The sequence below is a fragment of the Pseudopodoces humilis genome, chromosome 1 (assembly GCF_049639895.1).
Source record: "Pseudopodoces humilis isolate 2021_Gansu_Grassland_sample_001 chromosome 1, ASM4963989v1, whole genome shotgun sequence".
Lineage (NCBI taxonomy): Eukaryota > Metazoa > Chordata > Aves > Passeriformes > Paridae > Pseudopodoces > Pseudopodoces humilis.
Window position 1 is genome coordinate 15,136,068 of NC_142200.1, and position 1,153,433 is coordinate 16,289,500.

Sequence of the window (1,153,433 nt, forward strand, 5' to 3'; positions counted from 1 at the left end):
CTAGAAATCAGTAGAAATCAGTTTGGATGGCCAGATTCATGCCACTGAAATAGATTTACAGAGAAGAGGTAGAAAATGTTTGGTTAAGATAAAAAGGCATGTGAGTGAAATACACTGAACTGTGCAGGAACCCAAAGACAAGAATCATGGGAAACATCAGAAGAAATTTCAAGATGATATGAAATAGTCTCAGGGTAATAAAGTAAAAGGAAATGTAGGTGCTGTAAAAGCTACAGAAGGTGCTCTCTCTCAAATCTAATGTCAGGAAATTACAGAGAAAGCCAGCAACCTGAGGCGATCAGAATTTTATCAACAGCTCAGGGAAGAGAACACCAGCATGACAAGTATGACCTCTTCTTTCCTTTCATATAATGACATTTTTTGCTAAGATTGTGAAAAATTCTCTCACTGCAAGTGTATTTCAGCAGAGACAACAGAGACTTTCCCTTAGATCTTCTTAAACTCCACCACCTCCATGTAGAAGTAATGAACTTTTGAAACATATGAACAAATACCAGCCACTATAGAATAGAAAAAAATTGCTGACAAAGTGCTGAGCAGCCAACAGTCTGTTCACCTTCAGAGAATAAAATTCTTAAGAAAGCACTCCTGTGTCCCAAAAAGAAAAATACCAAAAATTTCTCAGTAGATGGAAAATCAATGTCCAGGGTGCCTGTTGTAACAAAATGTAGGTATTATTCATGACATCACAGCCTTTCTCTGATTTCCCCCTAAGTAGTCTGTTAGAGACATCTTGAAGGAAATACAACTTTATCTAATAAAAGCACTGGGATTACCTGTAAGCAAATCTGTATGTTGAAGAGGATGGAATTTCTAAGAAGTTTTCTGAGACATTATAAGTCAAATGAAAGGAAAAAAAAAAAAAAAGAAAATTAGAGAATTTAAGATCTTTGAAAATGTCTTCATGTACATGTGTTTGTTCTAAAGTAAATATAGGTTACATTTGTACCTTTTATCTTGTGTAATATGATCATAACTCTGTCAGAAACTATCAGCAGGTGAAACAGGGCTCCTGCAAACATAGAAAAGGTGAAAATACTGGGATAAGAAACCTTTTGAGTGAGGAACAGAGGCCAAAAAAATCTTGAAGAGAAAGATCTGAAGTCAAGAATTGCCACACAGTTCATGGCCCAGACATGGATGGAATGTTAAACAAACAGATTTTAGAAATTGTATGGATAACTGTTGTTAACAATGATAATTCACATGCATTTATAAAATGGAAGATTGCTGTTGATCTTCTAAATACACACCGCAACAAAAGCTTTGATCTTTTTAAGATCTCCATATTGTTAATGCTTAGTAAGCATTTTTATGTGTCACAGATTTTCTGAGTGCATGCAGAGTTTCTAGCCAAAACAAAAAGCATGACAGAGCTTTAGTGGCCCTTTGAGTGAGTTATCACACACTCCATCCAAACAAAAGTCATATCTTTAAAAAAAATCATTAAGTGATAAATGTAGCAAAATTAAATATTTTCTAAAATATTTTATCAATATGGTCTGATATAAGAAATTAGGGGGATAAATGCCTGCAAGTACATTATGACCAATGAAGATTGATTATTTTAGCAATAATTTTAAAGTCTCTAAAATACTGTCTTAAATTCTTCAGTAGTGATGAATTGTCATTGCTTTAGAAAACTGGCTGCAAGGTATTTACTGGCTGCAGGGTATGATTTTAACTGTTCTGCCTCTGGTTGTGCCCTCTAGCTCCTCCTAGATGGAGGCCCATGAAATTATTCAGAAAATATATTTCTACCTACAGAAATTACATACAGGTTCACTAAGTGGATTGAAACTAAATCTTAGCATTTCAAAAGGGAAAAGAACAACATCATAATCTTGAGTCATAGATTAATATTTCCACTCTGTAAATTATATTTCATATGTAAGGCAGAACTGATGGAATTTGACTTCTGACTTTAGAATCAACTGGCAAAAGGAGGAAAAAAAAAATTTCCACACAAATTATTTTTCTCATTTCCAGAATAAGCAGTTTTGTAGGGTTTTTTTTTTCTCTCTGTAGTGTATAGTATTAAAAAGTGCAGTGCAGAGTTAAAGTTGCCTTCCAGAAGAGCAAAAATCTGAGCAAAGTATGGCTGTTCAGGCAACCAATCAAGCACCTTGATAAGTGCTTCTGGTACTTGTTTGACCTGAATAATGAATCTATAACTGTTTGTCTGACATGATGTGCAAGACAAAATGAAAAAAAAAACAGATAAGGTTATTATTCCACTAGTCAGGCAAAATTATCTAGACTGTTACTCTTCAGTACACATGGTGCTTTTAGAAATAGTGTAAAAAAGCCTCTGACAACCAATATTACTTCTGAGTAATTCTACACTGGTGGAAGAAGGAAACATAATATTATAGTTTAAGGTGTTAAATGCTTTCTTGAACTCAACTATAGTTAAAAGATACAATAATTGTTTATTTAAAATTCCCATGCCTTAGCAGATGGCAGAGACTTGGCAACTACTGTAAGAGACAAAAAAACCTTGTCATTATTAAGCTAATGATAATACATGAGCTGTGACAATCTTTTGAAACAGATCTGTGGTGGAGACAAAAAAATTCCTACATTTATTGGTATGAAAATGATATTGCTCTCTTTTGGCATACAGATGATGAACTAAATTTAGGATTCTGAAAAAATGTATGTAGTCTTGTACTTTTGAATACTGAAATAACTAATACATTTTATGTGTCTCCGTGGTGCCTAATATTGTGCCAAGAATATATTAATTAGCATTAATTACGGTCACAATATCATGAGCATCAAGGCTCAGATATTCAGAGCTTTTCATAGAAATTTCTTACACTGCATGTATCAATGTATGTAAGCATGAATGCATGTGTAGAATGTGCCACGCTTGAAAATAAATAGAGTGACTGTATAAAATGCTTTCCTTTCAATTAGCTCTGTGAAGGTCAGTAACTTTCCTTTCTTACCTCAACAGAATAATGTTACTCTTCCAATTACATATAGAGCTTATCATATCTCTCATTACTTGCAGGAAAAATATTTAGAGAGAAAAGAGTTTCATTCAGACCTCAGGAAGGTTAAATGAATCACTGTGCATGTTTATCTAACTCTTCATTAAATACATTATCCCTTACTATAGCAGGATCTAATTCTTAGACTTGATTTTATAGTTTTTGATGGGATAAAGTTAAATAAATTTAATCCTACTCTAAGTGTATTGCTATTTTAAATAATATGAGTTTCTAATAATTTACATATTCTTCATTAGGCATTTCTGTTTACAAAACTAACACAAATTTTCCAGTATTAGGTTAATTATATAGAAATTTTACCTACTAAGATATGAATACAATATTTTTCAGAAGCTTCAGAAAGCCAGAAAAAAATCACAGTTGTACTTAGCAATACACAGGTAGTGTGAATTATGAAGATAATAGTTTTTAAATAGTAGACATGAAATCAAGAACCAGTAATGGATAATTTGATATCTTTAACTGCTGGAAGCACAATTTTGTAATGCTTTCAGAGAAGGTAGTACTTGATAGTGCTTTCAAAGAGGGCATATTTAGAAACATCTGAAATTATCTTACAAAGTTAATAGAAATTAACTATACAGACTCAGAGAACCCAGCAGAGCAGCACAATGTCAGCAAAATGCCTAAACTGTCCAGCATATCTTAATATCAATTATTTGCATGGTTTGAGTTTTTTATATGGAAGTGTAAGGTCATATAAGCATTCTGCTTCTTTAAGAATTTTCACTTGTTGTCTTGACTCTAATATCTACTTTTTTTGTGAGCTTACTTTAGAAAATGTTTATACAAAGGACATGTTGAAAAAGAGAGAGTGCAAAAAGTTACTTTTCTGTATAGCCTAAAGTTGCAGAATTTACTGCTAAATTAGTTCCTTTTCCCAAAGAGTTAACAGTTCCCACCAAATTTATCAACTGAAGACTTAGGACAGATATTCTGGACTGTACACATCTGTAACCTCTCCCTTTACCATAAAATTGCCTGGAATAGAAGAATGAATCAGACATTCAGCATTTACCATGAGACCATCATATTTTCCTATAGGCTTATTAATACACTTAAATACAACCATAGGTGACTCAAATCAAATTTGTAGGTGAATCAAATGTGTTTTGGTAACAAAATGTTGTCTATCTGTCTATCTAGCTAGCTAGCTAGCTATCTAGCTAGCTAGCTATCTAACTTTCCTAGGTTATTTCTATTATTTTCCCCTGTACAATTAAGAAACAAGTACATTTATTGATGATAAAATACCATCAGAAATTGAGAAAGCTTAGGACAACACATTAAAGCAAATTTTAGCAATGAACTTCGTATTTCTGAAATGTACTTGCAGTGTCAAATTCTTTATTACTGAGATATTTTTAAGTCAACGAAGATATACCAGCAGGAAATTTGACACACTGTATGACCAAGTTCACAGTCAAACTGCTTTGGGTGGACTGCAGGCTCTCTGTTATATTAGACACACCAGAGAGTGTTTTCTGTCCCTGAAATCACCTACCATTGGCCAGGTATAGCTGATACATTACATTTCAGACTCTAAATCAGACTTTTACCTGCATGGACAATTTCCTAGGCTGTGTTGATTCCTCAACCATGCCTGAGTTGTGACACATTTGTGTCAAATAAATTTTTTTATAAGAATTTAATAATATAGACAATGAGTTTCAGGAATGTTCTGAGGTCCTAACCCTACAGAGCTGTTTTATAGTCACATGTATAGTCACACTTCAGCTTTTTCCCCCCAAGCCTTTGCTATGGTTAGCTATATGTATCATAATTTCGGTTTATATTTATATTTAATGAAAAATGTAACAAAAATAACCTGATATAATTTACTGCTTCTTTTGAGAATATTGTATATTCTGTCATTGTGTTTAAGACCCACACAATAGGAATTCCATCAATTAATGATTGTGTTTTATGTTTTGAGGTTTTTCCTGTCCTGTTTATTTCTTTACATTGCAACAGTAATATATATATTTGAATAATAACAAAAATGAGACGAAGACTTATAAGGAAAATTAGAATTTTAACCCCAACTGGCAACTAAGCCCCATGCAGTTCACTTGTTCACATCCAGATGGGATGGGGAAAGAACTAACAGTTCAAAAGTGAAAGAAACTCATGAGTTGAGATAAAGAGAATTTAATCGGCAAATGAAAAGCCACACATACAAGCAAAGCAAAACAAGGAATTAATTCCCCACTTCCTATGGGCAGGCAAGTGTTCAGCCATCCCCAGGAGAGCAGGGCTCCATCATATGTAAGAGTGACTTGGGAATACAACCACCATCACACAGAACATCTCCACCTTCCTCCTCCAGATTTATGTGCTGAGCATGATGCCATATGGTCTGGGATATCCCTTGGAAAAGTTGGGATCAGCTGTCCTGTCTGTGTCCCCCCCCAAAATCTTCTTCTCAGCAATAATGAAAATATCTCAATATTACCAACACTGTGTTGAGTACAAATCTAAAACATAGCTACTGTGAGGAAAGTTTATTCTAGCTCAAAACAGCACAGACTTTAATTTTGTAAACTCTCCATAGAACTGTGATAGTCAGTAATGATATTTAATTTTTTGTGTAGTATCAGTAGTATTTCAGTTTTTCTCACCTTTTTCTCCCATCACATCAAGTAAATTAGGACTGGAGATTCATACAGTCTGCAGCATAATTCACTTTTCATTTGTATGACTTTCTAAGTGACAACCCTTTAAAAAATGATCTTGACAGCTAAAGAGTGAACAAAGTAACTGATGCATAATATTGTGTGTTATTGATGGACAGATTCTCTTGACAGGTTGCAAGTATTTGGGAATAGCCATCAGAAAAAAAAAATAAGTAAGAAGTAGTCAGTCTCTATTTTAAAGAACATTAAGCATTCCTTACAATAACATTATAGGTTGTATAGCTAAGCTTGAAGCTGACACTAAAAATAATGAGATTCTGGGTTCAGGCTCTCAAACTCTAAGAGATTTTACAGACAAATAATCCTCAAAAGATCTTCTCAGCAGCTGTTTAAGTAGTAGTTGTGCATTATTCATCAGAACACCTAATGCTCTTTTAGAACTTTGATTCAAAAAATGTTTAAACTTCTATCATTTTATTCTCAGCAGTCAGAAAAGAAATTGTTGTGGAGAGCCCTGAATGCTTATAGAAGTTAATGGAAATCTCCTGCCGATTTCAGTGTCCTTTGGATCAACCCATAAGTGTTCTCCAGTCCCCTTACAATTATTTTCAATGGCTCTGAAGTAAGCAAAGGTACTACTGAGTTTTAGTAACCAAGAAATTGAAGCAACCAAAAATACTATTTTGATGCTGATCTGTGTGTCCAGATGGCAAAAAATGTGAATTTTGTGCACCTCCAGTTTTTTTTTTTTTTAAAAAAAATTGTACAAAGAAGTGCAGAACTTTACAAAGGTCACTTCAGCCTGATATGGCAGGTTACATATCCCTGAACAATAACTCAAACTGAATCCCATTAGTTTTAATGACAGCACCACTGACATGTCCTATAGAACACATCTGACAGGAACAGCTTTAGAGTGGCTGGCCCATTGATCCAGTGACTTGGACATACTTTTTAACTTCTGCATTCTCTAATTCTTGAAACTTGTGAAAAATGTAACTGCATCTTTTTAAAGTATTTACATTCTTGTAGTTATTAAAAACGCAACCAATGGATTACGTATGCCATTCTGCAAAGACAAGTCCAAACAAGAGAAAGATATCTGACTTTGGTGTTTCCCTCCCCCCTACTAAAATATCTGAATAGCAGATGGCACAAATTTACTTCCATTAACTATCTGCTAAAATCCTCAGACTCTTGAAATAATATTTTGCTTTATTTTTTAAAGATTATGAAGGACTGTTGTGATTCAGTGTGATCTTTTTACCATTTCTGACCTCTGTTAACACCTAAACCTTCCATCGGACCAGGAGCCTGAGGTTTGAGGCAGCTGAAATCTCCTGTTCCTTCTTTTGAAACAATTTTACCCATTCACCCAGAATATGCTTTTCTATCTCAGCAGGAAAAGCCCTGGGCAACAGAGAGGAAGCTGAGAAAAGATAGAATAAACCATTAGAAACATTAGTTTAAATATGCCAAATTCAGCTATTAGCCAATTATTAAAATGAGCAATAACAGAGAGCAGAATTTTGCCCCTTGTTGTTTCATACGTGGGTGGTCTGTTCACCTGCACACACAGCTGCTTTGTAAGTTAGCAGGGTTTTGGGCTGGGCTGCAGCTGCTGAAACAAACAGTAGGATTTGGTTTTGGAGGAAAAAATTTGGTACTTCCAACTGTAGCTTGCAAAACACTTTCTCTGCCCTCTGTCAACCATCTCAGTCCTCTTAAATAAGAGGCAGTGAAGCAAGGATAAAACTCAACAAATTGATAGAGGTTATAATTCTGATAAAATGTTTAAAAAGAAAGTGAAATAGCACACTGCATATTGTATAGGCTGCACTCTATTTAAATGCTCTTGGATTTTCAGGTAAGTTTGTATCCAGCAACACATTTGTTTAGTCATAATTAGATCCAAATTATGTAAATAATAATGTGTGCTAACTCTACCTAAAGTATATTTTAAAGCATTATTTGCTGCAAATCTTTTAATTTCTCCCCCCCACACACCTTTTTGTGATAAGTGGATATTATTCATTTATATGCACTGTAATTTTGTGTGAGGATATTTGGCTTTCTAATATATGATAAAATTTAGCTACTGAGGAAAATATCTTTGCCTCTAAAGAGGTGATTTCCCTCAGTTTACATTTTTTTGGTTTTCTGATGTTAAAAACAAAACAATAAAGGGTATCTAAAAGGTCTCATAACAAATATTAATATTCTGATACCTGGTTGTATCTTTTACAAAGTCCATCCAGTGACTCTGCTTACCCTGTACTAAGAAGGGCTCTATCTATAGTAGCAGCCATTCAAAACTGCGAGGGGAAAACGTTTTTTTATCTAATTATATCCAAATTTAATTTAATAGTAATTTTATTCTGTGAAACTTCTTACCTATCCACATACATACAAGTCGAAGCACACGCAGATGAGCAAGCAGGGTCTTTCTACCAACCCTAAGGTAAATCTGAAGATGATTTTAATTCATGTAGTTCTGTTGTCAAAACAAAATCAGTAGTCATCTACTCAGATCAGCATATATACATATGTACCCAAAAGATACACATAAAAAAGATACCCAGAGCTTCAGAAAGTTAATTTCTGTGCTTTGATATGCAAGGAAGAAAGGGGAAAAAAAAATCCGTGACACCCCACCCACCCTCCCCAAGAGCAGAAATCCAGAAACTCTGTATGAAATGTTTCTGCCCCAGGGAAAACAATCTGGCTTCATCATGCCTAGTTGGAAAATGTTGTAATAACTTCCTTTTCTTTGAGGCAATTTCCATAATCCAGCTATCAGTTATTCAAAGAAAGAAACAGACATTATGCTACCATTTAAAACACTGCATGTTTACTAATCAGACTGAATTCTTTTAAATGAGCCCTTGCCTACATTTACATTTTCCTGTAGCGTCACACTACAGTAACACTGGAATCCCTGTAATTGCAGAAAACCACTTGATTTCAGCTTCTTTTGCTTAAACAGAATAAAAATATGTAATTCACTGTAAGTTTTGCTATGATTAAATGCGTTTCAGAAGCTGGATCTCTCAGTATGATCCTGCAAGATTAAATCATTTCCCTTTGAGTACCCAAATTTTCACATTAATTACATTACTGAGGTATAAGCCTTATCATCATAGATCTTGGAAATCCCATTAGCTGATTTAGCTGACAAGTCAGTAGTATCTCTAAATAGTTCAATGAATGTCAGTGTTTCTTAAGATAAGTACTGTCTGGAGTTGTGTGTTAGTAGTAGAGAACAAAGAGCAATAATGCCATTTGGGATAAAGCATATCGATGTATCTTTACTAAGGTTAATGAGTACAAAGATGTGTAGTAAATCCCATAGATCACTGAAGTTCAGCATAAGATTTGTTATAACTGAATAAATTTCTGCTGTTTAGTTGGATGTTTTACATGGATGGCAAAAGCAGAAGCACATTCAGATTTAGTTATTCTGTGATTAATGAAAAGCCTTTACTTACACATAATTTGCAAGAATTTGTAACCAATGTAATTCACAGAGTCCTGAACAACAAACACACATTCCAGAGCTTTAAAACCTATCTTTCCTTGTTTTCTAGTGTCCTGCTTCTTGTGGCCATACCTAACTGTGCTAAGCAGTACACATACTAACAGTAAAACAATATTTCCAACTCCAGAGAATTTCAGATATAAGTTCGTACTCTAGACCAGTTTTAAAAAGTGCAGGAAACAATCTGCATTTTGTAATAAAATACAGATTTGTCCTTATTAGAATTAAATCATCTGCTAATCTAGAGACAAAGATATGCTCAAAGTTCCTAAAATATTCAAAATTTTATGAAATGGCATTGATATAAAAGAAAATATATACCTGATTCATTTTATTAAAAAACAAAAGGAATTCATTATAGACATAAAATGGCCTGTAAACCCCTTTCTTTCAAGAGCATGGTTGATACAGATCCTTGTGCTCTTGTGAAGAGATAGGGAATATTTGTGACCTCAGTGAGGTAACGATTTGTGATACTTTCTGTGCAATATAAGGAATTATGTTACTCTCATTCATCTATTCTCAAACAAGTAGGCAGTCATAAGTAAAAAAAAAAAAAAAAAGATATGTGAATAACATGCCTGCAGACTTTATTTAGCATGATTCTTGATAATGTATTGAGTTACAAATTCTAGCAGAACCTACACTGAAGCCTGTGCACTTAGCAGTTGTTTGCATGGGCAATTATTAAGTGTTCATTAGTGACTTGCCTCGTGCCACCAAGCTGGAACTGATTTTCTACAGTGAAAATCCACATCAAAAATATACATTTTTTCTTGTTACTGTTAGTTTTAATTATATTCTTCTTGCAAAGTCAAATCCTTATTGTCTGGAAATCAAAAACATCTGCAAACTGTGCCAAAGCCATTTTTACTGCGCTGCACAAGCATGTTACAATTTATGGGATTCAAAGGGCTTTTAGTGAAGAGTAACTCTCAAATTATCAATTGAGTCAGGCTTTCTTTCTATTACAAACCTTATGAGATAATCCCAGATTAAGATTTAGAGTTGGATACCCAATATACTAGAACACATTTAGGTTCATGTCACCTCTTCAGTTAAGTGGGGAAATAACTAGTGCATGTAAATATAAAGGGAGATCTGAAAAATGCTGAGCCAGAAACAGGCTTTAGAAAAGAGGCCTAATCAAGGACAGACTGTATCTCACCTCAGACCATAGAATTAGATGCTTTAAAGAATTATCACAGCATTGAGGTCCTCTGCTTTAAAGATAAGTATCTTGGCTACAGCTCTATCTCATCACTCATGTCTGAAAAATTTCATCTCCTTATTATGACATTTATCAATCTGATCTTCTTTATTTCCTTCATAGAGGTGTTTGCGTTGGGGTTTTTTGTTTGTTTGTTTTTGTTTTGTTTTTGTGTTTTGGGTTTTTTTTACAATGAAAATAATTAAGGACTTCCATCCTTTTCTTTTTAGTGTTTATGATCAAATATGTACCTATGGTTTCAGTCACTGGAATTCACAAAATTGCTGATAAACATTTTCATTGTTCCTTTCACATGCAAAATTCCACCCTGTGGGGTTATTTTATTATATTTCCTTCTATAATAAGGATGTATTATATCTTGGGCCAAACTGCCCTCTGGTTTGAAGAAAAATGACCAAATTACTTCATCATTTTATTCAAAGTATTGTAGAATTCTATATATTCTATATACTCTATATATTCTTAAATATATTATATATATAATATATTCTTATATATTCTTAAAAATTATACATCATCCTTCAAAAAGAATGAACAACTTCTGATTTCACTGAGGTGCTAGGTTTTATGCCCATTGTTCTCCATAAAATTCTGTATAGAGAAGGTCCTGCTTAAAGAAAAACTCAGTTTCCCCCCCTCCATTTGATTTGTTGTGTAAACATTGCTGAGTTGATACAGAAGATGTTCTCAGAATTTTGGCACAGCAGCAATTCAGAATAATCTTTTCTGGATTTCAGTAAATGTTCATGTAACAATGAATATAATTAACATTCCTTCTAATATTGAGATACTGCCAGAACTTCTCTTTTCTTTCTAATTGTTGTTCTTATAGAAAAGAAAAATAATAAAAAAAAAATATTACTCAAGTGTGATTTCAGGTATCTTGTTTAAAATATTAGAAACTGAGAGTTCCATAAAACCTGTTTTTTTTAAATTTGAAAGAACAACTAATAAAATGCTTAGTCTGTATTTGGACAGCAAAGTAAACTTCTTTTTCTGCAAGTTGAAGTGTTTGCTGAAAAACTTAACAGCTGTGTATTCACACCAGCATCCATTATCTGATTGCTGTGGAAGATTATATATGTTTTTCTTTTTGATTCAAAAGCCAGAGGGTGGTTGAATTATTGCAGGAAGTTTTCTGTATGACATTTCAGAAACTCCATAGCAACTGCATTCAAGTCATGGCACCTGCACAACATGAAACTCTTCAGAGCTCTACTTTGGGTTCAAGGAAGGTATCATATAAAGTGATGATGACATGCAGAGATTGTCAAAGGAAAATATGTCCATTATTTAAAAAAATAAAAAAAACCCACTATATAGAAGTATCTTGTAAGGCTGCCTGTATGGAAATGGTAAAACCATTCTTTTTCTGGAAGTAACAATGAGCAATGGCAATTCCTTTCATTATTTTCCCTGAACTGCAAGCATTGAAAAATTTTATTCAGTAATATGTTATTAGAAAAGAGGTGACATGTACTCTTGTACCCAACAGCATTTCCAAGAGATTATTTTTTTACTTTGTGAAAACTTATGTCTGTTACTGTCTTCCTCTAAGAAACAACAAAAATAATCCTGCTGACATGTTTCTGCAAAACTTTGACATTGTAATTACATTAACTATAATTTTTCTGACTAGCACTGGCTGCAAGCACCAATTATTACAATTGTAGTAAGCATTACTACTTACAATGTTTTAGAGAAGAATATGTATTTAAGAGCAACATGGAGATAATTTTGCACAAATTACTTCAGCCTTCTACTTCTTTCTCATTTTAAAAAGGACACTAAAATTTCCATTGCTCATAAAGATTATTTTTCCTGTTTTTAAATTTTGCTTTATCTGGAATGAGAAATTTTCCCACATACTCATTAAATCAAAAGGAAGTAATTATTTTAAAATGAAGTGAAAAAATTGTCTGAATAAATGACATTCTTTTATAACTGTTCAAATTTCTCACGTGCAGTAGCATCATACTTTCATTAGTTCTCCAGTTTTTGGTATATAAATTATGTAAAATATAAAAATTATACAGTAATAATAATAAAAATGGTACAATTCAGGTCACCATTTTTCTTAACAAAGAAGTCAACAAAGTAAAATAGCTATTATGAGACTTGAAAAAAGGGATAACAATTTTTAAGCATACCACTCTTGTCATTGCATTTATTTTATGTTATCCAGGGTTCCAGCCACGCACAAATCCAGTGGCAGCATTCTGAACTATAATATTTACATAAAGCAGTCTTCCATATGACCTGTGATGGGGGGGCACATCAAATACATGTGGCACACCTAAAATGTAGGCAAACTGTAAATACAAACCAGATAGAAACCAAAGCTCACCTTCTCTGCTCTGTGGTTTGAATAGGCTGGCTGAGCAGGGAAACACAGCAGTGCTGGTCTCTGCATTTCTCATTCACTCCCTTGGTCAGGAGCCATGCAAGGGACACCCCCAGAGGAGGCACTGAGCCCCTTGATTCACTGTCCATGTGGCACAACCCCCAGTACAACACCCACATTTAAACAAACTCCATGTAGCTCATGAGGTATGTCTTGGTTATGTCAGTGTTAAGGTCTACACAAATATTGGGGAAAAAAAAAAATCAGAAAAATTACAGGTACTTATTTATTCAATGCCTATTTTTGGTCATGTCCTAACAATTGAAGACAATTCTTGAAAAAAAATGAATTTAATTTGGGGGCCAGTGAATATGACTATTATTAGTATTAATACAAATAATTTTGTTTCTTGAGTTCTCTGTGATGCTGTGGCACCTTTTTCTTCTCTTAAAAGTTGAATGATTAATTTCTTTAGTAAATGCAGGTTTCAGCTAAGCTACACTGACAATGTACTGATATAAAGTGTAAGAACTCAAAACCATTACATTAAAAAAATGAGTGAATGTGCTATTCTTTAATGTGATTTCTATGATTTCCTCACTTCTTGATCTTCTTACTACTCAGTTATTGTCAGTGCCCAGTGCAGGTACTGTAAACATAAAGTAAGTTCATTAATTAGTCACTGCACTTTTAATAATAACCTGGGTTGAAAACATCTATCATTTCAGACTTGGATCTTTACTTAATAGCTTCTTTCTACTAACGTATGAAAGAATCAGACCAACAATACATGAAGAAATAAGTGATACTTTATTGCCACTCATTTGGAGCTGAACAGCACTCCACTCTGTGCATAAGAAGCATTTCCAAAACCTGCTTCTCAAAGAATTTTAACCTTTACAAACTGATGTTATGTCAAATTCTGTCACTCCTGAAATTTTCTTTTCTTTCTCTGACAGATCTTACCTGCTTATCCAGAGCACTACTGAATTATAATCAGGACATACGAGAAAAGGAACTGCAGAAATGGTGCTTTCAAAGAAAAGGTGATGCTGGGAACTTTGAGGTTTAATTTAATTGCTCAGTTACAGTTTTTACTAAACAATGTTACAGACAAACTTGTATACCACCATAGTGATTCTTTTAGAAAATTAGAAAGTTTGGTGCTACAGAACAGTTTAACACTCAGAAATGGAAATATTTTCTTAGGAAAGGGCCCAATAACTCTATTTCTTGTTTAGCTTGCTCCAGACACAGAAGTGAGTGTTCTGCTGAATTCCAGTAATTTCTCTATCACCTCTCCTTCAGTACAACTCAGGTACTTTTCAGTTCTGATGTTATAAAGTGCTGAAAGGCCCCTCAAAATTAATCTGTTGTAAACATTAAGCTGTATATTTTTGTATCACAGTTCACATATGAAAGAACATCAACCAGGAAGCAGAACTATATAGTCTGTTATAGAATACCTGAAGGTAAAGAACAAATCCCAGTTTGTTTCAAAGTTCAGACTGGGGATAAATAATGGAAACATTTATGCTTTCACTGATTATAGCAGGAGATCCATTCACTGGGTTCTCAAACAGAAGCCAACATGAAGAGGATTGGCACAGTAAACATTAACACTGTCACATAAAGAAGTCTTATGTGAAGATTTATCTTGTATGTACTTCATAAATAATGCATAATCCATGCATCAGAACTATTCTCACATTCTTATATATTTTCTAAAGGAAAATATTTTCAAGTACTTCCACAAGAGACATAAGGCTTTTTAATATTTTAGAACTGAAAATATAGTTTCTTTAATCATTAATTACCTTCTTTTAGACCCCCGATATCTTAACTGTGTAGTCATCTGCATTTCTTAATTATGTTTTTAGAAATTACTTTCTTTCACATCCACAAATACCTCAGACTCAGACAGGCTGAGCCCAATTCATACCACATCTTCTTTTTAGGAATCTGAAATGTCCAGGATGCAGGGGCAAGGGGATGGGCTGTCAGTGGGACCATGCCAGCTGATGAGGAGATGTGCAGGGGAAGGGGAGCAGGGAGAATCCAAGCAGGTATAAAAGGGGCTGGTGGCATGAGAAATGGAGGTTGTCCTTATGCCCACCTGACCGACCCCTGCACCTGGACAAAGTAATCTGTTCTATCTTCTCAGTAACTACCTTCTCAGCTATCTCTCTGCAAAATCTCACTCTCCATCCAATATATGTGAGTGCCTGTGTCCTTTTGCTAGCAAGAACCACTCCAGACCAGTCAGGGAGCAGGAGACTCATGGGATGAGCAAAGTCTGTGATATGGCAGTGCAATTGTGAAATTGTGCATGTGCCCACACTAGTGAGCTTCTCTCTGCCAGCCCAAGAGAAGGACACTTGGATGCCTGTGTTTAGATTATTCTATCTTTTTAGACTTGGTGGTGCCTGAAATGCCTGTATTTTTCCCATGCAGAGGAAACCCAAGAAGAGGTAGGCTCGCTGGGCAATAAGACATCAAAATGTCACCCAGAGATTAATGCTTGCAGAACTAGTTTTCTTGGTATGCTGAAAAAAGGTGTTAATTTTCAGACTGATCCTCTTTTCTGTAAATGGAATTTTTCTTAGAACCCAAGAGGCTGTTCTTGCATTTTCTTGGCTCTTTTCCTACACTATAGCAATCTTTGAAAAATAACAACATTTGTACAAAGAAGGTTTACTTGAAACTTTTTTTATTTTACTTGAAATTAATTCAGATAACCTATTATGGGGATTGAGTTTTATGTAATGGTGCATTTCTCATAAATTAAGAAATTTTACTAAAAGAGGAAAAGTAACTAAATTTTTGCTGTTTATCTAAGAGAAAAAAAAAAAGTTTCATCTAGGCTTTTCGTTCCTTTTTGCCCTTTAAGCATTAAAATATCACTCATCATAATTTATTTAATGTATTTTTCTAATTTAAATGAAATTTGAATTTAAATAATATGAAATTTAAGTTCATTCAAAAATGAAAACATGCTTTATATTGATATTATGCTTTCATTAAATTTAACATTCTGACAATGAGTCCCACATCCTTTTACATTTACATGTCATTTTGGGCATCTTTGGGAAGATGATACTACACTGTGTGAAAAATTTATGTGATGAATTTTCAGCTCAGTTCAGTACAGATCGACTTTATGTTTCCTCATGATTTGCTCTTTTATATAAAGAAAGGTAGTAGAAAAAATCACCATGGAAATAAAAGAATAATCAAGGGAAGCACACTTTTTGTTGTTACAATAGCGAGATTCAAGGCAAAAAATATAATTTTTAGGTATTAAATAGATGACAGACATGACTTTGGTAAGAAATCTTAAATTTAAAGGTATGCATCAACTGAAAATGTTGAAGAGATACAAAAACTTAGCAAAATGTAGTATTAGTATTAGGATGTGGTAGAAAATTAACAAAACTTAAAAGCAGCAGGTGAAGACTGACAGATGAAAACCTGGAGTTCTTCAGAAGAAAAACGTTTGCACCTTAAAGCAGGTTCTTAGCCCTGCCGGCGACACTGCTGCTGAAGGCTTCTCCAGATACATCGTGTCGGTCAGTAAAACCTATCAACTTCTTGTCTAGAACATCCCGTCCAGCTGGCCTCTGAGTGTGTGTGCTTGTGTGGGAGAAAGAGAGAGAGAAGGAAACTGTTTATATCACATATAAAAACAAAAGGCAAAATGTTAATACAATAAGGTTGAAGGGAAATTTCTGAGATGGGGAACAAATATAAAATATTAATTGTAGAAGGGGGGAATAATTCGAGGTTCTTATGGTTTTTGCAGACTTTTACCAAGCTTGTATAGATCTGGAGCTGAAATTGCATTTTAATTTCTGTTAGCCATCTGTCTTACCTTGTAAATTCATTTCAACTTTCAACTGCAAAGATTATTTCCATTTCTTTAGAAAAACAGCATATTTTTGTTGACTGTAATCTAGATCTTTCTGAGGTTAGTTTTTATTTATTGAAAACCATCCTTAAAAAGCTTTTGCAACCTACATGTTGAAAGAATGTATGTTTAAATTCATAGACCTTTTTTCTAGAGACATGAAAAAGACATCACACATAATTGCAAGATTAACTGGATCATTGCATTCAACCATTAGAAGTTACATAGTATTTGAACTAGTCTTAAGCAGCAATTTTCATTAAATTTTATGATGAGTTTGTTAACATAAAATCAACACAAGACAAATATACCTGTGAGTTTTCAATGAAAAATGATGAGGTGCTCTATGCATGTATTCAGATAGTTCCAAGGAATATATTATGCATGTTGTAATACTTCTGACATTCATAGAGTATCATATTCATAATTAAAGTTGAATCAGAGGAGACAAAAATCTATATATATGTTGCATTTCTGTAGCTAAGTTATAAACTGAAGGCTTGACTGGGTGACTTAAAGTTTTATTATTCAAGTAGAGGAATATTTCTTATCTCTCCCACAAACTCATCTGAAAAATGTTAAGAGAATAATAAATTCACAGAGTTGAAAACATCAGAAAAAAGAATTTAAATAATTAAGCTACTTCTAGAAATATGGCATATGTTGCGTTATTTGTACCAATCTTTCTATGAACACAGCGATCAGCTTGAGACCACAGACTGCTAAATGTCTTCAGCAAAATTAGTCAAGGGATTTGTTAGTCTTCCAGTTTTATGTCTTAACTACAAGTGACAGCACACCAGAGGAGCAAGATGGATAAAATAAGTACATAATTATACCATGTAAAGTGTGTCAGTGTGTAAATGCTGTCACAAAAAAAGGATCAAATTAAAAGTGTACATGTTTTTCAGAGCAGAGAATGAAAGAGATGAAAGTAGGATAAGAAAAATCACCAGCATTTTTTCAGAGGTTTTAGAAGCAGCATAATTTTTATTAGTTTCTGAAATGTGGAAGCTTGGGAAAATCAAAGCATAGATACAAATTACATTCTTATATTAATTTGTCTCCTATTTTTACCTTCCCAATGGTTTTGAAAAAAAACACCAAAATTTCATGAAAAGCAGTGGAAATAACTTCTAAAAACTCTATCCAGATATTTTTTGAAAATTATTGAGATATCTTGAAAATAATTTGAATTTAGGAAAAACAAAAAACTAACACAAAAAAAATCACAGAAAATGTCTTTTTCCATCTTTAAAATTTGTTAACATGATTAACACTTGCCACGAGAAATATGGGCTTTTAACACAGAATCTGCTTCCCAAAAATAATAGTTTCATTTCATATAAAAATCAAATGCAGTTGTGAACTTATTTGAAGTAAGAAATTGCAAAGGAAATTGAACTTTAGTGTTACCTTTGTTACCTCCTGTCTAGATTTCAGTTCACACTTTACTGATTGTTTCCTCAATACAAAGATGTCAATTTATATTGCAAAACCTCTTAAATCTTTATAAGAATATGTCTACTGAAAGTACAGGAATAATATAAACACCTCATATGGTACTGCTCAGCAGCCTTTCTGAAGATTTCATCAGTATTTCAGAAGATGTTTATATAATTTATATAATTTACATACTCTAGATCTGTAAGAAGACTGACTGGTTCCCAAAGCTATTCCTAACAAACCGCACTGAAGTCTCTGAACTCTGACTCAGGGGTCTGACAATGACCAGTCCTTTTACACAGATTAATTTATGTGCTTATGTCATTCATCTTTTCAAACCATTTGCCTTCAAAGAGCCAACATGACTTTATGAAAACAAACACTAAATTCTTAAATGTCTTGTGTCTTCATTGACTTCTTGCGCCTTCCAGATATCTGCCCAAAATCATCCCAACTTCTTTGTCTGGGAAGTTCTATGATGGTCCAGAAATATTGTTGCCGTTTCAGAGTTAATAACTTCCATGATCTTTTATTTGTTCAATTAGAACTAGAGCAGTGTGAATCTGAAAAGCTTCCTTATCTGTCCTAATAGTCACTTGTGAAGTATCATGAAAATTCAGGGATATAATAAGAATTTAGTTTCTATATTACAATTTTCCATAATCTTGTTGGGATGACTGCTGGTAAAATTTGTGTAAAAGTGATTTTTTTTTTTTTTAATGTAGTTCATACAGTACTCTTTTGTTTTATTTTCATTTTTCTCACTTCTGAGGACTTCGGAGAACAAGATTTGACCCTTAAACATCTATGTTGATAAAAATTGTGTTTAGTAATTTGTAATTGTTCAGAATCTCTTGCTTGGAGGGAGAAGCAGTAAATACTGAATCTTTAGAACTTGCATGCTTTGAAGTTAAAGGTGTCAGTAAATCTTTGTGAAAGTAGCCAGGACTCTGGATTTTCCCTTTATCAAGAATTGCCTAGACAACAAGCTAGGCAGCTCCAAAGGCATTTGACTCTCAGAAATCTATTTCTATCTTTGAAAAGTTAAAGTTGAAGTGAGAGTTACTGCTAGGTCAATCATGTTCAGTTGCCTGCAAACCACAAATGACTTAATTTTCTGTTTGACTCAGAACAGATCACATTATCTAACACCACACACCTCTCATTGGAGGACTGTGGCACACCTACATAAAATATAGTTTGAACTCTTGTAACACTTCTGAGCTTTTATTTAGATTTTAGAAGAGTCTCAGGGGTTGCAGGAACAATATCTTCAGACTTAAGCTTTTAACAGGGCAAATGTATGTGGAGTGCTCAGATTATACCACAGGTGGTGGTTTTATCAAGCCACTAGGATTACTAGGGAGCTGCCATCTTACATAAACAGGAATGCAGAACACACTGTGAAAAATGAGAAAACAACTGGGAAAGGGCACAGATACTTTGAAATTACTGGAGGGAAAAGAAAGAATTTTGTGAAATGCTTCAGAAATCCTCAAGCTTTGATGATCAGAGCACATACCCAAACAGCAGCTTCTTGACAAACTGTGATAAGCACAAAACCTCTATTTACTCTGTATTGAACCTACTCATTTGAGATACTCACCTGTCAGTGTACAATGTGCAAGAAGGCAGAACAGAAAGGAGTTCCAACAAAGAAAATCTTATGTTTAATTTTCTGTCAGGGGGATTCTGTAGTCTATTTCTTTTTTTGCTTTAGCCTAGCAATACCATCATGTACTGCTAGGAGACCCCAGAATATTTACTTTGATTAATACAGAATCAAGAAAAAGAACAGAGAGAAGTGTGCATTTCTCTCATTTGATAGGATTATAACCAAAGCAGGTCTACTTGTTTGTTTTCAGTATCACATTTTCAAGATGGCTTTAATTTTAACTCCTTAAGCTGGGAAAAATACTTGATAACAACAGAAAAGGCCGATTTTGTCAAAAATGAAAAGTAAAAATTGATTACAATAAATTCATGAAATATAGATAAAATAGAAAATAGAAAAAACAATAAAGAAAATAGACAAAACCAATGAAGTCCCATTGATTAAAAATGGGTTGCATGAGTGTTCATGTAGCATGACTAGCATATAATATATCAATAAGTGCCTATTTTATTTATTTGTGAAATAAGAGAAAAGTTGCAAGAAGACTGAAGAAGAGATACAGTGGGAAATAAAAGTTCTTTGGCGATAGATGTTTACCTCTATATTGAAAAAAGTCACTAAAATGCTTTTTCGTGCCTTCAGAGTCAGTGACCTGAGAAGGAACAATTAAAAATGAGAGAGAAATCAGCAAATTTGATAGACATCTGCTGAACAAGTTTGATCTTCCAGAATAAGTTAGATATCTAATATTTTTTACAGCAACACCTTTAAATAATCCTAGAAAACTCAGGATGACTCGCCATCTCCTCAGTAACAGTTTGAACAATTTCCAGTCTGTTTGCCTAAAGTATAACTCCTAAATGACCTGAAGTATAGACCTAAATTAACAATTTATTCCTATTTGCCTATTTGAAGGTCAAGGAAAGATACGTATTTTTTTTATTACATATTTTTCTGTCTCATGTAATTTGATAACTTTGCTTACCATTAAGGCTGTGGGGAAGTTTTAAAATCAAGTCCAAAGGAGAGGGGAGAGGTGAATCTATCCTCTTCCAGTGAGTATGAAATTTGCTCTGAACTGTTGATGAAATTAGGATCCTTAAAGAAACAGCACTCTGAAGCAGCAGTCATCTCATTTCCATTATCAGAAAATAAAAATCAAAGTCATATCCTTGTTCTGAACCCTCAGAAATGTATGTTTAGCATAAGTCAACATTTTCAGGGGTAATCTACCAGGGAATATTTTAATAAGGAGTTTTAATTTTATATCTGGGTTTTCTTGATTAACCATTTTAAAACTGCAATATAATCCCAAATGTTATGACAATAAATTTCCAGTGAAAAAGCATAGTTATTTGCCTAATGAAAAACTGAAATAAAAATAAATCTGCTCAAATAAAATATCTTAAATAAAATGACAATAAAAACGAAGGAAAAAAATCCCTATTCAGTTCTAATGTCCACTATTAAATTATCCAACTGAGCTACTGGGTGTCATTTACCTGATTTTTAAAATATTAGATAAATTACATAATCTTTTCTGCCAAATACTATTTAAATGCTAACTGAAACTTCAGGACATTTTTCCAAATGTTTTAAAGTTTTACATATAATTGTAACACCCTCTTCTGAAGTAATAAAGTTACTTTAAAAATTATTCTTTTAAAAAGAACTTTTAAAATCATGAAGTTAATATTAAATCTGTTTCCAATACTGAAATATGAATTATCATAGTAGTGCTACCTAACATAAGATACTTTCACATTCTCAAAAACTTGAAGCCGTTTTTCTTTTTTTTGAATTACATATTTGGTGGACTTTGGCTGAGTCACAGTAATTAGGGCATTTATTTGTCATGTGGGAGGCTGAGAGTAAAGACCTTGTTTCAATTAGAATATAATTATTTATACAAAGTGAATCAGGTCTAGCAGGAGTAATACCTTAGCAGGAATAGAAAATACACTGGTAGTGACCTGGGCATTGAAGAATGGTAGAGCAATCAAACTCAATAATTTTCTTTCTCATTCAAAAATTGTGAGAAAAATTATTTACATGATTTCCAATTCCGTAAAAATCTTGAGATGTTTTTCCCCTGCTTTTTCTATGCTAACCCAAATTCTACCTCTGAGCTTACTAAATACAGTAAGGTATGTTGTTATGAGAAACTTTAATTCCTAACGTAACATATATTATCCTTTGAAAAAAAACCAAAGCCATATAACAGTTCCAGGACCCAGGAAGTTCCATTTTCCACTACAGCCTCTACAGAAATGAGAACATATGTCTCTAAAAATGTAAAACTGTCCTTCTAGACTTGAACTATGGTACTCTGAGGTTTCCTTGCTTTTCAAAAATGTCATATGAATAGCCTTTGAGGATTCTGTGAAACTTATCTAAGATCTGCAAATTTTTTGGCTCCTCTTCAGGTTGATATTAAGCTGCTCCAAGTCATTCAATGCCCACAACTTTTCAAATCCCAGAAATGTTCATACCTCCTTGTCAGGAAGTGACAATTTTAACATTTCCTGGAAATATCTTTAAACTTGAACTGGACACATAATGTGTACACAGCCACTTTTCTGCATCCCAATCACAGTAACTGTGATTGTGTGTATAGTAACTGCGTACATCTATGTGTAACTTATGTACAGCAAATCTTGTCACAGCTCTGCCAAAAGTCAGAAAATAACAATTTAATTCTGATCAAATAAGCCAAAGTAACTACCATATAATCTGTGTCACTCCAACATTTAACAGCATTTTCACACCATTAATTATGATGTAAGAAAATGTTCCCTTTTAGTGGACTTGTTATGACTGAAACTATTTTAGCTGTAGAGCATTCCTGAGTCTTTTAAGAGTATGGAAAATATTTAAATATTACTAAAAGATCTGAAGTAGTTAATTTTGGTTGAAAACTGTTAAACTATATTTTTATTTTTTAATTGTGGAAAAATAATAAAAATTCCTTTCAAGCTTTTATTGAGACCAACGTCGAGGTAGGAATCCTTCCTTAGCTTAGCTTATACCAGATGCTTATTTCACATACAAAGGAATCAATTCTTTTGTGAAAATTATTTTTTATAGTGCTTATTCATAGTATCCAGCTGTGCTATTCACATACAGAATATTTTTTCTCAAAGCACTGTGCAAGTATACAGCACAAAGAAATCTGTAGACTGAGGTCTTAATTTTTTCAAAATTTTTATGATTTGTTTTACTGAAAAAAATATTCAATAAAATGATACAAAGAAGTTCAAGGAAAACTGAGGCAACAGTTCTTAATAGAATAGACTGCAGCAATGGAAAAGTTCATGGGAGACTTTGGAAGAGAAATATTGATTACTTTGATGGTTGACTATCCAAGCCATGACAGAGAGCACAAAAATACTGGTTTGAAAATATATTTCTCGCAAGGGATGACTACAGTGTGCATTATAGGTGGCCAGTTAAGTTAACTAAGACAAGGAAAACATTAGCAATGGGTTAGATCAACCTTTCTTCTCAGATTCAAAATCTTCTTTGGAGTAAAAGTATAAACTTACTGGTTTATAGATTATAAGTGCTGAAATACGTATTACAATATGATGTATATAATTATTTTGATGGTGTCAGAAACTGAATGGAAGCCTTTTTAATACATTTCCTTAATGTGATGTAAATTACTAGCAGCTATTTCCTGTAGAATTTCATCAACAATGTGTAGAGTGAGGAATACCTTTCCAAAGAGTAAGTCAGAAAATATGAGTTGGGAGCCAATTTACTTCATTTATTTACACAGAGGCCCTAAAATAGGATGCCATATTCATGATGGACATCAGAATGAATGAGATTTTGACGGAAATGGCATTTATGCTATATGAAGAATAAGAAAACTAAATCATTGACCTAGAAGTCATGTTTCCTGACGTCTTGTCTGGAAATAAATTCAGCTCTATCTGATTAAAAAGAAGGAAGGCCCAAACTTACCTCTGGTCAAGGTTTTTGCTTTGAGCGGTGGTCTGATAAGGAAATAATATAAAAAGGAGCAAACTCATTTAGGGACTATATGATATCTAAAACTAGATATTTCATAATATCTAGTTTAATACTTGGGCTATCATTCATTTATTTTTATTCCCAACTTCGTGATAATATTTGAGATTATAAAATATCTGCAATGCACTTTAGAAATATTAATTATATTCATATGGCTTGTGTACACAGAGGTTTGGTAATGCAACAGAAAAATAGTTAATACAGGGAAGAATTAATAGGTCATTGACTGAAGTTTGTATGCATTTGCAGAAGAAATGCAAACCCATGTTCCCTTAATGAAGCATTAAGATTCTGATTTAAATAAGCACAGGCTGGGATTCTTTGAGCATCACAAATTATTGTCCTCAATTCATAAATATATATCTAAATTTTCCTAATCTATATTATAAATTCTGTGTAGGATAATAGATGCTGCAGGAAGATGTGGTCTTTCAAATAATTGTAAAATGGAATTAATGATGTTGAATACTATAGTTGTCATTTGAGCTATTTTTGTCAGAAAGTATATGTGAATAATTTCTAATTTCAGATCCAGACAGTTGTACAATGAGTTACTGGCAGAATCAGGACGTGAACTTCTACAGCTTGTCCTTTGTGGGAGGAATTTTCAATGGATTTAAGGAAAAACTGCAGCCTTTAACTGCATAGAAGGCACCTCTGGTGGAGGAATACAAGCTTAAGCATTCCTATATGATGTTGGGTGGTTTCAAGACGATAAGGGCAGAAAAGCAGTTTCAGTCTAATGAGTAGAAGATGAAAAGTGTGAACAGCTGGAGAGTCTAAATCAGCATAGGGTATTTTAAATGGGTAAAGTACCCCATTCTGGAGTCTTATTTATTGAACAAGGCAGCAAAAACCTAAGAAATAACATTTTTTATCACCTTTATAAGGGAGAAAGTAAGGAGTAATTAGTAATTACCTGTCAATTACACATGAGGGAGTGCATGACAGAGGATGGAACTAAAGCCAGATTGACTACGTCCCAGTTTAGTGCATTAACCAGAGTAATTTCTAGAACAGCTCTTCAAAACAATTTTCTTCCGGAAAGTCTCTCTCATTTTATAAATAGAAATCATAATTTAGGCTAATAAATACTTTCTTATACCACTGTGTACAGTTGAGCAGAGACATAGCAAAGCCATTGAGGAAATAAATGTGACTACAAAGCAAAGTACATAACAGCTCTCAATTCCTAGTGCACTGTTCAGACAACTTCAAAACTCCAACAGCTGCTACTGCTAAAACACTAATTATTGTTTTTTCCAACCCAATCATCTGTTCAAAATATTCTTTAAAAAATGGATTTCTGGTTGAGTAGTATGAGAATCAACATCTTCCAGAGGACAGTATAGCAGTGCAGAAGCTATCCAAGGGGAAGTGCAAAGTCACGTTCCTGGGCAGAACATTCCCATTCCCCAGTGCATGCCAGGGCTGGACTGGGATAACCAGATTTGCAGAAAATGTCCTGAGGTCCTGCTGGACACCAAGTTAGCTGTGAACCAGCATTTTGTCCTTGTAGCAAAGAAGACTAAAACTATCCCAGGATGCATTAGGAGGAGTGTTGCCAGCAGAGTAAGGGGGTGATCCTTTCCCTTCATTGAGCATTGGTGAGATCTGGAGTACCATGCCCAGTTCTGAGCTCCTCAGAACAAGAGTGATGAGGACATACTGAAAAGAGTCCAGCCGTGAAGGTCCACAAAGACTGACAAAAATGATAAAGAGGTTGGAATATCTATCATAGAAGAAAAGGTAGAGGACATTTAGCTTGGAGTAAAGAAGGCTCAAAGGAGTAGCTCATCACAGTATAAAAAAATCTGAAGGGAAAATGAAAAGAGAGTTAGGCTCCTTTCAGTGGTGTCCAGAAATAGGACAACAAGCAAGGAGAACAAACTGAAACACAGGACATTAAATGTGAACATCAGGAAACACTTTTTTTCTATGAGGGTGTCTGAGAACTGGTACAAGTTGCCCTGGAAGGCCATGGGATATCCTTTATTAGAGATATTTAGAAGCCATCTGGACACAGTCTGATGCTGTATGTAGCCCTGCAGGAGCAGGCACATTAGCCCAGATGACTTCCAGAAGTATGATTCAACCTGAACCAGTCTGTCATTTTTGTTTTGGGTAAACTTATGGGTTTTACTGTGACTAAGATGAAAAAAGCAAAAAACACATCAAAGTCCTGTATTTTATTAACATGGAAAAACACAGTTTACAGCAATAAATAGGAATATGAAAATGAATAATTAAATCTACTTCTCAGAACCAGACCAGACTGGATCCACTTCCTCACCATTAATTTGTGGTTGTGAAGGATGCTGGAACAGAAACTGGTTTTTTTCATATTTTTCAAGATGCTATGGAAATAAACTTTATATAAACCCAAGGGAGAGATACAGCAAGATCACACTGACTCTCCTAACCAGCCGGTTTACTACTGCTGTAATCAGCACTCATCAGAAACAGTCCGTGGAAGAGTCTTGCTATGACAGAGCAGACTCCATTTTTCCAGGCTCAGGTCTCCCTTTTATGGGAAGAGTTCTGTGCTCAGTTGGGATCATATTTACTTCAGAAACTTAGATACTAAGTTTCAGACTCCTGCAATATAATATAAAAACTGCACTGCAAATACTCTTTGAAATAAATTCATAACTATTTCCTAGTTTCCTCTACTCTTTTGCCAGATACTGCATGACAGAAATTCATTGATTGTTCCAAGGAACCATTTTTATATTTCAAAATATATGTAAGGCAACCTGTAGTATCCTGTCCAATGTAATGGTTTTCAGGAATTACTAATCTTGCCTGAGACTTTAGGTGGTTATTTATTTGCCTATCAGGAAATATCTTTGTTCATTTAATTTGGGAGCAGACTTTATCACAATAACTACAGGAACAGCATAAAAAATAAGCCCTGAACATTGTTCTCAATCTGATATTCTCATATAGCTACCTTCCTCTGCATGTAGGGCTTTTTTTTGTGTGTGGAAAAAGGCCAGTGGAAGAAGATATAAATGTTAATATGTTTTGAACGTATACATGTGTGCCACTAACTGTAATTTTGAAAATGGTTTTAATCAACCTGAAAAAAAGAAAGGACATATGCCAAATTCTGCTAAATGTAGAACTGTTACAGATAAGAGAGAGAAGAGAAGAGAAGAGAAGAGAAGAGAAGAGAAGAGAAGAGAAGAGAAGAGAAGAGAAGAGAAGAGAAGAGAAGAGAAGAGAAGAGAAGAGAAGAGAAGAGAAGAGAAGAGAAGAGAAGAGAAGAGAAGAGAAGAGAAGAGAAGAGAAGAGAAGAGAAGAGAAGAGAAGAGAAGAGAAGAGAAGAGAAGAGAAGAGAAGAGAAGAGAAGAGAAGAGAAGAGGAGAAAAGGACAACAGAAGACATTAATGGAACCAACTGAGGTCTTACCAGTCTCTTTATAAAAATATTTGAAAGCAAATTTAACTTGGTGAAAGACACAAAAAGAATGAAGAAGGTTATAATGAAGAAATCATACCTCTGATCAAGGTATGAGGTGTACAGATAGAATGTAGCCCTTTATAAAAATGACGTAATTTAAAGAAGAACGACTGCCACAAGCGGAATAAATTGTTTTACTGCATGTCAGCTCATTTTTAAAGAGAATGCCTCTTTAGAAAGAAAAGTAAAATTTAAGCTTTTTATTTCTTATCCCCATATTCATGGTCATATCTGTTGAGAGACATGGAACACTTTTACTATTTTTCATTCTTCCTGATGCTTCGGATCATAGTTGCTTATGAATAAACTGTTTTGTAATTCCCCGAAGTTATTGAAAACACAAGTTCTAAATAAGGAGTTTAATGTACTGCAAAGGGAGAAGCCTGTATTCAGATAAAGTTGGAACTCTATATATCTCTTTTTGAGGGTATTTTTCATGTTTCCAGTCACATAGGAAGGACATCTCTTTAGGTTAAGCAACTTTCTGTTTTTCCACTTCTGCTCTGTGGAATAATATAGAAGTAAATCTGGCATACAAGCAAATAGGAAAGAAAAGCAGAAAAATCCTCTGATGTTATTATCCCTCCATGTACAAAGCCCACTATGAAAACCACAAATCACTTAAAATTCATTGTTCCCTGAGCGCCTCAGAGAGATTTGATCCTAGCCTTATAAATGCTGTCCTTACAGCTTTGTGTGTCATATCCCTAAGCTATCCATATGATGAATCTGAGAGGAAGGGATAGTGTCACACTAAAGAACAGTTTTATCCTCACCATACCACACAGATGATTTTCTTAATGTAATCCATAGGAAATATTTATAATTTCTGATGAATGTCTGAACAACTGCATTGCTGAAACCTTGGCTTTGTTTGTCAATTGGTGTTTGGAGTTATAGGGCAGATATTTTTTCATGGACACAGTGGTAGCAGCTGCCATATAATTTTTCATCATTGTGAATTATATATAATAATTTACACAGAATTAAAATCACTAGTTATTACCACCAAACATATGTGCCCATTTCAAGGTCCCTTATCACAATATAAAAGACAACAAAGCAGTGGAGTAGCAGCAGGATCATTATCCTTTGCATAAAATGTAAGTAGGTTTTCAGTTGAGGTCTTTTAAAATTCATGCATATTTTGACCCTGATCCATGGAGTCATTAAAAATGAAAATCTTAAAAGCACAAGTCAGCTTATCCTAACAATGAACATATTTTTTTATTGGAAGCAGCAGTAAGAGAAGACTAAGCTGTATGTCTTTCTGATCCCTGCTGTTTTATGAATTTTAGAGCTTTACTAATGCAGAAAAAATTCAGACAATTGCTCTAATTGTGTGACTAGTAACCACCATGCAGTTCCTTTGGATAAAACCTCCTCATTGCATTCTAGTCAGTATTTAACAAAAGCAAGGATCACAACTAATGCCTGCAAAGTCACACACCTCTTTGTTTTAAAGTGATTCTCCCTGAATACAAACAACCTTTAATTTTCACCTCTAGATAAAATTTAAAATCTCTCTCTTAGACCTTTCAAATTAAGGCATTTTGCTAGTTTACAAAACTAATCAGTATAAAAATCCTCTGTATTTATGCAGCATTCTTAATCTCAGTGTGCCCAAGTGTTAAGGAATATTCCTTATATTTTATAAAACATTTGTAAAGGATGTGATTTCTGGGTCACACTTGCCTGTGCAGCTACACAGCTCCTGGGAGTTCATTCATCTTCACAAGCTGTGCAATCACAGAAGCTGTCTATAACTGGGGAGGCTGTGTCTAACTCATAGAAACAGAAGCCACTTCTAGGCAGCCTCTGTACTTTATAATAACTAAGAAAAATAAGAAATAAAACAAAAAACCACAAAGCAGTGCATAATTTTAAATTCCCCTGATTCTTAGAGATAGCCCAAGTCTCCCTATATTCCTGTTAAAAATTTAGGGGATAATTTTAGAAAGCATTAGCAGAGTAAAGTATTCCATTCAGAAATTACTTGTGTAAGCTACTTTTTGCACCTTAAGCTTACTGAAATGTGCTTAACACAAACAGCATAAGAAGATAAGATTTGTGTACAAGGGAAACAAAAAAATGTTAGGCCCCCTTTTTATTTCATGTCACCTGTTTTCAACATTGTTCCAGTTGTTTTCTTTTTTTCTGTTCATGCAGTATTGATTTTCATTTCTTATTAGCTTATTCAACAAGTGAATCCTGAATCTTAAAAAATACCTGAATATGTATTTTTCTTATGTATGAAATCAGATTTATACATGAATGTCTGCTAGACTGGGAGTTAATCTTAGATGAATGGTAAGGAGAATGAAAAGAAAAGTTCATCATTCTAAAGATGAGATTAAAATACTTTACTACTATTGGCAGGAAAAACCTCCCTTGTCATATTTAGCAGTTTCAATTTTCTAGATCAGAGTGGTATAGCAAATAAGCTGTGCATTCTCCCACTGTACATCTTTGTGCTTCTTTAGTTCCTACAGGTTGAGTTAATATCATGTGCATAGGATGGGAGCAAACAGCTTAGGGAAAAGGCCTATGCTTGATGATGACTCTTGAAGAGGAAAGAAAAGGAATCTTTTAATATATTCTGTAATATGTGACATATTATACATTACATATTTTTATATATACAATATATCTTATAGATTCATAAAATAATAGAATCATTTAGGTTGAAAAATACCTGTATGATCAAGTCCAGCTGCAAATGTAGTCCTGCCAAGTCCACCATTAAACCACATCTACATGTCTTTTAAATATTTCCAGGGGTTGTGACTCTACCACTTACTTGTGCGGACTGTTCCAATGCCTGACAATCCTTTCAAGGAAGAAATTTTTCCAAATATCGAATCTAATCTGCCCCACAGGCCATTTCCTCTTGTCCTATCACTTGCTACTTGGGAGAAGAGAGCAACCCCCAGCTGGCTACAACCTCCTTTCAGTTAGTTGTAGAGAGTGGCAAGGTCACACCTCAGCTTCCTTTTCTCCAGGCTGCACAACCCCAGCTCCCTCATCCACTTCTCATAAGCCAGGCACTGGCCTTCTGGGCCACCTGGGCACATGCTGGCTCATGTTCAGACTGGTTGACCAGCATCCCCAGGTCTTTATCTGCTGCACAATTTTCCAGCCACTCTGCTCCAAGTTGCACAAGGTATCTTGATTTCCTAAATCAAAAGTTCTCTTCAGCCCTATGGAAATTGGAAGTACAGGCCATACTTAACTACACAAGCTACAGACTTCCAGTCCTACAGAGCATATTTGGTCATGGAGCAGTTGGAAAACTCTTCTTCTGGCAGTGCAGACTATAGACTCAGAACGGCAAGTGTCAAGTGCCAATGAACAAAAGCAAAAGCAGCAGCACAACAGCCCAGAGCAGTGATTCTGCTTCTGGATGAACTCCAAGTGCCTTGCTGTGTGGAGCATCAGAAATGTTTTTCAAAATAAACTTGCCTTCATGCTGTGGGGAATGCTTTACATTTACATTCCTTGAAATTAGAGCCATTAACTTCTCAAAAGTTTCCATACTTTCTCTACCCTCTCTGTTAATTATCAGTGTTTTTTTCTTCCTCACACACCCACATGATCTTTCTCTGTGATCCTGCAATGAATTCATCGTGTTGACATTTTGACAGTTCACTTATTTCCAAGCAGTAGACTGTAGTAGACATCAAAACATAGTGTTTTGATTTTGCTGAAGACTAAAGAATAACATTAAAGTGGAAAGAGAAAGAACATTTTTATTGAAAAGCAAATGTCAACAATGGTGACAGAAGGAAAATAAAACACTTCTGGCACAGAAAATTACCCAAAGAACCACTATCTTTTATCTTCCAAACTTTTAATATATTTTTCCTCAGATACATACGTACAAAGATTAGTGAAATTCCTTTAAAAAATATTCCTTTACCTTCACATCATTTCCAAGTTGCTTCTGTGACTATGATGAACTCCATAGGCCTTCCATAGGCCTTTATCATTGCAGCCCTAGAAAATTTAGTAATCTTCAAAACTATTTTGTAGATTAAAAAAAAAGGCAAATTCATATTTCCTGCACAAAATATTTATGAAAAGAATTGCTGACACAATTTTTAACCTTAAAAAGTTGTATTAGTCAGTTTTCTTTTTAAAGAGAAAGACACATACCCTGCATCCTTGAATCACTGAATGGTTTGGGTTGGAAGAAACCTTAAAGATCATCTAATTCCAACTCCCCTGCCATGGGCAAGGATCCCAACCCTAAATCAGGTTGCTCAGAGCCCCACCCAACCTGGCTGTGAACATTAGAGGGATGGAGCAAACACGACATTTTTGGACAACATGGTCCTGTGCCTCACCACAGTAAAGAAGTTCTTCCTAACATTTAAACTAAACCTATCCTCTCTCAGTTTGGAGCCATTCCCCTCTGTCCCATCATTCCATGTCCTTGTCAAAAGTCTCTCTCCAGCTCTCCTGCAGGCTCGCTTTAGGCACTGTACTGTGCTATAAGGTCTCCCCAGAGCCTCCCTTCCTCCAGGCTGAACAACCCAATTGTCAGCTTGTCCTCATGGAAGAGGTGCTCCAGCCCTCTGATCATCTTCATGTGCTGCCTCTAGACTGACTCCAAAAGATTAATGTCTTTTCTGAATTATGCTTCCCCTTTTCCAATCAGGGGGAGCTTCAGTGAACTGCCATGATTTCTAAAAAATTATTGTGGTACAGCCACTTTCTATACCAGTTACCTCAGGACCCATGGATGGATCTCATTAGGTTCCATGGACTTGTGCACCTTCAGGTTCCTTAGATGGCCTTGAATCTGATTGTCATCTACAACCACAGAACTTCTTTCTCCCCTTCATTGCCTTGCATTCTGTGACTGAGGAAATGTGGCTGAAATATTTGGCGGTGAAAGCAAAGGTAGAAAAGTTGATGAGTACCTCAGTATGCTTGGTGTCCCATCCATCCTTTACAGTAATCTAAAAGGAAATTAATTTTATAGGCTACCGTTACAGGTTATTGTTTTTAATAGAAGTGAACAAATGTTCTTTTTTTTTCTCTCACTATGTTCATGTTTTGGGTTTTCTTCATATATTTTTATAATTAATGTATTTAATAATTAATATTAATAATTAATTCTGTTTAATAGAATTAATTAAAATTATTTATTCCAAATTAATCAGTATTTATATTTAATAATATTTAGCATTTTGTGTTAATATTTCTTTTTTTTTTTTTCACTGTTTTGATACTTAGCAGAGCCATTTCTTCTTTAAGGTACTTAATGTACGATATCAATATTCATAGATGACTTTAGTGGAACAGGAAATTCACTAGATGCCAGAGTGCTGTAATCCACCTGGAATATTGACTTTAACTGCATGCCTTGGCAGCCACGAGAGCCAACCATATCCTGGGCCACAACTCAAGTCCTGTGTACATTTCTGGGCACAGCAATATCAGAAGGTTATAAAGCTACTACAGGACGTTCCAAAGGAGGGCAACAAAGACAGTGAAGAGTCTAGAGGGGAACTGACTGATTGCATGGTCTGTTCACCCTAGAGGAGACGGGGGAGACCTCATTGCAGTCTAGAGGTTTCTCATGAGGACAAGCAGAGGGGCAGACACTGCTCTGTTCAGTGACAGGACCCGAGAGGATGGCCTGAAGTTGTGCCAGGACAGGATAAGTTGGATATTAGAAAAAAGTACTTCACACACTGGCTGTGCACTAGAACAGGCTCCCCAGGGAAGTGGTCACAGCTCCAAGCCTGACAGAATTCAAGAAGTGTTTGGACAATGTTGTCAGGTACATGGTGTGACTCTTGAGGTGTCCTGTGCAGGACCAGGAGTTGGACTTAAATGATCCTTGTGGGTACCGTTCCAGATCAGGATATTCTATGAATCTTGGACATCGAATCAGTTTCCCAGAGGGGAGGTGTGTAGAATTAAGTCAGTTCAGTATAAGCTGTAATTTTAAATAAAGTTCTGTGAATGTTGGGATTTTCAATTATTTAAAAAAAAAAAAAATTAAAAAAAAGGTTTATAAAGGTTTATTCGCAGACTAATATCAGTTGCTAAAATTAATGATATAACATTTATAAAATAAATTAAATAAACCAATGCAAAATTTAAGTGCATTTTTCCATTAGATATAAAAAAGAAGGTGTTTTCCCACTTCAAATCTCTCCTCTGCTTATTTTCAAAGGATATCTTTCCCGTGTGAAACCAACACTTTTACTTCTGTGGTAGACTGTTGATGCAAGAATTTCTTCTAAACCCGTGTTTATGACAAAAAAAAGTCGTAAACTATCAAATGTAGACATTCTTTTTAGAACTAGAAATTAGATTCTGACTAAAGTATAAATACTAAACAACAGCTCTAGGGAATTTTCAGAGATTAGAATATCTGAGAGACTTGCAAAATATTTATCCTCCCATACCTATAAATCCTCACCAGTTTTGCATTCTGACTGTCCCATTCTGGGTATTTTAATCATAGGTAAGTATAAGAGAGCTCAGTTGGTTCTATAAAGTCTATTTCATGTTAAACGACAAAGTCAATTCTATATTTGAGGCATCTGACTTGTTCCATTTAAATCAAATGCTCAGTTTGGTTTGTTTGCAGCAAGTCAATCCTAAATTTGAAATGAATGGTATGACAATGCTTTGTTTTCTTTTATTGCCCCATCAAGTAATGTTTTTAGACTCATAATCTTTGGATTTAATATGTCATATGAATTCTTTCTTAATTTTACTAGAATGTAAGGCACATCATGGTAACTGCAATGCTTAGCTAATGTGAAAAGCATGCTGTATTTTTCTGTTTTAATCCATATTTCAGGAAAATCTTACTTATTCAGTAAGTACCAGTTTAAATTGCTAGAGTTTAGTAGACTCATAATCTGTGTAAATCCAAGAAGATTGCTTACTCTTGTCATTCAAAAATATTATATTTTGGAGGAACTCAATGCATTTAAATATCACGTTCTTAAGGTCATATGCATATTATATTTCAGTATTCAGATCAACAAAGGTTTTGTTCCCAGTTGAGAATGTAGCAAAAACCAATGTAGCAAAAAAACCCTGTATGAAAATAATCCAGATCCTTATCTAGAAGAGATATGTTTTCAACAATCCCAAAGCAATGACACACCTCCAAAGTCTTGTGAACTTCCTTTGGAGTAAAAAGAAAAAAAAAAGCAATAAACCAAAACCAGAAACAGAAACAACAGAAAGCCCACAACCTTGATCCAATAAACCTTAATTTAATAGTGGTTTCAGGCTATAATCAGCAGCATGACTCCAGTGAAGAATGTGTGTATCATATTTGAAGGAAATATGAATAGGAATATATAGTAGCTTTCTTATGATTGAGCAGCTTAACTTGATTATCTCCCTGACAAGTACCTTTACAAAAATACATGTAGACTTCACAGTGAAATCAACACAGATGGAATTCTATAATCAAGTTATTTTTAATTTCATGAGAAAATTTGAGTTTTGTTTTTGTCAACTAGTCCTTTTTATTTTTTGTCTTGAATCCCAGATGGTTTCTACACTTTTGCCCTTCAAAAACCAAACAAAATAAACAAAACCAAGCAAAATACCCCACTCCTATCCTCTAAGGTACTCTCTCTCAACTCAGTTTCTGTCATATGATGCAACACAGGTCAATATTATAACTCATTTTAAAAAGATTCTTTGGAATTAATTGCAATATAAGTTAGCATACCTAATTTTTTATAGCTTCATACTCTACATTGAAAATATTCTATCAGTTTAAAAACAGGACTTCTGCTGAAAGTTTATAACTTTTATGATGTCCTGCTGATAATTATCAGTCCCTTAAGAAATGTAAAACAAGTTAGGAATAAAAAATATTTTAGAAACCTGACTCACTAAAATCAATACTTCAGTGAATGGTCTTGGTAGAGGCTGTACAGTAGCCTTCACAGTGAGGTTTTAATCTATGAATGGTCCTCATTGCAATGTCAATAATCCTGTAAAAAAAAACAAAAACACATTACTTTCTCTTTCAAAATATTAAGAAGGAATACATTTTCCCCCAGAAATTCTCCCCCAGTTATTAATAGGTTTAATAGTTCTTGAAGAACTATAGATTCTCCAAGTATCATCAAAATAAAACTCATATGCCTGCAAGTTTTGCAGCATTTCACAACAAAGCTTTTTTGTTGAACAAATGTACCTATCATAATTTAAGACTTAAAAAAAGGAGAGAAATACATTCTAGTCAAAGTGTGTCAATACAGAGTAATTGTCTTATCAGCTTATAGGAAAAGTTAGATTTACAATTATATGAAAAAAATTACTTGAAGTGTTTGCCTAACACCATTAAAATTTATCATCTTCATATGTCAGCTGCATTTTTCTATTCACTCTCTTCCAAGATATTATTAAATATCTCCTATAAAGTTTTTCATTCTTCAGAAAAATACTTTGTTAATTCAAGAACAGAAGTCATTGAAAAACATAGGATAATGCAACCCCTTTTCTTTATTAAGCCTGATGTGTACATAAGTCCTTGCTTCTATCATAGACAAGCAAATGAAGGAGCTGTTCTTGGTGGAACATAAGAGATATAGACAAGTGAAGGATTTATTCTCCATTTACCTCAAGAATAAAACTCCTGTTGAGCAGGGATAGCCGAGAATTTCACGAGGAGTGGAATTCAGATTCAGGGAGAGTTAAATTCAGACATGTCACTGCTTGTCTTGAATACCTTACTAGGGATCAATGACTTTCCCAGGCTGAAAAGACTTTCTTCAGAATTTTTTTTATTCTATAAAATGCATTTGGTGGTTACAGCACAGGCTGATTGTTCAGGTATAGACCCTTGCTGTACCACAGACTCTCTCTATATATTGCCAGTATTTCTCAGGCTGTTAATAAGCAAAAATTCTCCATCTGTCATCAAGGCAATTTGGACTTTGTGAGCTAGTTCCAGGGAAAGAAATGCAGGCCTAAGGATTCTGGATTGTGATCGAGTTCTTCTGTTAAAGGGGAATACAAGGAGCTTGAGCCAAATACCTCTACAACCCTGAGCCTTGCAACCCTTTCCACCCTTAGCATCTCCTCCTAAACCCCAGATACCAGATCTGGCACCAATGTGTCCTTGGGATCTGAGGTGAAACAGCTTCTTTCTGTTTCAGTTCCCTGTGCTATGGTACAGAACAACAGCACTTCTGCAGTTTATAGGAGAGATATTAGAATCCCATACTATCAGAAGATTTTCCATGCTAAAATATTGTGCTAGAGAGAACCATGCATATAAAATCCCTCAGCAAGAATGAGAACCATAGGAGTCATAGACACTGCTGTGAGAGTGGATATTGGAGACTAGAAATGAGTAATTTCCACTTCTCTGGTTATCCTCAGGGACAGGATTTATTTATGAAATGTGGCAAGGAACTTTCTTTGACTTAGCAAGTCTGCTTCTTGAGACAGAAAAAACAGCAAAACTGAAAAAGAGACCAATAAGCAAAAATAGCATTTTCAGTCTCCAAAATGTTTATTTGTTTGGGTTTTTTTTTTTTGTTTGGTTGGTTTTTTTTAGTTTTTTGCACTATAACTGTCATGTCTGCTCTGCTGGTAAAAGACAAAAGGAAGTGGAACAAGTTCAAACCAGAGGTACATAATAGTTTACTAACTAATCAGAACTGAAACAAAATGGAATAAAATGCTTAGCAAAGAAGTATGCATATTCCAACACCAGTTTTTAATACCTTATATTCTATCATGACCGATACAATTTTGTTTTTAAACTCTTACCATCCTTATCCCAAATACTTCCCAATATAACTAGAATTGAGGTTAAGTGTGTTAAAATTTAGCAATCTGATTTGTATTGTTGTCATTCATTTGAAAGCTAGGAATACAATTAGACTCATTAAACTAATGAATTTTGTGTGAATTTCTAAGTATGTATATATAGATATATAAAGATATAAAAATATATATATTTTCAAAATATCCTGGTTTTAAATAACTAATACAAATTCTAACATTAAATCTCTAATTACTCACATGCCACTGAACAAAGAAAATATCTGAAATGTGTGTGAACTGCTCTCAGAAAATCAAGGAATATACCATGTTGAGAATTGTTTGCTCAGGTCCACTAAAAAGCTACACATAATATTTACCTTAGTGGAACTTTTGGACACCTGTTCTTGGTTTCTATGGTGCCCCAGGAAAGTAATAGATAAATCACCAGAGATACAAGAGAAAACATAAAAGGTAAATATTTCATCCTTGAAAAACGGGACTTAAAGGAACAAAGCCACTACTTGGTCCCACTCCCTAAAATGCCTAAACCAGAAAATTTCAAGCCTCTCATTTTTTTGTTTAAAAGACTTATGAGGGAAATTTTACAGCCCACAATTAAATCACCTGTACTAGAAAGAAAAGTTGAAGGAAGATATCTATAAAATTTATTTTATCATTAAACATGACTTTAATATCAGATTATGACTTATTTTTGCATGTGATGAATGCATTTATTGAATGATCATGTATCTGTTTAGTCAAATTGCAAACACACTGCGTTTGGAAGAAAAGAATGGTGTGACAAGAGAGACACTGTCAATCAGAAATCTTAAATGCACACAGTTGCAAGAGCTCATCCATGAACCTAGTCTATCACCTCTCTTGAGGATGACTGTTTTATGAATAATTTGTTACACTGTTTCCACAAAACCTTCAGTAACAGGAATTCTACAACTCATTTATTTCAGGTCTTTGTTTTCTTGTTTTGTTTTTGTGGGGTTTTATCTCTAATATTTGATTTAAATTTCCCTTTCTGACAATTGATTCTTGTGCTTCTCTGAGTAAACTCTGAACAGAAGACACTCTTAAACAAACATTGTTTTCTTTTGGAGTGCTAACACTCTTCATACATGCTCATATTCTCTTCTCTAGCCTAAACAACTTCATCATTTTGGTTTTGCAGAAATCTTATTTTCAGAACTTTTATAAGTCTATTGTTCACAGATTCTTATATGCAACAGTTGTCTTAATAAGTCCCAGGAAAAGTTTTTTCTATAATTACTTCAATTTTAAAACATATTTAATCCATTTTCCCTCTATAATATAAGCTATTTTTTCTGAACAATATTATTGCACATTAATTTAATCTGCTTTTCATATTAATTAACAATTCTTTTCCACAAAATCTTCACTGAATGGAATAATCCTGGGACACCACATGCTGTTATGTTTTGCAATTTTAGAGAAATCTATTACTTATTTTTGAGAAAGTTTTATGAACTGACTTGATAAAATATATCTTTGAAGGTTTTATTTTACTCCACCTTTCAGAATGTTATCTATCAGAATTATCTATCTATCAGAAGTGTGATTAAATTCAGATATTTCATAATGGTTCCCTTTCTGTTCGGTAAGACATGTAATTGTTAGTGAAATAAATTCTATTCAATTAGTTTCAATTATCCACAGAGACTACAAATCTGTAAAAAAGTACAACATTTGAATAAATAATAGAACTCTGCTTTTGTTTGTGTATAATCTGTTAATGCAGACCTATAGTCCTTTATATATTTTGGAAGCAGGGCTCAAAAATATTGTTATAAAACTTAGGTTAATTTTCAAAGATTGTCCATAGAAACTTAGTAAGTTACTATCAGTAACTTAGTAAGTAACTTTGGTTGAGTTTCTCAGCCAATGCTCAACCTATACTGTTGTAGCCGTTCCCCTAAAAAATCCTTGTTTTACTACTAGTAGAGGTAATGAATTTATAGAAGTCACCATCATGATAGGAGCTTTATCTTCAGTCATTGATTTCTCTACAAAGAGGAAATGAAGCAATCATACAATTCAACTAATATATATTACTTTTGACCTAACCAGGAGATACACAACAAACCCTTCCATGGATTCTGTTAGCTTACATGATTAAGTGCTAATTTTTCCCAGAGAAATCTCTTTACCCTGAGTCAGAGGCATAAGCCCCTGTTCCCTTGTCCCTTGGGGCTATCCCAGGAAATCATTATGGGCTTGGTGAGTCCCGGCACTGAGTTTACAGGGGCAGCCCCCTGGTTTGGGAGATGGCACTCACTGTGCCGAGAAAGAGTGTTGGGGGACTGCACAAGATAAAGAAATGTTCAGGAAAGGTGCCGAAGGTGGGGCAAGGGAGGGATCAAGGATGGTTAGAAAAGTAGGAAATTGAAGGATAAGGAGATAAAGTGGGCTGGTCTTTTGTAAGAAGGGGATTTATGCTTCTCTAGACCTGGCTTGTTCCTGGTCAGAGGTCAATTCTCTCCTCCAAATAAACTGCCTATCTACTTTCCTAAGTGAGGACTCTATTAGGCATGTATATGCAAATGTGGAAGTCTGAGTGCAGCAGCTGGAATGGTCAGAGGGTCCTTGTGTCTGTGTGCCAGAAGCAGAAGAGACAGGAACATATGCACTCTGTAGTGCGTGTGCACATAGGTGCCTCCAATTTCCTAGAGAACTTCTGGGTGGACTAGATAATGTGTGGAATAAAAAGGATGGGAATCAGTTATCAGGACTGCCATAAGTTTACTCAAAGACAGGAGAGTACAGAGTTGTTGAGACTGACTAAACTGGACCAACTGGAATCAGTTGTTCCAATCCAGCTGCTGGATCAGGGAGGGCTGTGAGCAAGGCCAGAGATCTAAATCACCCTACTTGTGAGTTCCATTCATGCAGAGTGCATGTTTGGGCATGAAGCAAAGGGGGAAATGTGAGGACCCATGGACTAGCTACTAGATAGACTAAGGTTTGTTACTGGAGGAAATTAAAGGGCCCTGTCTCTTGGCATCCATGTGGCCAGGGTTTGGTGTTTATGTCTGGGTATCAGCTGGAGTGGGGCTGTGAACATTAGAGGATCATGTGTTGATGTGCTGGCCATGCACTATCTTAAAATCCAGAGGCAACTGCCATTTATATATGTGTATAATTTCCACTGATATTTTCTCCTCAATCAGTCAGGAGGATCAGGCTCTTCATGCTTGTATTTTAGAATGGTGTGGTTTGTGTATGTATTGATCTATATGTATTGAACCATGCGAATATATGCACATGGAGAGAGAGAGAGTATACCTATTTAAAATACAGGCTCAGCCCCACTGCTGACTGGACATAAAATTATCGAGTTGCAGCTTGCCTCTCTTGGGCTGCAAAACTTGGTAGTTTCTAAAAGACTCAGCTTTGGAGAGTGAGATAAACAGGTGCTAAAATCTGCATGGACAAAATAGAGCTGATTACTCAGCAGCACAAATGTACATTCCATTGGTACAAATAACTATGCTCAGTTTGTTGCAGATTTATACCAAAGAGTATAAATAAATAAAAAAAAAAAAAAAAAAAAATTACTTTAAGATCTTCAGTCTAGTCTTCAGTGTGCAGGACTCTGAGCTGAACGTTTTGCAGAGGCAAATGCTGAATGCAGTAAATCTGAGCTGCACTGAATAATAAGTTTTGGGATATTTTGTCTTTGCTGCGGGGTAATTGTCTGTATAAACATTGAACAGATATTTTCTGGATTTTTCTGGACTTTCTCAGCTTTGAACTGTATAACAGGTTCAATAAGTAGAAATGAAAAAACTAGAAAGGGACATGTAGATAATTTTGTATAAAGATGACTCTAAATACTCCACAGGAGTAGAAACTAAAAAGAAAGAAAGTTGCAAAATTATCAAAATATGCAGGTCATGAGGATTAAACTCAAAAAATGAAGTATTTAACTCTACCAAGATAAAACCAAAACTCAGTCCAGATTTGTTAAAAAGGTCATGAACCATTGAACTGGACTTTTGACTCAAACTAAGCTTTTGAAAACTCCATTTCTTCCCAGAGGAGTAGTGAAAGAGGATTGCATTAGCTTTTGATATACTTTACTTGCTCTCAGCAGGGATTCAGTAGTATCTGAGAAGTTTTGCTTTGAATTTTCTCATTTGTTTACAGGCTTCCAAAAGCATTAAAAAAGCCCATTTTTCCTTTCCATAAAGATTTATTGTGTTCTCTGGTAAAGCTTGGATAATTGATATCAAAAGGTTTAATCTTCTCTGAGAGTTCACCACAGATAAACCTTTCGGCTCCAACATTTGGCTACTTCTTTCTGAAACAGCACAATGACAAAGCCAGTCTAAGAAAAAAAAAAAAAAAGCAGGAGTCCCTATTCTGTAGAAATGCCCCCACCCCCACTCTCCATTACATTATTTAAAAAGAAGCTGGACTAATATGCACCTAAGAAGAATCGTGGAAATCAGAGTGAATCTCAAGATATCCCCTTTGCTCAGAATATTAAAACATCCTTATATAGGCCAGGTTGTCTGTCTTCTAGCTTGGATAAAAGAGCTCTATGTATAACAGGCAGTGTGTGCAAATTTTGACAAGATGGGGATATTATAGCAACAAAACTGTATAAAAAATGGCAATTATCTTCAGCTTTCAACAAAATCTACAGCTGAAGCAGCTCTTCAAAAAGTTCGTAACAATGCAATACGAAAACTGGAAGAAGAGCAAATGGAAGCAGGAAGAGGCAGTTTCAGCTGCCTCTAATAATGGTGAAAAAAACCAAAATTTAAAAGTTCATTAATACAGAATGCTAAAAATAATGTAATATCATTAATATCCTCACATTTCAAATAAAAACTGGAAACATTTCAAGTCTGGGAAAAAAATGGCAAATATAACAACAATCTAAATTTGAGCTGTGTTTGGGATTCATCTGTGATGAATCAGCTGTCATATAATGGAAAGATCACTTGAAGTAAAGCCAAGTATACACCAATTCCCTCAGCCAAACTGAGTATCAGCTGTTTTCCTGAGTGAGAAATATGGTAAAACTACTTCAGTACTTCTAGTAGCAAATGCTGTGAGTGAGCACATTTGTAGGCCTTGGTGAAATTTTATGACAATGGAGAAATTAAAATCCATTTAGTCATGGCCTTTTTTCACTTAAAACTTAGAGGGCTCACAAAGTTCCACTCTAACAGTACAGACATACATTATTATTATTTGGAATGATAAAAAAGTCCAGATTTATGTATTAATTTATTAATTTTGCTTTTTAAAATAATCAAATTAAATATAAGGATTTTTTTGCAGTTACTATATTAATAGAGTAGTGGAAAATGGGAAAAAAAGTAATGACATGACATGCAAGAAAAAATATATAATTCTGTGCAGCCTAGGCAGCCAAATTATGAAAAGCCAGTCACTACAACACTAAAATTTGCCACTCCAGCAAATCAGTACACATTGGCCCACCTGAACCAGTGCTCACCTTATAACATGTAATTTTTGGATTTCTGTGATTATGTGTATCCATACACAGTGGTATGCTGGATACACATACCATTGGAGTCTCTATAAATTTTTCTCTGAGGATTCTTCAGGAGAGCTGCTGAGCTCTCAGACAAGCTAGATCTGCTCAGAGGAAATTAATTATATGGGGCAACACCCCTAAATCTGTTTTAGATCCCCCTAAGATCTAAAAAACTAAATTTTTACTGCCCTTTTGAATGTAGGCCAGGAAATGGATAGATAATAACATAGATGTTGATTAAAGGAAATCACATGTGAACCATGCTGGATATGATTATACTGAGATAATTAAGTTTGTAAATGTTAACATTTTTTATTATTATTTTCAATCTCAAAAAGTCACTAAGAAATTGGCTTTCAAGGTCACTGTCTTTATGGCAGCACTGGAGTTAAAACTACTGTGGTGTAAAATAGTTTCATGCATTTGAACACATGATCTTTCTGGAAGGTTTCATGCCAGTTCTTTATGGATGTTCTGGAATATTCTTTGGAATAGACTTGAGATTTTTAGTTTGTGGTCTGCATCATGTCACAGGTTGTCAGTGGTGCTTAAACCATTTGTCTATTCACATAAACAGTGGGTATACACACAGTACAAGGCAGGAAACTCTAATTCCCATCTTTGCTTTAGAAAAAATCCTGAAAATGTATTAAGCGACAACTATGTTACCTCATTTCTTATTCAGGAGCATATGTTTTCTCACTTTCCATCTTCTGTGTCCAGGTTTCTGATTCTACTCCTCAAAGTTTCCTTCACATATCATGACTATATATACTTAATATATAACAGAAGTTTCAGCTGACAAATTTGTTAGGTTAAACAAGTTTAAGACTGAAACTCCTGATATTTGGAACTTTTAATTTTCTCCTGTACACATAGAAAGTACAGAAACAATTTTTTGAGTCAGTAATCAGCTGTAATGGTTTAGATTTGCCAATATCAGTTTTCCAACCAATTCGTCAAATAATTTGGTGGCTTTTAGTGCTGGCTAAAATCATCAGGGCACTTACTCATTTCTCGCTGTGAGATATGGATTAAGAGAAGGGCAAAACAAGCTTAAAACTTAAAAGAAATAAAGAAACTTTATTAACAGGACTACAAGAATAAGAAACATCAGAATATAACCTCCAGAACCCCTTCCTCCCCCTACACAACTTTTTTCCTTTCCCAACTGATACCATAGAGACAAAACCTATGTTAAAACAGTACCAACTATACAACAGTCTATTCATCAGTCCTTGCAGGGAGAGGAGTTTTCTCTTGCCATGGAGAGTTCTCCAGAAGAAACAGTTCTCTCGTGGCTTTCATTTCTACAAATAGCAGCAGCCCGGGCAAAAATTCTGTCATTGTGCCATTTCCTCCCATTTTCACAGCCCTTCTAATGGTGTATTCATGGGCCATGAACTCAAGGGGTATTGTTTTAAGGATGAGTTATTCAAAGGCAGAAGTTCTCTCCATCCGTCTCCATATCTCTGGGAACAGAGGTTTTCTTCTTCTTTCCCTGGGGGCAAAGGGTCTTCATAGCTCTCATGTCTCTCTGTACAAGCGTTTCATGGGATCAGAGCTACTCCAACATCTGCTTAGCTTCATCAATGGATGCCTCTGCTCAGATCTACAGCTTGAATACTTCATCCCCCCAATACTCTTTCATTAATTAATAATAATTGTCCATCTCCATGACCCTACCAAAAGAATATTTCAGCCTCATTCAGCATCTCTTCATCCCTCTTCCATCTGAGGTTTGGCTCCTTCTTTTACTGACCTTGATGTTTTCATGTTGTCTTTCTATGTGTCACTCTGTCCTTTTCTCTCCCTGGAGAGAGGAACCAGGTCTGCAGGTCTCATCTGTGTAGTGAAAGGGTTAAATCTGGCTCAGACCTGTGGATGGCTATGTGCTCTCTGCCGGGGCAGCGGCCGGAGCTGTTTATGCTGGAGGATTTGTCGGGGGCTGGCTGCAGTGGGATCTCAGCAGCCAGGCCAGCCCTCAGAGGCAGCACACCGCGGGCCGATGGCTTCCCCTCCCCCTGCCTGGCAGTTTCTGGTAAAACTCAGTGGCAGCAGAATTTCAGCCGAGCCCGTGCTGGCCCAGCTTGGCAGCACTGCTGGAAAGGGCTCAGTCCCCCTGGGAAGGGGTTTCGGCCACCCCACCAGAACAGGACACGGAGGGCTTCCCGGGAAGGGCCAGTGCCGCAGCAGAGCCCGGCTTGGCCTAGAGGGACCCCCTCAGTCTCCATCCCCTCAGTCTCCATCCCCTCAGTCTCCATCCCCTGCCCGGGAGCCGCTGGGGTCTGGCCCGGCCCTTCCCCAGGCCACACAGGCCGCGGGGGCGCGGGGCTGGCCTCACCCGAGGTCCGTTCCCTTCTGAGGCCAGAAACAAAAGAAAGAAAAGTTCCCGAGCTTGGGTTTTTTAAAAGGTGGTATTCACAGAGGTGGACGTAATTTTCAGTGGTGCAAAATATTGTCAGTTCTCAGAACTGGCCAGCTATTGGCCTGTCTCTCAGGCACAGAAGAAGCTCACAGCAGCTTCTCAAAGAAATCACTTCCCTGGGTATCTCTTACTTCTTTCCCTAAATATCAATCAATGTCAAACCACCACATTTAATTTCTTTAATTTAATTTAAAATTTAATTTAATTTACCACAGTTAATACTGCCTAATTGCAAGTTCTTAGAGACTATGTTTGGCTTAGTTTTTAATCTATGTGTTAAATGGCAGCACAAATTCAATATTTTAAACAATTTTTGGAGCACACCTTACTTCTTCTCCTGCCTCTTGTAAGTGCATCTCTGATTTTACTGAACTGATCTTTTTTCTCCTCTTAGAAGTTATTATTTTCTAGTTAATTTTACATTTTGTGAATGGAACAAAAGGCAAGACAGTAAGGTTGTATATTAAAAGTACATCACAAAATTCAGTGGGCCAATATAAATGAAATCATCTAATTGGAAAATGGACAATAAAAATAATCAAAATTTAGAAACATGATTTAAATTTAATTATAGAATTAAACATTTTGTTGTTCTCTATAAACAAAAAAGGAGGATTTATCATAGGAATGAAAAATACATTTTGTTCAGCAATCAAGTTACATAAACACCAAGTATTTTGTGATAATATTTTAATCTTTAATTTTTTACATTCAAATTTTAAATGTGATTATACTGAAATTTGAGTATTTTTCAGAAATTAATTTTCTCTGCTATCACTATTTACTTTTTGTCTTCAAATATTCAACAAAAGTAATATTATCATTATTTTTTAGTTTTTTATTTATGATTAAACAAAATAGTACCAGAGATTATGCCTAAAAATAGCTTACTTATATAAGCAGTGTTAATAGCTATTTCCAATTATTTTACACAATTTTGTGCAAACTTCCTATTTACTAATTGCTTACAGAATTTTAATAAGTAAACAATAATCTGATGGATGTGAGATGGCTGTGTTGACAATAATAATTTGACAAATAGGTCTTGGGAAGGAAGCACTTCCTCATGTAATTTTATTGTCAGAATGCTCAAAAATGAAGTGCATCTGAAGACAACAATGTCTCAGAAAAGACCAGTCATAAAATTGATTTGACAGGCTTGTTTTTGGCTTGTTGCCCTCAGTCTCTTTAACATCTTAAATCAGCCTCCAGTTTTTCCTCTGACTAAAAGCTTCAGATTGTTCCTCTTTTTCTCTTCTTTTCTATCCTTTTTTTCCCCCCCATGTTGGAAACAATTTTTTTACTTTTTGAGCGTTTCTTTAAATATAGGCAGGTACTCTCTTTCCTCAGGCATGAAACCTAATTAGGATTAAAAGGTTTGTAATTAATGTAATCTCAGTTCCACCAGAAACCTAGAGCTCAATCTGACAGAGGCCTTCAATACCAAAAATAGAATGTGGGTGGAATTGAGTTACCTATATTTAAAGTTGCTATCTTAAAAGCTTGGCAACCTGCACCTTAGCCTACTAAAGGTGAGGGAATGAGGTGCACTTTTGTTTAACACCACTGTGGGGGCTGAGCTGCTCCTCAGCATTTCAGTACCACGACAGACTCCACATAGAATGACAGTCTATTTTAGCAATATGGCAATGGTCTTATAATCCTCCTTTCAAATAATTGTCTTAGGTGTAAACCAAGTTTTCAAATCAGGCACTGAGGATCAGCATCCTTCTCAGTTTAATAAATTCTATGAGAACCACTTGAGATTAATTTTATTTTCTGGAAGACTGATCTACTTACCAAGTACATTTAAAATATATGAAGAACCCAACTCCTGACAAAATTGTGCAGCAAAGAAAATAAATTATTAAATTTGTAAAATTAATCAAGCCCTTTACATTATTAGAATTCTGGAATATTTAACTGGAGATTGCTATCCCTGATACAATCCTGTTTGTGTATCTCAGCAAATGGATGTACATCACAAAAGAAATTCCCAAGTGCATGCAGGAACCCAGAATATTTTCCTTCCATATAGGTGCAGAATACACTAAGCTGAAAAATCACATACTCTCTGGTCTAGAGACGAAAATATGGATTATCTAAAAATATTTGGATTCTTTATTGTACCGGGGAAAAGCTACAAGGGAATAAAGAGTTGTCCATACTTCTAACACTCAGTCAATTACTTCAAACATAGTCATTGAAGAGAGTAGATTTGGGTTTCAATGCTCATTTTAGACATCTCAATTGCTACCTTGCCTTCAGTCTAGCTCCACTCTGAGCCTAATTCTTATACCTAACTGGATGCAGAAAAGTGATACCATTTAGTCTTAACTATGACACCAGTCTAGGAAGCAAAATGGAATTAATTACAAGCTATTAACTGGCTTTGGACTTACTGTTTCACACCCCTGCTCTGTTTATTTTTTTCCCCCAGGTCTTGCAGAACATAATAGAGGAGTTGAATGAGAACTAAAATGTGACAGAGTTATCACACCCTAGTAAAGGCTACGTCTTTATTTAAAAAAAAGAAATAATAATAATCAAAAAAGTCTACTAACTCACAGTGTTAAGCTTCGTCATTTGAAATACGCATACATGAATAGTGTTTTCATTGCTATTAACCAGAAAATTCTATAGCATTTTGTCCCTGTACACTTCTATACACTTTACTATGAGCACTGTAAGAATTATTTTATTACAGATTCTTATTTCTTACAGTAATTGCCTTGGGTTATGAAGACTCAAAATGGGAAGAGTCAACTAATTTTTGAAATTTTTTTAATGAATATCTATTGAAAATGAAATGTTTATGATATGTATATTTTGTCTAAAAATGCATGTTTGTTAGTACTTGTCGTCATCCATCTTATTTTAAGGAGATATCTATATGTTGGTCATAGATACAAATTTTCATACAAACTAATTTTAAATTACCTGATATAGGATTTGTCTTGTACCTAATAAATTATTTATGAATGCATTACTGATCATTCTGAAGCACATATAACTTCAGTTATCTTAAGATCTGTCTGTTTACCTTAAAATAGTTCCAAGGAGCTAGAGCTATTCTCTGTGATCTAGTATTGAGAACACATGTAATTATTATCCATCAGAAATGCTCCTCCATAGAGCAGTAAAATGGGGTTGAAAGCTATATTTTTTCTCTTGACAGAGGAAGTGAACTTTTAAAAAATACCACCAAATTTACTACAAGATTCATTTAGAAGTTTTTTTTCTATGCATCTGTGCATATGTCTCAGCACACAGAGGTGGGAGCTCTCTATCTATATGATGGTTTCCTTTGTATTGTTATAACTGCAGTGCACAGCTCTGCTAAGGGAAAAGATGTCTGCAAAATCTATTTTATCTTTCAGTGAATACTACACTTCCAGTTTCATTATTCCTCTTTGTTGAAATAGATTTATGGCAGTAGCAATAAAAAGTGAATAAATGGCCAAGAAGTAAAAGGCTAATAACTAATGTTGTATCACTGCCATTACCACGATGATGAAATCCAAAGCAGTAATCAAAGGACAGTAACTAGGAAAGCAGCACACACAACCTGATGTATTTTTAGTTTATATGAGACGCATCATATTTTGAATATTTTTTCATATAATTCTACTTTCAATTAGTAAATATAGCTGTGGAAGAAAAGAACTTTTCTATGAAAATTCTACTATGCAATTGCAAAATAGTAAATGGTGTGCATGTACTCATTCATGAGAGACAAAGGAGGAGGTAGGCAAGGAATGAACAGTTATCAGCTCTATTGTTTATCAAATGTAATGTATGAGGTGAGAGAGAAAAATAATTACCACACTTATTGTTGTCACTGTTTTTTGGTTGGATTTTTTTTTAATTTTACTACAGTAATTCCATTGATTTGAAATTCAAGTCTGAGCAGTCAGCTGAGTTTATATTGTTCTATCATAACATGATTTTACATCTCATGGGAGGAAAGACTAATATTTCCATAATCAAAACCTGTTCTGATACTCACTGAAATGACCACACAAATGGGATATTTTGCTCTGAAGAAACTTTTTTCTCTGTAAATGGAGATAGTGCTCCAAACAATGAGCTTAGACCAGCAAACAGAGTACTGATAAACATCACATTGTGCTTTGAGACTGGTTTTGAGTTGGTTTTTTTTTGTAGAAGATTTTTGTGGTTTGTGGTTAGTTATTTTCTCTTGTGATAAAGCAGCAGGATGTTTTTAAACTACAACATTAAGAGTTCACTTTTAATACCTGTGTTTCTCTCTGTGCTGGTTGGAGAGATAAGTTACTCTTTGACAGTTTCTTTCCTCTCTACTGATGCCCATTAAGTTCTCCTGAGTCTGAGTTGTTCTGAAGTTTTCAGTCAACAGTATTTAAGAGTTTACAGATAAGATTTAAGAATATATTTAATATGATCACATGCTAACATATAGCTCTTCATCTTTATTTGTCCAAATAAGTGAAGTATGAATGATAATCACTGAAAATATGGATTTTTGTGTTTTGCATATACTAAGTTCACTTTTAATGTGAAAACTTTGAGACACAGGTAAGTAAAAAACAATTTGCTTGAAATATGCCCTCTAGCTACAGCACTTTCTCATATCAGGCATAGTGCTATTTCATTGTCATTGAAATAAAAGTTCACTTTTCATTGCCCAGACAGCTGAAAAATCTATTGCAACCTCAAGTACCCAGAGTTACACAAGCTGACATTTACATTTGCCATATCTTGGTTAATAAATTTCAGATTCTGACTTTCCTGACATTTTCTCATACAAAGTTACTTTCCTTACCTAGAAGTTTAGCAGGTGTGCATTCAAGTCTAAGAAAATGTGGTGCCAAGTTTGGGGGTAAGGTGTAGAAAAGAAAGAGTGAAAGACAAGACAGAGAAAAACTTATGGAGCATAAATTAATAAAATGAGAAGTGAATTGTCAGAGAGTTTATCTTTGAAGATACATAGTTATACTTTGGGCTTTTTAAAAAATAACAAAAAGAAAAGGCAGAAAAAACTTTTTTGCAATTTTATTTGTTTTACTAAAATTATAAATCTTCTGATGAGATTTAAAGCCCTTGTGTAGTTTGTATTGATGTATTGAAGAGCAGTCTAAGTCAAATGATGTGCTTTATAGTCTAACAAAGAACATTCAAAGACACTTCTGCAGTTGTTGTTAGTAGAGGGTCTAACTTGGGTTGTCATACTGACTATATCTTTACTATGCAATATACCCACAAGCAATTCTATGTGTTTTAGCTGATGATTCGCTTTTTAAACATGTGTTTTTCTGCATAAATATTAACTTTACTGCTTTGATCTCACCTCATTTTTGGTCTTGTTGAAAACAAGCATGCATTTCAAATTCTGAAAACCATCTCTTTGAGGGTCTTAGAGCAACAAGAAACTGTGTGACCACATTCATTTACCAGCATGAATTTTAACATGCATAAAAGACATGCAGACAGAACATTTCCAAATTCATTTGAATTCCCAATAAACACATTTTGAATTTAGAAGTTTGGTAAGTACTCGCTACTGTATGCAATAGCTTTCTCAAATCCAGTTACAATTTCAGGATTCACTTGTATCTGAATGCTAAAAAGATAGGATCTGATTCTGATCTGCCTTACCTCCTCATGGTTCTTAAACATACCCAAGTATCTATGTCTACAGGTAGTTATGAAAACAAAACCAAGTCTGATATACTGGACTATTTTTCCGATAACCTTAGTTACTGTAAAACAAAGATTTTATTTTTAGCACATTCTTTTATTTCATTGAAAACATTTTCTCTCTAGGTACAATTCTTTAGGAATGCTAATGCTAACAGGCATTTCTAAATCTCATGGTTCCAACACGAACTTTCACTCACCATATTGCAAATGTGTATGGTTTACATATCGTACCACAAACTTCAGTAGTTCTTTAAACATCCTGTGGGTGACTTTGGAAATGTCTGTGCAAAGTCTGTTTCTTCTGAAGACACTTTCTGCCTTTCATAACAGATTCCCTGCCATCATCATCACCAGTAACCTTCATCTACCTGAGCTTTTTTGCCATTTCTATTGTGGCCTGCAATCAATTTTCAAGGTTATGTGGCTCTGTAATGGAATATTAACACCCTGAGAGTAGGCTTGCCAGCAGGAGGTGTGTCAGAGCAATTTGACAAACATTGCTTTGAAGGACTATGACCTTGGAAGCCTCTAGCAGGACAATCTATGAATTTGGAGTAGCTGTCAGATTGAATTGTAAAAGGGTGTTTATTAGCACACAGGATTACAATGAAGACTCGTTCATAAACATTGACATCCTGCCAAAGAATGGATCACACAAAAGTTTAATGGAATATCTATTCCCTTATTGTGAACACATAATCCCCCAAAATTACATATCTGCATTCTTGGAACACCATAACTGTACCAAAGTTTTCAAGTCCTTATTTTTTACATTGAAACTTTTTCCTTATAACATGCCAAATCCTCCCCAGCTGGGCACTGGCACAGGTCCCACTGATTTTAATAGAAGTAGACTTGCCTTCAAAAGAATGTTATAATGATGGTCATGTTAATATTGGGCACCACAACACATACTTTTAGGCCACAGTTAAGCATCTGAAATTAATTTTTGAAATCCGTATTGTTACTTCAACCTAAATTTTTCTGGCTTTTCAAAGATTTTCAGTGGCCATGAATCAATGGAAAGACCTAGGGGAATGAAAATTAGGTCATATTTATCAATGAGCTTTAATCAGGATTTAAAGCTTTAACTGCAGACATCCAGGTTTGGAAATCTGGGCCTATGGTTATAGCCCAGACATCTTCAGTATTTTCTGTGAATGATCAGACAATTATACAGTAAAGACCATGTGCAGCACTGTTGACTATGGCATAATTAAAGAGAAACAATAAAGCACTGAGTGCTCAACTTAAAAAATATTGTAAAATTACATCTAACCACCGAGCAGATTGTTTTTAGATTCTATTGGAAAAAACCTTCTCTGAGAAGTAAAACTACAGAAATAAAATATAAATTATAATTATTCAGCCTAAGTATACATTTGTGGGGAATTATTTTCAGTAATTTTGCATTTATGAACATAGTTTAAAAGGCAGATTCACACAGCAGCAAATTCTCAATTACAAACAGAATCTTCATTTTGCAAATAGAAGTGTGCTGTTGTTAGACAGAAGTACTTATGTTCTTTATGCTCAACACTACCGTTTATCTCCTTATTAAATATACAGAAAATGTGAAAATACTAATCCTACCAGCTTGCACTGCTCCTCTGTGCAGCACAGTAAGAAATTAATCATGTATTGTCTTCAAAAAACCCCTAGAACCATCTAACATATGTAATTGGCATAAAGAGATATTTCCTTTCCACTGGTGTCCCAGTTCAGTACAACAGGGCCTGACAGCACATGCAAGTCACACAATTCTGAAGCCGTGCCGGTACCCACAGGCTGCAGCAATAATCATCCTATACCTGATCCAAGGCTGACTGAAGTGAAAAGTTATTGCTTTCTGTGGCTTTTGGATCATGCAATTCTTGATAGATATACCCTTCACTGCACTCTGACATAATCCTCATATCACACAAGGTAGTTGGACACAAAAGGTACTACGACATCAGCAGGCATAAGATTTATGTAAAGAAAGTTGTTGAATGATATTCTTTGCATGTCAAGGTTGATCCCCAGAGAGATAATAACCAAGTAATAACCTTGTTTATTATTTGTCACAAATCCAGTTTTAGTAGAGAAATACAATTCCTTCTGAAGTAAAATGTTGTTTACTCCACAAATAATATCAATCATTTTTTAAGAATATTTTCCCTCAGAGTTCATTTCACACCATTTTGTAAATGCTGGTGTACAACCACATAGAGGGAGAGGCAGGCAGTGCCAGATCACTTGACCTTCATGATTCTCCACTGGTAATATAAAACGGTTTTCCTTTACTGTATTTTTTTTATCTCTCTCTCTCTCTCTTTAAATTCCTATTCTGAACATATATATAATTTATGATTTTTTTTTTTTTTTGTGAAATCATGGCTCTATTCACTGACATGAAGACTTTGCTATTACCCTCAGCTTTTCAACACAGTTATAAAGAGCTATGTAGACAGTTCTGGGCTAGCATTAAAAAAAAGATTATTGCTCAATAACTTAAAAAAGCAGAACCAAGATGGCTTTTTCTACCCACTGTACCAATTTGCATTCTATAAACAGAAGCAGCTATTTTTTATTAGATTATAATTCAATAAATGGCACACTATAGTAAGGGAGGAACAATTTTCTAAAATAATTTTCAATAATTATGTATAAACCAAAAAAACCCATTTAACTGTTTTACTTGTAAGCTTATAGTCCTTAGATAAAGCACATCACATTGAAAGAGGAGAGAACAAGTGAAACAAAATGAAAAATGTTGCACCTTTCAATGGCCTTGAGTCACGTGTTCTGCAACAGATTAATGCTTCACTGCACCTTTACTCTTTATGCTGGATTTTTATTATAAAATAAAGCCAGAGATAACCCAAATAAGAAGTGCAAGCAGATTTATAGTGAGAGGAGCTATTGAAGTAGGGAAGAAACAGACGGTTGAGGGGGACAAAGGACAGCGAGGCAACAGAGAGGAGTGTGGAGGAGGCTGCATATTTTCCATCACACCAACTGAATATTCAGGTAGTTGGCACAAATCACTGTGAACTCTAGCCATGTTTTTATGTCTAACAAAATTTAATCTTCAGATTATAAACATGGAAATACAGTACTTGGCTATTTTTTTAGATAGAGCTGGGAATTCTACTCCCTGATTGCAATCACAGTTTCAAGTTATATTATTAAAAACAAAAATAAAAGGGAGAATACAGAAAATAGAAACAATTTTTTTCCCCCTGCAATGGGCAGCTTCAGTGGAGTTTCTGGTTATACAAAACTTCTTCCAATGTCTAGTTGAAGTGTACTTCTTGTAATAGCATTTTACTTTGCATTATGCACCTTTTCTTCCTCATTGTTTATAAGGTCTCATTTCAACCACTTTGGTGTGGAGATCAAACTGATACTCCTACAATGAAATGACTGGCTTGCTAGATGAGCAGACAGCAGTCAATATAATATTGTCTACCTCGACTTTGGTAAAGTTTTCAACACTGACTCCCATAAGATCCTCAGAGAAGTTGATAGGTATGGGCTGGATGGGCAGTCAATAAGGTGGATTGAAAATCAGCTGAATGGCTGAGCCTAGAGTGGGATGATCTACAGTGCAAAATCTAATTGGAGTCATCAGTGTAAACTGACAGTCAATACTGGGTGTGATCCTCTTTATTGTCACATACTGATCTGGATAATGGGGAAGAGTGTAATCTCAACAAGTTTCTCTTGTTGTAAGACTGACACAGCAGTGAGACATGCCACAATCCAGAGGGACTTCAACAGGGGCAGAAATGGGTGGACAGCAACCTCATCAAGTTCAATAAAGGAAGGCAAAAATTCCTGCACCAGGATATGCTGGGGATCACCCAGCTGGAAAGCAGCTTTGCAGAAAAGGACCTCAGTGTCCTGGTGGACCATTCAGAGGACTACAGAAATCTCTGCAGTGTGTGATGATGTCTGTTCAATAGTTCAACATACCTGAGTTACTCCTTTCCTGTATTGACACACACACACATCTTAACATAACTTCATTACTCTAAAACTGCCATTTGAGTTATTGAAAAGTCATTGAAATCTCACTCTAGGTGATATAAAATAGGCACACATTCTTCTTTGATCATGAGTCTACTTGTATGTCTACAGGGGACAGACTAACCTTACGACATATGTTTACTCTTAACACCCTTTGGGAAACAACACATTTAATGGTATTGTCTCAGTTTGAAACCAAAAATATTTACAAAATGCAATCAGACTTTTTGTCCCTCATTTTTTCCCTTATTTCTCCTCTTTTGTTCAGTATATTTTTGCAATCAGTTACAAGTTCCTTAAACAAATTAGGGTGCAGACTTTCTATTTAAACACATCTCCTGTGATCCTTGTCAAGGTCAGCCTCACTTTTGTTTGGTAGAGCTCATTAGGGATACTGGAGAAGTGCAAGTCCTAGGAATACAAATGCAAGAGAGTAAACTACCTTCCAGTTATCTAAAATTTAATGATTAATTTGTTGCAAAATGACAAATGCTTACATGAAGAAACATTCACTTCTGTTATTTAGTACCATGCTGCATGTGCAGCCTAATGCTTTGAGTAATTCACTACAATAATTTCCAAGTCATATCCAAGGCTGCCTCATGGTAACTCTTACTAATAGCCTGAATAAAACAGTAAGGTCATACAGGCACCCTGCTGTCACTTTACCATAACTTGTTTGTCACAGGAAATATGCACAAAGCATCAGGATCATAAAACCTTCAGACAGAGTATGCTTATTTGTATGTCCCATGAGGACAAGAAAAGTTTATTTTCTGAACAGCAGAAGTGTCTTATGAAAATCAGAAACATATAAAGAACAAACAACCATTTATTTTTAAATAATAACATTAGGTTCCTAAGTGAAGCTTATACTGAAAAATCTATTAAGAAGATAATTCCTTCATGTATATCAGTGTATTACCTGTCTGATTTTTAGAATTGCTGAAGCACATTCTATTTCAAATGCAATTGCAACAGAACAGTTGTGATAGCAGACATTATAAATTTCCTATAGCAATTCTTTTTTCAGCATTTGTAATGGCAAACAATACCACAAAACTATTTGTGAGAATTAGAGCACTATGAGTTTCCAAAATAATTGTATTTTACAGATATGAAGCCTCAGTGTACTTTCATGTTAGATAAACACAACTAAAGGCATGTTTTCTCTCTTATTCCTGCTGTACATATAGACACTATTGCAAGTAAGCTGAAGATGTGTGGAGACTTAGGAAAACATGTCTAGGTCAGTCTCCTTCCTAGTCCTGAATTTGTGTTTGTTTCTTTTTCTTGTTCAGTATTTTGCCTTCTTTAGTAAAGTGTTCAGCAGTATCACAGGTTTGGGTTTCTTTTATTATCTTATTTGCCATTTGGGACATTGTTCCACAAAACTTGAAGTGGCAAAATGGAAAAATTTCTGTTTAAGCAAACATCCTTTTGCCTTCCAGTACATACACACCCAGATTTCTAAGGCACAGACTGGCCTTTATGAGTAGAATAGTCACTCTGTTAGCTTTTCCCCTTCCTCTTCATCTCTTCACTCATGAATCCCTTCTCATGCTTTCCAAATATTTCTCCTTAGACTTTTCCTATCTTTTAGTTCAGCAGATAGATATCTTGGCTGTCAGTTCTCACAACAAACTACATATGATCCTGATGAAGCCAGTAAGAGTTGAACAATTAATTCCCTGAAGTCAGCATTTGAATTAATGTCTTGAAGTTATTTTAAAAAAACCCAACTAAACAGTTTCTTCAGTATAAGTGGTATGGCCCAGTACAAAAAGGCATAAAAGAGAAACTAATAGTACTGATTTCCTTAGCACCCTTGTGGCTGGATGGAAGTATTCCATCTACCCTGCAGTTAGGGAAATACACTCTCATAAATTTGTACAAGAAATCGTTATTTAGGGTAAGACTTTGTGATTGAACAAAAGGCTGGTACACTTTCTGAGAAACCGTAAGATAATATTCTCTCAGTTTCAGGGCTAACACTTCACATTCACCCTTTGGGCTCAATATATAAACAGTCACTAATTTTGCCATCAGTTGTCCATCTTTCAAGACCATTTGTGTCAAATGACTGCAGCACCAAGGAACATTACACAAATTCTCTTCCCTTATCTTCACATTACCGTTGGCTAGGAACACAAGAAAAATATTGGGGAACCAGCTTATGTGGTCTCACAGCATGCTACTGAGCTCTCACTGCTCCAAAAGTAATGATCTTAAGTTGTCTCTAGTAATTCTCCTTTCCTTTCTCTGAATAATGTCCTTTGGAAACAAGAAGCAAACTCAAACTAGATTATAAGTGCTTTCCCAGTCCCCTCTGTTTGCCAACTGATAATTCTTTTTGCTTTTGTCTGTTTGTTTTACAAAGAAACAGGAAAGCTGAACATGGGAGGAGGAAATTTTAACAAGGATCTAAAAGTAATCTACCCTCTTTTCAGTAAATATCTGGTAATCAACTTGGAAGCAAAAAGCAGCACAGGATCTATGAGAATCAAACTTGTTTTCTAGTATTATAAATTTTCCAAAGTATAATATCCAACAGACTATTGAAAGCAGGCTTTAGTCATAGCTCAGGAAAATGGCACAATGGCAATGACATTGCAGGCCTCATAATCACCATTAAGTGATGAAGTAATGCAAACTTGGCATGAAGTTTCAAGCTTTATGGTGCTTAGGGCTGCCTTAAGCCTACAGCATGCTGCCCACTGTGTAAGTTGGATCATATGACTAATGTGCCTTTATGTTTACATATTTGAAAGCTCTGATTAACATCTGTTTTGCTACTAGAAAAGATACCAAAAAAGACAAGGACTACTGTGTCTATACAAGTCGATATACCCTGTATTAAGCAAAGAAGCTTCATCTTAATTTTCACCTAAGGCAAATGTAATTTAATTGTTGACAGTGTTGTGGTTTGACATACCTTGGTTTTTAGTTAAGGGAAAAAATCTATCAGCCAGGAAGTGATATTTTCCTGTGAGGAACATTACAGCTTCATTTGTGCCTGACAGAACCAATAGATAGCTAGTTCTGAATATTGATACTCTGTTAAACCAATTAGAGAAGCTTGACACACCTCTCTGAATCATATTTAAGAGAGGAAAAAACTGTGAAAAGAGTAAAATTCTCTTTTACTTCCTACTTTCTGCAAAAGAGTGGTAGCCTTTCCCTGCCCCTTCTCAGTAAGGCTGGGCAAGCTGGCCCGCAAGATCTGGCTGCCAGGATGGGGCGGGGGGAAGGGAAGCTCGAGCGGGCCATGTGTGGCTACTGAAACCTGGTGGTTGCTATGCCTCGCTCTGCAGTTGGTGGCCTGGGCCGGCCCCTCTAGGCCCAGGCTGGGCTGGGCAGGCCCCGCTAGGCCCTGAGCTGGGCCAGGCCGGCCCTGCTAGGCCCTGGGGTGGGCCAGGCCAGCTTCCATTCCAGCCACAAGCCAGCGAGCCATCCTGCTGGGGACTATTCTGGCAATGCGAGACACCAGGGGAGGCTGAGACCAAAGGCAGCTCTGCAGCCTGCGCAGGAGGTAGTCCCATGGCTGGAGATGAAAGTGACCAGGGACAAGAGAGGCCGCCGCTATCCTAGCCCAGGCAGTGAGAGGCTTTGCATGCCTGTCTGTTTCAGCCTTTCAGTACTGAAACATTCCACTTGAGAACACAATAAATCTGTAAAAGCCAATTTTCTCCTGAGTCAGAATAGGGAAGGTGAAGGCACATGAGGAGAACAACATGGAGACACCAAGGTCAGGGAAGAAGGAGGAGCCAAAGCCCACAGAGATGAGAATGAGGAGATTGCTGTCATGTCACCCTGTCTTGGAAATTCTTGTGTAAGGCTATGGCAAGGACATGATCCATTAAAGTATTTCCCTATAATTCATGAAATGCATGGGGATGGAGCATTCAAATCACAGTCTTTGAGCAAAGGCATCCAGGCTGAAGCAAACAGATACTGAAGTAGCTATGATCTGATGAGAAGCTTGAACAGAGAGAGAAGAGAACCCTTACTCCAGGGATAAAAGGAGAGAACTTTTACTCCTAGAGATTGAAGACCCTTTGTTTCTATACTAGAATAGCTCATCCTTAAAAATGCATCACATGAGCTGAGATGGCCCTTGAAAACAGCTGTGGGAAAAGCTGCTTTTGAGGGCCATCTCTAAGTCAATAGGAGGGACTTCCACATAGTGAACAGGTTTTCTTTTCCCAGGTGAACTAGTTTGCAGTGAAACTAAAGCCAAAAGAGAACAGTTTCTTATGGAAAAGTCTCCATGACATGGCAGGAGAGACTCCTCTCCCTAAGTGAACTGATGAAAAGATTTATTTTGAAGTGGTAAACTGACTGAAAACCCCAAGTTTTGTCTCTTTATGTTGTCTGTGGGAAAGGGAAGAGGAGTTGGGGGAAAGAAAAATGTTCTAAAGGTTTTTTCTGATTATTATTCTTCATTTAGTTCTGTTAATAAAGCTTTCTTTCTACCCTTTAAAGTTTTGAGCCTACTTTGCTTTTCCCCTGATCCTTATCTCACAGAGGAAAATGAGTACATAATTTCAGTGGGTGCACTGGCATTTGGCCAGCGCTGAACTCACTACATTAAGGGGTGGTGTGACTCGGATGGTGAACCAAACCCACTATATTAATTGATGTTTTGACCTGGTTTTCAAACTGAAACCACTACAGTCAGGAACATTTTGTCAGGTGCAAGTAGAGACTGAATATAGCCCAACTCACAGCTTGACAACTGAAATATTGCTGAGTCGAAGTTAACAATTAGAAAGTATAATTTTAAGTACAATTGAGAAAATAGGTTAAAGATATGCCTTTGTATTTTGAGGAATATAATGGCTTCCTTTTAAGTAAGTTATGAGTACATTTATGCCAGTTTGTTATTAATCAGTGTCCTCTTCTGGTTAGAATAATCAAGCTAAATCCATTTTGTAGACAGCATATAGGAGTTACAGGTAAATGAAATCAAGCTTTAGTTAACTTTAGCTCTTTGTGGCAGTGACATTCCACGTGAGATGAGAGAGACTTATAAGAGTGCAGGAGTGAAATGTCTGAAATAACTGATGTCGTGTTGCACTAAGACATTTACACTAAGTGTTTTTTTCCCCGTGCTCCCCCCCTGGGTTTGTGATGTTGGTTCCTTCCCCTTGCCCCATCCCTTAGGTCTCATTCCATTGGTTGTAATTCTACTCTCCCCCTTCCCCCCAGTGTAAAAGTCCCTGCTATTTCCTGTTCTGTGTCTTTTTTCCCTGGAGTGGTTCCAAGAATAAACCGAGGGACACTGGTCACAGACGAAAGAGCCTCCTTTGTCTTTTAACTTTATGCATCATCGTACCCTCCTCCCCCCTGGTACACAAGGAGCTAGCTAGGGGACCCCTAGGGCCGGGAGTAGAGGATTACAGCAGTCTGAGTCCTATAAAAAGCTTGGAGCAAAGTTTTACTTTAGGTTATTTAAAACTAGTCATGATTTTATTATTTCAAAATATAAGAAATATCTATGTCTAAAACCAAATTAAAAATACAGTGAATGGGTCATCTTGTTTCTAGTAACGTCCAAGTTTCTCATCTCTCAACTGCATAACTATAAAAAATAGCTACCTTTCTATTTTCCTATGGCTGCACATGAAAGCCTGAAACAAATTCCATTTTGAGTTCTGATTTTCTGCAAGTTGATAGCCCAAATATTTGAGTGAAATAAAAGAAATAAACAATAGAAACTTGTGATTTTTTTTTTCCCTGAGAACTAACATGAAATCATGGATTTTAAGTCATGGAGGACAGAGGGAAGAAATAATCTATTTCCTCTGCTTCCTCAATGATGCCTTATTTAGATCAAGCTTGAGATCTTCAAAATGGACTTTTAACAAGAATATGCGGAATAACTATATAAAATATACATAAAAGTAAAAATGATAATTTTTTCCTTTGTTTTCAGAAGCATTACAGGTCAAAAAACACCAAATAACATCTACCAAATACTTATGTTAAATACGAATCTTTCACTTTGTAACTTGATTTCAAAGCCTTGCAGAGATATATCAAAGAATCACAGAATAAGCTGAGTTGAAAAGGCCCCACAAGGATCATTGAGTCCAACTCCTGGCCCTGTGCACCACATCCCCAAGAGTCACCTTGGGCCTCAGTGTATTGCCCAAATACATCTTGAGCTCTGTCAGGCTGGTGCTCTGACCATTTCCAAGGGGAACCTGTTCCAGTGCCAAACCACTCTGTGGGTGAAGAACCTTTTTCTTATATCCAGCTTACCCTCCCCTGACACAGCTTCAGGCCATTCCCTTGGGTCCTGTCACTGCTTGCCACAGAGAGAGATCAGTGCCTGCCCCCTCCTCTTCCCCTCATGAGGAGGTTGCAACTGCAGTGAGGTCTCTCCTCAGATTTCTCCAGCCTGAATGGACCAAGTGACCTCAGCCTCATATGGCTTCCTTTCAAGCCCTTTCACCATCCTCATGGCCCTCCTTTGGTCACTCTCCAATAGCTTAATGTCTTTCTTATATTGTGATGAACTAAACTGCTCGCAGTATTTCAGTTGAGGCCCTACAGTAACGTTGCATATGTTCTGTAGGAGTTACTGGACTAAATAACACCACCAGCCTGTATCATTATTACATCCATGCTATATATTGATAGTAGCATAACAGCTGCTAGGGAGCTGTTATGATGTCAGTGCAATAAAATTGGGGTTTTGTTGGCTCATCATTTTAATGTGAAGCATTTTTTCTGGAAATAATCCTGTCAAGGAAAACAAGTGGCCATCCTTGCATAATTTTCTTTGAATGGGAATAAGGGGAAAAAAAATATGGCTAAGTTCTTTAAGGAAGAAGAATGGATTTACTGAGAAATATGCCTGGAAGAACTACAAAACAGGTTCCTTGGCAACAGGTAATACCTCTTTTGAAGAACCCACCTAGGCCCAGGTATTTCCACAGAAAGTTTAACTTAGTTTATGATTTTTGGTGACCACAAAGTTTTGATTATGCTCTCTTTTGCAATATAGTCTACAATGCAACACTATTTAGCCATGATGCATATTCATATATGTATATACATACATCCTTACATATGTATTCATAGATGTACACAGAGGCAGTTTACTTTATTTCTGTTACTTTATATTGTAAACTTAAACATTGTCTACTAACCAGTATAGAACTCTGGTATCTGTGGCATTCTGGTCCTCTAATATTCTGTTATACATTCAGAAACAACTGAAGCTCTTATTTATAACCTTTTCAAAGCATAACCACAGTCCTATTTCCATACTGTGTTTTGGCTTCCAAGGCTTCCTGCTAGCAGATATAATACTTTTCCAGCTCTCTGCTTCTCACTTTGATTCTAGATATTCTTTCTAACACCAAACACACAGAACAGAAATTTTGAATCTAAACTTTTGGTCAACTTTTTTTAATGTCCATAATAGAATAAATAGTAATTATAAATAAATGCAGCACAGATCATACATGTAAGTTTAGACCTGAATGAGAATTTCTGTTTCCAATTTCCAATAGGCTATTGTTCTAACAGGCGTTATAGGCTATTTTTCTCCAAGATCATACAGAAAATTTAACATAATTTGATATAATCATCTTGGTGAATAAATCATAATATCTGTTTTTCAAAAAAGAGAGTCCCATGGACATACCTGGAAAAGTGAGAAGAGACTAATGTCTGAAACAGGTTAAGTTGATTAATGATCTTAGGTTGTTCTTCCTGATGACGTCACTGTAATTAAATGGTGCTGACCATGGTCAACTTGAAATACAGTCAAACACTGAAACATTTTAGAGAGGAAAAAGCTTAATTCAACCAAAGCTGGTGAATAATATTCAAAATATTTGGACTTCTTTTTAAATACCACATTAGTTAATTATTTTAAATTACATGGACAGAAATATTCAGCAAACCCACTGACTGGATTGTTTGCATATCGTTTAATTCTGTAAAAAATAAGATGATTAGCCTGATGCAGATTGTCACTAACCTTTGATTTTAGGCCTTGTTATTACATTTTTAGAGTGTTTATTCAGTAGAATCTTTAGTATCTTTGCTATTGCTATATAAGGAGGGATTACTTTTATAAATGACTATTTCAACATTACAAATAGCCCCACTATGTTACAGTTTTCCCATGAGTATCCTCAGTATTGAGTAAATTTACCTTATACAGGATGGTAAGTCATTCATGACTGGGAACCTTGAACTGCAGAATAAATTTGGAATCACTCAGTTCCCAACTAGGCACTCTGTATTTAGCTTCAGCATAACCATAAAAATGCTGTATAAAGTATCCAGCTGAGATCCTAATACAATTAGTTTCCTAGTCAAATCTGTATTTCATACATTCTGCTAAACTACACTTCCATAAATAAACTCTCAGTGTGGGAAAAAAGTACTGGTAGAAGACATGCTTTGAAGTGTAACCTTTGCTATGTAGAATCAAGTGATAATTATAAGGACTTCTTCACAATTTTAGTGATGAACCTAAAGTGCACAGAAAGATCTTGTTCTAGAAACAGTTTAGTTAAACAAATAGCTAAAAACTGAGCATTGTTTATTTCATCTGCATTTTAAGAGAACGGTGAAAATTAGGAAAACAGTTCACTCTCCAAATTCCTTTAGTCATTTGTCTGGTGAGATTTCTAGTATGAACAGTAGCTACAGAGCAGCTTTGTGATATATGACATGTGATGATATAATGTGCTTGGCTTGAAAGTCCTGGTCTCGACCAAGGAGTTAAGTTGCAAACACACTTTGGATCAGTACCATCTTGAGGAAGGATAACTGTCATGATGGGAAAGGGTCATTGAGCTGTTCCTAGACCTCAGAACATTAAAAAAAATAAATTGCAGAGTGTTACTTTTTGACTATTCAGATTTAGAATTGATGTTGCTACATGAGAAAGATGAAAAGATGAGCAAATATTTTCAGTAATACCTTATGTATACCAAGTTCTTGGCTCCTCCTTTCTCCTCAGTATAACACAACTAAATCACAAGTAAATGGGGCTACTGCATATAATCCTGCACAAATAATTTGTCCTTTAGGCTCTTCTAGGTTATCATATTTTATTTTTTTTTTTATATACAAACCCTTTTCTTAATGTAAAGAAGGGTATATTCACTGCAGCAAAATAATCATAGTCCTTGCCATACTAACTTCTTTAATTCTAGGTCTTGTTATGTCTGTGGTCACAGATGGTTCCAACTTCTCTTGCTAACCACCAGAAATCTCTTTCTTTATGAAACACCAGCTGCAGTGAGACTAGAAGCAAAATCAAGAGACAATTCAGAAATGTACTGGCCCCTACAAATATCTGACACTGTTGCAGGGGTCTGGATTCCTAAGCCAAAAATGCTAGTGTCTAGACCTAACAGGTTCTCATCATCTCATTTGGCCAAAACTATGAAATGGAAGCTTCTCCAAACCTGGCTTATGCAACAGAGTTTCAGATGAATTCTAAGCCTTGTGTCAAGTACATCTTCTCTTCTATGTAGGCTGTTAAACTGCTCAAAGCAGGTCCTATTCTCTCCTTCAGTTCACTGTACATTGACTTTGCAAACAAACCATACAAAGCCACCCATATTTCTAGAAGAGGAAATTAGGAATAGAAAATAATAGAAAGAAAGAAAGAAAGAAAGAAAGTAAAGCAAGAGACAAAAGCAAGGTATAGCTACTGCTTCTTTGATTGTGGTATGATCTCAGCTGCCACATAATCCAAGGACAGAAAGGACTCAACAAGAGCTTACCTCATGCTTTGGCTTAAGGACCCTTTTGCTTTCCTGAGCCCTTCCTCCAGGTGGGGCTTCTGGTCTGGTGGCCACTGAGGAGCTGGGTTAGGGGCTTCAGGGACAGGCGTGGAGCATTGTCAGCAGTGTGCCAGGGCTTGGTGGCTATTGTGGGGCTGGGCTCTAGGGCAGTGTGGGGTGCGATGGGATGTGTGGAACAGGCCCTGCCTTGCCAGGGCATGTCCCCTCACCCAAACATGCATCTGAAATATTTTAAGTCAGCAATCCTTCCAGTCTCTCATACTGTCTTAAAAAAATAGAAAAGAGACAGGATTGCCTGTATGCTTTTCATTCCTAAAGCTTCCCATTGCAAAAGTTGCCAGAATTTTGACCTGATAAATACTCGAAATCAACATCATGCTAATGGCTCCAGAGAGAGTATAATATGACCTGCATCAGATGAAGTACAGTTACTATGTAGGAAGTAATTTAAATCAATACAAAATACCTCAGAATTCTCAGAGAGACTTTGCCATCCTACCTGCTCTCTATTGATGTACTATTAAATGAAACTAAGTAGTAGTACATCAATACAGGGTTTAAATTAGGATGCTGGGGCCTAAGGAGATGTCTGACATATTTTTGATAGGAGAAGAAAGTGTCAAGTCTAGCAAAGGGAAAAACAGAGATACAGGAAAAATCAGTGTCAAGAGAGTAATAAAAGTTAACAAAATCACCAGAGCTTGAACAAAGAAACAGAAGATAGTACAGGTGAAGATCAATGTCTCAAGGCAAATAGAAGGGAGAAAATGGACTGGTGATATTGACAACAATAAAACTTTGTGCCTCTAGGTATTTTCTAGGGTGGTTGTAATTTCTTATAATAAAAATGCAAATACAGATTTGAAAAGAGAAAGAAAAAAATGTTAGCTGAAAGAATAGAAGTTTTCTGCAGAACTGTTTGACATCCAAGACAGAATTAGTTGCAGGTAACTTCAAATTCTTTTTCTGATAGAAGTTTTGCTTCTTAGAATAGGAAAAATCAATTATAAATTATTTGGCTGCATTAACACAAGGTCTTCTTTGCTTCCACTAATCAGGAGATCGGGAGATATCTTCACCCAGTAACATCTTTCTTAGCACCAAATTACCCTTTCTTTTTTGTCAGTCTTACTGCTTAGCTTTTTGAGCCAGGAAAAGTATATTATTTACAGTAGTGGCTATTCTATTGACCTAGATTCCCTGAATTTTGGTAGCTTGCATACCTACATGCAGGGTTGGGAGGTTGGATAAAATAATAGGGTTGTATTTAATCAAATAAATATTCAACTATCTAATGATTTCCTCTTTTGTGTCTCTAGGCTGGCTACACAAGTATTCCAGACTCCAACAGTGTCTCTTCTCCAGGACCATCAGAAACACCAGCAGGTATTTATCACATATATAGCAACAATCTTCTCATGTTTGTCAGTGCTGAAAGTATGTATATGTGGAATTTTGACCAAGGAAACCCAGTAATTAAATTGAGTTTCCTCAGAAGAAATTATGACAGATTTTTTATTTTAAAAAGTGGACATATTTATGAACACAAAAAAACCAATTAATTAAGTGTGGAAATTACTTAAGAAATTGAGCAATTTTAGCTGAAAAAGATGCTATGTCTGTGACAAACAAGGTTTACAATTGTAAATTCTGTTGCTGTGAACGATGAGCAATGACTGAAACCTGAGCTCAAAGTTCATCATAATAGCAAAACATAGTTAAATGGACCATTACTGTTTTGCCTGTTTTTCGTTTCAGAAAGTGTCAGAAAGAAAGCTAATAATTTTTAAAATTAAAAACATGATTTTTGTGACAAAATTAGTCAAACACAGCATAGTTTGAAACAGCCAAAGGATTATTCATGCCTGATGTGGAGGAGTGTGCCTCTATTTCAGACAGGCCAGTCATGAGTGTGATGGAGAACTGAGGAAGAAGCTGTTCCATGAGGGGGTCAAGCTGAGGGTGACCCCACCCAGCCTGTGTTCTCACCAGTGATGTGCAGTGCTATGGGGGATGAACATGGGGAGGCAGAGACTTGGGCTGGTAGCAGCTGGGATCCCTCCAGGAGCCAAGGTGGGGGCAAAAGGAGAAGGGCACTGGAGAGGAGCCTACCGTGCATGCTGAAGATATCCATCCAGGGGACAGGAATGGCCACTCATAGTGTTGGTGGGGCAGCTGGAGGAGAGGCCACAGGTGGGGCTGGACAGGGCCAGGAAGGGTTGTTAGTATCCTCAGGACGCTGAGAAATTTGACTGTGTGCATCTGTCATCATCACATCAGCTTTTCAGGTATAACTTTGGGAAAGATGGTGTTTATGTGGAAGATCTCTTCATCAAACCCACACAGTTTTTCATTGGAACACCATAAAACAATCCCTAAAAGATGTTTAAAGTCAGGGCACACTGACCGTATTTTGTGTTCTCTATTTCCTTGCTAGCCAAAGGATTTGTATTCAAAGATAAACCAGAAAAAAAAAAAAAAAAAAAAAGGCCAAAGAGAACCACAGTATTTCAGTTTTTAATGAACTCTTTAAAAGTAATGTAACAAAAATGGCAGGCACTTAAGATCATATGCTTGTTAAAAGAATTAATAAAGAGAACTGCTCAGTGTGGTGGCTTGACTGCTGCTCCTCTGATAACACAGAGCTTCCATCAGTTGCCTTATTTTTTCATAAATATAAAAGGCTGGCTCCAGTTTGCTGCTCCATTGGCATTGAAGGACCAGTTTTCAGGCTTGATTGCATAGGATGCCAGTAAGCAAATCACTAAATTAATGCTTAAAGTGGTATTTAGGCGACTAAATAATGATCTATTTCCAAAATTTTTCTACTTGACTGCTTAAAATTAGGAAGGGTAAATAAATCCCTAGCCAAAAGACAGTTATTCATGCAGAAGGGAATTGATGTTCAAGGCTGGAAAAAAAACCCAAAAACTGGTGGATGTCCCTGGAAGGGTTTAGATATGCATGCACTTTGCAGGATTAGACCTTCAGATGATCAAGTAAGTTGCCTGAATTTGGCTAATAAGCTTATCTTCCATCAGACATTTTTTGAAAACAGGAACAAAAAAGATATAAATGATAAAATACAGAAGTAATATGAGGTGGCTATAATGCAATTACTTAAATTATTTTCTAATGACATAGAAAGATATGGATTCAGATTCACTGTGTAGTGTTCATTTCACTCAAACCTAGGTATCCTAATGTAGGTCCCTACATTTGGAATCAATTGCTTAGTTTCCCATTATAGATAATAAAGATCTAATCAGCATATTCACTGGAGTTTAGTCTTAAGCCCATTGTCCAGATGTAGAAGTTTAATTTAGAAAGAAGTGAATTATACCTTAGCTTCCACACTAATCAATTATTTGCCAACAGTGAGGGATCTCAGGTGATTTGAACATTTTAGTCACCAACATTTAACCAGATTAACCCAATCAAATTATAATACTCATAATTTAATGAAGTTATTCCTCAGTGAGAATGGAATGAGGAAAGAAATTACAGCTCTTTGTGAATGTATAATGTAATACTAGATCTTTTCCCCATTATTTTATAACAGCTTCTTCAAAATTATCTAAAATAAAGTCCTAAAAAAAATCAATTTAGGAATTTTACCTTTTCATTTTTTTTACCCAAGTGTACTCTCAAAAAATACTGAGCATATTTGACTTTAAGAGGAACATGAAAAAAAATCAATATTTATTTGTTCAGATGTTTTTCTGATTTTTAACAGCTTTGTGATGTGGTCAGCATATAAGGCAGAGATCATTTTCTATTCATCAATGCACAGTTGTTTGAATGTTTGACCTTGCCATAGCAGGAATTAACTAGACTCAGCCTTGAAAATTGCATTTATTTGTCCTGTATCCAATTATATAATGGGAAAATGGTATGATGTAGGGCAGTGATGACTGATATCTATGAGGATAGAAAAGCTTGCAGTCATTTTTGCCTTGGTGTTTGGTTTGCAGGGTCAAGAACAGGTGACCTCTGGAGAGCATTTATTACATGGGCATTTCTTTACAGGTTAAATAACATAATCTTGTCCAAATTAATGATTTTCTGTGGTCTAGTCTTCATTCTGATTGGGCTGTTCATGTTGTCACACTGATATACTGTGTACAATTTTATTTTTTAAAATTTTTAAATAAATGTCATTATTTCTTTTCACATCTCAAGACATGGGATATAGACATACTTCCCACCCCTAGTCTCCATAATAACTGCAGAGCTTCCTTTTCTGCTGACTGCAGTTCCAATAGGACAAATGCTGGTGATTTGGATTTTCTGCTTCAAGAAACATGTTCTATTCACTAGTTGTCAAAGATCTTTCTGAAGGCAAAATCCAGAAGAAAGGCACTGTGGGGAGCCTTGTTAGCAAATCTAGGTCTTTCTAGATCTGGAAAAATATTCATGATGTTCAATGTTGACAACAGTCACTGGAAAAGGTATGTTTTTCTCCCAGTGAGGCTTGCAGCCTGCTTATGACAAGAAATGGAATATTTAGTTGTCAGACAAAACACTCCAAAGGTTACCAGCCCATGTCATTAGTTGCTAAACACTGAGAAAGAAAAACATACTGAACAATATTATCTGTCAACAGTGGAGGTAGCTTGTAAGATCTTAAAATCTCAGTGAAAGAGTAAACAATGTGTTCATATAGTATAATAATTTTAGATTAGGAAAAATAAAAGATGACACTGGAAAAAAGCTCCTTGGATTTGTGGGTAAATACTGTACAATTTCCATTTCATTCTTTTGTTACAAGCTGTCTGTAGAAGATATCTTATTTGTAGTCAGAGGATTAAATTCTACCAGGACATTACAAAGACTTAAACATGGAAGAAATGAATACACATTTGTGCACATCTGTGAGACAAAACAGATGACTGGGTTTATACTTATCTGCAGTGCTCTTTTCATTCCAGGATGATTTAAATTAGAGTTGCTCATAAGAAACAAGGTGTGTTTGCATTGCAGTACTTCTGCCTCAATTTAGACATCAGCAGCAAGATGAAAATTATCTGACTGTAAATAGGCCTTTTTATCTCCATGGGCTAAGAAAAAAGTCTTGAAGACTGGCTCAGATTTAGATATCTACACTGTAGAGACTGATCATGGAAAATTTCCTAGCAGAGGGTAGACCAGGCCACAGATTATCTGACATGATGTACCACAAGTCTATTTCCCACAAATATCCCTGTGTGACTATTTCGCTAGTTCATTTCATGACCATTTTGTTTGCTGCTGCATATCTTGAATGTAATAATAATAAAAAAGTAGAAGTATAAGCAAAAAGACATTTGAAGCAGAGATCCAGGCTTCATTGCAGAGCTATTCATTAACCAGTGTAAATAGTGCTCCAGTTACATTTATGCTATATAAACCAGATTTTCACAATTCAAAAATGTATCAAGAAATACTGCATGACAGTTTTTACCTCTTCCATTACTATACAGGTTTCTTTCTGACTTTTGAGCTACCCTGTTAAAGGTATACATTTTTTAAAGAGCCCTATCTTACTGTAGTTACCTACTATAAGTTACTATTTTTAATCGCTTATTTTCTTTTTCAATGCCTAAAAGCTGAGAGCTGCCCAGCAATAATAACTTAGATGAATCTGGACATGTGGAACTGAAACTCAGAGCCCACAGGAGATGGGCCCAGTGACTGTTCTTTGTGTTGATAGACGTTTACAAAGAATTAGAGTACCCTCTAGGCTTCAAAGTTATGCATTGAATTTTACTTAACTGAAGGCTGGCACAGGTTTGAAGGGAGCATGGAAAATGCGTCCCACCTTTGTAAAGCATGGTGGCTACAGCAGATCTTCTGTGAAGTAAATGCTTTAGCTCTATAGTTCAAGGTGGCCATCTGTGGCATCCTCTAAGCTACTGTTGAAGAGGTAGCAGCAACCCTTCCTCTAAGGTTTTTAATAAAAATAATTGTGATTATTCAGGATTCCAGAGAGTATTAAATGTACGAAGATTCTTCATATCAGTTTACTTCCTTTGGGAACTGAAGCCAGTGACACTTGTTCTATAAATCCTGAACAACTGGAGGCTGGATGGGGCTCTGAGCTGCTTGGTTAGGCCAAGATAGCAGATACTCTAAGTAAGTATTTTGTCAAACTTTGGCCATTAACATTTTTTCTGGTACAATATGGTTGCCTGCAGGCTGTTAGGCACCAAAATAATTTAGTGGAAATTGCTGACCAGCTTTTTGGATTTTCACATGGAGATAAAAATTGACATTTTCTCATATATGTATATATATATTATTTCTCCCTTAGCTGTTCGGAAGACAAGAACATTGGTTTAGTACAACCATTCAATAAAATGACTTAATGCAAAGAAAAAATTTTATTTATCATTAAAAAACACACACTGTGAGTGACTTGAGTTGCATACTCTGCATATTGCAGACATCTGTTTCATATAATTTTCTTTGAATATGTATTAAGTATCACTATGAAATTAAAACACTTGATCCTTTTGTCCTTTTTAATGTATAAATATATGCATATGAGCAATATGTACATTTGTGATTTTCAATTTATGAAACCAGCTTATAAATGCTGCATGTGAAACTGTTCTCAAACGCAATAGCAATTAATAAAAATCAGCAGGCAAACATATTTTTAAAATTTTTATCCCAAGGGAAATCAGACACCTTCTTGAATTTCAAAAACTTGACTGTTAGTGATGGTTAGATAGTTTCAAGGAATCAGCCACTCTAAGCCAATTGAATTGTTCTATTTTTTTTGGATTATGCATTAAGAATTGCAGTGTAAGTGTTATTGGAAGAAAAGCTCTTAGAATTAATAAGATTTAATTCACTGATTCATATCCACTGCAATTTTGTGCTGATCATTAACAGGATAACTTATCTTGGCTGAACTGCCTGTCCCAAAAGAAAATTGCTTGATCCTACAGTGCTATTTAGGGTAAAAAAATTAAAGAAATCATAGAACTGGTTTGATTTTTCAAGAACAAACAGTATTGTTTTTAAATTTATATACTTACAGGAACACTTGATTGCTAATTTTATCCAGTAGCCCAAGATTTCCCAAATGAGGCACATCATTTCAATACGAAAAAAACAACTAAACTGAGATGTTGCAAGAGGATTTTCTCTTTGCAGATGTCAAAGAATACACTAAATTATATAATTGGCATTAAATATGTGCAAATATATATGAATCAGTTTTTTCCACAACAGAGGACCTTGGAGTTTCAAATAAATTCATGGGCAGAGAACCTCCCATAAAATTTTTGAGCTGGATGTCTTCTCATACACTATGTGAGCAACTTGCCAATGAACGGTGACTGATGAATGCAGAAAGAAGGCAAGATGCCAACTTACAGAAGTATCTGTTTATCTATATATTTTTAACATCAGCACCAATTTCCCCATAAAGTTAGTCTTAAAAACATGCTGTTGCAAAATGTAGACTGATGATGAAAGCTTGAGAAAAACAAAAAATAATTGTTGTTTAAGATAGCATTGCAACGCACACTGGAGGGTTTAGTGTTAAAGCTAAGAGCCTTTTGATGAGCTACTCACTTGACACGAACTTCCCGAGTGTGGCCCGGCTAGCTCAGTGATGAGGCTTCTCTTCACTTGGGTTTCAAGGCAGCATATGTTTGTGGGGTTCACTGATTTTCTTCAGGAATTCAAGTCTATAAAGAGAATAAAGAAATTAGGGGGGGACTCCCTCCCCAGGATTGCATTCCACAGTTTATTTCTGTGAAGGGGAATCCAAAGGACGAGAGACAAAGGATTTGGGGTTTGGGGGGGTCTCTTTTAACAGGGTTTCTCGGAGGGAGGGAACATCAGAGAGAGAACCAATTATTTTTCTCAGTTAGTACATCTTACAAACTTTCTACAAATCAAGGTTACACACACCAAGATAAGAAATAACAGACACCAACTCCTTCAAATGCCCACAAAGGTGTAGGAGTATTCTCCATAGAGGGGCAGAGGGGGAGAGAGGGGGAGAGGCTGGTGTCCTGGCAACACAGGGGGGAAAGAAAGGGAAGGCAAGGTGAGCATGCCCTCTCAGCTTCCATAGCTCAGAGGCATTCTGGGACAGGAAAAACAGAGTTACAAACTTCCGTGTTGGAAAGAAGGGTTCTCTTCTCCCAGCCCCGTGCTTTCCTGGGCTAAAGAAACTTCAGGCAGCTGGAAATGCCAGCAGGGTCTTCTCTTTACTCTATCCGGCCTCTTGCCCTGGGGCTGAGGAGAAAAACTTCAGTAACCATGGTAACTTGACTCCAGGTAAACAGTTAGGAGAAAGAGAAGCTGGGGGGGGAAAAGATATATTTCAACATAAACTAACTTAACAACATTCTAACAACTCTACCACAACACTCACTCACTTTTCTGCAGTCATTGCTAGAATATCTACCAACATGGGATATAACAGTGTTTTTAAAATCAATATATCCTTGCTAAATATTTTTTTATTGACAGGGGTTTTTTTTTAGTTTAGGTGAATCATATTTGAGAAAGTGAAAAGATTTCTTTAATTGTTCCAGGCCACACACTAATTCAACAGCAATGATTAGGTCAATACACTTTTTTTTACTTTAAAGATTTCTGTAATGATTATATGAATTTCATACCTTATATTCTGTTTTCAGAAATTACAGTCCATTAATTTTTTGTTAGAGACCCATGAAAATAGGTCTTTTCATGTTGAAATGTGAAAAATTTGAAACAGTTATGAGCCTAATGGATATTTATTGAGATGGACGAAAATTATTTTCCCTTTACATGGCAAGCTTTGAGACTTTTAATTTAGTCGCATTTTTAAATGGAACAAAAAATAAACCAAAAACATCTCTTTCATCAACAAAAAAGAAGAAAAAAATACATTTATTTATTTCATTGTCATTAATGCAGAACACTTCAATTAAAATGGTTTTTGCTAATTTTGTTACCAATTTCAAAGGTTAGTACCTATTTTAAAACTATTTGAATGCTTCATTAGTTTTATTTTCCCCTTTTTTATTTTATTCAGATATTGATAGAGTTATTTCTGTGAGAAATTTAGATAAAAATGGTATTTCTATATGTTTCATCTATAATGAAACAATTAGAATCAAATGTGATACTATCAGACAAGTAAAGATGTAGGTACATTTAGAATTAGGGGAAAAAACTCCAGTTTTCCCACTGCATTCCAGAGGTAATGGAAACTTGATTTCCCATTTTATCTCTGATAAAGGCTTTCTATATAGGATTATGTGAGCAACATAATCTCTTAACATTTCACTTGCAAGAAATGCAGTGAGGATTAATCAGCTGCTATTTGGTAGGGCTAGGAGACTGAAAGAGCACGGCCACATTTGTGTTTGGATAAACCTTAATATGTCCTAATTTGTCTATGACAGCAACAGGCCTAAAGATGTCTTTTGGATTTTGTTTACAGAAAGTATATTCTGAGCTCGGCCTGGGAGACTGCAAAATAATCAGAGGTTTATGAAAAGTTTTTGAGAACCAGAGCTGAATTCTGGTCAGTTCTCCCCTGTGGACCATTTGAGCATAAATGAATTCCTTCCTCTGACAAAATATCATAATTTTTAATCTGCATGTGTTTTTCAGTTCAAGAGCTTCCTTCCTTCCTTCCGCCACTTCCTTCCTTCCACCACTTCCTTCCTTCCACCACTTCCTTCCGCCACTTACTTCCTTCCTGCCTTCCTGCCTTCCTGCCTGCCTTGCTGCCTTCCTCTCAGCATTATCAGGCCATGCACTTTCTGTATATTAATCATGAGCAAATGTTGATAGGCTTATTCTGTGTATGAGTAATAAATGAACTACAAAAGGACAGAGGACATAGAGAACCATATTTTCTCTGTAGTTTTTTCCCACTTAGACAAAAAGAAGTGCTTCAATGATTTAGGTTTCATATAAGATGAAGTCCACCATATAAATGCATATAAACATATAAATACACATGTATTTTCACAAGTCTTTAAATAAGGATCAACAAAACATTCAAAGTGTTTTGATTTCTACTGGTGTAAATGATAACTTTCGTAAGTTTTATGTGAGCAGGCCTTTGGATATCAAATGTTTTAATTCACAGTACTTTGTTGGAATACTGAGAAACTTGATTGATGGTGAGCTCTCCTCTTATCAAACAAAATTCAAAGCTGGGATCTCACCTGCTTTCATCTTAGACTGTATAAATTTTCTTTTAAATTGTGTTTTATGTTAGAAAGTTAAACCATTGTTCATGGCCTTATTTACACCCATTAAAAGCTAATCAAGCCCAATTTCTAACACGGACATCTTCTGCAGCAAATCATTTGGATGGAATGGTGGAGCCAATTTGCACAATTTACAATTCAAAACAGTCAAAGGAAATTTTGGCAATTGTTGAAGGATTATCATATTGATTGATTACTTTGTTTTTAAAACTATATAACTGCGTCAAATCTAACAATGGAGAAAAGAGATGCCAAAGATAGTAAGCTGGATTTAACATTTCAGGTATTTGTTAACATTTCAGCATTATTTCTTTATATACAATATGATTTACAGACAAATACAGGAACAGTAAGGAGAAAAAAAAGTGAAATAGACAGAAGTATGCAAAGATAATATTGAGTGAATATAAGTCAGTGTAAAAATTCTCCATCTCTAATGAAAAACAAGGATCTGACTAAGAACTCTTGAAGTTAATAAGAGTGATTTTATTAGCTACAGAAGTATTTTTAATGTACATACATTATTATTTAGTTGTTATGTCCTGGTATTGCCTCAGATCAGTTAGGATCACTGGTCTTCATTGTGTTAGGTATTTAATGGTTAATTGAGAAAACATGGTTCCTCTCTTAAGGACCTGACAAGTCACCTTCTATATACAGCTAACATTCTGCAGAATTTGCAAAGACATTGGATACAACAGGAAACAAATTTAATTTAAGCTTTGGGTTTGGTATTCTATCCTACTCTGACAGAAATTAATGGAACTTCTTCAGATTTATCCAGGGTGAAGTATAATGAAAAATGGTTATATAAAGAAAAAGCCACATCTGTTTCTAAGAAAAATAAGACAGGAATAAAAAGTAACTACAACAAAAATCCAAAATGCTGCACAGTACTATCCAAATTTATGCAGTGCTAGACAAAGTCTATTGTGCTCTGGTTTTGCTGGGAGTATGATTCATTCTAAAAGGAAGTTAAGTTGGGAAGTGTCCCAGAGGGAATAAGGAGGGGATATCTTTGCAAAACTGTGCTGTTTCATGTACTGGTGGCCACAGTTTCCTCCTGAACACATAAATATTGGGAAAATGCATTGTTGGACTTCAGCTGGATAGAAACAAATCCTTTCTGTTTGTGGCAGAGCAATAATTCCTGCTCTGAAAATTCTCATGCCTATGTACCTCATCAGCTAATCAATCTCTTGCATCTCATATTTTGTGATGAAAAGCTGGAGAATAGCTGCAGCATTGTAATGGGAATATAGGAGCTGGCAGAGGAGCAGCAAAGAGAAAACAGGTTAATGCCTACAGGACACCTTAGCATAACGTGGCATCCAAGAACAGTTTCTGGCCTCGTACTTCTATCAGTCTCCTAGCCATGGAAGTGTGAGAAATCTTGAGGCCAGCAGCCTCTTGGATCACAGTTGTGGTGAATGACGCTTTCATGATCATAAAACATTCTGGCAGCAAAACTTATCCATGTTATGATTTATTCTTGCTTGTTGCATGTAAATTTTTCATGGCAGAAAGCATACTGTGAAGACATTCCTCAATTTTCCAAGGACAACTACTTCTCTCCTCTTCCTTTGAACACTGTCCACTTGCCAAGCTTGCCTTTATAAATAAGGAACAAAAGTGAAAAATACTTATAGGACCCATGACAACAGTAATTTCTAACTTGAATTTATTTCTTTTTGAAATTATACTATTTTCTAACTGGGCAAAGGTGTGTACCTATTTTGTACTTGTTACACAAGATGTAGAAGAAAATTACAAACAGCATGAACAAACACATTGAACTAAAACACCTAAAACATTGGTTTGAGCTCAGGAGTCAGGCTCAGAACTACTATGAACTAGAAAGACATTTTTGATGTTGGCATATCAAAGGGCATGTGACTGGATTTTAGTGATTAAGAATTCTTTTGGGTATTTTATTTTCTAAAAATTTAGCTGTTATTACTGCAGCAGGCTTTCCCAGGACAAATATATGCTCACACATGTTCCACTGTTTTAAAGAAAATTGACTTATATAGGTAAAGCTCATTGTTCAAATCAAGAAAACAGGACAGAACATGAAAAGTTCTACACACAAAACATACATGCATATATATAAATATTCAGTGTCTTGGGAAGGGTGCTTCTACTAAATAATCTACTAAATAAATTTTCTGAGAAAAAGGACATTTTGTCCAAGTTTTTCGTCTTATGGTTAAAAAAAGATATCAAATGTTGGTTTTACTAAGACTGTCTTATGGTAATTGCAGTCAATGTTCAGCAACAGATAGCATCAGACACATATTTCAGCTTACGTCTATAGTAAAGAGTTATCAGCTACTTCATACCATAAGCAAATTATTCATGTTTCCCTATTTATAGGAAGGCATTGTGCCAAGGTGGATGACCTCAGCAAATGTCTGTATCTCAGCATCAGTTCTGCACTAGACTTCTGCATCAATGTGCCCTTGAAGCACAAAGCCTTCATGTTTCAGCTCTGTTTTCCAAGTGAGAAGCTTTGTTCTTACCTTGAAACAATCGTAGTATGTCAGGTGAAAAGTGCAGAAAGGGGAATAATTTTCACAATACATAAATAATAATTGCAATTTTTTTATAAAAACTTATTGGAAAAAAATGTAATAGAAAATTGTGTTGAATGTATTACTTTCTCTTCCTTCCTTCTTTTGGTAAGTAATAATGAAATTTATTCCAAATGCAGCATCTGGATTATTGGCACAGTTAGTTGGGGAATTTTGCATTTTCCACAGGTTATTAATTTATTTGTAACCATTCCCCTTTCCATTTGAATTCATTGCACCAGATACTTTTTCAGCAGTGAATGCTCAATCTAAAGCCTGTTGAGTTCAGTGGAAAGTGCACTTCTGACTTCTGTATTGGAATCAAGGCCCTTAAAAATTACTCTTGCAGGCACCAGAACAATCTTCTAATTGAGTATAGCCATCAACTGGTGAATAGACATCCATTTGCCAGTGGAACACACCAGCTGGACCTCACTATAGAGAGCAAACAGGTAAGACAGGACTATTTTAAGGTTAGGATGGCTGTAGACAGTCTCTGCATATGGTATCTATCATCCAAAACTGCTAAAGCAATTCCTTGTTCAATGTGAGAATATAGCAGTGTGTAAATGTTTTATAAATTCAGGGACATGTTTTCAGTGGATTTTACTGCATGAAGTGTCATTTTTTGGATTTGAAAATTTGGGAGGCGTTGGCTGTCAGTATCTCTTCCATATCAACTACTGGCTAGATAAAAGGAATGCTGCATCATGGAAAAATAATAAAATAAGCTCAAGCCCAAATTTCAGGTGTCACAGAAAATTGTTTGTTTCAGTGACATCCCCAAAAACAAACAAGCAGATGAGACTACTTCCCCCTTCCTCTTCTTCTCAGTCAACACTTCTATGGTTAAGCCATTTTTTTGTTGAAAAAAGTTGAAAGTTCCTTCAAAAGGAATGCTTCCACCAGGGTTCTTCACATCTGCAGTGTGGAGGGTTGCACAGCTGTATGTTCTGGAGTAAGGCCCGAGATGTGAAGAGTAAATTGGCCCTGCATCCCCATCTGGGCAATGGGAGAGGGGTGGGAACTCCGTGCTGCGGCCGGAGGACTTTCCTGCTTCGTGGCCAGCAGGACAGGGAATATCTGGGCTGCTGTGAGCTGCCAGTGCTAACCAGGGCAGAGGTCTGACACTCACACCCATACAAATGTATTTAATTTAGCACTGATAATTAGCCTGCTTCTCGAGTAAGAGACTGACTCCAGACCTGGGAACTATTCTAGTCAAATTTGTGTGAAAACAGACATATTGTGCTAAAATTACAGTTGATATATCATTGCTATTTAATGGAAAAACATTTTTTTTTAAAATTCCTTTCTGTTTTCACATCAGAGTATTTAACTGGTAGAGGAAGTTGTGGGTGTAGAGGGACAGCAAACTCAGCAAATGCTCAGAGGAAAAATTAGCTGGGAGCCCAAAAAAAATCATGAGCAAGTAAGGGAGGTTTTTCAAAAATAAGCAATAGGAAGTCAGCGTGACTTCTGCTCCCAACTTTTTTGCTCTTCTTGATACTGCTATCTTAAATCTTTCTTCTGATCAGCCTTGTGTCATTTGAGTGTTTCCACAATTGATGATGATTTCACTTCACTGGGAAATATTATTCTGTTGCTAAGAAGTAAATGTGGTAACCAGGATGCTATAAAAAAACAAGTTTATAATGGTTTTCTTAAAGCATGATATTCACATAAGTTAATAGTGTCTGCTCACATGGGAAGTCTGTGATCATTAGGTAAAAGAACAGCCTGAGACATTTGTCTCCAGAAATGAGAAATTGTAACACTTTCTCACAAAGCGATTACAGAAGAAGAACATCTGAGACATTGGTAGGCACATTAATGTGCTGGCTCATATAGTAGGTGATTCTGAGAATGAAGTGGGTGATATACAGGAGAAACCTTTGGAGATCAAAGAAGAAAACTAAAGAAATAAGCCCTGTTATAGGAATAAAGATTCTAGTTAATGTACTCCTTTAAAAGTCTCAAAAAGTGGTGCTGATTTAATATCCCTCTACAGTTAGAAAACTGCCCGGCAGACGCAAACTATGTTTTCACATTTCTCTTTCTTACCCTTTGTCTAGTAATTATATGAATCTATAATAAAATATCCCTGACTTTGGATGGTAATTTTTTCACAACCACTCTGCAGAAATTTCAGTACCTTCACAGGTACAAGGCAAGAAAACCATCACATGTAATTTCTGAATCTAACTTATATGGGAAAATTGCAATTGTTTCTGGCTAGTATCTCGCACAGTCCTAGGGGAGTGCCAAGGCTATTTCTGTTTTAAGCTTTATTAGTATAAGATGCAGGATTATTATTTTCCTGGAAGAATCTTCGGATAGGACTTTGTGGTTGTTTGCTGTTAAGTGGAATGTCTAAATAAAAATATACTGGTTAGACAGATATAATGGAATATGTGATTTGCCATATAAGGAGTTCTTCTTTTCTCTCTCCTTTTCAATTGTATTGTAGCTAAATTTCCACTTCTGTGTTTGCATTTTCAAATCTGCAATTAATTGAGGACTCATTTTATTGTACATTTGAGTCTCATTACTTCTTTGGTGAGCCCAATCTAGTATTTAGACATCTAAGTACTTGAGAAAAACCAACAATAATTTGCAAGTATAATTACTTGCAATCAAAATGAAAAGTGGAAAGGTGACATTTTCTTTGGAAATTAGCCCTTCTACATTATCTTTTTAATTTATATAATGTGCAGAAGAGACCAAGTCACTTTTGGAAAATAAAGTGGAATTATTGTGAAATCCTAAATCACTCTTTTTCTTTCCTCATTGATGCTGTAAGAAGCAGTCAAAAGCTAATATTCAGAGTCGGCAATCCTTCAAAACATTTATGCATTACAAAAAAAATCACTATATACATCAGTATTGAAGATATTTAAGTAGCTAATTCTTTTTCTGAAAGTTTGGCAGATATCAAATTCTCTTAGAGAAATTGATATGGAGGAAAATCCTACTAAGGGGTTTTCCAGAATTAGCTATGTGGGAAAAAAAATATTTCTGTGGATATTTCTTTAACTATGCCATAAACATAATACATATTTACATCTATATTTAAATAATGGGGTTTTTTTCAGAGTTCAACAATTGCCGCTGAAATTATTTTGTCATATATTGAATTTTATCCATTTCTTATTGTATTATGGAGCAACTTCCCTTTTTTATATATAATGACTTCCATTTAATCCACTTATTGTCAATTTGATCTGCTGTCCAAAGGTCTGGAACTGGATCATGAGAAAATAAATAACTAGTTTTAATCATGTTTAATTAATGTTTGGTTAATTTGATTTAGCCATGTTGATATAAGCAAACCTATCTAGAAAATTTAAGAATCCTCAGCAGATTTTAAATTCTTTTTAAGGAAAGATTAGTTTGGAAAGTAAAAAAAAGAGAAACTAGTATGACAGATGCAAAAAAAATTATTATTTAAAATAAATTATTATGCAGAACTTTGTCCAGAAGATTGTCCTTTAGATAACAGGCCATTTATTTCAATTGAAAGAACAAGAGAAGACCACATGAATACAAGAGAAGACATTCTACAGGTATGTTATTATTAGACTAATTCTTTAGAAATTACTGTTAATCAAGCTTAGACAAATATTGTCATATATTATTCTTTAGTTTAGCAGAGAGATTTGATATCCTGCCATATGTCTGTGCAACACATACAGGGGACAACAGCACATGAAATTGTCTCAGAAATATTTATGAGGAATTAACAGGTATTAAAGATATGTAAAGCTATCTGAAAGTTTCCAGAGTGCAGAAAAACCTTAGAGAGAATTTGACCCATTGTGTACATCTTGAATACACAGGCAACAAATATGAATCCTTCATTTTCTCTAGGGTAAAACTAGAGTTCACATTTTCATAGGTTCTGAATATTTGAAGAGATGGACATTTGCACCATTTACACTTTTATCAATCTCCAGTGTTATGGGCGCACAATTCCCTGTGAAGAAATTGGAAATTACCCAGGAGCATTTCAAAGAATGACCATCCAGTGCTTTCCATGCCAATTACACTTCAAACTCATCACAATCTGATATTTCAGTCCATCTAGCTGGACACAAGAAAATTTCCTAATTTAGCTGTCAATCTTTTCTTCAAAAGATGGAAAGACAGGATAATCAAACATAAATTTTAATCACTATAACCTGGATCCTATATTTTTTATAAGCTTTTATTAGTTATTTAACCACCTAAACTATGGAAGAAAAGGTCAAAATTTAATTCCCATTCCCTACCCATTCCTTAGTGGAAAGCAATTTAGAAAAAAAAAAAAACCAAACAATAAGACCACATTAAAGTTCTCACCTATTGGTCTGACAGTCTCAGTCTTTTACTGAAAAAAAACCTAAAACTTGTTATTAGATGGGGCAAATTTGAACTATAAGGGCTGAAAAAATATCTTTAAATTCTTATATTATTTATCCAGTATCTCCCTATGAGGTACATTAAATAATCTCTGAGGAATGTTGAGGAGACATAATTTTTCTGGCAGAATATATTACTGAGTGGGTCAACAGAAGTCTAGGAATGAGTTAAGTGGTCAGCCCACAGACATGAATAGAATCCAACTGCAGCAGGGATCTTAAGGCCCAACATGAAACATGGGGAAATCCTATTCTGAAACCTTGTTTTAAGTTCAACGGAAAATGGTTTTAAATCATGACCTTCTTCTGAAGATGCCTTTAATTTTGAGTTTTATTTGGAGTTATATTTTATTTATTGGAGTTATATTTTTGTCTATTTTGGTTGAACCAGGATACTGAACAAAGCTGGTATAAAGGTGAGCTTAGAAAAATTTTGGAACACTTCTCTGCCAGGAAAAAAGAAAGAAAACTAGGAACTGGATTAGACCATGCTGGAGTCTGCTTTTAGGTACTAGCATTGTCTGGTTTTGAAACCCTTAACACCTTGCAAAGAATTTTTGTATCATTGTCAGATTTATTTTCCTGCATGAATCTAAAGTGACAGCATAAGCTGTACACTATTTCCTTGATAAAGTTACACTTCTCATAGGAGAAGAAATGTGTTCTTACTGCATCTGGTTACCAAGTGAACATACCACAGGAAATAAAATTTAAAATTACATAATCAAGAATTATCTCTAAGCATGTTAAATTATTTTGACAACAATAGTAATTGTTCAGTACCACATATCTCTAAGAAATATATAATGGAAGCTGAAATTAGACTGGGAACATAAAAAGAAATAGTAACATAAATATGTGATTGCCACAGTTTGCTTGGGTATGAAAATGCTTTTCCCAAACCATTGCTGGCCCAAGAGATGTTATCAGCTAGTGAGTGTTTGGTCCCTAGAGCTGTGGTAACTTGTGCTGTATGATTTTAAAGGAGCAGAGATATCCAAAACAGTCATTAAGCATTCCTTTTAAGTAAAAAATTGGATACTTGTTTTAAAATAGGTACTCTGGGAATACTTTTGCTTGGCTGAAAAATAGGACCAAATGAACTGACAGATACAAGAATAAATCCTCTTTGTGGCTGACTCATATAGTATTCAGGTTTCATTTAACATTCTTTTTGAGAACACAAAACATTTCAATTTCATCTTCTCTGCCTCCAGACCACACATTATTGCATGATATGAAACATCACCTTCAGATTTACATATTTTTGAAGTATGGGCAGAAATGCTTTAGTATGCGATAACATGTAGTTTTAAATTTAATCTGGAGAGCAGCAGAAATGGTAAGATTAGGCACAGCTGTTGTATAAGTTTATTTGCTAGATTTCTTAGGTTTCAATGCTTAACAGACAACAATATATACTTTCCAATTTCACTATTCTAGTACACCGATTTTTTTTTGCTTCCTTCTGTCTTCCTTCTTCTTAGCTTGTTTGTTCCTTCTCTGCATCCCTGAGCAGCTCAACATTTAAAATTTCTGAAATAAAAAGGAGCAGCTGCCTGTCTTGCACAGCTGCTGAAACTGATTGTCTTTTCCAGCCCAGGCTTTCTCCTTTGGTGGCCTGACTGCTTTAGTATGGAGTTTGAATAATTAGCTGAAGATTGCATTCTTGACAAGAGTGCACTGGCACATTGGATGTCATTTTATCAGGTTCAATCAAATCATCTGTTACAATGGTATTGCTTCAAAAAATGCATGCTGCACTTCTGAACTTAGTTCCCCTGCAGGCTTAATACACTTTAAGTATAAAATACTTTTGACCCCTGGGGTATACCACTAGTGACAGGACTCCAACAGAGCACTTCACTGTTTACCATAACTCTCCCGACCTGGCTGTTCAGTGAGTTTTCAATTCACCTCTCTGTCTCCTTATCTTTGTTACCTTCTCTACAAGAAGTTTATTAGAGATCATTATGAAAGTTTTGCTAAGTTGAGGTTAAATAGCATGAACTATTCTGTCAAAGCTATCAAACCATCACCTCACTGAGGGTGTTGGAATATGATTTTTCCTTCATATATCCATACTGAGTTCTCTGGACCATCTTATTTTCCTTCATGTTTTTGGAATTAGATCCCAGGTAGATTTTCTCCATCACATTCTGAAGAACTAAGCTTAAACTATCTTGTTTTATGATTTAGAATACCATCTCCTGGCTACTCTAGCCCAGGGCTACCCTGACTTTTACATCCTTGAATAGTTCTTTCTTGTTCATGTGTCAGATCCAGCAGAGCACCTTTCTTTGCTCGTTCTTCAGTTACCTGGAACAGAAAGTTTTCTTCAACACATCATAAAAGTCTTTCAAATTACCTGAGTCCTGCTGTATGTCTAGCATATGTTAGGGTGTTTGAAAACCTCCATAAGAAGCAGGGCCTGTGAATGTGAGGCCGTATCTTCTTCCTGATCAGGAGGAAGGTCTATATTGTATTCTGACTATAAAAGCTGCCTGCTAGTCTTTAGCCATAAGTTCTTGACCAATTCGTAGACAAATCATAGAGGCAGACCATCATGTAATCCAGTTGTTTCACATAAAGGACAAATCCCTCTTCTTACCTTCTCAAGCCTTTCCCTCTAGAGAGCCTGTATCCCTCCACTGAAGCACTAAACCATGTGCACCTTTCCACACGTTCAGGTAATCTGTGTATTGCTATGACAGGGCTGTGAGGAAGAGGAAGATTGGAGGAAGATGGTTGCTTTTATGACAGGTGAGAAAACCAGCCTGGCTTAAGGCAATCTTTTGCTTTGCTTCTTTATGTGATCAAAATAAGATTTAAAGAATGGAAACAGCTAGTGCCTGTTTTGTATTAGTATGACAGGTTTAAGATGTAAGGAGTACAAGACTTTGGCTAAAAACTGACTAGCTGATTAAATTTGATAACCTTGTTATAGAGTTTTATAAGACTTTGCAGACGTGTATGGTATAGAAATGTGACTGAATGCTGAATAGGCTTTTAGTCCTCACCTTTTTTTTTAATACCAGTACTGTCCAAATCAGGCTCTGAAGTATATTCCTTAACTATTTAATTTATGCAGAGGGAAAAGCCCTTGGAAAATATAAATTTTTACAGTTATCTAAACCAAAATTACTAGTAAAATGTGAACCTTACAGATTGTGCAGGTTGTTGTACCTTACCTTTTAAAAATTACTTAGAACAGATATAGCTGAACTGCTTCCTGCTTACTTCTTTTTATCAGCAGTACTCTCATTCCTGTATTACTAAAACTTAAGTCAACTTTCATCAATCAAAGTTCATTTAAAGGATATTTCAGCTCTAGAGCTAAAAGACCAAACTAAGGCTAATCCAATCACTTCTGAAAGTGATACATGACATTTACAAAATTATTTTCTGTAGGTATAAGACAACTCTTTCCTTTTTTATTTTTTTTCTGTTTTAAATCTATTATTTATTTTCCATTTAAAACAGAATTTGCAGACCACTGTACTAAAAAGAACTTGGTATTTGATAACACTATTTTTTTGTAGCAACATAGTGTGTTATTGTGCTAGTTAATTAGTTAATATTAGTGTGACAATTAGGGACAATGACAGAGATACTTTGAGTGATTTGGGAATATATTCAAATGTAAACAAAATACAAAATACTGTAAAGCAGGAACTCTATCCCTGATGAATATATGCTGCTGTGTGTTTTGCAATACTATAGAATTTAGGATGCAAATAGAGTAATAGTAATAGTAAGAAAAAATGAAATACTTTGTATTTAGGTAAATGTTCCAACAAGAAAAATATTTTTGAAAAAAACCTCACAAATTAAATTAATTTATCAAAATTATTAATAGCAACAGTATATTCCACAAGGAACAGAACAGTTCATATTGAGAGATCTAATAGACAGAACCCTAACTGTTCTGGACATTTTTCTTTACACACATTTATATAAATGTATTATATGAAGGCATACATGTGTAAACATTTTTCTTTATGGAATAGCTAATTAAAAACAGGATATAATAATATTATATATGTGTATATATATATATATATATATATATATATACACATACCGTGTATATATATATATATATATATATATATATACATACCTACTGTACTAAATCTATTTAGCCAAATTTGAAGACAATGACAAAACCCTATTAACAAAAATGATGCAATGAAGTGGGAGTAACCCAAATTTAAAGACTATTTAGAGAATATAGGATGGAAAAGTATCATGAAGAACCAAAATGCTGTTCAGCAAATGTTGTTCTCAACATGTGTGAAGTAATTTGTAGCACTACAGGAACAACTGGTTTCTGTTGTCTGTTTTCAGATTCATGGTATAGGAAAAAATGCTGGGGACCATGCAATAGAAGCCATTACTTATAAATAACATATTGGTAGAAGCTCGAGGATATTACTGTAGCTCTGAACTTCTCTACTTTTTGGTAAAAAGCAGAAAGAAAGGCATTATGGGAACAGTTGAATAAACTCAAATGACAGTGAAAGCAATTTCTATTATTGAATTTTCACTTCTCATGGTTTAGATACTTGTATTGCTAGTTCTTACTAGTGTAGAGGGATATAAGTTTTGCAATGAAAATCCATTTTTAAAGGCATCATGTTTCATGGCCCTCAGTAATGTGATGTATCCCATGCCTGTGGAAAAGTTTATCAGAAAACCAGGAACAAAGATCTTCTAGATACCCAATCACTAATCCAGAAAGAGTCAAAGTCACAGTTAAAGACACTGAATAATAGGGCTGGGATAAAAAATCTGAATCCGCATCAAAATAAAGAATCCTGCTGTCTCTTCTTGGTCATCTACAAATAATTAATAACTGAACTTCACCAGAACAAAGATTATTTATTCTAAAAATATGTTTCAACTGCTCCCTGGAGTTTTGTAAATGTGGAATATTTAATATGAAGCCTGAAAAATTTGTGATGAGTATTTAGCTTTCAATGTGTCATATTTGGCAGAACTTTTTTTAATTCTTGCTTTCAAGGTGCACTGGCTACCAAATACCCACCCAATTGCTCTCTCCCTCATTTTTCTCAAGAGGTCGAGTGGAGAAAATAAGAATCAAAAGATCGTGAGTTTCAAGATATAGACAGGTAGATTATTAAGAAATTACTATCCTTGGCAAAAGAGATTTGATTTAGGGCAGTTAGGTACTTAATTGCCAATTAAAATAGACATGCGTGGTGAAAAATAGAGACAAATTAAAACAACAGCTTACCCCGGCCTCATTAGTTTCACATCAATTTTTCAGTCACAACTCATCCGTGTCCTTCCTGTAGCTCAAGCAGTACAGAGGGTATGGGGATACAGTAACTTCATAACTGTTCCCCTCTGCTGCTCCTTCTTCTTCTTCACACTTTTTCCTGTTGCAACATGAGTCCCTCCCATGTTCTTCAGGATAATATTTCTCTGGAGTGGGCTCTTCACCAGATGCAGTTCCTGTTGTATCAAGGTGCTTCCACAAGGCCACCTCTGTTCTGGTGCCTGGACACTTCCTTCCCCTTCTTACCTGACCTTGGTGTTCTCACTGTTCTGTCTAACACTTCATTTCCTCTCTGCCTTTTGATGTTTTGGGCATTTCTTAAATGTTTTCTCATTTGATGTTTTCTCATTCTCATTTCTCACCAACGAGGCTGCTGGGTTCAGCCTTGTCCCTCTGTCTGGCATAGGGCAGCTCCTGGTCTCTCAGAGAGAGCACTGCACCCTCCACATGTCAAAAACCTGGACATGAACATCCAATACACACTGCAAAAATGTTTTCTAAAGGGACTTTAATGTATAACTTCACACTTGCACTAGAATGGCTTCAATATCTTGTACACTGAACAATTGGCAGTAAGACTGAAGACATTTGAATGTTTTAGCCATGTTATTTAAGACAATGTGATGGCAGAACATCAATCCATAGGGGTGAGTCAGAATCTCCTGGTGTTTATTGTCCCCAGACTGTGACTGCTGAGCTGTTGGAGTATGGAAACAAAGACTCCAATGTCCTCAAGTGTAAATACTATTCCTTTTTGTGACCTTGGCTTCAGACTCTGTCATTTTTTATCTATGTTACCTATTGATCGGCACTGGCTATTATTTATTAGAAACAAAACAATAACTAAGTTTTTCAGAACATCTGAAAACATCTGCCAGTAACTTTCAAAAATGTTGCTCCAGTATATCCACAGATACTACATATATTACAAAGGGTTATGTGAATGGGAGAAGTTATTTAAACAGTGGCTTTGACTATTATTTGCTTATTTTTTGTATTTCCTCCCCCAGCAAACCTGTTTCCCTGAAAGCTTAAGCTAAATTTCATGGGCTTCATAAATTAATTCACTACCCTAACCTGAACCCCATTATTGCTTCTCTCTGTGCTGTGGGAGGACTCAGCTTTTCCATGAAGGTCACAGCTAAATTTTAGCTGCTCAAACCTTCAGCCTGTCACTGGTTCATTGCTACTGCTCTCTTGACCTTGCAGATAGAGTGGAGGCAGTGTGTAATTCCTTATCAGAGAGGAAACGGAAGGGTAAAGAGAAAAATAATACATATATAAAAGAAATTAAAGGTAAAACTTGTCAGGCATATTCCATTTCTTTCTGGTACATGAGATTAATTTCTAAGCAATTTTTTTTTATTTATCTAGGTTTTCACAGAGATTTGATTAGGAAAGATTGGGGAGTTCCTGAATGTGAGTGACTATAAGAGAAAAACATGAAAAACATTTAAAAATCTTACAATTACTATGCCAATATGTTCAGAGGAGGGGCTGTTAGATTTTTTTTTTTTTTTTTCAAGGAAACAAGCAAAGACACAACAAACAGTTCCAGAAGAAATCAAAATGATTTGTGCTTTGTGATCCATCATCAATATGAAAATTTCAGAACATGACTTGAAACCAGACTTCCAGCTTTCTGACCAATGTCAGATAAGACAAAGTTCTTCAGAAATTAAGCTTAAGTAGTAGAACATAGTGTTTAACATGGCTTTATTGCATGTAACATACCCAATAATTGTTTTCACAGTAAATGTTGTAGATGTTCTCCCAAACAGCAGCGCCATTTATATATACTCTCCCTTCTTTCCATCTTTCCATTCTTTTCCATATTTTTTCTTATTTCTACATTTGATTCTTCCTTCTTTTAAAAGTTTTGGATGGAAATCTTAAAAATTGTATCCTGAGTTTATCACATCAATCAAGAATAATTTCTATATAAACCTCAAATAAACATGACCAAAAATAAAGAAAACATGGAATTAATAACTTCTAAAACTAAACTTGGAACCTTCCAGTCAAGCTAGTTTATTTGGATTCATTTCTGATTGCTGGACTACTTTTTCCTTGGGAACAGTAAAATCCATTCCTAACATGACATTTCAACCTTCTATGAAATCTTTCTTAATCTCATTTCTGTCCTGTACTAAGCAGAGAAAACTCAAATGCCAGCACCAATCTTGGCAACACACACCCAAAGAGAAAGTACACACTGATCCAGGAGGAATACTGCCAGCTGAGATTTCCACCAGCTGGCAAGCAGTGGAGCTGCCACAGCACAGTCAGTACTGGGGGTTTAAACAAGTTTATTGATCATTAGAGCAATTTTACTGCTATATCTCACATAAATTATGAGTAAAACATTACATGAAAATCTACAAGCCTGAAAATGTGTTTTGTGGATATACATGAACTTATTATGCAAATACAATAAATATTTTTGAAAGATAATATAATATATGAAATGTATTATATAAGGAATGTGTCATATAGTAATACACCTTATAAAAATATTCACTATAAATTTTTTATACATTTGTTTTTCTATAAATATTACGTATTCATATATTCACTTCTAGAGAAAATAGAAATGTCTTCTGAAAGATATGGACTCCATAACATTTCACCAGGGGTTGGAACGGGTTGGATTTGCAGCAACTGTAGGTCAGCTCTGTTCGACTGGTTCATTTTAGTCACTTTAATTCATGTATTCTTAGTTAAGGATTTAGCTTTTTCTGTATGTTGCTCTTCTCTTTTACCAGGGAACCCATGGAGAAAGTCAATTCCTGCATTTTTTTTTCTATGTGCATTCAGGTCAGTGACTGTTACTTAGTTTATTAGATAGATTCTGCTTGTAAATAAAAATACCAGACTGTTTTTTGCATTTCCCATTAACTTCCTGGCCTCATCTCCATTTCACAAGAAATTCTGTTTTTAAAATCACAAGATCTAATAAAAGCTAGCTAAGAACTTACTCCTATAGTTACCATGTATTACATTTCCTCTCTTTCATTCTGATATAAAGAGATAATGTTGTGGAGATTAGGTCCACTATGCAGCACTCTATGTACACTGGGGGGTAAAAAAAATTCCTTCTTTCCCAATATGAGCCCATAATGTAACAACATGCTAAAAAGAAAATGTAATTCTGATTATTCCATCTCACAAGGTCACCCAAGGACAGAGAGACAATGGAACTGCAAAAGGCAAAGAGGGTAAATTAGGTAACTGGAAGCATAGGATAAGTGAAGATTCAGTTAAGATTAAATGAGGTAGCCTGAAAATAAAAGAGATGTGTAAAAAGGAGCTGTGATGCTGGTCTGCCAAATCAAGAACATTATAAAGAATTTGAAAAAGCAACGATCAGTATTTGGTCAAATGCAACAATCAATATACACACAATGAAATTTATAGGAGGAGAAATAAAGAGTATTTTTTCACATTGCATGTATTTCATGTGTTTATAGTGTCTTAAGTCTGGAAAATATGAATGAAATTAGAAGTGAACTAATTGAGAAAAGGTATCCAGATTATTAGGCACGGTGGTTGCTTCTTGGCTGTGATTATGGGTACAGTGGGACAGATATCCTTTTTTATTTTTCCTTTAATATCTGCTGGTGCTCTTGGAGAAAGAAACAAGGTTAAATCTTCAGCCTGACTTGGTGGTTCTATCCTTTCACATTCTTATGCAGAGCTATCACAGATAATTTTCATTAATTATTAAAGTGTTGATCAATGATCATGTAATTAGATGGCCTGAAAATCTCTGTAAGTATTTTTTTTAATGGGGGAATTCAAGCAAAAGGTCATACTGAACTTGTATAAGTCTGAAATTAATTTTTTGTTTGCTTGTTTTATGAGCATGTGTTATTCTGTAGTTTTATAAGTATGCACAGGTTTAAATGGTATTTAGGAAAATGGAAGGAAACTGAGGGAAAAACCCAAACAAACCAAAAATTTTTAATGGGATACTCTTCTCAAGCTTGCTTTTCTGGAACACACAGAGTACAAATAGCCACTAACTACTTGTGAATCACTGGGAGAGCTGCACTTAACAGTAGTAGATCTCTAGTCAGAGTTTACTGTTTTCCTGGACTTTCCTGGATGGTGTTCTAGTTCTTTCTTTGATGCTGCTGTGTTCAAGAATCACATGCTTTTAAAGTGTTTTTATCCTTTCCTTGAGGTATGCAAACAAAAGGAGAAAAGTGGTTTTTTAAAGAGTTTGTATCTCAGCAAAAGCGGGTGGCAGTGCAACTAATACTTTCTTTAAAAAGTTTTAGAATAGGGCTAGATTCAGGACTCCAGTGCTTGTGGCAGCTCACTCAGTTTTACCTACTACACATTTTTCCTGATAAATGGCAAAATCAAGATAATTGGTCTGGTAGACATTAGGTCTGATACTCCCAAATTTTTATTTATGTTTGGCTGAGCACATGGGAATTCCAGTAACAGTCATGTTATTCATCTCTTTCACAGTTAAGAAAGGCAGAATATCTAAGCTTTACAAGGTTTTTCCTGCATTCTCAGCAGAAATCCTGAGATGGAGAGAGAGCTGAGACAGGCCCTGATCTAAAATAAATTCTTTATGCTTCCACCATGCCTATGTGTGCAAGCTCATATCTGTTTCCCTTCTAATTAAAAAGTAAATAGATCAACTAAAAGTAGCTGTGATTAAAATTTGATGTTAATCTGTAAGAGGGGAACAATGAAGCTTCACATGGCTAGTAGCAGTTGTGGCTACCCAATATGAGGTTAGTTCTGTGTCTGACAACACTTTAAGAAAATGCCCAAATCCTACTTGAAACGCTGTTCTGGTTGAGACCTACAAGTCATTCGTGAGTGACTGTGAATCTACACAAGTTACTTTCCCTTTGGTGTACCTAATCCTACCAGATCTCTCACTCCTAGTTCTGAGTCCTAAATGGTAGGTCAGGTGTTTTTCACATCCAGGGGTGCCTTGGTTAAGCAATTTTTGTTCCATAGCTCAGCATGTTGAGCAAATAGAGTATCTCTGACCATGCAGAAGAGATCTGCAGATCCATCCTAGGGGAAATGGCAAAGTCACTGGAGAAATGGTTTTGACCTTAAATCAGAGCAGTATAAGGGCTGATGGAGATGTATTTTGAAGGACTTCAAATTACAGAGTCAGTTTACTGCATGTGAAATTGCAGTGAAATGTTTGAGGCTGACCTACAGACAGGATGTCTGCTTAAATAAATAATTCAGACACCTCATGGAACAAAAGCTGCTATAAGGATTATACCTAAGCACATAACATCCTGTGCTCAGAAGTCTTCTTGCAACTGTCATTGAGCACATTTTGAACAAAGAGTTTTAGAAACATTCCTGCTATACACTTGCAATATTTCAAGTATCATCTCACTCTTCTGTAGATCTACAAAAGTAAAATATGTCAATTTGTGTGGCATTTATTATCATCCCAACCCTGGTACTGTGTTCTGCCTATTTAGAGGAAGATCCTGACCTCAAGCAAGCACATTTAAGTTTTGCCGTTGAATAAAATTGATACAGGGATGTACTCAGTCTGTGTTCTGAAAAAAAAGTACAATTGCTGAAGACAAGGAAGATACTCTTCAGAAGAAAGGTGATACTTGAAAACACCAGTAACATTTTAAAAGGGATGAGGAGATCAGCTGCCCTCACTCAGGCTAAGCAAAGGGAATAATGGGTGGCTTTGTACACTTGTCATATTTTGAAAGAAGAAATTTCATCTTGAAAAAGGAAGAAGTAGTTCAAAGCTAAAGTCAGAGAAGAAAAGAATTTTCCCTAACTGGAATTACTAACACAAGAATATTCATCACCGTTATTTTCTTTGAAAGAAAGTGTCCTGGGGTGACTTTATGATACTGGTATCCCCAATCGTCTGGTTTATGTTATATATTAAGTTCTGCACCTTTAAGACTGGCTTTGAGAGCAAGAGAGGGGGAAGAAGAAGCGCGCAGTTTGTGTTAAGGAAAAACATCACTCCCACACATCCCGCTCCTGGACTGTGGTGTCTGCAGCACGGACAGACAGCGGGACAGAGCTTCTCTCTGGATTTTAGTTAGTTTTAGCTAGCTGAGGCAGAGGAGTTCCCTAGACCTTTGTTTGTTTTTTTCCCAATTTTCTTGGATCTGTGCAAGCCTGCTCTGGACTGAACACCCAGCTAAACCCCGGGAGCTCACGCCTGTGGCCCACCGGGGCCTGGGCCTCGGCACTTTCCAGCGCCGGAGGGACTGATAAGAACCTGAGCGAGCCGAGCTACACCACATGAAAAGGACTTTTCTTCCTAGACTTGCCATCCCATCGAACAGCAAGAGGTTTTATTATTTAATATTACTCAATTTCTGTTAAATAAACAGCTTTTTCCACTTCTCTCTAAGGAATTTTTTTTCTTTTCCTGGACCAGTTAGTGGGGAGGGGCATTTCCCTGGGGAAATCCCCATTTGGAGTTTTCCTTCCTAATTTGCCCTAAACTAAGACAAATACAGTTTTTTTGGCGCCCAACGTGGGGCAAGAGAAAGTGGAAAAACCTGTACTGAGTGTTGGTTGTATTTATTCTGTATTGGGATAAAGCAGTCAGTAGCCATGTTGTTTGGATACATAATGTCTCTTGGGGTGGAGGCCTTCATGTGGACCTGGTCCCTAAAAGTTTTTGAGGTTTTAATACCTGTCTTTGCCCTCTTTCACAGTAGAGGGGCACGGATTAGAATGGTTATTGTGCTGGGCTCGGTGATAATGATTTATAGGAAGTTTATAGAACTACTGAAGTTTCTGTCAGGTATGTTTGGTTTATGGTTTCTTCGCCCGACCCTGCCTCCCAGTCCCAGTAGCACATTTTGGGAGTTTATTAGTAATAGCACCCAGTTTGTTAGAGGAAGACCAGGGGATGAGGCTTTTCAGCCTTTTCTTTCCTTCTTCTCCTTTGAATCTGTTATGTCCCTCTTTGAGAATATCCAGTTTCCCCTGAGTGTTAAGGATACCACATTCCTGGTCACTTTCCTGGTAGTTCAGCTGTTGAGCTTCCTCTATATGGTCTGCAACTTCTCTAGAGTGAGGGCTGAGATATCCAGAGGAGCCAACAAGACCCCTGCCCCAGAAGTAGACTCAGGTGTGGGAAATCCTGAGTGGTGTAGAGGATGGGAGAGAATGGGCCGGACTCTGAAGGAATTTTCTGATCCCCCAGTCTGGGAATTTTCACGTGAACAAATTCAGAACCCAGATGAAGTAGGGAAATATCTGGAAGAGAATTGCTGTGATGATTCTAAGAAGAAAAATATCATTGCAATAAGCTGGGCCCTAGCGTATGCTTATCGCACGCTGCTAGATACTGTAGGGCAGGCAGATAAATCAACAGCTACCCCAGTCACTCAGGCTGCAGCCAAGCCAGCAGCCAAACCAGACAGTGAGCCTAAGCCAGTGTCTGTTGCTCCTGCCACGAGAGGCATGAAATTCAAAACCAAAACCGATCGGCCAGTAGATGATGATAATGGTGATGCGGGGGAAGGACCCTCAAGACCAGCAACTGATCAAAAATCCGAAGGCACTGGTGAACCTTTCTCCCTGAAGGACCTTCGTGGCCTGAGAAAAGATTACACTCGACGAGCTGATGAATCTATAATTAGTTGGTTAGTCCGTCTGTGGGATGCTGCAGGTGAGGCTACAGTTCTGGATGGCACTGAAGCGAGGCATCTGGGATCCCTGTCACATGATCCGGTTATTGACCAGGAGATGATGAGGGGGGCTGACCCTTATAGTCTCTGGGAATGGGTCCTAAGAAGCGTGGCACAAAGATATCTGTGTGCAGACGATCTCTATATACAGCAAACTCGTTGGAAAACCATAGAACAAGGCATTCAGCGTTTGAGAGAAATGGCAATAGTAGAGATTGTCTTTGTGGGTGACTTAGGTACTAGAAATCCAGACTTGGTGCCATGTACATCTGTGATGTGGCGAAAACTTGTTCGACTTGGGCCACAAGAATACGCTTCTGCTTTAGCAACAATGAAGCGGGATGACCGGGAGGAGACTGTGCTGGATATGGCGAAGAAGCTTCGAGCATATGCAGATACCGTGCATGGCCCCATGCAGGCAACAATTGCAACTGTGAGAACAGATATGCAAAACTTCCAAAACAAAATAGAGGAGAATCTCAAGAAACTCAGGGAGGACCTTCTTCCAGTCTCGGCAGTACAGACCAGGAGCCCTGGTACTCAACGCAGAAGTTCCCCAAATAGAGAGAAAAAGCTACGAGCTGAGCTGTGGTTTTTCCTACGTGACTGTGGAGAAAACATGAAAAGATGGGATGGAAAATCTACTGCTGCTCTGGCAAAACGGATGCTTGAATTGGAAGACAGCAAGACTCAGGGGGGATACTCTATCAAAAAGAAAGCCGCTCCAGTAGCCTGTAGTCAAACTGACAAGTATGATGATGACATGTCTGACTCCCTTGAAGGAACCTCCAAGACATATACCCAAGAAAAGAAGGATAACCAGGCTTAGAGGGGCCCTGCCTCTAGCCAGGTAGAGGCTAGGGAAAACCGTGTCTTTTGGACTGTGTGGATTCGTTGGCCTGGCACATCAGAACCACGAAAATATGAGGCCTTGGTTGACACTGGTGCACAGTGCACCCTAATCCCATCAAGATATGTAGGGGCAGAATCTGTTTCTATTGCTGGTGTGACAGGGGGATCACAGGACTTTACTTTAGTGGAAGCTGATGTGAGCCTGACTGGGAATGAGTGGAAGAAACACCCCATTGTGACTGGCCCAGAGGCCCCATGCATTTTGGGCATAGACTACCTCCGAAGTGGGTATTTTAAGGACCCAAAGGGGCTTAGGTGGGCATTTGGGATAGCAGCTGTAGAGACAGAGGGCATCAAGCAATTGAACACTTTGCCTGGACTGTCAGAGAACCCATCTGCAGTAGGACTCCTAAAGGTGGAAGAACAGCGAGTACCAATTGCCACCTCAACGGTGCACCGCCGACAATATAGAACAACTCGAGATGCTGTGATTCCCGTCCACAAGATGATCCGAGAGCTGGAGAGCCAAGGGGTGGTCAGCAAAACCCACTCACCCTTCAACAGCCCCATCTGGCCTGTGCGTAAATCTGAAGGAGAATGGAGATTGACTGTGGACTATCGTGCATTGAATGAAGTGACTCCACCGCTGAGCGCTGCCGTGCCGGACATGCTGGAGCTCCAGTACGAGCTGGAGTCCAAGGCAGCGAAGTGGTACGCCACTATTGACATTGCCAATGCATTTTTCTCCATTCCTCTGGCAGCAGAATGCAGGCCTCAGTTTGCCTTCACGTGGAGGGGAGTGCAGTACACCTGGAACCGACTGCCCCAGGGGTGGAAGCACAGCCCCACCATCTGCCATGGACTGATCCAGGCTGCCCTGGAAAAGGGTGAGGCTCCAGAACATCTGCAGTACATTGATGACATCATTGTCTGGGGAAAGACGGCTGAAGAGGTCTTTGAGAAAGGAGAGAAAATCATCCAGGTTCTCCTGAAAGCCGGTTTTGCCATCAAGAAGAGCAAAGTTAAGGGACCAGCTCGTGAAATTCAGTTCCTGGGGGTAAAGTGGCAAGATGGACGGCGTCAGATTCCTACTGATGTCATCAACAAGATCACAGCAATGTCTCCACCAGCCAACAAGAAGGAAACGCAAGCTTTCCTAGGTGCCATAGGTTTTTGGAGGATGCACATTCCTGAGTACAGCCAGATTGTGAGCCCTCTTTACCTGGTCACCCGCAAAAAGAACACTTTCCAGTGGGGCCCTGAACAACAACAAGCCTTTGCTCAGATCAAACAGGAGATCGCCCATGCAGTAGCCCTTGGCCCAGTCAGAACAGGACCAGACGTGAAGAACGTGCTCTACTCTGCAGCCGGGAGCCACGGTCTGTCCTGGAGCCTTTGGCAGAAAGTGCCTGGGGAGACTCGAGGCCGACCACTGGGATTCTGGAGCCGAAGCTACAGAGGGTCCGAAGCCAATTACACTCCCACAGAGAAGGAAATCTTAGCTGCCTATGAAAGAGTTCAAGCCGCCTCAGAAGTGATTGGCACAGAAGCACAACTCCTCCTGGCACCCCGACTGCCAGTGCTGGGGTGGATGTTCAAAGCAAAGGTTCCCTCTACCCACCACGCCACCGACGCTACATGGAGCAAGTGGATCGCCCTCATCACGCAGTGCGCCCGTATAGGAAACCCAAATCGCCCTGGGATTTTGGAGATAATTACAAACTGGCCAGAAGGTGAAAACTTTGGTCTCATTGATGAAGAGGAGCAGGAACAAGTGACACGAGCTGAAGAAGCTCCACCGTACAACCAACTGCCAGCAGAAGAAACACGCTATGCTCTGTTCACTGATGGTTCCTGTCGCGTCGTAGGGATGAACCGGAAGTGGAAAGCAGCCGTATGGAGCCCCACACGACAGGTCGCAGAGGCCACTGAAGGAGAAGGTGGATCAAGCCAACTTGCTGAACTCAAAGCTGTTCAACTGGCCCTGGACATTGCTGAAAGAGAGAAGTGGCCAAAACTCTACCTCTACACTGATTCATGGATGGTAGCCAATGCTCTGTGGGGATGGCTGGAAAGGTGGAAAAGGGCCGACTGGCAACGCAGAGGAAAGCCAATCTGGGCTGCTGATGAGTGGAAGGACATCGCCACCAGGGTAGAGAAACTGTCTGTGAGGGTCCGTCATGTAGATGCCCATGTCCCCAAGAGCAGGGCTAATGAAGAGCACCGAAACAATGAGCAGGTGGATGAGGCTGCAAAGATAGAGGTGTCAAAGATAGACTTAGATTGGCAACACAAGGGAGAGTTGTTCCTAGCTCAATGGGCCCATAATGCCTCAGGCCATCAGGGTAGAGATGCCACCTATAAGTGGGCACGAGACCGAGGGGTGGATCTAACCATGGACAGTACTTCCCAGGTTATCCATGACTGTGAGACGTGTGCCACGATCAAGCAGGCCAAGAGGTTGAAGCCGCTATGGTACGGTGGGCGGTGGTCCAAATATAGATATGGGGAAGCCTGGCAGATTGACTACATCACACTGCCCCAAACCCGCCAAGGCAAGCACTACGTGCTCACAATGGTAGAAGCCACCACTGGATGGTTGGAAACCTACCCTGTGCCTCATGCCACTGCCCGGAACACCATCCTGGGACTTGAAAAGCAGGTCCTTTGGAGGCATGGCACCCCTGAGAGGATTGAGTCAGACAATGGGACTCATTTCAAGAATAACCTTATAAACAGCTGGGCTAGGGAACATGGCATTGAGTGGGTGTACCATATCCCCACCATGCACCTGCTGCGGGAAAAGTGGAGAGGTACAATGGACTGTTAAAGACTACCTTGAAAGCGTTGGGTGGGGGATCTTTCAAAAATTGGGAGCAACATCTAGCAAAGGCCACCTGGATAGTTAATACCCGAGGTTCCACCAATCGAGCAGGCCCAGCCCAATCCGAGCCCCTGCATAAAGTAGACGGAGACAAAGTCCCAGCAGTACATCTCAGAGGTTTGTTAGGAAAGACAGTTTGGATCAATTCTACTTCAAGTACAGACAAACCCATTCGTGGAGTTGTTTTTGCTCAAGGACCGGGTTGCACATGGTGGATAATGCGGAAAGATGGAACAACACAATGTGTACCTCAGGGAGATCTGATGGTTAGGTGAAAATCATGAATAAATGCCCTTGTCTGTATATAATGTATGTGTTGTAGGGTTAAAATATATATATATTAATTTTGATAATAAGTTGACGATATGGGGATAAGGGGTGGAATGTCCTGGGGTGACTTTATGATACTGGTATCCCCAATCGTCTGGTTTATGTTATATATTAAGTTCTGCACCTTTAAGACTGGCTTTGAGAGCAAGAGAGGGGGAAGAAGAAGCGCGCAGTTTGTGTTAAGGAAAAACATCACTCCCACACATCCCGCTCCTGGACTGTGGTGTCTGCAGCACGGACAGACAGCGGGACAGAGCTTCTCTCTGGATTTTAGTTAGTTTTAGCTAGCTGAGGCAGAGGAGTTCCCTAGACCTTTGTTTGTTTTTTTCCCAATTTTCTTGGATCTGTGCAAGCCTGCTCTGGACTGAACACCCAGCTAAACCCCGGGAGCTCACGCCTGTGGCCCACCGGGGCCTGGGCCTCGGCACTTTCCAGCGCCGGAGGGACTGATAAGAACCTGAGCGAGCCGAGCTACACCACATGAAAAGGACTTTTCTTCCTAGACTTGCCATCCCATCGAACAGCAAGAGGTTTTATTATTTAATATTACTCAATTTCTGTTAAATAAACAGCTTTTTCCACTTCTCTCTAAGGAATTTTTTTTCTTTTCCCGGACCAGTTAGTGGGGAGGGGCATTTCCCTGGGGAAATCCCCATTTGGAGTTTTCCTTCCTAATTTGCCCTAAACTAAGACAGAAAGAAAAGAAAAAAAGAAAGAGGTAGGAAGGAAAAGTGGTTCCAGAAACAGAGTTCTGCAGGGTAGCAGGGAGGCTACAAAGGAGATGGGAAGTTGTGAGGAAGCTGTGTTCAGCACTGCATTATTGTCTCTTACAATTGTCTCCTTCTACCAGAAAAGGCATTGAAATTCCTAGGTACTGTTTACATAAAACTGAATGCTTATATTTTAATTTTTGTACTTAGATTAACTCTCTGGTACCTCCACCAAACACACTCTGTGTTTCTCCTATAATGTTTCTGTTAGTATGCTTTTGCTGTTTTCTCTTATATGTAATAGTTGCCAAATATTGAGAAGCAGAGAAGTTCATACTAAAGGTATGACCTTTGCCACCATTACTGTGTATTAGGCATATGTTCTTTCAAGAACTGGCTGATTCTTTAGTTGCTTGTTCACACCTTTTACTAATTATTTGCTTTATTATTAATGATAATGTGCCTGTATCCACCTTGTAGTTTCCTTTTTATTGACTGGAGTTAGTCCTCTTATTGCATGTATATATGCTCATGTATATATACATTTCTCACAGTTTTATTTCAGATGAATCATTTAGTGAGACAATTTCTAAGGCCAGATTTTGCTTACAGTTTCATTTGACTGCCTCTCTAGTTATCTTTTTACCTTGATTCTGTAAAAAAATTATACAACTTGTGCTCTATATGGTTTAGACTTTCCTCATGTGCATAGCTAAACCGATCTTAAAAATGCTTTCCTGCCCACCCCTCCCTGCTTCTTGAGCTCAACTTCATTCCTGATTTCTCTACCTCTTCCCACCCATGTGGTGCACAGAATGGGGGTTTTGGTCAGTTTGTCAGATGCCTTTGCTGTTCCTTCCTCCTCACTCTGTTCTCCAGCTCCAGTGCAGGGTCCCTCCCACAGGACACAGTCCTGCCTTAATTTCTCCAATTTTGAGTCTTCCCCATGGGCTGCAGTTCTTAATAAACTGCTCCAGCATGGGGCCCTTCCATGGGTTGCAGTCCCTTCGGAACCAGGTGCTCTACAACTGATACTCCACGGGCTCACAAGTCCTGCCAGCAAACCTGCTCCAGAGTGAGCCTCTCTCTCCATGGGCCTGCAGGTCCTGCCAGGAGCCTGCTCCAGCACAAGCTTTCCGTGGGGTCACACCCTCCTTTGGGTACATACCCCTCTTGTGGTGGAGATTCTTCCAGGGTCTGCAGGTGGATCTGTGCTCCAGCACGGATCTCCACAGGCTGCAAGGTCACAGGTGCCTCACCATGTTCTACACCATAGGCTACAGGGAAATGCCTGCCTGAGCACCTCCTGCCCCTCCTTGCCCCGTGACCTCAGGGGCTGCATCCTTATTCCTCCCTTCTGGGTGCACATTGTGCAGAAACTTTTCCCCCTTCTTAAATATATTTTCCTAGAGGTGCTGCCATCATCATGGATGAGCTTGTCCTTGGCCAGCAGTGAGCCTGTCCTGGAACCAGCAGGCTGGCTGGCTCTGTTAGACACTGGGGAAGCTTCCAGCCACTTCTCACAGAAGACAACGCTGTAGGCATCCCTTTACCAAAACCTTGCCATGCAAACTTGATACAGATACAGAGAGATCTTTGTCACTCAGATTTTGTTGTCTGCCTCTACACACATCATTTACAGGTAGTATTATTATGCTGCCTGGTTCAATATGACAGCATATATATTATATCAAAAATACTCAATTTGTAGGAAACAAATGTTATGTTCCTGTTCATGGGTCATGGAGAGCTAAACTATGGTTTCTCTTCAATAATTTTATTTTCAGTAGATCCTCTATAATAATCTTTGTAGTAATTCCTTCAGAATTAATACATCTCTGCATTTTAATAGCTTTACAGACTATAAGGAGGTTTCTATTTCAATTTCTTTTTTCTTATGTCTTGTTCTCTGGTGGTATGCATGCTCTGAGTAGCTCTCCTTATATTGTGCTAGAATGGTGTGCAGGTCCAAAGTGCATTCTCTCTTTCAAACAATTCCCTTCTCTAACTGGCATTTGTATGCATCTAATCTTTATTTTATTCTTCAAAAAAACAAACAAACAAAAGACATAAGTATGGGCACCCTAAGTTAAACTTTTCAGCTACTGTACAAACATCGGATTCTACCAGTAGTTCTGCTCCAGAATTTTTATGCTGCAGGATGGATACCAGAGAGTCTGGCACACATGCAGTGCTTGGCATTAGTTATTCATTCAAACCTTGAATGTTTATAAATGTCTCGTACTGAATGATTAATGACACTGAGTCAGTTCCAGTATAAAGCTTAAATTCTCTACAATTTATTTCCTTTACATGCATCCTTAAGCCTGTCTGCTTTGACATCATATTCTCAACAACTTAGAGTGTACAGCATGACCTGAGAAAACTAACTTCTCCACTTTCCCACTAGAAGGGTTTTGTGGACAAAAAGAAACTTTAGCAGGCAGAATTATCAGCATATGAGGGGCAGTCCTCAGTGGAAGCCTTGATATAGCTCAGTGAATAAATTTCTTATTCATTTCCTATTCCACAATGGATCAAGATGAAAGAGCAATTTCTTCTTTAAAAACTGTCAAAATGCATATATTTCTAGGTAACTGGAAGAGCAACACATCAGTCTTGTCTTGGACTTAGTGAAATTTACATCTGTATTCTGATCTGCAAAGCCCTCTTATTCCAGCTCTGCCTATGTGTTACAAACACACTGATCCTTATCCATTGTAATTGCTCTATCAGAGTGAACGTATCAGATTATAAAATACAAACATCCTAAGACAAAACAAACCTGCAGTCACAAAAATATAATTAAAATGTAGGCATCATTTCCTGAAGAGTGGTAGAAGGTGCTCAGATTTTAAGTCCTCAAAATACTTTTTTATGAGGTTCAATTTTACACATTAAATTGTGTAAAATTTTAAAGGATAAAAGGTTAAGTCTTTTGTCTTAACAAAGAGCTTGATAGGACAATTTTACAGACAAAAATGGTTAAAGTAACTGACTGTAATGTCAGATAGAGGAGAAGAGAAGAGGAGGAGAAGAAGAAAATAAGGGAGAAAAGTGGAGTAGGATGAGAGGCCACATAGGATAAAATAGCAAGGATAAGGTAATTTAGGAAAGAGAAAAAACTTAAAGGATCCTATCTTTTGATTTATTGCCATACACAGAAGAAGAACACGTAGGGTTAATAAAGGTTACGTAGCATTTGAAACCACAATACATCACACTACACCACTGTAAGCATATTTTTCAAACATTTAAAAGGCCACAAATCCAAAACACATTGTGTGTGTGAAACTGAAACTGCTTTACACTTTGGCATACATGAAAAAGTGCATCATTTCAAATGACATTTGGACCAGCTGTCAACCAAAAAACTCCTTATATCAGTTGCAGCATATTGGATCATCCTTTGTTGTCTGCAGCCAGGATGATAAAGTGTTATAGGAAGCAGTATTTAGAATATCTTACTATGTTTCCTGACCAATTTGATGTCAGGCAATATCCTGAAGGAGGTGACTAGAAGTTACTGGTTTGTGTAATGAATTTTTTTTCAGAATTTCTCAGTTGCAGCCAGATCTATGTATATGTGTAATATAGCCATATCAGGTGCTTTAACTTGCTCAAGCTTCTTGGAAGTAGGGAAGCATTTCATGCTCTTTTTACAAGTGCATAGCAACACTACCTATTTAGTCACCATAAGTTAAAAATTACACTCAGATGGAAAAGAAATAAACTTATGTGCCAATATTGCCATAACCACTGCAATTTAGTCTCTAATCACAGAATCTTCATTCCATAAAACTGACAATTGTAATGATGTTCATAGAGTTGTAAATGAACAACGCTGCTATCATAGAACTTTTCACAGAAATCTCATCATAATGTCACAGTTTTACAGAATTAAATTTAAGAAAGTTTACAAAACTTAAATTTACTGTTAACTTTTTTTGACCTGAATCCTGGAAGAGCAAAAAATCAGCTCTTTATCTAAAAAGTGTATCAGATATACTTTAGAAGAGACCACTCTAAAATTCTACATGTAGAAATCTGACTTACATAGAAATATTTAAATAAGTGCTTTTCTTCAACTAAATGCATTCTGTCATCATCATATTTTAAGAAGTATTTTCACTACCATTCAGAGTAAAAATCTGTTTTCTATGTATTTGTCTTCTGATTTATTTCAGATGTCTTAGCTACACCAGGACCTGAAGTAGGTCTTGAAGTTTCTTTATGTACTTTTATTTGTATTTTCTGTTGTCTTTACCTACCAATGCCTGTTCATTAACTTATTTAATTTTGTATCTAGTTCTTAGATTATAAACTCTGTAAATGAAACTTTCTGTTCTTACTGTTACTCCTTTGGAAGACAGATAGAACTACTAGTGTACATAACTTTATGAAAGGTACTGTGTCCAATGACTATTCCCCATTCTGTTCCCAATCCACTTTTATAAAGATAGCTGCTGTGATTTTTGCCATGATGTAATTGTTATTGAAAAGAGTGAAGAGTACTTTAAAAGAGATATAATGAGAAAAAGTAAAGAAATATACTCCTATGTGATTAATAGTTCTGCTACAGTTACATATGGATTTTCCAAATGTGACCTCTGGGTTGTCCTAAAGTTTTGTTGGTAGTGCTGCATGTCAGATAGAAAAAATGCTTTATCTGTGTGCCTGATGATTTGTCTTGGACTTTTCTATACTAATAATTTTCTACAAGGTTGAAAGGCTTTTATTATTTTCAGTAAAATCAATGAACAAACAAAAAAATTTGATCATTTTTCCTTTATTCATTCTCAGGCAGCATGCATATATGAATTATAAAGGGACTTAGGGAATATTTAATATAATATTTTTGTTTGATAAATAAACCCAAAATATTGTTTCTCCATGCATGGATGATTAAACTGAGTATCTTAACTTTTGAGACACTTTAGATTTGGGATAGAACACATGAAGTTTATTCAAGCTGGCTGTTACTACAACATGATTGATACTAATATCAAAGGTAAAGAAATGCTCAGAAAATTTGGAAGTGGTGATAGATTTGTGGTCTGTGTCTGAAAGGTTGTCATGGGAAGAAGCTATGTGGATCCCCTTTCATTTCTTTCCTTTTAAGCCAGTTCAGTGTTTAAGCAAGATTTTACTGGAAGAGATCTTTAGGATTTGATCTTCAATAATAAGAGAATAATTGTGGTATTTCTTTTCATGTTTCTTTCGCTATACCTTAAAATAAATCTCTAGCTGACTTTGAACATGATTGAAACTTTAAGGTTTCTGTTTCTTTTCTGATAGTTCAAGGTAGATAGAAGCAATTTCTTAGATGCAATGCTAGTCACTACTGTGGGATACTTCCACTGACCACCTTTGGCCAGGCAGTTGTTCAAGACAAGTATGTGAATACTGACTAAAATTCCTGAGGGCACCTTTTCCCAAACTGATCAATTTAAAGGTGAAGATGACTATCAGACAGTTTAGACTAGTCTGGGTATTGAGACTTTAGAAATTAAGAGTGATTAAGCTGGAAAAGGTATATAGAAGTGGCATGAGAATGTGCAAAATTTTAAGTTGTAACATTTGTGAGGGAGAGACATAGAAGTGCAAAGACCAGTTTTCAAAATCCCTTTATGCACTGCAGTAAATCTCCTAATGACATCAGGACCTCTGTCTCGGCCAGCCAGAGCCATTGGATGCCACAACAACTTGAATCCTGTCATCCATGGGTGAGTGTGTCCTCACTGGCCAACAGCACAGGTACACATAAAGATGGACACCCACATCTCCCCAGAAGGTGTGTGCACGTGGGATAACACCTATGGTCAGGAAAGGGAGAACTTGTGGCTGTAGCCCACGCTGACTGTGAGGGAATGTGCATGCAGTTCTACATGTGCATGGGTGTGAGCCTACAGCATTTTGAAATTGCCTATAAAGAGTGTTTCTTAGCATTTTTTAAGGTTCTACCGTGGAGATTTCTATATTGCACTCCTGATATCAATCCTAAATGAATCACTGATTGATTGCTAATTATGAATCATTAATAAATCAATAAATCGTTTTGATCTTGAGATGGTTTAAACACACATGAACTAAGAGGTTTTTCTTTATGAAAATTTTCATTATGCTGGTTACATCAATACTTCAATAATTTAGTTGACTCTTACAATAATTTCGAAAATGCATATATATATTTTTATATATAGCATATTTAATCAATTATATGCATGTTCCTTTATGGAAGGATCAAAAGCTGTACAACAGTTGCCTCTTCGTTTTTGTCTTAAAAAAAGCAGGAAAAAATAAAGAGGCATGGTGTCAGTTACTTGTGTCCTTGTTTAACTGTTAGGGCTAATGTTACTCTGAGAGCTGCAGGAAATACATGTCCTTATTAAATTTTCAGACTCTAGGACAGGAGTGTGGTCTTTTTGTGTGATTGAAGGTCTCATTGATTTGGATTTTAGGACACTGCCTAAAATGTTAATGTTCCACAATTTTAGACATTCCTACATTAAAAAGAAACAGCAATAAAAATTTTAATTTTAAAATATATATAGAGTAATAAGGTTTAATTCCAGATTTGACAACTTCCAAGTCAAAAGGTTAATTTAAGTCCAAATCTAATCAACATAGGCACTACTGATTTTCATGACCCACATGAAAATTCTGTGTAGATACCAGAATTAATTTCTTGATTTGCTGTAAATGTTGATAAAATTTACTGAGATCTTAAAATATTCTGAAGGTAGTTCTAAATATGAAGGTAAAGCACTTAACACTTTTCCTCAGATCACCAAGAATTAGAGTAGCCATTTACTTATTCTACAGGACCCCTCAGAGTGTCTGTTTCATATATGTGCCAGGAGGGGTAAAATGTGTCCTATCCTTGTTGTAGGGAATCATAGAATAATAAAACACCCTGAATTAGAAGGGACTCACAAGGATCAACTAAAGGCAGCTCCTGCCCTGCACAGAACACCTAAGGGTTCACTCCATGTGCCTGAGAACATTCTTCAAGTGCTTCTTGAGCCATCAGGCTGGTGGTGTGACCATTTTCTGGGAGAGGCTGTTCCAATGCCTAACCACACTTGAGGTGTAGAGATTTTACCTAATATCAAACTTAAACCTCCCCTGACTCAGCTTCAGGCCTTAGATCCTGTCACTGCTCATCAGAGAGAAGAGAGCTGTACCTGCCTCTCTACTTCACCTCACGTGGAAGTTGTAGACTGCAATGAGGTCTCCCCTCAGTCTCCTCTTTCCTAGGCTGAACAGACCACAGCTGAAATTGTTATGGCTTCCATTCTAGACTTCATCATCTTCACTGCCTTCCTTTGGACACTCTCTAACAGCTTCATGTCTTTTTTTATATTGTGGCACCCAAAGCTGCCCCCAGCACTCGAGGTGAGGCCATTGCAGAGCTGAGCAGAGCAGGACAATCACCTCCCTTGCCCACCTGGCCATGGTGGGCCTGATGCCCCCAGGACGGGGTTGGCCCTCCTGGCTGCCAGGGCACTGCTGGCTCATGTTCAACTTGCCACAGACCAGGAACCCCAGGTCCCTTTTGGTGATTCTGCTCTCCAGCCTCTCATTTCCAACTCTGTATAGCAAAAAACCCTCACCCTCCTCTCTCTGCCCCCTGCCAAAATACCCCAAACACCACAAAAAAAAAAAACAACCAAACAAACAAAAACCCCACCAAAAACAAACAAAAACAACAACAAAAACCCCAAACAAATAAAAAATCCCCATGGAAATGGGGCTCAAACAAAAAGTGATAATCTCAAACCACCATAAAAATTAAGGCAAAATATTGGATCTTTAAAATGTCATATGGACAAGGAACAAGCATGTGAGAAAAGTATGAAGGAAAATACAGGAGTCAAAGACAAATCACAATCTTTAGATAAGCGATCCTACCAAAACCAGTGTAGAAAAAAAGACCTTGAATGATTATCTTTGACTTACACAGAAGTTAACCAAAACAAACATATACTCCTATCAAATAAGTGTCTCAAAAATCCATTTTGTTCATACTACCAGGAAGATTTCTTTAGTTTTCTTTTCCAGTCAAATAAGTTTAAAAAAATCTCTCCTCCATTTGAAGCATTCTTTTTCACTGGTTTATTCAAATGCTTTCATCTTTCGTACCTCTCAACAGTTTCAAAAACTTTATTGAATTAATCAACTGAAGAGATTCTGTGGTTCTAAAATAATTATCTTTTGGTCTTTAGTGTAATGCAGTAATAGAAATTGTGTTTTGCACCTTGGTGCAAAAATGTGAACTATAAACATGATACTTCCTTAATTGCATAAGGGTTTGATTCATAGTCATAGTCACAGAAGAGCCTGCCATAGTAAGAATTTGATACTTGTTCATGTTAATTGTGATTTAGAGATTTTCTGTCTTGGAGACAGGACCAACAAAAATATGTTTTATTCTGCTTTTTATTTATGCTTCTTTGTAAATATTCTGGAGTTATATTACTGCATGTAATATGGAAAACTTCTGGAGAACTTGGCCATTACTGAAAGTTTTAGCAGCTTCTTACTTCCCTTAAGATAAGAAATAACTGATGAATCATTTGTTGATTTACACTAATAACAGTTTGAAGATGCTTTTTTTGATAGCACAGTTTTAAAAAGCATTGTACCTTACACGTCACTTTTGTTTTATTTTTATGCAAACCAGATCACCATTTTCATACTAATCACTAACTTTTAGTGGAAAATAAAGGGAAGACAAAAGAAAGAAAGGCAACAAATATTTCTGTCAGATACTGACACTGAATATATTATTTTCATAGATGAATGTTATATGCATATATTGGCATGGTAGGTGAATACTCGATATTTGATTGAGTATATTGGAAAATGTATTCAGTGTTGTGGTAGGAAAGTTGAATAAAAATAGGGGAAGAGACTGTAAAATCACAGCTAATAAGGAGAGGCAAGAACTGTATTAGCATTAAGTGGTTGACTTCCACAAGATTAAAATTACTAACGTGACATTAGCAAAGAAAACATTGTTCTGTCATTTATATTGAATCAAAATGTGCTTGATGCCTCATAGGTGGTTCTTAAAAAGGAAATTTAGTGACCTATACCAGATGTGCTCTTATTTATCGATAGGATAGGTAGTTAGCATAAGTTTCTTTCTAATTGTTTTTGATTGAAAAACTGTGGAAAATGTAGAAGATGGTATCTTTCTAAAAAGTTAGCTGAATTAAATTTTTTAATCTTCCATTTCTGGTTGAGTTGTAAAAGATCAGCTGTAATATTAAGAGATTTTGTAGAATCACTTGATATTTAAGAACGGTTATGGGATAAAGTTTTGATAACATTAATTCATTGGGAACCTGTGGTGTAATTCAATGAGATAATGAGGATGACAAGAGGGGAAAGCCAAAGAGATTGCTCATTTCTTTCTAAGTAATGACCTACATCGTCCTTATATTCATTTTGTACCACTGCTCTGAAAAGGATACAAGTCAAATTTCTTAAAGTAAAGTAGAATACATCTTTTAATCATAAAAATTACTTAATGCAGTTTCATTTTTATTTCTTATGGTGAATTTCATACTACCTTCTGGTACTATGTTTGCAATTGATATGCAAATTTTTTTATTAATGAAATGGTGATGTTTTTGAGGGAGAAGACACTACTTAATATTTACTGTAATTTCTTTTTTCACTTTTGTACCTTTTAGTTTGACTTGGCAGTTTCTGATTCATCAGCTTCTCTCTGACTCATCTTTTTAACATGACAGGAGGTGAAAATAAGATTAAAAAGCTTGTGGGTCAAAGGATCTCTTACCAATTACTGTTGTGGGCAAAAGAGATTCAAGTTAGGGAAAATGAATGTAATTTATTGCAATGTCGAATAGTGTGGCGAGAAACAAGAACAAAAACTAAAACACCTTTCCCCCACTCCCCTCTTTTCCCAGGCTTAACTATATTCTTCTATTCTGACTCCCACCCTGACCGGCCTGGGAGATGTGAAGAATGAGCATTGCATTCAGAGGATATTGGAAGGCCCTGGCACCCTGTCTGTCCCATGACTTATTTTTGTGCAGAGAATGATGAGAAGATGTGGTGTAGTTGTGTTCTGTATTCCATCATGTTAGTGAAGCAGGCTTTTTTGAGTTGAAAAGCAGGTTCAGGAAATATGTTAAAAGTTCCTGTGCATTCATGTATCTGTGAAGTTTTTGAAGGCTCTCCTTAGACCTACCTGGATAAGCTGTGATAGCTTGTATGGAGTGTAAAAAGATTCACATGAGCAAGTTACAAGGTCTTTTGGAATTATTTTACCTGTTTCTTCTCTTTTCCAATACATAACTACTAAATATTCTAAATAAATTCTAAAAAAATAATAAAGACAATTGTTAGTATTGTATTGATGCTTAAAAACTGATAATAATCTTTTAATAGAAGCTATTATTCTTTGAAACCTGTGTTGTATCAAGCACACCCTTGTGCACTTGCAAGTTCCCTGCATGTCATGCTGTGATCCTCCCCAGCTAAACATTTTTAGAGGCACCATCAGAACCATTAACGATAGTATTCTCTTTATCTACCGAGGAAAATAATTTGTATGATACATAAAATTTATATGATTCATAAATACTGTGGCTCACACCACAGTGATGGTGATGACATAATGAGGACTCTGTACTAAGACTAACAAAGTATTGTCAATACCTGGATAACCAAAGGAGAAGAAATATAATTTATCATACTTCAATCTACCATTGTGAAATTCTGCCAAAAGATAAGTAACATTTTGTAAGCAGCTGCAGAAACATTCAGTATATGTGATGGTGATTAAGAGTAACTGTGTGACCTGAATTGTCTCTAATACTGTTCCACACCTAGTGCTGATATGCATTTGAGAAAGACTAAGATCAATGATAAATAATATGAGAAAGAATTTATTTTCATTTCCTGCTAATTCCAGTCTCTATAATTTTAAAAAGAGATTCTAACAACAGTTCCGTGACTTTGGTAGAAAAATACAAAGACCTTAAATCTGGACTCAGTAAATGCATATTAAGAAAATTCCAGTATATCCTTAACAAAATTGTTTCATTAGTTAACAGCACTGATGTGAAGACCCTAAATTTCACGGTATCAATTCTCATGAGCAGTATGTTTTGAGGGGTTTTTTTCTTTTTTTTCCCACCCTAGCTTCACCTTCCAGCTATTTTTAAATTTTTTTTTTTTTAAATCAGAATGTTAAAGACTAATTTTTCCTTGTCATCTGTGCTGTATTGACTCCAGCTGGCAGCTAAGCCTTTATCCAGTCTCTTGCTTACACACTCCCCTGTGTTGAGATAAAGTTGAGCTAAGGATAGTGTAATAACTGTAGGGAAAGAAAAAATGAAAAAAACCCAGAAGTTATGCAAAGACAATCATTCAGCACCTTTCATGAGCAATCTGATGCCCAGTCAGTCCCCAAGCAACTACTTTGGGAAAAACTCCATCAACCTAAACCTGACACAATTTTATAGTTGATCATTGTGTTATATGTCACAGAATATGCCTCTGGTTAGTTTGGGTCAGCTGCCCTCTCTGTGTCCCCTCCCAGCATTTTGAACATCCCCAGCCTACTCACTGTGGGGGCAGAGCGAGAAGCAGGTCAGAAATCTAAAATACACAGCCCCATATGGGCTGCTATGAAAAAAGTCGTTCCATCTGAGCCAGATATTATTCACTTCTCTTAAAATATGTCTTTGCAAAACTGATTTAACTGACCCTGTATGAGACCATGAAAGATGGCAAGTTGGGCTGCTGAAGTAGGGGTATTGTAGCTCATTCTCCTGTTCCCACCCAGTTTCAGTTTTACTGAGTAGCCCCACTGGATCAACCCTATAAACCAATCTTTGACACAATTTGTAATATCACTAGGGAGAACAATACTTCAGGTTTTCTTGCAGGAGGTTACACTCATTATTTTACTGAGTATGAAGATGCCCCTGTATGAGTCCTTGATTTGGTTTGTTGCTAGAGAAGTAAAAACCACCCTACACCCAAACTTGTTCTTTTTCTATGCTGCTCTAACTTCCCAATGAAGTTGCTCTGTAACTTGCTTAAACATAACTTAGGAATACAAAATTTAATAGATTATGTTATATTTGTACATGTTCTATTTTTATATATGTATATAAATAATAGTATCATAACAGGACTCATGTTCACAGCTGTTTTTAGGATTTCCACATTATGTAGTTGACAAATGTTTTCAAATAAAGAGCAGAAAAATCAAAACAAGAAAATTAAAGACATTTTAAAATGAATTTACTAATCAGGTCATGAAAGTCAAAATATTTTATCAGTATTTGTGAACAGAAAATAGCCATTTAAAAACTTTTTTATTAACATTCAATGTTTGCAATGTATTTCTTAGTCTTTAATATCTTTTCTGTTTTCAGATTTATTTGTTGTTTTCTGCCTAAGCTGTTCCATGGTTGATAGATGGTCCTCTGATGAGCAATTTGAGTCTGCCAAATAAAGACTTGACTTAGCCAATATTATCTTTCATAAAATTATTTACCATATCATGGCTTTAATAAGATTAAGAAATTCAGTATAGCTGATTTACATTTCCGTGTCCAGGATTTATCTTTTTGAGAATGCTGTTCGAGAAAGAAGAAACAGATAAGAGAGAAAAGAGAAAATGGAGACTCATCAGTCTGACATTTAGCATAGGAATTGGAAAGTCTTTTCAAAAATTAATATTAATAATCATACATAAATGTCATTTTAGAAAATGATTTATACAAGAAAATTAACAATAGTTATGCCTTTAATTATTTGAAAAAATCAAACTCTGCTATGCAGAAAATGTACTCAAGGCTTTCCAGTATTAAGCAGATTTTAAAAAATAGTAAGAAAGAAAAATTGAACAAATGATAATTTATACTTTATAGGTTTTTTAATAGCAATGAAAAACTAAATAATTTAAACTTTACTTATTTGACATTGATGAGGGGATTTGGTAAATTTAAGTGGTTGATATCAATAATAAACCTTTTATTGGTTTTGAATATATTTGGTCATTAATTTGGAGGCTTCATCTAAATAGATTTTATGGAGTTTTTGCTTGCATGAATAATTTAAAATAGTGCTTTTCCTGTGTGAAAACAAGATCTTACACACAGTTCTGTAATGAAGGTAGCCTGCATTTTTGTGTAGTCATTAAAAAAAAAGAAAGGCATTCATGTGGTTGACGAGCATTTAAATATGCCAGCACCTCAGGGAGTTCACAAAAGTCTTATGATTGAGAGATCACACAGAGGAGCAGAAACAGGATCACCTCTAGTCTCTGTCATAGGCTTCTTTACAACCTTGAATGAGTCGCTCGAGGTTCCTGTGCACTAAGCAGCACCAAGTCGTAACAGAGCTGCCTTGAACAGCAAAACTGACACAGCTCTTCGGGTCACATTGGTAATGAGCTGTGATAAGTGTTGCACTGTAAGGCTATGTTAGCTACTTCTCTGTAAAAAAATACTTTTTTTATGGGTATGCATCCAGCAATTAATTTACTAAGGCCATTCTCCACACGTGTGCTCCTGTGGCACACTTGGAGATGCAGTCACACCACTACATATCTTCCTTGTCTTCATTTCTCCTATACTACTCATTTCAGTCTAAATAGCATCTTTTCTCACTAGCTAATTTACTGCTACCTTTTAAATAACTCGTCACTGACAGAGGACTGAGCTGCAAGATGTAGACAGAATTAGTCACACTGTTCCTTAACTGTAACAGTGGGAACACACAGAAGTTCTTCTTCTTTCTTTCTTTTTCTCCTTTCTATCCTAATTATAAATTGATTGAACTGTAATTTCTATTATTTTTTAATGGTTTTATTATACTGACATCTTTGGATCTAAACTGCAGTGTAGCTGATCTATTGTGTGACATTGAAGACTAGAAAAGATATGAACAGAAGTGGATATAAAATGCCCAGTGTGGAAAGAAATTTGCAACAGTTTTCTAGATGGGGAATAGCATTGGCATAATTTTCCTTGAAAGGTCTGGTATTGGATATGTACCCAAATAAATAATTTCATAATTCTTTTCCCTAGAAGGTTTCTATATTTACAAATTAATGAAATCATAAATCTAGATTTTTTTCTAAGAATAGGAAATAATATTTGTCAGATTTACTCTGACAATTATTTACTCTGAGAATTATGAAGTATGTCTGAAATCTCTGCATAGGGAATGGGAACAGTCTTAGCAAAGATCAGCTGAACAAAAGCACGTTAGATTACTCTTCAGCATTTCGCACACTGTCATATAGATAGTACTTGCTTAAACTAGATGTCTACATTTTAGGAGGATGAGATTGGATGAGATTAATTTCATCCTGTGCTACTCTATGTCAGACTAAGAATTACTAAAAGCTAAAGGTTAAGGAAAAATTAATCCTTTATTAGTTAAACAGGATGATATAAATTTCTTTCATATTCTATCTCTGGAAAACCCATTTCTGTATGGGGATTTTCTATTAATCTCTTTATCTCCTACTCATTCTGTCTCACATGAATTTTCCTTTCAGTCAATTTTTACTGTAAACGTTTTTCAAGTTTTCTTTTCTTTTTGAAAGAAGACCCTTCCACTAGACCATGGTGCACTCACTCCAATTTTGAATGTACCACAGCCTGATTTTCTCTCTTCATTCTCACTCCAAACAATAAACACTTGAGGGTTCGTTAGTCAACTTCTTATTCTCCACCTCACCTCTTCTTTTTTCTCTAGCTCCCCTCATCCTTTTTCTTCTATTTGATTCTTTATTCATTCTTTTCTTTTTTCCTGACTGTATGCTAGCTTTTCTACAGAGAAATTCATATCCCTGAGCTTTAAGAGCTCGGGTGGAATTCAACTGCTAACTTAAAGCTGTAAGAGTAGTTTAAGTTAATAGGTTGTTTAGGTAATTAAAAAGAAAAATAATAATCTTCAGAAGGCATTTTTTTCCAATATTAATTTTCTCAATCTATAGTAAATGGGTCAGTTCTACTCAGATGCATTTGTCTGTTAGTACAAGTCACCTAGCCCCTTAGCTTTAAATAGATGCCTTGATTTTAGATAGCTTCTTCTCTTGTGACTCTCTGCCAGGCTGACAGATGAGCACCTTAGTGACCCTTAAAGCAGAGTCACCCAATACAAGAACTTATAATTCTTTTAATGGTATCCACTGTATGCTCAGCTCTTGTTTGGGTTCTCCTGCCTCTGAGAATCCCCATCCACCTGAATCCAGTGCTCAGACACAGAATTTACCACTGTTGCCACTGCCTACCTTGCTGAGTGCTGATTTTTTATGTTCAAATGTGTGCATGTGTATACACCTACATTGAAAGGCTATGCCAATAGTATTTAAGTTGTATGCAAACATGCCATATTTACATTTCCAAGTACATTTATGGATATATATAAGTATATAAATATTTGAATTAGTTTCAATCAAACTAGCTCAAATTTTAGTTCTTTAAACCTGAATAATATTTCAAATTCCTTGAGTATATGGAAATTAATCTTAATAATAATTACTGATAGGAGCATCAACTTTGTAATTCAGAACATCCATGCCAATTGTCTTATTACTATATTATTGTATTACTTTATTGTATTATTGTCAATTACTGAAATTATATTACTGAGCAGAGCCAATATTGTTCAGAGGAATTTAAAATAATTTAGTTTAACATAGCACCAGTTATCACTAGCACCTTATTAGGAAGTTTTATTTCAGAATTAAAACGCACAGCTTTATATTATACTTATAGTATACTTATATACTTATATATAAGTGTCTGAAGAAAATAAATTTTTAAGCACTCTTTTTTGTATGTGTGACATTGTTTTCAGAAATGGTAGGGTAGAATGTTGATGGAGGATTTATTGGAGGATTTGCTACTTGTTCTAAACAGTGTCTAATGTTTATGACTTCTACTAATTTCTGGTAAAATTTAGAGGTTTTGAGGGCTGGCTTGGCACCCACACTCTACTTTTAGCTAACAATGAAAGCAGGTGTTTTTTGTCAGCTCCTGTGAGCTCAGCATGTATATTTGCCTCTGAATTTAACATCATCATTTTTGCTGTTTTTCTGTGCTTCAGCTTTCCTGTGTTTTTGGTCACTGGTACTGAAGGAGGTAAGAGAGAATGGTGTGACCTCATTATTTTGTACCAATCAAAGATTAATTCAGGCTGGAGTACACTAAAAGGATGGTTACTAGAATGGTCAGTTAAATAGATGACTTTTTTTGAAGAGCACTAAAAGAAATATATCTTGGTTAGGAAAAGAAGATCAAGAGTAGATACAGATTAATTCTTCATGAGTTATCCAGAATGATAAAGACCAAAAAATCTGAAGAGATTACTACGTATAAAATGATCAGGTAAAAATTTAAGATGGAAAATATCTCACCACCAAGGTGGCAGTTTAGGACAGCACTCTACCAGGAACAGAGTGAATGAAATTACTGTAGGATGGAGTTTGCTCTGCAAAAGAGATGAAAGTTAAATGTTTGCTGTCACAGCAGAGAAATGAGCTTGGCATGATCTTCCATTCTCTTCAATTAATTTTCTTTGGTTATACTATTGAGATATTTTCAGTGAATTTGTTTCTTACTCATGGCAGCAAAAGTAAACTCATACACAATATTCTTGTAACTGTATAAGCATAAGGAAAGTTGCTGACACAAGCACTCCTTCAACTTCCAACTTCAACTACCCCAATAACGGGATTCCGTCCACAAAATTTAGACGTAATATATTTTTATGTCTTTACCTAATTCTATTCATGTAGAATATCTGGACCAGTAAAATAATGATGTTTGAAATATGGCACTACTGTAATTGCTGAAGAGTGAGCAGGAAGTGTTAACACTTCCCAGCTACTCATTTATGGATTAAACATAATTCTAGAAGTAATACAAAAGTATATCACAAACCAAATATTTTTGTAATTATGTAAAATATAATTATTTTATTGTGTAAAAGATAACCGCATGGCCCAACTTTTTTTCTTCTAGCAATGCTGGACTTCTGGGTTGAATTCGGTCTGCTGTGTAAGAGTTATCTAAAATTTAGGACAATAACAACTGCTCAAGATAATGTGTTGGTAGGTGTTTAGCCAATGATAACTGAAGCAGTTTTTTAAACACTACGATATATATATGAATTGATAAGAACAGCACATTTTGGAGACAGAAAAGCCAAAAGCTTCTTACCCCACATTTAATTGAAATTGCATACAATTGTAGACAAGAAGAAATAGAGCAGTAAAAAAAACCAAAAACAAACAACCAAAAATAAAAAAACACAAAAACAAAAAAAAAACCCACAAACCCCAAGAAGCCATGATCTCCCAAAAAAACCTGAAAAACCCCAAGAACTGATGAACAAAAAGGAAAGGAGGAGGAGAGGGAAAACGCCAAAACTTAGATCTTTAAAATCTTCCTTACAATCTAAGTTGTTCAGAGCCTGAGGGAAATGAAAACTTGCTCAAAATCTTTTGATTTTCTTTGATTGCAATCACATTTTTATTTAGCTGCAATGTCGATGCACGTGGCCTGTAACCTGCACTGGTCTGCAGTGTGTGATCCTGATGTGCAGCCTGCAGTGACTATCCTGAGTAAAGGTGCATACATGGATAACATGGGAGCAGCCAGCCAGCACAGCTGCCTTGGAGTTTGGTTCCTAAAACAGAATGCTGTAACAAGGAAGTGGAGAGAAATAGTTCAGTTGCTGTGTTACACTAATATAGAACATCAGAGAGGAATTAATTGTGTCATAACTCAATAGGAAATTTAAAGCCTGGGGATATGACATGAAGCAGAATCTGTTGCCTGGTCCAACATATCATTTAACCAGCTTTACCTGAATTTCTACTGAATCATAAAAGGCAACTTTTCAAACTATGCAAATTAAATCAGATAAATTTATTATAGTCATATTTATTCATAGACGCATAGATTGAATAAATATGTCATTTATTTGATTTAGCAAAATGTAGAATTAGTTCTCAGTCAATGAAAAAAAGTTAGATTCATATTTTTTTCTAAATTTTTATTTTCTTTTCCCTTAAGATACAAATTTTCTTGAAAAGCTTCCCTAAATCTTCACAAGAAACCAGTATCTCCTCTTTCAAGTCATCTTATTCTCTTCTCCACTGTCAGTGTTTGGCCTTCTTGTGAAATCAGAGAATCATAGAATTATTTATGTTGTAAAAGGCCCTTAAGAATAGATGATTCACTCCTGGCAGGATTGCTCTGGGAAGGATAATTCGTGACTTGTATTTAAGAACAGGAGTTCTCTGGCAATAAGCACAGATTGCTCAGTGCTTCTCTACTTCTAGATTCAGGTCTTGAAACCTCTGAGGTTTCCAAGATATAATATGCCATGTCTAGAGAGTCAAGTAGTGAGGTAATAATATGCCATAATACTGAAAAACAGGCTGCAGCACAAAACAAATTAAGCAGCTGCAGTTTTCAAGGAGATATTGATTTTCCCCTGAACAGTTGATTCGCCCCTACATTTTGTTGTACAGTTTCCTTTAGCTAGTGCATGTGAGCTATAGTCACTGGTGGGTGAAAGTTCAGAGCAGATTATATTTTATCTAAATTTTTAGTACATCTTTCTAGTAACAATTTTTAAAAGATGTGCTGGATATCCCAATATCCCACAATAGGAATATCTGATAAAAACATAGGATTTGCAGACCTCTCAACACATACATTTAAAAACAAAATTATAATACTTTTCTTTAAAAAAAAAATAAAACAAAAATTATTTTTTAACGCATTTGAACATGTATCAATCAGGAGGTTATTAAATGAAAACCTTTAAATCCAGCAGAATTTAAGCAAACTTTTGAGGCAGGTCTCAGGCTTAATAAAGTCTATGTCCTTCCATTGGGGTTATTTTAGCCACTTGAAAATACTTGACCAGCAAAATCAATTTTTCAGTTAGGAAAATCAAAATATAAACTTCTTCTCTTTACTATCCTTGCTGAGCAGGGACATGCTGGATACAGAATGTAACACAAGAACTGTGCCCCAAAGTGTATTCTGCCTTATGAATATGAATCACATGTTACTGGGCTTTTATTCTTTATGACTATAATGACACAGCTTAAGGAAGCCTGTAAAAAATGTTTTTTTTCTTAATGACTATACAGGGCAAGAAAAACAAAACTTAATTGTGTGTGGCTCACAATAGCAAAGTCATGTGGCAGTTGCTGTGGATGAGGTTTTCAAATAAAACTTTAGAAAGAATCTCAAAAGGAAAAGGCATAAAGTAAATCAGCATTGCTGGCAAATCTATATGATGAAATTCTTGATTACACTGATCGTGGGACACACATACAGCAACAACCTCTAATCACCAAATTCAGACTCAGTAAAACAAAGATATTCAGAAAGTGTTCATGTTTGACATACAAGCAACATTGCTGCTAAATCACAAGCAACATTAACTGTTTGATATTTTCCCATAATTACTTAAATCTTATTTTGAAACAGGTTTTTACTCTAGTTCCATCAATATTCAAGCAAATACAACATGTCCTTATTCCTAGTTCTGAGCTAATTTGAGTGTACAACTCCTACAGCAGAAGCAAATTGAATTTTCTTTTTGATGAAGAAGCTGTCCATCAAGAAGAACTGTTTTATCTAAAACTTCCTTTTTTTGAGAGATTATGTCAAATTTTGACAACATGATTTACAGGAAAAAGATTACATGATATATAGCTCATAGATTATATGAACAAAATCAAAATATATTACTCCAATGTTAATAGAATTTTTCACTGCAATATATTTTCCAATTCTGATGATTTATACTACACTGTAACAAAATAAAGGCATTTGAGATTTTAAAACAACATTAAAATATATAATCTCTTCTGAAATAGCTAAAGTTTTTTTGCTGTGCTGGTAGTATAAACAAAAGACAAAGCACAAAATAATTTTCTGAGATGAAATTAAATGAAAATTTTTTCAGAACATGAATGTTTTCCACTATTCATCTCCTCTTTCCTTGATTTGAGACTGTTGCTCAGCTATAAACCTTCTTTTCATTTGAAGGTCCTAAATTAGACAACCATTCAATCATAGATTCAAAGAATGGTTTGTATTGGAGTGGACCCAAAAGATCATTTAGTTCCAAGCCCCCTGTCATGGGCAGGGACATCTTCCACTAGACAAGGTTTGTCAGAACCCCATCCAACCTGGCCTCAAACACTTCCAGGGACATGTACGCCACAATTTCTCTGGGAATCCTATTTCTGTGCCTCATCACCCTCACACATCTAAGGTAAACCTCTCCTCTCTCAGTTTAAAGCCCCACCCACCTGTCCTATCATGAAAATCTCTTTCCCACTTTCCTGTAGACCACTTCAGGTACTGGAAGGCTGTTAAAAGGTCTCCCCAGAGCTTTCTCTTTTTCAGGCTGAAGAGACTGAGCCTGTTTTCATAGGACTGCTCCACCCATTCTCTCTGATCATCTTCATGTCCCTCCTCTGAACTCACTCCTACAGGCCATGGCCTTCTTCTACTGGAGTCCCCAGAGTTGGAAGAAGTACATCAGAGAGGGTCTCGGGAGAGGAGAACAGAGGGGCAGAACCGTTCCTGGACATGCTGGCCATGTTTCTGTAGATTAGCAGCCCAGGGTGCAGTTGGCTTTCTGGACTGCAAGTGCACAATGTGAGGTCATGTTGAGTTTCTCAGCCACCAACAGCCCCAGGTCCCTCTCTCCACATCTGCTCTCAATCCATTCTTCTCCCAGCCTGTATTTTTGCTTTGGGTTGCCCCAACTAGGCGCATGAGCTTACACTTGGTCCTGTTGAACTTCATGAGGTTTGCCCATCTCTCAAACCTGGAAGATTTGATTGTAAGACAAAATTTGATTTCATCTTCTGTATCTTGAATATAATCTTTCTTTTGCCTTCCATATTTTATTTATTACCCACCTTCACCATCATTTTCACAAGCATGTTGCTTTTTCACTATTTGGTAAACTTCCTCCAGCCCCTCTTGTTATACAAATTGTTAGTTTAGACAGGTTAATCTAACCCTGATTATCCCACTTCAACTGGGATTTGTTGGACAAGTATCTAGTCTTGATTACTGTATGGGCTCACAGGTCTTTGATATGAGCTATACTACTGGTTTTGCTACAGGAAACATCAAAATTAGTGTAGCTTTCTGAAAGACAGTGTGCGTCTAAGCTATGTGAGAGTACGTTAGAGCCCATGTGGTTAGGCTGAAACTAAGTGGTTATTTTAAAAATGTTTATGTTTCATAGATGCTGGATGATGGAACCTAAAGGACTTCAGTTTCAGGAATGCAGTAAACAGAATGCTATTTACTTAAAATCATTAGGAAAGGAAGAAACAAACACAAACCATTCTAAGTGGGGGAAAAATTATAGAAAGTAATGATTATTTTTTCTTTTTTTAAAAGTGAATATGTTCAGTGGAGAAATATACAGTTCATACATAAAATATATGTGAACATTTTAGCTCTTCAAGTCTCAAAGAATAACTCTATCTATCTTAGAGCTGGGAATAGACATGATAGGAGAAAATACCAACTCTCTTATCAAAATTCAATTTTGACAAAGCTCTGTGAATCACAAAAGGCTAATAAATAGGCAAGGACAGTCACAGGTGGTGTTGACCCTTGTTCCCTAGTCTTCAAGAGCCAAAACTGATATCACATTTGGAGATTCATTTCTAATAATGCCTCTTTCAGTGAAGTGACTCTGCTCTCCAGGCTCTCTCAGAACACTTAGTGTGAAGCACGAATATGACAGGGCTGAGCTGCCTTTTGTAATTTATTCATGAAAGTAAAGATATGTTAAGTGGAGATGTGCAGAACATACAGAGATAGATAACGATCCATCAGTCAGCTGCAGGCTGTGGAGGAAATGAGGACACCATTGTTCCCTTGAATGTATGCACTGTGCTCTACAAGGATGTGGCCAGAGGTAGGAAGGAATATGGATCTATTGCCAGACCCTCTGCAGAATGCTGAGAACTGCATACTCCTTGAGAACTCCCTGCTGAAGGTACAGTCTGAAGGAGAATGTCTCAGGCAACTCCTGGATTTCATAAATCAAAATGCTGTCACAGGCCGTAGAGAATGCAATGCAAGATAATTTTTTGTTTCCATGCAGCAAGAAACAACCTGACTACAAAATAAAGTAAGAAGGATGTAGTCAGCTTCCAGATGTCTCTGCTTAAATCAGACCTTCTCAACTGTGACTGTGGTTTGTGCAGTCATTCTTCTGTGTTTGTTCCTTATCTATGCATCATGTGACTAAACTTTGAATTTAAATGAAATTTTTTTCCTTCCTTCACCATGTTTCCTGAAAGAATATTTTCATACCTCTTCTTCGTGATAAATGGATTATAAACACAAATGTTATATATATATATATGAGTGCATCTTTTGTCTTGAACTTTAATATATCCTGTTTCAGCAGTAGTTAAAAACTAAGTATCCATTATTTTACATATTGCAATAAGTCTTCAGTAAGCCTAAGTGAAAATCCTTATTTGTAATAGATTACTGAAGTTATGCTAAATATTTACAAGGGTTGCAAATATAATTAAACCAAAGCACCAATATCCATATTATTAAATCCTTGGTAGTTTGCAAAATATGCTAACAGTTTCTATAAGTATGCAGGCTTATGACTGCTTTGTAGCAGACCCTTGCTACTTTGCTCACAATATCACAGATTCACAGTTCCATATCTTTATATAAAAGGTATGAAATAAAGTCAAGATATTATCAGTCATAGTGTTATTTTTAGTCTTATTGGCCTCACAGTTTCACAGAGAACACAATATACCCAGTGATAGCTGCAGAATACACAAATTAATTATTAGATCTCTACCCTGGACTTCTCCTGATGTCTTTACTTAAGTAGGATTTAAATATTTTGTAAATTTCAGCCTAATATTTTGATGACTGTACAATGAATTTGATCAAGACAACGTTACGTTGGTTTTCTGCAAGAAATAGTATATGTAACAATAAATATTGAGGTTTCTTTGCATGGTGCATTTGTTATAATTTAAAATTATAATTTATTATTAATTAATAATAATTAATATTTTTTATTTAATAATAGTTTTTAAATTATAACTTTAAATACCAAAATCTACCTTTAGTTCAGTTAAGATTAGTAGGTGGTATCTCAAGCCTCTCAGCTGCAAGAAAATTTGCAGAGTATGAGGATAAGTTGATTTAAGAAATAGAAGTAATTTGGACAGGAAAGATTTTATCTATCTGTATAGACTAAACGAAGGGGATGTCTGTGGGGACTTTATACTCACTAATGTGACCCTCCAAAGTTCTGCAGGGTACAGTGCACTTGAAATGTCTGAATACAAGTCGGGTTCAGTTTGGAAGAAATATAGCTTCATTCACACAATCCTGCACCAAAATAATAAATCTTTTCTCTCCAGACTGTAGTGGTTATGCAGCTGTATCATCTCATCTTCGCAAGCCTTGGAAACTACACTGTGTTCCATTGTATGGTCTAAACTGACCCTCAGCATTTGACTGCGATTGTAGTCATCTCCCATTTCATCACACTTCAGAGACAGAAGCTATGTCTACACTGATTGTTGTGTCAGGGGTATTTACTGGAATTTATAAAATTAGACACCAGTGTTTTTTGGATTTCATTGTATTTGTTTCCAAAAATCTGCACTTTAATGAACTGAACTTTTGTGGCACACCACAAGACTGTAATTCTAGAAACTGCAATTCTGTGCTAATGAAGTACTGGTATTTTTCACTTCCAATTAATTTCTTCAGAGATTTTTGTTTCATTTGGCTTTTCTTGAATTTTCTTTGAATTTTTCTTGTAGGAGATGTTAGCTGTTTACATAGTTAATGTTATCAGCTGGGTTGAAGTTGAGATACAAATATAACTAGGTTTGTGCATACAAAATGACTCAATATTTTCCCCTAGCCTGAACACATAGGTATAAAAGGCTATGTTACACTTATGGTAGAAATTAACCAGCAATGCACCCCTGCTGCAAAGGCAAATGGTTACATCAGACCCAGTATTGTCAGCAGGTACAGGGAAGGATCAGCACTGCTGAGGCCACACTAGAAGTACTTTGTCCAGAACTGAGATCTTCGGAGCAAGACACAAGACCTAATTGGAGACAGCCCAGGAAGAGGTCACATGAATGGCCCAGGCAATCACTAATTGTATGAAGTTTAAGTGGTGGATCCTGCACCTGGAAAGGGACAATCCTGGTTGTATGTTCAGACTGGGGAGTGAGAGACCAGAAAGCAGAGTTGTGGAAAGGGACCTGAGGGTCCTGGTCTGTGGCAAGTTGAACATGAGCCAGCAGTGCCCTGGCAGACAGGAGGGCCAACCCTGTCCTGGGGGGCATCAGACCCAGCATGGTCAGCCAGGCAAGGGAGGGGATTGTCCTGCCTTGGTCTGATCTGGGGCGGCCTCACCTTGAGGGTTGTGTGTAGTCTTGTCTCACAGCGTGAGACATTCAGCTATTAGAGAATGTCCAAAGGAGGGAAACAAAGATGGTCTTGAGGTTAAGTCATTGACATCACCTGGTCTGTTCAGCCTGGAGAAAACAAGACTGAGGGAAGTCCTCATAGTACTGCTCAGGTTCCTTGTGAGGGGAAGAGTGGGAACAACCACTGATCTCGTCTCTGTGGTGACCGGTGACAGAACCTGAGGGAATGGCCTGAAGCTGTGTCTAGGGAGATTTAGGTTTGATATTATAGAAAGTTTCTACACTCAGAGGGTGACTGGGCACTGGAACAGACTCCTCAGGAAAGTGGTCACAGCCGCAAGCCTGACAGTTTGTGTTTGGGCAGCGCTCCCAGGCACATTGGTGTGACTCTTGGTGTGGTCCTGTCAATGGCCAGAATTTGGACTTCTATGGTCCTTGTGAGTCCCTTCCAAATCAGGGTATTCTGTGATTCTATGATGCTATGATTAAGGATCTGGAGCATCTCTCCATTGAGGAAAGGCTGAATGAGTGGACACTGTTGAGCATGGGGGAGAGAAGGATGAGGGGGAAATATTAATGTATGCAAATACCTGAGGGACCATGCAAAGAGTACAGAGTTTTCAGTGGTGCCCAGTGACAGGACAAAAGCCAATAGGCACAAACTGCAACACAGGATGTTACCTCTGAACATGAAGAAACAGTTCTTCACTGTCAGGGTGACTGAACACTAGCACAGGTTGCCCAGGGAGATTGTGGAGTCTCCCTCTGTGGAGACATCCAGAAGTTGTCTGGGCTTGGTCCTGTTTAGCTGGATCTATGTAGCTGTACTTGAGCAGACAGCCTTTAGAGCTTCTGTCCTATCTCAACCATCCTGTGATTATACAAAATCACTCCTATTTCTATTATCTATAGATAGAGTGCAAAGAGGAAATGATGATGTTTATATTTGCTATGATCCATTATCCCTCCAAGACTTTATTTCCACATTGAGTGTTTAGATGGAATGGTTCTTGTACCAGCTGGTGGTTCTGGGCATGCACAACTTATGCAGGGAGCCAGCTGCTGGAACTCTTTGGGTCTGCTTTGCCTGGGGGTGCTCCAGAGCTGCACAAATGAGTGACTTTTGAACAGGACATTGAATACCTGGCAAACACTCCTGAATGTGTACCACAAGACACTCAAACAGACAAATTCATATTAAAAAAAAACCCACATTACACTAATTTGTTAATGTGGAGTGCACAGAGAGCCTAATCTGTATCCCAAATTAATGACAAGAGTTACAACAAATTATGAATATGAGTTAAGGCAGGTCTCTCTATTTCTTTTTCTGTGGATGCTAGCTCTGGAGCAGGCAGCAGGGAGCCTGCAGAAATTGCAGGCCGCATAGCTTTCTCAAGTCCAGCCTGAGAAAATAGCCTGGGAAGTTTTAAGGAGGATTCAAAACAATTCTCAGAGACAGAAAACAGCCTTGCCAGGTGCTGTTTGTCTGTCCCTTGTTTTCTTTGCAGGAGAAAGTCAGAGAGTGGTGTGCACCACTGACCAATGATGGTGATGTAGCAGTTTACTAACCAATGAGAGTTTCCTTTCTGTACTTTCCACGTATCAGTCTATAAAACAGAGCTGAAGTAATAAACTACGAGACATTCTCTTGATCGACTCCCTAGAGAGTCTGTGTCGTTCATTCCCAGCCGTTCCTAATAGAGTGACATTTTTCCATTTACTTCTTCCTGAAAATCAAATCATATTTGTCCATATTTCCAGTTTATTCTAATTTTATTTATTATGATCACCCAGAAAGTCAATATATTTAAAGTCATACTAGTGTATGAAGAGTGTTTTTTGCTGTATGACACCCTTTCTGCTCTATAATTTTGTTAGAAAGAGAAGCATGCCACAAGTTAGCATAGATTTTAGGTTGCTACAGTATACCTCAATATTTTATTTTTCTGAGCTTAATCTGGCTGGACTTTCTGCCTTTGCTTCAGCTGGACCTTTCCAGAATGGGTTAGGTCTTATTTCCCATGTTTCTTATCTACCCACAACCAGTTCTCTACTCCTTATATGGACCACGTCTCTCTCAGTTTTGTATCTGAACATTTAGACCTTTCAGATTTCAAATTACTTTGGACAGTTGCTACCTTTCTAGAGACAGAGAGTTTCTCAGACCCACTCCAAATGGTGGCCTTCTACAACCCTTGCATGATGTCAAGAGTTTGGGAAAAGAGGAAAAGGCCCATGTCCTGGGGTCCCTAGAACCCCATGAGGATATCCAGTTTGTGTGACATGAAGGAAAAGCAGTTCAGCTGCAGCCAGGAAGCCAATTTTCTCTCACAAACCTGGTGGTGCTTCCTTATACATTCTGAGTCTTTTCTTCAGTGACATCCTAAAAAATTTGCCAATGGAAAAATTAATAACCAGAACACACTGATATAACTGTGTTGTGTTTTTTGGATTTGTGGTCCAGTCAGTGACATGGACAAAATGTACAGCATCAGTCACTGCTGACCTTCAGAAGCACAGCCTATCCAGAGTCCTGTGTCAAAAGATCTGGTTAGGATACTTAGTTTTATCTTACTTATGAAATACATCACATTTCAATGAAATCCAAATAAAAAATTATTACTATAGTAGAAAACTCAGTAAGATTTTCAGCTCAATAAAACCAGTTTAGAGAGGTGAAGACACTCTGAAATCACAGATCTGAAAAATGTGAAATAATCTGTACAGGTTTGTGCATTCCCTGTATATTTGAGCACATGCATCCACTTATCACACAGAAGTGCAGGACTTACAAGGTAGATAGAGAGGAAAGATAGAACCCCTAATATTGAAAAAATACAAGAAAAAAACCCAAAGCTTAGCAGAGGGCAAGAGGGAGACTTCTTCCCTTCCAGTCTTCATTGTCCTGTTATATTCTTCACCCACATCTGAAAGAAGAAGCCTGTTCTGCAAGGAAATTGAATTGCAGGAAAAATGCATTCCTTGAATTCTTGAAGAGGGACAGGTTTTATTTACACTGTACACAGAAAAAGTTACTTCATACCTCCTTCAGGTACCTAATATTTTCAAATGCTAGGAGTTTCAGTAGTTAAAATATATTCCTGCAAATCAGTCCTTCCTTGCACAGTGTAATCCATCTGATTTTTAAGACTACATGTGCATGCAGCAAGAGGTGTGCCTTGCTTGTTTAAGGATATAATTTTTAATTCCACTTTCTCAGAAAAATAGTTCAATGCAAAAGCCACTGGGGGTCTGATCTCAAATAGTGTCAACCTAAGGTTTGAGGAAGAATCTACTGACCTCTAAAATATTTTTCTATTTCCAAATTCCTGTATTCCAGGAACCTTTTACCTAGAATTAGCATATTGAATCTGTGTACTCTTAACTTCCAAAGAAATCCAAAATGGGATTTTGAGCATACCTTCACAATCAAAGAACTGAGCCCTCTCTGTGGGAGACTGAAATGCCCGAGAGAGAGGGACAGAGAGAGAGGTGGAGCTAAGAAAATTGGCCCTTACATCACAGGTGTGGGGGGCTCTACTCCACCACACCATAGACTTTTCCTCTATGAATCCCTCTCAAGGACAGCAAGGCAGCTTCTTGGCAAGCCCAGCTTTATTGCCAGAGCTTTAGTGCTTTTTCAGAGGTTTAGGATCTGGTCAGAAAGTTTAGTGATTTTTGGTTGTTTGTTTTGGTGGAGTAGAAGAACCTACCTCATCTACTTACATAAAAGACACAGAATTAACTTTTATGGGAAAATAGAGAATAATTTCTAGAGAGAATTTCCAGGGAAACTTTACTTAAAAATTGATGAAGCTGAGGGCTGCTTACTTAGTCTCTAACCAATGTTTCCCTCCCCATCACAAATATTGTAAAGGCTGTAGAGGTACTTGCTCAGATTGGGAACTTTACAAGCACTATGTAAGTATAGTCAGGAACTGGTCATTGGATAGAATTAATATACTTTGGAATACTATTTTTATTTTCAGGTCACAAAGCATCAGAAAATTCTAATAGAATGATATGTTTAAGGGACACAGCAGTATTTTAACTAAGAAATGTTATTGCCATGGGACACATCACATCTGAGAACCATTTGGTATTATTGTATCATCTACTGATTGTGCAGCTACTTCAGAAAACCATGCATAACGGCTGGCTAAATTGTTTTTGAAATATTGTTTTGGAGACTGTTTCTCTTAAGACCCCAAGTGGCAAAAGCAATTGAAGGGAATATAACACAATCAAATAGATGTAATATAAAGGCAAATAGGCAGAAGAACTGATAGTTTTCTCTCCAAAACAGCAGGAGATAGTAAAAGATTGAAGGAAAGAAAGAAAAAGAAGTGAAATAGAGGTGTAATAAAAAGTCCTGGATCCAGTAACATGACTTTTAGTTACAAATCATAGAGCAGTGGGACAAAATCAAGGACCAATTTTCCAGAAAACAAGAGATTAAATTGGCTTTTCTTTCATGAATATTTTTAATTTTGCAATATTCTTTTAAATATGTAAAACATGACAAAAAATTAAATGGAGTTATATTTTTGAAGTTATAGCTTGTTAAGGACCATAGCTTCTGCTGCAAATTACTGTGATACATGCTACCAAACCAGTAAAAAAGGTTAGAAAATCAAGTTTTTTAAATACTCAAGCATATGGGACATTTCTTACATACTGAAAATTTCTTCTCATATCTTATTTCCCTTTCACTCTTTTAAATTCTTTATTTTCCTTCTAACAGTCTTTTTTTGAAGGCTTTCATTGTTTTTCCTTCATAGAATTCATTTGAATATATTTAGCAAAAGAAGTAAGAATATTTCTTTTAGAAGTTCTTTTTAAATGCCTGCTGTTCTTTCAGGATAAAAAATTTGATGTACAATGCAGATTTGGACATTCCGTGTGTCAGTTTCTTATGAAAGCATTGACTACTATGATTAGTAGGCAGTGAGTGGAGGCTACACCCTTTGGAAAGAATACAGGTTTCATACATAACATGTGGCACCTTATTTAAAAAATAAGCTAGCTGAATAAAAAATACTACCTTAAAATTAGAATGAATAGTAAATTTAATAGCCAGAATGGCACAACATTCTATCAACTCTTATTTGTGAAACATCAGCATAAAGTTGTGGATTTTGATCCTAAAAAGCAGTATTTTCTAAATAAAATTCAAGTTTCATCCACATTTATTTTACCTATTGCATTAATGAACTAGAGTCCTGCTCTGTTTTTTTGAAATCAGTGGAAAATTGATTTTATGGGTAACAGAAAACATCTCAGAATTCAGATACTATTCCAGTACTCAACTGAAAGCTTTAACTGGGTAAACATCTGTTAGAGATAACAAAAATTAAATCAGAAGAAAACTCACATCATACATTAACCTAAATGAATACAAAAAAAAATATTTTGTATTGTAGGTAACAGCTGCTCTTACTCATGTATCTCAGGGCAAAATAGAAGAATATGCTTGCATTACCAAGTGTTCTGTATCACACTGATGATCCTTTCCATTTGTAGGGGAAGTGATTTTTTGGGAGTTATTCCACTTTCACACAGACATCAATAACATAACAGAGATATCAGCCCATAAGCAATGAGAATGTTACTTAATTATATTCCAGATTTTTTTTTTCTGTCTGTTCAAAGCAAATTCTGGGGTTTTTGGGATGGTGCAACCACAGTGCAAAAGCATTCTCTGCTTGCAGTGACAAAACTGCAGAGGGTTTAAAAGTAGCATGTCTAAAAATATTAACATGAAAATCAGTCATTTTTTATTACTACCCTGCAGTGTCAATTCTTAATGACAAGGAGTATGGAGTTATTGTCAATTTTGGTAAAAGAAATTAAGAGAGAAAATAAAACAGGTGTGAAGATAAGTATGCTGGAGATAAACAGTTCAGCTCTGGAGAACAATGTGACAAACACAAGGTCTGTGGAAAAATAACTTTGCCAGACACTTTACCAGATCACAACTACTGCCCAGACAAGCTTGAAAGTTACATTGCTAACTAGGCAAGAAACTGTACTGACCTTTCCATTGTATTACAAACATTCTTTTATAATGTGATTGATATTGAAATTGATTTTGGTAGCAGCACAGAAGACTCATTTTTGTTGTTCACTGTGTGTTTGTTTTTTAAGAGTTTAAACTCATCTTGGGGCTGTGCGACAATATACCTTTCCACAGACTGAATAAACTGGATTGATTCATCATGACCTTAAACCCATGTAAAGAAATCAAAAAACAAATCCCTCCTGATTATATTACATAAGGTACATACCTCAGTCTAAAATTCATAACATGATTCTTTTAATATGATCATGGAGCAATTATTTAAAAACCAAATAAACAAAAAAGATTATGCTCTTAAAGCCTTTTCAAACAGCTCTATGTATAATGCTGACTGCAAATTATGCAGAGGCAACTTACACAAGTAACTGTATAAAGAAGGCAGTCTCCCTGCCCTGATGGGAGTTTGGATTACATTAAATGTAATTGTTGTATGTAGTTCTCCTATAATAAGCAATGTGGTTGCCTGGTGACATACTACTATAATTTATATTTGTTTATTATAAAGATAACTAAGTTATCTTTAGATAACTAAGATAATTAAGTCCTTTATAGTGTGAGGGGTTGGTATTTCTAATATAGCAATAAAGTCCAAATAATGATGAAATTTATTTCAGCATCTGACTACATCCATGTTTTCATATTTTGTGTGTAACAGAATGAATAAAATATATAGTGATGAGGCAACCCCTCAAAAGTTTCACATTTTTAAAGCCTTCTCATAGAAAGTTCACATCTCCCAGTGAAAATGACCTCCCAGTCTCATTCATCCAGTCACCCCTACCCCAATGGATCCTCAAAAATAGAAAAATTATTTAGTCTTTTTATCTTAAGAGCACCTACAGAAGCCTGGGCATAAAAACAAAGTGTTAACTGTTTTTTGCATTATTAAGAGATAAAGTGTAATATGGTGTTGAATGAGTATTTCTGAGACTCTCTTGCTATTCATCTTAAGTTGTGTAGTGCAACTATATCAGATTACAATGTTTTCACTGTGGATTCATGTATTATCATATATTTAATTCATGGTGTTACAGTCAGGAAGAAGAATAATTCAGATTACAAGTTTGAATACTGAAGCATAACAGTAGCTCAAGATAAAACCTACATATGGATTTTTCCATTAGCACAAGAGATAAATTCTTATGCTGTGAGTCTGATGGGCTTGATTCTAGTAGTATACTAAATTAATAGCAGTACATGATGGGTAATAAGTTTTACAAAGCATTAAACTGCCCTCAGTGTTGCTAAGACATTCACATATCAGGAGATACCTGGAGTACTTCCACAAGGAGAAATATATCTGCCTATGCAATCACAGCAATGTAGAAAACCAAAAAATGGTATTAGTAGGGAAGAAAGTAAATATTTTGTGACCTGGCAAAAATTATATAATAATATTAATTTTTATCATCGGTTTTCACTCAGATCTTTCTTGTTACTGTCCTTATAATTATTTGATTTGACAAGGAAAATCATCATTGTCCCAAATTACAATAACAGAAATGCATTTAGGCATTAGTGACAGAATAATTTATGAATCAAGTAAGAGCTTATAAGCAACTACTGCCAACACTATTTAATTTGCAGTGATGGAAACCAAGAGCTGGAGACAGCTGCTATCTCAGCTACAGGGTGAAATTCCCTACAGCCTTCTTTTAGGAAATACCATGGGAAAAAATGCATGATAATGGAAAGAGTTGGATCCTCCCCTCCAATGGAAAAAAATTAAAATCTTCTCATTAATTGCAAAAGAAATTATAAATATGCTCTTAATATAGCTGGTTTTGATGTTTTAACATAGGATAAAAACAAAATTCAGAATCTCAGTTTATAAATGTAATTTTATTAAGCAAAAAATAAATGAGAGTAAAATAAAATGACTATATTAAGTCAAATGGCTCCAGGAAACTTAAATTGTATGACATGTCATTTAAATATTTTATAGGTAACAAACACTTGGCTTATGTTAGGAAGATTAGTAATAATTGACACGACTCTTTACAGACTAAGGAAGGACATTTCAAAGTTCTCATGCTGGCAAAACATGCCCAGAAAGAGGGCTTTGCTTTTTCTGTGTGCAAAGTAGAATATAGTAGCTGCAACACAATTTTGATAGTAACAAAGAAAATAAGAGAAAATATTTATATTTTCATCAAGCATTAGCTTTGCAGATAAACAATTCCACCTATATGGATTTGCCAAAATAATAACTTGATTTTGGGGCAACTCTATGTTCCTTGCAATTGTCAGTCTCTGTTTACAAATCATGAGCCTACAATGTATTTGCCATTTACTACCAGCAAAAATATTCAACGTCTTTCTGGATAAACAATTGTATTAGTAATAAAAATCAGTCTTTCTGTTGGAGACTTGAGGAAATCCTACAGTCAAGATTTCTTTTTCTTAGTCTAGACAAAGCATACCAGACCATGCTAAAAGAAGCAGTCTCAGCCTGTATAAAGAACCAAGTAGATGATGCATTTTAAAAGACCATTGTAAAATATATTGAACTCACTGGCTTCCTCTTGTAGGTCTTACTGGGTTTTTGTAGTCAATGGAGTTTTTACCTGTTCACTTAGAGCACAAAGGGAAATGTTTATATTACTCTCTAACTGTTTTAAGGTGACAGAAACTGAAAAAAATTGAAGATGCAATTAAAAAAAAAGACACTTTAAACAATTAGTCAGACAATAAATTAACTTTAGTGTTTAAGATATTATATAGGCTGCAATTTTCATTATTGTTTTAATTGTTTGCTTTTGGTTTTGGTTTTAGTTTTCCCAGACCCACTGCCATAATATCCAAAACAATATACCATTAGATTTGGAAACATTTTTCTAAAAATTTTAATTATTTAGATTCCTTTCCTAATCCCATTGTAATCAAACAAAGAATGCATATTGCTTTAACTGGCAGCTGAATAAGGTCGTACTTAAATATAAATCAAAGACACAACATATGTGCTGACCTTCACCACAAGCAGGTTGACTGGACTTCATTTTAAAATATTCAAAGAGAAGTTCTGTCTTCACAACGTGTTTGGAAGGGAACTTAATATTTTTCTCCATGTACCTTTCTAAAGAGCAGAATTTTAACCCTCTTTAATCATAAAATTTTGGGAGGGGGTTTCAGGTTTTTTTATTCTCTAACTGATTGCAATCCTGAGAATTTTCTTCTTTTCTTAATTTTCTTATTAAAAAACTTCTTAAAATTTTTTAACTTTTTTAATTTGCTGATGAAAAGAACTTATTTTTTAGTGAAATGAGTAAAAATGCCCAAATCATTCAAATTCATCTGTAATAGAATAAAAGACTCAAATTCTGACAGTTAAGTTGCATGTAGCAGAGGTACGCGTGGTAGATCCTGTAAAAATGTTTTGTATTTTTATTACCCTTTCTGTTCTGACATGATTTATATGCATTTCCTGATTAACAGGCTTACTAGAAATTTCTTTATTTCAGTTATTCTTATAATCTCACTTTTGCCTTATTGAAATATGTATTTGGGTGTAAAGGTGTAAAAAACTTCACCAACAGCAACCAGATCCCAAAATAGTACTGAAAAATGAATTTCATTTATGCATGAATTGTGAGATACTTAGGGCCTATTTCACACCTGATGTTAGTCAGTCCTCAGTAGATCAGAAATTTATGAGACATTTTGTTAACTTCTAATTCATTAGATTCCATTTAGGAACACTTTTTTTTTTAATGGTCAACTACAATTAGATTTCCCCCCCCACCCAAAAAACTCCAAACAAAAGTAGCAGAAGAGTAACTTTCTCAGATTCTTATATTTACTTATTAATGAAAACAAAAGATATCCACAAAATATGATCACTATAAACTGCAATACGAGACAGGAAGTGACAAAAGAAAAATCTGTCTGATGATGTTGGGAATGTTAGCCAAATGTGGCTATCCAAGCTGCACTTTAATTATGTCCCTACAGTTGTGATTAATTAAGTGTTCTGGTTTGTTTCTAAATTCATGAAAGTCTTGGGTGTACATAAGTCAGCTTCCATCTCCAAATAATTTAGCAGTAGATAAAAAGAGATTAAGTTGTTTCATTCTTTTGCTCTTTAGCTGATTATAATTCTGCCAGGAAAAAAAAAGAATCCAGAAACAGAATTCTCAGCTCTTGATGATTTCTTTTTTGTGTTCTAATCTTCTCTCCTTCTTGAGCCAAATCTAAATAAATATTTTTCTTTAAATTTAAAATCACATTTTAAAAATATTAATGATTTTAAAATTAAAGCATTAATGGCTTTCAAAGATATGTCTGTCCATTTCAAATATGTACTTACTTTTTTTAAGTCCGGATAAAAATATTTTTTCTTTCTAGGAAAATGGTGGTAGCAGGAAAGTATTTTATTTTAAAAGCATAAGAACACCATGGTTTCCTCTTGATTCAACAGCTCAGTGGTTTGCATCCATATTCAGGTTGTGGAAAACTTTTGCTTTTCCGTCGTGTCTGAAGGGATTAGCAGAAATTCATGACACTTTGAAAAGTGTTGTGCAGCTGCATATCACTGTCTCAATCCCTCTTGATAAGGAGTTAAATTTAGTGTATAATATTTAAATATTCTTGTAGTGAGCAAAAGTAAGGAACCTAAAGTCTGTAGTTAGTTTGGGACATTTGCTTGCTGTCAGAGACTGAAATGTTATGGTCAATGGCTTAAACATTATTAGGAAGGAGTCTTCCCCATTATGGCAAAACCCTATAAAGAAGCTGTGACCACCAAAGCCCACCCCTCCCTGAATATACCTGACTGGAACTTTGGATTTTGAGGTAAGCCACCTAAGGGAACTTGAGATAAGATAAAAATGACACTATTTTCGAACTATCTCAGGTCTGGGGAGAAATAAACAAAGCTGAGGGAGAAAAATGCATTCACAGGAAAGCCAAATCCAGTTCTGAAAATAATCTGTGGCTGGGTTCAGGGTTGGGGGAGGCCACAGTCCACAGATTCATCTGATGAGGCTGGGTTTGCACACACTCCTCCCCAACCAAGGAGAAAGTTTTGGGTTAAAGTTGTGACCCCCTCTGGTCAGAGGGGGTGAACACCCATCCTCCCTTATACAAATTGCCTCAGCTATTAAACCCCCCACCCCAGGAAAGCCACATCCTTGGGATATTCACACGAGAGGTAGATTAGGGAATGCCATAAACCATCAAAGACCCCCAAAGTATTCCCCTGAACTCCCTGAGGTATTGCAGCAGAGCACTGCATGTGATGCAAAGTGATGCAACAGATCCAGAGTCTCTCAGACTCTGTCTGCAAGAGGCATTTTCAAACTTCCCCCACACTCCCAGAGGAGGTACCTGGGCATCCCCACATGGCCCAGGAAGACCAGATGGAGATGATCAGCGCAATGCCCTTGGGATCCACAGCATCGTGATATTTTCTATTTAATCTGTTTCTCTCTCTCTCTCTCTCTTTCTCTCTCTCATTTCCTGGTACAGAACATCCATACTATTCACTTTGGCATATGGTATCATTTACACTTTAATTCAGGCAGAGGCATCTCTCTAAAAACTTTAATAGCTGGCTCTTAACACTTGCTCCACTTGAAAACTCAAATTGAAACCTTCTAAAACCAATGATGGAAACATGATTTCTGTAGCTAGGTTAACACAAACCCAGTGAAACAGATTTGATTTTTAGTGGAATAGAATATTCAGTTCTTTCTTTTATTCTTTTTTTTTTCCAAGAAAAAATGACATATTAAATATATTAAAAAAGAAAAACTGCCTCTGAACATGGACTAGAACTTCTAACACAGGAAGACACAGAAGACTCTCAGAAGGTTGCAAATTTCTTCTTTTATTGTTCCTCTTTTTGAACCAATAAAAGATATTATATGACTTTCAGCAGTTGAAAAAAAGACAATAACTGATTGAAAGACCTCTCTGCCTGAGATATATTTCCAGCAATTACTGATTATGATAATTGCATTGTAAGAAGATAATTTTGTATAAGAATGTTGTCTATGAATTGCAGTTCAGCATAAAATTTACATTATCTACTAGCTCACAATAAACAAAAGGGAAATAGCAGTTGAAGTACACAAACACTTATCCACAAGAGCTTTTCCTTCATCAATATCAAGGGTGTTATTTCTTAAATAAGATTTAGGATCATCTCAGTGGTTAATAAAAGGTGACTGTAAGAAAAAAAAAGCAAAAGAAGAGATTTTGGCTGAAGGCACATATGGATAGAATGCAGTAGCAGTAAAACCTTGGGAAGAATTAGCACAGTGAAAAGTGAAGTGTGCTAATAATTTTGTTCTAAAGCTCTGACATAGCATCATACATTTCTTGTTCCTTCTTTGTGAGTACCTCTGGAGTGCAAGAGAAATCACATTTCATGATATGGCCCAAAATACATTCCTGGTATGTATTCCCCAGTACATGCTCCAATTAGTTACTGACATTTCTCAGCATAGGAGTGTAACAGAAAAGCGGTGCAGTAATGCAACAAGAATTTTATTAAACTCATTCAAATATGCATCTTCGCTCATTGATGTAAATGAGATGAAATAATCAGGCTCAGTGCAATGTTAAATTTGAACGTAAAAAATTTGTCTTTGTTGACGTCCATAATTTTCAAACTGATGATGTTTTTCTAATCTTTTCCCCATCCTGGTCAGAAAGTCTTCATTAAGCTAGAATCCATTGTAAATACATTTAAATTAATTCAAGGCAGAATTTGAAAGTCAAAAATATGCAACAAGTGCCTGAAATTTAGGACATTTGAAAATCCCCATTACTTTTTATTTCTGGTAGACTGCTACAAATTCTTAGAAGTAGTCTTGTATTTACAGGCTCTGGTCCTCATAAAACTGAGAAAAATAACATACTAAAATGAGATTTTTATATTATGAGATTTATAATAAATTAAACCAGATAAATCAAAGAGATCCGTCAAAGTTCTCCCAACATTTGCATACAGATTTGTGATCTCAAAGTTGACAGTACCCGACTGACTTACAAATTCCATGTTTTAGATTCTCCATGATCCACTCACCCCACAAGATAAGGGTTTTCATCCTCCAGGAATTACCTTAGGCAATACCTTTGGTAACCGGAGCCGTGGGGAGAGCTCTCCACTACAGCCTCAATGCTCCAAGGAGGAACTGACTCCACTCATCTTTCTGCAAGACTTCACTTAAGGCTCATTCAGACCTCATCTTTGGTCAAATAAGGGCTGGTCTCCAGAGCTCTCTGCCGTATTCAGCTGTTGAATGTTAGAAGACCCATGAACTGTTCTCCAGCTAAACACCCTCTTCTATTTTATTAGTAGATAAAAGTGGATATTGCCATTGACTGAACACCAATGGCGATAGAATAGTGAAAGATATCCTGTCTCTCCTGGGGAAAAGAAAAAAATAAAAAGCAGTAGTGTCCTTTGAAGCCCAAAATTTTCTGGTTCACTGATATGGGAGACTGGAAAGACTGATGTCTCGAGGTATTTTGGGAGGCATGTGTGCAGGAAGGGCAGGTCTGGCCTTGCAGGGCCTTTTCCCTCACCCCCCAACCCTAGAGCCTGTATCCCAACCCAGTAGAGCTGCCAGTGGTGGCACACTGGGGGCAGGGCTCCACACTCCCCTAACCTAGCTCCTGAGTGGACAAATGACCACAACTCCCACCTGGGAGAAGGGCCCAGGAAGGCCAAGGGGCGTTTAAGGCTGAACACCAGACCATCACTGTCTGGACCCTACCTCTTCTTTGATTTGTTACTGCTCCCAATTCTTTAAGACTTTGCTCTTCATTCACTTACAAAGAAATAAATCTTTTTTACCTGAAAAAGAGATTTTTAGAAGACAGTGTCCAGCCAATTATCCACTATTATCCCCACACCCTTTGAAAATCTTCACATTCCAAAGTGTGCCATAGCATTTGTACTTAGATAAGTGAATTATATATGCCCACAATAAAATATGTATTACCTGTTGATTTAAAAATCTATGTCTGGCACCATGTTGGTGATGTTGGTATCATGTTTACTATTTATCAGTCCCCAGACATTAGACCACCTGAATATTTTACCAGTGATTCTAACATTTACATAAAAGAAATAGCTAGAATCAAAGGAAATTTTGGAATCCATCTAGGAATAACATTCAGTAAGTGATAATTCCTTATTTATAAATATTTTTGAGAATTTAACGAATTTATCATCTTATTTTTGCATTGTTTTAGGGGGTTTTTTTATATATGAATATACATATTTAATTTGGACATAATCCCATTGCTGCATCAGTGTTGAAATATAAAATCATCTACATCCATTTAAATCTGGACAAACTATCATTTAGTCAAAACAACATGAAGGTTTTCTTGTCTCTTTTATGATATATGATAATTATTGAAATAATTGGAAATAAATGTGCGACATGTTTTCTCTATCTCAATAATTAATAGGGAGAAGAGAAATCAGTTCTACCTCTATCCTTGCACCCTTTCTTGTGTAAGCATAATTTGGCTTTCACCCATGTTTATAATATAGGTTGCAGGACCTTGGCACCAGTTCTTTCTTCTCATAAATGCAGCTTGACTGCACTACAACCTTCAGGAAAAAAAATAAAATCCATTTCTTAATTAAACTAGCAAACAAACAAATCTTTCTCTTTTTCCTTCCTGACCTTGTAATCTCTCCAACTCTCACTTCCTTCCCTCAATCAGGGAAGTAGAAAGTGCTCTCACATAACTATTTAGGAGAGAGAAGGTAACACAATTAGAGTTTAAGGTCATTTATCAGTGTTGGTTTTGAACTTCACAGTGATTCTCTGTCTCTTTTAAAAGGTTCATGAACTTCTATGTGTTAATCAGTTTATGTGTGGAAGCTTATTAGCAGGCATATTTCAGGTTTCTGTACAAGATGCAGACAGTGGAGCAGATGCTATGGGCAACCCTTGAGATTTGAAAAGTACAAAGGTAGATTAGACAAAAGCAGAAAACAACATATATATACAGAAGTTAAGTTGAAGTCATTTAATTGTCAGTCCATTTTATCATGAGTCCACATATGTTCTGAAGTTCAAGCAATGACCTCAGTCCAGCACAGAACTTAACTATCTGCTTAACTTTTAGTGCTCTTAGAATTCTAAGGAAACAGAGAAGTGCTTAAACAGAGACACAAATCTTTTGGATATTTATATATTCTTATTAGACATATTTAATAAAAGAGGACAGACATACAATTTTTTTCAGATTTCAGAAAATTGAGTTACCATTCAGTACAAAAAAAGAAATGCAGGAAAATTGTAATTCAGGTGCAAATTAAGATACCTGAAACTGGTGAGTACTTGTGCAGTGAAGGTCTAAAACTTGCCTGTTGTTATCAGAGACCTGGAGAGTTCAGTCAAAAGAAACAGGAGAACAATTTTGCTCAACCTCTTGTCAATCTAGTGAAAAAGACCTCTAAGTGCTATTGACTTCACTGCCTAAAACAAAGGGTTTTTGGAAATCTGGCTCACTTGCAAATTCTGACATATTTGCACAGATATTTAAGGTTCTTCACCTCCAACTGAGTATCATTGTTATGTTCTTTTTAGATGAATCCCAGTCTAATCTCTCATTATGAACATGAAACTCAGTAATATGCTCTGTCCACAGAAGTTTAAGAATTTACAGTGTCTAAAAACTGAAGCTAAGCAAATTCAGCTCAATAATAGGACTTTTAAATTTAAATTATGAGAGAATTAGCTACCAGACTAGCTTATAGAGTTCTATTTGTGCATCAGACAGAATATTAAAAATTAGACTAGTCTTACTAGTAGACATTATCACTTGAGAATGCTAATCCTAGCTTTTACTGTAGGTCACATTTGGTATCACTTTTGGCATTATAATCTATGATATTTGATTTATCACAGGTCTCACAGATTTACCTCAGTAGCATTTAGAGCCCGGCACTGGTTTTTAATGCCCAATCACAAACTAGTTTGCAGAACAGTGTTATATTTTTAAAAAACATTAGATTTACACTTTAAAATGCAGGCTTACTGCCTTATAAAGAACAACCCATGCAAACTACAAATGTCTATTTCAAATAATACACCAGCTGCTCACTCACAGCATTTACGACAACAGGATTTTAATTTTAAGCACAGATCAGAGTCATTTGTGCAGTTCTGAGACAAGACTTAATGTCATTAAATAAGCAATCAGTTGTGCAAGCTTCTATCATGAAGAGAATTATATTAATAAATCTGGGCAACCAAAACCAACTCTTTCCCTACATTTTTTTGTTTATCTGGGTAGTAGTCCCTTTTTATTTTTTTCCCCATTTCTGTTTTTTCAGAGGTGATTGATGCTCTGAAGAGAGAGAATTGAGAAAGGCTATCAGCCTGGCTGTCAGTCTTCTCACCTTTCCTCTTCTGATTCATTCCCCAGTCCCACTGGGGAGAGTGGTGAGCAGCTGTGTGGGATGTGGCTGGCTGGAGTTAAACCACAGCAGTTGAATACAGCACCTTCCCCAGACACTCAGAATTTGTACTTTATGAACATAGTGGTATAGGCTTTGTTCGTAGTTTAGAGAAGGAGTTACATACCAGAAAATTTAATTTGCTTTGCATCTCCTTTTTATACCTGAAAACTCTTAAAGGAAAACATTGTCTAATACTGACTACCATTTTTATATTTAATGAATTTAATATTTCCCCTTCTCAATGTGTCTTAGAAACCAAATGTATGGGTGTTTCTTTAATTTGGGTATGTTCAGTAATTTTTCTAATACAAAGGGGAAAGAAGAAAAGGAATTAATGAGACAGAAAAGTTTAAGAAGTTATAAATTTCAGTAAAATGTACTCCATGTTGCCAATGCTTTGCCTATGCATTGCCATTAATTTTTCTGTAGTAAACATTGAAAAGTTTATTTTTACTGGAATAAAATAAATTTTAAAATTACTCCTGTTCAGGGATGGGAGTTGTATGTCAGTTGTATTGACAATGAATGTTAACACAATGAAAACAGATTTTAAAATTTGCACATTGTTAGAACTTGTCTGTTTAGTTTAAAATATTATCATATTGTTCATCAAAAGGTACTAAATTCAGTATCGGACTTGGTCTGAATTCTCAAATATCTTGAACATAACTTTATAGTCACTTAATGAAATGTCCCAAAAGTAAAATTAGGCCAAATTATGTGTTATTCTCTTCTCAAAATGGTTACTATTTTTTTATCCATCATTTCTATCCATCATCATTCTAAAATATACTCACAATACAGTAATACACTGGATAAAGGATGCTATTATGGAACAGTATTTCTGAGGACAGATTAAAATAATGAAAGTAAGCAAATAAATAAATTTCAAAAAAGCTTCAGTATAACTTCTAGCTATTTTTAAAAACATGTTTTCTGATACTGGGCACCTACTCTGAAGAACTACATTCTGAAAGGAGAGTGGTGATATTTAACCCTTAGGGCTTGTTATTTCTTGTAAACATCTAATTTTTTTCCAATGCTGCCACTCTTTATGTTTTTCTTTCTTTCCATATTTTATGTTTTTTGTTTGTTTTCCTTTATTTTTAACTATCATGGTTATATTTTAGCCTAGGAGATCAGCTCCAGCTAAGTAAATTTTTACTTTAGAAAATCTGGCTGCATGAAAAGACAACCTAAACTTCTATTACTTTTTCTGTTACTTCCACTTATCTGAGATGAGGAGGAGAAACTGGAGACAAACTGTTCCATAACATAATCATAAACATGTGATCTGAAAGAAATTAGAAGCAACTTATCCATTCCTTTATGTCATCATTTTCTGTTGGGAAATAAGGTAATAAACCACTCTCGAGTTAAAATGTGTGCTATTTGTGTGTGATGATTGAGGCACAAACTACAGTATGTTTGGGAAGAGTCCCAAACAATAAAATAGTAATGAACTTAAAAATTGATTTCAATATGGGTCCCTGAGGCCAGGAATGACAACTTTCCTGACATGCTACTTTGCTACTCATCCAGTGTGGAAGGGGTTTTGAGATTTGATTTCACCCTGCTGTGAAGCAGTAGCTAGAACATCCACTTTGAATTTTTCAGAACACACAGTAAATTACAGGAGGAAACTGTCTGGTGCAATTTACTTAACATTTCAATCTGTTAATTTTCTCACACAATTCATTTCATATTCTACTTCTGAGACAGGATTATTATGCTCTAACTCAGAGCTGCTGAGACAGTTCTGATCCAAGAAATTTTATTTGGATTTTCTAACCAGAAGAACCCCACACATTAGCAATCACAATATAGTAAGTAGGGGTCAGGTTTTCTTGGGTTTTCTTTGTTGGTTTTTTTCCTTTATCACCCTCATAAACACTGTGGTCACAAAACCTGATCCATCCTGTGCTTTTTCCTGTTCTTAATACAATCTTTGTCAGTGAAATGAAATATAAAAGAATTTTAATATCCAGTATAATCTCTGAAAGACACTAATAGGCTGTGTAACTCTGACCTTTTCAGTGTTGTGTAATTTGATTGGCAGGAAGCCATTCTATTTCTCTGTTACATTTTTGGCAATCTAAATCTCAAAAGAAAGGCTGTATGACCAACCAGTCACAATGCAAAGTATGACAGATGCAGTGAGTAAGGTTCAGTGATATAATTTACAGATTACATTAGAGACCACTGAGAAATGAGATCCTTGTCACCAGTCAATTGTTGTATAATAATAGTGTTGATAAACAGCCAAAAAGAATAAAAAACTTCTGAAAAAGGGGTCAAAAATGCTTTTTTCCCCTTTGGATGCTGATAAGAAGGATGGTGTTACTGGCATCAAGGAGAGTGGAGAAATGCCCATATGGACAAAAAATATATATAACCCAATATCATCCTTAATATTTCATGAATACTTTTCCAAAGATCTCTGACTGCCATTTTGCTCCTTCTTTGTTCTGCCATAAAAGGAAAATAAGAAAAAAAAAAAAAAAAGAAAGAGACAAAAAGAAAAAGCTGTGTGAAAATTAAATGCAAAAGAAAGAAGAGCAACTATTCTCTTGCTAATGATTATTACAGGAAACAAAGCTGGTAAAGTCTAAAATCCAATGACTTTATATTCTCTGACAGCACATCAAAGCTGGTATCCAGAATTTAAAAGACTGAAGTACAGATGGAAAATAAGATGTCTAAAATCTTGGCATCTAAGACTGAGCTAGTCACTCCCAGGTCTCTTTCTAATCAAGGTAACATTTGCTTCGGCTCACTCTTAGACAGGTCAGATACATTTCCTTCTAAAGGTGCCTACTTCCATCCACTTTTTACAGAGTGAAGCCCAGTGAGAGGAGCAAGAGCTCAGATATTTAGCTTTCAGCAAGGTGAGTTGACCTTGTCTTGATGCCAGATGCCCATCCAGCTTTTTTTCTCAACAGCACAGTGGGGAAAAAGGAAAGAGCTTGTGGGTCTAGATAAAGATAAGACCATTTATCAGTTACCATCATAGGAAAAAAAAAAACAGACTTGATTTGGGGAAAATTAATTTAGTTCATTGTCAAGTAAAAAAAAATTTGGATATTGAGAAATAAAGACAAAAATCAAAATACCTCTGACTCTACTCTTTTTCCCAGTCTTGATGTAATTCCTTCATTCCTGACTCATTCACCTCCCTTCACCCTGAGTAATGCATTGGGGATGGGAAGTAGGAGATTGCAGTGAGTCCATTAAAACATCCTGACACTTCCTCCTCCTCAAACTTTTCCCCTGCTCCAACATTATTCTTTCCCATGGGCTTCTTTTAAGAGCTGCTCCAGCCTCAGTCCTCTCCATAGGCTGCAGCCCTCCAGAATAAACCTAATCCAGTGTGCGTTTTACCAGCACCACATACCAGCATCAGCTACTGTCAGGAGAACCTGCTCCAGCATGGGCTCTTCATGACATGCAGATTTTTTTCAGAAGTGGCCACCTATTTTGGCATAGTTATCTCTATTGTCTGCAGGAGACAACTGCAAGCGGAATCTCTGCTCTGGCACCTGGAGCACCACTGCCTCTCCTCGTACTCATCTTGGTGTCTGCAGGGCTGTTTCTCATTCTTTTTCTTCTCACTCTCACACTGCTGCACACTGTTTTGTCCTATATTTATTCACTGATGTTAATAAAATGAAGCTTTGTCCTGTGGTGAATCTGCTGCAGAGATGGTTGGCATTGGCTGGAACCAGATGCATCCAACATAGTCACTCTTGATCCCACCTCACAGAGGACACCCTTGGAGTGACCCACTGCCAAAATATTAGCATGGATACCCAATGCAAAACATCATAGATACACTACCTCAGACTCCAAAAAGAAACAACCCCAAGTTCTGGATACAGAATATATATCCCTATATGTGGTATAAATTGTGGTTCATTCATTTACCTGCAGGGTAGCTTCAGACTGTGAACATACTATGATACATTATAAAATTAAAATATTGCTTTTCAAATAAGATACATACCTCCACCTTCAAGCATATGTGATTTAAATGTTATTTATCAATACTAATTGTGCTTTTCAGCTGTGGAAGAATCACATTATTTTTTTATGCAAATACTTGTAGCTACAGTAAAGACAAAGATCCTTCCAAGCTTCTTAGATACAAAAAGCTGGAAGGCAGATTTGCTTTGCTCATGAAAAAATGTTAGAGGACAGTAAATATTCCCTTTCTATCTCTCTTCTTTTCCAATTTCAATTATGTTTGTACCATGTTTCACTGAAGAGGGATGGTTCCTGTGTACAGCTCCAAGTCACTTGCTCCAAACAGCAATGATGAGTAAGGAGCCCAAGGCTCTATCCTTCTGTCTGACAAGCACAGATGCTGTACTTCCTTGAGCAGTATTAACGAGCATAGCCCCAGTGCCTACATGTCAGTGTTTTATAGTAGTTTAAACCGACACTGGTAATAGTGGAGAAAGCTGAAAGCTGCAGGTCCTCTTGCCTCTGTTAAATGAGCAATGACTTATCTCACTGCTATCAGTGAATCTGCTTGTCAGCCTGCTTAAGTGGACGGAGCATTTAGAACAACACACAGGTGGATAGAAGCTGAAAAAAACTGAAGCCACTGTCCAAAACCAGAGTTCAATAAAACACCTGAGAAATTCAGAATAAGTTCCTTGGAGCTGTATAAAATATGTGAAGGCTCTAGCACTTGTGTTTTACGAGTGTAATGGTGTGTGCTTGTATGTGAAAGGATGCCAAAGGCAACAGGGAGTCAGAAGAAATGAAGGATTGATGGGAACCAAAGCAACTGTGGAATAGTGCTTGTACTAACTGAAAAGGCTGGTTAGAAAACAGAAAATGAGCAAATTGATTTCTCTGGCTTGATAAGGCCATTTGACTTGCTTATGAAAATCAACAGACCTGAACATGAAATAACTATCATTAGCAATTTTTCTTAACAATGGAAACATCTCAAACTATTGGCTACCTGCCCAAGGGAAAAAATAAAAATAAATTGAACCCACTCAAAATACCTGACAAACCAAAATCCCAAAGTTTTTTTTAGGTTATTAAAAGAAGAAGAAATAATATACTATATCATTCCTCAAAATTATTTTAAATATGTGTTATACAACTAAGCTGTGTACTTCCCTCTAAATGCTGTTTTGTCCATTGATAAGAATTTCTTGCTGCTGCAGTCACAGTTACATATTCCCTTTTATCTACTCCAGCCCCCAAATCTGTCTGCTTTAAACAAGGAAAAAATATCTTTCAAACATATCTTCAAAGAAAATTTGCCTTGGTTATAGTCTGATAGGGGAACAGACTGTTTCTAAACAAAAATAGCTCAAAAATTTAAAATATTACAATTAATCTGATTTTTAAATTAACATTTTAATGAGACTGACATAATCCTGATTTGCATAAATTTAACATTTCAGCTAGAAAACACTTCTTGTTCTTTTGAACACACTAAATAAAATTCATAAATATTTCTGAGACATCAAGATTTGCTAAAGAGTCTGAAAAAAGTCTCCTGTTGAGTCATAACAACAGCATACCAGTCACAGTCCTCATACAAAAGAAATCTCTTCACCTCTTGTATATATAAAATATTGTTAAATTGTGCATAATGGGATCTGGATGAAAGGCCACAGCTCTGTAACTGTGTTTCCTTTAATACATTCTGTGAGCAACAAATGATTAATGGCTTAAACATTTTTAAAATCATCAGAGGACTTTTGCCCGCTGCAGTGAACTGCAGATAAGCAGCTGTTCATCTTTGACCACTGAAGTCCACCCGCCCCCAAACAGGCCAACTAACTGGAATTTGGACTGTGACAGGAAATTAAGACATTGTCCAACCATCCCAGGCCTGTGGAGAAGAATGCATCCAGAGGTGATACTGGAAGAGACTGGAACACTGATGGTTCAAACACCCAGGGGAAATGACAACGTGCAAAGTACCCACCTCAGGCTACAGCTGGTGTTGACTGAGATAAGAAAAAGGGAAATCCTGTGAGGCCAGTGCTGTCTCTTTGTCCTTACACAAGTGAACTCAGGGGTGATAACTCTCCTGGCAGGGAAGTACATTCACACATAGCCTGAAGTCAATATCCCAGGGGCCCTTCAGAAGGACCTTGACAAGTTAGAGAGATGGGCAGAGAAAATTGTCTGAACTTCAACAAAGACAAATGCAGGATCCTGCACCTGGTGATGGACAGCCCCAAGTACAGGCTGGGGGCTGACCTACTGACAAGCAGCTCTGTGGAGAAGGATCAGGGGGTCCTGGTGGACAAGGAACTGTTCATGAGCCAGCAGTGACCTTGTGGCCATGAAGGTCAATGTTATCCTGGGGTGTATTAGGAAGAACATTGGCAGTAGGGTCGAGGGAGGTGATCCTGCCCCTCTACTCAGCCCTAGTGAGGCACATCTGGAGTGCTGTGTCCAGTTCTGGACTCCTCAGGAAATGAGAAACATGGAACTCCTGGAGCAGGTCCAGTGGAGGGTGATAAAGATGATTAAGGGACTGGAGCATCTCTCTTAAAAGGACAGGCTGAGGGAGTTGGGCCTGTTCAGCCCTGAGAAAGGACAACAAAGAGAGGCCTTCACCAATGTATAGAAATACCTGAAGGGGGACTGTCAAGAGGATGGATCCAAGCTCTTCTTGGTGATGCGAAGCGGCAAAAGTACAAGAGGCAATGGGCAGAAACCGATGCACAGGAAGTTCTACCTGAACATGAGAAATAACTTCTTCACTGTGCACCCTCACACACTCACCGTACACTAGAACAGGAGACTGTAGAGCCTCCTTCTCTGGATATATTCAAAAGCCATCTGGATACAAGCCTGAGTAATATGCTTTAATAAGAGTCTTGATCAGTGAAGTTGGACTAGACAGCCTCCAGTGGTCCCTTCCAATGTTACCCATTCTGTGTGTTTCACCAGATCAGAAAATCTGAGGGAAAAAAATCTCCTTTTTTACTTCCTTAATAAAGGACAAGGTTTTTGAGACTGAAGCATGGGAAATGTCATGTTAAATGAGGCTGTTAGATAACATCTTGCATTCATCTGTTGTTTTTTAATTAAATATTTCAGACTATTTTCTCTTTTTGTCTTCTAATCCAATTACACAGAGCATTCTTATTAGTTCAATAAGTTAGTATTTGACTTATCAATTAAATAAACTTGTTAAGTTTCACCTACAACTGGTATAATTACATTTATGTAAAAGTTCACTACATTTCTTATGTGCTATGTTTCAGTTCTGAGAGCAAGAAAACATATTTTATATCAGCTTCTAGAGGGAAAAAGCCTGAAAGAACCCACTGCTGTAGAATGCAATACAAGTATCTGAAAAAATCTTTTATAATGGAGGTGTGGTGGTATGAATCAAGTTATTGTACATCTTCATGTTAGAACGTCTGCACTTTTCACTGACACAAAGACATTTCCATTAACTGAGGGTCCTTTACCCACCTAATCCATCTGAATTAATTTTTTGATCCTTGGAAAAACTTTGTTTGGCATATTAATCACAAACAAAATCTTTTGAAGAAAAAATAACTTATGACACTGAATCTATGGTCAAAAGTAAAATGACCCATTTTCTTAGAATTTCTGCAGATATAATTAAATAGTAAATACATATATTTTTAAGAGAAAGAACCATTAGCAAAATTATAAGGGTTTAAGAAAATGTGTGTAGTACAGCTATAACCTTCTTCTAAGGGCTTAAAATGGGAAAGCATTTTGTAGAAAGAAAATCCCTTACTATTTGCACATTCCTAATATATATCAACACATGTCAATCAGCAGCTGATTTGAAAAAGAAAAAGCAGATTCCACATGTTTCAGGGATATCTTCATAGACTGGTCAGTTACATAATTCTAGAAAATTTATATTATAGAACTCATCTCTGAATATTTTAAGTTTATAAGTCTCATGGGTTCATTTAGGAATAAGAAAGACCATAAAATTAGACTTTTATATCTTACCAAGGGTCTTAGAACATATAATATTACTACTGAAATTTAGTGTCAATGTAAAGGTTGGCCAGCCAAGCTACATCTAATTGAAGAAACCTGAAAAAGTCAGAAAGAGAAAACAAATTTAAGAAATAGGCCAAGCAGAGCACATTTTAAACAATTTGTACCTGTGAAGGAGTGTCTCTTCTTAACACTCTCACAAATACAAAAAATATTTTAGGAAATCAGGATTTTACCTCAATCAAACAGCTCAGCATGGGTCAAGGGTGCTGGCTTTTGGAGACCTGAGTCATCTTCTGATTTCTCAAGGAGCTTTATTCTCTCTTTCTGTAATTTTCTTTGTTCACAACATTTCTGCTTAAGTATTTTGCCATACAAGATAAAATTCAATTATATGGAGAAATCAGTTTAAAAAAAGGAAGGCACCAAACAAGACTAAACATGAAACATTATGAATGTTCTCTGTGATCATTATCTTCCACAAAATCGGTGTTGGACTTGGAGGTCCTGTCAGATGGAGTGAAAAAGTCATAATAGTATATTGCCAAGTACTCTAGCATTTTACAATTGTCAGGCTAACATATCCGGTTTTAAAATATGTGGCTTGTTTTATACACTTTTACATGTGTTTTGATAAGATTAAAATACTTTTAATTGTATAACTGGATGGGAGACAGAAAAGAATACTAAGAGAATGGAGAAGGATGTGCAGAAGTGCAGAAAGAAGGGAGGGAGGGAGGGAGGGAGGGAGGGAGGGAGGAAGGAAATGGGCCAAAAAGCAGGATATAAAATATTAAGGGTAAGAAACTCAGAAAGAGCAATGTTTAACATTTAATTTTGGGACTGCTGATTTTCATTTTCCTTAAGCCAGTCATAAACATGAGAGTGAATATAACAAGAGTCAGGTCAGACCTTTAATCTGTAATTGACTGGCTCTGAATTCACTGGGATTTTTTACTTCTGAGAGTCTGAAACTCCTAACAGGCTGCCAGTCTTGGGCTGCAGAACAGCTGTGACTCTGCATGTTTCAAAAAAATCCTTTAAATCTATTTACTCCCCTCTGAGGATTTGACCTATTGTTTAGAAATTCCATAGTTAGAGAATTAAAGATGATGTAAAAACAAACATAAAAACCTGAACCACTCTGAGTTTCCACTGTGTCAGTGAACTGTCTCTTTGAAAATCCCAGGCAGAGTGAGACAAACAAGCTTAGTGAGGGATCCCAGTGGAGCACTGTCCCTAGCAACAATAGTCATGTAAAATGAGTCTCTGCATCCTCTTCTTGTTCATGTAGCTATCTCTGGCTCAGAAACACTCAAAAGCTACAGTCTGGGTAATTTTTGAGTCAATTGGTATCTGCAAAGTTATAAATGAGGAAAAAAAGACTATACAGTACTGTGTTTTCTGATAGAGCATACTTTAAGAAAAGAGTTTGTGCTACACTGCACATAAAAATTTTCTCTATTTTTAATATTGCCATCATGCCAAATTTAGATTTTTGTATTCTGGTAGGAGTATTAAAGACTAGAAAACTGATGTATTTTGATATGCTTACCCAGGGGTGGTTTTCAGAGCAAGTTTCTGACCAGTTCAAGTCCCACTCATTCTTCTTACACACAGTTTACTTTTTTTCCATTATAAGTTCTAATGACATATGTTTCTTTCATTTTAGCCAACCTTAAAAGATAAATAAATGCACTTTCTGTTGTACCAAATTCATGTTATTCTGAAATCCTATAATCTTGTAGTCAGCGCATGTATAGTAAGGAGAAGCGGTTGCATCCAAAGTGGATGAATGTGATTAATGGCAACAGCTGAAAGGAAAAATATCAGAGATTGAAAAAATATGAAAATGAATCAATCCTGCAAAGAATGCAGTAACTTGGAATTCACTTTCACTAAAGGCTATTTTTCTTATACAATTTTTTGATCTATTTGTTATCCAAAACATGCAGGAATAAATTCTACAAAATTATATTGCACCACATGAAAAAAAAAAGCAACCAAACAACCTATTAATTTAAAAAAAAACAACTATTTTTAGGCAATTCAATTCACTCCCTTAATTTTTTATAAGAAAAAAAGATGATTCCCTTCTTGCATCTGTATATAATTCATGAATTTATATGGAGCACATTTTTCCAAATTTAAATCTTATTTGGTCATCTATGATTCTGATCCCTTGCAGCCTACCCTAGAAAATTTTCTACTTCCACTGTTGCTTCATCTTCTTGAGAAAGTTCAATCAATAATGTTCAAGGAACACTATGGATTCATGTATAGGCCTAATTACATTTTCTGGTATGTTTTCATTTCCACTTCTAAAATTTCCTAGCTTCCTAGTTGGTTTTTGTTTGTTTTTTGGGTTTTTTTTCATATATTGACAGACTTTACCCCTTTTTGACATGTCATTCCTGCTACATGCAGGAAAGCATATATAATACACAGAACAGCTTCCCAGAGCATCACCTTGTTCTCACACCCTGACACTCAAGTCACAGCAGCATCTGCTGTGCACACCCAGGTGCACTGTGGATGCTTCATGATGCTTTTAATGACCTGGGATCTGCCTGCACAAATATCCTGTGCCCAAAGCTGAGGAAAGGAGACTTACTCCATTTTAAAGAATGCAACCAGGAGCTACTTTCCTGAATGTTATCTGTAATTGTTCCTATCTAGAAAATGCTTTCTTATTTATTTTTCTATTTTTCTCAAAGTTCTTAAAAACCAGCCCAGTCTCATTACATTGTGGGCTCCTGCACTGAATTATATTACTTCAGTATCTGTGACCCACATATACATTTCATTACTTCATTAAATATTGGCTCCTGATTTCCAGGTATTTCTGTATTTTAGTCTTTTTCTGCTGCTTGAATATTCTCAGGCTTTTGATCAATTTTTGTACAACAAATTGCTGGCCTCCTCTTTTTTTCCATGCCCTGATATATTTCTAATGGCTCCCAGTGCCTTAAGGGAGCTTTCAGAATCAAATGATAGCTGAAGAAGCAGCAGTAGGTGTTTCCAGCTTCAGTTTGACCTAAAATGCTTTCAGAAAAGTTGCTTAATGCAGTTGTATCCCACACCTGTATCCCACACACTGTTAAGGTTTGCCTCTTCTTTAATTTTTTTTAATAAGAATATAATCTGTTATAATTATCTGCTATAATCCTTGCACTTCTCTTCAAAGCCTAGTTTACTTTATGTCACTATTGACTTGCAGGTTCTGTTCATACCCAAAGACCTTTGTGCCCAACAATACTTGTCAAGAGGCATGTGAAACACTGCCAAGCTGTTCCAATGACACTGATACTTTGCATGTAAAAATACACACAGTCAGCAGTTTAATTTGGTAAATCATCTAGAGTGCCCTCAATAGCTGGCAAAGATTAGTCATTCTTTTTCCTTGCTTTGGGAGGTCTTGTACAAATTAATCGGAACATTTTCTCATGGTACTGAATTATGTTTTTATCTATGCCAGTTGGGGTTGGGATATTGAAGTCAGCATATTGAAGAGGTTGTGTGGGGTTTTATTTGTTTGGTTGGTTTTTTAGAGATTTTTCAGTTGATTCTTTTTACATGACAAAATCGTAATTTTGCATATTACCATATGTGCGTCGATACTTTCTTTTTTGCTATAATTTTATCTGCAATCCCTAAGGACTGTTTTCCTTCTTTCTCCATTCTGAGGATAGCTTCAAATTATCTTCTGGTCATATCTATATTTGACATTGTTTTGTTGCCCAGCAACTATGTCTCAGAGTACAATGTCCTTGTGCATGTTTCTCAATGGACATTTTACATTTGCAAGATTTGTCCGCACTATTAGAGTCATTATGAGATATCACAAACAATTTATCCACCATTTGGTTCAAACTAATGTTGCTGATTTTCAGCATTGGTTGGATTAGAGCTATAACTAAATTAGCCCCCAATGCAACAGCCTAGCTACAGATGTGATCTTTGAGTGGTTTTTGCAGTATGTGCTCACTAAAAATCTCAGGATATGCACTTTATAGGTTATAATCTCTTCTCCAACAGAGCTCTGAAACTATTCAGCCAACAGCTGGCTATAGGTGACTAAGTGACAGTGGACACAGATGAGACTCAGGTCATTAAATACCTTCTTCTCCTCAGTCTTCACCCCTGGGGGCTCTAAGGCCCCTGTGGTCAGTGAAAAGGTTCAAGGTTGAGATCTATCTGCTGTGAATAAGGGCTGAGTCAGGGATTACTTGGGAGGCTTGAACCTCTACAAGAATGTAGAAATAGGAGCCTGTATCCAGTGATGCTGGGAGATCTGGCTGCTCTCAAGTTTAACAGGTCATGAGGACAGAGGGAGTATTCCCAAAAACAGGAGAAATGTGCATATTGTATCCATCTCCCAAAAAGTCTGAAAGAACAGCTTGAGGAATTACAGATCAGTCATAGTTTGCTCCTTGTGAAAATCCTAGAGCAAGGAATGTTGGAACTGCTTTTCCTCAGACTCTTTAATGTACTTTTACACTGGACAAGAAAGCTCAAGGTCCTTGCAATTTCTCTGGTTTTCTTTTGCCTAAAGCTGCACAGAGTGCTGCAGTAGCATTGATTGTTTGAGTTAAAACAACAATTTTGAACAAATTAAAATAATTTAAATTCTTTTTTTATAAAAATATATTTTAATATTAAAATAACAAAAATTCTGCTGTCTTTACAAGGTGAATGGCTTTCAATGTGACCCTTTCACATAATCTTTAGAGACTCTGTTCCACTTCAGTTATTGCCCACAATCACACCTTCAGGTTTAGTTCACAGCTGTATCTCTATGTTCCATTAGCAGGTGCTCCTTTTTTCCCACTACCTTCTAAAATTATTCTTTTCCTTTCAGTGGATCCTGGTAGTCCCAGTGCTATCACTGCTTCTCATTATTCACCAGAGATTCCAGGATACATCTACAAGACATAAGTTAGCTCAAAATATTCAGTTATGCCTACATGAAGTAACATAGCAGCTGTGGAAGAATTATTTCGATTATCACTTATGCCCAGCCTGGTTTCTCAGCAAGATCATTGATTACTCAGTTGATGTAAAGCACTGCACTGACTCAGCTGTAGCATATATAGTTATGGGACCAGCTCATACACAACAGATTTAAATAAATCTGAATAGTTATTATGCTACTTGGAGCAAATATTACCTACATTTCTAAAACTAAATAAGTTTTATATAAAAACAAAACAAAAACAAAAACAACAACAACAAAAAACCAAACCAAAACAAACAAACAAAAAAAATGAAACAAACTTAAGGAGACTATAAACCCTTCTTATAATATCCAAACCACAGTCAATAGGGTAGTTTAGAAAAGTAAAGCAAGAAATTAAATATCTATACATTTTCACTCATTGTAAAGTAGTATCAGCATTTCACATGGGGCCAATAAAAAGAAATCTATTTGTCTTTCATTAGAAGTATGGTTGGAATTTTTAAAAATAATATTCTTTAAATCCCATGAATTAAGATACATTAAAATATATCACTATTCAGTGAGAGAAACATTTAAAAATATACTCCATTCAGTTCACTATTCTATACCTTAGACATAGGTATATTCTACACCTTTATTCCCATGTTACACCCATTCTACTGTTTTCCAGTAAATTCACAAAGCTTGAATTTAAACAATAAGCAGAGTCAAGTATAAAAAATATAGAGACTTCTGTATAGAGTAGCTCAAAATATCTAGCTCTCAGTACGGGGCGTCTGTTTTTTGTTTCTTCATGTCTACCACCACTGTTGCCCCATGGAAATATAAGTAAAATGTAAAAGAATAGCAAGAGAGTTTCCAAAATTTACAGTAATGAATTAAAAGCAGGCAAGTCCTGCAGCATTTAGGCTGGGAGTCAAGATGATTCCATGTTCCAGTTTTAACTGTGGCAGTGACTGACTTTAGACAACTTTGCTGACTTTTTCTCCTTGTTCCTTATTCAGCTCAGCTGCACAGCTGAGTAAAAAGCAAGTCACAGTGACAGCCAGCTTCTGTGCCTAACCCATACTCTCTGGGGAAATAAATTGAAAAGAAATAGGGAGGGAAGAGAACACACAAAACCACCTACCATCTCAAACCAGATAATTTCAGGCACCAAAAAAGTGTGTAAATAACGTGCATGGCCTGAAAGTCCTTCCAAAATTCTTCAAGTTGAATAGCTTTTTAACCTCATAAAAAATACTCCTGCTGACATTTTATTGTGAGGTGACAATAAAGAAATGTTTAATATATGGCACTTGCATTCTACCTTCTGTAAACTCTGGTTTCTGCTTATGATAATAAACATTTTATTTAAAACTGTACCAGGGCAACATTAAACACTGCTAGTGCTTGGCAGCCCATGTGTAGTTGACGAACTATGAACAATAGAAGTTTGTAACAATGTAAAATCTTGCTAAATTTCCACTGTCTCTAATAAGAATTGATTGCAAGTGAGAGCAGTTTCAATGCTCCATCACCAAGCAAATGGATACTGGCACAGTAGTGTGGAAAGCACAGTAGTGCTGATATCCCTTTTATGGCAGACCATTTCAGCTTCAATAATATACTCATCATCAGATTGGCCTTATGAACAGTGGCAGCTTGTGTGTTTACCAGTGGGTTCACACCACCTATTTTGGGTTTTGTGCAGAATGAGATGGAAGTGCATTCTGCTCTTTGAAACTTTGGTTATATATATGATTCCAAGAAAATAAATAAATTTAGAGTTAGATGCCTAAAATTTGGTATCTGAATTACTAGTTAATAAATGCCTATACAGTGTGATGTATTCCTCCAGGAGAAGATAAAACTCCTAAATATGTTTCGCAAAGCAAGACTTTTTTTTTTACTGTGTGTGTGTTTTACTTGGTACAGTTTATTTCTCAGTCCATGGTGAGTCTGTTTTGCAGAGAGAACAACCATAAGGTCCTTGTGAATGAAGGGCAGTAGGCAGTCTCTCTCACAGTGTACTCTGCAAAATTTCATGCTCCTCTTAGTCTTTAGCTTAGTCCCCGGGGACAGGTCACAATCATAAGGACATCTGTACTTCAGCTTGGTCCCTAGATCAAGCCTCAGGGTTTGTTTTTCTTGCTGCCATACATGCTAGCAGTGCAATTCTGGGGTTATGCCCAACCACAAAATGTTTGTTTGTGAAGTAGTTTTGGAATAACCAAAGGTAAGTAACACACTTTCCCTTTATCTCTACCTGTGTTGTAGCACTGCACATAATTGTGAGAAGTTTATTGCAGAATTATTATTGCAGAATTATTAGTCCTACTTAAGACAGCAGAAGACAACATACTGCTGTGAGGCATCTTGCCAGAGACTGGTGATTTAAATGCTGTGATGTCAAACCTTTTTAAAGTGCACACTTTAAGTGCCATTGTTATCTAACCTTTATTTATGTCTTATAACTGGCAATCACTGAGGTACAGAACAGAACTCTGCATGATACAGATACAGCTGAAAATATAACACAGCCAAAGTACTGTCATTTCTGAATGAGCTGCAGACCTGATTTATTAAATGTACTCTATCAATGCTACGCCAGGAATGGCATGGTTACAGAACCTTTTACATTGTAAGAATGTATAATTATGATTCCTCCTTAAGAAGAAAGAGGATTTTTTTTTTAATAACATACTTAGTATTTTTCAACATGCTGGGCTGTGTAAAACTGATAATGAGTTGAAAATTAAGACTGTCAGCAGTACATTTTACAAAAGAGTACATAAGCCAGTCAAATCCATAAGCTATAATGAACTTTTTGTTTGGGTTCTTCTGTGAGGGAGAAGGGCTGAGCTGGGTGATTTGGGTTTGGGGTTTTGTTCCCTTGCTTGGGAGGAGGACCAAAAAGAAGTTCTTGGGGAAAGGAGATTGACCACCCCATTACAGCTTTACAGCACCACCCTAGAATTTCTATGACAGAAATAAAAATCTGTTTTGTCATTATCTTGCAATTTAAATTACTGAAATAAACATCAGTATTAAATTAACAATACTCTAAAGCCCTTCATCAGCTCAAATTCCCAATTAACTCAATGGTAATTTTGCATTTGAAGACATAATGGCATACACCTCTCTGAAGAAGGTCAGCACAAACTTTGTACAGAACTAAAATCTATCATATGTGTTGTTTTGAAGGCTTATGTCCAATTTAGATGATCTTATTTTTTTTAATCTCAACATAAAGCTTGCAAGTTTTTCTCAGAAGTTATACTTACCTCATTCACTATAATACTCATCACCTTTTCATAGGCTTTTAGTATTGAGTTATGGCATGACATTTGTCTCTTTTACTGTGATAGCAGTCTCCTTAGACATAACTTGCTAATTTAACATTAAATCACTTGGGACTATGTTAATGTAAAACAGGTACAAGAACACTAATTTTGATAGGATTATTGTATGAATGAACAGTGAAAGGTTTCACCCATTCATTAATTAGTAATAATAAAATGAAAATCAGTTTTACAGAGGTAACTGAAACAAGATAAATGTTCTTGGAATTAAGCACAGATGTCCAACACCATTTTATGAACAAAAATATTAAGTTTTGATTTTGTATCCATATGCAAATGTAAATTATGTTAACAATAGTTTTATGATTTTCAGTTTTAGCTACTCAAATATTTGTCAAATATTTTCTTTAATAATTGACAGCATGTTCTACTGAGGTTCTGTACCATTTATCCACAATTACTGGATATATTCTTTATACAAATTTTATTTGCATTGAGCCAGGCATCTTGAGGGGCAAGATGCAATTCAATGACATGAATAAGATGTTGGAACATATCTACAGATGCTCAGGTAAATTGTCATTTGGTCATGGTTTAGCAGGAAACATTTTCAGAGAGATGATAAATAATCATGGGACTTGCACTTTGCCCTTTTATTTATCTCTGATGCAGAACAATATTCTGAGTGAGGCTGGGGGAACAGTAAGCAAAGGGAACTTGGTATCTGAGGTAAGGAAAAAAGTCAGTCCCCTACAAAGGATAAGAGTATTAGGCCTGGACTTTTGATTCAACCTGTAAATGATTAGTAGGTACTGTCTGGGAGACAAGTGGAAACAATATGGTAGCATGAGCAGGAAATTTGAACTGCTCTGAACTGGACAGATGAGTAAACTAAAAGCTTTTGATAGAAGTTGCATGTGAAGATTTTCTGTTTTTAAAGATATGGAAAGAATCATGCAGATTGCTGTGTAAGGGGGACAATTGAATAAGAATGCACAAAGAACATAGTGAAAACAATGAAAGATTTGTGAATCCAATCAATATCATGATTTAGATGAGCTACAAATATGAAATAAATCTGCTTATGACATCAGTGTAAGTCAGCCTGTAAGTGTAAAAGATATTGGAACTTACAGTCCTTGAATCCTTTTTCAATTCAGTAGTTTATTTATTTACTTCTGAGTACACCTATCTTTACAAATATTCATTCATTGGATGAATAAAAATATCTGCATATACATATACATAGGTCTGAAGCTTATTTGAAGCTTTTTGAAGCTTATTATTAATGGGATTTGTAGACAAGCATCTCTGTTGCTTGCTGCTAAAGGACAGATTGCTCAAATTATATCTCTTCCAAGGAGAAGATCCACATATAAATCCTTCCTTTTACTCATGTGCAGATATTAGTAGTGGAAGAGATTTTCTAGAGATGCATCTCATCACTATTAATCTTCTCTGTTACCATATAAAATTATAAATAGTTCTATTTATGTTAAACAGATAGGGATTTTTTTTTTAATAGTGGAAACCAGGACAGCCATTGACTCAAGTTTCAAACCACTTACACTGAAGACAGCCTTCTCTTAGGACAGTCTTGTGGCAAAACCTACAGAATTTAAGCTACAGCTGTGGAATAGCAGCAGCTTATTGGGAAGCCTGTGTATGCATCCACAGCCCTTGGTTATCTGTTTCCTGTTGGATGAACTACGAGCTCCCCACTTTGTCTGCACAGAATAGCCAAAAAACTGGCCTGAGACAAAGGACTCATCTGCAACAACCTGAGATTCAGGCAGTCATGAAGATTCCCCCAGCACCTTCTGCTGCCCCTGCACTGACTGACAGGTACTGTTTGTGTGGTTGATGAACCTCCTGGGTGGAGAATGTGCCCAGAGACAGCCATGGCCATTCCTAATGTAAAACTGATGGAAATCATACATAAAAACAGTTCTTGTAAATAGCCGGTAGAAACTGTGCTTGCAGATGCAAAATATTCACATAAGACAATCCTCCTCAAATAAATTAAACAGTTCAGAGATGCTTTGCACAAAGCTTAATACAAATAACAGAAACAAATCATGCATGTGCTGTGGGGGTCATGTGGGACCACAGCCCAGCTGGACATAAGAACAGAGCAGATCAGCGATTTTAGGAGCCCCATTCAATCCAGCTGGATGTCATTGCAAGGACTCTTGCAACAAAGACTCCCATCACCCTCTGGACTGTGACCAACCATCCTGTCACAGAAATTCAATTCCCATTACAGTATTCAAAAGATCCCAATAAATTAGCTTTTGTTTGTTTGCTGGGCTTTTTTTTGTTTAAACAGGCATTCTGACCATGAGCGCAACAGCGTTCAATTCAAGTCTGTGGAAAGTATAAAAAGGAGAACACTGATGTAATACACATACAAACAGCATAGACATGGAAATTCTTGTACAACCTTCCCTTATGCCAACACATTTTCACTTCACTTCCTACCTGTGCTCAAAGGTGCAACCAGTGTTAAAGTAAATGGCAAACAGTGGACAACAGATTTAAAAAAAAGTGTGAAATAAGGATCTATCTCTAAAGTAGAAGGTTTAACATCATCTTCAGAAAAAATACCTGCACTTCTCTTTTATTCCTTTTATGAGGGAAAAGTAATGATCCTCTGTGCATCTGAATTAGCAGATTTTTTGCAGTGAACTTTATGTAAATAGCTAGTGCTAACACAGGTCTTTGTGATGATTCTTTCAGAAAGATAATGCAGATGAAAAATTCAGCAGGTGTGAAGGTAATCATCATTCTTCTCTAGGAGCTATTTCAAACTCAAGATCAGTAAAATAACAAGTAGTAGTCCAGGAAAATAATGCATACATTTCTGGAATTAGTTATTCAAGATCTAGTCACACTTCAAGGTAAACCTGAAAAATCATACCACAGTACTATGCAAGAATAATATCTATCAGACTATAAGAAACTGTATGATAAAATCACTATATCACATTACCCACTTTTAAATTCATTGCATCTATTTCTTACATCTATTCTGTTTTTCCTTTGTAAAGCCATAATGGTATATAAAAATGAATAAAAAATGGTATTTGAGACTCCATATTTTTAACATTGTACAATAGATTTTATTTTCTTTCACTGAGAAAATCCCTCTAAAACAAATGGATTTGAATGGATCCAGTAATTTCATATCACGGCCTTATCTGCCATAAGTTGTATTTTCAGGTATGCAATCCAAGAGCCATAAAATTTCTCCTTTCTTGTAGGAAATTTTCCATCTGAAGAGCAATCCAAAATAAAGCTTAGACTATTTTACTCTTGTGAAATGCCTGGAATTTTTTGTTCCTGGTGCATCATATCTTATGGCTGTCAAGACTTTTATCCTAAAATTTCTGTGTTGAATTTTAAAAGCACTTTATATTTTGTGAGTGCAAATATGTGTAAAGAGGACCCAAAGCTCCTGTGCTTTTTATAATTTTTGTCTTTATATCAAGAAGAAAGAATGAAATATATTAAGACTCAGAATGAATTAGTGATTTATAAAAATGTGGTGTGGGGAGTGAGGGTGTTCCAGTTTAATATACTCATCATAAAATGAACATGAACGCTTCAGGGATCAGGAATGCTTGGACATACAGAGAGGTGACAAATATAAACTTACAGTCACATTCAGAATTTAATTAATAGTTTTCATGAGGACATGAAGAGGATGAAGTCTTCATCCTCTATTTTGCTTTCTAAGCACCTGTGAAGGATACAATGTACTAGTCAAAGGAGTTCACAGTTCCACATATCCAGTTTGTTGTCCACCTCCTGTAGGGACCTAGGAGGTTGTCTATATGACATCTTAGTATGCAGCACCTTGGTGTATTTTTCTATTACCCCATCAACATGGTATATTTTAAATTTTGATTTTTCTGTATGTCTATCTTGTCACTAAATTGGTTTATTAAACTGATTGGGTGTAAGTATTTGGTAAAATTTGTGGATTATATCATTTCTTTGCCATATTCTGTCATTTAGCCCAGTAATTATCTCTTTACATTTTTTTTATTAAACATTTCATGTAAGCTAGTGTGTTCTTTTCTTTCAGAATCTTATTTCTAAGTCTACAGGGTCTTTCCTTGGAATTCTATTTTCTAAAGTATACCAGCAAATCTTTCTTTGTAATTCAGACTTGCAGACCTGAATCATTTTGTTTGCTCCCTTTCAATCTCAACAATGTATTTCTTATATTGAGAAGAATAAAATTGGATGTGATATATATAAAAAAAAATCAATTCAATTTTTAAACCATTATCTGGGGAGCAACATAAAGTACATTATTAGCACTGTATTTTTTCCTTGCAATCTGAATCTGTTTTGAGATGAACTTAGGTCTCCCTGGCTACAATAAAAGTAAATGGAATATAATGGGCCAAAGTGTTATACAGTACAAGCTTTTTCAAGCTGAATTTTGTCTCACTGTCAAGTGAGACTGATATGTTACCACAGGCATTAGTACATCTAAATTTATAATAAATGCAAACTCTAATGGCAGATAAGGTGCCAAAACAAAAGAATCTGTGCAAAACTGAAGTAATTAATTTTAGGTATCTACTGTAGTCATCAGCTGGAGCTTTGTGTCATATTAATAGTAAGTTTTAAAGGTATCACATACATGTAAGGTGTTTCACAGAACAAATTAAGTTAGGAAAGTCTAAATTTTCTGATTATTCTGTGGCTTCAATTATATAGATCCCTGGAGCTGAAATTTGTGTTGTGCTTTAGAGTAGTGAAGTAACATTCAGAAATTTAGAGAAAGATGCAATGTAAAAGAGAAGAAAAAGGGATGGTGAAGGAAAAGACAGTGAGAGTATCCTAGCACTGTTCTTATTTAATTTTCATGTTGTAGTCTTATTGTTTCACTAAAATAGCAGAACTTAAGTTGATGATTAATTAATCCAATGAGAAAGCATTATAAAGACTGGATCACTTCATCTCTACCCTGCTCTACTTGCTGAACAAATTGATGGCTGCATTCCAACACGATGATGTAATTCATTTGTACCTTAAATTGAAATCTTCAATATGACCCACACTTGGGTTTTTTTCATCTGAGACAGCAGTACCATTAGATGGCACTCTGGGTAAAGTTGAAAAATTACTTTGTAAGGCTTTGCAACTCAAGTGTTTAATGAAAGCACAATAAAAGAGAAAATAGAAAAATTTTCATCAAATGAAAATATATTCATATTCATTATAGTTTCAACAGTCTATATTGAATTTCAAAGAATTATTTAGATATTATATTCGAAAAGAACATTTTTAGCACCATTTTTTGTTTTTAAATGTGAGATAGTGAATTCTTCCTGTAAGGAAGATATACTAACTTCTACTTTTTCAATCTTATTTTCAGCTTTCTATAGGAGATGTTAAAGGCAAAAGAAAGAATGTCAATATCTAATTATGTAAGACAAGTATCTCACAACATGAATGTTTCACAGTATTATCACAGTGATTGAAAAAGTAAGTTACCTCTCAGATATGTGTTACTTATTAACACCAAGTTTGGCTTTCCCTTACTTTGTATGTATTAGGCTACAATAAAAATATGCTTTTGAAGGATGTTCCAAGATGCTTTTTGTTTTTGTGTTGATAGAAGTCTCCATATGAAAAAGAAGTAAGCATAAATTCTGAAACTCAAAGCAGTCAATTATTTAAAGGAAAAATTCTCCTAGAACTTCTAGACTAGTCTATCTTTCATCTGTGTCTACCTGTAAAGACATCCTACATCCTGGTAGAAATAGAAATTTCAAGTGATGATAAATACAATAAATATTCTATAGAATATTCTAGTGATGATACACTAACTAAATATTTTAAATATTTTCCTTTAACTTCAAAAGTTAAAGTACTTAAACTCAAGCATCCTTGAATCCAGTGGAATCCCATGAGGTTCCAAAAGTACACTGATGCAGAACTGTGTGAAGACTTTATTAATTATGTTATTATCAACATTGTTTCTTATGAAAAGTTGTATTGGCACAGCTGGAAAACCTTACACTTCAGAGGTTGAATTCTACTTTCAAGCTGTTCTTGATAACTTGTTTTCACCCAATATTCAAAAATGTTTCAACAGGTTTAGATTTAATCTCAAGACACCTCTATCACAAATAAAGCATCACACATATTTCAAGCAAGTGCTGTGAATTCCAAACTGGACTTCTTGCCATGAACAGTAGCTAATATGCTTCAGTCTGCTCTATATTGTGGAGATGAACAAATGAAAGTTAAAAGATTAGAAATGTCCTTCAGTATGGGGGACATATGTCCTCCTTTTGGGGAGCAAAACATCCTCAATAGTCTTCTAGTACTTTAGCCATGTGAAGCTTAGTTACTAGAAAATCGCTTTCTGGAGGCTTTCCAAATTTTTAGGGTCAAGTTGTCAAATAATTTATGACATGAGGAGTTCTGAGTGCTAAGAAGTCCCATAGGAAATTTTGAATAATTGATGATGGGAGAGGGACACTGTCTCCTTAACATAAGGAAAAATTTAGAATTTATTAGTATTATTATCCACCAATAGCATGTATTTAGTATTAGTATCCACTCACAATATGACATGTAGCAACACCATCTAATAGTACAGGACCATTGATTGATATTTCAAAATTGATCCCTGCATTTTACACCTTCTTTCTATCCCAAATTTTTGTGAACATCAATGTCCTCTCCTTCCCACCAGCTAGTTTATTTCCACCAGAAGTCCCATTCTCCAGTAATGATGGTATTACTTGATATTCAGAGAGCTGTGAAGCTGCCTTTCTTTCTGTGTGCAGCCTTCACAAGCTAAGTTCCACTCAGATACTTCTAAAAGAGGAAATTCCACAATTCTGACACCACTAGGACACTGTAAGATTGATCTAAGTCAGTCCCAGATGATCCAGCTCAGCTCTGATAGTGTTACTAGTCACTTTTCAAGTCTGTATTAAGAAAGTTAGGTAGTACAGAATTTAAACTAAAAAAACCAGGAAAAATATTTCAAGAGGAAAGTTTTTAAAATTTGAGATTTTTCATTCACCGCACAGAATTTTTTCTACACTTTGGTTATAATCTAGTAAAATATAACTTCTCAGAGACTTATTCTTTCTTCTTCCTTTGCAATAGTCCCTTTGATGTCTTTTCTGTGGAACTCTTTCCTTGCCATTGACTATTCTCAGCACTGAAATTTTTGCTTAGAGGTTGCATTTCTCTAGCTATGTTTCTTTTTAATATTTTATTCAACCAGTCAATTGAGCTAGACAATTTAGTCAATTCAGTAGATATTTCAGCAACTGGATCCATAAAGATATTTTGATTTAAATTTCTATATGAATTTTCAGTGTTCCCTTTACAATGGAAACGCTAGTATCCAAATACATAGTGATTTCCTTGATGCTTCAGGATTCCATCAATTCATGACTGAACTAATAGACCTATTACCAGTATAAATCCCCCAATGCTATTTGGATGCAAATTTCAACCTTGTGGAATACCAATATTTTTGGAAGATCAAATAAAAAAACAGCAGCACACTGTCTTGGTTAGTTGGTTTGTTTCCAAGCCCTCTTTTTGTAGTGCAGAAGAAATGTGAATACAAAATGGCATAGAGAAAATGGAGCAGAGAGTATTTTGTCCATGTATTAGGACACAAAACATTATTTTATGCCCAGTCTGAGACAGAAAATACTCAATTATTTTCCATCGAAGCTCACCTAGAGGGATAATCACTTTGCCACCCTGCAGAGTCACATCAGGAGAGATGCTGGAGCTAAGGCAGCCTCGTCTCCTCCCAGTCTAGCAACCATGATAACTACATAAAGCCAAGGCAGCAGGTGACTCTTCTGAGAAGGATGGAGGCATCCCATGCTGGCCTGTTTCCCTCTTCTCAGGTGAGCTCCTTTCCTTCTATCAGGGCTGTTACCAGGACCTGGGACAGTCCTGGGACAGTTCAGCTGGGGGCAGATGGGGCCCATCTGTCAGAGAAGAGGAAAAACATCTTTGGTCACAGACTTCAATCCATCCAACCCCTGTCAGACAGTGACAAAATGAGATGCCCAGAGCCTAGAGCAGGGTTACAGATCAGCAGGAGAGCACACAAAGAGAAACAGAAAATAATTCCAGCCACTCCAGACAATAGGGCAGCTTCTCTGGAGGCCCAGCTTAAATGTCTCTATGGAAATACACACAGCATGAAGAATAAACGGGAGGAGCTTGTGACACGCACACACCTGCAGGACTACCATCTTACTGGAATCATGGAGATGTACTGGCATGACTCCTAGGAGTGTCAGAATGGAAGGAAACAGGCTTTTTAGGAAGGACAGCTAGGAAGGGGTGTTGCTTAGCATTATGGAGACCATGGCAGGAAGGTTGGAAGTAGATGATTTTTAATGTCTCTTGCAACCCAAATTATTGTATGAAAACACAGATTCTAGAAGTGATTGGTAGGAAGACAGCTACACCACACATTTACATGAAAACTTAACAGAAAGCAACACTAACTTTCACAGAATGTTCTGACTATGTAGTTATCATTAAGGTGTCAGACACAAACCTCCATAGCTATGAAATTCTCCAAATGTCTTTTATCTGGTGCCTACCCCTTTAATTGGTATCGCACAACTGCAGATCCCTCTGTCAACCAAATAATACTGTGGTCTCTTTATGTTCATATCTTTCCCCTATCTTTGTCCTTTCTCTCATAGTAGACCAGGAAGGCCATGCAAGAAGACCTGGAAGATGTGTAACAAAAAGTGTTCTAGTACCCTCAGCCGTCTCTGCATTATCTCCAGCAACCCACTGAGCAGAGCAGCAACCATATCAGGAATGCTTTTATACAAAACCCACAAAACTCTGCACACATGTTCATACAAAGGGAAATTATAAGCTTTTATTAATTTGCACAAAAAAAATGCAGAGATATTAGCTAACCCTGGATAAATCAGATTTTTAAATGGCCAGTAGGAACCAGATGGCATCCTGTCTTTGTATTCAGGGTGGAATTTGTCTATAGTTTACAATGTACAGCAGCCTAGTTTGTAGTATATACATTTCTAACTCCTGAATGATGCTTAAAAAAAATATTTTTTTTCTCTTTCATTCAAACATCTTTACTCCCTTTTTTTTTTTTTTTTTTTTCTCCTAGGCTGATAGAGATATTAAAGGAAGTAATCAATATGCTAAATAATACCCTCTGGTATCTTAAAAAAAAAAAAAGGGACAACACTTCATAATGTCTAATCATATGGAGTGAATAGCAAACTGACAAATTCTCTGGGGTTGTCACAAATCTTTACACATACACTGCACAGGAATTCAAATACTGAACCTTTTTTTTGCAGTGAATTGCTAAAGTAAATACATTTCCTTGTCTTTCTCATAATCTTCTATGAAATTATAAATCATTTTTTGAGTTCTAATGTACATTTACTGTTTAAAAATTATTTCTTAGGTAGGTGGAAAAGTAATTATCATCATTATGATTAAATATATTACTATTAAATTTATTATCATTATTATTATTATTATTCATTATTATTATTATTATTTAGCCATTGTTGTTTTTATTCATTATTTCTGTAGTACCTATGACTTCCTCAAAAGCAAAAACTTTATTTCATAAATACATTAAGGTTTGAAATTAATTTTCTTTTTTCATCTGGAAGAAAAAAAACACCCATATGCAAACAACAGCAACAAAACCACCATAAATTAAAAACAACTAAATAAACACTCCTCTACAGAAAAAGAAAAAATCAAACATGAGAGAAATGGAAAAAGAGTCCAAAATGACAAAAAAGACTAAGGAATTATTGCATAGCCAAAGAAGCAGTGGACTACTATTAGTGTTGCTTACTGTGTGAGACAACTTCCCATCTAATTCCTGCAATGCACCCAATCCCCTTTTTTTTTTCTACATTGTCACAAAGAGAGAAAAATTTGTAGAGACTGTAATAGTGACTTAAGTTTATAACTGAAAAAAATGCAGATGCTGCTTTCTGCTGCTGCAACCTCTCCTCAAAATAGTTTCAATATGTTGATTACCCAGCCAGCTGGGAGGAATACTGGTGATGTTTGGTTAGACTTATGTAAACCCTGGTAGAATGACCAGCAGGAATTCATGGGTGGATGGACTAGAGGTCAGAGCTGCATCCAAGCTACAAAACAGCAGAACCTACAATCTCTTAGCCATTAGTGAGCCCAGAAATAACTATTAAGCTGCATCCATGAATACTCTGCTATGTAACACAGAGACTATTCCTCTATCTAATATGTGAAATGATGGAAAGAGATATCAAAGGACTGAGCAAAAGGAATAGAGAGAGAAGAAAACAAAAGCTTTAGGATATATCTATATTAGAATTTAGTTTGGCCCTTGAGTAAAAGATTTATATACCAAAAAAAGATGATGTTAAAGGACCAATATTCAATATATGCTTTTCAGGGCTGTTGTCTGGTCCTAAACCCTGAATGTTCATTAATGCCAAGAACGAGTTAGGTGTTCTCCTGGGATACATTATCTTGTTTAGTTTCATCTAGAGAAATCTAGTTTGTGAGCTCCAAGCCTGCAATGTGATGCAATCTGAAATCCAGTGGCTGAGAACAATAAGTAGTTATATTTTTCACTTTTAATCTAAACAAATTGTAGACACACCCCTAGGCACTAGGAATTGCTTGTTCATTTCTCTGGGTTTTGTCCAGTATTTGTAGGCTGTATATAAACAATACACTGATTGTTAGTGAGTATTTAGAATATTAGTAGTGACTAATGGAAATATTTTAATTCAAGGTAAATCCATTAAGAATTAGCTTAGTAATTGATTTTTCATCCTATGACTATGAACCCTATAAATGATAGCACTCTGTTTCTTGCTTCAAAGATCCAGGTTGTGGAAGAGTGACTGAAATATTCCTTGAGCATCATCACCATTTCTTTCCTCATGATGCATGGAGAAATAAGAAGGATGTGTCCATGTCCTCTAAACTTGCTGCATTTTTTTCAGTGTAGCCATTTCTGCCCAGACAGAGTTGACTAGGTCCAAAATGCACAAAACATGGTCAGCTTGTTGACGTTATCTGAGATGATCTGAAGAATGATCAGCACCAAATTTCTTGAAATGCTATAGCAGTTCATGTTGGAGTCCGAGACACAGAGTGTGTGCCCTTGTGTTGCCTTGAACTAAGCAAGTGACTGTGGTGAGAATTGGCAACCAACCTTATTTTATAATTGAGGAAGCATGATTTTATTTTATCTTATTAACAGAAGACAAATATATGTCAACATGTTTGAAACTTTCATTGAATTGTCCCTGACATGGGTGTCAGAGGCCATTGCTGTGGGACTGTAACTCCTCTCAGTATTTTGCAAGAGGAGTGATAGAAAGCTCCAAGAGAATCTTTAAGTTCTCAATCACAAGATTCACTACCAACCCCAGAGATTCAGAAGATAAACAGTGAATGCTTCTCAAGTGTTTGTTATGAAAAAAATTTTTCACTTAACAACATGAGGGTATGCAGATTCAGAAATTTTAACCAAACAATATTGAAAGCTGTTTAAAGCTGATTAGAAAAGAGAATTTAAAATAAGCAATGTGATATTTTAAAATGTTAAAAAAATATTTTTGATTTATTAAGATGAAGATCACCACTAATAAAGAATATACTCCAATGAGCATTTTACTGTACAATAAAAAGGGAGCATTATTCACATGTTAGTAGAGCAGGAAAAAGTGCAAAATTGTGACTTCTCAATAGCAAAATGTGAAGATAGAAACAGATAGATAATATTTAAGTGTATTCCTACTCTGTTAGTTATGCCTTTTGGAATTAAAAAATTGAGTTATAAAAAAATCTAACAAAGTCACCAAAGCACTACCTAAGATTTGGACCTTAACAAATGCAATATATCAAGAGTTTGAATTAGCTTCATGCTGGAAAATTATCTCTTCCCCAACAAAAAAATATCATTAAAAGTGAGCATAAGTTGGCAAAATTGCAATCTGATATTTTCTAAATTTATTCATTTTTGGTGTTATAATGATCTTGGAGGTTTAATTGAGAAATAGGTTTTCAAAATTCCGTGCTAGACCATCCTGATTAATCCATCCCATCCAATGCTTAGGAAAATCTTCTCCTTGCAAAGACAGAGAAATAACCAAATGAGAATTTTTTCTCAGGAACTTGACAAAGTGTAGAAGGGAATGGAAATAATCTGAAAGAATGTGGAAAAAATGAGTCAAGGAGAGTGTTGGATTTCTAGCCTGAAAACATTTACACTCTCTATTCAATATTTCAGTTTAAGAAATACAGTTCTCTACCCAAGACACATATAAGCAAAATGTGTCACAGACAATAGCTTACAGCTATTTGCAGTTCAGAATACTATATTCAAAAAAGAGAGATATCTCTTTTAATGTAACCACAGTGATCTGCTCTTTAACCACATTAGAATGGAAGCTGGATTTTTACCAAGAGAAACACATATAGCTAATAACATTGTCAGGAATGAATTGCACAGAATAGAGAATACAAAGGATGAGTAGGAAAAATGAAAAACAGGGAATACTATGCTGAGGTTGCAGACAGATTGTATGTGAAGATCTTTGATAGCCATATCTCATATTTCCCCTTCTCCAAATTTTTTCAGGCAAATGTGAGCTCCTAAATTTCCCTCTGAGTTTCAGTCTCCAGCACCAGCTCTACAAACTCTAAGGATGTTAACTTAATAAGATCAGTATAAGCAAAATTATGTGTGTTTAGTTAATATACTTGAAATAACTGTAAACAAATTAACTTGGTATAAGAATTACTCTGGATTTATCAGTGTAGGAGGTGTAAATTGAGAAGAGTAGCACAACAACATAGGGCTTTTTTTTAAAAAAAAATTCTACTTGGATTGATTTTTCTTTAACCCTAGCATCTCCACAGTACACTGCAGATCCCAAATCAGTATAATACTGAGGTTCTGAGGACCCAAAGACACAAACCTTTTTTTCTTACAAAGAAGTCCAAGATCGCTCACAGAGAAGACCTAACTATTGATATATATCTGGTGGTATCTGGTAGTACACACTTTCAGTACTGGTTATAAAAAATTAGCAAGCTACACACACACATTGTAGACAAGACATGTGTCTTCAGTTTCAGTTTTTAAAGGAATTTAAAATTCCAGTGAAATAATAAGAAATAATCATTTCTACATAGTCACACAGAGATAAGTGGTTCTAAAACTCACTTGAATAATTTCATTTTGCCTAATAGTTTTCATGAACAGTACAATTCTCACACAGTTATGACAGCTTCCCTCTTCACACATGGTGTTATAAATCAACTATCATTCAATATTCAGAGTAACTTGAATAAACATTAAAAGATATTCAAAAATTGTTTTGACTTTTGTGTATTAGATGATAGTTGGGAAATAAAAGATCCAGAGAGTGGAGATACACCGGATTCTGCACCTGGAATGAGGCAGCCCTGGCTGTGTTTATAGCCTGGGGAATGAGAGGCTGGAAAGCAGTGACACAGAAAGGGACCTGGGGGTCCTGGTTGATGTCAAGTTGAACATGAGCCAGCAGTGCCCTGGCAGCCAGGAGGGCTATCCTGGCATCCTGGGGGGCATCAGGCCCAGCATGGCCAGCTGGGCAAGGGAGGGGATTGTCCTACTCTGCTCTGCTCTGGGGTGGCCTCACCTCGAGTGCTGGTGAGGAGTTTTGGGTGGCACAATATCGAGGATATTAAACTATTGGAGAGCATCCAAAGGAGGGCAGCAAGGATGGTGAAGGAAGGGAAGCCCTATGAGGAACAGCTGAGGTCAGTTGGTCTGTTCAGTCTGGAGAAGAGGACAGAGAGAAGATCTCATTGTGGTCTTCTACATCCTCACAAGGAGGGGCAGGTACTGATCTCTTCGCTCTTGTGACCAGTGACAAGACCCGAGGAAATGACATTATGCTGAATTAGGGAAGGTTTAGGTTGGATATTAGGAAAATGTTTTTGACCCAGAGGGTGGCTGGGCACTGGAACATGCTCCCCAGGGAAGTGGTCACAGCACCAAGCCTGTCTGAGTTCAAGAAGTGTTTGGAAAATAGTCTCTGGCACATGATGTAAGTCTTGGGGCATCCTGTGCAGGACCAGCAGCTGGACTCGATGATCCTGAAGCGTCCTTTCCAACTCAGCATATTCTATGATTCTATGATTCTGCATTAATTCCTTAGCTCTCATGTTTAAAATTAACCAACCAAAGGTCATGAGTCAGCTACTTCAGATCATTTCAGAACTCCCAATATATTCATCAAGGAAAAAAACTTGTATATCTAGTAAGATCTTCATTACTGGAAGCCTGTAGTATCTTATTTATATTTGTTAGGTAGCAACATCTAAGACTGATATGTCTGCTTCTATCCGGTAGATAACTCAGCAAATCAAATTTTAATTAAAATCACTTTTATCATTAAGTTTACTATTTATATTGTTAATTATTTCTTCAGTAATATTTGGCAAATATTTTCATTAAGGATACAATGCCTATATTATTAATAATACTATAAATCTCTATATTAAATAATTTATTTACTTTTATTCATGATAGTTTATATAGAATTTTTTAATTTATTTTTTTAATTTCTATTTGTGTGCTAATTTTAATTACCATTAAAAATTAATTTGGTAGGAATGCATGAGAATTTTTCCAAGGTCATTTTTGTTCAAAATACATAGATTCAGTGTGAACAAAATTATCTTGAACTTGAGTGGGAGTGGAGAAAGCAGAAATTTTGCTATTGAAGCCTTATTTCTCTGTTGTTTATATTTTGTTATTTAATAGCAGTAGTCACGGCAAAGGTTGCTGTCATGAGCAAAGTGAATTTGATTCAGCTGCTGCTAATCTTGTACAAACACAAACCTGCTAATTGAAAAGCTAATTATGATGATGGAGTGATGAGAAGCACATTGGGCAGGATGACATAAAACCCATGAAACATCTATTATAAACCAGCTGCTATCCTTTGAAGCTAGAAGTATTATAGATTGCCTTCTTGTGTTAAAGCAGGGATATTAATGTTATTCCTTGCACAGTTAGCCATTTTTTTAAATCTGGAACTCTTAGTAAACACAGACTTTAAGCTGTCAGAGTAGTCCATAATATTAATATGTACATCAGTTCTATCAGTGTTGACTTTAATGGAAATGTTTAACAAGCAAGAAAATGGGAGGCATATGAAGTGCTGATAAACAGTCCGTAATAATAATGTATAGGTCAGTTCTATCAGTGTTGACTTCAATGGAAATGTTGAATAAACAGGAAAATGGGAGGCATATGAAGTGCTGATAAATATGAAAAATGGGAAGTCATCAAGCAAGAACTCTATTTTTGCTTCAGTCATTGCATTTTTGGCAGGATACTGATGTGTATTTGAACATTATTGAAAAGGAAGGTCAGATGAAAAGGGATTTGAGTCTTTTTCTATTCAGATGTTTAAGAAAGTTTTTACTATGTTACAGTGAAAGTTTGTACCAAAGAATCACCTAACTTCAAATTTTCTTACTTGGTGTGGTAATTATTGGACCAACCTTTTCCCCACAACATGTCACCAAACTGTCTAACTCCATAGCACTATAAATCAGAGAAAAAGTAGAAATGGAGATCAGGTTATTTTTCTTTAAATATTTACAGACAATAAAAAAGGCTTAATAATTCAGATGTTATAAATAAATCACTGTAAATATGTATTTCATTATAGTTTAATGGATAAAAATAGTCTTTTAGCTCAAATATTAGAGTTTAAAAAAATAGTTAAAAAAAAAAGTAAAGCTACAAGAAGTAGCCTTGTCAGAGATTAACTTTTAGATGTAAAATGTGAACTAGAGAGCAATACTTCTTGTCCCATCTCTGTTGAATTTTCACATGAAAGTTCTTTGTACTGTCTCATTGGGGAAAAAAAAGTCTTGTTAAATCTTTTCATGACATCAAATAAGTCTTTTTTGAAGGGTCAGTAAGGTTACTTACACATACTCTGGCACAAAAAGAAAAATATATGTCTATTGTGGATATTCTCATAAAGCCACAAATATTTTTAGTTTTCAATAAATTCTAAGCATTTTTCAATTGAAAAAATTTGTCTTATGAATTTGACATGAGAATATTTACCAGAACTTATTGTAATGCCATACAAAAAAATTGTGACTAATTAATATCTGGACAGAAATGATAGAATGCAATTAAAACAATTGAGGAAAGATTTTAGACTGAATACCAAAGCACATTCATTTTCCAATGCTGACACAGATCCCACTTAAATCAGCATAACCTGGTTGTGATTAAGAAGTGACTAGAATCAAACCTGAAATTCAATTTCTTTATCTTTATAACATTTTCTAATGCTTTATTTGTAATAACATCTATTAGTTTATGAGAACTGTCAATTATGGAGTCAATCTGAGTTCATTGTCAATTTCTTCAATTCCTTCCTCCACCTCTGTGATTTTATATTTAAGGTTCAATATCTGTGTTTCCAAATCACTGTGTGAACAATACTGTAAAATACTATCCATTACATATATTTTATAGAAAATTGTGTGAATATGCCCTCACTTCTATGCATAGATTTTTTGAGAAGGAACTCAAATTCAGATTTTGAGCTTGAATTCTTCCAATCTTCTTGATGTAGTTTTCATTCATTATCCTGGATTGAAGGAGTTAGCTCAGATCAAGTAGGTCAGAATCACTAATAATTGTGTCCCTCACCCAGCTTCCATAAAGATGGAAGGTTTCCAAGCATGAAGGAAAACTCCAGGGCTGATAGATAATTTTCTACATCTCTTTTGTGCACATACAGAAAATATTTTTAAGAGAATTGAGGTAAAACTGATCAGACCTACAAGCTAACTGCAGTAGCTGAAACCAGTTCTCAAGGAAATAGAAAGTTTGATGGACAGATCTTGCTGGGAATAGTTCACTTAGTCCTTTTGAAAGAATCAGTCTCCTTAATTTATGTACGAGAAAATTTTAGCAATTTTAATTACATGTATCCTATTTTGTTTTTCTGACTTCTCTGTGAATGTGTGACAGAGGTACAGAGATAGGAAAAGACATCGCAAAACAAATCAAAAAGACATTGCAAAACAAATCAAATATGAAGTTACTGATAAGAGACCATGACTGTCCCATTTTTTAAGGAAGATTCTTTCTAGCATGTCAAATTTCATGAAATCACATGGGGCGTACTCACACGTTTAAAGTTAGACCTCTTCCTCAGATTTTTTCCAAGTATATCTGTTACTCTGTCCTTGATGCAAGAGTGCCAGAGTCTAATGAAATTTGATTGAACTTTGATTAAGATAATTGCACAGAGCTTTGAAATGCTAGCCTTGATAGAGCTACTGGATCTATTATCTTCAGCAGTGTCTAGACTAGTAAATATTTGTTCAAAGTAACTCCAAATAAAAAAGCAGAAAAGCAAAATTGTAGTCTCATCCTCTGGGGGAAAAAAAAAGTTCAATGAAGCAATCTCTAAATAAAATTATTTTGAAAACATTCATTTGGTAAGAGACAGATCTGCTGAATTCTGTCCAGTGACACTATAAATCAAGAAGATTGATGACGAAATGGGTTATATACCTTATATGTAAAAATCTTCCACTATTTCTACAGAAATCACTGAATTATTAGCTATGCTAATAATGTCAGTTGGGCCACTTCACCAGGCTCCTTGCTATGTAATAAATCTTTTAATAAATAAGTGAATTTCATCACAGGCTTGTGATACCTAGGCAGATAATAAGGACTGTGTTGCAGAGACAAAAATGCATGCCAACCAGCAACAGTACCTTTAGGCAGAAAATAAGGAAAAGAGATTTCTAACCATTGGCATTTTAAAACAGCCATTCAAAATAAAAAGACCAAAAAATACCCTGACTACTTTTAACATAGAGATTAACCAATCTGCACAAAGAAATACTGGATTACCCAAAGTCCTCCTCGTTCTACAGTTTTTATGGTTTTGTTCAATATATTCTTAAAAAATCAAAGAAGTCAACATATTCCCAGCAGTTACTGACTAGAATTTGACTGTATCTGTTAGGGGCTGTTACAAAATAGAAGAAAAATATTCTTTAATAGTGGCACCTCTACAAACAGACATTTTTCTTGAAATTGCAAAGACAAAAACTGCAATGAAATAAAGGTGACCCATGATAATGTATTACTCAGAAGAATTGTCACTCTTCCAGTGTCTTTGTACAAAATATCTAGATTTTTACAGTTACCTAAAGCCTCCCTCCCATCTTAAATTAGTATTTAAATTCTGTGTTTAGCAAGTACTAATAACCAATGAAAATATATTACAATACTGTAATTTCCAAGTTAAAGCTGGGTGGTTGATGACACATTAAATTTCCTTTGGAGGTTTTATTTTATAAAATGATTATTTCATGCATGTAGCATTCCCCAACCCTTCTTATGCTTCATTTCAGGGACTGGAGAATTCCTGCAATAATTACTTTAGCAAAGGAGGTCTTTCTGTCTTCTTCAAGTCCAAAGTAGGTCAATAATTGAGTAAGACAGCACTTACACTGGAGGTTTCAAGTTGCCCTACCACTTCTGAGGATGCATTTGCTGTAAGCAATTACAGTCATCACAGATTACAATTTTCACTTTGCTTTTCACAGGTAGGTACAATATTGGTGTTTTGAGAAGGTGGTTTCTGAATATTGAATGAGAAATATTCCCCAAACAACTTTTCTTTCATGAAGCCAGAATTAAGCTGAAAGAAATACATATCACTGTCAATACCCAAGGCTTTGTTTATACAACTTGACAGGAGTATACAACAATTTCTCCAATGAATGAAGAACAGAAAGCAACATAAAATGCAGCTTATGATATGGGTTTTTCTACTGTGAGTGCATGTGTTTCTGTTTCTGTTTCTGTGGCAATGACAGTAGTATTAATGACAAAGCAAAGAAGAAGTGAAAATTCAATTATAAACAAGATTATGAAATATAGCTTACTTTTTTTTCCTCTCATTTCTATTTTTCAAAATGAGTACTTTCTAGCTGTCATTATGTTTGCACGTTCCTATATGTATCATTTTATAAGCCTTAAAAAGATATAGTAACATCATTATATGTTGGTATATTTGGTATGAGTAACTGAATTTGGGAAAAAAACCCCAACAAGTCATTTTACAGATAAAGTGGCAATTACAGTGTGTAAGGAATGGGAGGTAATCAGTATTCCAGGTAAAGGTTTATTATGTAATTAGTCTAAAATAGAAATGGTCACTGTTTCACAAGAAAAAATTTCCTGATGTATTTGTGGTGGGAAAGTTGAGCAAGAATCAGCTGAAGTTATGCACGAGTTCCACTCCCCTTATGCTGAAGTTCAATTCTTTTATTTTTTTTTTTTTTTTTTTTGTAGCCTTGAAAGTCCCTTGACACTTCATACCTCCCAGGAAAAAAACACACATAATTGCAAGTTCAGGTGCAACCTATGGAATAGCTCTCTCCTAATCTCAAGGCCCCATCAGGAGTGAAATTTAGAGGAAACAGTATTGTTGGAATATGTATATTTTATTTTTGAATCTGCCTTGCACTTCATATGGCACCTGGAAAGGACTGTGTGAATTAGTAGAGGGTTTTCTGAAGAATTCAACCTATAACCTGTGTTATAGAATAAAACTACAGTCTGGAGGGCACAAGAGTAAAGGAACCTTTACAGATGGTGCTGTGAAAATGATTTCTTTTTTTAAAAAAAAAAAAAATTGTTTAAATATTACAGAATTTTAAAACCTTTTTTTTTTTTTTTTTAATCTCCTGGTAATGATTTCTCTCTGTAGATTTTTCTCACTGACACTTTCTATTTTGGTATAATAGAAGACTTGCAGTACATCAATCTTTGTACACTAGGAACAAGTGCATGTTCAAATTCTCTTGGTTTCCTTAACAACTGCAAGTGGTCTGAGCAAGGGGATTTCTAGTCAATTGCTGCAATATGATGTTCCACTGCAAGAAAGTCGGAAAAGGTGATTTACCAAGTTTAAATTTTTTCTCTCTGCATTTTCTTTTCTGTGATGTCAATGTTCTGACTATCTCAACCCACAAAGACAAATGAGAGAATTCTTTTGCTGCCTTCTTCCTTTGTCACTGCCAAAAGCTGCCAGGATGAGGTCCCACACCCTGTTTGAGATTCATTAGCCATGTCACCTTTGCTAAGTATGACACCCTCAACAAATTATCCTTTGTTTTGCCCCTGACTTCACCCTTCTAAAGTCTTAAACAAGCATCTAGGCCAACATGAATACATCTTGTCACTAAAAATGCAGAGTTAGCAGCTGCTGCCTGTTGATATTAACAGGTTGTTGACCTCAGATCTGCAACAAGTGGTGTCCTTTTTCCCTTCTTTTCTTTCTTATCTTTCAAAGTGGTTAATATCCTCTCACACAATTTATTCAGTCATGCTTTTGATGGACACAAGAATGTGAGAAGGATGGGAGGATTTTCATTTACCACTCTGTGTTTGCAGTAGAATTAAAGATAGCTCTTCTTCTAAATTCAAATTCACTTATATGTGTATAAATAATTGCTTTCCACTATTATCTTCTACTTGTGTACCATCAAGCACATGTCATTTGTCCTACCAGAATTTCTAATTATTATTGGAAATACATGAATCACTCATTACTGACTGTGATTCACATTACTTGTATTTGTCCAGTTTTAACTATACATATTTCTTTTTGTTAAATCTCTGCAAAAATAATATGAAGGAATGCCTCAACAGAAATATTTCTGATTAACAAAACCTAGCTACAGGACAGACAAATAGTAGAGGTTAATTGAGGTTTTATTGTTTGAATTGATTGAAAAGGTAGTTTTTTCTGATTCAGTCTGGGTGGTGAGAGCATATTTATTGTAGAGGAAGCTTCTATGTTTTCTTGTGAATTAATATTATACTTGATAGTAGAACATGGCTAGACTTGCTAAGCTTGACATGTGATGTCTTTGTTAAAAGATATTTTAAAGTAACAGGTGTAATGAAAGTCTAATATAATAAAGAAGTCTACAGAGACAAGCAAATTCACAGTACAGATGATGAATGAAAAAAAATTTGCAGAAACTGAAATGTAGCCAAGAAAATGCAATGGCAAAAACTGAAGAATTTTCTTTGAAAATTCTCTTGAAGCGTATTTGTGTTTATCATCCTATGTCTCAATGAACAGAAGCATTTCCTATCTCAGACTTCATTCCTATAGTAGAAAATTTTGCTTTTATATTTTTAGTCCTGAAAAAAAATAACTAAAACTACTAATCCCCTCTAGAGAAAGTAGTTTAATTTCTAGAATTTCAGTGACAGAAATATAAGCAGCTTAAATCTGTCTCAGACACAAAGTCAATAAAAGCCCAAATGAAATGTGATGCTATCATGGATAGCTGTTGGGTTGATTTATAAAATATACAATATTAACAATTGTTACATTATCCACATAAATATTTTTTGGGAACAGTCACCTTGCAGTATTAAAATTATCAGTGTCTAAACAAGCCTTGAAATACCAGTTAGCATCTTTACAATTTGCATGTAAAGATAATGCATCATTCAAATTGTAAAAAACCATAATTTTACATTGAGGTCAATCTAAAAGTCTATAAGTAAATGAATACATTACAGTTAAAATTCAAGGACTGTAAAATGATATAAATCAAGTACAAGGAAGGTTGCAAATTTTCACATGTCTCATATGGTATGCAACATTTTCGGCTATAACTGGGATTTTCAAATGATTATATTAGTTGAATTTGTAATGGGAAGTACTATTGGATCAGATGTTACTAATTAGGAAGAAGTCAAGATGAATCAGCCTGAAAACAAGCTTTAAGATCAGATGGTAATTAGCATACAGCTGTGATTATTATGATAAAGGAGACAGATTCTGCTCTCTCATGCTATGCAAATCTAGAATCATTGCATTTTTGGTAATGCAGACCTTTATTTTCTCATCAGAATGGCAGAAAGGAGGAAACTGCCAAAGAAAAATTAACTAAAAGAAGGAAGTAAATATGCCTCAAAGTGGGAATAGACAATACTAGAAAATACAGTGAAATAGCAACTGAGCAAAGAAATAGGTAAAATGCTTCTTCAGATTCAATATCCAGAAAATAAAATAGACAATAGGGACCAGCAAAATGAAAAGGTACAATTTAATAATCGGTGTTTTAAAATGCTCACCAGAACAAAGTTATTTAAGGTGGAAACACTTAAAATCTTTCAAATATTAAATAAAAATAATATAGATAATACATTTTGAAAATCATAGAAGCTTTTATACTATTGAAATAGTGCTTCAAATGATGAAGTGCCTCAGAGCATGTCCTAAAAAGTGCTGATCATTTCTTCTCAAAGGGATAAGGGATGCCACAGAAATAGGGTAGCCACAAGAAAGGACAGTGTGAAATACATTAGAAACTCAAAATATTCAAAAAGACTGGAGAAAACAGCCTTTGTTCTTCACTTTTAGGCAGTTAAGGTGGAACATTACTGCAGACAGCTATCTAATGCTGGCTGTACTGGACATATATAGAGCCATAGAATGGTTTATGTACAGTGAACCTTTAAAATTACCTAGTCCAAATCCACCTGCTGTGGGCTGGTGCAACTTGCCTAGATTGTACTGCTCAAGGCCTAAGCCAAACCTGCTTTGAATATTTCCAGTGATTAAGGGGCATCCATAACTTCTCTGGGCAATCTCTTCCAGTGTCTCACCAGTCTTACCATAAAAGATTTCTTCCTTATATCCAACTAAAAGCCTCTTTTAGTTTAAATGCATTGCTCCTTGTCCTATCACTATAGGCCTGGTAGACATCTTGCTCCATATTTCTCTAAGTCCCTCTCAACTAGTGAAAGGCAACATTGAAGTCTACCTGGAGCCTTCTTCTCTCCAGTCTGAACAATCTCAGCTTTCTGAGCCTTCTCAGAAATCAGTCATTTCAGTCCTTTCATGGATATGAAAGGACAAATCCCAAAACAAAAGCTTCAAAACCAGATATTTAGTTAGGGAAAAGTTTTCACTGTGAAGTTTGTCAAAGCTGTAGCAGGTTGTCCAGTGAGACTGTGGAATCCCCTTCTCTGAAAATACACAAAACTGACTGCCCAAGGCCATGTGCATTCTCCATGGATTTGGCCCTGATGTAGGCAGAGGTGTGGATTAGATGATTTTCAGAGATCCCATTCAACCTGTCTTTTTCTAGAATAGAAAATAGAACTGAGAAAAGGATTTTTCAAAATAAGTGGTCAGTATCTTCTACAACAGTATTTCCTCATTTAATGACCACCCAAAAATGAGAAGAAAGTTGGTAGATTTCAGTTTTCCAATGCTAAACCCTGAAATGCCTTAATTGCTCTTCAAAAATAGAAATCATGATTAAAGATCTTGCTGTACATACAGGAAATTGGCCACATTAAGTGTTTCTCATGATGACTTGAAAATATCTGCATTAATCTTTTGAATCTGAGTACTGTTTTCTTTAGGATGTTAGCAAAATTAGCCAAATTCAAGTTTCTTGCTGCAATAATTTTTAGTTATTGGAATGTAATTTTCCAAAGTAAAAGAAAAGTGTTTTTCATATCAGAGTAATTTAAGAATTATTACTGTTTCTCTGAAACTTTGCAAAAAGAAATTCCACTGTTATCATCACAAGTTTGAGGATAATAGAAGTTTATAATAGCATACTTAATATCAATAGTACTTGACCTGTAAACAAAACCAGCAAATGAGATGGAGTATGTTCTGGTGGAAAGGGCTTTATTCCTAGCTTTCACATTATCCTCATGTGTAAATTGTCTTGCTTAGATTTTTCTCTATGCACTTGATTTTTCACCTTTTTTCATCTTATCTTAGACAACTGTACACTGCTCTGAACATTAACACTGTATTTTTACTTGTTTGCTTTGTTCCTAGCATAATAGAGCTTCTGTGGTTGGAACACCTAAATAATGCTGTGGTGAAAATTAGTGAATAATACTAATGTCACAGTCACAGATATTTCACAAAACTTCCACAGACTCAGGCCATCAGGTAGATGTAGTACAGCAGAATCACCTACTGTGATATGAGCTGCTGATTTATGTCACTGAACTGAACTTGTGAACTACTTATTTATGTCACTATTACCTGAACTCTTCAGCCACACAAAGTATCTTTTTAAGATTGTCTTTTACAACAGTTAGATTTCTCAGTTTGTTGTTTTGGGCACTGTACAGACACAGGACAAGACTGTGTGCCTTACTAACATGATCTCTAAACTGTTTGATAGCTAAGTGAATAAGGCAGATATGTTTTAAAAGGCAAATGCAAAATTAGTAGATGGTGAGTGGAAAATCAACAACAATAACGAAAAAAAAGGTCAGATCTAAAGGACACTGAATTCAGTGATCCTGATTCCCATGCAAAATAGATTTTAGAATAGATTTTTAATTAGCAGAGAACAAAATCTGTCTCTCCCACACCCAATTTATTAACAGGTCTGTCTCCCTTGGAAACTAAAAAAAATCTCATAGGATACAACAGTAGTGAAAAAAATAAATTCATATTCAATTAATAAATTGAAAATACGAGGAAAAATGTATACTTCTTAGAGGATTAAATAATGCATGAATTTATGAACAGACATTCCTTGTCTTGTAAGCAGGAGATCAAGTTGCTGGGAGGAAAGTGTTAAAAGTGGAATAACAGCCAGGAGGATGGTAGATTCACTTAGGTGTCCTTGCAGATGGGATTTCTGAGGTCTGGAAAATAATAGTGTGGGAAACCTCATTATATTATGCCTAGGGCTGTTTATCCTCTCTGTTTTGTATGTAAAATCTCTGTGTAGAGATAACACAGGTGATAACAGAGACTTGGAGGCACTCTCATGCACATGCTTGAACTCCCTGTCTTGGGAGAGAGATGATAGCTCAGAGATCACAAAAAGCACAGAGGAGATCACATTATGGTAGGAAACACCACATGCTTGGGCTCTTGCTAAATTGGTGCAAGCAGCAGCCTGCTATTATAACAGCAGCCCTGCCTTGCTGTGACTGAGCCTAACTCTGCCAGAGCTCCTGCTTGTGCACCTCTGCCTAGGTGCTGCTACAGGATTCTCCAGATAGCAAGGCAATGAAATAAATTCACTCTCTGCATTTCAGCCATGGGTTTGTGGTTGTTCTGGCCACATGATTGTGTCGACTCACTCACAAGTCCTCTGCAATGACCCCTTCCACATCCCCAGTTTCCTCTGAAATAAGCTGTCAGTCAAAGACTTTCGGATTAGAGTGGACTGGTAACCAGTTTCTCTCTATATAATATTTCTGCAATGATCTATATCTGCCAGCCAATACAAGAAATAGCAATTGCTCTAGAAGTCTGCATCTAAGTGTTTTGAAAGACTTACATGTCAGCATCAGTCTCTCTTTTTTCAGCAGAACTGAATTTCATAAAAGGATTTCTACAGCTTACAAGTTCTTTTGAAACCTCTCTTTACTGTGCATGGGATTTTTTCCCCACAGTATTTAAGTGAATTTATGTCATCACTTTGGAAAGCAGTACATTAGTTTAAGATGTAACTTCATTCTCACTGTTTGTTATCACACCCACAACTCTGTGGTGGTAACTGATTTTAAGGTCACTGTTAATCCCTTGGTACAAAGCCTGTTTTTTGCAGCTTTAGGATACAGTTCTTTTATATTTTCTTTGAAGGATGAGTTTGAATGTTTGAATTCCTGGACCTCTCTTCTCTCAGCTTTCCTTTCTAGTTCCATTCTGTAGTTTCTTATTTCTTCAGATAATGTGATTAAATTTGTGAAGAGCTTCTGAAAGCCCTGCTTGTGATATATTTTGGGAAAAGTTTTCATACTAACATTCACATGTAAATGTGTGATGTCACATTTAGATTATTGTAATCTTTATAAGGTGATAGTTTTCATTTATAGCTAAAATTGCTTTTTAAGTATTCTAAGCATTACCTTATATTGCACTTTTGCTCTGCAAAGTATATCTGCAAAAAGAAGTATTGGGAGTTGGAAAGAAGCAATTTGAACAGATAACTTAAAATATTCTGTAAACCTAATAAAGCACCAATTTTCCTTAATAATATGACCAACTAATTTATTTGATCACTCCAAAAAAACATCTGAATGGGTAGAAGTGGTTTCTTGGAAAATCTTCCTTTAAAGGAGCTCTCCTGTTACTGTCAACATGCTCAAAGAGGTGGCTCTTGGAGAATTCAGAATTAAGGGAATTAAGAAGGTCCCTAATTCATGTGTCTCTGTAGAAACTCGGTCACAGTCTTCAACTCCAGAGGCTTACCCAGTTAGAAATGTTTTTGTCAATGATTGTGATCTGTGTTAAGAGTTTTGTTTCATTTTATTATTTTATTTTATTATTTTATCCTCATTATATAGCGCAATTTTGTGTTTTTTAGGGAACACATGTAAGATTTAGGTATGGAAACAGATAAAGTTGGAAAGCAGACAGCAGGAGGCTAACAGCTGATGGTGTGAAATGAGCACAGAAGATGGGAAGACCAGCAGTAAGTGGTTGAAGGACTGAGATGTTAAGAGTCTAGGAATCTTAAGGACACTGAAGGCCTGAAAATACATAAGGGATTCTATAAAGTAGGATTAAGGTGTTTGCAGACCTGGAGTACAAGGAACTCCAAAAATTCTGGGGTAAGAAGGAGCAAGGAGTCATCATGATCCTTTAACCTTCCCTTCCCTGAACATTTCTAACAGCTCAGTTTGGGACATATTTGTGAGTCACTATTGCCGTCAGTCCCTGTCACTCTGATCCTCATTCAGGTATAAATGTGATGATTAAAAAGGTATAGATGTTACAATTTCTTACAAATTTATCTTCTAGGATACCTAGAGACCTGCTATATATTTCAAAGGAGAGGCCAAGAACATAGGTGCTTTAAATATTTACTTTTCAGTGAACTAAACTTTATATGAAATTAGAGTGGATTGTGTTATGCCACTGCAAATTTACAAACACACCACAAACAGGGCAGGTCTCTGCATGCTGAAGTGGAGCTTATTCTTTGTTTCTTTTGCAGGAGGGGGAACCCAGTCCTGAAAAAGGAGTAACCATAATTTTATGTACAGATGAACATGGATGCATACTTCATCCTACAATTTCTCTGCTATGTAAGTGATCAGCCATTTGTTTTCCACCTTGATCATTTTTGTTGTAGTATTGTACAAAGAGCTCTTCCCATTTAGTATGTGCCAGAATCACAGCAAAACATGTGTTCACTTATCTACCTGATAATTGAAATCTCTGCATACTATGGTGGTCTCACTGACATAACCCCATCTTAATGGTGTGTTGGAACTTGCACAAAGATTCTTATCTTTTACACAGACAGGTATTAAAGACTCAATATAAATTCCAATATAAATGCCCTTTTACCCTTTTATAAAAACACTTTTATCTGAATGCATGTACACATGCATCCGTGCAATAGAACACTTAGAATAAATTCATAATGCTGTAGGCACTTTCCAACACTTAGAATTAATTCATAATGTTGCAAGCACTTTCCTTTTCCTGAAAAAGAGTTCCACATTTCAATTAAAATAAAAAGAAAGTTAAAAAATGAATTAACTTTGTTTCCTGTAGGACTAAGTATTTCAAGCTTTGATGATTTTTAAACATTTTTTCCTCTTTTTTCTGTAGAATGAAAGAAGTGGTCACTTAGGCTGTCAAGTTTTGCATAAATCTTTTTGTTCAGTACATATTATATCCAGAAGTATCCCATTATTTTTAATCTCTGTAGTCATACTTTGATACTGATGCCCAGAAACTGTCACAGATTTTAAACCTAAAACAAAAATCTCAAGAAACACAAAATACTAGAAGAACAGTCTAGAACACACATTTACAGCTCTAGTGTCCTTGAAGTAGCAGAGCATACCTTAGGTAAGAAGATAAAAAGACCTGGAAGAAATATTCTATGGAAGAATAGAATAAATTTACAAAAAAAATAACGTCTCATGGGAGCCCAGGAAAAAGTACATAAGATTAATATTCTTATTCCAAATTAGATCATGTGAGCAACACAAAATTAGTCATAGGAATGATTTCTTGACAGTGTTTATGGTGCATGACAGGCTTCTCTTCTTCATCTTTGGCCTGCAACTAAGGAACATAAAATGTATATGGACTTGAAAAATAATTTAATATATTTTCAACTCAGTTTTCTGAGTTTTAGGAATTAATTAGTAATTTTAGGAATTAATTAGTAATCAAAATACTTCAGCAAAATCTCTCATGCTCCCAAGACAGATTAAATGAAATCCCCAATGCTTTTTTTCCTTTTTCCAATAAAAACATCCTCCTGGGGACTGCACATAATCAGAAGTAGGGAAACATTGACTCAGAAATTGAACTTTAGTGTTGAAATAGAATTCTGAAATCTCATTCATAAACTTTATAGATATAACAATATCTATTATTTTCTTTATTTATTCTAATTGGTTATTGTTAAAGGTAAGTTTGTGTTTCCAGGAAAAACCACAGGAAAATATTGGCTTGTTAAATATGTTAACTTGTGTATTTCACAGCATTTCTGACATGAGCAAAAAGACAATTCATCATTCAGTTAAAATAAATTGATATTTGTTCAACAAAGGATATTCAGTAACCTGTAAATCCACTACCTATGTGGCTGAGAAAACTGAGTATGAGTATTAAACTTGATTTCACACGTGTTAATTGTAGCAATATACAATTGCACTCAGATCACAGAATCACCAAATAGGTATGGTTGGAAGGGACCACAGTGGCTCATCTCCAAATTCCCTGCACAGGATTGCATCCAGAGAGTTCTTGACTATCTCCAGTGAGGGAGACTCCACACCCCCTCTGGGCAATCTGTTCCAGTGCTCAGCCACCTGCACAGTAAATTCTTCATGTTCAAGTGGAACTTCCTGTGCATCAGTTTTGGCCTCTTGTTCTGCTGCTTGGTGCCACCCAGGAAAGCCTGGCTCCATCCTCTGACACCCTCCCTTCAGATACTGACAGACAGGGATGAGAGCCTCTCTCACTCCACTCCTCCAGACTGAGCAGGCCCAGCTCTCTCAGCCTGTCCTTGTAAGAGAGATGCTCCAGTCCCTTCCTTAATCTTCTTTATCTCTCTCCACTGGATTCGCTCCAGGAGCTCTGACACTGAAGATTTTCAGTATCTATTTGCTTTAATTCATCATAATTTCATCCAATAAATAAAATCAACAAAGTAAAATATTTGCTTCATAATGCCTACATGAGGTTCTAATCAGCTGAATCTTGATTCAGAACTGAAGGATATGTATATTAATTTGAGAGAACGATTATTGAATATGTAAGGAAATAAACCCCCTTCTGATGTATTGGCAAGATATTTAAAGAGCAGATAGCAAGACTGATATATACGTGAATTTCTTTCCTTGTTACAATTTTATATATTGCCTATTAGCATAATACCTAATTCTAATGATTTTAGTAGGAGGTAGCATATTTTTAAAGATGTCAGGAGGTGCTAATCTATTCTTATGCGGAATTAAAAAACTTAAGCTAAATCTGTAAGTATATTTTAAAAGGTAGTATTAAAAATTATCTCATTTTTTTCAGCTCTTTGGCTTAGGAATTAAGTATGATGGGTTTTGGATTCTGACCAAAGAAATTCAGAGACCAGCTTTTTTGGTAAACTTTCCATCCTCAGCCACTTTCAATCTAGCAAGAGAATGTTGGCAGTAGCTAGTTTCTGAAAATGACTTTTTTTAGCTTGCTCATCAGTCTACACAAACAAGTTTCTGTAACTAACTTGTTTTAGTGTCAGACAATTACAATTTTAATTAGTTAGCCTCTGTAACACTTAAATAAAAAAATAAGAAAAAACAAAATCATTTTGTCTTTTACTTATGTATGCATGTACCTCAAAGGGATAACTCTGATATCAAAGTCTATCATAGACACAACATTTGGGAAATAAAAGTAATTTTGATGTTAATTTCTCCTTCTTCTCTCTTTTCCATTATGGAATAAATACACAGAAAATAACTTTTCTTCTACCTATTTGATGCACATGCAACTAGCTGCTAATGACAGCAATAAGAGTTGCACTCTAGAGCATAAGATAGAAGTCTGACAGTCAAAACTTTTATTTTACTCATAAAAATAAAATGTAACTCAGGTTGCACTTAATTTGCTTTGGTCTTACTTGCACTTGAGAAGATTTAGGAAAGAAAGACCTAGAAATATTTTAGAAAATAGGGAAAAAAAATAAAAGAATGTGAAAATTATTCATATATATATCCACATGCTCTGCATAAAAAAAATAAAAAATAAAAAAAAATCAAGCAATATCTAAACATAGCCATGGTAATGTCTTCCCTCAACTATCACTCAAGAAACCTCCACCCATTTGCAGTTCCTGTTTCAAATACATAGACACAGCAAGAGTTTCTGCACAGCTCCCTGCAGCCTCTTTGAATCCATCTGCTGATGTCTGAGCAGCCAGAAGACATGGCTCTACATCAATATCGGAAAGGGTCAGCTCTACAACCACATGTGCTATATATTTCCTTATGCTGTTAGATAAGCTGGAAAGAACCTTTCTTTTTCTGAGAAACGCCTTTCTTATTATTTATTGGCTCATGGCAGAAACAATGAAAGAAGTCTGCTTTTTTTATGAATAGTTGGTGACTGACATTTGGTGTACATGTTATTCTTTGCTTAAAGATATATATATAAGTAAATTATGAGGCTTCAGTTAAGAGAAATATAGCTATCAAGAAAAAGGAGGGGAGGGGAGGGGAGGGGAGGGGAGGGGAGGGGAGGGGAGGGGAGGGGAGGGGAGGGGAGGGGAGGGGAGGGGAGGGGAGGGGAGGGGAGGGGAGGGGAGGGGAGGGGAGGGGAGGGGAGGGGAGGGGAGGGGAGGGGAGGGGAGGGGAGGGGAGGGGAGGGGAGGGGAGGGGAGGGGAGGGGAAAAAAAAGCTGCAGAACACAATTCTTCTCTATAGAACAAGAGCCTTCCTGAACACTCTCTTCCCTAGACTGAACAATCCCAGTGCTCTTGGTGTCTCCTTACAGGGCACAAACTCCAGTCCCTTAATCATTTCAGTAGACCCTCACTCCATGCACTCCTGTATGTCCATGTCTCTCATGCTGGGGAGCTCAGCCCTGGTTACACACATCTTTATGACAGCGACTTGACACAGCACCCAGGCTGTGTGTAACCAGGGCTGTGCAGAGGGGAAGCTCGACCTGCTGGCAATGTTCTGCTTGATGTAGCCCAGAAGGCTGCTGGCCTTTGCTGGTTAATGGTGAGCTTCTTGTCCACCAGTACCTCAGGGCTGTTCTCTATTAAGCTGCTTTCCAGATGATTAGGCACAATGTGTATGACAGCACGGGGTTATTCTTCCCAGTTTCATGAGGTTCTTGTTGGCTCACTGTTCCAGCCCTTCTAGGTCCCTTGAATAGCAGCATAAGCCTAAACCCTAAATGCACGGGTTACTCCTCTCAGTTTTGTCTTATCTGAAAACTTTCTGAGGATCTGCTTGGTCATATCATCAGTGTCATTAATAGTGATGTTAAGCAGTATTGGCAAGTATTCATCTCTGGTATGCCCCACCAGTGTCCAGCTTCCAGACAGACTTTATGCTTCTGATCACCACCCTGTTCATGTTTGTTTCTCTGTATGCTGTCAATCTTAAGGTTTACAAGTGATTGGTTGGCAAAAGACAGGAGAAAATGAGGGAAAAACAGAACGTGAACTTTTTTGATGTTGAAATTTTAACTCATTTACACATTAAGGCAGAAAAAATGTCTTTAAATTTAGCTAATCAAATCAAAACAAATAATTTTCAGTTCTTAAATAAATTTCTTTATTAGTTTTAGTGTGTTACTTATAATAATATATAATATATATAATTATATATAATCATATATAATATATACATAATATATATTAATATATCATAATAGCTTCTATTAGCTCCAAAATGTTAACATTTCCACAGAGGTAAATAGTTATTTTCTTTTGAAGATAGTAAATGGTGGTTTTGAAGCATGTTTACTTTCTTACTGCTATCTATCTTAATATAAAGATTTATGAGGAGAGATAATTTAGGAACTGAGATAATATTCCTCTATAAAGTTTATCTTTTTAAATAATAATACTGCCCTTACAGTGACACATGCAGTTCTTGTTAAAACTTGGAACTGAAAACAAGCACTCTGCAGAATGAGACCTTTTTAAAGTAAACAACTGAAACCAGGGAGCTTCATTACATTTAAATCCTGTTTTCTCATTAGGACTACAACTCCTTGCCAGCTGGAAGTGACAAGTGTTTAAGAAGGGAATTTGCTCTGCTGCTACTTTAATTTTTATTTGTCAGTTTGCCAAGGCTTACCTCTTGGTTAGAGCACGGTGCTAATAACGCCAAGGTTGTGGGTTTGATCCCTGTACAGGCCAGCCATTTAAGAGTTGGACCCAATGATCCTTGTGGGTCCCTTCCAACTCAGAATATTCTGTGATCAGCATCAGCTTCTTATTGCAGCCACAGACCTGAGAAAAGATAGGACTTGGCACTTGTTACTGTAGTAAAGAATGCCTCTTGTCAAGACTTCTTGAAAAAAATTTAATGCCAGAACAATTTGCCAGAGAGAAATCCATGTCCTTTTCTTCATTTTCTTTGTTTAAATTTCCTATTATTTTCATCCTAAGAAAATAATGAAGAAAATAAACCTTTCCAAAATATGATGAGAGAGGCAAGATCAAATGCAACAATCAACCTGAGAAATCTATCCAGTTGATCTGAGGATAAGAATCTTATTCCATAAACAATTCTGAAGTATTGCAATGTGTTTTTGCAATGGAATAAAGCAGACATTTATCTTTTTTCACCAGGGAAAAAGAAAAAAATAAGGTCTAAAGAGCACACAACAACAGAGCAGACCTCAAACTGATATACCAGGAATTCCAGTTGTTTCTGCAACTACATTTTGATGTATGAATTGCACTGTGATAGAGATTGGAATTTGGATCTCTCAGCTCTTAGAGAGGTGAGGCTTTCAGGTGGCCTTTTATGAGAGGCAATATTGAGGAATGGAAGCATTGCCATAAGCTACCTATGTCTCTCCCTGCAGAAGGGGAATTAAGCTGCGGTCTCTGCACTAGTTTCCTAATATAATTGATTTGTCTCCTTCAGCTGTATAAAAAGAAACTCTGGGTCTGCGTTAGTTTTAGCTGCTTTAACAGTTCCTTCTGCCAAGACACAGGAGGCATGAAAACAGATAAAAATGCATGGCAAACACACTGTCAAATGAGGTCACACCCTTCTGCCAGAATAGCCATTTGGTTTGGGAACACTTAGACACAGGGTAGTACACCAGGAACCCAGTACCCATCTCTAAGCCAGGCAGTTCAGAAGCATGAAAAAACTAAACCTATTTTTGTAAACTGTTTGTCTGGCACATAGATTAGCCAGCACTGAGAAACTAGCTTTTCTCTCCACAGGACATTTATTTGTCCCAGCTTTGCTGGCAGTTTTTTTCTATTCCCTTGGCACAAGCTTGCTGTTCACAATTTTAGTCAGATCTTAAGGAACATTTTATATGGAACACATTATTGTTCTTGTTGGTTAACATGCTATGACAGATAGTATCTGTAGAGTCCTAGAAGCTATAGTGAGGGCAGCCTGAAGTCTTACAACCTTTCAGGATACTGCTGGAGTTAAGTGATTGTCCTCTCACATTCCTTCCTCTTTCCACTTCTTAGGATTTGCTGGTACTATGACTGTGTTCATTGCTGATCCAGAAAAATGTGCACTGCAAAAGTGTGAGCTAACCAAAATGGTGTTGACATGAAATGGATACATGTTTTTCACCCATACATATCACCTAATTAATGATTAATAACTAATAATGAAATAATAATAATAACAATAACAACAACAACAACAATAATAATAATAATAGTTTGAAACACTCTCCCTTAACAGGTAATATATATAAAAACTAATATCCTTTGTTAGACTGGTTGACATAGGTAAAACATACAAATTTAAAGCAGAAAAGACCTTTCTTTTTTAAAATATTTGCAAAATTGTCAGTGTCATTATCACTTATGAAAGCAATTATACTGGAGCAAGGCCAAAGTTAGGCTATCCCAAAATACAAAACTTTTCAGTTTTCCTGCGTGACTGTCTAGGCATTTCAGTCTTTAGTTGGCATGTCCTGTATATTACAGGTCCATACATCTCAGAGATGAGTTCTGACAACTTTGATGGAAATATAACGTACATCTTATTCCAAACATCTAGCATCTCATATATCAAATCTCCCTAAACAGGCAGTCAGCCAAACTTCTGTACAATGTCAGCTTTGTGAGTTCTGAACTTGAAGGCAGAAATCATTGGAGGCAGAGGGTGATGGAGAGAGAAAGAAGTTTACCTAAGTAGGTACTGAGAAGAGAATGGATTGTCCGGCAAGCTCTGGAAATGAATTTTTTAAAGACTTTCAATCTTTACTGTGGTTAGGACAACTAGGTGCTGCTTTCTACAAAGTAGATGCAGCAATTCAGAGGACACACTTGAGAATTTCAGAGTGAAGGGTTACTTGGATGATGGTGACAGTATAATGAGCACTTTCATGGAATTTAATGCAGATAGAATTGTACCAAAATAATAATTTCTTAAAGTCCAGTTGTATACTTCAATAAACTTAATGCATTTATTTGAAAATTTTTATAATGGATCAGTCTAAGAAAACTAATCTGGAATAAATTTTGAAAGTATAATAAAACAGCATTCAAACAAAAGATGGGTTCAGTATATAATTCACTCACAAAGATTAAAAATATGATTGCAAATGTTCACTTGAGAGAAAAAATCAAATGAGGCACAAAGATGCAACAGTAACCAGAAGCCAATTAGTTGCAGGAGAGAAAGCTAGAAGTGGGCTCATGTGCCACTCAGTGGAGAAGGAAAGCTATTGATAGTTAATACCAAATATATGAACTAATTTTTTCCATTTTTTTTTATTTAAAAGCTAACTGATCTCAGCTAAGACAATTATTTTCAGTTGCAGAAAGAGAAAACAAAAAAAAATAATAATAACAGAGCAGAGTATAAGGGTTAGTAAGATAAAATCAATGTATTTCAGTTGACTAGCCATTTCATTGCAGGACATTTAGCCATCAGGCTGATGAAATTTAGAGAAAGGCATGGCCAGACTAAAGGAGGTCCAAAGGAGGGCCAGAAAGATGGTTGAACATCTGAAGAACATGCTCAGTAAAGAATAACTAAAAGTGTTAGGTCTTTTCTTTCTGGAGAAGGGAAGCCTCAGGACAGACTTAAAGCATTCCAGCTCTCAAAGAGCAGCTACAAAGAGGAGGCTCCCTCTTTCTTCTTCCCCAGGAGGCACATGGAGATGACTGAGGACAGCAAGTGAAATTTGCCATGGGAGCGGTTTCATGCCTAAAAAAACCTTATTTTCTATAATAAAAACAATCATTTGATGAAAAGGACAGAGTCCTTGTCAATGGAGGTTTCCAAAATGTGATTGAACACGGTGTTGGATAATCTCATTTGAGCTTCCACTCCCATGAAAGGTTTGACCAGATAGTATTTTGAGGTTTCTTCCAACCTGGTTTGTTCTATGATGCTACAATCCTTTGATTCTGTGGTCTTGTGATCTCAGCTTTCCAGTGATTTTCTTAACAAAATTTTGAAGGACAGGTAAATTTCCAGAGGACTTGGAAAAAAGACATAAATTATGTCTTTAAAAAAAGAGCATATGGGATATTTAACAGACTCCTGATATTTTGAAAGAAACACTAGGTAGCATTTTAAATTAGAAACAAACAAACAAATAAACAACAACAAAAAGATTCACCCCACATTTAAAAATTTCAAATGTGAAAAGGGACTAAGGAAAAGAAAATAGACTTTTATTAAGAACAAGTCTGGACAAATCCCAATTCTTTTAACATGAGAGAGTAATGGCATTAAACGGGAGGAGGCACGCAGAAGGGAAGAAATAATTAAAACCAAGACCAAACACAATGATGCATGTACTAGATTATGTTATTCAATAGACAGAAAAATGCAAGATACCACATGTAGGAAGGAAGACTGAACAAACACAAGATGGTGAAAAATTAGCTGAGTAGAATCTGCTTAGAGCAGATCAAATCAGTAAACAAGATGGCAAATGAAATAATGTTGAAAAGCTATGCTGGGCTTTGTAAACAACTGTACAATATGCAGGAACATAAAGCAATCTTTCTGCTTTGTTGAGCATTGGTAAGACAAAAAGTAGTATAGAAAGATGGAGACTTAATAAGAAAATTGCACAAGAGATTGATAAAAATGATCAAAATATGCTGTCTGAAAACTGTTATCCTAAAGAAGATCAAGGAGGTATATGATAACTGCTCTGAAACATGTAAAAAGCTCCTGTGAATGGTTCCTTTTTTCATATTTATAGTAGAAAAGACAAAAAATTATAGATTTAAACTACAGAAAAGATACCTATAAATAAAACATTAGGGGAAAAAAGCTTTCTATTGCTGGTGAGACTTAGGAAGGGATTGTCTGGGAAGTTGTAGAGTGCTTATTATGGGAGAGCTTTAAGAAATCATTAAACAAACATTAGTCAGAAACAGCAGAGACATATTTGATCCTTTTCTGTGTCAGAGGCAAAGACTTTTTTGATGTCTTGAGTGACGCTGAAACTCAAGAAGTTATCCTAATCCTTGAGTTTAAGTACACCTATAAATGGTGCTGAAATTGGAAAAGAACTGCACATTAATGTAACATTCTGATAGTTTCAAAGGACAATGTTCTTTGCTATACTGCATATATTTTGTTGCTAGCTTGATAGATCTTTATAGGGAAAGAGAAGGACTAGCATAAAACTATAGTGTAAGATTGAACTGGTAATTTGGGAGTGAGAAAGTTCCTTTTTTAATTCATTTGATAATGTTGCACTTAGCTTTCACAGAGCTACTGGAAATTGTGGTCGTGTGTTATACTAATATGAATGCTCTGCTGCACTTCCTAAATATGTAAGGATAGAAAGAGCAAGGGAGCTTTATTAGGTGACCTAGTGTTCAGGGATTGGATATAACTCCCAGCTCCAGAGAAAATCCAGTTGCTTATGCAGGTTCAACAGACATAAAAGAACTCTTCTTATCAGCAAAAGAGCTGGTCATTTTGGAAAGACATTGTCTTCTGAGGAAGGGAAAAAAAAAAAATATTAGAAAGGACTTAGGTATTACACTGGGTCATTTGGAGAGTGTTCTTTCATCTTGCTGCCTTGGTATTTCTTTTTGTTAGTGGCACTCAATTTAAGTCCTACTTTTTAATTTTATTTTCTTTCCCCAGCTCCCCAGAATGATAAAGCTTAGCTTCACGTGTATGAAGGATAGGAAAGAGTTCAAAATCTCCAGAGTATGTTGAAATATTCCTCACATTAACTTCTCTGCATGTCAAAAGTTTCTTTAGTGCTATAAATGGGTTTACCTCAACGTTGTTTTCCATTATGTAACAACATACATAGGCTTTTCTGCTTTAGTTTTAGATATACCTTCCTCCACTTGCTAACATTAATGGTTGTTCAGACATGCATAATATGTAAACAAATAATTTTGCATATGGAGTGGAATCTTTTCTGTATAACAAAAGCTTTTGGATGAAGTTTCAGAAAAGATAAACTGCCATGGTTCAGCCTCCTGTAATTGAAGTCAATGAAAACAAAAATCTTATTTATTTCACTCAACACACAAAGAATAGTTTCAAACTTGAAACAGAAAAAAAACCCAAAAATCTACATTCCCCAAAGATCACACATCCTAATTGCAGGAATGAAGATAAAGGGACACACATTAACTCTAATATTGATCTCTAGAAGCATATCAGGGCAATGACTCCACATATTAATATACTACTGATTAAAAATTCTCATCACATCAAAACATAGAACAATTCAAGCAGTTTAAAGTTCTATGTTAAACTTCTCTCAAAGTTCTAACTTAATAGCTTCCCTGCTGCCAAAGCAATTATGTGGAAGAAAAATATTTCTGAACATTGTTTTCACTACTGAGTAATTTGAAATCTGAACTATTCGGAAACACTGTACTTTACTAAATGAGTTGGATGGTTGGGATTTGTCTGTGTGTCTTTTATCTTTTTGGTACTGCTTTCCAATGCCTTCTACAAGTACTGCTCCTACCACTACCCAAGCTTCAAATTTTACCTTCACTTTCCTCTTCTATCTGAAATACTGTTATAGAAAGAAAAAAAAAAAAAAAACAAGCAAAGAAATGAAAACAAAATTCACCCAAAAAACAAACCCCCTACACATTAGTTTTTGAACAAATAATCTTATTCTGTCTCAGGGAATCTGGAAGATCCTTGAATTTCTCTATGTGATACCTGTTAAATTGGATTTTTTTGAGTGTCATGGTTTAGGAATGGTATTCTCTAATTTAGTACTCCAGCTAAAAAGATCACATGGCATTCCCCCTCCTGTTCCAAGGAGCCACAAAAGCTGAAGATGACTGGTTGAGATGCAAAAAATTTACAGAAACATCAATGACATAAGAAAATGAACAGTATTTGCAACAACAGTAATAATAAAGGGTATAAGAAAAAGAAATTATTTTCACAGAAAAAGCCCTGAACATAAACAAACATGCTGGACTTTCCACCTTCTCCGTGGAAAGGGAAAATCCATTTGCCCTGCCCCTGGCACTGACCTGTGGTTATACCAGATACAGTCCTGGCCACACACCCTCAGCCACCTCCCTTCCCAAAACCAGCACAATGAGACACCAGTTGTAGCTGCACTGTACATGCATGTTATGAAAAATAAACTATAACATTCTATCCAGTAAAAGCTCATCTACCATAAAGCTTTTAATAAGTTCTTCTCAAACCATGTGTGATTAAATTGCTACTGTAGATCTTAAGCTACTGTCACTGCTCTCTGCCTTCAGATATTTACAAAGGATTATGTAAACAATTTGATAACAAAGTCATGCACATAAAAAAAGTCTTCCCCCCAGTTAAAAAATTATTATCCAGCCAAAATATATAATATCCAGACTTGTCTATATGAAGCTGGATTAAAAGTGATGAACACAAACATGCACATGATTTCAAACACTTGTGTCACACTGGGTTTTTTTGTATGTCAGCTGGATAATACTGCTATAACATGAAATTGTACTTGCTTCTTACATTTATAAATTGTAATTTTATAAAAAATTTCAAAACTTTAATGAGCAGCATGAAAATTCAGTCCAAAACAGAGTTCCTTGCAGCAACAAAAATATATTTCTCAAGTAAACATTTAAATATGTATATTCCTCTGTTTTCTTTTTGTAAGACTTTTCTAGGAGGTTCCAAATGTTTTCCCCTTTAATCCAAGAAAGTGTGTGATGTAAAATTCAATATTGTGCTAATTCTTACATATAGGTAATGCTGACTGAAAGATGTAAAATAAGGTTTATACTTATTTTGATTTGCTGCACTAAACTAAACCTCTGGTGCTTCAAAAAAGAATGTTCTCAGTAAATTATTTCTCAAAGTGTCAAAGGTTGGAAGATGGGTATTGGAATATTCTGATAATGATGGAAGTTTAGTCAATAATTCATTCTTTTGTTGATATTAAGAGTATTCCCAGCATAAGAAAATCACAAACTAAATTTGTTTTAAGGAGATGTCTTCCAAGGCTTTCTATACTCCTTAGAGAGAGATTCCCTCAGAGAAAACTCAAAGCCCCCACATCAGTTTTGCATTTTGAATCACTCTTTTAAATAACAGATTATTTCTATCTGTATTGTCTAGCAGCCCAACTCTTTTGGCTGAAAACAGTTTCTGGGAACACCATGATCCCAGCTCTAGAAGAAAATTACTAAATTCTGCAACTGCAGACATAATTATGCACGTATTTTTTTTTCCCCTGATGAATTTTTACAAGATTTTAGATCAAAAGTAGTAAAATAATTTTTTTTTGCCTATTCATATAAAACCTCACAAAGTGCTTAGGAGGAAAAACTGGTACTTCTGTAAACTAATGCCTTCTTTCAGATCTTTATTCTCTCCACATCACGTGGCTTAAACTTGGACATTAGGAGTACAGACTGTATTATGTGAACAGTTTGCAATACATTAATATATTGCTGAATAAAATTGGCAGTGACTATGCAGTGACTAAATACATGTTTTGAACATTAATTTACCATCTTGTTTACATTATATTTTTTCTCCTTTTAGTCTACTTTTTATATTGACCTTCTTTTACTTTTTATTCTATTTGTTAAACTGTTCATTTCCCCACATTATCTTAAGACTTCTTTTTCTCACGTGTTTTTTTAACTAGCATCCTGAGAATTTACTAGCAAATTTACAGGCTCTGCTCTGAAGCTCTGAAGCTCTCTCTTGACCTTCAGAGAAAGATTGATCAGCAGTTCCTGAAAAATAAGGTAGCAAAAAAAATTAAAAAAACAAAAAACAGGATATGTGTGTATTTACCATGGCTCCATCTGAGATAATTAGTCACTTTTAAAAAGCTTGATATAAGAATCTTATCTGAGTTATCCAGATGATTGAACCTACTACTATGTGAGAGATGCTAAGATAAGTATCTTCCATTCTAAATACCTTGACTATCAGCAGAATCACCAGGAGTTGCAAATCTGTTCTCAGAATGTATAAAACCTCTACTGAATGAATGCTCAGCTGCCAGGCAATGACTATAGATTTAAAAATTCTAAGTTCATGAAATAAACGATGAACACAGGGAAATAATATATCTTTATATTTGAATTTGTAACACCAGATAAAAATCCAGATGCATTACAATCAATTTCAACTCAAAATGCTTGTCTTCAGAGGGCTTGCCCTTGAAAAGACAACAGTTCAAAATTTTTGATCATGGTACTATTTGATAATTTAGTGTGTAAATCATTTTGTTCCTGTCACTGGCTTTCAGAAGCCATTCAGTATCATGCAGGTTTTGATACTGAAATTTCTCCATTTTCTACCAACAGCAACACAGTCAGAAACAAAATAAAAAAATCCTCCGAGAAGTGTTGAGTTCAAGTGTTGTGAGCAACAGTTCCAGTTCAGTTAATCCAAGATGTTTTCAAAAACACTTAAGAATGATCCCTGAGTAAATAAGGCATAAAAATAATATAGGCTCCTTTATGAAATATGAGAAACTTCACCTGGAATTTTAGTAGAAAATCATTATTTTGTGCTACAATATTTTAAAATTAGAAAAATAGCTTTAAATTTTCACAAAATTCAACAAGAGGCTAAGGGAAGATAAGAAAAACATCATATCATAAGCAAAGCAAAGTACTAGCACCCTTAGCTTTAATATTAGATCCACATTAATTGCCAGAAATTAATTTTTAAAATGGTACGGTCACCTAAATAAAATAATAATGAAATGCAGAGAGGAAATTACTATTTCTTATAGATTCTAGTAAGCTTATAAAAGTGTATGAATGACCTCACATTTACATAGCACTTTTCATTCAAAAGATTCCTGAGGCTTTTATCCAATATTTTCAAAGAATAGCTAAAAATTGACATTCTTGACTGAATGCAGGTTGAAACATCTCACTCATAGCAACAGTTTGTGGATAAAGAAGAAGTCAGCAACATATAAAATGTCATCATACAAGGAATAAAGTTCTATTTTCACAATAAATACATCATAATATTTGAAAGGGAGCATTTCCCTGAGAGTGTCATTTACTGCAATCTACTGAAAAAGCTAAGGTTTTTCTGAGCTATCCTATCAGTAACCAAAAGTTTTTCCTGTAATGACAGTGTCTTTCAGTCTTACACAGATATCAGACTGTGTGCACACAGTGCATTTCATTCCCTGAGAGTTTTAGGAACTCCTCATCCTGACTCTGAATAGAGGAGACATTGAACTGATTTTGCACAAGGGTCTCACCTGGGACAAGGTAATTACCTGAACTCCTAGCTACCCACTCAGCAAAGCATTTGACTATGTAATGGGCATTGTGCATTATTTGATGAGTTGATTAACCTTCTGTGTGAAGAATTTATCAGTAGAAGGAATTTATTGCTTCTATAGACTCTTGCCCATGAAAATTTTCTTTGTTTCTTCTTTTGATATTTCTTTATTTTTCCAAACTTTGACTAAAATACTTACAAGATATATAATATCACACAAAGTTTAGAGGCTCCTTAAAATACCTGTAAATATCTCTCAGTATCAACATCAGTTAATAGTAATATTGATATTAATAAACAGAAACACTTGTACTCATTAATATAAAAATAAAGTTAAAATTAATCAGAAATAATATTTATAATACATAGCAGCATAATATTTATAATAGCTAATAGTAATGTTAATCCACATAAACATTGGGATCTAGAGAATGCATTTTATTTTGGATCCACGGTGTCTAAATTTACAGTCCATTCTCTAGTGTGGTAGAATTAATTAGCATTTTAGGTGATATTTAAATTTGAAATATGAGCTAAGAAAAATAATCTTTTGCTAGCATTCTAAAATTTACAGGCACATGAGGATTAAGAATCTTTTGTTTCAATGGAATGAATATGCAAGATGCTAGTTATATGTTCCTTTCAGGTAATAACTATGCTCTTTTAATTAATCTTAAAGTTCTGTAAAATGTTTTTGGTAAAATACTTTTAAACTGTTTTTGTATGGATCCCTTTATTTATTTATTTATTTATTTATTTATTTATTTATTTAAATCAGGTTTCTTATACTGTCTTGAACTCACATTTTCTAGGGAAGTAAATTTCCCTGTATGAGATTACTGACTATAATAACCATTATAAAGGAATATTAGAAGAGTATTTTCTGGCTATTCAATGAAAACTACCATAATGTGTAATTAGATTTGATATATGTAATGTACATCAATTTTGTTTCCCTTCTAACAAATTACATCCCCGGGACTTATCAAGCGTTTTTGATTCTCTCATGAGACAACTGCCTCAATGGAAGAGGAAAGTACTGTAGATATTATCTATCCTGATGTCAAAAAGGCTTTCCGTTTAGTATCTCGGTGTATCCTTGCAGTCAAATTGTAGAGCTGTGATTTTGATAGTAAAATAAAGAGTGTGGTGTGTGGGAAACTCACTGTACATCTTAACCCATGAGGCTGATGAAGACGAGCTGATGTCCGGGTACCACTGTCACTGCTCAGGGTGCTGGTGCTGTTCAACACCTTCAGTAGTGACCAGGGTGATGATACAGAAGGGACCTGCTAAAAGCTCATAGCTGATACCAAACTGGGGAAAATTTGATATGCTGGAGAGTAAGGCTGTGATCTTCACAGGTTAGAAATATTTCTGGCAAACTATTACTGAATTCCTGCAAAGACAAATGCTAAAATCTGGAACAAAACAATCCCATGTGACAATACCTTCTCAGAAACAAATGGTTAGGAAGGAGTTTTGCATAAAACAGGCCTGAGGGTCCTGGTATACAACATACTGAGCATGAGTATGCAGTACGCCCTTGCAGCATTGGGAGAGTACAGTAAATATAAGTATTTTTCATAGATGTGCCATTCAGGAGAAATATATAATCAGAAATATTGCTCCTCAAATATTTGTTGTGTTTTGTATATTTAATATATATGTAAGGGTACCTGGAAAATAGATTCTATCCACAGATAAGGATATCCAGGCATGCTTTTTGTCCTGGAACAAATGCTGAGAAAACTGTTCAGTAATTCTATTCATTCCAAATTATTTAAACCAATCAGGGAAGGGAAAGGTATTTGGGGTTTACTGGTTTTTATGGACTGGTAGTCATTTAGCATCATCAAGCTGTTTCCTTGGTATTTCATTAAAATATTCCTAAGTAAAATAATGTTTCTTAATTGTGGATAAAATTATCTGAATTGTTTATGCTTCCAATCCAGAAACAGGAAAGAAGTAACCAGAATTGTCTCTCATGAATATATATGGACAAAGCAAAATAATTTTTGCTAGCCCTTCCTGAGAACAACTGAACCATTTTATCTGAAACATCTCCAGAAATAGTTAGCCTGAGGGAAGCACGCTCCATGTGAAACATCAGCCAAAGGGTTAGAGACTGGCAATGCTACAAGCAGATGTATGATTGGTCCAGGTTTTAAAACAGACTATTAAGAATAATGGAATGGGAAGAAATATCTAACTGTTTTTGAGAAGAGCTTGATATATGTGCTATTATTGAGTTATGATACAGTTTCTTGAAAAAACAAAGCCCTGGTTTGGAAAAGCATTAAGGTTTGGTCAGCTATTGAGTCACATTTCACAGCACAGTTATAGAAAATATCTGAAATCAACAGACACATGTAATAGCCACAATTAGCAGCCGCTTTTGTTACAGTATAGAATATAAATATTTCTTCTTTGAATATATTCAGATCTCAGGGGGAAATCTTAGAGGAAATTTGAAGAAAACCCTAAGGAAATAAAAACCCTCACACACACCCTAAACTGAAACAAAACCAAATTATGACTTTTGATTTAGAAATCAGGAGGTTGTCACAACTAGTATTCTGGCCTTTCACACGATTGTGGAAAAGCATTAACCAAAAGCTAGAACTTTGTGTGTTTTCTTTTGTTTTATAGATTTTGAAAAGTGATCACTCTATGGACCATGTCAAAAAACATTGAACATTTCAAACATCATAGCAACTTTTAAATATTTCATTTTATTTTATTAGAATACATTGGAAAGTCAAGAATTTTAAAGTTCTATCTAGAATGGCAGTAAAAGAAAGTTTCTTCTAAGTCCTTCTGCTCTACATGACAAAGTATTTAGGGTATTCATTGAAAATACATACATTTTGCTCATTTTTTCATCTCTCTACCTTTAGTCTCACCCTGAGGGAAATAAATACAAAATACATAATAAAAATTCTGTCAAATTTTTACCCATGAAACAAAAGTAAGATCTGAGCATAAAAGCAAATTGAGTATGTAGTCAAACTAAATTCTAAACCAAAAGTGATGAAAATTTTATTTTTTCATTCCCCAGTGGAAATAAAATTAAACCCTTGTCCTGGTTTAGGGCAAATTTGGGAGAAAACCTCCAATGGGATCCCCTCCAGGAAGCAAACCCACGTGACCCCTTTCTCCCATCCTCCAGCAGGTTCGGGAAGACACCCCAGGACAACCCTTTAGCTAAATGCTTAGGAATTACAAGTAAATAATATTGTCTATTTTTATTATTTCTTTTGGTTTATTAACATGAGATATAATTAAAGAGAGTAGATGAAATCTTGGCACCACTGATCTTGTAAGGAATACATTAGCAATATTACTTCCCTTTTGCAATTAGCACAATTGCCATTGCATGTTGTCAAAGCACTTTCAACGTGTTTCCTTCCATTCTCCAAAAATACTTAGGAAGAATATATTTTTTGCTGTACAATAGCTTTTCCTTTTTGTCATTGTAACAGATGCTGATCATTAAAGACTAGGCCTAAGAATCCAGCTACAAGTTTTTTTGTAGAGCTCCAATTAATTGAGAACAAGATGGTTTACCTGATTACACTGCAATTACTGACCTGTAAGAGTCCTGGCCAGCATATAAGGGACATCCATGTACAGGTCACTAAACTAGTCTTAAGAATCCAGTGATAATTATAATTTGCTACTCTATACATAAATGAAAAACAAAATGTTTCCTTTTCATTTTCAGCTAGTAATATCACACATATACTCCTATTACAACTTACTTATCTATTTTCTGCTGAGTATCATTTGCTTAATGAGGTATCTGAAATGTGATGATTTTATGTGCACTAGGACAACTTATTTGCAATAATTAACAAGCAAATAAATTATTACACTAGCAAAAGCTGGGTTCAGTTTTTTGATGTAGATGAGGTTTAAGGCATGCTAGTTTTCATCCCTTACCCTTTCCCTCCCCCACCCCCCAAAAAAAAGAAAAAAAAGTAAGACTGCCAAAAGTACTTGTCTAATATCAAGTAGAATCATTTCTCCTCAGGGACTTTAAAAAGAATCTTATATTTCTATACGGATTCTTTCCATTATAATTCTTCTTGTACTTTGCTACTATTGGTCCTTGTAATACATAGTTCTTGCAATTATCATTCTCCAGTAGTTCTGTTTCAAATTCCTTCCTTCCTATTTAATAATATTTAGTTTTATATAACCAGCTATTAAACCAAGTATTCCCCTGACATAGGCAAAAGCATCTTTTTATTTTGTGGCTTGATCAGCATTTTGAAAAGTAAAATTAAATTTGGCATCTGGAATTTCTTTTTTATTTTAGTGAAAACCAATGAATCAAAGATGATATTCTGGAAAAGGATCATAGGCAATGGTGAAACATTAGCTACTTCAAGGTTTGTTTTTCAAACTACTGAGCAGAAGCTGATGGTCTCCTACCTGATCTTTTTGTGTGTGCAGTGCTATCAATGTAGTAATCAAAGAGCCCTGAAGAGCCCTTAAGGCTTAAAAAAGCCACAGACGAAAATCTCAGCTTTGAATCAAGGACCCTTTTACCAACAAAGTAAAATTCCTTTACAAATATGTTATACATTGAAAGACTGATAGCTTTCTTAGACTGAGTTTACATCAAAATTTAGATCTACATCATTTAAAGGATGTTATATGAAAAAGACAAACTCGAACCATGGCATATTTGATGCTACAGGGTAGTGATAACTTCCTATATTACGTGAATATTTAAAATACAAGTGAAAAACCTTCAGAGTTCAGAAAAATGGAATTGCAGATACTTACAAAAATATCATCAGCTATCTTAATGTTTAGTCAGAATCAGGTAGAAATATGTTTTTTATTCTGGCTTACAGCATAAAACAGACAAAATAATAACATTCATTAATTCTTGCCCTGTGACCCTAATTTTTGATACAGTTATGGTAAGGTACTTAAGAACACAACTAATCTTCAGCCAACTTAATTTTTAAAACTTCACTTAGTAAAGTCCTCTAGCTCTCTAGATACATTTCCCAAAGGTTAATTATACTTTTTTTTTAAAGTACGTACTGTGTCTCTCAACTGAATTAGTTTCTTTTCCATTTCCACTCACTTATTGTATTGTTTTTGTACTTACTCAAAAATACATTAATATTCAGTTTATTTCAAACAAAAATTTTATGTTTTTTTTTTAATTATATGTATGTACTCATAACTATGTTCATGGAATCATCTGAAATACCAGGTGGAGGACATCTGGTTGGTTACAGCAGCCAAGACAGCACATTTTTAATGAGGAACTAGTCTACCAACCTGGCGCACAAAGAATCATATTTTCTTATCCTAACAATCACAAAGTTAGAATAAAAGAAGATGAAATTATTCCCACATTCATCCTTTTTTGTACTTCTGTTGAAATAGAATATGGTTATGATAACAAAATTTTCCTCCCTTGTCTCTTCAGAAGCATATCAAATTGCATCATATCACCTCCTAATAAAAATGCTGTGTAACAGATCAGTGGATCCCCATCAGTTCATAAGCTAAAACAGTGTGTCTGAACTGTGGAATTATTTTTGCAGGTTTTTTTTTTTTTTAAAAGACAAAAACTGGTAATAATCCTTTCTCTTAAGATAATTTTATGACAAAGCTTGAACTTCTCTTAATGGAAAAATATTGATTGCTTAGAAACCACCTGGAAATTGCCCTTCTATGAAAAACCAACATTCTCTAACACATTCTGAGAAAATGTCTTCACAGGAGAGGTGCTCCAGCCCTCTGATCATCTTTGTGTCCCCCTGATGGACTCATCTTTCTCATCATCTCGACATCTTGTGCTGAGGATCCCAGGGTGCAGAACTGAAGATACGGTCTCATGAGGGCAGAGGAGAGGGGCAGACTCACCTCTTGATCTGCTGATCTGCTGGCCACTCCACCAGTTGACCTACTGGCTGCCTCTTTTGATACAGGCCAGAATGTATTTGTCTTTCAGAGCTGCAAGCTCACACTGTTGACTCATGTTCAGCAGTTTATCCACAGGAACCTCCAAGTACTTCTCCACAGAACTGCTCTCAATGACTTCTCCCAGTCTGTGCTCATTTCTGGGATTGCCCTTACCCAGGTGTAGCACCTTTCACTTGGACTAGTTAATCCTCATGAAGCTCTTGTGGGCCCACCTTCACATTTGTCATGGTCCCTCTGCATATCATCCCATCCTTCTGTTGTGTCCACTGACTGCTCAGCTTCGTGTCACCTGCAGACCTGTAGAGGGTGCACTCATCACTCTCTGTGTCATTGATGAGGATATTGAACAGTACCCATCCCAAGACAGAGCTCTGCGGGGCATCACTTATCACCAACTTCCACCTGGACATAGAACCATTGACCACAGTTCTCTGGCTCTGTCCATCTAGCCAATTCCATATCCACTGAATAGTCAAAATCCATCCTTCAAACCCAGGTTTCTACAATTCTGAGGTTGTTTTCTAGAAAAGTTATGTATTTAATAAGGGAAGAGGTGACTAAAAAGAATGCATGGCCTGTTTGGTCATGTGGGCTGGATACACCAGTTTGAACTTGTTGCACAGAGAAATAAAGAAATTTTGTGATTACTGCAGCAAATGAAGAACAGCAGTCAGCTATGGACCAAGTATGGGCATTACTGGACAGATAATTCCAGGAAACCACAGAGAATGGTAATGAGGTATGTCCATAAAATTATTTTTCTTTTCTTTAAAAGATTTTTTTTGTCCTTTGTTTTTTTTTTGAAATGTCTAAGAATAACATTTCAAAATAAACTTGTCTCCATCTCAATCTGAGATTAAACCAAATATTATGCAGCTTGTCAAATTCATATCAGAAAAAATAATCAGATGTGTGTAGCTCATTCCTTTATAAACAGAAGTCTCATTTTAAAGGTAAGACCTACATTACTATTCCTAGAGCAAAGACAGTAAAAAAAATTAGACATTTTATTAAGCAGTATTTTTTCTGTGTTTGTACTGTTTAAGTACAAGAAAGGAAATTTCAATTTTTATAAAGTATTTTCATTTAATAGAAAATTAATTTTTATATTTAAATACTAAATTCTTAACTTCTTTCACCATCCATACTTAATTTATTTTTAAATGCTACTGTTTCAATTTACATTTAGCTGAGATACTCTTATTTTTGCAATCTACATATCAATCACACAACATTTGTAGCAGTGATGCTCTGAAGCATAAATTTCTAAAGTAATAAATGGAGACCTCAACAACTGAAAACACCACAGAACTTCCAATTTTATCCAACTAAGAAAAACAATTTAAACCCACAGCTTTCACACGTCTTAAATGAATTTCAATTTTCATGGTAATGAGGCTTGACATAAACAATGACTAAAGATGTGGTTATTACCTACTACACAATAAATTATTTCTACATATTAACTGTGTGTTGGGAGTTTTCAGAGAGGCTCCCAAAAATTCCATACTTTAATTTAAATGGTTCTAGGTCCTTTCCCTGGAGTATGACTCAGTAAGGGCACCTAAACCCTTTCCCCTGCACACCACTGGCTGGGGCTCTGGAAGGTTCTGCCTTTCTGTCTCTGTGGCAGAAAGAAAGGGTACACCATGACATACAGCATAACACACTTATTCTGGATCCTACTGCAAAATTGCGTCTTCTTTACACAAATTGCTTCCTGCTAATATCTAAGCTGTAAACAGTAAATACCTTATGTCTTCCCAGTTTCAAGAGAGAAACCAGATGACTTCCAAAGGGGGTAGGCTGGATACCGTTACAATAAAGTTACTTCTAAAATATGCAATAAGGATCTGTCCCAATCTATGTACCTTCCACATATTTATTTTTTTCCTTCCCTTTCCAGGAAATTACCTTGTTCTGTTTTTTAAATTAGTGAAACTGAAATTCTGGATTTACTGCAAAGGTTTCATTTGTTTATGAAAATGGATAAGACTGAAACTATTTCTGGGAAGAAAATAAAGGAAACTTACAATTAAAATTAGTGATCTTAATCATAATCAATATGTTTAAAATGAGATTTAAATGACACTTCATAGAAGAAAACTAAATTCTAGACTGACACATGACAATATTGTTCTATATAGAAGTCTCACTTAGCTAAACTCAAATTTAAGTTAACATTTTTAGAGCCAGAAAACTTAAAGAATTATAAGTCTCACGTACTCCCACTCAGAATTATAACCCGAGCAACGACAAAAAAATAAAAGGTAAATATTCTGGTGGGAAATGGAAGGAAGAAGACTTTAGTTTATTCTCTCTTCACTAATATTTTCTTCAGTCTTAAGACCAAAAGCTGCCTTCAGATTTTATTCACTGAAGTGAAGTGTGGAGGACAAGGATTGATTGCATTGAAGTCGTAGCTGAGACAAATTTCACTGCCTTTTTCAGAGATTTCAAACATAGCTGGTTCAGAGACACGTCCGTTTAAGGAATAAGGACCTGGACATGTTCCTGTGTAACCTGCTCCAGGTGACCCTGCCCTGGCAGAGGGTTGGACTAGGTGATTTCCAGGGATGCCTGTGATGATCCACATTTGAGGGGAAGGAAGCACTTTCCATCTAACCCTAACTACGCTGTGATTCTGGGAGCTTGATGACTTATACTTTTGTATGTTGATTTTTAGCTTTGAAACAAAAAATATTTTTGAGCTTTTGTCACAATAGACAACTTTAAAAAATACATGAACATTTTTAATCAGTGGCCAGTATCATGCTTTGATAGCTTCAAGCTTAAAAGACTTATCACTGAGCAAATACCCCAAATCAGTGCTCAGATTGGCGAGATTTTGGCTCTATCTACCCAGCCCCAACTCTTTCATATGTTCAGGTATTTGCTGGAAAACAAAGCACAGAAAATAGTTATGGGAAAGCCTTGTCAAAAGCTCTGAACCGTACATCTGCTTTCTTGCAGGGCTTTACCTTTCATGAGAAGGAACCAAAGAGGCATTCTAAAAATCTCTACATACCTATAACACATTTATAGCAGGAAGCCAGAAACTAACTATAATCCAGGTAATGACTAGTTGGCCTGAGGGTAATGTGAGCAGCAAGGCCAATGACAGGTTTTATAACCATCCAAACTAAAAGAAAGGAGTGGAAAAAAATATCCTGTTTTGTTCCCCTCCACCTTAGGGGGACAGATTCAAAGCCATGCTGAGCCCAGTATGGAAACACAATACACAATACACAAAGTCAGGCAGACCTTGTAGCACCTTCCAGAACCTAAAGGAGGGCTAGAAGACAGCTGGAGAGGGAGTGTTTACAAGAGCATGTAGTGGTAAGACAATGACCACCCTCTGTCACAGGTTGCCCAGAGAAGCTGTGGATGCCCCAGCCCTGGATGTGTTCAGGGCTACGTTTGATGGCACCCTGAGCAATCTGGTCTAGTGGCAGATGTCCCTGCCCATGGCAAGGAGGCTGGAACTAGATCTTTAAGGTAATACAATCCAAGCCATTATCTGATTCTCTGTACTCTTAGGTACCTTGCCAACAACAGTGAGTGTCTAATTGCCTTGAATTCATGGTACTGGTCACAGTTGGACCAGAAGCCTAGACTGATGTGAGTTTGCTCTGCACAGTGTGACTGTGTGACACACATGTACACATTATGTAGACCAGAAATCAAAAACCCACTTACTATATCTATCCCATTCAGAAAGCAAATTTTGAGGAATATTTTTTGCTAATTATTACTTATTTGAGTAAATTTGATATTTCCAGCCTCCTAAACTCCTTCACTGGAAACATAAAGTGTTAGTCATTTGCACCATTCAGTCAACAAATCAAAACAAAGTTTCTGAAGCAATCTCAAAAGTGGGATTCTACATGCACACATTTTGGTACCTCTTGAATGTACAAGAGAATGTACATAGCTTTCTTTAGTGAAACTGTCCCGCTCACTGCCCCGTTCCTGCATGCGATAACAGTCATAAGCTAATATGCTACTTTAAACATATAATTATTACTTTAGGATTGTTAATTTTAAGAAATGTATGAGTTGAATTAGAATTTATTTTCTGTGTCAAATGTAGGGTAGCAGGAACACAAAAGGGTTCTTCAAGAACACAGGAAAAAGAATTAAATTTAAATGCTTGAGACAATCAAATGATAAAATCTCCTCATCCAGTGGCAATAAAAGATAGATTACTTCTAATTTTAAAGGTCAGCCTATTTGTTAGGGAAATAAAACATTACTTTTCATTGGGATATGATTGTATAAATTATTAAATACTTGGTTAAATTGGAAAAAATTGTGTTTACCCTCAAATTAAAACAATCAGGGTTCCTATAAATAGTTCTTACTTTGACACGTAGCAATGTGACTCTTCTAAGGATACTCTAGCACTTGAATGATTAATGTGCCTTTTGCATATTAAAAATGTAGTTATGCTTTGTGTAAATTAAAGGCTCCCATTCAAGTGCAAGTATGCCAAGGAAATTTTTTATAGTTTAATCTTCAGTTTCAAATTATTTATTTTAAGTATACAGCTAACAGGGTTCAAACATCTCTTCAGACTTATACAAATATCTGTTCTGAACTAGCAAATTGTTTATGTCCTAAACCAAACAAACTTTTTTGCAGTGTTACATATTTGCTACCATGATTCTCTTCACACGTTATTCATTTGAATTTTAAAGTTCTCATTACCTTCCAAATGATAAATCACCCTGTGTTCTTGGCCTTTCAAACAGATCTGCATTGGCATATATTGTTTCTCTTCTCTTTATTTAGATTTGATTAAAGACAGTTTTGCATGAATAAGTTCATAGAGAAAGTGAGAACTCTCATGTGTATTTATGACTTTGGGGTATTGATCCTTCATATTAAAACTGATGGAACAAAGAGAAGAATTATTATTTACTATTTTCACATGTCAGTAAAAATCACAACAGAATCAAGACTGAAGATTCCTTAGAAATATAAATACTTTAAGAGTATGAGCAAATAAGTGAAAAGAAAAGCAAACCAAAACCACAAAGTCCACAAAAAAACCCAAACAAAAACCCAAACCAAATATTTATTTATTTAAAGGAACATAATTTTATTGGAGTAAATGATTATTGCTTTGAAAGTTAATTTAGTAATGAATTTACTTATTTTCCATCTTTTTTTTTAGCAATGTCTTGGTAACTTTCCTACTTTTTTGTCAAATAAATGAGTACTTGAAGAAAGATTACATTTTATCACCTAATTTCCTTAATACAACAGGCTAGGCATATTCTGCAAGTAACTTGCTACTTTGGGCATCTCTCATATTGGCATAAATCATCCTAAAGATGATATTACCTCAGCAGAGAGTTAATTTAGGCTGAATCCACTCCTTCAATACTCAGATACTTCCAAGTGCAGTGGAATAATAGGAGTTAAAACAAAAAAAGGATCTAAAAGAAATTCTGATCTTTTTTGTTCTTTGTGTTACAAAAATATTATCAAATTGCAGAGAATATTAATGTCAAACCAAAACACATGTTCTGTTACATGCATTTTTAAGCAAAAAAATCTACTGCAAAATGTTTATTGTATAATACTGAAGAAAAGTGTTTAATCCATAAAAAATTATCTTACATCTCTAATGTAATGTTTAGAAATTTTACTCACAATGTATACAATGTATACTAGAGATATTAATAGAAATGTTTTATTTGAGGCTTCAGAGGGAAAAGACTGCAAAATACAAATGTAAAATGTATTTTTTAACCACTGAAAGTGCATGACTTATGCATGCCTGAGTACTCTAATAATAAAAATATTAATGTGTGTGAAAATATATGTACGTATGCTTCACTGTATCAGCATTTACCACTTGAAGTAGGAGTTTTAATAGTCTAGAATATAAAAGTATGAACTAGAAAGATATGCCATTAAAACAATTTGTTCAGCCCATTAGTCATAAAAACTGCTGCAGGGCAAGAGAAATCTCATAGGTAAAATATTAAGAACAGAAAGTGGCATAAATTGACTTAGCTGAATGATTGAATTCAGCAAATATTTACTGATGGACAAGGGTCAGTAAAGGAAAGTCTTGTGAAATCCAGTAGAATATTTCAAAGATGTAATTTCTATAACTGAAGTAAATAGAGCCATCTTAAATATTTTGTTATTTCCAAGCACTAGTCAGAAAATACCTGTACAAATTTTTTTGAATATGGCAAAAGAGTAGGATTTAATACAATAAAATGTTTTCCCTCTATTGCTTTTAAGAAAAACTTTTCAGCGGCAATGCTTTCTGTTAGCAATTAAGGCACAGAGGAGGGAAAGAAACCTCACAGGATTTTGCAGAAACACAAAGGCAAACAAGGACAATAACTCACATTTTCTGGATTTCAGAATAACAGTTATGCTACTAAAATGATAAACTCATACTGCAACTAGAGCACACATAATTGTTTTACAAATGAACAAAGTTTTTCATCTTCCTGTAAAAGTAAACTAGTTTAAACTAGAATGAATAAGCCAATGTGATATTTCATCTGAGGTATTTCCTTTCCCTCAGTCTTCACTCTCAAGACTGACTGTCACCAAGATATCCAGCCCTCAGAGCTGGAATTTAGGGACACAGTTTAGGGAATTTAGCCCACATAATCCTGGAGGAGATGGTTAGTGACCTGCTATGTCAATCAGATAGCCGTAAGTCATGGGTCCTCATGGGAGCCACCCCAGAATGAGGAAAGTGCCAAAAGAACTTGCCAAACCACTCTCAATCAACTACCGGCAGTCCTGGTTAATTGGAGAAGTTCTAGGTGACTGGAAATTAGCAAATATAACACCCATCTACAAGGACTGGAAGGAGGTTTCAGGGAAATACAGGCCTGTCAGCCTAACCTCAGTTCTGGGCAAAGTCATGGAAAAGATCATAACCTTTATATTTTTGAGTATGATTAAACAGCACATGCAGAACAGACAGGGAATCAAGTCCAGCCAACGTGGATTTATGAAAGGCAGGTACTGCTTGACCAACCTGGTCTTCTGTGACAAAGAGACCTGTTTAGTAGACAAGGGAAAGGCTGTGGATGTGGGCCATCTAGACTTCAGTAAAGCATTTGACACCATGTCCCACAGCGTCTTCCTAGAAAAACTGGTTGCTCACAACCCAGATGAGTAAACTCTTTGCTGGGTAAAAGGCTGCCTGTCTGGCCAGGCCCAGAGATCTGTGGTTAATGGAATAGCTGTTCATTAAAACCCAGCTGGTGTCAGGTCACTAGAGGTGCTCCCCAGGGCTAGTTTTGGCGCCAGTATAACATTTTTATTGATAATCTGGATGTGGGGACTGAGACCACCCTCAGTAAACTTTCAGATGACACCAAGCTGGGTGGGAGTGTTGATCTGCTCCAGGTAAGGAAGGATCTCCAGAGAGACCTGGAAAGACTTGATCAGTGGGCTGAGGACAGCTGCAGGAAGTTCACTAAGGTCAAGTGCCAGGTCCTGCACTTGGGTTACACCAGCCCCATGAAGTGCTACCAGCTGGGGAAGAGTGGCTTGAGAGCTTTTTGGCAGAAAGGGACTTGAGGGTGCTGTTTGACAGCTGGCTCAGGAGGAGCCAGCAGCGTGCTCAGGTGGCCAAGAAGGCCAATGGCATCTTGGCCTCTATGAGGAATAGTGCAGCCAGCAGGACCAGGGATGTGATTGCCCTCTGTACTCAGCACTGCTGAGACCACACCTGGAGTGCTGTGTTCAGTTCTGAGCCCCTCAAGTTAAAAGGGACACTAAGGTGCTTGAGCATGTCCAGAGAAGGGTGACTCACAAATGGATTAGAAAACATGTCATATGAGGAACAGCTGAGGGAGCTGGGTTTGATTAGTCTCAAGAGGAGGCTCAGGAGGGACGTTGTTGCTCTCTACAAGTAGCTGAAAGGAGGTTGTAGTGAGGTAGGGGCTGGTCTCTTCTGCTGTGTCTGCAGTGACAGGACCAGAGGAAATGGTTTTAAGGTGAGACAGGGAAGATTCAGATTAGACATCAGGAAAAGAAAATCACTCTTAGAGTGGCCAAGCACTGGAATAGGTTGGCCAGGGAGGTGCTGGAGTCACCATCCCTGGAGGGCTCAATGAGGTGTCTGGATCTGGTGCTGGATGATCTGATTTAGTAGTTTAAAGTTTACAGTGATAGTGAACTGCTGGGTTGGCAGTTGGAGTGGATGACTTGGAAGGTCTCTTCAAACCTTGATGATTCTATGATTCTATATCTACAGACCAGTGTAAGGTCTCAATTTAGACATGCTCATATTTTGTTTCCTAAACAAGTAAACATTCTTTTAAATTTTTTTTTTCCTTTACTCATTCTGATTTTAGCTCTTCTGCCTCCTTATTCCTTGCATAGTTTTGGTAAACTTATAAAGAATAATGTTAAGGATAGGGTCCTGCCGCTGGGTGTTTTTTTGCTCTGCAGCTGATGGAAACCCATAAGCATTCTGTGTTGAAGTGGGACATGAAAAAGAACCTGAAGAGTTTCAAACATAAAGCATTGAGTTCTGCTATGAAAAAAATAGCCTTTGCCATAGGCATGTCGGTACTTGTATTGACAGATTTCATTGGCATCTCTTCTTTTTCCCACTTTCTCCTTCTTTTTCAGGTTGTAGTGATCCTTCTGCACTAGTTTGGGGAGTTGGACATATTTTTTTTAATAATTTCTTATTAATTGTTCTACTTCTCTGCCAAATAAATGAGCACTTAAAGGACTCTTTTACCATATAATTGATTTAATATAACATGTTAGGCACAATCTGCAAGTAACTTTCTATTTTGGGCATCTCTCATATTGGCATATTCTTCACAGTGGACTTATGAAGAATAAAAAGAATAAGCAATGAGTAGATTTGTGTTTACAGATATGGTTTTGCTCTCATCTCAAAAATTTTCTTTGATACCTTTTTATTAATAACCACAAGTAAAAATACTACCTTGTAGCCTTCAAACACTGCATTTTTTTTCTATTCTCCAGTGAAGAATTTTATACTCAGAACAATGATTTTTATTTTTCTTTGTCCTAACATTTAATTTTTTCATTGGCTGTAAAAGTCCAAGAAGGTACTTCTTATATGTGTCTGGAATAAGCAGTAGACATATGTTGAAGGAAACAAAGCCCACAATAAAATACAATTCTTTCCCATTTCTGTAGTAGTTGCAGAATATTCATAATTCTTTTATAGTTGCAAGTTATGCCATTATTTTACCAAGATGTTTGTTGCTGGGTTTGTTATTTATGGTCTGAAGCTTATTTTAGCTGATCATGTAAATACTTCTAACCTTGTTGTTGTGCCGTGATTCAGCCCAAGACACAAAGAGATGTATTCACATGAATATTGGTGAGAAGAGTTTAATTTGACGGGAGACTCTATGCACTTCCATGTAGACATAGCTGCTAAAGTTTCCTCTTTTTTTTTCTAAGTTTAAAACCTTCTATAAAATACAAAAGGTATAAAAATATTTTTTTAGGAAGGGTTTTTAGAGAGCACATAAAAATTAACTATCCCTGTAGATGGAATGCCACTATGGCAAAGCACTGTGTCAAAGACTTTTATTTGCCCAATTCAGACTGATCTGGGATGAGAAGGTCTGCCCTAGTTAAGTCAGGAAAGATACTGAAATAGGAGTATACAATTTACAATTCTGGACCAGGAAGACTGTCCCTTGGCCTGAAGCTAAACACAAGCCCACTTAAAATTTTCAAATCCAACAGCTCATGGTTCAGTCAATATTTTTCACAAAATTCCATTTTTCTGAGAACTTCATTCTACTGTAGAAAAAAATCAGTACATTTTAAAGCCTAAAAACTTGCTTCAGAATGACATTGATTTGCCAGTCAATTTTGGCACCCCTAAATATTCAGTAGCAGAAGGTTTGGGGGAACTTATTGTAGCACCAAATAAAAGACTTCAAAAATTACAAATCAAGTCTCTAGAACTCATTGAACATTTACATGTCAACATATATTATTTCATGAGTTGTGATTTCTCTGTTTTCTGCTTATTTTGTATATTTCATCATGTTTTTTGAATCATAATTACTAGAAACTGACGGAAAGATTTTAATCTTTAAAGGGAAGTTTCTTAGAGACATGACATTATAATTTGGAAACTGTGCCTTGCAGATTCACAGGTATTTTGCTAAAATACTGTCCCATTAAGCTGCAAAAAGGCATCTCCAGAAAAGGGAATGGCCAAAAGTAAATTGTTTATTCTTGTAAATTGTGGATCAAAGATTTGCCACAGAAGTTTGCCACATACCGTGTCCTATTTCAATTGAGTGAAGCTGAAGGTCATGGCACAGTTATTTGCTACGCATGTTTAACTCTGATCATGTAAGATTGCATTTGACTTTAGACTCCAAGAGAAGGCATTTATAAGAGGTCTTAAAACTCATCACCCCTTTGGATATGTCAATAAACATACCACAGGATAGAAGTTAATTTGCACACATGTAACTTCATAATTTTCTTTTGAGAAGCTTAATAAGGTTGGTTGTAGAAATATAAATCAAAGCAATGAATGTGAAATTAAACAACCAAATTTTAAAAACCACAAGTGCTGATGAAAAAAGCTGGTTATGAAAATTTTATCTTTCATTTTTGAACTGACTATATCTTAACACGTTTTCATGGCAAAATGATGTAATGACTGGCAAATAAAAGTGTCAACACAGTGATGCATTTTTAAGAGTTATCTGTATCATGTGATTGATTTACAAAGTAATGTAAGGCTTATCTTTAAATGGTTAAGCAGGTAGGACCCACCTTCATATTTTGAGTTGAAATGAAATTTCTATTTCATTTCTAAGAATATAAAGATGCACTTTTTATTTAGATTGAATAGGGGAAAAAAAAAGGAAAATAAGAAATGTAGAGAATCAATTTCACAGATAGTGACAGGCAGTCGAGATTAGATCATTTGCCACAACTGATAATAGACAACTACAATAATTCTATAAAGTGTTCTTCTTCGCAGCTGACAGCCATGCAAATTAAAATAAACACATGGAACATAATTATAGATATAAACAAACTGAAAGAGAGACTGTGGTTTGATTCATGGGTCTTGTCACACACATAATCAAGGCAAGGCCAGATGCAGTTAGAGTAACCATATAGAGACTATACAAGGACAATATCATTCATCCAAGCAAGTGGAAGCACTGGAAGCTGGTGCTAATTGAAAGACCTCCTGACCATCCAGGTAAATCACTTCCTGTCACACAAAAATTGAATGTCCCATGAGCATATTTGAACTATCACATCCTCCTGAGCATCAGTCAAGCAAATGGTTATTCTACAATACACCTTCAGGTATGAGAAAGGGCATAATCCTTGCTAGCCACATGTGCCACGCTCCTGCACACATGGAAGAAGCAAAAACCATTCATTACCTTCTCATCTGTGATGACAGATCTAAACCCAACACATTTCCTAAATTTGTCACTGTACATTGGGCTCCATGCATGTATCCTTATTCTAGTTCTATTGAAAATAACTCATCTCTCTATGCCTACATACCTCTACATACTGTACCAAAGCTCACATTTATCTTTGATCACTAATAACACATCTGTTATCTTAATTTGCCTTAGATGTATTGGTGCATTCTTAGTGGGGCAAGCAACATTGAATCAGTGGATCCATGTAGGGAGAGTGGAGGAGAATTATGCTCAGAGCCTACTCCAGAAAGACCCATCAGAGCCTTTCCTACAGGTGTCATATGCATGTTCTTAATTCTTAACATTCTGGGCTTAAATTTACTGATTCCTCAGCAATTCTCTTTGAATCTCTTATCCCATTACAACTACATAGATATGAGATTCAGTCAGCCAAATTCATAGGCTGGCTCACAAGAGACATTTGAAAACATCTGGATCCCTGCAGTTGAAGCACCAGGGAGTGTGTGTGAGATTAAACTTATGGTGTGTCCATATGAGTGTGAGAATGAGGTATGACAGAGTTTGAAAGGTCCTTTGCATTTCTTGTACAGAGCAGAAAAAATTATTTCATTGGCAAATATTTTGATTCAAACTTGTCAAACACAAGCTCCTGTGGAGCCACAAGCAATCCCCTTGAAATATTGAGCCCTAAATAACTGTTTTTATTTCCAGATCAAGAGTTTTTGTTAATTTCTTATATTTTATTTCCATCCAGTAGACAATGCAGTGCTCCCACCAGAAAAGATAGTGAGAATGGAGATAAATACAATGAATACAGATATAACTTTTGTTGTATATGTGAGTCCTAGGGTATTCTTCCATTTAAAAAGGGGGACGGTCGAAGGAAGTGAAGAAAAGTGATTTAGTGTATTATAAATCATATTTAACAACAATAATTTTAACAGAACAGTTTTTAGCTGTAAGTTTTAGATAACTGAAAAAATAAAAATTAGAAAATATTAATAATAACCATGTTTCTACCGTTAGAGGAGAAACTTACCACATAATCATTTCACATAGAAACTACCAAAGATACTCCCAGTACAAAACAGAAGAGCTCAGATAGTCAAGACAAATTACACTTGTACATATTCTATACTACCATATGTGAAAAAAAGTCCAGTCATTCAATTTCAAGGACTGTGACAGAAAGATGTTACATGAATGTGTTGGCTTTTGTCAGCATGCCTATCTATCCTGTCCTTAAACTAGGAATTTTATTACCAGGAACAATATAACCAAGTTACAGGTCTGCAAAGCTTATGTGGGAAACTGAATAAATAGCTGTGAGTAGCCCTACTCCTGATACTGTTATATTCTTCAGTTCTCCAGATTAACACTGACTTCACATGTTCCCTAACAGTCTTTGTCACTTCTTTGTAACCCAGCGGTTATTTCACATCCAACTCCAATCACAGTTCATGAGTTGTGTTTCTTTTATGTATCCTTGATCCTAACTTGGTGAATGTATCACTGCAGAATTGTCAGCAAGGCTCTGATGGAATTCCAGTGACTACATTCTGATAAATTCTGATCGAGTGACTTAAACTCAACCAAAACAATGAAACATGGTAAAGCAATTAGCTGGACAGGGAGTTGCTACAACCTGCACCACACAAAGCCTGGGAGAATTCCTTACTGAAGGCATCTTAAAAGAACAACCTACCAAGGTGAAACCTATATATTTGCCCACCAGGAAAAAAATGTAAGGGGAAAGAGGTGGTGAGAAAAAGGGGAAGAGAAAGGAAGGAGAAAAAAAACAAAGGGAAGATGAGAAAGGGAAAAAAAACCAACAAGAAGGAGAGGGAATGAAAAGAGAATTTGAAAATTAATGGAAAGAAAGGGATAAAAAATAAAGGTGTGGGGATTTCACATAAAATTACAGAAGAGAAAAAGGAAATAGATACCAACACAATACTGGGCATTGTCTAATATGTGAATTTGAGATGTGTGATACAACACTTAGCAAGTTTCCTTAAGTCTAATCTATGCTCATGTTGTTACTTTAACTAACCAGCTAGCCAGGCTCAAAGGTATGAAACTCTATCTATACAGGACTGACTTATAACCTGTGGAAACTTTAATGCATGAAGCATTTTCCAAAAGGAAGGAAAGAATACAGCAGTAGAGTCAGAATCTAAAGAAAGAATCTGAGAGATCTTAAGCCTGGGTCTCAAAGAAAGAGCAGATTCAACCCAACAGACATCAGAGAAAAATGAACATTTCAGAATTGTGGTTTCTGGAGGAAAGAATGGCTTTTTGATCAGTAGAGTCTTATAGCAGGTTTTTCCACTCTCTCTTTAAAATCACTAGCAAAGGAACTATTTCCTATTTTAAGCAGGTGGATATGGATGGTAATCATACTTATCTTATGTAGGCATTTTTTGCTTTTATTTTAGAACTTAGTAGAGAGACAGAAAAGATCATATTCCAAGAGTTACTGCAAATGAAGAAAAAATCTTTTTAATAATTAACAATAATGAGAGTATTCTTTCTCTTTCATATTTTTACTTCCTGATGTCGTTCTTGATCAGGAACCACAGTGTTGAAGGCCAAAAAACCCAGGTGTGCTCCTGAAGGAACTGCCATCCAGGTAAACCCCATAAGGATTGCTGCTCACAGCAAATGTGGGGATCACTTGAAAGGATTGCATGATAGCACCATAGAATCATTGTTTGGAAGGACCTTAAAGATCACCTAATACCAACCTCTCCTCCCATGGGAAGAGATAAATGTCATGAGGCTGGATCCCAACAAGGACCCTATATGCACAAGTGCTGCAGGAATCTTCAAAGCTTTTTCTTCTATTTGTGGGAAAATAAATCATAGAATCAGTGAATCACTTATGTTGTAAAATACCTTTAATATCATTGAGTCCCACTATTAATCCAGCACTGCCAAGTCCACCACTAAACCATGTCCATAAGTGACAGACACATCAACACAACTTTTAAATTCCTCTGGGGATTCTGACTCCAAGACTTCCTTGGGCAGCCTGTTACAATGCTTGACAACCTTTTCAAGGAGGACTTTTTCCTATACCCAATTTAAGCCTCCCCTGGCACAACCTGAGACCATTTCCTCTCATCCTGTCACTAGCTACACAGGACAAGAGCCCAAGCCCCACCTGGCCACAGCCTCCTTTCAGGGGATTATAGAGATGAATAAGGTCTCCCCTGAGCCTCCTTTTCTCCAGGCTAAACACACCCAGCTCCCTCAGATGCTCCTCGTTAGACTTGTGCTCCAGATCCTTCCCCAGCTCCATTGCCCTTCTCTAGACTTTCTCCAGCACCTTTTGAGGGGCCCAAAACTGAGCACAAAATTCAACTTGCAACCTCAGCAGTGCTGAGTACAGGGGAATAATCACTACCTTAGTCCTGCTAGACAGACTAGTAACTATTGATGAGCAATTAATAAATTTCTGGCTGTACTTTTCACCCACCTGAGAGCAAAATTTAAACAAAATCTGTGATTCTTTCATACTTTCTCATATAAAAATGGATTAGGACGTATATTAAACTTTCTAATAAGAGAAGGAAAGAGTGAGTTTTCAAAGGAGTATTCAAAAGAATATATTATATTAGCAAAATAAAGTTGAATAGTTTCCCATTTGAGAGAAAATGATATACCATTCTTCTCCAAAATGTTTAATTGGTGGAATCAAAAAACAAATCGTGTGATATTTTCCATTCTCTCTTTTTACCCCTTTCATAAATTACTTTTCTCTCTGTATTTTTCCTCATGACAGGTAGACAAACATAATTTTTGCAAAATTAAGTTTCAAAACCAGTAAAATAATGACTAGATTGCATCATTATGCAAACTTCCTGTAAAACTTTTCACTGAAAAGGAAGATGACACAATGACATTTTAAAAGCAAACCTATTAGGCTAGCTGCAGTTCAGGATTTCTGGGTTTGTGACCTCTATTTAAATATAATTCCAACTTGTTTTACTACCCTGTGAACATATGTTATTGTTTATGCCGCTCGCAGACAGATGGACTGTGCATTTGGCTACAGAAATGGATATGTAATAAGAAAAGCAGCTCCTGAAACTTGTAGATTCACAATTTCTTTTCAGAACTTTTTCTTACAACACCATCCAGATCTACTAATTGGGTTGCTGGGCTGAATTATGTAAAAAATGTGGACAGAATATATTTTATGAACTGATTTATCTATTAATTTACACTACAGTAATGATGATATTTTTAATATATATTTTGCAAGTCTATATAAGTTTATGAGATTAAGAGAGTTCATAATATATATGATGTAGCTAACTTCTTATATTGTGAATATTGCTCCCACATTCATGAAAATACTGATGAATCACTGGACATGAAATTCAAACTTTCAGAATCTAATAAAAAATTCTCTAATGTTCTGCAGTACTTGATTTATATGGTTATCAGCACAAGGCAGTCAAATAAAATAGTCCAGCAGACCGATTAACATTAATCAACTAAAAGTATGAAAACCTGTTTTGAATGAAACAGTACAAACAGGATATGAAGTTCTGTTTAAGTGTCTTTTCCTTCCTGACTATGGATAAACACGTCTCTGGCTTTGCGTCCTCCAGATACAAGTGCTGACAAGGCAGGAATCCGTCACTGTGTCCAGCCAATTCAGTAAGCCAGAATCACTAATGCTGGATGAATGCTTATGTTATGCTCTTCTTAAAGCCAAGATTTCCAAAGCTGGCTGCCTAAGGTTTTACTCAGATATCTGTTTTCAGCTTCTGTTTAACTCCATTCACACTAAGCAATTAGAAACTTAATTTTATGTATATTGATTCTAAAATTTTAGTCTCTTTTTTTTGGTTTCTTTGTGTGGGTGTTAATAAAGGAAAAATGTATGCTTTTCCTATAAAGAAATTGAAATTTGTTTCTTGTGCAAAATAAAAATTTTTTGGACATTTACAGTTGTGTTTTCTTCTACCCATTTCTAACATGAACTTAATCTTCACAGCTATGTAAAAATTATTGTGTTTTATCTAACTAAAAATAATAAAGTGCATAAAAGAAAATAACAATGCATACATACAAAATAGCTGTAAAGATAAGATTTGTTATGAAAATTGGGAGAACTGCAATTCTGTTTGCAGTGTTCTGTATCCAGACTGGAGTTGATGAATTCCCTGCTTTTGGCCGGAGGGTCCAGATTTCCATCCCCACCTTCAGGCTTGCCAAGGCTCATTCATCTGGCAGCTCTGCCATGCATCCTTCTGCCCAGCCGAGGTATCACGTCCTGCTGACAAAACATTGCAGCCATTGGTTGCCAAGGGCCTCGGTGGCACCTGCTCAGCCTGCAGCCATCTGACCTCCTTTCCCACCATCCCCCAATCCCCTCCTGCAACCCCACACAGCCACAGAGTGGAATTAAACTGTCCAAGCTTCTGATCCCACTGATGCAACCCTGTTCCAGGCAGCAGGTTATAGATCAGTTGGCCAGCCTCGCAGCAGCAACCCCTTTTTTGTCTTACCAGCCCTGTGTTTTTCCCACAGCTTCCAGTTCACCTGATGCAAAGACTGTGCCTGCCGAAAGAGCACTGCATGTGCAAGTTGCTCAGCCCTGTTGTCAGGTTCACATCAGTCACAAGTTTCATTCTTCGAAATCAGCCATACAACAGCTTCAGTTCCTAGAGGGTTGTCATCAGCAATTTGTCAGTCTGTTATTTTCCATTTGGATTGTAATGCTTCCGACAACAGAGCTTTTGCACTTACTTGATTTCTGATTTCTAGAAGTCTAACCATGATTTCTTTGTTCCTATTTTAATTGGATTTTCCAATTAAATCAAATTAAATCCAATCCAAGCTAGCTCATATTTAATAGCAGAAGAAATAATTTTTTTCAAAGGGAATTACATTTAAACTGTTTTCCATCATTTCTCCATGATGATAGAGAATTAAGAAGAAAAATTTATTCCCAGTGAAAAAAAAAAATACCAAGTAACCTACCTGGAACTGCAAGTTTTCTATTCCTGTGAAAGAGGAGATTGATTAGGGACACGGACAACAACCATTTACCTGCAGCTGTGTCATATGATGCAGAAGGACATGTATTATCCTGGCTGAAGGATGGGGAATCCCTCTTGATAAATCTGCATTTGACTGATGGTACCTTGAAGCATTCTGTATGCTGTCTGATGCTAGTGTAGTGATCACTGCTAGAAGTAGGTCTTATTATCAACCAGAGGAAGTGCTAAAATCCTTGATTCAGTAACAGCTTCATTTAGAGGTTTTCATTTGGCTTTATGGCAAATGAAGAACAGGAGAGGGTTAAGGACTGGTTTAAACTGCCTTAATATTTCACATGTACATAACTGTTAATTAACCAAAACTCCATTAGGAAGCTAATAGTGGACAATTATTTTAATGAAAATGTTCTCACTACTTTGCAGTTTTGTCAAGGCATTCAGTATAGGCAGCATGTTAAACCACGTTTTTCCAACAAGCTATTTGAGATCTGTGGCAGCCAGATTTGATTGGTGCAGTGTACCAGAGAGCATAAGTATTGCAGAAAATGCCATTTCAGAGTTCAAAGCAGTAGAAAAATTGCTGTTTAATAATTTAGCAGTGAAATGAAAATAATGTAAAGAAGATTAGCCATGGTGTTTTATTGGGTGGTATTCATAGTAACATTCTAATTTCTAGGCCTGTTTTTTCCCAGTTATATTTTCAATCAAAAGCTATGAATGAAAGCTTTGTTCTTATTGTGAGTGAGGCCAGAGGAGGGACATCTTCTAAAAGAACAAACTACCTTTTACTCATTAATATGGCAGAAATAAAAATTATTCTGTGTATTATACATTTATTTTGTTTCTGTTATAATGATACACAAAAAATTCAGCTGAAGCCTATGTCCCTCTAGAATCTATTGTTTTCATTGTATGAAGTCTTCAAAGGTACTTGTAAACAAGCTGCACCCTGTTTTAATATAGCCTAGATCAGAAGTGGAGCACAGGATAATTGTTCCATTTCAGTGTTTCTGCCATGACCAGAGTTTCCTTTAAATTCAAGATGAGCTGCTTGGCCAGCAAACACAATGTCTCCTACACATGCCCATTTCTACCCAGTCATACTTCTCCCAGAAATCCTGAAAAGCAAGAATCCCCAAACATTTGAAATATACTAAATTCATGCCCTGAAGACCATTTTTTTTGGCACCTAAAGTAATAGGTTCCTATGTCAATAACACTTCACACATTTCCAGGAAGATCTAAAAATTTTGTAAATGTATATTCTTGAAAAAGCAAACCAAAGTATTATCTCTTTGCAGTTATTTTCTCTACAACTACAACCAGCAAAATAAATGTTCAAAATCAATTGAGCTTGCTTATCAGGCAGTTGGACAACCTAGTGAATTCTCAATTCTAGGAATTAAGTTTCCACAATTTTTCCGCATACTGTTCAATTTCAAATGTTGATTTGGTTGAATATCCTGGCTATTGGAAATCCAGTTTTCTGTGGAATTTATTTGTTAAATCCTCTCTATGTTTAAGAATACAAACACAAGGTGCAAATATATTTCAGGGAATTGCCTCATCCTATACATTTTCCCAACACCCTACCTGAGCCTTTTCCTGTCAAAAATACAAAAGAAGAGTAATAATTCATGTCAGAGTGCTTCTAAATTTCAACTGGTGAAAGCATCAGTAAATTAATGAATCAATTATTTTACTTGACAACAGGTTTATTAATGAAACTGATATGGACTGGAATTCCAAACACAGCTGTAACAATGGAGATTTTTTGCTGCAGTGTATATTTCCCACTGTGCAAAAACATTCCCTAAATTATTATAAGGTTAAGCCAGCCCAGAGATGTTGTTTAAAGAAAACCACCAGCAATCACTGCTCTATTTACCAGTCTGGAACAGCAGTATCTAGCAACTTCTATTCTAGTACTTTGGTGTTGCTCACAGACTAAAAGGCACCATTCATTACATCAGTCACCCTAGATGCATCTTTTGGTTCATTGTCATCTCTGATTGAAGAACATCCAATTTCTAAAAATCTCCTAACTTATAAATACATTTTCAGCAGGTTTTCAATAAAGAAAAAGAAAAAAAGACCTATCCATGAACTAGCAATGTCTACAATCTACTCTCTCATAATTATATGGAAGCATGAAGATTTAGAGCATTTTTCCCCCTCAATTTCCATTCCTCTGTCTTTCTACATTCTGCACACTTATGTAAGAAAAAATGAAGAATACAATTTTATATATATTGTTTACAAACGGAAGGGTATAATTGAGGAAGACTATATTGGTTTTTGTTTTATGAGGAAATAAAATAATAAATATTCTTTTCAGTCAAAATTCAAGATATTTAACATATAAATTGAAAAGCTACTTTCTCAGTTCTGCAGGCAGCCATGTATACAGCTAAAGCAGTGCATGTGCAACAGTCTGAAAACATCAAGCAGCAGGGTACCTCACAGGTTAAGCTGATATAAAGTGAAATAAAACAGCACACAGCAAATGCTTGCTCATAACACAGATGCTATACCATAGCTTGCAGTTGCCAACAACTTACGTTTAGTTTTAGAGAAATCCGTAGAAAACATGCTGACCTTTTTAAACAGACAATATAATCACTTTCTGCTGGGAATATTCACACTTTTAAATTTACAGGTGTTTAGTTGCTGTCCTGAAACCATGCCAGCATGTCCAGCTTCCTTCATTATCGGGCACATTGGAAACACAGCCACAGCAATTATTTAAGTTCTCAACAGAGATGGAAAAACAACTCAAGGAATTCTAAATAGGGCTTGTTTCTTAGTCATACACGACAAAACTCTGAGAAACAAGAGCAGGGATCAGAAATTACTAATTTAAAAGAATCACTGATTTAAATTAACAAGAAATGCTGTCCACAGTATTACCCACCTGTTACGATCCAATTATTAAAATTTAAAATTATTAGAGTGACGCCTCTGCCAGAATTAAGGTGCAAACAGGACCATATGCCAAAGTCAACAGCATGGATTTTATTTAATAGTAAATGGGAGGTAGAGAGCAACAGAAAAAAAAATAGAAAAAGGTGAAGGGGGAGAGAAAGACAGATTAAGTAGAAAATATCACCATTCCATGCATCCCAACAACATCCTGTTAATCTTTTTCTGGTCATCTTGGTGGTGAGGGTCCCTCAAAACATGGAGTTCAATAGATTATGGTGTCTGGGCAGGGGGAATGCCCAGCTACCTCCCCTGGCAGGAGGGAAGTCTGACGCAGTCTCTGGATCTGTTGAATCTCTGCATCGCATGCACTGCTCTGGTGCCAGGCCGCAGGAATCAGTCTGGAGAGCACTCTGGGGGGTCTGGGATGGATCATGACACCTCAGCTGCTTCTCACAGGAATTCTGGTGTGTCTGACTTCCCGGGGCTGGGGGTGGGTTCACAGCTGGGCCAGTTTGTGTAAGGCAGGATGGGTGCTCAGTGTCTCTGCCCAGAAGTTCTGCCACACACCCCAGAATTTCTCCTTCCCTTGGTTGCAGGGAAGCGCGTGCAAACCTGGCCTCAGCAGATGAGTCTGTGGCTGTCTCCTCCCCTACCCTGAAGACAGCTGGGGATGATTTTCAGGACAGCTGCTGGTTTTGGCTTCCTTGTGGATACATTTTTCTCCCTCAGCCTTGTTTACTTTTCCCTAGATCTGGGATAATTGGCCAACAGTGTCAGTTCACCTCAAGTTCCCTTGGGCAGCTTAACTCACAGTCCAAAGTTCCAGTGAGGTGGCATATTCAGGGAAGGGTGGGCTTTGGTGGTTGCAGCTTCCTTATACAGTTTTTCCATAATGGGCAAACTGTCCTTCATGACAATTTCTAGGTGACTAACCTTTATAGTTAGTTATTTTAGTCTCTTACACCACCAAACAAAATTTTTCAAGATTTTAATTAGAAGCCTTATAAGAAATTAATCAGAGAGCATAAAAACAATTGTGCATAATATTTTTCATCAAACTTTTAAAGAACTACATATTGGATTTTTTTAACACAAATTCTTGAAATTCCAAAGCAGTAATAAAGTTCATTTTTGAAGAATTCCATTAATAATTTTCCCTATATAAACTTTATAAAATATTCTCATAATGTGAACTGCTTCTTATTTAATGAATGTCTGTTTAAATCAAAAGGAATTGCTACTTTGAGATTTCAGAAGAAATATCAAAATGTTTATCTAGACAAATAAAGGTAACTGTAATATTCAGAAAGCAGACACAAATCTTTTTATTCTTACTTTTATAAAGACAATGCATCAATGTTTTGTAAACCTGTGCTTACTGAAAGGACATTCTGCAGCTAAGACTAGGTAACTACTGTGAATCAGCACATGAATTTAATCATTGCTGTAGTATACGTGGGTGCACATTCTTCAGAAGGCTATTTAAAATGTCTCAGCTTTTACATCTGCAGAAATAATTGCTGATTTATCAAATTACTGATTGTTGTGAAAGTCAGTTAATGGAAAAAGCAATGGAATTATAAAATAACTTCAAAATCACAGTGTCATCTTTGTTGAAAGTGAGAGCACCTAAACAAATAAATTCTTCAGGAAGGGTCAACTATAATAGGTTGCCTCAGACCAGGTTTTGACAAGCTTTGAATATCTGGTCAACTTGTGCCAGTATTTTACCAATCTCACAGTAAAAATTTAAAACAAACAAACATACAAAAATTGAAAAAATTCTTGGATTCAGATTGAATCTGCCTATTTTTTAATTTGTGGCCACTGTCATCACTGTCTACCACTGAGAAGAGTCTGCCTATCACATCTTCAGTTCTCCCATCAGTTGGTTAGCACAGAGGTGCTAACCATTCAAAGTCCCACCTCTCTCAACCTGCACACTTCAGTACCTTAGTCATTTCTGTGGCACCCCTCTGAGTGATCTCCATAAAAGTCTGTATCTTTCTTGTGCTGGGAAGTCCAGAAATGGCACCGCACTCCAGATGTGTCTCATCATGGCTGAGCAGAGAAGGATGACTATCCCTGATTGCTGACAGCTGCCTGGGAGGCTGTCAGCTTTCTTCTCCTCATGAGTCATTTCTGGCTCAAGGTCACCTTGTCGTCCACCACAACCCCAAGTCCCATCGCTACAAATCTGCTTCACGGGCAATGTAATGTGTCTATTGGTGCATAGGGATATTGCTTCACAGGTGCAAGATTTTTCTTTTCCCTTTGTTGAATTTAATGAAATTCCTGTTGGTCCATTTCAAGCCTGTCTAGGCCTCTGTGAACAGCAGCATAACTCTGTGGTGTCACCATTTAAACAACTTATCTCACTTTTTAGATCTCTGGAATTTGAGATACTTCTGAGACATTATTATCTGTCTAACTTGGAAGATAGTCAAGTTTTTTTGACACTGAATCCAAGGCAATAATCCACATTACAATGGTTAAAATTGTATTGTTTTCACCTTATTCAGTGTCCCTGTCTGTGTACAGAAACTCTGAGCTCTCCCTAATTTAAACCAACCATACTGAGCCTACCATGAAGCCTTCGGGTGTGTTCAACATCATTGTAGGGGGCAAGAACAAGCCTGACAAAGAAGAGCTGACTTTGGTATTAGTCTGGGAATTACAGTCATCACCCAGAAAATGGGGAGGTCTTGTCTCTTGACTTTTTCAACCCAAAGTGATTTATACCAGCATTTCTCCTTCTTCAGACAGTCTCATTTTTTTCCAAAAAAACTCCATACCAAATAAAAGACTACAAATCAGGAAAGAAACTTGGGAACAGAACTTAGGTTTGCCCTTTCTTGTTTTTTGGTTGTTGTTTTTTTTTTTAAACAGATTTCAGCCTCTGCCTGGTTATTTCTCTTCTGTTTCCATGATAAATGAACTCTCAATGGTTACTTGATAACCTATTATTTAGGGAACCCTCTAGAAAAATGGTTTGGTTCCTTTTAAAAGGAGACAGGCCTATAACTAGTCTTCATTAATTGACATTTGAGTACTACAGAAGTGATACCACCTGGAAACCTTCAAAACCTGCTCAATATGTGCACTTGCAGAGAATTACTTCAGCAGTATGTTCCAAGGGGATAAGCATATTCATCCTGAAAGCAGCATAAACTTTCAAAGAAGCCAGCCTTTAAGTTCCAAAATTGGATTCAACAGTATTGATATAGATAGCCCTGCACTTGGCCTTTCCTATTGATTAATGCTAGGTCAGCCCTTTCACAGTATATTCATCTTTTTGGATTGCACTTCGGAAGCGACAGATGCTTCTAAATGATTGTGTGGGGAGCACAGAAGTCTAACCTTGCCTTTCTGGAGCATTACTCAATGAGAATGTTGAATTAGTCTCTGTGGATCTCACCTGAAGGTTGCATTTATCAGATGCTGCTCTTTACTTTCCTGCCTTTGGACATAGTCCATTATCAATATTTAACATCACTTTTAGAAAAGCAAGGTGAAAAAAACATAATTATTAAATATGTATATAAGAAGCCAAGGAAATGAGAAATGATCATAATACTAAAATATTTTTCTTTCTGATTCAGAACAACCTTGTAATATTTACATGACAGTTATGATCTTATGTTACTATCATCACTACTATTTTTATAACTAGAACTTTCACAGTGAAAATTTCGTATTTTTTTTCATGATGGATTTATTTTAAGTTCACTATTCGGGCAAAGCAACCAAAATGGAAAGGCATACCAATGAACATTGAGGGAAATAATGGAAAGATTATATGATAGTAGTAAAGTCTATAAATCTATGACATGAATATGTCTAGGTTTCCATATTTTCTCTTCATAAACCTGCACACTCAGGATTAGATCCTCCAGCAGTAACACCTCAAGCATATTAAAAATGAAACCCAACCTGAAGCATTGCAGAAATGTTTTGGATCTCTGATTTGTCACTGTGATAAGTCTGTACTTATATGTCTTCATACTTCTTGAAGAGGTACATGAAAAGTGGGGGAAGACATGTCCTGGCCTCGGAAAGCTACCAAGGACTGAGAAAGTTCTGGAGAATGGGGTTTGGTGAAGGAGCATCCTAGCATAGGCTTGAAGTCAACCTCTGAAATAATGGAAGGTCTTCTTTTCAACCTATGAGGCCTTAACTGAATGTGCTGCTACTCAGGTTATTAAAACTGAATGATTTGGGGATGGCATAACCATGATATATACCTTGAATGATATAGGTAGGCAGGAGACCTTGTGTGTTAACCCTTTGTTAACTTACAGCAGGAAAGTCAATATTTTATAAGTGCAAGCTTCAGCTAGAAATTGTATTTCAGTCAATGTTCTTTGTTATCACCCATTTCTGATGGTTTGCATTTTATTCCCCCAGGAAGACCCTTGTTATAACCAATCCCAGAAGGTGAGGATAATAACATCTTAATAGATACCTTGGGGTGGAATAAAGTGAAGCAACACTGTATGATCAATGTTTGTAAATATATAGACAGGGTTTATTATAGAATTGGTTGCAAAGGAAAACAGATATGTAGCCATTTGGGGGTTTATTTTCTATAGTAATACAGAAATAAAGTAATATAAGAATAACACTTAGGAAAGCACATAAGGAAAAGACAGAAAAGATAAACATTTAAAGATATATACAGTCACCACTCCTTGGATCCAGTGGCAAGACATGGTTGTAATAATTTCAGTTTTCATTGGCCAAAGGAACAATCTTGATCTATCAGTAGTAGACAAATTCAACCATTTCAGGAATTATATACACTCAGGTTCAGGTGGAAACACCCAGCATCCTCCATCAGGCAGGGAGCTTTACTCTGGATGATGTAATGCTGTGTCTCACAGGACACTTTTAGGAGTCTTTGATGGTCTAAGTCATTACAGCTGCCTATTAGGTCAGAGCAGTTGAATCTATTGTGGCTCATTATGGTGGTCAGCAGAGATTAATACCATCAAGCTACCTGTGAATGTCCCAGTACGTCTTAGCAGGAGAGTTAGCTGAGTTCACTTGTGTAAGGACAAAAAGACAATACCAGCCTCACAGGATTTGCCTCTTTCCTTATCTCAGTCAACACCAGCTGTAGCCTGAGGTGGGGCTGTGTTCACCCTCTGCACCTGGGCAGTTTCTTTACACATCAGCAGGTTGTCCCCCAAATGTTTAGGCCATCAGCATTCCAGTCTCTCTTCCAGTATCATCTGTGGATACATTCTTGTCTCTAGACCTGGGATGAGTGGACAATAGTACCTTCTTTATCTCAAGTTCCTGTCACAGTCCAATTTCCAGTTAGTTGGCCTGTTTGGGGAGGGGTGAATTTCAGTGGTCAAGGATGAACAGCTGCTTCTTTGCTGTTTGCTGTAGGAGGCAGAAGCCCATGATTTTACCAACATTTCAGTGTCTCACAACCACAATGCATGGAATAACTTGCCAGAACTAGGTTTGCCTCTGCTACGTATTCTCTCATCTTTACCTGTTCTCCTTCCACTGCAATGCTCACACAATAGCTATCAACTTCTAATAATAAAACAAGCTGAGTTTGGCTTATGATTTTAATTATTTATAAATTACTTTAAAAAAATCAAATTTTGCACATAGCTAATCAGTGTATCTAAATACTAGTACTATAGTCAGTGTCATCTGGTCTTTTTCCTTCTTGTGTTCAAAGGGTTTTTCAAATTATGTTAATTCCTAATGGAAGCTTTCCTGCATGTGCAAAGAATTGCACCCTGAAAAAGGGATTTTTTAACATGTTTATTAAATACATTTATTTGAGGTCACAGATTTGCCAGCGAAGTAAATAGTTAAATGCCATTAATGTCCTAGTGCTTCATGAGTTCACAGAGTTTCTAGTTCTATATAATTTCCCTCTATTTCCCCAGGACTGGGAAGGCAACAAAAGAACTGATGTGGGATAAATCACAAGATAAGGAGCCCAACTTTATAAGGAAATTAGCATTAAAAACAGCTTAGAGTTCCAAATTTCAGCAGAGGTAAACAAAGAACAAGAGAAATAGCTCATTATATTGAAAATATTTTTCAGCTTTCACTGTATCGTAAGTGATACATCATAAGTGATAATGTTCACTTCCAACTACATGGAAGTCTTCATCTTCAAAGGGTGTTCTATAAACATAAACTATATTTTTTTTAAATGCAGAAGTAGATCTTTCAAAATCAAAGAGTAAAAAAAAGAGATTTATGAACAAATTTTTTTGTGTAATGCTCATTCAAAAAATATTCTAGATACACTTACAGATAGTATCCACTCTGCCTATTAGCAAAGATTTTGCTTTGGCTTTAAAATTTAAAATTGTCATAAATATTTTTTTGCACTATATTTACTTATGGTGTGTCAATGCTAAAGCCATTCATATAGTAAAGATCATTTTCATAACAAGGAATGATAACTTACTTTGGTTCAAGTCTCAAAAGTCTCAAAACCCTTAACTTACGGGAGCCTCACTTCCAGTTCCTTTCATCCTTCACAGGATGACACCACTTAAGACAATTTCCTCATAACTTTGTGTGTATTCTCCTCAAAGAGGCCAACCACTTCTTTGCCAAAATTCTACTCACCTTTATGAAAGTATTGTTTATTTCCACAGTAAAACAATGTATATATAATTTACTTCACTTTCTACACTACACTTCCAGTAATTTAGTTGACCTATAAGCTCTATTTCTAAACCTTCCTGGATTTTTATGGCTATATAAATATATTCATGCCCTAGCATCTATATAAGGAAGCTCTGCAGACAGGGATAAATATTAAATTCTGATTCTGTCTGCATCTTGGTGTCTGCCTCAGCAGCTCTTGAAGGCAGTTGCCTGCGTGAGACACCCATATGTCAAGCCTTTCCCTGAAAGTGGTTGTTCTTGTTCAAGACTAACTCATGTAGGATGCATTAGATTCACTGTTGATATGAAAATCAATTGCTGCTTGGACCCACTGCTCGTGTGCTGATCTGCATGCATGGAACAGCCATTTACTCATCACTTCCAGAAATCAATAGGTTGTTACCTGAAAATAATAAAAAAAAAAGCACGTCAGATTGCCAGTACAAGGAGAAAGGTTCACAAATCTGTTTCTGAAAATGGGGCAGCTACTTTCATCTTTATTTTCCTCTCACTCTTCCAATCTAACAGGTCCAAACACAGAGCAGGCAATTAGGTTGAACATACTTGGATCAACATTTTCTGTGCATAACAGAAACCAAACTAAATTATTTTCTATAGAAATGTTTGAATCATGTATTATTCTAACTGATCAACAGAAAACTTCAATGATAATAAAAAGTTTACCATATGCACTGATGTAATTATATGATATAAACAGACACCTTTGCTAAGTAAAAATGAAATGGGAAAAAACCTGCTTTTCTTCCATTTTAAGGACATAATTGAAAGAAATAATTATCTTATATGCCACATAGGGGCAGCTGTGTCTGACATGACCATATTCTGTTAAATTTTTGAATATTCTCATTTAAAGACATCAGTCAGACACAAGGTATTGAGACATGCTGCAGGAAGGCTGAATGCTCCCAAAGAATCTTGGGAACAATTAGGTCTTCATTCATTAAGGTAGAAATTAAGTAAAGTGATAGTAAGAACCATATTTTTTGTTAAAATGTTTGGCTAGACTTTTCAGTACATGTTATGGAGAGAAAATAAATGTCTTGAAACCTGAAAAGCTTTACTAAATGTCCATGATAGCTGGAAGCCGAATAACTTCTATGTTATCCACTTCCTAGCATACGTATTTATTTATACACACATACATGGATGCATATATACATGTAGATGTGTTTGTGCTTTTCTAAGGTCCTAACAAAGATAACACCCTTTTAGAGTAGGTCTGCTTTCCACCAAATAAAGTTACAGAAATGTATCAACAGAACAGATTTTAGTCTTACGGTAAAATCCTTTAATGCCTACCAAACTGGTGCCTAATTAATTTGGGCGTACAGATCCCTTTTGTTTAACCCAAAATTTATAGAATTTCACAAAGAAACCACTGTCAGGAAGCAGGAATATGACTCAAGCTTAACTATCACCAGGAAAAAGAATGAAAAGGATGGCTGTCTAGGGGAAAAAAAAAAATATGTAGAAAAGTTTAAAATAAATGAACAGGAATGTTGTAGACAAGTGTTTCAAAAGTTCATTGAAGAGAAAATGAATGTTCAAAAAATAATTTTAATCCTTGCAATAATATCAACTGAAAATTTCAGAAAGGAAAAATTTGAACATTTGAATAGTTTGATTCTCTGAGTTGGATTGTATCTATCAATGAGTCCTTCTTCCCCCCTCAACCCTCACAGCCCCCTCCAAAAAAATCTCTTGAGATATCTCAAAAATATACAAAAGTCAAATAAGTCTAGATATTAATGATCTTTTGCATATGCTAGGTGAGTTACAGTATTAGACCTCCAAATAACATGTTTTAAATTGATTACTCTTACAGTAAGTTCAGTGTTAACAGATCCTATCTCTCTAGCCTATAGGTAGCATGTTTTTACATGGCTTACCAAGTATTCCAAATTTGTGTATCTTCTGATACACAGACTGACCAAATGTTACAGTGAGTGACAAAGTTATTTTCCAAAGTTTTATCTACTACCACAGTTAAGTCTTAGAAATACATGCAAAGAGATAAAAGTAATTCATTGCAAACACAAAAATTGTCTTTCTCTTTAAAGGAAGATTGCTAAAATCAACATATCTTTTGTTCCTGTACTTCTCCATAGGTAGCTCTGGGTATTCAGCTCATTATAATACATGACTTTGGTTCAGATAAAGGACAGATTGTGGTGTGTGATGGGTAACAATGTGTGACATAAGAGCATGGCAAACAGAGGTCAACAATTCATCTGTGGAACACTTACTGCAAATCAAAATATCTCATGGGCTTCTTCTAAAAGAGGAAAATAGAAGTAAGATAGGAAAGTATTTCAAATCAGATTTCCTGCCAGAATTCTTATCCAAAAAAGCTTTTTTTTAAAACTCTTCCTAGTAATATCTGAGAATGATTGATTCTCTGAGCTTGAGATGCAGCGCTTGTAAAAATTTCCACCAATTCTACAGATTTGTCTGGAAAATCTCCAATCATCCTTAGTCTGAGAAAAGTGGGATTTTGCATAGTGGCAATATAATGCTAATGTTTTTCATTCGCTTGTGAAAAAAAGTCCGTTTATACACACATTTGTGTACTACCATTTTTTCAATTTAAAAAAATTCATAAAGTTGCAGAATACATATTTTGACAAATTTCTGAATTGTCTCAAGCCTACATACAGGGCAGAAGTTTCTCTAAAATAAAAATCATAAAGTAAACTTTTTTCACTGTTCTTTTGAAACATTTGGGAGAAATGTTATCTCTAGTAACAACTATATTGATCAAAAATATAAAGAAGTTCTTAGGTGTCCATTTCTAGTTTTTGGTCCTAATTGCCTTTATCAACTTAGAAGTATTCAGTCTTTCTCAGCCTCAAAGTACAAAGAAAAACTACAGTCAAAGACAGTATCTGGAAAACCATTCCATTTCCTGCTAATGCAGATAAAAGTAGTACTTCTGAGTGATATTGAAATAAAAGTTAAAGTCTCCAGTAGAATGTTACTCTACTGGTAAGGGCCAAGTCATGGCAGTTGGAATGTGTGTGTAGATCAAGATAATTAACATAATGTAAAACATATATGTTTATACATATATACACATTTTTATTATCTAATTCAAGCTTAATAAAATGACATTTAGCAAATTTTCATTACAGGATGGTTCTTTTTATTTTAAAATGTATTTATCATAAATTCATACAATAGGAGGTGTCCTGTCTAATGCAGAAAACGAATGACTGACAAGCCAAAAAAATCCCCAGCAAAACAAACAAAGAAGGAGTATCAAGATAATAATTAGAAAAGGGGGAAATGGCATAAACTCATCAACCATTAAGAAGACAGAGAATAAAAAGTTGCTTCAGTTCTGATTTTTCTCATCAGAAACTCAACACACATGACCACCTTGACTGGAGACTAACAGACAACAAGGACTGCAGTTAAAAATGCTCAATAGATGGCATCAGCTGTGGGATTTTTTTTATTACATCTAAAATAGCATATGATTCCTAAAGAGTAGGATTTTTTTTTTCTGCCAGTAGTGATGATGTTCAATGGAAGCATGCACTACGAAATTATGAAATTATGTTGCTTAGGAATTAATTTAATTAAGTTTAGATATAAACTGGTCTGATTTGTCAGTCTTCTAAACATTCCCATCAAATTACCTCTAATTTCTTAGCTGGCATATTGATAAATATGTATGTATGAAAACATGCATTTACTTGCAGTAATGGGAATGTAAATATTAGTGCAGAAGAGCTTTATTAGTGAAAAACAGACTTATTCAGTGTGTAAATTTTTTTTTTTTCTTTTTATCATTTTTCTGTGGAGATTTATATTCTTGGAATAGGTTCCTAAACTAATGCATACCTAACTCCCTTCCTACATCCTATTAAAAAATATTAAAAAATACAAGCCTTATTCACCTGAATTAATTTCTGTAATACTTAATTCCTGGGGTCAAAAAAAACCCCAAAAGTGATACATGAAGTAAAAACAACCAACCAGAAAACAGATTATTTTGTGTAGATTCCCATTCACTGCAACAGACTAGCTCATAAACCTTAATCTCTTGCTTTCTCAGATTCTATACTGAATGTCTTGCTTGAAAATCCTCTACAATTGTGTATAAATGACTGTTGATTTCCTCTATAGAGTAAATATTCTCTGTAGAGGAGAAAAGATAAATCCATTCTGATTTTTTTTTCTGGCCATTTTCAGCTGAGTTAGATTTATGTGTTCTGTTATAGATAGCTGTGATCCTTTCTTATATCTGTGTGCTACAAAACTAAAAAATTCCTGAATCTAAGTGATTGCCCATCATTTGCTATATTGATACCGTTATCAGATAGAAAAAATAATTATATAAAATGGTGACACTGAAAATTAAATGACTATATGCAAAGGGGGTTTTTTTACAGATCCTTTAGATTAGCACAGTCCATTGTACAGAGGTGTAGCAAGTTGTTTTTACAGTAGATTAAAATGTTTTGTTATCATTTTATCCTAAGTGTCTATTTTCTGTTTTTCTGATAAACTTTTTCTCCTTTCTTGATTAAATTGGTATTTCTAGTAGAAATATTCTCATTGAAAGACAAAATCTGCAGTATCACATGGCCTATGCAACCTTATTAAACATGCCCTCAGTAAAACTAAATCAAGCCCAGTACAAATCTATTCTTTACTTTTTGATTAAATTATCAGTTTATCCCTCTTGGTGAAAAATATTAAAAAAAAAAAAAAAAAAAAAGAAGGAAAACCTGAACAATTTCACTATTTCATTGAAGAATGATGTCTAAAATTGATCAAATAATTAGCTGACTAACTTAGAAAAAATCACTATATATATATATTGGGTGTGCAAGGCAAGGTTTAGGTAGCAGGAGGACTAAAGGGGTGACTTCTGTGAGAAGCTGCCAGAAGCCTGCCCTGTGTCCAACGGAGCCAATACCAGCCAGCTCCAAGAAACACTGGCCACTGGCCTAGGCTGAGTCCATCAGCCACAGTGGTAGTAGAATTTCTGTGATGTTCTTCTGGATTTAAGAAGGAAGGGGAGAAAAGGAGCAAACAAATAAACATCAAAACAAAAACAAGCTTGCGCAAAAGCACTTGCAGCCCCATAGAGGAGCGAGAATATGTGAGGGAAACAATTCTGCAGACACCAATACCAGTGAAGAAGGATGGGGACGAGGTGCTCCAGGTCTCAGAGCAGACATTCCCCTGCAGCCTATCATGAAGACTGTGGTCTTGGAGGTTAACAACCGAGCAGATACCCATAGAGGAGGCCACAATGGAGCAGATGGATATATCTGAATGAGGCTGTGACCTTCAGAGGCTCTTGGCAACGTCTGTAGACCTGGAGAGAGGAGCTCACCCTGCAGCAAGCTCCTAGCAGGACTCGTGACCCGGTGGAGGAACCACATTGGAGCAGCCTGTTCCTGAAGAACTGCACCCTGTAGAAGGAACCCATGCTGAAGCAGTCTGTGGAGAATTGCAGTCTGTGGCAAGGACTCATGCCGAAGTCCATAGAAGACTGTCTCCCATGGGAGGGACCCCATGCTGGGGGAATGAATAGTGGGAGGAGTCCTACTACTGAGGAGGAAGGAGTGGCAGACACAAGATGTGATGAAATGACTGCAACCCCAGTCCCTGTCCTCATGTGCTGCTGGGCCAGAAGGATTTAGGGAATTTGAAAGTAAAGCCCAAGGAGAAGGGAGAGGTCAGAGGAAGGTGTTTGTCAAAAAATTAATTTCCCCAAGCAGAGCCTGTTTTGCCTGTGACAGTAATTGCTGAGTGATCTCTCCTTGCCCCTATCTGGACCCCCAAGCCTTTTATTATATCTTTTCTCCCCCATCTAGTTGAGGAGAGGAGTGATAGAGTGGCTTTGGTGGATACCTGCCATTCAGCCAGTCTCAATCCTCCACACCAAATTTCCAATTGCAAACAAAGTAGTGAGGAATTATCTCTCATATTATAGCTTCTCTGTCATTTCCAGTATCATATAAAATTTAAAGCTAACTATGACAAGGTATTTTGGGTTCTGGAAATTGCATTTTGCTGCACCACAGTTTTAGGTATTTGCCTCTTAAATGTAAGCACTATGTCTATTATAGATGTTAACGCTACATTTAAAACCCAGAAGCACATAAATGCATTAAGAAAATTGAATTGCCAGAAAGGCCTTACTGAATGGAAGATGCCTGAAGTATCCAGAAGAATTGCTGAGGACCAAGGCAGATGTTAAATTTTTCTGCTCTTCAGAGTTTATATTACAGAAATATATCTTTTCTCATTTTGTTTTATGCCTTTTTGGAACCAGGTGCAGAAGACCTTGTTTAACAACAGACAGATGGCAAAATTGGCACTATTTCCTCTGCTGTGCCCTTTTACTCAGTATCTGAACACTTACTCAAGACCTGGTTCCAGGTGCCAACAATACCCTGATGAAATGAAAGCCACATCCACTGTTCAAAGTCTGACCTAAATTCAGTGGTATAGATCACCCCAGACTGCTTAAGAATATGATCCATCTTCTGTAATATAACTAAATATCTACAAGAAATTGTGATACTCTTTACTCAATGAGTAATTGGTGGAATTACCATCCCTGGAAGTGTTTAAGGAAATTTAGTGCCATGAGTTGTAGCATAAATGCATTTAGTGCATTTAGTTGACATGGAGGTATTTTGATCACAAGTTGGACTCAAAGATCTTGGGGTTTTTTCCAACTTAATTGATTCTGTGATTCAGTGGCTTGACCCCCAAATGGGCCACAGAATCACTAATGATCTTTATGTCAATTTTTAATCAAGAGAGTGAAAATGAATGTCAAATATCCTTTGAAATTAGAGAGAGCTTGATAGCTAAAAAGTTCAAATACAAATATTGAGCACACAGGGATGCAATGAGAAAGATGGATAAGGCCCATCTCTTTTTTAAGGAAAGGCTGAGGGAGCTGGACCTGTTTATCCTGGAGAACAAATTATTTTGAAGGGATCTTATCAATGCTTAGAAATATTTTAAGGGTGAATGTCAAGAGGATGGAGCCTCTTTTCAGTGATGCACAGCAACAGGACAAGAGTCATCAGACCCAAAATGAACACAGAAAGTTCTATCTGAATGTGATGGAAAACTTGATTTGAGGGTGACTGAACACCAGAAGAAGCTGTCCAGAGAGGTTATGAAGTGTCCTTCTCTGGAGATAGACACCTGGACACGATTCTATGCAAACTGCTCCTGGGGACTCTGCTTTAACAGCAGGGTTGGACTAGATGGTCTCCAGAGGTCCCTGCCAAACCCAGCCTTCAGTGATTCTGTAATTCTGTGACTAATGGAAAGGAAAGAAAATAAAATATCTGCTGTCCGGTAACTAATTACTTGGATGAGGGAGGAAAACAGGTAGTAGATCCATATTTTATGCTACCTAGGTTATTTATGACAAAAGAAAACTTTCTTTAAATCTTTAGAGGAGTAAGGCAGACAACTTTCCTGTAGTTTCAGTAGAAAGCTCCCATCACTATGTATGAACCGTGTTTTTTTTTCTATTAGATAAAATGTATTGTATGATAAGAAGAATTCCAGAGAATTTTGTCTGTGATGTTGTAAATTAAATCCAGAGTAACTCCTCAAAAGCTGATGATACTTGGCATCTGTGACTTACCAGACAAGTGCAGCAAGCCAGAGTTTTATGAATATAAGTAGTCAGTGGAACTTGGTATTAATATCATAGGGAGAAAGTGCAGTACAAATGTTTTCAGAAAACTGTTTGCAATCTAAGGAAATAACTGACTAATTTTATCAACATTTTTGAAAAAGCTATTAAACTGGGAAAAAAGTCAGAAGCAGAAGCCCAGAATTAAAACACCAGTCAGGAACTTATGTACAGAAGAGAAGTGATTATTTTTTTAAAGATGTACTTAAATAAGCAGTGAAACGAATTCAGACTGTTACACAATAAACATGTAGAAAATAGATATCACAGTTATAACAACTAGATTTTTGCAATGTAAATGTCTAAAACTTAATTATGTTCATCTGCTGGATAAAATTAAGAGTTTAATAATGAAAGTTTTCTGTTTTATACTGCTGGCATGATTGGTTTTTTTACCCTTCAGGTAAAAGTTTGGAAAGGTAAAATACTGATATAGTCGAGACCTCTAAGTTTTTCCTAAAATATATCTTTCCTTTCCCTCCCCCCATCCCATAATACTGAAAACAATGTAATATGAACTGTTCAGCTTGATCTAATAGAACTGATTGGATTTTGTGATTTTGCCATGTTTTAAACTTGCTCCATTAAAAAAATGTGTGTGGTTTTGTTTTTGTGTGTGTGAAATTCAAACAGCAGTAAGTGATGCTGGATTTTATATTCCTTGAGTTTTCTAACTTCATAATTGTGATTATTACACATTATCACCATGAGCTGAGTGAGCAATTGGAGCATATGGTCAGCCCTTGATGCAGATCTGCTCTAGTTAATATTTGTTTTACAGTTTCTGAATCAAGGAAAGTAAATGAATGAAAATGCAACAACCACAAAACCATAAACTGTCTTCCACTTCATTATTTTTACATTTCATTCTCTGAAACTTTTTAGAAAAGTGAACTTTTTCAATCATTCAGTCCTCAATGTAACATAAAACCAATGAGTATGTTAACATCAAGGGAGCATTTAATCTCTCAGAAGCATGGTAGACTTGTTCGCAATTGTAAGGCTTAGCAAGCTCACCTGGCAAATGAGTTCTTCTTTGGATAGCTAGAACACCTTAAGCTGTCCAAAATCACACACCAATGGAGAGATTAGCAATGTTTGTGTCTGTCAGTTTCAAGTATTTCAAATATTCAGTAAATATACTAAAAGCTTTTCAGTCTTATTCACTGTGGGAATGTTGTTTGTTTTAGATTGTTTCTAGATAATACGAACTGTTTTGCCATACAAATTGGAATAAAATAAGGTATTTGCTGTGAGTTGTCTTCCACTGTAAAATTTCAAAGACTGCTGATAATACTCAAGTGCCAAAGTGTTGACAGAAAATGCCTGATGCACATCTATCATTCATTCGGAAGTAGATGGACTGACTCATAATCAATTTTTAACCAATGTAACATTTTGAGATGAGAGTTCAACAGAATTTGGAAATATATTAAAACAGTCAAATTCCAAGGAATTTTGAGGCAAAAACCCTATTTTAATAAGTTATATTACTGTAGTGTGTGAATTTTGTTGATCCTTATTTTCCTCTTCCAAAATAATATAAAGAATATGAATTAAAAATTCAGGGACTAATGAAATAGGTGACAGATCAATATTGTGGAGAAAGTATTTGTAGAGAATAGTTTTGAAAAAAGAAATGATAGTTGGTGGTGGCAACAGTGGTGGACACTTAAAGTTTATGAAAGATAATGTTTTCCTTCTTCATTATCTTGAGGTAATTACCAAATGACAATGAACTTAGAAGGTTAATATAAACAAACATTAGTGTAGAAGTTGACTGCATAAAATTGAGTGTCTTGAGAAATGAGATACCTCTTCCTGCAAGTACACCTGAGTTATAAATCGCTAGATACTTGAATCTTTCACAGTAGCTGGAATTCAGCTTGTGAATTTAAGGTAATTTTGAAACATATTTACGTTCCTACTACATTGTCCAGGATAGTGAAATCTCCTTCCAAGGTAGTATATTGCCCATCACATCTATCTAGTGTCACAGTCAGAAGTAGAGGACCAACAGTTGCTCGCACAACCAATGCCTCACTCACAAACTTTCATGTGTACTAAAGGTCAGATGACCATGGCTACCAAAGGTGATGATGTTATGAGGGGGGTGAGGCACTGATACAGGTTTCCCAGAAAAGCTATGGTTGTCCCATCCCTGTAAGTTTTCAAAGGCCAGGCTGAAGAGAGCTTTGAGAATGCTGGTCTAGTGAAAGGTGTCCCTGACCATGGCAGGAGAATTTGAGTTATAATCCCATGGCATAATCTTTAAGGCCCTTTCCAACACAAATCATTCTTGAGTTTGTTCAGCCTGGAAAAGAAGAGGCTTATGGATCACTAGTTATGGTTTTCCAACACCTTAAGGGAGCCTACAAAAAGGTGGAGAGCTTTTTACAAAAGTGTGTAGGGATAGGACAAGGGGGAAATGTCCTCAGGCTGAAAAAGAGTAGGTTTAGATTAGATACTAGGAAGAAATTCTTTACTGTGAGGGTGGTGAGGCACTGGACAGGTTGCCAAGAGAAGTTGTGGATGCTCCATCCCTGGAAGTGTTTAAGGCCAGATTGGATGGAGACCTGAGCAACCTGGTCTAGTGAAAGGTGTCTCTGTACACATCAGAGGGGATGGAACTAGATGGTCTTTAAGATCCTTTACAAATCAAACCACTCTCTGATTCTGTGCTGTGTAACTATCTAGAATTCTGTGAAAAATAGTAGCAAAGGGAAAAATGTAGTCCCTACCCTTTGTTCTTTTAATTTACACTATTTTTAAAAGTTAATTGGTTAATGACATGAAACAAAGAGTTCAGCAATGAAGATCATCTTGAGTTATTTGACTCAAACTAGTTTTCTACAAAACCAGATTCATGCTTTAGTCTATTTTATCTCTTCCAAATAAGGTGTCACAGTTTTCTGAATGAGTCTTAATGCTACCTGTGTTTATGTTGCCCCTGAAGATATTTCTCAACCAAAACATTCACCAGTTTATGTCATGAAATGTTTACTAAACCGTACCCTGTTCTGTGCAAATCCATGAATTTACTGGTTCATGGATAAGCATTGGCTTTCCTAAGTTCATAGCTATCTCCTGCTGTCTAAACCTAAACTAATTATATAATATCACATTAACTGGACATTAATTCTTACCATTACCAAATAATATTTCAAAAGTAAGTTCTTAGGAAAAAAACAATAGCTGTTAAATTCAAGAACCAAGAAAGGTTTTGGTTGCCTCATTGCACCTCTCCTGGTTCTGTAGGCGTTGAGGCTGAAGGTGTGTTTCCAGAAGGCCTGTGCACACACAGCCCATGCACATACCCCATACCTACCTGCACACATGGCCACACTGATGACCAGCAGACACACAGAGCATTTGCACAAATGCTCACAGCATCACTGACCTCATACTCCTTTCCTCTCTTGCTGAGGAGGTGGAGGTCCACTAGTGAGAAAACATAGAATTGTGTACAATTTGGCCTCCTCCCAACCCAACTGCTGACACCCAGGACTCCCTTGCTGCAGTTCTTGACACCCTAGTCACAAGGGCCCCTGTGACACATTGTACCACTAGAATTGCTGCTGCTTGCAATCACCCCACTCTCTCCACTGGCTTAGTAAGTAATTCAGTTTGGAAAATGGGACAGATTGTGCAGATCAGGTATTGTTCATGGTCAAACAAGTGTATTTGCCACCAATTCTTTATATATGTCTGGCTCTTTTTACCCCCTTATTCTCTCTTTTCCCTTATTTGTTCCTCCCCAAATCATCTGAATATATCCCTTTACCCACCTTTGGCCCTTCCTTAAACATTCCCATAATAACACTTCAAAAGTGCTCTTCCCCTGCATCCTATGGTGCCGGTCTGGCATTGGCTCATCGGGACGGCTTTCATACCCAGTGACTGGGGCTGAGGCAGTCCTGGGTCTGTCCTGGGAGGCACTCAAACAGGGTGTCCCTTTCTCTGAGCCCTCAGAGTTCTCCGAGACTCAGAGTCCCATCTGCCATAGTGCCCTTGGGGTACTATGAATTTAAGATGATAAACCTTATTGTCTTATGGGCTTATGGTTCCTGTTTTGGGCCTGGTAATAGTCTTCCAGCAGAGTGTTATTGGGGTTTCCTTGCTCCTCTGTGAATTTATAGATGAACTTTTAGCACATAGCCTAACATAATCAAAATATAAGAGGCAAGTAAAATATTTTAGAAGGCAAACACCTGGAAATAATTTATTTGGAGTCCTCATTTTTTGCTATTGATCATCTTCACTTTGTTATTCAATAACTATTTTAATGGAATAATCCCTGCAAAGGATCATCCTCTTACAAAGAAATGGAGATATATAGAAGCACTTCATATTAAGTTAGTCAGAAATACCTTATTGTCTGTATACTGTCTTTAAGGGATATTCTCTACCATATATTATCATGCTCAGCTTATAAGCTCTGGAAAAAGCTGAGCAGGAACTGCTCAGAAAGTGGCTGTGCATCATCAGTCAGTGAGTGGTGAGCAGTTGCATTTGGGCAGCATACTTTTTTGGTATTTATTATTATTATTATTATTATTATTATTATTATTATTATTATTATTATTATTATATTACTATTTACATTTCCCTTCCTTTTCTGTCCAATTCAAATGTCTTTTTCTCACCCAGAAATCTGACATTTTTTCCCAGTACTCTCCCCCATCCTAGTACATGAGAGCAGGAGGGTATGACTGTGTGGTGTTTAGCTGCCTGACAGGTTACACCATGCACCTGGAAACCTGCCTTTTGGAAACTGGAAACTGGGGAGCTTGTTTGCATCACAAAAGCTTTTCCTGCCTGTGTATAATACATGGAGCTCTTTAGAGGTAACTCCATGCGTTTCTGAGAATTTCTCTTCCAATATGAGTGCCACCTGCTGGCTCAGCTCTGGTTGCATGGGGAGGCAAATACCACTTTGGGTAACAACAACAGTAAATTTCACACCTAATGATATTTGGAGTACAGAGCTGTTGATTTACCAGTACAATGAAGGGCCATGTTCAACTCTTAAAATGGGGGAAAAAGGTATTGAGGATTAATTATTATGTGGCTGAGACATTCAGAGACCCAGTGCAATAGCACTTTGAAGAAATTCTAATCCACTGTAGAAATGTACAGCATCACCTTCTCAACTTAGCAATTATCATAGCACCATTTTATAGTCAAGGGGGAAGAACAGGCAATTCCTGAAAAATAAGTCTTATCCTAAAATTATCATATAAAACCTTATGTAAGCTTCCTTTGACTATGAATGTGACCTAGTGACTTTCTCATCTCTTGCTGTCTATATTGCAAATATCTAAAATGTGACAAATTTAAAATTTAGAGTGGGATTGATTTTCCTATATGGAGGTAACAGATGACATTTGAGACATTCTAATCTTCTTTATGAGCTCGGGAGGCATCACAAAAAACCTACCACCCTTGAGGGTCTTGGTGTCAAGCTGCTTAGGTCAGGAAGCATACATACCTAGACTTAAAAACATCTGTATTTCTCTTTGCAGACAATCAAACTTCATCCTTGTTAACTTTTCATCTTCTAGGTTTTAAAATAGAACATGTAGGATTTATTTCTCATACATTTTCAAGGAGGTGTATATATTACATATTTGCAATTAATATCAGAGAATCTAGAGATGCTAATGTTGTAATAAAAAGAAAAAGAAATTATTTGTGAGACATCATAAATAGTTTAATGCTTTCTCAAGTATTGTTAGCACTAAATGGCAAAATTCAGTGAGTAAGACTCAAGAAAAAGTAGTTTAACTTAATGGATGTTCTCATACCAACTAGTATTGAAGTGCTTACTTTAGGTGGTAGAAGCTGTTACATTTTATCTGTTTTCAGAAAATGGTTTGAATCTCTTCATAAAACAAGTCTAAACTATCCTTCAAGTCTGAAAACTCAGCCAGTTACTGACACATCATTACAGACAAAATCATGAGATCACTGATATTGATACTGAAACATTCATACTCAATAAAAACATTCTTCTTTCCTGTCTGTTTGCTGCCTGTGAGAGAGAGCTCTGAAATTCTTCTGAGGACAAACTCTCCCAGACTCTGACACCTGACTTTTATGTCCGTATATTACCTAAGAAAATTATGACTATATAGTGTTGTAGATGAAATCGAGCTTTAAATGAAAGGCAAAATTATTTCAGGCATAAACACACAGATGTATATATGATGATAGAATAAAATTCTGGTTTATATTAAGGCAAATAAAAAAAGGCTGGTCATCTCACTGCAAAGGACATGTACATTCAAATTAAAAACTTCAAATTTAAACCTGAACTTCAATTTTGTCAATATCTTGTTCTGCCTGCTATTTAGTTTTAGGCTTGCATCCAAATACAATTTGGCTTTTAAATATGAGATGTGAATTAGCTCTAGAACTTTGGGGTGTAGTGTGGGGAATACTCTGGCTGCCCCCAGCCCACCTCTGTCTGTCTGGGACAGTGGGACAGTCCTGGCTGCCAGATCCAGCCCTGCTGCCCCAGGGCAGCCCCTCCATCCCCAGGTGCTGAGGACACCCAAGCCCATGTGCCCTGACATACCTGCACCTTGACATCTGCCTTGATGAAAGGCACTTCTTCACAGTTCAGATACCTAAATGCATATTAGTAGAATATAAAATGTTTATTATTATTATTATTATTATTAATTTACATTGATCCCATAAATGTCATGTAAGCTTTATGGAATAGATAAAAAGACATGGTCCATGAAATGAAAACTCACCATCTAATTTTAGAGAAGAGAGAGCCAGAGTAAGCAAATAAGTCATACTGCTGAAGAGAGGCATCAGGAAAGGTTTCCAGCAGCAAAAAAAGGTAAGCCGGTGTGGAGAGCACATGTAGGTTTAGGAAAATGACAATATGAATCTCCTTAAGCTGAAAAGGTATACTACCCAAGGCTCAATAGGAATAAAAAAAAATATATTTTCATTTTGGCACTGAAATCGAGCAAATGACTCTTTGTATGTGAATAACTTGCATAAAAATAGGATTAAGGGAATACTGATTGTGTCATTCTGACTTCATAAATGTGCAAATTAAATAATGAAACACAGCAATTTTATTTAAATGGAAAACACTCTCTGAGAATACATGGAGTTCATTTCAGACAAATCCACTGGAGGAAATATGAAAATCTTACACTACTGGCACTCACTAGGCACCTACATAATGCCAGATTTTTCATATCACACATTAAATAGTTTTTGGCAGCTCATACTAGGCAGTATTATTAATGAAAAGACTGTTTTAAAAAACTGGCAGCACTGGTGTGAAAGTGAAACTAATCATAATGGTGTGCTGCAGGAATTATTTCAAGACTGACAGAATTATATTTGTTTCATTAACAGAGAGTCATTTTAAAAGGTAAAAATACACAAGAAACATTTCTAGAAATAAATGGATCCAGTAACCAATTAGATGTGACAATAACTTCCTGTAAATATGTAGTTTTTATAGATACTCCATATTGAGCAACCCATAAAAATATGACATGGACTAAAGCAGTTGGATGATTTCCAGTTACTAGTCCAATTTTCCAAACACTTTTCTTAATGCAGACAGTCTCTCACCCATGTTCAGACCATCTTTGATTCCTTTTGTACATCATATAAGCATCAAGCTCAGTTCATACTTCAAGATGAAGATCAAAGTTCTAACTCTTTGCAAAAATCTATGGACTTGCTTATATTTATGTACTGAGGGTAGTATGTCTACGCTTTATAGGAAGTACTCAGTGCATGAGGAGCAGATTTTATGTTTACAGCAATGGTGCAAAGCAAAAACACTACCAAGGAGTACTGAAAGCAGAGATGTTAAAGACAGGAAGGGCCATCCAACCTGTCAATTTTTCACTGCATATTGCCCATTCTTGCCATTTCTTATAGGTTTTCTGTTTTAACAGATAACAATAGTTTTTCTTTCAGATCTTTATCAGATCAAATCTTTTCCCAGTAAAAGAAATCATAACCTTCTTGAATCTTTGTGATATTAACTTTAGCATTTGTATCTCAATAAAGTACTCATTATATCTTAATAAAACACTTATCAGAGTATTCCTGATTATTGTCCAGAATATGACCCAAATTATGTGTCCTTTTAGCCACATCTCAGCTGTGAAGTTCAGATTTGCCTTGGCCCCAGACTAGACAGCAGTCTTTTTCAGACTGAGGGCTGCTGTATATGTTGAAAGTAGTGTTTCCCATCTCCTTTTGTTATGGGAATCTGTTGCAGTGGAATATCTTTTGCAGTCTTCTTCTTGGGGGAATAAACCTGAAGTTAATCACCCATGTGTGCTTCAAATGAAACTTTCTGCACTTGAAGTGGCTCAGTTTCTCATGTTAACTACCACATTCCTGATGCCACATTGCTGCCAGCCTGCCCACAGCTGCAAGGGGGAGCAGAGCAGCTCCTTCTGTTGTTGATGCTGCAGGAAACAACCTGCTTGCTGTTCTGCCCAGCAAACTGCAGCCACAGCACTTCCCAAGTCCTGCAATGCCCAGCTGCATGGAAGGCTTTGCTCTGTGTTTGATGGGTTAAGATGATACATGTTTAACACACATTTCTCCCATGTCTGAAGAGACTTTATTATGTCTTTAACTGTACTTCATGGTTTTTATGCTCCTTATGGTACTTTGCACTGTCCAGATGACTTGAATCCAGCACAATTCTCAAATGCAGCACTGAAGACCTACAGTATAAATCATTATTCCTGGTGATTTCCAGAAGATACTAAGTCCTATAAAGGCTATAAAGGGATATTTCAGGCTATGTCCCTTCGGCCGTTTGATTTTTACTGAAATAATGAAAGTATAACACAGGTTTTACAGATGAAGACTGTACAAGCAGTACGTGTTTGTAAGAGGAGTTTTGTCCTTCTCTAATATGATAATATTTAAAGCTAAAATAGTATGAACTACTGAAGAGTAGGCAGGTATAAAAAAAAAGGTTTTTTTACATACTGTGAGCATGTTAGTCTTTTCCTTTAAGAAGTCATGCATCAAATTCTCAAATATCATTTTACCATTATGTTCTAGGTCTCTGGAAAGACAATGACTTACAGTGCTAAGAGATTAGTTCTAACTGTATTGGCATAACAACTAGATGTTTCTTTCTTTAAATATATTTGTCATTCATAGTGAATTCTGAGAAGTTTCAGGCTTTCACATTTTCAATAAAAACTGAAGTGGACATATTAAATACCTGAATATTTTCCATTAGAGAGGCTAGTACTGTTTATTCATGAAAACTTTTGTTGATTTATGATATCATATGATGCACGGAGGTTATGTTCTTCTGATAGCTTCAGATAAAAATTAGAGGCTAAAAGATCTTACAAAGCATACTTTGAAAATGTGCATAAGCTTAATGAGCATAAACTAAATATTATCTCAATTACAACCTGAAGAATGAAGGATGAGACACTGATATTATATACAATATTCAGTAATACATTTGGTAGTCCTTCCTTCCTTTTTTTAAGAACCAGTATTTTGACAGTGCCCTTGTATTTTAACTTCTGTGGAGACAGATTCTCAAATAACATCCTTCTAAACTTATAAACCATGCTAGGAAATGGAACCACTCTTCCTACTACCCACCAGCATGTAGGATTTCAAAGGTTATGTGGTACCACTGTTATAGTCTGTCTGAGAGGTTTGAATAAGGGGACCTAAATTCTGATTAGTTTTGGCTTCTCAGTGGTCTCACAGAGATTGCAGAAATACAGTGTCAGGTGAAAAAAAACAACACGGTGAGATGTATCAAGGTTTGTATCTGAAATAAAATTCTACATTATATGTATAAAAAAAATGGAAAAAATAAATAAAAAGCAATCTGATATGAAGCTACCACTGCCCAAGAGTAGCTGAAGGTTTATTGACACCTCCCTACAGGAGAACATCCTATAGACACTACATGCAGAGGACACAGTATCCCTCATGTCCTCATTTTTGTTTTCCAGCACACCAAGGGCCAATATTGAGAACCAGCTATGGTCTAGGAATCTAAAAGTATGAGACATGGTTGTAAATCAAGGAATGAACTCATTTGCTTAAAAGTTAACTCTAACAAATGTCATTTTGCATAATACAGAGTCACGGAATTGTTTAAGTTGGAAAATACCTCCAAGATCATTGAGTCAAACCTTGGACTGATCACCACCTTGTCAACTAGACCATGGCACTAAGTGCCAAATCCAGTCATTTTTTTTACGCTTCTGGGGATGATGACTCCTCCACTTTCCTGGGAAGCCTGTTTCAATGCTTAAAAAAACTTTTTCTGAAGAAATTCTTCCTAATATCCATTTTAAACCTCCCTGGCACAACTTAAGGCCTTTTCTTCTTGTCTTATCACTTGTTATTTGGGAGAAGAGACCAACCCCCACCTCACTACAGCCTCCTGTGAGGGAACTACAGAGACCAATAAGGTTACCCCTGAGCTTCCCTTTCTCCAGACTAAACAAACTCACCTCACTCAGCTGCTCCTCACAGGACTTACTGTTATGATCCGTGGGCATGATGTTCATTGTAAATTCTCATTAGGCTGAACAAATACACCCGACCACACGTCCAGGAACTTGCGCTTTTACTGTACAATCACTTTAACTCTGGCAACTAGCCCACTGTGTAGCCTCAAAGGTGTTGGCTAACAAGCCCTTAAATTCTCAATACTCTTTGTAAAAAGTGGACACTAACAAGCCCTTAGATTTTGTACAGCACACTTCTATACATTCTCAACTCCCACAACACCACTTCTCAAAGGCAGCTGAAACAAGCCACAACAAACCACCAAAGGTGCTGGCTAAGAACCCACAACACACCAATACTCAAAGGCGTTGGCTCACAAGTCACAACACACTTCTAAGAGCTCCCCACTCCCACAACAAGACTCAGTCCAGAGTATGGGGTAGAATACAACAGCTGTGTTTTGAACAGTCAGAGCAACACAGGACAGAAATAAAGACAGAAAAAGGAGAGAGAGAACAAAGAATATCATCAGTCTTTAGATCCCACATTCATCCTGCTATGAGCATGGTCCAGAGCTGGGGTGAAAGAGAAAGACGAAAAAGAGAGTGTGGGATCCTAATCCTCTTCCTTTTATAGTTAAACCGGTGCATACCTATTATGTAAACTAGATTTTCTGTACTTTTTGCTCACATACGCACAATCAGCCCTTCTACAGCGAGTTGTGGTAGGGGGACACAACTGGGCACAAGTCTCAAGGTAGAACAGGAAGCTGGTTCAAAACAGCAGTGCTCCACTTCTGTGGGATCCTCTCCTCAGATCACATTTTTGCTGTTGTAACAGACAGAATGTTTGAAACAAAGCATGCCTGGGTCTGGTCCTTCCCACTTACCTTCTAGACCATTCATGATCTTCATTGCCCTTCTCTGGACATGCTCCAGCACTCCAATGTCTTTTTTGAAGTGAGAGTCCCAAAAGTGGACACAGTACTCAAGGTGTGTCCTCATCAGTGACAAGTACATGGTGACAATCTCTGCCCTGGTCCTGCTGGCCACACTGTTCCTGATCCAGGCCAGGATGCCATTGGATTTCTTGTCCACCTGGGCACACACTGGCTCATGTTCCACCACTGTCGACCAGAACCCCCAGGTCCTTTTCTGCTGAGAAGCTCTCCAGCTACTCTTCCACCCGCCTGTAACTCTTCATGGGTTTGTTGTGATGCAAATGCAGGACCCAATACTTTGCCTTGTGGAACCTCATACTGTGGACCTCAGCCCACTGATCCCATACACTAAAGGGAGACATAGATGCACCGTGTTTTGGAACAGGTTGGCCATTCCACACAGACTCATTTACTCTTCTTCACTACCTTTAACATTCCAGATATTAACTATTACCCAGGTTAAAAATATGTTTGTGTATCTATTCTTGATTTTTTCCAATTTTAACCTTGGGATCTTTCAATAGATTAAACTGACAATTTACAATAAAATATTTCCTTGCTACATATGTATTAGCTGCTCAGGCTACTCAAAAAATTTCTGTTCAATAAAATAAATGGATTTCTATATTTGTGTTAGAAATTATGTTTCCACAACCAAATACTTGATGTTGCAGATTTCTGCATCTATAACATTATTAAAAATCTTGACAAATATGGGCGTTAGGACAAGACTGTACCAATATATTCTCACACAAGCATTGTTTTAACTATAATACTTTTTAGCTACTTAAAGGAGAAGATGTAGAGAGTTTCCTTAGACTGTGTTTTTCATGAGTTGGATGTTAGTATTAGAAATGATAAATTATCTGGTTCACTTACAGGGTACCAGGTAGATTCTGTCTGCTACTTTTTGAATTATTTTAAGGTTGTTTATGTCATGGTTATTTCTGAGAGAAAAATAGGCTTGTCTTTGCACAGTAACCTGAGAAAAAGAACAACTTACCCCTTGGAATTTCATTTTGAACTGAAATGGATTAAAGTAGATTTCAGTTCAATTTTTTGTCATGAGAGAGTTTTTTTAGAATTCTAAAATCTTATTCAAAACATTTTTTTTCTCATAATGTATAACTAAAATTGTAAGCCTACATTTAATTCTATCTTATTTCTTTTTCTCTTTTTCTTATTCTATACTCTAAATGTCATTCATCTCAATGGAAGCTTCAGAAGAAGCTTATTAAAAACTTGATCAAAATGTAATACCCATTTCAGAAAAGAGATAGACTACATCTTTCAAGGAAGAGCATTCATCAGTTTTAAAATGAAAGGCAGGTTTCTAATATCTTGCAAATGTATAAAACAAAAGGTCTTTGTAAAAGGGAATGTGTGCATATGAACCCTTCCCTTTTAAAAAATATTCAAATTTTAAATATTTGAAATAAATATAAAACATGATACATAATATGGTATAAAATTCCCCTTTTAAACAGTAAATCTTTTTCACTTCACTGCAATATTCTGTAAAGTCAAATATTGCCATAAAGTCATGCATTGTCATACGGTTTACATGAGAAAACAAATAGTAGTGAGTATGACAAATAATTAATGTAATAAAGTCTCTTACCATACTTCTCCAATAATTCTGCCGACACCACACATTTATTTTAAAGTTAACTGCAAGTGTCACAAACAAGTTACGTTCAGTGTTAAAATATTGTGTAAACCTATAGATTTGTCTTTATTCTTCCACGTCTGTACCTAAAGGTATCACTGTCTGATTGATTAGCCATGTAATGATGGTTTGTGGTAAGCTCTAACGCAGATGTAGCACAGCAAATTTGATGTACCATTCCCCTCCTAGACCTCTTCACCAAACTGCCTGTGGGTATCTGCAATGGAAAGTAACTGCACAACAGGGCATACAAACACAGTGTGAAAAATATTTAAGTACTTCTGTCTTTCACCTTTGTGGTCTAGAAATGTAAAGTAAAGGGTGATTTATACAACAGAAATAGTCAACAGCGAAGGAACTGCTATGATGTTTCTCTTACTTATTATCTGTTTTAATAAAGATGAGTATGTGATTCAGCTACATGTTAGACACATGAGGTAAGAAAGAAAAATGATGCAATAAAAGTCAAGGAGAACAGGAAGAGGAAAGAAGATGTGCAGTTTCAGAGAGATCCCTTCTGAGACTGAGATACTCTCTAAGGGATGGTGACCATGGACTATATTCACTACATTCATAAAGCTGTTAAGTCATTGCCTTTGGTTAAAATGTAAATCTAATAAAAATTATTACAGTAATTATTTAAATAAAGGAAAAGAAATTAAAAAAAAAAAAAAAAAACCAGTTCCAAATAACACTCTGACTACTCTAATTTGGACCAGTGAAAATATCATCCCCTAATTTAATTTTGAATTTTAAAGAAGAGAAAAAAAGAATGGACAAGACAAGTAAAGAGAGAAGACGGGATAAGAATAGGCAAAAGAGAAGAATATAAAAGCACAGACTTGTGAGTCCTGCTTCAAGACCTGTTTAATTGTTGGTAGAATCTATCTCTGAATTTGGTATATTACCAAGATATGAGTTTTGATTCAAGGAAAGGTAAATGCAAAAATGCATGCAGAAATAATGAAAAACCATCAGTAATTCCAGTGCAAAGCAAGAACTGAAAATATTTTATTTTTCTGTAATATGTTTTAGGTTTCAATAGGAGTATCATATAAATGTATGAGCTACAGGCTGTTTTACCATTTTGAAATAAAAGTCTGATTGTAAATAGTGGAAAGTCTCATAGCAGTAACTTGCAACCTTCTTTAAAAATGGATGTAAAGGTATCAAATGTCACCACACCTTGCTAATAAGTCATTCAGACTCTAAGGGTAAGTGCAGACATAGAATTCAAGCTCTTTGCCTGAATATTAAATAGTTGTCAAACAGACATTTACAGACAAAGGAAATTCACTATGTGTTTGTGAATTGCCAAGCATTATATTAATATTCAATTGGTGATCTGCTGTGCAGAAAGAAAGACTTGCTAGAGGCTTAAAATGGTAAATGCATGTCTCAATTTACTGTAACTGCATACTAAAAGCATTGCTCTGTCATACATTAGGAAAAAAAAGTTCAACAACTGTTGTAATGTAGAAGTTCAAATGCAAGATACTTGGTTTGAGTTCTTAGAATTAATTGAAGTCATAAGCACACTAAAGGAGGGGAAGAACTCCTTTGCCTCCTAGAATATGTAGTACTTTTCTTCTTAAAATTATATATATAATAAAATTATATGTTAGTGTTTAGTGAACTGTTCAGGTTGAATTAAAACTGATTGAAACATTTTGCTATGACTTGCACTTTTTGAACCATACATGGTAACATTGAAATATGATTGGCTACGGATTTCTTTCTGTTCTACCTAGGGAAAATGGAAGAAAAGTAGAGTCTTCCTACTATGCTGAGTCCATCCAGGTGAATTCAATGGGATCATATGATATGAAAACATGTTCGGGGCAACCATAAGCAAAGATATCCTGTGATGCCAAAAGAGCACAACTATGAACTGGGAGGTATACCCAAATTTCATGCAGGTCATGCACAAAGCATAAGCAAAGTCTGATTAGTCTACTTAATAATCAACATTATTCTTGCAGGTTGTCATCATGTAAGGGTTTAGTACCGTAGTAATCTCAGTGACAATGTTATTACCATCCATGTCAGCCTGATTCAGAAGTTTACAGCACACTCATCAGTGCATTGCACAATTCTATTCAAATATTACAGAATATTATAAATATTTCTTCCAAGAAAGAAAGAGTGTAAAAGCCTGAACAAAACTAGTATTTCATTTCTTCAGAGGTAGCTTGCTTTCTTTGCAGTTCCATTTAAAAAGAAGCATATATCTGTGTTGCCTCAGGAAGCATCAAGAAAAGATATTATTCTCTCACAAGGGCATGATTTCCTCCCTATTCTCTCATTACTCCCAGAGGTTAGCAATTTGTTACCAGCTCTGAATAATTCCAAATGCTGTCTCAGCAGCACTAAACACCACATTGGACTTGGAGGGAAGGAGAGAGGAAAAGTCATGCTTCCAGTTTTCCTTTTGTCCAGTTTCCTTACAGATACGGAGTTTAAGCAAATTCTAACTCTGCCCTTGCTCTTCTCACATTAGTTGTTGCAGAAAAGAGGATGGGAAGACAGTTTGGAGCTTTATTTCTCTACATAAATAAAGATAATAGTCTGAGATTTGGAATTATTATGTTTGTAGATGCTGAATTAATAGTTCTCTATACATGTAGGATAAAGCCTATAGCACAGCACTCTGCCTTAATTCATATTATTTCTATATTTATTGAAATATCTCTAGTTCAGAAAAATTTTTACTTGTAGTCACTTGTTTGGGGAACATGAATGATTTATCCCCTTCCCCCTCCCTGCTTTTTTTATGTGAGGTTTTTATTTTTTTAATTTATTTTTGGTTTGTTTTTTCCTATGGTAGATGTGTGACTTGGTCACTTCTGGAGATAACATTTCAAAGAAATATTAGCTATGGTATATAACTATATTTTAAACTTTAGGGTTGAATTTTACAATTATTTATAATTATAGACCTGAAAGAGAGACCAAGAATTTCAATTAAAGTGATTGTAAGTACAGAAAATTTCTTATGAATAGTTTATTGAATTCCTTTGAGAAAAGGAAAGAAAAATAAAAAGTGGTAAATGGGTTAATGTTTATAGTCATGGTTAAATAATAAAAATGGCAGGAGTGACCAATTCCCCAGCGTGCTGTGCTGCCCTGCAGGAGGATGTCCACAGCCTGGAGAGATGGGCTGAGAGGAACATTTTGAAGCTCAACAAAGGCAATTTCAGGATCCTGCACCAGGTGACAATAGATCCATGCACCAGTACAGGCTGGGGAGTGACCTGCTGGTGACCAGCAGGAAAAAGGACCTCAGGGTCCTGGTGGACAACACATTGTCCATGGGCCAGCAATGCTCTTGTAGCCAAGGAGGCCAATGGTATCCTGAGCGGCATTGGGAAGGGCGTTCCAGCAGGTTGATCCTGCACCTCTTCTAAGCCCTGGTTTGTCCTACAAAGATTGGCTTGGTCACTTGTCTTGTTCAGCCTGGAGGAGACTGAGTGGAAAACTCTGCACTTACAAGTTCCTCATGAAGGGAAGAAGAGGGGCAGGCACAGATCTCTTCTTTATGGTGACCACGAACTGGACCAGAGGGAATGGCCTTAAGTGAGGGGAGATTTAGGTTAGATTTTCTGAAAAGGGTTTTCACCCAGAGGTTGGTTGGGCACTGGAACAGACTCCCCGGGGAAGTGGTCACAACACCAAGCCTGACAGACCTCAAGAAGCATTTGGACAATGCTCTCTGGCACACAGTGTGATTCTTGATGTGGTACTGTGGAGGGCCAGAAGATGAAAACTTCAATGATACCTGTGTGTCTCTTCCAGCTTAGAATATTCTATAATTCTATGATAAAATAGAGTGAAGCATAAATCACATGGAAAGGCTGTGCAAGCAGGAAGAGACTTTGCCTGTGCAAAGCAATATATCTATCTAATACCTTTCAAAGATCTGAGTGATGAGTGTAAACTCGAGTCTGAAAATCAGGATTAATTTTGTTCGGTGATTGTATAAACAATAAATTCACCAGTAAATATTTAGGTGTGTCCTGTTGTTTATATGACCAGAATAGAATGCAATTATTTTTCCTACAAATATATTGACATCACAGTACTGGCACAGCAAGAAGGATGTTGATGTTGATAACTAAGCTAGTAGATATGAGCCTGAACACACATGAGATTCAGACCATAAGAGAAGCTTTGCCATATATGTTTTTTCCAAACAGCCTAGTTAATCCACTTTCTTTTTGTTTAGGAACAGATCCAAACAGTTACCACAGTAAGTTCCAGAAAGCATGACTTTTAAGTACAATCTTCTCTTTTTACAAAAAGTGTGTGAAATCATTAGACTGTTCTAAGAGCAGATAAGGACAGGGCTGTGCTCTAGGCCTTAGAAGTGCTTCAGTAGAGTAACACTGTCAATTTTCAGTCCAGGTTTTAGTGACAAGTGATTAAGCCATGACAAAATACCCTTCTTCTGAAACAGCACTGCCTGGAAATGTGCTATTTTTTATGATTAATGCAGTGAAGTGTGTGCTGTAAGATGACCAATTCAGTTGTGTGCATTTAGAGAATCATCATTACTGTAATATATTAAAGGTTTAAGCTGTGACTGAGGATGTGAGTTTCAGAGGAAAGGAGCTTTGAGAAGTCTTTTATACAAACCAGAGAACTAAATGCTTTTTCTGAAAGATGTTCCTTTGAACCATACTAAACATAGGCCTGTTCACCAGGGTGTATTGCACAGAAGTTTCACAGACGAGCAGCTATGGCAGCAGACTTCAGAGGAATTCAGTTTCCTTTTTCTTTGCAGCTGTAATGTCAGAGTTGTCAGCTTAAAAACTCTTTGGATGGTACAAAATAACATAATACCAGTAATTAAGAACAATTAGAGGTTTTATTTTTGTTCATTTGCTCTTCCTATACTATCATTGATATAGGCAAACCTATCAGGTTTAAAACAGAATTCTTTTAAAATAAGGAATTACAAACATTAATAATATTTTTTAAATTCTCTGATATGAATCGGAGTACTTCATTCCCACTTCTGTAGCTGTAGAGGAAAACACATAAATCATAATTTATGCTGACAGCCAGACAACAGCCTTTGAACAGGTTAATTTTATAAAACTCTCAAAACATTGCTGAACTTCACAGGTCTCAACACATTCAGTTCCTAAAGGCTAAATTTTCTCTTAAGTCTAATTTTTCTATAAGCAATTTTAGAAAGGCCTAAAAAAATGAAACAAAACTTAATTTTTTAATTTATCCTGTCCTCTCAATGGCCTCTGTAGTTTTTATTATGTTTAAACAACACTCTTTAAACAGCAATATGGTTTCTGGAGTGGAGCTAGTTTTCTTTATAGCAGCCTGTATGGTGCAGTGTTTTGGAATTGTGACTAAAATAGTGTTGCTAACACGTCTATTGTGTCACTGTTACTGAGCATTATAATGTCAAGGTTTTCTCTGTTTCTCACTCTGCCTCTGTAGCAAGCGAAGGCCAGGAGTGGGCAAGGAGTGGGAAGGGACACAGGAGGGACATCTCATCCTAAACAGCCAAAGGGATATTCCAGGCCACATGAAGTCATTCTCAGCAATTAAAAAAAAAAAAAAAAAAAAAAGAACCAGGGGTCATTCAATGTAGTTGTTTTTCAGAGACTGAGAGTACATCAATCAAAAGGCAGAGAGATGCCTTTTGCATCACTTGTATGTGTCGCCCTGAAAACTCAGCTTCTGAGCTTGCTGGCATGGTTTTCTAAAGACTTTTCCAGGACAGTAACTGTAAACATAGATATGTGTACATTCTTTCTGTTACACGTCTTGTGATGGGCATCTCTCATGTCCAGTGCAGTGAGAAAGTGTTATCCTGACCATCCAATCCCTGGCCGTGGTAAGAAACCTATAAATCCTGGGAGGAGAAATAAACTCTGCTCTTTCTTTCACCACACCTTGACCTGTGTCCGCGTGATCTATTGAACTTCAGCGGTAACATGTATGTTTTGGTTTTGTTTCATTGGTGAGTTTAGTTGTTTGTTCTTGGTTTTGTTTGGGGGTTTTTTTAGAAGGCTGGGGGGAATGTGTCTTTCTTTTGCTTCCAAACTGTCTTTATCTCAATCCATGAGTTTTCTTGGTTTAAGTCTTCCTATTCATTCCTCAATGCAGAAGTGGGGGAAAATGAGTGAGTGGCTGTGTGGTTGCTTAGCTGCTGCTCAGATGCAGCCCACTGTAACTCTTGAAGTGTTTGTCAGGGTTGCATGCATGCGACTGGACTGCTGTCTTGACCTTGGGCTGAAGTTAACTGAGCAGGATGTGATAAAGTACTGGAGAAAACACCAGACATGACAAATAGCAATCTGAGAAGCTGCCAGGTGTTAAAGACGGTGCCAGGAAGCAGAGATGCTGCTCAAGAGTGTTTAAAGACAGAAACAAGAAAGGCCTGGGCCTCACAGATCCTTTCAGGGAGCACTGAGTCCTGTTGGGATTGTGCTTGCCCAAGGCCAGCACTGCCAGGATAACTGCACCAGTAATGCTGCGCACCACTGTCACCCACGTGGTGATACCAAAAATACTAAATTTGTTACGGATATAGTGGTGCTGGGATTGAAGAAGAAAAAAAAAATAAGGGAGGGTTTCTTATATGAGGTATACAGGTGGTGAAAAATTGGTCAAGTAGCAGAGAAAATGATAACAATTTATGTAAATCATGTTATCTGTGCTGTAGAGAGATACTTGACAGGAGTCCTGTGTTTGATAACACAGGCTGTGATGGACTAAACCCTTAGGAGCACACTGTGACCCCTAAAATGGAAGAAGGTCCAGTAACGCTGGGCAAGGGTGATATGCCCATGAAGCTTAGAGAATACCTCTATACCTCAGAGAAGATAACTTTATCACAAAAGAAAGAGGGAGGTTGTTTCAGTAAATATTTATCAAGGTGAGTGTTTCAGCTGGTGTAAACATTTCTCCTTGAATTCATTAAATGAGTGTGAAGTGTGATGCTCCCTCACCAATATTATCTAGAAAACTCCTTGTCTCCTGACTACAAAATCAAGGCAGACACCTGTGTTCTCATCAGAAGAGCTTTGTTCTGCTCCAGGCTTTGCTGGTCAGATCAGAGTTGCTCATCGGGGACCTCCAAACAGCCCCACTCACCGGCTTCACTTCACCTTACATTTAGGTTTTTTCCTGTATTTCCTCTTCAGGAATAAACAATTCTCCTCCATTAAACTTTTTTGCCATTTATTCCAGTTTTACTGATTTTACATACTTGGTTTAATTTCTGCCTTAGACACCAAACCCTTGGTGAGCCAGCAGCATCTATTCCACTATTTTTTTGGCTTCTTTGGTTTATATTCTGCTCCTGATACTACCACAACTTCCGTAGTTTCTGCCTTTCCTGTCTTAGTAGCTTAGACCCTGGTCAGATGGGCCAGCTACTTTTCCCCTTATGTTTTCTCTAAGATCCAGAAAATTCTCATCTTGAAACCCTAAGATGGAACTCTGTGGAACTCCACTAGTGACAGTCACCAGTCTGATATTATCCCATTCATTGTAACTTGTTGTGTCCGACCCGTGAGCCAGCTGCCCACCCATCACAAGACGCATTTATGGAATTGTGTGCTGAACATTTGAATATAAAGAATAGTGAACTTCTAAGTGTGCTTTGCATGATGCTGGCAGGCTTACTAGGATGTCATTTTCCATAGTTCTAGTACATTCCAAGAGTTCTCCAGGTCTAGCTCCTTACTCAGTGATTTTTGTTTTGACTAGATGACCTATTAAAGAGGTCACTCTGAAATTGTGTCCCATTCCTGTGAAAGAGCAATTCAGAGTATAAAGCAGTAAAGAAAAAGCACTGAAAGCTTTATATTGTGCAAGTTTAAATTAAAAATTGTTTCTTTGTATTTATAGCAGTTACTAATTAAAACTAATTAAAACTTCAAAATTCCATTGTTCAATAAATAACTATAAATAACAATGCTTCCTTACTTTTTCTGAAAAGTGTTCCCCTTCAACAATGATAAAAATATCATGTGTCGTTCATAGACGTACTGGTTGGAAGGTGAAAAATTACTTGTATAGTTTCTTTCTTTGCTATTTGTTTTATATTCTATCTTTTTATAGCCTTTTATTTTGTTTTCTTTACATAAATTTGCAAGGTTGATGAAGCAATTAAGCAGATAAGACAGAGGCTAACTTCTCTAAATTACTCCTGAGAGACCACAGACCCCTGTAAAATCAGCTATAAACTGAAAAATCAGCTTCCATGAGTTGCCAGTGAGTTTTGAAAAATCACTGGAAATTAGTCCTGAAATAATATTAGCATAGTAGAACAATAAAAAAAAAGCTGAGAAGTAAACTGAAACTCCAGGGAGAAGAACACATGTTTTTTCTCTTGTGGAGGTTACTTATGTGGGATATTATCAACTTTCTGTTGTGAGAATTGCAACTATAAGAAAAAATTGAGGTATTGCTCAGGCAGTGCAGTGATAATGATGACAGTGGGTAATTTTTTCCCTAAAGAAACAGCTACAGAGAAGAGTTTGTTTATAGCATAATATAAACTTCTCTCCATAGCCACTGAAATGAAAAAGGTAGGTAAAAGGGAATGTTTGTTATGCAAAGGATATATGATTTTTCTGTTAAACAACTCATTAGCACAGATCAAATATGTCAAAGAGGTTATTAAAATATCACCCAAGAAAACATATTAATAAACATAAATATTATGCCAAAATCTTTTTGGGGCCAGATGGAATTTCACCTTTCCAGTGCCACACATTAGAATAGAAATGTGAAATTTCAATTTTTTGTAAAAAATATATTATTGTTCATTACATTTTGTCATGACAAAACATTTTTGTTTGGTAAGGTCAAAAAATCTTGTATAGATAAGATGAAAAATTTTACTTCAGTAGTATAATTTAGAATATATTGTACAGTGGTCTAAATACCAATAAAAATATTATTAAGTCATAGGTGTTAAAAGATATCCAGCACCAGTCCCAATACTGATTCTTGATGAACACCACTCATCACTGCTCTGCACTTTGACATCAAGCCATTGACTGCAAACCCTTCATCCCATTCCTTATCCATTGAGTGGTCCATCTGTTAATCACAGAATCACAGAATCACTAGGTTGGAAGAGACCTTCAAGATCACTGAGTCCAACCCATGCCCTAACACCTCAAATAAACCATGGCACAAAGTGCCACATCCAGTCTTTTTTTAAATACATCCAGGGATTGTGACTCCACCACCTCCCCAGGCAAACCATTCCAGTACTTTACTACTCTTTCCGTAAAAAGAAAATCATAATATCCAACCTATATTTCCCTTGGTGGAGCTTAAGACTGTGTCCTCTTGTTCTGTCAGTTGTTGCCTGTGGAAAGAGACCAACCCCCACCTGACTACAGACACCTCTCAGGGAGTTGTAGAGAGTGACAAGGTCACCTCTGAGTCTCCTTTTCTCCAGACTAAACAACTCCAGCTCCCTCAGTCGTTCCTCACAGGGTTTGTGTTCCCAGCCCCTCACCAGCCTCATTGTCTCCTCTCCTCCTCACTCAAGCGCCTCAATGTCCTTCCCAAACTGAGGGGTCAGAACTGGACACAGCACTCAGATGTGGCTTTACCAGTGCTGAGCACAGGGGGAGAATGACCTCCCTGCTCCTGCTGGCCACACTACTCCTGATCCAGGCCAGGATGCCACAGGCCTTCTTGGCCACCAGGGCACACTGCTGGCTCATGTTCAGCTGCTGTCACCAGCACCCCCAGGTCCCTTTCTGCCTGGGCACTGTCCAGCCACACCATCCCCAGCCTGTAGCGTTGCAGGGGGTTGTTGTGGCCAAAATGCAGGACTTGGCACTTGGATTTATTAAACTTCACCTTATTGAACTCTGCCCACCCATCCAACCATTCCAGATCTCTCTCTGCAGAGCCCTCCTACCTTCCAACAGATCAACACACACTCCCAGCTTAGTGTCATCTGCAAATTTACTAATGAAAGACCCAATACCCTCATCCATGTCATCAATAAAAATATTGAAGAGGACTGGCCCCAGCACTGACCCCTGAGGGACACCACTGGTGACTGGCTGCCAGATGGATGCAGCACAGTTCACCACCATGTCTGTCCAATTTAGAGACAAGGATGTCACCCTGACAATGTCAAAAACTCTGCACAAGTCCAGGGAGATTACATCAGTTATTCTTCCCTTACAGACCAATGCTGTAATCCCATCATAGGAGAGTCCAAATTTGTCAGGCGATTTGCCCTGAGTGAAGCCATTCTGGCTGTCAACAATCACTTCCCGATTTTCCATGTGCCTTAGCATAATTTCCAAGAGGACCTGCTCCATGACCTTCCCAGGCACAGACGTGAGACTATAGTTCCCCAAATTCACTTTTTAAAAATTGTGGTTATTTCTATAGTGTTTATGCTTCCCTTTTTCCAATTTGAAGTGTTTTGACATTATTGAGGCTGTTACAAAAATTCTATTTGTTTTTCAGTTTATAGGTGTGTGAGAGAATCTCTCAGAGTACAAGATAATAGTGAGAAAATAACAGTCCCAGAAAAAAGTATCAGCTAACAAATACTTTTATCAAAAGTATAACCTGTGAAACAGCAACTTCTATCAAAGCTATCAAAATAGAAGTACAGGTGTTAAGCATTATAAAGTGTTGATATTAATAGCTATAAATGATCTTTTAGGTATTTATTAAACAATTCCGTTATAATTAAGGAGAGGGAAATTGGGTAAATTTGGGAAATTAAGGGTGTATAGTAATACAGTAGGAAATGCCACCACTTAAATAAAAGTTCTTGCTCTTCTCTATCTAGAGAATAAAATTTACTAATGAAGCTTCAAAGAAAGCAGCAAAAAAATAAAACTGAGCTGTTTCAACAATAATGTTATCCAAATCATTGCAGATGAGCTATGGATCATCAATTTACTTTAATTTTAATTCTTAACTATGACACTTCATGTGAGGAGAATGGCTAGTGCACTGGAGTGGGAAAAGAAGTGTTTCTAGTTTTAGTCATATCTGAAGAGCCAAATCAAACATAAAAATCTAAATCGGTGAAATCACTCAGTCTCTCTCAAATACTTGAGTCACCTGTTCTTAGATGAGTCATCATTGTTTGTAACATTAATATAGCCTCACAGACATAGGACTTACAATATTCATTTAGAAAAATATTGTTTCATCATCATCATGCTCCTAGTTTCCAAAATGTCTGTATTCTAATCAACTTTGACCAAATAAATTAATGGAATGTTTCTCAGAAGTGCTAAGAAAACATAATTCTTTTTGGTTGATAATAAAACTTCTAGGAAAGCAGTGTGTTTGGTATCACCTGAACATTTCTGGGAAGTAAGAAAAGCCAACAAAACTCAGCTTCACAATCCATTAATAGGACAGAAGTATCATTCTAACAAAAGAGAAAAAAAATATTATTATCAACAATGATGCATGTCTACATGTGATCCTTTCCATATGTATCTTTGAGACACATATACTGAACACAAGTTAAAAACATTTATTTTCAATTAAAAATACAGATAAGAAACTTGGTTGAGCACAGATGTTTGAAATTTTAACTTACATATTGTGTGAAAAGAATAGGAAATATAAAAATTGTGGTGTACCTATTGTTAATGCACTCTACTATTAGAAAGTTCACCCGACTCTGCAGGGGGCTGGTCACAAGATAAGACTGCTTTCTGTTTAATGGGTACATAACCTTCCTCCAGACAGAAGTAATAACAATCTTAAAAATACTCTTAGTGAAGAGTATCACACATATACTAAATAAAGAGGTTCTGTAAAAAGTGTTAAATTAGAAACTACAGAAATTACATTAAGACACTACAATGTCAATTGCAAAAGTAAAAACAGTGTGTCACATTAGAAACATGGACAGATAAAAGAAATTCACCTTAGAAAAATGCAGAGGAGCATTGAGACTATCTGTGCTCTCAGTTCTGCTGACTGACACATGTTTGACAAGGCATTGATTCTGGTAATTTCCTTTTCACCCCAGAGACAGTCATAGACAGATATCCTTGTGCTCAGGAATGATGTCCGTCTAGGAACTCACCAGAAGATGTTGGTCTTACAGTGAGACCTGAGGCACATACTTTATGAAGAAGGAAAGGGAGAGACATTTACAAAATAGTTTTTTCCCACTGAGTTTCTAGGCTTTAAAGATTTAGAGTCCTTTGTTAGTTTAGAAGCCAGTGTTAAAGAGAAGGTGACAGAAGCTTTGGCTAAAAACGTTGACTGACTTGGAGCCCGGTTACAAGTGTACTAAAAGATCCTCTGTACCAGCTGTCCAGTAACTGCCTTTCTTTCTTGAACTGGACAGCCCAAAACTGGAAACAGTACTTCTGATTCAATCTCACCAGTTCAGAAGAGAGGGGGAGTGTAACCTCCCTGAACCTTGTGGCCACACTCTTCTTAATGCACTCCAACACTCAGCCACAGAACTTCTTGCTGCTGCTAACTTGCTCAGTCTGCCTCACTGACTGAGTTTGTTCTACTGAATTGCTTTTCTCTGTAATCATAAATGCTAATCATAAGATAGATTACTCTTCTGGTTCTTGTTGTTGATATACTTGAGTTTTGAAAGGCTGATACTCAAAAAAAAATCTTTGATCGATTAACTTTAATTTGAAAGACAGTAGATGATGCCAGCCTTCCAGTACCTAAAGGAAATCTACAAGTCTACAAGAAAGATGGAGAGGCACTTTTGACAATGGCATATAGAGACTGGACAAGGGGGAATGGCTTCAAACTGAAAGAGAGTAAGTTTAGATTAGATGTTAGGAAGAAATTCTTTGCTGTGAGATTAGTAAGGCACTGTAGGATGTTTCCCAGAGAGGGTGTGGAGTCTCCTTTCTTGGAGACATCAGAAGTCCTCTGGACAAAATCCCGAGTAATGCACTTCAGGAGGCCCTGCCTGAGCAGGTTCTGTGGTTCTATGGCCATGATTTTCAAACAGCAAATAATTCCATCAATTTGAAACAAAAAGTATTGCTATTGTCTATTTATTCATATATTTTGAGAAACCAATTTACCATTGAATCACTTTGTAATCAACATATTGAATCCAATCCATTCACTCTGCAGAAAGATGGGCAATTCATGTATATATATTCAGTCTTACTCAATACATTTATGACATTAATTGCAAATTTTCAAATTTTATGGAGATTTATTTCTATTTTGGTAGGTGGATTTCACTACTACTAGGAAGAATGACTAGGATTAACAATATGTTGTAAGTAGTTTGTGTCCAGCTCAGTATAGTGGCACACAGGATGCAAACTTCTAACTCCATTATAATCACTCCAAAACAACAAATCCATCTGCAGGGAGCAAGTACCATGTCTGTAATTAACTTTAAACAAATTCACATACTTTTTCATTTTCCTTTGGTCATGGAAGCTACATCTCTTGTTAACTGAAGAGATTTAGCTCAATTTTCTTAAAGACTCTATGAGCTACCAATTAAAGCAAAAGATGTCTGTTGATACAGCATTCCAGACAGCAATTTGAGTCAGCTCCCTTGAAACAACAGCAACAAGCTCTCTCTCTCTTTGTTGCATTTTCACATACAATTGCACTTGAAAAATGCCCCTAACTAACTACTGTGAATGGCAGTAATATTTTGAGACAGATATTTGTGGATGGTAAAGAAAGGGCAGCAGCCTTCTGCTTTTTGTCAGTGTGATTCAGCCTGGAGGCCCAAGTGAAATGTTAGCTTTATTTGTATAGGATCATTGGAAAATTAAAGAAATGTAAAAAAATGCGTCATGAATATAACAAAATACTGTTTGGCATATTGAATCTCTTTTCTGTTGCTACATATATCTTGTGTATGGTGGGTTTGCCTTACATCACACGGATAAACCTTTGGATTTTATCACTGTTGTCACATAAAAACATATTTGTTCCTAAGAAAATCACCTAGAAGTAAATTCAGATTTATGTATATTATGTTCTTGGCTGCATTCTGTGCTATTGCATGGCTAAAAGAGGAGAAAAAAGAGAATATAAATGTCACAACCCAAGTCTGAGACCAGGCTCTTGAGAGCTTTCTTATGTCTTCAAGTTTAGACATGGTGAATGTAGTTAGAGAACAAAGCAGGCATGTGTTCAACATCACTGGAATGTTTTTTGTCTGGAAAAGCTAGATTTGGCCAAAACATATTAAGTGTGCATTTTCAGGTATGGGGCAGCTGGGTCACAGAAGACTGACATATTACTTCACCAAAATCCTGTACAGAAATGTAAAGTCCTCAGGAACTGACCAAACACAAACTTTGGGGTAGAAAAAGCAGCAAGTGGATACTTAATCATCTCAAGACCCTGAAAAAAGTATAGGAAGAGATAAAAAAGAGAATAAATAAAATAATGGGGGGATAAAGGAAAAGGGAAAGGGAATAAATAATGAAAAATATCAGACTTGTAGTCCCTAAATTTTTGTTTCACTGTACATGATGTGAATTTGTTTTTTAAGGTAGAAATATCTATGCACTATAAATTTAACTAACTCATTTTATAACGGGTTGTTTGTTATCTGACCTGATGCAGAGGTGAACTGAGAGTAAAAGACTCAGTGAATTTTCAGGACTCTATGCAAAAATGAGTTTTCTCTTTGACCCAGTGCTTCAGAAGCAAACATATATCATCATTTTATCCCATTAGCACTGAGAAAAAAATACTACATTGAGCATTCCTATTATATACAAAGTAATTACAATAACTTCCACCTTTCAGGAAAACTATTAATTGAAGAAAGTGAGACTATAATGATCAATCTTTAATTTGGAAAAGATAGTACTAGAATTTTCTCTGTACACTTTACAAAAAAAAAAAATATTGGGCCAAAATCACACTTCAAAGAAATTATATATATTTAAATGCAAATAATTACATTTGTGTGAACCACTCTTAAAAGGCGTATCCAGCAAATTTTCCCTCGTGATTAATATTTGTACATGCAAATAGAACTAGTAAGATATGTGTAGAATATTTGGAGGTATTAAACAGAGAGAGTTTTTTCTGACTAGCTATTTCTCTAAGGTTCAGTGTAAGTATTATTTTCTTTGTTAAAATTGTTAGGTTCTAGTTAAAGAACTTTGAATTAACTTTCTTAAACCCCTCCCATTTTTATTCTCAATTCTGGGAAGCAAATACCACAATTATGCTAAAACATAATCTTGATGGATTATTTAATTTTTTCCCCCCAAAATGTACCTCTTTACAAAACAAAAATGCAGTTATTATACTAGATGCTGTATTCTACATGATTTAAAAAATTGTTTCTGTGGTGTACTCTATGATTTACTGAGTTTGAAATTCCTGCAAGTCACTAATCCATATTATATTTACAAATTAAATTAATACATTCCCCAGAACTATAATGAGAACCTCTTAATAGTGTATTGTATTATAATTAGCTCTTTGTAATGAATCCGAAGGAAAAAAGTTTGCACATTAAAATGAAACTAATCTGACCTATAAATTAATTAGAGATCATTGTGAAGTTTAAGTAGCCATAAACAGCCATAACCAGTTGTTTTTTCATCAGTTATGTGGATAGTTTAAAAATTTAAAATCTATCACTTATTAAAGAATTAATTCTCATTGTCCAAAAACTTTAGCTCAAGTTTTACTTTAAATTCTATTTTTAGTGTGTTAATTATTTTAGTTAAAAACTCATATTTACATATGAAAATATATCAGTCGGTATGAAAACCCACCATTTCTACCTGTTAATCATATCTCTTATCAATTTCCATATGAATAATTCATTAATTGTAACACACATTCCTGTGGCAGTTTTGATTCCAATGGATCCTCATCTTTACAAAATTTTTTGAAATTCTTAACCTGCTTTATCTCAATAGTACCATACAAATTTACTCATGTCAAATCATATTAAATCACAGTAGGCAAAGTCATCAGCATATTATGTCATCAGCTAATGTGTTTAATTTAAAACAGCTTCAGTTTGCAATTTGTCAGTTGAGGGTTTATATGACTTCTTTGTGGAGAAGGAGTTTGACATTGAGTTATGCTTTTACACTGTGTAGTAATGTAAAATGCTCAGAGCATTTTTCTCCATTTCAGGCAACTGCTCATGATGTATCTATTGACATTGATGTTCTAATACAGCTCATTCCTGCCAGACATTTTAATCCTATCTGCCTGAATTGAAAAAACATTTAAGAAAAAGTATTCATCTTTATGCTGGTTCATATTACAATTACAAGTGTCAGAACTCGTAACAGTGTGCTGCAGCCTGAGCATTATGTGTTAGTCATCAGCTTTGATCAATGTTTTGGAGATTCATTGCTGATAGAAGGAATAGAAAGCAATTATATAGCATTTCCACTGAGGTGTTATTCCTCAGTGGTCACTCAAACTTGATCAGAGTTTTCATTATTTTTCTTCTTTTGCTCTAGAAACAACTAAATTTTATGATATTTAATATCCTTCTACATTTCCTCAATCACTTTTCTCCTTCACTTATAACCTATCAATAACAGTGCCTTAGTTACTTGATGCATTATGTGAAATACATGTATAAGATATAGAAGGCAGGTACATGCTTCAAAATGGTGAGGATATTTTTACTTCTTTGTAAGGACACCCATGTCCTTCTCCTCACAGCTGCTCTCAAACCATTCTCTGTCCAGCCTATTAGATACAGCCTGTCTGTATTTGTGCTCTGGACTGTGGCAGCTCAACTGCAGGATGTTTTACCTGGCATTGCTAAACATCATGAGGCCCATCTCTTGAGCCTGACCAGGCCTCTCTGGACGGCATCCCTTCCCTCCAGAGTGCTGACCACACCCCACAGCTTGGTGTTGTCAGCAAACTAGCTGAGGGTGCACCAGATGTCAGTGTCCATGTCACCAACAAAGATGTTAAACGGTGCTGGTCCAATACTAACCCTTGAGGAATGCCCTCAGAACATGCTTAAGTGTTCTTTGTTCTGCAGTTTGTGGCTATCTTGTCCTTATTGTTCTGATTACTTTTTTTATGATATGTATCAATCATGGGTGGGTTTAAGTTTTCTTTGCAGTGTAATCTACAATCCAACATAGTTTCAAACATCCTTTTGCCTTTTAAATTATTTATTTTTCCAGAAAAATGTTGACAATCACACCATAGAGTATCTGTCAAGCACTGTGGGATTTGGTACTGTGAACTCCCTCTTTCCCACCCCACTCCTGCCCATAAGAGTGAGTGAAAAGATGGGCATGGTTTCTGTGATGAACTTCACCTTGTCAAGAGGAGAAATGAAATTTATAAATGTACTACAACATTAGGTACATTATTGTTGGGTATCTAAGGTCAAGGGTAACCATTAATGAAAACTCAACTCTCAACATTGCTAAAAAGCTATTTCAATTTCGATATCCCATTATCCCAACCATATCTCAATTAATAGATTTGGTTCAAACCAACTCTTCAGACAGTATGAAAAATCACTCCAGCTGTGTGTCAAAAATGAGTGCATAAGAGACTTGAGATTTTGTTTCTGCTCAGAATTAGATGTAGGGGTTTTCCTCGTAACCTAGATCCTCTGGATGTTTTCTATGCTATGTCTCTCAGAGCTGAGAGAGATCTCGTGGGAGACAATCATAAAGAGACTTTAGGAGAAATTACCATTTCCAATATTCAAGCAGTCTTTACAACTCAACTGTACTATATATTTTACATCTTGCTTTCTGTCCCATAAGGTGTAAGAAAGGTGAATCTATTGTGAAAAGAAAAATCTCAAGCTCAAGTATTAGATTAGAACCTATATTCTGTAGCTGCTTTGAAAAGATTTACACGTATACAGCTCTTCACTTCCATGTATCCTTTATAAAGGAATATAGGATTCAGAAGCAAGACTTTGAGGAAGTGATATCCTCTTCAAAGCATATGTGCATTTATAGTAAATCCAAGAGAAGACAACAAATCAAAAAATGGATTTTCTAAAGCATTACTTGATACAAATACTTTGGAAAAAATGTAAAGAAAATCAATCTCAAAAATGGGATATACTATTTTTAAAATTAAGCTACTCAGAATTGAAACTCATTATAGGCATAATTTCATACATATTTCCTATATTTGAATGTAGCAAGAGTGAGGAATTTCTGCTCTGTTTAAAAGAGATTTAGTTACTGACAGGCTTCAAGTACAAAAATGCAAGAATGCATAGATCATGGAAATGATGTAACAGACAAATTAAAATGTTAAGAAAAGTGGTTTGTGTCAAGGACTTAGAACTAATTTTTAAAGAAGAGGTTAAACAATATAATCAATGAGAAAAAGGTCAGGTAGAACATCCTTTAAAACTCTAAAATTTTACTGTTCACATGTGCCATATTTAAAACAAATGAAAGTAATGAAATCTCACAAGAAAATGTCAGTTTGAAATAATATATACAGTATTAAGACAATTATAAAATTATATAAAAAACAGGGATGGATTTCAAACAAGAGTACATTTGTTTCTGAAATGGAACCAATATAACTGAAAATATCACAAAAAAACCAGTAGGTATACATGTTCTGTTTACAAAGTACAACTTCACTTTAAAGATTCAATTTAATCAGTGAAATTCAGTAGAGGATCATTGGAAGGAGTTAAGAAGATGAATTAAGTTTCCAAAGTTCATGTGTGTTAACAGACAATATAACAAAGGTTTAATTAACATCCTTAAGTTTTTTTTAGTATATACCAGATCTCTTTATGACAGTTATGATTTTTTAAAAATTTTAGTTGAGGTATCAAACAAGCTTAGTAAGTTTGTGTGAGCGTAAGGATAGTGCTTAGATTCCTATTTCATTCACATTAAAATATAGGTTTCAAATTTTAAACATTAATTTAAATCATATTTCATTATTGATACCAATAATGAAATGACTTTACCAATAACCAATAACCAATGACTTTCCATCAAAAGTGTGTTGTTAATACATCTCTCTGTATTTCTAATCTTACTTTCTGATAGCTATCATACATTAGCTAATGTTAGTGAATGAAAATATCATCAATTTAAACAATTTTGTTCAAATGAATAATGGTAACTTGTAACTGCTGGATAAAATCAGCTTCTATTTTAAAACTTGGGGTATATTTTTAGGTATAATAATGTTAAATAACAATATCTACATAAAGTAAGTTTGAATAAACATCACTACTCTTTTAAAACAAATGGATTAGGTTTTTCAGTTTTGCATGTTATGAAGTGCATTTTTAAACTGTAAAGAAACAAACCACAGTTTTTGCTTTAGTCTTAAACTCATGTCCTTTTAATACTTATTTCATATAGACCCAAGTGAAGAATAGGAGGGCAAGAACTTGGAGAAAAGGCAGCTGGATGCCTCTTGGAGGAAAATGCCAAATTATAACAAACCTCTTCAAGTTCCTTCTTCAAGGAATGCTCTTGTTCTAGGGAAGAGATGTTGTCAGCCATATCTGGAAAAAGCTGAAAGGATAGAGAACACCCTGTCAAGCAACATCTTGTAGCAATTCTTTGTTGCTAACCAATATGTCTTAATTTTATAATATCTACTCTTTTAAATTCACATAATAAAAAAAATAAATCTGTCATCCATGTATGCCAATACCATACATCAATGAAAACCTCCATTTTGTTACATTACACTTGGGAAAGTGTTGTCATACAAGACTAGTTACACAGTCTCCTAAGAATAATTTTCAGTCAGAGTATAGACGAGATATTGTGGGAGATAAATTGCAGTCAATCCCTTAAACCAAACTGCAATTCTTATACTGTGGATAAATTCCCAACCTTTGAGTTTATTATCTGACACTGCACATAGGAACAAGTCAGACAACACTACCAACACATTTTTAATTGAAAGGCTTCAGAGGAATGAAATAAACATATACAGGGAAACAACACAGTGGAAATCTACTCATATCTTATTTCAGATCTCTTGACTCTTGAGTCTTAAGGCTTCATATTCCACAGCTGTTTGTAGAATTATAAATATGTTGGTAGTCTAGATAAATTAAAATATTAATGAAGAGATATGTCCTATGAAAGAAACAGTTTCCATATATTTGTCTAAAAATATTTTTAGACTCCAAATGTATCTACCAACTTCTGCAGATTATGTAGTAAATATTAGTAAAACTGAATACTCATATGTGTTTTTACTGCATTTACTGTGCAGGGGAGTTTCATTTGGGTCTACAAGTCTTTAGATAACACTGTCATCTTTGAATAACTCATATTTCCATTTAATATTTCCATTTCCATTTAATAACTCAAATTTCCACTGTTTCAATGGTATTTGAAAAGGATGTAAAGGTTCTGAACAAGTCCAGAGAAAAGCAGCCAAGCTGGTGAAAGGGCTGGTAAGCATACACTGTCAGGAGCAGCTGAGGACTTTGGGCTCGTCTAGTTTCAAGAAAAGGAAGCTGAAGGACGACCTTACCCCTCGCCACAGCTCCCTGAGGAGGTAAAATGGAGAGGGAGAGGCTGATGTTTTTCCTGATATCTAGAGACAGTGGGAATGGTTCAAAGTTGCATCAGAGATGGTTTAGACTTGATGTGAGGAAACCTTTCTTTACTGAGACTATTATCAGCTACTAGGAAGAGCATCACAGAGAGGTGACCAGTGCCTTTTAGTGCTCAATGTCCATAATGACATGCTTTAACTTTTGGTCATTACTGAAGTGGTCAGGAGGAAGGACTAGAATATCATTGTGGTCACTTCCAACTGAAACTATTCTATTTTATTTTTGAAATAAATATGCAGTTTTCTTAGCTTCAGAAAAAGTGTTAAATGAATACTTGCATATAAGTTCAAAGGTTCAAACCTGGAGTCATGAAAAAAATCTGTTATCAATTCTTTCATTCAGATATTCATTAAGACTTTTCATAAACTCAGAGGCTTGACTAAAAATGTTTTAAATTTTGGCCTTGGAAAGAGTTCTAAACTTCCTTTTTAGAAGAGTGGACATGTTATTTTCCTGAATTTAGATGGAGAATTTGGGCTGGGTCACAAGATTCTGACACAAGTGTTAGCCTCAGATCTTAGCCTTAGATCATAAGATCTTATGCATCTTCTGATATGGTGGGATCCACAAGGAGAGAAAAGTGTTCTTGTGGCAGCTACAAGTTACCATATAATCTTCCCAGACAACCTAAATTTTCTTTATACAGTGAACTTATACAGTCTATTATGTGATCAAATATCTGCAAACACTTTTCCCATGTTGTTCTCTGGAATATTATGGATCAAGTTTCGTTATATTAGAGTGGCCTTCCCTTCTGGACATTTCATCACTGAGCTTCATCACAGTGACTGTATTAATGCTTCCTCTCAAAAGGACTGTTTGCATTTTGTGAGACATTAAGAAATTCTTCTTAGTGATAATCCTTTGTCTTTGATATAGCTGTTGCAATAGGAATTATCTAAAGTAGATTAGCTGGTTGATAAATTTTTATACTATCCTAGGAGCAATTATGACACTTTGATTTTCTTTTTTTTATTAAAGACAAAACTCACAGATTTAGAAAAATGCTTTAGTGAATGGTCCTGTATAAGCTCGTTTTATTCACCTACTCTAAACTAAGATTTTAAACAAATGGCTGTGTTTTGTTTATGATTTGTATAGTGTTTTCCTTTGTTTTTCTGTCTCCCTGTGTTTCTGCAGAGTTACAACCTTGATTTACAGCTGGTTTGCCTTGATTAAGTCTTTTTAATATTCTAGAATGTGTGATCCCAGAGCTCAGACATTTTTTTCCCAGTAGTCAAATTTGCCGGCTGAAATTCTCCTTTTTTTTATTGCATTCTGCTTTTAAACACTTGCTTCTGGGAAATGCTTGGATGCTTTTAAGCAAACTTCATCACATAAAAGACATTTGTAGTAATAAGAGTGACTTGTCTCAGCAGGAAATGCAATTTTCAAAGACATCAGCCATAGGAGATGTCTACATTCAACTATGTATTATGACAAAGAATTTGGTTTCTAGCAGCAGGAATATCTCTGGGCTATAAGAAATCACAATGCTCTTTGGAACTGGGGAATGTGCAATCTGTCCTATGCTGGAAATATATTTAAGAAGTGATTAGGCTCCTTTGTATAAACGGGTAGATGAAACAACGGCTGCCATCACATCAAAGGTGAACAGTGTGAAACAGGTGGTCAAAAACTATATAAATAATAAAAAAAATAAAAAAAAATAAAACCAGGTTTCGGTAGAATGTAATAAAAATAATGGCTATGGATAAGTCTGAACGTGGGAGCAATGCTAATAACAGTAAGAGAAGAAAAATAAGATGAAAAAATGCACAGTGTTCTGGGGGGAAATATATTTGGATTGCAATCCAGGAGGATGATTTTGGCTTCCTTTATGTTAATATTCAGAAGAATTGAGTTTTGTAACATTTTATGTATATAACAAGAACCGTGCCAAACATATTTCAACACAAATTTCTTCCTTTACTCAAAGGGTCTTTAGACCTGACATTCATAGTAATTAATTCAGTTGATTAGAGCATAATGCTAATAAAACCAAGGCTGTGGGTTCAGTCCCTGTGTAGGCCATTCTCTTAAGAGTTGGACTCAAATTTCTTGTGGGTCTCCTCCATCTCAGAATATTCCCTAATTTTAATGAATTAAGCTGAATGAGGTGCTCTACTAGTTTGCAGACTGCTCCTACAATTTAATTGTTAGACTTTCCACTTGCATGTTTTATCCCACAACAAACCTCAACCTCCAAGACAATGCCTGAGTGTGGCTCAGGAGAATAATGGGCCAAAGCATAGGCAGCATGGATGAAGATACTTGTTTTTTTACCCTGGAGGAGGGTATAACCATACGGAGATGAATTATATCGGATCCTTTGTTCTCTTTCAAGGAGCAGAGCCTTTTGGAAGAGGCATAACCTGTGAGTTTTTGCATGTGTCACCTGAAATCTGACATTATGTTAGGTGCAAGGCTGATGTTGCACAATGCCAGCCAGTTATAGCTTTAATACTTTGTGTTCTCCAAAACTTTTAATACATCACATTTAATGCATAGAAACATTTTTTTAAAGTTTCAAATAATAATTGGCTAATTGCAGAATCACAGAATCATGGAATATGCAAGTTGGAAGGGACCCACAAGGGTTATCGAATAAAACTCTTAACTCTGCACTGGATCCTCCCCAAGACTTATACCATGTGCTTGAGAGCACTGTCCAAATGCTTCTTGAACTTTGTCAGGCTTCATGGTCACTGTGTCCAAGACAGCTGCCAGTCTTCACTTACTCATGTGATCTACTCTGTTGACCAGCAGAAGATCAAGGAGGGCATATTTCCAAGCTGGCTCCTTTAGGACTTGCTCCATAAAGCTGTCATCCAGGTTTTTTAGGAATCTTCTGGCACAGGTTGTACCAGCTGTGTGATGCTCTCAGTTAATTTCTGGCAAGTTAAAGCCCTCCATAAGGACAAGGGCAGTTGACTTGGAAGTGTCCCTTAGTTCCCCAAAGAAAAAATTAATCAGCATCATCACCCTGGTTGAGAGGTCTATAGCAGACTCCTGCAATGACATCTACATTATCTGTTTGTCCCTTGATTCTCACAGGGACTCTCAACTGTGCCATTGCCAACTGTGAGTTCCACACATTTGAACCTTTCTATTATGTACAATGGCAACCCCTAGCCTCTTCTGTCCTGCCTGTCATTCCTGAAGAGCTTGTAACCATCCAACAGGACACTCCAGACACAGGATTTATCCCATCAGGTTTCACTTATACAAGTAATGTCAAATCTCTGAGACTGGGACAAAGCCGGAAGCTCCTTTTTCTTGTTCCTCATGCTAGGTGCAATAGTGTAGAAACATTTATGTATGGTACATTGGAGCCAACACCTCTTGAAGCAGACTGAGAGATCCCACTAGTGCTCATTTCCTCAAGTTCTGGCACACAATCCCATCACTAATCACTGGTGAGCCTGGGTTTGTCCCTTTCCCCCTTTTAAATAAATATTTCTGAGGATGACTGCGTTATTCATACACTTTTTTTGCAAGATCGATTGCATTAGCTTTTCATTTCAAGGTTTAACAGAAGTAAAAAGAAGTTTAAAAGAAAAAAAAAAAAAAAAAAAACTAAAAAAGAGAAATACCAAGCAAGCTTTTTTCTTTTTCTATGTGTGTGGATTCAGTTGTCCTCAAAATATTCTCATATTTACTTTAAGGCTTTTTTATGCTGCAGTATTCCTGAAATAAATCAAATCAGTCTTCATTTACAGCAATCAATGTGTATGATTTAAACTTTTATTCAGAATGCAGCATTCTTTGTTCCAAAGAGATACCAAATAAATGATTGTCATTGCTGTGACTGTGGAGATGTCATGCAGAAAGTCCTTAGTCCTACCTTACAGTATTAAATAAATCATCTTTCTTGGTTTTGTCCTGATGTGAGAGTCTAATGATCACCCTCACATTTTAGTCTTACCTGTTACTACCAATATTTATCCTGACATAAATGTTAAATACTTTGGCACCTAAGACATTTTTGGCTGGCCATTTTCCAATGGGGAAAAAAAATATGGATCCCAACCTGAAGAATACAGAGAAAAGAATGATATCCCAGAAGAGCAGACTAAAAAATGCAAAAAGTTCTTGCCCAACTAGATAAATGCTTATCCTAAGTTTAAGTTTTTTGAATGTCCTTTGCTACATTCATCACTGCTATATATAGAGCTGCCTTGCAATGAGGTTTTCTTAGCTGGATGACCAGAAGGGTACAGCCATCCCCAGTAAAGCTTCATATATCAAAAATTCTGGTGATGACTGCAGTAAAACTTGGAAACCTAGTTGAATATATTTTACACATATATCATTTGGTGACAACCAAAGTTCTTATAAAGTGTTGACATAAAAGCAGAGAGCACAAAAAATTGTTAATCTTCAAACTAAGCAAACTAAGCCTGGCATCAAGTAAATCTATTGTTTTCCAGAAATGCTCATTGGCATTTCTACATCCACATTTCTCCTGTGGTTTGTGCATAGAATTAAACCTCAGCCAGTTCTACTGATCACAGGGAGAACAAATGTAGACTACATTCAAATGTATCCCCACCAGAAGTAAAGGAGGCTTAGTCAAATCAGCCTGTTGTCTAACCAGTTATCCTCATTATCAGTTCACTTTTGTGTACAGCTCTCTAGGTATTACATCCTGCTAGACTGCCTTGATGGGTTATGTAAATTTTAAGTCAGATCCATGAAGCTGATGTAGTTGATGAAAACAGTTAGAAATGGCTAGAAGGCAAATAAGATAGTAGAGGTACTGATTTTTCTTTCTCATTCTTCGTTAGATTATAACACAGCATATAATCACAAAAAAGCATAGAGTTATTATGCAGTTCCATGCAAGGTTTAAAATATATAATGTGTAATGGTGTTTCTTTCTCTCTCTTTTTCTCTGACAACGAAGTACAGAGAAATGACACATTTCTGACCCTGTAGGTATCCAGGAGGTCAGAGAGGTAAATGAAGGCAACCTATGACATTAGCAAGATGAACTCTTTAGACAGGAGGTCTGTTAAATTGGAAGACAGTATTGTTTCTTTTAAGCATATTCTTAATTTAAACAGATGCCCTTTAAATAATTCACAAACAACCTTTATATAATAAGGGAAGGCATACAAGCAAGAGGTATTGTCTTGGAAATTAATAGAAAATGTCATGCAGTTCAGCATCTTACAGAGTACAAGTCAGGACAAACTGAAAATTCTTGCAGTCTGCCACACAAACCAGGCAATAAGGAAAGATTCAAAATAATTACATTGATATTAAATATGACATTCCATTTTGTCTCATGTCTGACAGCTAAGGTTCTGAGCATCTGATTGAGGCCTTTGAAACAAGTCCATGGAATGTAGACCCCCGGAAAAGAGAATTCCAAATTTAAATAAATGTGTTACCCAGGGGGATCTGTAGTTCAGCATTATCATTTGAGACCAGCAAGAGTTGCAAGCACCCTAGTTACTTTTATTTTTACATGGTATTTTTATTTAATTTATAAACTCACTAAACATTTATGTGTTTCAGTTCTGCTATTATCTTCTGACAGAGCCTAGAGAGAATTTGAAATTCCCTAGAGGGTTTTGATACTGTCTGGACCTACTTAAAATAAAATTAAACAAAAAACCCCACATTAAGTATTGTTTCTTTCATTACCATTACAGGCTACAGAAGTTCTACTGCCTATATGTAGCCTTTAAAACACTGAAAAAATTTTGGAGACTGGACTTCAAACGTCATTCCTTTGTTAAAATATCTCCCTCTCTTAATATGTAGCAAGTTCATAGTTTTCACTTCTTACATGAATCTTCTAAACACATAAGCCTTCTTAACATATAAGCCTTCCTATCCCTCCTTCTAGGCAAGGAATAATGAAGCAAAAGACTAGCTCCTTAGCTCAAGGACTACTTCTCAATTCCTTTTAGAGTGGTTTAGTTTATAATTGGTTTAGCTTTTGACACTTCACTGACTAAAATGGATGCTTAGTTCTAGATTCAGGACCAGAATGTAAATATACTTTGCTAGAAAAGTGTCATAAATGTTATTATTATAGATGCCTGGATTTCTACTTCTTTGCTATTCTATTGCACTTATTGCCTCTGACTAACACATCTTGAGGTATTAACTATCCCATGCAAAATCCAACAGAGTTTTTTTGTCTTTCTTATTATTTTCTTTGCCACAATCTCTTGGAAAAAACATTTTTTGGAAGGGCAAGAATTTCAGGTGAATAGGAAATGATAGTTAAACGTAGCATTTCTGATGAGTAACTGGTGCAGTGTCACTACTCAGATTGCTGGAACACTGAATCACCTTTTTCTCCACCTCTCTCTCCATCCTTCAGCTGCTTTAATTATCTAAACAGCAAACACTCGGTCATAGGCAAATAGGCATTTTAGGAATGCTTATATTAATATTCCTTATGTAGTGATTGCATTGACAGTAATAGATTCATTTCAGTCACAATCAAATATGTAAAAAAGACTGTATGGCTCAGCCAAAGCTGAAGCATGGCACGTCAAGAAAATGCAGACAGTATCAAAGATCAAGAGAGTAACAAAATCAGAATTGATATTGGAAGACTAAACTGAACTTGTCGGATAAAGCAGCGACAGGCATGTTTAAAATACTTGTGTTTAGTTGATAAGAATTCTGATCAGTTAGCATTTGGAAGCAGCTCCTGAGTTGTTCCTGATACAATGACTCCAACAAGAAAAAAACAAGAGTTGGAAAAGGCTACAAAGAAATAATAAAGAGCTGTTATGTGAAGGAAATACACTAAAAACTAGGTGGAGAAATATAAACCTACACACACACACACACACACACACACACACACACACACACACTAATGTGCTCATTAACCCTTGTGAATTCTTAGTGTAACATCAAATAAAATGAATGTCTTATATGAGGTCTGAAGGAATTTCAAGGTCCAGTTTTCAAATACAGACCTCTAAATATAACTTCTTAACTGTATATTTAGGCATCAACCACATATGTTGGTCATAAATTAGTACTGACTAGTTAAAACATATATTTGGATACCTAAAAAAAAAAACTCCAACATCTCCTCCCCCCTTCCCAACTGTTGTTGAAAATCAGCAATAGAGAATTATAGGAATTCAATTTCATATAAAACATAAACAAAGTATGATCTGGATTTTATTAGATTATGCTTAAAATAAAATACAGCTATTTGGAGCTTGCATTAGAAGGTGTGAGTAAAAAGCATTGACTGTAAATATCTCACTCATCCTCATTCTTTCTAATTATCTTAAGGCAAATTAAAACAGAAAATAAAGAAAAAATAAGAACTTGAAGGAACATCATAAATTTTAGACATTAATAGAGTATCTTATACAAGAAGTATCTGTAAAAATGTATTAAAATGTTAATATATCATAATAAGGTTTTACAAAAAAGAAACCCTAAATATTATTGTTGATCTGGCTTAACACCCATCAGAAAAACAGACCTCACTCAAGCTGCACCTCTTCCCCTGCCCCTTTCCAATAGCAGAGGAAATACTGGGACAGATCCCAAGGTGGGATCACAATTTACTGAAAAACTGACAATAAACACAACAATATTGTGAGAAACAAGCCTCACTCTTTAAAATTTTTAAAGGTTTACTAAGGGGTAAAAGGGAAAGTATCCACTGCTGGGGTACCTAGTAAACTGCCAGAAGCACACCGTTAGCTTAAGATTATTTTCTTATGTACTGTTTTTCATTACACTGGTTACTTACATACAATTCATAAGGTTATACATATTCAAACATTCCTGTGAGTTCTTTTCCTTGTTCCAGGAACTCTTTTAGCTTTGTCCAACCCTTGAACCATGTACAAAAGTGTAGATTTGATTTCTGGGGGCTGTGTATGTCATTTCCTCACAATGTATATGCCATTTCCTCACAATGACAGACAGGGAATTATTGATGGCCGCAGGGTTAGGAGCAGGAGTTTTTTCCATCCCTTTTCCAATATTATCTGTGTGGTTCCTTCAATGGTATCTAATCATACAGACAGTTTTAGTTATTTCTAAGTTATTCTCACTTTTTTCAGCTAGTTACAAAATTAAAGCATCCTGCAAAAGTTAGCATATTTTGTGAAAACCTAAACTAACATATATATTTATCACACTACTACTTATATGCATACAAAAGCTGACAGATTACACTATATTGAAATAGTTAGAAGGGGTTACAAATTTTACATCAAAATTGTTGTGATTAATAATAGTAATTTGCAAAAGTCAACACATAACAGCAAAAAACAATATAAGTAATTAATAACAACATTAATGAAAGAGGGCACAAAGGAGAGAGGGCTTTACCCACAAGAGGGTGTTAACCACCCAACAAACAAAACCACTTCTGAGAGAGAGGGGTAGGAGAGAGGAAGAGCCTGGCATTGTTTCTAGACAGAGGCAAATGCTGTGTCCCCGCACTGCTGTCACACAGCACCTGGGACAGCAAAGGCAGCCTGCAGGACAGGCTCGGGTCCCAGCCCGCTCCCTTCGGGCAGGGGGACCGCAGCTGCTCCAGCCTGTGCTGGGCAGCTTTTTCCAGTGCTGAGCTGTCACACTGTATTAGGAATGGCAAAGTGACAACACAGACTCTCTAGCCTTGGTTGCAAAAGAGAGCAAGTTTTAATCTTCCAGACCTTCTTTTCTAGACAGTTCCATGAAGGTCCAGAAAGGTAAAATTCATTGGTCATTAAACCAACTCATCACCATCATTGGACAGTTGGGAACACCACCCCTTGACTGTTTCTTACAAGTAAACAACAAGGTGACAAACAACACCTGCAAAGGTTGTTTTCCCTCTCCAAGGACTGTTTGGATTCCTCCTTATGATTTCTCAGGCCAGAGTGAGAAATTTGTGTGACTTAGTTTCACACAGGCTCAAGCTAATGCCTGAAGCCTAAAAATCTCTTATTTGACCACTGTCAGTTCCCATTCTGAGGAGGCACACAATCCTCATCCTGGGCTGGAACATGCCTGCCCCAAAAAGAACAGGACAAATAGATGGGGGCTCCTCCAGCCACCCCCCAGCTCTTCCTGCTGAAACCACAGCCCCGCTGTGATGTGGCTGGTATGGAATTAGGCAGTGCTAGAAACGCCACCTCTATTTCCTTCTGTACCCAGGACTGCTGCAATAGCCCTACACCTTCTGCTGTTATCAGAGTGGTTTTCTGCATTGGTTTTATTTTTCTCAAAGTCATAGATAACATGAAAAGCCTCTATTGTGTCGTCTCTGAGGAACTTGATTCGACTGAGAAAATTGTTTTTCCAGTGCAAAGGTTTCATCTTTGCATCTCCACAAAAGTTTTTGGACTTACCTAATGCGTGATCAATAAGAAAAGAATTAAAAGACACTACCATTTCTAAACAGAATCAACTGTGTACTACTGTGTTAAAGATTAGTCTCAATCTCATCTTAAAGTGGTCCAGATATATCAATTTGCAGTATATTTAATTATATAAATGTTGTTCTAATTATGTATATTAATTCTGGTGAAGCAGAATTGTAAGCACCTAGAAAGCTGTGTCAGCAAGGGCATCATGCTCAATTTTTTTTAAAAAAAACAATACTTGACACATCTGGCTGAGTTACAATACCAATATCACTTAAAAGATCTTTAAGCAATGGAGAATTCATAGCATCTTGTCACAGCCCCAAAAAAGTCATTAACAGCTTCACCTGAGGCCCTTAGCCACCCTTGCACACAGACATAGGACATCATTTCATCTCAGCTTTGGGACTATCACAGCTCCCCAAACAACACTGCAGAAGCACCAGTCTGCAGCCCAGTCCTGGTCCCCAGGATATACCTCCCAGTACTACAATTTGGCTTGCTTTGATTTCTTCTTCTTCTCCCAGGTGAGACCTTGGAAGGACTCTGAACTCAGTTCATCGCTTGTCCTACTGATGGACCCTGCCACCTGTACTCAGCTCTGTCCCTGTGTTTGGTCCTTGAAGGATTTTCCCCCACCATCAGCAGAGAAATGGCCTGCACAGAGCCAGCCTTGGCTCCCAGATTTCTCTCCCTTCAGGTATAGCTGTCCCTCACTGCTCCTAGGCAGTCCACTCTTAAAAAATCTTTACCTTCATGTAGTCTGAATTCCCCTAGTTTTAGATTTTTGATAAGTTTTGGTTGAACTGTAGCCAGCCAAGATATCTTTTCTGTTACAAGCAACTACAGATCCAAATTTGTTTTTACTACTTCTCTTAATTAGTAATGCAGAGGTAAATAAATAAAAATAGGTCAGTTTTGTTCTCCTTATGTGTCTGTTTTATTGAAAAAGTATGCCGTGCTATAGATTTTGTGGTAAAACCTGAAATAAAATGTTAGGAACATTAAGAATTTAATTTTGCTTATGGCTATAGATGAGTGAGCAGGATAGTTTGAGGACTTTCCTGCAAAAACTTCTGAAAACTATTATTTTCCAATGACACTGTAAGGATGAAAAATGTTGGCTCTGCTGCTGCTATAGACAAAGTGAGTTAGTGACATAGAAATGCTACTAACACTTTTGAGTCTGTACTAAGCTGGAAACTAAAGTATGGTGCTAGAGGGCACAGACTTGCTAGAAACATCGTATTTTTGCATGAGGCATAGCAACATTAAATCAATGATTTTGAAAGTCTCAGCTTTGTGCAGACATGAAAAGCATTAAAAAAACCCTTTGGAAACAATTTTACCTTCTTATATTGGAAATACCCATTTCTATTTTCTGCTAGGTTTCTGAAATCGTGGAATATTTAGGTGCCATAATTGTTAACTGAATTTCTAATCTTACTTAACACCGTTAGTTAAGATTGCCTTACAACTCTCTCTCTGATACTGAACCTTTTGTTACAACCCAAAAAAAGACATATATGTTCAGTATAGAGATAAGGAAACTCTCATAATTGAGCCATGCAGATGTAAAAGTTGCTCTGTGCATCCATGAGTATTTTCTTGGACCCGAGTCCATATGTGAGTCCTTTATTTAATCAAATTCTAATTTATTTTTTCTGCAGAAAAGGTTCAATTCCCCTGAAGGGACTGTGGAGTCCCAGATGTGGGACTGTGGGGAGACAGTGCAAACCAAAGCATGGAGTGCCTTGGCAGTGCCCAGCAGGCATGACACTACACCTGGCAGAAATAGCACTTAAATCTTTCCAGTACAGGTGAACACTGAGATGGACTAATTCTCCATACTACAAATCATCTTAGGCGACAAATTTAAGAGGGGAGGAAAAGCATGTTAGGAAGAGCTTGTGTCTGCAGATCAGACAGCAAAGAAATGGTGAAAGAATTTTAAAAAGGAAAAAAAAGTGATGAGAAATAGTAGTTTCACATTAAATTAAATAAATTCAAAGGAGAAAAAATCAGCAAGCTTCACTGTCATTATCTGCAAGTAAGGTTTCTGCTAGGTATAATTATCAACATCATGAAGGTCATTACAGAAAAAATGGAGGAGAAAGGGATCAGTGAACTGATAGCAAAAAGTTGTTGTAACAGCATGCTAAGAAATGGTCATCAGCTTCACATTGCATTATTAACACAATTTAAAATAATTTGAGGAAATCATTTTACAAAATAACTTCTAAGAATTTGCATAAATACATCCAGTAAGGACAGAACTCCTCTCTATTTGAAACCACTCATAGTGGGAATAGGAAATGCTCTGTTTGTTTTAACCAGAGACACTGGTCAGATTTGTACCTCTGTAAAGTCAATAGTAACACTTGTTACTTAGCATTATTTCTACTAAATCATATGGCTTAATTGCTTAGAAGTTGTCAAGAAAGTTCTCCTGATATATTTTCAAAACATAAGTTGTATGTCAACTGACAGTTGATGTTAATTTACATATAGGTATTATTTTTTGCTTTGAAAAATTGTCTATAGTCTGGTAAAAATAGAAAAAAATTATCCCTTTCCTTCCTTCCTAACACTCCCCTTTATGTTGCAATTGACATCTTTATCTTTACATTATCTAATCCATTAATGTAATTAAGTTAAATTGACAATATTTTTGGTTTGGAGTTTCCTCTTCTTGACCTCAGAGAAGTGGAAAGATTTGTTTGTTCAACCTCTATTTTTTTTCTCTCTTCCCCCCTGCAAACATTTATGTTAGAGGAGATTGTAGTACAGATGTACATACAGTATATATTTTAACATGAGAAATAAATCCTTTACCTGGATGCTTATGCTGCTGTTCTACTTTTAATGACTTTTAAAGACAGGTTTTACTGAAGAATTTCTTTCCCTTTCTTTAAAAGAAATAGTTTAAAAATGATACAAACAACACCTAGTTCAATGAAAATTGAAGCCAAGGTTTATGTTCCAGAAGATCAAACAGGCCCCTTGGAGGCCAATGCTATGAACCTTGATGTCACAGTTTGCATCTTGGGATTTGGCTTTGTTTTTAACAGTCTTGATATTTCTGACATCCAGTGACATTCAGCACAACTTCACTGAATTATGACAGAAACTAAACTATAACTGAAACTAAGAGCACATGCCAATCATTTACTGCCTTTTTTACCAGTCCACCTTTACATGGATTTTGGCAATAAAACAGCACTTGTTGAATATGGCCACTGGCACTAACACCATTGCATTGGGTTTGCATGGCAAGGTTTTGTTGGTGGGGCTGCAGGGGTGGTTTCTGTGAAGGCTGCTGGAGGCTTCCCCCAGGTCTCACATGGTCGATGCGTTGCCTCTGGTGGCCAGGGCTGGGCCTGTCAGTGACAGTGTTAGCACCCCAGGAATAATGTATTTAAGGAGGGAAGGAAAAAGCTGCGGAACAGCCAGAGTGAGAGTATGTTAGAGAAACAGCTCTACACACACAGAGGTCAATGACAAAGGAGGGGAAGGAGGTGCTTCAGGTGCCAGAGCAGAGGTTCCCTGCAGCCCCACACTGGAACAGGGAGATGTGCCCAAAGGGTGCTGTGACCCCATGGGAAGCCCACGCTGAGCACGTTCCTGGGGGGGATCTGCAGAATCATGGAGAGAGGAGCCCACACTGGAGCAGGTTTGCTGGCAGGATTTATGACTCCATGGGGGAGCCATGCTGGAGCAGCCTGTTTCTGAAGGACTGCAGCATGTGGAAGGGGATCATGCTGGACCATTTTGTGAAGAACATAAGAGCGACACCACACTGGAGCAGGGGAAGAGCATGAGGAATCCTCATCTTGAGGAGGAAGGAGCAGAAGATAAAGTGACTGATGACCTCAGCCCCCTGTTAAAGCCCTGTCCAGCCTGACCTCAGATATTTCCAAGGGTCGAGAACCCAGATTCCCTGGGCAACTTGGTCCAGTGTCTCACCAGCCTCACCATAAAAAATGCCTACTTGCATCCAACTTAAATCTATCTTTGTGTTTAAAAAAACCTACTGTCCTTTATCCTGTTATAGAGGTTTTGGTAAGAGGTCTCGGTAAGAGGTCTCTGTCTTGCTTGTACTCTTTTATATATTACAGTCCTCTCTATTCATAAAGTGGTAACATAAACATAAATGCAAATCATATTTTGCTGTTTAGTCTAATGCTCAGTCCAGTTGATAACAATTCCACATCACAGTTTTACAGAGATCTGGATCCAGGCTTATGGTTTTGTTTCTTACTGTCTTCCATTATTCTCCACTTCCACATATAGTACAGAAGATTTATGTATTAGGAATTAATAGGTAAATAATTACCATGAGAGAAAAAGTGTCAGATTAGCATAGGAAACTTGGTCTTTAAGTTTTAAATTAAGATTGATTGGTTTAGAGTTATCCACAATGAACAGAAGGTGGGTAGCTGAAAAACTCAAATAAATTACAAAATACAGATTTTTAATTTGTTGGGTTTTTTGTTTTTTTTTGATTTTTTGTTTTTTTGTTTTTTTTACAGGAGAAAAGATGAGCAAGAAGGGGCAAAAAAAAAAGAACCAGAGCAAAACAGATATCCTTAAGCTTAGCACAAAATGTTTTCATGCTCACACTTTGAATTGATAGAATTTCTTAATGATAAGCTTGATTCCCAAGGACAGTGTTCATAGAAGTAGTTTACAAGTTGAGTTTCAAGAAGTCCATTGGCCTCATTTATTCTGAACATTGAAAATTATATAAGAAGTATTAAAATATAATTTTTTAGACCTTATACACAGCACTTATAAATAAATAAGGAGCTTAAAAAGTTACATCTTGCACCTAAAATTACTTGCATTTTATTTATCTGGAAGAAATTATGAATAGCCAAAATAGCAAAAGCAAAAGAAATAGTCTACAGTGAAAATTCAGGAAGAATTGCACCTATAAAAAACCAGCCAAATTAACTAGAAATAGTATCTCTGTTATTTCTCAGAATATAGCATTATTAATATCTGCATTGTCCATGTCCCTCCACGATTTATTACAATTTAAATTTCCTAGCTAAATATTATTGTACTTAATATTTTTGCAGAGATTGAGTAGGCTGACAAGTGTTACATATTAGTGATAAGCATTTTAGAGATGCAGGGTAAGCATTGTGTTCAGCAATTGGATATCAAAACTGGCGTCTACAGAAGAGAGCTAATCCATCTTCTTGCACTAGCTAAATCCCACTGTTACTTCATTCCTCTCAGTGCAATGATTAATTCCTCTCCTGTTTATCACATGCATCCACATAATGATACAGACCTATAAACAAGTTATATGAGAGAAACTAAAGATGTCCTGTGCGCCATATAAATGTCTGTCTGTTTAGGTAATACATAATGGAGGGCAGTTTACTCCTGAATTGAAGCTGCTACTGGGAGTTTACAAATAGTAATGCAGAAATCTCATGTATATTTATTATATATGCATGAAAAAGTATGTGTATTTGTATATTTACTGACTGAGCTCATATCCATAGCATCACATTCTTCTAATTTAACATGTATTTTCTTAAGTGTTCTATGCTACTGTGTAATACAAGTATAACTGTACAGAAACAAGAGCAAAGCGATTTGCTTCTAGAAGAGCATGAATTGATATTTGGTAAAGAATACTCACAATCTAATCTGATTTGCAACTCCTGCAACAAAGCAGGTGGTATTTTTTATTTCAGTTGTTTACCTAAAATGCTCTCATTTATGATTCATTGCCTTTATACTTACCATCTAGTTTAGATTAATATATTTAAATGCCCTTTTTACAGACTTTGTTCTTATTGTTCTCTGCATCTGTTTGGGTTGTTTTTGATCTGTAGTGATTCTGTCTTTGGTATTGGACAAGACATGGTGCTATCTCTAATTTCTCAGAAATGTGTTCTATTAATAAATATCCAATTCAGCATCTAGGATGATAGACTTATATGATAGATATATTTAAATGATAATGAATAGTTTACTAGAAATTATCTCTACAACCATGGAAATAAAAGGCTTCACTAAAAATATTTTGTAAGATACATGTTCATGGCCTCATACAGTCTGTAAATGCTGTCAAATTTTGTCTGATAAGTGGAGTATTACATCATATATAGGTACATATATATATAAATATATATATAGATATATAGATATTGATATATATTATAATTGTTAAGGGTCGAACAAAGGAATAGTAAAATGGGAGAATGAGGGGAGGAAAAAAATATCACTTAGATATTCATTAAGAGAATAGATAAAGGAGAGAAGAAAAAGTAATGACATGCATGCAGAAAATCAAAGAAAGGCTTTGGTGATGTTTCTGCCCTTCTAAATCTAACCAGCACCTGTGGTTTCAATAACTTCTATTACTATTTTTATAAAATGTATTAATCAACATGCATGTCCTTCTTTGCCCTTTGTAAGCACCCTGTCACAAATTAACAACACTTCTGTGACAAAATGTCCCTATGAGCAAAGTGACACTATTGTAGTAAAAAAAGATTGAGTCTGGTCTCTCTTGGACAAAACTGTTAGATGCCATTTATTCTCAAAAGTATATTTACCATTTTACAAAAGATATTAAACTTTCATAGCATCTGGTGATAACAATTTAACAGAACCAGACTGTATAATTTACATCAGTTAACTACTGAATTTCATATATTTTTTCCACCTTTATTCCCATTATGCTTCCTTCTCTCATATTTCATCCTGAAATTGTTGACTTGGGTTTTATCATACTGGGGAGTGACATTCATCTTTATTTTATTTCCTCCCATCCTTTTCTTTCTTACATTTATTTATTTACGTTCCAAATTTACCTCCCATTTTTCTGTTCATGTTGTGTGTCATTTATCAATTGCAAAATAATAACAAATGAATTATTGTGTAAGTACAGAGATTTGTGTCACTGACTTGCTGTTGCACAGGTTTATGTTTCCAGTTCCATCACAAAATAATATTCCTGAAGATTTATATCTTTATATCTTGTATTTATATTACAAAAGAAGTCTGAATTGGCTTGCTGGTGATGTCAAGCTCAGATACTGATGTTCTCTCACATAGCTTCCTCTTCATAGACATTGTACATGTCTAACAATGCCTGCACTGTCATGAATAATATGCTTAATCTCAGTTTAAAGGATACTTGACCTCAACTTTGCCTTAATTATAATTATATTACTTTACATTTTATTCGTTCATACAGCACTTTTAGTATCAAACACTGAGAATGTGTTTAATTTTCAAAGGCTGTCCTTCCAGCATCAAGCTTCATTACTTTTTACCTTGCCAATGGCTAGTGATTGCCTGATTAGTGATACTTTCTAACTGAGCTATGAACTTTTGTCTTCAATTATTAAATATTCTATCACAGAACTTCTTCTAGGACCACAGGTATAAATTACTTTAATAAATACATGGAAATGGATGAATACTCATGTATAAATATAAATATTTCAAGTTATATGATGAAATTCTGTAAACAACTAGTGGCTTCATATATGAATAGATTTGTGTCCTGGTTTTGGCTGAGACAAAGTTCATTTCTTCTCAGTAGTAGTAATGTGCTGTGCTTTGGACTCAGTATGAGACTAATACTGATAACACACTGATCTTTTGGTTACTGCTAGGTTCTGTTAATCCTAAATCAAGGACTTTTTAATGACTCATGTCATTAAAAAGGCACACCTCTGCCAGTGTGGAGGTACACAAAAATAACTGTGAGGGAGCGTGGCTGGGATAGGTGCCGGAAACTGGCCCACGGGATATTCTGTACCATAAAGCATCATGCCTGGTATATAAACTGAGCAAGTTATCTGGAAGAGGGGCTGATTAGGGTTTGGGACAGGGTCTGACACTGGTCAGTGGGTGGAAAGCAATTTTACTGTGCATCACTTCTTTTTCCTTGGCTTGTTCTTTTGGTTTTCTTATTAGTATTATTATCTAATATTATTTAATATTACTATAATATTTTATTTTGTTTCAATCATTAAAATGTTCTTATCTCAATCTACAAGTTTTACTTTTGATTCCGCTCCCCATTCCACTGGGGATGGGGGGAGGGTATGAGCAAACAGCTGCATGGTGATTAGCTGCCAGCTGGCTTTCAACTACAACAATCCTTTTTGGTGCCCAGTGTGAGGCACAACAGGCTAAGATGACAGATCTGACGACAGTGTGTTAAACGAAAGTTGGTGTCAATGTTACATTGTATTGGTTCAATAGTTGCTGGTTATTATGGTGATTCATTTGCTCTTACAGTTGTGTTTTAGGCCAGAGTTTTGTACTGTAAAATTTTTATTTTAAAAAATAATAACAGAAGTTTCCTTTCTTGAGCTGTCAGGGAAATGTTCATGGTAACGTAAATCCTATTTCGAATGAAATAATGGTGTGTCTTATCATAATTCTTACATGAAGCTTACAGTAGGAATTATATATAGGTCAATGTTTTATCTTTACAAATTTAAAGACAGGAAACAGACAAACAGAGAGACTGAAAAATTAGTCACAGTACAATGAAACCCATCACTAACTGAAAAGATATAGAAGTCAACGTTTGAGTGGGTATTAAAATGCACTAAAACATTCTTTAAAAAAATTGTGTAGGTTCTTATATGCAATTTTATCCAATCTGTTTATATGGATAGTACAATGTGTATGTCATTATTTGCATAACTGGCAAATTTAGTGTCATTTAAACATTCTCAGATACATTGATAATTTACAAAATAGCTAAATCTATTTTATCAAATCTATATATTTTAGATCTTACCCAGATCTGTACCGCTAGATAAACACCTTTCTGTGTTCAGCTAAATCTTGAATCCTGTGTAAGAAGAATTCCCTATCAACTTTCTTGTAAACACTGTTCATTCATTTCTGAATACGGTCTGTTCTGTGCAGTAAGGTGTGAGACTTTCTGGTATGTTTATTTGTACAATACGGTTCACTGATTGGCTAGTCATACAGACAACAAGGGAGTTAATTCTGAAAACAGTCTGTTTATCTTTGTTTTTAGACTAAATAATGTTTTGATCTTTTGCTGGATACAACTAAAATCCTTGAAGGGTTGAATTCACAGGGTAGGGTAATCACCATGACAGCTACTAATTTTTGGTCACCTTACAACTTGTTTTGATTCCCACTATTCTTGTAATTTTACGGCTAAGACTAATTAAAAAATACCCAGGAATAAGATTAACAAAAAACAGAACAGTAACTAAGAACATCATTACCTACAGCTTCAATATTTAGATATATGAATATAATTAAACATCTCACTCCTCAGAACTTCATAAGCACATCCATTTCATCACCACTAGCCATTTCTTCATACTTCCTCCATGATACCTTTGTGCTACACCCACATGAGTGTGTGAGCAAGTTTCACAAAATGACTGGAACAAGGAATTGACTTGAAAAATAACACAGAAAAATTCAATTAGTCTCCACAGAATTTCTCCAGCTTTTTAGTTTGTGCAATTTATAGTTAGTTCCATGCTATAAAGCCCTAGAAATCCCAAAATACCATATAATAAAGGCATTAGAGAACTTTTATGTCTAACATGAGCCCATGTTTCCTCAGACAAATAAAGATTTGAGTTTATATCCTCCATGTTCCATCTAAACATTATTTTCTTCCCTAGAGTAGGTGATTGGAACAAATTTTTCTCAGAAACATTTTACTAAATATTTTTTTCTCCGTCTGTTTGCTTTGGCTTTTTACTAAACCCCTGACTCTTTAAAGGAATCTACCTCTGGAGAAAAGAGATTAAGCCAACCCCAAAATAATCTCTTTTCCTAATAGAAACAACAGTGAAGACAACAACATTCATAATCTATTTAGTTCTCCTAAAAGCAATAAGTTTTCTTTTTTGTTTGTTTTGTTTTAGTAATTGTTATACATGTATAACATGTAGACACATTAGAGAATTTTTTTTGTCATGGTCTGCCCACCAAGAATTGCTCTTTGTGATAAGTGTAAAGATGTGCTGTACCTTTTCCTGTAGTTATCTTTACTGTTTAATTATTCTGAGTATTTTAGGGAAAATATTGATTGCCAAAAATCTATACTGCTGTTAAGGGACCACAGTGAAAACTTAAATTTCTTATGCTGAAATGTTTATTCTTCTGAAGTGGTTTCTCTATGAAGTAAACAAGTTTTGATCCCTGCACTATTTTAAATAATTTTATCTGTATTGTAAAATAAGCCAGTCCAATCATCCATGAATAAACTGGTTTACCTCTGAGTGAATTAAAATAGTAATTAGGCAAAAAAGCAAGCAGGAAGAAAAATCAGAAAGCTCAGCCAGACCAGTACTTTGTTCGTTAAGGACACATATGCCTCTGAGTCAAATCAAGTTCACATGACATAGAAAAGTACCCTTTTTCTTACCAGTGTAACACATGAGATCGGTTTGAAGATTCATATTCCCATGTCAGAGGTTGCTGGATTGGGTATTGGCCTGATGGAGATGAGGCTGCTTTGCTCCCTGTTTCCAGAGCCCAGCCTGCAAAAAGGCTCATGGCACAATCCCCAAGAGGATTCCCAAGAGGAGCACACACATTCACACCCACGAGCAGCCTGTCACACATACACAGCAGTCACACATACACACCTCCAGCACAGACACAGCTGGCTGCACAGACAGCACAGAGAGAAAACTGTGCCTTACCAGCACCTAGACAAACGGACAGCAATCACACAGATAATGAACAGCACAGATGGCTTGGTCCTTTTCCCCCACAGGAGCAGAGTTTAGGAAAGTTTGTTGGTAGGATGAAGCCAAATGAAGTAACTGATTGGGAAAAGGCAGTATGCCTTTACTAATTCCAGACTCACCTGAACACCTTCTACAGCAAAATAGCATATTCTGTCAACATGAGTGGAGCACTTTCTTACCTGGACTTCAGCAAATCATTCAATACCATTTCTCACAGCCTTTTCCTGGACAAACTGTCAAGGCACAGCTTGGATAGGTGGTCTGTGATTTGGGTATGGAATTGGCTAACAGGCTGCACTCAGTGGGTGGCTGAGGATCAATGGTTTTCACTCGGGCTGGACAGGCTGGAGGAACAGGTGAGAAAGAACTGCATGAGGTGAACAAAAACACCTGCAAGGTTCTGCCCCAGGGATGACAGAACCAAAGAGCCCAGAACAGGCCATGATCTGTGTGGCTGGGGAGCAGTGTCACTGAAAGGCACTGGGGGATCTTGGTGGACAAGAAGCTGACCATGAGTCAGCAGTGTGTGGCTGCAGCAGTGAAAGCAAAATGGATCCTGGGCTGCATCTGCAGAAACATTATTAGCAGTGGTAGAGATGTGATCATCCCACTTTACCCAGAACTTGTAAGGCCACACTTGAAGTACTCTGCCCATTTCTGGCACCCAATATTTAAAGGAAGGTATAGCCAGATGGAGGAGGGGCCAGTGGAGTGTCACCATGAGGATCAAAGGGCTGGAGAACCAGCCCTAAGAGGAACAACTGAAGAAGTTAATGCTTTTGTCCCTGGAAAGAGAAAGCTTGTGGGAACCTCACAGCACTATCCTTGTACTTAAAGGAGAGTTACACTCTCCTTTATCATGAAGGATGTCTCTCTTCATGACAGAGACCACATGAAAAAGCCCATGCCCAATGGGTACAAGCTGCAGAACAGGTCCAATTTAATCTTAATTCAATAAATAAATTTTTGCGGTGAGAACAAGCAATGACTAGAAAAACTTCCCCAGAGACATGGTAGAGTCTCCATCACTGGAGTTTTACAAGACATGATTAACAGGATGCCAGATAATTTCATCTAGGCTGAGGAAATATCATATAAATATGTCAAAGTTTCAACATGAATATCCTGAAAAGCAATTCTTACAAATGTGAGAAACAGAAAACACTTGCATTGTTAATATTTTTTTGTGAAAGACACCTTGAAATAAAAGTCTTTTGTATTATATATTGGTTTTATGTTATTTTTCATAATATTTGAAATTTGATCATGTTCATTCATTAGTATATATCGCATCATGCTAAACTACATTTTAATATATTTATAAATTATTCTGATTTTTTTTTAATACCAGGAAAAAATGCTATATAATGAAACTATTTTAGACTTCTGATGAAAGTGTTGCTTACTAATTAGAATATAGACATGACTCTTCTAAGCAGTTTGAATGGTACCATATATTGACGTGTGAAATAAATACTGTATCGACTTCTTGCTGAAATCACTGACTGCACCCAGGATTAATGAGTCATTGCCTTATAAAACTACTTTCTGAGAAATAACAAAAGCTACTTAATATTAAGGTAGTGCAAAAACATGTGAATCTTCCTGATAATCTTTCAAGCCATCAAATGCTTCCTTTAGTACTAATAAAATGAATGACAAATACAATGTTTCCCAGATCTATAAAGAACTTTTAGTGAAATTAAAACTGAAACAGAACTGAATGCTTGTTATCTTGATAAACCTATTTTCCTCAATGCTTTAGCCCAGTGGATTGCTAGGAAATTAACAGATTGTGAAATATGTTTAAGATGTGGAAAAAAAAAAAAGAAAACATTCAATAACCAAAAGGTTTTTTTTATATAATGAGCTGTCTAATTTTAGTCTAGGCACTAGAAAGAGCTGGGAGCATGCAGAGACCAGCTTAGTATAGCACACCAAGTATGCCTCAGTTTTACTGAATAGTGTTTCCTTGGAATGTCTGCTCCCTAGCCACGCCAGGATCAGTCTAAGTTGCTCTCCCCCTGGAAATGCAAAACTGCATATCCGGGTATGTGGGCAGTAAAGGAACCAGTACTTCCCCAAAGAGGCGTGGTAGGGAAGCAGCACAGCCAGGCACACTGGGGAGTGCCCTAGTCAGTGCTGACTCAGATCTTTAAATACCCACTGCAGGAAAAGGTTATGACCCCAGTGGCAGCTCTACTTCCAATAGTCAAAGCCCAATGGTTTCATTAGATATGATACTTTCAGATAATCTAACTTCTAGGTGAGCTGAATACCACCTTTACACTAAACCACTCCAAAACACTTGAGACAAGCTTTATTAAGAAACTGAACTTTATGCAGATACACTCTTGAGATGTTAGCTGTCCTCTGCAGTTGTCCCAGGCTTCTGGATCAACATGGTATCATACCAGCAATGTTCATCAAAAGATTAAGAGCCTCTGAGGAAAGAAATTATCACATTTTACAGTGTTAACCACTATTGCATATGTATAATGTAATATATGAGTACTCTGGATTAATATACAGTTTTGCAGAAAGCTAGACTACCCAGCAAAAAGTAATAACAACAGATGCAGAGAATGAATTTAGTCATGAACTGCAGAACGTGGGAATTTAAATCCAGCTTCAGCTGAAAGATCTCAAAAAACCTTAAGGACCTATTAACTATGGATTTAATACTTATGCCTACATATTTTTCTTTCTAAGTAGGACATTTTTTCTCTCTGTAAAGCATAACTTGGTACTCATGGAACACTGTGGCTTTACACAACATGTGAAATTTTAATGACAAAAACATGATTCACAAATTAGACATCTATGCAGATGTACATGATTTATGCATTGAATTATTTCTGTGTTACACACAGAAAGGACAAGCAGGTCCTTTTGACCCAAATTTGACTTTGATTTTGCTGTTTTAGCCATGACCTAATTTAGAGCTGTCTCAAGCATGTTTATAAAATACTCAGCATTTACACCATATGGTGTAGTTAGAGGCACAGAGCATAATTTGAACCTTCCCTAGAATTAGACTTCAAACTCTTTGTAGTGTTAACACTGAAACTCTAATTTAGAAATACTATACAACATAAATGTAATCCTAAAAGCACAGAAATCCATCAGTAAATCTTCAGATTCTCTGAAAAACAGTCCATCTCTTTCTGATGTCTATAAATAACATTGTTCATGAAAAAACAGGACTGGTGTTTCTTAATTTGTCTGGGTAATTAACTATACATACAACTAAATATCTCCTTCTGACCTAGGAATTGCCTGCAAGTACTAAATAACACATTGTCTTTAACCAACAATTAGATGTATTTAAAAAATCCAGAAATAATGCACAAATGCATTTAACTGCAAATAATCCCATTGATGCTAAAACTGTTATTGGCATAAGCAAATAGACAAATAAAACCTGTAGGCTAAAACATTGCCACCTATTCTCACATCAATTTATAAGTGCTAAGGAGAGAAGGCACACAGGCAGGCATCTCAAGAGACTATCCAATCTTTCCAGCTGCCACTGGCAGGACATTCTGTTGTGTTATCTCTAGACGATATAGATTTAAATTTCTGAGATGGTTTTTACTCCACTGTTGAAGATCCAGTGAGAAGAATCCAACTTATTCCTAAACAGGATTTTTACTGCTTTGTTTTACTTACTGATTCCTGCAAACCCCCATCTTTTTGGCAGTGAACTCAAGACTATAACACAGACACAATTTCCCTGCCAGATTTGCTGGAATTCCCCCCTCATGCTTTTTCATTCAAACTTTTTTTTTTTTTCTCAGCTCTCTTAGTACTATCATGAGGCACAATGTTAAAAGACTTTAAAAGCCATATTATATGACTCTATTACCTCTGTCTACCAGGGCTGTTATCCTATTGTAGAAGTAAATTAGAGTGTTTTGAGGTTCTTTGTTACTGATAAACCTTTTTTTTGGCTATTGCTCTGTTCTTTCTTATTTGCAGGTACTCCGGGTTTGTTGGATTATTTTCTCCAATAAATATTTAGAAATTAATATTAAAGGATGCACAATTCCACAGCTTCTCCTTCTCTGAATTTTCTTTAAATGTGGCACAGCAAATGCCTTTATGATCTTTGATCTGTAAATTCACAAAATAACTACTATTTGTGGTCTGATTTCACCAGTCTTTAACTACATAGACTATAAACCATCACTATTACATTATGAAAACCTAACTTGTATAAGTAGTCTCTAGCCTGTTCTTAATTTATTTAAGGCTGAAAGCTTTCTTTGTTGGTTTTAACTGTATTTTTTTCTAGGCAATGGCTGTTATTTCAGTCAAGAATTCTAAAAAAAAACAACTTAGCATGTTGACCTTCTTATCATCATCTGCCAACAGTTTCCTACTCTCTTAATAGTGGACCCAGAATCAGTAAACCAACTTTTTCATTCTCTTCATGCCTCTTTTTTATTGCAGCCAGTTAACAGTCAATCCAGTGATCTATTACTATCTTTGTGGGAGGGACGAATTAATTTGATGACACGTAAATGTCTATCATGACTTCACTTTGCAGTATAGGTAATGTAATGAATCAGATACTCTTAGAATGCAGTTCAGCATGTACTAAACTGCAGCAACAGTGAGTAGCAGTTTTCTCCTAATGCCAGGAAGAGCGCCTAGAATTCCCAGCTCCCATGCAGTCTTTACTGTGTGTATCAGTGGCTGTGTGAGATTGCTCACAAAAAACCCAATTCATCATTCATCAATCATCTGATCTCTCAGATTTACTGGTCTATGTGGACTTCTATAACTTTAATGTTCCTTTTGTCCTGAATCACTACCCAGAACATTTCCAAAAGCTCCATTTAAAGTTTCAGTGTAAGAATTTGTTCTTTATGGTGGAATGTTGAATTAGTCCCTCTTCTGTTGCCTTTCTTTTCTAGCAAACCATGCCCCTCTTGGGCACAAGGGCACACTGCTGGCTCATGGACAGCCTGCTGTCCACCAGAATCCCCAGGCCCTTCACAAAGCTGTTTTCCAGCAAGTCTTCCTTCCAGTCCCCAGACACCTCTCCTGAACACCATGACCCTTCCAAGATGCTTGTGAGTGGCACAGCTACGGTGGCTGCCAGATTTTGCAACACTCACGGATCCATCCTGCCAGGGCCCATGAGCCTAGGGCCCAAAGAAATGAAGGAAATATAAGAATATAAAATTGTAAAAATAAACTAACCCAGTAACAACTTTTACTCAACTCTGTATTGATAAGAATAATTAGCAAATCCTCTACATCATCTTTGTGGGTTTTGTACTTTTAATTCTTGACTGAAAAATGTTTTCTAAATAAGAACCCCTTCCACATTTTATTCACCCAAGCATTTGCCCTCTGATATTTTCATTCATGATTAATGAATGGTTACCAAATGTTTAGTGTCATAAAGTAGTTGGTGGTTAGTTGCCATAGAAATGAGCAATACATTTATGCAGATTTATCCCCAGCCTCTGTGAGAAAAAAACCAAGCTTTGTTTTGTTGCTTCTTAGAATATCAATATTTTTAATGATTTTTCAGCGTCTTCATAAAATCTTGCTATCTTTCTTCCTAAATCTGCCTAGAAAAACTGATTTTTTAAAATTTATTAGAATATATTTCTGTTACATATGACTTTGGTGAAAAACTTCTACGATACCTTATTTGGATAATGGATACAAAATATTAATTTTTTTTCCACTGGAAAAAAAACCCACAAACAAATGGAGTCCTAAAGAAGGATCTTGGTAAAAAATTAGCCTGAGGTACTAAGAGAGTAAGAGTTTTAAACTCCTCTCAGTAGCCCATATAGTTGCTTCTAAATGTGTTCAAGTAGAAAAGGATGCATGACTGAAGTTTTGGTTATAATGAATTCATTATCTGTGGTACATTAAGTACCACATTTCCCTTTATTTAAATTAAACAGATAATTTTATATGATCCATACCTAAACCCTATGAATTCTAACTACCATAGATAATGTTTGCACTGGCACAAATGAATATTAACTATAGATCTTGTCCTTTTCCAGTCAACCAAAATTTTCACAGATTTTCTTCCCTTCACTGTTGTGCTAGAATTAAATATAGACAGAAGTTACATGAAATACCTGAGGTGACATATCTGAAAAGTAATTGAATGTAGAGTTCAAAATTCTGCGAAACAATAGAAAACCTCTGTGCTTGTTTGTTTGATCCTGAACCCTCTGTAACTTCAAAAAACATTTGCAGGCACGATTTTCCTTTTGAAATGAACTGCTGCTTACAACTGCCAATGAAAATCTTGATTGTTTACATTACTTCAGTTGCTGTCACATATGTGAACATATGTCTGTCTCTCTTTGTGTATTATACTTGGTATACTGGGTTGGATTTCTATAGGGAGATAAATGCCCTTGGCTTTTTTCCAGAAATCTTTTAACACATCTTGGGAAATATGCTAGTAGTGTAAACCTAAGTGGACTCATGAGACCACTGCTGAAAAATTTCTTAAATTTCAACCTGAAATCATCATTAGGCACAAATTGATTATATTTATATGACAAACTTATGCAAGAAACTTTTTACAAGGACTTTACTCAAGAATATTTCAACTTTGGCAGCAGATTATTTTTTCTGATGAAAGCTGAGATTTCTTACTGTGTTTTATAACACTTTTGTATTATTTCAGCATATCAGTAGAAATGTGTCATGTGACTCAGTAGCTAAGGGTCTTGATGCACAGCAAATGTCAAGGCCTATTATGTTATTTTGATAAATTTACTTGTCTCTGATGTGTACAACAGGTATATATATACAGAGATGAAAGAATATAAAAATATTTAAATTATGCTGCAATTTACATAGACATTAAAATTTTCTAATACTTAAAATTTTTTATTCACCTTGGTAACTGAGAATGAAGGAAAGAATGATGGGCAGAGATTACCTGAAAAGACTCTCACATTTTTTGATCTTCCCCTGGAAAATGTGGCATGTGTTGTAGTAATACATTCCAGGGAGAGAGAAGGAAGAACTGAACCAAACGAAAATGTAAGATAACATTTCTCTTCTTGAAAGAAAAAAAAAAATCAAGATGCAGAGTAGAATTAATATGGACAGAGTGATAGCAATGGAAAATGATATAAATATTTCCTCTTTGTCTCCCTCATTTGCCTTTTCTTTGCCATCTTCTGCAAAGGAATGTTATAAAGCTGGGAAAGCCTTTGCAGTCATATTAAACTGCCAGTCTTTAAAGTAAGGTAGTTTAATGTGCAGTACCAGCCAGGACAGGGTTAATTTTTCAGTAGCTAGGAGTGGGTATGACCAGGACCCAGAGGTTCTTCTGTACTACCTCTTGTCATTGCCAAGGGCAGGGGGAAGGGAGTTCCTTCTGGCTGAGTAAGAGTGGTGGAGGGAGAGGTGGTTTCAGGCCAGAGGGAACAGTTGAGTAATGCTGGTTTTAAGCTGGAGTGAATGTTGGGGTACTGTCTGTTGTCAGAGCCTTTTACAGTGAGCAATAACTTTTTTTCCTTGTATTCTCCACCATTAATATGGCTGTTACTGTTCAGTTATCTCTCATTGCTGTTTCCAGAAAATTGTTGTTATCTCAGTTTGTGATCTTTACTTTTTGTGCCTCCAGTTCTCCCCTCCAGTCCTCAGGAGGGAAGGCAGTGGAGGGGCCAAGCGAGTAGTGCGTGGTTTAGCCAGTGTCTGTGGGAGTACTAACCTGGGGAGTATCATCCCTAAACCACATCTTACCAGACAAACACAATCCACAAAACTGTGGAGCAAATACTAAGCTACAGTTCCATTTAATGGCAATGTTTACAGAGGCAGAAGTGCAATATGAGACAGGAGTAATCAATGTGCAGATGAGTTTCTCAAGTATACTGCGAATCATCCATCTGTTTTCTGCTGGAGTCTTTTGTAGTGTTCTAGAGAACTTACAGACAGCTCTGCCTACAATGTCATTATTGGTTCCATATTAGAGTATGATGCTATTTTATATCTGTAAAAAGTAATTTGCAAAAATAGCTTCAGAGCCTCCAGAACTTGCAAAAACCCTGGTTTTGGTGTGGAAGAAGTCCAAGCAACATCAGATGTGACTTCTAAAGTCTTTATATAATTTGGTCATATGCATTCCTATTCCAAATAGATTAATACTTTTCTCTGACAACAACAGAGCCCCGTATATGTATAATTTATATAACAACATATAAAGTAAAACACTATAATACAATACTACAATAATCATGATATTGCTGTGATATTGGTATCTATTTAATTTATGACCATGTATTGATATGAGCAACAACTTACTTGGTTTCTGTATGTAACCCTGTGCATATATATAGCCAAAATAAATTCTTGTTCCACTAAGACTTAGCAGTAGTAACACACACTGATTTTAAAAGAAAAACATGTCATATGTAGTTACAGCGTCATACATGCAATTACTGGACACTGTGAAAAGGGAATTTTCATTACTTGTTTACTGTTAGTCTCGTGCATCCCCAGGGATGAAACAAGATGGTTCCATTTCCTTGGTGTAAAAAAGTTCTGTTCTTCTGCCTGTTCTTCTTTCAGGATCAGAGAACAGCTTCCCAGGCAAAATATCAAGCATTCTTGGAAGAACATATATTCAGAAATTTGCTATCTCAGTCATTAATGTCTACTCCAAACAGGCACTGCTAGGCTCCTGAAGGTTCTGTCCAGGAACAAAGAGTACAAAAGGGCTTTTCTTTGCTATTTTTCAAACCTGTTAAAGTCAAAGACTGAAACAAACATTAATATGCTAATGTAGCTGCTAGCTTAGCAGTTAATTTTCAGCACCATCTTGCTACTCTTATTTCATTATCCCAACTGACATTTTATTCACTTAGTCACAATTATACTGCAGGAAAACTGTAACTGTGATAACATAACTCAGAATGAAAAGACATAGAGCATCATACATTTCCACCTATTAACAATCAACAGTTGTTGGTTTTTTCCACAATGTGAAATGCAAAATCTTTAATTCCTAAATTGTATAACATGCTTAGTCTTTGCAACATGGTACATTTGCATATTGAAGTGGATGGAAAATAGGAAAAATGAACCATGCTGGGAAATCTGAATATAAAGAATAAAGAAAAAAAAAGTTTAAACTCCTTTATTCTTTTAATCCTTTCAGGATGTAGCTTCTGTAAAAAATGTTTGCTTGTGACAATCTATTTAATTATGTAGGTTTCAGCAAACATTTAGACATGTCCAGATTAGACTCAAAAAATTTTTCATTAGAATGCAAAACCTCAATTCATCCCATGATTATAGTTTTTTTGTCATTTTTGGTGATAAATTTCCATTTAGCCTTTTCTCAGCTTTTTCAAGGTTCCTTTCTGCAGTCTCCAATATAATTTCCAGCTTTTAATTTCTAAATTTTTCCACATATTGAAACCCAGTTTTCATTCAAAGTGTTCTCTAGTGGCCGTTTCTTTCCTATTGTTCCAAAACTACAACTCAAGCAAACTTAAAGCCAGAAAGAAGAACGAGAATGAAGAAATAAAATACAACCAAACCAAAAACAAAATAAATCCCCCACAACTTGAAGAGGGTTTTTCCGATAGAATATTCAGTCAGTTCATCCCATTTCATTCAGATTGCTATCACCTAAACCTTCTGACAATTTGAAAGTATGTCAGCCATTGCACATTTTCTGTTCAAACCTTTATATGACATACTTGCAATCCATAAAACCATAATGACTCTTAAGAATGTCGACTCTTTTCTCCTCCTCATTGCATTAGATATGTACTTCTTAGAACTAAATCTGTATTTTCAACACTTCAGTAAATGACCTGTTTGCTGGGCTCCCACAGCTTCTACTGATGTCAAGGTTAGTTACCTTTTACATTGTCCTATTTCTTTCTCCAATACATTTACATGGAAAAGCTACTACTTTATGATCATTAATAACAGTTACAACTATGCAAGCTAACATAATTACAATAAAATGGTATGCTTCAGGGCATAAATTGATAATCTGTGGGAGTCAGGAAAGAGCTTTTCTTCTCTCATTATGACATTAAACAATGGACAAGTGTTTTATGGTGGCTTTGCTCTTATTTGAAGCATAAAGTACAGACAGCTTATGGAATCAGAATGCCAGAGCAGGTTTAATAATGTCAGTAATCCAACACTACCTCTTTTATAGTCTGATAAAATCTCACCCATTTTGTCTCTTCCTGTAACAAATAACATTGATATTAGAATAGATACAGAGATAATTTTTATTCTGTCATTCCTGTGCTAAAAAGTTTTCCTTGGTGTTTCCATTTGGCAAGGTTAGTTCTTTAGGTGTTTTTTGGGTTTTATTTGTGTTTTTTTTTTCTTTTTGGTAGTTTTTTATTTTTAATAAATAAATTCTAATTGAATAGTTCTGGCAGAAAATCTTAAAATAAAAAGTGAAAAATTACTGTGAGGTAATGAAACTAAGAATGCTGACCCAGTGCACATGATAGGTCTGTCAGATTGACTCCCAAAAATGTGCTCCAAAGTCATGTCTTCCTTAGTTCCATTTCCCTTAGATTAGAGGAAGAGAGGGAGCAAGAAAAAGAAAGAAAGCAATCCTTAAAAAAAAAAATAATAATTATAGAAACCCTTATAAAATGAGAGTGTAATACAATAGACACACTCTTGATGAACTTCTCCAGTTTTTTGGAGGATCTGTTTTCCAGTGAAAATTGATGATTTTGGATAACTGGGGAAATAAAATTAAAACTTTTATCAGTTTAAAATTATTGATTTTTTTTCCTTCTAAATTGTTACCCTACAATATTACTTCACAGCTTTGATCAAGTGGTCAGTGAAATAAAAAATTAAGTTCAGATCAGTAGATTTTCTTCTTAGAACTAACATTATTAACTTGATATCCAGACAAAATTTTTCAAATCATTAACTACATCTTCATGGTATCCTCAGCAGCATACTGTCCCTTGGGATAAATGCCTAGTTGTCTTCATCAATGACAGAGGAATCAGAGGGAGATTAAAATCATTGGGCTACAGTTAGCCTTTGGGGATATTTCCATAGATTCTTAATTTTGTTGTTAAAATTGGGTGAAGTAAATTCTGATTCTGTATATGAAACATGGAAAAAATTTATTATTAGAAAATAAAGCATGTTATTATTGCATGCAGATCCATAATAAAACAGTTCTAGTATCTTGGAGGGAGAGATGATCAGGAAACTGTTACCTTGGTTTCCCAGCAGTTTTATCTAGTAGAGAAACCATCCAGTACCAGACCATTTACCTCTCTCCCATCCAGAAAATTGTTCTCATATCACAGTTTGGTGTTTAGTTCCCAAATGAGGAATATATTCAGTCAACTTGTCTCAGGTCTCTAGAGAGTGACATCATCATTCTCTGTCTTCAACATGTTATAATTTCAATTTCAGGTAATGCCTAAAAGAAAAGATAAAATGAAAGTTTGCTTAATTTCACTGACCTAGCTAAGCACCCAAATCCCAAATTTTTGTGATACATTAGCCATATTATTGCTATCAAGGTTATCTCTAACAGCCCTTTCCACTCCAATCTTTTTTCCACATCAGGCTGCTCGCATGAAAAAATTCAAGCTTGCAAAAGGTATTAGTGCTTTTAAAAATGGGAGGAATTCCTAGTTAAAAACCTGCCCAAATGAAGCTCTCTTGATAACCCTATTTTATGCTCCTCTCACATAAAGAGAAGACAGGGCTTGCTTTCCCTCTGAAGCTCTGTACATCTGTGTTTTGGCTAATTTAGGCAAACAAAACCCTCTCTGCTACTGTGGTCAGCTCTTTGCCATCTGGGTCTGGTCCAGCTGGGTGGTGTGGCAATATTAACAGGATGGGTCTGATGGAGTGCCCAAGATGGATTTTAATTTCCAGAGACCTCATGGTCCGAGGGCTGCAATCCAAAGACTCAGGGGCGTGGTGGGCTACACAACACCAAGGCTCACCTGGGGAGAAACAGCCAATTGCAGCCGCAGGTTAAAAGGTTTTGACCTTATATGTGTAAGGTCTTGCCTATTCTGGGATGTCTCTATCAGCACCTTCCCAGCACTCTGCATTCCAGGGCCTCAGATTTATCCCCTCTATGCTAGGCACATTCTTCAGGGTGTGATCTATCCTAGGTAATTCAGTTCCCACACTCTGCCATTCCTCCGGTGGACCCACCAATGGGAATAATCATTCTTCAAAACTTGAGAACAGAGATATGGTTAGTTCACAATCTTGTACACTCAGATATCTGTACCATAAACAGTCAAATCAAGAAATAACTATATTGTGTCTATAACTGGTCATACCCAATCCGCAGAACCCAAATTTGAAGCATTGCTTATTTATAAAATCTTGTTTGCTACTATTCTATGAAAAGAAAATCTACTTTTTTATAGACAAGCTTGAGAAAAATCACAATGGGCTCACGAGTACTGAACAAAAGAGAAGGATTAATTTACCAAAACATTTAAATAAATTTCCAAATTCTAGCCAGGATGAAGGCATTTACGCTTGGCAGGGTCTCATACAGATATTTTTAGGCTGCAACCTTCATGAAGAGTGTGTGTTTCTATGTATAAAAGAATAATATTCCAATTAATTTGGGGGTGTAGAATTTTTACTGCATCTAAATCTGTTCACTTGATCTTAATTTACTCAGCTTGAAGTTGAAGCAGTATCCTGATTCAGTTTTCACACTAAACTACGAACATAAATCTGAACAGACTCTAAATTCAGGACCAGACGTTTTAGCTAAGGTATATTATTGTTTTTAAAAAAAAAGCAGAAATCATTCTCAGAACACAGAATGTAGAAACACATTATCTATCTGAGATGGTTATTCCTTGAAGGAGTGTTTTATATTAAAAAATCCCTTCAGAATAATATCCAAGAGATTGGATGGAAGAAAACATAAGGATTCTCTTTTGCGTGTTGCTTAATTACCCCTGCTTCACGCCAGAAAAATTAACTATTCCCTTTAGGATGTGATCTGCAATGTGAGCTATGCTAATCATGAAGGCAACTGGTGCTGATCTTTAAGGCGTGACTACAAAATTCTTTCTGAATTCAAAAAAGCTGAAATTGAAATCATATGCATCTTGGATCTCTAAAGGTTTGATGATGAGTTTATTTGGTTAGAAGGCATTGCTGCCCACTTTATATTTTCACTAATTTTTTTTTTTTTAAAGTCAAAGTATGTGTACCTTGCAAGTCCACCTTGAGAAGACTGCACAACTGCTTTATCTATAAATTCATAAAGATGCTTATAGATTTGTCATTATACATATTTTTTAAAATATTAATTGGTGCACAGGTGTCCTGGCTGTTTTCAGTCCCAGTGAACACTAATATCACATTACATCTGGTACTCTGATAAATTTAAAGGTCAAATACTTCCCCAGAAAGGTTGCACCATTGCAAAGAAAAATGAGAAAAGGAACAATGCCGCAAGTAGCTGAGCTATACCACAGACAGAAATTACTGTCAGCCTTCCTTTGGATTAAAAAGAACTTTCTTTGCCAAAGACAAGAGCTGGAAAACAGTAATTGTTAGAGAAATTAAAATACATATTATGCATTGGTGGATTGATATGAAAACTTCAAGAAGAACTAAAAACTGACTCTAAGGTACTCAGATCTTTACAATAAGAAATGGTATTTGCCAGGAGAGCACGTGGAGTCTCCCTCACTGGGAAGAATCAAGAACCATTCAGACACCATCCTGTGCAGTGATCTGGAAAGAGCCTGCTTGTGCAGGGAGCTTGGAGCAGATGACCCACTGTGGACCCTTCCAACCTTATCCATTCCGTGATTTTGTGATTTTAGCAGGAAGTTTCTAATGAAAGATGCACAGATGTAAAGTCTTTTGAAATTCAGCGAGAAAAACAATAAATAAATAATGTTTTAAGACAGTGGAAAAATCATGCATGTATAAATAAAAACTATTCAGAATAAAAAATAACCCATCCAATTGAAGTAAAACATGGTGAATGTATTTTCCAACATAAAATGGATGTAGTAAAATATACAGCAAATATTTTATTGAAAAATATTTTAAATCCTGCAAAGTTTTTTTCATTTGCATATTGCAGTCTATTGCTAGTTGAAATTACTATGCCTGGGAGCTGGCCCACTGAGTTTCCACGCATTACTACAGCATAAGCAGTACAACCAAGCTGTGAAATGGAGTGTTCTGGAATTCACACAACAGGCTGGGGAGCTATGGAAGAACCCAGCTGCCAGTGTAATATTAATCATCAGCATTTTTCCTCAATTCTTACCCTGGTGTATCCTGTAAAATAAAAACAAAAAAACAATTGCAATTTTTAAAATCTGCTTCTTTCTACTCCACAGAAGTCTTGTGATCACATAATAGGCATCAGACGTAAATTTAATAGGAAACAGGCTAGACTTATTCAGTTAATTTGATTTTACTGTTATTCTCAGTCTTTTCTCTGTGTATTGCAGAAAGAAATAATAGAAGAATAAAGTTATTCTTGTTCAGTGTAGTACCCTCTAAAATAGAAATAAATTCCCCAATGTTACCTCATTACAAATTATTATTATTATTCTCAAATAAATGTCATTGACATCAGATCTCTTTTTAGATTTATATCTTATGAATGTAAAATATAATTAACATAGGGATTTTAAGGTCTTGTAGTATCTGTCATTCAATCTGTAATACAGATTGTTGCATTTAAATGTAATATAATTTCAGTATTTTTGTCACATGTGAAAGGAAACCACCCACCAAATGTTCAAATCTGCACATTTTTACTTGAATTTCTATGGGTGTGCACTGATTTTTTTGTCTTTATTCAAACACTTCAATGTCTTCTGCACTAAATGCTGATTCTATATTGGCTACAAAAGATACAAACCTTTTGCTAAGGAAATCCATCCTACAGAGAATTATCAAATCTCAACATTATGTTTTTCCATTTTGTATTTTACAGAAATAAAAAATACAAGGACTTTCATACCAAAAGATTAGTTTATTTATCCTACAAAAGTCAGCAGAATGTGAAAGCAAGAGGAAACTAACACCCTACTCTCTTATGCTATCAGAAGTATATTCTAAAATAAAATATCCTGCCTCTAGACCCATACCATCACCTTTCTGTAAGTGGGTTTATTTGACAGATACATTTAAATAATTTGAAGTCAATGAAAGTATTATTTCCTTTAGTTACTCTGTATAAGTCTCAAAAACATTTGTTTCTACCATTTTGCTTTTTTTGTACATTTAACACAACCAGTTTACCTTCAGAACATAATTGATTGCAACTCATATTAGCTTTTTAAAGTGTTAGGTACTTAGGATGCCTCTATGGTCAATTAAAACATCTGTCCAGGATATACATTACAGAAAGCTTAGATGTGGTTGCCTTTTGCTCCTAAATACCAATGAAGCCTAGATAGGTATTTGTCACTAGATTTTTGGCAAGTAAAAAGTTTTTAAATTAATCCATATCTGTTGATTTTAGGGTCTTCTGCATACTTAAAAATTTCATATCCAGATCCCCATAACATACAGCCCAAATTTCATATCTTCTTGGTAAATTGTACATTGATGAAAGATAGATAGATAGATAGATAGATATAGATAGATAGACAGACAGACAGATAGATAGATAGATAGATAGATTAGATAGATAGATAGACAGACAGACAGACATATAGATAGATTAGATAGATTAGATAGATAGATAGATAGATAGATAGATAGATAGATAGATAGATAGATAGATAGATAGCACTGAACTATTGAATGGGTGATCTGCTGTACATGCTCAAAAAAAAGTATCTTATTATTCCTAAAGATAGTCATTTGATTAACATGCTAGACAGAGACTCAAGCTATCCTTACGTTCACAGACAGCTTCACTGAGCAGGAAGAGCTTTTTGTTGGTCTTTAAAGCAGTGTTTTTAATGAGTTTCCCTTCCCTCTTTCCTCTTCTTTTAACACAGAGCTCCTTACAAATTCAAACACAAATTGTGCCTTTGGCTTGTGGCATTTTTATTAGTGCCTATTAAATGAGAACTAATCACACTTGCTAAAATATTATAATGCACAGTTATATTGACATGTTCTCTGATTTTTTAGATATAATTTCAAAATTATGTTAAAATATCTACATTTATTCACTGAAATTAAGATAGAAGTCATCTTTTATACAACATATGTTCTGTTACTAAAGCACACAGCTAATGTTCCTCAATTCCATAATACATGTAATTTTTTTCTTTTCTTTTTCCTTTTCTTCTTTTTCTTTTTCTTTTTCTTTTACTTTTGCTTTTGCTTTTGCTTTTGCTTTTTTTAATTTTTTTGCCTCCAGAGTGGTAAAGATTCACACCCTCTTTTTCCAGTAATCACAGTAGCAAGTGCAAATGATGTATGAAATGAAAAAAATGCCAGTCCAGTGTGCAGACAGAATATGGACAATGTTAGGCATTCTTAAACATTCTTAGATATCCACAAGAAAAAAAAAGTGTGTGGAGGAAAAAAAGAAAAAAAAAAAAGAATAGAATAAGCCAGAACACTTAAAGAGACAGCCAAAGTCCATTGTAGTCACAGAAAAGACTCTTATTAACCTCTGTAGACTTTGGATGTAGTGATTCTAGATGGCTTCTTTTCCAGGGGTGTCTTTTTTTTATCCCTTCTGTCAGTCTTCTTTCTTTGAGCCTTTAAAGCTTCTTGCAGTCATACAGCTCTAATACCAATGTTCCTTTAGACCCTGTATTTCAAATCACCTTCAGCTGGAATGTAGATACGAGAAATTTCATAGAAAAATGACATAATCATAGAAAAGTCCAGGTTAGGAGGGAGCTCTGGGATCAGATGTTCACCTTTCTGTTGAAAGGAGGCATTAAATTAGACTATTCATGGCTATGTCAAAACTGCCTTGAATATTTCTCAGCAAAGAAATGGAACTGCTCCTCTGGGCAATTTATTGCAAGATTCTGTTATTCCCACAGACGTGATTATGTTTCTAATATCCAAATGGGATTTCCCCCTGAAGAAACTCATGCATGTAGTCCTGCCACCATATACTCCTGCAAAGGAAATACCCCTATCTTTGCAGTAATGATGTTCTAGGTGTTGGAAGACAGTGATTAGACTCACACATGTCTGTCAGCAACCTCCTCTCATAATGAATGAAGCCAATTTCTTCAGTATTTTTATGCAACAAGTTTTCCAGTCCTTTAATCATCAGTGGTAGCCCCACTGGGCCCTTTTCAATATTACAGTTTTTCTCTTTATTTGAGCTGAGGGAACCCACAGCTAGACACATTTTTCCAGATGTTGCCTATGATGTTCCAAGTGGAGTGGACTGACCACACACCTTTACCTGCTGGATTTTATCCTACAGATGCAGCACAGGTTTTCCTTCCTTGCTGCCCTTCCACACTACTAATCAATGTTCATTTTCCTGTCGACAGAGGAACTTCAGCAGAGCTATACCTCAACCTGTATTTCCTTTGGGGCCTATTCTCCTGTGCAGCACTTTCCATTTACCATTGTTAAACCTCATGAAATTATTTCTATCCCAATCTTCCAGCCCGCTTCAGTGTCTCCATGTGGTGGCTTGTCTTTGCAGTGTATCTGCCTCTCCTTCCAACCCAATGCAGCCTGCAGTCTTTTTCAAGAGCCACACAGTATTCCAGATATTTTAAAAGGATTTTGAATAGCATTGGACCAGTATTGATCCTTTTACAGGAAAAAAGCTTTTCTGAAAATTCTGGGTTTTTTCATATCACAAAAACCAAAAAAAGTAGAAACCATTCTATTCTGGGAAATAATGGCCGAACACAAAATCCAGAAGCCTGGATGGGTACATTTTACATCTGGTGTGTTAGAGAGGGGTGTCTGGTGGCAGTTTGCTTGCATCCATGCTCACAGTCTTGCACCATGCACCCGAGGGCACCGCTGATATGCTCAGAAGAGCTTCACTGCCAGTGGAACCAGCGCTGAAGCCACAGAGCAGGGAGTCACTTAAAGCACCTCACCTGTCCCATGGATGCAAGGATTTACAGCTGCTCCTTCCATGTGTGCATGGCTTGTGCAAGGACAAGGACTGTGCAAAATTTGTTGCTAATAACTACATGGTTGGTCCTGGAACCACAGCAGACAAGAAGACGACATTAAATCAAGTGTTTAACCTTCTTTCTTTGCACTACACCTGACAATATCATATAGTATATGCATCCAATAAGGACTGTTGGATTCACAGTAATTTGATTTGGCTGAAAACACCTAAAGGAATCCTGACTAAAAATCAGGAAATCTTTAGTTCTTCCAGATTATCTTAAATTCTTCTGCACAAAATACCTCCTATTTGCTCAGGTAGATGAATTATAAACCATTTAGAGCTAATGTAGCCCTGAAAATATAGTATTGCTGTCCACAGTGTCTAACACTTCAGGGCCTCTGGAATAAAATATGCCCAGATTGATCTTGGCCTGCCTAGAGGTAAAACTTGCTTGTTTCATTGCAACTAGGTTGAATGCTACCTAACTCAATCTAGCTCTAGCTGAATTTTTTGCTATTATTACACCTCCTGTTATAATATTTTTTATAAATTTCTGTAACAAATAGATCTTCACAGAAAGTAGGTGTTTTTTTTATAATCTTACAATAAAAATGAAATGCTGAAAATGACAAGTGTAAGATGTTAGCAGAGGCTTTGAAACTGGGGACAGCCTTCAAGCATATAACATCTAAAAATTATCAAATCCTGGTCAGCAATGGAATAGAGCCTTTGAATAATTTCCTTCAAGAAACAGCTAAAAGACTTTCACCCTGCATGTGGATACTACACCCATTAAATTAGCTCAGATCTCATAGCCCAAATTTCTTAGGTTTGCTCTGTGGAAGAGTACTCTAGAGGTCCTGAAAGCACTTTAAGGCTTTGGATCTTGAGTAATTTGAATCATAGAATAGTTTGAGTTGGAGAAGACCTTTGATGGTCATTTAATCCAATGCCCCTACAATAACAAGGAACATCTCCCACTAGATCAGATTGCTCAGAGACACATCTACCCTGATATTGAATGTTGCCAAGGATGGCCATCTGCCATGTGCCTGGGCAAACTCTTCTGGTGTTTTACTGTACCTACAATGAAAAAAATTCTTCCTTCTATCTAATCTGAATCTACTCTCTTTCAGTTGAAAACCATTATCCCTTGTCTTATGGCAACAGGCCCTACTAAAAACTCTGTCCCCATCTTTCTTATATAACCCCCCTTTAAATACTGAAAAGGTAAAATATGGTCTCTTCCCCTCCCCTTCCTTCCCCTTTTCTCAAGGCTGAAGAGCCTCAGCTGTCTCAACCTTTCCTCACAGGAGAGCTGATCAGAATCCCCTTCATGGGACTCCTCTGGACCCACTCCAACAGGTCCATTCTTTCCTGCACTGACGAGTCCAGAGCTGGGTGCAGCATTCCAGGTGGGGTCTCAGCACAGCAGAGTGGAAGGGGCAGAATCCCCTCCCTGGCCCTGCTGCCCACTCTGCTTTGCATGCAGCCCAGGGCACGTATGGCTTTTTGGCCTGTGAGTGCACGCTGCCAGCTCATGTCCAGCCTTGCATCCAGCAGCACCACCAAGTCCTGCTCAGCAGGGCTGCTCTCTGTCCTTATTGATACCTGGAGCTGCCCTGACACAGGTGCAGCACCTTGGACTTGGCCCTGTTGACCTTCGTGGTTCACATGGATCCACTTCTCCAGCTTGCAATAACACAAAGATATCATCAGGTTATAAGGAACTCTAAATCTATAAAAGAAAATTTTCTTAACTTTGACAATATCCTACTCCCACTTTTTTTTCTTTGATATATTCCAAGTGAACTGTAGATCTGGGGCCAAAAATTTAAAGATATAGGAACTGAAGGACTTTCACAGGGAGACATCCAAGCTACCTTCTGTTTTGCTTGGAACAGCATAATTTCATTATGCTGCAAAATCTGGCATATTCATAACATTATTTCATGGCATTCAACATGGCAAAAAAAAGTAGTTTGAGACCTCATGACAAAAATTTTTGCAGACTAGATCACAAATAGTGAAAATTCACTCCTGAAATGAAAAGATTAATCTCATCCTTGATGTTGTAATGATGTAGACAAAAGTTTCATGTAGTTATACCAATATCTTTTTTATACCAATATCTTTTTTTCAAGGAGGCATATTTCTCTTCAAAAATTTTATTTCCCTGTACATTTTAACATTATATATGTATATGATGATATACTTCTCCCATGAATTTTTCAGCTTTCATTTAATGTCAGATCAAGTGAAATCCAGTTCCAAATTGAAACATTTATCCTTTTACTCTCTAAGTATAGATTTGTTTATATCATACATGACAGTCAATATTATATTATTATACTATATATGGTAATCAATATTAATGCTATATATTTTTAAAGTTTAAGATGTTACTGTTTTTTATTAGTTACTTCATAACCCATGCACACATCTTCCATACAGGTATTTTTTTTATACCTTCTAACTGAATGATACTGTAATAAGAGGCAACCAGGTGATGGGAATATTTTTTTCCATATGATTGCAAATTAGAAGTAAAATGTCTCTTGACAAAAAACTGGCACTCAAATAAAGGACTGATTGTTTATTGCATAAAATATTGTTAATTTTAACAACTTTTAGCACATTGTTAATTCAAAATTATGTTACGTAAAATAAAGATGTGGATCTGCTCTATACCACTGAGCACTTGAGGCTGACTACTTTTTCTGTCAGGTTGAATTTTAGTTTAACAACTTTTATTTTGTTAAGCAAACTTCATTGACAAAGGCACACAATAAACTTAGAATTCTGGGATTCTAGTTTTAAAAGAACAATTGCATCAAATTTTATTGATGTATATTATGGCTTGCAATCTTCCAAAATGTGAAATATATATAAAATCATCCTTCTAATTCTCATTACAATCAGAGCTCATATGTCCAGACTACTCCATAGGGTACTGTACTTTTCTATTGAAAAGTTAGAAAAGAGGACTAAATCAACAAATGATAACAAATGATAATGCAAATTTTTAAGGCACAAGTTACAATTTTCAAAAAAAGTATCATTAAAGTCATGTTCCTAAGTTTAAGGCACAGCAACTTTCTAAGTTTTATTTTCAGGAACATATGTCACTTCAAAAGGTGTAAAAAAAAAGATTAATTTCTACAGATTTTAGGATTTCTTTTTTTAGCTTGGTGAACAAGTTAAAGGAACAATGCGTAAAATGAGTACAAATTTATTTTTTCCCCCGTACATCTTATGTGCAAAGCTCATTTTTCAAAGCTAGTGGGTTAATTGAAGCAACTCAGAAATTTATTACTTTGTTATATAACAAAATAATAAAATATTATTTTATTTTTATTTTATTTTATTTTATTTTATTTTATTTTATTTTATTTTATTTTATTTTATTTTATTTATTTTATTTATTATTTATAGCTACTTTTCCTACCTTGGTTATAGGTAAGGCTGTGACTTGACATGTATTTCTCCTGGCTGTATTTCTAGTGCCAAGGAACCTCCAAATCTTGCACATGGCCTTCCCTTTGTCATACCAGCTGGGTTGGTAGGAATTTTGGGGAGCTCCAGAAATGCCAGATGAAGGAACTGATCTGCATAAAAACAATTTGGAGAGAAAGAAAAAAGTGAAGCAAAAATTATTTTTTTCCCTGATCCTCCCCCACAGATAACATTATCAGTGGAAACAACTGGGGCAGGGAAGCTGTGAATGACAGCAATGGAACTTTGTAAAGAAGCCATGACAAACCATATCCTGACTGTAAAAGGTTCAGCCCATTGTGGCAGGCAGTTGACTGCTTTTTTCCCTTGATATTTCAATCTTCCAACAGAGGACTCTATACTGTAAGCATCACATGGGTTAAGTAATAGCTATTAATTCAAAGTTCCATACTGAAGTGCCATTCCGGTTGGTTCCAGTAAATGCCACGTGGGTGTATATAGGATTATGGCACTGGCCTGTCTTCCATTTGTTCAGAAACTGTTCAGTCAGCTGACATTTCTGACACATAAATTACTCTGAATCTCAGGGGGTTGTTGGGTTTTCATTTAGTAAACATATTCAAGTAAATACACCCAAGGCAAACAAAATTAAAAGATAATGTGAAAAAGTCAGTGAGTCATTCACTTTACTGACTCAGCAGCACTTGAAATAGTAAACATTAGTATTAAAAGGGAATAGCACTAGTAGTCCTCAAGTAGGATAAGACATCTATCTATTTATTTTAAAAAATGCATTACCTTATCATGCTCCACCCAAATGAAGGAGAATGCTTGAAAAAGACTCCTCCAGAATCATAGGAAAAAGAAGATAATGTAGGGTTTACTCTCAAACAGAGCTGTGAAGAATGAGACTTATTAAAAAATGGATGGTAGAATCTTAAAAATTAAAAAAAGTTTCATTTCATAGAAAATTCAAAAGTTTTATTTCATAGAAAAATGAAATATTTCAAATTTTCCTAATGCTTTTGATTATTTTGCCTCCATGGACAGAGGACACATGAATCAAAACAGATAACTAACTTTTATTGACCTAAGACTGAGAGGAAATACTGAATGTTTATCTCTTGCAGTTACTGGTGATTTAATAAGGGCTTGGTGGAAGATTCCAAAGCACTTTCCATAACCAATAGTTTGGCTTTATTCTGCTGCCTCATAGAATTGATTCACTGTTCCACTTTATATAATTTTATCCCATAAAGGATAACAAGGAGAATATAATTTTTTCAATGATTCTTTGTTCCTCTCACAAGCTAAAAAACCGAAAATCCCGGCCCCACCCTTAAGGGCTGTGCCATTCAAATTCATCTCTGCTGGATATTGTTGACAATTCATGGTGAATGAACCACATTAGAGGTAGATTCCTGTTGGTTTAATCTGAATTATATTTCCTGAAGCCCTGATCAGTTATTAATCAGATTCATTTAATCATGGAGAATGAATTTGTATGCATCAGAGCCACAAGGAGAGGAGGGTGAGAAGGATAAAAAATGCAATTTGGCAAGCAAAAAAGGGCAAAGAAGAATGAAGATGAAGGACTGTAATCATCTGGGAAATAAACACTAGCAATAAGTGGAAAATGCTGGTAGAAGAAAAATATTATTAAAAATTTGCTATCAAATACATTGTTTTTATTAATTTCTTATTAAGACTACTATTTACCCTAGGAATTAAATATTAGTGAAAATATTCCAAAAGTATCTCAGTGACAATGATGTAGTGAAAGAATATAAATCAGAAGGAAGCAAGGAAGGATGAAGGGAATGCAAAAATTACTTTAATGATAAACTTCAATTTAATAATAAACTTCAATTTGTTGGTGAAATAACTTACATGACTGGGTTACCTGTCACAGCAGATAACTCAAGAAATAGAAGTGTTTTCATAGTTAAATGCTCTGATCTGATGAATACAGAAGAGAGAGGACATGAAAAGAAAAACAAAGGTCTTATGACCTTATGACCTTATGGTTTGAAACTTGTTCGTGTGTCTTATTAGGCAATCTCTTTGTACCAGTACAAACATGAAAATTAATAGATTAGATGACAGAGAGCATTGTAGTTTCTTTTCCTAAAATGACAGAAAAAAAAGCAAAATTACAGTTCAAGTTGTAAATGAGGAGAATTTATGCCTTTGAATAGGTTGAAGTAGGGGAACATGGAAATTAAAAAAGTTTCAAAACATTAGAAGGATAAATTACACTGAATTTTATAAGATTTTCAATAAGATGCTGAAAAATATTAGTTTTTCTGTCATATTTGGCATAAGATTTATCATTCTATTTTTCTACCATCACAGGATGAATAATACCCTTGTGTCATTATTAAATAGCACGGATTTCTAGATCACTTGCAAAGCCCATATTTATGGGCCTGGATCAAATGAACTTGCCATTTAAAGCCTGAGTTGATGAGTTTGGGAATAAGGATATAACACACACATGTGTCAGCAAACACTGTTGCACATTTCCTTATATTTATTTTGTTTCTCTCCAATTTCAAACTGTTTACATTGAAAATTAAAGGGATTTTTAATTTTTTTATTATTTGAGGGTAGTAAGAAAAGAGTCTGCTTATGATATACATATAAGTTATGTCTTTCTTATAGAAGTTGGACCAACAGAACAAATTAAACTGCTGCATTCAATTTATTAGTAAAATTTATTGCTTTCTTTTTCTAAGCAACAGATGCAAGGGACAGGTAAGTTTATAAGGGATCACCCACATTTTCTCTTTGTCCTGGAGCACAACAGTGAGGCTGATCTTCTAACTTAAGCTGGAAGATGTAATTAACTTCCAGCTCCTCTTGAGAAGCGCCCTGTTACAGAATACAACGAGAGGTGAGCTAAACCACAGACATGAAAAACAGGTTTGAAGGAGGCAGAAAAACCTAATCTTTCTAGTTCACAGAGGTGTTAGTTAATTAAAGAAGTGCTAGAATTCCTCTGAAACTTTTCATGTAAGCTAGAACAAGCTGAATCTTCAGCAAAAGAATCCTCCAGGACAGGCAGAAGGGAGGGGAGTTCTCTAGTCTTGTAGCATGTATTGCCTGTAGTGTCTCATGAAGTCCTCTTAGCAGTGCTCCTGCTTAATTAATTCTTAATTCTTAATTCTTAATTCTTAATTCTTAATTCTTCACTCAGATAGAGATGATATCTCTATCAGTTCCTCATTAGGAGATGCAAAGCATTGTCACCTGTAATTCACTTATTTTCCTTTTATCACTCTCAGTCTCCTCATATCTCAGGGACTTTACTACAGTGCCAGAGGCAAATCACTCCAAACCCAGGGCAGGTCCTTTCTACTTACACATTTAGGCGTGGATGTGGATATCCTGGATGGACACTAGTAAAAGCAGTAAACATTTGCAAAAGCAAAACTCATCGCATTCAAAAGAAAGTTATGATTCAGTCCATTTTTATCTCTTCAGAAATTACCTCATAGCAGAAATTAAAAGACACACAGATCGCAGATTAAAAAAAAACAAAGATCAATACAAGAGGCCTTTCTCTCTCTAAAGCACAATAGGAAAAACTGACAGCTGAAGGGTGATACTTTCTTATCTGTGGTCACCAGGGAAATCAAGACAAGGCTTCAGAAAAGGAAGCAATATGTTTTTAGTAACCATAAATAAGCTTCCTTATAAAGTGTTTAAAATAGGGAATCCAAGTGATTTTAAGAGATAATTTAGATTGTTTATGAGTAGTAAGGGATGAAATAGAAAATTATGATTACCGCATCACTGAAAAAGACAAATCTGTTGAGACAGACACCCTTTCTGAGCTTTAGAGTTCTCTGTTACAATACATTGCAGTAAAATTATGGAATTAATAAAATGAGCTGCTTTATCCAAATGACTCATCACATTTTTCTTTGTTTTTTTAGATTTTTTTCCTTTGCTTTTTAAGATGGATAATCTATTAAGATTTATTGATACATTTATTCTTATTAATGTATATAAATTTAATATCAAAGACTGTGTGAATTGGTTAAGAAGCAGCGCCATTTTCATTATAGATTTTCATGGTGTTTAACACCAGCAAATCATGCTGTGCTGGGAATAGAAGATAGGAAGCTTCTGGTGAGCTACAATACAATGATTGTACTTTTCTAAACTGAACACAATTTAGCTGCTCTGCTAAGGTTATTTACTTTGTCATTTACTTAGTATTTTTTTTGTTGATCAAAACTGCTGGTAGTAATTGCTGTCAATATACAAACCCATTGCTTAAATCTTGGAACCTAAACACGGTATTTCTGATCACAATTTTATCATCAGTGTGAGTTTTTCTATGCTGAGTTTACACTTACATCTCAACATTGATTCATTTTTTAAAGAATAAAGTTCATTTCTGTGTGAACAGTTTCAGATATTCAAAATTAGAAAAGATACTTCCTTAGATTTCTGATTGAACAATTGAGTAAATGAGTAAAATGGATATTGATTAAGTATTAATCTTCCTCTTCTTGATCATATACAAAAGAAAACCCTATACAGCAACATAGGGCCTAAAGTTTTTATTTTGCTACTTATGTATGTCAGAAGTAATTAGTTACACAGCACTGAAGTGATTTTTGAATCCTAAGACTATTCAATTATTGAGGAACATGCTAGTGTTGTGTTTTAGGAGGCTATTAAAGTCTTAAAAACAAAAATACATTCATTCAAGACCCACCAGTGAGAAGAGAGCATAACCTGATAAATAAAGAGAAAATTCATTATATAGAAAATTTCAATGATCTTCATTTCTATATATTTTTTATCCCCAAATAGACAATTCCACGTGATTAATTTAATAGAATCATGGAATCATTAAGATTGGAAAAGACCACTAACATCATCAAGTCTGATATTTGACTGAACACCACCATACCAAGATTTTTTTTAGATGCAGCTAACAGGGTACTTCATCTTCCACAATATTTCATGTATCATCACAGCAGTACTGTGTAGTGGGCAGCATCATGATACTCTGTTTGCAGACAAAGAGATTGTTGTGGTTTTACTTCAGTTGGCAGCTCAGTTCCCTGATGGAAAATCAGAAGAGTAAAAGTGAGAAAATGGATCATTTGAGATAGAGACAGTCTGATAGGGAAACCAGAAGGTGCACGTGTAAGCTAAGCAAAACAGGGAATTCATCCACCACTTCCAGTGGACAAGGAGGTGCTCAGGAAAGTAGGGCTCCAGCCTGAATATGGTGACTTGAAAGACAAACACTGTCACTCCAAAAGCGCCCCCTCCCTCCTCATTCCCCAGTTGTATGTGCTGAGCACAATGCCTGTATGGTCTGGAATGTCTCTTGCATGAGTAGAGACCCAAGGCTATCCTGGCTGTGTCCCCTCCAGCTTCTTCTGTACCCCCAGCACCCTCACTGGTGGGGGGGCTGAGAAGGAGAAAAGGCCTTAGCTCAGCAATAATGGAAAAAATCCCTGTGTTAACAATACTATCTTCAACACAAATCCAAAACACAGCTCCATACCAGGTACTGGGAAGAAAATTAACTCTATCCCAGAAGAGAAATAAAAAGATAAATGTTTAATTGCATGTCAGAAACAACAGCTACCGTAATTAAGACTTTGAAATTTTCTATTCCAAATGCTACATTTCTATTAGGTAAGACTTTATAAATTGAAAGCCAAACTTTCATCTGGTTGTCTAAAATGAAAAGTTTTTTTCAATTCAGTATTGTGCCAGAAAAACAGAAATTATACCAAAGTCTAATTTGCTTATAAAATGCATAAAAATAAGTATTTTAATATTAAAGTCTGTTTTTAATGTCTTTCTCTATTATTTATTTATTTATTATTTCATTAATTTATTAATTAATTTAATTATTAATTAATTAATGTCTTCTTTTCATTCTCTTAAATCATCATCATCATCATCATCATTATCATCATAGTATTTTGTTCTGTTACTGATTGTATGGTTTTTACTGGCTGCTTGAAGACTTCCCTTGTAAATATTCCCCATTATTTCATGCCTTGTGAAATACATAAAAAAACCTGTTCATTCAATACTGGAAAGAAAGAGTTCAACCTGCATTAAGGAAAAATGAAAAGGAAAGACATGCTGCTGTATAGAGTAAAGCAAAATAAAGACAAACTGTTTAAATTGCAAAACTCTTATCCGAAAGAAGAAAATACTTCAACAAAATTAGACATTAGAATATAGATGTTTTAAAATAATTTCCCTTGGTGGAATTTTGCTATCATGAAAATAAATATAAGATACAAAATGAGTTTTATTTGCTTTCCCTTAGCATTGAAGCACCATTGAAAACCAGATTTGAAAATCTTTGAAAATGCAATCTGAAAACCAAGTTATATGGTAAACATCAAATAACCTTAGTGCCATCATCAAAAACTATAAAATCCCTGCAGATAAAGAGAAAAGAAACATAAAGGTGTCAAGAGATAGGAATGAGAGATAAGATAGTCTGGAGATTTTGATAACAGAATAAACACTGCAGAACACAGAAAGCCAACACACCATTCCAGAACCAAGATTCAAAGAAATAAAAGAGTATTTCCAAAAGGAAAGAAAGTTTGTATGTTTTACACTACAACATGGATTATAAAATATATCAAAAATAGCAGTAGCTAGTTGTATCTACAAGACTTAGTCCAGTTCTTTTTATCTTTTTTTCTTTTTTGTAAAAATAATAATTATTCAAAATCCAAGTTTTGAATGCTTGCCTGTTATAGATAAGTCATAGCTAAATTCAGACATGCAGAGAGAGCACCTTAATCAGCATTCAGACTGTTGTACATTTTGTAACCTCTTTGAAGATAAGCAAACATGGAATTTGAGAGCTGTCTATCTGGAACTCAGTGTGAAATCTGCACAGAGAAAAAAAATCACTAAAAAAGAACACACAATAAGAAACTACTCCTCCTTCTCCCCGACCCCCACAATCCCTCCCAGTAAATAGTTCAGAAAATAAAATCCTTGGCAGACAAAATACCATAATTTATCCTACTCCTAGTAAAATTCCCTGGTTACATAAATGTTTTATAGCTTTGTCTTAGCAGGATGCTGAAATTCTTTCCTGATTTTGGTGTGACTGACCTTTCAGAATCTTCAAAGCTGCCATATTTTAGTTCTATTCCCTATGATTTTCTGATTTTCTTCATAGAGTAATTGCTCCTTTCTTCATCAATAAAGGAAATAGACTCTTGAAAAGCTTGGATTTACCCCTTACTTAAATGCCTAATCTGGACATGTAATTAATTAATTAGTAGTAATTTCAATTATACTAAATACTGCTCACTGCATTAATCATATTTCTCATAATAGTCCTTGGAGATTAGACAAGAGAACTAGAAGGTGTACAAGTGTGGGCAGGTTTCAAATCACTCACAGAGTGTATTTAGATATCAAAGACAGGTGAATGAGAGGACCAAACACACAGAAAAGAAAAAAAGAAAAAGGCATTAAACTAGTCCAGATTTTGACTTTTGTGCCACTATGAAAATTTTTCATCTGTGTTCTTTGTTTTCTCCATATTAGTCATTCACCAGGCCTCAGCTGAGGAGATAAGTCAGCTGTTGGAAGGACACTTTTAGGAATTTTGTAGTATTAGCTGAGACTTTTCCCAGCCACTTTTCTGATTATGTTTCTGCTTACAAAGGCAAATATGACAAATTCAGCTGATAAGAATGCTTTAAAAATGTGTAATTTATGATTTTCACACCTTTCAGAACAATGCAATACAAATAAGGCAGTCCAGCTTTAGAATAAGGCAGAGCAAAAACATAAAGTGGAACATGGAGATTAGTTCAGTTCTCTAGATGTTTGAATTCAAAGTATTTAAAACTAGATCCCTAAGCTAATGAATACTAATTTCCTCATTGGAAAATAGTAAATTAGGACTAAATCTTTCCCCTTTTTGTAGATTTTAGAGAGGCACTGATAAATCTTCTTGAGATATTAAGCATAGATAAAACCTAGAAAAATGACTTAAAAGTCCTAGTCTAATAATTGATCAATGTTTTCTTTTCCTTGTTTGAAAAAAATGAGTTTTGCATTAAAAATCTTGTCCTGGGCATGAAAAGTACACATTTTATTTGCAAATCCAAGAACTGAATCAATTAAAATCATTTTTACAATCTAATCAAAATATGGCAGATATAAAAACAAAATAGATCATCATAGCAAGCCTTCAGAGTGCAGAGGTGTCTTCCAGCGGCTTGGCCCTGTCAGTTGGGGTATTCTTGGTTGTCTATGTGTCCTTCTATTCAGTGATTCCTGACTATTCAGGCTTTCTATGCCCCTTGTTAACTTTAAAACAGATTTTATCTTGAACAATACCTGGTGTGATTTGTGATTTCTGTTTGTGAACTAAGACTTCCAGCTCTGTAGCTCTGTAAATATATGGTTGACATTGTTAGTAACAGGCTGTGTAATGACTTAGTTGAGACCTCCAGACTGATGCTTACAAAGTTTACTTTGTCTGAATTTGCTTCATCCTACTTGGAACTTTGTTTTTACTTGATTTGTCTGTAACAGCAACTCTTCCAACGACTGGAGCTATACCAAATTTGGTTTATTTTCAATTATATTTGTATAGTGTAGCTGCAGTTTTTATATAGATAGAAGTACAAGCACGGAGGAGGTAAAGAGACAGAACACAGGCTCCAGACCTCAGGGCTATAAACAACTCAAATAAATGCAGACATAAGAGTTTGTTTTGGGGTTTGTTCATAAAGAGAACAAAGGAAAACTAAACCATATATATAAAATGCATCGTATGTATGACCAGGTTACAGACCACAGGAGAGAGATCAAACTGCAAAGTGGGTTTAACAAAAGCATAAAAAAACGCTTCATGAGAGAGGAGGAAGAAACCATCATAATTAACACCATACTCCTCCAAATTAAAGGACTTAGAATGCTGATGACTTGCAATGCCCCGATTAGATTGAAGCCATTTACATCAGGATACAGAGAAACAGTGAAAAGATGGTCAAAACTCAGAAAAAATGGGTTGGGTACCAGGATATGTACATAATAGCTTCAACTGTGTTCTTAGAGATTTTTTTTTTCGATAATGGCATTACTCCTTATTTTCCTACTCTGCAATAACTGAATCTGATAATAAATGAAATGAAATAAAATAAAATTAAACAAAATAAAATAATAAAAATCTTTGAATAGACTGTTAAGATTTCAGCTGCATGAACAGTTAATTTTTGGCTTCATATGTTAAGTGTTTACCCATAATAAGATTTCAGTACTAGGAAGTAGTGCCTCTGGTATCATTCTGTGTCCACTCATCCATACAACTTTTTATTCAGAGACAATTTAATCTGAACAGAATAACTTCATCTCACTATAAGCTAAAGCAAAATTTTTAAGTTACCTGATAACTAAACAACTGCTAATATTTCTGAAAGAAGACAAGTGCAAGCACAGCCCAAGTCCCCAAAACCTGTAGCCCCTCTACCTGTAATGGACATAACCTTATTTATAGAAGATGATTGGATAAAGTGAAAAAAAAAACACAGAAGAGATGGATGAGAAAAGGAATTGATAAGGAGAAATAGGAGAAAAGGAGTGAGGGATAGGTGTACTGTGGGGCTGAGATGCAGAAGCAGTGAAGACTTTTGTCAGTAGCTCAGATACCGAAAGAGACTGGTATTAGTGCACTACACCCTGGCACCATATCAAATACTGCTGCAAAAGTCAGGGAAGAGGAGGGTATCATTCTTCATTCTGAACTTGCTAACATCATGTGCTATATACCACCAAGGGCTATATTCATAATTGTCACCTTTGCCACTTTAGAAAAATTTACCATTAATTTGCTTACTTACCATTATTAAAATAAGAGCTAGTCACAACTAAAATTAGATTGGGACTTTAATTGTTTTATCCCCAAATGTGTAAGCTTTCTTAGACCAATATTTGGGTTAAAGTGTATTCCTTGCCTCTCTCTAGAAGAATTGGAATCAAGATAAGTGAACTGAAATAGCTAAATGGCAAGGTGACCAGTTATTCCTTAGTTATATGAAGCATGCTGATTCTCCAAAGGCTGTAGAAAATGTGTAGATTTATTCTAACATGTATATTTAAAGGATAAAATAAACCTAAAAGAATTCTAGTAATTCCTGCACTTTTTAAGTGTAGCTCCATATAAAGAAGAACTCTTAGTTAACAGTGGGAGCTGAGCCCCACTGGAATTCTTTTCAATTCCACTGAAGATACATATAGTTCTTGGTAGTGATAAATCATTTCATATCTACTCGGAAGAACTTCACAACCTTTTCTAAATTAATTTAAAAAATCAATATAAAAAGCCAGCTGTAGGTCCAAATACTGGAATTGATGTGTCACCAGAAAAGAAAGTTAATGAAGACAAGACACCACTAAAAGGATTCAAGGTGTTATCAATGAATATTAAAGGCTCAGGTCTGACATCATCCAGACTTACATCAGCTTTTTATCAGCTGAGGTTCTGACCATGAGCTTAAAAGCAACCCAGAGCCAGATGCAGCCTACCTACCATGTGAAAGTTGTTCCCTGGCTGCAGCAGGACCTCCCAATGAGGCAGCCAGACTCCTTCCACAGCTTCCCCAAAAAGACCCAGAGAAGTTACTTTTCTCCACCAACATATTTCTCCACCTGCATTTCCAAAGGCTGTATCAACCAACAGAACCAGGCAGCAGAAAACACGAGTCATATCAAAATACTCTTAATATTTTATTTTTTGCTCAAACAGGACCAGTGGAACAAACAATACAATTCTTTCACAGAGCAGTCTTGTAGCAATAGCACCTCAAGTGCTGAAAGTAACAGAATTGAGATATTAAGTCTTGCCTGCCCTGAGAAGCCTTAAACACATAGTTCTGCTTTCTGAGAAAGTGTCTGAATTTACAAACTGCAGAGCCTGGGGCTGAGCAGTTAGCCCTTCTGATAAAAAGGGAATACTTTTAGTTACCAGGAAAGTCATACAGAGAATAAGCAAAAAGAAGCCTGTTGGCTTCCATATGACAAGACCTCTTCTGAGATTTAAGGTTTTTCTTTTTTTCTTACCAGTGTTCCTTAGGGTAATCATGCATTTTATCCAATTAACTTTAAACCTGAAGTTCATAAACAATCTTTGACACAAAGTTCAGACTCTCATTCCCTCCCACCCCACCTTGCTGAGTGACACAGTGAAAAATCCATCCTGGGAAGTATAAAATCAGATAGACTAGCATGATCAAGGGCAAATTAAGCATTTCCCATTACAGGATTTTCTCCCAGGTGACACTCTTCATTGGATTTGTTCCAAATTCACAAATTTCTCTGCTTAACATGTTTTTTAAAATATTGATCATATTGGTTAAGCTCTTTTTTTTTTTCTTTGACTGTAATAATAATATATCTGATTGAAAAAAAATATAGAAATTATCTCTTTTATCTTGATTTTAGCTTTTGTGTGGTTTAGGATTTTTTGGTGGTTTTGGTTATTTATTTGGACTTTCTTTTCCAGCGTTTCCTATAAATTTAAGAACTTATTATGGCATATGTGAGTACGTTTATAAAATGTATATTTTGTATAGAGAAACATTATATTAAAGGTTAGATAATGCTTCTTCATTACAATTATCTGTTAAAGGAGCTGTAGTATGTAGGTGTGTTTCAATGGGTAGCATGCTTAGATTCCAATAGTCTTCTCACAATATAAGATTTTAAACAAACTTTTCCATACTATACCATGCACTCCATAAATTATATACAACATATATTCATCATGTATCTGTTTTTTTGCATAACTGGAATATGCACAATGCATTATATTAATTTTTTATTCTTTGAACTCCTTCTGTGCTTAAAGCCATGAATTTAATTTTCTTCTCTCCCAGATATGAAAATTAATTGAACATCCCAAACTTATAGCACAGTTTTGGTGGAGGCTTTTGAGTCTGCTTTTGCATTTTTGAGGTGGATTCTTGGTTATGTCAGTTCTGTTTAGTTCTGTTCCTATTAGAACTGGCTGTACTTCTGAATCAGCACTATCCTATAAACCTAAAACCAGTCAGTTTGTAACTATGACTTTATTCACAGCCCTGGTTTGCCTGGTTTGAATAAGGAAACTCTCAAACCAATATAGGAAATAACTGGCATAATTTCAAATGCTTGCTTTGCCCCATCCAGTTGAACAGGATATACCTACACATCATAACCCAGCCACATTCTATATCCTGTCAGCTGTGGGTTTCTCTCCTTCATCTAGTGATCACATTCTATTGATTGGGAAAAAAGATTGAGAAAAGTAAGACAAATCAGTATCAAAAGGGTCAAAGCAAACAAAAAGTATTTAATGAATAAGATTCCTTTAATGTGAGAAGATAAAATAATGGAAAGACTTGATCTGAATGTTTTCAGTTATGAAAACATATGAAGTTATTACAGGATTTTCTTCAGCTTCACTGTTTCATGATCTTGAATTTTTTGTTCTGAAATTAAATATTTGTCTTTATTACATTTTATATAAAATCAGTCTGCTTCTCTGGAGATCTCCTGTCTTGACAAACTTGTATTGCCTAATAGAGTACCTTTTGTTATTATACCAGTGTCTGCTTATAATACTTGTGTCTACCAACTCTAATGATAAATGCATGCCTGCAAGCTTCTCAGAATGATGGGTTTGAAGGGTCCTGAAGGAACTGAGCGAAAAAAACATCCCACCTTTAGAGTTAGAAGCATAAATAAAGAATCCTTAGTGCAAAATATTATTTTTTTCAGACAACAGAAGAGACTTTAAAAGAAAAATAAAAAATATGCAAACGAACAGTTAATCTATATTATTGTTTTATATACAGCGTGACAGAGTGTGATTCTTGGAATCCTGGTGTAATAGTCTTCAGCATTTCAAGACAATCTTATTAGACTGTATGATAGAATTCTGTGTGCAAATAGACTAAACTCTGATAATCTAACATGAATTCCCCATTTCAACAAAGCAGTTTTCAACACATGTAAAAAAATGAAAGATTTATTTTTGTAAAGGTCCTAACAGCAAAATTTATACTGATTACAGCTATATTCAACCCTAAACCAATTCCTAAATTCAATCCATGGATTGAATATGCTAGGATTATATCCTAAAAGCCAGATCAAACACTCAATTACTTTTACTTACTCCAGTATCTTTTTGCAAGCTAATGTCTTTATCAAACTATATTTAATGCTGAGCAGCTCTTCTCATGGTGGTCTGCTAAAACAGATTGTTTCCTCTTCTAATTAGAATTTCATTTGCATGAAGAGTATCTTTGATTAGAAGCATTTACATCTTATTTTTTACCACGGCCTTCTGTGAAATTACAGTCATTTTCATAGCAATAATTTGAGATATCACAAACAGAAGATTATTAATTCAAGTAGAGACAATAAGCAGATAAGATCCTGTTCTCATTCAAGGTTGTTGGCCATATGGAAAATAAGAAAATGGGTTACATAAAACGGCACAGCATCAGCTGCAGATACTGCAGTGAGAGCTCTGAAGACTGATGTTTATCTGCAGAGCAGGTGTCACTACTTTTAGCCTCTCACACAGACATACTGATAGGCGTTTCAGCCTTGTTTTGGAAGAAGTGCATCTAAGAGAGGGTAGGAAGGTTGTTGACTGACTTCGTTCAACAAGAAAGGGTGACACAGAAGCCAGTTATTGTATGAGAATAACAGCTGCTTCTGAAGAACATTTGATGAATCATTGTATAGCTTGAGAAAAGCAGAGATAATATATTATTTTTTATATTTTCGAATTCTAATTTGCAGAAACAAATGTACAGACACACTGTAGCACTCTTAAGACAGTGCTTTGTTTATGAGCAATGTAAACATTCTTTAAATTTCTTTAAGAAACTTGTTACTTCATGCAGTGTTATCAACAAGCGTAAATGTAAATAAGATCTTTATTTTCCAACAGGTCATCTGTTCAGCCTGAATTTGTAATCATCTGTCTGTGGTAATATAAATCTTTGTTTGAGGTCATAGTTTTGAACTCTTAAACATTTTGCACTGTTGGAAAATATTTTCATTGTAGTGCCTTGTAGTCTTGAATTTTAAGGCCCTTCTGATCAAACCGTTTCATTAATTTTGTTCTTGAGGTCATGTTGCAAGAGAAAGATTGTTTTCTAGAAGTTCACAAGGAGTAGATAGCGGATTTAAAAAATAAATTATTTTATCAAAGATCTTAAAATATCAAATTGTATCAAATGCATAGCATTATTGCCATCTATGAATCATGATTTTCACAAAAATTGATCCTGTAACTAATTTTGCATGCACCCACATTAGAATTACAAAATCATAGAATTCCTTAGGTTGGAAAAGACCTCTAAGATCATTGAGTCCAATCATTTATGTAGACAAGTACTCCAAGTCCACCTCTAAACCATGTCCTTAAGCACCACATCTACACATCATTAAATACCTCCAGGGATGGTGGCTCAGCCACTTCCCTGGACTGCCTCTTCCAATGTTTGACAATCCTTTCAGTTGAGAAAATTTTTCTAATATCCAAATTAAACCTCCCCTGGTGAAACTTGAGGCCATTTCTTCTTGTCTTATTGCTTATTATGTGGGAGAAGACACTGATCCCCACATGGCTACAACCTTCTTCCAGGGAGTTGTAGAGGTAACATCTCCCGTGTCTTTCTTTTCTCCAGAAACCAATCCCAGCTCCATCAGCAACTCCTCATCAGACTGCTCCAGACTCTTCACCAGCTTTGTTGCCCTTCTTTGGACACACTTCAGTCCCTCAATGTCTTTTTTGTAGTGAGAGACCCAAAACTGATTTGTGTTCCTATTTTAAAAAGTACTTATTTCCATCAGAATTACAGAACCATCACATCTCATAAAAATGCTGCTACTCATGGAGGGCCAGTCTGTAAAAGCTTTTAAGTATGGAGTATTTCCTGTTCATGGAAGGATAGGGGCACAGAATCAAACTAATGATTTACAGCAGCTTTACAAGTCACTGTTCATGAGGTGAGTTACAATTGCCCATGTGTGCACACTTAGCTCACCCTATCTTCTGAGGTAAAATCCATTAGTTTAAAGTAACTTCATGGGGGTATAAATTTTGCCTTATCTTTTGGCAAGGTTAAGATGACACGTAGCCCATTGCAGTGATATAGCATCTGTCTGCTGACTTGTTGGAAAGCTGTAACTCAGTCTGGATTGATCCAGACAAAGCTCTTAGACTATCAGCTTGACTTCTGTAAAAGGTAATTTTTATTGATCTCAGTGATTGCATAATGATAAATCATCTCTTTAAAAAAAAATCCAGTCTTTATTCAGAGTCAGAAAGAGGAAGCTTTACCATTTATGAGAGACTGGAGAAAATTATTACTGGCTCTAAATAACTAAAGTGTGTGTGTCGGGGGGGAAGCAGTGTAAGTTCTGTGGAAGTAGGACATGCACTGCTCCCCACCCCATCCCCCTGGAGCCTCGAGTCCAGCCCAGAGCAGCTGTCAGTCCCTGGCACACCTGGCACATGGGAAGCAGAGCCCCCACCCCACCCCTGCAGCCCCAGCTGAGCCCCAGAGTGGCCAAATGTCTGGGAGCCCCACCTGGGTGGGGGTGGCAACAGGAGGCCAGAGCAGATAAAACTCATTGCCCTGAGACACACATGGTTGCATCCTTATTGTCCTTGGATTTTATGGCAGATGAAACCACACCAGGATCCAAGACACTAGCTGCATCTTGTTTTTCTCCCTCTTTTTCTCTTCTTTCCTATTCTTAATTTCTAGTCTTCCTGAAATATGGGTAATTTAAGGTTGGATGAGAAGAACTTGCTAAGTCTATTCCCAGTGAAATTCTTTATTTTGATTGAATGGGGATTTTTTTAAGTTTTGCCAAGTTTCTGATTTTGTTTGTCAGTAAAATTTGTTTTTTAACCTCCTGAGGATGTTGTTGCATTTCTCCCATGCACCCACCTCAGGGACCTCAAGACACTTTTAAATAAACTTGCCGAGCGAGGGCTGGGCCTCCACACCATTTTCTACTTGATTTAATTGCATCTTCCCTTCATCGAAAAAAACACCTTTAATTTCTAATTTCACTAGATTTTATAATTTCAAGCTATGATTCCTTTTATACCTGTCTCTAGGAGGTTTAAAAAAAAACAAACCCACAAAAACTCACCAGAACAATCTGTACATTGAGATATTTATACATTATTTGCACTTTCTTTGAAGATTCCCTTGTAATACAAGTAATTTCTACAATAGCATCATTTCCAGTGAAGGAATTCACTTCAGAAAAGTTTTTGAATTTATTCTTCAAACCTGCATTTGTGAGATAGATCTTCAGGTCTCTTCATCATTGTTCAGAGGGATAGGAGGCAAAATTTAGCACTATGTGGAGGTGACCAAACTGAGTATCCCACACCCATCTACGTTACCTTAGTGATAGACACTTATGAATAATTTTTCCAATATATTTCTAAAATCCACGATTTTCAACACATACAGAAATATGACTACACAATTTACCCATTTTCCTGTCCTTATTTTTCCTGTTTCCTACTTTTGGAATTACCAGGATCTTGTTATATTCTGCTTAAAAGCAGATTATGAATGCAGTTAAGGGTGAAACTATATGGAAATATATCTTCCATTACTTTTACCAGTTGCATCTGGTAAATCTAATATAAATTTACAGATTCCATAGTAATAAAAATAACACAGATATTAATCAGTCTAGGCACAACAATTAACTTTTCATTTTACTATGTTTCTCCTAAAATAATAACATTTTCTAGTCTACTTTTATTTTTAGTCCAGGATCTTACAATCCTCAGAATAATCAGATTTTTATTCCTAAATTCCCTATACAGACAAAGGAGTCAGCATATGGACTTGAAAGCAATATTACATTCTTCCTGACTGAAGTACCATGAAATTCCTTCAGCTTGAATAACAATGTATTCATTTCTTTGTAAGATTCCATAGATTAAAATAGGCATTTCTACAGTAAATTGAAGATGGTAAGAATGCACATAGCACATAAAAATATGGTTCTAATAATAATCAAGCCATGCATGAGTTCAGAGAACTGCTTGTCTAAAGAGTATAATCAAAGAACAACTATTGTTCTCTCCTACAGCCAGCTTTTCCAGGCAGTTAAAGGTCTTGTTAATCCTCATTTAATCTCCTGTGTCTCCTCTCAGGATGATAGCAATGGGCTGAGAAAGCATTAATGACATGCTACTTTTTTTCCATTGTACTGTGAATACTTACATAAATTCAGTAAATCTTCATCCACTTAATTAAAGTGTACTCTGGTACATAGTGAAGAAAGCAAGAAGGCACATATTGAAGAAAGTAAGACATGAAACCTATGTTACTAGAGTGAAAGAACAAGTGTACAACGTGTAGATAACAAGTTTTTCTTGCTGTGCTGAGATGCAATAAAATCTAACGTCAATATATTCAACATAAAGAGTTAACAATATATGTTATGTTTTTCCATTGCTCTGAACAATGACCAATAAAAAAACCTATAGCAGCAGAGTGCCACTTCATAAACTTGAAAGCTTTCAGAGCTCTATTGAATATTTAAAATTTAGATTAATTTATACTTTAGATACTGGATGTAGCCATGATGTTTTATAATAAAGTAAATTATTTAAAAGAAAGTCTAGAGTTTTGAAAACAAATTGATGCTTTGGAAAACTGCCTTGCCTTCCAGTGTCAAGACACTTATGAAAAGACAAGTGTCACTAGGGAAAGAATCTTGTAAACCACTGGGGTTTTTAAAATTTAAGTTTTTCAGGCATCACACTGAATAAAGCAACCAAAAAAGGTTAGCTTTCCCCTTCATAAAATCCTGTAATATTTTCAAGAGCTGTGACAAAATACGTAGTTGTGCAATTATATAAAACATCTGCACACCTAAATATTGTCCTCACATATCTTTGCATTAAATACTAAAATAACAGTCCTCTAAAGATTCTACAGAGATTTATGGCATACAAGTAAGGCACTAACTATGTGATATTAAAGGGAGGTATTTTTTCAGAAATTGGGAACTGTGGGTTGAAATTATTACTGAATAATTGGAAAGTAGTGAGTTGTCTATCCCTAATGCCATTCAAATAAATTGATTTCATTGACATTCATGGTATACAATAATTGCAGCAGAAAGCTGAGCACGTATTTATGTGTCCTATTGAGTTGAACAAGATTACTCAGTACAACCAAAATGCTACTTAGCAGATAACAGAATTCTTCATTTTGTAAAACGGAGAACAACTATAATATTGGTGCATACATAGTCCTGTTAAATGAAAATAATTTACAGGTACTCTGAGGAACAGGTTATGAAAGTTGTCTAAGAGATTTTACTTTGAGTTTCTCCAAAACACAGATGCCTCAGGAAAAAAAAAACAAAACCCATCATTAGGTGTAAATAGAATCTTTAGTACATCTTGCACAAATAGCAAGTTTTATGCTTGGAAGAAATAATTCAGTAATAAATTAAAATGAAATGTCAAAGATAATATTTTCTAAACAACAAAAAAAGCCATCTCAAATATTTTATCATTTTCTGTGTATTTAGAAATCCTGTAATTTTTTAGTATTTCAAAAGATTATCAGTTGAGTGGTTGGAGCAAAGAAAAAAAAATTAACATTAATGTTCATAGGAATATGTTATTTAGTTATTTTTCATTTTTATATGCTATATTATTTGCACAAATTAACACCCTTTCTTTAAAATTTAAGTCATTTACTTAGACTCTATAAACATAAGAAATTGATTAGCCAAGCTACCCAATGAAGCAATAATGATGAACAGGAAATAATTAACCAATAGTACATGGAGCATGAATTTGCTCATCTGAACTGTTCAGCAGAAAGAAGAAAGAAAAAACATTCAGTGACATCAGGCTATTTAAGCAAATAATCACACAGATTAGAGAAGTGGTTTTCTTTTCTCTGCACATAATTTATTTAATTTATTCTCTTCTACTTAACAAACTTTTTTTTTACTAGTACTATTAACCTTAATAAAAATAAAATTATAGGCATACCTTGAAAGTATTTATACAGAGACTGTATGTTGATTCAATTCACAGAACAGGCTGCTAGCAAACAGACACTGCAAAAGTATCTAGCTCCGTGCTTAAACTTTTAATATCATTAGAGCTTCTGGACCTCTAATTTCAGTACTTCTGCCTGGATTTCTGAAAAAGTAGTTACTTATTTAAAGGTTGTCCCTACAATTATACTGTGTTGCATCAGACTTATTAGCTGGATGGATCATAAATAACTTTTAACTTAAAAGAAGGTCTTCTTTTAAGTTAAAAGTTATTGGCTGGTTATAAAGTCTTTCAAACAAATAATAAATTATGATACTCTTTATTATGCAGGTGGTCTACTGATTTCATAAACTACTCTTCAAGATCCGGCTAAGCAAGGCTTCAAGAAAAGAGACAGGAGGTATAATTCTACAGTCTTAAAGAGTGCTGTTGAGTTAAACCTGTTCCAGCAGAAAAGAAACAGATAATACAATGGCTGAAGAGATCCCTATTCAGGAAGTTTCATGGTTCTCCAGAAAGAAAAGTTAATGTTCCTCTTGATTTTTTATGAAGTAGATGTCTCCTTTCACTAGAATGCATGAATGCATATACTTATGTACAATTTAGTGTATCTGATACCAAACAACACTTGACCTACACAAATTACAGATGCAAGAAGAAAAGTAAGCAATCAGTTGATTAGTTTCACATGTTGAAAGTGTTCAAGGAAATCAGATAAATCTCAGTTTCATATACAGACTCAAAATATTACAGTGAAATCATATTCAGTAACTTTTGAAAAAAAATGCAAGGTATTATGAGGTAAACTTCTTTAGTTAAACCAACCTTAATAAAAAGAAACATCCATTTGATAAAAAGTCATACTAGTGGCTCTATGATTTATGTCTGATAACATTTAAAGATGTAATCTATGCACTCCTTAGAAGCATTCTGTCATGCTTCAGCTAACAGTACTGTGATCCCAGAGGATAACTTCATTAGATGTCCATCTAGAATATTTCCAGATAAAACATATTGATCCATCAAAGGTGCACTCCTACAAAATACACATTTGGCTGAGCTGCTCATATTCAGTATGCTAATTAATATTTTCTTTCCTCTAACTTTGTCAATCTTTTTGTTTGTACTCTCCAGAGAAAGAAAGGAAGTCAGTTGGCAGTTTATCTGAGTCAGAAAAATAAATCAAGTGGATGTCAAAAATATGCAAAAAGCATCTTCAAACTATTTTAAAGAATCACTTTATATTCCAGATTTTTGATGAGCAATTCATATTTTTAAGTTGAGCAACAAAAATCCATCATCTTTGCAACAGGAAGTCTTTGAGGTCCTAGATGAAATTTCTCATTGAAGAAATACTTTGCACTTAAAGGCTTTGAGAACATAGACATTACTCTTTTTTTTTTAAAAAAAACCACATTCCAAAGATGAAATATGGGCTTTGTAGCACCTAGTTATGTAAAAAACAACAACAAAAAAAGCAAGTATGTTGTCTGCCCAACAAAAATCTTCTACATCTGCATTTGCAAAGTCACAGGATGTTACTGAAGATACAGATAATGTGTTATAAGAGAAATACAATAATTGTGTTTAAATAAAATCCTAAAATTGTAAATATAATGGGACACAATAGTGTTCTTATTAGCTGAGAACTGGCAATTTCTTTATGAGATTTGGACCTGAAGTTAATTTATTTCATGTGTATAAAATGGGAAAAACCATTCTAAAAAGGAAAGGGCATGTTAGTATTTTTCTGTACTATGCAATGGTTTTATGTTTCTGTTTTCTGCTTTTCTTTTTTTTTTGTGGGGTCTTTTCTGTTTTCATTCTCCAATTCAATTTTCCTTTGGCTTTTCTTTCGATCCTGTTAAGTAAACCTGAACAGCTCTAAGACATCCTTACCTCTTTATTGAACTCTAAAAAGTTAAACAAATTCCTTATTGGCCTACAAGTTGATTAAGTTTTTAGTTTTCTAAAGTTTAGCAACCATTTCTTTGATTTATCTTCTCCAATTGCAGTCAGGTTTTGAAAAAAAACCCACAAAACTAACCAAAACAGGGGAAGTTTTCCCACTCTGTTGTAAGACAAAGAACATTTGTATGATTTTGATGAGGCCTTTAAGTACAATCATAAGATGAACGACATCATTCACAATAATAGAAAGATATTGCGCATATGAACTTAAATAATATTTGTGTATTTTTCTCTGCTTTCAGTTTATGAACTTCATATACCATGTTGAGCAAAATTCACTCTGTATTCTGCAAGAAAAAGATAATTTATTTACTTGTATGAGAAAGATGATGACAAAGCAAACTACTCAAGTCATAGCAATAGGTGATGAGAAAGGAGCTATTGCTCTGCATTTTAGATGGCATCCCATGGTACAGGGGTACTGTGTATTTTTTAAAAAATGGGTATGTCTTGCACTCTTGTTGCAGTGCGCTAAAATGAAGCAGGTATAAATAAATAAAATAAATAAAATCCTTGGACCTAAGTCATAATTTATGAGGTATGATCAAATGGATCTTGCATAAATGTCTTCTCTCAAGGATATATACACCTACAGCTATGTATTTATTATGTATGTTTGCACAGAAACCTTAATAGGTTGACCTACACACCAGCTTGTGGAAGCAGCCCTTTTGCCATTACAAAACATAAAGTTTTCTGGGCATATTTCAATGAATTTGTGTAATTAGGTGTTAAATCTCATTAAAAAACAGATTGCAATTCTGAAGGCTTCAGAATGGAATTCTGGTTCCATTCTAGCAATAACACTGGTCTGTTTAGTAAGTGATATTTTTAGGAAAGGAGTCAGGATGATTCTTTCCTCAGGGTACTAATGATGAAAGAACTCTAAAATGCCTAGTTATTATAATCACTTTAGCATCAGCAGGTAGAATCCATCCCACATGGGAAAAAAACCCAAACAAACAAAAAGTATTCATTTGATTATATGACTCTCTGAGATTCTCTGGGAGAGTTTTTCGACATTGTTCCATCTCCTTAAAGAAATTCACACATTAGGTCAACTGCAACCCATCTAAAAAGCTCAGCTATTGCAAAGGACAGACATTTTACCTTTAGCTCAGTAATATTTTACCTTTAACTCCTCTAATATTTCTTTATTTTGTGACATTTAGGTCTCAGAACAAATATGTCTGTATTCTATTACATTGTTCCTTAGTTTAACCTTACAAAAATAATTATACAATTCCAATGACTAGTGAAAAGGAGCCTCTTTAGTATTTTAGATGTTGTTCCTTAAACTCTGAAAAAGCTCACGCTCCCCTGGCATTCATTACCTGATATAATATTATATTTATTTTTAATTAAAAGTCAATGGAACCACAAATTTCTCTGCCTTCTGAAAACTAGTAGAGTTCCCTGAATTCTCATTCTCATTACTTCTGTTAAAGGAACATATCAACCAATTTCTGTTCAAGAACAGAGCAAAGAGGTATCATTAAAAACATACTTAAAGAAAACTCTATTGAACTCACTTTGCTTCCTACCATAAAGCTATGCTCTTTTGAAACACATTTGTTTGTGCTCAATTAGAAACATTTCCCACAGCTACTAATCTTACATATCATCTGAATCCTAAACTGTGAACTTAGCCTATTGAGTAAGCTCTAACAGGTTATGTAACAGCAGATAAATTGTTCTAAAAGATATTGACTATAGTAAAACTCCAATATTTTTAGGCACATGCTGAAACATAAAAATGTCTATAGCTAACACTGTTACATGAAAATTTAAGAGCAATTTAAGAATTTAAAATATGCCTTACTGAAAACTTTGATAGGTGTTGCGGTTTAATCACAAATGGCAATTTAGCCCCACACAGCTGTTCCCTCCATGGTGGGGTGGGGGAGATAATTGGAAGGGTAAAAGTGAGAAAGATCATAGACTAAGATAAAGACAGCTTAAGGGGTAAAGCAAAAGCCATACACAAAAGCCAAGGAAAGCAAGGAATTAATTCACCACTTCTGAAGGGTGGACAGGTGTTCAGCCATCCTCAGGAAAGCAGAGCTCCATCATGAGTAACAGTGACTTGGTAAGACAAATGCCATCACTCTGAAAGTCCCACCCCTCCTTCATTCCTCAGCTTTATATACTGATTGTGATGCCTTATGTTATGGAATACCCTGTTGGTCATTTGGGGTCAGCTGACCTGGCTGCATTTCCTTCCATCTTCTTGTGCACCCCCAGCCCCACTGGTGGGATGGGGTGAGAAGCAGGAAAGGCTTTGGTGCTGTGTAAGCACTGCTCAGTGATAATTAAGACATTCTTAAGTTATCAACACTTTTTCACCTGAAGCTGCCCTGGGGCTCCTTTGAAACATCCCCAGGTGTCCTGTCACTGGGTACCAAAGGGAAGAGTGCAGCATCTCCCTTTCTACTTCCCTTCCTAAGGAAGCAGTAGAGAGCAACCAGGTCACCTTTCAGCCTTTTCCTCAACAAGTGGGGAAAACCCAGTGTCCTCAGTCCCTTCCCAGAAGACATACTTTCTGGCCTCTCCAGAAGGTTAGTAGTCCTCATTTGGATGTGTTCAAGTACCTTAACACCCTTTTTCATTATGGGGTGCAGTGTATGGGATTGCACTCCCTATAGTATGGGAATGCAACTAGTACAGCTACAACTGTTTCAGGAAGCGCTATGTCACAATTAATTTGCCTTGTACAGCCCTCTACAGAGAGCAAAGCAGGGTCTTAAAACACACTGGCTAGGACTTCACTTTTAAAGCATATGTTTTAGCTCATAAGTTCCAAGTTGTTTGAAATCTTTGCTGCTTAAAGACACTCTTTTTTCTCAAAGCCCTCTGGATAGTGGCCACTTAAGGCAAGAGAATCTCTAGCCTCACTGTCCCTGCTGACATATCAGATCTGTATTTGCACACATGCAAGGGCCCATCTTGTCACACTCAGCTTGCATCAAAATGTTGAGATTATTTAACTGAATAGACATAGTTTGATTGTTTTCTCCACTTCCTGAACCTGTTTTGAAAACCTATTACCGTGTATGTGCTAGAAGATTGTTTTATTTACTTTTATTAATTGGAAGAAAAAGAAACAAAAAAAAATCCTTTGTATCTGAAAAATATCATCAGTTAATTTCATCACACCAAGACTCTCAAGTGATTCCAGGCAGACATATAAAAACCAAAATCTTCTGTCCTTTTTGAAGCTATCTTAAGGGTGCAGAGGGACTCTTAAAGAGAAGCAGATGCCTTTCAGTTCAGGTGATTATCTTGGCAGCCACCTCCTCACTCACATCAGTATTATCAATGAGCACCTTACTCTTCACTAAATGCTTGCAGAATGTCTTTAAAATTTAGCAACCTTTATGCACACCTCTGGAGAATAAAGAACATTCTCATTAACCACATCACACTGACCACCACTGTTTCATCTGTTGTAGATTTTTCTGTGTTTGGGCTGATTTGGCATTTTTCCCAATTAAACTTCCACATGGAAGCTCACTAGTGTCAGCTGTGATTATTTTCTTTCCTGTGGGAGAAAAACACATTTTTGAAGTGACTAGGCTGACATCAGCAGCGGCATGTTCAGAGTCCACCCATGCAATGGGTGCTCACCCAGCCAGTGCAGGGCTGGATCTGCGGCTCCTGGTCATGTGGAACTGGACTCTGGCAGGCTACTGATGGGTAATGGTATCCCTAACACATCTTAGGCTCCACCCTTCATGATATGATGTTATCAAATGTAGGTAACAGTGAAGTTCTTGCTCAGGTCTTCTGAATTTAGATTGCAGAAAACTACAGTTCAAGAAATAGGTTTCCTTGTCTACTTCATAGCCTGGATTTCACAGCATCCATGAGACAAAAAGAAAGCTTTTTGTAGTGGGAGCAAGCTCTCTACTTCCTTTGGCTCCATTTCCCAGGTGTTCTTACTCATGCAAAACAGCCTGTGCTTGGATGGGCTCCAGGCTTGCTGCACCATCAGGAGCTGCCACTTTTCAGCACTCTCTGCATGCAGTACAAGCACAGGGCAGGCACGACAGTGCTTCTCATGCATCACTGGCTGAGACACACAGCGGAGCAAGTTTTTGAAGGCAAAAAGTAGGCTTGTCACTGGTATGTATCATACTTTCAAAAACACCCCAGAGAACCACACATCTCCTCAGTCTCACTGTTGTCAGTCCTGGTCATCATTCTTCAATTTTCCACTTTTTGGGAAATGCAACTGATTGGTCTTGTCTTGCTGCTGCTGCATTTTGTTGCTCTGTGACTTGCCTTTGTCAGACTGCAAGAGATATTTTTTCCAAGTGAAACTGAAGAATGGATCAGCCTGCTCTTGGCTACATCACCTTGTGTTAATGCTAATGAGCATCGGCTCTGAAACGGAAAAAGAGAAGAGAAGAGAAGAGAAGAGAAGAGAAGAGAAGAGAAGAGAAGAGAAGAGAAGAGAAGAGAAGAGAAGAGAAGAGAAGAGAAGAGAAGAGAAGAGAAGAGAAGAGAAGAGAAGAGAAGAGAAGAGAAGAGAAGAGAAGAGAAGAGAAGAGAAGAGAAGAGAAGAGAAGAGAAGAGAAGAGAAGAGGAAAAGAAAAGGAAAAGAAAAGGAAAAGAAAAGAAAAGAAAAGGAAAAGAAAAGGAAAAGAAAAGAAAATTTCCCACTTGTAATCTTTGTGATATGTGTCCCTGAAAGTGTTTTTGGAGCTGAAAAAACCCTGGCATTTCAGACAATTAGTAGTCTCTTCCTTATTTGACTCACTGTGAGCTCAGGGAATAGGATGAAATGGGACAACATAGAATAGAATAGGTTATGCTATATAATACCTATGGCAATACATGGAAATCTAGGACCTAGGTATGAGGGGTCCATCCAGGAGCAAAGGTATTTACAGTGCAGATCCCACCCAGGAAACAAGATCAGAGACAGGCACACATACTTCCAGCAAGGACTTAAACATTCCTGTACTGTCAACACTGGTTTTAGCACAAATCCAAAACACAGCCCCACACAAGCTACCATGAATAAAACTAACTCTATCCCAGCCAAAAACAGCACAATAGGGAATAATTGCTGGTTTATAACACCCTTTTGAAAATACGTCTTAATGCTATTTTTACATTGTACTCAAAGTGTTCAGAACACTATTTCTAATTAATTAGATTCCTACTAGCATTAACAATATTTATAGTAAGAACACTATATGAACAAAAATTGTATTTGTACTTGCATTTCCTTCATCAATTTTTCAGTGTTTCATCAAGCCATAATAAATCATGCTGAAATTCTGTTTTCTGTGACAGTCTCTGAGGACAAAACTAGTGAGAAACACACCTATCATCAAGCCAGAGGCAGCAGGTAAAACATATTTTTGACCATTTTATTAGAGTTCTAGTTCTGTCTTTCTGTAGTTGTGGAAGGAAAAATGCACATTCACTGTCCCCTGTGGAGCTCAATATATAGAAAAAGATTCAGCAACACTTGCTCTTTTTTTGGCATATACTGTCTTTGTACTGGATAGATGTGTTAGGCAGGAGATTTAAAAAAAAAAAAAATCACACTCCACACCACAGTGAAACAAAACTTTTATAATTCAAAAATGTCTAGGGCAATAAGAAATTACAGTATGACATGAACTTTGTGGCATCCAGGATTCCAGGGTTTAAGAAGTTGGGATACACAGGTTCAGAAGTCAACACAGCATGAAAGAAAGTTTCATCAACTTTGGCAGGCTTGGTGCCATGACCTGGGGAGCCTGTTCCAGTGCCCAACCACCCTCTGGGTGACAAACATTTTTCTAATATCCAATTTAATCTCCCAGACACAGCATCATGCCATTTCCTCAGGTAATATCACTGCTCTTCAGAGAGAAGAGATTGATGCTTGCTCCTTTTCTTCCCCTTGTGAGGAAGCTGAAGAATCCTCTGAGGTCTCGGTTACCTCCAGGCTGAACAGACCAAGTGACCTCAGCCACTTCTCATATGGCTTCCCCTCAAACCTCTTCACCATCTTTGTTGCTGTCCTTTGGAAGCTCTCTAACAGTTTAATATCTTTCTTCAATACCCAAAGCTGCCCCCAGCACTTGAGATGTGGCCGCCCCAGAGCAGAGCAGAGCAGAGCAGGACAATCCCCTCCCTTGCCCAGCTGGCCATGCTGGGTCTGATGCCCCCAGGACAGGGTCAGCCCTCCTGGCTGCCAGGGCACTGCTGGCTCATGTTCAACTTGCCACTGAGCCCAGGTCCCTTTCCATGGTGCTTCTCTCCAGTCTCTCATTCCCCAGTCTGGCCACACATCCAGGGCTGCCTCAACCCAGGTGCAGAATCCAGCACTTTCCCTCAAACTTCACACGGTTGGTGATTACCCAGTACTGTGATTTGTTGAGGTCTCTTTGCCTTTGAGGGAGGCAACAGCTCCTAGTTTTGTATCATTGGCAAACTTAATAATGACAGAGTACAATTTATTTTGATTGTCCTTTAAAATGCTTACTACAAAATACATTTTTCAAAGTTTTTTTTTGTTTAAAAACATGATTAAAAATAGTACGAAAAAGACCAGCTAGTTAGGATCTACCTTCTTTGACTCTGCTGGAAGCATATTGATTTATGCTAGTTATCTAGCAAACTATCTTAACTAAATTAAACTAAACTAAATTAGTATGATACCATCTTAAATTAAGAATGTACCTTTGTATGCTTTGAAACTTTGCATCAAGTAGCAACTACCAGCTGAATATGGATCATCTAAGTTTTTAAAATTTCAATATATGAATGCTACAGGACAAACACATGTTCCTATGTCAAAAGAAAGCTTATGAGTATCAACTCATATTGAAAACTCTGTCAATTATGAAAGAAAATTAAAAACCCCAGAGTACTAGCACTTTATAAATTACTGAAGAATAACATTGTATAGAATAGTAATAGAATCCTTTATATATTATGCAACAGATAGGGTAGAAATTCTGCGATATCAAAGGTTTCAGCACAACTTACTAATCCATATCTAATTTTCTGTATTAATTTTCCCTGTAGATTTTTTTTCTGGCAATTGCTCACCAAAAAAAAGGAAAAAAAAAAAAAAACCCAAACTAATTTTCCTTTCATTTTTAGCTATGGTACCTCAAGCTGTGGTACACAAAACTGTGTGAAAATTTAAACTCTGTTTCAAGCCATTTGAATATCATAACTTCAGAAAAGTTGGCTGAAATCTGAGTCTGTGCCTATAATATATTTGAGTAGACACTACTCACATCTTGGAAATAATTGTTCCTGTGGCTTTTATTTCTTAAGACATATGCTCAGGTAAATTATTCCATAGTAGCCATCTTATTAAAATCTACATTTAGGGATTGCAAGTTCTGGATAATTTGATTTTTTTATCACATATAAATGTTTTTATTATTTTGCTGGTTTAGGAACTCTCCCTAATGAGCATCAGTCTCACACTTGAGGAAAAAAAGATGAATAACTCTAAGGTCTACGAAGTTGGCTTCAGGCTTTTAAAGAAGAATACTTTTTTTTAATTTCCTTGTGAAAGCCCTTTTCTTTTTTTCCCTCTTTTTCTTTAAACCATTTGAAGATAATTTAGTGTTGATGAAAAGATGCATTGTGATTTTAATAGAAAGTGGGTTTCTTCTATGCTCAGAGCAAGTATACAAAGACACTAAAAATAAAGTAAAATTTAAAGCAATTAATTTATCCAATGAACTCATTTAAAATGTCAGCGTTTAATGATTTAAATGATGCTCATTTAAAATTTCCCCTTTCTTCTTCTTTTTTTTTTTCCAAGTATGGAATTAAAAAGATCCGTTGATAATTAGACTCCACAGGTCCTAGCATTTATGCATCTAACAACATCTACTTCAAATCCATGGAGGGGCTTATGATCCCCTTCAGTTTGACATTTCCTTTTAATTTCCTGCTAAACCAACCATCAGAATTGCTAGATTCACACCAGTAGAACTTCAGAAACATACTGCTGATAATGTTTGCACCAATCCAAAACTAATTGAAAATGTATGCCTTCAGTTCTTCTTTCCCCTGCTAACCCAGAACAGTGAATTCTGCATTTCTCTTGCTGTGCTTTTCCTACTTTTCACTGAGCATCACAATCAGACACAAAAGGCTTTGAATGGATTCATTAAGGGGCTAAAAGCTGTTCCATATCCAAACTGAAGGCAAGAAATCATTGTGGAAAGATACAACAGCACAAAATAATCATTCTTCAATCTACAAAGTGATACAGAGCCATTCCATGATTACTGTCTGTTGACCTACAGTTGAAACAGACAATAGATATACCCTACACTGCATCCCTAATATAACCTCTTCAATGCCGTCTCCATAATGATAGCGAAGTTAATTAATTCCTTGCTCAAAGGCAAAAAGGGGTCAAATCAAGAGAGGAAATAATTAACGAATCAAAACCTTTCACTGGAATTAAACCTCACCTTCAGTCTTTTCTAGAAAAAAATCTATATGAGCAGAAGACTTTGTATTCTTTGGTGACAACTGTAAAAATTTTTTTGCTACTCAGATCCCTTATTTTCCTCACATGAATTTATTAAATTCTTTTCTTACCTTGTTTGTTGGTGTTCTCTCTATCCTATGTATCAGTGCTGCACACCACAGGAGTGGCAGCAAATGGAGAAGGGGCTGTAGGTCACAATGCCTACAGATATATGTCCCAGCAACTAGAGAGACCTGACTGCGTTTACCTTTCCCCAGGGAATTTAACCCTGAATGCATGTGTGTGTGTGTGTGTATGTGTGTGTGTGATTTGATGTTTGAGTCCTTTTTCTTTGTGTGTGCTCACATGTGGACTCTCCAGGACACAGGCTCAGCCTCACTAGCTCCCAGGCCTGCAGACAGGAACAGCAGCAGCAGCAGCCACGGAAGCAGGATGGAGAGACCTCTGGGTTCCTAGGCTGCATCTGAGAGGGCTTCAGCAACTGCAAAGAAGAAACCCTGGCCCTGGAATCCACAGATTTTTAACAACTCATAACTTGCTAAACATTTTCACTTTTACTACCTTTGAATTAGATATGCTAGTTTTGATTTGATTTGCTTTGAACAGCTTTTACGCAGATCCATTAAAAATACAAAACAAGATTATTTTCATCTGTTTGACTCATATCTTTTTCACAGGAACACAGCATCTGATGTAGAAGATCAGAGGTCCATTTAATCTAATTTTCAAACACTTTGTGCACTGAGATGCTATGAAAGCTGTCATGTTCAATGGTTCTGTTAACAAACCCCTCATTTTAGAAATTATTAAATTATGGATCTAGGATTCTCTGAAGAGACTGGTAAGAATAGAAAAGTCAGCATTAAGCATGGGACAAGAGTGTCCTTCAGAGTAAGCCTGTATCCACAAGCTGAACAGCTGCTGTTTCAATGAATGCTACCAGCAAAAAAAAAAAAAAAAAAAAAAAAAAAAAAATCCGGGTCCTTAGTGACAGCATGGAAAAGAGGTGACAGCAGCACTGAAGAATCTGGGTGAGAATTCAAGAGAGGGTACAGGCTGAGACCTGGGGGATGCAGAGGTGGAAACAGTATCTGCAGAAGATGAGTTGGCTGAAAGTCAAAACACATTGCTCCTTCTCCAATGGTCAGTGTTTCAAGATTCAACTTTTAGGTCATTGCAGTTGAACAAGTATGTGTCTGTATATGTATGTGCACATAAAAAATATGTATCCAAAATGTGTATCCATTTTTTAGTTAATTAAGAGAATGCTATATAGGGTTTAGAAGACTGACAAATCAGGCCAGCTTTAAGCTTTAAACTCAAACGTTACTAAATTTATTCATTAACAACACATTTTGTGCTAATAATTAGCTTTTCTGTATTACCGATCACCACAACATATACAAAACTGTCAGTCAGTAACATTAATATGCTACTCATTAATATGTATTTAATTTATTATGAGTATACAACACTCAGGATTTCAGGATGACACTGTTGGCTATGGTTTTTGGTTCTCAGATGCTGAGATTAAAATGATTAAGACCAAGAGACTTTGATGAGGGAATTTATAACTGAAGGGCATTAATTTTATTTCTTCTTTATATTTTCACTATGTGTAATGTTTCTAGGCTATTTGGTTCTCCCAAGGGGAAGCAGGCTCTCAACTGCTTCTAAAACTGTTTATATTGGGTTTTTTATTCTCATCTTGTAAATTATTCTTCTTGGGTATTCCCCAAATCATCCTGTATGAAACAACATACATATTTGTGCCTTTGATGATCACAGTCCTCACATACTGTTATGCACAGTTCTGCCATCACAGAAGTAACCAACACATAGTATCACTGCCTTATTTTACCACCCTTACACGTTGAGTTCAAGGCAATACAGATTACAGCATTTACAGTTTCACATTGACATAGGCTTCTGCTTTGGCTACAAGGTATCTGGCACCAAGATAAATTATTGAAACCCTAAGCACGAAGTCTTTGCTCCAGGCAAAACGCACAAAGAGACCTGGGCATTCAATAATCAGATGCACAACAGCCAGTCCACTTACTAGGGACTTTCCAAAATTAGCAATTATAGAATGATGAAAAAATGCATCAAGAGTTTACACATCTGATTCTCATCCAAAGGGAAATTATTTTATTATGAGGATTAACAGCCTAGAATTCTCTCATGAACCTTGGTTCTTAAACAATTTCTTTAAGAAACACAGATGAGTCATTTATTCCAAAGGATGCCTGGAAGGAATTCTTCTTAGCAAAAATCTCAGGAGTAGACAGCTTGCCAGGATTTGGGAGTCAGACTGGATGCTCAGCATAGGAGACAGACTACCTAGAAAGTAGGGACACTGATCAAAGGAGAAAAACATGCTTTGTCCCCTTGAGAAACACTCATGAATAACTATTAGATGATTAATTCACTTAAGAGAAAAGAAACATGTGTCTCATCCTAGTAAGTATGACATAAAAATCTTACTAAACAGTCATTACAGAAAGTAAAATTTAGTTAGTTCCAACTTTTTCACTGTATTCAGAAATACTTTCTCATCACTTATATTTTTTTGTTCTATATTTACTCTATTTCCCCTAAATTCTATATGTAATGATGTGGATCCCACATGAGTCAATGACACCTCACGTGAGTCAGTGGCACCTCCCAGTTTGGTATCATCAGCAAACTTACTAAGAGTGTATTCAACTCCTGCACCTGGATCATTGATAAAAATATTGAACAGAACTAGATTTGAAGCCCGAGAGACACTTGGTACAGCCAGATGAAGCCCCACTCACTGCAGCCTGTTCAGCCAGCTCTTCATTCATCTCATCATGGAACTTGCTTATCCTACAGGTGGACAAGCTGAGACAGATGTTGTGAGGGACAGTATCAAAAAGCCTCACCAAAACCCAGAAGAAATACTTCCACTGCTTTCCCTTAATCCACTATGTGGGTGACCTTAATCAGAAAGATACTAAATAAGGTAGGACTTTCCCTTTTTAACCCAAGTTTTCTCTGCCTGATGATTGCATTGTTCTTTAAATGACTTTCAATACCACCCAGTATAATCTTCTCCATAATATTTCCAGGTTAGACATATGTCTGCAATTCCCTGGGTCTTCTTTCACACCCTTTTTGTAGACTGGAGTAATAGTCCACAAAAAGTAACAGCTTTCAGTCAGCAGAGACCTCACTAAACTTCCAAGACTTTTGGTAGATGATCAAGAGGAGTCCTTCCATAACATCCACTCCTTCAGTATCTGGGTTGAATCCCATCAGGCTCATGAACTTCATTCATGCTGATACAGCTGCTCCCTCAAAACTTCAGTGTCCACCAGTGAAAGTCACTCTTTCTGTAGCTGTGGTCCTCCAACTCACAGGACCAAGTAGCCCAAGGGCTTACCAGTAATATTAAAGACTGAGGCAAAAAACCCCCAACACTGAATGCCCCCATCTTTTCTTCATCCTTATTTGTCAGGTCAAAATCAAGTATCAGTCAAACATTTTCCTCAGACCTCTCTTGTTATTAGCATATTTCTAAACGTCTCTTTTGTTTTTGGACATAACATTGGCCAGTTTCAACTGTAACTGAGATTTGTCCTTTTTTCTCCCTCTGTCTGTGAACTACATCTCAGTAATCTCCCTGTGAGGTCTAACCTTGTTTACAGAGATCATAACATTTCTTTTCCTCTTGATCTCCAAGAGAAATTCTCTGTTCAGGCAAGCTGGTCTTCTACACCACCTGCTTGCTTTATTACAGTATCTATTAATGATAGTGAAACATTATAAAGCTCCTATGGTATATTTTGTAGTTTGCTATTTATTTTCCATCTGATTCTAGGCATACTCCAACATTTAAATGTGAATAAACCATTTTAATTGAGTAGTCTTTCATATATTCAACATTATTTCCAACATATTTTCTTGAAATAACACTGAAATATTTACAATTAAATTTAACTTTCTCCATTTAATGATTGTAGAGTTACTAAAGATTCTTTTACAGTCACCTGAGTTAATTGTCAATTTTTCAATATATTCAATATTTAAGGATCTCATTGTTTTCTTGGAGCCCTTCAATGCTTCTAGTGCAAATTTTTTTTCTCATTTAGTATAAGATATTTGTACACCATTTATTGGATCTCTAAAATACTTCTGTGGAGGCTATTGGGATTTCAGACAAAAAACTACTTGCTTATAAATGAAACAATTTTCTTAAAAAGATGAATAGACTGAGATGCATATAGTCATACATTCAGTAAGACAATCCTCTACAGTCTCATTTTTCTTTGTTTCTATAATAATGACAAACACATATATGGATAGACAATATGCCTGAAAAAAGAAATGTAACTGATTACTCTTTCAGAACTGTAGCTAACACTTTAGTGGGAAACTGGAACTCCTAAAGTAGTAAAAATACATCAGTATGGAAAATAAAAAAATTAGTGCCTCTATATATTAATATTATATTGAAGTACTTTTTTTAAAATAACTTTTATTTTTAAAAACTGAATTTGGAAGACTTAAAACAATAGTCAATTCATAATAATGGGTAATATAATACATTCTATATTTTTATGTAAAAAACAGTAATTACAGAATAGTTATAGAATCAAAACTAGTGCACATATCATGTCAAGAAATTTTGCTACTAATGAAACCAATAAATAGGTAAGAAGCAGCGTATTCAAATGCATCAAACTACATAAACCATAGATATATAGGACTGAAAAGCGTGGCCCACCACCTGAAACACCGACTAGGGTACCAGCCAGCAAACTGTCAATAGGTTCCCTCTGTCTTCTTCTCTCTCCATGTTTGCACATTTGCTCCGACCCAAACCAGCTTGATGCCTTCATCTGCCCACCCTTGGTTCCTCCCCTAAACGTTCCATAGTAAATCTTCCACCATCCCAGCATGCTCCTTCCCTGTAACGGAACCCCAAGGGCTCATGTCTTCATGCTCCTCTGTGTGGGGGAAAGTGAGCTTTTCAGCACATCCCTTAACACAGGTCAGCTCAGATTTGCATTTCAAGCTGCACAAAAAAATTATAGCATGAAGACATCGATACTCATTACATTTAGCTCATCATTCTCCAAGTGACGCGATGCCCATATAGAGAATGAAGCAAGAGACAGCTGGCTGTGAAATGCTATTTAAAATCAGCACCGATATACTCTTTGCTGTAATACCGCACTCAGCTAAAAAGGGGAAGGGATTCAAACATTATAAATCATTTTAGAATGGAGTACAGAGAGAAATAGATAGCAAAAGGGTCTAGCTATGTTCATGCATACCAAGTATCTAGCTGAAACAAAATAGCTTGATACTAGTCCAATATTCTTTCCCACACACTTTCTTTGACCCTCCCTTGGCTTCTGATCAATGTCTAACATTAAATAATATGAAGGAAAGTCTGAAATATTTCACTAAGCTACCTTGAACACTGCGACAAATTAATAATGCAGTCGTGAATCGAAACTAAATCTTATCTGTTTATCAGATATCCTTAAGTTCTGTTTTTGCCTGTCTTTTCTTCAAGATTATTAATTACTAACACTTTACTAACTAAACTATCTGTAACTTCATAATCTCAGCACATGACATCTAAAAGCCACCAGTATATGCTAGTTGTGTGTCCAGAAATATGTCTCTAAACCAGGTTACCAATTGTCTGTAATGTCAACAGTCTTTATATTCTTAAGTGCTTGTTAAAGAATATATGGCAGGTAGATAGCATGTCTTTCTCCCTTCTAGCTGCAATTACTTATAAATGTTCTTAATGTAATCTTAGTCTTAGAAATTAGAGTCAGGATTACAAATAATTTGTGGATTTAGTTTACATACAGCTCTGTGCACAGAATTCTGTTTCAAGCCAAGGAGAATCCTACATGAAGAGTAACAGAGAAACAGAGGCCTACCAGATTTGTTCTAGATCTGTTTCTCTTCTCTGGCATATGCCAGAATATTTATATCCATAACTTCTGCAAATATTATCAAGAATAATGAACAATTTTATAACTACAGTGCTTATCTTCCCTGAAACTTCAAGAACCATACAAAGACATTGGAAACATTAGAAGAGATAATACAGGGGAAAAAAAACCAGTAACAAAAATAATTAAAGAAAACCTCAGATGTGAGAAAACTTTTTTGTATAAACAATTCTTTTCAGCCCACCTAACAGCTAACAAATGGAAGTTTACTGAGAAAATCTACACTCATCAGTGGAATGCATTTCAGATTTGATCAGGGAAGAATGATTGTACATACACTGCATTTCATTATTACCAAATTGCAGTAAAAAACTGACATGTTTAATATACCTTAACTATATCTCAATCCAATGCAAGCAGAAAAGTGGAATTTGGAAGGACAGTTTAACATCCTCCCACCAGCTTACCAACTTTATTACCTACACAATCCACTAAATAAACAAATTTTTTTCTACCCTTTTCTGGTTTCTTTTTCTCTACAGTATGTAGAGTACAGTTCTACTACAATGCAGTAGTACTATTATGACAGAAGGATAATATTTGATGCAATTCTGGATAATTCCCTTTTGCTTATTACATTAGTGACAAAGCATAGCAATTTTCTAGCACACTTTTCCCCCCTACCTTTTCTTCTCTTTTGTTCTACTGACACTGTGTGCAGTAATTTCCTATTATGGAAATTCCCTTTTTTATGTCCATGGTATACAGAACTCAAGGTGATAATCTGTCTCAAAGTATATATAAAATAATTTTATTTGGTGCAATGATCTTATTAAATGTATTTTCTAAACTTTCACCATTCAAGCGTCCCTTGGAAAGCTTCCACTGCACAATGCTGTAGTGTATCACATTCACATGGGAGCTATCACATTGTTGTTATACTCTTTTACTTCATATCTCCACAAAAGCACTGAATTGGGCAGAATAAACATTTTTGGTCATGGAATGAAAGTCCTAAATTTCTGGAGCTAAGGAGTAATACAGCTAGTGTTCAAATAGGTATCTAAACAGGAGCCAGTCCATTAGTAAAGACAGGGGGATCAAGATATAAATTCTGCCAAAGCTAATTGCACTGTACATACTATGTAAAAAGTCATTCTGCCTGTGTAAAGAACTCAGACACTTCTGCTTTTTACATACCCTATAGGATTCCCAAATCATCAAACTCTGCTGACAAGAGATGGCAGAACATCACAGTAGTGACAGCTTTTGCTGTGAATGCCAGTTGTCTAAATCTCAAACACAATTACACACCAACATAATTTTGACTGATCATGACTGATACAATAAATTTAGTCACTAAGATAAGAAAAATCTTGTAGCAGTAGAACAAAAATAATTCCTTGGTTTCCACTTGAGAACTAAGTGTTATATGGTACAACATCTAAATCAGGAAATGTTGCATAGAAGACAATTGCATTCTCTCTCTTGTCTCCAAACAGATTTCACATGTGGCCTCTAGCAGAATACAAGGAACATTTAACAGGGAGTTAACAAAATCGTAGATAATTGTGATACGAAACTTGAACCCCATCTCCCTGTGCACAGTGAATCTGAAGGAAATATTCTTTAAGTCAGGACTGTAGTGGGTACTCTTGAATATTGCTGCCATTTAGTTTTATTGAACAGAGATATTTTACGTTAGAGGCATCTTAGAACCTTACTTGTGAAAGCTTTAGTCAGGAGGAGGTCAGTAATATGGCATTTTCACCTCCAGCTGTTTCCATCACTACATTTGCTTTAATGCATCATTTCATGTTTGGGTTGTATTATACCTAATCTTCACACTATGACTGTATCCTGTACTGTGAATATGAAGCAGTAACAGCAGCACATGGTAGTATCCCAATATTTGTGGAATGATCTCCATGCACTTTTTTCTATTGAAAAATCATTATTTGTTTCATTCAGTAAAATTATTCTAGTCTGAATGAAGTGGGGGTGGCACAATTGTGGACCTCCCCTTTCCAACCTATCCTGAAGAACTCCAACACATGTTCAAAAGCTAAGTGAGGAAATGGAAGTTTACAGCATATTTGTAATATTCTCCTACTGTTTTCAAGAATGTTAGGTCTCACTGATAAACATGCAGTCCAGGTTCTAGGTCAGAGTTCAGACCAACAATCATACCAATGTTTATAACCACATTAATTAAGTTATGGGACTAACTTATGGGAATACAGAATATTCTGCATTCAGTCAGGATTTTCAAAAGGATTATATGATACAAGTGAATCAATTTTGTATCCCAAGTCAAATACTCATTTTTAAATATCACTGCCTATATGCTTTACACATGCCTACACATGCTCTCTTTGCTTGCAAGCATTGTGCACTGTATTATTCACAGCATTATTTGTCACAGAAGACCCCACTACATTTTTTAAAGCAAAGCAATCAGTCTATCCAGAATTAGAGTGAAGTTACCTGGAAGCAAAATGTAGGAGCTATTTAACAAAATACAGCTACCTTACACAAAAGTATATGACAGTGAATGAAGAATAACAAATGCAGCTGAAAATGTAGGAGGAATTCGTAATGTAATTATCAACCTTAAATTTGATCTGCCTTGGCAAAGTGAACAGGGAACTGTGAACAGAGAAAATGTGAATACCAATAGCAACACATTATTCTGTAGAACTTTTTGGTGTATTTATTTCCTGGAGATTCAGAGGCAAGAGTGCCTGCTTACAGATAGTGTAACTAAGGCATCACAGCCTGTCAGGTCTGTGATACAAATTTTCCACTAGCAGTGCTGATATTCATGTGCCTGACAGGTCAGACAGTTAAGTATCTGCCCATTTCTGATTTCAGCACATTTTAAAATTCTTGGGAGTATTTAATCATAGTGATTGACTTAATGGTCCTTGCCAAGTCACTTTCATCCTTGACTGATACCCAAATGATCAATAAGCTTGACCATGCCAAAAGTGAGAAAGGAGAGAAGAGAAAGAGAAAAAACAAAGAGGGTGAGAAATAAAAAGAATGAGGAAGAAAAAAATAAAACACGGAGGAAGAAAAGCAGAGTAAAAGAGTAAAAGAAGGAAAGATAGAAAGAAGGGAAGAAAAGAAGAAAAAAGAAATGGAGCAGAGAAAGGAGAGAATGAGGGGACAGAGAGAAGGAAGGAAGACAGGAAGGAAAACTAAGATGGAGGAGGAGGACACATTATGAATATGAAACATACAGCATAATCTGCAACTTGAACCAGAATCACACAAAAGATTATGGGACACTAGTACTGAACAACAATCAACCAATCACAAGAAAATTGCAACATCACAGTGTTGGAGGGCTGGGGTGGGGTGAACTATAAAGAAATTCCAGTCCATCTCTACAATTAATACTGCCAAATGTGGCTAACATTTACCTTAGTAGCTGAAGTGCTATTTTTTAAAATGCATCTAAATTACTTGGAAACCTGAGGGTCATTGAAAATTAGTAGGAATTACACCACAAAAAAATCTTTGGTCCCTTTTTTAACTGTAACCATTTCTTTGTTCATGTTTAACATCTAATGCACCAAAATTTCATTTTCAGGAGTAATACAGATAACTTAAAGCATAAATCTTGCTGGATGTCAAACAAAAGTGACTTCTAATGACATTAAAGTAAGACCTCTAAATAAGTTAGGTATTGAAGTACTGACCAATGGAATGCATTAATTAGAAATAACAAGTCTATATCTTCAGTATCTATTTCTTATCCTCTACAACTGATAAAGTATTTACAGCAAGAGATTTTGAATTTCAGAACCAGAAAGTGTTCTTGGGGGAATAAAGGCAGAATTTTCTTCCAAGGATACACACCCCAAAATATGAATACTTGAGATGTGGCCATCTATGCTGTTCTGAAAGCACAGGTCTGTAGTTTTGAATTTCTCTTGAAAAAATGGATTCCAGTTACATGCATAAATATAAACACATGTATATAGTAAAGAGATAGATTCCATAATTAATAAATACAGTTGGCAGGTTTAGAACAGTGATTTTCACTTATCCCACTTTAACTAAAACAAAGACCACTCGTTTTAAAAACTTTGACATTTTTAAACGAAATTTTGCCATAACACTGATGCTAACATGGCACTGCCTTTAACACCAACAAGACTCACATCACAGTGTGATCACATTCTTGTGCCACTGCAGAGAAAGCAAACAAGCCTACCAAGTTTCAATTACAGCAGTCACACTTCAAGACTTATGTGTCTGCAAGAGAAGGCTGTGGATGGTACACCAGGCTGTGAAATATATACCTTTGCTTCTCCCCAGTCAACAAACATGTATGGACCAATGGGGCTGGTAAGTGTCAGTACTTGTAGCTGAACGTATTCTTTCCTCATGCATTAGAGCTATAGAGGCGAGTTCAGCCAGCCATAGGCAGAGGCACACTGAATTGCTGCTGGCCTCACTGAAAGAGGGTTTGGTTTTAAGTACAGGTGGAAGAAAGGCACATACTGCTCACCCTGACACCCACACGAGAGCCAAATCACAGCCGTGCAAACGTCCTCTCTTAAACTGTGCTTTGGAAGTAAAGGGTGAATCATTACCTTTACAGATTTCTTCTATACTACTATCTGTGGTGTTGTGGTACTATTACATATATCATGTATGTATAAAAATATGTGGTCATATAAATTCATACATGCACCCACAGCTATATAGCTTATAAAAAGACCTATATTAAAAGGTCTATATATTATATTAAAAGACCTATAAAGCTTCAGTTCACATTCAAAGTTCCTAACCAGAATACATCTTTCCACAAATGCATTCCATGCATCTAAGACACACCCCCACAGACTTGAACACAGGAAAATGCAAACCCCTCTGTGGACACACCTGCAAAGACGCATGCTTTGTGACTGGCTGCCAGAATTTCCCAGCTCACACACCCATGTCCATCGGTACTTCAGATAATGCTTTTACACACTTCATGCATTTACACAAATGCACATGTGCACACGTGCACCATGTGCACATCCATGCAAAAACTTAAGCACACAAACCTGTATGAAGGAACAGTTGTGTGAACAAACCCCTGTGCACACACAGGCAAGACAAAAGCACACCAGAGGCACACACGCTGACGTGTAAGAACACATTCACACGAATACACGTGCACAAAATACACATACACAGATGCACCGGAAAGAATCCACGCACACTCACACAAACGCAGAAGCGCGCACATAATGCACAAAACACGCGTGGGCACACACCCGCACTGAACCACACAAGCACTTGCACACGCGGGCACACGCACAATCCCACAGCACACGAGTAGCACACACAAGCACACAGACACTCCCACGTACAAGCGCACACTCGCAGGCACACGAGCACCCAAACACACACTCCGCCCCCCAGAGAAGCCGCCCACGCGCGCACTGCGGGGCCCGACACACGCGCGCCCTTAAGCGCAGAAATGCACCCGCAGCACCCCCGCACACCTGGGACAGCACCCCCGCAGCCTCCCACGGGCGCACCTCCGCACGCCTCCGCACGGCAGGCTGTGCCCGCCCGCGCCCTCCGCAAGCTCCCCGCAGCGGAGGGAGCCGCGCCCCGCGCAGCTTGCGCGGTGGTTGGGCGGGCAGAGGAGGCACCCCAGGCGCGGGTTCGAGCCCCGCAAGCCGGGGCAGCGCCGGTCCCGCCGCGCCCCCGCTCCCCCGCCCCCGCGCAGCGCCGCGGCCGCTCGGCCGGTAGGTGGCGCCAGCGCTCTTCCTGGCGGAGCCGCGGCCGCGCCGCCCCCGCTGCTCCCGGCCCGGCCCGGCCCGGCCCGCTGGGAGCCACAGCCCGCCGGGCCCCGGCCCGGCCCGGCCCCGCCCGCCGCGGCCAGGAGCCCCCTCGGCTGCGCGCACAGGGAGCAGGGCCGTGCCCGCCGCTCCCCCACGCCCGCGGCGCCCGGCCTGTAATTAATGTCCCCGCGCGGAGCAGTCAGGCTGCGCATCCCCGGGGGCCGCGCACGCTGCCGCGCGGTGTGTGCCCGAAGGCGCGGGCGAGCCGGGCTGTGCGAGCCGGCGTGGCGGTGGCAGCCCCGGGCACCGCACGTGCGTGGTTAATAACGAGGCTGTGATCGCTGCCGCGAGCGGCGGCGGGATGGGCGAGCCCCGCCGCGCCGGCCGCCCCGCACTCCTGCGGGCGGCGGGGGGACCCCGCCACTCCGTTATCTCCCGAGCCGTTCTCCCAGGCAGAACTGATCCTCTTGAGGGAACGAGGGGGTGGGGGGAGAGTGTCGATTGCAAACAGTGTTTGGAGTTTATTGGAGAGAGCGTCTGAGCGTAGAGGTGCTCTCCCGTGGCTCCCGGTGGATGCTGTGAGGAGGAAGGATTGTGGTGGGTTTCGGCTGTGCAGGGAGTTGGGGTAGCGGGGGGGTGGGGGGGAGGAAAAGACACGATCGAGAGTAGCTGAGACTTTGTGCCCCCGTTGGAGAGATGGTTGAGTCCTCGTCAAGGTTGCTGTGGTATCCCAGAAACACCATTCACTCCGAGCTGTGACCGCGCACCATCAACAGCAACAACTCCGCTGCGCCTGGCCGAGGAATAGGAATTAGGAGCTCTCAAGAATAATATGAAAGGGATCTGCAGAGGGGAAATCCGTGCAAAGGAATCGAAATTAGCAGACTTTTGGGAAAGGGGATGTACTAAATGTGGCCGGCTGGACTTCATCCTGATGAAGAAAATGGAGATTAAAAGTGGATTTACATTTTGGAACCTCGTCTTTTTATTGATGGTTTCGTGTGTGAAAGGTAGGGTAGTATTTGAGTGGTATATTTTTAGGGGTCCATTTGCTTTCTGTCAGGGCGTTGCAAGCTCTCGCCTTGTACCAAGGTGTGTTTCAAAATATATTTATCTCTTATTTTAGATTTTTGCCCTTGGTACTTTGCAATGGAAATATATAAATGATCGCTAAAGCGGGGAGGAAAGAAGGAGTTGATTCAAAGCTCTCTTTGGAGATAGGAAATGTATTTGCTTGCCAGAGCTGGCGTTCAATGCAGTGACTGAGCTGGGGCTCAATAAATATTCTTGCAGTATGCTCAAACGGAGACGTGAGTTGGTTTGTATAGCCTCTAACTAGTGTATATTCAAACAAATCCCACTGGTTCACTTTTTTAAGGTGACGATGATGTTAGTGTGTGTGTGGGGGGGGGGGATTACCTACAATTCTGGTTTTCGGTCGAGCAGCGGGATCTTTGCGGGAATGCCTGTATCGATGCACTTATTAGTTTAACCCATTGCGTGGGGAAAGTTCCGGAGGAGCCCGGCGTACGCGTAGCCGTCTCACAGCCCGAAATGCGCTTCACGCTCAGCTGTCTGTACGCATTCAGGGCTCCCAGGCTGTCGGAAAGGTGCGTTGGTAATTCAGCCTTGAAAGCATGGTCTATCGCTGGGTGCAAAGATCGACACCTTTTCTCTTCCCTCCCTTGGTGCCTTTTCTCTGATGTATATGAGGGAGTTTGGGTGATGGTTTTGTGTCTCTCTCTTTTTTTTTTTTTTTTTTTTTTTTTTTTTTTTTTTTTTCTCCATGGCAGGGGCTATTTTGCTTTCTTCTTGCTTCTGTGTTCATGAAAGGAGAGCAGAAAGGAAATGTCTAGTTAGCGGCATAAATATCTCCACTAAGTCTGTGCTTGCAGACAGTTAAGGGAAATGCTACACACAGAGAAAAGAAGAAATATGTGGCTTGAATAATGTGCACCTGCAGAATTACACAGGCATCGCTAAACAGTGAAGTGCCGATCCCATCACGCGTGCCTTCAGTAAAAGGATCTATTCTGCTACTCCCCACAGTCGGCTGCTTACCCGAAATAATCTCCCCTTGTTTGTGACCAGTGATTAATATCCGATTAATCACCCTTTTTATCCTTATCCTCATCCCTCCTCCCCGCCACACTCATACACTCAGAATATTTAGTAGACATTATCGATCCTCTCCGAGTTTTTAGACTTGGTTATCGCCTACAGAGGTTGCCTGCACGGGTGGGAAGGAGGTGTCTTGTGGGGGTGGTATTCAAAGGCGTGCCTTCCTGAGCTGGCACTGGCTTGGATGAAACAGTTTATTGTACAGCTTTGCAGCTGCTTTTACCCCCATTTGCATTGCGTTGAAAAAGACAATTCGCGTTTCACGGGGAGGGTCTGGAGGGCTTTTACCTCATCCCGCGTTATCCTGACGCGGGGTATCCAAGGGGAAGAGGCTTGCCTGCGACGTTTAAGCACATTGTTATTAAAGGCAGCCTTTTTTCTGTTTGCATCTAGTGAAGGGAGCCGCTCCCGGCGCTCTGCCCCGGTCTGGAGACGATTTGCTATCAGCACCGACCCGGGCCTTTGGGGGCATTTCTTTTCCCTGGTTCCTTCTGCCATTAGCGCGTTCTCGGTGCCGGATGGCAGGGCTCGCCAGCCCCGGGCTGGATGCGGGCCAGGCTCGCCGTGCGCTGCGCGGGGCCCCGCGGGCGCGGTGCGGGGGCGAGCGGGGGCTCCGGCGCGGCTCCGAGGCAGCTGCTTGGCGAGCGAGAGTCGCGGGGCGGCAGCATCCGACCGAGGGACGCAGCGGAGCGGCTTCCCCAGCACCTGTTGAGAGCCGCCGCTTGCCCTTGGGGGTGGGGTAAGGAAAAAACGATGGGCACAGCGGGAAAAAGCTGGGATGAAGCACCAGAAAAGCCCAAGAAACAAGGAGAAAATGGGCCTTTCAAGACTGGCTGTTTCTCCTTCTTCCCACTGCCAGGGCCTAAGCTTCCCCCCGTGCCGACCCTGGCAGTTCCCGTAGACTTCCTTTGGACTGGGGCGGTTCTCCCAGAAACTGCCGACCCAGCGGGTGAGATTATACATTCTGGATGCGGGTTCATTTAGGCAGCCGAGCTTCACAGAGCTGGCTGACACTCACTGCAGCACTGCATCTATTCTGGGCATTTATATTAATTCTCTCTCCACTCCCGGGAATGAAAGCATTTTACTTCAATTTGCATTCCCGTTGTGTCAACACAGCTCCTGCCCCCAGAAAGCAGAGGCAAACGATGAATGAATACCTGCCCACGTAAAACATTCCAGATGTTGGGAGCAAGACGACTCCTCAGAACCTACATCTTCTCTACCATTGCCTGGCAAAGACTTTTTACCACACCCCATCTCTGCAAGCTCTAGCCCATAGCCTTCCTTGCTTAAACACTTCTACTGAACAGTCCAGCACCACATCATAATATCCAAACTGTTGCTGTCATTCCTGTCATCCAGACCACTTCCACAGCTTGGCTTGATACCTGCCTCTCAGTCTTTTCCTATTTTTGTCATTGTCCTGTCACCATTTCCCCAGTCTTGATCCACAGCTCTCCCATCATTACAGGTGTCAAACTATCCCAGGATGCTTAAGGAGCCATGTTCATAGCTGAATAATTAGGCTTTCTTTGGATATATTAATATAAACAAAACAAATCCTTCATGTTTATTTATAAATTCATGCCTCTTTGGAACTTTCAACAGTACTTGAAAGGGGTTAGAGAAGGGAGAAGAAAGCAGGAGAAGGTGGAAGAAAGGAAATTGCCAGAACTGCTGAGGAAGGGGTGATATGAAGAGCTAAGTAAAGAGGAATTGTTCCTTTTTCAATTAAAATCTTGCTTACATGAGATCCCATTATGCCATGGAACCATCTCCACCAAAATCTTCCTTCAATAAGCATGGCGTAAAAAAGTGAAGAAATGACACCACTGAAAACTGAAAGGCACAAAAGGCATTAAAATAAACAAACACATCCATGATCCAGCCTTTAAGAAGGGCCAAGCAGAGTGATTCCTGCTCATCTACAGGGGATGATGAATCCTGTGCTCTTCCCTTTAGAAGAACGAGACACCCAGGAAAGCTCCCTCCTCTCACACCAGGGGAGAAATGAAAAGTACCATTGAGGCAAGGAAGATACAAACCAAGTTTGGGGGTGTAGGGAATGGAAAACTCCACTGTCTAACTCCCTTACAGAAAGGGAGAAGGAGGGTATAAAAGAGGAAAAAAAAAAATTAGGAAGCATCAGTGAGCTTTGTCTTCTGGGATTTAGGAGAGAAATCACAGATACTTGCATGCCTTCGGTCTGGCACCACCCTCCACCAAAAAACAAACAAACAAACAAACAAACAAACAAACAAGGTTTTGATCTGTTAGTGGAGACAAATCAGAGAGGAAATCAAGCAAAATTACCAGATTCTACAATACTCCTCCATCTCTTCTACTTGGCTGTCCCTCGGAGAGAGAGAGAGCACCAAGGTCGACTTTTGTCTGCCTGGCTAAAATGAAGCTTTGCCACTGCTGTTCCTCTGTTCCCCTCTTGCAGTTGTGACAAGCGGAACAAGGGCAGCTTTCAAAATGAAAGGGAGATGAAGCACTGAGATTTTAAACGGCTCATTGACAGGAGAAGTGATGAGAAAATGAAAAGCATTTCCATTTCCAGTGATAGGCACCTGGCATGTATTTAGCAGGGACAAAGCGTGCCCTGCTTCTTTTAGCCACCTCTGCAATCTCCCTTGTCCCTCATTCCAACCTCAATCCCAGTCCCTTCATACTCTGCCAGCCCCTCCCCACCGCTTCCTTCCCAGTCACTTGATTTATGGCGTTCCTGACGATGGGTATAGGATTACTGGTGGATGGCTTTCCTCAGTGGGGCGCGGGTGAGCGCAGCGAGGTGCTGGCTCTGTCCCCGAAGCGGGAATGGTCGGGAGAGTAACAGCAGGTTCAGGTTTCCTCATATCCAGATGGTCGATGCTGCATCTTTGTGTGCATATGTGTGCGTGTTAGTTCGTGTGTCTGTGTGTATGTACTCATCCAGGGGGGCAGGGACACACTGACTGGTGCAAGGACAGCGTCGTCCTTCCTTTCCAACTCCTCCACACCCTCTAGGGTGCCTCTTTGCCGTAAGCCCCCGCAGGTGACACAGGGCTGGCTGTGCTCAGCGGGCTGGCACCGCGACTCGCCGTTTTTTTCAAGCTATGCAGTTCTTCAGGGCTGCAGGCAAAGTTACCCTCTCTCACCCCGCCTTTCTCAGGGCTAAAACACGGCACGACTGTGCCCCCGCTTAGCGCTCGGCTCCTCCGCCTCCTCTCCTGCAGGGCAGCAGTGAAGAAGCACACGGCCCCTCCCAGCAGCACCAGCAGGGCACATTTCTCCTTTCCCTGCCGGTGCCACTCCGGACTGGCAAGGGGCACAGGAGAGCATCACCTTCGCTTTCCCCTTTTTCATTGTGAGAGGCAGCAGTCTCAAGGCGGAGCCGGCTCGGAGCGGCCGCCCGCCGGCACCGGCACCGGCCCCCGCAGCCGCCTGAGGTGACCGCGCCTCCGGACAGTCCTTCTGACACAGTTTTCCGTCCTTTGATTTTGCTTACTTCATATCGGTCACTCCTGCACGTCTTTGGTTGACAAGTCCAAGGCAGCAGCACTGGGGTGGTCAGCTGGTTGCTCTGGTTGGCTGACACGCAGAAATAGCCCCTCATTCCCTAAGCACAACCAACCCGTTCCTCTACGAGAGGCTAAGCACTTCAGGCAGCCATAAAGGATGGACAGGCACAGGTTGTAGTTTCAACTCCATTATCAGCATCTCAATTTGCAAGCATCAGTGTATGAGACCTAAAGAATTCTGTGGATGTGCTTTAAAATTCCTCATTTTCCAAGATTCTTGTGCAGAAACATAGCAGAAGCTTGTAGTCTACCTGTGTTTTTTTGTTTGTTTGTTTGTACTGGGGGGAGGGGGTGGGATGTTTTTGAGCAACAAGTCTAGCAGGATAATTGTCCATCTAGCTTAGTACCCTTTATCTCCAATCATCACAATTAGCAGCAGTCTAGTGAAAGATGGAAGCACAGCAAGTAGAGTGACTAGCACGTCTTTGATTTCAGAAGTCAACAGCTTTGGGTCTCCTAAGAGACAGGCTGCTTTTGAAACATTACATTTGGAAAGGCATAGATTGGCCTGTGTTCCTCTCATTTGCCCATTCTCTTTTGTTCTGCTGCCTTTTTCCTTTAACTTGCCTTGCCTTCCCTTCCTTCCCAGTTCCATACCATAGCATTCATATAAAACCTCCATTCTTTATGCTCTTCATCTGGCTGAAAGCACTGGCTTGTATGAACATTTGTGATAATATTGGTTGTTGTTGACATGCTGTGAAGGTCTACACACAAAAATTGAGATCTGAAACCATCGAATGCACATGCATCTATTAACAAGAAGGAAAATCACATATTTGTTCAGAGAAATTTTTAAAGAAAAAGTTTAAAATGTTCTGTGGAGATGTCTCAGTTTTCCTGATTGCAACAACTTTTCAGAGAAAATGTTATGAAGAGTAAGTTAGCCTTGTATTGTAGCTTCTTTTAAAAAATAGTGTATTAGACATTGTCTGATTTCCAGACGTATTGAGCATTTACAGTTTCAGGTGGCTCTAGTAAGAGTCTGGGGGACATCTTAGCGCCTCTGAAGCAGGGCCAAGTGAGTCCATCATTACGATACTGAGACAAACAGTATAAGGAAAGCATCTATAAAATAAATTAAAATTATATATAAAATTTTAGTTCTACAGAATCTGATCAATTGGAATGGTAGGAATAAGAAAGGCTTTATGTTCTGCTGTAAAATTAGTTTGGTTTTTTTTTTCCCTTTTCCACAAATAAGAAACTTCGGTTCTAATTCCATGGGGTTGTGACATCTCAGCTTCAAGTTCTTGCTGATGCGTATCATTCAGCCTCTGTTTCTGTTAAGGTTGGTTAAGGTTAATAATGGGTAAGGTTGAAGGGATAGAACAAAACCTTTGAGGGAAATTAGTTTACCAGCTACTACAAAGCAATTTCCACGAAAGAGCAGTCAGACAACAGACAACTTGGTCTAAGCTGCTGGATTTTTCCCTTAAACTGCTATCATTTTTGGAGAGCTCTTACTATGCGAGATATTTGAAGAAGCCATATTTAAGTCACAAATCAGAGATGCATCTGATAAAAGTAATTATTGCAAGGCTATAAACGTTACCTCATAATTTTGCTTATGTAATTTCCATGCTAGTTTATTGCAAAAATCCATAACCCTTACAAGATTTTCAATCAGCTTTACAGAAGAATGTTTCCTTGTCAATGAAATGGTAAAATTTCTCTACAAAAAATATAATATTTGTCTTTATCTAAAATTCAAGGGACAATATTTGGTAATTATGTTAGACCTAAATAGAACAAGGTGTGATATAAAATGCACCAGTTTTCACACATTTTTTAAAAAAAGCCTAGTAGTATTAGAAAATGTTGAAGATCTCCTTCCCAATATCCAGCTTTTCTTCTGGGAAGTAGAATGGATAAGGGTATTGGACTATAAGGAGGATTATTTAAAATACACATATACACACTAACACACCAATTACATTTTTACTTGTTTACATTCAGTTGTTTCCTGGGCAGATTTATAATCATTGTTGCATTTCTTTGTTCTCATAGAACGCGAAAGATTTACTATGGCTTCATAATTTCAGCATTACTGATGCTGAGTACTGTTGTAAATGTCAAAGAAGGAAACAGTGGGAATTCATCATGTCCTTCCCAGGGTCTGAAATCTTAGTTGGGTAACTTTATAGATTTAGGAACAGTGTTACTCATAAAGGGTGAGTCCTAGGGTATTGGAAAATGGCAAACAAGGGATTCCTGCAGGGCTGGTCCTCTCATAAAACTCTGTTGTTGAAAAACAAGATGGGATGCAGGCAGCACAGACATAGAGAGATGGACTGCCCCTTTTCCCTTGGAAGCTACAAAATGCATCATAGCATCATGTGTCATATTTGCATTGTATCATAGAAATAAGGAAAATAACTGTAAGTAACTTAACCTCAGAAGCATTCCTGGGGTGATGAATTCTCATCCCCCAAGGCCCGTAAACAACACAGACCATCTTTGCAATAGAACTGAAAGAGTTTGGAGGCTTGAGGCAGAAATTACTGAGTTGATTACTTAGATAATACAGCTATTGAATCACTATTTCTGACCTTGAATTCTATTCTGCCTGTTTCCCCTATTCGTGTATCTTATTAGCCTTAAATATCTTTATGCATGTAACTTGTTTGATTTAATTTTCATGGAAATATGTATACATATATGTTTACACATATTTATATATACACATGTAGAAATTATATCCACATACTTTATTTTGTTATGAAGAAATTCAACAGACTGCATTGTTACCCTACAAAGGCAAGGGTAACAACTTGAAACATGTATTTCCTGAGTTATCTATTGCCTCTTAATTTATTGTGTACTCCCAATTGCAGAAGGAAGTTTTGCTATAATACATAATTGATTTAACTTTAACAAAAGAAGAGTGATAGTAGTGATAGCTAGGAGTACTTGTTAGGAGGAAAGCTTTCTGAAAAGCAAAAACACTAGTTACTAAAACCAGTAATTAAAAACTGATCCTGGCACATTAAGACTTGACAGACATATTTATTCCTACTGTTTTAGGGATTTTTTAACCAAATATACTTTCTATAAGCTGTTTTTATTAGATTGAAAATCTCTAATCACCTTTCAAGTACAGAAAAAAACGAACATTTCTGTGCTATTTTCTGGTTTATTTAAATACTGGTATCGTTTGAACAGACTGACATATCTCCAAGGTGGCTGTATTTAGTGTCAGTTAAAATGAATCCTCTGCTATCATTATCTCCTCATAGAACTGCTTTGAAGCCCACCAAGTGGATACCTGCAAGTGTTGTTTGGAGTCCTTAGTGAAAATGAACCACATAAATGCAAAGTACAGATATTCTCATGAAAAACAGTGTTGAGGTGGAGCTACTTGAATTACAAAACGTTTCCTCCACTATTTAATCTAACCCAGAATGAAAACTTCACAGGCTACTGTAGTTAGCTTTCTTGATTGCTGTGCAGTTTTATTTGGGAACTGAAGCTTAGTCTAATTAAAGGTAGTATTTTAAAACCCTATACTAAAAGTTGAATTTTTGCTTCTGTGTATGAGCTTTGATCCAAAGGTAAATAGATGCTATAAAACATGATATAAAAAGGACATCTAGACTGTTGTTTGAGCCCATTGAAGGCAAAAGGAGAGTCCAGAATAAGATCTCTGAAAGTAGATTTTCCTGTTTCTTTTCATACTGAGTTTTGAATTACAATTTTCTGTACATATATTATGTTTGACTCATAAATATTAGTTATAACAGAAGCCATGTATTTCACAATCTACACTAGTTATTTTAATTAGAAGTGGTCTATGGATAACTCTTACTGCATTGTAAACCTAATGATTACACAAATAAATTGTTTATGATTAAGGGAAAATAAATTATATATTTGGATACAGTCAGAAAATGCTCTTTCCACATTTCATTGGTGATCACATCAGCAGTTCTCAGGATGATTCCACTGGATTCAGCGTAATGATAGTATACTAATAAAATATCAAGTGCAGTCCTTAGAACCCCAGAACTGTCCTGTTTTTGTCAGGACATATGTTGAATTACAGCAATTTTTTAACCTGGTTTCGAGATTTCATAATAATTTTTTGTTTTCCAGTAAAACAGTTTGTAGTTTGCACAATGTTTCTAATGGCTGCAGAGGAACTAGGAGAACTTAAGAAAACAGATTACAGTTTAAAATGCTTCCAATTTAAGTGCAATTTGGTTTTACTTGTATCAGGTTATCATATATTCCAGTATGTAGTTACATTTGAAAATGCTGAATCAGCTAGTAAAACCAAAGCACAAAAATCAGAACGTTTCCATGTTAGTTTTATTCTATTTATTTTCTAACACATTCTTTTTTTTTGCCACTGCCTTAGTTTAAAGATATCTAATATGCTGAGTCAAAATCACAAGAACTGAAATATAGTGGAAATCAAAAGTCCAAATCCTAACTTTTGGAAAGCTTACATGGTTAAACAAAGACTGGGGGAAGAAAAGAATAGGTCTTTGTCCACCTCACATAATCATGTCCATTGGCTTTGTGGTAACAGATGCCTTTTTCTTGCATCTCCAGGGGCGTGCAGGAACACAGACACACCAGCACTTCTGGTAGCAGGCATCTGTAACTGTGTCCTCTATCAAGAAGAATTATGCTTATTTCATGACTGTGCTCTCATCTTCTGTGATTTCCCTTGAACGTGTCTGTGCTGACACTTCAGTTAGATGACTCCTACTGGCTTGAGCAATGCTTGTTGCATAGAATGGCAGAACTGGGTGGGCTGGCAAAGACCTCAAAGACCATCAACGCAGCAGTGCTGAGTGATGTGCTATGCATGACATGGCAGTTTTAATGACCACAAGAGAAGAAATACATATACTTAATAACTCAAAAGGGCAATCTTTGCATCAATATAGTGCTCACAAAAGTTCTCACCTGACTAGAGAGTTTTTATCAGTATAATTGTAGTGGTTCAGAATACATTATGTGTTGAAGTATATTGGCATTTGCACTGTCAGCAGTGGAAAGTTGCACCAATCAACCACATAAGACACGGTCTGTTTGAAAACGTACTGACAAACGATTCGCAAAGCTGTTTAACTGATACAGAATTGTGCAACAGAATCGATGTTCAATATAGAGCTAGTTCAATGGCATTGCTGACTCCTGCATGCCTACCTCCATAACTTTCCTAAGGATATGATTCAAAATTCCTAAATCTTTCTCGTACTACAGTTGCAGTCCACTGAAACATGTATGAGTTTCTACACTATTTTCAGCTACTTTTAAATTAGACTACCCATAAAAACCCCCACCATTCTCGTAAGCTCTATCCATATATTTTTACTACAGTCAAATCTAGCTCATCAACTAGCTTCTGTAATTTTTCTGAATTTATTCAGCCTCCTCTGCACTTCTGGGCTCCTTTCCCAAATTCTCTTCCCACTCCACAAGTACCGCTGGAGAAGTCCCAATAACATAAAGCCTGCTGTAAAATATAGAAAGTTCTCTTCAGTTTCCATGTCATTTGTAAAGTCCTTTTTCGGCCCAAAGTAATAATCATGGAAGGGTAATATGCTAGGAAATGAAATATCCTCCCAGCCTTACAGTCATAGATTAGACTTCCTAACTTTTTCAGGAAGTTCTTTCAGTTTTATATCATCTCCAAGAAAGCAAGATTGGAAGAGTGATTTTTCAGTTATATTTCTTTTAATTCTTCAGTATACTGTGCCTGTTGACCTGATTATTGTTTTTCAAGCTCTAATGTATAGATTTAAACTGTCCATGTGACAGGTAAGAGAAATTTTACAGATCTAACATTACTCTTTTATCCTTTTATCCTTTATCATCGTTCTGGGATGACCACAACTGACTTGTTGGGACTCTGAATTCTACTTAATATTGTAGAATAATAAAATAATTAAATAGAAAAGGAAAAATCACACAAGGTAAATCAGGGCTAGATTTGTAGGGATACTGTTATGCTCTTGTTCTCATTGACTTTGTGTATTCCAATGAAGTCAGGAGAGTTTGCTGTGTATCTGACTTGTGAAAGATACTGCTCCAAATTGCTCCCTTTGGGGCCTCCTGTATTCGTCACCTCTTTGAAATCCATTGACAGCTGAGTTAACACAAATCTAAGAGTCAGAATGTGCCACAGATACCAACTAAGGAGAGAATCTGCTCATCAGAACCACTGTAATTACTAAGAAAACGTGAACTCCTGGAATTTATGATAAATCTGAGGCAACTATATGGAAAATGGATAGTTTATTTTAGAATACTGTATGCGATACAAGGAGTATTGAATCATCACTTCTGAAAACAAAACTGGATTGCAATGTTGAGGTGTTTTCTTAAGAACGTCTTCTTCATTTTTACAAGTTTTAATATTTTGCATTATTAAGCTAGTACAGAGTGTCCTGTAGGTAAACATTCTCTGGCCAAACAGATATTATATGGGGTATATTCACTTGATCAACTGTTTCTTCTCACCTGCTTCCTCCATGCTTCATGTGTACAAAATTTATTTGCACTCTCTCTTCTGTATGATACGTTTTTTGTGCTTTTAATTCAGATTATTTTTAATTTATAATTAATATTTAATTATATAATTTAATAAATAATTTAATATTTTAATTTTTAATACAGATTGCTCTGGGAAAGCTCCTATTCTTTTTCTGGCACACTTTTATGATTGTGAACTTTTTAAAAGTTGTATGTTTGATTTTTTCCTCTTTTTCTATCTTATATCAGTATTACAAATATGCCCATTATCTACTTGAATATCTGTATTTTACAATTTTAGAATATTTTTTTTTTCTACTTGACAATACTATTTTTTTATTTAATTTCTGTTGATGGCTCAGTTAATGTTCCTAACAGTATTTCTATTTTGCACTGCTTTTTGGCTCTAACTCTTCCCATTCAAAGCTTCTTACTTCTCAAGTGAGAAGTGTACTTTTGAAAAAGAGTGATCATCCATTCAATTATAACCTTACTGAAATATTTACCAGCAGATTATTCTAGAGCTTGTCCCCAACGAAGTGAAGATTTGTCATTGACTCTTAGCAAAACAGAGCAGATTGTTGCTAAAAAGCAAAATACTCATTTCAATACAGAGGAGTTTATTTAGGATGTGACAGCTCTACAAAACTGTTTATATGCTACATGGGACTGGATTGATGAAACTGAAGAGCTGCAACAGTTGAACTCCACCAGATTTTCTTTTTGCTAGATTCTTTTTGCCAGTACCCTGAAATGGTATTAGAGCTAGGGGGCTAAGTTATTGACACTCTCAAAAACCTTACAGGCTTCGGTCCATTTCTGTTCACTGTCTTACGAGGGTAGTTAAGTGAGTTGACAAAAAAAAAATGTTTCAGATGATAAGGTAAATATCAGATTTCATTATAGTTTTCAAATCCTATTCTAATTGGTCATTTATTTATAAAGATGGCAGGAGGAAGACTACAGTTGCAAGATGACCAAAAATCTAAAATCCTTTTTAAAGCTTAAAGTAAATAATATTAAAATTTTAGAAGACAATGAGTCAACAGATTATTAACCAATCTTATTTTTTTTTTTTTCCCCTAACTGATTTGGTCTAGAATTTGGCAGAAACACATGAGAAGCCCTGAGAGTTTAAAGTTTCTGGCTGATCTCTAAATCTAAAACAGCTGAGCAGATTTAAATATTTTGTGTAAACAAATTTGCATCCAGGCTGCTAATCTGCATGCCAGCTTTCAGCTTGACATTTCTGAAATGATGGAAAAATGCTAAGCCCTTAATACTAAATGGAGTTCATAATGGAAATGCTGACAGACTCTTAATTACCTGTATTGTGATTCTGCTGAAAGCTTATTTATCTGTCTAATCTTTCACAATGCAGTTAAATATATAATTCTTGAAAGGAGGAAAAAAGAAAATTTGTGTTGGAAATACTGAACTGTAGCAATGCTATATTTTCTTCCAGACATCCACTTATGGAGGCAGCAGTGACAAAAAAACAGTTTGAAAAATGTAGTATTATCTGTGCAAATGTAAAGGCAGACAGTGATGCTTAAAAATTTAACCCTCATGTTTCAATCTTTTTGAGTCACCTTTCTGGCAAAGTATGACTAAACAGATAGAGTAAACCATTTTTAATATGATAATGAGGCATTATCATAGATGAAATTTCTTATTGACTTGATGTGGCAAAAAACCACAACCAACAAAAAATACACAAATTATCATTCCACTGCCCTAATACTGTGTACTCTTCTGCAGGAATGCAGGAGGAGGTAGAGGATAATATAAGATAAAGGTCATTGTCTGGACTCTAATTTACAAATTCTGTAATGTAGAAACTCCACTATCTGTCAACTTTAAAATAGAATCTTTAAGATTCTCTGGAAGAGCTTTTTTTCACTTTTTTTTTTTTTTTTTTTTTTTTTTTTCATTCTCCCCATGAAAATCTTTCCCTGTTTGTCCAGGCTATAACCACCTGAAAAACTAGCCAGTATTTGCTCTGCAGAGATTGCTTAGGGTGGGTGACTCAGACTTAACAGCCTTGCTCTGGTCCCACACAATCTCTGTGCCCCAGCCAGGGCCCACAGCTGTGCCTGTAGAACATCTTCCACACATGACAGTGGTCCTTCAAGGAAACAGAATATCCTCTAGTATTTCTGCCTCTGTGGTTTGCTGGTCAAATGCAATCTATTTCTCCAGGGTTCCCACTGCAATGACTGACAAAGCTCAAAGAAAATATCCTGAATGAAAATGAGAAACATACTGCTCTGGTACTTTCTTTCCAGACTGCTGCTTTCTCCAAAAAGAGACCTGGAATTTTAATTTTTGCTTGTGAAGAAACTACTTCAGTTCAAGATCAGCTATTTGCCCATCTCTGTATCTTCTTTAATATCATTCTGCCTTTCTTGACATATGGAGATTAGAATTCTGGGCAGTGCTCAAGATAGGGGTGCATCAGTGTTTTCTGTAGGGGATAGGTTTCATTGTCTTTGTCTTACTCATCCTGATTGTGCAAGTGCCATGGGACATGAAGTCAATAATTTCAAAGAAATTTCAGTGATGTGTCTGAGGTCAAAACTCTGAGTTCCAAGTTCAGCATCAGTCAGGTATCATTTAGTTATATTTTCCTATATGCATAATTATCTCTAAAACTTGCCTACTCTGTGTTTGTACACCTATTGATTTTGTGAGGACATTCTGGAATACCTTGACATTGGTGCATCATTTGATTACTCAAAAGATCTTAACCTCTCCAGTCTTGCAAATTTCCCTGCATACTCCTTAGTCTGTTGAGGATAAAGATGTGAGGAAAACTGATCCTATCACTAATCTGAAAGCGACAGCCCCACTTTTGATTAATCATCTAAGCAAATGATCATCACCTATTCTGTGTCTTATATTTTAACACCTTTAAGTTCATAAAAGGATCTTTCCATCCGTCCTGTGGTAAATTATTTTTAAGAACTTTCAGTGGCGAGCCTTGTCAAGAGATTTTTGCAAGTGACAACACTTGAAAAGGTTAGATTTTCTGATTAATGGACATACACCCAGAATTCCCTTCTCTGGTGTGACAGCTTTAACCAAAGACCAAAATCAGATGAGCTGCCCTTGTATGTTGCCTTCTCTGCTACACAGAAGAACCATAAATATTTTCTGAATCAGGACACTTTTCATAGTACTTTTGAGGTACAATGAGACTATTTAAAAATATATTACTGGTGTTGCAGGAAGTGGTGCTGTTTCTGTTGGAAGCACTTTCTAGAATTTGAGCTTAACTACTATTCCAAGCAAAATGTTAGAGACACTGGGCTCTTGCAGCTGTCATGTTTCACATGAGATGTTGCTGGCATGTCTGGTCCTGAAAGATTGCATGGTATATTTCACAGAAGATTGTTATTAGCCTTCATCTGCTGGCTGAATTCCAATTTGGATAATTACAGTCTGCTATCTAAATTCTCTAAGCAGAGTGTGTTAAATAACCTTCTACACTTCCTTTCCTAATCTTCTGAGGGGCATTTCTGAGAATTATTAAATAATAGATCTATTTAATCTTAAAGGCAGCTGCTTCTAAATGCTAGGGGGAGGTAACAGTTTCAGAAGGTGTGTTGACTACTCAGTGCTCAGTGACAAATTGCACAGTGGCATTGGTGTAGAAAATTCTCCTTAGCACTCTACAAAAAAATAAGGAAACTACCTCCTTAAGAAGATTGCTGCAATTTAATTAAGATTTCAGGGAAACATTTTAGATAAACAATGCAATATGCTCTTCCAAGATGAGGAGTACAAACCTGGAGAAATCCACATAGAAAGTTTTGGAAAAGTTACAAGTTATTGAAGGTTGACATAAAGACTTCTTGTTCAAGATGAAGGATTAATACACACAACTGTAGTACACAGGAGAACATAGAAAAGTGCAAAGCTGTGCAAAGCTTTGAACTTCCTCAGATATGAAACAAATCAAAGGGTGAAAATGGGTCAATTGGACCAGTCATGAAGTCAAGTCCCAGATTGAAATAAATGGATAAAAAGGAAACATTTCAGATGTAGTTGAGTACAACATTTTGCTAAATACTTACTAGCTCAGTTGTTCGTTTCAGTGTGAGAAGCGAAAAGAAGGGAAGGGAATTCAGTATTAATCACAATTGCACTACAAGTTTTTGAACATGTGCAATTATTAGACTGGTTTAAGTATAATTTGTTGAGACTCAGGTCATTGGTCCATCAAAAGTGGTGTTTGCTTCTCTGTCTTGGCCTCATGGTAAGTAGCAGCATTCAGCAAAATAAGAGATAAGAAGCAAAGTGATGTAACAGAGAAGACTTGACTCAAAAGGTGTTCTCATATTCACTATCTCCATCTTTTCTCGGGGCCTGTAGACACAGATGTGTTAAATTAGAAGAAACCCTCTCCTGTACCTTTTCTTCCAACCTCATTTACCTGCCACAGAATGCCCTCTACCAAGCCAAAAGATTTTTGCTCTCCAAGAGCAAAGAAAAGATGACAGTGTCAACATTTTTTGCTCATGATTGTTCCACCCTGCATTTTGAAAACTCTGTACAGGTTCACAGTAAAATTTTTGGGGGAGTTTTACAGAGAACAATACGGCATAGTTAATGCAACCACATAATAATTCTATGGCTTCTGGTACTATCTGGCATTATTTTAATTAAAGAGAAAAGTATCATGCCCAGTCATGTGTGATTAAACTATGTCTAAGCTCTGTCCAATCTGTTTAAAAAAGCACAATAATGAGATCATTTTACATAATGTTATGTGCAAATTAGGTATTCACAGGCTTGATGCATGTCTGGATTGAATGGAAGCAGAGGTTGTTTATAGCCCTTTGAGAAACCATTTAAATCTGGTCCTAAGAAAACTCTGTTATTACAGTGCAGATGGTTGAGTTGATTGTGATCTTGAAGACTGAGGATATCTCTATTTCTCTGATGTTACAGAAACACAGAGAACTTCTTGGCCTGATTGTCACTATGACTTACTGTTGCCAAAAACTGCATTAACTGCTATTTTGGAGCCTCGTCAGTACAGAATTTTCATTAGCTTTGTTTCTTGTATGAATACAAAATTAGTAAATATAAGTGTAATACAATATGCACAGTTCCAAACCAAGTAGCAGCATTCTTAAGATAATGATCAGGAGAAAAATGGAATGAGTTAATTTCTCAGTTAAACAGCTTCATTATCTGAAGTTAGTGAAACTTCAGGTACTTTGGTGTGCAATTTAACACTACATTGCCAAAAAAAATCAGTATATATATATATTCCAGTTCAAAATGCACTTTGAAGTCTTCTGTTCTTTATAGTTGTGTAAGAAATTGGCTTCAAGGGAATTGCTACTATAATTTGCTAGAGAAAAAACAAAAATAAAATCTTGAAGTTAGTGGGTCAAATATCATCTTCTTTAATTACTTTAAACAGATGGAAACCATGAATAATTATTCATAAAAGCCTTTTTATACGCCTTTTCAAGGGGTATTATTGCAAGATTTTTTCACTTACATAAATAGCAAAGTGAAAAAGAGCAAGTAATATTATCTCATATCTGCACATTAGGAAACAGCAATAAATGGTTAGTTTTATAAGTGCTCTGAGAAATTTCATGGGTCCAAATCCACTGCAGACACCACAAAAAAATTTCCAATGTTTGAGATCAAACTTGATTGAAGGATTTATTTCCAAGCTTCTAATTATTTCTTCATTTCTATCATTGGGTTTCACTAATGCATGCTGTTAAGAGGGCAACTGAGAACTAGTTTCTAGGAATTTGATTTTCCACTAGGAGAAGCAAACATACCTCTTTTCAGATAAACTTTCAGATAATGCTTGAATTCCACCTGCTTCAATGAGATTTAAGTGTATACTTTACTAATGTGTTAGTATTTAGGCTATGAATCTGTTACTGGATAGCCTGAGAACGAAACTGTGCAACATTTTCAATATTGACAGAGTAAAAGTTCATTCATATATTAATTTCTTCCTGACCATTACCCCACTTTCCTGATTGTATTAAATTTCAGTTTGAATTTATATATGGGTTATTTCTGAACTTTTGCTCACTAATGTACAATGTTTTCACATCTAAAATTAAACATTTTTCTGCTGACTAGTAGAGTGATTAATTTTATATAAAATATTGAAACATAAAAAATTAAAACCACAGCCAAACAAATGTATCACCATGGCTATTTAGACCCATACATCTGTTCAGTGTCCCACCCTTCTGAGCTTGCTGACTATTTATATCAGCTTCTGAAAATTTCTCCTCGTCCATTCTTACTATTCAGGGTATACCACAGTATAAACAAACTTACACAGTTACAAGTGCTGAAATAATTTACTTTCTGCAGTCCATCAGCCCATTTCAGCTGAGAGGCAGCAGGTTCTTGAATTGCTGTTACACAAGTACAAAATACACATGAGAATGTCTGTTTCTGCTTGCACTCATGGCTGTGAACTCAGTCCTCTGTAATACCATACCTTTTTTTTTTTTTTTTTCAATTTATTTCTGGCAGTTTGTAAAAAAAAAAAGAATTTTAATTTCAGAAAATAGAAGAAAAAAAGGAAGATTCCTCAGCACCTCTCATTCTACAGATTTCAAAGACTAAAATAAAAATTTGAGAAAGTAAGTTCTATATTTGAAACAATAATAAGCAAAAGTAATTGTTGCTTCTTTCTTCACTTTAATGAGAATGCACTTACTACGTTGCTAGTTAACTGCAACTAAATTACGAAGTATGGTTTTACTTTTGATATATTACTTTTCCTTCCCAAGACAAGTCAGCACCTGTTTATCAAAACTGCTTAGACAGCCTCACAAAAATTGACTTTTTGGTTTGCTTTATAAACATTGTGGCAGTTTTTTTGGTTGGTTGGTTGTTCTGCTCTTATTTGAGAAGTGGTCTAGGAGATCTTTTTGTCTCATCATAATTAAAAGATTTTGCAACCAATGGATGACTTTCCCTGTTAGGACTGAGAAAGAAGGAAGAAAGAGCAAAACAATCCTTGTGAGAGCATTTAGGGCAACATGTTCTGGCCTGACTCCAGAGATGCTGCTCTGTAGAGACAGTTAAAGGACAATTTGAATTTCAGTTTCGTTGTACACTTTGTGGTCCTTTGGGTTAAAAGTTGCTACTTCCATGTAAGCATTACTTTAATAGGAAGCAATACAATTCTTTTAGGTATCTTCCTATTGTTTTCTCTGCTCAGCTGGGAGGTTTATCTGCCAGTGAGACAGCCTAGCTGCTCACCTGTATGTGGCAAGCAGACCTGCAGGGAGCATTGGATGCTCCTCCACAGAGCACAAAGCAGCCATGCAGAGTGGAACATCCTCTAGGATATGCTAACTAGGCCGTTTCCCAATGTATTATAATAATTTCACACCACATTATACTGTGAGTCTTAAATGATTGAATATATCCTTTGAACACTCTAAGGTTCCCTACTCTAGTTGCTCACTGTTATCGCTTTTTACATTGCCTCGTGGCAAATTAATTGAATATACTGTAAGAAAAGGGAGATCATCAGTATCTTATTTGCATACAAACATCATATTATTTTCAAATTATCTTCTTTAAGGTTCTCATTTTCCTTGGACAGTTTCTTCTGCCTGTATGAAGTTTGTTCATTCTATCTTCATTCTTCCGTTAGTGTTTTATTGTGTAACATAACAGATTTTTCTTTCCATCTTTATTGTCTCCCTGGATAGAAGTGCTAAATTACACAATGGTAAGAACATCAGCAATACTTCACAATTAAGTTTAACTGACTTATACCAAGCTAGTCAGAAAAGTTAAGACAAAAGTGATACAAAATTTAAAAAAAAATCAACTCTTCACATTCTCACTGCATAGGAAATGCTTGGATGGCTTGAATATTCCTATCATTGTCACTTTGCCTAAAACTTACAGAAAATTTCCTAGGCTCATAATGCCTTAGGCAGCAGCCCCTATGCTTTCCCCTCCCACAGAAAAGAAGAAGAAAAGGCTTCCTTATCCTACAGTCTTCATGGGTGTCTTTGGCTCATGCCCATACTTGTATTGGTTTTGTGTTGTATGAAAAATTTGTACTTTGAGGGACACATACTTTGAGGGATAAGGGAATGGGAGGTGATTTTTCTAAGAGGAACATAATGAAAACAAGTTAATCTATGTACAGTTACAAGTGCTTTCACTGCTGACAATGTCTGAACTGAAGACATGCTGAGATGTAATGGGGAATCACAGCTTCAGGGAGCCATCTGTATATCTCAATGCAAAATCATTCAACCCAGGAAAGTTAAAGCAAAAGCAGATCTATTTGATTTTTTTTTTTCTTCAGCGGGGAAAGGACTTTCTAAGAAAGATTACATAAGAATTAATAGATTTCAACTCTACCTTATTTCTTCTTTGTCTTGACCAAACTCCTTTAGGTAATGATCTGGTTTACATGCAGTACATAGTATTAACATTGTACCTCTAATAGAGAAAATGTTAATGCTATTCCTTGAAAAGGACATTTTCGCTGCAGCTTTTGAAACATAGAGAAATATGTAATTATGACATTCTTTAACTTATATATTCTGGAGTTCACTACCTGAAAAATATCTCAGGTGTTATTAGTATTTCTAAAGGGAAGTGCTGGGACCTTACTATGTTAGGACTGAGAAAAAGTTAAAATGTTCTTTGAAGCAAAATTCTGTCCATCACTTCCTATCTCTACATGACAGATTAGCAAGATCCTAAAGTATCTACAGAGTGAAATTAAGTACTTATTTAACTAAACTCTTATTTGCCTCATATATTTCTACATATGGTAAGAACACTTTTTTTTGAGAAAAAAAAATAAAAGATCCCATGGCAAGTCCTTAAAACAAAGTGTCTCACAGAATTTTCCATACATACCTCACTGTTTCTGGATTTTGTGTAATTCCTTTCACTGTCAGTTACTGAACAAAACATCATTTTACTTAGCATTGCAAAGTTCATTGGGCCTGTCGCTGACTTCACAACCTTTCAGGTCCATAGCAAAACAGACATCACAGATATGAATAGTGAAACATATGTAAATCCATCACTAATTGCTTAGAACTATAGAAGATAAAGATATTTCCTTTTCATTGCTAGAAAGGAATTACAATGTGTGATCATATAATCATGGTTATAAACCACAAACGTTCTATGTTTGAAGTCATGGAAAGGGAAATAGCTGTGTAGGGGAGAAGTGGCACCCTGGCAGATTATCTGCCCAGTGATTTGGCTATTTTTATTCTAAAATACAAGTTCTCTCTGTCACTGATTAGGAACAGCAAGTTTAAAATCTGCAGTTCATGTGGTGTCAGCTAAATATTGTCACTGTTTTGACATGTAATTAAAAAAACATTATCTTTCACAGAATACTGCTTTTCTAATAATCTCTGACAGTTAACTTTTTCTTCAAGGATTTTAATAATGCTGCTTAGATATAAAAAACTGATAGTAATTTATAGTTAGTGAATGTTGAAGTACGTTTTAAAAACTTTCAAGTTGATTATGAAGGTTTTAATTGCTCTTTCCAGTCTCTGTCCATATATTAACTGTCACACAAATTTATACTATTAATGTGATATAACATATTTGGCCATTATTAAGATTCAGGTCCAATTTTCTTAGTGCTCTTTCCTCACTGTATTCTCTATTTCAAAGTGATTTATTAAAACTGAGATTATTTGTTAGATTAGAAGATTAGAGAGCATTAGAAGATGCTCTCCTTCCTAGTAAGAGTTGCCCATTTCTAATGGAATTGTTTTACTCACATGCCAAAAGTGGATTTCTCTATTTCAGGATAACAGCCTTACTTTCAAATACCAACAAAGCAACAGTGACACAAAGATGCTGTTGCGAGAAATGCTGGCCCAAAAGACCTCTAAGACAATATGAAGTGCTAATAAAATACAAATGCAGTATATGTGAAGTAAAACTGGTAAGAAGAAAAAAGAATAGGAAAAATATTTCCAACAAACATTCTAAAGGGAACTGATCCAGAAGAGATTGGTTAGACATAGTTTGTCATGTTATAAGAGTATTTGTGACATTTTAAACTCTCTCATGCATTGCATTTTTTATTATCTTCTATCATACAGTTTATTAACAGTTCTATTTCACCAGTACAATAAGTCCAGGCAAAATCTTCAGCCATTATTAATGCCATGCATTAAATTCTCACCTGTTTCAATGGACATTTGAAGTGTTCTTTTGATCTGATCAGTAGTTACAGAGAAAAGAGGATGGCCAACTCAGGACAAGCAAACAAACAAACCAGCAGAGACAAAAATATGCTTTGAAATGGAACACATATGTAAATTGACTTTTAATATAAAATACCATTGTTACTACAGGATATCTGGAAGATAAATAATGCATCAAAACAAAAGGAGAAAAGAGCTAAAATGTTAGTCTAATGTGTGAATGTGAGTAAATTGGTACAAAGTACAGGTGATTAGAACAGCAAGCATACCAGATCATTTAAGATCTTGATTGAAAGTTTGGCTTCCTTTTTGTTTTCCAGTCTCTGAGATTCTTTCAACTCCTCTCAAGTTGTGTTCACACCTTTTTTTCAATGCACTTAATCCTTTTTGTTGCAGTCTTTAAAGCACCTTTAATTCTGCAGTGTCATCTCTGGTACAGGCCAAGCACTACTCTCTGCAGTTTTCTAGATACTACTGCACCATTAATATTATGTAATGACATTTTTTAATGCTCTTACATATTGATATGCCATCCTATGCTTTAATATCTAGCAGTGCTATAATCTTTAATGCATGTTTCCTTATACCAATGTCATAAGGGAATACTATTCCTGTTACCTTGCTTGCAGATAGAAATCTTTCTGCAAGTCACTTATGGGCCAGATTTGTTCAGGGTATTTAGGTACCTAATGATCCCAGCAAGTTCCTAGCGGAACTGACAGAAGCCTAAATGTGTAAGACCCATTATTTCAATAGGTATTAGGTACTACATTTTTCAAAGTCATGCTGTACCCTATCTGGAAAATACCTTCTAAAAATCTTAAAGAATTTTAAAAAGTCCCAAGTGACTTCCCAAAGTTACAGAAGTCTTTCATCAAGTAGAAACCTGAAGCCATGTCTCGTGATTCCAGGACAACTGTAAGCAGTGATCCATGATAAATCCTCTCCTTTTCTATGAGTAAACATGAAACACTAACCGTGTTGGTACTAGATATAAAGGAACAATGCCCAAGGGGGGTTTTATATTATTGCAAATTGCTACTTTTTCTAATAAGATGTTAAGTTTTATGCCACTTTTCAGTACAGGTCTGCCTTCCATATTAAATAATCGGCTTAGTGCAATAATTCATAAAATGGAAGTGACACAACTCTTTAAATACTAGGCATTAATTTCTCTGACAAACTTCAAAATTTGGGTGGACATATAAACTGATACAGACTCAAAGCCATTGGAAAAGGACACATATATAATGAGTGCATATGAGAATTATTAGTGTTGACTAAAATATACAAATAACTGTACTTCCATCACATATGTGCAGGACCTGGTAAATGAGGCTAATGAAAAAAGAATTAATATAGGGTTTTATAACATTCAGTAGGAACAATTTCTTTTTGAGATGTTTCTTTGATACAATTTCTCCAAACCTGGTACATGTCTGGCAGCTGGTGAACTGAAAACACTGCACTTTATGGTGATTAGCACCGTATAATTTTTTCCTTGTCTTCCCTAATCTGCATGTTCTTGTGCTATCTAGTCTGTAAGCGCTTGCACTATCTTGAATATTTTTTAGTCTACAGTCTTCTCAGACTGAAATTGGTGTATTTTCTGTCTCAGTCCAGTGTTTAGCACAACATGCACCTTGTATATATGTCAATGTTTGGAAATATTGTTACAAAATAATGACTGAAACTATGCGTGCAGTTGATTGAGTGGGTTTAATTATTGCCTGCTTGTCGCTTTTGAAAGGCAGAGTTATAAAATACAACCAATTCATAATTTTGCATTTCCAATGACAGCAGCAATTTATGTCCATTTTTCAAGGACATTAATGGCAAAAGGACATTCACAGAGATGAAATATCAAACCTCATCTCTGTGTGAATCTTGGCCTGTATGTAAAGCGGTCTTCAAAAGTTTTTAATCTCTTAAACATGTTTCAGTAGACTGATTAATGATTAATCAAAATGCATGTAACAATAACCTAATTATCTTCAAAGTTAGCTTGTTTTTTGTTGGGATTTATTAATTATATTAAAATACAAAATCGAAAATATTTATCTTGAATTTCATAAACGACATCATACTTTAACTGGAACTTTTTCATATTAAATCAATTATCAATTTGCAATGAAGAAAAATTTGGTGGTTTCTTAAAGGTATTTATTTTTAGTCATGAATTTAGAACAATGAATTGTCACATAATATGCTAGATATATATATAACATATCTATATTATATAAAGATATATAGATATCTATGTAGCATATAGATATCTATATAGCATATAGATATTTATATAGCATATAGATATATCTATATCTATAGCTAGATAGGCAGTAAAATATGTGTACCAGTCTGTAAATATTCTGATTTCTCAAATATGAAGGTCTTCATTCTTGTCAACATTCCATTTAATAAAAGTGGAACACATCTTTGCCAAAACATATACACACTGAACTTCCATCCCCGGATTGCAGAAAAATGCAACTAGCTGCACAATATGCTGAAATGTACAGAAATCTCAGGGAAAAAAAATGGGCCAAGGTTTCTTTACCCCCTTGGTATCCATTCTCATATGTATGTAACAAGGCCAACCAAACAGCTAGGATGGAATTCATTCTTGTAATAAAGTACATACTAAAGTATTTATTATTAATATACTTCTCCACTACATTGCTATTGTTTAGTCATGTGTATAAGATGCTAATTATTTTTTAGCTCTATCCTTACATTGTTCTTATAAAAATTTTACAGTGATAAAAAGGTTGTGGAAAATCAGACTGGTAATGAAGTAATGAAGACTTAGGTTCTGGTATTTATCTTGCACTTTTGCATAGTGGTGTCTCAAGTGTATGTAAATATTCTATCTTGATATGTATTTGCTATAACCATTGCATGTTCAAATTAATATAAACTTTAGATTATCTTTTTTTTCCCCTGAAGTTTGGAGGGTTTTGTCCACGTTTGCTATAGGTGTATTGGCCAACAGATATTATTAATACTCAAGGCAGGTAATTGTACTCATGACTTTATAGTCATCTTTTAGTTTGGTGTATAACTCATGAGACACAGAAAGAAAATTTATTTAAGTGTTATTAGTGCTTGAACCAAGGACATTTTCTGGCTTGTGTTCTTGTGTTCTTGATCTTCCTTTTGTATCCAAATGTATATGTCTTTTTTTTTTTTTTTTTTTTTTTTTCTCTGTACTTTTTTTGCCAAATCACAATAGAGTGACTAAAAATGAAGCACTGGAGAATGTCCAAAAATCACAGTCTGGTGTTTAGGAAAATACAGAAGACAAGTGAATGTCTTCATGAAGAATCAAAAGTTTCTGAACCAGGAAGCATACTATAGTTATAATATAGTTATTGTAGTGTTTCTACTTATTTTATTTCTCTTTGGAAGGTTTTTGAGACTAGAAAGAGGAACAGAGCATTACATTCAATTGCTGTATTTTGAGTAAAGTTGTGACTCTCATAACATTTTCTAAAATAACAGAATCACAGAATCATCAAGGTTGTAAAAGACCTTCAAGATCATCTAGTCCGTCTATCCGTCACCATCACAATAATCCCTTAGCCATATCCACAGGTGACACATACAGACCCCGCTTGAAAACTTCCAGAGACAGTGATTCCGCACCAACTCCCAGGGCAACTTCTTCCAGTACCTAACTACTAATTCAGTGATTTTTTTTTGATTTTTTTTTTTTCTAATGACTAATCTGAACCTCCCCTGGTACAACTTAAGGCCCTTTCCTCTTCCTCTTTCACCTGAGACATGCCAGAAGAGAACAAATCCCTACTTCAATACAGCCTCCTTTCAGGAGGTTTCTTCTTCAGAGCAATGAGGTTTCCTGAGCCTCCTACTCTCCAGACAAAACTATCCCTCAGCCACTCCTGCTAAGATATTCTCTAAACCCTTCACCATCTATGTTACCCTTCTTTGGACACAAAGGATCAGTACAGACTAGAGACCTAATCTATTAGATGCATTTTGAGAATGCCTACTAGATGTTCTGAAGACAGGAGAAAAAGGATGGCCTTAGTCCAAGCTAAATATCAGAGAACTTCTCAGTGTCTGGACTCTATCATACTAAACCCCAAGCTTTTACATTTATTCTGTCCTTGTTTGGGTTTTTTTTTAATAGTGGCCAAGCAAACTTTGAATGTCTCACATTCAAAATGCTCAAATCTTCAGAGGTATTTTGTCTCCACTTCCAGCTGCTTTGGTAGCTTTGAAGTAACTTATTTAATCCCCAATTTAGCACAGAATTTTTGCATCCCCATTATTTTCTGAAAATCCTGTACCCAAAAGGGATATTTGGATAACATCAACACTTATCCAGTAGACAGAAAAAAATCATCACCATGATTTGTTATATATCTTTATGTATGGATCCATCACTATATGTTTGGGAAACCTGGAAGTGGAAAAATTGTACAGTGTTTTATTAAGATTTTTTGCTAAATTAAAATAACACATAGTAGTGATACTTAAAAATAATGAAAAGCATTTGAATTTAAATACCTTGACTTAAATACCTTACACTGGAATTTTATTTTTTTTTAATAACAAGGATTAAACAACTATTGCCAAATAATATATACTTTGTTGAAGGAATTGCATTTACTTATGAATTTTGTCTGTTTGCTGGATGGCAAAAAGAAATGTGTGTATTTTGTCTTACTGTGGATGTTTTTTCCTTCCTTCCTTCTGGTTTTGTAAATTCCTGAAATATGAATGCATCAGAAACAATTCACTGGCCGTGCATGAAACAGCTACGTGCAAAAAGACAGTAACTGCTCTGTTTCTCATAGTAGAGTTCAAGCCAATGCAACTCTTTGTGCTATTAGGGATTAAACCTTCTCTATTTTGTGCTACAACGTCTGCAGAAAAACTTGGCATGCACATGGACCTTGTTTGTCATCTATATTGCTGGGAAAGAGAACTGCTTTCATTTACTGTACACGGCTGCTGAAACCAAACCAGCTGGACCTCGGTTTTGGTGTGAGTTTGTTGTTTGGGGGTTTTTGTCAGTTTGTTTGTTTGATTGTCTGTTTTTAAGAGGAAACGTTCACAACAATTATACTAAAATATTTCAGTATTCAAGAAATAGTGGATATGGTTACTCCTCTTTTGTTGGTGCATTTTGACAGTGGGAAGTCAGTCTCTCATCTCTTTAGTCTGCTGCTCTTCGCAGGCTTCTGATATCATTTATCCCACATTTGATAATTTATCTTCATAAAGCTGACTTCTCTGAAAATTTTTGTTTGTGGGTCTAAAATGTATAAGATGAATTCAGTGTGTGAATTCTGCATTGCATCAATTTCATCATATATAAAACATGCTTTTTACTAGCAAAACATATATTTTCTTGTTTAAAAATTCTAATGCACAGTATATAATAAATGCTCAAAACTTCATGTAAATTTTGATAACTCATTCATACAACTTCGCCTCTACTGAAAGGTTTGTAAGCAGAGAAAATTCCTCTTCATTCCCTAAAAGTATATCATAGGGACCAAATAATATTTGCAAAGCATTCTATGATTATGAGCCAAATTATTAGGGAAAAGATTAAATATCTGTTATTCAGCATAATACCTAGCTGTATGTTCTTACTTCTGTGTTTGATCCTGCACACAAAAGTTTAATTCAATTTACAGTGAAATAATCCTACTAACTCTTTCCCATTCTCTTCCTGTTGATCTAAATGGCAAAATTCCCACAGGACTTGAAGAACCAGACAAATTTCTTAATATGTGAAGTTAATTGTGTGGCTAGATTCAATTACACGGGTATCAGAGAACAAACAGCATTTACTTGGTCCCTTAGTACTGTTGCCTTCCCTCCTTCCCTTCCAGAGGCCATCTAAAAAAATCTTGTTCTAAGCTAGGACAGAGCTGTTCTACTCCTGTCTGTGTGTGACTTGTGTTTAACTTAGGTAAAAGCTTAGATTGCCTCAAGCCTTTTTTTTCCCCAACAATTCAATAGTCCTTTCATCCAGATTTTATAGATTTCACAGAGATCACCTGTCAGTATGTGCATCTACTTTTACCAAGCACTTAAAAAGCAGTAAAATGGACACGTAATGCATGCATTGGTTTTCTCTTCAAGAAATTAACCAACATAGTAAACAAAAATGCTGACAAAAAACCCCAAACCATTAAGTAATAATATTTTTCATGTACCCATCAATTATACAAATATAAATCTGAAGTGATGTTTTAATTATTACACCATAGAACATTTCAGTGTTGTATGCAAGAGCATATTTCCCAGAGACTATTTCCCAGAATATTTTAGAGCAAAAGCAATTCCATTTGAAAAAAAATCCAATTTCTTTTCTTCTTATTTTTTCAGAAGATGATTTTCAAAGCTTATTAGGTAAAGTGGAGATATAAAAAGCTACTTGAAAGTACAAACAAAAGAACAGGGAGGAGAAAAGCAAAGAAAAGCAAGGGAAATCAGAGTAAACAATTATTAACCCTTTACAGCAATACCTTGCTCCCATTTGGCAGCAGAAAATGTTTCCAATAGCCTTATGTATAAAGCTGAAGTTCTATTAAAATACATAAAGTTCAATACATTCTTAAAATTAGGCAATTGATTCTATGTACTTCCTTGAATTACAGGCATTTTTTCTATTTTTTCCAGAAGTTTCTCAGTTATTATCATATGAAACATCTCTGCACAACAGACAGCTTTTTCTACTCATGTGGTATTAAAAAAATCCTGTGGCGGGTTCACCCCTGGTTGGACACCAGTCACCATTAAAGCTGCTCAGTCTCTCCCCTCTTTGACTGGGCAGGGGGGAGAAAATATAAAAAAAGTCTCATGGGTTGAGATCAAGGCAAGGAGAGATCACTCATCAGTTACCATCACAGGAAAAACAGATTCAACTTAGGGAAATTAATTTAATCACCAATTGAATCAGAGTAACATAATGAAAAATAAAAGCAAATCTTAAAACACCTTCCTCCCACCCATTCCTTCTTCTTGGGCTCAATTTCACACACAGTTTCTCTCCCTGCTTTTCCTCAGTGGTGAAGGGGGATGAGGAATGCGGCCTGTGGTCAGTTCATCACATGTTTCTGCCAGTCTTTCATCCTCAAGAGGAGGACTCCTCACAATCTTGCCCTGCTTCAGTGTGGAATCCCTTCCATGGGAGACAGCCCTCAAAAACTCCTCTGATGTGTGTCACTCCCATGGAATGCAGTTCTTCATAAACTGTGTCAGTGTGGATTCTACCCAGGGTCACAAATCCTGCCAGAATACCTTCACCAGGGTGGACTTCTCTCTCCATGAGACCACAGGTCTTGCCCAGAGCCTGCTCAAGCACAGTCATCCCACAGATACACAGCATCCTTCAGGCACATCCACCTACTCCATCATTGGGTCTTCCATGGGCTGCATTTTCTCCACAATGGCCCTCCATGAGCGGCAGGGGAACAGCCTGTCTCATAGAATCTAAGAATCATGGAATAGTTTGGGTTGTTTAAGGGACCTTAAACATCATCTGGTCCCAAGCCCCATCTGCTATGGACAAGGACACTTTCCCCTAGACCAGGTTGCTCAGAGCCCCATCCAGGCTGACTTTGAAGTAGGGGAACACCCCACATCAAGTATCCACAACTTCTCTGGGAAGTATGTTCCAGTGTCTCATCACTCCTACAGTGAAGAAATATCTAATCTAAACCTACCTTCTTTCTGCTTGAAGCCATACACCCTTATCCTATCACCACATGTCCTTGCAAAAAGTCCCTGTTCAGGCTTCTTGTAGGCCCCCTGACAGGACTGGAAGACTGCTTTAACATGAGCTCCAGGCTATGGGATTTCAACTCTTTCAGCCCCTCTTCACAAGAGAGGCACTCCAGCTCTCTGATCATCTCAGTGGCCATCCTCCGGACTCTCTCTATGTTTGGGATCCCAGAGCTGGATGCAGTACACTGGGTGAAGTCTCAAAAGAGCAGACAAGAGGTGGAGAATTATCTCTCTGGATCTTCTGGTCATGTTCCTTTTGATGCAGGACACAGTTGGTTTTCTGGGTTGCAGGTGCACATTGACAGCTCACGTTGAGCTTCTCATCCACCAACAATCCCACGTGTGGCTTCTCCTCAGGGCTGCTCTTAATACATTCTCTGCCCAGACTGTATTTGTGTTTGGGATTGTCTTGATCCAGAGGCAAGATCATACGGTCTTGCTGAACTTCTTGAGGTTCACAAGAACCCACATATCAAACCTGTCTAGGTTCTGCTGGATGGCATCCCTTCCCTCCAATGTTGACCACACAGCTTGGTGTTGTCAGCAAACTTGCTGAGAGTGTACCGTATCTCATGTCCGTGTCACTGACAAAGATGTTGAAGAGCACCAGTCCCAATAATGACCTCTGAGGAATTGCAGGTCTCCACTTGGACAATGAACTATTGGCAAAAGCTCTTTTGCCAATAATGTGACCACCTTGCCAATTCTTTATCCACTGAAAGGTCCACCCTCCAAATCCCTGCCTCTCCAATTCAGAGACAAGGAAATTGGGCGGGACAGTGTCAAATACTTTGTTAAAGTCCAGGTAGATGATGGCACTTCTCTTACCCACCAACTCTGTAGTCCTGTAATAGAAGGACATCAAATTTTTTGGCACAATTTTCCCTCAGTGAAGCCATGTTGGATGTTTATGATCACCAATCATCTACTTATTTACCTTAGCATTGCTTCCAACAGGCTCTGCTCTGTGATCTTGCCAAGCACAAGGGTGAGATTGACCAGCCTGTAGTTTCCTGGGTCTTCCTTATTGTGTTTTTTGAAAATGGGAGTTTTGTTTCCATTTTTCCAGTTAGTGGGAACCTCACTTTTCTACTATGCTGGATAGTGGCTTAGTGATTTTATCTGCCCATTCCCACAGGGCCTTCAGATGCATCTCATCATGTCCCATGGACTTGTGCACCTTCAGGTTCCTTGAGTGGTTTTGAATTTGATTTTCTCATACACTGAACATTTATTTGTTCTACCAGTCACTTGCTTTGCCTTTTGTGACTTGGGTAGAAGCTTTTCTTATAGTCCTTGACATCCCTGGTGAGTTTTTTGTCAAGGCTGTAGCTTTCCTATCCTGATCATTTGCTGAGACAATTTCTCTGTATTCCTTCCAGGCTACCTGTCCTTGCTCCCATTCCATATCTTTTTTGTATTTCCAGTTGTCCAGGAGCTCCTTGTTCATCCATGCAGGTCTCTGACTTCCTCTTTGTTGGAATGCATCACTCCTGAGCTTGGAGGAAGTGATCCTTGAATATTAACCAATTTCCTTGGGCCATGTTGCCTCCAGGACTTTACCCCATAGTACTCTACCAAGCAGATCCTTGAAGAAGCCAAGGTTTTCTTCTTGAGGTCCAGGGATGAGCTTGCTGCATGTCCTCCTCACTGCCTTAAGAATCTGAAACCCTACCTATTCATGGTCAGTGCAGCCAAGGCTTCACATTCCTTACTGGAACAACCAGTAGAGCTTCATTTTGCCCACTAGCCCCTCCTTTTTGGTGAGAGCAAGGTCAAGCACAGCACCTCTCCTTGCTATATCTTCTACCCTTGGAGAAAGTAGTTACCATCAGTGCATTCCAGGAACCTCCTGAATTGCTTATGCCCTGCTGTGTTGTCACTTCAACAGGTACCAGGTGGTTGAAGTCCTCCATGACAATCAGGACTTATGAACGTAAGGCTGGTCCCATTTGTCTCTAGAGGCCCTCATACACTTGGTCTTCCTGGCTGCGTGGCCTGTAGCAGACCCTCGTGGCTTTTTCATCTGCCCTTGCCCTTCCCTTAATTCTGGTGATCCATTGGCTCTTGGTCTGTTCCTCAATCATTCTCAAGCAGAACTCCATGAACTCCAACAGAGGGCAACACCCCATCCTTGACTCCTCTACCTGTCCTTCCTGAAGACCTTGTATCCTATCATTTCAACACTCCATTCATAGGTGACATCCATCCCACCAGGTCTGCATGTTATGCAGGTAAGATCACATCTCTGTAGATGTGTGCGCATCTCTACTCTCCTTGTTAACTCCCAATGCTGCTTGTGCTTGCATAAAGGCATTTGAGTTGGAGCACCAGTGAAGCTGCCCTATGGTCTGGAGTAGCTGGAATTCCTTTCTGCTGCTCTTCAGGTGTTCTCTTGCTGATCTGCAGTCCCTCTCTAGGCTCTGGGCATCTCTTGCTGCCACTGGCATCAAACTGGTAGGAGTGGGATGGGCTGAGGTTTCCTTTCCCCTGGCAACTTCCATAGTCCAACTGACTAATTAGAGCAAAATCTAACAATTCTATTCACTGAAAATAGCCAAAAAGGGTGTCTGAAGAATGCAGGCTACTTGCTTATGTAAACAAGCTAGTTTATAGTCTACAGTTAGGGTTTTTTTATTTTAAAAGGAAGAATTACTTTCTCTATGGACAAAATATCAATATGTAGATATTGTGATGACTTTTTAAGGTTTATATCTTTTAGCTTGGGGGGTAAGATTTTGAAAGCCCTTAGTATTGACCAGACCTTTTTCTCATTTAAGATACTTCTAGTGACTGTAAAAGAAGGGATTTCTGTCAGGCCTGAGTGCTAGTGCAAATCCTACCCATTTTTTTTAGTTGTACTTGTGCATTTGGTGTTGTTTTATGAATACAAAATCTCATATAGAAAACTTAATGGAAAAATTCAGGACTAATGAGTTAGATATTTCCTTAATGCCAGCCATGAGTGACAAGAAACTGCATCTTCAGACAAACACTTCAGTACTGAAAGTGCCGCCTATCCATTTCAGTTAAAATTGCCTGAATGAGGATGAATAAGTTGATATGGTTTTGACGCACTGGCAGGAAAGATGCTTGATGCTTTTTTGCCACAAAATATAGACTTATTCTGATAATTGTTTTTTATAATCAGTAACTCATACAGATAGAATTTTTTTGTTTAATATAATTTAATTTAAATTAAAATTTTACATTTTTTTAAAATTAAACATTTTATAGTGTAATTTAAATGAGTAATGTTCAAGTAAAAGTATAAAACTTTTAAATATTTTAATCAGACATAGGCCACCATATTTCCTTCGTGAATTCTTGCACTGTATCCTCTGATCTGCATTTGGAATAAGTTCATTAAAAAAATATGTTGTGCAATTTGGATTGGAAAACTCTTCAACTGCATAAAAATATAACTGCTGTACCTGCTAGAGGTTGTCTGGATTTATCTCTCTAATTTAAATTTCATTCCACTGTCCACTGGTCTGTCAGTCAGATTTACTTCTCTTCCTTCTCTCAGTGAAAGTACTTGAACAATATGAATGACAGGTAATGCAGTCTTTCATAAAAATGAACATTTAGATTTTTACAGAAATTTGGGCATGGAGGACCTCTAGGTCAAATTTCTTTAACATTTTCAACACCTTGAAATATTTCAAAATCAAAAACACCAAAGAGATCCTGAAAGTCTTGAGAGTTCACATGTTTAGGCAATAATGAGAATGGCAACAAGTGCAGGGAGGGAGAAAAGATGGTGAGCTGCCTGTATGTTCTGCTACATTTGCAGTTTTCCTGAAAATTGTGAGCAGGATTCTTAACGAAAAAGGCCCTTTGAGAATTAATTCTATCTTAGTGCTTTTCTTATACTTTTTGGTAGTGAACACCTACTTTGTTTCAGGTTTTTTTCCCCATTTGTGTCATACTTTAGATAATCTAATTAAACATTGAGAGTATCCACTGTACTAAATTAATTCACATAGCCAATATTGTTGTCTATCTGATATAAGGAAGGATGGGCCTGGGAGGTGAACACTTCAGGTCAGTCTAATTTGGATAGGATTGAGAAGTTTAAATTGCTTCTTTTGTGTAGAAAAACAGAGGCACGTAGCCTCCAGAAAAGTCAGCCTCTTTCAAGCTGCAGAACTCACTTTTAAATTATTCCTGGTTTTGTTTAATTCTCTGTTTCTGTGCTGCTATCTATTTGTGCTTCCTCTTATCCCCTTTTCCCAAGAGGTAGTTAGAGCTCTTCTCACCTTTCTTAGACATGTTTCATACATAACAGAATGATTTATTTCAGAATGTTTATACAAATTTCCAGAGGTGAAGATACTTGGCTCTGGCTTAAATCTGTGTAGTAGAAGTGACCCTGCCAACGACTGCTGTGGAGCAACTGCAAGCAGAATTCCTTGTGTGTATGTGTATGTGGCCCAGGGCAACTGTCAAGGGAAGAAAGGGAAAGCTACAGGAGTGGGAAGAGAAGTAAAATGGAGATTTTCTATTTGCTCTAGATGAGAAATCCTTGCCTGTTCAAATTTTTTTCTGGTGTTATTTTAATTTGGTTTTTGGGTTTTCTTTTTTTTTTTCCCCTATTTATATATTTATTCTTATTTGGAAATGGAATAAATAAGAAGAGAATGCACTCAAAACTGTCATTTGGGTAGAATAATATATAAATCATTCTGATTATCAGTATCAACTTGGGAGTCTAAATAAAAAGAGTTAAAAGCTATGACTTTTCAAAATAATAGAAATCATATTTAAAAAAAACAAACCAAAAACCAAGAAAAATCCAGGTCAGTTATGGCGTGATAACAAGGAAAGTTGAGGTAAGAAAAGGGAAACCAAGCATAGTGGTCTCTACATTAAATTCATGCTTTCCCCCCAGTGGAAATGGTTATTAATCTTTCTGTCTTGGAAATAGAAACGTTCTTCACATTTCACCAATCCACCAGCTCTGCTTTATGACCCAGATATTTGTCCCATACGTTGATATTGTCGTGTATGTAATGGTGCTGCAAGCAGTACACATATTACTTGCTAAGGTCAATAACATTGCTAATTTATTCTTTAGGAATCCATCAGTGAACAGCTTAATTTAGTGCAGGTTGGTTTCTGCTAAAGAAATATACTAGTTTGCACTATGGAATTGTAGCAATATTTCCAGCACCCATCATATTTACAATTAAAAATATGTTACAATTTAAGTGGCATTGATTTAAGCACTTTATTTTAGCTGTCCCATTTGAAAATATTACCTATGTCAAATTTTAATTGTAAGAATTTCAGTGGTTTAACTGAGTAACATGTTAAACACCAAAATAATTTTTTTTTTAAATGGATGGTAAGTCATTACATCTATAAAATTTACTTGCATTTATAATAATCTTCAGTGATATTTACTTGACAATAAGGTTTCAAATATAAGCTAAAAAGATCCACTTGCATCTAGTCTTTGCTGTCTTTTTGGCTACTTATTCACTGTGATTTATTTCCATGAAGCTTTAGTTTTTTTATGTTGTAAAAGGAAACGAAGTATCCTTTCAATGTTGAAATGACTTCATATTCATGCAGGTAGTGTTTATGTTTCTGATTTCCAGTGTATACTGTATCAACACTAAACTGACTGTTGCATATTTCAGAAGGTTGTTACTGTTGCGGCAACTTATTTCACCTCCATTATGGAAATTTATTAATGCCATTAAGAGAACATTGTTCTGGATTCAGTTAATCTTCAGCCTAGATAAAATGCTGCGACTTTACACAGTCGTATCCTTGACATAGCTGCAGAGCTGATATAGGTTAATGTAATTGTTTGTGTGCAAGACCCTTGGTATTGACCTGAGAGACATCAAATTCTGCCTTTAGTAACACTCGTATAAATCAGGAGTAGGTCCATTGATTTCAATTACTCAGTATTTACAGTGAAATGAAACGGAGAATGTAATTTACCCTATACATCTATATTTAACCTTGACACAAACATACACAGTCTCTATTTATTTGAATGAAGCAGTTAGACAATTCCAGAACTATAAGTGGAAAACAATGATATCCCAAATAGGTAAAGGTTAGAAAAAGTAGCTGAACAGCCATTAAAATTTAGTGAAATCACAATTTTATCTTTCCTTCTGCCCACAAAAATATTATCTGCTTTTAATTTCATAATTTCTTACCAGACATAGCTGTATTTAGAGTCATCCTTTTGGGTGACTGTGGTACACTCTGATTACTCTTAATTTTGTCTTCATGAAGAACTATTCCCAATTACATACTTTTGTGTCCAGTTTCTGCTGCTTAACTCCATGAAAACAGAAGAGGTAACCCTCTAGTCTCTTAAGAAAGACTGAAAATTCATCTAAACCAGGAAGCAATTATTCTTAACATGGAGTTTTAGTATTTATAGTGAGCAGTTGTTAGTCTAAGTCTTAAAAAACATATAGAAAACTCAGATTAGGAAGACATGTTAAAATGCAGCTTCAGGTTTATACATGATGCGTAGGAAACACAACTAATTCTGTCTTTCACCCTGTTTTGGAGACTAAAAATAAATATTTGTCAGGGCTTTATATCTAATAATGCTATAATTACTAGTCCTATAAAATATTAAGATTTTTCCAGGAAAAGAATTTACATTCTTGCTTATGCCTGTAAAGAACCATGCAGGTCACATCACTCTATCAATTTATAGTGCTCTATAAATTATGATATTGGATGTTTCTTGCACCTCAACTTAGACTGTTTCAGCTGACTAAAACTGAAAGTTTATTTTAAAGTCTGCAGTATTCTCCAAAGATTTTTTTTTTATATCTTTTGCTTTCAAAATGTATTTTGTTCTCTGTTCCATAAATAAAATTTCCTCTTGATATGGATATAATGATGTTTGCTAACATTACGTATATGTGGTTAATATTTTCCCATTTTCTGTAGCTGTCATTACTGTATTCCCTGTCCAGAATATAACAAAAGATGATAGCATGAACTACCTATCTGGGTCATCACAATTAAATTGTATAGAAATAGATAAAAGAAAACTTTAAAGAAAATTGGTTCCTTTCCTCTGCAGAGACTTGTTCCTCCAGGGTTTCCTAAGGATGGGCATCTTTAATCTTTAAAACCAGACACTGTGCTGAAACTATGTTCCAGAATAAAAATATTTTTGTACAGTAAATACATTTTGCAAAACTGAGTATTGTAGCTGTCATATTCATCAGGAAAGTCTCAGCACAGAAAACTATTTCTCTGACTTTAAGCCTACACTTGCATTCACACACATCCTTCTGACTGGGAGATACAAACTTGTGCTGCTGAAGATGAGTCAGGCTTTGGGGGTTTTTAGCCTCTCCCTATGCACATAGGAATAAACTCTTGACTAATTTAGTTTTTCATAAAAACTAGTGTATTTTTTTCTATAATAATCCTCTTTAAAGTAAAAAAAAAACTGTAAGATTTTAAAGACAGGTGACAGAAAATACAGATTTGCATCTAGTTATAATATCAATAGTGCTTAAATAATTAATTTACAGCCCTCTCTGCATCAGCAGATGCCTAACCCTCAATTCAAAGGTCAATAAATTTTATCTAGAAGTAAGAAGCAAGTGGTATAAAAATCACATTTAATTTTTAGTTTAAGCCTGAATGACCTGTTCTTTTATTCAGACATCATGTTATCAAAAATCACTGAGCTGTTTCTCTGATTTTTATGTGATACTGATAAACATTTGCACTGGTATTAACACTGTAGTCCCTTTTATATGGCCACAGAAGTGCTTCCACTGTCAGATCCAGGTATTTAATCTTGAAGAAATATATTCTGCATATCCTGACCTTATATAACCATGTCAAATTAAGATTAATTAAATTTTGCACATTTGTATCTACTCAGTCCTTTAGAAATTTAAAATATTCCATTCTGCCTGCCTCAGATTTTACCATCTCTTCCTGTGGTGAGCAAGTCAAACAAAATTCCTTACATTTTTCAAGGTTTCTTGAATAAGGAGGGGCTGCAAAATCAGAACAAAAAATTGGTACAGCACTTCAGATGATGCTAGATTATTTTCTCATATGAATAATTCTTCTAGTAGGACGCTGTTTTCAGTACTGAATGAAGAAAACAGAAATACTTAATTGCCCTTCTAGTTTATAGGTGATATGTAGATAACAGCTAATCTGTATCACATATATATATGGACTAACTTCATAATAATTTACTTTGTAAATTTTACCAGCTAAACTTGAGGCTGAAATATGGCACTGTTTTGTAGTGCATTGTTTTCATCCACTGTGAAGTAATGTAATATTAGAAATCTGATGCCGTCAATCCCTCCCAATGCAAATTACCAAGAAAATTAATTCCAGATGTGCTCACTCCTCAAAACTAGGTGAATTTTGATGGGAAATGAAAATGAGCATATTAGAACAGAGTAGATTTTTGGTCCACCACCAAACTTGGAAAGTAACAAAACCCTGAGAAGAAAACTGAGAAACAATACTGGAGGAATGTATGGTTACAGTGGAAATGTTTTCAGAGTTTTACAGCAAGGTTATAAACTAAGGAGCATTTTCATTATTCATCCACAAGGCCAATGATTAGGGCTGAGTAGCATTCACACTACTGCTCAGCTTGAAGATAACGTTGCAAAGAATTTTCTCATAAATATCTACTATATATATGAGGGAAAGGTCTACTGCACACAAAGTCTTGAAGCAATCTACAAAGTAAGCATTTAGTTACTAGAGAGTTAAAATAGATGCATGTGACTGGAGAAGGAATACATTGTTCAAAAAGCTTCACTGCAAGATACTTTTGCTTCTCTTTCATAACTGCAGAATTTGTTTTTCATCTACAGCAATTCATGTCTCAGTGTGATAATAACCTCTCAGAACAACAATCTGCTGCTGAGGTATTTCCCTCACTGATTGTAACGCCCACCCTCATCATGCACTTACTGCCGTCACATAGAAGAATGAACTGGTTTATAAATTATGGAAAATACTGTGTCCCTAATGTATGTAGTCAGGGCCTGTGGGATATAGATGTTCTCTGCTTAAACTACAGTGTCCTAACAGTGTATGTTTGGTATAGGAAAGAAAAATTAATCTTAATTAGAGAAAGAGTTAAAAAAAAAGCTATATACTTACTGCCATCAGCTTCGATTTGAAATAATTTGAGTCTTTAAAAAGTAAAATTAGGAAATAAAAATACAATACTACGTCATCTTTATTAAGGAAGTAGATGGGAAAATATTTATGTAGTTCATGTATCCATGAGGCCTCTTGATGTTTTTAGCATTTCTTCCTTGACCATTACATCTTTTTTGTATTTCTTTTTGATTAGTTTCAATGAAACAGATGTTTTCAATGCAAAGCAATGCTTTCATCCAAAATAATTTGGACTATTAAGAGACAGTAAACCAGAATAAAGATAGCAAAATAGGAGCAAATTAGCACTTTCAAATAGTTTATCATGGGTATAATTAAAAGAATCTTATCGATTTAGCAGTATCAAGCAACAGAATTGCTTATTGTGCTGGTTTGAATCTGGCTGCATGCCAGGTGCCTACCAAAACCTCTCTATCACTCCTCTTGCAACTGGACAGGGGTGAAAAAAAATACAGTGAAAGGCTGGTGAGTTGAGATAAGAGCAGGAGAGTTCACTCACTGATTACCATCACAGGCTAAACAGACTTGAATTAGGGAAATTAGTTGAATTTATTACCAAGCAAAATCAGAGCAGGATAACGATAAGTAAAGCAAATCTTAAAAGCACCTTCCTTCCAACCCTCCCTACTTCTCAGCTCTACCTCCTCCCCTCAGCAGCACAGACAGACAAAGGATGGGGGTTACAGTCAGTTCATCACAGGTTGCTCCTCCTCAGGGAGAGTCCTTCCCCTGCTCCAGCCTGAGGTCCCTCCCTCCCACAGGAGAAAGTTCATGAACTTGTCAAAATGAGTCCATCCCATGGGATGCAGTTCTTCATGAACTGCTCCGTGGGGTCTTTCAGGAACAGGCTGCTTCAACATCAGTCCCCCACAGGGTCATAATTCCTAACAGCAGTCCTCCTCCAGTGTGGGCTCTTCTCTTCACGATTCTGCAGATCTCTGCCAGGAGCCCACTCCAGCATGGGCTTCCCACGGGGTCACAGCCTTTTTTGGGTGCATCCACCTGCTCCAGTGTAGGTTCCTCCAGGGGCTGCAGGTGGATCTCTGATACCCTGTGCCCTCCAAGGGCTGCAGGGACACAGCAGCCTCACCACAGGCTGCAAGGGACTCTCAGCTCTGGTGTCTGAATCACCTCCTCCCTCTCCTTCTTCACTGACCCTGTTTCTCTCATACATATCACTCGTTATCTGCAATTATTTCTGTGCAATGACTTTTATTTCCCCCTTCTTAAATATGCTGCTACAGAGACATTATTACCATCTGTGATGGGCTCAGCCTTGGCCAGTGACAGGTTGTTCTTGGAGTTGGCTGGCGTTGGCTGTCAGACTCACGGGGAGCTTCCAGCAGCTTCCCACTAAAGTCAGCCCTGTAGGCCCCCAACCTCCACCAAAACCTTGCCATGCAAAGCCAATACACTTATTAGGGAAAGGGATTATTGTAATCCATGAAAATAACTGACAGCAATTGTTTACATATAGAGCAAGTTATTACCTTTATACATAATATGTTTTGTTCCTCTGCTTTCCTCAAGAACCGTGTTTTGGTTTGCTTTTATTTTCCCAACTTACACAGGTACTTTTTTGTTGAGATATTTTTAAAACTTGCTTTTCATAATATTAAAATCAGTGAGTTCATATACATCACATCTTTACTGAATGCCTGTCATGTTTAAATTTGGCGTCTTCTCCCCTCTAAAAACTATTGGGAAATAAAATCCTTGAGAAATATTAAGTATAAAGGAACACGTCTCAAGATCATAAATTTCCAAGGAATTTGACTGCAGAATATGCCAAGGAAGTTTTACTGCATGCTATCTTGTTTCATACTCTTCTCCAAGAATTTAATTTACTGACTAATATATCATGCATATAGGCCAGCTTCCTTTTTAGGGGTGTAATAGCAATGTGAGGAAAATTACAGTTTTTAACAAATGTATGATTTCCAAATGCAAAAAACATATGTGTAATATTACTCATGCCCCAGGCTATATTCATGGTGGTAGGAAAGCTTGCATTATTTTCCTATGATAAAAAAAGCTGAGATAAGAACATAAATTACCACTTCCTAAGAAAATACGTACTGTAAAAACATAAATTGTTGTAAAGGAATCCATTCAAGGCCCATTAAAGGAATTGACTGTTGCCCAGCATTCACCTGAGAGGATGAACACATTTATGGGAACTTGTTATGCAAAATTTTTGCTTTTGAACCATGTGTTTTATTAAATCACTAGTAGCAGAGGATTCATAAACCTAGGAAGAATAGTTGGTAGCCATTTTTTCTTCTGTACTGAAGCTGGTGAGTCTAATATTACTGCTTTTAGTCTTAGGTTTTTCCCTGAAGTTTTTCAGGGAAGATTGTGATGAACAAGCACCCTCATAAAATAAAATTGTGTTTTCTTATGTTTCTCTGTCAAGTATGTGAACTGATGTGCTGATCTTTATTTTGTTTTCTTTGGTACTATACCTGCTAGAGCTAATGGACACGTGGTTTCATTCAACAGCTCTGCATGTGTTGGAGATTTTCTACATCTTCCTAGTCTTGTTTTGTATTTTGATGCCTATGGAAATACTCCACGCATAGTTTTATGTCCTTTATTCAATTCACAATTGTCCAATTTCTTCCTACGCTGCCCTCTTCACAATTTTGGTGTGTTATATAGGAAGAAAGATAACTACCACTGCTGCTGGTCATCTGCAAATATGCTGAGGGTATAATCTACACAATCATCCAGATAGTTAATGAAGATGTTAGAGAGAATTGGGCTCAGAATTGACCCCTGTGGTGCATCACCAGTTACTGTACTCTAAGCACAGTTCATGTCACTGATCACCACCCTCTAGGTGCAGCCATCCAATTCTCCTCACTCTCTGCTCATCTTACCCATACTTCATCGATAGCTCTGTGAGGACTGGGAGAGATCACTCTGTGAAACAAAAAAAATATTTCAAGACTACTTTATGATAGAAAGATGCATTGTCCTGAAGAAAATGCAGTCAATATATTGTATTTCTTTTCATATTGAATAAAGTAGAAAATAAAGAGTAATGACTGTTACCACCTATCAACTAAAAAAATGGAAAAAAACCATTAGAAACCTATTTTTATCACTACTGGAGGTCTGTTTAGGAACTATAATGAGAATTTTTTACATTCCAGTAATTTCCAGATACACAGGTTTTTTCACTAGTTTCTTTTTGAAAATTGTTGCTAACAGTAGTCAGATTATACAAATTCCACAGTCTTTCAGGAAAGTATAAAAATAAAAAATTACTATTCAATGTATCAAAATAATGAAAAAATTCTAACTGAAATTTAAATTTTTAGAATATAAATTTCTAAAGTGCTAAACAAAAATTAAAATCTAAATATAATATTTAAATAATAATGTATTTGTTTAAGAACCATAACCTCGTCAGTGAGGCATCTTGTTTTTTGAAGGAAATATTTTTGACATTGCTTATTCTTTCTTTGTACATTTATATTTATTTTTAATGTTTCTGGAACTTGTCAATGATAAATTTTGTCATCTAGATGACAAAAGATGATAAAAGAATTTTAAGGTTTAGTAGAAAGATAGTAAACATCTTGTAGTAAATATTAGCATCTTAAATCAAGTTGTGTGTATCTTTTTGCACTCTATCACAATCCAGAAGTAAGAGCATGTTCTGTATTTTTTGAACTCCCTCTGCTAGTTTTATACCAAGAAGCTAAACACGACAGATGCAAAACAGAGAAAAGATACCCAAGTCTGTATGAATGCAGTTAAAAATACCCAGACATCTTTAATTTATGGAATCCCAAGCAGATGGTAAAATATGTTTACTGAACTCTTGTCTCTTTTTCTCTAAAGAACTAGAAGCTTTAAATATCACAGCATGTTTCAGAATTTGGCAGTGAGAACATGAGTTTTTTCTGGTTTCTTCTTTTTTTTTTTTATTTTCCTTTAAGTCCTAATACGATATTCTTAAATATGGAACACTGTTAAGATTTTTGATAGCTAAAAATCTGACTCAAATAATTTCTTTGCTGTCTCTATGTAAAAAATTTACTTTTAAAAATTACATAAAAGAAAAAATGTTGTCTTACTATTTCCAGTGTCTGTACTACAATTTGATTTAGGAATTACAACTTAACACTGCCAGAAGCAGGCTGCTTTAAAGGCCAAAGTTACAATTAAATTAGCTAAATAGATTTTTTTTTCTTGCATAACAGAGTTAGAGTAAGATGATTTCATTATTTTTGCACATAAGGGCAATGTGGTGTTTGTCTGAAACACATCTTCCAGATAGACATTCATTCCTGCACAGAGACAACAAGAGACTTGAGTCCTGCAGTCACTGATGGTTTGTTTCAGTCCCTTACTGAGGATCATCTTAGAACATTCCTTTCTTTCATTTTCCTTCAGTTTAGTCAAGATAGTTTACTTTCCCTTCATTATTACTGTTATTATTTCTTTTCTTGTGTAGATTCTTGATCATAATTCATTTTCAGAAGTTGAGTAGCATTCATTTAAGTGACTGAAGGAAGAGCAGTAGAAGAGAATCAGAGCTGTTGTTATTTCTTATCAGATGCCACATATTGGATGTCTTTTGTACATCCATATGGCTCCATGTTCAGGTTGTTTCAGAAATGTTTGCTAATATTCCTGTCTGAGGACTACACAATAGTAGTGTTCTACATACCTAGATAATTATTAATAATTATACTGTACTTTTGTGCCTTCCAAGGTAGTTGTATACTTGCTTTGAATTATTCTGAGAACTTAGTTGATATTCAGAAGTTCCAAATTATTCAAAATTTTTTCTTTCCACCATCTTCAAGATAATGGAGAATGCACTGTTGGACTTCCATATGAGGTTGTTGGTGTTTTCAAAGTGATTATATGAAATGTGTGAAAAGCTGTGTCAATCTCTCTGAAAAGATAAAGTTACAGTCTAGATCTTCTGAATACCTCTTCTCAAAAGTGACTGTGAGAGCATCCTTAGAAGCCTAAACCAGAACAGGAGAGACCAAGCTGTGTGGCTGGGCAATGTGCAGGGAGGAAACAGCAGGCAGTTTCTCAGACCATTCTTCAGGATTATTTCTCTGAATAAATTCCTGAAGCTCAGTTTCCAGATGAAAGAAGGTAAATGGATTTTTGCATGCTACATTTTTATGAGATTTTTAATGGATTCTGAAGGAACTGGCAACCTGCATATGAAACAGATGCAGAGTACTGCTCATTACCTATGTTTCCAAGACTCAAAGTGAAACTCCTGTCCTTTGTGGCTGACATTTCAAATATTTTCTGGGTCTTACTGAAATTAGATTTTTTTTTCTTCCATCTCTGAAGATAGACAGTATCATGAGAACCAACAAAAAGAGAAAGCATTCTCATGTAAACCCGTCTATATTCTGAGTGTTCTGAATGAGAGCTATTGTAGCAATTCAGGGGTGACTAAGCCTCAAAGTTTGAGTAATGAATGTGTGTGCATGTGCATATATGTGTACATATCCCATTTTATGTAAAAAAAGTATGGGCAACTGTATGAAAGCTGAATTCTATCTACCTCAATCTGCAGGGTTACCATTCAGAAAGTATAATCTTAATAAAGAGTATGTTTAAATATGCAGCATTGTACAATTGAATTTGACAGCAGAGAAGAAAACTGTGTGGTTTGGGAATCAGGTTACAATAATGTGTAGAAGTGAGAATATGCATGTTTTTGGTGCAGACGCATACATTTCAATATATGCTTTAATATATACATATTGTGATCTGTTTGAAGACTTCATTTTTTTCCTTATCCCTTCCTAAAATTTGCATTTCTTTGATTCCACAAATTCTAATAATAATTTATTTATTAATTATTATGTTGATTCTTTAGAAAGTTTTCTGACCTTCTAACTGCCTACAGTAACATCAGATATGTATAAACATAAGGTTATAAATATTATTTGACATTATTGACATGTATAATTTAATTTATTCCTTTGTACAATGCTCTCTGAAATGCTGACATTGTAAGCTTTTGAAACATGAATGCTGCTCTGTGAAAACTTCTACATAGTGGTTTTGGAGAAAGTGAAGGTGTGAAGAATGCACATTTAAAAGGACATTTGGAAAGAGTTTTCCTGAAAAAAATCAGGTTGTGTGTATGGTATTAATTGTTCTCTTAAATGTTCCATTAAGCATAAGGGTGAGAATTCACATCTTTTATTTGCATTAAGCACTTTTAATACCCTTTTGTGATTGCTATTTATAAGCATTTGAACTGTACACACAATTAAATATTTTTTAAATTAGCTGTTCTGGAACTCCAGTCTTTATTCTCAAAAATGTCTTGAACTTTATGTCAAAAACTTGACTAAAAATAAATATAGGGATAGGAGAGCTGGACTTACGAGAAGTATGTCTTTAGCTGTGCCCACTTGTAACAAGGACATGGAAACCTAACTTGCCGTTGTCTCTTCCTCCATTTCATTCAGTCAATTAATAAGAGAAGTGAGCCTTTTTATTGAGGCAGCAACCTTAATAAGAAAGGTAAACAAATACTTTACAGCCTAGCAGGTGTCACTCTCTTGGTGATTTTAGGATATGGAAATGTTTTGGTTAAGCAACCTGCATCTTAGTCTTTCTGGAGGAGTCAAGACGTGTAGTAATGAATTATTTCATAGCAAGGCTTTGTTTTAGTATAATCAGAGTGTGGAAGCAAACTGGTCAGAGGTGTTTAATGCCTTGTCCCTGGCTTGCCTATATCTTGCACACAAGTTTTTTACCAGAACTGCTGGAACTCCTTTCCAATTCCTTACAATAAGTTAAAATAATGATAATAATAATGATAATAATAACGATAATAATAATGATAATAACAATAATAACGATAATAATGATAATAATGATAATAATGATAATGATAATGATAATGATAATAATGATAATAATAATAATAATAATAATAATAATTTTCTTTATGGACAGTTTACCTGTACATTCAGATATGTTATGTATTCTCTTATTCGTTTCTGAATGCATCAGTTTGTAAATATGATGTATCTATTCTAGACACATTGTCTTTCTGCTCCTGAGATTACAGAAGGTAGACTTGTTATAGCTATCAGAATACATTTTCTAAAGATTTTTTTTGTCCTTCTTTAACCTTGTTTCTTAATGCACAACCTTCAACAAGCCAAGAAAAGGGATCTAGTCAACTACTTATCTTTCTTAAAGGTACCTAGTTGTCACTTAAAATAGTCATGTAAGGGGAAAGTAAGGAAGCATCCTCTGCAACCTGATGATCTGAGAGATAACAAAATTTCACTTAAACATTTTGTGATTTTCCAGTGAAAAGAAACTATCAAAATAGGACAAAATGTCAAAGCAGTGGAGGTAAAACAAAGTGCAAAGATAAAAATAGATCTTAATTCTGTTGTGAATAGAATGTCTAAATATATGTGTGGACAATGATTGAAACTTGTACACTTGTAAACCTGTACAGTAAATTTCAAGATCAAGACAGTAGATATTCTAAATCTCATCTGTGTAGGACAAAGTTCCTCCCAAATGCTGGCTTTGTCTTTAAAACCCTATTTCTGTATCAGTTCCTAAATAATAACACTAATTAAATGTGTTCCTCTTCGTTCTCTGATGACTGTTAAGGAAAAAACTCACTACGAATCTACCTTGTAATTAAGTGCAGAAACATTGTTATACAGCATTTACATTATATTAGGGGAATTGCAATTTTTTTGGTTCTTATTTTATTTCTTTAAATTCTGATTATATCAAAGCCTGCCATAAGGCGTCTTTTCTTGTGGAAAATTATCTCTATATAAACATATACTTATGTCAGTATATAGCCACAGCCTTCAGTGCAGATGTAGTTTGGACAGCAAGGGATGCAACATCAAATAGACATTATTTCCTGTTACATTAATGGAAATTCAGCAACTTATACCAAATTCTGGGTTTAAATTATCTGAGAGACTTTTGACGGAAAGATGAAAAAAGGAGGACTACTGAGATGAAAAAAAGGACCAGAAGTGCTAGAAGTCAATCCAAGGTAATTTCAGAGTCAAAACATGATGTGCATCTCAGCAGAGAATCTGGGCCATAACTACCAGAGGTAAATCACACCTGACTTATCTGACTTTCTTCTAAGATAAAATGACTGGGTATGCAGACGGGGAGAGAGCAGTGGATGTCATTTACACCGACTTTAGCAAAATCTGTAATACTCTCACCCACATTAAGCATTACGATCTGGGTCTGTGAAAAATCAGATGGGTAAAAACTGGATGTGAAGAGTCTGAGAGCAGTGGTTAATGGGTTGGACACGGCAGAGGCTGATAGCAAGGGCAGGGTCTTGGGCTTGTGTTATTTGTCACTTTATCTGTCACTGGAAGAGAGTTGTGGAGCTTCTAGGTTGCACCATAGTGGGAGGAAACTAAAAGTAAATATCAATACTTAGTAAAACATATTTTAAAATGCTGTAATTCACCACAAAAACTAAGTAACTTAGGATATACTAGAAAAGATAAAGTGAATTAATCTGGATGTGAAGTTACTTCATTAATCTATTTAAAAATACAGCAAATTGGGTATTCAGAAAGATACAGAATCTACAGAAAGATTAGCATAGTTCAGCTGCAACTCATAGGTCATTCTCTGTGTTACTTCATTTAATAAGAATGGTGGAGAAATATCTTTCTAGAACCCAATTTCAAATGACCAAGATTTGGAAATGTAAATAGGAACTAAATAAAACTGTTCCAAAGACATAGGTAATGATCTGAATATATGACTTAAATTTCCAGTTTGGGAACACAGAATTTCACACTGAATTTGTGGATAAACTTCTAAAAATGGCTCCTTTTTCTCTACTTTAAAAAAAAAAAAATTCCTTTGGTATTTACCATGTAAAATCCATGTCTGTCTTTTACACCTTTAACAGCACAGCTGCTGTTAATGCAGGCCTTGTTTTAAAAACCATATAAACTTTTATGAACCAAACCTGCTTCTGATTGGTCTCAGTGCATAATCTTTCTGTGGAATATTTCAGTATGAAAGCTTTTTTAAAGAAGGAGGAAACTAAAGCAAGGTATGGAATCACAGCAGATATCACACAATTAGTGATGGTAGACTCCTAGAATTTTTTTTTCTTGAATGCCAATATTATGCATGGGATTTATGTTAATTTGGGAATTTTGGGTAAGGTTTATGCACAACATGGGCATAAAACTAGATTTCTCCACCATCATTTGGGTTTTGTTCCCATAAACATTCAAGTTTAGCTACACATGGAGTTAGTAACTTTGGTGCCAGTTCTTGATAAAATTAGATGGTACCATATAATTTCCCATAAAGTATTTTGTTTCCAAGTAAGTTATATTATCATTATAAATTCAGGTGAACTGAAGAAGCTTAGAGACTGCATGCATTACTATAAAGTTAAGCTGCTTGTAAAATTGTCTGTAAAAACACCAAAATAAGCAGAAATAAAGACCTGCAAGTAGACTTCCCCAGGCATAACAGAAAGAAAAACTTTCAGTTCATAATTCAACACTTTTTTTTTAATGGAAAAAGTGTGCTTAATTTCTATTTTAATTAGAAATGTAATAATCAATGAAATGGAGATCGGGGTGCAGGAGAAACAAATGAGAGCTCCTATTCTCCTTTTCCTCATTTTCCTAACTTATTCTTGCTCTTATGTTCTTGTTTTGAGCTCAGATTCTTTTTCTCCAAATGGGAATATTGTTGGAAATGTAGATTTTAGAGTATGTTCAGAAAAAAAAAAACAACAAACAAAACCTATCCAGATTTTGTTACAAGTCATTAAAAAACCCAGTAAGGATTCAAGTGAACAAAGTGCTATTTGGCTTTTTGTATAAATTACGGATAGAGACTGTTTTTAAAACCATGTTGCCCATGGTTAAAGTTTCTTTCTGTCTTTCAGTTTTCCAGATCTTTCTACACAAATTCTCTTGACTGCATAGTAAGCTGAAAATACTGATAAAACCCCCAAAGCTGACAGCTCTTCTCCCCATTTTGTGCATGAAGTACAGGACAGAGACATTTGAGCTCCTGGGATGCCAAAGAGGTTGCATAGCAACGGATGCGAGAAGCAGCTCATCTCTGCTGACTGTCAGACTCCCAGGACAGCAGAGAAAGTATTTCAGGGATTGCAACCTCAGATCTTTTAGACTCTTTAACCTTTTGTGTTTAAAAGAAAGAACTATTTTTAAACAGTACTGGATAAGCATACATAGCTTTTTAGGTTCCACCAAGACAAGGACAGTTAAAAGAGGAATATTAATACAACTTTTCAAAAAAGCTTTTTATTCTTCCTTGTACTTTCAGAGAATAAAGCTACAGATGGGACAAAAATGTGAAAGGAAAATAACATACTCTACTGTCCATTGGCAAAATTGGACTGCAATTAATTTTTGGTGATGATAGAAAACCAATAATTTTGGTATTTTTCTGCATCAATGGATCTTTTGTTGCGTAGTGAGAGCAGTAAGAGATGCATGTTATGCATACAATAATGAAAGAGTTGGAAAGGATTGACACTTAAATGTGACAATAAAATAGTTGCATTTGGGACAAATAACACTGGTCACTAGGCAGCACTTAGAATTCTTAATGTTTCTAATATTATAGTTACAGGATTTTCATATTTTACAAAGTAGAAGCGGGACTTTGCAAGTTACTTTCATTTCTCTACAAAGAAAACATGTGAATCCCAGAAACATTTCACATATCTACAACAGTTCCTTCAGAAGATTATAAAGCCCCTTAACAATGTGAAGCAACAAAGCTTTGTGACAAATTACTCCCAGGTATGAACAGAAAACAAGTATGGCTCCACAGAGAAATAATTAGGACAAACTGGCACACTATTTAGATTGGAAATCATCATAGGATAAGATTGCCTTTTTAAGCCTCTAAAGAGTTTGAAGTGATAAATTAATTTGTCAATGAAATGTAGACACCTCCTGCTTAAGCTGAGTGAGGATTTTCAGGATCAGAAGTCTGGACTTAGGTGCCTAAAATCCCTGTACACTTCTTGATATCTGGAGTCCTTAACAATAAGTGACTTAAGACAAACTTTAAAGGGAATCAGTTGTTGTTTTTATCAGTAGATGATCCAAGGTCCCAGAGGCTGAGTTTTCAGGAGCACTAAGACTTCCAGTTCCAATGGAAGCTGGCAACACAGTGTTTTTGAACTTATATGAACTTGTGAAACATTACGGATTGCTAAGTAGTGTGAAAAATTACATGAATTTAAATAAAAAATTTGCAATAATTTTTTGATTTGAAGGCTATGTGATTCAATTCCTCCCCTGTAAACTGTATTAACTAATCTAGCATGGGTATTTTTTGGTGAAGCCATGTTTACAGTTTTGGTAGCTGATATTTGTAGAAGGATTGTTCTGTCTGAGGCACAGGCACAAACAGTGTATTTCAATAGTGAAATTGTCTCTGCCATTTCACATGCAGGTTTGTTTCTAATCTTTTAATATAGTGTTACTATCAGATTTAAAAAAAACCAAACTAATTCTGGATGTTCATGGCTGATATTTGCTTAAGAAGAGTGGCATGCAATTAAAGAGGAGGCCAATTTGTTATAATCCCTGTCAACCAAAGGCTGGCCCAAGTGGGAATGGTATCTCCATGGCTGAAAATGACAGGTTTTGAACTGCTGCTGAGCAGACACAATCAGGGTCCTCGTATTCCCAAGAGGAGAAAATTAATTTCCGTGCCTGTAAGCAAAAGCAGTGCCAAGTATTACACGTGCCCCAAGGTGCAAGGATTTCAAGGCATCGTTACACAGACAAACAAAGCATTACATTAACTGCTAAATAGATGGAGTGCAACACATTCTTGTCCACTTAATGATGTTATATATTTTCAAAGAAGTATATTCAATAACATACATAAAAAGCTAATTAGGAGAAGTGTCATTCACAAATGACTTTGAAGTAAATATTGTGGTTTCAGAACCTGCTTCCATTTTGGAAAGGAATAAAACATTGGAACATTCAGTTTTCATGAAATTAACTGAATAAACTAAACTGACATTACTAAATAATTTCACTTGTTTAAAAAATTTGAAGTACAGTTCATATTCACCTGTGACATTGAATATAAAACTAGCTATACTATTTTAAATGTAAAAATGTATGATAGAGCTAACCATTTGATCTTTGTTGGTTATTGTCAATATGACTTACCACATTAAAAAAAAATAAATAAACTAAAACCAAACCAAAAAAACCCCAAACACACCTTGGTTCACATTAAATAGAAGTTAAAGTTTCTTAATCTTTTATTTTCAGTCTTGAAGACTACTGAATTTTTAATATGAAAGTTGAGTTCACAGAAAATTATCCATAAAAATTAAGCAACATACCTGTTTATGGATGTGGATTTTTTAAGTTTACAATAGTATCTTTCCTAGCACCAGATAATTTAGCAGCAGTGACCTTTAATATTTGGCAGTAGTACCTTTTTCCCAAACAATACTGGAGGAAATGAAAGACATGAAAAAATACTTAGCTTGTGCTTTGTGGAACTAACAATTTAAATATATAAGCCTGAGGGACAGATTTATTTTTAGTAATCTATTTCTGTAAATGGGATGCAGAGTCACAGAAATTTATTTAAGACCACAGCATAGTATAAAAAGTGATGGAATAAGAACTGAGAGTAAACCTTAAAGAAATCTCAGCGATTTACTTGTTACTAAGTTCTTTCAGTCACAGAAATTTTCTCCCATAGTCAGTGTTTTATTCTTGCCTTTCTTAACTTGTTTTCATACTTATGCTTTCTCTGCACTTCTGCAATTGCTGAGAATTTTATAAAAGGACATTCACAGAGACAGAAGTGTGTACTTAAGTATACATGTAGTATGTAGAGTAAAACTATTTATAATTTCTAGCATTTAATGACTAGAATAATTGTGAAAATAATGTAGTATTTTTCCTCCATCTGTCTGTAATATTTCAAGTAGAAAGATGGACTAAAATACAGTTTTTGTCTTCCTTTTGATTTTTCTCTTAAATTTATTTTTCAACTATATGTAGGAAATATGAATTGCTCTTAAAAAACTTTGAAGTATTTGCAGTCTGCCCATGTAAAGTCAAGCCCACAGTAACTTCAGTGGAACTACTCAATATGATTAGGAAAAGGAGAATTACGGATCCATCCCATTTCATACAATCCCTGTTTATTATTTTCTAGTATTTGCTGTGTATAAGTAAATAAGTATGGCAGCTTAGTTTATATTTCAAAATATCTAAGCTTGAAAATTAAAGAACCTATTGATACTTCAAAGTGGTTTTGAAACCTCTGTGCATTTCCAAATAAAGTTTGGTTTTCCACTTTAAAAAAATACTAGAGAAAGTAATATGTAGCACAGGATAGCTACACACAATTTTCATAAATGGTTCTTCAATAAATACTTGAATTAAGTTTGTGGTGCTCTGTCTCCAAAGAAAAATCAGAAGAAAAACACTGTTGTGTTTGCTATTATGAAGTACTAAAATTCCAACTCATTATAGGCTTCTGGTTGAAATTGCACAGGCATCTTTCTCAGAATCTTTCTGTAAAATTAAGGCAAGAATCCAGCTCAGATAGAGAGTGATGCTTGCTCGTGTGCAGAAACAACATCCTTTAGTATTTAGCAGCTTCCTATCTCTGAAGTACTCTTTTCCTCTAGTCCCTTGCTACCTGACAAGAAAGTTTGTCATCTGCACTTGCCTAGAACTCAAAAGTAGAATCTACATATGGAGACTTCTGTCTGGCGATATTTTGGCCTTTTTACTTGGCTGACTAATGCAGCTCTTTATTGTTACCAAATCTATTTATTCCCAGAGCTAGATATGAGGTCCTTCAATAACATTACTTTTCTAAGCAGATATAAGAGAGAAGGAATGAGATGAGGGCTCTTATTGGTAGAAGGCTACAAGGAACACATCCGTTCCTGAAAAATTTGTATTACACATTGTGGGTTATTGAAGTTTTACAGCCATAATCATTTATTAAATTAAATTCTGATCAGGAAAAATACTGTGATAGAAATTGGACAGAAGGAGAACTAAAAATAAGTCTGGTATTTTAGACCCTGTTAACTTTTCCACATGACTGATTCAGAATTTTTGGCATTTCCATAATTCTGTAACACAGAAATCCATAGTATTCTAACTCCTGGAACACTTAAGAGATTTACCAGTTATGAATGGCTAAATCCACATAATTTGGCTGATACATCTATGGATGCTCGAAGTTACGATAGCGTGCTTGTGACAAATACTCCTGATGTTGCTGCCAGGCGTAGGTTTGCGGAGGAAAGGGAGAGCGCTGGGAGCCAGCGCGGTTCTGCACCCGAGAGCCACCAGATGGAGCGTGTCAGTCACTGCTGAACGCGGCACCGCCGGCACAGCTGGCACCGCTGGCACAGCTGGCACCGGCGGCACCGCTGGCACAGCTGGCAATGCCGGCACAGCTGGCACCGCTGGCACAGCTGGCACCGCCGGCACAGCTGGCAGCGCTGGCACCGCTGGCACCGCTGGCACAGCTGGCACCGCCGGCACAGCTGGCACCGCTGGCACCGCAGCCTCCAGCACAGCACCTACACTGAGCCTTTCCTTAAATGCTTAAAAAAATGCATTCAAATGCGAAGTGACTGTGCTGCAGAACATCCTACATTTCCAAATATTAGTTCTATATTATTATTACTAAATGTGAGTGCATCAAGTATGCTTTCTGTACGTTCCTAAAATTTAAGTTGGTTTATGTAAATGTTATGCAAATAATCTACTCCCCTGCAAAAATCTGTTTTTCTGTCTTTCTGTCCTTCAATTATACTGCATCTTCTCTGGAAAAGACCTTTTTTTTTTTTTTTTTTTTTTCCAATTTACATCATATCCATTGTCCTCTTATTCGTAGCCTTTTGTACTCTTGATTGTTTTAGAATAGATCTTACATGTGCCATCTAGCAGAAATTATGATCTACCTAATTTCTAGAGACTAAAATAGGCTTTACATTTAATACAAAGCTAAGGTTAAATAGTATGATGCTTAAAATTTAATCTTTATGTCTCTGTTGGTCCCATGTATAATTTTAAAATTAATTTATACATTAAAATACGAATCACACTGTGAATCCCTCCCAGTAGCTAGTCTAAGAAGCTCAGACATCAAGGATCCAGCAGCCCCTTGCCACCCCTACCTCCTCTCCCTACTGCAAAGCAATGTCTCAGTGCAGAGGAGCTGATTGTGACCTCCAACTTGTTGGTCATAAACTCATATGAAAATAAAATTGTGATACAAGTGCTTGATGGCATTAACCCCATAACATTCCACAAAGAAAACAAACATCTTCCAAATAAATAATGTCCAGATCTTTTTAGAGTAGTCAGTTTACAAAAAAAAAGTACCTTTCATTCTTAAAGTTTATATGAATAGAAGGAATACTACTTTCTTAATCTGACTAATATTAATTTTATCTGGAGGAGTGGTTCTGTGAATAAATCTTGTATGTAAGGCTGAACAGAAATATTTTTTGTGATATGATTTTTATCATGTCAGATATTTTTGTGTCTCCAGTAAATTATTTTCTACTGACATTTTTTGTATAACTTACTGCATTTCCTGTCCTCACAATTTGAATTCATAAAACTAAAACTCAGATGTTTTATTTTTAATATATTTTTTTAGTTAACAGTGATAATAAAACAATGTTAACAAAATATCAAGCTTAACACCATTCAGCTTTCTGAAGCTTTGCACAATCAGTTTTGAATTAAAATGCTTCATCTTCTCTTGAGTAAAAATAAATCAAAATATTAACAGCATAAGAAAATTATGATGAATAATGATGATAGCAATTGTTTTTGTGTAGAAAGATATGAGTTCATGTCTTTGTCATGGTTCATTTGTGGAACCATGACTTGGAGAAAAACAAAAACAAATGTTCCTGTTCTGCCGGAGTTACCATACAAATGTTTTTGTTTTCTTTTTCTTTCTCTTTCAAACCAGAGAAGAAGTTGTAAAAAGGCAATGTTGACAGCAGATTCACAAATAATTTCAAAGTTATTCATAGTTTAAAGTTATTCATACTGAAAAGGTCAAATCTTACCCAGATTTCAAGATAAGCATTTTTGAAAAAAATCATATTAGCACTCTTCAAGATTTTATAGAAAGGGATAAGGTTAAAACATTTTATTTTCTCCCAGATGTTTAGGAGAATCTGGATGAAGTCCGAGATACAAGTTCTCCTGTTATTTCAGCCAATACAAGGAGTTTTCCCCAATTGTTTTTTTTCCTTGGTTGTATTAGAGGCCATCAATGAAAACCTCTGCTGCTTGGTTGGGAGGATTGTATGCAATAGTAAGGAAAAGAGAAGGCAGGTCTTTGTGTATAGAATAAAATCATCTATAAAAATATCAGAATGTTTACTGAGAAAAGAAAATCTGTAGTAGGTATGCAGATCTTAAAATGACAATGGCAGCCATCAAAATGAGTCTAATTGGTACAATGGTGCGGTATCACATTAATAGAGAGAACAAATATAGGATAAACATATATAAATTTGTATTTTATTCCATTATATTTCATTGAATTGATCAACAATATACAGAGATTCAGAGACTTTGATGTAGTTACAATAGTTGTGTTTTATTTATTATTTGGACTGCACAATTTCATACTCATTATCATTGTGTAGTTGGGAAAGGAAAACATAATTCATAGAAAGGTTTACTCTAGAGTGCTTTGTGATGGACCTACACCTGCCAGTCTGACTGCAGCTTCAATTAGTAGTTATTCCAAAAGGTTTTTGTAGGATGCTCTAGGTTTAGGAAAGGAAGAGATTTCTGAAGAAAGGGCTTTGGTGTGTTTTTTAATCTTAGAAATTATAAAACGAAAGAAATTATACCGGAAAATTCAGTGGCTGTAAGTTTGTAATCACATAATGTAGTGATAGGTATTAGCATCTGGACCATGACTGCTTGTATGCCTACGTAATGTAATCGTGGGAACTATTTTCTTTCCATTGAGATAGCTTATCTTGCATTTTTACTAAATTCATGTGCTAAGTCTTTTCTTGCATGAAAAACTTCTACAGAACACTGGTTTAACATAACTTTACGATGTATAATTATCTTCTTTTAATATTCAAGAATTAAGGAAAATAATAATTTCAGAGTATCTTATTTGAACTGCCTGACCTATCATTTAATCACTCCATCATTTTATATACTCCATTCTTATTTATCTCTTTTAAACTGCCTCCTTTCATTCATTCTCACATTGTCTCTGCACGTGCTTTTTTTTTCTTGTCATTCCTGTATTATTTCTAAAGAGAAATGAATGTAGTTGATCAGTTGTCAGCTGTCTTACATCAGAGTAACTTTTTGGGCTCCACGGGACTTATTCTAATATGTATCAGAAGAGGATGTGATTTAGTACTTCAAGGGAAGAATTTTCAGGTACATTAAATTATTTATGTGTGTTCATATGCAAATTTTATTTTTTAAAAAAAAATATTTTAGATCATTGTTTCAGTGTAATTAAGATTTTATTAAGACAAAAATTATGTCAAGTTAAACTAGTTAATTTTCATTCAGAAGTGTGTTAAATCAAACTATGTTCCTTTTCATCCACTTGAATTTTATCAAATCCATTTTTGTGATCCTTACAAACATCCTCCTGATTTTTTCCATCCTCCACCTCTCAAATTATTTAATCTCTGTAAAATTCTAATATCTCTTCCTTTGCCCTTTTAAAAAATCAGTATCCATTTAAAGAAAAAAGAGCTGCAGTAGAGCATTCTTTCTCTCCTCTATTTACACTCCACACAATTTACAGCCTGATACAAGTAGCTATTATTTAAAGTATCTGTAGTCATACAAACTTAGAACAATAAAATTCCATTTTTGCTTTGTTCATAGATGGTATAAACTCCTAAGGGATAGGCAAGGAAAGAAAGGCAGTGGTGTAGCCCTGTATGCTAAGAGTTTGAGTTTTCTAGAGTTTGATGCTGCTGATGGAAGGTTTGAGTGCTAGGTAAGAATCAGGAGAAGACCAAAAAAGCAGGTATCATAGTGGGAGGCTGTTAGCACAAATCAGGATGAAGGGATGGATGAAATATTCTATAAGCAGCTGGGAGAACTATCATGATTACTAGCTCTTGTTGGGGACTTCCACATTCCAGAAGTCTGCTGGAAATAAAATACAGCAGAGATGAAGCAGGCCAGGAGATTCCTTGTATCTGTGGAAGATAACTTCCTGGCACAGCTGGTGTGTGAGACAGCTAGGGAAGGAACCTGTTTGAGAATGAGGAGTCTGTGGGAGGTGCGATGGCTGCAGACCAACTCGGACACAGTGATCATGAAATGATGGTTTTCTGTTCCCAGAGAAGTAAGGCCTGATAGAACTGCTACCTTGGACCTCAGAAAGGCAGACTCTGGCCTGTTTGGGAGACTGGTCAACAGAGTCCTTTGGGAGGTAGTCCTAAAGGACAAAGGAGTCTTGACATTCTTCAATAAGAAATCCTAATTTCAGGAGCACGTCTTCCCCATTCACTGAAAGACAAGCTGTGGGGAAAGACCATCCTAGATGAACAAAGAGCTTTGTTTAGAAGCCAGGAATCAAAGGAGAGTTTATGATTTTTGAAGTAGGGCCAGACAACTCAGGAGGACCACAAGGATATTGTGAGTTTACGCAGGGAGAAAATAAAAATAGCTAAAACCCAACTAAAACTTAACCGGGCTACTGTTGTAAAAGGCAATAAATAGTTTTCTGAATAACTACATCAGAAAAAAAAAAAAAAGGATGGCTAAGGAGAACCTCCATCCTTTTTTGGATCTGGAGAAAAGCCTAGTGACAAAAGATGAGGAAAAGACTGAGGTTGTTAATGAGTTCTTTTCCTTCACCTTTAACTGTAGAACCAACTCTTCTCTTGTTCTCAGACCCTGGAGCTGGAAGACAGGGATGGGGAGAAGAATGAATCCCCTATAATCCAAGAGAAAATGATCACTGACATGGTAATATGCAAAATATGAAATCCATCTACAAGAAGGGTCAAAAGGAGGATTCAGAGAAGCATAGGCTGTCAGACTGACCTCTGAGACAGGGGAAGGTCCTGGGGCAGATCATGTTCAGCATCATGACACAGCATGTCAGGGGATGAGGCACAGTCAGTGAGGGTTTATGAAAGGCAGGGCCTGCTTGACAAACATGATCTGTGGCAGGATGAACTGTGTTCTGAATGAGGGAAAGGTTGTGGACATGTCTACATGGACTTAAGTAAAAAGCATTTGACAACAATTTCCCACATCATTCTCCTGGAGAAACTGTTTGTTCATGGCTTAGATGGGTGCACTCTAAAGAGCTGTTTGTATGTCTGGGCCCAGAGGGTGGTGGTGAATGGAGTTGAATCTAGCTGATGGCCAGTTTAAGCAGTGTTTCCCCAGGGCTCAATACTGGAGCCAGTTCTGTTTAATATCTTAACCAACGACTTGGTCATATGGATTGAGTGATCTTTCAGTCAGTTTGTAGATGACACTAAGTTGGGTGGGAGTGTTGATGTTATAGAGGATAGGAAGGCACTGCAAGGGATCTGCACAAGTGGATCAAGGTCAACACCAATTTTATCATATTCATCATGGCCAAATGTCATATCTGCACTTGGGTAACAACAAACCCGTGCAGTGCTACAGGTTTTGGGATAGAGCATCTTGAAACCTTCCCAGCAGTAAAGAATCTGAGACTCAACATGATCCAGTGTGTACCCAGGTGGCCAAGAAGGCCAACGACATCCTGGCCTGTATCAGCAACGTGTGGCCATTGGTACTAAGACAGTGATGATGCTGCTGTACTCGGCACTGGTGAGGTTGCACCTCCAATCCTGTGTCCAATTTTGGTGCCCTCACTATAATAATGATATTTGAGGCACTCGAGTGTATCCCAAGAAGGGAATAGAGCTGCTGAGGGAGCTGGGAGTGTTTAGTCTGGAGGAAAAGAGGGTCAGGGGTGACCTCATGACTGTTTATAACTACCTGAAAGGAGGGTGTAGTGTGGTGGGTGTCAGTTTTTTCTTCCAAGTAACTATTGATAGGACAATATGAAATGGCCTCGACTCATGTTAGGGGAGGTTTAGATGTAATATAAGCGAAATGTTTTTTCCCCAAAAATGTTGTCAAGCATCGGAAGAGGCTGCTCAGAGAATTTCTGGAGTCAACATCCTGGGACATATAAAAGATGTGTAGATGTGGTGGTAGATGTGGTGTTTAAGGACAAGGTTTAGTGGTGGACTTGGCAGTGCTGGTTTGGACTCGATCTTACAGGTGTTTTTCAACCTAAATGATTCTCTGATTCTAGATGTCATCATAATAAACATGATCAAACATGTACTTCTATTCATTGTCTTACTACCATCCATATCAATGTATTATCTTTCACCATCATGTGCCAATAAATTTATGGTCTTGCAAGGCTTTTGTAAAGGACTTTATCCTAAACTTTTCAGGCATTCAGATAACCATACCTGCTCCTTCTCCTCTGTGACACTTTTTTGAAGACTGCCATCTTCAAACACTTTGTTGTTGTTTTTTTTTTTTTTTTACTGTCTGGACTGTGCTTTTCTGAATGTGATGACATTCATTATTGTTTTTCTCAGTTTTCCAAAACCCAGTGTATTAATGGCCCTTTAGCTACCAGTTTTCCTTAGTAGTCTTGTGGAAATTATAGTGCAATCTAACTTATTGCATCTTAAACATGTTTTGAATGTCACTTGAAAAAAAAAAATTAACAGAGGATTTTATACAAATCTTACATTAAAATAAAGAAATTGAATAACATATAGTTTTTGTTTTCTTTTCCTGAAGGCAGAAAAGTGGAGTGAGTGGCATGAAAGTTACTCATTGAGCATTTTTTGAGCAGAGGTCTTCCAAATCTAATGTAAATGTTCTACTTACTAGTCAAGTCTCTGCAGCTAGACTGTGTAAGACTGGAACACATGCAGTTCTGCTGTCATGTTCTAAATGTATTTTAGCTTCAATAATAAAACAAACATCCAAACATGGACTTTTTAGTGTAATAAAGGAGGAAAAATAGTGGCAGAAAAGAAAAGCACATTTCATTTGGAAGTGCTTTTTGATTTTGCAGGTAGAAATTACTTCCTTTCCTTTCTCTTTGAGAATTATTTTCTGAGTCGTTTACAGCTGTTTGAAGGGCAATGAACTTTATAGATATTGTGTATAGCTGTAGTATCTTTTCTTCTCTGTTTTTTTATTTTTTTTCTCTAAGGCAAGGCAGCAATGGTTATCTAAGTTCAAAGTCAATGTTGCTATGTCATACTCTTATCAGTTATGTCTGATCCTTATGAATTAATGATAATGATCTATGAACTCTTTTGTCTTATCTTTTTATATAAATGTTTTGCCATAAAGAATGCAAAGGAACATTAAGTTTGAGGAAATTAAAGAGAAAAGTGACCAGGAATGTCTTAATTTGTGAACCCGTAACAGCTCAGTGTAAATCTTTAAGAGTTCCTTCATCTCTCTTGAGCTCATTAACTGTAATAATCTTCCTGATTCTGGGTCAGTCATTGAAGTGTAAAACTCTCATGGATATGATTATATTTACCTGTTGTTAAGACAATTTTTTTTGACATCCAAGGACTGATGAGAAGGGTAACTGTAGCTAATGCTTCTGCATTATTCCTCAGGCATTTTGGAAATCTTGTAAGTCAGCCAGATGGAATATTCCAGTATGTTTCTCAACATTATCTCAATGTCATCTTCCCCTCTAGCAGGTAATGCAAGCCACAGAAAGGTTTCTAGCTTAAGTAGGCAATAAATTCCCATAAAATGAAGTTTAAAAGGCAGATTAAGAGATGTTTTCTGTCTTTATGTTTTAAAAGGATTGTTGTTGACAGCCATTAATTTTTTTTTATCCTATTCCTAAAACTACTTATCTCTACTTTTTTTTCTTCATTTTCACAGTAATATGAAGATTAGAGAAGTAGTATTTAAACAAATTGTCCAAAAATGCAGCATACAATTTATTACAATGAAGACTTATTTAAGAAAAGAGCTCATGAGAAGCTAGAAGGAAATACTGAAAAAAAATCTGAGTAGCTGATTGCAACAAATATATGATGAAACCAAATAAAGTAGTAAAAATAAAAACATAGTGTTACCAAGATGTTAAAATACTGTCCTACATACACTGATATGATATAAATAAAAAAATCATTACAATTTTTCCTTATATGGGAATTTCAGCATTTGGTGTCCTAAATTAAATTAATTATAAAACATAAGGATATAAATAAATTGTTAATAAGAATTATAATTTTTTTCTTGTATTGTTCATAATATATTAAGATAACTGGAAGAGAATATTGGTACTTAAATGGTCATTAAACAAATGCATTTCATGGATGGCACAAATTGGGTGCTGTGTTCTTTCAAAAATTCAGATGTATTTAGTACAGGGCTTAACACTTAGAAGAGAATCAGTTAAGCAGGCTGGAATTACCTGGCATTTTTTCCAAAGCATGGGTTTAGTGTAATATTAGAGCTGTCAATAGTTATGGATTTTAAATTAAAATAAAATCTATTTTTGTCTCTTTATACAACCAGAATCTTTAATTGGTTGTGAATTGCAAGCAACAAGTTGTTTTGATTTATTCCTCCTCACAGGAAAAAAATCAATTCAGAATTTCATAGAGGCATGAACAATTTTAAATAGATTATTTCAATTATTCTTGCCGTTTATTGGTCTGTGTGGGGTCATTAACCCTATGAACATTTAGGATTGCAGATTTACACAAGGAAAATATTCATCAAATTTACAGGCAAAGCAGACTAGGATGTTTCATGTCAAGAGTTTCCATAATTGTTTTGCTGAACAGAACCATCTAGGAAGGTGCTGCCCATAATTATTGATTGTTTTTGAGAAAGCACTGTTAATAAGAATAAATACAGATTTTTCTGTGTCATTGATAAAGTACAAAGAAAGAAGTTAAATCGTCATATTTTCTCCATGCTGAATACTATTTTGAAATATACCTCAGTCTTGTTAAACCATGTGTTTTATTAGATGGATAGGGCTGGAGTTCATGGTTTTAAAATTTCTGCTGGACTATCAGGGGTTTTGAGCGCAAGTGAAGAATTCTTGTGAGGTTGTTTGGTGAACAGAATCACAAAGTAGAAAAAGGATCTAGACAATAAGTCCCATGCTTTCTAAATGAAATCTAAACATATATTAACTTTTTCAGGTAAATAAATAGTCCTAGTCTTATTAGGAACAGCCGTATTCTCAACATTTCTGAATATTTGGTATACACATTTTAGGTATCTAATCTTCTATTTCAAATTAAACTAATGGATTAGTTTCATTTGGTGGCTAATATATTAAGTGCAGTGGCACTTAATAAAATTAATTCACAATTAAAATTGATTCTGTTCCCTCCTTTATTTCTTACAACATTTAACAAAGACAGATGCATTGCACTCTAACATTCTTCTCAAAGGTAACAACTTGGAGTGGTGATTTGTTTTGATTTTGAAGTACTGAGAAGTTCTCTCTGAAGTTTATTATTGCACATATGATGAACTTTCATAGAGCTTTAATGAACTTTTAAGCTTTGATAAAAGTTGTAGAATCTATGCATGGAGGTATCTGCTCTTTAAATGGAGACCCTCCCAGCTTTCTGGTGAGTTACTCTATTAATCAACTCAAATCAGTGTTTAACTTTGATATAGCAGTTCATAATACATATTCAAAAAGCTTTTCCAGTGCTAATGATCACTCTTTCTTAATAGAACACAATTGTTTTTAATAGCCTAGCAATCTGGATTTTTTTGAATTTTTGAATGCACTGAGGAGAAGCTGTATTCCCATCCCTGCAGACTCACTCATATGCAGTTTGCCATCATAATTCAACAAAGTCAATATATCTTTTACACCCAAGGAGTAAGTGATATTTTTTAGAAGTTGTTGGGTTCACTGTGCATTGACTTCAGCTTACTACATTGTGTTAGTACCCTAGTCACATCCCTCAAATTACAACAAAGTAATTAAGAGAAACATAAAAAATATAATTATGTTTTGTTTGAAAATTCTGTAATTTCCATGCAGACTGGGTAAATTATTCATACTGGATGTGGATTTCATTTTTGCTTTATTGCACTGATAACATAATCACATAGTCCTAATTATAGAAATAGCAAATAAGAGAGAAAAGAATGTACCACCCCTTACTCCTAAAGAAATTTCTACTGGCACACTAAGGGCTAATTAAAATTCATTATTGCATCACATTTTGCACCATTACAGAAGTTTTGTAATAAAAAACTGTGGGAAGGAAGGAGTCAGAGGGTGCTGCTAGGATGTTTCTCAGTGAGTACTATTCTTTCTCTTTAGCACTTGTTCAGATGCTTCAGATTGCTCCCATAAAGTTTTTGTTGTCAGTCACTGCTGTAGTGTGAGCTGGGGCACTCTTGAAAACCAATGTGGAGCGTTCATTTGCAACACCTGCAGAGCTAATACAATTTTCAGTTTCTCTTGAAGAGCAGGTTAAGCTGTGGTGTTATTACACACTTTTCTTCACTGCCATGTCTCCATCAACTCCACGTTACACACAGAAAGATCTGATTTAGGATTTGACAGAGGGAGAGGGCAGCTGAGCAGCCTACTTACCTTCTGCACTCCTTGGATCTGGGGGAGAAACCATTACACAGAGGAAACAGACCAGCTGGGTGGTCCTGCCATAAATGTGATGGCTGCAGTTATTACTGTCAGATCCTGCTGACAGATTTTGCCTGGCTGTGCTGGCCATGTTGCATTCTTCTGCACATTCCACAGTGATGGCACCAATGATGACAGCTCTATGTTGTAATGTGCAAGTAGGAAATGGAGACCAGACATTGAGTATGCACTGCTCAGGTAGCTGGCCCTCATCTCTTTCAGTAAAGGCAGAGGAAAAGAACCTTACAGGTAAAATTACACGTAAACACTGAGGTTTATAAACAATTGTCCACTTTTCCATGAATTTACTCCTGGCCTTGACTTGCTTGAGAACAAAAAAGGCAATAATATAATAATTGGAAAGGACTAAACTGTACATGTATCTTTGGCAGAATTCTTTCTCTTGATCTTAGGCACCTGTGGAACAAGTGTCTAAGTTGACCTAGATATTTAAATTTCTGTTATAGCCAACAGAATGGAGTCAGTTTATTTGATTGCAGTCTGATATACAGGACTAAGCATCACTGAATCTATTGTCCAGGACTTGATAATAACAGGAGCCTTACTGTTAGGATATTGTAAGCACCCACATTTAATCAAATTGTGCTTTTTCTATCTCATTTGTAAGCAGATGAGTGAAGAATAAATGTCAGTACTGGAACATAAAGATGACTTAAGCCCATGGACTGCATTCAGTAGCTAGAGGACTCTGGATACACTGGCACAAAAGTTACTGGACATGCAGTTAAGGCTGAAAAATAAATCTGCTTTTACAGAAACACAATTTGCAAATTTGGATTTGATCCTAAGTAACAAATTTAATGAAAACTAAGACACTTTAGAAGATATGAGCATGAAGCTGACTTGCAATTAACCTGTGTCAAATACTCTGTGGGACACATAAATTGAGAGAACACAGAGACTGAGGACTTGAAATTGAGTTTAGTATACCCCAGTAATTAATGTGAACAGCTAGCTATTACATGGGGTGGAACTCTTAGTTAGACCAGAAGTTCATGTTGGCACTAAAAAACCCTAATAAAAATATATTTGAATATACATTCAAGGAGGATTTGATTTAACAACTTTTTATTATATGGAAGGAAAAAAGAGAGATAAATAGTTGTACCCAAACATTCCAATCAATTCTGCTTCCAACTGCACCAACTATGGCTGAAGAGAGTGCTACACAAGGTGGTCACACCTCCTCTGAGACAGGTACTTTGATAGAATCAAATCTTTTTCATTCTGGTGCAGTCTTTTACCATGCCCCATTTTTCTCATATTTTTTTACCAAAACTCAATAAAAATTCAGCTCCTACACCATTCTCAGGGTGAGGCTGAGCATTTCTTAATCACAAGGATCATTGTGGGTCATGAAAAAGAGTACTTAATTCTCTATTGAAGTATTATAGGTATTCTTTCTTTCTTTCTTTCTTTCTTTCTTTCTTTCTTTCTTTCTTTCTTTCTTTCTTTCTTTCTTTCTTTCTTTCTTTCTTTCTTTCTTTCTTTCTTTCTTTCTTTCTTTCTTCACACACATGCATACATACAGAAATCAAGTATTTTAAAAATGTTTCCCATGAAAAAGGCTACCTTTGTATTCATATTTGTTCTCTTATAAGCAGACATTTACCTTTGTGGCAAAGAAGTAGAGAATCAGTACTAACAATAACATGTCTTTGGTTTAAGGAAAGAAAACAGCATAAAAAAAAGGTGAGGTCCCTAATATTTATACTAAGACCCAGTGCTTATTTTTTTAATGCCAAAATATAAATAAAAGTAATAAAAAAGGTGCCTGTCTCCTGAAAATTTTGTTAGGTAAGACACTGCTATTATCTGATATTTAATAAAGAGGATATGACCTGAGAAACACACGAAGGTTTCTCTCCTCATTGTTTTCAATTGAACAAGCTTTAATACTCTATTGAGATTCTTTACTACTGGGGATATTTCAGTTCAGTACAATTTGTTTCAAAGTAATAGCTTTCCTGTTGGAGCTAGTTTGTCATGTCAGAGGGGATGATTATTCATGATAAGCCACTGGCAATATTACCAGTAATTTTTAAAAAATGTAGGGTACTGATTAATTTCAGAAATATTAGCTACTGAAAGCAGACATCAGTACTGCAGAATGGATGAGACACTTTGAGTAACACTTGCCAAAAGGTGAAATAAGCTAAAACCTGGGAACACATCAATTACAGATATAAAGTCACCCATTTTAATAGAAAATGATGTGTTTCGCTTACTTAATCAGAACAAACACTGGACCCTGCTGAGTACTAATGACTGGGAGGGAGGAACTGAATGTCTGAGATTTGGGCTGTTACATAATAAATTGTCATTAAGTCTCAAGAAATAATTAGCACTTTCTTTTTTTTTTTTTTTTTTTTCTGATCTAAGCTGAAACCCAAGAAGAAAGGTTTAGTCTAGACATCTGCATTTTCCCCCAAGTGCCCATGCATACATTGTTGGCATGGGAGTAGTTATGATGTAATAGCATGTAAGAAGCATTAGTGAATACACAATAACTAGCACATTATTAAAGGATGTCCAAATTCCAATCAGTAGATATGGCAGAAAGTAAACAATATTATAGATTTCTTTGTCCCATACAAATGAAGACATTTTGCTAACAATATCTCAGTGTTTACAAGATTTTTTTTTTTTTTAATAAAATGTTTTAACTTCCTTCTAAAACAATTTTATATTCCAAGTATGCTATCCAATTCAGAACTACTTACTTAAACATTTTTTCCTCCTGTTTCTGTTACTTCAGTGCTGCACTGTTTGGCTTTATTCATTTGTGGGTTTGATTGTTTTTATTTTTTCTATTCTTAAACATTTTGTATAAACTCTTTTCTTATGACTTTTCAGATGACATTTTTGTCTAACTTTGTCTGCATCCCCAGTTAAGGTGATCCAGCATTTTTGGCCAGAAGATGTTGTTGGCCAGAATATGGAAAAGGGTAACTGGTCAGTTTTGGAGATCAAATGTTTTTCTTTGATGCTGATCAGGTGTGGTTGGGTCTTCATTTGTTTCTCTGTTTGCTATTTTCAATGGAGCATAAAAAAGAGGACACAAATGATTCCTTAAATATTTATGCCTCTTTCCCCTTTCTGCAAATGGTCACAGTGTAGCTTCAAGTTTTATCAAAACAGGTAGAGAGATAATTATTCTTTTCTTGATAGTGATGATTCTACATAGGGATGTTTATCTCACATGGTAGGCTGGAAACATCAGCTGGGGTGGATGAATCAGTTCATGTTGTCTCTCTGTACCTCAAAGCCATAGTAAGGGAAGTTGGCCAGGGGTAATTCTCATCAGCTGATGTTTAAAACCTGGCTGTTCACATCAGCTCCTAACATTTTGCCATGCTAATTTCCTCCTTAGCAACTCGGGGTATGGAGTTCACCTGTCTGCCTCTACAGTGAAACAGGTTTTCTCTGGAAAGGACCAGGATATAGAGAGTATTAGTCAGGGCTTCAATAGTCCTGTGACTATTGGGACCAAAATAAAATCTGAAACAACACTCAATTTTATTGCTTGGCTCTGTAACATTTTAGCATTCTTATCTCTAAAAAATAGTGTAAAAAAAATCAAGAAGCTATCAGTGCCAGAGTGTTGGACACACTTGTACACCTTTTGTTGTAGAACAGTTTTAATACCTTTTCTAGAAATTTTTTTCATGACTTTGAAGTACTTTCTATGGTATGGAGAAATAAATCTCTGATTTACTTTAAAGAAAATTATTTTATTGGTTAAATATTATAAATTTTAAATTCAAACCCTCCAGTGATGGTATTTCCTTTCTAAATGGAAATAATGGAAATATATATATATTATATAATATATAAATTATACAATACAGATTATATAAACAATCTTGATAATACTAAAGTTATTGTTTTCATAATATCAAAAAATTAGGTGCCATTAAAAATCTTACAAGCTCAGATATTGCAGTAACTAACAGCAGTCTTTATCTTTTCATCTTTCCTTAGCCTAAATTGCCTCAACAGACTACTGAAATTTATATTCTGTCTTATGATAAAATCTATATATATATATTTATGACACATGAAAGTACATGGTAAAGATGTTTATCCTTTCACTTCCTGCAAATTCAGAAATGTACAACGTGAACAAATTCAAACATAAAAATTGAGCAGAACTGACAATATCTGAAAATATTATATATATATATATAATATATAATTTATATCAGGATTCAGAGACTTGTAGTCTGTAAATTTTTAGTTGAGAAGAATTAATTTTTAATATATTAAAAGGCTGCTCCAATCAAAAGTTAACTTTTTTAGAAATTGTAAATGTAAAAGAATTAATTTCCATTTATAAAAGGTGTCAAAATTTTTCCACAATGTTTAAATTGTGCTTCCTTCATTTTAAAGAACTGACATAAACTGTCCCATGTCAAATTCTTCATGAGAAGTTCTCCTGATCTCCCTGCATTCAGTTCACACTTATATAGTCTGTGTCTCTTTGAAGTGGCTTTGGTGTCTTTTAACTATTATGTGATCTAGAAAATGAAAAGAAGAAAGCCCCCTGGAGTCTGGAGTATATCAAAGACTATAGCTGGATTTTCCTGATGCTGCTTCCTTTAGTTCTCAACACAACTTTAATTTTGCTATCCTCAAATGGCTTAGGTTATGGTAGAGTACATGGAGTGCATTTGGTATGATGGTCCAAATCCTACAGTAATGGCATTGCAGAGCGGCTATTGACACCAAGTTTTATATGTCTCACTGTGAAAACTGACATTTCACTGGAGAAGGTAATGTTTCAGAAGCATGAAACACTAGCTAGGTAATTATTTCTTCTCAAGTTTATAGCAGAGTCTCAAAGGTCTGAATTTCCATATGATCTAAAGTAGGAATATTTTTATATTTTTTATTTTAAAAATTATATTTTTTGAAGGTCAGCCCTGTGAGTGAATGAGGAGAACTTCTAGGCTGTTTATGTCTGAAGTAATCTGAGCTGACAGAAGTCTGTCCTTTACTTTTTGGAAGAAGGAAATAGAATATAGGAAGACTGTCTGGTAGTGTTCAGTAAATACTGTTCAATTTCTGTTGGCAGAAACTTTAAACAGAGCCTTAATTTTGTCCTGATTTTCCAAGACCTGAATCTTCAAAATCTTCTCTAGTCTTGCTGAAGTCACTTTAAACCAGCATTGTATATATTTAATACTGCTTATTTCCTATCTGAATGCTTCCTAAAAATTTTATCCTTACTCTGACATTTTTACCTCTTCTCCCCACGCCCTTTTTGAGTTTGACTAAATCTATGATGTTTTAGAATATTTATGGGAACAGTTTCTCTTCCTCTAAAGCTATAGGTCAGTTTCAACAGATTACTTAGATTTACAATCATCTTTTCTGTCACTTACCTGAAACTGCTGTAAGATTTCCAACACCAGAGGAAATATCCTTCCCTTCCCTTCCCTTCCCTTCCCTTCCCTTCCCTTCCCTTCCCTTCCCTTCCCTTCCCTTCCCTTCCCTTCCCTTCCCTTCCCTTCCCTTCCCTTCCCTTCCCTTCCCTTCCCTTCCCTTCCCTTCCCTTCCCTTCCCTTCCCTTCCCTTCCCTTCCCTTCCCTTCCCTTCCCTTCCCTTCCCTTCCCTTCCCTTCCCTTCCCTTCCCTTCCCTTCCCTTCCCTTCCCTTCCCTTCCCTTCCCTTCCCTTCCCTTCCCTTCCCTTCCCTTCCCTTCCCTTCCCTTCCCTTCCCTTCCCTTCCCTTCCCGCACCTTCCCTTCCCTTCCCTTCCCTTCCCTTCCCTTCCCTTCCCTTCCCTTCCCTTCCCTTCCCTTCCCTTCCCTTCCCTTCCCTTCCCTTCCCTTCCCTTCCCTTCCCTTCCCGCACCTTCCCTTCCCGCACCTTCCCTTCCCGCACCTTCCCTTCCCTTCCCTTCCCTTCCCTTCCCTTCCCTTCCCTTCCCTTCCCTTCCCTTCCCTTCCCTTCCCTTCCCTTCCCTTCCCTTCCCTTCCCTTCCCTTCCCTTCCCTTCCCTTCCCTTCCCTTCCCTTCCCTTCCCTTCCCTTCCCTTCCCTTCCCTTCCCTTCCCTTCCCTTCCCTTCCCTTCCCTTCCCTTCCCTTCCCTTCCCTTCCCTTCCCTTCCCTTCCCTTCCCTTCCCTTCCCGCACCTTCCCTTCCCTTCCCTTCCCTTCCCGCACCTTCCCTTCCCTTCCCTTCCCTTCCCTTCCCTTCCCTTCCCTTCCCTTCCCTTCCCTTCCCGCACCTTCCCGCACCTTCCCTTCCCTTCCCTTCCCTTCCCTTCCCTTCCCTTCCCTTCCCTTCCCTTCCCTTCCCTTCCCTTCCCTTCCCTTCCCTTCCCTTCCCTTCCCTTCCCTTCCCTTCCCTTCCCTTCCCTTCCCTTCCCTTCCCTTCCCTTCCCTTCCCTTCCCTTCCCTTCCCTTCCCTTCCCTTCCCTTCCCTTCCCTTCCCTTCCCTTCCCTTCCCTTCCCTTCCCTTCCCTTCCCGCACCTTCCCTTCCCTTCCCGCACCTTCCCTTCCCTTCCCGCACCTTCCCTTCCCTTCCCGCACCTTCCCGCACCTTCCCTTCCCTTCCCTTCCCGCACCTTCCCTTCCCTCACCTTCCCTTCCCGCACCTTCCCGCACCTTCCCTTCCCTTCCCTTCCCTTCCCTTCCCTTCCCGCACCTTCCCTTCCCTTCCCTTCCCTTCCCTTCCTTCCCTTCCCTTCCCTTCCCTTCCCTTCCCTTCCCTTCCCTTCCCTTCCCTTCCCTTCCCTTCCCTTCCCTTCCCTTCCCTTCCCTTCCCTTCCCTTCCCTTCCCTTCCCTTCCCTTCCCTTCCCTTCCCTTCCCTTCCCTTCCCTTCCCTTCCCTTCCCCTCCCTTCCCTCCTTCCCTTCCCTTCCTTCCCTTCCCTTCCCTTCCCTTCCCTTCCCTTCCCTTCCCTTCCCTTCCCTTCCCTTCCCTTCCTTCCCTTCCCTTCCCTTCCCTTCCCTTCCCTTCCCTTCCCTTCCCTTCCCTTCCCTTCCCTTCCCTTCCCTTCCCTTCCCTTCCCTTCCCTTCCCTTCCCTTCCCTTCCCTTCCCTTCCCTTCCCTTCCCTTCCCTGTATAAATCTCTTTACAGTGGTCCATATCCCAGATCTGAGATTTTAATGAACCAGGTATACAAAGACAGAGGTTTACCATCACAAAATCTCCTCAGCACTATATTGTCTGTTTTCCTGTCACATTACAATTAATCCAAAAACTAATTAATGCTATGGGACATTTGAATTTTAGAAGTGTAGTACTAAATCTATCTTAATTTCTTCAGAAATTACTTTTGTTTCAAACATTATTTTGTATGGGGTATTTCCTTATATTCCACTACTGCCAAGAGCAAAGACTCTTCAAACACCTTATTAAGTGACTGTTTCTCTTAATTATGAATTTTCTTATTTACCAATTTTACAGTATTGTTAATTAATCATTCTCTTATAGAAAACTCATTTTACTCTTTATAATTTTGCAAATAAAATTTCTCCAAGGCCTGTTATCTATTTATATCCTAGAGACACAAAGACCTGTACTTTAAAGCAAAGTAAATTATAAACTGCTTTAGAAGCTATAGTTTGACCTGATACTGCAGCGGCTGTGTCTAACAATCGTCTTCATGTAGTTCTCATTAAAAGAACTGGATACTTTATCTGTATGTTTTAATAAAATGAAAGTTTTACTCCAAGGTGTTTTCTTTACAAATCAGTTAGGAAATCTCTGCAAGTCAAGATTTTATTTCTAAATGAAAATAATACTTCAAAATACTATTGCAAATACATCGTATTCTGTGAACGGTCTTCCCTGCAATTTTGATGTGCTGGGAGCTGGTTCTAAGCTAACTTTACAAATATCAAAATTTAAATATGAAATTAACAGTTTTTAAGATCACAAATTTGAATTAAAGAAACAGCAAATAAAGAACGTTAAAAGTCTTTGCACATGTGGCTAGTTTTGCAGAGAAAGGAACAGTGAAAAGGAAATTTAAAGTAAATGTAATTCTTCCAACAACTTATCTTTGCAATGGAATCTCTGTTCCTGTCTTTTCCACAGAGAAAATTTCCTATGTTATCAAACACAGAATTTGCCTGAACTAATTTTCAGACATGCCTTCGATATGGTGTTCTCTTTAGGTCTGTTGGGAAGATTCCTGATACAATTTCTGATTGTATGATGATTACTTTCTGCTTTTCAAGTGGACGAATTGCAGGAAGAGCAGGTAGATGAAGAAAGAGTGCAAGCTCAGAATACTGATGAACATACTTTTCACAATTAATTTGCCTAAAATAAAGAAGTCATAGTTCAAAATATTTATTCTTAAACACAGGAGTGAGAAGCAAGGTGACCAAATGCCACTGTGATAAGAAATTATATTATTTGAAATCAAAATTATCTTTAAAAAAACCCCTCAAAACCCATTAATATCTATCTACTCTCTCCCCAAACATAAAAAATGTGACTTCCCCACAGTTCTGTAGTGCTCACATGTATGAGGAGTATTAGATATGGATTTCAATCTCAGAGAGTATTTTTAATTTGTTTTGTGATGAGATTCCAAATGTCCTCTCTTGTTTTTATGTCCAGTTCTATTGCCCAGATGCTTGTCACATCTGAGAGATTACCCTCATTTGGCTGCATGAGCAAGGGGGCAGTTATTTTGGAACAGATGATCCCTTGTCTACAAGGCATTGAGGAATACATGAGGAATAGGAGAGAAATATTGAAATATCCTTAGAAGGAAAGTTAATTACATACTGGGGATAAAATCCTGGGTGTGTTTCATCTGACTTTGTTGAAACCATATTTTCATCTGTGGTGGTGCTAGAAATGCTTTTAAAATAGAAGTAGAAAACTACTCCATGTCAGAGTTATGTATAAACCAAAGTAATTAAAAGCCTAAAGGTGACTTAAAATCCCCTCTATTTTCCTGTGAAGGTAATAATCTTCTATTGAATGACTTAGAGGTTTCTAGATTTTTGTCTCATCTTTTTTAAAATTCCTCAAAGACTGACAACACTATTGAAGTTAAACCCTCTTTGTTTTCAGTTACAGGAAATGACAAACAGTTTTCTGTTGTAGAACAAGAAATACAAACAATGGCAATAAATATTTATTTAAACACATGTAATAAAAATAGTATGGATACTTTTGTTACATGAGATCTAGTTTCTTGTTTTGTTAGCTTTCCAGTTTAAGCCTCCTGCTGCTCAGAATGTATTCCATGTGAACATGAGTAGTCCTACTGGTTTTAGACATTATGTTTCTTCAAAGAAGTAACACACTCAAGGCTGACAGGAGAGAACAGAAATTTTGTCCTTCTAGTAGTTTTTACAACTAAGTGAAGGTATCACTTTGAAGTGGAAGACAAGGCTAAAAAATATTTCTAAACCTCTTTTAGAAAATGTGTTTGTAACAAAGATAAGAAATTACTCTCTGGAGGAAAAACGGTACCTCCAGAAATTGTTTCAAACGTGGTGCTAATATACAGTGATTATTTTTGACTGGTATTCTGCACCTGTTCCACTGATTAAGTTATAAAGCTTCCAGTCAACCCTACCAAAAGATTGGAAAAGTCATTTTGGTACCTTGTTATAGCTTATGCAAGGGCAAGACAATCTATCTTACTCAGTTATTTACCAAAAAGTATACCCATCTTTTCTCATAGCCCTAAAATGATACAAATCATAGATAAAAGGTAAACTTTTGAAAACTTTATGGTGTCTAAACTTTATAAAGTCCCAATTTCTAGTAAGTTGTGCACAGAATAGGCATCAGAATATCTTGTTTGAGAAAGCAAATGCTTTTAAGAACAAATTGAAACAAAATGGCAGTTTAATTAAGAAATCCCCATTTACTTGGAACTCCTAAAACCTTATTTTCAGAGAGGTTCTTCAACGTTCTTTGTGCACTTCACAAACACGATATTTTTGAGGTTTTTGTTTGTTTTTGTACTAAGGCTTTATTAAGCAGCTCTGAGATTTTCTTGGGCTAAAGAAAAGAGTCTTAAATCAAGGAAAGTGGCATTATATGTCAAAAACCCCAAGAATTATTTACAAAAATAGAAAGTATGAACAACCCAAAGAGATAGATATTACTAAGACAGAAAGAGTTGTAATCATGAGAGTTGGAGCGTTTTAGGTTCCAGGGACACCTTATAGAAGCCTTGCAGTACCTGAAGGAAGTCTACAAGAAAGCTGGAGCAGGATTTTTTAGAAGGATGTGTAGTGATAGGACAACAGGAAATGGCTTTAAACTGACAGAGGATTAGCTATTAGGTAGAAATTCTTCACTGTGAGGGTGATGAGATACTGGAACAGGGTCCCCCAACTTGTGGATTTTTCATCACTGTAGTGTTCAAGGCCAGGTTGGGCAATCTGGTCTAAAGGAGGGTGTCCTTGCCCACAGCAGGGATTTGGAAATACATGATCTTTAAGGTCACTTCCAACCCATACTATTTTATGATTCCAATTTTTTATTACTTCAGGAAATTAAAACATAAGACAGTAACAATTATATTGCGGTCGGGAAAAATATTAGACTTTTCTCTGTTGGTAGAAAGCTCATTATAAAAGCTGCTATTGTAGCTGAGATAGAAGTGAGAATTGTTTGAAGTACAGAATATTGAGTTAGACATAGAGATCCATAGGGATGCAAGATAGTCTTTTCCAAAATAGCAGCAGTTCTAAGGCCTCGTGGCTGGCATGGTGTCCTGCTCCACTGTCAGCTGCCAGCCAGGTGCAGGGGACTTCTGTCCTGGTGTGCTGTGGTGCAGGGCTGCTGCTTGCATGTGCACCTCCCACACCAGCACAGGGGAAACAGGAGACTCGTGAAGGAAGAGGGAGTTTCTGGTGGGAAGGGGCACCAGTGAGTGTCCTCAGTGTAACAGAGCCAGAGGGTGTCTCAAACTGGGACAACAGTCAACAGTTTTTTCATAGGAATACACAGTAGAATAAGAAAGAAGCTTGCAAGCTGCTGGACATGGGATAGGAAGACAAAAAGGGAGAGAGTAAGAAGGAGCTAAGACCAGTACACTAAAGGAGATGATTACCTTTCATATTTGCACTCATGTGGAAAAGTCAATAAATTCTTGTTCTATTGGAAGTTAAAGATAGTGAAAGGAGGCTTGTTTTATGCAGAAAAGATGCATAACTGGAATGGAAAGCATAAATTAAAGAGAATTAAGACACAATGAGAAGTGATAAAAAGGTAAATTTCAAACACACTTCAAAGTAAAATGAAGCCATCACATCTGATGAGAGCATCCTATTCTCAGTTTTATAAATGGGCTTGAAGATCTGGGGGTGAGGCTTGTCAGGACAATTAAAGTTGAGCTAGAAATAAATATTAGAATATTAAAAATAAATATTGAGTATATTTTTTCCAAAACTGGATACGACTGATAGCAGAAGAAAAGGATTCACAGCATGGGGATGGGTTTGTCACTATGAAACCTGTATCTGTTGAACTCCAGTAGATTCTTTCAAGTGCTAACAAAAAGGATGAACATAGAGGAACCATAAAAACTAAGGTGATGATAATACAAGTGAACAGAAAGAGAATCCAGCAAAAGAGAAAAGAATTAGCAGAACAGTCTGTACTGATTTAGGGTCACCAAGAAAAATAACTACTTTTTGCTGCCAAGTACTGTCAGGTGATCAAAGACCACAAACAGAAAAAGGTGTTGGAGAATGTGATGAGCATGAGGAGACACAAGTGAATAAGTAGATGTGTTCTGAATGGAAGAGAACTATCATTTAGGGGGACAAGAATAATTTTTCAAATAGGTATGTTGCACAAATTGTTGCAAAAAGAGATGTGAACATGGATGACATGGCTAAGGAATACTTTAAAATAAGATTGACTGTTTTAAGATAGCTGCAAGTGTAAGATATGAAAGGAGATCACATTATCAGAAAAGATACTGAAGAAAAATGCAGCGTATGAACAAATCATCTTCCATTTTCTTGGTTTTCTCTTAAAATAAAAGAAAGAAAGTATTAAAAACTTAATTGAAAGGAAATACACAAGCAACTTAGAAATGTACAGGTGTGTTAATCAATGCAGACAGTATAATTATCTTATGGTAATGACTGTTACTGAAGAATACATTAAACAAGGGAGATTAAGAATAAATGAAAGGTGTGGAGTACTTGTAAGGTGAAAGGTGTGGAAAAATGTTATTAAACAGTATAATAGACTGGTCAGGAGGAAGAGAAAAAGCCAAAGACAATCTTGTTGAGTATTGAGTGAGTGTAATTATGGGACATTCAAGGGCAAGGGGTATGGACATGATGTAAGAACTAATTGCTTTGTTATAAGACAATGAAAGTTGAATAAATGGATTAAGAACAGCTGTTACTGATGCTCACAATAATTCCACAATGAATCAAAGGATGACTGAAATCAGGAAGAGGAGCTGTGTTTTCCGATTTCAAGAAGTTTATTTATGCATGTAAAATTGATGAGAATTAAACATCTGAATTTTAAAATCTGGTATAAAAAATGCAACAGAAACTTTGAATCATACTAGCTATTAAGAGAATCTCATGAGTGGTGTTGTTCATCCATACTTATTTCAACAAGAATTTTTCTCTTCTAGTCTAACTTCAAGCTTTTCAAAATTCTTTATTGTGTTCTTTGAATAAAACTTTCCCTTTTATGAAAAGCAGTTTGAATGTAAATTCTGCTTGGAATGCTGGTTCTGAAATCTAAATGAAAAAGATCACAGTATATGCTACCAGCTATTTCAGCATGAATTTTACCTCTTGAAAATAAATGTCATGTTTTCCACATTTGATCAGACCAGTCAGTTGATGCACACTGTCTATTTTGATCATACCCAAGTTGCGCTGCCAAGGTGAAGAGCATCACAGAATGTATTAACATATGAAAGCAGAGATTAAAGTGCATGTTGTGCACATGAATTCTGGTGGCATGATTTTTTATTTTACAGACTAGAAGAGCAGACCTATCAAAATCAAACTTCACTGTTGGTTTGTTTGGGGCTTTTTTTCCATTCTTGGAATTAAAAGTGTATCTTCTGACACGTGCATAGCTGTGCTACATTCTGCTAGTCATCTCTGAAAAACATCCAAGTTATAGCATCTTGCAGCATATGAATAATTCTCTTTTGTTACATTTTGAATATGGAATAAAAGGAGTAATTGGAACTTTCATATGTCATGGATATTTACATTTCATATCAATGTATGAGTAGGACTAATTATTGCATTGAGTATGAAGCATTACACTCCTTAATAAGTAACATATTATCTCACAAGGCTCTGTTCCCTCATAGTTTTGGCTCCGGGCTTTTTTGTTGGTGTTTTTTGGGTTTTTTGGGGGGGAAGGGTGTTTTTTTGTTTTGTTTTTTTGAGTTTTAAAAAATATAATTTTATTTTGGTGACAGTAGACCTATTCTAGATGAGTTTTCCTTTGTAGTATCTATTGAATTAACAGAATAGTCCATATGTAATTGAAAGTAAAAATTGAAAATAAAATAAGTACCATAGCAAAGGATCTGAATTATGGAGCTGTATTATTGAGTCAATATAAACTGTGCTTTCCACACTTGGTCTGGAGAGATGGATGAAAATTAGCAGTGTATGCTATTTAATTTTCAAGTTTTTCTCTAAGTTTTTTCTCTAATTTTATTGAAGTAGGCCTCAGCAAGAGATTTCTAGGAAAAAGATGATTGATAAATATGTGCACACAGCTATTTTAAAAGTCTTATTGTAGTGATTGTACTTGGTAGGAAGTGTTAAGGTTCTAGGATGTGGGACTTATGAGTAAATAGTTGGATTTTCTAGAGCGTCTTGTGCAAAAACTGTATTCCGAAAGATTTTTAAAGTGCTAAATAAAACAGCTGAGCTTAAATAATAAATAATAACACATAAAGAGGATTTAAAAATAGTTCAAGTATATGAGGGGGATGCAGAAAGAGATAAATAAAACAGACTCCTAACAATGAAGGTTGTGCAGACAATGATATGAGAATGAATTCTCTAAGTAGCTTGCAGTAGAAAATAAAATTTGCTACACATCAGATGAGGTAAACAAAGCCCTAATTTCTAAGAGTACTTACCTACTTTCTAAGAGTATCTTCCCTTCCTTTTTTGTCCTATACATCTATGGTACAATGATAATTGTATTAAAAAAGCAGTCATACTTCATAAGAGGCACTTTTTCCTACCATTGTAAATGTATATGAAAAAGCTGAGATAAAAAAAATCATACATGCCACTCTTCTGTTGTCAAGAAAAGTTACTTTACAGCATAGTAATACAAAGTGCAAAATCGAAATGCAGAAATCAAGAGATTTCTGCTTAGTACTTCAGGGAAAGGGGTCTCTCTACATTTAAATGCTCAATGTGAAGACAAGCTTGTGAACGTGCCATGAAGATGATTTAATGAGCTCAAATATATACATGTGTGTATAATTTAAGAGTTGGCGTCTGGTTTGTTTGTCTGTAGTTTGTTATGAAATGTATATCATGTTTTTGTGAAAGAGCAATTCAGAGCTTTGTGCTTTCTCTCAGATGAAATCCCTGCACTGGAAGAGGGGGCTTGCTCTGAGCATTCTTGGGGAAAAGAAGCTTCAGGGGTGCAAAAGGCAAAGCAGGAAAGCTGATCTAATATTTGAGGGGTAAGAGACCAGAAAGCCTGGAGAGGGGATGTAGACCTACATTTAGACTAAAAAGCTGGTGGAAAATAAAATTATCCTAAAGTCCCAAAAGAGTTAAGAATTCCCATAACTGAGCATTAGAACTGGAAACAAAAGTATAGAAAAGAACCTGCCCTGACAGCACACAGTGACTTGGGAGAGACCTTTTAATAATTATTCTTGTTCTCTTATTTTTCTGAGGAAATGAATTTTCTGTATAAAAAGGAAATTTGATATAATTCAAGAAAAATTAAGCTTTAAATGTAGGGGCATTTTCTGACATTTAAGGATGTTAATTTTAAAAAGGATCTATGAACAGAGCAACTTTTCAACTTTGACCCACTGTAGTGAATTTGGCTGGGACAGACTTAATTTTCTTCATGGTAGATCCTACGTGTTAGATTTGTGACCAAAACAATGCTGAACATTTTATCAGTGCGTACACATCATCCAGGCTTCCTCTGCTCCTCATACTTCTGGGAATGGGCAAGAAGGTGGGAGGGGACACAGATTGGACATGGATGATCCCAACCAATAAAAGGGATATTCCAGAAATATGGCAGCTCAGTGGTATGGTCAGTGGTAAAAGCTGATGGAAAGAAGGAGGAAGGGACCATGTTCAGGGTTATGGTGTTTGTCTTCCCATGTAACCATTAGGTCTGATGTAGACCTGCTTTCCTGGAGGTGGCTGAGCACCTGCCTGCCAAAGGAGCCAGCCAATGAATTCCTTCATCTGCTTTGCTTGCATGTTCAGCTTTTGCTGTACCTATTAAACTGTCTTTGTCTCAACCTACATGTTTTCTCACTATTACTCTTCTTAATCTCCTCCATCCCACTATGGGGGAATGGAAGTGGGGGTGTGGATTTGGTGTGTGAGGGAGCAGCTCTGGAGCCATACCTGATCACTGCAGTTAAGCAACATCCACATAGGCTCTGTCAAAACATGTAAACTGTTAATGTTTACATGAGATAATGTAAAGATGCAACAGATGGCTATTTCAGATTGAGCCCTTTAGTACAGAACTTTCATAACCCAGAATTATTGATTGGCAAAAGCTTATTCATAATAAATAGTCTTTCAGCTTTCTCCAGAGCCAAGATACATGGAGGAAAAGCACAAGGTTAATAGGCTTAACCTGTATCAGACCTGTATCCAAAGAAACTTATTTACTCTTCCCTTTGACAAAAAAAGGTAATTGATATGAATACTTTGCTTCATAGGCAAACAAATTTAGTCATAGGTGTTGTTATATACATTTATTTTCATTGATGTTACCATATGTCTTTAGATAAACAGTATGGAAAACACATTTGTTAAGTAGGTGGGATTGTTTTGCATTAAGTGGCCAGCATTTCTATAAAAACATGGTCTTTACCTTTCTAAATGCAGTAGTTGCTAAGAAATATTTTGATATTTTTTTCAGAAACCATGAATTCTAATTATGTATTCTATTGAAGGTTGATATAAAATGGATTACTAACTTTTGTTTCCTTGGTATTTTTTTTAGGATTTATTTATACCTGTGGTGGAACTTTAAAAGGACTTAATGGCACTATAGAAAGCCCTGGCTTCCCATATGGATATCCAAATGGTGCAAACTGTACCTGGGTTATAATAGCAGAAGAAAGAAACAGGATACAGATCGTCTTTCAGTCTTTTGCTCTAGAAGAAGAATATGATTATTTGTCATTATATGATGGACATCCTCACCCTGCAAACTTTAGGACAAGGTAAAGAATAAACATTATTAAAATCTAACTTGTAGTAATAAATTAAAAATATATGATAAAATACCTATAGGTAATGTTTTTAAATTATGCATTCTTTCTTATTTAGTCTTTAAGGTGTACTTCCTCTAATTAATCATAGCTGTCAAAATGTATATCGTGCTTTAATTCTAGTTAAAGTAACTGCTGAAATTAATCTAGCCCTCATAAAATAGGTCTCAATGAAAGTAATTAATTAAGAAGCATGCAAGCATGGATAAATTAATGTAAAGTGAATATGAGATTGTGGAGGTCTCAGTTTGCATGATCTAGAGGCAGTGGAACTTTTGTAATCTTTGCAACAGGGAGCTTTTTATAGTGATCAGGAAAATTTACTTAAGATAAATTAGGTAATTTTTTTGTGTATATGTTTGCATATGAACATCTTCTAACTTAAAGTGTTTACAAAAGTGAAAAAATCCGTTTGAGATGTCAAGAGTGTGATGTACCACAGAACATTTTCTATTAGAGCCTACTTCAGAGTCTTAGCCCAGATGTTCAGTTCTGGAAGGCTGCAGTTTATGGAATACATAATAATTCTACAATACCAATAGATATGTTACCATACATTTGCTAGTTATCTTTAGTATCATCTACCTTGACTTCTGTAAGTCAATTTGTCATCTCCCTAGATTTCTGTAAGGCCTTTGGTACGGCCACACAACTTCCTTGTTGGTAAATGGGAGATATATTTATTTGATTGGGTGGATTGTTAGAGGAATAACTCAGTGGCCACATGGCCACACCCAAAACGTTGCAGTCAACAGCCTAAAGTCCAATTAGAACTCAGCAACAAGTGGTGTCCCCCAGAGGGTCTGTACTCAGACAAATACTATTCAATACCTCTGTTAATGATGTGGAGAGGGGAATTGAGTGCACCCTCAGCAAGTTTGCAGATGGCACTGAGGTGAGTGGTGCAGTTGATTTGCATAATGGGAGAGCTGCTATCCAGAGGGACACCAGCAGGCTGGAGGGGGGATCCAATGAGATGGGGCCAAGTGTAACATTCTGGTCAGTTCTCAGTACCAATACTGACCAGTGGATCCATGCACTTAGAACAGTCCTGCAGAGAAAGACTTGGGGATATTGGTAGATGAATAATTGGACATGAACCAGGAACATAGGTGAGGACTGGAGCACTTTTCAGTTGAAAGCTGAGGCTGCTCACCTTGGAGAAGGGAAGGTTTTGTGGAGACTTGCAACCTTCCAGTATCTGAAGGGGTCCAACAGGGAAGTTGGAAAGGGACTCTTCATCAGGAACTGTAGTGATAGGTACAGGGAGAATGGCTGCAAATTGAAAGAGGGGAAATTCAGGTCGGATATTAGGAAGAAAATTTTTACTATGAGGATGGTTAGACACTGGAACAGGCCATGGATGCTCCAACCCTGGAAGTGTTCAAAGACAGTTGGATAAAGCCTTGAGCAACCTGGTCTGCTGGGAGGTGTCCCTGGAGTGGGGCTGGGACTAAATGATCTTAAAGGTCCATTCCAACCTCTTAAAATTCTATGGATCTATAATAACATTGGATATGAGGAAGAAATTCTGTAATAAGAATGCAGTAAGATACTGGAACAATTTTCCCAGAAAAGCCTTGGCTTTGTGTAACCTGAAAGATGTCCCTTCCCATAACAGTAGTGTTGGAATTAGATGATCTTCCAAACCAAACCATTCCATGATTTTATCCTGTGATGAAGAATGTAATAATTGTTCCTAATCAGGGAAAATCCACTTTCATTTTATTTTGCATAATGCTACTCAAAGAAAGGGATGTGTTTTCATAATATTTTATGGTAAGTGTTGATACACTGATAATGTTTTTTTAAACTATTGCATAACAATCTGGCATCTGTTCACTAAAAGGAATATGCCACTTGGTAGTAAAAGGAAACTAGAAGAGTAAAATTCTACATCTCAAATTTTTTGCAGGATATAAATTCTCTTAAATGGTTAACAGTCAGCAGATGTGGAGAAATGCATCTCTAATGCAATTGTTTTTCTTTGTACTTCTGTGTTTTCATATCTATTTCCTGTTTCATGAGTGCTTGAATTCAATTCTGATATCAGCTGCAGGAAAGAGGGAACCCACAGATAAAAGATTTGAGAGTTGTCTTCCACAACATGTTTTTCTCCTTTCTATTCACTCCTCAAAAGATGAAACTGAGATTTTCTCAGACGTAGGAGCCCGAAAAGGCCCTCACTGTCAGTCAAAACTTTGGCTGGTGAATCTACTCTAAACTGCAGTCTCAAGGAGTATGTGAACAATATTCTGCACAAATTCAAAGCATAAAACTATGATTCCAGTTAGGAACCAATGGTACTTACTGAGTTACAGTTTAAATAAGCATCAGGGAAAACAGGTGAAGACAGCAGTTTAAAAGGTTAGGTTAAAAGGAAGATGAAAATATCTTGTAATGCAGAATTACTTTTCTTTATGTCTTGTTCAAACTGCTGAAAAGGTTTATATATATATTTGTGTGCACATGTACATTCAGATATATGTTTATGTATCTGAATACACACATATATAAATAGCTATATATGCATTTATAGATAAACGTGTTTAAGATTCTTTTTAAATTAAACTAATTCTTCAATGCTGGAGCTTTAGAATATGTTTTGTTAAAAGGTAAATATCTTAGAAGAAAATCAAGGAAACCTGTCATGCTTAAATGTTTCAGTATTGCGTACGTAGGATGCCATTAGATTCTGGTGAAGAACAGTGAAAGAAGTTACGTGGAAAAGAATCAGTCAGCATTTAAAAAGGAAAAGGTGATTAAGCCTCAGTATAGGGCTTGAACTAGACTACTTTTGCAAGACTTACAAGATCTTTCCAGAGTGTAGATGCAGAAGAATAGCACACATTTGTGTGAGTGGAGAATTTGCTTTAAAGAAAGCATGATAGTGAAATTATGCAACCTTTGCTAAATCCTTCATAGTGGCATTAATTTTTTTAGATTGATGTAGTAATTAGTGAAGTGATGTTTCCTGAAGTTTTCTTTTTTTGACAAATAAGTGAAGTTTTACTGAGGTACAGTTGATTGCACGAGTTGTCCTTCTAGCATGACAATATATTTTGACATTTTACTTAGTGACATTAATGAAAGTGCAATCAGATTACACTTTTCACCCTCCCTTTAATTTTTTAACAGGAAGAAATATTTTCAGGGGGCTACATATGCGTATTTGAAAAAATACATAACTGGACAGCTAAAAAAACTGTCTTGGATAGACAAGGACATTTCTGGTTTTTACTTTAATCTTGTGGAATAACTTTCTACATGAATTAAATGATTTTGCAGTTCAACTATTTATGAAGCTCATCACGTTGAGTCCCTCATTGTCCAGTTTTGTACTTTGTCTAATTGGTTTCCTCAGAATTAAATCTTATTGAAATTGCAGTCATTGCATGTCTTCAGTGAATGCTCAACAACTTTTAATTGATTTACCTGACACTTAAATGGCAGCTATACAATAATAAATGGAAAAGAAGTATATCAGATATGACCATGGGAAGTGTAGTCAGTATTTCACTTGCATCTTTGTATTACTGTGTATACTTAATTTAGTTTATTTCACATTATATTTCCTTCAAACTATTAGTACAGAATAACTTGTGAACTTTATGCAAAAATTTTTTCTTTTCATAAATCATATTTGCAATCACCTAAAAAAAAAGGTTGTTCGCAGAAAGACAATGTTGCTTCCTGTATATGAACCAAGCTTTTGGCAAAATTTTGTAGTTGGGAGTATTTCTGGGTTACATCACTGTCTATTTTTGGAGCTTTCTTGTTGCCCCCTACAATGCATATTTGTGATTTTTGTGTACCCTTTCTTCCACATTTTTACAATAGTTCCCCTCAAAATAAAAAAAAAAAAAAAAAATAAAATCTGGGATTGATTTTCTATGGCTGCTTTTAAAAACATTGTTTAGGCCTTGTTTTGGTAAGTAGCTAATACTTCCAACTTCAATTCTGGATAAATGTCTTGCATTTCCAGATTAAAACCCCTGTTCAATTTTTTCAAAATTTCTGTCTTTCTCATTTTCTTTTATGTGGTATGAGATGAATCGTTTCAGCTAAGCTTATGTCTTCAATTTTCTGAGTCCCCAGCCTGAGAAAAAAGGGTTTTGTTTGCACTAGAGATAAGAAATCCCACAATTTAATGTTCACAGAAGGTATACTTGAACCAATAAAACATCACATAAACCAATTGCTTTGCAAAGCCAGTTGGAGTCATCTGATGATACCTTTTGCAAGTTATGAAAATAGTCTTAGTGCAATTTGTAAATAATTCACTGTAGTATCCTTGTCCCAGGGAGTGGCAGGGGAAGAGCTGCTCCACACAGGCACAAGCCAGGAGGCAAGGAGGCCCCACGCAGGCTGTGCTCCCAGACTGGGGTGAGTGTGGAGAGCAGAGCTGGACTCTGCCAGGGTCCAACACAGCACCAACACAGCCTGAACCAGGTCAGGGTCCCTGCAGACATGCAGCTGGGAGCAAAAGGAGGCAGGGCAGCTAAGCTCCCCATGGAATAGGGTTGAGAGGCCCATGCCTGGCAGGGGCAGGGACAGAGCTGCAGCAGGATGCCTCAGGATGGGTTGAAAGCCCCAGGAACCATGGACAGTGGTGGGTGGCAGTCCCACCAGCTGAGGCTTCTCAGGGCCAGCAAGGGTCATTGGTTTCCTCAAAGTCCTGACTCTGCACAGAAGAATCCAGGAGAAAATTATTTAATACTTGGCTATAAAGCAAAATGTATGGACCTAACTATATGAATTCTTCATTGTGTACTTTTCTTGTCCTTGAAAAGTCACATGGAAACCATAGTTAGTTTTAAACCACACACTTTGTGGCAGTGCTGTGGTGCTTATGTAAGTGGATGACTGAATGGCAATATGAACCCTGACATTTCCTTGCAATTATTTTACTTTGCAACTTGGATAATATCTTTTCTTCTTTCTTTTTAAAAGAAATTGCTAAGCATAAGACATAATATATTGCCAGTAAATATCAAAATGTTGGTATTTTTCTTTTTTTTATATTAAGGAGTTAGGTGCTTAGAATTGAATACTAATTTGAAAAGAGGTGTCATACTCAGCAGTTGCCTAAAACTTTTTTTTCTCTAATTAGCTACCCCAGCTTGCACTGTAGTATTCAAAATAACTTTAAATATTTGAATAATAATGTGACTATGAACGCAAACTCTGTTCACAGTTCCAAGGAAATATATCTCCTAATTTACTTAACCAGTTAATTTAACTAGTGAATTTAACTGCCAGTTATATATTCATGACAAAATTAACATTGCATTAAAATCAATGAAATAAATTCAGATTTATTTTAGACAGAGAAATAAAATGTATCCCTTCTGAAACTGTACTTGGCTAAATTGAAGCATTTAATATCGTATATTTCTGTCTCTCTTTGTTGACTAAAATAATATTTAATATATTTATGCTCAGAAAGCAATATTTTAGGAGTTGAAACTATATATTTTACAAAGTTAAAAATAAAATTATTTAGAAAATTATTTTCCTACCATAATGTTCTGGTAAAAATCATCATAAAATTCCATCATATGTGTCTTCATAAGGACAGACATGGTATGGAAGTTTGGAAAGCTCCACTTTATTATAGCCTTTAGAAAAATGCTATAATAATCTGTGACAATTATTCATTTGTTTGCATAAGTGAAAAGAACTATGAATATGTTTATTTTAAAAAATTAAAAATGGAGTTGTGAGAAACTGCCACAAAATGGAATTTTTGATTACTTAATAAATATATATATCTTTTCCTTATATTGAGAGCCTGCAAGATCAGCATGTATCTGCAGAGATGTTTTTAAACGTTGATAACATTACTGTGTCCAAAGATTTAATTATATTAAAATCTTTTCTCTTGCGACTCGTGGTTAACTGTCTCTTAGGAGCTTTAATGGAAGGAAGCTTTAAACATGGTGTTTAAAAGAGGAGTTAATACTCATAGTTTTTAATCTCTTGTATTTAAGCAAGATAAATCATCCTTTCATCTACACTCCCTGCTGAGGCCACCAAGAATTAAATGTACAGGTTACCTGATCAGTGCTGCTGAGCTGAATAGAAGAAATTAACTGAAATTACTGGAGACATCTGCCACCTTTTCTGTGTTGGTGAATTGCTTTCCTAAAACATCTGACTCTCTGATTATGCCCAAAATTTTTAACATTTACTCCCCTTACAGAGAAAAAAAATCATTTTCAGTAGATTAATAAGCACATCTTTAAAATTTCAGCATGTTCCTAGTGTTGAATATAATTTGATATTGGCTCCTCAATCAAGTAACTCCAAAGGTTTGAATTTGGTACTTAATCAACAGACTCATACTGACTATAAAATTAAAATGAATATCTTTGGTCTAACTTTGGTAAAAGTAGAGAAAAAAATGACTGTAAAAATATGTAAAGTTACAATTAATCCTTAATATTCATTCATATAAATACTGTTAAAATTGCAGGTAGGTGAAGTGTCCGTTCACTTGGCTCTGGGGCGAGGCTATGGTAACTGAGGGCATGGAAAAGCATCAAACATGCCAGAACAAGAAGCCAAACTGGCTTGTCTGACCACACATAAGAGTTAGAACTGTCTCAGTGGTCTGCAGGACCACACAAGAGCAGCACGAGTGCTTTCCCCACCTGGAGAGGGAACACGCATGTGGGTGAGCAGAGCACTCCACAGTGCCCACTCCTGGCCTGAAAACCTTTTCAGGTATCTGTCTCTCCATAATAAAAGTGCCAGGTATTACTGACATCATAAGTAAACACTGTGGTTCAGCTCAAAACCAATCACAAATCTAAGGTATATTTTCTCTGAATAATTTAATTTTTTATTATTATTATTTCAGAGCTTTGAAATCATTAATTAGAATTATCCATCCTTTTCTCTACATCTAAATTTTAATTAAAAACCATTCAAGAGATTGGATAAATAAAACCAAATAAAAACAAAACCAACAACAAAAACCAAAGCAAAATCAAGATTATTTTACTAGTTTTATGTTTGTACTTAATAAATAGCACTAAATAAAATGCTAACAATGTCCAATTTTAAAATGTGAAAAATATATTTCTGGAAGACTAGATTTCGCCTCTAAAACTTTCTATTTTTAAAGTGAAAGAATTATAATTTACATCTTTCATGTGCTAAATTGTCAAATTTATCTTACAAAAACTTTATGAAGAAAGGCTAGCAAAAGAATAAGTGTTGGCACCAGCAGAAACTTCCAGTGTCCTCATTTAATAATTCTGCTTGCTTTTGCATTCCTTATTCTGACACATATATGCTTCTCCTTTTAACAGACATCAGTCTGTCGAGCAGGCAGCTATTAGGCTTTTCTGTTAACATTGTTCTGTCAACTAATACCAACCTGTAGCTCCAGTAAGCCTTTTTTTCTGACTCATACCCCTTCCTTCTCCTGGTCCTTAAAAATTTATCCATATTTCTTTATGAAGATTTTTATGTATCTTGGATCCTTTACTATCTCCCAGCCAAACTCTTTATGTTTTTTGGGAAACTATTATGCTATTATGTATTTTTATATATTATTTTTGGAGCAAGTGTTCTACTCTTTCTCACACTGATTCTCATCAAAACCAGTAGTCAAAGAAAGCTCTACTTTTTTGCCTCGCTTTTGACTCCTTCTTCCTCCATTTCTGCTATGTCAGTGTTTCCACTTATAGAATTTCCAGACTTTAAGGCTTATTTTACTTGCTCTCTCTTTTCCCACTTCCTCTCCCTTTAGGGGATCTACAGTACTGGAAGATGTAGTGCAGGGTGCCCAGAGCTAGTGCCAATGTCTTGTCTGGGCAAAATTCCATGAGGGTGTGTTGATTCTCCTTCCTGAAACAAAATTTTGTTGTATGTAGATTCATTCTACTTCAAGTATGTGTATCATTTTTTTATTTGTAAGTTTTTTTTTCTCATATGAACAATTCCTTCTTAAACCATATAAAGACCCTCTCAGAGTATTTTATCATTTCATTAAAATTATTGTCATTTCAAGCAGCGGTTGGAGTATCTAACTCCAAGTTAATTCTGCACCTTTCATCTACTAATATAACAGTTGCTCAAGTTAGCAGACTACTAATAAAATAAAGAAAAAATGCTACCTTTGTGAGGTTCTAGATTAAATCTGACAAAGACAAGCTCTCTCTGACTCTGGTTATTAGGGCTTTAAGGCATGGCAGAGTGGAATATTTGCAGTCTTCACTCACAACTAGCCTTGACACTTGAAACTTACAAGGCGTTCTTTTTCACTCTCCTTTTTATGTCTTTTTGGATATTGATGTAGACCAGGACTTGTTGATAGGGGGACAATGAATCATTTATTGCAGCTAAGAAAGTTTCCATTATCAACAACAGCTCTGATTTTTTTCAGCTCAGGCTGTTTATTATGCCCTAAGAGTACACATTTTTCTTCTCACATCACTGTTCACTTCCTATCCAAATTTTCAACCAGAGCAGATACCATGAGCTGATTAGGATCAAATTAGGGATTCTCCACTTTGGAAACAACTTCAACTCTCTTATCACTGTGATTTTTATTTCAGCTGCTCCACAGTTCTTTAGATTTCTCCATTATTTTCCTGGGAAGAGAAGAAAGAAATGAATTTAATTTGAGAATTTAGGGGCTAGTGAACAAGAACCAACCAGATTATACTCTCCCTTCACAAAAAAAAAAAACCAAAAAAAAACCCAAAAAAAAACCACAATAAAAAAGGTGTAAATCCTAGACAAATGAGGAGATAAGGATACAGAAAGCAGCAGGAACAAATACCAAAGCACATGAAGGCAAATTAAACAAAGGCAATTAAAAAAAGAAAGAAGGAACCAACAGCCAAAGTGGAAAACTATGAGATAGGAAACAGAACTGAATGATTCCTACTAGGAAAATTTTCACTGCACAAACAACCAAAATAAATACTGCAAAGGTGTGAGCAGGAGATATCTAGAATCTTGAACTGAAAATTGGTAGGGACAAAACAATAAGTACAGCAAAACTTGTAGATAAGAGAAACAGATAATTGAAAGAAATGTAACAGAATGAAATGTATTGGTAAACAGATATTCAGCTCTGAGATGGATTCTGAGTAGACAAAGTATTTAAACAGAGCTTTTTTTTCAATCTGAAAAATTTGCTTTACGAAAAAGTACATTGAAGCAATAAAATTTTTGGCATTATGCTTATAAATGCAAAGCTGAAGGAACATATCAATTGTTTTATACTCTTAGGAATATTTTTATATGATGTTAGAAGTCTAGACACTGATAGAGAGAAAAATAGATAATTAAAACTGATAAAAGAATGTGCTTGCCTGGACAAGGTGCCACTTTTCTCGAATTTATGCTTACATTACTGCAAAGAAGCCAAGGTTTTTGCAGGTTTGGAAAAAAGTAATTAGCTAGAAAGGAAATCTAAAGTTAAGTGGTAAGGGTTTAACAACCAAACCAAGCCAAACTAAATGAAACCCAAGCAACCAACTAAAATTTCGGCTATATTTGAAGGTGGAGGTAACTTTCTAGTAACTGACCTTAGGAAGAGACTTTCCTATTATCAGCTTTCATAGGATATCTTTCTCTGAACTGGATTGCCAGTTTGTCTGCTTTGAATTGGTTGAGGGATGTTGGACTAGCTTGCTTACTTCTCATGTAATGCAAGAAAAACCTCCTTTACAGCCTCTGAGAATTAATACCTGTCCTCTTTGGATAAACTGGTAACTAGTTTAAACTGGTAACAACCTATACATGAAGAGTGCACCTGCCAGTTTTATAGTGAGATGAGTAAAGCCATTTCTGAAAAAAAAAAAAATAAATAAATGTACTTACTCACTTTTCTTTGTGCTGCTAAATTGCCTAATGGCATTTGAAAAGCTGATTTTTGTTGTGGAGGCCATTTATACAGTGTAACACACCATGCCAGTGCTGTCTGGGGCCATTAGTTTTCCATCTAAGTTTCAGTATAAAAAGGAAAAGAACAATCACAATAATAGTCTTTTCCCAGAAAGTTAGAGTCTTTGGGAAAGTATCATTCTATTACAGGCTTGTCTAACTGCCAGATCTGTTTACAGGGCAGAAAGCTGTTAAATTCACCTTGCATTGTTGCAGTTAACAGTATCAATAAGAACTCATAAAGTTGATAATTCAATCAGAATATATCTGGAACAAGCATATATTGTTACTAAACTAAACCCTGAACTATCAGTTCCTGTGTGAATAGACTATTTCTATTATCTTTGAAGGAATGATCCTTCTATTTTAACTGGTATGTCTGCAGAAAGCCAAAAGAATCCTTTGAGGTTTTGTGCAAATATATGTTTCTGTGTGTGTGTATTTACATATACACTAATTAGAAAGAACATCAGGCATATGGCTTTACCTGGAGAACTTTTCTCTCTGTCTCTCTAATATTTGTATTATATTGTGATTGTGATATTGTATTCTTGAAAAGTGACTCCTATAGATTATGTTACATTGCACAGTTGAAAGTGAATATTTTATCATTCAAATTATTTTGATTCTTGGAACTTAAGAACAAATTAATGTCAATAACATAGTGGAAATCCCGGAATATGTTGATAGGGAGGAGAGACTGCCCAGAAAAAAATACCCAGAAAAAAAAACCACACACACACACATATATACACACACACACACAAAACAAAAACAAAAAACCCAAAAAGCCAACCAACAAACACACCAAAAAATCCCAAGAAAACAATGCCAAAAAGCAGAAAAAATCCCGGAGATACTTTCTAAGGGTTAGTAGCATCAAAAAATTATCTCCAAATCTGATGTCAGTTCTTCTGTAGTCAGTGCAAATCTTTAGGACCTAAATGTAGCAACACAGATAATTATGCAGAAGTGTCTTTTTTCATTAGGATTTACAAATTCGGCCCATGAAATTATGTATGCACTTTTCTTACAATGTCCAATATGCATCCATTTTTCCTTGTAAAATATACATCCTACACATCTAGTTTTCAAGGTGTATGAAAACTTTAGCTTCTATACATCTGTAACATATCTACACTGGACTGAGGTAATTTTGCTCATTAAATGTTGCTGCCTTAGAGTATGAAAAGCTGTGCACAGAAATGAATGTGCATTTTACCTAGTTTTAAACAGTATTAAAAGTTCTTTTAAGGTAAACTAGATTTGCTTTTCTTGCTGACACCTTCCATATCCTCCATGCTAAAATTATATTAGTAGACTAAGTTCAACTGAGATTTTCTAATACTATAAAAGAGGAATCTTTTCTTGGACAAATGCTGTTCATTCTTAACTGTGTTTTGAAAGAAATCAATAAAGACTTCTATTGCTCAAGTCTGCAGGTGGACATTTCTCTAACACTTTTTTATAAGGTGATTGAAGTTATTGATGAGAGAGCTTTTCTAGAGTAACCAGCATCTATATATAAAGAATTGAGCTCATATATTTGGGTGGAATATTGGGTATTGGAAAAAGTGAAATGAAGTGGGCCTAGATGATGACCTAACTAGCAAATGATACATTAAAACTGAGGAATGATTTGGAGAGATAGTACATAAGTGAGATATGAGAGCAATGAGAGGAAATGGTGTAAAGGGCATAGCAGACCTATTTACTCCTAAAGGGAGCTATACACGAACCAAAATGTCAACAACATGAGTGGTGACAACAACTGTATTTTTAGGCCATTTCTGCACTGTAAATTTTCATATATTGCAGTATTTCTGTTGTCATCTAGAAAGTAGTTGTCCATAATTACAAAAAGATTCATAAAATTTGAAGGCAATTCATAAAATTTGAAGTGCTAAAGGACATAATTATCAAATGGAAATAATTGACATGTGTTTTCTACCATGACAAAATCTGGAATTAAGTCAAAGTAGTGTTTGGGGTTTTTCCTAATTTGAAACGAAGTAATTTCTTAGATTACTGACTTCATTACATACTATTTGATAATCCACCTCTATAAATATTATCTGGATGAAAAAAGGGCAGTGACATGGTAATCAATGTAATTTATTTCATAGCCATTTGAATATTGTTAATTGTAAAAATATTTTTTCCTTGTTGCATTCTAAGGCTGTTATACCAGACCATATGAAAAAGAATCATGGCTGTAATAATTTCTACTTTATATTTTTATTTCCTCTGTGATTTCAAATAAATATTGGAAGTGAAAATATATTTTAATATAGACTTGAAAAAATACTTAAAACATCTTCCATGTCCACAAACACACACACACAAAAAATTTAAATAAACACCTTGCCTGTCCAAATTACAAAGAAATATGAAAAATAATACTATCCACTATCCACTATGTAAAGTTAAAGTTTTTTCCCCATATGAAAGACTATAGTAAGTATTACAAAAAGTACTATGTTTCCACATATAAATACTATGGACAAGTCTCATTATCTGGATGTATGTTATAAATTTTACAATTGTGGTTATAAGGAAGGAAAAATATTAAAAATTAAAATGGAGAGATCTTGCTTTTCTGAAGTAAAAATGAAAAACTATAAATTTGACTATGATTTTGCATGAAAAATAAGTACTGAATTGTTGTGGTTTAAAACCAGTAACTAAAAAATTACTATTTTTTTTCTGTGAGATATGGATTTGAACAAGAGCAAAACAGGCTTAAAACTTAAAAGGAATAGAAAGTTTATTAACAAACTACAAGAACACTAGAATAAACTTCCAGAAAACCCTTTTATCTCTCACCACTTAACCATTCTTTGTACACATGATAACATAGAGACAAAAAAAAAAAAAAAAAAAAAAAAAGTCAAAAACAGTCTCAATTTTTGCTAGAGTCTTTCTTTTATTCTTTGTAGACAAACAGAAGTCTCTTTTTGCCGATCTATGGAGTTTTTAGATGTTCACTCCTCCCATTCCACATCATTCTGAGGTGTGCATGGGTCAAATGAGTCTAGGGATACTATTTTAAGGATGAGTTATTCAAAGGCAGAAGTCTTCTTCATCTGTCTCTGTGAGCCTTCCTGGAAAAGAGCTTTTGCTTTGCTCTTCAAGGCTTCAAAAAATCTTCACTCTACCCATCTCCAGCAACTCACAGTATCACAATTACTCTCTCTTTTTTTAAGAAGTCCACACTTTGAATACTTTATTCCTCCCATACTCTAGTCATGAATTAAATGAGTCTTTTAAACTACTATTACCCATCTCCATAGCTTTTACAAAAAGATATTTCAGCTGTACGCATCTCCTTATTCTCTCCTTCTTATTTAAACTTAACTCTTTCTCTCACTGTTTTTAGTGGTTCTATGATGTTTTTTGCATGTTGATCGTCTCTCTCGTTCTCTGTCTTTTCTGAGAAAAAGGAGTAATCTGTTCATTTATCCAAGTAGTAAAAGAATTAAATGCTTTAGAAAGCTGCAAGAGTTCATAGTGTCAGGTTTCAGTCCAGCAGCAGAAACTGAAAACTAAGCTCAGCTGACCGACTCTGCTTCTCTCCCCCCCCTTCCCTGAGGCCTTGTCCGGCCTGGAGGGGGGGAAGGAGGCCAGGACAGACCCTGTTACCTTGTCAAAAGCCGGAAACCAAAGAGGGCAAGAGAACTCTGTCTGTACTTCTTAAGGGGGTGTTTACAAGTTGAATTCACTTTTTAATGGTTAGATCTGCTGTCAATTCTTGGAAATGACTGATAATTGGTCAGGAGGAAAAATTCCCATCAGCCACCAGCAGCTCTAACTTCCCCTCTTTCTAAGCTGTCTTAAAGGTAAAGCTACACCATGACATGAATGTATCTGTAACTTTATCTTTTCATTATGTTACTTTCACTATCAAACTATTTTCTACCATTTATCTCTTATTTCATTCCATTGCACACTCCTCTGGAAAATTGTTTTATCCATTTCTATACTACCATTCTAAGACCAGCCTAATTAATCACTGTCACGTAATTTTCTTTTTTGCCAGCCATTTGCAGTTCTAGCTGTGAATAATTTTTTGACATCACTTTTTTTTCAGGATTTCAAATAAATTACTAAAATTACAAAATAAAAAAAACCCTCAACCACAAAAACCCTAGACCAATTTTTCTTTCATATCATTTGCACCTATAATTAGCAATATTCTGGAAGGCTTTCAGCTTAGGGAATGTTGAAAGTTAGAATTATATTCAACATGATTCAACAATTTTATGTAGATGCTTTAAACCTTTTCTCTTGCCCTATGTTTTGGGTGAAGTAGATTTAATCTTTCTGTAGCTAAGGTTTTCTTGATGGTTGTCTAGGGAAATTAAGTCTTGAGTGTTTGGAATTTTTCCTAGTCTATTATTGAACATAGGTTTTTTGCCTAAACATTTTGTTGTATAGAACTGCCCTAAGTTATCAAATCAATATGCTGTAACACCAGGTTTCATAATTATGCTATGGTGTTCCAGATATATATGGAAGTGGCTCCTAACACTGTTTTATGAGGTGCAGCTGTAAGAAATTTTTTAACTCAGACCAAACCATGAAGAAGTCAAATCAAAAACATGAGCTACTTTTAAAAAAAAAATAATTACAATCTTCAGCACACAAACAAATTTATTTATTGTGTTTTACGTTTGATTGTGCTTTTTCAGTAAAAAAATGTGTTTTCTTAAACAAAGTGATTTTTTCATATTGATATTTAGAGTAGTGGCCAGTTATTTTGGATATTGAATTAAAAGGTAAAATTTCAAGAAGTGTTCAAAGCAACACCAACATTGCCCTAAAAAACCCTATTCACTTTATGTCTTGTTAAATGGGTTGTGTTTAAAGAATAGTTTTGAACTGATTTCTTATTTTGTACTATGTGATGCAGTGGTTTGTAGAACTTATATTTAGCCTTTTTATAAAGCATATATCCATAAAATACAAGGAAGATGCAAAAGTTTTAAACTTCCTTCATAGACTTTTCATTGTCTTTATCAGTTACATCGCTAAAAAGTAACAACTCTAACTCTTTATTTTGGTATGAGGTGTAGGTAGCCCACTCATCTTCTTCTTTGTGTGAAATGCTGTTGCCATAATAATTGTTTCCTTTCAAAAGTCTTGTTTACTCCATTATCTGATTATGTTAATGGCAGTCAAAATGGATCTGATATAAAATCAAGATAACAAAGATAACCTATCCTTTGATGATTGAAAAATAGATCAGATAAGTGGATTGATATTTCTATTATAACTTTATTTTTACTTAAACCCATTTATTAAAAGGCAAATGCTAGTTGCAGACCTTTCAGTCCAATAACTATTTAGAGATGTGCATTCCATGTGCCCATAGCTATTATCCAATCCTAAATACAAAGACAAAAACTAGTTGCATTTTCTTATCTGATTTCAGCAAAAGTAACAGAATATTTTAAAATCTCTTTTCTGAAACTATTGAGGTATTTGTTCATTTTGGAAGTATTTCTTCTTTGTTCCATCAATGATTAGAAGATTATGAAGAGTGGAGTTTAGAATAAGGGACCTGACTCACTTCTGTTATATTATCTATGTTTTACAAGTCCAAATTTGTAATTTAGATTTTTCTCCCTTGGAAGTGGGGCCTTATATTCTGTTTAAACTCAAGTAACCTTTTCTTAAAAAATTTTTTTCATTTTCCTGCTAGAAATTTTTCTGTGGTATTTAATATATAGTAATCAATATAGAATTAATAATTTACCTTCTATGAGACTGAAAATTACATGGTTTTATTATTTATGTTTATATAGAATATAAATTGTACTTGTGTAATAGATACATTAATTTAGAATCCTTTATTTCACTGCATTTGTAAAGATCATTACAGAGGCACATTTCTGGTTTGATGGGATAAAAAACACCTCTAGTACCACAGTCATTTCTCCTGGATCTCTCTTTCCCAGAATTTTAGATGTGTAAATGTAAAATATTTTCCATTATAACCTGGTTTTCTTATCTTCCACTTTGTGTTTAATTTGATTGTCTGTTTTGTTGGGTTTTTTACCTACCCCAACCCCAAGGGCATTTCAAAGAAATTCAGTTTAATTTCTCACTGCAGTGGTCAAAAAGAAAGACTTTATTCATACTTATTTCTTCACTGCAGTGGATCCAGGCTCTGCCTTGAAACACCATATGCTCCAGACCTCTAAGTATAGACATTCCCAGTGCTGGAGGAGAGACACCTTTACTCTAACATCCTCTCTTGCATCTCTTGCTCTTTCTGGCATACGCTGCTTATATGATCTCCTTTAAAGTGAACAAGGGCCTATGAGAAAAGTAAGTTGTTTCTGACTCAGTGAAAGTTTTCTGGAACAAAATGAAAGAAATAAAATCCATGGAGTTTTTGTTTTCTTGTTTTTTTGTTTTTTTTAAAGTATTGCAGCTAATTTAGCTGATTAATCGGTTGATTTTATTCTATTTGTTGCCATTACTCAGTTTTAAAAGACTGAATTTTTCATATTAAAAGCATAGATTCTGAAATATATGCATATAGTTTGTCCTCTTTTACATGGCCTGCTAATACCAATTTATCTCTATACCAGAGCAGAAATAAAGTGTGTGGTGATAATGTCACAAGCCTTTTGCTCATGGATGAATTCCAAAATGATACAGAATATTTTGTATAAGTTGAAGCTGTTCTGGAAGTTCCTGGCACCTACAATGGTGAGAAGCAAAATATGGCATTTCTCCTTTCCATATTGTGCTATTTTCACACATTAAGGCAAAGTTACAAAAGATAGTCCAACTCATCTAAAAGCTTGTTGTCACTCACAAAAGCAAACCTATCTCCCCTGTTCCTCTGACTTTGGCAATGTGATCCTTCTCTTTTTTCCATTGGTTCTGGCACTCATCAGGCATACAACTTTGAAGATATGCTTCTCTTTGCTAACTGAATTGACTCAGGTTTATTTTTAAAGCTATAGTTCTTCATTGGGGTGGTTAAATAAATTCAGAGAGAAGGGTGCAAATGACTAGAACCAGTGTGAACTCAGTGTTAGAACTCTGGGAAATTTGGAAGGAGCAGGTTCCTCTCCTTTAGTGCTTTGAAAGCTTCAAGATCTGCTAAAATGTACTGTAGATCTTCACCCAGATTGAAGATGAGGACAATAAGCTATATTATCACCATGTTCCAGCTGCTCGAGGTTAAAAATCTGTACCGCTTGCTTAATATTTTTTTTTATTATTTTTTAATTTTAGTTACTTTAAGGATCTAGGATGCTTTCAAATTCTCTAAAAGTTATTGTTTGATATGTTTTGTTCTTATCAGTTTTTCTCTTCAAGAAGCAGGCAAATCCACATCCTACAAATTTTTAAAAACTATTTGTACAGTAGTGCAATATCTGGCTCTTTTTACTTATCATTTAAAGTTCTTCTTGATAGTTTTATGCCTTAAAACAAATTGACTGCTTTAGAAAAGATATTTATTTATAAAATCTGTTTCATTTCTGATGGAAAAAGTGGAGAGTTGTATAATAAAAGACACAGATAATAGATGACGGCAGTTTTCAGAAACATGTTTTGTGCAGAATATAATGATCATACCAGAACCTGATGAATACTTTATTGTTTAGTTCAAAGCAGCTGCTCAATTAACAATGTTCAGCCTTGACCTATGATCATTATTTTAAAATAATAGATTGCATGAGAAGTTTAGCATTTTGACAGGAAAAAATGATCATTTGACAAAAATAAATTTGTTCATAAATAATATGTCAATTTGTTAATGACTTGTTGAACAAAATATATTTCTATTACTATTTTCAGGGAGAGTAAAATTTTATTCTAGTTGGCCACTTCTGCTCAATCACGTTTGCTTTGTTTCGTAAACTATTAAATTCTGTTTATTTTAAACCAATTGAATAGATATATAAAAATCGGAGTTACTCCTGTTCATGTTTTAATTGGAATATTTTTAAGGAAGCCTTTACATTTCTTACTTTCAATGGTTAAGTAACAGTTTCATTAGACAGAAATTCAAAAGACTAAACTGAATTTTACCAGAATGTTGCATTTCAATCTTGCAATACTCTCAACTGCAATTCAACACCTTTATTAACTTCTCAACATGTACAAATGAATGCACACAAGCATATCCAAAAATATAAAGCCTAAAGAGAATTGAACTTAATTGTCTATTACTCAGTAGATAAGTGTTATCCTTTCCCAACACACTCCAGAGATTTAAAATGTGTTTGTTCTGAATTGGTGTGTAAAAAAGAGCATTGGAGGTTGTGCTGAGTTGACTTTGGCTGGCTGCCAGATGCCCATCAGCCACTCCATCACTCTCCCTCAACAGCAGGACAGTAAGAGAAAATAAGATGAACAAACCCCTTGGTTAAGACAAAGGTGAGTTTACCTTTACACCAGAACCCAATGTACACATGAAATTTACACATTAAAGAGCCTCAATTTAATTAACTGTCTAAAAATTCATTGATTTCTTGAATCATGGGATTTTCATATCCCATTAATTGCTTTAGCAATTCTATCAGTGATATACTGCTGAACCCGGAATTTTTCTTATTAGTTACATGTCCAATCCTTTCCTGAATACTTTTAAACCTTTGGACAAGTAGTTCAACAAGGTAATTGAACTTCATATTACCAGTTTTACTCTGACACTTTTCAGTTTAATTAATGTGTGAATATATAACAAGTGAGCGATTGATCACCATCATGAGTGATTGTTTGATCCAAATCATCAGAATTCTTTTGGAGTTTATTTGGTGCTCACCTGGATTAGCTACTGCTGTTTACTGACTTTTTAGCCCTTGTGATTCTTTGAACATGCTATTAGGATATGGTCTTTTCTGCTCAAAGCTCAAAAAAGGCATGGTTGCATAGGTGGGTGCCTAAAACATGGATGTGAGAAAAGGCCAAGGCATGGAAGAGTTTATGGGAGATTAGTTTTACTCTGGCAGTTAGAAGTCATCAGGAAGATGGCTAATCATGGAAATATTGTTGATGTTAACCATCAAATTAGATACAGAATTCTCAAATCTTCAGACATTTAATTTCATATGTAAGATGTAAACAGTGTTATTTTGCTCTATGAAATGTTGTGGTGTGCTAATATTAAAATATTGTCTTTTTTAAAAAATATGTAAAACTTCTATTCATTCTTCTATCTAGAAAAGGAAAAAAAAAAAAGTAAATCAGAAAACCATCAATACTATTAACTAAGGAAAGTAAGATGCTTTTGAATGCAAGTAGAATCATAGAATAATTGTGTTCCTTTGAGTCCTGTCACTGGTCACCACAGACTGAGATCAGTGTCTGTCTCTCCTCCTGCCCTCCTGAGGAAACTAGACTGCAATGAGGTCTCTTCTCAGTCTCCTCTTCTCCAGGCTGAACAGACCAAGTGACTTCAGCTGTTCCCCATATGGCTTCCCCTCAAGGCCCTTCACCATCTTTGCCTCCCTCCTTTAGATGCTCTCTCTAATAGCTTTATATCCTTCTTAAATTGTGGTCCCCAAAACTGCACATGGGACTGAAGCTGAGGCCCCACCAGTGCAGAATAATGTGGGACAATCTACTTCAACTGGCAATTAATGCAGTTCTTGATGCACTTTGTACATCTACTTGACGTAGAAATACTCTTGTAAAATTTACATAATAAATAAATAGTAGTAGTATTAACAAAGATTTGTTTTTAATTCCTCTCCTCAGTTAGAGGTCCCAGGGACACCTTATTGTGGTGTTTCAGTACTTAAAGGGGGCTTTTAAGACAGGAACACACTCTCAGTAGGCCTGTAGCTATAGAACAAAGGTTAATGGGTTACGATTAGAAAGGTTAGATTCAGACTTGATATAGTGAAGAAATTTATTACAGTGAGGGTGGTGAAATAGTGGTCCAGAAAAGTGATAGATATCCCATCCCTGGAAATATTCAGGGTATGATTGGATAGGGCTCTGAGCATCATCATCTAGTTTAATATCCCTGCTTATCACAAAGGACTTGGACTAGATGACCCTCAAAGGCACCTTACAACCCAAAGATATCTATGCTTCTATGACTATTTATGGTAAGGACTGTGAAAAAGAACTCTCTACAGAGATTAGGGCATTTAAAACAAGCCTGAATCCTGGTATCCAACTCTTTGTACCTGTTCAATCCCTGGAAAAGAACAGCACTTTCTGACTTTGGTAGGTGTTATCAGACTAAGCACATTACAATTGCGAGGTTGTCTCTCCTGTGGTATTTGTGATCACTGAGGTCTGTTAGTAGATCAGGTGACAGAAGCTATTATCACACAGAATAATTTGAATGTGACAGTGTGTTGAAGTGCTTCTCTTGAACAGTTAAGGACTGGATCTGATGCCCAGAAGGCTGAGACACCACCTTCCTTGCAGATCATCAGCACTTAACTGTATAAAGCCCTGAACAACCTGTTTTGACCTCAGACCTGCTTTCTTTGATATCCTGTTATCTAGTGCTGTGAAATGAACATTTTTTTTATACCCAAGCAAACCATTTACAGTAAGTTCCACAAGTATTTTTCAAATTTTCAATATTAAAACTTTTCTATTTATTTATTTGGGATTATTAAGGTAATTTTGGTAACCTGTGGGGGAAAACCATAACAGGAGTGAAAAAAAAATCTCCTTACTTTTGTGGTATTCATGCTACTTTACAGTAGATATGGGGTCAGCAAAAAAATGCTAAAATCATTAGAGCTGCATCTCAAGCACTGTGGCTGTGGAATTTGATATAGAAATCAAATAGCATGACATGTACTTCAAACTGAATTATATGTACACCTTTCTGTATGGAATATGGATTCAGTTTCCAAGAAAGAGTAGAAGCATAGGTAAATATGTTCTGGACTACTTTAAAGGTTTTATTCAAAAGCAGATATTTGCAGTTAGCTGCTGTAGGTGACTTTACTTTTAAAAAAAAAAAAATATTTGGTTACTCTTTCATATACTTAGCATTGTTGATATTTAAATAATGTACTTAATGACATAGAAAATATTTTGTTTCATCATTTTTTGGTGGTGAAATACATTATTTAATTTTTAAAAGTATATTGCCTTGCTTTTCCTAGCTTTTCTGTTGACTACCATTTATGGTTGACTGATACTGCTCCTTAAATAGTTCAGAGCTTTTGAAAATTTCTACTGGTAGATGCTCAGTTTGCTGTTTAGAGATCAGAAAGGCTGTTGTGGTTTAACCCCAGCTGACAGCTAAGCACCACACAGCCACTCTCTCACTCCCTCACCAGTGGGAAGAGGAAGAGAAGCAGAAGAGTAAAAGTGATGAAACTCATAGACTGAGACAAAGACAGTTTAATAGGGAAAGCCAGAGCCACACACAAGCAAAGCAAAATAAGGAATTAATTCACCACTTCCCACAGGCAGGCAGGTGTTCAGCCACCTCCAGGGGAGCAGGGTCCCATGAGGAGTAACGATGACTTGCGAAGACAAGCACCATCATTCCAAGCATCTCTCCTTCCTTCTTCTTCCCCAGCTTCATATAATGAGCAAGACACCATATGGGGTGGGATATCCCTTGGGCTGTTTGGAGTCAGCTGTCCCAGCTGTGTTTCCCCCCAGCTTCCTATTCACCTCCAGCCCGCTCACCAGCCTCACAGTGCAGGAAACAGCTAAGGCACTGCCCAGCAAGAACAGAAACATCCCTGTATTATCACACTGTTTTCAGAACAAATACAAAACATAGCCCGTATTAATCACTGTGAAGAGAATTAACTCTACCCCAGTCAAAATCAGCACAGATGCTTACATGTCTGATGAATTATTATGGAAGTGACAGAAAAAAAAAGATCACAGAACAGACTGAAAGAGAAACAGATGCTAGATTTTGCATTCCCATGAAAGAAGGCAACGAAAAGAAATAACAACCAAAATATGGGATGCCAAATTGGATACACTCAATATTTAAAATCCATACTTTATTAAGTAATCCTATATTTTCTTTAATATCTTGGTATTCAAAATAAGAAAATGCCATGACATGTAGAAATAAGGGGATATGATCCTCAGAACCAAATGTTTGATGAGTACTAGATGAAAACAAAATTGCATCCAGAAAAAAATTCTGAAGAATGCTGTTATTTTAGTTGAGCAGATGCTGGCCACAGCAAATGCAGCAGTAAATTGGGTGAGAAGATCATACTTTTTTCTTAGAAAATGCAAATAAGCAAACCCTTCTGTTGAGTACTTTTTTTTTAATAATAATTAGAGCTAGTGGGAAAATGTTAAACAAGTATCTGGCAGGCAAAAGATCTCACTAAATTTGAAATTGAATCAGTGTAGCATCAGGCTAGTCAGATGTTAAATGAAATCATCTGCTACTTAGAAAATTAATAGAAGTGTATATGAATACAAAACCACACAGACAAGACTCCAGCAGCCAATAATGGATCCATCAGCATGTGGTCAACAAAACCAATCCCCATCTATACCTTACTAAATTCAAGATGTATTTTTTTGCTAAGTATTGACTGGTACATCTGCATAAATAGCAGATAGCGTGTTACTGGACATACCAGCAAATAAAATGATTGGTAGAAGGGTTTTAGCTAGCTTAATGGGAAAATCCACTGGTGATGAAGCTTCATTTGTATATGTGCTATGGATTTTAAGAATAATATTGTCTGAAGATTATCAGCTTAAATATGTATCATTAAGACCAGTTTCATAGTGGAAAGAAAAGTTACATTGATGTAAAAGGAAAAAAATAATTAGAAATATTTTATTTGTTATTTGAAAATATCAGATATTTCAATTTCCTGTAAACTGCTAAATATGGAACAAAATTTCTGTTGTCTTCAGAAGGTTTGTCTTTACTTGTGAGGGAGATTCTCAATGAAGTTATACAAAAGTTTGTTTTACCTACTTTTCTTTTATAGTTGGCATTTTGCTTATTATCCATATTCTTTTTCAAAATCTATCTTCTCCTTTTTACAAGAATAAACAGCTATTTGGAGATCAAACTATAAGTTAGAATGTATAGGCTTTGACACTCATTTTAATTCTACAGTTAAAGTTACAGTAACTTGGCATGTTACTGTTTTATATTTCTGCATCGTTTTACATAAAATAAGGGACAATCATTTTCTTCTAAACCCTTCAGATTAGACTAAAACTTTTCCCAATGTAAAGTTTCAGTGACCTAATCAAAAATTAATTGAGACTGCTATTCACTTAGAAAAACTTTTTTTGTGAATTTCTTTGGATACTATCCAATCAAATATTCTTGAGGAGATGTATTTTCTTTGGAAATAATTAACTGTAGAAAAGCTAGAATCTTGTGAAGCTGCAGAGAAAACAAAACAATACAAACAGCTGTGAAAATACATTTTAAAGGATTACCTGTTAAAAAGCATAATCAATGTCAAACAGCAAATATCTAAGATACACAAGGAAAGAGGAAATACAGTCATTTATCATATCACAGTCTCAAGTAAACAATTTATCTAGGAGCATTTTTGTATGACTAATCAAGAATTCTTTCCATAATTTTAACTTTGTAATTATGAAATGATTGCTCTATTTAGATCCTGAAGCTGGGAGCTGGTCTTCCTTGAGGGCTGATGAGTTTGAAGTTCAGCATGCAGTTTAAAGTGATACGTGATTTAAATTTTATCACAAGGGCCACAGTAAAAGCAGAAAACAAATGATTGATCAAACTGCAGAAGTTTCCAGTCAAAACTCTGAAGTCTTGGAAACCGCAAATCTGAGATGATTTGTCCTTTTAAAATTATATAAAATGTGGTTGAAAAAAGATATGGGAGAGATTAAAACAGATTATAATTACTCTTGGAGTAGTAGTCTTTTAAAATATACATAGAAAATGAAAACAGACAGATTCAAATGTTTAATATAGGTGCTTTCTATTTTTTAATCTATAGTGTGTGGCAGAATATATTAACCTACAGGAGGAAGAGACATGGGGATACACCGTAAATGACATATTTGAAAGAATATAATAATGTCATTTTCAATAATTTACAATGCCAAAAAATATTACTACAAATTTTCATATAGGTTCAAACATTATCACTACTGCTTAGAATTTATTTATTTTGTTTTAATTTATGGTGAGAGAATATTTAGAAATTCCTGTGTGCATAAGACAATGTTTTGTTTCAGACTCCATCTGACTTCTTCCAATACTGAAAAAATAAATAAGGATGGAGTCAGAAAACATGTAAGACACAGATTCCTTCAAAACTAGTTTCTTACCTGGAAAAAGATATCCTTTAGTCACTTTATTTGTATATCAAGAAATTTCATGTACTTGCACCCTAAGTACTTAGAGACATCTGGCTCAAACAAAATCTGTCTTATTTCACCAAGTCTTAACAAATAAAAATATAGCAGTGAATATAACAGCTATTGTTACTAATCTGTCTAATTATTATATTATAATATATAACATAATGTAATATTATGTCTAATATTACTAACAGTCATAAAGCAATTAATTATTAAATAATTACTTAAAAGTATGCAGTTAAAATTGTACATAATCCTCCTAGAATCTACCTCTTTTCTCTGGTGGTGTTCTGTGGCATCCTTTATGTCCCTTGGATCCTTAGCCACTTTGGTTTTCCTTGGGAGAATAAAGGTAGCACCATGGGGTAGTTATGGCAAACAACCAGCAAGACTAATTCATTGTCAAAGAGTATGATGGTGATTATTTTCTTCTCAGTTTTGGGTCTATATGGAGTAATTTAATCATGTACCTCATATGTCCTTTTGTCCGGCTCCAAGGCAATGGGTGTTTCTGTTCTCCATTCTTATCTTCTGAGATGATTGCAAAAACGTTTCCAGATTCACATTACTGTAACTACATAGCATTGTAATTATGTGTGCAAGTAATATATAAATTCTGAATGCATATTGTGTCTCCAAATGATATCTTTAATTTCACTGTATTTACTACTGGAGTTTTAGAATTTCTATGTGCAATAAATTTTTCAGAATGAGCATCTGGTCTTTCTGACATACGAAAGTTGAATAAATAAAAATACCTCTTAACCTTTTCCTACGCTCCCAGAAACATCTGTAGTTTTGCACTACATACATGATATGTTTATTTCCTGGGTGTGTGTTGGGTGCCTGGCAAGCTTGTTAGACACACCAGGAAGAAAAAACCAAATATATTCATTCATATGCAGTGCATTTATTTTTGTAATGCAATGCATTACAAATTTTTATCACTGTTCTGTGTTTGATAACACTCTGTAGCTAAACTTCATCATCAAAATCAAATACTCAAGTAGAATGTCACAGTTTAAAATTTGGGGTTTTAAGGGCTGAAACAGAAAGAAATATATTTTCTTAAACCCTTGTAGACACTGTCTTTTAGTTCCCCTGGTCTCCCATGGCTACCCAAGCCATATCAGGTACTTATGGGATCTGTTAATGAGGTCAGAGAGCACTTCCAAAATCAAAAAGGGAAAGAAGAAAAGGAACAGATAATCCCAAAAAAAAAAAAAAAGAGAAAGCAGCACATCTGTCATATAAATTTTTTCTGCCAAAGTGGCAGACTATAAAGGAATGATTGAAGAGCCTAGCAAAAGATGTAGGCACATCCTGCCTGGCCTCCATCTCTCCAGAAGCACATGGATCTCATGGTGGTGCAATGTCTTATCTACCAACTCTGTGCTGATGTTTCAAATATCTCACAGTATCTAAAACAGCAATAGAGAGTCACCATTAGGTTTTTTAAATTTAAAAAAGTTGATACAAATGGAATGAGATATGCAAATCAAATGTAAGATGGAAAATTGCTGTAGATGAAAAAAACCTCAGGTACTAGAGGAAATTTAAATTTTAAATGTGCTTAATATGCATATGAGATCTGCTTAACGAGATGACTACTTATTTTGCATAATTGTTCCACCTAAAGTTTCACTTTTACCAGACTACTCAGATCTTTAGTTGTCTAACATTTAGTTGGACATTTAGAATGATCTGAATAAGTGACTATACACATATATTATCTCACAGGTATTTCGCTGCTTACCTGCCATCTCTCTCCTGCAGTTATGATGTGCTTGCTATGTTTCATTTTAAATGGCAATGGAAGCTTTTCTAGCTATTCTATGAAGTTTGTAGAGTTTAACATACAAATAAGACTTAAGCTCTGAGGCCACTATCCTTTTGTACCTAAAGAATAACACTCAAGTATCAGGTTATTTCAATAGTCAGAATGAATTACATTACAGTTCTTTCTAAAAATCTGTAGTATTTTACTGGGTGATATTTGCATGCTGAATTTTCACTTATTAAAATTTTTGATTAATTTTGCATCCACTAAACCAAAAATATTACTGCTGAATTTCTTCATATCAATTTAAGTGTAGCAACCATATTAAAGAAACAAGCTTATCCTTTTTGACTAAATGCAATGTAATGATAGTTATAAAAGGCCCACTGCTGAAAGCTAAATGGTATCCAACAGCTCTTATAATGATCTGTTTTGCATCAGGAGCTGTAATGTTTACTGTGCTAGTAACATATGTGTTCATTTAAAAAATCCACTACCCATCTAGCTGTGTCTACATACCGTTCATAAAATTAAACATTTTGGGATAACTGTGTACTCCTTTTCTGCTGGATACATGTTTATACCCAGAATTCTTTTAAATCATTGAATACATAAATAAATGTGGGCTAAACCTACTGTGAGATTTAAAGTTAAAGTTTTATTCAAATTATTTCTTTAGTTTTACATTAGGCTAGCTTATTTTAAAGTGTTGATACTTGCCAATTAATTAATTAATTTATTAGATGATGACCAAGCTATTGGAAAAAATGCATTGATATTGACTGATTAAGAAATTATGCATATGCCTTTTTGGGAGATGTAAGCATTTTGTTACCTTTTTTTTATTAACAGAAGAAAAATATACCCTCCCAATCAAATAAAAAAATGTGTTTCCTAAATCATAAATATTCTGTACATAATTCTTCATCTTTTCATATTAACATAAGTTCTTTAGTCTTGTTTTAATGATACTATTCATAAAGATACTAATGACAAAACGAAGAACAACTTTGTAAATATACCCTCTGAGGACTTGCTGCATATAAATATGTGAATATTCACCTCTTTAGGGGCCTTTGCTTCTTTTGTTCATGTTTTTAATTTTTCTGGTTATGTGATGTGAGTACTATTATCATTTGGCTTTCATATCTTTCATGACTGTAACCAATGGCAAAAATTGGCTATTGTATTGAGGAGTTTTTTCTTTTTTCTTTTTTTGTTTTGCTTTGTTTTGTTTTTCAAAGACTGTTTAAGAAAAAAAAAATCGATAACTACCCATAATTTACAGAATCTGTTAGGGACACCAAGTACATAGAGATCAAAGAAAAATATAGAATTTTTTATGATCCACACAGCAAAAAAGTTTCATGGTAAATTACTGGTATATTACTATATAGAACTCATCTAAAGGTATCTTAAAGCTAAAAATAAGTAAAACATTAAATAAATGCTAATATTGCAATTACAGTATTTTTTAGCAAATCATTTCCTGACCTTTTGAATTCTGGGCTTCTCATCACTCTATATCCTTCTCTCTGATGAGACTACAAATGGTGATAATGGTAGGACATAAGTTATCAGCTAATTTGTGATTTCAGAAGAAGACTGAGACTGAATTTCAAAATAAGCAGCAGCAAATGTATTAAAACATCCATAAACACCATTGGTGTTTGTTCCTGCATCAAGCAAAATTAAAAATATATGTCATCTCTTCCAGTAAAATTGTCAGATTGTCAGAGTTTACATATTTCTTGAAGTGTGCTAAAGACCAGCCTATGTAGCTGTATATATAGCTGCATTAAAAAAAAAAAAACAATGAAAAAACCCCAAAAAACCCAAAACTAAATCAAGCACAAAAAACCCCTAGAAAACAAAAAATCACAGTGAATTTGTTCTAACAATGGAAAGGGAAAATGTAAAACTTGAGCAACCTAGGCTAACTCTGACTTTTAGCCCACTTTGAACAGCAGGTTGGACTATGTGGCCTCTACAGGTCCCTTTTGACTTAAAATTTTCTGTCATTCTAAATTCAAAATAAAATGTAAAATAAGGGCTTATCTAAAAGTACATGAAAATAATTTTAATTTCAATCATTAATAAAATATATCATCCTATCTGCTACACAATTCATTACACATGGCTAACTGGGTTCTAAGGGTATGTCTATATTTCACTGGTGTGTGTACACAGCTAAATTCTTTGGTTGGTTCTTTACACATTTTTGACAGTTAAATATTATGGGCTTTGTTGGTCTGATATGAGCCCTGATGAGGTTATTTTCCTTAATCTGTGGAAGATAAGTGTTGTCATATGTACATCAAAAGAATATGAAGAAGTATCAGTAGAGCTTATAAACAGTGCTGAGTACACAAAAAATTTTCTTTTATTTGTGTCTCAAAGATGGTGATTTTAGTAGAATAAAACAAGCCCAAACATACAAACAACAAAACCACAAACCTTAATGACCCTGTAATTCCTTTCCAGAGAGCTTTTTGTATGGATTTGTTATTTCACAATGATGCTGTTCTTCAAGTTGAGATCAGAAATTTCTCCTCTGAGGCTAAAGTGCACAGTTTAAATAATACTAAATTCCTTCATTAAAGTAAATCATGGTCCCTTTCTTTTGTCATATTACTGTGAAAAAATTCAGTTGCTACAAATTTTGGCAGGAACCAGTGTAAGATATATAGTGCAATACATTTTTAAACATAACCCTAAGGAGTGTAAATTTGCTGCTGAATTGTGAATACTTTGGTTGCTTTATTTTTCAGCTACTGATAACCTGAACTGTTTTTAAGTCTATTTTCTACATCTTCTTATCACCACCTATGCTAAATATAGTGTGCATCAAAGACAGTCAAATTTTTTATTAATTCCTCAATTACTATATAAAGTAATTTTTTCAAGTAATGCAAACTCCATACTTTTAAGACAGTTGTCCTTTCCATGATTAAATATTATTTGGAACAGCCATCTGTCACATACAGTTTTATTTTCCAAACAATTAACTATGAATTGTGCTTTTTTGTTTCTTAGGTTAACAGGATTTCATCTTCCTCCACCTGTGACAAGTACAAAATCTGTATTTTCACTGCGCTTGACAAGTGACTTTGCAGTTAGTGCTCATGGGTTTAAAGTTTACTATGAAGGTAAGACATTATTAACAAAATATTTTGGATTTTTTTTCCCCTCTGATCTCTACACATAAAAAAACTAAGCATCTCACTGAAATATACAAAAATACACATGTATAACCTCATCAAAGTTACAATATTTTATTTCCCTGTAATCATTCACAGATGTATAGGGTGATATCTGAAACCAAAATATTTAAAACTCTACAACATATAGTCTCATCCAGACACAAATATTTTATGGTCTCTAATACTACCAAGTTCTTTAAATACTGAAAAACAGAATTGTTATTGTTCTGGTCCTTCTGATACATGTTTATTCAAATTAATGACAAGACATTATTAATTAGGCTTGAATTTTGCTGGATAGTAGCATCTGGAAGTTTTACGGATGGAATCCTGGTTTGTTTGCACAGGAGAAATGCTGACTCAGTTCTCTCAACAGACATAAAGCTATTTCTCCTTTGCATTTTCATGATTGTCTACAGTTTTCACACAGAGACTGAAGTTAATGAGCTGGAACATGTATACCTGAAGTCCAGAAGTTCATAGTATTGTTTATGTGTATATATATATGTATTATATACGTATGTTCCAGGAAGGATCTTGTTCATGATCAAGTTCAGTATAGTAGTGTTTGAAGCGCTGGTTTATATCATGCATTCATTTTTTAAACCCATTTCTTGGTACCAGGACTATGAACAAGTTTTTGTAGGATATAAACAGACACTGGTTTTTACTCTTTTTCTTTGTTATAGTGTTTTGTGTTTTGGTTTCTTCATTTTTGGATTTTTCCCCATCTTTTTTAAGTACACTTGGTGTTAAGACACTTGATTTTTCTGTTTCCATTAAGTGTCGCTGTCAGCAAAGCCGGAGCTATAGTAAACTGCCTGGAGAAGTTCTGAGGCAATTGTTGTACCCTATTTGGTCCCATCTGCAACAGAAAATAATCCCTGAGAAATGAACCAGCTGAGTAACACTTTGAAAGCTAGGAAACTATCCTAAAATTGATAACACAATGAAGGGCTGCTGTAGAAATACAGTCCAGAATCACTCTGTAGTAAAATGTCTTCAGCCGTTGATATAGTTTACCTTCATTAGAATTCTACTTCATACAGAAATTCATTCCTATATATCAAGATATGAAATTAAAAACATAAAATAATTTTTAAGCCTTTTTTTCATTGAATTATTAGGGATAAAATAGATGAAATAATTAAACACTTTTTTTTCTTTTTGGAGGGGGAGAGGGTTTGCACATAAAAAAGAGGTAATTTAGAAAAGAGATATTCAGGCTATATATAATTGGTTTTGTCTAGATTATAGTCACTTTGCAGTCTGTTAATTTTTCAAGCGTTTGGTAACTGTTCAGCAGCAGCATTATTAAAAGTGTTATATTAAAATGCAGTATGCAACTTCTATGGATTTTTAACTATGCAAAATATAATATATGCCTCTCATGCATAAATGGAATTCATTATATATGTTATCATCTGTTCCTATAAAGAGTTTACTGAAAGATTTTGCACTGCTAATTCTAACAGACAACATACTATGTCTCTCAGTTATGACAGAGAATAACTGAAACTAAAATGGAAGATCATCTGTAGACTTCAGCTTTCACACGTGACTGACTCCTCAGCTCCTCATAGTTCCTTTCTAGGTGAAAATAACATGCTGATCAATAGAACTTGAGATCCTAGGTCTGTATAAATCTGGGGAAATTTTACCTTCAACCACAGAAATCAGCATTTTAGAACAAAACATAAACTTGTTACTTTGAACTTGATACTCGTCTTTTTTGAAACTGATGTTTTATTTTGTGCACTTAGGAATTTTCAAAAAAGTTAGGCTGGAAACAAGAGTTGTAGTTCAATGGAGTCTCCCTTACCAGGTCTATTGTTTTAAGAGCTGAATCAAGGTAACTTCATTTGGTCAGAGAATTTTTCTTTCAATACCTGTTTTTTTTCTGGCTTCTTGTGAAGCCACCCTCTTTATACCCAGATAGCAAAGAAATGAAAACTCATTACATTACATTATATTCATTTAATGTCTCTTTCCTTGATGTGAGAGAATAGATGTATTTAAATGATAATCACATCAGGGCAATTTCCATTTCTGTTCTTGTACTCTTTGTGAACATGTATAACCCTGCAATCAACATTTTGAAATCTGGTTCTGCCTAGTATCCAGTTTTCAAAAATTTTGATTGCCCAGTAGCTCCTTCTTAGCTTCTTGATGAAACGTCTGCATACTTAGTATCAGGCCTCATAATTTAAAACTTCATTATGGATATGTAATTTGAAATTTAAGATAGAAAGGATTAGCAACCTGTCATTGCAATAAAGCAAAATGATAGAGGTGGGATGAGAGGATAGGGTGAGAAGTAACAACATATATCTGAAGGGATTAGATCCAGTTGTAATTTGAAAAAGAAGGAACGTACCTTTCATAATCAGAGATAATTTAAAACATTTTCTTTTTAAATGCTTTGAAATAGATTACATACTAGATGGTTATATGGAATCCATTACTGTTCACTATTTAAAGTAAAAAAAAAATTAAAAAATGAAGACGCCAAACATCTATTTTTCTGAATTCTCATGCTCTTGGCAAACTTGCAGTTGAGCTGAAACTTGATAAGAAACTCCAGAGTACCTGACAGAATCTGTGGGAAATATGAATCTCTGGTGGGCTTTCTTGATCATAGCATATAGGAACATTTATTTTCTGATCTCCTGAGAATAAAAATGTTTATGAAAAGACATCAAATGATACCATTAATAGAAAGACTATGCTGAGCCACCATATGTAAGCCACTGCAATTGCATTCAGTCAAACCAAGTGAACTATAGACCACAAAATATCAACTCTGGCCTGCTAAACATTAATATCATAATCCTCAGTCTGCAATCTGTGTCCCTCCATTCTTCTCTTCTCTCCTTCTTTCTCTTCTCACCCCCTCTTTCTTTCCACTACATCAAGTGGCATATTTGAGTTACCTTCAATACCAATATGCACAAACTTCATGTTCACCTTCTTCATTATTCAGAAAAGAACACATCTGATAAACATACCTGTCTATATAGCACAATATCCCTGAAGAAAAATTATTTCATGAGAGTAAACTGGAACATTTTACTCAAAAGTAATAGACTTCACTTACAGTGACAACATAAAATGGTGAGATGCACTAAAAATTAAGAAGGGATTTTGAAAAAATCCTGGTGCTAATTTTATCGCTGTCTAGTGACACAGCATTGCTGGCTGGAGTGAGAAATGGGGAAGTTCTAAGTCTGATGATTCTGTGCCAGTTTTTTTTTTTTTTCTGGAGAGGTTTCTGGGGAGGTTTTTTCATAGCTTTCAGGCTCTCTACAACATGAATGGATATTAATATTTAGAGAAGGAATACTATACTTAATCTCCTATTTGATAATTTAGGCTTAGTACAGTGTCGCTGTGTCCTTTTATTTTTTGGTGGTATAATTTGGTTTTGGAATAGAACAGTTTGATGCACTTTTCCATTTCCTGTTGTCCTAAGATACATAAGCAGCTTTATTCATTGAGAGTACAGGAGGGGAAATACAGCTGCTGAGAAAGAAAGCAGCATAGCAGCTTGGCTACACAGCAAAGGGGATTCAATGGACCTAGTCCTGCTTTGAACAGTGCTTCCTTCTGTTCTCACTGTGTTATTTTACAGCTATTGAACAGGTAGCTGACATTGCTAAAATCATTGACTTAATTAAGAAATGTACTGCTAGAATTTATGGCAATCATTATTCAAGTTAAATATGATAGACATTTTTGTGTTATCCTATTGGCCATGGCAAAGAATAGAAAAAAATAATATATAGATTACTCTTATAGTGAAAACTCTGAATTCCCAGGAGGTGAATTGCAAATGTTTATAATAGTGGTATGAAATATAACTTTATCTGGTTTGTACTGCTGCACATAATTTTAAAGCTGAGTTATAAAACTGAATTATTAGACTAGGTAAGTAATGAAATGGTCTTCATGTTTGTACTGGAGCACTGCTATAGAGTTCAGCAATTCTGCTGAAACGTTTTTGAGAGGGATATGAGAGCAATGTTAAAAATTTCAAGAATGATCACAGCATTATGAATAATGGGAGATTGGGAAGCAAAGGGACCAGATGGTGTTTATTAACAGAATAGGATTTCCATCTAGTGACTTCTGTGGACTTACCATGCGTTTCTTTCAGCAATCGTAAGAAAAACTGGTAGCTTATGTACAGCATTATAGAAGCATGTAGATAAAAAATACTAGTAGGACTTAAATATGCCAGGATGTGGGTGCTAAAAATAATTTTGGCAGTTGGTATAAAGCTAGAGAATGTGAACAAATAGGATAAACCATTTTTAACTCTCCTGCATATCAGAATTCAGAATATGGCTACAAATAGTCTAAATCTTGGATTCAGGTAAGGTTCATAAAGTCCTAGCTGTATAAAGCTAATAATATCACTGCTAGCTAAATATAAAATTTAAAGGAGTAGTAGTGAATTATTGTTTAATGTTGGAGTACTTTCTACAAGGAATGCACTTAAAATTTTTTTGCCAGGTTGGAGTTGCAAAAGCCACAGAATTTAAGCTGTAAGTTTGTCACCAAGCTTGCTACCTAAGGATACCACAGGCTCTTTGCTGTTGCTGTTCACATTTAGCCATATCTGCTGTGGGTATGTCTGGATTCTGTCATTGCATTCCTTCAACAACGCCTTAATAAAAATTAAAGGGAATTATTAAATTGCATAGATACATTTAAATGAAACACACTAAATCTAACAAGGCAACATGCTAGACATAAGCCATATTGTCTGTTTTTACTTCTATTCAACATGTTGGGCAACGAGAAGCAAAAAATAGGTGCTGGAGTTTTTGTATTTTGTCTGAATATATGAATATCTGCCAAATTGTCTTGGAAGTCCCAGAAAATCATCTAACACATCCTTTTTGTCCTGGAATACTTGTTTGGATGGAACACATCCCACTAATGCTTCTTCATAGATTTGTATCTACTACAGATTTTTTTGCCATTCTTAATGCCAGATGCATAGTAAAGCTGTAGCACAGAAGACATTCAATTCCTTATGAAACCAATATCAGGTTGCCATTTTTGCTATTTACATTTTTACGTTTTATTATTCACATATTTGCTATTTTACCTATATGTTGCACTGGTACCACCATTCCTGTATTAGTCCTGAGGTCACAGACAGAGAAATAGGTCTGTGGACTTAACCTGGTTAATTTTATAGCATTTCATACTATTTTCTTGACACCACAACTACTGATTTGGCTAAAGAATAACTTCTGGAAACAAAGTTAGATCTTGATGACATCAAGCTTCAAGAAAGCTTTCTTTGATCCCACTGATCACTCTGCCACACTTAGAAGTCAGACTTTTTAATTCTGATTTTTGAACTTCCAGCCACTAGCTTTGTTCTGCTTTTATCTGCTAAATTATAGAGCCCTTATTATTAGCATCTGTAAATTCTTATGGAGGTTCTTAAGTACTGCAATAAAATCACAGGCTTCACAATACTCTTTCTCTTTAATATGGGCTTTTGAAGCATTAACATAAACTAATTTTCCAAATAATGAAATCTTTTCTGTCATTCTTCTGCATTTTCATCATTTTGTGACAGCTGTGTGAAAAAGGGCTCTGATCAGTACATTTGTCTAGCTGAGGCCTGTACAAGATCACCATAACCTGTGTTATCTTCTTATTAAATCTTTTTTTATCTTTCAGAGCAATCCCTTTCTGTCCCTCTGCATGTGTGAGGGTTTAAAGGTCTGAGTGCCAGCTACTAGAGCCAGGCTGGAGATGTAGGTAACCCTGGCCTGGTATCAGCTACTGGAGAGACTGAGGTCTCTGTGCCAGCTACTGGAGTGGGTGGCTGCCTCAGCTGCTGCTCACTGGGATGGGAATGGTGTGTGTCCCAAAAAACATCCAGCAGGAGGAACCATGAGCAAAGCAAGTGAGGGGCTCAGTGCCAGTGCTTGGTGGAAGCCGTGTGACAGGTGGTGAGGCAGCGTGATAACAACTGTCTTCAGCTTCTCCATAGCTGGGTGTGCATGGGTCACTCACTTGCACACTTCCATCACTCATTTGCACACTTCCATCTGGACTAACCAGCAGGAAGGAGGTTCTGGATCTAGGGTGAGGTATCAGGAGGATGGGGAGTCCATGCTGGACAAGTAAGCCAGTACTGCATGTTTGCTAGTAAGCATCGGGCTGGACCAGCCAGTGATGAGGGGACCCCTGGGGCCAGTAAGAGGGCCTGGAATCTGGGTGGGGTTGCCAGGCAGGCAGAGGGATCATGCTGGTACTTGTGGGACCTGTGAATGTACGTGTGTTCATGAAGTCAGGCTGTGTGTGTGCCTTCATGAATGACCTCCTGAGTCTGCCAGACAAAGAAAGGGTTTGGCCACAGGTGCTCATGCACCTTGCCTGTGGTATCCTGTTGGTGTCTTGTGTGTTTCTGTGTGTTTCTCTGGGATACTTGCTCAGCTGTGAAACTGGTTAAATATACAAATGGGAAAGCAGTAGGAAAGTCCATTGGCTTGGAGTCACATCCCCAGGCTGCAAGCTGCCCCTGGTTGCTGGCTCCTGTGGCCAAGCAAGGAAATGTCCAGGTTTCAGAGCTGCTGGAAGCAGTGGTCAGTTGCTGCTGAAAGCAATGGCCACTTATTACATCCCTTCAGATGCTTAAATGTCATTTGGGTTCATCAAGCATAGTTTGCCCTTGGTAAATCTGTGCTAACTACTCCCAATTAATATCATCCTTCAGGTGAAGGAAATGGATTACAAAAATGTGCTCTTTAGTCTGCTTCCAGGAATTGAGGGAATTATTAGTTTATAGTGCCTGTAGTGATCCCTCTTGCTTTCATTAGGACAAGTGTATCACTAACCTGTCTAATCATCAAGGACTACCACTGATTGCTATAATTTTCCATGGACTATAGACAGCATCTTTTCAGTCAGGGTATGAGAGCTCTTCTGGTACCCTTGGATAAATCTGTGAATTGAATATATCCAGCTTTTCGATGTAAAACCAGAACAAATTATCTCTCTCCTTCCCAGCTGGATTAATACATGAATAGGTTACTCCTTATGGAACAGTGCTCACAAGGCTTGGAGTTCTTTGGCCTTTTCCATATTGAATATTATTGTCTTTGCCACCTGGTGAATCTGCAATTTTCCCTGTTCTTTTTTTGCCACTAGCATACTTGTAGAATCCCTTTGTATAATCCATGAAACCCTTCAGTGCTAGTGGCCCTTGGACTTTGACCTTGATTTTGTTCCTAAGCACCATATCTATATGCCTTTCTTTTTTACTTTTTTTCCTTTTCGTCTGTACTTCTTTGCATTTTAGTTCATTAAGAAGTTCCCTTGTTAGCCTCATGAGTCATTTGCCAAAGTTCACTTCCCCTTAAAATAGTTGGGATGTCATTTAAAAAATCAGCCATCTCTCTGACTGCACTTCCTCCCCATAATTGCTTCCCAGGAGATTTTGCCTAACAATTCCCCAGATAAATCCAAATATGATGTCTAAAAGTCTAGTGTCCCAATTTTAGTACTTACTTCTCAGCCTTCCTTCTAAATCTGGGCTCAATTTTCTTTTACTCTGTAGTTAGGTCCCTGTCCCATGAAAACAGTATTTTTATAGGCCCTCCTGGGTTAAAAATATTCTCATTTGTGTTGATCAGGTAGTTCATTTCTTCCCAGCACTTGTACTTCATCTTCAGATAAGATACTATGAATATGAAGCCCAGACCCTTGGAGACAACTGTGCAACCAGTCATTGGTCTGCTGGATGCACTTGCAGCCAGAGCTTTTCTCCTGGTCAGAAGGATTGAAAGGAATGCCAACACCTTAAGGGATCACATGCTCCTCATTCTTCACCTCAGAATCCTGTATCACCTCAGATCAGCTCAAGGTTTCCCTTGGTTGTGTTATTACCACTCAGAGGAGTGAGTAGCATGAAGTAGCTGTTGTAAAGCTGAAAAAAGAGCAATTGCTCTGTAAAATTATGTGTCTGAGCTCCAGGCGAGATGTTCATAATCCAAGACTAGAGGTTTGCATGCAGGGGACTGTGCCATGCAGGAGGGAGTATCTGACTCCTAGAACCTCTCAAAAGCTCATTATGGATGGCTGTGTCACTTTATTATCAGTATGCAAAAGTACAGTTAGAGATTGTTTCTGCTGCCAAATATTTGTCATCCTATTTTTGGGAGAATATGTGATAAATTCATCTAAATAGACTTGTCATTCTCTTCCCTGTTTCTTCATTGGAAAAATAACATATAATTTTTAGGAAAAAACTCATGCACATGTGCCTGATTACAGATCTCGTGTTTTATTCTACCATAATTAGCAGTTAGACTTTAGTGGTTGTTGAGTGCTGAGCTTTCTTTGATTAGTCTTAAAAAAAAAATAAATAAATTGATTGACTAGAGAGCCACAGAACATGCATAATTTTGCTCCAGACAAAATGAATGGAAATATATTTCTTTGCTTTAAAATTTGCAAAAAAAAGTCATTCTTTGAAAGTTAAAAACCAATGAATAACCTATCATTTTTTCTGCCTTGAGAAAAACTTAATTATTGGCAAAAAAAAATGTCTTTCCCTTAGTCTGGTAAAAATTCACTTACTATTTCAATGTTCTGTTTAATTTATTTCTTTCAGAATAATGTTGTTAAATAAGCCATATTTGTCAACTTGTGGTACTGCAATTTATCATTTTGATACACGCCTCATATTGAAGCTTAACTAAGACAGTGATTAATTTGAAATCTTAATTACATGTCAGCTTTACTTTAGTTTTTGGTTTTTTTTATATTTTCAATGTCATTTTTCATTTAAAGAATAATTGAATATATACTGCAAGTCTTGAAAGAAATTTCCCAAGAGATTCTAAGGTTTTCTTGGTGAACTTATATTCTTCAGTTGCTGGACTGTCATATTGTTAAGTACAGTACCCTCACAAAAACAAATCTTAAGGCAATCTAATTTAAGATTCACATTTTGATCCCATGTCTAGACAAGCAGTGATAACTGTAATCCAATATAGCTGAAACAGTATTCTGCAGGAACCTGTATATACTGCCTATTAAAGTATCTCGTTAAATGCAGCTCCGTGTTTATTAGCAGGTGCCTCCTTCAAGTTTTAAGTTACAGTTCAATGAAATTTTGAAATAGTAATTCACAAAAGCAGACTTCGAAATATCCATACAATTCATAAAAATGAAACTGCTGATAAGTACCACTTACACATCTAGAACTGCATGGTTTAATCCTTCAATCTGCATTTGGTTTTTTATAGCATTTTGGCTTTGATTTGTGATAGCTTTGACAGAAATTCTGTAGCAATAATATCAAAATATAGAGAGATCTGCAAGAACAGGTTCAGTATGCCAGCATGCAATCTTAAAAACTCTTCAAAAGACAGGAACTCTGCAGATGGAGAAATTTATTTATGAACAGAAGATAATACAGAATAATACAGAACTGTAACCTCAAAGACTTATTTTGTCATCTTAACAGATTTTCAAAATTTGCAAGTTTTTCACATGAGTTAAATTTATAGTTCATATTTGGACACTTAGATATATAAAAGATATACTGTTGAGCAAAAATTACTTGACATGTAAAATGCTTGGAAGCAGATGAACTTTAAGGATCCGGTTATGTCAGTCACTAACATCATTCTGAACAATAGCAGTATAATCATTTAGTGGTGATTATGACAACATTTTGATTTTAAGATTAATAGAAAAGCAATTGTTTACTCAGCACTAGAGTTCTCTTCCTATTAAAATGAAATTTGTTGGAAGTGTATTGTGAAAGATACTTACTTTTTTGATCAGTTCTTAGCAGAGAATTTCTCAATAGCCTATGAGGCCATACAAGCAAAACCCTACGCAAATGTAGAGAGCTTTGACATAGATGGATAACAATATTGTGAACTAGATGGTCAGTCAAATGCCTTAGAATTTGAAAAAAAAATTATATTAATGAAATTAATTTATAATTAAATTTTATATATTAGATAAAAGTAAATATTAATCTTCTCTCTGGAACAGCCATTCTCCTTTGAATCCCTGAACACCATAAAGAAAAAGTCATTCCTTTGCCGGGTGATAATAGGCCACTAACATTTCATGGATCACCAGTGGCATGTTACAGCTAAAAATTATTTAGCTAAGCTGCTTATCTAAGATAAATACTATAGATGTATTTGGGAAGATCACAAAACATTGAAAAAATTTTAAAACTTAATTTTAAAATTTCAAAGTTAACTTATTTTTTAAAACATATTTATTCTAAGAAAAAAATCATAATGAATCAATGATTTTGGATAAATTGATGAATTTGTGATCAATTCTTGATAGATTTTTTTATTCAAACTCCTAGAAGATTACATACTAAAAAAAATTAGATCATTACATGTAGAGTGTAACATTTTAAAATAATTTTCTGAAAGCAATAACAATGAAATAATAAAAAGATAAGCCATTAAAATATCAGCTGAAGTTTTGGTGCAGAACTCTTATACCTTCTTTTCTTTTGTTTTTGATTTTACATTCTGCATTTTTCCTCCTATAAAATACCATCTGAAGATATGTGTATAGGTGAAATGAATTATGATATGTGTACAGAAAAAATGAAGAAACCTGGCATCAGAAAACAGTCTTACTGCTTTCATATATTAAAAAAATTAGAAGACTAGGAGACATCCTTACATATTTATTGCATGATTAAAGAAGAAATAAAAATAAAAGGATAGCAACAGAGTTTTTTAAAACTGAATTTTTCATTAATGTTGTTCTACACTTACTCTTCTATCAGTGTGCTTCTAAGCAATGTGTTCTTAGTTCTTTTAGGACCAGATATCATTTCTGCTTGCAGCATTCAATTCCCAATCTCTCTAAAGATATAATCAACACTGATGCACTTAGTGCCAGTTGTAGGGATGACTTTGTGATGAAATTTGCATCCTATGGGAAATTATTTGAAATCACAGGGTAAGAAAATGCTCCTAAACGATGGCTTCTCAACATGAAGTCCAGGTCTGAACTGATGATGTAGAAATAAAAGTCTGTGCTAAATGCTTATTCTTCTCAGCACCCTGTCACTCCAGATTACTAGTTAATAGTAAGTAGACAGATGACAAGAATAAGATGTTTATAGGCAAATGTTGTTAAATAACAATGTGCTGTGTCATCTTTAATTACAGTGTAGCATTGCTCAGTTCTGTACTTGTCACAAGAGCTCATACTATAAGCAATAATTGTGTTATTCTGGGCATGAAGCATCTTCATTTGGAAAAACTCTTCCACCCACAATTTTACTACTAGCACACCTAAATAGATTCCAGCTTCACATATTGTTAAGATGCAATGAAATACAGTCTCCTCATCTGGTTCCAATCCCCAGCCATGGGCAGGGAGACCTTCCATTAGACCAGGTTTGTCAGAGCTCCATCCAACCTGACCTTAAACACTTGCAGGGATGTGGCATTCACAGCTTCTCTGGTCAGCCTGTTCCAGTGACTCACCACCCTCACAGCAAAGAACTTTTCACAGAATCACAGACTACTCTGCATTGGAAAGGACTCACAAGGACTATTGAGTCCAACTCTTAAGTGAATGGCCCTTACCAGGATCAAACCTGTGACCTTAGCAAAGAGCACCATCCTCTTTTTCAGAAAATCTAATCTAAACACAAAGTTTGAGTCACTTCTTTATAATTTAAATTCATTTATTTATTTACTATTCATAGGATATCTCTTACCACACAAGTGCAGCATAAAATAACTTTTAATAGAACCAGAAAGAATTGCTCAAAACCAAGGAGTTAATTGGAAAAGAAGAAATTCTTGAAAGATTAAAATGGAAAAAGAGACAGAACTTAAGCATTGATGAAACAGATTTAGTTATAACTGCAAAGTGATAGGAAGACTCTTATGAGTTCCTCACATTAGTGTTGGTAGGGAACACATTTTAATTTTGACCAATGGACCAAGACAAATAAGAACAGCACTAGAGAAATTTTCAGAGGGCTTACCATCAGCTTGGTGAGATTAAGTCAGAACTAAAGAAGAGAAAAAGGAATTGAAAAAGCAATTAAATTTTATTTATTATAAATTATTAAATTAAATTATTAAATTATTAAATGAAAATTATTTTATTATTTAATGTCACTATTACTTTTGAGGTCCTACAGACTTCTTCTGATTCCTATTGTCATGTTGCTTTCTCTCTCTCTGCTCAGCATCCACCAGGCAATGAAGGAAGCAATACCAGGGAAATAATATGAATGAAAACAAATTTTGTTGCATCTGTATTATTCCCTCATCCTTTTCTCTGGTCCAGCCTGCTGTATGGCTCAAAAACATCAAAAGGAACCCAAGCAACCAAAATCATAAACGAGATACACACAACTGATGGTGTGAGAAAACATAGCTCCATTGACAACAGCACATTTACTTTAATTTAAAACATTTATCAAACTGTATCTTGATGCAACATGTGTAATGCAGAGTGACAATAGGAGGTTATAACAGTCTTAGAGTTGTAAATTGACTCACTAATTATCTGCATTTCAATGCTTAAAACCTGCTGACAGATTTATTCACACAAAACTGATTCTTGGTGCTTAGAAGAAAATGCATCACAGTATTTTGGATTTCCAAGATTGTTTTGAGTTGCAAAAGCTCCAAGAAGCAAGTTTGTTATGTTTGGTTTGGGGTCTTTCATGACAGGATTACACAGCATGTCTGTTACATTCACTTCAATCCATTTTAATCACTATACAGACTTGAAATGATAGAATAAAAATGAAAAAAGTCACAAAGATTAAATTTGTATTACAGATTGAAAATAGTTACAAAAGAGAAACTTAAGAATATGAAATCTTAACACTGATTTTTCCTTCTGAACTGTTTCAATTTCCCTTGAGACTGAGACGTTTTGCCAGCCTCTCATTCGGAACCCCTTTGGTTTTGAGTTTGGCTTTTCCATGTGAGATATTTCAGAGTATATTTTCACTGCTCACTTCTAAGGGATGGGGTTCTTTTCTCTTCTTCTGTATCTATATTTTAGAACTTAAATCAAATTTATTTATTTTATAGACAGCATCCTCTGAACTGTCCATGAAAATAATGATAGGCATCAGTCTTCTCTGCCAGTAATAATGGCGAAAATTCAAAAGAAGGAAAAACAGATACTGCCCTGTTTTCTGGCATTGGTTTCCTTTCTTAGGAGTTTTTTAAATTTCATTTTAATGGCATTGTTTCTATAGCTCTCTCCTTTAATCCCAATACTCTGTCTTGTAGGTGGCATTTTTAAAGATTACTACATCAGTTTATAACTCCTATCATGTGTGAGGGATTAGGTGGTCAGGATTCACTACACAAGTCTTCCAATACACATTACAGTGCTGATGTCAATATCCTGTATTTCAGACATCCTGTACTGTAGAGGGTAGAAGCAAACAATTCCAGAGTACAGTGGTGTTTTTTGTACTTCCTACTGGCTAAAGTAAGCATAAATGACTAGGACTTGTAGGTGTACAGGTAGGTCATACCTGGCCACACTGCAACGCACCATTTGTTCTCTTCATTGCCATGATCACATAAATTTGAGTATTAATGCTTTTGACATCATTCCTCAGAAATTTAATCAGTTTTGCCCTATTTTCACATAAGTGCATGTGACATGGTAAAAAATGTAAGTACTTGTGACACCATTGCTGTTCCTGCCTTTGGGTCACAGATGAGCACTGCACTGACTCCCAGGGCAGCTGGGACTTTCAGCTCGTGGGAGTGCTGAAAGGCCACAGCAGTGTTTCAATTAAACTGATCCTCTCCTCATCAGAGCACTAAAGAGCCAAAACCTCTTCCATACTGCTACTCTCAACCAACTTGTCTGATCAATTCACCTGCTTTTTGCTGGTGGGTTTTTCCTATGATTTTTTGCCTGTATGCAACAAGGGCAAGAGTAGCTTTCAGTCTCTTTCTGAATTTGTCCTCTTCATGGGAAATCTGAAGCTAGGAAATTTATTCAAAGAATTTACTTGGATTTGCTCTAAATTTAATGATATGGCCTACAGATCTGGCCTAAATATGTGTGTCTCCATTCCTGATCAAAATTTAAACTCCATTACAGTTTATCTGACCTGCTGACTCTTTTTTGTCTTTGAGAATAACTTAATTAATTAATAATTATATAAATTAATTTTGTTCATAGATCTTCTATGAGCAGGAGGAATTGAAAAATTCAATACATTGGTCCAAAGCCAAAATTAATTTCTAGTTTATTTCTTTTTTTTGGTAATGAGTATTGCTAATTACCAATCATGGTAATTAGCAATGGTGTGATGCTCACACCATCAGAAGAATAAAAATTTGAGATTTACATGTACCTCATCTTCTAGTTTTAATCTGTATAAGTTTAGCACAGGAAAACATAAACATTTCATTTACCACAGAAACTGCACAGAATTCTAAGGATGGTTATCAACTGATTTTACCTTAGGAACAAGACAAAGGAACTAATTAGTTGTAACAATCAGCATCAGTTGAAAGTCACCTGTTTTTTATTTTGTGGCAACAATTCAGTCTGTTTGTTTGGTATACAAAACAAATGTATATATCCTATATAGCCACACGTTAAAGCAGTAGATTTGATTTAAAACTGTTGTTTAAAACAAGTTACCATTACAGTTTTCAAACAAATGGAAAGCTTTATTTCAAGGCTTGGACCACACACCCTTGTCTTTCCAATAAATATTATAAGATACATCCAATGTTGATTTTCACATTACAGAGAAGATCATCTTTAAGGAAAAAAAAAACTAATAGATTTTCTGTGATTCCAGTCAGACTACTTTGAATATTTTTCTTTAGACCCTCATAAATATGATATACTATTTTTTAAACAAAGGTTAATATATCAGGAGCTCCTGTTCATGTCATTCATTTGGGCCTAAAATCATCTTTTCTGTTACTGGTTTGTTCTGGGAAAACACTAATAAAATATTGTTTTCTTGTAACAGAAAAAACATAAGCTTGAACTACTTGTTACATGATTTAACAGTGCACCCAGGAAGCAGTGGAAATTAATAGCATACTGGGCTGCATCAATGCAAGTGTAGTCAGCAAACCAGGGAAAGCAAAATTTTTCCACAGCTTTTAAATCTGGAATGTGGCATTCACTGTTGGATCCTCAGTGCAAGAAAGATGCTGATACATGGCAGCAAATTCAGGGAAGGGTCTTCACTCACCTTCCAAAGAAAGGTGAAGGGAGATGTGCTTCTTCAGCCTGGAGAAGAGTTTCTGGGGACAAGGAGGTGTCACAGTGTTCTTAAAGTACTTGTATGGAGCTTAGAGAGAAGGGTCTTCACTGAAGTGAATGGAAAGATAGACATACTTGCCTGTTGTAATGCAGTTAGGAAAAATGGTATGACCCAAAGAATGTACTCCCGAAAATGTAGACTTGTAAGTTCTTTCCCTTATCTCTTTCTTCCCAGGTCCCCTTATTGGTTGTGTAAATCCCCCACTGTCCTGAAAAAGGGGTGCCTTTCGATACCTCTTCCTCTTTCTCTCCTGCCATCTCACCCCAAAGGATCCCAAGGAATAAAGCTGCAACAGCCATCTCAGCAAAGGGAAAGAGCCTCGTTTTTAGGGTCTCCTCTGGCAAGCTGAAACTACCTCCCCTGCCTCCCTGCCTGCTGTGGGGTGGACAGAGGTAACAGAGGGGCTGGGGACTAAGTTATATAGCACTTGCCAAAATTGTCTAGAGTGACTGTGGAATCTCCCCTTTGAGATCTATTCTTCTAGTTGACCCTGCTTTAAGCAGGAGGTAGGACTAGAGCTCTCCTGCAGTTTCTCTAACCTGAATTATTTTATGACTCTATACTAAGCAACCCATAGAAAGTAACCAAGAGAAATAATTTTAACTTCCTAGTTTAATATGAATATCAAAGGCACATCCCTGAAGAATTTATTTCCCTGCAAATACAGACAGATTTTGAAGGTGGCTTGACATAGATTAAATTAAATGTAATTTTATTGTCAGAGAAAAGCAAAGGCTGGAAAAAGAACCTGAAACTGAGGGTCACTGGGTCAGTTTCATACAGGCTGTGCTCTAATTCAATGGGACACAGTCCCACAGGGGCTCAACATGGGCAGCAGAGCCAGGGTCTGGTAACAGGGTGAGGGCCAGGCTGGAGACAACATAGTGCCAAAAGTCCTTACAGAGCTAAACCTGCTACATCACAGGGCCAAGAGATCTGTGCAGCAGACATCTGAAGACAGGCTGAAGGGCACTGATGGATCTAGATGGGGATGAAGTGGGGCTCCTGAGTCCATGAGTAGAAATGTGAATCCCAGTTAATGCTGAACAGGTTCTATTGCTGCCTTCAGTGCCTTGGAATTTAATCTGTCTCAGGTTATTTTTACCTTGTGTATGTATGTTGTCCTTTTTATTTTTTAACTGTGCTAGCTGCAAGTGTGCAGATCCTACAGTTTTACTACGTATCTTGAAATACCACCACTTTATTATCTGGTGAAATTAATGTAAATTAATTATATTTTGGATATTTTAAAAGTTTCATCAATTTACATGTTATATTTGAAAGATGTGTAAAACACGTTTCCTACCCTTGAAAGGTTTGCAAGTTGAATGTGTTACAGACCATACAATATGCAAGACAAAGGGCTGAGAGAGCATATTTCTACTATAAGTTTATAAACTTAAATTAAATGTCCAAATTACATTTCCAATACAGAATACTATTTGAATGCTCCTGGACCAGCATTAGAAAGTAAATTAATTAAATTCCATTAATTAAAGCTGCATAAACTCAATGCAACAATTTATTTGCATACTTTTTGGCTAATTTTTCTGGCCAACTACCAGCTCTGAAAAAAATTAAATGTGGTTAAGTGGTTATCACTATCAATAAGGACTTGTGCCCTTTTCTGTTTAAACACTATTATCTCTACCCTGTGGCACATTAGCTCTTTAATTAAATGGCTCATTCTTTTAACTTTTCTAGAAGTGTTCATCTACTTCAACAAACCATTGAGAGCTTATTAGCAGAAGTTATTTGTCTGTGACTTGTTTTGTAAACAGAAGTGATTTATAAAGAAAAAGAAAAAGAAAGCAATAGTAGTATATATTATAAAATATTTCTAAAATTAAAGACTTTTTCATAGTAACTTTTTTATTTTCTCTTCTTTCTTGCTTGTTTGTTTCTTTCTTTTAGTAATGGCCAAGCATTCTGTCATTTACTAGGAGTTATGTCATCATTGACTTATTTCAAGTGAAAAAATCTCTGTAACTCATAGTACTATCATTAGAAATTCCACTCTAATATTAGGCAGTCCTAATTTGCAAGAGCATGGTTTTGCAGCCTGAATCAGAAAAGAGGTTGTCAGAAAGACTGAAATATGAAGAAAGGAAACAATCAATATCTGGCCTTATCAGCTAGGGAGACAATGAATTGTCTTTGAACTGAGGCTTCATGGGAAAACCGAGCAGTTCAAGAAAGTTAATTGGATTATCATTAACCTAAAGTGTGCTGAAAAGACATTAGAAATGGAATTCTAAAGATTGTAGGGAAAAAAAATCTTCAGTTGATTTGTTGAAATTTTAAAACAGAAAAGAGGAATTTAAATCTTAGATTAGTAATTCATCTTTCTAATAACACTCAGTCTTACAATAACATATGGAAAAGTCAAAATAATTTCTCATACAGAAGAACCAGATGCAGTAGATGAATAGCTTTGCAGTCTGAAAAAGATACCTGTCAGCAGGCTGGGAATTCCTTGTATTGATTAGAAAACTCCTTCTAAAAGAAAAGATCTAAATTTAAATTGTCATCCTGATTGCCAACTCAGTATAATTCAAAATGGGCACTTATTCAAGGTCTAGACTCTGTGAAATTGTTAGCAGATAATCTGTAGTGGTTGTCTCTCAGTCTAGATTGCTGCAGCTGTTCCACTTGTATGGACAATTAGGTATTTATTTCATCAAGGATTTCAATCTCTTTTATTCCAGGTTATTATTCAAAGCTCACTTTCTTTCTCATCAAACTTGCATAACCCAGTTAGTGATTAGTTTTTATATCTTCTTATTCAGCTTTATTTAAAATGAGGAAAGTTTTTCTCTCATTAAAAAATTTGGTATTAATAATATTATTTTTTTTCACAATTCTTTTTTTTTTTTGGGTCTGTTCTGAGTTTGTTGTGAAGGACTTTTATAAGTTAAAAATATGTAGTTAAATTTCTGACAGAAAAGCATTGCTCATATGCTCTGAATAGAATTAAAACAGAAGAATTAAATACTTCATATATTTCATATATTTAGATAATTTTAGTAAGAAACAATCTTTGTTACATGAAAACCATTTTTGTAGTGCAGAAAACAATCATAATTAGATAGTAAAAGAATCTTCTTGCCCAACTTAAATGTAATTCCTTAAAATATATACATTTAAAAATGTTTATAAATGGGAATTATATAAACAAAGGAAAAGGAGAGATTTTTTTACAGCATGATAAATCATAGTAAGAGAGAGATGAAGATAAAGTAATAAAATTAAATATTTGTATTTATAACTTAATTCTGTTGCATAGTATTATGATCTATTGAACCATTCTTTCCTGTATGGGTCACTGTAAAATGTCTTGTGATATTTTTTCTTCAGGGCTGGGATTAATGAGTGAGAGATAGTATTCTTGTTTGGACTCAGAGATTTTTATTATTTCTTATATATGTTACAATCTCACAGTCCATGAGTTTTTCAGCACATTAAGCTAACAAACAAAAGTGGAGCCCTAAGCCTCTTTTTACAAGGCCTTTTAAGTGTCAACTACTTAATTATAAAATGTTAACTAGGTCATTTTTACTTCTAGTCTAAAAACTAAGCATCTTTGTTCTGCATTGTGGACTTTTCTACTTAATCACCCAGTATCACCTAAACTCATGAAGAAGGTGAAAAAAGCAAGACAAGCTCACATCTTAAAACTTCTATTTTGCTACATATATATATATGACTGTATCTTAAAATTTTAAACTTCAAATTTTCCACTATGTGATATAACACACTTCTATTCAAACTACACACCCACAGTCTTAGTTCTATCACTTAATTTTGGAAGCCTTTTCCACGGCTTCAGGTTAAATACAGTATTTTCTTGTGGATTAGTGCCCATTAGCACAGAAAACTTGAAATTCTCTGTGCCCATGTTTCTTACACTTCACATTAATGTAATACAAGTCTTATGCTTTTATATATTTATATTAATGTATTTTTCCTTCATTCAAAGAAGCCTAATACCACTTTAAATACCGCTGTTTCTCATAGCAAGGGCAAGACAAGATTCAGAGTTCATGTGGAGCCCCAGGCCTCATAATGAAAATAAAAAAAGAGATCTGGGTTAGTAGACTTGTTCTTATTTCCCATACAGACTTTACAGCCTTACTGGTATGATTTTTGAGTAGGGGGAGGCCTGGTAGTGACTTCCAGTAAAGTTCCTGGCCTATTAAGGAGCAGCAAAACAGTAATGAACTTGAAGGCTTTTGTCGTCCCCAGAACTCTACCCAGCACCTTGCTAAAGAACTCTTCATCAATACAAATGGCTCCTGATGCTTTTTTATTCTTTACATAAAGGAGCTCAATACAATTTTATTTAAAAGCAAAAGAAAAAAAGAAAAGGCACAGTCTAATTAGCCATCAGATATTATTTGCAATGTGGAAGTAATGGTAAACTAAACCAACCTTAGTGTCTCTTCCTGCAGACCAGTCCAGGGGCTCATAGAATGTTAGTGGAGACTGTGATTCAATAGCAGCATGACATGGATTGAATCAGTGCTCATCACTGTTCAGGATTTAACTTTATCCTGAGACTGCTAAATTGCTACAGGCAAGGTAACAACTGCCAGCACCTCTATGCAGTGCACCATAACTTTCTCCTCTACTTTTTTATGAACATAACATTATTGTGATGCCTTCAGCCAGCAAACCAGGGGAAAAACTCCTAAATGCTACTATATCACAATAAGTTATCTCAAGAACATAAGCAATATTGCATTTTAATTTCTCTATAAATACAGTATTTAAATATTTGTAATCAATTCTATTCAAGTAATTAATAGATCTGTATTTGTACATGTTTTAGCTTAAATAAAATAATCATTTTTTCAGATAATTTCACCATGAAATTGTTCTTTCATTGTCTTTGTAAGTATTCAATTAAGCTTTCAATGTTGAAGCAGTTTTTTATCAACTAATGAAAGTAAACTTTAATAAAGCACCTATTTCCAAATTAAATGCTTACTGCATTATACATTTACTACATTCAATTCTTACAAAAGTCAATTAACCCTTCATGTGTTCCCTTTAATGTATTTATCTATTTTAATTAAATTTTCCTCTTCTGGAATTTAGTGAATAAATAGGAAAAGCAAAAGTGAACAAATAGCATTTGGCTGTAATGGCAAATGAAATGTTAAAAATTAGAAAATTAAATAATCACTAAAGCCTGTGTGAAAAGCTCACTATTGAGGCTAAACAATTGGTAAGATTAGGAAATAAAAAGAACTTAATATCTATACAGTCACCCTCACCCCTACCCCAAGTATGTAAAAGGTCAGGAGAGATCCAGGACACCATAGGATTTCATTTTAAAAACAATGACACTTTAAAAATTATCTCTACATGGCCCATAACTGCAGCATGTCTGTCATAAAAAATCTAGATGATTATAGGTCACTCCTCTGCTGTGAACTGTTGAACAGAAGCTTTGAATGAAAAATACTTTTCATCAGCATTTCTAGTGCCGGCAACGTAATAAGAACAAAATTTATAAAGTACTTCTTAAATTGTGAGGAAGAAACCATTCAGGCCCTTTCAAGTTTCAAGAGCCAAGAGACCCAGGCCTTCAGTCCCAGGACAGAATCTTGTATTTTTAATTTTATAATCTACTTGAATGGATGGCAGATTATCTGTGATATCTGGGAGCATTTGCTAAAGACCACAAACACCAAAAGAAGTGGTCTTGTAAAAGAGACAGGAGAGTGAGCTAGGAGTAGTCTTTAAAATACTCATTTTACCAACTTCTTTTTTAATTACCATTTTTTCTGCAGCTTGTATTTGACATGTATGAAGATGAAATAGCAAATACTAACATGTAAAGTTAATGACAATACTCACACTTGTTACCAATTTGTTCTTGCCCAACTTCTATTTCTGTGAAGTGCAGGCTTTGAGCTGTATCTGCCCTTCCTATCACTAACACTGGCAGAGTCTGCTTTATATCACATGAAGGACTGGCAGTAATAAATGAGATGCATCAACTAAAGCTTTCTAATACCATAGCAAGGTAGAAATGCAAATACAGTCTGTGTACAAAACTATCTCCTTTTCTGAATAAGTGGTTTATTTTGGATATACATAGCTCCTAGTCTCTTTTTGAAGTGACTAAGAAGGAATTCTGCTTATAATAGCCAATGACAAAGATGGACATTTTGATAGGGCAATATTAATACAATGAACTTTAGGCAAGATGGGAAAGTGGCATATTGTATTTCAGTACAAAAATAAGTCAGATTAAGCTGAAACAAAAGTAGACAAAATGAAGTGTAAATAAACTGACATGTTGCTTTCTGGATTGAAGGATTTTTTCCTGTCTAGACACCATTAAAATTCAGACTGTGGGTTCCACACATAGCTTCCCACAAAGTCTACCTGAAAGCAAAGATAAAATCTAGCATTTAATTTGGAATAAATGACTGCAAGTTAAGATGACCAAATTATACTTTTTTTTTTTTTTTTTTTTTTTTTGACAGAAAATTACATCAGAATATTCAGTAGTCAGTATCATGGAAAAAAACCCTTTGCTTCCATAATTCAAAATTTCAGTGCTTTCACAGAATACCAAAAGCAAGAAAATATCCCCTAATAAAAACCTGCAGTTTCACAGGCATCCAAAGAGCCACAGGACTTCTTGCCCCTGGTTTATTTGTACAGCTCCCTATTACATGACTGTAAATTGTATGGGTGAATTAAAGGTATGGTTATAGCCTAATTATCCCGACAAATACATTGTGTATAACTTCTGCTGCACAGAAACCACACCAATAGAGTTAGTTAAGTGTATATGAAAAATAATAAATGCATACACAATGTAGAAACAGGTATTTTGCATGTAATTCAGCTCTTTACAGGAAAGGGGACAAAAAACAAGCTAGATTACATTTCTTGCTTATTCCTGATTTCAGCTTCAAATTTCTGTTCTTTAAATATAACAGAAACAGAGAAAACTACAAGGCAAATATTGCATTTTGCATGTTTCCACATTTGTAATTATTAGTTTTATTATTTTTTTTCATAATTTTGTTGGGTCTTTTTCATCGTGAATCAATAACTTCTTATTATTGTATATGTTAAAAATTCATTGCTTGTGCACTGAAATCAAAAGGTTTTTCCCAGCTTCAATAAAAGGCAGTTATGCCAAAGACCTGTATTTATTTTGGCCTCTGAAGTCCCTATTTACGTCATAATTCTTCATGTGTCTTGTGGTGTTTATAAATCCATTAAATATATTCTTCATTCTAGACATCAGCCCTGACCTCTCTGTCAAAAATTATGAAGTTCAAAATGAATTTTTATACATGGCAAATAAAATCAGCTTCCAACAGGTGTACCTGGTACAGATAGAGACTGTATATCTATTTCTATAGGACACCGTACATCTGCTTTTAATTTATTGTAGATTAAACAGAAAATCCTATCTGCACTATCTGTGGTAGTACTATCAGCAGTACTGATAGTATATCTGTACTAGTTATTCTCAGAGACGGAATCATTTTGAGTGGAGAACATCTGTTCTACTGTGTGTGTGGCTAGAGCAGTTTCTTTGATTTCACCTGAAAGCAATTTAAAAGCTATGTATATGCAGAAAAACTTAATGTGTAACTAAAAGTTTTACATGTGAGAATAAAGGACAAAATGACATGGACAAGACTTATTTTATATTCTAGTTTAGGTAAATGATGTTAAGGACTGTTATTACAGAATCGTTTACCAGTTGGGTTAATTTTATTTATTCACAATCGTTAACAATATTGATGTCTGGAGGTGAGCTAATTACTGTTCTTTTTCTTAAATGACAGGAAATAAAGCATGAGCCACCCAACTTGGTATAACACTAACGCCATTCATTAAGCTGATTAACTATTCTTTAAAGGTGCTGCTTACAACTAATTAATGCAGATGAACTGTTCACAAGAAAGAACACTATATATGTCTGCATTTATTATAATCATCTGTTGTCCTGGAAAGTCTTTTTTTGCATCTTGTTGCTGTATTTTGTTAGCTTTACTTTATTTTGCTTTCACACAAAAGCAGCATTTGGGCACTTCCTATCACAAATGACAACTGATGCATAGGGCCATGGAGTAGGAGAAGATTTTTCACCTGTTGTGCTGTGCCTGTCTGCTGAGCAGGACTGCTATCAGCTTTATTAATCATTTCTTGAAAACAAACTTGAGTTAAGGAGAACTCTTGTTGCATGGCCACCTTTGACTATACTAAAAGAATTGTATTTGCCAATCTTTCTAAAGGGTTCTTCGGGGTTAGCCATGATCCTCAAGTGATTTGTTTATCATCTCTGTAACTCAGGTCATGCTGACACAGTCAAGGTCCAGAAGTGTAACTGAACTAAAATTATTACAGTGAAAGAAATAAAAATTCTGAGCACAGATTTCACCTAAACATTCTTTAACGTTTAAACTAGGAAAGATCTATCTGGGTTACCATAACCATAGATACTAATTATAAATGTTTTCATCTTCTTCTGCAAATAATATGCATGTGTTAGCATTCATTGCACTATGGTTTTTTTCCCAAACCAGATGCATTCTTTATTGTTTCTCCTCTCTCTGATACTTTGTGAGACTTGAAAGGATGCATAGTATGGTACTTGGAGAAAAAAAATAACTTTGTTTATTTGAAACAAGTTGGGTTTTGGTCATGGGAAATCTTATTGTTCACCAGCTATGTTGTTTCTTGGTCCAATAAAACTGGTTCTGGAAGCATTCTGGATAGTCTTAGGCTTTTCAAGTTCTGAATTTATATGGCAGGGGGTATAAGATTAAAAGAAATTTTAGTTTTATAGTTTTGATTGGTACAACTCTTTTTTGGTAATGTCTTTTTGTAATTTTTTATTAAATAAAGGATCTGGATATAAATGCTGATGTAATTTAGAAAATTAAAATTCAGGAAAGCACCTGGAATTAATATGTTGAATAAATAGTTGGGGAGAAAACAATGTTTTAATTCAAATTAAAAACAAAATAAAACAAAAACCAACAAAAAGGTCCCCCAAACAAGTACCAAGTCAGAAAATGTTGTGTTTACTTAATCTGAGGAAGAAAATGCCCAACTCCACACTTTTTTCTATTTCAGTTGTCTGTAAAGTTGCATAGAAACTTAAATGGTCTGATTAAATTCTAATGAAATACCATGTCACCTATCTTAAGGCATCTATGGTGTACATATGACCTAGACATCGTATGCTTTTTTTAAAGTTGGAGGAAAAAGATGTGTGCTTCAAGAATACAATTTGTCCTCTGTACTCATTTTGTATGTTGATATCTGTAGTCATTTACAACAGCAATGCAAAATCATCCTCCAGCACCTTTCATCAGCCCTACCAGCAGTTTTGTTGCCACACAGATTTTATTTGCCATCCAAATGGTGTTAACACGAATAAATACAAGTATGTCCTTCCTCCATATGGAGTGATTACCCCTCAAAATTTCCATTTTTCTGGAAATTTCATTTCAAATTTTTGCTGTAGGGGCCTGCCTTCTGCTTAATACTGCTGTTATCAGTGATTCCCAGAACCTCCTACACAAAGGTCTTGCTTAGGGAATGCATATCCTTCATCCACATCACATCTGCCACTTGCAACTGCATCAAAGTTAAAGATAAAACAATGTTCCCAGCTTGAGCTTTGTAAGAATAGTTCCATGGTTTTAATTAACAAGAAACCTGATTAGAGCAGATGGAAAGACATTTATGCAGCACTGACTGAATCACTGCAGTTGTATATATGCTAGTAAACCAAATGTCTATAGGATTGGTCTACACCAACCCTAGTAGGTGATCATCTCTGCTATTTAATTGTAAAAATATTTATTCCCTAGCATTTTTTCCATTTCTGTAAATTAGCACCTTGATACAATTCACAGGCATGATGTTAGGAGGGGATTGCATGTGTGGATGAAGTTGTCATGGTTTGCGAAAATACCACAACATAAGGATTTTCATCACCATGGCTTTCCACTGGCTCTCGGGGTAGAGAATGCTGACCTATTTCTTTACTAGTATGTATGTTGCCTCAACCTCTCACTTGACAAATGTATAAAAAGCACTTGCTTTGCATGGTTTCACCAACTATCAAATTGGGTATATGCCCATGGTGAATACTCATATCTAAGAATTATCTTTCCTTGGTATCCACAGCTATCGCATTCATAACTACCACATCCTTGGTATTCAACGCAGCTTTTAAAATTTTTATCTTGGAAGATGGGTATTTAAATCTAGATAAAGCAACAGAGGATTTGCCAACTATTTTGCTATTAGATCATCATTGGATTTATCCTCAAAACCATTTCAAAAATAATTAGTTAACAATTTCAAAATTATGGCAAGAAAAAGGTAGACTCACTTTTAGCATGGTTTGTTAGCATTGGAAAAAAACCCAGTCATTCCAAGGTACATATTATTGGAGATGAAATGAAGTATCATTTATCTTAAGATAAAGGGCTTTTATGAATTACTTTCATGATTTAGGAACAGTCCTTAAGCAGCTAGGAAAGGTGCATCTTTATGCTGGAAAAAAGGAGCAGGTACATGTCCAGCTGACAAGCAGTCATTTAAAAGAAAAAAAAAAAAAAAGATTGTTAGGTGTATGGTAGTTTGGCATCCTGATTGATTATTTAAGTTAATTAATATGCTTCTAGGTCATTTGGAAACTTTGCTCTGTCTATAAAATTTCACATGTTATACATCAAACATGAGAGAACAAACAATTGCTGGTATAGTATCACAAATCAATTGAATGCTGCTTAACAATTTTCATTTCATGCAAATCACCAGTACTAGTAAGTGAATTGTGTTAAGATAACCATCATTGTTTAATAAATAGATGCTTTAATTTCAAAACTTGTGTTGTTATGTATAAAGCTACCAGATGGCATCTTAAAATATATCTAACTCTGTTGATCTGAGGTTTAAAAACCCCAAGTTTTAGGATGTTCGTGACATGTCACTTCTAACCTTAGACTCTGATTTCTCAAGTCATTCAAGAGATGACTGTTCTGGCAGACATATAAAAAGAAACAAACTAAGAAACATAAAGAGGTAAATGAATGGGATGAGAGCAAATTATATGCTAACTACAGAGAAATAACTGAATATTATATTAACCTACTAGCTTCTTTTAGTTTATAAAATATATCAGGCTAAATCTGGTTTAATTTGAAATTGATATAAATGCAAAATACTTTACAAGTTAGTGATGCTGTTGATATTAATTTAACCTATGCCTTGGGGCAATTGTCCCACTTTGAAATCAATACATCTGCATAATTCCAAATTTACGGCAGCATTGATGAGATCTTTGCTTTGCCGTTCAACATCATGAATAATATGATTATGAAGTATATAGCAATCAATATCCTGAAATATATAAAGATATGCATGATCACTAATATTGCAAATCTCTGGCATTGCAGAAAATGGAAGGAAAAAAAAAAAGATAAAGGAAATTTGCACAGTAGGACACCATGGCTCCATTACCAAAGTTATATTTCATCATAAAAATATCACAAAATACCAAGAAATACATGCAACTTATTACCCTTCCTCTGCTTCTTGTGGTAAAGAGGACGTTGTCAATCCTTTCACTCCTGTGCCACTTTCCTGACCTTGAGAGTACTTTACCAACTTTCTGTGTAGTAGAGCTAAATGATAGTTTAAAACAAGGAGTAATTCTAATTAACATCAAAGAAAAAATACAGGAAGACAGACATAAAGGTTATAGTGATAAAGAAATTTTTAGTTCTGCTCCTTCTGTAACAGACCCTCTTCTGTTTTGATTCTATTTTGCATCTATTTACCATGCTTGGAACATGGCAGTATGTGCATTTTGTAATTGAAATATTCCCTACATTAAAAGAATCAAAACATTTTGTGCCCTCAAAATCCCTTGCTGTTGCCTGTAGAAGCTTCATGTCTGTGGCAGCAAGTTGCAATGAATAGCGTGGCCTGATGATAATGAGAGAGCTACAGCAAGCCTTTGTATGTCTCAATTTATATGCAAAATCCCTATATTCTCCAGATTGCTGCTCAAAGATCCATTTGCAATAGTTCTCCTCAGCTGTAATTTTTCCTTAGAGATAGCGCTAAATTATGGGATTGCTAAATTAGTGTTATAATCAGAAAAATAGAAGTAAAATACAGATTCCAAGAAAACCTTTAAAAATGTCATGATACCTTCATGCCAATACCAACATTAAATCCTTTATCCCAGCCAATTACAGTAGAAGTAATTCATTCTTCTGAACTGTTTTGAAAAGAAAGATATTTTCTAACCCAAGACACAATATCCTGATAATGTTCTTCATTTTAAATACTAGGTTTTATCTGTGATTTCAAGATATTATCCTGAGTAAAGACACTTTGAAAACAGCTGAGGAAAAATGGGATTTATCAGCTTCATAAAAAAAATTTAGGTAATTACTTAATCCAAAACAGTATCTAAGTAGTGCACCATATGCTATAATGTGATTTCAAAAGAGAAATTGAATTGTATTTCCAGAAAAAGGCAGTCGGTTTTGACCAGGAAAGGTTGCTGAAAACAAAACTGTTGAAAGCCAAAATGCAAATAGACCAAACTCCAAGTAAACTCTGAATTGAGGAAAAAGTAACTCTGAATTCTAGGAAGATGTAATAGTATAAATACCAAAGCACATTTAGCAAACTAAAAGCTAATTAACTTCACCAAGAAAACATAATTCAAATGAAAACCATCTCAAAATAATGTTACTTCAATCAAAATAGTAATCTCTTTAAGAAATTTTTAAGGACAGATAAGTACTTATGCAATGAAAAAGTTTGAGGTAATAATATGTCAATGCATGAAACATAATGATAAAGTTATTTAACAATACAGCTCTTACGTGAATATTTTTCATGCATATGATATATTTAAATGATTAAGTGAACCTATTTGCCATGGTATGCCATATTTACTACCTAACTTCATGGAATTCTTCTTCAGAACTGACTTTAAAAGTGTGCCTTTTTAAAATTGTGTCCAGGTGATTTACAGTATCGATATGTAACATTTAGCTTGAGAAACAGATTTCCTTTGAAATATTGCAAAGTGGATTTCTTATCATTATGTAGATGTATTTAACAAAGGGTATCATATTTTCTGTTGTTTATAATGCTTAACTTCATGTTTAAGGTGAATTTTTCCCATTTTCCAAATTTTCATTTCTGTGAGGAACTTTTTCTTCCTGTCTGAAAACCTTGAAACGTTTTGTAATTTTTCTACACTCAAGAGAATCTTAAAACTTGAATAAGGTAAACTGTGTGTGTTTCATTACTTTGTCTTATTATGGTTGTCACACAGAAAAACTGTAGAGGCCAAATTCAGTGGGAGTGTCTAGGCAACCTTTCAGAGACTGTGGTTATGGAAAGGCCAGTTACCAGAAAGGACTATGTCTTTTCAAACCTGTGGAAAGAAATTTCTGTACTTTAGTGATGAAGGCTTCCACTGTTTCCTCAAATTGAGTGAGACCAAGCACTGAGAGCGAGATGAGGAGCCCTCCTCTCCTTTGCCCACAAGGATTCTGCTGCTGATTCCAAGGACACGAGAGACACTGCAAGGCCTATACCTGTCCTAAATGTTAGAAAGTGCTTCTGGGTTAAAAGAGCATTTAATTGAAGAAACTCTTTCTTCTCTCTTACAAAAACTGGAAGGCAATCAGCACAATGAGAAGGAATGAAATAAGATTTTTTTGACAGATTTTTTTTTAAATTATACTTTTTCTAGGCAATCACATATTCTTTGTGCTTTACATATCTAAAAAATAATTTCTCCTTTCATAATTTTTTCCTTGAAAATGACATTCATGCCTAATGTCTAAAATTTGTAACTGAATAAAAATTTCACTTTTCTTCCAGTAATTTTGGTTTTCAGCTATAAAATCTAATGATTTTATAGCGGAGTTTCAAAAGCACGTGAGTAAATTCTGTTATCTACTGATAGTCCGATTAGCACTACAGATCTTAACTAGTCATTAAATAAGCAGCATCATTCTTGAGCAATTAAAATATGGAAGGTCTTTTAGAAAAAATTCACTATGTGAGCCCTCTAGACATTCTGGTAATTGTACCACCATCTTCTACTGTATATCTTGAAAACTGTTGACTCAGACAATGTAAAATCCTCTAAAGTGACCTCAGGCCAGTGTGGTTTTGACACAAAAAAATCAGACAACCAAAAAGCATATCAGACAGAGCTGATATGAGCGTATAGATATATGGATTTGCTTCATAAATTAGGGGATCTTTTATTGTTCTTCTTACAGAGTTTATCTTTTCAGAAAAAAATTCTAGATGGCTCATGTTCAAAAGGAAAGCTTGTATTGTGAAGCATGTCTTATATATTCCACACTAGGTACACTCTTGTTAAGGGTAGGGAGATATTTAAATGAAAACACTATTTCTTAAACTGGAAGCACTGAGAATCCCCCTAATTATAGAATTTTAATGTGTAGAAAATTGAAAAAAGAGTTATTAATTGAATTCTCAAGTGAAGATTATGTAATTATTAATAGGTCATTCAAATGGATCCAGGATTAGTTAGGACTAAAATATATAGTATGGATCCATTATAGATCAGAAAGGAATGGCATTTAGAAAAGGCACCAGGAACTGAGATGGTATACTTTAATTTCTTGAATTCAGTAAGTGGATTGATATGTATTTGAGGTTGCCTTGGCATCTGTTTCTACACCCTTGTAAAAAACTATTCTTTATTCCAATGCTGTGGTGATAAAGGCCACTTCAGTGTTGTGTGATACTCTGATATGTACAAATAGAAAATAGTTGTAGCTATAAACAATAACTGGCATTTCTGGACACTGCTGATACTTAGAATTTGAGTTTTGTCTGTGAGCCAGAGCACTGCAATGCTGAAAAGAGCACTGATTTTTGAAAAGCAAGCAAAAATATTTGATGCTGCAGTGAAACTCTTGAGGTGTTCTGGGGATTGTTTTCCTTTCATACCACCATGACTAGACTGATCTCAGTAAGGATTGAAGCAGAAAGCAGTGCAGAGTGATGAATGTACTTTTTCAAGGAAATATATTATACTAGTTCAGCTTTGCATAACCAAAAGTATATTTGACCCATCTATTTTCAGGAGCAAACTATGTCTGAGACATTTTCTCTTATCTTCACAATTTAAATGGGTTTCTAAATATAATCCTTGTAAAACATATACATAGAAATATAGAAATTAATAAAAAGTCTTATTTCTTTATTTAGCCATAATAATTTTCATCACCAAGCACAGAAAGTCCTTATTCATTTAGAGCTTGATATCTAATCACATATTTAAGCTTTTTTTCAAATACAACTAAATAACAATTTTAATAGCTAAATCATCTCATAAATTGTAATTTTGTTGAAAAAATACTTATATCAGCAATGTAGCAAGCAATGCAATGAAACAGCTGCTAAAGAAAGTTTGTAATTCCTGATTTTATTAAATCACTTTGTTTCCAAATACCTTTTATTTCACAAAAGCAAATGAAAAAATTTAAACAAGTAAGAATTTTTATTCTTTACTCTCAATCTAATTTTTGATGTTACAGAACTAATGTACCAGAGTTACCAGTGAAGTTCTCAACTTTATTAAACATGCTCCTTAAAATTGTGAATAAGAGAGAATCACAGTATAAATTTGGTGTGCTAATCTGCAATTTATCTTCAGTTTGTAGATCTGAATAATTTAGGCATTGTTACCTTTTTAAAACAGCACTGTTGACTACAGTAGTCAACTGTACTGTAACTGTAGACTTTATACTTAAATCCTCTTGTAAATATAACACAGAAAAGCAGAAATACGCAGACTCATTGCAGTTGAGATTATACATTTTTGCTTATGTCTCGGCATGTTCCCAGTATATTTTTGCAAAAGTTGCCAATGTAAGAGAAGTCAGAGCATTAGATTAAAGAAGTAAGAGATTTAAAAAGGAATAAACTGCTATAAAAAAAAGAATCAGAAGTATAATCAAAAGTTTCAGCTTTATATATACATACAGATCTATTATAATAAATGTAATATATATATATGTTCTTAATATAAACTATATGTAGAGAGAAAAAAATATGTTATAATGAAGCCTTGCTTGATTTGCCTTGAAATAAGGTAGATACTCCAGAAATCACATGAACACTGTAGTCCTGTCTATGTAGTGTCATATGTCTTTTAGTAAATATTTGAATAATTGAAAAAGAATAAATGTATTTCAGAATTTCCAGATGCTATCCCCAAATAACAAACTTGTTTCAGCAAAACTTATTACAACAGAATGTTGGAATGAGCATTCAGGGTGCTGAGACACAAATAAATCCAGACATCTGCAAACTTCCTGACTCAATCTTTTTATTTTTTTTTTTTTTATTTTCTTTATAGCCTTCTGTTAACATTTGGCCAATACATTAATTCAGATAACATCTGATAACCAAGTCAATGTTAATTGCAAAAGTGCTTCAATTGTTACAAATGTGTCTGATGAAAATAGATTTGTTTTCCTGAATGAAAACATCTTTCTAAATTTGCTGAAAAAAATTTAAAAACAGGTTTTTTCTTATTTTTCTTGCTCACCTTTATTTTGCAGGAGAAAAAGGAGGAAAAACATGAAATGTTCATCAGTTTGGTAGTGTCTGTCCAACAAAAATGGAAAATTAACCTGAAAATAGGGGGTATTTGTCAATTGACACTGGCAACTTTTTTTCTCCTTATACGTTAATGTAGAAAGTAATAACGTAGAATATCACATGACTGAGCAAGTCAGATATAGACCAGAGGATAGATTTCTGCATATTCCCTACCATTTCACACTGTGTTAACAGCCTACTTGTATAACATATATTTCTTTGACGCTGTTTAGCTCTTCTAACACACCAATCTGTCACTCTTTAAAGAAGTTTTGCAAAGATCTCTATAAGATATATGATCTTTCAGTGAGTTAGCACCACAACGAACACTTCATAAGCTCTGTCAAACAGTGATTTGTGCAGTACTGCAGCAGGCTTTTCCTAGAACATTTTTCTTTTGCTCAATAAAAGAAGAAAGTATTGAAAGTATTTAAAAGTAGAAGCTGACAGGGCGTTGTTCAAACCATTTTTCAATACAGAAATACCAGTAAGTTCAAAGACTTGAGTGTCACAACTGTTTCAGTATTAACCTGTCATGTAGAGACAGCCAGAGAAATAGTGGCCTACAAAGATGTTTAATGTGAAGTTAATGCAAATCTTGAGTTATTTTAATGATAATCCTTTCTCTCCTCTGAAATTATGACCACTTCTACTCAGTCCAATAACATATTAGTCGAGAGAGGAATGACCCACAGAAGATAGCATGAAGGGATAGGAATAAAAGCAACTCTGACTCTGGCTGCCCATATGAAGACTGTCTATGTTAATTCTAGCTTATATTAGTTATAAAAGGAGTCTTTGAAGAAAGAAAGTTTATATGTTTACATCACATGAATTACTTGGCAGTTAGTCTCCAGCATTACATCTATAAAATAAGATTAAATGCCTTTTATTACTTATGTCTCAATCCAGTTATTTTAAAGCAGGAAAAAGCAAATAAAGCTGTTTGATCTCTGATCTTAGTATAGAAGACTCAGACTAGAAACTGAAAATAGCACCTTTTGGTGAAAAAAAAATTTTACCCATAATAGTTCAGAGCCCAGAATCAATAGTGTCCTGAAACATTCACATTGATATGTTATTTACTTTTTCACTATTAAAAAGAGAAAAAAGTGTAAATTAGCCACTTTTCCTTGAGATCTACAGAGGATAGCTTATATAAATCAGTGCCCACTATGCCAAGTGAGACTTGCTTGTGGAAGAATGTTGGTACATCAATCAGCTTGAAAGTTCTTTCTTTCGAAAAGAAGAAAGTTTGAAATAATTTCTGCATAACAATATCATGTTTCAACAAACAATACACTACTTTCACTCTCCCATGCTTCAGAATTCTGAAAATGTTTTTCCAAATGTGCCAGAGAGCTTGGGAACATGCCTCCAGCATAAGGCAAAGCACAAAAATTTTGAGACTCGAGAGATGTTCTCTAAGAACTGCACAAGCCCATGCAACGGAGGTGATAATAGGATGCTGAACACCAACACGAGGAAGAAATTCTTTACTGTGAGGGTGGTGAGACACTGGAACTGGTTACCCAGAGAAGTTATGGATGACCAACTCTTGGCAGAGCTCAGGACCAGGTTGGATGGGGTTTTGAGCAATCTGGTATACTGTAAGGTGTCCCTCCCCCTATTAGGGGTGCTAGAACTTGATGATCTGTAAGGTCCAGCCAAATCAGTCTCTGATTCTGTGATTCTAATGTTAGTTCTTGCAATAGGAAAATGATAGCATAATTCTAAAATAAATCAACCATTACAATTAATTGCTTCTCAAGTGAAGGACATCTGGATATTCCTACTAAAAGTGAAAAGGAAATTTAGAATAGGTAGGAAAGGTAGATATAATTTTTCGTGTTTGCAGTATAATGTACTTTTTCTCCAATGGAGAAAGATGACTTTTGGAAGGTACAATATTGTGGGTGCACATCTCAGCACTGATTCATTAAACAAGATTTTTGTGGAATGTAAGTTATTCAAAGGTTTTGTGCTTGATCTTGATGAGTGGCCTTTGGCAGATGTTTATTCACATTGCTATTCATTAATTTGATCACACCGTCTTTCCTGGTTAATGAATCGTTATATAAGTAATTTGGACAAGATCAGTAATATTCTATTATTTCACCTTATGAAATGGAGTCAATAAGCCATAATGCATTTTAGCCCTGTGAAATTATCAGGGTAAGTACCATTAAAAGCAGAATAATGCAAATATCCTTGATCTAATATTTTTAAATGTTCTCTCATCTAGACAATTTTAATGAAAAATTCATTTTATACCTGAGATGAGCATTAACCAGAGAGACTTTTTCTAGTAAATAGGACTTCATTAGGTAGCCATCTGTTTCAGACCTTGAATGTATGATTGTGTTTAGAAAAATTACTCCTAGAATAGCACCTTATTATACAAGGTTTTGGATGTATTTCTGAGTTGTATCATAAACACTTAAAAAATTATCAAAATAAAGGACCTTTGCTACTATTAGTTGCACACTATTATTCATAAATTTTTTCTTGCTTAATGTATCAACACTGTTTTCATCTGTATTCTGAATGCACAATCTTTAATACATACAGTCTGATGTAAACAAAAGAGATTATACTTCCATCCTAATCTAGAGTAGAAACTTTATTTCAGTATTTTGATTTTTTTTTTTATAAACAGTAAGATGTATTTTAGAATGAAAATCTTGTAGCTGATAATTTTTCTACTTTACCACAAATATGCATTCTTCAGAGTATGAATAAATACTAATGGCAGATATACAATGTAATAAAACTTGTCTAACTGAATAAACTATATGACAGCCATATATAGCCTGAAAGATACGCTGGTGCACCATGAAGCATTCACAAAAATGCTTTAAATGGAAGTTGGGAGTAAGGATTTTAAATTTCAGTTGATATTCTGAGACCTTGACGCATAAAAGGATAAAGAGTTTATGTGTTCTAAAAAGATGATTTGTAAAAATAAGAACATTCAGAAAAATTACCTAGTATTTTTTTTTTTTCTTCTTCTAAACCAGAAGCATTTTGGACATAAGCACAGGAATATAGGTCTAAATTTGTTAACGTGTCTCCTGTAACCAATGTTGTTACATGTTTGTCATACCAGCAGTAATGGTGGAAGCCAGACTGAAATTTCACTGTAAGAGACACCATGGCCTTTGACCATAAGAAGCAGGTAGTCAATGAAGTGATGGAATTGCCCCAAATGTGTGGCCTCCTAACAGGGCACCGCAGTGTCTCCTAATAGCAATTCTGCACATAAGCATGTATGTTACAGAAATATACAATGCATATGGAATAGATATGAAAAATAGAAATATGCTCTGAGATATACAGTAAGGAATGCTTGCTACTCTGCCAGGTCATAGAATAGCTCTGAATGTTTCAGGTGCCACCTAGTGCCCAGTTATCATGTGTCAAAGTTCCCTTCAGGAGAAAACTGTTTTTCCTTGTGTCCTTTTACTGTCCGGCAACATGTCTATGACATCCCATATCCACATCTTATGCATTAAATTCCACTTTTAAACTCTGAGTGATTCACAGTAGCAGAAATAACTCTCTTTTTTTTTTTTCTCTCTTTTTTAAAATAAGTTGAAGAGTTCAACAACATACCACGAGTTCTGCCTTCATGTTAGGACACAATTTGTGAAGAAGGCCTATAGCAGGGAAACCTTGGCTAATAAGTCAGGCATGAAGCATGATTGATTAGCCATGTGGTTGTATCCTCAGACTACACACTGGTCAGTTCAACTGACCTTGGCCAACAGGAAGGTCCAAGAGAAGATACATTATTTCAAGGCTAGCCAGTCTCTAATTTATAATAATTTAAAATATAAATATTTGAAGTTATCCTTTATAAGATTGAAGAGTCAATGCTATAAGTAGCAATGTCTATCAGTGCTCACTGAAACTTCTATTTCTTCTTTTTTCTTTTAGAAATCCCAATACTTTTACATTAAATGTGATATTAGATTCTATTCTCTAATTTCAGAAATTCTATCATGTTGCATATAAAACCTATGCATCTTCCTAGTATTTTTATTACACCTTGGAACAAAAAATGGAACTCTAATTTCAGTAGGAAACTAGATATGCTAGTACAACAAATATATAAAATTTATTGCATTTATTTGACATATGTATCTATTATTGCTTGTAAAATTTGTGCGGAGATGCTGCCTATATAATAACAAACACAATTTGAGCTATGACATCCTCCTCCAGTGGCTAAACTGATTTTTTCTATATTCATTAGCTTTTTTACATATTTGGTTACTGTAAATTCTTCAGGTAAGAACAGCCAGTGAGTAACAATACAACATTTATATTACCTAGCATGAGGTAAAATAAGATGAGGCATTGAGGCTAAGGTGGAGTGAAAAGAGGTAACACAGTGAGATATTTGATACCATAATATTTCAGAAACTGAAAATTAAATTATTTTATATAACTCTAAAATATCTAGTAAGAAATCTGTATTTCAGAAGGATTAGCAATAAAGTATACATTTTCGGATTACTTTTTACCTTAGATTGTCTTGGGCTCTGAAATAATTGTCTTGGTAATTTCAACAGCCTCTTCCCAGCTGCCTCCAGAATACAGTTATTAAAATAAGTACTCAGAAAACATTGCAGTCTAACTACAACAATCCCATTTTGACACACACATCTACACAGCCTTTTCATGGCAGGCAGGGTGCATCTATCTGGGCTTTATCTACCTGAGAAGCTGAATAACCATCACCTGTGGCAGAAACAGTATTCCCAGGCTTCAAATTAAACTGATTTGCTTGAATAGTTTCATAAGAGTGTGGATGCAGCAATCTCTGTGATACTTGCAACTTCACATCCCAGCCAAAACTTCATATTGTTTCCAATGGTCTTCCTCAGTCCACGGACTGTGTTCATCTACCTCCCAAATACTCAGGATTTAACTGGTGCCCTCAGGAGCTGTGCAGGAATTTGCTGCAGATAAAGCTCTATTCAAGTGGAATTTGGTAAAAGTGAAGTGTGGCTGGTGCTGTTAACTGTACAGCTTTGATAACTGTCTGGTATTTGCCTGCTCATCATTCCCTTCAGGTAGCATTTCAGAAATGTGTCTGATGGGGAAATATCAGATTTAACCATATGTACTGAAGCATGTAGTCATCTTTCTATCAGTTTCACTTGGTTCCAGGTTATGCTGCCCTGTGGTTAAATTAGTGACTTAAACTGCCACTACTTTTTTTTTTACATGGTCCTTCAGCTCTAATGCTCTAGTGCTGCTCTGCATCTGCAGCTGATTTAAATAGATATCCTGAACACTTTATTGCATGTGAAGGGAATACATTGCAAACCCGGGACATTTTTCATGCTCACTGTATTAATGTGACTACAGTATTGTAATTATCCCTTGTTTCCCTCACATATGCCAGAAGGGTTTTTTTTCTGCACTGCTTCTTGCTTTTCACTTGATTGTAGAAAAATTATGTTAATGCAGTTCTACCTTAATGCTGAAACAAGTTTGTTGCTATTAAAATAGCATATGATTTTATGCTATAAATAGAAACATTCTTGTCTTACTGGCAAGGAAGACAAATCCAGTGATTGTTTCAACGTACTTAGAAACAAAATCAAATTCAGTATAAAAAAAATCTACAATTAAAGTTCCCTCAAGACAGGCTCCTCTGATAGTTTTTGACATGAAAATAATCTCAAAAGAAAGAAAAAAGCAAAATTACGTTATTCATTAAAAAATAGGCAGGAAACTGCAATGTAATTAGAAGCATGATCTTTAGTGAACAGTAGAGACCCTCAGTGAGGTTACTATTGCATCTATTACTCAAGAAAGAGGATTTAGAACAGGAAAAGAAAAAAACATTATTTTCCTTTGGGGAAAAAAACCCCAAACTTCTCACACTTTCTCTTGCTTGAGTATTTAAAAAGTTAGACACCAGAATGTGACAGTCTGTTTTGACTGATCCACAAAATATGTAGAAATTAAAAGAAAAACTTCAGAAGAGTTTAGATTGTCAGACAAACAGTTTCTGTCACTGTTGTAAACAAAAGTGAATTCCAGAATAGTGACTCTTCATTCTGTACTTGCATCTTAAGTTGACAGATTTGTTGGAATCAAGGGATAAGCATTTTTATTGAACTTCTATGAAGGAAAGACCTGGATTTTGTGGGAGTGAAATTTTAAAATTCAATAACTGTTTTAATATATCTGTGCTGTTTATGATAGATTTTTTTAAGCATTCATTTATTATGTATCTTTGCTCTCTGAATTTTTCATTTTTATGCAGTTAAATTGACATTTTTCTATTAAGTTTTTCTTTTTTTTTTCCTTCACAACACTTATATTGCCTGCTCCAAATTTTTCTTGTAGTTTCCTTCACTCGGTAATCTCAAGTGAAACATGCATGCATATGTATATTTCAATATGTGTGTAGAAAGACAACATATTCTTATTAATTATTATCTAATTAACTCATCAGTTAATTCTTCTGGTCCCTATTATATTTTAATCTAGACCATGCTTACTCATGTATTCAGAGCCATGTGAATGAAGACAGAATAGAAAGTACGCAAAATATAAGTTTTGAGATTAAAAGCAAAATATTATGAGTTAGAAGCTATGTATTTAAGTTACTTTTTTAGTTTATAAAACCTTTGGATAACAATGGACAACTATAACAAACTGTTATAAGATCCAATATAGATTAATTTTGAACAAGGGAATTTCAGGCTACTTCTTATTTTAACAAAGACATCATTTGTCCTAGTACTTGGGACCTTTAGAATGTATAGCTCTCCCTATAGCCACACACATGTGCAGCATGTATATGCAGGACTGAAATCAGCCTTGAGTCTTCAATACCAAAGCATTCTTGCTTGTCAGTAAGTCAAACTACATATGCATGGCTTTTCCAAGGATAACCATGTACAGACATATTCTAATATTTCCTGTACACCACGTCCTGTGAACATGTTGTTGACATGTCATGACCCCTGGAGTCGTCTCTAGAATAACATTTGCATGTTCATGTTTGCATGGCAGAGGAATTACTGTTTGGATTAATCGACACAAGTGAACTGTCTACAACTGGCACCATGCAGAAATAGGGGGAGATATCCAAACTGGGAATATAGGGATACCAGGAGTATTTAATTTCAAAAGTACTACACGAAACCAGTATTAGCCTGTATTGGGATATTACATAGGTCTTTCAGTAAGTGAGTACTCATGAAGATGTACGTGTGGACAGTACTTCTCACTTTATTCTGGGAAAAATGGGATCATAATGAAATAAATTATGTTTAATGTCATTGAATTGGAGTATCTTATTAATTAGTATCCATAAGGGGCTGAATTTACACTAATTAAAGTTTTTAAAGGAGTCGGTCCACTCCTGTTAAGCAGAACTCTCCCAGATACATTTTACCCACAGCTTTGTAATAGAATTTACATTGGCATTAATAAGAATTAAATCAATAGAAACTTATTGAACAGCATTGAAGGATATTTTAAGCTTCCTGTTTTAACATTATGTTAAAAAAAAAAAAAAAAGAAGACAAATATGTTCATACCTTGTTTACAAAATTAAATCTAGGACAAAGAAAATTCCTGCTTGGAGAGAGATTGAAACAATTGGGGCAGCTTGCTTTGAAAAGGAGATGAGAAATCATACACAAAAATGAAAAAAAAATAGGAAGGTGTTAAAAATTCAAATATGCTTGCTTTCAGACTACATGAACAAGGAGAAGTTCAACCAAAATACAAGATGGCAAATTTAAAAGGAAATAATTTCCCACTCTTCATATCATTAGTGATTATCAAAATGTCACTGAAGTCAAGAATCTGTGCAGAGCTGAATAAAAATTACAACCTTGTTTGGCAACTCCTGTGTTCCCTGACAGATGACAATCTTAAGGTAACAGTCCATAGCTTTAAATGTCAGGGAGTTGGTAGTACAGTCTCACATTCAGTTTGAAAATAAATACTACCTCTCAAAGACAAATGCAGTTACTGGATAAATTTTCTCCCTCTTGTCCCCAAATAAGGAACCTGTAGATGTTCAAAATGAAAATACTCACAGAATAAATTAATATACATAAAAGTGTACAATTTATTTTTTCTACTCTATTATCTAGAATCAGGAACAAAATGGCTTGAAGGGTTAGCAGTAGTAACATACTCCCAGGCCGCTTTCATAAATTTAAAAAGTTAATGAAAAATGCCAAGAATTCCTTTTACGTGAGTCATATAGAATTGCAACTTGAAAATTAGTTTTATTTTAGAAGGAGCATGATTTTTAATTAGTGCATTAAAATAAAATGTAATTTCACAAGAATAAATTGCCTTCTGTGGGTATTTCTTGGTGAGACAGCAGTAAAAGTGAAGGAAGCAATTTTAGGTAGTGACATTGTTAATCTTTATATTTTTTTTTATTTCAAAGGACAGGGAATCTTTCTGCGGCCTTTTTACAAATCCCTAAGACATACAGGCTTCTGCAAGACTTCACCTTCTGGGAGAAGTTGAAAATGAAAACACTGTACAGACTGAGTTTTCAAGTTATAATAATATGATTCATATGATAACCTAAATCCACAGGATGATATTCTTACCTTCATTTTGACATGCTGTGATGATAAATAACAAATTGAATAGCCTTGAAAACTGTTAGAGGATTTAAAAGAAATTCTTTCACACAAATATGCAAGAGTAGCTGTAGCATTTCCTTCTTTGTAGAGCTTGCAAGCAGATTTGAGGGCAAGGGAGCGTTGTTTCAGCACAGAACGCTTCATTAAAACAGTGGTAAGAATATCAGAATATAAGAATATAAGAATTTTTTAGGTGAGCTTTGAAGTGACCATGGTGAGATAAACTACTTTCTTACTTCTGTGTTTTGTCATTGTGCAAGGTAATGAAAGTCAAATCCAAACCCACAGTTTATTGTGTAAGAGAAAGCAGGAAATAGCAGCAAAGACATCAGCAACTAATATGCCTATTTAACATATTCATATCAAAACATGATTGGTAAATAAAATCTTACAAATTAACTCATTGTAAGCACATATTTTATATATAGTGTTTATATATGTACATATGAATATAGTGGATTCTGCCTCTTAATAACTGTTACATAATTTTATTTAATGGCTGATATAAGAAATCTAGCAGTATGTCCTAGTTCTTCATAGTTCTGGGCATTGAAGTTTGAGAATGTAATGAATTTTGGGAGACATACTGATTGTTTCAATAAGTGTTTATATCTTTTTTCTTTAATTGAAACCTGTAGCAGCTTAGATATTTAAATATGTTGTGCACACACTCATGAGCACATCAGAGCTACTGAAGAATGTTTTAGTCACATGAAATTCAGGAAAAGATATTAAAACAATACATACACAACCCTCTCTTCTTCCATCATTTTCCTTTTTAGATTAAGGAAATTTGGTATGACTCCAAATACAAATTTACCTGATTTGCCTCTTCCCCTTTAGCATTAGGCTGATAATTATACTTGGTACAAGCTTTGAAGAGCTCAGGATGAGATTATGAAACATCTTTTGTTCACACTTGAACAAAATCTATGTTTTAATGTCCATTAACTAAAGGACTTTGGTAGTAAATGATTGAAAATGTTGTAATCAAGCTATTTATGATGCTGAAACACCAGTCAAAAGGGTACATGGTTGAAGTGTGAGTAGCAGTTACTGAAACTGAACTCTAATTAATGGCCTCAGAGACCAGACTGAGAGCAGCCATGAGTCATTTTGGATTCTTAGTGGTTTAAAGCTCTGTATTATAGAAGTTACCAGGCCTGTGGTATTTCACATGATTAAATTAACTAATTCTTTGCTCAGAAATCAGTTACCCGCAGTATCTCATCTGTTTTCCTCATTATCTAAAATCTATTAAATAATTAAACAGCTTCCTGATCATGCTCAGGCTTATGCTTGTTACAATTTTCTCTTGTCCTGGATAATTTTATTTTTTTTTCCGAATTTTGTTCAATTTGAATCTGATGTTCTTTCATGTTTGCATTACAATTTTGTTTATTGTTTCACATTTGTATAACTTGAAAGTCAGAAATATATCAAGTTGCTTTGTTTCCTGTTCATATATAATGATTTATTTTGTATCAATTTAGTAAAAAAATTGCATGAATTTATTGATAGCTGGAGCTTAAGGAAAACTTGATGCTTATTTTCATCTACCTTTGGATATGTGGGTACTTAAGCAAATGTTAATTACACTAAGTCACTAATGGATTTTCAATGTTGAGGGTTGCATAATATCCATAAAACACACTATCTTTCCAAAGCTGCCTTAATTTGTGTTCTATATTCCTAAGAAAAATGAAACATATATTTATAACAACATTTTAACTATAAAAATATTTAAAGTCATAAATATATATATTTTCCAGAATTACAGAGTAGTTCCTGTGGCAATCCAGGAGTTCCACCCAAAGGTATTTTGTATGGTACAAGATTTGATGTTGGTGACAAAATCCGATACAGCTGTGTAGCTGGATATATTTTGGATGGACACCCACAGCTTACTTGCATAGCCAACTCTGTCAATACAGCATCGTGGGACTTCCCTGTTCCTATCTGTAGAGGTAAGACAAATCCTAAAGTAATGTTCTTGAATATATGCATTAGTATTAACAATTTTTAATCTCTGTATTAATACTTAAATTTTAAATTGTGGTTAAAGAACCCCTCTTTTGAATATTTTAATCTCTTGCTCACATATATGATGTATCTCAACATGCATACCTACTAATTTTTAGGTCAATATTCTACTAAAATCATAGTCATAATTTAAAAAAAATATATGTTATGTCATAAGATCTAGATACCTAGTAATAAGTAGAATATAAATGTCTGTGTACAATATATGTGCGACTTTGGGAATTTACATTTGGGATCTGTTAGTGCTTCCTAAGAACTGACTTTTTGTCTAGTAGTAACTTGGCTACTGAGAAAACAGAAATATGAAACTGCCAAAAAAACTGAGTTACAGGGTCTTACCTCATTGTCAGTCAGGCTACATCATCTTAAGATTCCTATATAGGATATCCCTTGTGTTCTAACAAATACTGTAGGTCAAATCCTTTTCCTTTGCTCATATTAGAAATATAGCAGCAGTAGGATACCTGGTGTTATGGGTAAATCTTATTTGTTGAGAGAAATATTTTTAAAGATAATGTTTGTAGGGCAGCAAATGGAGGTTATGCCAATAAAATGAAAGCAGTATCACTGCTATACACAACCAAAGACAACATGTCAGGTAATCTTGGGATTTTAGATTCACAGGTTAATTTTACAAATGCAACATTTATATTTGTCTGAAAACATGGATGAGTCATTGCAGAGGCTACAAAAATATTCCAGCTGAAATTGCCACTCTAATAAATACAGATTGGTTAAAACATGGTTAACCAGCACTGCAAAAAATTGATTATGTATGAGAAAATTTTGTCATTGGAAATACTGTACTTTCATTTCCTATTCCTGGATTAGAGCTATTTAATATGTTTATCCATGCTCTTGAAAAACTTACAAACTTAATTTTAATAACACTATTTTCCAGGAAAAATATTTATAACTTATGAATCTTCTACTCCTACTTCCCAGAAAACTACTAGCTAATAATGAAGGAGATATAAAATCAAGACATATATACAAGTTTTGTTTCTGGATATGAGAGTGCAAAAGATATGATGAGAATATGTTAACTTGCAAAAGACTTATATTTGTAACAAAATTGAAGTCTAATGGGCTCCATTGCTCAAATTCTCAATCTGTCAGTTTTTAAATGAGTGGCATAAAAAATTGTATTCTTGAATGAGTTACATATTCTTCTTTTTGATACAACATTTTTCAGGAGATCTTTGCATATATTTTGGTTTTGCTCCAAGAGGAGATGAAAATACACTGTGTAAATCTGAACTGGTATGACAAACTCCCAAAGTAGCCCTGTGGTTAGACATTACTAGTTTCTAAGAAGATGACTACATGAGAGTATGAAAACAGATTTTTTAAACTCCTATTAAGAGATGTCATTATCTGCATAGTGTTATTTCTTAAAGCAAAATAAAGTTTAAAAATTGGAAATTATTCAGAAAAAGAGAAAACAAGTTGTGTTAGGTTCCAAAATTGTCATTTTGTCTAGAGACTGAAGGACTCAAACTTTTGCATGTATGTGAAAGAGGATTAAAACAACAGCTTGATTTACTGCAGAATCTCATGCAGAAGAAAAAAATTTTTTTTGAGAAGACAATTCTTTAATCAATAGCATTGAGGAACTTAACGGGTAAAAGTCTGATGAACAAAAATAAAAAAAATAACAAAACAAGGTATATATCTTAATAGTGGTGGTTACAAATTACAGAATAATAACCTAAGAATGCGACAGATTATTGATTTAAATCTTAACAAAATGGCTTAAAGCCTCAATGCACAAATTTTTGTTTGTTTTTTTGGGCCATGTCCAATAAAAGAAAACCAATTATTTTCAAGAGTTCCTTCTATGAGTCAATATTTTATATCAGAAATATCTAACTTTACATATAAAATGGACCCTTGTGATTCCATTAAAATAAATCTCTCCTACTTTTGCCTAATACAATTATCCAACACAGAATTCTGCAAAAGGTTGCTAAAGGTGATTATGGACTAATGAGCTTCTTATCTCTTTCTTACTGTTTGCCATTGAGACTCTGATTAAACATTCATCTTTAAAGACCTCCTGTGATAAATGTCTTATGGTTCCTACCAATGGTTATTACATCTAACACAGAGGATCCTGACATAAGCAAGAAAAACCCCGAGAACAGAAAAAAGTATACTTTATTCAATATTAATTGGAGGGTTGTTTGTTTGCTTGTTTCTTTTTACATTTCCAAAAAAAAATTTGAATTTGAGGCACACTTAAAAGTCAGCAGACTTAAGATCATAGATGTCTGTAGATCATCTGTGTGTAAATATCATTCTCATCTGCCTCTTGTAAATCAGAACAATTTGAGGAAGTTTTGTTTTTCTTAGTATTTTAGATAATTCCTCTTTCATTGCCTTCACTTTAAATGAAGAGATGGTGAAGAGGCCATGCTTGTGCTTTAGCAATGTGATTATTATGGATTGATGTCTCAAAATGGGGAATTACATTGGAAACAGCAGTTTTGTAATGTCACAAGCATATATATAGGATACCCTACTAAATGCTTTAATTTTTAATTTGTTAAATTATACCAATATTTGCAGTTTTAAAGTTATATTTTTTTGGGGCAAATTTTGTTCATGAAGAAAAGAATTATTCCTCAAATAGGTTCTCATTCCTTTGCTTGTCTCCATAGGATTTCATTGAAAAATCAGCAGACATATTTAATGATTGCTTTATTTCATATCCTCTTTCTAACTGAACACTGAATGCACAAAGTTTTTTACCTGCATGATTTGATATTCATTAAAATATTGTTACTTTATTAGATTTATTAGAAGTGAAAAAAAATACCCTTATTATAAGAAAGCTAAATTGTATCTATTTTTTGTGGTCAACTATGGAGTAGAGTTGCTCTCTATATGAGACAACACTTGAAATGTACTGACATCTGCCTTGAGATGGACGGCAAACTAGTTGAGAGTTTATGGGCTCAGATCAAAGAGCAGGTTAATAAAGGTGACACTGCTGTGGGTGCTTACTACAGGCTGCCTGATTAGCTGGAGGAGGAAGAGGCTTTCTCCAGGCAGCTTTAAGCAGCCTCAAGGTCACAGGCACATGTTCTTAAGAGAGACTTTATCTACCCTACCATCTGCTGGAGAAGCAACAGAGCAAAGCACAAATAGTCCAGGGTGTTCCTTTGAAAGCCTTGATGAAAATCTCCTGTTAAGGTAGCAGAGGATCCCACAAGGAAAGGTGAGCTGCTCAAACTCATATTAACACCATCTCCTTCTTGGAGATATGAAGGTTGAGGGCAGCCTTGACTGCAGTGACCATGAAAATGTGGAACTATGTATCAGGAAAGGAGGAAGCAGGACAGCAAATAAGACTACAACCATGGACTTCAGGAGAGCTGATGTCAGCTGCTTCAGGGATGGTCTTGGAAGAATCCCATGGAAACAGGCCCTGCAGGGAAGAGGAGTCCAAGAGAGGTAGTTGATATCCAAAGATGACTTCCTCCAGAACCAATAATGATGCATATCAATGAGCAAGAAATCACGCAAAGCCGGAGGGAGACATGCATGGATGAACAAAGAACTCCGGTCATTGCTCAATCGTGAACAGAAAATACACAGGAGTTAGAAGCAGCATCAAGCCACATGGGATAAATATAGAGAACTGTCAGAGTAAGTAGAAATGAGACCAGAAAGTCTGAGGCCCATCTGCAATTAAATCTAGACAAGGATGTCAAGGACAACAAGAAGGGCTTCTTAAAACACATCAATAACAGAAGAAAAGAAAAAGGATAATGTGGGCCCATTAGTAAATGGAGGGTGACCCTGGTAACAGGGATGTAGAGAAGGCAAGGTTATCAAATGCCTTCTTTGTCACTGACATAACCAGCCCTCAGGGTTCTCTGACACAGACCAGGGTGAAGGAGTCTTGGAAGGAAAGTTCTTCCTTGGTGAAGGAGGATCAGGTTAGACAACACCTAAGCAAACTTGACATCTACAAGTCCATGGGGTCTGGCAGGATGCGTCCATGAGAGAACGTCTGGACACCGTAGTGAGGTCACTCACAGTCATCTTTGCAAGGTCATGGTGATCAGGAGAGGTGCCTTGGGACTAGAAAAAAGCAAATCTCACCTTGGTCTTCAAAAATGGCAAGAAAGAGGACACAGGGAACTATTGGCCAGTCAGCCTCACTTCAATCCCTGGAAAGGTGATGGAGCACTTTATTCTGAAGGCCATCTGTATCCAAATGGATGACAAGAAGGCAACCCGGAGTTAGCAGGGATACACTAAAGGTAAATCCAGCTGGACCAAACAGGTTGCCTTCTACAATGTGAAACAATTATCTGGATCAACGAGGGGAGAACAGTGGTTATTGTCTGCCTTGGCTTCAGCAAGGCTTTGACACTGTCTCTCACAAAATCCTCTTAGACAAAATAAGGAACTGTTGACTGCATGAGTGGACAGAGGTCAATTAAGATCTGGCTGAGTAGCAGGGTTGTAATCAGTGGCACGGGGTCTAGTTGGAGGTTTGTCACTACCAGTATCCTCCAAGGTTCCTTACTGGGCCCAGTATTGTTTAACTTACTCATCAATGACTTGACAAAAGGGCAGATGCCTCTCGGAAAGTTCACTGATGACACAAAGCTGGGATGACTGGCCAATACCTGAGCGCTGTGAGACCTACAGAGAGACCTTGACAGGCTGGAAATACGGACAGAGAACTGTCTGAAATTCAACAAAGGCAGGTGCAGAGTCCTACACCTGGGGAAGAATAATCCCATGGACCAGCAAAGGCTGAGGGCTGATGTGGAAAGCAGCTCTGTGGAAAAAGACATGGGGGTCCTGGTGGATGCAATCCTGTGCCATGTGCTCTAGCTGACCCTGCTTGAGCAGCTAGTTTGGATCAGATCACTCACTGTGTTGCCTTCCAACCTTACCGGTTCTGTGATTCTATGAATTATACTGTGCACAATCCATGACCAGTTTTTAAATAAAGCCTTCTCCCCTGAAAAATTAATTTTGATAAGGTTGTTTTTAATCATGAAATGTGACAGAAGCTTAGTTATATCACCTATTCCTGAGCTAATGTTGCAGCTAGCAGTTTCTCCATAATGCAGCAAGCTAGAAACAATTTACTGACGGTAATAAATAATGCTACATTTATATAAATGTATAAAATAGATAATATTTATAATATATTATATTTATTATAATACATTATATTTATATTATATTTATAATATAATATAAATATATATTATATAAATATTATAGTACATTATATAATATGCATATGTAAAATATATAATATTTTCATTCTATAAAGGCTATAAGAATTAGACACTTTCATAATCAAGGAAGTATTCTGAGTTTTATGTTTTTTAAAGATTTCTTATTCCATGCTAAAATGGGTGTTGAAAGAATTTCCATTCTAAAATTTAATTTTTTTAGAATTCAGAATTTTCATATGCAGAATACAGTTGTATTTGAATTCCTACATGTTCTAATAAAATATTTTCACTATTGCCTTACCTATAGCTACAAAATAACTGTCAATATAAAAGTTCTGCTTGTATTTTCAATGAGAGGCTTTGTTTTTCTACTTGTCTAAATACACAAGTGTTGATCAAAGAAGTGCACAACCCACTGACTAGCTTCATTTTTCTATTGACAAAATGCATTTCTGCTTTCTTTATCTGGGAGGATATTAAGTAATTTCTTGCATATATTGTCATGGCAGGTAAAAGGCTGAAAAGGTTCATACTAAATTCTGAGTCTGGGAATTCTGTAATTCCCCTGCAATACACACACACACACACACACACACACACACACACACACATATATATATATGTATGTACTTATAAAGATGTTTCGTTTTACCCATCTGTATAGATGTATACTTAATTTCTTATTCTTCAGTGGATTTATTCCAAATGAACTGAATTGAGATACTTATAAGCTTTTATTTTTAAAAGTGATCTAACAGGTGTCAAAACTGAATTAGAATATTCAGCTCACTATTTAAATATTTTGCCATTTCGTCTATGCAGAACTCACTGGGCTGAAAAATTTGTTAATTGTAAGTCACTGGTATAATTGTGTAAGTGCACACATACATGACTATAAATATTTCAACTCTATGAGGTAAGTTTTAGGTCAGATACAACAGAAAAAAAGTGTCTCATGGACTGTCCAATACACTTTTCTTTAATGGTTGTACTTTTATATATATTGGATAGAATAGTATGGAATTTTGAAAACAACTAAAATTAAACTTCACATAATTACCAACAAATAATCATATGGCAGTGTAAGCATTTCACAGACAGATATATTTGGTTGCAGATGGAAATCATGTCAATGATTTTCATTTTATGAAATCATGTCAAATATGACCAAGTAATATAAGCAGTAAAATAAGATTACTGCCCTTGCATCTTTGTTATAAGCTGGTCTTTGTAGGCTGTGGAAAGAACAAAGCAGGATATAAAGTCAAAGCACTGCACTTGATGCCATGTAGTGCATTAGCTACTGGAACTGACAATATACACAGAGGAAAATAGAGTGCACTAACTTAAAAGCAGGAATAAATTACATCTCACTAGGAACGAACAGTTTTCTGCCTGAAGCTACTTCTTATATACAAATAGTTATTCTTGCTTATTCTTGGGAAAAGCCCCAGTATAGCTGTGTGCGTCTGGATAAGAAACATGTTGGATTATTTGAGAAAATGGAAAAGAAAATATTTTTTTTTAGAATTATGTATTTATATATATGCAATTATATAAAAGCAATTTTTCAAAGCTTATTCCATGGATCCTTTTTGAGATATAGCTAATCAGTGGCTTAGAATGGCTAACACTCTTATGGTTAGTATTTAAAAAAATATAAACGGCCCACAAATGCCAATGCTGCTCCTTAGAATTAGAGACATTAACTAAGATTCTTTAGGGGAGGAAATGATGAAAAAGATCTACTATTTTATTGAAATAGTAGAATAATGGTTGGGTGTTTTCAAGTGCCATGCTGTGTGTTTTCAAGCAGGGCAGAGAATATCTGCAAAATAATACCCCAAATTACTTTTTGAATATTGAAACATACAATACCTTTTGTTGCTTTGAATTTTTGCAATAAAAGAGCTTTGTGGGTTCTTTATTTTACCAATCTTTAATATGTGTAATTTTTTAGACCAATAGAATCAAACTTTTCCATTTATGAAAAGCATTGAAATTGCTCACTATTGTATCCTACCACACTTGTATTTTCTCATTATATTAGTGTTATTCTCAGGATAGTACCTGACACTCACTATCAGGGACATTTAACCTAATGCACAGTCTGCTGGTGTGAAAAAAAAACCTGAGCCTGAAGAATAGAAAATCTCCATGTGAGTTTTAATTTGTGACCATAACCATGGATTTCTTATCATTGTAAATAGTGGTAAAACTTTGCTGAATTATGTGAAGCCATTTTAAGTCGTTATTGATATGTTGCAAATCAAGAAATTGGCACAGAAATAGAAATGTGAAAAAGAATTACCATATACTCCTAATAATAATGCTAAAATATATTAGTTTTACTGTACTAATAATTAGAACAATATTAGCATTACTATTATATATAGTGTCTGTTAAATGCATTCCTAACTCTGAAAATATACCAGCAATAATAATAGTGTACCACTGTACAGATTCCTTAAGCAGTCAACATTATTCATGAGAGTTTCAATTGGGTTTAATACAATCAATTCATGTCTAGAACCTGTGTTTCTTAATTTATGATAATGATGGTCAAATAACAAAGTTCTTAGGTTGGATGGAAGATTGTTCCCATGTGAAAATTTATGGCATGCAATGATATACTACTGTAGTAGCAATGATACTTGGAAAAAAATTACAAATTTTCAGAATACAATCTAACTATGGAAACTTTTCTAACAGAAAATAATTCATTTTTATTAGCTTCATTTTTTAATCAGGATTTACATTTTCAAGGTTTTGAATATCTTAAAATGTTATTCTTATTTTTTCTTTTTTAAAAAATGTATACCTCCACATCAGAATATTAATCAGAACATCAGAGTCATACTTCCATTCCATTTACATAGTTTGGCTTTGCACATCTTTATGTGATTTTGGTAATTCCTATAAGTAGTGAAGGGAGTTCTCCTACGATCCATTAGAAACTTATATTATCAGTGGACTAACCCTCAGGTGGTGTGATATAGTCCAGAATGAAAAGGTATATGCATCAGAGTAATTTAAACTCATCAGTGCAGTAACCATGTTAATTTGAAAAACAGGCCTCTTACACTACATCTCCAGACAGTATACAGAGGACTGGGGAAAGAAGCAGAAATTTACTCTTTCTAAATAAATTAAATCCTGCTTAAAGAAGAAAAAAAGTATATGTCATTATTCCAGGAAGAGAACGTTTGGGAGCAGCTGTAGTTCACACCATAGTAAGGAAAAGACAGACATAGCAATGCTTTATTTTGCTACTTTTCACAGGAAAAGTACCAGTAAGATTGAATTTAATTATGAAAGATTGTTATAACAATTGATAAAGGCAATGAAGAGGAAAAAAGAAAGACCAGATTTTAAGTTCAAGAAATCTAACCCAATCTTGAATACAATAAAACTTCTTGAATACCAACATCTTCAATCCCACCATTTTAAAGGTGGGAATTAGGACTCCTTACACAAATGGGTGGAAGTTGAATGGATGGTTTATGAAAAGCTTGAAAGACTGCTTTTATCTCCTGTTTTCTTAAATTTTTTCTTTATGAAGAACAAAGGACATAAAAGTTGTGCTAATTGCTAATTTTAACACATGCTATTGAAATTATGTTGCGAAATTTTCACTGAGGACAACATAACAGTGAGAATTTTACCTGAAACTGAAAGGGGTGAAGATCACTCTGAGCAATCAAGATGAGTGAATGGGAAGAAGGAACCTGGAAAAGTAAAATATTAGTTTAGCATGATGTTTATCATCAAAGCACAATACTAGAATTGTCAGTTACAACAAAGACTCAGTCTTTCACATCTGATTTAAAACTAAATCCTTTATTTGTTAGAAACACCTAAAGACTATGCTAAGCCTATAGAATATATATACATTTATATATATATTGCAATCATATTATAAAATTATATATCACATTATATAATTCACATAATCACAGCATCAGCAAGGTTGGAAGAGACCTTCAAGATTATCTAGTCCAAACATCAACCAAGAACCACCATTGTCGCCCTGAAAACTCAGCTTCTGAGCTTGCTAGCATAGTTTTCTAAGGACTTTCCCAGGACAGTAACTGTAAACATAGATATGTGTACATTCTTTCTGTTACACGTCTTGTGATGGGCATCTCTCATGTCCAGTGCAGTGAGAAAGTGTTATCCTGACCATCCAATCCCTGGCCGTGGTAAGAAGCCTATAAATCCTGGGAGGAGAAATAAACTCTGCTCTGATTTTCACCACACCTCGACCTGTGTCCACGTGATCTATTCATCTTCAGCGTTAACACACCATAACCACTCCTAAACCATATCCCCAGGTGCCACATGCAGATGCCTCTTGAACACTTCCCGAGATGGTGACTCTGTCACCTCCTGGGGAAATTTGTTCAAATCCCTAACCACTCTTTCGGCAAAGTTTTTTCCTAATATCTAATCTGAGCCTTCTCTGGCACAACTTGGGACCATTTCCTCTTGAGACACGACAGAAGAGACAGACCACCATATTTCATACTTCTTTCTGATATAATTGTAAGTATTATATTTAAAATTTTTATATGCATCTTAGAACCTGTAAGAACTGTGTAACTAATAGTGAAAAAAATGGTCTTTGTTTTTGATGCCTGCTAGTTCCCAGTTTTGTCTTCTTTATAGAATCATGAGGAAAACTGATCTTTTTCAGTATCAATACTTACATAATCAAGTTGAAAGAAAATAATTTTAAACTAAGACCCATGGGAAACAGACATTTTGACGCACATTTAAGTCAGGTAGCAGTGGACAGGGGTCATAAATAAAGCACACAGAATGATGGGCACATGTGGTCTACTCAGAAATTATAAGGCAATCATACCTGCCTCAGGTCAGCTTGGGACACAAGCTGGAGTCACAGAAGAGCAACACTGTTGGAATAACAGATAGTAGGACAGCCCACATGGCTGGAGGTTAACAAAGGATGTATGAAAACTTCTTAGAAGACAAAGATGCAGAATGGGCTGGTTGAGGGTTTGTGGATCAAGATCAGAGAACACTAGAACAATCAAGGAACTCATTGTCAGTCTGTTAGATACAGGTGGATAAGGCTGAGGAAAAGTGTGAAGTGTTCTTTAAAGAGCTCAAGGAAGTCTCTAATTCACACTAGTTCTCATACACTTCAACCTTCCTGTTACTTGTTGAAAAGGCAAAAGGGCAGAATGAAAACTGTAAAGCTTTCAGTAGATCTTAAAGAATCCATACCTGTATTCCACTGCAAGATTTATTCCCACTAGGTAATTGTCCAGATAGTTTTTAAAAACCTTCCCATTTTCCAAAGGCAGTGTTTTTCTATATTTGGTATTTAATATTATTAGAAAGAACTTTTATAATTTAATCCACATGTATTTTTCCTGCTAAAATTTAAACATAATATCTTCTACCTCCCCCGTCCCCCCATATATACATTTGCACCTTTGCACATTAGAAACCAGTTATTTTCTTCCTCCTTGCAACTTCCTTTTACATATTTAGTTTTGGTCTTCAACTACTGTGATATTAATGCTATCTTACTTCACAACTCATAAGACCACTAGTAATGTTTACTAATTTCCTCTTGATTTTTGTTTTTAATTTATCCATGCTTTCTTTTGAAGTATTGCCCTGATTAGCAAAGAATAGCTAAGAATTTTTGTGCTTCATGGATTGCAGCTCATAGTTACTGCATGCTCTTTCTGGTCTCTGGATGTGTTCAGTTATTCACCCACTTAATCTGTGAGGTTTATTTTAATTCTTGTCCCACTTTTAAAATAATATTAACATTTTTAATGAAAAATATTTTGGTGTTAGTTTTTCTGTTGATTGATTACTTGGGTTTGTTTGGGATTTTTTTTCCGAAACATTAACTGTTGAATTCCAGGTAGATAGGCAAGGCTTTTATCCTTCTGTATTGTCCATGGAATAAAACAATTTTGGTAAGGCACAAATTTAAGGGCTTCAGTAGACAAATTTGGCCAAACTCCCAGAATAATATGGTGTTTATTTACTGCAATCTACAAACCTCTGGGCTGGAAAAAAAGTGTGATGTCAAATTCCAATTTTCTAGATATCTGAAGTAAAAAGCAAAGTGTATGCATCTATAGGAAAAATGCTGAGGTCTAACTCTTCATTGTCATTTACTCTTGTTTCATTTAATGCAAAAACTGAAAAAAGCAATATTTGGAGATTCAATCCTCCTGCATCTTTGAGAAACAAGTGAAAATGCTGAGTGGTTACTTCATGTCAAACTGAATGACGAAAATTGTTTTCTACATTTTTTTATCTGAACATGACTTTAAAAACAGAGGCTTATTAGTAACACTAATGATTGTTATTTCATGAGCAAACATTTGGGAATTTTATTTTAATAGGAGATGAAAGCTCAAAGGGTTTCTGTCATTTATCCAAGTCATGTGGATATTATCCATACACCAAGGATTTATAAAGTGTTCAGTTTCCACTAGGAACACCAAAGACTGGAGTCAAATGTTATAATCATTAACAAACACTAGGCTTCTATCACCTGAGTAAGTCAAATTAAAATGACTGATACTCACTGAGCTAGGATTTATCACCTATAAATTGTACAGCAAATGGATTAAGAGCATTCCTTTACCGAAGGGAAAAAGCAGAAGAAAGGACAACACAATAATCAATAGCTGGCTCTCTGGATTTTCAAAGTACAACAATGACAGTTTTTCTCTTTCCTAATTCCCTGACAGGGAGGTCAGTTCTTTCCAGATAAAATGCAGTTATGCATTAGTCATAGCAAAAGATTAATAACTCCAGGGTGCTGTCATCTTTTGTGTTTGATTGCCAAGCTGCATTTTAAATACAGCTAAGTCAGCACAGTGGCTTGCCAACCATTTGCTCTTTCTAAATGTTCCCAGCAGTCACAGCAGGTCCAGTTATTCTTTATGTCCAGGTGCATGGTCACTCCATTATACTCCTTTGCAGGTATCTGCAGCTGCTCGAGTAAGCTTGAATTGTGCAAGAAAAAGAATTATCTCTAACAGCTATATGTGTGTCTGTAGAAAAAATCCTATTATTTAAGGTCTTTAAACTATTTAAATTACTACTACTTAAAGTCTCTTAAAAGAGACTTTGATCTCCAATTTTTCAAATTTATGACTTGCTTTCTGAGTCTGTAAACTCTTGCCTTAAATTAAAGGCAGCCTCATATCAAGGCATATCAATATTAAAGTCAGTCTCACATTCAGGCACAGTTTGACGACACTTTTGGGAACTATTTCTCATGTTATTACAGGTTTGACATTTGACCACAGTCTTGTGCAGTTTTTTGTTGTTTTTATGTTGGTTTTTTGGTTTTTTTTTCAATAAATAGAAATGGACTCAACTATAATCAGAAAATAAAATATAGATTCAATATATGGTAAACATGTTCATGGTTCCGTTCATTTATTTTTCCTTCTGACCATCCTATATCAGCAGAACAAGGTCCTCCCATTTTGATCCTGTTTCATCTGGAGCTGTCTGGTAGAGTGGCTGGATATTCCAGTCATGTGTAGTTGACACAGTAAGACACATTTCACTTTCTAACAGCCTTATAATTATCAGATGAAAGATATAATAAATTTGATATTTTCATTCAATATGTGAGACACAACCTGATTACTACAATTCTGTTCTTTTTACCTCTGTAGGTACCAATTAAAGGCATTTCCTTCTCTGTGCTAAGGATAATTCTCTTAAATTTAAACCAAAAGGAAGTCTCTCCCAAATTCCTTTACTGACGCAGTTCTTTGCACACCATACACTCAGTTCATTAGCAAAACAGAGAAAAGCCCCCAACCATCTTAATGTCTTTTACATTATTTTTCTTCACTTCATTCCCAATAGAGACACATTTTTCTGTTTGTCCAAAAAGCCTTAGTAAACCAGGTGTTTCTTTTCACATGCATAGTAATTTCCCACTGTTATTTTAAGAACTGTAGCTATCAAAGAGACCAGAGTACACTTCATTCTTCTTGGACTGACTTTCAAGTATTTCAGGATGACAATTTAACCATTCATTTTGTGTAAGAATAAAGAAACTGCACCTGAGATCTTCTACACTCTGAAAAGTTTATTATAGTTTTCAATGGTTTTCTGTGGCTAACCTATCCATTCATCATTTCCTAAAAGTACAGGTGCTTAAGACATTTGTAAGCAAGTTATTTCTATTCATCAGTAAGAATTTTTCCCTTCACCTCCAGTTATTTGTATTTGGAAATTAAACTACCATATTACATTTAAACAATGTAGTGGGTAAGTGTATGAATTTTGATTTCTACAAAGTTTAACTATGCAAGTAGTTTCCTTGGACAGACATTGAATGTAGTATCTGTTCTACTAGTATTAATAAGTTTTAAAGAAACTAAGAAACAGGTTTAATATATCTTAGAGTCTAAGAACCACTGCAGGAATGTATTTTTTAACCAAACTTTTTCTGCATTTCAGTGGGGTTTTTTGGATTTTTTTAAAGGGAGGTGATATTAAAAACCTTGAACACTCAAGAATTTTTTGTTTTCATTTCTAAAACAAGAAAAAATATCATTATTTTAATGATGTTTAATGAGTTTACATTGTAAAAATATATTAATGGACTTCTAGATTATAACTGCCATATTTTGGAGCATTTGCTGAAGCACATTAATTTTTTCAGGGGGATTGGAGGTTTCCATATTAGACTATCCACTGACTATGCTGCTTACTAAGTAATGTTTAGCTGGTCTTTCAGTGTTCTGTTACCGTTAAAAACAGCATTAGCATGTTCCAAACATAAAATTTGACTTTTCCTCAGATTTGCGACTCTCCTTAAAGCAATCTTATTTTAAGTAAGAGAATAGTCATGTTCTTGCCATGCCAAGCTTCTTGATTGCCTTTAGTTTTTACTGTTCATTCCTTCTGCATCATTATTTTCCAAACATTTTTAAATAATACATAAGCTACCAGGACATTACATAAAAACCTGCAGTTACAAATCAGTTAAAATCAGCATAAGGTGAAATTTCCATATAACATAGATGTGTTGAGGGGGCAAGGAGTTGTTGAGTGAATAAGGATTATTCAGAATATAATTTTCTTTGCTTCAATACATTGACACAGTATTTGGAGCAGAGATTTATCCTTTTGACCTATCCTGAAAGAAACTTCTATCAGTACCAAGGAATCGTAAAGCCTTTCTGTCTGCATCCCTCTACCACCTCCCTGGGAAGCTTATTCCAAAGTTTGACAACCACTCACATGAAGAAATTTTTCCTAATAGCCAATCTAAGCCTCCTCTGGTGCATCTTGAGACAATTTCCTCTTGTCCTATCTCTTGTTACTTGAGAGAAGAGACTAACAGCCTTCTCTCTACAACTTCGTTTCAGTCAACTGTAGAGATTGCCATCTCCCTTAAGCCTCCTTTTCTCCAGGCTAAACACCCCCAGCTCTATCAGCTGCTCCTCATCAGACTTGTGCTCCTGTCCCTTCCCCAGCCCTTCTCTGGAGACACTCCCACCCCTTAATGTCCTTATTGTAGTGAGAGGCCCTGAACTTAACATAGGACTCAAGGTGTGGCCTCACCAGAGCTGAGTGCAGAGGTACAATCACTGCCCTGGTCCTGCTGGCTACACAATCCCTGACACAGGCCAGAATGTCACTGACCTTCTTGGTCACCTGGACACACTGCAAGATTGTGTTCAGCCACTGTCCAACCAACACTCCCAGGTCCTTTTCCACCAGGAACCTTTACAGCCACTTCCCCAAGTTCCAATGAACTAAATGGTGATGGTAAGAGGCAAAAAAATAACAGAGGAACTAGGCAAGAAGAAGGGATTTAAAGGATTATGCTACAAGATAGATACTGTGCTACTGGGAAGGGTAATTTTATGTTATTTTGGTATAAAAAGACTTTATCTAGGAAGCCCACTACCTGACTTTCCTTTTAGTACAAATCTATATTAATTTTGTGTGTTGGATCCATGGTCCCTTCTTCCATCCCACCTTTTACAGAACTCCTAAGATGACTCTGGAAAAGTATATATAAATCCAGGATGATATGCATCTGCACACAAATCCGTTTTTCAGAAGTGTAGTTTTCAAGCACTCATTCTATCAAATTTCTGCCTCTTGATTCTGGAGGTATCCACAAGGAACGCAAGAAATTGCTTTAATTATCATAAGCTAATGTTGCTTTACAAACAATATTTCTTCAATAGCAGTAATCTAATTCTTAATATTCCAGATATAATTTCTAAATTTGGTCAGTGAGGGCAATTATTTTACAGTTTTTACAGGCTCTGTTTACTGGAAAAGCTACAGAGTAATCTGTTTTTTCAATATCTTCTTCAGTCTGTGATAGCACATTGTTGTTTCCATGCCTTGTTTCTCCATTATGAATACTACCTCTGCTCACCACCTAGAACCTTAGATAAATTGCTTGAACCAAAGGTTCATATGGGCATAGAAGAGCCAGAAATATGCATCATATATCATGAATTGCTAAGTCTGACACTGCATGTTAATTTTGTTTGTTTTGTGCTGTTGCATATAGCCTTACAACCATTCTAATTTCAAGTATCTTTGGATTGTATTTGTTTTGTCTCATGTCTACCCAGCTATTTGTAAGACTACCTGCCATTTTGAACAAGGATGTTATAATGATCTTGCTATTAGCCAAATAATTTCCTCTCAGACATAAATTCCAATGTTGCATATTATCTGCTTTGCGCCAGCATTCTGGAAATGGTTTACAGACAATAGTGATTTTATAGCCCTCTGGTCCAAGAATAAATTAATGCATAATCTGCACAATGTCAGTACAGGAATTGGCAGGCTTAGTAGATTCTGCTGCATTTCAGCTATTTTCTGGCTAAGGTAGTACATAGAAGGTCCAATTAAGAGATTTTCTAAATGTGTGCAAATAATTACACTAACAGCTCCCTTTTCCATCATCCCCAGTATTTCACTCTTCCAATCTTTCTAAAGATACAACTTTTTTCTTAATGTTGTACGATCATTTGAATTAACAGTCTGAAAGATCTATGGTCCAAATCAAGAAGCTGCTAGCAAAGAGCTTTGCCATCAATATTTAGATACACTTGAAGAATAGCTTGAAATTGATAAGCAACTCTAGCCTGCTAAGAGAACACATTTATTTCTGGACACTGATCAGATATCTCTGTTTGGTAAAAGCTTTCAGTTCGTGAATAAATATTACACACATTTATAAAAAATATCTAAAAACTGAATATGTAAGTACAAGCATTTAGATCCTACAAAAAAACAAACTTCATGAAGTTAATGATGTCTATCATATAAATTGTATATTTAGGAAAGAATATGGAATTCTGGGACAAAAATGCATTTGTTCCTCTCCCTGTCATCTATTTATTTAGGGAGTTCTGAAGATAAACTGTTCATATCTAATTATAACATTTGTCATAGCTACCTCCAAAGATTTCATGTTTTTAAACTACCATTTTATCTTTGTATCAAAATCTAAAGCAAACTGAAATGGCAAATGAAGATAAATGAACTGATTAAGTCACAGACACTTCTAGCAGGTATATAAACAGTGAACGCATAATTTTCAAGGTCTTGTAACAGCCCCTGTCCAGAGGCTGCAAACCTTGGTGAAATTTATTTTGTAATTATAGATTAGAAACTCTGAAAACAATTGACAGTATTTAATGTGAAGAAATATTTGACAAGCAAAGTAGGCCTATGCAAACTGAAGCCTTATGCAGAATCCAAAAATGAGGAGCCTGTAAAGACTGCTTTGCAGATCTGGCTAATGAAGACAAGTATGAAAGTTTATCTAAGAATAAGACTGATGCACAGGCTACCCCAAAGAAAGAAAGAAAGAAAGAAAGAAAGGAACTCAGGACAGCCCTGTCTCAAGGCATAGGCCTCAGACATTTATTTGTAAGTGCCTGGAGAGGTGGTATGTGCTGTGTTTCAGACTCAAATCCACTTATAGCAAATTTAGCTTCAGTGTGTATGATGCAGTGTTTTTCATACAGGAAGCAAATCTAAAATTTTGTACATACATATGTGTATATGCAGATTATTTCTTCTACTAAATATTCAGACATATGAATGAGAGTATTCGCACTGAGGTTCTATTAAAAAGAAGTTGCAGTGCTTGAATAGATTGTCTTGATACCAAATGTGTTAGATGGCTGGGTGAAATTCAGCTTGAATAGATTTAGGAGGTTTTTAACAGGATCACTTGGAACATTTTATATTCTATTGCATCTTTAAAATTGGATTTCTTTTTATCTATATTACTTAATTTCTTATTTTTTTAATATACTAAAATATATTTTTATGTGTTGAAAATGTGAAACAGTAGAGTTGGTGTAAGTCAACTAAAGCCATTATTTTGTCCTTCTGTGTAGGATACTTTCATGTATTGTTTTTTTCATGAAATTTATCCTGTGTCCTTCTTTGACAATATACTGTGGTATTAAGCGGAGATCTATACTTGAAAAATGAAACAAGTTTATGCTAAACAATTAGAAAGCATTATGTGATCACCAGCTCCCTAGAGGATTCTATCCAGCACACTGGCAGGGTTTCCATGGAAACAAGAACATTATTAAATACTCCAAAAAGTCCTGTCTTTCTCTGGTTTGTCCCCTTTCCTCTTTTTTTAAGTAGTTTGTGTTGTACATAAGCATTTCATTTCAAATTGTGCAATAAATGAAAGGATTTAATCCTCTCATTAAATGGAACATATTCATTTCTATAATAAGCTCTGAGATTCTGTGGATCTTGAGCTGCTGTCTTAATTTTAGGCAGTTTTACATTAAGAGGATATGAGTATTCATTTACTGAGAGTGAATGAGAAATGTGACCTAGACTGCTATTTTTCTGTCACACTTATTTTTTCTAGTAGCTTTAAGAATAAATTAAAAAAGACAAGCAAGAAGAATGTGGTATGGGCACATGACTTACATCAGCCTACTAATTTGATTCCTCCATATCTGAATTTCCATAGTTCTTAAAGAATACCAACACTTGGAGTATGGTATTTCTTTCTTGGGCTGAAATGTTTGCATTTAAACATTTTTTCTGGGCTCTGAATTGTGTATGCAATAGAGGAGCTCCTTGACAACTGCAGAGAAATCATACTTGAAAAAATACAATGTTTAGTTGAGAAAATATTTTAATGAAAGATTCATTTCTCAGGACAGCAGTAAAAGCATTGTTAAATCTATCTTTGTAATGGAAATGAAACTGTCTTACTAATGGAAGTATCATGTTCTGCTCTGGGATCTTTAAAAAATGGAGCTTAAGTAAGACTGGTTTGGGGTTTTTTTCCATTTCTCAAATCTCCCTTTCTTCTCATGATAATTCATTTCTATACTGTATGACTAATTCACATGAAAACCATATAAAATTTTTAATTCATTTCATGGCAGCTCTCAAAATTTTTAGTATCTAGGAATACTGTTAGATGGCTAAAGAGTTAAACAGTCTCCTGTATTATCATTGAAGTTACAAAATAGAATGGTGTTTAGCTTTAGCTGGATTTGGAATAGGATGAGAGGGATTCCTCCAAGCATCTTCAATATAGAAGTCTAAATGTTCACTACATTTCTATATTTTTAAGGCCACAACAGAGAATAAAACACAATCCATCTTATGTTCTCTGCTAAAAGAAATTATAGATTTGTGATATCATGTAGGTTGGAAGGGGCTCAGAACACCTTCTGTCCACAGGAAGGTCAACTACAGTGATTTGCTTGGGCCCATGTCTATTTTCATATGTTCAAAGATGGAGATACTGTCTCTAGAGACTATCTCTGGGTCCCTGTTCCAGTGCCTGATCTCAATCATGGAAAATTTATTTTTCCTTACATTGAAACTGAATTTCACATGTTTCAGTTTATGTTCATTCTCCCTTGTCCTTTCAGTATTTACCTTTTAGAAGAAACTGGATTCATGTTCTCCGTACCTTCCCATTAGGTAATTGAAGACAACAGTAAGGTGCCCCATATATCTCCTCCAATTAGTCACATGCTCCAGTTCCCACATCACTGTGGCAACCTTCAGCTTGACTCAGCCCAGTACACCTTTCTCTTTCCTGTTGTGGTGGGCTGACCTTGACTGGATGCCAATCCAAGCTGATCTGTCACTCTCCCTTCTCAGCTGGGCAGATAAGAGGAAATCTAACAAAAAAGCTTATGGATCCAGAACAGGGACAGATCACTCAGGATTACTGTCACTGGCAAAACAGACTAAACTTGGGGAAATTAATTTGTTACCAATGAAATCTGAGTAGGATAATGAGAAATAAAATGAAATGTTAAAATACTTTCCCCCTACCCATCCCTTCTTCCTGGGCCTAACTTTACTCATGATTTTATCTGCCTCCTCCACAAAAACAGTGCAGGGATGACACAGAATGGGGGGTTGATGACAGTTCATCACACACTGTCTCTGCCATTCCTTCCTCCTCATGGGCAGGACTCCTCAGTCTTCCTCTGTTCCACGGTGAGGTCCCTCCCACAGAAAAGAGTCCTCAAAAAACTTCTCCAGATTAAGTCATTCACACAGGCTGAAGTTCTTGATGAACTGTTTCACTATGGATCTCTCCCACGGGATGCAGTTCTTCAGGAACAGATTGCTTCAGTGTGGGATATCCCATGGGGTCACAAGTCCTAACAGCAAATCTGTTCCAGTGTGGTCTTCTCTCTCAATGTGGGACAGGTTCTGCCAGGAGCCTACTTCAGTACAGGGATCTCTTGAGCCAAGTCTCCTTCAGGTGCATCCACCTGCTCCAGTATGACTGGATGTATGATATTTTCCAAAGGCTGAAGGTAAGTATCTGCTCCATGGTGGACCTCCATGAGGTCCAGCCTGCCTGATCATGGTCTTCACCACAGATTGCAGGGGAGCTCCGCTGTGGTGTCTGAAGTGCTTTCTCCCCCTCCTTTTTCACTGACCTTGGTGTCTGCAGTGTCGTTTCCCACATGGTCTCATACTTCTCTCCAGCTAAAATTGCAGTTTTTATGCCTTTCTCTAATACATTATCCCCAAAAGGTGCTATCACTGCCACTGATGGGCTCATCCTTGGCCAGCTGTGGGTTCGTCTTGGAGCCAGCAGGCATTGGCTCTGTAAGGTTTGGGGAAGTTTCCAGGAGCTTCTCACAGAAGCCACCCTTGTAGCCCACCTTGCTCTAAAACCTTGTCTTTTAGACCCTTTACACTCATACTGGACTTTTAATATGATGTACTGTCAAAGTTTGTATTATAAATGATTATGAAAGAGCCTAAGGCAACTAGCTCAAATACAGAAGTCTAGTGTGTACATATATGAAAAGTTAGGTGAGATTTCCAGTTCCATATGTTAAGTGGATCATGCAAATGCAAAGTGAAAGAAATTTCTGGAAAAAACCTATCTTGAAGTACCAGACCATGAGTAAGAAGTATGAGAGAAGACATGATACAGTAGGCAAGAAGATTCTGAGAAATGTAACAGGCAATTTTGAAACTGTTAATGGAAAAAAAAAAAATCACCACAATTCAAAGATGAGAAAGAAGGTAAAATAATAAGTAAGAAAAATACAGTGAATATAGGGTATTGTTAAAGGACCAAGTGAGAAGGTCAAAGCTGGGGGAATGGAGAGGGTGCACAAAGGAACATAAATATATACAACTGGAAACAAATTTCTCCAGGGCAACAAGTTGTATATTTCCTTGAACGCATATGAATCTGTTTTAAGAATAAAAAATGAAACTTTTGAATATGAATTAGTCTACATTTTATTTTCTCTTTTTTCTTTCCTAATCAAACAACATATGATCATATTCAGAGGCTGCTACATTTTATTTGTCAATAACCACTGTAATATGTTCTGCCAAAAATGGTACATTTCCCTCTGCTGAATTAAGATAAAGATTTTTACCGCATCAGGAAGACAAACATGAGCATTATCTTGACCACAAATTAACAGCCTGAATGGCAAATAATCTAATTTCATCAAAGAGGCAAAGGAATAATTCATTCATTATAGCATTTTCTCAGAAAGAAATGAAAAAACAATCCAAAAAGATAAACTTCATAAATCTGCTGCATTTTTTATGAATATTATATATTTGCTAAAAAAAATGTAACAATAGTTTTATACATTTTTAATTTGTGTGCTTCAAATAATATTCATAAAGATTTTATTACTGAATATATTATTTATACATATTATAAAAACACATTTATTAATAAAGTACATATATATATATTTATATAAACACTATAATGAAGTGACCTGCTATATGTATCTATGGTCTTGTGATAGTATTTTTGAGGTAATTTACTTTAGTCATATTTTTGAAATTGTATACCACAGGCTAAGAACTGTATTTTTGATTTTCTGAAAGTCTTAATATTTTAAAAGTGTAACTTTCTGATCTTAATTTTTAATTTTTTCTTCAGAAGCATAGGGAATGTCTGCAAAAGAGAGCAGGGTAGGAAGTAAATACAACAAGGCTTCACAAATAGTATTAATTTTTGTAGGCCCTCAGTTCCTAGAAGGAGACTACTAAAAGAAAGCTAGAGAGAGACTTTCCACAAGGGAGTGTAGTGGTAGGATAATAGGGGATGGCATTAAGCTGAACGATGGTAGGCTAAAATGAGATATTAGGAAGAAATTTTTTCCTATGAGAGTGGTGAGGCACTGCAACAGGTTGCTCAGAGAACCTGTGGATGTCCCATCCCTGGAGGCACAAGCCCAAGCTGGATGGGGCCCTGAGTAACCTGATCTAATTGAAGGTGTCCCTGCTCATGGCAAGGGGGTTGGAACTAGATTGTTCTTAAAATCTTTTCAAACCAAACCACTCTATGATTCTATGACTGATGTTCATTTAGCTGAGGTTATTGTAGATGCAGAGAAATATAATCACTTGTAGAAACAACTCTGGTTTAGAATATACAAAAAAAGTAATTCACAGAGTGACAATTATCAAGGTTTTTTTCAACATTTAAAATCTAAAGTAAGAAAATTACTTAGCTATCTTCAGACTCTTATCTAGTCCTTAAAAAACAAGCAAAAAAAAACCAACAAAACCACGGTGAATACCTTAATTTTCTGTGGTGGTGAGCTGTAGCTGACCACCTATTGACAATCTATTGGCTTTCTAGTGCTTTTCCTTCTGTGAATTTTCATTGTCTAATAGTATGATTGTATTTTCTCTCCGGTGTGTGAATGCTGCAATGGGATTAGTAATTTTCATCTATCTCGTTGCCTATTTTCATGAAAATTTTGGCAGTGTTTTTCAAAATGTGTCACTACTGCTGAATTTCCTAAAAGCTCAGCTATAGATTCAAGAGGTGCTGGAGAAGGAAGAAGACAAACTGAAATTCTTAGTGATTGCATAGTCAATTCAACATCAAGTTTCAACCGTGCAGTTTGGGGCTTCTTTTGCATTTTGCTATACAAGAAATCATATGCGCTGTGTTCTCCTAAGCATAATGTTTAATTTATATGACAATAATTTATGCTGTTGTTGAATTATTTAACTTTCAGGTAGTCTATGCTATAATGTAAGGAATGTGTTTTTCTTTGATTCTAACTATTACACTGTCATTCTGGTGAAAATAGCACATTATGCATTTTATTACTGCATTATTACATTGTATGCTTTTAGAATTGTCAGTTGATGCAAATACTTTGGCAGCCAATTAATTGTATGAGGTTCCTCAGCCAATTCATATTTTCTTGTTGATTTTCTTTGCTGTTCCTTCACTGAAGGTGCCCAGACAAATAAACAGTATTTGCATTGTGTCAGCATGACACTAAAAGCCAACTAATTTTAGAATTAATCTTTTAAAATTCTTTTGACAGAAATTTAGTCTGCTGAACTCAGGTTTTTTTCCTCATGTATCTCTAAATACCTTCCTTTACTGAGTAAAAATATTGCTTTAGTAAATCCTGTGTAATGCCACTGGTCCAGATGGAATTGCAGATCTATCCAGCAGTACACATAGCATCGCACCATCTTCATGTGATCTACCAAGTATTGGATAAGAAGTGTTACAACTGAATGTATATAAATATGGCCATGTGCATTTATCAGGGTGTTGGGTCTTGAAAACATATCCTTGACAGCCATTGTCATATAACAGGCAGGGCAGCAGTTGGTATACTGGTGCTTATCTTACCTTGCAAGTTTTTAATATAGACATCTCCTATGAGCAGCTACAAACATCTTTGTCTCTTTGGTGAATCACTCACACACTTCTCAAAGCTCCTTGTCTATTGTGTCTCTCTGTGGCGATAAACATCACAAAAATTCTTAGGTACCACTAGTTATGCTGTTACATTGGCTACAGTTCCAGTGCATTTTTTGGGGGGGTCAAGGTAAACAAATATTAATTAGATCTTGATTAATGCACTTTAATTTATGCACATAGTAGACCTCAGCTCAAACTACAGGAGTCAGAGTATGAAGCTGGTTATATTGAGATGTCCATACTGATTCCCTTTTGATATTTATTTCATCTAGGCACTTTGATAGCATGATTCCATTGCAATATGATATTTCATTTTCAACCTGTCACGAATAAATATTTATCACAAATAATATCAGGATACTGATTTTAACTACCTTTATCAGGAGAGCAGTTTGACAGCAACCATATTATTTGGCTTTTTTAATACCTTGGAAAGGTTTTAAACTTAATAAGATAAAGTGTACTTCACAAGAATTTATAAAACAAAGTATTTCCATATCTTGTATTTTGAAGGTGTCCCTGCCAGTGGTAGATGGCTGCAACTAGATGATGATTAAGGCCCCTTCCAACTGAAACAATCACTTGATTCTGTATCCTGCTAGAGGGTTAAAAGGGGAATAAAGGATGAATATGGCAATAAAGAGAACCTTTTTCAGAATTCAGAATTCTGAGTTCAGCAGGGTGGTCTACTACCAGGTCTGTCATCAGGGACCTCAGAGTTTTAATTGCAAGATTGCTGCCTCTCTAAATACCAGATCTTCAACTCAGCCCTGTTTCATTTTGGGAAACATCTGTAACAGCTGTAGTCATACAGAGTGTTGTGACTCAATATCAACAAATATATTGCAACATCCTTATTTGAAAACAGCACTATAAAGATATATGGGATTTTTAATTTATTATTAGCTCAGTTCTGCTATCATTACTTTTTTCACAAGATCATTATTACAAGTTTTGGCATATGTTTAAGTTCTGCAATAGAATCTTTGAAATTTTCAATAGCTGAGACTAAGCTAATGAAAACAAAAGATGAACATTTGGACCATGATTCCAATCACTTTTTAAATCTGAAATAGTAAAATGGACACCAACTTTAAGTTGACTATGAGACACTCATTGTGATTTTCCAGGAAAAAATCTATAATGACTTGTGTCACATATCTTTACTATTTCGGATTTCAATTACAAACCAGAATGGCTCCAAAGATGCCATGACTCAATGCTGTTGATTCAATGATGTGTGAAATAAGAAGGATGTATATTGAAGGCTTCAGTGGCTCTAAAGGCAAGGCTTTTTAAAGGAACTGTTCTGTATAATTTTTTTGATTAATGTTGAAGGGACAAAAAGCACAGGTATTAAAAAATAGATGTGGATATGGATGTGGATGTGAATGTATTCACTGTGCAATTTATCATGAGGGGAAAGGAATACTGAAAAATGTACTTGCCAGAGCTCAATCTTTTAAGTAGAATATCAGAGGAAATAGATGTGTCAGGGTAAAGCTTTTACCTTACTCGCACTGATGTACACTGTGATCACCAGTCCAGAGTCAATGCACTGAGTCAAAGAAGTCAATGCTTGTTCCAGCCACTCTCAGTGCTGATGTTCATGCAGTGGCTGGGCTACAACACACAGCAGCTCCACTTTGCTTCTATGTGACTTTGTATGGCTGTATTAAAACACTTCCAGCAGATCTCTACAGACAAGGGTCCTTGTAGGAAATCAGATCAGTCCACAACAATGCACATTATGTGCCCTTCCACTGTTCTCTGGTATTGTTCTGACAGTTGTTGATCTGTGGCTAGTGTCAAGACTTGTGACACTCAATTTGTGTTTACAGTATCCTAGTTTCTGTGGCTCTCCAAAGTCTGCACTATACTCAGTTCTTGACCTAGGAGAGGGCACAGTATTCCCAGAATCACAGAAACAGACAGTATCTGAGGCTGGAAGGCACCTCTGAATCTAATCTAGTTCATGTGCCCCCACTGAGAGCAAGGGCACCTGGACTGGGGTGATCAGGGCCATGTCCAGTTCAGTTTTGAGTATCTGCAGGATAGAGACCCCCACAGCCTCCCTGAACAACCTGTTTGAATGCTCAATCAGCCTTACAGTGGGGAAAAACATGTTTGAACTGTATTACTTCTATTTCAATTTATGCCAGATTTTCTTGTTATTTCTCTTGGTACCATTGGGAAGAGACTGTGTCGATCTTTACTTCCCTGTCAAGTATTTATAAGCACTGATGATTCCCATTGAACCTTCTCTACCCCAGGCTGAACATGCACTCACTCAGATTCCCTGGTATGTCTGCAGCTCCAGTCCCTGAATAATTTGTGACTCTTTGTGGGACTCTCTCTGTCCACGTCTTCATACTGGGGAGCCATCACTGGACACAGTACTCCAGGTGCAAGGGAACTGGTCTCTGTCTGGACTTTATGCTGTTTCTCGCATTTCACCACCCTTCATGCATTTCACCTCTCAGCTCTTCAGTCACTTTTCAACACACATCACAGACTCGTCATCTACCCCATACTTTATCAGTTTGTCTATGAGAGTGTTACTGGCTAAAGTGAAGAAGATATATTCAACTTCTACTTGAAAAACTTTGTTCATCACTCAAGCAGAACACTGAAACTTCTATTTCTAAATTCTTCTGTAGTGTAAAAATCTTTTCCTTCCAGTTCTGATTTTAGTTTTCCAAATTTGAATGTCTCTGTGAACTTTTCAAATGCAGGCAGACTTAATTTAAGTTTGATAAATTTTGGCAAATAAGGTAACAGATCTGCCAAAGCAGTCATAAATTGGCTGAGAAAATGTCTTCAGAAGAGGTTAAGTCCTGCTTCTCTCTTCTGGTGAAGCAGTAGTCACAGTTCAGGAGTGCTGAATTCTAAAGTCTCTGCATAATTAAGCAACTACAGAAATCTTGACTCTGAAATTGTGAAAACATTTTGTCATCATTTAGGCATTTTGTGATGCAATAAAACACAAATTATTGTAGAAATGTAACATTGCAGAAGTAAAGAGATCACAAATATGCCACAGAAATTGTGATTCTTGTTTTGCATAGTACATAGTAAGATTACACCCTGTTTAGAGGTTTTACAAAAATAAGCATATGGAATTGCACGTTTTAGGAAGAAATTTTGATGAACATTTGCAATTTTCTTCAGTTCATAAAAGTAAATTATTTTAAGCTGCTTGCTCCTTGTAATCCAGTTGTCATTAGGCCAGAAGGTTCAAAGGACTACACAATGAAAGTTATGATAGTCTCTTACACCTCTAAAATCCCATACTGAATATAATACAGAAAATTAGAAGAAATCTTGCTTGATGGCTTACACACTGAAGTGGTCTCATTCCAACATTTTTGAAGCTAAGATTCAGTTATTTAACTGAAGATGTATGCTTTGAAATCCATTCTCCATTGAATGGTGTAGAACTTAAAACAGTGCACCTGTTCTGAGGAAGAAAAAAACCACAACTTTTAATCAGGTCAAAAGAGTTGAAAATAAAACAAAGGAAGTATTCTTTTTTCCCTTCATTTAGTTTTTTGATCTTGCTCTAGGTATTCTACTATCTCTAGGTATCCTGCACGTAGCAGGAAAATTTAAAAAATTCTAAGTGAATTGAAACAATACAAGCTCTTCACTGCTTTTGTTTTTCAATTTTCTTGGACATTATTTTTCTTTTCTATCTCTAAGCTATCATAGGAGAACTATATTGAATGATAGGAGAACTTATTTGGGGACCACAAGAGGTTATCACACACCTCTCAAGTCTGACTTTAAAGGCAGTTATATTTTCTCTGGGTCTTACGCATCTCATTTTGAAAATTTCCAAGGCTGTAAATTCTACAACCTCTCCAGGGAAACATAAATTCCCAGGGCATAACCTGCATCACCATGGTCTTCTCCACCAGCTACAGGGGAACTTCAGCACCTGTAGCCTACAGTACATTTTTCTTCACTGGACTTGGTGTCTTCAGGTTTGCATCTCTTATTTTTCTTACACTCTCTCTCTCTCCTTCCCTATCTCCCACTTTCTGCTGCTGCATAGCATTTTCCCCTCTTCTTAAATATGTTACCACAGAGGCACCACCAATACTGCTAATTGCATCAGCTTTAGTCAGTGGAGCTCCACCTTGGAGCATCCTGGAATTGGCTCCATGGGGGCAGCCCCTGACATCTACAGAGGCCACTCCTGCAGCCCCTGATACCAAAACCTTGTCACACTAAGCCAGTACAATCTTCATTTGTGCAAGCTTTTTTCTTGATGGCTTTCACATCCTCCGTGCTACACTCTTCTGAGAAGGTCATTCAAACTAAGAGGTGTAAACTGATGCCAAAGGAATTGCTAAGTCCTCCTCTCTGCAAGCAGTGTCTGCCAAGTGACACTGGGTGCTCAGGTTAGGATTCAGCCTTCTTCCTGACTATCATCACTTGATTTTTACAGAGCAGAAATAAACTTCTTTTATACAGTAAAATATTAGCAGCTAAATAAAACAAGTGCCACTTTGAATACTTAGTTACTCATTTGGAGTGAGCGGAAGTGTGTGCTTTGTCGCCAGCTGGGTTAAAACATGACATTGTCATTCTTTTATAAATTTCAGTAAACATTTGTTTTTAATAGAAGAGTGTCTCCATTACAATAATTTAATTATAATTTCTTTGTGGTTCAGAGGCAAAACTGGAAAAGCAGTTGTAAAAACCAGCCACTGCCATATTCATACTTTGATGTAGTCTCTCTCAAGAAATAAAAAAAAACCCAACAAAATCCACGAGATCCCTAGTAATTTCTAAAATCTCAATATATATCTCAATATCTATCTCAATATCTCAAAATGATAAATGTTATTTATCATCTTTCACATTTTTCATACTTGGTTTAAAGACAAGACAAGTTTTAAAGACAAAATTACATTTATATATCATAGTAAAAACCATTCTTCCTTGTAGGGATTAAAAATAAGGAGAAAGAAAATATAGCTGAATTTCAAGTTGATAAATTGATATATTTACTCCTAGGTATTTTTTTTTCCTTTACTTTGTTGAAGCAATCAATTAAAATAATTTCTGCTTTCCTCTGTATTCCATTTTTTAATGGATTTACTCTTATGTCTTCTGCCCTTCAGCAACTCAAACAATAAAAAACTATAAATATCAGGCTTGAGAACCAGGAAATCTAAATGAGTATCTTAACACTGCAAAGCTTCTAAGCTTTATTGTTTCACAAAGCAGTAGGAAACACCTTGATCATCAAAAAATCTTTATATATTTTTCTGTTGTGCTTATATTCATACAAGGCTTGTCCAAATATTTTAATTTAAATTACCTTAGTTTGTAAGCAATAAAAGCACTAACCCTCTCCCAAAGTTCATTTTTATGTGAGAAAAAGATGTAATTTTTTTCTGTTGGAAGACAACAGTAAAGGCAGCTGACTGTTATACAGACTGATTATTTTTGTTAAAAAAAAATTGTGAGTTAACCCATCAATTTCAAGTCCTGGTCTACTAAAACAGAAAATTTTTTAAAAAATAAATAATCTACGCACATTTTTAACCAAATGTATAGGCGAGAGTTCAGGAGGCTACATCCTTTGGGTTTTTTCATTTTGTTTCTTTGTTTTTCATTTTTTTTTCCTTTGTTTTGGTGGGGGTTTTTGTTTCATTTTTTTTTTCGTGTTTTTCTTTTTTGTTTGTTTGTTTTGTTTTGTTTTGTAAAAAAGGCAAAGTATTGGCTTTATATGCCAAGATTTTACTTGTGCTTAAATGTTTCCTTCGATCTTTATATAGAATAAAGAACAATAAATGAGACCTCTGTGCACCATTTATTAGAAAACAGTTACTTCTATCAGTACAGGAACGTCCAACTCACCTAAATCACATCCACAACGTGACGTTTCCTTGGAGAAAAAAGGGGCAACTCAAGAGAATATCTCTGAAATTTAATTTATTGCCAAGTAACATAAACGTTAAGAGTCAGAACTTGAGGGGAAAAAAAAACAACCAAAAAACTAAAACAAAAAAAACCAAAAAAACAACCAACCAAAAAGAACCCAAAGAAGACAGAATCTTAAAACACAGAGAACAGAGATTTCCTCTGCCTTCACCTGGGCTCGATCTCTCCCGTCCCCTCGCTCCTGCCTCACCTCACCTTCAGTGGGCCATGGCCCGGCGGCGAGGGGACAGCACCCTTTGTCCCTCACCCCTTTGTCCCTCACCCTTCGCTGTGTCCTCACCTACTCGTGTCCTCCCCTGCTGCTCTTCGTGCCCGCTCGGCCCTGCTGTGCCTCCCCTACTGCCCCTCGTGCCTGCCCGGCTCTCTGAGCCTTCCCTGCTGCCCTCCGTGCCCGCCCGGTCCCCTGAGCTTTCCCTGCTGCCCTCCGAGCCCCTCATGGCCCCTGAGCCTCCCCTGCTGCCCTCCGAGCCCCTCATGGCCCCTGAGCCTCCCCTGCTGCCCTCCGAGCCCCTCATGCCCGCCGAGCCTCAGCCGCGGCGCTGGGCGGGCTGTGCCGGGCCCGGGCGGTGCGCGGCCACCTCCATCACGGGTCAGCCCGCGTAGGCCAATACAGGCCTCCATGCAGGCACAAGCTGTGTGGGCATTGTAGTGTTTTCCCCTGGCACAGGTAATTTTTGTGGTTCTATCTCAAAGGTAGTAGGTGGGAAGGCAATTTATTCTGTTTAACTTATGTTCAACCACCATTAAACTCCTCACCTCCTTAGCTACAGATGCATTATTTGATTTTTTTATTTTTTGCTGGCTGTCAAATCTGTATCAATTTTACTGGCATACAGCACACAAGTGCAAAGTGAGGATGTGAATCATGTCAATTTATAGTCATCACTGGCTTTATTTGGAATTTAAAATTTGAGTTTTACGAATCAATACAGAAAATAAGACTTCCATTTGTCCTCAAGAACTGTTTTATGTCCCTTTGCTCAAAAGCTGGATGAACTTTATGTAAGTCAAAGATGACTGCAAAGCTATCCTGAAAGATTTTCAGTTGATGGATGTTTTGCAATCTTCATATTTCAATTTCTGAAATCTGTAAGGTTATTCTTGTGCATAAATTACGGGGAAAGGCTGAAATTTTTTCATTGCTATAGATTTGTAGAAAAAGTCAACATATAAATGTTTCTTAGATATTATATATTTTATATCTATTTTGAATTATATTTGGAGTTTTTAGAATGTATCAGAATATTATATAAAATAAATATAATATGCATTATACTACAGACACTGCTCTCTATACTGTGCAGACCCATTCTTTTATTCTCTAACTCTGAACATTACATTATTGAGACTAAATTGAAGAGCTAGTTTTTATTTAGTGGAGCAAGATCTTGCTAACCTAATGAGAAAGTCTTTGAACCAGGTCCACCGGGCTTTTGTGGTTGGTTACCAAAGCTTGAAGGTTTATTGAGGAACAGAGGATCAGGCAGAGTACACGCAGAACAGACGGAGGAGGGATTTTCTTGTACTCTTTGATGAAGTGGGGTGACCAGAAACAGCTCTCAAGTGTCTGTGCGCAAACAAACATGACATGGGAAGCCCAAGAACTGCAGCTTCACATATGATCAGAGATCAATGACATTATTAAAATCACAGAGCCATAGCAAAGCAGTTGGCGCTGCTGGAGTTCTGCGATAGACGTATACTGACTCTCCTAGAAAAGTGGGCAGGAAACAAAAGTAGTAAGTGTTGTTTGTGCACAGGAGGAAGCATAGGGAACTGGCATTGCCTAAGGAGCTTCCTAAAGATATTTTTGAGCCTATGTAATCTATTACTGTGCTCATTAGCGAGTTTCATAATCAGACTATAATACTACAGACACTAAAATGGAGTTTAACTTTTTAGGATGCTTTTCACTTCTGTGTAGTTTCTATTCTGCTGACTATAGCACAGACAATGAAGAAACAGAATAAGAAATTAAATCAAATCTGGGGGTTGTTTTATGAAGGCAGTATAGGATGTGCAGAAAATTTAACTGTTTAGTTCACTATAGATATCTAGATAGATATCTAGATGTGATATATTGTGTACCAGATTAAAGCTTGATCTACCATGCAATCTCATTAAATTCTCAATGAAGTCCACAAATTTGCATGTCCTATAAATCACTGATGACATTGCCTGTCTTTGATCATCCGTTTTATTGAAATTTACAGTTCAATATTTATGTAACATTATTGTGAATATCACTGAAAGCTACAAGAATAAGCAGAAAATTAAACAAGACATAACTAGAGAAATATATTTTCAAAATTTATTATGAAAAATGAACAGTGAACAGCAAACCAGGAAGACAAAAAAAGATAAAATTTTGTAAAATCAGCTTTCACTGGAGATTACTTGAACATGTACATGTTTCACTTTTTTTTTTTTTTTAATGGGCACTTACTCATAAGATGAGAGAGAAAAACTTCAGGTGTCTATGGACATAAATAGAAACAATCTATGCCCACAAAAAAGAAAAACAAAAACCAAACCCCCAAAACATTACTTTCATAATCATCACTCATCATAATATCAATGATACTCCCTCTGCACAAAAGCCCTTATGCATATTCAAACAGAGATCTTAATTTGAATTCATAATACCTTGAAAAGCTTTTTAATGCCAAGTCCCCTCTTGCATATCACTTTGAAACATCTTCCCCTTTCAGCATATGGTTAAGATCAGAGAAATATGTTAAGAAAAATGACATCTTGGCAGTAAGTGTATTTTTTGCATTTATGCCTTCATATCATATTTGCAAGATTGTTATTGGATAAAATTCCAGTACATGACCAAATCAATTTAATTTGATAGTATGGAGTATGAATTTTAAAAGTAGATTTTTAAAAAATATCAGTATTAGCTATGTATTTGTAATTGAACAACGTCAGATTCTATCAAGTCTTAACTGAAGCGTTGTCTTCTTACAATTTCTTTGAATGTTTTTCTTCATATTTGATAACTGGAAATTAAAAGGATAGGGACACACAATTCTTTCAAGGCATTTAGGTGTTCAACCACTGTTTAGCTACTACATTTTGATTGCAGTGCTTGTAGTGTGTATTGGGTGTGGGAGCATGCAGCACATGCAACCTAAGCTACATCCTTAAACCATCTTGATAACCAAAAAACAGATAAAGACGTTCTCATTAACTGCTATCTTCCATCCTTTCACAGATATTATTTTCCCATTTCCTGGATTTCATCCACCCCTCCAGATGTTCAAAAATAGGCTGGGATTTGGGATCCATTCATCAGGATGGGTGGCTATGACAGGAGAAGCAGGACACTTGATGATTGGGCACCTAAACCAGCCAGACCCAGGTCACTCCCACACTGTCCTTGCTCCTCACAAAATCCACTCTTCATTGCTTCATGTTATTCTTGCTGTTTTGCTCCCTGCAACATAAAACTTGTACCACAGGTTATTTTTTCCCCGATTAAATGTCCATGAGGCACACACTGGGTTTCCCCATCTTGCTGCTTTATCCTCCAAGTATACTGTGGTTCTTGAGCAAAGACAGTCCCATGAATGGGTCCTTTCCCATGGGAAAAAGCTCTTAAATGCCTTTGAGGACTCCTATCCTGGTAGTTTGTTAGAGATAATTGAGAAAGTTACAGAAAGGCTGGGAAAGAGATTAGCGTGGATCTGCACCAAAATTACAACAAAGCTTATCTTTCCTCTCTTGCTCGTTAACATCTCCTTACTGGGCTTGTTGCACATTGATAAAGAGCAGCCATTGTTCCTCTTCCTAAATGTTCCCACACCAGCTATTTTATTTGCAACATTTCACAGCTGACATCTAAGAAATTATGCTGCTTCAATTGTGATAGAAATAGGGGTACTAAAATCAGGTTGCACAAGTTACATTTATTACATTCTCTTTTATTTGTCAGGGTCTTGTGCACTATGAAGTTAGTGGTAGAACTCCTGTCAACAGTGTTTGTCAATTTACTTGAAGATCAAATGTTTTTTTTACAGTCTTCACAAATTAAGGCACCAAACATTTGCATGGGCATAATGTTTCTCAGTCTTCTCACAGATGGGAGCTTTTACCTATGGGGATCTGATTGCAAGACTTGAACCAAGCAAATGGTATTGTAGGTGGAGGAAAATAAGATCATAGTACAGTAATTCTGTTATTTATTATTCTAATGCTTTCAATGCACTAAGGTGATATCCAGTGTGCTTTTGGTTATATATGCAACAATTAAATATAGATAATATTAATTGTATTTGTAGCAAATTTGCTACACGAATCAGAATAAAAACCATGGTGATTTGTTTGGGCCATTTTACTGATAGTAGCAAAATCACACTTTGGAAAAATCTCTAAACAGCTGTGGCTCAGAATAAAGGGCACACTCATTGACATTGTTTATATTTTTAAATAGTGCCACACTAATTTTTTAAGTTTTTGTATACTATAGCAACATTGTTAGTAAACAATTTGTTAGATTTCTAGGAATTAAAATATTTTTCTCTGTAATTTATTTGTGAAAAGTAAAACATGAGTTCTGCAGTACTGTATGGAAGTTTGCTAAACTAGCAATTTAAAATTATTTTTCTGAGAGTCTGTAATAAATGCAAGCATTATATTCTTCTTATTTATATATTTATTTATTTATTGATTATCCTTTCACAGTATAGGGACAGAACCTGTGGTGTGATGAGATTTCTAAGTTTCATTATATTTAGTGTATTTAAGGTGCTCTAGCTAATTAGTAAGAATAAATTTAAGAAATGTCTTTTACTTCATTGTTGTTGGTGGTGGTTTTGGTTTGTTTTGTTTTGATATGTTTTTATCTGGCCATGGCAAAATTTAGCAAAATTTTTAAGAGAAAAAACCTGGTATTTTAAACTCCTAAACTGCTGTAATAAAGAATCATGATTTTTTTTTTTTCTTTCTGCTAGAAGTGAGTGTGTCAGAATTCTTTAAACTTTTTTTTCTGTGATCCTATACTCCTTAAAGTTGTTTTATGCTTTTTCTATCCTCATCTTAATTTTTCATCAGTATTGACTAGGTTTTCAGACTCTGGGGCAAGTTTTATTCATGTTAGCACTCTAATTGAGCAGAAACAAGAATTGCTTTTAAAATATGCTTCAAACATTTGGGTAATAAAGTGAATAACTAATGCAATATGGTATTTCCATTCAAGTTATTTAAAAGATATTTCCATTTTGAAAGAAAAAAACCCACTAAATTTCCAATTAATTTTATTAGCTCACAGAAATAATTTTAACATAGTATCCTCAAAAATAATTTTTGAGTTATTAGGCATATATATACTATAAATAAACATCAGACCTTTGGAATTCTGACATCAAATGACAGAACATCTGTCTTTTGAGAATTGTTTCATCATAGAGTAAGTTTTTTTAGAACTGATTTTGTGAATATCCAATGTTTGCTGGTATATCCAGCATAAGATTACATGCTAAAAAGTAGAGTAATTTTGGTTTCAGAGTCACCATGGGGAAAAAAAAAAATCATTGTGATAATTGGTCAAATAGTTTCACAGCTATCCATGTCATGAAAAATGTATTCCTATGGTAAAATTTTAAATATTTGATCTATTAAAACTTATTTTACTCTGATGTAAACCACTTAATTGTGAAAGCATCTTGCATCTGACATTAAAAAATCACTCATGAATGTCTGTGGTTTGAAAACAGATCACCTGTCTGAAAATGAGAAAATTGTATCTCTAGAATAAACCTAATGACTAGATATTCACTAAAATAAAATATGACAATATAATTAGTGTACAATGGATAAGATTCTCATGCTTCTTTATTCAGTATAATGTGACTGCTGCACCTCACATGTCTCTGTTTATGATAGGGGTTAAACTCAACTTGATTTATGAAAATATTTTTGGTTAAAGCAAAAGCGGAAATAATGAAATTTTTGCATGCTGTTGTAAAGTGACTGAAGCAATGCTAATCCAGATTTATAATTTCTAATAAATATAAAATTGTAAATATACGTGCTGGCACAAGTATAATAATCCTTAAGTAATTGTAACTTGAAGCAATTACTTTTTTAACATCTTAATTTTGGAGTAGAATTCCAAGTCAAAAGTGTTAAAAAGTCTTAAGCAATTATTCACCTAAACAGTAAAGAACTTTACATTCTTAAGGGATGATTTTCATTTGTTTGTTTTTTTTACAGCTGAGGATTCTTGTGGAGGAACTATGAGAGGATCAAGTGGAATTATCTCAAGCCCCAACTTTCCTAACGAATATCATAATAATGCAGATTGCACATGGACAATTGTGGCAGAGCCTGGTGATACTATCTCACTCATATTTACAGATTTCCAAATGGAAGAAAAATATGATTATTTGGAAATAGAAGGTTCTGAACCACCTACAATAGGGTAAGTCAAATCTTGCAATTTTAGTGTAATAAAAAGTAAAAGATGATGAAATGTGAAAATACAACTTTTTGTTACTTTTCCTTTTGTGAATATGTAATCTTGCTAAAAAAAAAAAAACAAACCAAAAAAACACAGTAATAATTGTGACCATGGCATAAATGTTGATATTTCAATTGCAACTGTAAAATGGTTTTTAAATCTATTCCAAAGATGTAGCATCAAGATGAAGGGCACTGTAGACTCATTTGCTTCATTGTCTGTGTCTAGCCATTCAACCATTTTTGTATTAAAAATGTATATATTTAGAAACAGAATGGGATGGACTCATGAACTGTTAAGGATTGGTGAAGCCTTCAGAGATTTTCATAAAATGAGAAAGTGAATGGCATGGAGGCTTTCAGCACAGAGCTGGGGGAATTAGCATTGGCCCCACCCGTTAGTCATGGGGTGTCTCTGGAGGAGTTTCTGTGAAGAGAACTGCATGCACAGTCTCTAAATTATGTGAGTGTGGAGGTAATACATTTACCTAGAAATATCCATCCTGATCTGTGAGATAAACCACCCTGAGCTGAGTAGTCAAAGTGCGTTTTGACCCTGGTTTTACTCCAAATATAATACCTTTAAGGAGAGTGTCTGCTTGTTGACTTAGTAGTAGTAACAATGTTTTTGCTAGTCTGACTACCACAATTTTTAATCTCAGTGTAGATGCGTTACGTAGATGTTGTAACACAAGTACAAGAAATAAAACAATAAAAAACCTATTTCAAGATCAAATTCAGTTAAATAGGAAAAATATATATTATGCTGGATATTATGTATATATACTGTAATATTATATATTATACACAAAAACTAAATTATACTTTCAGTGGTTTCTGGTCTGGCAGTTTTATGGTAACACAGCATCACACTACTCAAGAAACATGTCAATATGACAAATCTTTGTGTTTGTTTTAGTGGTTTAAATATGCTGTTGATTCACAGAAAAGAAGTTGCATACAAACCCATAAATCACAGTTATGGTCTTCAGTAAAATCTTGATCTCTTAACTGGCTCATGAAGCTTTATGGAGGTTCTGTATGACAGAGGCATGTGAACAACAGGTGATACAAGTTGTTGGCTAGGTATATTAAGGTCAGTAGAGTCTTGTTTTCTTCATATCAGTATAAACCCCCTCCAAAAGTAACATAGACCAAATAAAATGGTTTTGATTTTATAATAAGAAAAATATCTAAAATTAGATAATTATATTGTTTTAAAAGCATCAGACTAGGTTTCTATGAGTTGCTTATAAGTAATATATTTTTACTGCTTCAGAGTGTCATAAAAGTCTATACTCTTAAGATTTAGAAAATAGTTTTTTTTATAATTTGAGTTAATTTATACTGCCACCTACATAGTTAATTACCTGTATTAGAATATTACTTAATTGCCGTTGAGTTTTTCAGGCTCTTAAACTGAAATCCTTTGAACTGGCTGTCAGCTAAAATATATTTAAATAATAATTTATATTAATTAGTGAGGTAACACCAATGACATACAGACATTATGAGTCACTTGAATAGCTAAATGTGCATTTGATTTTTCTTGAATGTGTTTCATTTATTCATTTATGAGCCTCAAACAATGATTTCATTTTTTGTTCTACAAATGCAAGGCTGTATTCAAATGATAAAATAAGATTACTTTATGTATGGAAATTCCCATTATCTGTTTACAAAACATAAAAATTTACAATGCTAATTTAATAATTGCTTATGTAGAGAAACAGACTGAGAGCATACTCTTTTTTTTAGCTTGTCATTTGTATTCCATAAATTGGACTGGTGTGTTCAGTTATGGAAAAATATCCCCCCATATGTTGGGGAAAACAGCTTTGGAAAGCTTAATTAACAGCAATTTGTTAATTAGATTTAGAGTGGTAATATGATATATGCCCTTAGACTAAACTAAACCCAGGTTCTTTATCTTATATTTTGGGAAAAAAGCTTACCTAATTTTCAGAATTACTAAAAACTTACTGGGTGATCTGGATAATAAGTATTATTATAAAATAATTTCTTAGAAAACTTGGTGCTTTATAAGACTATTACACCTATTGATTTTAAAAAAAGCCTTCAAATTTTTCTTCTGTACATCAGCTGTCTAAAAAATATCTCTACTTTTTGTTTCTAACTGAAATAAAGAACCAGATTATGCATCAAGTAGATAGGCTGGGGTTATACATAAGACAAGACTTGGAATACTTTATGAAGTGCTAACTTTCTGTAGTTTTCTAGTCAGTTGTTATAATATTTCAGATATGGCAGTCTTTTCTCTCAAAAAAATCTTGATAAGCCATTTTCATTTAAGTAGCAGTAAAAAATTGTGTAGATGCCCTTCAGGGTTCTTGTTGTTCTGTTGTTTATTCTAACATTTGCCAATTTGAGTTGAATTATGGAATTTCTTAAATTTTGAAGTGAAACTGAAGGAAAATTATTAGTTTGAGAAAATTATTTTCCCCATTTTTTTCAACAAAAAACACCCAACCTGAAAGTAAATAAGATCTAGTGAGTTGTTCCTTTTTGTCTATGAAAAACCAGGTCATGCCAAACTAATACAAAAGTTGACAGTTGTTTTTCCTCCATATTTGGAGAGCTTGATTGTTAATTAACATTTTCTGTCTCTTAATCCCATTATTGTAATGCTATGAAAGAAACAAAATGATAAACAGAACCTGTAAGAAATATTAGTGAAGAATATGCTAACTATTCATAATTAAAGTGAGACTGAGTAGGCAGATAATATCTGTTATGGAAAAGGGTATTATTTAGGGTTGGGATTTTTTTGTGAGGAAACGCAGTTTTATCCATGTTAGATATGTACATGGTCACTTTTGTTGCCAGTTTGGTTTCAATAAAAATTAGCCTTTAGGAGGCATTTAAAAATTAAGTGTACTGTTGTGACAACCTTCAACAGACACATGCATTAATAAAACAGATTCTCAATCAGATCTTTTTAACAAAGTGGTTATTTTATTTATTGAGTTTCTGATCAGGTGAGATATATTTTCAGTCAATTTACTTGCTGAAATAATGCTCATATCAAAAGCTAGAGAGGAAAACCTCTGTCTGATGTAAATTTGGCAGCACAGGGATAGAAAATTATGCCTCAATAGTACAACTACCAATGAAAGCAATAATAAGTTGCAGGAAACAAAGAAAAACAGACAAGACAAGAGGCAGAGGTTCTCATAAGAAATTAAAATAGGAGGCAAAAAAAATCCACCTCAGGCCCAGCATTTATTTTCTTGAAAAATCATATCAAATTAGAAAATGACAAGTATAACAGTCTGGTTTTTAGTAATAAAGACTGTTGATACTGTTTTAGATAATTATTACTGTTGTCTCACTAATAAAAAGTTTTAAAATCTGTTTTTAATGCTCAGAGGAAGGACTCAGGAAGGTAAGATTTATGAGTAGTATGATTTTAATAAGTATGCTAAAAGCCCCAGATGAGAAAGTTTGTAATCTGATAACAGTTGAATTTAAATTTAAATAATAGTGGCAAAATTGATACTGCTTATCATAGGAAAAATGATTTCAGAAGAATGTTGTGGCTGTAGCCAAATGGGTAGAAAATTTTATTCAATTAATAGAGCAAACAAGGTGCAATTATCAGAGTATTTGTTTACTGATAGTGGATGGAATTAATTTTTACTGTATTTAATTGCAAAAAACCATACATACACACACACACACATACATACACACACACACACACACACACACACACACACACACAAAAGAAAAAAAAAAAAAGTCACTTCAAAAAGCAGCCAAGTTTTGGAATGCCTAAATCCTTTTCTTCTAAAACAGGGAACAGAAGGTAACGGAGATAATGCTTAACTGTGGAACAGGGAGAGCAAAAAAACAGGAACAGGAGGAATACCAATGCTAAAAATATTATCTGGTTTGAGTCTTTGATAATCTGTCCATTGTGTCTTATCATTTTTATCTTTTTCTGAAGGACTGAGAGCAAAAATGTTCTTTGCTTTCTTGGAAACAAAAGCTTTCCATAGAAACCAGGTATTTTTGTCCTTTACTGTTTGCTTCTGTGATTTAATTTTTTGCTTGGTGATTTAGAATTTCACCTGTGGCATTTCCATGAGGTCGTCTGGAACCCTCCAGGAAGCACAATGCATTCTGTAATGTGTAGGTTCAGGCACAATGATAGTGTTCAGGAGGGGAATTTGTTACAGTGACTGTGGAGGTTGATGGCATGTTTTTCATTGTTCTATTGTGTGATTCTATTTGGTAGTCATCATCTGAAAACAACTTTGGAACTGGCTTTACATGTGGTACTCTCAAAATTCTTACTGAAACATGAGAAAGATTTGAATCTAAGAGAGGAATAAGATATCAAATAACGTGTTTAACAGTAGAGGCGGAGGCTTCTCTTATGTTATTTTGTACTGTTTGTACATGTATGTTTCTGAAGAAACAGAAGACCCTTCCATGGTGAGCACCCTGTTTTGATGGGGTTTTCTGCATTAACTTCTCTGGTTGTAGTTCCAAGTGCAGTCACAAATGTGCCTCAAACTCTGCAGGCAGAATAGACACATATAAACATGAGTTACCTGATGAAAATCTGTCACTTAAGGGTAGAGACCTTGAAGTCTACTCTTCTTATAAGAGAGTTACTTTGTGGCATTTAGATTCAGTGCTTAGTGAAAGGAGAATATGATTTCAAGAAATTGTCGTATCTATGGAAATACAATTCAACCAAAGGTGTAAATCCAGAGTTTAATCCTGGAATTCAACGTTTTGCATGTGTCCACATAACCAGGTTATAAGGAAACACAAGACAGAATGACAAAACCTTATAAGCAGGATAGTTCAGCATGGAAGAGAACTCAGGAGCTGAATTGTCCAATCTACTGCTGAAAGCAGACTTAGTTCTCAGGTAAGGCAAGGCTGCTCAGGCCTTTATCCAAAGATGGATTCTAAACAACCTATGTGGACAACCTTCTTAATTTCCTGACTGTCCTCATGGGAGGAAAAACTTTTCCATTTTTTCCTAATATAGAAATCATTGTTTTCAGTCAGAATCAACAAACAAGGATTTATTATTACCAATTGTCTGTTTGAGGTCCAAACATCTCCTGCGTTCTCTTTCTTCCTTATGGATAGGCAGTGATATGACCTTTCTCCTGAGCAGGTTGGCTGATACGGCCAATCCTAGCTCATGAGTTGAAGATCTTCTTTCCTCAGGCTCAAATTGTCCCATTCATCTTACAAGGATATGTACATGACCAGAGATGTGATTTGTCCTGTCTTCCTCTAGAATACTAAATGCTAAAGCTTATCTGGCACATGTGATTTGTAACTGTATAATGGAGTCAAGCCTCAGTGAGAAAACCATCTGTTAAATTCCAGAGTGTACTTGCATCAGACAGGGAGTCACATGCAGGCACAGAATCTCCTTGTCTCATTGTAGTGCAAATGAACATTTTACATGGCCACTGTGATGCTTTTTTTGGAAAAAAACACATGTTCCCACTTCTATTTCTGACTCATCCCGTACCTTGTGTTGGCTCAGGCATTTACCCAGTCACAAAGGAACTGCACCAGGAGGTGATATGAGTAAAAACCAAGCTTTTTTTCTTCCTTTGTTAGTGAACAGGAAACACCAGAGTTGAAGAGTGTATCAAGGCACATAGGGAGGGGAGTATTGTTTCTTCAGGGAATAGAACAACTTTATTGTCAAAATAAAGCCTGATCTGTTGTCTCCTTAGGTACTTGTATGTTGTATAACAGTACCCATGTAAAGATCTACTTTTTTTTTTCCCCTTTTACAGTAGGTGCAGAAACTTCACAGAGTTATTCTATTTCCTTTATATTTTTATACTGTATGCTTAATTTAATGCATTCTTGTGATGATATAAAATATTTTATTTTGATTAATGTACACAGTATCAGGAAGACAGTATTTGGTTTTTGCTGTTGCAAGAGGTGGTTAAAAGCATTTCTTTTGAGGAAACTTTTCTGAAGCTGCTCCTAATTCCGTACCTTTCCTATGTTCAGGAGTAATGCAAAAGAAACACTTGCAAGCCTTTTCTGAAGTTGCATGTTTTCATTATTCTGATAGTAATTTTTAATATGCATGAAGTTATTCTCATCTGGAGTTAGAGATTCACCAGCAGTTATCAAATGAGCAGTTACATTGGATGGGCTTTTTACATATATTCTTCTCAACAATGACAGGATTATATTATTTCACAGAGTCTTATCAACGTTCAGAAACAAATAGAAAAACAGTCTTCTTGAGTCTTGATATGCAAGAACAGTACTCTGGTTTTCCCATATTCCTTTTTGACAAAGCTTTACTATTACTACTTTTGTGTTTCTATGGGTCACTTTAATCCTCCTTTGATGAAACAGCACAGAGTGCTTTCAGTGTGGCTTATTTGTAACTCTGCTTTGTAGAAATCAGGTAAAGAATCGTCTAGTCCTGGGGGATTTTGCTAATGAATACTTAAAACATGTAACAAAAAGAAAAGTAGCAAATAAAATCAGAATTCTCTTACAGCAGATTTGGGGAATAAAATAGAGGCAGGAAGATGGCTTGATGATTTAACAGGGAGCACTTCCAGTGTGCTTACTCCAGCAGAACACTGTACTTGTTTTGATGTGGTCATTTGCTATAGTCTCAGGATGGCAATTGTTGGAGTAGTAAGGGAGACATTACTCTTGTCTTGACTGAAACATCAGTGACTGAACTCGTTAGTAAGTTTTATGCTGTGTGAGCTGTATGGTGGGGGAAAGTGTATTAGGATAGTATAAATCTCAAAGCAAGGCAGGGAAAAAAGCATCACAACCCACCCAAACCCCAAAATAAAACTAAACTGCAAAACATATAATTGTTTCATTTGTTATTCCAGAGTAATTCAAATTTCACATTTTCTTCTCATATGTTCTGAGTCCTTGACATGTTTACTTTATTCAGAAAAATAAGTGGCATGTTGTGGGAGAACAGTGATCCCTAAAGAGATAATCCCAAATCACTCTAATTTCTAGATTCTGAATTAAAATTTTTGGTATGTTTTGTACACTGAGTAAACTAAATGCTTTCATAATTCCATCTTCTATGTCTCTGGCTAAAAGTATAATATTTTAAATACATTAATGAAATCCTTTGCATTCATTAATAAATTCTGACAAGATAAAACATTATTTATATGGGTCATACAGACTAATCATAACTTCTCAAACTGATGCGTTTTGTGATTGTCCATCTGGTTTGCCTGTGAATACCACATAAGGATATTTAGGATGCAATTCACTTGCAAAATGAACCAGTGGCTAAAACAAACAGTTAAGCATCCTTTTAATCTGCTAATGCAAATCCATTATATTAAGAATCAACACAATGCCAGTGTCAGAACATTTTTTTATAATTATACATGCCATCCTATATGCAGGTGACTAGTGACAATCCACAACTTTCTGGCCATAACCTAACAGTCAGTAAAAAATGAAAATAAACCAGTCATGTACATTTACTGTATGTTTATTTCTTCTGCATACAGTAGGTCATGCAAAATTTCACTCTTAGGGTGGTCATGCATTGGAATAAATTATCCACGGTGGTGGTGGAGTTACCATCCCAGCTGGTATTTAAGAGATGTCTGGCACTGGGTGATATAATTTAGTGGTTTAGGGTTTAGAGTGCTAGTGCTCAATAGATGGTTGGACTTGATGACCTTAAAGGTCTCCCAACCTTGATCATTCTCTGATTAAGTGATTTCACCTCACATTATTTAATGTTTAATCATAATGAATGGTAAGATGTAAATCCTACTTTCAATGGCATCTTTATTTGGTTGTTTTGCGAGGTTTTTTCGTAGTCAACTATTTTTCTATCCTCTACTAAAAAGCTTATTAATGAAGAAATATCTTTGTTAAGTGAACTACATTCTTCTTTCTTTGCTAAATAGACCTTTTGGATATTTCTGTAGGAGTCCATAAGTAAGTTGTTGGCAGCTTCACATCTCCCCATCAGCCTTTTCAGTATCCAGACTAGTGTCTTTGAATCTGCAGAAAAATAACCTACTGCCATAGTACATACTCTTTCTTCCTGAAGCATATAACACAGGTTTTGACATCTTTCATGTGGATATATTGCACTGCTGCAGAAATTCTTTTCCCCATTATTTTTTATGCCAGAGGAAAAACTTAAACCGTCATCTCTATTTTCTGAACAAGAATGTGCTGTCCTGAATGTCCTAAGGGAAGTTAAGGGTAAGGTGAAGGACTGTTTGAATACAACTTATTTTCTGTTTAGTAACTGACACTGTGCCTTTCAAGAAAAAGAATCAAAACAATTCTGAAGCTTCCAACTTTTTAACTGAACTTTCCAATCCTTTATAACTTGTAGAATCTGAGATTCAATTCCAAAATGCATTTCTTGTTTGTGTTTTGGTTATTTTTGAGGTACTTGTTTCCCAGAGAGTTAATTATGAAAAGAGAATTCTGTAATAAGGTGGAATTAAGGAAGTGCTACAGTGTTGAGTGCAGTTTAAAGCAGAGTTCAGCTCCTGTGGGAGAGAAATGAGAGATGATTATGACAGAAGCAAAGGCTAACAGTCCTTAGAGCATTGTTTTTTCATTCAGCTTTGAATTACAATTAATCTACTAGCAAGACCTTCCACCAATTGTTAATGGATTTAAACTAGGTAGCTGAAAGCTAAGTTTATACTGAAAATTTCACTAACTATGAAGCTACAGTTTTTCTAGATGTGCTGGAAATTATTTTTATTGCTATACTCTGTGCGTCATATATAGATATAAATTGGAATGTTATAGAAATGTTGCCATTCCATCTGGTTTTGGTGATTTTGAACACAGGTTTCCCAAAACTGTGAAGTAGTGCAGTACATTCTATTATTCTGTTCTATAAAGATTCCATAGAAATAAAGCTTAAATTGTTAAACTTGTAAGTTCAAGTATGTGTTGCTGTTTTAAAGTGATGCAACTTGATTTAAATAAAAGTCTGATCTATTTAATATGACTTTTCCTCTTAGTTGGTGCAAAGCTTGCTACTGATTCAGGAAAAGGGTAAAAAATTAACGTGGTGGTTTCAGTAGTTTAGTTCAGTTTACACAGTGGAGTCCAGATTGCTTTGCAACATATCCTGTATTACTGGTGTCTGATTTTCCTTTGGGTTCACCTGTAAACATGGGACACAGATTTAAACTTTAGTGGCTCAGAATTCATGTCATGAGTATCTGTTGTGGTTCTCAGATTGAAAGCCATTTGTTACAACCAATTGGGTCATTCAAGACATTCATATATATATATGTGTTTTCCAGTGAAAGAAAATCTATTGACAAACACTGTGAACTGAAGTGTGAAACTAAACCTGAGAGAAATCAGAGTTCAGAGTAAGATGCCATTGGGGAGAACAGTGTTCAGCCAGCTAAGTAATTGGTACTTTTTTGGTACTAAATCAAATAGACAAAAAGGAAGGTACTTTGTAAAATATCAGGTATATATATTTGTTTGCATTGACCTAAGCAAAAATAAAAATCATATAATATATCCTTTGGTATTATATTTTAATATATATATGAATTTTTAAAAAATAAAGGAACGGACTAGTCTGCCAACATTGAGTGTTGAAGTAGAAGAGCAAGGCATTCTTTGTATTCTGAAAAACTGAAAAATAGATACATGGAAAAGACTCTTTAATGAAAAGGAGGATTTAATTTATCTGGAAATTTGTTGAAAGAGCATAATGGCATTATATAGGCATACTAAGATGCTTCTTTTTAATGCAAAAAAAATTTATCTAAAAATATGAAGGATTAAAGCAGTTTGAATGGAATTTTATTAGTGTTTATGGGTAAATAGGCATCAATACTAAGAAATAGTACATCAGTCATTAAAAAAACTTACCAAAACAACTTCAAAAAAGAAGGGGTTAATATATTCCACAGGAGATCTGGCAGTTAAGTGGAAGTGAATGTGTAAAGTATATAATAACAGACTATCCTATTTCAAAAGAAAGATATAAATCATAGTAAGAGACCTTTAAAGCTCCTGGTGCAGTCATAAAGATATACAGAGCAGAAAGAAATTTTGCAAAAGGTGAGAAAGAACCACATGACTAATGAATAAAAGCATAAAATACTAAGAGGCTTTGAGAATACAGTAAGAAAGGCTATAGCAGTTGCCTTTACAATTACCAAAGGATATAAAAGACAATGATGGAGAGAGCTTGTAACTACATTACAAGGAAAGAGAAAACAATTTTTTTTTTGGTGAAAAAAAATAACAGAGGGCAAAGGAAGGAGACACCTGGAAAATTGTAATGGAGACAGCTCTGAACCATGTAAAAATAATGGAGTAAGTGATGAAAAATTACTGAATGAAACAATTTAATTCTCTTTACTAACCAATTTTTTACTACAAACTAGCAGAAAAAAGACTCAGTTTTGTCTGTAAATATGTGATGTACTTAGTTGGGAAAAGGCACACAAATAGTTGCTAGTTAGTCTCCGTAAGTCATGTGTTGCATCTTAAATGGATTAGATCTAGGCCTGGTAATATTAAATATATTTGGAATATCTCAGTGGAAGAAGAATTATACATAAATATCAATAATGGCAGTTTGGGGGGTTACAGGCTTCTTAAAGGGCAGCAATATATTCAGCAATAATGCTGGTAAATCAAAGTGGACTTGAACATGTGAAATTAGAGAAATACAAAATGTAGGCTAAATAAAGAAGGCATAGGAGGAAATATCAAATAAGGAATAAATACCCAGTCAGAGGACTAATACTAATTAAATACATCAAGAAAACACAAAAAAAATAAATATTAATAAGAAAAAATATTGAACACTGTGTTCTTGTGTGCATATACTTTTATGTGTGTAAAAGTAAATTGCTTTTATAGTATGTGCCCTGCATTTATACAGGCACACAACTTCTATAGGTTGTAGATAGGGTTAATAAAGATTCTGACATGGGTTGAATTCTTATTCCGCTGAAAAAAAAATCGTACATTGATTTTCATTTACAAATGTAAATGACATTTGATATTTATACAGCCTTTAAAACTGCATTAAAATATGCATTTAAAATATTTTCATGTTTCCTAATGAGGTATTTCTTAATATATCATGATAAAATGAATTTAAAAAAACAAAAAACATTTGAAACAATATTAAAAAATCTGGTGGTGTTGTGATTCAGTAGGGCCAACATTTGTTTGGTGTGTCATGCTAGGATGGGTATTAAGGCTTGAGACTAAAGAATACTGGCACAGTTGTGGAGCCTAAGCTTGCTTTCACCTTCTGGTTAACTCTAATAATTACATTCTTATAAGTTAATAGTGTAAAGATTAGTCTTAATTTATAGCATGTGAATTAGTGTCCTGCTATCTTTTATAGGTTATTAGATCTGAATATTTGCAAACTTTTCTACTCATATTTTTTCAGTAGAGTTGCTCAAGGTGCTCAGATAGCATTATCTCATTACCACAAATATCAGTAAAAGCATCATATAAGGATTTAGTAGATAATAGATTCTGCTACAACATATTTTAAAATGAATATTTTCTTTTTACTGCATAATTTAGAATATATCAATTTCCAGTCAAATGTAATGTAACAAAGGTTCTTTTGGCAGCTTCAATTTTTGTGGTAATACTTTTTTTATTTGGTAAAGTAAATAAAAATCATTATTGTAAGAGATGCTTATTTAAAATCTGCCCCAGTCTGGCACATCTGCATAATGAGCTGGCTATTCACCTAGGGTACCAGAATTTCCTAGACTGGTAAGATATTTCTTTCTAAAACCACAGAATATTGGTAAATTTTAGAAACTTTGTTTATGTTCTCTAGCAAAGCTTTCATAAATATTAATCAATATATTAAGCAATTCCATTCATTTTATTCAAAATAAATACTATAATAAATATTTTGTGTTCCATGTAAAAGCTAACATTATTCAGCAGGTCTCGTTAATTTTGTGTGGCAGTGGGGGAGACAAAGATGTGAGGATTAAAAGCAAGTTATATTTGCTTGTAGGACAATGACAATATTATTTTCACTTTCTATGGAACAAACATTTATTTAAAACATTTTTTATGTCTCTTTCAGCTGTAAATTAAAAACTTTTGAATCCAAGGATTTTTTCAAGTAACACAGATTGATATAAAAAAATCAATTTGAAGTATTTCCAATTATCAATCACTTTTTGTTTTTTAATAATATTAATTACCCCAAATTAAAAAGTAGGTTATGGGATTTTATAGTATTGTGGAGAATCTTATACATTCTTCTTATTTCCTAATTGCTTATTATATCGTGTTTTTAGGTATTTATTGCTCTCAACAGCCCCTGTTAATGGAGAGTGTGATGTCTTTTTTTTGAAAAGTTAAATAACAAATGTTCATTTCAGATACATGGTGTCAAATCATGGAGAGATGAAAAAGCTGTGTCATGGTTTGTTCACTGGCTGATTTACTGGAAACAGCGGGTGGCTAGCAACCAGACCCATGCAGTACCCAATGTGTATTTTCATCTCTGAGAGCAGCATTTAGTTTTTGAAAAAAAGAATAAATTATATAAATTGTGATTTTACACACACCTGTGTCTTAAGAATTGACATAAATGATTTTTACACTTAATCTTGCTTATGCTTCAGCTTAAAAACCCAAAAATTCTTGGCCTCATTTTCCATAAGATTTGACACAAATATTGCTTTTTAAAATTCTTTATATAATATTTCTTTTTCTAAAATATATTAAGCACACTGAAAAACTATGTCCTTGTTTTTTTGTGGCTGTCTTAACATATGTAAACAATAATCAATAGCATACCAATACTAAAGTTTGGTGAATCCTTTTCAAAATGATGTCTTGTAAATCAGTAGGGTTTGGTCTGGACTTTATACACACATCATTTCATGTTTATCTACATGATTCAATTCAGTGTCATAGCAACCTAGGACTAGAATTGGAAGCAGTACAGCTGTAACAATAGGAATCCTTTCTCAGTGCAAATATTTGTGCTTCTGAGTGCATGAATATCTCTGAATGTTTTTCAGTTTGAAACACAGGAGTGTTTTAACTCTAGCAAGTTAGTTACGTGGCACAAAGGGGAAGGACTGCGGTGATCATTCATTCGGTATCTGATATCCACATTGTGTGCTCTCCAGTGGTTCAAACTGTAAAGCAGGTATGTGATGTCCAGAACTCAGATTTAATGAGGTGCTTGGTGCTGACTTGAATATCTCAGAGGTGTTGCTCAGAGGTGTTGCTCTTGTTTGTCTAGATATGCCAGTAATATACAGAATACATACAGAATAGAAGAGGTCCTTGGTTCTTAGTAAAGAACAGAAGAGAGAATTTTTAAGATTCAGTATGTGTTTCACAGATACAGGGTTTAGTGCCAGAAAGAACAAGTGGATAATCTAGTGCCCCCATCTGTAGAGGAGAGGCTTGTGCATTTCATTGGCTTTTCTGCGCTAATTTAAAAAAAAAAACAAAAAACAGTCTTCTCTTAAAAATCCTGAGTGATCAAAATGATTACGTTGATCATTTACTTCAGCTGCTGGTGTTTTCATGTCTTTGTCAGGTTAGAGAAAGAGGTCTTTAGTGTTTTTTACACTACTTTTCTGAGAACAGCTTGCCCCCCCCATTGTCTTCACAAAAGCTGCAGGGGAAACTTTTCCAACACCCAGGGCACCAGCTCTCTCTCCTTCTTCAGTGCCTTGGTGTCTGCAAAGCTGTTTTGCTCACATATTCTCACTCCTCTCTTCCAACAGCAGCTGTGCAGCAGTTTTTCCCTCTTACAAATATGTCATCCCAGAGGTGTTACCACTGTCACTGGTGAACACTTCTCACAGAAGCCACTCCTTCTACCAAAACCTTGCCACTCAAACCCAATAAAATCCTCCAAGTTTCACAGTTTGTAAAGAGCCTGCTTTGAAAAGATCCCAATGAGAACCACTTTAGATTACTAAATCTCACCTATTCATATAAATAGATCCTATGTTCTTAATGGTTCACTTTGGAGGTTTTTTTTTTATTACGAACCATCAAACTAGGAATTAGGGTCTAAAATCTTGTAAAGTGTAAAAGTAATTTCTCTCAAAATGAGGTGTTCTGCATGCATGCTAATGCTACTTGCCCAATCCCCTTCTCCCTTTTTAATTCTTATCTAATAGGGCTAAATGTGAGCTATCATGTCCCTGACTACTCAGATAATTTCAAAGCTTTAGTCCTTAGTTTTAAAAGCATTTTGTTGCTTATATGTCTTTGAAGTAAAAGTGATAGAGGTGTATGATATCCACATTTAATTTTATCACAACATCTTAAAAATTTTCCTTACAAAAAAAGTGAGAAACGTTTCCCTAAATACAGTCAGAGAACATTTGAATATGAATGTTACAAATACAATAAAGACAAGTATGCTCAAGTACACAGAATAACAGTAAATTAATAGTATTTTTTAAAGTACAGAAGTTGTCATAGAAAGCAGTTTTAATGATTTGACCAGTTTAATTGGGAGATTTGAAATCTATTTCTATCTAGGAGTAACAGGAGCAAGGCAGAGACAACTGAGATCCAAGGGAGACTCTACACTGGCCACATTTCCTGTTCACTCACCTGTGATATGCAGTTGTCCAGAGGCTGAACACTTAGAGTCAATTTACAGCCTCCAATGTGGTGAGTGATAAACTTGGTCCAGGATCCCTCCAGGAGCCCAGTCAAACAGAGATGATCAGGGACAGAACTGGAGCAATCTTAGGCTGAGCTGGAATGGGATTCCTGGGTCTAAGGCAGAAGTGTAACAGAATCCCCAGGCAGACCTAGTCAAGGTCAAGAGGGTGCCCTTACAGCCTAGGCAGTCTGATTTTTTCTTAGATTTTGTGGTGGAAAACAAAATATGTGTTGGAAATTTAAAAATTACTATTATTATTGTTACTATCATCATCACCACCATCATCATTATATAAAGAATGGTGCAGTTTCTTGGTATTTGTCAAACCACTTGAAATGAAAATTGTATAAAATTATTGAGTAATAAATTTCTTATCTTACAGATATATTGAAGAAGGGAGAAAAGTCACTACAGATAAATGTAATCAATTAAAAAATTTAAATGTCTAATGTGATAAATACAGTAGAATCAGAAAGAGACACAAAGTTGAATGTATAGAAGAAAGTTATTGCACAATATATAACTAGTGGATTAAAATATTGATCCACCTTCCATAGAAGGTGGTTGCTAAAGTGAATGGTTCTGTGAGTAATTTGCATGGATTCCTTGACTACAATTATATTTAAATTATGCAGTAAAATGAGCCTTTCCTGGCAGATTTCAGTATCTACCTTGATACATTTTCAAAGGGAAGGAACAGGAAGAAGTGAAGTCTCAGAAAGGATCACCTGTAGTTTGAATTGAAATGTTTAATGTTTATCCTCTTACTTTGTATTGATGAATTGTTCTTTAAAGGCATTTCAGGACTGTCTTATTATCACCCTTAAACGATGAAATAACATAACTGACTCAGACTTAAAATGACAGCATTTCAAATTTTAATTCTAATGTTAAGGAACAACTCTTTTAAGATATATTTGCATTTTGATGTAATATCTAAATATGAGCAACTAGAGTGGCAGATACTCAGGAAAACTCAGAGTCTAGAAGTACTTTTTCTTATAAGACCCATGGGGTTCTTAATTTTGCTGCAGAGTGGGAGTAATTTGACTTATATTTTAAACTTTATCACCATCCATAGCTGCATGCCGATTTCCCTTCATGCACTACAGAAAATACAATTAGTTTTTTACCAGTTTGAACACTGATACGTATATGAGGTTTTTATTTTAACTGCTTTAGTTACATGAAATACTAAGGATTATGGGAAGAGGTTAAATGGGAATTAGCTTCATGAATAGGTACTCTTTGCTTCCTATTTCTAGTGCCTCCAAGTTTCTTTAGTGTGCATCTGGCCATACTGATAGCAACTGATGTCAATTGCTATACAATTTTTGCCTTATTACTGGGAAGCAGCCACGGGCCTTGTACAGCCATGTATTGATCTGGCAGCTGGATTCTATTAGGGCTCTTCTGAAGTGTCTTGGCTTGAGCTGGTTTTATCTTTTCTTCGTCTACTGGTCAAATGACTATATGACTACCATGTATACCAAAGGTTTGACAACCCTAAGCAGTTGCTGTGCAACACATGTTGGGCCTCTGTGATAAATGGGTCTTGAGAAGGCTGGGAACCAATGAGAAAAAACAAAGATTCTGTTTAGGAAGCATCAGATAGCATCAGATAGAAGCAAGGATGACTCAAGACTGAGGAAGGAGAGTTGTATCATGATGATCTCAGGATACTGGTACAGAATCATAGAGTGGTAAAGTGCACAGCCTGCACCAGGTGGGCCTGTATCTTCTCAGTGGAGCATCCAGACCCGTCTGCCTCTGCTTTTTGTTGACTGCCCTGAGCTTGGTCTCACCAATGACACTAAGGAGCTGCTTGTGCAACTTGTCACAGCTTGTGTGGTAGAAAGACCTGTGTATTAGCCACCATGTGCAGCCCAGGTGAAGTTCATATGTATTTATATTATTTCTATAATATATATATATTTCTCAGGGATATTGAGCTGTAAGTGCAAGGTCACTTTGTATATAAGGTATTTGCATCACGTTTATGAAAAATGGCTCCTTCTAAGACCCTGACACCTATATGAAAATCAGCAGCTTATACTAGGCCTGCAGGCAATCAGGACACACAACTGTCCATCAGTGTTATTTGTTTATGTGACAAAGACAAGTTTATATGTATCATGAGCTAACAGTTGTGTGTTTAGAAAGCTTCTTTCCTAGTACTTTATTATTCTGTCAAGTCAAGAGATTAACTGGAAAACTTTGACATAGGAACATCTGTCTTTATAGGGTGCAATCAACTTCTGAATTTAAAAAGTATTTCTTAATCTTGGAACTTTTCAACATTTCATATCTACTGTGCTATAAACTTCCATTATCATCACTTGGACCTTTATTCAGTCCTTAATGATTATACATAGGCTTTTCGTGGAATTGCTTTACATTACAGCAACTCTACTCCAAAATTGAACTTTTTCCAGCATTGCAAAGGCAAGACAAAGCTTTCATGTATTTCAACACTGACGTTTTAAAACAAAGACCTTATTTTTGGTCTTTCAGACATCATAATGTACTCGACAAAAAGAGCCAAAGGGTGAATTATTTTTATCCATCTAGATGAATAACTCTAAAATTAATCAATAGATTATTAAAGTACTTTACAGAACAAGTTTTTTTTTCAAGGTTAAATAATGTAGAACTTTTCTTCCTCCTCTTCCAAAACACTCGCTTATTTAAGTTTGCATTTTTTTGTTTTATAAATCAGAAGCAGTTGTAATGAAGTTTCAACCTAAACCATTAGTTTGGTTCTAAATAGCTCATGACTCTGAATTTGAGGTGTGGTAATTTACTGTTCTAAAAATAAAAACCTGCTTTTTGGCATTCATTTGGCTACAGTTCTGAGATGTGGAAACAACAATTAATATCAAACTAGTGTCCTCACTCTCAGATACATAAAATGTTCAGTCCTTTTATAAATATTACAGGGACTGACCATAAGACTTAGATCTTTTACTAACTTTGTAACCACTTAAAACTTGGGTTATATCTTACCCTCAAAATTCTAGTAGAGTGTTAGATTTTAGACTCTCTTTTTTGGGGCATTTTTCCTTTACTTTTCTAATTAGTATTTACCATTGAGAAGGAGCTTGCTTTAGGAAGAGACTTTTTCTTCTTTCCTCTTAAAGACTGAATTCAGACTGTTTAATTTCTCATTGGAATGATGTATTCTGTCATTCCTTATGACTGGACATTGGACTATGGCAATGGAGAAGAAGATCTCAATCCTCTTCTTCTTTTGTTTTCTTTAATTATATGTTTGTTTTATTTCCAAGTTAATCTTTCTCTTCCTGTGTTATTTTTGTTTTCATCGCTCGAAGTCTCATCCTAGAAACTGCTTATTTTGATATTGTGTTTACCTTTCAAATTAGTTTCTTTTCTGAAGCCAGTCTATGTCATAATTCCTTAAAAATGCAGGGAATTAATGACTTGAATGTACTGACTGCACACACAAGAGCAGACACGATGCAACCCACCAGCAGTTTGAGTTTCACACATATAATTAAATGAAAAACTTAACTTACATTAAAGTTCTATAGCTTTTGTCACAGAGATGTCTAATTTAGTCTTTTTCTGAAATACAGATATACCAATATTATAAATGTTACTACTGCATAAATGTAAGCTACAATTAAAATTCTAGGAAAACCACACCTCTTAGAATACTTCCTTTATGTTGGAAATACTTCACAGAAGCAAAATTTACAGGCAATTATCCATTCTGTTGACCTTTGTTGTTATCCAGAGATAACTGAAAATACCTATTAGAATTTAATATTTATGTGATATCCCCAAAAAAATTTAAATCCTGAGTTATCAGTTTAGACAGCAGTAGATTTTATAGGAAACATAAGAAATTGATGGAGCTTTTTTTGCTTTTTGTCAAGATAGGTCAGAGCAGTGTCCTTGCTCTGAAATGATTTAACATAATTTGGATAGAACATTTCCAGGAAAAAAAAAAAGCCAGTAACCAAAGCTGTCATGCAACAGACACTCACATCTATAATGAATGCCATTAAGAGCCATTAAACTTATCAGTGAAATTGGAAACATAAAAAAATATTGATACACCTAGTCCTACAAAATACTTACTCTTTTAGTGCTTGTCCAAAGAATTAAGTTAGGTTAGTGTCTGAACTTGAATGTAAACATCATGCAACCTGAGTTGATGGAATAAGAAGGTTATGTTAACTTAATCATTAAATCCTTCAGGATCTTTCAAATCAAGTATTATATTAAATATTGAGTTGGCATCAGCTTTGCTTCTCTAGTGTGCAACTGGTTGTTTCTAAACACATCTGGATTTATTGAGATACCTGATTTTTAATCTTGTGTCCTTAAATCTGTGTTGTGGAGTGGATCCTCTGCAAAAGATGTTTATTATGAAGCTTGCAACATGAAGTATTGCTTTATGAGATCAAGGCAGTCATGAAGAACAAAGGAAAGGATCCCAGAAAGTTTTGCTAATGAGTATATGTTGTACACAAATACAGGAGACACAATAAGCTGTAAGTAAATGCTACTTCAGATTTATGTTTAGTAAAATTACTGCCTGTTTCTGTTTTAAGCATAATTTAACCGAACCAGATAGGTAATTGATCAGGTACTGTTCTATTGTGTATGTCTTTCCACTCAGGTGGCTACTCTTTTTTAGTGTATTGTGCTGTGTAAGTATTAAGGGCCAGTAGCACATATATGAACATGCATAGGCTTTGTCAAAATGGGTTATATTTTGCCCTTTTTTAATCAAAGATTTTTAACCATTAGTTTTATTTCAACATGCAAATAATACCAAAAAGAAATATTCAACACAGCTGCAATTTGCATCAAAACAAGCACTTAGGAATTTGTAGTGCATATATATGGGTAATGAGATCTATATATGCACTTAGTCATTATTAGATATAAGTCTTTGTTAGCCTAAGGCTTTGGTAGAATTAGAATGGGTTTCAGCACTGTTTATAAGTGTGGTATCATCCTCTTTTTTTTTTTTTTTTTTAATTAATTCCATTTCAGTGAATCTGGCATATGAGAAAATGTAGAAACTGTATGTTTAATTAAGAAGTTTGGGAAAACTTTGTTGCATGTTTTAAAAAAAGCAAAACATTTTTCTCTTTGGATTATGTTTGGATATTTTGAATGCCTAAATTAAAGCCTGCATTACATCATAATAATCAGTGTATTGACAATTGTGACAATCAGTGACAATATGTCTATAATCAGTATAGATTTAGATGACTTTTAGAAATTAAAGCTAGTCTGGTACATGAACAAGACAGGAGTTTGTCAAGTTTATAGCTATATGACGGTGTATATTTCAAATGTTAAAGTAAATGTATATTGTTCCTTTTCTGGAAGAAATAGAGGATGTGCACTATGTTATTAAAAAAAGAAAACACAGCAGCCCTGAATTCCACTTTGCAACATAAGATGGGAACTACATGTTAGAATTTTGAGGGCAAAATGGAAGCATGTTGTTGTAAAGAAGTGCAATAAGAATGAAATTTTGATTCTCAAAAATGTTAGTCCCTTATTTCTTCTGTAAACTGTGGTTTACACACAAGTGCATAGATGGGAACTTCACTGGCATATTTACATGCACAGTTAGATTTCTACTAATCCCTTGTTTAGCAACAGTGGTGCATTGTTTCAGTAAGCACTTATTTTTTCAAATACATTTTGCAGTAGATAACAGTCAATGCTGTTGACTACGCATAGTGGTAAGACTCTTTAAATCTCTGGTTCACATCCAAGATTCTTCATGAACATTTCCAAGAGTTTATGAAAGACAGCTGCAGAAGGGGAGCCTGCTCTCTGTTGACTGAAATTTACTATGCAGGATTCTGTGCAGCTTGAGAGGGAGCTACATCTTTTGAATTATAAAAGAACATGAGACAGCTGTGTTTCCTTTATGGAAGATATGGTGTTTTACTTTGAATTTTAGGAAAATATTGTAGATGATGCAGCATAACTATGCTTGGAATAGTAGCTGACTCAGAAGTAGGTTGAGCTGCCAATTATTGTAATGGTGAACAGCTTTATAATTTGCTGAGAAGATAAATTGACATGAGAAAAGGGACAGTTATATCAACAGAATAAATTTTGTCAGTTTGTAAATCTACTTTCTGGGAAGAATCCCATAGAAACCATGCACTGTAAAAATTGGATTGTAGGAACTGTGAATTTAATTAGAAGCTGACCTCTAATTAAATTCACAGTTCCTACAATCCATATGTCCATAGATGTAAGGATAGATGTAGTAATAAATACGTGATTTGATAGGTACACTAGTTATTCAGCTATTTTAGAAACAAAATTAGTCTTTTACTGTGAACATATCTAAATGTCTAGGATGATATTTTATGATACCTTGGACAGTAAACTTGCGATTTATTTTTCACATGGTTTTGTGATTATTGAAGAGAAACCCTCTTAAAGGCAGAATATATATAAATCAAAATACGTGTTAGGAAATGTGTTTTATGACCTTATTTCAATTGTTTAGTAAGACCTCTTTCAATAATAAGTTTATTCTAAAATTTGAAAGCAGTGAAAGGTTGTTGCCTCTATCTCCACATTGCCTAACAATTATTTAGAGAGTGAGAATTAAAATAAAAGAACTATTTCTTCCTGTATCATTAGGTGATATTATTATAGAGAGAAATAGCTGTACCAAAAAAATACCCTAACCTCTATCCGACAAAAAACAAGTCTCAAATTAAAATATACTTCTTACATCTGTAACAATTTGTAGCAACTAGAGCCACTTTATGTCTATTAGAAAATGTGTTTCATTCTAAAATTCACAATGAAAATGCAGAAATATTCAGTGTTTCTAAGGGAAAGGTATATGTTTCTCCCTCTTATATTTTATACATATTCTAGTTCTGTCTAGGAGTTCTGACTTTAATTGGTACAGAGCAATGTACATTCACCACATCCTCTTGCAATTTAATAGCACTATTTTTTTGTTTGTTTGGTTGAGTTTTTTGCTTAACTTCATCATCTGGATTTCTTGGATCTAGAATTTGAAGTCAATTTCATAAGCTTAAAAAACTTAGATTCTATGTGTCGTTCAACTGAAATGAATTGTGTGAGCTAATGTGTTTCCACAGTATAAAAACATTCTTTTGCAAGTGTGTGAAGGAGTTTTAATAGCCTGTGGTGTCAGTCAAGCCTTTTGTCATTTATATCAGTGCCTGAGGGAACAAGGGTGCTAGTGCAGTTTCAGAAATTTGGAAAGTTGTCTTAAACATGTTTTGTTTTGAGGTAGAGTGGGTGGGAAAAGATGAAAAGAGCACTACCTCTAAACTGTTATTATTTCAAAAGTCTTCCTCACAGAATAGTACCCCTACAAACCTATTAGTTATTTATTTAAGTAAGGTTTGGGGTTTTATTCCACTTTAAAAAATCCCTTCAGAATTAATTGATTAATTATGAATACAGTTTTTCTCAAATAGGAATCCTTGATGTCTGAACATAAAATGGCATACTTGTTGGCTGGTATTTTATTTTAACTACAGGAAGAGTTCTGTTTATAACTAAATTGAAGGGCATAGGTAAGTATGTTGACATTCTGAATATGTGACTGATCTGTCTGGTTTTGGTGAGAAATATATATTGAATTACTAGCTTGATGAAAGGATTTTCTATCTAAACTTTATTCACCTTCTTTATAACATGACATCTCATTTAAAAATTAAATAACAAAGGAAAAACCCCACAAAAACCCCCAAACACAAAAGAACTTAAATTCAGACTTTCCTAATGATCCAGTCAAGATGAAAGATTACTATAATTGGATCAATAGCGTTATGCTAAAAAACAAACAGAAAACCAAAACAGTAAAAAATCTTGGTAATTTTGTAAACTGGGTTTAATGGTTAATAGTTATTTTTTTTCATAGAAGCCCATACGGTGCTGTAGTTTGGGTTTGTGACTAAACAAGAGTTGATAGCACAACAATGTACTGGCTACTGCTGAGCCGTGCTTGTGCAGCATCAAGGCTTTCATTTCCCCCTCCTCTGTCCCCATACTTTGTAGACTAGGCACAGGCAGGATACTGGGAAGGGGAAAAAACCTAAACAACTGACCCAAATTGACCAAAAGGATATTTCATATCATATAACTTCATGGTCAGCAATAAAATATTAGAGGAGCTGCTAGTCATTGGAGAACATTTTGATTGATCTATTTGTAGAATATGGTGAATGATTGCTTTTGTATCATGTCTTTTTTTTCTCAATTTTTATTAAACTGTCTTTTGAAGAGTCTTTCTTGCTTTTTCTCTACCTGTTTTCTCCCCTTACTGTTCTTTGGGGCAGGGAAGCCAGGGAGTGGGCAGCCGTGTGATGCTTGAATGCTGGGTGGGGTAAATCCACTAGATTTCCCTACTCTTCTTATATATCTAATAACTAATTTTCAAATTTACTCAAGTGATGGGATATTTCTTTTTTTTATATACCCTGAATATAGACAGTTACTTACTCTTGAAAAGTAGATGTCTGATTTATGATTTTACATAGTGGTTTGCATAACCTAAGCTCTTTTCTTCCATATCTTGAATGTGTAAGTCACAAGGTGCAAAACTTTCCCTGCTGTCCAGAGCAATGTTCTGTCTAGCCCATTATCTGATCTGTGTAGACACAAATTCTTTCTAGCCTGTGTACTTCCATCTTTGCAGTACCATGATGGACCAATAGCATGGTTGTGTAGTTTCTGGCTTAGCACTGATTTGTATCCCATCACTTGTACATAGTGTACAATTTTGTCTGTTCATGCTTGTTAAAATGCTACTAAGCAATAAATAAAATGTCCCACAGAGGGCATGTCAGTGAATGTTAGTTTGAATATAAAAGTTTTCCTGATAATACTAAAATATTTTATTAATATTTTTATTTATTTTTTTAAATTCAGGCTCTCTGGAATGAATATACCTCCTCCAGTTATAAGCAACAAAAACTGGCTCAGACTACATTTTGTAACAGACAGCAATCACCGATACCGTGGATTTAGTGCCCACTACCAAGGTACATTTAAAGAAATAAATTTTAATTGTGGCTGTATTTGTTAGTAAAAAGTAGTGCCTGAAGTTATAGCAAATGGGAAGTGCCACTTAAAAAAAAAAACAACTCTCATAAAAGTATAGTTTGTTTTTCAACCTGCTATATCAAATTACAACCACTTAGAATATGGGCAATATGTATCTAAATTCATTTACAAAAAAAATGACAGGAGATACCTGCTTTACTTTAATCTATGCAAGTACTTAGCTTTTAACATGGTCCTAATATTCTGAAAAATACTGTGGAACAGTAAGAGAGAGAACGTCTTTATCATTAAATTATGGGAATGATGTATAAATCATATTTGTAAAGCAGTGAGTAAGTTTCTGTTTACTAAAGTAGCATTCAATCACTATTACTTTTTATTGTGTTTTGGAATGCTTTGCATTATTAAAGGTTTAATTAACCAGAAAGATTCTTACCCACTGTTTTTATGAGCAAGCATTTACTTTGAGTAAGAGTGAAAGCATCTGAAGGATAATTTTTGGAATGTCACTGATTGAAACAAGGTCATTCTAATGATGACATGCTAATGAAAATTAAATGTCAGTAGTATATGGTAATACTGTAAATAATATTTTTCAATATCCACATTGTATCAATGGATCTTCAGGGAACAGTAACCACTTTTTGGGTTTTTGTGCTTTTTCCATTTATCTGATGAAAAAATGAATCATGGCATTTCTATCAAGATCTAGTTCAGGAATATCTTTTACATTTTCTTATAGAAAATGTAGCATAGGAAGAGATTAGTGACAAAGTTTTGCAGAATCTGATAAAATTAGACAAGCAACACAAAAATTTCAATTAACAAAAGCCTATGGCTAATGTTTCTAATTTGATCTTTGATAACAGCAAATTTTACAACTCAGTGTGATTGCCTCAGATAGCATATCTATACAAGAATAGAAAAAAAATGATTACTATTTTCAGCAGGTATTGTATACCTTTATTTGGACTTCCTGAGTTCATAGATGCTCTGGAATGTGTATTCTGTATGAATTTATATGAAGGAACCTTTCTTAATGTAGTTTCAAGGCTGCTATACTGGTTTATGAAAAACACTGACTCAATTTTTGCATGATATCTTTCAGACCACATGTGATAAACCACATTCTTTAATAAGAATTTGCTAGCTTATGGGACTGTAAAAAGATAGAAAGTAGGAATTCTCTCTAATAAATCTACCCCACAACTGAGAAACTATGTGGTAACTATTTTGGTGGTTTAAGTGAAGTGTTTTGTATTGTTGCACTGTTTCTTTTGAACTAGTGAGAAAAGAACAAACTGTGTCTTATGGTAAAAATACATGCATTCCTGCCAAAAATGTGAGGTAATAGCTAATGAAAGAGAACAGGCTTATGTTTACTCTTAAAAATATGTTTTATCCAAGACCCATAAAACGTCTGAGTTGGTAGGTGTGGGAGATTTAAATATGCTCTGTGTCTTTTATTTCTCCTTATTGCCTAAGAATGTAGTGATTAAATAATGGTGTTTTTACTATTTTGGTTTGATTATTTAGTTTTAAAGGTGTATTGCTGAATGTATGTTAAAGTGGACTAACTATTAAGTGGTCAAATGCTGCAGCAGCCCACAATACTTAAAATGAAGAAAATATCTTTTGCAACTCTAAAATAAATGTAGGTGGTAAAAAAATTCAGCACATAAAGGAATTAAATCTGCATACTCAAGCCTACATGATCATTAAAAAAAAACCTTGTTAGTAGAAAATAGAAAAACAGATGGTAAGATAATAGGGGATGTGTCATTTCTGGTAGGTTAATGGTAGACTAAAGGAGAGAGTGTGAGGAAATTAAATAAATATCATAGAATTGTAGAATGGTTTAGGTTGGAAGGGACCTTAAAGATCATCTAGCTCCAACCCCTGTGCCATGAGCAGGGAAACTTCCACTAGACCAGATTGCTCGAACTCTGCCATGAACACTTCTAGGGATGGGATATATTACAAAACCTTCCTATATTTAGAAAATAAACATTAAATGTATAGCACAAATATTTCAGTTTTTGAGAACTGTAAGCTTAAATTTTTCAATTAGTGATAACTTTAAGCCTTTCTTAATGACAATTTTCAAATTTTAATATAATTTATTTTTTGACATGGATTTTCTGAAAACCAGATAACTAATAAATTTTTTTAAATGTTTTGCAAAAAGCCATATAGTACAAGTGCTTGTTTTTATTTTCAAGAGTTTATTATTTCTGCATTACTTTTGAGAGGGAATCTGTTAATTCTTTCAATAGCTTGTTTTATCAGAGTGCTACACAGTAGTAACTGTTTTAAAACCTCCGTCCTTCCCCTGCTTAATTGATATAGATTGACTGTAATGTCTTTCTGAATTTCCTTCCTGAAACATATTTGCTACATAGTACCACTATAACCATAATTGTTAATTTCTTAGTACTTCTAATTTTCTTTAGCCTATTGTTACATATTTTTAAGGACCTGGACTTCAAATTCTGAACTTCAGAACACTGCATAATTTTAGTCTGTCACTGCGTGGCACTGCAGTACCCTTTTCAGCTAATCACTCCCTTGGTTTACTGATTTTGTTTGCACTTAGTGCACATTTTGTCAGTGTATTTGGGTCATGGTTTAACCCTAAGTGGCAATGAAGCCCTCTCACCACCACTCACTCACTCCATCCTCAGAGTACAAGAGGGCAGAAAATAGGAAGAACAAGAGTGAAAAGTTTCATGGTTGAAATGAAGATGTGGAAAATCACTCCTCAACTACTGTCCTGGAGAAAATGGCCTTATTATAAAACCTTTAATGACTGTCTTGGGTGTTTGAAAACAAAGACAAATAGTAAAGAAATTATGAAAAACACCCTTATTCACCTCTTCTGAAAGCTTAACTTCATTCCAAAACTTTCCCCTTCCTCTATTCCGCCATGGATTGCTCTTCCTCTCTTTGGTGAAGTGATAGCCAGTGCAGGAGGTTCAGGTCAAAGTGTAGGAGTTAATTTCTGCTCTTCCTCATTTCTCACTTCTGCCATTTCTTCCCTGTCATTTATTTCCTCTGCCTTGATGTGCACTGACCATGGGCCATTGTCTCTTAATCCAAAAATTTTTCTGAACCTGCTCCTGTGTGGGTTACCCATGGACAGCAATTCCTTTGGCAGTATTACTAGCTCCGGAATGGAGCAAGTGTGCTCTGACCTTGTTCCTTCCCTTCAGTGTTTATTGCCTTATCTTAAATACAACTACATAGAGGTGTCACAAATTCTACTGATGCGTACTACTCAGTTGTGTTCTGTGGTGGGGCCATTTTGGAGCCAGATGTGGACAGTTGTGACCAGCATGGGACAGCTCAGTGTCTGCTGAAGGGAGAGTTGATATATTCAGCCCTATACCCCTCTGCTACCAAATCCCTGACAGTCTTATTCCCTTTTGTTCTCTTAAGTTTAAGAAAATTGTGTTTTAAGATTCTTTTTCATAAGGCAGCCTCACATGGCTGAGCTGCAGTGTAATGCCTAAAGCAATTGTAGTCTAGACATTTGAAAAGAAGACTAAATTTGATGCAATGCAAAGTCAAAATATAGTTGCCTATGGAAAAAAAACAAACCACAGCAACAAAAAAATAGAAAACCTAGAGTATTACATAATTTTTTATAAACACACTTTTAATGTAATTAAACAATTTTTTCTAATTTTCTGTCTTAGTTTAAGACCTTGAAAATAGGCATGGGCCTTTAAGGCCTCTAAAGTTTTTTTAAATTGACTTATACAGAAAAAATGAAATCTGATGAGATACATGAAACTGTGGGAAGCTCTCAGCTTCATTGAAGTACACAGTGATGTGAGTTATGTGTATTACTTTCTTTTAATAGGCAATTTTATTCATGAAAGGTATTAATTTATACAACATTTAAAAGACATAGGTAAACAATATCCAATGTGATTAGAAGAGAAATTTCAGTAAGAAATTTCACTTAGAGAAGAATGAAAATGTTTCCCTACCTAGGTTTTTGTGTCGTAATCCACTTATTCTTGCTTGTCTGGTCATCTGTGTTTCGGCACTTCTTTCTATTCAATGAGCGTTCCTTGCTTTGATGCTTTCTCTTCTTATTGCTTTGTTAAAACTCCCTTTGAGTCAGAAACTGTTGGCTGAAGTAGAACAAAAGCTCCTTTGGATCTTCTTGAAGCAGCTGCTTCACTGTTTCTTGGCACCAGTAATCCTCTTCTGCTGTTTCTAATATTAGTTGTGCTTCTTTACTCCTTCTATTTGCAGTTCCTTTTTGGTTGCTGCTTTCTTTTGGTTACTTTTTGCACTCCATCATTTATTTACGAATCCATAATATTATCTAAGTGGACAGAAGCAATTAAGTCAGCTTCACAGAGTCTGGTCTTACTGATTGGCATACACGAACTTCAATCGTCTTTATATCAAAGTGTACCCAGATTCAGGTAAGGCTTTAAAACAAAACAAAACAAAAAATCTTCATTTTTTGATAGTTAGACATTACTTTAAGCATCTGTAAGATTTGCTATCTTTTTAGATCCAGCATTCTTTTTCTCCCACTCCCTACCTTTGCCGTTAAAGCTCTTAAAGGTTTCAACAGTAACCCTAAAACTGCTAATGATTTAACTTGTGAAATCCATTTCTTAACTGCTTTTGTTTCCCCCCCTTGTTTGTTTACCTGTGTTTAAGCCATGTGTAAACTCATGCTTCCACTTTGAGCAAAACAGTATCAAATATGTAATTTGAGTGCACAAACACATTTGCCATACATTAAAAATCTTTTATAGGAAAATGCAAATGAAGCTATGAAACAAATCCATGAGCATTTCAGAATAGAATAAAATTTAGTTGTCCTGCTCATATTTAAAAGCATGCAAATGGTTACTTTCCTTCATACTTGACAGCCAACTATGTAGACCTGAGCTTGGATAAATGCGAGCACCTTGTAGTAGGATCAAATATGAAGAAGATGATGTTGAAAAATTTCTTCTTGCTCTGCTTGATTTTCTATTGTTATTTCTATTATTATGTTTCTTTTTCTTTCTGTGAATAGAAATGTATCTTCACTCATAAATTATTTATGGAGTTAGCTTTTCTTAATTTTTTTTCTTGTTTTTTTTTTCCGAAAGAATGTAAAGCAATTGCCAGCCAGGTAAAGAACAGTAGTACTAAGCTGCCTTACAACATCATGGCTAGAGTAAAACTATCTTTATCACTTTTTTCACAATATTAGGCTATTTAATCAGGTTTTGTCATTCATTTCTTATCTCAAAAGCTATCACAACAAACAGAACAATGTACTACTCCTGAAAAGAGCAGCTCTAACAAAGACATAGGATTTTTGTTTAGACACCTATAGGTATCTGCAAACCCATTAAAGCTGCAGAGCTCTGAAGCGCTGTACCTGTATATATGTGCACTGATGCACATATATACATCACTGATGTATATATGATGTATATACTGATGCATCACTGAAATCACCCAAAGTACCCAATGTATTTCTGTGGTAGTGGCAGAAGTGCAAAAATTCTTTGGGCAGACAAACCAAGGTTTGTTAGACATACCAAGACTTATGTTAGTAAGTTACAAAATTTCTCAAATTCAGATTATGTATGGGTAACTGAGCCTTCCCCGTTCCTTGCTAATCTTGCCAGTGTGGGTTGCAGAGTGATTCAGCTGACCACATGGTAGATATTGGGTAGAGGTGTTCCAGTGTAGAAGAGACATTCGCAATGTGCTGGCAAGTTAGAACTTACTGGAGATCACATGGTGTGTTTAGCATGTCAGACACCCAAACACTAAGCAGATGTTTGCTCCCAGCGAGACAGTGGAGAGAGTTGGAAAAAATGTAAAATCCATGGACTGAGATAAAGCCAATTTAACAAGACAGAAAAGGATGGGAAAGTAGTAATAATGACAGAAGAATATACAAAACTAGTGATGCAGAAAGCAACTCACTACCTGCCAGCCAATTTCCTTCCAGTCCTGAGTGGTTGCCACCTCCCAGACAAGTTGCCTCATCCCCTGTTCAGCATGATGTCATATGATATGGAAAATTCGTTTGGCTAGTTGGGGTCACAGCTGTGTTCCTTTTCAGCTTCTTGTGCACCCTCAGCCTCCTTGCTGGCAGAGCAGCATGAAAAGCTGAAAAGTCCTTGACTCATGGTGAGCACTGCTCAGCAAGACCTAAAACATCAGAGTGCTATTCTCATCCTAAATCCAAAACATGGCACTATAACAGCAAGTAGGAAGAACATGCATTCTATCCTAGCAAGAACCAGGACACCATGCCATTCTGGCATAGAAACTGGAAAGATGGGAAAGAAGAAGCAGCATATGGGCACCTGTTACATGCTGTGTTACATACATATGTGTACTTTAACTAAAACACTGCATTCCACTGACTACAATGACTAGACTTGCATTTATTCTACTAGTTTGCATGCCTAGTGAAACTACAGACACCCCGATGTAGGTTTTTAGTCTCAGTTTGCATTTACTAGTCACTTACTGAAAAGTATTTTTTAATACCAGAACATTCAAGGAGTTAAGATTCCCTAGGAGAAAGGAATGCACAGCATCACTTCAGTTGTATTTGTAGAAGTCTGCTACTTTGTCAAGGGCTGTATCCTGTGTGTAGGCCAGTGCAAATAAGTTGCTGCTTTCACTGATAATATATTTGACAGATGACAGATTTATTTTTTTTTTAAGGCAGATACTTAGTTATCAGAATTGTGAATCTGTGACTTTTAAGACCTTGAACTTCTTTTGTCAAAACAGCACAGATGGCTACCTGATTTTGCAATGGGTGGAGGAGAAAGGAATCCTCTCTTCATAGACTGAAATTACCAGAGATTCTCAGAAGAATTTTTATTTTTCTTTTTTTACCTCCAGGCATAGGAAGAGCTTAAATTGCATACATCATCATATAAGTAAATGTTTTTAGTGGATTTTCATACTCCTGGGTCTTTCAGCTCTACTTAATCTCATACTGAGATATATCTTCTAAACAGATTATTTTTCACCTTTGCACCCTTGAAATGTCTTTTATTCACAATTATACACCCACACAATTACAGCACAGAGAATGACATTGATTTTGTTGTGGTCAAGTTGTAGAGGAGAAAAAATGTATTTTGTTGACCTCCTCCAAATTTAAAGAATTAACTTTTAGAATTGCCCAAATGATAGGTTTTAATACCACCATTATTAGTTAATGGCAGTTAGTTCGGATACTGTGTATGGACCCAAAGAGATCTAATTTAAATTCTTTTTTTTTTTTTTTTTTTTTTTTACTTCAAGTGAGATCATATTTCATTTTAAAAAGTCAATAGAACTAATGTTAAATATTAAGACACAGTAGTCTGTGCTAATGTTTAATTTGATAGATTGTAACTTACTTCTGGAGCAAGCATTAAATGATGCAGTAAAGATTGTCCTTTCCATTTTTAATGATTTATTTGATGCATCTTCTTAATTTCATATTTACCATAAAGAAAAACATCTGACATTTTCTGTTTCATTTATTATTTTACATATTCCTCTTTATTGTTTAAAAAAGAGTAAATTATAATACTTTACGTACTGCTGATGGTTAGTAATTCCAAATACTCTGCAAAAGACAAGAAAAAAATACTCAATTACTCTTTATTTCAATTTAGGTAGTGCTTAGAAAGCATTTTCCTTACTTAGGTCACTTTGGTTGAAAGGTCAGGAATTTATAAATTGAAATACAAGATTTCAAACAAATAGAAAAAGCTAGGAAAATGTTATATTGAAACTATAAAATCCATAGGTAATATGAGGAATCCTGGTTTCTGGAAGAGAAAAAGAGAAAAGAATTATTTAAAACACAGTGTGGTTTTAGTGATCATATATATACATATATATATGCACATATATACACATATATATGTATATATGTATATGTATATAAACATACATATATACACACATATATATGTATATATATGTGAATATATGAAAAATATTTAAAATATATAAAAATGTATATAATATTTATATTTATATTTAACCTATATTAATGCATATATCTGTATATATTATGCCTATATATATACACACACACACACGTATATATATATATATATATATATGTATACACACATATATATATATAATATATCCATTAAAATATTTCATCTAAGGAAATCCACTAAAGGAAAATTAACTAGGAAAATAAATTTTCTGTGGCATTTGAAAACTTTTATTAATAGTACATAAACTCTAGAGTGTAATAGGACCTTGATTAAAAAACCCATTAATATATTAACCTATACATCTGTATGCTTCATAGCCACTGAACAGTATAATATATTGTGCTGACGGTTTGTTCATGTTAGGATATTAAAACAACTGAAAGAAAAACCTGGAATAAAACACTTGTTTACATTCAGAATATTTAGTGTTGAAATTAAATGTTGGAACATTCTGTTTCCTGTTGGAAAATTCTTGACATGCAAATGTTCTCATAATATGCTTGGGCTTTTTTATTAAATTATTTATATTTTAAGCTATGAAAATTCTTTATCATTAACAATTATTAATAATTGAATGCAATAAGCCATTCAAGTTAGTTTATTAATAGTTTTGACCATTATAAATTTTACTGTACATTAAAGAAAACAAAACTGATACAGTCTAACTTCAGAAAGTAGATTTTTAATGCTAAAATTAATAATGTCACTGACATCAGATGCATTGGATTTGCTGCTGCTGGAAGATTTACACTTATTTCCTTGTCTTCCTCTTCCCTCACTCACCATTTTCAACATATTTTTTTTGTTACAGGAGGTAATTTTAAAATTTGGAGGGGTGATTTTCTGTCATTAGGGGACACACACACAAAGAAAGAAATAATTTTAATAAGAAGACAACAGGCAGATGAAGAGAACTAGATAATGAAGTAAATGAATATGGGTTTTTTGTGTACCATCACACTGAAATTTCCTATGTACTCTCCAATTAAATGACATAAATTATTATGCAGAAATATCTTTTCTTTGTGTCTCTTCTCCTTAGCTCAAACTGGGTATTTTCTGTTATTTAGTTACTGAGAGCACTTACATTTGTGAGAGAAAGCATATCCTCATGTTCTTGTGGTTATAAAGGTGTAGTTATGTAGGTTTAATTGTAATTTTAAAGTAATGAACTGGCTAGGTTTATGTTGAGGCACAAAATAGGTGAAATATAGGTGTTGTGTTCTTGAAATGTTTCTCCCTGGTCTATTATTTGTAAAATCTAATCACACCATGATGAAGACTGAATAATATGCTGGATAACCGCCTGCCTAAAGATAGGAAAGTTATTATTTTTCCAATAGAAAAAGTAAAACCAAAATTCTGCTTTGGAATATGAATATGGAAGTGACCCGTGCAAGATATTATGCCAGAAATTATTTCATAGTGTTAAATAAGATGCTACAATTTTTACTCCTTCCCAGTACAGATAAGGTTGAGGGCATTTCGTATTACTCTTCAGAATTAAGTCTAAGATTATTTAATTTGAGAAGTAAAAGTACCTTTTGCAACCTATCCCTCAGTAAATAGGGAGTCAAATCTATTTAATGAGAAGTTAATCTTTTAATGAGTGCTATTTCATGTAAGAAATGAAATTTTCTGAACTACCTTTTAAATTCCCAGTTACACTTTCTCCACTTTAGTTCCAGTCAATGGATCTCTTTGTACTTTAAAATATTGGCTCCTTTATTTGTGTACTGTATCAGTAGCAGTCTGAGAAATCTGAAAGAATTAAATATTTTTTCCCCATTCCTAAGCACCAATACATCTCTGTTAAACATGTTGTTTTCACTTAAATGCAGCTGAGGCAATAAACCTTGCATACTAGTGAATATTATTCTATGGAGTTTGTTAATGTGAAAAATCACTAACTAGTACCAAAGAGATTCTCAGTTATATAATTTCTTAGATTTTCATTATGTGAAATTTCAGTTACATTCACATTTAAAAGAAAATAGTAAAAGTCCCCTGAGAACCATAGTGGTCAAACCTTCTAAGTCTGTCTGAAAAATGTCAGAACAAACATAGAATAACAATGTGAATATTAAAGTATTTTTAGCATTGATATTTGTTGTACTGTGTGTTTCTTTCTAATGTACTTACTTATTTGCTTTGTTTTTTAGATGCCAAAATGTGTATTATTTTTGGTCTGGATCCTGGATCAATATGAACATTGTTAATACCTTTTCAGAAAATGAAATTTTATGAATATGTAGTAGAAAGAGAGACAAGTGGTTAGAGTGGAGAGTGAGGGATTTTGAAAGATTAAGGTGACAAGATGGGTAGAAATAAGGAGATTGAACGTGAAGAGATACTGTTGAATAATTATGACTTGTATGATACATACCTTGGTTGGAATCTAGACTGTGCTAGTTGGATCGAATAGTCAGGCAGGACAAATCTGTTTTCCAGGATGAACAGGCTGAGTTCAATAGGAGAGGTGCTCCATTTATCTAATCATCTTAATGGCCCTTCTCTGGACCTTCTGTAACAGGTCTATGCTCTTCCTCTACTGAGGTCCCCAGATCTGGAGGCAGCATTCTAGATGGTATCTCACAAGGGTCGAGTAGAGAGGCAAAATCACTTTCCTAGCCCTGATGCCCACACTGCTTTTGATGCAGCCCTGGATACATGATTGGCCTTCAGGGCTGCAAACTGCACATTGCTGGGTCATGTCCAGCCCCTCATCCACCAGCACCCCCAGGTCCTTGTCAGTGCTGCTCTAAATCCATTCATCTTCCAGGCTGTATTGGTCCCAGCGGTTGCCCTGAGCCAGGTACAGCACCTTGACCTTGGCCTTGTGAAATGTAATGAGGTTCTCATAGCCCATTTCTCAGGCTTGTCCAGGTCTCTGTGAATGGCATCCCATCCCTATGACATGTCAACCACAGCACTTGGCTTCTAGTAATCTTCAAACTGGCTGAGGGTGCACTCAATGCTTCAGTTTATATCATTGATGATGATGCTAAATAATACTGATCCCAATATGGAACCCAAGGGAAACCACTTTTCCATCATGTCTGTCAGAACACTAAACTGTGCAGAACATTACTCTCTGGACACAACTCCAAGCAATTTGTCATCCATTGAACAGTTCACCCACACAATCTATTTCTCTTCACTTTAGACAGAAGGACATTGTGAGGGACCATGCCCAAGGCTTTGCAGAAGTCCAGATAGATGTCATATATGGCCCTTTGTTGATTGATGTAATTGGTCCATCCTAGAAGGCCACTTGGTTGATTAGAGAGGACTTGCCCTTGGTGAAGCAAGTGCACTACTGTTATCAATCACCTCTCTGTCCTCCATGTGCCTTAGCACAGCTTTTAGGAGGATTCTGTTCCATGGTTTTCCTGGGCACAGAGGTGATGCTGACAAGTTGGTCATCCCCAGGATCCTCCTTTCTATGCTCTTTAAACATAGGGAAAATATTTCCTCTCTTCCAGTCATCTGGGATTTTGCCTGGCTGCCATGACTTTTCAAGTATCATGGACAGTGGCTTGACAACTATATCAGCAAATTCCCTCAGGATTCTAGGGCGCAGCTCATCAGGTCCCATAGACTTATGTATGTTCAGGTGGTCATGAACCTGAATTTCTCTTACAGTGTAAATGACTTTGGTCTTCCAGACCCTGTCTTGAAGCCCATCTGCTCGAGAAGTGAGGGAAGAGGATTTGCCAGTGAAGTTTGGAAATAAAATTATTAGATACGTTGATCATTACTGTTGACAGTAATATCAGCAAGCTCTTATGCTCTAATTTAGTCAGTATTCTAAGAGTGTTCCATAGTCCTTAGGTCCTTAGGTACTAAGTACTTAGGTACTTAGAATGCCTTAAAAAGCACACCTTAGTGCTTTTTAACTTAAATACTAGAGAAAGAGTAAAGGACAGAACAGAAAACTTGCTGCTGTATAAATCAACCTTCACCTTGACTCGTGTTGCTCTGGCCTCTCTGCATTTCCGAAGAATATAGCAAAGTTGAAGAAAGTTCAGAGTAAGCAAAGATAACAAACATATGAGTAAGTTTCTGATTGAAAAGTGATTCATCTATGTAGGACCCTGAAACTTGGAAAATTAATATATCTCTGGGAGGACGGGAGATACGCAAACCATAAAATGATGAATCACAGGGATATCAAAAATATTTATTAGGTCTCTTTTGGATGTCAGAATTGAGGCACATGCTTCATAGTGACTTACACAAAATTGCCAGAAAGTTACCAGTGGAATAGGGCACCAGGTCTTTTGAGCCCTGATCCAGGGCAGCTGGAAGCTGGTAACACTTAGCATTTCATTTTTCACAAAGCTGGCAGAATTGCTTAGACAGTGCTGGTTTAATTCATAGTACTGCCTTAGTACACTATGGTATAAAAAAGTATTTGTGAAGAGAATCCTTGACTTGAAGGACATATATTCAAATTAAATCAGGCTGGCTCAAATTGAAAAGGGAAGAGAGTCTATTGACTTTGTGAAAGTAAAACAAATTGCTGCTCTTTCTATTTTTCTTCACCTAAGACTACTTTTCCTACTCTTCTCAGTTAACAGTAAACTTGAGATTAAAAGCCATACCTTTTAATTCCTAATATATATATGTCTAGTATATTAGTGTAACAGGAAGATAATGTACACAGCTTTTTAATTGGAGATATAAGAAGAAAGGATTATTAATTTGTATACAGCATCATGTTGGGTACTTTGTCTTTTCATGAAAGATATATAAGGCTTACATATTTAAATAATATTTTTCCCTAGAATGTTCTCAAACCCATAATTTAAACAAATTAGTGATAAAAATATTATAGTTCTGAAAGAAATCTCAATTATAATAATTCTGTTTGTTGAAGCCATTTGAGCACACTCTTTTGACAGTTAGAGCAAACCAGTCAGTAGTACTTAAGCCAAGAATCATTCAAATTCCCAATGACCCTAGTGGAAAATTATGAATATTAACCAAACTTAAAGAAATTAACAGAATCATAGAATGGATATCATAGAATCATGGAATCATAGAATGGTTTGGGTTGGAAGGGACCTTAATGTTCATCTTGTTTCAAATCCCTGACATGGGCAGGGACACCTTTCACCTGGCCAGGTTGCTCAGAGCCTCATCCAGCTTGCCTTGGTAATGCTGGAAGGGACCACAGTGGAGTCATCTGGCCCAACTCCCTGTGCAAGCAAGATCCTTCTAGAGCACATTGCAGAGGATTGTGTCCAGATGTTTTTTGAATATCATACATTCATCCTTATACTGCTTGTGGAAGCTATCACCGTCATTTTTGTGTGTGTAATTAATATTTAATTATCCCATGGTCTTTGTACAGAGGGGAAATGACTCTTTTTGTACTAAACTTAATACTGTTTTGTCTAGAATTAATGTGGGTTTTTGTTTTGGTGGGGCTTTTTGTTTGTTTGTTTGGTTGGTTGTTTATTTATCATTGGGGTTTTTTATTCATTATTTCCTGGGGGAACAAAGTTATTGCTCAAAACTCTTGTTCACCACTATCCAGCAACTTCTTTCATGTGAAAGAAGTTGCTTTGGAATGGTGTGGTGTCTCTCAGAAACTCTTGCCTCTGTAGAGATGGTCATACCATTTAATTTAGGTAAATATCAAGCAATGACTGTGAAACTGCTGACAGTTCTGAAAGTGGCCAAATTCTAAGATTCCTTTCAACTTCAACCATTCTGATGAAGTCTGAGATGTTCAGACACAGTTAGCAACCAGATGTCTCAAAATTTGACATTTTAAGTCCTATCAGTCAAGATGTGTAAGAAGTATCCAAAAACTGCTGCCACTTCTGAAAAATCACAGAATTTTAAGGCTGGAAGGGGCTCCTGGAGATCATCCAGTCCAACCCTCCTGCCAAAGCAGGGTCACTTAGAGCAGGTTACACAGGTGCATGTCCCGGTGGGTTTTGCATGTCTCCAGAGGGGGAAACTCCACAACCTCCTTGGGCAGCCTCTCCCAGTGCTCTTCTACCCTCAACTTAAACTTCTTCCTCGTAGATGTGAAACTTCTCGTGTCTAAGTTTATGGCCATTGGCCCTTGTCTTGTCACTGGGCACCACTGAAAAGAATCTGGCACCATCTTCTTGACACTTGCCTTTGAGATGTTTATATATATGATGAGATTCCCTCTCAATCTTCTCTAAACTAAAAAGTTCCAGCTCCTGCAATCTCTCCTCATAAGAGAAATGCTCCAGACCACTCATCATCTTTTTTGCCCTCTACTGCACCCTCTTCAGTAGCTCTTTGTCTTATACTGAGGAGCCCAGAACTGGTCACAACACTCCAAATGTTGCTGCACTAGGGCCAAGTAGAGGGGGAGGATCACCTCACTTGAATTGCTGATCACACTCTTTCTGATGAATGGCAGCACAGCCTTCAGGTGTATCAGTCGCTCGCCCCAGTTTCATATCATCAGCAAACTTGTTGAGGGTGCATTCAATCCCTTCATCCAGGTCATTGAAAAAAAAAAAAAGAATAATATTGGACTGGGAATCATTGAATCCCAATTATTATTATCAATTATTATTATTGATCCTTGAGAATCATCACTAAGTACAGGCCTCCAACTGGGTTCTACTCTGCTGATCACTACCCTCTGAGCTCTGCCATTCAGCCTGTTCTTGATCCATCTCACTTCCCATTCATCTAAGACACATTTCCTGAGTTTATCTGCTAGGATGTTATGTAAGATAATGTCAAATTACCGTGTTTTTAGATGTGCCAGTATATTTTTCCTGTAGAAGTTGTCTTCGTGATTATTTCTCTGTGCAAAATAAAAGTGAGGAAAGATACTTGCAGTAACCAATTTTTATGTATATTAGGAACAATTTTGGCTATTGAACAAGAACACTATCATTTTTATCATTGTATTGGGGTGCAATATTGCCTGAAATGCTCACTAAGGCAATGCATATGTAATTCTTAAAATGATTTTGAAATTTTAGTGTGTAAGCATTTACCTTAGGACATCTTGAAAGTATTGTCTAATGGATCGCTTGGGTCCTCTCACAGGGAAGATTTTCCTCAGGCAAAGCTCTTGTTTTGCACTGGATGCCACTTCATAGCTTAAAAGTTCACTTACTGCCCACTTGATGCTGACAGCACACAATGTTCTGCAGGAATAGCTTTATCTCTGTAAACTCTAAGTGGATTTTGAATCAGTTTTTATACTGAAGAAACCTTTTTCCTTGCCAGAGAATTATTTTCATCTCACTTAGGACCTGACCTTTCTTTAAAAGTACTATTTTTTAGTCTGTCTTAACCTTTTAGATAAAACCAAAACATAAAAGACAGTAGTTTAATTTATAAATCATTCAACTTTGCTTTTCTTTATAATTAAGATTTATTCTGCTTAGAGATTAACTTTATTTATTCTAAGTGAGAAATAAGGGGAAAATAACACTTCTTGTTAAATTTATTGTATTGCTTTGTTCATAGGCATTATATTTTTCACAGTGAATAAGAGACATGCACTGGCCAACAGCTCCTTGAAGTCTGGCTCAGGGATCAGGGTTCATTAAATCAGATCAGGGTTGAGGCCAGCAGTGTAGGGCTTCTCAGCGGTGTTGGTCCCCCTGCCCCAACCAGGGAGAAGGTGCATCTGGTAGTTTGGGGTGCATCTGGAGGCTGACCAAACCCTGGGCACTTGGCATCTCCATGGAGAAGAGGACAGGCCAAGGCCAGGCAGGGACATTAACCCCATGGCTAGGTAGAGCAGGAATAGGGGAAGAGGAGGACAAGCACTTCTTTGGCATCACTTGGGCAGGGAATCATGGCTTCAGCTGTGGGGCCCTGGACCCATAGACATGGGTGGGAAGAAGCCCCAGGAAGTCCAGTCATGTTTAGGCCCATTAGAGCCCTCAGTCCTGACAGTCATTGGAGAGTGCTTCAGTGCTATAGGGTACATAGAAAAGTAGTGTATGTTTGGTATACAAAACTTCAGACCAAAAGTTAGTTGGGTTATAATGAACTTATGTAATAAGTTATGTTATAATAACTTATGTTAACCAGAGAATCTCATTATAGCCAAAGGGAACACAACTTATAGTTATTCTAATTAATGTTTTAATGATCTGATAGTCTGAATTATCAAATATAGAAAAGCATGAATGATAAAAGAATGTTTATAAAAGTTAAGAACTGCCTTTCTACTCTCCCCTGTATTTCTTTTGTCTTATTTTTACCCTTTTCTCTGTGCCCCTGGGTGGGAATTACAATGAATTGAGAGCATCCAAGGATCTGTTAGGAGGAGTTTGACACTCCTGGACATGAAGAAGTGAGCTTCCTCTTCAGTCTTGGAGTTCAGTTTTTCATTTTTGTATAATTTCTTAACATAGTCTGCTTCTTTCTCATTGTTCTTTACTACAATCTGAAAGTTTACACATCTCAAAGTTGAGCAAGTTTACACATCCCTCATGTTGCTTGCTATGCCAGACCTATGTAACTTTATCAGATCATTATTGCATGCAGTACTATCAGAGCACGACATTCCTGAAATGCCGTCAGCTCAAGAAATATTCACTTGGCACCTATGAATTATCAAAAATAGTGAAAACAAACTCAGGCCAAGGAAAGCCTACGTTATTTACAACATAAATTATGTGGCCTTTTATTACTAATGGCAAAACTGTACTTACTGCAGTGTCTCTTAATTTTGTGTGACATAGGTAAAGTAAACAATGAAAAAAGTATGCTTAGGTATTAAGATTTGTATTCAAGATACCTTTTCTGCAACCTTGTCTTTACCGTTTGCCAAATGAATGAACAAACTTTCTAAGAACTTTACATCATTTCTAATAAGTACTAATCTGTTTAAAAACATAATAATTAAAAAAATATTAAATATATTAGCTATTAAAATAAGCTTCACTGTTGTGAAGTTTACTATATTGGATAGTTTATTGTCTTAAATTAGTTTAGCAATCTTTAGTAATTAGTCAAATAGCTTCGTCAAGCATAATACTGGATTTAGAATAGAAAATTTTGGCATTTAGCTTAGGATAAATATTGGGCACTCAAGAGCAATGGGACAAAGAGTTTTTCTGTTAAGAATAAATGCAAGAGATTATTTCTGGGTTTAAGATACATTATTTTCCCACATATCTGAACGTCATTGAAAATATTAAAAAAGGTGTGTTAAAGTCATATCAATATATAGTTCGAGCTTTAGCAAGTATTGCTCTGAAACTGTATATTTGATTTACAAATGGCACTTTGCTTGCTTATAACACTGAACAGATATTAGACAATAACATTAATATTAAAAGGAAAGTGAGAATTTAATTTTGTTGATAAGAAATGAGAGCACTACAGTATGATAGCATATCCACAGTGACACAAGAAACAGAATTAGAATTTAGAACTTTAAATTTTAGTTTATTTTTTGTGATACGGTTGCTATATACATTTTAATGTGCATAGTCTGTGTAGTAATTATTCTTTCAGATTTGCTTATTTGATATTATCATATCCTTAAAAAAAGGGAAATAACATTCTTGCACTATGATTCACAAAATCAGATTTGAATAAAAATAAATATGCAAGATAATATTCACAAGGCTTTTTACCTGACAATTACAATAAAGCTACTATTTTTAAGGTCAGTAGCTGTGAATACTTTCCATTCCCAACATTATATTGTTCATTTCATTGATTCCTATAATATTATTGAAAGTCTTGAAGAAATTTGAAGTTATATTGTTTGGGGTTTTTTGGTATGATTATGTTTGATCATGCAGATCTATGTTACATTGATGTATTTCTCTTTTGAAAAGAAAGCAAAGTATGATTATATGAAAATAATTATTTTGTATTTCAAACCTGCTTTTTCATTTACTAACATTCGTGTTTAGTTTTTGCTTTTTTCTTTTTCTTAAAAGTAACAGGCCTTTCAAAAAGTGCTTTCTCACTTTAAGTAAATCAACTGAAAGAATATTTTCCATAGGTGGGCCTATGTTGGTCATTTTCTTATTTTTTTCTATTCAACAAACATATATTGCTGCAATAAAATCTATTATTTGGACAGATAGATATGTTAAAAAAATAGTAGCTCTCTGTTTATCCTGATTTTTGTAGAAAGGACAGAAATCATGTTAGAGATATTTTGTCTGAATCTTCAGATTTCCAAATGTAATCAGTTTGATAACATTAAGATGCATAAATTTACCATATTTTCAGTAACTACTTAAAAAATGTAAAGTGATCTTAAATTCACTGAGAGAGGGGTATGGAAGATCATCAAGACATGCATTTGTATATACTGAAGTATGACTTATCTCCTGCATCACTGAAAATTTCTGGTTGATGCTTAATTGTCACATTCAGACTGTTTTGGTATATGTCTTACTGTAGCAATTGATTGAATTTACAAATTTACATAAAAAACAGAGAAAAAGAGACAAAAGAGATAACAATAAGGAGGTTGAAAAAAGAGAGCAGAAAAAAGGCAAGCATAAGTATAACCCTAAGAGAATGCAGGAATGGAAAAAAGTAAATTCTGATACCAAATGGAAATAAAAATTAAATTCTGAGCCAAATCTCGCAAATGTGAACAACATGAAAACAAAAGGAACCAAAAAGACTTTTTTAAACATCTGGCTAGACAGCTTTTGGAGTTTTTGCAATTTATATAAGTACAGGAATCACTGCCTGTTTGAACTAAAGTCTAGAAATTTGTTTTGAAACCTATCTTCTTCATTCATGTATTTCTTTACAACCAAAGTTTTATTGTATTTCTTTAAAACCACAGTTCTACTTCTGAAAGCTGGGAGCTGAAAATAGATTTTATCAGAGGAATATTTTACAGCAGTCATTAATAATGCTTTTATGTTCTAAAATCTATTTTTTTCTATTTGTTTCCTTTATTTTCTATTACAATTTGATCCTAAGAACAGGTAAAGATACTAGAAATTTATGAAGAATAAAATAAGTGATTTTTTAAAATAATATGTCTGGAATGACATATGTTAAAAGAGTCAAATAAGCTGTTAAATTGACACAAACATGTAAATTCCTTTCATAGACCCAGAATATATTCTTCTAATTAGGTTTCTAACTTTATTGGAAATTTTTTGCAAGCATCAGATATTTAATGACAGAAAACATCAAAGAGAACAGTTAATTAAGATAAGAAAAAAAGCATCATCTTAATAGGGTGCATGGGTCACTCCAAAATTAGTTAAGTACAGGAAGGTTTTAGGTAAGGAAGCTAAATAAGCTTTGACTAAAAGTTCTTGGACATCTGAAAGAAGAATAAAGATGGAATATAGTTATTAATATTTTTAAAAATTCTATTTATAATTGTAACTCACTCTTTTTAATGAGATATGATTTCTTTTTATTTTTTATTTTTTTCTTATGACTGTTTACACTTCTTTCTAAATTATCCATCGCAAAATGATAGACTGGCCTCTTGCTAATAAGATACACAGGAAAAGTCACAGGCTGACCTCATGTCGGTCTCCTCTTTAACACCTTCCTGTAGTCTGAGTCCCATTTAGGGTCATCTGCCTCAAGGTCATCAGTCTTATTTGGGAAGGCTGTGGCTGGATCATATGTGTCACAAGAACTAATAAAGTCCTATACCTTTATTCATCCTGAATAAATAAGATGGTAAATATTCTGATTTGCTTTCACATTTTGAACTCAACATGGTTTTAGGAATTGATCAGCAAAATGAATTCTAATGAATTAGAATAGCTGTTGGACGGTAGCCTTATATCCCATTTGGTCTTATGAACAATTTGCATGTTTTTATCTTCAACCACTGAAGTTAAAAATACATTTAAAAAGTAGTCACAAATAGGCAAGACTTTCTACCTAGAGTCTAGTAACAAGTGGAGCACTACGAGTGTCTGTTCTTGTACAAGTTCTTTCCAACGTGTTTATCAATGAGCTTCAATCAATGACAGAGAGCAGCCTCATTGGATTTGCAGATGACACCAAAATGTCAGTCATTTTAGTCAAGGACCACCAGTCAATATAGCTGAGGACAGGGTTGCCATGGGGATACAGACAAGCTGGAAAATGAGCCAACAGGAATCCTATGAGACTCAACAAGGGTCAGTGTAAAGTCCTGTAGCTGGGTAGGGAGAACCCCTGGCAACAGGAGTGTCTGATAGCAAGCAGCTCTGCTGAATAGACCCTGAGCCTCCTGAGCTATCTTAAAAGAATGTGGTCAGTAGATTAAAAGGGAAAGATTTTTGTCCTTGTCTCAACATTTCTGTGACCATAGCTGAAATAGTGCCTCAAGATTTGGGCTTCATGACAGGGAAGATGAGTTTTTCACTGTAGCAAGTTCAGTAGAAGTTCTCCAGGATGGCTGGGTGCTGGAGCACTTACCCTGTGAGGGAAGGCTGAGCAACCTGAGCTTTTTCAACCTGGAGAAGAGGTGACAATTTACAGGAAATCTTTACAAGGTCAGAGTCCTCTAGAAGGAAAAATAAAAAGATCATTTTCATCAAGTGTTTTCACTCTGTTAGATACCATTTTCTGCCTTATTTTTGTTTCTGGTGGATGCTTCTCAGAGTGGGCAAAGGTATTTATTATCTCCCTGGATTATTCCCTCAGGAATTACTTATAAAAGTTAGTCCATTAGATTAATTGTTAATTGAACTTCCACTATGAGTTTATCTGGGGTAAATTTTCTTTGGTATCATGTTTACATCAGGAACCCTGTGTATACTTGTAGCATATTGCATATGCAAAGTATGTGCATCTAGCACAGATTCATAATCTATTTTTGGAGCTTTGTTTCAGGCAAATGTCAAAGGCTTTTGCCTCTTTTCTTTACTAAAAATGATCCTGGAATCAAGAACAACTTCCACTTCTACATAAATAGAAAGACTTATGGGTCTCCCATATGTTTGCATTATCCTAAGTTTTAACAGTTGCAACACTTTTGAGTGGTGTCTTGTTAAGACTAGTTTTCTGAACTGAATTTCTCTGTAGATCATCAGCTTGATCTTTTTCCACTTCTACATAGCTACAAGCTTTTAAGTGCAAATACTCCTTCAAATCTTTCCTTGTGTAAGCAGGCTAATTTGACATGTGAAACGTCCTCAGTTTTACTGACTTTCATCTGTTCTCCTTCCGCAGAGACTTGCTTAGAGAAATACTGGTCCAGTATAGTAGGTCTCAGATTGTTTTAGTGTGGGTTGGTCAGGTTCTCTTTTTTTTTGTGAACCCATGCCCTAAACAGCAATTATACTTTCTTAACCCCATCTCATATGGGGTTAAGAAATCCCTCATATGATTTATCCTGGCAGTTTCTCAAGCTTCACATTTTAGTGGCTGATTGTGAATTCAAAGTGATGCTCTGCCTCTGAGTTGACCTCTTTTGACTGCAAAATTTTGGTTTAAGCTTTTCCCAAAAGCAGAGATCATTCTTTTCTTCCTTTTTGTGCCATTTATCATTAAAAGTTCTTCTTCTCGTCTATTCTTTCTTTTTTTTTTTTTATTTTTTTAACTAGAGTATTAAAGTAAAATAATATAGGAGTATTTCTTTATCACATAGAACAATACAATTTTTAAAATAATATCTTTGACAAACTGAAAAGTCAGATGTGATTGCAGAAGACTGAAGTGGAGAGTATGTTAAAATACCCATGCAACAAAGGTGTTTCAATTGGTCTAAAACTGTTCATAAAATAAAGACATAAATTCTTACTTTTGCAGATTACAAATAATATTTATGGAAACATTGATGGATCTATTCTGTGCGGTAGCAGATACTTACAAAATTGTTTATACATAACATTAATTTTCTCTCAAAATCCTCCATGTAGATGAAGCCATATTGTTTAACTTTCCTGATCTTCTGTATGAGTTCTTCAATGTAAATGGATGTAGAAGCCTAACAGCTTAGGTGTTCTGTTGGAAAATTGTCTCTGTATCAAAACAGTACTTTTCAGTATGCAAGGTTTCTAGCTTAAAATAAGTTTAATTTTTCTTGCTTTTTTTCTTTTGAGATGAACTTTCTTTTAAGTTGTTCTCATTTAAAGTGTTGTGCCTATTTAAATAAATAGGAGAGACCATGCTGTTTGATGGAGATTTTGAATATAATTTTGCTTTGACCTTGATATTGGAAGCAGGTGAATGCCTGTTCTTGTACATTTGCATGCATGATAAAGATATGTTCACATAGATTTTGTTTTAATAACAGTGGTTATGTAACATACATTAAGTTTTCTTTGTTTTAAACAACATTTTTCTGTTCCAAAATATCTCTTGGCCATGCATTTGTATTTTCTGTGTTTTAAACTTGATACCAATCTGTCAAAGTATTTATTGTATACTGAATCATGAGTAGTCTAGACCTTTGATATTATGCATATTGTGATAATTTTCTTCTTTTATTATGAAATAAAGAATAAAACATGTCTAGATCTATTTTAGTTACTTATCCCACTACCATTATAGAACAGCAAGTAGTTTTTGGTTTGGTTTCTGACACATAAACCTGGAGTCTTACAAGGTGCTTCTAAGGTTTTTTAGTTTTGCAGGGGAAACCACCACTATGAGTTAGAAGTTCTGTACTACACAACAGATGTTACAACATTAAATGTCAGATAGCAAAAATAATATGTACCCACATCAGCTGTATTTGTTGTCCTTATAAAGCTAACATATTCTCTTATCTTAGTATTTTTAATAGTACGATAAAATAAATCATTTTTAGCCTAAAATTTCTGCAGCAAACCAAAAAGACTTATTAGCAAGGTTGAGCATTTTTGATGTGAGGATCTCTTCCATTATTTTATACAAAACATTTGAGAATTCTGTCAAGAGCTCTGATATACCTTGTGCCTTAAATATACTATATAATGCTTAATTCCTCTAGGAGTCTTCTTTACATTTTCTAGTGGACAGATTTTTCTAAAAGTGTGAAAATTTTTGTTGCTTTCCATCCTGACATCACCCATTATATTTAAAAAACAAGTCTCAAAGTACGAGAGGAAAGCTCAGAACCAAAAAGTGTGGAATATTACTGTTTGAGTCACTGTTCAAGGGCCCCTAATCATTATGATGGAATAAAAAAGCCATATTTTAAAGATACTAGTAAAACATAGTAAAACTAAAGCATAGTTCATGCTACATCAGCTTTGTTTATGCTATTTTTTTATGGTGAATTTTGTTATTCATTTGAAAGTCATTTATTTGTTCCAGTCAAGATGGAGTTTCTAGTGTATTAAGATGTTCTAAATGCTCACAGGTGAGAGACTTGGCTTCCAAACATTTGAAACCAAATATGGGGGATGGGGAAATTTTAATAAAATATTGAAAAAATGCTATATATTTTAAATACTAGACAACTTAAAAATTCTAATAATGCTTTCACGATCAGGGCATGGACAATTTTTTATCTTATCAAACATTTTGTATGTGAGGTTTTTTAGTAAAATAATCTGGTCTATCACAGAGAGCAAAAAGAGAATTACATATGAAGCCATTTTACAATCTTAAGTATAAATAATAATGCTGACAAGTTTTGTTTCAATTTGTACCTTTTATTATTCATCTACACTTGGCCTCATGTCAAGTCTAAATAGGCTTTTAGAGCCCTGTCAAGCTTTGATGAAAAGAATGAGCATATCTGGCAGCCTTATTAGCAGCTGGAGTATGGCAGCTTTTTCTGCTACTTAGGTTACTATATAATGCTGCCATTTCACTCCTCAATAGGATGGTTACCGGTTTTCTAAGCATGGGGGCCCTATTGATGGTATAGCTGTATATTTTGCTCTAGCCATGCTGATTTCAGGACTGAATATGCAGGGGTGGAAATTGTGTGTTGTCATTATGACTGGTAAAAAGTTCAAGTTTTGAGGATATTTAAAACTGAACATGTATTATCACTACTATTACAGAATGTTCACTAGTATTAAAAAATGTTCCGATTGCTTCATTTTTTAAAATAAAGCCTATTAACTTTCCTCTTTTCATGTCAGTTGTCTTTACTGTGTTAAACAGAGGGAAATTTAATCTTTTAGACTGATCGAGAAAACACAATTCAAAAGAAAAAGTTAGCATCCAGTACTACTGTGTGTCCCACAGGTTCTTCTACTTTCATCAAAACTGCCTCCACTGGTGAGTTAGAGGAGCATATTGCAGCCACTACTGATGCCATTACTGTTGCTAGCACATCTGCTGATGTTGCTGTATCCAGTGCAGTGACCACCTGTAGACAATCCACTGAAGAGCAACGAGTACAAGCTATGAATGTAAGAAAATCAGTTCTGGAGTCGGCCACTTACAAGGATACACTCTCTCTTCATCAAGCAAATTTACAAAGCACAAGAAGACGACCAAGAAATGCTGAACAGATAGAAAGAACTAAAGAACTTGCAGTTGTTACTCATAGAGGTATTGGATATTATTTTACTTGTGCCCATGTAGTTTTTAAAAAAAATATTTTGTATAAATTAAAAATGAAAGTTCAGGTATCCAAATAGGAAATGCAATTGAACCAAATGGGAAAGGGATTAAATCTGTCTAGATCTGAGTTCTAGTAGGGCAGTCAAATGGAAAAATGAAATTAGTACTAATATTGCTTTGGTTATTTAAATTGATTTGATTTATAAAAAGACAAAATGTACATATAAGGAATTTTCTTTTGATTTGACTTTATAGCTTGCATCATTATATTTCACAATAAAGCCTGGTGTAAGAGACATCAGATGAAAGTTTAGAGAATTGAGATTAGAATATTAATCTATTCTGCATATGTGATTCGATATAATTAACCATAGCATTAAAAATGTACTTTATAAATAGCTGCTGTTTTAAACTAGTAGGTGATGCAGTTGTATTCATCTCCCATCTGTTTAAATCTTCAGTAAAATTTTGGTTTTAAAAATATCTGTACATATTCATTCTATCAAAAACAAAATCAATGATCAAAGCAACATTTAGAACACTAGGAAATTCAGCAAATATTAAAGTGTTAAAGCTAAAGATCTTATATTTTTCTATATTGAGATGATCTAATCTGCATGCTAAAGTATTAATAATGAACAACATGTGGCATATAAAACTAGCATTGTTTACTGTGTTAAAAAGTAAATGTCTGCATCTGAAACCTGAAGCTGACAAAAATCAATGCTGGAATGTCTTCATTTAACCAGCAGAGTTTCAGAAAAAAATTGTATGTGGTGTGTTTTGAAGCACACACAATTTCAGGAAAAGATCAGCTTAATTTTGCAGGCTAATTTTGTTGAATACCATTTATTTTACATTTCGAATTTTTATTATGTGCTTCATGTTAATCAATTGTACATGAAAAAATTATATTTATATCAATTTATACTTAAATTTATTGATGAGAAGCACCTTTTATAGCCCAAGCAATTTGTAGAAGTCTCATTATGTGATTGATACTTTGTAAAGACAGTTTTATTTGGAATCTGTTGTCTTACTGAATAGTCACCTAGTATAAGTTATTGTAGCTTCATTTACTAACACCTTTTGAAACAGGACAGCTGCAGTTCTTCAGAATTTTAAAATATATAATTAAATAGAATAAATGAAAAACAAACACTGTCTTTGGTTTGCATATAAAATAGAAATCATTAAATAGATGTTTGTGTTTCATTTGTATTAATTTTGGTGGAGATCTGAAGTATTTTCTGGTTAATAACTGATATAAATTAATCAGCGGTTTGGTTTGTACTGGTTGTGTGGCTGTACACTCACTTCAGAATATCTTTGGTCAAGTTAGAAAAAAATCGTTTTTTTCATTTATGAGGGAGCATATGAGATGCTTTATTAATATCTTGTAATTTAAAGATAGAAGAATGTACTACTTTGGCAGTGAAATATGGCAGTAATTGGGATACACATATAGTTTTTCCCATTTCCTCTTTGGAGTCATTACACTGAAATGACCTCTCCACTGTTTTCTCAGTGTTCCTTTCTTCTCTGACCTATTCGTTAATACAAGACACAGGTACGGCATGTACTTCTAAATTATTTTATTAAAATATAGTGCTAAACATTAGATTATATATTAAAAAAAGGAGAATAATTTATACACCAAAATACTGTTAAAATAATGTTATGGTGCTAATTTTTTACATATTAAAATAGTACTACAGGCACCAAAAGCTATGATAACCCACATACAAGTGAAATCACACTTGTATATACCTTAATGGAGAAGAAAGGCCACATCTAGTTCTGTGTGCATTGTATTCCCTCATGCAACATTGGAAGTCCTGATTTTGCTAGCATTCATTATACAAAAACTTTAAATTTTTTACTGAGTCTTTTACTCACAGAACAGTATATGTGTGCATGCTATTAAAGGGATATTCCTGTCCTGAGTAAAAATTTACCATTTTTACTCAGCAAACACCAATATTTGATAACAGCCATTAAAACATATCAAATGGCATTCAATAAATAACCTATAATTTTCTTCCATGAAATTTTCCCTACTAAAATGACACAGACATATTCTGAAGGAATTTTTGTGAATGTGAGATAGTTGTTAATTGACTAGAAGGAATTTTTTTATCATGGAGGAATGTTCCAGAGGTATTTCTGTAGAGTTGCCTGCAGGTTATTATTAAAGTATTTTATCCTCTCTTTGACAGTGTATTATGCACAGAAGTTTAAAAACTCTGCATATTAAATAACTGTGTAATTATATAAGACCTACTTAAGAATTTTATATTAATTCCTTTTAAAATTATTTTTCTATTTAATAGCTATTAAAAATGAGTTTGGACTTTGGAAATGCATTTTTTGCTGTTCTCTAGATTGTAATTTAAGAATTGCACACACAAATTAGACAAATTAATTCATAATTAAGAAGAAGAAATTTAATACACTAAATATAATTACTAAAACTTACTATATGTATGTGTGAATATTAAAAATTGTAAAAATGTATTGTACATATAGACCTAACTAGGCTTTTTTAAGAATATTGCTAGCAAGACCCAAATAGTGCAGTTTTATGATACATTAGCATAGATGCAAAATCATAACTTCAGAAAAAGACTAGTACTGTTGGCTTTCCATGGGATTGTTCTGTGAATAAGGTATTTCAGAATGAGTAGACAATAACAATGCTGTTTTCTTTTGTAGACATTTTTTTGAAGTTTATGCATGAATGAGATGTATAAAGAGAACTAGAGGTTTATATATACCCAAAATTCAACTGCTAGGTGGAAATTACTGTTCTGGACTATACTACCTTAATAATTTAAATTGTGTCAAAGGCTGACTGATTAATAACTTGTCTGAGCTTATTAGCTGGAAAAAGGAACCTTAGGTGCATTTGGTGAAATACTTTCCTTAAAGGAAAGGAAGTACAAGTATTATTTTATAAGGCAGTAGTGAGATATTTTGAGGAATACTGTACACAATTATAGTTTCTTCATCAACAAGAATTCAGACCGAATCAGATAAATAATGGTACTATAGTGGTACATTTTCCCGATCATCCCACCTTACAAAATAAAATATAAGACAAGACGAAAGTATAAATTTTGAAGTGAATGTCAGTATGTAGAGAACTTAAATAAGGACAAGTTAGTATATAATATGTAAATATTTTTATTAGGGGGATGAGCAAGAAGAGTTCTTGTTCTTGGAACAATGAAAGCTTGTAGAAGGAGGGAGTAGATGAAGAATGTGCAGCTTACTTTCAAGATGCACTTTAACAGGCTAATGAAAAATATATTTAGATAGGATAGCTGGTAGTGAAAACCAGCACCTTTCGGGTCCTTAGTTCTAATGAAACCAAGTGGTAAATTCAGGAAAGTTTATCTCCTCATTTCAGAAGAAGGGGGGAAAAAAGGAAATACTCTTTCATTCAGTTAAGCCTAGGAACTTCAAACACTTAGATTTTAGTAGAAATTCTTTTTGATACTATAATCACAGTTTCTAGCATGATCTGTATTTTTCAGATGTGAAAACAAGAAGATAATTAAACATGATAGAAACATGATATTTCCAAGTGGGGTTTTTTTGGGGTTTGTTTGGTTGGGTTTTTTTCCTGTCTAAATATTTAAGAATTGCTGGCTTCATCATGACTAAAAATAGAGGTTAATCTGATATTTTTTTTTGTTTTCTACTATTTTTGTTTCGTATGGTGAATTCAGAGTTTAGTAATGCTATTAATCCTATTGAATTGTTCTATAGTTTATATTAACTACATACTTTACTTATTAAGGCTTTAGAAGTTTTATTTGTGTTTATGCACACATCATGAGAGATATTTTAAAACTTTTTCTTCTGAGGGCTTATATAGCATACTTTTAGTGACTAAAGATATGTTAGGAGGCATATGGCCAAATATTAAAAGGCATTTGTACAGTGTGCATAATAATATGACTTAAATTTTGATCAGCCCTGAAGTGGTTAGGCAGTTGAGTATTGATTGTTGGTCTCTTCCAACTAGCCTATTGTTTCTATTCTATTCTATTCTATTCTATTCTATTCTATTCTATTCTATTCTATTCTATTCTATTCTATTACATTCTATTACATTCTATTACATTCTATTACATTCTATTCCACTCTATTCTCAATGTTCATTTTAATATGGAAATACACGTGCACAGTTGTTAAATGCCCCTGAGAAACAAATGAGTTCCAGGTGTAAACAATGAAAAAGACTTCTAAGACAGTTTAAGTCATAAATTAAATTTCTAAAAAAAATAAACAGTCTGAAAAAAAGATACAGTAGTTGGAGGAAAAAAATAGCTTAGTAGACTCAGGCTCAAATAGTGCCAGGAAGTTTTAAGGGATGACTCTAGTAATCATCTAGCAGTTCACAAGAATCTCAGTGCTTTCCTTAGGAAAATAATTTCAAGAGAACTCTGGATTCCAAAAAATTTTATGACTCCAAATTTCTCTTTTTAAAGACTAGAAATCTCACTGAGCATTTGCAAATTTTTAGCCACATATCCTCAGTTTGAGGAAATATATATGTTTTGATAATTTTATTTAACTATTTTTTTAAAAAAAAGTAATTCTATGGATATCTCCATTCTCTTTCTCTATATTTTCTATTACTTTCTTGTAAGTGTTTGTAATTTCTCTGTTCTTTCCCCTTTCTTCTATAAGAAACTTGCCTTATGCTTTTTGATATCTGGCTTTATCTAGTATCTAATGGCCGGAAAAAAATGAATCAGGGAGATAAAACCTTGCTGCTGGGTGTACCCTAATAAACCAGCATTTCTCTTTTTCCTCCTGTTTTACAGGAGAATTTATGCTGGTAGAAGGCAAGAAGATTTTAAGGTTTGTTGCAGGAAATGAATTCATATGCTAATGAAGCTTTTGAGAACAAGAGAATGTTAAGAGAAAATTATTTATCATGTATTTGGTTTGGTTTTTTGGAAAGATTATGATAAAAGTGTATGCTAGATCATTACTTTGGAAACATAAAACTTCTAAGGATTTGTTAGAAAATATGTATTCATATATCCTATTTTTTGAGGTTTACTTAGAAGCAGGAAGAAGAAAGGAGGAGTAAAGATGGAAATGTTTTTTGAAGAGCTGTTAAATATTAAGTCTAGTAGGTAATCAGTGTGCATATCTCCTCAGGGTTTTTTGCTTCTTTGTTTTTGTTAATGAAATCCAGAACTACAAAGATAGGAGTCAGAAGAAAGTAAATATATTTGGCAGTAAGACTTCTAAGATTATTTCTATAGAAGAAGGTTTGTATATAAGTTTTCTTCTTAGAAAATTTTAAAAGTTTCAAGATATAAGCATAACACAAATGTAATTTAGCACTGAAACATTTAATCACTGAATTACATTAGTTTAATATTTCATAATACTTTTTTAAATTTTTTTAATTTTAATATTTCAAATACTAAATATGTGCAATAAATCACATAGATATGTTCTATTTGGTGGATGAACTCTATAATGGATGGTTTGTTAATGTCAAGATTTTTATTAGATAAAAAGTAATAATAATGTCCTAAACTTCTTGATATCTTCCCAGTTGGAAGGAGGGAAGGAGATAATATTTCATCCAATAGTCAAGTCTGGAGTGATTATAAGGAAGAAAGGGAAAAATCAGTCTTACTGATTTTAATAAATGAGTGTTTTTAATATTTTAATTGAATGATTGCCTTTTTATACTTCCCTGTCAATTTTCTTCTCAGAACTTGTTTTTCCTATTCATCTTTTTTGCAGTTCTTAATTGTTTTTCATTACACTATCTATGTTTACTTCTATAATTGATTTTGTCTGATGTGTTTTGTCATTAGTTTCCCATTGTATTTCAGGTTTTATTCTTTTGTTGGTATAAATTGTTGGTATAAATCAGATATATTTAAGTTAGAGCATATATTTTAAAAAAGCACGTAAATTATAATTTAATATTAAAATACACATATTAAATGTACTTCCTGCCGTATAAATAATATTTTTTCAAATCAGAGAAATTTGATACACATGTAATATAGAATATAGTAGAAAAACTGCAAATCTGATAATTTTAAATGAGGAATACAGTGCAAAAATTCAGCGTAGTAATGAAGTAGTTGCAATAATTTGAAGTATAAGTCTTCTATACAATTTGATTTCGCCAGGGTACTTTAGAGTTTAAAGAGGAGGGAGATGTGGGGAAATGAGTGGAGGGGATGGGTAGTAAATAAAAACTAAGATCATGTAAAAATTGAAAAATTTATTAGCGTGGAAAGTGGATGTTTCACCACTTTGCAGTCTGTTCCTCTTCTGTATGGCTCTTCATATTTAAGAAGTTGTTAGCCTGTGCAGTTCATGCTGTACTAGAAAAACTGATGAAAATTTCTGATGCTGACTTTCAAGGTGCAGAAAGGCTCTAGGAGACAGTGCTACATTAGTTATTGTGATGGGTTACAGTGAAGTTTTTTTGGGTAATCACTAGGTTTAGAGATTTTTTAGTGGTGATCTCTAAGACACCTGGATATTAAACACTTTCATTGTTAGAATTTGGAAATTCTGGATAATTAGTTGTATCACATGCTTAGTGAATATGATATAAATGAAAAAACAAGAAAGGTAACTGATCTTTATGTGAGTAGTGAATAGTAAGTTCAATGCATTTAGGGAGTGGATGTACTTTTAGAGGAAATATGGAATTAGACATATGCCAAACATGAAGTGGAAGTATCATGCATCATGTATTTGGCATATCTGCACATGTGCAGTCAATGCTGGAAGTCCAAAGTATACAATACTCTTGTTTCTATCACTAGAAATTGTTGTGAGTTGTTGTGAGTAAAATCTGCCATCATCACATATTGAAGATTTTAAATAATCAAGGAATTACTTGCTCTGCACAAGTCAAAATCAGTTATATCCTGTATTCAAAACAAGTTTTTTCTGCTACTTCAGAAAGCAGTTGAAAATTTAATTCCTCTTTGTTTCTTGGATAACTTGTTTTCCCATAGTATTATACTTTTGCATAGGTAATTTAAGTAGGGCTGTGTATACAATTTACATCAATACAATATTTATCTTGATATAATGGCTTTGATGTTATCATATTGTTCTCCATGTCCATTAGCTGAGTGATAGTGAATATTAGAGTAAGTGCGGTTCTGGAGAAGGAAAGGACTGTTTCCATTGTTCTGTACAGTTACTTGAAGTAATGCAACCCGAGTACTGGCTTTGCATAAAACAGTGGTGTTTTAGTCCTCAGCATTTTAAATATTGTTTATATTTGATTTGAAAATGTACAAAATATAGAAAAAACAAGCTAGATTCTTCTGTTACATAAATGCTGTTGCATAACCCAGACAAAGACGTGAGTTTGTGGATTGACAGTGTTTTAAATAAATATCCTTCACATGGCTGTATATCCTGATGCTTCTGTACTGTAGAAGCAAATTTTCCTTCTTGATTTTTTTTTCCCATTTGGCCCTCAGGGGACATTTTTTTCACTGAAACCAGAACTGTGTCAGCTAAACAATCTTCATTCAAAATGAATTTTGTTTCTGGTGTGTGAGAGCTTTGCTGTATTTCTTTATGATATCTATGCTTAAAACTTCTTTACTTGAGACCCTTTTCTAATGCAGTGCCTATCCTGAAGTATAAAATGCTGGAATTGTTGGACTTAGTCCTCTCTTACAAATGTTTGTATGAAGCATGGCTGCATATATTGCATACATGCAAATATGAAATTTGCATAAATAAATAAATAAATAATTACACAGTCTTTCTATTAAAGAGAAAAAATGGACAATATTTTAGTCTTTATGTGTGCCTAAAATTTTGCCTGTAAGTGTTAGAATCTTCATCATCTTACATGAGAGACCATTTTGGTCAAAAACTTCAAGAAAATAATTCTGAACACATTTCACTTTAAATTGGCTATTTGAAAAGTGCACCTCTCTGGTGTGTCTATTGACTGAATATTAGTGCACACATCTGTAATACAAAAGTTCTTACCTAGACTTCAGTTATTACTGGGATTGTTCATATCCTTCCCACCTTAATAAAGCATTCAGTTCCATTTTTCCTTCATTAGAGAAAATATTGGGCCTTCTAACCTTAGAGAAAGTTACAGAGAAAGAGTGAGAGGGAGAGAAAGGTGCAGCTGTTCAGTCTCAAGAAGTGAAGGCTTTGTGGAGACTTTGGAGCACCTTCTATTACCTAAAGAGGACCTACAAGTGAGCTTAGAGAGACTTTTTGCATGGGCATGTAGTGATAGGACAAGGAGGGATGGCTTTAAAGTCAAGGAGGGTAGGTTTAGATTAGATATTAAGTTCTTTACCATGAGGGTGGTGAGGTACTTGAACAGGTACTTGGCAGTAGATGATCCTTAGGTCCCTTCCAACCCAAACTATTCTATAATGCTATGATAATAATTCAGTATTTGTATTAAAGTGACTTGAACTAGGTAAAAATCATGAGTAGTGTTGAGCAGAAATCCCAAGATGGATGCATAAATTATTTCCAGGGTTTTGACAGAATATTTGATTTGGTTTCAGAGTTCTGATGCTACTCTTTATGCTTCATCCAGTCATGTGATCAGAAATAGATTAAGGTTTGTCAGAGATTTATTCATATAGGAGATGTGCACCAGTGTTCCTTCTCCTCCAAAAATAAACAATACAAATAAACAAACCCGCTGTCTTTATCTATAAATTGAAAATCAACCAACCAACCAACCTGGAAGCTGTATGTATTTAAAGTAGTATTAAAAAAATAAAAAATAAGCCTCTCCTTTCATTATGACACTAGAAAGATGGTTATGTCATAGAGGGTTTTATAAATTTAGATTATTGTTAGAATATACTTTTGTCTTATTACTACCTTCCTTTTAAATTTGTACGTCTCCACAGGAATATTCTACTTTGTTGGTCTAATTATTTTCTTCTCTCTTGGCTGTTCAAATATATGACAACATACTAATCTGACTATATTTAAATATTTGTACTATTGTTACATCTGAACACTTTTTCTTAAAAGAAATGGACATATAAACTCATCTCATGAAAAAATAGGTATCTTAAGACCAGATTAATTAACTTCTTAAAGTGTCTGTTTTTCTTTGTGGATGGGCTTAGATGTGTTTTACTACACAATTTGCTGTCATGAATCCTCTGAGACATCTGAAAAGTGAAATCCACTTTCAGTATTTACTGTCATGTGTTTGACATGCAAAATAATCCTTATTTTACCAAGTATAAAATCATCTATTTATTGGGTAGGAGATTTTTTTTTTGATTGGTGATGGTGGGATTATTTTTATGTATGTCCATGCATTTGCAGCCCAGCACAAAGTTTAGTGTTGGCATGTTTGCCATACAGATTCCTATAACTACATCTTCACAGTGTATTCAGAAACTACTGTTCAGTAAATAACATACGAACTCCAGCTAAGAGTAAAATTCTTCTCTTGTAAAGGTGCTTAAGAGAACAAGAATTGCTTGCCTTCCTAGGGGTATTTAATAGTCTTGGAAAAGTGAAGCATATGACTAAAAAAATCTTTGATTTCACTGTGGTCACCAAGACACTCTTTTAACTATTCCCAGTCCCACCTTAGGTCTTGTGAACTCTTCTTGTGTACATAAACTAGGGATATGCCTTTTACGTGTTTCAGAATGAGTAGAAACAAATGGGAAAAAATCCTCAAAAAAAGGACAGTCAACCTTTAAGTGTGTTATTTTGATGACTTCTGAAAATAAAGGACAAATGTTCTCCATTGAGAACATTTAAATTCATTCTAGCACCTGAGGTCATATATTCAAGAGCACTCCCATCTTGCTTAGGTGCAGGAATTTTCTGATTCATGAGGAGTTATTTTAGATTGATCCTCAAAGAAAGCCAAAAGAGGGTTAAAGCTATAGTCCGGCATTCCTATTTACATAGAAATAATGTTTTAGAAATCTCAGACAATGACAGGGGAGCATTACTGTTATTCCAGTATTGCTGTGCTGTATGAAGGTAGAGTTCTTGGGTCTATGATTGCCACTGAGGATAGAACTGCTTATAGACTTCAAATAATTTGGAGATGGGGAGGGGCTTCTCCAATTTAGACTAAAAACCCACCAAAATCTACTATTTTGTGGTAACATATATGTTTCCCTTCTGCAAATAATGTATTTGCCAGAACCATTATCAATGTTTATACGTTACATTATAGTAACACACAAGTAAATTTACATTTTGCCTTTTGAGATTATAGTGTTTCTGTATTTAGAAGAAAATATGGTCTCTTCAATCAGAAGTATAACAATATTTATTGACAGATCATCTGTCTATCCTATAAATTGTCTTAGTATGCTCTTCTGAATCTGGTTCTGCTCTTGTGCTTAGTAATACTTTTATTTATAAAAAGGTATCAATAATATTTTGCTACTGTGGATTTTATACCTAATGTAAAGGTTCTTTGAATATCCATTGATTTTCTGAAAGAAGTAATGAGTATGAAAAATTATTTGATGAGGTACAGTGTATCTACTTATGTTAAGTTCTCCTAGATGTAGCTCCTTTAATCTATGCTGTCTTCATCAGCAGTATACGCTTGTAGCCAAGATAAAACGTCTTCTATATAGTTTCTAAAAATATATAGTGGCTGTAGTGACTACAAAGCCACTTAAGTATATTGTACCTAAAGTCAACTTATACTTAAAATTTGAAATGTTTTAAGCAGGTCCATTTTAATGTATAATTCACTGCTCACAGGCCAAGCATATTAAATTTAATTTAATGACTGAACAGGAAAGTTTCTTGTAGTGTATTTGCTTATTCTTGATTACATTTTTTTATATATGTTAAGTTTTGGGTTTATTCTCTTTTATTAGATGTTTTCTTTCAAAGATATGTTGAGGCCACAAGGTTTTCCTGGATTAACTGTCTAAATCATAAAGCCAGCCCACACGAAGGACTTTTACAGTAACAGATGAGTTGTGGGCTTAGGGGACAGGTGGTGACAGCTACCTTCCATATCACATTTTCCAAATATCAGTTTTCAAGCTAGAAAGAAGACCAGCTGCAGAACCAACAGCAGAACAGCAGTCTGTATTTTATCTTCTACATTCAAATACCATTTTTCTTCTTTTTTTTTCTTGACACAGAAGAAACAGCTACTTTAGAGCAAACATATTTAGAATTCTTTTCATTTTCCAAGTTCCATAAATGTGTGACAATATTTTACACAATTATGTGGTTCATGGAAATAAACACTTTTGGCCATAATTTTTTTATTAGTTATGCAGGGGGAAAATTAAGTTGCAAATACTATTTCTTTCCTTTGTCAGGTATACAAATTGGTCTCAATATTGATTTTTGTAAATTGTTTCAGACCAAAGGTACAAAATCTGAACCTTTGAGGTAGCCTTTGTATATACTTCCATGATAAAATTTGTCTAATGAAATATTTTAGATTGTATTGCCTGATACATGTTTTTGTTTTTGTTTTTTTTAACTAGTGAAAAAGGCCATAGATTTTAAATCTAGAGGATTTAAATTGTTTCCAGGGAAAGACAACAGCAACAAGTTTTCTATCTGTGAGTGTACTCCTTTTTTGTTACTTTTTTCTAGTGCAAGAGTGAAGTTTGTGGTGTGTTGTTTGTGTGTAATCATTTATGTATTCTGAAAATAGAGCTGGTTTCTGCAGTCTGCATGGTGAATTTTTAAGTATGGTTCTACTCTAAAGACAGCCTTTCTATAAATCTGGCATTGTAGAAGGACGTTATTTTGTCAGTAATATTGCAATAAATTTACAGTATTTGGAAGGAAACAATTCAGCCTCCTAGGTGTCAGCTGTAAATTTAGCTGTGAGTAGGAGATCAATTTTCTTAATTTCTACTACACTAGTAGAATCAAATGCCATTTAAACTGAAGTGTAGCCTCATTTACAAGTGCACAACCATATATGAGGTCACTGTTTGAATATTTTTTTAGTTCATAAAGTTTGACATTTTAATTGATTAACTAGGTATAGCTTTAAAAATAGTGGAGATGCTTGGTGCCTTCAATTTTAGTTACAGAAATTAGAAACTGAAAGTGCTTGACATCTCAGTGGACCAAGTCCTGATTAAATCGTGAGGAGTCAGTCAACTTTCTAGCACAAATTAAATAGGTGTGTCTCTAAATATATTAAAAGAATACTTTTGAAAAAGAGTATGCCATTTTTATAGAGGCCTTTTTGGAATAGAACCACATTTTAAATATTTAGAAGTAAATAAAATGGACTAAATATTTAGCATATGTTCGATTATACTGCATTTCATCATTCTTCACAGGACTGAAAGGACTTTTATTTGAAGCTTCCCAGGTTGGACATGTTTGCACTAATTATTTGTTTAAAGTATTGGTAATGGATTCAGTTTCCAGAACTTTGCAGGACACGTTAGCATACATTTTAATCTTTGGTTTTAGATTTTAAACTGTCAAGGTATTAGATATGATTTTTATTTTTTTTTTTTAGACAAAGATGTCTCCAAGACTCACAACCCTTTAGCATTCACCAAGTCAGAAAATAAAGCAAAAGATACTTCTGTTCAATTTTTGTAATGTCATGTATTGTCATATTCAACTTCTTGGTAAACTGCATCACCTAAATAGTTCTGTAAGACATTTCTGATTTACTTGAAAACTTTATATCAAGAAATTTAAATATTCTTTTTATACTTATTGGTGAATAGGAAACAGACTGATTATGCAGAAGTAATAGTAAGATAATTACAGTAGTGTTTATAAAGTACATCACTAAGGTCTCTCTCTGATGGCCCATCTGTGATTCTGTAGTTACAAATAACAATACAATAATAATGCAATGGATGATAAAAGAGATTGTTTATTTTGCACTAATCATTACATTTTCTACTACATAAAATTTAATAGGAATTCCATATTTATAATGATGTATCAGAAGCATGATATCCAAAGCTGATTGTTATGAAATTAATGATGAAATTTATCAACATATAAGGTCTTTAGATAATTTCATACGTTATGATATTCTGTGTAAAGCTGGAAACTACCTTTTCTGTTATTGATTATGCAGAATAGATTACTTATATGAGTCAATAATAAGTGAAGGTGAAAAACCTTAGTTATTTGTATCTTTAGTGATCATAATCTTGTCATAAATAGATAATTAAGTTTTTGTGTTGTAATCTAGAATTTGATTCTCTAGTCACTTCGGTAGCTGAGAATGTTGAAGAGATAGTATTTCATAAGTTTATGTATTTAGCTGTTGACAAGATAATTTTCTCAGTGTGGCCTCATCTGGGTCTAGTGTCATTGCACTACAATGACAGATAGGGTCCTTTAAGAAAAACAATGACCAGCATTCAACTGTTAGTGAAAATAAGTGAATATCTATTTTGCATTATACCTTTTATTAGCAATGTCTGTAAAATTTTTGTCTAGCATTCTCATCTGTATGTCCTTTCATTATTTTACATCTGTTGTTTTTTTTTTTTTGTTTATGTATCAGTTGTATAACATTCAATACTAATGCACAGGTAATTTGCATGGGGTAAAGCCAGATGATATTTGATATGATGATACATTGTGAAACAAGTATCCATCAGCTTCAGTTTAGAAGTGTTGACAGTAATGAATTAATTAATTGTCGGATTTAATTAAATCTGGATTAGACCTGCAGAGTTTCTTGGTACCAGTTTCATGACCAGACCTAGATGCATTTAATTTACTACAGGAAACCCTTTAATTGCTTATTGTGCATAAGCATCTGGGGTGTAAAACAAAAATATATGGACAGGTATCTGTGGAATTACATAGGGCTGTAGACTGAAAAGTCAGGTATTATGTCTATGTAAGTAACATCACTACAAAAATCCTAAACTGTGAAATTAATTTTCACTAGGTATTTAAGAGCAACCAGAATGGGTTTAAGATTGTGTAAATGTATTTTGGAATTGGGATCAAATCAGAAATCAATATCTACCTATAACAATTTCCTCTGTATTTTTATTGCAGTATATATCTTAATTTTTAAAAAATGTAATTATTTAATTAATTTTTCTTTAACATAAACCTTTATATTTTTGTTTATGGGTATTGATAACTCCATATATTATAATTTAAAATTATATTCTGTAGAGTATTTCTAGGAATAAAACTTTCTACAGAAGGTATTAAAAACCAATAGGATTTTCAAGCTTCCATTTCTGGTAGAAATGGAAGTGTATAATACTTCTTGTGTCTTGCAATCCAGTAGAATATTCTTTTTATATGAATATTTGCTCTATTACCTGTGTATGGGGAAAATAATGTACAAAAATAAAATAATTATTTGAAACATTAAAACATGAACTATAATAAATAGAAATAATACGGTTTAAACACTATTTTTATTTTTTACAGTTTTTATTTTCATTTTCTTCTTTGTGCATTGATATACATTGCATGACCAAATGACACCATTATAATTTCTGTAATATTATTATCAGAAATCATGAATAATTTTTAACTAAAGTTTTAATATATATGTAATGTCAGAAAAGTTTGAAAGTCTTCTATATATATATATGCAGGGTACTTTTGATGATTCTGAGTTTCTCATGTCTCATATTGAAGCACCCAGTTATTTCAAAGAGAGAGTTAATTCTAAATGCTTATACTACAAGATAGCTTTTTAAAATTCAGTCTATGGAATTTTAGTTGTCAGAGTAATATATATATTTCAACACTGGCATGAACATGGGTTTCTGTAGCTAGTATGTTTTTATCTCATGTACATCTACTGGAGGAGGAAAAGACTGAAATTTGAAACCAGGAGGAAGATTCCTGGCACAAAAGTCCCCTGAACATAGAAATCCAGATGAACAGAGATTGCCTTGGTGTGTTTTAGAGCAATATTTGACATGTTACAGGTGTCTTGGGAGAAAGGAGAGTAAATACTGTGGTTCCAGCTACAAGCACTGAGGTTGATAGGTTTTTTGAGCAATGTGCTGTGTTGAGATGTTTTCTATTTAAGCCTGTACAACATTTGCATTTGGCTTTTGGCTTTCTCAGGGGTACCAAACCAATTCTTCCCTTTCTGTGTATGTAAGAATACACATTTCAAGGAAGAGAAACCCCAAGTATTCTGAATTTTATTCCTCTTCATTAAAAGTTGAAAATTAATGAACACCCTTTAAAGGAATATTTAGAATCTACTCTTTTTTTTTTTGTTTGTTTGTTTGTTTTAATGCCATGGTGTGGTTATCCTAATTACATGCAAACCTTTTCCTTAAAGGGAAGTAAAATTCTAATACTGCAGATCCATTGGTATAGTTCATCAGTAATAAAGATGAAGAAAGGCTAAAATATTTTTCTGCTTAATACAAATTACTTGGCTCCATATCAACTTTTTTTTTTTTTTTAAATACTTTTCTGTCTGCCATGAATTTATCAAGCAATAGGAGAATAACATCCTTTGCTAATTTTCTGGTTTTGTGAATAGGTGGTTGAATATGCTGAGATATGGTTAGCTTCTTACAAATTTCTGGAAAAATGCAGAGAATGCTTCACAGGAAATTTCTCTCTGAAGATCCATTTTAGTTTATTGTAAGATAAATGTATGCAAATCAAACTAGCATTTTGAGTTTACCTTCAAATCACCATATTTTGGGTATATATACATTTTCAATACTGATTAAAGACAGTTCTCTCAGCAGGAGCTTATGCATTCAAGTTTTATTACAATTCAAGGAGAAAAGGTCAGCTCTTAGTGGAGATGACATTTATTAGTGTATGTTCAAAATAAAATCTTACAGCCCTAAACCTGATGAAGATTCCTTTAAATCTTACTGTTTAATAAAGAAATAATAATAACATTTCCATATGGATTCAATAATATTGCAAACAAAACAGCTGATTAATACATCTGATAAAAACTTGCGTTATTTTTTTAAAAAAAAATCAGAAAATACTTACTTTGATAATTAAAGTGAGGACAAACTTATTTATTGAAACTAGAGCTTATATGGGTGACCATATTCTGTAAACAATCTGTTTTAAAAGACCTAAAATGAAAAGAATATATTCTCATATTTGTTAATTGCTTACCTTTGTATTTTCTAAAAGCATTGTTATTTTATCTCCTTCTTTTGTTTATTTTATTTTGTTGTTTTTGTGTTTGTTTTTTTTTTCCAGTAAATGAGGGAGGTATTAAACAGGCGTCCAATTTGTGTCCAGATCCTGGAGAACCAGAAAATGGAAAACGGATAGGCTCAGATTTTAGGTAAAATATAAATTCTACCATTGTATCATTTCTCTGATACTGAACTTGGAAAATTAATATGTTAAAAATATATTAATGTTGCTGAGTAATTTTTCAAAACTGACCGTCTTAGTAAAAAGCGCACTAGAATTCTGTATAAAATTATGTAATGCAATGTAGCATGCACTTAGTATGCAAAAAGATAAAATACCTACCTAGAAGGGATCATATATCTCTGAAAATCTGACAAAAATAATATTGAAGGTAAGTTTAAATTATTTTCTCATGTAAATACCGTGCTAGATATATAAATATTGAGCATACATGTTGTATTGGAGGCTTTTGCAAAGGACAAAGAAAAACTGAATACAGCACAAGAAGAAGAATAAAACCTCAAAGAAGAAATTTCAGATCTAACAGAAATATTAATTCACTCTAATAGAGAAATTACATTCCCTACAGTATGTTTTTCAGGAACCCAGAAGTTTGATATGTGCTGACATATTTCCCTAGTAGTCCTCACACTGGCATAGCACTCTTAATTCAGACTATTTTTCTTATAAATTTTTATGCATCCTCCTTTATTCACAGATATATTTCAAATTCCTTATCTTGTAAGATAAAAAAAGCTTTCAGTACTCTTTCAAAATATTCTATGTTGTTTTCTCAGTGAACTTGACTCCTAATTCCAGTAGCACCAGTGGTTGATGAGTAGAGACATAGAAAATGAATTTTTGAGAATGTTATGGATTAATTTTACTCTCTTTTCTGAGTTTCTGATTTTGTTTTCCTTTTCAATTGATGAACACTTATTTAAAAGGGTTGACATTCACACTATTTTATATTTGACATACAAAGACACTTTAGAGTGTATAAAAAAATCTAAAGCTATGTTCTTTTTTCACATTATATGCTAATTTCACATTATGTTTACAAAACATAAGACACCTTAATGATTAAAGAAAAAGACAGAAAGAAGTAGAAGGGTGATAGTTTTTAAATTAATTGCTTTTATTACATTGAAGTTTGTTTGCTATACATTTTGTATTGTACCTATCACAGTACTCTTTTAAGCATTTGAAGATAACTCAGAGTAATTTAGACGTACAAAGATTTTACAAATTATGACACTTCATTCTTTTACATAAATTCTTGTACTTTTTTTTGTGTGTGTGTTTTTTTTTCTCCTTGTAATCAAGCAAAAGACAGGATTGAAAATTACATCCTAACTAAATCTGCTAGCTAGCTAGCTAGCAATTATTACAATTTCTCAATTTGTAATTCTCAAATTATAAATGTCTCCCTATTTCTCTAGTTTTGAGAAAATTTCAATGTGCATCTGAGTAAACTTTATAACTAATTTTGTAAATATGTAATTTCTAATGTTAGCTTGCAAAAAAAAGTAGATATTTTCAGAGAAATTAAAAAAAACCTCTTTTTAACTGTCATACTTTCTATAATCATTACTTTTGCTGGTGTTTTGTATTTTAACTTCAAAAATATGGCTTGAGAGAAACAGCATTTGACAGACAACTTGCCTGTTCTTTTCTAGTGCTATCTGCAAGTGATCACGAAAAGACCTACTTACAAACATTATTCTAGTTAAATGTATGTGAGGACAGTGCCTCAAAAAAGATATGATCATGCCCTCATCTTTCTTTTTAGACCAAAATGCTAGGATTTCAGTTAACATTATTCTTCATTGTACACTGGGATGATGTATCAGGCTTTCCTATTTCAAATGCATTTATGAGAAAATGAAGGGAGAAGGCATTCAAACTGCCAAACAATAGTATAAAACATATACAAGTACCAGAGTCAATATATTCTCCAGTGTTTCTTTTCCCTAATTTCTTACTAATCTTGATGAAATTTTTTCTCTTAAAAAAAGATTTTTTTTAAAAATCCCCAAACTATCTGTTTGAATTTATACTTCTAAAGAACAGCACTGGTGCCTATTAGTAAAACATGTACATTTAGCTCAAATTGAACACTACATACATTGATAAAGATCTTACAGGGAACAAAAATAGACTAAAAATTTTCATCAGAATTAATAAAATTTCTGATTTCAATTCTTGCCATTAAGACAATGGTTGTTCAATTGCTTCATAAGCTTCCAAAATAAGAATGTTACAAATTATTATTATTATGTTACATTAAGTTAAAGAGATCTAGTACTGTGAAAAATCTTTTCCTAGCTTATACCTGGCATATAGAAAAGTATCACACTTTCACCTTTTACTTCTTGAACTCACTCTTTCTGTAATGAAGGAAACAGCTTTACTTTATGCTTGCCTCTTTTCTTGCTTTCTGGAAAGAAAGTGACAATTCCAATTACAATGCCTTCATTTGAAAACACAGAAGTTTGGAGAAGGGTTTAGTTCTGTTTCTACTAAGATCAATCAAAATTTGATTTCTGTACAATTTAATATATTTTAGAGAAGAGCATGTTCTTGTCACATCTCCTTAGCTTTCTTCAAATGTGAAGGTGTAGGTTTGGAAGCATTGTATTACAGTTTTACTTCTGTTCTGATTATGAATACTACTTTCTCTCAGCACAGTTAATTTCCTCTTACATGGTTCTTACACAGATTTATAAAATCTGTAATTCAAGCTCTAAGACAAACTGGAGCATTCCATGACACTATTTGGGGGCTGTAATTCCATGCTGACCCTTTTGGATATTTTTTCTAATGTGAAAATTTCCCAGAGCAGTATTCTGGAGTATTAAATGCATTGTTTCTGATTCTAGATGCCTATTTGTGCATAAAAGGTTTTGCGTGTTGAAATAAAGACTTATAGCTGCCAGCTTTTCCTGTACTGAGAAGAACATTCTACTTCAGAAAGAAAACTTCACTTCCCTAGGAGTTTCTTTAACATTTTAGACACACTAGTGACTGTTTGGCTGGAATTTGCAATTTTACTTTACTTGTCATCCACTAAAATAAACATATTTTCCATGTGTCCAGTTTTAGAATCAATACCACTATGTAAAAATATAAGAGGCAATAGATACAGACAAAAAGTTTTCACATAGTCTTGTTTCTATTTTTCTTTATTTCTAGTGGAATAAACATATTCAGACTGAATTATCCTTGAACAAGTGTTTTCTTATGAGGCAATCATATTTTTCCTCCACTATCTCAAAGTCTTGTCTTCATGATATGAATGAATGAGCCCATCTCTATCCCTCTACCTCTGTAGTGTGGTCCCACTAAGATTTAAATATGAGATTCTGATCAAACCTATATTGCAACAAAGCCGTGAATACTGTTGGACAAGAATGATGTCTTTAAAATACATATTCTACTGGCAGAAGGAAAAATATGAAGTTTATGATAAGGACAGTTTATTTTAACAACAGGTTGACTTACAGTATAACTAATGATAATATCTTCTTTAATTTTATATTATAAATTAATTTATAGTTACTTTCTTTGGAAGAATGAAGTTTAGTATTAATTGACTAGATTGACTAGTAGTTTCACACTTGATTTTCCTTAAATCTTCTCTGAATCACCTATCCTTCTCTGCAGACATGCAAGATGAGCTTCTAGACTCAGAAACTTGAAGACAAACATCCTGAAAAATTAAAAAACTCAGCATGAGATACGAGGCTAGTTTATGTGGGATCTGTGCACATATCACTTTTTAACACTTAAGTGGCTCCTTTGTCAAGGACAAGTGCCGGACAATACAAAATTTGTTAGAAATGATGTGGTTTTTTTTTAAAGATGAATTACCAATGACCGCCATAGTGTTGGGAAATCCCCATAAACTGAAATTTAGTCATCAGTTTACTTTTTTCAGCACACAGTAAGGATTTTTCTTGATCAGAAGTATGGAAGATTTAGATATTCTAACATATATCCTGGAATCCTAAGATTTTTCAGAATATTTTCAAGTAATATATAAACTGATCTGTGAAAATGTTCCTATGGATGTTCTTGAGAGAGATGCTGTGACTTACCTTAGTTCTCATACTGTGACAACAAAGACAGCAGTAGAACCTATCTGTAGCTTGCACATAAAAAGTATGGATCAGTAGGGTGTAGAAAGTTGCTAGGTTGCAAAAAAATATTCATTGTTCATAATCTTGAAAGCTTATATGTCTTTAGTTTCTTTTGCTGCAGGTGGAAGAAAGAATATATGAACTGAAATACTGATTGTTTCTTTATGCTACCATTAAAATATATGATATTTCTAAATTTACAAATTGATAGAGATGGACTTTAAGAACTGATTAGTTATTTCTGGCTATACATTTTCTTCTATGGTTAAAAATGGCATCCTCTCTCAAATTTGTTCAGTTGCACACATGAACTGAATAGCTAATACATCAGAAAAATGGTTTTGATTCCTTGCATAATTGATTATTTTTCAACAATAATTTAAAAAACATATCAAATAATGGAGGAAAATAATCTAAAATGAGGTAGTTTTCTACACAAATGCTAACTATTAAAATAATGCTATTCCCTACAAACTTTATATGAAGTTCAAAATTTTAAACTTGCTCTTTCTCATCCTTTAGATGTTGTATAGTTAATTTTGGACTCCTTACTGCTTTTAGTTTCTCTTACTTAAAAAGGAATCCCGAATCTGGGGCAAATTATGAAAACTTTATAAACAGATATTAAATTATTTTTTTTTCACATTTGTACTAACTTCCTTATTAAATATTTATTCATACATTTTTTCCTAATAAAAATATATCCAAAGTTTGGGTTTTTTATGAAAATGCAAACCTAATGGCAATCATCTTTTGTCTGATTAGAAACAAATTTACAGATAAAGTTATTGAGAGACACTCATGTCAAGCATTCATCTTTGGAGTTTTGAACTGCCATAGCACATTATATTATATATGCAAAAGCTTTGCATAAATTCAGGAAAAATTAAGCAGTTTATGTTAATCATAGAAATATTGATTGGAAGGGTCCATCCAGTCCATCCTGCCCAAAGCAGGACTAGTCAGATCGGCTGTGGCTTTGTTTAGCCAGTCCTAAAAGCTCCCAAGATTAAAGATTTCACAAGAGTTTGAGTATGCTGTTCCAGCTCTGCCCTCCTTTATTGAAGGAAATTTATTTTAAAGGGAAATCTGAATCTTCCAAACTGTCCCTTGTATGTTATCTGGCACATCTAGAAAAGTTTGGTTTCATTATCTTTGTAATGGCTCCTGAAATCGTTATGGTCTGCTATTAGATAGTACTTAAGCTTTCTCTTTGTCAGACTAATTAAGCCTAGCTGCGTTAACTTTTTCAGTGGGTCATGTGCTTTCACCCTCCGACTAATCTCCAAACTCTTGAGTTTTTTACCTATCTCTCTCTTCAAGTGGGAGGCAAAACATTGGGTCTAATATTGCAGATACATCTTCACCAGCTGAGTAACAATTTCACTTGATCCGCTGCCACCACTTCTACTATTGTTAAGTATATAGTTTGTTTTATTCAGGATGAGAACATGTTACTATCAATAATGCAGAACATTGTACCCCCACTTGTTGAGATTTGTGAGGTTTCTATTTGCCCAGTGATGGACTTAGTCAGGCTTCTGGATTGAAGGTCTGCTCTTCAGTGTGTCAGCTACTTTTCCTACTTTAGTTTTGTCCATCAATATATGGATCCATAAATTCTGTCTCCCCATCAAGGCTGAGGATGAAAATATTACACAGCACCAGAACCTATGTTAATTTTATGATGCTCAGATTATTACTGTCCACCAGCTGAATATGAAGCAATTGATTCCTACTCTTTAAGCACAACTTCCAGGCCAATTTTAAATATATGTCTATTCAGTGCATATTTTGTCAGCTCTCAAAACACACTGCTGTAAAAGGCGCTCTCAGAAACATTGCTGATGTTGAGCACTGTTACACTGAGAATTGCTACATCTACGACTGGGCCATGCAGCCGGTCATTTTGTCATAGAAGGCAATCAAGTTGATCAAATATCATTCGGCTTTGGTAAATTTGTGTATGTGCTCTTGGTTTCCAGTTCATGCTTTACTAGACCACATGTTTCCAGAGATCAATGTATGATCCCTAGCATCTCATTGCCCTTTTTAAAAGTTCATGTAATGTTAGCCTTTCTACAATCAGTCAGAACATCTCATCATAGCTTTTCATAGATGATACCCACCTTGCACAGACTCAGTCAGATTTTTCAGCAGCTTTTGGTGAAAGCTCTCTGGCTGCCTGTCCTTGAATATAGCTGCCTCCTTTTACCTGTTGTTTCCAAGTATTGGCTGTCTCTCTTCTTCACAGATCATGTTGGTACATACAGATACCTAGGAGCATATCTACTGTAGAAATTGATGCAGAAAAAGCATTTAGTGCTTCTGCCAGTATGCTTTCCATATAGGATTTCAGCAACACAAGATTGATACATCCATTTACAAATGAACCCACATTGTATATGAACTTGCTTTTGTGACTAAAATACCCTAAGAAGCTTTTTTGCTTACCAATGTGCCTTACCAGTCTTAGCTTTAGCTAGGGTCTCATTCAAAAAGTCTAATTTAGTTATACAGGGAATACTAAATTAGTAGATCCAGTTCAGAAAGCTCATTAATCATAAATGATCAAAAGATGCACTATAAATGGTTCCTGTATTCTAAAGATTTTCTCTGAGCATTAAGTTTTCATCACTTTCAATGTTAGCATACTGAAGAAAATGGTCATTGACTGCATCCACAATATTTTTTAATGAATATATTCTGCTTCTGAAACTTTCTGAGATTTTCATACTATCCTTGAGATTTTCCTTTTCTTACTGATGTATATCTATATTGTATATAACAATGAACAACTTCATAGCTATATCGTGCTTCAGTTCTCTTGAGATTTACAAAGCAGAAATAGTCTATTCACACTTTTAGGGAGTTTCATCTGATAAGCAGTTTAGATCAAATATAAGTCAGGAAATCAAACCGTCCTTATTTTTTCACACTATTTTTGGTCATTTGTTCCCACAATCTGTTTTCGGACTACTCTGATAGTTTTCTCTGATCTAATACCTGCACAGAATTCAGAGATTCCCCTAAAACCAGCTTCCACGATCTGATTTTGTTACTCCACAATTTTTAGTTCTCTAACATACAAGAAGGCTGAGATCAGATCTTTCACATGTCCTCCTTTCAGTACCTTTGGATACGTAATAGATATCATCAATTTTATCCTATCAAGGATCTCTTTGGCCTATAGCACAATCCTTCCATCATTTGAGATTCTGTCAAAGAAAAAGAAAATAAAAAATAAAAACTTAAAACCCTACTGAAATCATTGCTAAGTCACCACACCACACAAACCCTCATCAAACTCTTGGTCTTACTTTTTTTTTTGTTTTGTCTTGGAGCTGATAATCTTTTCCTGGTAATTTGCATGTCCTTTTTTGAATCTTCATCATATTCACCTCCTGTACTTCATGCACCATCTGATGGATGAAAGTGACACTACCATCTTGTAAACAAGTTATCAAACTTGTTTTAGAGAAAGATGAATTTCTGACTGAATTCTTCTAGGTCACAGATTAAAGGTATTGGGAAAAAAAAATATTGTCATTAGAAACAAGAAGAATCTCTCCTTCAGTCACTGTATGGGCCATTCGCTTAAGGGTTGGACTCCATCATCTTTGTGGGTGCCTTCCAATGCAGAATATTCTATGATTCTGTGATTCTCTGATACTCAAAAATTTGGAAAGAATTGAAAGAATTTCCATTTTTAAGAGTATATAAATAGATAATGACAGCAAAATATTAAAAAATGGTAATCTTGACTATGCTTTTACGTTCCTGAGAGACACATTTTCTTAAAATTTTCTTGACAAGCTATTATTGTCTTTTTTTTAGTTGATCTTCCATTGGAACTGATCTCCTACTCTTCCATTTTCTTTCTTATACTGGTACTTTATCATCTGCATATCTAATTGCCCTTAGTAGGCCTCACTCACACAGCATATATGTCACAAATCATGTAAATTATCCAGTCTCACTCTGTTTATGAGTCCAGTCATATACTTATAGTCATATACTATTAAATATCAGTTTAGTATCAAACTTATTTGGAGAAGTAAATTTGGACTTCATAATGTGAGCATTATTTACCCTTTTGTAGGTGATAGAAATAATTATCATACTTATACAGTCTTCATAATCATTCAGACCTCTGTGATTTTTGTCTGTTATGGATTTTTACCAGTTTAATTTTATTTGAAAATGGTGTACTTCCTGCTCAGCATTTTCTCTTTAAATCAGTCCATGGCTAGTTAAAGGAAATATATTTCCTTATTATTTTCTTCAAGTGTTCCTTTTTTTTTCATAATAATAAAGACACTCAGATTTTCTCAATATGACTTTCTGAAGCAGATAATTATGAAAATCTAATCTTGAGAAAGATATTCTTGTCTTCCCAATTGCCATATAGTCCCTGTAGCAGCTGTGGATAATTTTTTACATTAGTTATAGGTAATCATTGTTTTTCACAATTTTGAAATATCCTCCAATTCTATGATCTGCCTTATGGCTCTTTTTCTTCAGTTGCCTTTCATCCTTACATTGCAAGGGCCTTTACATTATGTTTACTTTTTTTTTTTCAGTTTGTCACTATTGTATCTCCTTTTTTTTTCATGAATTCTGCAGTTATTCTTTATCCCATTCTTTCACAAATATTCTTACACAAACAGGAGCTGTTTTGGAATAGTTTATGGAGCTGTTACCTGCTATCAAATCCTCCTTTTCTGAGATGTCTGTTCAGGTGACTGTATCATCTTTCATGCCCCATTTTCTTAGTATCTATGTCTCTGTAAGGCTCAGGTACATCCCAGATTTCATCAGCTATTTTGTGCTGACACCCTTCCTTTTCAAATATCTAACATTTCTAACTCCCTTTAGTTAATTCTTGTTTTGATAAGTATCAATCTTCTTCAGTAGCTTTTTCATCATAGATGCATATGAATGTATTATTAATGAATCAGGGTTGGGAGATATTCCCAACGTATTATTTATATCCTGAGGTCTACACTAGGAGAAATAAAATGTTTATTTATTGAATGGTGAGAAAAAGAAACAGTGATTTCTTTTTCAGTCTTGTTAGTTGACATTTTGACTTTTCTTCTAGGTGATTCCCTTATGTCTCTTTCACATTCTTTCCTAGCTTCAATTAACATAAATAAATACTTTCAGTTACACAATATCTAGGTTTGTCAAATTTTTGCTATATGGAGGTCTGAAGTTAGGTCAGAAAATAGTCACTTGACCTCCAAATGGCTGTTAAAAGAGATAAACCGGCTCCAGACAAGTAGGCCCAGAGAGGGCTGAACATTGTGCACTATCAGGCTAGTACATAGACTTCAGCCTTTTGCTGTTGAGAACAGGAACTTGTGGATTGCATATTTGTATTGCTTGTCAAGACCATCTCAAGACCTCATATCTAAAGGAATGAAAAAAATGGGCTGCTGTCTATTTGTTTAAAAATGCTTCTTTTTATGTCATTGTTTGATTGTAGCTTGGGAGCAACAGTACAGTTCTCCTGTGATGAAGATTATGTGTTACAAGGTTCCAAAAGTATCACCTGTCAGAGGATAGCTGAAGTTTTTGCTGCATGGAGTGATCATAGACCTGTATGCAAAGGTAAACAGATTTTCTTACACTCACAGTGATTATTCCATTTGTCATCTGTCCATTGTTTGATAGCTGATCCTATGATTTTTTTTATGTAAGTACTGGAAATTTTAATCCTAGTGTCCCTTTTAGTAAAAAAGGATTTACCTATGCTTTGCTTAACATGAATTTTGTATTTCAGTATGCTTATTTAACTAGGAAACTTACATTATAAATTTTGCTTTATAAGGAGCTGACACAAACCTATCATGCTAAATGTTAGGACTTAGCAAGATGGATATAAAAATTGCAGTGATTTAACATAAAATCAGTAGTTCACCAAGCTTCTTCATTACACATTTTATAAACAGATAAGAATTTCTTGAATTTTTAATAGATAAGTAGCAGAGAAGTAAGTCTACACTTGGTTTTGACCCTGAACAAATGGATAAAGGGAAAAAATAATCCGTAAAAGAAGAAAAGCACAAATTAATTTTGCTGAAAATATATTATACAATGTCAAGTAGTATGATGAATCCCTGAATCAAGGAATGAAAGTAATAGTGTGTAGGTACATATTGGATACTAGTATATGTAATGAAAATACTAGTGTGCACAAATACACAGAAATTGTCCTTACTACAATAGTTTTTTTTCTGGATTTCAAACTTAAAGTACTGAAAGAAAGTGTCCCTTAGGAACATTTCAAGTCAGTATAAAAAGTAGACATTGAAGGGTCAAAGTCTTAGATTTCATTCCACTATAGAACGACGTGGCTCCTTTGAGACCTTCACTATGTGACTACACCAGGAAAAGGCAGCAAACAAAGCTCATAACTATTCTGCAGCACACAGGCAAAGAAGCTGTGCTTTACATCCCAACTCTGCAGCAAAGGATGTTCAGATGGAGCAGCAAATTGTCTAGAACACTGTATTTCCCCTCCTGACATACTTCCCAAATACAGATAAAAGCTGCAAGGAGTCATACAATTTCTTATTAAATATACAGACAAAAAGCCATGTTTGTCATTAGTCTCACTTGTGACCCTAATGTCTTCAGCTAGTGATAGTAAATGAGGAGCCTTCCTCTCACCTCTATACCCCCAACTTCTTTCCAGGCATCTGGTGTGACTTTAAACACACTCATCACCAGAGTATTGTTTCTCTGAGGGGACTGCAAAAGTGACATTGTTTCTAGAGGCTAATGTGAGGGAAGGAACAAGCCTTCATCCAGCAGCAGCTGAATCTTCCTGTGTTCAGTACTGATAAATAAACATGCTTTATGAAAGTGCAATGCAACTCTAGGTTTATTTCACATATCTAAATGTCAATTTTTTTATTCAATTGTGCAAGATGGTCTGTCAGAATACAGTGGAAGAAATAGCTCTTTACCTTTTGCAATTTATGTGGTGTCATAATAATCACTGGAGAAATAGGATAGGCTCATGTTTACTTGAGGTTGCTTGTCTTCATACAGGAAAAGTTAACCAGTAGAGCATTCAGCAAAGATCTGAATATCTAGGAAAGAACAATAAAAGTGTTACTGACTTCAACAGACTAGGAATTTAGTGCCTTAAAACTGTCATTTGAAAGCACAAAGGACACAGTTTATATCCTTTGTAATATTTGTGAAAGGGATTCAAGCTATGTAAATAAGATTTTTTTTTTCACCTGACATGCAATTGTAAATAGCCACACAGACTTTCATTTGAAAATAAATACCTTTTGTAATCTTCAGAAATAGATAATGCTGTTTTGTATTAGTCTAATTTTTACAAGCTTCCTTTAAACTTTTCAGTGCTTTGGCCATTGATTCAATGGGTTGTATAGGGTTATATGAGAAAAAAATTGCTAACATGCCATATGCCAACACATATGCACAAAAAAACCACATATGCACAGTGGTAAAAGTGATCTTTTTTCCTACTATTTTAGTTTTATTTTAGTTTTTTATTTTATTTTAGTTTTAGCAAGACATTAGGGAAGGTGGCATAAGTTCTTGAAGAATTTTAAAAATAAATAGGGCAATTTCTGTTATTGTTTTTCTTCCAAAGACTTTCAACATTTTTAAGAATAAAGTCTATTTCGTTTTGTCAGAATAATTAAACACAAATGTTCTATTCTCTTGTACAAATGTTCAGTTTTGTTCAATGGCATTTTAATTCTTCAAATCTTGATTAGAGTAAGAGATTGGTTTATGAATCTGCTACATGAATTTTCTGTTTCTTTTTGCAGTCAAAACTTGTGGATCCAATCTTCAGGGGCCTGGAGGCACTTTCACATCACCCAATTTTCCATTTCAGTATGACAGCAATGCTCAGTGTGTGTGGGTCATCACAGCTATCAATACTAATAAGGTGAGTTTCATATTCTGGCTTTTCTTTTAAAAAAACAAAACAAACCAACCCCTTCCCCTGCCTCCACCGCCCAACCCTAAACCAACCAAACAAAAGCACACACAGATCATAATAACATTTTTCACTAATATGATTTATGTCTACAGTCCAGTTTTATACTATGTGCATTTCAGATATTTTTAAGAAATGTCAGATACCAGATGAGTATGGACAGATATTAAAGATTGTTTTCCCCTAAGATTGTTTTACTTTCTGTATGCCAAGTAGATGCTATCATGTTTTTATCTGATGCTCTAACTTAATCCCCAGAAGCAACTATCCAATGGTATGAGGCAATTTCATGAGCCCACTAGTATTGTGTTATAAGCAGAAAAGCTACTTTATGTCTAAGACTGTTTATGTTTGGCCTTCAACTGTGTGAGAAATCACTGAAGTTCTTGAATTCGCTTTCCCTTCATAAGGAACTGTTCTGAAAATGTTTATTCCATTGTCTGAACCACTACGTTAAAATCCCTTGTACATTATACCTACACTTTAAAGCAAAAATACTGAGAGTTCTGATAATGTCAGATGAGTCAAAGTAGAGCAATAAAGCTAAGTTACGACACCAGTTGTCTTTAATTTCAAGAACTAGACACCTGGCAGCAATGGCTATATTCTATTTCCAGGTATATTATTTTGTGTGAACTGAGTGTAATGGACTTGTTTAGAGGTAATAAAACATAAATTAACTGTGCAGCTCAGGAAAGTTTTATAAAGGACTATCATCATCTGTGTTCGCTGGTACAGGGATATCTTCTACCTCTAAATTCTGTTTTATATTGCCATCTGCATCACACTCCATTGACTGATCAGACAGGCCTATAAGGCCCACTCCTTTGCGCCTGAATTCATCAGAGGACTCAGTGAAAATCTGATTATTTTTAAAATATCAAAAACCATTTAGCTACCATGGTGTATTTCTCACTCTAATTTTACAAAGTCCTGTGTGGAAGCCATCCTTATGTTCCACCTTGGTAGAAAAAAAAGGATATTTATACTAATGATTAGAATTTGATAATGAAAATTCTATATGTGTTTGGGGGGAAGGTTGGTTGTTTGTTTGATCCTTGTTCCAAGGACCGCTAATCAAATGTATCCTATTTATAGGTCATAAAAAAAGTGTCAAAAGTCCTTAAAAGGTATTCAGTCTCTATTCCACAGATGGGCAAAAAGTTCAAAAGTGATTCATTTCTCATTCCAAAGAATTTTCATATTTTTATTTCTTTAATTAAAAACTATTTGTGAGCAAGATGAAATCTGTATACATATTTAGAATTTCCGAAAGTTTTGTCAAATGTGCCAGCTGAAAGAATTTAGTATCATGGTATTTGAGGAAATGAAACAGAGCTGCTACACTTTGAATGAGTTGTCTAAATGGCCTGAAAATCTCCAGTGGGCAGTTGAATGAATTTAAGAACCATAAGGCCATATTTTGCATAAAATAGTTTCCTTTCTTAAATGCACCAAGGGCATGCCTACATAACAAAAAAAGCCAAATAAGATTTTAGACATTCTACCATTGGTAGAAGCAAACCCTTGAGCTCACAAACTGGTATGTATTTACTGGCAAGTCACAGGTGATTGCAGGTTTAAGATATTTATGACTTGGAGATTGTTAAGGATTTATACTCTACTGGTGGTATTCATGTCAATGCTTCCTTCCTCCTCCCTCCCTGCCAATTCACAAGATAGTGACACAGTGTTAGCTTCAAAATCTCAGAACTTTATTTTTACCAGAAATATTTTTATGGGAATATTCAAAAACATTATTCTTCAGTATTATTTTCCTTACAAATTTCCAGTTTCTGCATTTAAAGAACTGCAGAAAATTAACTGAACAAATGCTTTGGTTGTCAGTGTGGCTGACAGAATTACAGAATGATTGAGGTTGGAATGAACCTCTGGAAATTGTGTAGTTGATCCCCAATGCTCAAGCAGAGCCAAATGCCCAAATTTGAACATCTCAGAAGATAGTGACTCCATAACCTCTCTGGGCAACCAGAGCTAGTGCTCACTCACCTCCACAGGGAAAAACTGTTTCCTGATGTTCAGAAAGAACCTCCTGTGTTTTAGTCTGTGCCCCTTGCCTCCAGTCCTGTCACTGGATGGGGTTTGGTTTCATCTTCTTTATATCTTCCCATCAGGAGTTTATGGACATTGAGTTTCAGTGATCCTCTTCCTCTGTAGGGTAAGCAAGCCCAGCTGTCTCAACCCTATATGAAAGAAGTTTCAATCCCTTAATCTTCTTAGTGGCCCTTCACTGCACTCTCTCCAGTAGCTGCCTATTTTGCTTATACTGGGTAGATGCAATTGTTTTCCTTTCTGTCAAACACTTGAAAAAACAAGTTATTCCATATATAAAAATTCCAGTTCTAATGAAAATAAAATTGGCCCATTCTTTAGTCAGAGATCATACCTGCTATAGTTCAAATAAAATGTGCTTTAGTGTTATTCTACACTGATTTTTTTTTTCCTGAGACTGTAAATCCTGCAAAATAGTATATGACCATATGAAAACTGTCCTAATACCTGAACAGTAAGACTATATAAGAATACACACAGTTTTAATACTTGGGGATGAATCAGAACTCATAGGTTTAACTTCTACTGGTTCAATAAAATACTTCAGTATATGCATGCATTAGTTAGATTTGATCAGTACATGGGTTTTGATTTTAAGTACAAAGTAAAGTTTCAGTATCAGGGATGGCTGTAGGGGAGACTTCTCTAAGAAGAGCTCAGAAGTTGCCCCCATATCAGAGACAGTTCTAGCTGGCTCCAAGACAGATCCACTACAGGACACAGCTGAGCAAATCAGGCAAGCTGGTGGCACCTCGGCGATAAGTAAGGGCAAAAAAAGCTGTACAACAGCAGCTGAATGAGATTAATGAGAATACCCAAGAGAAATAACCCCACAGACACTATGGGAAGAGCAGGAGTAGAAGAAGTTGCTGGAGCAGGGATTCCCCTGGAGCCTCTGGTGAGGGCCATTGATGCAGGTAGTCCCCTACAGCTCATAGAGGCCCATGGTGGAGAGATCCACCTTTGGTCTGTGCAGGGTATGTGCCTGAAGAGGTGGGTGTGCCTGAAGGAAGCTGTGACCCCGTGGACAGCCCAAGGGAGAGCAGATTTCTGGCAGGACCTGTAACCTCCTGGGAGGAGCATACTGAAACAGATTTTGAAGAACTGCAGCCTGTGGGAGAGACCCATATTGGAGCAGGGTGCAAAGAACTGTTTCCTGTGGGAGGGCTCTAACTCTGGAGCATGGAAAGAGCATGGGAAGGAAGGAGCAGCACAGATAAAGTGTTACAAACTGACTGCAGCCCCCATTTCATGTTCCCCTTTGCCACTTTAGGAGAGAGGAGAGGGCAGAAGAGTTAGGAACAAAAAAATGAATTTGAGCCCATGAAGAAAGGGGCTGGGATGATGCTGGGCTTAGTTTTGTTCTTATTTTTAGTCATCAGTAAATAAAACTAATTTTCCCTAGATTGAGTTTGTTTTGCATGTGACAGTAATTAGTAAGCAATCTCCCTGTCCTTATCTTGACCCACAGGCTTTTTCATCCAGTTATTCTGTGCTGCTGAGGGGTAGTGATGGAGTGACTTGGTGAGCATCTGACAGCCAGCCAAAGTTAAATTACCATATATTATATGTATATTTATCTGTCTTCTCAAATATGTAACTACTCTGAAGGTATAGTGTGAAAACAATAATTAAGAACAGGCCACATATTTGAAATTAAATATGAACTTTTAGATAAGCCCATAACCAGGAGTACCTGTTTGTTGGTGGTACATTAGTGTTATACAAGTAATAAGATTGCAAAGAAGTGATGTTAGGTTAAACAATTTTATTTCAAAGTATAAGTTGAACAGTGTTTCTGAACTTCTGTAATATACCACTGAAATTACTATATTCTGAATTGGATTAATCATGGGCAGACTGTAGTGCTGGGAGCTATGTTATAATAGCTTCAGCATTACCCAGAAAATACTGTTCTTTGCATGGTATTGGGTGGAATAATTATAACTCTTTGATATTGCAATGAAATGCAGATACATAGGAATTATGGAGTTTTTAAACTAAGGAATAGATAAAAAGTTTACAATGTTATCGGGAATAACATTGTTATGTTTACAGTTTTCAGAAAAGCTGTCTAGCACTTACTAGAAGAAAATTAACTTGTTGAGGTTAAAAGAAAATGAGATCTTTTTACAAGTTAGATCAACTTCTTTTTATGATATATTGACGAACTTGCATGTATAAAGTCTTTGCTTATATAATCAGTGGTCTGATGTGTTTAGTTTTGATTCATGCTAATGTTGCCTTACTGTTCTGAACACAATACTGCTGGCCTTGTATGACTGCTGGAACACATACTAATTGGGAGAAATAATGGACAAAACAAGTATTAAACCACATTATGAAGTAGATTGATAGTGGAGAATTTGTGTCATAATTGTAGTGAAGAGTCCAGGGGTAGATTTTTTTTGTAATTTGTCCTTTTGTTCTGTGTTGTGATAATGCTAGTTTTGGATTTGATTTGGTAGGAACTTTTTTCCTTCTTCTAAACTTCTATTCAGTTTAGTTGGGTTTTTGGTTTTTTTTGTTGTTATTGTTCTGAGTGAAGATTGTATGTTGAATGTGGATTTTAATGATGGTTTGTGCCTTGAAGTCAAAAACCTAACTGATGTATAAATTTTGTTATTAAGAGTTTTTTATAATGACTACAACAAATAACGTGATGTTATTCGTTATAATGTGACAATATTTACAATATTCTACACCACGTGTAAGAACCACAATGACACAGTGATCCTGGTTCTTCAGAGCTGCTATTTGTTGCATCATTTACAACAAAATAGCTCAGAAACTGAGACTGTTCTGAGGGAGAAGGCAATAGATGAAAGACTGGGAAAGGCTCTTTAATTCTAGCGTAAATGGCTTTATCCAGGACTAAATTTTGCTAATTTTCTCCCTAACTGATTTCAGAAAGAAGTTTAATAACAGCACCATATAGATCAAATAAATGTTTCCCCAGTCAATTATCTGCCTCTTTAGCTTTGTACTGTGTTATACTTGGTCTCTTGCCTCATACAGTTAATCAGATACAGTTCTCATGCCCAAGCCTTGTTGACAGTAGGTCCATAACTAAAACCCTCAAACATGGCTAGAGATGACAGTGAGTTTGCTGCTGAAAAGCAGAATAAAAATTGTGGAAGGAAAGCCATGTGGATGGAGTCAAAAATAAAACTCATTGATGAAGGTGCACGGACACATCTGATGTTATCCCCATATTTTCATTTTTCTTGTGCATGTGTTTTACATTCTTATTCTTATATCAGGATCCTGTTCCCTGGAGCTGATCTTTTAAGAGAAAATAATTAATTTCTCAATAATTAATATTATGATTAGAATAATTATAATCTATGAGGTACAAAGCTCTGAATAGTGATTCAGTGGAGAAAAATATATGGGCAATTCATATATAACTTTGCAACAGTGAAATATCTATGGCTGCCTGTATGGTATCACAACGTGTTTCTTAAACCTTCTTGATAGCTTATACCTTGCTTTTTGCCCTCTCAGGAGGGGTGGTTGAAATTCTCTGTGAGGATCAATACCTGCACATGTAAGGCTTCTCCAACAGTATATGATGGAGGAAATTAATGGATAGTTTTCCCATTCCTGCATTGTCTTAACATGGTTTCCCATATAGTGTTTTATACACCAATGAAGTGATTGTTGCCATGGCTACTCTGAAATCAACAAAAGTTTTGCTGATCAAAAATAGCAAAGCTATAGTTACAGGGATACACCTGAAAGAACATTCAAGAAAATCATATCTTTATGTGGAACTCTGAAGAAGAAACAAAATTTAAACTTCTTTGCTTGTCCTTAACTGTGATGCACATTTTATTAATCCTTGAGTACCTTGAAAAACTTCTTGTGAATATCTGAACAGAGATGAGAACAAGAATTTCTCAGTTTGGACTCCATTCCATCTCTCACATCTAGTAAGGAAAATGATACTTGAATATCTTGTGGGATACTGTATAAACTCATCAGTTAGGTTCTGGACCATGCTATGTATTGCCAGTAATTTATTCTTACATTAGGCAATGGGATAATTTTATGTTTACATTTTGAGTATGAAATCTCTGTATTTTAAAGATTTAATTTCCATCTCCTCCCCAGTGCATTTTTTGTGCTTCTTTTCTCCTAAAAACATTAAAACCTATTTTCCTTTCATTTTCATAAAAAAAAAAAAATAACAAAAAAAATCAACAAAATTATTAATTTTAAATTTAATGCCAGGCTAAAATACCAGTAATCTGAATTAGGGTTAAAGTTAGCCAGAGTTCAAGTCTTATGAATTATACTTGCTGATTTTCTTCTAATCCACAATGACAGAAACACTGTGGAAAATGTCAGTGCTGGAATGACAGACAGACTTTCTGACAGATCTCAACCGCATTCACACCACACATCATCCATCACCAAGTATCAAGAAGGAGACAAATAAGCAAAAGGGTTTCTTTAAAAAAAAATCTAGCTGGTTTTTTTTTCAGCACTGTAAGAAATTAAATATGTGAGCTAACTGCTAAATTTAGATGGATCAGAAAACTAGGTCCTGGTTCTGTAAATTTTATATGAAAAGAATTTTTTAAAAAGAAATTTTATCTGTATGTTATCTTTTGTTTGTCACAACCATATTCTAAATTTTATCTTGAATGTATTTCAATCATAAAAGTCTCCCTACTGCTTGCATAAATAAATTATTTAAAATGTATTCTTTAGAATATAGGTTTTTGAAAGTTTGACAGGGTTCACATTCTTATCCTTTTATCTTTTGAATTTTGAAATAATTTTGAAATAAATAATGACATGCTTGAGAGCTGAGAGATAGCTGACTTTTGATTTTGGGTTTAGGGTTTTTTTTTAATTATTTTTTTGCTAAGGTTTTTGATTTTTTGGGGTTTTTTTGGTCATTTGGTTTGCTGGGTTTTTATGTGGATGTCAATTTTCTGTTAGGAAATCTATAATCTGTTTGATTTTTTTTTAAATGGCAGAGCTTACTGAAATTTTTAACATCTATTTCCAATTGCTGTAGTCCTTTACTTCCTAAGAAACTGTTGAAATAATTAGAAGTATCTGGGAAGCTCCTCACATGGCATTTTCTGAAAGTCTGGAGAATTATACTGAGGGAATAACTTGCAACTGTTACTGAAATAATATTAAATATGGTTGCCATTTAATCACTTTGTATTAAAATAGTCTTTTTTTTTAAATATATTTTTGCATTAAATTCTTCCCTTCCTCCTTCTTCATGTCATCAATTTGCTTCTTTCTTCCTGCAAAAAAATGAATCTTTCAATTTCTGAGTTTTTTTTGCTTTTAGGCCAAGCCAAAAATAAGCAAAAAAATATTCAGCAAAGTGCTGACTATTTATGTTTCATTTTCCACAGCTGTTTCATTTTGTTAACCATGTCAAAACTGTCAGTGGAACATTTCCTAAGCTTGCTGTTAAGCCTAAACTCAGTTGCCATCCGTATTTAATCAGGTTAACTGTATAAAACCCAAGCAGCCAGGGTGCTTTAGCATGAATTTAAAGACTCATTTAATGAAGTTTCTTTTGGTCAGGCCTATTGGAACAAACCACACTGTACCCCTTTTTGCAAGCAAATGCCTCAGACTTGGCATTTCCTAAGCCTAGTGTGAAGCTGTGCTGTGGGTGTTACAGTCAGTGAAATGATTAAAAAGCACGAGAATACTTAAGCTCACTCTAAACTATATATTTTACCCATAATAAACTATATATTTTACCCATAATTGTTTTCTTCATCTATGCAGATTAAAAAGGATGTTCTTGTATTTATCAGTAGTAGATAACTCATTTTTATCTTAAATGAAATGTATTTTGGTTCTGTTCAGAACACAATAAATTTCTTTGTAGTGTTGGCTACACTGTTCCTTCATATTGTTCATGTACATTTTGATTCACTTAAAATATCTGAGTCATATATATATACCACAGTTAAAAAAATGTTAGAAATAGATGTGGACAGAGGGGAGATTCTCTCAGCAGAATTAGAGCATAGTAGGGAATCCAGCTATTCCTATGACAGGAGGTTAACAGGTTTGGCTGTGAGGGAACAGACTAAATTGTTGAACGAGAGAATGTGGAGTCAGGAGGTATGTGCAGGCATAGAGGGATAAATGACTTGTCATTCAGTCCTGAAATTTTGCTATAGGTCTTCATTATGAAAGGATGACAGGTTCATTATCTTAATTATTGTAAACTTTTTTTCCTGCCATGTCTGTGACTATAGAGTTATGTCTCACACTGAAAATATGAGTGACCCATATCTTGACAATGCCAAAGGCTTACCTAAAGCCCAGGTAGACAGTATCCACTGCTTTTCTCTTGGCCACCAGGCAAGTAATTTAATTATAAGTCTATCAAAGTTTGTCAAGCATGATTTCCCCTTGGTAAAGCCATGATGACTGCTCCTGATAATTTTCTTGTCCTTAATTTTCCAGGATTAGCTGCTCCATGGTAGCAGTAATATTAAATAAAATTATACCTAGTATAAATAATTTAAACAAAATGATAGCTAAGTCTTATAATAAATGATTGTTTCAATATATTTTCCTTATGAAACTATTTTCCTATAATCAAGTGTATGATAATACAATTATTTTGATGGACAAATGTGATTCTGTGGAAAATTATGGTGTTAAAGCAAATCAATCATACAGCGGCATTTCCTTAGCTTGTACCATCAGATATAGATGCCCATCATTTACTTAATGGGAAGTATTCAGACATCTCAGCACAAAAGCAATTAACGATCCTGAGGGCCTATAAGGACACTTGGATACAAACAGGATGTGTTTTCTTCTCCTTGCCTAATTTCACTTCTACAAGTGACAAAGGCAACCAGACATCATTAGGAGTTGTTAGGCAGCTTTTCCCTTGCTAGAGCAAACAGTGAAAAATGGAGAAAATAGGTATCTTGTGAAAATTTTTAAGTGAGATGGATTTCCAGCTGTGGTAAGTATATTAGGATCATTGTTTTTTGCAAGATAATGTTTGCAGAAATAGATATTTTGTAGACCAATAACCAAAATCTTGGAACTAGAGAGGTGCCCACAATGTTCAAGTTCTAACATTTCTTCTCTTGCAATCTAACTACAAATGCTATTCCTTCATCATGTTAAAGTTAGTTTCTGATGAGCTGTTTCCTTCAATGTCTAGATCAAAAATTTTATCTTCTTTTTTAGTATCTTAATAAAAATAAGTGAAATTACCTTAATTTTAAGTACAACTGCTAATAATTTTTACAAGTAGAATGAGACAGCATTTGCAAATATTAAGATACTTAATGTAAGAAAAAAATGTAAAATCCAATCTGAAATAATTGCCTAGAGGCTAATATTCTGTCTCCCAAGATAATAAGTTATCTAACAGTTTTTATTGCTGGGAACATGATAAACAGAAACTTCAGTAAAAGAAAATGTGTTTGCTTAATGATTTATTTGCACTCATTCATTTCCCTTTGTGGAAATACTGGAAGTATTGTAAAATGTTGTATTGCTCTGAATAAACAATCTCAAACTTCTGTTGTGAATGCAAGTCAGAAAATTATGCCATACTTCTATGTAAACAGAAAACTATAACATGAAAAATAAAAATATAATCTCTTTATGCTGTTAATTTACTGTATTTGTTCTCAGGACAAGATAGGACTATCCATTTGTTTTTAACTACTGTTCCTCCAAAGTAAAAGATTCTAAATTAAATAATATAATAATATAATAAATTTATGTGATTTAAATACACATCTGTTGTCCTCAGCATAGACATCCACATATAAATGCCTAATCTCACTTTCTAGACAAGAGTAATAGGTACTTCTAAGGTGTGGTTGATCTAGTATGAATTACATACCTTTTGATGAAATAGACTACACTCTAGGCAGGTTTTTTCACTTTTTTTTGAAGAAGCCTACATCACCATAGTTGTTTGCACTGTAGATGTCTACACTTATATATGATGAATCCTATTTCAAAGAAAGGGACTCAATAACAAGTGACTATCCATTTCAACTGGTGAGAATTTATCCCCTGTAATTATAATGAGCATTTATCATCTAGCTTTGATTTCTCTAATGTTCAGGGAATCTCCAAATTTTCTTGTGCCTTTTTCCCCTCTTCACTTTTCGCATCCTGTCTGATACTCAAAGATTTAAGTAAATTTGAAGGGATACAGGTGCTCTATGATTTAGGCTGTTTCATTTTGGATTATGTTTTCTTCATATAATGTGCAACTTCAAAAGAACCAATTAAACTATAGTTATGTTGCACACCAGTCCTTAGATATGTTGCATTCTTGGAAGGATATTTTAATTCATATTTATTCCTTAATATTATCTAACATATAGCTCATTTAATCTGTATCTTAACTTAATCCTTAACTATTCATGTAAGAAGAAATGATACATTGCATCTTTAGAAACATCATTATTTTACTGGTAGAATGTACCATTTTATGAAGTGAAAATGTTACTCTACATCCAAAAATATTTTTAGAGTTACATTTTCATTGGAAGACTCATGATAACAGATGCACATATAGAAGTAAGAGCAACTTTGAATCTTTACTCTTCCCCTTCAGAAGCAGTTCTGAGGAACATACACTTGCCTGCTTTGTATGTTTTCAAATTTTTCAAAGTTGAGTACTTCACCTGGAGCACTACTTTCCGTGAAAAATCTTCAGGGAGCTAATTTCATCAGGAACTAGATGCAAATATTGAACAACTGTCTGGAAAATCTGTTGTCTGGAACACATCCTTCTGAGCATGCTCTCTCTGAAAAGCTGTAGGAAGTTCTCAGGGTAGTCATTATCTATTCAATAAAAGCTTTTCCCATTTTATTTCTGAGCTGGTGTTTTGCCCAAGGAGTGGGTTCTAAAGGATATATTCCAAGGCACAGAAAGAAGGCACACCTACTGAAATTTGTTAGAAATTAGATCTCTGCTCCCAATGATTCTTTTGAAAAAGCTCTTACAAAATAATTGGAAACCAAAGTACATAATTATAATTTTCAGAAAATTATTTTTCAAATGAGACTATTTTTCCCTGTAGAGACTAGATAATACTTACTAGTGTTACTGCCTCTTATTACAATTTGTCTGGGTTTATAGCTTCAATTTAAATAAGGCATTCAAACACTTTCATTACTTTTGGATATGTAAATAGCAAGAGCAGCCCAGGATGTAGAGAGACTGTTGACTTCTGTTTAGCTGCTTTTTAATTAATTTATTTATTTATTTTTTTAGGGACTAAAGAGTACACAGGTCAGCATATTTTATTTTGCATAATTTGGTATTTTATATAGCATGTATATGGAGGAAGATTAAATGCAAGATTCCCTTTTCCTCATACTAGTGTATAGGAATGTATTTAATAATATCCTCTGGAACAAAATTGAAGGTATTATTAGCCTATATCAGAGCAATTGTAGTAGTCTGATACCTGTTGGATTTATCACAAATGTTACTATAAAGGCACAAAACTTTTAGGGACTACTGAGTATCTCTTTCAAAAAAAAATAAATATAGTAATTATTATATTGTCTAATTTTAAGATATTTTTCTCAGTTCTGAAGCCATGCAGATACATATCAGATATAATTAGTTGACTCATTATTTGTGAAATGACAGCTCAAGACTGGTGGCAAGCTGTCTGAGATGGAATCTTTGAAATTTTCTTCTTCTGCCTTCCAGAATCAACTTTTGGTAATATAATCCTTTTATCCAGAATCTTATAGCTCAGGCGTATCATTGATGAAATATTTTTGTTCATAATATTGTTCCCTGATGTTATACCTTGTCATTTGAAAATATTTTGTGGTCTCTCATTTTTTCTATTCAGCTTTGAAAGATACCGGGACAGTAGATAAATGCAATAAATGCATAAATACATTATAGCATGATCAATGTTTGTAAATATCAACAAACCCATGGATCTTATTTAATTTATATTAATGCTTTAATCTTGCTCTGGAAAACTGGAAAAATTGATTTTACTGGAATGTATAGATCAAGAAAAAAACTTCCCACTGCACTTCTGATTACTATGGCATCTACTAACCAGATCAATAGCACACTTTAGTAATGCTAGTCTGATTTAAAAATATGTAGAATATAGCAATAAATCATCACAGTTTTCCCTGAAGTGTTTATTCTTATGAACAACAGACTAAAAGGTAGAATTATTCTGAGGTTTTAGTCTAATATTAAACTGATTCAAGGATCAACCAACCTGCCAACCAACCAGCCAGCCAACTTTGGTTTGCCATTTATAGATTTTTCAGAAAAATTAACAAAGACACTGTTAGGTAATTGGTAAAAGTAGAATTTTTTTGAAAGTTTATTAATAAATTTTAAGTTAATTACTCATCTTTCCCAAAATTTCAAATTTTATTTTCTAAAGGTTCCATCACAATCAATTTTAAGTGTTGATATCATCAAAAAACCTTTTCAGTATTCTGAAGGGAATAGTCAATATAATAAGCACCACAAGTCCAACTGACTTGGAGTGTGATCAAACTAAAGCTGACGTTGTAAAACAAGGACTCTGAAAACATAGCCTCAAGACTTCTTATTTTCTTGCTTGGCATATTTGGAAGGATTTGAAGTACATTTTGTATTGTACACTGTGTGTGTACGTTGCATGTGAAAAGATGAATTTCCAAATACACAGGGTTTATTTTTACAGTAGGAACATGTAAAGGCTAGTACAGCCCATGTGCAGTAAATTAGTTTCCTGTTGGGTATTGACAGCTCTGCTGGTTCTGTACTTTACTTTTGCTCAATTTGTGCAAATTCCCTTAAAACAAAATGTCTTCAATATCAGCTGACAAGCACATTTATTAAATAAATGGCAAGTTTACCAATTCTAAAGTTTGTCCTGTAAATCATGTAAAGTTATGTTAAACCTAAGTTTGAAATGGGTTGTGTATTAACTGTTACATACAGGTCATTTACCTTTTAATGACCTGGAGTTATGAAATATTTCATTGAGACTATAGAATGTTTGGAGTAGCCATTAGCAACCAGTTTTAACTCTCTTCCAGCAGGGGTGTGCATGGTAAACAAAATGATTTACTGTCTCAAGGAAGAATATTTTACTTTTTACTATGCTCCTATTTGGTGACTGCTCTTTCTGATTTTGATTTGCTAGTGTCAGTTTTGCACAAAGATGAAGCATTTTCTAATTTTTAATTGAATCAGAAACTTCAAAGAAGAAATCCTGGTAAAAGACTCAGAAGAATAAGATTATCAAATGCTAATATTTCAAATTATTTTTAGCGTGTTGCTATAACAAATTTTATTTTTATATGTTCTAACGTTTTTGAAGTTATTAATGAGATCATTGCTACTTATTGTCTTAAAAATGTGACTATTTCACGGAATATGATAGAAGATAAATGTAGACTAATCTATGCTCTTGTGGCTTTAGAGAACTACAGTTTTTGATGCCATACCTATCCCATTATCACAGTTTTAGGTGAGTTACAGAGAGTGAGACAAAAATCTTGTAATTAAACATCCTTTTCTGAAGAATATTAATGGAGAAAAAACAAATTTTAAACTTTTCAAATGTACATCTCTTTTGATTAAAAATTTAAAAAAAGCTTTCTTTATCACAGAAAAGAATTTCAGATTGTAGAAAAGTACGAGATTATATCAGAGCACCTAGATTACAAGAGAATCATCAGTAATTTGGAGATTCACTAGAGACAAGTGGAAAGCTTGAAGGTGAAGCCTAGTACAAAGATTGAAGCTGAAGCTTATGCTTTGAACAAAAAAATAAATTTTTATTATTTTTCCATGTTCCACAATATTCCTTAATGAGACAGATATTTTTCAGGGAGTTTTCTTACCTTTATATTTGTCATTCCTAATTAAAAAAACCAAACAACATGCCTTGAAACTTATATTTTCCTTACCCTCTATCTTCCTCTCTGATTAAATGTACATCACATGTTGATTGTGCTAAAGAAAATCTGTTTTAGCTTTCTGACTCAACTTATGAAAACAAGTACTTCAGTTACTAAGAGACTCATGCCAATTTGGTGGTACTCAACAAGTATAAAATATCTACAAGGATATTAATTTGAAAAAATATTACCATTGCACTTACCAAAAAAAAAATCTGATAATGAGATTAGATTTCTTCATGTGTTTAATGGAAAACAGGATTAAGATTTCTGGTAATGAATTAGTTATACAATTTTAATACTATCTTCCTTTTTTTCTTATTATGGTATTGATGGTTTTGCTGCAATATTTTTTCAAAATGTATTTTACTGTTAATAAATGAAATATGCTTTCAAGTTGAATTCAATACTGACACTATTTGCCCATGTTTTATTGTGGAGTCTTCTGATGTAACTGTGTATCTTGTTGCACAGAATTTAAAAGTGGACCAAAAATAATGACTTTTTTGGTTGGTTGGTTTGGGGGTTTTTGTTTTTGTTTGGTTGTTTTTTAAGTACTGAATGAAGTATGGGTCAGCCTTAAATGTAGTTACGGATTTCAGTTTAAATTCTTATCTTTAGTATTACAAATTTCGTGGCTATAACAGTACAAAATACTAAGAATATTTTTTTAAACTAAGAAGATTAGGAAGATTTATGTGTGGTTTTCTCCTCTTTACTCAATTAGATCAAATCAGCTGCTTGCCTACACAATTTTCTATGTCCTTTCCATCTGTGTCCTTTTAACTCTGCATTTGACTGCAGTCCCTGGGGTATGGCACATATACATGTACACACACATAAATGTATACACATGTGTTCATATATGTGAATATGCGAAACTGGCTGTTCTTCAGTGTACTTATATCACCACTTACACCTCTAAATGAAAGTGTTTCTCCTCCCTTTGGAACAAATTGCAATACCTGGAATAAATTGCGATCCTTGGTACATATGCCAGGTTTCCAACTTGCCTGTACTGGCTTTGCTTGTAGAAACATGTCCTTCAATTACCAGAACCCCAGTGTAACAAAGGAATATGAGCTTTCAAGGACATGATAATAATCCATCAGAATGGCATCCACATCTTTAAACACAAATGCTATCAGTTCTCAATTATAACTATAATAAAATATGATTTATTACTGTATTAAAATTCCTACATATAAGTATTCTGTCATTTTTATCCATATGAAGTTTTGAGGAACTAAAGACAGAGTTACCATGATTAATACATGAGTGGAAATTATGTCCCTTCCCTTCCCTTCCCTTCCCTTCCCTTCCCTTCCCTTCCCTTCCCTTCCCTTCCCTTCCCTTCCCTTCCCTTCCCTTCCCTTCCCTTCCCTTCCCTTCCCTTCCCTTCCCTTCCCTTCCCTTCCCTTCCCTTCCCTTCCCTTCCCTTCCCTTCCCTTCCCTTCCCTTCCCTTCCCTTCCCTTCCCTTCCCTTCCCTTCCCTTCCCTTCCCTTCCCTTCCCTTCCCTTCCCTTCCCTTCCCTTCCCTTCCCTTCCCTTCCCTTCCCTTCCCTTCCCTTCCCTTCCCTTCCCTTCCCTTCCCTTCCCTTCCCTTCCCTTCCCTTCCCTTCCCCTCCCTTCCCTTCCCTTCCCTTCCCTTCCCTTCCCTTCCCTTCCCTTCCCTTCCCTTCCCTTCCCTTCCCTTCCCTTCCCTTCCCTTCCCTTCCCTTCCCTTCCCTTCCCTTCCCTTGTAAAAAATTCATCATTTTCTTAAAATGGTGCTGAAACTTTTATCTTTCAGCAGAAATATGCATAGAGTGGTCTAATTTACAGGATATTAAAAATGGCCATGATTCTAATAGTTATATTTTGCTCAACTTCATGAATTAAGAAAATTACTTTTACCTTTGATTCCTCTTTATCCTTCTTGAGACAGATTATAGATGTCAGAAGTAAATTATATTCTTCACCTTCAGTGCATTTACTCAGTGATGTACAATTATTTAGTTGGTATTTGAAGACAGTGGTATTGCACAAAATGCAATTAGTTATCTTGCCCTTTCAGTATATAGTAATCAAAATGTAGTGTGATTACCCACAATTGAAATAAACACGTAACAACTACATAAATAAGTGGAATCATGGTGCTTTGAGGAGGTCAGCAGAGTGATGATACCTAAAAGTTATTATAATTCACATTTCATGGACCAAAACTTTGGGGTTAATTACACTAATTTATTGTGAAATATGCTAAACTTATGTGCAATTGTTAATTGAAAGATCACTTTTATTTACACTGCTGAAAAGCTTAATTTACAGACTCATCTCTCAAGTATATTTATTTATTTATTTCTAATATATGTTTACTTATTTTATTTTGTAGGTTATTCAGATAAATTTTGAAGAATTTGATCTGGAGATTGGCTATGACACACTAACAATTGGTGATGGAGGAGAAGTGGGTGATCCTAAAACTGTACTTCAAGTGTAAGTCTTTTACATTTACAGTTTGTGTACATTGAAGTACGTCGTTCATGTGTTTTGATAAGATTAAGTAATTATTAGAATCACGTAGATCTGAACAAAAACTAGCTGAGCCTCTAAAATTACTAAAAGTGGCAGTTTAAAGATATTGCTGTATTTACTGTTCTGAAGTCAGAGACAGGTGGCCTAGACATCACAATAGAAAAAGATGAGCTCAAATCAGAAATTTGAAAGGCATGGGTGGGCATTTATGTGTAGACATGAAAATTATAGAAACTATTGCCCTCCCTTTGTGTGTTCTCAAATTAAAAGTGTATAAGAAAATAATTAAAAAAGATATATGGACAACTTGTGCGCAAATTTTTCAGTCTCCTAGCAAGGTTTGCATGACAAAAGATGTACTGTAGCATGTTGATCCTAATTTGCTTGTTGACTATTATAGATGACTCAGAAGAGCAAGTTAACGTAGTGAGGAAAATTCCTAAAGAGAAAGGATGAATAGGGTATAACCTAAACCATATATTGCAAACCAGCATTGAGTTTTGAATAGATTTTTATCATTCACAGACATTTTTTAGAATGTGTGATCCTAGATTTATAGATACATAATATTCTTAACAATCAATGATTAACTTCAAAATCCATACTTCTCAAATACTTGGCTTCTGGCAATAATACTAACAATTGTCTCAAGAAGACAAATACAGAATTTTATTAATTTGTGAAATTTTCAAGACAGTATTATAAGTCAGTGACTCTGTTGCACAGTCACTTGAACATATGCAAAACACTGAAATTAGGCCTTGTAATACATTGTTTTATGTAATTCTAGTTCTAGTCTGAATAAATAAGTATCATATATCAGAAATTAATATCTTTGAAAGTACATTGCATTTACTTTTTCAAATCTGAGTCAATTTTGCTTAAAAAAAGAGTGATGTATTGCTTAAAAAAATAATTTGCTTGTAGAGATTATCTGCTATTTAGAAAATATTTTTTAAAGACCAGATAATATTTAGCTATTAATTTTAAATAAACTGATGTTTCAGCAAATACCTGATGTTATAATTAGTTCAAATAAGTTAATAATTGAAACACAGATAAGAATGTGATACAAGTTTAGTGCAAAATATATTTAATCATAAAACAAAATAATAAAAAATTAGGATTCTTTAGAATGATATTGCCTGCAGTATATTTATTGGAAATGTATTTAAACAATTTTACATACTGTCATTTTCCATTATTCACCATGACAATGATACGTTTTGTTTCAGTAAACTAAACCCAAGGTTTGCCTCTTTTTCTGTCCTAATTTTACCTCGTTAATATTAGCAATTGCAAAACTTCGAACAGAACATACATATTTTCTAAGATTTACAGATTTTTCTAATGAATTCCCCTTTAAATTTATCCTCCAGAGGATTGATTATCTAACCTTCTATTTTTAATTGGTTTTGTAATCATTCTGTCCTTTCTGTTTTGTTCTATTTTGTTTAATATCTTTATCAATGGTCTGGACAAGGGGTTTGAGTGCACCCTCAGTCAGTTTGCAGATGACACCAAGTTGGACAGGAGTGTTGATCTGCTGGAGGGTAAACACAGAGCTGAAGCTCTCAAGTCTGTGGTTCCCTGGATCTTCCTTCTCTCAGGAGTGATGTTTTCCTCCTTCCTGCAATCACATGACTGCCATGACTTTTTGAGTGATGGAGAGTGACCTGACAACATCAGCTAGTTTCCTTATGATCCTGGGATGCATGTCATCAGGCCCTGTAGACTTGTGACTGTTCAGTTTCATCAGGTGGTTTTGAACCTGCTCTTTGCTTACAGTGTGAGTGACCTCTCTCCTCCAAATCCCATGTAGAGAATCGAGGACTTGAGAGAAATGGGAGGCCTAACATCCAGTGAAGACTGAGGCAAAGAACACACTGAAGTACCTCAGCCTTCTCCATATCTGTTGCAACCAGTTCTCCCCTCTTGCTTATCAGGGAGAAACACTGTCTTTGGCTTTTTTTTATCTGACTAATTTCAGAAGAATTGGACATTGTTCCAGTGTCAAGTACTGGAAGAGACTGCCCAGGGTGGTGTAGGAGTCAGCATCCCCGGAGGTGTTCAGATGTGTAGATGAAATGTTTAAGGACATGGTTTAGTGGGGGACTAGGCAGTGTTGGTTTAACCATTGTACTTGATGATCTTAAGGGTCTTTTCCAACCTAAATACTGATTCTAGGATTATTATCCATGAGAAGACCAGCATTTGGCCAGGTAATGATGGTGTAATTGCTTTAGGATAACGCAGTCTCTTGGTGGATTGTAGATGAGTTAATTGCTACCACTCATAAATTTGAGACATGTGGAAGTACTATAATTTCTACCTTTTAAGCAGTACTAATCAATCAAAACATATTGCTGAGAATGCTAGAATTCATTTTTAGCTATTCTTAGATTCTTAAACTATATGGAATATTCTCTCATGTGGAAAGAAGCTTTATTAAGTGCCAATTCATAAGTTCTTATTAAAGTTAACTAAAGTATTGTTACTGAATTACAGTAATTCATTAAGGCAAAAGTCCAATAAAATTTTGAATTTTGAGTAATGTGGTAGAACAGTCTGCCCTGACTGTATTTCATTGAAGATTTTAAAATTTCATAGAAGTATTTCTGATGATGTACCTTAAGCTGGGGAGATATGATGGAATTAAACTATTAAAATTGTCAGAAATATAAGGAATCCTGAGTAATTTTTTTTAAATTAAAAATGTTAATTAGAATTGTCAAATGTTAACACACAATAAGAGAATCTGTTCTGTAAATAACTAGGTAAATGATTTTAAAGAATTATTGCTATGAAGATCCTGGAAAAGAAAAAAAAAAAATCTCCATTAATTTATGGGGGTTTAGTATTAAGTAACATTATACAATAAACCACAAATATATTATTTTTGTTTACCAGTAGAATCATTATTCTGTGATCAAAAGTATCAATGGTGAAGTTATTAGGATTACAATGCATTAAAAAATTACATGGAAGATGGAAGATAATTGAGTACTGTAAAAACCATGTAAATATTTTCTCCTGTGAGCCATGCAGACTTTGTCTGAGATATGATGCATAGCAAATGAATCAGCTGTTGTATCATTTAATTTTTAGATTTTAAATCTTAAAATAATTATCTTTCCTCTGTACAATTGCTGAAGAACATTGGTTTAAATATGTCTGGTTTACATGTTAATAATGTGAAAACATTTATCTTCCAATTTATCAGAGTTAATCAGGAAACTTATCCAAGTGTTTAATCTGCTAGTTTTACTGGGCACTGCTTGATAGGAAGGTTCAGAAGCAAAAACTGAAGTTAAGTGGCATTTCAATAGAATTATGCTTCCTAAATTGATAATTACAGTCCTGATTATTCCTACTCTGCTGATGGTAATCACAGAAGTAGCTAAACTCCAAATCCTTTTCAGCATTTGCCATTAAGTTTCTCTGGGTGCCTGTAATTCTGAGCCTGTATATCCATGCACCCAGCAACATGACAGTCTGCTCCAGCCTGGTGATCGTGGCACCCAAATTAACTTAAACCTGATTTTAGTCTGTTTGAAAAGATGACTAATATGAAGCCATTCTTAGTGCTTTTCTATGGAACTAAAAAAAAAAAAAAGGGATAAAGGGGAAGAAGGACAAAAGAGGTGGGTTCTTCTCCATATATCAGTTGCAGCACTTTTTCAGGATGTTTGGAAGTTTGCTTTCAGCAGCTTGGTCTGACAATTGCTGCAGGTGACTTTTAATGCAATGTCCATCTAGGCACTGGTTCCTGTAACACGTCTTTTGAAAATCCAGTGTACAAATCGTGAAATTCAATCTTTTATTATGCTTGCTGTGTTGGGTGTGCATGTGTCCAATCTCACATTACAAGGTTGTCTTCAGCAAATGGAGAGTGTTATAATCTTCTGAATATCCTCAAACTCACTCTTCAGTGTACTCTCTCGGAGAGAATATATGTCACTAGGATGTGGGAGGAGTAGTTCTGGAGCTGTAGAGGAAGAAGTGGAAAACACCCTGCTGAGTGTTGAACTGTTAAGCTGTTTAATAAGAAGGGAGACATCCTAATCACATACTTACATTTCTACTGCTGTCAGTGCTCACTATTCAGCTCTTAAAAGGGAACATGTACTTCCAGGAGAGGAATCTAGGTACTGAATCCAGGGTAAAAAAGAATCCAGGAAGAGGAAGCTACATAAACCCCCAGAACGACAGAAAGAATAATTCTCAACTGCAGACTTCCATTATATCCTTAAATAGCTTCCTTCATATAATAATGTTTTTTCCGGACCTTATTGCTCTCTGGCCCATTCCTAAATGTTTTACAGGGATCCCTAAGGACTTAAAAAGTGGAGCAACAAGTGATTTTTGTGTTCTCTTGATTTTTTTTTTTTTTGAAAACACATTTTCAATTTTTTTTTCCCTGTACTATTTAACTGGAAAGTATTTCTTGTTAAAATTATGGATGAAAAAAAGTATTTCTAATTAATTTCAGAAAATGGAAATGCTGAACATTTTGATGGATATTTATCATAGAAATTATTCTGTCTGACACAGCAGAGAGATTAATGTTCTCAATGCCCTTCATATTCAAAATACATACTGTAAGTCACCAGTGACAATTGCAAAACTCTGTTAGCCACTACTTCAGTGCTGTTTCTCAGAAACATCCTGTTAATCTACTAATTTGGCAAAGACTAAACTCACTGAAGACACTTTCCTTTAGTGCAGGAATGAGCAGCTAATATGTTATTTTGGCCAGGCATTTACTTGTTCAGTTCTGGCAAGAGTCTTTCTAGTAGCTCCATCTGTGAACACAGATGTGGGAAACAGACATGTTTTTTTCTCACAGCAGACTATTGAATACAGAAGGAAGCTAAAAAAGACCAGAGGGGAAGAACTAAAATTAACTGTAAAATACATTTAGAATAGTCCATTTTAAGTTTCAGCTAGCTTTAAAGAATGGTTAGAACTTCAAAAAATGAACAGTTTTCACAGATATACAGTATTGTGCTTGTGATCCACTTTACAAGAATGAAAAATATCTGGAAACTTTTCAGCATTTGAGACAAAATTTTGGGAAAAAAATTCAATACAACATAAAACTGCAGCTTTCACAACATTTCCTTATTGCTACCACACTGTTCATTCAGCAAATAGAACCAACCAATCATTTAGAATTGCACTGATTTGCACATTTTTATAAACAATATTAAAATTAAAATAAAAAGAAAATCAAGTTTAGTTATTTCGGTTGATCAGCATCCTGTAACAGTAGAAGCTTTTAAAGTTGTGATGTTTGTTCGTTTTTTTAACAAATGAATATACAACAGCTGAGTCTTGTCAGGCTGTTCTTCCTTTGTTGTAGAAGAGGTGATGAGAGAAGGTGAGAGAGTGTAGGGAACACAGACCTTCATAATAATGCAGCTATTTAAAAATAACAGCTTTCTTTTAAATATGCAAGGCATGCATTTCAAAGTGGGTAGTTGCATAGCATAAAAATCAAAGAATCGTTGTAATGCCTCATTTTGGGCTTCTAGTGCCATTGATAAGCCTTCATGTACCTGAGTAATGGATACTGGATTTTCAGATAAAGTTAAGGATCAGGGAAGTTTCATGTCTTTCTGGAGCAGCAACTGAAAGTGAGATGAAATATTTAAATACAAAATAAGCAGTAGTTGCATGAGCTTATAGACTATCAAATTTCCAGACACTGGAAATGAGAGAGTTGTCTTGGCTGGCCAGCCAATAAATGACTAATTTAGTGTGAGCTGAATGCAATGAATTTAAAAACAAACATTAAAAAAATGCTTGATAGTTATTTAGATTTCTTACAAAAAGAAAAAAAAAATCTCCTTACCTATGCTTAATGGCTTTACAGAAATTTTCTTCTATCCATAGGTTAACCGGGAGCTTTGTACCAGACTTAATCGTGAGCATGAGCAATCAGATGTGGTTGCACCTTCAAACGGATGAAAGTGTGGGCTCAATTGGTTTCAAGGTTAACTACAAAGGTATGATACATCATTGGAAGCAAATGTAATGGTGTGCCAAAAATTAGGCCAACTTTATGAAATGTTTTTCCTTTAAATTAATGGATGCATTCTATTTCTAGTTCTGTTGGTTTGAAAAAGAGAAAAATATAAGCTGAACTGTAAAAAAAAGCAAAAGCAAAAAAATTTCTCTTAAAGGTCTTCTGTTACATGAAACTGCATGCATTTTGTTTGATGTGTTGTTGCAGTGATTTAGTTTTGGCATATAACTTTAGTCTTATTTCTAGTTATTTAATATTGAAAACTATTAAAATTGAATAATTCTGTGATTATTTAAAGATTAATGTGTAAATAATAATGAATACCTCCCACATACTTTTGAAAATTAATGCCTATCATAACATAAAAAAAAAACACTGCAAGTGAACTTGAATTACTGCTAAGTTTTGAGCCAAGACAAAGAAAATCCTAATAATGTTGTTCTTTATGGTCTTAAAGTGCATAATGCACTATATAAATGATCTGTTGCTATTTGATATTTCTGGAAGAACATGCAATTTTTACATGAATGAACAGCAAAACAAAAAAAAAGCTGAAGTACAAGATCAATGTATATATACGTATATATGTGTTTCAGTAGTATTACAGAATTAGTTAAATTTGTTATTTTTATATTACTTTTAAACATAGATATAAGTCATTCTTACAAGAACTTTATTAATTGCATGGTTTCTGTCTAGAATCAAAACCAGTTAATATTCACCAGAAAATGAGAGAGGAGAGGCAAAAGTTAAACCAGTGATTGTGTGTACTAGAAATGGCGCCGATAGTGCTGAGAATCGGCAGATGGAGTGAATGAGCATATTGCAAAAAAACCCTCACAATGTGATGGGTTTTTTTCTGTTCATAACTTTCCTGTAGTATAAAATAAAGCTCCATAGTGGTGTGGTACAAGTGCACTTGTGCACTCTTGATATTCAAATCTAGTGGACTAAGATAGGAAGATCTTAGTACTTTGCTGCATGGTAATCATTAAGACCTAGGATTTCCACATTCAGGCTGTTGAAAGGTGCGTGATGATGATTAGTATGAACAAGTTTAATATTTTGCTAATACAACAGAAGTAGAACCATATTTGAGTGGAAAAGGATGAGTTTTAGATCTAAACTCTAACTTCCAGAGCTCAAGTTGTCGATTATTTTATTTATATGATTCTTTCCTGATAAAATTAATTTTACTTGCACCAGTTTTAGTTTGCAGAAGGCAGAGGATTATTGTCTATTCTTATACACTGTGTCTTCTTTTATTCATGAGTTACATTCATTCTTAGAAGCTATAGTTCTACAAGAATAAAATTAATTGAATATGAATAGGTAGAAGGGTACAAAGGGTGAACATTTACAACAGCAACTCCATATAATCAGCTTTATGATTTTATGCCTAGATATTGTACCTGTTTCTCTCTTTCCCTACAAGAGAGTTCACTAAATAGCACTTGAATGCAGCAAGCACTCAATGGATAGGTATTCTGTGGTAGTGGTGGTGGTTCTGAGGGGGGGATTGCCTTTGTTTTCTCCTTTAGTTTTGGTTTGGGTTTATTTTGTGGGATTCCTCACCACCACCTCACTGCCAATCCAGAGTATGGGATAATTTTTTAATTTAAGTTGCCTTCACTTTGATCCCTGAGAGGATGTGTTCATTAGGCATATCAGAAATTGGGCAATGGTCATAAAATAAAATGGAAAGGGTATCAAGGGCAAGTCAGGTTTTAAGGGGTTGCTATTTCTGTTGTTTTTAAAACTGTGTTAAGTCCTTTGTAGTAATGATGGTAGGCAATGGAAACAGATGTATAAATGGGTAATATTTTGGATTAGGAGCTGTTCTGCAATTTTAACTTTGAGATATATGAATTAGAAGTTGAGAGAAAGTCCAATGAGATAAACTGAGTTTTTGCATTAGAACAGTGCATTCAGGGCTGTGACATAACACTGAATTATTTACTGGAATCAAAAATTTGCAAAGAATTTTCCCTTTTCAGAGAATTTTTAGAAATGCTTAAGAGAATGATGATTTCTAGAAGTCAGGGTCAAATGGAATTTCAGTTTAAGTTGTTTCATTAATTCTTTAGAGTGTATACCTAACTTGCTTGTTCACCTCTTGGCTAGATCAAATATATTACTGTTACTTGACCTTTTCCACCTCACAAACACCACTATCTACTATCAACTACTCAGACACCTAGCTAAGGCTTATACTGTATTTATTTATGCATGTATTTATTATGTGTTTAAGTCTTGTAAATTTATGCTTACATGAAAGGTACAATTACATTAACATTTTACATTAGATCCAGAAGTGTGATTTTTGAACTGAATCTTCTTCTGATCATTCCCACTGCCCTTGTTTTAGTTTTCAACATGGAGCAATCTTGAAAGGCACAAATTACACCCATTTGAGGTAATTCATAAGATGCAATTGAATAGCATCAGGAATAGCATTCTTTTGGTGCTCCAGCTTCTAATGGGCATTTCTCAGGAACTTGTTATCTTTTTTCAAAGTAAAACCACTAAAATGCAATTAAATGCTTATAGATAATATGGGTACTATATATTTTATTGTTTCACTTTACAGATCTTCTTATGTTGGATTTAAGTACTTGATAATTTACTTGATAACAGGACTTACACTAAAATAATTTACTACTAAAAAGTTTTGATGCCTAAATATCTGCTTCTGTGCTTCTCAGACTCAACTGACTAGAGGTACTGGAGACATCCATGCCTCATCCTATCAAAATTCATAAAGACATTCTTAAATCTAAATGACATTTGGGTCTGATTCTGGCAGGTGTTTTTAAGATTTTTCCAATTCCTAAGTAGACTATGAGAAACAAAATATTATGGGATGTCATCACCTAGTGCCCTTTCCCCATTGTCCCCCAAAATGGTATACTTGCTTACAGTGCAAGATAAAAGGACACCTCCTTTCTGGCTGGAATAGAACTGAATATGCCACATCACTGTTAGTGATAGAAATAGACAAATTACTTTTTCAATACATCTGTATTTATCAGTTTTTAGCTGACTCATTCTTTTAAATTTATGTTATTACAGGAACTAGCAGTTAATCCTCTTTTATGTATCTGCCATTTGAGAGAATCTAGGAAGTTTTTGTAAAATAATAAAAAATCTTTATCTACTTCTACATTGAGGTGTTGCATATGGAGTTACTTTATGGTTTTAATAGCTGGATAACACTATAAATATGTAAGTATTAAAAACAGATGTAAATATTTGTGAGACTATTTTAAAGTAAAGAAATTTTCACGGTTATTTTGAAATCCCTTTTCCAGTATCACATTAAATAAAACTACTTTAAAAGGTAGAATAATTAATATTGGGATTAGGCAGGACAGAAATACAAGCACTGCCTCACTATAGATAATATTTTTTCTGTTATCACTGTAGTATAAACTGGTTTGGGTCTTTTTCATGCTTCAAATATATGTGTAGCATTATTAAGTAAAAATGTGGAATATTTAGAAATTGCAAGTGGAGTATTTGGAATATTATTTAGGGATTATTTGAAAACTATAATCCTTTCTTTAGATATGAGATCAGACTTTGGTGTTTGTATAATTACCAAGTAAAACAAATAAATAATAGATTATTATCAGACTTTCCATATCAGTAGTATGAGAAGAAACCACAAATTAATAATTTTAACCGTTGGCATGTTGCATGAATACTTAGGATCATTCAATATTTCAGGATATGGTGCCATATTGCCAGAGTAGCACTTCTATTCTCAAAGCCATGGTGAAGAGGAAAGAAGTATCTAGCTAAATAGTAGTGGAGAAACAATCTCCAACATAGTCAAACACTGGAACTGAATGGTCTTAATCTATAATTAAGTAAAAACAGCTGCACAAAATATGAGACAAACTTAAGGCAGAGCCTTCGAAGGAACCAATAGAATCAATTCGAAGGATTCAATAGAATATTAAAGTTCCTGGAAATTTTTATAAAATAATTTTAAGTGTAATAGATTTCATATATACTTGTCTCCTTTTGTAACTTTGGATGTGTATGAAAGATTAAATACAAGATATTCCTTATAGTGTAAGGATTTTAAGTGTAATAGATTTCATATATACTCGTCTCCTTTTGTAACTTTGGATGTGTATGAAAGATTAAATACAAGATATTCCTTATACATTCTTTCAACAGAAACTGTAAAAAAATTTTGTGGGATTAAAAAATAATGTAAATAGTTGGTGTAAATTAATAGAAAAAATGCTGTATGGAATGAAATCAGTAATGTAAACATAGTACAAAACAATCCTCTATCAGCATCATGTGGGAAAGTGGAACTTCTGTTTAGGTCAGATTTAAGTCTTCTGAAACAGACTGAACTAACCTCAGGGCAGTCTTGTTCTGTTAGGTCCTGATATCCTACCCTCAGTTTCTGTGCTGTGGCCAAATCTGAGGGAAATCTTTCTCTTTTGGCGTATGTTTCATTTTTCTCTATTCTTTGAAGCCTCTTAAATCAACAGGTTTTACTGATAGTTCGGCCTCCTATTAGGACAAAATATATTTATTAATACATCAGACATACCCTAATCTAATTGCAAAAGAAAATAAAGTTGAAGAAGGTTACATTGACTGAAGAACAGTGATAGGTTTTAGTAGAGGATTATTTAAGATTCCAAGCTAGATAGTAGTGTAGGTAAAAAGTGAATTTGAAGCAAAGTAGACTTGCTTGTTCAATTATCAACATTGATGATCTTATTTTAGGATATGGGATTTCTTTGGGATACTGACACCCAGTATTTCAGAAGATTTCATTTTGCTTAAAACATGACATTCATCTTGCTTCAAACACCATGGCTTGAGTTCCTTAGTGCTTGGTCTACTAGTGCAGCCCGGGGTAGCTGTCTTGAGTTCATGATCCACATTTCATCCTGTTTTCCTAGAAGTAAGAACTGAGTTTCAGACACATCTGAGTTTTTTTTGTCACAAATGGCACGGAGATATTTTTCCATGATGAACAACAATTGCTTTTCTGTTGGTGACAAAATACAATGAATTATTTGAATCCATTGTTAGTCCCCTAACTATGTCTAGAAACATGAATTTCAAATGTGTGAAATAAGATATATTTGCCATAACACAGACTTCAGGAAGGTCTCACTTTGAGAAACTGTGAAAATAGCTTATCTATGAAACATATGCCTTCATGTTCATTCCACCAAGAAAAATATAGCTTTAATAGTTGCTGTTCTTATTATTGGCTAATTAAAAAAATAACTAAACCTTAGTGAGACTTGAGACAGTTTAATTGTGTAGTTTTGGGTTTCACAAGACAGTTGATGTGTTTCTTACATATGTGATTACACATATGTAATCCTCCTTTTCTGGGGATTGGGGAAGTAAAGCTTTTCTGTTTTCTGCACATCAAAATCAGGAATTAAATCTTTGACACATTTCTACTTTCTGAAATGTTCTGTTTTATAAATCTCAGTGTATATTCTCTTGTGATATTTTCACTGTTCTGATTATTTCCATTGTCTTTCTATCCACTGTTCTCTGTGTTTCTCATCAAGATCATATAAATTACTTACTTAATTGGATTCTCCCCCCAGTTCTATTCATTGTGTATCCTAACTTAAATTTGCAAAAAGAATGACATGCAGAGACTCACACTAATGGTAAAAATCCATGTAGGTCTCATGATTACTTAAAATTCTAAAATTCAAATACTGTTTTGTATTTTTTAAAAAATTAAACTCTTCTTTTTGTGCAACACTGCTAACCAACAGTTTACTCATATGGGACAATTTTCTGTGTACTGATTCAATGCCTGCTGAAAATTATTGCTAATTTTATAATTCAAGATCATTTATATTTCAGATATCACTTGAACATATTGAGAAAAAGTGCATGCATTGCAGAAACTTGGGGCACTTCCCCTTGTTAACTTAATGACAATAAATTAATTGATTTTGTATTTCACTCTTGTGTTCTTCCTGCTTTGTTGGCCACAATTCATTTTTTTTACTCTACTCAATCAGCATTATCTAAATATGTTAACAGTATTTTTATCTAATTTTCAAACAATGCATTCAACATAAAATTTCCTGTTTGTAATCCCTAGATTATAAGAATACGAGAACAGTTGTAGAGAGGTATAATAAAGATCGATTTAACTAAGTACAATATAAGGAAAAAAGAACAAGCAATTATACAGTGATACTTCCACCAAATGTTTACCAACTTCCTAACAGTTTGTGACATAAACACTTCCTAAATCCAGTGTTTTTAGAGTAAGTAAAACTTGATGGACTTTTTCATTCATGATTTTGTCTTTTTTTCCTCTCAAGCCCATATATAATTTTTATATTCTAAATATTTTATGACAAGGACATTTCAGTGAAGAAGTATTTCCTTTTGTTCACTAGCTTCATCTGATGCCTTTTCATTTTCTTTCCTAGAAAATACAATGCATTTAATCTTCTATTTTACTGCTTACTCTGTTTTGCAGGACCTCTCTTTTGCAGGACCTCTCTTTATTTCTTCACAGGTAGTTGTCCTCATTTATGTTTTGGGTAAGCTATCATCAGCAAATGGCAATGACAGTCATCATTGTCATTTCACTGCTTGCCTTGTTTTCCATCTTCTAATATATTGTCAGACAATAATTTAACTACCCTGACATCTGCTGGACAAGTGACATGGCAGAGCAGAAACAGCTCAGGAGGATTCTGGAAGGCATTGCTGATAGTTACTGCCACACAGACTGGAGGACCCCACATGGAATGGTGTACTGCTTAGCCTCATAACAATGAACTGGGAAGGCATTTTTGGAGATATGGAGGTTGGGAGCAGCCTTAGCTGCACTGACCATGAGAATGTGAATTTCAATATTGGGTGAGGAGGAAGCAGGGCAGCAAGTAAAATTACAGCCACTAACTTCAGGAGAGATGACTTCACTCTTTTTGGTGATGTTCTTGGAAGAATCCCATGGAAAAAGGCACCACAGGGAAATGAGGTCCAAGAGAGTTGGTTATCCAAGGATCACTTCCAACCCTGCACAAGAATGATGCATCCTAACAAGTAAGAAATCAGACAGAGGGGCAAAAGATATGTGTGAATAAATAAAAAACTCCTGTCACAACTGAAGCATAAACAGGAAATACACAGGATACGAAAGCAGGGATGGAAGCAGCTTCATGGAATGAATATAGAGAGATTGTCTGAGTAAGTAGAAATGAGACCAGAAAGGCCAAGGCTCATCTGGAATTCTAGCCAAGGATGTCCAGGACAACAAGAAGGGCTTCTTAAAACACATCAATAACAGAAGAAAAGCAAAAGGATAATGTGGGCCCATTAGTAAATGGAGGGTGACCCTGGTAACAGGGATGTAGAGAAGGCAAAGCTATCAAATGCCTTCTTTGCATCAATCTTCATTGGCATGACCAGCGCTCAGGGTTCTCTGACACAGACCAGGGTGAAGGAGTCTTGGAAGGAAAGTTCTCCCTTGGTGAAGGAGGATCAGGTTAGATAACACCTAAGCAAACTTGACATCTACAAGTCCATGGGGTCTGGCAGGATGCGTCCATGAGAGAACGTCTGGACACCGTAGTGAGGTCACTCACAGTCATCTTTGCAAGGTCATGGTGATCAGGAGAGGTGCCTTGGGACTGGAAAAAAGCAAATCTCACCCTGGTCTTCAAAAAATGGCAAGAAAGAGGACACAGGGAACTATTGGCCAGTCAGCCTCACTTAATCCCTGGAAAGGTGATGGAGCACTTTATTCTGAAGGCCATCTGTATCCAAATAGATGCAGATTAGATTAGAAGTATGCAGCATGGATTCACTAAAGGTAAATCCAGCTAGACCAAACAGATTGCCTGCTACAGTGTGAAACAACTATCTGGATCAATGAGGGGAGAACAGTGGATATTGTCTGCCTTGGCTTCAGCAAGGCTTTGACACTGTCTCTCACAAAATCCTCTTAGACAAAATAAGGAACTGTTGACTGCATGAGTGGGCAGTGAGGTAGATTGAGAACTGGTTGAATGGCAGATCCCAGAGGGTCATAATCAGTGACACAGGGTCTAGTTGAAGGTTTTTCAGTAACGGTGTCTTCCAAGGTTCCATACTGGGCCTAGTATTGTTTAACTTATTCATCAATTACTTGGATGAGGGGGCAGATGCCTCCTCAGCAAGTTCACTGATTGCCCAAAGCGTGGAGGACTGACTCACACCAGTCCAGGCCTTCAGAAGGATCTTGAAAGGTTGGAGAGATGGGCAGAGAACAGTTTGAAATTCAAAAAAGGAGTGAGGGAGCTGGGCTTTTTCAATCTTGAGAAAAGAGCTTGGAGAGGGGATCTCATCAATGTCTATAAGTATCTGAAGGGAGGGTGTCAGAAGATGGATCCAGGCTCTTCTTGGTGGTGCCAAGCAATAGAACAAGAGGCAATGGGCAAGAATTGGTGCACAGGAAGTTCCACCTGAACCTGAGGAAGAACTTCTTTAATGTGCAGTGACCATGCACTGGAACAGATTTCCCAGAGAGCTTGTGGAATCTTCCTCACTGGAAATATTAAATATCTGGACACCCCCCTGGGAAATGTGATTTGGGATGACCCTGCTTGAGCAAGGAGATTGCCTCACTGTGCTCCCTTCCAGGCTTACCCATTCTGTGATTCTGTGAAACAGATTAGATGCTGGAAAGGTCCATTAGTGACTTTTTTCCTGTGGCAGACCTGAGCATTTACTTTTACCATCAACTAACTATACTTTAAGCAAACGTGCAGAAAAAGCCTAGTGTTTTATGAAAGAGTCCCTAATCTCTGTAAGAAACTTCCATTTGCGCTTCCTCAAATGCCCTTTTAGAACTGCAAATAGTATACCTAAACTGAATTTCTCTCATCTCTGTGCCAGCTAATCTCGCTGGAAAGCATTAGTGGATTTATCATGCAGGATTTTGCTTTAAAAAAGCTGTAATGCTTTGTGTATGTCATTTTTATCCATATGTCAGCTGAATTTAGGCTTAATTATAATTTCTACAGTCTAGTTACATCTCAGGTTTACATCTCTGTACTCCTTAGTGTCCTTTGGAATTCTTTTCTGAAAATAGAAATTGTATTTGCATCTCTCTCCTACTAAAATCACCTTAAGTAATTGGACATTTCTTAAGCTTTTCAACCTGCACTTTGAGTCACAACCCAAGTTCTTTTCAAATAATCATGGGCACAGAAAAATTACTTAGGTTTCCTGTGATTGCTTTATGGTACCTAGACAACTGGAAATTTTTGTTTTTCTTTTTGATAGACTACCTATGTTGTTTTATTACTAGTTGTTGATAATTTTTGGGAGATATGAGAGGGTTGTTTACTAATGATCAAGTGTTGTTCCCCAGAAACTAAGTTCTTCCAAAACCTTGATGCACAACATCAGAACACATTTTGTGGTGTGTTTTTGATTTTGGTTTGTTTAGTTGTTTTGGGTTTTTTGGGGTTTTTTTGGTTTGGCTTGATTTTTGGTGGGTTTTTTGTTTGTTTTTGGGGGTTTGTTTGTTTATTTAAATTCCTGTTGTTTTTCTTTTTGCTTGTTTTGTTTTTGTTGTGCAATTTTTTTGTGTACATGTGTATTTAAACACACATGAATGTACTTTTAATCCAACAAATGCTCAAATGCTACTATGGAATTTGTAATTTTTAAATATTCAGAATTATATACTTAATTCATAAAATTTATAGGGACAAATATAAATCAATGTTGCATCAGATTTGATCTTTCATAACATCTTAAGTGGTATTTCTAAGTACTTAAAAGGCAATGCAGGTTACATTATAAAGACCATCTTAAAAATATCATGCAGTAGAGTGTTAAAAAAATTACAACTTTTTATGCAGCCACTGGAATTTAGCTTTTCAATAATTTTTTACCAGTACTTCTTGTAATTCTGTAATCTTTCGAAGCAAATATGTTGGTCTCAGGTCATTTAAAACTAGAACCATCAGAATGTATTTTAGTGTTGGGTTTTATGGATGTCTTTTAAAGTAATTTCTGGAAGGTGTATATTTTTGGTATTGAGAAACTTCCACTTTTCTGTTAACTTTCCCAAATTGATGAAAATAGGTCTTCAGTCTAGAAAATTTCCTAGAAAATTAAATTGTATGCTTTTCCTCCATTTCACTTCTCTGTGTCCCAAAGTATTTATTTACTTATTGTATATATGCTTCTTTTTGAATATTGGGTTTTGAGTCTGATTTGGCTATTGGCCTAGATGTTCTCAGGTGGGACTAGGCCATCTTCAGGGGTCTCTTCCCACCCTAAATATTCTGATTCTCCACATATTAGTGCTGTTTGATAATTCTCCTAGATTTAAAAATGAGGTTGTCAATCAACAAGTCAATTTAATATTCATTACTCTATTTAATTGTTTCATTTGATTAAAAGGAAGGTGGCATATTCCTTATGATCCTTTTCTACAATTTCCCTCTTGTCAGTGGAGAGCTGGTCAGATAAGTTTTTGTTTGAAGGTGACTCCACGACTTTTTAATTTTGTTCAATAAAATTGTAGGTCATTCTTTCTGCTTTACAATATTTAATTAAAAGCATTTAGCAATCCAACCTTTTGTGATAGTGTTATCCATAAAGAAGCAGAGAATTTTCACTGCTCTGACCTTATTCTGTTGGGCAATATGAATACATTACATGTGGAAAGGTCATCTTTTGCTATGTCCCTAAGTATTAGCTACTGCTTAAACCAGGACACTGGGCTAAGTGGCTGTTACTCTGATTTGTCCTTTGCAGTATTTCAGTGTGTATTTAACTGCAGTCGGTTTTGTTGTTTTCTGCATTAAGCATATATGTTACAAGAGAGTAACTGTCTTTGATTTGGGGATAAAAAATGATACTCAAAAGAAGCTTGTTTAAGTTAGAATTTTATTACAAGCATTTTTGAACTTCATCTCTTTAACTGAAAGCAAAAAGAAATGAACAAATAATAAAGCAATTTGTGCTTTTGGAAGATTCTTCTGGGCAAAGAGTAGAATTTAAAAGCCCAACATGACAGAATAGCAGTTAAGATATCTTGACCTGAAGAGCTCTAAAAAGTGGCAGGAATATAGAGTTCTGTGTCGACACTTAATACTTTTCTTATCTCTGAATGAATCTACCTCCTTATTTACATAGTTTTTATGTAAAAAAGTAGTTTTTACATAGTACTTATTTACATAGTACATAGTTTTTGTGTTCTCCAGCAACTGGCTGTGATTCCTGACTTCAAATCTGTCTCTTTTCTCCACACATTTTACAACACTGAGAATGTACCATGCCTGATTAGTCTCCATTTACTACACTTGAACTTCAGCTGATGGAGGCTCCCCTCCTGGCTGTACTGCATCAATTTTCTTGCAGTGGTGAAGGTCTGTGTGTGGCAGTCTCTGGAGATCTCAGCTTTCAAAACACTAAGATGCATTTCCTGCTACATCAGCCTGTGAAAGGGTGACAGAAGTAAAATTCCCATCTGTTTGTCTACTGAAGTAACATCATGGTACAGTAATTGCCTAATTTCTTCATCTGTTGGAATTGCATGGAGCAGAGGGTTAAAAATGTATCTTGCTTGGATGAAGAGTGAAGCTAGTTGATTTTTTTTTTGTTTATTTCAGTATGTCAGACAGCTGCAAGCAGGTCACCACTATATTTAAAATATAGTCAGAATTTTAAGTGTATGTATGTATAGAGATTTTTCAAAATGTTTCCAGATGAAACACTCAAAAGAATAAGCATAAATGATTGAGATGTTGTACTTCTCTAATCTGAACTTCTGGGCTTTCCATATTGCCAAGCATATGCCCTGAGAACATTCTTTTCCCCCCTTCTTTTTCCTCCAAGTCAATAATTCCTGGGAGTGCTGTTATGCTAGAAAATAACTACATCAGTGGGCCTTTTCATCACATATATTCATATTCTGAGAAATTTCTATTAATTGCTTATATTAGAGTGTATCTTGCATTTATTGCTGGATTTTTATTTCAATTTGCTGTTGGTTGGCATTTTCTGTAACATATTTCCAGAGAAAATGCCCTAAAAGCTATAATGCTTTAGATTTGTCTGACTGTTGCAGTTAACCCCAGTAGGCAGCTAAATCCCACATGGCCATGTGCTCGCACCCCTTGCAGCAGGATGGGGGAGGGAATCCAAAGGGAAAAAGTGAGAAAACTCATGGACTGAGATAGAGTTTAATAAGTAAATCAAAAGCTGCACATGCAAGCAAAACAAAGCAAGGCACTCATTTTCCTTCCCGCTGTCAGGCAGATGTTTAGCTACTTCCAGGAAAGCAGGCAACATTATTCATAATGGTTACTTGGGAATGCAAACTCTATATCTCTGAAAGTCCCTGTCTCCCTCCTTCTCCCAGCTCTTACTGCTAAACATGACATCAAATGGCATGGGCTACCCCTTGGGTCAGCTGGGATCAGCTGTCCCAGCTGTGTCCCCTCCTGCTTGTGCTACCCCAGCCTCCTCATTATTTAGGGTGGTGAGGAACACCAAAGGCCTAGATTCTGTGCAAGCCCTGATCAGCAACAGATAAAACATAAGTGTCTTAGCAATGCTATTTTCATTGCCTATCCAGAACAGCACCATGAGCCTCTGGGAAGAAAATTACCCCTTACCCCAGGCAAAACTATTACTGGCTTACTAAATGATGATGCTTACTTCCAAAGATGGGGCACAGATAGAGCACTAATCATTAAATTACCTTGCATTAAATTCATTAACTATTTTTCTGAACTGATGAGCCTGTAATTTCACAGTAATTTGTATTATTGCCAAACTTTTGGTAGTTTTTTATCGTATTTTTTTTGGTGCTGAAGCAACAGTTTACTAAAATCTAGTTTCTTTGCCGCAGAGGACATTATGCAAATTTCTGATTGATGTTCTTTTTTTTATTTACTTTTATAGTTTTTTTTTTTAAATTTTACTTTTTTTAATTGAAAATTATATGAAAGACTACACAAACAGAGTTATAAGTTAAAAGAAGGCTTGCTTATGCTGATAATTCATGTTGGTTATCTGAAATATATGTCCCCTTTCATCATTATATTTAAAGTAAGAACTGGAAATTAAGTAAAAATTTGCATTTTTCAATTAAAGATTTTTATCTTTCCCTTTTATTTTAACCTGTGTGGTGTATTTTTATGCATAAAGTATGTCATGACCTATGAAAAATGCTAGAATAACACATTGTTGGTCCCCATGGTGCAAATCTCTTATTAAAGTGATATGTATAGTATGAATTTGCATTCCTTAAAACTAAGGCAAAAATCCAGTCTCTAATCTTGAGAGGATTTTTTTTCTGTGTTGTCATATCAAAAAATAGACAATCATCTTTATCCTTGAATTCTAAATCTAGGCTTTTTATCTTTTTTTCTTTAATAAAAGAAAAACGGTGGCATCTGTCTTCGCCTTTAGCTTTTTTTTTTTGTTTTTTATTTAAACCACTAGCAGCATGTGCAAAATGTTGAAAGATTCAATTTTATCAGAAAAAAAAATACTGTACTGACTGGCCAGTGCTCCAAGATGGTGCTAAGGTGTCTAAACCCTGAGTCTTTATTTTCTCTAAGCAACAGCTCAAAATACATTTGTTGTTGTTGTTATCATTATTACATTTATGTGTTTTAGTATGTGGCCATATCTTTTCTCGTTTGCAATTAATGGATTCTCCTGATATTGTAGAAAAGTCCTTCCATGTACACAAAAAGGGCTATTTGCCAGGGCCATTCTCTTCTCTCCTTTAGTGCCCCCATCTCTCCCACTCCTCCCTCTCTCTTTCTAGCTCATTCTTCTCTCTCTTTCTTTTTTCCTTCCCCCTTCTTCTAGGCTGAAATATTTTGCATATTGATACTCTTGCAAATCATGTAAAAAGTGAACTGCTAAGCTGAAGTAACAAAAGCTGAGAGTAGCTGATCTGAAAATCCTTGTAACTTCAAGAATATTAATGAAGTCTGATTGAACACCTGAGAAAGTGGGTGCCAGAGAAACTCTAGGAACCTCCAAGGTGATATGACTAGGCAAATGTTACAGTTTCCGAGACAACATGCTGTGGAGTTTAGTGCTTCTGATGCAGTCTTTGGTGAATACAGTGAACAATCAAAATTAATTTTATTTTCTAAAATCTTTAAATGAAAGTGAAAGAAAAAGTAATGGGAAGGTAACAAACTTTTCCCCTATGCTCTCCATGATAGCATCCTTCTATTACTCTGTTTTTAACTTCAGGTATCACAAAATACCTCAGGTTGCAATAGAATTGCTAACATTTAATACTATGTAATTTTGGAAATAATCTGGGAAACAAATATATTTTGCTTTTTTTAGGTAGGAAAAAATGAGGATTTTGAAATAGAAATTTTCACTTTTTAAAAATATCATTCCTCTAAATATTATTTGAATTTTTTTTCTTGTTCAAAATTACTTGTCATAATACTGACAATAAAAATATTTTATATCAATCCAGTGTCCTCCAGTGTCCCTTGGAGACAAACTTTTCTGTGGTTTAGTTTTGTCACATTGAGAATGACCAGGAAAATACCTGCTTCTTTATGGTTCGTAAAAATCAGAGCTCTACTTTTTTTCTTTAATATGGGAAAAAAAAGACTCCCTCAAGTGGGAACACCTTTCAATATTAAAAAAAGTAAAAATGCACATATAGACATATTTTTGCAGTTAAATAATCTAGTGTGTATGTGCAATTTCAATTATTGTAGCTATAAGAAAGTACAACTGCATTGTGAAAGTAAAGCAGAACAAAGTTGTAATTCTGTGATGAAAACATTATTAATGTTGATTGACATGGGATGGAGACAGCTAATGACAGAAGACAACAGCTGACTTCTGAGCTAAACTGTGTCTTGGGATGCAGTCTTGCACTACTTATAACTGGGGCTTAGGAGAGAAGCAGTTGAAATTACCATGTCTTGGAAATTTGAAATTGTTTCAAGAAACTTTAGTGATACAGAAAGGTATTTAAGGTCTTTGTTTTAATTTCTGTAGATAATAGGGTTTTTTTTTTTCTTTTTAAATGGAACTGAAGAGGGTGATGGGTTTGTGTTGGTTTTTTAAATGATTAACAAATATGGAAAAACATATAAAAGCATAGTGTATTATATCAATTAAATTTGAATTTTAAATTACTTGGAAAAATATAGAGATATGAGGATGTGCTTCTAAACTAATAAATCTTGATTATTGCTTTTGTTAGTCACTTAGGACTTTTAAGTTGAACTGTTTAGATTGTTACAGAGACCCATTTGTGAAGAAAATGAACTACACTTAATAAGTGTCATGACCAGTATTTTAATTAAATGGTAATTAGAGGGATGTTATGACAACTTTGTCTGAGTATTAATGTAAATTACTGAACAAATACTGAAGTTAACCTGATGAAATTAATTAGATCACATGAAACAAGCAAGTTCACAAAATCAGCCTTAGAGGGTGATTGTAGTAGGAATTTAATAATAATGGAAATTAGAAGATTTGTTGATGTTATTTAAAACTCAACTGAATTCTTGGAAATAGGGAAACAAACTGATATTATTCCAAGTTTAAAGGAGGAATTTCAAAAATTTTTGATTGGTGAAATTTTGAACACCTTGTCCCTAAAATCATGGGCCTTGAAATACTTCCTCTTTGAGGAGGCTTTTCAGAGAGGTGATCTGAAGAAACTAAGATGATGAGAGCTGTGTCATCCAGACATAGCCAAAGGAAGAGATAAAGAGTAACTTACACTTCAGTGGAGTGATACCTTCAGTCTAAGCATGTGCAAAAGGGAACACAATATAAAAAGAACTAAGAATTTCTTCTTTGTCTAATTCACATTTTAAGTCTAGCAATCAGATGGTCTAATTAACACAGAGGAACTTTATTAACAATACAGATAAGATGGGACATAACCTTGCTAGTATCTGCTCCTTTTCCCTGGAATTAAGTTCACTTTTCCAGTGGTTTTTTTTGTGCCCTAATATTAACATTTGCCTTCCACTTGCAGAGGGCAGTGGGGAGGAATGTACTAGAATTTAGCAGCATCCTGAGTTAAGTGTTTGGAGGAGTAGGATGATCCTAGTGGGATTCCCTTCTCCTTTGGGTCTCCTTAGGCAGTTATCCTTACATACTTCTTCAAATAGCCAGCTTGTTTGCGGTTGGGTTTTTTGTGTTGTTGGTTTTTTCTTTTTTGAGTCACAAGTTACTGTTTTGAATTTACAGAATACACCACCCTGCTTTGCACCCCCTATTTCCACAACCAAGATTCAACCAACAAGGGCTGTTTAATGTTATACACTATAGTGTCTACTCTCATTAGTCAGAACTTCCCTGCATGTGACCGGCACAAAAGCTCAGTCAGGATAAGTAATAGTTCACACCATTACCAAACAACTTCTGTTTTGGCTCAAACCAGTTAAAAGCAGCTCTGGCCAAGGCAAACCCAGACAAACACTTGGCATGGCAGGTCACTGCAACACTTGTGGCCATTTAAGGTTAATTGGGTAGGAACTGCACTACATAACCTTCCCATAAAGAAACTTTAAATGTTTTTAAGACTAGGCCTCCAGAATCTGAATCAGTTCTATGGAGTAAAATGATGTTAAATGAATTCTTTCTTCAGTCTGAGGGAATAAAAAAAAAGAAATCAGCACCTCTCATATTATGAGATAGGGATAAGGGAAAAGCCAGACAAGTGGTAAAGGTCTATAATTAAAGAAATTACTGTTTTTATAGACCATATTTTACAGATTTTTTTCAGATTTAAAGTAAATACATACAGGTGCGTAGAGCAAATGGTTGCCTTAACAACTAGGAGTTTCAAAAGGGGGAAGTAACTGTGCTTGGCTTTCTGAAAAATTGTGAATTATATAAAAATTTAAACTTTTTGGTGGCATTGTCAGTGGTAATGAAGAAAATAAAAATAAAAAGACCTTTCAGTTTAAAATTTTGGCTAAGTAGATGAGGAAAAATGTGATGGCCTTAACTGTGAGTGACAAAAATAGAGTGTGCTGTTGAGTACATCTTAAATGTATGAATGCATATAATGAATACATCTTGTATTTATGAATACATACTTCTTATTGGTAAGACCTAGAGGCCATCACCAATTTGTTATTTATTACGTACAACCATGCATTTTTTAGAATTGTGTCTTGAAATTACTTAAAACAGATATGAATGTGGTAGCCGTAGGTTATGCACATAGCTGCAATAATAAATCTTATAAAAAGCCTAACTGTAAGAAGCATAAAAAAACCCTAGAGCATTAAGTGTTATGGTTGCTTTCTACATGACATTTGTAGATTGTATTTAGGTTAAAAAATAACTTCATATCTGATGATAGAAACTATTGAGCACTATGGCTATCTAAAGATACTGTGTTGCAATTTGTTTATTCAGACATACTGTGCTAATATTATTTGCTCCTCAAATAGATTATTTTTCTCCATATGCTTAACCACTTAAATGTATAGTAGAAATAGATAAATCAAAAATAATCCTGAAAATGCACATTGTGTTAGTCTATTTATAACGTGGGAAATGTCTTATACTTGGGCAGTAGGAAGATACGATGTATTCAGTTAACATGGCAATTACTACTGTTAACTTTTTACTTCAACCCAAAGGACACCTGTAATCTGACAGTCCAGCCGCAGGCTTCATAAAATGAAAGCATAGACACAATGTAATAAATAACATTTGGCATAGCGGTATGGTGCATTATTTCCTACTTTAGCATTGCATTGAAAAAGACTAAAAGCTGCACATGACAGAATTTAAGCCCTGGGCATAGTTTTTTCTCAAAATAAAAAAGTGTCTCTAAAATATTACAACCAACGAATAAGAATAATCTAAAAGCTTCAAGGCACCTTTTCTACAACTTAGTAAAAACCAAATCACTTCATCTAGTGTGACATATGTACTGCAATATATGGTGTGCCAAGTCAATTAAATCGTTAATTGTCTGTTTTTAAGAAAAACAGATGGTGGGTCAAATTTTATTCACTTTCAACAATTTTAGGTCCCACACCTATTGGTGATATGCTCATATTACCCAGCAGGCAATTGAAAAAAGATTGTCAATGCCTTTTTCAAACTGTTTGCTTTTCCTCCCCACTTACACCCTTGTTTTAAAGAGTATTTAAATATGATTTTATCTTGTAAGTTTTTCTACAAGTATCAAGCTTTTTTTTTGTTTTTTTTTTTCTGTTTGTCTATCCAAAATGTAGCTGTAGGTTAGAAATAATCATATAAAGATGTACAGTAGGATTGGGAGTTTTCTAGTTTTATCTTTTCAACCAGTTATTAAGGATTATAAAATTAATTGGCTTTAACATGGCCTTGTTAACCACCTGATTAGTCCTGGAAATATTTTCCTGGCAATTTCTGTAGTTTAATTTGTTCTCTTTAAGTGTCATCAGTAATACTCTTACAATGGGTATGTTTAGGGTATCTGGCTAGACATGTGTACCTTAATTAAAATCATTACATTTGTGACATGCTCTCAGTTAAGAATTTTGTTCTCTCTGTTCTCTAAGTAGTAACTAGTTATTGCATTCCATGCCAGGACAACATTTTCTTAGAATAGAATCATCAAGGTTGGTAGAGATATTCAGGTTCGTCCAATCAGAGTGTTCATTCAGCACTAGCATTGTAAACACTAAACTACCAAACCAGATCATCCAGCACCACATCCAGACACCTCTTAAACATCTCCAGGGATTGTGACTTCACCACCTCCCTGGGCAACCTATTTCAATACCTGAAAACCCTAACAGTGAAATTTTTTCTTCTAATAGCTAATCTGAATCTACCCTATCTCAGCTTAAGACAGTTTCCTCTGGTCCTGTCATTGCACCATAGAAGAGCCTGACCCCCACCTCGCTACACCCTCCTTTCAGGTATTGCAGAGATCGATGAGCCCTGAGTATCCCCTTCTTGACATTAAACAAAACAGCTCCCTCAGCCATTCCAGCTAAGACATATTTCCTAGACCTTACACAAGCCTTGTTGCCTTTTTCTGGACACACCCCAGCACCTCATTGTCATTTTTAAAGTGAGTGGCCCAGAACTGAATACAGTACTTGAAGTGAGGCTTCACCAATGCTGAGTACAGTTCTTCCTGCAGATGCCCTCTTCTTCATAGGTATGTCTGCTAAAGCAGAACCGTCTGCTAGCTAAATTATGGAGTAAATACTTTCATTTAAATATTAGTTTAATAAGACTTGAAAGTCTTAAAAGTGTAAAAGTATTATATTCTGTATAGTATATATTATATTCTGTAGTGTGAAGCTTTGTGCAGTTAATGTATGGACAGCCAGCACAAAACTAGCTTATTCCTTTTGTCTCTGTGGTTAGCAAGTCAGAACTAACCTGACCAAAAGGATCACCATTCCAGTCTTCCTCAGTGACTGTAAGCTTCCTGTTTCCAGTGAGACCAAAACTACTGAAAAACCTTAACACCTTCCCTTTATTTTAAAATACGGTGGTTTAGCTATACTTTTCATTCATATACATTCAGCAGGTGGGGAGGTGGGGAGGGGGGAAAGCTCAGACTTAGATGGTAATTTAAAAAGAAAAAGAAACCTAAAAATTTTAGGTTTTGCATAAATTGAGCTATTCCTAAGACATTTGGAGAGAGACAACTTAATGTTACCTAAGATACTTTTGTTTCAATTGAATTCTGTTTTTTGCCTGGCTTTATGCCCATGGATGATTTGGTCATAAAGTCAGCACTGCTATCTCTAGTTTTCAATCTTTAATGCAATCAAAAATAATGTATTTAAATCTATGATTTCCATGCTAAAAGATATACTTTTTGCCATCTATGATGTGTATCCGTTTACAAAAACTTTCACTTTCCCACTTATTCTATTAGTTATAGTATTTCTGAAAAGCCACATTTCTTGTAAATAGGGAAGATTTCTTGTTGTTTGCTGACACAGTAGTTCTATTATTTTAATTTTCTGGAGCATTTCAAGTAACATTATTGCCAGACTTAAATGCTCCTTTTATAAAATTGTCATAATTCTAGGGTATGGTTGAACCCTAGGCTGATTTATTAGAGGGAAGTAAAGAAGATTATGAAGATTTTGGTACTGTGTTGGGACCCAAGCTGATAGAAGATGAATCATAGCAACACAGTGTGCAGCTGCAATTTCTCTTTACTCCTGTCCCTCTTCCACCATTACTGAACTACCGGTAATATACTTGAAGTACTTAAGAAATAAATGTGGTTCAATAATGATACGTTTTGTTGCCACAGAAACCTCTTTTAAAGAGCAGATTGCTTAGAGTATTTCAAGTATAAATTTACTTTGTATCCAGGTTTCTTTTGTTCAGTGAAATGCATGTATGCATAGAGTTTCCATATGAAATAAGACCTTCAGTCACTTCACTAAAGGATAAAATGAGGTAGTTGTTTTGCTGGGTTTTTGTTAGCTCCTTTTCAGCTTTTTATGGCAAATTGTCTTCAGATTTTTTCTGTGAAAGGAAATATTTAGAGTCAGATATTAAGTTCTAGAGAAATAATAAACATTTGACTTGAGACCTAATTTCAAATTCCTGTAATTTCATTAAAACAATTGGTAGAATGTGAGGGTCAGTGTAAAGGAAAGTTAACTCCTCTGAAAGTAATGGAATTGGTGTGAACAATCAAATTTAGATCTTGAGCAGTTTCATTGAACTGTCTATTGAGAAGCAGGGGTGGCACCCCGCAGTAAAGCACAACCTCTCAAAATCACAATGTGGATATGGAACAGAAAATGTAAGAGACAAGGTGAATTATCAGTAAAAGCCAGATCACAGAGCATTTTGTGCAGAGAAGTATTCCATGTGCAGCTATCTTGCAGAACTGAAATTTACTGGGTATTTTAGTGAAATAATTAAGTGTGGGTAACATCCCATTACATCTCTTCTGAAAGGATCCAAGAATAAATGTCACTCTTTAAACTTCTAATTTTTCATTATTTCTAGTGTTATTTCAATTTTACTACTTTCCTACTTTTAAGTACCACTTATACCACTACTTCCAGAAGTAGAAGTGAGCTGATTATTGATGAAGTGAACATTTATTTTTCCTGCTAAGGGGTTCAAAATCTTGTTGGAGATTCCATTGTCATTTATGTTAGTCAGACCTTTCAAGTGGAATTTTGGCCTGTTCAATACTGCCATCATGAGTTTGCATTTAACACTTGCATTTATGAAATTAAATAAATTCATAGGAATATGTCTTTTTCACCTAGACTTGCTGAACCTGCTTTTGAGTAATTGGCATCTGCTAGAATGCATCTGACTTGTACTTTTTCTCTAATGCTTGTCAGTCTTCAAATAGGCAAAACAGTTTCCAGCTGTAGAGCTGGAGAATTGTTTGTCTTGTAGGCAGAGTCCCAAATTTGATTCCTTTCCTCTCCATAGAGGTTCCCTTCAACAAAGGACATTTCTTATATTTTTTTTTGCCAGCTTCATTAAAACACTCATCTTCACAAATGGAATGGAATTATGTCTTGCAGAATTTGTAATTGAAGACCAGCTTATGATAATATTATGTCTTTCCTTCTCTCATTCTTTCATTTTGTATTTCTTTAGTTAATTTTCAGGATTCCATTACGTGGACATATGCATGGTATATTCTTAGTCTCTAAAACCATAGCGAGCCCAGTTTACACTTTGCCTCTTGAATCAGTGAATGTAATTCAGTGAGACTTGGGAACCCCCATTTAACTTCTATATCTAGAAATTATTGGGAGCTGTCATTAATAAAACTCATTTTAATAGAATGTTATAAGGTGTAACTTAATTGCAATACTCAGCACTTGATATTTTCTGCCTGGTTTTAAATCTGTTATTTTGTTTGTGTTCATGTGTACTAGAAACAGTAAAGGCACTTAAAACTAATTCCAAGGGATGCAAGAAAGCCTAAATTATCTGAATTTAAATATCTTTCTTGGGGGTCATAAGGGGAGTAGTTTTGTTCATAAGTTGAACATGCTATTTGTTGGAATTCACTGTTTAATATGCTTTTCCCTACTTTGCCTTTGAGGTCATTGTCTGCTTTTAATTTCCTTGTCATGACTCCATGACTGTTGCAAATGTTAATGATCTGACCTTGAAATTGCAGGAATGATGTAGAGATAATTATGTCACACTCTTTTTTTCCCCCTCCCCGATCCTTACTGTAGGTCCAAATGATTTTCTGTTCTGTGGTAGCTCAAAAATTAAGCACACAGTTTTCATTTAGTTTTTGTTTTGAAAGTGCAAGATCCATGATTTTGCAGTTCTAGCAAATGAAAAAAATTATGCAGGCTGCATAATTTCCAAAGTATCTCACATGTCCTTCTTAAAAAAATTATCTACTTAATCTACTTAACTTCCATGGAAACATGGAAAAGTTAAAAACTGTGGTGGCTCTCTGACAGGTCTTAGTCACAGTAACAGTCTTGCCTGCAAACCTTTATGCCAAAATTGGGATTCTCTGAAAAAAAAATAATAAATGGATTCTGCCTATCACTGAAAAGCAATAGTTATTTTCCTTTTAGTCAGCCTGTGTTCAAATGGTGGTCTATGAAGGAGATTCTGTCCTACTGTAGTAAACTTTTTATACATAACTGAAGAGACTGTATATACTACATTATGCGCATCAATAAAAATCACATTCATTTAAAAAATCCTGACAGCGCAAGTTAAAGTTGCAATAAAGATTCTGGCAGTAGTTTTGAGAACTACTTTCTCCCCATAAACTATTGTTGGGATCCAATTGGTGAGAGATGCCTCTGCCCAAATTAATGTGCAATTGAGACCAAAAGCCTAAGTCAAAAATACAGAAAATAGTTACCAACCATGGATCCAGCAGCATCCTTTCTTCACCCTGGGCTTCTCAGTGGTGGGGTTCCCAGAGTTGTTCTTCTGGGGTACCACTTTTATACAGGAGGAACCTCCAGGTTGCAGGTATCCATGGGGTACAGATGCTGCTCCCATAACTTAGGGCAATACATACACCCTGAGATTTTCTCACTTGGTGCTAATAAAGCCAAGGTTGTGTATTCAAACCCTGTACATGCCATTCGCTTAAGAGTTGGAGTCAATGATTCTCATGGACTTTTTCAACTCAGGATAGTCTGTGATTCTCTGTATGAGCAGTTACTTTCTTTCCCACTGTTTGCCACAGTGGAATTTTTGCCTGGATGCATTAACCAGGATGTACTAACCAGATTGTACCTCTGTCAGGCGTAGAATTAGCATCTTCCCGTTGCAAATTTCTCCCTTCTGTGCTCGTCACAAGTTCCTGCTGTGGTGGCTTATTTTATGGCAAGTTCCTTCTGTGGCCTTCACAGTGTTTTGAGAGAAGCAACTGTGCTCTTTAAGTCTGTAGAACCATTAAAAAGAGCAATATCTTAATTGGTAATATCCTGCCACATAACAAAAACATGACTACAAAATCTAAGCAGACCTTCTCTGATAACTGCTCATCCTTTTCTATAATCCTCTTTTATAATCTTTAATGCTTAGTTTTGGTAAAAATATTTGAATAGCCTTGACCATAAAAAAAGCATATGGAAATCCCCAAAAATTATTTTATCTGAATGTTGTTCCTTTTCAGGCCTTAACTAGATGAGTGACTAATACCTAATGTAAGCATACACAAACCTAATTGAATAATAATGTTTTGAAAGCAAGACCATTTCTTCATTAGATAACTGTCACAAAAAAATCTATTTTTAAAACTAAATGAGATTGGCTGTGTGTTCTTTCTACTAAAATTTAGATGTTTTAGATTTGTTTCTGATATAGAATTGAGTATCTCTTTCATGATTCAAAAAACCCTATTTCTGTTTAGGAAATTAAGCTCAAATGTAATTAATATTTTAAATTCTGGCTGAGTCCATAATTACAGCTTTGAGGTATTTAAAGTGACCTCTTCATTTTAGCAGAGATAACTCATTTACCCAGTACTATTTTATAAATCAGAGTTGTTTCTGTAAAAAGAAAAGCATGAAGCCGAATCCTGTTTATTTTCTCGAGACTTCCATGTTATTTTGACACCCGAATGGGTGATGTTTGAGAGATGCACCAGCACAGGTCACAGTGATCCTTTTCCACTGTGCTGGAATTAGGATTTCTCCACAACCCACATCATTAAACCTGATTCAGTCTGTGCTGCAGTAGCTCATTTTCAAAAACTACTAGTGAAACAAAGTATGTTGGAGGTGAAAAATTTATCTAAACAATATGTGACATTTCTGTCTTTATTTCAACCTACCTATGGAGTGGATTGAATTAAAAAAAAAACTGTGGGATGGGTTTTATAGGGGGTAGTCTTTTTGAAAAGTCAATTTTTCAAAAATTAAGAAGTGTCAGTTTGTAAGTTCATGAAAGCATAATTCATGAAAGCATAATTCAGCCTCTGTGCACAAATTCATTAGCATAGTCTTTAATTACACAGTCGCACAGTATTTCCCTTAGGCTCCCTGCCTCCTTCATTGCATTGGATGAATGGTGTCTTGAGTATGTGGCAGCTGTTTAATATTTTTAAGTTCATCATTCAAGTGTTGGCCTCTGTTTTATTTACTACACACTCCTTTGAAGCCTGAAATAAGTACACAATTATTCTCCATCAATTTTAACTATATAAGAACTTCCTTTATAATTATAACAAAGATTATCATAATTGTAAAAAATTGTAATACTTTCTTCTCCAGTTCAAGAGAAAAATAATCATTGTTATCCAAGTGTTTTATGTGAAGAAAATGGAACAAGTATAAATCAGAATTAGTGGCAAAACTACTGTTAAAACTTCTTATTGCATGATGCACAACTCATGCTTTCTTGCTGCTAACCAAACTGCAATATTAGTTTTGTGCCTTTTATCTGTCACATACTTTCCTGATATTGATCAGGCACCAGGATCTCAGCCTAGACACTCCAAAAATTAAATTCATATGAGGGATGGCCAAATGTTAAAATCGTGGTTTTTCATTCTCTCCAGGTTTATACATTCATTTTTATCATCCATTTAATGGTGTTAGCATTTATATCACATCACAGCGTCAAACTTCTTAGATTCTTATCGCAGCATTTTTAACTGCAACATTGTGTTCTTGTCTCCCTGTGTCTAGAAGGACATTTTACTAGTTACTTTCTCTTCTCTGTAGACAATATCTCAAAAATTTTCATCTCAAGATAATTTAAAATTATGGTCTAGCTTTTTGAACAAGATTAACTGACATAAATAAGACTGTGTTCATCCATAAAACTAGTATTTAAGCAACTGTGATAAATAAATGTATTCCATCCACATTTCCCCTACAATAATCCTTTATGTCTTTTTTTTGTTATACAGATGTAATACCTAACTTTCAATATACTGATCTCCTTGCCCAGCAGTAATCCTTAGGGCCAGAGGAATTCTGCTTTCTTTGCATTGTAGGTGTCTGCCTATATGCAAACTGAGCTTATAGTTACATAATCAAGGAGTAACACGTTGATCTAATATCTTCTGATAGCTCCTCCCAATTTAATTGTCTTTCAGGTGATTTTCAGTAACTCCCAGGACGGCCTTCTCCATAGTTTTACCAGGCACTGAATTGAGACGGGCAGTAGATTTCAGGGTCTTCCTTCTTGCCTTTCTTGAAAATTGGGGTACATTAGCCAACTCCCAGTCAACAGGTACCTCTCCAGATTCCTAAGATTCAAAAATCATTTAGTCAGGTTTCCCCATGACATCAGTCAATTCTTTAGGTGCTCTCAGGTGATTCCTACCAGGATCCAAATGGAGCAGCAGATCCCACAGAAGTTTGGAGTTTCCTGGGAGTTTACCATGCTTGCAGTCAAGTCCCTCCAGCTCAGGGCAATGGGAAACCCATAGCTCATAATCAGTATTTAAGGCTGAAGAAAAGAAAACATTGACCATCCCTGCATTGCCTATGTCCCTGTTTTTCAGGTGATCATCCTCATGCTACAACAGAATGTTATTTTGCACTGCCTTTTGCTATTCATGCATTTTGAAAAGCTCTTTTATCTATCCCGCATAGTTCTGGCCAGATTCAACTCTAATTGAGCTCTGGCAACATGAATTTTCTCCCTGCAATAGCAAGTAGCCTTTCTGTATTCCTCCTATGTATTCTATTATATATACATTCTATATATTCTATATATATCTTATTATATATAATATATATTCTATATTTCTGTATTCCTTCCTTCAACCTTGCTTTCACTGGCAATACACTCTATTTTTTTCACCTTAACCAACCCCAGAAGATCCCTGTTCAACCAAGTCAGCCCTCTGCCTTGCCTGCTTGACATTTTGGAGTTGCCTGCTCCTGTGCACTAAGGAGGTGGCATTTAAAAAGTGACCAGCACTGATGAATCTCTGCAGCTTCAAAAGCGTCTGCTCTTCTTATGGCCAGAGGTGAAGTTTTCCTGACAGTTTTCCTTCTGTCACTAGAGCTTATAATCCCAACTGCTTTATTGCTCCTGTAGCAAACATGGTCATCAATCACAACTTGACCCATGGGCCTTTTATGATCCCACTTCTGACTCCAAAATAATGTTAGGATAAGATTATTAAGGAATGCTTCTGCCCAAATTAAGGTGCAGAAAAGACCATATGCCGAAGTCAATAGTACAGATTTTATTTAACAGTAAATAGATAGGAAGAGAAGAAAGACAAAGAAAGGATAGGGGAAAGGGGAGTAGAGGACAGAGTTGGGGGGAGGGAGGCGAGGATGAGAGAAGGGAGAGAGGGGAAGAGAAGAGAGATAGAGAGTGTGTGAACAAAAGCACCACCTGGGTTCTCATCAGCCCTTCTTCTGGTCTTCTGAGTGGGGAGGGGAGGAAGGAGGAAAAGGCACTTTTATACAGTCCAAGTCCCAGGTATCCACAGAGCATAAATGCAGTTCCCACAGCTTGGGTTGGCACGTGTATATGGACTTGCTTCCTTTCTCACAGTTTGCCATGGTGGGAATTTTTGTCCAGACAGGTTACACAGATCTGCCTCACCAGGCCTGGCATCTTCCTGTTGTTGCCATCTGTGCTTTTCCCACGGTCTGCACAGGAGAATTTTGTCCTGTGTGCTAATTCCAAACATTCACCTCTGTTAGGTCTGGTATTAACACCTTCCTGTTTGCCATCTGTGTTTAAGTTCCTGTATGGTGGCTTATCTTAGGGCAACATCTTTCTTTGACAGTACTAGAGACAGTTGATTGTGCTCTTTAAGCCCTTCTCTATTAACAAAAAAACAAATCAAAGACAACACCTTTCCTATCCATTTCCTTTAGTACTTGTATCAAGAAGTTATCAACCAGGTGTTCCAGAAATCTTCTGGACCTGTTTATATCAGCTGTGTAATGTTCAAAGTTAACATCTGGCAAGTTGAAGTCCGGAACTTCAGTTTGGCTGGAGAGACAGCCTGGATGCTGTATTGGGACCTCTTAGCAGTAGGCAAAACACTGGTGTGTCATCAACACGTTCTAGCTACCAACACAGAGCACAGCCTTGTGACATCTGCTGTGGGGAAGGGTGACTCCCTTCCAGCCATACCCAATACACTTTACACTGCTTATTGTTGGTGTAGAGAGTCTGTCTTGTACTGTTTTCTCCTGAGATTTTTCCATGTCAAAACTGGGATTAGTTTATTCTGCTGCACTAGAAAATAGCTTGTCCTCAAGTTACATTCTTAGTTGTTTTTGGAGTATGTGCACCAAAGTGATAGCTAAGAGACAATTTAATTCCTTCCTAGAAGAGAAATATACAGGGAAAAGTTTCATTTTTCTGAAAAGCATGAGTTCATAGGGGAAGCAAATATTTTTCTGATGCTTGTCTTACTTAATAAAAACCAAACTATATTGTTGCTGATTATTAATCCCTGCAGATGAAATCATGGAATTTTTTTTTTTTTTTCCTTCTGGAAAAAAGAGTTTTAAAATGCTCTACAGTTTTGTAGCACTTAGTGAATATTACAGAAGAGCAGCCTGAAACTTGCTTGACAGCCTTTGTATTAGTTTAGGATAAAGTATGACTATGTATATTTTACTTTGTGATGTGGTCATCTGCGTAAATATTTTATCACAACATGCACACCTTTAATTTTAGCTTATTGTTAGCATTCTTTTACTGCTTTACCTACTGTCACTATGCTGACCTTCAGCAGCCTAACTGCATTGTAACTTAAATTTTAAGATTGGAAATAAATATTATTCACCTTTATTAATTATTAGATACATTAAAAAAATTCTAACTTAATATTATTTATTGACTTACTAATTTTTTTCTGGTGGAGGAAGAAACTCCTATGTGTAATTTAACAAGATGCCTATGACACTATATAACACCAGTTGTAGTTAATATCTTTCAAAACATTTTCTCTGAGTTTCTGTTTTCTAAGCTTTCTTTCAAATGTCTTGTGAGGTTTTCAGTCTCTGCATTACCTTAAGAGTAGCGTGGTGGCATTTTTGCAGGAACAACTCTTATTTTCAGGAAACTGTCCAGTACTAAGGAGGTGATCTTTGAATCATTGTAACTATGGGCTCTTTTGAATATAATACTTGGAAGAATGGAACTATAGCACAGCAGATGATTTAGGGACAGAAAAACTCTTCTGACCATTTATGCCAGTTTAAAGCTTTCCCTAAATATGATAGTGTAAAGGAGCAGATTGTAAAGGCAGTGCAGATTCTAGGTCTTGCATGAGATGAGAAAGGAAACAGCAATTTTTATCAGCTTTGGGTTGAACATCGAGTTCTGACAATGAAAGTAATTGCTGCATAATTGCTGTTTTGTTCTAGGAGTCTGTTGATTTGCTGAGGCCCAGGTATACTCTATTTGCTGGCATATCACTTGGAATAATAAATCTATAATTATCTCCATCTACTTTGTGGGGAAAACTCATGCTGTACTCATAGTGTTACAGCAGAAGTGGCCCAAGGTGTTTGAGATTGTTAGGCCACCTTTCCAGGACATCATGCTCTTTGTCTTGAGTCAGAAACAGTAAACAAGAATCTATAGTTTCTCTCTTGACTCATAATATTTATCACTACTTTGAAATCAATGAAGCTTCTGAGAAAGATAACAGATTTCTAAATGCTGTTTAACTTCACATTTTTCACTTCATCTGTATTATATTTTTGTAAGTAAATGAAAATAGTAATAGGCAGCTTAAAGTAAACTTGGTGGCCATCAGGCTATTCACACTGTCATTTGCTTTAATCCTTTCAATTCAGCTATCAAGTGATGTATGCACAATTTGAATAAAAATTATCGCATCTTGAAGAGCTTTGACATAACTCCTTTAAATACAAATTTTTAATAGTATCATAGAATGGTATGGTTTGGCTTGGAAGAGACCTTAAAGACCGTTTAGTTCTTCCTTCCACTAGAAGCAGGGATGCCATCCCACTTTTTCTCAGGGCACCATTCAACATGTTCTTGAACCCTTCCAGGGATCAGGCACCCACAAACTTCTCTGGGCAACCTCTTCCAGTGACTCACAGTCACTTTCAATCTGAGGTTATCTCTCCTTGTCCTTTCAGTACATGCCCTTGTAAAAAGTCCCTCTTCAACTTCTATGTAGCCCTTGTAGATACTGGACTGCTGCTGTAAGGTCTCCCTTCTCTAGGAAGAACAACCCCCACTTTCTCATCCTGTCTTCATAGGAGATGTACTCCAGCTCTCTCATCACCTTAATGACCCTCCTCTGGACTTGCTCCAACAGGTTCATTCCTGTGCTGAGTGGAGTCTTACAAGAGTAAAGTAGAGGGGCAGAATCACCTTCCTAGACCTGCTGAAGACATTCCTTTTGCTGCAGCCTGGGATAGAGTTAGTTTTTGGGGTTATGTTGAGCTTTCTGTCAACTGCCCCAAGTCTTTCTCAGAACTGCTCTTAATCCATTCTCTGCCCAGCCTACTGGTTACCTTGACACACATGCAAGACCTTGCAACTGGCCTTGTTTAACTCCATGAGGTTTGCACAGGCCCAACTCTCAAGACTAAGTGCCACTGAATGATATCTCTTCTCCCCAGCATGTCAACTGCACCACACAGCTTGGTGTTGTTGGCCAACTTGCTACAGCTGCCCTCGTTCCTGCTGTCCATGTCACGTTAAACCGTGCTGGTCTCAATAACCAACCCTGAGGAGCACCACTCACACCTGATAGATAATCAACGCTACTGTGAAGCACTAATGCAGATAGAAAGCTGTATCTAGCAGGCAATATGAAGCAGCATATGCAGGGATTTGTATCACAGGACAGTAAGCTATTATTTGACTCTGTCTTGTAACTTTCATGTAATGCTGTACTTTATAATAAATTTCACCCATCGATAAGATTCCTGAAAAATATTTCCTGAATTACATGAACTGTATGTTCCCTTTCTCATCAGATTTAATGCCATTAATAGAGACTATGAAAAATGAGGTCATTAGACCTAAAAAAAAGACATTGTATTGTGTATCAAGGAAAATTAAAATGTTAATGAACTCTTATAATTGAACATATTTTGATTCATTCTGAATCAGTCCTTTTGTTTTTTGTGATCCTAATTTCCCTTATATTTCTGTTTCAATAAATAACATTACTATTTATATTCCAACTTGTATAAGCTGTCAGTAAGGTTCAGTACAGCAAGGGGGTGGACATGAGGGAAAAAACAACAGGAAGAAGAAATGAGGTGCTTCTATATTTTTTTAGGTGGTTATGTTTAGTGTCCTCTAGTTGATCTAAAACTTATAATTTAGAAAAACTTTAAAACATCCATTAAGTAACTATAATTTAGAAGCCACACTTTTAGTTTCAGTCATTATTGATTTTATCTTTAAAAGTTTGATATTAAATTGGATGTGCATACAATTTGGAATGCTACACTTTCCTCTCATATAGATATTTATATATTAATATATATATTATAATATATAATATTGTAATATAAATAATATACATAAAATATAAATAATAGATAATATTATAAGATATGTTGTAATATTAAAATATTAATATTTATGTATTAATGTAGATATTTTAATATTTCTTAGTCTTTTTTTGCATGTGCAAATATGCACTTAAAGCAGATCACATGCAACTTATAGATAAATTTATTTCAATACATGGACTGAAAAATTTACTCTCATCATCACATTGACATTTTTTCAAAATTTTAATATTACAGATTGAACACACAGTCAGAGCAGTAATCTTCCTGGTGTAGTGGGGAGGTTCCTGTCTCAATATTAGTTATTCTTTTCCCATCCATATGCAAATAAACTCTTTTCTCTAATTGATATATTTTAACCATAATAGAGAGTGATAAAACATATTATTGGCAAAACCAATGCATTATTTTGAGGCTGAATCATCATTTCTTAAGTAAGATAAAAACTAGTTTAATTATTCCTTACTGTTTAGAAACTCTGAAATTTAACTGCGTTTTAGGCTGAAATTGTCTGTACTCAATGACTATCTCACTTGAAGTGCTTATGAGCAAATTGAATCAATTGAATCAAAACACTTAGTAGCTTTAAAGGCCATGATTTCAGGAAAATGCATTCCACTGTGGACAATCAAAAAAAAGAAAAAAAATAAGACAACCTTTTTGGTAAGTTCCAACTTTCTTGCACATTGAATTGTTGACCTGAAATTTGGCAAGGGGATAGCTAACCAGATTCAGTTTGTAACATTCTGATTTGCATAGGCTTACTCCCTTGTTTAAGAGGATTTAGCTTACAGAAACTGAAATCCCCAAAAGCTTAGTCCTAGCTGCAGTCTTATCAGAGCTCCTAGCAAGGTTTTTCTCTCTTATTATTACTTTCCTTTTTGCAGGGTAGGGAGTATGAGGGTGTTGCTGCTGGACACAAAATGAGTCACACAGACACAGCTCGAGGTGTCGTAAAGGAAGGAGAGAACTTTATTTCTTCTCTCAGAATTTATAGGTTTCTGACCACAGCCAGGGATTGGATGGTCAGGATAACACCTTCCCAATCGCACTGGCCATGAGAGATGCCCATCAAAAGACATGCATCAGAAAGAATGTACACATATCTATGTTTACATTAACTGTCCTGGGAAAGTCTTCAGAAACTATGCTAGCAAGCTTGAAAAACTGAGTTTTCAGGGCGACATGAGGGCAACTCCATTTCTAACTTGGAAAAAATCTACATTTGACAGCCAGGTTTAGATGAAATTTATATGCATCTCTGTGCTAGATAACCTCGCCTAAAATATGTCCATAAAGCTGCTCCCACTCCCCCTCCTCAGCAGAACAGGGGAAGAAATCAAGATGAAAAAAGTCATTGGTTGAATGAGAATGGAAGATAATTTAGCAGTTATTGTCAAAGACCAACAGACTCAACTACAGGAAGTTTAGTTTGATTTATTGCCAAATAAAAAGAAAGTAGGATAGTGCAAAATGAAAACAAAACTAAAAAATTTATCCACCTCCTCTTTTTCCCAGACTCCACGCCTTTATTCCCATGTCTTCTAACTTTTCCTTCACCTGGGCAGTAAGGGTGGATTGGGAATGGGGAATGGGATTTGTGATCAGTTCATAACACTTGGTCCTTGCCACTCCTTCCTCCTCATGCTCTTCCCCTGATTCAGTGTAGAGTTCTTCACATTGTCTGTAGTTCTTTCAGAGCTGCTTTAGCATGTGTCCTTTCCATGGGGGGTGGTCCTTCAGGAGCGGACTGCTCCACCAGTTGCAGATTTGGGATTTATCTGCTTGCTGCAACGTGGGGTCATCCACAGGCTACAGCAGAGACCTCCATGTGCTGCAGCCAGCCAGCCTGCTTCCCTGTGGCCTTCACCATGGGCTGCAGGGGAATGTCTGCTCTGACTTCTGGAGCATCTCTTATCCTTCCTTCTCTGACCTTCATGTTTGCAGGGCTGTTTCTCACATATTTTTATTGATCTTCTGTCACAGTTGCTTTGCAGCATTTTTTACTCTTTCTTAAATATGTTATCTCAAGGGCACCACCATTGTTTCTTATGGATTCAACTTTGACCAGAAGTAGGTCTTTCTTGTTGCTGGCTCTGTCCAACATGGGAGCAGCATCTTCTCACAGAGGTCACTTCTGCAGACCCCTGACTACCAAAACCTTGTTGTCTAAGACCAGTTCAAATGCATTGAATGGCTTTTGGAGCAAACCCTGCTTTGTGTTCATAGAGTTGATCTAGGAACTGTTTTGTGTGTGTGTGTGTTTGACAGAGAACAGTATTTGTTCTGTGTTTTGGGACTGGGGTTTTTTGTGTGTTTGGTTTTATTCTGTTATAGCTTACTTTCAGAAAGATATAGTTGCCTTGTCTCAGAAGAGAATAACTGATCAAACTAGAAAGAAGCAGGTTGAAGGATCATGGGACCAGAAGCCTGGGAAAGAAAACAAGCCACATAAATAAGTCTTGGTGACTGTTTCTCTAGAGACTTTCCTTTTTGCTTTCTTCTGTGACCTTCTGAAAAAGGCAAAAACAAGGTGGAACTAACAGTCTTACATCCTAACTAGATGTTTAGCTCAGCAAAAACTGGAAAAGCTTAAGTGACAATAAAGTTATTACCAAATTAAAACCTTAGTGGTGTTCTGTAGTCACATGTATATTCAGAATATGATACAGGGAACCATTATTAAAGGTATCAGAGGACAAATTTACTGACTGTCATTAAAGAATAATTGCAGAGCTGGTAGAGGTTGCCTTGATCAACAGATTTGAAAGGTTCTACAAATAATATACTTGCTTCAAACAGATTCACTGTTGTCACAGACCAACTCTGTGTGCATCAAGAGATACATTCTTGATGATAGCTTCAACAGTCTTGGGTTTGGACTTGATTTACCATTTAATGTTTATACTGAATCAAAGCAAGAACTTCAATATGACTGAAGGAGAAAGACCATATGAACAGGGTTTGGGACAGTATAGTTATGAAGGCATCAGAAATCTCTTGAGGTAGCATAGATGAAATACAAACTTTGTTGCTAATTGTCACAACTTTAATTGAAATTTTTTAAGTGACAAAATACCAGCTGTTTTTGCAAGCAAATCTGGAATTACAAGATACAGTGATTTAGCAATATTTCAACAGAAATTTGGGAAATACCCCAGTTTTTATTACTTTTTTATATGAATGAGAAGTCTCATGGTGCAATTAAATTGTTTGTGTGGATAGAGTTTTACATAACAGTTAATTTTCTAAACCTAAATTAATATAGTAACTTGTTTACTGAAGGTGTGGCTATTATTTAAAGCCCCACAGGGCTCATTGAGACATGTCATGAGGACACATGGTGTAATTTACATCATTTATCATCCCGGTTTACACTGGGAAATGTATATGTTCTTGATTCATAAAGGATTAGTTTTTATTTTCCTGATTTCTGTGGAATTCCTGTGGAATTTTTTTCTCCTTAATATTTAAGTTTGAAATATAGACAAGTTACCTCTCCAAACCTAACTCCAGTGCATTTCTGTAAATTTTGAGAAGATTCTTCCATGCCTGTAATTCTGAAAACAGATGCAGGATGCAGCTTGAGAGAATATCGTATCTATAATATTTGTAGAAATAGCTCATTCACATTCCTTGTAGTTAAGACTACTGAGGTAAAATGTTATTTGACTATAGAGAAATTATTTTTCCATACATTTACATAATGTATGTGTGTATAAATTTGTATAAATATTTATGTCTAGCCTCCTTGCCTCCTTTTTACTGTAGGCAATTCTTTTTTTGCCACCACTCCCTTATTTGCCACGTCAGTGGTACCTCAGTTTGAACTGCATTGCAATATGGACAGTGTTTGCACATTGGGAAGCTGGTCTCTGTTCTACTTTTAAGAGCTCATGTTCTACTAGCAGTATTTTACTTAATGATATTGCTTAAAATTTTATGAAATAAAATAGGGTAGAAATACTTTTCTCATATCCTTTAATTTTCAAGTATTTTATAAACACAAAGAGTTTTGATTTTTCTAATCCCTTGTAGTGGTTTAACTGTAGCTAATGCCAACACAGCCAGTCACTCACTCCCCTTGGTGAAGAATTTCCTCCCTAAGAAGCTGCGGTATAGAATCAGACTCAGTGTGCATTTTGACAACTGTTCTTACATAGATAATTTTAATTTTCTTAGAATTTTCTACATGTTGTCATATACATGCAGCAAATTTGTTTTATTCTTCTATTAATAAATTCTTTATTTATTTCAACAGAAATTGAAAAAGAAAGCTGTGGGGATCCTGGAACACCATTGTATGGTATTAGAGAAGGGGATGGATTTTCTAATCGTGATGTTTTAAGGTTTGAGTGTCAGTTTGGATTTGAATTAATTGGAGAGAAATCTATCATTTGCCAAGAAAACAACCAGTGGTCTGCAAACATACCAATCTGTATTTGTATGTACCAATTATTTTCTTCTTATTATTTTTAAGGCATTGTGATAAGCTTTACTTCTAGGTAATTATTTGTGTGATTGATTTCAGAGTTAATAAAATGTAACGAACTCTCTTGACAGGATAAATTTACTTTTTTTTTGGCAGATTTGCCTAATGTACCTGCCTAAGGGACAGGTTCTAAAACTGCTAAAACTTTTTTCTTTGTTTTCTCTTATATCAACTCTTAAAGCACTTCTCTTTATGTGCTTTGATATACTGGTTTATTATTGACTTTTTCTGGCCAGGATTCTGATTTTGTAGTGTAAATTATGTATGATACAATTTTGATAGCTAGTCCTATGAATTAATATATTTCCTCAGATTAGAAGTCGCTGAATTGAAATCAAGAGTTTAAATTATTTACATTTCCCCTGTGCATTTTATATAAATACCTATTAGCACTTAAATTTTCATAAATATTTATAGCTGTCTTCTAGTTGCATTATATAGCATAAGTAAAATATTTGCATTATATAGCATGTTGGATTATATAGCGTAGGTGTGATACTTATTTGTGGCAGCACCTTTCTTAACTTTTCCACTAAAATGGTATGGATCAAAGAGTGCAATCAGTTGCTTCTCTGCATCTCAACTTAATATGGCTTAACTGAATTTATTGAATATAATATATTATCTTGATAACAACAAAACATCTCCTGTCTCTTTGAGGCTTCTTAATTTCTTGTGCCTCTGTGTGAACAACAAATGATAAGGGCACTATTGACTTTCTGCCCCTTTAATGTGCTCAGTGGGAGGTCTGCTTATCTAAACAATTCTCTACGAGAGAAAATAAGTGGTGCCAAGTGATTGTTATCAGGGGTAAATTGTAAGGACTGTCATGGATTTCCAATGCAACAAATATGTTCTTTATTTCTTGTGGGCTATGCTTGGAAGGTAGTTTTATTGAAAGGAAGGGAAAGTTTTATTGAAAGGAAGGGAATAGGAAGATTGAAAAAAACAACCTTCTTTCCATATTCATATATCACCACAAACACCGAATTAGTCAGTTGAGGTACTCAGCAAGTTTTAAGACCTTGCAAAAAACTTAGCACTAAAACAGTCCTTATTGAAGTGTTTTATTTTGTTATCTAATTTATCTCTCCCTTTTTTGGCAGTTCCCTGTCTTTCTAATTTCACTGCACCAATGGGAACAGTTCTTTCACCCGATTATCCAGAGGGATATGGGAATAATTTAAACTGTATCTGGACAATAATTTCAGACCCTGGGAGCCGAATTCATCTCTCCTTTAATGACTTTGACTTGGAATCACAGTTTGACTTCCTTGCAGTTAAAGATGGCAACTCTGTAGATTCCCCCATAATTGGAACATTTACTGGTGCTGAAGTTCCTTCCCATCTTACCAGTAATGGTCATATTTTGCGTCTGGAATTTCAAGCTGACCATTCAATGTCAGGACGTGGATTTAACATCACTTATAACAGTGAGTAATCGTATTTTTTTTTTGTGTGTGTGTGTGTGTGGTGTTGTTTTCAACATACAGTCTAGGAGATAGGCATATGCATTTAAAAATGATGCTATGGTCATACACCTTCAAGTAAATCCTATATAACTAAAAATTCTTAATATAGGTGTTTGGGTCATTGCTCAAATACTGTGCTAAGGCTGAAAATACATGTCTTGTTCTCATTTATGGCTTTAGAAATCATTGTGATAGGAGTGTTTGGAAGACTGACAAATTAGGCCAGTTCAAAATTGTATAATAGGACTACTAAATTTTCTGACAACACAATTTGTGCCACATAATATTAACCACCACCATTGCCTGTACAAAATTGTTATTCTTGGAAACTCATATGTTCAGCTGTGAACATTTGTAATATCCTGGAGCTGATGGCTGCAACCTTTGCTAGCTCCTAGTCACTGCAGTTAAGTGAGCAGCCATAGGAGCTCTTTGATCAGTCAAACCACAACAGACTTGTCTTTTTTTTTGTTTTTGCTGTTTTACCTTCCCTACTTACTGACCACATAATAATAATTGAAGGTGATGTCAAATATCTTCTCCAGTACTAAATACCATTAGCATTTTTTCACCTTTTAGCTGTCAAAACTGTTACATTTCTTTTGAAACACATATGAAGAGCTGCCTAACTTGTGTTGGTACCAAGTGATTTGGTATTTTTTGCACACTAAAATCCAGACAGGATATATTCACAGCTAGTGCAGCCATGGTGATACAAGGCCACAGCATGAATAATTCCAAAATACACTGTGAAACTTTCCTGGGAGCATATGCAAAATTAAATTTTGGCACTCCAGCAGTATCCATAAATATTAGACTTACTTCTATGTGTAGAGCATGATAGGAGCATCTAGTAGGGGGTTCATTGTACCCTTCAACCAGAGCTGCTCCACCTTATCTGGATATTTGTATTTCTTTCTTTTTCTTTCTTTCTGATGGTAGGGGTAGCAGAGTTTTCCATGCCAACAGATAGAAAAAAAATAAGCAAAATACAATAAATATTTTGATATTTCCAAAATGTGATGTCATGTGTAATTAGCCCCATTCCTGTCTTTCTCCCTAACATCTGAGAGTATATATAATTCCAGGGACTTGCTTGAGACCTAAGAGGATCTACAATAGCATGATTTGAAGGAAAACACATCTCTCCCTCCCTGTATTACCTGCTGGACTGTATGAAAAAAAAAATGCTTTGTTGTTTAGGTTTGTTTTACTCTAGAAAACCTAAACTAACCCTTAAATCAATATGGAAATTAGAGATTTAGTGAGGCTGGTAATTGAGAGACCCAGAGTACACATTTTTCTCAAACAATTGTTAACAGTTAATATTATTTTCATAAAATTTCAAGGACTGAATTCTCCTCTGGCTGTTTACTTTTCTCACACCATCTTTCATCTCTCCATCTTTATTTTTTATCTTTTTATTGTTTTTTCATTTAGGTTGCCAGTATTTCAGAGAATTATTTATTAAGATCTACATTAAACATTGCTGTCGGAATAGGAAAGAGATAAACTGACACCAGATTACTCTGTAAACATAATTTTCCTGATATTGTCTTATATTTCAGCTCTCAGTCCTCAGATTCATCCTCAGATTATTTGTCACAAATGTAGAATGTAAGCATGAAGAATATGCTGACATGTTTTTATAGGTTCCAGTTACCATTGCAAACTAAGCTTTGACTGGTAGCTACATATCTACCATAATTAAATATTGGAAAGTCAGGGGTTATTCAGAGCTACTGAAATTTGAAATCAGTTTTAATGAAAATGAGATATTGAATCTATGTTTCTTTACAGAATTTTTAGCATTTGCTTTCTATTTTCTTTTGTCTCATGTCCTTTTAACATTTATAACATTTCTCTTTACTTTTAAGTTTCATTGTAGTGTGCTCAAAGTTGTTAAAACTAAATCTAGTAATGAGAAAGCCAAAATCAGCTATTGAAAGATCTAAGGTGTCTAGGATAAAAATTAGGGCTGTGTATAACTGGATTTTCTCAAGTCATCCCATTTTGCACAGTTAGAACAAAAGATAGGTCAGGTAATGTAGAATTTATAGTAAAAATGAAAAATGGAGAAGATTAACATGGAATGTTCCTTATATTTAGTTCATATTTTGAAATGAACTAATTCATCAAACACTGTCAATACTTCAGATTTCACATTTCAGTGACACAGAAATATACTTATCAGATAACTTTTTCTTTAAAAAATTTGCATACTTCTTTGGGCATGTGGTAGTTTGATCATGTAATTTAAATTATGCACCGGTAGTGTCAAGTGATAGAATTTTAAAAAGAAGCAACAATACAATATTAACATTTACCCATTGTAAAATGAAACCAGCTAACTCTGAAAACAATTTAAAGCATTTTACATATTTGAGTACTTTAATGCATTTATATTTTTATTTCTTTTCATGGGTGTATTTGTGCATGTGTTTGTTAAACTCTGTAGCTAAAATCTACTTAAAAAAACAACAGCAAACTCCAAATAATGTCTCTACTATTTCTTCAGTAAAGACAGCTGCAATATGATACATTACAGAAGTAATCTTTCTATATTAAATAAATGCCAAAAGCGGTGATAAAAAAGGAGTGAATAGAATTTCACTCTGTCTTAGCATTTGTAAACCCAAAGTTAATTAAAAATATCTGTTTTCTGCTAACACTCCAGTTGATATATTCCAAAGCTATCAGTCTCTTCTTGCCTCTTCCAAGAGTAGAAACAGTATGTCTTGATCAATCTTTTCTAATAAGAATTTAGGCTAGTAATGTAAATAACTTAATTGATGTTTCTGAGATGTTGAATGGAGAAGTATAAAACTGAGTTACTATTACATAATCTGATTATTTAATGGTATTTCTCAGAAACTATTTTTATGCCACATTTATTTTTATTACAGAAACATGTGTGGTCCCAGATAATCACTCTCCTTCCAGTAAAATTGAACATAAATCTAACTTTTTCTGGAATTAAGCAAAACTTAGATTTCAAATGTGTTATCTTTGAGTTATTACACTAAGTCTAACAAAGATTTCCTATTTAAAGGTTTGGGACTAGATCATAGAAATATGTGACTTGAAAATGGATGATATAGAGGGTGTTCTAATAAGCAAAGGAATGGGAACTCAAAAGGCTGTGATTTTCTGCTTGGAAAAGGAGGCAGAAGAGTGTTTCACTAGGTGCAGCAGAACACAGGAACATAGCAACTTAAAACTGCATTGGTTTAAGTTGCTATGGAAAAGCATACTTACACCTGATTCCTTGTTTCCCCTTTATATCCCAAACCCAAGAGCTATTAGTGATATTTCTGGTGCCTGTGAAGATATTTATAAAGCCAGTCATCCCCTAATCCTGCCTTTAATAAGACATATGCATTGAACTACTCAGTTAAAGTATGAGCCTTTTGTCATATTTGTGATTCCTTTATGAATGCTTCCCACCTTCTACATATCTTTGTTTAATTATGGAGAGCAGAGCTAGGCATAGTATTGAATATAGTCACATAAATTACATGGAGTAAATCTATATAGTCTCTTTGCTTCAGTATAGATTTCCTAGCTTACGGTAGAACATACAAAATGCACACTTGAAGTGCAGTGTGACAACTGAAGCCATGTGACAGAGAATACATATATACTTCCTGTGGCAAAGGAGTTAGTGCAGAGGAAACTGAAAAGCTGCTAGGTCCTCCATGGGCAGGCATTCCACAATCCAGACTCATGCTAACCTTCCTTTGAGCTGAGGTGGATGAGTATTTTGAGGTGGAGAGCATCTTCCAGATTGCTTGATTTATGCCAAATGTGGACTTTGAGCTGTTCGTCATTAACTGGGGTGTAGGAAGTGCTGGGCAAATATCTTTGAATGAGCTTAGACCTGCTGTTTCTTGTTAGATTTTTTTTTTTTGTTAATGTTTTCATTACAGCTGTGTAATTATGGTAGCAAAAACCTTATGAATTACATAGCAGCCTGACAAAGGTCAAACTATGGGCCTCTGACATCAGCCTAATTATGCGAGTCATTTCTGCTCAGTGGACCAAGACATGGACAATCAGAGATGATGGGTTTATATCTAATGACTGATTTAATGTGGTTTTTTTCTGTGTTAGAGTATGTTCATCACAGCACATTTTTCCTGCCAGTTAAGGAAATCTGCCCCAGTTAAGACTTTTTCAGTCTCAGTACCTCTCAAGCTAGAATTCTTCAAAGTGTACTAGAAAGAAGTATGAGTTTACATGTGATGGTACCGAATAAGCTGTCTCTTGTTTGCAAAGCTTTAAATAGTCTTTCACAATAGTGTTTAGTATGAAATATATTGTTGTTATTTTATATTCCCTTAACTTTTGTTTTTTCTCTGATATTTTCTTCTGAAATTGCTACCTTTACTTAAAGCTACTGCTGGTACTACTTACCAGCTGAAACTCCTGGTAGGGCAATCCATGAAAACAATTAACTGTGCCAGTGGACTGCTCCTTTCTAGCCCTACTTTAAAGGACCTGTCAAAGCTGGTTTTAGATGAGTTGTGATTCGCTACATACCTGCCTTCCTATCTCATGAGATCTCTGCAGTTCCTTCCCTTCTGTTGTTTTTCTTTTTTGTTTGTTTGTTTGTTGTTTTAATGCAAAATACATATTTTAATATCCTTCTGAGTTAATAGCAGATTATCACCATTGCCCCGATCTGTGATTATATTTCCTGGCATTTTTCCAGATCTTGCTTAATATACCTGTGTAGTCATGGTAGTTGATGAGGATAAATGCCAGGAAAGCTGGATCTCCTCTTTACATGTAATAGTTCATAAGGAACTTTTCCATGGTTTCTCAACTTGTTGATGATTAGCAAAATATTAATTAATTATATACCCATGTGTTCTTTTTCTTTTCAGCCTAAGGCTAGTATTTAATATTACAGCTCCTCCAAGAAGCTTTTTAGAAGTATCAGCAGATGGAATTTTGCTTATCAAGTAATGTAACTGTAGCCAGGCTCAGCTAAAAGTGACTGCTGTTGATGGGACAGATTGTCTTTCACTATCTTGCCTCCCAAAGTCATTCTATGCAGTAAAATTCATCACTTAGGAGCAGCAATGGCAGCACTTCCTGAGCTGAAATATAGAGCAATGAATTGATTTTTCAACCTTAATAAACTGGTGTCACACTGGAGTCAACATTTATCTACATTTATAGATAATAATATTGAAAATCTATCTCTGGGTTGTCTGAAAGTAGTGAGAAAAAGCAGACAATCAATGCCTTCCCTGAAAGTGAAGACTGTGAACAAGGAATTGGAAAAGTTTTTGTAACTCCTCTGAAAAAGTATGGGATTGCATCACTTTTAATGCCATCCTTGAATGGTATTTAACAAAACAATGTAAACAATTATTCAATGAAAGCACTATTTGCATTCCCAAAATATATGGCATTGTCCAAGTCAAAATATTGCTAAATAAATGCTTTCTCCATTCTGTTATTATGATTTAAAATACCTCTGTAATGGAACGTCTGAGAAATCTTTCACTAAGTTATTAAGATATTACTTCTAAAAAAATTCATTAGGGAATTTCTATATGTTTTATGTAGCAGACACATCAGTAAAACTGCAAGGAAGAAAAGTGAAAATCATCTTTGTAGAACTTTGACTTTTCTGATGTCTCCACATGTAAACATATTTATGAAGATAGAATTTGTAGTCATCATGTGTGAGGAAGGTGAACATTTCTTCTCACTAAAAAAATCAACATTTAAAAAAATATAAGATGTATGTGCAGCATTATCATCAATAAAGCAACAAAATACAATAACTACTAAATATCATTTAATAATTATGCTATAAATATTACTTTGCTCATTTCTGTTAGGAAGGTGGTTTTTCTTCTCCAAAAGTAAGGTATATTCTGCAGTAAAGGACATGAGCAGTCTTTGATAGTATCTACATGTATACAGGGAAATTACATTTTTTCAGTTTATCCAGACCATAACTTGAAATGTTCAAAGTTTCAAGTTTTCTTTGGCCAACATAACCCTTTTTTTGTCACTTTTCACCAGCTCTCAATACATGAAACAAAATTAACTATGGTAGGATCAAGCCCATGAAGGTCAGTGTGGCTCAAATGGTGTGATGGTGAATTACATATACAAAAGATAATAAAGTTTTTGTATCATACATAAATGCTTGCCCTGCCCTTCTGAAGGAACATTCTGTCCCATTTTAACATTAGATAGGATGAGTGTTGTTGGAAAAAGAGAATTTAGCCATCACTGAAATCTTCCAGCAACAAGCTGTCCAAGCTGAGATCCATGCTAGTATAACTCCATATTTTAAGCAATTATTTATACTGTTTTGCTTTTGCTGCTGTTGAACAAATTTTTGTTTCTTATTTTATTATTCTTATTTTTCCCTTCAGTTTCCCAATATAAATTGTTTGTTCTTACTAGCGAACAAAATTTTAAAAATGTTATCTTCCTTGCAAGAGTTCTATGTCCTCTACCACATTTCTTTTTTCCTCTTAAAAAGCATTTGGACATAATGAGTGCCCGGACCCTGGAGTGCCAATCAATGCTCGGCGTTTTGGTGACAACTTTCAGCTGGGGAGCTCAATTTCAGTTATATGTGAAGAAGGTTTTATTAAAACACAAGGAACTGAAACAATTACGTGTATGCTAATGGATGGAAAAGTAATGTGGAGTGGACCTATTCCTAAGTGTGGAGGTATGTATAATATTTCTTCCTAAATCAGGAGAACTTGATGTAGTACTTTTCAAATTGTCACCAAATGAAGCTGAGATTTTTGCAAATGCATAGCACAAAGCTTCTGTTATTGCTGATACAATATTAGATTAGAATGAAGATGTTGATCTCTTCAGGGTCTTTGGCTATGGTATTTAAAACTGTTTAAGGTGTTTTAGCTCTCTGTTGCAATATTTGTGTTTCTTCTATCCACAGTGACTCTAGGCTGAGGAAGCCTCTCTTAGCAATTGATTTTTCTGTTTTATAGAAATTAAGTCCTTCCATACATCACAATCTAAAAACCACAGTGTTATGTATATTTCCTTGGACTTGTTATACTAATTACACTAAAATATAATCTTTGCTTCATTACTTGTCTATATTCTAGGATCTTCATACCTAAGGGAAAAAAATTAATTCAGCTGTTTGTAATGAACAAAAAAAGTTTAATCAATGATAATATGATCTGAAGTTAAAAATTAATTCTTACTTTTCTACTATGTAACTGCCTTCTTGTCACCAAACCCCTTTCCTGTAAGCAATCCAGTCGTGTTCAGCTTTCTCAGGTGGAGATGGATATGTCTGTGAAGACCCTAACTCAATGTTTCTATGTACATGTGCATAAGTGATCATTGCTTGCTCCTGGCTTCTTTTCTTTAGTGAAGGAGTTTTTGCTGTTCCCTGATGATTTTGAGTTTGGGATTCCTGTCCTTATGCCGTTCATCTTTCCTATGTGAGGGTTATACAGAGGATTTTCCCATAAACTGTTCCAATACTGTGCTGTTGTACCCATGCTAAAGCTCTAACCTTGGTCTTCCTGTATAACTCCTGTAAGGTTCACTATCTTGCCATTCTGTAGCATTAGTGATAAGCTCTCCAAAAAAACATTTCTAAAACTATGAATCTACAAGATGTTTAGTGATTCTGTGAATAGCCTGTTATCCTAAAGGCTTTTTTCATGCTCACATACAGAAATATCCTGTTTGAAGCCCTGCACTTTGCTATACAAAGAAATAAATACAAATGACTTTGTTAGAATTCTTGGATCAGACTAAGATTTTCTTTTGCTATTTGACACAGGCCTGTGTTTGATAAAGGGATTCTGCTTGAGGAGCACTTTTAGTTGTGTTATATTTCTAGAGTTTCATTTTGAACACATGAACATTGGGTATGAATCTGTCAGACATCTATCAAATAGGACTATAAGAAAGAAGAGGGGATTAAAATCAATGTAAAAAGGGTTAGGGAAACAATCCTTTGGCATGATGACTGGAGAGTTTTATTTTGTAAAAACAAGGCTCTTTAAGATAAGCCCAGTAGCTCAGCTATTCTGAAGGGAAGTACTCCTGGGTTTAGGAAATCAGCATGTAATGGTGAAAGTCAAACAAAAAAAAAATCCGTTAAATATTTATCTGTAAGAGCCATTATCAGAGGACAGAAAATAAACATTTTCTTTAAGGAAAACTGGCAGTAAAACAATCCTAACTAAAATTAAGAAATTATTCCAAATTTACAGTGTGCATTACTTTTAATGCACTCTTCATAGGAATATTTTTGTAATAGAGGTTTGGAGCTTTTTGTATTCTAAATGCAATCTGTGCCATGAAAATTTGGTGAGAAGATGCAACTTCGTCCAAGTTTGGTAATACTGTATTGTAACTATAGAGTGTAATGGCTCAGAATAAGACCATGTGGTTCCTATTCTTGTCAATAGATTTTGTAGTTTATATGCTCCATATGTATTATGAATATTTGAAAGTGGTTATATACAATAAAATACAGAGATTGTGAATGCTCTAGAGTTAACCTTCTGGTTGTTGAGGTAAATATGAGTTTAAATAACTTATTGTTTGACTGGTACCGTTTACTGAAGGCACTATGAAAGAGACTTTAAGATAAAAGGTGAGAAACGTCCACTTTAAACCCATCAATGAATAAAAAAAGAAGTATATATCTGCATATTTAGAAGTGGTTGCAACATACTGAATTCTGAACTCTATAACTTCTAGAAACCCTTTCTTTTCCCTACACAGTAGGGAAAGATGGAACATTATGTCCTAAAGAAACCCCAACAAAACAAACCTATTTACAGCAATTCATCATTTTCATATAAGACATTGGTGTTCTCCTGAGAAAAATTAAGATCAGACAAATATGTAATAATTCATGGTCTTCAACTTGAAGTTGTGTCAAAGACAGCAAAATTAATCTATTGTTTTTGTAATAGAGTTCAGAATAATATAGACAATGATAATTACTGTTCTACTTTGTCAAAATGAGCAACCAAAATATTTTGCAGGCTCTGCTAGTGAAATAACCACAAACAGAAATTTTAAAAATACCCATGTTTTTTTTTCAGGAAATGTTGTATATTTTGCACATTTTTAGTGGAGACTTTGGCTTGTCAACGGCTCAGTAATAGCTTCCCAACTTCTTTGCAATATACAGTGATATGCATAGTTAGCTGTGACACTAACTGTGACATAGCTTTTTTATTTTGGAGTAGCCTTGTATGCTTAAAGGCGACTGGAACCATGGTGTTATGAAACTCTATGGTGCAGTCTTCTCTTCCTGCAAAGTAACATGCTTCTGCTCTCTGTCTAAATGGAAAAGGTCCTGGGTGTCCTGGTGGACACCAAGATAAACGTGTCCTTGATGCAAAGAAGGTCAGTGGTATCCTGGGAAGCTGTTGAGCAGGCTGAGGCAGGTATCTTTCCCCTCTACAGGAGTACTGCTTGCAGAAGTATATATTGCAATAATTATATATATTTTCCAATTAAAAAAAAATCAATTAATCTTGTAAGAATGGTAAGTATGTCTTTTTCATGAATAAGGAATTTGAATTGCCAACATGCCAAAAATGTATGTGGTATGACAGTGGATTCAATGGTAACAGTTCACTGATTTCTAGCTGTAAACTCAGCTGAAACTTTAACAAGTTCAAGTCTCTCTGCCCACAATTAAAAGCAAAAGCGATGAGAGTTTGTAGAGATTATGTTTTGTTTATGTTCTTTAACGCAGAAAATGTATTATACACATAAGAATACAGTAGGAAAAAAGCCTTTTTTCAGAATTATTGAACAGTTTATTTCATCTTTTTAAGGTCTTAACTCTGTTATCTCCATCTAACTCTGAACACCACAGAGCCTGTCAGATTTGAAGTGATTGCATCTTCCTGCAACTGGATTTTAAATATTTGTTCATCCTAATTGTTCTATATTGGAAGCGATAAATATGAATTGCATCTAATAAATCTGTATTATTTACCTTTCTCTTTGTTTCATTTTTAGCTCCATGTGGTGGGCATTTTTCATCTCCAAGTGGAGTAATCCTCTCTCCAGGTTGGCCAGGGTATTACAAAGATTCCTTGAATTGTGAGTGGGTGATAGAAGCTGAACCTGGACACTCTATCAAAATTACATTCGAAAGGTCTTGGCTAATGTTTTTCTTATTTAATGTTTTCCAGTTTCTACTAAGAAGTAGGAGTTATTAGCTTTATCTTAACATTAATTTGTATTATCTCTAAAATCAAGCAATTGTTTTATCACGTAGAACTTTTGTAAGCTCCTTCAGAGCACAGATATCTTCAGCGTATGATGAATTATAATTGCTAAGTTCTTTTTTTTCTCTCAAAATCACATAATCTTTAACCCTGAAAATCTGAATCAGCTGTGAAAACTAAATTAAATGCAGTCATAATTTCCCCACTCTGACTATTTAATTATCATATCAGCTGAGCTATTGTTGTGAAAGGACTGTGTGCTCTCAGGATGGCGTTCTAGTGTCCCCACATAACTGCAGCACTCCACTCTTCCTAGACTGATGTCTTACTAAAGTCCCTTTCTTATTCAAAGGATTGAAATGTGCTGAAGCACCTGACGTTTCTCATGGTAGCAATATGTGGCATTTAATTTGAACTCTTCATCAGAAAACAAGACAAAAAATGCAATAAAGAACTCTTCTTATGTTTTAGATTATTTTTAATTTTAAATATTAAAAAAAAATAGATGACAATCCTGGAAAAAGTGAGATTTTCATTGATGATGAAAATTATAGTGTACAAATATCATCCAAGTACTTTTCAGTTTATATTTATACAGCATGTTTTAACTAGGCCTGCTCACACTTGACTTAAAAGAAGGTATTTCTTCATTTTAATACACTTCAGAAAGTTTTTTTAGCAAGGGTTGAAATTCATATTCTCTGCAAAATTTGTCATCGTGATAAGATTTTTAAAACCATTTTTTTAGTACTATAGCTTACCCTTTAATAAAGTGTTCATGGGACAATAGAAACAGAGAATCACAAGACAGATAATATGTACACTTCAGTTATTTTCTATCCTTAACATCACATGAAAGCTAGTCTTCCAAAATCACTAGCATATCACTTAAAATAATGATTTACCAAATTTGCCAATTAGAATAAAATAAAAAAAATAATAACTTCCTGATGAAACTTCTTTTATTTTTTTGGAATGAAAATTGTAATTTCAAATAGTTGATTTTTAATTCAGCAATTCATTTAAACTACATATTTGATGTGGACAGTCATTTCAAAGTAAAAAGCATTTGCCTTTATATTTGCAATACAATGCCAGCTGTATTTTCTTTCTTTGCAGTTGAGTTTTACTAAATCTGACACTCTTTTGCATACAGTTTTTGTTTGTTAATACATTAATGCCTTGTTATAAAATTGCACAACCTCTATTACTCTTGTAAGTAATACAGAAAGGAACAAGACATGGTCTCTTCAGATCACAGAGAAAGCTCCTATCCTCTTTCTGACACTTTGTTTTCCCATTGCTGCTCATTTTTGACACTCTTGTCACTTGTCAGAAATTGGTCTGGTACGCATATTGCTCAGATGCAGCAATCCAGAGAGGCCCTACTCGCAGATAAATGTGTACTCTTGTGTATTTCTGTGCAGAAGTACACTTAAAAATACAGCTCTGTATGTCACACAGATGCACTTAGATATATATAGTTGTATGTCTGGATGAAAAGAAAATGTTATTCTATAAATAAAATGATGAAATAAATCTTTATGGTGTAATGAAAGAAAACATTTTGTAAACTACTGTTATGATTTTACTTAGACTTTATTATTTTTCACATGGTTTAAATTCACCTTCTGAGTCATTTATGCGTTAGCTTTTTAAAGACTCATTTAGTCTTGGCTGCCCTTTTTTTGCTGCTTCTGCTTGCAAGTTTTCAGCTGCACTTTCTTAAGAGAAAAGGATAATTTTTTTGAAATACACAGTTTTAAAACTATAGCCAAATTACTTTGCTAAATAATTAAAAAAACCTTCATATTTTGCTGAGTTCTTTGCCTTTCAACTTTGTCCTGAGAAGCACACATACTTTTCAAGCCTTTTTTGGTGCAAATACCAAAACTTCCACACATGTGGTTGTTGAAAGATTTTGAATTTCTTGGACAGGGAAAAAATATTATAGTACTTGTCTATAACTTTTAAATAATTTTTGGATTTTCTAAGTTTCCCACTTGTAGTTTCCTTTTAATCTTCCTACATGCCTGTATCTTCTCTCTTACAACATTGGATAAGAGCAAGGTACTGTATTCCATGACTGCCTGCTAAAGTGTTCTTGTGCCAAGGAGACAGAGACATGAGAAAAGAAGATCTACACACAAAGCAAATAAAAATTACTATTAACTTTTGTGCTTTCAGCATGCAAAAATATTTTCATATATAGTTAAATTATCGTGCATGTATTTTTGAAAAAGTTTGTTCCTGTTCTACAAGCATAATGAAGATAGATAATCTGTTGATATTTTATTATAAATCAGTATCTTTTTAGGCTCAATTGAAATGAGAAGTGAGAAATGGCAGTGCCACTCTTGATTGTAATGAAGTGTTTATCATGAAGCCTAATTATGAGTATTTAAATGTGAGAGATGCTGATAGCAAACTACTGATTGGAGTACTAGTCACGTGTGTCTGTTGAGCATATACTGTGCAGCAGGAAATCCTGACACTGCACTGAGTTGATAAGGGTGTCTCTCAGAAGCCAAGATGTGTGTTATAAATATTCAGGCACCTTTATCTATTCAAATAAGGCCTGCTAAAAAAAGTGTATGTGGCATCTCCTGTGTTAAAACTTGTTTCACTCCTGTCTGCTTGTGAGTCCTCCATAAGGTTAGATGTCACTTAGCAATGAAGACATCCAGGTTAATTTAACAGTACTGATCAATTAGGTAAAAAGGAACATTGAAAGGGTCTTACATGAGCACAGGCCAGTTCTTATTCATTTTGCTAAAAGCCCCTACACTGTTGTCACACCAGAGGGAAAAAAGTATGTTAATATAGCAGATATGTTGAGCATCAAGAGAAAATAAATTGAAGGAAAAACTGATGTAAGCATGAGATTTATAAATTAAATATAAATTGACCAATTTTTGAGCCAAATGACCAAGCAAAAGCATTGAAAATAATCCCCTCTTCAAATTTGTGTCGGTTCATCTCACTTAAAAATGATTCTCACATTTTCTTTCATGGGTGATGATTAATTTTTTTTGTCTTCATATTTTTCTGCTGTTTGTGGTGGTACATATAGCCTAAGTGTTTTTGGAGAGGATTTCCTTCATGTCTTTGGAGATTCAACTTAGTTTCAACTTGACTTGAGTGGCCTGGTAGTTGCATTACATTTATAAGATCTGTGGCTTTTACACTTTCTGTCTCAAGTATGCTTTTGATATAGGTGCTAAGAAAGCTGAGCAAGACTAAATTATCTGTTTCCAAGATTTCTCCTATGTTGTATGTTATTCCCTAGTAGCTTTTAAGAAGCATGTCACTGTGAGATACTGTGGGAACTCCAAGAAACCCAAGATTTTCATTTTCCGGCTTCTAGAATTATCCTATTTGTAACTCCCCATTACTTTAGTTTTGTCCTCTTGCGTTATTTAGTGGGAGCAGAACATCATTAAAGGAAACACGTATTTTGTGGGTTTTTCTTCTTGTTTTTTGCCAAACTCCTTTAGATCTTTAGGCTCAGACCTATGGGACATAAATACTGAAATATCAAGTTCCTCAGTAGACTGGCTTTACTCACTCATTTCTTTGAATGGCTTTCACAAAGCTGAATTAGGTGTCTAAGTAAATCAGAGTGAGAATTAGGACTATCTAAGGGTCCTTGTAAGATCCTGCTGTGAATTGTTGCTTTTTAATTCTGAAAAGGTTTTTCAGTAATCCATCAGAGTCCATTATAAAGCAGTATGATTGATCTAAAGTCTGTCATAGCAAGGAAGAGATAAACCACTGTCAAAATACCAAACAGGTGTTTGGAATTGCTGATACCATCTAAAACAAGCAAGGAGATATCTAGCAGCACTTTCACACTCAGTTTTTCCTTGCCAGGGAGAGCACACATGCTATATTTAAACAGACATTTTGTTTTCTAGTGCTTTCTAAAAAGGATTTTTAGTTGTGGGTTTTTTTCCAAATAACTTCTGTCACTAATTTGGACTGAGTCTCAGCTGGCAGAAAGCCACTGGAGTAAAGTAATTCCATCCCTGCTTATAGATGATTGTAAGATAGGAACTCAAGAGTAAGAGCCTTTGATGATACAAAGTACTTTGATGATATTTTTGGCAAATGCATCAACATACCCTCCATATAATTTAGTTAGTTATTTAAACAAGAAAAATAATGTTGTTATAAAATAGCATATGCAAGTAATATTAATCTTTATTAACAAACTGTTTCTAGCTTTTGTTTCCTGCCATACAAACCAGCTCAAGGCATTTAAATTTATTTCCTGCCATACCAAGCAGTTCAAAGAGTTTAAATTTATTTCTCATCTTTCTAAAGAACTAAACTGAAATTTTATGATTTTAAGAATTATGTTGGATAATTAATATTATTGCATTGATATTGAAAAATAGATATTCAGAGAGAAACTATTATCAGGAAAGGTGCATAGTTTGAACATATGGGTTTATTGAATTTGTTTTAACTGTCTCTAAAACTTGTACCTCTGTGTGTTTCCACAATTCCAGATTTCAGACTGAACTTAATTATGATGTTTTGGAAGTTCATGATGGACCAAACCTATTATCTCCACTTCTGGGTTCTTACAATGGCACACAGGTCCCACAGTTTCTGTTTAGCAGTAGCAATTTCATGTATCTTCTCTTTACAACTGATAACAGTCGTTCTAACAATGGATTCAAAATTCACTATGAAAGTAAGTACTTCTGTGTTGTATTATTTGATTTCCCCTCACCCTCAATGCTTACCCCAGTCATGTACAGATGTCATCGTGGGTAAATTCCTGTTACTTTCTGATCTGAGAAAGATGTTAAACTGCAAAAGGGATGACCACTAATTTTACATATATTAAATGTCATTGATGTACTGCTCTGTGCTTTAAGAATCAAAAGATAAGAACGAGAAGAAAATGCCTTTCTTATGGAGGCTACTTTTATGTCTTAATATTCTTATATTATATACAATGCATTTTTGTTGCTGTAAAACAGCATGAGATCAGGAAGATTGTGAAAAAGAAATTCTTTGAAAATGTAAGAAAATAACTAAATTAGTTATTAGTTAGAACTGAATTAGTTCTGATTGATGTACCTGCAGCTGTAACTGAAGGTAGGGGGAATGCAATTTACATAATGACCTGAAAATCAAGAAATGGAATTGGTTGATTATGGATTTTTATGGTTCTAAAAGCTTGCCTATAAGATTTTTTTTCTGACATAGAAGTACTATTTTGTCCTTATTATAGTCATATAAACTATGCTGTATAAAGTATGTGTATGATTTCTTACCTTATGAATTATTAAAATTCCTATGTTGAAATACTATAATTCAATTTACATTCTGTCTCTCTAAATATAACTTCTGTTGTAATAATTCCTACTTACATGAGAAATAATATTTTTACTGTAATTACTATCTTATTTGCTTAATAAAAGTCATAGACACATTGTTTGGACTTCTACTTGTTGGCATTGCCACCAAAAATTTTCCATGATGTTCTTAATTTTTATGATTATGTTTTGCAATTTTCACTATTCCTGGCCACAGAAAGGATACTAAGTCTAATATGCATGGGGGTGATATTGCCAGATAAAATTTGGATTAATTTGTATTTCATTGAATGTTAAATTTGGGATTTTTGTGTATTTTGTTATTTTGTTTATTGAAAAAAAATACCAATATGCCAAAATTATTACCTGTTCTATCATTCACCCACAAACTTCTATTTGTATCACCTTCTGCATTATTAACAAGTCATGACTTTTTAAAGTTTTCATCCATTCTGAAGTTTAAAGGAAGGCTGTCTGGACACATCAGGAAAGCTAGACTGATTGCCAGCCAAGACACTAAATTCATAGAAAGACTGAATAATGTTAAATGGTAGAAATTGTACTTTGGGAAGTGAACAGCAAAAAGAGAAAATCTGAAACTGCTAAAAATAATAAACAGTTTCAATTAATAAAGCTGGAAACTTGAAATATCCCTATAAATAAATTCATGAATTTTGTTATAAAATCCTATTTTTTGTGAAACTAACCCACACCCCACAGTTCTCCACACTGGTGGAGAATAAAAGCTAAATTTATACTATCAGAGAGCATGCAAAATATGTATTCTTACCACTAGTACACAAAATAAACAATTTTCCATATTTTCTTTTCTGTTTAATAGCCCCTATTTATACACAGAAGTCTTGTATTCATTTTATTTTTAATTCTTACTGGTTTCTGATCTTGTGTTATCCAATACAATCCAATTCTGTTTTCCTTTTTGGGAATACAAATAATAAGGATTAGTGGTCTCCTATTCATCATTTTTTCTCCCTTCAAATATTGTATTGAAAGCAAAGATCTTTTATATGTTCTTAACTTTTACGCTGACTGTATCTCTCCACAATGAATTTCTTTGTGTCTCTCCACAATGAATTACTTTGTAAGGAAGGAATTTTTTTATGACTTTCTTTCTGTGTAGGAATAAAAGGAATAACACCCATAAAAAAATCTTACACTTCTAACAGTTTACTAACTTCGTAGAAGGCTGGAGTTTTTTCATGATTATATTACAATGAACTTCTTTATATGAGCTTTGTATATGAACATCTCACTGAGAAATAACCTAAAAGGTTTAATTTTTTGCACACATTGAAATTCCCTTTATCTAGTCAATTTCTCTTTACTCTTTTCTGCTAATCTTTATCTTCTCAATATCTCATATCAAATAACACAAGGTATGAGTGTGATTTATGTAAATAATTGATCTATGTAATTATTTAAAATATAAATATCAAAAGAAATGTGATTAAATTCAGCTATGCTATCAAATTTTGATAAGGAAAAAATAAAGGTGAAAATCAGAATTTTGAGTTATCATCAAAGCTTTTTAATATCAGCATCAGGTACATCATCTGATCTTACTGAGACAGGATCAAACTAAATATCCTGTAAATTATGGGATATTTTTCTTATTTTTCTCTACAACAGTGGCAGGGTTCAAACTGTAATCCATAGTATCTTTTAATGGTATCACGGAGAAGAATAGTGGAAAGATAATTCACTGTAAATGTGTGATAATGAAGCTTTCACCTCACATATTTAAATTAGTTTTAAAAATATATATATATTTTTTTATTTTTTTTTTATCTAGGTGTAACTGTTAATACTTACTCTTGCTTGGATCCTGGCATACCAGTGCATGGACGTCGTTATGGACATGACTTCTCTATAGGTTCCACTGTCTCATTTAGTTGTGATCCAGGTTATAGGCTGAGTCATGAGGAGCCTTTACTATGTGAAAAAAATCACTGGTGGAGTCACCCACTCCCAACTTGTGATGGTAAGGATGAATGGATTTAACACAGAGTACCTTAAAATATACAAGTTTTGCCAAACGATTATTAGTCAAAATGAGTTACATGCCAGAGCCTTTAAAACCTGTACTTTTAGGAAAGATAAAGAATAGTTAAAGGAAATAAATGTCATATATCTCTGTGATAAGACATATGATCGTAAAATATGAGAATGATATATAGTTATTTAGTCCTGCAAATTACTGAAGGTATGTTTATCTGAATTTATGTAACTGTGAGCTAACTGATTGTAAAGTTTGTGTATATCTGTTTGTAAAACACTTATTACAGCTTAAAAATATTTGTGTTTGGATATCCATCTATGGACACAGATTGCTGATATTCAACACATTGAATTATTTGCACCTGACTCAAAAACTTCATTTATTCCTGTTTCATGATGATCACTCTGTTTCTAGTTTGTTAACAGAGCTTGACACCCTTCAGTCACTGTGGAAATTTAGTAGGACCACATTATATGTGATCATTATTAAAAAAGACAGAAGTGGGATAGAGTAACAGGTCTCCACCATATCATTAAATCTAAAAAATTATCTAACATTTTCAGTGATCTCTTGTATTCTGAATTGTTCATTTTAATGCTTTCCCAGTTGGGGTCATATCAGTTATATGTTGTATTAAGAAAATAGATTGAAATGTTTATTCAATTACATTATTTGAGATGTTTACTTCTTAAAACAGTTTCCCTCCTTGGAGCACGGTACATGTTTTTGATGTTAAAAATGTTTTCAGGAATATTATAACCATTTAATTCTAGGGTAGTATTTAACCAGAGAAAGTCTCCTGAACTTTTGTGAGCTACAGAATGTACATGATAATGTATTTTTCTAATACAGTTCTTAGTGAGGACACTAATTTTGCCTGAAATTTTGAATGAAGACTGATGAAGAAGCTGACTGAATCATGTGCGATTTGTCGTATGAAAGACTATTCATTGCCACTGTATTACTTTCTTTAGAAAATGGTAGGCTGTCGTGGTTTTAAACCAATAACTAAGAAAATTACTTATTTCTTGCTGTGAGATATGGATTAGAACAAGAGCAAAACAGGCATAAAACTTAAAAGGAAAAAAAAGAAAGTTTATTGACAAACTACAATAAGAACACCAGAATAAACTTCCAGAAAAACCTTTTCATCCCCTGTCTACCCACTATTCCCTTGTTCACATGACAAGAGACAAAAACTTTGGAACTTTGATGGTTAAAACAGTCCCAATTCTTGCTACAGTCTTTTCACCAGTCTTTATAGAGAAATAGAAGTTTCTTCCTGTTAATTTATGGAGTTTCTCACAAGAAAAACTATTTTTGTTATAGTTTTCCATTGCTCTAATGTTAGCTGCCCAGAGCTGCTGTTATTAGAGCCCACTCCTCCCATTTTCACATCACTCCCAAGTGTGTATGGGCCATGAGTCTAGGGATGGGATTTTTAAGGATAAGTTATTCAAAGGCAAAAAGTCTTCTTCATCTGTTTCTGTGAGCTTCACTAGAAAAACAGTTTTCTCATTGCCTCTCAAGGCTTCAAATCTTCCAGCACTTCACTGTACCATAATTACTCTACTTTTTTACTCAAAATTTACACTTTGAACACTCTATTCCTCCCTATTTACTGTCATGAATTAAAGGAGTGTTTTCAAGACCTTATTGTCCATTTCCATAGTTTTAACAGAAAGATATTTCAGCTTAATTAAAGCATCTTCTTAATTCTCTACCTTTTCTGAAGCTTCTTTTCTTTCCTGTCACTGGTAGTTTATAAAGTCTCTTTTCCTGTTGATCACTCTCTTTTCTCTGTCTGGATAAAAAGATTAATCCGCAAGTCTCATCTGGGTAATGAAAGAGTTAAAATCTTGCCCAGGCTGTTGTAGGTAGTTCTGTGGCCCCGGCCGGTGCAGGAGCTGGAGCCGTCTGCGATGGTAAGTTCCTCATGGCTGCCCTGGAGAGTGTAGTCGCCGCGCCCAGCCCGCTGCAGGTCTAGAGCCTCTCTCTTTCTTCACTCAGCAGTTTCTAGTGAATTTAGTTACAGCAAAAACCTGCAGCCGAGCCAGAGATCGGCTCGGCCCGGCCCGGCCAGAGCCTGGAGAAAACCTTCCGCAGGGCCCGCATCTCCCGGCCGGGAGACGCTGGGCCCAGCCCAGTCCCCGCCCGGCCGCATGGCCTGGGCAGGGAACGGGAGGCCTGAAGCTCTGCCACCCACAGCCAGGAAACAAAGAGAACCAAGAGAGCTCTGGTTTTACACTTTAAGGTAGGGTTCACAAGTTGATCCCACTTTTCAATGGCCTAAACTGCTGTCAATTCTCAGCAATGACCGATAATTGGTCAGGAGAAAAGACTCCAGGCAGTTCCCAGCAACTTAAACTTTCTTAAAGGTAAAGTAACTCCAAGACATAGGCCCTCCTTGGACTTCAGATTGTTTACTTAGAAAATGATTTGGTTTTTTATATTTCAGGAGGTTGAAGGTATCAGTGTATGATAATACTCAAAATCTGTGATGGTAGAAAGGGATGTCTATAATCACTTTGCTGAAAATGGCCCTCTGTAGTTCTGCAAGCCCATTTTCTAAAATATTCTTCATCTCAGGTTCTTGCAGTGAAGAATTGCAGGGCTCCCACAGTTTGTAGCCATAGGGACTACATTTTGTTGAATAGATGACAAAACTAAGATATGTTTTCTAATGGTGATAGGCACTAGATGGTTAATGTGTAAAACGAACAGTATAAGCACACTCCCTATGAATACTGTGCTCTGTTGTGAAATAAACTTATATATTGTGATCAATTTCTTCCTAAAGATGCTGAACTAGCATGCAATTCATTAGGTATATGAGGTTTCTTTTTCTCCAGAGCTCATTGCTAACTGGCAAAGGTCCATTCAATAAATATGTTGTAAAGGTAGGATTGAGTACATTTATTCTACTAAATTTAATCAGTTTATGGTTGATGCAATTTTAATTTCATTGGTGAAGTTCTTCTCTGGTGGAATGGTTTTAAAACAATCAAGAGTCCTTGCACCCCAGGCAAAGGCATTTGCTAAATGGGCTGTTGCTTGCATAAACTATAAGTATGGATTTGTATTAATCATACCACTAATAAACACATCAGTCACTATTACTGTGCATTCAGAATGTTAATCTGATGGTTTCTGAGGAGACAAATTCTCTTTTGATTGTTTTTTTTTATAATTGCATCTCCTTTTTTTATAATTACATCGTGTAGTGATGTGGAGACAGACCATGGTAATTGTGCAGCTAGGTCAGGGCAACTCCTGAGTGGGTGTGGTTTGGAGAAGTGACTACAAAAGGAAAAATTTTAGACTTCTTAAAGCAAGTTCCTCCTCAGTAGAACATGGTGTTGACTGTAATTCTGTTCTCTTAAGGACTGTAAACTAAATTTTTCATGATGTGTTTGACATTGCACAGATAAACATCACATAAAAAGAGTAAAATAGAGGGTTATGAACTTCCTGAGAAAACACTGCTTGCATCTATCCCATTTCCATCTACTAACTGCATATGATTCATTTTTTACCTATGTATCTGGAAAGCCTGAATTTAGCAGTAATCACCACCCAGTGCTTAACTAAAAAGACCAAATTATATCTTATAATGTCCTTCCTGTATGAATACTATAAGAGAATTTTGCTTTTAAGCTTTGAATATATGTGAGGAACTCTTTTCTACCCAGTATATGAATTACTGTAGTAATCGCATAAAAAATTACAGGAAAATTAATGTAAAAGTTAGATATCTACTTAAGTGTGTAAAGTGCTTTTTATTCCCTTCATCATAACATGAAATTGAATGCTAATAGATAATTCTTATTAATTATTTGAATTAAAAATAAATATTGCCATTCCCCCTGATCTTCATTTACTTAAGAAAATTAATAAATAGAATGAAAATAATTCAAGCAAGATAAAAACCCTTTAATGTTTATATTGGAAACCACTAGATGTCCAAATGAATTAGCAAATATGACATTGACTGCAAATATGCAGTACATGAGGAAGGTATGCAGGGAATAATACAGAAGTGTTATGTTCTTTCTGTTGACAACTCTAAAATAAAAATAATAATTCCATTAAAATACAGCTGTTAAAAAACCTGCTTCAAATACTCAGTGTAGTAGAGGCCAGAAGTGGAAATGGAGAGCATGTCTGGTCTATTTTAGATTTAAATGAGAAGGTCAAAATGCAAGTTTATATTGTGAGTAATCTAGGCTACACTAGTTTATAGTAAATTAATCTCTTGTGTAATATAACTCAAATCCAAGGTTACTTACTTGAAGCTGAGTATGTTAATTTGATATCCATATCCTTATTTATTTACCCCTACTGAACTACATCCCATTTTAAGATACATTATGTTTTCTATAATTAGGGAAGACAAATGCTGAAGTTTCTTGGTCTATGAAGCACAGTACATAAGATTCAAACTCTAATTCACTGTTTCAATAATTTTAAAATCTATTTTATACGCCACTTTTATTACCCAATTGCACAATAAATGAAAATCATCTCAGAATTACATTTTTAGTTGGAAGTTAGAGTCAATTAAACAAATGAATGTAATGAGGCCTCTGTGTTTGTGCATATATATATATTTGTATTTAGACTTATATATACATAAACATATTTCCATATAAATAGATTTTTCTTTTTTTTTTCCTCAGCAGTTCTTTCTAAACTAGCATATGTTATTAGTCTTTGATGATGCTTGAAATCTAAAGCTAATTGTTATTACCAATCAATTATAATTGTGTGTTTTCTCCTCCCATTACCCCTGAAAACTAAGTAGTTTTCAATTATGTATACTTACAACAAACTGGACTTACGGAAAAAAGTTGGAAATTTTTTCCTAAAGCTTTTCTTTTTCTTAAGAATATTTTATCTTTCCTGAGAAAATTGAGATCCATCATTTTATGTTAGTGTCTGAGTTGTGGTTGGTGATCTATGGCTAGTCTCTTGAAATTTCTTTACATAAGAAAATCATAGATGATACCATTTGAAGATGTGAAAAATGCTAATTCCACAGATATTACCGTCTCCAACTACTTGGGGTTTTTCTAAAGTGAATAACTAGTGAACACTCTATGTTGAAATGTTATCTCTAACTCTATGTTGAGGTGTTATCTTCATTCGGGGGCCTCTTAGAGACCCATTCAGGGTGTGGTGATTTTCTCTGCAGCTTTTGTAATAGTTTTAAAAGTCCTTCATAAAAATGTTTAAGTCATAAAATATAATATTTCTGTCTCTGTCAGGGACCCCTTCCTCTCATATCCAGATTTCTTGACATTTCATCTCACTATACTCTTCGTAACTCTGAGACAGACTTGTGTCACATCAAAACAAAATAGTTTTAAATAGATAGTAAATCATATTTGTAGACCTCAGATGACAGCAAACATAATTCATGGTCGTTGAGTTTTCTTGCATGGTATAAAAAGCAATATTTAAGAGAGTTTTCTGTGAATAAATGTTAAGCTGTCTATACAGGATGACCCTGTGCAGGAAGAGAATATACAAACTGATTTCTACAGTAAAATATAAACATGTTAAAACCAGAACAGAGGGCATGTGAGAATAAAATGGGAAAAACAAACAAACAAACAAATATGAACAAATATGTCATAATCTAATGTGAAGTGTGCTAGAAATATGTTTCTGTAGCATGGCTGCTCCGACAAGACAGCTAATTACTTGCAGTTGTTAATGCAGAGGTTGTGGAGATGGAAAACATATCTTATTGAAGTAGATTAAAAAAAAACATGTCTCATTACTGATCCAAAATCATAGATTCTTACAGGGCTTGCCAGCCTTCCCATGTAAGACCCCAAGAGGAAACAGAATATAATGACAGTTTAGGAGATCAAATGGGTAAAAATAGACTATGAATAAATTTAGGCTGGAAATTATAAGGCTACTTTTAGTATTGCAAGATTGATTTCCTATAACAGTTTTATAGTAGCATGAAATATGGTCTGAAGTGAAACTTTGCTATGAATGACAGAAGTCAAATATTTTTATTATAATTATTCATGTATTTTATGGATGAAGCATGGCCTGCATGTCTCCCACTGAGAAACGAGTAGCCTGACTAAAGTTCTGAAATTGTTTGGGCCAAAAATTATTTTCAAAATACATAATGGACCATTTTCTAAGTTAGGCTTGCTTGCTACCACGTTTTTTTGTGATTGATCATGTTACTGAACAAAATGAATGCAGTTGCAACAAAAGAAAGCGTAAGTAATCAACCCAATATTCTAAGAATTTATTTCAGCTGAACATCTGAACCAAAGTCCATTATTAAATTAGAATCTTCATTCCAAAACTTACTTTTTAAATTGTTACATCATTTCTGATCACCACAGTGTATACTTCCAGGCACCTATCTGTATTGTATACAGTCACTTTTATGTTTTATTCTCGTTAGTTTTTGTTCTTTTATTCTTGTTGTTGTTTTATATTTTGTTGGGTTTTTTTTTTTAATTTTCTTTTTATTTTAATTCTCACTATTTGGAAAACAGTAATGCAGGCATGTCTTGATTCAAGTACTCTGATTGCATTAAAAAAAATAAATTTTTAATTGGTGTATTAAAATAGTGTTCCATTTTCCACATTGAAATCAAAAGTAGTGCTTCAGTTATTTCCTTAAGTACTCATTCTACTTTTACTCTTTCCTAGCTTCCATCTCTGTATAATCAGATAAAGTGAAAGAAAGGCAGAATTTGGTAATGTGTATGTTTATCCTTTGCTGTTCTTATTTTTATGTGCTCCCGTTTTCCTTTGCACTCTGAAAAACAGTCAGATCCTAGTAGTGATATTACATGCTTGGGCTGTTAGCCATCTTATCAGGGCCAGTTGCACGTCTACTATTTCAGATTTGTCAGCTTGGCTTTATTTTCCAAAAGGCTGCTCCCTTGATGCCTTTTTCTGCCATCTGCTAGCCTTCACAGAGTTACACTGAAGGCCTGATGACATGCCATAGATGTTTTGTCACTATTTGCATTCCTGAAAGGTTTTCCAAACACCCCATGTAAAATGTATTATTTGTTTGGTCTATATCCAATGATTATAAAAACTGACTGTATTTTTTTATTTAATGGATGAAGTAGATATTTACCATCAGGAGCTCCAACAGCATGCTGTCACAGCCCTGGCTGTATTTTGCTAATGTCTAAATATAGCAGGATCAGATGATAAGGTGGCAGTATTTGCCTTTACTGTCTCTTCATCAGCGAAGTGAGGAGGAAAATTAATATGGAAGGAGGTTATTTGCCTGTGGCAACAATGAAGAGATTGGGCAAATGTGGTCCTAGAATGTCTTATTTCAGCCTGTGGTACTGGATTTGCAAATTTCCATTTTACAACTAGGCCAACAAAGGCTAGAAAGTTGGCAGGAGAAATAGCACATACAAAGCAATCATGAGGTTATCCAGACAAGTAGGCATGTGTAAAACAGAAATGTAGTTAGTTAGAATGATAAAACAAATTTTAGCTAGGCAAGATAGGGCAGTCTTCATCCTAGGATGAAATTCCATCTCTAATTCATAAAAAAGTGTTTTTAAATGTATACTTAGTGCCCTGAATGCAGTGATGGTATGCAATGCCATAACCTCATTATGAAAAATAATTGATCTTTGTGAAAACATTCCACAGTGCTACTGAAATGTCTGGAAAATGCATATATTTCATTGACACAAGTGTCTACTTAGATACAGGGTGAGAATGAAGGTACATTCTGGATATTCTCTTGATTCCCTATCTGCTGTGTCCTCAAATCACTTATGAATTTACAGCTGCAAACAGAAAATTATGACATGTCCTTATATTCATTCTCAAATATATAACATTAATAGCAAAGGCATAATGGGTATAACTTCCACCATTTACTTCATTAATGTATAGCAGAAATTTCCATAAGCAGCATAAATATCAAGACATAGCAGAAGAAACAGCATGATGCAGCAAATTACTCACAGCACCTTTCTCCTGAAGTGTGTAGATGTTTGAGCACATACTGAAAGGCCAAACTTCTCCCCCCTTTACGAGTCACACTGTTGAGCACTGTGTTAGGAGTTGCTACTGATGTTAACAGGAGTGGTAGGAGCGGGTTAAACCAGCCAGTGCAGGTGGGGCCGCATCTCCTAGAATGAGGCACTGCTCCTCCAACCTTTGACAGGTTCCTTCCCTCACCCTCATTGCTGTGGCAGCAGGGTGGGAAGCACTGACATGAGCAAGGAATAGGACTGCTTATAGAACATGAGCAAGGGATAGGACTGCTTATAGAACATGAGCAAGGAATAGGACTACTTAAAGAACAAGAAGAGGGTTCGATATTTTTATCAGCTGGACTTTGAGACAAGTAGCTGCCATTTACATCTCTCCAAAAGTGTCTTAGAAGACCTTTAACATCTCCTAAAGATAAAAGGAGAATTTGTGTCAGTTACTTTGGAAGGACTGCTCTTATGGAGAGCTTCAATCAACTTTACTAGGACAGTCTACATTATTTGACCTGAAACTGGTGACAGTTGTTCACTGTTTTTTGACGCTGCCTGGTCCTCACGGCCCTCAACGCTCCGGCTAGCCCTGTACTCCCTGGCCGTTGGCAACGCCAAGAGTGGGGAACAGTGCGAGTGCTATTTGCCTCAGCACTGAACCTCCAGAGCTCCACGCAATCTGTGTATCCCAGTGGTTGTAGGTCGCGGCGAAAGGAGAGAGAGGACTCAGTCTCTTCCAACTTCCCAGGAACAAGTTTTATTATAGGTGCAAGGGAGCGATGACAAGGGAAAGGGCTGGGACTGCAGGGAAGAGGTCTGAGCCGAGACCCTGAGCATCTCTGTGCGTCAGGTTTTAAAGGCAAGGGGGGCGGTGAAATCACTAACCAATAGGGATACATCAGAGGAGTGTTCGTAGGAGGGGACTACAATGTACAGAACCAATGGTAAATACACAGAGGAGGGATGGCAGCTAGACAATCAATGGGGCTTCGAGGAAGGGATAATGGGCAGGGAAAGAGCTAGAATAAAGGGTTGGGTTTACATAGACAGACAGGGGTTGAGGGCAGGATGAGGGTGATGGATGGGGAATTCTCTGGAAATAAGATTTTATGGGTTTACAATGATGGATAACTGGGAAAGGACCACTCTGGATAACAGGGGAGCAACTGGGGCAAACTAATTCGAACTTAACAAAGGTAGACAAACCGGCGGCAACAGTTTTTATTCTAAAATATTTCCGCAAAATAATTTTGGTAATGCATGTATTTAGCCTAAGGAAAGTGAAAGGAATGTATGCTTTTAACCTTGCGGGAAAAACAATAGAACTATTCATTTGTTTTATAGTGTATGCTCTTCTGAGATAATCTATATTCAGAGAACTATGATGTAATAACTTGGTACTGAATTTTAGTAACTGTTATTGATATATGATAATTCTAAAATGCAAGACTTTTCCTTACTAAAAATTATTTGATTGATGTTGTATTTCAAAAACCCTGAAATAGAAAATCATTGAGCTGTATATTTTTGCCAGTGTTGAAATGACTAAATTTTTTGTATTTTGCATTAATTCCAGATGTAATTTAGTTTTTGTATTGCTCAATTACTGATTACTTTTATAAAGTTGCTAATGAACCTATAGAAATGCTTATTTTTATACTGGAACTTGTCATTAGCACCAACATCATAAACACATAACCAATAACTCTAATTCTATTCACAAAACCATGTTAACCTTCCCTGCACAAATATTTTAAGTAAATAATTCTTCAATTGCCAAGATCCACCATTTTAATTCTCCAACCTTAGCTTCTGCTTGAGTGATATTGTTTGGCTCTGTATCATCTGCCTTCATCTCTGCTGAACTTGATGACTTTCACAGAGTCTCCAGAAAACATGAAAAAAACAGCTAATGAAATTTGATTTTGATTTTCTTATGCATATTGAACACAAATTAATTAATCATACATTGCATTTCTTTTTCTATTGTATAAAAATAGCCTGTAGTCATAGCTGAAATTGCTAAGTCATTTAAGTAACTACTTTTAAGTAATTTTAGAGGCAGAATTTTTAGGTTTGTTTTCTTACATTTTCTTACATTTTCTCTTATCTGTACATTTTCTATTCTTTATATTATTGTTATTGTTATAATTTTTTTTGTTTCTAGCTTTATGTGGTGGAGATGTTAGAGGACCTAGTGGAACAATTTTATCCCCAGGTTATCCTGACCTATATCCAAATTCACTGAATTGCACATGGACTGTGGATGTTACCCATGGAAAAGGTAAATAAATCCTTTTCTCTTTTTCCACTTTTTTTTTTCTTTTTAATATATAAGTCCAGTATTCTCTGTTCTAGTAGACCTAGGTTAGCACCAAAGCACTTGGATTTGCATTGCTGATTTTTGGGGTTGTTTAATTTTCTTGTAGTATCTCCTAGAATTCCAGAAGTGCACTAGGCCCTTATACTTCCCACAGAATGAAAAGTCAGTGAGAAGGAATTATATGACTGATCACAGAAGCTGAAGGACAGAAGGCTTTTAAGGAAGAGGTGGTTATTTCATGGAGGTAGACTTAAGGAAAAAGATGTAATACTGATTTTAACTCTTCTCTGAGAGGTTAAATAATGCTTAGGATACAAATGGAAGCTAGTATTTCCAGGTAGCAAAGTTTCCTGGAAATAATGTGTTCTAGTTGCTTTCAAATGAAAGGTTTTTGGTACTAGATGAGATGGATCTAAACCTACTTATAGGTTTTTGTTGGTATTCTGTATTAAATATGGGAGCGACTGCATACTACTCTTGTGCTATGGGTGGAAGGAGCTAGAGATGTATAAGATTTAATGTTACCGGAAGGAGACAGAGATAAATGTCTTAAGAGAAATTAAATACAAGAGAGTTAGCTGGTAAGAACACAAAAAGTAGAATTACATTGTAACACAGGAAAGAATACAGAAAGAGGAATGAAAGGGAGAAGAAGGAAGACAAGTTCAATTCTGAATTTCATCAATGTTCTCTCTGAGGGCATGAAAAATGTGACAAAGTATGCTGATGATGTATTCTTCTAAGAAAGAGTTATTGATAACATAAAAATAAGACTTAAGATACAGAGAATTGTGCTGATGTGTGATCCCCTTATTCAATTTTGTACAAATAGTGTGATAGTTTCTCATCTAGGTGTCAAATCACTCTGACTAGTTGTTCCATTTAAAACTCCTTAAAGCATTAAAGTGGCAAAGTGTATCTCTCAAAATTATTGCTCCAGCTGTTCCATAGTCTCTCTTATTACCAAGTGATGCCTTCGTGTCAATGTAATTTGATTCTAAATATCCACAGTGAAAAAGCCTCCTGAATTTACTGATGCTACATCTCATACTACATTTGCCTTTGTTACCTCTAGGTATGATGCATGGCTTTTAGGGTTGTGGGAATATAAGGGACTGTGTATCTTTTGTTCTTGATAAGCAAGAAAGACTAATAGAAAGTGTAAAGAAACTGTTAGACCTATAGTCATTTATCTTGCACTCTGTGTGAGAAGTCATTGGATAACAGCACAAGCTTTATAATCTGAGAATTGAAGGCAAGTACTGGAGATGGATAATAGTTTATCTTCTTGGAGTAATACATGACAGAATTCTCCATGTATTTCATGTAATACATGCAAATTCTACAGTAAATACGAGGTCAGATTAGGCTACATTTTTCAGGATTCTTGAAGGACATTTTATTAACACTTTCATTTCTCTTAAATTAAAAATGGGATTATGAAGAAAGGTACTTGGGAAGTTTTGGTTGGTTTCTGTTTTTTAGGGTTTTTTTATTAATTTTTAGAAAACGAAGTAGTTTTTTCTGATTTATCTTTTTTCTTAAAACCTCAGCTAGAGAAGTACTTAAAAGTTGGGGCAAATAAAAGCTGAAATTTTCAATTTATTGTATTTAAAACAATTATTTACAATGTTTTATGTAAGGCCATTGAGAAAATAAATTTGCAGAAATAAAATATACAAGGGAAGACAATAGTACAAATATGGCTATTTATAAGCACATATATACTCACACATGTATGCACACATATTTATAGATTCACATTCTTGTTTGATTCAGTGTCATGCAATGTTAAAGTCTTGGGGCATAGTCGCTGGAAAGCTGCTCAGTGGAAAAAGACCTGAGGGTGCTGGTTGACAGCTGTTGAACATGATCCAGTAGTGAGCCCAGGTGGCCGAGAAGGCTAATGGTATCCTGGCCTGGATCAGAGTTGGTGTGGCCAGCAGGACCTGGGCAGTGACTGTGTCTCTGTACTCAGCACTGGTGGTCCTGTGTCCAGTTCTGGGCCCCTCAGCACAAGAAAGACATTGAGGTGCTGGGGCATGTCCAAATACTGGACATTAGGAGAAAATTTCTTTGTGGAAGGAGCTATCAGTCATTGAAACATTCTGCCCAGGGAAGTATCATCTGTGGAGCTATTTAAAAAACATGTTGATGAGGCACTTAAGGACATGGTTTAGTGGTAGACTTGGCAGTGCTGGATTAGTGGTTTTTAGAGGTCTTTTCCAATCTAAATGACCTATGATTCTGTAAGTTTTATATTATTGTATGGAAATATTATTAAGTATGAACGCAGTGTCACAATTTGACTTGGTTCACAACTTGACATTTTGATTCATGCTGCTTAAAGAGCTGCTGGAAAAAATTGTAGAGTGGGTATTTGCTCTGAGTAGGAAATAGTGTGTGAAATCCTCATACTTTGTACTTGTTGGCAAAAGGCTATTAATTCTTTAAGCTCTTCCTGTTGTACTGCATGAGGAAGATAGCTGTCCTTTTATGATAATAAGTCACAGGCTTACTTAATTTAAATTTCTGACAGTTAAGATCTATGTCACAGTGAGCTAGTCAATTAGGACACTTCTGTATTTAATGGAAAAATTCATGTATCTTCAGGATATGAGTCATTTCACCCTGAAAGGGTATCTAAAGCAGATAGAATGAAATATCCTCTGAAGGCACCTGTTTATCTCTATCATGTAATGTCCAGCGGGTTAATACAGTCCCTAGATGAATTGTCTGTGGGGAGACTGAGTGACTAAGGTTTATGTAGTTATCATTTAGAAAAATTAATCCCGTACACTTAAATGGGTTATTTTAATGAGAGGGAAAAATAAACTTTGTTCTGGATATCTCATTTTCTGCTCTATTTCATGGCTAGTATAATTTAAACATCAGAAACTCAAGGAGTATCTTCTACTGGCCACTAATTAGACTATTAACTATTAACTATTAACTTTAGACTATTTTGGGTTTTTTTCTACGAAGTTTTGTAGTTTCGTTGTCAGACTGCCAAGAAAAAGTAAACAACTTGTAGCTCCAGAATTCTGAGCAGTACTTTCATATACACACATGTTTATGTTAAAACTTCATACTGCTATTACATAATAACAGGTAATTAAATGCAGAGATTTAGTTATGATGTATATTTTATGTCATATGATATGTGTTATACATTGAATTGCTAGGAAAACCAGTTTCTGTGTTTGTATATACTGTTTTAAATAACAATATTGTAATATATGTTCTTAATTTTACTCTTCTAGTGTATCTAATGTTTTAGAATTAATTTTCCATTTGTATTCTTGTGGACCAGCATTATAATTCTTGAGTATCCTTTACAACTTGCTATAACTTTCTTTAATTTTTAAAAAAAATTATTAACTAGAGAATTGAACATTTATTTTAAATATAGTTAGTATGTCTGTTAATTACTATTATGAAGAGAAAAGGAAACACCTGTTGACAATAATTATTGCATTTCATCTGTGATTAGAATGCAATTTAAATACACGGTGAAATGAAATTTATGGAGTGATACAACAGTGGTATGTTTTAAAAGATCTATTATGAGATAGTTAATTAACCCATCCCTCAATAGTCTGGACTGTAATATAGAGAATCAACATTTTACAGTGTTATGTCTTCCTATCTTCATTTCAGATTTTTAAAAACTCTCCTTATAAAGAAAGGTGCATGTGAGGCAGAATGAGAAGGAATCTACCTGAACATATCTTTTACAATTCTTCCCCAGAGAAGACACAATCTGTCACACAGCATATATTAATGTGATTAGAATATTTTCTGAAGAAAACCAAATTGTACAGCTACTGCTGTAATATACCTTGGGGTTTTGCTGAGAAATGTCATGGCAATCTGGAAAATTGATTGAAATATTCCCTTGAGTTAAGCCTTGACTCTGATGTTTGAACAATACTCAGTGAAGCTCAACTGTGATTCACAGGAATTTCATTATTTTGGGTTACTACCATAAAATTTTCTTTGGCATTTCTGATTTTGTTGTTTCAGTACACATGCATGCATAAAAAGGGCCAAAATTAATTTGGAGTGCAGTAAATGCAACAAATATGAGCTGAATTTTGGTCTTCTTTTATATATATATCACATGGTTTTTTTAAAGAGCTCTTTTCATGTGAAATCAACACTACATCCTGTATGAACAAAGTTAAAAAAAAAAACCCAGACATTTGAGGATTTATTAATTTCAAACTAAATTTATATACATTAATTCAAAAGATATGCAGCCCAATCTCAATTCCAGAATTCTTTGTGTGATTTTTGTCAATTTATGTTCACACAAGCTAGGAGAATAAAAAGGATGATCAAAATAGATGAATGCCTTTGCTTATGTAATTAGTAAATTAAGAATTTTTAAAATCCAGGATAAAACTTTTGGATTTTTTTTTTTTTTTTACCATAAGCATAAAATAAAATCAAATCTCATCCAGTAATTTCTATATCAGTGTTACTAAGTAATATGTTTTTCTGGATCCAGAGGGAGTATGTGATTTGTGTGGAGTTTTAAGAAGGGAAGGAGGTATCTGCTTGAAAAAGCTGAATGATTCTCCAGTCTCTTTAAAGGGAAGTAAAAGATAGAGGTCTCCAAGATCCAAGATCTCTGATTGCTCTCATTTGTATGTCCAGCTGATGGCAAGACTAAGCATGTGTTCCAAAGATGCCACTGTACATGGCTGGTCACACAGATTAACAAGGACAGAGGCAAGTGTCTTATTGACCCACATAGAAACACCAGCAGCAGTGGAACAGACATGAACACCACAGGCAAGCAAATCCTATTTCTTCATCCAGACTGAGGGGAAAAGGAGTCTGTTAGAAGTGACACTCACACATGCACATGCGTGTGCTCCCCCAACCTTCCATATTCTGACCCAGGAGCTGGACTCCGGATTCTACTCAAACTAGGTTCTGCCTGGTTTGTGACCAATGGCCCTTTTTCCAGTTGTTGCATGATGTCATGCTGCTCCCCAGACAGTCCATACTAATGTTCACTAGAGGTCATCCATGTGCTCACTCTTTGGACAGAAGACACATTTGAATGCTAGTCAGGAGTAGAGTTTTAAAATAACAGAGGACAGGTTGCACTTGTTAGGTGCAGGGATTAGAGAGCCTTAGCCATCTCTCTTTTCCCACCCTTTTTTCACTCATATCTTCTATTTCACTCACATTATATAAATTCTCTCAAGTACTCTATGGTAAATTTATAATTTTCATGAGGCCCAGGATAAAATTCTTTCCCCCATTATCATCAATTACTAAGATTTAACTGCTTTAAGATTACAGTAATACATCTAATTTACCATCAGACAGAAACATAAGAATTCTGGTCTTTGTTAGTACCTCCAGTTAATCCTGCTCATTAAAGTTTATGCGTGTATGTGTACACCATTCATTACTTCTCTCATTTCCTGTCTTTGCTTCTTGTACTGAAAAATCCTTTACCAGGTTCGTAAACCTAGTGTGCTTGCATTCCAGATACCCATACAAGCTGTATTTCTTAGGTGTGATTGTGTTGCATTCATATAAATTTTAATGCTATTCAGACAACCTCAGGAATATTATGAAAAAAGAAAAAAGAACAACAAAAAATAAGCCAAACCAAAATCAAACAAACAAAAAAAAACAAAACAAAACCCAGTAACAGACAATTGTACTGAGAGCTTCCAAAGATGCATTTGAGTTCTAGAAAAGGTAACCTACAACACCTGAAGGGGTACAATATTTTTGTATTTAGACAGCTGAGTCAAGCGGAGTATATCTAGATTGGATTTATTGCCCTGTTTGGGAAATTTGGGGCTGGTGGTGGCAGGAGTAGGGCGAGTGGTGCAGTGTTGAGCCTGTAGGAACTATTTCTTTCCTTTCTGATTAAGTTATGTTTACTATTCAAAATCTGTTGACCATGGAAGTACCCAAAGTTCATTAATCTTCATCTGCTATGTTAATCTGCAATCATATGAATGGATCATCCTAAGTATTACATCATCAGATATATTTGTAGAGACTGAATTATTGGTTTATAATTTACATGATTAAACTGAAAATGCTATTACACTAGAGCTATCCATAATCACTTAAGATAGCTAATGGATTCTTCTCTTTATTTTTCTTGGCTTTTCTGTACATTCTACCAAAAGATCACGCTCTAACCCTTAGTTAAAAAAGCAGAAGTCATTTAATTGTCTTGATCTTTAAGTGTTTTTATTGCTACTGTGTTCCAGGAGATATCTGCCTTTCTAGATGTGTGATTTATATATGATGATTGGCAAAAACATTATACTATTGACATGTGACACATCTTATTAAGACACTTCCCATTTTTGGGGGGGAATTGGTGCTGCTACTGTATGTACCATTAAAATTTAATATCACATATTTTATAATCCTTCCTTTCACTGGTTCTATTCAAGGATACTGGTGATTGTAAGAAATAAGGTTTATTTTTTTCTTTCTGCCACTAACTGTTAGGAGTTTTGAATATACATAGCACATCACTGGATTTTACACAAAAATGGAAACATATATCTTTAAATTCTATAAATCAGATGTCCAAATTTTGAAGCTAAAGGCAATGTTAAAGATGGTGTCAAAATAAAACCTGCTGCAAATACATTTTAATTCCAAAACCAGGACAGATACCAATTTTTAGAAAAAATGGATTATCTTCATATTCCAAATGATGAGTCATAATGCAATGCATTAATTTTAACCTTGGCTTACTTACATGGATGTTAATAGGTCGATATGTAAATCTAATTCTACTTTTTCTAATAGGTGTGCAATTCACCTTCTACACATTTCATTTGGAGGATCATCATGACTACTTGCTGATAACAGAGAATGGCAGTTTCACACAGCCATTGGCACGTCTGACTGGCTCAGAGCTTCCTTCACCAATCAATGCTGGTCTCTATGGAAATTTCAGAGCTCAGTTGAGGTTTATTTCAGATTTTTCAATATCATATGAAGGATTTAATATTTCTTTCTCTGGTAAGTAAATTCCTGTATTATCTGGCTTCTGAAAAAGTTGCTATTTTGGGATTTTTTTCTGTATGTTATATAAAGAAAAAAAGAATTGAAATTATTTCAATGAATATATAGACTGAAAAATTATATAATTTTTTACCTAAGCAAAATAATTTTAAATCAAGTGAACCTCTATGCCTCTGTAGAGGCAAAGGACATATTTGTGCTACATGATGAATAAATGGCAGTAAACTGTAAGACACATTATCAAGTGAGGGGAGGAAACAGAACTAGTCTAATTTCAGTTACTGAAATTTCAGATGAACTGAAGTGCCAACTATTTAAGTTTTGTTGTACCATTTTTAAAATATGTTTTATTTACTGGAGTTATTTATGGCTCTTACAAGAATGATAAAACAAGTTGTGTCATACATCTTCAAAAGATAGTGAATGTTTTAATTTGCCTCACTTTTCAACATAATCTAATTATCAATTTAACAGTTGCACAAAAAATTTGGTTTAAAATCTGATGCCTGTATTGATATTCAGGTGGAAATAAACAGTAATTACTAGACTGCAAGATTACATATATGAGTGGTAGAGAACGTGTTCTCACACAACCTGACTTGCTCTTGTTTGCAGAGTATAATCTTGAACCTTGTGAAGATCCTGGGATCCCACAATTTGGTAACAGAATAGGGTTTAATTTTGGTGTTGGAGATATTCTGACATTCTCCTGTTCCTCTGGATATCGTTTAGAAGGAGCTTCAGAGGTTATTTGTCTTGGTGGTGGACGACGAGTATGGAGTGCACCTCTGCCAAGGTGTGTGGGTACGTGGTCAGCTGCTTTCATTTGCTTGTATGTGTAGTCATTGTCCATGGACTTGCAGATTTTGAGCATGGAAAAGCATAGTAATACACCTCTTTTTAATGTACTATCATATTCTCCTCATCTCCTTAGTCAATTTTTTCAACCTTGTTTTATTATATTTAATATTATAACTATAAATGGACTTCTTAGTCCATACTTGAAAGCAATTAAAATTGAAGGCACAATTCTTACTCTTCTTATTTGGATTAATAGGTTTGGAAAACTGGGTATAAATTTAAATCAGCATTTAGCAGTTCAGGTGTCAGGTAACTGAATTTTTTTTATTTTTTGTCAATGCAAGGTTCCAAGTGATACCTGTATTATAAAATTATAGTTAGAGTGCTTAGACCAGATTTATTTCAAAAAACTAGGTCTATTTATAGGAGTAAAGTCAACCTGGACATCCTATGTAAGAACCATGTGCTCAGAATATCCTTAGAACAGTTATTCTGGTTTTTAAATGATAGCTAAGATAATTGAGAAGAAACACTTTCCAGTGATTCCTACCCAACACTCTTCACTCACTGTAAAGGTAGCCTATTTGTGTAGCTTTGACTAGAAATTTTGCTTTAAGTGGCTAAAGAATGTTAATTGAGAAGAATTCTTCCTAAATTATATGGTTTTCAATCCTGTTGAGAACTGTTAAAGCAGTAAGATCTCTAAAAAGTAGGATAGTTATGTGTCTGCATTATTTTTTATTAAAGAGTATATATTGATGAAATTTTTTAAAGAGTATATACTATATGGAAAGGTTTATATATGAAAACATCTGTATCAGTGTACATCTAACATTTTATTTTTTCATACCAAATTATATGTTAGCAAAATGTAAATGTCTTTCAGATGTTGATTGCATAGTACCTATGGATGGATTATGTGTTTCCTCTTTTTGTTGTCAGTTGCTGTATCAATACTTTTAGGTCCAAACCACTCCTATGTTTACCTCAGTACGAGGAAAATTATGAATTTAACTTATGCATTAACCACATTTATATATGTACCTATAGAAGAGATGATTTAGAAGCTGAATCAGAGAAATGGATAAATAAAAGTTCTTTATGTGTTGGGGCTGATGAATTTTTAACCACAAGAATAATAACGACTGTGTGCAGTCAAGAAGACATGTTAAATTTCAGTAATAAATTTCAGGAAGTGTTAATATAAAATGAACTGGTAAATTACCAGCAAAAAGAAACTTCCACAGCAGCATAAATGTAAAAAAATTGCTATATATCTTTCATGACCTAGAAAAATAATGTTCATGTTTGTTTGTTGGGGGAAAAGAGAAGAGCTGTAACACAAGGAACAAATTACCTTATAGTCAACATGTTTTCTCCTTACTTTTGAAAAAAAAAGTTAGTCTCAATTAGAATGGCTTAATTAGCAATTTTCCCTCAATAAATACCCTTTGTCAATATTGTGCTTAATTTATATGTCATAATGATGAAATTCAAACTAGACAAGAGTAGAAATTCCTGTTGACCACTTATATTGGGCTCAAAATTTATGTATTTTTACTTTTGCTCATGTTTGGTGTTTTTTGTCAAAATGCTTAATGAGACAATGCTTCTGATATAATGTGCACTTTCACATACACACAACATCAACTGGGAAGTAACCGCTGCTCAAAGTATTTGTGTTCAGCTTGTCAACACAAGAATAGAATGCAAGGAAGACAGGTAAAGTGGAAGTTTGGTAGAAAGCCAAGCATCCCTGTCTGTGTACAACAAAGACCAATGTGTTAGGTTTTGAAACAGAGTAGTCAATCATAATCAATTCTAAACCAAATAATTTGCCAGAATATTAGAAGATGTCTTTCATTTTCTTATTTAGAATATGGATAAATACTTGTTTATTAATTAATGTTATTATTCAGTCTATAAAGATAGTCTTTTTTCAAAAATTTTGACTGAAGACTTAAGAAATGAAATTTTGAAATTAGAATTTTTTAAATGGAAAACTAATGTTCAAATAACAAACAAAAAAAATACTGAATTTTAAGGCTGAATTTCTCGAGTGATGGTATTATCTCAATTCAGTATGACTTCACAACAATTTTTATAATAATATTTTTCAAAAAAAGCACAAAGATTTTCCATTTTTCTATTCACCACATGATGCAGCACTTCTTGGGGTAGATGTCTGTAGTCACTCACAGGGCAAGAATAGTTCGATGGTAGCTGAAACTTTGGTGTGTTATCCACTCAGTGTTGGTTAACAAAACTAAAACACAGTCTATATGAGTTACTGCAAATTGACTACAACACAGTCAACAGAACAAGCTGTTAATAAATGGGTGTATCTAATGATGACAGAAAAAGTCCATAATCTTTAAAATGATTGCTTTGAACTTTTCCATGGACTGTGAAAAAGAGGTCGCTTTTTGATTCTAAGTAATACATTCTTGAAACAATGCCTACAGTAAATATGAATGCATACTCACTTTTGACTTTTTATAAAAGTAAACTCTAAGTTCTGGGTGGTCCTAAGGAATCAACATTTTCCTCAGTGTGCTAGGGGCTTGTCTCCAGCTTGTAAAACAGAGCAGAGAAATCATCTTAAGTTTGTGAATATGGAGTTGCCTTCATAGAGTTGTAGTGGGTCTGAAATGTTCAGATGTGTTTGGAGCTCAGATGTCTTTGCCTAGTACTCTTTATAATTTTCATTGCTATAGATAGCTTACAAGAATTTTCCTGTAACTGTGTTACAGATAGGAAGAAACAAGAGCAATTATTATTCCTTTAAAGGGAAAAAAAGTGACATTGATAAAATTAAACTTTTCTTGTAATCAATAATGGAATGAAGATGATTAAAGATCTGTTAGAACACTGTCATTCCTTAGTTTCATGATTTATTTTTATGCTATACTCAAGTGATAACAAAATGCAGTGTTTGTATTCAGCACACATATTTCTTTCTTGGAATTGCTTTTCAGAGAAATGTAGAAAGTTGTCTCTATTATGCCAGGATTTCTTATGTTTTTTTGTTTTTTTTCTCTCTCCACTGCCCTTTTCCAATCTGTTTTTTCATTCCTTTTAAGGCTGTCCAATAGTCAAATTGTATTACATTTCATTATAACTGTCATGTCTGAATTTATAGATCCTAATTTTTTCTATGTCTGTGTAAAATAATCTATGTCTTCATAGCCTCCTAGTCATGTCAAGTCTTTTCAATTGGCTTTCTTAGGGCCACACGGTTTCTTTCCAGACTGCTAAACCTTCACTGGAAGACACTGACATTAAAACTTTTTTCTTCTGTGCTTTCACTTTTTTTTTGTTCATTCTTCTCAGTAGGTCCTAAGCAGTCTCTAATTCTGGACTTACAGATTTCTAAGGAAAATCCCCTTGAAAATGCCCCTTGAAAATAAAAAAGACAAAAAGACATAAAATATGTACAGGCAAACTCATTCATTTCTGTCATGATGCATACTTTTCAGATAATGCACATGAATTTTTGCCGGTAGAAATTTTTTGCCGAGGTGTTTGCTGATTTAGCTTTTTTGCCAAGCTTTTAGTTAAGGTGCTTTTCAAAGAACACCAATAACAGATATTTCAAAAATGTCTGAAAGGTTGTAATATATGAGAGAAAAAATTAATTCAGCATTTACTGGATATTCATAAATAAGGAAGGGAAGGTTCCACAATACATCTGTAGTAAGTTCTCATATTAACAAGAGAATCATTGGCCACCCTCTGCACCTCCTATTCTTTATGCCTATAATTTTGCTTCATCTGCATAGCTCTATCTATTTCTGTGCATACAAAACATTTAATATAAAGATTGCTTTTAATATATTTTGCTTCAAAAAATGTCCTTTTGCTAGTTTTGAGATTTCTTTTAATATGTGGAATGTTTGGGGAGCATGAATTCTGAGTTTAAGGATAGTGATATCCACTTGTAAATGTTATTGATTCATCTTGGAACAAATGAATACTAAAATTTCTTCTGTTCATCAGAAGTAAATTTATTCCCTTAAATATTTCTTCTGTAATGTGTGAGTATGTTATATGTCTATTATTTTCTTCAGGGATAGGATTCCTGAAAAAAGCAAAGTACAGCCATTGAGGTCTCGTCATATGTTAGTATAATAGCATTAAGATGTAATAAGTTTTTTAATATTTCTTATGTATTTTAAGATTTTGCATCAAGTTTTAACTGTTCCTGTTCCCCATGTGAAAATTTTTACTAAGTTCCAACAGTTCCAGCAGTTCCTGAGTTATTTGTGGAGGTTTTTTTGGTTGTTCATGTTTTGGGATACTTTTGTTGGCGTTGGGGTTTTTTATAAGAATATTAAATTAGTTTAAAGGAAAATCATGCACATGGTAGTTTAAATTAATCTAATATAGAATGTGGGGTTTTAAAATACAATTTTCATTGTTAACATTAATGCAGAAGCTCATTTGTCATGCTATTTCTTCATCCTCCCTTGATCAACTGCAATGCAGGAGCATATTATTTAAAGTATAGGGGACTCCTACCCATTCTGGTCAGCTGGAACGCTCGGTTATGAAAAATAACATTAATAATGTAAGCAATTCTTTCTAAGAAAGATTTCTTTTGTATTTGGCCATTGGCTATTTGGCCATTGATGTAAAAATATCATCCTTTTGTAAAATTATTTTTAGGTCATAAATACAGGATCTTCCCAGATATGGAAATACTGTCTTTCATTATAAGATAAATAATGTAGTCATAAAACAGCCAAAGAATATTGGATATAAGTTTAATACACAAACAGCCACATGAATCTTTTGATGTTCACATCAACTAGGAAGTAGATAGAGAAATTTCTCATTATGTACCTGTATTGCAGGTACATAATGAGAAATTTCTGTTAATCATTTTTTTTCTATATGAAAGGTAGTCTTGTATTTTGGAACAATGTAAAATAAAAGGAAACCCCGCTATTCTTACTGTTTGAAGAAGACAACGTTCTTTTCACTTTTTTCATCAGCATAGAGTTCCCTGTATTTAACCTGTCAGAATGTAAAAACTGCCTGGAAAACTTGTGATAACCTTATGACTCATGCTATTCACAGAAAGAAAGCTTTAGTAGCAAATTAATTCTTTCAGAATTTTTCTGCTATCGTCTGTTTTGCTGCCTTGTTTTGACAAGAGTCTATTTTCTGGTTTCTGCCAGCCTTCAGCTGAAGAGGTAGAACATCTGAAGACAAACGGCTTAATAGGAAACCCTTCGTTGAGCACTGAATTTAGATATAGCTTCTGAAGTAACTGCAATCTAGTACAAAGTTGTTTAAAGATAAAATCCTTTTTGGAATGCTTCTGCTTATTTGTCCAGTCAAGCTGTTGCAATACAGTCTTCTAACCAAGAGATACCATCTTCTCAAAACACAGAACTGCTAGATGTAGCTCTTGTATTTTGATTCTAAAGGATTGTATTGAAGAAACCAATTTCACTCTGTCTGAATTTTGATCTGTAGGAGCAGACCATGGTATTTTCATTGATAATTATGGCAAGAATTTAATCAGTTAAGTTGGGAGAAATATTGCAATGTTATCATTTAAAAAAATATTTTATTTTATTTTACTTTATTTTATTTTATTTTATTTTATTTTATATTTTATTTTATTTTATTGCCATTCAATTCATTGAAGAATTGGGTTCAAATTGTTAAGTTACCCAAATATATGCATTTCATTCATTGTTTGCAATCACAATGATATCTCACTCGCTTACAGAATTTAAATACATTAATAATCAGCAGTTAAAATCTTTTATTATGGAAAGGTGCAATGAACACACATTCATAGCCAAAAGCATATCAGTCTTTTATTATAATTATCTTATTATAGAAGTTTTTGCTTTTCATTGTTTTTCCTTTGAGGTTTTTGTTTATTTTCCTTTCTAATACTGAAATTAATCTATTATTCTGCCCAAGTCTGGAAACAGTAATTCACTTCAGTAATTCACTTACTGTTACATTCTTCTACTTTCTATTAGGCTGAATTAAAGTCGGTGAAAATATATCTGGAAGTGGAATATTTTTCCTATTTTTTTTTCATACAAGAAAAGTGTGTTCTAGGTTTCAGCTGAAACAAGTAAAATTTTTTTAAAGACCCAAAACTTTATTAATAAAGCAGCCTGATTTTTATCTCTGTCAAACAGGGAATATTACTAAAACAAGACATTAATACAGTTACCAAATATTTGTAAATTCTGATAACAGCTCTCTGTATGATTTAAAGAATGGTTACAGACTTTCTGATCCACTGTAATTTTTTCCTTTACTTCTGAAGTGCTGTTTTGTCACCTCTTTTCTCTCTTCTATGTTTCCCTATTTACACCTATTCCCTTTATTTTATCCTGGTTTGCCTCTTAAGTCTTTTTTTATCTTTCACTCACTGTAATGCCTGTTAAAATTATTTTTCATACACTTTGAAAAAATTGCATGTGTTTAAATTTGGATTTATTTTAAACTTAAGAACTCCATTTACATTATTTTTTCCTGACACTTTTTTATGCAGTACTAAAATACAAATAGAATTATTATGGTCTCTTTTTTATCTTTGCTGTAGTATTAACATCAGAGAATAGAAAGAAACTGGAAGTCCCATGAAGATCCATGTGACTTTAAACAATATACCCACCTGTTGATGTTTGTCACACTATATTAGATACTGTGAAGCAGTACATGACTCTCTTAGTTGCATTGTCCAAGAGAGCAAAGTTTATTATTCTTAATCTTCTTTTATGCACATGTTCGAGAAGATCTGAGAGGTAAAACTCTTATTGGTTATTAAAGGTGCATATCACCAACATTGGTTAAGTGGAACACCACTCCTTGACTAAACAACACCTGCAAATTGTTGTCCTTCACCAAGGACTGTTTGGATTCTTTCTTATGATTTCTCAGGCCAGAGTGAGAAGCCTGTGTGACTCAGTTTCATACAGGCTCTGTTCCCTGCTTGCTTTTTCATCCACACATGTTTATAGATAGGAATGAAGATTCTCAGAACTATCTATGCTGTTGTTTGGAACCCCTTTTAATATTAACTGTGGACCTTCCCTGTTGGATTTAACATTTGTTCCAAAATATAATCCTAACTCCTGTCTGAGCAGGTGTTTGATCCTTTGGAGTTAGTTGTTCTGTTGTGGCTTTTTAAGCCATAATTTGCACTGATGGGAGGCAAGGAGAGAAGCCAGGAACTAACTTGATTTTATCTGAATTCTGCTGAGGAGTGTACAAAAGAAGCAGCTGTGTGCCTTCATGGAACGGTGATGATGCTATGGGAGAAATTCTATTATACTGTGGTTTTTGAGACTGCTTTTACTAAACTAGCTTTCTTGGCTGCTAAAACAAGATATAAAGGATCACAGAATGTTTTGGGTTGGAAGAAACCTTTTAAGACCATGTGGTTTATCCCTTTGCCATAAGCAGGAACATTTTTTACTCAGTCATGTTGCTCCAGCCCCATTCAGCCTGACTTTGGATGCTTCCAGGGATGGGACATCCACAACTTGGAACACAATATTCACTCTCTAAATTCAGAAAATCATATTGATAAATACAATTACATGAAACATGGTGACATGGTGACATCCTTCTTCTTAACAGAAAACTTAGCATGATTCTAAAACACTAGCTAAAAATGTCCTAACAGTTAGCTTACTGCTGTGTTCAGATTTTTAAAAATTGCTTTGAATTATAGCTCTGACATAGCCCAGAGTTGTTGGATCAACTTAATACCATAATTACCTTGTGCCTTTTGGCTTTTATATCCCTCTGGAATGGAAGAAGAGATCTCACAATCCTCAAATTATGCTCATCTTACTCCTTTCTGTTGTAATTCAAAGTGACCTATGCATCTTTGAAATAGCAAATACCCATTTATTTGAGAGTGCAATAAAAGGATAGATATGATCATGTGGTATAGAAGGTTTCCCACTTCTGCTTAGATTGTGTGCATCCAGCTGTTCCAGGACAAAATAATGTCACTTACTTATTTGGGTACTTGCTCTATATCGCTGAATTAGATGTAGTCATTAAACATTTGTTCTGTGATCTGTGCCTGATCTGGCTTTCTGTGCAATGTCTGCTTTAGCTGCATACAGAAAGGGTAGTTTATCAAGTTGGGGATTTTTTGTCATTGCTGTCTTAATTTCACGTACAAAATACATATTTCAATATCCTGAATGTTGCTCAAACAAGTCTGTGGTAGAAGTTATAGTACTATTATAAAAAATAAAAACTTTTAGAATAAACACCATAGTTTGCCTAAACTTCTTTGCAAACTATTAAGATTACCATTAGTTTTGCAGAACATTAGTTATTTTGTGAAATTATAAATCAGTTAACTTCCCAGGTTAAAATAAGTAAGATGAATTCGCATGAGAGTGGGTAAAATAAGCAGCAAGAATATTGAAATAATCCTAAAAACAAACATAAACCTATAAAATTTATTGTTACAGTTAGATTTAAAATTAATCTAAATCTGTTAAAATGAGAGGAAATACTCATTTATTGCACTATAATGGCCATTTATCAAGATTAAATAAAAAGGGAGGCAAAGAATTGTAATAGTTTCTCAGTGACTATTTAAAATATGTGGTAACTAAATGCTAAAAATTACTTCATTAAAATTATGTATATATGCCAATGTAAGATTGGAAGTGAAAGTTAATTAATAATGCCTAATGAAGCATTGCCACAAGTGTTTATGTTTGCATGCTTTTTTGGGTGATTAAATGAATTGCCAAAGTTTTGAATTATAAGCTTTAATTCTTGAAATAATAACTGTATTACTTGAAAATAATTAAATTAACATTTTTTTCCTTCATGGAAGTTATATTTTTATTCTTTTTTTGTTATTGAAATAGTTTTTTCTATATTTATCTGGTAGCTATTAAATCATATTTTCCTACTATGATTTACACCATTGACTATGCTGGTTACCTTGCTTAAATAATACCAGAGGGAAAAAAAAAATTTTTCATTAATCTGTGTGTAAATATATGTATCTACACACATTTATGTTTATTCATGTGTGTATATATAAAAAAATACTCAAATAAATTTATAGAATTCTTCTACCTGCATTTAATTTGTATGTCTTTATGAATTTCAGTGTTGGAGAAATTGGAACAAATCCAACAAAATTCAAGGAAGAGCCTATAAAAATATGATTATGAAATGTGTCATTAATATTATTTTAACTCTCAGTGGTTTATGACATACTTTTATTAAAATATTGCAATTTTGAAATATTCTTGTAGCCTCCAATCACTGTCATGCTCATGTACTTAAAACTAGATTTTAGATATTAATAAACATTATTAATGTTGAATTAGGTTGCATTAACATTATCATTATCACCATTACTAAAAATATTTATGTGTTCTATTAAAACATGCCTTAACATTTTTTTTTAATTGCAGCTGAATGTGGAGCCTCCACGACAAATAATGAAGGAATCTTACTGTCCCCCAATTATCCTCTTAACTATGAAAACAACCATGAATGTATTTATAGTATTCAGGTACAAGCAGGGAAAGGAATCAATATTTCTGCCAGAACATTTCATTTAGCCCAAGGAGATGTTCTTAAGGTATGTAATCATGTAACTTATTTGTTATTACTGAACTTCTAGTACCTCCCATCATTGAGGTTTATCTGTCTGCAACAATACAGTACCAGGTAAGTGGATACAAAGCATCTCTTACAAAATATCTTTCTAAGCTGGTTTCATTTAAAAAAAGTTAAAATTAGGCACCCTCAGGTGCTACCGTAGTGTGTTTTCTTAACACATTTTTCTGACCAGAGATAATTAAAAAGAGGTTGAAATAATGAAACAAATGTTACCTAAATGGTTATTTGTATTTTTAGTGTTAAATATTCATCAATTACATCTTTTGATTTGTTTACTTCTACAGTATCTTCATAACTTGAGCTGTGATCTGCACATAATAAAACACCCATAACTTTAATTTAACATAGTCTACATCCTGTCTTTTGTACATAAGTTTTGCACGTTAAACAATTCTAATTTGGTTTTCATTGAACAAAGCTACAACAAAGGGAAAAGAAGAATACTAGACCTTACCATAGTTTTATACAGTAATTTCCATCTATCTTTGATTTGTTCATAGATTTTATTAGTGTACTCCAAAAAGTATAGCTCCAGATGCATGTATTACTTAGCCAAGTACATATTTAAAGCTGATGTTGTTCAGGGTGTCTTTTCACACATACCATCTGCAATAGCACACAGTGCAATAAGATATCTGTGATTAAATAATTGTCCATTTCTTCAGAATATGTAAGCTAATTAAGTTTGCCTCTGTGAAATCAAAGGAATAAGAGGTACCATACAAATCATGTTTGATTTGAAAACATTTTTCTGCCATATTCTTCCATGTACTTATTAAATGAGAGGTATTATGAAAATATTTATTCCTGAGAAACAACTGTAATTCATACTGGAGTTTATCTCATCTAACTGTAGCTATCTGTGCATTAGGGTAGGACTTGTCATTGGTTGGAGATACAAGCATTTCCAAAAGGGGCTAAATATACCTAAAGTATAAGCAGACCTAAACAACTAATATAAAATTAAATCAGGCATCTAAAAGAAAAATAAAATCAAAGGGCTTTAAACAAACAAAAAATTATGCTCTTCTTAAAGCAAAAGAGAAGCAAAAAAAATAAACCAAAGGCTACCCAGAATGTGTGGGTGTGTTTATTTTATATTAAAATTGTTGCTTATTTGAGAACCAAGTGGATGCCCTTTAATTGTTACATTAATTAATTTTGAAAGATTTAATTTGAAAGCTGTTTAGTATTTATTAAAATGTAAGTCATATGGAAAAAACCTCAAGCCAATCAATGAACCAACCAAACCAGTTGTTCAAGTAACTGTTAGCCAATAAAAGCATATGGATGGATTTTTCTCAAGATTTTTTAGGTTGAAACCATTCAACTCTATTATCTTAATTGAAAAGATATACCACTGTGGGAATGGAGATACAGTTATGTATAGTTAGATAAATATAAATGAATATAAAAATAAAAAAAAAAATAATATTTTGTCTTCTTTTTCTTTCTTAATAATTTAATGTACAGATTTGAAAAGATCTAATCATTTATGACTTTTTAAGTGCCATTTGAACCATATGCACTTCAGATGTTTAACTTGACAATCTTAACTCAGAGACTTACAGAAGAAAATTCTGCTTTAATACTGCTACTCAATTAATGTGAAATTAAGAGTCATGCAAAATGAACTATAAATAGAGGAAGGCCACCTCTCAGCTGTAAATGTCAGTGGCAGAAATATTTACTGTATATTGCAGGTGTGTTTTTTAATTGAAACTGGTGTTGTGTAATTAAGAGTGTTTGTTTTTCAATATAGCAGCCTTGATTTATAATAAGGAGCTGAAATTCCTGCCTATTAAAAAAAAATCTAAAATAAACTATAAGAGGTATTCTTGTCACTTTTTTCAGTCTATCTGACATCATAATAAGACAGAGGCACTCTGGCTTTACAGTTGTGGGAAGAAATATCTGTGGAATCCATAATGTCTTTTCCTGCCTCCTTTCTTATATGAAATTCTCACAAACTGTCTTAATTCTATCACGCTTTTTTTTATGTGTTCATTTCATAAAGAAAAATTCTTCAGGAAAAATGTTAGCAGTCACATATTCCAAAACTTTTCTCCCAGAATCAGTTCTGCAGTTGTGTGTTGATCCCTTTCTGTGCTCCTAGTCTACTCTGAGAAAGGGAGTATACTGCCTAATTTGCCTTTTTTGCTGAATGTAGAGAATAACCTTTTGGCTACAGGAATAGGACATTACAGTTATATTTTGGTTTTAAATGAATCATTAATAGTCAACAATGCTTTTAACCTAATATGTATCACTAATTTGTAACTGGAAGGAAATTAAGTTAAAAAAAGAAGAAAAATAATTTCATCCTGTCTTCTAAACAGTGACATATAGTGAATACAGAATTCCCCATCAATTGGGAATGAGGGAGTGTATAGCAGTCATCATTTTAAAATCAAGATACTTAAAACACCTTCTTCTGGAGAGGTCTTTCTTCCCCCAAACACAAATGACGCAACTCTATATTATTTCATGGTTAAAGCTCAGGTTTTTAATGACAAACTTTGATTGGATAATCCATCTCTTTTCATCAGAAGCTAGAGATGAAAACACTGACAAAGAAGTTAGTAATGTATTTTGTGTTACTTTTTCTTACAGCTAGGATTTTTAGATCACTAGAGGTATGCAGCTAAAATTCCATTCAAAGTCTGAATAGACTGAGTATTCTAGTAAAATTTTGACAAGTTCTTTAATGGAACCATGAGGTCTGCAGCTTGCCATGTGAGTTAACTGACCGTGGATGACGCTTATATCTGACAAGCACTGTGATTGAAACAATGGAACAGCTGTACTGGGAAGGCAGCACTAGAGAGAACCAGCTCATTTAACAAGTAAATCGCCACCCTCACTCCAGGGGCAGAGAAGGAGGAGTTCTCTTTTATCTGTTCTGAACTGTTACAGAACAGAGGTTTCAGAGCATATAATTTGTTTTTCATTTGCTTCATTTAGTATTCATTTCTCCTGTTCTTTCATTGTAACTGCTCTGGCTACTTATGTTAATGGTGTAGTTCTTTCTGGGTTTTATTAGAAACTGTAGGAAATATATAAATATATCTATATTTTTCTTTTTTTTTAATGTAGGGATATAACCTGCTCTTGAAAGTGCCATATCTTGTTCTAATATTTATGAAAGTTATATGAAGACTTATGAAGAATTTAGGATCTGTACAATCACTATGTGCCAATCTATTTAGTATTAATCTCAGAAACTCTATAACACTTGCTTCCTTCCTTGCAATTGTACTGAAAACTGAGTTGTGCACTATATTTCCAGAATTCAATATTTTTAGAGTAAACTACCTATGTGGGAGGCAAAGATAAATAATGCATTTTTTCCAAGATATGAAAATATTTCTGCCTGGTTTTTTTTCCCCTGCTTTTGTCTGCATCCACCAATTTTGCTCATAAACTCTCTTGTCTCTGCTAGCTGTAAGCAAGTCCTTGAGATAGACACAGAAAGAACAGAGTTATCATTGTTCTGCTTGCCTGAATAGTCCATTGATAGTGGTGAACATGTTATTTGTGTTGAAATCTGTTGAATGTAGAAAATATTCTTTCATATCAAAGATATTTTAACGTTTTGATTTACAGGGAAAAAGGCGCTTTTATTAAAACTGAAACTTGGACATGGCTAATATAATTGTTTTCTTTATTTTCAGTAGATTTCAGCATTAATAAAAAAGTACCTATGCATGGTAACAATTAATGGCTGGTTTTCTGGTAACATTAAAAAAAAACCCAACAAACCACCTCCAAAAATTCTGCAGACAGATTTCATTGAGTAAACCTAAAAGAAAAGAGAAAGGAACACTGAATATGAAAAGAATATTTTTTCTCTTTTGTAGTAGACTATGTGCTTGGCTTTATGTAGTGTGAGAATTGATGTGGTAGGTGATACTGCACCTATGTAGAAAATATTGATTTAAGAATTATTTTTAATAACATTATAAAGCAATCTTTCTTTTTCCTTTTACTAAAGAACTCACTGCAGCAACAGGCAGGTAACAGCGTGTCAGCAAACAGAACTGGCACTCAGGGTTCTCTGTGGCTGTGCTTGGCTCAGCACTGTTTGTGCTCCTGCCAAACACAGAGGATTCAGTTCTACTGCATTTGTTCATTGTCTCCTCTGTGGGCCAGATTTTAAATGTGTGCACATGATTCCATTTTTGAGGGTTTTAGGCAAAGACTTTGAAGTGATATTTGGATCTTTTTGCTACTTTGTTCCTTTAGAATCTTAATGATTATAATAATAATAGTACTTTTAATAATGTCAACCTGAATGTAAGACTGACAAAAAAAGGTAATAAATGGAGGGGACAGCCCCCCCACCACATCCCCCAAACATATGGACCCTTTTCTGTCTTTATATTAGTGCTTCCATTCGCATGTGATATACATTTGACAGGGCGTTGACAGCCTCAGTTCTGAGCTGCTGATTTTATGTTATTTCTTCTCTTTATAAAGGAACAGATCTTCATATCCATATGCCTTTTATGTTTCAATGGAAGATCTCAAAAATAGCTTGATTAAAATGCACAAATTTTATACATTCACTTACGATGCTCCCTTGCTAATATTTTATATATTTAAATAAATTAGCAGAAAAAAGGGCATTAATTTCCATTTAAAATTTGTTGGTAATGGAGCCACTAAAGCGATTAGCAAGTTTTATTTTCCCTCTAATTGTAAATGCAAACAACACTTCTTTCAAAAATTGAATATAACATCTATTCAAATATTTAGGTAGAGCATGAGCTATTAGCATCCTTCACTATAACATTTCAACATATTATTGTGGTATGAAGAAGATTAAAACAATTTTCTGTGGTTTTTTTTCTTTCTTTATGAACTCATCATTTAAAAGATTGGGCCATTAAATACCTAATAAAGATGGACTTCTGTTTTCTGAATAGTTTGTTATTGGCATATGCAGGCATTATCCAGTCATGAATCAATTGTCTTTGAATTCATGTTACAGGATGACTTTAAGAAAAATATATCCAACTGAATAATATTTTTATAATGATTATTCTTGGATTTATCTTTAGCACTCAAGTGACTTAAATCTAGATGTGTTGGCAAGGCCTATAGGAAAGTATATTTTAAAATAATAAAAAAAAAGAAAGAAAGTATATATTAAAAATAAGTTAATTATGCTAACTTAATTCACATATAATATCGCCTTCCAAAAAAAATTATTAAGCTGAATTACTAATTCATTCAAAATATTTAGCTCCCATCTAGTTTAACAAGGTTAGAAAGAAAGTGCTGGTACTGTAAATCTCAAAAGGGTCTGCTATCACTTTATTGGCAAACTCAGTTGTATCATTCAAATGATTCTATAAATTTCCATTTTTTTCCTATTAACTCAAATGCAGAAGAGAAATGAAAATGTGACCTAACTTGAGAATTACTACAAAACATGCATTCATTTTTTGTCCTAAGGGAGACCCCAACGTCTTAAAGAGAGGGGTACTTTGAATGTCTGAAAGACAGCAACCAAAGGAAAAAAATAATGCAATTTAGTGTTCAGATGAATCACAATCCTGCCTCAGCCAAATGCAGCTCTCCTACTCAAATGAATCAGTTTCAGAACTGTTGATACTTTAAATTCTGTTCCTTCATAGAAATTATACAGGTTTAAAATATTATACAGTGTGACAGCTAGTTAGCCCATGAAATAGAATGAATATTAACTAATGAGATGTCAGTGGACTAATGTGAAAGATTTAATAGGGTAGGACATCTAACAAAATTTGCAATAAAGTATGTGTGAGGAAATTCTAACATGAAGAAAATTGGTATCATGACATGGCTTATTCAAAGTTTTGGTGAGACATTGAGAATAGTTGGTATAATTTATTACAGCTTTTTTGGTTAAGTATTAGTGAAACACAGATAACAAGAAATAGTTTACTCCTATATAGTTTTTAAAAATAAAATAAATCCTGAATCCTAGGTTATTATTAATTATGAGTGGATTCAAGCTGGGTTTTGTTTAAGTCTGTCATGATGTAAATATATCCGCTGGATACCAGTAGCTCTCCTGAAATGGGTAATTTTCTTTCAGTTGCTAAAACCTCTAAATGCATTTCAGAATTAATTTTCTGGGTTGGATGGTTTTTTGTGTTTGGTTTTGTTTGATTTGGTTTTGGTTTTCTTGCTTTGGGGTTAGTTTTGGTATTTTTTTTTCTTTTTTCTGACTTGATTGCTGATCTCAGTATAGTTTAAAGGAGTTTCTGAAAAAGATAAGATATCTATTTTAATACTGCTTTATATATATTGAAATTATTTTTAGTTGATATGCATTAATTGCACTTTTTTCTTCTCTGATATCTTACTTTTATTTCATATGAGGACATTGGCTTCTAAATTTAAGTTTGTTGGAATTTATTTGTTTGTGTCAGTAAAAACCAAAGAATTATGTCATCTTGTGCATCTTAAACTCCTGTACAATTATTTACTCATTACAGATTGCTAGAAGTCATTTATTTGTTTTATTTCAGCATATCATTAAATGTAAAGTCTTTGTTATTACTAGAGACATGAGGATTTCTGGAAAATAGGAATTAGGTGTGTAACTCATTCTTACAGATAGGGAACAGGCATCCTAATACTTCACATTTACTTTGTTGCCTTACTACTGTTGCTGGTGTAGGTGTTTTGATTTCATTCTGATGAAGACTCCTGTTTAAAAATTCAAACTTTAATTACACTTTTAATTAATAGAATTAAAATAGAATTTAGAACTTCAGACAATTCAATATATTTTAATGAGACTTTACAATTTCCCTTTATTGCAATTTGAAAATTATTCACAGGTCAATTTACTGATTTGCAAGTGAAATTTTTCATAAACCACATCAATCAAAGTTTTAGTTATTATAGAAGTCCCTAAATAAATACTACAGGAAATAATGTTTGGGTGAGAATTATACTTAAATTATAGGAAGATTTTTTTTCAGAATTACAGGAATAAAACAACCTGTGGTGTTTCACAGCAACCAGATTTGTAAGGAAATTTCCTGAGAATTATTAGAAGATTGTTCTACATATTTAGTATTCTGATAGATGGAAAAGAGCAACACTTGAAGAAAAATAAATAATAAAAATATGGTGCTATGATTTACATATAGATTACAATACTCTTTCAACTTACAGAAGCAGTTGTTAAATTTATTTCCTAGTCTCCTTTGACTTCACAGTTATATTTTAACCTGTCTTCACAGCATAAAAAGCCACCACAGATTTATTTAAGAGGCCAAAGTTGAGGATAGGTGAGATTTTTCTTGTGTGCTGCCTCAGACTTGAGGCAGATAGACATTATAGGTGTTTACTGATAGGTTGTGATTAGCATTACAGTACTGACAGTGAAAGAAAAAACACAGAGATCTAAAAAACCTGAGCTGATATGTCACCTCTCCCCCCTTCTATTGTTATGTAAAAAAGAAATTAAAAAAGTATTTTAAACTGCATTTGAAAATTCACCACACCTAAATCAGCTTAAGTCAGGAGAGGCAAATAGTTTATCTGAACAGTACTTCAGGTTGACTGGCAATAGATCTCCCTTGGCAGAGCTGTTCTTCCTTTTAATGTGGATGTACAGAATTGTTTTGTAAGTAAAAGATATCTTCTTTTCTTTCTTCATAACCGTAAAGCTCACATTTTTTACAGATCTATGATGGAAAAGACAACACTGCTCACCTGCTGGGAGCATATACTGGGGCATCATTAAGAGGTCTGACACTAAGTAGCACTTCAAATCATTTATGGTTGGAATTTAACTCGGACATGGAGGGCACTGATGAAGGTTTTCAGCTTGTGTATACCAGTAAGTATTTGAGAAAACAGTAGGAATAGATTTATACTTTTAAAGGAATGAAAATTCCTCACTCATAAGATGAAAATGCAGTTCAATGACATTTATGGAAGAAATTGACAGCAAATTATTCACCAAAATAATATAATTTCATTGCACCTCAAAAAACCCAAAACACATAGCATACTGAAACCTGGTTTTGACATTTAATCTGGTACATTAATCACTGTTGTTTTTCTAGAAGGTTATTTTTCAATTTTGGAGAGCATAAGAAAAAACAGAGTAACTTTCAGTTAATTGTTTTAGTTAATTGTTTTAGCACATGAAAATATTGAAGTGTGTGAGTAGTTAAAGAAATGCAACTAAAAAGCACTGCTTCATTAAGATAAGTCATAAGTAAAGGAAATTCTCCTTCTTAAGACTTATCTCTGAAAGTTACTTTGCTTTTGTTTCTGAGCTTGGATTATTGTTTAGAATAATCTAATTTGGAACCAAAATGCTAAAGAAAGGTTCCTAACAAAAACCTATATATCTAGATTTGAACTATGAAGATGAGGAGAGGGAAAAATGCTTCTGATCTCTGGCTTAGAGGGTGTATGGAAGAAGCTTATACATCTATACATCTACTGTACCAAATGTCAGTTTCTGAAAATTGTAGCACATGACTATTGACATGTAGTGTATATGACTTTTTTAGTGTATAATTTTTTTGCCATCACTGAATTATTATGTAGAACTAATTTTTATCAAGCAGGACAGTGTTATAAGGTAATTCTGCAATGCAGCTATCAACATCTTTTTTTTGTCCTTGTGCTCAAATCATTCTTTTTTCACCTGTTCAAAAATGGTTCATTTAAAAGCTTGACATAATGTTTTTAAAACTAATTCTAATAAAAAATAGCATAATTCTTGAAATATAAAAGAAAAATATTTCAAGATAATAAAAGAATATGTAAATATTTTTCAGATAAAAGTTGCATAATTATATTCTATAATAGCATGTTACAGAACAGGACTGTACTCTATGATTAAAGACAGGAATTTCAGTGCTGTGTTACTATGTAAGTGTCAAGGAATTTAATTTTTCTTATTTATATAGGTACAACCAAGCCCAGCACTTGAATCTTATCAATAACATTTCCTGTCTCTTGAGACGTTCATATTGAAGTACACTTTCCTAGCCTGAAGAATTCTTAGCCTGAACAGTGATGAATCTTCTTTTGTTGACATTGGTAGAATTGGAATAAAAAAAATTAGGTCCAGAAGAAGGTCACAGAGATGATCAGAGGCCTGGAACACCTCTCCTATGAAGAAAGGCTGAGAGATTTGGGACTATTCAGCCTGGAAAAGAGAAGGTTCTGGGGAGACCATATAGGACCTACCATATAGGCAGTGCCTAAAGAGAGCCTACAAGAAAGATGGAGAGGGACTCTTTACAAGGAGATGTGATAATAGGACAAGGGGTACTGTCCTTAAACTGAAAGAGTTTATCCATGTTTAGATTGGATACAAGGAAGAGCTGAGTCTGAGCTCTGTCTGAGTGAATCCATAAACCAGGAGAGATGGTGCAAACCTCCCAGTCAGTGCTGCAGCCTTTGCTCAGAGGAGTGCCCACCATTCTGCCTTGAGGGTCAGGTTGGATGAGCACCCTTGAGCTGTGCAGATGGTCAAAAAACAGCCCCTTTGCTGAGTTATGAGGACTTCAAGGCTCTCTATTGGGCCAGTGGAAGATTCACCCTTCAAAGAGGTGTTCTCCCTGTGTGCTGTCCCACATATACTGCCCCACCGTGCCCTGACTGGCCACTCGCAGTTAGGGCAGCGAAAATGCTGCTCGTTCCCATGGTTAGGCAATGGAGTTACATGTTCATCCTCAAAAGGGAGGTGATCTGTTAAAAAGTTGGCTTTGGTTCTGTGTCTGTAAGGAGGCTGTCCAGAATTCAGGACAATTCAGGGATCAAGGCAGATTTGAACTGCTTTTCAGTGTGGTCAGAAGTTTTCTTAAAAGACAGGAAATTATAACTGGTCAATATGTCCAGACCAGTATTTTCAACAATGGTTCTTCATCTGGGAATGTTTACTCACTTAAATGAGTCACTTAAATGTCTTTCAGAGCTTCTGCAGCACACAATGTAACAAGAAGCAATAGTTCAGGAATGAGAAAAGTTCAGGTCAGAGGTTGTGGAGGCTGTTCAGTCACACATGAAAAGAGTTGAAGGAAGAACCAGAAACATACAGCATTTGATACTTTTTTTTTTCCCTTTACCTTAGCCTTATCCAAAATTTAAAATGCATTTACAAGTGTTTCAACTATAAAATAAAATAATTTTTTTTCAATCAAGAATAGCAATGCAGCATCTGAGGAGGGATTGTGAAAAGCTACCAACTTCTGACCAGATGGACAGATACTGTGTGAATGATTTGTTGAACAAAGAAGACATGAAAACCCCTTGATTTCCTCCCATATTACCTACATGTAGGAGTAGCAATCTGATACAAAGGCTCTTTTGTCTTTCCTACACACATTCTAAGCCACATGATCTTGGTAAAATTTGGTTTTCAACAAAGTAAGGTTTCAAATTGCTTCTCAGTTAATTACAGAAAACTTGATTTGGAATAGAAGATTTTTCTCCAAAATTGCAGCTTATGTTTCCCATAAACCTCCCTGTTTCCATGTAATGCATTGTTATTTTGTTTTCTTCTTGCTTCACATATCTGAAATCTCAAAAATATCCAAGTTGTTTGGCTTGAATTCTCTATATAATCATTATCATTGATTCCTGCATCTAGTTCTTAAGTTTGCTAACTACTGAATAAAAAATTAGGGTAGGGATTGATGAAAATAACAGTTTTTCTTTGGTGCCACAGGTGTTATTGTGCTGCTGTTGTTACTATGCAAAATAATGAGAAATCTGCTGTTAAGTTTTGTTTATGAGCCTTTAAATGTCTATTTACAAGTAAGTGAACAGTCCCTTTAGCTGCCAGTTTATAATTTATCATAACATTTTAAAACTTATTGATAATGATAATGGATTATTTGTGTCTTTAATTGAACTCTTAGGAAAACTGAATTTGTGACACAGCTTGGTCATGCTCTAAGAAAGGTGTATAGGCAGTTATCCTACTTAAAAACAGAGAAGAAATCCTAAAGATGTTGTTATATGTAGTTTGAAAATTATTGATTTCCACTTGAAACCAGAAAATCTGAATTTAATGTATTTTTCTGTTTGATTCTGTAAATACAACATTTTATTCCTCACACAGGTTTTGAGCTGTCACATTGTGAGGACCCTGGTGTGCCACAGTTTGGATATAAAATCAGTGACCAAGGTCACTTTGCTGGAAGTACTATAATTTATGGATGCAATCCAGGTTACACACTCCATGGAAGTAGCCTTCTGAAGTGTATGACTGGGGAAAGAAGGGCATGGGACTATCCTCTACCATCATGCATTGGTATTACACTCTTCTATTTTTTTATTTCTTTACATATTTTTTTGAATGCAAGAAAGAAAAAAAAAATAAAGATTGTTAGATCTATGTAAAATCTAATGTGTATGATCTGATACGATCTGATACGTGTACAGATATATTTACACAGGCATTTAGAGTTCTCTCTGCATATATCTCATCTAAATTCATCTAAGAAGTATTGCCTTTTTATGTTAAAAAAAGATACTAATTCTTAAACGTTTGTGCACACTGAAAGTCCTAAGTAGTTATTGTCAGCAAATAATCAACATAAAAAGTTTAATCAGAAAGGCATCATAAAACTAGAGGTTTTTTTACTTATATATAAATATCAATAAGCTAGAAAAACCTCATGTATTTATATGAAATAGACCAAATAAAGTAAAATAATTAAGATATGGAAAGATATAAAGTTATTTTGTATTTTTGTTACTCCTGTTTCTTTACATTATTACTATGACTCCATAAGTTTTGCAGCTACTTACGGGCTCAATTATTCCCATAGGAGAGTGAAAAGAAGACAAGGCTTAAATATTAAAGTAGCTTTCTTTTTCATCTTCATTTAGAGGAAATTGGGGATTGAGTAAGTAGGTGAAGCAAGGGGTGAAATGCAGACTTTATATGCTGTTTTACAATATTGTGGCATATGGTCAGTTTAATTGTGTAACCCGTTCAACAAAAGAGTAGATGTATAAATTGATTGCTCAGGTGTGATTAGCTGTACGATCATTCCATAATGTTATTTTTTATTAGCTGAATGTGGAGGACGGTTTAAAGGAGAGTCATCAGGAAGAATCTTGTCTCCTGGCTATCCTTTTCCATATGACAACAATCTGCGTTGCATGTGGGTGATTGAAGTGGACCCAGGAAATATTGTCAGGTACTGAAAATTAATCTTAAAATTTTAACACGTTTTTTTGACTATAATAACCAAATCTTACCTCTAGAGTGGAGTAAAAAAAAAGGGATTTGGGGCTTAAAACTTAAGATGCAGATCTCTGTTTTTGCCATTTTAGATTTTGGTTGAAAGTTTTGATTTTTCTATAGGGATTATCCAAAGAAGACTGAGCTTTAAAATTGGTGACAATTTTGTGAAATGCTGGATGCAGCAGAACTCTTTAGTAAAAGACTGCATTAAAAAAAAAAAACCTACAAAATAACAAAACAACACAATCTGTATTTTTTCATTACTTTTTAGTTAATTTGTTTTAATGGGAATATGGTATATAATATTGTCTTAGAAAAACTGAAACTCTTTCCTGAAAAGATTACGTAGATACTTATAGTTTATTTGAATGGCTAAAGTAATACACTACTTTATGATGGACAAATTCAAATAGTTTAAGGTTTTTTTCTTTCAAATTAGTTTTAGTCTTGGGCTGTTACGCATTCAAATTTAAAAGTGTGAAACATTATGAAAATTTTCTTTTTGAAATTAATTTTTATTTGTTTTTTTTCTGTTGTTTGTTTAGTTTTGTCATTAAAGTTATGTTGTTGAGTAATATTAAAGCTGACAATAAAATCATGGTGTTCTTTCAGCCTCCAATTTCTTGCTTTTGATACTGAGGCATCCCATGATATTCTTCGAGTTTGGGATGGTCCACCCGAGAATGAGATGTTGCTCAAAGAAATTAGTGGCTCCCTTATTCCTGAAGGCATTCACAGTACACTCAACATAGTCACTATCCAGTTTGACACAGATTTTTATATCAGTAAATCTGGATTCGCCATACAGTTTTCAAGTAAGTTAATGAATTTAATTTATAATTTATTTTACAAGTTCACTCAGAGATAATTGTCGTGGTGGAAACACTTGAAATCAGTGACAACATTTCTGATGTTTTAAGGGAAAGAACTGGAACAGAATTAAAGATTTTTTGTAAAGCTTTATTTTTATCTTAAAGAAACAAATAAACAAAACCAATAAAATATCACGTTCTTTGCTAGTTTTGGTTTTCAAGGTCAGCTGGGGCAGTGCCAGAATGCTTATAATTATGATAAGTGTTTTTCATGAAGGAGGCATGTTAAATTATTCATTCTTTTCTAATCAGTAAGAGTTTCTGCATTCAGAGACATTTGAGAGGAGTTTTCACTTCTGTTGTGATTGTATGGCATGAAACAGAAAAGAGCTCCACAGGAACAGCAATGTCCGTCTCCCTTTTGCCTTCTAGTGCTATATCATCATATTACAGGCAGCAGGATGACAAATCTAAACAGTTGGCTAACTGTTATTAAATCCCTTTAGACATTTTATTGCTGAAACAGAAGAAATCATTGAACCAGGTCCATTTTGACCTTCTTTTTCCTCTGGTCAGTGAAATTTATATATATTTTTTCAAGATTAGCAAGATCTAGTCTAATATAATTTTGTGTAGCAGCAGGAACATTTCTAACATGGGTTGACACAGAGACTCTTAATGTTAACAGTGTTTGCCTCATTGTGCTTCCTGTGCTTGGTAGTTGTATCAGCCCTTGTTTTCCCCTATTCTTATTCTTTCTATGTGTATGAAAAATACATGTATGTGCATACAGTAATTTGAAGGAAGAATTAATTATGTAAATGGGAGTACAAAGTGAAAGATACTTGATTTGTAGTGAAAGAGTGCTTCTAGCCCATCAGCTTATTTACAGAGGTTTTAATCCCTTGGCTCCCAGGTATTTTTGCCATTTCACAACCATAGCCCCTTCCAGAGCCTGTTTGAGAGATTCTCACGCATGTGTTTCCATTCTCAGACATGCTCTTACATTTAATGTTGAAGCCGGAGAGGGAGACCATTATGCACTGAACTTATTTAGGCAGTCATTTAAGCTGAGTGGAAAAACAGATTGATGCAGAATAAGAATGAAGGTACAAGGAAAAATGGATAGTACAAGGGAATAAAGTTATAAAATAGCTACTGATGAACTTGCAGTGATTTTTGTGCCTCAGCATTTCTCTTTCATTAGTCCAGATTCTCAATAATCAGTGATCCTTCTCAAATAGTTCATGTGGCACAATTTGGGTGTATATTCTCAGTAGAATAACAGAGATTTTTATTTTTTCTCCCCTAATTTAAGATTTTAAAAGTAATGTGCAAATAGCTACATAACCTGAATAACATATTGCTCAATGGACATATTATTTCACTAAGCAATATAGAAGAATATTTGAGGAGATGGAGGAAAGAGGACAATTTTTGCAACTTTATTTCAAGTACTCATATACTTTCTTTGAGTACATAATGTTGTCTGAGTGAAACAGATGGTGTCTTCATACTCTAGCTACACTGTAATTAACAAACAGAAAGCTCCCACAAGGGAGGTATCTGCTTTGACTTTCCCCTTGCCATTTTGTGAAATTGGGTAAGAGTATTTAACTGGATTATCGGCCCTTTTACCTCAAGAGGAATGTTATTCAATAACAACAGATACTTTATGTTCAAACCCTTTTAAGACTTTGAATGCTTTATTTTCTTCTCTATTATATTCTTATCCTTTAAACAAAAAATAGGTTTCCAAAAATGGGTTAACCTTCTTATTAGCTCCTTACAGATTTTTATTTAATTTATCAATTATTCTAACACAATTTTGCATCTGTCATTTAATGAGTGAAAATTTTTACCACTGATAACATGGTATAATTTACATTTTACTCCTCTATAAGCCATCCAATATAATCAGAAAACCAGTTTTTATCTGGAGATACAAAAGGCAGGTGAGATAGCATCATTCAGCAATTTAAAAGAGGAAGGCTGGATGGGAAAACCTAAAGAAGGTAAAATGTTATATAAAAAGTATAAAGGAAATTATTATTTAATTAGTATTATGCATTACCACAGGTAATATTAGAATTGTTTTTATCTAGGGCTGCCCAAAACAATCCTTTAAAAGCATTGGAAGTTGTTATTAATTTTGTAAAATTTAGAGGATCTGAAGGGAAAGGGTTTCACTTGCCCATTGTGTCCATTAGTCTACTTTGTTTCTTTTTGTTAGCCTGCCTTTTTTGTAGAGAAAAAAAAAACAAAAAAAAAGGTTATTTGTATCTTAAATAGTAGAACTATTTTGGTGGTTTAAACATTCATTAGCTCTTTCTGTAAGAAATGGTCTGGGTTGGAAGGAACCTTAAAGACAATCTAATTCCAACCATCCAACCTTCTTGCCATGGGCAGGGACATCATTCCCTAGAACAGCTTGCTCAGACCTCCATCCAGCCTGGCCTTGAACACTGCTGCTTATTGGTCACCCACAACTTCTCTGGGCAGCCTGTTCCAGGGCCTCACCACACCCAAAATAAAGAATTTTTTTTCCTAGTATGTAATGTAAACCTACTCTGTTTCAGTTTGACCCTTGTCCTGGCACTCCATGTCCTTGTCAAAAGTGTCTCCCAGTGTTTCATGTGGGCTTCCTTCACATACTGGAAGTCCACAACTAGGAGTCCCAGTAGCCTTCTGTTTTCCAGACAGAACAATCCCTATTCTCTCAGCCTTTCCTCAGGGGAGGTGTCTTATCCCTCCAGTCATCTTGGTGGCCTCCTCTGGACTCACTCCAAAAGGCTGATGTCCTTTCTATGTCGGGGACCACGGAGTTGAATGCAGAACTCCAGCTGGGGTCGCACAAGACCGGAGTAGAGGGGCAGAAAATTATTTATATGCTGAACTAAGGAATACTGGAGACTTTTTTATGGTTTACAATAATAAATCTTTTAATTTAACACAATTATACATTACTCTGAGAGGAAGAAGTAAAAGTGATGAATTTCTGATGAAATAAGGGAACTCAGCCTGATTGTTCTTCACTACTTTCCACCAACTATCCAGGGCTAGTGAAAATACAGCTTCTTTTATACTTCTAATGTAAACAAAGAAATAAATGACTTCACATGTCATCACTGGGCAGAGCAGAATTTTGTTCTAATATGTCATTTCTATTTTATGTGTCTTTATGTCTTTCATTTCTGTGTTAGACCTCTGCAAATGACCATGACAGTATCTTTTAATTTAAACATTACAGCTTTTCAGTTTCTGCAGTCTTCTTTGAGACTACAATGGAGTAACATGATAGAAAACAGGGCCCACAAATCCTGAAATCAAAGTAGCTATAGATGTATAATAAAACAGAGTATTTCAAAAACTTTATATATATATATATGTAAAAGGAAAATAAGAACCTCTCGTGATTCAACAGTAAGATAAAAATATGAAGATTTTGGAATCTGTCTAAATGGCATGTGAATAATGTAGGTATAGAACAGATGCCAGAGGTCTATCCTTAATGAAGTGTGAGAAGTTGACAACAGGCCAGAAGCAATATGCAAACAGCAAATACCTGTTACAGCATATTTCCTCTCCAAATGTCAGAGGCAGAGCATGAAGAGCCCAGTACATACTGGAAAAATACCAAATAAATCAGAATTTTATTTTTTTTTTAACAGTGAATTCTGAACAAAATAGAAAACTAAATCTTCAAGAAAAGTGAAGGAGAAGGGAACAATCATGTATTTGCCAGAGACACAAGCTGTATTTCTCAGGCTCAGACCAAAATATTAGGCACAGTGAAACATTTTCATCAGTTGACATCGCTTCATGTCACCAAGATGAAAGTAGTAGCTGTGAAAAAAAGACAGAGAACTGAAAGTAGTTGAGTAAGAATACTAAAATGCAAACCATTTGCCGATAAAAATTGTACTTTTAAATGTATGATTTTTAATCATTTTAATATGTCTTAAATGTGTAATATTAGATCAGATCCCAGTGAAGTTAATCAGATACTTTCCACAGATTCCAATGGCCTTGGAATCTGGTATTACAGGGAAGTTTCCTCTCTGATAACTTTAACATTTCAGGTACAATGTATCTTTTATGCAGGAAGGAAGGATCATCTTTGAATGAAGATGATACTATGAAGTATTCATCTTTCACAGACCATTATTTCACCACTAATATCTGCACTACTGAATCACTCAGCATTACAGAATACATTCTGCTCAGATCTCAGAGTGCAGTCACATTTCTGACTAATTAAACATCACACAGGATAGAGCATTTTTTGAGCATTATAAGGCAGCCAGTGCAGTGTAGATATTTTCTGAGTATTGGGAAGGGTTTGTAAATAGATGCTCTAGCAGTATTTTATATCATGTGACAGCAATTTCTTATATAACAGGATATGCCTTAAAATGCTTGGATTTACTGTCAAACTGCAGCTGTTCCTCCTTATTTTAAGACTGGGTGAATAGCCCTTTGGAGTTACTTGTCTCTATACAGTACAGAAAAAGCCTAGAACATGAGGCAGATACCTGCTTGTGCTGCTTAGGTCTGACAATATTAATTTCCAGTCTAGAATTATAATGCATCATATTGCTTACATTGATTATTATGATGATTAAATGCTTATAAGTCAGCTTTCTATATTTATGATTTATAGCCACAATGTCTTCTAAATGTTTTGTGTTCAATTTGTTTTTGTTTGTTTTTGTTGTTTTCTTTTTGTTGTTTTTTGGGAATTTATTTTGTACAAAGTCAGACCTATTAGCCACAGTCCCATTTAGAAAGATTTTTTTGATGCTGAACACCCTCCTGTATTTTTTCCTTCTTTTCTTTAGCTTTCCACTAACAAAGATCTTTACTCCTGACATACTTTCCCAGAAGTGATTTGCATATGGGGAATTTTACTGGTTTCTTTATCAGAATGCTGTTTCCTACCACTGTTGGTATAGGGATCACTTCCTAACATAACTTTCTTACTTACCTGAAGTCTCCAACATAAAATTTATTTTCCCTTGTGTCTGTTCCATAGTAGAAAAAAAACTTTTGTTCTAAAATATTTTCACACTCTGGATTGCTGTTTTCTTTCAACTTTGAGTAGAATCCTTTGTATTTAGAGAGTTCAGGAAGACTATTTTCCTATCAAATATCTGGGGATGTCTGTGGCGGCGTGCCTCCAGGGAGACAAAGAGTTACATTGTCCCACCCCAAACCCCTTGTGAAGGGCGACCCAGGTGTTCTGTTTGGGTTTGAGTCCCTGGGTTCTCCCTTGGTGTGTTTCTAATGGTCCCTGACCCTGAACTCCACCCTCAAGGGTGGAGACCCTCAAAAGTTCTCTCTCTCAAAAACCCTGCTGTGCCTCTGTTCGGGGCTCTCTGTTCTGGATCTGAGTTTGTTCCCAAGCTGAATAAATGGTTTCATGAATGGGAGCCTGTCTCGGTGTTCCATGCTGGCCCCCAGAACCCCGTGGCTTCTCTGGACGAGATCCTGAGGTTGCTGACTGCAACAGGTGTCCACACTTGTCAATTCAGCTCAGTGGTTTTGTTTTAGGTTTGCAAGGAGTGTTTCCTTGTTTGGTTTTGGGATTATTTTTTTTTTTCCTTTTTATTATTGTGGGAGTGGGTTTGCTTTGTTTTTAGAATCGAGAGGCTGAAAAGAAAGAAATCATTTAATAGGTTTGTTTCCTATCTGCTGTTGCCTTTCTTTTAAGAAGCAGATACTAGTTAAAGGAATGATCATTTATGTCTTTCAATGACAAAAATGTCATTCCTGTCACAAGTTTGTAAGTGACAATAACTTCTTAGTTGCTGACATCTCTTAATTCAGTAGCATAGAAGACATGCAGGCAAATACTGTGAGTTAATTCTTCCATGTAAAATGTCCTGGTAATGACTTGTAGCTAGAGAGACATGGAGTTATAGCATTAATAAGTGAAAGCTGAAGTATCAAAATAAGTTGGTGACATTATAAGTAATTTTAACATTATAGATAAACAAATCCTCCTCTCCTCCATGTCACCATAAAAGTAACTTATTTTAATTATATTTAAGATTGAAATTCCTGATTTTAAACCCCATCCAATATAGTTTGTCCAAACACTTTTGATTTGTATCAATAGAAAGTCTTCTCATCTGTCCTAAATTTACATTTTTAAGTTGATTTTGTCTGACTCATGACATGGCATTTCATTGACCCAAGCTTTGGCTGTCCAAGTGTGACTGCCAGAATTGGTCCAGGATGGTTGATTGGGAAAGTTTCCTTAACACAGAGACCTACCTATACAACATAAAAAACCCTGTCTGTGCAAGATGTTAAAGTTCTTCATTGAAGGGATGTGTTTTCCCAAATGAAATTGTGATTCTGTGATTTATTCTTAATATTTTCCCATTTTAATCTTCAAACAATAACTGACAAACTTAGATAGAATCCGTGAAGTCATGCAAAATCAACAAATGGAGCCTGTGGTTAGAATTTACTTAAGAATTACAATGACTGTGCTTCTAAATCTCTGTTAGGTCTACAGCAGAAAAGAAAGCTAAAAATAGATTAAAGAAATGCTATCAGCAGTGCTTCTGTTGGTAGAAGACAATGAAAACACTGTAGATAATTTATTCTTTCTTTTTCAGGAAAAGTTGTATAGAAGGTGGGATTTGTGATAGCAAATACCAGGCTGACCTGGTTCTCAAACAGCATTAGAGATTCAGGGAGACTGCAGAGTCCATATGGGTAGAGGTATTATGTGGGTTCTGAGAAAGCTTGAGTTTTGATGGTGCAGTCAGCCAGGATTGGCTCAGGCTGATGTGAGTTTGAAAGACCAGCAGTACTAAAAAGCCTTTGTTTAAAGTGATAGGTGTTTGGCAGAATATGTTGGTTTAAATAAGTTTATAATAATATTTTTGACATGATGTGTGTTATGAAGAGCTTGAAATTTGGAAGTCTTGAAGCTGCTGGCCTAATTGTGGGCTCTGGGGAAAGAAAGAAAAAAAGAAAAAAAAAAAAGAAGAATAAAAGGAAAAAAAAAAGAAAAAAAGAAAGATTTCTTTTTTCGATAATTCTTCCGGCTTGGGATTCAGACTCTTTAATTATTTTTTATTTGGCATGCATTAGAACATAAAATTTAGAAATCACTATTAACACCAAGAAATCCCAAGACATTAATTATATTGTTTCAAGCATCAGAGGAGTCTAGTATAACCCTGTCCCACTTTTAATGCTGTGTTTCAAGGTATCTTCCCTGTGTGAAAATAGAATTGCCCAGGCTTATGAACTATCATAAATTTTTTGACCCTGGCAGCATCTTACTGCTTTTGAAGCAGGAATAATCAATTTAGCATATTTATTTATCTGATTTATGAATTAAATATACTTTTTTGCCTTTTTATTAAAAAACTTGTATCAAAATTTTTTAGACCCCATGTAAAGGACACTTGTAAATAGATCTGTGTTTGCATCTTTTCTGGATATGATTGAATGCTGGTTTGATAGTTTATGTGGCTCTGTAGGAGCATTTGCACAGTATTTTACAGCTTGTAAAGAGATGTTTTAGGATACTCCTTCATCTCCACTTCTCAAAACATATAAAATGTTTTTTAGGAAAAATTAGTAAAAATTTTAGGAAAAATTCAAACAAGTTGTGGGCAGAAGGGAACTGAATTTTTTGCATGGCATGGCTGCCAAGATTCTAAACAGGATTCTGCCCCATTTCATTCAAGTCACCTAGCAGGAACTGTGTAAGGTGAACAACTTTCCAGAGTAAATACTTCTGGCCTGTGTCATGGCACTTGTTTTCTGTAGGATTGGTGATGTCATATTCAAAGTCTAAATTAAAGAATATGGTTATATGGCTATCTGAGATATTAAATCTCATTTGTGGGTCCTTTGGTTATTTATGTGTTAGCACATCACACAGAAGAACTAAGAAGACCTGTTACATAGATTGAAACAGCTGGTACTGAACCACTGCTGGCAACACTGTTCAGAGATATTCTTAGTTCAGAGTCATTCTACCGTAGTTTAGTAGCCTAGCTTCAAATTTAGCTTCATCCAAATGAAAACAATTCATCTGCTCCAAAACCATGCCACATTGCAAACCAAAACACAATCTGGAATTTTATTTTCCAAACATATTCAGCTCAGAAGTGTGCAGTAACTAAGTTAACACACTTTTTGTCACTCTGACCATGTAGAAAGACATAAAAACTCTGTATATTTAATATGTTCACTGATCTCGCCTACTGAACAGTTGAGCATGAGCTGCATTCATACCCATCCTGGAATTTTTGATCAAGAGTTGTCTCTTAATTCTTGATTTAGCCTAAATGGTTTGACTGATTGCAGTGTGATTACTCTAAACTGGCAGTGCCAAGAGGAAAAAAAAAAAAACAAACAGGTTTCTGAATTTCTCTAGCTTCATTAGGGAAAAAAGCTCTCAGCCGATCACTTACAGGTCTGAGCTACACACAGAGTCACTCTTGCACCTGTTATGCTGCATATATTAGGTAATAGACACATCTGAGGTTTGTCTATTTCCCATAAAAAATGTTTTTAATAGGCATTTAATGGATTACATTCATAAATCACAGCTTACTAGTTATTCAAGACAATATTTCCTAAATTATTTTAATAGAATAAAACCCAAGGAATTATTTTCTTACTTTGTCAGCTCTAATACATCACAAAGAACTTTAGTGCTTATACATGAGCTTATGGGAAATTGTGATAGCAGGTAAACTATCAAAGACAACAGGAACTTTATAATTCCCAGAATTTTTCCTTACTCCACAAATTTTCATGGGGAATGATGAGGGCAGTGATTGAGGTGCATGAATATATAAGAGGAATAAATCCCCCACTTCTTGTACTGGAATATATAATTCATAAATTGTATTGACACTTAAAAAGAAGAAAATAAATTAGGCTGAAGATAGGTAATGAAAAGAAATAATAAAAAAATAAACAGACTAAAGAGGCAAAGAGAGTTGAGAATGCAAGGCAGAACACATAGATAACCTCTCTGAAATAGAAAAAACTGTAAATATACACAGCTTTTAACAGTAGTAATGATGAGCTGGAGTCAAGCACATGAAAAAACCCTTATGACTACAGAAAACATGGCAGAAATCTGTGATTAAGAAATCCAGTTTGAATATATGGGTAATATATGTTCACTCACCAAAGATGCATTAATTCTATAATTACATGCAGTACTGAGCTATTCTTTCTCCAATCTCCTTCTTACATAAATATTTTTTTAATTTTCCCTCAAAAAAAACAGATATTTGTGTTTGAGGCTTCTTAGTCTGACAAACATATTTACCAAAAAGAATAACACCTCCTTTTTGAGATAAATATATGACAAACAAGTAAAAATAGAATTTACCAATAGATTTATTCTCAAAATAGAGATTACAAATTTAATATAAATTACTACATCGTTTCTGTCTCATTGGAAAAAAAAAAATAATAATTTGTTTCCTTCTGTTCCAGTGCATGAGAATGTTAAGTGTTGAGCTTAAGTAAAAGTTTCTCCCTTATGATACTGATTGTAGAGGGAATCTGGGAAACAAGCTAATTAATAAGATACCTAACTTGTGCACAGCCAAGATTGAGTTAAATTAATCCCACTCCTAATTAAGCAAGTTGTATTTAGATATGTGCTTACAAAGCAAGATATGTGGTTTTCAGAAATACCATGAAGGAATAATTTATCTATATTTTAATCTCTCGGTAGCTGTGGAACTCTGGATACCTTCTCCTGGTTTATTCTCTTTAAAATTAATTAGACAGGAAAAAAATGAAGATTAAGGAAACAGTAATTTTTAGGAATTCTGTAATGCTCACTTACTTCCACCACAAAGCATGGTGACATGCAAAAAAAACAAATTACAAACAAACATGCATATATATATATGAAATTCTACCATAATTTATATACATAAGCCTTTGCCACCATTTATATTTACCATCAAAGTAAAATAACAGGTTAAATTTGGTATCTAAATGTCAGTTCTAGTTGTTGAAATGCTGTGTGGAAATATGTGTATATGTTGAAATGGCGTTGAAAGACACAAAACATTGGAGTCCTTGCTTTCAACAAGAAAAAAAATGCAGGTTGTTATATAGATATAAGTTAAAAATTTAGAGTAAATGATGTTTAAAAACCTTGTATATGTATTTGAATTGTCCAGTGTGCATACCTATCTAAGGCTATTACTTATTTTTGCCCTACCACATCTCCAAAGGCTGTGTGAAAAATTGCACTAAGTGCTCCAAGTTAGTAGCTTTGTAGCTAGCTGTACAGGGTGCTTTCACTAAGAACTCGTCACTGATTTATTATCTTGATGATGATACTGAGGATAATGTCATGCAACTTTATGAATAAATAAATCACAAATCATGTAGTAGCAATATTATGCAGGTTTTTTTTTCTCTCTTCCTTTAAGTAGCACTTTACAGAGAAGACAGAAGCAAAATTTCCCACAGATTTTAGGTAAATCTAACATAATAAAAGACTATTTATTTATGCTAAAGCAAAGTATATCGAGTACTTTTAAAGGTGTGCTGCATTCTTTCCCCTTCTTACATCCTATTCATTCAGAAGAAATTAGTGTATTTTTTATCAGCCTGTTGAGAAGCTAACCTGGTCTGTTAAACCAGTCCATAAATCCTTCACTTAGGTTTCATACTTTTAATAGAATCTTGCAAAATGCTGAACAAACTCTGAGAAAAAAAAAGAGAATTAGACTTCTAGAAATCATATGTTTAAAAGTCTAAAACCCAGATGATGACATAGTGGGAGCAGAGAAGCTCTTTTGCAGTTTAGTATTATAATGCAAAAACCAATCTTAAAGCAGTGGCTTTATTTTTAAATTAGATCTGTGTGTATTTAGTGTGACTTTGCAAAGTTTAAAAATATTCATGGAAGACTTTAAGTTGGAAAGTCTTTCTGGAGACCTCTAGTCCAATTGCCTGGTCAGGAAACAGTTAAACAGATAACAACCTTTCTGTAAAAAAAATAAAAATGAAATGTTTGACCACACTTGAAGTGAAACTGTATTTTCTTTTATAAGGCTGGAATTTTGCTTGTTGCATCTTCTGATTTCTGTGTTTGTGCTTTTGCTGCACACATGCTTCCTAGAAGAGCTTTTGTCTTCTCTATCCTTTTTCCATAATGCTGCTTTCTGGTAAATTGTTTCTTGGGATGCATTTCCTTTTTAGAACCTCGTGAAGTGTCTCTCAGGTTTTTTTCTCCAGCCTACTGAGACGTCCCTAAATAGCATCCCTGCACTAGAGCATATCAACTGATCATCCAGTGTCAGTAAACTTGCCAAAAGCTAACTTTTTCTCATTGTCCCCGTCTTTAATGAATATTGAAGTCAACAACCACCTCTGAGGGACACTGCTGCTAATCAGCTCCTGCCTAGGTTTTAGATCATGGACACTCTTTGAACCTGGCACACCAACCTGTTTTCCACCCGTTTCATACTCCACTTATCCAATCCACGCTTCATCAATTTGGCTACAAAGCCAAAAGAGCAGGGGGTGGATTGAGCAAGCGTGAAAGCATGCAAGATGACTACTATACATGGCAAATAAGGGTAAGGTTATAAGTTTGGCACACAGCTCTCATAAAATTAATTTGCATAAATGCTACTAAGTGATTAAAAAACCCAAACAGATTGTATCAGAAATTCCTGTGTGCCCCCTTAATGTCTTTTTCAGCCATATCCAATTTTTTTGCAGAATGATGCAATCTAGTAAGAGCAGTATGCTGTACAGACAATAACAATCTTCATACCAACATCTTTCTCTCTTTGGCCCTTCAAGATTGATTGCAAATTCTGAGTAAGAATCAGTTCCCATTCTTCTGGAATTGCATGATTTAGATAAAGCAGAGAACTGTTTTTTTTTGTTTATGACAAAATTCAAGGCAGATAATATTAATGTGGGCAGAATGCAGTTTCTCTCCAATATGCACTGCTCTGAGTGGCCAACACAAATCAAAAGCTACAGTGCATCCTGTGGTCTCAGCAGGGAGGGATGCACATCAATATATGTGCTGAGTTTACTACTAGCTACAGTCTAAGTTTACCTTAAGGATTTTTTCATGTAGTTCTGACCTGCATTGAGAACCTTTTGAAGGTTATTATATTTGATGAAATTTTGTTCAAGTGTAATCTAGCTCTTATCTTATTGTCTTGCATGCAACATTTGCAAGACCTGCTAGTACAGTGCAGTGAATTTATTAATTTCATATTTTAGTAATATTTTTTCTAAATTTAAACCCAGCAGCATATTTAAAGATACAAACAGGAATCATGGTAGTGTCTAAAGCAGAAGTTTAAATAAATTGCATGATAATATAAAAAAAAAAAATTGTATTTCATTTATTATGAAACATTTAAAAGAAATATGTATTTAATCCTTGAAGACTAAGAAGAAAAATTTTCTCCTTCTGTTCATACTTTTTTGTATGTTTTTTTGTGAGGATTTATTTGTGGGGATTTTTTTCCCCATAGTCAGTACTTCCTATGTGTAAAAACAATCCCATAAAAATCCCAGTAACTGCAAAGAGCCAATTATATTTTTAGTAAGTATGTCTTAGAAAGGAAGGTGCTTGAAGGGTTTTGGTTTTTCTTTAGAGAAATAAACTGTTTAGACCAAAATTTGCTCTTCAAAAGCATTGCAAATACAAAACCCACACACATTTTGGATTAATAGATTGCTGTCTGCTGGTATTACCTTCCCAGAAAGAGGGCATCTGAATTAAAACTCAGTACCACCACTTTGTGTTTATGTTACACAGATTGCTGAGCTCAGTGGGACTACTTCCACAGGCAAGTCTGACATTTAGTATTTATTTGTAATACATATAACATGTTACAGTTCTATAATGTTAGTAGAAAATAATATTTAATTAAATAAATATTGATGTACTTTTTGCTTAAGCATACACATTTCTGTTCATAATATATTTATTATATTGATCATGAGGAAAATAACATTTTTTATACTTTTTATGTAGTCATTGTGATTGTATTTTATCTCAATAATAATTCATACTTAAACATTATATATAGCTGTACATTCTCTCAGACTAAATCCATATCTATTTTTTGTAGTGATTTCTTTATTATTACTACAAAAGTCTGGTGTTGTAGATAGGCCATGTGCAAGGATATAGATATGAGTGATCAATGAAATTCACTTCCAAGGTCATGGCTAAGTGTGACACCATAGATATATTTATGAACTACAGAATTGTGAAGAATTGAAGATGTGTGCAAGCATACCTTAATCAGAAAACCTGAAGCCCTTAATCTGCTTTTAATTTTATTCATATTAAAAATTGCTGGAAGTTAAAAGTGAAAAATGTCCAGGGTAATAAGAAATCTCCTCCTTTCCTTTTTATATAGTGCAGTGCTTCACAGAATTTAAAAAAAAAATAACTAAAATAAGAATTAGGCACTTATAATAACTAAAGGAGGTAGCAAGAATTAATAGTACAAAAGCAGCAGATTGTTGGATGACTTCTCAACATTTTTTTAAGTGATTAAGAAAATTCTGAATTTGCAGAGCTTCCTGATTAGAAAAATGTAACAAAATGGGGAAAATAGATGGATTGAAAAGCTGGTTGGTTTTTTTTTTCAAATATTTATTTATATTTTTTTCACTTTGCTGCTAGGTTCTGTAGCCACTGCATGTCGTGATCCTGGTGTCCCCATGAATGGAACTAGAAATGGTGATGGAAGAGAACCTGGAGACACTGTCATATTTCAGTGTGACCCTGGCTATGAACTTCAAGGAGATGAGAGAATAACCTGCATTCAGGTAGAAAATCGGTACTTCTGGCAGCCAAACCCACCAGTCTGTATAGGTATGCAGAAAAAAGTTAAATAATGCTTTTCTAAAAATAAAAATCTTTATGTAATGACTCACACTGTTCTTGGAACTTGTTTAAAGAAAATACATGTACTGCACATTTTAAAAATTATTTTACATCAACCTCTGATAGCCATAACCAAAACCTTTCCTCTGTAGTTGTTAGTATAATAGTTCTCATTCTCTCCCTCTCAGGGCCATCTCATTTATGGTTTGATGATCTGGCACAGAGAAAGCAAATAAATCAATGTCAATGACTATTATCTTGGTAGTCTATTCTTGGACAAACATTGTGGGGAGGAACTTGCCAGAGATTACAACTGCAAGGAGCACTGTACAACTTTTGAACATTCTCTTTCCTTTAATAAACTTAACTTGACCTTACCTGTTACAAACAAAATCTGCATTCTATTTGCACATCCATGCATGCACACCACCTACCCTGTTCATGCATATCTGCAGACAGGTGTTTGCAAACACTACAGTACTGACTTGGTGTCTTGGCTATTCTACTTAATGTGTTAAAGTATTATTTTCTTTGTTCTTACTCTCCTTGCTATGCCTTCCTGTGTAATGTGAGTTTATGTGCTTGAAGCCAAGAACTGTCTAGACTATTTCCTGGAAGAGTACAGTAAAGAAATATTTTATTGCTCATCTCTTATAAGTCTTATATGCCAAAATATGAATTTTATGGTAATGGTAACTGAACATCTGTAGATATCTAAGTGAAAAAGTAAAAGGAATTCTAGGGCTGTGGGCCCTAGAGTTAAAATATTCATCTATCATGCTGGCCTTATTTGATATTGCTTTGATATTGTTTCTAAAATATATGTCTCAACTGAAAAGTAATTACCCTATTATAAAGCAGTACTGGCAGTTTAAATAACTATCAATAGTGAGTTGATGATATTAAAAAATAGATTAAATGTAGGTGTACATGCTCAACTGACGTTCTGTCCATAGCACATACTAAATATGCATACACTTGTTTTTTAGATGCATGCATCCATAAGTTCCACACTTCATGCAAAATACCTACTGTATACAGAGTAGCAAGAATGCTTATTATGATGATTTATTTGTCCAAATATCAAGCATGAAGTTATCCTCTATTGATTTCCTATAATGATGCATTCTTGGGGAATATGAACTGCTAATAGACAAGAGTGTACCAGCCTTGCCTTAGAGCTAAGTGATTTCAAAATCGTGTGCTGTAACTCAGTACACCCTGAAGTTCATTGATTTTTTTTCTCATAACTTGTAATATATTCATTAATATTGCTTCCATCCCTGTAAATCCAAACTATACAATACATACCTTACACATAACTTCAACTTCATCATTTACCAAAGTTTAAGACAAAACACAAACATAATTTTGATGAGAGAATAAGAAGCAGAAATAATTTCTAAGGTGTATAGTTGTACCATGTTCTAGATCTATTTTATCAGCTCTTTACACACCAAAATGTCTTTTCAAACCTCCTAATTATTAATTTTCAAAGCTAGGTAAATGTACTTTTAAATTGTTCTTACCTGTGAGAGTGTGTTGTGTTTTTTTTAATTCCCTTAGTCTTGCCTTGCAAAATTTTAAGAACATCTTAATTTCAAAGGTAATTGTAATGGGAAGATAACAAAGAATTAAATAATGATTCATGTATTTGAATGAAAGATAGTAATTATAAACTCTTCTATACTAAAAGTATTCTCAGAAACTAAATTTGAGAGCATGTTTCTGCCAAAAGACAGTCCTTTGGCTTCTGCCTGGGCCTCACAAAATAGCTACATGTTTTCCATTTTAAAAATTTTCTGGATCCAATCCTGCTTAGATACCAGAATCCTAAGTGAGTGTCTTTACTTCGTTTTCTCAGGGATGACATAAAAAAAATCTGGCATGCAAAAATACATTTTAGGATTCAGGTTAACTATACATTTAGGAGAAATACAGATTGTCTCCCAGAGGTTTCAGACTTTCTTCAGAAATTCTTAGGTCAATTTTTTTCTTGTGGCTTGGTTTTGCTTGTTTCTACTGTTTTGTTTCAGGCAAGGTCTTGCTTTTCATATTTATATCTATTAAAAAGATTTTATTGTAAACAGTTCTAGCGGTGCTTTCCTCAAAATGACCTATATGAAACTAATATGAAGTAAAATTTCAGAAGTTTTTCATATTTCTTTATGATTATTTAAATTCATCTTCAAATTCGATATACGGAATAAATTTTTTACAGTGAGGGTGGTAAAGCACTGAAGCAGGTTGCCCAGAGAAGTGTTTTTATTCCACTCCTGGAAACATTCTAGGTCTGATTGGACAGGGTTCTGAGAAACCTCATTTATTTGAAGATGTCCTTGGTCATCACAGAGAGGTTGAGCTAGATGATATTTAAAATTCCATTCAAACTCAAAGAATTCTTTATTTGATATGTCTTAAAAGAAAAAAAAAAAAAAAAAAAAGGCAAGAAAAAAAAAATTAAACCATACATTCTGTTTCTTTTCTTAAGAAGTAATTCAGTGAAGAAATAAATAAATAAAGCCAGAAAACTGGAATAAGAATCTGTTGCCTCCTAGATAAATTAAATAGATTTTAAATAAAAAACACCCCAGTCTATACTTCCTTACATAGAAAAAGTGAATGCTGAGATCAGCACAGAGACAGTAAGGCTCAGTGCTTGCTTACCACTGTGTCTACGCAGAGGTTTATAAAGTAAGGCTCACGTAACCTACATCTAGTTTTTACTGTGTAGCACATAAAAAAAAATATATTTTTCATAGTGTTTTGACATTTGCCTTTCTTTCTACATGGGCTGTTATATTTGATCAGTCTTACTTCTAATGTCTAATACTGTAAAAGGTGTTCTTTAAACTTTGTTTGCAGAGCTGGTCTGTCCTCAGTTAAAAATAAGGTTATGGCAATAATAACTTTCTAGACCTTAAATTCAGAAAATTATGGATTCTGAAACACATAAGAATGTAATTAAAACCCACAGAGAAAGTCTATAACTAAGTTTAGAGAAGATAGTAAACTTGAAAAGGAAACATAATCTAATAACATTTTTCATTAGATTATATTAATATTCTCAATTTACTATTTTATGAACTGAGAATTAAAATAATCTGAAACCATTCTATCTGAAGAAAATTCTATCTGGGATATATTTTGCAAAGTTGAAGATTACTTTTTTATTATTTTTTTTAATTGCTGTTAATGGCATATCATGAAATAAAATGTATTGTGGCTGTCTGTCTATCTTAGTGTAATTTCCATTTATTCCCTTTTTGACTATCCTTGAGAAGGATTAAATGGAAACACTGTAAACAGCAAAGGTAACTGCTAATGTTTGTAAAGAAAGAACATAATAAGAAGGAAGTTACTAATATGAAAATAAATGAACTAACAGAGAACTAAACTAAATCAAGACCTCAGGAAAGTATCATGAATGCAGAGATTGGCAGAATTTAGTCTGGAACAATGACATAGTATTTAAATTCCTTGTATCATTTGCCGCTTTAAAAATATCAGACTCATACAGTTTAGTGATCATGTCAGTGAAGCCTGATTACAATGAATAACCTAAATATCCTCTTTGGTATTCTTCACATTTTCATTCCTAGGATATGCAGAGAGTACAGCCTAAACCATTAAAGTACCTGAAAAAGAGGAATGTACAGGGTTATACTGAAGAACATTAGTTCCAGCTGATGAGCAGTCTTTACATTCCACACAACCTCACAGTTTCTTTTTTACATGAAGTTTTACTTCAGCAAAGTTACAGAAAGTTACAGTGAACTCTTTTATAATTAATATATGTGTATTGTTTTGTAATAATTTAATTTTACTCATTTCAAAATTGTGACAAAGGTAAATTCAATGGCAGGTGCTTTTAATTAGAAATGATACAATTTTTTTGAAGATGGAAAAATTGCAATTATTATCCTTATTGTGAAACTAAGTAAATGTTTCACACTAAATGAACTTTCTCTTGTCTGTTCCCTTGAGCTAATGGAACATTATCTAAAAACTGTAAACATCTGGGAAAATCCTATTGTGATAAAAATTGCATTTTGTGGTTATCAAAAAAAGCAAAACAAATTGTGCTATGTCTGGAATATATATTTTATGCATTTGCTAGTATTATTAATTTGTGATATTATTGTGTTCCTAAAGCCAGGTGTCTTCACTTCTCTTTCTATGGAAAATGATAATTCTATGATTCATCACCAATTTTAATACCAAAATGTAAATGAAGATTCTAATTTTTGTTTTTTTTTTTTTTTTGGTTTTGAGTTAATTTTGCTCCCTTTTAATATAAATAAATATGTAAAATGTAGAAAGACTATACTCATACGAACTGTGACTGTGGCTATGCTAATCTGCTTAAGTATTCTACTTGCTTTACTTGAATCCATAAATGACCAGTGATTTAATTCAGAGGAGCATAGATTCACAGAATGGTTTGAGTTGGACTATCTAATTCCCACCCTCCTGCCATGTCAGGGACACTTTCCATTAGACCAAATTACTCAAAGCCCCATGCAGCCTGACCTTGAACAGTTCTAGAGATAGGCATACAAAAATTTCATGGACAACATGTTCCAAGTCTCACCACACTCCCAGTAAGGAATTTCTTCCGAAAACCTGATCTAAACCTACCCTTAAGTTTAAAATACTTCCCCCTTGTCCTATTGCTGAATGGCCTTGTGGAAAAAAAAACCTCCTGCTCTCTTGTAGGCCCTCTTTAGGCACTGAAAGGCGTCATAAGTTCTCCTGTAGCCTTCTCTTCTCCAGGCAGAGCAATCCCGACTCTCTCAGACTGTTTTCATAAGAGAGGTGTTCCATCTCCCTGATTATCCCTCCTCTGGACTCTCTCCAAAGGGTCAATGTCTTTCTTGTGCTGGATGTCCCAGAGCTGGATACAGTATTTCTCATGATATTAGGAAAGACCTGTATACTTCCCAGTAGGTTGAATTATACCTGTATATATCATCTTTATCTGTACAAATCATCTTGAGTGCAATCACACAGCAAATACAGAACAACCAGGGGATCAGGCCCAGACGACATTGATTTATAAAAGGCAGGTTCTGCATGAGCAACCTGATCTCCTTGTATGACAAGGATACCTGCTCAGGTCATGTTAACTATCTAGAGGTTAGTAAAGTGTTTTAGACTATTTCCCACATCACTCTCAAGGAGAAACTGACTTCATAGGTTGGAGAGGTGAACTCTTCACTGGGCAGCTACTGACTGGTTGACTTGGCCCCAGAGAGTCAGGGTGAATGCAGTTACATCCAGTTGTTGGCCAGTCACCAGTGGTGTTCCCCCAGACTCAGTCCTGGGGCCAGGCCTGTTTAATGTCTTCACTGGTGATCTGGACGAGACGATTGAGCAAACTCTTTTTTCAGGTGTCACTCAGTTGTGCTGGAGTGTTGATCTGTTGGAGGGTAGGAAGGATCTGCAGAGGGATCCAGAGAGGCTGGATCAGTGAAAACCAGATTATTCTCTATATTCTTGAATGCTGAAATGTTGCAGTGTGTTTCTTGTTAATGGTATGTTCTGTTATTGCCTGAGTTGATCATTTGGTCCAAACCCACCCCACGTTGTCAATCTCCCCTGAGTCTCCTGTCAATCTGTCTTAGGCCCACCGCATGCTTGGAATTCCACTTCAGAAATCCCCTAAACTTCAACGCTTGATTAGTCCATGTGACCCAATTGACCCCCCCACCTCTCTCACTGGATGATGATTTTGTGAACCCTGCCTTTTACCCTCCCCAGGATATCTCTGATTAGCTGATGCTTTGTACCCTCCCTTTGAACTGCCTCCCTATTTCAGCTGTTGCACACTCGCGTTTTCTGTCTTTTGCCCCCAAGATTCCCCAGAGCAATAAATCCTCTGTTATCCCATGCAAGAGACCTCCCTGTCGTCCTTGTCTCCTCACAGCACAGACTGACAGCCAAAAAGACGTAGAGCAAGTGCTCCAGTCACACCTGGGGTCATCCTGCTCCTGGGGTGGGACTCACTCCTGTCACAGGCCAAAGTGGTAGAGCCAGATAAACTCTGGCCTGATGCGATACTGAAGAATAAAATTTCACTATTCCTTCCTTCTTTTTCACTATTTATTTTTCTGGACCAAAACCCCACAACATTTGGGAACCTCAAAATCACATAGAAAAATGTAGTTGTTTTAGTATGATTTTGCTTAAATCTATTTTATGTATCTCTGAGTTTGAAAACTGAAATTATTTGAATATTTTTTAATTTAGTTTATATTATATCCATCTTGATCTGAACTATTAATCACTGTTATCTGGTGGAAAGGCAGATAATTGCATTATCAATATAAGTATCATGTAGCCTAGGATGTTCTTTTAGAATGCCTTTAACAAGTAGGGATAGGAAAGCTTATCCAGTCAAGTATTTTTATGTGTGTAGCCAGAGCATTTTTCAAGTTCACAGTATATTCAGAAAAACCTTCAAATAATGTTATGCAAGCAAAAGAACACAGATTTCAAAACCAAGTGTTTCACATAGCAATATTAGTATTTGTCTAAGGCAAAAAGTGAATATATTTTTTGTTTGTTTCTATTACAGCTTTGTAAATACCTCCCTTATTTAACTTTCGAGGACACTAAATGTCAGTGAACAGATTGCTGCTACTTTGCTTCTTTGTCTCTTACCTTCTTTCCTCAAGTTCAATCTATTTTTATTCACAGCTCCCTGTGGAGGAAACCTGACTGGCTCATCAGGTTTTATACTTTCACCAAACTTCCCTCATCCTTATCCCCACAGCAGAGATTGTGACTGGACTATCAATGTTAATAGTGATTATGTTATATCATTAGCATTTATCAGGTAGGCTGCTATTTGTAATTTTAAAAGTCATGTTTATAACTTTATTTTTGGCTTTATTTTTATAACTTTATTATTGTTCAGATCTCTGTAGGGTAATATATGTATATATGTAATATATGTATGATATGACTATCAAATGGATTAGTAATCTTTATCTTTGTTAAGTTACAATAAATACATCAGAGTCATCAATACATATACAGGTGAGCTTGGAAACTCATTGCTGTTTCCCTAAAAACATTCTGTTTTCACTGCCTAATGTTGAGGTAGATGGTGCTCAATTTAACTAAGATTCATTTCCTGAGAAGGCAGCATGGAATAACTCACTGAAATGTCTGCAAACCAGGATGGTCTTTAATGATGGAAACTATTGATTCATCTATTTGTACAGGACGCCTGCTATTTAGGCAAAATTTCAAAAGTAGCCTTTAAATTTAGTTTTATTAGTCCATATAATTTCAGGATACTCAAGATACTTCTGATGTTCTGGCTATTAAATGGAAATGTTTTAGAATTTTCTTTTATCACAATACAAGACTAAATGGAGCTTAATAGAATTCTCAAAGGAACTTTTGCTGTCTGCGCTATATGTAACACATGATATAAATTAATGTATCTGTTAAGTGTGAAAATTATGCATCCCAATGAGGAAATATGTCACAGAAAAAGTAAAAATGGTACTTGCGATGTCCCATCAAATTTAAGTTCTCCTTAGGCTGGTTATTCTATAATAGTGTCTATATTGTTCTGACCAGTGCTATTGTGATGAATTCTTTAGAGAGGTAGGTCATTTAGTTGTCTATTCTTGGTGTTCAGTAGCAGAGTACGTGCTTTCTTGAATTCATCCTAAGGAAATTAAAAACGTAATTATATTTATATAATTACAATATCATTATTTTATTGGTAATTTCTGAATGTTACCAGTTGATAAATAAACTTTCCATTGTGTACTAGCACTTCTTTTGTTGATTTGGTTTAATATCATGAGCTCAATATATTTAAAAGTATTCTGCTTTTTATATTCTACATTTAGATATAAGATCCTCCATCTTAGAATGAAAAAAACCAAAGTATTTTGCAGTGTGACTCCAGATACTATGAACAGTTTATAGATCTTAAATACTACCAAGTTAAAAAAATCTCAAATATGGTCAGTTGCTATGAATCTTTGATAGAAACTCAGAAGCTTAGTCTTGGTCAAAGTAGATTGCATCTTTACTGAGAATTGCCTCATTTATGACACACAGACTGATCTAGAGTGGGAAACACTGAATACTCCACTAAGTACTGTTAAGTAGTCTTTTGAGTGGAACTTACTCCAGCTAATCCTTTTAAACTCAAGATGAAATATGGCACTCTAATAATCAAAGCTGTTGACTTTTTACTTTTGCATTTCTTTTATAAAGAAATATTTTTTTTTAAATAATCCAAAAGTTTAAAAAGAAGCCCTATCAGGACTTCTATGCCTACATTTCTTTCTATCAGGGGATAATGTCAAGTAGGGACAAAATTGTTTGGATTTTCATTCTTTTATTAACGACTTGTTTAGAAAACTTTATTTTTGTACAGGAACAATCTTACAATTGAAATTAGTTAACTCTCTGCCATTAACTAAAATTAAGTTTTAATTTAACTAAGTTAACAAATTATAATTCAGTTTGGAAGAAAATGTGAGGTTTCAATATTTCATCTTTTTATTTAAACTGACCATAAGCAAAATGCTTCTTGCTCTCAGAGATATTTGAAGATCATCCTCTGGCTGTCTGAAAGTGTTTATTTCTGGCTGGAAGCTCATAGAGCATTTCTGCCAAGGGTTCCAATAGATTGTTTATTTTTCTAAACTTTTAGAAATATGTTACTAATTTTTTTCTCTATTTCTCTATTTAAAAAACTATCCTTTTTTTCTGGCTAGCAGGAAATTATTGTTTCCAAGGTGTGAACCAAAAGATGTAGTATTTCATTGTTTGCTAATAAAACACTTCTACAAACCTTTTTTTTTTTTATTTGACAGTGAAGAGATTATTTTTTCCTTTTATTAAAGCCATGATAGTAAATTTCAAATTTAAGCTAATAAGAGTGAAAATGTTAGGCAAAGCATATTCCATCTGACATTTCTCTTTTTTGTTCTCTAGCTTCAGTATAGAACCAAATTATGATTTTCTGTATATCTATGATGGGCCAGACAGTAATAGCCCATTGATTGGGAGCTTTCAAGATAGCAAACTGCCAGAGAGGATAGAGAGCAGTTCGAATACCATGCATCTGGCTTTTCGGAGTGATGGATCTGTTAGTTTTACTGGATTCCACCTGGAGTACAAAGGTAAATAAAAATATTGTCTTACATATTTACAAAGTTTAATGCATAAGTGCAAATTTGGGTTTAATTTCTCACAATTTGCTGCCTGGTAATGTTTTTGTTTTGCTTCAGAGTATGACAATGTGAATAAACTATTCATACAAGTATAATGTTATAAGATTGCTAACTTAAAGTTTCTAGTATGATTTTGTTTACCTGTAATGTTGAACATACGATTCCTTTCAGTGTTTGAAGCAGGGTTACAAGAAGGCTGGGCATGTAGTGATAGAACAAAGGGGAATGGCCTTTAGCTGTAGGAGGGCAGATTTAGATTAGATATTAAGAAGAAATTTGTTGCGAGGGTGGTGAGACACTGTAAACAAGGTGCCCAGAGACATTGTGGACTCCCCATCCCTGGAGGTGTTCAAAACCAGGATGGATGCAGCTCCGAGCAACCTGGTCTAGTGGAAGTTTCCTTGCTCATGGCAGGAGCATTTGGAGCTAGATGATCTTTAAGGACCCTTCCAACCTAAATTGTTCCATGAGTCTATGGTTATGTGAAACAATTTGAGACAGCAGTTTACAGGTTTAAAAAATGATGGTGCAGTGGAATAACTTAACAGCATATATATATATTTTATCCAGAATTTATTTTTTATTTTACATAGCAGGTCATGTTGATTTAGGTGCATTTAAGGTCCTGTAAGATGAAATGGCATGCTAGAATCTAGGAGTCCAATACTGAAAATAAAAACCTATTTTGGCTAGACCTTGATATGATAGACCACAGTAGAGCTGTCCACCTGTCTCCGATCTCTCTGACATCATAACACAGTAAACAAGAAAATACAGACTTGAAAAATACGTAATTAATAGGAACTTTCATAACTGCCTTTGCATGGCTTGAGAAACAGAAATATTTGCTATTAAATGAATATAAAAATACTCTGTAAAGACAACTGGAAAGAAAATAGGGCTAGTATAGACTTTCTTTCTTCTCCATTTATTCTGAGAGCAATTAGTAAGTGTGAAGGTATAGAAGGGAAAGAATAATTTACTGCTTTGTAAAGCCCATGAAGCCTCCTTATACTTTTCTACAGTCATAGGGTCCCATAAATGTCAAGGAAGTTTTCTCCACAGTATGAGCTAGTCCTGAAAAGTTATAAGTGGGTCTCAGCCATTTTTATGGTGAGCCCAGATGTATGAAGTGTTTCAGTTCACTTAAGTATATTTCATCTTTTCAACTAAATTCAAAAGTAATAAATGTAAATGGAAGTGCTATAGGAAATTATGCAGGATCACAGAACTTCTGAAGAATAAGAAAATAAATTATTTTTAAAGGGTCCAATCTTTTTCTTCTGTGCTGTTGAATGAAGTCTTATGCCATGGAATCAAAGTGTTTGCTTTCCACCAATCCCGGTGTGAAGGATATTTACTGGGGAGACAGTCTCTTCTAATTCTTGATCTAGGTTTAAACAAAGAAGTGAACAGCTGTAGTTTGTGAAAGGGACCAATGTAATTTTTATTTATGCCTCAACATGTGTTATACATGAGGTGAGAAGTTACTCTGGGGGCTGTAGCCGTGCTGGGAGCCTTGTCCCCGGGGAGGCTTCGCCTGGCAGCCGAGCAGGGCAGCCGAGGCACCCACGTTCAGGCTGGAAGCGACCCCTCCTGCCGGGGGGCAGATCCCTGGATGGCCGGGGAAAAATGCGTGGGAAATCAGGCTATGGGAGGAGCCTGGGCACATAAACGCAGTTAACTGCAACATTGCCGGGGTCCACTTTTTCTGGGTTTCTTGGAGGGAGCGGGGCTCGCTTGGAGCATCATCTTGGCCCCGCTCCCCCGCCTTTTTTCCCCCTGCCTTTTTCTCCCTGCGGTCCTGCTTCCTTCCTGGCTGTCTGTCCTGTCCGCACCTGTCCTGCCCTGCTTCGCCTCTTCCCCGAGGCAGCTCGACCCCACGGCAGCCCAGAGCTCCGCCGGTTCCCCACGGAGCCGCCGCCGCCCTGCCTGAGCCCCGGCCCTGAGAACCGCAGCTGCTGCAGGGTGCGCCCGTGGCCGCGGCAGCCTGTTCTTCACCGGCGGGAGACATGCGGCCGGCTGCTGCTATTGCTGCTGCTGCTGCCGCCGCTTGGAAAGCGCACCCGGTGCTGCTGCTGCCGCTTGGAAAGCGCACCCGGTGCTGCTGCTGCCGCTTGGAAAGCGCGGCCGCCCCGGGAGCTCACCGCAGCTTGCGGCACACGCTCCGTCTGCTGAGCGCGCTCCGAGGGCGCCAGGGCTACAGCGGCAGCGATCTGTCCCGGTGTTGTTTCTCCGTCTCTCTTTTCCCCTCTTTGCTCCCTTTTCTATCCCACTTCCGTAGGAGCACTTACCTTGCTCTATCGATAGAAAGTTCTCTGATATAATAAGTGCTTGCACTTTATTTTCATCTGAGAAATCTATCAAAGAGAATCCTCCCTAAATCCCCTTTAACAGAGGGACAGGACACTTTGTTCGAGGCAGAATACTATTTCTAACATTACTGGTAGCCCATGTGTGCCACGATGTCTTTCTCTACTTCAAGGAGTCACAATACCAGAAAAATGCTGTGGCTATCTTCACATTTTTAAAGGGACTGAAAATCTTAAGTAATGGGAGGATGCAGGTATGTGTTTATGTGTGTATATATAGGTGTGGGAAGTTGGAAAATGGAATCAACGTAATCCTAATTTTCCCTCTTCACCTGAGAGGTTTGTATTTCCTGCTTTTCTCAGAATAACTGGAAAATGCATTTCAACATCTTCTTTAAAAAATAAAATAAATAAATAAAAGGAGACATAAACAGAATTATTTCAATTCACATAAAAATTTCAAGGATTATGAAATTTGGACAGCTCAAAATCCCTTAAGAAGATCATCAGCTTGCTTAGTGAGCTGTCCCATTTTTACTGGGAATATCTGATAAATGTTCCTCTGCACTGTTTAACCTAGGTGTGTCATAAGAACTCTTACTCTGTGGCCATTCCTTGAGTCCTGTGTTCAGTTTTGGGCCCCTCACTGCAGGGAAGATGTTGAGGTGCTAGAGCATGCAGAGAGGACAATGGAGATGGTTAGGGGTCCAGAGTACAGGTTTTATGAGGAGTTGCTAGGGAGCTGTGTTGTTTAGTCTGGAGAAAAGGAAAGAGACCTTGCATTCTCTGCAACTGCCTGAGAGGAGATTGTAGTGATGGGAGGGTTAGCCTCTTCTCACAAGTAACAAGCAATAGAACAAGAGGAAATGGGCTTAAGTTATGCCAGAGAAGGTTTAGACTGAATTTTAAGAAAGGGAGTCTTCACTGACAGGGATTGTCAGTCATTGAACAGGCTGCCAGGGAAGTGGTAGACTTGGTCTGGGACATGGTTTGGTGGTGGATTTGACAGTGCTGAGCTTACAGATGGGCTCAATGATCTTAGAGGTCTTTTCTAGCCTAAATTATTCTATGATTCTATGGTTCTGTTCTATTATTATTCTATAAAAACATGGGTGGAAAATCAGTTTAACTGCTGAGCTGAGACTCTTTGCTAGTATTAATTGTGATTAATAATGCAGCCAGTGTTCTTTGTTGACAACCTGTATGATGGGACAGACCAAATTTGTGGACATCAGTTTGGAGGGGTATGTCAATGCTACTCAAAGGATCTTAAGAGGTAGAATCAGACTGGCAGGACCCCTGAACAAAGAGTTCTAGTTTCACCTGAGTTAAAGTTATTTTTCTTCTTGGCAGCTGGTATAGTGATGTGTTTTGGATTTAGGATGAGAATAATGTGGAAAACATGCTGTTTTGGTTGTCACTGACCAGTACTTAGACTAAGTCAAGGATTTAGCTTCTCAAACTGCTTTGCTGGTGAGGAAGCTGGGGAAGCAGAAGAAACTGGGAGGGAGCACAGCTGCAACAGTTGACCCCAGCTTTCCAAAGTGATATTCTGGCCTGGGGGAGCCTACTTAGGTGCCGGCTGGGCATCAGTCAGTTGGTCATGAGAAATTGTTTTTCCTTCACATAACTTGTTTTTCTGGGGTTTTATGTCTACCTCTTCTTTAAAATTTTCTTTTCCATTACAATTTATTATTGCTTCTATTATTGTTGTCATTATTATTACAATTTATTTAAATTATTAAACCATTCCTATTTCAGTCTACAAATGACTGCAAATTTAACCTTTCCACTGTGGATCCCACTGAGTGAGCAGCTGTGTGGTCCTTAGTTGCTGACTGGGGCTGAAACTCAACAGTCCTTTTTGGCAAGTTGACTGCAGGTCTGACCAGAGTGTGTTAAAACAATTGTTTTAATCATCCATTATGTTAATTTAATAGTCACTGGTCACAATGTTGATTTATTTTGAGTCAGAGTTGTCCTTGTTCTGAGAATTGGGTTACGTAACAAACTTTCTATATATGCTCTTTTGTTACCTCTGGGGATTGGATTAAGGATATAATTTTGATGGACTGTGTAACACTGGCTCAAGATATGATAAAATAATTCCCGTTTGTGAGACTAATCTGGTATTTTTACTCAGTATTGTTGTTATAGATGTACTTTTAGGGAACCACTTCTTGGAAACTATTCACAATCACAACCTTTCTCTTTCCTCCTCAGAGCCAATCTGTGGGGCAGATAAGGAGGAGCACTTGCCTCACTCCTTCACCTTTCCTTTCCCCTTCAACTTTTCATTATCCTCCAGGCTAATTTCAATAGCTCTTGAGAATTTTGAATATTCTTAAGATGTTCAGACCAGCATATTCATATTGCTATGTGTCCTGCAAGTTTCAGGTTTTGTTTGAGGTTAAACAATTATTTAAAAATACTGCCCAGAGATCTGCCCTGAAGCTGGATACTTACAAGTTATAGGGTGCACAGGAAAGTGTGGGCAAATACCAAGGAGAGTGGGTGCCTCCAATGTTTTGGTAGTTCAGCCCTGAACAAGTGCAGAATGCTGAAAAACTACTAAAATATTTGAGAAAAGTATCTTGTCACACTAGAAATTCCAGAGAGACACAAATCATTGCAATGTGCTGGGACCTGGCCCAGATCTACCAAGCCCTGTTCAACATAATTCACTGTTCTCAAGTGGAAGAGGCCTTTGGATCTGATAACAAAACAGTGGGAACTCTGGCTACTCCAGCTGCCATGACAGGCCTAGCAACTGAACCAGAGAAACAGTCCATGCTGGTATCAGTCACCCCTACACACAAACAGAAAACATCCCTATACACAGGCATGTAAGAAGGGAAAAGAGGAGGAAGTGGATGAAGAGGGCTACTCCAAAAGGCCATCCCAAGAGGAAGAGGAGGAAGAGGAAGAACTCATAAACAAGTCAGTGACCATACAATCAACAGTCACCTTGGCTGCGCCAGTGCCGGGTTAACAGGGTCAGTAATCTGGAATTAGAGGGAAAAGTCCAGTACCTAGGATCCCTTTCTAGGGAAGGGGACATTGAAAAACTGATGGAAAATTGGACAGAAGCCATCAGCCTCTGAAGGTGACTCCATCCAGGCATGAGAAAAAGGTATCGCTTCTAAGAAGATGTTATAATCCATTCAGGCAAATGGACCACCATGAGGAGAGATATCCAGTACATGAAGGAATTAGCCATGCAAGTGATTTATAATGACCTCAATACTGAGCAGTTATTCAAAGATACAGAAGTCTTATGCAAATGATCTATATGCTGTAGGTTTCTACAAAGTACATCAAATGTCACCTCATTGGCAGTAAAGACCTGGGAAGATACAGAGGGACAGTCAGTGGATAAACTGGATGTGGAGAGATCATGAGAAAGTGAGACAGAATAACAACCTCAGTCCTAGATACATGGGAATGTGAGTTGCAAGGAAAAAAATCACAAAAGGGTGTTTTCCCAGGAAAATGGCCACTCCAGTTTCCAGCAGGATGGGGGAAGAGTAAAAGTGAGAAAACTCATGGGTTGAGATAAAGTTTAATATAGAAAGCAAGAGCCATGCACACATGCAGAGTGAAGTAAGGAATTCATTCCCATGGGCAGGCAGACGTTCAGCCATCTCCAGAAAAGCAGGGCTCCATCACATGTGGTGATGACCAGAGAAGAGAAATGCCTAACTTCAAATGTCCCTCCCTTCCTTCTTCTTCCCAAAGTTTATATGCTGGGCATGGCATCATATGATACGGACCCCATACCATATGGTATGAGCCAGCTTTGGTCATTTGGCGTCAGCTGTCCCAAATGGGTTTGCTCCAGCTACCTCAGGAGGAAGTGTTGCATTGGCATGTTGAAAAGACAGAGCCAAAGTCTTCTCAGGTGCTCATAGTGATAAGCTGAGAGCTAATGGATTGACAAGTTGACATAAAGAGAAATTTCAATTACATATTAAGAAAAAATTAATTACTCTGAAGTTAAACATTGGAACTGCTTGCTCTTAGATGATGTCATTGGAGTCCTTTTAAATCATAGCTGGATTGTACAAAGGCCTAAGTAAACTAATTGTAATTGGCCCTGATTTGCAAGGGAGTTGTACTACATCTCTTTCCACTTAAATTTTTCTGATTTGATGAACTTAAATTTTTCATATGAGCTGTAACTGATGCAGTTGTGCCCTCCACGTACACTAATCCTATTTTAAGTGACAGTGTACTCAAATTATACTTCATTGGTGGGCCATATTTTTCAGATCCAAATCTCAGACTGACCCATGTCCCGGGTCTGATCTGTAATCATGTCTCTGGTTGAGTTTTATTCCCATTCTCTCTCTCTCACTTCATTTCTATGTTATAATGGAGGAAAAGCTTATTAGTTCTATTAAGAACTCTGAAGAGTAATTATGGAATGCTTGCTATAGTTTGGTATGTCTGTAATATTATCTACAAGAAGTTTATTATGGCTTTATGTTCTTTGAAACTTAGGGATGGAATGGTAAGTCATCACAATCTGGACATCGCACTTGCTTCTCTTGACTTTCAGCACTGTTTTTCATGCACTGAGATACTAGTTTTTAGGAGGATTTTGGCATCATTACTCTATGTTAATCAACTTCCTTGTTGCAGTTGAGATTGGAACAGCATGTGTCACTGTTATCAGCCTGTATTTCAGAGCCTTACTTGATCCAGTGGTTTGACAGTGTTATCAAAGAAATAAATGCTGGTTTCTTTGAAACTTGTTCCAAAATTATATTATGTACAGAAGTAATTGACACCTGGTTTGCACAGTCAACAGTGTAATGTTACTGTATGTAATGTTACAAATGTGAACTGCCTAATGAAAAAAATTATTTCTTGCATTCTTATTACAGAAAATAATTTTTTTAATGCTCTGACTGAAAAAAATCTTTGTGATAATACAGCTTTTTCTCTGATGTTCTTCTAAATCTTGTGTTTTTAGCTTATACTAATATTCTTAGGAAACAAAGGGGAGGGGCTACAGGGGTAATCAATGTCTTGTGTTCCTCAGTGGGAGCAACATGACATCAGTGGTGAAGAACTTTCCCTCCTGTCTCTTCTAATAACACTTTTAAATTTGCTGAAACAGTCTTCTTTTTTACACTGGTTCTCAGCCAGATCTGAAGAATCCTTTTGTCTCATTTGATTTGTTCTTCATATATTGTAGCATATTCTAACTTTTTCTACAAGTTCACTTAGCAGTTCCTACAGATTTGCAAAAGTAGTTTAAAGGTGTTTAGTATTTCAGGCTTTATTTTTCAGAATTGGTATTATGAAACTTTATTTCTATTGTGACATTGTTACTGTTTAGTCAGCAATTTCAGGAGCCTGTCACAACTATAATTTTGGGGAAAAGAAAATTACAGGACTGCATTTTTTCCCTAGAGATAATTTGTGCTGTGACAGATCATTCTTTTCTCAGTTTTTGATTTATGCACCGGACATAAGAGATTACTTTATTTTTTCTCTCTTTATTTTTTATCTAGTACTAATATCTTCTTTATCTGTGTGCCTTCAAGGGTGCATTTGAAACATTTTGAATTATTTTTGTCATAAACTCAAGAATGGTAATGTCACAATAGCAATTAGGAATCAGTACATTTATATCAATATTCATTCAACGAGAGAAAAAAATGATATTGTAAATATTTAAAAATTATATTTAAAATATTTGTTATAATCACAAATTAAATTATCCTTCTTTTCCCCCTACTTTTGATAATTTAGACTTGAAATTTAGCCTAAAACCTGCCAGACTTCTCAAATGAAAGTGTGGTTGGCTTACATAACAAATATTAATATCTGTGTGATACCTTACGGACTTTCTAGTAAATTGCATCTTTTGACTTTTCATTGTCCATCCAAATTTTCGAATGAGTGTTAAATAAGTTTTAGACAACACATTACAACTACCTATATGAATTAATGTGAATACTTAACACCTGTTGTTAAAGATTAAAGATGTATTGTAATTATTTTTTTATTGTGTTGTTTTTCATATCAGAACCATGCTCTGTAGGTTATGTATGCAAATAATAGTAAATTTTTAAACACATTAGGAGATCACGACATTCTTTCAGAGGATGTGAAATTGAAAATTCAAAATAATTACTCTGTGTTTCCTTCTTAGAATGTAGACACAATCTCAGAAATACTACAACATAAAAGTAGCCCTAAAGGGATGTATTTAGTTCATTAGCTTGGCTCTGGTAGTGACCAATTGTTTATGTGTGGCCAAACTATATTAGAGTCAAATAAATAATAATTGTTCCTCCCACTTATCTGTAATTTTTCAGAAACTTCAGTTTAGGTACTGATAGGATCAGTTAAAGTGTCTTTTTATATAAAACTCTTAAAAAGCCTACCAGGAACTTCAAAGCTCATATAGTCTTTTGGCAACCATACCTACCTGTAGCAGAAAGTTACACAGTGCAAATATTCCTGGAAAATCTTTTTTTTTTTAATGTATTTGAAAGCTGGCACCAGTCTTGTAGAAAATGAGGAAGTGTTCACTATTGATTTTCTCCACAACACCATTAAATGTTAAAGAAGTCTGAAATTTCTATCTTCTGCTTGATGAAATATATTATTGCAGACTCCATCCTGCACAGAACAAAATAATTTGCTTTACTGCAGCTTCTACGTAATACATTTACTCTTTTTTCCTTAAAGGAAATTACATTATTTCCTAATTGTTTTACTTTTTGCACAGTCTGCTGTTAATTAGAGGTTTTGAGCATTTATTTTTGTTTAATCTGTTACTGGACATTGGTATTCACATTATAGAAGTAAAAGGGAAGGAAATATAAAAGCGTATGTATATGTTTGAATTTACTTCAATAATTTGAAACAAATAGCTATAAATGGTAAAAAATGAGATACATTTAGGGAATGTTTTTATATTTTTTCCTCCACTGAGGGATATGAAAATATACCATCATATTATATACATATAGAAACTCATTTGAAGTTCGTTAATTTTGAAGATGTTCTTGTTTGCATACTTCTTATTTTTAAACACTGTTCATATTGACTTCCTCCATTTACCACTTCTTACAGATTTTAAAACTAGGATATGCCTTATCTACTGGAAAGATGTCCATATATGTAACTTAATGTAACTACATAAATTTATCATTGATCAGAACGAATTCTGGAAAAAAAGATGGAGCAATATAGAAATTACCTCAAAAAAAGGAAAGAAGACATAGTTTCTGTTATTATATAGTAATTTGTAGTTGTTAAAATGAAGGAAAGAAAACATTTGATGGAAAATCTTCTTAAAAAAATCCCCAGGTTCTACAGGGTGCTCAAAGAAAACCTCAAGGGAACTCCAGGAAATATTTATAATTTTAAATTTATTTATAGTTATTATTTATTAATTTTGGATTATATTTAGAATTATTTTGCATTTGTTTCCTGTACAGCGAAACTTCGTGAGTCTTGTTTTGATCCTGGAAATATAATGAATGGAACAAGACTTGGAATGGATTATAAGCTGGGTTCCACTGTTACATATTACTGCGATGCAGGGTATGTTCTTCAAGGATACTCTACACTAACATGTATCATGGGAGATGATGGAAGACCTGGATGGAACAGAGCCCTGCCCAGCTGTCATGGTAACAACAGTTTTTCATTTATTTTAGTTGCCATTGTCATTACTCTTGCTTTGTAATAGGGAAGAAACAACTGAAAAATTGGAAGTGATTTTAATAATATTCTCTTTCAGAAAAATATCCTTTTCAATGATATATGTAATAAAATGCATATGTGACAACTCAGGAAACAATTGATTCCAGTTTTTATTAACATTGGATAAATAGTGTTATTATGGTGAACAGAGCTTAGTAGTAATGCCATTCTCCATGTCAACATGTATTCTTGAACAGACATACAGCAGAATATAGAGATATATACCATATATGTGTATTTAAATACAATTGTAAATATACTTCGGATGTCATAATATGTTTGTTTCTTTTTGTTACTACTGGCTTTGAGAACATGTAGATAATATTTTGTATATACCACATTACAAGATTTCTTGGGCATGTGGTCTATGGAAAAGCTAAGCCTTGAAGTGCAGGAAAGATCAAATTACTCGGACTTTTACAGATACGAATTCTGCTCATTTCAAGATTTTTCAGACTTCAGTTGTATGACCATTGACAGTCTCAAGCATCAGCATTTTCAGATTTAAAGGCTAAGAATCTTAAAGATTAAATTTGATTTTACTGATTTCTTGACAGAAATTGATACCACATGCAATTTTAACTTCGTGAAAAGTCACATAACTGTGAGATTGAGCACAAAACCTCTCCCATATATGCAGATATTAATACGAGAAAACTAACATTTGCTTCATAAGTTAAAATAAAATTCAATTATAATGTTACTTTCCATTATTTTTCACAATTTGAAGACAAAACACTAGTTAAATCCATTTCCAATTTGAACAAATGCATATTTTAAATACAATATGGATTTTCTTTGTTGTGTATGTAAATTTCTATTACAAAGTGGATGGCAGAGTGCCAGCAAAACAACAACAACAAAAAAATAAAAATTCTCAAATCTAAAGACTATCCAGTATTTTAAACATTTGAAGTTGTTCAATATTTTCATTATCTACCAAAACCATAATGACACTGAATTCCAAAACTCTGTGGCATGAAACTGGGGCACTGGCCCTTGCAAATGTTTGGAAGTGTGTCCAAACTTCTAAACTCTCTGCATGAGAAGTCAAATATGTTTCCTCATTTTAAAATGAGGGATGAATGTTGTTTTTTAGGAAGATTGATGTGTACAATAGGGGAAAGATTCCCTTTTTTTGGACGGTCTTTTTGATAGGTAATGAGAGATAAAAAATACTTTATTGATGCAATAATTGTGTCTATTAGTGTCACTTATAATCTACTTAGCAATCTTCCAGTGCTGACTGTTGTAATGTTCATTTAAGAGAGAGTGTTTTTCTTAGAAGTACTGCCATCATAATAACTGGGGAAAAATTAAATTTGTTGTAGAGAAGTAGTGGATGTCTGTTACTGATTCCAATTGGACCATTCTCTTTCCTGGATGATCAAGACCTTATTTCAAAGAAGACAAATCCCATTCTTCTTTAGGATATGATGGTACAGAATAGATGTTTTCACTTGTTTTCCTTTTATTGCTTTTTCTTCCAGTTTAGGAGCTTTGTAGTTACGTTGCTGTGATATATTTTGACCATGTTATCATTGCTTTCCACTTTTGTGTGATTTACCTCAAGAAAAACAGAACTTTTATAGAGATGTAAGAAGGATGATAAAAGTTAATTGGCTCTCAGTTACAGAGCCAGCAGAAACAGTTTGAGAGCTGAATTTAGCTCCTAAAAACCAGTCTCACCTACACTATAAAATTTGCATAGTAGAAATCCGATTTCTCCATTCTACAGTTTGTATTTCTGCAGCTGCATTGAAACTGATAGAGTTACAATGAAATATGGTATAAAATACTACCTCAATGTGTATGGGGGGTTTATTTAGTTAGTTAATTAGTTACAAAAAAAAACCTGAACAGATGCTAAGATTAGCTAGGCTAATATGCTAAGGTATTTGGGACTTCACTATGGATGTTAAGAATGGAATGTAATGAACATATGTGTGTGCATTATTAATATGACAGAGACAATGATTAATGACTTCTCTCAGCTTCAGCAACTATAGGTAATTTTAAATTTTTGGTAGCAGGCAACAATTGTTAACAGAATAGCAAAAAACACTGTAAAACAAAATCATAACTGAATGCAAAAACCTTGTTCCTACCAGAAGAAATAATTTATTGATCACTAAATCATTTTACTACATTTCCTTACAGTATGTTGCTGAATCCTTGGAAATATTTGAATCCAGACTTTAAAATAACTCCATTTGTAAGATATATCTAAAAATATCCAATATTTTCATAACTGCCCATGAGAACATACTTATACCTAAGATTTATTCACTTTTTTATTTGGTAGCAAAACCAATCCAGAGTAGTATTTTGGTTTCTTTTGGTCTGTATTAACTTATTATGGTTATTAGAGGCAGCTCAGATCAGGTTCTTATCTGAAAACTTTAAGGATAGAAGACAGATATGCACAGAATGGCATAATCTTACTGCTTATTGTTTTGTAATATAGGAAATGCTGACAACTTTTCTATAAATCATACAACATTCTTTACTTAATCAGACACTTTATAGCTCACATTTTTATGCACCTTTTACATACTGGCCATACGAAATGTTATTATTTGAATCTGTTTCAAAATTTGATTGTGGAATGAGTTGGGCAACTGGAAAAGCCATAATATTCCTGCACTTAATGAAGCTGAATGTTACTGTTAAATGGGATACTCTGTGTCTGTGTTTTACAATTCCAAAGTAATGGTCAGTTTAACTACTTAAGCAGCATACTTTACTTAAAATTGTCATATGTTGACTGCTTACAAAGCATTTGTCACTTTCTTTTTGCCAGAACAGTATGTTTGCTTAGTAGAATCACATAGACAATGACCTGAGTACTTAGAAGTAGAATTGAAATCAATTAGGATTTTGTTTTGAATACAAAAATGCTATTGAAATTCTGAGTACTCTGAAAGGTTAATTCTTAATAGCCAAACTTGAAAAATCCACTTTGAAAAAATGACAAAGGATTTTATTTTACTGTTATTGAACTATCTTCTGAATACTTAATTTTTGTTCACAAGCTTCCACTTCCCATTTTTCACAAATTTATGTCCATTGCTTTGCCACTCCAAGCTTTCCTTCCATATAGTCAGTGGAGAGAGACAGGCTTCTTAAAAGGTCATCATAGGGGATTCAAAGACCTGGTTAAGAAAGTATATTTTTCCATGTGCATCTGGACTGCATTAACAGGATTTCATTTGCTTGCATGCTCAGCAGGATATACACAGGAAATACTAGATCTAGTGAAATATCTGAATATACTGTGTGGAAGCAGTACTGTTTGCGCTAAAAGCATACAACAAACTCTATTTTGGAGGGATTTATGTGGTAAAATTTAACAGTTAGATTTCAGAGCAAAGGAGTAGGCATCTGAATGTACCACAGCGTATAAACCTCACACTACAGACCCTTTTCTGTATGAGCACACTCATTATTCCTCTTCCATGCAAAAGAGACCATTACACCAAGAATTATCAAGTCAAAAAGCCAAAATGAGAAAATCTAGCTTCCACACAGTGGATTTTACAGTAACTGACTAGAGATTTAGTTACCAGTATATACTTCCCAGAGACAGTAATCTCATTTTTCTGAAGATGTGCGACTGAATTTTTACTGTAAAACAGAAAAATAGTTTTGTAAATAGGAAACAAAACGAATATCTTTCTTTTTGGGTAAAGACACCTGATATGACATGCAGACAGCTAGCATTCTGCTGAAAACCCCACAGATTTTTTGTAAATGTGATTGAGTTAAAAGCTCAGCTTTTCTTAAAGATGTTCCCTTTGTATCAGAAAAAGTTTGAAAATTTTACTGGAATTAACTATGAATATTAATAATTCTAGAAGGATCAGAAAACAAAAATAAATACAGACACATTACTCTGTCTAACCTTTTGCATACATATTTGGAATTCATAATATGGTTTTACAAAGTCTATTGAATAATAAATGTTGTGTGTAATTATTCCAGGCTTTCATTTAAGAAGTAACAATATCATATAATGATAAGTAAAGTATTAGAAATTAAGAAAGTTGCTAATTACAATGATCTTATTAAAATCAGCTGCCAGAGAATCCTAATTCCCAACAAATTCAAGGGAATAGTTAAGTGGAGTGCATCATAAAATCAGGCACTTCCTCTTCTGTTGAACTAAATGTGCAGCCAAAATTTGGGAGCAGATTTTAATAAAGAAAATGTTAAAAGAAGGAGAATTATTTTAAGCTAGATAAAATTGGGTTTTTTTCAGCTTTAATTTTTTACTTTTTTGCTATGAAATAAATTATTTGAAATCAAGCATATCTATTCAAGCCATAATTTTAAATATGTTTGCTTATATGTAACTGTTAATTTGAAACACCACATGAATTAGCAGGGAAAATAGGGAAAATGTAGCAGCAACTTTAATATTTTTGAAAATATTGTGTAAATTATAAAATATGTAAGTTAACTGACAGTTTCTTATCTGTTTGACAAAAAAAGTATACAGAAAGTACCAATGAAAATAAAGACTAAATTATGTGATCTTCTTTCTCCTTTAGAATATTTAAAACTTGCACTTGTTTGCTTTGAATATGTAAACTTTCTAGTAGAAGATTGAAAAAACATTAAAAAAACCTCTTTCATCATGTATTTTTAGGTGGAATAGAAAACAGTTTTTAGCAGTAGTTTACATAAATATATGCTTGTTCTTGTATTTCATGTTAGCACCATAGGTGCATATTTTTCTTTGAAGATTTTTTCAAACAGACAAGGTAACTTCAGTGTATTCTGTTCTTAAAAGGAAAAATATTTCTCTACCACTTAGTCATACAGAGAAGCAAATATTTATTTTCCAAAGTCTGCAAGACACTGAATTGGGACAGGATTATGTAGTATCAGGTAATAATCATGGTAAATCAATTAATTAATAACTGGAATTAAAGAAACTGATCCAGTCATCTGGATGGCTATAGCTGACAAATATGTATATTTCTAAATTAACCTCAGGCAGCAGTGGGAATGTCCTCACTCTTGTCTAATAAGATCTCAGTAATGAACTGAAGATTTATTATGTGGAATATGCTGATGGTTACATCCAAAAGACTCATATTTAATTGTTTGCACAAGTTTTGTCATCTCCACTTTGTCACAGTGGAGACTGGGGGATGGATGTTTCTGGGAAATAGAAGAAATCTGCAATTAAAGGACTGCATTGTTTTAAAATTGAATTCTGTTTTCCTTTCCTTCTTGACTGGTCTTCAGATAGCATTTTGCAAACGTACTGTAGGAATGGTAGGCAAGGACATCCTCCAGCTTAAAGAGGATAGCTCCCTTTTAGATCCCATGTTTCAGGACATTTAGCTCTGAAGCTGCTTGTGTTACAGATTTTTTCTGATTCACTCTTTTGAAGGAACAGTGTCTTCCACAACAAAACTGTACTACTAGTTTTGAGTTTTTTGCTGGAACCTTTTCATGATGTATTTCTCTTTTATACCATAAAGTGTAGTTGTGTGTTTAGGAGTTAATATAAAGCATCACAACACCATGCAATATGCAGTTGTATGTTCCATCTATTGCAGAAATTGTTTTGTTGCTATGAAGGTTACAATTTCTTCCCTGTTGCACTGCACATTTTATAGGTTTCTATTCCTTTGTTAATCAGTTACTGACTTAGATGGTAGTTTAAACCTTTACTCTAGGTGACACGTTAGGAAATCCACTGCTTTGGTTTGTAGCTGAATTTTAATAAAATATATATTTTAGACATTAAACTATATTTATATTTAAAACTGAGAGCAAATATAAGTAATAGAGGTCCAGAAAACATTAATTTCAGTAATATTTTAGTTACTTTCAAATTCAAATTCAGTTTAAATGCTCGTGATTCAGTTAACATCTTCTATTTCAGTATAAGATAAAAGTATGGAATTAATAGAGAAACAGCTGGCCTAAAGCAAACAGATTTTCTCAATGGGAGTAAATATGAGAGTAATATGCTCAAAATGTATCTGAAGTATCTATAATACATTCAAATTGGACATTGGACACCCTGGGAGGAAAGAAAGAGGCAATTTATTTTTTTTTTTTACTTTATATGGGGAGTAATATCAAGCTACGGAAGTTTGTTGAAATAGATTTGAAGGCAACAGCAAAAAGATAAGTATTTACTGTTGACCTAGAATCATGTAGAAACACCATCTTAGAGTATTGCCAATCAGAATCAAAATCTAAATGGATCACCAAAAGATGTGATGAAACAACACAGTCAAGGAATCTAATAGATATTAGGATATGTATTCCAGGAAAGTGAAATCCTGTTCAAAAGAAGGTAGTAGATAGTGCGGCCAGCAGGGTTTTGAGAAAAAAACTTTAAAACCTAATTTAAGCAGTAATACAGTTTGCAAAGATTAAAACCATAGAAACTTACTAAAGTTTCTCAACAGCAGGTCAAGGCCACAAAGGTATGTATTCAAGGACAATGTGATTGGGGGAAGGAGAAAAAAGAAATTACTTATATATTATGTTATATTTCTTATATTACCTTACTGAGGTAACAGGAGAGGTAGTGCATTTGAACCATTCCTTTGGCTTGAAGGAACAGAGTAAAAATAAGGAGAATCAATAAACAGAACCATAGCAAGTTGCTAGGATAAGGCAGTCTTTTCTGTGTAGTTCTGAAAGAGATATGAAGTGTTTGAAGTGCAAATGTTGAACTTGAGGTTAAGTTAGCCTTTCTGTCGAAGCAGTGGGAGGTGATGAACCTGTCAGAAATCTTCCTTGATGAGCAGTTGGCCAATTTTCACTGTTAGAAAACTGGTAGAGATTATTTAAAAAAAACCAAAAGTAGAACTAGAAGACACATTGTTCAACAAGCTGAAGAAAAATCAGCTTTTGAATAAGAATGTGGATCTTTTTGGGATGTCTTAGATCTCCACAAGCGTATGGATGAAACTAAAAACAGTTGATACCATATAATTGAATTTATGAAGATGTTTGGCAGTGTTCCTTGAAAAATATTATCTTTTAAGGGAAAAGCATAACAATGCATTAGGATAATATTTGATTACACAGTAAGAATTGAAAGTTGTTGATGTGATGTCCAGTTTTATGTTTTCTAGAAAAAAAATCAATAAAGGAAAGTTACCACAAAGATCTCATACATATTTTTCCTTTGAATTATGCTGTCCAATACAAATTGACATAAAATTGAGATGACAAAGTTTGCATTATCACAAAATTATATGGTATAATGATATCTAGAGTCAAATGCACAGAGCAAAAGGTACCTCAACTTCGCTTCTGTGGAGTGCAGACAAAATGCTTGTAGAAGCAATAACCCTATGTGTAGGCATGTGATGATAATTAGATTTTGGTTGTGAAGCATCACAAATTCACAGAATGGGTAAGGTTGGAAGGCACCAGAGTGGGTCACCTAGTCCAGCCTCTCTGCTCAAGCAGGTTCATCTCAGAGCACATGGTACAGAATTGTGTCTAGACGGTTCTTGAATATCTCCAATGAGCAAGACTGCAAGCTCCGTGGGCAATCTGTTCCAGCGTGTGATGACATGAAAATCAGAAGGAGATCTGCCTCATGTTTAGGTGGAATTTCTCGTGCATCAGTTTCTGCCCATTGCCTCTTGTCTTTTTCTTTGGCACTACCAAGAAGAGCCTGAACCCATCCTCTGTCACCCTCCCTTCAGGTACTGTTACATACTGATGTGATTCCCCTCTCAGCTGTCTCTTCTCAAGGCTGAATAAATCCAGTTCCCTCAGTCTGTCCTTGTGAGAGAGATGCAGTCCAAGATAAATCACCTTGAAATCATTACTAGTCTCCTGCAGATCAGCAAAATTCTATCAGAATTATATTTAAGGATTTTTTTCCTCACAGAGCATCCTAGCCCATGAGATATACTCTGATGAGGCAGTGTTAACAAGACAAAAATAAATATAACATGAAAGTCATATTTGCTTCTTGCCTGCAGATATAGGAGAGTCTATTTCTCAGCGCTCACAGTTCAAGGAAAGATAGAATTGGAGTTTTTTAATATAGTCCTTATTACAAGGAAATAAAACAGTCATAAATTTTTGAGAAATTTAATTAATAATCTTTCTTTCTAATACTGATAAATGGATCTGTACATTATGTAGTCTTCAGCTTGGTGATTGGAAATGTAGTAAATAAGATTCTCTGGGTTGCTAATCACTAGAGATCCCTGCGACATGTGCGAAAGTTTCCCAGACATAAAAGTTTCATGGGTATTTTTTTTCCTTTTTCTTCTGCATGTTTTAAATGTCAATTCTTTATCATTTTATTTTATATTTTCAGTTGGTATTTTTGCTCATAGCTGTTCATTGACCAGTTATTTTGACTATTGTTCTGTTTTATAGTTCTTTCTGACCCTACTTTTCTTTCATGGATTTCAAAAGTCCTTGTTCCTAACTTTCTTGGCTAGTTTTATTTAATCTGATTGTGTCTTTATGGATATTTCAGTATTGTTTCAGTCTTTTTCATTTTCTTTAGTTCATTTTTCTTCAGTGAGTTTGAAAAATGGGAATTTCTGTCTTCTTAAAGTTAATTTAAAAGTCTGTGTTGCAAACCTAAACAGTAGTGATAGAAAAGAAAGCTGAGATTGAGAGGATTACGATGACCTCAGTGAATTTATCGTTAACTGTCAGATCTCAAATTTAAAATTGCAATCATTAGCTGTTCCTGCAGTTTTCTTTTAAATTTCTGATGCACACACACTCAAAATATTTAAAATAATTTGGAAACAAAGTGATCATCATTTGGAAACATAAAGCTTCATCCCTGTATTGTAATAATATTAGTAGATGATTCAAGAAAAAGCTTATTCTTGGTTCCAGCTGTGAATTCATTGCTAGTGCTTAAAAACTCATCTGAGTAAAAGAACATTCTAGAGATATAGACAGTATACAACAACATAAAGGGGTTTTGAATGGGCAATACACTCATTACAGTTTCCCCACCCCTAAAATGGAGAAAGTCCTATTACCAGAAGAGGATTCAGGAGCGGATATCACTTATGAGCTCTATAGTAATAAGTAGATTCCTTGTTCTGTGAAGTTTGAAATGAACTCATAAAGTTACTGACTTCTAAGAAAGCTCATAATTTAACTTTCATCCTCATGTTTTTTACGTTTCTTCTGCTTAGAAGAAGATCATGCTTCTCATCATGCTCTTCGTCACATCATAGAAGTTATTCTTAAGCCAAATAAGTAATGAAATATCATTTAGATATGAGGAGTGCACAGATGAATGAATAAATAAATACTAAGTAGGCTATATGACCTTAAAAAAAAAAAAAAAAAAAAGTTTCTCATTGGAAGGGATGATTGTTTCTTGTGAAGAGATCTCTTAATCCTTAACACATTTTTGATTCATACCTTCTGATGCATCAATCTCTCAATTCTGCTATTGTAGCTAAAATGTGTTGAGCTTTGTTAATCTCTGATTTATTTTTACTTCTACATGTTTGTCATATAATGCACTTTTCCTCTTGCTGTCTTAATATACTTGAAAGACTCTGAAATGGTCTTCCCAGAAGACTGCCAATTTTCTTTTCTCTTCTTTTTTATTCATTTAGTATGTTGGCAGTTAAATTGTTTTAAAATGATTGTTCATTTTCCCTCAGAATTTCCTTAAATATCATGTCAAGTCTGCTGCAAACAGTTGACTTGAAAAGCATGTTCAAACTTTTATTTAGTTACTTTTTTTCAGCTGTGGAAACTGTAACACTGGTGTGTTCTTTCAAGGGAATGAATCTGTGTGCTAAGGCGCAGGCTGACTGCAGAGACCTATTCCACCTCCATTTATTATAAGCAGAGACTGTTTCACTGCACAGATCTTTATTCTAGCACAAAAGGTTAAGTTAGAAAATGTTTTCTCCTATTTGCTGGCTCCATTCTCAGAGTCTGCTACTTTAATTCAATTTTATTGGCAAAAGAAAACAAGACATTACTTAAGTGAAAGAACACGACATTATCAAGTGGGTGTTCCTGCAGTGGAAGACTCCTGGAAAGTTGTCACATGGCATTCTAATGGTTTTATCAACTGGAGCAGTGAGAAACATGAGCAAGAGGAGAAACCTCACTCACCATCCTCCAGCTCACACGGGAACACCAAGACAGGGAGAACTCAGATCCCCCTCCTTGTTCTAGATGCAAGTGACATAGGAAGTTTTCATCAGCTGCACACAATACCTTCAAAAGTTAAGAAAAATATTAATGCATTAAATATCACTTAAGATTCTAGAAGACTTAATTTAATCCCCGGCTCTCTGTTGAAGAAAGCTTTCTTTCAGGAAGCTATTTCTTGCAGTATTAGCAGAAAAATGAAGGATTAAGAATAATAATTGCATGCAATTTAGCTATTTTAAATTCAGAATTTACTAATGTATCTGTTAAACAGAGATTTAAAAATTCCTATAATTTAAGATTAATTTTAATCTGGGTATTTTTAGTTTTATTTATTAATTATTAATATATTAAGCATACTTGGTTATTTATTTGGTGTCTGATTATGCTGTGGAATATTTTGACATTTATATGCCACAGGCCTTGGTAATAAATAATTTATGATGTATAGCTCTACCCTGACATTTAAAAATGGAATCATTATATAGAATTAGATTTTGGGTTATAAAATTGGAAATCTGACTTTTCAAATTTCCTTTAATATTCTCTCTAGGGCTTTGAGAATTCAAATAGGAACACAGGATTTTTCACTTATGCTTGTTCACTTTACTGCTCATCTAAAATGGGCTTGAATTTACTCAGGGCAGAGACAGTAATACGTCTAATTTCCAGCTAATTGAATTTTTTCAGAAAAATATAGGAAAAATAAATTAGGAAGAAATAATTTTGCAAACTGATGTTATTTTGGATATTTTATAACAGCCAGTATTATGAAAGAGATATCAGATATGAACCCATTCTACAGCACAAAAAATATAGGATTTTGACCTTTTGCCACATCTCAGTTTTTATTAAAAAAAAACTATTTCACACTTTTCTTACACTTGGCTACAATAAGTAAATTTAGTAAACCAGTTTTAAACAGCACTTGATTCCAGCACTTGAGAAAAATATATGGAATTTTTGAAAACTGTGCACCACAGTTCCATAAAGAAAAACTGAAAATAATTGCTGTTTATAATTAATCATTTAATTGAGAGCCAACATTGTTTCTAAAGTTAGTTTTCCCCTAAATATAGAAGTGTATCTCATAATCAGCTGTATAAAATCTGCTTTTTGAATCTTCAGAAAGGCATCTAGTTTTGTTTAAAAGATTTTAAGAAACAGAAACTGAATATACGAAGTTATTTGGCTTATTTGGCTTCGGCGGTAAAAGTTGATGAACTGTTAGATAAATTTACATAGAAATAATCTAATAGTGTGTTTAATTGCATTTTATGTATTTATATAAACTTTATGTATTAACATCAAAAGCACTTCTAAATTTTCTGCTGCTTCTCTTTATTTAAAAGAGATACTTTCTTCTTGAAATGTACTTCTTAAAATCCTTCTAATTATGTTTATCTGCTAATTACCTGTTGTACAGATACTGAGTTTTTTGGTTTTCTCCTTACAAGACATATTTTATTGATTATGCATCTTTTAGAAAACTTAGAATATAGGTTTAGGTTCTTGGGGATTTTTGTGGGTTTTTTTTGTTTTTTTGTTTTTTTGGGTTTTTTTTAAGAATTGCCTTTAGGTGTTCTCCCATTTTATACTTTTATATTCAGTCTTTTTTTCTCTATGAGTTCCTCTTCTAGAAAATGTTAAATAACCCACCATGCTATAGCAGTTTCTTTGTGGGTTTAGCACTGCCAGCACCAAGAATATTGAACAGACTTCCTTTGTTTTCCTAGAATCAACTAATACGAATAGATCCATAACCAGTTATAATAAATACTGTCTCGTCTGCTTTGATATCCTTAACCCCTTGTGGCAGATATTTATATCTGTCTTTCTTCCAAGAATCACACAAAAAATCATTAACTTACTAAAAATATTTATGAGAATCTCTAAAATTTATTTATTATACTAGAATTGCTGGCAATTAATTCTCTAATGTTTATCTCAATCTAATACATCTTCAAGAAGTGACCAGACTGCCCATGTCTCATTCTTCTTTTGGGGACTGAACTCCCCCCTAGTATTTCAAAACTTTGTTTTAATATGAAAATAGAGTTTGGTTTGTTTTTTTTTTTTTTTGTAAATGGCAAAAACTTGATGTAATGTTCTTACTGAGACTTTTGTGCTCTTAAATGGAAATAATATGTTGCCTTCTATGTCTGCATTAAAGCCTAGCTTAGATATATCTTTCTCTACAGCAGTGTTTCAATGCAACTCAAAATCTACCTTTGATCTTTTAAGTATTTCTGCAACAGTTGCTAGGTGCTTTTGATCCTGCATTTCTACATTTGCTAATACTTCTTTTAAGTTGCAACTTAGAATTTCTCTTTGGGGGGTTTTGTTGTTTTTCGGGTTTTTTGTTTTCTTTTTTGTTTTGTTTTGTATTGGGAGTTTTGTTTGTTTTTACATAATGCCATCATTTCCCCATTTTCTTTTAATGATTCAGGGCCTGCTTTAGAAAATTCTAAATTGCCAGCTTCTGCTGGCCACTGTTTTAACTAATCACATTCAAATACTTTTACATATATTGGCCTGAGTTTCTCTCTCATTTTTTTACATCAGTTTTGATTGCATAGTTGAAATCTGTTGTGAAGACTGAAGAGATTACAGTATGGAAATCTTCTATATTCTTACTTATATTTTTTGTTTCACACTGTTTTTCAATATTATGATGTTGCACTGTCTCTCTGTATTTTTTACTTCTAGTGTATTTCTTCTTTTCCAAGTAGCAATTAAAACATACATTTCTATATCAGATTGTCTTTTACATATTCATTGTATTGTCAAAGCAGCTTTAGGTTCTTCCTTTTAGAATAAATGTCTACCATTTTTATATGTTACAATGTCCTTTGCATAAAAATTACATCTTTATATATATTTATATAATATATATATTATTTATATCACCTTCTAGGTATAAAATAATTTATATGGTATATCAGTTACTGTATTTGTTTTCTGTTTACTTATAACCACTACAAGAAATCATTGCAACTGAAAATCTCTTAATTGGACTACAAGGGATAAGTAGAATGATATTGTATGACATGAGACTAGGAAAGAGAGCATCCAGTGATTTAATGCATGTGGAAGTTTGGGCTGGTATGCAGTTTATTTTCTTCACAGTAGCTAGTAGGACTTGTTTTGGATTTTTGCTGGTTTTGATAATACCAGAGCGTTTTCATACCTGCTGAGCAGTGTTAGACAGAGACAAGGCCTTTGCTGCTCCCCATACCACCCCACCAGGGAACAGCCTCGAGGGGCACGAGAAGCTGGGAGGCACCACAGCTGGGACGGCTGATCCCAAATGGCCAAAGGGACATTCTGTACCTTTTGCCACCATGTTCAGCAATAATACAGGGGGAAGGTTGGCCTGGGGCCACTGATCAGTAACTAGGAAGGTATTGGTTGCTTGATGGTGAGCAAGTGTTTTAATTTGTGTTACTTGTCTTTCGTGGGTTACATTCTTCTTTTATTTTCCTTTTCTTTACAATTTCCACTTTCACCCTTTCAATTCTCTCACTCCCACACCAGGGCAGATGAGCAAGCAGGACTATGTGGTATTTAGTTTCCAGCTGGGGTTGAACCACAATAATATATTAAATTTTATAAAGATAAATCAAGTAATCCTTTTTCTGAACCTACTCATTTAGATTAATTGAATACTATGTACCTTAGACTGGGTTTTGAAACAGCAACCCATTAGATAAAAAGTAAGTGTCCCATTACCAGTTCTTCGAGGCATTTTTTTCCCTCCTTTTCCAGATGGTATGCACAGTTGTTCTTATTTTTTGATTGTATTTATAGCTGTGTAATCAAATTTATCTGCATGACATAAAGCTATATTATGCCATTCATTTTTAAGCAGTGTTCCCCATTGATTCCACTGAGAACTGCTGCTTAAAAATGGATGGTACAATATGGCACTTAAATCAGAAAATAAAATTAAATTATATTAGATCTTAGCTGTAGGAGCTAGAGAGTAGGTGATCTGAAAGCAAGAGTAGGAATCAAAAACTTCAAGCTGCATAAAAAAAATTTATAGCAAATATATTAATTCTTAAAAAAAAAAAATATTAAGAGATTTGAAATTGCTTCTCATACTTAGGTAGTCCATTCCTCGCTTTTTTCTTACTAAACATTCACCTTGTGCATTCTCTTTTTCGGTTAAACTGCAAAGGCCTGATGCAAAACATGTGAGCAATATGCACGACTGGGGCTTTTAACACTGTATTATTTTGCTGGAGGCACAGAAAATTTGACTTTATAGCAGTAGTTAGGCACAGATTACAAGAACCTATTGTTCTGCTGGGTGATTTTCCCTCTGTGGTTTTCAACTACATTTCTTTTACAACTACTGAAATTTGAGAAAAGATGTCACTCTGATGGTAATGCATTTTATATTGCATTCTCTGTTTACTAATACACTGCCATAATAAAGTAGAATGTAGTTCTTTGACAAAGGTAAATGAATACTAATGATCAAGGTGGGTAATCTTCCAGATAAAATGCTTGCCAATTTCCATACCAAATGCGTGATTCTCTGTTGTTTCTGTGGTGGTGTTTGTCAAGGGCTACAGGGGATGCTGTTTTACAGGGCAAGCTATCGTTAGGTTAAGCACACACAGGAACTCTTTGCCATTAATGCTAAAAATGTTTCAAGGAAATAGCGAGCAATGCATCAACTCACTGATCTTTATCACATCCTTACCATGGTTAAGTCCCTTGCTCTCTCACTACTGCTCCATTGCTGACCCTGGAAAGCAGGACAAGGACAGCATACTGCATAACATTTTGGTGAATAAACTAGAATAGGCTGGAGCATAAATAAATACATAAGGGAATACAGTAGAATTTCAGAGTCTAAGCAAACATTACTAAAAAATAATGAAATACTACTGGAGAATTACGTTAAAAATATCAGTTGCCTCCTGAAGGTTTTTTTGTTGTTGTTTGCTGGTTGGTTGGTTGGATTATTTTATTCTGCAGGGTGTTTTACATTCCCAGGGGAATGGTTCTCAGAATTTGCTGCATTTTTTGTTTGTTTTAACAATTTATATTTGTGGGTGTGATGGGTTTGCTAGACTTTTACTATAAGTAGACTTTGCAGTGCAGAGCATAATAATTAGACAAGTAGATTTTCACAATTTATAAGTCTTTGACTTTCTATTCATAAGGAAACTAAATAAATCCCACTATAAAACTGAAACAAAGTCAATGAGACCTACTTAGCTGGTTTAAGTGTAAGTCAATGGCCAGCACGTTAATAGTGGAACTTTTACATCTCTCCAAACTTGATGGTAGCTGTTTTCTGGAGGATACATGTTTGCATCAAGTTAATTCTTTCAATTCACTGTAGCTATAGCTTCATGTCCATCTTTGATTTCTGAGAATTAATGTTTAGTGACAGGGTAAAATCCCTTCTTGAAATTTTTTGGCATTTTAAATTAAACATTTCCCAAAATGTAAGGAAGGAAATGCAGTCAGAACACTCTAAGTTTACTAAAATATCAAGCAAACCTCTTCCTCCTCCCTGACACATTCAGAAATGTCTTGGAGGGCTGTCCAGCTGCTATAAAGAGTTTATAAGATTCACTACCTAATGATTTACAAAATTTAACATTTTCTCAGCTTGTAAAGGTAAACTGAATGCTTTCATCTTGAACCAACTTCTCTTTGTACTAGTTGCTTTTGAGACCCAGGAATGTGAATTCTTGTGGAGGTAAAAGAATCATTACAGAAGCAGTTGGAAAATAAGGGACATAATAAGGGAAAAGTAAACTCAGAAAGGGACGAGTGAAAAAATCCAGAATGAGAGAAGACTAAGGAAAGAAATTCAGGGAAGGAAATACTTAATACAGATGTCAAGTTCTTACTGCTGGTTATATCTTGCGTATGCCAGAGTATCAAATAGTTCCTGTCTAACTCCAGTCTGCTGAGCACATTGTAGCAAAAGTGCAGACAACTCTTGTTGAAAGACCTTGTACCTAAAAGATCCTCACTGGAAATCCTGCTGCAGACTTGTACTGTGTCTCTTCTCCCCTTGTGTGAACAGATATATGCCACCTTCTCTTGTGTGAACATATAACTCCCCATTATAAATCCAGTGCAGATGTATGTTACTTTCATGAAATTCAGCGTGTAGGAAAAATGTTTAGATGTTTCAGACAAAGTGTCATATAAACATTTTAATTATCAAGTGTAAAAGAAAATGGCATTATCTTTGCCTTTTAGAGACTTGGAAGTTATTTGAACAATACTTCAGTATTCATGAAAACTCTCAGATTTTTGAAGGTACTAGATTATTTTTTAATTTGCAAAAATTGTTAGGTTTAATGACTTTTAGAAATCTATAAGCATTTTTCAATAAAATTATTTTGTGATTTTTTTCTGTACTACCTGTTGTAATACTATCTTGCAAATATCATGACAGATTTTGTCTAGATCTCAACACAGATAAATATATTTTGCTCTGGCTTAAGCATACAAGTGTAAGAACCCTTTTTTACAATTAAGATAATGCCTTTACTAGTAGCATAACCTGTAAGAATAACACAAAATCAGAGTATAAAAAATCTTCATTTTTCTTTGTAACGAAAGGTCCACTGTATGCTAAGGGCTCTTAATTTTAAGTATTGCCTTTGTGTACTAAGACTTCAAGTTTCATTAAGGGTGAAATTATGTTCTTTTTTGTGTCAATGTCATTGACTTTAGTGGAATTGTATTTTTTACCCTAAATTTGCACATTATTTATATCTGCTGATTAAGAAGGTTTAATGATATAAGTTCTGGAGTGGGACAGTGGTATTGGTGATTGTAGCTTAATTATTCAACTCACAAACAGTAAAGAGGGAAATTGATTTAGGGATAATTTTTGGTTTACTATCTTATTTCTCTTATTTTAATGTTTTTGTTACTTATATTCTTCCATATTAATTTCTGTTTCACCCAAAATTAAGAATAGAAAATATTGAGTACTTACAAGCTGGCTGGATTTAAATAGTGAAGGTTTTTTACTTTGTGTTTTTCCAGTAACCCCTGGCAAATAAGTCTCTGCAAATGAGGCTCAGCCAAGACACTGCTTCTTGGAAAAAGTCTCAGTAGTTGTATTATCTAAATATGTTTTCTCAAGAAATCATGATTTCTAGTATTTCACATGGTGGTGGATAGAGTGAAGGCACTGAGATTACTCTTTCAGCCACAGAGGGCAGTGCTCTATGCACATGTGGTAGTCAGTGTTTCCTGTTTGTGTCAGTCGTGTGCCCATCCGCTGGGCTGAGCATCGCCAAGACCTCATCCTGATCCGAGTTCTGACGGATTTACTCAGCTCCAATATATGTGCCACATCTGCCACATGCATACACATGTGCACAAGCCAAAGTCAAGACCCTTCTGTTGACATTTCAAATACCGTGACTTTCACACCAATCCATTCAATCATTTCCAAATTGTGTATGCAAACTGGAGCAATAGGTGCCATCTGCTCCTGTTTCAGGTACACAGTCTGTCAAACTCTGAAGTTACACCATACTTAAAGGAATCCGTGCTAATGCAAATTGCATAAATCTGTTCTCAAAGTGTTTGGGCCTTAACTTGCTACGTTTTAAGGGTGTGTTCTTTTCATGGTATACTGAACCAAATATTTTGTGTGAATTAACTAAAAGTAATGTTAAAATATAGCTGATTTTATATATGATTTGTAGCTACACTAATAAATATCTGGTATGTAGTATGACAGGTACTGAGATAAAAGTCATCTGGAATTATATTAATAAAACCATCTTTTTCTTGTTCAATATCATTCATGAAGTATTAATGTTCTGAGAGAATATCACAAAAAAACACAGATGTGTTTAACAAATGAAACATTGAGTACCACTTCATTTATAGATTTGTGTCTTAACAGGAAATAAATTTATTAAATAGATAAGTTAACACTAAAATCATTAAAAATGTTTTCTAGTCCAAAAGAGAAAAACTATTCTAAAGAGATGCTAGTCTTGAAAACATATAAGGGTTAAATCTAAATTAAAGCCCTAAATTACTAAGTCTGTGTAACAAGCAGATAATAGACAGAGGAAACCACTAACATTGAACAAACAATGTTTCATATATATGCACCAGTATGTCTGATGAAAAAAAAGAAATAACACTGTTTCTTGCTTGACATTTTTGAATAATTCCAAATATTAGGTTTTAGTATAAACCTTAGAAAAATACATTATTGTGGTAAAAACCATTTGTATCTATCTTCCATTTCATCAAGTATAATGGCTGTGGTAGCATAAACATGATTTTTCTGTGTTAAAGAAAAGCATGTGCTCATAACTTTATATATATAAAGTTATAAATAATTGAGATATAAGTAAGTGGTACATCATGTTTAGTCAAGAAATCCTGACTTTCTTATTTCAACAGTTGTAGACATTTTGTATGATGAGTATATTGGCATGAGTAAGAATTTACTACTGTGCAGAAGGGCTGTATAATCTATGCTCTTATAGTATAAAGCATCGTATGAATGAATAATAGTTTTGTATGCTGTAAATAATAACATACTGCATATAAACCACATCATTGTTTTTATTAAGATGGTGTATAAATTGTATAGAAAAAATAATTGATCTGGAAAACTGCAGAGTGCCATCAATTCTCATTTGATATATGAGAAAATTGCATACACTCGGTATGTCACAGGATGTACAAATTTAATCCAGTGTAGAAGTGTAATAGAATTTCCTGTAATATCATATACCACCGTACAACAAATGCACCTGCCTGGGGACTCTGTGTCTCTCTACTTCATAACACAATTTAAGCTGATTTTTTAAATATTACATTTTTTAAATCTGGTTATCTTCACTTTCTAGCACCCTGTGGAAGCCGATCAACAGGTTCTGAAGGGACTGTGTTATCACCAAACTACCCCAAGAATTACAGTGTTGGTCACAACTGTATTTACGCTATCACTGTTCCTAAGGAATTTGGTAAGTAGGTGTGGTCTCATTCATATTGTTTTGTTGCTTGGATACTTTTAACAATTCTGGATAATTTGTATGGTTGCTTTTACATAAAATTATAAATGTGAATAAGCTGTTTTAATATTAACACTTTTATCATTTTATAGTAAATTATTTTCTCAAAACTCTTACATTTGCCTTTATCTTTTGTAATTATTGTTCAGTATTTTTGTCTTGCTGTGATAGCTAGCATGTGACTTAGGATACTACTGTGATGCTAACCAAATATGTGAGTGGTAACACTTCAGGTTTCTTTTCACCCCAGATCATGTGCCTGTGCTCTAGAAAGTGAAGCATAGCTCCAGTAAGTCCGTATAAGCAGGGGAAGCAATGTTTATCTTAATTATCTGCCTCTTTTAGCCCTTGGCTTCTCTGCACTGTGCGGCAATGGCATAGTCCTTATTGACAAATGAAATTAGAGCAGCATGTGTCTGCTTGGGTCTTGTAGATTCTCTGAACCTCCATCAAAACTTCATTTCCATACTAACATTTTTTCTGTTGACTAAATGAGTATTTTAATGGTGTCTTCTGTCCCATACAAAGACAGTTTTATTTCCCTGGATTTATGAATTACTTTATCTCACTTTATTATTAAACATCTATGATAACAGCTGATGGTTTTTCATTCACTATGACTTCTTGGTAAGCAGCATGCCACATAATGAGTATCCTTTAAGCTTTAAATATCCATGCTTTAGATTTATGCTTGGATAAGCAGGACTTCATTCTGACCCAGAACTCACATTTCAGTTTGTCAGATTACAGATGCCCGGGGATGAGGATGGGTATTTCTTAACCTTCCTTCTTGTTGATTCTGCAAACCTCTTAGCCAAGTTAAAGACAGTGCTTCAGCTGCTTTGTGTCCATCTGCCACACTCATGATGTCTGAACTCCCTTAACATCCAATTAGCTTGTTCTTGTGTATAGTGTAGAGGTGCATAGACTGCTACAAAATAAATAGCCTTTTAAAAGCATGGTCTCCTAAGTCATGCCTATCTCTCCTTGTTCCAAAAATATTAAGAAAAAAATAAAAACATTTGAACAATTCTTGATTTATTTCTAGCTATTATAAGCATGTGCTTTTGATACAGCTCATTGTTTCTAGGTAAACTTTAAAGTTTATGTCCTCCAATTTCATCAAATCTGAAGTTACTGATTTAATATCAGTATAGTGATACTTAGTTTATGAAACAGACATCAACATGTAAATCCTTAAAACTGCTACAATAAAAGATTCAAAATATTAATTCTTTGTACTTCATATTTTTGACATTCTTGGTTGAAATGTAGTTTTCTGATTTCCAGAAATAAAGCCAGATTTTCCAAAACAACATATGGAAATGGAGAAAAGTCCCACTGCTCTGCATAGTTATTTGGGATAATTTGAGAAATACTGGTTTACTTACACACTAATCATGATAGTAACAGTATTAAGGAATTCTGTTTGATCATTTCACAGTAATTAGACAAAAAAATGCTGATGTAATAAGAAAGGTTTAGATATGCTTAACGTTAGCATACAAGGATTCGGTGACACATTGTGGAATATAAATATGATAGAACATCTAAACTTTTTGTCTGTCCTACCTTGGACAGACAAATGTAAAGGGTAAACCTTTACATTTTTTCTTGTATTTAAACAGTGTATTTTGACAATTAGTTCAGGTACCTGTAGAATATATCATGGATCATATTTGATCCACTTTCATGCATGCAGAAAACAAAAATGTGTTGAAAAAGAACGGTAAAAATTATATCTGGTAGTAACCACTCCAAATGAGGATGACATGACACATTGAAACAAGTGCCAAAGCAGATTTTTCCGTTTTAGCTGGTTTTTTTCCAATGATACTCACACAGTAATAGGAAGCAGAAATCCTCACACCCAGAAGCTCACATTTTAAAATCTGAATCTTTCTTTGAATTGTACCAGTGTACAATTTTTTTTAAGTTATTAATATATATTTTTTCCTGACCTGGGCTCTTTCTGTTATTTATCATTAGTTAAATTATTCCAGTAAAAACCATTAAGAAAGGCAAAGTCATTTTGGCAATTGATTTAACTGAAGTTTTTTTACATTTGATGTAATTATTTGTCTCGGTCAGAAATTTTATAGTATAAGTAATGTGTGTGTTTTATCTAATAGCTTTTACCTCTCACTCATCAAAATTTATTTAAGTACAGTTTCAGAAAAGAATAGGCATAAAACTGCAATGCTGAGGTCTTTCAGATCAATTTTAGTAAGCAGCAACTTTGTTCCTTTAATTGTTGTTTTGGGTACTGATAGAAGATACTGCATTAAGAGTCTCCACTTGCAATTCTCGGTATGTAGAGATCACTCACTGACAAGATGGTCACAAAAAAATCTGGCCTTCATGGAAAAAGACAGCAGATTTCCTATTCAATTCACGTGGTAGTATGCATCACATCATGTAGATTTGACAGAGATTATTCACAACAAAAAAGAGTCAAAATAACATTTTTGAGAATGAAGGGGTACTCCAGCAAAGCTGCTGACATGAGATAATTTAATTTTCCTAAAGAAAACAGCAACAAAACTGTCATCTTCTCTGTGGCTCCAGCTTTCAATGTGAAATACAGCAATCAAATATTTGCTGAATGGAAACTCTTCAAGAACTGTTTTTGGCATCCAATACACTATATGAGAACTCATAACAAAGAACAGAGAAAAAAAAGTGAAAACTTGGTCAATATAGACAAAACCCACAAACAATGTAATAACATATTCAGTGTGTAGAAGGGAACTCATTGGCCTGGATTAGTTTTTGATGGACTGAAAAGAAAACCTATTTCATCTGCAGCTTCTCAGGTTCTCAAGTCAAAAATTCTGTGGAAAAGTCATTTCAATGTGGACTTTTTCCCAGTGTTTCACTATTCTGTCATGCAGAATCACAGTTGCAATATTTCATACCATGACAGGTTTAAGCTGCAAGATAAATTATTCACAAAAGCACACAGTGTGCTACAGGCAAAATCTTTTTCAACATGGAAAACTCAGCTTTTTGACACTCTCCCACTGATATTTTAAAGCGGTGTAATGATTGTTAATTGTTCAATCCTCAAATACAGCTTTGGTTACAATTAAAATGCAGATGTTTGAGATTTTATTTTTTTTCCCGGGCGGACATGACCTAATTTGTATGCTCTTCTCTGTATAATGGTGTCATCTATAGTTTTTTGAATTAATATTCTTAACAGTAAAATAGATTTTAAATCATCTGACCTCAGAAAATGGCTTGCTTTTTTTTGTTAGAGCAAAAAGATAGATTGAACCTACACAGTAAGATATGTAAGTGTGGCTTGGAGCTATGCTATCAGAAATAGAAATATCAGATAGAAATGAAAGAATATGATCTAAAATATTAGAATACAACCACAGGCAGGAATCTGATTCTTCTCCTACCCTCTTTTTATACAAGCAACCACATCAAAGTCTGTGAGACTGCGCTGTTCAAACAATTGATTACTTGTCAACAAGGTGGAGCGAAACCACAAAGACTGCTCGAAATACTTGAGTGTCCAGCTGTATAAAGGTCCAAGACAGTAATTTCAGAGGAAAGAGACAGTGATCCAGCTTGTACCCTGTCTTTTATAAAAAGTAATTCAGCTCACCTTTCCCTCCCAATAAGAGAATGACTTCAAATCAAAATGACTTCCGAGAAAAGGAACCATTAATTTATTAACACTTTTTTTAATGTAACCCTAAAACTATTTTTTTAAGTAAGAAAATCTTCTATATTTTTTTTGTATTTTTTCCACAACTTTTTTTTATATAAAAACATAAAAACTGACTATCACAAGGAGCTTCATGTAAAAACTAAAAATATTTTAAAAATTTGTATCACTTAATCCAGAAATTTAATTAAATTCTATTTAGTTGAGTAATTCCATTTTCTGGTTTGTTTTCTCAGTTTTCTAAAGGATAGCATGAACATCATGGAATGCTGAGGATGTACATACAAATATTTATTGTTAACAATGGGATGAAGTACCTCCTGTATAAATAATACCAATATTTGATAGAAAATTCACACCTCATCCCTTTTTCTTGGCATTCTTTTTACTCTGTTGCCATGTTGTCATTTCTCTTAAAATCATTCTGTTAGTGCAATATTTTCAAAGGATCTTGTACTAGTATCTGAAAACATTAGCATGATTCATATTAAATTCTTGAAACTGAACTTCAAGAGCTCAGCATTAAAAAGTTTATGGCGGTCCTTTTCTTCAGTTTTCTGCAGTTAGCTATTTAAGCCTCATTCAAATGTACATAAGTGAGAGTTTCATCTATGAAAGACTTTAGAATCCTTTTCTAGAACTGAGAGATTATTGTGCAATGAATATCAGGCAGACACAGAAGTAGTTTTAATCCCAGAGAAAAAAGCTTAATGAAGGTAATATTTATATTTAATATTTAATTACAATTGCTGAAGTAACTATTTGTAATGAATGAATGAAAACAAATGTTTCAGTATGGAAACATTCACAACATTGGTGTAAACACTGCTTTATGTTAATTTGACTCATTGCCAGAATATTGTTTTTATTTGAACATCCTCTGAATAGACTTGAAGTCATAGGTTTATGTCTTTTCCTTTGATTATTTTTTAAACTTAATTTTGAGAGTTAATGAAGAGCACTGAAGACAGTTAAGCATGGAGTCAGGTTGCTTAGAGTCAGAAAAATATGTAGGTTGTGTGCATTGTGCTTGAAACAAATTAACACACCTCCTACCACAATAGAAATTGAATATTCTCAATGCTCACTCTGTGCATTGAATGACTGAGTATGAATTTATTTTCCATTATTATTTTGATTAAATCAGATAAATGAACAATTTTTCTAAAATTTTCAATGCATAAAATTAACCATGCAAAGGCATGGTTCATTTCTTCTTTAAGAAGAAGTAAGAAGATTATATAGCTATATAATGAATACAATAAATATGGGTAGAATCTGACTCATTGAATTCTATGAAATTTAGGAAGAAAAGAATGTACTATTGTTAAGCCAGATATAAAAAGCTGAGAAGTCTATCTTCTACATACTAAATGGACATGAAAATCTTAATGAAAAAAAATTCTTCATCCATAAATGTAAATTCTGCACTTTTGGAGTCAGATACAGTGACAGGATTTGTGTTTTCATCTGTATAATCCAAATGGAGATGATCTAAATCTGTGAATGTACCTAGTCTTGAAGTACTACCCTTAAACATTGCAGATTTACATACACATACATTTTAGGCTTGCATGCAAAGCAAATAAGTGTGTATACAAGTAATTGAATCCTATCCTGGAATACATTTACTCTTGTTTTAGCTATTTATTTGCAATGTGAAAGAAACATCACAGCCTTATTTTATCATATTTATTTTGGCAGCTACCATGGATTAAATGAATTAGAGAACATTGCTGTGTATGTGATCTCCATCCATCCTGCAACCACACTGTACACACATAACTTCATTATTTTATCTTTTTGCATATGTGGAAAAGCTGGCAATTTTAGATGTTTCAGTGAGCAGCCATTTAGTGGCTTGAGATTGGATGATTCAAATTCAAGCTATTCTTAATGATTCCTCACCCTCAAATGTTTTAAACCTAATGATGGAGGTGGACAAAATGTGTGTCTTATTATTAAGTGTATATTTGACAATAACATCTCTCTGTCTTGAAGTGTTGTTCAACACAAGAAGAATTTCAGGTGATGGACTGCATTATGTTAGTTTTTCTACAGATACAGGAAGCCATGGCCTATACCTTGTATTCAGAATGAATACCTAATGGATTTATGTTTCCACCTGAAAAAGGAAAATGAAAGGCAGGATTGATTATATGCTGGAAATAATTTTTGTTTGTGGGGAGGGACTTTAGTGAACATAAAGTATTCTTTTCTCCAAAATATATATGTACCTAAAAGTGCTATTTAAAATATAAATATTTTTTTAGAATTTGGTATGAAAATAGTTATAGTATAAGAATTTACGTTATATATACAAACTATGAAATTGTTATTTAATGTAAGAATTTATTCCTTTGAAGAATATTTTGCTACTTTTAATGAGGTTGTGCCAAATATTTTTAATTTTCATTGTATTTCAAACACAGAGCAATAATACTAAATACTTTTATATTATAAGTTCAGTAGCAAAATATTTTATTTCAAACACACCTGGTAGGTAGTGAATTTGGTTTTTATCATAATTTCAAGTATACATGGATTACTGTGCTACAGGCTTTCCATAGAATAGCTGGAGCTTGCAGTCTAATATTTTTTTAACAGAGGTGAGCATTAGTTGTCTAACTATTAACTTCTAGTTTGCTTTTCTAATTCAAGGAGAAGTTTATGTCATTGAGATTGTAATGATGTAAATTACAGAAGTACCAGAAGGTCATTTCACATCACTTTCCACTTAACTATGAATCTCCTATGTTCTGAGAGGAAGAACTAGATGGTTTTATGTACTCAAACTCACAGCTGGGGAGTATTTAATTCATTGGTTCAGTGCTTAACATGCTTGCCAAACGAGCAGATGCCAATAAAGAAGTCACCATAGGGTGACATTTAATGGACCTCAAACTATTCAATGTATTTTTGAAATGAAATTTAAAGAATTTAGTTGCTTCATATGATTTGAAGTCACATTATCAGTGCTGTTTTTAGATTTTTTCAATAAAAATGATTAATTTTGGCTCATATATTAATGATGTGTTTGAATGTAATAATGACCAATTAAATACAGACTACAAAATAGCTTAAGCTATTGAGTTTGACTATAAACATATGGCACCAGTAGAGCTGTCTTTTTATTGGTCTAAGCCCAAAGTCGAATGATAAGACCACATCTGTGATCTTCAAAGAAATTCACAGTTCCCCAATAAGTAAAATAATTTAACTGCAATGTGATTGAATTGATGAAAGATTTCTAAAGATCTTTTTTATTTTTTTTTTTAATTTTTTTTATTTTCTAAGTAGTGTGACTCCAGCTGCTCCAAATATTTAATCATCAAATCTTGTTCACAGAAAAGCCTATTATTAAAATAGCTGAAATTAGTCTGGGTTTCTGGTCATTCCAAATATTGGAGGAAAGACTACGTTGCAATCATCACTTACAAGCTTTTCAACACATGTTACTGTCCCAAGGAGGAGACTGAATGGTGTCATATTTTCTGAACAATTCTGTTTTCTGTTGGGTTTACTTCTTAGGACAAGATTGAAGTGCTTTGGAAGGATGATAGAAAAATCTCGTATCTCCATTTGTTGGGTCATCTTATCATAAAATTATATTAATAATGAAGGTTTAATTTTTACTGTTAATCTCTGCATGAGCAAAAAAGCTGCTTTCTCAGTCTTCAAGCCTGGCCAGCTATGGGGATTGGGCCTTTCTTTCTATTGGAGTTTGGGGTTTTTTGGTTTTAGTGGTTTGGGGTTTTTTGCTATGTTTCTCCCCCTCCACTGCATTTTCCTGTTTTGTAGCTCCAAAAATCAGTAGGAAAATCATCCTAACAGAACAACTGCAGAAATGCCTTCTCCCTGATACATGTTCCACTTGTTGGCAAAAAGAGATAGAGAGACTTGGACAGAGATACCATGAGAAGTCAATGTGACCATGGCCAAGTTTCTATTCTGAAATATTCTGATATATTTCAGGAAAGGAGATCATTAGGATCAAACTAGGATCAAGGAACTGCAAAAATTTATTTTACAAAACATCTGCTTGTAAAATGGTTCACTGTTAGGCCCTGTTTACATATGTGTAATCCATATTTCTTACTTCTCCTCTGTTACAATCCTTTGGATATAAGCTTTCTCTCTCAAGCGAGATTATCTGTATTGACTCAAATATTTGTGTTCACCATGTATACACAGATAAAAACTTCAAAGATTCTGTATTTTTCTTGGTGATGTCTATTGAATTTCCTCTGTTTAGAAAGGTCTTTGCATCTCCACTATATTTTACTTTGTGTTTCTTAGATATGTATTCCTGACTGCAGAATTGGCTGATTATTCCACATGCTTAAAAACAGAATCCCTGAACAATCTGTTATATTAAAAAATAAGGGGAAGGAGGTGTTAGCCATTTCCTGTTTGTGTCCAGTTGTTTATTTATAATGTGTTCAAAAGAAAATTTCTAGATAGAGATGAATTTCATCTGCTCTGATAACACTAGTAAATTTCAGGAAAATGTGAATAAATTCTCTAAGGGGGGAAAAAAACAAACTTGGTAGTTGCACATATTTTGTGGAAAAAAAATATGCCATCTCTTATAAAGAGTTTAAAACTTGAATTGTATTTTAGGAAGTTGTTAAAAGACTGACAAAACATGGCTATTTGGTGAGAGGAAATTGCTTTGAGTTGTTACTTAGTGAAGATTTCTGGTTTTGGAGGCCATCATGGAAACAATTGAAGGATGACAGTCCCATTGTTTCTGAGGTGGTACCTAAAGTATGTCAGTAAGGCAGGAAACTGGAGGAGGACCATATAATTTGATGATTACGAGGGATGAATAGCGAAAGGATTGGGAAGAGTAGGAGAAGTAGTGTGTATATATATATAAATGTATGGATACATAGATATAAATGAATTCATATACATACACCTATATTTTGTGAAGGGGTAAAGCCTCCCTGAAACCAACACTTGGCCAATGAGATGTGCCCAGCTCCAACTGATTATATGAGAGTTGTATGAGAAGAAAAAGGCAAATACAAACTTTGTTATTGACATGGGGTGAGACCTATGCAAGAGCACTGCTCTGATAAAGCACCTGTAGCACATCTGTCCAGGTTTTGTAAATGTTTGGGATGATGTCAGAGCAGTGTGGTTATCTTGTGACTATCAGACCTCAAATTCCACTCCAAAAGTCTATGTATTAAATGTAACATTGGATGGAATTCTCTGCTTCTTGCTTTAATACTTGAGGCCTGGAGAGAACTGTCATTTTAAAATACGTGTAATGGTAAACACACTCTTGAACTGTTTAGAAGTTATAATAGACAATCAGAAATAGGCTTCTCAAAAATCTGTGTTTTATAAGGTTTCTCATTATTGAACCACCAAGTCAAACTTTTATTTCTCCAAGCCATCTGTTCCTCCTGTTCTCATCCTCCTTTCTCCCATTTCCATTTTCTATAAAGGACTGTGGATTCTGAAATGACAAGCTAATTGTTATGCAAGATTTGCTTTCTTCAAAAACAAAAAGTTTCTCATTTAGGTCTTGAAACCCTCCCTGTTTTGACTTCACATTTCAATTATAGACTCAGGCAGACTGGCAACACATCTGTTGCCAGACTGGCAACTGATAAGTGGTTCTGTTTACTATAAGGATAATACTGATGAAGTCCTGTTTCTCGTACTTACTGCTATCAAATGGCTGGAATATTTTCACTTTTTCTTTTCAAATGTTTCCTTTATATATTTTTTGATTATTTCAATGTTTTCTTTTATGTTTTCTTTTTTTTTTTTTTTTAAGTGTTCCACTGGGAGTACTTTTGGGTTTGCCTACCAATGAAAACAAAAATAATTACTCAAATATTAATTTCATCCATATGATTCAGTAAATTGAAGTGATAATTTGTTTCAAATGAATGAAATGATTAATCATCTGATCTAAAAATTAACATTTACTAGTAGGATGATAAAAGATAATTATTATATGCAGAAAGCTGTTGTACTTTTAATTAGTAGCTCTAAACTAGCTAAGAGGTGATTGAAGAAAGTTTTTTCAAAGTGACTGCCATTAAATCTATAACCCTTATTATATAATTAATAAATAGTATGGTTTGAATTAAACCTCATATGTTAATAAAGCTGTTTTTTATTTCGGCATAATACTTTTCCACTATTGAATTCTTCTTATTATTACTATTGTTACTCCAGAGTTTCGATTGTTTATTACTTCTACCATGTATATTACTTAAGAGGTTAGTCTTCCTGTGGTCCCTCCATAAGCATTAGAGAAAGACTTAAACACAAATTTTTCAAGGGAAGACCAGCCTTCAAATTTGGGCACCTTATTTAAATAGCTCATTATCCAATTTCATGTTCCCTCGCTACTTTTTCTTTTTTTATAATTTTCTTACATTAAGAAGTCAGTTCTTCGCAGAACTATAATGAAGGGGTTTGAAAAATACAATTAATTTGAATTTCATGTAATTTGTGTCTTTGTAGATAATAGTTTTATGAATGATTTTGTTATTACCATCACAAGAATCATCAACAAAAACAATTTTTGTAGATCTGTTATTTCTTTGAATATCCCTTCTGTTATATACAGGCTATTGTTAAGATCTACAGGAAAAAACAAAAAAGCTGCATTTGCACTTTCTCCTTCAGAGACTGTAATAGAAAAATTAGCAATAAACAAAATTCAGATGTTTTACTTTCACCAGTTTCTTCCTTTTCAGAAATTCTTGCTTAGACAGTCAGGTGCTATAAAAGTGTGATTCTGATTTGCTTTCTCAAAGCATATAAGCAATTGTGTAAGAACAAAATGAAGCAGGATTGGAAAATGCTGCCCATGTTCAAGATTACCAAGATCTCCACATTTCTGTGGTTCAGAGCACTTTTTTAGCAGCAAGGTGATGGCCTCCTGCTTACCCTCTGCCTTGTCTAAACTCTTCCACTATTTTTTCTCAATAAAATGAACCAATGAAGTAATGGATCACACAATGTGCACAACTGGTCTCAGAATGTTATCTGAGTAGTAGCTTCTTCAGTTTAAAGTAAATGTCAGTAGTTGCTGGCTGTAAAGTTGTGGATTCTTTTCCTGTTTACACACTATTTTGTAAGAGACTAAAGAAAAAACCTCTAGATTAAAATTAATGGGCCCAAGCAAAAAGCATTCCACCTAATTGTCTTGTCCCTTTCAGAGAATCCTGAGTACTTACACATCATAACAGTATTGTCTTTTATTTAGAACAAAAAAAATACTACTAATTGCACTTCCAAATTTTTTTTCTCATTACTGTATTGCTTGCTGATAGACTTTCAGAGATGTGAACACGTAATTTTTTCTTCCTGGCTATTACCCTCAGAATAGATTTGAAGTTTAAACTGTACAAAACAATAAATTTCAAATTAGCACCTAGATCTGCAGCTTTGACTACTGCCTTGGTAAAATAATCTCAGAAAACACAGCCTGTGAAAGTACATGGGAAACATAGTTCTCTTATTCTTCTGCTTTTATTTAGGTTTATAGCATTAATCACTGATGGATTTGTTAGGCATTATAGATTTTAAATGTGCTGTGTTATATACCACAAAAATACCTCATTAAAAATATTTGTAGTGACTAAAGGCCTACTTTAGTTTTTAAGAAGGACTACATCTAGGACCACCATAATATAGAAAAATGTCTGCACACCTTCATTAAAGTGTTTCAGTAGAATGCTTTGAAACTAGTGTACTTTTATATCAAACAATATATTGCCTAATTTATCAGTAGGCTTTCTCCATGCAGCTTTTATTCAAATTAAATTTCTAATTCTCACTCTAGTCAGTGCTTCAGGTCTGTTAACTCACTCTCAGTCTATTAAATTAAATATAATTACTGCCTTGGGCCATCTATATTTTTTTTTGTCAAACTGTTCTACTTCAGCTGTATTATTACTTCAACCCTCTTTCCCTAGTTTAGAAAAAACACTGGCAACATACGAGAGGTATATTTTTCATGTAATACACTGAGAATAACATTCTTTAAAAATTTTTTTTAAAAAAAATAAAAAAGGAGAATAGTAAGTCAAGGAAATTTCACAGTGTTGTGATTTGGGAAATTTAGTCCAATTTAGTGCTCTCAATAAAACCATACTGCCACTTGCTACCCCATCCCCCTTCCCTCTTGTGGGTGGGAAGAAAAGAACTGGAGGCTCAAAAGATCATGGTTTGAAATAAGAACAATTTACTGTAAACAAATGAGTTAAGAATAAGATCAGTAACAGAAACAGTATTAATGACAGAGGGCATATAAAAAGAAACAATTCACATGGAAAAGAAGCCAGATGATAATAGACAGTACCAGATGGCTCTTTCTGCCAGGCTTGCTGGACCTGAAGGAACCCCTTCTCATCTAAGAGCCTCCCTTTCCCCAACCGCTGACAATGATATGAGATGGTGAAGAAAAAAACTCCTGTCCTGGCCATGCCAGCTCCTGGCTACTGCAAAATGTAACCCTGTCCTGGCTGAAACCAGAACACACAGGAATGCAGGCCTTTTGTTGTTTTTTTTAATGTGTTATTATATTTCCTTCCACTCAGCAAAAATATTGAATAATAAGGCACAAAAACTCATATACTTTTTTGGTAGGTTAGGCAAAATGAGATAAATTCAACATCTCAGATATAAAATAATAAGTCTGAAGAGTATATTAAAGGAGTTAAAACTATAAGATACGTATTTTTTTGGCCATAGGAATAAATAAATCTATGTTACCTGTTTAAACAAATTATAATAATTGATGCTTGAATTTCATTTGAGTAAAATCAAAACAAATCAATAAGAAGAAAAGAAAGTTGTATGGTTTGATGCTTCCTCCAGGTTTCTGTAAAAGATTACAGATGAACACACTAGTTATTTTTAAATTATTGCAAATAATATACTCTGTAATTAATAAAATAATGCAAATTAACATTATATAACTAGTAATAAATGAAAAATACTGTTTTAACTGTTTCCCCTCTACTGTTGTGTTGTTGCAGATCCTGAAAGAGCTTTACATGTATGCATGATGATTCAGGCCAGGAGAGAGGGATGTGAGCTGCAGAAAGGGAGAAGAAGAAAGGGAGGCAGAGGTTTAAAGCCAGAGGAGAATGATAGTGTATGTAGTGTATTAAGCTCTGCTGATTTTAGAAGAAAGCAGGAAATGTGTTAATTAGGAGAGTTCAGTCCTCTTCCAGCTCTAGGAAAAGTCTTAAATCTCACATTTTCTGTGGAATTATGCCCATTTGTGTGCATATGGAAAATATGTGTGTAAGCTTTTATTCTGTGCAGTTTAACATCACTTGCTCATGCTGAGCAACTAGTGTTAATAAATGTCCTATCTTCTGTCTCCAAATATATTCTTACTGTCTTCTCATACATTCAGATAAATATTTCCTTTTCTCTAACATGAAATAGAGCAGATCTCATCTCCTTCTTCCTCTCTGAGTCTGAGAATGCAGGAATACAGTAATAGGAGAGAGGACAAATCATCATGTTTCTGTTTAACACTTCCTTTGTAGAATTAAAACAAAGGAAGTACAGCAGAGGATGGCTTGCAGCTCAGTCTAGATCTGTGTGCTCTGGTTTTTTGAGATCACAGACTGGAACAGCTATTTCCTTCACCTTCATCTGTGGGAGGAAAATGGCATATGAGAGCTTTAAAAACAGAACTCTTTCTTGCCCTTCCTTACCTCTTCCTTGCTTACAGAGAGAATAATTTATTCTGCCTTTTCCTCTCTAATCATCTGTATGTTATGCTAGGAAATGTAGGATTCCATTTGACATCTCCAGCTGAAATTACCAACGGCGCACTAATAACTCGATGAAAATCAGATAATTCAGTAAAGGCTTTTTCCACAGACTTTAAGGAGTCTCCACACAGATTAAGGACTAGACAATAGTGTAGGTCTCATACATTGGGAAGAACTGATATGCATTCAAATTAATTCATCCGATTCATGTACAGTTAACTGGCACATCTGTGTGTGTTTTGGAAAACCTACATGACCTTTGTGTTGATGACTCATATTAATTTGCTAATAACAGTGAATTTGTGCTATATATATATATATGATATTGATATGATCATATACATATGATATTGAAATAGAATTGTTACATTTGAGGGCTTTTGTAGGTTTGTCTTGTATAATCATACTTCTTTACACTGGGAAACTTGTGTAAAGTTTCTGTAACTAATCTACAGTTCAGTTGCTATAGAAAATGTATGCATATATATGTGTGTATATATATATATGTGGGGGTCCTTTTACCTATTGGCATCTTTAGCAGCTTTTCAGTTATATAATTATTCTCTTTATTTTTATATCTGATTACTTTTTGTAACACTAGTATATCAACTCCATTTAGTTTCATTGCTCAGTCACTCAGCACCTCTCTGTCCGTAACTCATGCCAGTAAGAATGTCCCTTCCAACAGTTTACACATAGCCCTCTCTAGCCTTATTTTGACATCTAGTCTGTAGTGCACCCAAGAAATGCCTGTACAAGTGGAATTAATTTTTACTTCTTCCAAGGTCAGGAGCACTGTTTTATTCTGTTTCTTTGAAATGAATCAAGATTTACACAACAGGGTACAATTAGCAGGGACTCTACTTTGTATTCACAAACAATTTCTGATTTTCCTGTTATAGCATATGATAAGAAGTGCCAACCATTACAGAGAAATGTAGCTGATATCACTGAAGATCACTGTTACAGACACAGACTATACTGAATGTATTAATAGTAACTGGTAGAAAACCAAATGTTTAAAAATGTAAGAGGAGAAACATTTTTAAAAAATGAGACCTTAGCTACTATTTTAATTTAGAAGTGATAGAAGCAGTGCTAACTCAGACATAGTGTTATGTCAAACTGAGCTATTACACTGAACAGTAAAAGATCAGATCTTCTAACTCTTTGATGCTAGCCAGTCAAAATTTAGGTTTCCTTACTTAGAGCAATATTCCTACCCATGAATTTTGTATGGTCATGTCTTTAGGGTATCATCTTTCAATCTTTTTCTTAAAAAACCTTCTCAGAGATTATTGAACTGCATTTCTTCAAAAAGCCCAACAAACACTCAAATTACCTTGCAGTTTTACTGGACATTTTTCTCAGCAGAAGGGGGCAAATATCTGTTTATTTGGTGTCTACATGAATATAAGTTGCTTTTAAAATACTGAGTCAGTTTGTCTGTATTCCTGTCAGTCCAGTATTTCCAGTTTAATGCATCACAGTGTATTGCTGGTTTATTCTAAATACAAAGGAAAATTAAATAAATTTTCTCTTATCTGCTGCTTGTTATGAAGCTAAAGACTTAAATGAAGGGAGCCATTTAAAGAGAAAGGCTATATTCCAGTAGGAGGGGCAGATAAAAGTTGCAACTATAGGTAGACTCTGATTTTTATAACATTATAGTAAGAGTAATTTTTCTGCTTTTGTCATAGATTCAGACAGCAAAGGCTCATAGTAAGTCTTTGTACCAGAGTTTATTAAATATAATTTCCATGATTAAACTATGTTATGCAAAACTCTTGGCTTGCAGTCAATGAATGCAGAGCTACTTCATATAAATAATTGATGGACATTAAAATATTTCTAGATGCAGATATTCTGATATTCATTTATGCATTTCATATTTTTCAAGGCTACTCCATGGCTGGTTTGAGACGTCTTGAAAGTGACATCCAAAGAAAATTGTAGAAGTGAAAAATTTAAATAATCTCCTGTTTCTCACAGAAAAAGAAAAAGAACACTCTCTCCTCCTCTCCTCTTTAAAAAAAGTTGAAATTGATTATCATCATACTAGTGTAGTCAAATCTTAATGCAGGTGTCTGTTTTTGTGAAGAATTTCTCTTTCTTATGAGAATGGGAACAAGTGTTTTTCCTACCAGTTGATCATTTGATTGATGATACTAATATGGTCAACCATAAAGATTTGCTGAGTCTTTCTCACTGATAGAAAACACCACACAGTAGTTTCCTGCTTCCTGGAGTTGTGCCTGAATCCTGTTTTTTAAAGCATAGATTTTCTCCACTGTCATTTATCATTTGGCTGACTGACCATGAACCACCGCTTAGCACAGTGAATGGGGTCTCCAGACTTGGGAGTTAAGATGCATGAGAAATTTGCATTTCTTCTTTCTTAGTGCACACTTGTTATCCTTAATCACCATAGAGACTATTTCTCTAGTGAGACATTTCTCTGTTTTTTAAAGAAGTTTCTCAAAAATGTGGATTTCTTTCTCAAAAAAATAATTAAATATGGTATTGTAATTTCTTTATAGGTATTCATAGGAAAAAAAAATAAAGCTAAATCATAAGCAAAGAGAGGCTATCATCAGTGGACCAGACATAGAAACAGATATTTATGGGTTTTTTCACTGTGAAATAATTTTCCCATATTTTATTTGTTCATGTTGTAAAAAAAACTCTCTTTTGGAAATATTATTTAAACTGATGAAGGAATTGTTTTTTGAAACTATGAGAAGTTAACTTCTACAGAGTAACATCAAATTCTGAGAAAGACCTCTAGCTCTAAAATTAGACCTATTTTATACCACAACTGTTAGACACCTGAACACCTTAATTTTTCATTCACAGTTAGAAGAAACCTGTTTTAAACATATTAGAGGAAATTATCTAAACTACCATTTCCAAGCACAGTTTTAAATTACCATTCTTAAAATATCAATTGATTTATTTGAGTCTTTTGTTTGTTGGGATTTTGCTTAGTTCTTTCAACTAATTTGGTGCAAGAGAAACAGTGAAGTTACTGCCCATGATATAGCTCATATATGTCTTTTGCAGACTGAAATAGATTCTGATTGGAGACATATATATGTATTAAGAACTGTAAAGATAATTTGTGCTCTATTATAGTTAATAGGGCTGATTTTCACATTCCTTTGTCAGTTACTAAGACCTATTATTATAAGTTCTGATTCTGCCTTTAAACAAATACCTGAAACCTCACCAGCAGGGCTTATATGAATTGCACATTTCAGTTTCTATAATAGCAATGCTTAGACCATGTCAGTCCTTCTGCTATTTTCTTAAAGACAAGTGAATTACAATAGTAGTGGACTTGATTTTACACTAAAGCTTACTGATTTCAGTAAATCATTGGGCACACAAAATATCCCCAAGAAAGGGAAACCCAGGGTGAAGAATTATATTATCTTACTTCATTGTTATCCATGTAAGTTATTAAGAGTATTTCTTTAGATTCAATAGCTAGCATAATATATAAAATAAATATATTTTATCCAGGTAAATACTACTTGATCAGTACTAGCATTAATGACTATTATATGCTATCTGTAAAGGTTTGAATTTTGAGTTAGGTTTAACTCTCTACTGAGTCAGTGTAGTGGGTTGACCTTGGCTGGATATCAGGTGCCCACCAAGCCACTCTATAAGTCCCCTTCCCAGCGGAGCAAGGGAGAGAAAATAAGATAGAAAACAACTAGCAGGTTTAAAGCAAAAAAGACCAGCAATACATTGTGTGCACATAAGCAAAGGGAACAGTTGATCTCTACTTCCCATCAGTGAGCAATATTCAACAACTTCCTGGGAAGCAGGGCCTCAGTGCATGTAGCTGTTGCTCCAGAAGGCAAACATTGTAGGATAAAAATTATGCTCTCATTCCTCCTCTCTCCCTTAGGTTTTATATCTGTGCTGCCATCATATGTTATGTCACATCTCTGGTTAATTTGGGTCAGCTGTCCTGGTTGTGTCCCCTCCCCTGGGGTCTTGCCCACACCCAGCTCCTTGTAAACACTGGTGTGTTATCAACACCCTTGGAGCTACCAGAGCAGAGCACAGCACTGAGGCTACTAAAGAAAAATGAACTCTATCTCAATCAGACCCAATACAGTCAGAAATGTGAGCAATCCAGGGGTCTCTTTTGGAGGGCTCTGATTGTACACGGCCCTGAAGAGATGAGAAATCCGGGAAGTACATTTTATTTTCAAGGGTCACCACTTCAAAAAAGTAATGATCCATGCCAGTGTTCAGACTATCAAACAAAAGTGACAGAGACCCTGCACAGATGAACAAGGAGTTGCTGATAAAACCTGAACAAAAAAAATCAAGAGGTTGAAGCAAGGTCAGATGTTCAAGGAGGAATACAAACATTTGAAATACACTGAAAAGATGGGGTTAGGAAAGTCAAAATCCATGTAGAATTGAATCTGGGGTGAAGTCTCTGAAGAAAAATGATGCAGAGAAACATGAATTATTAAATTTCTTCTTAACTACAGTTATTTTCTAAATTTATGATAGGAATTATACTGAGAATACTATTCGTAATCTAATACAATTTAAACTATACCAGTATTTTTTTTTGGCAGGCAGATGTAAACTCTATACATGTTTATTTCTTAGTCTAAAAATGAAACTAAAATTTCTTTGATGAAATTTTTAACTAGCAAACTATTTTTGGCCAATTCCATCTGTTGTTAGATGCTTTCCAAACTCATTGAAAGTGTCCAGATGTTACAGTGATGAAGGCCACAGAAACATCTAGATATTTAGAGGCATAGAAAGTCTGCTCATCTAGCTCTAGCCTGTTTAAAAGGGAGCTTGCTTGTGCTATGTTAATTCAAACATAATTTGAATTAATGGTTTCCCTCACTGTCCTAAATTATTAGCAGTATTGACATTATAGTTTAGATGGAATTTTGAAATTTAAAAAAAAAATCACACAATTGGAAAGGTAAAAAAAAACCCTTAAAAATGTATTTTCTTTATTTTTTTAAGAAATGCATAAATTAGTAACTATCAGATTTCAAGAGAAAGTGCTTTTTGAACAACCTTGCATTGTTTGTCTTGTAAAATAAATGACAACTAAATGTGTAAGTAAAATTTTAAACCATGAAACACAGGGAAAAATATATTTTATTTTTAAATATTATTGCTACAAAGCATTGAAGGCCAAAATGAACATAAATTCAGAAATAATTTGTGGCCCAACTTTAGATGTCAAGTTTGGACAGGTGACTTTCATTATTTCATTATAGTTACTGGGGATGCAGATGATTAAGAATGAGTCATTATTCAGAGAATGCTTATCCATCTATCATTAAAGAAAAGAAAATCACACCAAAATTCTTCAGCTGAAGTGATTTGATCTTTATTTGAACTGGATAATTGTTTTCAATTATTTGTTTTCCAAAGGGAAACTATACTGCATACTTACATTATATTTTATCAAATTTTGTTAATTTAGAAGCTATCTTTACACTGTCTTACAATATGTTGGTTATTATTTAATTTTAAGAAAATTGTTTTTAAACACTTGAAAGTAAAAGAATGAACACATACTAAATGGAGTAGACCAGAATGAGCACTAGAAAACACAGGAATAATGAACTGTTCTTATTCTAACAATCAGACTTTCCTTTCTTGTTACATTGAGTCAGTTGGTCAGGTATCAGAACATATATATTTCAACATTTTGCAGTTTAATTAATAAAAATAATGTATCCTGGCACAAAAAAAGAAGGAGCAGCATCTAAATTTTCTTCCCTAGTGGCTGCAGCATATAAGTGGCTGTTTAATTTGAGAAAGCAGCTTGACCCACATAAATTGATCATAAAGGACTTAAAACCCCTTACTTTGTCTTACTGCTGTTCCATGTTAAACCCTTTCTGGCAGTAATTCCTATGTCACTTCTTTCAATGTCTCACCCACTTCAAATACCTTCTAAATATATTTTGTTTAAGTCAATGAAAACGTTTGGTTATGGTGTGATATTTTTATCTGTATTTTATTAAGAAATGCACAAATGATAGTGAAAAAAACAGTTATCAAAAATGATATGTGGACCTTTCTCTTTCCAAAGTACCTGATTTTAGGTCTTGTATTAGTTCACTTTTTTCAGTGTTATATACTTTTAGACTGAAGGGTTCACAGGACAAAGCTAGAGACAAAACCAATATTGAAATATTTAAAAAAAATACAACATAAAAAAACATACAAATCGACCTTAGAATTTGACTCACTATATGGTAAAATTACAGGTAAGTATTTTATAATAACCCATAAAAATCAAATATAGCTTAACAATTCCATTTCTACAGTTTTCCCAGGATACAACTCTTGATAACAGTTTTGTGTGCTTGTTATGGGAGCCTCACCTCTTGCCTGATTTTTCTATACAGAGTTTAAAACTTAATTCAAAGTAGGAAATAACAGTGGAAGTCACAAGGAATTTCTCTTGTCTCAATGGAAAAATGAAACTGAGTATGAAAAACAAAATTGATAAAAGTAAAAATGTGACAGAACCAATTAGTTGGATTAAAATCTTGTTAGTTATCTTCAGCAACAGCAAAGAGAAGACTTGAACCCAGATAAATATTATTTTGAAAACAAGTAGAACTATTAAAAATGTCAATTATTAATTTTCTGGAAATTGAAGGAGAAAGTATGAAGAGAATTCAGCATCTTACAGACAGTTCCTCTTAAAAAATGGACAAGAATCTTTGGAAATAGCTCAGAAAAACTTTTGTTTCAAATTTTTGTAAATATAACATCTAATCTTTTCCTTCAAAAAGATACTTTCAGAAACTGAAATGAGTATATGATAAGATCATGAGTAAGGAACATAGAAACTGCCTGTTTTTAAAAAAATCAGTCAAAGAAAATGTCGACAGTCTGAAGACAATGCAGTTTTAATACGCTATTTTTAAAGCTTTAAAGGTATATAATTAATTTAAAGAATTGGAGGTGAGAGCTTCATCTTCTGTAACTGAAACTACCAAATGAAGGTATTGTAGAACTTTTGGCAGACAAATAGAACCAAGTACCAACATATTGGAATATTTATTCCAAAATGTCTAACCTGGATAATGAACAGGAACTGCTTCGGTTTCTCTTTTAAGGTGTTCCAGTACCTAAAAGTATCTAACTGTTTCCACCTTTATACATGATAGTTACTAAGTTGTTTTCCCCTCTGCTGCTTGTAGTGTTGGATATAAATGTTTTCTAGGTACTAGAATCAGAACTAACCCAAAAATTTGTTTTTCTTTTCACTGATTTACAGTTATTGGAAAAGACCTGTAATTCAAATGTGCTGTGCAAAACTCTGAACTTCAGTGCAAAAATATGTTTTGCCTTTAGTTGCTCTACTATAATGACTTTAAAAATAAAGATTTTTTTTGATTCAATAGATGTATTTTGAAAAATGTTTGTTGCCTTCAATCAGTTGCTCATTAATTTCATTATGAAGCTATATTCAACATTAACATTCTTTAAAAAAAAAGGTAGCATTCCAAGGTAAGTAAAAGTTACAGAGGATTATCAACAAAATTAATTAATAAAGCACAGTCTATAATAACATGCCTGGAATTATGAAGTAGAAAATTATCCTGAGAACTTAGATGTGTGGGAGAGGGCACAGATTTGAAAGTAGAAAATAATTCAACAGCAGAAAAATTGTTTTGTTCCTAAATTACTAGAATCTTTTAATGATTATATGTATATGTATGGCTTCTCTACCTTCATTGTCTCATTTAGATGTATTTTCATCCTTTTATTGCTGTAATGGTATGAAAAATAACCTGCATTCAGCACCAGCACAGCTGACTTAGCTATTTTAAAACCATAAACTAATATATATTTTGTTCTCTCTCTTTTTTCCCCCCTTTCTTATTCTATTCCCTCTGTTTTGCTTTGGTTTGGTTTTTGTCTTGGCTACTGGTGCCTCTTCCTTCTTTTCCTGTCTATTTGGTCAGTTGTTTTTGGCCAGTTTGTGTTTTTCCAGACATCACTCCATGACGTTGTGGAAGTATACGATGGCCCAGCTCTACAGTCTTCTTTGTTATCCTCTCTCTCAGGATCTCATTCAGGTATCATTTAATAGAACTGTCAGTATATCATTATTTAGGTGTTTTTTTTATGAACCTAGAAATAAAATGTAGTCCAAAAAAGAAAAAAAAAGGAAAAAAAGAATTCTTGTATTTCCTTAAATTCATCTCAGGCAAATATGTGAAATCCACATTTTGAACTAAACACTTCAAAATCTTTGCATTGATGATTGAAATGACATAAAATAGTTTTTTTAATTTTTTTTAAGTTTTTTTCTTTTGATATGTAGCTAATATTGCGGGTACTTAGGATTTCTTACTCTGTGCCTTGGCGTTATCTAGTAAGTAATTTGAAATAAGCAGTAGATATTTTAAAGGGAAAGCAAGGCATATTTGTGCTAAAGTAAAATTAAATTGATTAGTTACATTGTGAGTCTATTTAAAGAGGTTGGGGGTTGGGTTCTTGGATTCTTGTTGGGTTTGTTTTTTGTTTTCCATTTTGGTTTCATTTTTCTGTGTTGTTGGCGGGGGGGTGTGTTGTGGTGTGGATTGTTGTTGTTGTTGTTTTCATTGTCATTGGTGGTTTGTTGGTTTGGTTTGGGGTTTTTTTGGGGAGGGGCTTTGTTTGGTTTTGGTAAAGGAAAAAGCCAACAAATATTCCTAGTAACTAAGATGAGTTTTAACTCCCTTTTTCTAGGATGACATAATGCTGTCAACATAAAATATTAAAAGTGCATGTGTCTTGCAAAGTTTAGTGAAGCAGAGCAGGGTTTGGACAGCAGTATTTCTAGCTCCAAAGATGTTGACAGGTGTTCTCTTTAGTAAAAATTGGCTATGATAGCTTTGTATTTTCATTGTTTGAGTAGGTGAATCCCTCCCATTGAGTTCGGGGAACCAGATCACAGTCAGATTTACCTCAGTTGGACCAATAACAGCTAAAGGATTTCATTTTGTTTATCAAGGTGAGACAACCTAGAAAAATGTTTACATTTACTCTGTTCATCATAGTTTGTAAATCATCAGAGAGAAACAGACTGAGAATGAAGAGGAAAGTAATAGCCTTTTAACAATAGAATAAGTGTCACTATTTTTACCTGTTTTGAAATATCTCTGAAACTATTCTTTTATCTGTATTTTAAAGCTGAGATCAAATACTTAAGAAGCATAAGAGGGGTTCCAAATTTAAGAAGACAGTTATATAAAACTGCTGTTTTTGTTTGCTAATCTGATTGACAACTCCTAAAACCATCTGGGTGCTCTAACTCGCTTATTTCTCAATTTAAATGTGAAGAACTGTAAATGTTATTACCTGTGGGTTAAAAATGTTCTTACTGTTATAAAGATATTTTTCTTGATTTACATGTTTTTATTTGCCTTTTTATGGGTCAAATGAGAAATTTTTATATACCAACGCAACTGCATTTCATTCTTTCATTACATGTAAATCCTCATCTGACAGTCAGAACACACATTTAGAAATCCACATTAATAAATATAAATATCTGACACAAAATGTTATTTTGAAACCCTGCATTAGTTGAGTATCTCATGGTAGTATTTCTTGTAAGTGTCATTTAGAAAGGTTTCCATGTGGATTTTATTTAGATTACTTCAAATCTTGGCAAGGATATGTGTGCTCTGCTCTCCTTTAATAGTAACTCAGACATCAAAAGTGAGCAATCTCTATTGTGAAGATTCATCTGGGGATTGTGGAAATGTTCTCAACTGGGAAATAGCTGAAGGGTTCTTCCAGACATTTTAAATAGTTGTGGTTCAATATCTGTATTCCCTTATCAAATCTAAAATTAAGAATGCACAATTGTTTGTATGTTCACAGCTGTTCCAAGAACAAGTGCAACACAGTGTAGCTCTGTGCCTGAACCAAGATTTGGAAAAAGGATTGGAAATGAATTTGCAGTTGGTTCATTGGTTCTTTTTGAGTGCAATCCAGGCTATATCCTCCATGGGTCGACAGCAATTAGATGTGATACAGTACCAAATGCATTGGCACAATGGAATGATTCACTCCCTACATGTATTGGTGAGTTGCTAAGGCTTTCTAATATAACTAAATGTTGCTTAAAGGGTAGATGATTCCCTAGTTAAATGTGTTTATTCTTTGTCATCAGTGTATTATTTTATTCTTGCTTACTTTAATTTACTTTCTTTTTTATTTAAGGCTATTTTTTTCTCCTCTCTATCTATTTCAATTCTAATCTTGGTGTGAACTTTCACAAGTGTCATGAACATGCTCTGCTGCCATAATTTATATGATAGCTTCTCTTTCATTAGCATCCCTGAAAGTTCCTGGCTGTCCCTCTTTATTCAAGAATCAGAAATATTAGTTTGTGCTCTTACTTCTTGCAAGACGAAGATGCTTTTACACTGCAGATTTCCAACAAGATATTGCAAGCTATTAGGAAGAACACTACTATATTAAAGATTTAGAAATAGTTACATTAATATTTTGTTACCTGCCAAGAAAAGGCCATTAGCTTTTCAGCTCAGAAAACATATTTTATCTGGTTCTAGTGACTTTGAGATTAAATTCTCAAAATTAAATTCTTAAATTAATGTGCATCCATTGATACTTATAAACTGACTTGGACCAGCTGGAAATCTCATAATTGTAATGAAATTCCCCACTTTACTTTTCCTGATAGGGAACAGAATTTTTTATAAAAAATATCATAACCCACTGCAAAATGGCATTATAATACTGACTCCAGCAGAGTACATAAACAGAGGTTTAGGTAAGTAGATGAAAATAAAACAAAGAGCACATTTTCATTAGGCTGATGCTTCATCTGCCGTGCTAACCAGCTCCTGGTTCCTGGTAGAATATCGGTGGTTTTTAGTAAATTAAAAGATTATCTCCAAAATCCCAAAATCCCAATAGATATCAAGGCTGAGTATCAGTGGGGTAATATTGATGAAATATTATTAGCCAAATTTTAAACAAATAATGCTGATTTAGACTGTTTTAGGCATAGCAATAAAACCACAATTTCTATGTCAATAAGGTGAAGTATATTGCTTTATCTCATTTTGTCTCATAGATTACAGTTCAATCTGTAGAATTGTACTACTTTTCCCCTTGAATTATATTCCCTTTGTTTTTTTCAGGTATAACAACTTGACAAAGTGTTGAAGTCGTTATTTTGGACATTGATCACAATATATCATTAATATTTTAATACATGGTTTAGTCTATGAAGAGAAAGCTATCTGTCTCTAGACAAGCTAAACTGGGGAAGGGTTACAGGCCACCTTCTGTGTGAAAATTGCTGTGTCAATAAAGGTGATAAAATACCTATACAATGAAAATTGCATTAAACTAAACCAGTTTAATAATTGAAGTGGTAGACGTTACCATATTAATTTGCTTTAATTCTAGTGACTCTTTTAATATTACATATTCTGATAATAGACATAGAATCACTGAATCATAGAATTATTAAGGTCAGAGAAGACATCCAAGATCATTGAGTTCAACCTTTGATCAAACACTACCATGCCATCTACAGCACGGCACTAATTGCCACATCCAATGTTTTCTTGGACAATTACAAGGGTGGTGACTCAACCACTTCCCTGGGCAGCACATTGGAATCCTTAACCACCCCTCCTGTAAAGAACTTCACCTGATGTCCAATCTGAACCTCCCCTGGCACAGGCTAGGCAATGTCCTCTTGCCTTATCGCTCCTTGCATGGGAGAGGAGCTCAACCCTCACCTGGCTACAACTTCCTTTCAGATTGTAGAGTGATAAGTTCTCCTTGAGCCTTCTTTACTCCAAGTTGAGCAGCCCCAGCTCTCTCAGCCACTCCTCACAGGATATACTCTCTAGAGCCTTTGCCAGCTTTGTTGCCACTCTCTGGACTCACTCCAGCACCTCAATGTCTTTCTTGTAGTGAGGGGCCCAAAAATTAACACAACACTCAAACTACAGCCTGGCATCAACCATTATATCTGTTCATCCTTTTATTGTAATAAATTGTTTAAACACTTTAAGTGGCACTAGCTTTTTATTTGCCCATGTAGTTCCAAACAGATTCTATTAATTTTATGTCATGCAATATGTAGCTACAATATTTATTATTGAGATAAGGTGCATCCTATCTATTTTCTAAAACCTCATATTTGCAGCTCCTGAAATCCCTTCAGAACTTAGGGATGTTGCATAGAAGTGATACATTAGCTTTTAATGGACTTGATAAACCATCTCATCAATCTTTTCCTTCAACTTCTAAAATACCAACAGAATTAAGTATGCAGATTAAGATGTAATCTTTGTCTCTGTTAGAGCCTCTAATGATACAGACAAGATGCATTCAAGTCGAACATTCAAAAGAGAAACTTGATGGTACTTAATGTGTCTGTCCTGTTTAATGCATAACACATTTATTAATCCATGGACACAGATGTGATGAATGTAGTCTTCCAAGGATATTGCAAATACTGATGCAGTAGATTCACAGACTGTGATGGAATAACTCACACAAGCAGAGAACAGTCAAGGAATTAAGACAGGTGTTATTAATTTTTTAGAGGAGCAATATTAGAAAGAATGAATGAAAGAATATTAGAAAGAAAGAAAGAATGTTACCTTTATGTGATACTTTCTATCTTTTATGATAATACAATACATCAATCTAAGCCTTAAAAAATTACTTTTTTTAGTAAGATTACCAGGAGACAGTAGAATAGATTTCACTCTGTAAAGGTAAAATAAATAAGGGGAATATTAACATAATTCTGTCAGGTAGGAAACTGACATAATTCTAACTTTCATCTATTCCTTCTTTGGTCAGTTAAAAGAAGAGTTTTGAGATACAACATTTTATTTTCCTGAGGCATATATATATTTTTTAATGTAGCATCAATTTAAAAAGTTTTCAGCCACAGTATAAGCTTTTATAATAAGTCTTCTCACTTCTGAAGCTTCATACTTCTGTTCTTGTCTTATGCATTTCCTTTGCACCAGTGCCCTGTGGTGGTATTTTAACAAAGCGCAAAGGGACCATTTTATCTCCTGGTTATCCTGAGCCTTATGACAACAATCTGAATTGTGTGTGGAAGATCACAGTACCAGAGGGAGCTGGGATTCAAGTAAGTGTACTTGATATTTGCTTGCAATCATCATATTTAGATCTGTTTTTCCTGATGCAAGAGGTGAAAAGATCATTTATCTGTACAGTTTTTCTATCTCATTAATGATTCTTAAAATTGACTTTATTGCACATCTTTTTAATTATGCAGTGTTTGAAAGTTTTAAGATTTTAAAAAATCTTAAAAGATGCATTTGTAGCCTTTTACTTAGAAAAATATCACCGTAACTTCCAAACGTACTTCGATAGATCAGTGACTCATTGTAAGCCAGGGGAAATAGAAAGCCTTCCTAGGAATTCTCTTTTGCTCTCTCCAGATTTATGTATGTCCTTCAATTAAGTGAGATTAAGTTGCCTTCAAGAACAAGTTTTCCAAGAAACTCTGCTATTTACTTTATGTTTATGTAGTTCACTGTGATGTAAATGCTTCAATGTGTTTCAGCATGAGATGGGAATGTATTCTCTAAAATAATTTCATAGTTCTTGTTTATTTACGTAGATTAAGAACTTCATAAAACACACAGTAGGAAAGTATCCATTAAGCTTACTCATGCATATCTTTATAGAGTTCACTAAAGAAACTGATAGAAATCTGGTTATTGCACAGGCAGTTTAATTTAATAAATTAGGACTTCTAAGCATTGTCTGAACAAATTCCTAGCAAATCGCATATCAAGAAATCATGATAACAAATTTTCTGTGTCTGTCCTAGTTCAAAATATAACTTCTGTAGAAAATTATAAAGAGCTCAGTTTATGTAGTTAGACTTAATAAAGAAAATCAGAAAAAATGTTGAGTGTTTAAAAGCTTTTTAATAAATTTCATTGCATTGCTTTCAATAGTATTTAATAGCCTAAATCAGTTTTGAGATTGATTTTGAGGAACACTACTTAATTTAAACGATTGACTAGGACAGCTGACAGTTAGGATACTTTGTTCTGTGTATTTCTTATACTAGAAAGATAGTTCTGAGGATTTAAGGTAGGCAGTAACTGTCCTCCTTACTTAGGCCAGCCCTGTTGCTTTTTGGAAGTGCTTATCTCTTATTACAGGCTGCATTTTTCAGGATCATTAATGAGGTGAGTAAATTACTAACTTTGATTTCAATTTAGGTGTTTAATCGTTGTGATATTCTTTTGCCCCAGAGTTGTAATAAAAAAGAAAAGATATATTTACTGTCTTCAAGTATCTGAAACGTGCTAACAGTTAGGGCCTTTTCACTGCTTCACTTAAGAAAAGGAAATCCTTTGGCTATAGTATCTGACCAATTTCTACAAAAATAGGTACAGTATTTGAGGCCTCCATCCAAGAAATAGGTAGCCAAACTGAACATTCATTTTATGTAGAACAAGGTCCAAGTAATATATTTATCACAGAAAAATTTCTTCATTACTTGGTTTTACTGGAGCTGGTGTTTATTTCGTCTGTTGAAACTGTTCCATTCTTAGAAAAAAAAAATATATATGTATATATATTCATATATCGGCGAAAGAAATATTATTCTCTAACTTAATGACTATGGCACCCTTTCTGAGGGTGGCTGGGGTTCATCATGCCTCTGTCTCTTTTAAAGCTTTTCAGTAAACAGTTAAAACAGACAAAAAGCTAACACCAGAAACTCTCCCATACTAAACAGGAACAAGAATCTGATATATCTCTACTTTGTAAGGTGTGATTTCACTATATGAGAACAGGTATAGCTTCCCTCTTGCAGTCTGTCTCATCGCTTTGCATCCCCCTATGAGTGGAAGAATGTGGAAGAATGTTGTCACTTCTGAAAGAAATGAAGACTATTCTACCTTTTGTTTGTAGCAGCTAGTGACTGCTCCTCCTCAGGAGATGAGTTGGTGATGAAGGTAACCAAACACAGCAGTTTTCTCTAACCTAGAGGCAGAATTTAAAATGGCAAAATAGATGAAGCATCATGCATCCCTGTGGGACTAGTTTCGTCCTGAAGAAACTAGAGAGAAAAAAACTGCAGTAATTGAAAATACCATGTTGCATCTTCTCCTCAATGTCCTCCAAACAAGAGAATCTTAATCTATGGCCATCTGATTTTCATGGTTGTGTGACTCTTGACAGAGGTAATATGTGGTGGTCACTAAGGGTTACAGGATTTCTAGTTTGAACTGGCAATCACATAAAAATTAGTTGCCATTTTATTCACTTGATGATGATTTTCCATTCTCTTGGACAAGAAGAGCAAGACAGCTTTTTATGACCGAAAGCAACAGAGGCTACAATTTAGTGATCTTTGAGCTTGAATAAAAAAAGGAAGAAGTTTATGTTCTTTACCTCACATTTTTCTTCATAGGTGCAAGTGGTGAGTTTTGCCACAGAACACAACTGGGATTCCTTAGACTTTTATGATGGTGCTGACAACAATGCTCCAAGGCTTGGAAGTTATTCAGGTAACTGAGAGATTTTACAATAAATGATTCACAGATGACACTCTTTATTGTAAACACAAAGCTCTTTCTCTGTGTGTAAGCATGCTTGAGCATGGTATGTGTGTTTGTTTCTGCTATAATTAACAACAGGTAATAATATTTCTGTTTCAATCCATCGTCATTTAGCAGACTTTCATAAAATATAAATTTTAAAATGTTTGAAATTAAATAACACTCAGAGGCTTCCAAACTAGACCTCTCAATCCAATTTTTTTACTCACACTTGTAGCAGGGCCCAGAAATACAGACCTCAAAAATAGGTATCTCTTGATATTGTACATACAAAAAGATGCATTCTTTATCCTTATTTTAGACAAAGTTCTTTTTGCCTTATGTTTTCTTGTTTTCTTTTGTTGTCTTTCATTACACTAAATACATGTGTATGCTAAGAGATCAGAGGCAATCATATTATCTTGTCTTGTGCTGAAACAAATAAATAGTCCATCATATTTCTAGGAACAGTCCTGCAACATATTTTCAGAGCTGCTCGATATATGTGACTGTTACGTTTAGAATCATTCTGGTGACAGGATTTGCTCTTGCTTCTAAAAAGACCCTAGTGCATATTTCTCTTTTTTGTGGGTTAAAGCAATATAAATATATTTATATTATAATATAAATAAATTTATATTAGCCTTTCCTTGTCTATCGTTCATATCTCTGATATTGCAGTGCACTGAAAATGTAATAAAACTTTTATAGGGACAGGTATAGCATCCAGTTGATAGCATCCATGATGACAGAATATTGTGGAATTGATTATTGATCTATCTCCCTTTCTCTCTTTCTCCCCTTAACTCTGTTTATACACACACACACAGACAAACACACCCTTACATCTGGAATTATTTCACTTTCTGTGCATTTCAATAATATTTTTAATTCTCTTTTCAGGAACAACCATACCTCCACTTCTAAACAGCACATCAAATAATCTGTACCTCAATTTTCAATCTGATATCAGTGTTTCGGCTGCTGGATTTCACCTTGAGTATACAGGTAATTCAGAAATGTTCAATTAATGAAGAGCACTTGCTGGTTCCAGACATCAGTTCTACCTAAACTACACCATAGAGCAATATTTAGTCCTGTTGCACATAATGAGCTACATACTGTAACTTCAAAGTCATTAGTAAAATTCTCATTTAAATCCAGGTGAGAAAATTCATGCCTGAAAACTATACTATAAGGACTGTGAAATTTAGCTTGTCTTGCTTTCATCCTCAATTTGCTTTTGCTCTCTGAAAACTTTCCTGACCTACAGCAGACAGAAATAAATGCAGATATGCTTGTGTGACAATCCTAATCCATTGTGTCCTGTGCAGGCCTGGTCTCTTCCCACAGATTCCACCCCTGCAGCTCCACACCTCATCACTCCTTGCCAAAATCTACAAATTATGCTCAATACTATACAGTACATATGCATGTGTAGGACACAAATACTAGTCACCCTTGGCAAAGTGAAGGGATAATCTGAAAATAGCAGCTGTGCATCTTAACTGAGAAATGCCTGCAGGTCGGTGAGAACATTGAATTATTGAAAATGTTTTTTATTATTGCTGAGTCCCCCAACAGTGGAAAAGGCTGTAATTATAAACATGCTTTCTGTCTGAATGACTGTCTCATATAACTGAGAGGAATTCTGGCAATCACCAGCTGTGTGGTTTCCTCTGCTTATATTGGTTCTGGTGTCTGATCTGCATAATTGTGTCACTGTTATTTCTTGTCCGTTTTACCATATGCAAATCCCATGCTTTGGTTGTCTGATTAGCCAGTTGGAGAACACAGCCTTGCAAAATTACTGTCTGATCGTTTGTCTATAACAAAACATTAATTATAGGTAGAATTATCCTGCCATTTCCTCGAAATGTAGATTGGCTCTCAGCTGCTTACAGCTTCAGATGAGAGAAAACATCAGGAAATTTTGAAAATGAAATAAAAAGAGAGAAAGTAAAAATGCACCTTTGTATTCCTTCTTGTCCAAATAATATGTGTAATATACTGTCTGTATACAACTTCTACCTTTAAAAAAAGAAAAGATTCACAGTACACTATTTAAAGTATTGGTCCATGTCAAGAACAATAACCAAATACGTGTGTGTGTATCTATATAGGGATGTATGTGTGAATCTGCACAAAAGTAATGCTTTCTGTGTGAGTGCATAAACCCAAAGTATATGTTGAAAATTTGTGATTCAGGAAATAATACTGATGTCTCTCAGTAGATATCAAATTAACCAGTAGCTCAGTGAAATATGCTGTTTTACAAGATAAATGATTAATTAAGTTTTCTTGAGCAAGTGATAGAGGGATGTGATTAAAACATCATACAGTCTGTAGTGATTTAATCTGGACAGCAACTAAGCACCATAAAGCTGCTCGCTAACTTCTTTCCCCGTGCTCCCAAGTAGGATGGGGAACAGATTAGGAAAAAAGTCAAAACTGTAGGTTGAGATAAAAGCAGTTTAATAGAGCAGAAAAGAAAGGGGGAATAATAGTAATAGATAAACAAACCAAATTATAATAATAAAATTAAAATTTACAAACCAAATGATGCACAATGCAGTTGTTCACCACCCACCGACTGATACCCAGCCACTTCACAAGCAGCAGTCCCCAGCCAGCTTTCCCCTTAGTTTATATACTGGCCATGGTGTCATGGGGTATGGAATTTTTTCAGCTGGGGTCAGCTGTCCTGAAACTTTATAGTTAATTGCTTAGTGAGGATTTCAAGTTCTAGGCACCAGCTGGTTCACTTCTTGAATCCATGACTCTTACTCCTCCACTATTCTCCAAGAAAGACATAGTTTCTGTTACCTGTGCAAGTTTTATGATTTTTTTTTCAATCTGATGTTCAATTGTTTTTCAAGAGGCTTCAAGAAAATTCTGCATAGGGCTGAATCACGAATTTGATATGGGAGATTAAGCTAAAAGACAACACTTTGTCATCATTACTAGGAAGGAAGACAACAGCAACTGTACCTTGTGTATCTTTTAGATTTTTATCTCTTGCATTTTTCTACAACAAAGAGAATGTTTTCTTGCTATTTCAGAAGTCAAAAAACTGCTGTATTTGTGAAGAAATTTTTCCAGAAAAAAACAGATGCAGAGTTGCTCTCTTCAGTTGTCCTGGTCGTATCTGACTCTCAGACAGCAGTTCCTGCTCTGAAAGCTGTGATTATGTTTATAAAGATAGTTAGTAAATGGAAAGCAGTGGCCAGATTTTAATGTCAGTGTTTCATAGTTCTATTTCATTTCATTGGAGCACATGCTGGCTGAGGACACCATGAGGAGTCAACTAAATTGAAGTCTTGATCTTTGAAGTATTGGTGCATTGTTCTCATTCAAAATCACATCAGAGTTAAATATTTATATTAAGCACTTTTCAAGTGAGTTTGCCATAAGGATTATTCTTGTGCCATTCACAGTGCATCTTCCAAGTCTATTTCACCTGCTCTAGGAGACACAAGTCTGAGGGGAAGTGCGCCCCATTTGCCAAAATGATTACTTTTTCATTTCAGCAACAGATTTCTGTAAGAAGGTTTCATTCTGCTTAGTTTCCAATATCTCTTTTCATCTCTCATGAGTAGTGTTTTGTCCTGTCTACTAGGGATTATCTTTTGAGGTTCTAAAAATCCAAATTCTAGAATAAAAGTAAAAGAAAACAAAATTTATTTGTTGAAGAAATATTTTAACACCAAGTAAATTATATTTTCACATAAATAATCAAGTGTTCATGTTCTGAAAGTGAATAGTGTTCTTATCTGTAATGTTTTTCTATCACATTTTTACTTCTCTGTTGAATCCTTAAGTTGTTATTTTATCTATAACATTAATTTTCTATATTCCGTTGGCTATCTTAAATACAAAAGCTATATTGCATTGAAAATACATTATATCACCTGAACTTTGCCAACAAAGAATGCCACAGAATGGTTTGTTAAACGCTTCCATAATGTTTTATACCACTATAAAATTTTTGATTTATTGCTCATTTTCTTTAACTAAAGTTTTATATTATTGAAAATGTCATTAGTAGGTTTTTGTATTGAGCATCACAGGAACTGCTGGAGAAGGGCAAGACAGCATCAAATAGCTTATTTTTCTTTATATACAATTCTTCATATCTGAAAAGTAGAAGATACTTAAAGGATGTTTTTAATGAATGTTAAAATCTCTTTTTATTACCATTATCTATGGGAGTTCAAGAATCTTAACATATTTTACCATTAAAGTAGTATAATGTAGTTCAAGAAACTATTAATGCACTAAAAATAAAACAATAATGAACAGACTGCAGTTTATTAACACATTTTTGAGTACATTTATAACCTGAATAAATATCATGACACTCCAGAGACACAAGTTCTGAACTAGTCCTCAGCTGGGAAGATGTCAAAATTTGTTTCAGTTTCTTGAAAGGTGTTGTAGATGTTCAGACTCTATTTTTTTGCCTGACTATTGTTTTATTAATTGAAGTGAGAGACAATAGGATGAATACCTGTGAATGTGGTTTCAGCTGCTAAGGTAGCCTGAGAAAGGCATTTATATGAACTCATTTCACTTTGCATGGCCTGAGTATTCACGTAGTGAGGTTACACATTTCAACTGAAGGTTCATTAACTGGAAATTGAAACCTGATAATTCTTTGTTTAACTGCTCTAAACAGATTATAAGCAATCATGTGTGTAAGCCAAGCACGCTTCTATTTTGCATTTGTACTTTGTACATTAACTGGATCACACTCTAGGTATCTGAAATGTAAAAAAGTGAATCTAGATTTATCAGTCATTTTCAAAACAGATTCTCTGCTCTTCTCTAGTTTGAGAACAGAAAATAGAATTTGAAAGCTAAATTTTTTCATTAGCTTTCATCTTTCATTATGTAAAAAATGCACTATTTTTTAAGTCTTCAAATGGTAGTTTTTACTTAGTGAGAATCTTACATGAAGTGATCAGTTACTTTAGTAAGTTTTAAAACATGCAGATTTTGATAATCTTCTGAGGTAGTAGGTGGCCATAATTGAATCACACAATGTTTCTCTATTATCCTGTTGTGTAATAGTCCTGAATTCACAACTAGGGTGTAATTCTTACAGTAGGCAAAGGCAGAAATTCAGTTCATACTTTCTTACATTCCTGGACCTTCCTGGGTAGATACAAGGAAAAAAAATTCTTTCTATTTTTATGACCATGAAAAAAAAGCATGTGGTCTCTTGGCAAACTAGCTTCTAATTCAATTAGAAATTCAAAATGTTAGTGTTATAGCTCTATAGATCCTGCTTTAAACATAGCAGATTAGATGTATCTGATGCAAATATTTATTCTGTGTGTGTATGTGTGTGTAAATGAATGAAGGAGTTGAGTCAGACCTGTGGAAGATGGAATGCTGAAGACAGCTTTTACTTTGCACTGTTTTTCCTGTGTTTTGCAGTTGGTGTAGTGTTGTCCAGCCTCCCCTGGAACACGTGCTGGTAAAGCATAGCAGAGGTGCTTCCAATCTGAATTTTGAAGGCTGTAATTAGGAGTGAAACTGAAGGTAGAAATAAATGAGTCTATGCCTCAGATGGTGGAATTTTAGAGCAGAACGTGCAGGTTGGGAATTGTTTGCTGGCACACTGATCCTTTTCCTTTACTCATGCAAGAAAATGTTTTCTCCTTATACACAGTCCACAGACAACTGCTGATTCCCAAGAGCACCGTAAAGCTTATCAACACAGTGTACCTATACACTGTACACAGTCCTATACAAACCTAAAAAACAATTTTATGTTCATTAGACTAACTAAACTTCTCTCTTTTTCTCAGCTATAGGTTTGGACTCTTGTCCTGAACCACAGACCCCAAGTAATGGGATCAAAATTGGAGACAGATATATGGTTGGAGATGTGGTGTCCTTCCAGTGTGACCAGGGTTATTCTCTTCAGGTAAGCCAAGATTCCTATTTCAAATGGTGACTTTCAGTTCTTTAACATGGTTATGTTTGGGTCTGCCAGTGCAAAATGGATGCTGAATTCTTCAGGAATTGTGTACACATGATAAATTTACAGGACTGTTTGCTTTTCTACCAGATAGTAAGTTAGAAACTATCCAAATATTCCATCAAAATTGTATGGCTTGGTGCTTCTTCTGCATTAGTGATTATAGGTCGTTATCTATTATTGATTGCATCTTTGACAATTATAGCTGAACGATGAACCGTTAGCAAAATTAAGTTAAAATCACTTGATGGAACAATTAACAGTAGTTCTCTATGCACAGGAGGATAAAGAAAGTAAGTAAAGAGGGGGACTAAGAATAAACAAAGGGAAAGAAATAACTGCTTTTCTTAGTAAATCAGATTGTGTCAGTTGTTTTCTTTCAGCAATTTTTTGGATTTTTTTCTGCAAAATGTTTATCAAATAGGGATGTATTTTTGCCAAGTAAATTTGCAATGTCCTTGCACTAGTAAAAGGTATATCCAGGGGAAATTCAGTGACTGTAAATCACCAGTAGGAACCTGTCTACCTATAGGAAAGAAGTGGAAAATATTTTCAAAAACTTGTACAGTTATGCCATAGAATCAGATCCAAATAAGTAAGTTTTTACTTGAGACTCATCAAAAAGAGTCTGCAGATTCTACAGTCTTACATTTATCTAGCTCTTTGGGAGCCATAAGGACAGAAAATTATCACATTATCAAGTACTGCAAAAAGAAAAGTCTTAAAGGGAGAAAATAATTTATATAGAACAGCACATGATTAGCTGCTAATGGAGTTATGGATACTTTTGGAGCAAAATAGCAAAATATGCCAGAATGAGCAAAATGCCACTAATATCAGTCTCACCTATAATATGTATTGATGTCAGACTAACTAAATGAAGTTTTAAAAATGCTAATAATGTCAAATCTTTATTTTACAAAGTTCTGTGAAAACCTAGATACTGGCTTTATGTGTGCTGCATCAAAAATAGAAATTGAATTATATTCTTAGACAAAAAGAAAAAAAAGCCTAGTTTATGTATAGTGATAGAAACAAAATAATCTTGTCTGCTTCCAGATTTCAACTGTTATTTGGGTTTGGGACCTGTATCAATTTCCCCTTCAAGATAGAATTCCCCTTCAAGATAGAATGCCTGCAGATTTCTAACATTTCAAGAATAAATGAAATACATATTCTGTGATTGCAGCTCTGAGAATGACTATAGAATTTTCTTCTCATATTGCCTGATTTTAACTGGCCACTCTTGGAAACAGCCTGAGAAATATTTTTTTGCTTCTTTTCTTTAATTCCCACCTTAAATACAAGTGTGTATGTTTGTGAACAGATAAGGCACAGTAAAAGGCTGAAATAAAGAAAATATAGAATATAAAGAATTTAAGGAGCATAGACTGTGCAAACACATGTAAAGTTTCTTCCCTCTATAGGGTTTCTCTGACTTATACAGTCTGACTAGATGGCTTTGGGAGATATCCCAAGTACAGTTTTCTCTTAAGATTTTACATTTTTGTTTGCTTTCTCTGGAAGACAATTAGAATTACATGAGGTCAATGAACAACACAGAGGATGTGTTTATGATGAGTTTAAGATGTAAAGTCAGCACTTACATAGTTTATACAGTATGAATAGTTTTATCATGTTCAACAAATGATGCAAACATTTCTTCAGTTAGATCTATAGTTTCCAGACCCCTGGTTTATACTGAAATATGCATAGAATTCAGCTGGATTCTGTTATACTATAAGAAATAATATTAATGGCATGGACACCAGGATGTAGTGAGCTTGCAGTCACAGTCTTCTCTGCTTTATTAAAGGCATGATACAATTCATAGTGTACAATGTACTTACTATACCTTTTGGTTTTTGTGTATTTTGATGATGTTTTAAATTAAACATTCTTTTTGTTAAAATATTAATGTGCTGTATATTTTTATATGAATTAGCAAATATTGTGTCATTTTAGGGACATTCACATATCACTTGTATGCCTGGACCAGTAAGAAGATGGAATTATCCCATTCCAATATGTTTAGGTATGTTCAGCATACATCATTTTCCTTAAATATGCCTAAATGAGAAAACCAGAAAACTCAAAAATAAGACACATGTCATGGAAAGAATTGAGAGAACTGGAGGAACTTAATTAAATGTGAAAATGGTCAAATTAAATTAGAGATTTTCAAAGCTTCTGACACTTACGTTGGCAAATATTTTCTGAAATGTCCAAGCAGTAAAAGAAATACAAGTTGTCCCTTTCAACCCAAACTGTTCTATATGATTCTGTGTGTTCTAGTCAGATATATCATCAATTCATTATCAGGAAAGACACCTCCAGAGACCCTTGCAGCATAGCTAGTTTATTTAGAACTCATTTCCCCAGAAGAGTAATGGCAATTGTAGAAGATACTAAAATAGAAATAACATTACATTTTCATCTCTAATGAGTTCAACATAAGCATGTCTACCCAGTTTCAGAAGATACATTGCTTTTCAAGTTAAATTATATACATGTCCATAATGTTGTTGGAAAAAGCACTAAAAATCTCTCAGAAACCAAAATGAAACCTCTGAAGTGCATTTAAATATACTCTTTTTATATGATGAATAAATGTGAGGAATGTAAAACTCCTTCAAATTGTAATCTCTTTCACTGCATAGAAATGCCTTTTTATTTGGGTTCTCTAACACTAAAAGTTATCAGGATTTGTAATCTTGAATGTATGGAAAGCAGGGTGCTGCAGGTCTCATTAAAGATTATTTTGCTTTGCTTTTCTTCAAGACAGTTATATATACCCTCTTGAGCTGCCTCACATAATCCTGTTCTTAATCCTGTGGGATGTTAAAAACCTCCTGTGAGGTAGTGAGCTCCCTCAGCTTAGAATTTATAAATATTCAACAAGGTTGAGGTATTTGTAAGAACTTTTTCAGGAGTTAGTCTTCAGTTTTTGTCATTATGCATTAACATATGGTTAGGAAGTCTGATAATTGCACTGCTCTTGTTAAGTTCTGAAGATAAAGATTTAGAGGGTTTTTTTTATATTTTTTTTCCTATTTTTGCAAGTAATGATTTTTATTTGTGTTTCAAACAGTGTAGCAAATTTTGCTTGGACAAAACACTTAAACAAAATTCTATTTATCATAATTACCATCTTTAAATGTAATATGGACATCTAAGTAATTTTATTTACTGATGTCATGCCTGAAAACAAATAAAATTAAGATATTCATTCAGCTTAATTTCTGGAAGTATAAATATGTGTACTTTTCTGTTTGTTTATTTTATCTCGTTTTTTAGAACAACAGGATACAAATGCAGTCTTTAAAAGTCTTGAAACACTTAATGCAGTCTTTTTATAATACATTATCTTATATTATTCACGTGCTTCTTCACAAACATGAACAATTGTTTCAGTGCTGCTGTAAACTGATGTGTGCTGCTTGCCTGCCACAGGGACAGCTCTTGTAAACAGATTGCAGAGTAAACATTAGGGCAATGATGCTGGAGGAAGCACAAGTCTTATGAGGAGCAGCTGAGGGAGCTGGGGGTGTCTAGCCTGGAGAAAAGGAAGTTCAGGAAGACCTTATCACTCTCTACAACTACCTGAAAGAAGGCTCTAGCCACGTGGGGGTTGGTCTCTTCTCTCAGGCAGACAGTGACAGGATGAGAGGATAGAATCTTAAAATGTACTTGGGGAGGTTCAGGTTGGACATGGAGAAGAATCTCTTTATGGAAAGGGTGGTCAGGAATTTCAGATCACTTCTTCACAGAATGGGCTGCCTGGGGATATGGTGGTCACCATTTAATTTAATGCCATAATCTAGTTGGCAACGTGATGATCGGTCAGATGTTGGGCTCAATGATATTGGAGGTCTTTTCCAACCTAAATGATTCTGCAGTCCTCTAACCCATTCTATTTTGGGTGCATGTGTCCCCCAAGTTAAAATCTACTCAGTTCAGAGTTGATGCAAATTTGAAAAGTACCCACTTGTAAATTATTTTCTTGCAGATATTTAGTGGTAAAGGTGTGTATACATAACGTATGTAATGCATGTGTAATACATATGTTTGTGTATTTATTTATATTTAAACCTAGCTATTACTATATTATTCATGCTCTAAAGATCATTTAACTCCTCTGAAAAATATTTTTGGTTGTTGTTTTTTTCTTTTTAGCACAATGTGGTGGTGGCATGTCAGATTTCAGTGGAGTGATTCTCAGTCCGGGGTTTCCTGGCAACTATCCTAGCAGTTTGGATTGCACATGGACAATAAAACTGCCTATTGGGTTTGGTATGTGTTCTTTTATGGATTTAAACTTGCTTTTATATGGGTCCAAAACACTGAACGTAGATTTTAAAATATTGTTAATCTTTATCCTAGCTAAAAAACAAAAGTAATTATCATTCATTTGAAGAATTTAACAAAATCTTAAAAGAAAGATTTAAAATAGAAAATCAACAAGATTCTTGGTTTTTCATTTAATATATGCCAAAATTTTCTGTTAAAGACAGAATTGTTTAATTAGGATTCAGCACAATTTTCTAACTTTACAGGATTGATTTCTCTTTTTGTGAAGTCATAAACCAAACAAAAAAAAATACCTGTCTTGAATATTTTACACCAAGTCAATTTAGAAGTTAAAGCTACATTTTAATTTATTATTTAATCATTAAGTTTTTCTGTATATCCTAGGTGAAACTCACTGAGCATAGAAATATTCTTTTTAAGGAAATGTAGAGGCCTCCCACTTAAAGGTGTCAAACTTCCCACTCAAAGTAGAATTGACAGGAGCACTGGATCAAACCCATGACTGGTGGAACTGTCTTGCTGGGACTGCTACTCACATAATTAATCCCCAGCCTGTAACAGATCAGGATGTTGTACTCCACATGTAGAATTTTGTACTTCTCCTTGTGCAAACCTTTAAGAAGCATTTATTTACTCAGTCCTTAAGTTTTCTAGTGTTCTTTAGACAAAAACTGTGCCATTTAGTATATCATCCACAAGCCCTAGTTTAGTATCCTCTGCACATTTGTTAAGGATACATTCTCATTTTCCAAGTCTCTTCTGAAGACATAAACCAATGTAAGCTTCCATAGCAACCCACAGAATATTGTGCTTGTTACTGGCTGCCAACCATTGAATGGCTGATTATCACCCTTGGAGCTTCAAAGTTATGTTAATTTTTTACAGACTTCCTTTCTATTCATGAAGCTCATGTATGTTCAGCTTTCAAATGCGAATGTTATAGACCGAGTCAAAAGCCATAGCAGAATGAAAGTATATTATATGTACTTTTCCCCCTCTGTCAGTTTAATAATAGGAGGATATAATGGTTGATTAACTGTTATTTTCTGTTAGGAAATCCATGTTAACTGCTCGTAACTGTCTTTTTGTCTTCTATAAGTTTGGAAATTGCCTCCAAATAACAAGTTCCATAATTTTTCCAAGGACTGCAGCGAACCTGTAGTTGCCATTTCCCAGGTCCTTTTTGTTGTCTTAAAGGTGAATATATATTCAGACTTTTTTAAGTCACTAGAACTTCTCTTATTTCACCATGATTTTGTGAAGATATTATCAACATTTTAATTACATTGCCTAGCCGCTTGAGCAACTTTGGGTGGATCCTATGCATATTTTATTGTGAAATCTTTATTCAAAGCTAGCCAGTAGACTTGTCCTATCTAATTTTTTAACATGTGGCACTTTTTAAGGAGCATGCACACTTGTATCTTTTTCTCTACATGCTAGTTGAATGGTGTGCTCATTTTCTTAGATAGGGTCTGTTGTCTTCTATTTTATACTTGCCATCTTCTGTCATATTCTTTGCTTGGTGATACAGATTTTCTGGGTCTTCCAGAGTAAGTGTGACATCCCAAATAGCATACTCTTCTCCATATGTTCAGATTCTTTCCCTCCACTTTTTAAAATCAGTTCTGTGGTATTTTTGATTAGCAATCCTGTGAGCCTAGTTTTATGATTCAAATGAAAGCCAGCTGTTCTGCATGGGTTGTTTATATTGAAAAATATTAAACACTCCAAAACATTGACTTAACGAAATTTATCTGGAGGAAATACATTATATTGGAATAGGAATTTCTATATAGAACCCAATTCAGAACACACAAGATTACAGTCAATAATTGATTTTTTTTGTCTTACCATTTTTTAGAAATAACATTGACAGTTTAATTCTGCCACTACCTGAATTTTTAGCTAGCCTGATGGGACAATTCATAGTGCTTCATTATGAGTCATAATGCTGTCTAGAATCCCAAATATATTTCTGCTTGTTATAAAAAAAATATATATATGTATATATAGAAGTAATAGGTGCATTATTTCTGGATCAAATCCACAGGAAAAAAGTATATTCAGAGCTGTAAGGGAACAGGATATTTCAACAGATGATTTCAAAGACATTTGCTAATAAAGAAGAAATAATAAATAATAAAATAAATAAATAAAAAATAAATAATAAAAAAATCTGGAATGAATATTGGTTAAATTTAAAATTTAATAAAATGATATGTCCAACTGCATCCAGAACCTTCTGTCTTTTTATCCCAAATACATTACCATCTGCCTCTTCCCTCACTTTACTACTATCCTGTCTCTCTTCCTGTACTGATTCCTTACTCTTTTTACTTTGCTTGCATTCTGCCAGGCTTATGTGTCCAATAATTCTAATTTAACTCTTCAGACTGCTATTTACACTCTACATTATTAACATACTATTTAGTTTGACTTCTATTAGGCAGGAGATTCAGCTACTGAAATTTTGGGAGCAGTTTCTTGGATGAGTAAGTCTAACCACCAAAATCAATAGTTCTGAACTGCTTTGTACTAACTGAAGTTTATTAATTGGATTTATGAACTGTTGTCCAGTTCATGTATAGGAAAACTAAATGCTTCATTTTCTAGAAGAAAACTAAGGTTGCACAGATTGAAACAGGCTTGACATTTCTTACCTTTTCTAAATGAGATATGTTTGAAACTAAATTTAATAATAAAATTTCACTGTAAAAAGCAAAATGTGACCTTTGAAGAAGTGATGACTAAAACTGGTTTCAGTGATGTTGTGACTCTGATCTAGTGGAGGCACTTATGTCCAACTCTTCTGTGTAGGAAGTAAAAAATTCAAAAACTCCATCATGGGAACCTTCTATAGACTTTCACTTCTTTAACTCTTTTAGGAAGACTTTCTCCCAGTTATAAGTTACAGAAGCTTATCCACTGTATATTAGCTAATGGTGTAATGTTTTTACCAATGACACTGTGTTTATTAGCATACATAAATATATTAACTACCTTTTCAAGCAGAGTGTCCAAACTGCAAGAAGGCATACAAAAAAATCAGTCTAATAAGCTGAAGTCTCAGATAAGTAGAGACAAGTACTGGCAGAGCAAGGGATGAATACTTTTGAAGACTGATAAGGTTCAGAAACCTGAAGAGAAAGCCAGTGAAATACAGAAAGCAGGATGACTGGAGAAAATATATTTCTACTTTTGTATCAAAAAAAGCTAGTGAAAGGGAAAAAACTGACAGCAAGGTCACATGAGCTGGCAGTTATTAATGACTGCTTAAACTTTGGACAAGTGTATGGTTCACAGGATCAAATGAAAGGCCAAAATATCATGATAGATAAAGAGCAAAGTTTAAATATAACTTGGTTCTTTGTGTAGGAAATATTTGGAAGGCTGACAAAGTCAAAGAATGACACTTACAAGAAAGAGCTTTCTTATCACTTATAGACTGCCTTCAGATAAAGCAAGACAGAAATTATCAGGGTAACAGCAATTTAATTATGCACCTTACTTGCATATAAAATGTTTCATGCTTCAGAAAATCATTCATAACCTTTACATGGTATCCTGGGGGAAGGTTCTAGAAGACAGTGAGAAACATTATTTAGGTATGACAGTTCAGGAGTTACAAAACTATTCATGACTTTCAATAATTTGTCTGACAAGATATCTTTTACTCTCAGTTTTCTATGAAATTGTGTTGGTTGTCTTTGCCAGAAACACCAGTAGGACTCAATCATCTTTCTAATGAAACTGCTGTTGGTAGATGGTGTCAGGGAGCAGAATGGTCCCCTTGCATGGGCTTGATTTCCTGAGTCTGAAAAGGTTTTCAGCCTGCCAGTGGCTAATTTTTTTCCCAAGGGAATGTTTCTTGAGAGATTCTTTCTCTTAAGGACAATTTCTGTCAATAACTTATGGTTCTCAAAACAAATCTGTATTCTGATTGTGTTTCTCTTGTCCCACCAATGGGACTAGAGAGGTGTTGTTCCCTTTACCAAACACGTTAAGTCTGTATCGGAACACGTTATAAAAGGTACCAAAAAACAGACAATAAAGACCTTCTGATGATCTTCTGCTGGCTGTTGAACTGAACTCATGCATCTTTATTTCATGTCCAGCAGCAACACCCTTGTTATCCAGAAGAAGGCAGTCAGAACTGCTGAGCGCTTGGATGTTCATAAATCTATGGGCCCAGATGGGATCCATCCCAGGGTGATGAGAGAGCTGGTAGATGAGCTTGTGAAGCTTCTTTCCACCATTTACCAACAGTCCTGGCCCACTGGTGAGGTTCCAGATGACTGGAAGCTGGCCAGTGTGATGCCCATTCTCAAAAAGGGTGGAAAGGAGGATCCTGGTAACTATAAACCAGTTAGCCTGACCTCAGTAAGTAAATAAGGTAATGGTGAACTTTATACTGAGTGTCATCACACAGCACTTAGAGGTTGGCCAGGGTATCAGACCCAGCCAGCATGGGTTTAGGAGGGGCAAGTTGTGTTTGACCAACTTGGTCTCCTTTTATGACCAGCTGACCCACCTGATGCATGCAGGAAAGGCTGTGGATGTTGTCTATTTGGACTTCAGCAAGGCCTTTGACACTGTCTCCCACAGCATCCTTCTGGAAAAGCTGCAGCCGAGGCTTGGACAGGAGCACTTTGTGCTGGGTTAGGAACTGGCTGGATGGCCGGGTCCAGAGAGTGGTGGTGAACAGTGCTGCATCCAGCTGGGGGCCAGTGACCAGTTGTTTCCCTCAGGGGTCAGTGCTGGGGCCAGTCCTCTTCAATATTTTTATTGATGACATGGATGAGGGTATTGACTCCTTCATTAGTAAATTTGCAGATGGCACTAAGCTGGGAGTGTGTGTTGATCTGTTGGAAGGTAGGAGGGCTCTGCAGAGAGAGATCTGGAATGGTTGGATGGGTGGGCAGAGTTCAATAAGGTGAAGTTTAATAAATCCAAGTGCCAAGTCCTGCATTTTGGCCACAACAACCCCCTGCAACGCTACAGGCTGGGGATGGTGTGGCTGGACAGTGCCCAGGCAGAAAGGGACCTGGGGGTGCTGGTGACAGCAGCTGAACATGAGCCAGCAGTGTGCCCTGGTGGCCAAGAAGGCCTATGGCATCCTGGCCTGGATCAGGAGTAGTGTGGCCAGCAGGAGCAGGGAGGTCATTCTCCCCCTGTGCTCAGCACTGGTAAAGCCACATCTGAGTGCTGTGTCCAGTTCTGACCCCTCAGTTTGGGAAGGACGTTGAGGCGCTTGAGTGAGGAGGAGAGGAGACAATGAGGCTGGTGAGGGGCTGGGAACACAAACCCTGTGAGGAACGACTGAGGGAGCTGGAGTTGTTTAGTCTGGAGAAAAGGAGACTCAGAGGTGACCTTGTCACTCTCTACAACTCCCTGAGAGGTGTCTGTAGTCAGGTGGGGGTTGGTCTCTTCCTCCAAGCAGCAACTGACAGAACAAGAGGACACAGTCTTAAGCTGCACCAAAGGAAATACAGGTTGGATATTAGGAAAATTTTTTTATGGAAAGAGTGATAAAGTACTGGAATGGTCTGCCTGGGGAGGTGGTGGAGTCACCATCCCTGGATGTATTTAAAAGGAGATTGCCATGGTTTATTTGAGGTGTTAGGGCATAGGTTGAACTCCGTGATCTTGAAGGTCTCTTCCAACCTAGTGATTCTGTGATTCTGTTCTACTGCATTATCATGCCATAGTTGCAAAATATCCATACAAAATACAAATTTTTCTTTGTTGTAACTTATGTAGAAGTATGTTATAAACAGAAAAATGTTTAAGAGCTCTATAACTATTCAGTGCATAGAATTTTCTTATTCCACATAATTTTTGTAATACATCACCTGGTTAGGAGAGATGACTTCATAATGGATAATAAGCTGCCTTCCTATTTCTTACTGAACCAAATAATCAGAAATTTCTGTCACCAAAACTATATCCCACAGTGTGTGTGGGGAGCACTCACATGTATTCCTCATGTACTCTGCTTTCACAAGTCCGTGGTGTAACAGCAGAGGCTCTGCCTGCCTGATACCCTGAGCTGGACCCAAAGCCTTTCTGCTCACCATTCAGTCCAATTTAAAGTTTTCTGGCAGGGGATAGATGTGCAGCTCCACACACATTAGGACTGGAAAATATACAGACGTTTGCCAAGTAGCACATGGATTTCCACCTCGTTATTTTCTGCCTTTATCACTGTAAGATGTACACACCTTATTATCCCTCCTGGCTTTGGTACTGGTGGTGTTTATTAACTGACAATGTTTTTCAGGTGTCCATCTGCAATTTTTGAATTTCTCAACGGAGACCATACATGATTACTTAGAAGTTAGGAGTGGATCTACAGAAACTAGCACCGTTATTGGGAGACTAAGCGGCCCTCAACTACCAGCCTCTCTGTTCAGCACAACCCATGAAACCAGCTTATACTTTCACAGTGATTACTCACAGAACAAACAAGGATTTCATATTGTATATCAAGGTGAGATTTGGACGTTCTTATGAGAGATCAAGGTGGCTGTTAAAGATTTTATGGGGTTTTGGGGATTCCTAAAAATAAAGAAGTTTTTATGTGTTTCAGTTCCAAGCTTTAAACATTGAGATAAAACAGAAGAATTAAGAAAGCTAAGATGAAAAAAATCAAATTAATTGCATATTTTCTTTAAAGTCAGGTCAAATGTCAGCAAATGGGTAATTGCCAGTATCTGAAGCTGATTGACATATAAATTTACATTGCATGCCTTTACAAAAGAAACATCTCTTTTCAATGATTGGAAGCATACTGGAATTTTAATTTTGAGTAATGGGTTCTGGATGGTATAGATCTAAATACTGTTTTGGATTACTGGATTCATGTAGATTTGTGCAAATTAATGCCAACCCAAAACTCTCCAAATCCATTTTATTTCCTAGTTCACCATTTCCCTGAAGGTTCTCGTTCTTTTGTACCCAAGTAGGTCATGCTGAGCTGGTGAAGATCACGAGATCATAGTTCTATTTATAGAATTGCATTTTCATTTAAAAGGGATTAGATCACCACTGTTCATGAAAAAAGGTCAAATGTGTATTTTAAAGTAGACCTGTTTTCATTATATGAATAACACCTAAGAGTGTTTTAAAGAGTTTTTACTTTAGAGCAGTCTTCTATTACTCTTTTAATAGTAACAAGTCCAAATTGATTTGAACTCTGTGTAACGTTCTGGAAGTGAGCCACTGTAAAAAGAATTAGCTTTTAAAGAAAAAATCAATTTGTGGCCTAAACTGCTAAGGACAGTAAAAATGTAGGCCTGTTAATAGTAGTCATAATAATTTTGGAGATGCTGCCATTTGTCAAAACACTGGAAAGTTCTTTTCTGTGTTTTAACCACATCAGACAGAACTGATTCTTTCAAACATATACAACATGATATTCTTATACTTCAGACTGTACACAGCTTATTTGTTCTCACGTTGGTAATAAAGAGACAGTGCTTCAAATCTTCTTGGAAAAAATCACCAAGATGTGTGAGAAAAGCTTGTTTTCAAATTTTACTTGTTCAATATAAAGTCTTTGATATTCCACTTCATTATAGAGCCTTTTAATTCTTCTGTGAAAAACAAATAAATGTATAGACATGTTTATTTCTCCTTTCCTTTAAACATAAGAATGTAAAACCTGACAACTCCTATTGGATCATAAAAGCACTTCATCTGTCTTGATATAGTATCTTCAAACAGCAAAAAGAAATGTTACTTAGCAGCACAGAAGCGTAGCTGGTTTCACTGTACTTTTCCAGGATTAAAATCAATGATTTGATCATCACCATCATGGAACTTTGGTTCCCATGGGCCGTCCATGACTTTTAATTTTTTTCTATTTGAAAGTTCTTTTTTTTTTGAGATAGTCACAGTTTTTATTTTACTGATTTTTCCACCATTATTATTGTTTATTTCAGCATATCAGCTACAAAGCTGTCCTGATCCTCGACCATTTCGTAATGGTTTTGTTATTGGAAATGACTTTACTGTGGGACAAACTATTTCATTTGAGTGTTTTCCTGGCTACACATTGATTGGAAATTCAGCTCTGACTTGTCTTCATGGCATCAGCCGCAATTGGAATCATCCTCTCCCCAGATGTGAAGGTATGTCCCAGATGACCTATAAACATTTCATCATTTGAAAGGCATTCTAAGACTTTTAACTGAAGTCATTTCAGCTTTTTGGTTTATAGAGGCCTATGTTTTTTCAGTGGGGTCTTTGCAAAGGAAGTATTGAATTTTGCACATTGCAAACCAAGACACACATTAAAATTTTAACAGAGAAGCTGAAATGTTTTGTAATATGAAATCTCTGAAAACTTATCTGAGATAGTAAGTTTACTTTTGGAAGGTTAGTCTGGAATGTGGAGATACATGCTGCTTGTAATCTAGGTGAGGCAATTGTCACCCTGAGAATCAGACCTTTCAATATTGTTTTCATAATTTCTAGCCACTTTCCCAGGAAAGTAACTATAAACATAGATGTTTATACATTCCATTAAAGATATGCCTTTTGATGGACGTCTGTCACAGCCAGTGTGGTCGGGCAGGTGGTAACCTGACTATCCAATCCCTGGAGGTTGTTGAAAACCTATAAATTCTGAAAGAACAAATAAACTTCTTTCCTTTTTCATCACACTTTGAGCTGTGTCTGTGTGAATCATTTCATGTCCAACAGTGACAGGCAATGCCGTAAAAACTCTGGACTAAATTTTTTTTTAAGAAAAAAGCTTCAGTTATTGAATTTACCAATTCTGGCCACTTAAGTTCTTTCTTATCAGTTAGAAAGAAATGTTAAAGGTGGTCTAGAGCAAAATTGTCCTCCAGCCAGTGCTCTGTGAAATTGCTTGTACGTGTTTTTTCTGAATGGAATTCTTTTAAAATTACATTTTTTTTAACCTTTTACATTTGTTTTTTTCACTTTTACTTGAAACAATTAAGAAGGTTCAAGAAACTGTGACTTGCACAGAGCTTTAATTTTAAGGAGACAGAATGACTGTGGTGATTCTGTGGAGGTGTTTATCTCTCCCCTAGCTATGCTGAAAGGAGCCTGTCTCTAAGCAGCTGGCCAAAGAAGGTCAGTCCTCCACTTAAAGGCCTTGCTTCCCTTTATATTGAATGGTAAAACTCATCATTGAGAATGGGATCCTCAATATCATGTGGGAGAGAAATGCCCAAATAAAAACCCCCAATAACAACACAGCAACACCCCACCCCCAAAAAAATCTCAAAATCAAATGCAACTACCCAAATGGAAAATAAAAAGCTCTCCTGTTTTCTGGATTTTTGCAGTATATTTTGCATGATATATCCAAATTTTGGTACTTAAATTAAAACCCTCATTATTCAAAATTCCTTCTGGAGTCAGTGAGCCGTAGGAATTTCTGGGGGATGTGGTGGCTAAATTAAGACCTAACTGATACTGAATTCAGAAGGGGAAGCCTTCTAAAAGACAGATGACACACCTACACTGTCTTTTTTTTTTTGAAAGGGGAAGAAGTTAATTCATTATAATTAATTTCACCACCCATTTTCTGGATCCTGTGGAATAGTAATGTCTTTGTAGTTCATGTCTTAACAGCTAAACACTTAGATTTTCCTGTTAGTTTGTTCTAGCTGTATTTTCTGTGCCTCACAGTCAGAACAATTTATTGAATGCAATGATTCTGTTTCTTTGAAATACCTTACCTGAACCAAGAACTTAATTAGTAAATTCTGAGATGTCCAAAGCATGTTGTTGCTCTGAGTATCAATTTTGATTAAGTTCCTGAACAGTGTCTGAATGGTTTTTGTTTCTACTTAATTTGATATGAAAAATGAAGATTAAAAAATCCACCAACTTGATAATAGAGATCTAAGATACATGTTTGCTGCATGATTACAGACTGTCAACACTACTCAGCTCCTAGACAGATTTTTTAAATTACATGGGGTGTTGTGCAGATACTCACTCTGGTATTTTTAGTAAAGGGTTTGTGACATTTTTATGCTACAGATGTTTATGAGTTGCTTTTTATTTTTTCTTTATTGTTGCAGGAAAAGGATAATGAGTTATCTTCTAGTTCTACTTGGTTTGATTTGAGATAAAGGTCTTGTGTTCAAAAGCATTAAAATGAAGTAGGCTTTTTTTGTATATGCCTAGTACCAGAAATACATGGCATGTCTTAAATCTGTATTTTCTTTAATGTCTTTATTGTAAAACAAGATATACCAAGGCTTCTTTAATTCCTCAGACTTCTTGAAGCAGACAATCTGAATTAAATATGACTAAACTGGCTTCCCCTTTAAACAGTTTTGTTCTCTTGCATCCTGATACACCTAACATTCTTTTAACCTGTGTTCAGCATCATCCAATACTCTGACCCTTCTTAACTCATCTCCCTTGCTTTAATCTGTTTGAATTGTGTTCCCTCTCCTTTTCCAAGAAATCTTGTTGCCTGACAGTCATCAGACCATATCTTCACTCCCTTAAGACCTGGCTGCAAAACCATTTCTGTCTGTACTGCTCAACCCCCCTTGAGACTTTAAGGTTTAAGCTGAAGAAAAGCGGTGCCCAAGCTGTTGAGTCTGAATGACTGAAGTATCACTGTGGAGGTCTCCTTACCCTACAGTTCAGCACTAAAGTGTATAAACATAAACCACAACACATGCTTTTGCTTAAATACAAACAATGCATAACTCCTATATGTCAAACCTGTATGTCAAAACTGCTCTGGTTAGAAATTTTTCAACATATTTTAGAAAATCTGTGTTGCCATACAGTGCACCTTGTGGGGTGGAGTGGGCAAAATAAATGTATGCAAAATAAAGCAAATTATACAATTTTAAGCTTTGCTTACTTTTCCAGAACTAGACTTGTATAACATTTCTCTTCTGCAATAACTGGGTAGTGTCATGGTCAACATTCATCTGAAATCCATGGAGAAAATAATCTAATTTGGACTAATAGTTTTTCAGAAATACATAATTATGAAAATCCAGAATCTGTATGTATCTAAAATTAGTACTCTTCAACATGAATTACAGAGAAGACCCTTACTTTATCTACCAGAATTTATATCCATAAATACAAAATTACTATTCATACTATTGGACACAATGTTTTAATTTTGAAGTTCACCTCTAATCTTCACCCACCCCTCAACCTTTTATGTGCCTTCTTTCATGTGTTAATTTTGCTTGGCTATCTTTTTGTGACACATGAAAACAATTAATGTGATTTGTTGCTAATTTGTAGCTGGAATATACACAAAGCCCTAACAAAGTAATTTTCAGTTGTGAGGGGAATTTTACCCTGTATGTATATATATTTCTTTAATTCCAGTTCTGATAGTATTTGTGACATCAGAATTTTTATTTTTTTATTTTACTTTTATATAACCAATACTGTCAAAATAGACTTCTGACTCTGCACAAAGCTGAATAAAATCTGTTTTCTTTGCACAGGAATGGTCATATGCAATGAAGTTAAGTGCACCAAATGTGTTCCAAACTAGGGCTTCTATATAGTGTAAGTAGAATGTAAAAAGCATTTACTGTCTATTTTTAAAAAGTGTCTTTTTTATAGCTCTGTGTGGAGGAAACATAACTGCAATGAATGGCACCATATACTCTCCAGGATACCCTGATGAGTACCCAAACTTTCAAGACTGCTTCTGGCTTGTAAGAGTTCCACCTGGGAACGGAATCTACATCAACTTCACCGTTCTCCAAACAGAACCGATATATGATTTCATAACTGTCTGGTAAGAAAACTCTTTTGATGTTTATTTAATCTTCATGTGACACTATGTAAACAAATATGAATTTAAAATATATTTGTGACTTTCCCCTTGAAACTGGTGTTCTCTCTAGGAGAAATGACTCAGTTGCACCAATTCATGTTTTTCAATGGACCATTCTCTCTAGATAACACTGGACAAGAAATCAAAAACAATAGTAGTGTTTCTCAGTTTGTCAACAAAGAAAATCATACAGAGATATGCTTTAATAGCTCATCAACAATCAAGAGAAATAATGCTTAAGAAAGGAGCGATAAGAGTTTTCAGATGTGTGTATTAGCGTTTTAGAAAAGGACTACTAGAAACTAAAGTAGAGCAACACTTCATTAATTTCTTCCAAGCTTGCTTCTTTTATTCTTAAGAACACATAAAACAAGAGGCTCTATTTGTATTTGTCTATGACAGAAGGAATTGAGCTAACAAGAACTGTAAACAAATTATATTCTCGTGTACTTGAATCCATGTCTGTCATGGCTCTGCATGATGACCCCCAGCAGAAGCCTATCAGATTAATCCCCCACCACATATTTGAAGACGCTTAATGGCTTTAGTCCTCATTTGTACACATGTAAAAATTGTATTATATACATGATGGCTATTTAATTACATAGCTTATACCATTTCTGTGATACTATTTATTTATAGCACAGATCAAAAATTTTATAGTAGTTTCCAAAGCAAAAAAACCCCATTTTATTTACAATTCAAATGCTTCAAAGCATACAGTCTCCCTGCTAAAACAGAGGAAAGGGTCAATATGCCATAATTTGGACAAACATATTACTGTAAAATTTTCAAAATAAAGAATATCCATATTTTTATTTTGAAATTATTTTCTTTTAAAATATAACGTGCTAATAACTAGTGAAAAATAATTTTAAATTTAATTTTCTATTGCTTAATATTTGAAAATTCTAATCTGGAAGGAATCCAGGATGAACAGTTAATACTCTTGTATCATGATGCTGTTCTCTGTACAGTTCCACTACTGTTGAGTACTAATTTTAATTTAATTTTTCTATTGAAACGAGTATTTCATTTTTCCATAAGGTAGCTATGATCTTACCAGCACTACATGTGTTGTCTAAATAATAATAAATAGTACAAAATAATATCAATGCATTCATATGAAGAAGGATTCAAGAAATTAATCAGCTGCATACTATACTCAGTTTTGGTTAAAGCTGCCAATAATTATATTAATACTTAAAGACATGACCATTCATATAAAATTCATAGCATAACAACAAATTGAGAAAACTCTGAATCACTCACAAAAATAAACTTTAAATCAATTCTTATCTATCCATATATACTGTAAAATGTAAATGATAGCATTAAAACAATTAGTTATGGGGAGAAAAGCTAGGTTAAAAAATACTGACATTAGAGTATATCTAAAAGTAATGTAGAACAAGCATTGCAAATAAAATGTGTATTTATTAATGTCAACATTCACTTTTCAAGGGGAATCTTGTATTCAGCAGTCTGTAAGCATTTTGGGTTTATTTTTGCTAAAGCAAATATTCATTCTTGTATTTTCAAGTTATTCTATTAATTAATTCTAATAACACTATTTATCTCTCAATTTTCCTAGAAATTATCAGATTCAAAAGACTGGAGAACATGAACAGTATTAGTTTTATTTATTTTCTGATAGCCACATTTGAAATTAGAGATATACAAATGTCATCAGAGGTTGTGGCAAGTAGGTGAATTACAATCACAAATACAGTAGTTTTGAGTTGGCTGCAATTTTTATTAGAAAGTAAGAATTTGACTTTCAAAAGGTGGTTGAATTAGTATTCAGTCCACATACAGGATATGAAAAGGTCTTCGGCCCTTGATGTCTGTTTTATCTTATTTTAGTTGTCTCGTGTCTTTTAGTATAATCTAGGGAAAATTTACTGCATTCACATAAAATTTGGAGAAATTATATTAATTATTTGGACCAAAAAAAGAAAAAAAAATATTCTGTTTGTTTTTCTTAGGGATGGACCAGACCAAACTTCCCCTCAAATTGGACAATTTAGTGGCAACACTGCATTAGAATCAGTCTATAGCACTTCCAATCAGATTCTGATAAAGTTTCACAGTGACTTTACTACCAGTGGCTTCTTTGTACTTAGTTATCATGGTAAGTGTGACAAATTAAACTTCTTCATTGTTTATACTGGTCACTGGAGGAAGAAAAGGCATGAAAAAACCAGTTGCTTTTTCTAAGAAGAGTTGCTATCATTATATGATTGACCATTACTAGGGTAATGCAAACATATGAAAGACTAACATGAATGATGAAACTAAGTTATTTTCTTGACCAGATATTAAATTTGCTATTAGTCAGACAAAAATAAAAAGACTGCACTATGATGAGACATGGACTAAGAAGGCAGCATCAAGACCCTTAAGTTCAAGGTGCACATACTTTTGTTTTTGACAGTGCTCTTAAAAGTCCTGTGAAATTTAAATCTTTTTGGAGGACATTAAATTTCTTTCTTTCTGTCTTTTGCTTATTTTGAAACAAGTGTTGTTTTTGTAGATACCAATGCTAGTGAACTGTACCTATGATATATTGTTTACTACCCTGTATAGTTCAATGATAGTGAACTATATAGTGTAATTAACATTAATCTTGAATTAAATACTGGCTGAATGAAAATGTGTGTGAGTTAATTCACTGAATTCTACATCATTTTGTAGTCATCCAGACTCTCTGTGGCCAAGTGTCTTTTACATTGTTATAATTACCAGGAAACAGAATGAGAAGAAAGGGTTCAGGTGCTTTGTCAATGCTCGTTGGATTGAATGTCCTAGGAAACAGGAACAGGCTACATCCTGTTTTCTGGATCCTGGTCAAATTTTGTGACTAGAAGACTTTCTTTTTGACTTATTTAAGACAGTTGTGAATACAGATAGACAGAATTTATGGGATTAAAGGAAGTTTAAGCTAAGCAAAACAAAACAGAAAAATACATATAGCCTACAATGAAAAAAAAAAAACCACCAGCAACTGATTATGGAGTAGAGACTCTAGCAGGGCTAGGCAGAGAGGGATCACAATTTCCATTCCAAATCTTGGCATCTAAATTGCATGTATCAACTTACAAAGGACAGAATGTCATTTTGTATTCATTAATGAGTCCATATGTACTGATATCTACTAATTTATCAGTATATGACCAAACATATGCTAAGAAGCTTATGGAACCATACATTTATTCAGATTGAAAAAGACCTTTTAGATTCTCAAGTCCAACTATAAACCAAACACTGCCAATTCTACCACTAAACCATGTTGAAAAATAGCACATTACATGTCTTGTAAATACCTCCAGGGATGGTGACTACACCACTTCCCTGGGCAGCCTGTTCCAATGCTTGGCAACCTTTTTGTTTAACACATTTTTACTAAATTCCAATCTCATGTGGAGTAACTTGAGGCTATTTCTTCTGGTCTAGTAATTCGCTAGTACTAAAGTGTCTCTAAAGATCTCCTTTTACTTGTTTCTTTTGTTGTGAAAATTATCATACCACAGGTGTGGGCCCTAATGTGCAATAAAGATGCAATCCAAGCAGCACAATGATTACTTATAAACATTAAATGATTTTTGTGCTAATGTTGTCAAGATAAATAAATCTGTATCTTGTAGTCTGTGATCCTTCACATCAGCTGAACAAAAATTGTAGTAATAAAGGCAAGGTAGTCAAGGAGTCAAATAAAGCCTAGGAGTCAAATTTATTTAAAATAAATAATTTTGGGATTAAAATTAATAATACTCCGTTACTCTAAAATGAGAGACATTTGAGATGAATTGTATGACTTATTTATTGAATCCATTTTTAATTTTGTTATTTTTATTATTTTTTTTCTTAAGATGCAAACAGCACAGCTGTTTCTTGTCTAATTGGTGTTTATTTTAAATTGCATTATTCTAAGGCTTTCTGACTCACTGATTTAAGATCTTCATTACATGATTGAAGAAAAGGAGTGTAATAGGAAGATACCATGTAAGGGTGACTCATTAGTAACAAAAGGTCTTACTTAAGGTATAAATTTTGTGATTTTCAAAAGTTTGACCAACTAGAGTACTAAAGGATCTAATCACACGAAGCAACCGAGAATGTGTATTACTGAAGCTGAACTGCCATCTAACATAAAGTAGATGATATTTTGTGCTAAAGAGAAATCCTATAAACTAACGCTGTATGAAAATGTAATGTTAATGAAAACCAACCATACTTCATCCTGAATGTACACTTTAATACAGGGAAGACTCCACTGTAGGTAAAAATATGTCCAAGTGATTTCTTTTGCCAGATTTCTGTCCTAATTTTATTAAGATCATATTTTATTTTGTCTGTCTCCAAATATGGGCTCATTCTCTTTGGATCTCCGGGGAAAAAAAATCAGTCTGAATGACTTCTGTATACGCTTCCTGCTTATCTTTCTATTTATTTCATGTGGTTATTTTGCCTGGTTGTTCCCTCATGTGCTAAATCTCAGAAAATTATTTCGTGTAAAACTTCAAATGAGAATTTTGAAAGCAGGATTATTCTCCAGCACTATCTGCAGGTGATGTGTGCTCCACAACTGTTTATTTATTAGGATATTTTACATTCAAAATGCTTCTGTCAATTAGTTATGCTGCCTCTGTATAATCTATGGGAAACCAAAACATGTATTTATTACAAGGCTTCAAAAGTGGAAGAGTTCAACAATAAAATTGTATTGTAAAAAAAAAAATAAAATAATCAAATAAAATCAAACAATATAATGTTTGAAAAATACAAAAATACTTGCTTTTTGACGGGGATTGCTCTAGTGAGAAAATTGGCAACCACTTATAAACTGCTTATGTTATTTATGAAGAGGGTTTCGCCACTAGAACTAAATAACTATTTGAGAATGCAGACACAACTTGCAACGTTTTCATTTCCTTTCTTTTGATTCTTTTCAAAGTTTCAAAATAAATGGAGTTTTTATGTTTATCCTGGTAGATATTAAATCAGTTATTGCATGGCTATGATAATGGTTTGACAATGTCAACTGTGCTTTGTTCCTGTTTATAGCCTATCAGCTCCGTGTCTGCCAGCCTCCAGCAAATATACCAAATGCTGAAATTCTAGCTGAGGATGACGAATTCGAAATAGGTAATATTAAATAAAAAAAAAAAAAGCAGAATTTGTTTATGAAATAAACTTGATGTACACAGGGTGCTCTTCAGAATGGAAATAATGTTTGTAATATTTTAGATTTTTGAAATACATTTTTTAAGAAATCACTCCTCTTCCCTATGCTTCCTGAATCCCATCTATGTTTACAAAAACTCTTTGTAATAAACTTAATTTTAAAATACACCTTTCATACTGTTTAATATAAAATATTGTATCACACTGAAACAAACAAACAAAACCCATAAGAAAACATGTAGACAATGGTATATTCTATGGCAGAATTAAGCTTCTGTGACCTAAAATGTAAAATCAAATTTGTAAATTTAGGAGGAAGGGGATGACATTCTCACTTTCTGAGACATGTCAATAATATTACTTAGCCACCTATATTTCAAAGAAATATGATTTATATGATCTGATTTCAGATGTTTGGTCAGCTAGTTTTGCTCACATGATGGCAAAGAAAATAATTTTTTTAGTATATGCACCAATAGATGATTAATTATGTAGGTCAAAAAGAGAAATTACATTTTTTTCCTTTTTCTATGTAATACAAACATAAAAACAGAGCTGCTGGGATATGCAAGTTTTTACTTTTATTGGTGCATAAAACTATATGAATTTTTGGTTTCTTAATTAAAAAAATGACAATTTGTTATTCTCAGATGCCAAATCTAGATAGCATCAACAAATCCATTTGCTATTTAATTTTTTTTCCCCTCAGGATTGGATGAATTACTGACTTGATCTTAGACCTTTATTTAGTTTCATAGTGGTTATCATATAAATTATATTGCTTAAAGCTTTGTGGGCATTTACTTCACATAGCATCAGTCAAACCCAGACAACTTAGCTAACTAACTAACAAATAATGTGGTGGAAAGAAGTGATAGATGCAGCACAGTTTGCAACACAAAGCTCATTTACCACATTTCTAAGACTAATCAAAGTTGTTTATGCCAGAGGTCATTTAGCCCATTGTATAATATGGTGTTAAGAAACTTCATTAATCAATAATGTTTTCAAAGCTAAAAGCCACAGTTAATTGCTGTTTAATGCTTCTTTTGTTTGTTTGTTTGTGTTTTTCCCTGTATTGTTTTTTCTGAACAGGAGACATAATAAGGTACCAGTGTCAACCAGGCTTTACCCTGGTTGGCAATGAGATCCTGACATGCCGACTAGGCGAAAGACTTCAGATGGATGGAGCACCACCTACTTGTCAAGGTTTTTTTTTCCTTCCTATTTTCCTGCTGCCAGACCAGTTCAGTGGTGATTCCTTAAATAACTTCTACATCTCTTTATATAAGACAGCATACTGAAACTATTTCAGACTTCTGATGATTTATCCCTATATATCACTCTTTGTTTTGTGTCATGTGTGTCAGATATTAATGCAAAGTGATTAGTAATATTCTAATGAACTTCACAAGTTGAAAGATCTGCTATTCTACTTTATGAAAATAATTTTACAATTCTTCTTTTTTTTCCTTTTTTTTTCAGGGAGTCTGGTAAATAATGAGACTTTCATTTTTTCTACAACATAATAGTATGAAAATTTATATGGGAATTTTCAGAAATGCTAAATTAACACAACATGGATTTGGGTGAACAAGCTCACAAAATAATTTTTCAGTGCAGTTTTAAGTACCTGTATTTTTTATTCAATGTGTTCTAAAAAAACAGGTTTTCTCTGTGTGTGTGTGTGTGTGTGTGTGTGCACATGCATTTGGTTGTTCACTTTTCCTCTTATTGAGAGCTGTGAACAGAGAGATAATGCCACCTCATTGTTAAGGTCAAAACAATTACAGTCCTGACATCACATTTTAAACAAGTCTTTATTAAGCTGAAATTAGATCTGTTATGCTAGAATATAATTTTTCCATAATTAAAAAAAAAAAAAACAACAAAAAGTGAGATTTTTCTTTCATACCAAACTGATTAGAGAGCAAATTAAGAAGGCCTTGCACATGGTTCATAAAAAAATGGAATCTCTTTGAATTTCCAGTAATGGACATGAGTTTATGTTTTTCTACTAATTCTTCTGTTTATATCTGGAAGGATAAATAAGGACCTACAGTTATAAACGTGTATGATAAAGCCTTTTCAAGAAAAAAAGACCAAACCAAAACACCACAGCCTCATAAGAATTATGTTAAAATATGCCATTTTGAATTCTAATAGTTTCTGTTATACTCCTTTGTGATCCATCTGTTCCAGAGTTTAATATTCTAACATCTACAGCAGGATTAAAATACTTCCTGTACCAAATCAGTCATAATAAGTATGTTTGATCTACATTTGTATTATATGAAAAATACTGCCATCTGGTTTTTCTACCAATCTGATGTTTTGGTGTGTCCTTCTCCAGAAATTTTAATTCATTAACATATCCATAAAACACTCATGATGAAAGATTTATTTGGCAAGAGTAAATTAATTGTGAATAAATCTACTACATTTACAAGTAAATCTTTAATATTTTCCTGTTCTTATCAATGTTTAAAGTTGTAAAATGGTGCATAATATAGATGTAAGAAATTAAACATCAGTATATTAACTTTTAGGACTTTATTATTACTGTTATATTCACCCAAAATTTCAGCTGAGAGTTAAAAAAAAAATCTTGCTTAAATATAATCTTTTCCTTCTGGAGAGCTAGAAGAGTCTACACTTACAACTGAATAAGCTATTTTCCCCTGATTTTATGGACAAAACTATGCAGAAGTCAAAATTCACAGCAGTGAGTCTAGTTCTTAAAAATGCAAAGTCAAATTGAAATGTGAGCTTTTTAAGAACTTTTACACTGATAATTTCTGAATATCCAGACATTTATTAGATACAAATGTGTCTAGAAATATCTTCCAACACCCCAATTTAAATTTAAATCCTTACTTGACAGAGATATAGCATTTAATAGGTGGAAAACCATAGTAACCTGCAGGCATTGCTTTAAATGTTAAAATGATGCAATATTAGATAGGGCAAATAGAGACATATGTGCTGATCCTGAGGCATCCTCCCTGTGTGTGTTGCTGAAGGCATATTTGTATTCAATGCAAGACCCAAGACAAAAACTTAGGAATGACGAATTCAGTTACCATAGTTAACCTTTTATCTGTCAGATATGAATACTAAACATTAGTTCCAATGCTAAATATTAGATCAATGCTCTTATAATTTCTGTTCAAAGCAGAATGAAATTAACATGGACTTCAGAGTTAGATTCAGAAAATTAAAAAGAAAATTGCAAAGGAATTTGTCAAATTCTGTCAAAAATGGCCAGTCCAACTGGCAACCTAGAATGAAGAGCCACATATTTTCTTTTGTATTTATTTATATGATGTCTAAGTTTGAAGATAACAGTATATAAGTTAAATTTAAATAATGAAAGATGAATAGAGATATTTGTGGAATCTAAAGGCAGCAAAAATACATGCCAGAAATTTGTGTTTTTCATGACTTTACTCTATTGCACTGGTCTATGGATAAACTACCATACTTCATTGTGCAGAGAGTAACACACTACCTAAGAGACACTTTCAAGGAAAAGTCTAAGTTCTTCTGTTGTTTCATATTAATATTTGTTTATTAATTCTTTTCACTGGGTAGAGCATATGTTTGTTTTTGAATTTAATACTTTTACTCCTGATGCTTTAACTTTGCATATGTTATACACTTTAGCCATTGTAAAGTGACATTTCAATTAATTTTTCTTTAATTTTTGACTTGAAATAATTTGATACCTACATTCAAAATTAATTCATAAATAAATCTGAAGCATGCTGCTGAGCAGAATTTAAGTAACAATATATTAGTCTTTAATCTAATGTATTGTGGTAAAGATATATTAGACAAATGAGGAATTCCTAAAAAAAATAAAAATTGAAAAAAGCTATGTTTAATATTTATTTGGTAGTTTTAATTATTACAGGTTAGTTTACATCACATTTAGTAGTATTTAAAACTATGTCACTTTTTTTCTCTGTTTTTCTCTGGTGTGTGTGCCAGCTGGATAAGCATTTCTTAAAATTCTTGTAGATTTCCTTTAAGTGTGAAAATAATCACTAAATTCCACAAGTTTAGCCAATTTCTGTCATCTTATTTAGTTAGAAGAGTATTGTCTGAACAAAGCATGTAGCTTTGCCCTTAATTTTCCTTTAAAGTAGCTTCTATTTTCAGGATAAAATGAAAATTTCAGAGTAATAAGATTCAAACTATATTTTGAATCATAATAAGGGGACCCTGGAAAAATTCTGTAATGGTGACTTTTAACTATATCTCAGATACATATACTCTGATTCACATAAAACTTATTTACTCAATTCCCAAGGGAATCTGTTTAACAGAAACAAGTCTTTCAATTCTCAATAAAATTCATGAGGGATGTTTAGCTGAAAATCCTGAAATTAAGGACAGTTTGCAAGGCAAAACAACTGCAAATAAATGAGCACAGCCAGATTACTGTTATACTCCTCCTGCCACACATTTTTATATAAAAATATGTCTGTATGTACATATAAAGCTGAGAGGATTACTTTTCATGAGATGTGTCACAGACTGTACAGCACTGTAATTTTACAGCCAGATTCCCGCCATATGGGTTTTATTAAGTGGTGTGGAGATGCTATTCAATCTCTATTTGAGTAATTAAAACAAACACAGGACACGAGAAGCAACTTTTGAAATTTAGCAACTAGATACTAATTTGCAACTGAGATACAAATATTTTTTAAAATCTATGGGCAGATACAGTTTTTCAAGTTCAGTTTGGATGCGTTTGCAGAGGTTTGGACTAGATGATCTTCAAAGGTCACTTCCAACCCAAATATTCTATGATTCTTACAAAGTTTTTATATGAAGATAAATACTATTTTTCTCTACCTTTCTCTGCTTTTCTACTTTCTTTATCTCTCGTCATAGTCCAATAACTTTTTCAACATAAAACTTGATTTTTGTAATTTATGAGAGTATTATTTCCAGTGTTCTTGAGAAAACAAAGATCCTATTATTTTTCTTGTGTAACTCAGGACTAACTAATTTTCATGTAGGAGTTGTCAATATAAAAAGATTTCAAAGCTCCTGTTTAGCAGTGTTAGGTTCTGCATATACTGCAGGCATTTCTTCAGATATCATGAAGCAAACACATTTTTTGAAAATATTTCCAATAACATGGTAATGTCAATTACTTCTATTTAATGAGATTATTATTCTTGTAGACCTAGTGAATCCAGATAAATTCAAAATTAAATCTCTTCACCATATTTTAAATCACCATGTTGTTCAATTTAAGGAAATAGAATGAGTAATGCAGTTCTTTTAAACTTGGGAAAATCTCGTCAATCACATGAACTAGAAATAATGAGCTTTAGATTTTTTTGCCAATTTTTCTGTTTCACAGTGCTCTGTCCAGCCAATGAAATGCGTCTGGATTCAACAGGCGTAATCCTGAGCCCTGGATATCCTGACAGCTACCCAAATCTCCAGATGTGTGCATGGACCATTACTGTGGAAAAGGGTTATAATATCAGCATGTTCTTTGAATTCTTCCAGACAGAAAAGGAATTTGATATACTTGAGGTTTTTGATGGTAACTATAGGATGAATAACTTTGGATGATACCTTGTCTATATCATTGTTTTTTCTATATTGCTTCTGTCTAATTACTATTGTTTATACTTATTATAATTTCTTAGTCTAAGAAATCTTAAGTAATTATTTTGATTTGTTATAATAAAAAGAACTGCTGGATTACTTAATTTTAAAATTGTACTGCATGTCATACTTAGCAATAATTTTTGTTTTGAGCAAATATATAGCTTCCAGTTATATTTCATTTTGTAATTCAAATTAATTTGCCATTTGCTTGAAGGATGTTCTGCATGTGTATTAATTGTGAGCATATGGTTTATTCTATGTTAAACTTTTTAATTCCTTTTTCCCTTCTTTTTTTCCTTCCTTTGTACCAAGGACCAAATAGTCATAGCCCATTGCTCATATCTCTCAGTGGAGACTACTCATCTTCTCTAAATATAACCAGCAATGGCCATGAAGTATTTCTCCGGTGGTCAGCAGATCATGGCACCAATAAAAAGGGTTTCAGGATAAGATATATAGGTATGCAGGTGTGACTTTCTATAATGTGAATAAAATTTCAGTGTGGAACATTTTTTTATGTGAAAAGGGTAATATAAGCTATGTTTGGTATCCTTAATTAACCAAACTGAAAGGAAATCCAATCTGTTCGTATATATAGAACATAATGACCCTCATATTGTGAGGAACAAAAGCCCCACACATGTGCTCTGTAGAGAATTAATAAAAGACAGGGCTTTAAAATGGCATAAACCACTACTAAAGATAGAGGAAGCAGATCCCTCCTTCTCTCTCCCATTTATTTGCACTTGTGTGCCTCTTCATACTGGGGTGTTTTTCTAACTAGATCTTTATGCAATTCACCATTAAGAATTTTGGTGGGACAGGGGAAAGCATTGCAACAAGGCAGGAGTGAACAGCTATAAAGTGGAAAAATATGAGACCCTGAAAGGTTGAACTCTTTATAATTTAAAGTTCAACAGAAGCAGCAACCAACAATAAAAGAGATAAATCAGCAGGTAAAAAAGCCAGTATTTTATGTGTGATTAATTCAAATTGATGTATTTATGAATAGTGTGTGGAAACGGTAGTGACAAAGCTAGATTTTAGTAAAATTGCTTTTACAGCATCATCATATTTATTTTACAATAAAATTATTTTAATTAGTCAAGATAAAGTAGATTTGTTGCAGTTTACAGCTATTGCACAAAATCTATATTTGAATTTTTTTATGATGACCAAAGATATGAAATAAATGCAAGGAAGACTACTGGGGATAGTACCTGTAGATATTAGAGAAGTTATGGACATAAAGTTGTTTCATTTCACAAGGTGGATAAAGATATAAGTAATAAGCATAACATTTTTTCTGCTACATTTTTTTGGTTTTCCTCACTAAATTTTTGGCTACTTCACAACTGAAGAAAAATAATTCAGATCACATATACCGTGAAACCATATCACTATCATCTTTCTTTTTAGGAGAGGACAGTTTTCTCAGACTTAAAATGTTTGTTGTTCATTAGGTAAAATTCACTGTTTACTGGAGATAAAATTATATATGGTACCAGTTTTCATTTTCTGTAGTCCCTTTTGGGTCTGTTAAAAGAGAAAGAAGAGAAAATTCTTCAAAGTCTTTCCTTACAGGCAGTGAGAGGACTGTTGAGAGACAGGAAATATTTTCAAGTGATCTGTTTCACACAGAAAATACTGGTATGTTTTCTTATACACTAAAGTAGAGATCTCTGTATCTTTGGTTATTTTAAGAAAGTATAAGTCAGGAGACATTCAGTGTAAGGAAGAAAATACTTTCATATTATGTGGTCTGAAAGATACAGCAGTAGTTCTGATTCTGCTCTTTGCTTTAATATATTTAATAAATATTTGTTGTAAATGAGCAGCCATATGACTCCATTCTGGTCAGAGAAAGGTTTCACGTGAGAAAAACATTGACCTGAAGTAAGTCATGGAAAGTTTAAAGAGCAAGTGAAGCAGAAGTTCTCTATTTGCCTGAGAAAATAAATACCAAGTTATCAACATTTCTTCAAAGCATAAAGGAAGCACTTGGAAACAAAGTTCCAGCACAGTTTTCTTTCCTACAAAAATAGAAAACAATCTTTATGGCCAGCAGCCATTAATCAAATTAACCAAAGACCAAATTGAACTTTTACACAAACAAAATTCATCTTAATGTGGTTACCAGGTTATAAGAGCCTTCTGTCCACTCCTATGACAAGATAGCCAAACCTAAATTACGTGGTACTCAATGAACGAGGGAGATAAAGGAAACACAGTAAGTAACCCATATTTAATGTCAGAGTCATTAAGTACATACATAATTTCAAATGATCAAAAGTGTAACTCTGAGAGATATTTTTTGCTCTCATAATGAGTTATGATTTTTTTCCTTAGTCTCTAGATAAGACTCCTGTAAGACTTAATGTGTTCTAAATAAATTAACAACTAAAAGCAGTTTCAGTGTATTTGCCATGGATTTATGGTGATAGTTATAAATATCGTTAAAATCTATTTTAAATGTTTTATTTCAGTTCAGTGTATCACAGAACTTAAATGAAAGAACTTATTTAGGACCAGAAAGAAAAGACTGTTTAAAAAGAGTTATGTTCAGGATGTACTAGCTGTTTCCTTCTTTCAAAAATTTGTATACTACTGAAATGTATACAGTTGCAATAAATTTAATCATAAACTAAAGTTCAATAGCTTATTTGATTTAAAAAGAAGATGGTAAAAAAAAATAAACTCAAATCCCAAAGCAACAGCCAATCACAAAAGTGAGCTATCACTATTTTTTTGGAGGCTACTGAAACCTGAATCTTGTATAGAGCTCATAAAGGTCTATTTTTATCACCTTTATGCTTTGTGAAATTGGTCAATGCATGCATTATCAGTACATAAAATACAACTTTTAGTAACAGTTTCTCAGTGTCCAATCAGATGTCCACTGAGTTAAACAAGAATTTCTCAAGAATTGTTGTGTGAATTCTAAAGACATATTTTACTCATTCAGTATTTCTGTTTTAAGCTCTCTACTGTAGCACCCCAGAGTCGCCCCCGCACGGTTTCATTGTCAGTCAGACAGGCGGACAGCTCAACAGCATGGTTCGCTGGGCTTGCGATCGAGGCTTTCGGCTCATTGGGAAAAGTACTGCTGTATGCAGAAAGTCTCCATATGGCTATTACTCGTGGGATGTTCCAGTCCCAGCTTGTCAAGGTAAATTCTTTTATTAAAAAAAAATACTCTAAGAAACTTCCTTTTTCTTTTTCTAGTGCAAGCCGTCAGTTTTCTGACTTAAAATGAATAGCAGGGAAATATTTCGTGGTAATATTTCTGTGACAAAATTTTTCAACCTCATAAAAACAAATTTAGTTTTAAGAAACAGTATTTCAAGAGGAGCTAATAAGACTGACATACAAAAAACAGGGCTTTAGCATTTACTGAAAAATATTTAAGAACTTCATTTTGGTCTAATAATAATTTCTGAAATGCTGGTGTTCTTTGAGAAATAATATAACTAAGGTTTTCCAAGAACTATGTATATTTTATATATATATCTTTGGAACTGGATCTATGTTTTGAAGTTTGTGAAAAAGGAATAGATTTTAATGTTTCAGTTTGATTAACAATATTGCCCAAGCTGACATATAGTGACCAAATATTTCTGTGACAGATCTATTTTTAGGGAATTTTAGATATGTCCTATTTGTCTTTTTTCCTGTCAAAGTATCTGATGTGGTAATAACTTTTCCTGATATTTTGACATCTTTTCCACTCACTAAAATGTAATTTTCATAGAATCATGCGAGGGTTTACTTGGAAGGGACCTTAAAGTTGTAGTTCCAATCCTTCTGGGATGGGCAGGAACACTGTTCACTCAACCAGGTTGCTTAAAGGCCAGTCCAACCTGGCCTTGAACGCTTCCAGGGATGGGGCATCCACAAGTTGCTTCTCTGGGCAACTTTTAAGTGCAAGTTTCCACAAATGTGAAATTCAGCTCAAAACTTCTGTAAACTAAAATGTTATTGGGTGACCCTAAGGAGATCTGTTGTTTATATAAAAGTCAGTTACCAAGCATTGTTGGTTTGCATCTTGTTTCTTAAAAATTTAAGGTTAAGGGAGGGATATATTTTCTTGTGACATAAGATTGACGTAATATGGATAATATGACTCAAAATTTATCAAGTGACTAATGGAGATTTTTGAATACTGAAGGAGTAATTAATCTCAATGGTAGATATTGAACATCTGAGGTTGTGGCTAAAATGTATCTGATATATTTTACTGATTAGTAAAAGAGACAGAATGTGAATTATGTGCATTATGTGAATCAACATTGTAGAATTTGTTGGTCATTAGGATTGTAATCAATGCTGTTTACATGTTACAAATTTTACAAATATTTGTATACAATATATAAAATATTTTGCAGGTGGATATTAATTTTATGCACTGCTGAATGCTGGCCCTGATGTAACAGAGTGGACATTGTTTGGGCAACTCTTGTAATTGTCTCAAAGTTCTTACTATCATTAACGTGCTTTTGAAGGAAGAGGTTAAGCTAGGCCAGCTATGCAGTAGAGTGTTATTTGGTTATACCTTGGTTATACAAGCATATAGCTGTCAACCTGGAATGGATAGATTTACCTAATCTGCAGTCCAAACTTGAGGAATTTAAGAAGTAATAAATATGGTCATGTTTTCATTTTAGTGTCACAGAAGTTGTTTCTTTGGTGATGGCAAGTGAAATAGTTTTATCAGATGTTCAGTAAAAGGTGGAAGATGGACATTCTCATTTAATTAGCTTTTTATTTTATTTAATTTTTTAATTAGCTTTTTATCTTGCTGGGGTCATGTCCTCATGCCCTCTAGAGCTTTGAATTCAATTATAGTTTCTGGGGGTCTTCAATTTCTTAATTACTTAATAACTTCCTTAATTTCTTAATAGTTTTCTTATTCTCTTCTAAAAGTATGTTTCTAGTTGCCAATAGATACTGTGAAAGTCATTAGTATATGTTCTTATGGTTGCCAAGACAAGGGGATAGCAAATTAGAAATAGTTTTCTGTGATCTTTTCAGCAGAGTGTATCTGTAATGTGGTTTTTGGTTTTTCTTTGTCTTAAATTTCCATGTCATATGCAAGGGGTATTTTTATGGCAATGCAAGAATATTTTAAGATTGATTCTTATACCTCTGCTCTGTAAGTTGTTATGGGATCTGTGCTTTACCTGTGTCTTAGCTGTGATTATTAGCTTCAGTACTGTGCCACACAGTTGTTATATTGCTTATGAAGCAAATTAGTTTTATGTCAGATCAGCTCCCAGTTGGAGCAAAAATAGATTGCACTCTTTTTTTTTCCAAGTATTTATATATAGTCTGAGAGGATTAACCTTCCTGTGTGGGCATGATAGGTACTTTCTTAGGGCTCAAGATCTGACTTCAAAGCAAGGTACTTCAGACTTAAATGTCTGAGCCCTGTTTTTCACTTTTTTTTTTTATTTTTTTTTTTTTTTATCTGACCTACATTAGATATATGGTTTTAGAATGTGGAAAAGGGTTAGTTTTTATTTTTATTCCCAAAACAGAACATTATTCAGAACCAGATCTTCTCTTGGTACATTATTTTTGTTAAAGAAAAGAAATAAAACAGTAGCTTATAGTTTTACTCGCAGTTTTCAACTTTCTTTTCAAAGAAATAGAGGAGCCAGCAAAGAGAGGTGCTATGCTGGATCTTTTTCTCAGCAACAAGCAGGGGCTGATGAGGAATGTAAAGCTGAAGAATGCAGTGACTGTGAAATTATAGAGTACAAAATCCTTAAAGCAGTGAGAAGGGTGGATGCTAGTTAGCCTTGACTTCAGAGCAGGATTTGGCCACTTCAGGGATTTGCTTGGTACAGTACCATGGAATAAAGCCTTAGATTTAAGAGCAGACCAGTATAACTGGTTCATAGTCAAAGGATCACTTCTTCCAAGCTCAGAAATGTTGCATCCTCAGAAATGTTGTCAAGCAGAAAGTCAGGTAGAAACTTCAGGACACCTGCCTGGATGAGCAACGAGCTCCTGGACAAAACAAAATACAAAAACAAAGCCTAGAGAGAGTGGAAGTGAGAACAGATATCCTGTGAGAATACAAACAAATTGTCCAAGCAATTATGGATCAGGTTAGGAAAGCTAGAGCCCTGATAAAATAAATCTGTTCATGGTTGTCAAAGGCAATAAAAACAGCCTCTAAAGATATACTGGTGATAAAATGAAGACTAGGTAAATTGTGGGCCCTCTCCAGAAGGATATGGGAGACCTGGTTACCTGGGACATGGGACAGCTGAGGTACTCAGCAGTGGTTTTGACTCAGTCTTTGCTGACAAGTGCTTCAGTCTCACTCCACAAGTCATGGATGGCAAAGACAAGGACTTAAAGAAGCTGACAGGAAACCTGGAGAGGGACTTTTCCCAAGGGTGTGCAGCAATAGGATAGATGGAAATAGCTTGAAAATGAAAGAGGTTCAGTTCAAATTGCACATCAGACGGGAATTCCTTACTGTGAAGGTGGTGAGACACGGGTTACCCAGAGGAACTGTAGATGCCCCATCCCTGGAAGTGTTCAAGTCCAGGCTTTAAGCAACCTGATCTAGTAAACTATGTTCCTGCCCATTGCAGAGGGATTGGAACTAGGTCTTTAAGGCCCCTTTCACCCCAGGTCATTTTATGATTCTATGATTCAATATTTTCAAAAGGGTATGTTCTTTCTGCTTTCCAAGTGGAAAATATAATATGTTGAAAAGTAATTTTAAAGATTTGCTAGAGGTCACAAAGTACAACTGATGGAAGAAATAGGAACATAAACCATATTCATGTTTCTCAGACTGGTGCTTTACTAATTCAACCATGCTGGTCATATTTTTTTTCAGATATTTTCTATTCCCTTTTCTTTATTTTCATCTGCACTTTGAATTGTTAGCTGCAGAGTTATGAACCATTGTTCATGTTTTTTGCTTCCTCCATCAAAATGCAAAAGCTTCATTGAATTCAATTCCCTAAAATTTTAAGAGAATTTATTTGTATGCTTAGAACACATATTAATGAGTTAAAAATTATTTTTTATGAATTTAAGACTAGTGATTTTGCAATGCATAAGTTCTCTGAGGTCAGTGGAAACTTATATTGAAGGTATAAAAAACTTTGTCTTTCTCTCTACTCAGCAATATCTTGTGGAATTCCTAAAGCTCCAGTAAATGGTGGGATATTAACCACAGATTACTTAGTTGGCACCCGTGTTACTTATTTTTGCAATGATGGATATAGGCTATCAGCCAAAGAGCTTACTACTGCAGTCTGCCAGCCGGATGGTACCTGGAGCAATCACAATAAAACGCCTCGCTGTGTAGGTGAGTAACATGTAAAAAGTCTCTAGTGAGTAAAAACATGTCTGTACATTTTGTTTATTTATCCAGGGCACAAATCTTCACATGACTTAAACTTTCATCTTCAGGTTGCTTTAATCCATGAATTATTGCTGGTATTAAATTATTATGAAATACATTTATGAAGTATATGTAACTAAGACATGCTGAAACTTAACAGCATAAACAGAATAAACATGCTAGAGCTTATAGAATACAATCAAACTAATAATTAATTTACCGTTAAATCAAAGTTAATGGTTGCGGAGGTTTTCCGCAAAACTTGTCTCTTCAGTGAGGGCTGCACAACTCATATACTGTTAACAAACCCTTTTTACTATCCAAAATTGCAAAAGCTGTGATAATTGCTTGAAACTGCATCTTATTATTTATATTCATCCCATCACTATAGTCCTACACCATCTAAAGTTGGGGGAACATCACTGCAAAGAAAATGCATTGAATTCCCAAAATGAAGTGGATATCAGCAGTTATAAATGGGCTGTGAAAACCCAGATGATTGTAAGAGTGGTACAGGGATGTCACTGTCTCATGAACATTTGGATTATCTCACCCAATGAATTTTGGAAATGAGAGCAAATTAAGACTGGAGTATTTTTCAAGGATTTCTCCTTTTTCCTTTTTTTTCTTCTTGTTCTTGAAAATTTCATTCTGTCAAAAATTTTGCTCTTTCTAAAGAATGAATGAAAATAGAGAAAAACAGGAAAAATCATTATGCTTCTTATACTATTTTGTATTCTATTAGTGTTGTAGAATGTTTTTGTTCCATTTCTGGAGGAAAAACACTTAGAATTAAGAAATGGGACAAAAATACATAGCTGTTGAAAAAACAACTTGGATGTTGATGTTATTTTTTCTGTCACCAATATGCAGCCTCTCAAAGAAGTCTTTCATATCTCATAGAGTTTACTTGGGTAAAAAAATAATTTCTCCATTTGAATGTACTTAAAATTTTAGTAAAGATTCTGGTGCCTGATGTAAAGTGTCACAGATGGTCCTCCTTTAGTGAATCCAACCATGGTATAGCTCCTATCTATACCAGCTGCATCACTCTGCATACACAGTCCCTTCCCTTTCTGGATGATTGTCAATTAAATGAGACAGCTCATACCAGCTAACCACAGGCAATTTCAAATACAGCCTTAGTTTTCAAAGATTATGTCACTGTGTTTAAAATACACTTTTTGATTAATAATGGTACAGATTTTCCCAGTTTGCCTGTACTTAGCCACCAACTGTCTTTTCGTTATTTTGGAAGTTGTTACATGTCCGAGCATCAATTCTTTTACCCTGGAACATGGAAGATGGAGGATAGTGAATGGTTCACACTATGAGTATAAAACAAAAGTAGTTTTCAGCTGCGATCCTGGGTATTATGGTTTGGGACCAGCATCTATCGAGTGTCTTGCTAATGGCACCTGGAGTTGGAGAAATGAGCGGCCTTACTGCCAAAGTGAGTACATGTTGTACCTGTGTCTGTTGTTGTACAGATTTCAGGAAAAAATATTTTATTGGGTGAATTAGAAATGAACTAATTTTGTATTCAAACCAGTAAATTAGAAAAAGTGTTTCTTAGCTTGAATTCCTGGGTATCCTAAAGGTTGTTATTTACAAATATAATACATTAGATTTGGTGACAAGGTCATATCTGCAGGCGCAACTCTGGAGTTTAAAGGTCCCTAAATTTCTAAAGGTACAAAGAGAATATTTTCCTCTATGTTTATTTTAGGTCAAGATTACTGTAAATTCTTGAAAAATGAAAAACCTTTGTATCCTGTCTGCACACAATAAATAAAATAATCTCTCAGTTAATTACCATGTAGTGTGCATTTGCACATATCCCGTTAGCTGGTGTACTGATTACCTGCAAAAGTTAATTTTAAAAAAATAAATAAATAAACAATCAGATATTTTAACCAAATAAAGATGTAGCTATAATTATGTTTCCCTCCCCTACTGCTGTGAAAAGCACATTTCTTTATAAATTTGCATTTAGAATCTCTTTTTCAAAACTGTGGGGTTCTGGTTACACTTTGAAGCTGCAAAAGTCTTTCTCTTCATGGAACATGGTGTCAGATGTACCCTCTGACAGAGTGAGATACAACTGTGCTTTTGGTTCCTCTGTCAAAAATGTGTGTATCTGCATGTATATATACAAAAAATATCTAAAAATTTTGTAGATAAGCCAAATAACTGTGGCTAAAAATAAATTTATAATTAATTGACAATATATAAAAAAGAAAAGAGGTTTTAAAAATGCAATTTCAAAGACAGATTAATTATACTGGAAACTAACCTTAATTTTTAGTTCTTTATAACTGGAAATCTAATATATAATTCAGAGAATTTTTAAAAGTTAATTGCAATATTTCATCTTTGCTAGTGTTCAAAATACTGTGTATATATCTGCATCTATATCTGTGTGTATATATATTCTACATACTAAATTCATTTCTGTATCTCTTTTTGCTTTAAAAGACAAACTACTTTTAGCTCTGTTTTGAGAAGCTTCGTTTGAAATATTATGACTAATTTTCTTCTAGGCACAAAGTGTGCTACCTAATTTCAGCCTCTTACTTACTACTAATGAATTGTTTTTGTTAATTATTAAAAGAAAATTGACAAAGAAAAATATTATTTTGATTGAAAAGATGTTTTTCAATTGTAAATAAATAGCAAAAACTTCCATCAATATCATTAACTCTTTATAAAAATGTAATGTGTGAATGCTAGGGTAAGCATTTCATTATGACCTGTTGGTCATAGAATCATAGATCAAAAATCAAAAGAATTTGAAGAAGATCAAAATGGCCTCTTCCCAATGAAACATAACTAAATCTAATAGCAATTGTGATGTTTCAATACGCAGAAAGTATTTGATAAAACCAAGGTAATTAAACAGCATTTAATAATGTTCTGAGTGTCTTTTAAAATTATTTTAATTATTCTTCCCTCTATCTTAAGTATTTTATACTTAAAATTAATATAAATTATATAAATTAAATAATTTCTGGGGAAGAAATAGTTTTTGTTTGCAGGTGTTTAATCTATGATTTCTACAGATTTCTCAGAAATACTTTAAGGTGTGATATTTATTTATCTGACTGACAGGTTGATAAGTGTTGTTGTTTGATAGACATTATTGTATGTGTTTTTGTGATTCTCAGCTATGCACTTATGTTTTGTTTTTGTTTACCCAAGTTATTTCCTGTGGAGAACTTCCTACACCTCCAAATGGGAATAAAATTGGAACTCAAATCACATATGGATCTACAGCTATATTTACTTGTGACTCAGGATACATGCTAGTTGGCTCTGCAGTGAGGGAATGTCTGTCATCTGGACTCTGGAGAGGAATTGAGACCAGATGTTTAGGTATGGATACTACTGTCATGACTTGTCCATTTTTGTTCTCTCTAAGAGACAAAAGTAAGCTAAATAATCTGCTTGTCTTTTCCTAGTAGCTGATACATTGAAGGGAGCTCTGCATGTGTGTGACTGGGCTGCATTGTTTTCCTCATCAAATTAGAACTATGTTTATATTTTCAAAAACTTTAATATCTTAACAACTTGCAAAATCTGTGTTACTGTATCTTTGTATATTTCTTTAAAGTAGAACTATACATAAACAGCAAGATAGATTGGTTCCATATGTATCATCTCTAATATATATCCTCAGTAAAATGTCTGCATAGTAGATCTGAAGTGGTTAGCTCATAGAATTAAGCTGTATTCTTGAAAAGATACAGAAGGAGGAAAAAAAAAAAGTCTGCAGAAACTTTGACAGGACCACTGCAGCCTTTTTTATAAGAGAAAGCCACTATCCAGACACTTTTTACAGAATTTGGTACCTTTTGCTTGTACAAGGTTAGGCATTTTCTCTTATTTAATATACTCAGACATCACTGCCTGAATTATTGATGAATAAAATGAACACATGAAACAATTTCAGGGCTTCTTTCTGATTCATTATCATGTGTACCTTGAGCTTAATTATTGTATTTACTGTAGAGACATGGGTTTTAACTCTAAATGTAACCAAAATTTTAATTTCAGTTGAAATCAGAAGTATGTTAGTATTCTAATTTAGAATTTAGAATAATTTAATTTAGAATATGTCATATTTATCTTGTTGTTTGTAGAGGCATGAATATATGACAGAATATCCATAAACTGATACTTTCAGAAAACTGAACTAGTATATACATTATATATAGGGGTTTGTTGCAATATATCTTTGTACAGATTGCCATTCTCCTCTTTAAACTATTTTTTATACCAAATAATTTTTCTTCAGTAAAACAACATTATTTGCTAATGTTTACTTAAGTGAATGACTCACGAATGAGCAAAAGTGTTCCTTATCAAGCTACAAGTCTGCAGCAGGAATTTCCCTGACATACAACAGAGAGGGATAAAGGCTTTGTTTATGTTTCACTTTAACAATGAAAACCATTTAACAGAGGAGGAGGAAAAAAAAAATCTTCATGTTTGATATTCAAAAATATCTTCATGTTTGATATTCTTCATCTTCTAAATTGTCAGCAATTACAAGATGTTCTAAATCTAAATTTTTGAAGAAATGTTCTGCTTTTTTTCTTGTTTGCATGTCTGTTTGGTTTTATTTTTACTGATTTTTCTGCAGAAGTTACAGCTGTTGGAGCTTGGAGAAATGTAAAAATTTCCTTCAGGGAAATATTAATCTAAAAATAAATAAGATAAATTGCATACTATTTGTGAATAGCACCTTGAAAAAAGACTTGCATTTAAGAATTTTGCCAAAACAACTTCATGCCAAGTGAAGATCAGCACAGAATGAATTGAATTCTTCTACATTTGCCTGTAGAAAAAAATTGTAATATAATTTAATAACAGTAACAGACTATATAATCTTTACTTGCAACTTAAAGAGGACCCCTACTTCTCAGAGGAGATTCATTATTATTCAGTTCATAATGTCCAGTAATAATAAACAGTTAAGAAAACAATTGTATAACTAGAGGAGAAAAACAGTAATCTAAAATACACCTTTTATATCAGACTAATAGCACTACAGAAAATCTTATAATACATATCTTTAAGATTTATTATGGCAAATTGTTGAAGACAGCATGAAAACAAGTATTGCTCAGAAGAATTAGAATATACATCATATATAGCAACCAAAAAATGTATACTTTGCTGAAAAAAGATGAAAGAAAAGCTAATGACAGAGCAAATTTATAAAAGGGAGAGAGTAATGGCTGCCATAATTTCTCTTGCAACAAGGCTGCATAGTGTGTTACATCACTGTGCAGGAATGAGCTCCCTGATGTCTCAGAATAACTCAGTTCAATTCTTCTTTCTTCCATAAGTAATTTGAGACTTAAGATAGAGGGATGAGCTCAGCTAATGGAAAATCAGAAATAAGAAATATTCTTAAGAAGGTTGTTATCAGAAAGTGAAGGAAGGAGGACATTAAAGAAGTACTAGAATGTGGGAGAAAGGAGATCGAACACAGCAGGAAGATCTATACAGTTGGTATTTTAACTGTTCAAGAAATGAATTTTTGTGCAACTTATCAGTAAACTTCACTATCTGATTCTGATGTTTTTGTGCTCTTAGTTGTAAACATTTTTTATCATTTATCATAGAGCCTTTCGACTTCTACTTTCTGAAAAATGTAGCTGTTTTTGAACTGAAGTGTTTACCAATGTTTTAATTTTTGAAGATGCTCATAGGAGTACACTTAGTATAGTATTTCAAGTATTTTGTTTAAAAATACAATTACTTCTTTTCAAAAGAAAAAAAAGTGCTACTGAAATAATTACATTTAATTGTTGTGTTAGCCTGATTTTAATTCCAGGTACGTGTAATTTTAAAAATTTAAAGGTGGAATAAATAAGAATCTAAGTATCTGGAGTAGAACTTTAATCTAATTTGTGGTGAATCTTATCAGATACAGATGAGAATTAGAACTGAGGTAAGCTTTAAATCACCAAAAATATTGACTAAAATCCAAGTTATGTTATTCCATGACATTGTGAACAGTAGTGCATGATTTTGATGACAGTCGTAATAGTGTGAGAATATGATGATAGGTTTCATATCTCTTTTTTTGTCTTTCTTTTCTCATTCTCTTTTACTAAAAGAAGGATAATGAACCTGTGGCAAAAACTAGAACACTTAACACAACTGCCTTCCTTTCTTTATCTCACTTTTTTTTTTCTTTAAATAATACCTAAATGACAATGTAGTACTTCATGAGTAATTACATTATTATAATAGTAGGAAATTGACTCCTTGGTCCTTAGTCTCAATAGCTGATCAGAAGAAACAATGTTCAAATTGCAAAAACAAATTAAACAAAACACAATAGAGCTTCTGAAGTAATTCTGTTGTCAAAGTTTAAAAACCAAAATATTTCAGGACATTTTGTTGTGAAAAAATCACTTTAGTCTTTTAGAATAAGATAACAAGCAAGGACTAAAATCATGACAGTTGTGTCTCCTAGGTTACAAACTGTCTCTCACAATTTATTATGCTTGATCTTTTTCTGTACTGGTAACACTGAAATACTATGTAATAAATTCTGAAAAACATTCAGAAACATGGAATAGATTTTTACTGAATATCCTACTTATAAAAGGAGACTTAAAAATCCGTGATTTTGTTATACATTTTCCTCTTGGAAAAATACTTAAATAGTCAACAAGAAATTGCTTATTCTTTTGTCTGTTTGCATGAAAACTTTGTATATTTATACTAATTTTAGATTGCATGTTTACAATTTTATATTTTGCATTATGTCCTTTAATTATCACATTAATTTTATTTGCTTTAATTTAATATCAGGAATAACACTGATCATAAAAGCTTATATTGTCATATTTTTTTTTTTATATTTTTAGTGTAGTCATTTTAATGCCTATAATCTGATATTTAGTAAACTGGGCATTTCCTAGAGTAGAAGTAAATCAGGTCTATTTTAATAACTCCACAGTACTTTCAGATAAACTTTAGAATTAACTAGTATATGAAAGGTGAAAAACATTTACTAAGATTTCTTTAACACTGATTTTTTTTTTCCCTTTTCTCATTAGCACTACTTTAAAATTTTTTTATTAGTTCAAAGGAGAAGCACTATCAGAACATTACTTTTACACACCAGGATTTCAGGATCAGGACTAATTTTTCTTCTTTTTTCCCTAAAGGATTTCTTGAGGGTATTTTTTGCCCTTTAAAATGTTTTGTGTATTATTTTGGTTAACATTTTAGACAGCTTAGTCAAAAACACTTAACAAAGTAAAACTAACAAAGAAAAATATTGCATGCTTTGAATTGAATTTCTGTTAGATACAGTTCTTTTTATATGTAAAGGAACAGCTCTTTTCTTAGATTATTACAAAGAATTCTGATTTCTTTCTAGGACCTTTCTGTACAAAGTTCCATACTCTTCTTTGAGGGGTATCTAACAGAGCTTCTCTCACTTGTGCTAGTCACATGACTGATAGTACTTTTAAAAGATGTTTAGACATCTCATCAATGAAAACTACATGAAAAGATGGCAAAAAATAAGATTTTCAACCAATACTTAAAGTCAGAGGAAAGGTATCTTATGCACACTTTTCTTTTTTTGTTGATTGTTGAACTAACTCTAGGTTTTCACATTTTTTGAACTTGTGACTCTATCCTCTTCATCTCAGCTGTACAACACCTAACACTTATTTCTTAAGTCCTTCTTCTTTATTAATTCCTTATGCATCCTGAAACATCCTAACATCCTAAACATCCCAATTAAACAGATCTGTTGATATTCTCTCCCTTATTTACCAAAAGTCATTGCTGTTATTTCATACAAGATAGATCCAGAAACTTCTGGAAAAATAGTTTTCTTCTGCATATAAGTATTAAATCTCAAAGAAAGATAAACAATGAAATATGATTTAATTTTTAAAGGTCTGTAAGATTTGTTGTTGTTAATTGTGACATGATTAAATGATGTTAGTTTAGTTCATTTGGAGAACACCTTTATATAGTGTCCCTATGAATCAAAATGCAGAAGTGAAGGATGAAGTTTATTTGATTAATAAGGCATAAGGAAGTGTAGATCCCATACATGACTATTACCAGAGAAGCTTTCAGTAAAGGCAAATGGACAGAAGAAAAGAGGTGTTTAGGTTAGTGTGTACATTAAATGTCAACATTTGCACTTCCCAAGCAATAATATCAGGAATACCTTTCATCTCTTCTCCTAAGAGAAAGGCCACTCATCACATACTGTGTCTTTGCCTGAATTAAAAAATAATCCATCATACTGAGCAGATCATGAAACAAATAATTGATTATGATTTATCTAAGTTTGCATTACATATGGTTCAGAGAATTTTGTGTAGACTATATCTGGTCTAGTCCTCTGGGCTAAATGCCATCATTACTTATATAGTTCTAAGTTGTCAAAAAGATCTGTCAATAATTTTGGCAACATTTTCTTCAAAAGGAAATGGAACACATTTTGTGCACCTAGTTGAGCTTCTCAATGTGCTTCCTCTGAAAGGAAGCTAATTTGTTGATAGTAAAACCCCCTCAGCACATTTATGAGTTTGAAGGAAGATCTGAACCAAAATCCTAATGTGAACACAACCTTTGATGTGTTAGCTGGGGAATATTTATCCCAGTTTTACTCAACTCTTTTTTCATACAAAAATACTGGTTTTAAATGCTAATGAGTCATTATTAGGAGCTTGTTACTTGTAAAGGAAAAACCAGTTATCCATCAGCTGTGTAGAGAACAATGCTGTCAGTGGTGTTAAAAAAATAGCAGACATACCATATGGGGCAAAGCAACCATGTAAACTAACCATGTAAGCAAAGAATGTTTGGTGCATTAATCTATCAGTGGTATTTTTTATATTTTCTCAATCAGCTATCAGTCACTGAAAGGTTTCTGTGTCATGTAACCTCTGAATTGTAACATCTCTGCCACTATTTTCATACTTGAAACTTCTTGAAAAATATATATGCAACTAACTTCTTCATCTTCACTGTTTTTAAATATATTTTTTAAACTTTTGGTATTTCAATTAAGGGGTGATCCTGTATCTCCAGTGTTACTGAATTAATATATCTGGAGTCAGCCATGTGCTTCTCTTTGTTCTTCAGTACTGCTTTATAATAATAACTAGACTTTCAAATTAGGTATATGATGTTTCATCTTTCAAGAATTATTCAGCTGTTTCAAGGAATTCAGCAGAGAACTTCCCTCTATGGACCGTGGATTAAAAAAGATTTAAAATAACTTTACCATTCATCCTGAACAGTTTTAGTACAGCTTGAACAGCTGTCAAGATGAGGCTCTTCTGAAAATAGGAAGAGAAATGCCCCAAGTCCTGTTTTGTCTAGGGTTGTGCCTTCTTATGTCTTTTTATGAAATGCAAGCCCTGTAAAGAAAAAAAAATATGCCAGGAAATAATTCTTCCCTTTTCAGCTGAGGTCATCTTGACAGGTTAATTAACTTTGTTGAATAATAAATAACATAAATCTCTGTTTTCAATAATACATTGGTATGCTGATTTTTTTCACTACTGTGCTCATGTTTGACACTACTGACAACTAAAATAAGCATAGGCATGTTTTTTGCCATTTAATGTAAAGATTCTGTATTCATTTATTCCTGTTCTTTTCATCTCATAGAACAACCTGCAGAAAAGAAATCTCATTTACAGCTATGGTTTCAAAGGTTCTGACACTAAGTTATTATGCTCATTCTTCATTGCTAGAGCAGGATTTCATGTCAAATTAGGTAATTTATTTGGTGCTCACAGGTTATTAATATCCTTCATTCTCAGTCTTTGACTAATTTTGTTTTTGAATAATACTTCATGCAATTATTCTTCTCAAGTTTTGCTAGACTGGAAATTGAGAATGTTACAGTTCTTATTTCTCCTCTCAAATCTGCTATTCAGTAAAACCTTCACATTTAGTCTCTTTTAATACCTTTTTTTGTAATTTTCACTTGTCTTTGCAGAAGTGGTATCTTTTGATTCAGTGTTACAAGTTACAGGTTACATTAAGACCCATGGGTCTCATCTGGGTTCATAGAACTACAAAAGTCTTTTACATCCATGTAATAAAAAAATGGAACTACAACTGATCTTAAAGTACAGAACAAAAATAGGGCTATTGACAATGGACAAAGATGTCATGAAAACAGTCTCAAATAGCTTAGCCTAAAGTAGTCTAGAATCCTAAGTTAGTGTGAAGGATTTTAGGATATATTAGAATATATTTGTTACAGAGCCCTTATAATAAGAGTTTAAATGAAAGTCCTGAGAAACAATTACCAAATACCAGAATATACAGCAATAAATATTAGAATATCCCTAATCTATAATGAACATCTTGGAATTATTTTCTTTGATAGCTTAATAAAAAAAATGTTAAAGGTAAGAATTTACTAAAATTCATGAGAAAAATAAATAAACACCTTACTTTTAAAAGAAATGCAACAAACCCAGAATAGAATTGAAGAGAAATTAGGTAATAATTGCTCTTCCAAATACAGATGTTAATAGTGATAGAAGTTTTTGTTGGTTTGAGAGGTGTTGTTTTCTCATTGTTGGTTTTTCTTCCTCTATGCTTTTTTTTTTTCCCTCTTAGTATTGGAAAAGTAATGATAGCACTACTTCTATAACAACTGCTATAAGTTGAGGTCTTTATTTCCTGTGGCAGAGAACATCTCTATGGATGTGTAAAACATAGTGGGAAAATAAAGCAAAGAATAAAAGTTCTGGAAAATATTAGAGACTTTTATAGATCTTAAGGAATTTACTCATCTGCATGAATCAGTGGAAATTCCATTAAAGTTCTCCACTGTTCTCTTAACAGGAACTACATACACTTTTCATAGTGAACATAGTGAACTGCTCACCACATGCACCTACATGACAGTTCTCAATTATTTTATTTTAAAATAAATAATTCTGAAACCATCATTTTGGGGTGTTGGATTGTTTTGGCTTTGGAGTTTTTTCCCTCTTTTTTTTTTTTGTTTTGTTTTGTTTTGTTTTGTTTTTGTTTGGTTTGGTTTTAATGTTTTTTTGGTATCTTTTAGTCACACTAAACTTCCTTTGGAAAGCAGAGTAAAAACTGTCAAAAAATCCTGCACATCCCCAAGCGTTTTGTTTGTGTTGTTTTATGTTTTGTTTTGATTTTCTTTTTGTTTTTTTAATCTCTTTTTAAATTTCAAATTAAAAATGTGTAACAAGTCTGGTATATCCTGTTTTTAAATTATATTTACTTTCTTAACGCTGTCACCGATTGATTTAGACTTGTGACAGAACTATGGTTTTATAATACAGCTTTATAATACTCTTCATAAATTCAGTTTTACTTTTCAGTTTAGAAATCTTACATAGGGATAGACGTATTCTCTACTGTTTTAAAAATATCTTTCATTACTAGAAGTGGGAATTTCACAATTGGTCATGCAATATAGTTAGTGCTCCAAAGATAAAACTGTTTTACAGAGTGAGAGGAAATAATCAAGACAGAGGGATTTGAAGTAACAGAATCATAGAACAGCCCAAGTTGGAAAATAATTGGAAAAATCATCTGATCCAACATTACATGGCAAAGGGAGATGAGATGGGATTATCTGGAAACCTGTTGAGTCACATTTTGAATACATCTGGTGATGTAGATTCCCATCACATCCCTGAATAAATTGTTCTTACTGTTAAAAGAATTCTTTCTTACGTCATGATAAAACCTTTCCCAGTGCAGCCTGCACCCAGTGCCCTTTGTCCTCTCCATGTGACTCCATGTGAAGAGAGAGCCTCCATTATTTTTGTAGCCACCCTCCAAGTACTGGAACCCAGCCTGAGCCTTTTCTACAGGAACTAATAGGAACCAATGCCTTCAGCTTTCCCTCATAGGAGGAAAGTCCTTTGATTATTTTCATGACCTGTCTTTGTAGTCTGTCTGAATCTTTCTGCATCTTTCATGTGCAGCTTGGCAAGCATTGAGTGGACGATCACATCTCTACCACTGCTAATAATGTTTCTGCAGATGCAGCCCAGGATCCATTTTGCTTTCACTGCTGCAGCCACACACTGCTGACTCACGGTCAGCTTCTTGTCCACCAAGATCCCCCAGTGCCTTTCAGTGACACTGCTCCCCAGCCACACAGATCATGGCCTGTTCTGCGCTCTTTGGTTCTGTCATCCCTGGGGCAGAACCTTGCAGGTGTTTTTGTTCACCTCATACAGTTCTTTCTCACCTGATCCTCCAGCCTGTCCCAGTCCCTCTGTAAGATGTCTCTTCCTTCTCATATATCTGCCTCACCAGCAGTCTGGTGTCATCAGCAAACTCGGTGAGGCTGCTTTCAATCCCATCATCCAGATAATTTAAGATATTCAATGTCATTACTGATCCTTAGGGAATCCTGTTGTGATAGGCCTCCACCCTGAGTGAAAACCACTGATCACCCCCCTTTTAGTGCAGCCTGTTAACCCTACCCATCTTGAAGACCACTTGCCCAATCTGTATCTTGCCCTTTTGTGCAGGAAAAGGCTGTGGGGAATGATGTTGAATACTTTGCTGAATTTCAGGTAAGTAACATCTGCTACCCCTCTCCTTGTATATAGCAGATGTTGAAGAAAGTTAAAAGAAAAGAAGAAAAGAAAGAAAAAAAAATAAATTCAAAAGTAGAAATAAGTCAAAACTAGGTTCTGAGAGGTTTATGACAATGAAAGTATGGTAAGAGGATGGAATTTTTAAATTACTTTAAATTTTCTAGAGCAAGAGTAGGAGATTACTGTAAGACAGATGATTTGTAAGGAATTTTCACCTGTTGAAGTTTTATTGGTTTTGTAATGTCCATGCACAATTGCAGAAACAGCACTGTGATCTTGGCTTCCTCACATGTTGAATTGCTTCAGTTTTATTCTCTCTGCTCAGGAAACAAAGATTGACCTTTCTGGTGAAGTGTTCTGCTTCCACTCTGCCATAAAGCATCACTAAATTTTTAATTAAGAACCAAGCCATATATTTTAATTAAATGCAACTAGAAAAATATTTCCTTGAGCATGATCTGAATCACTGCAGATTGTCTGGTTGCACTTTTGATAGAAACTAATCTTTTCAAGCTCAGTTTTTATTCCTCATCTGGTTAGTCCTGTTTATAGTCAGAAATATGATAGGATAGGGAAATTAATTCCTTTGGAGCATGTTCAAAAAAGTCTTCTACATGCTGAATGGATTATGAATTTTTTGGAAGATCAAGAAATAGACAAAAATTTTTCAAATGTGTTATACCATCTTATCCTAGAAAACATAATTTAATGTATGCCTGTTTTTTACATAAGATGGAGGGAAACAGGGAAGGAACAAACAAGGGATAATATAGCCTTGAACAGTACCGGATTTGGACTCCTGCTAACTACATAGAAGTCAAATTGCAGTTATCAATCTAATATATGTGGGGGTTCATATACTACCAATACTGTAACTTTTATCATGATTCATACAATGAAATACAATATAAAGCTCAAATTGTAAGAAAATGTAAAAGTCTAATTTTTTTTTTTTTTTCAAGAAACTTCTAGCCCCAAATGAATAAGGAAAAATGCAGAAAATATATCAGGGTATTAGAAGCATTTAAAATTTCAAAGGAAAAAACAGTCCAAACCATATTGGTTCTATGTCTTTCTTTGTTGGCAATCCCATGCTTTAGAGATTTGTTTGTGGGGCTATTTGAGGAAAATTAGAATAGAAAAGGAGAGCAGAGGAGTTGGGTGGCTGGTAATTTTTTATTTTATTTTATGTTCGAAAAAGTACAAGATGAAACGCTGCTAGTTTTCTTTTTTTGCTTGTCTTACTCTTCTTTTTACAGTGAATTCTCTACCATATGTCACAGTCTTCATGAAGTCAACCGTTCTTAGAAGACTTTCCCATTAGCACATTTTTTGCTGAATCACAGTGACCATTTTCCAGAATTCATTACGAAAAACAGTAATTACACATAGTTTGTTTTTTTGTCCCAGCCTCTCTGTAGACCAAATGTCTCTTTATGACTTTCACAGTGAAAATACAATATTTCTCATACTTTGAGAATACAGAGTAAAAGATTAGGCCTAGGCAGAGAAAGATTTTTGGTTGCCATTTGGTTGCCGGAAGATTTGGCAGCATTTGTGCTGACTGCTTTCAACCAAAGGATGTTAATCACTTTGGGATTTCACTGGGAAAGAGAGAAAGAATGTTAAACATTACAGAAAGTCAAATTCCAGCAATAAATTTTTGAAGTTTTGGGGTTTTTTTAATATTGTACAAAGGCTATAATGTCCACATGGATTGATATAATATTTGTATTATTTTTATTTATGTGGAATTTTTTTATTTAGTTAAATGTATGATGATTTAATGTTACTTTATTCATTTAAGAATAGCCAAAAGAAAACTAAGGTAAATTATACATATTTCTTATGTGTTACAATAAAAAGGAAATTTTAAAGGAAATTTGATGATATATATGACATTTAACCTCTTTGCTATATCATCTTCTTGTAATTTTTTATATGTGTATAGTTATACCTGTCTTAATGCATGACTGCAGTTTTCACCAAGCAAATAAAAATAAAGCTTTGAATTAGGTCAATAAAAAACCTGGAAAGGTATTCAGCATTTCTTTGTCTAAGTTGAGGAGGTTTATTTAATATTTCTATGGCATATTTACTGATATTTTCCTTTATTCTTTTTTTTTTTTTCATTTTCTTTACTATAAATAAATACAGCTGGTCACTGTGGTATCCCAGATCTTATAGTCAATGGACAAGTAATAGGAGAAAATTATGGATATAGAGACACCGTTGTTTACCAGTGCAGTCCTGGTTTTCGGTTGATTGGCTCTTCTGTAAGAATATGTCAACAGGATCACAACTGGTCTGGCCAGCTTCCATCCTGTGTGCGTAAGTAAGCATGGCAACACGAACTGATCTATGTTACAGGAATATCTGTGTCAAGCAAGATGAGGATTGAATGATCCTCAAAAGTATGGGGCCACACAAAATCTGTGATTCATCTATCAGGTGAAGTTAAGTCTTGTCACCTAGAATTTCCACAGCATCTTTTGGCTACTACTCAGTATTGGCATCATAACCTGCTGTTATGAATATGAAAATTCTTCAGAAAGTGATAGGACTTATGAACGCCAATTCTCAAATTTGAAAATGGCTTTATGATCTGTAGTGGCTTTTGGAAATATTTAATATATATTTACTTTCAGTGTTTTAGTTAGATGAGTAAATACTATTGAAGTAAACTGTCAATGCCGTAGATTAAAATGGGGTTTTTTCACAAATTATATTTTCTTTTCTTCTTCTTCTTCATCTCTTCTTTCATTTCACCTTTTCATCATCTTCTTCATTCTTTTTTTCTTTTCTTCATCTCTATGAGAAAGAGTTGCTCTTGCTTCGATTTGTGGTTTTGGGGTTCTTTTGAGTGAACATTGTGCTTTGTTATTGAGGTTTCTTTTGCATGATAATTGTATCAAGCCATAACATGAAAGACCTTTAAGTAATAACAGAAAATTATGTATTTAATTTAGGAGAATTTGAGAATTCTCTAAGCACTTTAAAGCAAATTACCACTATTTTTCAGGTTCAATAATATTAGTGTATTGAAACTCTATTAATCGGCCTCCAAATATCCTATCCTCTATCTTAGTAGCAGAAATTTTCTTAATGCCAAGTCATAGCACACAATGTTAATTCATTTATTCTGTGATGTTTTAATTTTTAATTCTTGACTAACCTTTTTTTTTATACCAATGGTTTGTTACAAAATAAAAGAAAATGTTTACAAAATGTCTTTGGATCATTTTGTGAATATTAATTTGTGTCAAATTTTCCTTCCTTATTTTTTTCTAATCTGTTTTTTGTGGACACAGAAAATAAACTTTTCCTTCTGTGGACAGTTTTTGTATAAGCATAAGAAAAATTTCACTATACCAATAGTTCTGGGATTTTTGTTTTAAAAATAGTTATAAATTTATAGCTTCACAAAGTATTTAGGCCACAAAGATAAAATATTGAGTTGATACAAAGACAAATTTGTAAGAAACAGTACTTGAAGAACTAAGGTAGTGATATATTTCCTTTCAATTTCAGACTATATATAATGAAAATCTAGTGCTTGCTTTTCTCCTGCTTCTTCAGAAGAGTTTTCTTCATTTGCTTTCATTACTGCATGTCAAATTCTATTCAGTTTACTTAAAAATTTAAGTACATTCTTAAACATTAATACATCATGGAAAGTATGCAGTATCTTATAATATCATAACTTAAAAGTGCTATTATATAATTATTATCTCTTACATAATAAATAATGATAAGTGATAACATCTTGTTCTGTTTTTTGGGATTTTTTTGACTGGTACTATGCTAGCTGTCAGCTGTGGTCACCCTGGTAGTCCTATTTATGGAAGAACAAGTGGAAATGGTTTCAACTTCAATGATGTTGTGACATTTTCATGTAATACTGGGTATGTTATGCAAGGACCCACCAAAGCTCAGTGCCAAGCTAATAGGCAATGGAGCCACTCGCCTCCAATATGCAAAGGTAAGAATATGCAGCATTTGAGGGTTTCCAACTAAATCTTGTAAAATTAAGGCTGAAAAATAAACAGTGGGGAAAAGAACACAAAGTGATTCCTGTCCCATCAACAGAGAGACAGATTAACTAACACAATAATCTTATTATTAAAGACGTTTCGTGAATCTTTGATTTTTATATTATATATTTATATTCTATGGATTTTTATGGATTTTTACTGACTGTATTTTCTTTTCAATAGAGGTCCTCCAGTCTCATTTGATCACTTTCCCCTAAAAGATACTGCCAAATAGTTTACAGAACTTAAATTTCTAAGGAACTCTTTGTTAATGAGAAGATATTATTTTCTAAATTTAGAGTCCTAAACATGTACTGTATGTAGGGTATCTACTTAATCTCATTTTCAATCCAGTTGCTATCAGTCACCTCGGTATTCTCATATTGCAGAGTAATGTCCCAAAGTGCTGACAACTTATTGGCATGTAGGGTAAATAAAGTAATATAATAAATAAGGTAAATAAGTTGATCACGTTGATCAGGTTACCCTATGAAATTTTACACAGTCCCGAAATTGTGTGTTGTTTTTAGGAGAGAGTTTAAAAACCAAAATAATTAATCTTGTGTTGAGCATCATTAATCTTGTCTGCAATGTTCAGTGAAATCCATTCTAATGAATATGATTTTATTTACTTTGTAGGAAAATAATAATAATAATAATAATAATAATAATAATAATAATAATAATAATAATAGTAACAACAACAACTATTACCTTGCATATGTGTAAACTACCAAAAGTGCAATATTATAGAAAAGGCTGTACACCATTATGAAGACTTTGCTTTTGTCCCAAAAATTTTTCATAGAAATTCAGCAGTGCACTTGCTGTTGTTGTACTAGTTACAACTCTGTTAAATATCTAGTTTCTTAGAAAACCTTAATAATTATGGAAAACTATTCAAATAGTCAAAGCTCCTTGTATTTTATTTCATGTGCTCACTAGTCTTGAATAAAGAATAAATTCTTACCATTACTTTAAATTTATGCATAGTAACATGAACATGGATAACATTCTCAGGAACATGGTGGCTGTTAGGGCTGTCTGTGCAGGGTCAGGAGCTGGACTTCAATGATCCTTGTGCGGGAGAAAATAAGAAAAAAGATAGAAATGTAGCTCAGGCTTTCCTTCAAGGGAAAAAAAATCAATATTGATCATCAATGTAGCTAACAAATCGTTCAGTCCTTTACTGTTAAAGAAGTCACATACAGAAAACTGCAGAAAGCTATTTCTGCCTTGGAAAAGGTATGTTTTCTAGGCTTGTGATACCAATATTTGAGACCTGCTAGAAGAAGCACACAAGCAGACTACAACATTTGGAATAGTGGCTAGAGATAACAAGAGCCATAAAATGTCTACATTAAATGATTTAGGTAGGAAAAATTATCTTGAATTGCATCTGGTAATACCATTTTTCCTTTGCAGATTACAGAGCTTTTCAACATATTTTGATAATTTCATATGCAGACATCCACGCACATTTACCTCTGAAATTAGGGATAGTAATTTTTATTGGAACTTTGGTTTTCTAGAGTTACTTGGAATAAGTGATCATGTTTCCTTGTCCAGAGGAAACCACATGAAAACTGTTAAAATAATCTTCATGACCCCCAAAATAAATATTATACTGAACTTACAGACAGCTGTAAGACACAAAAAAAGGGAGGGAAAAATCCATATCAGAAATTTTCAAAAATATAAATTTTGAAGTGCTAACTACTCAAAAAATTCATCAGTATTCTTAAAAATGAAAGTTAACCTCTATTTTTAAAAGCTCCTACCCATTTGTTTGGATATGTTCTTATTTTGCCAGATTCCCCACTGTCTTATCTAACTGACCTTGTGCATTTTAGCTCAAAACATCCGTCTTAAAGGCGATCCATTATTGAAATGTTGGTATAGGAGCATAAGTATGTTTGCATTTCCGTGTGTGTTAGACCAAAGTCACGTCCAGCCCCAAAATAGGTTTCTATTTGTGGACAATAGTGTATGTCAAGGCAGGAATATAAGCTCATTTCATTGGTATGTTCAGTACCTTTTAGTGGCCAATAATTTTATGGTATCATCACACTGTAAAGAAGCATTTCCTTTTATTTGCTCTGGGTTTAACATCTTCTGGCTTTAGTGTCTCATCATTTCAGTTCTTCTTCCTAATTCACTACTGTTATATAAAAAGTATAAAGGGTACATAAAACCAGGATAGCAACATATTGGACATTTTTTATACAAAGAGTAGGAGACCATTTCAGGAGACTGTATTAGTATGCCTCTCAACTCTGTGCTCTTTTTCTTTTTAGTGGTCAATTGTTCTGATCCTGGAATTCCTGCAAATTCTATAAGAGAAAGTAAAATCGAACATGGAAATTTCACCTATGGCACAGTGGTATTTTACGACTGCAATCCTGGATATTTTTTATTTGGCTCTTCAGTTTTAATTTGTCAACCAAATGGCCAGTGGGACAAACCTCTACCTGAATGCATTAGTAAGTAGATAATGAGTTTGCTTCTAGAAAGAATGTGGACTAGACAATGTATTACTTTACACAGCACTTTCACCAGCCTCATGACAACAATTACAATAATCATATTTATATACATTTGTGTGTGTGCAACACTGATGGAGGGTCTCAGCAGCTGCTGAAGTAGCAGTTATATTGTTCTTATATGTAGCAAATAACATAGAATACTTAGGAAATGCATTAGCCAAACAAACATCTCTGAGTGCTCCAGCGTAATAATCCCTGGTAGCAGGGATACAGGTCAAAAATCTGTCCATTGAATTCACCAGTAATAGCACTGTAGAACACCAAAAATGTCCTCTGGACAATGTCCTCAGTTTACCATGCTAATAGATGTACCTGAACATCGTACTCATATGCAACCTATTCACTAAGGCAACTGGATCAACACAACTAGGTTATTTTTTATTCTGGTTTGTCATGAACAACTTTCTAACTGTGATGCAGATATATCCAGAGATGTTTATTAGACTTTTAACTGGCTGGGACAATTGATTTACCTGGTTCTCTATTAGTCTGTGGAAAGGGTTTTATTTAGAATCAATATTTTTCACTGAGAAGGGCTTCTTTTCTAGGGATTAAAGGGAAAACAGGCTAAAGGTTCCTTACTCAGGAATCATGGACTGATATTTGCAGTATTGTAGCTATTGGTTCTCAGAAGGCTTTACTAGCTCTACTATTACCTCTATAAAATAGGAAAAAAATTAACTTTTTTTCTTATTATTGCCAAAAATTTCAGTTATGGAACTTGTCCCTTTCTTTGATGCAAAAGTAGCTTGATTGAAAGTCACAGAGTGTCTATTAGTTTCACATTAGATTTAAAGGCAACATTACCATTTCAAAAAGAGAAATATTGCTTAATAATAAACTATCTCCAAAGATAAATGAATTTAAAGGTAAAGTTGCAAAGATTTCTTCTTTCTACATTTGTATTTTAATCTCGTAATAATTTTTATCTGAATTGTCACAAGTAATTTAATAACAAAGCCTTTATTCTTTTAAATGAGCGTTAGGAGTAAAAGGGATATGTGTAGTTTTGAAAGGGCATCCTCTGCTTCATTTGTGTCATTTTTATAGAGGGGTCAATGAATTCTATGGTATCCATGATATTTTTTAATCATAAGCTTACCAAAACTTTTTAAGAGACTTTTCTTAAAGCTTCTGGAGCGTTTTGCAAATTATTGCTGGAATGAGACTTTTTACAATGGCATGTATTGATTGCACTTAACAGGAGTAATGGTTTAAACAAAAAAGAGTTCATTTCAATTAGAGAAGATTTTTTGCTCAATGAAAATGACAAAATAGAAAGGAAAAAACTAGTTAGTATTAGGGGAAAAAAAAGAAATGCAATCAACTTTTGATATGAAATCCCAGCCTGAAAACATTAATATCAAATTAAATTTTGTAGAATGCATAATCAAATTATGGCTAATACTAAGGGTGCTATAATTATTAAATTAAGTTATTAGGGATCCAAGACTTCTAGACATAAATATAAACAGAAAAATGTGTGTAGGAAAGCCCAAAGGTAGAAACTGTAACGTTGAAACAGTATGAAATTAACTGTGTCCTGTATGACATCTGAGTAGGGCAAAAGAATCAATCAAGAACACTACAGATAGTAAAATATTCTGAAAAACTGTGAATGCTCTTCACAAGAAAAATGTCTCATTTTGTTGAAGCCTGCATGACCAACGTGCCTTTTTATTGACAATGTTCTAAGTTTTCAATTCTTGACAATCATCCATAAGTGATAGCAGATTTTAGTTAGAAGAAATTGATTGACAAGTGCTTGTTATGTAAAGTTACCTATTCTGGCTGTTTTACTCAAACCCCTCAAAGCCTGCAGAATGATCACTGGGATCAATGACACTAGGTATGAATTAAAGTTGGTCAGTAGCTTACCACATTCTTAAATCCTTTATGGTCCTGTCAGGAAGGTTCTGCACCATGAAAATTGGACCTTTGGAAGAATGTGTCATTAAATACAAATCAGTATATAACTAAATTAAAGCTCTAAGACCAAAATAATCATTTAAGAAAGACAGATTGTCACATATGATTTTGGTCTTATGCTGTGTTAGACAATCATTGTACTGTTGCATGTATCTGAAATGCCATGGAATTGAATGCATCCTCAGCCATGATCATGCTTCTGATCTGGATTTTTCTTTAATAAAAAAATCCTACTGAAAATAGTATTTAATACAATGAAGTTTTGATAAAAACTACAATTGAATGACTTAGCAGCTAGTTCTATTACACTGATATTTACAGCTCTAATTCATGGGTTTCTTGTACATAAATACAAATATCTCTGGCTAAGATAATCTACATACCATGGACAGATGTAAGATAAAAAGAAATCAAACATCAGGCCTAGATTCAGTTTGTGTACATAGTGGATTTAGTTTATGAATTTCAACGGTGCATTTCCCAAACTTGATGTATTTAGCTTGCTTTTAAATTAACTCCTTGGTCTGAATTACTAAAAGAGAGATGAATTTGTGCATATTCTCTACCACAGCAGTGACTTTGGCAGATACTGTGTTCCTGTAATTGTTTTGCCATAAAGACCAACTTAGTGAATGAGTGGTTTTGAATATCAATATATGTATCTAAAATATCTTTTTTTGACATCTCCAAACATTTCTTTCACAGCTTTTGGCCTGAAGCATATTTTGCATTCTAATCCCATGATCTTCCCCCTTCCCCCAAACCCTAAATTTGTTAATCCCTTCACAAAGTTCATGTGGACAGTTATGAAAATGAAAACTAAAAATTGTTAGATCAGTAATAATAACCTTCTTTTATCTCCAATAATTATGCATTGTAGTGATTGACTGTGGACATCCTGGAGTTCCTCCTAACGCGGTCCTGTCTGGAGATAAATACACCTTTGGTTCTACTGTCCATTATACCTGCACAGGTAGACGCTCCCTGTTAGGGCAGTCATCTCGCACGTGTCAGTTAAATGGACACTGGAGTGGATCTCTTCCTCACTGCTCAGGTAATACATGTGAATTCATTACTCTAAACTGAAGTTGTTTTTAATATGTATTTTGATTTTTTCAGAAGGCCATTTAAAAATCTGTAAAATCATGTATGAAACTGAATTATCACCTCAGTAGAAGTAAAAAAAATGTAAAACCAAAATAAGCATAAATTATGAGCAAGAAAATAATCTGGAAGAAGTAGACTTTCTTGGTGGCACTTAATATGAAAAATAAATTTCACATTCAGATGACTTTTAACAAAACCAGTTTGTTTTGAAAATATTTTTTATGTGATTTCTGATGGGAGTGTGAATTTTTACAGTGAAATCTTGCAACATTGTCTCTTCAAGATGATGGGTTAATTCTCTTATTTTTTTTCTTTTAACTTGCAAAATTTCTAGTGGCTTGATGACACCTCAGATATAACTTGATTATGTAATACATCCATCTGTATAATAAGGCCAGATAGACTCCACATAATTTCAAGACACAATGCATAGTTTTTGAGGGAACACCATCTCATCCTTGTAAAAGTTTAGCTCTCACTGAAGTCAAATATATTTTCTGAAAAACTTACTGCTTAGGAATATTGTGTTTCACAACTTCAGTTTGATTCACTTTAAGAGCAGTGATCAAGTGAAAAACAGAAATCTCTTTTGTTATTGCAGACTATGTAAACAAATACTGTGATAAAGGTTAATCATGTTATCAGTTTTAATTTTCAGTAAATACTGGTGGAAGTTCTTTCCTGTCCTGCTTATATTTCATTATTTAATTGAAGAAATCAGAGGGGTTTTGAATCTTATTTAAACTGATTTAATTCAGAGAACTTAGACATGTTTAATGGCAGAAAATAAGAAGAAAATATTTGATATGTTTTTTTTGGATTAGATCTATGCCAAAACTAGAAGTGAAAAATAACTGATATGTGAAACTGACTATGCTATACTAGTTTCACATTTAAAATCCAGGTTTTTTTACAGTATTAGTAAATAATAGAATCATAGAATGGTGGAAGTCAGAAGGACCTTTACAAATCATCTAGTCCAACGTCCAGTTATAGGTAGGGACATCTTCCACTAGCATCATAGAATAGTTTGTGGTGGAAGGGACCTCCAAAGATCATCTAGTTCTTCCTTACTGCAATGAGAAGGGACGTATTCAACTAGATAAGGTTAATCAAAGTCCTGTTCAATCTGACCTTGAACACTTCCAGGGATGTTGCATCCACAAGTTCTCTGGGCAGCCTGTTCCAGTAACTCACTGCACGCATCCTAAGAAATGTCTGCTTTATGCCCAGTCTCAATTTAGTCTCTTTCAGTTTCAGCTCTTCTCTTGTCACCACAGACCTTGGTAAAAAGCCACTCTACATCTTCTATATTTTATGCAGTCAAAAGCCACTATAAGGTTTTCCAGAAGCCTTCCTTCCTTCAGGTTCAACAGCCCAAATTCTCTCAGCCTTTTTGCACAGCAGAGGCGTTCCAGCCCTCGGATCATATTTATTAACTTCCTCCAGGCCTGCTCTAACAGATCTTTGTTCTTGTTGTATTAGAAATCTCAGAAATGGATCCAGTAGTCCAGGTGGAGGTCTCACATATTCAAAACTTTTTTTGTTTTTTTTTTTCCTCCCACCCTCATCTCTTCAGTGTATTCAGTTATAAACTGATTATCAGCTGCAGTTTCAGAATACAAAATTTCACAGCCCATGGTACAGAAATAGTTGAAAATTATTATGAAATTCTAAAATAGAGTTTATTGGTTAAAATATTGCATTAAATTCTAAAGTGTTGGAAGAATTTTTCAGTATCTGAACCTTCTCCTGCAAACTCTCAGGAACTTAGAATGAGACAAAACCTAGAAAAATGTACACCTAATTTATTCCTTAAACTTTCTATTAATAGAAAGCAGAAAGAAATTTTCCACGATTAGAGAAAAGATGAAGTTCTTATAAATTTGTAATTTTTAATGATATGCACTAAAAATCAAACTTTAATGTAAAATAATCTTATTTAATACATAATGATATATTAATGTATTTTCAAATCTGAACTATTTTAATAAAAAAATTTTACAGCTAGCATGAATCCTTATTTGTTTTGGGGAAAAAATTCTCTTTATATAAAATCTAAGGCTAATTATGTACTTTTGCACAGTATTTGTAAGAAAGAAAAATCAAAAATCTAAATTGTGAATTGCAAAAATAATTTAAGAAATAGAAAAAAAAGGCAAGGAACACAGCCTAAAAATACACATGAAAATATCAAAGCAACCCTACTGAAAATAGGACTATTCTATAATATTTCTCTTATTAAATTAAATAAGTATTGGGATTAAATTAAATAATATCTGGGATATTATGAGTGAGGTCCATGAAAATATTTTTTTTTTCTAATTATTGTTTTTCTACCTACATAGGAAACTAATCAGATATAATTAATATTTCTTAATAGATGAAGAAAAAAATTCCTTGACATAGGAACATTTAAATGTTAATCATAATCAATTAAATTGTACAGAATACAAACTCTAATTTTCTTTAACTGTACTGCACCAAACTATAATTCGTAGCAAAATTTTGAGGTTTTGCTTTTAAAGCTTATATCTGAAATGCTTTCTTATTTTAAAATAATTAGCAGTTCATGACAGAGAATTTCTATATTTTGCATCTAAAATATGTAAAATCATCAGCTTTCATTATTAGCCTTTAAATTGATTTCTTCATTTTAATGCATATTAAAGCATTAAAATCTGCATGTTTAATGATACTATTCATAATATATACATATATATATATATATATATATACAATATTTAACTGAGAAAAAATATAGCATGCTTGTCTATTTGGTATATGAAAAAGAATTACAAAAGAAAATGCTAGATCAGTGAATATAAGGTAACTAAATTTTGTAACATCATCCTTATGACAGTTTCTTGTCACGACATCGAGCAAGAAGGAATTGTCATGTCCATTTGATATATACTGGCATTCAGAAACAGTTTTCAATCATCATATGCATATCAGAATCATATCGAGTCAGAAGTTTTTGCAATGTAGAATTCGTCGTACATGCAACAAGAGTTGTAAATAGTCTAAATATCCCCCATTTCATCAAGATTAAATGTCAGCTGAGAATTTGTTGCACATGTGAGTGAAGGATGGCTCATAACTAATTGTAAAAATAATGTAGTTGAATCTGCATGAGGTAATAAAAACACGTTCTCTTAGACTTCATTAGAGTCTACAACTTCCTCATGAGGGGAAGAGGAGGGGGCAGGCACTGATCTCTCTCTGTGGTGACAGTGACAGGACCCAAGGGAATGGCCTGAAGCTGTGTCAGGAGAGGTTTAGGCTGGATTTTAGAAAAATGATCTTCACCCAGAGGGTGGTTGGGCACTGGAACAGCTCCCCAGGGAGGTCACAGCACCAGCCTGACAGAGCTCAAGAAGTGTCTGGACAATGCTCTTGGGCACATGGTGTGACTTCTGGGGATGGTGCTGTGCAGGGCTGGGAGCTGGACTCAGTGATCCTTGTGAGTCACTTCCAACTCAGCTTATTCTGTGATCCTTTGATTCCATCATATCTGATGTGATTAGTAATTTAGAAAAATTATTTCTGTAACCTTCAATCAAAAGAGCAGGTTAACCTTCCTAAAATAAAAAGTCTAATAATCCACAGTAATAATTAAGGATTAGAAAAGAGCACAGGATTCACAGGATTTCACTTAGAAGAGGAATACATGATTTTTGTTTGGCATAGCAAATAACCAGTTTTCATATTTTCATCATAGAATTCTTTTAGGTATAATGTTAAGTAACTTGCCAAAAACTGAGCTGTTATTGTGGAAACTTTACGAGTATAGAATAATGAGTAGGCCTTGTTCCAATTTTATCATAGTCTAACTAAATAATGCTAGAAAGTGTAAGATACAGATTCACAAAACAACAAAAAACACTCTTGATCTAGGAAGATTTTTTTTTTTAATTATTTCAAAAATAGGAAGCAGACTTTTTTCAAACTAGAGGGTTGTCAAGTCGTCTAAATACCTGGGACATAAATTATTTTGAAAGTTTATGGGATTTTTTTGCTATAATTTGGAACTATTTTCAATTTCTTTTTAAACAGGGCTGGCAATCTGCTTTACTGCTCTGTGTCACATAATGAAATGGCTAAACAGAGAACAACTGAACTCAGTCTGTGATTTTGAACCAGATAGTTCTTTTGTTTGCTTGAGTATATTTGTTATTTCTGAAATAATTTAAGTATTTTTTCTGAAAGTTTTCTGAAATAATTAGTACCATGTACTTAGACATAATGGACTAATCCAAGTATTTGCTCATGCACCATAGTTCTCAAAACAAAGCTAGTTCTACTCTTCTTCCTTCACTATTCAGTTCTGCATGTACTTTTGTCAGTAAAGAGTTGTGTCCAACCCTTCACTCCCAACAGCATTTTTTAGACATATACAGTGCCAACTAAGACAGCAGAACACCTATTTTTTTCTGCATATAAGACTTCAGGGTCCTCCCTTCCCATAGAACCTCTCTGTAGTGAATTTGTCACTTTGGTCTTTTGCATATTTAGTTTGTAAATTTGTTTACTATTTCTATGTAAAAATTGCTTGTATTACTTCTATTTAAGCTTAGACAAACCCCAGAAAAGTATGGCTATTCTGCATAACAGATTATTTACATAGTAGGATTATTTCTTTCTAGCAGACTCTTGAAATATTTCATTGTTATTTAAAGTAGTGTAACTAACTAAAAAGGAATGCAGATATTCTCTCAAAAATACCTATATGGTTGATATTTTTTGTCTAGAAAAGACGTTAATTTTATTTGCAAGCTGTTAGAAAATAACATTGCCTATGGGGAACAACCTGAATAGTGGGGCTCCAAGAATTCTAGAATTCAACTCTTCAGTGTTGAAACTCAGTAATATAATATACCTTCATCTCTTTTTACATAGAAAACTGTCTTAAAGTTCTCTAAAATAATAAATCCTAAGTAAATATTAAAATATTCAAATGAATGAGCTGCTGTTTATATAGTGTGTTACCTAGAACTTCCTAAAAGTTCTTACTATAGTTGAAGATTTAGATATATAATCTTAGATATTATTATTGTTAATGTTATTACTGTGTTATTAACATTTTAATCACAGCATTTATATACAACAGACAGCATTTAACATTATTAATTTATTTATATATGAATATAAACATGCTTACCATTTATCCTCTATCTTAGAATTTTCTGGAATGTTTATATCTGAGGGATAGTTTAGCTATCAGGCAGTTTTGAAGTCATGTTTCAACATTTCTAGAATTCAGGAAATTGCTTCATGTCTAGTGAACATAACATTGACTAGAAAGTTCATTCAATGGTAAAACTGTTCCAACTCTAGTAATACCATAAAGCTAAGAAATATTTTGTGAACACTAGTTATACACAAGCAAGAAAATTGTCTTTGCAATCAGGACCTTGGTTTTCCTCCGAATTTATTATTTCAAAATGAAAAATTACCGAGGTTTTGTGCTTGTCTTTCTTTCCCATATTTTATTTGATAATTCTGTTACCAAAATTTTAGCATGGTATTAGGGGAATTTGAGAAAATTATAATTCTTTTTGTACTACTTATAAAATAAGTACAAAAAATGAGTGGATCAAGTAATTTTGCAATTATAGGGTCTCACACCTACTGATACATATGGGGATTTAAAAAAATTATATATATATATAAACTTATTTATAAATACATAGAGACATGCATTATAAATGCATACTTATTCTCATTTTTGTACTCTAAAATCTAGGTGATACAGCTGGTTCTTGTGGCGATCCAGGTATCCCAGGGCATGGGTCTAGGGAAGAAAACAATTTTAAAATTAAAAGCACGATACATTTCAGCTGTGACATTGGATATATCCTCCATGGCTCAGAAGTAAGAACATGTTTGGCAAATGGAAGCTGGACAGGAAGACAACCTGAGTGCAAAGGTAAATCAAAGATCCACTCAATTTTTAAACTGTTTTTTAAACACTGTTGATCAGAAAACCACTTTTGCATTGCCAGCTTTGTGTTGTGAATGGGTGCTGTTTTTTTGGACTGACAAATTTTTTTCAAATAAGATTCTGCACTATAGCAGTGGCTTGGCATCAGGTGACAAATTTGAAACCAGCTCCTGGCACCCATGAAACATCATGTTTACAGGTTTTGAGGGAAAAAATAAATAAGCCTCTAGAAATCAATTTTTTGATGAATATTGATTCACTTAAAAACCTCAGTAAAATGTGACCTTTAATCACAACCATTATATACGTGAATTTCAGACAAAAGACCCCAGTTTTAGGAAAATGTCAGTGTCAGGATTTCTTTAGATTTATACATCTATGTATAAATGGTTGGCTTAAAATTTCATTTAATAATACTGTTGACATTATTTTTCAATAGAAAAGAAATTGCTGAAACCAGTTTATTTGTAAAATGTAATTCTGGAAATTTCAAGGTAGACAAATTATCACAAAAGAAAGCTATAACAGGATATTTCTGAAGAATCATTTATTGCCTAAATTACCTTTCTTCAGAATAGAAAATAATTCCCAACAGATTCTTTTGCAAAACAAAGTGTTTTGAAAAGAAGAAAATACTTTGAGAACCTGTAGTCTTATTTCCTACTTTATTGCTATTGACTGTGTTATCTGTATGAAAGAGTAATTTCATTTTAAAAACTTTTTTCATAAACTGGTTTTGTAATATCCTTTCTGCTGAATGATTGTCAACTTTACAGTACATTAAAAAAATAGTGTATGTATATATATCTGTTTCTATGCTGGTATCAAAAGGGATATGCTTTGCCCAACTGTACCATCTGCTATTTTTCTTCAATCTCATGTATTACAGAAATAAATCAGCTTTTACACATTTTAAGATGATATTTGATGGTATTTCTTTCTTGAAATGATAAATATAGTTCACAGATATTGTAGGTGTGGTAGTGCATGCACAGGTATATTGTTCTAGTTTAGGTCATATAGATTAGATGAATATATATGTAGTCACATAAGAAGGACACATTCAAATTCCCAAGCTGAACATTAATGAACTGTGAAACATCAGGGTTCCACCTGCCTGTGAAATAATAGCTGACTCCATTCAGTGCTTTGAATTAGGAAGAATACTTTGGTGATGCTAGAAATGCATGATTCAAATTAAATCTGCAGTTATAATTGTAAACCAGATATTTGCTTATAATTGGAAGTTTGTTTTTGCAGCTAAACTAGCTTTTCAGTAATGCAGATTATAAAGCTAAATTTGTAGGTTTTTCTCTACAAACCAAAGGGGGAAAAATAGTAATTTATATACACAGTTTTTTACTGTACAGTGTACCTTATCAGTAGGTGGTGAAACTTACCTTTTTAAGGACAACAGAATGGATTTCTACCAAATAATACTGCTGGCAGGATTTTTCCTGCTTCAATTTTTCCTATTTCAGAATCACCTTTTCTACATTTCGTAAATATTTCACATTTTCCTTTATAGCTGTGCAGTGTGGTAATCCAGGCACAACTGCTAACGGAAGAGTACTTCGCATTGATGGTACTACATTCTCTAATTCAGTAATTTATTCATGCATGGAGGGATACATACTTTCTGGATCATCTGTAAGACAATGCACTGCCAATGGAACATGGTCTGGATCCTTGCCAAACTGCACAAGTAAGACACATTTCTAATGAATAGTCTTTGTTTTTCCTCTCCCTCTGAAAGTAATAAATAAAATGCAGAAGTCTCATGCCAATAAATTTTCATCTTTTTCTTGCACTGCTTCTTACATGACTTTGTATGCTAAATACTTTTTAAAAATATAATGCTATGCAAATGTTAAGAATATGTTTTTTAAAGGCAGAGCGCAGTGAAATGTATAGACTGGTGTTTCAGTTTAAGGCAATTGGTTGGTTACATACTCTACCGACTTTAATTCTTTACTAGTGTATATATATATTCAGTCTTGTTTATGTTTTGTGATATGACATATCCAGACATTTTTATTTTAATTGTTTTACTTCATCTTGAAAAATCAGCAGTATACTATTCTCTTCTTCCAGAGTAAAAAATAAAAAACTTGTAATGAACACTTGAGGATTCTTTTCGTAGTGACTCCAAGGTCAAAACTGTTGTCCCATTTTTACATATCATCTTCTGTTTGGCCTCTTCACTAACCTTAAAACTCCTTTGGCTACCCAACTAACAGAAGCTATTTCAGCAGCTCTAACATTCATAATGAGCATTTTGCAGCACTTTATTTTCAAGCCCATCTGTTCCTTCTTTATTACATGTCCTAGTTCATCTTTTAGTAGTAATTATGAAAATTTTACATTTATGTGATGCATGAGACTGCCTATCATTCTGAAGAAACATATCCTCATCAGAGGTATAGCAAACCGTTTTTTAAATTTTGAACACACTTACAGCAACCCAAAAAGAAGCCAAAAGATAGATGATAAAACTTTTCGGTTTTAAATCCATCTTTAATGGATTTTTGCAGTCATAAAGCCTGAGAGATAGCCCAGTGTTTTTGTTTATTTATTATTTTACAAATTAGAATGAGAACCAGATTAATTATACCAAAAATAAAGGTGATTTGCGATGTCAACTGCATCTATATTTTTTCTTGTATTTTAGAATAAAATTTTACTGAAATACATGCCAAAACAGTCTTCTCAAGACACATTACTCAGGTAGAAACATGAGATTTTAACTTGAAATATGTTGACAGAGGAAGTTTCATAGTAAAACAAAGAGAGGGAGATTCAGGATATACCATTTTTCTTTTCAAGGTGTTATCAAAATTTACAGCCAGTCCATACTTATTACAGCTCCTGCTTTGACATCATTGAAAATGCCGGTATTTAGAGCTGGCACTGTAAGAAGAGAATAGTGTAGATAATTTTATGCTCCTTTACAGGCTGGGAGCCCTGGGCAGTGTACCATCAAACAGGACTGACCTGTGTGCAACATCATGCACACCTAGACCATAGCAAGCTGGTACAGGATTTTCTTAGGAAGAAAGGATGCTGCCATTTCTGCAAACAAAACCAATGTTCTCCTGAGAGCTTCTTGTTGCACTGCTAAATAAAAAGCCAGGCCCTGCAGTCAGCGAGGTGTAATCACTGAGCGGGGGCTGCCTGCAGCGCCTCTGTTGCCATGAGCTGGCTGAGGCTCTGCCCCTGCCAGAGATCTGTGTGGCAGGCACAGGTCTGAAAGCTGCCCTGGCCATGCAGCACAGCCTGGGGCTCCCAGGGTCATCCTGTTGGGATTCACTGGCTCCTCAACAGGAAATGCTCTTCTGGTCAGCATCACTGCAGGAATTTAAGATGTTTTTGCCTAAAATGGTGACTCGAGTGAAGGTGGTCCAACTGAAATGAAACAAAGAGAAAAAAAGGATAAAGGCATTAGCTTGATATTTTAATTCAGTCAAAACAATAAAATATCTATAAAAATATTGAGGATTATTTTATTAAAATTTACACATTAAGGATAATAAAAGGAATATTTCAAATAAAGAAAGTTTCAGAGTATTTGAAAGTACTTGTGTAAATAAGAGAGACAGTTCTGTCTTTCCCAGTTCTATATTATTTGAAAAGTGACCAAGAAAAATCTATGGCTTTTTAGCTTTTAAATAAATTGAAATTACTGTGTTACTAGGTAAACTAAAATAGGCAGATCTCCAGTTCTCTTTATTAGTATATTAGCTACTTGTTTTCTTTATTAGTACATTAGCTACTTGTTTTCTTTATCAGTACATTGGCTTCCTTTACACTAACCCAGATAACCCTATGTTACCATCATGTGGTTTGTTTTCTAGTCTCTTCTGTATCCATACAGTGATTGCATGGGACATTTTAAGATTTGATATATGCTGTGTAATCGGTGTCTGCTCACTCAGACCATGTTAAACTGTAGAGCAGATATGCAATATATATATTGGCTTCTCAGGTCCTGAGTTATTAGGTCAAGGAAGCTACACCACAAATATGTAGTCATGGATCTTTGTGATTTTGGAGATCCGGATCCAGAAGGGGTGACATTCATGTCAGCCATGCTTTGGCTTTGAGCTAGAAGTGGCCAGGACATGTACTCTGCGCAGGAAACTGCTTCTCACAGTTTTCCAGAAGAAATAGCAATGATGTATGGTGATTTCCAAGTTTACTATAAAATAAACCATAAAGCACATGGGATGCTTTATATTGTATAAACAAGATTTTTCCCCTTTTTTTCCCTGAAAACAACCACTTTTTAGCATTGTCACTAGTGTTCCCTATATTACTTACTCTAAAAACTATTCAAGAAATTGATAGATCCAGTTGACCAGATCTGAGGGAAAATTACCTGTTTTAACACTATTCTCAGATTATAATGGTATAAAACTTTTTATTAACTCCTTATGAGTATCTTATTTCACTAGGAATTTAAATTATCTCCTGACATTAGAAGTCATAAAAGGTTTTACAACTACTCCCACATATTAAAGTACTATAGACCTAGTTTTTATGTAAGCCATAGCCCATGTTTGGGGGTCACCTGAATATTCCCACCTGTTTATGTACATAGCAACTATGTGAGCATTTATAAAGTAGGAGGCTTTTACAGGCATATATTTTAAATTTTCCAGATTTTGTTTCCTTTTAGAATACCATAAAAAAGTAAAGTAAATAATAGGCATGTACTTTTTTAATAATGAAACTGAATTGATTTAAAGAAAAATTTTAACATATATAAGGGTGGTAGTGGCATATGGATTATGTCATGCCTTTTTTCTTTTTTTTTTTAATTGTAATCTTGAAATTCTGTCAATTAAAATTGTACAGTCCTTTACTACTACTGTTGAAGTATTTATGATTTCCAAATATAACAGTTATGTAGCTCCACATGTTTGGCAGCTAATTAAGATGGCGTATCTTTATCTTCTCTTGGTGGAGATAAGGTTTATGCCACTTTTTCCTTCTGTTTTTTTCCCCCAATGGATGCCTACTTTTGTCATGTTTTTGTTGGGTTTTTTTTCCTCACATACAGATAAATCTCACATTTTAAAATATGTTCCTCAACTATTTACTTACAGTTATCAGTTGTGGAGATCCAGGAGTCCCAGCCAATGGCATGAGATATGGTGATGATTATGTTGTTGGAAAAAATGTTACTTATATGTGCCAACCTGGTTATACAATGGAAGCAAATAGTTCCTTAATTCGCACTTGTACTAGCAATGGCACGTGGAGTGGAGTAATCCCAACATGTAAAGGTACAACTTTTACTTTGCTTGTCAGCTATTTCTTTTATGACATTTACCTACACTATTTATTGTAAATTGTTAATTTATTGTGTATTTTCACAGAAATCAAAGCTACTTTTAGTATGAATATATTGAATTGATTTCTTTGGCTGCAGAAACAATGACAATCTTTTGCTTCTTTTCACTTTTATATTCCTACAAGCATAGTATATTGAATAGTTTTTTTACAGTTCTGTAGAATATTTTTATTATTTTGCTGCTAAACTGAACTATCCAGTATGAAATGATGATTTAGATTTGTTAATTGCAGTTGGTATGTCATAAGAAAGTAACTATATATATGTCCTTCCTTTTACAAACAGAACACTCAAACATGTAAGACTCCTCTGGGAAAGATCTAAATATATACAAACTGAACTTTGACAAAGGCAAATTTTTCTGAATTCCTCTGTCTGTAATGCTAGGATTTTTTCCAGATCCCTCCTTTATTAGACAGGCACTTTTAAGTATCAACTTGCTACAAAAAGACTAAATCATTCTTGCAAATTTCCCAATAAAGATTTTTCTGCTTAATGTTATTTTCTCTACTGTGAAAATTGAAAGGATAAATCTCAAGATATTCCTTCTTTCTCTTCTTCAAATTGCATACCTGATTTTTATGTGTTTTTTTGTTGTGTTTTTTGTTTTTGTTGGGTTTGGGTTTTTTTAATGTACCCTGTGAAAATTTTAAAAAACAGAACATAATTGAAAGACAAACTTATCTGTCTAATCAAAACTATTTCCTCTGAGAAACACACTTGATAAACCCTAAAACAACTTCTCTCTGGAGTTATTTTTCTCTCTTCCTAATACTACATCTGTAGAAAAGCAGCATTACCATTTGATGTTTTCTTTCTGGGTTCACACAGTCTGATCTCTGTTCTTTCACAACTTAAGTTAGCTACCTTTGTATTTACTTTTTTCTTACCCATCTTCTTTCTGTCTCATTTTAAGGAATCAAAGTAACATACATACCTGCTAAGCAGCACTTATTTTCCTCCTATGAATTCATTTGTCAAATTAGATCAAATTAATTTCAAATCTCCACCAGTTTTGCAATTACTTTTCTTGCTGAACACAATTCCCCCAATATTTTACCAAGTCCAGTTTAATTTTAATTCACCTTTGACAATGTCAATTTTTAAGTTATTTTCCTGACACATTCTTAAGGATGGCAAACATTGAAATCTTCTTGAAATTTCACTTTTTTTTCCTATTTGCATTGAGATGGCTTCAGTTTCAATTAAAATATTATTTTAAGAACTGAAGAATGGACACAGGGGTCATATTGACCGAGAGTCTCAGTCAACAGCTAGAGGATCATAAGACAGAACAAGTATTTATGATAAAATCTCTCAGCCTCAAATTCTTATGGTCTACAGGACACCTAATTGGGACCATGAGATCTAACTCTGAATTGATTCCAACAGAATCATACAAAAAAAAATAATTTTACTATCAATTTTGAGTTTTTGAGTCTTTCTGGGTTTGGGTCATGCATATTTAAGGCTTGTATAAATGATAATTAATAATCCTATGAAGAATGTCTGGTGTTGTGTAAGTACACTAGACAAGTTAATAATGTAATTAAAATAATATACAACGTGCAGTAGTGTAAAATGTATAGCAATTAGTTTTTACTGTCAGAATGAAGTGCCAGGGTCCTTTGGTACTATTTAGTTAAAATAATTGGAAAATGAACTGGGCAGAAAACACATGCATAATTGTCACTGTGCCATTGAAAGAGAAGATATAAATACTGCGCTGCTGTGCCAAATTGGAAAAGGATGCATGTTCATCTGCAACTTAATATTCAAATATTCTGACATTGTCTTTTTTGCAGACTTGCATTTGTTATATACTTGTAGTTCTTAAACTGAGAATGCTGTGGTACATATTTATGCCTCTCTTACCAAAATATAGAAGCTTTCTGGTTTGTTGCTGGCTATGGTTTTGTTTTCCTTTTCTCACCCGAAAATTCTGATGTTCCATCTATTTTCTTCTACTTCTTGTCTCCTTTCCTAATTATTCACCAGTATTTCCTTCCTTAGTCAGCTAAGAAGTTAAAATATACAGACCCTTTTATATATACTGTTTGTGAGCTCTTTGAGAATGAAGACAGAATCCTGCTGCTTAGAGCACTTATTTTGAATTACTCTTATTAAAACATCATAGAAGTGTAGCAAAAGCTATCATGTCCCCTTCTGGAGCAAAACCAAGACCCCAAAAGCTAGATTTGGTTTACTGGCTGGCAAAGGATTATTTGAAACTATATTCTCAAACAGCCATGAATGGTGCTGTAAAGTATCTTTATGGTCTACATAACTGAGATTCTCACTGAAGAGAATAAAAAGAATGGAGAAATGGTACATAGTGAACCCTCTGCAGGTTGCTTATTATTCATTACCCAGTGAATTCTTTTAAGCTTGCAAGATGACAGCTGTTCTAAACATTCGTTTAAAGCTTAGGGGTGCAGCATTTAACTTCCTCCATTTTTGTGACCTGTGCATTCTCTGCTCAATTTTTAATTACCACATCTTCTCATTTATCCCAGCTGGCTTTACCAGATTAAATTGTATTAGTTTATTTGCTTTCTTTCTCTTTTGCCAGCACAGTTTACATTTTTTGTCTATCTTGTTCATTCTGTCAACTTGGTCTAAATTTCATCCTCTTTTGGATTCAGATTTTCTTTAATTTCATTTCTTTAATACTTTTTCCCCTTAAGCATTTAATTAGAAATTGTCTATTACTACACCACTATCCAGTGAGTAACACTTTTATCTTTGTCTCAACAGTTGTATATCTTTATTTCTACTGCCTTCCTGTACAGTTTTTCAGTCTTCTTGCCTACAACTGAATAGAAAATGTTTCTATTTCTTCCTAGGAGTCCTGGCAATTTAGAAAATATACTGAAATACTTCTTGTTGGCCTTCTCAGAGGCAGCAATATTTACAGTTTCAAAGAATTGCAAATCCTTACATTTTCTCCCTCTGTCTAGCAACTGGATGCTTTTTGGTGATGAACTACTCACAAAGCAAATAGTAACCAAACTGCGTTACTTAGAAACAGCCTTTGAAGTAATATTTTGGAACAGTCGTCCTGGAATTTCATCCCTACACATTAAATCTAGCAAATGCCTAAGATGGTCAACAGGAAGAAAATATTTTATTATTTCCACACTAATAAAATATGGTTGTACTCTATGTTGTCTTAACAGACAAAAAAAATTTTGTAGTAGATTACCAGACATATCTGAAATATCATACACGTCATAGTTTCCATACTGATTTTTAGGTAGTCTTCTTATTTGGTTTGATGCAGCATCCTGGTTTATTTAAGACACTTCATCAATCATCCACTGCCTCCTAAATGAAGGAAACCAGACATACTAACTTCAGGAAATGTGGCAAGAATACAGTGAGAAAGCATGCCCTGACTGTATTGTCCTCTAAAAAAAGGTGAAATTAGCCCATATGGTTCTTCTAGTAATTGTGTACATCGGGGATATTTACAGCAGCTGGGCCTAATTACTTTGAATATTATTGCAGCTGTTACCTGCCCAACTCCTCCGCAGATCTCTAATGGAAGGTTGGAAGGAACAAACTTGGACTGGGGATTTAGCATTAGCTATGTCTGCTCTCCAGGATACGAACTCTCTTTTCCTGCTGTTTTGACTTGTGTTGGGAATGGAACATGGAGTGGTGAAGTACCTCAGTGTTTACGTATGTATTCACATCACAGTCTGTATTTTGCTGTTCAACTACAATGGTTTCTCCTTCTTTCAAGTTTTCACTTTTTTTTCCCCTCCCTCCCCCAGTTAATTTCAATTAATTCCAAACCTGGGACAATTACAATCCTTATAAAAATTTCTAAAATTTTCCAATATTTTAATGTTAGTAGTAGATTGAGAAGGTCATGGGAACCTGTAAACCCTGTGTGAGCATATAGGAGTCCTTGAACACAGAAGCAAAAAAATATAACAGGCAATGTGTACAACATAATCCAAGGCAACTCAAGATTGAAAGGTGCTGTCTTGTTTTCAGATCTAGCTACATATGTGATAGGGTAACTTTCATTATAATCTCTTATTTCCTCATTACTCATCTTAAACTTCCTGTGATGTCACAGAGAAATCTGTCTGGCTATTATGTTGATTAGTTAGGCCCTGGGTGATTCTGTGACAGTTATCTATCTTTCACCCTAGAGTAAATTTACCTATATATTTTATGTAGTACATTTTATTAATCTGACTACAAATTTCATTACAGTATCCAATCCCATTCATTATATATACTTTTTTTAAAGTGACTGTGATTCTTCTGAGAGATATTCAATTGATTGCCCTGAAAAAAGGAGGTTTTATATTATTTGTGGAATAATTATACAACTCTGTAATGGTCTTCAAAACAGACTAACTGGAAGAGGATAACATCTTATTCATGGCTTTACTGTCTCTGAAATTTAATTTAAACTTGCCAAGTAGCTCTGCTTGCCAGGTAGCTTGCTAAATGTTGCAAAATGCACTTCTCTGTTCTTTTACTATTTTTTTCACTTTTCATCTCTTCCCTGTCAAAAATTTTCTCTATTTTGGCTATATCCCAGTACCATGAAAGCATATAATATAGATCATCTTTTCCTTTTTTTTTTCCAATTATATTCTCATATCATCAACAGCAGTTTCTGACTGCTGCTGAAACTGTGTGCCAAGGGTGGAATGTGATGAAAGGCATTTTTTCTGGAAGAAAAAGAACAAGACTATTTGTTGCTTAAATTCCCAACGTAGAGCTCTTCTAGAGTCCACTATACTGTGAATATCAGAGACCATGAAAAATTATTTTCATGATTTATTCGTGATTGAAAAATGATGTCCTTCATTCATTTTTGGATACCACAAGCTATTTACAATTTTTAAAGCTGGAATACTCAATACTGCAGTATACTCTGAAAAAGTGGGCTCTACCTTTAAACTTCTTAAGATATATATTTAGCACAGAATGTATCTGCCTGGGAATTAAGGCTATTTCATGCAGATTACATTAACTGAATATTGTTGATGTGCAATTGGTTACCCATTGCTTGCAAGAGGAAACAATTGGCAGCCAGTGCTTGTTGAAAAGCTTAAGCTAGTTGTCATCTGGCAGAAATGAGGAGGAGCTGGTGAAAGTCATTCGCAATAAGCAATCTTTAAGTGGCTCAGAATCAATTTGACATCAGAAATTTAGTTCCTAGCTTGGTTCAGTTCAATAGAGTCTGTAGCTGAAGATACACAAGAAAAAGTTATGACATAGAATAATTATTCAGAATGGAATATGACCATGTCCTTGGTTATTTGTCATCTATGACCCAGTAAATTTGTTTGCTTAATTACTCATGCAGTAATTTCTGGTTTGTTTAAACTCGTGCTGGTTTTATAAACTTGGCAATAGATGGCAAAAATGTAGACCTATGCCAGGAAATTCCTAACTGCAGATATAAGTTAGAATCATAGAATTATCATGTAATATAATGAATTGCAAGAGACCCATAAAGATCATCAAAGTCCAACTGCTGGCCCAGCACAGAACAATCCAGAGTTGTACTGATGTACCTGAGAGCAGTGTCCAAAGACAAGCCCAGTCAGGCTTGGTGCTGTGACCACTTCCCTGAGCCCGTTCCAGTGCCCAGCCACCCTCTGGGTGAAGAACATTTTCTTGACATACAACCTAAACCTCCCTTCCCTTGGGTCCTGTCCCTGGTTACCACACAGAAGAGGTAAGTGCCTGTTGTTTTGCTTCACCTTATGAAGTGGTGAAGAACACAATGAGGTCTTACCACAGTCTCTTACCATGAGTCTCTTATCCTCTAGGCTGAACAAATCAAGTGACCTCAGACACTCCTCATGCAGTTTCCTCTCAAGGCCCTTCTCTATTGCCCTCTTTTGCATACTCTCTAATAGCTTTATATCCTTATATTGTGGTACCAGAAGCTGCTCCCAGCACTTGAGGTGACACCACCCCAGAGCAGAGCAGGACATTCCCCTCCCTTGCCTGGCTGGCCATGCTGGGTTGGTCCTCCTGGCTGCCAGGGCATTGCTGGCTCATGGTCAACTTGCCATCAATCAGGACCCCCAGCTCCCCTTCTGCAGTGTTGCAATCCAGTAGTATTTTTCCATTCTGGATGAACATCCAGGGTTGTTCCATCCCCAGTGCAGTGCTCTTGTTAAACTTCATATCTTTGGTGATTGCCCAGTCCTCTGATCTGTCTGGGTCTTTTCACAGGGCACAGATGCCTTCAAGTGAGTCAACAGGTTCTCCCAATTTAGTGTAATCAGCAAACCTATAGTGTACCTTTGAGTCCAGGTGTTTTAGGAATCTTCTGTTTGTACCAGCTGTGTGGTATTCACAATTAGCATGTGGCAAGCTGAAGTCCCCCCAAAAGACAATAGAAGTTGATTTAGAGGTCTCCCTTAGTTCATTGAGGAATAATTTGCCAGTGTCAACATTCTGACTGTGTGTCCTGTAGTAGACTCCCATAACAACATCTGCTTTGTCCCTTAATCCTTACCAAAGGCTCTTAACATGCCATAATGCCCTGGTTTTGTCCAGGAAAGCGTTAGATTTTTGCAGGGGCTGGGAGGGGAAAGGGCTAAGTCCCAGGTGTTAGTAACACCTCACATCACTGGCAGGGGTGGGGGAAAGGATTCTCAGAAGTTTCAGTCAGAAAAACATCAATGTGGTCAGGTCAGATAGGGCTCTGCAGTAAACATTTTGCAAGTAAATCACCCTCTCTTTTGTACAGTTTTGTAGTTAATATTGTTGCTGTTACTGTTTGCTTTCTTATCTCATTGCTGTTGCCAGTAATTTATTCTTATAACAACCCCTGATCTCTGCCTTTTGTGTGTGTAATTCTCAACCCCAGCCAGAGCAGGAAGGGGTAGGGGAAAGCTGAGAGGAGTGGAAAAGAGCAACAGGGTGTTTTTGGGGAATCTCAGTGGGGGGCCCTGAATGGGGCAGTACCATTCCTAAACCCGGACACAAAGCAAACAGCAACCTCTGCCATCCCTCTTCCCTGCCTCATCCCCCATCTCACTTGGCCTGCCTATTCCTCCTGAAGAGTGTGTAACATTCTATGCTGGCACACCAGTCACAGGACAGGTCCCACCAGCTGTTGTTTGTGCCAAGGATGTCGTAGTTCATGGGCTGAGTCGAGGCTTCTAGATCCTCATGGAGGAAACTGAAGGATCTCACTAGTACTCAAAACTCTGGCATCCCATTGCTTATCACAGATGAACCTGGTTTTGTCCCTTTCCCTCTTCCAGTGTAGTTTAATACTCTGTTGGTCAGCCCTTTTAACTCCTACACAAAAATAATTTTTCTCCTCTAAGAAGAGACAGTCTTCTGACTGCCATTGAATAGCAGTTGATCTGGTGTTGTATAGAGCATAATATAATCAAAAACCCCAAAGTTCCTAAGATGACACCATCCTCGGAGACATCTGTTGATCAGTTGGGTCTGCCTGCTCCTTTCAGTATTCTTCCCTGATACTGAAAGGTTTGAACAAAACACTAATTGTCCTCCTGTTCCTTCAAACAATTGTGCTAAGGCCTGAAATCTCTTGGTGACCTTGGACTTCTCTTTGCTGCCTCACTGCTGTGGACATAAAGAACACCAGATAATAATCAGACTAGAGCATTTTCTAGTAATGTTCCAGGCTCCAGAGAGGCAGCAGGCTTTGCTATGAGTAAGGTGCGGTTGGCATATTGGGTCCTTGGATTCCCTCAGAGGGATTCACCTATGAAAACTACTGTTCTTTTTGTTTGATAGAGGTGATCATGATGCAGGTGCTAGGTTATTTTGCCCTCCAGTTCCAAAAAGACCTTCATCTGCATCTTAAGTTGTCAGCCCATCTAGTTCCAGGGCCTCATACCCGTTGTATTAGGGCACCTGGGAAGATGAGGCAGGCTGGGAAAGGATTTGCCTGTCCTTGCAAGTAGTAACCTACTTCCATTTCCCCTCCATTCTTAGAACCCCTCCTTCTGCCAGGCGGTGAGAGGGTAGGGGGGCCTTTGTTTCTTGTGTCATGGTTGCCTGGTATAGTCATCTCAGGGATGATAGAATATGATGCATCAAGTCAATCTCCTTGTCAGATACTCCTCAGCTCCTCAAGAAGCTCAGCCACCAGGCTGAGCATCTCTTCTACCTGCGCACATCTCAGACAGGTGTGTTCACTGCTGCCATCAGACATTGACAAGAAATGTGCTGTTAATCAGTTAAATTTCTTCTAAGAATGAAACTAGCCTCAAAATCTCAGTGCCAGAACTCCATGGTCCTGCTCTGTTAAAGACCCTCAGAGTCCTTAGGAAAATGTTTCCACTAAGAGTGGAAACACTCATAAAACTTCCAGTTCACTGCAACTTTAGTTTGTTCTGTAGTCACCTGCTCTAGTATCAGAGGGAAACTGTTGTGTTTTACCATGGTGCCTGGTTTCCACACTTAGTGATATAAGAGGAAGATATTCAGCAGATATTCAATGACTAGGTCAGCTTGACTGACAACTAAGGGGTGGAACTTACTTAGTTTTAGAAAAAATTAATAAATTTACCAAAACCTCATTTTTGAATGTGAGAATTGTTTTTCCCTTCAGAGTTGTTGCTACTTTGTTGGTGCAAAGAACTGTTAGGAGACAATTTCAAGTCCCTGTGTTAAAAATTTGTGTTTCATGTATTCTTAAATTTAGACACAGAATTTTCTAGTGAAAGTATAACAACCATGATCTGTCATTCACAAATGAAGTACACTGTTTGGCACTATCTCCAATCCATAGATCTTTTCAGAATTTGGCCCATAATTCTGCCCACAGTCCCCTGCCACCTAAAGAGATGAAATTGCATACATTTCTGGTATGTTACAGATTAAGCCCTTTCTCTTCAGCAGTGTGGGTGTGCATGGATTTCCCATACAGTCAGTATCTGTCTAAAGAAGCAGAAAGCAGGAGCATTTCATGCAAACAGGTCCTTTGGAAAGCTTAAAACATGGGTGACAAAGATAGAAACATTACAAACACGTTTTGAAGATTGTTGCTTGAGAGATGTAATTTATGTTTGTAGATGAGAAAGATGAAGCACAAAATTCCACTGTCTGTACAGCATGCCGATATAGAAACATTATTGTTAAGAGTTTTTTTAATTATTATTTTTATTATTACACCTTTTTCTGACTCATATGAAATTAGACTACACAATAGTGGAATTCATGGTGTGTCAAGGAATAATATAGCCTGATGACACAGGATTTGCTGTAGCTGATTTAATTTCCTGGGTCAATTATTCAAAATTCAGCTTCTGACAATATTTGGCACTTCATACTGCAGAAGAAGGTCAGTAAATTTGCTAGCAGTGCATTTACTCAGTTATGACATGCTATAGACTTAAGGAATCTTTAGGTTATAGGAATAAGGTAAAATATATCCATTTAAGAACAGATTTTTATGACTGAAATTTATCCTGTCTTATAACAGTTTATTAGTATGTGACTTTTAGATTGCTACAGAAGTTTCTTTATAATGTTGGTTTATTATGGGTTTTTTTGGTGTTTCTTTATTGTTAACTGTTCTAACTTTCAAGTATTGTACTTCCATACATACCAAATCTTACCTTTCAGTGAAGGATGAGGAAGCAGGACTTTATGACTCCTAAAATCTATCTGCTAAATCCTTTAATCATAAAAAATGTTGAGCACTCTGTAGGTGGCAAGAAAGCAGAAGAGGAGGGAAGATTGACATGAAAGTTTGATACACTCTTTGATTGCTCTCTAAAGATTTGCAGATTGATGTGTTTTGGGGCACAGGTGAATTGTGGATATTTGGACTTCAGTAAAATAAGTTGTCAAGTTGATTTATTAAGCGTCAGGTATTGACCAAGCACACTGTGGAGTCATTTTGAACAACTATCAGAACTACTGCAATCTGGCAGACTAAATATTCTATATCTAGTCTCTCTGAATTCCTATTAAATGTTTCCACGTTTGATCTGTGTCTAATAAAATAAATACCAAATTTGGAGCAATTTCTTCACTTAGTTCAGCTAAGTGGATTTGTTTGGGTTTTTGTTTTGTTTTGGTTTTGTTTTTTATAAATGCCACATTCCATTTCTGTCATGTCTTTTTTCACAGCAAAGTTTTGTGGTGACCCTGGAGTTCCTGCTCAGGGGAAGAGAGAAGGCAAAAGCTTCATCTACCAGTCAGAAGTCTCTTTCAGCTGCAACCCTCCTTTTATTTTGGTTGGGTCTAGCACCAGGATTTGCCAAGCAGATGGAACATGGAGTGGTTCTTCTCCTCGATGCATAGGTATGATTATGCCCATGTATTGAAATTTCTTTCAATGCTTATTATCCCTCTTCTTTCTAAGACAATCTAGGATTTTTCAGTTGTTTTGAATTATCTTGGTGTTATTCTATACTCTCTAAGAATCAAATCACTTTATTTTTGTCTTTCTGATTGGCTTACTGCATGTTGCTGAACAAGCTTAATTTTGTCATACATTCATGTATTTAATTAAAATACTGTAATTTGTTTTGTCTTTAATATACTGCAATTTTTTTAGAACCTACTCGTACAGCATGTGAAAATCCAGGAGTCCCAAGGCACGGGTCACAAAATAACACATTTGGCTATCAGGTAGAGTATACTTTTTTTTTTTAATTAACTTGCATATTTAAATATATTTTCTACAACCTCAAAGTCTAGAAACATCTTATTAGAGGTTCAGAGGCTGCTTCTGTAAGAGTTGTTTGCTGCTGTGTTGCTGTGTTTCCTTATTTCTAGCTGTGGGATTTCACTAACTCTGTGTCCCTATCAGCAATGCACTACATGAAAAACTTGTGCTCAAGTTCTGTTTGATCTCACCTTGAAGGCTTTCAGTATCCAGTTCCCTCCCCAATATATAAGTGCTCCCTACGATTTATTAAATAAGCTTTTTCTCCTCAAAAATGTGTGTACTGTGTGCCAAACTGCTAGTGTAGACATACTCTAAAAAACAGGACTTTTTTTCCTGAGAGAAAATCAAGAGAAAATCAGTTTGGAACCACAAATGAATTAGAGTCACAGACCTGTTAGAAGAACTTCTTGTTCACTCCCCCTTCTCAAAACAGTGTCAGCTAGAGCAGGTTTATGAGGGCTGTCTCCAGGTGAGTTTGAATATTTGCAGGAATGGAGACTCAACAGTGCCTCTGAGCATCCTGTTCGAAGTAGATCACCCCTACAGTGAAAATTAACCCTTTTTTCTTAGTTTTATAGAGATTTTTTTTTTTAAATTATACCTATTCCTGTGTCCCTGGGCACCACTGAAGAAAAGTCTCTTTCTGTTTCTTGTCCTTCCCCAGGGTTTTTTTTTGCAGGCTGAATAACCCCAGGTCTTTCAGCTACTCATTGCTTTTCAGATGCTATAGTCCCTTAATCAATTTTCTGGCCCATCACTGGGCTTCATATAGTATTGTCCTTGTCTGTCTTGCACTGGTGAGCCCAGCACTGGACACAGCACTCACTCATGACTCACTGGGTCTAGCAGAGGGGAAGAAGCACTTCCCTTGACCTGTTTTTAGTGCTCTGCCTGATGCCTCCCAGGAGACTGTTGGCCACATTTTACACAAGGCTGTGTTGTGGCAAATGGTGCTTGCATATGTTTCTGTTGGAAAAGGAATTGTGAAACTGAAAATTATTTTGAACTGCTAATTTTCTGATTCACACAAAACAATAACATCAGTGAGATGTTTTCATGAGTGAGTAGTTTAGAGATGAGAAAAAGTACTTTGTAGGAATAAGGAATCTTGTGAACAAAGAGAGAGTCTAATCTATCCTGTGACATCTGTGTTTGATGTCAGGGCTGAAAGCTCCAGGCAGATAAAGAGGAATGAGCAGAAGAGTACCTAGCAGCTCCACAGTTGTATGAGGTCTCTGTCTAGTAGCAGGAGAATAAAAACTGCAGTTTGCTGGAAATACAAGAAAGGGCCGAGTGAAATTTGAACAAACTTACAAAATTTACTTAGTTTTTAAAAGCAAATTGTAGCTAAAGACTTTTCAAAGTTTCATGGCCAAAAATTTCTTTGGTTTATCCTCTTGGTGGCCTTTATGCAGTACTTCTCAGGCTTGTTTTTTAGCAATATTTGGTTTTTCAGATTGTTTTTCAGCTGGATCATAATCATATGGAAGTGATAATAAAATTGTCTAAGTTTTCTCTAGGCACTGAAAGTACTGTTTTATGCCAAGATACCATAAGCAGGGGCAGACTTCATTTGGTTATAATACAATATTATGCTAGAGGACAACTCTTTATTCAACTATGTATTTAATAAATAATTTATTAAGCATTTTCTATAATTGTATTGTCACAGTTTTTCTCACATATTAATGAGCTTTCATTGAAGAAGCTAATGCAGTCTCTCATTTGTGCTGTAGTTGTTGTGAGTAAAATATCACAGCTAGCATGGAACTGTAAAAATATCAAGCAAAATGTCAATTGAGAAATCATTTGTAAAATAAGTGTAAGTGCTGACAGGGTTTACAACTCTGTAATTCTAAAAAAATAAAAAAAAAAAAGGGAAACAGTTATAAGGTTAGTGCCCAGTATTTAAGATGTGTGTGTTATAGTCTCCTTACCCAGCCAGCAACTTCTTCTCATGTTCACACAGTGAATTTAATATTATGTAGTAACTAAATAGGCAACTTCTGAATAGTCTAAGTATGATTGCTTAGTTAATACATAGCAGGGTAGAAGTATCAGTCATACAGATGAAGCTGAGCTTAGCTCTTGACTGGATGGAAATAATTGTGAAAAAGATTGGTTCTGGACAAGTCTGTAGGTCCCAGAAAGAAATATTGTATTATCATATATTGTATAATGTTATGACTCCTTTAAAATCACAAAAAATATTGTAAATTAATGTATTATACTATAATTCATATTCTGTGTGAATGGGATAATAGTTATTTTTCCTTCTATCCGTAGCAGGAAGGTAAAGAGTAATTCTAAATTGTTCCTAAATACAGATGTGGGTTTCCTTCTTTTGTTTTGGGTTTTGTTTGTTTTGTTTTAACTCTCTCAAATACTTCATATTTAAACTAATATTAATAGGGTGACTTAATTGCCAAGGTTTAAATTTATTTCTCTGTCTCATAAAAATACCAAGCTGTAGCCTTACACTTAGAATTCAAGTCTTCATATGTGGAATCCTGTTTTAAGTACTTTTTATCAAATGGCACTACCTCCTCTTTTATCAGACAAAAATCACTGACTGACATTTGCTTTTCACAATACTGATGTCATGTTATGAGCTTGCACAGCACCATTGTTTTGTTCCTGTTTTCCCCTACTCTTGATTATCTGTTTTCCTATCTCATTGATTGCACTGAAAGTTCAGGCAAACACAAGATAATTCTAGGCTTGACTGAAAGGCATATATAAATCTGACCTCCTGGAACCTACACTAACAAAACCACAAATATCATCACATCACTTTTGAATGAAGTTTCAGCTATTAAATAAGAGCTTTGTAGAAAAAGAGGCAACAGAATTTTGCATGGACTTTATTGTTGAGTATTGAATTCTTCAGGCAGAAGCACATCAGTTTCTTACATGTTCAAATAACATCAAAATACCAGTTTAGTGCTACATGGGAATCTGGTATGGCATGGAAACAAGGAGCATCATTTGCTTTAATTGTTATGAATACATACTTCTAGGATGTTTGCCTTTAATCTGAGCCATTTTTATTTGACAGATCTACCTTTGCAGTGTGTTATAATGGAGACAAAATAACTTTATAACTTAGAGAATACTTACTTCATTTGTAATCTGGGAAATAAATCACTCCTTTGAAAGAAACTGTGGGGTTTGAAATATTTCTTCAGCTGTATTGCTAGAAACATAGAAAAGTGCTTATAGCACTTTCACCATAACCTATTGTAACACAAGGTACTACTGAATTGAAGAAACAGTTTAGAACTGCTTAGACCACTCAGTCATATATATAAGATTTATTACTTCTCTTACTTTTCCAACGTGTTTTGTAGAAATTCAGCTATCTTCCCTAATGTTGTGGCCTAAATTGAGCCAAAGAGCAGTCTAAATTTAAAAAGGAAAATAGATAAAATGCAGTAGTGGTATCCTTCTGCTAGCTTTTGGGTTCTATCTTATGAAATTCTGTATGAAACTTGATCTGCAGATGTTAGTAGCCTTGCAAATAATCTCTATCTGTGAATTTAATGCTTATAAAAACTTCAGTGTTGATTGAATTGTAGGATGAAGTTCCAAGAGAAGTGCTCTACTACCGCAATATAGCTGTCTCCATTAGCACAGTTGGCATCACCTTTGCATCAACGAAAATGTAATTTAGGCTATATCAGACACCATGTATTTTCCTGCTTCTCATTGTCCTAAGGTCTCTGGTTTCAGTGTGTTAGTGTCACAATCTGGAGTGCATCATTGGCACAAATATGATTTTTCTTTTTCTTTCTTTAGTGTCTGTCATCCATGTTTCACGTGGGGTTATTTGTCATGTTCCCAACACAGTTTTACACCACTCAGACCACAGCTCACTATTATACACATCATATTTCAATCTATACTATAAGGTACATGTCACCTGTGTTAGACAGTTGTTCTGTTTTACCTCTGAAACCTGATTCTGTCCAGGCCTGTATGTCTTTAAGGGTAAGTTGTTCACAGCAACAGGATCTCCAGTGCCAAGACTGTGTTGCATCTTTATCATAGTCACACTGTAGTCTTCTTCACAGCATCCTGTTGTCTGCATTTCTCAAGGGTTTTGCTGTCATTCCAGCACCAGGCCTATATTTCTCTGTACTGCATCACATTAATGGGAAATAGCTCATTCTGCACATACTAGATTCTTTTTTTTCTGCTACGGATATAAATCTGTGGTTGTACCATACAAAGAAAAAGAAAGGCATAAAACCCAGTCATAGCTGCCTGATCATAGGAGATTTAAATTTTAAAGCCAAAGTGAGTTTAGAAACAAAACAAAACAAAACCAAAACAAACACGAAACTCCAGACAGCTCAAGACTCTTTCAGACAAAGGAAGCCTGTCAAGCTTCTGCCCAGAGGTATTGCAAACTCAAAACCCTTTTTTAAGGGCAATAATGTATTAGTGGGCTACCAAACTAGAGATATAGTGAAGAATTAATGAGGTATGTTTTCATTCACTTAAAATGTGATGCTAAAAGTTACTGAAGATAAATAACTGGCATTCCCTTGGCTTCTTAATTCTTTGGCACTAATTGCTGGGGATGGAGAAATTTATTAGAGTATCTTCATGTTCTCTGGTGAACTGAAATCTAAAAAAAAAAATGATTGTAGAGTAACTCATGAGGGTTAGAAGTATTTTCTATTCCTATAAGGAATATGAGAAATAAGAAGGATAATAACTTACTATTTTTGGTAATTTTTATACATTATTATCATCTTATTTGATGAAAATAAAAATATCTAGAGTACTTTGTAAATGGATGCATGTTGATATTTATGCATTTTCTTCACAGATTGTTATTTCTCCTGTTAGAGAATAACAATTATACAGTCTTTGGAGTTTTGCAAAAAAAAAAAAAAAGAAAAAAGAAAAAAGTTAATTATTATGTTAATTTTGGGAATACCCAAGCTATAACTGACACTATAGAAAAGGCAGCTATAGAAAAGACATGATCAAGCACTATTTTTCTTTTTTTTGATCCAAACACTGTTGCCCAGAGTACTAATGTTTTCACTTGAGCTGTAGAATAAAAATTAGAGCAAATCTGATCATCTCAGGACTGGGAATTTTATGGGCATAGAATACTGTATTTTAGCGCCACCTGGTGCCTCTGACACAAGAATATTGCAAAGTAGACCACAAAACTTTTTAAAAACACTTTTATTTGTTTAATAATAACTATACATATCCTATATAATTAATTAATATAATTTATTGTTCTTACTTATTACTTGTAATATTTTTTCATTTATTTGTAATCTTGAACAACATGGCAGTATTTCTTAAACATCTTCATCCCTTCGGCAAGTGTTGCATTTTTTGATGTTTCTTTGGTGCTTGCACCAAAGGTTGTGTTTCTTGTGAAACTTTAAAATCATGGAATTGTTTGGGTTGAAAGGGACCATCAAGATAATCTACTTGCAGCCCCCCTATCATGGATAGGGACACCTTCCAGTAGACCAGGTTGGTTAGAGCCCCATCCAGCCTGGCCTTGAACACAGCCAGGTATGAGGCATCAACAGCTTCTCTGGGCAACTTGTGCTAGTCTATCACCACCCTCACAACAAAGAACTTCCTCCTAATATCTAGTCTAAACCTACTCTATTTTGAATCTATTTTCCCTTGTCCTATCACCACATGTGTCTGCAAACAGTCCTTCTCTGTGTTTCTTGAAGGCTCCCTTCAGTTACAAGAAGGCCACAATTAGGTCAGAATGAAACCTTCTTTTTTCCAGGCTTAACAAACACAGTTCTCTTAGCCTTTCCTCATAGGAGAATCCCTCAGAACATTTTGGTGGCCCTCTTCTGGATTTCCTCCAATAAGTCCGTGGTTTTCCTGTGCTGAGACACCCAAAGTGGGACACAGGACTCAGGGTGATGTCTCACCAGAGCAGAGGGACAGAATGACTTCCCTTGACCTGCTGCACCATGCTGCTCTTGATGCATCCCTGGATGCAATTGGCCTTTTGGGCTGCAAGTGCACATTGCTGCTTCATGTCCAGCCTCTCATTCACCAGCATCCCCAAGTCTTTCTCTCGATCTCTTCATATCCAGCCCACCCCTTCTATAAGGCGTAGTGCAGCACCTTGATCTTGGTCTTACTAAACCTCAGGATGTTCTTACAGGCCCCTTCTTAAGTTTGTCCAGGTCCCTCTGGATAGATCCCATCTTTCCTATGTGTCACCCATACCACTCAGCTAGGTGTCATCCGTGAATTTGCTGAGAGCGCACTCAGTCCCTTCACCTGTGTCATTAAGGAAGCCATTAAATAATATTGAACCCTGAGGGACACCTTACGTCATTGTTGTCCACTGGGATTCTAAGACATTCACCACTACTCTCTGGATGTGACTATCCAATCACTTTCTTATCCATCTGACAGTCCTCTGATCAATTCCATCTTTGCCCAATTTAGAGAGAAGGATGTTGTGGTGAGCTCTCGTGAAAGGCTTTACAGAAGTCCAGAAAAATGAAATCTGTAGTGCTTCCCTTGTCCACTGATGTAGTCATATAAACACACTTTTCTTAAGGCTAGTATTTTTTAAAGTATTATATTTATGTTGAGTGTTTTAACTAAGATCTTTACCATGAAAAGGAAAAAAAAAGCTTCTATGGCTACATGGACCAATTTCTAAAACTTGTAGTATTTTACTACTTTGTGCTTAATCATGCAAGTGATTTAGTGTATTTCCTTCAAAATCTTTTAAAAGTAATTACATAGTCCAGTGAGCACAGAAAAGAGCAAAATAAAGGGAGATGAATTTTAAATCACATCCTGTGTTGATGAGCTACTATCTGTAGTTCATGAGTTATTATTAAATTTCATTCTGATGAGAAACTTGAGCTGAAATGGAATAGTTCTATAAAGTTTCAAATTAATACTTGTAGCAGTGAAATGCTGTTTCGTAGTAGTAAGCTATCAGGAAAGAATCCACACTTTGAACATCAGTCTGAATCAAGTGTTATGCATTTAAACAAAATAATTAAAATATAAAACCCAAACTAGAACTATAAATGTGCTGTCACAGATAGTTTAAAGTTTTCAACTACTTGTTTAAACATGAGTTGATAAATATATTAATACAGGTCACTGCAGAACAGTAGATACAATCTATGCACCTTAATATTTGAGTTAACCACTCACACTATGTAATACAATGCTCTCTGAATCATATACTTCTAATCTAATTTCCTCGCTTTTGATGGAAACTAAGAATTATTTGCATTTTCATCAATTTCACCATGACTGGACATGCTGAACAAGTTATTCCATTTTATGTTTGTGCAGAAACTGTAAGAATTCTATTTTCCTTTTTATGCAACACATACCCATAATAAAGATAATAATTAAAAGCTAATCTCAGATGAATTGCTATTGTAAATTGTAATGTACTTGTGTTCCAGCTTCTATTATCGAAGTGGCATAAAGAGCTGTTATTCTTTACCTCTCCTCATCAAAAAACAAAATTAAAATGTCATAGGAACATTCTGAAGCATAAGACAGTGCTGTTGACCAGCCTTGTCTATTCTAATCAAATATTTCTCATTATAACCTGTGACTATATCCAGCATTTCCCAAAGGGGGATCTGGTTCAGCAGAAGTCCAGCAGAATCTAATACCCATTTCAATTCTGTGACTTTCCTCGTTTGTGGTAATTTTGCCCAAGTGGCATTCCTTTGGTCCAGAGTGGGGAAGGCACCATAAGTTTTGTTTCCAAACTCAGTTCATCAACTGTTCCAGGCCCAAAGCAACACACTAGAGAGACCACAGAAGATGAAGATTTGATTTTCTTCCATGTAGGATCTAATTTTGGGGGGAGAGTAATTCTACTGGGAGCAAAGCAATTTTTTATTTCATATCATATTGTTCTGTGAAATTAATTTACTTTCCAGAGAAAGAGAATCACAACTTATCAAGTCTGTATTATGTGAAGGAGTGATAAAATTTAGGAAAAAAAAATCCCAGCTGATAGTTGCTCATAAAAATATTACTGTGTTTTCTACTTTTCAACAGGTGGGAAATGTTGTTCAATTTCAGTGTAAAAAAGGACACCTGCTCCATGGCTCAACAACACGAACTTGCCTTCCTGATCTTACATGGAGTGGAATCCAGCCAGAATGTATACGTAAGAAATGACCTTTCTTTTCCTTTTCTCAGTTTTTTTAATCTAGATTATTTAGCTGCAGTAACATTGTCATTAAGTTACATATCTTTATTAACTGAAAGTTAACAGAAATTTGTACTACTAGCTTTCAGTAGCTAGAAATATGATTCTGAGTGAATTTTCATATAAAAAACAATAGAACTAAAAAAAAAAACAAACCAAAAAAAACCCAGAGAGAGTGAGAAAATAGTCAGGTCCTCTTCCAATATCAATTTCTATCTAAGAGGGTGCAACCCTTCCAACTCAGGAGATGGTGAGAATAGGACATATCAGAAAGCCTTATTCTAAAATATGCAGAAAAGCATATAATTCAAATCAGTTCCAGTAAGGAGTTTGAACTGTTTCCCAGCCAAGGAGTCACGGTATTTTAAGATGGGGGAAAAAAGTGTTTTCGATTGGAAATTTTTGAATTTGAAATAGAATCTTCTTAGAGTATAGACAACAGCACTTCATTTCATCGATCTTTTACACTTTGGTAAACAATGGTCATTTACTGAAGATATAAGATCATGGTTAATCTTTGTAGTTCAGTTAGTCAGCTGTATTTTTCTGGAAATAGTCTTACCTTGTAAGGTCTGACCACATAGAATCACTTCAGTGAATGGAGAGCATATCCACAGAAGGAAAGAGCATTACTATTGTCTCAGCTGGTGCTAGGGTTAATCATAAGCTAACTGCAGATCAGTAGCTCAGTGTGTTGAAAGGTGAACTCTGCTCTTGGAGGTATGCTGTCTTCGAGATAAAACATAAATCCCACATTCTGGTGATTGTAAAATATATAAGACTCTTCATATGACATTAGAAATGGTAACTAAATTTTTCTGATATTTACAACTCACCTTCAATTTCTCCTTTATCTTTCATAGTGTTTTCCAACTCCCCATTTACTTACTGTAATACAATGTATAACATATATACATAAATAGGATAAATTATGTAAATCACTAGTAGTGATTGCTTTCAAGTCTGGTATGATGTGTGCTGTTTCTGTTCTCATATGCAGACAATATTTTGTTCATGTAGGTACACTTAAGTCTGTTCTTGGTCCCTTGGAATTGAAAGGTTCATGTTTAAGTGTGCATTTACAGATAGGCTATATAGTAATTTATAATATGAATTAAAATATATTAATATGTAATTCCTATTGATTTTTCACTTTGTTAGTTAACTGTCAGAATGGGCATATATTATCTTTTCAGAAATATTTTCACCATTTTGACATAAGAATGTTTTATCTTTTCTTTGTAGCTCACAGCTGTAAACAACCAGAAACACCAAGTCATGCTAATGTTGCAGGAATGGATCTTCCATCACTTGGTTATACGTTGATTTACACTTGTCAGCCAGGCTTCTTCTTGGCAGGTGGATCAGAGCATAGAGCCTGTAGGTCTGATGGCACATGGACTGGGAAGGTTCCAGTTTGTGAAGGTAAGTTCTTCTGTTTCCCACTGCATGTGCCATCTGTCATATTTCAGTGCTTTTCTTTACTTGCAGTTGGCACATGCACACAACAATTTGATTTGGCCCAGTCAGAGTGTTTTATGGAAGGCAGGTCCTGCTTGATAAACCAAATCTCCCTTTATAACAAAGTGACGTGCTTAGTGGTCTCTCAGTACTTGGCACTGGTGAGACCACACATTGAATAGTGTGTATAATTTTTGACTCCTCACTCCAAGATATTGAGGTACTGGACTGTTCCCAAGGAAGAGGAATGAAGCTGGTGAAAGGTTTGCAGCACAAGGCTTATGAGAGGCTAGGGAAATTGCAGGTCTTTATCCTGGAGAAAAGGATGCTGAGGGGAGACCTTATTGCTCTCTATAACTACCTGAAAACACGTTGTAGCAAGGTGAATGTTGGTCTCTTCTTCAAATTAACAAGTGATGAGAGGGAATGGCCTAAAGCTGCCAGGTGAGGCTTAGGTTGGACATTATGAAAAATTTTTAGGAAAAATTAAGAAGGATTGTCAAGCATTGGAACAGGCTGTCTGGGGAAGCGGTGGAGGTAGATGTGTAGATGTGGCATTTAGAGCCATAATTTAATGAAGGACTTAGTAGTGTTACGTTAGCTATTGGGCTCTAAGATCATAGAGATCTTTTCCAGCCTAAATGATTGAATTATTCTGTAGTAATTTTTGAAAAAGATGCCTAAAGTCCAAGAAGATGTCTGAATCACTGTGTGAAATTAATTCATAGGGCTTATTATTATTTTATATTTTTATGTAAGGAACTGTATACTACTATACAATATAGTGTATATATAGAATATATATACTACTATAGAAAACAAAATGTATCTACTTTGTCCTTGCTGTTCCAACCTTTAATTTTTTTCTAATTTTTAGTACCCGATTTGTCACTACAGGACATGAAAATACCATAGCCAAGTCATGGTGAGAAAGGTGGTTTTCATGTGAGATAAGGAATATACTCAAGTGTAGGAACTGTTTGGAATTTTATTTCCTGAATAATTAAAGGCCTTTTCAGATTACTGTTACCTAATGCTTCAGATGTGATTATCCCCAGGGCTTTTAGAGAGGCGTTCAAAGGCTTTGTAGCCAAACATTGCTACTTGGAAGGGAAATAGGAAATGAATAGTTTGTATTACTAAAGAACAGGTGTCCTGGATTTGCATGCCAGGCAAATGCTGGGAGAAAATAAAAGAGAGCTTTGGAAAAGTGCTAGAAAGCTAGCAGCCAGGAACCTTATGACTTGTTCAGTAGCTGGAAAGTATTACAGCAGGCCAAATGTGATTCATTGATTGTATTTTGATTCAAAAATATTCTGCTTCTGCTGTTGAAAGAAGTTCACCTCTTATTGTGAACTTCCCAAAAATAACTTGGAAATAGATGAAAAGGAATAAAACGTTTGGAGCTGAGAGCTCTAAAGGGATGTGTAGGGGAACTAAATTAGAATTTGATCCTTTAAATACGAAATTGAAATCTTGAAAGTCCTACTCAAATATCTGGACCTAGAAACTTAAACTTCATATTTAACTAGTTTTAGTTTGGGATTTGTATCTAGCAGTTGTATTTAAGTTTTATCTGGTGTTTCAAGTTTCAGTTGTAGACTTGACTAGAAATTTATTCAACTTAACAAGGCAAATTGACTCATCACCTTTTTATGCTAAAGCCCACCTGGAAAATGTGATCCAGAAACTTCTAACCTGAACTTTATGTAGTTAGAAAGTATATGCTGTTGAACCATGCCCCCCAGGTCAACAATGTACAGTGAAGCTCAGTAAGTTTCTTTCAAAACAGAGAGGAAATAGAGGTTAATCTATCAGTAGTAACAGTCTATGAGAACCTTAGGCTGTATTTCAACCCTCACCCTTGCTTCTTTACCATTTTAACATATATGACAAGAAAAGATCTTTTGAAAAAGCTAAAATTTATTCTCAATAAAAATATTCTGAGCCCTTCTTGCAAAAGTTTTCTTTTTATGCATAAACATACTCAGCTCAGGGGGAAGGTAGTTTCTTTTCTTGTGTAATTTTTTAGAACATGGATCAGAGAGAAAAGGCCTGGGTTCAAGCCCAAGACCCAAAATACAAAACATTGAAATCACAGTTGGAGCAAGAAATTGAGTGTAGTGCTACATGAGAATATTTTATATTAGGAGACAGAATTATTTGTCTTCTTTATGTTCCAGTGAATCTGAATTAGTTTCTCCAAAGTAAAACAGCTTAATCTCCAGGAAATTATAATGTCCTAGTCCTAATTTAGTTCATGATCTTCAGTGATGGGAGAGTTCCTGCTCTAAGCAGAGAAGAAATTATATTCTCCAACTTCCAGTTCTTGTATCACCCGAGCAGATGGAGATACTGTGGACAGCCTTTTTTGTTTCTTTCTTTCTCTTGTTATCCTTTAAAGAATCAGGGACCTTCACCTTCAGTATTAAGTGATTAAGGCAGCATTTATGGGTTTTCAGTCTTGAGTACAAGATGTCTCACTCAGTAATGTTGAAGATAGTTAAGTCCTGGAGAGAAAGGCTTTCAAGCTCCCTTTGGTTATGTGTATCTCCACTTTTTGGTTTTACATTGCAGTCAATGCACTGTTTGCTGTTTGTAATCCGAGTGACAAGGCCAGGATTAGATGTTATATTAGGAGGCATTTCACCATGCACCATATTAGGTGCATGGTCCAGGACCGTAAATCCTGAAACATGGATTCTGCAGTGAAACCCTGCACTGTCTGACTGCTGAAAATGACTTAATAATATCCAGGTGCATGATTTAGGAGGATATGGAGGAACAGAATAAATTTGTGTGCAAGTGCTCCTGTGATACTGAGGTTTGATGCCAGCTGAAATCTCATTTGTATTTGAGTTTTAAACATCATCCCATATGCTTTTTAACAAATAAATTTTATGATGGAAGTTATTTTCTTTGAGTAACATTTTGCTGCTGATTTATCTTTATATCATTTATTCTTTCTAATAGCTGGTTCTAAAATATTAGTGAAGGATCCCAGACCAGCATTGGGAACACCAAGTCCCAAACTAAGTGGTAAGTACTCCAAGGTTTATATTGTTATAAACCATTTCTGCAGAAAAAAAAAAAGAGGATCAGTTTAATGAGATTGCACTGAGTGATTTAGAATGGGTAAAGGATGTTAGATTAGGCACTAGATTAACAAGGGGGAAAAGATAATTAAATTATTCCCTAATTTTGAAGTCCAGCTACCATATGGTATAATTTATATCTATATACAAGTTCTGTTATATGATGAGAATTTTATTTGTTTCACTGAAATCGCTGTGTTCTGTATAAGATTCTATGCAATTTACACATTTACAAACTGTACTACTCACCTTGTAATAATTTCAAGATATTTTTCAGTTTTCTTCAGTCCTGCACGTTTTTTACATATCACTAATATAAATTGCTTTACCTAAATACTTATTACTAGCCTTGAACTTTGCCTTTAGAAAATAAGCTGATTTTAGCTGAGACAAGGTAATCTCTCCAAATCTGTCTGAAGTCTCCAGTTTTAACAGATTTGCTAAAGACCATATTTGTATGTCCTGACAAGAGAAACTGTCTGTCCACAGAAGAGATTTTTTGAAAAGAGCAGTCTACTTAACTAAAGTTAACTTTTGGCTGTAATAAACCTATTGAGTTTCTATGATGTTGAATAAGATTTAAAAGTAGTACCTTAGCATATGGGGATTTGGGGCTTTTTTTTTTTTAACATTTTGTGTAGTAGCTCAAAACAGTGTTTTTCAATGACGTGCTGCTGAATGTTAGACATCAAATTTTTAATTCATAAAATTTTCATTTATTTTGTGCAATCCCAATTAACTGCCAATATAACACATAAAGATCAGTTTTCATAAAAGTAGGAAAATATATTTCTGGCAGATTAGAAATCAACAGCATCAGAGCATTTCCACCATGAAATTTCCTTGCTTGTAGGTCTGGTACCTACAAGTTTTTTCAAGAAACACATACAAATATAAATACACATACAGAGACAGAAAAGCTAGGAAAGCTTCTTCACCCTTCATGGAGAAGATCTGTCTTTGTATCGCATAAAATAAATGATGAAGGAAAACTGTGGATATTCCAGTGTGCCCCAGTCTTGGATTTAGAGGTGTCTTGAGAGAGAGAAAAGAGCAGAGGTTGTTCTCTGCTTATCTGACATGAGATGCCAATGCACACATGAATACAGAGCTTTAAGTTTGGTGTCAGCTACTTCAAAAAATGTGAAAGTGCTGATTTTAAATAGTGATTCTTATATTCTGTAACTCTGATACATTACTTTGGAAAGTGTAGTAAGCCCATCCCAATCACTTTTAATTTAATAGTTTGAAAGGTATCTTATGTTAAGATATTAAAGATTTGCATGTATCAGTTTTTATATCATAGGTAGCTTTTTGTTGTTTTGGTGGGGTTTTTTTGTTACTGAAATAGCATTACTTAAATTAATAATTTTTCAATTTGCTAACGATAAGTATTGAATGTGAGGGTATAAATCTAGCATATTTATTCCCCAGCAGACTATGATCTGTTTTAAATTTTATATTAGAGATTTTTTTTCTCTTATTATTTTCTTTAAATAGTGTTTTTAAACATTTGAAAAGACAAAACATTTTATATTTTTTTTTCATTAAAAAAAATTGACTAGTTGATAAAGAAAATGCTTATAATATTTAATGTTATTTAAAGAAAACAGCTTTATATTTTTTTTATATCTAAATAGATACTAATTTCTGCAAAATTCAATGCTAGCCATACGTCCCTAGCTTCTGTGCTGGCACAGAAAACATTCTACAGTGAGTGGAATGCGATCATCTGGCTTAAGCTTTTAGAATTTGTGAAACTGGTTAACTCTGGGACACATCCATATTTTAGGAAAAAGGCAATTGAAGATGTAGTTGTAGTTGTGTTCTTCAGTGCAAATACATTTATTTCATAAAAGTTCATGCCAGGTTTCTATGTTTTATATCTGAAAATTATGCCTAGTAGATTTATAAAGAGTAAAGGAAAGAAAATCATATTTATCATACATTTTGTTGGTTATTTGACTTTTTAAGTACTGAATATCGCAAAATGTATTGAAACATGTTTTCATCTGAATAGTTCCTGATGATGTATTTGCCCAAAATTATATATGGAAAGGATCTTACAATTACAAAAGCAAGAAGCAACCCATGACATTGACAGTCACCAGTTTCAATGCAACTTCAGGAAGAGTAAATGCAACACTGACAAACAGCAATATGGAATTGCTGCTATCAGGTATGTGCTAAAGAAAACAAATGTCCTTTCTTTTTTTTATTGTTCTGTCTTACGTACATTGGTATCCTGCAACTTGCTACATAACTTAAATTTTATTATCAAATAAATTTTCATTGCATTTCAGTTCCTTTTCAAATATAGGGATTTTTCCACTTCTTTCCTTCCCCTTGGTTGTTTTGTTTTTACTTTTCCAGGTTTTATTATATTTGGAGTTAATAGTCAGTGAGTAAAATAATCATATTAATTATCATGTTTCTCTTTTAAACATTTTAAATAATCCTCAAGTACTGTTCCTGGGATTCTCTTAATTCGTATTTATAAAATTTCACCACAATAGCCATATGTTGACCTAGAAGGTCAGAGATACCTAATGAACATGGAAAGAAACTAGAGCTGACATTTGTTAGATTTTCTAAGTAAGAAAAAAAAAAGTTATAATCACAGAATTGTTTAGGTAAAAAAAAACTTCTAAGATAACCAATTTAATCTAATACTGCCAATTCCACCATTGAACTATGTCTCTGAAAGTGCCCCATGTATACATCTTTTAAATACTCCCAGGGATAGTGACTGCACCACTTCCCTGGACAGCCTGTTCCAATGCCAGACAACCCTTTCAGTGATGAATTTTTTCTAAGATCCAATCTAAACTTCTTCTGGCACACCTTGAAGCTATTTCCTTTCATCTGAACACTTGCTGCTTGAGAAAAGCACCAAAAGGCACCTTGCTTCAACTTCTTTTCAGGTAGCTGAAGAGAGGATGTAGCTTCCCTTCAGCAGCCTTTTTTTCCAGACTAAACAACCCAAGTTTCCTCAGACTCTCCTCATAAGACTTGCACTTCAGACCCTTCTCCAGCTCCACTTCCCTTCTCATGCTCCAGCACTTCCATGTCTCTCATGTAAAGAGGGTCCCAAAATTGAATGCAGGATTTAAGGTGTGACCTCACCAGTGCCAGATATGGGGGGATGATCACTGCCTTGGTGCTGCTGCCCACCCTAAACCACTGTGCTTCTTGGCCACCTGAGCACACTGAAAGATCATGTTCAGCCATGCTTGCACCCCCAGGGTCTCCCAAGCCTGTAGAGTTGCCTGGGGTTGTTGTGACCCAAGTGCAGGCCTATTGACCCAAAGTGTCCAGATCCTTCTGCAGAGCCTTCCTACCCTCCAGCACATCAACACTCCTGCCCAGCCTGGTGTCATCTGCAAAATGACTGAGTGTACTTTATCCAGATTGTTGATAAAGATATTAAACAGGACTGGCCACAGCACTGAGCTTTGGGGAACACCAGTTGTAACTGGCCACCAACTGAATATAACACTAATCAACACAAATCTCTCAGCTCATCCAGCCTGTCAGCCTCTTACTCAGTGAAGAGTGCACCTGTCCAACCCATGAACAGTCTGTTTCTCCAGGAGGATTCTGTTCCAAATGGTGTCAAAGTCTTTATTAAAAAGTTCAGTGAGACAACACCCACAGCCTTTCTTTCATCCACTGAGTCACCTTATCATGGAAGGAGCCCAACATAGTCAAGCAAGATCTGCTTTTCATAAGCTTTTTTGGCTGGGCCTGATCTCCTGGTTGCTGAGAGGGGTGGTCTACAGGAAGGATGTAATGAGTCACAGAATGTGTGTTTCTGCTGAGATCTTATTTCCCAGTATTGAGTAGAGTGGCAAATTTTTATCACTAGGTTTGTCTGTTAAATTATTTTGTAGGTGTCCTTTGAAGAATCATGCTTGGGCGTGGACTGAATGTTTTCTGACTGATAACCATGTTTGTCTTGGCTGTGTGAGAATTTTTTCTATTGTATTAATTTCATCCATGTAATTTCTGTGACAATATTAGGAACAACAGATGTAGTATTTTGTATTTTTAGAATTAGGAAAGTAAACCGCTGTGTTTTCTCACTCAAAACACTCCTCCAAATAAAAGGTTCCTTCTAGTCAGTCAAAGTGATTCCAAATGCCCTTTTCCACTTTACGTATAGGCATTACACATCTCACCAGGTAATTAATATTTTTCTATTTCCCTGTTCTACAGATAGAACACTGATATCTTATATACTGATAAGGTATCTTAGGGCCAGGGAAATAGAGATGGATCAAAAAATACATTTACATGTTAGGAAGCTGAATTCACCTATACTCACTTTGTAGTTTTCTCAAATGAAAAGTAGTTCCATCCTCCTGTATAATTTACTTTTTTGCATTCCATCATTTGATGCATCTATTTTTAATCCTTTTTATTTTGACACCTCTGCTTGCTGTAATTATTCATAGAATAAACCCATATTGTCAAGGCTCATTCATTTGGGCTTAGTGGTTTAACATGAAAGTAAGTCTTCTCATTAGCTCAGAAATTATTTGTATGTAATGATACCTCCTATAGGGCAGTCACCAATCCTTAATGTGGAGAAGACTTTTATTTTTTTCAATTTAGGCATGTACACAAGAAATTATGAATTTGTAATCATTGCCAATGGAAGATGAAATCACCAAACATATTGTGGCATTTTATTTTCATTTCCTAATTAACAAATAATGATATTTGGGCTCTAAATAATTATTCTGCAGGAACACAAATGAGTCAATAATTATGTCTACAAAGTAAATAAGGTTGCATATGAGTCTTCTCATTATATGAAAGAAACTCTCTTGTAACTGACTGTACTAACAGATGAAGAACAATTCAATCATAAATTATTTTTTTTTTCTTTTCAATTTAGCAGCAGCTTTTGGAATAGAATTTGTGCGTGGATGTTCCTTTATCATGTTTTATATGTAATGACTAAATTATATATTGAAAGTAGGGGTGTGATGTTTATACACACTCTTCCTGATCAGAACAATATTTTTCCATTTAAAATCAGATTGCTGTCAATGTTCTGCCTAAGGCTTGAAGTAACAGCTGTGTGTATGGGGTTTCCCTTCTCTGCTCTCTACAGGCTAAGCTAAAAACTGTTTCTATTGAAATCTTATGATTATTGAAATAATTTCAAAATAGAGTGCATCTTTCTAAACAAACAATGTTGACATTGGTACTTATTCTTCCTGCTTTTCCTCTTTAAGACAAGAGTGATGCGTTTATTCTCAAAGACGACATCATTTTTCTAGTCAACAGAAATGTGACTTTTTAAAACTATATTCTACAGGAGTGTACAAAAGCCAGGAAGCTCGGCTAATGCTCCACATATATCTCATTAAAGCACCCTCCCATACATCTGCAAGCAAGTTGAAAGAGGAAAAATGGGCTATGGATGGTTTTGTGAGTATATTTCTGCTACAACAGAGAGGGAATTTTTTTTTTTATTGAAATCGTGCTGGTTTTTGAATCCAAAAAATCCTGAGACATATCAAATGGAATCTTTTTAGCAAGGCTGATTCATTAAATTACATGAAAATTTTCTTGTTAAATGCAGGAGATCAGTCTGAGGGAAAATATGGGAACTGTCATAGAGTGTAGGCAAAATTAAAATGCATGTTAGTACAGAAGTCTTTCTTATAGGTCTATTTATTACAATATATTTTAAAATTTTATCATAATTAAATATAAAACCATTTTATAATAATATTGTATTCTATTAATACAATAACATTACAATACGTTATATTATATACATATAAACATATAAAATACATTATATTAGCATACATGTTTTATTTTTTGGTGAGTTTTAGAAATACCTTGAAAAAGATGCCCTGTCACATATATGTGGTATATATATGTATAGAAAACAAAATAGAATACTCCAATTTAGCATTAGAACCTTGGGGTTCTGGGTCTGAGTTTATTCTTTAAAACAGAGGAAGAGAGCACATTACTGGGAGGAGGAGAGGTAAAGGAGAGGGTTAAATAGCCTGGGTTTCTGGGATGTGATTAAACCATGAAAATTACTTCCACGAGTAGATAGAGAAAAAAAGTAGATTTTTTTAGAAAACAAAGAGCCTAAAATTATTTGTGTGAGGATAAATACTCATTCATCCTTACTTACACCATCTGATTTTTTAAGGAATTTATTGGTTTTCTTATTTTTCACCTATTGGTTAAGCACTAAAGGTTAAGCACTATCATATTTTTTTATAACTGGTTGAACAATGTATTTTTTAAAAGGTGCAGAATGAAAATCTTAAACTAAACTCATTAAGCAATAAATGTACTAGTGAAAAGGCTTAACTCTTTTGGCTTGTACAAAGTTTAGGCTTCACAAACATGCTCGTGAGTTAGCAAAATCAAAGAATTTACTTTCAGATTTCTAAATTTACAAAAGTAGACAGTACACTCCCTACATTCTATATGCTATTTACATACTGTTCTCACTTGACCTTTTTTTTTTCTTTGAGTCTTGGAATAGCACAAAGAGGCTGCTTTAGCCCAAAGTAAAAAATTCACCTAAGAGAGGCACTGGGTCTTCAGTGAAAACATAGCTTCAGGTCACTGCTGAAGACATACTGTGTCTTGAGAAGTTGGGAAGCTTAAGGGAGAAGATTGAAGGAAACCTACCTAGAAAACACTGAATTTAAACCTAATAACTATTCTTAGAAGCAAGTATCTGTCGAGTTGTATACAGTACACTACTTTAGACTGTACTTACTATAATAAGAGAGATAATCATAGGATCACAACCAGTCCTCTCCCTCCCACAAGCCTTTTAGTTTTTACTAGAATATTTTGCCCTTATTCTTCTGGTCCACAGCTGTATAATTAAGTGCTTATTTGGATAGGCACTGAGAATAATCAAAAGAACTTTCAATTAATTTGAGGTCTTTTTAAATTAGTTTAAAACTAGGTATTAAAACCTCAATACTTGTATCCTTAGGATTATATGCAATATAACTTTTTCAATCTACTTCCAGAACAAAACAGAAAGTTATGAAGTATATAAGAGCTTAGAAATGCTGACATTTGAACTACCAGAAACTTCAGGTCTGAGTGTTTTTAAAAAGATACAGTTAAAGGTAGTATAAGGTGTCATATGGACCATAAACCACCAAGTCTAAGCCGTGCCTATAACAGTCTTGTCTTTTCTTTTGAACTTTATATATAAATTTCCTAGAAAAAGAGGTGTTTGTAGTGGGGAATAACAGCTACCAGTCAAGCATATTATGATATAAAATAGAATAGCTCCCTCTCAAATAGATACATGTAACTTGAAACAAAGTTTTCCACATTTAATTCTAAGACTTTTTGTTTACAGGTTTCTGCTGAACCTGATGGAGCAACATATGTTTTTCAAGGTTTCATCCAGGGTAAAGATTATGGACAATTTGGGCTTCAAAGAATAGGTATTCAACAAATTCTAATTCTTTGCTAGTTCATTGTTCTGTATTCAGTTTTATTGTATCCAGTAGTATGAGGGTATCTGCAGGATGTTAACAATTGACATTTTATAGACTATTGAGATATTAATATCATTAATATTATGATCATTAATATCATTAAACTGAGTGGTAGTTACAAATAAGTTGTAAGGAGCTATAGATGACTCGCAGTCTACTGCCTAGTATACATATTTATTTGTAATATTTTGAGCAATTTTTTCCTCCAATTATATGTAAAACGCATTTAGTTTCATATCTTAATAGCAATCTAGAAAACCCATGTTGTAGAATGTTTTGATAAATTGATTTCTTGCTTATGGTGCTGAAACACCATTTCACCTAAACATTTGTTAAAAGAGGGAAACGGCTAAATATTTGCAGGTAAATATGTATATTACTTTTAAGAAGAAAAAATGTTACTTGATAAGTGTTTATTTCCTAAAAATTAACTTCTTGTTTCTATACTAAGAGAGCTTTGGTTACAGAGCTCTGGTGATAAAATTCTGTTGTGTTAATTAAGAAAAGAATTTAATTTTCTTTTCTAATTTTGTCTTAAGAACTGTGACATTTCTCCTTCCATGAGAATTTGAATTTAGTTTATACCAAATTTTAAATGATAAAATACTGTTGGGAATGCCTTAGAAGAGGACTTCTTTTTCACTAATATAATAGCTATTTAGAAAGAATTCCTACCTCCAGGTAAAATTCCTATATGTGAATGGAAAATTATGTTCTTTCAGCCACAAAGTATTGTCCATTCTTGTTTGGTTTTTTTTTTTTTTTAGTGAAATCAGGAAATTCTATAATTCTTGAATGTGCTGGAAAGAAGGAATGTAAAGTCAAGTTTTTCTCTTTTCACAATTCTAAGTCGCAATAAAATATACTGATCCTGTTTTTCACTGTAATTTTATATGCAAATTACTTTGAAAGAATGTTTAGAAATATCTTTATCAAGAAATGTTTTCTTTAATATAAGAAGTTATTTCCTTTTATTAACTTCTTAAAATTATTTGAGTCATCTAAGAAAAAGTAAAATGCAAGACTTCCTTAGCAAATTATTTTGATAGATTATTACAAAATTTTTATTTCTTCATTTGATTTTTGGATGATATGTTTGACATTTTTTTGTGTAATATATTGAAGACAATTTTAATTGGTGTATAACTTCAAGGAAAAGAATGATTCAAAGTAAAATTGTATACAAGATTTAATTGTAGCTAGTCAATAATATCACCATAAAGAAATCCACAATATTTGAACAGATTTTGTTCACATAGTTGGTTGTTTGAGGTCTTTTTTGTGGTTTTTTTTTTAATTTCTGTATATTGTCATATACAGTCAAGAAAGTCAGAAAACATGATGACATAAGCAATTCATAAAAGATCCAGTTAAAAATCTTGAAAATTAATTTTGAAGATGTGTTGGAGAATCACAGAATCAACTAGTTTGAAAAAGACCTTGGAGATGATCAAGTCCAACCTATGACCCAGCATCACCTTACCAACTAAACCATGGCACTGAGTGCCACATCCCATCTTTCCTTAAACACCTCCAGGCTTGGTGACTCCGCCACTTCCTTGGGCAGCCCATTCCAGTGCCCAAACATTCTTTCTATAAAGAATTTTTTTATGTCTGGGTCATTGTTATAACCTTTCTTCACATTTAAAAGGGGTATAATTTGTTTGTGTAGATAATGTAGGTAATGTATTCTTCAGCCAAGCAGGAGGTCATATTTCTATTTTTTTAATCAATATCTGTCTTTAGCTATTCAAAATTGTTCCTATCTCTTTCGCTCTGTGTATCAGTAGCAGCACCTAAGGAAATAATGAGTTTAAATTTGCATTTTCAGGTGATTGATCTTTTCCTTGATAGCATATTTATGTTTTATATAGTAGTATTTATTAATTAATGAAATACACAAATAAAACCAGTACTATAATCAAACATATGCATTATTATAAATATTAAATTTTTGTATCACAGTACAGTAATGAGTTTTCATTACATACCAAAGTTGAATCAAATGCAGAATTATGCTGTGAGATATTTACCAGACTAGGTGTACTGTTCTGCCAACATGTGGCATCCACATATTAATTGGAATATGGTATATATTAAGATTCCAGGTGGCCTCAGCATACAGCTTTATGCATGCAGCAGAACATATGATGATGACCCAGTAACAAGGTGTTATTGAATTCCAAAGATTATGGAGTACTATGTGCTGCTGATAACATACACGTATATGATACTACTTGTGTTTTCTTATTGTTTTTTAGGTCTTAACATGTCTGAGGGTTCAAATTCTTCTAATCAACTACATGGTACAAATAGTAGTTCAGTGGCCATTGCTATCCTTGTGCCTTTCTTTGCCCTTATATTTGCTGGTTTTGGCTTTTATCTTTATAAACAAAGGTAAGTACAAATTGTATATACAGAATTCCTCTATTCCTCTAACTGTTGGTGATTATTTTTGTCTTCAGCTTTTGCTAGTGCAAATAAAGTTTTCTGTAAAACAACAAAGACTTTGGAAAATATGCATGTAAACAGTTCTCCCTACATCTATTAAGATCTGATATAATAACTAAGAGATGAGTTTATTATATGGCTCTGTACTTTCATTCCTACCTATCAAAAATTTTATAAATTTATCTCTTCATGATAAAATAGGTGGTTTAAATTATTGGCATATGCTGAATAATATTTTTGGGAGATTTTGTGTGTATTCAATTGCCTTTATTCTTTTCTACATGTGACAGAATCAAGCCATATCCCAAGTAATTTATCTTAATGCCTGACCAGTTTATTTGCATACAAGTGTATGCAAACATTATGTCATCAAGAGATTTCATTGTGAAACTGTTTCTGCATCTGAAATTATTAGTTTATATGCAATTACTTTAAATAGCCACCAGTCAATTCAGTTTCTTCATTTAAGTTCAACAGTTTTTTTCATGTTACCGAGACCAGTATTAATTCTTTGGGTGCAGTGAGCTTCTCCTGTAGCTTTAAAGCATTTAATGACTAAAGAAACCTTAATCACTTTAATGCCAAGGAAATTCATTGCATGCTAACTGCCAAAATGGGGATTTACGTCTGATAGTCTGACAATGATACTAGTAATATATGTTACAGGATACCATTAGTTTAAAACATGTACCATCATTTGTAATTAGTACTTGTTTTCAACTGTTCCAGCACATGAAAAATTGCCCACATAATTTTTTTATGTATTTGCTATTAGCTGTATGCTGTAAGCACTGGTCTTGGCTTTTTACACTGATGACTTAAAATATAGTATGCATTTTGTACAGAAGTATAGATCAAAAGCTTTTAAGGGTTTGAACTATGATATTTTTAGTTATTTAGTGAAAAAGAGGGCATTCAGCTATAAACTTACTCTTGGTACAATTGCTGAGTTTCCAAAGGGAAAAAAAACCTCAGTCATCTGGTTGGGGAACTATTGTGTCTTTACAAGATTTTGTCGTACTCTTTATAATCTGATTATCCAAGTGGAATGGATAACAGCTTAGATAAGGGGTAATGGTTACAACAACAGTGAATAACCTCTTCTAAGGTTGTTAACTAAGTTTCTAAGTGAATACCATTTTCAAGGAATCATAAAGCCTTTAAACTTCAATAAAGACAGTACTAATTCTCAGCATAAATATTGTAAAAAAAAATCAAGATGTCATATTTAGCTCCTATAATTGGAATTGGGAGCTAAACCCTGTTCTGTGTCTTAAACCATGTTAAGTCAGTGAAGAAAACTGCAGTTACAAATGTTCTGTCTTTTTTCTACAGGACTGCACCTAAAACACAGTACACAGGATGCTCTGTACATGAAAATAATAATGGACAAGCTGCTTTTGAAAACCCCATGTATGACACAAATGCAAAGTCAGTGGAAGGGAAAGCAGTACGATTTGACCCCAACTTGAACACTGTTTGCACAATGGTATAATGTGGTAATGATTTGTCTTCAAAGTCTGGAAATTGACACACAACACTGAACACACAGTTCACTAATTAAAAAAATAAAAAAAAGAAATTTAAAAAAAAATTAAAGCACACTTTTCAGGATCTAGTGGGTCACCTTTTCCTGAGGATGTTAGGCAAGTCTGGGTTGTAGTTATCTTGTTTTGATTTTGTTTTTCATAAACTGGATCAGAATTCTTCTTTGTGTATGTCACAGAGAGTTTTAAAGAATTTTGCTGCACTCCATGAGTGCTACTCACAGTTTATTTGCTTTTTTAAAAAAGGAGGTTATTCTAAAACATAAAACATATTTGCATATATTGGAGGAGCATCCACTATCAATATTCTGTGCTTAATAAAAACTATAATAGAGGGACTGGGTTAAAAAAAAAAAAAAAATATATAGGTAGAAAATAAGAGCTATACTTACAGGAGACAATAGGTCACTGATTTCTCTTTAACAGTCATATGCTACATCTTTCTCATGAGTTTGAATCTTTTTTCCTTTTTCAGCCCATTAAGTATTTCATTTTTCTCAGTCAAATTTCTGAGTCCAGGAGGTAATATTTAGAAATCAGCAAGTATAACTTACTCTTTTTGTATCACAGAAAAAAAAATTAAAATTTCATGCCCTTATAAAGTGAATTTTCTTCCCTGCTTTATATCTTGCTTCATTTTCATGTTCCAAGTCAAGCTTGTTCTCTCTGTTTCTATTAACAATATCCACAAATTGTAATGTTTATATATTTCTTTTGTCAATCATATATCTAGACAAATTTTACAATGAAGAATCTAATATGAATTGAGCTTTGTATGTGATTATGTTCCTTTAATGTTGAAGAACATTCAGGGGTGACCATCTTACATTTGTTTCGAAAGTTAAAACAATTTAAAATTTCCCATTAAAAAGTACAATTTGCAGTAATATTAGTAATGAAATCCCTATATCAAAAATAGGAATCCATTTTTCAATCCATTTTACTTAAAACTAGACCATATCCCACCTGTTTGTTCCTTCAGCATTTTCACAAAATGCATGCACAAAGCATGATGTGATCCCATTGAAACTGATGGATTCTAAGAGACTTCAATGAACTTTGAATCAGATCTACAAGGTAGCAGGAAGTTATAATTTGGAAATACTGTGTTTTCACATCTGTTCTATCTATATATTCCAGTACTCTATGGAAACAAATCCTTAAAGCTCATTTAAAATTGAATATATTACCATAGTGCAATGAAAAAAAAAAAAAAAAATATATATATATATATATATATATATATATATATACACACATATATATATATATAAAGCCATGATTTTATTAGGGACAATCCATTCATTTTAGGGACATTTCAGATTCCACAGCCCTCAAATACAAGTTTTAGACATTCCAGAATCACTTCTAAGGAAATGCAATTTTTAGTTTTACAGTTATTTCATATCAGAATTATTCAGTGGGAGCTCAGTAATTTATTTGGTGTAGGTCATTGTCTTCCATTCATAGCATGACTCACAAATGCTGTGTGTTAGCCAGTGTGAATTACCTGTTATTTTCCCTTTCAGACATGAATAATTCTGTGAAAATAACCTTTTTATTACCGTAATAGAGAGTGCCTACCAAAAATCATTGTACCCAGGATTGCTGCTTGGATTTCTATAATGTTTGATGAATTTCTTATAAATCATTTTACAACACTTTGTTTTGAATATTCATACAACTCTGTCAAACTGTATTCTACTAAAAGGATGCTGTTTTATATTTTATACCATTGGTTGTTATTTATTCTTGTTTATTCAAATGACTGCAATAACTATTATTCATTCATTAATGTTAAAGTTAATACATTTGAGATCGTTTAAAATGTTTCTTCTGCAACTGGCTACTCCTCTTATATTAATGCATACACTTTTGTAAAGAAGTATATTTTTATGAAAAAGGATTTGTAAAAGTATGATGTAAATTTTCAGTGCAATGTAAACAAAATAAAACCGGACAATTGCTTTTTTTAACCATGTCTCTTCTTTGGAAGATGAGCTTTAAACTTATTTAAGTTGGGAAGATGAGAAAATAACCAAATTAAGAATTCAAATTTTGTATTCTTGAGGGTCTTAAAATTATGTTAATTTTTTCTGAATCTTTCTGCAAGTTTTAGGTGAAGTTGGTAAAATTTAGATTACTTTCAAAAATAATTGATAAGCACAATGTTTAAAGCTATTTATTTTCTAAAATTAATTTTCTGATTTACTTGAAGAAGCAGGTTTACTGAAAAATTGTCCTACCATTGGAAAACAGAGGAAAAAAAAAACAAACAACAAAGTAATGTAGAAAACTTGTATCATTCCTAAAGATTGTAGATAGCCTTTGTATATTATTTTGCTACCTTTTCTCAGAAATGTGCAGGCCATATTAGCTGGTAGTACCAGCACAAACAATATTTTCTGGCATTAAAACCCCCCAGTGATTCTTTTACTGACATTGAACTGGAAGGAGGGATGTTAATTATTTACTATAACATTGAAACTGTCTTTTGATGACCCCTTTCACTTACAAGTATGAAAAGTGGCTAGCAAATTCTGATCTGAAATGCTAGTCATAGAATAACTGGGCATGGGGGAATAGTCTAAAATTAATTTGTGAATTTGATGCTCTATATAAACTAAAAATGCCAATTCAGATCCATGTTGAAATTGCTGAAAATTGTATTGTTAAATACATTAGAGAATGAAGCATGGATTCAGTATATAAAGCACGAGGATCACATTTTTAAGGGGTAGAAGGTGGGGTTCTAGAGCAAATTGGTTCACTCTGAAAAATAAACAAAAAAAAATCCTGTTTCACAGTAGCCAAACTAGAATATGAAGTTAAGCTCTTCAATTTTTGTTTATGCATTATATGTTCCAACACATAAAGGTAAATAAAACATCAAATTAACTCCACTATTATGTGAATTAGCTTAGCTAATATACCCAGTTTTCACTTTTCAAGAATTATACTGACTTCATTGCTATAGAAAATGCCATATTCATAATAGAATGAATTTGGGGTTTGGTTAGTTTGTTTGCTTTGGTTTTGTACATTGTATCTGTTCATTTGTGGATTTTTGTTTTGTTTTGGGTGGCAGGGAGGATGGAGGTTGTTCTTTGGGGTGGGTTTTTGTTGTTTACTTTTTACTGTAGTTCCTGACACGTTTGGCTTATAAATTATGTGTGAACTCTGATTTTCTAGTAGCAGAGTGGTCAGTTTTCAGAGTGGCAGATGGAATTCCAAGTTCATTGGAATTCCAACCTCATTGGAGGCTGTAAATACAGTCTATTCAGTCTTTTGTTTTTCTTGGGAAGGTAGCTGAATAGAAGATACCACTTTGGCTACATTATTCAAGCAAACAGTACACAGAGAATTGTGCATGAATAGAAATTGTCATGCAACTCTGAGTCTGTCTTTTCAAGATTAAGACAGCTTGTGCAATATTATGGACCAAAGTTTAAAATTTTCTTTAAGATTCTGTAACATAGAGCCCTTTTATTTCTACATTATCTCTATGTCAATACCCATCTTTTCCAGTATGTGCCATTGGATAACACTATGTGCTGGTTTGTTACAACAATCCAGAAGCCACACAGTTTCAACTACACTCACCAAAATAGCAGTTCTAGTAGAACTTCTCAGAAGCATCATAAAATCGAGCTTAAAATCTCATATTTTATCTTCGGTTTGTGAAGTAGAACTGCCATTGATATGAAGACATCTTAATCTGGAGGAATTCTTTGACAAAAGCAGAACAAAATGTTCTTGTCAAGGAAATAGTTTGATGGCTACCAATCCTATATACAAATCCTTCATATGGAGAGCTAATGGGAAGTAAAATGAGCTTTTAGCCAAGTCATTAAGCTATTAAATACATATATGTTGTAGCATCTTTATTTATATGATCAGAGTTGGAGAAAAATATGCCTTATATCACTAGTTATATTTAAAGTCCCACAGTCATTGTTAGATTAATTTATGAAAATATTTTATAATTTCAGGTTTTCATTGGGGATTGATATAGGTACATGAAGATCCTGGATGACTGCTTAAGCAATGGTAAATTCAGTCACCAAGTTCCAGAGCTCCTCTTTCACACATTGCTTGTAGTCTTACTAGCCTTTCATGGTACATCAGGAAATCTACACAGGACCTCTCAAAATCCTCATCTTTCCTTCCATTTATGTGTTCCTGTGATTTAATTTTGATTTGGTTGCCAAAAGTTCAGCTAAAAATTATGGAGAAAGATGCACTCGGTTGGTTTTCTGGTAATCTGTATTCCTGGTTAGCAAATAAACATATTCATCTCCTTTTCTATCTTTCTCTATGAAATAATTTATTCTTACACAAGAGAGTGTTCACATGAGGCAAGCATGATACAATGTTTAGGAATGTAAATTAGGTTTTAAGATTCCTGTTCTGTATATTTATTTTTCAAAATCTTTTGTGATCACAGATGTTAAACAAATTTCTGCATTTGGTTTCAGACTGCCTGCCACTGCCTGATCATTTTCTTCATCATCTACTATGTACTGATGTCTTAAGTGACAGAACAATCAAAACAGGATTCATCTTTTGATTTCCTTATGTAGTAAAAGAAGTGCAATAACTAATAGCTCAGGAAAATAATTTTTAATAATTTCAATGTCATATTTTGCAGAACCTATATTAAATTAACATTTGATTGCACAAAAAATTATTTCAGTGAAGTAGCTGTGTTCCTGATAATTATCGTCTTGTTTCTGAAACTAGGACAACATAATATCCTGCTTTACTGTACTAGGAGTAACTGTAGTAATAGTTCTGAAGTGAAAATGCCATCATTTTATGAAAAAATGTTTTTTAAGACATGTATCACAGTAATTATCAAGTGAATATTTGTCAGTGTTCCATACTTTTCTGCATATCAATTCTAACACAGCCAGATTAAGCTGATCAGGTCAAAACACATCTTGTCCAAAGCATATTGAGAACACTCTTGTAGAAAATGCCTTATCTGCAAAACAGGCTGAAGAGAAGGTAACTTCCAACAAAGGAACTATATATGCATTTTAAGGTAAAAACTACATTAGCCAGTGTCCAAAATTTTATGCTCTAGTTGCATGCTCACATTTCTAAGTACAGAATTATGTTTCTTCTCTGTATGCTGAAGCCATATGTGATACAGATTATCTCTAACCATATCTAAAGGTGTTTGGATGACTGGCATTAGGTCCTCCCTGCAAAGTTTTCTCCAGGCTAAATGAACTCAGGTCTCTGAATCTCACAAAACAAATTCTGCAGCCCCCAAACTTCTTGGTGGCCAAGCCAATTTATCAGCATATTTCTTGCCTTGGAAGTTTCTAAACTGGCTGCAGCATTCTAAGTGATTTCTAGCAGATGTTGAGTAGAAAAGAAATCCCTCATTCCACTGCCTGTACTGCTATTAACTCAGGCCAGGATTTCTTTGGCCCTGCTGTGGAGTACCCTGATGGTTCATAATCAGCTTGCTGCAGCTCCCAGAGGCTTTTCAGGAGAACTTTCTTCCCTTGCTGCTAGCTCCAGCTTGTACTGTAGCCAGAAGAATGCCTTTTCCAGGTGCAAGGTATCCTATTTGTTCTTGATGAATTCCATAAAGTTCCTTTAATTGTGTATCAGGTCCTTTTGGATGGCAGCACTGCCCTCAGCAGTATTGGCTGTTCTTTCACTCACACATTGTCATTTGCATATCTGCTGAAAATTCAGTCAGCCAGCTCCTCTAGATCACTGATCCGGGTATTAAACAGGACAGGCTCCTGAATGGACCTATGAGGAACACCACCAGACCCCTTGGTTATGGTAAAAACTCTCCTTTGATCCTGACCTCACAAAAAATGTAATTTATTCATGTAGTTATCCACCCATTCAAACTATAGTGTCTTAACTTTGATACAGGATTATTTTAGGACACTTTAAAGGCTTATTAAAGTTAAGATAAATGACATTAGTACTCTTCTCTCATCTACTACAAATAGTAAATTTTTATTAAAAAAGACAATCCATTTATTTGGGCAGTATTTTTACTACAGGGATGAACAAATACACTTAAAGGCTGCCCACAGAAGTTTCAGAATCTCTATCCATCTCCAGACAATTCAGAAATCAACTGGGCACATCCATATGCAACTTGGTTTAACTGGCCCTAGTTCATATGTGTTAGTCTAGGTGACTTCCAAATGATCCTGCCAACTATTTGTTTTTATGTTTCTGTAGAAGTCACAGGAGAATGATACAGCATTCAGGGAGAGAAATTCAGGGAAAAGGTTGCTGAGTGCAGTCACATAGTTTGTTTACTAGAAATGAGGAAAAAAATCTTTAATAAAGGATTAGATGAACTCTGTTCATTCTTTCTCATTCACACTTCATTATTAATATGACAAGTGAATAGTTGTCTCCCTTGTCATGCCATTTTAAGTTACTTCTTCATCTGTAAATGTGTTCCTCTCTTTCCGTCTTGAAAAAGTAGAGCAATGTGGTACGGAAAAGAGAGTAAATTAGCACTAAAGGCACCTAAGTTGCTATCTACTTTGTTTGACCATTTCCTGGGAAGAACCCAAGGAAAGGCAACTGAGCAAGAATGGAAAGATGCCATAAGATTATACAGGGAGAAAATTAGAAAGGCCAAAGAATTAGAATTTAATCAGACTACTATTGAAAAAAATTTAAAAAAAATTCTGTAAATAAATTAATGACAAAAAGAGAGCTAAGGAGAATTTCTATCCTTTATTAGATGTACAGGGAAACTGAGGGACAAAAGCTGAAGAAGATGCTGAGGTATTTGATAGCATCTTTGAATCAGTCTCTTATAATAAGACCAGCTATTCTTGGAGTACCAGGTCTCCTCACCTGGAAGATAGAGATGGAGAGCAGAACGAAGCCCCCATAATCCAAGGGAAATTATCACTGATGTGCTGCACCACTTAGACACTCACAAGGCTCTGGGGCTGCACGAAATTCATCCAAGAGGTACTGAGAGAGCTGGCAGCAATGCTGAGTGAGCCACTTGCAATAATTTGCCAGCAGTCCTAACTGGAGAAGACCCAGTTGACTGAAGGTTAACAAATCTGGCAGCCATCTGTTACTAACCAGTTTAAACACAGAAAAGCAAAGAAAACTAAGTCTCTGTGAATAAAATTGAAAGAACTTAGAAAATACAAAATACTCCCAAAATATGAGATAAAAAACAAATGAGATGTTGGTTTTGATCCCAAAAATTTGATATATTTTTATTTGATAGTAAAAGTATTTAATAGGAAAAGAGGGAAAGAGAAAGAAAAAGTAGAGAAAAGTTATTAAAATCTAGGATTACTTTAAAAAGCACTGGAGAGGTCACCACCACAGTGTGCTACCTTTGTTGCTGCTGACACAGGGTGTGCACCATCATGTGGCACATACAGGAAAATCATGTGTGATGGGTTTACTTTGGATGGATGTCAGGTGCCCACCAAAGGCACTGCATTGCTCCACTCCTCACCTGGGCAGTGGAGAGAATATATAACAAAAAGCCTGTGTGTTCAGACAAGGACGGGGAGATATCATCCCACAAATACCAAGAGCAATTAACAAAGAAAACAGACTTGACTCAGAGAAAATTAATTTAGTATATTAAGAATAATTAAGAGTTGAATAATAAGAAGTAAAAACAAAATCTTAAGGATTAACTATTTTATTCCTCCTACTTTCTCACCTTGTTATTCCAAACTGTCACTAGTAAATATACTTGGAAATGATAAAAATATTGAGAGTTGTTTTTTCATCCTCACAAAGTAATAGCCTTCAGTGTTGTACCATCTAGGCAGCATACTCGCTTGTTTATTTGAGGCATATTTATATGTGGCAGTGTAGGGAACTAAATTCTCTAGCTGTATTATAAGGATTTTTATTAATTTCTGAAATTCTTCCTCAAATTTTCTAAATGGAATAAATAATTCAGGTAAGACAACACATGTATGTACTATATTAGACCAGTATATGAATAAATCCTGGTGCAAAAATGGCAGAAGAAAACCACCTCTAGGGAATCTTGAACAGTGCTTGAGAGATGAATGAAGAGATGATGTATTTTCCCTGTTTCTTTAAGCTGTTGAACTTTGAGTCTTATTTTTCTAGTAAAAACAGAGAGCCTCAGAGTATGAAAAAGGTGTCAATTATATTGGAGGGGCCTGAAGTTATTTTATGGGAGTTTTTGTCTCATTAAAAAATGTCAATTTGATTATTTTTCTCTTTAAATAACTTTTTTCATTCTCTATGCTTAGTCTAATGCCAAAGTGAAGGAGGTTTGAAATCTCCAAACATGTTATTGTGAGTAGAATAATAAAAAAACCAAAGAACTTGGAAAAGGTTGCCCAGAAAAGTTATGGATGGCTCATCCCTGAAAGTGTTCAGGGCAGGGTTGGATGGGGCTCTGAGCAGCCCAGTCTAGTGAAAGGTGTCTCAGCCCATGGCAGAGAGGATGGAACTAGATGATCTTTAAAGTACCTTCTAATCATAACCATTCTGTAAGTCTTTGTCTCTATAATTCTCTTAAGACAGAAAGTTATAAGGTTCAACTGACATGGTAAAATCAGTTTGAAGAGGATGTTCTTGTCTCATTTCACTTTGGCACTATATGTAGACAATGTCTTATTATAACATCTTATTTATCTTGGGGATTACATTTAGGACAACACAGAATTGTACATGTTTGATGTGAGTGCAGGTGGAAAATAAATTTCCTTGTTGCTGTCATCAGGAAGATACATCAGCCACAATCACTCTACCACATTTTACAGCCAATAAATTAGCAAAGGGTGTTGAGAAAATTTATTTAAAAGGTAAGATTTTTACCAGAATAATTACATCACATCAAATTTGAAACAAAATAGATGCAGTTAAACTATCTCATGAAGCATTTATACGTCTAAGAGTCAAAACCCCCCACATGTTATTGAGTGGAGATGTTACTTCTTCCTGTTTTCTATTTGAATTATCTTGCAGTTGAGTTCCTTGTCTCCCTAAAAAAAAAAAGTAGTTCACCAACTGGTCTTAAACTACCAGCCTACATATACACCTCTTCAGAAAACACACAGGCTGCTTTGGATGGCTGTTTCAGTGTTTGATTTTCCTCAAGCCAAAGGCACCTCTTGGCAGATCTCATCAGTGAAGAATAGCTGAAGAGTCATCAGGTAGAAATCATGAGTCACTGGTATTCCTCAGTGGGGAAATCCCACGCATGCCTTACTTGCAATGTGTATGGAACACATCTATCAGCTCTTGCAGTTAAATCCCATGGCCCACTCAGCAGACGGCATGATGACAAAGCCTTTCCTGGAAAGACTCCATATATGCACAACAAAGGTTGATGTGGTACACAGAATTATGGAAGTGTCTGCATTACTCTTTGCTAATGGGCTTTAAGTAGTGAACTGACCAAAGGACACACAGAATCAATGTCAAAGAATACATTTGTTTTGTCTAATATTCTATGTTAAGATTTTTATTTAATATGAGGAGAATTGACATTTTAAAACCAAAAAATTCTGCTTACAGAAAAGCAAAACAATAGTGAGAGTATACTTTTTTTTTTTGCTTGGAAGATTGAAAGATTCATGTAAAGCATTATCACAGCTTTAGCTTATGAGACAGAAGGCTGGGGAGTTTTTATAAGTTTTGTTTGTTTTTTTTTTAATCTTTCTTCACTGAGTAAGCTTCTCTGAGAAGAAAGATTTTTTGTTTTGCTTCATGTAGACATGAACCTGCAAGCTCTGAACTTTCTTGACAGTATCTCCATTCCTCTTGACTTCTTCCGTAGTGGCAACTGAAAAAAAAATACTGACCACCCACAGTGTTCTATAAGATTAGAGGGAAAATTAAAAAGTACAGTGACCATAGACAGATGCAGTTTTTTGCCTTGCTAAGAAAGAAAATAAACAAAAGAAATGTCTGCTGTGGAAAATCATGAAGAAAATCTTTCTAGTTACATGAACAAATGTCCCACCCTAGTTAACAGAACTGTGCTTCCTCATTGATATGGCACATTCTACATTCATTTCTGGATCACATCTGGAAAACTAGCCCACTGGAGACAACAGAGGGAAAAACAAAATAGGGAATTCATTGAACAAAGAAGGTACTTCAGGCAAAAAAAGTTGAACATTATGGGATAACAAAATATGTCCACTAAATTCTGTCCAAGATCAAAATTAATTTACTTATTATAGTATAAAGTACTATAAGAAAAATTCTGTCTTGACAAGGATATAGATATGAATTTTTTCAAACTCTGAAATATGAAACTTTATAATTTAATCCATATCCTCCAAAACAGTTGCTTTACAAAATAGTGGATAAAATTGCACATTGAGAATTCCTTTCTACTATGTTTTATTTCAATAAAGATGGACATTTAAAACAAACATTTTAACATCGATCTGGAGAAAAACATCAGAAAAATTAATTACTTACAAGCAGCTTGTGGCTTTGCTGATCAAATGGTTTGGCAGAGAGGTATCTACACAATTTCATAATTTAAGATATCAGGAAAATCTTTGCTTTTTGTGACTGTGAAAAAAGAATGTATCATTTCAGATCAACTTCATTCTTTTGACTGAGAACATTGAAAGAGAATAAAGTGATTAGAAGGTTTACTGCAAAATTTTTGAGGATTTGTGAAACCCAGGAATGTATTAGGCAGGAGTCCTTGAAATACAGTAAAGATTTGCATTGAGATGTCTAGACAATATTTCTTTACTAATTATCAATTATGTTGATTTGAAAGTAGTATGGTTCTAAGCATTCTTTCTATAGCAAAGGACCCAAATACTTGTTTCTTCAAGGAATTTTGAAGTTTTTATTTTTTCTGTTCCATATGTATTAGAATGCCTATGGTGTCACATAAAACAAATTTTCCTGTCAGAAATAAATCTTTGGAAATTTTGCTTCCTCCTTCTCCCATTCCCCAGAAATTTCGGCAGTGGATCAGGAAAATAATAGAGAACAGCAACGTTCCTTTTTTTTCCTTCTCTGTTTTTCACACCAAACTGACTGACTATAGCCAGGAAAGGTTAGAGTGCTAAGTAAAAGAAATAGTTTGTTTGTGGTAATTTTATCTGAAGAATTTTAGAATACTCTGTTATAATGATAAATCCCTGCAATGTTATTTCATTATTATTTTTATTGTTATTACTATTATTATCTCTGCATTTCATCAACAGGTGGGGAAGATACCAGTCAGTTTTATGTAAAGGGATGTTTAGAATGGGTACGTATGTAAAGCAAAGCACACAATTTCATATGGAATAGCTATCAAAACACCACAATATGTTGGATTATGTAGTGTCTATAGAGACACTGTAAGATTTTTAAAAGAACATATCCTAAAAAAAAAAAATAAATAAATTTCTATTATAATTTTAGGTTTATTTCTTATTATAATTTCTGGGTTTTTTTCTGGCCTTCATAAGCAAGGTAAGTCACTGATCATACTAAAAAACAAGATTCAGTGAGTTAATTTCTGTTAATTTTATTCTTTACTGGTGAATTTAGAAGGAGAGAGACCCTAGTTGTTCATAATCTGAAATAAAAATTTTGTGTTATACCATATAGATGACAATTACATATGAACACATTTGTTTTTCATCATAAAGAATCTCCTAATATTACAGAGAATTTAGCTCCCCTCTGAAATTTTTGAGATTTATCCATAGGATTCTCTGCTTTACTGAACTAATCTGTGGAAGTAGAGAATTCAAAATAAAAAAAAAACCAAACGAAACAACTGGTTTTGATCAAGCATTGTGTAATTAATTTGCTAATTAAATATGTTAGACATTAGTAAGTTAAATATCCAACACAGGCCCCACATGTCACACAAATTGCTTTGGTAATAAATGTGACAGGTTGCTAACAGTTATAAAAACTTGTTATTTACTTATTATTAAAAATGTTTATCTCTGGAGAGTGGAAAACCTTATTGTGCACAGTGGTGAGTTGGAATGAAATAAAACAGTAATATGCAGCTTTCCAGAGACTTAAGACTGGACAATAAAAAGTGAATTTTTTATGTAGTCCAACTACTTAAGTCTTGTTTGAACAAATGACTTCATGAGCAGAAAAGCTGAAAAGCTCACAAAAGCTTCATGTATGACTAAGGCATAAAAATCTATTAAATAGCAGCGTTCTTTATAAATAATCTCAGTATAACTTGTTCAGTAAATGAATGGATCTCTATGACTGAGGGCATCAAACCAGTACATCAGAAATTTGTTTCAAGTTATCATGTCACTAAACAAACCAAAATAAATTTCTCTGCCATAACAAAATGATTCTGCATTTTTTTGAAAGTAGATAAATATGCTTTTTTACGTACACATTGTACTGGATATTTTATGGAAAATACCTTGAGTGTTTTAACAAATCAATTAAAAGGAAAATAATTTACCTTGCAGCAATATGATTAGGAATTAGCCTTGTCTTGTTTCGTATACTAATGTACAATGGTCTTGGAAGCTTACTCCACTCACATATAATGAATAAATCAACTAGTAATAGCTCTACTAATTACTACATACTTCCCTAAAAACACAGATTTGTGAGACAAAAAAATTTATTAACAACTAAATAAACTCATTCTAAAATAATTTAGAATTTCACAAAATAGCCAATTAAATTTATTATAGAATGTTGATACAAATAAATGAAATGACAAAAAATAATGGCAAAAAATAAAAATTAAAAAATCCAGATGGATGCCAATTACAAGCATTTTTAGGAAAATTGTATACAGTTATTAAACCAAAAGCTAAATGCCTAATTTTTCTAAGAGATAGTAATATAGTTATCCTGGAAAGTACTTACACTTTTAGATAAATAAAATGATGCAGGTTTTCCTGAAGTATGATTCCCATCAACTTTTGAAGATTATTAGTACAGAAGATTAATGTAAAGACTGTATAGATTATATTATGCTGTACCACAAGACTTGTGGTATTTATTCCTGTAATGGAGCTAAATTAAAAATTGGCATTCAAAATACTGAAGATTCTTTATTCAGGCTTCTCATATTCATTTACATAATCCAAATTACTTTTGATTAAACTTTTCCATAAATTATTTGTAGACTCAATATTTTTTACCCTGTGCTAGATTTTTTTATCCAAAGCTCAAAAGCCCTGATAAATTTCTGATAAAGGTCTGATAAATTTCTCAGCATGTCACTATTCTGCATGCTGCCAAATAGTCTTTATATTTGTTAATCTTTATTTTGTATGCAGGAGAACTTAATTTTGATTATAAATACCTCTTGATTTAAAAAGGTGTAATTGTCTTGACTTCAGTTAAGTTTTTTTCAGCGGGGATCTATACTGCTGTGTGGAAGAGGTGACCTTGTCACCTTGAAATATAATTCAATTTCTTGAGTCTTTGCTGATATACACAGAAAAGAGCAGGATGTTATAAGTTTCCATTATTACAGTCTTTGATTTACAGCTTTGTTTCATTTTGGAGAACTCCCGTAAGATTTTAATTACAGAAGGAAAAAGTAAAACATGCTGTCCATGTAGATAAGCAAAAAGAGCCTTACACTTAGGTCCATACTCTATGCTGATATTCTCCAAGTAGTGGACTTTTTTCAAAGGTCTGAATATAAATGCAATAAAATCTTTTTAGGTGAGAATATATTATTGGGAAACTTCAGAATTGTGTTAGCATTTATCAAGGTCTTTAAGAAAGTGTACTCAAATTCTAACCTTGTAACAGAAAAAGAAATGAGAAAATAGAATTTGTCCTCACTATTGAAAATCAGTGTTTCTCTAATATGGAAAAAAATCCTAAGACGTGGCATTTTAATAACAATTTTCTGTTGTGGCTAACAGCTATGCTAAGACACATGGAGACAGTCAGCAGGGATTCACCAAGGGCAAGTCCTGACTGACCAACCCAACGGCTTTCTGTGATGGAGTGACTGCATCAGTGGATGAGGGAGGCACGGCACATGTCAGTTTTCTGGACTTCTGTAAAGCCTTTAACATGATCCTCCACAACATTCTTCTCTCTAAACCAGAGAAAGATGGATTCAATGAGGGGACTGTTAGATGGATAAGAAATTATTGTACAGTTGCATCTAGAGGGTAATGGTCAATAGTTCTGAATCCCTGTAGACATCAGTTACAACTGGTGTCCCTCAGGGGTCTGTACTGGGACCAGTGTTATTGAACTTCATTAGTTACATGGACAAGGGATCAAGTGCTCCCTCAGTAAATTAGCAGAAGACACCAAGATGAGTGGTGCTGATAGCACACCTGAAGGATGGAATCCATCCAGGGGGACCTGGACAAGCTCAAGAAGTGAGTCCATGGGAATTTCATGAAATTTAAGAAAACCAAGTACAAGGCTCCCCATGTGAGTCAGGGAAACCCTGGGTATCCATCCAGGCTGAGGGACGAGCAGATCAACAGCAGCCATGTCAAGAAAGATTTTGGAGTGATGCTGGATGAGAGCCTGGACATGAGAAAGCAACGTGCACTTGCAGCCTAGAAAGCCAAACATGTCCTGGGCTGCATCAAAAGCAGCGTGGCCAAGAGGTGGAGAAAGGTGACTCTGCTCCTCTAGTCTGTTGTGGTGTAGTCTCCACCTGAAGTACCATGTCCAGCTCTGAGGTCCTCAATACAAGAAAGACATGGACCTGCTGGAACAAGTCCAGAGGAGGCCACCAAGATGAACAAGGCTGGAGAAACTCTCATACAAGGAAAGGCTGTGAGAACTGGATTTGTTCAGTCTCTGGAAAAGGGAGGGCTTCAGGGCTGATCTAATTGGAACCCTCCAGTACCTTAAGGGAGCCCACAACAAAGATGAAGACTATTTACAAGGACATGTAGGACAAAAATTAATGGCTTCAAACTAAAAGAGGGTAAGTTTACAGTAGATATTAGGAAAAAAATATTTACTGCTGTGTGTATTGAGGCACTGTGAGGGTATTGAGGCACCGGAACTGGTTGTCCAGAGAAGCTGTGGATGCCCCATCCCTGGAAGTGTTCAGGCTGGATGGAGCTGTAAGCACCCATGGATAGTGAGTGACAGATGTCCCTATCCATGGAAAGGATGATCTTAAAGTTTCCATTCTATGATTTAGTGATTCTTCTTTCATAGTTTTCATAGGAAATGATATATGCACTCATAAAACCAACACTGTATTTCAAATGACTTTTAATAGATATTTGATTGGTGTATTATAGTTCAGAAAGATGAAGATTTTAGGAGACACTGCAGTGAATGTAATACTATTTCTTTCCCAGAAAACAGATACTGAGTTTAAAAAGCAATTATCTAAAGAGCATGAAAAATAACACAAAACTTGAAAAAAACATGAAGCCCTTCAGTTGGCTGCAAGTAGGGAAAAAATGAGTAAAAGTCTATATAAATGAGAAATAATTTTAAAACATTTAGGAAAGCTTTCAAAGCTTTCATTTAATAGCACAATTTCATCTCCATTCCCACTCACTCTATTTTTTTGTCAACCCTAACACTAACTTTTCTGCTAACCTTTAGAGAACACCTAACTATTGCCCAGAGGAAAATGCTGTTGAAGAACATTTCTCTTCTGCTACACAAAGGAGACTGCAAGAGTCTCATGTGCAGAAGTCTGTTAATGGAGACTATACTGACAGCATGCATCAACTTGATGATGAAAGTTACCCCAACATCAGAAAAAAACCCCAAAGCCCACAAAATTAACAGAGAGAAGGGGAGAGAGACAGGGAGACAGAGGAAACAGTAAAGGGATAACTCTTCCCAGGTGCCCTTTTTGGGGTAGGAGAAACATGATCTCAAATGGGCATTCACCAATACAAGCTCTCACCAGGGCAGCAAGTGAAAATGAAAAGATTATGAAGATGATGATCTTTTGTAGATGTTGTGCTTTATCTCAAGTTCAATAGAATTTCCATATATAGCAGCATAGATAGTCCTACTGGTTGTGACTCTTAATGATTTTGTTAGTGTTGATTGAAGTATGTTAATCAGAATTAACACTGATCAGCTCTTAAGCTTCTGTTTACAATAATATTAGATAGAATTTCTCAAGTATTGAAATTACTATTATTTTCTCAGTTGAGAATTGTGTTTTAGTTTCTTTAAAATAAGCCAAAGAACACAAACAAGACATGTAAAGGAAATAGGGACAAGGTCACTCAAAGACTACAGTTATGTACTTCCCATGCATTACATTAAACAACAAAATATGAATGCGTGGGTGCATGAGAATGAGAAAAAGCCACATGAGACTAACAGCATAAGCACTCTAAAACAAAAGTGCCATGCTGCAAAAATGCTATCCAAATAAATACAAAAAGTCACAGAATTGCAAAGAGTAGATCAGTAGCATTAATAAGGATAAGCCAAAAAGTTACTCAAGAGAACTTGAAACAAGATAAAGAAAGGCTTTCTTTTTTTTCTAAACCCTAAATTGAACCCTGATCCATCCCTTGTGTTTTAGCCAAAGCACCACCGTGGTTCCAGGGAAGAACATCACATGGCCAGGGCTTTTTGGAAGCTGTTCCCTTTAATAGCTCCATGCCAGCTCTGGTCTGCAAAAGTAGCTCTTTTTTATCCTGAACCCAGACCCTATCTCTAAGTCCAGGCTGAGCTCAAGGCACTGCTTCTGTTGTATTTGGGCTACGTCTAGCAGAATTTTTCCAGTAGTTGTAGTATATGTCTTCTAGAAATACTCTTTAAAGATAAATAAAAAAGCCAAAACAAAACAAAACAAACAAACAAACAAACCCAAATAGAACCAAATTAAACAAAATAGACACTCTATATGTAATGAGTATTTTTTCCTCAAGATATTTAACTTTGTACATGTTTGTATTATTGTGTTTGCATGCTTTAAATCCATGGACCTGAAGAGGCAGATGGCTAAGTGTTTTGTAGATGGTTGAAAATGATAAATGCTAGTGACAAGGTTGTAATAATACTTTTGCTCACTGTATTAGTGCAATCTGTTTCTGCCTAGGAAGAAACCTGAACTATTAGGTGGACTTAAATAAACAAAGTATTCTCCTCTGCTTTTTGCTCTGATACTTTATGGATTTATTTTCAATATAATTCATATTTATCTGTACTGAGTGCCATTTTGATACACTTGTAGTTTTCCAGCTATGTGTCTAGGGTGACACCTGCTATTTTCTCTGTGTAAATAATCTAAAAATTTTCATACATATTTACAGATTTTTGAATTCATGGCATGTAACTAATGAAGAAAGAAAATCCTTGTGGTCTCAGAGATAGATGCATTCTGTAACTATCCTGTAAAATTGGTAGAGGGGAGTGCCTTGTATTTGTTTTTGCTTTATTCCCTTGAACTAATAAGTCAACTGTGATAACTGGGAATGGCAAGGCTACTAGAAAAAAGAAAAACTATTATGTATTCTTTTTTTTGTGTGTATTTATCAATTATTTTCCCTTTCCCAATTTACTAGTCTGATAGTGAAGAAAGTTGCAGGAGATAAAAAATGATAAGTAGGTAGCCAAAACATTGGTAAAAGGTAGGGAAAAGCTTATTATATGAATATGAGAATGGAGTCTTACTTTGATTCAAACCAATGGCTTGTCTGGTTAGGCCTCTTACATCACAGTACACAGCACCATTTATTTTCAGAATAAGGTAGAGGAAAAAATAGTGACATTTGCACTAATTCAATGTGGTCTTAATTTCTTCTCCATTCCATTGCTGGGAAATGGAATTTTTTACTGGAATAATTTCTCAATATTCTCTACATTAAAACAAACCAAAACAATTATGAGCTTAAAATAAACTCATTTTGTACAGACACTGCTTTTGCAGTATTTTGTATTTTGCAAGGTTTTTTCGTAGCACAATTTATGACTGGCCTTGCCATTTTCAGCTGTGAATTTTATCTATCACTGTCCAGATGTGGCAGGATGTTTACCTCCCCCGCCCCCCTCCTCTCTACCACAGATAGCTGGTGCATAAAGAGATAACCCAGGCTGAAAGGCCTAGCAAGGGGTCATCTCTGGAGCCAAAAGAGCTCAGACCTCAGCTAAGAATCAATGTCAGTCTGGAGAGCAGATGTGGGAAGAGATTAAAGAAATATTCTTGGCTGGGAGACACTGTTTTACAAACTATAAAAGACACAAGAGTTATCACAGAGGCAGAGGCCCCTTACACCCTGAAGCATTTGAGACTTCTCCCAGAGTCTGGACTCAGATTCTGTGGTTACTTGCCTGGGGATTGAGGGAAAGGATCTCAATGTGTGCCCCACCAACCACTGGATGGTAAGATATATTGAATCCTAAGTTGTATTATTTCTTCACTAGCTGTAAAATTAATAGGTACCTTTAACCTCACACTGTATATACCTACTAGTATTTTTGTCTTTATTCCTGTGTAGCATTAGTTTAAATCTTATGTCTTTTAGTTTTATGTCTATTAAATAAATAATTCATTCTATAATAGACTGAATCAGCCATTATTAAAGAACTTGTTAATGAGAGTGGGTTTTCGGGTGCTGGCTGCTTCAATAAAGTTACTGCCTGCTGCCAGAGGCCTGGGCAAAAGGCAAGGACTTACCTAAACCCCCACATCTATTCATAACAAAGTATCTGAAGTTTCAAATTCTTCAAAGCTCTTGACTGTCTTCTGAGATTTTGCTAAGAATTTTTACATGCAAATATTTGTAACATCAATTCTACTCTGGACTCTCCATTATAAATAGACCACAGTGGTGCAGTTCAAGCAATTACTTTGATTTATATTCTTCCTCCTCTTTTCTAGTTCCAATCAAATACTCTCTCATGTCCTTTACAATAAAAGAGTGTTCATCAGAGTTTATGGGTAATGTTTTAGGTATCTTATATGTCTGGCTCTTATATATTTATGTGACTTCTTTTGACAAATTTATGATTTTCTCATTTGTTAGTGTATGATCAGTGATGACCTACTCACCATACAGTTACCAGGTTCATTCCAACTCCTTTTGAAGATCACCTTCTTAATTTTTCAGTCATCTGGTACTTTCATGCATTCTTAAAAATAATTTCCTGTGAATAAAAGATATTGCCAGAGAGATTGTAAAATACTGAATACAGCTCTTCCAACCCTTCAGACTTTAAATATTTTTCCTGTATTCATGAAATATACTCTTCACTTACTGAAATTAGAGAACTCTCTCAAAGCCATGTAAACACAGCCCTGCTTCTGTCTTCATACAGAATAGAAATATTCAGCAGATAGTTCCATCTTCAGCAATACATCTGAGCAAACCTATGACATTTGGCTAGATTTAGGTATACTGGAATTTGGTAGTGCATTCATAATCTCAGTTTTATCTATCATAATAGTCTTATATGGTACTGGGATATGGCCACATTTATAAGATAGTCTTAAATAGATTATCCCACAGCAATGACACAGCTTAGGGCATTCCTTTGAAGCCAGATATTTTCAGAATACAGCTAAGTGGAAGAAGTCCAGGAAGGATTGACTAAGTAATATAGACCAGAAACTGTTTTTTGTGAAAAGTTAGATAGGGCTGCCCTGTGAAAGAACTGAGACTTCCAAAGAGCAATAGGATTTAAAAAGAACAGACAAACTACCAGTGGATTATTTAAACACAAATAACATAGAGTTGCAATTCTACTTTGAAAAACGAGGAGAACTAATTCAAGCTACAGTGTCAAAGTCAAAATCTGAGAACCTGTAATTCCAAGAGATTCAGCACATAGAAATTGATAGTATTTCTGATAAATATCAGGATCCTTAAAGCTTTAATGCTGAATGACAGACAGGGAAGAATATAAGCCATATTTAGCTCCTAAATGCAATAGTTTAATTTACATTAACTATTTTTAAAAATTTTAAATTAAGACAAGAGTTTCTAGTGATTATATAATCTAGAGATGGCCAATGCAAAATGAAGCAACTTCCCTTCTAGGGACAACTTTTCTTTTGTAAAGTTACACTTGCCTTATTCACACATACACAAATACATTCAGGGTCTCTTAATAATACATAAATTTGAACTTGGTTATGCAACATCCACCCTATTCTTCAAAAACAGTGACAATAAATAAAAACCCAAATTGAATCTGTGAAATTTATTGAAATGCAGGCTTCACAATGTAAAATCCACCTCAATTTCGAGCAGATCCCACCACCCAAATATCCAGTCTTTGTGAATATTTCCATTATCATAGCTAAGAGCTATGCTGCCCTGAAACTGTGAAGGTAATTACTTTTAAAAGCCTTTGACCCCAGGATATTAGTCATGAACAGGTAGTTTGCATTCCCTAGTCCATCCTTGTTCCACACATTTTCTCCACAGAGAGCAGTCTATTTACATAGAAATTGCAAAAATAACCTTTTATGAATTTAGCACTTACTGTGTGCTCTTTTTGTACCATCCCCCCTCTCAAGCCTAGTGAAGGATGAATATTACATATTCATAGGCAGTATTGTAGGCTAATTCTCACAGGGCTGTTATTATTCACAACTTATAAGTGAGTCCTTAATAGCCATTCAAATCTATAAATAACCATCATATAGTTGGTCAAATTGTCATTTAACTGCAGAACAATGACAAAAAATTATGAAGGATTTAATATGAAGTACTTTATTTTATTTAAAAATATTAAAACAGCCAAAAATACACATTTGATGTGGAGCCATCAAACAGGATCTTACGCATTAACTCCTTCTGTTCTGTTGCACCTTAACACCACATTTAAAACCACGTGGTTTAACCAAGTCTGGTTTTCAGCTGGGGAGGTGGTTCCCTATGGGAACCTGGCGGAACCAAGCAGAGGGCTAGTTTTGAAAATGGACACCTGGTTAACCAATCAGAAGAGCTGGATACACCTCCATGAAAACACATTTAAGGACAGGCCAGCCCATGAGAACGCTCTCTTGGCTTCTGGCTTTTGGAGAGGTGACTGGCTGACCTGGCCCCATGCAGCCCGATCGAGATTTTCTGCCCCCTGCGGGGTGCTGCGTGGGGCTGCCGAGCCCCTCGCTGGGGAGTCCACCAGGCCCATCCCAGCGGAGCCTACCAGTCCTTTTTCCAGCAGCACTGCTGGGCCGTGCCAGCCGGAGGCTGTATCAGTGCTGGGAGCGGCCCCAAGGCCAGGAGCAGCCAGGGCAGGGAGTGGCCACTACCGGCCTGGTCCGGGGGTGACCCTGTGGCAGGGACTGAGAGGCTGAAAAGTCAGCATGACCGGGTTAATGGCACGTGGCCATTGCTGCCTTGGTGTGGCTCGCAATGGACTTCGTTTGTTTAGCTGCTTTTAGCCAGCTGTGCTGCGAAGAGAAGGATAAAATGCAGCAGTAGGTTTTCTTGTTTCCAGAGTTCCACATGAAGAGAAGTGCTGAGTGGAGCTGGCGGCCGGCACGGCTCCCATGGGGTCGGCAGAGACCCCGTGAGCACCAGCTAGAGGCACAGCGAGCAATCTCCCTGAGGCACAGCCTGGATAAGATCGACCTTTCGGTGCTACAGGACTCTATAAAAACTGTTCAATTGAAAAAGCCTGAGAACACAGGAACCTACAAACACCAATTCTCTCCTGAATCAGAAAAAGGAAAGGGTGAGGACACGTAAGGAAGACAACATGGGACACTGAGGTCAGTAAAGAAGGAATAAAATTCTGCTCAGGAGGGGATTGAGGAGATGCCTTGGTCTTGGGCTGAAATTCTCTTTGTAAGGCTGTGGTGAAGATATATTTTTGATATAGCAGACTTTATTTTTTCCCTGTAATTCATGAAGTGCGTGGGGAGATGCAGCATTCACCCGCAGCCCATGAGAAAAGGGCACTCTTGCTGGAGCGTGTGGATACTGAAAAGTTATAATCTAATGAGAAGCTTGAACAGAGATGAGAGAGATGAGAAGCTTTGCTCCTGGAATAGAAGGAGAAAAACCTCTGTTCCCAGAAGTAAAAGAACTTTTGCGTTTTTATTCTAGAACAGCTCATCCTTAAAATAGTACCCCATAAATTGACATGGCTCATGAAAGCAGCTTTGGGAAAGCTGCAAAGCTTGGGGGGGACTTTCATACAGCAAACAGATTTTCCTCTCCTGGGCGGCTGATTCGCTGTGACATTGAAGCCACAAGAGAACTGTTTCTTTTAGAGAAGTCTCCATGGCATGTGAAGAGATACTCCTCTCCCTAAGTAGACTAAAAAAAGATTATTTTAGAGGTAGTAAACTGACTGAATGTTCCAGGTTTTGTTTTTTCATGTTGTCAGTAGGAAAGATAAGAGGGTGTGGGGGGAGTAGAAGTGTTCTGAGGGTTTATTCTAATTTTCTTATTTTTCTTTTAATTCTGTTAGTAAAGTTTCATTTATATCCTTTAAAGTTTTTTGAGCTTGTGTTGCCCTCTTCCTCCTAATCCATATCTCACAGCAGAAAAAGAGTAGATAATTTATAGTGGGTGCACTGGCATTTGGCCAATACTGAACCCACTACATAATTGGTGCATTGGCTGTAAAACAAACCAAAAACACTACACTTAATTAGTTTTTCTGCCTGTTTTCTGAAATCACTACACACATTACAATGTATGTACATTGCTCTAGACCAATCAAGAATGCAGCTGACCAAATCCAGTGATCAGGCTTAAAACCATTGCAATGTCCCAGTGTTAGTGCTCATCATGACCTCAATAAGAAAGCCATTCAGGCTGTATTCATTTAAGCACCATTAATTAAACCAAATGCTATAAAGAATAAGGATAATCATAGATAGCATCGTGGAATGTTTGGGGTTGGAAGGGACATTCATTGTCCCTTGTGCCCTTGGCCTTCCACTAGATCAGATTGCTCAGAGACCCATCCAACCTGGCCTTGACACTTCAGGGGTGGGATATCCACAACTTCTCTGGGCAACCTCTTTAGGTGCCCCAGCCTCACAGTAAATTTTTCTAATATCTAATCTAAACTTGCCCTCAGTTTAATGATCCACTTATTTTAAAGTAAATAATGAACCTTATTTTGGAGCTTATTTTTTTACATGTTATGGGTATGAATTTTAGTAAGATAACATACTTTCTAGAAGCTCACAGATAAAACTTCACACCTGTGGAAACTTTTCTAGTGAACAAAATTATAGCCTACACAGTTTTTATCATCCAAGTGCTGTAAATAATTTACAAACACAGAAAGAAAAGCACTGCCTAGAAACAGCGAGAAATTCCAGTCTGCTGCCTCACTCGTACATACTATTCATAATCATAGGCATTTTTCCTTGAATTCACAGTCAAATATTTATCAGCAGTATTAATTGCCCTAGAAAATTTTAAACTGTATCTAACAAGTTGGTGTTTCCATAGACTCTTCTGACAGTCAGAGGCAAGCTAAGGTTTCTACTCATTTGGATGTCTTTGTGTATATATCCTTCTCATGGGGTAAAAAGAGAATCAAGCAAAAGTCCTAAGCACTTCATCATTCTAATATGATGAAGGGACTAGAGGCTGTCTCATATGTTGAAAGAATGAGAGAACTGGGACTGTTCAGCCTGGAGAAGTCCTTGGGGATCTTAGTGTGTACCAATTCCTTCAGGGATTCTACTAAGACAGCAGAGCAAGGGTCTTCTCTGTGGTGTCCAATGACAGGCAGGAGGTACAAATGGAAACAAAAGAGGTTCCCTTTGATCATGAAAATTGAAAGGTTTTGAGAGTGACCAAGCAGGTTGCTCAGTGAGGCTGTAGTATCTCCTTGAAGGTATTCCAAAACCATTTTGCTGGGCAACCTGCTCTAGGTGTGTCTGCTGGAGCAGAGAGATTGAACAAAATGCCCTCTTGAAGTGTGTTCCAACCTCAACCATTCTTTAATTCTATGAAGAAGAGGTATTATAGCTCCACTGCACATGTCTTGGCAAAAAAAATGGTGGGATCCTGCCCTACTCTGATTCTAGAGGCAAACCTTCACCTTAATGAGGAGCAAGCCGTATTTTCTGAGACTGATAAATCTATCTTTGCAGACTGGCTTGAGGTACCAATTAATTTTTGTTTACAAACTCGATAAAATTGGCTGTACCTTTGGCTTTTTCTTGAGATTACTTTAAATTATTAGGCAGTCTTCAAATAATAATAAGCTGCATTCTTAAAATAGAGGATTATGTTCCCCCTTATAGAATTAGGAATATGAACACTCTTGTTCCTTCCACCTTGTCTACTTCCCTATGATGAAAACATCAACTAAGACTAAAACTAATTTCTTACTTTATGTTTGGTTTAGAATTTCTCAAAATATTCTCCTAGCTGTGGTAGATAATGGTCATCAAGCATATATAATCTTCAGAGCTGGACTCTGCCATGCATTTCCTTATTATCTGAAATTATTCTGCAAAATACTGTTCTTTAACTTTCTTCTGTCTAATCAATTTGAGGAAATTAATTTTATTAGATGATTTTATTGGCATGACTTCAGAATGCAAGTAAAGCACATCTCATATTTATGTAGGGTTAGAATTTATACAACTACATTAACCATTATGATTTCATGTCTAGAAAAGGCATTGCAATCCCTTACCTCTAATTTTTAAAACTTCGATTTGCACTATTTTTGCAGTCAAGTGTACAATACATAGATTGGATATAAAATTCTGTGGATGATAACTATAGTTCATATTTATACAGTTATATGCCAAATCTTTTTTGGTGTAAGGCAAGAAGGAAAATTTTTAGGAAAGGTAAAACATCCTTCCAATGAACCCAAACACTTCAGTGGTGGCTGTGAGGCAGCACTGCTTTATACATAAATATACATACATATATATACATAGCTTTATAAGCTCAAAATGCTGCACATTCTGGCTCTCATTCCCTGGTCTCTTAGTCCTGGTTATACAGTACAACTGTATTTGGACAATCTAAATACTTTTAACTTTTATTACTAGGTCCTGTAGTTCTGCTGTGGATCTTTCTGCCATTGCAGGGAACATAGTACAGGTTGCTGTAGGGTGAGGCTGTGTAAACCAAAAGGCAGGACACCTGATAAATCTGACCAGCAGAATGACCTTCAGGCTGGAAAGAAGGAAATGGACAACATTAAATATCTGATGAGATTATGGTATGAGGTCAAGACAGTGAAAAAAACATAATGGAAGTACCTCTCTGCTTTAGTAACTGAGGTCAAAATAACTTACTTTCTGTTTTAATTACAATAGAGTTTGTTGCTTTTTATCCCCCTGTGTACATTTTGAAGATTTTATTGATTTTATAATGAAATTGAAAGGAATAAAATGATACTACTTTGATTATATCACCCTGGCTTACGAAATTTTGCTCTTCTATCTGTATGACTGAATGTGCAATCATAAAAAAGAACAGCTGGGTGCAAGGTGCGCTGACCTGTCACTCCATTTGATTGTATTTGATATCCAAACCAGGGGGAATTATAAGCTAGAAGTTGGCCACCATTTCAAATATACAGCTCTGTCAGAACATCTGCTGCATTAAACCAATAAAGGTTTTAACTTTCCATTTAAAATAATTCTGTGCCTTTTTATATTTTTACTAGGTGATATTTCATGATGTATCAATTGACAATGTAATATATTTCAAAATAATTAAATTCAATTAAATTAGCTTAAATTAATTGAAATTATTAAATTAGCTTTCTACTGGAAATTTTAAAGCATTTATTAGCAATAAATGTATTTTGTTTTTTTTATAATATTATTCTTACCCTGTGAATTCAGGTAAATCATCTATTTTAAGACACTGACCAACTTGGAAAGTGGCAGTGCAGCCCAAATATTACATAGCACCTCTACCTCATGTTAACAACAATTTATTTTCTATGTGACATATTTTAGTCCTTGGCTCTTATGGCTCCACTTAGAGTAATAAAAATAAAACTTCTTTAGCTGCTTGGCTGCTGCTCTGTACTGGAAGCTCCCCAGTTCTTGATTCTGCCATATGAAAAGAACATATAAGAACTTAATCTACTTCAAACAAAATAGCCATCTTGTCTAAAAATATCCTTTAAAGCTTCAACACTTTGAAAGAGTAGAAGGTTATCATTGCAACATCTTTTATACAAGAAAGTCTCTTCTTTCTCTACTGAGTAGTTTACCCTCAAGCCTTGCCTAGTTAGTCACATAGAGTAAGGTATAGTAAGTAGTAGAATTTGGAAATTTAATCAGAGCAAACTTCGAAAATGAAAACAGATAAGTTTTTTTTGGTAGCAACTTTAATTTTATTGAGAAAAAAAGGTATAAACAGACAAAAAAAATCAGTCAGTGTATGAAAGGGTCAGGGTCATCCCTTCTTCTTTAAGGTACCATTTGATGTACATATAAAGAAGGTTTGCATGCAAAGAAGATAAAGGAAGTGGTAAAAACCCAAAAACTAATCACCGATTTTAACAAAAAGCATCTGTGATGCTGACTTGGAAACAAGTACAATAGGATTCAGATAATTATAATGCCACATGTTGACCAGACTGAAATAATCTCTGCATTTGGGATCAAGGAGTGAAGATGTTGCCCATACTTGAACAGGATGGCAATCCTCCCTGAGCAGGAACACTACAAAGCCAGCTAAAAAAGAGTGCCTTGCTGGCTTTAAGCACAGTAGGAAATTTACTTAGCTTTTTTCAGCTAGAAGTCAATGTTTTGTACTTTGCATGCATTCCATTTGGCAGTTTTTACACTCAGATGAGAACTAGCATACCAATAATTTTCAACAGCTAGTTTTAAATGCACATAATACAATTGTGAAGCATTTTCTATGTAACTTTTTAACTTTCCCCTCAACTGATGTGCCATTAACAGAGAAGATTTTTCTGAGTCTTGTTCTACCATCGTACTCATAATAGAAGAACCAAAGAAGAGTCCAGTATGACTTTATATGAATTTTCAGAAAAATGTCCTCTTTACTCTGCTTTCAAAAGGGTCAACAGCCTATCCCTACATCTTTACTGGGACTTTGAGCATATTCCTGTTTGAGGCTTTTCTGGATGGTAACATCACTTGGTGACATAAAGAAACATTTCTCCAAAGTTCTGAAGAAACTTGATTTTTCTTTTCTGTGTGCACAGAGACCAGTCTCTGGAAGCTGATGACATTGTTGGTCAGATTCAAAAGGATTTCAAGTTACTTAACACTATGGATATTAGAATATAGGCATAAAAGTTGCTGGTTTTTTTCTCCCTTGCTTTAGGCAGTTTTTCCTTGAAGAGAGCATATTACAGTGATGAGAGATTAAGATAATAAATGCAAATGTCATCCTTTGTTTCTCTTTGCATATATACCAGGCTAATTATCAGATCATTCAGTGATTCCTTTCTTACACTAAGAAATGAAAGACCCATTTTCCTGAAAACGTTTGGTCCTCTTTCTGGCAATTCCAAACCTCATGGAGAGCTAAATAAAAAAACTTCATTGTTTAACAAAAAAGCCAACATGGGTGAATGAATTCTAAATTTACTATCCTTATCTATACTATTGAACCCTATTTAAAAACTTCCATTATATTTCACTGAGAACTTAATTATTTAATATGGTGTGCTCAAAGCCAATCTCAAATTACTGTCTTTGACATATCCAAGAGTGGCAGATGTAGAGCAGAACCATGCTGTCACAGGCACAGTAAAAGCAAGCCTATGCTTACTGTGTGTTTTTCTTAAATTCTATCCACTATTTGGAACCCCATGTGAGTACTGTATATTGATTTCCTTACTGCTATAGAATTTTGAGTTATTTATTTCAATTATTGTCCTTTGGTTGTCTTCCAATTGGAATATAAGCCATGTTATATTCAAAGCAAAATATGCTTCAAATTCATCAAAAAATCTTTCAATCAAAGCATTAACAGCTGGGTATGATAAATAAAGAATGATAGTAGAGCTTAAACACTGAATTTCTTACTCAGTCATTAGAAAATTATAATGTGTATCTGATGGAAGATTTTTAAATGTGCCAAAGAGCAATCTTCATTAATTCTGTTTTTTTCTTTGTATACCTGATTGCAAGGTAACTGAGGTAATTATGAGAAGTGAAGGTAGCTATTCATATAACATAAGCTATTTGAATTAGCTAAACCTTATCTCTGCTCTGCACTACTTATGAAGCTGCTCTGAATTTGAAGTGAGAGTTTGTCATATCCACTGAAGAAGGTAGAAATCACTGGTAAAGTATTTGAAATTACACTTTGCTACTGCTGTTCTGTAGCCCATGGAAATTGTGTTAAAAGGCAATATATAAGGAAACTGTACATTTTACCTAAAAAAAAAAAACTCGGGCTGGGATTGAAAGCCCTGGTCAGGGTTTACACAAGGGAGTTCTGTGTGAGGCTGTTTCAGGGCAGTTAAGGCTGCTTCGAGAGTACTTTTATGTACTACTAGAAGTGAAGGGCAGTTTTCATTCTGATAGTAAAATGAGTATTACAGCATTTCTTTAACCTTATCTATGGAAATATAGAGAAACACACAATGATTTGGAGTGACACAGACCATGGGAGACTGTTAATCCCACCTTTAGCTCAAAGCAGGGTTATCCATAAAGTCAAAAAAGGATGTTCTGGTCTGGAGACTGCACAGCCTCTATAGACAAGCTGTACTAATTCATGACTGTGCTCATTACTTGTCTGTGAACATTACTTAGAAGTTTTTATATACAGTCTGAACCTTTCTTTTAACTTACACCTATCATCTCTGCCCCATTAGGAACCACTGCAAAGATACCTTCCTATCTTGATGATCTCCCTATAGATGTTTAATGCCTTCTTTGAGGTTTCCCCATAGTCATCCCTTCTCCACACTGAATCAGCCTCTCCTCACAAGGAAAGTGCCTTGTTTAGCATAGTGGCTTTACACTGTACTCTCCCCAGATTATTGGTTTATTTCTGTTTGCAATGAAAAATTAGACATAGGATTCTAGATGCAGTCTAATGACAACTGACTAAAGAAAAATAATAATTTTCCTTGATGTACTGGCTGCACTTCTGTTAACACAGCACAGGAGGCTCTTGGCTGTCTTTGCTGCCAGTGCACACTGCTGGGTGATGATCAGCCTGCTGCCTGGCAAGACGCCTACGGCCTTTTGGGTACAGCTGCTTTCTAGGCCGTCAGACCCTACCCTGTAATGCTGTCAGGGGTTCTTTCTTGCCAGGCATAGGATGTCCCATTGAGGACAGCCCATGGCTCCTGTTGAGCCATCCCTTCATCCAGCCTGTCTAGATCTCCTTGATTGCGTTCCTGTCCTCGAGCGCAGTGACTAGTCCACCTACCAGTTTGGTGCCATCTGCAAACTTGATTAAGGGCACACTGACTCTCTGATCAGTCTTTTATAAAGACATTAAATGGATCAGTCCCAGGACAGACCACAGACTGCTCTTGTTACCAGCATCTAGGTAGAGTATTACCCATTAAATATTACCCTGAGTTCAATAGTTCAAATACTGTTTTTTTGTCTTTTTCCTTTTCCTAACTTGGTTGTCCATTCATCCAGACAACATCCCTACCTGGACACAAGAATGCTTTTGGGACAGGGTGACAATAGGCATCTTAAAGACTAAAATATGGCATCCAGTGCCCTCCTCTTATCTAGAAATCTAGGCATACAATAAAAAACAATTGAATTGGTCGGGAATGATTTGTTCTTGATGAGTTCATGATGACTATTCCTAACCAGATTTTTCTTTTCCAAATGCCCAGAAATTTCTATAGCATCCTTTCTTTGATTTTGTCAGGGACTGTGGTGAGGCTGATCAGCCTGTAGTTCTCTAAATTGTCTCCAAGGTTTTTAGTAGATGGTGAAACATTTGTATTCTCCCACTAGCTGGATAATCCCCTGATAAAAATAACTTTTCAAAACAGTAGAGTTGCCTTGCAATGACACAGGCCAGTTCTTATCACCCTTGGATATAAGATGTCCATCCCATAGACTTACTTGGCTCAAATTCTCTGAAGGGATCCTTGACTCATACCTCATTCACTGCTAGCAGATCTCTTCCTTGAATCCTGCCTTTTAACACAAGGGCCAAGGACATCTTCTAGGAGAAAGTTTCTCCTTTGCATTCCTTTGCTGAACCAAAGAACACATTCAGTACATCAGCCTTATCTGTCTCCAGTTTTAATCCATTCTTCCAATGCAGTCCAGAAAATGCTTCCTTCAACACTTTGGGTTTCCAACAAAGTACCAAACCCTTACCAAAATCTAAAAAAAAAGAAAAAAATATTTTTAAAGCAAAAGATATTTACTCCAGGTTTTCTGTAATACCCTGCTGGCATAATACTTTTAAAAATTGGGTGCATTACACAGATGTTGTAAAAATGTACAAGTTATGAAACTTAGGAAACTTTCCAAAAGTGTTAGTGCTCATAAATCATACTTGAAGTAAAATGTCATTGTGGTTTTGGAAAGCCTACACCTAATAAATCTTTGCTCAGCAAAAGATTTTCTCCCTGCATGAAAGACAGGATAGTGGGTACACTTCATATAATTGTAGTTTTTCCTTCAAAGGGAAGAAAGGGACAGAAGAACTGTAAACCATACCCCTTTATAAAGGTATGCATTTAAAAGAATACTGAAAGTAATGGACCTGTATCATGATGATTAGACAAGGTTACTCCATTGTAAAAATTTATCAGTTGTTATTGCTGTTGGTAAAAATACATAACGCACATCTTCATTTAATGATCACTTCGGTGATCACTTTTCACTTTTCCAGTTCTGTTAATTTTAAAAGCATGGGAAGTACATGACTGGGTGCATTCAAAGCTTTTCTCTCAGTAAATTTCTGTCCTGTTATTTTGTAAATATAATAAACTACAAATCTTTTTCTATAGATTTACTAAATATTTAGTTGCATAGAAGTTCTTATATCTATTTTATGAATATTAATTCTCAATAATTATTTCTTGTGCCATTTACAACTTATTAACTGGTCGTGTGGCAAAATGATTTCTTTAATACATTCTAGTACTGTTGCTCACTGACTAAACATAATGGTGCTTTTAGACAAAGAAAATTACTTGGGAACTGAAGTGTAATTGAGGCAGGCAGTTATTAGGGTTTAGCTGATTGATGATAATTCATTAAACCATAGTAATTCAATAACTTTCACTCATATGATATTAAAGTATATGTAACCTAGCCCTTCATTTTGTTGATGCAAATTTAAAAAATCTTTACATTTCTACCAAAATGTTCAGTATTGTTATTGTGATAGAAGTATATTTTTTATTTGTTTTTTTTTTTAATAAAGAAGGAATCTAAGTCTTAGGAGTATATTCAAATTTTGGTGAAAATCAACCTCATTACATCTTTATAATAGTTCTGTGGGTGTAAATGGAAATTTTTTGAGTAACTGCTGTAGGTTAACTCTTCTGCTAGAATGGTGGTGCCATATACCTTAGAATAATAATGTTCCGCCAGCAATTTTTTTTTTTTTTTTACTAGTTGTAGAGTTAAATTAATGGCATGCAATACTGGCTCTCTCCATTATTTCTTTCTTTAGAAAAAAAAAATACTGATCTAGTTAATGAAATGTCCATAGCTGGCAGTAGTAAGTTGAATTCAGTGCTATTTGAGGTGCATTTGATCATCTGTTAATATGACGTCTCAGAAGGAAAGAAATTAACACATTTTTTAATAAATTCTTCAGTTTTTTAGCACTTCCTTAAAAAAAAAGCTTATAAGAAAAACTTATGATTTCAATGTTATTTCAAATATGAATAAACGTCCAATCTAATAAAAATTCTGAATAAAAGATACAGTAGCATAGAACATTCTTAGATGTTAGATCTTTATAACTTCAAGAGCAATGCTTTAAAGCTATAAACATGTTGTCACCGTGTTCTTAAATAGTTTTTCCAATGTATAACCATTTTGCAAGGGAAAAGACAACCTACTCTTTACAAGTAAATTGTCTATTTACTCCATTATCAACAGCTCCCCAGACATTTATAGTAAAAGTGTAGCTTGCTGTTGCAGAGTATACTTAAACAGATTGTGCAAAAAAAACCCTGATAATTTTATTTCATCCTTTAAATATCCTTTTCCTTTATGTTTTTGCTTAATCTCTTTGTTGCTGTCATTTCTTAATTAAGAATCACAGAATTACAGAATCAACTAGATTGGAAAAGACCCTTAAGATTATAGAGTCCAACAAATTACTTCCTGCAATTTCTAGTGAATAGAGCTTAAATTCTGTTCTATAACATTGGCACAAACAAATGACAGGACATCACTTTGTAAGGCAGGGTTCACAGTAGGTAGATCATTAAAGGTTTGCATTTTTCTCAGCTGAAAGAACGTTAGACTTGAGAAAGCAACTTGCTTCCTAATCAATTTGGTTCCAGATGTTGTTGTATTAAAATAATTTTAAACAACAACTTATTTATCGTTGTTGCTATTGTTACAGCTGCTGCTGTTGCTGCTGCTGTTGCTGGTGTTGTTCTTGTTGACATTGACAGAGGCTGTCGAGAGAGCTTGTGCCTGCTTCATCATGAGAATTGTTTAAGTCCAGGTTGGATGGCAACCTGAGTAAACTCATCTAGTAGTGGTATCCCTGCCCAAGGTGCAGCCTTGGAACTATATGATCTTTACTGTCCTTTCCAGCCCAAACTATTCTGATTCTGCTAAAAGGACGGATAGTAGCAATGGTAGTAGTTGGAATAAAGAATACATCAAAATAAAGTTTGAACAAGTGAAGAATTTTGTGCTTGATTTTTTGCAGCTGGTATAAAGTAACTCAGAAGAAAACAAGCAAAAAAGTTTACCTTTAAATGGAAATGTTCCAATTTATTTTCTTTTAACATTAGGTATTATTAGTCTCCTTGTATAAAATTGTCATCTTCTTCCTAAAATTCAGCTGCAGGCTATCTGTGTGTCTGTTATACAATTTTCTGAACAAGCTGAACATTCCTGTAATTGCTTCTAAAATACATCAGTTGAGCAGTGCAATGCTACTATCATCCAAAGATCAGTCTGAGTGTAATGTTCTCCATATTAGAAACAGGATAAGGAACAGAGAGCAAAGGAAGAGTTTGATATATTATCTCTAGCAGGTAATCAATGACAGATAATTTGTGAAAATAATGAAGAAAAATGATAGTAAATTACTTTAAATTGATCTTATATCCACACTCTGGGTCTAAACTTAAAAACGTTAGTTGTTCATAACATTTATTATCTTTTATGGGAATTTTTCAACCCTAGGAATTACAAGTTCATGTGCTGCTTTCTAAATTTTTGAAAAGGAAGATGAGTATGCTCAGAAATAGTAGAAAAAACATATTTGATGGAATTACCAGTGAATACTGTTTACTGTTTATAACACATAGACATAATGAGTTACAGATTAAAACATGTACTTCAGGTTTAGTTGGGGTTGGAATAAATTTTGAAGAAACATTAGTAATGAAAGTTATGAGAAATACAGTAGAAGAGACAAAGTAGCGGTTGGTGGATGAGGGAAGCTTGTGGAAAAAAACCCAATTGGACAGTGACAACAGTAGACGAGAACAAAATAAAATATTTTACTGTGAACAATCTTTGCTAAATTCAATTACTTATCTTGTCCAATTACTTCAATTCACAGTAATATAATCAGCATATTTCATATTTTAATGATCCATCTCTTTTTGGACATACGCACCAATATCTACTGTTGAAAATTCATTTATTATACTGTTACATAATACTACCTGTTGAACACTATCAAGTCATAAATCCTTGATGCCTGCCACCAAAATATGTCTATTTAAAAGCAAAAGAAAGATGTCTCTCAAAGCAGAATTATGCATTTCAAAACAAATATACAGACCAGGCACAAAGTAATAATCAAAAGTATTTTAAAATGTTATTTTTATTATTTACTAAATAAAAGGTAGAGAGGAATGTGTTTCTCTTCAAGACTAGATTATACAACAGTGTTACATCAAATGCATTAAAGTATTTTACCAAAAAAACAAACGAAACAAACCCAAATATTTTAAGGTAGCTTCCAGTTTAGGCTGCTTTCCATTACTTATTAAACCTAAATATTTCCATATTTCATATTTCCCCCCCTACTCTGCATTGATGCAGCCTCGCCTTGAATCCTGTGTGCAGTTTTAGGCACCACAGTATAAGACAGATTTAAAGCTATTAGAGGGCATCCCCAGGTGAGGGCCTGTAAAGATGGTGAAGGGCCTTGAGGGGAAGCTCCATAAAGAATGACTGAGGTCACTTTTTTTTTATAGCCAGAAGAAGAGGAGACTGAGGGAAGACCTCATTGGAGCCTTCAGCTTCCTTGTAGGGGAAGTGGAGAGGCAGGCACTGACCTCTTCTCTCTGGTGACGTGTGGTAGGACACAAGAGAATGGCAAGAAGCTGGCTGAAGGGAGGTTTAGGTTGGATATTGGAAAAAGGTTCTTCATCCAGAAGGTGGTTGGGCATTGGAACGGCTCCCCAGGGAGGTGGGCACAACATCAGCCTGACAGAGCTCAGGAGTGTCTGGACAATGCTCTCAAGCACATGGTGTGACTCTTGGGGATGGTGCTATACAGGGCCAGAAGATGAATTTTGGTGATCCTTGTGGCGCCTTGCAGCTCAAGAATATGATCCTGTAGTTCTATGATTAATCATGAATTCCAAAGTAGGATTTTACTCAACTTCAACTCATATAGATGAAATAAATTTCAAGTGTGTAAATATTTGTAATAATGGTGGGTTTATATACTACTATATATTTATAAATATACTGCTACTATATATTTATATATTACTTTATATATTTTTGTATGATCAGATTGCTACATTTAGACTGCATGTTACTTTCATTTCATCTCAAACTTCCCAAATGCCCACACATTTAAGAAGCTGTTATTTTATCACTTTTTTCCTCCTTCTTGTATACCTTAATTACAGAATCACATCACAAAATGTGTTACATAGTCTTTGCTATGTAGTCAAATGTTATGAATCGGATTGTATTTGTAAATCATTGATCATCAAGTACAAAAGACAGTTCAACTTATCTGCAAAGTAAAAATTAGTTGAGAATTGGTGACAACTTAGAAATATTTCTAAATTTCAGAAATTCCTGAGCAACTTAGGATGTGCCTAGGGGAGATATATGGAGTGCTTGCATCATTTTTATACTCCAGGCATCTACTATTTTGCTGCTTGTAGAGACAGTACACAATGTACGGTGGGTATTTGATTTAAATCCATAAATTTTCTTTATGATTGTCTTACTTATTTCTGATTCCTTCTAGTTTTTTTGTTTTGTATTGTTTGTTTCCATTTCTTGATTTCTGTCAGTACCAGAGGTATTCAGTACTTTAGTCACAAATACCCATAATTATATTTTATTGTAATCTTATCCTTAAAGTATTTAAGGAGGTAGTTTTCCTATGATATGTACTTGCATTTGAGTTATCTTTTAAAGATGAAAAAGCATTGGTTTTGTTAATAATGAAATTATTAAGACTGTTATAAAAATTGTATACATACCAGAAAAAGTGGTGTTTTAAATTCTCTTAAAATTCACCCCTCTTAAGGAATTTATTGAGACTTCTCTTGTGCCAATTCACACCAGAATCAAACTGGACACCCTGCAGAAATATGTAATCACTGATTTTTAACTTGAGTTATTATAAAGATGTCATCCTGTGTACAATCATTAGCTAATTAATAAATTAATATATTGAACAAATGAAGGTTTTAACAGAAGGGCACAGTAACTCAGACAAATGATCAACATAATGATATGAGAGATGTACAGGCAGTGCAGAAGATGTCAATGCAGCTGGCTGAAGAGTCTGCCAATGAACCAGATGCTGCTGTGGAGAAAATATGTTTCTCAGATGGCATCAGGGTAGTGCTTGTCATCTGAAAGTGAAAATGACTTATGTTTGTATTGTGATAGGGCAAATAGCACTATTCCATCACCATGCAGTCATCCTTATTGAGTGTCTTTGGAAATCCATTCTGTATGTGGATTTTACATTTCATATTTCACTAGTACCTCATGTAAGTAATCATGGGAAAAGTATTTGGTTGAATGATAGGTAAATGATAACACAGACAAATGCATTTTCTATTTTATCACTAGTAGGAACTGAACTCTTCCTTTACTCTCTGCATTTCAACAAATGATTTTTCAGACTGTATGAGAGTAATAATTAATATTCTTACTCTTAAGACTGGACAAAGATGAAGTTAAAGAGGTGTCAATGGCATTGAGATACAGGGCCATTCTTCCTAGTTGAAAAATTCAGAAACAGAAACGTCACTGTTTTGTTTTTTTTTCCTCTCTCTGTATATATCTATCTAGAACTAGAAAAATACAAATATAGATATATGGATTTATAGAAAAACACAGAGAATCCCAACTCCCTTCTTGCTTTGTATGAAAGAAAAACCAGACTTCATCATTCAACCTTTCTTCCACTACAAGGCCTTCAAAACACAATTATCAGTGACCAAGACTACTCCTGAAATTATGACAGATCTGGAATTCTTCGGACTTCAGCAGAGACTTCAAGGCTTGGCAAAGAATTATGAACATAGAAAGGACGAAAGTGTGTCTTAATGATATAGAAAACTTCTGTAAGAGTTATATATTTTTAATGTCATCATAGGCAAATTTAAAGGGACACACTGTGGTCCTTCACTGTAAGGTGATACTGTGATAAATTACAAGCAAAAAAAAAGGCAATGGACAAAGTGAAATACCTCTTTTTATTGCTGGATTATGTGTGACAAGTGAATGCATATCATACTGTTAATTTTAAAAAATATTAATGCTTTTATACAACTGAGAAATATTAAGAAATTCACTGCAGAGTGCAAAATTGAGCATGGGTTTATTTGCAATACCTCACATCTTTAGCCAAGTTGCATTACCTCTGTGTCTGTTTGAATGTTTTAGCTGTACTGTAAGTGAACAGACTTTTGTATTTCTCTAATACTGTTTTCTGTGGAGTCCTAATAAAACTAGAGTATTTTGTTTAGCAACAGAGAGTCTGGAATTCAAATAATCTACGTGATTGACTGACATTGCCCATACCTTGACCGAATGACACAGGTCATAGCAGGACCATTTATGTTACATACAGAAACAGAAAAGAACAAAGACATGGCAGACTTAACTGCACTGGGACTGCCCATTATTTCGACAAACTTCCAGTGGTTTTAGGGATTTTCTGATCATGGAAAATGACTACAGGATAGAACCAAACTCACAAACATAGAAGTCCAAATCTAAATTCATTAAAGTAAGTGTCATACTTTTTTTTTCTTTCCTATTTTGAAAACATATAGACAATAATTTTACCATCTGAGATATTCATCAAAGTAGATCTGTGTTTTACCATTCTAATAATAAGTGAAATAAAAATTCTACCTTCCAGAATTACATGCAGGAGGTATGAAGCACAATTACTTTTGTATTAGGTCATAGAATCATAAAATTGTCCTTGAATGATAATCTTGTCCAACATGTCAAGGGAAAGGCAGTTGAGATAAGAGTACCTGATACCCTGTTCAGTCACATCATGAACACTGGTTCAACACATGGTAACTTCACCACATTCCTGGAGAAGTTCTTCCACTGATTAATTTTTCTCACTGTAAAAAAAAATCCCTCTTTTGTCACTATGAAACTGCACAGTACAACTTGCACTCATTGCCACTTGTCCTATCCAAATAACAATCAGCTTATTAAGGTTAGGACAAGTTTGTTGATGTAATTGGAGCTGGACCATTTGAAGGTCTCCAGTAGCCCTGTTAACCTTTATAATCACTCTAGTAGTCTCCTTTAAATAATTACATCAGGATCTGGATCTGCTCTTTAAAGCCCTAGAAAAATTTCTTTTGCCTTAGTGACAAAATCCAAAAAATATAATCATGTTTTATATCAGAAGTTGACTCCAGTGAGGACTTCTACTTAAAATCTGGTGTTGTGATATATTCTAAAATTATTTGGTAGAGTTCAATCTATTGACAAGAAACCATCCATGGAATAGCATTTGTACAGCTCTGGAGCTGTAAATAATGTCCTGATAGAGTACTTTCTTCTGGGGAATCTCAAAATCATTTGTAAACATAGGGTTTTATGTTAAAATTTAAGGAAAACCAAAATACAGAAGCCAATGAATGTTGCAAGAGAAATAATATTGTCATCTATTTGTTATGAGTTTGGCTTGTCCCTCACACAGTTAACTTAAGAGAGATGGAAAAAGAAAAAAAGGTAAAATCAATAATTCTGATTTAGAGGGTGAATTTTTATATTCATCAGGGATAAAACATTTCCAAGGCTATCTTTTCCACCCATTATTCTAGTTTCTATGTGAAAAACTGAATGCTTTCATTGTTCTACTGTATTAATACATTCTTGCTAAGCATCAGCTTTTCATAAGCAAGAATTTTGTTTGCATATTGGAAAACTTCTTCTCACTTATACTGTAATATGAAAAGAATGAATTTCATGATTTACAACGGTCACAAATGTTGGCAATGCTTGTGTTACAACATTTTCTGATAAATTGAATGGCTTTGTAGCATAACTGTTACCACAGGTACCAGGAGATTTCAAGGATAAAACAGGATAATCTCAGTTTAACCACCTGGAATAATTTAATAAAGTTAAAACAATTTCAGTGAACTTGTGTTTTTCAAGTTTGATGAGGGCAGCACTCCACTTACAGCACTGTTTTGTGAAGTTATTAACTTTAAAACGGATTTATCAGCTGTGTTCAGTGCCTGATAAAATATGGGTTCATTGAGAACTTTACAACTACAAGGATTCCACTTAAAAAAACCAAAAAACCAAAACACAAAAAGCAAAAAAACCTGTATGTGGATTAGTTCCATTAGAACACTTGATTTCTCCAGTGTGTTATCAAAACACACACTGGAAATTTCCAGACTAGACTGCTTGGAATAATGGAAGCCCATAAATAGTTTGTCTTGTAAATAATTTAAGAATAATAACTAATTGTTTATGCACTATTTCCAGAAGTATAATACAGTGTCTTCCAAATACTTTGCATCAAGAGTCAACTGATTTGCCAACAAAATATGCTTTAAAAATTCTCCCTAGACACTTTTTTAAAAAAAAATCAAATAAATGTTTACATTATTCTAAATTAAATATAAATCCCAATAGTTAAAATTAATAATGATAAATTTCCTTGTTTTCACAAAATGAAAATGCATAATCAGAAAAAAATAAAGTAAGACAAATTAATTTGTTTAAAAAATTGGGAGATGGTAGGTATGTCAAACAGATGCTGGTAAACAAATTGTTGAATGAGTAGTACATTATCAATTCACATGGAGGTTCTTCTGCAACAAGCACAATCATTTCTTTCAGTTCCATAGGGAATAATTAAAAATTTAAACTAAGTATTAAATTAATGCGTTGTTTTTAATGGAAAAATGAATATGCAAATGAATTTGTCAGAATATAAAATATCTGATATGTAAAGTACAATTCAGCTTTTCCTTTTCAACTTTATTAAACTTGTGAGAAAACAAATGAAAATGAGAAAAGATTGATCAAATGTTTCCCTTTCTTCCAGTTTTCCTTTAAAAGAAGGTGGCAAAATTTCAAAAATTTGAGGTGCTTATTTTTGAAAAACCATACATGATTATTTTACAAAGAAGTTGTAATGCAGACGCTGAAATACCTACCTGTGTTTTTCTATGTACTTCTTCTGTTCTCTGATGAGCTGACTTTGTAACTAATGAACTCAGTGTGAAATTTGATTATCATAATTGAAATACAACATTCCAAATTGTTTTCTGCAAATACAGGGCACAAGAGTTTAAAATGCCCATGAACACTCTTTCTAATAATGGCTGCTGTACCATGCAAGTCATAATTTGTCACCAATAACAATAACAATATTTTCTTACTGAATAACCACATTATCTTTTTTGCTTTATGTATTTTTCTTCCACTTTTTCTGAATCTTCCAAAAACTTTATGAAGTCCAGCATTGCATGATATTTTCAGAATGCTCAACACTTCGTATTGCATGAGGGATACCCTTTGCTGCTGCTATAACACAAACAGAAATAATGACTTTAAAATCCTATTCAGTTGCTAGGAGTATTTGACACAGTGATAAATATGAGGGAATTTGACTTTCTTTCTTTCTTTATTTATTTATTTACATGTGATTGAGAATGGGGCTCTGCTGCCCTAGGCACTGTACAAATAAGTGAAACTGGAACGAAGCAGGGCTGTGCATGGAGGTGTGTGGCCACCTTTCTGTCATAAGGAAGAGGAAGTGATGTGTTAGGAATGACAGTAAGCAGAAGCAGGACTGCTGTCTGCTCTCTGGCCAAGAATGTAATGCAACAGGAAAGGAAAATCTTTATCAGTCTGGTGGCTTGAGACATTGGTAGAAATTGCCTTCTGTGAGTTTCTGTGCTATTGGCTACACTTGGTTGTGATTGGCTCCCCCCACATCTCTACTTCATGTTCCCAAAAACACCAGAATGCCCAAAGCACATTGAAAAATGCTGCCTATGTTTATGGGATGGAGAACTGAAAAGTCACTTTGAGCTCTGTTTTCAGGAACTTCTTGGTCTTTGATTCTTTAATTTCCTGTAATCCAGATCTGTTTTCAAACTTAGCCAGTGGAAGCAAAAACCTACATGACTAGGTTCTTACAGAGCAAAATCAGCTCAGATTATCCATTCATTCAATGTAGTAGCATTTTGCAGCAGGTGTGCCAGGACATTTTCCATTATGTATTTATACCCATGGATGGTTTTAAAGAAGCCATTCACATGTCTTTAAGTAAAACTTGATTTTCTACAAAAAAACAACAGAATTAAAACTATTAATCTATTTTTATAAAAAAGAGATTATTTTTATATTTATAATGTATTTTATATTATTTTTTATTTATCTCTTTTTTTATTGCCTAACAAATTATTTTTGTTCTGAATAGAAGTTCATTGCAATATAAACCAGTGAAATCTTAGAACTATGAAAATTCAAAAACCAAAACAAAAACTGGCATGGTTTAACCTAAGCAGGTAACTCAGCATCATGCAGACACTTTCTTGTTCCCTGGTGGGATGTGGGACAAAATTGGAAGGTACAAGAAAATCAGAAAGCCTTGTGTAGCTTATTTCTCAAAGGATAATATTTATTAGAATGAAATTTATCAATGAGTTTTTCTTACTCAGGCATGGGTGGTTTGATTTGGTAGAAAATCAAGGATTTGCAAAGAAAAGATAATGAGTCATAGTGTTCAGATATAAATTGAATTTTAATTTTTAAAGCACATGTTTATCACCCAGATATAAATCACAAGGAGAACATTTAAATTATAACCAAAAAATCCTTGATATGATGCTTTGAATCCTAGTTCCTCCTATCTGCTGTTAGCAAAAATAGGGAAAATTACTTAAGCAAGAAATTCTTTGTGGGAAGAAACCATTTAACTGGGATCAGTACTGGTCCAGTAAAATCAATACAGTCTGACTGAGCAGCTGTCTGAGCTGGGGCTGTTTGCTACAGCACAAGAAAAAAAAAAGGATTTGTTTATAGTCCTGGCAAACAAGTAGAATAACCCCAGAGCATGAATAAAAATTACAATAATGTAATCATTTATATGAGAAAAAGTCATAAAAAATATATCCTATTTACTTAATCCTGTCACCCCAGGCTTGCAAATGCAAAGAAGTGACTTAGTGCTAAGTGATTTGTGTTATTCAGTGATGTGCTGTAGTCAAATGGTTGATACTTGACAGACGTTGAAAGACAGCAGCATTAACCTTGTCCTTTAATCCCAGATTATGCAAAACAATTAGTCTTTCTGTTTCATTAGGTGCTTAAATGTACTATATTGTCACCTGTGACATCTTTCAAGATATATGTTAGTTATCACTAACTTGTTAGGTACTTCCCTGTTTGGTGAATGTGAACCAAATTATTTAAGGTAACAAGATGATAAACATTTCAGCTGAGACCTCTCTGGAGAGAAAATCTCAAGTTAAGTGCTCCCTAGGTGTTAGCCTCAGAAAAGATCCTTCCATCTGCAACTATATAGCACGTGTTTGGCTCTTTGAGGAGATATTAAAAATCTACATTTCTCTCTGAGCTGAAGCCTAACACAGATTTCCAGGATGATTATCAGGCTGTCTGTTCTGAGTTATCTTGGCATATGCCTCTGGCAGATATGTTCTGCTCTATAATCAAAGGACTAAAGGAATTTTGAGAATAAAGGAATTGTTCATATTTTTTGTAAAAATGTTCTGATACTTGGTCTTTCATATCCCTTTGGGAGGATACTATCTCCAGGTAATGGGTATTCAGGGGTAAGGTGTTGACTGTTCTTTCAAAGATCTGACAGATAGGAACCCAAAAGCTGTGTAACAACAGCTTAGGAGTAGAGGAACATCATCATCCTTGGCCTTTAAAAGCAGTTTCCAATTTTCCAGGCACATCTTGGCCAGCATCCATTATCAAAAACCAGTTTTCTATGCTAAAAATTTTGTTATTTAAAAAAAAAAAAATCACCTTATATATAAACACAGGAATTTATTATTATTATCATCAAAATTTTAGCAGCTTAATCATTTCATTGCACTTGCCCTTACATTGCATTTCTCAGTTGTTCTTCTCCTATGGGTGGCCTGGAAAAGCTTGTTCTTCATGGAATTACAACTTGCTAATGAGAAAGGCATTTCTTTCATTACTTCAGTGAAATTAATTTAAGAACAGAGCCTGTGTGCCTTTCCTGTTTGTTAGCTTCCTTTAAAGCTTGAGATCAAAGTTTTTGTCATCTCAGGCTTTGTTTCAACTGTTCAGCCTGGTGCAAGTTTAGTCATCAGTTGTGCTATGTTCTCTCTATGTGGGCAGAGTTGGAGCACTGTGGAGGTGAGGCTGGCAGCCAGGAGATGACAGCAGAACCTGAAGCTGTTGACATGCACTCACTGGTCTGGCTCCACCGTCCGTAACACCTGCAGGCTGCACACAGTGGAAACGATGTCATGATACTCACCTAGCATGATTGTGAACTCAGCCCAAAAACTACATAGCATGGAAGGCAGAGGGGTGTTCTACAATGCAAGGAAATAACACCAGTCACAGCAGTGGCAGAGACAGTAGCCATGCTCACAGTTAGCTCTGCACATTCTCAGACTTTCTATGAAGGTGGTTTTTTTTGTTTTTCATGTTTCTACATTTCTTTAGAAAGATACTGATGCACACTACATGTGTGCATCATTTTAGATTATCTGAGATCTCATTACTGGCCATCCAGAACCTGAAATAAAACATTTCCAGTATCTAAATTACTATCTTTGTGAACAGATTTAAATATGACAATGTAGTAAATAGCATGTTGCATGTATTTTGAGACCATAAGTGTGAAACTTTAAGCTTCAGGGAAACTTGAATTGTCAGGATTCCACAGGAAAATAACACTAAACTTTAGTTTGATTTCTGGTACACTCTGGGTTGCAATCCTTTATGGACTTGAACAATCTTCAGTTCTGTGCATGGGTTCTGCTCAGCTCCCATTTCCTGTGCCCTGCAGATGCCTGCATTTGCAGGTTCTTTTTTTCTGCTTCAGTAATTGGAGTGTGGGATTATATGCTACACCTGCTGAGCTACTGCTGGGATTGTATTTATTCATGGAATTTTGCTTTCTGACAGGCCCTGTTATTACCTGGCATGCACTCTTTGTGCTGGTATGTTGGCCACAGAGTGTCCTTCTACAAAAATATGACCATGCAGTCTTCCTTCAGAAGAGAGATACGCCCTTGTGAATCCCTTATGTGTATTTACCTAAATGACTTACTAGATTGGATATCCTTCACCAAAGACAGAGAAAGTAAGCAAGAAACATCCTTCACACTTTCTAGCATGCAGGAAAAGACGCTGGATACTTCTTAAAACTCTGCCAAAGGGAAAAAAACAACTGTCTGTCTGTATGCTTCTTCTGCCTCCCCTTGGCTTTTCTACATGACAGAAAGTGTTGTCTTATGAGAATGATAGTTATTGCAATTGAATTTGTTGTATTAGCGTACATTTAAGATGTAATCTTTCCAGATACTGCAGACTTTTTGCTAGCAGTAATGAATTTCCAATAACATTTAACAATTTAAAGATCAAGTTCTCATGAAAAATATGATAGCCATGAATACTAACATGGTTTTAAGATTATTCATATTTTAAAACAATACTGAAGCATGGAGGAATTAGGGATTAAGACACATTGAAGAATTTTCAATAAATCAATACCTAAAGAAGAAATTTATCGAGTCCAATTATATTGGAAGGCAGCTAGGAAAGTATTGCTACTTCCTCCAGTTTAAAAGTCTACCTTCCATCTTTCATACCAGATACTAGAATAAAATATGAAGATAAAAGAAGAGGACTAAGTACCCTGAGTTCTTTCCTATTAAAATCAGATTATCAAATGTAGCAGGAGAACTGTTCAAATACCTCAATTTGTCAGTCATCAAATCTGCAAACATGGGTTAAATAGCTACATGCAAAAATGTGCTGACATTATATACAAGCATAATTATGTGTTTTCTTTAAAAAATACTTTATATAATTCTTGTTTGACATGCTGCACAACAGACCCTTCAAGAATCAACTCCTTCTTAAGTGACAGAGAAAATTTTTTCATGTGTGCTTCTGTAGCACTTCAGACATGAACTGAATGGTGCTGTCGTCTTTTGGATTTTCTAATCTGTGAACAGTGATAAACTTATACAGGACATCTGAGACTTCAGACATTTGGAGGAGTATAAAATGTCAGGTCTTTATTTACTGTCATTAGCTTATGATCCAGTAAGACTTCATCAGAGACACTGTTTTGGGTTTTTTTTTTCCCCCACAGCTACAACACCTGGTCTCTCTTGGCAATAAGTTCTATGTGTTATACAGCAATTACCTCTGATATATAAAAAGCTTCCCTGAGATCTGGAGTGGAAAGCTAACTCATGGAGCCTTTTCACAGTCACCAGAATTATATATGTATTTCATTGACTATTTTACATAATTTCCAAAAAAATGTTTTGATGAATTCAGCAACTTTAAATTGTAACTTCCAAACTATTTGGAATTATTTGAGGTACTCAAACACACTTAGATAGGAGAAGAAGAAAAACTCAAGTCTGGGACTTTACACTTCACACTGACTATGAGAATTTAATTCACTGAAATAAGCTGACAAAAATTCCTGTATTATATTTTTGTATTTTGTATTTTTGGTTGGTTGTTTTGTATTTTAGGCTTGTTCTTGGAAGAATGAAAGAGAAAGTTCCTGAAAATTCAGAAAGATATCCTTGTCACCAGAACAAAAATTATTCATTTTTCAGAAGCTTTCTTTTACCAGAAATATATATTAAAATATTATTGGGATTCTATGTACGTACCATTTATGTACTGCATTGTTAGGTACTGACAATAGGATGATGATGCTGTGCTTAATGTGACAATAGTTCCTCCACTACTTTCATGAAGAATCCCTTTTAATTGTGAAGACCTGCAGTTTTGGTGATCTGTTAGGGAATGAGATACAGGGCTAGAGGGCAGGAGCAGTATCATAGGGGATTTCAATGATCTCAGGGACGAGCTTAGCAGAGTTAGAAATGACACATTGTGCATCAGCCTGAATAGAGAATAGGCAGAAGAATAGGGAATAAGTGCAAAAAGCCAAAGGGATATAAAATCAAAGTCAAGTCTAAAGATACCTCTTGGTCAGGAATGAACCTCAGGGTAGTTTGCACTACTTTTAAGGAAAAAAAAATCAAATTATTTTGTTGATGTACTAGAATCTTGTAATTTATTTGCTTCATTTATGTCATAAGGAAGCAATGTGGGTAATTATTAATTACCCACAGAAATGAAATCTAGGCTTTATCTTAAAAGGATGGGAACATGCCAACAACTGTGTCAGAGCTGGAATTCCAGGACTCTCAGGATTTCTTCCTTCTTTTGCAATGGTGTCCAAGTGCTAGGCAGTTTGTTATTTTTCCCTTTCTGCCAATGCCTAAATTGTGGAGTCAGAAAACCTTTCCTCAACCCTTTACAGATGTAAAGGGCATATGGTATATGCACTACATAGGTGCTGTGAATTTGCTGACCTCCTGTCATAATGTAAGACTGTGTGGTAGTGTAACAGAGCTATCTTCTTGGAATTTAGATGTTGCAAACAGCACTTTAATGTTTTAAATTTGGCAAGGTTTATTCTTTAAATGGATTGACAGTTTTGTCTCTAGGCATAGACAAAACTGACAACCTGACACCTTCTGACAACAGATCGACTGATTTATGATTTATTTAAGCTAGACTGGTTGTTTACTGCTTGATGGGAAAATTCAAATTGCAACTTCTCAGCAGTGGTAATTTGTGACACTAAAATAATTTGGAATGGAGGGAGAGAAGGCCCCCATACAGAAGGGTTTAAATTGGCTGGAAGCAGGAGTTCTATAGACAGAGGGATGGACTCAGTTGAAGAGACAAGACACAGACAGCATTTACCTGTCCTGTAGCCATCCTGCAATGTGAGCATGCATGAGCTACATTTGGGCAGCAGAGCAACCTGGAGTTTGGACTGAAGGCCAGACTAGGTGCCCCACAGGACACAGCATTCACAGGACTGGTGCTGATACAAGCAGGTATAAGGAATCGGCGTAGGACTCAACAGGGTTAGAAATAGTGTAATTTTTTTGCATAGCAATGACTTGAGCACATTAGGGCTTCCCTGTTGCTTTCCTAAGAGTGCATCAATAGTAAAATATTTATTAATGGGAACAAAATGACCTTATAAATGTGAGGCAGAAAATATGTAATTATGCCATAGCTTCAAGTAGAAACATGAGGTCTCCAAAAGCAATGAACACTAAATCTTTTTGGAAGTTACATACAGTTATTTGTGAGAACGATAGCTCCAGAGTAGGAGAAGTCCAAAAATAATGTGCTATAAGAGTTTGAATTTTGTCCTCATTTTTCACATATTGATGGCAAAGCAGTTCATAATTGAAAATGAGTCTCAAGAGAGGTGCAGGTTCTAGAGTGCAACTTAAACTGAGTCTATCTTACATCAAAGAAATTGAAATATCATTAGCACACAGAAACCATCTCTCCAAGGTATAATAATGTATTCTATATGTCAGCCTGCTGCCCACAATGAATGCATATTTTCCCATCTATCACTTGTTGTATTATTTTGGGTCTTGAAATCAAATGAAAATAGATACCCTACTCCTTCTCTGGTTTCTCAGTAAAGTTATTGAAGAATTGCATTTTATTTAAAACAAACAGATAAACAAAACCCAGATAACCATTTGCTGGGCAGGCTTATATTCACATCTTGAAAAAAAACCACTAAACTACGAAGTAAATATGTATATGTTTTATTAAAAATAATGGTCCATTTTTTTAACAATTGCAATTGGTCATTTTCACCAGTGCAGCCAATGTGTTCTTGGCTTAAATTATTGCTACTTTTACCACTGCGGCACACAGTTTCCAATAAACTTCTATGACTTTCTAAAAGCTTGATCAGTTTGGATCATGGACATATTGTATCGATTGAACAGTATGAAGGCCTGGAAGCAGAAGTCACCTGACTGTATCTCCCTCACAAGGAAAAAAATCTCACAATTATGTTCAACAGCATTCTGTCTGCTTTGACCTGTTGAATATTCCAGAGATAGTGAGCTCTAAACTAGCATTATATCTCAAACTGATAATACATATTTTTATTTTGTGGGACTTTTGTGATGCCATACCACAAAATCACAGAATTACAGAATGGGTAAGGTGAGAAGTATCCAGAGTGGATCATCTCCTCCAGCCTTCCTTCTCAAGCAGGGTAATCCCAGAGCATATGGCACAGAACTGTGCCCAGATGGTTCTTAAATATTTCCAGTGAAGGAGACTCCACACCTTCTCTGGATAATCTTTTCCAGTGCATGGTCACTGCAAAGTAGAGACATTCCTCATATTCAGCTGGAACTTCCTGTGCATTGGTTTCTGCCCATTGCCTCTTGTCCTATTGCTTGGCACCACCAAGAGGAGCTTGCATCCACTCCCTTGACACCTTCCCTTCAGAAACTTAGGGACATTGATGTGGTCCCCTCTCAGTCATCTCCAGGCTGAACAGGCCCAGTTCCCTTAGCCTATCGTAAGAGAAATACTGCAGTCCCTTAACTATCTTTGTCACCCTCCTCTGGACCCTCTCCAGGATCTCCAGGTCTCTCTTGTACTGAGGAGCCCAGAACTGGACACAGCACTCCAGATGTGCCTCACTAGGGTTGAGTAGAGGGGCAGGATCACCTCTGCTGACCTGCTGGCAATGTCCTTCCTAATGCACCCCAGGACACCACTGGCCTTCTTGGCCACACAGGCACACTGCTGGACTTGTGGTCAGTTTGTTTTCCACCAGGACCCCCAGGTTCTTCTCCATGGAGCTGCTTCCTGTCAGGTCAGCCCCAGCCTGTGCTGGTGCATATGTACTGCAACTCTAAAATACTTATATTACTTCCAATTCTTAGAATGACTATAGACTATATTTGGATGGGAAAGAGGAGAAATTAAATTATAATGATATCAGAAATTAAAAAGTAATGCATATGTATAACAGCTGGTTAGAATTGAGATAATAAATTTAGATTTGGATGAAAATTGGTAATTACATTTATTCATATGCAAAGCAGATTTTCATATGCCAATCTGCCAGCTGAATAACTAGCTTTAGTATGTCCACTAATCTGAAATTCAAATAAATCAGTATTTGAATAAGACAAAGTAAGCAAACAGATAATTTTAAAATGTAGTACAAATTTATAGGAAACATTATTCTGATGTCTTGGATTCTTTATTTGATTTTTAAATAAATTGAGGTTCTGACAACCTCAGTATAAACACTTGCTCCAGATTCCTAGCACTGTTTTATCAAAAATGATGGCATAATCCCATTTATTGCAAAATAAATACAAAAATATGTTACACAAATGGATTACAAATATTATGAATGTGATATGCAAACCATTCTGTGATTCTGTAGTATATAATGGAAAAAATCTGAACATTCCAGAAATTATCAAGACCATGTATTACGGATGTCAGATTGGGTTTTTCATTCTCTATTGCTTCAAATGATGCTATAACATTTTTTAAATTAGCCATATAATGTTAAATAATGTCAGTTTTTGGGGATGCATGAAACAATGAATGTGCCAGCCATTTAAGAAACTCTGCAACGTTAAATTGAAGATGGATTCAGCCATCATTGGAGATGATTGGTGCTTTTTTTAATAAAGTGGGGTGGGTACCAACTAAACTTTTAATCAAATTTTCCAAAAACTAATGCAATAGTGAGCCCAAGGAAATTTCTCTATTCTTTATACAGAATAGAGAGGATATTTAGGGCAACAGAATCTCATCTGGAATTCTTTATAAACATCAGTCTTATCCATTAAATACAGCCAGCATGAACTATCTAAGAAGATTCAGCTGCTTCTAGACATATATTAAAAATAGTTGTACTGTTATAGTTAGATAGGAAGATGAGTTGCAATTTAAATTGCACTTGAAATTCAAAAGGTCATTTTATAGTTGACTTTGTTGCTCGTGCTTTCTGAGGTGATTTTTGTCATTTCAGTGAGAAACGCAAAACTCCTGCTTCTGACTGCAGATATTTTAGATGCAGCTGAAATGGCTTTGTAATTTTCAATTTTCTACTCCTAAAATATTTTTTTGTGACTTTTAAATAATTGGATATATTTTTCATACACCTGACTTCTTGTTTTGAAGATGGCTGTGTCTAAACATTCAAACTAAAATTTTTCATCTGGGATCTGTGCCTGAAAAATTATTAAACTTTGATGTTAAGTAATTCACTTGCTTCTTCTAGTTCTAGAAAGTTTTACCTTTTTTTTTGTTTGAATTGTGGCATAGCTGCATTGTTGGGATAGAAAGTTAGAATGCTTTTATCTGAAATACACTTTTTTGAGGTCTTGGAACCTACTATTGTCTGATGGAACTCACTAGCAGTTTTGAAATGTAATTTTTTCCTCAGCAGAATAGCTCAGTATTTTGCTGCCATTTCTAAGCATTCTTAGAACATTTCTGCTCCCCAAAGCTCTATAAATACCATTCCTTGTTCCAGCATCACAAAGCTCCTTCAAAAGTGTCTGTTCACTAAGAATGTACCAAGACATAGGGACAGTGATCAGATATGGAAGCTGGAAATTCAGCTAAAGGCAGCTGTGGGAGTTCCTGTAACTGCACAAGAGAAAAAATGAGAAACGTGACCTACTTGTGGATGTTTGTCTCATCTCTTTCACTAGATACTAAAAAATTTGCACCTCACTCCTACACAGGTGTGGTCCTAAAAAAATAAGGTCCTTGTGTCCTGACCTTGAAGGGTACAAGTTTTTCCTCCTAGAGAGAAGTAAAAAAAAAAAACAAAAAAACCAGGCTTTTTTCTTGGTTGTTTTAACTTATGGTGGATACCTCAGAGGCATTTGTCCATAAGGAATTCCTCAAATAAATGCCCAGGAAATCTGTATATGCCCAGTAGACAAAGCCAAAGAAATAGTTGTTATAATTCTTATGGTTGTAATCTTAAGAGTTTTAGCCTATGAGTTCATACCAAATTGTTCCAGAAAAAGAAAGAATAATAACATGGTTCAAATTATTACATAGATCTTTTCTACCCCTTTCCTTTTACTGTGTTCACCCTTCCCTTCTCTGGATTGTGAGATTGGTGGTTTCATTCTGATCGTAGTGGTGTTGGGGTATTACAGTGAGTTGTCAGCTCCCAGACACCTTCACCACCAGGTGGAATATAATGTGCAAGTTGATGGTTTCTTCTTCCTCACTGTAGGATCCACTTGAAATAATATTTTTTTGTATGTTTTCTAACAGTTTTACACCTACACTCTTCTTTCATTGGTCTGTATTTCTATATTCTCTTCAAATTTACTAATTATACTGGCTTTTACCTAGGCTGGGTTAGTTGATCTCCTTGCTCTCCTTAAGAGGATAACATATTTTTTCTCCTATTTTGCATCTGGCTTCATAGGAATAGTTTGATACTAACAAAAAAATGTGTATCCATATAACATTATCCACTTGTGCAATGAGATCATGCAACTCGGTTTCATTTCTGCTACTCATACTCCAAGTTACTTAAGGACATTTTAGGATGACCATCCTTGTGTCTTAACACATCTTTTACTATGTATGAATATCACATAGTTATTCTTAGCTTGCTTTTGGCTCAGTAGCTGAGGAAATCTTTTTCAATTTTACTGTTGTTATCTGAGCACCTGATACTGTGGGGATAGTGGCTTATTTTAAGCCTAATGACACTAATGTTGAGTGTTATGTCCAGCCGAACAAGGATATAAGGATGATATAAAATGCCTATGTCAGGTACTTGCATCCTTTTAATGGCTGGAAATGGAACACTTACACCAGCAAAAAAAACTACTATTTTCTCCTCTTTCCTGTGTTCTCTCATACCTGCAGGATTTTTTATGTTTCAATTTTGTTTAAAAGTTTAATTCTTTTGAAAATTAATTTTACACTCTTTTTAAAAAAATAAATATTTCCCACACAAATAACATTAAAAAAAAATATCTGCGGAATTCCAAAATATACTAACTAAAATTCATGTTAGATATTAGTCATGATCTTTTTCTTTTACCTACATATTTTTACATTATTTTTTTTTCTTATGGGAAAGAGTTCTTTCTTCAAATTATTTATTGGAAATAAAAAAAAAATTAAATACAGGCATAAAGGCTTTCTCTCTTTTGTAAACACTTATTTCCAGAAGCTGGTCTCTTTGAAGAGAAAAAAAAAAGAACGAGACAAAAACAAAGAGAAAATTCAAAATAGCTGAAAAAAATGACAGTTGCATACTGGGAGCTGACACCATTTCAAGCAAGCACCCTCTGGGCAAGCAATTAAGATGGGTCAGGATTTAAAAAAAAATGTAACATATTTGAAGTGAACTTTTCCTCAGAGATCCATATGCTCCCTGATGGTGGGAAAGTCAGATTTAGAAGAGGCTCCACATGTACAGCTGCTGCAGAAGAGCTTCCCCTGGCAGCCCTGGATACAAAACTCATATAACAGAGGTTAGCATCTGAAAATCTGCAAGCATCCACTCTAATGTAAACAAAACTTCTATTTATTTCCACTCTAACTCGTTTTGGTGGGGTTTTTTGCTTACTTGTTATTTTAATTAATATTTATCTCTGTGCATTCCCACAAAGAAAAGAAATGAATGCTGATAAAAAATACATTAAATATTCATTTCAATGTTTTTACTAGGTTTTTTCTTTTCCCAAATATTCAGGGATGGAATACTATAATATGCTAATAATGATATGCAAAAAAAACCCAATCACCATCAGGAGATAAATAAGAGTAAAGATGTGATGTAAAAAATGGGAACAGGAAGTTCCCAGGAGGGAGAAAAAAATTAAAAGTAGAAAAAAAAGAAAATAGCTGAAGGTACAGAGCAATTTAAAGTATTAAACTAAATCAGTAATGTATTGGAAAACCTCATACATTGCTACAGGAATAAATGAAATAACAGCAACAGTGAACTCTGTATATTTTCAGTATGAAAATTCAAGCTTCCTTTTTTTTTAATATTGCATTTTACATCTCTCTTTGATATTACCTATTAAAATCTTGTAAGCAAGAAGCCTGATATCAGTACACAGCTAGGTTTCACAGAATTAATGATTAAAGCACAGCCCATAGACTGAGAAAAGTGATTATCCTCCATTATTCAGCAGTTATTAGACCATATCTAGAGTACTGTGTCCAGTTTTGATCTCCCAGTACAGAAGAGACATGCAAAAACTGTAGTGAATTCATTGTGAGGCCACCAAGCTGGCTGAGACTGGAGCACCTTTCCTGTGAGCAGAATCTAGTGGACTTGATCAGCCTGCAGAAGATCCCCTTTTGAGGGGTGGAGGACTGGTTGAAGATGGGACTTGATAAAAACAATGCTTGATGGGTGGATGAGCAGTGATCACAAGTAGAATTTTTCCCCACTACTGGAAGGGGCTGCTGAGACAGTCTGTGTAGTCCCCACCCCCGGAGGTTTTCCCACATCTGATTAAGCCAGCTGGATAAATCCCTGAGCAACCTAAACTGATTTCACACCTGACCTTGATGAACTGGAGACCTCTTTATTTCTCTTCCAGCCTAAATTATTCTACCTATGCTACCCTTAACTGCTGTTTAAATTAAAAGCAATATTCTGAAACAGAAGCCAAGTTTTTTCTACTTATCCCACTGTAATCTTCAAGTTGTTAATTTTGTACTCAGCACTTTTCCTTTTAATGTGTTTTATCTGGCATGAAGTCAGTGTCATCTTTTACATGACCCAGAAACTCTTCCGTGCAGCAAGAAATCTCTGGCTTCCAGCAGTCTGCTGCAATGAATGGCCAAGCAAAAAAAAAAAAAAAAAAGGGTGCAGTAATAAACCATGACTTTTAACCTTTTCCACACCATTTTCATTAAAAATACATAAAAGATAGGGCTAAAAGACACACCACTAGAGTGACACATAATGTTTCATCCTTAGCCTCTACTATGCATGTTCCTTTAGACTGTCATTTTTAAATTTTTAACCTATTTTCTTTAAAGTGTATGAGAACGAATAATCTGCTGGTATCATGAGGTAAAGATAGATACAATAATTTCTGAAAAAAATCTACTTAATTTCTTAATTTATTCCAGAGTTCTAAAGATGTAGTCATCAATTTGAAATTAAACTTGATTGAAATAAAAACAGAGTAGTTATGGTTAAATACCATTAAGATGTTTTAAATATAACAGTGTTCTGAATGATGTGGTGTGTCCCATCCTTAAGGGGAAAGGGTGATTTTCTTGGGGGAAACCCAAGATTCATAAATGGCTGTAGCTGACAGATACAAGTCATAGGGTCCACAAATACACATGGCAATGGAAACTGGTATGTTAGTCCCTGACCTACTATATCAGGACATGACAGTGCGTTTAGAAGAAAGGGGTAAGGTGAAAAAGAAGAGAGAGAGAAAGAAAGAAATGAAAGAGAGAGAAGGAGAAAGAGAAAGGGAGAGAGAAAGAGAAAGAGAGAGAAAGAAAGAGAAAGAAGAAAGAGAAGGAAGGAAGGAGGTGGCGGAAGGAAGGAAGGAAGGAAGTGGCGGAAGTGGCGGAAGGAAGTGGCAGAAGGAAGGAAGTGGCGGAAGGAAGGAGGGAGGGAGGGAAGGAGGGAGGAAGGAAAAGGGAAGGGAAGGTGCGGGAAGGGAAGGTGCGGTAAGGTAAGGTAAGGTAAGGTAAGGTGAGGAGGAGAGGAGAGGAGAGGAGAGGAGAGGAGAGGAGAGGAGAGGAGAGGCGAGGAGAGGAGAGGAGAGGAGAGGAGAGGAGAGGAGAGGAGAGGAGAGGAGAGGAGAGGAGAGGAGAGGAGAGGAGAGGAGAGGAGAGGAGAGGAGAGGAGAGGAGAGGAGAGGAAAGGAGAGGAGAGGAGAGGAGAGGAGAGGAGAGGAGAGGAGAGGAGAGGAGAGGAGAGGAGAGGAGAGGAGAGGAGAGGAAAGGAAAGGAAAGGAAAGGAAAGGAAAGGAAAGGAAAGGAAAGGAAAGGAAAGGAAAGGAAAGGAAAGGAAAGGAAAGGAAAGGAAAGGAAAGGAAAGGAAAGGAAAGGAAAGGAAAGGAAAGGAAAGGAAAGGAAAGGAAAGGAAAGGAAAGGAAAGGAAAGGAAAGGAAAGGAAAGGAAAGGAAAGGAAAGGAAAGGAAAGGAAAGGAAAGGAAAGGAAAGGAAAGGAGGGGAAAGGAGGGGAAAGGAGGGGAAAGGGAAGGGGAAGGGGAAGGGGAAGGGGAAGGGGAAGGGGAAGGGGAAGGGGAAGGGGAAGGGGAAGGGGAAGGGAAGGGAAGGGAAGGAGGGAGGAGGAGACTCTCTTGCCCAAAGGGACTCCCTTCCTCCAAACCTTGCCCTCTCCTCACTCCCATCAATGACCTGAGGTGGTGCAGAGTAACCTCTGCGGCCCAGCCATGTTCCCACCTGGCTACTGCAAAAATTAACACTGTCCTGGCTGGAACCAGGACAGTCACTTCAAATGCTCCTCATAAATCTCGTCCTCGAGGCCTTTCATGGTCTTGGTCACCCTCCTGTAGACATGCTCTAGTAATTTGGTGTCATATTATTATGTTGTACTATGCCACCCAAAATGTGCACAGGACTTAAGGTGAGGCTACCCCAGTGCAGAGCAGGGACAATCCCCTCCCTTGCCTGGCTAGTGATGCTGTGACCCCTAGGACACACTTGGCCCTCCTGGCTGCCAGGGCATTTGTCATTCATACTCAACTTGTCGTCAATTCAAAGTACCAGATCCCTTTTTGTGGGGCTGTCCTGAAGCCTCACATTCCTCAGTTTGTACATATAACCAGGAAAATTCCATCCCAGGCAGAGAATCTGTCATTTGTTCTCACTGAATTTCATATGGTTGGTGATTGTCCAGCTCTGTAGTTTGTCCAGATCTGTCTGTAAGAACTTTTTCCCCTTGAGAAATCCCACAGCTCTTTCTAGTTTGATATTACTGGCAAACTTAGCGTGCATCCAAGTTCTGTGTGAAAACCATTTATACCAACATTGATGAACATTGGACCTAAAATTGAGCTTTGAGGAGCCCTATTAGGGTCTGGGTCTCATTGAACTGCCAGAGTTTTGGATATAGATGTGCAAAATGCCAATTTAAAAAAATATAATTAGGCTGATATGAATTACTACATTATGACACAATTCTGTGAATTGAAAAAAGAGAATAATGAAAGAAGTGCAGAGGGCATATCTGTTTCTCTCTATAAGAATCACATGGAAATGAAATAATATGATGTCCTACCTTTACTAGGTATATGTCGTCTACCTCAAGGCAAAAGAAAGTACTAAAATCTGTAATAATCTTTTAAACAGAGCATATCAGAGAAAAGTTTCATATTAGCAACACAGGCTGATTTTTTTTTTGCCCCAAGTATTTGACATATTATGTTATGGAATTTTAGGTTTAGCTCTTGGAGCACTATTTATCTTAACTACATTCACAAACATTTTCCAAAAATATTGTTCCATTTCTGTGCATTTTAATGCTTTTGAAAATATTTTCTACCTTTTTAGTATACATAAAATGTTAATAATTGCAGTTTTAAGGATAACAATGTTTTAGAAATAAAGATCTGTATTTGTTGGTGATCAAATACATCATCAATGATTTTTCATCTTCAGTTTCAACCTGATGAGAGAAGGTTAAAGTGTAAGTAAAGTATTTGGAAGTGGAGATAATAGCAGTTCATGACTGAAGCTGGGGTACATTTCCTGTGATTATCCAGAGATTCCAAATGTCTCTCACAATATTTAGGTCTATTCTTACACCAGTGGTATATAATGTCAGTGTCATCATATGCTCTTCTACTTCTGAAATGGGAAGGCACACATATACTAATGCTTACCAACAATTTTTTTTTTTTTTTTTGGTGGTGGTGTTTGTTTTGTTCTGTTTTTTTCTTTCCCCCAGCTTGATATGAGTAGCAAAAAACTTCTGGTACTTATCTCCACTCTGATTGATAAAATAATGCAGCATCTATGCAAGCCTACTATTAAAATGAATGCCAGCAAACCAACAGAGATTAACCTGGCATGCCATAATGCACACATAAGTAACCCAAATGTAGATGTTTGTTTTTTTGTATTAAATGAATGAAAGTTATGTGTACTTTGACCTAAAGAAAATTAGGATTTTAGGAACTTTAGGACCAAACTCCCCTCCTAGTGTCACAAGAATAATTCAGGAAAGATTGAACATATTACAACAGAAGCAGTATCATTATTTGGCCTTGAGGAAAGGCTTATGATCCTATGGGTCAGCAAGATGCTGGAATGGGAAATGAGAATTTATTTCTAATGCTGCTTCTTCAAGTATTAGTAAAAGGGTAGAATCAACTAACAGATTATACAATTTTGCAGTTAAAACAGAACCAATGTATTATAAATGTGTAATTTCCATCTGTATTTAGAGTTACTTTTTCCCTCAGTCATACATAGCAAAAACTTTTTCTAAATCTCTTGTATTAATTTGATATGTCAAACTGATTTTACTGCAATAACAGTAATTTCCAGGCAAACATTGAAATTATTCTTCTGAAGGGTTAAAATTAATTAATCAGCTCTTCTTATTAAAATCTTGAGATTTTAATAAAATATAATTGCTTTTATGTTTGTGTTTGGTTTTTATCTTTTGATTTCTAAGTTGTCAGGGTAAACAAAGAAGTTCATATTTTCAAAACTACAACTTATGTATTTAGCAAATATTTTTTAAATCTTTGTAATGAATGTTGAAAGAGGAGGAAAAAAATTGACATTGTAGTTTATTAAAAAAAACTGCATGAATATCATGAAAGATTACCTAGAGAGGTCATTTCAGAAATACAAATATATGCTGGTGTTGAAAATCCAGTTTGGTTTTATTACTAAATAGCTAGGCTGCTTTTTTGCATTATTTTGCCTCCCAAGGATATATATTATTGGTTTATTTTTCTGGAACAAAATATGCAACACTTTTACTAAATACACAGGGTTTGGGGTTTTTTTGATATTTCATAGATAAAATGCATCTGTTTAATGACACCTGTAATGGTAATGCTTGAACTCACACAGTTTGAGTCCATCTACAGATGCATCCTTTTAAATCTAATTTTAACAAATGCATAAGTCAAATTGATTCTGATGAAACTGAATTATACACATAATATTAACTTTTTCTGAATGGTCTCATAAAGAGGAACATCTGTTTCTTTGCCTGAAATTTTGCTTATTTCAGCATTGACCTCTTTACTTCAATTTTCTCTGTTTTGGCCAGAGGAAAGTGTTTTTTATCCATCATTGATTATAGACATGTCTTAGAGGACTGTATTATCAGGTGAATTTGATGACTATAAAATTTCAAGTGTTTATATAAATTCAGAGGATATCAGAGTAAGCTTTGCTTTTTTTTTTTTTTCCCCTCTACTGTTCCTGGAGTCTAGCCCAGAATTCTTCAAAGGGCATGTATTTGGCCTGAAAAATATTCACAACATCTTGAAAGTCACTGAGGTACAGCACTCGAATAAAGGCAAAATACATGGTGCTCAGGCATGTAACATATCAGAATCCAAAATCCCTAGATAGATATGATGATGTTTGCTATGAAATAAAGTGGGCTTTGGATCACTCACTGAACTTGAGGGTAGGAGCCTTGTATTCGTTTAGCTGGAAGAGCACTGTTGATAAATGCCGAAAGCATTTCTGGAAGTATTTTGCTGTTTAAAGCATGCATCCCTGTCTATTAATTTAGAAATAGATGCTTAAAAGATGCATAAAAGCCAGACAGTAAATTAAGCACTGCTTAATTGAACATTCCTAGTCAAGAGAAAACACCAAGGAAAAGGGTACTGTGACTAACCATGGTTAATCAGACTCTGGTATCACAGTGCATGCCTCACTCTTAATTAAAATTAAAAGAAATTAAAAGAAACATCTTCCTGGAATGAAAAGCAAGAGATTCACAATTCTATGAGCCCATGGACCTTTTTACTGCAAAGACAAAGTGCCATGACACTTACTCAGGAGATCAACATTTTACTGCCACTTTTCTTCTTGTGTGAAAGAAATTAACTCACAATTGGGTAGAAGTTAAGAAATACACACTAGTTCATGTTTCTTTATTTTTTCATACAATTTAATACTTAATATTTAAATAGCTGCAAATTATTTATTTATGTAAAGGGCATTAATAAACACTTGTACGGTGACTGCAGTGGCCAAGAATGATTTTTTTTTTTTTATTTAACTACAAAAAGATATAGTTAAAGAGTACCATTTTTCATGGTATTTAGAGCCCATGTAGAAGAGGGACAATGAAAAAAAAAGATAAGTAATGCATATCAATAACATATTGTACAATTACTTCAAACCTTAATTAATATATATTTTCTCATTAAGAATTTACCTACTACAAAGTAAGATTCAGTTCTTGTGAGGTAAAGGATGAATCAAAAAAGAAGAAAAAAAAAGAAAAAAGTTCTGAGGAAGCTGTGATTTATTATTTTGTAAGAAATTGCTTAATTAGGAATTTGTGCGCACACAAAACTTTAATTGAACTCTCAAGTACAAAAACACAGTTTGTTGATACCTTTTAGTAGGCCACCTGAATTTGAAATTTGCCAAAAATTGTGGTCTTTCTTTGTAAACCATTTTTTTAACTTTCTCCAAGATACCAAATTTTGCAGTCTTACACAGCTTTCTACTGTTCTGACACTTAAAGTCATTTTGTCCATGAAAATAATTTTTTGAGGGTTGATGTCTATCTCCATCCCTACTGTTCCTTAGCCATGCTTCATCTGAGCTACTAGGCTGTAGCTCACACAGTGAGCTACAGCCAGTGGGAATCCATTGTGTTACTCCTCTTCTAACAGTGCTTTTCTCCTGAATACACTGTTAAAGATATTTTTCCATCCAGTACTGTGTATTCTGCCCTCTGGTAGCTCTCTTCCCTCACTATTTACAACAAAGACTCAGTGTGTCTCCATTTTGGTTTTAATCGCTATCCTGTTTTACTCCTCTGCTCCAAATTATTTCATTTCTTTCCCCTTTTATCCTTGTAATCTCTTCATCTTGAACTGCTTCACTGAGCTCTCTGTTCACGGTTCATTTCCCTTTGACTTGACAGAGAATAAAGTTCCACCCATTGTCCAGTAGTGAGCTGGGATTGCACCACAAGGATAACATATCTCTGCTAGTCTGACACTGAAGTATATTCAATGTCAAGTCCAGATATTTTTATACTGAACCATACATTGGATCTTTATAAAACTACTGGCATCTTCCATCAGGTCCCTGCTTTTGGTTTTGTTTTTGATTGGTTGGTTTGTTGGTTGGGTTTTTTTTAAACTTTGTTTGTTTGTTTGTTTGTTTTGATTTGTTTTGTTTTTTTACTTCCTGTGCAAGTCTTCAGTTCTTAGATTTTCTTACTGAGAAACAGTCATCATGACAACAGTTTTGTAAGACACTGTGTATATCTTCATTATATCTTTGATAAGACTAATCTGATTTACATGGCTTAAGTTTTACTTTTTTAAAAGTTTTAAAAATACCACAGAAATATCTGCCTCATTTTGAATGGGTCTGGTTAATATTTTGTTTAGGTAGCTCTTTTTCTAAGAGTTGAAGTTGTACACAGTATATTTCAAGACACAATTCAAAAAGAATGAAACTCCAAGCACACATTTTTTTTCTTGAATGGCAGTTACACATAATAGCCTGTCCTGAAACCTCAACAATTAAGGAATTGCTTTGAGGAATGCTTTGGTTAAGAGAGGGTAGTATCATCAATATGGTCAATGTAAACTTCACATGGATAAAAAAAAGTAACATTTTTCAGCAAGGATAGGGGTTTGAGAAAAGAGCAAGTAGAAGATACAGAGAGATACCAAGAAAATAATTTGAAAATACCACAGACATGACAGATGTGTTTAAGAGCGTATCTCACTTGTCAGGTCAGTTATTTTTCATCACAGTTTGTAGACATCTGAAATGGAATTCTCAGAGGGGAATGTTAACCTAGACACAACATCATGCTCAGAAGGCTATTGGACATTTGGATCACAGCTAGTTCTAGTTTGTCAATTTAAAGCTCAGTCAGGCTAAGCTCAACTGAGGTGCATGAACAAGTAGTTATGACTTTGAGTGATTTACATGAAACAGCCTCATCAGTGAGGTAGTTCATGGGCTAGTTAGTTATATGTTTTGATTGAAATTGCATTTTATCACAGTAGTTACTCTTAAGCTGTTAAAACATTCTAAAATGGCTAGCTTAATACACAGTAATTTAGAAAGTTAAAAAATACTACTGTCTTTGGAAACTTGCAGACAGTAGTAATGCATTACCTGTGTGTCTTCATCCTAGAATCATCTTTCCCCATGCTTGCCTTTGATATGAAAAGAACTTTGGTTATGTGCACTGCATCTTCCTTAGGGCTTAAATAGGAACATCATATTCAGATAAAAGCAAGGGAGAAATGAAGTTTAAATATTTCCTTATGGATATTTCCTTAACATGTGTGAAACAGAGGTGAATGCTTTCTTTTTATTTACTCTAAAAAGATATATTATAATGTTTTTTTCATCTCCAAAGATGTTACATGTCCTCTGTTCTTTAAAGTTCTCATTACTTCATTTATTTATTTATTTATTTATTTATTTATTTTAAAGAATGTTGCTTGCATATATACCCAAGAAAGGTATTCAAAGTTTATCTAATTTAAACCACTGAATTATCATAACATCTGCTAGAACTGTTAAAGATACAATTACAGACTGAGAGATTTACATTTGTAAATCAGCACATAGAAGGGGTTGGAAGTTTAGTAGGGACAGTGGTAAATTCAGAGAACAGATTAGGCACTAGTGATTAGAAGTGATTAGGTCATTGTGTGCTGGGCTTGTTGCTACCTCAGGGATTTTAAGGTCAGAAGAATCATACTGGTGTTCTTACTGAGCTGTTATATTAACTCTGTTGAATAGTTTTTTTGGTGATTTCAACAATAAGATGAAATGTGGATTCCATTAAGGTTTTTGGCTTGTTTGGGGGGTGGGAATGTAATTTTTATTTTAGCTATTCATAATCAACACAGTGTTAACAATCTGAAGCTTATATCAAGTCAGAATTCTCTAATTCCTACTAATTGGATTTTGTTTTGCTTTTGTCTACTAAATGAAATAATTATTCAATAGTATGTCATAGGATTGTGATGAAGTTGCTTCTGTCTTAATTATAAATTATATAGTAATTTCTTTACATTTCTTATTGAGAAGTGCACTAATCAGACCACAAAATACTCTAGAGACAGTTTTCAGATACTTATAAAACATTTTATTATTCCTTTTGTAATGTTGCATTCGATCTCTCCTGCTCCTCTTCTCCAGTGCTTTACAGTGTCACAAGTAAAAAAGGATTTTTGTGATATATTGTGATAAAGGACTGGAGAGAAGTTTATACTTTTTATTGTGTGAACGTAGTTTAACTGTGATATCCTGTCTTCTCTTAATTTCAGTTACACAGTAAATTGAATTACAAAACCTTGCCTCAGTGACCCTGGTTGTTCACTATGTTTTTGAATGCCTAACTCTATCCACTTTTCAAGTACTTGTCAATGTCGTGTAGGTAGATATTACCCTTCTTCATCACTGAATATTTTCCTATGTTATGACTTTTTAAAAGCCTTATCTTCATATAGAAAGCTGTAGTTCTACAGTATACAATGATGCTGAGCTTATAACTTTTCTTCCAGTATCATGGCAATTTATCATTTCTTTCCCAGTTATGTGTAGAATGGTAGCTGGAAAGTCAGCAGAAAAAAGAGCAAAGGATTTTGGTAAGTGTCTTTTGATTGCTGATCCTCTGAAATTTCTTTCTAAGCATTATTTTCATGTGTTTTGGCCAACTAACAGAGAAATAGTAACAAGACTTTTCTCAGCTGGATTCAAAGGCAAGTCTGAATTCAAAGGATTTCAATAAATAGAATAAAATACTGTAGCATAACTCAGATGATCTATCCAAAAATGCATCTGATAAAAATAAGCCTTTTCCCAGTGTTCAATGTCTTGCAATCAAGCTTTAGTCTTGGAATATCCTCAAATGGGAACAAATTAAAAGAATATTTAATGCTCCGGTCTCAGATATGCTAAACTTTCTTATTTCCTTGCTGGATTCGCACAACTAGACAACTTTGGTTTTCCTTTCTTCCCTTCCCCATAGCTAGAATGTTCATCAGGTGTACTGCAGTCTTTGTACATCTTATTCTGTATTTATCTCTCTGAATCTAAAAAAAAAAAAAATAAATCAAAATGCAACCTTTCTTTGCAAACAGAAAAAAAACCAGATATGGGGTTTAGGTTGAATAATTTGTCTTCCTCTAAAATATAGAACAGATTAGATTATGCCTTGCAACTCTTCTATGTATTTGATTTTCACTCAATGTGAGTAATGTAATCATATTTTGACAGTGAAATACATTAAACTGTATTTTATTAAGCAAATAAGTACCGTTATGTTCAAATTTTATCTTTCTTTTATTAAAAGTCTTCTCATCCAGAAAATATTATTACAAAAAATCTAGGATTGATTTATTTATATATGGAGTTATCTGAATTATTTATTGTGAATGAAAACAGTTTTCTTTATCTAGCATGCATGTTTGGTTAAAAATTCAATCTGTTAATGACACTGGTGACAGCCTCAATAGGAGATCACCCTTCAGTGTAAACCATTGATGAGGAAAAAATCATCAAATTCTGGCAGGCCATTTACTCTCTCACTCACCAATGAAGAATTTTTAGATCCTTTATATTGTCAAGCATTTTGACCAGTCCAGTTTTAAATTGGCTGAGTGACTGGCTACCCAATACTCTCTTTGCTAGACATGTTGTTAAGCAGTATTTCCAGACATGGCTTTATTTCTTTCTTTCTTAGTATTTCTGCCATTTTTCCTTGTTATACCCTTCTGAAACAGTCATTAGATTCTATGCTCTGTTTCAACCTACTTTATATTTGGTTGATTTTTTTGCATGAGCTACTCATCCTTCTGCCTTACATTCTTCAGGTAAACAGAATAAAACAATGCAAAGCATTCATTTCAGCTCAGTAAGACTAGAGAGAAATTTACTTCAAGTCTATTTCAATCTACCAGAGAGAAATCACACCTTCAGTGTGATGAAAAATGTCAACTATTCTTTGTAATTTTTCATGGTCAATTTTTGGTAATTGGATGGATACAGGAGTGGCTTCAGGGGGAAGCTACTGGAAGCTTCCCCTGTCTGACAGAGCCAACGCCAGCTGACTCAGATGGACTCACTGCAGGCCAAGAACGGGCCCATCAGAGAGGATGGTTCAACCTCTGGCACAGTTTTATTTAAGGAGTGGAAAAGAACCTGTTCAACAGCAAGCACAGCTGAAAAGACAAGTTAGAGTATGTCATAGAAGCTACTCTGCAGATTCCAAGGGCAGTGAGAATGGAGTGGTAGAAGGTGGTGTAGGGACCAGAGAAGAGATTCCTTTGCAGCCTGTGGTGAAGACCATGGTGAAGCAGCTGTGCCCCTGCAGCCCATGAATGTTCACAGGTGTTCAGAGATCCACCTGCAGGCCCTGGAGAAGCCCCCACTGGAACAGGTGGATGCACCAAAAGAGGCCTGTGAAAACAGAAGCCTGTGCTGGAACAGAGCACTGGCAGGATTTGTAGACCCATGGAAGGGCCCTACATTGGAGCTCTCTGTTGCTCAAGTGCTGCACATCTGCAGCGCACATGAAGGATTCACACTGGAGATGTTTACGGGGAACTCTCTTACGGGACAGACCCCAAAAGGGAACAGGGAAAGAGTGTGAGGTGTCTTTCTCTCTCAGAAGGGTGGACTAGCAGAAACAAAATGAGACCACAACACACATTTCCTGTTCCCATGTGCCACTGTGGGGCAGGAGATATATAGAAAATTGAGTGTGAAGTGGATTTGAGAAAGAAGGGAGGGGTGGGGTGAAATTTTTATATGATTTGTTTTATTTCTCATTACCTTACTTTGATTAGATTGTCAGTAGATTAAATTATTTTCCTTGAGTCTGTTTTGCCCATGATGGTAATTGTTGAGGGAGATGTCCCTGTCCTGTCTTGATCCATAATCCTTTCACTGTATTTTTCTTCCCCTGTCCAGCTGAGGAGAAGTGGTAGAGCACTTGAGGGTACCCAATGCCCAGGCAAGGTCAAGCCCACCACAATGACCATTTAAAAATCAGATGCTTCAGATCTTCATAAGTGCTAACAGTTGACTTCTACATCTAGATCACCTTCATGGCATTTACATTTCTTGCTAACCAAACTACCACAATTTATATCCAATACTACATCACTATATACTATTTATTCTGAAAATTATCATTATCCTGCTATAGGAGAAGGGACTTGGACTCAGTTATTCTTATGGGTACTTGAGATATTCTCTGTTCACATGATACTTTTATGTAATTATACTATTATATGTATACTTGTTTGTGTTAAGAAACTACTTTTAATAAAATTTAATTTAATTAAATAAAATTTGAATTAAGGAAAATTTATCTGTGTTATAAAGAGCTAGAATAAAAGTTGTAAAAGGGACAAACAAGTGGTTTACATGAATAACGTGTAGCTACAAAATAATCAAGACATGTTCATAAGAAACTCAACTCTTGAGAGAACAGTTGGCATAAGATAAGCAAATATGGTACTTAATTTTACTAAAATAGAAAACCAAATTTGAGGTGTCATGAACTCATGAAAACTATATAACCTGCACATCATTCTGTATGTTCTGGCTCTAGTAAAACAAAATATTGAAAGGGAAAAGAAGGGTTCAATGTTAAAAACAGCAGGAACGTGCTGCTTACATTTACAGAATTATTTTTTTTTAAAATCCAGTTCTTTTTTTCCCCCAGGTTTTAAAAAAGCAGTTTATAGGTAATATATTTAAATGTTAATATTTGTGATAACACTGGAAGATATGGGAGAAAAAAAACCCTCTGAATACTGCAAATAATTGTTTATTTGGTCCATTGAATAAACTCAGGAAGAGAAGTAACAATCAAGAATTTTACGGTTAATAATGGCCATGTTGCACAACTATTTTGCTTCACAGAATAATGATCTGGAAGGTGTGAGTAACCTGTAATTGAAAATCACTGATTACCTCAGAATAAAAAGAAAGAGCCAATAGAGAAAACATCAAGAATGTTAAATATTGGGTAGAAAAAACCATAATATATCCCTTTGTGTGTATACATATAAGGGTATATAGAAACACCTGCAACTTCTCTCATAATTTCACTGGCTTTGATTTTCCATAATATAAAATGGAATACTGAAATTTCAGTCTCAGAGTAGAGAGATGAAACAAACTATGCTTCAAAATATATGTTCTCCTGACCTTGAACTTGCTGACAGTTCCACTTGCTCTTAGCAACTCTGTTTTTCAATCCATCAGTAAGTGTTCTAATAAACTCAAGTCTCTCAGGAACAGGAAGCTTTTCTAGAACTTCAAGACTTGAGAAGAAATAGAAATATAGTACCAGAGAGAGGACAATGGAGAGATACAAAACTTGTACACATGGTGGGGCATTTTCATGCCTGGTAAATTTTTGAAACAATATCACAATGTATGCTTTGACTCTTGGATTTGGGAAGATACAAATACCAAGAGGATAAAGTAGTGGAGTGAGTATCAGATGGTGAGGTGGCAATACCAAATAAAATAAAATTGTTAAACTGTTGTTTGGCTACAACAGGTCTAAGTGATTTCGTAGCAGTAGCACAGACACTGAAGCTGCACAATGGTACTGTATTGAACAATGGGGCAAGACTGAAAATTAGATTACTTTGACAGAAGTATGTCTTTCTCTCAGTGCCACATGCTTTTTCTTTCTGTAAAAATGATCCAATAAATGTCCTCTGTCATCAAGAACAGGAACAGTCCTTATCATCATAAGGGAAAGACTGTTCCCTGAGTACTTTCCTTCCTCTGATACATTGGAAAGGTGACATAGTGCATATTCCATGGTGGGCTATACATGCCTTCCTTTCCATTTCTTCTATTTATTTTTTGTTTTACTGGCAGAACTCATTGGTTAATTGAGATACTTTACCAAAGTGTTTTTCTCTCAAACACTATAAGCATAACACAATTATGACATAATGAGTCTCAGTTTGAAAATATTGGAAGAAGAAAATGGAGTTAACCATGGACAAGAACTGTCCTTCACCATGGCTGATTAGGATATAACTATGATTTACTATGTTTGGCAGTAGGATTTATATGCCAAGCTGCCATTAAAATCTTATGATGTGAGATCTCAGGAGTCAGCACATTAGTCTTACTAATATTATATCTTAGATAAGCATCAAATGAAAGCAAAGTTTTGAAGTTCAAATAAAAGTTTTTTCCAAGATATTTAAAACTAAAACTTAAAATTAAAAAAAAAAAGGACACAGACTAATATTTTCTTAAATTTTCTTTATAATTGGAAAAAGTCTGATTATCTTAACATATATAACCTTTTCACCTTAACCAGGTTTTATGGACTACAGATTAACTACAAACTAATCTAGAAAGTCCTTTTGAGTTTATATTCCTGGATAATTCAGTGTTAAAGTGCATTCTTTAAACACTTATTTAAGGATTTTTCTACATTTCTAGAATGGTTTTCCTTTGGTTCTTGATGCAGTCCTTGGAAGACAGTCAAAACTACGCAGTAAGCAGAAAATCAGACATTAAAAAGCAGAAGAAGAATTAGCAATGCATTCTTTACCATGTTTTGTATATGAAGGAGGTACAGGTGAGGGGAAGATAAAATAAGATAGAATAAGAAGCAGAATGAAAACAACTCTCCTACATTGGCAGTATGGATTGAGTTCACAAATAAAATACTTGTCTACCTTCCTTATGTTCAAAAAGAAAAAAAGAAAACATTTATTATTGCTAGAGACAAAGCCAACTGACAAAACTGAGACAATTTTGAAAGAGTAAAGTTCAGAATCCAGTCACTTCAGTGTGACTCAGGGAGTATACCAGCAGCACCAAAACAAAAGCTAATTGTGGCATGGCTCCTTCACTTAGCCTGAAGGATTTTTTTGCCTTGATTAATTTTTCTGTAACTTTTCTCTAAATAATCCTTTTTCTGTTTTTTCTGTTTCTGCTGCATCTCTTCTGTATTTTTCTGTCTCTTCCCGGATTGCTCAGCCTCCTTTGGACTGAATTCTTTTGGGATCCTCCCTCGTGGGGATCCCTGCTTATCTCAGTTCTTACAATTTGAAGAAAACTCCCGAGCTTGTTAGAATCTTGTTTCTCATGTTTGTTAAAAGGTCATCACAAAACTTAACAGGTCTCTCCAGGCTGGCTACACAAGGTTAATCTTTGCAATCTGGTACATTTCTTTCTTCTGATGGTACAAACAAGGCCTTGTGGCTCACCCTGTGCTTGATGCACAAAACGGCTCCGAAATACGCAGTTCTTTTATCTTTATACCTATTTTCACCCAATTAACAATAGACACGTATATTATTTTTCTTAATGACCCAATGACCCATCACCTCTGTGCTGCCCTGCGGCTTTTTCTGTCCAATCACTTACTACTACCCAAAAACCTCTAGGAGAAGAACATGAAGAAGAAAGAAGAAGGGACAAGAGACAACACCCTAAATCCTCCATCTTGTCTCCTGTTCTCTAAACTAACTTTTTCACCCAGTGATTTAAGAAAACTCTCTAATCTACACACTTACACTTTTAGCTTATTCTATCTTACTTTAAAATTTGTTTTCATGTATCACCATTAAAACATGCTCGTGAATTTCATATTATATGAAATTCAGTGTTTTTCTGGGTCTTATAACTAAGTATCAGAAACAAGGACACACACTCTGTATTCCAGACTGCAACATTTTTCACTTGTTTAAAAAAGGTTAAAAAAACTTTTATAGTTTTTAGAAGTCTAAGCACAGCTCTGAAAGAAGTGTCATGCGTATATTTTGAATGGAAATATTCACCCTGCTAGTCAATTATAGTTTATAACTAGTTTCAAGTATTTGCTCATATTTGGTTGTGTTTGGTTCACATAAAATAATAGGAAGGCAGGCAGAGAGAAAGAAAGATCTTTAAAAAGGTCATGAGACCTAAAGCAAAAGTGATGTTCAGCTTTGCCCTGAAAAATACTAAGTCATTAAAAGTAGTCTGTAAAGTTCCCAAGAAAATTCCAGGATTTTGTAAATGTATGACCAATACTGAACATTGAAAATGAAGCTGTAGCATGCAAAGGCAATCCAAAATATCAAAAACTGTAGTCAAAATATAGTTCAAACACCAACTGAGTTATGGAATGAAAAATATAATCTCATAGATATATTTAACATAAATTCAGTGCGAATGCTGTTTCTTCATTTAAACAGTGCAATGTCATCATTAGTCATTAACACCATAAACAACCTTATAGTGCCTTATAAATTCAATCTCAAATTTGGAATGCCCTTTATGTTATAATCAATAATCAGCATCAGGCTATTTAACCATGACCTGGCTGGCAAAATAAAATGTCAGGAGGCAGAACAGGTTTGAACACAGACCAGTTTATGGAACTTCAGCTCAGTAAATCATCTTCAATAAGGCTGAGACACCCTTCTTGAAATGTGTAAACAACATTTCTCCTGATGAAACTTATAATTAATTTCTGTGCTGCCTGGCAATTGTATGCCATCATGACAACAACAGCAATAACTGTAGCCTGTAGGCTACATTTTCAAATCAAAAGAGTTCCTGCTGACACTATTGCTGTTTTTGAGTATTAATGCATTATCGACCCTGACACACTTTTGTCTATAGTACATTTTAGTGTATAGTACATAGTTTTAGTACATTTAACCTAAGAATCATGAATAGTTTTAACATTTTTGTTTAAATAATAGTAATTTAACTTATTTTCTCAAGTGTTATTTTGCCATATTTATGCCAAATCATTTTAATTATTTTAATTATATTTACTGCTTTCCAAAGGAATCTAACATTTGGCAGAACCTGGATTTGGCCACCAAAACAAGAGGATTAGTCATGCACCCCAAAAAATTTCAGTTAATATTTCTCTGCTGTAAAGGAAAAGGTAGAATCCTTTTCTCACTCAGGTCTGGGGCATTATTTTCACTGTGACTAAGAATCTACAGATATTTAGCACAGAATTAAATGAGGCATAAAAACATATCCAAAAGAACTCTTGATTTCTTTCTACACAGGAAATAATCAGGCCTGTAAGGCACTTCCAAAGATGAGCATGTGCTTCAATGAGAAATGAGAGGATGGGCATCTTTGGCAAAGTGTAAAGATGTCACATGTTATTTAAATTATGAGCGCAGACACATTATCACCCAGGAGGTGCTCAGATGTAATATAGGATTCATAGGCTTTAGCCATGTAACTTTATTGTCACATTGCATTATTTAGAATTACATGTGCTGCTTTGGGCTGGTTTCTTGGTTTGTGGGGTTTGTGGTTTTTATGTTGAAGAGTCAAAAAATAAACTAATTTTGTTTGAGGAAAAAAAAACCTTTTAAAAATACCTCTATGAAATAAAGAATTGTATAAAAAATATTTTCATGTGTATGATACTTCTGTACTTCCATACATTAAATGTATGTTCTGTGTTTCAGCATTGTATGATGTGGTATTTTTTTTTTTTTTTCTGTCTCATACTTCCTATGCCAGATATAACACACAGTTGTAATATGACACTGACTCTGGGCAGAAGAAATAATCAGTTTGGTCTGAGTTTCAGTTTCATGTTTCTCACTGCCTCTTGGAAATACTACTCTGGATTCTTAGATTTAAAATTATCTGTATTTTAGGACAGCCTATGCAACAGTGAAGAAAACACCAACAAAACAAGCCCAGCTTTTACCAGGTGATCATCAAAACGTAAAGCATATTCCTTCAGGCTGCTAATTTTTGGAAACATGCAGAAAATTAAAATAAAATTAAATAAAATAAATTTAATTTTTAGGAAAACCATTGTAGAATCACTGCTTTCTGAAAACTGGCTTCTTACACTGCTGTAACCTAGTACCCATTAGCCTGCTATCTTTTGCTGTTCATTAATAAACATCTTTCTGTTTTTATTACTTTAACTCTGAATGTCTGTCCTTAAAAAACAAAGGACATTAATAAAGGCTGAATTTTTCTTTTTAGGTTTTCTCAGACATAAAAAATAAAATCAGAATATCTGGAAATTTTTAGAATTTTCTTGTACTTTATGTTTTTATAATTCCACATAATCCTTCCCAACATAGTTATTCACACAAAACCAACGCATTATAATAAATTAGATTTTCAAAAGTAGATGAGGTGAAGTTTTACAACCTTATTCTGAGAAACATGTTCTTTATTTCTGACACAACAGATATACATAAAGTGATTATTTTGCAAGCAGGACTGATGGGGTCAGAGCAGTTACAGGGAGCAGGGCAGGCTTCCTGAGGCAGCCTCAGCCAAGGCACAAGGCACCCGCCTGGGGACAAGGCAGGTTGAGGCCAGTGCTGGGATCCTGATCAGGTCCCGTGAGAGAGGAATTGGGGTCAGACACAAACCTGGGACAAGTGGGCAGCAGAGGGGATGGGCTGAGAGCAGGCCAGGATGGCAGCGTGTGGGAGAGGGTCAGGATGAGATCCCACCATGGCTGGGTGGGATTAGACTGCAAGATGGCAGGAGCTGTATTTCCATTCCATGCACCTGGAATCATGGCCAGGACCCTGGCAGGACATACACTGTGGAAGGCAAAGCCCTCCACCAACTGCAACCAGGCTAGTGAAAAGTGTCTTCCACTTTCTAAAGCTTTGCTAAACAACTACTAAATGTTTCTTCTAATGCCTGAGGCATGGCCCACACCCGGTCATGCTGTGACCTGGATTGGAGTGACCTAACAGAAAAAGCAGAAGATAACAGAAGCAAAATCAGGACACATAATTATCTTCTTACCAAGTCAGCTGGAGCAGCATGGGGGGATTCTGCATGAACCCTTTGACTGACTGCATTTGCCATCTGCTATTCTTGTGCAAGACATTGTACTTCTGCTTACTCTCCTCAGTGCACGCAAGCAACATCCAGATACCTTCAACCACGTACAGGAATGGTGTGGGATATTCCACTATAAAAGTAGTGCTCTTTGGAAATAGGGCATGAGATAGTCATGAGCAGTTATTATTAAAATTGGTAAAAAATCTATTATGTCTGTAGTTTTCTGTGTACAAAAATCACCAGTGTTTTTTGAACAAGATTTCCTTGCTTGTACATTGAAACTGGTAAGGGAAATGACACTTGTCAATTACCACAATTCTAGCTGTTCTTTGGAATATTATTTGTTGTACTTTTCAAATAGGTGTTAGTCTGCTTAAGGTTTCTGATCTGTCAGCCTTTATAAATGAAGAAACCTAAAGTTTGAGGACTCTGCATTGATCTGAAGATTGAAAAAAGAGGCCTCTCTGCTCCCTTGACAAGATGAGGGTGGTTTACTTGCATGGGATTGGTTTACTGAAGCACAGATCAGCATTCTGACTTTTCAGAATGTATTAAAAAGGAATCAAACCTCAGGGCAATTATAAACATGCCACAGTAGCTCCCTGCTGCCTTTCAAACTATAATTTTTTCCTGTCAAGAAAAAAAGAAAAACAGAAATAACCTACATAGAAAATATTTTTGGTATGTTTAAAGATGTTTTGTATTACAGATAATTGTTTTTAAAACAAAAATTATTCAACAACTTGATAACATTCTTCTTATAGACTACCCAGGCTTCTTGTAACATATATCATAATGTATGATTTAAATACAAAGTTTATATTTGAAAACATATAAAACATGTTTTTATGTAATTTTTTTTTCCCCTAGGGCTGATTTCTTAATCTGTTTTTTCTCCTCCCAGAAACGTTGCTTGCAAATTCAGATGCTAAAAATAACTTCATAGCAACTGACTTGTCTTCACATCCTGTGCAGGACCACTCTGGAAACCACTACTGTCAGCATTCCAGCAGTCTTGTCAACAACAAACTGCTTCCAGTTGCTGATGAAGCCATCTAGAGTTCAGTAATTAGAGTATGCATGTAATAATGGCTTGTGGAGTTTTATAAATCGAAACAGAAATCTACAAGGTAGAAGCCAAATAATATTTTCAAACTATGGTTACATTTAATGTAGAAGAAAACTAGTAAGCTCTAAAATACTACTTTGAAAAAATATAGTTTCCAGAGTAGAATGATATTATAAGTTATTCTTTAATTTTGAAACACAAGAAATAAACTTTTAGAGTATATTAAGCAAAATTTTCCTGGCACTTTTCAAGTCAAACAGCAAAAATATATAAGCTTCCAAATGTTTTTGACTAGAGCTATTCTGTTAACATAAATATATTGGCACTACTTAATTAATAAAAATATTATTATATAATAATAAAAATGACAACAATAACAAGAAAAGCAAACATTTAATGGGATATAATTTTGCAATAAGTTCTTTGCCTTTTTAATGGAAGATGACATTTGAGATATGACTTTAGTAGGCTTTCTCTAAAGTTCAGGATCCCCACTTTAAGAAATTTAAATATACAATATTCTTTTTAACCCAAATTACCTTCATGCCTCTATCCTGTAACAACATTCTTCACTTCATCTGATTTACTGCTAGATTTTAATAGAAGAGTCTAGATGTCAATGAGGAATTTAATAGCATTAAATTATTATTAAATAAATGGAGCAAAAATACTCTTAATTAAAACAGAATCAAATTAACAATGTTTTTCTCAATTGTTGATGACATGTCACATTGATATAATTTTTTGGGGAGGTTGCATATTCATATTATTAAACCAAAAAGTTATCTTCTATCATGTAGGCTGTAAATCACCTTGAGCTGAGTTCTTGTTTCTCTTGTTTTTCCGAGGTCTGCACTGGGAATACTAGGATAAATAAGATTTATGCTATAGTGTATTTGTTTCAAACTAAATTTTCCTTCAAAACTAGATGTTCAGTTTTATAGAAAATGTTAGATTCATGAAAAAGGATGAGGATCTTTAAAAGTCTGGTAGTTTGGCCAGGTCAAAATTCACCAATTACTTTTCATTATTCTAGAAGTTAATTGTAAACTCATTCTTTCCCTCCCACTGCAAAATTTTTCACATTAAAAAAAAAACAACAAAAAATAACCACGACTTTTTTTCTTGCAAATTAGGTTTTAAGATGATGTAGATGTGCCTAACTTTTTTTTTTTTTTTTTCACCTCCACTCTTCCTAGAATAGAATTCCCTAGAAATTATGGAAAACTAAGCTCTGAGTCTGCTGAATAACTGAGCACATACTCAGCAAAAAAAAGTGAGTTTTGTGACTTTGGTTATGCAGACTATGCAGCTTTCAATGGAAGACTAAATGTGATTCAAAATAATCTTTCCACCTTGTACCTTTTCACTTTAAATAGTGACTGCTGTAAATTTCTGCTTGCATAACGGAACAGGAAATTTAATTTTACTACTAACTTTTGATACTGAAGTTAGCACTTAACAGAGGTTTTCCTGTGTGACCAATTCAGTGGCTAGAGGACAGGCTTTATTATTAAAAATATATCTTTACAATTAAACCCATGATTCTAAATATTTTTGTATCACCTTGGTTTCTTAGAGTTATTATTTGAATCTTGCATAGATTCAAGTTATTTTTAATATACCTGCAGATAATATACAGATGAAAATGAAACTAATATCTGATCTAATGACACCTGTGGTTAATTTGTTATGGATAAACTAGCAGAGTTGCACAGCTATTATAAAATCAGGAAAAAAATAAGCTTAGATTAGGAGGTGGCCTGTCCACAGCAGTACTGAATTACCAAAATGAGATACGAAAATGATTCTGCATTGAGCTTTGTGACTTTCCATTGGGAGATAATTAACCAAAGCATAAGTATAATGATGCTTTAGGATTAAGCACAGTATCAACCTGATTTAAAATGAATGTATGCTTGAAATGTAGGTGTATATTAATAATTCCATGTGGTAAATCTGAACTAATAAACCTAGTTCTTCAGACAGGGGAGGATTTTGTGCAAGAAGACAGATCTAGCAATCTACTGGCCTCTTCCAGCTGTGACAGTTACCCAGCTGCCTATACCCAGTTTTGAGAAGATACAAGGAGTCTATAAATAGACACATTTAATTCAGCATTTTGCTTTGCAGTTATACTGAGTTTTCAACATGGTACTGGCTCTATTCCTTATGTAATTTTGGAGTAGTTTCCTACACATGAATAATGTATGGCATTACAGTCCTTTTACTATGAAAATCCAGGTTATCATGTCTATTTAGAGTCCATTACAAACATGGGAAACCTTGTATGTGTTATTTTGACCAAATTATCATCAGGAATATCTAAAGTGTCAATTTATTTCCAGATGAAAGGAGTGACAGCTAATTTGTGGAGATAATAATGTATTATTGGTCTACTTAAAATCTAGAGAGTTTAATCAAAATAAAAAAAGCTAATAGTAAGAAAAATGTTAGAACACTCAGTTTGAATGAACTTAGGAATAAACTTCAGCAACTGTAAAAAAAAAAAAGAAAAACCCTAAAAAACAAGCCCAAACAAATTAAAAAAAAAAATCTGTGTAGTTTAAAATGCCTTTTTCCTTATGTTACTTTCACTTAGTCAGTGTCTTTCTGAATCCCCATGTCAGCATGTTAAAAAAAAAAAAAAATAAAAAAATGAGGGTTAAAACCTGGTTAAAATATCTCAGGACAAGACAAATTCAGAGAGTTCATTCAACTCAGTATGGGCAGGTTAGTACAATATCTGGGGCATTTTCTTAGGGGTGGGACAAAAAAAATCACATTTAGTGGCTATATTGGGAAAGATCTGTGGACTCTTCTCAATGTGAGAAGTTGATTATAAAGTGAGATTTCAGATGAGATTCAAAGAGGGATCAGAGAAGTGTATTAGTCTTTGAGTAGGAATGTGCCATACAAGTAGTTATGGCGCAATTCAGTTATAATTTAAATATAAATTCAGTCTTGATGGAGGCTTCATTTGACTCTTTTATACAATTTTAGTCTGGACTGGCTAAATATGCATCCTTCCCCAAGCTCCAAATCATTCATTCGTTATCCCAATAGCTTGAGTCTCAAGATCTACATCTTTCACAAAACTGTAAAAGTGCTTCTGGAAACTATAATATATTTTTATGAGTTTAAACTGATATTACATATGTCAGGTAAATGTCTGTGTGTGCATATGTATATTCTTGACATATTGACATAGCAATTGGCATTGATATCACTGTTTGCCAGTTGCAAACCTAAGATGACTGTAGTCTTGAGCTGAATGTATTTTGACATTATGACTGTTCTTAATGGGTTTTCCATGTGCCCAGTAGAATATATTCCGCCTCACTGACAGCTGCATGCATATGTAAAATCTATTTTTTCACATCTTATCTATTCAGATAATTTTTTTTTGGCTTATGCAAATTAACTATTGTCCAGAATTGATGCACCTGAAATAATGAGGCAATGAAGTCTCAAAGGAGAGAGCTTCATCAGAAAAGGGGGAAGGTTTTCAAATAATTTGCACACTAACCATCTACATGCACATTCTCTTGGCAGATATCTTGCACTGAAACGAAAGAAAAATCTGTTACAGGCACCATGCCTCTAGAAAGATGGACAAAAATGTAAATAGAAAAAAGATGAACAATGAGTGTACTCTGGGTTTACTAAAGGTAGGACAATGTTGCCAGACCTTCACTGTCCACCCAGGGGATATTGCTTTTATGAAGGATGATCTGCTACATGTAATCAAACTTCTGAATACACTGTATTTATTATTGCCAAACAAATAATTGCCACCAGTGTTACACACAGTATTTCTGGCTCTGTCAAGACGCGTTTGTTTCTGAGTCATGGATATATGCTATGGTGTGAAGCTGTAATTTAAGATATTTTACCCTAATGTGATATATATAGCCATGGAGCTCCTTAAGATTAATAACTTCTTCTCATATATATTACAGTGCAGGTTATAAAATAATTATTATAAAATTATAAAAGATGAGAAACTTTTTCTATCTGTGATTTCCTTATCCACCTTGAGGACTTAAAACACTTAGCAAATGAAGTGTGAGCAGAGAGGTCATGTGGTAAAAGGCATATTCACAGTTCAACTTTGAAAGAACTGAGAAGTTTCCCCAGTATGTAATTTGAAAACACACTGAAAACTGATGGAGAATGAAGGAAAAAGCATTTTTTGACTAAGAAGTAAAATGGTTGTATTAAATTCATCTTAGCCATTTGTTTCAGTGTGTTTATAACTCTGTTTAATGAGTTGCTGTGCTCCATTTTAATTTTTTTGCATTACATTAAGTGTGGTGCTAAACAGATGACTGGAAACTTTTTTAAGCCTTTTTCATTAGATGCCTAGGTGTGATATGTTAGGGGTGGGAGGAGGGGAAATTTTCATGCCAAGATCTAAAGATCATGTCATGATGCCTTCATCATTTAGGATTGTAGAGAAACATAAGATATTAAGTTTATATAAAATTTCATTTTTTGCAATATGCCTTTGATCAAAATTAGGTAAAATTCATTACAAAACCTTTCTGTGGGCAAGACATTTCCTAGTATCTTCTTAGTAAAACTGACGTTATTGTCAGTGTTTTTGCTGCTACAAGCATTTGGGGATCTGAAGAGAATGCTGATTTTATTTAGCTTTTTAGAAAGTTCTAACATGGATGGCTAATTCTGTGAATTTAAAGGAAGACACAGAGTTTGATCTGAAGTGAGAGGCTTAGTAAATTTGGCAGTGGTAGATTCAGATGGGTTCTCCTCAGAGATTTAGAGATGAGCTAAACTCCAAACAGAACATGAATTCTCAGGGTTTTCAGATGCTAAACATCAAAGGAAACAGCTTAGGTTACAGATATCCAGGCTTACAAGTAGCCAGTGGTGTAGAAGTTTAAGAAAGTTGTTGCAACATTTTGATATATGAAAAAAAGATTGCATTGCAATAATGCCAGAGGAATATTCCCTTTACATATGAAAAACTGCTTTTGATGAGGTAATAGAACATTCTGACTACAGACAGTCCTTTTCTTGGCTAGAGATCCAAAGTTGCTAAAAGCCTTGATGATAAAGCAGATCTGTTAAACTCTATTGAATATAGTTTTTATTGCAGACCAAACATAGGGATCATAATTTTAGCACATGTCAGAATTTGAAAAAAGATTCTGGGTTTTGCATTAGGACAGATCCAAAATGTGGCATGAAGAAACTAGCTGATATCACATATAAGGTTTTAAAGTAGTTATTTGCTTATCAAAATGTTTGAGATTTAGGTCTGTGTCCTCTTAGAAGTTAAGCTAGAAAGGACAGAGTTTTAAGTTGCCTCAGAAGCAAAATACCCACTGATGTCTTTCTGATTTAATCTGAGGATTTTCTAAGAACTTGAAAGTCTTCAGAGAAATAGTAACATAGTTCTTGATATGTTGTATTATGACCTGAACTCAGTTCTAGATGTGTCTAATAACATTTTTCTTATTTCTGAGATGTGGCTAATCCACAAAGCATATTCAAAGCATACCTGAAACAGGTTAGACCTCTTTCAATTTGTCTCCAAATACTTATTCTGTGCAATTATTGTCTGATAAAGCCTTTGGGATAATGCTGGAACCATGACCACCAAAAACTCCTCTCTGCTGCTCAGTGTCATACCTTGCTGGTGAGGCACCTACTCACAGAAGATGTGTAAGGACAGCCCAAGGACTCACTGCAGCAGCCCTTGCATGAAGCCTGAAGTGTCTCAGCATGACAGAGCAGTGGAGTTTTCACGTTCCCTTCATGTGCACAGCCCTTGGCCAGTGCTTGGTAGCTTATCAAGGCTTAGGACGGTAGAAAGCCTTGACATATCAGGGTGTATCAGATAGCAGGGCTTATAGCAGGTAAGAACTTCTGAGAAGGAATGGGTTGCATAGACAATGGTAGTAATAACCCAGATTTATTTTCAGGGCTGGTTTGGGGATTGGGGATTTTGTGTTTTGTTTTGTTGTTGGTTTGGGGGATTTTGGGAGGGTTGGGTTTTGTTGTATTTTTTTTTTTTTTTTTGCATTCTCCCTCACTTTAAATGACTATGTGGAAGTCTTCTAAAATTTCAAATTTTATTCAAAAGTTTCTAGCAGAACTCTATTTCAAATACTGCAGAAAATTATTTCCTTTTTCTGTCATGTGAAAATTCACTACATTAAACACACACAATCTTTATTTATATAATAATAATTTAATTAAAAACCCCTAAACATATAGCTGAGAAAATATCATTACCTTTTTTCCCTATAGGTGAAAAATGCTAAATGACTCAGGAAAAAGAAATCCAGACAAAATTTAGAAGTTCCCATTGGAATCTAAATTTAATTTACAGTGACACACAACAATGTCCTTTAAAGGGACAAGGAGAGGAAAATTTATTTTCACTTAATTATCCCACCTAAAAGTAAATTGTCAAAATTAGTCCCTTTCAAATTAGTTTCAAGCTTTTATGGAGGCATTTCATGTTAAAGTGCATAAACAGACAAAATGAATTAAATAGCCAGGACCACAGACAAGGTAAATCCTGTTGTCTTTATCAGCTTGTTCATAAACCATAGAATCTTGGTAAAGCAGCACAAGTTCTCGTGGGTTCTATCACGTACCATTTCATTTAAATTTGCTATGCTTCAGTAGTCCCTCTAAAGTCTGCAGTTTATCAAACATGGCATATATCCAGCACCCTAAATTAAGAACTAAAGTAAATTGTCTATATTCTAGAGACTCTTCTTTGTCAAGACACTAAATTGTTTATAAATAAAAATGTTAATAAATAAAATAAATAATGTTTAATGGAATAAAACATGTTTAGCAAATAAACTATTTGTTGATTCTAAAAATGTTATTAATGACATTATTGTAGATAAGATTGTATATAACCAATAAAAATACTGTTTTATAGGACCCTATACTTTTTATTGGATCACTTTCTGAGTGATTTGGAAAAGTGAGGAGAAAATTTTAAACTACATTTGTGGATTTCTTTTTCTGGGATCATGCAGCAAATTGCTTAACATATAAAGAATTTTTAAACACCTTCTCAATTGTTCTATCAATTGCATTTCAGGAAAGGGTTCATTAAGGTGATTCCTGAAGCTGTATTCTGAAGATCTTGTTCCATCTTTGAATATGGAGCAGGATGTGATTGTCTCTTGAATTTTCTTTTTGCCTGAAAATATACTATCAGTCTCAACAGATTTTAATTTTGTTTTGTTTTGTTTCTTTTAAGACATTTTTCTTTTTCAAAGAATGTGAAAGGCTTTTATTGAAAATAGAAGTACAGATTTTTTCATGTCAAATACATGTAATATTTTAGAATTGATTTTAAACATTTTCATAGTGGAAAAAAAACAAATGTGAAATTTTTATGGAGTGCAGAAACAGTGATAATACTCCTACCATAGGAAACTTCACCATCAAAGTATGAATGGAAATGTTCTTTGACATAACTGCCAATGGCATTTACATTGGTTATCTTCAGAGAAATCCCCATACACTCCATATTTAAAAATGCTTTTGTAGTTCACTGACATTTAAGCACAATGGTGCAAGGCACTTCTGCATCTGAAATAAAGACAAAATTAATTCAAAGACAGAAATTATCTATCTTTATTTCTTCAGTAAGATATTTTGTAAGAAATTAGTGGGAAAAAAGTGCTAGTCTAACTTTTACTTCACTTTTATGATTGAAAGCAAATCATCTACAGCCTCAAAAATAAATATTTTTTTTTTTAAGTCTCTACTCCCAAAAATGAAGTGGAATTGGAGATAGATTTTGCTAATACTCATGCTGAACATTATAACAGAAAAAGCTGAATAATCAATGCTACATTTATGGTTACATGGGTCATTGGATTTTTCATGCGTGATTGATGATAATGGTGGATGAAAAAGAGGTGGTGCAACAAATTCTCAGGTAACTGAAAAGCATAGACAACTTGGTGATCTGAAAACTTTTAAAGAAAGGTTCTGCTTGCCTTCTTTTCCTTGCAAAAATTACAAGGGAATATGAAAATCAGTCTTTTTATCTATGAGTTTTGCCTATTTCATTAATTATGGTATCACATTTTGCAAGAGTACATAACACTGTGTGTTATAGAGTATATTAAAAATGAACAGAAAAAACTGTGTTCTCGTGACTACTGTTTAGTTATTCCAGCTAAGACACAAATGTGATAGTTGTTTATGTTATCGAGACTTTTTAAGAATTTAAAGTAACCTAAAATTTAAAATGCCCCCAGACACATTTCATCAGCATTAAGTATTTCTAAGTTATTTAAATTATCTATTTAAAAGAGATTAACAATTTAGTTATGGGGACTTACATATCCATATGTAAGGATTATATGCAGGATGTTGAAACTTTTACCATATACTTTATATAACAGTATCTTATCCATCTGTTAAAGTAAATCCCTGTAAGTTTAGTTTCATAATATGACTGAGTGTGGTCTTGTTTGCCCCTTCTTTTTTGTCAGTAAAACATACCATGAATAAATAAAGAGCAAGTTATTGTATCAGAATTTCCTTTGGTGATACAGGAGCCTACTGGAAATTTCTGTGACATTCTCAGTGCTTGTCTGTCTCTCACAAGTCTTGACTTATTTTTAGTCCCTGAGTGAAAATGCTTGAGTAGATGAATTAAAGATTGATTATTTTATTTATTTATTTTAATACATGAACCAAAATAGCAAAGGAAAAATACAGTGGAAGATTATTATTGCAAATACATTTGAAACCCAGACTGCAGCTGTCTACTACTAGGATAAAAGAGTTTTCCTAAATGCATGATACTGAGTTGCTTAATGCTTTGAGTATGTTGCCAGTAAAGGGGGAAAAGTGTGATTAAGTTCATGTTTTATTTTCAAATCTGGTGAACAGCTCTAGTCTGGGAACTGGATTATGATGAATCAACTCATTTTGTGTGGGTCAGGAGATAGCTATCAGTCATAACTTTATGGGTTTAGTTAAAAGGAAAATGCTGTCCATTTTTAGAAGTTCAACCCCACTTACAACACAAAAGTGTCCAATTTGAGGCAGACAGCATCTATACTTGTCTAGTCTCCTGTGGAATTTCTGGTCTTGTGCAGCAGATGTAAATTCTGGCAAGAGGTATGGCAAATACCCTGTCTTGCTACACTAGTCATATTTGATGCTGTTTTTCATAATTCTGTGCTTCATTTCTTATTTTTATTCTCTTAGAAATAACCTTGAGTTTATCCACTGTCAGTTTGTATTATTTTGCTGTTGTCATTTTCCTTTAGCTCTTTTTATTTGCATCCCTAGTTTAATTATAGAAAGAAACCTACATTTTTTTTCAACTTTACATGAGGAATAATTTTTAGACTTATTTATCTTTTTAGAAAAAACCTTTCTTTACCCTAAACTTTTTAACAGTTTTTTCCTACATTTGTTCTGGCTCAAATATGTTTCTTAAATATTGGTTAAAAAGCAGTCCATATTACACAGATGAGTTGCAATTGATGCTTTGTACATTGACAATAATATTGCCTGATATCTATATTGTGTTTGCTATATCCAGACATTACATTTGTTTACTTTCAAAGCCTTATGGGGAAGCTTCTATACACATTGGAAGGTCCCTGTATGCCTTCTATGGATGTGAATATGAAAACAAATTCATTGGGCTGTAGAACACAGAAGTGTTTTGTCCTCTGTGGGGTACTTTGACATTTGAAGTGGGATATGTTAAATTCTATTATAAACACATTAATTTCCTCAATTCAAGGAGATAATGTTCCAAGATTTTAACAGATCATAAACAGCTTTTGTATTCATTCTAATATAGGAACAACAGTGTTAAACATCCAATGTAAGCACAACTCTTAACCTCCATTAATTAGCTCATGTCTGAATATATTTTAAAGAATGAGTCTAAACCCATAAGAAATAAGCAAAGTGAAATAAAAATTTCCTGGAAAACAGACAAAACTCAAACCTCCAGCATTTTATTAGTTACACAAAGAATAAAAAAATGCTTATGCATGTTATTATTATATATTACCCAGCAAATTCATTGTCATGCTAATATAAAAAAATTATCAGATCTTACTAATTTTTTCCAATCTGTATTCTAATACTTCATTTTGAGATTTTCTGGGTCAGAAAACTGTCAGAGAAGCGGTTGTTATTGTCTCCATGTGTGATTGATGCCTCATTTTAAATAAGACAGCAGCATGATTCTACTAGCAGTGACACAAGATATATCAGAATATTTTAATAATATACACTCTGGTATTTTTGCTGCTCTGAAAAATAAAATTATGTTTGTTTGATTTTTAGCACAGAGCTGAACAGAATAAGGATTTCTTAATTAGGCTATGCCATTAGTATCTTTAATTTATCTAAAATATTAGTAAATAGCAATTTACATAAACAAACAACTGAGCCCCATACATAAAGTATATAATTTAAACTTGAAATAAGAAAATCTCTTCCTGCAGGTTAAATAAATACAGATGATTGACCAAAGTTAAATTCCTCAGGAAAAGAAAACGAAGACCGTGACTATTTATTTAATCTTCCTATATTCTTACAGATAATATATTAATGAAAATTTGAAGAACCTACTATATTATGGATTTTTTAAAAAGTCTCAAACATTTAAAACCCATGAAACACATAGATATTAGATATGAAAAAAACCCCTAACTTTTTAGTCCATCTTAATGGAATTTCTATATCATCTATAGTGTTAATTATCCAGCAGTACTGCTTTGTAATCTAGTTGCTGCTTTGTGAAACCCTCTGAAATACTTGAAGCAAAAGGGCTTTATTATGTATGTATGTGTTGGGTTTTTTATGCTTGACTGTAGTTTAATATAAAATATTATTTATGGTGCTAGAAATTCCAGGGAAGGTATTTCACCCATTTCTTTTAGTTCTCCAGGAAGGCAGACCTTCAGGTAGAACCTGAAGCCTTTTTGGTTGTCTACTGAAGGCTTTTGAAGTAGTTTTCATGTTTCAAATGGTGATAAACACCCCCTCATAAAGATTTAAACTTCCTTGTCCTCTTTAGCTAGCTTAAGTACAAGACTACTTCTCTTTTGATTCTAATTACCTTGATCCTACGTATTTCACTGCATATTTCACTAAGCTGGGAGAAGTCCTTGGAGACAATGTCTTTCTTAGAAACACAGATGTAACGTGTTCAAAGTCATGAGTCCTGAATCATAAACAGCATGTCATTTATGTTGTGGCTTTCTTCCTCATCACACCTGGGCTACTTGGGTCCATTTTCATCCATACTGAATGCAGTATGTTTGAGCTGCTCTCCTTCGTTTCCTAAATGTTAAATTTTTCTGTTCTGTTATCAACTAAACTTTTTTTGTCTGATTCACAAAGTTGTGCTGCTGCATTGACCAAAAACTGAGCATAGTGTGTGGGACCATGACACCTGTGGTATCACCTCATTTCTCTGCTTTTTGTTCCAAGGTCATTGTTAGTTCATTCTACAAACAATAACCACTCTTCCTATAAACTCAACCAAAATATTAAACAACTAAGGCAGAAATTTCCTATTTTCAACACAATTTTTAACACAGATAAAATCCAGACTGGCTAAGTTCAGAACAATCTCATGCCCTATATTGTCAATATAAAATCTATGGCCCTGAACTAGCAAAAAACTAGCTGCAACAGATGAGTTTTTGAGTCAGTATTATATTCATATCTCAACGGCCTGCTCAGGAGAAATTTTGAAATATTTTCGTATACCAACCATCTGCCACTTCGATGCAGTAAATGAGATCAAATTTTCCTCTTTAAGTTGAAGTATATCAAAAAGGTTATTTTGTCTATCTGTTTCACAACTGCTATCTGAAAATGAAATAATACTGCAGCCCAAGGTTTTTTGATGTCACTTAAAATTTTAGTCATTGGGTATTGTTGGTTCATCATTCTTTTCATCACCAACATAACAATTTGTCTTCTTGTCCTCCTATGACTGCTGTTCAACATCCTTTATCAATATCTGTTCAGATCATCTTGTCTTTCTTTCTTTTTGATTTAATCCTATGAGCTAGTTATGCAAAATGTCAAGCCTGCTAATACAGAGGGAAAAGCTTTAAATGTTACTACAGTGGCTGCTAATGTCTTATTTCTGCCCAAGGGTTTTTATTCTTTGGCCACAGGTAACTTTTCATCTGTATGTCTGGAGAGTCATACTTCCACTTTTCGATGGTACCTATATGCTTCTATTATACTTTTTTGCAACCTAAATGTTCACTTTCTAGAGTTTGATTTACCAGATTAATTATTTTATGCATGAGTTGCATTGTGAGTTGCATCCTGTAATATGTCCACATTTAGCAGCATTGTGTAAGGTATTCCAATAAGAAAGGGAGTGACAAGATGAAAGACTTGAGCACAAACCTGAAAATATTGAAATTCTAGCGTTGTTCTGGGTCAATAATTTCTTATAAAAGTTGCAGGAAGTCTTCAGAACTCCTTGCCATTGGTGTAAATTTCAGCTAATGAAAATCTTACTGTGGGAAGGTGGCGGGAGAAGATTTGGACTTGGAGATATACTGAGCTATGTAAGCTGCCTTTTTATATGAATTTTTGATAAAAACTCAGAAACAGAGTAACAAATATCCCTCAATAGAACACCAAATATCTCAATCTGCAGCTAGATGAAAGCATGAAAGTATACATTGGAGCTTTCTGGGCAATTAGATTTTTGCTTTTATAGAAACATTATTTAGGAAATTCCTGTACTTCCTGTATTTCTACTGCCTGCAACACAGACTGGTACTGTCCTGCTTTGCAATACTGTTTTTTATTGGGGGGAAAAAAAGAGAGAAACCATAGCTTCCAAAAAAAATAGTAACTCATTTTTTTCCCCAGGTTTTGAGGTGTGTGTACAGACAGATGCATATTTTAATCATTAATATAATATGTAACATATTATTATATATTATAATATAATATTTAATATATAATATACAATATATAATATAAAATATATAATATATTATAATATAATGTTATAATATTATATTAAAATATAATACAATATAATATAATGATTATTATAATATAGTAAAATATTATAATGTAATAATATAATATAATATAATATAATATAATATAATATAATATAATATGTTCCAGTACTCATACTAAAAAATGTCCCTCCTTTACACATACTTTGTATTGTTGCTGTCATCATAGTTATTTATGTCATAAAAATTCAGAGCAGTTGTGTACACATCATAACTATATAAAAATTCTAATTCAGGCCATAAGAAGAAAGACAAAACCATATACAGAATTATGATAGCAAGAACACCAGTAATACAAAACATTATTAGTTGTCCTTATGTTTTTTGGTTTGAATTTATGATTGCTTCTTGAACAATTTAATAAGGTTATATCCTTTATCTGGAATTTTAGGAGATATAACTCTGTGTTTCTTTAAATGATTGAAGTAAAGAAACACCCTTTATACTGACTTCAGATGAACGAAAACTGGGATCCTCAATAAAAGCATTTTTGGTATTAATAGTCATGTCCATAGTCACAGGCTATTAATAAGATACCTTAATGTTATTTTCTTTACTTAGAGAAAACATAATTTTCTCAATGTTCAAAGGGACCTAAGATTTTTCAGACATTTATAAGAAATTTTCTAACCAATCATTAGATAGGGATATTGAGAAAAAACATACCTGAAAGACAAATGAACTGCAGCAGAATTAACCATGTAAGAAAGCAAGCTGGATTTGGGCCACTGTGTTTTCTTTTTCATTATCAAGACCAGATATATTTGCCTGGACACTGTTCCTTCAGTGTTCATTTGGTTATATTCTTTCTGGTGTGCCAGTGATTAGGAATTCATCTTTGGTTCTGTCAGGCAGTGTTTATGATTTGAGCTTTTCATCAAAATTGCCCTTGCTACTTTCACTCAATTCTAAATTCTGATGTACTGTCACTTCTCCAATCTTGAAGTAATTAAAAAGATAATAGTATTTTCCCTTGACAGATATCTGCAATATAAAATTAATAGAATACTTAGAATGAACTATGTACAACAACCAATAATTTTCCTTTGATTCATCATACCCTAAATACCATTTCTGTCTTTTAAATAATCTTGAAGAATATAATCACCTTGGAAGTAACTTCTATTTGTACTAGATTATAATATGCATCAAAAATTCTACTTGTCCTCAGACTTTTACTGGAATATTATGTCATGTTTTATTAGCCAATAAACAAGGTATAAAGTTTTTACTAATGGAAAACTCAGAATTAATAATTTATCCATAACACCCAGGCCTTTAATATTGATTGAACATAAGTAAAGGCTTTGGTATTTGTCTGTTTAATCACTTTAGCAGTTTTTCAGTAACTCTCTAACTTATACAAGTTTTAGCAAATGAGCTGCTGAATAAGTGTTTTTGATGGGTCTAACATGAGAACTGAAAATTCACATCATTTAATAGGCATTGTAAAATTAGTAACTTTACCTACAGGATATTATTTTTTTTGTCCCGCATAATCCTTATGGAAATTACTGTGAAAGCACCCCTTGTTATCAGAGACAAAATTTTGAACTCAAGACACCTACACTGTGAGATAAGACAGCTGGAGTATTCAAGATGGGCATTTTGCAATGAGAGTGCATAATTTTGCTTTAATTTTGCTTTGTTTGATCATGACATAAAATTTTAGTTTCTGAATGCCATTCAGGGAATTACAGATATTACAGGAAAAGTAAACTCTTACTGGAGACTGAAGGACTTGTTCAGACTTTATTCTTGTTAATATACATTCTTCAAATTTTATTGTCCTAGCATAAATAATATTTCTTCAATTTGTTCTTTCAGTACTCGTGATCAATACTTCTAAAATCTGCTTTTCTGGTATTTATCTGAAGTTTAGTAGGGTGATCCTACCTATGAGGGGTTGATTTAAATGTGTAAGACAGAAAAAACATAAAAGAAAACACTGAAAGAAATGTCAAAGAAAGGGATTGAAAGATGTAAATTCAGTAGTGAGGAATCAGGGACTGGACTAGATGATATGGTGTCTTCTTTTATGAAAAATTAACAAACTAACATGAAATTAACAGTGATGTCAGGCCATGGGCTGAATTCATTAAAATGGATGTAGACAATTTAGTCTATTCTGTGCAGCAGTATTTATTTTACTGTGATTCCTCTTGCTCCAGCTGGAAAATACCACTGAGTTCTCTTTCATTCCACCCATCTGCTGCTGCCAGCAAATTCCACTGGTCAAGAAGGTTCTGCAGTTAGCATGCAAGACTCTTGAAGCAGCCCTTTCTATAGAAACAATTAAATGAGGCTGAATTTGTATTAAATTTGGAGATTAAACTAAATTAAATCGATTAAATTTGGAGAGCAGCTAATATCATCCACAGGCTCCAGTGGGAGCTTTTCAACATTTCTAAAATTCCAACATTCCATGTAGTAAACAAACAAATAAACAACACATAAGTAAAGAAAACTCTCAGAAGATAGAAACAGTGGCTAAAGAAATCACCTGAAGAAATATATCATCATCTTAAAAAAAATTAAATGAAGGATTTAAACTATCAAAATTTCTAGATATTGTAAAGAAACAGCAGAAACTTAAGAGGACAAAAATATATAACAGGCACAAATCTACCCAAGATTGCCCCAGGAGCATCACATCTTGTTGTGTAACATACTGAAAGGACCAAAAATACATATACAGTCTTAATTTTGCCTGAGGTTACAGCTACACACAGAGATCGGTTAGAGCTTTCATTCTCAAAAAAATCCCAAACTCTTCAAATGGTACCATAAGCAATGGAATCACTAAAATATCAGGAGACATGACAAAAAATTGAATGTGTGAAATGAGTGAAAAAATTCTCAATATATTTGCTATACATTGAGATGAAAATAATGCATATTATTATTTAATGTGGCACAGGAAAGATATTTTTGCAATGATTCTATATGAAATATGACATCGATTAACCAATCCCAAGAAGATATTGTTTCATTCTTATAAATAAGAGCAGAACCAGATTTGACTCTTGTGACTATTCATCACAAATACTCAAGGGTATTTCTTTTACCATTCTTGTTTAATATTTCATTACTTTGGCCTCATCTCATTAACATTGTTCCTTTCTCATGCAGTTAGCTATTTGCTATTTCAAAACACTTCAAATAGAGCAATTTAAAGAATTAAAATGTAGTGCTGTGTATCCTCAGTAAAACCTCAAATCTCCTACACAATTTGTCTGGATGATAAAAGATTTAAGTATAAGCTCAACATTTCAGAGACAATAACATTGCTACAGATCTATACTAACTTCATTTTTCTATCAGCAGGATCAGGAGTAGAGTCTGCTTTGGGAGTTTTACAACACTGCTTTGGTTCTTAATGTGCAATTAGGAAACCATCTGAAAAGATTCCTTAGACCTGAGGAGCAAGGATTTTGACTGCAAGGACAGACAACTTCTTATTAAATGTATATATTTTATTTAGAAAATATCAAAATATAAGGCCTGATAGGAAAAACTCAAATCTGAATCTGTTGTAAATAAACCTAAAAGACTGAACATGCTACGTGTGATATTTTTTGACAAAAACTTAATGAGTGTGGCATGAATGAAAACCAAAGGCAACTCCTCCCCATATCAGATGTAAGGCCCCACTGGCTGACCTGACCTAGAAAGGTTTCCTGTTTGCTGGGGCTCAGACTAAGGACACTCTAGTCTGCCAATTCTTATCCAGACCTCAGACCATTACTCTCTGCTCGTCTTCTGTGTAGGTGCTGACACTGCCGTAGGAAAACCTGGAGCGTATCAAGCTTGCTTGCATGTCTTTAGCGGTGACAGCAAACGGCGTTGAGGATCTGGTGTTTTTCTTCTCAGTCCTGTTGACAAAGGGAAATATCTTGAGATATGACTGGGTTCTGCAGGTCAACAGCTGCTTCCACACTTGGTGTTGACCCAAGTGTAAGGATATAAGAAATATCAAAATATCTGTTTCTTTCCATTATCTGCTTTAAGAGTATTCAGGATAACGAAAAAGCAAATAAAAAGGGAACTGCTAAATTAGACCCACAGACCCCCAGATTCAGAGTCACACAAACATTAAGTACTGTGTGGCAATAGGGACATCAGAGAAGATTAGAACCTATCAGCCACTGAGGGGAGAAACTCAGGCTCTGTCTTGAAGAGGGCTGGTCTAAATTCATCACTCATACAAAGGGGGAAACAAGAGTTACATGAATATTATGATATTTTTGCTGTGACTTTTGGAACAGTACAAAACTCACTGCTGGATACTTGAGGGAATTTGTGGAGTATTCAGGTGAAGAACAAGTATGGTAGAAGGGGGACAAGAGCCCTAAAAGGGTTAATGTTTTGTAAGCGTGCAGCCAGCCAATCAACCTGTCTGACAGAGCCCTACACCTGAGGGCAGAAGTCTGTCCTATCTTATGAACTATTACTGTTTCTTATTATTTTTCTTTGTAATCCCGTTCTACCCTACATGTGAGAGCTGCAAAGTGTGTGAATGGTAGGAACTGGAAGAGAGGCCTCAAGTTAGATGTCTTGTTGATCTAATCTAGTATTCAGCTTAGAAGACAGCAGTAAGTGATCCATACAATGGCTAATCCAGGGTCATATACCTGTGTGATGGATAGCATCTGACCACTGCTTAAGGTATACTCAACCAATAGTATAACTTTTGTTATAGTATCATATATTATTATAATATAATATAATATAGAATAGAATATTATATTCATAATCACTACATAATTATTCAATGTGCATTCAATGTGCATTTAACATAACTGCATGCACAGAGTATTGAATTTTCCTCTTGAAATATTGCAAGAATTTCAATACCTCAATATTTTATAAGAACATTTGAGTGTATTGTCCAAGGGAATGTTCAAAATTTTGCCCACATTCCCGATTTGACTGATGTCTGTGATTGATGGATCTGTTTTGTGATCGAGGACCCATCAGAATACTAATGAATTTAATGAACAAACCACATCACAGATAGAATCTGTGCAGTGTACTGTGCCCTGACAAGAGGCACACTCAAGATTTTAGGGTTCCAAGCATCAGAATCTACGCTCAAAGCTTTATCATCCATGTTCCCAACATCAGAAGCTATGTAAGATTTTACACCTACCTGTCACCCTTTCCAGGATACTGATAAATATCAGTATTTATCTATAAATAGTGTCTGTAAATATTTATCTCATCAATAGTTACTTGCTTTGCAAGATTTTATGCCTTTTTTCTTGACACCCAAAAATAATCAGAACTTCCCCAGTGTGAAACAGCCTTGGTGTTAACAAATGGAGGGAGTGGGGTGTCAATATATATGCAATATAAAATGTTTAAAAGGTGTGAGTGCAGGCAGCTGGAGACATCATGAACCACAGTGCTTGTATGCCAGCACTGAAGAGGCCAGGGTGTATATACAAGAATGAGAGATCTAAATGCCAAGAGCTATGTGCATCTCCTCAGTGAATTCAATCCTGCATGCATGTCAGTGTGTTTAATCCACTACCAAAAATCAACAAGGACTAACTGAAGAGTGGGAGAAGACCTGTACCTGGAAAGATACAATTCCTGAGCCAGTGGTTGGGTGAGGTCAGTCTCTGAGAATGGATATTAGGCAGACCTAGCATCTATACAAATATGTGATTACAGAAGTGTTTCTGAGATGACTGCAACATCAAGCTGGACTGTCCGGACACTAGGAGACCTGTGTACTGGGTAAGGAAACCCAGCATCTGGGCATGGATATTAGCTGAAAGTGCTGTGAAATATGAGCAAGATCCTTCTCCTGTCCTATGAATGTAGCAAATTTATTCAATCTTTAAAGCACAGTCATGTGGCACTAAATTACCTTATAACAAAAAGTTATTGTATTAAAACAGAGAAGTAAACTGGCAATTTAAAAATTTATTGAAAGCAAATAGAGGATTGTTCTACCCTGTATTTCTTGTGAAGTATATTTTCTAGGGCTGAGTCTGAGTAATTCTTAAATTGTTTATTAGAATAGGAGTAAATATTTGATGTATACTATTTTTATACTTAATAGAGCCATCAACACCAGGGCCACACAAGTGTTTTCAGGCTTCACATACAACAGCAAGTAGGCCAGCTATTTTAAATACTTCATCAGATACTTCTTTAAGATTCTTAACTAAACTATTGCTTAAATATAAAGTTACTATTCTATATATTCTAATTTAATTATAAGTACTTGCAGCAGTTTGATGTATTTATGTCTGTGTTTTTTGTAACTGGATTCTAAAGAAAATCTTTTCTACTAATCTGAGACAGTAAAAATAGGTGTCTCATGTTCTTCACAGTATCTACTGTGGGACTATGGACTGTGGTTTGGATTTGGGCTGAGGACAGTTTTGATAATTATTACTGAGTGGTGTTTGCATATCACGAAGGCCTTTTCTGCTTCTCACCCCAGCCCACCAGTGAGGGGACACAGCCAGGAGACCTGACCCCTACTGACCACAGGGATATCCCATGTATGGATGGCATCATGCTCAGTATATACATCTGGGGAAAGAAGGCAGAAAAGGAGGAACGTTTGGAGTGGTGGCACTTGTCTTCCCAAGCAGCTGTTCTGTGTGATTAGAGCTTTCCTGGAAATGGCTGAACACTTACCTTCCTCATGGGAAGTGAAGCAGTGAATTAATTCCTTGCTTTGTTTTGCTTATGTGCAGTTTTTACATTACTTATTAAACTGTCTGCATCTCAGTACATGGTTTTTTCACTTCTCTCCTTCTGGTTTTCTCCCCCACAAGAAATATCCACAGTTCCCAACATATTAAACACCAGAAAATTCCTGTAGTCATACAGGTACTCAGAAACAGAGCAATATTGCCTCTGGTGAATAATTGCTTGTTCTTTTTAAAGCTGTTTTTACTGTTGTTCATACTTCATGTAAACTGAAAGAGCTTGTATGGAGATTTGAATATACAGTGTGCACTTATTTCTAGTGATTCTAATTTATATGTCAATAATATCACCTGATAAACATTTAAGTTATGAGCTCTAATGTCTCTCAATCATCAGAGATTTTTGAAAAGAATCATTCATGTTAAGTCCTTTCATATTCACAAGAGCAACTATTGAGTTGTTCTTGACATTATAATGAAAATTGTATCCTGATCATCTTCTGAACAGTACTATCTTTTATCCTAAAAATAATTATCTGTAATACCAAGATCCAAAGCCATTGATTTTAAAATTTGGTTTTTAAAAAATTAAAGCACTTTTTCCCTCTCTTTCCTTTGGTTATATTTAAGACTTACTGCAGTTCATCAGTCTTTACTGTAATTTCTTCAGGGTTAAGTAATACTAACTGCAAAGGTAGTTGCAACTACAGAAGAAAAGAAAAATTCAAGATCAGAAACTGAATATGTAACTGTGCAAAATAAAACACAATGTATTATTGCATAATAAATTTTTACATTTTAACTCTACATAATATCACAACAATTTAATCAAAACTCTAACCACTTATGATGGTGTCAATGCTCACAGTCTGAATTACTTAATTACTATTAAATGTCTCTCTTAAATATTGTTTCAGTGAAAAGTATGCTCTCCTAATATCTCTTATGTTTCCTTTCCATTGCATTCACCTTTGGACTGTTCCTGTGTACTGATAAAAGATTGTGGAGCATGGAGCATGGAGCCAAGTTGTGAGCTGTGAGCCTCCTGATGTCTTTCCAGGAATGCAATTTTTGTCATGGTAAGAATTTCTTCTTTCTCTTTGTCTGGATAGCCATGATGTCAATGATGATAATTTGTTCTTCTTTTCCTGTTTAAGTCCATTGTTAACCTCTCTTCAGAAATATTGAATTTTCTCCATTAGTTTGCAACTCTCTGTTATTTTCAGCTTTACTGTGTACATGGCTTTTAATACGTGTTAGATAATTACATTTTTTTCTTATTGTCCCTAAAAATGAGGTTTTCCCACCTTCTGAGTTTACATTATTACCAATAACTTATCATAAATGAGTTCTTGATAATTCCAGAGCCTTTTTTCATCTCTGGTATCATTTGGCCCATAGCTTCCAAGTCTCTCTGTTGTCACCCCAGTCTCATATTCCTCCACATACATCATAACCTGTGTAGAGGATAGAGGAAAGGCTGTGGATGTTGTTTGCCTGAACTTTAGTTAAGCCTCTGACACTGCTTCCCACAACACTACCCTAGAGAAACTGTCTGCTCATGTTTTACAGAGTTTTTTTGTTTGCTGGGTAAACAGCTGGCTGAATGGCCAGACCTAGACAGGGGTAGAGGATGGGCTTAAGTTCAGCTCTCTGGTCAACGATGATGAGTTCTCACTGTGGCCAGTCCTCTTTAATACCTTCATCAATGATCTGGATGAGGGAATTGAGCACACCCTCAGTGTATTTGAGGATCAAAGGAATTTTGATGTGCTGGAGGGTAGGAGGGCTCTACAGAAGAATATGAAGAGGCTGGATTGATGGCCAGAGGTCAACAAGATCAAGTGCCAGCTCCTGCACTTCGGTCACAGCAAAACCATGCAGTGCTATAGGCTGGGGGCAGAGTAATTGCAAAGTGGCCAAGTGGGAAAAGGCCTGGGAGTGTTGGACAGCTGGCTGATCATGAGCCAACCTGTCCCCAGTGGCCAAGAAGGTCAATGATATGCTGGTCTTACAAAAAATGTGGCCAGCAGGACTCGAGTAGTGATTGTTCCCCTGTGCTCACCACTGGTGAGACATCGCCTCTAATATTATATTCAATTTTGGGCCCTTGAAGAGTCATATGGAGGTGCTGGAGCAGGTCTAGAGAAGAGCAAAGAAGCTGATTGAATGGTCTGAAACTAAAGTCTTAAGAGGAGCAGCAGAGGGAGCTAGGGCTGTTTAGCCTGCAGAAAAGGAGGCTCAGGAGAGATCTTCCTGCTATCTGTAACTACTTGAAAGAAGGTTGTAGTGAGGTGGGTGTCTGTCTCTTCCCCAGATTAACATGTAATAGGAAAGAGGAAATGGCCTAAAGTTGCACCAGGAGATGTTTAGGTTCGATATTAGGAAAAAATTCTTTACAGAAAGAGTTATCAAGCTCATTAGAATGAACTGCTCACAAAAGTGGTGATTCTCCATCCTTGGACATATTTAAAGGAAATGTAGATGTGACATGGGATGGGGTTTAGTGGTGGACTTGGAAGTGTTAGGTTAACAGCTGGACTCTGATGTTAAGAGTCCTTTCATACCTTAATGATGTATGAATCCCTGTAATTCTGTTACTCTAGGGCCTTAGTTCTTTCAACATAGCGTAGTCAATTGTTTTGTACGCCAGAGATAAAAATAAGACATAAAAGACACAATTACACAAAGGTTTAAAAAACATTGCTTTCACCAATAAATACAGACTTGAGCCCCTGTTGAAATTTCTGACTTTTTGTAATTATCTTCTATTTTTTTCTTTTCCCATCAACCACAATACTAAAGTATTTTTCACCAAATGCATTGGCAAAATTAACTTGTCAGTTTTGCCAACTGAAAGAAATGAAGGCTCATTAATACCCTGTTTGACCTCAAGGATTTGCAGCAGAATACATTTCAGGACAATTTGACTCTCTCTGACTGATTTTGTCTAACCTTGTGTAAATAACAAGAAATTAAAATACTAAAAAAAAAACCCACAAAAGAAAACACCTCAGAGTGCAATTCTTTCACTACTTTGTTCATCATGCCTGTCTGGTTAAGTCAAAACTTTTTTGTCTGTAATGCAAGTTAACAACAAGTTTTTTAAAACTGACCTAAGAAACTTTTGATATGGCAGTTGAATCCTACAGGGACAAGCACTCAAAAGTATCTGAATATGGTTTAGATTCAAAGGGAAAAATTATATAATTTTACTGGAAATAGGAAATCAGAAGATAGATTTGTATCACTTCAGGAAACTGTCTTGAAAAACACCATTCAGGAAGTCTGCAGGAAGAAATCAGGCAAGATATCTTGTGAAAAATAATCCTACACGCATCATTCTTTCTATTAGAAATAAATTTCTTTCTATGCTTTGTATTTTTATTTTCTTTACATTGACACCAAACATATCCATCAAAACTTAGAAACACTAATTTTTATTCACAATTTTCTGTATGAAGAAAGGATTTTCTAATATTGCTTTCACAATATCATAGTTCTTTCACTTACAGAGTTTAATTAGAGCAATGTCATTCATTGTTTTCATTCTTCCTCAAAAAATAAATGTTTCCATTTTTTTCAAATCCTCCATCACAGTAATTGAATTGTGCTAAATTATTTTCATGTCTCTATATGAATCTTTCCTTTAAAAAAAAAAAACAAGAAAAAATAAAAAAAACCCTGCTTGCCTCAGTCTTTTACGTAGATATAATAAGAAACCCTGTAAAGTGATAATCAGCTTTGTACCAGGCTGAGTTGCAGAGAAACTGTTGCTTCTAAATGTTCTTAAAGTATCCCAGGACTTAAGTGATTATCCCTGAAACTTTTCATGAAATTAAGCTATTAATTTTATTTAATATTTAATGTTTTCAGCTATTCTGTGGTAAGGATATTTATTGTAAAATCTGTTAATATCAAAGAAGATATGTGTATTGGGTTTGCTGGTTTTTGGTAGCATGGGGGGATACAGGGGTGGCTCTTGTTAGAATCTGCTAGAAGCTTTCTTAGTGTCCAGCAGACCCAATCCCTGGAGGCTCCAAAAATGGATGAGCTGCTGACAAAGGCTGGGCCAATTTGGAATGATGGTAATGCCTCTGTGATAACAGATTTAAGAAACCAAAATAAAAAGTGTTGGCACAGTATTAATTTCAGCCAGAGAAGAGCAGAGTGAGATGATGTGAGAACAGCTCTGCAGACACCAAGGTCAGTGCAGAAGGAGGGGAAGGAGGCTCTCCCATGTGCTAGAGCTGAGATTTACCTGCAGCCCGTGGCACTGACCGTGGTCAGGCAATTGTGCCTTTCAGCCCATAGAGGACCACAGAGATCCACCTGCACAGTGTGGAGGAGCCCCACACCAGAGCAGGTGGAGCAAATGTGCAGGATAATGTAACTCTGCTGATGAAAAAAAAAGGAAGAACTGGAAAATAAAAAATTAAGCACTAATAAAATGATGGACAGAACAATAATTAATGGTTAAAATAATGGACAGAACAGTTAGAAAGTCATGGTTAGAGTATTAAGAAGAAGAAAACTGGCAGGAATGTGTAAATAGAATGAGCTGCTGGTCAAAACAAATCACCTTCTTAATAGAAAAAATAGAGTTTCTTGAAATGCTGCTGATAAGCTGGTGTTTCAGCTGAGAACAAAATACCCAATATATTTTGCTAGTCCTTTGTAAACCTGGCAGGTACTAATTTCATCAGAAAGGAAATAATCCCAAAATTTCACTGACAAATGGGCCTCCTAGAGTCTGGAAGATTATCCAATTGCAATTTAAAGAAATTTATTGCAAAGATGATTGACTAAAAGGCTCTGAAATGGTTAGGAAAAGAGAAGGAAAGAACAGTTTACTATCTGTAGTGAGTAAAGTGAGGAGAACTGTATCTGTCCTTCAGTGTTATGTTGAGTGAGAAAAGTTCCCTTTTCTCTCTCTCTCTCTCTCCTCCTTGACTTCTTTCTCTCCCTTCCCCACTCTTCAAGTGTCAGTCCTGTACTTATATGAAAAACATTATGCATTGAACAAAATGTGCTCTTAATGCAAATGCTGTATTTCGAGTGCTATCAACAGAAAATTAGAAATTGTTTTTAGGCCTGGCCTGAGTCAAGGGAGTAGCAAACAGTTTATTTTCCTGGGAACAAAGAAGGATTTCCAGAGAATGACTACTTTGAAAATCTCATCCATACCAGGATTTACAGACGCTCGCAGCTCCTTATGAGCTAACAGCTGTTCCTAACTCTGTCTAGGCATGGGGAGTTGTTCACATAAGGAAACTGTGTTATCATGGCTGAAAGGAAAACTGATTGATCATGCATTCCCATCATATATCCATCAAAGCTATTGTGAACTCTCAACTAGCTGAGGAGAGTGTCCAATTGATTCAGAAGCATTTGAGATTTACTGCTGATCAGACCCAATTTCTTGTTACTAATAGCTCCCCTGCAACTCATCTTTAAGCATGGATGGAATAACCTTGCTTTTTAACACTTACAGCTTCAGATCTGAACTTCTATTTCAGACCCTGTCTTTGCGAATCAGTGGATTTCCTGGGCACAAGCAGGGAGATCACCTTAACAAACAGTCATTCAATTGTTGAAAGTAAAAATTGTTTCCATTCAAAAATATATAGAATCAATGTAAGAAAGGGCAAACCAGTGGTCTTTGAGAGCAAGACCCATATTTTACATAACTTTCCTGTAACAGATTTTCTGGACCTAATAGAAAGTGTTGATCTTTTCAGTATCTGACATATTGCCCATACCTGGTTTGAACCTAGAGATGCAGTCATTAAGCTTGGTACACTCTTCAAACAAATGTTAAGATAATGTAGAATGGAGAAATAGGAAGCATTCTAAAACACTGCTATCTGGAGATACGGAAAAGAAGAAAAGATTTTGCTGTTCTACATACTCAAGGAAAAAAGTTAATGTTTTATAATCCTCTTCCTAATGTATGTTTTTAATTCTTCTTAAGTTTCTGAATGCTGCTTTCAGCAAAATGAACGTAATTTTTTTTCAACGTAATTTACTACCATACTTAATGGCTGAAATATATTTTGGCATTTCTTGAGGAAAAGAGGAACCCAGAAACTTTTAAAAGCTTACTAATTTTTCTTTAAGATTACATTTGTTGAGGTTGTATTTTGTTTTTACACAATTAGATTTTGCTCCTTAAGAAAATATTTTTTTTCTTTTTACTTTTCTTCTAATCATTTGGAGAGAAAGACAGGCAGGAATTTTTATAGTTTTACTTGTTGCTTTTTTCACCAATATAACCAAAAGAAAATCATTCCTTACCATGAAGTGAAACATGTTTCACAGTAAATCACAAAATGAAGCAGACCTTTTAAGCTGGTAGTCTGCACCAGCACTTGGAAGTGCAAAATATGGTCTGCCACCCTACTTAAAATAGTGAAAATTCCAGTAATTTCCATCACAATGGAAATACTGTTTCATTCTGTTTCAATAATTCCAATAATGGAAAAAAAAATAGTTATTTTCCTATTAATAATGCTACCACTCAGCTGGCATTTCAAGTTTAAACTGTTTACCTGCTTTCTACTAAATATGCTTCAATGACTTATTTACTACCTTGTTCATATCATAATATACAGATGTACAAGGATTATTCTTTTCACCTGCTGAGATATAACAACTTTGGCTTGGAATTTAGTGTCTATTCTAAGCATTTGTCAAGAAAGAAGATTAGTTCAGGGACTTGAAGACATTTAATTTATTATAAGGAAGTACAGAAAAAAAAATAATGTCATGTCATCTGTAAAGTTTAAATAGAAGGTATATCGGGATACTTCTTTTGTCAGGGTCTGATCAGAAGTAACTAGAATGTAATATGAAATTTTCATCAGTAAACTTGAAACAGACATCCCAAGAGGGAATGACAATTATGACAAATCTTCCCTTATGTGGCATATTTTACGTGTCAGTACAAATTTAATCTTACAGACAAGACCTCACTGTCATTAGCAGCACATGGAGAAGTGCAGAAGCTCACTTTAATCTCTCACTGTCAAATACGTTTTGCTACTTCCATGTTCTTTTGCAGTCCTTCAAATTAATAATCTTGATTATTTCTACTCTACCAATTCCAAAAGGTCTGCACTGACTCTTCCTATTACAGAAAATAATCACAAACATGAATATTATTCTAGAGTCTTTTAAATGTCTCAAGTGGTTATAACATACGTAATATATGCAAAAAAATGTTTCCTTTTACAAAGATGAGTAGCTATAAAAAAGAATGCAGAACAAATAGTCAGCTACTGGCACCATGTTAACTTTCTTTCCCACAGTAGTAAAATATACTTCAATATACTTCAAAAATATTAATTAAAAGATAATTTTTCCCCCCAGGCAGTTGACAGTTCTTACCTGCACTTTCTTTTATAGAAAATTTGCTTCATGTTGCAGGGGAAATCGTGGTTGTAGTAGTCTGAGTAAACATGAAGACAAAATTATCTTTTAGCCTTCTTTTTCAGTTGTACCTCTAAAAAGACAAGATGCACACATATTTTTTTATACATTTAATCATTTGAGTACTCATATTTATATAAAAAAATTAACTGGAAGAAAAGGGAAAAACAGGCCTTTAATTATCACTTAATTGAACTGCAAAAGACGTTTCATATAGGAATATAAGACCTACAGCTTTCCACTGGAGAAATCAATTTTTCAATGTAAGCATTTTCTCACTGACTTCAGTATCTCACGTGGGTGTCAATCTAGCCAGAAAATCTTTCATTTCTGAATTACTGTACTTCCAAAAAGGCTCTGATCTGGAGAAAAGCCATCTGAATCAGCACAAATATTAAGCCCCTGTGGAATTTCCCTCCCTAAAGTAGATAAATAAAAATTTAATGCATTTCAGAATCAATATCTTCTGTTGCAAACTATAAGCCACCTAGAAGATGTGTTTAGGGAAAGTTTTTTTTTCTTTTCAGTCCTTTGTGAATGAAACTTCCAAGATACTGATTCAATTCCCAATCTCCTAGCAGGTCCCATGTGAAACACATGCTGTATTCCAGCTCAAAATCAGATTTCCCAGAAAATCTTCTGCCCTTTTCATTTATCACAGAAGAAAAAGTCAAAACTTCAAAGATGGTAGAAGCAGCATGTAGTTACTTTCCTGTACTTTCATGTCTTAGCTGGCTGAAATAAGCTGCTTCTAAATATTTCTTAACATATGTAATGTTGCATGGTGTTTGAAGAAAAAAGCTTTTTTTCAGTTTATGACATAGGACTATTAGCAAAACCATTAATAAAAGTTTAAATATTTTCTTTTTGAAATGATAAGTGAGGTTGAGTATTATTCTTTGTACCAACCGACAGTAATAGCTTACTTCAGAGCTTTTAGCAGTTATAGCAGAACTGAAGTTTTTTATGTCTTACTTTCACCCCAAATATGTTTCAAATTAACCTTTCTTTCTTCTTTTAGGATAACAAGGGAATTTCAATAAATTCCTTTTTATTATGTCACCCTGAGGCCTGTGTTTATGCATTAGATACAGTACACTTGTGTAGATCCAGCCTCTGACCTGCAGTTTTCTTTCTTTAAGTCAATGTCAAGTGCCTTAAGTGCCATGGTACATTTGAAAATTGGTATATTTCCAATACAATCAATACAAGTCATAAACCCAAAACCTGCAACACCTTCCATATTGCTTAATTTTTTAATGTATTAATGTAATGTATTAATATAATGGCTTCATTGCCAGGGAATCACATACATATAAAAATATGAAATATACCATGTCCTAGCTTTTAGGAAGCTTTGAAGGAAATTTTGATAAATTCAACAGGTACTAGAAATAGGTATTTTTTCTGCAGCTATGATTATAGTTACACTTGCTACAGTTGCATGTATGGATAATCCACTTGCATCATTTAAATTCAGCTGTAATTAAAGGTTATACAGGTGTGGGAAACTGATAAATGATGATGAATCTGGTGGTACTCATTGAAATTCTGACTGGCAGAAATCATAAGGTAAATTAAGGACATCTGGTGCTATATAATGAACCTTGCAGGGAAGTATTTGTGAAAGCAAATTAATTTCTATTATACTCTTTATTGATTTTTCATTAGAAGAGAATGATTTTTCCCCCAAAATATTTAGAAAGTGAAATTCTTAAGAAATCACATAAGAATGTGAGCAAATGGAGAGAAACTTGATTACTGATTATTTGGTGGGCCACATGTGAGTGTAGGAAGGTATTTGGTTTCCTTGTAGACTTAGAAAAGTTTCAGTATCCATCCAACTATAAAAATATTCAAAACTAAGAAAATGAACATCAGAGAAATCAAAAGCAATGTCAAGATGATGAACAACTCATGAAATAAGGGCATTTTCATTCAAAAACTTAACTTCTAATCAGATTCTGGAGAGACTGAGGGCTTCCAGTGAATGTATTTCTAAGATTTAAAAGCAACAATTGTACAGACAGAAAGAATATATTATTTTCTTAGAAGTTTTTAAATATGAGTTTTAGAAAACTTTAAATCTTTCTTATAAATAGTCTTAAAGGGATAATGTTTCAATAGTAAATATATATATGATTGCTATTAAAAATATAGACCACTATACTAGCATTGTTCAGTGTTTAACAGAAAGTCCATAGCTGGAAATACTAGTTTGACTTTATTTTTGCAAAATCAAATACTATCATATTTGTAGCTTTTTTCATACTTAAAACTTTTTTCTTTTAAATTAATTGGGAAATATAAAATCAGTTATGTTTTTATTTTGAAAGAACTCAATTTCTGAGCTTCAAAGAAAAATAGAGAACCAAACCGTAACAATGCTGAGTATATGAGACAACTGAAAATTTTGAAAAGCACTGAATGTGCAATCAGTATCACATTCAAAATGCCTGGCTGACTTGAGATCAAATGAAGAAAAAATGGAAAAAAAAATAAAAGTTCCTTGTGTTCAATGTAGTAAACATAAGGCTTAAATTAAATAAACAAGTGTCTCAGGACTATACGTTCCAGTAATGAACTTGAACTAGATTTCAGAATTTAAAAAAGGAGGATGCTAGATTCATCTGCCAGGAGAGACTTGACAGATGAAGAACAGTCAAAAGCAAAACAAAGAAAAAAGGAGATGCAGGGGAGTCAGGAAATGCATAAGACATGCCAGCAGGGAAAATTCACAAGAATTGTAAATAGACCTTAGATGGCACTTGAGGGCTGTGAGACTGCAACTGACTGGAAGACGATATAGCTAATCTTGTTAATAAAATAGCATCTGAAAGACTGTTTAAATTGTCAAAAAGTCTGAAAAAAAAAGTCATGCCTGTAAAATAACTTGTGCTTTGTGTTTACTGTCTTTAAAATCAGACCTGTATTATGAAAAACAAAAAAAGAACATCCCTCCTTCCCCAAATCATAAACAAGCCCCTCCCTCCTGTGTATTTATGGAAGACAAAAACTATAAGCAGCAATATAAATTGTTAGAAATTCTTTCATGCTTTAATGCTGAACTTGCATCAAAACAGATGGTCAAAAAACCACAATTCTTTTTCATGTGCTGCAGATGAATGAGTCCTTGAGAAATATAAAGCAGAACTGTGATAAAATAAGCAAAGTTAATTGGCCAAAAAGGAAATGGATAGGAATCAAATAAAATCAATTAATAGATTAATTAATTAAGTAAATAAAAGCTCCAACTTTTCTGCTGTTACAGATCAGGTATCATTTAAAGAACTTAAAAAGTTGGGAGCAGCTTTGAAAGATGCAATAACAAGTAAAGAGAAAATCAGGCAGAGGATAATAAAGTCATCACCACTAGTGCCAGAAAAACTGAGGTCATAAGTACTACTGTTAAAAACTGTTGCAGCCATGTGTGATGACAACAGTAGAAATCACTGACCCTTCTACCTCTCAGCAGCCCATTCTTTTTTTCTAACCATTCATCTGAAGCTTCAGTGCTTTAGTCTCCACTTCTATTCTTAGAACTTTGAATTCAGTCAGTCTGTCATATTACCATATCTATCATTTTCCCACAAAGCTAAAGCTCTCATCAGAGGTCTAATTATTTAAAAACACCTGATCCAAACCAACACATCATCTTACACGTGCCCTGAGGTCCAAAGGTGAATGAGCTTTAATCCCAAGGTCATCTTGGAAGTTCTTAGAACTTCTGATAGCAGGGATACTGCTTCCTATCCAGACAGATCCTGCATCTCTTCACCTTTTATCTCCTTACTGTTTGTTCAGATGCTGCAGTGACAAACCCTTAAAGCCCAAATGGAGATGCCTCAGTTCACCTTTTGGTGTGTGACAAGAAATAAGAATACTGGGATGGAACTAAGGCCAGCTATTTCAGAGAACAGTTAGGTGGTGACACCAAGCAAAGATAAAATGATTCTGAAAAAGATTTTACTGAAATTTTCCCAAAGATAGAAAAGGAAGCACACACACAGAAAAGCAGGAAGGAAAAAATATGCACAGAAAAGACATAAATCATTGTTCTGAAGTGAAATTACACATACCCAAGCTTCAGATTATTAGGCAAGAGAAAATTGATCTTTAAAGGTATTAATTGTGAAATTAATACCTTCAGTCATAAAAGAAAAGTCAAAATGACTGAAGCACTAAGTGAAAATCTTGACAGAAGTTATGGCATGTTCCTTGTAGTGCTGGTAAAAATAATTTCTAACTATTTTGAACATCTGCATAAAGTAAAGAGACAAAATTATGGCTTCAAAAATTAAATATTAATTACTCCAGGAAAAAAAGCGTTTCTGGGAAACCGAAAATAACAAGGAAAAATTATGCTTTCTTTTGCCTCCTCTTCACCAGTGATAAAAAACTTCCAGTGTACAAAAGCAAAGGAGAAAGCAGTTCAGAAAAAAATGTTGTGTCTTGAGCCTCATTTTGTGCTTTTGGTAAAGTTAATTCCATGGTGTCCTAATTAAAATTGGTGTCCTGATTAGAATTGCTGAAATTTTAATTCATCTTCTTACAATCTTGAAATAAATAATACTTATATAAGATTCTACTTCTTACACATAGGATGTCATTTTACACTTTACACCTAATACAAATAAAACATGAAATGGTTGTAATTGCATGCAACATTTAGCTCTTCAGTGGAAAGTAATTTGCATTGAAATGTTTGTCTTCCATAAGCACCTAGAAATAGTCATGTTCTTAATGTGACTGATACTAATAAAAAGATAACTTGCTATTTAAAGTGTCAATAATCTTTTTCACAGTAATCCTGCAGTTATATTTTTAGTGAAGTCTAATAGATCAATAGAGGTAGCTAATGCAAAATTTTCTCTGAGTGCGAGTTCTGTTCCATTCTTCCATTATACATTATTCTTATGAAAAAGAAAAGTAGTTTGAGAAGAAAAATTGTGTGTTTTTATTTTTTCCCCACATACGTATCATAAACTGCTTGAATATATGAGCAAACTGCCAGTGCAACTCTTAAACATTTTATATGAGATGAAATTGTCTCACAATCTGTTCCAAATCATCTAAATCTATTTAACATGTATTTACATATTCAAACATACACAGAATTCAGTGGAGTTTAAGTGTTGTAGTATTTTTTTAAACAGATTATTTCACAGAACCACAGAAGGGTTAAGGGACCTTAAAGATTACGTAGTTCTTACCCTCCTGCCATGGGCAGGGATCCCTTCACTGTGTGCACCCCATCAGGGACCAGGGACTAAGTGTCTAGCCATTTTGCATAAGTGTTGCCTGATCTAGTGCTCTTCACCCAGTGTATATCTTTGCTCCAGCCTTTTCCCTTTGTCTCTGGGATCTTGGTTTCTTGAAGGACAGTCTTGCTAGCAAAGGCTGAGACAAGGGAGACCTTTTCTACCAGAGCCTTTTCCAGGTCCCCATCTTGTTGAGCAGTGGACTCACATTTCCCATGGTCTATCTTTAGTCACCTATGTGCTTATACAAGTTCTTGTTAACTTTGACATCTCTGGCCAGATGTAATTCCATTTGGCTTTTAGATTTCCTAATTTCATCTCTGGGTGCTCTGACAATGTTTCTGCATTCCTACTATGTTATTCACACCCTGCTTGCTTCCTACTCCTGTATGATTCCCTTTACCTGTTTGAATTTAAGCTCCTTGTTCATCCACATGGGCCATCTGCTCTTCTTGTCTAACTTTGTATATATTAAAATTGTTAGACACTATTAAGTATCAGTTAGTATAAGCATACAAGCTGCAAGTGTGTTTTGCTTTTTTTTTTTTCTTTTATTCCTTCTGGACAACATTTTAGAAAACCTCTTTTCCAAAATTCAAATTTGTGAAGATGAGTGGCTTTTCTCTTTTTTATTTCTTTTTTTTTTTAATAAGATTTTTCTAGCATAAGGAGAAGACTGCTCTGAGCAGTTTATTCAGGTGTGATTCATCTGTTTTATGGTGTTACAGAATTAAATGCAGTTTGTGCTAGGTGTACAATGACTCAGAACCCTGCATAAATTAGAGTCTATTGTGCTGTGTGGTGTCACAGGGAGAAAAAGCAGCAGTGAGCTTTCAGGTGCTTTTAAACATTGTTTGTTCAGCATCTAAAATGCAATGGTTACAGTGTTGCTTGTATATTTTTCTCTTTTGGAAAAGATGTATCCAATTATAACCTTGATGTTCATCTTTGCACAAGGCATGAAAACATGTAACCACAGCAGCATCAATGACAGAGTGAGTAGTTTAACCTTGTTATGTGTTCTCCTACACCCACATCTCAGAACAACCTGCTGGATATGATACCTTAATCACCTGCAGTCACACTGTAGATACAGTACAGAAGAGCTTGCAGCAACAGCATCTTCAATGAAAAAATCTCAGGACTTTTGACATCTTTCCACTTAAGGCATCATGTTACAAGGAGATCTGGAAGAGAGAGACAGCCTCCTTTTCTGCCCCCCATGTATTAATGAGTCTTGTGGAAAAAAAGTAATTACAATTCGGGAGATGTTATCTCCCTTTTTCCTTTCTGCTATCCACATTGTGCTTATATCTCTTGTAGAGATAACAGAAATGTTAAACTATTAAAAGTATTTAATTTTTTGAGATATTGTTCTACCTACTGCTAGAATCCTCCATATAATTCACTTGGAAATCTTTAACAGGAAAAAATGAGCAGTTTGAAGCAGATTTTAAAATTAATAGATGAAATAATTTTTAAATTTTAGTTTTAACTATGTATGCATGACAATAATTTTGGTCAGAATCCAAATCTGAAGTAAATGTTCCACCTTCCTTTTGAAAACACGTCTTAATGACATCAGCTGTGAGATATTACATAAAGTTAGCATTCTTCAGAGCAGGTGCTTTTGTCTGGATTGCAGCACAGAGTCAACATGGACTATAAAAGATGACATCACCAATATCAGCAGTCCTTGGTTGACTCCACAGCCATCCAGTTATCAGTGTTTGAGACATACACTTTAGCTCATTATCTTCTGGGAACTGAGAGCTCAAAGAGTCTCACTTTGGACCACTGTTTATAACATCTCAGGAGTGGGCTTTAGTCTTAGTAATTTCCCATCCTGGCCTCAATTTCTCAGTAACTTTCTTTGAATGTTAAATAACAAAGACATTATTCCACTTGGGTTTTTATTCAGGTAATAAAAAGTAAGCTTTCAAGGCTGTTCATAAAAGCAGGTGCTCACTAAGGCAGCTGTTCTGGGCCACACACACAGAGTGTTTCAGTGAAGTTCAAGAGAGGCTTAGTGCCGAGGCCTGGCAGGGGGAATACACCACCATAATCCACCCCATGAATAAAGTCAGCTTCTCTGGACCTCTGCATGAATTGATGCTTTGAGAGCAGGGGCTGACATAAAATAACAGCCTATTTTGTTGCATTTTAGAGACCAATACAGGAATTCATTCTTATATGGAAGAGATCCTGATGGCTTCCAGATGCTCACATCTTAGAATGGAAATTCATGATTATCTACACAGAGCACTATGAATAAGTTATAGCAACACTTCATGACACTAAACCATTTTCTGCAATTTTCATACAGTCAAAAAGCTGCAAAATAATTTTCATACAGATCAAAGGTCTGAAAAGAAGGGAGTTCACAGGCAGAAGGAAAGACTATCCTTTGTAAGATCTTAAATGTCTGTTGTAGTTTCTGGGTACATAACTAATTACCACATAAATTTGGCCTCTATGGCCTCTGCTGACTGATTTCCTTTTACAGCAGGGGGTTCAGATTAGCTCTCCATCAGTGCCCTGCAGTTCAGTCTGATCACATAATGTATCCCAACCAGAAGCTGACTTCTTAGTCTTAACATGTCATCTTTTTAGCAGGTTCTGTCACATGTGATAAAACAAAATGGAAATAAATCCAGTTTAAAATAACCTTACAAATGTATGAGAATTATAATTCTCTCATTTCATCTCCCTCCAACAACTGTAAATATGGATCTGACTGCATTGTTTCCTTTAGATTTTATACTTTTATTAATCTACCCATGCTTTTATTAGGATTTGCAGGAAAGTACCTAAGAATAATATTTATCTATACCGTAATTTTGCTCTATCATGATTACTAATGGTTCTTTTACAATGAACTTAGTGCTCAAACTGCAATCCAGAGAAACAATAGTACATGAAATCTCTATTCTAGAAAAGAGCTGCAATAAAAATTGCATTTATAAATAGAGTTTCATAATATAATTATGTTTATGGATTGTTTTATTATTATTTATATTATTTATATATTATTTCTGTATATTATTATTATTATTATTATTATTATTATTATTATTATTATTATTATTATTATTATTATTATTATTATTATTATTATTATTTAAATATGTTTATAATATAAATTTTCCATGGCACATATGCACAGTGTCAGAAACATGAACACTTCATAACATGATTTTTATGAAGTGAAGACTATAAAGGCTTTGCCTACTTGTTTGGCCAGGGTGAAATAAATACTTAAATCTCTATTTCTAATTAATCCTCATCTATATGGAAGAGCTTGTCTGGATTTTTTTTTTGGTCCTTTTCTCCAGTGCTAACACTTAGCATTGTTATATATGACAAACATTGTAAACTAAAAGCACAGCCTTTTTCCACAAAAGTCTGAAAATTTTCTAAACTCAGTAACAATCTCACTACTAAAAGTGAGGAATTATGAACAATTGATTGATGTCCTGATTCTCAGACTAGAAAAAATGATCAGGGAATATCAGTCTTAGGTATTTATCTTGCATTATGGCTGAAGTCCAGTTGAAATGGAAATATTAACAGGACATCTCAAGGTCTGCATGGATTGCAGATATCAAGGTCTGCATAAGATTTTATCTCTTTCTACCATCAAATCCTACATGCCACCTTCCTCCTTTAGCCTGGCAACGTATGCTAATATTATAGAATCATCAAATCATTGAATCATCAGGGTTGAAAGAGACCTTTAAGATCATCACTTCCAACCACCAACTCAGCAGTACCACAGGAATCCCTAAACCACTAAACCACAACACCCAGCGCCAGATCCAAGCATCTCTTAAACACCTCCAGGCAGGGTGACTCCAAAGAGGTGACAACCTCTCAGAGCAGCCTATTCCAATGTCTGACCCCCCTAACAGTGAAAAAACTTTTTCCCACTACCTAAACTGAATTTCCCCTTTCTCACCTTAAGGTTATTTTCCCTGTTCTTCTCACTACAGGCACAGCAGAAGAGACCAGCTACAAACCTTGCTACAAACTCCTTTCAGGTACCTTTAGAGAGCAGTGAGATCTCCCCTGAGCCTTCTCTTCTTGAGACAAAAGAAACCCAACTCCCTCAGCCATTCCTCATGTGACACATTTCCTAGACCCTTCGTCAGGTGCCCTTGTTGCCGTTCCCTGGACACGACCCAGCACCTCAATGTCCTTTCCAAAGTGAGAGGCCAAGGACAGTGCAGCACTCCAGGTGTGGCCTCACCACTGCTGAGTACGGGGAGATGACCCCTTCCTGCTCCTGCTGGCTGCACTATTCTTGATAAGCTGTGCACAGCACACACTGTTGGCTTATATATCTTTAGGGAATTATTTAAATTGCTCATCAGGAGCCTGCCGTATCATTATCTTGCAGTCCTACAAGCATTAGGTTTATTGTCACACTTCATTTCCTGCTTGGAAGGACAAGTTCTGAGCATCTATCTTATGGAATGGGACTGCAGGCTAGTTTTCACAGGTGGTGTCAAACACCTTTCTTTAGTTGTATGAAGTACTAGATTCAATAGTTTCAAAATTAATAAATCAGTTTTAGATTTCCATTTTTTTGCTGCTGAGCTGCAAGACTTTTACAAGCTGAACTTGCCTATTTTGTTTCATATACCTGTCCACCTGAAGTTTTTGAAAAAGATAAATGCTGATGCTTAAACCAAAACAATATGAATAGTTCTTCTATTATTGCCTAATTCAGTTTAAGTTTTTGAAAATTCTCTAGAATGTTTACCTGAAGATTTAAAAATAACACATTTACTTTTATAGTGTCTGTCTGCAAGGTTTCTATATTTAAAATATACAAATTAAAAATAAATTCAGGAATTTGAAAAATCCCTTTACTGTCCTTAATGATTTTGTTTGTTTGTTTGTTTGTTTGTTTGATTGGTTGGTGGGTGGGTTTGGATGTTTTAGCTTGGTTTTGTTTTCTTTGAGGGGGTTTCTGGAGGTGTTTGTTTGGTGTGGTTTGTGGGGTTTTTTTTGATTTTTAAAATTTTTAAATTTTTTTTTATTTTGTTTTTATTTTTCATTTTTCTCTGAAATACATTTAGATGTCTAAGTCTTGTGCTGGATCTGGTCTTCTGTTTATTACAAGGTTTGGTGAAATCCAAGTCTTATTGAAGAACATAATAAGTAGCTAAATAGTTGTGGGTTTTGTTTTTTTTGCTCTATTTATTTATCACTGAGAGAGACACATCTGAATGTACATCCTTCTGCCAATCTCTTGTGGTTTGGGTTTTTTTTTAAATAGTTTTTATTTTGAAAACTGTTCTATAAGTCAGATTACAGTAGTCTTCATAGTGATAAATGAAAAATAAATGCTTTAGCAGTAGGAGTACTATAGAGTTTAAAGAAAAATAAATCATTACTTTTCCAGTGAAATAAACGTTAACTTTCAAAGCTCAGTTTTAAAATCAGAACATTTCTTATTTGCACCACACCCAGAAATGCTGCTTTTTAAAAAAGTTATCTTGTTATTACTGTAACAGTGTCAGTAAACTGTCTTCCAGAAAAGAAAAAAAAGAGAAAACCACACTGTACTGTAAACTGCACTTCTAAGAGACTATTTACTTCAGACTTTATTTCTTAACACAGCAACATTTCTTCATGTTGGTCTCTAAAAACATTTTAATTTTTTTCATTCCTTTAAATATAGCACAAATTCAGAGAAGTATGCATACCCACACACAAACACACAGAAATAAGATACTGTTATCTCTTTTTAAAATTTGCTATTAATATTGATAGCTCATACTATCAGAAGAGCAGCTGCTGGTAATTAACTCCTTCTGAAAATAAACAAAGATGGGTGATACTCCTATAATGCCTTAAGAGGATCTTCAGGTCTCATTCTAATTCTTGTGATCCATAAAGTCTGCCATATGAGAACACCGTAGATATTTGTCAACTATGAAGAACTAGGAGTCACACTAATAACTGCTATAATATTGCAGATTATTTGCAGTCTTAGTGTATTAAAGTGCTTTCAATTTTATGCAAATTGACACTTAGCAATAGCGTTTGAACAGTATTGCATCTGTGAACATCTCAGATCAGTCTCAGAGGCATTGGGCAAGACATCATATTGGAACAATTTTCACTTGTTTATTATTCTAATGAAAGTCAAAAAAATACCCATGCTCAATCCAATAAGATCCAAAATAGACCATGAAAACTTCATAAAACACCCACTGTGTGGCATCGTAACATATTTCTTTCATGTCACAGTTTTTGATCTGACAGTTAATTTTGCAATTGCATTTGCTTTTGCTTATTATAAACCAAGTCCTGCAAAGAGGTGTCTTTACATTGATCTCAAGGGAGTAATTCCTTACAGGTTGCTGTGGTTACTTAGAAACACAAAGATAATAACTATATTTTTTTTGCTGTTTTCCAAACATGATGCTGGCTTTAGGACCTAGAATCTTCTGGTAGAATTTTGTGTCTAGGACTTAATGACTCTGATCCTCTTTCAATTTTCTTTTTTTTTTTTTTTTTTGTTAACTTTTACAATTCCAAAAGTGAGGATGAGACATATTTGTGGGAGAAGAAACTGATATTTATTGATGCATGCAAGTGGATGTCTTGAGAAATTATGTTCAAGATCAAACAAGACAATATGGTTTCTGTGTTGCCAAAGTTAAATAAATTCTGTGGGCAGGCAAGGCTGTCATTACATTAGAAGAAGGACAATGATAAACTGGGATAAATTTAGATTAAGTGGAGAAGATAACTATTGAAAAGATTTCTATAGAGACACAAGTGAAGATAGATTGTTCAGTGATGTAGGAAAAGTTGAGAAGTTTTCTGTGAAAGAATAGAATAGAAAAATATCAACTTTAGGCTAAAAAATTAAGCTTTTCATAAGAGTTTTAAAAGAATGGAGGTTTTTATAGTAAGTTGCTTTAGTGGAACTCATTAAAAACAGCTAGGAATCTAGTGTAAATGCATCCCTTCTGTCTAGTAAATCTATTAGTTAAGTGGATTCTATAAAGAGAGTTTTATTATTATTTTGTAATTATATGTTTAGAAAAAATACATTTAAAGTGTGTTTTATATTGTATTTCTGGAAAAAATAAAGTAAATAGGTTAATGTTGTCCAGCATTATGAGTGAAAAGGAAAATTTAGATGAAAACTTTTAAAATTATAATTGTTCTAAAATATAAACATGTAGAACAGAACAGGTGACATAATTTTAGAGTGATCTTTTAATAACAAAGACAGCAAATAGGCTTTCCTGAAATGCAGAAATCTGACGACGTCTTGATCACATCAAAATTAGGTCACTTAACTTTTTTGCTTTCACTTAGTTTTTTTTGCTTTCACTCAACTTGTAACTTCACATGTGTGAGTCTACTATCTGCAAATCTTTGCTTTAAACCTTTAGATGCCAAGAGGATGTTGCTTAGCTTCCTTTAAGGCAGATGTTTCTAATTTCAAAAGCTCTCAGGGGTGTTAGGGCTTCTAATTGCAGGACATAAATAAATTAAAATACTCCCCTTGCTCATACTAGCTATGTGCAATATTCAGGTTTGAGGCAGCATTGCTTATTTCTAGACATGCACTAACCTGGATTACAGTCTGGGATGTGAGTGTACTGTGGATCTGTTTGTGGACCCCATAGAGGGTGAACAGATTGGTAACTCTATGTGTCTTTCAGAGGTGTGAAACAAACCAGACTTCTCTGCAGACTGTGTGATACCATTTTATCAGCATGGCATATTGATCTGTAAAACACAGAACTGGTTCAAATAAATGGGAATACTGTGCTGTGACCAAGGGTATGTGAGAAGGACTAAATAAATTGCATGTTTCAAATTCCATCAATTCATTTACACTGATAAATTATGTGTTGTATTTTTCATTAAAGGGGAAAAAAAAAATCTCGTAGCATACATAATGGCTTGAATCTTACAAGTTTGGAATTAGTTTCAAGATACTTTCTGTTGCAATAGCTATGATGAAGTCATTCTCATTAGTCATAGTAATATTTTTGCAAATGACGGGGCACTTTATGAGGGATTCATGTGGTGTTATCCCCTCTGTGTGTGTGCTATCCCTAAAATGAAAACAACAGGAAACAAAAAAAACCAAAACAAACAAACAAACAAACAAAAAATTTAAAAAAAATTTGGGGAAAAAATGAATTAAGATGAACAGTTAATAGGTTATAAATAAATAAAATACCATATAAAAAACATATAAAAATGAAAATAAAAGGGGAAATCCATATTTCTTTGGCATGCTGTGTAAAGATTTTTTGATTACTGAGGGTCCTGTACAGTCCTAATGTCTAAATATATCATTTTATTATTTATTATTTGTAGCATTTATGTACATTTATGTGCATTAGTAAGTCTACAGACAGTTCTCATTTAGAGAAGGATAAAAACTATAACATTTAAAACATCTTGAGTTTTTCCATACAGCTTTTATATCTAGCCTCTGTATCATCTATATCTATATCATCTATATCTCTATATCTATATATATCTATATATCTATATCTATTGATATAGATAGCTAAAAGTATCCTGTTTCCAGCAATGGCTATATAAGTCACTTCCCAGGGAAATGTATCACTTTAGAATAACAGAACTGTTGGAAGGGACACCTTCCACAGGAGCAGATTGGTCAGAGCCCCTTCCAACCTCACCCTGAATACTTCCAGGGACGCAAGCCGCTTCTGGACATGTTTCAATGTCTCACCACCTCTAAAGGATTTCCTCCTACTCCAAACCTACTCCCTTTCAGTTTAAGGCCATTCCCCTCTTGTCCTATCCTTGTACTCCATGATAAAGGGCCCCTTTACTCTAACCACTTTTAGGTATTGGAAAGCTGTTCTAAGGTCTCCCTGGACTCTTCTCCAGGCTGAACAGCTCCATCTGTCTCAGCCTGTCTTCAGAGATCTGCTTGCTCCAGCCTCTGACCATATCATGGCCCTCCTCTGGACATACTTCAACAGGTCCATATGTTTCTTATGTTGGGGGCTCAAGAGCTGGCTCCAGAACTCCAGGTGGGGGTCACATGAGAGGAGCAGAGCTGGAGAATTACATCTCCCCAGCCTGTTGGCCAAGCTGCTTTTGATGCAGCCCAAGATGTGGTTGATTTTCTGGGCCATGAGGCACATTACAGGCTCATATTCAGTTTTCCATTCACCAATATCCTCGAGTTCTGCTCAAGGCTGCTCTCAATCTACGTTTTGCCCAGTGTGAATCCACATTCTTGATTGTCCAGAGTCAGATATAGGACTTGGCCTTCTTGCCTTCTGAAACTTTCTGAGGTTCACCTCTCAAGCCTGTCAAAGTTGCTCAGGATGGCATCCCATCCCTCTAGAGTATAACCACAGCACACAGCTTGGTGTTATCCCCTTTTCCAGTCAGTGGAAATTCACCCGTCTATCATCACTGTCCAAACATGAAGAACAGTGGCTTAGCATTTGCCTGTTTCCTCAAGATCCCTGGATGCATTTACCAGATCCCATGGACTTGTTTTGTTTCCAGTTCCTTAGGCATTCTTGCACCTGGTCCTCTACAGTGGGCAGTACTTTATTGTCCCAGTCCCAGCCTTTTAATTCTGTGAATTGGGTATTGTGCCTGGAGCACTTGCTGGTGAAAATTGAGGCAAAAGAATTATGGAATATTAAAATTCAATAGATATTTGAACTAAAATATTCAATCCTATTGCTAAATATTGATTTTTTAATTTTTTTTTGCCATATTGGGTAGCTTTCCAAATTACTACAAGCTTTTAAAAAATAGAATGTCAATGTGATCATCAAAACTCAAACTTAGAAAAATACCAGTTATAATTTTTTCCTGTATCTAAAACTGTTTCTTTATAAGAAACTTGTGATTATTTTATAACAGCTACCCAAGCCAAAATATTGAAAACAAGTGAAATAGTTTCTACATTCTTATGCCCTCCAAATGCAACCTTTAGAGATACATTAAACTCCACACTTATTTTACATGTCATGACTGTGATCTGCTGTTAACAGACAACTACAACACTCTTATGGAAGACATGAACTGTTTAGTGATTTATCTGACTCTTTTTCCTGGTTATCTTTTTTGAAATGGCATCAATGCCTCTGTTGTGATACAGATGCTGCATGGCATCAAGTATCACCATAAAATTAGAAACAGGAAAATTTGTAACAAAAGACTTCATGTTAAGTTATATACCTTGAACATTCAGAATCTAAAGAAATGCAAACACTCACATGTGTGTAGTCTGCCAAAAAATATGATGGTGTGAAACACTGACCAACAAATATTCTTCATGAGTACTGACTATATGCAATTCTCAGAAATATAGCAGAAAGATTAACAGAAAAATGAAGTTCCTAAGGAAAGCTCTTCAATAAAACACAACGTGTATTTGCAAAAGAAAGATATAAAGTTAAAGATGCATCAAAAAATAGTAGCAACACCAAATTCATTAAATGAGTGGTGCCAAGTTTGCAGCTAAAGATAATTACACTTAGACTTGTGCATCCAGCTATGAAGTCATTAAAACTGACTCAATTCCCACCCTGCTGCAGCAGTTATCACCTTAACCACACTGCCATAAGATGACAGTAATCCCTTTGAGGAGCTCCGAGCCCACAGCAGATAGCAAGCTTCCCCTGAAAATAGGACACTTGGAAGAAAGCCATGTTCTTCTCTCCCATGAGAACTACTTTAAACCTCAGGTCATAGCAGAGACTGGGCTGGAAACTCTAAAACCCTTTTGTTTACCTTCTGACATTGTTTGGAAAGAAATACTTATTCATGGATTCAAGATGTGATAGAAAATGTTTTTTTTGACTTTGTAAAAAAATTTGTTTGGGAAGGTGAATGGCTTGACCGTGATCTGAAAGACATTTCTGGATCTTATCAATTAACTCTTACAGAAAAAGGGTCATCACAATGTTCATAAATTCAAAATGTAGATGGCAAGATTCACTGTGGAAAGAGCTGATCCTGTAGATAATTATGGTGGATAATTTAGTGATACTCTACTGAAATTGAGTTCTGAGGGTTATTAAGTACTATTGTGTCAATCTTCTGGAGCCTAAGTGAATTGGATAGAAGTCAGATGTCAAGTTTCTGAGATTGTGGAAGTGGTTGAAAATGCAGAGATAAAACCGTTGTGGATTCCTAAATCAAACTGGAAGATGTCTTTTAAGCTTTGGAATATTATGACTAGGTGTCAGGCATCTTTTTAATTTTTACTTTATTGATATACTAATGCAGCTTTTGAAACCATGACTCTTCTATGAAAAATGCACAGTGTAAAGAGACTGAGTTGGATGCAACATAAAGTAGAAATAATGAGCAAATACACAAATGTATATATACTCTAAAATTAAATGAAATATGCAGGTTCTGAAAATTAACTGTGCTTTTTAACAGAAATCTGTTACAAGGAAACAACAACTGAACAATACTTTAATGATAAATACTATGTGTAATATTGTAAAAATTGAAAAGGTTAAATTAATGCAGTAAATCTCATAGAGTGTATTATATATGTACATGTATATATGTGTATGAAGTAGATACAGATATAATGGATGGATCCACACAGCCTAGTTGTTGTTTTGGTAAACCATTGCATGTCAACTGCAAGACAGAACTAAAGCAGAAAATGAAGGGTATAAATAATTGTTATGCAAAGAAATCAAGATGTAAAAAAAGGAAGATACGGATGGGGATGTCTAGAAATTAATATGAATATAATCACAGTTTTATTTCTGGGTAGGACAAAGATTTACTGTACACTTTTTTCACTGAGTATGTTCATTTGTAATTACAGAACACAAGCATTTGAAAAAAGATGCTATAAAAATGTATAAATACAGATTTTAAAAGAAACGTTTAATTATACTTGCTTTATATTTTGATAGTTTTGGTTCAGCTGTTTTGGGAGTAGAAGATGAAGAGAGGATATAATTGTTTCACAATGCAGTTTGATTTCAAAGCATTTAGGGACAATTTTTTTATTTCTAATTTATCACTAACTTCAATTAATCGTTTTTGTTTATTTTTGTTATGTTGTATTACTCTCTATCTTTTATCCTCAATGGTCTTTAATTATACAGAAAGATATGATCAGGATTTACAGAAAGATAACAATCACAATAAAATCAACATCAGCTCCTGCTTCATGATGAAAGTTTCTCCACCTTTAATGAGGATTTTCTACTGCTTTCAGAATATAAGTTTAAAAAAAGATTTCTTAACTCCCTATTTGACTTTCATTATGTGAACACTGCATAACAGCAGAAGGATACCAATATCAAAATGATTAAAATTAGCCATTTATTCACACTTTCAGTGTTAGCAAAGAGAGACACGCAGTGGTGTAATGAAGACGCAGACTCTATGGTTTCAACAATTATATTATTTTGTCTTCTGGACAAAAATTTAAAAAATTAACAACTTAAAATTACATCCAATTAGAAGAATTTGGCGCTGCATTTATACAATTAATCACTTCCATAGAAGCATTGGGAAAAAAAATCTACTGGAGAGAAATTCATGTGGTAAGTTAGTATATAACCATGCCCTCCAGGCATTAAATTTGTTTTCTTTCAGCAGTTTTTAATTTCACTTTCAGTGAAGCTATTTGAAAGAACTTATGTTATACCGTGGTGGGCAACTTTTTATAAATGTAAGGTTTGTCATAATCATTACCTTGCTATCTAAAGATATACAAAATTAAGGAAATACTTTTGCCACCATTTTTCAGCTTACTTTAAAAACATATCCTTAGCTAAACAAAGCAATATGGCACTTCTCGAATTTACTTTTGTTGTTCCATAGAAGTCACCGGTAGAGGGTTTTGCTGTGTAGAATACAGAATGCAGGATACCACAGAAGGCATGTCTTAAAAAAGAAAGTTTGGAGTTCTGAACTGACATTGGAGGGAGAAGTCTCAGTGAGCTACAAAGTTTAGGATTAGAACTGCTTCAAAATATTAAAAATGGGAATGTAAACTGTCAGTAGGAATTTGTCTTGGAAAAGGTGAGTAAACAACCAAAATATTTGCGATAAAGTCAGAACTGACTTTACAGATCTTTAGCTTACAGATATGATATAAATTCTGACAAACTTTTCTTTAGTGGATATACCTACCCAGCCAAAAATTACTTGATTTTTCTCTAAATAGTACTAGTTGTTATTTCTTTTTCTTCAGAAATGCTAGATGGTGTAGAACCTTATATACGACTAGTTTCTAACCACACTGTGCAGAACACTGGGAAAATTTCAATCACTACCTGCACTTTTTTGTTTAACTGATTGCGTAGCCAGACAGGTCTTCTGAAAAAACAAGTTCTCATCATTTCTAATGTCGATCTTTTAAAAATATTTTATATGTTCCATGTGTGTAAGTTACCCAGACCAAGAAGATGGAAACCTCTTGGAAGAAGCATAAGCAGGTAACACCAGCACTGGTTTCTGTCTTACCAGGTAATAGCCATAAGACCATATCGTTTCTTAGGACACTTGAATTCCTTTAGATTTTACAAGCAGTAATTGAGGTGAACTATGGAGTTAAACTGCACACTGTAAATAAACAAGAAATGCTTCCTTTCCAGGGGGTAGTGTTTTAGCATGGTTTTAACATCTGCTGTACATGGTCATGGGCACACTGTAGAGCATCTAACTGATCAAACCAGGATCAAGAAAGTGAAGATTATAATTCTGAAATAGCTGACTTGAACTGCCTTCTATGTTTAGTTAGGTTGGTATTATGGTCATTTTCAGTAACTAATACATCTTTTCTCTTCTGATGATAAACTGTTCATCCCACTTGGATGTTCTTTACAACTTTAACAGGAATCTGAATAATAAAAGAGTCAATCCTTTCTGAATGAAGCCTACTGACAGATGAAGTTGGCAACCCTCAGTGCTTAAATGAGTGTTTCACCAGTATTTTAAATGGAAGCAGATGGCAACTTCCCGGAGAATATGCACATTCCCTGGGGGAGAGGAGAAACGTTACAGCACTCCACCACTGCACTGAAGCAGATAATTAGGCAATTAGATCTATTAAAAGCTGACAAAAGGAAAAGTATAGATGAACCTTCTCCTTAGGCTTCAGTATGGCAGCACTAGTAATAGCCTAGAAAAATTCACAGTGAACACATGATTGATGAATTTTAAGATTGATTTTTTGCAAATTACATATGTATAATCCCATGCACACTTAATATAAACCAGGTATATTTTACATATATCCATATTTGTTTACACATATAATACCTGTGTCACTACAAATAATTGTCTTTTTTCAGACTATGGTGATTTTGTTAGACGTCTGAGGCAAAAGTAGCTTATGCTCTGCTATCCCCCAGTGGACTTGATTCCACACAGATCTGTTTCAGGATGCCAAAATGTGGAGACTGGAAAGTATTCTGCTCCTCATGGAAGCAAGTTGTCTTTTCCAGTGCATCTAGGAGAGACAAATGTTTGCAGTATTATCTCCACTTCTTAAACAATACTTTTGCTAGGAAATGAAAACATCTTCAGCACAGACTCTGTGTGTGTCTGCACACATCCTTCAGCAACAGCCAGATAAAACCAGCTTAAACACTCATGTTGCAGAAAGAAAGATTATGGAAGTAAAGATTTAGCAAGAATTATTAGTTTTGGGATGTGGCACAAAGCTACTTAAAAACCTGTGAAAATAAGTAGATTTTAGGAAAGGGGATCCTTCTCAGTGTAATGTAGGAAAACTTCCACAAATCAGATCTGATCTATGAGACAGTTATATCAGCAATTTCCTTTACATATGATTTTTGAGTTAATAAAAAGACTGGTGGAACTGAATAATTTAACTCTCATATTTTTTGGGTTAAATGCTAACACTATAAAAGGTGCAAAATAATTGTGTCAGTTAGAACTGTCTATTTTTGGTATAAGTACAAATAATAGATTTCACAATTTATTTCTTGAGTGTTCCTTCTGGTACAAGGAAAAGGGAATATTTAAAGGCCCTTCCCAGTCTGCTCTTTTATTAGCTGAAAAATGAAGATGCAACTATACATTTCTCTATCTCTTTCCATATATTAGACTATAGACACATTTTATTAAAAATATATTCTTAATTAGATAATTATATACTCTCTATGCTTTAACTATTATTTATTAATACTATATTAATTAATTAATACTATATTATTAATATTATAATTTACATGTTATGTTATGCTGAGACTCAGGACTCAGTCATTGTGACAGGTACAGTACAAACACAGTAAAGCAAAAATAAATGTGGAATAATGCACACTTTAAAAAATCTGTACTACACAGTATTTTTAACTACATACATGTAGTTATGGGAACAAGAATAATAAATTTATTACCGATATTACAATAAAGTAAATTTACATCAAATAAATTAGAAATATTATGATCATAAGGAAATTGAAAGAACCCAAAGTTAAAGACATCAGGTGGAATATATCTTGTGATATCTGATGCAATGTGGCACAAAATGAAGAAATGAAAATACAATAAATAACACAAAACCTTAGAAGAATAAAAGAAATAATAAAAAGACCAAGCAATGCTAGAGCAAAACATAGGAAACAGTTGCTATGAGACAAAGCTATGAATTGGCAATAAAATCAGATTCTTAAAACATTTCAAAATTAATTTAAAAAACCTTTTCTTCCTAAGAAGCCTATAGCTTTTATGTTGCTTGAGTATTCAGTTTATTCTACATCAATATTCTGCCTCTTGAGTTGTTCCTTTGCAAGAAAAGTGAAAAGTTCCTTAGTTTATTTTTCCACGAACAAAAGGATTTTTTTTTCTAAATTCCCTCACAGTTTTATTTACTTTTTAAAACATGGCATCCTTGAACTATTCCTACCTTTTTCTATACATCAGTGACAGTTTTTCATTCTCCTCCAATAATTTCTGGATAGTTTCCAATTTCTGTGACTTATTTGTGAGGCCAAGAATATAAATGTATAGTCACCACTGCATTGTAATTCTAATGCCCAACCTTTTGTAGGTTTCAGAGAGATAGTTCACATGCATGAGCACACAACTGGATTTTATATATATCTGGTTGTCATTGAGGAAAGAAACTAGGAAGGTCTCATTGTCCTCCTTGTCCCTCTCCCTTCTTCAATGAAAAAACTGTTCACTGCCTTGGCAAATGCCATTTTAATGCAGGAAATCTAATGTCTCTGTACAAATCTAATGTCTCTGTATTCCCTTAGAGTGCCTTTTGAGAGTTTGATTTCCTTTCAAGCAAGGAGATTAAATTGACCTTCATCAGATCAAGCTAGCATCTCTGAAGTTTTCTTAAATGACTTCTTATTGGAAAGAACAAAAGTGATAAAAGCTCTGAGACTTTGTGACTAATTGGGCTTTATACAGATTAACTAGGAAAAAATTAAAGAGTACTTCAGGCCACACAACTCAATGATTCCTTCTGGTATTTAATTCAATGTAGTTATGTCTTATTATCTTACTATTTCTCCTTTCTGCTTAAGCATTATGACTGTATTACTGAAGAATTGAAAAAGCACAAATGGAGTGAAAAGTCTGTGTAAAAGGCAATCAGCTTAGATGTTGCTTTAGTATAATTAACACATAGTTCTCTGAACTTGTACAAAGGTTATAAAAGTTGTTTGTCTATTTTATGAAGGGTAATCCATGAGATTTTTGATATAAAGATGCTATATTTGAGGCCTTGTAAGAGACTTAATGGATTTTAAAGCCAAGAAATCAAGATAAAGAGACTTTCAAGCAGGTTGAAATGAAATAATGTGGTACCTATTATAATGTATAAAGTTCAAATTTTTATTATTTATAGAATATCATGCACTTTTAAGTCAGAAAGTAACGTGAGTAGCTTAAAATACTATAAGCAATTAAATGAAGATTTTTCTATCGAGTTTAAATACAATGTTTTTAATGAGACTTTTTCATGTTATTTTTGTCAGCTGCTACTCAGTTAAAAAAGATACATAAGATAAATAAATAAATTTATTGAATTAATTTTTAAAATAGACACTACTGTGATTATACAGAAACTTAGTTCTTGAATGCTACAGGAGTATTTCTTTGTCTATTGTTTTTATTCAGTTCACAGAATGTTGGGATTAGAACAAAGATTGTGAAGGTATCTAATACAGTTTCTGTTTAAGTAATTTTTGACAGATGTTCTTTTCATTCTGTTTTAAACAGCAGTGGTGGTGGAGGCTTCACAGCTTTGCCAATGTAGTTCAGAACTGTTCTATCCATATCACCAGATGTCTCATCTTTTTAATTTCATGGCTGTGATTATTATTGATGCTACACATGCATATACAGAAAGAAGGAAAACTTGAAAACATAATTGGTTTGATTATTTGTTCCAAGGAACATTTATTAGCCAGGTATATTTATATTTTGTAATTTCTCTTTTCTGATTTTATGAGAAATAGGGACTGTAGAGCTTTACTCAGTCTTTCAAAATATCAAGTATCCCTGAATTCTAAAGAGATAAATTACTTAAACTCTGAGATTTCATTACCCAAAATCTAAACGTTTTTATATGAAATGAACCTATAAAAGGAAAGTGTATGAAGTAACCTGAGCACTTTTAAAGTTTTCTTGCATATTTCTAACTAAGATTTTATCTTTTTCATTGCAAATGCCATATGTTCTGTGTTCAATTAGTCTAATGTGATTTACTTCATTTTTTTGGCATTAGTATGAATTTCAAAGTTTCCATGTTGCTATTAACCTCCTTGAAGAATAGTTGCTCGTGTAACTTTGTGCCTTAGTATACTTAATTTGTGAAGTGGCTTTCCTGATTTTGCTCAGGTCAACTTATGCTCAGTAACTTGTAACTTAGGCTTCAATTTTTCTATATAATCTTTTCTGTGTTTGAGGTTCATGAAGAAATATCCATATTCGGCTAACATGATTTTTTAAAAAAGATGCGCAAGCTTTCTTGCAGCAGGGCTATTTATATGTGCATTTTCAATACTAATCATTTAAAAAGTCAATATTCTAAAACTTCTTTAGCACTTTCTGACTTATTTCTTAAGATGTTTTATAGGCTTTCAGAGTTTATGGGTTCAACAAGTAAAATTATGTAACATTAAATTACAAAATATTTATATTTCCATAGTTCTAATAAATATAATGCAATGGAAACAAATATTTAAGTCCTTCATACACTACATTTTTATATTTTGTTTTGCTTCTTAACACAAGAATTATCAACATATTCTCAGTATTCTAGGTTTTTGAATGATATGTAGGACAACCTGTCCTGCAGGTGTTACATATAACTATATATTCAAAGAATTTTGCTGGGACTCAGTTACAAAGCATTGCCTCTTTGTCAATGGCAGCTACAGCTTCATCAGCCATCTAGGTTATATTTACAGTCTGTAAAGAAATGAAAAAAGCAATTTTAATGTTATGAGTGATGTGATGGGTTTTTTTCCCCAGAGCCAGTTCAGCTGATAAGCACTAACCATTCATGCACTGAGAACTGGAAAGACAAAATCCTACCCTACATGTCATTCTGTCCTACCTCTCACAGTACCATACCAGGTAGCTAAAGTATCCACACACCTATAATATCAACTCTTCACATGATTCTGAAAGTTTATCAAGTGAAGCTGCACCTCCCCACCCTGCTAGAATTGCCAGCAAAATTTTGTTATACAGTAATTTATTAATTCTCTTCTCAAATATTTATCATTCTATATTTTACATTCCAGATGACATGTATTTGGCCTCAACTAGTTATTTAAAAAGTCACCAAGGTCCATGCGTGGCCCAGTAATGGAACCTCTTCATCTCCACTATTTTTGGTGAACCTTTTTTTGTACTCCCTTTGGCTTTTGTTAACACTATTTTGTTATTTACATATAAGAAAATGTATAATTATACTCTGTCCTTCCATCATTCTTTCACAGGAATGCTGATTTTCTGCCTCCTCCTCTCATATGAGTGATTATGTCGGTCATCTTCATAATTTCATTTAATCTGTATTGTATTTCCTCATTCTAAATTCCTTCCCATATCACTCTCATGACAACAGTTTTCTTCTTCTAATTTTCTTAGCTTTCTTAAAGCCAAAAGGTCTAAAATTAAATGGCTGAATGCATTAGTACCTGGCTGCATATCTTACTTTGTGCTTAATATATATGCATAAACATATAACTCTTAAAGTATTTCATAATTTCATATATATCATACTACTTTTTAGTTTTCATATATATATATATATATATATATAAAATTTACACATATATACATACACACATGCTTTTATGCTTTTGGCCTTACTTGGCTTTTTTCTTCTTGTTTTTCAAAAATTTAGTATCTTATTCATTCATTCTTTCACTTAAAATTTGGATTTCATGAACAAACTACTCTATGCCTCTTTTAGACAGTGAAAAAACTGAGAATGAATTAGAAATTCATGTTCTTTTTCCCATAAATCTGTTTACTGTCAAATACTAAAAATGAAAATCTAGTTTATTAATTATTTTCATGCACCTTTGAAATAAAATGTAGTGTGATTTCACAAAACTAATGCGCAATAATTCTGAAATAAGCCTCCATCCTGAGACAATGATTCATTTCACAGTAAAACCTGAAGTTGTTCTGTTTGATCCCACTTATGGCATTAATGTATGTTCTTGTTCAGAAGTTTTCAGAGGTGTTAATTTAAATAGAAAAGTCAAAGACATGAGATTTTTTCTTACTTTAAGTATAATTCTTTTATTTTCAAGTTAAAACTGAAGTTGTTATAACTATCTTAAGTCATGACTTAAGTTGTGCTCTCAAGGATCTTTTGGCAAAAGCTTGCTAGGTATTCTCTGAAGATCTCACTCTCTAAACTAAAATTCAACATTTTGAAGGTATTTTCACAAATTACTCACCAAAAAAACCCAAGAGAAAGTAATGTCTTTTACAAATACTGATTCATCTATAACAATATTTTTTAAACAAATATAGGTTACTTTCCTGAAAAATGGGAACTATCACAGTCTTTAGGGCATCCATTATTTTTTTTTTCTGCTATTTGGTTTCTATAACTGTTCTTTTCCTATAAAAAAAAATAAATTATCTCATGTGTGTGTACTGATCCCTCATCTTAACAAACTGCTTAACAAACTGCTATAGAAAAAGACAACATTAAACAGAATGCAAAGGAGATTCTAATGTCTGTCGTGCACTGGATTCAAAAAATGAATGAGGCACGTGATAAAAGTTTCATATTGGTGTGTTCTACAAATGCTTATGTTAGCTGCTTTACAAGAGGTAGCACTTTCATCCATATATCATGAAAATACTTCATTTTCCCCAACTTGTCATCATACATTAATTGACTCAATTATTATTTGCTGGCCTAATTTCTTAGTTCCTGGCATTTAAACAGAATTTTTAGCAGAGAATACTGTATTAAACTAGAATTTGTTTACTGTATAGCTTGATATTTGGATTTAATGATGTGAATTGTGTATCTAAATATATACATAATTTCCCTAGATCACAATATATTATTCACTTAAATCTGAAAATGTAACACATGCCATTGTGTCTACAAGCATATACATGTATAAGCACATATATGATACACATATGATGACTTTAAATATCAAAATTCTGTTCTTTACATTCTTAACTTTACACATTAAGTCCTCAAAACTTAGAAAATGAAAAAGTTGTTACTTCTTTCATTTTTCACTTATTTAACTCTTTAATTTCCTTACATATATTCTTTGCAATGCCATTTTAATGAGACCATAAATATCATATTTTCTACAAGATCTCTGTCATTTTGCCTGCAAAAATAGAATAGTTCAGTATGTGAATCTTGATAGTACTTATTATTTGGAAGAACACAGTGTCCCCTTTGTTACTGAATCTTAAATTGAGTGGTTAGAACCAGGACATTATGGTACTATAAACTAACTTTTATAGTTAGTCGAATATTATTTTGGAACTCAATATTAAACTTGAATTTGAGGCACATTTTGCACATAACACTGGACAAAGCAGCCATAAAAAACTATATTTGTGTTTGGCATTTTGTGAATAAGTTTTTGAAAACCTATAAAAGACAGCCAAGATATTTGTTGAAATGCTATATTCATAGCTTTCTCTGAAGTCTAGAGCACTGACTACATTTTAAGGAATACACTAAATTTAACATAGAAGTATAAAACTGTTACAGCTGGAAAGGATCTCCAAGATCACAGATCATCAAGTCACACCACTATAATACTACTGCCACCTTCACCAATGAAGTGTGTCCCCTAGTGCCACATCTAAATATATTTTGAACATTTCCAGGGATGGTGATTCCACCATATACCTCAGCAGCTTTCTCCAATGCCTGACCACCCTTTTGGTGAAGAAATTGTTTCTAATATCCAATCTAAACTTCCCCTGAAACAACTTGCGTCCATTTCCTCTCATCTTATTGCTTGCTCCTTGGGAGAAGAGACTGGCACCACCAAGATTTAACTTCCTTTCAGGCAGTTGTAGAGAGAGAGAAGGGTCTCCCAGCCCTTCTTTACTTCAGGCTAAACAATCCCAGCTCTTTCAGGTTCTTTTTATGAGATCTGTGCTCCAGTCTCTTCACCAGCTTAATTGATGTTCTCTGGACACTCTCCAGCACCTGAATGTCTTGTTTGCATTGAGGAGCTCAAAACTGAACACAGGATTTGAGGTATAGCTTCACCTGAGTACAGGGAGATGATCTCTGCCTTCTTACTGCTGGCCACCACCCTACTGGGCCCACATTGGCTCAGGCACTGTCAGTCAAGACAACAAGGTGCTTCTCTGCCAGCAGAGATTTCCAGACATTCTTCCCTCAGCCTGTCCAAGTTCAGGATCCAGAACTTTGCCTTGTTGAACCTCAGATATTTTCCTTTGGCCATTAGGCTTTGGCTTATAAATCCAGCCTCTCCAGGTAAGAGCCTTTCTACTCTCCCCCAGGTCAAGACTCCCACTCAGCTTGGTGTCATTTGCAAATTTACTGAGGATTTAATCCTCTCATCCTGGAATAGATATATTAAGCAGGACTTGCCCCAATACTGACCCAATACTGAGAATTTGTGACTAGCCACTACTAGCTGGATTTAACTCCATTCACCACCACTTTCTGGGCCCCATCATCCAGACAGTTTTTACACAGCGAACATTGCACCTGTCCTAGCCATGAGCAGCCAGACTCTCCAGACAAATGCTGTAGGGGGCAGTGACAAAGATTTTAAAATCTAGGCAGACAACGTCCACAGCCTTTCCCTCATGCACCAAGAGGATCACTTTCTCACAGAAGTAGATCAGGCAGATTGAGCCGAACCTGTCTTTCATAAACTTTTGCTCTCTGGGTGTAATCCCCTGGTTGTCTTGTACATCCTACGTGATGGCACTCAAGATGATCTGCTCCATGGCCTTCCCTGCCATCGAGGTCAGGCTGACAGGCCTGTAGTTCCCCAGATCCTCCTGCCTGATTGTCTTGAAGATGGGTATCATATTTGCCAATTTACAGTCAGCTGGGACCTTCTCAGCCAGCCAGGACTGCTGGTGAATGATTGAAAGTGGCCCAGTGAGCACTTTCATCAGCTCTTTCAGTACTCTTGGGTATCAGACAGCCCCTCTTCTGTGTTGAAGAGTTATAGCAGATGTCAGATTGTTTCCCCCTTGTTCTTTGGGGGTTTCATTCTCCTCCCTGTATTTCAGCTCACAGAGCTGGGAAACCTGAGGACAACTTGTGCTATTAAGGATTGAGAAAAACGAAGGTGCTGACTTACCTCAGAGTTTCCTTAATCCTGTGTTATTATGGTTCCAAACCCCAACCTGTGAAACATGGAGATTCTCCTTAGCACTTCTTTTTCTACTGGCATATTTATAAAGATATTTTGTTTTTCACAGCTTTAGCCAGATTAAGTTCTAGTTGTGTTTTATCCCTACTATTTTTCTCCCTGCATAGTCTCATGACACCCTTCTGAGTTCTGACTCACGATAGTCCTCCTGAATTTCCTGTCTGTTCTTCCAAAGGTCATAAAATAATGAACACAAGAAATATTTCCAGACACGCTTGGTGTCTTCAAGTTGGGAGAATTTTCCCACTTATAATATGGGTTAGAAGCTCACACTTTAACTTTGATATGGATTTGCAAAGCCTTTCTTAGATAAATCCCAAGCAAGGCTCATAGGTTACTACTGCTTAGAGATAATTTGCAAAAGGCAATTTTGACATGATAAAATGCTATTCAGAGAAATAAGATGAGGTAATTTAGAAAATGGATGTTCTCAGTGAAAGAGAATTGTCTAAGGTGAATGCAATTTTCTGTTGTAGATACAGCAGTTAGGGCCTTTTTATTTACCATTTCTTGTTATATAAGAAGCAGTCCAAAGAACACTTCAAGTTTAAAGATATTTTTGGCCATGAAAGAAAATTCATACTTATAATAGAGAATACAATTTTATTTTTTTTTTTTTTAATCTAGACTGGCATTAGTTTCTTTCTTTCTTCTGGATATGATAAGAGGAAAATAAAATTCTCTACTGAAAGACCTCCTAAAAAAAGACAATTTTCATGGTCTGGTCCAGCTTCTTGACAGAATGTTCATTATCAGTATCAATATTGTCCTGCTGTTTTTATCTCCCTTATGCCCAAGAGTAAAAAGATGAGAGGCTCATAGCAAAGTTAAGCCTATGACATGACAATGAAAAACAAAACCATTCCTGAATAGCCAGCCTCACAGTCAGAAATAAATGCCAGGTATATTGAATTTACAAATATGGATATAGGTACAGGCTGCCTACCAGTGCAAAATACTTTCCCCCACCTTTGAGTCTTCAAGCTTTCAGACATAAAATAAAAGATATTTTTAGTGTTAATCCCTAGGTGCACAGATACAGAAAAGGACTTGTTGAGGCTTCAGATAAAATAAAAGCTGAAAATTCCCTCTGCTCAATAGGCCCATCCCTGAAGTTACCTAAATACGCCACTGTTCCCTGCTTCTAGCAATCTGATCTTTTTTAGAGAATATATATCTCAGCAGATGCAGGCTACTGGCATCCAGTATGAGTTTCAGAAAAAAGTAATAAACAACTAAGCAGAGGAAAACGGCATACTCTCAGGTGCCAAATTTTTTAAGATGTGATTAGAATATACAGCATGCCAGAAGATTAAGAATATTTCAGAGATTAATTCTGTACTGTATTTGCTTGTAAATGAAACTCATTGTAGGGAGGGGGGGAAAGAGACCATTTTTGTGATGTCCCAGTGACCCAGTGTTTAGACCATCTGTTCAAGAAATATGAGAACAGAAAATTCAGTTGTCTTCCTGGCTTCAGACCTGTCCAGCTACTTAAAACATTTTTTAAGCACTTTTACAAGGGCAAGTGCTGGATTCTGCACCTGGGATAGGACAACCCTGGTTCTGTATATAGGCTGGGGAACCAGAGGCTGAAGAGCAGTGCTGCAGAAGGGCACCTGGGGGTCCTTGTTGATGTCACATTTAACAGGAGCCAGCAGTGCCCTGGCAGACAGGAGGGCCAGGTGTGTCCTGGGGACATCAGGCACAGCATGGCCAGCTTGAAAACCATGTGCAATTTTGTGTGCCACAATATAAGAAAGACATGAAGCTATTAGAGAGTATTCAAAGGAGAACAATGGAGATGGTGAAAGGTCTGGAGGGGAAGGCATATGAGGAACAGCTGAGGTCACTTGGTCTGTTCAGCCTGGAGGAAGCTGAGGGGAGACCTCACTGAGATCTTCAACATGCTCATGAGGGGAAGCAGAGGGTACTGGCCTCTTACTCTTGTGACCACTGATTGGCCGTGAGTAAATGCTATGAAGCTGAATCAGGAAAATGTCTGTCACCCAAAGAACTGTTGAGTACTGGATCAGCTCCCCAAGGAAGCAGTCACAGCACCAAGCCTGTCTGAGTTCAAGAAGCATTTGGACAATGCTCTTGGGCACATGATGTGATTTTTGTGTTTTCCTGTGCTGGGCTAGGAGTTTGACTTTATGATCCTGATGGGTCCCTTCCAACTCAGCATATTCTATGATTCTATGGTTCCATGCTTGTTGTATTTCTAATTCAAAGCCTTTTAAAACAAAATCAAGAGCAAGCAGGGCATTGGAAGCTATTAATATTTGTCTTCTCTGAACATTTGAATACTCTGACTACTCTAATTGATGCCTTAAGTTTTAGCTTTCATATTTTTCAGATTCTGTACTGCCTTAGTGTGTGACACAGTGTTAGCAAATCCTCTTCACAGTTTAGTTAGACAAAACAATCTTTTTCCAGTCTGAGAACCAAAGACAGCATTACGACTTCTAGCCCAGAAAGGGATAAACAATGGCAAATTGAGGAGGACAGTCTGGGAGGATGGTGAAGGATTACTGAAGGTGTAATTGGACAATTAACCCCACTATGTAAATGGACCAAAACTTATAAATCTGTGAAAATTCATGATCAGTCATCCATCTTGTGTCCATCCTGCATCCATCTTGGGTAGAACCATGGCTGGGCTCTTGTACTGCCCAAGGTGTGTCCTTGGAAGGCCTTTTAATAAATACCTACTTTATTCCTTTAACTCTGTCCAGCCTCTGTTTCAGGTAGTCTCTTTAGGCATCACTACATTAAAGAGTCATGTTTTTGCTTGCTAACATTTCAGCCCATGAATATTTTCTGTTTGTTTTTTTTCCCCTGTGTGATAGCACAGCTTTATAAAGGTATGGGAGAATCAGGTGGTGCCTAACTAAAACAGGCAAATATTTAAAGTATGTCTCCTGGGAACTGCCTGATTAACTTTACCTCAACCAGCAGATATTTTAAAATCATTTTGTCATGGATGAATATTCATCCCCTAAGTTGTTAGGTTTGAGACAGGAGCCATTCATAGCTTCTGCATCTTTTTTATTTTGAACAACTGCAACAACTAAATATTTGTGCAATAAATGAACTGTTTGAAAATATACTGAACTGAACCCTAAGATTACTCAGATTTCTTTAAGGTTTTGAGAACACTTAGAATTAGCTCAAAGGTAGTCCCTGACTCAACAGAAGCTTAAACTTAGTCTACTCATCTGTGTTTTTATGTGGCTTTTGAATGGGATGCCCTAGAAAAGGAAATGCCATTTCATTTGGGAGCTTGTCTCCCAAATGAAAAAAACCCAAACCAAATGGTTTGATATTGTCACACAGATTATAGCATCTCAGTTTGAAAATTTAACTTCTGGAAAAGTAGCAACCAATTGAAAATTAGATCTTTCAATTTTGGTTTTCCTCAGCATTATGTGATGCCGGTAACACCACAGTCAACTTGTTGGATTCCACAAATAATTTGGTATCAAAAGGTACACTCATAAATATAGACACAATGAATATTGCACATACACCTGGAAGTAAATAACTGAGTAAAAATAAGTAAAATCCAATCCCTTGATGAAGGGCACAGTAGCTGAGCAATTTTTTATTTGTTTTTAAGGTATTTAGAAAAATGAAACATAAAATAATTAAAAATAAATAACATGAAACAATTTAAAAGTAGATGACATAATTTAAAAATGAACAACAACTTTTGTATGTCACAACATTTTTCCTAAACTGGCAATCATAAATGAAAACTAAATCTATTAATTAAAGAACAGAAAGAAAGAACATGAGTTATACTACTGCACTATGATTTTTCCAACTAAACTGCTTAACATGCTTGCTTCAGACTGTATTGAACCAAAAAATTATCATTTTGTGTCTGCATTTTTGATACCTTGGAGACATCCCCACAAACACATGGTAATTACTGTGCTGTATACACATTAAATCAGTACACACCTATTTCTTACAATGACCTTACAATTCTGAAATGAATAAAGAGACAGTAGATGATTGAAAACGATAGGCAGGGAGAAGTTTGGATCCTGATCTTAGGCACCAGCACTGTCAGAGTTGTCAAGCACTTTCAAGGCAATGCAGTATAGGTGGAGTATTTTGCAGAGAGCAAAATGAGAGAAGAAGCTCCAGATTAGTCAATGGCACATTAGTAGAAATTCCTAATGATTCATGTTCCAGGTCCTGTACAGGCCTTCCTCAAGCACATAAAATATTTCTTGTTCTTTCTTTACAGGAACACCAGGTTTCTTACAATAGCTACTTTTGTACTCCTAAATCTCAGTACTTAATTCAGCCCCTCTCCAGATACATTTTTATTTAATATGGTCACATATTAAATAAAATGTGGGGGTTTTTTTGTTTTTGTTTTTTTTTCTCATAAACAAAAATTATAACTCCTTTTTCGGTTTTCTTATTAATTGAAAATATCTTGATGTATCAAAATCAGAATTCTAAGAATTTTCTCTTTCTTATTTTATGCATAGAGCCATGCATATTGCATGAGAAACTCAGGCAGTTGTTGGTAGTTTGAGGTAGTATTTAGAGTAATTTTCAATGAAGATGAAAAATTCAGATAGTAGAGAGTCTGAGACTAGAAGACAAGTGCTCAGACATATGATCACAGCTATAATCAAAGAAGCATGTAGCATGCAATATCATGCAAAATGTTATTTATTTACACTTAATTGGAACATAAAATTCTCTTTATTGGCAGTTTTAAGCAACATCATGCTCTGATATTAAGTAGGGTGTATTGGCATCAGCAGCTGAGGTGGTCCTCTGCTCAGCCCATCAGAGAATGTTGTTGGTGGATGCTGCAAAAAATGTGAATATGGCTGCTCTAAAATTTTGCAGTGTACTTACAGAGCATGAAATTACTTCAGTTTCAAATCTAGGCAAGAAACTTCCCATCTTCTGTAGCACTTCTTGAAGTATCTCACAGACCCTTTCCTTGTTTAAATTCTATTTCTGTGGATAAAAGTGATCTCATATATTTTAACACTAAAAAGTCATTTTAAAGTGATGTAAGACTATAAACTACCTGAGGGAAGATGAAGTCTCTGCCTCCTGCTCCTGTGACTCTCTGGACAGCCTACTGGAACACTGGATGCTCTCTGTCTTTAAGTATGACATGGAAATGTAACTGCTTCCATGTTAATGAGATGATAGAAAAGTGCTTTATAGGATTACAATGAGTAAAGAATCCATGAGAAGGTATTAAAACTGGTTCAGAGTTCCTGCAGGGGCAGGAGCAAGCAAAATACTTACTGAGGGCCTAACTGCTCTGTAAAAATCTATCTTGCAGTACTTTGAAGAAAAAGAGAATTAGCAATTATTTCAGAAGTTGGTGCAGGTGTATGCAATTAGAAGGACAGAAATATGAACATGGGAGTATAAGACTAAGATGCTGATGTGTTTAACTCTTCCCTTCGCATTGTTTAGGTATCTACCTCATGGTTTTAAAGTCAAAAAAGGTTGGCTTCTTGAAAAATCATGCTTTTACAATTTTGGCTTAATTTTGTTTTACAAACCATCTTCATAAGACTTTATTTATAGGAACTGTTAGAAAAAAAAATCATCATGATTGCATTGCATATCTAAAAGATACAAGGAAACTTATTCACTATCAAACTACTGAAAATATGCGGTTAATAATTCATTCCTTTCTCCCTGAACCAGAAAGATTTAGTTGCAATTACTTAATGTCATACTTACAAAATTATTTAATAAACCGGCACACATATGTAATTATATGATCAAGAGTATTAATAATGATTGATAATTTTTATGAATGTTCATATTTCATAGCATGAGTTGGTAAAGCTTTTTTCAGGACTAAAAGAGTGAATCTGAAATTTATACTATGAAAAATTTAAGAAGCCAAAGAGTTAGTTGACTTCCATTGTGTTTTAATCCTACTTTGTGACACCTGATATTTCCTCATAATCTAGTAGGCAGTCAGCAGAGTACAGCAGGAGAAATGGCATCAATCAGAAGAACAGAGTAAGGCAGAAATACAGAGGTCATATCTTAGCCCTTTGTCAAGAATTTTCATTACCTACTGATATTTTAGAAGCTGCTCTTCTTTCAATATGATATTCATAGTTTTTCTCCTGTGTTTTGGGCTGAGGCCAATAACCTTTCTTTTGTGTAATGTTTTTGTGTTCTTTACGTGAGAGTGAATGTTGACAATAACATATGGATTCTCTATGTTTCTGTCTGAGAAGTAGTGAGAATATAGTCTTACAAGTAAAAAATAAGTATAAAAAAGGTAATTTAAAAATTTAATATTTTTTAATTTTAATTTTTTTAATAAAATTTAATAAAAAGCAAATGATGGAGAAAAAAAAGAGGAGTAGCTTGTTTTGTAAGGTGATACAGACACACTAAATTACATCATATATCAGCTGCTGATGTAATTCTAAAAAACAAATTATAAGCTACAGGAGTAACTGCAAGTTCTGTGTGTTAGTCTATATCCCAATCACACAGTAAGTGTAGTGCTGCTAGAAGCAGTCTATGAACCATGTACCAAGATTGCAAGAAAAAGGACTAGGGTTGGCCAGGCTTGCTCTAAGTGAATACACAGGTATCCCCAAAATCCTCCTTCACAGGGCTGCTCTCAATACACTCACTGCCCAGTCTGTACTGATACTGGGGATTGGTTTTCCTGACCCAGGTGTAGGATCTTGCACTTGGCCTTGCTGAACTTCATCAGGTCCACTTTTCCCACTCCTCAAGCTTGTTCAGGTCCAGTTAGATGGTCCTTTGCTCAAGGACTGAACCACCCAGTGTCATCTGCAAACTTGCTGAGCATGCACTCCATCCCATCATCAATGTAATGAACTAAGACATTAAATAGTACTGGAATCAGTATGGACACTTCGGGAATACCACTCATTTTCTGTTTGGGCATTTATTGACTGCAACTTTGGATGCATCCACACAGCCAATTTCTTCTCCATCAAATAGTTTGTTCTTCAAATATATATCTCTCCACTGAAGATGCAGGAATGTCACAGACCACCATTATCAAGACAGATGACAGCAGCTGCTTTTCTCTTGTCTACTGATGCTGTGCATTCCACTGTGGAAGTGATGTAGGGTAGAGTAATACAGGCCTGATAGGAAATCAGAGTCCTTGAAAAAATGTGGAAATGGGATGCAGCATAGAGGAGTATAGGCATGGGATGTAGGCTTTTCCCTAGACACCCCTTGGCTATAAACAACTTTTCCATGAGCAGCTACAGAAACTGATTCTGAGGGTAACAAAGAAAACAGACAACTTGTACTAACATACCAGCACATACAGTCAATTTGGAAGTAGTCTGGAGATGCAAGCCACTGAAGAAAGACCATGCTACCAAACATGAAAATGACTCCTTGGGGAGTTTAGAGAAAAAACTGTGTAGAAGAAACTATCAGCATGAATATCATATCTTTTTGTCTTGGCAATGTACCTCAGATATTAAAAATTCCCAATAACATTCCATCACACACTTAGGACATAGGAGCAGGGAGAGGGTAAACATAACAACAGGAGAAGTAGTAATAGCAGAGAAATGTATATTTAACAATTTTAAGTGTATTAGTATTTTTTTCTTATTCTGTAATAATTATCTGGACAACAATTACTAGATTTCAGTTATAATAACAATATTTGTTACATGTAGAAAAGGTTATCTTTTTCTTTGCCCATAAAAAAAAAATTAACAACACATGCATTTCTCATCCTGCCATTAAAACTCTTGGGGATATTTTTAGAGAACTTTATCATCATGTCTATTCCTTAAAAGGCACACAGACATAGTAGAAACTCGGGGAGTGGGAGCATGACTGGATGAGTCAGGAACACAGGAAAGAATAGTTTTGTTGTTTACAGAAGAAAGAACCAACAGTCATGCTGCAGAGAGCTTGGATAGCTATATAAGGGATAATTTGACACGTACCTCTGTGCCAGAAAGACTCTTTAGCGAGTTCACAGCATTTATTCAGTGAGTTTCTTTCTGAACTGAGTTTAGCTTCATAATATGACAGTCCAGTGCCTCGCTGGAGTTACTTTTGATTTACACTGTGGTAACTGTGATTACAGTTTGCTCCACTGCTTAAAACAAACATTTAAGAAGACCTGATCATGCAGGAACAGATTCAAGTGACATCCAAAATATCCATGTTATGCAACTGGAAAAAGGAACAGTTAACAAGCCCAGTGAAGCAATAATAAACCGGGACTTGACATTCCTCCCTTGTCTCCAGGCTGTTGGCTTGTGCAGTAAAAAGCACTAACTGTCCATTCACTGAATTTTGTCAGTCTGATTATCTTTTTTACCTGCAGGGACTATCCAGTGTAACAAGGCCTTAGAAAAAGATCATCGTTCTTTAAGCCTTTTAAAGTAATTGAAGAGACAGCTTCTAGATGGTTTAACCCCAGTGCCCTTTTACAAGATGAATTAGTGGATGCCAGTGGGTCTCTGGAGTTTGTTGCTCTTTTATTCTGTAGTTATATTATATCTCAAAGACTAAGCCCTCTGTAAAATCATTACTCCATTGTTTTGTTTTTTTTCTGACAGTAATTTTAGTGTTCCTATTATTCTCTTCAGTATCCATTTCTCTCTACACAACATGGAAAGTATAAACATATAACAACACTTCCCAGTCATCATCTAGTATGGAACATTTGTATCTGTTAAACTACACAGTGTCTGTACCCTGCAATCTTCTTCAATTACTTCTGAAATCTAGACTGTAGACCTGCTTGATAATAAATATCTTGACAGATAAATCATTTGCCTAAAGGTCATATTAAAATGGCCTTATCAGTTTCCAATTAACATCCAGGGTTCCCCAAACCACATAGCTTTAGTCTAGGTTTTTCTCAGTGAATATCTAGTTAACAAGTAATATCTCCCTTGGAGCTTATGAAGTAATTAGTTATTAACTGAAGTAATTAGTATACAAGTTATTTACTTGTATTTTTATTCTGTTGCTTTCCAGGACGTTGGCCTCTTGAACTCCTTGCAATATTTCCCCCTATCTTATTTTTCTGTTGATAACTTGTTTTTTTATTAAGCTGAATATGCTCAACAAAAAGAAATTGAGCAGTTAAAAAGCAATAGATTCCAGGTTTGTGTTATATTTTCATGTCTGCTAAACACTGCCACCTGTCCTATAGGTGATTTCTAAAGAACTGTCCCATTTCATGGGATAATAACGTAGGCAAAATGAACATCACAAAATCTGAGGCCATGCTGTCAGTTCTTTGTAAGCTTTTCCATTATTTTAAACAATGCTGCAGAATGTATTCATTGGGAGGGAAATTGTGGGTTTATAATAATTTTATATCCTGTTCTTTTCAAATAACTTATTATGTGCTTTATCAATTGACACTGAAAGCTGAACTGATGTTTATATGAAAGATGCAATAATAGATAGCTATTATATCCCTAAGGTTTCCCTTCTCATTATTAATGACCACGTCATTTAAATACATATATTGATTAGCTCACTCATGAACACAGAATCATAGAATAATGGTATCATACAACAGTTTGGATTGTAAGGGTCCTTTCTCATGAGCTCCCTTTATGGACCCAGGATGCCTGCAGGGATTTAGAGTGAGAGGAGTGAGCGGGAGCATCAGCTCCATCCACCTGCTTTTGATACAGCCCAGGATATGGTTGGCTTTGTGGGCTGACAGTTCTTACACAGTTTCTCATCCACAGTATCCACCTGTTGTTGTAGTCAGCCACTGCAGGATCAAGTCCAGGGAAGATACAGTTACTGAGAACCAGCATGGGACAGGAAAGAGACGGGCCTCTGTTCATGAAATCATTTATTCAGCATGGGAACAAACTCATTCAGAGACAGAGAGCTTTGAACAAAGGCAGGGTGATGGGTTTTGAGGGACAGAACTAGAGTGGAGTTCAGGGTCAGGGACTACTAGAAACACAGCAAGGGAGAAAGCCCCAGGGACTCAAACCCAATCAGAACTCCTGGGCCGCCCTTCACAAGGGGTTTGGGGTGGGACAACTTAATTCAGGGCTCACACAGCCCATCCCCCAAAGCAGGAGGTCAGAATTCACATACATGGCTTACAGCCATGCCTCTCACTTTAACAATGCTTATCTGAAACTAAATCTTTGCCACCCTGAGGCACCTCACAACAACCTATATGATTAGTGACCACAGACATCAATGCCTTCTTTAAGTGATAAATCTAAATTGTCTTCTCCCGGACTCACAAGTGGCAAACTTTGAAATTTTTGAGCCTACTAAACATATATGAATGAACCATACCATCTTTGTCTTGTTACCTTCTGCATCAGAAAAAATCCTTCATAATCCTTAGCAATCAAAGTTGTGTCACTTGAGTATCCTTTGCAGATCATCCTAAATAACATTCAAAATATATAATTTCAGGAAAATTATGCTGAATGCCTGTTGGCACTTTAAGGATGAAAAAGGCCTGCAAAAGTGACTGACCATATAACAACAGTTTCCACAGATAACTTCTGTAGGAAAACTAAAATTTTACAGGTAACTTCACTAGATGAAAATGTGAACATATGCCTTCAAGTTTGCACAAGAGTCTTGTATAACATATACTTGTGACATATACTTCACAACAGTTGACAAACCAGGTAAGCTCTGGTCAGGGACTCTGCAGGATAAGTGCAGAGAAAGTGCCTCAGCCATATTTCAAATTTCTGATTGTCTCTACGTTCACCTTTTCCCCTTAAACACAAATGTTGAGAAGTGCTCTGCTCTATTAGCAAACATATTGCAGGATTGTATCCATATAAAATGCCTAATCCATCAAACCTATGATATTCCCAGATATTCTTTTCATTATTTGGATAATTAATGGGACTGCAGTATTTTATGGTGCTGTTATATGGTCAAGAATCTGAATAAATCCTTATTCCTTATAATCACTCTCACACTATATACATTTATTTCTCTTTGCCTGGAGTCAGTAGTCTGGACTCAGCTCAGAATAAATTATGAGCATGAAATTAATTGCTGGAAAAATATGTATTAATTTTAACATAATTTCATCTCTTCCAAGCAAGCAAGACTGAGCTGAATATGAAGGAATTCAGATACAAAATTTAAATTATATATTTTAATGTATTGAAATGTGAAATTTACATTCTAAACTAGATTTATTTAAAAGAGTTCAGGATGTTACCCACATGTAAACATAGTCACTCAATGAAAAAATGTCTGAAAAAATCTTGTATAGCTTTTAAATTTTAAATACAATGACAATATAGAAGTTTTTTGATTACTGATATTCTGCTTAGGAGACTATAATTCAGAACTTTGGGACCTCCACCAAGTTCATAGCTATATTTTAATAAATTATCTAGTTGTCAAAGGTATTAATCCATTTCCTCTGACTCACAATCATACTCTCCCTCCTTTCTCAGTGGTAACTCATTTCTTTTTACATGACAACATGAAATTTGGAACTTTTTAATGCTGTAAGTGCTTAAAGAATACTGTTGCCTCTCTCAGAACATTGTGAAGGCCACCAAAGGAAATTGCCATAAGATAAACCACCGCAGCAGGAACTTGAGATAAACACAGGCATGAGAAATTTACACCAGGAGGGTACAAATTTCAAGCATGGTGAGGCAGATCTGGTTAGCACATCATGGTTAACGAATCAAAAAAATTCCCACTGTGGCAAACTTTGAAAGGAGGTGACTGCTTATGCATGTCTCACCAGTCAAACAAACCTCACCCCAGGTTCTGGGAACAGCCTCTATGGATACCTGGAACAGCCTGGCTACAGCCTCTCTGGATACCTGAAACTTGGACTGTATAAAAGTGGTACCCCCAGGAGGGGAACTCTGGGACCCTCACCACCTAGAAGCCCAAGGTGAAGGAAGACCAAAGGGTCTTCAAAATTGGATCAATGGATGCTGACTATCTTCTGCTTGTCTCCTTCTCCCTCTCTCATTCTCTCTTCTTTTCTTGACCCCCTCTCTTTTCTAGTTCATTTCTCTGTCTCCCATTTATTTTTAAATAGAGTCCACATTATTGACTTCAACACATGAAAAAGTCCTTCATAATCCTTTGCAATATAACTTGTGCCAATTGAGATCCTTTTGCAGATCATCCTGGAAGCCATCCTTTCAAGTCATATAGTTTCAGGAAAATGATGCTGATTGATCTTTAGCATTTTAAGTGTGAAAAAGGCCTGCAAGAGACCGAATATATAACAATATTATTTACAGGCTACTTCACTAAGGAACACTGAAATTTTAGTTAATTCAGGCAGAGGCACCTCTCATTAATTGGATCATAACAAATGCAATTTTTTTTTTCTTAGCTGCAAGTGACATTTTAAACAAGACTGCAGAGACAAATATTTTGAAAAAGAATTGTATTTATTCCTGATGTCTTTTAAGTTAAGGAACACAATGTAATGCCTTATAAAAATTCTAAATAAAGTGAGTGATAAATTTAGTCTAATAACTTTAGTCACATGCCACTCTTGGAGGGCAGTGTTCTAGATTAGTGCCAGTCAGTACCTAAGTAAAGCTACTCATTCACATACCCCAGGATGGGGGAAAGAATTGGAAGAATAAAAGTGAAAAAACGTGGGTTGATGTCCTGGTTTTGCCTGCAATAGATATGTTTTTTTCTAGTAGCAGCTACAGAGCTGTATTTTGGGTTTAGTAAAAGAATGATGCCGATAATACAGTGATGTTTTAGTTGCTGGGCAGTGCTTGTACTCTGTCAAAGAATTTCAGTGTCCCGTTCTCTACCAGTTGCATCAGAAGCTGGGGTGAAATATGGCCAGAACAGCCAGCCCAAACTGGACAAAGGGATATTCCATACCATATGACACCATGCTCAATCTATAAATTAGTGACAGCTGGCCAGGGGGGCCTGATTAGTGCTTGGGAAAAGGCTGGGCATTGGCCACCAGGTGGTGAGTAATTGTATGATGTATCACTTGTTTTTCCTGTGTTTTGTTTTATTTATTTATTTATGTGTTTGTTTATTTATTTCTTTACATTACAGGTATTATTTCTATCCTGCTTCTTCTTCCTCTTCTCCTTAAACTGTCCTTAGTGTTCACGGTTTTTACCTTTTTCTGATTCTCTCTGTCTCAGCAGGGATGTGGTGGGGAAGCGGGCAAGTGGCTGCAGAGGTTCAGTCACTGGATGGGTTTAAAACATGGTGGTTAAGATAAAGACAGCTGACAGATAAAGGAAAATCCAAGCATACAAGCCAAGTAAACCAAGGAATTAATTCACCTCTTCCCATAAGCAAGCAGGTGTTCAGGCATCCCCAGAAAAGCAGGGCTCCATCACACATAATGATGACTTGAGAAGAGAAACACCATCACCCTGAATGTCTCCCCTCTCCTTCCAGCTTCATATGCCAGGGATGACACCATATGGCCTGGATTGTCCCTTTTGGTCAGCTGAGGTCAGCTGTCCTGGCTGTGTCTCCTCCCAGCTCACTGTGCATCCCCAGCTTCCTTGCACAGTGTGATATAGTTGTTGAATATGTACATTACAAATCATTCCCTAGAATTAGTTACTTTGTAAAATCTTTTTATAAATTATTACTTATTCTGTTTCATTCAGTAATAAATGCTTACTACAACATCAACAACAAAAAAATGATGAGCACAGTATTTTCCTGTAATTTTTTTTAACCTGATACATTATTTTTGTGATTTTAAGTAGGTACTCAAATAACTTTGGATTTAGATAGCTCAAAATATCAAAAAGATACTTTGAAATATCTTTTGCTAATATATCTAGAAACCACAATCACAGCCTATTCAATTGTAATTGAAAAAAATGCATTTTGCTGAAGAATCTGATACAACATTCCTTTATTATAACACTCTATGGTATTCTTTACATTCATAAAAACAATAAATGCTTTGCCATGAGGTTAGATAGGAATCTAGCTGTCAGTTTGCATGCACATTATATCATTTTATTTTCCCATGCTGAATTCGTGGAACAATGAATAGTCTCTACGCAGTATGATGTTGTAAATGCTATTTTCACTGACACTAGTTTATAATTTGAAGCAAAAAGCTTTGATGTAAAACTGGGTATTATCTACTATAGAGCAAGACACTGGCATTTACATTTTTATATAGTCTGTGAAAGACAGTCTCTTTTAACACTGAAGTGTTGCATTGCCTGCATCTGTCTTCTCAGCAAGACAAGTAATTATTTTCTAGGATTCAGTATATTGAGCATGATAGCATTCACTTAACATGCTTCATTGTCTTTAATTTTGAAGTTTCAATGAAGCTGGATTGGTTTCTTAAAAGAGACTAGATTGATATGCTAAATTCAATAACATAAGTTCTGGAAACTAAAGGTTTTTTCTCATGTTGCTTTCTTTGTGGGTACTGTACATGCTTTGTAAGCAGTGAGTTTTTTCTAGTTTAGATTATACTGTAGATTCTTATTCATGTTTTATCACACCTTTCTAACACCTATTTTGAAATCTTATAAAAGGTTTCATTTTTATTGCTACTAAAGAGAGTTGAGCCAGACTTTTTTTCCAACCTCCTTGAGTTTTTTGAGGTGTCTTATTTTGCATCTAGGAAATAAGTCAGAAAGATAATAAGAAATAGTCCAGAAGCCATTAGAGTATGATACATCAGTGAGATGTTTATGGGGAAAGTAACATTAAAAAATCCTGTATTTTCTGCTTCATGCTAGTGATTTGTGTATCAGTGCTAATCATCTTACAGAAGAATACCAGCAATTGATGCCAAATAGTGTGGAACAGTAATGGCTAATTCCTTCATAACAGAAGAAACACAAATTATCTTGTTACATTCCTAATCACTGACCTACAGCAATGTAGTGTTTAGGCTTCCTCAAAGAAATAGAGGCAATTCAGAGTTCTTTATAAACCTGTATAACAGCTACTGTTCAAACTTTAATGTTTCTTCTTTTGATAATGCCATCAAAAATAAAAAATAATCTGTTCTCTCAGTACCTTTGAGAAGTGTTGAAGCCACATAGGAACTCAGAATAAATCTGTAGAAATCTATAGATATTTCTACAATAATATTTTATACCTAAATTTGGTATATTGTGCTTTTGTTGTGGTTCAGACTAGAAAGTTTTAATTTATTTAAAATTAATATATTTTACTTAGTAATGCATTTAAATGCATTGAGATTTCTCATGAGATTGGAGTAATGGGTTAACTGTACAAAAGGATTTAATTTGTTAAAATTAAGTTTTCAATTTAAGTTTTGAAGAATCTCCTTTTGAAAAACTGGGGAAAATTTGCTGGGGCTGTTTCTCCTCAGGAGGCACTGGTGATCTGGGCTGTGGCCACCTCAAGCAGGTGCAAGAGGCAGTCTTTTTGATGCTCAGCAGGGTTCAGCACCTCTTCTGCTCGGGACTTGCTTTAAAATTCAAGATCTCAGACCAACTTGGCGGCTTTGCCTTGAAAGTCTGATTATCTCTAACCTGCTCACCAGATATTCCTTCCTGTCTTTAGCCTGAGCCTGTCATGCACCAAGGGTGTGTAGGTGAAACTGGACTCCTGTCTGCCCCTGCTCCCCTCCAGAGCTGTCCTGATCAACTTGTTCAGCAGCACAGGACAGTGCCCTGCTGGCCTCGAGCCTTCCCTCTGTCCTGCTGTGAACCCACTCCTCAGTCTCCTGGGTTTGCAGAGCCACTTTGCTGCTCCTTGCTGGAGCTGTGGGGAAGTAAGAATAAACATATAAGTTTGAAAAGGCCATATTTCTAGATTTTTCTCTGTCCAACCTTTGTGCAGATAGAGCATGCCCATAGCATCTAACAGTGAGAGGAGGGAAGAAAGTACCATCAAAAATACTATTTTGTAGAATACTGCTTCTATATATGCACATTGTTTGTCAGCACTGGATGTTAAGACAATTTACAGGCATTAATAATCTGGATACTGGCAAAATAATACTTAATCAGTGATGTAGTTTAGAATTAAAGCTCTATTGATACAGCTTATTCCTATTACTATTTGCTTCCTAATATGCATTTCTCCTAAGGGCTGTGTGCATTGAAATTAGTTATAAAAAGTACAGTTAATTTTTTTTTTTTAAACAATAATGCAGATTATGAAAATGAAATAAGCATTCAGTTCTAATCAGTCATGCAACTGGTGTACAATGCAAAAATTACAATCTTGCTGAATTTGATTTTTTATTCCCATCCCTGTTAGCAGGTCTGTTCTCTGTAGAATATTTTTTCAAGACTTGGTTATTTTTTTGCATAATTCCAGCTTGCTTAACTAAATTTTAAGCAGCTTGATTTTGAAAATTGAAATATGTTTTTAGTGCTTTCTGGTTTAGGATAATCTTTAGCATAAATCTGTTATCTAACAAAAACACCTGACGTACTTCTGGGAAAGATGCATCAGACAGGCTGTAGTTAGCTTCCACTATCATCTTTATATGTGAAGACTGAAAAAGCTGTATGTTGTCTCAGTCTTCCCATGGAATTATCCTGAAGATTTATTAATTTTAAGGTTTTTTGTAGGCTTCTTTAAGCATAAAGTCTAGAAATTAGCTCATTCTAATTTTTTGTATTTTAATTTTAAATAATATTTTTAGTTTAAAATCCAAGTATATTTTCTTGAAATTTATACTTGTTTAATTAAAAATATTTATTAAGAAAACCATCTAACATATAGTTACTATCAGTCCTATAGGGATAAGCAACATTAACACCATTCCACGTGTTGCTGTTTTATTCTGAATATTATTATTGTAATATAAATAGCCATTTGTGTTTTTAGATAAAGGTGTTACTAATTAGTCCAATTAGTCACTGTGGTACAAAAGCTGGTAGTGTAGTGATGAAGTCTGCTGACAGCACTAAGTTCAGACATTATCAATACAGAGAAACAGGATATCACAGAAGAGGAAAAACTGGAGAATGAGAGGATAAAAACAGTAAAAAAATTGTATTAGAAATGGAAATTTACAATCCTAGGTTCTATTAAAATGCTATAAGATGTTGTGTTCATTATTTGGAAATAATTGAATTGTGGGTAAGCTTTGTGATGATAGGGGGTTATACAGCCAGAACATTCCAAGACAGATACATCAGGAACTGGCAAGTGTTACCTTTTTATAAATGGCACCACTGAGAATTCATTTGAAATTCTGTATACAGCTCTGGTTCTTTGTTGTAATGAAGATGAACTGAACTGGAGCAAGTGAAGAGAAAGTCAGGATGACTTGGAAAAAGAAACACCCATCTTTATAAGATAACACTGCCAAAAAAATAGTCTAAGTAAGCACAGAATATATGCAATATAAAATTAGTCATTACCTTATTGAGGTAAGAACAAATTTTATGACCTAAAATCCATATCATAAATCTTAGGGAGTGATTTACAAAATCCTCTATTTCAAACATTATCTGCCTGTGATTACAGCTTAGATAACCTACTTTTTTTTTCTATTCTACATAGCTGGCTATAATGTCGTATGTGATAGCAATGTTGCTAAAATATACTGTATCTGTGTATTTTCTGTGTCTTAAGCCATTTTTACAATCCTGTTTGTAAAATAAAAAGAGCTAAAACTATCTAAATCCAAGCTTGAGGATATTATTTATGATTTGCTGTAACTGATGGTCAAATACCAGTATTATGAGAAAATAACCATAGTTAAAAGCCCTACATATCCTCTATCTGCTTCGACACATCAAAATGGTTATTCAGGTGCAAATCCTCTACATTTGAAGCTTCAAAGTTTCATTGTCCATTGTTTTAAAGACATGGGATGAAAGAAAACTTTTCTAAAGGTAGCCAGATCACAATCAAAACCAAGGGCAGTTGGTGGTTACAAGCCAATTTTTTCACTAGACATTACTGTCTAATGAGTGTAACTAATTAAGTAATCATAACCCTCTACTTTTAGCACTGACTTAAAATTTTCAATAACTCCCAAAAAAGAGATTAAATTTCTTCATGCTTTCAGGACAGGAAAGTCTCATTCCATTAATATTTTACCAATTTTTTTGCCAATTCTTAAATTGCAGTTTACATTCCAGTTAAAGAATTATTTTTTTAATATGTAATGTACATATGAATGTTGTTAACATCAGGCAAAATCTGGGATTTAGTGGGAGCTCTTGTCCCCATTCTGTTTGCTGATGTTCCTCTTTAGATGACCCTATGGCAGCAAGACTAAGCATGTCCAAAAATACAGATACACACACACACAGTGCAGAAGTACATCTGTAAGCAATAATCTTCCCAGCACCCACTTAAACCCCCTCAACACTCCCATCTGTGAACAACTCAGGCAGATCTTTCTTTTCCCCACTTTATAAAGTCAAGAATTCCCCCATTATCACTTCCCCCATCTCCAACTCTCCCTTGAGCTACTGACACGTGCACATCTACTGGTCTTTCAAATCCTGAAAAACCTCTGCCAATCTATCTTCCCAGGGTCCCAGCCCATGTTTTGGGCTCTGTTTGTCCAGCCTTCACTTCTGACACCAGCTTTTTCAGACTATGAATAGCACTGACTTGCTGTGCGGTTCAGCTTGAGGAAAAATAGTGAATCCTATGCACCAGCAGAATCCACATATGCAAACACACACAGAGCAGAGCTGGTTGAACAATGCTGTACCATTTCTTTAAAGTCCCAGCTGTTAGTAACTTAAGCCCTAGAGATTTTTATTTTCTTTATAATACATTTTCCATTATGGTTTATATAACAGAACTTTTAAAATTCATTGAGTTTTACTTTACTGTGAATAACTGTGACCAATATATCCTTATAAACCATACTCTTACAGATATATTGCTGGGTACATGTTTTGTCTTGAAAGTGCTCATCATAATGAAATAAATTTCAGGATGATTTTAGAGAGCAATACTACATAAGACTCTCAGGATGCAGTGAGAAGGTTTTATCTATTGAAAAAAAAGGTAGAAACAGAAACTTGGCATCTAAATGGCTACTAGAGAGGATAATTTTCCTGTATCTCTGAGGACTGGCTAAAGTCATTACTTCTTTTAAAAAAGTAAACCCCCATCAGCAGCTGATTGCTAGAGATCAAATTTAAAAACACTACAAAATAATTAAAATATCGGTTTGACCAGGAGGTTTTGGACATCTTGTCCTTGTTGGTAATTGTACAAGAAAGAAAGGACTGTAGATAGTGAAAATCATATGGAAAAATCTCATAGGCTAATAGTCTGTTAAGAGGTTGATCTTATTTGTTTCCCAGAAAGAGAATTTAAATGTACTGCACAAGGAGAAACATTTGCTTCAGTCTAACAAAATAATTTTCTAAATTGCAAAATTACTAATTACTTGTATATCTTATGCTAGGCACAAGCTTATGGTTGAGTGAAATTATTTTATTAGCTCCCTGAAGTTCTGGAAAAATTGAAAAGCAGTTTAGTTTTCTTCAGTGTATCCACTACTGAGTTTGTAAATTCTTGTTTTGGTTGATGACTAGAGGGCATTTAGATACTCTAATTTATGAATGCAGAGCTACTCTGTGTAGTGACACCCATCTTCTACCTGAATTTTATATAAATAGTCACAAGTAAATTTTTTCAAGTCAATCTGAGGGATTTTTCCTCTGATGCTAGCAGTGGCAGAATTTCACTCAGGAATCATTACTTGCTTTAAAATCACCTTCAGCTCTGAGATTTGATTTTTTCCCCCCTTTGGTCCTATAAACTCGTCTCTGTGTCATTTATGTTTGATATTTTTAAGCTGGTCAGTTATTGTGCACAGTGCACAATAAATGACAAGATCTTTATGATTCATTAAGCATAAATTATCTTCCATAATTGAAGAATCCACATAAGTGACAAATACCAATGAATAGATATGGAAGAGAATGATGAGAATTATACTCTAGGGTTTTATGAGACATAACACTGATTGAAGCTTCCTTGTGTTTAGAGAATGATAAAACTCTCCAGTGAGCTTGATGAGGTCTAGTAAAAATGGACTTTACATAGAAAAAAAACAATCTGTAGGAACATCAACAAAGAGATTTTGGACAAGAAGACAAAATACAATTTTTTTGCATTCTACAGAGTTGCTAGTCCAAGTCTACTTGCAAATTTTCAAAGTTTGCCTGAACATGAGAACCAGAACTTGAATATTATCAAACTTAAATGACATCAAAAGAAGCAAATCAAAGAAAGAGTAGGAGGCAGAAGAACCAGGAAGACAAAAAATTTAAAAAAAAAAAAAATAACAAGGAAAGAAAGAAAGAGATGGAAGAAGCTGAAGGGGATGAGGGGTGTACAGGCTTCTGAAATAGGTGAGGAACTACAGTTACCAAATGGGATATCTATGAGAGACATTCAGTTGTATCATTGCCAGAAAATATGACAGTTGCAGTTTTCAAAAATTTTCAACCCTATCTTTTGTCTATGAGTAAGAGGGTTAATCAGTTCCCCCCCCCCCCAGTTCTAGTGAAAGCTCTTAACCATGCAACATTTGCTGTATTTGCATCCCTATGTCTCTGTCTGTATGATCTTCTTATTTTTCCAAAATTTTTACTGTTTTTTTAGTACATATAGGTAGGATATTTGAAGTTTTGGGATCATCTATGAATCCTTAATAGTTCCTTACTAAAATTAATTGGCTAGTGTAGAATTTAGATATAAATTTTAGACTAAAATTGTGGGAGTCAGAGTTGTCTAGTGAACTTTTTAATAACTCAATTCATAACCTATATTTTATAGTAGTATTTTAAGTTATAGGGCTGAAGAAAAAAAGAACAATTCCAAGCCATTTTCTCTAGCCCTAATTTTCAGTAATATTCTTACTTAAAAGTTCTTGTTCTCTGACCAAAGAACAAATCCCTGAATCTGGTCAGAGAACAAGAACTGATCAGCCCAATTCTTTTCTAGAATAATGTAACAGAAAGAGTCTCTCACCTTTCCCTCCTGTTCAGAAATTTCATTATTCTTAATTAAGTTACTATTATGTCTAAAAAAGGGGTAGACATTTTAATAACACCAAAAACAATAACAACAAATAATAACAACAATAGAAATAATAACATATATATTAACCAGCATTATAGAGTGACTGTAATTTGAGAGTAATACTTAGTACATTAAAAGCTGTATAGAGATGAATAAGCACCTTTGGCCTTAAAATTTATTTCTCTGGACTATGGTTACTGCCTCATAAACAAGAAAAAACCCCCAAATTGCCATAATCAACTCTGCTACTTACCATGAGTAGAATGCTAAAATCTCTAGACTGGTTTAAAGTAAAATGAAGCATAAATTCATTCCTTTTGTGGTTTGGATTGTGCTTTTTGTAAATCTAAAGAGAAAAATCTGTGTACCAACCACCAATTTATTGGAGCATTGCTAATTTGCATATCTAATTTCAAGCCGTACTAATTGCCTTTGAAAATGCTAAGCTTGTTTATTAGGCATTTCTTATTTTCCTGAAGGAAGAGTCTATTTACACAGAAACATTCTCCATAACTGGAAAATCATTATCCTGGGACCTAAGGAAAAAAATAAACCAACATTTCAAATGTATCATGGCTAGGTACAGTTCTTTTGTCTTATATAATGAAGTTTTACAATTAAGTTAGTAAATGCCTTCAGGCATTTCAGCAGGGGCATTATTTCTATTAAGTGTTTTATCTGCTTTAAGTATCATAAATTTGAATATTTCGATTGCTCTGCAAGCAGCACATAAATATTTTGCTATTTTTTAAATATGTGTTTTATTTAATGGTATAGGTCCAGACAAAAAGCATTATGAAGTTTAATTCATGTGTGCTTATTCCATTTAAAAATAAATTGCATAATTACTAAGATGTCTCAGTCACAAAATAAATTTCCATAGCTGCCTTCTCTGGTTTAACAAAATTCCTTTAGTTGTTTACCTACTAAAGAGCCCAACCATAATAAAGTCCAATAGAAATAATTACATGTTTAATGTTCAAGGTTTTATTTTTTTCTGTGATAAGAAGATATAAACTGCCAATTTTAGTACTGTTTAGTACTGTTGTTACTATACTAGAGACAAATATGTAAATAGAAGCAATTGCAGTAATAGGGAAGTAAAACATTTAATAGACTACATTATTCTTTCTAGTCAAATTTGAGTAAGTGTAATACCAGTATTTTAGCAGAATCTAGAAAGCTTTGTCCTACACTATGCCTCTGGATGGGAAAATTGAAAATTCACTTTCTAATTCTTATAAGAACATAAAACAGGAAATTTTGTCCATGTTTTTAAAACTGTGAAAAGCAAGAAGCAAAATGAGAAAAGTTTTTGTAGAGAATATTGAAATTTAACTTTACATAAAACTCAGAACAGATACAGAATTCCATCCTTATTTACCAGTTCTCAATATTAGCACAAGATAAATTTAAAAGGTGGCAACTGGTTTTAGTTGGGTTTTTACTCCTCATCCTCAAAGTGGGATATTCACCCTTTCTTGTTTTCCTACTCATGTGCTTAGAAGAGAAAGAGAGGAAAGAGAAGAAATAGAGGAAAAAGAAAGAGAGGAAAGAGAAGAAATAGTGGAAAAAGAAAACAGAGAGAAATGGGAGGGAGGGAGGCAGGCAGGCAGGCAGGAAGGAAGGCAGGCAGGAAGGAAGGCAGGAAGGAAGGAAGGAAGGAAGTGGCAGAAGGAAGGCAGGAAGTGGCGGAAGGAAGTGGCGGAAGGAAGGAAGTGGCAGAAGGAAGGAAGGAAGTGGCGGAAGGAAGGAAGTGGCGGAAGGAAGTGGCGGAAGGAAGGAAGGAAGGAAGGAAGGAAGTGGCAGAAGGAAGGAAGGAAGTGGCGGAAGGAAGGAAGTGGCGGAAGGAAGTGGCGGAAGGAAGTGGCGGAAGGAAGGAAGTGGCGGAAGGAAGGAAGTGGCGGAAGGAAGGAAGGAAGGCAGGAAGGAAGGAAGGAAGGATTTTTTTTTTTCATTCATCATATGAAGGTGATGGAGTTAAGAACTCAAAAGAACTGCAAAAGTTAGGTTTTATGGAATCATAGAAATATAGAATTATTAAGTTGGAAACCACTTCTAAGATCACCAAGTCAAACCATCAACTTGGTTCTACCACTGTTCACCACTAAACCATGTCAAATGCAATACCCACATGGCAGTATACATTCAGTCTCAACTGATGGTTGAGGTAAGTACAACAACATAAAAAACACAGCAGAGACAGCTCTTATCAAAACACAAATATATAATTTTCCTGATATGTAAATACCAGCAACCTGAAAATTTGACTGAAAATTATTCTTTTTTCAGATTATATATATAAGGGCTAGCATTAAAATTTCATTATTCATAATCCATTATCTATGACTGTGATCTCAATCCTTTGCTCTGCAATATCAGGATCACAAAATATATGAGTTTGTGAAATGTAATCTTTTAATAGGATCCAGTTTGTTTTTTCTTTAAAGCCATAGAAATTAATGATCCAAGAGGAGAAATACCCTTAGGATGACTGAAACGCATTGTAATTTGCCACCTAAAATTTTCCTTTTGAAACTTCATCTGTGTATGTACTTTAGTATAAGAAACTAAAGATTCACAGTTTGGAGTCATAATTTATCTATGATCATGGACATGGTGCATAAAAATATCAGCAGCACTTGTCAGTTTGATGCAATTTTAATAACTTACAGTAATAATGAACTGTGAGAAGAATAATAAATAAATTGGGCAGGGGGTGGACAAGAAAGAAAACCAAGTCTAAAATGAAAATATAACCAAGTACTTGCCTCTGAGTCAGTGCAACAGTATAGGAAGCATTTGTAGCAAATATGGCTAAAGAAATACCAACTGAATGTAGCTCTGTGCTGTTATCCAAAGCTCACTTACAACTTTTTCTTTTCCCAAAGCTGAGCTACAAATCTCAGAACAGTAGAGCTTTACTTAACCTTCTATTGCATCACATCCATTGAAGATATTATACATGTCTCATATCTACTTTTGACAGATTTCATTCACAATAGTCTAGATAAATTAAATGCTTGTGGAATGATTATATTGCCAAAATGCATTTAATAATGCCATGATAACATATTGTGACATATCACATTTGTTTTAAGGATCTTCTGATCTTTCCTAATGCAAATTTAACATTTTTCCATAAAGTCCACCTCTGGTTCATTTTAAGAAAAATATTTTTTTTTTTTAAAAATAAATTATTAGATGTCTTAGGAATAGCTTTGATTCAGTAATAACTAGTAAGTTCTATATTTTTTCCATTCCTAAGGGAAAAAAATCTTACAACTATTACATGCATTTTTGAATTAGTAATTTGAACCAGTTGAGAGTTGTTCAAGTTTTTTCAAATCTGTAAAGAAAAAAAAATATTTCTTCAAGTGAAGTATTATTGGAAATGTGGAATTCCTCATCAAGTATTGACAGGATAACAATTTTTAAAAGAAATATTTATCAGTATCCTTGATATCTGAAGATATTTTTGCTGAAAAAGTGATTTGACCCTGCACTCATTAGTCTACAAAATTCCGTTTGGAATAATATTTTTTCACAGAATCACAGAATGATTTAGATGGGAAAAGATCTTAAAAATCAGTCATTCCATCATAAATCTGCCAAGTCACTACAAAACATGTACCTAAGTGCCACATTTACATATCCTTTTAACACCTCTGGGATTGGTGACTTAACCACTTCCCTGGGCATCTTGTTCCAGTGCCTCAAAGCTTTTCAGTGAAGGAGTTTTTCCTAGTACGCAGTCTAAACCATCTCTAGGACAACCTGAGGTCATTTCTTCTTGTCCTGTCACTTGACACCTGGGAGAAGAGGCTGACCCCCACCTGGCTACAAGCCCCTTCAGGGACTTAGATGATGTGGGCTCCCCTGAGCCTACTTCTTTCCAGGCTAAACAACCCAAGAGCCTTCAGCTGTTCCCCATAAATCTTTTGCTCCAGGCCTTTAATCATCTTTGTTGTCCTTCTTTGGTCATGTTCCATGTCTCCCTTTAAGTGAGGGGCCCAAAATTAAACACAGGATTTGACATCATTCATTCCTAAGTATCATTAGCATGCTGTTTATTAAGCTGTTTTTTTAAGATTGTGTTAATTAAGCACTACTGGGGACATTCCTTAATATATTACCCAGGAAATTTGTTGCTTTGATGAGTTTATGATTTGATATTTTAATCTTTATTGTTTGACTGAATGTAAGAGATTCTAGAAAAGGGTACTAATATTGCTATGATTAAAATTTGGTATTTCATGCCACACAACAAATGCTTATAGCTTGTTTGCAGTAAAACAAACAATACCCCAAAAATAACCCAAACACCCCCCCCCCAAAGTAAACACCCGAAAAAAACAAATAAATCAACCAAAAAACCCCAATGCCATCTTCTTGCCAAAAAGAGCATAAGTAAATTGTAGTTTATTCTGAGCTTCTTCAGGAATGAGGTACCTTTTCAATTATTTTTTATGAGCTTTAACATCTCTAAAGAGAGATGTTTTGAATAAAGAATATAGCACATAGGAACAAAACTCAAGGCAGATAGACATATGGTATTAAATGCATACATATTTTATTATATTTTTTACATTAATCACATTATTACATTAATTTACATTACAATTTTATTTTATCTTGTCTTTATTCACCTTTTTTTACAATATTCAGAATGGACTACATTTCAGAAATATTAAGTGTTAAATTCCAATGTATAATAACTACCTTTGTAGAACAAAACATCTTGAGAGTTCACATCTTTATGGTATTCCATTTCACCTGGAATCCGTCAGTGGAGCAGAAATGGGTGGACCCTGTCTGTCACTTCAAGAAATATGATTGCATTCTTATTTGCTGTCATATTCACATAGTGCTGGTGAATACCATGTTCCTGTAATGTAAGGTTATGCACAATGAAAGAAACATCCATTATTTCTGTTGCCTTCTGAAATAGTTTTTGTTAAAAAATGATTAATAATACTCATTATTTGATGGCATGTGCTGGTTTTGGCTGGTGTAGGGTTAATTTTCTTCACAGTGGCTGTTATGGGGCTGTGTTAGGGATTTCTGCTGAACACAGGGCTCAGCAGAATACAGAGATGTTTTTGTTAATGCTGAGCAGTGCTTACACAGAGCTAAGGCCTTTTCTGCTTTTTAATACTGCCACGCTTGTCAGAAGACTGCAGGTGCATGAGAAATTGAGAGGAGGCACAACCATGACAGGTGACCCAAACTGACCAAAGGGATATTCCAGACCATATGAGATCATGCTCAGGATATAAAGTGGGGTGAGAAGGAAGAAGAGGGGGATATTTGGAGTGATGGCATTTGTCTTCTCGAGTCACCATAATGCATGATGGAGCCCCACTCTCCTGCAGATGGTTGAACACCTGCCTGCCCAAGGGAAAGAGTGAATTAATTTCTTTCTTTGCCTTGTTTGTGTGCACAGCTTTTTCTTTTCCTAATAGTTGTCTTTATCTCAACTCATGAGTTTTCTGGCTTTTGTCCTTCCAATTTTTTTCCCCAGTACTGCTGGTGGAGGAGTGAGGGAGTAGCTGTGTGGTGCTTGGATGATGGCAGGAGTTAAATCATCACAGTATGTCAACAATGGGTCAAAGTTCCATAAATTATTCTTTTTGCCTTTGAGAACTTCTCTGGTACCACATTTTTCTCTTGTAATAATACAGCCTTCATATGTGTGCACCTTGAAAATAACAACTGTTCTAAAGAGTTGACAGAAATACAAAGAGTTGATTGTGTCCTCTGGCCAATAGAGACACCGGTATAAATGCAGCAGTATTAGCTGAGTAAGAGAAGTATTTTTTTTCTCACTAGGTAAGATATCTGTGTTTCAAGAAGTGAAGCTTGTAAGTACTATTCCAGATGCTACCTAGAGGTGGTTGCTTATGTTGTTTCTTTGTCTGGAACTGTGTATTCTTTAAAATATATAACATCTTTGAAAATTTTGCAGCATCCTTGAGAGTATAAATTTTGAGGCAAATTGTGATATTTCAGAAATTCTTCTACCAAAATCAAATATACAAATACCTATTACAATTAGCATATAATTAAATATGTCTTAAAAGGGGCATAAATTTCTTATTCTGAGAGCATGGCAAATTATAATCATAGAATTTGGCAATGGTATACATGTGCACTAGGAGTGCTGTAGATGGACAGTAAAATAAAACTGATTCATTAGTAAAAAAACCCAGTCATTCAAACATAAATGTAGTAATTAATGTGACTTTAGATATTTTGCTTCCTGCTAAGTATAAATATTTTCTTGCCTAGTTTAACTTACATTGTAGTGAAACTTGAAGAAACCTATTTTTCATGGTAATGCTGTCTATTTTTAAAAAAGCCTTTAGTTAAAAATGTGGTAACTGGCCTGAATGAGACAGTCTGCTTTCATAATTGCAAACAAAAAATAAAGGTATATGCAAAATTCCCTTTGGTTAAGCTACTTGCTTCATTCTTCATCCCGTAGGAAGGTATTAAAAATACTGAGGAATTTATATTATGTGGGTTTTTTACTAAAATGTAACATATCCTTCAAAAAAAAGCCCTCAAGCCTATCACATTAAATTGCCATAATATATTAGCTTTGAGACCATATCATGCATATGAAGTGAATCTTATGCAGGAGTCTTTCCCATGTGCCTGCTCTGTTCTTAGACAAGCATCCTAGAGTAACAGTTTAGAATAATTAATAACATTTCAAAGTAACTAGGATTCTAGAGTGCCTCAGTCTATATGCATCATTCAAGAGACAATTTAACAAGGGGCTAATATTCTGAGAAGGATTGTGCCGTACTTCCTTTATTCATCACTTCTGAGTATCTTGACCTTCATTTATTTATCCCTGACTATTTTTTTACTGTATAGACTGCTTCAAAATTTTGCTTTCTCAAAATTTGCTTGCAAAATAATTATCTGTACGATCTGTCTTCTGATGCATGGTGCAAGACATATTCTCACATGGGGTAATGCAGGGAGAAAGGGGTTGAAAATGGAAGATGGACTGAGAAGCAAAGGAATAAGTGTTGTTTTCACTCAAAGATGACCTTACAGCTAGAAGACACTAAGAATATTTGGTGTGGGAATTCTCACATGTTGTGGTTACCTTGGGCTTTTCTGTCTACCTTGGGGAGTGGAATTTCTGCAGAAGATAACAGGATGTTGTGAAAAGACCTAAAAAACATTCTTCACAGGCCTAGGTCTCTCAGTGGGGAGAGGAAAGAGATACAAAGCTCGGAGATTGTAAAAGCACAGTCTTGTGAAGAAATGCACATGGGAACCCCTATGGTGTGTTAAAGTAGGGAATAAACATGCACTTTTTGCCCTTGCTAACAGGGAATAAGCTTAGCAGTGTATGTATCCCTGTTTTGCCAGTGTGATGATGGAATAAATCTGCTCTTTAAGCACTTAATTTGTGGTTTTGGTCATGTTGGTTACCTGCATATATTTGATTCTCACTCTTCATGTAGTTGTTATCAGAATGAAACCTATCTGAAGGAAAACATGCTGTTTCCCACAAATATTTGCTTATAATGAACACTATTTACTGTAAACTTCTTTCTTCCAAGTTTATATTTTAAATGTTGTTGCAATGTATATTTGAAACTATATTATAATAATTACAAGTGACCAATTTCCCGATATTTACACATCAGAAATTCAGAATTTCAGAAAAGGGAGAAAGTTTTTAAGTCAAACTTCTCACTCCAAATGTCTAAATGTCACTGAGTACTGTGTGAAACTTCATTAAATCCCATGTTCATTAATGCAAACCAGATCACATTTTTCTGCTCTTCAGTAGTAAATAATGCCTTTTGAAAAAATCATCTAACACCCACAGAATGCTGATTATTTTTTAAAAGTATACTGTGTATAGCATCCCTACATTAATTAAGTATTTTTATCCTTACTTGAAAAGAGAGTATCCATAAAAAGGGTGATGAAACTAATCATAGTTTGGTTTCATTGGAAGAGACCTCAAAAGATCATCTATTCCAGCCCCCAAAAAATGAAGCCTAGATGGATGAGTGGTAGAATTAGCTCTTCCTATTTTCTATTACATAATGATTAATAGTGGACAGCATTTTTGTGGGTAATTAATACAAGGTTCTGATGCAATGAAATACTTCAAACTCATAAAATTAGTAAAAATGTACTGCACTACAGCAAAACATATGCACTGAAACATATTCCTACAAAACCAGAAAAGCAAAAGGAGAAAATCAACTTTCATTTTGATGCTGTTCTCTACATTTGTTACATTTTCCAGAGTTTAGCAAGTACTTTCTAATGTCTAGTTCCAAAATGGTAACCCGTATTTCCAAAGATTTCTTTTGGTGTGAGTAGGTTATAAAGTCCTCACACCATTTTTTTTCTGACATCTGGTTCACCAGATTTGGATTACAAATAAAGTAAGATCCTATATTCTGTATTTTAAGTCAGTTTAAATCCATCTGTCCAAGAAAGACTACATACTCAATCATAAGTTGGACTGAAATGAAATACATTTTATAATTAAGATAATCTCTAGTTATGATTTTTTCCTGACATATGTTAGCATTGAACTTGGTATTCTAGTAATTATATTTTCTTTCAATTCCATACAGGTATTAAAATATTGTCTGTATTGACACCTCTTAAGCTGTTATTTAAAGACAATTTCAAATGTCAAACAATATATACTATATCTAACTCTCTGTAGTTTAAAGAAATGTAAAAAAATGACTTAAGATAAGTCAAGTAATAATAAAAAGTATATGCTTTTTAGAAATATATTATAAAGAAAGTAAATCCAGGGCAGATGAATGAAGCAATATTTTCATTTCTTCTTCACAGGAAGGAACATTCTTGTTCTCCATTCAAAATCAGATGAAAATGTATATAATGCTGACAATAAATAGCACACATGAAAGACTGTATTATTATTGGTCACTAGCTCTTTTAAGGTTCTGTTTGTTTTGGTTTTTCTTCTTTTTTTTTCTCCTGTCTATAGCAGAGAAGTGACTCACCTTGATATCATCTCGAGGTAATGCCTCTGGCTCATAGGTTACAGGTACCTATGCTCTTGTTCAACATCTGTGCAGGTGCTGTCTGAAAAAGATGGAAACAGTTTTTTTCATTTACTGTTTTAAATAAAAAAATGCATATTTCTCCCTATTTCTATCAAAGATTCAATGTTATTTTCCTATGCACTTAATAATTATTTTTTGTACTAAACTAAAATATTATTACATTTTTGTTAAAGAAATTAAGTAATATGCATTTTATTTGTCTCTTTTTGTACAAATGAGCATATAGTGTGTGTATATATATATATACATATATATATATATATATATATATATAAAACACTTAGATATGACATATACATATATTACTGGTTCCATCCTAGACCATTATCTGTCTACACTTTTGCTTATTTTCACTTATGCTATTTAAATTCCAGTCCCCCTCCATAATTTTTTCTTGCTTATATTGTCTAATAGTCATCCAGAATGGCTCACCTAGGTGAATTAGTACTGTAAAATCAGATTCTGAACTGATGGATTTAACTTGACATCTCAGTTGAATGACTTTCAATACAAACTGTCACAACACTTTTAAAATATCCTGTACAATCCAGGATGTTAGGACAACGGATCTCCTTCTTTACTTTTTATGCTTTGGTAAATATAAACTGAAATTCTTCTCCCTCACAGAGTAGTTAGTAGAACTTTTTGAAGTTATTTCTTAATGGGTAAGATAGCTGTACTCCTAATCAGAAATATTAGTACTACTTTGAATTATTTTCTATTTGCACACCTTATAAATAAAAAAGAGGAAGAAGAAAACCCACATAATTACACCCATTCCTCCAATCTCCCAAGAGACTTCAGCTCAACTATCAGGCTTCTAATGTCTTTCGTATAGTTTAGAACAAAACAGCAAAATCTACAATTCTTTCAGCATTAATTACTCAACTTACATAAATAGCTCATTTTATAATGTTTAAAATATGCTAATCAATTTACTAAAACTATTTTAATCTTTCTTGAAAAGCATATCTTTTATTTTTTAATTCCTTTATCAGAGCATCCTTAATTTTTGGGCAGGCTAGATTAATTTCTTAATTTTGTATCTACTTACCAAGCTCTTCTTTCCATCTATTTGCATTAGTAAAAACACCTTTCTGATTGTAGAGACACTAATCCATTCTCAATTACAGCAGTCACAAAGCTAACATTTGACAGGTCCAAGTTCCTACTTACCAGAACAGAAACAACATGTTACCTGTCCAAGTTGATTTTTATTTCTCTTGTGCCATTTCTTATTGTCACACATATTTCTGTCTCCTTGTTCCTTGAGGGATTTTTTTTATCATGAAAGCAACAATCTGTCTTCTCTTGCTTCACAAGGTATGAGGATTCTTCTTGTCTGAGCATTTCAGGCAAAATATCCAGTAGAAGAGTAAGTAGTGAAGTGTACTCGGAAGTGAAATAACTCATGTTTGAAGAGGCTTTCTTTATAAAATTAATCTGAGCTAATTCAAGCACAGTCATGGGACCTCAAAGAAGGGGTCAGATGACTCCATGTCACCTGAAGAAAGAATGAGAGTACTGGTGGGAACCACAGCACCAGACTGAGATGAAAAAAATGTAGGTGCTAGAATCTCTCATTGCTAATATCTGAATATAAGCTTATAACTAGAAGGAAAGGTTACATTGCCCATTGTAATATCATGAAGATTTTCTTCCAAGGTGATGAACATTCAGTATATAATGTCAATTTTGAACATTTTGTTTAAGGGAGTGACATCAGACTGGTGATCTGTCACAAGTGGGGTTCCACAGGGCTCTATCTTAGGTCCTGTGCTCTTCAACATTTTCAGAAATTCCTTGGACACAGCACCGGAAGGGATATTGAGCAAGTTCACAGATGATACAAAACTGGGAAATGCTGATAACTGTATAAAATCTGTTACTCCAAACTATATGATCACAGATGATACAAAATGGAGGCCTATGAGGCCCAGCAGAGAGACCTCAACAAATCAGAGGACTGGGCAATCCCGAACAATATGAAGTTTAAGAGAGAAAGTGCCAGATTCTGCACCTGGGATGGGTCAACCCAAGATGTAGGCACAGACTGGGGAATGAGATGCTGCAAAGCAGTGCTGTGCTGCAAAGGGATCTGGGTGTCCTGGTCCATGGCAAGTTCAACACGAGCCAGCAGTGCCCTGGCAGCCAGGAGGGCCAACATTGTCCTGGGGGCATCAGGCACAGCATGGCCAGCTGGGCAAGGGAGGGGTCTGCCCTGCTCTGCACTGGGGCAGCCTCACCTTGAAAACTATATGCAGTTTTTTTAGGTGACACAATATTAGAAATACATTAAACTATTAGAGATTGTCCAAAGGAGGGCAATGAAGATGGTGAAGGGCCTTGAGGGGAAGCTGAAAAACTTCCTCATGACGGGGAGGGGCAAACACTGATCTCTTCTCTGTGGTGATCCAAGGCAGGACCTGAGGGAATGGCCTGAAGGTGTCTCAGGGGAGGTTTAAGTTGGATATTAGAAAAAGGTTCTTCACCTAGAGGGTATCTGGGCTCTGAAACAGGTTCTCCAGAGAAGTGGTCACAGAACCAGCCTGACAGAGTTCAAGAAGTGTTTTGAAAATACTCTCAGGCATATGGTGTAACTCTTAAGGATGGTCCTGTGAAGGGCTAGGAATTGGACTAAGTGATCCCTGTGGATCCCTTCCATCTCAGCATGTTCTGTGATTCTGTGATTTTGTGCATTTCTAAGTCTGATTCAGTAGTTGAGATTGTATTTGAATATTTCAACATTAATATTTTAGCTTATAAAAGCTATTATTATTATTATTATTATTATTATTATTATTATTATTATTATTATTATTATTATTATTATTATTATTATTATTATTATGTTAGCAAGAAAATTCCTTCCAAAGGGTAATGGTCAAGGTTATGTTGACAGCCTAATACATGAATATTAGGGCCTGTATACTAGCATTTCATGGTTTACTAAGTCCCACCCATTGAAAGAGAAATCTGAATGATTTTTATATGCCCAGCCAATTTATCTTGGCACCACATCTACCTGCTTTCTTCAGATATTCACTGTTCTGACATAGTCAGTTAAACTATGCTTATTCTGACAATACATTCCAGGACCACCTTCCTAACTCAAACTGTGTGTACTATTAAACTGTTCTTTTAATTCAAATACACAATTCAAAGACACATTCTTGTCACAAGAAACATTAAGTGCTTGGTTCATTTACGTTTGTGTTCATCAGGATCCTGATTCCAGGGTTACTAGAGACAGTGTGGAAAAAATGTTTTTATTCATAGCAGCTTGATTTTATGTCTTATGTCCATTCAGTCACCAGATGATATGGTATTATCAATTTTTCATCTTAATTTTAGTACAGAATAGCAATTAATTTTAAATATTAAATGCAAAAGATTGTTCAAAGATGTTAAGTAGATCATAATGAAATAATAGCAAACTTTAAAATGTAAGGAAATTTACATATTAAGCAAATTATATTTGAAAAGCTGATGTCTATTTTTTTATTTGCTTAACAATGAGTTTTAAGATCCATAAATAAAAGTATTTTCATTTAATGTGGGATTGTCTCTGGTTTGAATGTATGAGTTCTTACTGTTTCACAATGTATGGCTGGGCTTATGCAAAATAATTAAATGGAAGATCTTTAAAGTAAGTAATTATCATTTCTGTTGAAATTAGCAAAGAGTGTCATGACTATATTTACAAATATCTGTAATTATTAATTTCTTTGGAGAATCTTAAATATTGAATAATCTTGATGGTAAGCATGACATAAGGAAAAAATCATGATTTATATTTAAAATTAATCTACTGTTTGCTGTTCTATATTTAATTTTTTTTCTACATCAGTGCTAAAATCAGTTACTCAAAACTATATGATAATTTTACATTCAATATAACTTAAAAACTCAATTACATAAAAATATTTCAATGTCCGTTTTAAGCTCTATTACCTTTATATAATATTTGAACATAATGTTTGAGTAACTAGTAGTGGTATAATTCACTGAAATCTGTCAGATGAGATTTGATCCATATCAGTTTTCATATATTATGATCTGCCTTTGTGAAAAAAGTAAATACAATAAAAAGAGGAAATATTGTCTCTAGTTATCTGTGTTGTACTTCCTTAACAATAATTATTTTATATATTAATTAGGAAAATTTATTAACAATATTAGTGATTTTTTTAAATTAAGCTGGTTAGAAACATTCTATGTTCACCTACACAAATCATGACTTTGATATTCCTAAAAAACACACAGAAAGACTACTGAAGACTTATATTAGTAATTTGCTGATCAGGACAGAATTATCACTTTTCAAAGCATTATATTCAAGGAAATGATCAATTTTCTAAAGGAAGGAACAGTTTTCATATGCAAAAATATAAAAGCTCTTTTTCCCAGAAACCTCTAATTGCTCCTCATTCTTTGTTTGATTTCAATGAAAGATGCAACCATTTCCCACTCCAGAATGTAATGATACCTTCAGAACTCCAAAGTCCATCCTCTTTCCATGTGTTACGGGTGAGGCTAGACAAGCCTGCTTGGGTGAGATTGTAGTGGGTGTCTCCCATGGGTCACCTGCCCAGGAATAAGGCGGCTTATAGCAGATCTCCACAGAGAGAAGGCAGCAGCCTCACACTCACAGACCCTGGCCTCGTGGGGGACTTCAGCCAACCCGACATCTGCTGGAGGGAAAACAAGCAGGATAAAAAAATCTGCAGGAGGTTCCTGCAGGACTTTATTGACAACTTCTTGACTCAGGTGAGAAAGGAGCAGAAACAGAAGTGTTTTGCTGGACCTTATATTCTCAAACAAGAAAATGCTTATTGGGCACATAAAGGTGGAAGGCAGCCTTGGCTGCAGTGACTGAGATGATGGAATTAAGGATCCTGAGAGAAGGAAACAGCAGAAAGCAAGACCACAGTGTCTGAATTCAGGAAGGCAGACTGATCACTTCAAGGATCTTTTTAGCATAGTCCCAGAGAATCAGGTCCTGGAGGGAAGAGGTGCTTGAGAAAGCTGGTTAATTTTTAGGAATAACCTGCTCCAAGTTCAAGAGCAGTCCATCACAGCAAGGAAAAAAATCAATCAGAAAAAGGCCAAGGCTATATGGCTGAAAAAGTAGCATCTATTTAAAGACAAAAAGGAGGCATTCAGACTGTGGATGCAAAGATGAGAAATATGGGACTAAATGGAAAATTGAAAAGAAACTATAATTATGCAAATATTAAGAAAGGGTAGATAAGATGATTTAAGTAATTCTAAAACTAATTAGCTTAATACTTTGAGTACATTAATAGAAATCCTGATATAAAATCAAATAAGGTATTACAGGAAAAGAAAATTAATATTAATTAGAATGACTTTCTAGATACTATTTCTTCTAAAATTTGGCTCCTTTTTCTGACAAAGACACAATTGATTGGAATGTTGGTCAGCTCACAAGTCAATGTCACAATTTTGACATTTTGATCTTAAAGCCCTATCATGTTTTAAGAAAAGTAGGATTGTGAAGATGACCGAGGCATTGGACAAGTCTCCTCTCACTTTGGTAATATTCATAACCTGTTTATACATGGCCCTGAGTAAAGTGCCCTAGTTGCTCCCACTTTTAAGCAGAAGAGTTTGGACTATACAGTCTCTGAAAGTGTTTTCAAATATCATCCACTCTGGGTTTCTGTAAATACTAAAAAATATTACTTGAAATAAGCCTTATTGGACTGACATATTTAAAAGCATAGTTGTCAGAGTGGAATCATGCTTGAATAACTTTTTTTCTAGGGAAAGTCCAGACTGATTGATATTAAAACCAAACCTGTTAAGACTTTAATATATGGTCTTGAAATAGGTGTCAATTCAATGTCGATTACATTTCCAGATGGTGCAAAGATTGAAAGAACGGTAATTAATCATAAGGACAGAGTAATCATATAGAAAATTTTGTATTAAAACATGAACTCACCTCATATGAAGAATAAAAAATTAAATAAAGTGTTCTAAGAATAATATATGGAAATCAAAACTAGATTAGGAAACAGGATCATGAAAAGTTGTGACTATAACCGGCTCTAGGTGTCATATGATATCCTGTGAAGAAAAGCAGAAAAGCAGGCTGATCTTTAGAAGAATAAGTAGAATAAAAAGGAAAACAAAAGATTTTTTTTATTAGAGTTTAGTGGGCACATTTTTAATGACAGAAATAAAAGATTTTAAGAAATAAAAATTCCTCAAAATTTTGAAAGAACATGGGTTAAAACATCTCGTGAGAAATAAGACAGATTTCTGTAGAACTCAACAGAAAAAGTCATATTGAAAAAACATAGTGTGTCTGGCTTAACCGAAAAACACAAAAACAAACGAAGTCTAAAGTTGATTTCTTTTCTAGTTTTTTAGGGGTATTCTTGTTTTGTTTTTTGTTTTGTTTTGTTTGTTTGAACTTCTTTAAAGTAAAAACCACAAGAAAATGTGAAATCACTGTGGTTTTGTAGTTCCAAAATGTATGAGATAGTTTCCTGAATGTAGTCTTACTCAAATATATGATCATATGTTCCATACCCATACTATTGAACAAAATATAAAGCAAGAAGATACACAGGAAATGGGATTAACAGACCTAGATGCATCTGCTTGCTTTATACTCTGTGCCTTGACTTAGGATAACTTGTAAAATCAAGAAACTTTCTACTTTTTATATAAATATATTTTGTATGCAAATACTGTAATCCTTCTGAAACCACAAAAATAATACTTTCTAGTATAAGATGAAATATTTCTAATCAGAACAGAAAAAATTTCAAGCACTTTCCAATAGGAAGAAAAATAAAATAAGCCTTATGTCTTAAAAGCCAGTGTGACTATGAACCAGTATTCCAGGAAAGATATAATGCAAAATATCCAGTGAGTTGAAATTCACTTCACTTTATTAATAAATTAGTTTCCACAATATAAAGGCCTTTATATAATTCAGTTTGACTTTCTGAATAATAAATAAAAAATTTAATTTATCAATCTTGCATTAGTGTTACAAACTGTGTTAGAGTAAAGCTTAAACTTCAGAAAATCAGTTTCATCTGTATACTGACATTATTAAGAAACAGACCTCAGTGCAACACTTCCAATGTAATTTTTTCCAGTATGTCAGTATTGTATACTGCTTTTTTTCAGCTGGGATAGAGTTAGTTTTCTTCTCAGTAGCTTGTACTGTGCTATATTTTGGTTTAGAATGAGAATAATGTTGATAAGCACACCGAAGTTTTGATTGTTATTAAGCACTGCTTACCCTGAGGGGTTTTCAGGGTAGAGCACTCTGCCAGTGAGGAGCTGCACAAGAAATTGGGACCGAGCATAGCAAGGAGAGCTGATTCAAACTGATTAAAGTGATATTCCATACAACAGACCATCATGCCCAGGATATAAACTGCTTCATACTGTAACATAATCTCTTTAATAAATAAGGTTATGTTAACAATATTTTTACTTTCTTGTCTTGAAATGTTATTTGTTATACCATATTTATATATAGCAATAGAACCATACTTATTAGTTTTTGTACCATCACTTTTATTGTCCTCAAATTTTCCGTGTTTTTGCTGGAGATTAACACATGGTCTGGAGCTTATCTGGCTCTACCACTTTGGCCTGTGACAGGAGTGAGTCCCACCCCAGGAGCAGGATGACCCCAGGTGTGACTGGAGCACTTGCTCTATGGCTTTTTGGCTGTCAGTCTGTGCTGTGAGGAGACAAGGATGAGAGGGAGGTCTCTTGCATGGGATAACAGAGGATTTATTGCTCTGGGGAATCTTGGGGGCAAAAGACAGAAAACGCGAGTGTGCAACAGCTGAAATAGGGAGGCAGTTCAAAGGGAGGGTACAAAGCATCAGCTAATCAGAGATATCCTGGGGAGGGTAAAAGGCAGGGTTCACAAAATCATCATCCAGTGAGAGAAGTAGGGGGTGAAATTGGTCACATGGACTAATCAAACGTCGAATTTTAGGAGATTTCCAAAGTGGAATTCTGTGGGCTTAAGATAGGATTGACAGGAGACTCAGGGGAGATTGACAACGTGGGGTGGGAGGGTCTGAGCAGGGCGATAATGTGGACCAAACCATCAACTTTGGCAGTACCAGAACATACCATTAACAAGAAACACAGTGCAACAGGAGATACTAAAACTAAAAAGCTTAATATTGGTCTGCTCAGTATTCTTGTATTGGTTCAACAAACTAAGATATGAATTGCCAGTCTGTTATAGCATTAAGCAGAGTCCTTATGGTTTCTTTATTGTTCAGCATGTAACCTAAATCACTTTCAGAGCCCCTGCTCCTCAATGTAATGTTCAGTGTCCTGTTCAACAGGTTTCAATCATCTGATATATTATACTAGATCTTATTTTATATGTTATTCTAGAGCTTATCTGGTAGACAGTTGCTGTTGTTGCAGAGACCTCCCTGACCAAAAAGCACCAAGGGATCAAAGCCACAGCTTCTACAGAACTGACTTCAATAGAATAATCTTAAAAGAATTAGACCTTCCACTAGCCACTACTTCTGAGTTACTGGGTATGCTGAAAAATTGTGAGCATAGTAGAGCAAGTAAGTTCATTTTTTCCCAAATAATTCTGGTAAATCTTGCTGTACCAAGGGGTATATTTGAAGTCTTCAGTATTCATTGTTAAAAAATTATGATAAATTATTTTAATTCATAAATTTAATAAGTATAATTGTACATCTATATAACTTATTATCCTAATTCCACAGATTGTGAACAGAGAGATTAACATATAAAAAAAACTCTCAGAGGAAAGAGTGAAAAAACTTGTTTATGATTTTTTTTGTTCAGTTAAGAGAGTACTGTGGATTTTCAGCAGGCTCTCTGTCAGTAAGAGAAATCCCTTCAGATCATAATTTTTGTTCCAACCTTGGCTAGCTCAGTGTGTACTTCTCCAGTCTGCCTTAAGTCGTGATTTCTGACAGTCTTCCAGCTTCATCCACTGCCCGTACCCAGCTCAGCCCATCTCAGAAATCTGATTCCCTTTCTAACAGATTAACAATGCAGTGGAGACAAAACTACTTGCACCTTTTCTTGTACAAAACTTTCATTCTCTGAATGAAAAAAATACTGCTCATTTCCAGGGCAAAAGCTGCTTAATCTGCATGGCATCATGGCCAACTTATTTGTGATATTCAATCAAGAACTACCTTAAAACAAATAAAGTTCAACTTTTCCCATCCAGAGTTTAGATTTTTATAGAGACAGACGTGAGTGAAAAACCCTTTCTTTCATATGTCAAATTGCAACTTTGAAATTCAACATTGTTACAATTTATTAAAAACACACAAAGAAGAAAAAAAAATAAAGTCCAGCAAAAAAACACAAACAAACAAACAAAAAAACCCCAACAAACCCCAACATCCCTATAAATCTCATTAAAAATTTTGTATGCTCATGGACTGGTTCTGAATTTTTAGGAATAAATGTAACTTACTGTGACATAGAAATTCAGTGAAGAATTAAATCCAAACAAATGTTTAAAGAAAAGTTTGTAATATATGGAATGAAAAATTGCAATAGCTTTATGTTGTAATTTCAAAAGAAGAAATGTATCAGAAAGACTCAGCAATGAGCAATAGAAGTGATTTCAAATGGCAGTAAGTCAAGAACATTGAGAACATAATTTACAATTCTATGCTGGTATCACGGTGAATCACGAAATGCCACACAAGCTGTTTTCGTGCTGAGACTCTCTTTATAGTTACTGATGAGTTAATATTTCCATTCAATTATATAGGTGAAAATCTTTAATAATTGCTATCAATGACAGGAGTGAACTTCAAATAGCTCTAAATAAAATATTAATGATGCAATTATTAAGAAGCATAACAAAAGCACCTTTTTAAAATTCTCACAGGATTTGTGCTCATTATCATCAAATTTATGATTACCTAAAAATGCCACCACTATTAATTCATTATATAAAATACCTTATTGAAATTCCTGACAAAAAAATTGAGTTCATATTTCATTCTCAACCATTGGCTGTAACTTTCTAGCATTTGTGCAGTTCAAAAATTACCTTTTAATACTGAGACTAGTAAAAGGAAACTATAGTTTCAGAAATGAACATTCGGTTTATCCAAGTATCAAATAGCTAGATATATTCCCCATTCATAAATTTAAAATGTTCATTGTTTCTGCCATAAATAAGATATGGGGAAAAAAAGAAAGTCTTCTATGAATCTTTTCTCACTGCATTTTTAACTATAACTTTTGCAGAGAACTTGACACTTCCTCTTAAAACATGTATCTTAACAGCATATTCCATACAATGAGCATTTAGTTGAACATTTTATCATATTTTAAAACCCAGATTTATTGAAATGGCAGTAAAATGCACAATAAAAGAGCATCAGTTACATGAATGTAGATGAAAACACTCTGTCACAAAAATATAAAGCAGTTTTGCTTGAAGTCACATTTCAGAATGAGTAAAGCTCATTATATATTTAATTTGTAAGGATGCTTGCTGGAGTTTCTCCACAGCTGTCTGTTAGAATGATGAATAGTCCTACCATCTGATCTTTTTGGATTTCTATCCTAAATTCCCATGACTGCTGTCTTTTCTAGGAGCCAAAGGTAATATAACTTTTATAGAGGTTTAAGGGTAATATAAGAGATATAGTTAGAACATCATCATGTTCAAATTAATGATCTGACTACATAGTGATACATGTCTGTATCTCTTTTTTTCCCAACTGCTTCCATATAGAATAATTTTGTATGTGGTATCAGGTATATTGTTTAGCAGCAGAAAAAAACCCCAAAGGCTTGTTTATTATAGGCTGAGTAATTCAACAATAACAAAGAAAATAATAACAGCAACAGTAAGGAAAAGAGGTTGTTAGAAATGAGAGTTGAAATAACTGAGCAGTTCCTCACTGACGATTTTAGACAGTTTCCTACCCCAAAAACCATTATTTGTGACCAGCCCTGGGCTGCCTTCTCTTTGGCTCATACCAGTGTGTTCTTGTGCTCTTGACTTGAGCTTGAAGACATTTCAAAAGAAGCAAATAACTCAGCCTAAATCACAGAAAAGGATTCTCCATAGGTAAAGATTTTGAGCTCTTCTCTCTTTAATAACAGTCTGGAAGGTTAGTTTCCACCATTTGTGATGATTTTGTTAATCAATAGGACCTCTGCTGTCAAAAGTATGTTTCATTTTGAAGTGGCTTTTGTTTGTCCAATGAAGCTTGGGTTTTATCAAGTTTAAATTTATTAAAAACTTTACCAATCACTTCATAGAAAACTTGCCTCTCAATTAAGGTGAAGTGTATAATTTTCTCAGTGTCAGATACATATTTTGAATTGATTAGTGCCAAAATAAAAGCTCAAGCTGGACGCATTTAAAATTAACTAAAAACGCTGCTCCTTCAACTTCCATCTCTGAGTTTGTTTTTTTTTATTATTATTCTTAATATTATTTTTATTACTATTATTAATTGTTATAATTTTTATTATTAATTTTACATCCTATTATAAACCACAATCCCTGACTTCCAATGGCTGCTTGAAGACATAAAGAAATTTCCCTCATCTTGCCAGAGCTGTGTGATTATGCAAACTCCTGTCTTGCTTTTCTTATTGATCTCCCATAAACCTTCAGCCTGAGAGAGAATCCATTTTCTTAAGGGAGAATAAAACTAAAACATAAATAAAGATAAATAAAGATAATATTCAAATTAAAAATATAAATAAATATAAAACTAGCACACAAGGTCAGCAGTAGGAAGCAATGTTCCCTACTCTCCTCCATCCTCTTTCCCATTATTATTTCTGTTGCAGTTGAAGCAGCTGAAGAAAAATGTATTTTAAAAAAGGTGATTTATTCCAACTCCGGCATTTGCAGATGCCGTAATCTGAGTCTGACAGAGACACAAATGGAGCCATTATTTCAAAAGATTGTGGCATGTCAGAAAAGATTTCTGTATATCAGAAAAAGAATTTTAAAAAAGATGTTGAGATACAGTGTAAAACAGCAAAGAATAACAATCAAAGATGAGTGAAAAGGAAAATTATTACAACAAATTTGTTAGGAGTTGTTATATTTCAAGAGGGCTTTGTTTTCCAAATGAAAATTTATTTCACTTCATACGTATTTTATCTGGTGTGTAACCATTTCATAGTTTTAAGTAGAAGGTAATTTCTGCATGCTATTAATTTCTAAATCAGCAGCACAGAATGTATGAGTAGATAGTAATTCAGTATTTAGTATAGTACAGTATATAGTACAGGAAAAAACTGACTCCTTGGATTTCACGTTTCAAAAATAAAAATGTGATAAGCAAAGATCTTGTAAAGCTGATGCTGTACAGCATATCTTTAGAAAAAGTGCTCCATAGCCTCAGGCTCTGTGAGTGAAGATTAAAAAATTACTGTAGGCATATGATTGGCTGTGAACATATATTAACTCAGTATAGGAGAGTATATTGTGTTTGCAATCATGGTGTCAGATTATCTTACAAGTCCTTCATCAGGAAGACTAAATGAGCTTTTGCCACTCTGGATAAAACAGATGGAAGTTCCAAATCCAGTGGTATTTTGTATTCAGTAACTTCATTTTTTATACCACATTTTCCCTTAGAGCATAATTTTGTAAAAAAAATATTTAAGTGTGCAGCATTAGTGCTGCAGATGGATTTTTGCAAGATGTCAAAGAGACAAATATATGCATCTAAATCTGGGTAATAATAACAAAATAATAATTAAAATAATCTCATGTTCATTTGGCAATTCCATCCCACAGAAGAAAACACATGGAATTATGATCAGAGGTGCCACTGCAGAGAATTGTCCTTTCACTGTTCCCAAGATGAAACAATATTCCATTTATGAATGATTTTTATTGACAACGACAGGTAGACACAGACCTCCTGCTGCCTACTTGACTCAAAGTCATTATGTTTCCTGTGGGAAAACTGTGTAGGTAAAAGAGGTGTGGAGATATAAACTGATTTCCTAATGTCTATCAATTCATCCCAGAACCTGTCATATTTTAAGACGTAAGCATCTCCAACGCACGTTGTCCTGACTGGTCTGACAGAGAATTGTGGAAGAATAATGTGCTTAGCTTTGACACACGACCAGCCTGCAGAAGCAGCATAATCTACATCCTCTAGACCTTTTGGATATGGGAATATTTGGGTTTGGATTTTAATACATTAGTGTGCATTGTTCAGATACATTAGTAAGTGTAGTATACATTTAGATCAGTCAGTAGATGTTGTTCAGATCTATAAAAAGTTCATCTCAAGCTAGAGAACCGATTTGTATTGGACATTATCTATTCATTATGAAAGAAAATACTAGCTGTACATAACTAGATGAAAGGTTGAGACTAGCAGATTTATCTGAAAACTGATGCTTGTTCTGGCCTTGAATAGTGTTTTAAGTGACTTTTACAGATGATGAGTAGACTGAAAAATCTGAAAGGTATTAACTTCTAATCATGTCATAATCTAATCTAATATTAGATAACATGAAAGCTCATTTTCTAAGACTAATCTATTAAAAGAGGTTGCAAACCTTCCTTCAGAGTTAAAACTGCATGAGTATTAGTATCAGAAATGAAGTGAAACAAATCTTAGCTTATGGGTTCCCTCAGGATTTTGGTATGTTCTGGATATCAATCAGATCAGAAGATGGATTTGACAGATATAAATTAATAAATAGATGTTGGATTTTTAATCTATTGGATTTCTTTAGTAGACTCTTGAGTAACAGCAGTGTGATACACGGAAGTCTGAAAGTGATGGAAAAATCACCTTGGGAAGTGATCTGTAGTTCCTGGATGTATTTGAAAATCAGTTGGATAAAAAAAAATATCCTGCATAGGATATATCTATTGATTTTGTGGAGTTTCAGTGTGTGTTTCTCCACATTAAGATGCATGTGAGAAATCAGGATCCTAAGATCTATGTGCCTTTTAGGACACACAGACTTGGGGCATCTAGAGCTGCTGATTTAAAAATGTTTATTCCTAAGAGACATCATCTGATAACCTTTTCTATTGCCAGAGGATTAGAGAAACATTTTGGATGCAAGAGAACCACTCATGCCATACTGCTACTTTTCAAAAACAATAATTTTTTGAAACATAATCAATAACATACTTTCTATTCTTTTCTAATAATTGGCTAAAAGCATTGCTACAACTGCTTTTCTGACATAAGACTACCCTCTTTTATTTATCTAGTTAGAGTACCATGTGTGAGTAAACCAGTGATCCACAAATTTTTCAAGCCCAGGGAAAATGATATGGAGCTATACCGATAACATTTACTTTTCTACAATAATCTCCCTGATGTCTCTATTTATGAATATATATATTCATATTAGATATAAATATATATTCATAAATAGATTTATATATATTTATATTTGAGCATCTACCAGGTCTTCCACCTCTGAAGGACCAGATACATAAGCAGTTTTCAAAAGGCTACACAGTCATATTTCTTTTCTCTCTGGCATAATGAATCACAAATCCACTGCTAAAAGGTCAAAGAAATATTCTAAGAAATAAAAATTTATTTCAATCCTTTAAGCAGAGAGAACATTAATTTCAAATCCTGCACACCCTTGAAATTACTTTAACATGTTTTACTTCTCTGTGTTTGAGAAGTGATAGTCACTTCTCTTTATAAACTTACTTTTGCAAAAAATAGCTGAAACAGCTACTGCATTTGAAATCAGTGGTATGTATCTAAGGAAGGATGTTGTACATGTTTCTTCTGTTTCTGGCTGGTTGGCTTCGGTGTATTTCTGCGCAGCTGTATGGCTGTTGCAAACAGCACTAAAATTTCCCCTTGCACTTTGTGAAGATTTTTTTATTGGTTGTTTTTTGTTTGTTTGTTTGATTTGGGTTTATTTGTTTGTTTTAATTTTTTCTTTTGTTGTTTCAGGGGTTTTTGATTGGTAGGATGGCTTTGGTTTGGGGTTTTTTTAGTGACTGGACCTTAAAGACCTGTCCAATCCAGGGTTTAAATGGACCCTTAGATTAACTGATTAACAAAACTGCAAGTTAGTTAAAGTATGACTTCTTTTGCTTAGGGGTCTAAAGCTTTCATAGTCACCTGTGGTCAAAGCTATAGCTGAGCATGCATCTAATTCTTACCAAGCCATACAGAACCCCCCCCAAGAAAACGTAATCCAAGATTTAAAACCTCTTTTTTTGGAAAGCTTAGTCAGACTCATGGAGTAATATAGGGTGAAATGGATAGCTGGAAGTCCTCTAGTATTTTCTATGTTTCTATGTTTTCTTAGACTAAGGCTGGCTTTGAAGTTAGTTAAGGTTGCTCAGGGTCTTATCTAGCTGAATTGTAAATAATTACAAAGGTAGAGATTCCATATACACAGGCCATCCTTTTGCACTGCTATTTGTATGATTTACTTTTCCTTATGTCTAGCCAAGATTTTCAGTGTTGCAACTTGTTCCTTATATATTTTACATGAAACAAATAGCATTAAACCCCTTCTTTGGTAAGGTGCTATTTTCTGGTCACCTTTGACCTCTCTGAAATTCGTCACCTGCTCTTGTAATGACCCAGAAGCAGTGGGAAAGATTTAAACTACTTTTCATTCTGATTACAAGGTCAGCTTCAAATCACACATATGGTAGCCAGTTGCATAAAGCAGCAAAGTGCCAGAGGCCTGACAGGCAGCAATAACAACCCATTTAGGCTATTATGCAAACCACTCTTTTAGATTAAAATAGCTAACAATGTGCCTAAGTCAAAAACAATATTTGAGATTCATTCAGTTTTTCAGAAAGGCTCTGTTGTTTCTTCCACACTTTTTAGCAGCTGATAAATGCTGGAAATCACAGTAAAAATGTTGTTTTTCTTTGCTGTTTCTTTCATCCAGAGTCTTGTGCTAGCTAAATTTTAATCAGGTTATTTGAATGTGTTTGCTAAATCTAATAATTTATTTAGTTTTGAGAAGGGAGATTAAGACACATTTCTGGAGTACAGCTGACTATCACAAATACAACCAACAAATTAAACTAAGAGAATGATTGTCTGCCTTTTTTCAGTTGATCATTTAATCTCCATTATTGAGTTGGTTTATTTTGCTTTCTATTTGCTGATATGCATTGCACAGTGCATTTCTCAGACTAATTTTTTTTTCCATTTACTTTACAAAATTCCCGTTTGGACATCATAAAGTGAAATATTTCAAGCAAAAGACACATGTTCCCAAAAAGCAGTGAAGAGGCAGGAGGAATAGTTTGATTTTTCTACACACATGGTGATAAATAATTTCCCTCTTTATCCTGTCATCACTCAATGAATTTTAATGGCTCGCATTTAAAACCTTACTGAAACAGCTCTTGCACTTAGACTTACTTTATTCTATGTCCAATGGAAAGATTACAACTGAGATAGGTAAAACCATGAACTAATTTTTAAAAATAATTTATATTTTCTGCAAAAAGAATTGAAAAGGCTGACAGTAGAGTCTGTACAGATCCCTGTCAATATCTGGTGCTAAAAGAAGAATAACTACCAAACATCTGTACAATCATCTGGGAAATGCTGAGTGTTAATGAAGAACAAGACTCACCAAGTGCATGGATGTATAAGACTTATTATTTTGACTTGTAGTGAAAGATATTGCTGTGGCTTAGATTTGCTCTTTATTTTGTGGTGGAGATTTGTTTTGTTTTGTTAAATTTTTTATATAAGGGATGTCTACAGGCATGATGGTAATTTACATGTTGCCCAGGAGGGTGGAGTCACCATCCCTGGGGGTGTTTAAGAGGTGTCAGAATCCGCCACTGGGTGATCTGTATTAGTCATTTAAGTCACAGAGATAGTTCTGGTTTGATGATTGGACTAGAATGAGCTCTTGTGGAATTTTTAAATGTTTTGAAGAACAGGAAGCAAATAAATTCATTCATTCAAGTGCAGGATTGTTCATGAGTACATAATATTAATAGGAAACAGTTTTTTTAATCTAAAGATGCAGTATTTCACACTTCTGTCACATGTGTTTTTCATATATTTCTAGGAACCTCTTTCCCAAACAAAGTGTATGATGATAATTTTTAGTTCATGTAGAATATTTTTCAAGAGGAAATTTTCAGACATTTCTTAAAGGGGATTAATTTAGTTATTCTGAATTGAAAATACACATTTATATTTTTGGGCTGATGTGAAACTTTTTAAAAGGCACATCATGTATATGTCAGACCTTCTACTTTGCAGTTAAAATTCCAATCAAATCTTAAGACGGATGGTGTGACAGGCATAAAGACATCCCAGAATATTGAGATATCATGCTGATCTTATAAAAAATTTAAGAATATGTTAATTATTTGAGTCTGCGAACAGCATACTTTCTTCTGTGGAATTAAAAATCAATTAGAGACAATGAAATTAAAACATCCAATGATTCAATATTGTTAGAGAATACATTTTTTTAATGTTGCATTACCCTCGGGAAGGGAAGGGGAAGAAAAAAGAAGGAAAGAAGAAGAAAAAAAAAGAAGAAAAAAATGTTTTCAGTTGTGAGTGGTGGGCAGAGACCATTTAATCCAACTGCTTGACTACTTCAGGGCTACCCAAACATTAGAGCATGTTTTCCAAACGCCTTCTGAACACTGACTGGCTTGGGGAATCAAACACCTCTCTCAGGAAGTCTGTTCCACTGTTTGATGATCCTTTTGGTAAATAAATACTTCCAAATATCCAGATTAAATCTCATCTGGTATAGCCTTGAACCATAATGTGTCCCAAGAAGAAAAGCTCAGCACCTCTGTCTCTCTGTGCCCTCTTCAGGAATCTGTAGACAGCAATAAGGTCTATCCTTAGCCTTCTTGTCTGCAGATAAACACAGAGTCCTTAGCTGGTTGTCACAGGACTTGTCTTCCAGCCCTATCACCAGTTGTGTTGCCCTGCTCTGCCATCCTGCTTTTGTTCCAGCTCATCATACTAGCAAAAAAAAAAAAAAAAAAAGAAAAAATGAAGACAGACAAAACTTCATCCCTGGAGGAAATACTGAGAATTGTTCAGTCTATAAAAGGGGGAGCAGGGGGGGATCTTATTCACATATATAACTACCTGAAGGGAAGGTGTAGAGGGGATGGGACCAGACTCTGGGCTGGGGAGTGACAGGATCAGCAGCAATGGGCACAAACTGAGAAGGAGGAAGTTCCCTCTGAATATCAGAAAACTGTTGTCCTTTGTGTGTCAGTAACAGAATTTGGCACATACTTCCAGCAGACACCACCAGTGCCAGGAAATGATGAGTTCAGTACAGCAACCTTCAGTATATCAATCATTTTGATTACATAATTTTCAGAAGCTATATTTGCCATATGGCTTTGTAAAATTGCTTAACATTTACTTATATCCTATTTTAGTCTATTATAGTAATTGCCTATATGATAAATACATGTTTCTAACAAATATTTTAAAATTCCACAAAACTAAATACCCTCCAATTTAATAATTCTTTAATTTTCATTTTATTTTTCATTTACTTTGGCTTGAAGAAAATATTGGAGAAGATATGTAAGCATAAAAGGACCAACCTTTATATGGGATTTATATTTTCTGGTAGCAGTTACAAAAATATTTTTTGCTTTGCTTTTAGTTAAAAGGTAGTTTATGACTTGTGATGCATCTTCTCTTTATGCCTCACATCCACATGGGCTTCAGGCAAAATAAGGGATGAAAAACAGAAAGGTCACAGACTTAGAATTTTAGTATTTTAGAATACTCTGATTCCTTTGGTTCTTTCAGCAAGCTACAGAAGTTGTGATAAATATTAAGACACAGGTCACATTACCATGTCTGCTTTTGTTTTTTTTCCTATTGTGTTTGCCTAAGTGGATTATATTTCACTGCCCTCTATATTCCTAGCATTGAAACCATGAGAGATTGGTGGATAAATACCAGTTTTATTTCTTTAAAAGTCTTGTTTTCTTAGAAACCATTGTCAGATGCACATAGCCAATATTGTACAAATCAAGATAGACCTCACAGAGCACAGGAGTGATATTGTCATTAACAATCTAAAAAAATTGCTAAGTTAGATAACTTAACCATTTTTCTCTGTATGTGTTTACTGTACAATGCTTATAATAAACTGATTTTATGATAAACTTCAAATAGAAATTTTCTGATACATCCTTAATCTATATGTAATATGGGTAATAACAGTCATTACAATAGGAATGACACTGTGAGACTTCATTAATAGATACACCTTGATAGGTGGTGAAGAGGAATGTAGTTTAGCCACATCTCTACACAGATGATGTGCACATGGGATTAAACAACTCATCTTCATAGTTATAAAGCACAGACTACACTCTAGGTAATTTCTAGTTCCAGGAAAAGTCAAAGACATGCTGAAGAAGTAAACATGGAAAAATACAGGACTTTATTTTCCAGTTTGCATGATGTAACAAGAAATAGCTACTGCTAAACCTGATTCCCAAGGTTTCTGGATATGCCTCATATAGTTCTATTTTTGAAAGAAATCTTCTCCCTGAGAAAATTATTCTGGTTATTGTCACCTATCAAATTTGCTTTAAAGGCTCATTAAATCTGATTAAAATTACAAATTTTCAGGAAACAAAATAAAAAAAACCCAAAACCCCAACAATAAAAATACCAAACCAACAAAACCCAAATCAAACTAACATAAACCAAAACTAGTAATTACAAGAGTTGTATGAAGTGAATTGAATAAAGACACTAAAAAGGTAAATATTAATTTTATTATTTGTCTTCATTTCACTTATTGATTTGAAAGTATTAAGTTAAAATATACAGGCTGTGAAAATTAAGGGAAAGTTGACTACAAACCTCAACCCACTTGTGTAATTTCTTTTTTAATGTTTATCTACAAGTGCTATGCTACTTTGATTAATAGATACTGTTTAAAAATGCCTAAATTTTACTGAAAATTTTAAGTATGATGTCAAAACCCAGCCATTGAACACCATTTTTATTTTTGAAAAACTATTGCAAAATATGAAAGAGGAAGCATTGGGATAAATTGAAGGAATATATAACAAATAAACAGCCTTAACAACTAACACTTATAACAAGATCTGAAAGAGAACTTTTAATTATTCTAAGAATGCTTGGTGAGGGAAAAAATAATTTTGTTTCTGTGATAAATGTAGCGCATAAATACTTATTAGGATTGTCAGGTTGACATCACAATATATAGTCAGGTATTTTGTTAGGAGAAATAGCATGCAAACATTTTATCTTTCTTATTTACAAACAAAGGATATTTGACAATGAGCAAAGAAATAAGATAAATTTGTTGGTCATTTATCACTTCCCCTCAGCAAAATTTAATACAAGAGAAAGACCACGTATGATATTTAAATGCATGTGACACGAATATACATTCCTAAGGCAGTCTGTTTGCAAGCAATCTGTGACAGACAAATTTGCTATGAAATAAACTGAAGATGACAGAGTCCATAAAACAAGCTGTGCACTTGCCTGAAGATGTAAAGTGTCAGACAAAGGTCTGTAAATACTGAAAGTCTAAATGCAGGGTACCATGTCCTGTGCTTTTAAGGAGGCATAAATACATATAAGCAATTTTTTATATTTTCTGATGGAGTGAAAAACAGACTGTGTCTTCTTGGTGAGAATGTAAGGTTAAGAGAAGAAAACAACAGAAAACCCTGGATAAAATAAAAGTTCCAAAGACTGTGAGGGCTTGGGGAAATGGGGACTTGTCCGGTCAGTTCAGGCATCCTGACTCTCAATTAGAGAGAGTTTCAGTCATACAGAAATGATTACCCTCAGAAATTTGAGACTTCTGTAAGTGGCTACTTTTCACAAGACTTCTTTAAATACTTTCTGAAAATCATAACTTCAATATTTTGAAGATATGCATATTGAGTTATAGAAAACACTGCTCACTCCTTTTTTTCCTTCTCCAGCCTTAATTTTTGTGCAGCTGGAAGAGACCCCAATTAAAGTTTTTTTACTAGCCTAGACCCTGCTCAAAGAGAATTTTGTTGAAGATAAATAGATGTTAATATTCTATCTGTAGGACTGATTATGGACAGTTTTTAACAGCTATCTTCCTTTAGGCTTCTTTTGGATATTGCTCCTGCAGCTGTACAAAATCCTGAAAGAAATAATTATTTTTGAATTTGTTCTTTTCCATTAGTGGTAGGAAAGTGGTAGGAAAGAACACCATTTGGAGTTTTGCCATAAAAACACAGAGGGAAATTTGGACTTTAAATCAAGACAGGGCTCTGAGTTAGCATGATACTGGAAGCTAATAATAGGCTTGATGAATCTATTCAGATCTTAGTGGTTTAAAAAGTGTTTCTACTTTTGGTGGCTGTCATAATGTTTGAAGCAGAATTCTTGTTTTAACAGATGGTAAAATTGTAAACTGGACACAAAGCAGGAGTTCTGGCCCAGTCCTACGATATGAGAACACTGTAGGATCCAAGACCAACTTTACATTTTCAGGATGAAGCACTAACTATAAGCTGAGAAGAATGTATATTATAATTTCTTGGTATACATAAGAAGCCTTGCTTGTTCCCATAATACTTCATTCAATGTTACTGCTTTTATTGACTTCCAAGTCTCAAGTAATTTAAACATAATTGCTTTATAGCAGCTACATTCTCTTGTAGCAAGTGACAGTGACAAATATACTATTGAAATTTTTTATATAATCTATCAAAGGGAGTTTTGATGAGTGAATGATGACCAAGACATCCTTTCTTGGACAGAGACTATTTACAAGTACTTAAGATTAAAGAAACTACCATCACTGTAATTTGAATAGCAATAAATTTTGAATAGACTATTAGCAATCTAATGAAACCATTAGTAAATTTCTGAATTGATGAGTGAGATATTTTCCTTTATTGTATGTAAGTGTCAGGTGTTTTTTGGTCTGACTGAGACTTGCTTCTAGTTTGGATGCAATGGGTGAACTCCCCTGGAGAGTTTATTATGATTTTGTTTGTTTATATCTCTGTTTCTCTTATTTTTATGTAGTGACTTAATTCAGTTACTCAGTGTCACATCTTCTGGAATAGTGCTAACGATGGAGAAATAAATTTAAGAAGAAGTAAGGAAAAGAGGGATCATGGATGGCACTTATTGATGGATCAGTATTCAAAGATCTGCTGTAGGGGATCTTTTAGTGCAGTTAGGGAGGGAAAAAGTCGCATATTTTAAATGGACTTTCTTAAGAAAGATGATGGATGGCCTCAACTACAAGGACAGTTCTTTTGCTGGAGTAATGGTCGGATTACTATTGGAGACTTATAACTAGGGAAGAGATGGCTTTTATACCAAAGGATGGTTGTATTTTTTTGGAGGACTATGCAAGCACAATTATCCCTCATCCCTTCAATCCCTCTTCTATGACAGTATTCACACAATGCTGTTCTGTTACTGCCTCCAACCTCAAAAGAGAAGATTAAAAAAAAAACTCCAAAAATCCCACACCAAACCAAACATGAAAGAAATAAAAGGAAGTTTATTACAGAGAAATGAAATTTGTAGGTAACTCTGTTACAAAAAAATACAGTTGTTTCGTAAATGGGTTAGTAGCATTTTATAGCTATAGATATTCTTACGTTTTGATTTCGCTAAAAAGCTAAAAATGTGTTCAGAGTTCATTATTTCACAGTCCATTTTTTTTCATGGGTGCCATTTTGTCCACTTCATTGATAGAGTTTTTCTGTTTCCAGTCCATTTATTACCTGACATAATCATGATATTTTAGCTCCATTTTTTGTCAGGAGTTCTTTCCCCTCCATTACCTACTGCCTACCTTGTTAACACATAAACTTGCTTCTTCCCTTATAAAATGGATGTCCATCATATCATTACAGGCATGGCTTCCTACTCTAAATGGCCATGTTTTCACTGTTATGAAATTAGTTTTACAACTATTTCTCCAATGTCACATCACTTTTTACCCAGTGTGCATGTTAGACCAAGAAACTATGACAAGACTGCCCATGTAGAGCATGAAGGAAAGATGCTGGGCAGCATTTTGGTGACAGCAAAGAAATTAATTTTTATACCACAACTCTGAAAACAACATGTTTTCATGTTCATAATTTACAAAGAAAATTACAGACTTGATGAAAGTAAGTTGTACAATAAAAAAAGTAATTACCTACCAAGAGGACTGAATGTTGAATTCATAATTCAGTTCTAAAAAATACCAACCCCCCCCAAAAACTGAGAAACCAAACAAAAACCCAAATCCCCAACCTCACAAAACTCTCAACAAAACAACACAAAACAAAACCAAGTAAATCCTCAATAGAAATGTTGTCTATTTCTTTTCAGATAGATATTTCAGGGAATTAACCTTCTCCCTTGGTAAAATTACCTTGGAGAGGAGATGCTTTTGTTTTCTTAAAGAGGAGTATTGATGGGTTTAGCACAGATGGCAAACATGACAGATATTTATTTGCTGAGTCTGTTTACATATCAGGAACACGTTTTTTTTTGAGTAACAAGCTTGAAGACAGATTTACAAACCACATGATGCTCATATATTTTCTTTAGCTTTTTGTGACATTAAGTTAGAATAAGAGAAGGAAGTTAGATATGAGAGGCAGTTTCTTCCTTGATTATAATCTTTGTTTGTAGAACTATCCTAGGAACTGGGAGTATTGTTCTGGTTAACAATATTAAAATATTATAAGAACAGTGACACACTGTTGTTCACTGAAAAGAAAAGCAATCAAAAGTAATAAGAAAGGAATTTCATATGTTGTTAAAGATATGTAGCCTGAAAAAGGAAAGTCAAAGAAATGATTACATAATCTATTGTCAGGTATCCATTATATTCTTCCTTTGATGTCTGCGTAAAAAACTTGGAACAAAGAGGAAGATGGTATCCCTCAAATATTTTTGGAGACTGCTTTAGTTTAATATTTCAGATGCCTTCCTGTCCCAGTGGGGTTGCCAAAATACTGATGCCTAAAGAGGCTACCTGGAACAGAGGCTGGACAGAGTTAAAGGAATAAAGTAGGTATTTATTAAAAGGCCTTCCAGGGATACACCTTGGGCAGTACAAGAGCCCAGCCATGGTTCTACCCAAGATGGATGCAGGATGGATGACTGCCCATGAGTTTTCACACTTTTATGAGTTTTGGTCCATTTACATACTGGGGTTAATTGTCTAATTCAGCTTCAGGTTATGAAGTCCCATCCTCCCACATTGCTCTTTTGAATTTCCATTGTTTATGCTTTTTGGGCCTAAAGCTGCAACAGTGTCCTTGGTCCTCAGGCTGGAAAAGGATTGTTTTGTCTAACTAAACTGTGAAGAGAACTTGCTAACACTTTATATGAAGTTCAGACTCACACACTAAAGCAGTACAGAATCTGGAAAATATGAAAGCTAAAACTTAAGACACCATTTCCATTACTGATATGGCACAAAAGAGAAATAATAAATATAATTAAAAATAAAAATAAAATATTGTATTTAAAAATGGGCCAGATTTTAAGAGATAAAATAGTCAATATATTAGGTACAGGTCTCTCACTTTTAAGGACTAGTAAGAATTTATCAGATAAAATGAAATTTCATATTTTAAAATGTTAGGAGGACAAGAATGTATTTATTCATCAGAAAAGGACCATGACTCAGTTGTATTAGGCAGTTATGAAAAGGACAAATTTAAACCTGAAATGAATTGTAGTACATATATTGAAGTATTTCGTTTGCTGACCAGGTATAAGGAAGAAAGATGATTAATAGATGAAGATGATGAATAGATTGCCCAGAAAGGTGGTAGATGCCCCATGCAGGGAAACATTCAAGGTTAGGTTGAATGGGGCTCTGAGCAACCTGATCTGGTTGAAGATGTCCTTGCTCATTGCAGGAAGTTTTGACTTGATTATATTTAAAGGTCCCTTCCAAATCAAACTATTCTACCATTCTCATTCTAAGAAAGAAGGTGTGGAACATGCAAATCAAATAATAGAAATAATCATAAGCAAACCCTAAGGTGAGGAAGAGAAAAAAACGTTGAATATAGATGTCTTTTTACTAGCAAAAGGGAAGTACTTAGCTCTGGATACATCAAGCTTGGGATGCTGACAATTTGTTGCAATTGTCTTCTCCCTGCGTAACTCCTGACATTAAGACCCAGAAGAGCAATGAAAAGCTCAGAGCATAAATGACAATAAAAAAGATGAAGATATTAGTTATTATATTTTTTTGTATGAGAACTTGCAATTTTAGTATTGATAATGAAATTTATTTAGAATTAATAATCTAGATAGCAAGTGTTTGCATCATTGCAGCTGGGTTAATAGTAACAACTGTTGTATTTTGGTTACATTAGTAAATATTTCTTAAAAACAATTTCCTGGCTTCACTTACAAGAGTTTAGCTTTTTGCACATCACTGTTTAAACAAAGGGAATACAGGGAACTATAGAACCAAAGTGAGCCAAATGCACATATCAAATACATCCAAGAAGTTATGCTAATCTTCTTTTAAAATCCTCTCAGAGGCAATATATTAGAGATGGGGAGGGATTAACTGAATTAGAAAACTGAAAGAGTAAAAATAATAAGGAAAATAATTCATCAGTCCTTTAGACAGAATGCGGCTACTAAAACCTCTTACAACTGTCTGATGACACCTGTGATTAAAGTCTCTGACACAAACAGCCTTTTCTATTTGTCCTGAAATCTTCAGGGCCTAGTTGTTCATTTCTAGAATTTAAATCTAATTCCATGGGAAGTTAATTCCCTGTATTAGTGGGCTCCACTTTCACAACAGTATTGTTATGCATTGCCATGGTCACCCATTTAGAAGTATCAGAAATATCAAATTAAGGTACCTACTTGGGTAATGGAAAAAGTAAAAAACAATTGAAAGGATTTATTTGGTAGGGGATGACAGTAGTAGAGGAAGAAGAACCAAAAAAAAGAAATACAGGAAATAGGGAATATAAGGAGTAGAAAGTCATGTGATCTGTGCTGTTTGATGGTCCTTTTAAAGCTCTGTATCTGAATACAGCAGTTTGGAACAGGACAGTAAATTCACTGTTCCACTCTGCATATGTCTGACCTAGTTCCAGTGTATGATTTGAACAAGGACCATGAAGAACTACAGGAGCTCAGAAAACCTGCAAACACTAAATACAAAACAAGAACTGCAAACTGGCAGGACAGAAATGTAATATACAGGACAGAAAAACTACACATGAGGACATGATGAAGATCAAGTATTTTAAAGGTACACTTCTTGGAAAAGTCATATAGGAAAAAAAAAATTGATCCTGAGAAGTTCTAGTTTAAGATGTTAGACTAAAAAAGCCATCTCACATTAGAAAAAAAGAGTACATAAACCCAGCTTTCTGGTAGCTGAGAAGGCAAAAATTTCTACTTTTCAGCTTTGAAGATAAAGAGGTAAATTAGAAAGAAATTAAACTTCTCACCTGAAAGAATAAAATACTTTTTCATTTCAAACTTGCAGAAGGATGCAATATAAAAAGCTCAGGGTAAATGTAGATTTCCATTCAAAATGGCCTTTGAAAAAAACACATAAAGAAGGAATTTCTCAGTATAATTACAGAGAAGCCTACAAGAGACTATTAGTGGATAAAAGGTACCCTTCAAAAGTAGAAACCATATCAAAACAAGTAGAACAGAAAAGAACCTTTTAGAGATTTTGAGAAGCAAATGCTCAAGGTATAAAAACTTATAATAAAATGTTTCAATTCATAACTAGCAAGCAGCTTTCTACAAGCTAACACTAACCCAGTGTATAGTTAAGATGAAAAGGTAGCATAAATAACACAAAACATACTCAGGAAGATAATTTCAGTGCGGGGAATTGTAAGGAGTTTCTACAGCAGAGAAAGCAGAAGAAACCTGAGGTATTTCCTCAGATTGATGTGTCAGTCGAAGGTATTAAAATCTACTAATTCAAGTAATAGTCATGTGCCACCACTTGAATATATTCACTCAAGCATTTCATTTATGTGACTTCCCTATCAGTTCTTCAACGGTGTTCCTTCCTCATTTATGCATCATCAAGCTGTAACTGTTGTAACTTCATCCATAAAAACAGGTCCAGAGTAGTCTATAAGATGTATTTGATACATAATTCATCAAGCATTAGTGTTGATTATCACAGAAAACAATACTTGCAGAAGTGGTTGGCATAGAAATTGTCAGCATTTATATTTAGAGGTGAAGTAGGCTTGTCACCTGTGAAACTTTTTCACATCAGAACTCTACAAGAGACTCCTGAGGTATTAATTCTAAGGTTTCAGTTTAATTAAAGTCAGTGCAATGGGTCTTTTTGTTTGTGTCTTCTGTGTTCAATCAATGACATGAACCAGTGTCTGCACAAGCTAGATTTTTGATTAGTAATGGATGGAGACTATTTGTTCAATATATTATGTAGTCATAAGAGAGAATTAGATATTTACTTTGTCATTTATGATTCATACAGTATTACAAGAATTAGATTTTATAGCTAGTCTTTTTTTATCTCATTGTCAGGGGATTCCAGTGTTCCACAATTTTGCTTACTTAATTAAATCATATGCTCAACTTGTCCTAAGAATATTACTGAGAATAAACCCATTTTTTGATAATGTGGATAGCTTGACTTCCTTCTAGACATTCATGATTTTGCCAGCATTCTACTTATACATGTAAAATTGCACAGTGATGAGTCCAATTACCCAGAAAAAGAGTTGTATTTTGAGATTATGATTTTACTCAATGAGGAAAGAAAAAAAAAAAGGCACCTGGGTATCTGAAAAGAAGATCTCACAGAGAGTTTAGATATGTGTCTCTCATCAGATTTAATTAGATTGAACAGAAATATTGAAGTGTGCTTTTGCGTATTTTCTTTTCAAATCAAGTGATAAATCTGGAGACTGATTATTGTCTTCTCTAAAAATTGTCTATCTTTCTAAAAACCAGATATGATTATATTAATTTTAAAACCTACGGATACAAGATTTAGTGGTGTCTTCATTGCTTCATGCTGACTTAAATATCAATCAGATACAATGTGTGAAATGCAATTTTTTTACCTTAGTCTAGTGCACAGCATTATCTCAGATTCTCAGAACAGATACGAATTTGTCACTGCCATAAACATACTGCATCATCAAAATATGCAGTTCACTCCAGTGTGTCCCATATTTAAAATATAGGGGAGGGATCTTACACAACATCTTTGACATACCTTGGCAAAATGCTGGAAATAATTTTTCCGGTTTTGCTGGCACTGCCATTCATTAGAGAAACAAACTGCTCTGTGAAGCACTGTGCACAGGGAAATGAAGCTGAAGTGAGCCAGCAGCTATAGGCAGAGTGGCTTTGTGCATGGTCTGCCTCTGCTGTGTAGCTGCTTGAGAAACTAATGCTTCACTGTGTACACTGAAAACCTGAGAAACTACAAATCTATTTCCTATGAAACAGAAAGATCTTAGCATTTTAGTGTTTAGGGTTTTAGTTTTTGGTTTAACTGGTTTATTTTTTAGTTGCTTCTTTACTATACTGTTGTTCAAAGCAGGATCTGAAAGCTCATGGTTGCTACAGCTCTTTAGAATGTGTTTGATACATATTCCTTGTGTATATATCTGGATTGAAAAACTGAAGATTCATTGGGGCAAAATGAGCACGTGAAGTTAGTGTGGATATGAAGCAAATTATTATTATTTTTATTATAATTATTATCATTAAAAAAAGTTTATTTCAGAATCAGATGTTCAGAGTTTTTTTTTGTACCACCCTGTTATATCTAACGGATAGACATAAAATGTTAAATAGCACCAACGTGTAGCTTTTAAATTCTGATTTCAACTGAAATAGTTGTTCCTGAAAGGATTTTTTCAATGGGTTGTTCTGTTTATTTCTTTGTTTATGGGCAAGTGTTTTTAGGATCCTCAGAATAGACATTTTCCATTTTCATTTACAATGAACAGACATGTTACAATGAGGGGTTTCTTCTGTCTAAAAGGAGTTAATAGCCTATGTTTAAAACAAATACATATATATAGTTGTTTTATTGTCCATTGTTTTCCAAGAGTTTGTAAAACTATAAGGAAGAAAAACTAGGCAAGAAGAAACCTTCATAACTCAAAGAGCTTGGAGATTAGATGTTCTGAAATGAGATTCACTGTTCACAGTAGTGAACAGTTTCTCACATGCTTGGAGCATTTTAGAATAATCAGTATTGCCTAATAAAATATTTTCACTGATATTTTCTCCTCTCCAAAATTTCTAATTTTAAGCAAGTAAATAATTGCAATGCTATTTTAAATTTCTGGTGCAGTGTGGATATCTATACCCTCAGTAATCCTAAAGGCATCACCTATGGATGCTAAATCTGAACCATGTACAAATTACAGGCTACATAGCTCCTCAGGCCTGCCTGAGAAAATAGTCTGGGAAAAACATGAGAAGGAATTAAAACAATCCTCAGGGACACAAAACAGCCTTGCAGGTGTTGTTTTCTATTCCCTGTTTTCCTTGCAGGAGAAAGTCAGGGGGGTGGTGAGCCCCACTGACCAATGATGGTGATGTAGCAGTTTACTAACCAGTAAGAGTTTCCTTTCTGTACTTTCCACGTATCTGTCTATAAAACAGGCCTGAAGCAATAAACTAAGGAATTCTCCTGTTCTGACTCCCTTGAGAGTCTGTGTCGCTCTTTTTGCCGTTCTTAATTAGAACGACAATCACTGAAGACTGGAAAATAGGATGTGAAATAAAAATACCTTCCTTGAGAAATGGTAAGAAATGAGTATTTATGAATGAAATTTTGCAGTACCATTACTGTGATTGCCTGAAACAAACAAGGCTATTCAGGAATTATTCTAGAGAAACCAAAGTAGTGTCCATTCAGAAGCATTGGTTTTGCTCATCAGTATTTTGTATCTAGTTTCCTGAGATCTTTATGTGTAATGGACAGGCAATATTAATGCTGAGCAATTTAGCAAACTCTTTATGAGAGGTTCTGGAAGAAATGCGTATGAAATAGTCTTACAGATGAATCAGTGAAATCTTACAGTTTATATGTATCAAATAGGCCTGTGAAATCTGGAAATATCACTGATGAGTGGAAAACAGACCTGCAGCTAAACTGCAAGTGTTTTAACAGGTAGATGAAACTCCACTCTCAAAGAAGTGACAGAGCCTAAAGGCAAATCATCATCTAAGTGGATAAATGTGACTTGATTATATCTGTTAGGCACAGTCCAGTGCTGGAACAGTACGCAATATTCTCTCATCTAAGAAGTAATTTCATAAGTAGCTGAAAAATAACTAGCAAGGAAATGTCACCAACTCACTGCTTAGCACCATGGCCATCTCTCCTGGTGTTCAAAGTTACAAAAATGAGAAAGTGATTTTTTTTTTCTCTTTTCCCTAATTTGAGGCAGCAGGAATATTTTGTGTACAAGTAAACATGTCGGGTAGTGGAGAACAAGAATTGTGTCCTCTTGTTGATTTTTCTGTGTATTAGCATGATGTTCCCTCCCTTCTTTGCTGGAAGTTTCTTCTTGGGAATGATTAGGCCAATTCTTGTTGTATGAGTATTTGAGTAGTTCAGTGACTGCTGGGGTAAAAAGTCATTACTGGAAAAAAACCCCGAAAAAACCCGGAAAAGGTAATTTGCTATTTTGTGGTACTGACCTACCTTATCCTTCCTAAACAAAAAAAAGAACTTGCTTTCATATCTCTCATGTCATAATTCTTCCATTCTCACAGAGGACATAGTAATAAGGTGATGAATTTCAGCAGTTTTTAAACTTTGTTTAAGCAAGACTAATTATATGATTTTCTTTCCCTTTGTAGTGCAATTGTTGAAGAAGAGTTGATACCAACATTCCAAACTGATGAGGCAATACTACTTCTTTCCAGATAAGCACGTTTTCCTAAGAATTAGTTTATGTCTGCCTTAAATATTAAGAGTTCTTTTCAACACTCTAAACCCAGTAATTGGATCAATTATGAGGAAAGAGAAAGAGAAGGTAATTTCATTTTAATCAGAATGATTCCCCAGTACCCTATTATCTAAAGGCACAGTGCTCTCCCATGGTAAAATCATCTGCCAGGGCAGGACTCAGGAATGTCTTGGCTCTGCATGAGCTCTGGAGGACACATCTCCTTTTCACTGGTTGCCAAGTCAGCCTAGCTCATGGAACATGACCCCCTGGGCTGTCATATTCTTGATTATTTGTTCTTCCACAGGGCTGGAGGAATGAAAAAAAAAAAAAACCGAAGAAAGGGTTGAAAGGATTCCTGGAACAAAAAAGCAATATATTCTACAATTGAAGTCAAGCTTTCTTAGATCATGTGCCAAAAAAGGCATAGTAACATGAAAGACCAATTATGATGAGATTAGCCTCTTCAATAAGACTGATCAAATAGCTCATTAAGTGTGGTGTATAGTGTAATAGCAATGCACTATGGTAGAACAAATGGAATTCAGTATTACTGTGTATATCTAATCAAGATAATGTAAAAAAATTCCTACATTTAGACTGAAAATATTTTCTGTAAAAAATTACCTTTACAAGTTATTCCCCCTTTTACTTGGCAAAATTCACATTTCATTTTCATTAAGAATCATTTTCATAAAGGTTGGAAAAGACCTCTAAGACCATTGAATCCAACTGTGAAGCTAACAAGTCCACCACTGAACCATGTCCCTAAGTGCTACATGTACACGTCTTTTCAATACCTCCAGCAATGGTGATTCAATCACTTTCCTGAGCAGCCTGTTTCAATGTCTGACAAAAATTTTGGTGGAGAAATGTTCCCTAATATCCATCTAAACCTCCCCTGGTGCAACTTGAGGCTATTTCCTCTAGTCCTGTCCCTTGTTACTTAGGGTAAGAGACCAACTCTCCGCTTTCAGGTAGTTGTCAAGAGCAACAAGGTCTGCTTTTCTCCAGGCTAAACAACTCCTGTTTCCTCAGCTGCTTGTTGTAAGACCCTTCACCTGCCTTTCATAAGTCCATCCTGACCACACCCGTTCACATGGCTGTTCTGCACCTCTGGATTGAAATTTATTTATTTATGGATTGAAATTTATTTTTTTAATTAATTTCAATCCAGGTTTGCTTTTATTTTAATATTTCTTCAAAATATTTTATTGACTTATTGGTTAATCAAAACCATCAATCAAAACCCACCTGATATGAGATACATAACAAAAATTACAAGTACTCAAGCTAATAATAATATCTAAGTTGTATTTTCATATTTGCACAATGGGAGTATCTAACAATATACCTTATGTTAAAATTGGTTTTGTTCTTAGAAAACACATTAAATGATTTTGTGGCTAAGTGGATTTCTTCTCTAGTCTTATTGCCTGACATTGTGTAAGTCACTTAGCTTCTTTTTTCTTCATGTGCAGTCTGTAAAGTGACCAGTATGCATGTTTCCATTCTACATTCCTTTTAGTGCAAGGGCATTGTTCATTGTTCTACATCTGAGAGCATGGAGGTTCCTGGTCTAAGCTACATAGTCTGAAAACAGACATAAGGCAGCAATGATACATGTAACCCTTACTTCTGACCTGAAAGAGACTGACATCATCAAATCAGACCTTTATTTAACTATTCCCCCAAATCACTAAATCTTTACCAATGTATTATATATGATCATTTGATCATATGTAATTACATCTGAATTCAGTGTGTGTTGGCTGTATTGAATAAATCTCAAATTTGTATGAAAATGCTTGCAAGCCACTGGAAAGAGCTGGAGACTTCAAGCAAATAACTTACATTTCCTTGAAATCTTCCAAGTATGAGACTATTGTGTTTATTCTTCTAATGGGAATCCTCTTTAATAAATGCTGGATTACTAGAATGTAATTTGTGATCATATTAACATGATTACAGCTCTCAGAATCCCAGTGGAGACTCTAGAAATATTATTAGGATTGTCAGTAGAAAGGAGTGTATAGTTTAAAAGGTTCTAAACTAATCATGCACTTATTAGTTATGGCCAAATTCCTGCTAACTCCCAGATGAGGGAGAAAAACCAGAACTAATTACTACAGTTGTGCACACAGGGGAAGGTGTCTGTACTAGAAAAAGTAGAATAAAACAGCTCTCATGCCTATAATTACTTTTTCCATTATGTCATTTTGAATTATTACAGAAAAAAAAAATAATAGTAGCATATTAATATGAGGTACTGATGGGCTACAGCAATATAAAAATGGGTATCAAGACAACAGCTGCAGAATGTTACACTGTGAAATAATCTTTAAAGTTAGTAGAAGTAAATTTATGAATCCATTTAGCAAAAAGGTATATAGCTCTGACTTGAAAATAAGCAGATTCAGGAACACTAAGATTGATTATTTCAATGATGCTCAGTCTTCGTACTTTAAAAAATGTCAGAATAACAAGTTTTTTTGTTTTAGAATATGAAACAAATGTGAACCACAGAAAAAAATGTTAAAGGGAAAACACTCTTTTCAGAGACCATGCTGATAACTTTCCATATGGTACATGCAGCTTTTAAAAACCAGCATCTAATCTTATTTTTTAATAAAATTATGATATTTTAATAGGAATTTTGTAATAATAAAACCTAGTAGTTTAGATTTTCCAGGAAGACCATTTTTAAAACTTTGAATAATGTCTTGGTTCTAGCCAGGACAGAGTTAGTTTTTTTGAAGTAGTTGGGAGGGGTCATGGCTAGGATGCAGAAGTTATTCTACACCACCTCACAGCATTGCCAGGAGACAGGGAAAAGGAGTCTTTTCTGGGGACAAAGGGCTCTGTCCAGTTGAGAAAACATGGTGTAGTGAATCATCCAGTATTGTCTGATGTAGGGTTTATTTTTCCATGTGAATTGTTTCTTGTAACTTTTGTTATTAATATTGTTGCTGTTACCGTTAGTTTTCTTCTCCTGTTTTGGTTTCCAGTAAATGGTTCTTAATCTGTGATCTTCGCCTTTTGTGCCTCCAGTTGGAGAGAGAAGGGTGAGTGGCACATGGTTTTAGCAGGAATATTAAATTGGAGAATACCAATCCTAAACCATGACAATCTATCGAAAAGAAACTCCTCTTAATTTTATTCTGTATTGTATATGTTTGACATTAGATAATTATTCAGGACTGCAGTTTGAGAAAGTTCTGAAATGAGGCCCTTCATCTCTATTATTAAATCGTTGAAAAAAGGAGCAACTTAATCACAAACCATCCAGATCATCTCTGTTCCTAACATCCTATGGCTTCGTGTTTTATTTTGTTCTCCAAGAAACGTGGATATGAAACTACATCAAAACCTCCACTTCAGAGCTGCATATCATTACCTTGATTTCAGTAACAGTCTCTGGTCTGATATCTGAATTATTTCAATGGAAGAAGACTGGGTCTTTTATATATCTAAAAAAAGAAGGAGAGCTACAAAGCTCAATCAATTAAGCATACAGTGCTCTCTCTGCTCTCTTATTTGGCCTCAGTGTTATATTTTCTACTGATAAGATTCCTACATCAGCTGTTCCTATGCTTTTCTCACTTCCAGGAATCAACTTATATGACTTTATGATCCTTATGAACACAAAAAGTGTCTTTCAGAGAAGATGGTAGTGGTGACTTCCTTTTATCCTTGATGAGAGTGTTTATTCTGAATATCACTGCTTTGGATTCAATTCCATGCTTGGGATTTCATTCTGTCTGAGCTCATCTGCTGATTTCACTTGAAAATTGACATTCCTGTTACAACCTGCCATTGAGGTGGGGTAATTGAGCTTGGTAATATATCCCTTGGGGAAGATCAGCATGAATCAACACTGGACAATCAGTGTGTGTGTATATATATACTCTTATGTATATTTTAGAACAATTTGGTTGCAATGGAAAGGAGATATGTAGCTGTTTTGGTTATTAGCTATAATAAAATAACAGTATAGAGTTATGAAAATATTAAGAAAATACATAAGACAAAAAGAAAGTGAAAAAAACACAAGAGTAGATAGAGGAGAGGAAAGGTATCACTACCCATGGATCCAGCAACAAGGAATTTAGATGTCCATGGGTCACAGTATTGATCAATCAGGCATGAGGGAAACCCTGGGAAAAAAAGAGTTCAACAGGTTAATATACTTTCAGGTTCAAGTGAGAAAACTCAGGTACCTCCACTAGGGGAGGAGTGGGGGAAGCCTTAAAAAGACGGATCATGTGCAGTCCTCTGGTGGAAGGCCCCAGAAATTTGTCTGGCAGTGCTTTAGTGGTCAGTGATGGTCACAGGAGCCATTTGTCCCACAAATTGGGGCAATAACTGCATGAGCACTTGCTTCCTTCCCCAAAGTTTGCCACAGTGGGAATTTTTGTCTAGGTGCATTAACCAGGATGTGCTAACCAGATCTTGCCTCCAGGCCTGGAATTAGCACTTTCCTGTTGAAAATTCCTTTCTTCTGTGTTTACCTCAAGCCTGCTGTGGTGGCTTATCTTACACCAAGTTCCTTATGTGCCCTTGACAATGTTCAAGACAAGCAACCATGCTCTCTAGTCCTTATACCATCTTGTGGCTCAAACACTCCAAGCACTTCTCATCAGTTCACAGTTTGTCCACCAGGGTTGATGCATATGTAGTAGAGACAAGACAGGAAAAAAAGACAAAATAAGACAGATAAAGTCACTCACTGTCTAATACAATGTGATTACTCAAGAAAAAAATAAGACAGTAAATATCAGATGAATAACCACAGGGTATGATTATATTCTACAACTGATGGGATAAACTAGGATCTGAATAGCTAAAATCACATCCTTTAATATTAACAAAGTTGCAAACACAGGTAAAGTTAAAAGCCCTTAGAACACGTTAGGAAATGTACTGGATATGGGAATTCAAATGAGAATACAGGTCTCTGATTTACTTTGAAAAAAGCCATTCCTGACATGAGAATCCCACCATGGAACAGAAGTTTTGTGATATAGTGTCTAATGACTGATAACATGTTTTGTTCCACAAATGGTTCCAGGTAGAGTTGCATGGAGGCTAGTAAAAAATCTTCCTTTTATTCTATCCATGTCCCATTTTGGTCCTTGACTGTCCTTTTTTCTGGTCTAGGAAGGGTGACTCAACCAGAACATTTTCTTTTGTTTTGTTAAGACTATTAAGTTTACTTATTAATATCTCTGAAAAAATTAGCCAAATCATTATAAATCTAAATATTTCTTAGACAGAACAAGGAAATCTAATACATGTTTTGACAAATTCCTCCCTTCTGCGCTTATCTCAAGTCCCTGCTGCAGTGGCTTATCTTATGACAAGTGGTTTCTGTGGTCCTGACAATGTTTGAGGTAGGCAAATGGGATCTTTAAGTCCCTAAAATCCACTGAATGAAAAGAAATTATTAGGATTTAAATATAAGTATAGGCACTAGATCTAATATGACCAATGACTGAAAGAGGATGATAGCATTTACAGGGTGCTCTTGCAACTCACTGACTCAAAAACTGCAGGCATGGAAATCAGAGATGTCTATAAAAAACACAGAACATTTATTAGAAGATACAGGCTGGTTTTCTGTAAATGTTACTGATTTCAAAATTTTCAGAAAACTTAAAATATCTGAGTTGAAGCTCCAGCTAAACTGATGATAGAACTTCTCCTTCTTTGAAATTCCAAGAACCTTTTACTGAAAAATCTGTAATTCAGCATCTGAGGCAAAGGAAAGGGAGACTCAAGAATGCAGAATTTTTCTTTGCAGAAACACAGTTTCAAATGTGTATGGCTCTGTACAGTGTTATAATCATGCAGTTCATGACTCAATAAATCAACACAGCTCAAATTAAACATCTCATTTACAGATGTTTTCTGATAATTGTCTTAAAACTGGGTGGATCAAAAAAATTGCATCACATCAACTTTATTATATCAGACTTCAAAAGTCTACATATAATTGTAAAGAAGTGCATTAAATGCTTTAAAAGTGAATGCTTTACTGTCTTCTCAGAAATTCATTATAACCTACTCCAACTTTAGAACCTGCAATTAAGATAGAATAAAATCTCTACTTACTCCAGAGATGCTTAATAGGGTATGCATTAGAATTTTTCTTTTGGTAACCAGATCAAGACAAGACCTGACATTATTTTAGTTAATTAAATTATTTTTGCTAATTGGTTTTGTCTACAATTTATTTTGGATTTCTATGGATGCTAACTGTGAAGCAGGTAGCATAGTGCCTGTGGAATAACAGGCCACATAACCTTCTCAGTCTTGCCTGAGAAAGTGGACTGGGAAATTATAAGGAAGAATTAAAACAATCCTCAGAGACAGAAAACAGCCTTGCAGGTGCTGCTTGTCTGTTCCTTGTTTTTTTGCAACAGAAGGTCGAGGGGTGGTGAACCCCACTGACCAATGATGGTGATGTGTTAGTTTACTAACCAGTAAGAGTTTTCTTTTCTGTACTTTTCACATTATCAGTCTATAAAAAAGACCTGAGGTAATAAACCGAGAGAAATTCTCCAGTTTGACTCCACAAGAGAGTCTGTGTCGTTCTTCTCGCCGTTCCCAATAGAGCGACAGATTTCCTACTGACACAGTCTTTTGGAAATATTAATTAAAATGAGAACCCAGTCAAATGAATGTCTCCATCTTAGCTCAACATTAAATCCTTGATCTCCATCCATATTTAACACTGAAATTTAGGCAATTAACTGAATAAAAAATAATTATGTAAATAATAACTAAAACACACACCTTTTTTCTTGTATGTCACAAACTGGATTAATTGTAAGCAATTTTTTTCTAAATTTCAGTGAAGAAAGGTCAAGCATGGAATCTGTAACTTGGAAACATCAGAAATGTGATAAAAGTAAGTAAACAATTAAAAAAAATATTCCATACATAAAAATGATAGGATATATTTCATCAGAAGATAATTTTAATGTTTTGCTTCCCGGTTTTCCTTCTGATAACAAAATACACAATACAGGTTTTAATACAGGAAATAGTGCTTCTTCTTACTTTCTGTTGGATGTATAAAATGAATCCTTCTTTTCAGTTAACATGCAGAAAACCAGTAACTTAATCTGGCACATATAAAAAGTAGAATAAAGACTGATACACTAATTCATACCGTACTGAAAAGCAAAGTGTAAATCCATTTCCTGAGCACATCGATCTCTCCTGGCAATTTTAATTTCTGCCTTTCTGTTTATCTCCATCCCTTCACACGTTCTTCCCTACCCTTTCCAAATCCTTACTTTTAAAAAAGTGTATGATAGTATTAAAATCAAAGCAATTAAAATAAAAATTAAAATCCATGTTTATTTTTTCAGATAAGTTACTATTTCCAGGACTATTATGGGAGAATTTAGCTGAATATTTACTTTTCATATATCATCTCTGTAAAGGAGTAAGACCTACTCTTTGTCTACATGACAACATAAGGCAAATGGTCTTCTGCAGTACTTCTTAACAACAGTTTATTTTTTTTAATTGATCTGTTTTAAAATACCTAGCCATCAATTTTAAATAATGAACTGCTTGCATGAGAGTAATTTCAAGTTTATTTTTATTAAGATATATTGAACAGCTTTATGCAAAGTATTTTATATGTTAAAAGACATATTGTGCTTAATTGCCATAAGAAACATGACAGGATAGCTACAGTAAGACATTTTTGAGAATAGGCCTCAAAATAAACCTAAAGAAACGGCTGAAGCAATCACTCAAACTGGTATTAAATGAAAATGTTCTAATCCATGATGTACTACTATATACTGACTGCCGAAAGCTTTTCCAGTTGAGAGCAATACGCTGAACATGTATCTGACAGAGGCCTACATTGGTACAATATTACTTCACAGTTAGGTGATCACAAGCTGCCAAGTAATTTGTAGAGATACAGGGAACAGGAGACAGACATGTTCTTGCCCTGAGGCTTATCAGAAGGGCAGGAGAGTGATACCGACTAAGCAATGCACAACTACCAAAAAATATTTTCACTATTTTACTTGCTCAGTACTTAGAACATCTCCCCTTGCCTGGTGACTGGAAACTAAATATACCTCAAAACTGAAAAGGAGCAGGGAATTTAGTGGTATTTAGATATTCTTCAGAGTTTGCTTGCTTTTATTTCTGACCTTTTGAGTGAAGGAAACTTGTAGCTTGTCTAGTTTTTAAGATAAGTCAGTAGGCTGATACATGCATGAAACTTTCACACACAGCCAAATGCAAAGAGGTTAGATAAGATAGAGGCCATCTCTTTGTCCATTGGTTAGAAAAAGAAGAAAAGCAAGAAAGAACTATAAGCCAGGGTATGCTGGTTAGATGTGATTAGTGAACCCAATATGTAAAAAGTGTATTAGATAGTGACATTATCTCTTATACTAAAGAAGAAATATATTTATGGAAAACCGAAACTGTATATGAAGAAATATATGTAGCTGTTTATGGAGAAGTTATGAATATGTTAAACTGTCAGAAATACTAACTATAGCATTTTTTTTTTTTTCAAGTAGTTACAAACAATAAAATTTCCCTGCACAGTCTATTATTCATTGTTCGCTTTTTAAATTATTTCTGGAATTTATAAAGATCTTTCTTGAATTATTTGTATTATTTTCACCTAAGCTACTATACTTACTACCAGTATCTTATGAAGAAAAAGTAGAAAAGTCAAAAATTCCTTTCTTACATTCTACTATCTCTAGTTTTTTTCTATAGAAATAATGAGCCAAAAGTTCTAATTAAATATGATGTTAAACGAAGGTAAAATCTGGTTTATTTGCAGCAGACATATCATGCCACAATTCTCTTTTAAAGTTGAAGCCAATTGTTAGTTTTAAGTAGTTTAAAGTATAAAGTGACACGATCCTGGTCCATTCTCTGCTGCATTGCCCTACAATGTTTTGCAGCAATAAAGAAGCAGTGTCAGTATTATAATGATAATACTATTTCAACCAAAATAAATATTCCAAAACATTCCAAGTTTACATCCTAACAGAACTTTAAAGTTAGACTCAGTAAAATGAGTAACATGACCCCTAATAAAACCCCTCAAAACAACTCAACAAAAATTAATCCAGGATTATTTTAAAAGGAAGAATGCAATATTTTGGAGGGAAAAACCAAAAGCACATACACATGTAAAATGTTAACTGAACCAAAGGCCTCAAGTCACAGCCTCAAAACAGGAAACCTTTTTACCTCTTTTGTTTGTTTTGGATTTTTTGGTTGTTTCTAAGGTGCTTATAATATTTACTGCTTAAAGTCTGTCTGCCTTGAGTTCTAGATGTGTAACTAAAAGCATGAAAAGTGATCCCATAACATTCCCACATATCTGAATCCTTGTCTAACGCGTGCAATCTCTTTGCACTATTGGTGATCCTCTCGTACTTATATAAAGTGATAGGACTCTATGAGTGCTCTGAACAATGACTAACTATGTCATTTTCTTGAGGTAAGTATAAAAAGATAAAAACTATTTAAAATCTTTTAGCAGCAATGTTTAATTACAATATGAACTAGAAGTGTGTTTTAAACAGAGATACAGAAAGAAACATGTCAAGTAGTCAGATAAAGAATTCAGATAAAACGATTAAAAATAATAAAAAAATTCTTGAAACCAGATTTTGCATTTTCTCTTTCCTGCTGCATCTTACAAGACTACTCAAGTCAGTAACTTTCAGTGACTTTAAAAATAGTAATAGAAATAGAAATAGCAATACCAGTAGGAATAGAAAATATAGCAATACATTTTGTAGATATACTGGTTTTCCCTGTAAAGTTAAATTTCTTCATAGTATCTAGGATGTTCTGGAGTTGTGATGAAAACAATGTTGATAACACACCAATGTTTTAATTATTGCTTAACAATGCTTACAGAGCATCATAGACTTTTCTATTTCTCACATCTCCCCACCAGTGAGCAGGCTGGCACTAGGGTTTGAGAGGAGACACAACTCTGGGGAAGAAAGAGAAATGGAGGAAATGTTCAGAATTAAAGAGTTTGTCTTCCCAAGTCACAATTATATAAGACAGAGCTTTGCTTTTCTGGAGATAGTTGTCAGTGAATTCCTTGTTTTTTCTTGCTTTTGTGTGAAGCTTTTGTTTTGCATATTACACTCTCCATCTCAATCCTTGAGTTTTCTCACTTTTACCCTTCTGATTTTCTCCCCCATCCCACCAGGGGTGAGTGAACAAGTGGCTGTGTGGCATAGAGTTGCTCACTGAGGTCACACCACAACCACAGAGTAACTTCTACAGTATTTAACTTAGATTCCTGTTGCCATAATATTGCTCTCCAACCCTGACATGCCTCATTTCCATGGTCACCAGGAGATGCAGGCTCCATTCCAAGTCCAGGTAATCTTTAATACTTAAATCTCTCAGTAGAGAATTAATGTCATCCACACCCACAAGAGAATGGCCTTCTATAGCCTTCTCTACTGTTCAGCTTATTACTTTATTGAACAAAGTTCAATAAACTGTATAGAGGGGATAAATAAAGAGCAATTAGGTCCTACCTGTCACAGGTGACTAGACTGTTCCTTACCAGACAGACAGGATCCTGACTGACACAAAATTATGACTTTCTTCCCTAGTTCTCCTACTGCACTCTACCCCATGGCACACCTACCACACCTGACAGAAGTAGGTTACTCACACATCGCACAGTCTTGAAATTGGCTATCCAAACAAAAGACACACAGATGTATATTTACATCACCCACACGTCAGCAGTGTTCAAAAATCCTGTCATCAGTGTTTCCTATTCTTGTCTCTTTCCAAATTTTTTGCATAGAGAATCTAAGAATCACAGAATAAAAAGGGTTGGAACAAACCTTTTTGGAGGTCCTCTGTTCTGGCCCCCTCAATAAGCAGCGTCATCTAGAGCAGGATGTCCAGGACAGTGTCCAGACAGCTTTTAAACACCTCCAAGAATGGAGAACCCACAAATCCTCTGGGCTTCATGTTCCAACCATACTATTCTTCTTTCATCCTGTTCTTGACACACAGATAATGCAAAGTTTAGATTCTACGCTGAATAACACCTTTTAAAATTCATGCATGGCAGTGGATACAATTTAGCATTCATTTAAAAGCTTTGTTTCTTAGGGATTTCATTTAGGATTTTGATAGTATTTTTAAAGGATCCTGAATCAAGATCCTCCAAATATGTAAGTACTTCAATATTATTTTTGCAGCTATATCACTTAGGTACCATAATTTCATATTCAGAGGTTTAATGTTACAAGAACAAGTAAACATAAAAAACCATAGCATCAATTAGATTGGAAAAGACCTTTAAGATCACTGAGTCCAAACATTAGCCCAACACTGTGAAGTTCAACACTAAACCATGTCCTTAACTGTCACAGCTATGCACATCTTAATTACCTCCAAGGATGGTGACTCAAGCAGTGACCTGGGCAGCCTGTTCCAATGCTTGACATATCCAATACAAACCTCCTCTGGTGCAACTTGATGGCATTTCTTTGTGAGAAAGAGGGCCAGGGTCATCTTTGAAAACTGGACATAAGAATCTTTTTGAAAAACATGGCTCAGAGAGATTTACAGAATTGTCTTGTTTGCGTCTAGCCTGTTTTCCTTCCGTCATGCGGTCCTGAAACGTAAGCAAACAGCCTCAATCATTCAATATTGTCCACAACCTGCTATTTAGAAAGTGCATTTTGTTAAGTGTTTGATCGTTAATAAAGGGTAGATCTTGTTTTAATTTTCTCTGCACTCTGAAGTCATATAGCTTGCTCTTCTCATTCAACCAGGGACAAAATTCATTCCTTCTTCAGGTGACATTAGCAGATACTGAATAATTTCATATGCAGATTAAACACTGCATTACAGCCCTCTTCATGCCTAGAATACCAAGTAATTAAATGCCTAATCCATAACTACTGCATCCTCCAAACTCTCACACAAAATACTGAGTTGCCCTACCTGCTACTTCTGGTAGTGTCTATCCATTATTATAGGCTATTATATAATTGTATTTGTATTATTGTTTATAATGAGGTAAAAAAAAAGTGTTGGTAATTACTTCTGACCTTTTCAGTGTAGACTGTCTTATTCTTGGACTATTTCTGAGGGATTTTTAAGACTGTTTTTTAGTGTGATCCTCCTTTTGAGGATTCATATGTATGCTGAATATCAAGCATTTTCTATCCCTTCCTTTCTTCTTCTAATCAATAAAAATGGATTATTAACTAAAAACAAGGCTTTCTGTCTGATTTTCTTTCAAATATAATGCAAAACTAAATATAATTACCTCTTAGGTTTTTGAAATTTATCACAAGGTCCCCAAACTCTTTCCTAGGTGAATGCCAGTTAAACCAATATTAGAAAACATTGAAAAGATAATTTTTCACTTTCCATTGTTCAATCACAAACAAGACAAATGGCAATAATTTCCTAAGAAGTCAAAATTTATCAGCTGTTGCTAATACTACCTCTAAATCTTACAGACAATCTTAAAGTAAACTTATTTTTGATGTGTTTGATTAATAAAAGCATTCATGCACAATATTGCAAAGAAAATTAAAAAAAAAAAAAAAAATATATATATATATATATTATATCAGTTATTGAAGATACTGGAAGAAAAAATTTCCATGGAAATCTGTGACCATACCACAAATCTCACAAAAGTCATATAGTTTCTGATATCAAAGTAATTTTCACAAGTATCCAGATATCAATACATATATCTGAGTTTTCTCCTTTGGGAGTTTATTACACTTAGTCAAACATAGATTTCTTTATCCTGAAAACCTTTTGAAAATGTTTTTCCCTGGAATGATTAAATGCAAATTTATGAAAGAATGTGATGATTTAGAATATAATTAACTCAGCATAGTGTAAGACACAAGATAATTTCTTTGTGAAATCAGCACTTGCGATTTCATTTAATTATTAAGATATTCAGGTAAGTTCTTTCACAAAATACTGAAAACCATTAAATACTGGGAACTTTTGTTTAAGAAAAAAAAGAAAGAAAAATGCTTTTTGTTGGAGTTTGAGGGACAGTTCTAAAATTTCAGTAATATCCAGTCCTGTAGAAAACAAACTGTTAAGAAATTATGAACAAATTGCTTCAGCTGAACAGAGAACTGCAAAACTTAGACTTACAATTTCATTTCCTAATTCAGCCGCTTGTTCCTTCAGTTTCTTTTAATTAGGTTGTTATCAAATCTGCTGAGTTACAAAGTGCAAAACACTTTGGGAAAATTGTTTGGGGCCTTGTCAATCTTCTAGTGATATTTCCAACCTATCACTCAATTCTGATGGAGGAGAGAATAACTGTTACCTTACTCTCACTGATTACTGGAATTTTGGAATAATCATATTACTAGATGCTGAGGTTAGAAGGCAATAAAAAAGGAAGAAAATAGGAAAATCTCTGTAGGCAGTAATTTGGGGAACACTGGTTAAGTTTCTTTCATTTTCAAATTTATTCTTGCAAATAAAAACCTGCTGTCCTTATTTTAGAGACCTTAGGTTACTCATTCTATCCCTTTATCACTGTTGCTCAAGGAATAAACAGGTACAAGGTACTCTCTATTTTCAGTGAGAGTAACCCACTAAAGCAGAGGTAAAGAAAGTTCAGAACTCATTGGGAGAGCACACTCAGAGAGAGACACAGACATGCTTGCACTGACCCTGGGCAGTGAGCAGGCTGGGCTGAAGGGTCCTCAGAAGGGCTGGGCTTCCTTAACCAGGCACTCAGATCTCACAGCTGTGCCTGACCTTGGACTGCTATATCTTCCAGGCTCCCATGCCTAGGACCTTCTGGAAGTTGGGGGCTGCCAGGTTGAGAGCTTTTAGGGGTGACTGCCTTAAAACATCTCCACCAGACACCATCAGTTTTGCCAGGGCTGGACAACTTCCTCCAAGCAGCGTAGTCAAAATTACTGGCCTCTGCTTTCTGCTGATGCCTGCAGTGGTAGGCAGGCCATCCTCTACTCACTCTTTATCAAACTACCCATCAGCTCCAGCACTATTCAGTCATATGAAATTAAAATATGCTAGAATTTTCAAGGGCAGAAACACCAAGCACTCTTAATGAAAAATGGACACAGAGAATAAAACTTGTTCATGAGCTTGATCCAGCTGCTGCTGAAGTGAAAGAGAATTTCCCCACTGATTAAGAAAGGTGCTAGTTACTTTTCTCCCTGTCTGCTAAAGTTTGAACATAACATTTTACCCCACTAATAGAGAGAAAAAATTTTGTATATATGATTAAAACCCCAAGGAAAGCACATTATTAAAAGGAAGGGACATTTTAAATCTGACTAATTAGATGGAGAAAGTTAGAGTAAATAATTATTTAGCCTGGAGAAAAGAGGACACAGAGGTGACTTTATCACTCTCCACAACTTCCTGAAAGGTCTGGTGGGGGCTAGTCTCTTTCACCAGGCAACAACTGACAGAACTAGAGGACACAGTCTTAAGCAGGTCCAAGGGTAATATAAGTTGGATATTAGGAAATTTTTTTTTACAGAAAGGGTGGTAAAATATTGGAATGGTTTGCCTGGGGAGGTGGTGGAGTCACCATCCCTGGATGCATTTAAAAAAAGGCTGGATGTGGCACTTGGTACCATGGTTTATTTGAGGTGTTAGGGCATGGGTTGGACTCAGTGATCTTGAAGATCTCTTCCAAACTAGTGATTCTGTGATTTCTGGGTACAAGTAGGAAGAAGCACACTTTTTCAGCAGAGAGAAACAAATATGTTGTTTTCAATTTCTCCCAGATGGTGATCATGTATGCCAGTTCCCAAGACAGATATTGGTCCACCTCTGATTGACTCCTGAAATACTTTTCATCTCTATCATGAAAAAAAAGTTTCTGTAGCTATGGTGCAATCCATTTATTCTGGTTCCCTTTATATTTTCTTAGACTTGGCCTGGTAAAATTACCACGTTCAATATCTAGATGACCTTCTCTATAGGTCAATATCACTTCACAAATTTTTGTTTCAGAAATTGTACTTCAGCTGCAGACAAATAAAGCTGATAACATTGATCTTTGGTCTTGACACTGCATCATTTAGTTGAGTTCTGAAAGGAAATAATATCCTGACTTCCATTGGGAAAGTCTGAACTCCATGAGGCTGTACCCAAAGTGGTGTACTCCTTTTTCAGTATATATCAATATACTATTTCACTTTTTCCTTATCTGACACTTTAAGTTTGTACACAGAGTTTTATATTCATACATTCCTCAAAGACTTAAACCCAGAAATGGGTCAGATTTAATGCAGCTAATGTAAACTTCTAAGAAACAGTGCATTCTTAATGCACAGGAAGACTCATACTCCAATGACAGGTAAATGATATTCTTAAATTCATGGCTGTTGTACTTACATGATTATCCAGCGTTATTTTTTCTCACACGTATATCTGTGTGAATTTCAGAGTACAGAAAAAAACTGCAATATGGTTAAGAAAACACAACAATTCTTATTTATAAATAAAATTCATAAATGTCTTATTACATCTTATTTTGAGTATTCCTCAGTACTTTATCTATTTTCAATATTAGTCTTCATTACTAGCATAAGTGAATATTTCCATTGTTTTACATTTTATATTATTTTATGAACTTCCATAATTCCACAAATAAAAAAGAAGTATGAATTGAAGCAGGAGGAAAATTCTTATGTTCAAACAGGGTTAGTATACAAATTCACTTGCTTTACACAGGCCCAACTGTGAACTTCATTTATATATGTTTTATCTGTAATTATCAATGTAGATTGGATAAACTGCCCTTGCATATAAATAGGCACTTAAGCCTACAGTTACCTGACTGGCATGTGCAATCAGGGTAACTGATCTTGCAACTGTATGTCTGATATATCTATAATGCAGGCCAATAAAATTCAGTTAATTCTCAATAATCTTTTGATATGAGAATCATCCTGGCCCATTATTTTAGTAGCAAGCTGCCAAAAATAGAATACCTGAGCTTCATTTTCTGCACTGCCTTTTAAGGACAGGCTAAAATTTCTGCCCTTCAGCTCCACAAGATAAATCCAATCTGTCCTAAAGAGTGATAGCAAAACACCAGTAAAGTCAGGAATTTTCTTGTTACCAAACTACTCTACCTAATAAATAATTTGTTTTGCCACTATTTCAACCTTTCCTGCTGAAACTGATGATGCTAATATGCACACAAAAAGGTACTTTATTTCTATTTCCTCCTTCAAATTTTAATTGAGAGTAAAGGGAGTTTTAAATAAATGTTATAAACCTGCAAACTATTCTTATGCTGTTAGCATTGATTAAAAAACAAAACTGAGAAAAATTCCCTTTCAGTGTATTGCCAATAGCTAAGAGATTAGTTACAGAAGAGTTTCTCCAAGACATTTCAGGTTAATAAGCATTTCATTAAAATTTCTTCAGAAAGGAAAAGTAGCTGCAGGCTGAGGCTGCTTCTCCACAAAAGCACATTTTCTATGCATGCTGTGCTCTTTGAATAGTGGTCGGTCAGATCACTGGGGGCAGGTCAGAAGGAATGCAAAAATCTGACTTTTAACTCACCTTTACATAACCTTCTTCTCTGAAAAGTCCATTTTCCTGCTGTCTTTAAATAACCTGAGGGCTCTGCCTTCTAATGCTAAGCTGCAGAGGCCACTGTGGAACATAAACATTGTCCAATGAGCAGCACAGGAGAAATGCAAACAAAATATGCTCCTTTTTCTTTATCTTAGATGCTGAGAGAGTTAGACAAGAGCCATGTGTCATGTCTATCTACTGCATGAAATATGATATATTTTGAGAGTTAAGCACAAATAAATCTGATGAAAGTATGGAATACCAGTATATTTTTAACACTGTGTATATATATATATATATGTAAGTCCCACCCATTTTGTCATTCCACAAAAATGTATGTGTACATATTCACCTGGTAAAACTGTCTATACTCCAAGTTCCATGTTGAACCTTTGACTCATCTTTCATACATCTGGGAAAAGGTAGTTCCTAAAGCATATGCACACTGGCCATGTCTAGACCTTCCCTCCATGATCAGAGCAATTGTGCATTTCACTGTATCACAGAAGTGACAAAGGAAGGCTAATACATCTGGGAAATTAGCTTGTACACATGGGAAGAAAGACATAGTGCACATATTTCTGTTAAGGGAATTCTAGACATAAATATGCTACCTCTAGTCAGTGTGTTACTACAAAAAAAATTACCAGAAACATGATGTGGCTGAACCACCTAATGTTTTCTTATACATTTCGAGCCTTGGTGGGAGCTACAGAATATGGTTTTTTGGGGCAGAGACTGACCTTTTTTTGCTAAAACATATCATGCCTTCTGTAGGATTTAATTATGATTTTTCTACAGAACGTACTAACTTTGTGAAGAGTCACTCAGAAAGGCCACATTCAAAGCAACCTATAACTCAAAAACAGATTAAAATATTATATATTATATATTACAACATGTGAAAAAGAAGAACGTGAAAACCATTTGCTAAAGCTAAGTTCAACTCAGTACTGAAGTGCTGGAGAGAGCAAGAAATTCTTCCTATTGTTCCCTGACACCATCCCAAAAGAAGGCTAATTCCACTTGATGTCTTCTGGGCATAATGTAAAAGTAAAGCCTTGTTTGTCCTTTCCTACAATGGGTATGATTTTTTCCCATCATAGCTGTTTTTTCCTCAGAGTGCTGTTTTCTAGGGAATATCACTTTTCCCAATGCTTAGAGAGTCCAAAGAATCCAACTGGAGTGTATATTCAACTAGATAGTAAAATGCCAAGAACTTGATACTTCACTATTTTAACCATCTTTCTTAAGTCACTATTCCAGCTGTGGGAAAATATCTGAACCACTCTTCATTCATGCAGAGACAAATCTTGCATTCATCAAGGATGAATTTATCAGTAACCAACTGACCCATCTTACAATCAAAAATCAATAGAAAAAGCATGTATGTCAGACAAAGCACTAAGCATAAAGAAACAAAGATTATTTTGGCGATGAAAGAAGCTGCATATTACTAATTGCAAAGCAAGCATCCTGGTAACAGACAGAGAGGAGGGGTGATACCTCTACCTCTCATTTTGGAGTCAGTCATGGATCATCATTATATGCTGATCTTTCACTTGTCTCTTATGTGTTATATAAAGACTCAAAAGGAAATGTATCTGTACACGAATAACAATTCGTTTATTTTATAGCCTATTTCACTTTGTTGTCAGCTAATTAAATTCTGTCACTGAACCAAATATGATTGATTGTTACCTGCAGCTGTTCCCTGTAAATCTGTCTACAAACAGTTGCTCCAAGATGGTAAGTATTCTGACACTCTCCAAAATACAGACAGCAACAGAAACAGACAACCGTTGAAAATTTAATCTTAACAAGACTTCCACTAAACTCAGGGGGATACCATTTTTAATTAGGAAGAGAATGCCAGACTCTGAGTAGCTAGCTTAGCAAAGTTCACTAAGTAACATCTGATTAAAAGACATAAGGTGGACAGCTTTATTTTCCCTCTAGGAAAGCCAACAACTACAAAAATTATTTCCTTCATAAAATGCTTTTAGTCATCAAAATGACAGGCTTGTCAGACCATGTGGTAGATTACCTTTTATTTTTTTGAGTCTGCTTTCTACTGCTGTGTCAATAAAGAGAACACACTTCTAGAGAATTTTGTTATGAGCAATATTGTGTATGATGGTGTGATGAGACAGAATGCACTCTCAGAAATGATGCTGTGACACAAAACTGGAAAAAGTGATTCACCAGTGGTGTTGCTGCCATTCAGACAGACCTTGAGAGGTTGTAAAAATGGATATTGCAAAATCTAATACAGATCAACAAGAACTACAAATTGAACAATCAGAGAATTATAGAATGGCTTGGGATAGAAGGGACCTCAAAGATCATCTAGTTCCAACCCCCTCAACATGGGTAGGGATGCCACTCACTAAATCAGATTGCTTGGGCTTCCATCCCAACTGGCATTGAACATTTCCTTTGATGGGCCAGTCACAACTTCTCTGGGAAACCTGTTTCAGCACCTCACTTGTCTCACAGTGAGGAGTATCTTCCTAACATCTAATCTAAATATCTCCTTTCTTAGTTTAAAAACATTTCTCCTTGTACTGTTACTATAAATCCTTGTAAAAAGCCCCTCTCCAACTCACTTACAGGGCCTCTTTAGCTATTGGAAGGCTGCTATGTGTCCTCATATCCTTCTCTTCTCTAAATTGAACAAGTCCAATTCTCTCTGTCTTCATAGGAGGGATGCTCCTATGGACTGTTTTTGTGACCCTCTTCTGGACCCAGTCAAACAGTTCCATGTCTTTCTTGTGCTGAGAACTCCAGGGCTGGATACATTACTCCAATGGGGGCTCTATGGGGTACAGTAGAAGGAGACAGTCTCCTCCTTTGACCTGCTGGCTACCCCTCTTCTGATGCAGGTAAGGAAGTGGTTTGCCTTCTAGGCTATGAGTGCATGTTGTTGGGTAATATCCAACATTTTGTCCACCAGTACTCCCAAGTCCTCTGCAGAAATGATCTCAGTGAGTTCTTCTCCAAGTCTGTACTCACCACATCTGGGATTCCCCTGACTCCGGTGCAGCACATCGCACTTGAACTTGTTGAACTTCATGAAGTTCTTGTGGGCCCGCTTCTCCATCTGGTTCAGACTGCCCTGGATGGCATCCCATCCTTCTGTTGTGTCAACTGAACTTCTCTGCTTCGTGTCATCCACAGACTTGCAGATGACAATTTCACTGTCTTTGTCATTGATGAAGATATTGAACAGTCCCTATCCCAAGACAGAGCTCTGAGGGACATTATTCACCACCAGGCTCTACTTGGACATGGAGCATAACTTCTACATTTTGAGTTTTTTTGATCCTGTCTAATACCCTTCCTTATAAGGATAGGAGTTGTCTTTGTGGTTCCTACTGGCCTGTTTAAGTTCTGCAAAATAGAGAAGTTGATCAAACTATCCACATTACACTCTAACAGAGTTTAGCCTTCTCTGCAAACTGTGGATAAACAGGTACTGTTGTGATGCTGTCTGTGAAATTAGTGAAATTTGGGGTAGGGAAAAAACAGAGAGGTGATAATATATATTGAAACTGAATTTTAACTTATTTGAAAATAACTATCAGATGAGGCCTCCAATCCTTGATACCAGTGATTGCTCAGTTAGGACATTGTTAATTGTTCACAATTAACAGGAACTGACAGGAACTGACTGGTAAAATCTTTCATATGGAAAGATGAAAGTTTCTGAAGTTTCCTTCTTAGTGCAGATAACAAGTATGATTGCTGTTCCATTTATTATGGTAAACATAATTTCTATGAAAAGGGGTTTTCACACATTAGAAATGATGTATGGAGACTGGCTCTACGTACCAGGAAATAACAATATTAGTAATGAAATGTTAATGCTGCCATCTGGCTTCTTTAGTGTCTAGCTGAACTGGAAATTCAAATCAAGCATACACATTTTTTTCTCAAAATGCAGATTTTTCACAAGGTAGTTATCTTAATTCTCAGCTATTTTTCTTCTGTATTTAGCTGAAGAACTCTTTGGCTATATGTGATAGCTTTTACAAGAAAAAAATTAGATAATTCTCATATTGACTTAGAGGCTTGCTAAATCCTTATCTGTTCAGTACTTACCCAGAAGCAATTCAGATGTGTACCTTACTCATATTAAATCGTACTGTACTCCTGAATTTCCAGTGTTTAGCAGTGGTATTTCCAGAAGAAATTATCACCACATAAATGAAGAAAAGCATAATTGTGCCATTTTATGAATGCTTCTTTTACTGGAAATTATTCTTCTTCTGTCAAAGTAATTGCCACTTGTAATTTAAAGGTATGCGCTCTCTGAAGTAACCATAGTCTCTGATGCAGAGTTGCATGTGTCTCTATCTCTGTATTTTACAGTCTTTATACAATGTGAGAAAAGGTAGATTTCAGGTCTGTGAAAGTAAGCACTGGGTGTCTTTACAAATCTGTGAGCATGTTCATTCTAGGAAGGAGAATAAACCTGTCTTAGGTACAGTTACGTGAACTTGTGAAGTTGAGAGTAGTTCCAAGGGTGCTCCTTCTGGCAGTGAGAAAGCTATCAAAATAAAAGAAGGCACAGATTGTAGAAACACTGATAAATTATTTCCAAACTGCCTCATTCCTAGGAATGCACTACCCTCATAACTCCATACTTCACTCTGTTCAGTTCATGATTATGTATAAATAGCAATTTTTAAACAAGGACGGAACAAGTGAGAAGCAGCCTCTGGGCAGTTAAGTAGATCATGCCACCAGCAATTTCAAAGCTGCTTAACTGCACTGAATATAAAATGGAGTACTTCTTCCCAAAATACATACATGGCATCACTTTCAGTTCAGTGCTCTTATATTTTTAACCTGACTTCTGTTTTTCTGTTTCATGTACCTTGAAGTTGAGCTCCAATGCTCTAACACAGAAACGTATGATCTTTCCCATGTACCTACACTTCTGTAGACATCCCCACAACCAAAAGCTGAAAGAGGGACGCCATTGTCCCTGCAATTATAGTGCAAATGCAGTTTACTCAAGACTAGAGAGCTTTGGGTCTTGAAAAAAACACTGGTTTTTGCTGGGGAAAATGAAGAGAGGCATGCCTACATAACAATTGAAATAAAAAGTTGTTTTGAAGCTCACAGTATTTTACACCAAAAAGATCTATGGTATTTGCCCATCTGTGTGCTGATTTGGCTGGGGTAGATTTATTATTCTTTACAGTAGCTAGTATGAGGCTATGATTTGCATTCGTGCTGCAGTACTGTTGGTAACAAACACACTGGTGTTTTGTTCCTGCTGAGAAAAGCCTGCATACCATCCAGGCCTCTCTGACCTCTCACACTGCCCCACCAGTGAGGAGCCTGGGATGCACAGCAGAGAGGGGACACAGCCAGGAGAGCTGACTCCCACTGACCCAAGGGAAATTTCATACTATATGTTGTGGTGCTCAACATAGAAAATTGGGAAAAAAGAAGAAAGGGGGGGACATTTTTAGTAATGTTTGTCTTCCCAAATATATGCTCCTTCCTGGGGGTGGAACACCTGTATACCCACAGTAAGTGATGAATTAATTCCTTATTTTTCATAAATTCCTTGTTTGTTCTTTGCTTGTGTGCACGGCTTTTGCTTTACTTATTACACTGTCCCAATGTCACTTAAAGTGCATCTGTGGCCCTAAATGAAAAGAGGGAAAGTACCTAAACAGTCTCTGAAGAACTGTTGGTATGTGCTAAATTGCATGAAGAAGATTAAGGGCAGGGAAATGTTTGTCTAAGTAGAGATGGATTAAAGCTTAAATACAATATTTTACATCAGATACCATGTAAGAGCAAAATCAGAAGAAAACAAACAGAACAAAACAACCCCCTTAAAATTTAGATAAGAGAGACGGGAAGCAATTATATCTCTTAGGTAAGTTCTTAGCAGGTCATTGAAAACCACAACCATTTGTTAGGCGCTGTCTGAAATGGACTTATAGTGCTAGTCCTAGAGAACTAAATTAAGAATTATGAATAAAAATAAATAAAGAAAGAAATAAAGAAATTTTTTATTTATTTATTTTTTTAAAAAATACTGATCACCATTTCCACATCAGTGTAGGTCTGCCTTACCGTTATACCAACCTTTGTGTGTTCACTGTGATAGTGAAGTTAAGTGATACAGAAGAAGGCTGAGATCTGTTCTTTGTCTTTGCTGTGAGATTGCCTAACTGGATATTTTCTACCTGTTCACTTTGCCTTTTATTTTTTTTTTCCCTGATTTATCAACCTTTCATTTATCTGTATATTGCAAGTTCTCTTTTGTATTTTTTTACAGTAGGAGATAGAAGCAAATTTGTCTTGTTTTCTAATCTACCTTTACTGTTGTGTTTCACTGTCTGTTTCCTCTGTGATTTTATTTTTATTTTCAGTGAGAATGAATTTATGCTGAAGTGATAAAATCTGCATATGAATGTGCAGACTTTTAGTTAACACTGCAGTTTTGACATTAAGGCTTTTCAAGCATAACCATATTGCTCATTGTTTGGTGTTCTTTCTTTTCCTTGTATCCTGTAATCGGTTATTCCACACAATTTCTTGACCTTTGTTTCAATTTACATGAAGAATTGTTATCCTGCCCTAGTTTTATGTATCAAGTACATGAAGTCCATATCTATCCCAAAGATGAAAACCATAAATAGAAGAACCAAGCATTATGTTCTAGTAATTTATGTTTTATATATACATTAATAATTTAACCTTTTATTTTAATTCCCTGTAACCAAGTGAAATGATTAACAGCTTATAGGTAATTCATAACTGTGAATACTGTTTACAGTGTATATGGTATATAGTATAGTACATAATATACAGTATATAGTATATAGTATACACTATACACTACATATTATATACTATATATTATTAAGTACTATTACATTTTGTTCAGTGCATGAGGAAAAGCAGCAGCTACAGTAAGAAGTAAATAATGAGGGAGCTGTAATAAATCAAAATTCCATGACAGCTGATGTCTAGGTGTAACCAGAATAATTATTTTACTATAATTACTTTTAAAAGTGAAGTTGATAAATTTTCCACAAAATGTTCAGAAGGTAAATTATTCCTTACTTACCCATTTCAGTACTACTGGAAGGTTTCAGTCTAAGGTAGAAACATAGGGTTAACATTTTATTATTCTCATATTTTGCTTGAATATTGGTTTTCAGGCCATATGTTGAATTTATATTATTATATAATTTTAATATTTAATATCAGGTTTTTAAAATAAAAATGAAAGACTTCAGTATTTTTGAAATATGTAGTATTGATGGTCTCAGTCTTGTTTCACCAGATTTTCTATTCTGTGGAAGAGTGGCTTCTGAATCTCATTTGGTAGCACTCAGTACAAAATTAAAATTAGAAATTTCCCTTGGAGAAAAATAAATTCTATTTTTACATACTGGCCTCATTTTATTATTAAAATGTTCTAAAACTGGTTTTTTCTTAGCTTACTAATTTAGGTCTATGTTCCTAGGTGTAATACTGAAACACTAAGAAAGTCCTGACTAACTTCTTTAAACTTTTCCACATTGCACGTCTACAGGTGCATAGAGATTTTTCAGCATTGGTGTCACATGAGTCCCAGTTTTGTCATTAAACTGGATAAAACACAGAATGTTTTAGAGCAGAAACTTCAGCCTTGGTTTTCTTAACCTCTCTGTAACTGCGTCCTACTTTCTAGCCAGCATGCAACATTTCCTTCATACTTTCTCCAAATCTGACTTCAGTTTCTTTATTGAACTTGATTTATTTTCTTCATAGTGGCAAAGCTTTCTTTAAAGAGATGGATAGTGTTTCTTCATGTGAATCAGACTTAGCATATATCTAAAGGTGATGTCATCTTATAGAGGGAGAAAAGAACTGGTGCAATCTCCTTCATCTTCTTTCCTAAGGTTGAACTTTAAAATAATGCTTTATGAAAAAAAACGTGTTATTCTGGTTGCATTTCTAAAATATAAGTTCCTTCGAAGAGTTATCACCCTTCTTTGATAAGTTTTGGGGAAAAAGGGCAAGGCACACTCAGGCTGGGTGGGATGAATTATCTTTAAAAACATTCCAATTATTCATAAGAGAGATATAGATAACCTTATCAGATCAGACTTCAAAAACGCTAAATTTCAGTGCCAGATACTAATGAGCTGTGTAGAGTTCAAGGTATCTGAGCTCATAATTGGGATAATTTCATACACATCTCAAATAAAATGTCTACATATCGATACTGAAATAAAAAAAATATAAATAAATAAATAAAAAGAAAAGGTAATATCATATAATATAATACATCTCTTTTCTTCCTTTCATCTTGTAAGAAGCCACATTTGACAGTTAAGTTACAATCAAGACTAAATCTTTCTCTAAAAAAGCTAAATGTCCTGCCAAATATTTCCATACTAGATATAAATATATATTTTTGTAGAAAAAGATGAAATAATAAAATGCACCTGCATTACTGAAAATAAATGTCAGGAAAGCTCAGCATAAGTCAGTCATGGTCCTGAGTGCCAAGGACACATTGATAAATGAACTCATTAATGACATAAAACTGGAATGAAAATTCAGGCTTACTGACGTCTAACACTAGTAAGAAGAAAATATCTCAAAATTCAATATTTCTGTAGCCTGCTCATTTGAAAGACTGTGCAGACATCATAATTACATTGCCTGACTATAGAAAAAAAAAGCATTATTATGATCATGCTTATCTAGCACCTTTTTTCCAAGCATCTAAAGTGCTTTGTAAATAATAACTAATTAAATATGCTTATAACTTCCTTTTTTGGTGCAGTTCCAAAACAAAAACAGTTCCCTTTCTTTATAGGTCTCATATATTTAATGGTGTAGGGTGACAGGTGGGAAGTAGAAAATTTCTTCTGATTAATGTTACATGAGCAAGTTCATCTTTCATGCCTTGTCATTTTAGGAGGCTATGCAACCACTGTTTTTATGCCTTTAGCACATCACACACAAAACCATACCTGGGACTTCCAGTGCCCTTTGTGAAAAACTGTTTTGCCTCCTAGCCATGCAGCAAGATTCTGTATTAAACTCATGTTTTTGTCTGTTACCTCCTTTTGCAACAGTGAAATGTCACAGAAAGTCTTCATTCGATCATCTGTGATGACATCCCCATAAAAATCTAAGAAAACAAAAGACAGCTTTAATGCAATATAAATCTTCTGAGTATTCTGAATGATTTTTGAAGCTCATTATGTAAAAAAGACTCTTTACAGCAAAAAGCCCAGAAGACCCACAGAAGATCCAGACAACATTACAAATGTGTACCATGCCCCCACTTCAGTTTTCTCACCATTCTACAGCTGGGCAGGATTGAACACATCCAGAATATTTTCACCAGGTGACATTCAGTTCAGTCACATCAAAGAATAAAAAAAGGGGCAATGACTGCACACATGTGCAGTGCAAGGACATTTTTCTCTTTTTGGCTGCAAATCTAGAGAAGGCAACATGGCAAAAAAGATTTAAGGAGATATAAAGGCCTGGGAAATAAAGTCATGAAATAAGTGTTTCAAACTTATGACAAATATATCTCTATACACATATGTTTATAGAACATTAATCTATATCTGTGACCATATATAAACACACACACATATACATATATAAATGCATTTATTTATTAATTTATCCAACTAGGCAATTAAAAAAAAAAAATATTTAAAGTGCAAGAGAAGAAAAGATTCAAGTGTCAGAAGTTCATCAAGTTTCCTAAACTCTCTCATTTAACTTTCAGGCTGTAATTTTTCTACTCACCAGAGCAGGTGGTTCATATTTTGTTCTGGCGGTTTATGTCTTCTTAAAATTTCATATTGATTCTTCTGAGATACGTTGTCTGTCCCTTTTGTGGCTTGGAATACACCTTTGTAAGTGCTGTAGATATATTCTGTGAATATTTAATACAATTGCTGTTTTCTTGTAGGAAAGATGAATCATCTAGTTTTGCCTTAGGAGCTGGGAGCTACTTTAAATATGCAACTATTTTCTTCAAGTCATTCCTGTAGGCAAGAGGGAGCACATCTGCTCCCTAGTAACTGGAAAAAATTCAATATATGAAACTTCATAAAGTTATATTTTTTTTTTTCAGGATTTGCATAAGATTTTCCTATGCAAGAATATTAACAATTGCTGGAAGTTATTTTTCAGAAATAAAAAATATTCCAAAACGAAAGAATGCATGCTTGAAATATATCAATATATCTGGGTTTTTTCCCATTATTATTATCTGTAATGGGATTTTTTTTTTGGTGGGAAATAATCAAAAGGAAAATATTTCTATTTACTCTTGATGTTCTAGTCAACAAAACTAGAAGACATAAGACTTGCTGAAATTTAAAGGCTAAGCTAAGGAACAATTTGAAAGAAATGCAATGACTACAGACCAACAATATTCAAAATAAAAAATATATATTTGCATATTGGTGGCTCACCCAAGCAGTGAAAAGCCTACCCAGCTTCCAGTGAACACTTGGGTGACTTGTAGGCAGTGTTTTTGCTGCAATATTTCACATACCAATCATTATCAGAGTCAAGAAACAGAGTAATTAAGACTCAAATAAAATCTTAAAACTGAAGCCTAACTCTGATAGCTGTCACCCAGCTCGGTAATTCTATCAGACAAGAAAAATAAAGGAAGTAGAACCTGCTATTTTGAGAACTATTCTGATCCAGCACACACCTTAAAAATACTATGAGTGGTTTCAGCAGCAGAATTCTGATCAGATGCAAAATTGCTGCCATTCTGCCAGACGTCGTTAGTACAGTATCATAATTTACAGGAGTGTCCAAGGACTGCAGACCAAATTGGGAGCCATTATGCTGAGTGTTTTACATAGTACAAAATGGAATATGATTGCCTAAACCGATAGTCCAAACTGACAGGTAGAGGTAGGAAACAAAGGCACAGAAAGAGGCCAAAGGCTGTCTGATTCATCAAAGGTGGGTGTGAAAGCAGAAGAGGTGGATTCTGACCCAGACAGCCAGATACAAAACAGTATTTTCCCAGGGGCGGAGTTACCACTGGGAGTGGAATATTATAAGTGACTGTGCAAATACATCTCAAAAACTCTCTGTGTCTTCTAGACTGTGGGTGGTTCACACTGAACTGCAGTGAAACAAGAACAAGGCAAGCTTCATTTTTAATTGTACGCACATTCCTGTCTTCCCCTGAGCTTCTAAAGAAGCCATCACAGTATCCAAAATCTCAGAAACATATGTTCCAACTCAATGCAGAGGTGACTTTCAGATAATGTAAACAGCCTAAATATGTCAGAGTATAGACCTTGGAAACTGACTACAATTTAAATATTTTTATTGAATAAGCAGAAATGAATTATTTTTTGTTATCATAAAATCAGCAAATCATAGCATTATTAGGTTTGAAGAGACCTTTAAGATCATCAGGTCTAACCAGCAACCCAGCACCACTACATCCACCACTGAACCACGTCACTAAGTGAAACATCTACATGTCTTTTAAATACCTCCAGGGATGGTGACTCAACCACTTCCCTGGCCAGCCTGCCAGTTGCAACACTTGGCAACGCTTGGTGAAAACATTTTTCTTATTATCCAACTAAACCTTCCCTGGTGCAACCTGAGGCTATTTCCTCTGGTTCTGTCACTGTTACTTGGGAGTAGTAAGTAACCCTCACCTCACTGCAATCTCTTTTCACAGAGTTGTAGACAGTGATAAATTCTCCCCTGAGCCTCCTTTTCTCCAGACTAAACAATCTCACTCCTTCAGCTGTTCCTCATTAGACCTGTACTCCAGAAACTGGTGATTTTTTTGTCCTTCTCTCAACACACTCCAGCACCTCAATTGTCTTTCTTGTGATGAAAGGCACAAACCTAAACACAGGATTTTGAGGTGTGGCCTCACCAGTGCCAAATACAGGAGGATGATCACCGCCTGGTCCTGCTGGCCACACTATTGCTAACAGAGGCCAGGATGTCAATAGTCTTTCTGGCCACATGCTGGCTCATGTCAACCAGCACACCAGGTCTTTTTCCACTGGGGATCTTTGCAGCCTATCTTCCTTCTCCAAGTCTGTAGCATTGCTTGGGGATGTTGTGACGAAAGTGCAGGACCCAGCACTGAACATTGTTGAACCCAATATTGAGAACTGGCCTCAGTCCACTGATCCAACCTGTCCAGATCACTTTGTAGAGCTTCCCTACCCTCAAGCGTATCAACATTCCTGCCCATCTGTCTGCAAGCTTACTGAGGAGGTACCTGATCTCTTTGTGTGGGTCACTGAGAAATATAGTAAACAGGACTGGTCCCAAAGATGAGTTAATTCTGGTTAATTGCTTCTAATCCTAACCATTTAACTTTTCCCATTTAATATTCAGCATAGACTAAATTACAATTCAATTAGCTGCCAGTGGTTTAATACAGCTCTGATATCTTCCTTGATACAGGAGATAGCAAAACAATTCATATATACAATGTTTTAATCTAAGAAAATGGACATGCAGAAAGAAACCAATCTTGGCTGTTTGTTTCTGTTTTTCAATCTAATGAAAAATTGTTTAAGTTTGCAAGTTGCTAATTTATCATACTCATACATACTCATAATCGTACAGCTCAAGATGTCAAATACTAAACTTCCAAACATTCTAAACATCTCTACATCAAAATATCCACAAAGGTTATTCTAAGCACTTTAGAATGATAAAGAAATTGTGCTCTGTTTTATTTTAAGAGAAGTTAGGAAAAAAAAACTTATTTTCACAAGTTAGAAATGCATTAAATTAAAATTTGGAAAGCTAATGTAAGAAAAAAATACATTATCTTCAGGATTTTCCCACTCTTCAAGAAAAGTAATCAGTAGTGAAAAGCTATGCTTACTGGGTTTTAGTATTTATTATCTTTATATTTGAGAAAAAATGTAATGTTTCTTCTTGAAATAAAGCTTTTTCTACATTCTAGATGAGTGTGTGTATATCCATTATATACATATAATGACTATAGTTGTTATAAACAATGTTAAGGACATTAAAGGTGACATGGAAATATGTAATTATTATCATGCATTATAGCTCCATATTAGCATGCATTCAAACTATGAAATAGCTTTATGAAGAATTACACTGATGGTTATCCTGTTTACCCAGAAGAATACCGATTTATTTACCTATCTTTATTTTTGCAGAATTGGAAAGACATTAAATTCTTTCAACAGTATTACCTTTCTCAAATATACTGTGTAAAATTTTAAATATGTATAAAGAATTTCCAGATTTTTTTCCAGAATATGCTTCTTATTTATATGCTGGCACTATGATTTTACTTTTGTGCCTTAGTCTCTCTGCAATCCCTAATTACTTTGTTTGGTTGAAGGTCAAGTGAGTTATATCAATTGATTTTATTTTTGCTGCAGAAGACAATTTTTCTCACATTATTGCATTGGCTATATACTGTTACTAGCATACTGGAGTTGACCAACGCAGTAATACTTCAAAAGTTGTTTCAACCTAAAATTTGTGTCTATGTCTACCTAAACTATTCCTCTTGTAAGTAAATTTAGGAAAATGCCAGAACTACTCATGTCTGTAGAAAGTGTCATAGCAGAACTCTTCTCAGGATAAGAAATTGATGCAGTTATTGAAAATTACATCCTACTTTATAGGATTCTTTTAAATGATATCTTTAGAGTTTTCTTTTATGCTAACAGGCAGTGGAATAACCACTAGGAGTCATATCAAAAATAGTATGTTCAAAGGTCCTTTCAACTTAATTATAAATTATTTTAATTTAAACTGTGATAGTATTCAGTGAGTGATTTATTACAGTACTATTAAATGTTCTTCTACATAGTATAGCAATTTTCCACTTCATTGCTGCCATTTGAAAACGACGTCAGAAGTTGCTTCACTTATTTCTTCTTCTTAATGATTAATTGTCATGGTTGCAAAGCATTTCAGCTGGCTACTATAGTTTCCTCTTTCCTCATTGCAATTAAAAAACACCTTGGTGTTTTCTCATATTACGTTAAAAAAGCGTTAACCTTTTTAGGTTCTAATTGCTATGGTTTGCGACAGCAAGGAAAAATTCAAAATCAATGACTATGATGAAATTTTAACATGCAACACTAATTACCCCTTAATCCTTAGTTAAATTTGTAGACTATGTCACAATTTATAGTGCTTGTTAATGTAAAAATCTAAATAGTGTAAGAGAAAGCATAAGAGGAAAGAATTTGCAAAGGATTGTTCACACTCATATCTTTGATCTTTGAGTCATAGTGGAGCTTCAGCTCCTAAGTACTGGATCAACTGTTAACAAAATTGTTAACAATAATCTGATTTTTGCAGATTTGAATGCAGAATTAGCTTATTCATTGCAAACCTGATTTTTACTTTATTTTTATAATTTAACTTTGCTATATGTATATATATATATATATACGTGTGATGCTACTACAACACAAAAAACCTACCCAAGGACTGTTATTGACAATAACCTCCCCTGAAGCAGGTTACAAAGTCAGTCTAATATAGTGAACAACCATCCTTGCTTTTAAAATATTAGTTTCTAAGAATAAAGTCCTTTGCCATATATTAGTTCTTACAGCAAGTGCAAATCAAAGAGAATGCAAACAAATAATCTTTCTTATATATCTGAATATATTTCAGATATTATATATGTGAATTTCTAAATTCACATTTTAGTCTGTAGAAAAGCGTGGATTTCTTTGTTGATTTTCTTTTTCATTTTATTCAAGAAACCTGAAGAGTGTCTTTGTAAAATGATCTAATGGTACAGTCTCATCTGTCAAAATTAACAATAGTCCAAGAATTTTTTTGAGCACCTGAATCACAAGAAAATATATTTATCATAGCGTTCCTGGTATTCTTTTAAGAAAAATTATACCTTTAATACACTTCAATAAAAATGAGCATACCACATACTCAGTACAATGCTTATGTCATACAAAATTATGTGGTTCTTGCAGATATAAGCATGTCAGAAAATAGAATTATGATGCTGAGTCTGAAAAATTTTCAGATTTTGAAGACTAACCCGAGATAATTTTTCATATCCTAGAATGTACAGAATAAATTGTTAAATATTTTGAGAAAAAAAAGCTTTTTCAGAAGGATGGTACAAGAAAGAAGGTGGTAGAAACTGGTCAAAACAAGGGAGGCGAGGAGACATGGAAATATGTTTCTGCTCTAAGCTCCTCCAGTGAGCTGTTGTACAATTAATGTTAGCATTGAAAGATACAGGCTACCCACTCCCTTCAAGATCACTAACTTCTTACCTTAATTAAGAAGCAAGGTTAGCCTCTCCTGAATGATGGCCTAATTTTTCTTGTAGATTAAAGACTAACTATTGTTTCTGAATTACACCTGGATCTCTTCCAGGAAAAAGCAACATATCAGAACTGGGACTAATGCCATAAATGCCTGCTTGACACAGAGTAATTTACTTGCAAGTGAAAGAACAAGAAATAATCCATGTGATTATTGACATCTGATTAATCTTCATGGTGGAAGTACTCATATATTTTGGTTCCTTGCCAACATCTAATTTTAGGGTATTGAGATAGCCAGCAAAGCTCTACTTCTATGTTATGAACATCTCCTGTCTTCAGATATGAGACTTTCAAATTGAGAAGCCTGGAAGAGATTCCTCAAGTCAGATGCAGAGTGTTACAGTCAAAAGATTAACCTGGAAGTTTATGAAACTATCCTCAAAGTCCTTTTACAAGAAAATCAGAAATTAAATGCATTTCATTATGTTATTCATAAGTTAGCATTAATTGAAGAATTGCCAAGGAATAATTAATCTGAAGATACAAACATTTCTCCCTTATACCTTAATTATATTTAAAGTAAATATACAAAAGATACAATTAAAAATATTATTCCTAGCCTATTGTCTAAAATCACTACACTGAATTAATAAACGTAAATCAACAAGTACTAATGCTAAGTAAGTATTAACTGAGGAAAATTTTTCTGTCACTACAGAAGATCAAATCACCTGTGGAAGAGTTCTTTTACTGTACAGGAGGAACAGGCATTAAAGAAAGATGTTTTATTCTTTTCAGCATACATTAATATACATGCCACTGGGAGACTTTGAGCAGCATATACAAATCCTAATCTTATTAGAGGCTAACAGTAGGTTCAGTGCTCTTGAGCAGTGTGGAATGCTGTATGGAAGCAGACACTTCTTTTCTCTTGTCACATCCTTCATAAACTCCAGACTTGAAGCAACTGCTATAATCTTGCAGTTTGATTTCCGATTTAATGGGGGCCTAATGATATTTCTGATATAATTTGTCAGTCCTGCAGCTGGTGCTAAACTAAAGCATGCTTTAGTTAAATGCTCTTGATATAAATGTTCCCAGCAAGAGACAAGGCAGCAGAAATTTTGAGATGCTATTGCAATGGCTTGGAAAATGCAGTTGAATTTGTGTGCCAAGTCTGAATTTATCTTGCTTAGGTTGAAGTGATAGGATCATGTTATATGCTTGTGATCTAGCATAAAGAGCTTGCTATTGCTATTTTCATTCCTTCTGTAGGCTTTTACAAGTAGTGATCATGGCTCATGCCTTAGTTTTCTCTTGGATTAACTGAATAGGTTAAATACGTTGAACTTTTCTGATATATTTACTCAGAGCCAAATTGACTCATCTTTAAAATGTGGTAAAAATTCTTACATTGCCAAGTAATGCCCATATAACCTGCTTGTCTGCAGATAACATACCAAAACATTACCATTTGTATAAAAAGTACCATTTAGTAATACACATGACAATAATTAAACATCCAAAGGTATTTAAAAGTGCAAAGGTGGAGAAGCCGTTAATTATGTTTAGGCATAACACACCCCTCCCCCCCCCCCCCCCCTTTCTGGTGTGTTTCCTCATTCTCCTTTCATGTAGAAGTATATATTATATTTTCAGCATACAGACTATTATGTCACAACACAGACATCATTGTGGTGATTTCAAATGCTTTGTGGATGGTTTGAGAGGCAGCAGCAGTTCTGTAACTTTGTGGCTTTAATGTTTTTAAAGGTATCATATAATCAGGCCTCTAACCACTGTCCAGTCTCTCATTTGCCTGAATCCTACTGTAGCAAAATAAAGGATATTAGTCTCTTATCGTAACTTAGCATTAGTATTCAGGTGTGCTGAAGCCTTAGTCTGCAAGCTGTGATATGCTGAACTTCTAGCTAGCTAACTAAAAGGAGGCTCAGAACTGGTTGGAGCTGGAAGCAAGGAGATTGCTACACTCATCAGACGAAGCTGCAGCCTCAAATGTAAGAAAAGAAATGGCCTGCCTAAAGACAATGAAGGGATCCAATGAGGAATGGGAAGACCCCAGACATTAATACTGGTTAGAACTATAATGAGAGAGGTCAGGAATTTAGATTGTAAGGAAGAATTGAACAGAGATTTCTTTGATCAGGATCCATTTCTGGAGGGACCTAGCTCAAGTTTCTACTGCTGTAAAATCTCAAACCGTTTCTACTCAAATAAATTACGTTATTGGACCTAAAACCTGAGACTGATGCAGAATAGAATGGAGAAAATTCTTTAACATCTACCTACTTTTGTCTGTCACAATTTCATCTAATGCTTGCAAGTTTTCCACTTATTTTTCATGTGAAAGCATCATGTTTCCTTCTACTATATTCTAATTCATTCCGAAGATATCACTGGAATTATTTCACTACCAATTTACCCCATGACAGAAATGAATGTGTCATAGCTATTGGGTTCTGGTGCATGCTCAAACACATCAGCTTCATATGCAATTGAGATCACTCCTACTTCCATTACTTGCCTTCCATGAAAAAGACCTCAGATCCCTTTGGCTCCTTACACCTTAGACTTTCCACTGTCTTGATTTTTATATTTTTTTGTTTAAAGTAGAGTCTTGGAGAATTTATCAATATGGAAGTTGATATTAGTAATATGAAACTATGGAAGAGAACAGGCAGACAGAAGGGCTCAAATACTGTGCCAGAGAGATCCATAGAGAAAAAAAACATACTACAGCCTACTTTTAGAAAAGGATTTGAGGTATTACATTATTGGTACACTTAGCAGGGGAAACTTAAGAGGAGTTACAACACCAAATGAAGCCAGTAAAATTTTTCAGAAATGTCTTTGTCTGTATTGTCTAAATCACCCATATCTGGATTTTATGCTTCTGCTATATGACAAAATGAAACCCTTTCTTTTTTTGTTTGATTAGAAAATTGATATTCCTGATTATGTTCTGAACAGCTAAAATGCCTGATGAAAGATTAAATGAATTCCTTTTATCCAAGTATAAAAGGGAGGGCACCAATTTTCCTAATATTAGAAAGCACACAATATAAGGGTATGTAATTTAAAACACATTAGCAGCTGGATATTTCCCAATCCTTCATTGAGCTGTCTGTAATGGAAGAGTATTTTGTAATAACCCCTTTCACTCACTTATGCTCTGTATGACGGCAAATCTGAGGAATGTTTTAAGGTGAGTCTCTGATAAGTACAGAATCTAGATTATAATCAAATCTTTTGATAGGAAGTTCAGTAATACAGTGAAATAACATGAAAATTATGAAGGATAGTTCAGGAAAAAGAAAGAATAGTTTTTTTATAAATTTTGAATTATGTTACATCTTGGGAATGTGGTATGTAAATTAGACAAAAGTTCAGGAAAAATCAGGCAAACCAGATCTTCTGAGATAAAACTTCAGGCCTTAGATTTTTACAGTTTTTCTCCTGCTTTTAATTATTTTCTGAACTTCCAGAAAGCAAGTGTCTTAGCAAGGCCCACCACTAATTCTTTGAATTACAGAATGCATTTTAATAGGTGTTTTGAATGTTACCTGATACAGCACTGACGACTGCAAAGGCTGCACCTTGTAACCACCAAGCCCATCCTAGCAATCCAAGGTCACTATAAAGAGGTCTGTTTTCAAACTGTAAGGGCAGCTGTAACTCTAAAAATACTATCATAACTAAAGTAAAATGTGATGGCCTCAAATGTAAAGGCCCCACTTTGAAGTCATG

General features: G+C 35.0%; 1 protein-coding gene across 3 annotated transcripts; it reads left to right on the plus strand.

Annotated features, from left to right (window-relative positions):
- Positions 1-356,773: 356,773 nt before the first annotated feature.
- CSMD3 (CUB and Sushi multiple domains 3) lies at positions 356,774-929,686 on the plus strand. 3 transcript variants are annotated; one of them, XM_005516952.3, is made up of 71 exons: positions 356,774-356,951; positions 436,211-436,433; positions 465,505-465,617; positions 508,088-508,282; positions 543,999-544,206; positions 567,850-567,962; positions 592,080-592,388; positions 603,911-603,988; positions 608,592-608,679; positions 618,165-618,289; positions 620,494-620,615; positions 637,042-637,145; positions 643,083-643,195; positions 678,418-678,600; positions 679,755-680,081; positions 686,635-686,829; positions 690,138-690,276; positions 694,864-695,051; positions 697,496-697,684; positions 707,876-707,992; positions 714,839-715,054; positions 715,673-715,861; positions 725,299-725,468; positions 733,199-733,355; positions 736,605-736,796; positions 737,565-737,691; positions 738,351-738,553; positions 752,238-752,429; positions 759,144-759,282; positions 761,415-761,602; positions 771,429-771,623; positions 790,719-790,835; positions 812,330-812,443; positions 813,268-813,363; positions 814,239-814,442; positions 817,388-817,512; positions 819,826-819,922; positions 820,856-820,960; positions 825,769-825,887; positions 827,907-827,976; positions 830,118-830,234; positions 836,536-836,745; positions 838,199-838,387; positions 841,851-842,028; positions 844,056-844,201; positions 847,135-847,215; positions 848,350-848,463; positions 852,638-852,826; positions 853,207-853,353; positions 855,875-856,063; positions 860,045-860,230; positions 861,525-861,719; positions 863,468-863,641; positions 875,038-875,211; positions 876,689-876,862; positions 879,212-879,397; positions 882,270-882,443; positions 888,246-888,428; positions 889,972-890,148; positions 893,552-893,731; positions 897,310-897,483; positions 903,910-904,083; positions 904,340-904,413; positions 912,512-912,623; positions 913,911-914,090; positions 917,100-917,165; positions 919,242-919,400; positions 922,551-922,663; positions 924,594-924,681; positions 926,997-927,132; positions 928,522-929,686. In XM_005516952.3, the coding sequence occupies exons 1-71, from the start codon at positions 356,774-356,776 to the stop codon at positions 928,679-928,681; spliced, it is 11,121 nt and encodes a 3,706-aa protein (XP_005517009.1). In that variant the 3' UTR covers positions 928,682-929,686. The 3 variants fall into 3 exon arrangements, with proteins under 3 accessions (XP_005517009.1, XP_005517010.1, XP_087907648.1); XM_005516953.3 differs by lacking the exons at positions 592,080-592,388; positions 861,525-861,719; XM_088051522.1 differs by lacking the exons at positions 592,080-592,388; positions 603,911-603,988; positions 812,330-812,443; positions 813,268-813,363.
- The last annotated feature ends 223,747 nt before the right edge of the window (positions 929,687-1,153,433 follow it).

Coding starts and splice junctions, on each gene's coding strand:
- CSMD3 (XM_005516952.3), top strand. CDS start 356,774: ATGAAAGGGATCTGCAGAGGGGAAATCCGTGCAAAGGAATCGAAATTA. Junction 695,052..697,495: donor ATTCAAAATTCACTATGAAA/GTAAGTACTTCT, acceptor TTTTTTATCTAG/GTGTAACTGTTAATACTTAC. Junction 715,055..715,672: donor ATTTAATATTTCTTTCTCTG/GTAAGTAAATTC, acceptor TCTTGTTTGCAG/AGTATAATCTTGAACCTTGT.